This window comes from Andrena cerasifolii, chromosome 7, assembly GCF_050908995.1.
Source record: "Andrena cerasifolii isolate SP2316 chromosome 7, iyAndCera1_principal, whole genome shotgun sequence".
Classification (NCBI taxonomy): Eukaryota; Metazoa; Arthropoda; class Insecta; order Hymenoptera; family Andrenidae; genus Andrena; species Andrena cerasifolii.
In genome coordinates, this window is record NC_135124.1 from 7,811,536 (window position 1) to 8,933,650 (window position 1,122,115).

At 43.3% G+C, this 1,122,115-nt stretch overlaps 46 protein-coding genes, 3 long non-coding RNA genes and 3 other non-coding genes across 100 annotated transcripts; 37 read left to right on the forward strand and 15 right to left on the reverse strand.

Moving 5' to 3' along the window:
- Positions 1-38,273: 38,273 nt before the first annotated feature.
- Positions 38,274-211,694, forward strand: LOC143371409 (uncharacterized). 2 transcript variants are annotated; one of them, XM_076816559.1, is made up of 5 exons: positions 38,274-39,487; positions 117,342-117,508; positions 118,828-119,368; positions 141,503-141,718; positions 211,593-211,694. In XM_076816559.1, the coding sequence occupies exons 3-5, from the start codon at positions 119,012-119,014 to the stop codon at positions 211,671-211,673; spliced, it is 654 nt and encodes a 217-aa protein (XP_076672674.1). In that variant the 5' UTR covers positions 38,274-39,487; positions 117,342-117,508; positions 118,828-119,011; the 3' UTR covers positions 211,674-211,694. The 2 variants fall into 2 exon arrangements, with proteins under 2 accessions (XP_076672674.1, XP_076672673.1); XM_076816558.1 differs by having other exon boundaries at positions 38,274-39,478.
- On the forward strand, positions 174,098-174,871 carry LOC143371415 (uncharacterized). Its single transcript, XR_013086015.1, has 3 exons — positions 174,098-174,365; positions 174,485-174,617; positions 174,731-174,871. It is a non-coding gene; the product is annotated as an uncharacterized LOC143371415 (long non-coding RNA).
- Positions 187,251-197,826, forward strand: LOC143371185 (uncharacterized). Its single transcript, XM_076816134.1, has 5 exons — positions 187,251-187,391; positions 187,742-187,861; positions 187,966-188,083; positions 188,565-188,823; positions 197,407-197,826. Exons 1-5 carry the CDS (start codon positions 187,251-187,253, stop codon positions 197,663-197,665), a joined length of 897 nt encoding a protein of 298 aa, XP_076672249.1. The 3' UTR covers positions 197,666-197,826.
- LOC143371186 (uncharacterized) lies at positions 201,968-206,640 on the forward strand. Its single transcript, XM_076816135.1, has 9 exons — positions 201,968-203,030; positions 203,436-203,558; positions 203,629-203,746; positions 204,366-204,627; positions 205,017-205,160; positions 205,214-205,304; positions 205,731-205,876; positions 206,238-206,373; positions 206,446-206,640. The coding sequence occupies exons 1-9, from the start codon at positions 202,875-202,877 to the stop codon at positions 206,500-206,502; spliced, it is 1,233 nt and encodes a 410-aa protein (XP_076672250.1). The 5' UTR covers positions 201,968-202,874; the 3' UTR covers positions 206,503-206,640.
- On the forward strand, positions 206,698-315,847 carry LOC143371406 (mannosyl-oligosaccharide alpha-1,2-mannosidase IA-like). The gene is made up of 7 exons (XM_076816549.1): positions 206,698-206,701; positions 295,820-295,999; positions 300,848-301,061; positions 306,042-306,266; positions 306,584-306,789; positions 307,521-307,715; positions 310,213-315,847. Exons 2-7 carry the CDS (start codon positions 295,859-295,861, stop codon positions 310,333-310,335), a joined length of 1,104 nt encoding a protein of 367 aa, XP_076672664.1. The 5' UTR covers positions 206,698-206,701; positions 295,820-295,858; the 3' UTR covers positions 310,336-315,847.
- Positions 206,763-209,813, forward strand: LOC143371187 (uncharacterized). Its single transcript, XM_076816136.1, has 3 exons — positions 206,763-206,777; positions 207,779-207,889; positions 209,575-209,813. Exons 1-3 carry the CDS (start codon positions 206,763-206,765, stop codon positions 209,761-209,763), a joined length of 315 nt encoding a protein of 104 aa, XP_076672251.1. The 3' UTR covers positions 209,764-209,813.
- LOC143371188 (uncharacterized) lies at positions 213,303-226,069 on the forward strand. The gene is made up of 12 exons (XM_076816138.1): positions 213,303-213,446; positions 213,824-213,943; positions 214,005-214,167; positions 215,306-215,567; positions 222,239-222,278; positions 222,333-222,408; positions 223,582-223,831; positions 224,237-224,353; positions 224,867-224,957; positions 225,040-225,185; positions 225,313-225,445; positions 225,959-226,069. The coding sequence occupies exons 1-12, from the start codon at positions 213,303-213,305 to the stop codon at positions 226,010-226,012; spliced, it is 1,596 nt and encodes a 531-aa protein (XP_076672253.1). The 3' UTR covers positions 226,013-226,069.
- LOC143371416 (uncharacterized) lies at positions 236,869-237,626 on the forward strand. Its single transcript, XR_013086016.1, has 2 exons — positions 236,869-237,120; positions 237,251-237,626. It is a non-coding gene; the product is annotated as an uncharacterized LOC143371416 (long non-coding RNA).
- LOC143371190 (uncharacterized) lies at positions 238,347-245,743 on the forward strand. The gene is made up of 11 exons (XM_076816140.1): positions 238,347-238,561; positions 238,810-239,285; positions 240,072-240,188; positions 240,337-240,427; positions 240,501-240,643; positions 240,840-241,004; positions 244,578-244,817; positions 245,056-245,146; positions 245,216-245,361; positions 245,467-245,599; positions 245,693-245,743. The coding sequence occupies exons 1-11, from the start codon at positions 238,475-238,477 to the stop codon at positions 245,741-245,743; spliced, it is 1,740 nt and encodes a 579-aa protein (XP_076672255.1). The 5' UTR covers positions 238,347-238,474.
- LOC143371407 (uncharacterized) lies at positions 241,118-244,587 on the forward strand. 2 transcript variants are annotated; one of them, XM_076816551.1, is made up of 4 exons: positions 241,118-242,041; positions 243,615-243,734; positions 243,802-243,916; positions 243,989-244,587. In XM_076816551.1, exons 1-4 carry the CDS (start codon positions 241,667-241,669, stop codon positions 244,252-244,254), a joined length of 876 nt encoding a protein of 291 aa, XP_076672666.1. In that variant the 5' UTR covers positions 241,118-241,666; the 3' UTR covers positions 244,255-244,587. The 2 variants fall into 2 exon arrangements, with proteins under 2 accessions (XP_076672666.1, XP_076672665.1); XM_076816550.1 differs by having other exon boundaries at positions 243,802-244,587.
- LOC143371191 (uncharacterized) lies at positions 248,332-250,340 on the forward strand. The gene is made up of 3 exons (XM_076816142.1): positions 248,332-249,216; positions 249,933-250,049; positions 250,313-250,340. The coding sequence occupies exons 1-3, from the start codon at positions 248,810-248,812 to the stop codon at positions 250,338-250,340; spliced, it is 552 nt and encodes a 183-aa protein (XP_076672257.1). The 5' UTR covers positions 248,332-248,809.
- Positions 260,746-271,259, forward strand: LOC143371192 (uncharacterized). Its single transcript, XM_076816143.1, has 12 exons — positions 260,746-261,080; positions 261,148-261,596; positions 262,800-262,922; positions 263,194-263,284; positions 263,354-263,499; positions 263,622-263,754; positions 263,849-263,878; positions 266,243-266,458; positions 266,968-267,085; positions 269,241-269,580; positions 270,839-270,955; positions 271,121-271,259. The coding sequence occupies exons 1-12, from the start codon at positions 261,027-261,029 to the stop codon at positions 271,257-271,259; spliced, it is 1,956 nt and encodes a 651-aa protein (XP_076672258.1). The 5' UTR covers positions 260,746-261,026.
- On the forward strand, positions 271,211-272,107 carry LOC143371414 (uncharacterized). Its single transcript, XM_076816567.1, has 2 exons — positions 271,211-271,459; positions 271,771-272,107. The coding sequence occupies exons 1-2, from the start codon at positions 271,335-271,337 to the stop codon at positions 271,955-271,957; spliced, it is 312 nt and encodes a 103-aa protein (XP_076672682.1). The 5' UTR covers positions 271,211-271,334; the 3' UTR covers positions 271,958-272,107.
- LOC143371413 (uncharacterized) lies at positions 273,586-278,937 on the forward strand. The gene is made up of 4 exons (XM_076816566.1): positions 273,586-274,008; positions 274,720-274,839; positions 274,954-275,071; positions 278,802-278,937. Exons 1-4 carry the CDS (start codon positions 273,862-273,864, stop codon positions 278,834-278,836), a joined length of 420 nt encoding a protein of 139 aa, XP_076672681.1. The 5' UTR covers positions 273,586-273,861; the 3' UTR covers positions 278,837-278,937.
- A 3,024-nt stretch (positions 315,848-318,871) lies between the features above and the next one.
- On the forward strand, positions 318,872-375,702 carry LOC143371403 (xaa-Pro aminopeptidase ApepP). 5 transcript variants are annotated; one of them, XM_076816542.1, is made up of 13 exons: positions 318,872-319,222; positions 319,815-320,377; positions 363,897-364,120; positions 364,971-365,150; positions 366,712-366,829; positions 367,726-368,104; positions 368,689-368,809; positions 370,712-371,075; positions 371,468-371,701; positions 372,705-372,871; positions 372,943-373,035; positions 373,821-374,052; positions 374,149-375,702. In XM_076816542.1, exons 2-13 carry the CDS (start codon positions 320,332-320,334, stop codon positions 374,160-374,162), a joined length of 2,172 nt encoding a protein of 723 aa, XP_076672657.1. In that variant the 5' UTR covers positions 318,872-319,222; positions 319,815-320,331; the 3' UTR covers positions 374,163-375,702. The 5 variants fall into 5 exon arrangements, with proteins under 5 accessions (XP_076672657.1, XP_076672656.1, XP_076672660.1 ...); XM_076816541.1 differs by having other exon boundaries at positions 319,834-320,377; XM_076816545.1 differs by having other exon boundaries at positions 318,872-319,215.
- On the forward strand, positions 337,641-337,713 carry Trnaa-agc (transfer RNA alanine (anticodon AGC)). The gene has a single exon. It is a non-coding gene; the product is annotated as a tRNA-Ala (tRNA).
- On the reverse strand, positions 355,763-360,529 carry LOC143371405 (esterase E4). The gene is made up of 9 exons (XM_076816548.1): positions 360,298-360,529; positions 359,614-359,902; positions 358,591-358,776; positions 358,195-358,394; positions 357,347-357,515; positions 356,847-357,013; positions 356,624-356,768; positions 356,164-356,296; positions 355,763-356,033 (listed from the first exon to the last, which is right to left on the reverse strand). Exons 1-9 carry the CDS (start codon positions 360,487-360,489, stop codon positions 355,868-355,870), a joined length of 1,647 nt encoding a protein of 548 aa, XP_076672663.1. The 5' UTR covers positions 360,490-360,529; the 3' UTR covers positions 355,763-355,867.
- On the forward strand, positions 363,476-363,548 carry Trnaa-agc (transfer RNA alanine (anticodon AGC)). The gene has a single exon. It is a non-coding gene; the product is annotated as a tRNA-Ala (tRNA).
- On the forward strand, positions 365,958-366,172 carry LOC143371850 (small nucleolar RNA U3). The gene has a single exon (XR_013086134.1). It is a non-coding gene; the product is annotated as a small nucleolar RNA U3 (small nucleolar RNA).
- Positions 375,485-377,801, reverse strand: LOC143371411 (NADH dehydrogenase [ubiquinone] 1 alpha subcomplex assembly factor 4). Its single transcript, XM_076816563.1, has 4 exons — positions 377,193-377,801; positions 376,404-376,495; positions 375,768-375,990; positions 375,485-375,653 (listed from the first exon to the last, which is right to left on the reverse strand). Exons 1-4 carry the CDS (start codon positions 377,335-377,337, stop codon positions 375,565-375,567), a joined length of 549 nt encoding a protein of 182 aa, XP_076672678.1. The 5' UTR covers positions 377,338-377,801; the 3' UTR covers positions 375,485-375,564.
- Positions 377,802-377,949: 148 nt separating this feature from the next.
- Positions 377,950-384,194, forward strand: Vtd (RAD21 cohesin complex component verthandi). Of its 2 annotated transcripts, XM_076816540.1 has the most exons (14): positions 377,950-378,354; positions 378,484-378,651; positions 379,785-380,014; positions 380,123-380,306; positions 380,374-380,533; positions 380,640-380,832; positions 380,936-381,159; positions 381,239-381,459; positions 381,541-381,720; positions 381,805-381,952; positions 382,022-382,155; positions 382,230-382,361; positions 382,446-382,601; positions 382,679-384,194. In XM_076816540.1, exons 2-14 carry the CDS (start codon positions 378,508-378,510, stop codon positions 382,802-382,804), a joined length of 2,232 nt encoding a protein of 743 aa, XP_076672655.1. In that variant the 5' UTR covers positions 377,950-378,354; positions 378,484-378,507; the 3' UTR covers positions 382,805-384,194. The 2 variants fall into 2 exon arrangements, with proteins under 2 accessions (XP_076672655.1, XP_076672654.1); XM_076816539.1 differs by having other exon boundaries at positions 381,805-382,155.
- Cct1 (chaperonin containing TCP1 subunit 1) lies at positions 383,730-387,976 on the reverse strand. The gene is made up of 10 exons (XM_076816547.1): positions 387,764-387,976; positions 387,215-387,300; positions 387,017-387,145; positions 386,799-386,896; positions 386,596-386,706; positions 386,090-386,495; positions 385,821-386,023; positions 385,549-385,741; positions 385,313-385,476; positions 383,730-385,211 (listed from the first exon to the last, which is right to left on the reverse strand). Exons 1-10 carry the CDS (start codon positions 387,834-387,836, stop codon positions 385,001-385,003), a joined length of 1,674 nt encoding a protein of 557 aa, XP_076672662.1. The 5' UTR covers positions 387,837-387,976; the 3' UTR covers positions 383,730-385,000.
- A 547-nt stretch (positions 387,977-388,523) lies between these two features.
- On the forward strand, positions 388,524-390,492 carry Mrpl27 (mitochondrial ribosomal protein L27). 2 transcript variants are annotated; one of them, XM_076816564.1, is made up of 4 exons: positions 388,524-388,566; positions 388,974-389,060; positions 389,169-389,332; positions 390,147-390,492. In XM_076816564.1, the coding sequence occupies exons 1-4, from the start codon at positions 388,539-388,541 to the stop codon at positions 390,348-390,350; spliced, it is 483 nt and encodes a 160-aa protein (XP_076672679.1). In that variant the 5' UTR covers positions 388,524-388,538; the 3' UTR covers positions 390,351-390,492. The 2 variants fall into 2 exon arrangements, with proteins under 2 accessions (XP_076672679.1, XP_076672680.1); XM_076816565.1 differs by lacking the exon at positions 388,524-388,566 and adding an exon at positions 388,643-388,768.
- On the reverse strand, positions 390,277-393,323 carry Tsen34 (tRNA splicing endonuclease subunit 34). 4 transcript variants are annotated; one of them, XM_076816554.1, is made up of 7 exons: positions 393,177-393,323; positions 392,737-392,834; positions 392,108-392,224; positions 391,766-392,037; positions 391,474-391,684; positions 390,761-390,922; positions 390,277-390,678 (listed from the first exon to the last, which is right to left on the reverse strand). In XM_076816554.1, exons 3-7 carry the CDS (start codon positions 392,157-392,159, stop codon positions 390,476-390,478), a joined length of 900 nt encoding a protein of 299 aa, XP_076672669.1. In that variant the 5' UTR covers positions 392,160-392,224; positions 392,737-392,834; positions 393,177-393,323; the 3' UTR covers positions 390,277-390,475. The 4 variants fall into 4 exon arrangements, with proteins under 4 accessions (XP_076672669.1, XP_076672670.1, XP_076672668.1 ...); XM_076816555.1 differs by having other exon boundaries at positions 392,737-392,831; positions 393,177-393,266; XM_076816553.1 differs by lacking the exon at positions 393,177-393,323 and adding an exon at positions 392,924-393,164.
- A 66-nt stretch (positions 393,324-393,389) lies between these two features.
- Positions 393,390-399,495, forward strand: Mtl (Rac family small GTPase Mtl). Of its 2 annotated transcripts, none has more exons than XM_076816560.1 (4): positions 393,390-393,548; positions 394,077-394,202; positions 394,861-395,197; positions 395,305-399,495. In XM_076816560.1, the coding sequence occupies exons 2-4, from the start codon at positions 394,087-394,089 to the stop codon at positions 395,437-395,439; spliced, it is 588 nt and encodes a 195-aa protein (XP_076672675.1). In that variant the 5' UTR covers positions 393,390-393,548; positions 394,077-394,086; the 3' UTR covers positions 395,440-399,495. The 2 variants fall into 2 exon arrangements, with proteins under 2 accessions (XP_076672675.1, XP_076672676.1); XM_076816561.1 differs by lacking the exon at positions 393,390-393,548 and adding an exon at positions 393,605-393,684.
- A 1,799-nt stretch (positions 399,496-401,294) lies between these two features.
- Positions 401,295-404,866, reverse strand: Cdc5 (cell division cycle protein 21). Its single transcript, XM_076816041.1, has 11 exons — positions 404,668-404,866; positions 404,324-404,589; positions 404,108-404,238; positions 403,536-404,038; positions 403,284-403,458; positions 402,783-403,217; positions 402,584-402,702; positions 402,344-402,508; positions 402,165-402,272; positions 401,919-402,092; positions 401,295-401,832 (listed from the first exon to the last, which is right to left on the reverse strand). Exons 1-11 carry the CDS (start codon positions 404,710-404,712, stop codon positions 401,605-401,607), a joined length of 2,349 nt encoding a protein of 782 aa, XP_076672156.1. The 5' UTR covers positions 404,713-404,866; the 3' UTR covers positions 401,295-401,604.
- Positions 404,867-405,984: 1,118 nt separating this feature from the next.
- Positions 405,985-407,069, reverse strand: LOC143371765 (uncharacterized). Its single transcript, XM_076817353.1, has 3 exons — positions 406,939-407,069; positions 406,304-406,441; positions 405,985-406,229 (listed from the first exon to the last, which is right to left on the reverse strand). Exons 1-3 carry the CDS (start codon positions 407,011-407,013, stop codon positions 406,098-406,100), a joined length of 345 nt encoding a protein of 114 aa, XP_076673468.1. The 5' UTR covers positions 407,014-407,069; the 3' UTR covers positions 405,985-406,097.
- A 50-nt stretch (positions 407,070-407,119) lies between these two features.
- On the forward strand, positions 407,120-414,878 carry LOC143371720 (uncharacterized). 7 transcript variants are annotated; one of them, XM_076817191.1, is made up of 5 exons: positions 407,120-407,151; positions 408,452-408,578; positions 409,107-409,321; positions 409,421-414,134; positions 414,219-414,878. In XM_076817191.1, the coding sequence occupies exons 2-5, from the start codon at positions 408,576-408,578 to the stop codon at positions 414,228-414,230; spliced, it is 4,944 nt and encodes a 1,647-aa protein (XP_076673306.1). In that variant the 5' UTR covers positions 407,120-407,151; positions 408,452-408,575; the 3' UTR covers positions 414,231-414,878. The 7 variants fall into 7 exon arrangements, with proteins under 7 accessions (XP_076673306.1, XP_076673305.1, XP_076673302.1 ...); XM_076817190.1 differs by lacking the exon at positions 407,120-407,151 and adding an exon at positions 407,173-407,191; XM_076817187.1 differs by lacking the exon at positions 407,120-407,151 and adding an exon at positions 407,254-408,363.
- Positions 414,879-414,983: 105 nt separating this feature from the next.
- Positions 414,984-455,382, reverse strand: Gaba-b-r3 (gamma-aminobutyric acid type B receptor subunit 3). 5 transcript variants are annotated; one of them, XM_076817195.1, is made up of 19 exons: positions 454,819-455,382; positions 449,297-450,843; positions 439,068-439,385; positions 438,436-438,540; positions 437,812-437,877; positions 433,777-433,980; positions 431,802-432,026; positions 430,117-430,177; positions 423,647-423,770; positions 421,458-421,574; positions 421,187-421,325; positions 420,980-421,096; positions 420,727-420,888; positions 420,492-420,595; positions 419,788-420,081; positions 418,947-419,191; positions 417,174-417,374; positions 416,852-417,079; positions 414,984-416,659 (listed from the first exon to the last, which is right to left on the reverse strand). In XM_076817195.1, the coding sequence occupies exons 2-19, from the start codon at positions 450,785-450,787 to the stop codon at positions 415,968-415,970; spliced, it is 4,893 nt and encodes a 1,630-aa protein (XP_076673310.1). In that variant the 5' UTR covers positions 450,788-450,843; positions 454,819-455,382; the 3' UTR covers positions 414,984-415,967. The 5 variants fall into 5 exon arrangements, with proteins under 5 accessions (XP_076673310.1, XP_076673311.1, XP_076673313.1 ...); XM_076817196.1 differs by lacking the exon at positions 454,819-455,382 and adding an exon at positions 451,070-451,200; XM_076817198.1 differs by lacking the exon at positions 438,436-438,540.
- Positions 455,383-458,436: 3,054 nt separating this feature from the next.
- On the reverse strand, positions 458,437-459,806 carry LOC143371761 (pancreatic triacylglycerol lipase-like). The gene is made up of 3 exons (XM_076817347.1): positions 459,676-459,806; positions 459,060-459,302; positions 458,437-458,946 (listed from the first exon to the last, which is right to left on the reverse strand). Exons 2-3 carry the CDS (start codon positions 459,208-459,210, stop codon positions 458,537-458,539), a joined length of 561 nt encoding a protein of 186 aa, XP_076673462.1. The 5' UTR covers positions 459,211-459,302; positions 459,676-459,806; the 3' UTR covers positions 458,437-458,536.
- Positions 459,807-467,929: 8,123 nt separating this feature from the next.
- Positions 467,930-478,455, forward strand: Eaat2 (Excitatory amino acid transporter 2). 3 transcript variants are annotated; one of them, XM_076817314.1, is made up of 11 exons: positions 467,930-468,421; positions 469,677-469,802; positions 469,883-470,090; positions 470,772-470,814; positions 470,887-471,140; positions 471,230-471,463; positions 474,087-474,281; positions 474,367-474,501; positions 474,585-474,693; positions 474,763-474,881; positions 476,040-478,455. In XM_076817314.1, the coding sequence occupies exons 1-11, from the start codon at positions 468,247-468,249 to the stop codon at positions 476,086-476,088; spliced, it is 1,647 nt and encodes a 548-aa protein (XP_076673429.1). In that variant the 5' UTR covers positions 467,930-468,246; the 3' UTR covers positions 476,089-478,455. The 3 variants fall into 3 exon arrangements, with proteins under 3 accessions (XP_076673429.1, XP_076673427.1, XP_076673428.1); XM_076817312.1 differs by having other exon boundaries at positions 468,104-468,421; positions 474,763-474,897; XM_076817313.1 differs by lacking the exon at positions 467,930-468,421 and adding an exon at positions 469,363-469,486.
- Positions 478,456-478,617: 162 nt separating this feature from the next.
- On the reverse strand, positions 478,618-770,012 carry Ds (dachsous cadherin-related 1). Of its 5 annotated transcripts, XM_076817178.1 has the most exons (18): positions 637,274-637,402; positions 595,454-595,629; positions 528,670-528,850; positions 523,325-523,804; positions 506,768-506,931; positions 506,274-506,678; positions 502,613-503,021; positions 499,686-499,964; positions 499,362-499,585; positions 498,498-499,164; positions 498,013-498,363; positions 495,183-495,509; positions 494,609-495,095; positions 490,531-491,476; positions 490,161-490,446; positions 486,302-486,598; positions 482,223-482,679; positions 478,618-481,859 (listed from the first exon to the last, which is right to left on the reverse strand). In XM_076817178.1, exons 2-18 carry the CDS (start codon positions 595,532-595,534, stop codon positions 479,531-479,533), a joined length of 8,370 nt encoding a protein of 2,789 aa, XP_076673293.1. In that variant the 5' UTR covers positions 595,535-595,629; positions 637,274-637,402; the 3' UTR covers positions 478,618-479,530. The 5 variants fall into 5 exon arrangements, with proteins under 5 accessions (XP_076673293.1, XP_076673292.1, XP_076673297.1 ...); XM_076817177.1 differs by lacking the exons at positions 595,454-595,629; positions 637,274-637,402 and adding an exon at positions 768,301-770,012; XM_076817182.1 differs by lacking the exons at positions 595,454-595,629; positions 637,274-637,402 and adding an exon at positions 638,649-638,741.
- Positions 596,855-825,664, forward strand: LOC143371731 (ATP-binding cassette sub-family G member 1). 4 transcript variants are annotated; one of them, XM_076817241.1, is made up of 13 exons: positions 808,461-808,778; positions 809,561-809,682; positions 815,491-815,621; positions 819,633-819,750; positions 820,407-820,596; positions 820,930-821,075; positions 822,102-822,340; positions 822,411-822,707; positions 822,934-823,094; positions 823,301-823,469; positions 823,542-823,642; positions 823,727-824,068; positions 824,146-825,664. In XM_076817241.1, the coding sequence occupies exons 2-13, from the start codon at positions 809,624-809,626 to the stop codon at positions 824,302-824,304; spliced, it is 2,112 nt and encodes a 703-aa protein (XP_076673356.1). In that variant the 5' UTR covers positions 808,461-808,778; positions 809,561-809,623; the 3' UTR covers positions 824,305-825,664. The 4 variants fall into 4 exon arrangements, with proteins under 4 accessions (XP_076673357.1, XP_076673356.1, XP_076673355.1 ...); XM_076817240.1 differs by lacking the exon at positions 808,461-808,778 and having other exon boundaries at positions 809,555-809,682; positions 815,296-815,621; XM_076817238.1 differs by lacking the exons at positions 808,461-808,778; positions 809,561-809,682 and adding an exon at positions 814,376-814,848 and having other exon boundaries at positions 815,296-815,621.
- Positions 777,855-778,906, reverse strand: LOC143371615 (uncharacterized). The gene is made up of 2 exons (XM_076816968.1): positions 778,508-778,906; positions 777,855-778,432 (listed from the first exon to the last, which is right to left on the reverse strand). The coding sequence occupies exons 1-2, from the start codon at positions 778,729-778,731 to the stop codon at positions 777,943-777,945; spliced, it is 714 nt and encodes a 237-aa protein (XP_076673083.1). The 5' UTR covers positions 778,732-778,906; the 3' UTR covers positions 777,855-777,942.
- Tbc1d15-17 (TBC1 domain family member 15/17) lies at positions 779,951-784,415 on the reverse strand. 3 transcript variants are annotated; one of them, XM_076817293.1, is made up of 9 exons: positions 783,555-784,411; positions 783,018-783,110; positions 782,448-782,949; positions 782,179-782,355; positions 782,016-782,110; positions 781,715-781,913; positions 781,419-781,636; positions 781,022-781,336; positions 779,951-780,958 (listed from the first exon to the last, which is right to left on the reverse strand). In XM_076817293.1, the coding sequence occupies exons 1-9, from the start codon at positions 783,579-783,581 to the stop codon at positions 780,653-780,655; spliced, it is 1,932 nt and encodes a 643-aa protein (XP_076673408.1). In that variant the 5' UTR covers positions 783,582-784,411; the 3' UTR covers positions 779,951-780,652. The 3 variants fall into 3 exon arrangements, with proteins under 3 accessions (XP_076673408.1, XP_076673410.1, XP_076673409.1); XM_076817295.1 differs by having other exon boundaries at positions 782,448-782,972; positions 783,555-783,569; XM_076817294.1 differs by lacking the exon at positions 782,179-782,355 and having other exon boundaries at positions 783,555-784,415.
- Atet (ABC transporter expressed in trachea) lies at positions 790,197-801,954 on the forward strand. The gene is made up of 12 exons (XM_076817236.1): positions 790,197-790,873; positions 794,948-795,117; positions 798,495-798,718; positions 799,162-799,279; positions 799,342-799,531; positions 799,844-800,051; positions 800,126-800,302; positions 800,378-800,739; positions 800,821-800,989; positions 801,067-801,167; positions 801,245-801,400; positions 801,473-801,954. The coding sequence occupies exons 2-12, from the start codon at positions 794,957-794,959 to the stop codon at positions 801,815-801,817; spliced, it is 2,211 nt and encodes a 736-aa protein (XP_076673351.1). The 5' UTR covers positions 790,197-790,873; positions 794,948-794,956; the 3' UTR covers positions 801,818-801,954.
- On the forward strand, positions 801,977-806,337 carry LOC143371767 (small ribosomal subunit protein eS28). Its single transcript, XM_076817356.1, has 2 exons — positions 801,977-805,979; positions 806,147-806,337. The coding sequence occupies exon 1, from the start codon at positions 805,733-805,735 to the stop codon at positions 805,928-805,930; it is 198 nt and encodes a 65-aa protein (XP_076673471.1). The 5' UTR covers positions 801,977-805,732; the 3' UTR covers positions 805,931-805,979; positions 806,147-806,337.
- Positions 825,665-827,234: 1,570 nt separating the features above from the next.
- On the forward strand, positions 827,235-836,645 carry LOC143371739 (ATP-binding cassette sub-family G member 1). Of its 5 annotated transcripts, none has more exons than XM_076817297.1 (12): positions 827,235-827,404; positions 828,428-828,682; positions 832,033-832,150; positions 832,518-832,704; positions 833,721-833,866; positions 834,226-834,464; positions 834,555-834,757; positions 834,839-835,007; positions 835,370-835,470; positions 835,723-835,878; positions 835,948-836,188; positions 836,278-836,645. In XM_076817297.1, exons 2-12 carry the CDS (start codon positions 828,517-828,519, stop codon positions 836,448-836,450), a joined length of 1,899 nt encoding a protein of 632 aa, XP_076673412.1. In that variant the 5' UTR covers positions 827,235-827,404; positions 828,428-828,516; the 3' UTR covers positions 836,451-836,645. The 5 variants fall into 5 exon arrangements, with proteins under 5 accessions (XP_076673412.1, XP_076673411.1, XP_076673413.1 ...); XM_076817296.1 differs by lacking the exon at positions 827,235-827,404 and adding an exon at positions 828,156-828,359; XM_076817298.1 differs by lacking the exon at positions 827,235-827,404 and adding an exon at positions 828,156-828,338.
- A 1,293-nt stretch (positions 836,646-837,938) lies between these two features.
- On the forward strand, positions 837,939-839,126 carry LOC143371760 (ribonuclease Oy-like). Its single transcript, XM_076817345.1, has 3 exons — positions 837,939-838,194; positions 838,287-838,806; positions 838,884-839,126. The coding sequence occupies exons 1-3, from the start codon at positions 838,139-838,141 to the stop codon at positions 839,046-839,048; spliced, it is 741 nt and encodes a 246-aa protein (XP_076673460.1). The 5' UTR covers positions 837,939-838,138; the 3' UTR covers positions 839,049-839,126.
- Positions 839,127-839,165: 39 nt separating this feature from the next.
- On the reverse strand, positions 839,166-841,709 carry LOC143371755 (UBX domain-containing protein 1). 2 transcript variants are annotated; one of them, XM_076817335.1, is made up of 7 exons: positions 841,517-841,709; positions 841,393-841,446; positions 841,173-841,331; positions 840,875-841,093; positions 840,564-840,777; positions 840,059-840,239; positions 839,166-839,444 (listed from the first exon to the last, which is right to left on the reverse strand). In XM_076817335.1, exons 1-7 carry the CDS (start codon positions 841,570-841,572, stop codon positions 839,398-839,400), a joined length of 930 nt encoding a protein of 309 aa, XP_076673450.1. In that variant the 5' UTR covers positions 841,573-841,709; the 3' UTR covers positions 839,166-839,397. The 2 variants fall into 2 exon arrangements, with proteins under 2 accessions (XP_076673450.1, XP_076673449.1); XM_076817334.1 differs by having other exon boundaries at positions 840,842-841,093; positions 841,517-841,705.
- A 177-nt stretch (positions 841,710-841,886) lies between these two features.
- LOC143371763 (histone H2A) lies at positions 841,887-843,265 on the reverse strand. Its single transcript, XM_076817349.1, has 3 exons — positions 843,105-843,265; positions 842,819-843,026; positions 841,887-842,472 (listed from the first exon to the last, which is right to left on the reverse strand). The coding sequence occupies exons 1-3, from the start codon at positions 843,124-843,126 to the stop codon at positions 842,295-842,297; spliced, it is 408 nt and encodes a 135-aa protein (XP_076673464.1). The 5' UTR covers positions 843,127-843,265; the 3' UTR covers positions 841,887-842,294.
- A 1,746-nt stretch (positions 843,266-845,011) lies between these two features.
- Positions 845,012-846,788, reverse strand: LOC143371771 (uncharacterized). Its single transcript, XR_013086119.1, has 3 exons — positions 846,665-846,788; positions 845,225-846,559; positions 845,012-845,181 (listed from the first exon to the last, which is right to left on the reverse strand). It is a non-coding gene; the product is annotated as an uncharacterized LOC143371771 (long non-coding RNA).
- LOC143371748 (cytochrome c oxidase assembly protein COX18, mitochondrial) lies at positions 846,265-848,114 on the forward strand. Its single transcript, XM_076817321.1, has 6 exons — positions 846,265-846,792; positions 846,870-847,007; positions 847,308-847,455; positions 847,533-847,657; positions 847,727-847,837; positions 847,932-848,114. The coding sequence occupies exons 1-6, from the start codon at positions 846,265-846,267 to the stop codon at positions 848,112-848,114; spliced, it is 1,233 nt and encodes a 410-aa protein (XP_076673436.1).
- Positions 848,115-848,464: 350 nt separating this feature from the next.
- Positions 848,465-849,707, forward strand: LOC143371769 (putative chitinase 10). The gene is made up of 2 exons (XM_076817358.1): positions 848,465-848,601; positions 849,360-849,707. The coding sequence occupies exons 1-2, from the start codon at positions 848,524-848,526 to the stop codon at positions 849,525-849,527; spliced, it is 246 nt and encodes an 81-aa protein (XP_076673473.1). The 5' UTR covers positions 848,465-848,523; the 3' UTR covers positions 849,528-849,707.
- Positions 849,708-853,250: 3,543 nt separating this feature from the next.
- LOC143371766 (uncharacterized) lies at positions 853,251-856,510 on the forward strand. Its single transcript, XM_076817355.1, has 3 exons — positions 853,251-855,325; positions 855,418-855,534; positions 856,183-856,510. The coding sequence occupies exons 1-3, from the start codon at positions 855,314-855,316 to the stop codon at positions 856,357-856,359; spliced, it is 306 nt and encodes a 101-aa protein (XP_076673470.1). The 5' UTR covers positions 853,251-855,313; the 3' UTR covers positions 856,360-856,510.
- Positions 856,511-858,287: 1,777 nt separating this feature from the next.
- On the forward strand, positions 858,288-884,743 carry LOC143371719 (uncharacterized). Of its 4 annotated transcripts, XM_076817184.1 has the most exons (29): positions 858,288-858,448; positions 860,054-860,536; positions 861,196-861,546; positions 861,699-861,870; positions 862,644-862,922; positions 862,993-864,108; positions 864,884-865,033; positions 865,109-865,453; positions 865,750-866,355; positions 866,395-866,886; positions 867,302-867,393; positions 867,555-867,703; positions 868,049-868,159; positions 869,088-869,432; positions 869,907-870,121; positions 870,469-870,581; positions 870,842-870,986; positions 871,067-871,167; positions 871,420-871,595; positions 871,862-872,148; positions 872,474-872,681; positions 873,018-873,201; positions 873,581-873,793; positions 874,802-874,927; positions 875,514-875,675; positions 876,430-876,579; positions 877,102-877,333; positions 877,701-877,880; positions 878,379-878,841. In XM_076817184.1, the coding sequence occupies exons 1-29, from the start codon at positions 858,377-858,379 to the stop codon at positions 878,513-878,515; spliced, it is 7,392 nt and encodes a 2,463-aa protein (XP_076673299.1). In that variant the 5' UTR covers positions 858,288-858,376; the 3' UTR covers positions 878,516-878,841. The 4 variants fall into 4 exon arrangements, with proteins under 4 accessions (XP_076673299.1, XP_076673298.1, XP_076673300.1 ...); XM_076817183.1 differs by having other exon boundaries at positions 865,750-866,886; XM_076817185.1 differs by lacking the exons at positions 877,701-877,880; positions 878,379-878,841 and adding an exon at positions 884,625-884,743 and having other exon boundaries at positions 865,750-866,886.
- On the forward strand, positions 879,545-882,546 carry LOC143371754 (acyl-CoA Delta-9 desaturase-like). The gene is made up of 6 exons (XM_076817333.1): positions 879,545-879,651; positions 880,124-880,344; positions 880,590-880,720; positions 881,483-881,688; positions 881,831-882,016; positions 882,182-882,546. Exons 2-6 carry the CDS (start codon positions 880,137-880,139, stop codon positions 882,501-882,503), a joined length of 1,053 nt encoding a protein of 350 aa, XP_076673448.1. The 5' UTR covers positions 879,545-879,651; positions 880,124-880,136; the 3' UTR covers positions 882,504-882,546.
- Positions 884,744-885,262: 519 nt separating the features above from the next.
- On the forward strand, positions 885,263-895,910 carry LOC143371749 (acyl-CoA Delta-9 desaturase-like). 2 transcript variants are annotated; one of them, XM_076817322.1, is made up of 7 exons: positions 885,263-885,459; positions 885,867-886,086; positions 886,292-886,422; positions 886,783-886,988; positions 887,516-887,701; positions 888,168-888,191; positions 895,470-895,910. In XM_076817322.1, the coding sequence occupies exons 1-7, from the start codon at positions 885,385-885,387 to the stop codon at positions 895,765-895,767; spliced, it is 1,140 nt and encodes a 379-aa protein (XP_076673437.1). In that variant the 5' UTR covers positions 885,263-885,384; the 3' UTR covers positions 895,768-895,910. The 2 variants fall into 2 exon arrangements, with proteins under 2 accessions (XP_076673437.1, XP_076673438.1); XM_076817323.1 differs by lacking the exons at positions 885,263-885,459; positions 885,867-886,086; positions 886,292-886,422; ... (1 more) ...; positions 887,516-887,701; positions 888,168-888,191 and adding exons at positions 891,406-891,570; positions 892,222-892,442; positions 893,292-893,422; positions 894,033-894,238; positions 895,148-895,333 and having other exon boundaries at positions 895,446-895,910.
- Positions 895,911-897,966: 2,056 nt separating this feature from the next.
- LOC143371752 (acyl-CoA Delta-9 desaturase-like) lies at positions 897,967-902,272 on the reverse strand. Of its 2 annotated transcripts, XM_076817326.1 has the most exons (7): positions 902,063-902,272; positions 901,838-901,997; positions 901,450-901,672; positions 900,559-900,689; positions 900,047-900,252; positions 899,318-899,503; positions 897,967-898,489 (listed from the first exon to the last, which is right to left on the reverse strand). In XM_076817326.1, exons 3-7 carry the CDS (start codon positions 901,655-901,657, stop codon positions 898,168-898,170), a joined length of 1,053 nt encoding a protein of 350 aa, XP_076673441.1. In that variant the 5' UTR covers positions 901,658-901,672; positions 901,838-901,997; positions 902,063-902,272; the 3' UTR covers positions 897,967-898,167. The 2 variants fall into 2 exon arrangements, with proteins under 2 accessions (XP_076673441.1, XP_076673444.1); XM_076817329.1 differs by lacking the exon at positions 901,838-901,997 and having other exon boundaries at positions 901,450-901,669.
- A 4,039-nt stretch (positions 902,273-906,311) lies between these two features.
- On the forward strand, positions 906,312-914,422 carry LOC143371753 (acyl-CoA Delta-9 desaturase-like). 3 transcript variants are annotated; one of them, XM_076817331.1, is made up of 5 exons: positions 906,312-906,519; positions 907,124-907,254; positions 907,553-907,758; positions 908,020-908,205; positions 908,755-909,137. In XM_076817331.1, exons 1-5 carry the CDS (start codon positions 906,360-906,362, stop codon positions 909,098-909,100), a joined length of 1,029 nt encoding a protein of 342 aa, XP_076673446.1. In that variant the 5' UTR covers positions 906,312-906,359; the 3' UTR covers positions 909,101-909,137. The 3 variants fall into 3 exon arrangements, with proteins under 3 accessions (XP_076673446.1, XP_076673447.1, XP_076673445.1); XM_076817332.1 differs by lacking the exons at positions 907,124-907,254; positions 907,553-907,758; positions 908,020-908,205; positions 908,755-909,137 and adding exons at positions 912,585-912,715; positions 913,354-913,559; positions 913,802-913,987; positions 914,100-914,422 and having other exon boundaries at positions 906,345-906,519; XM_076817330.1 differs by lacking the exons at positions 906,312-906,519; positions 907,124-907,254; positions 907,553-907,758; positions 908,020-908,205; positions 908,755-909,137 and adding exons at positions 911,788-912,021; positions 912,585-912,715; positions 913,354-913,559; positions 913,802-913,987; positions 914,100-914,422.
- A 1,060-nt stretch (positions 914,423-915,482) lies between these two features.
- Positions 915,483-929,717, forward strand: Bckdhb (Branched chain keto acid dehydrogenase E1 subunit beta). Of its 2 annotated transcripts, XM_076817324.1 has the most exons (8): positions 915,485-915,847; positions 916,129-916,206; positions 917,194-917,396; positions 917,552-917,707; positions 919,714-919,885; positions 921,774-921,919; positions 926,909-926,995; positions 929,179-929,717. In XM_076817324.1, exons 1-8 carry the CDS (start codon positions 915,712-915,714, stop codon positions 929,317-929,319), a joined length of 1,119 nt encoding a protein of 372 aa, XP_076673439.1. In that variant the 5' UTR covers positions 915,485-915,711; the 3' UTR covers positions 929,320-929,717. The 2 variants fall into 2 exon arrangements, with proteins under 2 accessions (XP_076673440.1, XP_076673439.1); XM_076817325.1 differs by lacking the exon at positions 916,129-916,206 and having other exon boundaries at positions 915,483-915,847.
- A 7,473-nt stretch (positions 929,718-937,190) lies between these two features.
- On the forward strand, positions 937,191-1,096,084 carry LOC143371745 (terminal nucleotidyltransferase 5C). Of its 3 annotated transcripts, none has more exons than XM_076817316.1 (2): positions 937,191-937,852; positions 1,087,256-1,096,084. In XM_076817316.1, the coding sequence occupies exons 1-2, from the start codon at positions 937,700-937,702 to the stop codon at positions 1,088,582-1,088,584; spliced, it is 1,482 nt and encodes a 493-aa protein (XP_076673431.1). In that variant the 5' UTR covers positions 937,191-937,699; the 3' UTR covers positions 1,088,585-1,096,084. The 3 variants fall into 3 exon arrangements, with proteins under 3 accessions (XP_076673431.1, XP_076673432.1, XP_076673433.1); XM_076817317.1 differs by lacking the exon at positions 937,191-937,852 and adding an exon at positions 1,011,872-1,012,568; XM_076817318.1 differs by lacking the exon at positions 937,191-937,852 and adding an exon at positions 1,083,938-1,084,261.
- The last annotated feature ends 26,031 nt before the right edge of the window (positions 1,096,085-1,122,115 follow it).

Below are 1,122,115 nucleotides of genomic sequence, written 5' to 3' on the forward strand. Positions count from 1 at the left end.
GGAGGGGGAGGGAAAAAGTAACTAAGGACCGTGAAAAGACGGGAATAAGTTTCCGTAATTTTACTGGGCAAATAGTAGTAATGGGCTCGGAAATCCTCCAGGACTTCTAAGTGGCGGACTATCAGGGAACTACCTTGCGACTTCAGCAATTCCGTAATGACACTCTCGGATGTAGCTTGGCACGTGTTACGAGGCTTCCAATTAGCGTAGCTCTCGTTTACATTAGAAATCGCCGCTTGTCTGGGCGTAAAACTAGTCGCTGGTTGCCGATTAAAGACAGCACCTGGCGCATCAAGATCGTTAATTACTTAATTACCCAGCTAGGGTGCGTCGGGGGGCGTAATTTTCAACGGCTAATGGCGGCTGCCACTGTGCCAGTGGTCTCGGCCGCCTCGAAAGTCTTGATACACCCCGATGCTTTGCGATGCACTTCGCCATGTGTGCCGAGAGCTGGTCTAAATCGCGCGGCCAACATTTCAACCGCTCGCTGAGAATTATGGGAGAATTTCAATGTTCTGTGCTGGCTTAGCTACTTAACAGTGGAACCTAAAGCATTTCCATCGTTAATGCTACTTGTTCCTTCGAAGCAAATGGCTCGTTTCATAGACATTTCCTCGTAGCGCCGAAAATATTACCAGAAGAACTACCAAGTGACCCTGTTCATGCCATTACGTCGCTTTAACGCACAATCGAGCGCTCATTGATGGTACCTATTATAAAGCTCTCGTCTGTCTGGGGATGCGCATTGGAGACCTAGCTACTGCTCGGTGCACCCACAGCTCCGTTTTCCATGAAAATGGTCCGGAAGTCGCAACGATAACCGCGCCTCCCCGCAATCGCCGACAAGTAGCTCCTTTTTGTTTATCGATCGCTCGAGGTGTACACGAAGCGCAGAGGGAGCGCGAGCCAGGGAGACGAGGAGCGCCGCTTGGACCCGTTGCAAAAACAAAGCTCGCGATACGAGGCGGAAAGGAGCAGATTTATGCGGATGTTTAATGAGAGTCTCGGTAAACGAGACTCTGGGAAAACAAGATGCCGTCGCAGGGATTCCAATATCATGTATGAAGCTTAGGGGAGCACACTCGAGGCGAACGAGCTTCGCTACTTCCGCTGCGCCGGGCGCCAGGTGCTTTTATATATTCAATTTTGGGTAATAACCAACGCCGCGGGTAATTTGCTGGGATACGCGGGCTTTACGATCGCGCCGTGTGCCCCCGTAAAAGCCCAAAAATTTGTTTACCGCTAATGGATTTATTTACAAGCGATGACCCATGTCCGGACCAGCTCGACCCACGCGTTCCATCCGCGTTCGGGGGAAAATTGCAACGGGGTAATATAGAGGGAGTGTTTCGAGGTCCATTGAATCTGGAGTTGAAAAAGTTGGAATAAATGTGGAATGTTCCTGAATGGTGTATGCAAATTATTTATTAGTATTTGGTATCGCAGTTATCGTTCAGGTTATGAATTATGTAGTTTCATGTTTATGATAATGTTATTAATCGGTATAAATTCAATTCATTTTGAGTGATCTCTGTTTATTTAATATAACTTCTTGGAGGCTGTTTATCATGCTTCTGTATTCTCGTTTCTACTTGCACGGAGGAAATGACTGCGTACCATTCCGTACAAGAGTAGACCTACGCCCCCACCTGTTTGCAACCGATCTGCGCAGCTCCCACTACTACCCGCGCACGCGATTGGTCGCAGCGCTTTCTCTGCCGATTTCCTACCAATCAACAGCCTCCTCAGAGTCATCCTTGCGCAGAACGAGTCTACTCTTATGTGGAATTCAGTATAAATAAATGCTATAATTCTTTGCGATGCATGTTTTCCTGTTAAATATTCTGTGCTCGATTTTTTATTTACCTTGCATATCATTGTACAATTTGTTTGGTTACTCTGCCTTACACTTTTAAGGGTTTATTCAGTAATTTCAGTAATGCTTCTGGTTAGGTCTGAGTCAGGTCGCTTTATTTAATAGCAACAGAAGAACAGATTGAAGTTGCAGGAATATAATTCTTAACTCTGAGCAGCACTCAGATCTGAAGCCCTAATATCTAATTATTGCAACAGAGAATCGTGTAGTATGATGAAAATTGATTTCTACTCGTGAATATCTCTTGCGTTCTTGCAAGAGCTGTCACTAATGCTGAGTTTACACCTGAGACGAGTGTTCGGCCGAGTGAGCCTCCTGGGCCGAGCACTCGTCCAATCTGAACGCATATTCTAGTACTCGGCCGAGTCTATCGATCTACTACTCGGCCGAGTGAAATTCTTCCCCGCCGAATTACTCAGCCGAGTACTAGAATATGCGCTCAGACTGGGCGAGTGCTCGGCCCAGCGGGCTCACTCGGCCGAGCACTCGTCAGGTGTAAACTAAGCATTAGTCTAATGACGTTACTTTCGAATAAACAAGACAGAATATGAAAACTTACGATCTCGTCCAGATCAATTTCAGAATTCTAGTCTACCTTTCAATCTGCCACCCTCGCTCCACTCAATTTCAAGCATATACCCCCACTCCCAAGCAACCACTATCGAAGAATCTCCGATTTCCATAATTCAGGTCTGTGCCATTAAAATAAACCAACTGACTGTAAAAATAACTAGAAGTTACACTGATTCACCGCTGCTCTTTGATATTCGCGCTTTCGTGGCGACGAGCATCCCCCAGAAGCCCATATCGTCGCCCGGCCTTGTTACATTCGCCGCAACACTCGCGTCAATTGGGCTAAAAATCAAGATAGCCAGGAATACAGGCATCCCTCCAAAAAACAGTACAAGTCAAAAGCTTCGATCGATTTCGTCTTCGACGCACACGGGGCTGAAGATCGCCGTCGCACGCGATTCTTCGATTAACGACCAATATTTCGAAACGACACGGAGCTTCTCGCGTGTATGACATTTCTACTACTCTATTATACATCGTTCTATTCGCGAGGCGGAATACGAAATTCCATGCGGACGATGGGAACGAGGCGGGCGAGAGAAGAGCAACCCTGTGTTCCGACGGTTGCGACGCGTTCCGCGAGAAACAGAGGGGCGGAGTATTCACCGAATTCCTTTATTCGCGGTAGAATCTGTCATCGCGGTGAACAGCGCCTGAGGGGATGGTCGGGGCGGTTCCTTCCCCCCCGATCGCGGCAGATCATCCCCGCGGATAAAGAGCCTGCTCGCACGTGAAACGAAGAAATAATTTCCTACGGAGCACGTAGCGGCGGAGCACGCGACCCTGGCTGGATACCCCGTGGATCGCGTGCCAGTGCCATTATTTTATTATTGGACTTCCTTATCCACGGCGATCTTTTTACGTACCGTGGAAACCGGATATGACCGTTGTACAGCACGCCGTCGATTAAATCGTGACCAAATTACTTTCGGCTCATTTCTTGCCGAGTAGAAACGGATTTTCTCGAACGCATAGAGATATATTATTCCTCCTCTAATGTGCACTGGGCCCCATTGACATTTCGACTCACCCTAAATTTTAGATTGGACTTATTACTTGCTCGTACACTCTTCGAGTAAGAATTTCAGACCGTGAATTATTCCGAGACGTGTACTAATGAAAATGTTGTGACTGACAAGCCATTCGTGGCTTACAATTAGAGAGTTTTGATATTGAACGAAGAAGAATGTTTTATATTTATTATTCTTTTAATTGCGCTTTGTGTATTCATGGTTTTGTATTCCTGTTTATATTTGACGCCTTCCAACCCTTTAGCTCAATATTTTTACAAAATTATCTACTGTAGAACTGCTGTTCTTCGTAGTTTACACTGCTAACTTCTGTGATAAAAATGATCAAAGACGGAACGTAGAAGAGCACGAGTATATTTCAGGGCGTATAGATACGCCTTTCGTGGGCAAAGGGTTAAATTAGATTGCATCGGCACCTTTGTTGAAAAAAACTCTTGCATGATACAAGGAAATCCCGTTTTTCGTTTCAGTGAAATATTTGAACACCCTGGTTCGCTCTCATTAGTACAATAAATCGCCCTCGTCAGTTTTCAAAAGGTACTCATCAAGTCTCTTCATTAATTTACTTTAAACCTCGCGCAGATGCAGATAGAACAAACTACAATGACTGTATCCACATGTTGAAGCATTAAATCGCGGAGTAAATAAATGAATGAATAAACTAATGATCAAAGTCGTCGCGGCATTAATCCTTCCCTCGCCGTTTATTTGTCTACGAAAATGTGCCTAGAAGCGGCTAAAAATTTTACCAAAATTCTCCGTCCTCGGTCTAGATGGAAACATCTTTCCGCGGGACGTCAAAGCACGTGGAACGAAGGGGGAAAGCCGAAAAAAGGGGCGAGGAAACACAAAGATCGAGCGTCAAGTGTTTACCGCAGTTGGCCCTTTGTTTCGTTCCATTTCCAGAGCGTTTGCTCGCGAGCTGGCGAAGCTGTTTGCGTTGCACGGTGGAATATCTCAGGTTCGAGATGTCGAAAAACAATCTTGGCCGGTGTTTCGAGGGCCTCGAAGCTGTCGCCGCGAAAATTCACGCTCGAACTGTAGTCAGTAAAAACATCCTTCGATTTGCCAGCACGCGAGTACGTCGTTCCTCCTCTTCTGTCTTTTATCCGTACCCTGACTGTTCCCTCGGCAAACAACGGGGACGAGAGCATGGTAATCTCAAACAACTGACTCGGCTTAGCACATGTGCTACTTTCGATCGCTGTTTCGATGAGACCGCGTCGGGTTTGCTTTGCCACGTGCCGCGGGACCGATTCCCATCCATCGAGGGAATCACTTTCCTTCCGAGTTGAAGATCCCTCCGTGGCACTCCGTTGAAAAAACACCTATTGTGTCCACTGTTTTCAAATAAACTTCGTTTTTCCATCATTCCTTTGCCGCTTCCCGAGTGTCACAAGTGTTTGCTTGCGACAGAGTGACGTGGGAGAGAGTTGTTAAATGGATTTCGAATGTTTTGGGGCGGATGATGGTTTCCTGAGGTTCTTGGAGTGCGGTTGGGTTGCTGTGGCAAGTCAGACAGTGTTGGCAAAGGATTTTAATATTTAGATTATTAAAAACGATATGAAGGACACTCGATGCGTTGCTAATGAACAGGTGACATATTCGAAGTTGTTAAGACGAATCTAAAGTAATATTTATTTATTTATTTAACACATTCGCGCTGAAAAACTATTTAGGAATGCAGGTACCTACGTTAGGAAAGTAGAATATAGTAGAGACAAGAAAAGTAGTGAGAGAAAACAGAGAAAAAGAACAAGTGTCAACTAGAATCGGTTAAGTGGTTATACCTAGTCAGGACGCCGAAAAGGGGCGAATGTTTGTGAATTTATTTTGGAAAAGCGGAAGCGTATATTTTTACAGATCTTTTTGCAGTTAAAAGAACAACATTTAAAGAACATTTGGTAATTTTTGCAGAGCCTTGTACGCGTTGGTTTTAAATGTGCGAATTGAGCCAGAGAAAAGGTCAAGTCACTTAAAATATGCGTAATTTCGAATAATTTTCAACTCGATCAAAAAGATAATTCCCCTGAAAGAAATAATTTTTCCTCCCGGAATTTTCTTACCTTCGCGTTGAAACATTCAAGTGACCAGCAACGAACGTATCTATGCAGCCGATCTTAGTCATTTCTGCAAGAAATGGATGCATTTCATTATTCGAAGCACAAAATATCGTATCGAAATAAAATTAACCCCTGAAAAATTCACGACCATTATTCCCCTAAAATTTAATTCTCCCATTCCCCCAGGGATATTCCCCGAAACCAGTCGAAATAATTCAACCGCGTTGTACACCCCGAAACTGGCAAAATTGAACATTCTCAGAACGAAACAGGTGCGCCGCGAAGTCTATTTAAAAACGTTGAATCATCGTCGCCCATCATCGTTCGCATGCACGGCGGATCGAGTGCACCCAGTGGACCTTTCAAAACGAATTCGTCCCGGTTGGTTGAAAAAACTTCGTAATGAAGCAAAACGAAAAAAGGAGCCAAAAAAATACGTGGCCCCCTTGCTAGTTCGCAACCGGTCGAACAGATACGGGGGAAAAGGGTCAGTAGCCAACGATGTTTCGATTACTGCTCGTCCTCTGCGTTACAAAAACGAACCTTTCTGTGCAATAACGTCCGTGTAATGGCCGTTCGTACCGCTTTCTCTCCTCCCCCAGGAAGGTCGGAGGCAGAGTGGGTCCTGCCCCACATTTCCTAACGAAACAGCTGTACCTCGTGAAATCGGTACATCGACAATATCACGTGCGCTACCTGTGTGCCTGACCACCCCTACGCTTTCCTTTACCCCTCACCTTTCCACCCCCTTTCTTCCGCATCTGCTCTTTTCCGTCACTCTTCTGGACGTCTGGCCCCCTTTTACAGCATCCTCGTTCACCTGTCTGTACCTCCTTCTCTGGATACCAGGTGCCCTTTTTCGTTCACTTGCTTCTCCCTTCTCGCGTTTCGTTCCTCTGTCTTTACGCCGCTGTCTTCCTTTCTGCCCTCATCCCCCGCATCGATCGACCGTTTTAACAATTGGCCCACCTCCATTCTTCTCGCTCCTCCCTATGCTCGACCTTCCCCTTCGTCCACCTGTTCTGTGTTTGCCCTTCGGTACCACCGATCTGCTGCCACCCACGCTCAGTAACAGACAGTAATAGTCACTTATTGGCGTCTTACTTCGTTCTATGTCGTTCCTCGTTTTGCATACATACTGCTTCATCCTGGCGGGGATGCTTCTACTTGTCCCTTTATCGAGCTTTCTCGACGATTGCAAAGCTCTGCAGCTTCGTTTTTCTGCCAGAGGTGACTGTGCCATTGGAAGGTAGACGATTTCATTTCGATTTGAAGAGTCATCAGTTAATGGAAATAGTATGGGTTAAATATCTCGCGAATTTATTTAATTTTCGTCGAAACCATTTCGCCTGCAGAGTAGAGTAGAGTATTTCGATTGGAGAACAGCTTTTCAGTCGTGCGTTTTTTGGATTGATAATTATTCCCATTCGAGTAAAGGATTGTTCATTTGTCGAGCAATCGGTTTCGCTTTGTACGGATGATTATTAAGGGAACGAGTTAATTTGAGAAAATGTTGTTGCAAGGATTCTTTGAGAGGGACCTCGCGGAATACACGCACAGGGAGGTGTGCCACCCATCGGGGGATTTTCACACAAATTCAGAGGAACGCGAGCTGCACCTCCTACCTTATTTCGCGTCTGGTTACCAACTTTTTCCTGCTTCCACGGGCAGGGCGAAGCGACGCATTTCCCGTGATGAAAGTGCACTCGTGATAATTCATTCCCTTGCAGGCGGGAAATTTAGAAAGAGGCCAGGCATAAAACTTGACCAGTTGAAGGTTTCAAGATAATGAAAGAGTAGGTACGTGGCATGATCTTTTAAAGAGTAAGCTGGCAGCAGAAGCTTTCTGCATATAAAGTGCCCGAGCGATGTTGGCAAGAGAGCAATTGTTGGATACCGATGCAATCGTCTTCAGAGTTTGAAGAGATTAAAGGAGCAAAGGCGGGATAAAACTATTGATTTATTGTGACGCTAGCAACTTTTTTCTCGAATATTGTACTCATCACGCAGCTACTCACTGCTTTGTATTATACAGTTCTGAATATTTTAATCTCGCGTATATACACTCCGCGTCAAAATTAAAGGAACACCATAATTATCCGAAAATTTTGGTGCCCGCAAACAATTTTTTGGCTCGTGCATACTTTCAAACTGGGCAAAAATTTCTGAAACTTCGTTTCCTGCGCTTCCTCCTGATGAAACTGTATCATAATGGATGAAACAAAATTTGAGTCTCTGGTTGAAAAACTAGAAACTTCAAGCGTTAAAATGCTGGTTTTAAATATTTTTTGCAACCATTTTTCGCAGAGATACAGCCATTTGAAAATGACCAAAATTTTCGCGAAATTATAGTGTTCCTTTAATTTTGACCTAATTGAATTTGAATTAAACTGCAGTGTCCTAAGTCTACAAATTATCTGTTTGAGAAGAAGGTGACCGTAGCCCTTAGTAATACAAGTATTAGGTCAGTGCAAAAATTCGTTCGCCCACTGTTAGGTGACGTTAAGTGTACGGGAATAACTTTTTTCGCTACCGCTATTTGTACTTTTACCAGAAAAGTGGTCAAAGGTTATAAATCCCCCAGGAAAATACTTTGATTAAAAACACATGTAATATATTTCTACTTTTAATAAAGGCTTCGGCTCAATAATAGGAACGAGCTTCTGCACCGACCTAATAATTCACACTGCGTATAAATTTAAACCTTAGAATGGAACGAAACCCTTATCGAATAGATACGTAATGACTGGCAGAATTCTAGCACAAACCCGGCCATTCAACGGTATGGTGGATTAAATTTGAAAGAACATCTTTCCAGTGTCTGCTTCGGTAGATCACAGGAGAAGGTTAAAGAACAGGGAACGAGCTTCCGCAGGCCACGTTTTCAACGAGCCATTCCAAGTCTGCGAGCGTCGACGGTGTCGTGGCAACCGCGTCGCCATCTTCGTCGGTGAAAATCGTCGGGTTACCGAGTCCATACGTCCATAACGACCCCGTCGGACCTGACCTCGTCGATGACCACCTTGGCAATTCGTTTTCTCGAGCACCGTTTCCTTCTTTTTCACCGCAGACCCCTGATCAGCCTCCCCGGCCCCGAGCGCGAACTTCGATGGCTTAACGACGACTCGACGGTGTGTTCAAGTGGAAATTCACGGAGACCCCTTAGGGGAATTTATGGAATCTTTTTTTTCTCGCCGGAGCGTAACCCCCCCTCGTTGAAATTGATCGCGAAGGCTCGCTTTCGAGTTTATCGTCGAGTGGTGGGTTGCAAATGAGATTGCACGCTGTGTGCACTGGGGTTTAGGAAACTCGGGCTGCTTGGACGCGTCTGTTGCAGATTCTTTTAAACGTAGCTGCTCGCTGTTTGCTTCTCCTCTTTTGTTTGTAGCACGCTTTCGAGCGGACTGCTCATTAATTCTTGGGACCCTTCACAAATATATCTTCTGAATGGAATAAAGAGCTTTCGGTGGCATGGTTTTAGGCTGACCCGCGGTAGGAGATCGAAATCGTGAACTTGTGCATACCTATTTAGGCACGTGGGAAAGGAAAAGTGTGGAATTTCAAATAAACGCATACCTTTTGGTAAGTTTTATTTGATCAACTTTTACATACTTTGGTGGCCCACACCCAGAACAATTTTTTCACGACTGCCATTCTTATCTAAAGAAAACAATTGTTCTGAAAAAAATCATGAGTCAATTTCAAGGTCTCTAGAATGTATTCCAGTAGTCTTTTTATTCACATTTTATCACAGTTTTCGCAAAAAAAAATCTAGATTCCCATATGTCGAGAAAACGCGAAGAAAATCTTCAAAAAATTGTAACTTTTACAACTTTCAATATTAGATGCTAAAAATCTACAGAGTTGTTGTTCGGATATAATATTTTCAGAAAGAAAATAGTTTGTAAGTCGGTTTTGGAAAAAAAGGTATTTATTTTGCATATAGAAGGTACAGAGCGTCAAAATCAGCTTTGTCTATCAGTTGGCATAGGATCGAAGATATTCTTAAAATACAACAATTCAGGAATATAGTTTTCACCTGTGACATTATACGTGGACCTAGCCCATCGCGACCTAATTCTATCGCATCGAATTGGTTAATATAAATATCATTTCAGAATATTCGCAAATAATTCAGAAAACGAACCTGTCCACCATCCAAGCATCTCCATCGAAGACTCTGCTGCAAGAAGGGGGCAGTTTGAAATACAGTAACTTTTAGAAAACTCATAAAAACAGTGTTAAAAAAATATTTTTAGACACATGTTTAAAGTATTTTATCCACTTAAAATATACATATTCACATCGATGTTACTATAACTCAGTTTCCGAAAATAACGGAGCTGCCTCCTTTTTGCAACAGTACTCAGTTGGTACATCAGCCGTTCAATAGAAAATTTAATTTGTACCCATGTATCGATGAATGAATTCCACTCTACAACAGTATGTATGTAGGTACATACCACGAACAATCTGCTTGACAAGCATATTTTTTCCTTTCCCATGCAGCAAGCACCGTTCGACCCCGAAATACTTAGGATCCTTTTTTTCTTCACAAGCAACAAACTAACGTTCAAGCAGATCTCGCGGATAAAGCATCGAGATCGGAATCGCGGTTCAGGCACCATCGCCAGGAATAAAGTAGTTCTCGGGGCTGTGGTGGCTCAGGCGAAGAGATAAATGGGCTCGTTCGCTTAAAAGTAACACGTCGACCCCGTTTTATCAGCGTTACGGGGATTCGTTCGTTCTCATGGCAGGTTGCATTAAACCCGCCGAGATAACGAACAAGCGAGAGCACTGTTATTATTCCGTAACCAGCGATGTAACGTTCGAAACGGATTGATTCGCTCTCGGTGTAGAATTACGTGAGACTTTATCGTGCGCCGGGAAACGAATAAATAAAAAGGTGAAAAAGAGAGGAGTAATGGAAAAGTAGGAAGAGGGCGGAAGGGAAAGCACAGAGCTGAATTACGAAGCAGGTTCGAGGTGGTTTGATAATTCTAATCTGCTTTTGGAACCTTTTTAGTCCGCACACGAGTCTGATTGCGATACGAGTGTGCATGTGCTTTCCATTTTCTCCGAAACAGGATGGAGAATTCAAATTTCAATTGTGTGGGTGGCAGAAGAGAGTATGATTAAGAGGTGAAATGAAAAATTAACCATTAACAGTAAAATGTGACATTGATTTTGATGAAATTTTGCAAGTATATGGAACAGCTGTAAGTCAGTTCAATCACTTAAACTTAAGGGGGTATTCTGGTCTAGCGCGCGAGTTTCGTGACCATTTTTCAGAATTTTTTATGGGCAATCGAAGTAAGTATCGTGCACCAAGTTTCTCCTAAAATCTTATTCGTCCTTTTAACTATATTTACAAATTTTTTTGTCGTGAAAAATTTTTTTTAGATGCCCACGAAGGGCAGAATCATGGCAGCATACAATGGCACAATCTTCATGTCTTCATATTAGGAAAAACTTTGTGTGCTACATTTACTTTGATTGCCCATAAAAAATTTTGAAAAATGGTCATGAAACTCGCGCGCTTGACCAGAATAAGGGTAAAAAATTACTCACCCAGTATTCTATAGATCATAATACTGAAAAATAGGATGGGTAAATATTCGATATATGCACTCGCACGTAAGCACAAACCCGTAATAATATAATTCACTTGCAGTGACAAGTCAACTATAATACACATAGTGCTTCCACATATTATACACACATTTGTACTTATTTTTTATAATTCCTCTAATTAATTTCTTTCCATGTATTAATCTACATACCTGCAAGATTTGAAAGAGAAAAAACTTTGACCTGAATTTTCTCGCAAAATTTTAAGTGCACTGCTGCATGCATTTAACGCATTAATATAAATAGCATAGACTAACTGCATACAAAATTCTATCCAAAACGTAGGTGAATCTTGGTGACAGATACCTAAAGAAACACACATCGCCTACTTTTGGGGGATCCAGAAACTCGCGAAATTTCGTCAAACTCGGGCACTTAACGTGCGCCCCTCGCGGGACAACGAAGGCGCGAGAAGCAGAAGCAGAGGGCGCACAACCCCGAGGCATTAATCTCCTTAAAACTAAGCCAAGTATTACGCGATTAGTTGCCGCCTTAAAATTTGTTCCGACGGAAGCACCGGGGGAAGCAAAAGCACTGGATTTACGCTGGGAACCGTTTGTATCGCGGGGGTGTTACGAAGTTATCGAATAAAGTATGCATCACCCGCCTGGCCCGAATTTGCTCGCCAGAATTATTCGCACGCCTTGACGGCGCGGCTTGAGCACTGTAACAGGCATAAATAAAGGAGAATTTCCCGAATGGCACATATATATCCTGCAGCGTTAATCTTCTTAAAACCGCCGCCAAGTATTATCCGATTAGTTGCTGCCTTAAATTCGTCCAGACGTAATCTTTGCGTAAGAGGATTCGCGGTTGGTCGCGAGTGCATGTATTAATAAAGCTATCGAATGAAAGATTCCCTTGTAATTTTCTTTCTCTTTTCATCGTAGTTATGATGCAACTGTACGATCGGTGATGGGAATGCTGAGGATCAAAGACGAGTTTTGTTTGGAGAGTGAAGGGCAGAGTTGCGCATTATATAGATAAAAAATTATTGAAATAACGAGAGGAGTAAAAGACCATCCTATCCAAACAGTGGGAGTTTTATGTACGTCTGCAAATGCGGAGAATAAATAACTAAAAATGGTTTGCGTCTGTTTAAATTCGAAGTTATAGATATTACTGGAATTTATAATAACTCGACTCGCATAAATTGCATTTTCTCTGAGCAGTTTTTACTCCCGTTCCAACCCCTTTGAACAACTTAAATCGCATAAATTCTGTTTCGTTTCAACAGCCCTATAAATTCCATTTCCCTCGGATAATTCTTAGAAAATGCTGTTTCCTTTCAGTAACTTGAATTCGATAAATATCGATTTCACGTATGCAATTCCAAGCGTTTAATAAAATACGACGAAATTGTTAGGGCAGTAGAAACGCGGCGATAAAAGCAGGGGTTTTTTCTGCCTCTTCGATGACTGTCCTTAATGGATCGAAGTTCTCAGACTAGATACCCTGTACACATTCGGCTGCGCTTTGATACGTTGGCAAACGTGGCGCGTGTGCGAGTTTATTAATGTTTACCGAGGCACAATTTCCTATTAGCCCAGGGCGTTTCATTAGCGTTAGATGTCTCAAGATAGTCGCGATGTCACATGAATTACTAAACTGTCGCTTCTCCAGAGACATGGCCACTTTTTGATGCTATAATAAATAATCGCTACGTCAACAACACTGGCAATACTATGCTGAGACAGATGGTTACTCTAGTAGAATTATGTTGTAAGCATCGAACAATCTACGATTTACTTCCAAAAATTACATCATTCGGTTGAATTCTGATAAATCTAGAAATTTGTTTAATTTAAAATTCAATTTTAACTACTATGCAATGAAATAACTTTTCTGGATATTTTGTTACTCAAATTGTGTTAAGTAAGGAGTATATTTTAGTAGCTCAAAAGGTGTGTTTGATATAGAAATTATTCTTGATTTCTTCAAATTTAAAAATAACTTAAATTTCCGCTACTTTTTTCCAGAAAATTGCAATATTTTGTAGTCTTCTTCTAAAATAATAATCTTACTGTTAAGTAATGTTTTTAGTTACTACTTGTGTTACTTTTAGATACTAAAAATTCTCATGCATTCTTCGTACGGAAATATTACTTTGTTTAATTCGAATAATTGATATAAACGCGATTATTGGACCGTCTATAGACTAAATAGGTACCGAGGTATAAAAGAAGATCGTGGTTATAAACTGATCCTGAGATTGCTCGCAATCGATCCATTAAAAGACAAGAGAATAACGACTAACTTGTTATTTCTGTATGACTTATTAAATGGGCAGGAGAATGGTCCTCAACATTTTGTCTCGATTAATTGAAACGCACGGGAAAAATATGTTAGACACTTTCCTTTGTTTAAACAGACTCCCACTAATAAACACAGCGAACTTAATTTTTCCTTTTAAGCCAGAGTCGCGGAAAATATTTAATCACTGCCATAACTCTGTACTATATATTGAAAATGTATTACTTTTGTATAAAAGGGTTCTCCCGAACAAACTCTACTAAATAAATAAATTGTGGCGCAGCTACTACTGCGGGAACAAAGGTGTTGTTCGCTTTAAGGTTAATTTCGAAGGGCCCCGCGTGGCCCTGCGGAGGCAGGACAATTTAGAGACGGAAATCGTCGATTACCACGCAAGGATTAGTGGTTTCGTCCTCGGGCCAAATCCTCCCCCGCGCTCCACCGGTATATCTTCCTGTGCTACCCTCCAATATGACCCTAAATTAGATAGATTCTGCCGGCTTACCGTTGCGAGAACCCAACTGATTTGCCCCCGAATATCTCTCTCTGTCTCTCCCCCCCCCCCTCCTCTCTTCTTCATTTACGAGCAAAAGTTATATTACCCCGACGTCTCCTGACGTCGCCACGCGGCTACCTCGAATCTGTGTTAATTTCGAGTGAACACCTTAGGACCGTTTGAGGAACGCGTTGTCAGAATTTGGGCACTCTTCGAGGATAATTAGGAGCGAAGGGTAGCTGTAACTGGGGCTGATTTGTTAGCGAGGCGGGATAAATTTTGCTTTGAAAGAACCGACGCCCAAGGAAGGGGGAAGCTACGGTTATTGTCTAACAAAAAGATAATTCTATATTCTTCGGTATACTTGTCGATGCAGTTTATCATTTTGTAGTGGGAAGTATTGGGGTGTTTGTTTAAGAAAAAATATTATTTTAAGGGCGGAAAACACTGAAAAAGTTCTGATATATAATTTTCTCCAAACAAACCATGCAAGTTAATCAAAACATCAGATTCTCTAGAATGTCTTGAACACCAATTCAACTCAATACTATAAATTGCTTAAAAACCCCCATAACAAAAAGTCCAAAGATATTAAACTACCTAATCCTACTGCACCGTTCTAAAAATGAGAGGCTCAAGGGAAAAGAGGCACATGCCACATCTAAATTAGGGCTGGGACTATTTGTCGAATTTCTCGGTATTCGAATATTCGAATACTTCAGTTGCTCAATTATTGACGAATATAATTCGAATATTTAAGTATTCGAATAGAATGGTGTGAATTTTAAATCAAGTTCTTTAGGTTCATTTGTCAGGGTGAAATCTCATACGCTAATTTTGACCCACTTCACACCATACTATTCGAATAATAACATTCCAATACTCAAATATTCGAAGTTTATTCGTAGCATTCGAATACTTGTAAAATATTCGAATATTAAATTACTCGAATAGTCCCAGCCCTAATCTAAATAGATTTGTTATTTTTTGTAGAATCAAATTTCCTGGGAAAATTATTTTCCCTAAAAATGGTTCTCCCGCGAACTTCTATTATTATACCGTGCGCCTGAGCCTCTTAAATTTAAAATCGAAACATATTTCAAACCAAAACCCTTCTCGCACAAATATCCGAACACTACCTCACAGAGAACGACCAACTGCATCAATGAACGCCCTAAAACAGAGCACCTAACGCTCCTTCTGTATCTCCAACCGTTCCCAAGTCCCACCCCGTGCCAGTCGTATGGGACACCCATGCCACCCTCTAAAAATCCCATCGTGCGCAAATAAATGTCACAACAGGAACAGTAAAGGAGCGCTGCTAGCAATCAGAATGGCTTTCCCGTCGGAACGAGAACGCTTTAGCGATTATTACGCGCCGTTAATTAACGTCCCTCCGTGTGTATTTCAATTGGGAGGGAAAAAGAAGTGAACGGGGTAATGAATTGCGCGGCAGCCTCGTAATCCGTAATATTCGCGAGAGGTGGTTCACGCGAGCCCAGCGATCCCGTTATTTCCCCCCCTGATGAAAAACAGCAAGAGGGTGGCTATCCAGCCTGGAATCTGTTCCAAGGGGTAGGGGCGGGGAGGAGGGCTGGCTGTTTTGCAAACGCTCCAAGGGAGGCGGATAATACCGAGGGACATCGAGCGGAATGATGAATGCACGTAACAGCTGTTACAACGTGGAGTGGGTACACGCGTGACATCCTGTTAAAAAGCTCGTGCACGACGTGTCATCGAAAAAGCTGTACATCCCTCTCGCGCGGGGGGGGGGGGGGTTAAACGAGGGCGACAAACGGCAAAGTGATTAAGCCAGTTCCCTTCACGAGCTCCCTCGGTTTAAAGGAGAGGCCTGATTCTGACGGTGTTTCGACAGAGAGACACGCCTACGTAGCGTGTTTCCCAGGGAAATATGAAAAATCGATGACCCCTTTCGGGGCCCTGATTAAAGGAAGCGTCGAGTTTCGCGCCCCCATAGCGTGACGGCGCGAGCCTGTTACTCGTGACACGTAATTCTTCGATCGAACGATAGGCGACGGGATTGTGCGATAAAAAGGGTAATAATTCGATATTGTCGTGGATCAGAGTGGTACATCGGGGGTGTTGTTAGAGGAATATCGATCATTCTGTGTGACAGGTGATGAGAGACTCTTGTCAGAGGTAAATGTATGCATTTGTGAAGGTGCAGATGTTGAGATTGTTATGTGAATCGGTTTGAGCGGACTGAAAATTTGGATTCGGGGTTCGATAGATTTTTACTACAAATGGATTTCATGGAGAGTATCAATGTTGCTGGGAGTAGTTATCTATGCTCACACTTTTTGGTTGTAAGAAGCAGTCAAATGTTCTGTAAAGATAGATTTATCGCGGAGTTCCCTTTGCGCTATTTATAAGTTTTCAATTAATGTCTGATGGTTAGATGGAAGTTTTGTCGATATCGGCATGTGGCAAGGTGCATGCATATCAGATAGATCTAAATTTTGGCGTGCAAGAGACAATTCGAAATGTCACGAAGTGAAGTCTGAAATAATAATTCGAGGGGCGAATAACGTCAGTGCTAAGTAGTTTGTGGATTTATTAACCTACATAGTAAATAGATATGGATCTGCTACCCTGTTAGAAATTGGTAAAGTGATTTATCAACTAATTTTAAATGAAATGGTTATCCTTAACTTCAGCTCGAGTTTCATACACAGATTAGTTCTTCTTGTGATATTAAATCGTTTTCATTCGGTAAACAATTTGCGTAAAGTTACCTGCTGGAACAAAGAATTTAGCGAAGCAAGCTGCTATTAAAAATATTTTATAAAAATACTTTGCATTCTACAGACAGTATTCTTAGACAGTTATGAAGAGAAATACTTGAACGTGGAAGAAATTAAGAAATAAGGGAGCATCATAATATGAAATATTATTAAGTTGAATGTAACTCAAGCGGCGGTAATCGTGAATTCAATTCGAGTTATTCTCAATGTCTTTTTGAGTTTAGATTTTTAAATATCACTTGGTCCGACACCGAAGGAACGCAACGACGCGCCTACTACGAAAGTCAAGACACGACTGAGCAAAGAACTCGTATCCTATCACAGGCCAGTTTAATGAAAAACCTTATGGTTTCTGCTCGACACTGTTTACCTTTTGGGGACTCGAGGGATGCGAGTTTACCACTGCAAATGAAAGGGCCTTACTTTTCATAACATCAGTGCTACCTCTTGGAAGAGAAACTGTATTCATTCTTCCAGAACAGTTTTATGAAAAATTATGATGATGAATTTACTAGACATACAGTCGTAAAAACCTTAGTGTCTCCACATTTTTACAAAACATATAAGTCCAGACTTTACTCTGCGCTTTCCAGTTTTTCGAGTCAGAAAAGGGCACTTTAATAAATGGCTTGGGTATGTACTAGTACATAATATGTTCTAAATACCAGGATGCATTCGTAGATGCTGGCTGCAAATCATACTTTCCAGATTAAAAAGCTATGCTACGAAAAACAGCTCTGTTCATTTATTTGCATCATTGTGTGCCCCGAAAACGGTAACATTCATTTGTAAAAGACCTCTAATGAGGATGGGCTTTATGCTATGATCACTCTAAATATTCCTATCGTACTTCAGGGTAGAAATTAATTCCTGAAATTCTCTGTTGCAAATAAATTTGTATCCCACGTGTCGCTACAGTAAAGTTCATCTCCTTTTGCTGTTACCGAGGAGAAAGCCTAAAGAAAACAAATACCAAATGCTCATTCGTAATCGACTGTAAACGCAGATGATTATCGATGCTCTAAAAGAAACGTTTTAGTTGAAAATTGTAGACCATCAGCTTAAGAACTCTGGCTTCCCACAAATGACGGTACCAGGGGCCCTAATTTTAAAACGACATCAGCTTTTTCACGAGTCACTGATGTGGGGCCACTAATCTTTCCCCCCAAATAATTATCCAACTCCGTGGAACAGAAGACAGTGCTTCCTCTTCAACCCACACTTCACCATATCAAATACAGCATCTCCTAAAATCTCCCAGATTTCAGAATCAGCCCAAACTTTGTTCAGCTGTCGTCCCATCTCTAATCTGATATTAATCAACCGCCACACCTGTGCATCTTCAATTAACACAGTCGACGTATGAAACTCCATACAGAAACGTTTCACGTCCCACGAAGATACAGAAATTAAGCCTGGTCATTAATCCCAAGCAACCGACAGCATCCCATAAATAAAACTGCCAAAACATTGCGGACCTGATATTACGCGTCCTTATTTCCTTCCTCAAAAAGCAGACCAACGTTCACACAGTTGCCTGAGACTCGTGTAATTCATGTCCGGCGCATCGGACAGTCGTTGCCTTGAAGAACGTGGAACCGTTGCCCTGTCAGAGGCGTGCGAGGGCTTAGGGACGAAGCCCAGTTGCTGCTGAGCTGGTCCACTCGGGAACTCGGTAGCTCTGATAATCGTGACTCAGCACACACCGCGGTCCCTTCGACTGTCGTATTTCTGTCCCGAGTTTGCACACCGCGATCAGACACCGTGATTCTCCGATGGGGCCACCGACCATCGCTGGATCCACTTCCACGGATTGCATAGGCATCAGCAAACGCGATCCCAGCGTAATCCGTCTCGCAGCAATCCTCAGCGGGCTTGCTAGCGGTGCTTCTTCGGACTCCACGCGAGCTCAGTTTAACTTTGGAAAGTTCGCTTGTGCCGGGGCTCTTTGCTAGATTGAATTTTTCTTGCGACTAATAGGCAGCACACGGTCACCTCTGAACAGACCCTGGGATGATTGGGTGCTTTCGCGAGCGATTTAACTATTTTCCTTTGGAATTATAAGGGTACAGGGTTGTGAGTCTGGTTTTAGGTGAGAGGAAAGTGAAATATATCAACGTGGCGAGTCGGTTGTCTTAAGATATGTTTCTAGGGCATTTCTGATTTCTAATTTTCAACGATCCTATTCTAATTACATTTCCTCCCTACTTTGTCACTGATCTAACTGTAATCTTATTAGATTGCATATTGTTCATGTTGTGATTCGCGGGGCTCTATCCTGTTTATAAATGAATATATAAGTAAAACGTAGTTATGTAGGAAATGTTTATGTACAGTGATTATTCATCAATATAGTATAGAAGTGTCTCGTGTGACGAGGCTCCAACTTCTTCATGAATATGTTAAAGGAATAAATTCTAGGGAGAATATAAGGTACTATTACTGCACGGATAGAAGGTCCCTGGCAGGCGGTACAGTCCGCCGCTAGCTCCGCTTCAACCCCTATCTGTTTGCATAGTAGTACCGTCAAGGACCCAGTTCCTGATCAGAACCCAATTCCTGATCAGTTTAGGAAAATAAAGCAAATAATAAGCTTATTATGATACATATTTATTCTAACAAATTACTAAATAATTATGAAGTGTTTTGAAATTTATACGCAAAATTTGATAGCTCATAGTAAAACGTGTGAAGCTGATCAGAAACTGCTCCCTTCGCATTTTTCACTTTCAAAGTTAAATTATAAAATAATTATTATTATGTGTGCCCTTTTTTTAGTACCCAATTAAAGATAAAACATAGATTTACTGAATTAACAAAAAATCTTTTAAATTTGTTTAAGTTTTTCCTTTACGCGTTTAAAAACCCGCGGTAGTTACTATACTTAATATCACTTAGATCAGGAACTGGGTCCTTGACGGTAAGTGGATGTGGCCGGCTCCGCCTATAACAAAAATAAGTGTGCCTCGTTTTTAAGAGTCGGCCCAATTAGGTGACAAAAACCAATCGTCACAGCGGCGAACTGCACCGCCTGCCAGAGGCCTTCTTTCCGCGCAGTAATAGTCCCTATAAGTGGCTTAATAACCCCGAAATTTAATCAGTCCCTTACTGTACCGTCAGTGTCCCTATTGTCCTACTCGCCGCCTCAATTATTCGTCTTACAAGATGTTTCGACTATCCAGCGTGAACGAAGCTAATCGACCACAGGGACGTAACACAACTTTCGCCAGTGGTGTTAATTTAGCTCGTGACGTGAGATGAACCACGAACACATCGCTTGAACAATACGTGCTTCGACGGTAGTTCCTGCTTCAAGGTTTCGATATTTCGTGCAGAGTGGTTGGCGAATATAATTAATAAGGTAGCTGATTGTCATTTTGGCGAAACTCATATGACAATTAGTCTTCCTTCTTAAAAATGAAATCGAAACTTGGCGGTATTTAACTCCATATATCATATAATTATGTTTCTTCTTATCACTTCCACCCACAGCCACATTCATATAGTTCTAGAATCTCTTTTCCTTTTTGGGTTTCGAATAACCCTTACAGTACTTTTCGTCAACGCCACGGCTACCCGATTAGTTTTCAACGCTCTCTCTGTATCTGCCATGTTTTTGTTTTCACCGTCACACAAAAATTCAGAACAATAGTTCAAGATACACTAAAACAGCCTGCCAAACCTCAAAATAATTTGTCGCGTCATTTTTGTACAAAAAGTTCCCAAAGAATTACCTATTTTTCGACCCAACAAGGCACAATTCTCCTTAAGAAACTAAAAATTGTAGATTGCAAGTAGGTGAAATTTTAGCATAGAGTCACATTCTGAGTACGAATAAAGATATCGCCCAAAATGAATTCCATATATTCGACTTTCAATACAGTTGTTCGAGGGTTAAATACCTTGACAACACGATATTTTCGAATATCCTATTAAAAATAGTATATCTCCAAAGTTAATGCAGATAAGCGTATAAATCTTCAGAGAATATCGAGAACAGATTTGAACCTTTAAAAGTGTGAAAACTCAGCTAGAATTCGACTGCAGTGTGACACATTTTAAACCATCTTTCCAGGGATCATCTAACTTCATACTCCTTGGAGCAAATTGATATTTCCTTCCGTTTCCTACGTCTAATTATTACTTGCTATTAAGTTATCACTTGTTACGAAGAATGGGAGATCAGGCATTCCTCAAAACTCGTGCGCGACACGTGGAGGAAAAGGAAATTAAATTCGTTCAAAGTGCTGGCCCTCAATGTGAACTTAAACAATCCGTTAACCGAATAACTTGCGCGGTCTGTACCCCAGAAGGCAATTTATAGCACCCCGTGAAAAATTCGTGGAAACAGAATGTAGGCGGTAAACACCGTTTACCTCGGTCCATTCTACGCGAAAACGCCGCTTTTTCACGCTGGAATGTTCGGAAGCAGCGTGCTCCCGCCAATGAGGAGGAAGCTAAATGTTTAAAAGCATTGTTACCAAAAGAATGCTCGAAACGAAACGCCAGCGACGAGCACCTCGCGGCTTGTTTCGCTGCAAGCGAAAATACGAAGGCCCGCTTGCGGAATGTACGGAGGCAATACCCAATCTGTTCTGTTATATTTGCCTTACTTTCATCCGTGCAAAGAGACTAAATATTTTCCTACGAGAAGAACGAAAAGCCAAGCGCATTAAAAGCACTGTTACCGAAAGGATAGAAAAAAGAAAGGAGGATGGAAACGAGACGCGAACAGCTAGTGGCTCGCTGCTTGCTTCGCCCCGGGACGAGAATACAGTGTCTTCGTACTGGAACGCACCGAGACAATTACCTTGGTCCGAGCACGTTGCTATTTCATTGCTGAAAAAGTTTCGCGGCACATTCTGCGCGTACGTTTAGATAAACCACTTCGGTTGGCAGGTAGGCAGACGTGCGTTGAATGAAGATGCAGACGTTTGATGGGGCCAAGGGTGCCATAATGGCTACGCCCGCGCGAGCGGCTTGATAAGTGATGGCAATTTTCATTTAGAGAGAAATTTACGTTTATGTGCGCTTGGAAAATAAATCTTCCCCGCCCGAATGATATTGGGCCAGTTATGCGCGCCGTGTACCTTGCAGGTTGCTTCGCCGCGCTGGAATTAATAATTAATTATGCCCCGTGGACGAAGAAGCTGGATGAAATTTTGCAAATATTCTTCTAATTACTCGATGTAACGCTGAATATTGTAACGGGGCGGAGTCGTTGCATGTTTTTGGAAGAATGACGAGATTGAGAAATGCCATTGGAGTTGCTGGAATGGTTCTGTGGAATTCGTGGTTTTGCTTTAATTTGATAGCTAGCGTGCAATGAGAGTACCTACTATATTTTGGATTTTAGACACAGTGGGTGACTCTTTTGTATGGTGATTAAAAAATTCTTTGGTGGGGAGGTTACATGAGTGACACAATTACTTTTGCTAGGTTTGGAGATTGAATTGGGGGATTTCTAAGCAATTTGTGGTACCAGAAGTATTTATTTATTTGAACGGAAGCCCTTTGATAATATATACTGAGCAATGAAGCTCAGATTAGAGAAAGAATTATACAATGTAGTACGTGAATATAGTACAGAGGCATAAAGTACATAAAGGTGGTACAGATACAAAACCAAAATAATGAAAATAGTATGCCAAACCCAGAGACCTAACTCTTGTGGACCGAGACCACTTAGATTGCAATTGATTTGATTAATCAAACATGCCAGGGGCTTGTACTGATTCTTCAAGAATCAAGGTCCTTTAAGAAGAATGGAAAACGGTAAGACAACTGAAAAAATAAGGTGAGTAATTTCGAGGAAGTTAAGTTCACCTATTACAAAACTTATGTTTAAGTAAATACAAATTTGTTTGCGATATATTTCTACCTAACAAATTTATCCTGTGTTCACTAATTGCAATTAGTGAACACAGCTTATGAAGCAGATACTAATGAACATTGACGTATTTAGTTAGTCAAATATTTCAAAGAATACACCAGTATTTGCAAAAAAAAATACTGGCAAAACAAATATCTGTAAATTATTGTGCTTAGAAGTAATATATTACCTATCTAATATGCGCTAAATATAATACTACGTATAATACAACCCCTGAAGCTGCATCCCACATAGAATGGAATTATAATAATTTACATAAAGAAAATCCCGCTATTTGCGTGGATTAATTTCAGTGCACAAAAACGAAGCATCGAAAGGTAATTAACGCATCGTTATCTGCCTATTTGCATTTATTCCCACATTTGGTAGCTGCTTACCTTTCCGCAATGGAGGCGTATCGCATGTGGGGCCACGCGATTAGCCTTTGATTTACGGAATCAGCAAACAACCATCATAGGAAAGGTATTTCAGATTAAATGCCATAAGCATTGAAGCTATGGTCTAGCCGATGATAGGATTGCCACGCATGGATAACTCCGACGAACGGAAATGCTGCTGGATTCCGCGTTAACGCACAGCGCTGGAATTTCGCGTGCAGTTTATTTGTTCCGCAATACATGCGAGGGAATTTTTATATTTCCACAAGAGTCCGATGCAGTATAAGGTAAAATCAGTATGTTCATTAGCGTCCACGTTCTCTTTATAAAACAGTTGATTGTATCCCTCCGTTAACAGTAAGTAATTAATGTAATTAAAATGTAAATGTACGGAGCAAAATCGATGAAAATTGAAGTTAAAAATATTTTGCCTATTAATTTGTTCACGACTTGATGTATTGTCAAATGCGATGTTAATTTTAGTGGATGCAAAAGTCATTTGTTGACTTGAGGGCAGATATAATTTTGTACTGTATAAATTATCATAATATGCGTCGTTGTAGTTAATAACAAATGTCTAATGGGATGTAAATTATAGAGTACGAGGAAATTAGTAGTGAATATTGATAAATATTTTGAGTAGAGAAAAGGTTGAATATATTTTTTAATGTATATTTTATGAGAACATTTGTGTTATACTTAAAATACATATAATTTCACTACCGTAAGATCAGTGTTACCTATCATGCCTGTATATTTTACATTATATTATTAAGAGGGAAAAGCTTTCGTTCTAAAAATGGAAATAACTCGCAGCAGTTTGTAAGTTTTTCGTGGAAAATTATAAAATTGCTAAGTAGCAGGAATTTAAAAGCAAAGATCTTTTTAAAAGTTGATAAACTTCTTGATAAAAATATCTAAAACCAACGAAAATTACTGTGATAACTCGACGTTATTTCACTTTCCACGGAAATTATGAGGAAAATTCCTGACTATTTGCATGCGTGTACGAGGTCAGCAATTTGTTGCCTAGCTCGAAGTGCCTTTTAATCTCCTCAATGGGTCTTCTCTTGCTGAGTCGTAATCACTGCTCCTCTCTGATCAGATTCCCCCTGTTCAGTAGTCGATCGTATTTAATGGTGAACCTGTAATTGCGTTCCTTATTATTACGCACCATTCGAGCATCACGATCAGGTTTCGTCTGGTTACGGGAAGCTGCAACCCATTTAAGTAAATTAGACACACGAAACTGTCTTCGTGAGTGAAGACCAGAAATAGGATCCCTAGAATTGTGACAATTTTGGCAAAAGCCTGCACACAGTCCTCGTTCGAATAGATTTGTGCAAACTGGCGATGTTATACGAGAATGAGAGACACACTTTTGTAGTTCTGAGTTTCGTTTTATTAACTGATAAATGTTTTCCCGAATTTGCGAGTCAATAAATTGCGGATAGTTGATGTGATAGTTAATTGATTTTAAATTCATACTTTTCATGTTGATTCCTTACGTATGAAACACGAAAGATGCAAAATTTTTCTAATTTTTGTTTGCTCATATATTTGTTTTGTATTGTGGCATTTGTGATAGAATTTCGAAGAAATAGAGATACATATGTATATCTTATTGTTGCATAATATAGTTATATTGATTTATATTAGGTAAGCAGGAGGGTTTATGTATTTGATTACTTATTTTAAACAATTAAACTATTTTCTGTTTCTTAGATTGAATACCACATTTTAAGATAAAACTAATTTTGGTTTGAGGGTCCGATTGAATGGATATCGTGACATTCCTTTAATTTAAATTGCACATTTCAGAATTAAGCGTGACAGAAACAATTTTGTGTTCGATTTTCAAGTACAAGATTTGTTCAGTTAATTATCGCCGAAAGTGTAGAAGCAGCGTCAGTAAAACATTCTTAAAATTCTCATAAAATTTAAAACGCGTGTCTACACCGAGAGCGATAATAGTAACACATTTGCATATTATTTATTATGAATATTTATTTCAATACATTTATGTATTATGAATAATAACATTTACATATTATACATCGTGATACATATTCAAATCCGTACGAATATTATATTATCATGTTATTTGCCACTGCCACAGTCCTAATTAACTGTAATTAATGTTACTGCATATTATTATTGAATTACGATTATTGTTTCAAGTTTCATTTCCTCAAACCTACTCTTCGTTCTTTTTAAATAATGAATTCATAACGTTTTAATATTTTCCAATTATATTACCAGAAGACCCGAATAACTGAGTGACAGTTCGTTCAACATTCTGCCATAAAATACCTACTGTAAGAACGACGAATCACATCGATATATCAGTCAAGAAAGAAGCTACAAACGTCGATATAAAAAAGATATATTTTTGCTTAAGAAAATTAAGATTATTAAGAAAATTAAAATTAAAAGAAAATTATATAATTCCATTGCATAGCATACCCCTTAAAATCGAAGCACCCCTAAAAATACACAACTTTCACTTGCCCATTTAGCTTTACAATATGAGTCTGCAGCACTCCTAATTTTTTCATATATGTATTACATATTTCTTTTAATTTCTATAACATACAAATACGAGGAATGATTCATAATCTTCAGACACACTCAGACAAGCAGTCGCATTAAAAAGCTTACAAATTTTACTCTGCAGAACAAGAATTCTGATATCGCGAAAATTCTACTGGGAAAACCATTCAAGTCCACAGCAGCAGGACTATCTCTTCGACGCATTTATCGCACGCGTTTCCGCGACACTGTGGAACTCGTAAAAAGGGCACGCGCGTCCTAACGCGTCAGGAGTTTTTTTATCGCACAGGCTGCATGACTACCCTATGAATTACAATTGCGCTACAGAAGCGTAAAGTGGCCCTCTCTCGAAACTTTGCTCCCTGTTTTGTCGCGATGTCGATTATACGGGCAGTTCTGCTAATTAATTCTGCTCAGAACGATTGAAGCATTTGAAACGACGGATTCTAAGGAGGGAACAAAGCATTCCGAATGAAAGAAATGTGGTGAGCATTTATAGTATTTCACAAGCCTATTCGCGAAGAATTACATTTGCTCAATTCGATTCTGTGCATAGTTCTATTTTTCATCTTTTTTTCATAATTATGTTAGGTGATTCTGTGGGTTCCTGAATTTATTCGAATAATTCGAATAGTACTAGTTGCATTACGTGGTTGGGGTATCTTCGAAGAACTACTTGTGATTATAGTGAGTTCTTCTTGGCCCTATCCGGGCGACATGCCCTTAATTTAAAAGTGTTATGTACCACGAATATTAATTAAGAAGCTAAAACTCTCCACGACCTCAAGACAACCGTCAACGTTCAAACTCCAATGACGTTGACAAATATGCGTAAAGCCCCGAGTGCCTTGCAATAACGTCAAAAAAGACCTAACGCAATCTGTCCAGCAGCGGCAACGATTCAGCAAACGGTTATCATTAAAAGTCAGTGAACGGCGGCCAAATTGAAACGTCAACTTCACTTTCCAATATCAGGGACCACCCATATCCATTTCGAGCAGAGATCCCTTTGGCGACCTCTGCTCTTTTCCCTCCCCCGGGTCTCTTCCGAACTGTACGTAACGAGGAGAAATAGGGCAAGGCGGCGGGGAGGCGAAAAGAAGTGCTCCGACGCGAGGGACAAAGGCAGGTCGAGGAAGGGGTTGGCGCGGGTAAGGAAAAAGCGAGCAGGCAGACAAGAAACGGTTTGTAATTCATATTAGACCCCCGAAGGACAAAGCAATCAAGTAGTCCGTGGCTTCGACTCGGCCCGGACAACTTCCGTGTCGAATTAAACTTACAGATCCGTGCAAAGGGGCGAGAGCAGCCAGCGGACTCCAATGAAAGGGAAATATTGTATTTTTTAGCGGAGTCCCCCGCGTGCTGGCCAGATTCGTGGGGAACGCGGAGAAAGGGCGAACGAGAGGGAGAGAGAAAGGAGGTTGATAGAGAAAGAAATGGCAGCGAAGGGGGAGGAGAAAGGAACGAAAGGGTGTTGAACCGCGCGCCAAAGAGAAGGAAAATATCGGGGCTGCTAGGGCAGGATCAAAGTTAAATGAATGCGTACCGCGGGACACAAAGGATTTCCAAGGCACTTTATTACACGGAGTCGAGGCTTCAGTGGGTGCACGAGTGGGCCTCTCTTTCGAGTTTTGATCCTTTCGTTCGGGCGTCGCTTGTTTCGCGTTCGCAGAGAGGGAATCTTAATTGAAATGTAAATTCACGCTGTGAGCACGTGCGACGGCCTCTGTCGAATCCTTCCGCTCCTCCTTTTTCCTCGCGGCCACGGGTCTGATTGAAATTTTTCCGCCAGCGTATCGCTGTAGATACACGTCAGCGTTTTCCAGCAGTGAGTTTTTCCGAAAATTCTTTCTTCTACTGTTACCTACAGATGCTTTCGGGAAAAATTGACGACGCGGGAGTGTATTGTAGGGGGAAGTATTAGGGGAATACTATATTTTCGAACCACTGGTTGCTAGATTGGGATCGCTGTAGACAGAAAGCGTGAAATATTAAACTGTTCCCTGATTTTAGATTAAATACCACGTTTCAAGCATTAACTTTTCAACGCGAAGCAAAATCGTTGCACCACCTCTGGTTTTGAGAGTCGTATTCAGTTGATATTGCCACGTTTCTTTAATTTAAATTACAGATTTGAAAATTAAATGTGGGAGAAGCAATTCTAAATATTAGGTCGGTGCAAAATTCAAGTCGGTTTTAGTGAAGTAAAGTCTTTATTTAAAGTCAAAAGTATTTTGCTACTTTTCTGGCAAAAGTACAAATAGCTGTAGTAAAAGAAACCATTACCCTATAGCTAACATCACTGAATAGTGAGCGAACGAACTTTTGCACCGACCTATTTATTTTTTCAATTTTATTGTATTTTATAACTGTGTAAAATAAACATATGTTTCGTTTTACTTTGCTTTCCTTATTTTTTTTTAAATAAAACTTAAAAAATAGTAAATTTAAATGGAAAATTAAGAATGGCATCTCTCCCAATAATGATATTTTTTAATTTCAATTTTTTAAGGGTGTCAAATATTAAAATTTGGAGAATTTTTGTCAATGCAAGTTGTAGCTAATAATATTTATCATTGGAAAAAATGTACCATTCCAAAGGAACACGGTGAGAATTTTGCGCATAGTGCGGCATCTCTCCCGTAATTACCCTATATACGAAAAACAGCAACGGCGCGTTCACAATTTCAGGGCAACGACCTTTAGGCGACTGGAAGCCCTGCGATCACTCGCGGTTCCCCAAACTCTGGAGACGTTCTAGCGCGCAAAATTTAAGAAGACCTTCAAGGCGGGCCATTATTTTTTACCAGAAAATATCTCACGAACCCAACGGTTATAAAACACTTCCCGGTGCCCCGATTCCCGTGGTCGAGGCAGCTCCTTGGACGAGCGTGATGTCCCTTTTCGTTAGCGGCCTTTGCGGATGGGCGCAGCAACAACTGGACCGACAGTTGTTTACGATAAGTGACGCGGAATAGCCGGCCTAAAAACGGGACGCAACTCGACGAACGGCTCGCCGCTAGCAAGAAAGGCCAGCGGAACCTCTCAACCAGATAGATTGCCGTTCATAAGTATTAGCACACATGCTGTGTGTGAAATAATTGCGAAAAACCTTGCAAATTTATTGAAGATCTCTTTAAGAAGAATTTTACTTTATTTGGTAAGTAGTCTGAACTGAAGCCAGAAAATAAAAGCAGTGAAAAGTATTCAATCTATACCAAATAGGTAACACATTTTGTATAGTATAGTAAACGGCAGTATATAGTACAGGGTGATTCTCTCGCAGCGCCTATCAAAGAGATGCCGCCTGGTACCCCGTGGCGAGGTCAGCCCCCCCGCGGGGCCTCACCAAATTTTATGGCTTTCGACCCCCCAAGGGCTTGGAGTGCCCTATTACGAAGTGAGAAATCTTCGACTTCCGCATTTCTCATCAGATCTTTGCGAAAACGACGCCAATCGATTCCTTATGCTTCGCCGATGAAACTGACACCAAGGACGACGTAATTCGGACGATAATGAAGGAAATTCCATGAAAAATTGATTTATATCATTTCAAGTTAACTTCGTTAATAATAGTCCGATTTACATGAAATTTGGTATGATTTTCATCGGCGAAGCATAAGGAATCGCTTGGCGTCGTTTTCGCAAAGATCTGATGAGAAATGCGGAACTCTCACTTCGTAATAGGCACTCCAACCCCTTTGAGGGTCGAAAGCCATAAAATTTGGTCCCGCGGAGGGTTGACCTCTTCACGGGGTACCAGTTTGACAGGCGATGCGAGAGAATCACCCTGTATTATTTACAAAGGAAGGCTCCCAACCTGAAAATTCTGATTTTAATGAAACTTCGTGCGAGTGTGGATCATATTCGAGAATGCAGGGGGGCCATTTTTTCTGCGGAAATTCATTTTGAAGCGGATGAAATCGGAGTGAATTCGCGTAGAAAAAAAATTGCTCCTTGTATACGTGAGCTGAATGCTCAGTCCACATTTATACGCGGTTTCATTAAAGTCAGAATTTTTGGATTCGAAGCGTTTCTTTGTTAGTCAGAACTTTCAATTGCCCCACCGTGCTTTTTCAACATCGGATTTGTGCGGCCTATTACTATTCCGGAGCGTGGTATTCCCTGTTGTTCTTCCCTCGGCTATCGTTTACTTTCCGCTATCGTCGCGACCACACGAAGTGGTAGCTCTATTACCACACGATACCACGACGCCAGTTAACCTTTTGACTCTGGAAACCCTTTTGGCAGCTTTCCTAGCTCGTTCTGGGGTCACTGGATTAATTGTGGCTTGGGTAGGTCAGAAACTGATGGTCCGTTACTAGGACTACTATTATTAACTATTATTATTAGTCTGGATTTACTATTATTAAGACGTCTGTGTATTTCGGTACTGTTTCCATGAATTTAAGTGCAACTGGAATGCAAGATTGAAAGCTCTGTAGGAATATAATAATCATGAGTCTTAAATAGATTAGCCATTAGTGAAAGGTGAACTGTGGTAATGATTTAATGAATAACTTGTTTTGGACGGTGTCGATATAAATCCTTATCGAGACGATGCCTTAGTGATTAATGAATGCTAGCAAACAACAGGTCATCAAAAATTACGTAATAATTGAATGTTGATAAGAATTTCATGGGCAGAGTGATTCAAGTATTATAGGCTAAAACGGTGCCAGTATATTTCATAATTAGAATTGGGAAAACAGTGTACATATCCAAACGCTGTTATTAACCCTTCGTTGACACTCTGCGTGTGAGCAACTCATAAGCTGATTTTGACGCTCTGTACCTTCGATATGCAAAATAAATACCTTTTTTTCCAAAGCCGACTTACAAACTATCTACATCTACATATTCTGCAGATTTTTAGCTTCTAATATTAAAATTTGTAAAAGTTACAATTTTTTAAAGATTGTCTTCGTGTTTTCTCGACATGTGGTAATCCAGATTTTTTTTTTACAAAAACTGTGATAAAATTCCATTAAAAATACTATTGCAATACATTCTAGAAACCTTGAAATTGACCCATGATTTTTTTTATAACGATTGGATGCTCTAGATAAGAACGGCAGTCGTTCAAAAATTATTCCCGGTGTGAGCCACGCAGGTATGTCAAAGTTGGTCGAAAAAAGACATGTGTCAACGAAGGGTTAAGAATAATGACGTGTATAGCATTAATAACATAAGTTCAACTTTTTGGAATTAAAAATCTTCAACCACACGCACCTTATCATTTTCGGTCTACTGATTTAGAGAAAAGAAAACTCTGAATTTTGGCTGACAGTTGGAGAGCTCTAAGTTTCTCATTTTTTCTCACTAACAGTCGAGACATTACGTCTCCATATGAGTTTACGTTGTACGTGTGTATAAAGGGAGTCTTCTTAGACGAAGTACATATTCTCAACGTATGAAAATACCATCTCACACTCTCGATATTTAATATACTCGTATCAGGCAGCTGATTTAATTTTTTACGTAACGAGAGTTAGCAACCACGCTCGATAAAACTTAATATTCAATTCCTTTCCTGTCGTCGGGCATGTTCGAAGCACACCTTCGCTTTCGCATCGAAATATCGGCAACTTGTCGCGCCGCGTAGAAATCACTCGATGCTATTCTCTGTATGTTTCTCGGCACGAGAAATGTATCTCGATCCCATAGGAGCACCTATTTCTTTCCTAGAGCTCCTAGAGATCGCTCCCGTTGCTGTGTGTCTCACCGAAAATATACGTCGTGACGACGGGTTGCTCCTTGGTGCAGCGCAACCATTGTATTCGCTTCTCTAAGGTTGCATGGAAAATTATTGATGATACTAAACACCTGGGCGCCATGGTTCGCAATTTACGAAATGCCTCTTTCAAAATGAAGAATCGACAAACGAATTTATGAACGAACCCCTACGGTTTTCGCGTTCTTCATGAATATTCCACGGGTGAATGTGGTCGGAGCTCGTTTAACATTCGGACAGAGGTCGATGAAGATGCGATCTTGCCAGGTGGGCTCGCGTGTCCCCGGTTATTAGATCGAAGTTCGGCAATCGGCGAGTGGCTAAGTAGATTTCGATGAACCTATATTAGCTTGGGCGCGCACGTCGTGCTCGAATTTTCGGTGGGCTTTGCCAGGAACGACCCAGGAGTTGCACGTCCCATAGTGAAAATCATTTCTATCGCTCAAACGTTGGGATCTTCAAAGGGGAATGTAGAAATAAAATTTGCTGGCGTGTCTAAATATCTATTTAGTAATAATCAGAATGATTTAGATTTAATGCATCGTGCAGTAATTAATGGATTAATTAGTTTTAAAAAGAAATGCGTAGTAACATTGAAAACATCAATTTGCTTTGTGCTTTCTTATAACTTGACGTCTTAAAAATATGTTCTTGCAAGATAAAAATAAATGTTTCAAAGTGTGAAGTTTTAAGAACATAGATAGGTAAAGTATTATTATATTGGCATCTATGTAATTAATGAAGTTTGGAATTTTAAGCAAACTAATGCTCGAATACTCGAGAACGTTTATAAGCATTCCTTTCTTGATATAAACAAATGCTTCTAAATATGCAACGAGTCTTTCCATCAGCCCGAACTCAATAATTTATTAGTCAGCAAACTTGAGGGAGAAAGTTATAAATTCAAACAGTTTGAATTCATGGTTGATTAGAAGAGGTTCATTAAAACGTAGCATTCATTTTCGGTACACTGACTCGTGACGTCTTGAACTTATAATTGGTTATACTTGTCCATTTATTCGTCTATATACGTATAAGTGTTCTTCTTTCGTGGGCGACGAGTGGCTGAGGCAACGGCTTATTTATCAAAAAGTCTATTACAATAACACATAGCCGCTTTCCTGCATACAGAATAGACAGCTTCGCATTGATACTGCGCGTCGGGTTATGTGCTTCGATTCGTGTTAATGTAAAGTTAAGATCCACCCAAGGCGACAGAAAGATGGATTTTATGAAAAGCTGCCGCGATATGAATGAAATTCAACGGCAACCGCTATTCAGAAGAACTCGACGCTTTTGTTTGGCTGGTATAATTCAGAGATATTCTTCTGCTAGTCTACCTGTATACTGGCTGTTATTTGCTTTTATCGAAAATCGTTAGAATGGACCATTATTCGATTTGAATATGACACGCTGTGCAAGGTTTGGGTTGCTGATGTTTAGCTTCAGTTGATATAGATTATTTCAAACATATATGTAAAATAAGTCGGAATACGCGAATTCTTTGTGCCAAAGAAATTGAAAAATTCTCCTTTATTTTGTAATGTGACGATTCGCTTTCGAGATATTAACGTTCAAATTTTTAGGACTTGATTTCTGGTACTATGTTAGATGACCAAGCCCGATGGAAATGGAATCAGATTAATAAAATATAAAGGACATACAGATTTATTTTGGGTTAGGTCTGGGTTAGGAAAATCTCTCGCAATCGCTTGCATCAGCTACACCACTTAAACAACTGTTGTAACTCATGCTTATTAAGTTCGCTCTTTTTGCTGCTGTAATGTATAGAGTACATACGTTTCTCAATTCTGTAACTTTGTTCCAGAACTACCCTGTACATACTGTACATTCCTGAGTAATTTATTCGAGCTCGAAATGTAACCCAGAGACAGATTAATAATCTGTCAAGACAGACTTCCTGAAGACGGCACGGTTAGATGCGGCGTCTCATTATGTACCTACCTACCGATTGAAGGGGAACTTCAAACAACAATTAATTGCTGTTTGCGGGTTTTCAAACATTAACGAGAACTTCTTCCCTTCTTTCAACCTACAAGAGCACTGAAACGTGACTCGTTTGTGGGAAAATGTTGCCAACTCGTGACGAGTCCTGCTTGTTGGGAAATGTGTCGTTTGTTTACCGAAGCAAACCTTCCACAGCTTTCTTCTTCGCGCAACAGATAGTTACTACGTCAAGTAGTCTGCATAAATTAAATTTCTAGAATTTTAGACGCACGCAAGATTACTTTCTTACAGGGCCGGCGAATCATTTCAAACAAATACACGTGCCCTCTTCCTAATCTCTGAGTGACTTTTCTTGGCGGAGAAGCCTTAAAGGAATTAAGATCAAAGCAGTTTCAAATAGGTGTACATAAAACTTTTAACAATGGAACGTATTTAGAGCGATGGTCTGGGTTATTGCATTTGTGGATGGCAAGTATCTCTGCGAACTCATTGCTTATAGACTCCACACTGTCTCCATGCAGATTGAAACTTCCATGGACCAGCTGAACCACAGCAACGGTTAGGAACAGGAACGAAGTATGTAGAAGCTTCGAGTTAGTTAGCATATCAATAACGTTCCCAGAGTTCGATAACCGTTCGACCCACGAAAACACTGTGTCTTGCTATCAGTATGCTGTGAACATTCCGCGGCGAATACCGCATTCCGAATTTGCCCGAATGTAAATTCGAAGTTTGACCGCACCCCGCCTGCTTTCACGACCGAACGCCAATTCGACACCGACCGTGGCAAACCGTGTCGAAGTTCGACGAACGATCTTCGCGCTCCCTCGACACCTGGACAGTGACGAAAGATGTCCCGGGATATCCCACGTGCGAAGGACATCCCAACGTGATCCTTCAGCGCTGATCCGCGATAGACGTTTGCCGGTCAACCACGGTGTCCGAGATTCTATTTGGGGAGACTTCGAATTCGGAGTGAAAGATTAAAGCAGGAAGGACGGGGAGTGTGGAGGAAGATATGTCTTGTTTTAGATCGCGACAGTGGAATTGTGTCATTATCTTATTAGGTGTGTGTATTAGCGCCTTGGTTTTGAACTGTAGTGGCACTGACTTTCAGTGAGAATAGTTTCTTAAAGTACTAATAAATGGGAGTGTTGAACTGAATTAGTTAAGGGGGATTCTCGTCTAACACTCCCAAAAGTAACTGATATTTAAGATTTTTTTTCTAAAAAACTGTCGATCATATTGGATTAAACTCTTTTGGGATATAATGAGGCATCTTTAAACTTGCAGAAAATATTTTTTTTTATGTCGATCCTTCGTATTATTTATTAATTATTGTGGAATCTTTTCCACCTCTTCGACTATGTAACTCCTGTTGGCGGGATGTGTAGCGCCTATCACAGTACTCTGATTGCAAAAAAGATAGAAGTTTCTTAAAGTTAGATAGTTTACGCTGGGATTGGTCCACTTTAAAGAAAAAATATGAAAAATTGGAAGAGTTATAGCGTTTGAAAGAAAAAGCAAGTTTTTTCCTTAGACAAATTTTTCGTATTATTCTTTATATCGACGAAGAAAGTATTATAAATAAAAACTGAAATTAAAATTTTAGGTCCAGTCCCAGCGTAAATTATTTAACCTTAATAAACTTTCTTCTTTTTGCAATCAGATGACTGTGACAGGTGCTACACCTGACGCCAACATCGTCGAAGAGGTTAACACGATTCCACAATAATTAATACATAATAAAAAGGACCGACGTGAAAAAATTCTATAAGTTTAAAGATGCCTCCTCATATCCCAAAAGAGTTTAATGCAATATTAACAATAGTTTTTTCAAAAAAATTCATAAATTTCGGGGGCTGTTACACGAGAAGCCCCCCTTAAAGGGTTGCTGCCTTTTGGGAGTAGGAGGAGGATCTTAGGAGTGTAATACGGTGCAGACTTTGGGTTTCTGAATAGATTTCTTTGGCCATTAAGGAAGCTGAATATTTAAGAATTTAAATAGTATCTAATATCGACTGATTAAGTGCTTCGTATGATATTAAAAACAACAGGATATTTTCATATCCACATGAATTTAGTAGCTGCGAACTATTTTACTTATACACATACCATGAAGTGACTGGTGAACCTGAGCATTTGACGGTAACACACAGAGTTAAGTGTATAATAAACATTTATTAGATGTAAGAGATGACGCACATAACGTATTGCGCGTATATAACGAAGCTAACAATAAGTTAGTTTGATTGGCTGATTGGATACTTGTATCATTTCTCTTCGGGACGCTGACAAGTACGCTTTTAAGAAGATAATGGAATAGCAAACGACTACAATCAGAGACTTTCTACAGTCACTAAGGTAATAGATGACTATTTTTCAGGGTTGAACGATATCAATCATTAGTGATCATTAATCGGTGACCTAGAATTCGAGACAGTTTCTGGACCACCGACGAGTTAATAAACCTCGAAAGCTTCTGGATGATCATTTATCCAGGCACAATTTGATTCATTAACGAGATTCGAAGCTTCCTGCATGGACACCCTTCGACGGGTCAATGAATCTAGTTGTTCACTATTTAAATGAACGAAATAACGTCTTGGAGAGAAAGTATCTTGGTTTGGTAATGAGACGTCTTAAGGCGTAACATTTCCTTGCAGATATTTGGAAGATGTTCCGTTTAAGGATTCGACAAGCGCTTTCATTAAATTTTCAGAAGTTTATACATGGTTCGGGTCGAGGGAGGATGGTATGTACTCACAGATAAACGTGACGTGGTTCGGAAGGGAACCACAGGAAGTGTCACGCATTACATTTTAACGAAACTTTGTAGGTAGATAGAGAAATGAGAAATAGTTGACCCGTCTTCGCCCGTTTCTGTAAATATCCAATAGAATGTGAGATATTTAATAATACAACGACACGCTTCGACTGTGTTAAGCCGCGTATTCACCTGCGCATTCGCCCCGAATGTGCATTCGGCGCGCACCGATTTTTTGCTCGTCCGGTGTTCGGCGCGTGTTCGGGGCGCGGCGCGCATTCGGGCCGATCCGCTTGTTGGCGGTCCATCAAAGCGCGCATTCGGGTCCGAACAATACCATTAAATGGACGCCGCAACTTTCACTCAACCCCGAACGCGCGCCGAATGCGCGCCGAACGCGCGCTGAGCTCCGAACGAGCAAAAAATCGGTGCGCGCCGAATGCACATTCGGGGCGAATGCGCAGGTGAATACGCGGCTTTACAGGACTGGAAATACACTCGAACTTTTATATCTCTCGTATTATTAGTATTAGAAAAATATCATCCTAAACTATTTATTGCAAAAATGTGTAGCTCACTATCTTCGACAAAATAAGTTGTATGCGAATCACTTTATCGATCATATTGTTTCGTAAATTAGACAGTGATGTAATAAACTTTTCTATCCTTAACTTCAGACTTCTTTAAAGTAGGACGATGAATGAGTAATTTAGATTCCTCTTGTTCTATTATATTTCGTTTGAGTTTGTACAGAAAGTAGTATATCTTGCTTTTTGTGTATTCAAATAGATGTTAATCACTTGGAGAAAGCACCTAGAAATGTTTATGAAGCTTTTCTCTGCAACCTTCATTCTACACATCAAATATTCGCTGACTGTTTTATCATAACAATATTTACAAGACAAATATTTCATACACCACGTCAATTTTCACATTTGAGGAACTATATCGCACGCTTCCAAAATACTTGTCATTTTCTAACAACTATCACTTCGATGGTAATTTAATATTTTTTTACATATTTTCGTCAAGAAGCTAATAATTTTATATATCCAACATATGTTGAATATCACCCACGGTTCACGAATGTGACGTGTATAAGGTTGATAAAGAGAACTGTTTAAATAGTTGTACACTCTCCTTCGAAATTAAAAAAATGCATCAATGTAAATACAAGGATCATAATTACGAGAGTATTGTTACCTGAGCAAATTTAAACGCAGTATAATGAAAGTGGTGAGTAAGGTGATACCCTCGAACAAACAAGTCAACAATGTGTTTTCCACTACTAATTACAGGCAAAATAAAATACCTTTCCACCCCGATGTCCCTAGGGTACCCAATGTGCTTTAACTGTACAGAATATTTTCTTAATATCATGCGAATCTAAGAAATGTAAAAGCTCTCGATGGGCCTAGAAATTCTCGATGACTATGTAGCGATTAATCTTGATGAGCCTTTTGTTTGGCATTCGACGTACGACAAGTTGGAAAATATTCCAAACACACGCACGCGGTCTCTTGCACTTACAAATTCGCCGCCATTTATCTGAATAAATTTTTAATCAGATCATTATCACGAACATACCATTAACGAAACACAGGGCGCATAAAAACTTTCAATATCCATCAAAACTTCAGTCCAACCGTACTTCAAAACTTTTCGAGTTTCAGACAGTATTCAAATTACCCGAAATATTTCTCTGACCTACTCAAATTATTAAAATTCGAAGTATCTGAAACTCGATCACTAAGTCGGACGCTGAACGCACCAAGCAAAACACAATCTCAGTCGCGAAATATCTCATAAACCTTGAACACAAACGGTGTAGCGAGCGTAAAGCATTTCTCATTCCTCTATTTACTTACGGAAATATCGTGGAAATCATCGCGGTAAGGTTCACTCGGTCCCCCGACGAGCAAGCACCAGACATAACACGTCCCATCACAGGGAGCAGTCGGAGGCTCCGCCGTGGAGACTCGGAGCCGTAGTGCGGGCGGCCGGCATTCGGCAGCCAGTGTCAGCGGGACTCGGCGTTTCGTGGCGACTCGGCTGCGCTCGGCTCGCCACGAGCCGCGGCGCCGAGAGCGAAGTCGTTCGACTCGGGACGCGTATGCGGCTGCAGTCACTCGTGGAATCCCGAGTCGTGTCAGTGCTCCGGCGGATACGGTGGCGCGCGCGAGTGTTTCGTTTAGTAGCGTCGGTTTCCTCGCTCCAGAAACGAGATAGAGGAATAGAGTGAAAGAGAGGACCGAGCGTAGCGCGTGCTTCGATTAATTTCAAACCGCCAGTGTTCCATCGAAGGGAAGAGGGCGACCGTAGAGCACCGTACCTGAGAGTCTCTCGCGAGCAATTCTCCCACGATCATCCGTTCCGTCCGCCCGCCGAAGGATCTCTGTGATCGGAGCTGCTGGCCACGAGACGCACATCCTTCGAGCCTCGAAACGGAGCGAAGAGTTCAGATTAGGAGTGCAGTGACACATCGAGCTACGGGAGACACCGAGTGGCGCGCGCGAGTGATTCGTTTTTCGAGGCGAGGAGCGTCGCCGAAGGTCGCTGGGAAAAGTGCTCGGCAGCCTTGCACCTGGCACCGCACGTCCCTGACGGGTTCCACTACCGAATTTCGGGCCGGCGCGTAGAGAAAGGGTCTACCGACTCGTCTACAGAAAACACAGTCCAGCGGCCTGTGACCTTGTCTACGCAACGACTTGACATTCCCGTGAGATCGAAAGTCTGAAGCACTGTCTCGCTCAGTCGGAGCAGCTCGCTAATCCCTTCTATCCGCCACTGTCTGAAGTTGTAGCCGGTGATCCAAAGTGTTCGCTTTACCGTGGTCGCTCGACGCATGGTCCTTTGATCATTTCGAGTCTCTCGCCTGCTCTGTGTCTGCGGACGACGCACGTGCTCGCCGTTTCGGTAAGCCGAAACGCATCGCTGCCGTATCGCTAGCTTAAACGCTCGCCTCTCGGCCGCTGGTGGATCGTGGAGGTTGCCGAAGTGCCCGCTGGATGCCCTGCTTCCGACGTCCTCGGTGTCCGTGCGTCGAGTGAACAGGTTATTGGCGCGACGTCCGCAAAAACACCGTGGCACTCGTGTATGAACGGTCTCGGCGGAGAGCTGCCTGGACGCGGAGGAAGAAAACCGTGGCGCGCGGAGGGGAGGGCCGGTGGGAAATCGTGGAAATATTTTTCAACAACTCAGGCGTCGCCCTCGGCCGTGCGTGCGTGAGAGAGTGCCGCTCGTTTCGTCGCCCCGTAACCCGTCGCTGTGTTCCGCGAAGTGGGAACGCGTCGTGGATGATAATTGGCGGATGATACGTTGGTGCGGTTAATTAAAGTCCCGTTTGACCGGAGCGGCGACGCGGAGCAACGGCACCGGCGTCCAGAACTTTTCAAGGCTGCGACAAAAAGGGAGGAACACGGGGTGCGGGAAGAATAGAGGAATCCAAGCGGACCCGTCGGATTGGCTGTGCAGGGGTCCGTTCACGTCCGGAAATAGGTAAGTCAAGTACGCCTCTCTCTATATCCTCCCCCCGCGGGTCTTGTTTTCCTGAGGGCTGTTTTTTTGCTCCTCTTCGATGCGTCGTTAATGAGTTCGACTCGCGGATATACCTTGCCTCGCGTTACGAAGCCGACCAGCCCCCTCGGCGTTATTATGCCGATTCCGCCGGGGGGAAATTGAAATGCAGCGATAGGTCGGCGGGTGGGTGTTTTTCGAGCGGAGGCCCCTACAGCAGCCGCGTTCAATTGAGAGCCGATCGATCTTTCCCCTGTTTTCTGTCTTCTTTTCACCCGATTCGACGGTTAATTATGGGCCCCGGTTGTGGGAAGCTTGGTTGTAAACTCGGTGAGAGGTGCAGCGCGTAATTTGCCTATTGTCGTGTGTCATTCTGCCGCGGGACATTTCTGTGTGTTTGAATTGCCCCCCGGGGGTTGCAAGGGCCACGGCGCGCGAGGTTTAAATATGGATAGCGTAATGGACCGTTGGTTGGTTTTTTGATATTTTAATAACCGCGTAGATTTTGTTTATCTGTATTGGCAGTTGTTAAATCTGTATTGTCCAAATGCACATCTGGAGCGGGTCTATACATAAATGTATGGAAGATATTTGTTAGTGCGTTTTATGGGTAGAATCGAGGTTTATCAATTGCGCAGTTTCTGTAGTAATTAGTAGGAGCTGAAGTTGTATTTATAACCTTCCGCGCGATACGATGCCACTATTATGAACTTGGGCTTTCGTAAGAGTGGTCGATAAAGTGACTAAGATATACTTCAGTGCCTATCAAAGAACAATGGAGATTGTTAACTCTGCGGGCATTTAAACGTTGTCTGCTTCGTATCAGTAAGACTGAATTAATGGAAGGAAATCATAATACGTGATACGACTTCTATCTCGTTAATATTCAGTGTCAGAGATTCAACTTCGGAAACTCCACGTGGAATTAGTTACAAATTATTAGAAGTTCCTGCAGCTGTACAAATACAGTAGGCACGTTAGTGCAATAGCTATCTACAGGATGCTTAAGAGAAACAGGATTACAAACTTCTAGACCTCGTAATGCATATCTAAACCAGTAAAATATTGCTTAATAAATATGTGCCCCAATAGTAATACTCATCGAGATATCTATGGAAAATATTGTGTTACCTCTGCAGCATATATTTCATACAGTTTCTTGCCATTTAAAGTGAATATTTCACTCTCCGCTATGAAGCACAAAAACCCATCTTAAGGGGGAACACCACTGTGACGGCCGGAAAAGTAAGCCATATCTAAGAATTTTTTTCAGGAACAATTTACAGTTTTCATAGAAAATTTATATTACCTACCTTTAGTGCGCTGTCTTAAGAGACTTTGCAAAAAAAAATAAATAGAAAAATATTCATAAATTATAATATATTCATTAATCATCTAGACCCCCCTCCACGAGCTGGTCGAATGTGTAACTATGGAACAGCAGGTCCGAAATCAAATTTCATTTTTTTTTATATACTATATGAGTGTAGTTTCCGTTGTACGCGTTTAAAACTTTAGGTACCGTTTTTTAAAATTAAATTTATTTTTTAAACGCTGCCTAAATGTGCACAAATACAGGCACAAAGGTTTCAATTAATATAATTTGAGGATTTCTCTAAAAAAAATCCCAAACATCGCGCTGCCTTTCAGTCCGTCAAAGTAGAGCTACCCCTTAATATAATTCGATCTCGATCGCTATCTTCAAAGTGTATACCTCAATGAGACTTAATTTTCAGGCACACATTTATTAGAAATATTTTCTCCTTCGAATGAGCACTCTGCGCTCCAAAAGTTTCCAAGCCCGTTTCCCGAAGTACCCTCCATCTGGAGCTAGTTTCTCTGTACAGCCACAAAGGGCCAAGAAATAATATAAACGCTTGATGCCACGGAATTCCCTGTCGTGGAAGCTTCTAGATGAAGTAGGTAGGATCTATTGAACGCAGAGGTGGGTTACCGGTTAGTGATGTCGACGAACTCGCCGAAGGTTGACCAAGGCCGTTTAGATCTATATATAGCGAGGCAGTAACGAGGCAGACATTTGCTGGGAATCGTATTTTCGTAGATCCCCGAAGAATGATCGCGCGGGAGCACCGATCGCCTCGGGAGTTGCGAATTATTTTAGCGGCGCCTATGGGGAGGCGCGCGCCCCTTGGATGCCCCGAGGCGATCGGCTTTATCGGAGCTACTGTTGTTTCTTATCGTCGAACAGACGGTCATTAGTGTTCGCGCTACGATTCGCGGAATGCTTGGGTTGACGCGCTATCGGCTGCGATAAGCTCGATCGAAGTCCATGTTGCACGGAAATCGCGGTGAGAAATCTCCGCGCAGAGTGATTGATACGGTTGCGCAGAAGATTTGGAACTGCATGTAGGAGATTCTCGCGTGAGGAGCATCTGGATCAGAAGATTAAGATGCTTGCTTTTGTGAAGGGATGGTTGAAATTTTTATTCTGGGGGGTTCGAATTTGTGATGTAGTCGGAGTAAAGTGCCAAAGAATGATTATATTATTATGGTGAATTGGTTGTGAGGAGCTTGATGCTCGCCAAATTCGAAGTGACAAAGTGGAGTTTTATTGAAATCGCTGCATTAGGTGTTTCTAAGCTTGTACAACTTCAAATGTGACTGCTTTATAGAATATCATATTTATTTTAAATGTCGTTATCACCTTGCAAGCTGAACTATGTAATATGTACTTCACATTGCCACGAATAAAATAGCTAGGGTGAACCAACCAGTAACTGGCCGCATACCAGTGAATGACCATTAGGCAAAGAAATGTCAATTATAAATTTAAACATTATTATATGTTTATAAATGGAGTGTAGTTGCACTTTTAATATCCTGTATTTTTAGTTACGTGTATTAAGCGAACTTTAATAAGTACAATTCTTATTAAAAGTATGCTGTTATTTACTGAGCTTCTGCACGTTTTGCATTTTATAATTTTTTTTTTAAATTACGATAAGAATAAGTAATTATTATTATAGAAATTTCAAGAAAAATAAATTTAAGTGCAATTTCAACAGTTGTTTTGTTGTTATACATAAATATATTCAAGTATTAATCTCAAAGCTCCATAGATTCAACAATTCGGTCATTCACTGGTTGGTTTACCCTATTTCCGTTTCTGAATTAGATCACTGATCAGTTTACACGAAGCAGATTGGTGAAAAAACGGAGGTTTAATACAGTGGAAATTATATCGACTGAATTGATTAAAAGGTAGAGAGTTCGTACCAGTTAATTTTGGAGCAAGTGATTGAATATTAAAAAATATTTGAAGAAAGTAAAACTGCTGGCTAGAGTTATAGAAATAACAGTTCAGGGACAACCTGTGGCGTTAAAAGTGAATTCTTCAAAGAATATTGCTACCATTACTTTAAATAAATATATATCTAGGTGACGAAGTATTAAGAAATTACTCCACCAAATTTCATCAATAAATTTAGTCACGATAAAAGATTACTTTACACTAAACGAACATATCCACGAATACAATTTCAAGAACAGGAACGCCTATTATTTCACGAGGAAAGCACTGATAAATAATCACAGGATGTCCTTGATAGGAGTATCATAAACTGATACAGTAAGGTTATCGGAACGTACGATTCCATATTGTAATAAAAGTTCTTCTACCATCGAGTTCTACTTGACAAAATAGACATGAAGTACTTATACAGCAAGTATTGCTTCAGATTCATGTAATACACACGATTTGTCATAAGTCCATCAAAAATTGGAGTATCTTGATCCCTTGATCCCGACAGTCACGATGTCTTCTACGAATCTAGTTGACTGACTAAGATAAAATTGATATTTTATTTCCTTTCTCGATTAACGTATTTAAATTTCTTTTGTGCTAGGATTTGAGTTTGCCAACGAGTAGGTTAACTAAATTCTTAAATAAACTTTACAGCAAATCATTCGATATCCAATAGCAGACGTTCGTTTTGGTATTACGTGTATGCTGTGGTTTAATTTACTTCAGCTTGATTATTTTCACTTTGGTAATTCGCTCGTTTATATCCGTGAACGTGGCAAGCGTGTCAAGCGATTAAAACAGCTTTATTGGACTCTTTAATTAATTACAATTTACATTCGGATTCTCGTTGGCCAATGCAGCATGCTGGGCGAACATCGCTTGACTTCGTGCAATCCTACGTACAGTGTCTCTGGATCTGTTAATCAGATAACAGTTTCTGTACCGGGCCAACAGTAGAAGAACAACAATCTATTTAAGATCTCGAAACCGGGCGACATCATTCAATTAATACAATCAAATATTTGGACACCACGTGTCACGTTCACGTCCTGTCGCTTTTCATCTTGGTCGTTAAAATGACACTCTTCTGAATCCAATCTTGCAGTCACTTAAGTTTCACAGAAAAATGGAGCCCCTCGGGCTGAATGCTTGCATGAATAATTCTATTCTGCGGTTTTCTATTAACGTGCCGTCTTGTTTTCTTACTAGATTGCATTATAACCAAGACCATCAATTTCAATGAAACAGTTGTACACACAGTACGCGGTTAAATTGAAATTTGTAAAAATGGCGAAAAATATCCACGAGCAACGTTGTTGTACTTAGCCTCGCTTCTTCGTTTCCAAGTGTTTCTAGGTTTAAAATTGCATAGGCACTGTAGTCAATTGACTTTGAAAATTTGAAAATCCGTGGGAAAGTTTTATACAAAAGAGAACAAATTAAAAGTGTATATACGCTGAAGATCGTGGAAAAAATAGTCTACTATAACTAAAACTTACCAAATGATAGTCCTAATTAAAAGAAGTAACTTTGTCCTGAACACTTTTTTTCTATCTCCTACAGTTCGCGAGTAATAATACAAAATAAAAAAAAAATCAGGGGTCAGTTGCACCCCCTTGAAGTGAATTTGGGCGGCAAAGGAAATTGCGTTCTGCTCAGGAGGACTTCCCCTACATATTTACAGAGTTTCATAATTTTTTGAATTTTAGGATTCAGGATCTTCCCTTGTCAAAATGTATGGGGGTTGAAACTTGGTAACCCGACATACATGAAAATGGTAACTCCTACGAAAAAAACTCATAGGACCTTTTTTGTAGAGAATTTCCTAGGCTATAAATTATATAATAACTAATTTTGTCGCAAAACTCCTAGATAACGAGATATTCGCTAAAAACAGCTGTTTTTTCCAACCCTCTGTAAAATTTTTAGCGGCGGTCGGATCGATGGGGACTTCTGACATATTGTTTAAAACGACCAAATAAAGGCCCAAAATTTAGCTAGTCGCATAAAGGAATCGCAATTATGATCACGCGATGCACTTTTCATTAAAATCGTATCCAAACTGCCCCTTACGTTCAGCTTTCTCAAATAACGCAGTGTTCTATGAACATCGCGCTGCTTGCTGCTGCAAATCATCTCGATAACAAAGACCATAAATTTCAATGAAGCAGTTGTAGGTACCTACGCACAGTACACGTTAAATTGCAATGTATAAAAAGCAAAAAGATATCCTTCGGGGTACCCACACTGTGGTACTTGGCCCCCGTCTTCTCGATTCCGCGTGTTTCATATTTCCGACACGTGTGACAAGACAATTCCTGCTCGTCCCAGAACAAACGCTATCGTGTTGTGCTCGCGTGAAACCGGAAGTGGGAGTGGCATGCCAGGTCCGCCCCACGTTTTCTACGTTTCCAGTGGCTTTATGATTTTATAAACGCCGTGTCGCGCGAAGCTCGTTGCATTCGTTATCATTTCACTCGCACTAATCGCGTCTTATTAGAATCAAAGTAGCGACACCGAACACTGATTACTTTTTTCGCAAAAACCTTCCCTTAGTTTCCCGCGTCGTCTACGCGCTGGGAAGTCATTTTATTTCCAAACGCAGCATCCCGAAATTGAACGGAATTAAAGAAGAGGGCTTTTAATGAGGAATAGTTAGCGCAGCATAATTTGTTAATATCACCAGATCCTTTAATTTCGAATTTGAGATCTCAATGCCCAACCAGGGGTGTCCGCAGACTTTTTTCCAGAGGGGGCAACTTTGGGATAATGGTAAAGAAAAATATACCCCTCTTGCTTTTTTAACCTATTTTATAATGCCAATTTAATTAAAAATTTAACACCGATATTTAAAAATATTATTTTTTAGTTTAAACTTAAAAAAGATTAGTTTTGAAAAATAAGCGATTTTTTGTTAAAAGCCAGGGGGTGCAACTGCCCCTTTTGCTCTCCTCTGCGGAGGCCCATGTGCCCAGCTCGGTCTGTGGAACTTGAAGAAGGAACCAAGCGTTCAGGATTTATTTATTTTTCTTTAACCCCTAAAGAAAATTTTGAAAGCTACTTTATTGTCTATTTAGCAAATTTAATCCCCGACAAAACGGGCAGGAAAAGACAAAAATCGGTTAAGAATTCACGGAGATACGGAATTCCATGGACAAAAGTCACGTTGGAACCGCGGTGGTGGCGTCTTGTTCGCAGCGTGCGGTTTGCATTCCGTCGCCGCGACACCGGGAATCGATGATTAAGCGGCAACGCACGGTGCCGAGAAAAATGCTGATCGGCGTAGGATGGAGTCGTGATTGCATCGAGGACGTCGCTATCCCTATCTCATTCATCGAGAATTCGCGTCAGAAGCGGGGATGCGCTGTTGCGCGCCAGGCTTCTCGTTCCGCTTCCTCCTCGCCATTGATAAAATCGCATTCCCCTCGGTGAATTTTTCGTCCACGCTCTCCGCGGCTGTTCCCTGCGGTTTCCCGTCTCGCCAGCCTTCCTCTCCGATATTCGACACTTTTAACAAACCTTTGGATTCCATCAGCGGGCGCAACACCATCGGGCTCGGGGTAATTCGAGAACCAAACCGGTTCGTTCGTTATGAAATTTCTCGATGCCGTAAGCCCTTAGCATTCTTCAGCGAAGCGTGCAACGCTGCTTTTCATTGAATTTCTTCGGCGGACGAGGCGAGAAAGCTGGGCTCTGCGTGCTTCCGAGGGAACCGTGCGCTCTGCGTGGGGGCGATTAAGAATTCCTTGAGAAAGGGGTAAACTTGTGTTTTAGTGTCTGGAGGGAAAGGTTATCGTTGCGGGCGCATAAATTTCGTGCCGTGGTGATCGTTGGTACCCGGGATTATCAGAATGGGACGGAATTAGTTAATTCTTTCTACCTTAATGTAATGGTACCTACTGAGGGCGAGTTTATTGGGTTGTCTGCATGTTGATTGGGTTAGATTGTGAGACTCACAAGGGGAGGACACCATGTGATAGACATCGATTTTGATGAGCCTTGGCAGGATGGATCTATGTCGAAAATTAGTAAATAGGTGTCCGAGCGGTTCAGCGAATAGGCCTTAATAATAGAGATATTTACATGTAAATTATTAAAAATTTCATAGTCGCCGTGCGGTTTTAGTGAGTATAAATCCCACACTACCCTGGCGCCCCCGGGGTATTCTCCTCTGGAGGAGTCGGGATGCCATTTGATGATATCTTCACGTTAATTTTTTTTTTATAAATTATTTTCTTTGTAATTTTTTTTTTAACTTGGGGAAATCTTCAGTAGGCACCCCGACTCCTCCAGAGGGGGATCCCCCGGGGGCGCCAGGGTAGTGTGGGATTTTTACCCACTAAAACCCAACGACCACTATGAAATTTTTAATAATTTACATGCAAATATCTCTATTATTAAGGCCTATTGGCTGAAACGCTTGGACACCTATTTACTTATTTTCGACGTAGATCCATCGTGGCAAGACTCGTCAAAATCGATGTCTATTACATGGTGTCCTCCCCTTGTCAGTGTTAGTGTTACAAAATCTAATCCTAATGGGAGAATTCTTGGTTAACACGAGAAGAACCAACATAGCCAAAATGAGTAAGAAGTTTGAGACTTTTCTTACAAACAAATATCTCACTTGAGTTTTTGTATTGTTTTAAAAACTTGTCGTTTTGACTGTTTTGGTAAAAATAGGTACATGTTAAACGTTGATAGTTTTAGGGGTAATTGAAAGTCTTTAATATGCATTTTTCAATATAATTTTCTTCCAAAAATTAACAACATACAGAAAATTCAGTGTGTATGAAAATTTACATTTTCGGTACTTCCTAAATAATTCTATTTTTTTTATGTTTTTATGCTAGATCAATATTCAATAATGTTCATAGTAAAAATTTTGCTACTCTAAGAGTTTATTATCGCTAAAATATTGAACTTGGAAAATCTTCAGTTATTATAAGGGAGAAATGTGACAAAAGTTCTGACACATTCCGAATGTTATTCGAAACCACAAGTTCTTGGAACCTAGGAAAATTTCTCGGAAGACTTAATGAGTTTAAACATACCGCGTATCCTGAAACTTCTGGTAGTCTCGAAAGTCTTGCAGTCTTGGCTGTGTCAACAATAAGCAGAATAAGCATACACCTGTCTCCCGCATTATCAACAGACGGCTCATCCCATATTTACTTTGCTATCTATTATCAATCAAAGTAAATCGTTTGGATAAGATTGCTTACTTTTCCTTGTGCTTTCTTGTGGAATAACGATTTGTAACTTTCCAGTAATATAAAAATAATTATTCCTGACGCTTCCACAAAATGTTTCTACATTTCAAGTTGGCAGACATCTCTCTAATTAAAGCTATCAAGCTTTTCCTCATTTTGCACGATCATCAAGAATTTCAAAATATATTTAAATATCCTTATCCCTTTTAACACAATGAAATGATAACGATTTCTACCCAACAGAGGAAAGGAACAACACAGAAAGGGTTTAATCCAAATTTCAGTCTACTTGAGTAAACGCTTAGTTCAAAGATTGCATTGGGAGAATCCTTACTCAGTAATGTTCAATCCCCAATTATTTTCTACTTCAGCAATAATTTCTGGACATCAAACCCCTCGATCACCCGCAAAATCGCTCAAAGTCACCCCCGATCAGCAGCAAATAACCGAGCTAAAAAATCACGAGACAGACAATAGAAACTCCATCGCCAAGATCGTCATTAGAAAAATTACCCAGCCCAATTACTGCACCACGAACCGCCGAATGAAAAGGAAAACACGAAACAGCCCTCCAGACACGTATTCAACAATTCCCTTTCCACAGAGGCTCCTTTCCTCCCCGTCTCCATAAATTCATCCAACTGTGTGTCCACGTTGGAGTCGCGTTCACGTGGAAGGGCAAAAATGCTGGCGCGTGCCGCATATGAAAGTCAAATAGGCCCGCTTGTAAAGTTCATCGAATCGTTTCGCGTACGAGGCACGGGGAAACAACGGGGTGAACAAAAAAAAATAGAAAGAAAGCGGGGGCCGAAAAAAGAGGAGCAGGAACGAGAAATCGGAAGATCGTAAATTCTCTAGCACCCGGGTCTAAAGTGGACCGCGGCCGGGGATGGGTTTGGGAGGCGGAGGCGCGGGGGGAAAAATAGAGAAAAGCATCGCGTTAAATGGTAACCCTGGCAAAGCTCGAGGCCGTTGCGCGCATATTCTATGCACGTACAAATTCACGAACAAGATACGCCGCGTCGGGGGATCTAGATGGAGGGTGGTCGAGGGGGTGGTTGGATGATACGAGGGTGCTCTACATTATGCAACGGGCCTTTTAAAACTGTATACATTGAAAAACTTCCAGACGCGGTGAACCAGTCCGAAAATTTAAATTGCACCCTCGTGCAGCGTCGCGTGCAACTTTACGCTCGCCAGAGCTCTTTTTCTGTTTCTTTCGAGTGCCCGTCTTTTTCCTCCCCTTTTCTCTTTGTCACCAGCGTCTGTCTCTTTTCCCATGTTTTCTCTACCCCGACCACTACCCTCGGCTCCGCTTCTCCACCGGCTGCCAGGCCACTTCTCTTGCCCTCTCCTCACAGCCACCCGTTTCTCTTTTCGCGTGTTTCCATCTCGTTCCGTCGCCAGCTTTTCTTTGGCCGTTTTCATCCAGTTGGCGGTGTCATGGTCGAGCTTTGGCGCGTCTCTGCGTGGTTCATGGTATAGTGATTGCAGGTTAAAGTAATAGTGGGGTTGATAGGGGCGGGTGAGTGGGAATGTTGTTAAGCGAGCTTCGAGCGGTGGTGGTGGATGGCTTCGGAGCTGGGGTCCGTCAGTTTCTTTAACATAGGCCAGTTTGCAGTTTTCTGGGAGTTTAATATCGACAGTTTAGGTGTCTTGGATTGGATAGTGATTGTGAGATATGTGAGATATATGATTGGGGAATATGGGTACTGCAAGCGAGGAACCTTCTTCGTTCAACTTTGGAGTGTCAATTCGCGATGTTTCGATCAACACAGTGCTGATAGTGCAAGCAAATAATGTTTAAGAGTAGAGTTTTAGTTGCAACTTGCAAGTGTAGGGGAGAGTAGGGGAGTTTCGAACATTTAAGGGAAAAGTTGAATTAAAATAAAAGTATTGACTCTAATCAGATTTACTTTATAGATAAATGAACTTTGGTTAATTATTTACAAAGACTTTACGGGTTGTTGCGATAAATGTGTATTTACTATTTTGTGCTGAAATACCTGTTTAGACGGTAGAGGGTGTATTACCACCTGAAAGTGATAGTGAGTGACCGCCATAAACCTAATAAATTTATCGTCGGTCAGTGCTGTGTTGCACTTCCTCCACTGCAATACGTTCCACTGGAAATGCGAGAGCAAAGGCTTAATATCGACATTGATAATCGCAACACGATTTGCTCTTATACATAATGCACAACGTTCCACAATGACATTCCCGGCGTTATCGGCGTGAATCGATAGCTTTGAACTTTCTTTCACTGACATTTCAGGCTAATTACGGGAACGCAGGCCCCGAGCAATGCTGAAAGTGAAAGGTGCTTCGATTGTGTCTGATTCGGTGCGGAATCTGAATGGCGAAAGGTTTTGCTTCGCCTCTACTTTTGAAGCCACTATTCTTCCTCAATCGTGCTCCACATCTTTCACAATTGCTCGATTGTCCTTCAACCTCTTTCTAAAACTACTTTCGTGCACAAGCACGGTCTGTCTGTAATGGGCATAATTCTGTAATTGCTGTGGATTTGTTTAGGTATAAATAAAGGAAAAGATAAGGGTGAAAAAGAAAATTAAGTTTCTCAATTCTCTTATTTTTAGAATTAGATATTATATTAAAAAAGTGAAGAAGTTGATTTCTGTTTGTCGCTGACGAAGCAGGGCAACAAAGGACTGATTATCATATTGTATTATATTTCCTTAATATTTTAACAATACTGTAATCAACCCTATTGAAATTTGAAACACTCTACCGCGTAGCAGTCAAAACTACCTGTGACGGCATAACAATTTAGTGTGAAACCGACAATAACCCCCTGGTTCGTCCATAATTATCCGTTAAAGCTGAAGCACGAAGTGATAATTATGGAAATGAAACACGAGATAATTCAAAATCTCAAAACCTGGTTAAAGTGTTCTAGAATTGGTAAGAACGTATGATTATCCAAAAAGGTACAATTACTGGTACCTAAATAAAAATGTCCGCGTTGAGAATCTTCAAACACCTTATGATGTGTATCAGAAAAATAATTTAACTTTGGAATATAATTTGAGTTACGGGAATGCCAATTTTTTTTTAGTTTGTGGCATTTGGTCCTTTATATTATTTTTAAAATCTAAACTGGTCAACGTCACAACAATAAATATCCTACTGTCCAGAACCTTCCTTCTTAGAGCAATCATGTCTCACTGTTATTTCAAATAACAAATTCTACTGCACGAAAGCTTCAAGTCAGATGAATCACTTTGTACACATCCAATTTTAATACTGTTGGCCTTTCGGCACCCCGGATTGCGTTTCACTCATTTCTAATATCATCAGAATCTGACAGAAAGAAATCGTGCGTGAAAATCGTAATTGCGATTAAATCCAGCGCATTCTGCCTTTAAATTGTGTTCAGAATTTCCCTTTCGTTTAGTCTTCTGGATTTATTTACTCGATTGCAGTTTTATTCGATTCCCCTTCAGTATTTCCCTGCTTTCTTTGCGTCGTTGCAATTCTGTGCAATATGCACGGAAGCTACCTCTATGGCTGGAATCAAAGGCTGCGCTCGTAGAAGCACAAGCAGAGAAAATGTCTCGGGCCTGATAAATATTTGCTGCGTCTTGACTGTTACTGCGATCCGTCAGACTGGCTCTTCTGGAACTCGAAGGTGAGGTGAAAATATGAGATAGTTATTTCCACGGCTTCCTAATGTTAGTTCAGAACGGACCCCCGTGCGCGCTACTGCTGCAATCAGCATACTAATTGCGCGATATTAGTGGCAGTAAAAGGGTACAGGATATTCCTGGGGGAAATAGAAATACCTTGTTAGGGAATTCTATTGGCAACTTTACGTGATAAACATTGAATTGCAGGGAATTTGACGAGGAGTGCAATGCATCTGTAAATTGGATTGGGGGGGGGGGGGGGATAGTATGCTTAAAAAAATATTCTAAGTGTCGTCTATTAAATCAGAAATTTGCTGGCAAAAAATTTGTGAAAATTATGAGTTATATAAGGAGTTATACTTTTCACTTCAAGGAGCACATATTTAATTTAAAGTATTTCTGCAGAAGTTATGCTAAATCACTATCGTCTGGGTTTTGTTTGCTGGAGGAATTTCAGTTTCTGAGTATTTCATGTAGAAAGTTTCATTACCTTCGGCAAGTGGTTGTAGAACTCTGTGTAAATGATAGGAACTAAATCAAACACCACAGACAAAAGTAATGGCATATATTTTAATATTCATACTAAACGTATAATTTGTATTTTACATTGGACTTTTTGATATCTCGAGCACCTGATTAAATCAGTTTGCTAAATAATCTTTGAAAAATTCCGTCGTCACATTTGTCACGATTTCAATCATATGTAATAAATATTTTATGTACTGCAGTATATTTACCTTATCTTATATCAAACTGATAAGCGACATTACGAAGTACTCCGCAAAATACCAGTATTTAAGTATCTAGAAGCAACGCAAGAACAAATCATGACAATAACAGCTTTCGTTTCTCTCACAACGCACCTTCCAGTGCCATAGTTTTCTAATCAGGTGTCCCTAGAAATTTCGCACGGAAGGTTTATCCAGTCCTCATGTTCCATCATACTAGACGAGACACGTGTGTTTGAGCCATGGCGACAGAGTTTGCCGTGTCGTTAAACGCTTCTCCGAATTAAAGGGACGAGGTTGAACGTCTCCCCTAACATCCCTGTCGGTGCCTAAGGTCGATTGACTTCACGCGTTCGATCCTGTTCTGTTTGAACAGCCCATTCACGCTCGCATTTGTCACCCGCAGACGGTGCAGCGCACGTCGTTGCAACCACGTGTTGTGCAAACGCGAGCTATTCGGGTCGTGTAGCTGTGAGTTGCGTGGCTGATAAACTTTCTCGCACGAGCAGACCCCGAGATAAGCCGTGTAAAATGATTTAAGGGGAGGTGGGGGGGAGTCTGATAAAATTCCGATGCCTGGCGGGGATTCTTCCAGAGAGGATTTTGCAGCCACGTGGGTGTTAAAATATTTAGATGGTGCTTCGCGGAAGCCGGATATTGCATGTTTGTTTAAGCGAAGGCTAATAGTGTTATTATTATTAATATTATTTTAATAGGAGGATATATCTAACTTGTACAAAATAAAAGTCACGGTAAAGTACATAAATAAAAAATAAATATGGAGATGCCAGTTAAGAACAGAATCGAAGATGGAAGTAGGGTAAACTCGGGTAAGTCCGTGATAGTTTTAGAATTTGTCTATTAACTGATAATATTTATATATTCTGGAAGTGAGTCTAGGATATAATGATAGGTCAGACATCAGGGAGACAAATATTAGGTTAACAGAAATTTACTAAGTATATTTAATTCAAAATGTACAAAATTAAGTTGTCATGACATACTCTGGTTGCTCCGTGATAGTACTCTGGTTGCTTCGTGATAGTACTCTGGTAACTCCGTGATAGTTCTCGCTAGCCCGAGATATGGCCATCAGCTACATTTTTTATATTATTTTACATTATTTTACATTGTTTTACATTCTTTTACATTCTTTTACATTCTTTTACATTCTTTTACATTCTTTTACATTCTTTTACATTCTTTTACATTATTTCATATTATTTCATGTTATTTTATATTGTTTTTTTGCATAATCAATTATTTCATGATCGTTAGATGTCTGACACGTAAGGAAACATTGTTTCTGGCACTGACCATCAAAATTTCTCAGGCACACGAAAAATAAGAATTTAGTCACTTTCCATAAGCAAAAATAACACTGATGCCTTATTGTATGATAATTTCAAGAGTAAGACTTGTTAAAGTGTCATTTCACCATCACTTACCTGCAGTTTGAACTTTCCATTTATCTTCTACAGCACATATAATACATAAACAAGCGATCGTCCACAACTAGCTCGAAAAATTTCACAAATAATGCGCTACTGGAACAAAATGCTCTCTCACTCTATCACACTAACTTCAATTGACTAATTATTTTACCACAACATAAACTAGAAGATCGACGCTGTCTGTTAGTGTTTGTTCCATCTAAATTGAGTCAGACAATTTAGCGTTACAGATAACTGAAAAAGTATCACAAAGTAACCTGTACCACGAATTTACCCGAGTTTATCCTACTTCTTGTTTTTCCTGAATGATGTAAGATGAGAGTATTTTATTGAATGTTAGGGATGTGATTGATTTGAAAGTGTCAGGCAGTTGGTATTCGGGATTCTACTATCACAATGCAGGGCTGCATTTCTGGTAGCAGAAACGATGCCCTGAAAGGAACTAATTCGAAATGAAGTTTATTAACGTGAGTCGTTGCACTCCATGCAATCACACGGTAACTTATGACGCTGAGATTACTGTATTAAGCACATGGAACTGGGTTGAGGGGTCGATGTCGCTCGTACGACACAGAATACTCAAGTTATATCCGGTATTAACAGGAAGACACTTCAGTGTCAGATAATACGCGGCATTACACGCAGCGATACGTATCATTCACAGTTTGAAAGTAACTGCACACCGTTTCTGCACTATCTATATGCTAATTCGTATTACAACAATCCCTTTTTGCAAAGTGTGTTATGCTTCATTGCAGACATTAATCCCGTAAGATACTGCATTGCAGTCTAAGAGCTGCGTGCCGGGTTAACGCCTCTAACAAAGTTTTTCTAATGTCACAATTTATGACGTAACTGTGTGCTCTGAATGCTCATTTGCCTTACAATAATCTCTACTTACACGTGACTTAGGGATTTAAGGATCATTGATCCAAGGCTTCGTTGAAAATCAATTCGTGAAGTACAGTAATTCCTGTTTGTAAATTGATATAAATTTCAGGAACCTACACAATACAAAATTTCTTTAAAAAAATAACCCTCAAACACACATTCTAGTAATATCGATTTCAAAACTTCAGTAGACTTCTACCATCGTCAATAAAAAAACTATTCAATCTAAAATTCCTTCTAAACCAATAACCACTCGATCAGTGATTTTAATGTAGCAAAGCCTACATTTCCTCTACCCCTTAAAATTCGCGTTTCCATTTCCCTCAAGTGGCATCTAGTGAAGCAACACATTCCGAACAAAAGCATTGCAACTAACCAGACCATGAAAGGATAGCTCGTGTGTACACAATTTGTCCCCACGCCGCTCGGTGCGAGTTCGAAGACCAGCCGAATCGATTGAAGTCGTGCAAACAGTCAACGTGGTATTAAAATGTGCGCGCATGGACCGTGGTTATGAAGAAAAAAATCAAGAGAATCCTTGGATGCTCTGCTGCTCGCCGATTACTATTATAATGATCATTAAACAGCTGTTACTCTTATTGCATATTGGTTTTGCCTCGGCTGGTCACACATATCAGCTTCGTGACGATTCAGTGCCGTCAGTGTCAATGATCTCTTCGTTACCTTAATAGTCCCTGATCATACATCTCTCTCAGTTACTGACCCTAAGACAAGGAGAACATTGACTCTAACGGCACCGAACCGTCACGAAGCTGATATGTGTGCCCAGACCTTGACGTGTCCCGTTTTTGGTGGTGGTGTACAGGGTGACGGGTCCCCGCTGTGACGCAACCCTTGTACCCCTTGATAAGTCGTTGGAGTCGTCAGCAAAACTCGTTTGTCACCGAACAACTCAATGCGCACAGGCAGCTCGCGCAAGCGTGAGCGCCGCTACGCCAAGTCTGAGGTCACCTAGGTACGTACGCGCTCGTTCCAGCGGTCGATTTCTCCGTGAGCGTTACCTAATGCAACGCTGATGTGCCGCGGCGCACAACAGATTGATAATGGGTGCATCGTTGCACGGACGGCTGGCGTGACGTATGAGTTGAATGATTCGCCGCGAGGCGAATTGCCATTCATGCCGCGGCCACGAGCTACGCCCGTACTATCTCGGCGATATGGACGTGGCTCGTAAATAGATAGCCACCTTACCACCTTGACCGTCGGCGCGGAGATTTCGCGTCCCCGTTACGGGCGCCCACATCTCCTTGCTCGCCTTCAGCCACGCGCGGCCCGTTTGCGCAACGAACAATTGCTTTTCGTGCTGGTTAACGTTTTACTCGCTGCATACTTCCCAGCAAACTTACGCTCTCACTGTTCATCTCTTTTGAGTCTTTCGACAGTTCGTTGATTCCTGTAATTTTTGAAAAAAAATGGTGTAGTTTTGTTGGTGATGAGGATGAAATAGGATTGAAGTTTTAGGTTCATGCGTGAGGGTGCGTGGAAATAAAATTGTAAACCCACACGTACGTTAGAGCGGCAGATGAAGTGTTAACTCTGTTAGAGTTTGTATGGGTCTGTGAATTTTGTACTTAGGGTGCATAGTGCATATTTTGCCCGAAAATTAAGCATTCTTTATGAATTTTTTTCTATATGAAACTGAAAGGCTAGAAAGGTGGGGTTAATTGCAAATGAAAGATCACTGTTTGAATGTATTAAAAGAATTTTTATTTAAAAAAAGCACTTTCCCTCCCCTCGCTATAGTCACTCAAAGTTGATCCCTTACGGAATGAGTAGAATTGCCATGCCATAAATTCTGCCTTCTATGTTTATCTGAAACAAACCAGCTACTACTGCTCTCAGTGTCCACAAAACCCCCCACTTTGCATTGTACCCTGTTTTGAGATATACCATACATGCAAAAAAGTATAAAAAAAGTGCCCATGTGAATAGTTAATAGAACATAGAAGAGGCATATGTTACAAGACAGATTTCAAACTTTTATATTAGTGTTGTATTAGTCTCTTACTTATTGTTAGTATTAGTATTTTATAATTAGTAGATAAACAAACACGTGAAATGCAAAAAAGTTGAAAATTAAAAACTTTTTATTGATGTTTAATTAACACTTCTCAAGAATCATCCGAAAAATTAAATACGCAGCGAAAGATTGTTACATTTTCCTGTGTTAACTGTATGAGATGTTTCGATTACCGTTGAATCCTGTTTCCACTACTTCCGAGAAGTAGAGGATAGTCTTACAATTAGACTAGTGATTTAATTGGTGGTTTTTTGCGAGGTGTTCGTTAAAGATCCAAAAAACTTTATTCTAAAGAATTCTGTATGTAGCTTGAGTTGAAACTTCTGTTTCCTAAGCTACGAATCGCTACACCCATCGATCTCTTGCGCCTACGATGCATATCGCGACCCAACGGCGATGAAATTCATATCCTGCAACGTTCTAGGTTTAACTAGCGGTATCGCCATACGCGTGTCGAGATATCGCCGGAAATCGACATTCGGAAATAACCAGCGCCCCTATCTTTCGAACTTTTCCAATCATACTTTGGGCAGAACTTGCTGGGTAGAAGGAAAGGCGAGGCGGGGAGCGGAGACGAGCGTAATGAAAGTTCACCGAGGAACTTTCTCCAGGCTGATCCCGGCTGGTCCGTTTGCACGTCTTCCCTCAGAGGTCCTGTTGACCCTGGAACAATACTGAGAAAGGCTTGATTTATTTCCCTCGCCTGATTAACGCTGCGCGGAAATATATTTTGCTGCCGGCCGAAACGCTGGCTCTGTGGAATTTTTGCTGGGCCGCGTGCAAATGAATAATCAGGAAACGTTACGTGAAACGCTTAAGCTTGTGTCCTTTTTAGGTCGCGCCTTTACGATGGGGATTGATACCCAACGAGAGTGACTCGGTTTAACACGTTCGCGACGGGATGTACCACCGGTGGTACATTCTTGTCTGTCCCATGGGACGGGATGAGCCACCGGTGGTGCATGAACTATTGTCGCGTCATAGCATTTAAATAACTGATTACTGTAAACAACACCGCTTCACGGCGAGGACACTAAATTTAGGCCCCGTGGCGAACGTGTTAAAGCCTTAGGCTGGGTATATACGGGTATAGTGTAGCGAGCAATGCAGCATGTTGTTTAAGGGTGGGTAAAGATGAATACATTGCTACGAGCAATGCAACATGTAGTGTTAGGGCGGGTACACACGGGAATATTGTAACGAAGAATGAAGCGCATGATGTTAGGTCGGGTACACACGGGTATACTGTAAAGAAGAATGAAATACATGATGTTAGGTCGGGTACACACGGGTATACTGTAACGAAGAATGAAACGCATGATGTTAGGTCGGGTACACACGGGTATACTGTAACGAAGAATGAAACGTATTATGTTAGGTCGGTTACAGGCGGTTGTAACACAAGTTACGTAATTTGTAACGTTAGGTCGGGTACAGACGGGTATAAATCACTTGCTTTTTGCTACCAACATAAAAGTGTTTGCAATTTATGTGCCATACAAGTTTGTCACATATGGAAGCCTAAGTGAACAAATGGAGTGAATTTATCCGGTTTGTTGAGGTAAAGTTCTTGCTTAACTCTTTATATCCACCATTAATTCCACGTTCTCTTTCGTAGCTTTTGATAGCGTTACTATTCATAATCCAAAGTGTTTTCTGATGGAAAGGAAACACGTATCTATGACGTTGCGTCTTTTTAACCAGGCGCACAAATATTACATGGCACGAGGAATAATTTAGCTTCCCCTTTCTGATAATATTTTATTTACTCTTCGTCGCGTGGTTGTTTTAACACCGAAGAATTTTTTTATGTTAATGCATCAACCCACGGAAGTAAATTTTACATTAGGGAAACGTCCGTTCCGAAGAGCTCACGCAACCGTTAATTTTCCTGCGGCGAACAAAACAAAATTCGACGAACGGAGCGGAAAGGGAAAAAACAGATTGCAAGGATACAGGGGCCGAACAAAAGGTCCCTGGTAAATCCATCGTTTTCGTTGCCTTCGGACCACCATGGCGGTACGCTCGCTAAAAACCTTTCGCTCGACTCGTCAGAATGATTTATCGACATATTGGCAGGCGTACGTGGAGCACGATCGATCGCAGCCGCGAATCGTTCCCAGCGTACTCGAGAAAGCAGTTTAAGGATTTAGCTACACCGTTCTAAATGTTGACAGTCGTGCTTTCCTCTGTTCACTGACAGTCTGATTCGTGCTCGCAATTCGTAACGACTCGGCAAAATTTCTGTAACAAAGGCTGCACTTTTTCGCGTGCTACTTTAAATTTATAAAGTAGAATTTCATTATAACACTCGACGTGAACAATTACTTACATTATGATAGCCAATTTCTTAATTTTCGTTGTTTCAAAATTCCTTTGAAAAGCAATGTAGACTTCGAATTTGTCGAATTTGAAAGTAATAATTAGAAATGGCACTCAAAGTCTGATTCGAATCCTTCCTAACGGCTGTAAGTACTTTCAACTAGAAAATAAAGTTTCTCTACACGCAAAGAAACGAAATCTTCTTATAAATATAGCGAATGAAAATTGTCCCTCGGCCACTAATTCCCTTTGAAGCTTAATGCAACAGACCGCAACTTCGAGAGATTTTACCTCACTATAGATAAGTTGCAGCTACAAAAAGTGGATAACTTCTGTCATGAAGAAAAGGGAGCAAAACTTCGTAATGCAATAAAGACACTTTGATTTCCTAGAATCCCTGCTGTGCATGTGTACGTTGAATTTTTTTTCTCGGGCAATCCCTTCGCCTCCCGTGTGAAAAGATCTGTCACGTTTCAATTTTTCGCTTCGGAGCGGGGATTTCTGTAAATATTGGCGCATTCACGTCAAAACTTTTCATTGTTCAAAAGAACGTCAATATTGTCCTTAGGTCGGACCTCTTCGACTGCAGTTTCCCGGGGCATATGGGAACGTAGGAGACCAAAATCGAATAAAGTGTTTCGCTGTCCCGAGTTGCAGAAGTAGGCCACGAGGTCCTCTCAGGGCTTGACCTTATACACCGCAAGGAACGTATCGACTGTCGCTGCTGCACTTTCTTCCTCTTGTATTTACTTCAGAAATACGAAACAATCTCGTCCACGGATTAAATAATAATACTTCGTGGTAATCGTAAATACGAACTTTATTATCATTTTTTTAAATTAGTGTCTCACCAGAGATGAATCACAATTGAGTCACATCAGCTAGCTGCTTTAATGTGAGATACTTAAATCTTTGTGGGTGCCACAAATTAATGCCAATGAATATAGGTAAAGCTTCTACTTGTTCAGGTCTAAATTAATTCTATGAGTAAAAAAATGTTTTGTGTCACAGATAGGGGATTAAAAAATGTGGAGGGCGTGAAGATGTAGTGTACACTACATTTTCTTGATATAAATGTATCCATCTGGAATTATTTCAGGGGTTGTTTCACGTCTAAAGATTGATTTTTTATCAGAACTAGAAATCCTTTTATTTATTTGTCGAAATCTTCTCTAAATCAGTAAAAGCTCACTGCAATTTGAATTTCTAAGTTACCAAGTTTTTCTTTGGCTTGTATGTAGACTGAATAAATTCTGAAACTGTGTCAATAGAAACGAACAAAGCGTCGTGAAAGTGTTAACGGCCTTAAAACAACAAGCTGCGACGCAATGTAAATTGATTTTTACAGCACACGTCGTGAATACCAAACACCTCCACGGTGCCACCCGAGATGCTTGACCATTAAAATTTTAAAAAACCTCAACCGAAGGTTACGTATACGCGTATGCCTTACGACCAGTAAAACATTTTAATAGCTGCATTCGAGAACTGATTTCTACGTGAAATTCAATTCTTTGAAGCGCAGAGGGTGCACACTTGCGAGGACTTAAGTGTTATTCGCGTTTAGTTGTACCCTCGTCTACTCTATTTTAAAGAGTTTATTATTCGACGGTCAGTTTATTATCAGAAGACGTTCCCAGACGTCTTAAGCCATAACAATTAATTACAGACTCGAAACGCGTAAGTGTAAAGCTATAAAAATACGAAACTGATTTACCGACCACCATAAAAGATTCAGGCTTAACGAACGTACCGGCTGCGCTATAAAAAACGCAAACATAATTTACTTATATTCGCTTTTTTCGCTGATTTTAAAGCACTCGACAAGTTGGCATCCCAGCTCTCTATATTTTTAGCCACTTCCACAGATAGGTACCTTTTTATGCGTCCCATTTTCTAAATATATCTCGTCCTACATTGTTCATCAATTTATTTCTCCCGCACGGCACACTGTTGTGCACGGAAATTGTGATCGACGAACTCGCGAAACCGAGAGGGAAATTCTCCGTTACGTTTCTAATTAAGTTCGTCCGATTTTCGACTCGCCATTTAAATTTTCCGTGCCAATGGAGATCAAGGGAACGGGAACACTGGTCCGTATCAGACAGAAACATTATCAGACTCCGTTGTTCCGGCCAGTGGTTCGCTCAGAAGAGTTTAAGCCCGCTGTCAGTCGAGACAACGAGAGTTCTCATCGTGTCCCATTGTTTACGTGGACCAGCCTGGCCTATCGTGCCGCGGCCAAGTTTCTGAAGTGGGCCACGTGGCCCCCGTTATCGCGAAAAGCCTCGAATCGTAACTCTGTGACCCCGTCTGTCGATACCCGGGTAAAGAAGTTGCAAATTTCGTCATCGCCTGCTGGCAAAGGTTATTCTAAAGGCCAGTTAGGCAACGTGGGAATTAATTGCGTGTGCTGCTGTGATTTATTGATTTTAAAACGTAGAAAATTATCGTTTTTTCTTAGGTTCATGTAAGTAGGAAGACTTTCTCCTTTTAGCAAAACAGCTTCATTAATCGAAGAACATACATGGCATTTAGACTGAAACGTTTTTGAATTGTTTAAGGTCTAAACAACCCCGAAGCTATCTAATTTCAGGAGGCTACTGAACAGCTTTTCAGTAGAGGGACAAAACGTTTATTATGTATAAAAATGAATGCATATTTTAAATTGCATTGAAGAAACTTTAGCACATATGTATGTATGTTCCTGAAAAAATTTATTTCATTGACCAAAATGTAAATTTATTGTAGAAGATGAGTAATTTATCCTTATTATATTTTTTATCTCTGCGAAAGACTTTCTCGAACGCGCATTATTACTTTACAAAATATTCGAGTTAGAATTCGTACCTCTGTTTTAATAAAAATTTTCCATATTTCATAGTTTTTCATAAATATTATAAATTCCAGAGCTTGTGCAAAGTTTTCAACAGAGTTTTATCATGGCATCAAAAAGCAAAAATACAACTGATTTTCTGGAAACTGTTTTTACACCAGTGACCACGATTACTCCAAACCGCTTCACAAATCTTTCTGAAACTTTAAAGGTTTCTTCTAGACATTCAAATCTAAATAGTCTTTAATCGAAGCATTTGTTTTTCCAATGCATAGTTTTTATTTTATGGATGAAAGATGAGTGTTTTTTCTACGAAAATCGATCGTTTCACTTTAAACATCTGCCATTCTGTCCCAGATTAATATTTTATAAAACGGAACGATGAAAGACTAGATAAACTATCGTACTAACTAAATCTTCTTCGTTTTTTTATTTCGGATAACCCAGTTCCGAACAATGTTGGTCACCGTAAAACATGTTTCTAAAAACAGCTTCCGCGAAATCAGTTGTAATCGTGCAATAACTAAATATTTTTATACCAAAACATAATATAATAACCTGTTAAAGTGTCCTTCATCTGAATACAAAAGCGATTGCATAAAAATATGCATGTACTTTCTGAAATAAATTCCCAAAGATTCAATTCTTTTTCTACCACTTGACGGGTAGGTAACCCCTTAAATTGGAGATATTAAACATTATTTCTACGAGATAAAATCAAAGCGTTCACCATTCTAATAATTACAAAGGAAGAAAAGAATCATGAAGAAAGGAATAGCCTCCATGAACAGTTGCACGGCTAATTAGATCTGTTTTGTAATTAGCAGAGTGTCTATTAGAGGAGATTATTTCATTTAGGTACCCTGTTATTTGAAAGCAATCCTTTCTAATACTGAGTAGGTACAGTTGTAACTAATTTCGAGCATAGTAGTGAGGTAAATTTTCTATGGTACAGTTAGCAAGAGGAAAGGTATTCCTCTGAAGAAACACTTGGCGAAAGAATCAGAATTTTAATCCATCCTCGCCTGTGGTAATAATGGGTGATTAACGGAGCTTCTTTGAAAGCTTCACTCGGCAAGGAAATCTTATCGTGTAGAGAATAAATCGAAAGAATGATTTCCCTCTTGTATTACCTTTCATAAAGTCATGCATCACATCTTCATAATTTGATCCCCGCTATTTTCTTTCGATGTTAATAATACAGTTCCCCAATCATTTTTGCGATTATATTTCTCGAGTCACGTAATCTCATTAATTGCATTAATTGCTGAGACCTTATTAATCTTTAATTATAACTGCGTCGAGGTCTATTAAGTTTAACATTTTTTCCTGAGAAATACCTTTCGCTTAAGCCAGGAAACGTTCAGGAATTATTCTAACGAAGAGAGGTGTAATAAAAATGCATTTTTTAGCGATATCCAGTCTGAAGACAAAGTATAAGCTAAAAAAGGTTTTTCTTCTTATTGAAATATTTCTTTTAATCGTTTTTACTTTCTGTCGCAGGAATTCCTTACGCTTCGATTAATTCGAAACTTCTTAGCAGCAAAGAAAGATGAAAGTACGCGAAGAATTCAATTACGTAACGTGGAAAATTATTTGTCTATAACCAAACGAACTTCGTTACTTCCTGATTCCTTCGCTGAAATTCTAGGTAGAGAAAATTCGGTATAAATTAAATTCTTCGGTACTCCAAGAGAATCCCCTTAGAAATTCAAGCTATTATTTCCGTCTTCTTCTCTAGATCTTGTTTTGTAATAAAGTGCCCTCTTATAAAATTGTTTCGAAAACATGAATTTAATCCTCTTCGAAGATCATTTTGAAATTAAATGAGAAGTAAGTCATTTTTAAATTATCTTGAAAAGACCTTATTCAATCATTATTCGATTTACCTTTTATTAATTCTTGTGTTTTTCAAAATGATGGACATAATAGAATCTCGAAAAAAGTTTGGTTAATATACTCAATATTTCAAAAGAATGATTCACAGTTATCTTATTAAAAAGGTAAAAAAAAAGTTAATAAAATCTACTTTCTACTTTTACATTTTAACCTTTGTGAACGCAACTTAGTACCTAGTTCAGCATAAAAAATTCCACAGCTGAGCTTTTTATTTAACTGTTCTTTTTACGTATCTCCAAAAAGAAAGGATTTCGATGACTTTCAGCGTGACACGAAGCTTCCAGAGCCAGGTTTTAGTTTGCATAACTAAAAGAAAACGTCGAGCCGTAATCGTCGGTACGTTCCTCGAATTCGCTGTGTTTACTACATCCTTCCGTTTACTCTGCTCCGTTTCCACGGCGATACTTGGGAGGATGTCGCGGATCAGGGGCTTGAGTTTACTGGCTGCGAATTAAGACGATCCTCGCTGATTAGCTGGATATTTGTGCTTTGCGTTTGATAAGAACGCTGGTGGCTTGATTCGTCGGTTCGCGAGCCCCTTTGAGAGTGTTTACAGTCTCCTGCTCGCGTGTGATTTTCTCCGAAACGCTTTGAACTTCGTTGACTTGCCTACTTGGCTGGGCTTAGACATAGATAAATTTCGCTTGCATCCTTGGAATCGCCGCGAGAGGAAAATTGATCGCAGAAATTTCCAGGCAAATTTCTGATGCACCTGATTTCGATAATTAAAGAAAGGGTGAAGCAGAGGGCTGAATTTTCTTAAGATTCTGAATGGGGGTTGAAGAATGGAGCACCACTCAAGCATCAAGACTTTATTGTTGTACACTGTGGTACCAAAATTCTCTACATTTACACACATATTCAATAAATTTTTCAAATGACCTAGTTGCACTAGATAATTAATTTCCAAAGTACTATTCTTTCATCACTTTGCCTCGTGTCTGTATACAAATTGTAACATTCCTTCTGTTATTTAATTTCCCCCTAATTTTATGGAAATTAGTATTATTTATCCATAAGTACAAATTTAGTGTTGATAAATCTATAAAAAATCATCCAAGTCGCGTCATTTCTCCGCCCGCAAAGCTTGCATTCTGATGAAAAATCTCTTGGCATCGTGCGGAACGAAACCCATCAATTTTTCAAGGAAACTGATTCCGTCAGTCCACTAGAAAATTCGAAATAATTATCGAGGTAGTTTTCCTGTTGGAATGATGTAATACAGAAAGGAAGTTTAAAAGCAACGCTCCAGCAATGTTACCGCGGAGGTCAATTAGAGGCAGGCGTATCTCTCTTTGTTAGACTGCAACGAAATTCTTCTCGTTGTCTCGAGTAATTCAACAGCACCGTTCAGATGCCTCGCACGTTGCGTAAAATGCATGTGTAAACGTTCATTATTCATTAATTCATGCGTAGTCGGTCGTGGAGCCTTCTTCTGCTCTCTTCGCGCCTTCCTTTTCCACGCGAGGAGAAAATAATTCCAGAGCTGCAGCTGCGTGAAATTGAAAAATCTGCATCCTTTGTGCGAGGCACTGCTCAGCAGTGCGCTATTAAAAGCTGGACAAATAGTAAAACCTTCGTCCTTGGTGCAAACATTGATCTAGAATCCTCTAGAATTATCAGTAGGTACTTGGACAATTCTAAGTCACGAAGGTTCGAGGCTTGATTAAATGGTGGTGCCGCAGTTTTCGCTCAAGAAGTTCATAACAAGAGAGCATCGTTAAAATTGTAGACGGAAGAAAATCAACTGTGATTAATGAATTCTTTGTGTAGCACCCGCTGGCTGAAATAGGAACCATTTTAACCAAACTCATGAATCAAACTACTTATATTACTTAAGGGGTCGTTCTGGTAATCACGCCGCAAAATTCGGCAATATTCAGGCTTTTTTCTCAATGAATACAATGAATAACAATGTGAAACTTTTTTTTCATTTATTAAGCTACTTGTAACGTATACGGAACAATTTTTTAAATACACTTTTGATTGTGTTTTTTCAATGTTATCTGGAGTTCAAAATCGCGCCGTTGAAAAGACGGCGGGAGTAATTTTTGCTCACTCTTTTCTTTTTAATCTCTATGATAATAATAAACATTGGGTAAAAGGATACATCTGGATTTGCTTCCATTTTTTATTACAAATACATTAAAAAGAAAGTGTTTCTTTCACGGAAGACGACTGCCTAGTCCCCTTAAGACAGTACGAACCTTAGGTTGTAACAAGATGAAGATTTATTATAAAAGCTTATTCTGAGATGTGTATGAACGAAATTATTATTAGGGGAGACCGGGGCTAAAAGTTCCGGGGGTAAGTTGTTCCGACGGCTCTATCTTCAAAATAAAAAGAGCGTTGCACTTTAAATTATTTTTTCCGCGTGAGTTGATCACGCCACTCTGTCCCCCACTTTAATAGCGTCCGCGACAGCGAATTATGTGGTTGTAAGCAAGGACCTATTAGTCGCGTACCAGATAAGTAAAAATTTTTCTATCATTACTTTTTGGTCTATTTCAATTATTTAACGTAGATATTATAGATTGAATCGTCCTTATGGATCAAATGACATTTAAGAACATGGTGTAATAGTGTTTATCGTTTGAATACATGTATAAGCAGAATAATCTTTGAAATTGCAACATGTGTCGGTAGGGGCTAGTTGTTACCGTGACTTGGGGCACGTTGGTACCGTAAAAAATTACCCCGCCGCAAATAGGTCTGTGAAGATAGCACCTCCAAATTCGATTTTTTAAAAAAACTCAACGGCATTCGTTTGTCCTTCGTTTGCCCACGTTTGCCCATAAAATTTTTTTTTGCCCACCCTACAAAAAAAGTTATGAATAAAATAAAAAATTTGTCTTCATCACCCACGATGAATGCATTTCAATTTTTTAAAAGAAGCCCACTCTCAGATTTCATTTGCCCACCCTCCAGAATTTAAATAAAAAATAAAAACCTCGAAAAGAAGGGTACAGGTGAAGCGATCGCGTTAAAGTTCGATTTTTCTAGAAAATATTATCAAAATCGTTCTTTCAACGATGCAGTCCGTTAGTTTAGATGTAGAAGAGATTTGCCCATGCATTAATTTCGTATGCCCACCCTCCAGAATCGAATTATTAATAAAGATAGCCAAGAAGTGCGGTGCCCGTTGAAGCGATCGCGTTAAAGTTCGATTTTTCTGGAAAATAATATCAAAATCGTTCTTTCAACGATGCAGTCCGTTAGTTTAGATATAGAAGAGATTTGCCCATGCATTAATTTCGTATGTCCACCCTCCAGAATCGAATTATTAACAAAGATAGCCAAGAAGTGCGTCGTTGGAAATAATTCGAGAGTATCGTCAGACATCTGTTTACGTTTCGGCAGTGGCACTCGGCGCTGCGCCCCTTTAGTTAGGGTAGCAGCGCTGCGTGTCGTCATCGAACGTGCCGAAACGTAAACAGATGTCTGCGACACTCTCGAATTGTTTCCAACGACGCACGAAAGTCAGTCGGTCTACAGAGTTCGGGCGCAACTCTTGCGAGATCGTGCGTTCATTTACGGTTTGTGAAGTAACTGTGACATTATATTATTTTCCGTTGTGCGATATCATTGCGGTAATTAGTGAAAAATGACTAGAAAACCACTCTGGTATTATTCTGCACATGCTGCAGATGTGTGAAAAGTGTGAAGTATTCGATGAGCGATACAAATTGAAGTGGATAACATGTCACCAAACACCTTTAACCTTTACGGTAAGAACAATCCATTTTGATAATTCATTCGGAAAAAAAACTAACGGAAAGGTATTCGGTTCAACGGGTACCGCACTTCTTGGCTATCTTTATTAATAATTCGATTCTGGAGGGTGGGCATACGAAATTAATGCATGGGCAAATCTCTTCTACATCTAAACTAACGGACTGCATCGTTGAAAGAACGATTTCGATAATATTTTCCAGAAAAATCGAACTTTAACGCGATCGCTTCAACGGGTACCGCACTTCTTGGCTATCTTTATTAATAATTCAATTCTGGAGGGTGGACATACGAAATTAATGCATGGGCAAATCTCTTCTACATCTAAACTAACGGACTGCATCGTTGAAAGAACGATTTTGATATTATTTTCCAGAAAAATCGAACTTTAACGCGATCGCTTCAACGGGCACCGCACTTCTTGGCTATCTTTATTAATAATTCGATTCTGGAGGGTGGGCATACGAAATTAATGCATGGGCAAATCTCTTCTACATCTAAACTAACGAACTGGACCGTTGAAAGAACGATTTTGATAATATTTTCGAGAATAATCGAACTTTAACGCGATCGCTTCATCTATACCCAGTGTTTCGCGGTTTTTATTTTTTATTTAAATTCTGGAGGGTGGGCAAATGAAATCTGAGAGTGAGCAAACGTGGTCAGGTCGGGTACATTCGTATCCTTCTATTAAAAAATTGAAATGCATTCATGATGGGTGATGAAGACAATTTTTTTATTTTGTTCATAACTCTTTTTTGGAGGGTGGTCAAACGAAAATTTTTGATGGGCAAACGTGGGCAAACGATGGACAAACGAATGCCGTTTAGTTTTTCCAAAAATTCGAATTTGGGGGTGCTATCTTCACAGGCCTTTGCGCAAATGTATAAATTGTTTCCGCTGTGCTTTAAGATGCGAACATATGTATGAAAGGCGGAAAGGGACACGACTTCGATCGAAGATATGCGTAAAGATAAATAAAAACTGTCGCTTTTGGTTTTCTTTTAAAGATAATACATTTTTGTTGGTCCGAACCTTCATAAATAACCATTATTAATAAAATTCTGCTTTATTTCATTAGAAAATGAAATATTTCATTAAAAGGCAACTCTTATATCATAGTAACAACTTACCCCAATGCGATAACAACTTGCCCCATATAGGGGTAAGAAGTTCCGCTTCGATCAGCCACAAATAAATTACTTTCTATGGGAAACCTATTACAATATATTAAACACAAGCTTAAAATCAGAAGATATAATAAATTTAACAAGAAATTAGTCAATAGTGAAGAGAATAACTACATTATTTTCCAGTCATTTTTTATGTTTTATCGAAATCGGAACTTTTAGCCCCGGCCTCCCCTACCTCGTGGATGAAAATGACCCCGCGTGCGCTGCACAGTGGGCAATCATGGTAGCCATCATCCTAGGGTTAACTCCTTAATATTAACAGTGACCATACGCGCAGAGGTTTGTGGACAGGTTTCCAGCAGGTATACGAACCCTTTACGGGGAAAGTAGCCACATAATATGGTCGGAACAGGTTCGCTGGTCTTCAGTAGCCAATTAACGTTGTCCCTACTATAATTCCTTAATATCAATTACCTAAGCTGGCCTTAGCTGTTAAAGACACTGAAATCTTCACTTCCAAATTGCGCCATACCCTGGAATATCCGCACTCAGCATAATTGACTACTCCAACGAAATATCCACCCCTAAGAAACAGAAGGCTATAACATCCGATCGATCAATCAGAAAATTCCTTCCAGAATCTCCCCGGTTTCGTCGTTATTACTTTCATCCCCCTTATCAGAGCTGCCGAAGAGCCCCTGAAGTATTTCTGAAATCATCACCGGTATCTGAAGAATATTCGTAAAACAACGCAAAGCACTCCCCGTGAAGAGTCGTTTGCTAAAGCGAGTACTCGTTAGAAACTGGGTCGACGCAGTTTCACGGAAGGTTTTCCTGCATTCAGAAGGAAGGTAAAAGATGGGTGGGGTCTTGCGATGCTAGCCGATAGGGAGTCGTAGAAGATTGCCCCGTGTGGGCGAGTATAAACGATATGGCGGGAAAGGGGCCGGGGGCAGCCTTCCCTGCGTTCCGAATGACAGGTAAAAATTTGTCCCCAGAGCCAGGCGTCCCTTCGATGCCACCACCGCTCCCTTTAGCTGGCCTCCCCAGCGCGAAAACACCGCTTGGTAATATGCTAATTATCTTGTGGAGGTTGTTTCCTGCGTGTAAAGGCGCATAAAACGGCGAGGGTAGCGACCCCTTTCGGTACATGTATATTCATACAGTTTCCTTGTCCCCTCGATTACTGCTCCCCTTCTCGCTGCTGCTTGGTATTCTGCTCCCTGGGATGCACTTTGACCCAATACGCTCCGCCGTACCTTTTAAATATTATTCCGAACGGTGCTGTGTTACTTCGCGCGCATTATTCCGTTCCGCGTATTTATTTTCAGGGCGAAAAGTGTGGGCAATGTTGTTTTGCAAGCTGGGTGCAGTGGCACTAACAAGGAAACGTGCCGAATCCGAAAATTCTGATTTTTAATGAAACTTCGCGTGAATGTAGAGCCGATTGGAGTATGCAATCAGCAAATTTTTTATCACTCCGAACGGGTGGAATCAGCACTCAGAGTTATCGCTTTTTCCGTTTTTATAATAGGTACGTGAGCTAAGTACATTAATGTTATTGTAAATTAAAATATTCACTGACTATTTGGATTCGTTGAATACTTTGTAAAAGAAGTGTATATCCTCTGTATAGGCACTGAAGTAACTTTCCGTACATATTTCCACGAATTCGATTTGTCCTATTGTTTGCCAGTTTCCAGGATCGATAGGTGACGACGCCATCGAAGGATAGGGAACGACCTTAGAAACGAAGGTTCTAGGGAAACGATCTTACCGATGTTCGTCCCCCACGGGAGGACCCAGGTATTCTATTTCAAGCGTCCCTGGAATGTTCGGCATTTGCTTGAATGCCGTTGTTCCCCGTCTTCTGATTCCTCTTTCGCTCCGCCTGAGCCGCGCCAGCGCCCAAAATTCGTCCCTTTCCATTATGGCGGTTCACCACTCGCAATTACGTAATCGATTGTGCCCCGTTAGTTGGTGATTCTTTGAGCCTAGAATAGCAGGCCTCCTTAAAATGGATTTGTTGGTTCAGAGTTTCGTCATTGTGAGATCGGTGAGAAGTAGAGCCATGAGGCTGCAGCGAAGCTACTGTTTATAAACCTAACCATAAATATATCCTACAGTGAATGGCCCAAGCTGTTTCATGAACAGAATTTGCTATGTCCTTCCAGCAAGAATATAGAATTCCTCTTATTCATCAGGACAGCTAAATAAACAAATATTCTCAAGCAATGGCATATACTGTCAAATCAACTGGTCGAGCATCGAGATTAACTCTGTAAAATCGGAAGGTCGAATGCTCAATCATCCTTCAGTCATTTGTGCAAGCACAGCGATCAGTTAGCATGCTTGAGCATCGTAAGCGTAAGCTACTTAGAATCTGAGCCTCTCAGAAGCCAAACGGATCAGCTCCATGAAATCAAAAGTAGTGAAACTCGACGGGTTAAGCTTCGCTCCTCTCCAGGATGACGAAAAATTCAGAAATTTAGAGAGAATAGAGTAGGCGAGTTTAGTTTACGAGATACTTATCTAGTAATTAACATCTACAAATTTCAACGACGGCCAGTAATCATAATCGATGACTAATATTCGAATAATGGAAACGTTAGTCCATTATGGAACCCACACAGGGTTAATTACAGAGGGTACCGGGTAACCAATGTTCCACCCATATTTCCCATCGCGCTACTCGTCCCATGTTTCTTCATTAATTAGTAGGTATGTCAGCCAGAAAGCAGAAGGTTCCCTGCGCGCGCTCAAAGGACAACGGCAATGCAGCTGATAACCAGCGAAATGCAGCATTAGTCTTCTTATTCTGTCCGAAAAAATGTTGTCCCTCTAATGAACTAATTACCCTGCTCGCTAATGAATTAATGGATTGGGCATAATAACGTGCATTTCGATCCGAGATTCGGCGGGGCATCCTTGGCGATGGATCTGTTTTTTTTTTTTCAAATGCATAATGCACTTTGGGAGGGATGTGTAATCATCATTCACGTTTACCTGCTTCGTTTTTATATTCGGCGAGAAGCTAAGTAGGGAAGTTTGAGGCACGGGATTAAACCTCGTCTGACGGATACGGGGCCAATTTTGACCCTTAGCTTTTGTATCAAATTATGTGTTAATTATTAGTAGGAATTATTTCTTGGAAAAGGTAGATGTGTTGCATAATAACGATGTGTATTACTGGAATTGTAGGTCAAAATGGATCCAGCTTCCGACTTGAGATCAAGCTGTTCAGCATGTTGTGGTAGTTTGTTGGCACTTTCAATTATTAATCTCTAATCACAGGTAGACAAACACAAAGGGTACTAAACGCGAATAATGCATCGGTAGCAGTAATAAGCTATGTACGTGCCAACTTAATCTTGCGTGACTGTTGAGTGCACACATTTCATGCAATGGAGATTTAGCTGATGACGTTTGGTTATCCACAGAACAGAGTTGCTAATATGTTTGGCTCGCTAGCTGGGGTAGACCTTCCCAATTCAGTGACAGAACTATCAGGAAAGTGCCTGCCATTTGACATCCTCGTAAATTACAGAAGATGTACAGTTTGAACCTGTACGAACCGTGGATCTGCATTTCAGGCTTGTGTTGCGTCGCAGTATTGATTAAACTCGGTTGCAGAGATTCTGAACAGGTAGCACTCCAAACCTATGAATTCTTTTCGGATGAGATTCTGCATCTTACCAAGTAGCCACCATGGTCCAACAAATACGCTTTTTTCGCGTAAATAAATGTTCAAAGAAAGCTGAAGGAAGGTACTTTGTATACCAAATCCTGTATAATTGTTAAGAAACATTACGCATTAAGCTTAACTCAGATACTGCACTCATTCTTCCTCTACCTAATTAAAAAAGTTCTTCAGATTGTCTAATCCTCTGGAATCTCAACTAACAAATTCCTTCTCTCGGATTACAACAATTATGCACAAATGATTTTTTCAGAAATTTCTATTAATCGACCGTGTTAATCAATTCTTCCAGTCTGATCCACACTTTCAAACGCTCCGGAGAATTTCACAAAAGAGCGTACAATTTGCCGCGATCCTTCGGTCTCGCGACATCCCTATTACGCAACAATAAAAAGTTCCATCCCCGTGAATCCCCTTCTGCTAGACAATTAAATTCGCTGCACAGTTGCCGAGATCACCGACTCGCTTGTCATCGATTTTACGCGAGCGATTATTATTCGTGGGAGGCAGGGCGAGCTGATTCCCGTGCAGGATCAAGCTGATTCGCGTTCGACGCGTAATTTCCATTCGTCCAGGGAAAAGAAGGAACCGGAAACTGGAGGATGCCCGTCAGATTGCCCGATAGAGCCGTGTCGCCAGGCGACGAATCACGTATCCGACTCTTTCCCTGCATGACTTATCAGGGGCGCGTAGCTGTCTTGCCTTTTCTAATTTTATCTTCGCGCGGGCGAAATGGACGGGCTCATTACCGTTTTACGTTCCATGAATTCCGTGAATGTCGCGACGGAGCTGCCCGCGAGAGCCGGAAGCACGTGCGCGCTCCCTCGCCGAGACATTGCTATTCAACAGCAGCTAGGAAATATTCGTTCCCCGCTCTTCGACGGTTTCCGCGCGAGATTCGTTTCAAAGCTCCAGCCATTCCCATGGATCGACAGCCCCTGTCAATTTGTCACTTGGCGTGAGCGAAAAATGTCCCGATCGTGTCTTATTCGACAAACGAGGTTGTACTCTGGCTGACTCGGCAGAACCCGAGCCGAACGACGCACAATTTCGAATTGATTTCGGAGTCATCTGTGTTTCAGTTTAGACAAGTGATCGGTGTGTGAATTCTGATCATATGTAGGGTCTTCCTTGAGATTATACTTTCATTTAAGGGGAGGTTCCGATCTAAATGTCGATTTTTTTTATATCGTTTTTCAAATGTTCGAATCTTTTAGGAATACGTGTTTAAAAGGATTTGATGAAATTTGTAAAATTCCCGAAGTTATAGGCATTTGAGTAGCGGCAAATGCAGGGGTAACACCCGGCCACTCGGCACTCGCGTAAAACTTTAAACGCGTTTTTCTCGAAACAGTGTTCTCAAAACGGTGGGCGCTGTATCTCCAAAAATTATTATCCGATTCGACTGAAACTTTTTTTATTTTGAAGAATATACTTCTGGCTAGGGAGGGGACTAGAAAAAATTACAAAAAAATAAAAATTTATAATTTTCAAAGGCGTTGAAAGGACGAAAAATACAGGGAAAAGTGATTTCAAACTTGAAGTGTCGTTATTTTCTAAAAAAAGTCATTTTTTGTATTTTTTTCTAGCCCCCTCCCCTAGACAGAAGAATAATCTTCAAAATAAAAAAAGTTTCAGTCGAATTGGATAATAACTTTTGGAGATACAGATCCCACCGATTTGGATGATTTTTTTGACGCCTTGACTTTAACGACTCCCCAGTGCCGTCTGCAATGATTAATTACAAAACAAAAAATATATTTCTATAACTTAAGACATCCTCAATGCAATGCAACAAGTCCTATTAAGTTATATGTAGTAGTTTTCCTGTAATTAATTCCTAAATATCACCTATTTTTGGGGGCTCTAGAACGGAACCTCCCCTTAACGTGGTTCGTGGCATTAACTTACAATTAGATGGGAAGGAAACGGCTTCGTTATCGAAATGCAATAATGTAATCGTTTGATATACAAGGAATATGACTGTGATGTATGGGTCATCGAAAATTGCAGAGGACACGAGATTTAATCGTATCTGGGAATTTTTAATTATGCTACATTGCCCTGCTAATTTTTATATTATGTATTTATCCTCTTATCAACAATATTATTCAGAAATTTGGTTATCTGAGGTGTTTTGCCCCTTTATTATGATCTCGCTATTTCCTCATAATCCTATTTGCATTCTCAGCGAGAAGAAAAATATTGCTCACGTGAAGTCGTTCGACGGTGAATCATGCCGTGTTTATAATTAATGCCCCGAGTTAATTACGACCCTGCAACTGGGTTATTGGACACCCATTCCCGGGCACACGCACTAACGTCGAAGGATGCGTTGCTTCGTTGCTGGTATTCTCTCATTAGTTGGCGCGGGGTCTGATTATTCAGTGGAGGACACCTAGTTGCGTTACGTGGAAATGAGTTTCGATTATCAGGAAATATCGTAGCGCGGAATCCACGCGTGCAACGGTCGATAGATGCTGGCCGTTGCGATTAAATATCTTCGCTGTTGCTCGTCATCACATTAAACAAGGTCGGCTTCTCGTGAATGGTGTAAATTTTTAGTGGGAATACCTCTGTACGTTGTTCTTCGAAATTTTGCATAGGTACATTGGGAAATACAAAATTGGGTGTAGTGGTCCCAACAATGCTGGTCAAAATTCATGGAGAAATCATTCAAGATTCTTCTTTCGTAATTGATTGGTCGTTTACAGTTGGACATTTGGTGCAAATGTTTTTATGTTCGTTAATAGTACATGGTTTGTATAATAGAATGTATAAAGGTAGTGAAATGTGACACTTACATTTGTCCCTGTGTCAACTGGGAAAGAGAAACTCAGGTAAAGGTGTTTTTATAGAACGATAGGTGTAGATGGAAAATAAAGTAAAATTTGGTCACTAACATTTTTATGCAAAGTATGAATTTTTTTTATCCACCCCACAGATAGATTCTCTTCAGCTTTTAATAACTTACACGAAGACTGGTAACAAACATACATTATTAACGTTTTTCTATTTTAAAATATTTGTTTTTCAGTCTGCACTTTTTAATAAAAGATGATAGTTTATTACCTTTTACTTAATAAACGCTAGGTGACACAGAATTTAATATAAAAACGTATATTAGGTAGCAATCTGCAACTGTTTATTTAAGAATTAATTAAAATTCGTGTCCAAGGATAATCAGGAGGTAGTACCTGCATGGACCGAACGCATTCATCGCGGTCTGAAAATCCTCGTTGAAAAATATTTGCTGTCCGATATTTACAAACAGAAATAACTAATACACACATCTGCATTTAAATACGCCCACTGTCACAGATTTTATCTAAAAAGCACTCGCTGTCGAAAATACATTTTATGGTAGCCACAAAATTAAAATTAAACAGAAATGAAATCTCTTACATATCTTACCTCTGTATAGCGGAAAATACGTACTTTAATAACCAATGAATCCTGCGCTGCAAAAGTATTTATTACAAAATTATCCGAAAGTATACAGAGCACAAAAATAAAAGTTGCACAAATCAATTTTTTGAAATGTACTTTGGTACATGATCAATATTTGCAGATACTTAATTCGCGTGATATATTATGCGTTTTATAACAAACCTATGACATCCCTAAATGTACAAATTACTACAAATCAGCAAATGCATTCCTCGTCACTTATTAGAGGGCTGCACTTATTTCCACACGTGCCTACACACCCCAAGGCAGAGTTGGGCATTAACTAGATAAAAAATTATTTAAATAACGAATCAACTAAAAGCTACTTTAAGTTCTGATAATTCGACGATTAAAGTTACTTTTTTTTATTCGTCGAGCCTTTCAAATTCAGCGTCGAATAAAGTTAAGGTTAAAGTTACAGTTAAAATTAAAGTTGAAAAACTCATGACACATAATTTTTTTTAACTTTTATTCGTTATTCGAAATTTTCAATTAAATAAAAATGTTGTCCATCTCTGCCCCAAGGCCTTAGACTGCTAACATCCATAAAGTGTACTAAATACATCCCTAGATTTTTTTATTTAAGGGCATTCACGCAAAAATCAAGTACCAGTAGTTTTATACATAAAATGTTGAAAATATGTATTCTTGCATGGTTTCTGCCGATGCAAAAATTTTCTTTCAAATCCTTTAAAAAATATGTGATACAAAATCCAGCTCAATATCTTTCTCAGCAGGAGTGATTTTGTATTTTCGAAAAAAACTTTCTGTTCTTTTCGCGATGTTTACGTTCAGCATAAATTAATCACAGTGTCAAGAAATAGCTTAAGACAGCTAATTGGAGAGTTTGGAGCAGTGAATTTTAGATAACTGTAACTTTTTGTTGTAGTACCCGTTATAAAAGAATTTTGTTAACTTTTGCAAAAACCACCACCGCTATTGCTCGTTCTGCCGTAAGAACGCAGCCAACTTTGCTTCATACTGTATTTACGACATCACGCATCTCTACAAGGCAACAATACATTCTGATATACAGCTTCCGCGACAGGAATGAATCATTTAAACACGCGACCTCCAACTTCGTAATGATATCTAATTTAATGCCCAACACGCGACACTGAACGATCGTTCTCATCAGTAACGCGTTGCGAAGTTTCGCGATGCACAGGCTGACCGCGTCAGCCGTGGCTGCTCCCCGCGATGCTGCACGAAACGCGGAAATGGCCTCCGCAGAAATTCTGCCGCGCACTTCCGGCGAACGTGTACCACGCGAGCCACCTGGAAAAATTCAATTTAGCCCGATCGATCGCTGATAACTCGTCCCTCAGGCCGTGCAAGAAGCATTGCGCTGATATTATTTTGAACCTCGCTAAAAATTCGATACTTTCTGATGCGTACTTTATTTTTCATTCGGTACTATTCTGTGGTAGATTTTATTTAAATTATTAGGGTACTAGATTTCACTAGAATTCGATTTGTAATACAGTGGATGTACTGGGCTTTCTATTTAGCTAAGTGTTCTGGGAACTACACATGTTGAGTTGAAGATTTGATTAAAATATAATCTGAATCTTGCATTTATAATTTGCATCTTCAAAACTTGGTTGAACTGATCAAAATACTTCAAGTTTACTTGCATCTTATTTTAATTTCGTCATGATTTCGGAAACAATTCTCAAAATTTTAAAAGCATACATAAAAAGAAAAATGACGGTGCTAAATGTAAACCAAACTTCCCGTGAACCATTGGTTATACATTTTGAGTCTCAAGCGGTGCGAATCTATATGTCACTGAATTCTGCCTGCGATAATGAAATTAAAGATTCACTTTTTGGCAAATTTCGGGAATACATTGCGGCAGTCGATCCTCCGGAGTTATTCATAAATAATCACCGCGCAAGGAGTGTTTTCTCCCCTGAAACGCGCTTTATACCGCCTCAATCGTCTGGCCGCGTAAATCATGCGCCGAAACGAGGCTGGAGCTTGTAGTGGAATTTGCTCGAAACTAACCTTGCGTGGTTCTTTTAATTAAAGAAAGTTGACTTTCTTCAGGCTCCGGCAGTTTTCGCGGAATACTCGCCGATTTATTAACGCGGCGGCTGGGAGAAGAAATTCGAAGAATAATCGCGCGGTTTCTTTCGGACGAAAGTCAAACTCGGTCGATTCAAAAAATAAGTGGCGCGAAATTAATTAAAGCGGAGCGGCCTCAGAAGCTGAAGTGAATGGAACGAGTGTTGGGTGGCGTTATATTGCCTTGAAAAAGAAGCGACGACTTTATTACAAAAACTACTCCGCTTCGGGTTTCGTCTAAGTTTCTTGTGGAAACTCGTTCCTCTACTCATCGATGCAGATTAAAAGGAAATGGGGAAAAGGCTGAGAAGAATTTTAATGAAAATATTCAGTTGTCAGGGGAATACCAGATGTTCTGTTTAGAAGTAGATTTTACGATGGAATGGGTATACATTTACAATATAACGCAAAAGTTCATGGACTAAATTTGGCCACGTCTGAAAGGAATGACGAACTCACCTGGATTGCTAGTGAATTGTAAGTGGAGCACTTATTTATATTCCAGACATCGTCTCGTTTTTGGAACTGACCCTTTCTCGATCTAGAATACTTTGGCGATGGCAAAAGTGGTTTACTATTCTGCTAAACTTGAAGAAGCAACTTGTGGGCGGACTATACTTTGGGGAACGCTAAAACCGGCTGATTTTGGGGAATTTTTTCTGCAGAAATTATGAAGCAAATCATTTTGAATTTTTTATGGCTTTATATTTAACTTTTGAAGATACCAAAAAAAAATTTTATGTTAAAAATATGCATTGTAGATGTCGCTATCGACACATCTCACATCTTACTACAGCGTCACCGCCGAAGTTGCAAAACGATGGGGGTAATTTAGAGAAATTAATTCAACCTATCGACTTGCCTTTACATATGCAACTAGAGAATTCCAAACTACTGTCGATGGACCTCCGGTGTTATAAAAAAATTAATTTTAATACTTCAATGTTGCATAAATAAGTTAAAAAAATTCCTGCAAAATCGTACTTCTTTTCCTAAGCTCTACAATTTTGTCAATTTTCGATTCTTTTTGGTTTTTGAGGTTCATCGACTATAGTTTGGAATCATCTAGTTGTATGTGTAAGGGCAAGTCGATTGGTTGAACAGTTTTCTCTAAATTACCCCCATCGTTTTGCAACTTCGGCGGCGACGCTGTAACAAGATGCGTCGATAGCGACATCTACAATGCATATTTTTAACTTAAATTTTTGTTTCGTATCTTCAAAAGTTACGTATAATACCATAAAAAAGTTAAAAACCAATTGCTTCAGAATTTCTCCAGAAAAAAATCCCCAAAATCGGTCTATTTTAGCGTTGTCTAAAGTATAGTAATACCCTTAAAAATAACCATAACCCCAAAATTTCCTGTAATTAAAATTAAAACCTCCATATCTGAAGATATTTAATTTCAAACAGCCAAACCCTGCAGGGTTGAGAAACCGCATAAAAAGTTCCTGCAAAGCAGCGAAGCGGCCAGAAATTCCATTTACCCCCCGTTAAATCTGAGAATCAATGAAAGCAGAAAATAAATTTATTTCCAAACCGCGCTGTTCTCGTCAATGCGTCCGTTCACGTTAACTCCGCTGCGAACAAGTAGCAGAACATCAAAGCCCCGTTGAAAATGCATTGAATCACCTGGCGGATCTCCAGTCCCTCGATAGATCGACGCACTCGAGGTCCTCCCGTTGCTTGGACCACCCTGGGCGCCTTCCAAATTCAATCAGCAACATTTAACGCACGTGAAGCACCGTCGGACCGATTCTTCCGTTGACAGGGGGCTAGCAAGTAAGAGGACGAGCAGAGGGTGGCGGGGGCAGATCAGCTGGATCGAGGGTACTCCTCGGATGATTGGGAAGAGGGGGATGGCTCGAGTACCCCTCGCGAGTGCAGCGAAATCGTGTTCCCAGACGACGGTGGAAGTGCACTTGAACTGGTCGGGGCACAAAGGCCGTAGCCAGTTCCCTTCAGCACTTGCCTCGCAGCCCCCCCCCTGCTTTTCCTCGCCCTCTCCAGCCGTTATTTGCTCTTTCGATTCATTTCCAATGTCTACCCAATTTCCACGGGTGTATTGGGCTGGTCGATTCGAGGCAGCGCGAGGATGAGCGAGATGGCTCCGCTTTGTTTGTTAAAAGGGGACGGGTGGGTAGGGGGTGAAAGCCGTTGCCCGCGATCGCGATGACGGGGGTGGCTTGACCAGGGTTGAAAGGTGTGGAAGACTAGTGGGAGAATAGAAGCACGGGGCTACCGTAGTTGGCCGTATTCAGCCGAACGAAATTCCAATAAATACTCATTTGTCCGGGGGGGATATTCAATTTTCTTCGAATACGCCGGAAGAGTTCATCCCGCGCGAAGATCCGGGCCCGGGCTGGCCATTTTCGTTATCCATCCCCCGCGATCGCCGTTGATGAATGCGGGCTTCGTTTATTCAGCGCCGCGGCAGCGCGTTTCGTTTCCTCTGGCTCTTTCGTTTTTGCTGCGCTTTTTCCAGGGTAGACCGGGACGCCGCGATCCGTTCGGCGAAATTGCCACCTGGTTTGATTAGGGGACTTGCCTGAATGCCGGGGTTCGATTTAATACGCTTTCATGGCCGTTGAACGCGGGGCATCGGTGCGCGAATTTTGAGGGGGCTCCATGGGGCCACACGCTTGCTTTGGTTCCTGTGTGCGTTTTCATGGGGCACCATTCGCGAAGCTTCGAGGTGCCAGTGGTGTTGACGAGTGATTGAATGTTTACATTGTATTGTGAACTAGTTAAAAAAAAGTTCCAGTTAAAAAACTATTATTTTCCGAAAGTTATGGATAAATATCCAAAACTCTCTCGATTTTAAAAAAGCTGTATGTCGCGTCTGAAATCGAAAACAGTAATTTTTTTTATAAAATATGTTAATAGCTATCGATCTACGGCGCCGATTTTGAAAATTTTGAAAAATATGGAAATGGTGATATCAAAGGATAAAGTTGGATTTTTCTAAGAGAAAAGTCCATGTTTTTCTTTATAAATAATAAACGGGGAATCGGAATAAAAAGAGGCGTCGTAGATCGATGTGGAATCTTATTACGATCCTGCATGCAAAATTGGAAGTGAATTGGTTGAACGTAGCGCGAGTTTTTAGGGCCACCGTAATGAAAAATGTGCTGCCTGGGTTGTTTCACTCAAATGCCTATAACTTCGTCAATTTTCCGAATTTTTACGTCGGACTTGTTTTATAATAGGTATTTTTAAAACGTCAATCTATGAAAATATGTAAATCATAAAAAAATCCCTTTTTTGACACTGTCAAACGGTTACACCCCCTTAAGAGAGAAAATGGATATATTTGTTTGGTTGTCAGTTAAAACAATAGAACTGATTAGAACAATCATTTATATATTTTCATCAAGATGTGACCTCACCCTGTCGACTATTGTGTTTTATGTCGATTTGCAAATTAAAATAAGGGATATTTAGTAGTATTTGAACACGAGAGGAACTACTTCAAGGTTCTACTTAGCGGAGGAACCTTCTTATTCACTTCACGAGTGTTGGGTAACTCCATTGAGGCCACCAAACAATTTGTAAGTCGCTTACAATTAGACCATTTGGACCAGGAGAAGCAGCCTCGATTCATCACCCTGTAGAACGAACTTTGTGTTTCTTCCCGTTTAAGCCACTGGGCGAGGCCTCGTCGGCTCCCAGGCAGGAGTACAGCGGACCAGCAAAAGAGGTGGTAATCATAGAGGCTGATTGGCAGCGAGCAGAATAAGCTAAGTTCCTCCAAAGTTCTGCGGAAACTCTCATATCTTGCGACAGGGGCGCGCTTGGCATCAAGCAGTTACGGGGCCTGTTACACTTGCGGAATGCACCTGCTGTGCGAGCTTATCCCTGTGAGTGCCTGCAGTTACTACAGATTTTATGTAGATGTATCCTCTGTGAGCGAGGATTTTCAGGTTTGGGTAACATTTTGGATTTGGTGGTTGGTTAAATAGAGTTTGAATAAATCAGAAACTATTGGTGATTTTAGTGTTCGTGGTGTTTACAATATGGGAAGTAGTAATATGCATGTAATATTGTTTACAATGCCGACTCTAATAATATGGAAAATAGTGAAAAGTAAATCAACAGAACATTCTTCAAGAATGTTTATTCTTACACTCGCCTAGCTATCGATTTCTTCGTATCTTAATGTTAGTCTTATATTATTGTAGAATCAAATTAGAGAAAATATTATAATACACTTTTCATCGACAGATCCTTTATAGCTTTTGTGTAAGGAATCACTGAATTTTTACTGCAGCGCAATTTATTTTGCTTAAATATTTTTAAGCTAAACGCGAAACACTTCTAACAATAAGTTTGGACACCCACATTTTTTTTTATATAAAACTTAGTAAAGCCTATTTTATTCGAATAGTATTCCTATTCGAGTTACAGATAAATTCGATGCTAATTTGAGCCCGACTGTCCCAGCTTTGAAGAATGTGTAGTCGCTATCATTGTCATCAATAAACTTAGTCATCGCTCTGGTGTCGTAATCTAATAGGTGCATAATCGCAGAGGCAGTCACGATTACAGTCGTATTCTTTCCAAGCCAGGCAAAATACACGTGCTTATTAGCAGCAGGCTGTACCATCGCGTAAACTATCATTAACTATGCACGTGCGGAAGTATTATGCACCTGAATGTGCAATCGTGGGTGTTAAGGTTAGCTAGGATCAGCTACCACCTGCTGTGAGTTAACCAATGTTTAGTGAAACGTAGAAAACCGCAAGCCTTGATCTCCTCCATTGAGTAAGGTTACTCTATTATCGTCTCCAAGGGATTACACGAATTTTGGAATTTTAGATAGCACGAGTAGCAAAGGGATATTGAACGTTGGAGGTGTTCGAGCATATAAGCTTCGAGTTTCAGATACTTAAGGGAGCTCAAGAATCCTATTGGTGAGAATTCAGCGAACTACTTTCTTGTGTTGGATTACATTGATTATAATAAATTACTTGGTAATGGAGAATTTAAATATTTGCTGAGATTTGGTTGATAGCTTTACGATTCTTTAACTGCAAATAATTATTTTCGGATTGAATATGTTGTGTAATGATTTAATATCTTGGTGTAAAAGCTCAGCATACATTTCAAAGATATACATAGTCTATGTAAAATGAAATATCGGTTATCTGTTAATGCTCATAATTCCGTGTGCATCGTGCTAAAAGGGCACTAGAAAGTGTATTTGCAAATCTGAACATGTAGTATAAAAGTAAATGGCACCATTATCGTATTTTTATTATAAAAATAGTCAACATGAAATGTGAATTATCAAAAACAATGGCTTTTTTAATCTCTGCACTAAATTTATTTTTAAATCAGATATGACTTTTTATCAAATAATGATATTGATCCTTTTATCGGCCTATCTGGGTTTACTAACATCTACCTTATATTCCCATCAATTTATTCCCAAATTGTATCTTTTTTTATCAATCTTTATATGCTACATTATATCCCAATGAATATTTGAGATTAAATTCTCTTATCTCTAAAATCTAAATTATCTGAAAAATATTCATCAAGTTTGCTGATGAATTTGGTAGTACATCACAAAGAAATCCATAGATAAGATATTTCGAATTTTTGCCAGGTACACTTCCAGTAAATAACATTGTCAGTATATATCACTTCCAGTAAATAACCCACTGTCTGACCGATAAAAGAGACATAGCTGCTAATAAATACATTTACTTTATTATGAAATTTATTGACCACACAGTTTGTGTGCCACTAATCTTTTTCAAATTCCCAAACTGTTCACTGTATCTCGAGAACCTTCGCAACTGCATCTGCCGGTACAATCTTTATTGGCAATAAAAAGGAAATAAGATCAAATTATAACCTATATTTATGTAGGAAATAAAATGCCATTCCCAACCTGAAATTGCCCACGATATCGTATAAAATAATTCCCAACATCTAAGGCTTCAGAACTGGCGGTCGAACTTGAGGAACGTCCCTGCCTGAAACCGGCCGCTCAAGTTACTCCCCGATCGTTTCCCCGTTTCGATCCACCCGCTCCACCCCCTTGCGCCTCTACCGTGGCCGCGATGGGTCGGCCGAAAGAATTATTTAGAATTACCCGAATCCGCCAAAACGGCCGGCGAGATTCGCCGTGATATAATGCGATACGAAAGATCCCAGTGAATCGGCCGTTCACCCCCGGTATCTGCTGCTCGATCTCTCCAGGTAACGTCTTCGGGTTCCTCGCGGCGCTTTAATCCCACCGCGGCCCGAAATCTCGCTCTTATTACCGCCCCACGAAAAGCCGGATTATCACTGTCTTTATCCAGGCCCGGGCACGCCGAAATTACATCGTGGCTTATCGATGCCCAACGATATGTCAACCTATCGATCACGGTAATCGTCGATCCAGGGTCGGTGCACTCCTTCCGGCGTAATGGATCGATGGTTCCGCGCGATACCAGCGGTGGGCTGGATAGATTAACTTTCGGGGATCCATGGGCGAATATTTCGGTCGAAACGAGAGGTTTGGTTCCTCAGACTTGAGTCTTTGGGAGTTTTGGGTCCGAGGTTCTGTGCCTTAGACTGTGAACGATGGGGAGAAATAGAAGCGCGGTATTTTATTATTGATATTGGAGATGTTCTGCTTGGGGGGTGTGTCTTCGCGGATATAGGTAACAATTGAAACCACCGCGTGTATTTTTTCAACAATTTCGAAGCCAGCAAAACGATGACTTAAACTACCCCTAAAATCACGTGGACTATATCATATTTGAATTTTATCGAAATCCTTCGACCCCAAGTGCAAGAAATGATCGATCTTGCGTGGAGCAGCAAGCCTTGTTTCTGCTTCAGAGCTTGCTTCTTCGATCTTTTATCCGACGGTACTTGCAAGCTTACTCTTCCCTCGTCTCCTTGCCTCTTCAGTTCGCTGCCTCATTATCGTCACACCTTGCGGCGTCACAATGTAACGGTGGCCATCGTATAAAGGTGGCCGAGCGGAATTGCACGGACACGGGCGCGGTACCGCGATGAATTGCCCAGGTTCATGGCGGGTAAATGGTACGAGCGTGTTTCGGGGTTTCGTTTCATCGATTTCACGGTTCGTTCGCGATCGACCGAGAAGTTCGAGCCGCGGCTTCTTGGATGGCTCGCGGCGTTGAATTGTTGACGGCGGTGTTTCTCGACGCTGGTTACAGCGTCGTGCAGTGTTTGCTGCACTCTGCATCGTAAGGAGATTCCCTTGTAACGCAGATTCAAGTTCCTTGCACTTGGCTTACTTTTTCAACCGCCTCGGACCATTTACCGCGCTCTTGTTGAGCGAGGTCTTTTCTCGAAACCTAGATGGAACTCGAAGTCGAGAGATAGTCCTTTCTTCAATCTTCGGAGTGATTTGAGAAGACAGAGAAATTTAAGAAAGTTAAGAGCTCGACGGCTTAACGAAGATTATGTTCCTGCAACATGAGCTTTTTCTGAGATAGGACGTAATATTTTTTATTCCTCTCCTAATGTGTAATTGTATTCCCTTCGTTCTTAATATGTAACTGTAGCTTCTTACGGGTATCATGCTTGCCTAGTTTCGTTTCTTTTAAACCAAGTACTGTGTTAAAATGGTCAAGCCTTGTTATACTGTGCATCGTTTTGGTGTCCTGGGCTCTTGGCTCTGGAATTGTATTATATGCTACATTTTAGGTCCTAAGGAAGTCGGTATTCTGATTTAAAAAGCCCGTCGAAATTGTTTTTTTTATTGTTACTATGAATGTTACTTCAGATGCACGTGATGGGACCTAAACTTTTTATATTATGGTAGTTTACTCACTGCATTAAATTTGGATTAGCTAGGAGCATTTTATTTTAGTGGATCGATTTTGCACTCCAAATTTCTGGACAATTGTATAATGGTAACAGAAATTTATATTTTATAATGTATTACATTTACTCGAATTTTCAAGTGATTTCCTACGACTCCAATTCCCTTTTGCATTTTTGCGCGCGACATTCTCCTGCTGCTTTCGGGGGACTATATTTTTCCATTCGTCCCTCTAAAATCTCGGTTTCACTCGCCTTCTCGTAACATCTCAATTTTGCTCGCTCCCGTGAAACCGCCTCGATCTCGCTTCCTCTTTTCAAACCACTGTTTTTTTTTTCACCCCGCTCAGTAAAACCTCAATTTTCGCTTGCGCCCATAAAGCCGCAACTCTACTTGTGTGCCTGAAACCACGCTTTTTTACCCACCGCCTCACTTCAGTTTCACTTACTCCACCTAGCATTCGTTTTTCAAAGTGTAAGGTGGAGTTTGTGTAAGAAGCTTTCTACGCTCCGCGGTGCCAATTTTCAGTGTTCAAATATCGCCACTGCAAGTTTCTGCACAGATAACATACGATTAAGTTAAGTCCCCTTTAAAGCGTTTATACATCCACGTTCATTAAAAAATAACAAAGCTTCTCACATTCAGCTAATGAGATGACAAAAATGTTCAAATGACGCCGACTGGGACTCGATTCTGAAAAATCACAAAAGTCTTAATGTGTCTTTTATATAGAAAAAGAATTTAATTTAAAAGAAAACGTGACGCATGTGGGAAGCAAAAATGAAATAAATATATGTATATCTCCCACCGAGAAATTTTCATTACATTAATTAAATCCTAAACAAAGGATCCATAGGAACCGTAAACATTTATGTTAAAATAATTGCGCTTCTAATAACTTCTTCTCAATAACTTAATTCACTAAAAATTTCCAATAAATTCACCACGAGCTAAGAAGTCACTCACCATACTCGAGTCAACAAGCGTTAAAACGCGAGTCGACCCCCTGCTTCCCGTCTTATCATGGCTTTCCCGATAGTTACGGTTGATGGGAAGCGACTGAAGTCTCGAGCAGCCTCGAAGACGGGCGTGACCCTTCGACCTTCGACGTGTTCTACGCGGTAGCCGCGGATCAATCACGATGAAGTGCGATCGATCATCCCCTGCCCGCGAGCCTTGGCACTGTTAGGGAGATTTCGGTGCATATAAGTGTCAAATTTCGATGATCGATGAGTCGCAATAATTTGGTAGTGAACACAACGTTGCAGGTTGGGAGAACGGGGGGGAAAATACATCAGCCGGTGGACACACGGATCAACTACCAAGAATCGATCTTTGCTTCCTCCCCAAGTTTTTTCCCCTCGAGTTCGGCGAAGTGGCCACGTAGCGACACCTCTGACGTCCAGTTTTCGAAGCAGCATATACTGCTTGATTTCGATGTCACTCTCAGTGTTAATAGGATTTTGAGGAAAAGGGTGGCTAGGATTCAAAATTTTAGTTTAAATGTTCGGAGAGAAATGAAATGATTAATTTAGTCGTCTCGTTAATAGACGCTCTAATGAAACTATTAGCTTTTATAGATAACAGTTATTTATCGAACTTTTAACTTTTAAATCATTTCCTCTGTTTTAAGTTAATTATGTACATCAACTCTTGAACTTTGTTGGAAGAGTTCGGGTTTAACAGTTATTTTATGTTCGATTATTACAAGTTCTGGAGGATCATATATTTAAGGGTACAGTATAAAGGTTAGGAATATTTTCTTTGGATTAGTATTATTTAAGGAATTGGAGGCAGAATAAATATAGAAGAAAATGGATATTGTGATTTTTATATAATTATTTTCGTCGAACGGTTTAAGGTTGCAACTTTAGATCTACTTATCTACTCCACAACGTTTTCAGGAAATCTGCTTGCCACAACATTAACTTTTTCAGAACAGAATAAATGTTCCTGTTTAACTAGAACTTTTTTCCACTTTCAAGAAAATAAAAGTTTCTTATTTACAGGAAAATTTACGGAATAAAAGTTTCACTTAATACTTACCCTGCATTTTATAACAGTTTTCTCACAACAGAAAATATAATAGCCATAAAATTACAGTTATTTCATAATTAATTGAAAATTTTAACAATTTCATTCGACCCCTGCTCTCTAGGTGCAAGAAATTCTATTGACTGATGAAACGTTGGTAAATAGTAGAGTATTCTACTTGTCGTTCAATATGAGACCTTAGATTAGTTATTTCTGATAAATTTTCTCTAGGTTCATTTTATTCTCAACATAGTAAGTTTGCAGCACAGTGCAGAGCACAATGGGTTTCTAACCATTTAATGAATAAAAGATCTTTGGTAACTAAAAGTCTGTGCGCACACAAAAGTCAAGGTGGAACTCTGAAGGAAACATGTACACTTCTTACATTTAAATTTTGAATATTCAGAGTTCAGCGATTGCACAGCCACCGATTAGGGCTCCGCACAGGCCTATATCTCGAGGCTATAAGTCAGTATGAATTATGGACTTGGCACTCTTGGCAGTAAGTGCGACTTGGATTGTGAGTAACGAGAAACGGGTGTATGAGTAACTGCCTGAGACGTGGCTTTTACAATGGATACATTAAACTAAAAGACGCTGTAAACCATATTTATTCCCGCAAAATGGAACGCCTAGAATTTACATCCTGCACCGTCTAGTAAAATGTTTAACAACCATGCTGTACTTTACAAGCTTCCAAAGCCTCGCTGTCTAGAATTGAAACAAATGTGACACCTTTTATCATTCCCAAAGGAACTCCGTACCATTTCAAAGAGAACTACAAATTTTTAATAGCAGTGTACTGTTTTATAAGATTTTAGAAGTCTCGAATTTTAAATTAGAAGAAACGCTGCATCCTTCTCCTCTGAACTATTTCCACCGTTATCGATGCATCTTCACTGGCGATAATTGCTCGGGCGGCTCAAATTCGACATAACTCGCAGCGACTATGACAGTTGCGCGATTTCCCATAATGATATTTACCAGGGCGCAATTACACGTCGTATGAATGCAATTAAACGAAATTGTAGTTGCACATTGCGCGCCAAACGTCGCGTCTACCGGTTTGGATCTGCAGTAACTCTAGCAAGTAGCTATGCCGCTTATCGCGAAATTAATTTAGTTGGCGTGACACAGCGCGACAGCAGTCGCGCGCGTCTCGTTACGCCATTACAGATTGCAACATTGCGTTCAACTTGAAACGGCAAGCACGGTTATTAGACGGGCAGGTATTCCTTGCTGTTTTCAAGCACGCGATTCGCCGAATAAAAAGCAATTCCGCGGCATAAATCCTTTCTCAGCTGGCACTTCTGAGCAAATACATAGGAAACAAGTAAGCTGTGTAAATTGGAATTCATTCGAGCGTTGCTGCGACTGAATCACTTTTAATTCAACGATTCATTCTTTAATCTAAATTGAGTAGTATATTGTATTTGGTGTAGGTATGCAAATTACACTCCTGGTTTTCAACCCTGTCACTAAAGAATTCGTGGGAGCGAAAGATCGCGAAAAATTCTAACCCCTCTGGTCTGGGTTTTGCTTGCCAGGATTTAAATTGGAGGTGCTCTAAGTACTAGGCAAATGTTGAAAATGAATTTCAATTCTCTCGCACAATATTAACATAAAAATTGCAATATAAATTAAGATTATGCTAAGAGGAAGCTAAATAATAATTATTGGACAAAGCTTAACGCAAAACTTCTTCGAGACTTTTAAACGCGGGTGTAAGGTCGGTGATTAAATGGAAGGAGTTGCCGAAAGCAATTTTGGACGTTTTGGAATTCGGAAAATCAGCTTGCTTGTGCGGGCAATGGAAAATTAAAATTCCAGCCACCACGAAATAACTATTCCCTGCACAATTGCGCGACTCCGAGGAGGAATTTTGCTCGTCGTGCTGTGTCACTTAAGCTAACTATCGCGCCCTTGTTCACGTCACCCTCGTCTATTCGGACCACGTGTCGACGCGTGCCACGAAATGACGTTTTGTCATGCTGGTGCAAATTGCCTCGTCGCTTCCGAGAACCACGAATTCCATTTACGGCCCTTGTGCTGGTCCAAGGATATGAAAATTTTTTGGCATGCTGAAGCAGCTCGACAAGGCGAGACTCGTCTCGTAAGTTGAATTTCTGCGGAATAAAATTTGATAATAGAAAGTGTAGAAAGATAGTTTCAGAAGCATTTGAATCGTATAAATGAGATACGAATGATACTTGAAGTGATTTATGCGTCAAGTTTTTGTGGAGAAATTTCTTAGTTTGTGGGAAATTTCTGTGTTGGAGTAAGGTAATTTGTTTTATTTACGTACAGGAGTTAAGTGAAAATTCGTGGATATTTTGCTATGTTTCTGGCGCCACAGATTTATGTAATGGTGGCAGCTGTTTTTAAAAATTCTTATTAGACAATTCTACATATAAGTCAAGATCCTACATACAAAAGTTAATTTTCAAGTCCCTCTATTCCAACACGAGGAACTATTTCAAGACAGTTATTTTACAGCACATTAAAGTGTTTGAATTTAACCTAATTAAATTCCAATGCTTTAATTCAATGCTTTCCAATTTTATGCCTGTGGAATCCCAAACGATCAAACTTCAAAGAAAGACACCTCAAAATCGAGAAAAACGTTCACCAAAGTTCCATTAAAATCACACAGGCCTGCAAAATTGAGGGTGATAAAAACTTCTTTAAAAATATTTGCTGGTTTTATAGAAATTTCGACATCTAAATGCAAAAATAAGTTGTTTCACAACTTGCTTTAACATTTTTATATTGTACTACGCGGTTGAATGAAATTAGCAATGAAAAATGAAATATGGTATGAAATTTTGCAGTACCCTAAAATACACGAAGAACAGCTAGAAAATTGAGAAAAAAATTTTCATCGCAGGCCTGTGGATGATGTGTATTATAGTCTGCCTGCTGCTTGATTTACCACGCACAGATCGCAAATATTGCAATCAATTCGACAGCGAGAAACGATTTCAACAGGCCAGGCACAGTTCCATCGATAAAAGTGTCGTCGATTAAATTGCAAGGGTTAGGCTGGGTGAACGATGTTGGGGCCGTCTGACAGGAGTCAACTGGGTGGGTGAACCGAGGGGGAAGATATGGGGTGGATTCACACGGACAGAGTGCACGCAGTGAGGGGTGATTGCAATGGCTGCGACACGAATGAGTAGAGAGACGCACACGTCAGCCTGGTACATTTATTGGTAAAATGCCTGGCAAGGCGAAGCTCAGAATGCCCTAACATTCCGATGCACCGGGAAGAAGGGGGTCTTGATTAATGATATTGTTTCGTCTGGACACTTATTATGGGCAGCTCACGTGGCGAGCTTTGACGCGTTGTCCAATCACATCGTGCATTTGCATCGTCTTTCACTGATTAACGTAGCTTGTAACAGATTAGCAGGTGCTGGGATGGTACAAGATAATAATACGTATTTCGTTACACTGAATCCAGTTACGAATAAGAAATGGAAAAATTGCTCGTGGCATAGGTGTGTATTTTAAATTTCCGAGCTATTTGTTATTGCTTGGAAACCTTCGCGACTGTATCTTGTAAATGGAATAGAAATCTTTTGGTAGTAAATTTATTAATTTTCTGCGGTAAGTGTGAAATAAAATCAAATTCATGGGCTCACACTGGATGACAGATCGCAATTTTCAACTCACGCATACGCGACAGATAAAAAGTTAGCTTTAATTGGAGTATCTAATTCTTTTGATACAAATAAATAGAAAGATTTAATTAACCTGAACATTCAATTATTCGACACAGTAACAAATTCAATTCAGAATTATGGAAGCTAGTCTACCCAAACAATCCTCTTATTGATTCCACTGTGCCTGAACAATACGCGTTGAGATCTGAAAGGAACAATGAAACAGTTCGGCACACCTCGCCAGAAAATTAATCTTCGGGGTGGGTTCTTCTTAATTCCCGAACCGGTTCTTTTAGACAATTATTATCGACCAATTAGCATCCACTCGAGGAACGTGACTCATCTTCGCTCGATGGCTGCACGGTCCAGTCTTACATAACGACATATAAATACACTGTATATACGCGCACGTGATTGCTCATTAGTCACGCGAACTTATACGACCGTCGTTATTCGATTGGCGAATCGCGTTTACCCTTCAATTAAATAATGACCGTGTAACAAAGATGTCAGCTTTATGCGTCCGGTGCCAGCTTCCCGATTAAGGGGTTCGTAAAATATTCGACCAGCATTTGCACGTTGCCTTTATAGTTGGGACACGATTTCGCGTAATCGGCACAGTGAAATATTCAACAGCTTTCGCCGTGTGATTGTTGTAGTGTTTTGTGTTACGATGTGGAACTCTGTTAATATTCTTAATTACGAACATGAACAGAAGTGGACCCCAAGAAGGATAGAAGTCTTAGCATTTAATTGATAGAACTGGAATCATGCGAGTTCTGCAACTATTTAGAATATTAAAGGTGTGGCAAATAAATTTTGGAATCTAGTTCATACTTGAAAAAATTTTGTGCAGATTATTTTTTAAAGTGTGTGATACTGCATGTGTTGATCCCTTTGGCAACTTATCACGATAAGGAGCAGCTATTCTATCAGGTTAAATATTAAACGAAGAATATTCTGTGGAAGTATTCTGCCACTGGTTAAAAGGATTCATCGACTAAAACTACAGTTTCGGGAAAGAGGCAGCATATTTTGCATAAGAACGTAGAACAACTCACTTTGCAGTGACAGTAAAGCTTTGGCAAAACAAGTGCAGGGTTAAATCCACCCTCGTTCTTCCCCAAAATCGAATTTACGCTGCTAGGGAGAAGTTTAGAAGATACAAAGGACGTTAAAGGAACGTAACAAAGAAAACTGTTCCCTACAGTATTATCACGAATACAATTTCATTTGACATTTCAGGGAGATTTTTTCGAAGATCACCAAGAGACGTGTTTAATTTTACTGGATTCTTTTTTGGATTTCTGAATTATTCCTTCGCAAAATTCTAGCCTTGCTTTTCGAAGTGTTATTTTTTATACGTAACAATGAAGTTTAACATACAATCTTGCTGTATATCAAGGGCCCTGCGCCAGTGTATGGGCATAAGTAAATAATTCGATGGTATAAACGGGGTCAAACGGAATACGCGTGTTATAAACGCAGCATTCACCGGCGCATTGCTAAACGGTTCAGAGAGCAAATCTGGCAGAATAATTCTCTTCATAAATTCGTGGGAAGGTAGGCAGGCTGCGATGGTGCGCGTGTCGGTTTCTGAAACGGAATCTGCTCGCATCATTTCTGACCCACTTTCTACCCGAGGCTACGATCAAATCGACTGGCTCTTTCTCTTTAGCCCTTCCGATCTCTCGTGCTTACCTTTCTCCTCTCTTTTTATTCGAATCGACCGTGGAGCCGAGCAGCAACATTTCCACGCGATTTACGCCGCTGTCCCGCGTGCACCACGTTTTCCTCGATAAATTTTCGGTTTGACTTCCCAGCGAGTCAGCGGGATAGGGCGTAGGACCTGGGTGGCAGTGGGTATAAAAGGGTTCTGCTGCGTGAACGATTTAACAGTGGCGGCAGTGGTAAGACTTCTGTGTTGTTAGTGAGATCCCTGAACGTGGTTTGAAAAATTACACGTCACAATATCCAGTCAAATTAATGGACCCTAACCGACAAAGTCATTTCTGGATCGGAAGCGACTTGAATCTATTTTAAAATGTCTGTTTAAAAACATAATACATTATTTATTTCTTTTGGGCGAAGGAATTTAAATTTTTGTGACGAATCAGCTCGTTTCATCCAGTTAACAGGTCAATCGAGTTTCAAGTTTATATGCCGAATCGAAGCTTTTGATTTCTTTCGCTTTTCTCAACGATTTACATTATTAGTTAGTTAAAAAGAAAGAGGAGGAACCCTGGAGGCTATATATTCTTTAAACCTCGTGTTTACAGATCCTTCATTCTAGAATAGAGAATGTTTCAAATTGTGAATTGGAGATTTTAAAATATTTCGATAGTATAGTTACTAGTGTAGGTCTTGATAGTATTATTTGTATGATTATAGTACTGCTTTATAGTACTGCCACTACTATTATTCTTACACTTATTACTATTGTACTATTACTAATATTATTGCTAATACTACAATCATTGCTGCCTTAATGAATTTTTTTAATCACAGCGATAACCAGTGATAAACCAGTCATAAACGGTGATAATCACTGTTTCAGTTGATTAAAAAATTGCTATCAGGAAAGAAGAATTGACCATTTGAATTTTACGACCTTAAATCATCACATTTCAGGAAGAAGTTTGACCATAAATAAATACATTCAGAAACAGTTCACGCAAATCAACCTGTGGAGAGATTGAGAACCACTACAAGTTGATGGTGATACACGGAAAGGATCTAAATATAATTGGCACACATTCACAGCATGGCGATTCGCTCTGTGCGCTCTAATAACATATTTAAAGGCTGAGAAGAACTCTGACCAGTTCAACGACCGGTGAGACGAAACTTTCGTCTCCCCCGGAGCTCTTATTCTTCTTTTACGTGGAGGGAACGTGATGAACAGCTTCGATTAACCATTGCGAGTGGACAGGGGTCGACATGGTCATAGAGCACGATCGACGCAAGAATGCTCGTTTAATTTGTGGCTGGTCTTCGAGCTGCTTTTGCGACTGGAAAAACGCAGCGTGGACGATTTTGGGGAAAATCATAGCTTTGTGCATTGGTGCACGCGTGCTTTTAGTCTTGTTTCCTATTTTGGTCATCGTTCTTCTCCCTTATGATCGTTTTCTTCGTGACGTTTTTACTTCATTAAGGGTTAGTAGGTATATTATATTCGTTTATAAAAATTCCTGATATTTCTTCAGTGCTTTCCTCATTTTCTTGCTCAGCTTTTTATTTTGTTACTCCCATTGGAATTATTGGTATTATATTATTAAGAAACCTCTTCGCACATCATTATTTGAAAAACGAAACCCTGTAGGTCTAGATTCATAAAACATTTGTGTTCTTCGTTTGTGAGCTGGAATTACCTTTCAAAGTATTAACATGCAATGAAGAATCCGCTGCATAAAATAGCAGCTTTATAAATGAAAGCAGAGGTGTATTAAAATGGTAGTACAGTCATCGAATTATTAATCTTCTTCTACGTTGACAGCTTTTTTTATTGTTAATGCTATCCTTTTTTATAATGTAGCCAGCATTATAAGACGCTCGGAATATTTCCAATCTCCATCATTCTGTCTTCAAAACCTCCCTAATTTTTGACAAATTTGGAATTAAGAACTGGTCTTAGTCGTTCTGGAACGCCACTATCGCACTGGTGTTAACACAGAATAGTACTATGTAGCATGTCTAATTAATAAAAATGTGAGAAATCGGAAGTGTCTGTAACGCGAGCGGTAAGCAACTGTGATACTGGAACAAATTTAATAATGACTGCAAATTCTCCGTCAGAGTTTCCTTTCCGCGTATCAAGGGCGGGCCAGGGGTGCGTCATTGCAAAATGTAGCGAGCAAGTGGCGATAACCAGGGCAAAGTTCATGCACCTTGACACGCAGGGCAAGAATAAATTCCCCGCAGTATATTCCCCCCTCTGCCAAGCGATCCTGACATTTTGTGATTCTCCCCGTGGCAGAAGAAGCGCCACTCGTATTTCACGTATGACATTATTTGACACCCGTTCGAAAATAACCGAGTCAGGCTGGAGCCGTTAGGACCAGCCTCTGACATTTCGCTCTAATATCGCAAAATGTATTTTAGCGACGGTTTTTAAATATAACCGGAGATTTATCGCTCGTGGGCTAAATTATAGATTGGAAATGAGATCCAGAGGTACCTATATTTAGGAAATACAGGGGGGAAAAGTGTGGGTCAAGTAGAAAGTGTGGAATTTTGAAAGGGTGGGAATAAATCGAAAGTGTCGGAATAAATTTTATAAATTAATGTATTGTACAGTAGGAAGGGTTACTTCAAAAAAGTAGAATAGTCGAGGCATTTCGAATTGCTATGTTATTTGTATTTATGGGCTGTGATAAAATTATGCTACTTTTTCTAACAGAATTGCCCGGCAGAACTTTTGGGGTATCATAGAAGATAAAGTATTGATAAGGTAAATGCACCAATAAATGAACACTTAAGGGTAACGAATGAACGCTATTATAAAATTATATTTGCACCGCGATTGATTCCACGTGCTGCAAAAATTGTTTGGATATGAAGCAAGAAATTAAAAGAATTCTAATTAATTAATTGCTTATTTTAATAACTTATTTTACTCATTTGATTAAAAACTGTCCACTCACTGGTACGTCCACCGAACTCTTGTTAATTCTGAAATGTGAAGTGCTGAAGAGCATAGTTTCGCGGGTGTTTGCAAAAAGAACATCGTGCCTGTGATAATTCGTGTAATTAATTCTTCTCGCAGACTTGGTAAAACGGGGTGCACAATGAAAAATTAAATCTCCGTCTCGCCTCCTTCTTTTCTCAATAAACTTTATGATAGCCGCAATCGATCGCGTTAGCACGCGAACGGTACGTACCATTTTTAACGAGAATAATGGCAAACGATAAATCCACCGTTCATAACTTTACACGGTTAACTTAGTTTGCGCCAGTTTCTGAAATTGTAGACTGTACACGTGGCACACGCGGCTGTGGAAAATTAAACTTCCACCTTGCACGTATAGTTCATTACAACGCGTTCCTTCCTATCGTTAACCTTTATTAATCGCTTTGACGTTTAAATGGCTCGCGTTAGAGAAACCTACATCGCGTTCGTTATCGAAATCCTACTTGTTGTGCCGATCTAATAAATTAAACTTCTTTATACGATATTGACTACTTAAGGATATTGAGTGGAACCTCCAGTATTCGAATTTTATAATACGGAGGCATCATTCTTCGGATATTGGAATACTCACTGTTATCGCGGTGATTATTCTATAGTTTAGGAAAAATAATACAAGTGCCAATACCAAAGATTTCTACTTTATAGCCGTCAATAACACTGTGTGATTTTAAAGTATCACATCAGATTATCCGTGGTTTATATTGCAGGTACTATAGAATGCACAAAGGTTCTATATTCAATTAATACAACATAGAAACCACAAACGTTTATTTTGCAATAAAATGTTTATAATATGAAATTAAAATGCACCTGCTAATTTACATACAATCGTTAATGTATGTAATGTCCTAAATTAGGTTAATTTTATTAGCTTTCTTGCCAATGTTAAGAGACTTTCGTCATTTCCTAATTCCTGAAGTATCTCTAATTTCTTTTCAAAACATATTAGTACCCTCACGTTTTCTCTCTGATGCCATTACACATGTCAGCTTCATGCTCAAGTAATGTGCATAATATTCGTTTTGATCGTTACAGAAAAATGTAAACAAACTACTTAGGTCTGTATTTGCTTCGATACTAAAGGGTATAGGTGTGTACAACACATTTACTTATATAATAAATAATTCTGTTTACATGGTATGATAATAGAACATACGGATAATAGGTGGTTTGGAATTGGTGGTTCTAGGCTGTACATATAACTTCTAATAGAACCCATGAATATGTGCCTGTTGCATTTTGTTTAACGTATTCAATCGAGGGAGAATGCTCGTGCTAATGGAAACAACAACTCGTCAGAGAAGCGACCCAGTTAGCACGAAAGTTTCATTAAATTAATAATAATTGAACTACCGCGGTATTAGGATTATTGTTAAACGTGATTAGGTTGTTTGAACGATACATTAGCATCAGAATTCAGAACGATGAAAAGCCTCGTATAATAGCGACTAATAATATTACAGACCGATCTTCTGGTTGACCAATTCGTTTAATTAACCAGATTGCTCTCCAGATATTCTATCTGTGACGCGATCGACCACTAGTTACGATTAACTTTCACAATTACTTCCTACCAATCAGATGGCCATCGTTCCATTAAGGTAAATTAAAACCAATAATTGAGGACTATAATACGCGAGATTGAAACTTGATAACGAAATTGTCGATAGAAATTAAATAAAGTCTCTTTTCTATTTATCAGCAGCGACAGTAAATTCAAACATTTGTACATCTTAGCAATTATTATACAGCCGTCAGTCTTCGAAGTTGAAAGTGCGTTCGAGCTTCCGCGATGCAATAAATTCAACACCTTACTCGATTAAATTCCATTTCCTTCTCAGTGTCATCATTTGTTCCCCTTTCAACAACTATTTTGCTCTCAAACCTCGAGCCTCTTTCGCGGAAACTTATCCTACAACTGAAATTCGTTTCTGCACAAGAATCAACTATTGCATTTAGTTATTTCTTCTTTCAAACTCTGTATCCTGAAAAACTAATTCGCTGCGAGAGAATTTTATTCCACCTTTTCTATTCTTTTTATCATGTAGAATCATCCCCCTCGGGGTTCTACCATCCATCACCGAGCACCCTGTTTAATTTCGCGCGACTAACTGATTTCGTGGTCCGACACGATCCGATACGTTAAAAAATCCAGCGATCTCCGGATCCGCTGGCAATTATGGGCGATCGATAACCAACGTTGTCCCCTGTCCAAATTAAGGAATGTTTTCTGCCTGGTATCGCGCGAATGCCGTCCCAGTAATTTTATTTCCGTGTTCGCGGCGTGAGGTATACGCGACGGTTAAGTTTGTTGCAAGTTCCCTGTGTCGGGGTGAGAAGTTACAACGGAGAGGAGCCCTTATCTGCATGGTGTTGCAGCGTTTGCAACATTCGAGCTGACGTGATTAAGTGCATGCGTGCGCGCGGCCGCGTGTAGGCGCGAGCATTGCGAGCAGACGTTTCCCCGGCGTGAAAAAAGAAATGTGTCGGAGGAAGATCGGCGCAGCTGTGTCTTTGAAAAGATTGCGCCATGGGATAGCGATAAATTGTTCGTCACGTTTTGCTCCTATATTTTGGAGGGGGAGGGAGGGGGTGTGTACCATTCGGTGGAAGCAAGTACATGCGTATTCGTTGCGGTGGCAATTCTAGTCTTGCGAACGGCTTGAGAAAATAATTCAGCTTATATATGCATGTTTCGCATCGTAAAACGAATTTGCAATGTTGCTTTGGTATGATTCAAGTTTTAATACGCTCACTGTTAGCTTTTTACGGAGCACCCACTTCGGCATAATAAAGTGTTTACTATTGCGAGTGTGGAGTAATTAAATTTTACGTGATATAGTTTTTAGTGTTTTAAGATTTGTTCTTTATAGCCTTTCAGGTTATTAGAAGTATCTAGTTTGTTTATTAGAATTTTTTTAACTTCGACAGTGTAACTGTGAAACAGAGAAATTACTGTCAGAAACAGGAAACAATGTTCTTAATGCAAATTAGGCGTAACACAGTGGTAGATGTTATTGAATCACGTGTATGCTATCATGAAACATCTTCGTACAACACACTGCCAAAATCTGTTTCGTGAGAACGCGTTTCAGGATGAATTCAAAGGGTTGTCGCGACACGTGGATAAAATGATGATTCGGCATTGAATTGCAGCGAAGAGGAAAGTGTCCGTCGCGAAAGTTTTGGTCGCAATCGATATCCCGACCAACAATTGCGAAAGCTGGATTGGGGGGCCGCTGATTCGATTAAATAGAATTAAGCCTGGTATCTGTTTTCACAGTTGGCTACGAATAGGCTCCCCCGAGGCTCAGTTTTCCGAAAGCTAGTCTGGTTTGGCGATCATCCAGCTACTATTCCGAGCCAGGTCTCCTGTTTATTGATTCCTGAAATACCGAACAGGTGTTCGTTGACTGATAAATAGATCGTGTTGAATTAAAATGGTCACATTCAAGCTTGGAGGGGTGCTTCACCTTGCATTTCTGTGAATGAAACGTTTCAGAGTGTACGTTCTTAGTGGCATCGTTCTGATAGGTATATTTAAAGACTCTTTGGCTCGGAGTATTGTTACTTTTGATATATTATAGTAGAAAGAAGTTTCATTTGGGAACACGCAGGCTTTTTATCTTTAGGAAACTTGTTATTTCGGTGAACTAAATATGGTGTTTAAAAAATACTTCATAAGGTGGTCTGGAATTATAGGGTCCAACTGAAATAGACAGTGAACTTTAAAAGTGAAAATAAATTTGTACTAAATATATCGAGATCTATCCCTTCAAGGGTGAACAAAACTTTTTTAATAGGAATGCACTACCCTAAAAAATTAGCTTTTAGTTAGCTATTCAAAGTATCGACAGCTTAATCTTTAATAAAACTTTCTTTTTACTATCACTAGGTGCCTACTTCATTTTTTTTTATACTTTGAACTCTCTCACTATGTTGAATTTACACAAGACCTGCATCGTTCAGTTAATTTTAAATCTAAGCTTCGGAAGCATTCTATGTAATTAAGAAAATGAATTTGTACGAAGCAAATTCTCCAACGATAGGTCATAATGTCGTAGAAAAATGGAAAAATTGTTATTCACGTGGTAAAGCGACATCCAACAGTATTCGACGTAATCGCGTTAGTAGTGAGCTGCTGATGGGAATAAACGGATGTAATTCAGTTGTCATCCACATGAAAGAAATAATGAAGCTGGTCAGGAACAGTCTGGCCCCGTCGTTCAGCGTGTGTGACAGGTTAATTTCGTTGGACGAAGGAATTGGAAGCGGGCCGTTTTTGCGATTACCGCATGCCAGTGAAAACTTTGATGGAGGATTTTGCCACATGTGGTTTGCGGCCAACAGGTTGGTCAGTCACCTCGAGTCATGTAACAGGGCTAATTGGAGCACAATCCGTGCCAGATTTCAATTTCGACTACTTTCCCCGGAATACCACGGTCATTAGTATTCCGAGTCGCGTCTGAGCGGGTTTGAAACGATATAAAAATATTTATATACTTTATTACGTTGTGAATGATAATTAGTAATCTACGAAATGTCTACGTGCTTATAATTAACGTGCATAATATACGATTTGTGAAATTTCTAACTTTTCAATTCTTTCTCAACTTTGATGCTTTATTCATGGTTAACTTTCTAGTTTTTGCATTTGAAAAGTTAAGTTTTTCTTGAGGTCTGTGTAATTTGCCATTGTATTAATATGACTCTATATGGTTAATGTGATGGGGATAGTTAATAATTAGTGATTTATCTTAAAAATTAGCAAAATGGCGGGCAAAATGCAAGAAAAATGTTTTTCCGTTTTTTTCTTTTGCTATTTTCGATTTTAAAAGTAGGTTAGACTCAGTGAAAATACTTGGTTGTTGTCCCTGTGAGAGCCATAGGTGTGCTGAATAAGCAGTAAAATTTATAAAGCAATCGGTTCGATAGATTCTGAGATTTTATCTTCACGATGTGAAATAATGACGTTTAGAGCAAAACGCGTTCAAAGTTTTCATGTCTAGAGGCCGAGCCTCTGCGCTCCCTACAAACTGCCTCTGTAAAAGCTAAAATAATCTGAATTTTTCTATGAAAATTTAACTATAAAGTACTTAACGTCGTTTTTTTTTTGACGAGTATATAAAGGAATGTGTCGAGAAAAGGATTTCCTACTCTTCATAAGCAATACGTTGGCCGCAGTCAATGTTTTAAACTTGCAGTACCCTTCTACAATAATTCCTCTTCGAGTTCAGTAACGCAGAATAGCGTTCAGTAATCTTCAAAGTTATTCATCGCATGCAACATTCGAAAATAAATAAAATGTCATCCCCGAATTCCCACGAGGTGTAGAATCGCCTGTGTGAACCGTGACATATACTCTTTTTACACGGCGTACATTGGTCTTCACTTCGTAAATTCCTCTTTCCCGGATTTCCACACAAAGAATGCTGCCTGCCCACACATTCCATTCACGCATCAGCCAGCGTGCCCGAATTTGCGGCTTGATGAAAGCCGTGACAAGGCGGCGAGTCTCTCGAAATAATTCTCTCGATTCCAGCATCGAGTCGCTGTTAAAGGCTTGCAAACGTCCAGGTCAGCAGGCAGGTTATTGCCTGACAAAGCGCCGTAGTCTCTCACCTGGCTAACGACGAATCCACATCCGGCGGAAACCGTGCGCGAGACACCCTCGAAGCTGCCTAGAGGCGTGGAAGAGATGAAAGGGAAGCTTTCGTCGAGTCTGCTTGACACCTGCCGCGACGACGGCGGCGGGCTTTATTGCTCGCGAACTCGCCGCTCGTTTCGTCACAATGAATCCGTAATGTCTCTTCCGGTCGCCTGAAAATAATAGGCATTAAAGCGGGGAACAGCGCGGTTAAGTTTGTGGAAAAGAAACCTCGTTAAGGGCGCCCTGGAACTTCCTTCGTCCATCGCACGCGACGCGAATGCACCATTTCCGGACGAAACGAACGTACGATCACTAACGCGATTGAAACTTCGATCGATTACGAGTTTTTTAACCGACTTCGAAAAGGAGGAGGTTATCGATTCGACCCGTTTGTATTTTTTGTATGTTTGTCCCCGCATAACTCCCCGGCATATGGGCTGATTTTGATGATCTTCTTTTTTTTCGAAAGAGGGCGGTGCCCCGGTGGTCCAATATTTTGCCAGTTCTGGTTAATAATAAAGACTGTTGTCACCTAATTATTATTATTTTATGTACGTACGCGCATATCTCCTCAGCATGTTGTGTCAATATATATAAAACTAAAAGGTTACAAATAAACAAATTTTAAAGAAAATTAAAACCGACTTCAAAATAATAAAAATGCACTAAAAAGTAAAAAATGATTTTTTCCCTTATTTAATCTACGACTCTCATATTTTTTAAAATCTGGTGTTGACTTAAAAATATGAGAGTCGTAGATTAAATAAGGGAAAAATTAGTTTTTACTTTTTAGTGCATTTTTATTATTTTGAAGTGGGTTTTAATTTTTTTTTAAATTTCTTTCCTGTTTCTCGGTCCTCCTTTTTTGTTTAATTCGATCGTGGCGACGCGACGGCAAGAAATTGAATGTACACGATATCGTGCCGTGTAACTGAGGCCGCACTGGGGTGGAGGAAACGGAGCAGAGCGCTCTTAAACAGTCTCGTCGACAGAAAGAAAGTTCCTTCCGCGTAATTTAATCTCGTCCAGGGCGCTCCTCTTTGGGATGCAAATAAAATGAACTGTTTTTATTGTTCTTGGCGCGGCCCGATCGCGGTGTAAATGGTTCGGTGTGCAGGCGTTGGAAGCTGTGGTGGATGGTTTTGTGGTAATAGCGTGGGGCTGGCAAACTTGAATGAAAAATGAAAGAAGACTTTTTGTTCACCAAAATGAGTCTGCTTTGGAAGTATTGACCCGTCCGGAATTGGACGTAATCAAGAAAATTGATCTTTTGTGGCAGGTTCTTGTAACGAGAACAATGCTTTACTTGCGTTGAATGCTTTTCGAAAGCTTACTCTGAATTGGTTAGTGTTTAAGGGGGGATTGCGCCTTGTTGGGTCGAAAAATAGGTAATGCTTTGTGAATTTTTTGTACAAAAACAGCGCGGCAAATTAATTTGAGGTTTGGCAGGCTGTTTTATTGTATCTCGAGCTATTGTTCTGAATTTTTGTGTGGCAGTGAAAAAAGATGGCAGATACAGAGTGCTGACTGAGAACCTTGAACAAAAATCGAGTGGTCCTGGCGTTGACGGAAAGTACTGTAAGGGTTATCTGAAACCCAAATGGAAAAGAGATTCTTAATCTATATGAATGCGACCGCTATCTGTGGTAGTAGATTTATTCCCGCATCTGTTACCGTTCCTTTTTTATTTGAAGAATTTTTCTTAATGCATCTACTACCATAGATAGCCACATTCATATAGATTAAGAATCGCTTTTCCTCTTTGTGTTTCAGATAACCCTTACAGTAATTCCTGTCCACGCTAGGACACACAAAAATTCAGAACAATAGTTCAAGATTCACTGAAACAGCCTGCCAAACCTTAAATTAATTTGTCGAACCGTTTATGTACAAAAAATTCACAAAGAATTACCTATTTTTCGGCCGAACAAAGCGCAATCCCCCCTTAATCCTATAATGAAGATAATTCAGTGACATGGAAATATCAAAGTGTTTCAGTTTTAGTAGCAAGTATACAGAAATGCATTTCTTCGTAAAAGAGTCTAATTACAAATGATTTCTGGTGGAGATTCAATGTTTTTGCAGAAAGTGAATACATTTTGCAAATATTGTAATCTGGAAGAACTCAAAAATTTTCTTTCTTAATGTTTGCTCGGTATATTCTCCCAGTGTACACTATCTTTTATACCACACACAATTTCTGCTTCTGTAGGCCTAATGTATGCGTGTAATTTGGTAACAGGTTCTAAGGGATGGATGCACCAGCTGAACAGATTATTGGCATATGCATAGGCGTATGTACGTGGAAAACTAATTTTAGTAGACAGTTAATTCAGTTTTAATTGCGAACACAATTTCTACCACTATACACGAAGGCTTTTATATTCCCCACAGTAAATATTAACGTTTTCGACGTAGAAGTACTCGAGGCATTTGATGGAAAAAGAGCACATAAGCTTATGCAAGACAGCTTGCTCTAAAGAATCTAAGCAACTAATACTTACTTAAAACATTACATTTTTGTTTATTTTTGTGCTTCATTTTATATTTTTTATTTAAGCAATGTATAAAAAAATGTGTAACTAAGCAAGTAAACAAAATTATATTTAAATAACTAAACAAAGAAGCAATATTACTGAAGCTTAGTAAAGACCCAAGAAACACAGACCTAAAAGAATTCAGTTATCAATCATAATCTGAAAATGCCTCGGAAAAAGGAAAAACCCTCAGTAAATCCCAAGTAAATAACAATCTAACAAGCTTCCATAAAACCTGAAAGAGCTCAGTAAAATGTCAAGACAGCTCAGTACAAAATCTATCCGAGTAGAACCAACAGAAGTTTCCGTGAAACCTAAACGAATCAATTTTTAAAAAGCCTATTACAAACCTAAGCAAACAAATCCAACGATTATCGCCAAAATCTAGGCAAATATCATGACTGCAAAGCGTTAAAAAAAAAATATCGCGTATCCAAAATTACTTTCTGTTCGATGTCCGACAAAGCATTGACCCATTCCACTCGCGGCGCGTCTAACCTCGTATCGATTCATTTCACTCTACGTCTGACGACACACCTGTTCCCACTACTCGCGACGCGTCTATCGCCGTAAAGGTCTGCGCATACATATCAGATCCGTGACGGTTCAGTGCCGTCAGTGTCAGTGGTAAAAATGATAGCCTCCCATTTTTGGAACGGAGCAGTTCACGCCTGTCCGTGTCAGTTACCGGCACTGAAACAAAGGAACCACAGACACTGACGGCACCGAACCGCCAGGGGACTGATATGTGTGCGCAGACCTTAAGAGAGAAGTCCTTGACTTAATCGCGCGACGTAAGTTAGCAGTCCCGGGTGTTGGTGACATCGGTCGACGTCGGCGGAGGTTTGCGGCGACGGGGGGGGGTGCAGAAGCCGTCTCGAAAGACCCACCCCCCGACCCCGAGATACTTGGACCAACCATGATAAACACGCGGTATCCTGGGATTAACACGTTACCCGCATTGTCTTCGGGCAACTCCTTCATCCTGTGCCTGTGTGCGCGTCCGCGACTACAGGAACAGGGACGAATGTATACGCGGGCTGATGTAAGACGCCTGTTGGCGTGGAAAGTAGCTGGAAATCTTGATGGAAATTGGGTGTACATCGCTGCCAGGACGGATTTTGTGGTGGGATTTTGACGTTGCGAGTCTTGAGACACGATGGCGTGAAGGATTCTGCTGTTTGGCGCTCGGCTTGATAGGTGAAGCATGGATTTGAATTTGGATCTTGTTTGCAACTTTGTTGGATCGTTGCTCGACTTAGTTCTTTATAGGGGTTGTAGGGGGATATGATAGAGGTTTCTTGTATTGCAGGACTGTTTCTAAGGAAACGTTTGGCAATTTTGTGGGGAGGAGAATTAGATAGTATGGTAAATCGAAGTGTCTAAATAGTTAGACGCAGATTCGAGTATTGCAATAAATATTTGCAACAGTGAAGATCCTTTTATTAGTCGTCCACGGATGCTTAACTAATTCGCAGTTAGTCGGCATCGTGATTGATTAATTTTAGAGCAGTTCTATTGTTTATCGAATATTAAAGTAGTTCGTATAATCAAAATGTATGAAATATTGTTAGTAGACTTGTTTCGACTACGGTATCTCTGGATAAGAATCCACCGGTATACATTGCTGTTTAAGACGGTATTTATCTGGTACGAATAATTCTTAGCAATTTATTTCAGACTCGTTCCCCACAGGAAAATTGCGATGGCAACGGAAATTGGATTCAATAAAATGTGGCTTGCCGTCTGTTCCAGGAGTTTATTTTTTGTTTGGCATAGAATAGCAACGTGATCGAATTGATCTTATCGCTCCAGAATATTGAAGTTCCATTTTCAGAATCCGCGTCCGCCGGGTTTCTCATTTTACTTTTCCACTTTTAAGGGCAGAATTTGTGTTTCTATTTTCTGCTCAGGTCAGTATTATTCACACGTCTATTTGATTTCTGTCTATTGAAAATTCGGGAGCCAGGTTTGTCCTTACATTTTCAGTTCTGACATTTCGACAATGATTCTTCCAATTTTATTCCTTGATCTTATAATGTATTTTATGTAGCATATCTTATGAGTTGAAGGAAAGGCAGGTTTGTCTAATAACTTGACACGTTTCGACTCGGTGGTACCAAACGGGAGAACAAAACTCCCGCCACTGTAACAGATTGGAAAATTTCATTTCACGGGACGTGAAACTTCCCTCGACAAATTGTGTAATGACTTGTTAAACCAGTTGGACGTGGCTTTCGCATGCCTCATTCGCAACCGTCTGTACACCGACAAGCCGTGAAGTTTGGCTGGAACTTGGTGTATCTTCGCCACCGACACACCATCCCACAATACATCCAACAACCAAACTACCCGTTTGTTTCCGTTTGCACGATCCGAGAAACGGAACGCTCGTCAGGGAGCCAAGTAAACTTCCTTCAATGAACTCCAGTTTCCCCCTCATGCTTTCCTCTCCTATGCCCAAGCGAAGATCGATTTTGGTTATATCAGCAAGGTTTTACTTACACGACACAATAAATCTAGAATTATTCCATTGATTCTATTGAATCAGCATGTATCTTTAATAAAACTTGGAATATTCGCCACAGTATCGCAGCTGCGCGAAGCCCCTATGACACAAAAATTGAAATTTCTATTCTATATTTAGTCCAGTGTTTCCCAACCTTTTTTTGAGTCGCGACCTCCTTTTATAGGGTAAGGTAAATTTATTCAATGTTGACACTCTGGGTGTGAGCCACCCATAAACTGATTTTGACGTTCTGTACCTTCTATATGCAAAATAAATACCCTTTTTCCGAAGTCGACTTACAAACTATTTTTTTCTCAAAATATTGTATCTGAACAACAACTCTGTACATTTTTAACTTCTAATATTGAAAATTGTGAAATTTACAATTTTTTAAGTTTCTCTTCACGTTTTCTCGACATGTGGTAATAGTAGAATTGTTTTACAAAAACTGTGATTAAATGTCAATCAAAAAACTATTGTAATACATTCTAGAGACCTTGAAATTGACCCATGATTTTTTTCATAACGATTGGATTGTTTAGATGAGAATGGCAATCGTTCAAAAATTGTTCTGAGTGTGAGCCACCCAGGTACGTCAAAGTTGATCGAAAAAGGTGTGTCAGCGAAAGTAAGGTAAAGGAAACACATTAAAAATATGTATTTCAGATTATAATTCTAACTTAATAATATTAAAAAAAAACGTGGCGACCCCTCAGAAAACACTACTTCGCGACCCCTAAGTGGGTTGGGAATCACTGATTTAGCCAGTCCCCCGCGTAATGTGTACTAATTAGACTGCGGAAATTTATACAAGTACCTATGACATTTATTATAATAATTACGACCTCGTTATATCGTGGCCAGTACTATACCTACTCGAGTTAATTTGTAAGCAAGTTCTGTATATACTAGAAACATGCAACATACGCAAAGTATGCAACATAAAAAATATATTTTCAAAACCTCTCAAAGCCCCACTTGTTTAGTCCTTTCCCACGAAAATATATATTTCCACAAACTTCCGCAGTGTACTGATAATAACTCGATCACGTCGCACGGTATTCGCGTGGCCAGCGGTCTTTGATGGCGCTCCCTATCGAGGCTATACATCTCGCTTGTCCTCGGAGCAGGAATCTTCGATAATCGAGATTCAAAGAGCGTTATAGTTGCCTTTAATGCCCGGGTATTTAGATCGGAGCACGCTGCGGCCAGAGTTGCATTTGCGTCCACGGCCCTTCTCCCTGTCTGCGTGCACACGTATTACGTGGACCACGAGCGTTCCTCCAGAATGATAACCGTCAGTACGCCCCAGGCTTTACCTTCACGTGTTCGTGAGCCGATCTTCTCGTAAACTTCTGAACCCCTCTCCACCCCTCTGCCCCTTTGTTACCAATTGTGCTGGCTAGCCCAAACGACGGATATCAGGGGACCACACTCTGTCACCTCCCTTAGGATATATAGGTATCGCTTCGTAGATTTGCACTTCTTTAGAACAGCGATGCAGTAAGAGTGGCAGGTGACAGTTTTCTGAGAGCTCCGTGAATTTAATTAAATCAGTCACCTGGAGAAGAATAGATCAAATATACTTCTGTTTCTGGATGCCACGTTTCTTGCGCTCCCTTTCATTCCACTCCCTCGCTTCTGTACTCAACGAATATCCAGTTACATTCTTCCATTACCATCGTTTGTTTTACCCCCGATTTATGATTTTCTACGAGACGGCTCTCCTTTTAATTCCGTCGCTGCCGCCTGTTCACTTCCTCCTACGTTCCACAAAATCAGCCCCTCCCATTCATATTTCCCGGGCTCTTTCTCTCCGTCGCTCCCCTTACTTCTTTCTCCGGCCGGCTGTTTAACTCTTTGTTACTTTCTTCTCGATCCTTATCCCGTCCGTCCCTCCTCTTACCTCCTTTTTTCATCTCGTAATTCGCCCCGGCAAGAGCTGCGAGCGCCTCGTCGTACTCGATGCGCCGGCAGATACGACCTTTTGTGAGATCAGCCCGCTCGTTCTTCGGGAATAATAAGATAAGAAAAAAAAAAAGGAAGAAAGGAATCGTCACTGTTCCAGCTGGGGAGTGCTGCCGTCTCCGCGAGGCATGACTCGCCCCCTCTGAACGTGACAGGGTAGTCCGGTGTTGAAGAAACAACGTATTTCTTTGTAGGCTTCTTAAAAGAGACCGTCCGCCATTCTTCGAGCGCTGACTGCCGCGTTACTTTTATTCCAACTACAATTTTATTCATCCGATCGCCAAGTATTTCTCTGCGGAGGGACCCCCGCGTGCAAGTCACGATGTAATGTTACGAAACTAATGGGAAAAATTTATTTAAATTCCAGTGACTGGGGATTAAATGGCACTTTTTTTTAAAAAAATCTGTGAAAGATGCTAGTAGCAACCGAACGTTCAGGATAAAGTTGACAGACTTTTATGCTCATTGATCTCTTTTTATTATGATTTATCTCATGAATACTTCATCAGTTATCTTCTTTCTGTTTGGTACATTTAGGAAGAAAATGGCTAATTAATAATTCTTAAGGCATAAACCAATTTTACTTCGAAATATAACACAAACTGATATTATATTTAATTCAAAACTAACACAGATCCGACGTTCTTAACTCTTTAACAGTGCGTTAAAAGCAACGAGCCAGTGAGGTGTTGAAGTAAGATGTAGTGCATCTTATTATGTTCGAAGTTAGCAGTAATCAGTAACGAATTCACTGTTATGTATTTTCCAAGTATCTTGTCTCCAATTAGTATAGACTCGCACAATATTATGATAGTTAAAAAAATGGCGAACGAAAAAATCCAAGCAAATGTTTTTCTGGCTTTCGGAAGAAAACAAAATCGACTCAGGATTATTACGCGGTTCATGTGAACATTTCAAAGTCCTCCTTTTTAAATACAACCACCCTCGTCTGTCCATTATTGCGTTCTCTACACACCCGTTGAAAAGATTCGCAACGCAATCTCTTCCGTACAAGTTGGAGCGTCTGTTTATGCCAAAATCTGCAACCTCACCGCGTAACATCAAAGCAGAACACCGATGATCAGCCTCTCTCCGCAGTACTCAAGGATGCTTCACTTCACGAAGTCGCATGCTGAGTGACCGTACCTCGGTACTCCTTCGTAATTTCTTTGCCGGCCTGTATTATACGTAGGACCCTTGAATTTTCATCGTAACAAGCTGAGGGTCCAGCAAAACTTCATCTATGATCCTACGAGCGAGATCGCAAAGATTACCTGCCACGAGGGGCAACGTTTTCATCGCGGATAAGACCGCGTGCATCCGGTGTCAGCTCCTAAGCGCACTCGCAACGCAGGCAACTGTCCCTGCAGATGGCTGACTCGCCTGTGCGTTCCACTGCCCTCGGGAGAAAACGCATTATCATGCGTCAGCGGACGGACGTACGCGCGGAACCTTCGAAGGCTGTTGCTACAGATGCCGCGATGGAATTTTAATGAGGTCTTATTCGACGTCCCGGCGAATCTAATTAAGCATCCCTCGCAACACGCGGCGTCCGTCGACGATCCGCGGAACAAATTATCGCAACGGTTGTCTTCAACCGCAGAATCGTAAACAGATCGGCGGACGGATGACAGAAGTATGCGCGTGCCGCTTCCTGCGCGTAATGGCAAAAGTACTGAAAGTGGAATGGCTTTAGATTTGGGTTTTGATAGTACAGAACTCTGTTCCCGCTGAATTCCCCTCATTGCACACTTTGTTAATTCACTTTTTTATTGAGTGTATTAGGGTGACGAGAATGTGTAGATTGGGTGTGGGATTGTTCGAATACAGTCAGTCCTTGTTATGAGCTCGTTTCTACCACGCGTTTAAAGCCCGGGGACTATCCCCACCATTTCTTCGAATCCTTCGGACGAGAGTGGGGGAACCCGAGAACGAGCGAGCGGCTCGTTCACTCGCTCGCTCTTGTGTTTTCTCCTCGCGCCATTGGCCGCGCGGAATAGTGTCCACAACGCGCTACGAGCTCGCCGCCAATCCCGTTCGTCGGGCTCATAACGAGGATCTACTGTACTATTCGAATTTCACGCTAGGTTGATCGGTCTTTGCACTTGGTGGGTTTCTAGGGATTTTCATGAAATTGGAGTATGATGAAGTCCAGCTGAAATTAGGCAGGGTTTAAGTCATCATTTTGCTGGCTCTGAATTCCTCTAGAAAGTACAAGTCGTTGAAGTCTACTGTTTTTGCTTATTTTCGCAGAAACTAGCAGCAGGAAACGTTGTCGGTATGAGTTCTATTTTCTGAAATATGCAACGAAAACATTTTTAAAGGGACCATTTGTTTTCCTTTTCACACCAGTCAACTCTTCTAAGCAACTTATATATAAAAGCATTCAAGTAGGATGCTTGAAAAATGGACACATCGCGAGATATCTGAATCTCTTAGTATCAAATGTTCCATCATTTCGCAACGAAGTGACTACAACTTACATTTACTATTACCTATTGTTACAGTAATACGGAGGAAAGAAACGATTGCCACCGAGTATTAATCGAAATGAATAGAAAAAAACTCGCGACGTAGCCATTCTTCGTGTTCGACACCCAAGTATTTTCCACGAAATTAATCGCATCTCGATCGTTAAATGTGTTGAAAAATTAGTCGAGGAACTTTACTCCCAATGTAATTGCTTGGAAGTAATCGTTGCTTCGTAAACAAACGCCGAGTGCTTCTTTGCACGTTCGCCCGTGAAAATTTTCATTTCGTCAGCGAGAGCGTGTAAAACAGTCGCGCTTTCCCGTTGTTATTAGTCCCCGATCGTTTCTTTTTACTTGCTGCAAGCTGATTACACAGAGATCCTCGGATGGAAGGGCAGTATGGTAATCGAGGGGAGTGTTAACCGCTTTCGATTAAATTAAACTGGGAAACTAAGTATCGCTCGAGTGAGTAATTCCACGAAACATTAAAGAAAGCTCCTTTTAATTCTTAATATTCGAAGCTTTTTAGCGTACATTCTACACCGCGTTTCGCCGGTAGTTATCTAAAATTAACGCCTCATTTTCTACAATGATCGCGTCGCTGCAGAATAATGATCTTACATTGCGAGGAGAGCGAGGATTCCCGTAGACTGTTCCAGTTGTATCTCGTTTCCCGTAAACGTGTTACCATTCCTGTAATTTGCGATTCCGAAGTTCTCGTTACCCTTTGTGCTCCGATATCGATCAACGGGAACTTCCTTCGTTGAATTAACGCAAGTTCATTACGCTAAACGCGTTTTGAAGAGAACGGAGGACCGAATTAATTTGTTCCTCCAGCTTTAAGCCCTGTGGGAGTAGCTTCCTGCCCTGGTTGCCAATCAATTTCTTTGGCGAACCTTCGCATTTCCTTTTTTCATGGTGCACTGAAATTCATTAGAAATTAAATCGCCACCAGCGAGTTCTCTAAAATCGTCGACTAACAAAAATGTGCACACTTTAATAACCACTGTAACCAGTTTAATAAAACTCTTTCCCACATACTTTGAATTAGCATTGCCCCTCATAATGTTAAAAACACATTAAAAATTGCCAGTTAATAACATAAGCAACGTACTCCCAAAAACTGTATAATAACAATTTGTTCCACTTTTAAACTGATCAACTTTTTATGAGCAACAGTTTCCTTAGCGTATCATAGGAGGTGGCTGAAAAATCATGGCGGCCAGCATGATGAAGAGCCTCGCACGTCAGGCTTGCCACGAGGAAAGAAATGACCAGGAAAATTCCATTTTCTCGCCAGTCTTTCCCGAATTGGTGGGTGGTCGAGCATACCCACGTATGTGTCCGTTCGCGACGCGAATTTGCCTGGCTTTAAACTACTTCCACCGGTCCAATTTTCCGCAAGAATGTGACACGTAGCAATCTCTGTAACCTCCGGGCCCCTGGTGCACGATTTATTGGCTACCGAGTGTAGCTTCGACGATTTATCTTCTTCCCTCCCCTGCCCCTCTTTCTCGCCGTTATTCCCTTCATACAACGTCCCCTTTCTCTCCGCTTCTTCCTCTATTTTTTTTTCTCCTCTGCCCCTTCAGATCTTTCCCTTCTCTCCCTCAGCTGTTCCTTAGCGCGTCTTTCAGCCCGGCTTTCTTTCTTCCCGTTGTCTTTCTCTCCGCGCCCCCACCCTTTGTCCCTCATTGTTTCGTCCTCGCGTACGTTTTTTTTTTTTTGCGCCGTTTCCCTGATCTTCCAGCTACCGAGCTTCTTTTGTCCACTCTTGTGCATCATTTTTTTCCCCCGCGATCTTTTCTGACTTCCACCGCGCACTTCCTTCCAGCTCGCCTCAGCGCTTACCTTTTCTCTTTCACATGCTCTGTTTATCGGTGTTCCTTAATTCTCTGCTTTTGTCCCCTGTTTGCTTTAGAACTTTCGCTACTTTCTCCGTGCTCTGCATCGTGACGGTCCCTTTGTCCCTTTGCCCCACCGAGTATCCATGCTTATTATATGATTCTTGCGCGATGCGGATATTTGTCACGAGGAGGAGCAGACGTTTATTTCACTGCTAACACTTCGCCAGGAGTCTTCAATGACAGTTTCAATCCTCCGCAAGGTAGCCAGCAAATTAATCGACGTATTTGTTCAAGTACCTCTGGCAGGTCTTTCTAAATCAGAAAGGTCTCCTTGACGCAAGAATATATCCATTTCTTCTTGCGGTAGACATTGTTCGTGCTAGCTGCATTAGCATAGACATAAAATATTTTTTTATTACGGGGTTACCGCAGGCAGTAAGGTAAAAAAAGAACGATTCTTTGGGAATTTATTTGAGAAAGTACATGCATATTTTTATGCAAAGGTTTTTATATCCAGATGAGGGACACTTTAATAGGTTATTATATTATGTTTTGGTGTCGAAGTATTTATTCATTGCAAAATTACGACCGATTTCTCGGCAGCTGTTTTTAGAAATACGTTTCGCGGTGACCATCATTATTTGGAACTGGGTTATCTAAAAGCAAAAAACCAAGAAGATTTTGGTAGTACAATAGTTTATCTAGCCTCTGATCGTTGCGTTTTATAAAATATTAATCTGGGGCAAAAGGGCGGATATTAAAGTGGAACGATCGATTTTCGTAGAAAAAAACACTCATTTTTCATCCATAAAACCTTCACAAAACCTTAAAAAAAACATCACAAATTAATCACCAGTCAACAGGAAGGACGCACCAGTTTCATTGCCTCCATCCTTCGTTCATTTTCAACTCCTTCCGCAACACTAATTCACCAGGTAGTGCATCTAGTGCCTAATGCACCGCAGACACCCTGCCCCTATATCTTAGCCCCGTAACCCAGACGTAACCACCATTTTGTACTCCATCCAGTGCCGCAAACTTCGATACCCCCGAATACGTCGCCGCCATATTTCCTGCTATCGACAGACACCCACCGACTTACAGACACCATATTCTCTTGAATAGTTGAACAACCAATCTATCCACCTTGCAGCTATTCTGGTGATTCGCGAACGGCCGCGGAGCACTCGGGCCCCGAGTGTTCCTCAGAGACGGTTTAAAAAAACAGCAAGTGGTTCTTCGAAACCCGCGCTACAGAATGCTAATTACCGTGGGTTACGTTCACCAGCGGACATGTTCCCTCGGCGAACGGTGGATAAGATATCAAAGGGCAGATGCAATTTGCGTTTCCTTGAGTTCTTGCTGCTGTTTTCGTTCCCCGCTGCCCCCCGCGCCAGCGGCGCCTTCGAGTGGCTTCGGGGGACGACGCGAATCGGGATCCCCAACCGCGCGCTGACTGCCGCTTTAATTAAGGTATCACGGCGATTAAGCTGCTGTAATTGTGGATCTCGATAAGGTCGGCTCATGGCGGAGTGTCGAATGCCGTGGAAGAATTGAAGAACCCAGGTGTGGGGCACGAGATTGCTCTGTCTGGGAGTGGGATGTTGGATTACGTAAGAGCTCCAAGATGCTACTGGATCGTGTTTTTAATTAGTTCAGGTATTGGCGTGACTGTCCAAGGGCGTAGACCAGGCAGCGTTGCTGGAGCGAGTTCCATGCTGGATTACGTAATTCTTTGGGTTTCGAAGTACTTTAGCATGTAGTGTTTAATTAAATCGGGGACCAGCTTTTAGAGAGCTAGTATGTGTAATTGAATGGATAATTTCGAAAAGGGGGTATGTCCAACTTTGTTCCCTCAACAATTCTTCTGCTCAAACCTTTTCTTTCCTCCTACAAAACCCTGCTCATCGTGATCCCTTAATTCAGCTTCATACTTCCTCCGAGACGTAGCGCACTGCTCCCAGAGTCGCTCGTCACGTCGACAGCGACGCGAATTCCGAAAAATTCTCGAGCTGAGAGAATTACCAGGCGAGGGGGCAGTGTGAAGCTCGACAGCGTCGAAGGTTTCGAAACAGCGGCGGGGCGCATCCTTCGCTGCAAAAAGGAAAGAGAACCAGGGTCTGCAGGTGTAACGCCCGCAGCGACCGGGTGATAAAATGCGCGCGGACTCTCGATGCAGGGGACCGACGAGAGGGGGGGGGGGCTCGGAGAAACCTTTCGCGATGCCCCAGGCTCGATAAAAAATGCAGTGATCACGTTTCGGCAAAGACTTCGGGAATCTCCAATCTGCCTGCGCTTCTCTGATTCGCACTTCGCGCTCGCCTCGACTCGGGGATATCGTTTCGTTGGCTGCACTTGATGCGTTCAAGACCCATGATTCTGGGCCTTGAGCAATGATCGAGACTGGTGCCTTTTTCTTCGCTGGGTCGTTGATGTGTTTAGATCCTCGTGAACGTGTCAGATTTGTGGGACCGCTTTATTGTTTTTATTGGAAGACTTGGGCTTTACGGTGTTGTTATGCGAATAAATAATGGGGCTGGGGTACGGGATGAGTCTGTGCCATGGGGAGCGCCGAGAATGTGGAGTGAAATTGTTTTATGGCGGGCGCTTTTTTCGAGGGGAATTAAATTTATTCTTGTGGACTTTGTAGAGCTATAATCTCTGGGTTATCGTTGGTTTTCCTTATAATTGAAATGTGGGTAATGAAGTGCCTTCTTTTGTACCAATATGGCTAACAAGGGAAGTTAGGTAGCCCAAAGATTCAGAAAATTATGCAACTTTGTGTGCAAGTAGAGTAGTTCATCCGTAACACAAACTTATTTTTTTGTTCCATTTTAGGGGGTGAAATCAGCCCTTGAAAAAAATGCAGAATTTTCTTTTTCGTGGAATATTTCCACATAGGATGCATTTACATTTTAATTTTAACTATTCGTGAATGACAACTTTGCAATTGCTTCACACGTAGATTGTTTATTTACAAAATACACTATGTTTCCATTCCCAAGAAACCGGAACATATTTACCAAAAATATTTTATATTAATCTAACCGCCTGATCTTATTCTTCTATTATCTAATCTTCCTCAAATTATTCCGAAAATTTTAATAAAATCCTCGCGTACTTTAGAATGTCATTTTGCTTCCCACTATTTTTACGTTCAGTTTTATACATTCTCAGAGACTGGAAGCAGTGTCCCCATCCGTTTCCCTATTTTTTACACGGAAAAATTCGTATTGTCTTTACTCACCTCGACGTTTTCGTGATATCAAAAATGTCCAATTACCCTGGCTCGCTCGTTTCCCTCCGAATTGAATTCGGCCGCGTGTAATGGCGAAGCAACGTTTCAGTAATGCAGCGAAGAGTTATGTTTCATGGACGAACTGTTCCAGCGCGAGTACGCAGGTGCTATGGTTCTCAATTAAAAGTTAAGTTGATAACGGATCTGATTTGTTAATTTGGAAATGCGATTACCGGCCGTGCCAATCGAGATCGCGCTATTATTGGAGCTGCATTGTAACGCGGAGTGCATTTAATGCATATTCGAAGGCTCGAAAGTGCATTTTATCGATAGGTCGGCCAATTGTGCTCTCGCTTGGCCCAACAATTCGTATTGTTTTCAAATACCCTCGCTCTGTTGCGTTTCTGGCTACTCCTTGTGAACGGTGAATTTCTGTTTAGCAATTGAAAGAAACAGCCATTTCTTCTAAGAAATCAGTAGAAATAAGAAAGAAATAAAGAAGAAATTAATAGAAAATAGTACAAAATTCTCCTCTGAATATAAAATGACGAATAGAACAAGGGGAGCTTGGAAAATGAATCATATAAGAAATTTGAAAACATCTCAGCCTCACTGGAATTATTGTTCTGCCAAGTCCCTTGAAGAATATTAGCGTATACTAATAAAACCAGATTATAATCATTGTAATCCGAAGTATGCGCACCCAGAACCCACCTACTGCTCCGATTTAACACTGAACGTTAGGCACGCACGGCATCCCTTAAACCACAGAGTATCGTAACTCTCGTTCTCGAACCGTCGAATCATCGAGCCCCAGCATTAAAGTTTAAATCGTTCCTTCAAGTGTGCTAATATCTAGCTTGGGGTCTTCAGGAATACAAGTCTAACAGGGGAAAGATCGATCTCCTTATCGCGATGATTTTCGTTTGAAACGACGACGATGGCGCCGAGCCGCGATCGAAGCGAGTCGAACTCATGGAACGACCACCACCCCGATATACAGAGCCTTTCTTGCCACGTTCGTTCTTTGCTGAACGCAATCAATCGTTTCTCTTCGCAGCTGCTGGTAATTTCAAGGCTTAACCAGGCATCGGTCCCTCGCACCGATGAGATCGAAGCAGCGGGACGCAAGCTGAAAACTCGCGGCAGGCGTCGCTGAAAGCTACTTAGAACGAGCATTGAGCACTCGTCGCGGTGCTCGAATTCCCCACAACAGGTGGCTCACAAGTAAGTGGCTAGGTGTTCGCACCCTCGATCACCTGTTCGATACGATTCGTCCTTGTCCCGTTTCATTCTAACCCGGACCATTCCGCCCCAACGATGGAGCATTCGCTGTTTCACTTTGAAATCTGATTTCATACGTGGTAACAGGGAATTTTTTTTATATTTTTTATTTCTCGGTTTTTTTTTAAATATTTGATATTTTTTATTGGGTTCGTGTTTGATATAAAAAGCAGAGTTGAGTCGAATTTCAGGATTTCAGTATATTTGATTTTTTTTCGTGTTTGATTTGAAACGAGAGATATGTAGAAATTTGGGAATTGAAAGTTTTTTTTTTGACTTTTTGTGTCTGAGCAAAGAGTACTGTACTTTGAACTTTGAGGTACGATTTAGAAGTTCCGTGTTGTTTATTTTTCTATTCTTTATTCGTATATTCGGATCTTGATTTTAAGGAAAGCGCGAATTGTTGGTATATTTAACCCTTTTAGGAAGTGCAGTGTGTTGCAGAAGTATTCGTATCACGATGATTTTTTGTTTCTGATAGTTCGTATTTGTTCGGAAAAAAATTTAATGAAAATAGTAACAAGTTGAAATAAAAATTATCAGTGTAGTTGGATGATCTGCCTCTCTAAAAGGTACTTTGCTTTTAGCATGTTCTGCAAAAAATGAAAAATTCACTGAAAATTGTGTCAAAATAATTATTCGTAAAAATGATATTGTGTATTGCACTAAGAATATCAATCACAGAAGCAAGTAACTAAAGATATTTTATACTAAAATTTGGCTCCAATGACAACAATGAAAAATCAGTCTCGAATGTGTAGAATTAAAAAATGAACTGATCAAAATGTATTTTTATTATTAGTAAATAACAACCATTCTAGAAACGACTTAATGATACAAATACTTTTTGCAAGACAATGTACTACTGACATATCAATGACTATCTTTAGTCATCAATAATTATCAATCGTAGCAATTTGTATTCTACAATTTGTCACCCTTGCGAACGTAGCTACAGTGTTTTTATTCAGTTGCAAAAATATCAAAGCATGCATTCTGAAAGGGTTAATTCCATCCAAGACCAATATCCGCTCTCCACTTCCACTTATAGATTCTCAAATCTAGGATAACGATATCCAAAAAGCCATCCCCTCCATAACCTCGCGTGCCGAAAATCTGACGCACCCATTCCACAGCCTCCGCTAATCCCGACGAATCCCACCGAGTCCCAAATTCCGCTCTCGTGAAAAACCCGCACCCCCTACCTTCAATTTCCCCGTAAGATTCCAGAGGTATCAATCGGAACGAACTATTCACTCTAGCCCCGGGACGAACGATCAGCCGAACGAAATAGTACGCGTTCAGCTGTCGTTAGATCAACCGAAAAAACCACCCCCGCCCGGCTGCCGGAACGAAAAAGCGTTTCTGCCTTGTGCGCGCAGCTCCGCCAATACGAGCGCGACGTCCGCGACTCCGGGCGGCTGGTGCAGCAAGTGCCTGGACGAGATGAGGCTGATGCAGAGGCTGGCGATCAGCGGGCTGCTGTCCGTGATACTGATTGTCCTGCTGACGGGTACATTCGTGACGCGGCGGGACCTGGCGAACGTCGTCGAGCGTGGCGTGGCGCCCGAGGAGCGTAACGAACAGCAGCTGAACCCCGCCTGGGTCCAAAACAACGCGATCCCCGGCCAGGACGAGGCCAGGACGGAAGATAAGGATCGGCGTGTGGACTTCAAGCACAGACAGTCGGAACCGTCCGCGGTAGAGCCACCGCCGGCCCCCGTCCCTGGGCCCTACGTCATTAAACCACCTAATCCACCCCTGGATGACGTGACTAATCAGCGCCGCGAGAAGATCAAAGAGGTAAGCGGCTGTTTCGTTTCTGGTCTCCCAGTCTATTCACCGGCGCTGGCCAGCGCACGCGTTGCACCCGGGGGTAATTACCTGTGCGTGCAACGGGGCCCTCTCGTGACTCGATAGGGGGTTACCCTGCGGTACGTTTTTGTTCGAACTTTGTATGAGGCTTGCCGCGGGCACGGAACGAGCGTGGCTGCGGTGAGTGGGTTTGAAGGATGATTTTGGGGGATGCTTGTTAAGCGGGGCTCCTTTTTAGGTGGGCCGGACTGTTGGTACTGGTGTGGGGTTGGGTGGATTTATTTGGGATCGTGAGAAGGAGGTTGATGGTAAATAGGAGTTTAGGGCTGTAAATCAGTTGGGCCAGATTTTTAATTGCAAAGGGGTGTTTATATGTACGAGATTCTAAATGGATCAGTGCTGTCTTAACCTGAAGGCGAAGAAGGCAGCCGCCTCAGGACCCCGGAGCTCAGGGGGCTCACGAAAAATTGGATAATTAAAAAAAATAGGGTTGTAAAAGCTAGAAAGAGATTTGAAATGGACCCTCCATCTGTGACGGAGGGAAAATAATGAATACACCAAAATTTAGATTTTAAAATGAGGGCCTTTTCTCGTGGAATGGCCTGCACAGTTAATCTAATTTATTTAATTGTTTTAATACTTATTCACTTCGCGTGTTAGCGCGGTAATTTTTATTTTATTTAATTTAGAATAATTTAGAGGGCCACATATGCATTGGGGATTTCTTGGGGAACGTGAAGGGGTGGTTAATAGTAAATCTAAAATAGTTAAGGAATGTAAATCAGTGCAGCAGTCTCGTTTAATTGAAAAGGGGGTTGATGTGTACGATCTGGACCTATTGATATTGAATTTTTTGAGGGACCTCAAGGAATTGTCAACTAGTGGAGCTTTTTTCGAGTGAATATAAACAGGGAGATTGATGGTAAACAGTAGTTTAGGAATGTGAGCTTGTACAGCTTCTTTTCTCAGGCCAAATAACAAGTCTAAGTGGATCTGTTGGTTGGTGCTCGATTTCGTAGAGAATGTGAAGGACGAAGCTGCTGGTAAATAAAAGTTTACTTTTAATGAAAGTTTCCTTGCTGGAACTTTGGGGGTAAAGTAAGTTTCTGGAAATTCTGCAACTTTCCATTCAGAGTTATGTACAACGTTTGCCCACGTCTATGGTAAACTAAGAACATTTACCAATATTACACGTGTATTTTAATTTGCTAAAACCGTGTCGAGAAGTCTGAAACTCACATTTTCGTTGGAAATGTTGCAAGTACGTATCCATGATAAATTTTTATCTGCTGAAAGTTCACCATTTCCACAGATAAGTAGCATTTTCCTCGTTCGATCTATACATATTTAAATAATTAAATAAACTGAGTAATCTTCATCCTCAAATTCACCTTGTAATATACGTAATTTTCGGAAACGTACCACCTGGTATAACTAAAATTATCCGCCATTTCAGGGTGGGGTAATTGAAGCCCTGCAGGACCTGAAAATATATATTTTGGATACTAAGTAGTACTGATTTAACGTTCACTTAATTTACCTGTGGCTCAAGTTTTAACATTACCCTGCATCAAAGGAACCACAAATTCTTCGTTCAAACAAACCACATTTTTAAATTAAAACCATAGTTTCAAAAAAAAATAGGTAGTGAGAAGATATCCTATTTTTTTTTTTGTAAAACAGATCTGGTTTATCTTGGTCCGAATCGTATCTCTTTGTTTGAACTATTTCTCCCCCAAAATATGATATTGACCATAATTAACGAGAATATTTCTTGCTACTTAGTTATTTGTTTTGAGACACTAAGGGAGACTTAAGGAGAATGTGTTACATTGAAATTACAAGCAGATGAAGCATACGAAATGGGAGTTTGTGAACTGTACAGAATATAAATACAAATATAATTATTGGTGCATGACTAGGGGTTCATAAATTAGTATTTTCATATCTTCTGACTATTCTTTAGACAAACACAATATGAGAAATTAGATGTTCAAACTGCAGATAACATAAATTAAATAGCCATTATTAGTACTCGTTAAAAGATGCATAAAAGAAAACGAAAAGTGTGTGAATTGAGATCAAGAAAGGACTTCATTAGTTTAAATACTGTATTTAAAACTTTTCCATCACTGGAGGCTGATTCACTCGCCTAATAATTTCCAAAAATTGGAATTTGGCCTCTAAAAAACACAGCTTAGAGAATTATCTGTTTCATCCCGCATTCTTGGACCATTGGACTTTTTGTGATTTGAGATTTTGACTTAAAGGGTCATGCCTACGAGATCTGAGAACACATGTATTTTCGGGAATTTTCTTGAAAAACTTGAACTTGACTTTTTAAATAAATTTTGTTTGCAATGCCATATTATAAATAAATGAAGGAATTATGTGCGATCTCCCAGCAGCGTTTTTTTTATTATTTATAAATATATACTTTCGAATACACAACCGTTTATTTAAAATAGTTTTCAAGTTTGTCCACAAAAAATCCCAAAAATACATGTGTTCTCAGGCCTCGCAGGTAGGCATGATCCCAGAAGTTCTCGAGCATTTCCCTTCAATCTGAAACTACTTAACGTGAAACACGAAACTGATAACAGGTAGTTTTACCACGAAATTTCGGTTTACCTCCTTCGGTCCAATCAATTCGCAGTAACTTTCACCTTCCGGTATGTTCTGCATATTAAGTTTGTCAAATTTCCCTGAATAATACCGCGTCTTCTCCAGCGAACTCTGGAACAGAGCTGAAGTTTTGCAGGGACACGCTAGAAAGGGCGGAAATTAAAGAGGATCGCAAAGGATCGGCGAATCCTTTATAACGTCGGGCCCCGCAGAATCCTGTGCTCGCTAGACTCGTGTCGAATGGGAGGAAATAAGGGTGAAACGGGGCGAAGCGAAGGGTGAAATAGAAAATGACATGACTAACTGCTAGACTGAATTAATCAAACGTAATTTCGCGACTGTTTAAAATTCTCTGCACTATTTCCATTCACAGAACTTAATGATGCATTTTGGCATGGAAACCTTCATTCAGAAATGAAACAGTTGATTCTAACTGTGGCATGTAATAGCAATGAGAAATTTTCACACTAATTAGTTGAAAGAACGGCTAATTGTTACTTTCCAGCGATGTTTCTGGAAAAATAAAAGGACTTCGCGAAAAATTTGTATAATTAGGAAAATCATAATCTTGAACGCAGAGTAAGTGCATCTATAGTGCATTTCCTTATTTTAATAATGAAGCTAGTTTTTAGACATAATCCCAATAAAAAAAATGGCAAAAAGTCTCCAAAATATTCATATGATTAAAAATAATAAGTACACATATAAATATAGCTTTAAAAACTCATTACGTGGGACACAAACAATTCCTGTTTTATCTGAGATTACTTGGATACGAAAGTATCAATCACCCTTCAATTGAGAACGATTTGAATTTGGGTAGGCGAAATTATGCTTACCTTTCGACCGTTCACAGTGGAATTACCCCCTTAACTACATCCATAGAGCGTCATGTCAGAAAAATTTCTATCGAACATTTTTAGTCGTCGGGGCAGAAGGAACGGGTCACGCAATAATTTTGTTTTACGCCTGTTTAATAATGAAGGCAAGCTGCTAATTAGTGCGGTTGAATCGCGTTCAGAGTAGAATGAAAAATTCGTGGCGGGGCGTAAAATTTCCCCTTTGCCGATTAAAGGAGCATTAACTACGAAAAGGGCGAGGTCGATAGGTCTGGTGAAAGTCGAGCAAGGCCGGGGGTATCATCGCGGAGGAAATAAATTGACGAAATTACGGAATTCCGCTGCAGCAACGGCAGGACTGGATGCCGGCGCGTCAAACTTTATCGGGGGTGGCGACGTTGAGTCGAAACGCCTTCGCTATTCCCGCGTAATTAATTTAGCAAAGAGCGGTAAACTGGATATCAACGATAATCCGGTTAGCGGAGGAAGATCCCAGCGATAATGAGTCAATCACATTAAGGCCGTTCAGAACTCTGCTGAAACGATCATCTCTTTGAAAGCTCGTCTGTCTTTATGCTCTCTCTGGCCCTCTCTTCCTGTGCCTGTGCCCTGTAAATCTGTTTCGACCGACCGATTATCGTCGTCCACATCAATCCCTTCTGGGCGATAGGCCTGTCTCGAACTGTGTCTGCTAATTGAAACCGTTGGACACCGGGGTCAGGGATGCGAGCAGAGCCTGCTGATAGGGTCTGTTTGAATTACCAAATGGAACTGAGCGCCGCTTGTCTGATTCCCGATCGTTCCGAAAGTGGAAAAGCGTGGACGGATGTAGCAAGTGGCTCGGGAAGCGAAATTGCAGCAACGAGAAAAATAATGAGGTGTATCGAAGTAAAAGTTCTGAAACTGTAGCGGCGCTCGTTGGGAAGTTTCTACTGGCCAATCACTTAAAGCTTTGATTTCATCCTGGAGTATCGTAAACCGTAATGTTAAACGAGGTCACGAAGTTGTAGAGAATACGACTGGATTGATCGACGTTTGTGGCAGAATGGAATTGATAATTGTTGAATGTGGTGATTATACTGAATATCAGGGGGGTTGAGGCTGAGGCAATATTGAGCAGGACCAGCTAATTAAAAGACAGTGATTAGCAGTTCGAGATCTGCTGAAAAAGTGTTCAGCAGATGTGGATAAAATATTGGTAGTTTGTGTAAAACTAAATGAAACGAGGGGAATTAGAAATCAACGATAAATATTAAAAACGTTATTGATTTAAAGTACGTCAACTGTGTTTTACCTTTAATACAGAAGAAATAGTGCAATAATCCTGTAATACAGAAATAGTGCAATCATTCTGTAATACAGAAATAGTGCAATAATTCTGTAATACAGAAATAGTGATTGATTTTTTTAGAAATAAGAATAAAATCGGTGTCCGAGTTATGTCCATCAAGAAAATCAGGACAATCGATTACTCAGTCAATTATGGATAGGTACTAATTGTAAGATTGAGTTCTTTGGGGCAAGAGTAATGTAAATCCAATTTACCTTATTTGATAAAATGTTGCTTCACGTGACCAGTCAATCTAAAAGACAATATTAGGAAAGTAATTTAACATTCCAAATTTTTATTCATTCTGCTGATGACCAAACTAGGTAAATTCAGAAATTATTATCTTAAGACAGTACGATAATGATTTCCATGGCAATACTAAATAAGAAAATCGTAATTTAAAAGGGAAATACTTATTGAATAATGAAAGGTCTGTGAATTAGGGGAAGTAGCGATTTTCTCTTTAAACAAATAAATTGAAGTAACTCTTTCACGTAATGAAATATTATAATTTATTGAAACGAAGAACCTTGCAGTCATCGTTAAAATTATTAACTTGGAATCAGAAGAACAGCTCAACGATATGATTTCAATCGACACGACAAGTGATTCAAACCCACTGCATGTACGACATGCATTGATATTGAATACCTAGTAGGGAAGTAGCGCTACAGAAAATACTGGTAGACAGAGCAACATTCGGCGGAGTATTGATCGTTTAAGCGAGTGATGCACGGATGCATTATCTCTATGATGCATCGAGCACGAATAGACAAATCTAGTGGAGCTTCCTTGGTTTAGAATTTAATCGACTTCTGGCCGATACCCTCTACGGGCAGCCCAGACTTTATCGAAGAACGGTCAACCGTACTATTATCCAGTTTATCGAACCGATTTATTGGCTCCAGTGAGTGCAATCATGCCTCGTATCTGCAGGAAGCTTCTAAAATGGTAACGACGTAGAAAGGTTTCCTCTTTGCTCGAATGAACTTTTGCCAAATTGTTTTGTATGGTAGGTATTATACTAGTCTCCATTGCGATTTATTTTTGATACCGATTTACCCTCGATTACGCTTTCCTATTTTCGTTAATGCCTGACTTCTGACGCTTGCCATGGAGTTCATCTTTTGGGTTTAGTAGGCAAGTATTTAATCCAGCATTTCGAAAAACGAAGGTGTTTACATTAAGTATTATTATTATGAGAAATACTGAAATCAGTCTGAGCTACGAACAGTTAAAAGTGGTGGAAATCAAACCTGTTGTCATTCGACCTATAACAGTAATAAACCTAAAGATTTTACATATTTCGATGTATCGCTCTGCATCAACCGATTTCGATGAAATTTTCAGCATGTGTACTTACTTAAATCTGTAAAAAGAATTTTTAAATTTTCATTACAGGCTCAGGTAAAAAAGTTGAAAAAGCGACTCTTCACCATTTTCTTCGCTATTCCGACCAATTACAATTTTTTTTCTCCAAAACGACGAAACACGGCAACTAGTAAACTCATCCTTCTAGCCTCTCAAAAAAACTCAAGTGGTTTGGACCAATTTTAAAAAAGTTATTCTATTTCAGAAGTGTCCACATACTTTTTCCCGGCACTGTAACAGTTCTGTTTCGAAATACCAAAAGCCATTTATCTGAAAACTACCTTCTGACCAGATAAGCCCTTTCGAATCACCACGGCACCGTTCCACCGACCTAATATATCCTAATCCGTATAATACCAAATCGAACTGAAGTATCCTCAGGATTCGCAATGTTTATCCAAACTGTCAATCAGAATTACCATTCATTCCCGTCAGACGTGCCACCTAAAGTTTTTGGAAATGTGTTAGCTCTGGCTGAAGTTCTGTTAACAGTGGACCGTGAATAAATCGCGGTTCCATTTCAACTCCGTGCCAGCTAATAGGATGATATTTTTACGATCGCGAAATATAATTAGTTCTGTAATTGGATCTCAACGGATACAGTCGCATTGCTACGAATTCACCGCGGCGAGCCCGCTCGCAGTTTCGAAATGTTCGAAACGCTGGAGTTGGGTGCGCGGGACTTATGCATCTCGCCACGCTGGTACACATCGTTCATTCCGAACGAAGCAATTTGCTTTGCGAGCAGACCCGCGTAATTCACGAAATAGGTAAACCAAGTTCGGAATAGATCTCAATTTACTATTCTCACTCCATCCCGATTGCGCGTTCTTATGGCCGATTTTCGGCCATAATAATTGCTAACCGTGCTGTGCATATGAAAACGCGACAGTGCCTGGATATTGCACTTCTGTCCATTACTTGCTCGTTGCGTTTGGACATTCAACGGCAAACGATTGCAACTTGGCATTTGAATTACAGTGTCAGGTCATTCTAGATAATCGTGGACATTTTTGCTTTAATCCTTCAGGCGGGAGTGGCGCGATATTCGGGTCACTGACTTCGTGCACATTTTGGGTATAATAATTAGATCACAGCATTGTGCAGTATAATCCCGTATTGAATGTAGGGGAAGGTGGGGCAAGACGGGGTAGTTAAGGTTTGATGATGAACAAAACACAGATTTTCATAATCAACTTATCAATTTTATGTCTGAACCATTCTTTGGTAATAAGTCTTTCAGTTTAACTGCGAATCAACCTAAGTTTTACAGGTTTAAATGGAATAAATAAAAAAAATCAGAAAAAGTTGTTTCTCCCCATCTTACCCCACCCGCAATTATATATATATGACAACTAAATGAAAATATATACGTAAATTTGGAATTACTAATTCTCAGTACAACTGTGGAAAATTTCGATTTCGTCCTTATGCAGGTACATACGGGTGCATGCGTGGAGAGTCTGGAAAACGCAACATTTTTGGAACCCATTTCCCCACGTATTGTACATGGTATGGACTAACTATAGGTATGCAAGATTTTAACCAAACCGGGTATACCTGAACCTCGCGTGCTCTCCTTAAAATCATATTTCAAGCACATCTTTTATTTCTACGAAAAAACCGTAATCGCCCTTTTAATCCTGAACTTTCCTCATTCCTTTTCTTTTTATAGATCCATTAAGCCGTCACTGCGAAACTTCTCCAAACTTTCCATTCAGATATTCTTGAATATCGATTCTTAGGGTGCCGACAGTTTCTTTTCTACCCACCAGAAAGCTGTTGCAAGGTACGAGATAAATGGTAATCAGAGGGTGCAATCCATTTTTCATCTCCAATTACCAGATGCTGTACCCTACAAATTACAAAGCTCGTGTAACACGCCTCGAGTACCGTAAAAATCGATACGAACACGTGATCCCAGCTCCGCGTTACTCAAACGATTGCTAATCCCGGCGTTACTAAGGATCACGGTTTTAACGTTTCCTCTAATTATCAGCACGCACGTGTGCCGTGTAAACTGGCTGTGTACGGGAGTCGAAAATGTATCGTTGCTATGTAACGGTGAACGTAGAAGCCTGTAGCGATCTCTAGGAAGGGTGACTTGGCTTTGAAGCAGTAATGAATTAAATCTGACAATGAGGAAATGTAATCGGCTTCAGGGATTTAGAAGCAGATGAGTGGATGACGAATTAAGCAAGGTTTAGGAAATTTTAATGGAGTACAGAGGACACAGTGTTTATTAATACTAAAAAAAGTGAAGAAACGAAGAATATTTATGGACATGAAAAGTCACACACATACTTATGTAAATAGATAGGTGCACACTATGTAATGTTATCGAGTTTGGAATAACCTTCTTAATTAATGGAAGCAAGTAGGTAATTTTCTTCTGAAACAAATAAATTTGAATAACATTTTTGCGTGATAAGGTATCAAAATTGATTAAATTAAAATCAAGAACGTTGCAATTATAGTTGAGAATATTAATTTCTAATTAGGAGAGTGTTTGTCATACGATCATAGAAATCGATAGATGATTAGAAAATTAAAATATACGTTACAGTAACGTGTAGATTACTACGCACATCTGTGCAGCGTGTGCAGCTGGAAGGAGGATTTTCTCCGACTCTGGTCATCATTTCCGGCCTGGGGTCCACGGTGGAAGGAGCTCAAGGAGCTCGATGATGTTCGTACGAATGCACCTTCCGACAAAGTCGCATTGTCCGTCGGCGAACGGGTCTGGCACAATGGAAACGATTCCTTTTAATGAGACGCTAGTTAAGGGAGAAATGGTAGACGGCGAAAGGGCCGGACACAGGGGGTGAAGGACGAATACAGGGTGTTCTGTAAATCTTCGACCACTGGCTAATGAGAAATTCAGTGAATCCCGCTGGACCATGAAAAGGATGCCTTGTAGTTTGTACACAGGGATACAAATTGATAGTGTATAGGGTGGGAGAGTATCATTTATATTACGAATGTGCTGGGTGTTACAGGCGATACAGGGTGTGGCGATATAATATATACTTACACATATAATTATAAATACGACGTCAACAGTCATCGTACTAAGTGTTTGATAAATTAACAATGGGATAGATGTGTCATTTACTGTCAGTGTCCCTATTACTGTCACTTTATTTATTTCACTTAAAAAAAAACGTGACGTATAAAGAATGTACTATAATAAGAAGAAGAACAGTCACAATTTTATGATAAATTCTTTTTTACACTATTCTTTAAACATTGCGTGTTTATTAAGTAAAATAAATGAAGTGGCAGTAATAGGGAGGCTGGCAGTAATTGGGGCATTTACCCTAGAGTATTGGAGAAATATTCAGAAATATACTGGTACAGCATTGAATATTAGAAAAACTCAATTCCAATGCATTCATTACAGCGATCTCTTCACGAAAAATTCATACAAATTTCTCAAAGCAATTTGAATTTATGTAACTGTATATTCAGCAATGTCCATGCATATCTGCAAATAGAATATTAGATAATACGTGATTTCTTGCAAAAATATTCAGTCTAAAAAGACGTAACTTCAATTTCAAGAGATATTTGTTAGCATGCAAAACACTCGTTTTACTTAAAATTAGAGTAGCCCTTTACAGGACACATCTGATATTATACACATTATCCAAGAAGACACTTAAAACCATCTAAAATAAAAAAAAAACACAATAAAAATGATCCACAAAGAACTAAAGAAGAATAAAACAATTTAATCTATGTCCGCTGTCCCTCCAACAATTAACACACCCCAGCATAAAATCAACGACAATAAAGGAGTCTGTTCATGCTACTTGCGGCCCAGCAATTAAAGCCACGATTTAAAACCACTGAAAATCTTCAACACTCGCTCCCCTTACCTCGAGCCATTTCCCACATTTCACAAATTCGATGCTCCAAAATGCAGAACACCCAGTACACTGCCCGGGTGACGAAGAGGGAAACGTCGGGGAAGAGACAGAGATTGGCGCAACCCTTTCGAGGCCAGCGTTTATTCACGGATCCGAGAATAAGATCCGCGCTAGAAGGCCGGGGGTGTCGGCCTCCTGGCAAAGAATAATCCACGCTATTAGCCTGAAGGGGCACAATGCGCGACTCGACCCACGACAATAAACAACGCCATAATTATCGTATACCTCCCGAGCGTCGCCGTCGGTGTAGAATTCCGGTCTTCTCGTCTTTTGGCTTACGCCGTCTCTCTCCCTCTCGGGGCGATATATATCTACTTATCGCAGTCAATCTGGCCAACAAGCAGGTACATACCTAAGTGCCTGGTTGTACACCTACGAGGTGTTGCTTGGGTGTATTGTCAGGCGTCTATTGTAAGACGCGCGGAATTCCGTGTCTCGCTCTTATGTCGCGTTCCCATGGTGTTGCCGCTCTCACGTTCCGCGTGGCCAGCCTGAATACGTTCACCTAGCTGTGAGGTGATGTTCTGCACTGCTTGAACCGAGGCTGGCAAGGGTTGGATAAGGTGAATGTCCCAATTTCTGCTCATTTAAGAGGTAACTGGTCATAAAGAAGGTGTGAGAAATTTGTTTGTGATGAAAATCTGCAGAGTAATTGATTAATTCTTTAATAATAAATCAACCAATTCAAAAGCTATTTAAGAAAGATATTTCGAGATATTTAACTATTAGTAATTTGTAATTAAATATATAATCCTCTAAATGTCCGTATTTCTGCTCGTGAAAAATAGCGATGTATGTATTGCCCCAAGCTTTTAAATAATTTAGAAATATTTTGTTGCAACTATAGTAGAAACGTAACGCGTATAATAATAAGAAAAATACGAAATGAGCAGAAATGGGGACATGAGCAGATATTGGGACGTTCACTTTACGATCGAGCCGAGCGATTTTTTAAGGTAACCGAGCTAGAAACATTGGCAATAATGTGTATAAACAAATCTTTAAATATTAACCGCTGACGCTCAGCCATTTGTAGGAAAAATGACATTAAATATGAAAGTTTTGAAATCGACGGACTTACCTTTCCTTTTATATCGTCGATCTGGATGCAAGCAATACAAAAAGCTGTCTTGTTCTCATAGGACCAATAATTTAGCCAAGTAACTCAGATTTTTATCGTGGTATTAATAGAATAATTTGAGATGTTCCGAGTAACTTGTTGATTGTCAAGTAGCTTCTAGGGATTCGAAGTCATTATTTCAATTCGACTAGCTGGAATGTAAGCTAAAGTTGGTTAAAACCTTCAAGCTACTCAAGTCATTCAAAAAGATCGAATTTTTTCGAGCATGCTTGAATAATTAAGCTACTTCGACATTCGAATATTTGGCTTGGTTCGAATCACTTGATCTGAGTTCAGTTTAGCTTGTATTTTCAAGCTACTTGATCAGCTCTAGACATTATACCGCCCTCCTTAGATAAAAGACTGAAGTTTAATTATTTTCATTGTGCTGTCGTTGCGAATAAATAAACATATTAGCTTGTTTCTAGAGCTTTACGAAGCACGCCTTGTTTTCTAGCTTTACTTAAAAGGTAAAGGATGTGTGGAACTTGAAATACTTCAACATTTTTTGAAAAATGGTAAAATGCTAGATAGGACATTTTAATTAAGGAGAGCAGTATAATCTTACGGGACCACTGTCGCATATGCGGTCCGTGCGTCGTTGACCGAATCGTCGGCGTCGTTGACCGAATCGTCGGCGTCGTTATGCGGGGCAGGACTTATTTAGCTGCCTTGAAGCATTGCATCCTCATATGTACATTCTTCCAGTTGACAATTTCTCCAAGAAATATCGCGTTCCTCGTCTTTCCCTATTTTCTTACGCGAAGAAAAACAGAATGAAGAGAACCGTTCTCGTTTAACGACTCCACTGTTCTCCAAGCAACTCCAATAAAATTCATCATTTTCGAGCTATGCTTGGCAGTGCAAGGGACGTATCCCTGATCTACAAAATCCACGGGGAAAGAGGCAGTGGCCACCCCGTTCCACCTCGATGCTTAATGATATCCATTAACGAGCTGACGCTATAATAAGGGAAAAGCGAGCTGAACGTAATTTTACGGTGAACGGGTAAGAAAAATTGGCAGTAGCCTGGGACGCGGATCGGATTTTTCCGGGATGCAAACGGTGCCCCTCCTTTCGTGGATGGGATCCGTTGCTCTCTGCAAGGATGAAAGTTAAATTGGTTCCAAGAATTAATTTAAATATTCCCCCTTGGTTTTTCCTCCCTTACGAGCGACGTTGGGGTTTTCTGCTCGTGATCCTCGGTCGCCTGGTGTTGTCTCCGTTCGGTGTTTAAACCTTTCAGCGGAGATTTGTCTTGCTTAAATCTTTCAGCTGAGATTTATCTTCTGTTGCGGCTTTTGGTTAACACTGGTTTCATGATCAAACCGTGCTTGAAGAATTATGTCTCTTGCTGAGTGAAATGAGACTGGATTATCGGATGTTAGAAGATTTCTGTTCTTTTATCAATTTCACGGTAATACGTACTATTCGCTGCTAGGTATTTATCGTTTGTTCTGTCTTCAGTCGAGCTTGTATAATATTTACAAAAGATTTTCCGATATTTTCCTACTGTCCCGTAATTTTCCAAGGATCCATCGCGATATTTTTAACGGAAATCTCCACCGAGACGGCACGATAAGAAGCTTTCAACAAGAGAAACAACTGCCGTTTCCATTTTCAGAAACAACCGAAGCGAGCTTCCAAGTTATTCGGTTTGATTCGCACGACAGAAGCGCAGAAATGAAATTTGGGGAATATTTATTGTAAAAGTTGAAACGGCCCCTAAATCTTGTGCAATAATTCTTTAATACGTACAGCTATTTAACTACAAATTAACGTCTGCCGTTTGTTCGTCACGAATGGTAAAATCATCACCAGACGCTGAGGAATTAACCGCAGTGTCTAACCCTCGGTTTCCGAAACCTAGCATGTCGGAAATGCTTGCCTCGAACCCTGCGTTCCGAACCGTCTCTTCCTCAGGGCACTTTATATTGTCGAAACTAATTCGGGCCGAATTTTTCATAACCCTTGTATCGGAAACGCATAAACCGCGAGAAGAATGTCTGGAATCGGGAGGGGGTCTCGGCATTCTTCTGCGTGCCTGCGAAATTTAATAGAGCCAGCGAGGGGGTGGCGCGCGCAATACCTCAGCGGCAGGCGGATCATAAACCGTCTGAGCCTTTTGCGGGGGGAACGGCCACTCTTTAAATGGTTTTGCGATCTCGATCTTTGGACGGAATGGACCGGGATCGGGAAAGTATTGCCGATACACCGAAATCTGGTGCGGAATAAGAAAGCAGAGGGAGTTGCGCGAAGATGGAGGTAGAAAAGGGGGGATGAATATGGAAACTGGACGGGGGATGTGGGAATAAAAGAATAGGCATATAAGAGCGAAAGGTTACGAAACGAGGGCACGGGTAGAGGAAATCGAAATTGACACATGACTGTCGGTGATTGGATGAATAGTGTGAGCTGTTACTTTTCAAACTGGTAAAAGCTCACTTGCTATCAATAAAGATATTGATTTACTTAAGCAATACTTATAAAAATGAGCACTGCCCTCTGTAGGTAAAATGTCCTATCTAACATTTTGAAACAACCGAGAAAACTGAAGTTTTAGACAAACAATCGTAAAACAATTGACGAATTTTGGGTGTTTAATAAATGGAATGGTAAGTGACGATGATTAGGACTGTGAGAGTTTGTCTGGTTTTGTGCAGCTTTATTATTAAATATTTTATAAAGATGGGTATCGTGCAAACTGCTCGATATGGATCACATATTTCTTGAGTTTCTACTTTTCTACATTTTTTAAAATTGGTAGGTTAAGCTTTGTGAGGGCAAATAGATAACTGAATAACCATTAACAAGTTTCCTGTGCCACATGGGTCACCGTTGACCCGTGATATTCTTATGAAATGAAACTTTCATCGAATGAAAAAGTGCACTTTCGAAAATAACATGGATTTTCATTCAACCACTATGCTTCTACAGTTAAACATTTCACACCAATTTTGGTATCCCTTTTAAGGTCCGACAATAAATCGGAGATTGCATAATCTCACGAAAGTTGTTAATAAAATCGGGTTGCTTCATACGACGATACCGATAAAATTAAATTACATATAAGATGACCAATTCTCGTTTCTTTTCCCCCAAATATTGCATTGTCTCTTCCACTATGGCCTTAGAAAGCTTTTCCCAGAGAGGTGGGTGTATCTGTCTTATTTCGGTGGCGGGCAGGGCAGGCCAAAAGAACAATAAAGGGACAGCGGAGAGTGAAAGGTTTCGCGAAATCACTGTTGGAATCGTGGAACGGCCAGGAGGGGAATGAATAACGTAAACTGAAAACCACGGGAAATAAAGAGAGAAAATAAACTCGAGACGGTTAAGTAAAGCTTTACGTATCGGGGATAGGTGGACGCACCAGTTTGGATCGAGTTTCCTTGTTACTTTGCGTGCAACCGGGCGTTCATGTCCACAACCAATATATGGCGTAGATAGATACTGCGTTGGGCCAGCAGTTTGAGCATTCACCGTTCGATACTGGATATTTTTCAGCTTGCCCCCTTGAATGTTTATTCTACGAACTCAGCTGATCGTTTCACCTAACGTGAGGTTTATTTTTGGGAGAACGATTACTCTTTTTTAAAAAACAGAGCCATTCGTGAGTGTTTTTTTTACACGTTGTTTCGATTAATCTAGCTGGTCATTATTTAGCTGAATAGTAGTGGAAAAGTAACTATTTAGTGATTAAATATTTATTGGATGGAATTGTATTTCACGATGGACGAGAAATTTAATTACTTTGTTGCTACTTACACCACACGTGTACGATCTAGTATTGTAATGATTGTAGATAGTTTTATGCAGGTTAATATATGTATGCAAATGACTAGCTCATTGCCAAGCCACTATCAGTACCGCAATTTTTAAACCGGTTTTTTTTTCACAAAAGACACTTTTTTAACTAGCGACTGTTGTTTCGGAAATATTCGGGCTCCCATAGTTTTACACGTTACTTTCAACAGTCTGCAATAAAACTATGCAAAATTCAATTCGGTATAACGTGAAGTCAGTTTTCCAAGAAACACATTTTTCGAGACATTCATTTACATGTCACAGAGGATGTCAATGACAATAATCCACCAATTTAGTATTATCTCCCTATGATACTAAGCATAAAGAGTATCGCAAAGAAACATACCCAACATCAAATTCCATTGAGAGAATTTAAAAGCGCCCAGACAGGGGTCGCCGGTTCCACCTATTTGCCGAAATCAGTTTTCATCAATCGACTCCCCGCGAGATCGAATCACACGGTGGCTGATTCCCGATGCACCTGTTTGCGAGCTCATCGAAGTGGCTCGACCTATTTTTTCGTTTTATTTATTCAGCGTGCATTGCTCAATCGACTGGCGAGGCCGTCTGTGCTCATATTTTTCAGGCTTCACGGTTCTCGGCGCCTACCGTTTCGTTGCTTATCAATGGAAACACGCGCCACGCGATTGAAGGTTCGTGCACTGCGAGGAGCTCCTCCTACGACCTACACGATACTCGCCAAATTAGTTGCAACTCCTGCTAGGGGAGACCGAGGTAAAGTGAACCCCGGGGTAAAATGAGCTTCCTTAATTTGTTCTTTAACAATAGAATATATTTACAAATTTTGGTGACGTAATAAATGTATGTAATTTAAAAATGATAATTACGCACATTCAGGCATCGAAAAATGTAAATTCATTTAAAAAATTAGAAATTAATTCTTAGAGACTTACCCCATGTATGGGGTAAAGTGATGCCACTTGCATCATTTCTTTCAAGTTGAATTTTAATATACTCTAAGTTTATTTTAAGTATTGATATTCGTCATTTATCAATAGTAATGTTTAAATTATATTATAAATCTATTTCCACAGATTTTTATTGAAAGGGAAAAATTTTATTCGACTTCAAACTTTTTCGGGCTCACTTTCTCCGGTCTCCCCTACACGATCATGAAATTTGATATACCTCCGTGCGCATGTTACTCCTTGGTATCTACAAATTAAACGAGCAATTTAGCGAGGTTTCTAGGATAAATAGAGGAGGGAGTGGGAAACAAAAGAGCCCTTATCGAGGACTTCGGTTGCCAATTAATCAGCAGTAATGCTTCGACACTAGATCTCCTGACGAATCTCGAATTTATTTAATCAACACTGGCCTCACAGAATTCGCGGTGCGGGGCTCGCTTTCGTTTGAGCAGCCGCATTGGTTACCGTTAATTTTCAATCGTGAAAGTTGATATTTTCGGTTACGTGATGCCGTTTTATTTGATTAATTCGCGGAATTGCATTCGCGTTTTATGGAGAACTGTGTGGCACGCTTTTACCATTTTAAGAAAATATTTTCTTACGCCGTTTAGCTTTTGAAGCAGGAAGTTTGTGCGGTAATCTAGCTTTATTGAAATCGATTCACATTTCAGAACAAATTGTTTGAAAGTTCTTATATTCTCGACAAGAAAATTTCTTTCCAACTTTGCACAGTATCCGCTTGAAACTAAGTAGCTCCATAATTTTAAAACATTAATGCACTCAATTATGCAACATGGCTCCTTCGTGAAAAAAGGATTAGACAGTAGTTCAATCCACTACTCATTAAATGAATTTTGTGGTTTTACATTGTTTTCCCTGGACCTTAATTCTCGAACATAACGTCGATGAACTAAAAATGATGTAATATTAGTTCTATGCAAAGATAAGGAATTGTGCTGTCATTTGATTCAATTTTAATTGAGTAAATATACCTATGCTTTGTAATGAATTATTCAAAGCCTTTCCATCACTTATGTGACAGTTCCGTATTTTCTCTACATCATTAGCTCTAAAGGCTAATCACATAAAATGAACCTCGATCCATTCCATTATCTAATGTCATTTCTACCTAAGGAAGACAGTAATCCGATGAAATTAACCGCGCAATCGTTAGGCTCTGAGAAATCTATGCTAATTCCATTTATGAAAACGGGGATACGAAGCAAGCTATTTTTAGGGGATTACGCACTCTTGGAACTTCGAAGCAAGAACCATTGCGACGAATGAATTAAAATGAAGCGAGATGTAGGCTGCTATGCTCCTACAGTTTCCTTTTCGTGAATACTTTTGAAACAATCTATATACCTATGTATATTTTAAGTATACGTACCTTGCGTTTTGGAAAAAGCAATAAAATAATTCCTCAGTACAAAGGAGGATTCTTCTGAAAACATTTGCCTAAAAGACAAGAAGCGTTTCTCAGAATTGATTCCATCGCTTAAACTTACAAAATCTCGAACCTTTTCGTTTGAGTATAATAATTTAGCCACCCACTGTACGTACCTGTTTCTCCATATTTCATCACACCATACAGGTCTGTCAAGTATCTGTCAAGTTCTGCAAAAGCTGCCTTAATCCCGTCAAAAATTCCGAGCAGGTACCTGCGTACGCATCTTTCCTGATAGTCTGAAACATTCGGCCGTATTATCATCGGCGCGTTCCTCGAAACCTTCAGCTCTCTAACGATCGTTGAAGAGGCGGACCAAGTGTCGCTGGAGAGAACAGCGTAACGGAGGGAGCATAATCGGACAAGACCGCACGTCGTACACGAGCACTGGCTCCGTCGTTGTTCGTCCTTCCGTATCCTTTCCCGCCAGGCTAATGGTTTAATCCTAACACGGATGTTAACCAGATTACCAGCCAAGAGCTGGGCCCTTCCAGCCTGCGTTCCCTGTGGTCGCTGCAGAACAAATTAGCCGCGATTACGTGGATAACGACAAAAAGGGTCGATCGTCGCGATTCGAGCTACCGGCCGCGCCACGATGGCTGCCTTCTGTAATTTTCTGCAACGTCGCTCCCTTCCTTGGCTACCAGGCATCCTGGGATTGCTCCCCCCTTTGTTTTATCCTCCCTGCTTGCCCGCAAGATTATGCGTCTTCGACTTCACGTTGCTTGCCTCTCGATGGGAGAGCGCAGGCAATCTTCGCGAGGAGAAGGACGAGAGAAGCTTGGGAGATGCTTTCTGGCGGGGGATTAAGCAGATGTGTGTGCTTTCTGCCTGTGCCTGTAAGGTGAATGTCCCAATTTCTGCTCGTGTCCCCATTTCTGCGCATTTCGTATTTTTCTTATTATACGCGTTACGTTTGTACTGCAGTTGCAACAAAATAATTCTAAATTATTTAAATATTCACGCGAGTGTTGCACGAGCTTGGGGCAATACATACATCGCTATTTTTCGTGAGCAGAAATACGGACATTTAGAGGATTATATATTTAATTATAAATTACTAATAGTTGAACATCTTGAAATATATTTCTTATGTAGTTTTTGAATTGGTTGATTTATTGTTAAAGAATTGATCAATTACTCTGCAAATTTTCATCACAAACAAATTTTGTACACCTTCTTTATGACGAGTTGCCTCTTAAATGAGCAGAAATTGGGACATTCAACTTATGCTTCAATTGGAAACGAAAATATTTACGAATTTTGCGAGCAAGGGCAAGTTAGTAAAGAAAAGTATGTTGTTAACAGTATTCCAAATATGCTGCACTTTCTTTATATAAAATATGAGAAAAAGAACATTACTTTTACGTAATCCTTAACAATTATATGTATATGGTATATAATTTGGATAGTCATATTTAAGTTATATAATAATTTCATAAATTATCACACCTTTCAGATGAATATTATATTCACACCCTGCTGTCGCAGAATTTTCCTCACGAAAGCGTAACTCCATGATAAAGATGTTCCGTGTCAGCTAAGAAAACGGAGCGACGATGCAGAAAATTGCTCGTCAGTAGCAGCATACGCTACCGCGATCAACCCCTCTCGACCTAATTCTCGCAATCAGCTCTAATTTGTTCCGCGAAACGTTTGGAAAAGGCTAAGGAGTGACGAAACGGCTTCGTGATAGCCACTTCTTGCAAGATGACAACGGTGAAAATCTTGGTGCGCGACTGTTCGAGATCAGCGACGCGACGTCGCTCCTTTTCTTCTTGTAATTTTTAACGCAGAAGCCCGATGTCACGTTTACTAACAATTTGAAAAGTGGTAATATCAAGATAAGTATTCGAATATTTTTTTTGGTCCCAGGGAAAATGTCTGACGTCCTGTTCTGAATTAGGATCCACAAATATACCGCAGTTATTTACTTGCATACAAGTCATATCAAATTTGCAACTTGGATAATAAATTATCTAAATAATAGCTAGCGATTAATCACTTAAGCTGAGATATAAAAATTACAATGAGAAATTTTCTAGTATTCCAAAATCCAACTTCCAGTATCCTAGTATTCTGAAAGCAATAATATTCTGTACATATGTACACATGAAAATGGAAGAAAACATTTATTTCAACAATCCAATATGAGGTTTCCGTGTGCAATAATTAATATATTTACTATTCTACTATAACTCCCCCCCAATGCATTTCACCAAAAAAGGAGCGAGCAATAATAGGTTTCAGAAAGTTCACGAGAAATCTCATTCCACGTGTAATCTCGCCTCTCGTGGATTCCATAATGTCAAAAAAATTTCACGCACTGTCATCCCACCACCCCCTCTCGATCCCTCTTTCTCCCCTCGGCCGTTTTTCCCCATTTATTGCTTTTTTTCCACGATCACTGCGGGCTCGCAGTGGAGGACTCACGTCTGTCGGTGCCACCAGCGAGGGCCCACAGATATTATATTGTCCCTGAATTATGCCGCCATAAAAACGTGACGAAGCGACCACGAACTGGCAGAACAGTCCAGCAAATGGCTCGAAAAATCAAAGGGAACGGGAATAATGGTCACCGAACAGCCAGCCAGGCTAATATATTCGTTTTTCTCCATACAATTCGCGGTGCTGTCCCAGCCTGAGGATCCGTCCATTATTTCCAGACCGCGCTGACACGTTTGATGAATCTCTTGGCAGGAGTTATGAGTTATGAATATGTATGAATCGTATATTGTTTGTTTCTTGATCGTCAAAGAAGATTTGGGGTGTATATGAGAATATTAAGCGCGCGAGTCCTAACGAACATGTTCATATATCTCCATTTCTACCGAACACTTTGTAACGAAAAAATTCATTTTTATTCTTTGAATGTGAACTAAAATACCCTGAAAATTTGGAACAGATCCGTTCGACAGTTTCTTAGAAAAAAATTCCCAAGAATCACCTTATTCCTAGCGTCCTAAATAGGGCTCCTCCCTTAAATACACACTGCAAGTAACTGGAACAGAATTAAATAACCAAAGAGATCCCTAATAGTTTCGAAAGAATTAGAAAATTGTTACACGAGTGACCGAATTTACCAGAAAAGTTTTATACAAATCTGTATGCGCCCACCCCTAAACAACTTCCTCAACCTTTGCCATTCTAAACAGACCTCCAACATAAGAATAGAAAACCTTCGAAATCAACATTAAACCCTACACAGCTGACGAGGTACCATTTCGAACTTCGGATTAGGAGTTTTCTCGCGAGGAAAACGCACGGGGAGTCCTCGTTTCCCCAAACTGTGGCTCGAGCCCAGCGAAGTGAACATACTCCCTGGTAATCTTCGGCGAGGCAGAATTCATTTCATTTCGAAGAAGGAAGCGCCTCGCCTGGTATCGCAAGAAACCGCGAGGAAGAAGAGGTTCGAGGGGAAGTAGGGATAAATGACGGGTAGCAGGGCTGAAGTGTATCTCCCTGGGGAGTTTCAGGTATCCTCGGCTAGCCGCACGTTAGTTTTTCCTGTGTCTTTACTCGGAAACTCATCTCGCGGCGTAATTATCGACGTGAACACGTACATCGTGCACGGTGCAGCCTCTAATGGAGCCACGTCGCTATAGAGTGCACCGTCCTGTTACGTTAGAACGTTAACAATTATATAAAGGGTGAGTCATAAGCTCTTATCCAGTTCGCGCGCGCTTGTTAAGTTTATTTGGTTTGTAACAAGTTACGTAGTAAATCGCGGCCACCGAAATAAATTGAATCGATAATTTCGAAACGGGGGTGGGTTCGATTTTTTTAGTTAATTTTTTGAAGATTTTCTTCGTGTTTTCTCGACACGTGGTAATCTAGATTTTTTTTACAAAAACTGTGATGAAATTTCAATAAAACAAATATTGGAATACATTCTACTAACTGTAAAGTTGACCTATGATTTTTATCATAACGATTGGATTCTTCAGATAAGAATGGCAGTCATTCAAAAATTGTTCTGGGTTTGAGCCACCCAGGTATGTCAAAGTTGATCGAAAAAAGAGGTGTGTCAACGAAGGGTAAATAGCGATAATTGTATGTGTATATTGATTACCAGTTTGACTGGATTTCTCACGCGGAATATATAGAGACTAATTGGCCCCAAACTATTTAATTGACTATGTTAGTAACCGAGTTACATGATTGCCGGAGAGCCTAATTGCTTCAGTGCCTAGAATCTGATTCTGTACTAGTTACTGTTAGAAGTCAACTAACTGGCTACCAAAACCCTGACTGATAGAAAAATTATTACACGATTGCTGGTTCCTTCGGATTGGCTCGAAAGCTCTCTTTCAATGTCTCCCGCAGCAGAGATTTATGAATATTTAACAATAATTTGGGACTTTTTTAGCGCGTGCGAATTATGTGGCTCGTCCCACAGATTTACTTCTAACTAATATCTCGTTAACAGCTTCCTGTAATAAACTTTATGGTAAAATCAATTTTTAATTTCAAAATCTTGTGCTGGTGTAACAGAACGGTAGTTCACCCTGACGGATAACTTTTAAAATTCTAGATATTTTTGAGTAGTTCTTGGTTACAATGCTGATGTTTACTTTTATCTTTTACGAAAAAGTGTGTCCCAAAACGCACCTACAATCCCGCCTTACAACTAAAATCTTTAGGGAATGTGTTACTATATAATCGTGAGCTTCCAAATATTCATTCAGGCCATTTGATCTAACGATTCATGTTTTGTTGACACAGATGATGAAGCATGGTTGGGACAATTATGTGAGGTACGCGTGGGGAAAGAACGAGCTGCGACCGATCTCGAAGAGGGGGCACAGCGCGACCATCTTCGGTGCTGCCAACATGGGTGCAACCATCGTCGACGGTCTCGACACCCTGTACATCATGGGTCTTCACGACGAATTCAAGCAGGGCCGCGACTGGATAGCTGAGAATCTAGACTTCGATATCGTGAGTACCAAATGCGCTTTTTTCAACCTTTTGCTGCTTAATCTACTCCTTGGGAAACCATAACGACGCCGTGAAAGCGTTTGAGCATTGACAAGTTAGACTTCGATGACAGGACAAAATGTCCTTGCAAATCGAGAAGCCAGCTTGTCGACTGGCCCAGCACTAAAGTGCTATCAGGCCAAACTTCGAAGTCGAACCAATTCGCGCTTCGATTAAAGGCGTGAAGATTGCTTCAACGAAGCGATGACCGATTTGTGAGTAGCGCCAGGTCACGAACCGGGGACTTTCAGAAGTGGAGCAGTGTTTAGGTTTTTAAATGGTGGTTTGAATTGGCGAATTGAAAGTTAAGTTTAGGGCAGCAGTAACTGATGAAAATGTCAAATGAAACACTGTGCCAAACTTCAGATTCTTTTCTTAATATAGGTACGAATTACATTGCGTGGCAACTGCTAGGGTCTCGTTTCATTTATATGTGGGATCTGTAGATTGCGTTTAGAAAATGAAATTGACAAATTAAAAGTCAATTGAATTCACAAGAATAGACAATATTGTCCAGTTAATAAGTACTTTACAGACTTGGTTAATTTTTTATAGAGAAATTTACAGTGTGTGTTTTTGACCACGACTTCAGTTATACTTTATATAGCGAAATGAAGTGAATTTACTTTAGTGAATTACTCTTCTGTTTGAGAAACACGCGTCCGCGAGCTCCTGAAAATAATTATTAATGTATGTAACTTATAGAACTTACGATGCGAAGTTCTGTTTATCTTTTATTGATACAATATAAAACTAACTAAATTCACTTGTTATAAAATAAAAATCTTTCAGCACTTAATTACATACAGTAAACACAATTTCTTGAAGCCTCTTTATATACCCCAACTTATGTAACCTATCACTTCAAGAAACAGTTACTTATTGTCTATCCAAAAACCATTAGGTACAAAAACTATATTTTTATTCTGAGCCCATAAGTATCGATTTTACAGATAACAACATCTAGCAATTTTTTCACAATATTCTCGAAGACTCACCTCGAAAGAACTATGTAAGTGAGCTCATGTTATCGTATTATCCTTATTCTCGACGAAATATTAATAATGCAATGACGATGTTTACCAAATTTACGTAGCATACTTGCAACACGTACAATTTTACAACACGTGTTTAGAATATTCTGTAAGTCCCCCATAAAACGAAGGAAAAGTGCCAAAATTATAAAAATTGTAATCCGCGACTCATTGGAAATTAAACAAATTCTTATAAAACTAATTTTGTCAGACCTACGTGGCAAAAGTGTTGCCCCAAAAATTTACCACTGTCAGCCATATACGGTTGATGCCAGAATTTTTATATTTCTTTTTAGAAATCTGCGCATCGCTGATCTATTTATAAACACCGATATATCGGGGACAGCGTTTTTGGTAGCCGGGGAAAGGAATTTCATCGCGTTTCCTTCCTTGCGTTACAAATCTTGGCGGGACGCAGACTTTCTGCACACATGCTGTCAAAATCGACAGCATCTTGCTTTCTCCTTGCCAAACGCCGCAGAAATGTGTTTGCTTTAGCCTGTGGGGGTGAAACGTCGCGATCTTCGCCCGCCGATCCTCCCCCGAGAGCGAAATCGAGCCGCGGGACCACGACGACATTGACGCGCGATAAATTCCGAGAAAGTCAAAGAACTGTGGGAGCTTCAGAATATTTTGATACTTAATAGTTTAACAATGACGAATTATTATTAATTTTGTGGAGGGATTGTGGTCTTCTTTTTTAGTTTTCATTCTGCTGTGACTTATTTAAATTTGTTGTAATTGGCAAAAAAATCTTCAATTTTATAGACATTATTTTGAGATCTTTCTTACTGTAAAGGTGGTCTTTTCTGTAAAATTAAGTGGAAATTGTGAAACAAGTCCTGTTTCTTATTATATTTACACATCGTTATTTTTATCTGCGTTTTCATTTATTTATTATTTTGTTTTTGCACGAAGAAGCCTTCTCTCCAGTTGCATTACGAATTATCTTCCACTTTCTACACTTTTTCATCATGACTCACAAATGTAATTCATGAGTCACAATTAATTATGAACCATGGCATGTTGTAATTGAAATCTGTGTAAGAGACCGTCAGTTACTAATGTTACAAGAAAAGCGTTCACATTTTTCTATTCTAATCTAAACAAACTGGTTCAGTTTTTCTTAATTACGGAGACTCAACAAAAAGAAAGAATGATTTAAAAAGTTATTTTAAATATCGTAAAAAATATCATCAGTTATATCGTTTTTTTCAATTTTGTCGTCTTATTAGAACCACTGAATTTTAATATATTTCACGGATTAGAGAAATTCCGTGCTCTCTGTTTATCACCACCTCATTATTTTACATTCAAGAGGATCAGCAGATTAATTCTCGCTCGGTATATTTAAAACCTTGTTAAATCTCTCGCGGAACCATTTTCAGCTTACTGCTCCGCTTGGATTTCCTTCCAAAAGGTTTTAATCATTGGGAACATTACCAAAAATGGGGTCTGAATAATATTACGTAACTACACGATCTGTTTTTTTTTAAAGAGAATTTAACTACCTGAATTTAACCTTCCACTCTTTAGAAAATAATTACACGAAACATTTAGGAAGGTAATATTTCACTCAAGTATAGGTGTGCTCTTTACTGGAACCATAAAAACACTGTATTAAATTTATTTCAAGTTGTAAAGACAGATTTCATTTTTATACCCAGGATATAAATACCATGGCTTTCCTGTTATTCTTTTATGCAGGGTGCCCTGTAACTCTTGATACGATCTGAAACGTGGTGATTCTACCTGAAAAAATGAGTCAAGAATATAGAATAATATTTCTGGATTTGAAGCTTCGTTAAACGTAACATACCTGAATGAAATGACTATACAATAACGAGTCAAAATTGTCGAATAAGATTTTTTCAGTGGTATTTTTTTGGAAGAAAATCGATGTTATAGATGCAACTCGTTCTTAGTCAGGTCCACATGTATCCAAAGAATTTTCAAAATCGTTCTCGATAACAAAGCCTGCTTCCAGAAAAAGCTAACCAATAGCTTTGACTCATTTTCAATAATTCATGTTATTTGCAGTTGTATTATATTCTCCGACACATTGTACCAATTCTTGATCAGCTGCTATTCAACTTGTAATATATATACATTACAACTTCTCACAGAGTAAATACAGAGTGAGAAGTTAATTCTCCACGAGTGTAACGTCCGTAAATTAATGACTCATACCTTCATTAGACATGACTTCTAGGCATTCAGACAACTCCTGCATTCTTCAATTCTATTCCAATTTGTTCTAAGAATAAACGTCATCCGAAGAGCTTATTTCAATCTGGGTCAGATTCTATCCATGAGCCGTACCTATACAATGACCACAGATACCTAAAAAAATGTTTTCAAAAATAACAAATGACAATTGGGAATTTTGTTTTAACGGTATTTGTTGAAACCATGAACACATAAGAATTCAATACTTGTTTAATGTAAATTCGTGTTTTAATGAATTCCTCAAATTACAATTGTATTTCTAATCAGATCAAAAGTTCTAATCTTGCACTTTGGGGGCTGAGTAGCTTTGTGACAGCATGATTCAAATATTTGCGAGAAGTCATAGAGATAAACGAGGACGTAGCAAAAACACGAGATTCCCCGTCAGTGAGCGAAATCCCACGAGGATTCAAGATAATCCTTGGAGAATCGTGACCGTTCACCGGAACTGGAAGATCTAGCAAATACTCCGCGACCTTGAGTGGCAATGGAAAGCATTTCTGCAAGCCCTTGTTCAAGTATATCGCCACCAAAATCAAGCTCAATATATTCTTTTAAACAAAAGTTCTAATCACTACATTATATTTTAAGCAATGAACATAGTGACGTGAAAAAATTGTTAGTAAAATATGATCTGTTTTGAACGAATTACAAAACAAAATAGTAAAAAATTTGAAAACCGATAACTTTTTAAATAACTTTCTTTTGATAACATTGTAAGTTAGATAAGGTTTCGCAAGGGGCATCGAAACTATAGGTGCAGGCTTAAGTGGGCCATAAACCTCGTGAAAAGACACAAAAAATTCTTAATATACATCGCCTCATGAAGTAATTATTTTTGAGTTATTCAAGTTTTTAGCTCGTGGCTTTGCACTTATTGCAAACTAACTCAACTGATCAAAAATGAAGAACAAATAGATCTAATTATAGATTGGTTGTATTTACATTCCCAATACCATCTAGTGAGATTCATTTCCGATACTTGAAATTTCTCTTTGAAACTATCACAAATCCATATTCCGTATTATTCGTTTTTGACTTCATTCTTTTGGTTTCCAGTAGTCCACAGTTTAATTTAATTAAATCGCTAATTCCACTATATCATGAAACGTGGCAATAATTGTTTCATTCTGAAGATACAAACGAATATCTCAAGAACAATATATTTACAGACCTACGGTTAGCACGAGTTTTCATCCTTTTTCCCACGAGCTCTATTACCCAAGGTAATCCTATAATTCTGAAGCGTTCTGTACAGATGAAGACGAATGTCTGAAGAAATCGTGACGGGGTCCAAAGAAATTTCATTCCTGTAAGTTCGTACTTTGCGGCGAAAGGAATCCTGTCTCCTTGTGCCTCTTCGCTTCCCCCGATATTAATATCGACATTCCGTTGCTGGCATTGCTCCTTCGAGGGTGATAAATGAAAATTCTGATAAATGAAAATAATGCACGGGCTGCATTCCATAAATATGCAGATGCGTTCTATAAACTTTCTGATATTCTAATTTTCGCGACGCAAACTTTTTAGCGTTCTTTTTATGCTTCTTAAGGTGGATAACCACTGTGCTGTATCGGAAAGTAAGTTCAACTTTACAATTTATTTTTTCTCCAAGAAAAGAAAAAATGTTAATTTTCATTGATTGAAAAAAGTAGTTATTTTGTGGCCGCAAAGATTTCTAGAAATCTAATAAAGGGTTTGGCTTCAAATTTTGGAAGAATATTCTAAGATAGGTAGGGGAGACCGGGGCTAAAAGTTCCGGGGGTAAGTTGTTCCGACGGCTCTGTCTTCAAAATAAAAAGAGCGTTGTACTTTAAATTATTTTTTCCGTGTGAGTTGATCACGCCACTCTGTCGCCCAATTTAATAGCGTCCGCGACAGCGAATTCTGTGGTTGTAAGCAAGGACCTATTAGTCGCGTACCAGATAAGTAAAAATTTTTCTATCATTACTTTTTGGTCTATTTCAATTATTTAACGTCGATATTATAGATTGAATCGTTCTTATGGATCAAATGACATTTAAGAACATGGTGTAATAGTGTTTATCGTTTGAATACATGTATAAGCAGAATAGTCTTTGAAATTGCTACATGTGTCGGTAGGGGCTAGTTGTTACCGTGACTTGGGGCACGTTGTTACCGTAAAAACTTGCCCCGCCGCAAATAGGTCTGTGAAGATAGCACCCCCAAATTCGATTTTTTAAAAAAACTCAACGGCATTCGTTTGTTCATCGTATGCGCATGGTTGCCCATAAAAAATTTTCGTTTGCCCACCATTCAAAAAAAAGTTATGAACAAAATAATAAATTTGTCTTCACCCATCATGAATGCATTTCAATTTTTTAAAAGAAGGATACGAATGTACCCGACCTGGCCACGTTTGCCCACTCTCAGATTTCGTATGCTCACCCTCCAGAATCGAATTAAAAAATAAAAACCTCGAAAAGAAGGGTACAGGTGAAGCGATCGCGTTAAAGTTCGATTTTTCTGGAAAATATTATCAAAATCGTTCTTTCAACGATGCAGTCCGTTAGTTTAGATGTAGAAGAGATTTGCCCATACATTAATTTCGTATGCCCACCCTCCAGAATCGAATTATGAATAAAGATAGTCAAGAAGTGCGGTACCCGTTGAGACGACCAAGTATAAGTTCGATTTTTAATTAATTAAACGATGAAATCGTTTGTTTAACAATGCATATCGTTTGTCCAGATGTAGAAGAGATTTGCCCATGCATTAATTTCGTATGCCCACCCTCCAGAATCGAATTATTAATAAAGATAGCCAAAAAGTGCGGTACCCGTTGAAGCGATCGCGTTAAAGTTCGATTATTCTCGAAAATATTATGAAAATCGTTCTTTCAACGGTGCAGTTCGTTAGTTTAGATGTAGAAGAGATTTGCCCATCCATTAATTTCATATGTCCACCCTCCAGAATCGAATTATTAATAAAGATAGCCAAAAAGTGCGGTACCCGTTGAAGCGATCGCGTTAAAGTTCGATTATTCTCGAAAATATTATGAAAATCGTTCTTTCAACGGTGCAGTTCGTTAGTTTAGATGTAGAAGAGATTTGCCCATCCATTAATTTCGTATGTCCACCCTCCAGAATCGAATTATTAATAAAGGTAGCCAAGAAGTGCGTCGTTGGAAAGAATTCGAGTGTATCGCAGACATCTGTTTACGTTTCGGCAGTGGCACTCGGCGCTGCTACCCTTTAGGGTATCAACGCTGCGTGTCGTCATCGAACGTGCCGAAACGTAAACAGATGTCTGCGATACCCTCGAATTCCTTCCAACGACGCACGAAAGTCAGTCGGTCTACAGAGTTCGGACGCAACTCTTGCGAGACCGTGCATTCATTTACGGTTTGTGAAGTAACTGTGAGATTATATTATTTTCCGTTGTGCGATATCATTGCGGTAATTAGTGAAAAATGACTAGAAAACCACTCTGGTGATATTCTGCACATGCTGCAGATGTGTGAAAAGTGTGAAGTGTTCGATGAGCGATACAAATTTAAGTGTCGTTCCAATAAAGTGAGAAAGAAGTGTGTGCAACATTTTTTGGATAACATGTCACCAAACACCTTCAACCTTTACGGTAAGTACAATTGATTTTGATAATTCATTCGGGAAAAAACGAACGGAAAGGTATTCGGTTCAACGGGTACCGCACTTCTTGGCTATCTTTATTAATAATTCGATTCTGGAGGGTGGACATATGAAATTAATGCATGGGCAAATCTCTTCTATATCTAAATTAACGGACTGCATCGTTGAAAGAACGATTTTGATAATATTTTCCAGAAAAATCGAACTTTAACGCGATCGCTTCAACGGGTACCGCACTTCTTGGCTATCTTCATTAATAATTCGATTCTGAAGGGTGGGCATACGAAATTAATGGATGGGCAAATCTCTTCTACATCTAAACTAACGAACTGCACCGTTGAAAGAACGATTTTCATAATATTTTCGAGAATAATCGAACTTTAACGCGATCGCTTCATCTATACTCATTTTTTCGCGGTTTTTATTTTTTATTTAAATTCTGGAGGGTGGGCAAATGAAATCTGAGAGTGGGCAAACGTGGCTAGATCGGGTACATTCGTATCCTTCTATTAAAAAAATTGAAATGCATTCATGATGGGTGATGAAGACAAATTTTTTATTTTGTTCATAACTTTTTTTTTTAAGGGTGGGCAAACGAAAATTTTTTATGTGCAAACGTGGGCAAACGATGGACAAACGAATGCCGTTGAGTTTTTCCAAAAATTCGAATTTGGGGGTGCTATCTTCACAGACCTGCCGCAAATGTTATAAATTGTTTCCGCTGTGCTTTAAGATGCGAACATATGAATGAAAGGCGGAAAGGGACACGACTTCGATCGAAGTTATGCGTAAAGATAAATAAAAACTGTCGCTTTTAGTTTTCTTTTAAAGATAATACATTTTTGTTGGTCCGAACCTTCATAAATAACCATTATTAATAAAATTCTGTTTTATTTCATTAGAAAATGAAATATTTCATTAAAAGACAACTCTTATATCATAGTAACAACTTACCCCAATGCGATAACAACTTGCCCCATATAGGGGTAAGAAGTTCCGCTTCGATCAGCCACAAATAAATTACTTTCTATGGGAAACCTATTACAATATATTAAACACAAGCTTAAAATCAGAAGATATACTAAATTTAACAAGAAATTAGTCAATAGTGAAGAGAATAACTACATTATTTTCCAGTCATTTTTTATGTTTCATCGAAATCGGAACTTTTAGCCCCGGCCTCCCCTACATATATTGTCCATCGTCTTATCGTCTCGCTTTTGTTCTAATTACACGTTGAAAAACTGGACAACTTTATGCCAGAAATGGAATTCCCCAATTTATATTTGAGTTTCTTCAAAACTCACGATAGTGTGGCAGATAGTATGTAAATCTTAGAAGCTGCTATCAAAACTTGAAAATCCACTTGTTCATTAAATTTCCAAAATCTTGCCAATCAAAAAATCACTTTTCTCGTACGAATCATTTTCAGCGGCAAACAATTCTACGTAAAATTACTATTTTTTTGATAATTTCATTTCATTCTACGCTTTGAAGAATTTATTTTTAGTGCATCGATAAATATCGATTAGAAGAACATTACTACACTAAAAAATAAAATGCAGAATCGAGCTTACTTTTCAAACTGGCACAGTGGTTTTCTCCCTCCAATGTGATAGCGTGTTCCATAAGTTGTCAATTTAAAATCGTACTTGTGGAAATGATCTTTCCGGACGTCGATATCATATAGATACCATAACTGATAACACGATTCAGGACGACAGCAAATATTGTGAACGATAAACCAATTTGCTGCAGATGTATCTGTTTCGGCTTAGGAGAATGGAAGCATCAAGTTTGATACAAATTAGATCGACTTTTCTGCAGTTATAGGAGATAGAGGAATTCGTTGCGATAAAAGCAGTTCCTGGGGAAAGATGATGCTAATAAATTAGTCGAGTAATTTAAATGAAAGCGACTATATATAGTGGCCTTATGTCATTGTATAAATAAAATGTTTTATAAAAATCGAAGTTGACAGGTGACAATCACGAAGGTAGAAAAATATTTCAGTTTTATTTGGTACTAGCAAAATACATCCGCACTTCGCTTCGGGCCTAAGAGATATTAAGCACTCGCGCATTAGATATTTATAAGTATTCGTCAAGATTCTTTAAAATAATAAAAAAAAGTATCGATAACTAATTCTTACAAAAATTATCAAACAGAAACCAGTCCTTTTCAAAGAAATCGTCTGATACAAACAAACCACCAAAGTAATGGTAACAGGTATTAATGAACATTTAATCAGCCAAACATGATGCGTTTGCACATGTTCATACCTAAAATTCTGAATCCATGGAAACCACATAAAATCCGTGCCAAAATGAAGAAAACCGATTAAACTAATCTCAAGATCCGCAACAGCTGAACTTAACATCGCCTGGTACACAGCGTTCCATTCGCAGGCCCACGCAAAGAATCATCCTCCACCTTCGTCTCCCAATAAAATAACCAAAGATCGATAGTTCCAAAGGGACGGGAAGTTACTCGATCAAACAACCCGCGCCCCGTGTACCGCTAATAATTCTCATTCTGGCAACGCCACGGGACGTTCGACGTCCTTCCTCGCCCCGCTGGATTAACAATCCAACGGCAGACCTCGTTAATTAACTTAATCGTTATGTAAATCAGTGTCCCCGGTATTTCTCCGGGGGGGCCGCGAGCGGGGGAATAAACTTTGTCCGAGGGTTTTCGCCGCCAGACACCAGTCCCGTAAGTACCAGCCAGCCAACTTACCTCCGTTTATCCCAAGTTGGTAACAGTCCTGTTACTTCCGCGCACCCCGAAACTCTTCGTTACAGCCCCCCTCGCCCCTGCGCCCCACCCATCGAGCAACACCCGCGCGGTATCAGAGCGTATTCCTAAGTGGATAACTTGCAGTATTAACCAGGAACCGTCCTGTCGAGCGACTAGGAATTCATGCCTACTGTATCGCAGCTGCGTGCCGGCGGCTGGGACACCCTCTGAAATATAATTGCCTTTCGAGTGGGCAAAGAAACGGAGTTCCGTGGCAACAGCCAGAAGTAAAGTGACAGAATTGTTTGAGCCTGAGTGACGGAGTCGAGTGTCGGGAACTAACATCGGAAAGGGCGGAGTCAAATGTTAAAGGTCTACGCACACATGTTAGGTCCGCGATTGTTCAGTGCAGTCAGTGTCAGTGGTATAAAAAATATCGTTCCCCTGTTTTGGAAAGGAGCAGTTCGCTCTTTCCCTTGCCAGTCACTGACGCTGAAACAAAGAGACTGACGGCTTCGCACTGAACCGTCGCGGAACTGATATGTGTGCGGAGACCTTAAGGGGGTGGATTCTTCGAGGTCGAATCGATGTGCTTTTGGTTTGAATAGGGTGAAGGTGGTTGGGAAAGTGGACTGCTCGTGGAATGGAGGGAGGAATACTTTTTACTTTTTTAGTCATTTTGTATGTTAGGTTTAGGAAATTGTAGACGATTAACGGATTGTGGAAGCTGTAGATGTAGAAGCTTTAATAACTTGCGTAACTTATATGGTCTCATTGATGTTAGTGATATGAATAATGTGGAAATTTTAAGCTGAGTAATGGCTGAGCTATAGAGTAATCAATTCACTTAAGGGGGATTCTGTAACAGCCCCCGAAACGATTTTTTTTTTTAAAAACTATTGTTAATATTGCATTAAACTATTTTGGGATATAAGGAGGCATCTTTAAACTTGCAGAAAATATTTTTTTCTATCTCGATCCGTCATATTATTTATTAATTATTTTGGATTTTTGTTCACTGCTTCGAAGATGTTGATGATACGTATAGCACCTGTCACAGTCATCTGATTGCGAAAAGAAGAAAAATTTCTTAAAGTTAGATAGTTTACGCTGGGGCTGAACATAAAATTTTAATTTTCTTGTTTATTTATAATACTCTTTTCATCGATATAAAGTAAATTTATCGAAGGAAAAAACTTACTTATTTTCAAACACTATACCTTTTTAAATTTTTCATTTCTTTGCTTTAAATTAGGGTCAATCGCAGTGTACACTATCTAACTTTAAGAAACTTTTCTTCTTTTTTCGAATCAGATGACTGTGACAGGTGCTGCACGTACCACCAACAGGCGTTACATTGTCGAAGAGGTTGACAAGACTCCACAATAATTAATAAATAATAAGCAGGATCGACATATAAAAAAAATCTGCAAATTTAGAGATGCCTCTTTATATCCCAAAAGAGTATAATCCGATATTAGCAATAGTTTCTTAAAAAAAATTCATAAATATTAGTTACTTTTGGGGGCTGTTACACGAGAATTCCTGGACCCCGATAATTGCATAAATCGTGATCGAAGTCTTTCGAAATAATCTTTCGCTTGACAAGTGGCAATGGTATGATAAATGTGGGTTTATAGAAGTTCCAGCGATGAAATGGAGGGAGCTCAAAGAAACGTGCCTTCGCCGCGTATCGAGTGGAGCCCGCTGAACTGCTCAAATATTTGACTTCTCTAAGGAGTATTCCAGGAGGATTTCGATTCCTGGATAATAGGATGTCAAACATTTTCTTGGTCTGTGCCAACCTCCACTATTTATGGCGGATTCCTAAACGGATAACTTCTCGTATTAGTCACTTCGCCGCACTGCAAACTCGTGCGTGGAAATCGCTCCGTTGCTCTCGCCAAAATTCCTGCCTGATATATCACACCTGTGCAACTCGCTTACCATTCTTCGTGTTATATATTCGAGCTTTCCGTTGCATAAAGTAAATACACGTCTGTCTTCTTAGAAAAAGGAAATCCTTTTCCTTTTCGAGATCGACGGCTTTTCTTAGATCAAATATTCTTGACGTGGAGTATCGATAAATCGATTATATGTACGCTGTGGAATATGAATTACAGCATTACATTGCAGTTGACAAGAAATTCATCAGGATATTTTCAAAGTCACACAAATCTTGGTATAGCGGAGTATAAATTGATTAAACACACGACAGTTTTAAAAACTGCTATGACTGGTCAAATATTATTGTATTACTGTGATAAGTATCATAATTCCAATAATATTTACTTTCATATTCTTTAATTACTATTTTACATCAATTATAATTTCAATTGATTTTAATTTCATTTCTTAACGTTATAACTACGTTGTACTCCAAAAATTGTTCTACTTGCAAGGAAAGATTCCCAACCCGGAAATTCAAAAAAAAAAATTATGAAACTTTGCAGATGTGTATAAATGCTTATTACGCTTTTTATTGCTGGTTAAATCCACTCTGAGGGGATGTAATTGACTCCTGAAAATCCGGCAATTTTCCGATTTTGTGTTATAACTCGCGAACTGTGAGAGACAGACAAAAGTTTACAGACAAAAGTTACTTCCTTTAATTAGGACTACCATTTGGTAATTTACAGTTCGTTATAACACAAAACCGGAAAATAGCCGGATTATCACGAGTCAGTTTTACCCCCGTAGTGAATTTGAGCAGTAAAATAAAATTGCGCAATGCATACCTATATATCCACTGCATATCCCCAACGTTTCATAATTCTTTGAATTTCCGAGTTGGGGATCTTCCCTTGTTAATTAATACCTCACAATAAAATTACACTCAGAGAGAGAAAAAAGGGAGACACAATGTTTGCGCATCAAATTCAATTTTTACCCAAAAAGTTTGTTTCATTCAGTCCTGTAATTAATCGGTTTCTCATTGTGCTTGCGATTCGAATGCCACAGGCTATTTTCAGCGGAACAATTTTTCCCATACAACCCCAGCTTGCAAGCACAGACATCGAAGCCGCGGCAGAAACATTATCGACTTCCATTCTATCGAGCTGCTGAAAATATCATTTATTGCAGAAAATAATTTCCCATCGCCCTGCAAGAAAGGCATCGAAACCGCATCGGAAACGAGAACAGAACTGATACGTTACTATTACATTCGATTGCTTTATCGAAGGCTGCGGGTTTTGACACCTAGCGCTGCGATTCTTTTACATCTGGAAAATGTATGAATTTCATTCACACCGTACTTACACGACGCAATCGATTCGAACGCGCTGTGCACATTAAAAATTTTCACTGAATACGTTCGCTATCTTTTGTTTGATTCGACGCGTCAGTTTCACAGAAAACATGTAGTACCGACGAGTGAAAACTCCTTACAAGCATGAGGTTTTGAAAGAAATCAGGTAGGTCACTTAACAGCAACCCTCGAACGCCCTGGTTCCTCTCAGATGCAAAAAAGATCTCCCCAAGCTTTTCCTCGAAGCAGGACGGTCCGCGAAATAACGAGAGGCCGGATTAAAAAACACGAACGAAGGGGGCCCACTGCGGGTATTAATCTTCCGGTGGCTATTCGGGCGCGGCGCGTCGGCCCGGCCGAAATCAATTTCAATGGTGCGCGCATGCAAAAGGGATACGGCCGCATAAAACGCGGCCGCGAGTGAATACGCCCGTACCCCCGATATATATTACCTTCTGCAAGATTTATAAAAGAATGAAAACAGTGCGTGGACGGTGGGAGCGAGGAGGTGGGGTGCCGGGAAAGGGACAAGCGGAGGGGCTAGAAGGGAGGCACCTCAGCGTGGCTGAGGTGGGAACCGATCGTGAACGGGTTATATGGACTGGCCCGTGATTCGGACGGGCGATAAATTCGCGGAGGAAACTGCGCGGGGCCTAACTGCCGCGGGTAAAACGAAAAACCGCGTCGCATTATGCGCTAGCCGAGGCCCACGTGGACGAAACGGCTGGCGACCGACACCGAATCCGGTACCTGACGCCGCTCTCTGAATAAACACACGCGCACAGAGATGTACAACCGCATTCAGCCTGTGTGTGCATTAACGCGATAGTGTAATATTGTCCGCTGGGTCGGGGACCTGGTGCAAATTGGATAACTTCTCTTCTGGGGCCCCCCTACAGGAGGTACTTGTACGGGTCATAACTGGTATCTCAGATATATGGACTTGGTAAAGGTAGCGTTGGGTTAATAATGGCGGATTGAGTAGAAAGTATGCGAGTGTGTATAGTGTTTTATGTGGAACGGCACTTAGGGCCGTTTTCGTGGCCCGCGACCGGCACTTGGGACTTGTTTACAAGCTTTCTGTGTTGAATTTTGTAATTCGGGAAAGAATAAATTGACAGTTTGCTTGGCGAATATTTATTGGGATAGGTAGAGGAGTACTAGCGAGGGAAGTAGGGGAGAAGTGGTAAATGATTCCTGGCTGTTCTGCGGCTATTAGTGGTGCTATTTTGTAATATGGATGTACAAAAGGTTCAGCTCCTACGTCGTCAGGTATCGTACGAAGTGCCATGTAAATATCAGCGCTGTGTGTGTGTTATGAACAAGAAAAAATATAAATAACTGCCTTTTATCTAAGGTAAGGTCTTTTTCAATGTTGTGTAAGTTTTGTTATAAACGGCTTAGTGTGACAACTGTTTTTTTTCCGGGGATTTACGATTTAGGAAACATGATCAATTTATTTATAAATGTCAATTTAAACTTTATAATGAATGTAATATGTACTTAAAATGAATGTAAAATATTCTACATTAAACCCGCTTTTAGAAGAATACAAAAATACAGGACGAAATTGCATCGTTCGATTATTATCAGCTAAAATAAACTAGTAAAAAGGTACATCTATCATACCTGATTTTTTTAAATGTTTGTAGCACGCACAAAATAGGGCGTAAGCTCAAAAGGTTTTGTTTCTAATTTCGCATTTACTTGATATTTTTATCATCAGATGACGTTTATATTCATTAATTACTGACAAATTGATGGAGTACGATTTAGGTGGCCAGTACGATATTGGAAAATTTCCCCTGTAAAGCAGAAAGTGTTTGTGTGTTTGTCTGTCGCCTAAAAACTTTCGACCGGTATACTCTAGGGTCACGAAATGTATTCCAGCTCATTATGCCTAACTAATCCAGATGAATGTGACTATTTTCACAAAAAAGTAATTTTTTATAGAATCAGAATGTAAATTTCGGGCGAAGCCGAGTAGTGAAGCTAGTATATATTATAATAGATCCAGTAGCACAGTCAGGATTTAATCTTGGAGGGAGCCAAGTTGAACGGCTAAAAACATTTTTATTGCAAATTCAATCAAATCCATTAGGTGATTATAAAAAATTGATTTAAATAAAAAAATCCATTTTTCTCTTCTTTTCACAAAGCTTTTGAATTACTTCAGTCCTGGTTACATTAATCTCTCTTTTTTGGGGGGGGGGGGTAAGGCCCCTTGCCCCCGCCCCTCTCTGGGTGCGCCACTAAAAGTATCATTCGAACGTTAATGCCCTCAAATACTTCGTATTAGATCTTTCGGACATAACTTCAAAGCAGTCTTATATTTTCCCATATAAAATGTTACTAAATAAAACGTGCCTCATCGATACTACCCAGAACAAGTGACTTTCGTTACTGTTACCATCTGACGCCAGTGTGTCGGAATATTCGTTCGTTCTTGGTGACGGTGCTCCGCATATTTGGTGCACGCATTGTTCCCGGAGACGGTGCGCGCACCGAACTTGCTGGTGCATTTTTAATGAAGTCCCTTTCCAGAGGAGTCTCGCCGTTTTCGGTGCCTTTGTGACCAGCCATGGTCCAGACACGCCTTCGCCCAGGAATTTTGTTTTATTTGCCGGCCTCGAGAGACACCAACTGGCATTGCATATCGACCTTGCTGCGTCCCACTATGCCAATCGCAGGTGTCCTGCGAAACGCTTGCAAAACTACAATTTAATATCTAGAAAGACATTCTTTGCAAATAATCTTCACGTCGATTCTTCATATCATGCGCCTTCCCTTCGTTTGACATGGAGAGAAATTTAATGATGCTTGAACTGGATTTTGTGTTAGTATAAGTGCGTAATACGAGGGTACCTATATCGCAAAATTATTGGAAAAATTAAATACCAAATAACACTAAACTATTTAATCTGTAGATTCCTCATAACTAAATGTGGGTATTATCCTAGAATTTTTTTCATACGTCTTCCTATGGGGGAATTCATATTTGCAAGGATTAATAGAATTCGCGATGATGAAGTAGTTCTGTAGTATAATTTCACATTCAAGTTCATTCTGTTCATTATCATTATTTCTATTATTGGCAGGTTTCCTACTAAATTAATATAATTTCTGTTTCAAACCCCGCCCAATACTTTTACCAAGGTGTTTAAAAAGCGATCGATAAATGACTATGTAACAACACTAAAGCGAGTTGCCGAATAAAAGTTCGAAGCGCGTGGAAAAGTATGAAAACATCCGATACCTGAACCGTCTCTACCAACACATCCACGCTATCCACACAAGAATGCGAGTTCCTTTAATAAATAACATCACCCCATTCCTCGTCAATGAAACTTTCCTCCATTAGAAGCTTTCTTCATTTCTACAAGGTAGTCAAACATTGCCTGCCTGAGAACGACAAAACGCCCCCCCAGATCAAACACCTCGAGCGACTATCGCTGCGCTCTAATCAAGTCCTACGCAAAGACGGAACCCACTCAATATCCATTAAATCGATCCATTGCGTCAGATTCAATTCCATGACTAACATTTCCGAACCTCGTGTCTCCGAACTGTCCCACGTGAAAGTGTCTATCAGTGAGGAGGTCAATCAGGTTCACGACCAATCCACGTTAGCCGTGACCACGGGCCCCCCCGCTAGAGGCGCGCTAATCGCGCGAGTTATGGGTCCCAGGACCCCAGCAACGCAGCGCCAGTTCCTGACGTTCTTGCCCCGAACACTGTAATTAGCGGCATCGCTGTGCTTTCACGTGGCTCGGGCCTCGCGATCGGCCGCGAATCCCTTCTTTCTCGCGTGCTTTAATCAAGACGACTCTTAAAACCCGTCATCAACCGCGATTCGAGGCAGCCGGCGAAATTGCGCGTCAGTTTCGTTTATGTTCTCAAATTAGTCCGACGATAATCCACGGAACGACCATGCAGGCTCAATGAGAAAGCGGCCGGAGACGACGCGCGGAGCGATAATGAACTCCTTGATTCCGTGCCGCTGCCCGTGTCGGCCCCGTTCCGCCCGATTCCGACGATACTGCAGCCACCGGATCGACTCCAGACGATAAAAGGAGCTTATTATCGCGGCCCCGAAGGACTAATGCCGCGATTAAACCGTCCAATTCCCCATTTTTCCCTAATTTTCCCCGCGGACCGTGGTTATGAATGCCGAGCCACTGACTCTGTAGCACTTGGTAATTGCCACGAGTTCTCGACGGGACTATGGTGCTTTTATCGTCGGACTGCGAGCTTTTGTTGGCTCTGGGTGGTATTATTTTTTGGGGGGGTTGATTGAAATTGTTTTTGAGAGGTTATGGGACGAAATATTAGTATGTAAGATGTGGCAGATGAATTCATACGGTCGTTCGCTAAATGGTACGTGCACCGTGTGAATTTGAAATATTTTAATAAATAGGCTTTGGTTAATCGATGGTGATGGATGTGCGTTGAACTTTGCGAGTGACTGTATGCATTGTGAATTATGGAAACCATTGAATGAAATTAATTTCTCTGACTGAATTTTTGTAAAGAAATTATGTTGGATAATATATTCAATTTTATGTGTCCTTTTTTTGATAATTTTCTTAACTACGTTGTATTTGATAATTAGGTTAATATTGGAATACACAATGCACAGGTTTTAGAAGGAATTTAAATAAATTGTAATTTTATCCTCGTGATTAGGGGACGAGCATACTTAATTGCATTCTGCAGTTTATGCTTTTTGCAATGTAAGAGCAAAGTGCATGTAAAAAGATCAACAACATCTTCGCAACACCTTCTTCCACCTTTTCATCACTTATTACATTCAGAACTGCAGCTGCAACTTTTTTAAAAAAATAAAGCTCCACTGCTCTCTGGACAATCAGTAGCGCGTGAAAAAAATACAAACTTAAAACAGCCATCACAAGTTGTCTCGAAATTAAATTTCGTTCCGTGAGAAAACTGCAAAATAATGAAAAATGTAAGGTGGACGTCTAACTAAAGTACTCCTCACTTTTTCTTATCATTATCTCAGTATTATAAACACCCAGCGTTGTTCTTCGAGGAATGCCAGTATATTCTCCCGATAGGAAATAAAATCGTATAAAAGACGAACAATTTCAGTGACACCGTTCGTAAAGGCTCGAACAGTTAATCGCGTATGAATTACGATCGTGCAACCGCAGAGTATCGTAGTCTTTCAGCCGTTGCAACGCATAAAATGGAAACATCACAGTACCGTGGTCGATGGCGAAACAACAATAGATCGGCAGTCACGACCGACCGGTCGTTACGATGAAAAATGACATCCTTGAGACATGTAAACACGAAAGATCAGACACGATCGATCCTCGCGAAGGCTTCTCAAAGGAGTGTCACGCCGTCGTAATTCAGCATCGATATCGATACGCCTACTAGCGCCGATTCAATCGGCCTCTGCGCCTCGTCTTTCAACTACCTTCGTCCTCTGCAATCGGCGAAATACAGGGTGTTCCAAAATCAGTTCACGTTCCTGTAATTTCGAGCTTTATTATTATGGCTCAAATGTGAATTTTTTGACACTTAAGAACCTCTTCAAGGCCCCGAGGAATCTGAATCTCCTATTCGTTGCAGAGTGGCATCATACATTTCAGAATACTTCAGGGCATTTAACGTTTCTCTGTTGATGCAAAACAGAACACACATTGAACACGTTGTGATGCATACTGTCAGATCAGGTGTACTGCGTTCGACACTCCGTTTGTACAATTTGTTTTTTAATAATGGATGAGTTCTTTGACATGTACCTGCATACTTTAATTATAATAAAGTATTGAAGCAAAATAAAGTGAAGCAATAATACAACGATGCATTCATCGACATAGTATATGTTTGAAAATCATCATTGAGAGTGTGGATGTGCATCAGAGTTAAAGTATAGGTGTTCAGATATTACAGAGGATACAAAGGACAATCACCAACATCCCCTGAAGGAAGCAAGGAAAGTTAAACTTTCTCGAGAATGCACTTGTCAGACAATCACACGTTCAGGACTCTTACCCACATTCACCACTGCTTAAAAATAGTAAAGAAATTTAAATACAGCATCAAATAAGAGATTCAAGTATATTAAGTGATACTAAGTAAGAATACCTCGCATTAAAATAAATTTTCAGTTAAGTATCCTGGAACATAATCATTACACTATCTCAATCAATTTTGCTATCAAACAACTAGCACTGAGTGTGTCATTTTCATTCTCAACTTCAATGTACTATGCATTTACACATACCAGCTTTAATACTCGACTTTATATAATTTTATAAAAAAAAATTTGTTTACTATTTAATTTTTCTTTTTTTTTTTTAAGTAGTCACATTCATCTGAATTAGTCAACCATAATGAGCTGAGGCACATTTTGTGATCCCAGAGTTTATCGTTCGAAAGTTTTTAGGCGACAGACAAACACACAAACATGTTAGAAGCTTTCTGCTTTATATCAACAGAGTAGAAAGATTTGCTGAATCAAGATCGAGATAGTACCGAATATGTGTATGTACCTGTATACAACCTCGATGGCGAGGCTTCAGAATGCAAACGGATCAATCACATCTCGATTCATTTCGTTACTGAGAATTTGCATGTTCTCGCTTCTTGCATGACTTTCTGGACACAGTGTACATGTTTCTGCAACCGGTTTTCTCTGATCGCAGTTCGAGAAACAGTAAAAGTGACACAGAGTCGTTTCACTGGGCGCCAATATTCGACCGGCTTCTGATTGAAATATATTGGACGCGTCGCTCGTTCACTTTCCTTTTTCGACGTTTTCCCCGCGATGGCTATGTCCTTTGCTCGCCTTCATTGTTTTATACCGGTTTTACGGCAGATGGTAAAGATTGCAAGCATCTTTCGCAAACTCCGGACTACGGGTGGACAACGAAGTGTACAATAAATCACTCCGTCATTGGATATGTAAAAATACAATTGTTTAAAAGGAAGGACTGGCAATTGATTTATACGAAGAAGTAGCAGAAAATTTGAATTTTAGAAGATATTTTTCTTCCTTTTAACTAATTTTCTGCGAAACTCCGGCTTATCTTGTTCAATTTTTCTAGTAAAGTTTCTTTGAGCATTGCTTTGGTAGATGGTACTAACTAAAAATGTAATAATCATGGTTTATACAACTGTACATTACAATGGATGATTCTGAATTTAACATTACTTAAATAACTAAAATATTTTATACGCATGGGCTGGCTGGATACTTTTCTGAGTAACTGTATATAAAAGCTTGTTCTGAGATGTGTATGAATAAAATTATGGGTCAAAATGGACCCTGCTTTCAACGTGCGGTCAAGCTAACCGCCACGCAAGAGTTAAGTACCCTTATGTAAGCCTCGTCATGTGTATGTCCCCACACCCATTTGAAAAAGTATCATCACTCACTTACAAGGGAAGTCCGGTTATCCTAATATCGATTTTCATTCGATTTTTTTTAAACTGTCTAGGTTTGCAGAGAACCTCATTAAAAATATCAGGCAATTCATAGTTTGTGCCCAATTTCAGTTCTTCAGGGTGAGAACACCTCTACAACGTTAAACTGTGATTTCCCACTTCCCAGCATGTCTTGATAACTATAGCAGATATAAAAAAACATTAAAATGAAAACTTAACACCATTTTATGCCCTATAAAACCATGCAATGAAAATTTAAAAAATTTGTAGTTTAAGTAAAAAAGAGAAACATTTCCCACTACAAATTTTAAACAATTCAATTATTTAGTTTCAGTGGGCATAAAGAGCCGTTAAATTTTCATTGTAATAATTTTTTTATATCTACTATCGCTTCAAGATATACAGAAAAGTAGGAAATCGCACATTAACCTTTAAGGGGTGTTTTTACCACGAAGAACCTGAAATTGGTACAAACGAAAAATTGCCTGATACTTTTATCGAGGTCCTGCGCAAACCTGCACAGTTTAAAAAGAATCGGAGCGCTCGGGTAACCGAATTTCTCTTGTTAGCCTGTGACGCAGTATACCACTGTGCGCTTGAAGAAAGCAGCTTTCATTGGTCCCATAAGCGAGCAAAAAGGCTAGTCTCTGGGAAGGAACTCGAACGAGGGACTAAGGTGGCCGTGACACTCGTATAGTCCGTCCAGCAAAGGTACGAATCCCTGTCTGGTTGCGAGATCGCGTGCCCACACTATCGGTGTCGTTAACCACCGCAGAGTAGGCTGTTCGGTAGGCACGTAGGCAGATAGGTAGGCAGCCAGCCAGGTAGGAAGGAAGGACATCGAGAGAGATCTGTAACGCTTAGAGCAATCAGTTATGCCACACGGAGGGCCTCTCGGCTAGCAATTTTGCGTAGCTCACCTCGAAACGGGGCATAAATCAACGACTCCAGCTACGTTCCACTGATCTCTCGCTAACAGAGTTGGCCGCTATTCGAATTGTTTCGAATAAATACTTACTTAACAAGGGAACTCCGACAACGCGGAAATTCTGGCTTTATTTTAAACTTTGCAGGTTTGCAGAGATCCTCCACAGAAGTATCGAGCAATTTGTTTGTTTCTTCGGAATGAGAACTCGTTTTAAAGGGTAACGTGCGCTTCTCTATTTTCCCGTGTACCTGGAAAACTGTAATAGATGTAAGTGTAATGAAAAGATAGCGGTCGCAAGTATACCTACTGGTAAAAATAGGACGACACTGATCAACTTTGGAGAGAATGGAGTTCAAAGTTCTGCCCTTTACAAACCCTCGACATATGCACTCGTACATAATTACGAAACCGTAATTTACATAATTTCAGTGGCAACTCAACTGTAATGCATATATTTACATACATGTAATTCTGAATGTATGTATACGTTTTTACTTTGTTTCCACTATTCGCACGATTAATTATTTAAATTGGCTTCGTTCTTATGTACACATTTATGTAGAGACTTAGGTACGAAATGACAAAACTTTGAATTTGACTTTCTCACATAGCTTTGCACAGAAAACGCTGCGCATTTAATAAATTGTTATACAAAATATCGACTAGTTATCTGCAAAATATTAGCAAAGATGGAGACCCGAATTATTTGCAGTCCCTTGTAAATAAAAAATTACGCGAATAATAGAAGATGCGGATAATTGATAAATATTATATGATTTAATAATAGCTATGCTGTTATGTAGATTGAAAGAAATTCTTAGTTTATTAAGACATTAGGCGTTTATGGGGTATAAGAGCTTATTCGATATTCCGTTATTCTCCATCCGAATTAAATCGTGCCCAATTCTGGTTGCTAAACAATTGCTTGCAGCAATTCCTGTTCGCCGTGACCACGAACTTTCAATTAATATCTTTCAGTCCGAACATACGCGAAGGTGAACGACGTGGGTTTTAGGATGGGAACAGGTTCAGTTTCGATCGAATATCCAATAGGCAAGTGCACTGGAGATACCGATTCGTAAAACGTCGCACGTTCGGCGAATGCAATTTCAGAGGAAGCTTGCAGCTGAAGGTTGCTTAGTGTGGATGCTGTCTCATGGTTGCTATGCAGATCCCTCTGCAGCCTCTGCTGCGTTTTTGCCGCGACAAATGTGCTTATACTGCTTTTTGGTTACTCGAATCAAAGGTATCGAAAGTTCATTCGATTGGAAAGTGGACTTCTGTTCCGTACTTTTTCCCACTTCTGGGGTGATAGACGTACCTACTTCTGAATTGGATAGTTAGTTCTGTGTTATATAAATACTCGTATAATAAATAATTGTGTAAGTTGCCCACCATTTATTAGAATTTTATCGAGAAAGAAATAGCTATTTTTCCTCCCCGGGGGAGAAGGTAGAGTTTTTAAATTATGGTTACAATAAGGATGCTAATTACGATTATAGTAACGATATTAGCATACTACTGTCTCCAGTGTTATATTATTGATCGCATAATTAAATTAATGTATGCGGCCTGAATTATACTTTTGTTAACGTTGGATAATACTAATATGATTATGCGATTAGGCTCTTTATGTGTGTCTCGCATATTCGCAACGATTCTCATCGAAATTATGTATTATGATAACCATGTTATAATATTGTGTAAACCATGTTTCACGAAAATTCTAATTTTCTGTGAGATTTTATTTCTCGTATAATATATTTTAAATTGATTTTAAAAATATAAACATCAAGTGTAGGTATGTACCTGATTCCTTTCCATTCCGTCCTAGTTACGTCACTTTTGAATTGTACATTTATTGCATTGTGTTACGAGGAATTCAACTGTACAAAATTCACGTGGCTTCAAATTTATTAACAAAATCAATTTCGTAATGAATGATCGGGTTGGTCCAACTGTTTTCTCCACTCTGAAATAAAACAGAAATATCACAATCAGTTTAATTCAATGGTTTCCGATGAATTACATTTTTTAATTAATTCAATATTACTTGCTATATTGTATTTTTTATGCAACTCTACTCAATTTCCCAGCAGCCCAAACAATTTTATAGATATGGGCTAATATTAAACAAACATTAAAATTTTCTGCTTTTAATATTGTTTGATTAATATAATTTGGAAATTTTAAAGTGCAAAATATTTTCCTGCATTTAAACGAATTTATACGAAATATTGGACCATGAGAGTATAAAGCAGAAGAATGCCACCACTATTGAAATATTTACAAAACTGCTAACTAAAATCATACGGAAAAAATTATATTACAGCTTAAATTGATGTGTAACTAACGGAGATATTTGAATAACAAAAGAGAAACTTAATTGTCACGCTGTTTACGGAGTAGTATTGAAATCCTCCTGACAATTCTATAAAAAAGGAATTCTAAAAAAAATTCGCGCACATATTTGGACTTCATAATATTTACACACATATCACTGTATCGCTTCATAAAACAACACTAATATTGAAGAATTTGCACTCTACACAGAGTCAATGAGTCAACTCTTCCTTCGACGTTATTGTACACATATTTCACTATTCTATAGAATATAAAAAATAAACGTAAAAATGGTCTACTCCGTATGGTGTCTGTATCGACTCTGAGAGAACTGGCAGCAACGATAAAAATTCCATTTCTCCTTCCAAATGAAAAAATAGAAAGAAGGAAAAGAAATATGAGTCACCCTACACTTTCCTTGAATTTCATGTACATTTTTGTAATATTTTCTCAGTCATGCTACTGAAATCGATCGGTTACAAGGGGACACCTATAATTTCAACATATTATACTTCATTACAATCGACGAGGGATGCGTTGGAAAATACAAGACAAAAGTCGGATGGAATGAATAAAATATGATGCCGAGGTGTCGTTTGGACGATTCCCCTAGTTTCGCGATCAGTCGTTCTCCAGCATCGGTCGTGAAGATGGACTTGTTTCAAACGCACTATCGCAGCTACTATTCCACGTTATCCATCATTGGTCTATGGCCTTACGACGTCTCTATTTTTGCAAATATAAAGAGGCTGTGCTTTTCTTTGTATCTGCTGTCCTGTCCAATAACCCAGGTACTATCAATGCATTGAATTCTGCACTTATTACCCTTCGTTTTGTACATTTCGGTATTTTATTAAACAATTACATTTTGGATCTTAACACTTCTACTGCCAGAGATTTTGGAGCACGCTCACCGTCGACGTTTCCCAAATTTCCTAATTACCCTTAGGCGTTTAACAATTATCAAAAATATTTATAGTAAATAGAATAGGAATCTTTGAATGGTATAGTTTTCTCGGTGATAAATACGAAATAAAATCACGAATACGTCACAGAACCGTCGAAGTGCTAATATTTATTTCATATGCTTTATATCTTGTTGCTCCTTTTTCCCCTTGGCATAGTGACAAAATATATGGAAACACTATATTTTCCAATGGAGAAATCTAAATGTTTCTTATAAAGGCGTCTAGGTTCAATTAATTAACGAAATGTTTTTTCCAGTTTGCTTTACTAGCGACGTCTGAAATTACATCAACGAATGTGTTGTTGGTATTATCGTGCAACGGTTCCGCATTTCTATACTTTACGCAGTATGTCGGTTTTATCATTAATTTCTCAAGTGTAAGTTACTGTCCTGGAGAAAATGATATGTATAATCGAGGAAGTTTCGGTGAGCTCCTACCTATATATAGTATAGACATTCACCAGAATTATTATGTTACTGCAGATCAAAGTCCTCGTTGAAAGCATACAAACTGATTGCAGTACACTCCAAAATCCCGTTGAACTGGGGATGCTAATGACACATATTAATACTGGGAAACGCATATTCATGAGTTACTTATGTAAGATATCTGACAAGTGACATTCTGGCAAAATTATAGGAATAATGTACCCATTTCGAATGTTCCTCTTAACACAATACATAATATGTAAATACTCAAATAAGAGTCACACTTGATCGTATCTTTAACCTGTAGAGGGCCGGGCTGGCCACTATAGTGGCCACGAACATGTTGGTTATATATATGCATAAATTTTAAATAAAAACAATTACAATTTCAATGCGAATATCCCGGCCCTCTGAAGAATTGACCAAAGCCCACAATAGCAGTTCCGCTCAAAAAAATTGACAAGTAACAAAGCAGTGGAGCAGTAATGAACTTGCAGTGAGGCAAACAGTTACAGTAGCCTTAAGAGTAAACTCTGGGTTGCTATTATGAATTCGAATGTACCTACCATTTAGGAAACCTCTCGAAACACTTTCAAACCATGTATTGTTATACATATGTCACGAGAAATAGTTACATGAATGTATTTTCACGCGTTCACAAGAACTGTTTCCGGTCTATAGCGTTTACTGAATGTGATAAAATTCTAGGCGTATCTTGCATGGGAATTATTTGCATGTGCATATTGCTATTGGGGCCCATAGTGCTTGATTTTGTCATGCCTGTGAATGAATCTCGCTATCGTATTGTTAAAGATTTGGGTTTCCTTCTCCATCAAAGTACGCATTCTGATTTGTTGTCTTTGTATATCCTGCTGATCATTACAACCGGATTGCTGGGGGTAGCATGCAGCGAATCGCTACTCGCTATCACTGTACATTATATGTGTGCACTTTTCAAAATTACCAGGTATGTGGCCCTATCTATGCTTGTATCTATTTTATTCGTCACCACTTTTTCAGATACATATAAATATGTAATCGAAATTTCTCTTCTCAACAAATTTCTTCCATTGTTTTATTTAGTACTAGCTAACCCGTTATCTGATTTCACCCGGGAATTATTTGTGATATTGCCAAAATAAAAAAACATAAAAATAGACTATAATCTATTGTCGGACGTATGTAATATCTATCCAAAATTTCATCGAAATCCGTTTAGCCGTTTAAGCGTGAGAGAAAGACAAACAAACAAACAGACAACGTTTCACTTTTATGTATTAGCGGGGATTACAATGGGTGTACCATACACACTACACACACTCAAATATAAAAACCACTAGTGACTGTTTTTTATATAATCTTTTTCCACATTTATATTGGGTAATTTTAATGGCTAAATATGGAACATTGAATACGAACAATATGAAATTTATTAACACATTTTTATCCCCCTAGCTATAGAATACGAACAGCTGTTCTCGATATTGCCGAGTCCACTAAAGATTCGAAAAAAAGTGTCCCGAATGCGAGAAACATTTGTCGAGCTGTGGAGGTGCACAGGCGAGCTTTTGAGTTGGTACTTTCATTCAGATATTGCATTATTTTTTATCAAACATTGTGTTATTAAATGTGATGTGTTTTTCTCGCGTACTTTAATTATGAACTCTGCTGAACCATTATAATCCGTTCTTGGGCGAAGATTTGCTAAAGTATTCGATGTCGAAATCCTAAAGTTTTACGCAATACCGTCCCTACTCTGCATGCTTTCGTTCGTTTTGAATCTATACCGGGTAGGTATTACAAAACTACAGTAATAGGATATATTCTCCTTGAATAATCACGCACATGCAGAATTAAGGCCAATATAGACATTTTTATCCTACATCCAATTCATCTGTTAAATATACTATCAAATATTTAAAATCGATAGTAATATTTACTTTATTTCAGCAGTTTCATAAAGTTTTCGAAATGTTGAAATCTTGACGCTAAAGATAATTAAACTCTGATACCGTAGCAATGAACATTGTAGTTATTTATCCACGAATTTCTCGAAATTTTACATACGTTGTAAAGAAATTTAATATTTTGTTTAAAGTAACCTACTGATTACATTGATATCAAATGTGTATTTCATTATTCATACGCAACTGTATCAATCCAATATGATTATAATAACTATTTCTTGCTGGCGACAGATCGAAATATAATGAGATTTTTCATATTGTACATATCACAGCTTTTTCTAGCGCTTCAGAACATGACTAATCGAAAAGAAATTATTCCTTGTACCCTTTCCGTTCTTATCCATGTAACAATTATGTTCTTGGATAATCATAACGGCCAGATGATAATTGACTGTAGTACGGAGGTGTTTCACGACATGTGAGTCCAATGTGTATTCCATTTAACTGATAGTTGTGCGGTAGATGACGGAAGAAGTGAAATCCACCATATTGTAACTTTATTCCAAAAGTTCCGTTTCACTTTGGGTTCTAAATACGTATTGCTACTAATATCCATTGCGGATTATTTTGATACCTAATCACTTCAGTTATTGTTCATTTACTGCGACTACTCACAGATCTTCCTATATCTGCTGTACAGTCATTCGTGAAAGAGGAAATAGAAATATAGAATTAATTAAACAATATCGTTGAATCATACAGATACAATTCTATTTGGTATTGCACACCAGTGAGGGCTCAAAAGCTACTGTTGTTCATAATGCAAAGAAGTTCAATCGAATGTTCGTGCAGTATTTCTGGATTATTTATTCCATGCGTCAACGGCTTTACCACCGTAATTTCTTCATTTCGCTATCTACATGCTACCGATCTATGTTTTTAATCTTCAATCTAAGATGAGGAATTTCTATTTCAGATGTTAAACGCGGGTTTTTCCTATTGTACTGTATTACTCTCGAGGCGTAACAATTTCAGCTAATGATAATTTGGAAAATAGTTTGCTCGTAGTAATAACACTCATGATTAAACAGTAACTTGCTACATAGTCTAGAGCTTTCTGCCAATCATTCCCATCTTCAGATGTTATTATAGTGGCATTAGTAGCTGCAGTCATGAATTAATACTTCCTACTTGAGATTCGTAATGGATTCATGATATTTATTCAAAAGGTAAGTTTGATAATCACTAAAAGATGCCATTTAATAATATATACTCCCAGTGCTATTCATAGTGCTTCTTCTTTTCCTTAAGGACTCGTGCCTACCTGTGAGGTCTTAAAACACAGGTATTTTCGAGATTCTTTTTCTTTTGAAAAACTTTGAGACTTTTCTCTATAAAGGATTATGCATTCGAAAGTATATACTTTGGCAGTGCTTAATCTAATATACTAACTGAATTTGGTAAAATTTTTTATTTTTGATGAACCAGGTCAAAACTACAGTGGTCACCATAAAGTGCTTATATAAAAAAACCCTGCCGAGAGAAAAAAAAACTACAAGAACTTTAAATTATATACTTTCGAATACACATCTGTTTACTTAAAAAAAGTCTTCAAGTTTTTCCAAAAAAATCCGAAAATACTTGTGTTTTAACACCTCACACGTGCGCATGCCTCCTTAAGCGCTTACAAATATATATGTCAGTATAAATTAGGGAAGCCATTCAGATAAATAGTTGAACATAATACGCATATGAAATATTACGGTGCAGCGCAATGAAACGAAAGGATGGTTAATCATCTTGCAAACATTCACTTAAATATTCGCAACACGCAATTATTGAAAGAAATTCCATTTATTGTCAAATATCTTCCACAACACGTTCACCACTACCATAAAAGCGCATCTTGTACCACTTTCTTTCTTACTATCGTGTAAAATAAAAACCTGTGATAATAGAATCTCTAATCTACCGTTAACATGATGTAACAAAATTTTAGTACCCACTGCAATTCGACACTCCACGTTTCGATCAGTCTAAAACTCGCCTCCCATTTCTCAACTGCGCATCTCTGAACACGAACTGGTGACACTTTTTCACAAGTCAGTATTGCGCGTGAGAGCACGACGAAGCTGTTCACACGAGAGCTCAGGGCAGAATGCAGTGAGCTTGTGCTAGTCCTTGCACCTCCCCTCCACAGAGGGAGAATATACCCTTCCTGTTGTAAGTCATTGTACATCGATCGAAATGTTATTTTTTGTATCGTGCACTTACGCTTATGTTCATATCGAGGGGGAGAACGCGACAATGTATCCGCAACCGTTAATATTCACACGATACGTGCAATTTTTAACGTAAATATTACGACGATTTCTGTAACAGTTGGAGACACTGTTCGGGAAACTTTGTAGACCCGTGGCGTAATTTAATGAATAAAATATTACGGCGAACCTTAGTCGGATGTTCCTTTCTTTTGCATCACGCAAATGTGCTCCGACCCTCGTGCCGGTATGAACCCCTTCGACAACGGTTGCTACACATTGAACCGCAGATTCTTAGTAATCATTGGCCTTTGGCCATGCTTTAACTCTGTATTGGTCAGCATACAAAGAATTTTATACCTATTAGTGATTATTTCTCCTTTGATTTATCAGGTAACAATACGTTATTCATTATTTTATCGTCTGTTGTATGTCAGCTATGAATGTAAATGAAAGCTTTAAAATAAGTGATACTACTTTCTTTGGCCTATTTAAGTTCTATATGAGCTTCGAGCAGTATCTGATATTGATTTTATACTATTAAACTATTAGCATTTCCGTTGCATTTAGTTTAGAAAGAAATTGTAAAACATTTTATATCCAAATCTTACACAATATCTAAACATCTTTGCGGTACCAAATGATAAGAAGCGGTTGAGAGGGAATTTCATGTAGACTCCTCGCTTGCGTAGGTAAACGAGAACAATAATATATGTATTGATAACTGTCGTTATCACAGGCGCAAATGTCACCATCCGATTTTCTTAATCTATAAGCTTTTCGGATTTAAATGAGAAAATGTGGCGTGTTTTATGGTACAATTTATTGAGATTGCTACATTTTATGACATCCAGCTGCAATGCTAATGTCTACCAAATGTCCGCCATTCGAATTGATAGAAATTTGGGCTGTTTTTATTGCATTTTCTATGGTATTGTGAAGAATTTGTGGAGTCAGATTTTCTATATCGTGTTGAATATGGTCCTTTAATTGTTGCGAAGTCTGTGGGTTAAATAGACCCATAAAAAGAAATCTAGTGCGGTTAAATCGGGGGATCTAGGTGGCCATAACAAACTACCACATCGGGAATTAAAAACATCGACAAAATTTTTCCGCGTTCTTGAAGGGTATACTTACTCATCTTTATGGACAATAAGCTTGGTGAGTCTGTTCTATTGAAATATCAAACCATCACTGATATATACCTTAAATTAAAAAAATTAGATGCTATTAAAATCGGATGATGACTTTTGCGCCACCTGTTATAAGTACTGTTGTGTCAGAGTACATGTGTGAGTATCTGCATTTGTATAATTGAAAATTTTTACAAGAAAACTGTCATTCCAAATATTTCATATTGCTATTTGACTTTTCTGTTCCTACTTTGCATTACGTAAAAGTGATGCCGAACTGGTTTCAGGTAAAATGCCTTCACGAGAACGGGGTTACCACGCATAATCTCGTATTCTTCATGTTGCTTACCTCAAATATTCTGTTGTTGATTATCAAGTATGTTTCTATGATATATAACCGACTTCATGTAAGTCAATCACTGCATTGTCCTTCTTACAGTGAACTTTATTCAAGATGAACACATATTTTGGTTTACGGTGAATTAACTGGCCCTGAAATAAAAAAATAATTAGATATAATTATAGGTACATATGTACAATAAATCGGGCAGTAGTTCTCCATTGCGAATTGTTAAATAGAATCTGGTGAAGTTGATAGAGACATCGGTTCACAGCGCGAATTCTGTGGGGATATTAGTAACTATTTAGATTCGAGGTTTGCCTAGTAACTTTATCACTTTTCTATCTTCTGTTTACGCGTATGTATTGGAGACCTCGCTGCTGCTCGCTAAACGCATACTCCGTAAATTTTCAGAACTGAGTTTGAAACAAAGAACACATCACCTAACAAAATTTGTATTGTAAATTTTCAATTTATTTTTGCACTGGAAATAACTCTTCTCACGATTGTACCGAGGATTTGACTGTATCCTCTGTATACACACGCACATCACTGAGTTTCCTTCGTTTGAACACTTATACCGAGTTGTTTATATATATATATATATTCTTACAATGCGTAATTACAATTGAGTGTTATATTATGGTTGTTGGTTTTAGCTAAAATTTCTGATGGAATGTATCGTTCACGACTGGAACGTATATATCAACAAGAAAGAGTTTCAGATACTGGAAAAGTATGCTAAACTGCAATTACGGATGTTGCTAATTTCCATATGTACGGGATACTTGTTGATACCAGTAATTCTCTTGCACATTATCATTTTAGTTCTCCGCCTCTGTATTTACAGACACTCGGAATCTCGTATCGAAGCAAGAAATGTGGTTTTAAGAAACACAGAGTGGTCAGAAAGTGCACGAGCATTTCATGAAACAATCATCTTAATTACATGCTTTATTTACTGACTATTTACAGAGCTATATCATTCAATATATATAAACATTTAGTTCATGTGAATCTGTTTCATTACCTTCTGAAATCAGTACATATTTTCTAAAAATCACAAACCTAAAAATAGTGCTATAGACTCACGGTGGAGATATTACATGTATTACGAATTATTTAAGTCATCTAAATCACGACTGCCGCTATTCCGAATTCTTAACTATTTCAGTCATACCTTGTGTGCTAACGATTCAATTTACTTGCGCGCAACTACCACCATTGCTGCTAGATATTATAATGCCCTTGAACACTTCTCGCTCACACGAACTTGTACAAGCATTAGGATGCTCCGAAGGGTACAAAGCGAACATTCTTCCGCTCTATACACAGGTGATTGTGGGGTACTTGATAAGTCCGACAATGATAATGATGAGTGAATCTACCAACCTTCTCACGTCGTATCACTATTGTGCAATCTTTGAGATAATAAGGTACCTGAAAAAAACCACTTCACACCGTGATGCGTTATTCGGATACCGTGAGTGACGATTTGCGTTTACAGTTACCGAATAAAAAGCGCGATCGATGACAAGTCGAGGCTGGAAATTCCAGCATTGGAAAAAGAGAGGCAAACTTACGCAAAAATTTGCAGAGCAATGGATATTTACCAGCAGATGGCGAGGTTTGTATTTACATTGTAAAACGAAACGAGCGTACACGATAGTATACAGTTAACGAAACTTTGGCCATTTAAGCACCTTCAAATATGTCATGTCGATTGTCTCCAACACCATCATAATTGAGATTGCGCTGATTATATTCGCATTGACCATTCATATGTTCCATGTGAGTAATGCGTAATCTTTCCCAGCGACTCGTTTTTCGTCATTCCTAAATATTGACGCTCGGTTTTCCGCGCAACAGGTGTGCATGATTATCCGTGAATCGACGAACGAATTGAATAGGGTGATCCTGCACTTGTTGCTAGCGTTTTTTAATTTCCATTATTGCTATTTGCATAACCACATTAGCCAGGTATACATCGATCATTCTGTGAATGTGTTCCACGCAGCGTGAGTAAAAGTTTCTATACATGGTTTAACATAGACCGTTTTCTCAAGATGGCATAGAACTACGTATGGATAGAGTTTAACCAGAGAAAGGTTTCCTTAAAAGTGTATCATTCATTTAGGTACGATACACGTTGGTACGAGTTACCACACAAAACGCAAAAGTTATTACTTCTGGTAATGCAACGGACATCGAAGGGCTGTATCCCGACTTTGGCTAGCCTATTCGTTCCATCGATGAAGTTCTTCGCCGCGGTATAATAGTTGTTCACATTTGTTTGATAGTTCTTATTTACTGTACACCGTTAACTGGTGACATCTTCGCGAGATTAAATATTTGTATAATGATCAGTGCGTCGCAATTTCAGATGGTCAACACTTCCTTTTCCCACTTCACCGTACTGTATACCATTCGATATGGTTCATAGCTTCGAAACGAATTGTAGCAGGCGATAGAGCGGCATGTAAAGGATACAAGAAGTCATTTCTCAGATAAAGATACGATTACACTGCGACTTTAATAATAATGTTGCAAAGGAATGGCTTGTGTTCAATGTTTCTACTAAATAGTTTGGGGAAATATGGTATGAAATTCTCATTCACAGTCGTATTATTCATTGCTCTTGACAGAAGCAGCACTGAACGTGCTGTAATGAAAATTTTAGAGAGAAAAAATTTATTTTACCGATGTAACTGGTATATGTAGGTATTACTACGAGGAGCAACTTCAATAACAATGAAGAATATTAATTAAAATACTACTTCGACGAAATCAAATTAAAGTTCTGTGTGATAATGTTCTACGAAAAGAATTCTTAAAAAGTTTCCCACACATATTTGGATTTCGTAATATATGTCTGCACCATGTGTTAATAAAACAACACGAATCTTGAAGAACTCACGCTCTACACGGAGTCAACACACCGATTCTTCCTTCAACGTTATCGTACACACTTTTCAGTATTCTACGGAATATAAAGAATACACATGGATAGGGTGTACTCGGTGTGATGTCTGCATCGACTCTGAGAGGACTGGCAGCAACGATAAAAATTCTATTTCTCCCTCCCAATGACAAAATAGAAAGAAGAATTGGCTACACCACACGTTCCTTGAATTACGTGTACATTTTTGTAATGTTTTCTGGGTCGTGCTACTGAAATCGATCGGTTCCAAGCGGACACCTATAATTTCAACATATTATATATTCATTACAATCGACAAGAGATGCGTTGGAAAATACAAGACAAAAGTCGGATGGAATGAATAAAATATGATGCCGAGGTGTCGTCGGACGATTCCCCTAGTTTCGCGATCAGTCGTTCTCCAGCATCGGTCGTGAAGATGGACTTGTTTCAAACGCACTATCGCAGCTACTATTCCACGTTATCCGTCATTGGTCTATGGCCTTACGACGTCTCTATTTTTGCAAATATAAAGAGGCTGTGCTTTTCTTTGTATCTGCTGTCCTGTCCAATAACCCAGGTACTATCAATGCATTGAATTCTGCACTTATTACCCTTCGTTTTGTACATTTCGGTATTTTATTAAACAATTACATTTTGGATCTTAACACTTCTACTGCCAGAGATTTTGGAGCACGCTCACCGTCGACGTTTCCCAAATTTCCTAATTACCCTTAGGCGTTTAACAATTATCAAAAATATTTATAGTAAATAGAATAGGAATCTTTGAATGGTATAGTTTTCTCGGTGATAAATACGAAATAAAATCACGAATACGTCACAGAACCGTCGAAGTGCTAATATTTATTTCATATGCTTTATATCTTGTTGCTCCTTTTTCCCCTTGGCATAGTGACAAAATATATGGAAACACTATATTTTCCAATGGAGAAATCTAAATGTTTCTTATAAAGGCGTCTAGGTTCAATTAATTAACGAAATGTTTTTTCCAGTTTGCTTTACTAGCGACGTCTGAAATTACATCAACGAATGTGTTGTTGGTATTATCGTGCAACGGTCCCGCATTTCTATTCTTTACGCTGTATGTCGGTTTTATCAATAATTTCTCAAGTGTAAGTTACTGTCCCGGAGAAAATGATATGTATAATCGAGGAAGCTTCGGTGAGCTCCTACCTATAGATAGTGTAGACATTTACCAGAACTATTATGTTACTGCAGATCAAAGTCCTCTTTGAAACCATACAAACTGATTGCAGTACACTCCAAAATCCCGTTGAACTGGGGATGCTAACGACACATATTAATACTGGGAAACGCATATTCATGATTTACTTGTGTAAGATATCTGACAAGTGACATTCTGGCAAAATCATAGGAATAATGTACCCATTTCGAATGTTCCTCTTAACACAATACATAATATGTAAATACTCAAATAAGAGTCACACTTGATCGTATCTTTAACCTGTAGAGGGCCGGGCTGGCCACCATAGTGGCCACGAACATGTTGGTTATATATATGCATAAATTTTAAATAAAAACAATTACAATTTCAATGCGAATATCCCGGCCCTCTGAAGAATTGACCAAAGCCCACAATAGCAGTTCCGCTCAAAAAAATTGACAAGTAACAAAGCAGTGGAGCAGTAATGAACTTGCAGTGAGGCAAACAGTGACAGTAGCCTTAAGAGTAAACTCTGGGTTGCTATTATGAATTCGAATGTACCTACCATTTAGGAAACCTCTCGAAACACTTTCAAACCATGTATTGTTATACATATGTCACGAGAAATAGTTACATGAATGTATTTTCACGCGTTCACAAGAACTGTTTCCGGTCTATAGCGTTTACTGAATGTGATAAAATTCTAGGCGTATCTTGCATGGGAATTATTTGCATGTGCATATTGCTATTGGGGCCCATAGTGCTTGATTTTGTCATGCCTGTGAACGAATCTCGCTATCGTACTGTTAAAGATTTGGGTTTCCTTCTCCATCAAAGTACGCATTCTGATTTGTTGTCTTTGTATATCCTGCTGATCAGTACAACCGGATTGCTGGGGGTAGCATGCAGCGAATCGCTACACGGTATCACTGGACATTATATGTGTGCACTTTTAAAAATTACCAGGTATGTGGCCCTATCTGTGCTTGTATCTATTTTAATCGTCACCACTTTTTCAGATACATAAAAATATGTAATCGAAATTTCTCTTCTCAACAAATTTCTTCCATTGTTTTATTTAGTACTAGCTAATCCGTTATCTGATTTCACCCGGGAATTATTTGTGATATTGCCAAAATAAAAAAGCATAAAAATAGACTATAATCTATTGTCGCACATATGTAATGTCTATACAAAATTAGCAGGGATTACAATGGGTGTACCATACACACTACACTCACTCAAATATAAAAGCCACTAGTGACTGTTTTTTATATAATCTTTTTACACATTTATATTGGGTAATTTCAATGGCTAAATATGGAACATTGAATACGAACAATATGAAATTTATTAACACATTTTTATCCCCCTAGCTATAGAATACGAACAGCTGTTCTCGATATTGCCGAGTCCACTAAAGATTCGAAAAAAAGTGTCCCGAATGTGAGAAACATTTGTCGAGCTGTGGAGGTGCACAGGCGAGCTTTTGAGTTGGTATTTTCATTCAGATATTGCATTATTTTTTATCAAACATTGTGTTATTAAATGTGATGTGTTTTTCTCGCGTACTTTAATTATGAACTCTGCTGAACCATTATAATCCGTTCTTGGGCGAAGATTTGCAAAAGTAGTCGATGTCGAAATCCTAAAGTTTTACGCAATACCGTCTCTTATCTGCATGCTTTCGTTCGTTTTGAATCTATACCGGGTAGGTATTACAAAACCACAGTAATAGGATATATTCTCCTTTAATAATCACGCACATGCAGAATTAAGGCCAATATAGACATTTTTATCCTACATCCAATTCATCTGTTAAATATACTATGAAATATTTAAAACCAATAGTAATATTTACTTTATTTCAGCAGTTTCATAAAGTTTTCGAAATGTTGAAATCTTGACGCTAAAGATAATTAAACTCTGATACCGTAGCAATGAACATTGTAGTTATTTATCCAAGAATTTCTCGAAATTTTACATACGTTGCAAAGAAACTTAATATTTTGTTTAAAGTAACCTACTGATTACATTGATATCAAATGTGTATTTCATTATTCATACGCAACTGTATGAATCCAATATGATTATAATAACAATTTTCTTGCTGGCGACAGTTCGAAATATAATGAGATTTTTCATATTGTACATATGACAGCTTTTTCTAGCACTTCAGAACATGAGTAATCGAAAAGAAATTATTCCTTGTACCCTTTCCGTTCTTATCCATGTAACAGCTATGTTCGTGAATAATCATATTGGCCAGATGGTAATTGACTGTAGTACGGAGGTGTTTAACGACACGTGAGTCCAATGTGTATTCTATTTAACTGATAGTTGTGCGGTAGATGACGGAAGAAGTGAAATCCACCATATTGTAACTTTATTCCAAAAGTTTCGTTTCACTTTGTGTTCTAAATACGTATTGCTACTAATATCCATTGCGGATTATTTTGATACCTAATCACTTCAGTTATTGTTCATTTACTGTGACTACTCACAGATCTTCCTATATCTGCTGCACAGTCATTCGTGAAAGAGGAAATAGAAATATAGAATTAATTAAACAATATCGTTGAATCATACAGATACAATTCTATTTGGTATTGCACACCAGTAAGTACGCAAAAGCTACTGTTGTTCATAATGCAAAGAAGTTTAATCGAATGTTCGTGCAGTATTTCTGGATTATTTATTCCATGCTTCAACGGCTTTACCACCGTAATTTCTTCATTTCGCTATCTACATGCCACCGATCTATGTTTTTAATCTTCAATCTATGATGAGGAATTTCTATTTCAGATGTTAAACGCGGGTTTTTACTATTGTACTGTATTACGTTCGATGCGTAACAATTTCAGCTAATGTTAATTTGGAAAATAGTTTGCTCGTAGTAATAGCACTCATGATTAAACAGTAACTTGCTACATAGTCTAGAGCTTTCTGCCAATCATTCCCATTTTCAGATGTTATTATAGTGGCATTAGTAGCTGCAGCCATGAATTAATACCTCCTACTTGAGATTCGTAATGGATTCATGATATTTATTCAAAAGGTAAGTTTGGTAATCACTAAAAGATGCCATTTAATAATATATACTCCCAGTGCTATTCATAGTCCTTCTTCTTTTCCTTAAGGACTCGTGGCTACCTGTGAGGTCTGAAATCACATGTATTTTCGAGATTTTTTTATCTTTTGAAAAACTTTGAGACTATATATATGTATATATTCTTACAATGCGTAATTACAATTGAGTGTTATATTATGGTTGTTGGTTTTGGCTAAAATTTCTGATGGAATGTATCGTTCACGACTGGAACGTATATATCAACGAGAAAGAGTTTCAGATGCTGGAAAAGTATGCTAAACTGCAATTACGGATGTTGCTAATTTCCATATGTACGGGATACTTGTTGATACCAGTAATTCTCTTGCACATTATCATTTTAGTTCTCCGCCTCTGTATTTACAGACACTCGGAATCTCGTATCGAAGCAAGAAATGTGGTTTTAAGAAACACAGAGTGGTCAGAAAGTGCACGAGCATTTCATTAAACAATCATCTTAATTACGTGTTTTTATTTACTGACAGTCAAAAACTAGTTTAAGCACGATATTTGTATTTACGTATATAAGTAACTGAGATACTACACATATAGTTGTGTTGATGCCGCTAGTTTGTTCAGAGCTATATCATTCAATATATATAAACGTTTAGTTCATGTGAATCTGTTTCATTACCTTCTGAAATCAGTACATATTTTCTAAAAATCACAAACCTAAAAATAGTGCTATAGACTCACGGTGGAGATATTACATGTATTACGAATTATTTAAGTCATCTAAATCACGATTGTCGCTATTCCGAATTCTTAACTATTACAGTCATACCATGTGTGCTAACGATTCAATTTACTTGCGCGCAACTACCACCATTGCTGCTAGATATTATAATGCCATTGAACACTTATCGCTCACACCAACTTGTACAAGCATTAGGGTGCTCCGAAGGGTACAAAGCGAACATTCTTCCGCTCTATACACAGGTGATTGTGGGGTACTTGATATGTCCGAAAATGATAATGATGAGTGAATCTACCAACCTTCTCACGTCGTATCACTATTGTGCAATCTTTGAGATAATAAGGTACCAGAAAAAAACCACTTCACACCGTGGTGCGTTATTCGGATACCGTAAATGACGATTTGCGTTTACAGTTACCGAATAAAAAGCGCGATCGATGACAAGTCGAGGCTGGAAATTCCAGCATTGGAAAAAGAGAGGCAAACTTACGCAAAAATTTGCAGAGCGATGGATATTTACCAGCAGATGGCGAGGTTTGTATTTACATTATAAAACGAAACGAGCGTACACGATAGTATACAGTTAACGAAACTTTGGCCATTTAAGCACCTTCAAATATGTCATGTCGATTGTCTCCAACACCATCATAATTGAGTTTCCCACACATATTTGGATTTCGCAATATATTTCTGCACCATTTCTTAATAAAACAACACGAATCTTCAAGAACTGACGGTCTACACGGAGTCAACACACCGATCCTTCCTCCAACGTTATCGTACACACTTTTCAGTATTCTACGGAATATAAAGAATACACGTGGATAGGGTCTACTCGGTGTGATGTCTGCATCGATTCTGAGAGGACTGGCAGCAACGATAAAAATTCTTTTTCTTCCTCCCAATGAAAAAATACATAGAAGAATTGGCTACACCACACGTTCCTTGAATTATGTGTACATTTTTGTAATATATTCTGAGTCGTGCTACTGAAATCGATCGGTTCCAAGCGGACACCTATAATTTCAACATATTATATATTCATTACAATCGACAAAAGATGCGTTGGAAAATACAAGACAAAAGTCGGATGGAATGAATAAAATATGATGCCGAGGTGTCGTCGGACGATTCCTCGAGTTTCGCGATCAGTCGTTTTCCAGCATCGGTCGTGAAGATGGACTTGTTTCAAACGCACTATCGCAGCTACTATTCCACGTTATCCATTATTGGTCTATGGCCTTTCGACGTCTCTATTTTTGCAAATATAAAGAGGCTGTGCTTTTCTTTGTATCTGCTGTCCTGTACAATAATCCAGGTACTATCAATGCATTGAATTCTGCACTTATTACCCTTCGTTTTGTACATTTCGGTATTCTATTAAACAATTACATTTTGGATCTTAACACTTCTACTGCCAGAGATTTTGGAGCACGCTCACCGTCGACGTTTCCCAAATTTCCTAATTACCCTTAGGAGTTTAACAATTATGAAAAATATTTATTGTAAATAGAATAGGAATCTTTGAATGGTATAGTTTTCTCGGTGATAAATACGAAATAAAATCACGAATACGTCACAGAACCGTCAAAGTGCTAATATTTATTTCATATGCTTTATATCTTGTTGCTCCTTTTTTCCCTTGGCATAGTGACAAAATATATGGAAACACAAAATTTTCCAATGAAGAAATCTAAATGTTTCTTATAAAGGCGTCTACGTTCAATTAATTAACGAAATGTTTTTTCCAGTTTGCTTTACTAGCGACGTCTGAAATTACATCTACGAATGTGTTGTTGGTATTATCGTGCAACGGTCCCGCATTTCTATTCTTTACGCAGTATGTCGGTTTTATCATTAATTTCTCAAGTGTAAGTTACTGTCCCGGAGAAAATGATATGTATAATCGAGGAAGCTTCGGTGAGCTCCTACCTATAGATAGTATAGACATTTACCAGAATTATTATGTTACTGCAGATCAAAGTCCTCGTTGAAACCATACAAACTGATTGCAGTACACTCCAAAATCCCGTTGAACTGGGGATGCTAACGACACATATTAATATTGGGAAACGCATATTCATGATTTACTTGTGTAAGATATCTGACAAGTGACATTCTGGCAAAATCATAGGAATAATGTACCCATTTCGAATGTTCCTCTTAACACAATACATAATATGTAAATACTCAAATAAGAGTCACACTTGATCGTATCTTTAACCTGTAGAGGACCGGGTTGGCCACCATAGTGGCCGCGAACATGTTGGTTATATATATGCAAAAATTTTAAATAAAAACAATTACAATTTCAATGCGAATATCCCGGCCCTCTGAAGAATTGACCAAAGCCCACAATAGCAGTTCCGCTCAAAAAAATTGACAAGTAACAAAGCAGTGGAGCAGTAATGAACTTGCAGTGAGGCAAACAGTGACAGTAGCCTTAAGAGTAAACTCTGGGTTGCTATTATGAATTCGAATGTACCTACCATTTAGGAAATCTTTCGAAACACTTTCAAACCATGTATTGTTATACATATGTCACGAGAAATAGTTACATGAATGTATTTTCACGCGTTCACAAGAACTGTTTCCGGTCTATAGCGTTTACTGAATGTGATAAAATTCTAGGCGTATCTTGCATGGGAATTATTTGCATGTGCATATTGCTATTGGGGCCCATAGTGCTTGATTTTGTCATGCCTGTGAACGAATCTCGCTATCGTACTGTTAAAGATTTGGGTTTCCTTCTCCATGAAAGTACGCATTCTGATTTGTTGTCTTTGTATATCGTGCTGATCATTACAACCGGATTGCTGGGGGTAGCATGCAGCGAATCGCTACTCGCTATCAGTGGACATTATATGTGTGCACTTTTCAAAATTACCAGGTATGTGGCCCTATCTATACTTGTATCTATTTTATTCGTCACCACTTTTTCAGATACATATAAATATGTAATCGAAATTTCTCTTCTCAACAAATATCTTCCATTGTTTTATTTAGTACTAGCTAATCCGTTATCTGATTTCACCCGGGAATTATTTGTGATATTGCCAAAATAAAAAAACATAAAAATAGACTATAATCTATTGTCGGACGTATGTAATATCTATCCAAAATTTCATCGAAATCCGTTTAGCCGTTTAAGCGTGAGAGAAAGACAAACAAACAAACAGACAACGTTTCACTTTTATGTATTAGCAGTGATTACAATGGGTGTACCATACACACTACACACACTCAAATATAAAAACCACTAGTGACTGTTTTTTATATAATCTTTTTACACATTTATATTGGGTAATTTCAATGGCTAAATATGGAACATTGAATACGAACAATATGAAATTTATTAACACATTTTTATCCCCCTAGCTATAGAATACGAACAGCTGTTCTCGATATTGCCGAGTCCACTAAAGATTCGAAAAAAAGTGTCCCGAATGTGAGAAACATTTGTCGAGCTGTGGAGATGCACAGGCGAACTTTTGAGTTGGTACTTTCATTCAGATATTGCATTATTTTTTATCAAACATTGTGTTATTAAATGTGATGTGTTTTTCTCGCGTACTTTAATTATGAACTCTGCTGAACCATTATAATCCGTTCTTGGGCGAAGATTTGCAAAAGTAGTCGATGTCGAAATCCTAAAGTTTTACGCAATACCGTCCCTACTCTGCATGCTTTCGTTCGTTTTGAATCTATACCGGGTAGGTATTACAAAACTACAGTAATAGGATATATTCTCCTTGAATAATCACGCACATGCAGAATTAAGGCCAATATAGACATTTTTATCCTACATCCAATTCATCTGTTAAATATACTATCAAATATTTAAAATCAATAGTAATATTTACTTTATTTCAGCAGTTTCATAAAGTTTTCGAAATGTTGAAATCTTGACGCTAAAGATAATTAAACTCTGATACCGTAGCAATGAACATTGTAGTTATTTATCCAAGAATTTCTCGAAATTGTACATACGTTGCAATGAAACTTAATATTTTGTTTAAAGTAACCTACTGATTACATTGATATCAAATGTGTATTTCATTATTCATACGCAACTGTATCAATCCAATATGATTATAATAACTATTTCTTGCTGGCGACAGATCGAAATATAATGAGATTTTTCATATTGTACATGTCACAGCTTTTTCTAGCCCTTCAGAACATGAGTAATCGAAAAGAAATTATTCCTTGTACCCTTTCCGTTCTTATCCATGTAACAATTATGTTCGTGAATAATCATAGCGGCCAGATGGTAATTGACTGTAGTACGGAGGTGTTTAACGACACGTGAGTCCAATGTGTATTCTATTTAACTGATAGTTGTGCGGTAGATGACGGAAGAAGTGAAATCCACCATATTGTAACTTTATTCCAAAAGTTCCGTTTCACTTTGTGTTCTAAATACGTATTGCTACTAATATCCATTGCGGATTATTTTGATACCTAATCACTTCAGTTATTGTTCATTTACTGCGACTACTCACAGATCTTCCTATATCTGCTGCACAGTCATTCGTGAAAGAGGAAATAGAAATATAGAATTAATTAAACAATATCGTTGAATCATACAGATACAATTCTATTTGGTATTGCACACCAGTAAGTACGCAAAAGCTACTGTTGTTCATAATGCAAAGAAGTTCAATCGAATGTTCGTGCAGTATTTCTGGATTATTTATTCCATGCTTCAACGGCTTTACCACCGTAATTTCTTCATTTCGTTATCTACATGCCACCGATCTATGTTTTTAATCTTCAATCTAAGATGAAGAATTTCTATTTTAGATGTTAAACACGGGCTTTTACTATTGTACTGTATTACGTTCGATGCGTAACAATTTCAGCTAATGACAATTTGGAAAATAGTTTGCTCGTAGTAATAGCACTCATGATTAAACAGTAACTTGCTACATAGTCTAGAGCTTTCTGCCAATCATTCGCATCTTCAGATGTTATTATAGTGGCATTAGTTGCTGCAGTCATGAATTAATACTTCGTACTTGAGATTCGTAATGGATTCATGATATTTATTCAAAAGGTAAGTTTGATAATCACTAAAAGATGCCATTTAATAATATATACTCCCAGTGCTATTCATAGTGCTTCTTCTTTTCCTTAATTACTCGTGCCTACCTGTGAGGTCTGAAATCACATGTATTTTCGAGATTTTTTATCTTTTGAAAAACTTTGAGTCTCGTTAAAAGTTTAAAATATATATATTCTTACAATGCGTAATTACAATTGAGTGTTATATTATGGTTGTTGGTTTTAGCTAAAATTTCTGATGGAATGTATCGTTCACGACTGGAACGTATATATCAACAAGAAAGAGTTTCAGATACTGGAAAAGTATGCTAAACTGCAATTACGGATGTTGCTAATTTCCATATGTACGGGATACTTGTTGATACCAGTAATTCTCTTGCACATTATCATTTTAGTTCTCCGCCTCTGTATTTACAGACACTCGGAATCTCGTATCGAAGCAAGAAATGTGGTTTTAAGAAACACAGAGTGGTCAGAAAGTGCACGAGCATTTCATTAAACAATCATCTTAATTACGTGTTTTTATTTACTGACAGTCAAAAACTAGTTTAAGCACGATATTTGTATTTACGTATATAAGTAACTGAGATACTACACATATAGTTGTGTTGATGCCGCTAGTTTGTTCAGAGCTATATCATTCAATATATATAAACGTTTAGTTCATGTGAATCTGTTTCATTACCTTCTGAAATCAGTACATATTTTCTAAAAATCACAAACCTAAAAATAGTGCTATAGACTCACGGTGGAGATATTACATGTATTACGAATTATTTAAGTCATCTAAATCACGACTGCCGCTATTCCGAATTCTTAACTATTTCAGTCATACCTTGTGTGCTAACGATTCAATTTACTTGCGCGCAACTACCACCATTGCTGCTAGATATTATAATGCCCTTGAACACTTCTCGCTCACACGAACTTGTACAAGCATTAGGATGCTCCGAAGGGTACAAAGCGAACATTCTTCCGCTCTATACACAGGTGATTGTGGGGTACTTGATAAGTCCGAAAATGATAATGATGAGTGAATCTACCAACCTTCTCACGTCGTATCACTATTGTGCAATCTTTGAGATAATAAGGTACCTGAAAAAAACCACTTCACACCGTGATGCGTTATTCGGATACCGTGAGTGACGATTTGCGTTTACAGTTACCGAATAAAAAGCGCGATCGATGACAAGTCGAGGCTGGAAATTCCAGCATTGGAAAAAGAGAGGCAAACTTACGCAAAAATTTGCAGAGCAATGGATATTTACCAGCAGATGGCGAGGTTTGTATTTACATTATAAAACGAAACGAGCGTACACGATAGTATACAGTTAACGAAACTTTGGCCATTTAAGCACCTTCAAATATGTCATGTCGATTGTCTCCAACACCATCATAATTGAGTTTCCCACACATATTTGGATTTCGCAATATATTTCTGCACCATTTCTTAATAAAACAACACGAATCTTCAAGAACTTACGGTCTACACGGAGTCAACACACCGATCCTTCCTTCAACGTTATCGTACACACTTTTCAGTATTCTACGGAATATAAAGAATACACGTGGATAGGGTCTACTCGGTGTGATGTCTGCATCGACTCTGAGAGGACTGGCAGCAACGATAAAAATTCTATTTCTCCCTCCCAATGACAAAATAGAAAGAAGAATTGGCTACACCACACGTTCCTTGAATTACGTGTACATTTTTGTAATGTTTTCTGGGTCGTGCTACTGAAATCGATCGGTTCCAAGGGGACACCTATAATTTTAACATATTATATATTCATTACAATCGACAAGGGATGCGTTGGGAAATACAAGACAAAAGTCGGATGGAATGAATAAAATATGATGCGAGGTGTCGTCGGACGATTCCCCGAGTTTCGCGATCAGTCGTTCTCCAGCATCGGTCGTGAAGATGGACTTGTTTCAAACGCACTATCGCAGCTACTATTCCACGTTATCCGTCATTGGTCTATGGCCTTACGACGTCTCTATTTTTGCAAATATAAAGAGGCTGTGCTTTTGTTTGTATCTGCTGTCCGGTACAATAATCCAGGTACTATCAATGCATTAAATTCTGCACTTATTAGCCTTCGTTTTGTGCATTTCGGTATTTTATTGAATAGTTACATTTTGGATCTTAATCTTTCTCGGTGATAAATACGAAATAAAATTAATTTCTGGGGCTTACGTAAAATAATAAGATTGAAATCGGAAAATCACGAATACGTGACAGCAACCGTCAAAGTGCTAATATTTATTTCATATGCTTTATATCTTGTTGCTCCTTTTTTTCCTTGGCATAGTGACAAAATATATGGAAACAGTATATTTTCCAATAGAGAAATCTAAATGTTTCTTATAAAGGCGTCTACGTTCAATTAATTAACGAAATGATTTTTCCAGTTTGCGTTACTGGCGACGTCTGAAATTACATCAACGAATGTGTTGTTGGTATTATCGTGCAACGGACCCGCACTTTTATTCTTTACGCAGTATGTCGGTTTTATCATTAATTTCTCAAGTGTAAGTTACTGTCCCGGCGAAAATGATATGTATAATCGAGGAAGTTTTGGTGAGCTCTTATCTATAGATACTAGTCATTAACCAGAATTATTATGTAACTGCAGATCAAAGTCCTCGTTGAAACCATACAAAGTGATTGCAGTACATTCCAAAATCCCGTTGAACTGGGGATGCTAACGACACATATTAATACTGGGAAACGCATATTCATGATTTACTTGTGTAAGATATCTGACAAGTGACATTCTGGCAAAATTATAGGAATAATGTGCCCATTTCGAATGTTCCAATACATAATATGTAAATACTCAAATAAGAGGCACACTATAGTGGCCACGTAAAAATTTGTATACTTTGCGGAATATATTGGTTGTATATATGCATAAATTTTAAGTAAAGAAATTTACAATTTCATTGTGAAAATCCGGACCCTGTAAAGGATCGGCCAAAGCTCACAATCACAGTTTCGCTGAAAAAATTTGACAAGTAACAAAGCAGAGGAGCAGTAATGAACTTGCAGTGAGGCAAACAGTGACTGTAGAGTGTAGACCTTAAATTGAATATTCCCTTTTATTATTTCTTTTATAAATTACCATAATGCAGATTTCAATTCCATTCGAAGAAACATTTTGAAACACTTTTAAACCATTTATGTACATGCTCAGCCATGACTGTATTCTTAATAAAGATGATGAAATTCTAGGTGTATCTTGCATGGCAATCGTTTTCGTCAACATAATGCTATTAAGGCCCATAGTGCTTGATTTTGTCATACCTGTGAACGGATCTCGGTATCCTATGATTAGAGATTTCGGTTTTCTTGTACAGCAAAGTACGCATTCCGATGTGTTGTCTCTGTATGTCATGTTGGCGATATTTATTGGATTGCTGGGGATATCATGCAGCGAATCGAAGCTTGCTATCAGTGCACAGTATGTATGTGGACTTTTCAAAATTGTCAGGTATGTGTCCCGATCTGAGTTTGCAGCTGTTTTATTTGCCACCACTTTTGTGGATAGATATACATATGTTTCTAAATCGGTGGAGATTTGTAGAAGAATCGAAATGTCTCTTGTCAACAAATTGCTTTCATTTTTTTATTTAGTACTAGCTGACCTATTGTAGGACGTAAAACATGTCTATTCAAAATTTCATTGAAACCCGTTCCGCCGTCTAGGCGTGAAAGGACGAACAGACAGCGTTTCACTTTTACATATTAGTAGGGAATGCTATCCACGATGGGTGTACCGCACACACTACACACACTCAAGTATGAAAGCCTATTGTGACTGTGTTTTATATACACTCTTTACACACTTATATTAAGTAATTTCAGTTGCTAAATATGGGACATTGAATACGAACAATGTGAAATATACTAACATATTTTTATCCACCCAGCTATAGAATACAAAGAGCTGTTCTCGACATTGCTAAGTACACTAAGGATTCGAAAGAAAGTGTCGTGAATCTGAAAAGCATTTCTCAAGCTGTGCACGTTCATAGGCGAGCTATTGAGTTGGTACTTTCATTCAGATATTTCATTATTTTTTACCACAGATTGTGTTATTAAGTGTACTGTGTTTTTCTCACATACATTACTTATGAACTCTGCTGAACGATTATAATCCGTTCTTGGGCGAAGATTTAGTAAAGTAATCGATGTCGACATGATAAAGTTTTACGTAATACCGTACCTAATCTGCATGCTTTCGTTCGTTTTGAACCTATACCGGGTAAGTATTACAAAACTACAGTAATAGGATATATTCTCCTTGAATAATCATGCACTTGCACAATTAAGGCCAATATAGACATTTTTATCCTACATCCAATTCATCTGTTAAATATACTAACTAACAAATATCTAAAATCAGTATTAATATTTACTTTATTTCAGCAGTTTAATAATGTTTTCGAAATGTTCAAATCTTGACGCTAAAGATAATTAAACTCTAATACCTTAGCAATGAACATTGTAGTTATTTTTCCGAGAATGTCTTGTTTAAAGTAACCTACTGATTACCTTGATATCAAATGTATACTTCATTAATCATACGCAACTGTATCAATCCAATATGATTATAATAACTATTTCTTGCTGGCGACAGATCGAATTATAATGAGATTTTTCATATTGTACATATCACAGCTTTTTCTAGCGCTTCAGGACACGAGTAATCGAAAAGAAATTATTCCATGTACTTTTTCCGTTCTTATCCATGGAATAGTTATATTTCTGAATAATCATAGCGGGCAGGTGATAATTGACTATAGTGCGGAGGTGTTTAACGACACGTGAGTCCAATATGTATTCCATTTAACTGATAGTTGTGCGGTAGACGACGAAAAAATTTAATTCCACCATATTGTAACTATATTCAAAATGTTCCGTTTCACTTCGTATTCTAAATACGTATTACTACTAATATCCATTGTGGATTATTTCGATACCTAAATACAGTAGCGGACAAAAAAGTTATCACTCTTTCGAACCACCCTACTTCTATTACTTTTCAACATCAACTCTCTCAACTTCTGAAAGAGAATTAAAAGCTGCATAAAACCCAATTACAGTTGAATTTATTTAACGAACAAATAAAAACCCTACAAAATATTAAACAAGACAACACACTTTTGAACCCAGCAAAAAGTTAGCACTTTTGAACATTAATAAGGAAATCTAATATTTTGTGGGGGCACCTTTTGCTTTTAGGACAACCTAAAAAGTTATTAAACGTGGTAACTTCTTTGTCGGCCCCAAAAATGTGTTACCCCGTTCAGTGTCACATAACACTTTTGTTTATCAGTTAAATAAATTCAACTTTATCCGGGTTTTATACAGCTTTAAATTCTCCATCAGAATATGCATATTAAACATACTACAGTCCCAAATGTATGCTACGAATAATAAAAATAGAAATAAATCGAAGAAGTGGTAACTTTTTTGTCCGCTAGTGTATAATCACGAAGAAATGGAAATACGAAAATTATTATACAATATCATTGAATCATGCAGATATAATTCTATGTGGTATTGCACACCAGTAAGTACGCAAAAGCTACTGTTGTTCATAATGCAAAGAAGTTCTATCGATTGTTCGTGCAGTATTTCTGGATTATTTATTCCATGCTTCAAAGGATTTGCCAGCGTAATTTCTTCATTTTGCTATCTACACAACACCAATCTATCTTTTTAGTCTTCAATCTCAGACAAAAAAAATTCTATTTCAGATGATGAACACGGGCTTTTACTATTGTACTGTATTACGTTCGATGCGGCACAATTTCTGCTAATGATAATTTTGAAAATAGTTTGCTCGTAGTAATAGCACTCATGATTAAACAGTAACTTGCTACATAGTCTAGAGCTTTCTGCCAATCATTCCCATCTTCAGATGTTATTATAGTGGCATTAGTAGCTGCAGTCATGAATTAACACTTCCTACTTGAGATACGTAATGGATTCATGATCTCTATTCAAACGGTAAGTTCGATAGTCACTAAAAGATGCTATTTAATAATACGTACTTCTAGAGCTATTCATAGTCTTCTTCTTTTCCTTAAGCACTTACCCATTGCAGACACGTGTCGTAATTTAATGAATAAAATAACACGGCGATCCATAGTCGGATGTCCCTTTCTTTTGCATCACGCATTCATTCTTTACATAACGTCTAATAAACATTTTTGTGGTACCACATGGTATGAAGCGGTTAAGAGAGAGTTTTATGTAGACTCCTCCTTTGTGTCGGTAAACGAGAACAATAATATGTATTCATAACTATCGTTATATAAGTAGTGTTATGTCAGAAGTTTAACACAGAAGTTTAAGATGAGTTAACTGGCCCTGAAATAAAAAATAATTAGATATAATTATACATAGGTATGTACAATAAATCGAGCAGTAGTGATGTCTCCACTGCGCATTGCCAAATAGAATGTAGAGAAGTGGATAGACACATCAGCTCACACCACAGCGCGATTTCTGTGAGGATATTAATAAATAGATCCGAGGTTTGCCTACTAACTTTATCACTTTTCTATCTTCTATTCTCAGTACTCTCACTGCTGCACATAAAATTTTTATTGTAACTTTTTAATTGATTTTTGCACTGGAAATAACTCCTCCCATGATTATGCCGGGAATTTGACGTGGATCACGGAATTAGAGCATTAAGAATATAATAAATAATAAGATTATACTGTACATTTAATAATTCTCCTTAATTTCAGTGATATCACACGCATAATATTTAGCGCTTGTTGGATGCTAGCAATCCCTTTAATACTTGATGTGGCAATGCCAAGAGACACACCCCGACCTTGTATACTCAGGTGAGGTGGCTCTGACCTGACGGTCTTTTTGTTTTACATAGAGTAAACGGTGTACCTTCTAACTCAAATCTGGATTATCCGAGACAAAAGCGAAAATCCGCATTCTTTTCTTCAACACACTGTTATCCAGCGCAATTTCAAACTATTAAAAAAATGGCTCTGTTAATGCTCAAGTATTACATTATACCTAATAGACAAATTTCGTTTTTGATGTAAAGTGTTTATGTAATGTATATCCTCGTTAAATCTTAATATAGAGTCGCTAAGTAACAATTAATCATTTAGAACTCGTGTTGTACGTTTATTTCTGATCTGTATTGAATTTTTGTGCTGCGGCTGATCTATGAGTGTTTCTTCTACTGTGACTGGTTAAGTATTGATATTCCTACTTGGATTTACATTATCTTTCTACTATTCGCAAATGCAGGGTAAACCACGAGAACTATCGTGTTAATCACTTTGGGGGGAATTTCTTGATAATCTTAAAAATACTTTTATGTGATTTTTGTACTAAAAAATATTATTTGCAGAAACTCCTATTTACACGTATTTTAAATACATTTACATTAGTTTACTTGAGTTTAATTAATTTTCTCTGTACTTTAGATCAAAGTAAATTACGTTTATTATTTGAATTGATAAAAATGTCTGAAACTTAGTTTATTGGAACACAATAGCAAATATGTATATATATAATCTAATCTCGTATTCTTAAATTATATTGGAAATTGAAGCACCATTTAAACTGTCAGTTTTTCTTGTTATACAGAATGATACTTAGAAAGGATTTTGTATCTGGATTTGCCAAGAGATTATGTGGGTAGGATTGCCTTCAAGGAGTTTATTGTGTTACGGGGGTATATCGATTTGTCTCTTGCATGCCGCACACCTCTCATAACATGTTTTCGTACCCTTCGACTGAAGATCGATATGTTACTGGAATAGTTTTAGAAATATTTTACGTTTCTTTAAGTTTAAAATTTTTCTTTCTTTCGCCAGCAGCCACGTTGTACATTGGAAACCTACATCATAATTTCTGTACTCAGAACTTTTAGTCGCAAAGGGAAACGCATTAAAAGTTTTAAGATGTTTCATAACGATCATTTCCATAGCAGCTTAACAATAAGTTCGCAGCTTAACACTAATTTCCTTAAAGTTAGAAGAGTCCTCAAAGAAATAAAACTTCAAATGAGTCGAAAAAGGCCCAAAGGGAAAAGTGTGCGTATTCTTTAGCATTTCTTTCAACAGAATTCAATTGGCAAGGTCAAGATTGTTGTGTTTAATGGTGTCGTTTTTCCATGAGGGTGTATCGATTTCCCCTCGCGTATCACGTTACTTCCATAACACACTTTACACCCTTCGACGGGCAATCAATATATTCTTTCTTTTTCTTTTTACGTAGTTGTTTGCCCTCCATCCCTTCCACGACTATGTATAACTTTGACAAATGCGTATTACTTTATTCTCAAGTCCTAAGTAAAACTTCATTCAGACTCTAAAATGTGTAATATTTTTAAAAACATTAGATTTATACGATAGCAATACATAATTTTTGTTTCTTACTAGCTTAAATATTTTAAGCTCTGACGGAAGATTTTTTTATTGCTTCTCAACTAACACTTTCATATGAGATGATCCTTTCAATAACTTTCAACCAAAAAAATTAACAACCAGTGAAATGAAGAAAATTTATAATCACCATTTCAATAAGATCGCGCAAGATTTTAAAGAGTCACCGGTCCCTGTGTGCTCACCATGACACATATTCAATAAAAGTATTATTGTATTTTATTTCTCCTATGTACAAATACACTTTATACTTTTCATTTTGCCATCTTCACATTGCTCCAAATTAACTAAATTCCAGCCAGAGCTCAAATAGCTCGCTTCAAGTACCCAGCGACCATATATTCTCCTACACAATATGATTTACTCTCTTAACTTTACCAAATTGCCAATCAATAATAATACTACTCCAACAACATAGCAGAAAAGAAACGTTCATAATATCGATAAAAATCATGCGCGTGCGTTAGCTGTCCAAGAAAGAGGGGGACGTCAAGAAGCAGATACCCGCGAATTAAGTATAATTTTCAAAATTCGTGGATCGATGAATTTTCTTCCACCCTCGCGGACAAGACACCGCGGCGACTGTCTCCCCAGAAAATTGCAATCCCTGTCAATCATCTCACCCCCTCAGCCACCGTTCGCGATATTCCCCGTAAGTTCAGAGGGGGTTCGCAGAGGGTATAAATTCCCGTATAAAGGTGGGGACGAATCGATTGTGCGGTAGTTGCGTTTCTGACTTCGCGCGAGGATGATGTACGTCCGGCGATTCAACTACGCGTTCCCCAAGAAGATACTGGTGGGTGTGTGGCCGAGGTCCTACCAACAGAATTCGCATGTGTCTGATATTCGTCATCTATTTCGTTACTTCCTCAAGTACTGTGTACCGAAGCACGTGTCGCGAGGAAGCGGGCCATCTAATCGGACGTTGCTTCCAGTTGGCGTTGCTCGCCTCCTCCGAGTGCGATTTCAATTGCGTCCTGCGCGTCGTGTCCATTATTTTCCCGCACATGACCGGTTTTGTCAAATACACCAGCTTCCACATCTGCGCCAGCACCGTAAGTTACCTTCGCATTATGTGCACCCCCGCAAGATTTTCACAGTTGGACTGTGTCCGCGCAGGTGATAGAGATATTCGCCAAGATTCAAGTCAACTGGGAATTGTTATAGGGCAATAGGGACAGTGTCAAGATACTTTAGGAGGACGTGGGCAACGTGTCCCGTGCACCTTTCTGCTGTTAATACGTAATTAACGCGAGGAGATACTCCGAATGTTTGACAAACCCGTTGGTGTGTTGTGGATTCAATGAGTGCGTGTCGAGAAGTGTAGTTAACGAGTGAGCCTGTAAGGACCCAGTGCGTGTTCAGTGTTTTTGAATCTCAGCATCGAAGTGGTTAATATAGTCAAGATTGGCGTGAAAGAAAGAGTTAAAGTGTTATTAATTTGTTGCAAGTTCCACCCCTTTGTGTCTGGATTGTATCAAACACATCAACGCGACGTAACGGCGGGAATCATCAAATTCTAGCAAACATATTGATTTCAATTATGGTCCGCGCCGCGAGTATCGTGATAATAATACCGGCAGAGTTTGGTTACACGCGTCACCTAATTCCACGCGAAATTCTCCAGCCGGATTTCGTGTCGGAGCACAATATCGAGTAGCGAATGTACTTTTACTGTGTGGTTTTTACGTCAGTGGCCGTGTTCAGCGTGATTTTCGTTGTCGTATTGACCGAAACCACCTTTCTATTCGTATCAGAACATGTATGTGGATTATTCGAAATCGAGGGGTAAGAAACAAGCATAACGTATTATTAAGCTATAACGTGTTTGAAACCGTTGTTCGATGAACGTGAATTTTTGTAAACAACATTTTAGGTGACATGCATGTTTCTGAATATAAGTAAATGTTTCGAATTGCTTTAATCTCTTAACTACGACCGGGCTTTCCGCGGAACTGTGCCTCTGGACGGCAGAGTTCTAACGACCCTGGCAGCCAGTATAGTGGCGTATCGTTTAGATGGATGTAATTCGCGAAAGCCACTATAGTGGCGTACAGTAGCTGAAAGTTTAATAAGTTGATTTATTAGGATTTAGAATCTTTACGATGCATGTTATCTACAATGAAGATTTACCATTCGTTTATTTATACGAATCTTCGATCAAGTGAATAGCTGGCCACGCACACAGATGTGTCTTCGCGGTCGTCATCCGTCGCGGACAAATCTGCGATCAAAGACTGCGGCGGATGAAACCTGCAAATACCCACTAACATACAACGAAAGTTCGCAGACAAATCACGTTGGATAAATCGGTCACAGATAAAACTGTGCGTTAATGGATGAAAACCGCTGGTTTATCCGCGGATTTGATCAAAACAGTGTACTTTCGTTTTACTTTCGTTGTTTGTTTTTATTTTCTGCATAATGCACCGACTGTTTCTTCACACATGACTGTTTGTTAAAGATGTTTTTGAGAATAGAAAAAAATTGTTGCGTACGTGGTAACAATATAGATGACATTATCTTCGGGAGTTTGAAACATGAATTTTTGGGGAAAATTTAGTAGATATCATGGAGATGATGATAGCAGGTCGGTGGGTCGCCTTACAGAGATACGTAGTACGTACTTTTCGGAGGAGTACCGTAAACTGGTGGAACATTGGCATGTTTTTGGAACATTTTGCTATATAATATAAAAATTAACATTTCTATATTTGCTTTAAGTATCCTATTATAACTTTGCGTCGTTTCTGATTGTACTACAAGTGTGACAATGCATACAATTTTGTATGCTCTGTATGGTGTCTCTATCGATTCTGAGAAGAAGTAGAAAGAAAAGAAGGAAATATTGTCTACCCCTACACTTTCCTTGAATTACGCGCTCATTTACGTAATATCCTTGCATCCATGCTACTCAAATCGATCTGTTACGAGGGGACATTGGAAATTTGAATTATTGACAAGTCACACCGTGGAAAGTCGAGGCGAAGATCAGCTGGCTCGAATAAAATATGATGCCGAGGTGTAATCGGACGTTCCCTCGAGTTTTTCTAGCAGTCGATCTTCTGCTTCGGTCGAGATGAGTTTGTTTGAAACACGCTATCGCACGTACTATTCGATGCTGTGCATCACTGGACTTTGGCCGTTCGACAACTCCACCTTTGCCAAAATTCAAAGGGTGGCCTTTGTTGTTATTACATTGCTGTATCTGTCATTCCAGGTAACAAACAATGCTCTAATACTGTACTGTACATTCGATTTTTATCTTGGCATATTCTGTGGAATGTTTGCTTATGAACGGTTTGGTTATTTAATTTACGCGTGTCCTAATTTTCCTTCCTTCTTTCAATTCTAATCTGATTTGGCGTTTTGTTTGTGACTTGCTCTTCCTTGAAAAAGGAATGCATGTTCTGTTAAGAGAATTCCAATTTAACGCTAATGACCGAAACGTTTTTTCGGTCAATGTCATTAGCAGTATCTGAAATTACGTTGCATAATGTACTGCTGATGTTTATAGAAACTGTGAATAATTATGACTGTCGGTAACATTTCAAGCTTCCCACTTCTCTAGCGGTATCATTTGTGAATGGAAACGTAGTGACGATATTATCGTGATGCATGTGTATTAAATGATACAGATGTGATTCTATGTGGTACTGCATCCCACTAAGCCAGCAGAAACTTTTGCTGTTCATAATGCAGAGAAGTTCGATAGAGTGTACAATCAACCTTTCCAGTCTGTGTACTGCACATTATTCTGGCTTTGCAACGGTAATTTCTTTACTATTAATTCTTCAAGTTCAAGTTTTGTTGAAAACTTGTGTATTTCAGATGATGAGTTCAGCCTTCTCGTACTTCACCGTGATATGTTCCGTAATTCATAACAGAGCTGGATAGAGACATTAGCTATCACGGAACACTAACATTTGGAGACTGATGTTGACATTCACCGTGAAAGATAATCTGCCAAGTAATGCAGAGCGCAGTGTTGATAATTTATTTGGGTATGGATTTCGTTTGGACGGTAAGTTTTCAGTGCGCATCTGACATATACGATGTTTAAACAATATTCATTAACGTGCACTATAAAAGAGTTTATACGATCCCATGTATGAAAATGACGTCTGAATAAACTGTGAGAAATTAATGATTCAGTCTCGAAGTCTGGAATTTATATTAATTGTAATAAATACTTAGACGTTCTTCCTTGTATAGTAATAGAAACTCATACTTATTGTAAATTATTGTAAGTCTCTAAATATGCACACAAAAGTCGAGCTTGGCCAAAAATTGGCCAGTTTTAACAATACACTCGTTCCAGTCCTAGTACAGAAGTTCCAAGCTTTGCAATATTGACGAAAATATCTACTGTTATTGGTGTAACAAACTGTTTCATCCATCTCACGTTTTACACTCATGCTGTCATAATATAAGGAAATTCTCAACAAGTATATCGTAAGTTGTCAGTTTATGTCAACCGTAACTCTCGATACCACGTTAAGTATAAACTTTATTTTGCATAGTCGAATGTAGAAATCAAATTGAATAAAAAATATATATATAAAAAAGGAATTTTTAAGTTAAACGATTTTATTTAATTTGATAAAAAATACACTGAAAATTAGTGCATTTTTAATAAAATCGATTAACATAACTTTTTTTTATATATTTTTTTACAAAGTGTAATGCTCTTTGAAGTTCATAACGTTTGTGTACATTGTATCATCCAGCAGTTTTTATTAGACACATTGGATATCTGCTCCATTTGTGTTATTATCATATGTTTTTTTTTCCTATGATTTCTTCTGGAAACAGTTAACACAAAGAGAAAGATGTAAATTGTTTATGTAATGCACATCCTCGTTAAACTCGTTTGTTACGTTTATGTACATATTTCTGATCTGCATTGAATTTTTGCGCTGCGGCTGATATATGAGTGTTTCTTCTACTGCGGCTGAATAAGCATTGATATTCTTACCTGAAATTACACTATCGTTCATTACTATTCGCAAATGCAAGTCTAGCCGCGGGAACTATCATGTTAATCACTTTTTTGTGAATTTATTGATATTTTTAAAAATACATTTATGCGATTCTTATACTAAAAATTATAAATTATAGAAACTCTGATTTACACGTACTTTAAATACATTTACATTAGTTTATTTGAGTTTAATTAATTTTTTTTTGTACTTTAGATAAAAATCAGAGATACTTATTTTATACTTTTTTTTGCACTTTAGATAAAAATCAGAGATACTTAGATTAAAAATCCAGAAACATATGTATATATTAACAGCTACTTCCTGAAAATTCCTCAAAGTTAAAAGAGTCATCAAAGAAATAAAAATTCAAGTGAGTCGAAAAAGGCCCAAGGAAAAAGAGGGCCGTTTCTTTAGTATTTCTTTCAACTGAATTGTATTGGCAAGGAAGGTCAAGATTGTTGTGCATAATGGTGCCGTTGTGCCATGAGGGTGTATCGATTTCCCCTCGCGTGATACGGTTTCCCTTCATAGCACACTTTACACCCTTCTACGGGAAATCAATATACTATTTCTCTTTCTTTTTACGTAATTGTTTGACCCCATCCCTTGCGTGACTATGTATAACTTTTGGAAAATGGGTATTACTTGTCCGTAATGTGGAATTGTTACTCTGCGATCTTTAAGCGTTTATAGCTCAGAGCAGCGTTAACCGATTTTGATGAAATTTTAGGCATGTATACAACTTACTTCAATCTACAAACGGGTTTTTTGAATTTTCATTACAGGCTCACAAAAAAATTTTAAAAAACAATATTTTCTATTTTCTTTGTTATTTCGACCAATTGCGTTTTTTCGAAACGACGAGACACGTCTCTTAGCAAACTAATTCTATCCTACTTCTAGCTTCTAAAAAAAAACTCGCATCGTTTGGACCACTTCTAAAAAATGTTATGCGATTTTAAAAGTTGTAAACTTTCTTTCGTCCGCCACTGTCTTCTCATAAAATAATATGATTTATCCTCTCAACATTACCAAATTGCGAGCAACAATAATAATACTACTCCGACAACATAGAAAACAAGAAACTGCTCGCCGTGTAACGTTCATAATACGGATAATCGAAGGCAGCAGGGGTAAGAAAAATCGTGCGCGTGCTTGAGCCGCCTAAGAAAGAAGGGGAGTATCAACTGTAATTTTCAAAATTCGAGCATCGATACATTTCCTTCCACCCTCTCGGACCAGACACCACGGCGACTGTCTCCCCAGAAAATTGCAACCCCTGTCAATCATCTCACCCCTCAGCCACAGTTCGCGATATTCCCCGTAAATTCAGAGAGGGTTCGCAGAGGGTATAAATTCCCGTATAAAGGTGGGGATGAATCGATCGTGCGGCAGTTGCGTTTCTGACTTCGCGCGAGGATGATGTGCGTCGGGCGATTCGACTACGCGTTCTCCAAGACGGTGCTAGTGCTGGTGGATGGGTGGCTGAGTTCCTATCCACAGAATTCGCATGTGTCTGGTCTTCGTCATCTATTTCGTGCTGGTGATTAGTGCACTTCCCTATATACTGTCTACCCAGACACGTGTCGCGAGAAAGCGAGCTATCTAATCGGACGTTGCTTCCAGTTGGCGTTGTTTGCCTGTTGTTCTCCTGCGACTCCTGTCCATCATTTTCCCGCGTATGACCGGGGTTTGTCAAATGAACCAGCTCCCACATCTGCGTCAGCACTGCAAGTTACCTTCTCACTATGTACATCGCTCTGGTGGCCGCAAATTTTTCACGATTGGACCGCCCAGGTGATAGAGATATTCGCCAAGATTCAAGTCAACTGGGAATTGTTATAGGACGATAGGGACAGTGTCGAGGTACTTCAGTTAATACGTAATTAACGCGAGGATATATTCCGGATGTTTAACTAACCCGTTGGTGTGCTGTGGATTCAATGAGTGCGTGTCGAGTAGTGTAGTTGACGAGTGAGCCTGTAAGGATTCCGCACACAGTGCGCGGTTCAGTGTTTGAATCTCAGCATCGACACGGTTAATGTAGTCAAGATTGGCGTGAAAGAAAGAGTTAAAGTGTTATGAATTTGTTGCAAGTTCCACCCCTTTGTGTTTGGATTGTATCAAACACATCAACGCGACGTAACGGCGGGAATCATCAAATTCTAGCAAACATATTGATTTCAATTATGGTCCGCACCGCGAGTATCGTGATAATAATACCGGCAGTGTTTGGTTGCAGGCGTTACCTAATTCCACGCAAATTTTCCAGCCGGATTTCGTGTCGAAGCACAATATCGAGTAGCGAATGTACTTTTACTGTGTGGTTTTTACGTCGGTGGCCGTGTTCAGCGTGATTTTCGTTGTCGTATTGACCGAAACCACCTTTCTATTCGTATCAGAACATGTATGTGGATTATTCGAAATCGAGGGGTAAGAAACAAGCATAACGTATTATTAAGCTATAGCGTGTTTTGAAACTGTTGTTCGGTGAACACGAATTTGCAAACAACATTTTAGGTGACATGCATGTTTCTGAATATAAGTAAATGTTTCGCATTTCTTTAATCTCTTAGCTGCGGCTAAACGTTCCGCGGAACTGTAACTCTGTACGGCAAAGTTCTAACGACAAAGTGAGCGTACCTACCGTTTAGATAGATGACATTCGCGAAAGCCACTATAATCCGTTCGACGAGTCGATTCACCCGTGTGGATATTTTGTAATTTTTTTGTAGAAAATTATTACGTTTATAATAAAATTACAATCGACATACGAGAAGCGTTTTTTAAAAAGTTGTTTTGGGGTGAACACTGTCATTCGGTACCAGATTATCTAAAATACAAGAAGTAAAAAAACATTTTCGTTAGTATATTAATGCATCCTCTGATTCACGGAGGGAATTTCCGAAATATTGATTAGAAACAAAATGGCGGCTATTTAAAGTTGACGTCCTGATTTTTTCGCGCAAAAATCACATTTTTCAAAAAAAAAAACTCTTTTCGGCCTGTCGATACAGTACCTATGCCTGTTGGTAATGAAATGCCTCGCTAATTTTTTTATCCTCACGCTAAAAATTTTTTAACACACCAAACTGTGTTTTGGCGGGCTTATAAACCAAAAAAGACTCCCTGATAATCAATTTTTGTCAATGGTACTGAAATCTTAATAGTCGTAATTCAAGTAAAAGCTTTCGACAATTAAGATTAAAGCTAACCTTTGTAAAGTATCGAATGAGTACTTCAATATTATATTTCTCCATTTAGCATCGTTATCGAGAGTAATTATACTCCCATATTACAAAATAAATTACATTTGCATGATATGAATTTATATATTGCAGTATATTAATGAATACGAGGTGACTAGTCCGTCCTTTAGAGGGTTAATTATAATCAAAATTTCTCGCAATTAATCATGGACCAAATAACACAACTAGCCTGGCAATACGTATCAATTGTGTTTACTAATAATTAAATTTAAAAAGTTTAAAAACTCACCGCTTCCGGTTTCAGTAATTCATTCAGAATGCCCTGGATTTCAATGCATGCTAATGAGAACAACTTTCCTTGGTACTGATAACTCAGTAATGCTCAACATGCACATCGTGACATCTTCCTCGAAACAAGAATACGAAACTTTACTTGAACAAAATACAAAATGTGATATTTGATCTACTATCTAAGCACTTGAACATAAAGAACGAATAAAATACTCCATCGACAACGACCGTAGCAAAATATGTATCTTCACTACTTGCTTCCTCGATGACCGGTGAGCCAGTGAGTGTAAAGAAAACGCGCCAACCGCGCGAAAGCTAAAAGAAAATTGCAAGTATCGGAAAATATCAGCTTTTTCCATTCTGGTGCCACAATATGGATAGTTCTATATATTATCAAGATATTACCGTTCTTTCTTTTCACCCCTGTAGACTTGCACCCTGTTCTTATGTTATTCTGCCTGTCAATCATTCGCCCCCAACGCTACAGTCGCCTCAAAATCCTTCGTGCAATTTTAGAAGAGAAATAAAACAACTGTTTATCGAACAACACATAGTGGAGGGGAGAACAAACTGTCACGTAGCGATACCTGATCGCAGAAGCGTCTTGACTGTTCTACAGCGATGAACTTCATCGGGAGTCACTACTACAAACTGAATTTAATATTACTGGCGATTGTCGGACTTCGAAATTTCGATGGCCGAACACGATTCGTTATATGGACGCAAATGCGTCTCGCGACTTGTTATATCCTTTTCTTCTCGGTGGTGTTCTTTCAGGTACGTTTCAGTTTTCCTTTCATGTACCGCGGAAGACCATTTTTGTTTTGTAGTCTGCCATAGAAACTTTAACAAGTATTCAATTTTCTAGTCAGATTTAAAAGCAGCCCGCGTTAAAACGCTGTACTAATTACTGTTTATTTTATTCCTCTCTGTTTAGATTCGTTTTTTTATTGTTGTAGTTCTAAGAGAATTGATCGCGAGTGAAGTATACTTTTCGAATTATTCCTCTATATGTCTCGAAGAGTACGATTTCTGTGTTAATCTGAATTATCTTGTACAATCTGAAACTATCTCGTACATTCGTCGGTTAGAATTAATTAGATTCAAATGATTTGGGAAATCAATGGGAAATTAATGTAATGCCCTGATTATTTATATACGCACGGTGGACAATATTTTCAGTTAGCAAGAATATTCACTGATCCAAAGACAGACATCGACGTGTCATTAAAAGTGTGCTCGTATATGTTTCCATGGATATTAGTGACTGTTAGGTACTGTAGCTGTCACAGGCATATCCACGATGTAAGTTGCTAGTAAAGAGAAAGAATGGAGCTCCTGGAACTGTCTTTGTAATTGTTGTTCGCGACGACAGATAGAGAAGATTTTCGAGCACATCGCTGATGACTGGAGATCGTTGAAGAGCGACGAGGAAATTGAGATAGTACGACAGTATGCAAATAACAGCAGAATCTTTATAATTATCATCGCAGGTGTGAATTAAATTAATTAAATCTGTTGCACATGCTTGAACAAGCTTACGTATTATTGTGATTGCACTTAAATTCAATTATTTCTAATCACTTTTAATTAATAAGTCCTCCACGTTTGTAGCCCCTTTTTTTATACACCACGATTGGGTTTCTGTCAAGTTATTTTTAAAAAAATGAATCACCGACAGTGCAATTTCTATTTTTCTGAGTGTTTGAGCATTATTGGTGCAATTTGTCTACTGATGGAATGAATAAAAAGTAACAAACAATTCTTAATAAGTACATAAATACATAATCACACTTTTTACAAATAGAACACTTTTCTATTCCAAGCAGACATAACTTGATAGTTTTTAAAAGGTTCTGTTTTTTATATACGTTTATCATTTCTATAAATGGACAAAAGACATGTCGAAGTGCCACTTTAGAATTGATTGCTTTTCAAACTTTTCATTCCTTTTTATAAATTCTAGCAAGTAATCAAATTCATAGCTGTGATTCTAAAACACTCTGCGCAACATCATTTACCTCGTAATAACGTTGCTTTTAAAACTTGACGAAACGTAAGTATTTCCATTAAGCGTGCCATCCAAATGCCCTCGATTTTCGATGATTTCAGTTTGTATGTACAGCACGACACTGTTAGTCGTCGCAGGGTACGTTTCGCCTACTTTGCTCGACATCGTCATTCCCTTGAACGAGTCACGCCCAAAGGAACTTTTCTTGTTCATGGAATATTTCGTCGACGGGAAAAAGTACTTTCATTACATCGTCGCGCACATTAGCGTGTCGAGTTTTCTCGAGGTAACCGCACTCCTCACTACTGAATCGTTGAACATAGTTAACGTGCAGCACGTTTGTGGAATACTCAAAGTCACTAGGTAAGAACTTGATGGTTAAAAACACATCATCATTCCGCCGTGCTGCAGCCCTCAAGTCCTTTTAGACCCAATGACATTCTAATTTCTCTAAAACTGCCCCAGTTTTGAAAAAAAAAATGTAAGAAAGTTGTTACTGAATAAATAGTATCTGTGCCTTTCCCGCTCCTTAGTACTGTGTTAAACGTAGGTATAGCTAAACTGAAGGCCGTATCATGGTTAACCGAGCACCATGGAAATTTCCTTCGAAGATCCCAAGTTACGAAGGAATTGAAATCCCTCCGACATTATTTTTGATAAATACGGTCAATATTTTTATACTTAAAATAGGCGCACTCACATAGATTAATTGGAATTTCTTGAATGCAATATTCGTTGTTGTGATTTTGCAGCTACAGGTTGGAGCACTCGTTGGATCCTTTATTCTCGCGAGAGTCTAGAGACAATGACGAAGTTTATACGAGGCTCGTAGAAGCTGTGAATATACAAAGAAGAGCTTACAAGTTGGTACTAAATTTGCAGAAATTTCAATGCGGGTAAAATTTTGTTACTGTTCATGCCCAAGATAAGTTAGTCTCTTCTGTTAAAGCTATACAGAGCTTTGGTGCGCGTTTTCAGCGTTCCCTGACTTGTGTCTGTTAGTACTTGGAGTGTCTTCTGTCAGCATAAATTTGTTTCGCGTGAGTAATGCCAGTTTTCTTATAGTTTCGGTATTGAAATCAGTTATGAGAAGCAATTAGTTCCACTTATATAAAGCAATATCGATTCTCTGTTTGAATAACAATCAGAGATCTTCTATTTGAACTGGAATATTTAGAAATTGATTTCTTGCAGATTTAATAAGAAAACTGTTATCTGTTTTATCAAACACCTGCACTTCATTTAACGATGGGAGTATATTGGAAATTTTCTTATTATGTAAAGCGAAAGAAAATTATTTACGATACCCTTAAATTGCTTTTACGGCGAACTGTTCAGTGGACGAATGCCACAAGTGTATTGCATAATCGATTAACTGGTTTGTAATACTTTCTTTTAGTAATAATTTCTTTTAATAATTCTTTTAGTTCGTGCAATTTGTTGCATTAAATCCCCTTGTATCATAGTTATTTCAAGCGACAAGAGCGACGAAGAAAATGGCTGAACTTATTAGGTGTAGCTTATTTGTCTCGATTCATTTTTTTTACATGTTCATCGTGAACTATGGTGGGCAATTGATAATGAACCACTGTGCCGAGATTTTTGAGAAAACGTAAGTTGCCTTTAAATTATTCAAAATATAAGTTTGATTATTATTGTTCTCAATAGAAATACATAGCATATCAAATCTAATAGCAACGGATGTAAAATATCAGATATAAATTATGTGGATAAATATTTATATCTGTATATGATATAGCTATTTGCACACGCCTATAAGTAGCTTAAATACTAGATTCTTCCAATCACATCAGTACTGATCTATTTTTAAGATTTTCCACCTTTTAAACTTTTTTTCTAACGAACAAGATACTTAATAAGAATTCATAATACAGAGTCTGACTTAACGTTTACCATATCTACTCGACTTCTATGAGCACAATCTGAGATTAAATATTTACCTGTGTTCATAGATACTTCATTCCATGGTATCAGGCTCCCCTACGAATACAGAAGCACCTTTTATTCATATCCCAACGAAGTTGTAGAAATCTGCATATGACGCGCATCGGCTATCTATTCGTTCCGTCGCTCGAAGGTTTCCATTTGGTAACGCACAATAATCCCAATTGTGAGAGAGTTTAGGTCAAAGCGCGATGAAAATCAGGCGTTCTGTTACAGCTTGTTAAAGCGTCGCTGTCCTACTTCACGGTAATGTACTCTTCCAGTAAAGAATGAAAACCTTCAGTACCTACGATTTACAACCTGCAACGTGATGGAAGAACATGTCAAACAAAAGCGTAATTCGCGTAGCAAGTAGCATTCAGAGAACAGCGTAGATTTGTATTATGCTGGACACGTATGTAGAATTTATTAATAAAAAGGACCTAATGCTGACGTATCGTAATTTAATGTTCGAATTATTTTCTTCGATATCGCAGTTTTATCCGATATTATATTTCGATAAATTGCGGGATACTCTGGTAGCGGGACCCCACATGCACGTGCCTACTGTGAGCACTTTTATTGACGAATATTAATAAAGAACTGAAATTTCAGTTAATATTTTATTATGATTAAGTAGGCAAATATTCGAATACCAGAGAATTCGAATATTCGAATTATCTATGTATTCAAATATTTGCATACCAGAGAATTCGAATTTGTGATTCGAATATTCGAATTATCTAAGTATTCAAATATTCGAATACCAGAGAATTCGAATTTGAGATTCGAATATTCGAATTATCTAAGTATTCAGATATTCGAATACCACAGAATTCGAACTTGAGATTCGAATATTCGAATTATCTAAGTATTCAAATATTCGAGTACCAGAGAATTCGAATTTGAGATTCGAATATTCGAATTATCTAAGTATTCGAATATTCAGTTACCAGAGAATTCGAATTTTAGATTCGAATATTCGAATATTCGTTATACTAACGAGGGTAGAAATAAAAATATTATATTTCCTCAAAATCGTTTATGGGGTTTTAGTTTTCTACAAAAAACTCTGCTTATACTGTTTGTTACCCGCTTATGACAGGGTACGGGTGGGCCTAGAGCAGAGTGCCTTTGGCCAACTGAGTCAGGGTTGTCCACTTATTATTATTATTAGAATAATAATTTTAATAACTCATGGTTGCTTTCGTTTCAAATGTATAAATTTACCAAAGATTAATAAAGTTCCAAATAATTGTAAAGGCCAATATGAAAAGAATTTCACGGTAAAGTGTGAACAAACATTTCATGTTCAGATTCTTATTCGATACAATCCGAAATTCGATCGCTCCGAATATTCAAATACTCCTGATTATTCGAATATTCGAATATTCAATTAGCAAAACAGTCAAGCTTCGATGTACACTCTGGTTAACGCCTTCCTGAGTTTACCAAGAAAACTTTTTCCAGCTACACATTCACAGTCAGACGTTCCATAGGTAAGCACAATAAAAGCTCAGGATTAACGTAGAGAGTAATCTAACTTGTAACATTTGATGCAGAATAGTAGAACAAAGGAACATCACCTTACATTTCTCCACTCCGTCGTATTGTATCCCCAGCTGTTACCAAGTTGCGGCGTAATATAAACAACAGCTTCCACGTTTTGTTGGAAAATTCTATTCCCACAATTTGTATCCTCTTCTGCTTCGAAACTTCGTGCCACCCTTGCAAGTGCAAGTACACCGTGTGCTCCCCAAGAAGCGCACCGTTCAATAATTCCAGCATGAGTGGAAGGGAATTTTCTGCCAACTTTGCTCGCACCTCCATAAAACATATTATACCCCTCGTGTTTCCCCAAGTGTCAATCATCCCCCCTCCCCCCATTACCGCGTAAACGCAGGTAATTTCTCAATGACCACCTACGGCACGCTACTTCGCGGCACTGTCACCTTACCTCGTATCGACGTATCGACCAAAAAGGGAAGAGAATATGAGAAAAATTGAGAAAATTCACCGGTGGGGAGACGCACGTCTCGCGTCAGTCGTGTTTCAGCTGTCTTGCGGATATGGACTTACAGAATATCCCCAATTATTCGATCCTTCGTTTCTTCTGGTTGTTCACTGGTCTGTCTACAGAAAAGACAAGGGTACACGTGCGCGTCCAACAGTGCTTTATTCTTATCTGTATATTGTCCGTAATTTTTGCGCAGGTACAGTTGTCGACGATTTACAGTATTTCTTCGTACCCGTTGAATTTATTTGCTTCTCGTGAGTACTTCCGACTCTTTCAGTGTGGGCAGTTCATTACACACGAGTTCAATTACGTGTACTGCATGAAGATCGCCACGTATATCATGCCGAATGTAGTGTACCTTGTAAAGTACGCGGCTTTCATTATATACCCGGACCAAGTAAGCCTGCGTACAGCTGGAAAAGTACACCGTGTATTTGTGTCTATAAATTACAACTGCGTTTTCTATTACGACGAATTTTTATGCTGGAAATTAAATGGAAAATTAAAGAAGTTAGGGGCTGGCGATACCTGTAGTCAGAACTATTGGTTACAGCATTTCAAGGTCATTGACCCTTTGCACTTCGACTGACTCACTGCTCGATCACAGAGACTTTTCTTACTCAACTCAGCATCGAACTTATTAATTGCAGAAGTTTCGATTGCGATAAAATATAGCAGAATAATTTCAAAACCAGTACTTCAATTAATTCTTCGAAATCAATATGTAACGTGCTTTGTAACAATGGCGCACTCAGGATTCAATCTTAGGGGGAGCCGAGTTGAACGGATAAATATATTTTTAATGGAAATTCAATAAACTTCATTGGGTGATTATACAAACTTATTTGAAGAATAAAATCCAGTTTTCTTCTGCTTTTACAAAGCCCCTTGTTCGGGGGCCTTGATCCCCCCTCTGGGTGCGCCACTGCTTCGTAAACTCTGATATGGCTGTGGGGTATATTTAGAGTGCAAAGGGTTACGTACCCTTGTAGTATAATTCATCTGCCAAATTCAGATTTTTACAGAATTTCCAAGAGGAATGTATGGCAAAACGATTTTTACAGTTTCAAAGGGTAATGGACTGGATACGGTACGACTGGGATAACTACAGCAAAAAAGAAGAACAAGAAATAATGACGAAACACACCAAAACAGGAAAATCCATCGTTATAGTGTTTACAAGTTAGACTATCTCACATACGTTACATGCTCCACTGCGTTAACAATCGCCGAAACAGAATTTTATGTTTCCAGCAGTCATATATGTGTCTCTAGCCGCTTTTATCGTAGTCCCGTACATGCCACGAATTCTCGATATCGTAATGGCTGCGAATGAAACGCATCTATACAGACTACCAGTCCCCGTAGAATATTTCGTTAACCCTGACAAATATTTCCACTTGATCCTACTGCACATCGATGTGTGTCAGTTTCTTGGAGCGAGTGTCGTGATCGCCACCGAAACCACCACCCTGATGAGCGTGCAACACGCTTGCGGATTATTTGACCTAGTCAGGTATATTTCGATTGTTTATTAAACAGAATGGGTTGTTTTCATTCTGCGATAGAGCAATCGTTGGTATCGATTTCAGTGAGTTTCTTTACGGACACGTTGCACGAATAACTGTCTGGGTGCAGGTTTACTTGAATGAAATATTATAAAAAATGTGGTAGTTTCAGTAAGTCTGACGAAGATTCGTGTATGCAGACTTTTGTAACTAACTGTATATATTTTAAATAATACTGTATACCTGTATGGCACTTATAGGTATCTAATATAAGAAATCTTTTCCTTTTTTTCTCTGAAACCTTCGTTTTCGGGAATATCGATCTTCAAGTTCGTTTGCCGTATTTAATTACGTCTTCTTCAAATGTTCATAATGAGTTTTCGTAAAGAGCGGTTTGCAATAATATTCTGTTTTTTTTTTATTATTATTAATACATTATATTACCCCACGAAACCACTGCTGTTATATAATTAAATTATGCAATGATTATCTTTACCCTGAGATATAAACAGTAAAGGGTAGATTTTCATTGGGAAGAAACAATTATCTGTAATTCACACCTCGAAGAATACTCGATGACTCTTGTATAAATATGACGGTTTAAATTTACAGCTACCATGTCCATGTCACAGTAGAAGATACGATTTTACTTTACAAGGATCAGTTGCTCATACATGAGAGGATAAAGACTGTAGCACAAATACATTACAGAGCGATTAGGTCGGTATAAAATTTTTTATGAAACAGTTATTCGTCTTATTCCTTACTTTTTGCTTTAACTTGTAATTGTTCAGTATGAATCACAGCTTTTATTTTATTTGTGAGTGATTCAAGAACTACTTACAATGCATTATTTTACACGTACTTGATAACGAATAATTGTTTCTTAATGTTGAAGCTTCACGAACCTCCTAAATGTTTCGTTCTCGCAGCATTATATGATGTTGCTTGCTATAGGCGAGCTTTCATTGATTCTGAATTTGTATCTAGTAAGTAATACAATTTATCCAATTTCTAAATAATGATAAAATTTCTTCAACACCGACTTCGCGTACTTTTATACATTTTATTAATGAAACACATGAGAAGCAATTCCCATTTGTACTCTGGATTTTAAAGTGATTCGATGCTTCGTATTGTTCAGGTTGCACAGTCATTATTGTATACTGGTTATTCGGAAGAATTATTTGTATCAGCAGTATTGATCATCTGTGTCTTATTGTACGGATACTGTTGTACTTACATGGGGCAGCAAGTCATAAACCAATGCCATGACGTTTTCCTTAAAACGTGAGTAAAGTGTGTAATAAGTAAACGGGCCCAATGTTTGCACTTCTAAGGGAGAATTACACACTGTTGGGCCGAAAAATAGGTAATTCTTTGTGAATTTTTTATACAAAAACGGCTCGGAAAATTAATTTGGGGTTTGGCGGGCTGTTTTATTGCACCTTGAACTATTGTTCTGAATTTTTGTGCGAAGAATTACCTATTTTTCGGTCTAACAAGGCGCAATCCCCCGTTAACACATGATGGGAATATCGAGCAAAAGTGAGGTGTCCAAAGCGCATGCGCGAGTTTCACTACTGGTCAATACTCCTGCACTCACATTGTCCTTCTATGTAAAGAATATTTCCTTAAGTTTTATAGTCACATTCATTTTTACTCTGTTCACAATTTTAATGTAAATTAAATGGTTATTTCTGAACGCGTCATTGAACACCGTGAAATCTCATATAAGAGAGATTAACGCCATTGGGAAAATATTTTATCATACTGTTATAGCACTACTAATTAATAATAGTTTAACATTGAAAAGCTCATTCTATGATCTATGAAATATTCTCTTTCGTGTTTCCCAGATACGACACACGATGGTACTTAGCACCCTTACCAGTTCAGAAATTACTTGTGCTCGTGTTGAATTGGTGCAAGAAAAGTAGCTGCCTCTTGACTGGCGGTATAATTGTAGCCTCGTTCGAGACACTTTTATCGGTAACGGAGTTACTGATAACATTAATCTGTGGAGAATATATTAACCTCCATCAATTATTCAAGCCGAACCATCTTTTGTTTTAGGTAATAAACACGTCGTTGTCGTACTTTGCAGTTCTATGGTCTATAAAGTGATTCGAAATTCGCGGTGGCAATATTTTAAGAATCACGAGAACCATAATGTAATTAATTACCAAGTACTGAATCAATTATCGTTGGTTGTAGTTTTTCGATGGTAATTTGTGTACTATCAATCATCGGGCGTTTATTAAGTATGTAAGAATAAATATAATCCTCGATTAAAAAGACAATTACGGTGGCTTTCGTAATCTGAAATTTATTGAAAATTTTGAAAAGTGATTTAATCTACCGTATTCTCCGCGAAAAATTGAAAAATTTCTTGAACTTTTTTATGCCTTTCATAATGTTTAATAGCAATAACGAGAGTGCGCTTAACACACTGGAGAATGTAGGTACCTAGAAGGTATGCTAAAAAAATGATGCTTTCAAATAATGAATTATTTTAATACGAACATAACTATTTATAATACTTGTGGTATTGGTATCTATTGAACCCATGCGGAAAACGCGCATAGAGCTTTAGAGTACATACATGGCAAACACAGTAGAACAATATACACAAGGTGTTCCAAAGTCGATCAAACTTCACCAGTATGTTTTATGAGTACAGATAAGAAAAAGATGTTTTATACGCATAGGTCCGAAAAATTCGAATACAATAAATTTCTAAACCTTAATCAAAATAAAAGTCATCATAGTTCACTAGCATTTCCATTTCATATTTAATTGTTCATTGACTCACACAAGTATAGAAAAAGTTACATTCAGCACCTTCGCCAACAGTAAATTATAAACCTCCACAAACAAATACGTGTAAAATTATTTTTTAACACCCCAAATATTTTGTTTTGTTTGCTACGAACCTCTCTTCTGCAACTCACTTCCCAAGAAAAGCTTCGAAAATATCACAAATAGCCGAATACCTACGTACAAAGCTTCGTATACAATAGTCCAGGAAAGTGATGACTTTTCTAATCGTGTTACGCTGAAGACACCCTCGATGAATTTGTACAAACACAATGAGCACTTGTTGCTACCAAAACTGCACTCATTCTACACACCAAGTCGAGCTTTCAAGGAAGAGCAAACGCGTACTGTTCGATTCAGCCAGCGCCTGCGTTGCTTAAAATGTAAAGCACGACTCGACATACCACCCTTGATGCACCCCTCGCGAGACCACTGCCAAAGCAAAATGCTGATGTTTCGTTAACGTGGGAAATCAAGCACATTACTAACGGGAAATTTGCACGTGTTGCGCGACAAACTCAACGTGAGATCTGCACCACCTATAAGGGGGGAGGTCGATCGATAAAATTGCCTCCTGCACTTCTCGAATAAACAGTAATATTTAAATTATACCTCTGCCTATCATTTCAAACTCACATTTTTCCCTGCGAGAAATATATTGCGAAAAAAGAGAGGAATAAATGGTGAAGTAAATTGATCGAAGCTGGGCGACACTTCAAGGGTGACAGTGTTCTGACTGCCGTACAAAGATGCACTGCGAAAGTTACAACTGCTACAAGTTCGATCATATATTTCTGCCTCTTATCAGACTTTGGATAGATAACGCTTCGTGGCTGAGAAACTTACAAGACTTTATATACCTATTGATACTCCTTTCTGCGCTTGTTATTCAGGTACGAAAAACTTATTTAAATGCTATTCGCTCTTGACAGTGCTCCCTCCGGTTATGTACTACTAATACGAAAATTTATATCACTCGGAATACTTGAAGAGCAAGGATCACTTGAACTGACTTGATTACTTAACCGAACTTTGTCTCATAGCTACATGTTTAATATTTAAAAATTAAGCTGAACATTCAATGGCAATGCATACCCCTTTGATTTCTGATCCACTGATTTGTTCCGCTCAATTGTTCAGGAATGCAATACTGGAATTGGTTGCTTTGTGTGTGTAAAATAACTTAATTGTACTATTTAACGATATGTAATAAAATATTTTCAATATTGCACGGTGTACTGCCACTACTAACGAAGCGCATTCGTTTTAGATATCTCCGTTAATTACGACATCCATTGGACTGGACAATGTTTTGAATGATGTATCATACATTACAGTTACGTGCATAAGTCTTCTGAAATACGGAGAATTTCGCTACCCCGCGGGAAAAGTGAGTTAACAGGAACTAGTTGAACGAAGTATCGGTGTATCAACATGTGTATTTGCAACAGATCAGGAAGCTTCTCGAGAACGTACAGAATGACTGGAGTACGATACAGAACGATGAGGAATATAAGATTATGAGAAAGTATGTTCAGAACGGGCAATACATTGGTTTAGTTTTGGCAAGTAAGATCAAAATGCAATATCTTGTTCAAAGAATTTACAGCAATAGTTCTCGACCTTCTCTCCGGATAGTTGGTTCCACGTTGACCTCGTGACCTACTTTCTGGGTCATCGTATTACAATCGATGTCTTCCATGCCAGAAAGTTTGTTGCACTTTAAGTCGTATATAAAAAAATTTTATACATGATCCTATGGTAATGTTATTTTTGGAAAAATTTAATACCGTGTTCGATCAACTGCCCCTATGCCATTTTATGTCAAATTGATCATCTTTTATATTCAACATTAGTGATTTCGATGAAATTGAAATATGATATAGTCCACGCGAAATTAGGGGGGATTTAAATCATCATCTTGCTGGTTTCACTTTTTTTTTTTAATATTTATCAATTTGTTTAATTTTCATGAATTTAGGCTTTATAAATAAATTTTTATCTGTAAAACTAGCAACGGTACGGAGTTCCGTCTTCCTTTATTTTAATCGAAAAGGATCGGTCTTTCCGAATAAATCTGCTTTCGGCCGAAAAATCGTTCCTTCGATCAATACGAACATTATAAACAAATTCTTGTTTTTTAAATAACTGTTGAAGATCGCGGTTTTAGATATTAGAAATAAATATGGCCAGATGCTTTGAATCGTTCTCTACGGAATAAGACTTTCTTTAGGATGGTCACTTTAAGATTTTATTTCACAACGAGCTGTTACAGACCTTCGACGGGCCGTAATTTTTTTAAATCATTTAGGATCCAGCAAAATGATGGTTCAAACTGCTCCGAATTTCGCGTGGATTACGCCATCGAAATCCTTCATGTGGAGTTCAAATGGTGATTGATTTAGCATGGAATGAGCCAGTGGCGGATTTAAGAAAAAAGGCCCGGGTGGTAAACGTTCTGAGGTGCCCATTTTTCGGGAAAATAAAACGGTAGTTCACTAAAAACGGGCTCAGTGAAATAAGACAGAAAAAAATATACTTTGGATAAAATCAATTTTTTTAAGGATGGGGCCGTGGAGGGCCTTCTGAGCAGGGCCCAGATTGCAATTGCTCATCGCCGGCCTATTGAATCCGCCACTGGAATGGGCCTACTACAAAATGGGCCTTTCTTGAAAAGACTTTAAAAAAATACATGACTTTTTTTAATTAAACTACTGTTTCTACATCTTTTAAATGTGTCCATTCGTTACAGTATGCTTTATACCGGGCCTGGTCTTCGTTTTACTATCGCCATTATATCCTACCGTTCTGAATATTATAACGCCGACCAACGAAACCCGTACATTTAGATTTCCCGTTGACATTGAATACTTCGTTGACCAGAGAAAGTATTTCACTTTCATTATACTGCATTTGGAATTGGTGTGCACGCTTGAAATGCTGATTCTGTTTATTACTGAAGTCGTTTGTGTAACGTTTATAGAACATTCTTGCGCATTATTCAAAATTGCAGGGTGAGTTTGAAACTTAAACGTACATGTGTGAAACTGTGTTTCTCAGTGTTGTGATCATTTTCGTTGTGGCGATAAATTAATAATTTATTACCGGTTAATAAAAACAATTGAACTGTTCGTGTCATTTTGAGATATTGCATTCACGTGTATTAGAAAGAAGGAAAAATGGTTCCAAGATTTATGTCCGAGGGTGCCTCTTTTCACAGTTATCGGATCGTACAGGCGATAGACATGTGCACGTTGCCGAACGTCACTGAAAAATGTCATATTTCTTGTGGAAGACTAATCAAAGCAGTGGAAACTCACAAACGAGCTATAGAGTTTGTATTTATTTTATTCACAAACAACTTCAGGTTAACACGGCTCCTTCTTATGCTTCTATTATTACACTTTCTAATGCAATTATATTAAAGAAATCTTTGTTCAAAGATTTAACGCAATTACGGTACTTAAGTTCATATAGTTCACGTAATTACGAAGGTTAAATGAGTAGGATGGGCAAAATTTTTATTTAAATAAAAATTTCGAATAACGAATAAAAGTTAAAAAAATTATTCGTCGTGTGTCGAATAAAGTTAACCCGGGTTTAAAATTAGCTTTATTCGTCGAATAATCTAAAGATAAAGTAACTTTTATTCGATCCGTTATTTAAATCAGTATTTATTCGGTTAATGCCCAACTCTGCTGTATAGTGTCAGAAAATGTTTCTATGATTATAGATTCGTAGAATACATGTCTCAAAACTTTACAATCTCTTATACGGCGTTATGGTGCATAAGTATACCCAACTTCAGTTTCAATCTGTATCGTGTGAGTAAATATTCTTAAAAAACCAGCGATAAGACTATAGATATACCTATAAACAAAGATTCTGTATTGCATTGTTGTACAGAATTTTCTCATTCTAATTTCCATTCTAACGTCGAAAAATGTTTCAGGTAAAAGTCGAAGGGTTTCCAGAAGAATTATTATACTGGATTTTCCAAAACCACGGGACAAGCAGGAACATGCAACTTCGCTATGTTAGAGGAAGTCGAAAAATCCCTTACTACTTTGCAATCTGAGGCTCACTTTTCAAGCCACGATCAACCAAAACTTGAACTCCTGACTTTCGTTCACGATTCCACAAATATTTAAATTACAGCGCCACGTGTACTCTTCATAAGAAGCACGAGCAAATTGTACGTTCGTGTGAACTATGCCGTGATCAGTAAGAGTTTCTTCGCACGAGGCACTTCTGGGTCTTACAATTGGTTGTTTACACATATTTACGTATATACTTGGCACAAGCCGTACATACATATAGATACTACGATAGAGGTCACAGATATTGGCCAGTCTGGGCCAGAGCCCTGCAACGAGCGGGTTTAATCCGCCCGCCACCCGACTGTGTCTCAATGCGCCCGAACCGCCCGGACCCGAACTTTCACTAACCCGCTATACCCGCGGCTAACCCGCCCATACCCGCCCAACGCCCCGCCGAGCGCTTATCCGACCCGCCCGTACCCGCGTATCAGTCACCAGTCTCGGGTAAGAGCGAGTTACAGTGTTGGCAACAGCGAGTCGGATTCGCGTGGTGACGTTATGACTGGTGATATATGTTGCCTTGCTAACTGTTGCGTGGGTTGTGAGAGAACTGCAAGAGTATGCGTGGGGCTCAGCTGGGGACCCGGGTCCCAGAACCTAACGAGGTTTACGGCTCTCAACCAGGCAGACCTGCCATAGGCCCACCTCATTTCTAACACAGAGGTGCACAAAGATCAGCTCGGTATCTGGAGACCTCTTTGCGATTCTGGGCGCTGGGTCTGCAGTAATGTGCGTGGTACGAGCCTGCACGCACATACAGCAGCGCTACCCAACGTAGGGGCCCCTCGCGCGTCTGCTTCCCCTTCTAATCTTTCTTTCGCGCAGCGTACCTTCCTTTGTCAAGGAGATCGCTCGACGCTACGAAGGCTAGCGTCACGCGGTAACCCTGAAAACGCGGACGAGAGTGGGAGAACACACTTTTACCACTGACATATTTTAAAATGCTTCTTGAATACTTACTATACATTTTCTACGTATTCTGGATTTCCCTAGGCCGTTTAACGTTTGAACAATGCGCACCAGAAGTTACATTTCCATACTTAAATTGCTTGTGTCTTGAAAATGAAACCTCCGATTGCAAGACGATAAGGAACCTTTCAATTTCTTCTAGCTTGAGGATTTTTCGTATCTTAGCTTATTTCATAGTTTTGGGACGCCATTATAGTGAACGTGATTTTATGTACGGAGGGGGGCGCAAACGCTAGAGAGTACTTTTTTAAACAAAAATAACAACATGTAGGTGGGGATATACTATTGAAACGCCACGCCATGTGTCACACACTACCCGATCCAACCGACATACCTAAATATGTGCACAGGTCCCATCGTGTGGGACGCGTCCAGTGGCAATTGAATAGTATGTTCCTGCCTTTATATTATCATTATTTAGAAGACTTACGTCCACAGAAATTCACTTGATTTTCAAACGCTTAAAACGTCTCCGTATATAAAATTGTATCCCCTATATCAGGCTTGGTAATTATATCCTGATTTTCGAGAGTTGAGACCTGAGGCGGGTCCCTCGGACGGAGCGTGGTTCAAGGAGGAACCAATGGTGGCAACGCCGCACGCAATCCGTAGCGTACCATTGGTTCCCCCCTTAAACCACGCTCCGTCCGAGGGACCCGCCTCAGGTCTCAACTCTCGAAAATCAAACTATAAGTAATCTTTTCGGCCGAGTTTCAGAAGCCCTCTTTGTCCCGCCGCGTGTCTCAGCCCCCCGCGGCGACATAGCTTCTTGGAGCGCTTCAGGCCCGTACCACGTGAACCGCGCGTGGCGCATTAGAGCGACATTGTATGAATAGGTTTCCACATCATTCTATAGAGCACGATTGTCGATGCGTTTTTGTTTTGTCAACGCCCCACGCGCGGTTCACGTGGTAAAGAGGGCGTTGCTTCTCCGCCGAAAAGATCACTTAATTCCCAAGCCTGCCCTGTGTAATTTCTCTTTGGAAAACCTTCGATTCGCATTCGAGGCAAAATTTAATATTATTAATAATTTCCTCGATGTACCCGTATATTCTTAATTTACTCTAGTATTCGTAAGACATTCAGTACAAATTATCGTTTGCACCGCAGCTTTCTCATGCAGTTTCACTAATGAACGATATCGAAGGCTTGTGGTTCAACGCGTTCACCATGATCGGACTGTTTGGTTACACGTTTCTACTGAATTACGTCTGCCAGGACATAATCGATCACGGTAACGAGCTTTTCGAGAAGACGTACGTACCATTAAGTGCATGCGAAAGTACAGTACGCACTCGTTATAGCCCCGTTTCTACCATGCGTTGTACGCTCGGCGAGTTACCCCACAATTTCTTGGAATCCTTCGGTCGAGAGTCGGAGAATTCCAGAACGAGCGAGAGGAAACGAAACAGTCGACACGGAGTTGCCGTCGGCTACGAAAGAGAGAAAGAGACAGAGCGTACGTGGAAAACGAAGTGAGTCAAAGTATAATGCTTTCTCTCTTTCTTAGCCGACGGCAACTTCGTGTCGACTCTTTCATTTCCCCTCGCTCGCTCTTGGGTTCCCTCACTCCCGGCATCGGCCGCTCGGAATAGTGTCCACACGCGCCGAACCCCCCCACCAGCTTCGTTCGGCGGGTTTATAACGAGTGCGTACTGTAATTTATTTCAGGTCTCTTTCAGGGGAAACAGTTATAGGGAATATAACTCTAAAACAAATGTCTCTGCAATTTTGACTTATTTTTTAATACTATATAAGTACAATTTCACCCTGGTATTCAGTTCATAAAGCATCATTGCCATACATATGAGGCGCTGAATGATTTTCGTGTAACTTAAAGGGAAAACTTAAAAAGGACAGCTATCACGCATTCAGTTATATTACAGAAATACATGATCTTAATCTTTGTCTTTTGACTATTTTGTGATTGAAACATGAAACAATCACGAACTGAGAATTATTTGTGGCGATTTAATAGGTACGATTGTCAGTGGTATGCGGCGCCATTGCGCGCGCAGAAGTTACTATTATTTATCACGCAAAGAAGCATGAAACCCTCGTCCATGGCGCTACTGGAAGGGATGTACATCTCCAGCCTGCAAGGGTTTTCAATGGTAAAGAAGCGAAATGTTAACTTACTAATAGAAATGAAATTTGGAATCCTAAACCGCAGTTATATTTTTCAGAGTCTTCGTATATCGTTTTCATATTTTATGTTCATATACTCCACGCAATCAACAATGTCCTAAAATGTCCCATTCACTGACAACAGTATCAAATGAATTTATTCAAACTACTGTAAGTTTGCTACCCATTTTGCATGTTGAGTAGAAATAAACTCTTACCTAGATTTTACTGCTTCTTCTACTCTTTGTATTCAAGTGAGTCATTCTTCGAAACGTTCCTTCCTTAACCCGGCGGGAGGCGCACCCCTTATTGTACCACAGGTTGTCGCTACCGGGTCAAAAGTACCAAAAATTGAAACGTAAAAAACCACGGTTTCAGAATATTTTTTTTTTAACCTTGTAATTTTTATGTTAAAGTACAGTGTTTTAAGAATCAAAGAAAATTTATGAAGTATCTTAAAATCTTTATTAAAGTTCTTTAAAAAATTGTAACAAAAACTCAAACAGTCTTCATGTTTTCGCAACTAGCGCCTTTGTGGTCAATTTTATCCAGTAGCGCCTCCCGCCGAGTTAAGGTGAAGTTCCACGGCGCTTGGTTCGGCGAACTTAATTGGAACACGGCCGCACGAGACTCGCCGAGTTCCGCGCGGTCAGAACGAACATGGCTCGACGACTCGCCGAGTCCCGCGCCGTGGAACTTCACCTTCGCGGGTGTAAATATCAGCAAACTGTGAACAGACAAACACGAACGTGTTACGTGCTTTTGACTTTCGAATCAAGTGTAAAGATTGCAAAGCATCGCGTATCGAGGGGAACGTCCCCTCAGACGACCCCTTAGTTCCAACTGTATATACGCTCTTCGAAACACTCGCGTGGCCTATGCACGTCGCCAGTGAGAATAGGGCGCAACTTGTTGCACAGTGGAGCGGCAATAAACAAGTGAAATATATACAGCGGAGGAAGCCACCCCTTGTGGCGTCCGCGACCACATAAAGCAGGAAACACAGAAGGGAAATTGGAGACAGTAAGGTTGCCATAATGGTGGGAAAAGGCGAACGGTGTCGCACCTATAATTCTCGATCGTAGGGAAGTATAATATTTCTACAAAAAAGGGGTTGCATGCTTCTCTGAATGTGCAGTTCACCCCATCCTTACCCTGCGGTTTATCGACGTGGGTGAGTCAATGTAGGGAAATTCTTAAATTACGATTCCCCTTCGTGTCTCCCTGATATTTTGGATTATTATTTTTTCAAATGATAGGGGGGAAATACGGAAGGGAAGAAAATATTTGTTTATGGGCATAAAGGCCTGTTAGCTTTCCTATAAAAATGGCCAGTGTTGGTTACCCTCAGCGCAAGCTGAACCGAGTTTTGACTTGGGGTGGATTTTGGATCCTGGTGACACGTGGTTCGTGTATGTACAAAGCATGTTCACATTGATGTTTGTCTGTTGTATATATTGCACCCTTTGGTGTAGCGTAAAAAACGGAAACTGTAGATGCCTAATGCTTCTTTTGAATATTAATGAATTTCGTTTTGCACAAGCAACTTACCTCAACATATTCCAGAATTGTGGGGCACCCTGTACATTTTGTATCACATTTCACCGCGTCGCACTCTTTCTGCTATAAATACATCACCATCCACAACAATTCTTGCTCACGTGTCAGAGTACCAGGAAAACTGTGAACAAAGAATTATCAAAGTCTTGCAACTCCTTGCCCTCTGAATTAGCCATACGTGCAGAAAATATTCACGTACCCATCAGATCGCAAACACCCCCCTCAGTAATCCCCTATTCCCACCTTTCCGAGCGTGTCGTTCGAACAATGCACTGCGCTCATGAGAATAGGGAGCAACTTGTTGCACGTTGGACCGACAATGAACAAGTGAAATAAAGCGGAGTGGACGACCCCTTCTGCCACCCGTGACCACATAAAGCAGGGAGACGAGGAAGGGAAATTGATGGCATTAAGTTTCCATGACGGTGGGAAAAGGCCACCGGCTTCGCGCCTACGACGCGAGCCTAGAGAGGCATAACATTTCTGCAAACAAAGGGGGGTTGCACGCATTCTCGGGCGTATAATTTGCCACCCCCTCGCGATTCCTCGCCGCCGGGAAGGAGCAATGTAGTGTCGCGAGGCGATCGATAGACAGTAATCTGTAATCATAGCACCTGCGTGCGGGGGAATATTTTCTAAATTGCATTTCCCCTCGGTACCCCCATTATCCTTTCAAACGATACGCGAAAAATAATACATCGGAGAGAAAACACGATGTAAAGGCGGACTGCGCAGGACTTCTTTGCCGTCCGGGTCGGTAGATGTGCTTCGACTTTCGTACAGTGATGTACGATCTTGATCATCGTCAATATAAACTTACCCGAATTCTTTTGTCGTTCTCCGGCCTGTGGCCATACGAGGATACTTGGCTCGTATTTGTGAAAAGAGTGCTGTTCTCAGTGGTGATGGTCTTATCTGTAGTGTTCCAGGTATTTGTCCCTCGTTAACGCCGACAGTGCTGAATTAACTGTAAACGAACTTGAGAATTGCATGTTACGATTCTCCGCTGATCGTTGATTTCAGGTGGCAGCGTTTTTACACACAAGAGACTATACTCAAAACAGCCTTGTGAACGTTGTAACGAACTTGACGTTTACGGGTATATGTGGTTGGAAGTATTTCTCGTTTTGGTATAACATCAAACCCGTAAGTGGAAGTCACTCGAAATCTATTTTGCGTAGACGATATTTTTTATTACTTAATAAAAAAATCGTGCCTCGATGTGGTGTCAGTTAATTATTTTATGTTTCGAGGAGATAACACGTGCAGTTTGATTGGATTTAAAGGGAGAAAATATAAAGATACGTCATTCTTTCAGTTCTAAGGGGATTCCCGTTAATAATTATTCTTTTAACACGCGTTTATAGAAATTTCACTGTGCTAAATGAATTATTATATGTATTTTTATATTGTCGACTGAACAGTGTTTCGTTGCTGTAGATAAGAAAGCTCGTAGACATGATTCGGCAGAATTGGAAATTGCTTAACAACGAGGAGGAGCAAAATATAATTCTGAAGTATGCCCATCGTGGACATCTCGTGAATATCATCTTTACATGTAAGGATGTTTTAATACAGTCTTGTAATCTTCGAAAATAATTTTCTTTGTTCTGATATCTAAGCATACGGATTTTAAGAGATCCTTATTACTTTAGTAGTTTGATCCTTAATAGTGAATGCCCTATAACTAATTATTACCTATTTTATTAGAAATTAACACATTCGCTGTGTTATAGCACGATAGATAATATAATATATATTCCATATATCGTATCAGAGTTTTGTGGGGTAACAGTCATAATTCCCAAAACGATAATTTTTACGTTTCTCGACATTTTTATAACGATTTCCGCGCAGACATGCTGCTGATGCATATTTTCTGATTTTTAATCAAATGCAACGTACGTGCGTGTTCCGAACTGCACCCATGGCGGGGCGTTAAATTAATCTTCTACAGCGAACACGTTACTAACGCAAGCATATTCTTCAATGTGAAGCTGCATAAGTGCATAAGGCACATGCGTTCCTATATAAACGATAATAAATACATACATAGGATTTAAAATATATTCTCGATGCCGAAGTCTAAAAGGCCATTTCATTGAAATGCTGCAAGTGTATTCCATACCATCGATTGCACCAGTGGAAATGTGGCTAAAGAATCATTCAATGTGACAGAAGTGCAGAAATAATTACACATTTAAATGTTACTTTCACTTTACGTTATTCTTAGATATTCTTCCTTAAATTTACTATAACCACTTCATTTCAGTCAGCATTTACCTAGCAGCATTTAGCATCTTAGTGTGTCAACAACGGACCAGTCATCCGAACGACAAAAGTGGATTTTCCGATGATCAACAAATAAATATGTATTTTTTTACCGACAACCAAGAATATTTTTATATCAAGTTACTGTTTTTGTACGCTTTTATCATAATGGGAGCGATCGCCACTACAGGGGCAGAAGTAACAGTACTGTTGATGGCTCATCACAGTTCTGGCCTGTTTCACGTGGTGTGGTAAGAAATGCTAGGACGTAAACATGAATCTGACACGATGAAACATTGGGTGCGTTCAGCGGACTCAACCTTTGAGCTCAACCATTGAGAACTCAACGGTGATCAGTTCTGATCAGCCCATCGTTCCGCTGAACGACACTTAGGAGGGTAGTGATATTTGTAGCAACTCGACACGTTCCGTAAAACTAGCGGACTTTATTTAAGCTAAAAAACATGGCGACCGATCACTAAACGTGTTGAGAAGTGAGCAATGAGCGGTAGCGTCCAGCGAAAAATCAGTGAGCGGTTACTCAACGTCCGCTGAAAGGACCCAATGACTTCGTTCAACAATACCAGAACACAACACGTACATACATGTACAATATCAACCGTAAGCAGCTATAGTTGCACCCCTCCTTTTCACAGTTATCGAACAAAGCGAGCGTTAAACGCAGAATTCCCAAAAGCCTCGGTTTTCGAGAAAAATAAAACGGTGTCCGAGTCGCTGGTTGACGCTGCAAAGATGCACAAACGGACGCTTAAGTCAGTACCATTTAAAGCATATTTCTAACAAGAAGAGTATTTTAGGTGTCCGCTTCCGATTATTTTGATTTTTGGATATGTTATAGAGGACCGAAAAATAAGAAACACGTGTTTTTTTATTTTTCCCTGTTTTCATATTTGGGGGGTGAAAACTGCGTTCAAAGTTAGGGTTGAAAAATCATTTTTGTGGATTTTTGAAAATCTGGTGAGTCAGTCATATTTCGCATTCAAAGACACAAAATTCGTCCATTGACACTATTCCCCTATCTCTAATAGTTCTCGAGATATTCCACAAAAATGATTTTTCAACCCTAACTTTGAGCGCAGTTTTCACCCCCCGAATATGAAAACGGGAAAAAATAAAAAAACACGTATTTCTTATTTTTCGGTCCTCTATAACATATCCAAAAATCAAAATGATCGGAGGCGGACACTTAAAATACTCTCCTTGTAAGTTACAACTTTTCCAATTGCTAACGTTAAATTTACATCTGCTCTTCTGCTTGGTTGAAGGTATTGCAAATGTTTAGAATCCACCTTTGGAGCTTCGTATTTCATACTGCTTTCGCTGGGGGTGGTTTCTCTAAGTCTAAATCTTGTACGTGTAAGTACGGGCATAGACACTCAGCCTTTTTATTTAATGAAATAATATTACGGGTTTTTAATGCCTTTCTTTGAATGTGTAGCTGTCCCAGGCTAAAGTACAAGGTAGAGATTTCAAGGAAATGATGGTCGAAATGTTTGTCATTCTTGTACACTTTGTGTACTTGTTTTTGGCGAATTACATGGGGCAACTTATCATGGACAGCAGTTCCATTATTTTTAGAGAGGCGTGAGTAAAACGTTTAAATCACTTTTACGTCGAGCTCCAGTTCCGTTTGAACCAATTCCATGACTATCGAATTTGCAGTTAAATAATGTGCTGTTGCTCTAACTGGTTCAGTGTTTTTACTTTGCAGGTACAATACTGAATGGTACGCTGTGCCTGTACCTGCGCAAAAATTATACCTATACGTCATGCAGCACAGCATGAAGAATTATACCTTCCAGCTTGGAGGTTTTTTCGTACCGAGTTACGAGGGATTTTGCACGGTAACGTAATAAATTAATTACCGGCCATCCCACGCGAAATCGATCACTTTTTTCACCCGGTGTCTGGGATTTCGTTCCAAATGGGATGTGATGTAGCTCTTGTGAATCTACGGGGGTTTTAAGTCGTCATTGTGCCGATTTCGAATTTATTTAAAAAATACAGCGCTTTCAATTCTGCGATGTTTATCCATTTTTCGTGAAAATGGTTGCATTTATGCAGCTTCATCTCCGCATTATCTCCGCTTTCCGAGATAAAAATTCATAAGTGCAACCCATTTACACGAGAATTGGCAGAAATCGCAGAATTCAAAGCCCTGTATCTTTTAAACAAATTCGAAATTGCTAAAATGATGACTTAAACACCCAGTAATTTCACAGAGAATACATCAGATTCCATTTGGAACGAAATCCCAGACATCGAGGGAAGAAAGCGGTCAATTTGGCATGGAATTACGTGAATTTGACGAACATGCGATTCTTGCTCATAGGACTCATACTATACTCTATTTACAGCTCAGCAGATTGTCGTTCTCGTATGTCATGGTCATTTTATCCACACGATCATGACACTGCAGACATGTCTGTAACTGCATCAGGGGACAAATTGTTATATCTCGTGTGCCTGGTTTCTCTAAGACATCATTGAGTCCTGTGTACCTTTCAATTTCTCATTAAGCTATTAAAAACAGGGGACGTTTCTTTCGGATCGGCAAAAAAATTAATTCGAAGTCTAATTATTACCCTTTGTATGCAGCAACGACTGAATGGCCCCTGAATATAGTCACCGATAACGGGTAAAGGGCGAGAGTTCCATTTATGATGTTACATGTTACATTGATAGCACACGTAGTAATATTAAATAAAGGCGGATTATACCTCACAGAGAGCTTTCAATATAAATTTTAATCTAATATATATAACCTAAAAATGATTCATTGCCCCGTTTATAGGTGCACCAAGCAGTAGTGAAGTTTGTGGTAGGAATTAAGAGAGAAGTGGGGGGACAAAGCAGTTTGTTAAATGCCTTTGATTGGCAATCACCCAATAGCAAAGCATTCTCGAATCTGATTATCATCCCCATAGAATTCTCCTTATGGTCCTCTCTTGTGTTTGGGCACGGGGGCGCTTTGGAGGCTTTACTGTTGCTTGGTATAGACATACCCTTGATGGGTCAAATAGATTTTCATTATAGAGGAGGCGGAAAATATAAACAGCTGACTGTCACTTCTCAAATGTGGACAATAACCCCTATTCTCACGCCATAGCAGTTTACCTTCCTATTTAAAAGATAGAGAGTGTCTACTCGTCGATTTGCGGTTTCTGTCTCTTAAATACAGCGAGTGAAGTCAAAGCGAAGTCAAAAGATGAAATGAAGACCAATGGGATGGTGCAACAGTATGGTGGGATGTCGCGTAGTGATTTAAATCTTTAGGCAAAGCGCTGTCTAAAGTGTACGTATGTATGTATGTGTTTAATATTCACGAGCATGTCTCATAAATAATCGACTGATGTTTTCCATTATCGCACTTCATAATATTACTCATGGCACGTAGATCAAATTTATAAACAGCTAAGGACTAACAGAATTGGTCGCACTACTCGAATTCCCACTATTTGAACTTATAACTGTGTGTAAAATACGATAATTGGTTCCAGCTTGACGGAAATAGACAGTGAAAAATTTTAAACGTAAAGAAGCCCATACGCGTTGAGATCTGTATCGATACGTGTTGCAAGTATCAGTATCGCGATACAAATCTCAATGTGTATTTGACTGTCTCAGTATCGAAACATTGATTCATGCATCTTGCATCTTGCTCACCCTTCTGGCAATGTGTATCGATGCATATCTCAACGTGTATGGGGCCCTTAAGTTTCTGTATGCTGATGAAACATATTATAGTAAAGTCGCATAGTAATCAAAGAGAGCCAAATAAAAACAGAAAAATTCTAAATATCATGCGTGAAGGTAAACTTTAATGTGGGATTTACTACTTACCTACCTGCAACAGACACGTGTCGTTGCAACTCGCTTGTTTCGGTAGCAGTCAAGCTATAAACGCGCAGGTGAGTTGTAGTTGAAATGCAACAGTCCCACGCATCGGTCACAGATAGAAAATGCCACTTTTGAAGCCGCGTATTCACCTGTGCATTCGCCTCGAATGTGCATTCGGCGCGCACCGATTTTTTGCTCGTTCGGTGTTCGACGCGCGCCCGGGCCGATCCGCTCGCTGGCGGTCCATCAAAGCGTGCAATCGGGTCCCAGCAATACCATGAAATGGACGCCGCAAATATCACTTAACCCTGAATGCGCGCCGACTGCACGCCGAACGCGCGCTGAGCTCCAAACGAGCAAAAAATCGGTGCGCGCCGAATGCACATTCGGGGCGAATGCACAGGTCAATACGCGGTTTTAAACTGACGAAAACGTGTTTGTTGCCTTCCCAAGTATTTTCGCATTGTAGACTGACGTTTTTCTTTAAATCTCTGTAACAGTAACTTTTAAATCTTTATAATAGTAAACGAAACCATCGTCGTACAAGTCGCACTAACTCGAATATCGCACTATTTGAACTCGCATTAATCACGACCTATAGGTGTAATAAAATTGTAAAATTCCATTCCTAAAAATGAGGGTAAGATTGAAATATCTATTTGTTATAGCGAATTTCCATGCACTGCCACATTACACCCTCGCAAATTAACGTTTCTCGTCATATAAAAATATTATAAAATATGACTCCACGAAATATATTATTTTTGTGTATATAAAATATTTATAATTATACCTGATACGGCACGTCTTCGATTATTGTTTTCCTTAAAATTGTATTCATCAGCGTTTTGTGTTGGTCTGAGGGTTGCAGCAGATTTGTAAATTGCGTTCCTTTAACTGGTTCGTTCTGGAAACAAAAAACAGAAAAAAATAAAATCACATCATATCACTTTGCTTTTGAAAATATCATTTCGAAATATTTCTTCAGAGTTTTTCAACTCCACTACTACTCAATAGCCAACTTAACATTTAATCCTGTAAATCACTGTGTGCCCACATATTCCCTTATAATTCGTCGAATATTTTATAGTTTAGCGTCGAACGTTTTATCGAGCCTACGTCCACCACTTCATTCACAAACAGTAATAATTGAAGTGAAATATATTTATTGAGCATGGCACTCTCTGAATTGCGTGAGAAACGATAGTGACACGAATCCAGGCATGTATCACTGCCTTACTATTCAACAATATCGAGCACCTCATAAATACTAACATGTAACACTAACCATAAGAGACAGCAGGGAGGTGCACATGTTGACTTCGCGAAGAATTGTGAGCCGTTGTTTCTGTGACACCTACCCCTATGATCGCGCATGCGTCGTTTAAAGTTAAAGCAGGAAGGGAAAGATATTAGAAAGGTAGCAGTTTACCTTTGCACGCTATGGAGAAAATTCAATTGCAGGGAATTGCAGAAAAAAATAGAGGGACAACGCGTGAAAATGATAGTGCTATACATCGAATTGCAGCCTTATACTAATATCGATTGAATTGCTCCCCCCTAATAGGCACCTTGAAAATTACAGCTCGCGGCAATGCGACCATTTTCGTCTCCCCTTCGTATATTTCTGTGAAAAGTGTAACCGAAGGTACAATAAATCGTAAATTATGGTGGGGTTGGAAACACCGGCAGCGGATGCATGATGCAGGATCATTTGTGTTGCAACCGTCGCGTCGGGCAGAATGGACTTCCATGGTTATCGACACTACAGATTAAACATACTTCTCTTTTGCATAGCTGGACTTTGGCCATACAAAAATAACCGACTGAAATCGATTCAGAGCGCTGCTGTGTTCGCGGTATTTGTATATGCATTTATCGCTCAGGTATTACAAGTTAATTCTTTTGTTCGTCGACGGTTATTTTTCTTATTGGGTCCATCTATTATTCTACAACATTCTCTAGCTTTTTAATAATATTTAGCTCGCACGCGGAATTTCAAAATCGTCTCACTAGTGCACAGAATAAAATCCTAAGTCTCTGTTACAACGTATGGATCCTTATAGGTCGTTCTCTTGGCTTCTGACACTAATAGCATGGACAATTGTATAAGGTTTGTGCCTGGTCTGGCAATAACCACGGCATGTATCACCAAGTATGTTCTATGGAATTTGAACTCTGCAAGCGTAAGTTTGGAAGTTTTAATTGATTTCAATTATTCGTTGGGTGGTATCAACGTCGCTTCATACTATCTTTAAAGCTCAGAAACGGGATAGAAGAGATGAAGAAGAATTGGGATATGCTGCGGGATAAGGAGGAGACGAGGATACTTAAGGAATATTCAGATAGGGGAAAACGTTATATGATATACCTGACGTGTGAGACAAAATCTTATTAGTGCAGATTCAGAATCATAATACGACAGTTCAGAAATCGTAATTCAAGTGTATTTCAGTTACCTCGTATATATTCGTAATTGCTACCACTATAATTCCTCCGATTTTAACGTACAAATTCAGTAATGCGATGTATGGAAATTCGTCTCAACCGTACAAACCACCATTCGCGATGGACTTTCTTATCAACGAAGATAAATATTATTTTCTTATTGTTTCTTACGTGTGGCTGCTTACTATCATGGGTATAACGGTTATCATAAGCACCGAATTTTTGTTCGTTGCGATTATTCTACATATGTGTGGATTGTATAACGTAGCTATGTGAGTACAACCAGTAATAATTACCTCGATTGTTTACGGAATAAAATAGCTCGTAATTTCTACACAAATTATTATTAGTCAACTATATTTCACTGCCCCTTCGAATGGATTACAACTACATACTGCTTCTGTGTTTCTCACAATCAGTTATCGAATGACAAAAGAAACGTGGAAGAATTCATTACAAACGTCCATTCCAGACAAATATACGATGATTCGCAACAACGTGGCGGAGTCAATGGAAGTATACGGATTATTACTGCAGTTGGTATTTCTGTAACTGTATTTTGTTATTTAGACACATTAAGTTTCACGTAGAATTCTGTTCATTTTTATCCTGGAAGATACCTACGTTTTGTCTTTTTATTTACAATAGATTAAAATCACATTAATTTTAGTACTCTAATATACACATATTTGTTTTTTAAATTTATTTATTTAATATCGCATCTGCTTGTTAGCCATTAGCGACCACAGTGGATTAAATTGCTTAATAGAATAATATATACACTTCTTATACTGATTACAGCTTTTGTACTTAAGTCTACATAAATAGTAGTTTCTAAACTAAATGATCATATACATATCATGTATATTGCTATGAATTTATATAAACGTGTAAAGGTAATTTACATGTTTGCAAATATAAGTGTGACATTCCAAATGTCATAGAAAATATTTTTTCATACGAAGCTTCGTTTTGCAAAAAGTATATTTGGAAAATTCATCCAGTACCCACGGCACTTGCCCAGAAATCAGTTCCATTTTGAAGACTGGTATTGCTGAAAACAAAGCGTTGTTTGTAAAAATGTTGCTGTATAATTTCGACTTATTTTTGTCATAGATTCATTTCATCCTGCAGTTGCGTAGCTATATGCAGATTATTTCGTAAAACAATGCCTCGCGTTGTGGGATTTTGTTGAATATTTTTAACTTATTTTTACATGTAGAGCTACTAGAGACTACATTTCTTGCGGTCCTACGCATTATGAACCATTTTATTAAATTTTAATATGGTATTAATTTTTATTCGACATTAAAGGTGGATGGAATATTTGAAACGTAATTTCGATTTGCATTATCCCATCATGACCCTAATATCGATACTACTTTTTGCTGGAACTATGTTTCGAGTAAGTAATATTCTTCCCAATTGGACATACGAAAGTATAACGATTTGTATGATATTTACATCGCGCGTAAATGTCTTCCTCAGATAGTGCAAGTAGTTTATACTACCAATGATTATAACGAAATTTTTCTATGCGTCACAATCATATCTGTGCTTTTGACACTTCTATTTTACACCCACTATATGGTGCAGCAAGTAATCGACGAAGATTCCAAGTACTTTAATACTCCGTAAGTACATGAATTATTCTTTGAGTGAAAATGACGTGTTTCCTTCCACATCTGTTATACGAAACAACAAATTGGGAGCTTTATTAAATTACTTATTAGATGATCAGGTGTATTTATATCAATTTATGATATTCTTCCTCTATTATATACATACCTATCCAAGACAGTCACGTTAGAGATCTTTTAATATGCAAATATGTACCCAGCAATAATGAGGTCTGCAGAAGGAATTAAAAGGAATGAACAGGAGATGAAGAAGTTCATACAGGGTTTTTAACTGCCAGTCATCCCATGATAATGTTTCAATACCTACTGCTTTAAATTGGAAGGACCCGATACCTCCAATCATTTAGTCATTTTCTGTTTGAGTCTGCGTATATGAGACTTCACTATTGCTCAATATATCTGCAATATATAGTAGGCGACAAAAGAATGTGGACACCTTTTAAAATCGTATAACTTGTTTAGAATTGTTCCAAACGACTTGATTTTTTTTTTTTTTTGAGAAGTTAATAAAAGTTGTTATTTTATTATATACGGCGGTATGAAATCATATACAGAAATCAACTATGATTCTGTTAATTTAATTTCCTATGTAATAACAGGTATATATTTGTCAAGACAATTCAGACGATAAACATTCCCAACAGCCTATATTTTTATTTGTGTTTTACCTTATAATTTTCAAAATTCTTAATGAAACAAGTCAATTTTTTATCAGTGTAGTAGAGATTTTTTATCAATTGTAAAGCGCTTGGTCACTCACATGTTTCACTAACGAAAGTCTGTCACTTGTGAACAATGTAGACGCCTCGCTACTTTCGACTATGCTACATGCTCCCTCGCAGACGTATAAAACGATGCACCATACAGTAGTTCCCACCGTAATCAGTCCTACGAGTAGCAATGCCTTACACGGCAGGCTGAGAATAAACTCTTGTAAGTAAAAATTTCAGTCGAAAAAATGGTGGAAAATAATGCAGCAAAATTTATTTTTTTTTAAACAACCTATAATTTCCAAAATTGCTGCTATTCCAATAATTGCAAAATCGCTATGGTAGGCTTGCCGGCCTATCGGTTACGTTACACCTTCGTCGTGGATTATTCCCACAATTATTAAAGTATACGTCCTGTCATTCGTTCTACGTCCTATGGTCCGCGTTCCATTATTAAGGGACAAGTTGTATGTACATCGAAGATGAGGAAATAAGGAAAGGGGAGAGGGAAAGTTGCCGGGCGTAGAGGTACAGTAGTCAGTTGTGTTTTTATTGTACAACAGTATGCATCGTGAAATGTTAGACCACTACAGTTTTACTATATCGCTTTTGTCAGTGATTGGACTTTGGCCATACAAGAGTGAAAAAATTCGGCTATTTCAGAATGTGATAAACGGCAGTATTATAATACTCCTTGTGGTCGTCCAGGTACAATTATATGAGTTGCGTATGGAATCTATTCATGATACCATCTACTGCTTCTTAGCGTAAATATTGTTTAGTCGATTTTCTACTTAAAGCTTGATCTAATTTCAATATTCCAAGTTATAAAATTTAATATTTTTTAACAGTATTCTAGTATAGTTCTATTAAACCGCATCTACTAAGCAGTACTGTCAAATACTACGGTAGCTCATTTAATTTCAGTGTGTATTTAGTGCGAATCCCTGTAAAATTAATATAACTTGGAAGTACAGGATACGTTGATTAAAATAAAATCGGTTTACCCACTTTTTTCTGAATCCTTCGAGGTCATCGAATATAGTATAATAACATCAAACCTGGCTAAATGACATCATTTTCCAGTTGACACCGTTCGCCAGCGGGAAGGCCACGAAACACGATATTTTGAAGAATGTGTCGTTCATATTTATGGCGTCTGGCGCTCTCGCGAAGTACTTTTTATTTTTGCATCAAATTGAACTAGTGAGTTGATATTTACAATTAGATCTACCGTTCACCCGATACAACGTAATATGGATAAAACATTCAGGCTAGGGAACTTTTGGACGGCATAAACAGGGATTGGAATACCGCCGATGAAGGGGAGCTAAAGATCATTAAGCAACATGCTTACATGGGAAAACGTTACTCAATATTTTCTGCAGGTGAGGGCTACGCATGTGATGAAACAATGAGGATTTATACGTTGACGAGGTTGCACAAAACGCCTGTTACAGTATTCATTTACATGTCGACGTTTGGCGTGATGGCACTTCACTTCTCGTCCACTCTTTTGGACATTGTGTTACCGTTGAACGAAACACGTCTTTATAAACTGCCGATAGTAACGGAGTACTTCATAGACGAGCAGAAGTACTACTTTCGAATCGCAGTGTATCAGGATTTGATGATATTAATAGCCGGCACTGCATGTGTAGCTACCGAGTCGATAACTTTTATGTGGATGATGCACTCTACCTGCTTGTATAGGCTTGTCAGGTAAAAGAAAATCGTTTCGCCAATGTTCAGATGCCTTATTCCTTTTTTGGTTTTTGCAAATGCTGATAGGGAATACGTTGGGGTTCATGACGCACCCGTCCAACAGTACTTTAAGGGGACTATTAAGTAAGCAGTGGTTTTCCGTGAAAAAAAAAACACTTTCTTTTTAATGTATTTGTAAAAACATGAAATCTGGTAATTTTGTTAACTTTACGAATTCTACATACATCAGCGCTGTCCAAGGTAGAGAATTTGTGATGTTCACTTTTCGTGGTTTGTGAACTCAATAGAGAAAACATAAAGTTTAACTGTGGCAAATTGTACCAGAAACTAAGAGAAAATGAACTGCGGGTGATATACGTACATAATTTATTCATAGCAATGCAGGACTTATAAACGAGTAAAATACAAAATTGCGATGATTCTCTGTTACGTCCTTATTCTTTCATAGTAAACCATTAGAACTTCAGATTAAGTGTCCGTATTGATTTCAGTTGTATTATAGTTCCTGTTAATCACGTTCCCGCGCAACAAAACGTCCCTCAAAAAGTCACCGGTCCCTGTGTGCTCACCATGACATATATACAATAAAAGTATTATTGTACACTTTTCATTTTACGATCTTCACATTACTCCAAATTGACTAAATTCCAGCCAGAGCTCAAGTAGCTGGCTTCAAGTACCCAGCGACCATATATTCTCCTACATAATATGATTTACTCTCTCAACTTTACCAAATTGCCAATCAATAATAATACTACTCCAACAAAATAGAACAAAAGATACTGTTCGCCGTGCAACGTTCATAATAACGATAAAAATCGTGCGCGTGCGTTAGCTGTCCAAGAAAGAGGGTGACGTCAAGGAGCTGATACCCGCGAATTAAGTGTAATTTTCAAAATTCGTGGATTGATGAATTTTCTTCCACCCTCGCGGACAAGACTGTCTCCCCAGGAAATTGCAAACCCTGTCAATCATCTCACCCCTCAGCCACCGTTCGCGATATTCCCCGTAAATTCAGAGAGGGTTCGCAGAGGGTATAAATTCCCGTATAAAGGTGGGGACGAATCGATTGTGCGGTAGTTGCGTTTCTGACTTCGCGCGAGGATGATGTGCATCGGGCGATTCGACTCCGCGTTCTCCAAGACGCGGTGCTAGTGTTGGTGGATGGGTGGCTGAGTTCCTATCCACAGAATTCGCATGTGTCTGGTCTTCGTCATCTATTTCGTGCTGGTGATCAGTGTACTTCCCCATATACTGTCTACCCAGGCACGTGTCGCGAGAAAGCGGGCTATCTAGTCGGACGTTGCTCCCAGTTGGCGTTGCTCGCCTCCTCCGAGTGCGATTTCAATTGCGTCCTGCGCGTCCTGTCCATTATTTTCCCGCACATGACCGGTTTTGTCAAATACACCAGCTTCCACATCTGCGTCAGCACCGTAAAAGTTACCTTCGCATTATGCATACCGTTCTGGTTCCTGCAAGATTTTCACAGTTGAACTGTGTCCGCCCAGGTGATGGAAATATTCGCCAAGATTCAAGTCAACTGGGAATTGTTGTAGGACGATAGGGACAGTGTCGAGATACTTCAGGAGGACGCGGGCAACTTGTACAGCACCTTTATACTCCGGGTGTTTAACTAACCCGTTGGTGTGCTGTGAATTCAATGAGTGTGTGTCGAGGAGTGTAGTTGACGAGTGAGCCTATAAGGTTTCCGCACACAGTGCGAGTTCAGTGTTTGAATCTCACAAGGGAACATCCCGAACCCGGAAATTCAAAAAATTCTGAAACTTTGTGAATATGTAGGGAATTTCCCCCTGATTATAACGCAATTTTTGTTTGCTGCCCAAATTCACTCTAAGAGGGTGTAATTTACCCCCGAAAATCCGGTTAGTTTCCGATTTTGTGTTATAACTCGTGAACTGTAAAATAACTTCTTCGCCAAATGATAGATCAAATTAAAAGAAGTAACTTTTGACTACAAACTTTTATTCTATCTCTTACAGCAAAAGCTTTTCACAACAATTTTGGTTAAAAAATTGATGAAATAAAAATTAAGTGAACCCAAAATATTTTAAATTATCCATCATCAAGAGGGAATAATTTTTCCTCATTTTTCGGTGCACATTGCATTCCGATATCTCAAAAAAAATCAAGTCGTTTAGACCAATTTTAAACAAGTCATACGATTTTAAAGGGTGACCACATAATTTTGTCCCCCATTGTAGTTATACTATAGGCGTAGGACTGTAAGTATCTATAATATACACCATCATACTTTCTTTGGAAATTCATCACCAAATTCTTTAGTATACCATTGTTATGAATATGGTATCGTGTAGAGACTGAAATTAGTTTTACTGTACTTAACGCTGCAATAGGATTGACTAAATTAACTTAATAACTAAAGACTGAAATCAACGAAGTTTATAATTCAGCGTTATATACCATTTCTTTTTCGAACAAACTGCTTCTGTAGATACAATATGGAATGGTACGATGCACCGTTACCAGCACGAAAGTTGCTACTCTTCATCATGCAAGGTAGAATTGCACCGCTACAAATAAGTTTTTACGGGGCAGTCAAACCATCGATGGAGGGCTTTTCTAAGGTAAACAATATTTAAATGAAAATTAAAAATATCTTACTCGGTGCAGAAAATATTGTGTCACTAAAAGTCACGCCTCTAAATGTAGATCATGTCAGGTACGACCACAAATTTTGTAGTATGTTACCTGTGTAATCACTGAGTGGCCTTGGTGTACCAATATCTTGTGACCGACATATATAGAACAGAAGCAAAATTACCACCTGAGAATTGTGTTTCAGTATATGAAAACATCTTGCTCCTACTTTTTGGGGCTATACTCTCTCCTGCTATGATAACGATGGTGATACAGTAATAAACGTACACGCCGTACTTGCAACCCAGTGCGCAGCAATGTACCTTAGTCCTACTCTTCTAAAACTACGTACAGTTGGCATACCTCAGGGAAAGGCATCTGTCTCAATATTTTCCTTCCCCGTAAAAGGTTTCGAAAAAATGAAGAAAAAATGGTTTATTCACCATCACGAGCAAAAGATAGAGAGTGTACGAGTATGTATTTATTCAGAGTTCACCGTACCACAGTCTCGTATAAAAGGGAAAAAACTGTTTTCAAGTGAGTCGTAATGTGAAGATGATTATGGTTTTACAAGGAGTAGAGAAACATAGTTTAATATCGTATGTAAATTTATATCGAATTGGGTATGCAGTATATTGTAAACATGCAATTGATCTTTTTGTTTCAGGTAAGTACCTACCGTCAATTTTTCGATGGAATAAGATGGATTCCTCGCGGAATGAACTCCATCACGAATGAGAGGTATTGTACTTGTATGCGTGCGTGATCTTCTTAACAAAATACTTGAAATATTAGTAACAAAGGAAACCTAGTAATAGATCACTAATATATAGATAGTATTAAATAGAAAATAAACTTTCAGAACAGTGCGAGTAATAGTAGTAAAATCATAGGATGTAAAGTGATCTATGATATACGGTTAAATATGTTAATGTAATCGGTGCTTACGTGCTAAAAGTTCTATTTCTGCACTCCAACATTCACTTTCCACACTTAGTAAACTACCCCTTTATTATCTGCAACACAACTATGTACCGCTGCGTTTAAGAATTGCCACAAGCTACTTTATGAAGGGACCGTGTTCAAAGCTTTCACCCAGCATTTCACAGACACTGTTTTACTTGTAATGAAAGTAGGAATTCACAGTTGAAGTACAGGCTTCTGTAGGTCACACTGTACACTCGGAAGAAGTCGGCGATGTTCACTCTTCGACGGTCGCACATTCAATAAAGAAAAGCAGTCGATTTTTAACGGCCAAGGTGTTTCTGCCTATTTGCCTCTGCAAGGAATGCATAACACGCATCAGCATAATTTATTCATAGCATTAGAAGACACGTGAAGAAGGAAATGCGTATTTGTGATATTTCTCTCTGACGGCCCTGCTTTTTCGTTCTCAATCATAAAAACACCAGTTCACGTGCTCTTATCGATCGCGTTTAAATTATAGTGTCCGTCAACCACCCTCCTGCGCAACATCATATTCCCTCAGATTTTTGAGGGAGTGTTACCAAGAAATGTTAAAGCATCGTAAAGCAGGAAGGGGGGTGCTAGTAGAATAGTTTGTCTATAGTCAGTCGTGCTTGAACCACAGATCCAGATGGATCAGGCTTGGGAACGTTATTACAAACTAAGCAAAATTCATCTAATCCTAGTTGGCCTTTGGCCATACAGCACTTCCATAATCAGAAAAGTGCAAATTATCATTGGTGTCCTTATAATGATTTACAGTACTGCCTTTCAGGTACAACAATTAACACATTTCTGTCATCCTAGTTTCAAGATCTATCGCGACACAATATTTAATTGTAAATCATAATCTTTGACAACGAATTATTTATACGCTAATTGCACCTTTCAGCTATTCGCTTTCATAGGTGTGCATTACACTCTGATGCATGTTATAAAGGGCTCATCTCACATAGGATTGGGTATCGCCTGCCAGTTTAGGTATATCAGATTTATTTATCAAATGGAAACTGTAAGTGCCATAACAGATTTTAATTAATCGCATTAAATCTAAGAGTGCAATAAATAATCGCGTTATATTTAATATCATTATTATTTCATCCTGTTTACGTAAATGTGCTCGTAATGAATATTCAGAGTAGATCAAGTCGATATTTTTCCCAGAAAACTTTTTCGTTAGTTGTGGTCAGTTAAGTGGCATAATTTATTGTACTCGCTTAGTTGCAATATTAATTTTTTTCAAGTTGATTGCAAACATAGATTCATCAGTATCTGGAGATTGTGAAATACGATTGGAACAATGTACAAAATGAAAGAGAATTGGATATAATGAAGGAACATACAAGAATGGGAAGGTTTTACGTAATGATTCTTGCGCGTAAGGAACAGTATCAGCAGAAGTTTATGCGTTGCATCGTCTTTCGACCAAATGGCTGTGAAACAGAAATAGTAAAAGCTTTAATATATTTTGCAGTGTTCGTGTATGCAATATTCTTCACAATAATAACATGCCCTTTCGTCGCTGATGTGCTTGACTGGATAATACCACTGAACGAATCACGTCCACATGAACTTCCAGCGCGACTGGAAATGTTCATTGATCAAGAGACGCATTATTATCTATGCGCTTCCATACTCGATTCGCTGCTGTTTACTTGCGGTTTATTGACTGTGGCTACAGACGCCATTATGATAATGTGGTTACTACACTGTTGTGGTCTTTTCGCAATTGCTAGGTAAACAAAAGACGACATTCCGTTTGTTTTCAACAAGCATTAAAGTCATGAAAAAGTACAGGGCATTGCACGAATATGAAAATTATAAGCACATTAATTTATTTTTTAAGATTTATTCTGTTGAATATTTTCAATCGGTCGAAAATACTATTTGCTATTTCTTACTTGAAACATAAATATCATGGTTATCGTGATTTATTGTATCAGTTAATATATACTTCCTTATCTGTCCCAAATTCACTGTCACATCAAAGTGCAGTGGACAAGTACAACTTTTATTTTTAAATATCTCGTAAACTATTAGATGACTAGAGTTACGGCTGAACAGGTGCCGAATATTTGTCAATGCTCTACCGTTCTACGAAATTTCATCAAAATCGGTGCGCAATACCTAATGTGGTTCCCTCCTGACTCGTGAGTGCTTGCTCTGACAACCCCATTCTCATTGTATACTATTGACTGCTCTCGTCACATGATTTGAGTGGAGACTAAGTCAGGCGTAAAACAATGAGACATTGCCCACCACGGTTATAGTTTCATGAGGGGATTCGGCTACCGAAAATATAACCGAGGCTCACTGCACTACGTATCGATCTATGTGATCGTTATCAAAGATTAATATTTCGTACGATTTTCTTATGTTCCTAGTGTTGCATTGATATACATATACTAACCCAGACCTTATAATTTATTATATTTTTCTACTCGCATTGTACCTGTATATATGTAGTACTATATAATTACGGCTGATCAATGATTATCATAATCCAATTATTTATTGCGTAGTTATCGCGTAAGGGAAGCATTTGCCTGCAATTCCCGGCAGATTCATATTTCTGAAAGGAGTATCCAGATGACCAAGCTTCTGGCAAATGCAGTAGACATACACATAAAAGCAACAAAGTACGTGGTCATGCCATTACACAGTGCGATGACAACTTCTACACTTTTAAACGTGTGCCCCGTTGAATACTACCATTATTTGTGAATTACGATAAATTATTGTTTGGCTATGTTTTTTAACAACTGCAGACTGATTTTATTGTTAAAGATTTGTCGACCGTATAAAGCACAATTTTTTGGCAACATACGGTATTTTCCTTATTATTGGAGTGGTAGTACAAACTATTAATTTATTTCTTGTAAGTTTGACACTGAATTTACAGACTTGTGACTGAAAACAATGAACTATGATTATATATTTTATATTTTCAGATGTCTGAGGCAATCTTACTTAACAAAATTGGTGATATAGTCCTATATGGAATGTGTGCCCTTGGGGAATATGTCTATATATTTTACCTTATTTATATAGTCGAACAAATCATGGATTCACATAAAAGTATTTTCGTAGAACTGTACGTACCCCGTTCCCATCATTTTGTTTAAAGTGTAGTCCGTAAAACAATGACAACAATCTTTGGTCGTAATTGTCATTCAATTTTCTGTATTACTATAAGATGCCAGGCATTTGACGATTTAATTTCTTGGGTATTACATGCGCAAACAATTTTAGTCATTTATCAGTTTAATAGTACTGAACCGACTTCGTAGGTGCAACACAAAATGGTACGAAGCACCGTCACAAGTACAAAAACTAATATTGTTCATGATGCTAAGATGTTCAATACCTATTTCTTCAAATATGTTCAACATGTTTTCTATATCCTTAGAAGGATTTTCGTTGGTACGTAGCTTGCTGCAAAGCACTGAACACATGCACGCACATTCAATCACCATAAAACTAGTCTGTATTTGTTTTCTAGATCGTGACGCGAACAATATCCTACTTCACGGTAATCTCGTCAGTCTCGTTAGAAAACTAAATAGTTACAAACTCATGTAGTTTGGAATGTTAAGTAGTCAAATATATATGATATTTCATTATCTACATGTGTATAATACTCGACATTCTCATAAGAAATCATCAGATCTTTTATCATTCCAAATCCTTACAGAAATTAAAGAAGGTTAAGTGGTGTACATTTTATCACGCATCGAACATAGAAAATACAGAACACGTGTACTTTCCAATTTTAAGTCGATGCAGTATATTAATTATAAAGCTATTAGTCACTCACCTTTTTCACTAACGACAGTCTATGCTAATCGGTGTCGATACATCAGAAGTAGTGTTAACTACGTTAAGCACTATCTTCCAGAATCACAAGCAGAATATGCATCACACAGTAATAGTCTCTAGCATAGCCACCCCTGCGAACGACACTGTGCACTGTGCACCATCGGCAACAAAAATGAAGAGAAATTTGTGTAAAGAAATATTTCTGTCAAGAAAGGGGTAAAAAAATAGTGGAGAGAAATTTATTTTGCTCAGGCAACCTATAGCATTCAAAATTGATGATAATCACATACTCCATGTTATGTATAGCCTTATCGATCGATGGGGCATGTTGTACCTTCGTCGCATATTTATTTCCACAATTTTTAAATTACACCTCCTGTCAATCATGCTACCCCTTTTGGTGTGTGTTTCGCCATTAGGAGAAAAAATTTACGTAGCAGATATGGAAGTAAGGAAAGGGAGACGGAAAGTGACAGAATGTAGAGAATTAGAGATACTGCGGTCAGTTGACATTCGACGGTGCAGCTGTATGGATCGTGAAATGTTGAATTACTACAGGCTTACTATATTTTTCTTGTCGATGCTTGGACTTTGGCCATATCAGAGGGAAAGGCTTCGACTACTTCAGAATGTGGTGGTCAGTTTTATTATAACGTTATCTACGTTCGTCCAGGTACAACTATACGAGTTGCATTTTAAATCTATTCGTTATAGTATATCTACTGCTTCCAATCATCCACATTATTTAGTCGATTTTCTATCTGAAGCTTATTTGAAGTCAGAAAATTTAATGATTCTCTACAGCATCCCACTATAGCTTCATTAGACCACATTCACTAAGCCTGACTAAGGAATACTGCCAAGTAGCTACGTTAATTCGTTTGATTTATGTGTGTCCTTAGTGCATGTCAATTGTTGCAACATGCTCCCCACCAGTCGTTTAAAACATTGTTTGCGTTGTTTCAGATGGGGATGATTGAAAACAAAATATTTCATAGTTCAAGGGAACAATGTCTCACAGTTTGTCTCATAGCTTAAACCTAATATGCTACATCTTGCCAAATGACACTAACATTATTCAAAAATCTGAGAATTTAAAAACTTCTTCGTTGCAAACATTCTACGCATCACTCGTGGCCACATTGCATACAAGTACTCAGAAGCAGGGAACCGAACCCTAACCCGTACCCAGTTCGGTACGCCGTATCGTCGACTAACCCGCCTAACTGGGTAACAAAATTCATCTGTAACCCGAGTAACCGGGTTAATGCGGTTAGAGTAATCAATATCGGAAACTCCTTGGTAGGGTGATGCATACACGTGAAAGTAACAAATATGCGAGGTCAAATATTAACTTGGCCGCGCCGAATTCGTGAACGTTTTCCGACGCACAGTGTAAGATTTTGGACAAAAATCGCTCGACAGCGCAAATCTTGACCGATTTCAATAATTTTTTTTTTAAATATTCGTAAAGGATTCAGCAGTAACGGAACAGTGCAAGAGAACCAGTATATGTTGGTCTAATCTATAGAATATACTATTTAGCATAACACAACATAAAAACATAAATAAATAAATTTTGCAGATTAATGATATTAAAAATTATTTTTTGCAAATTTAATATTAACTACAAAATTTACTTTAAATTTACAAAATTTATGTTTTAAATAAACTGTATAGCTGATTTAAATTTTATATTTTTAAATTATTATTAAATTATAATTATAATTATTATTAATTTATAATATTTAAATTATAATTTTTATTTTACAAACCCTCTAAAATTACTCAATCCTGCATGGATTATACACTTGTATATTTTAAACATTGTGTTTTCATTTGATCTAAATATGTATTGCCTGTAGATTCACATATCACTGACTTGCTTTATGTGACTCTCTAGTCTAGGCTAGACTGTCTTATTTCACTAGTAACCGCTCGTAGCAGGTTAACACGGTTACTTCGGTTCCCTCTAGAATTTAAGAACCGTTCCCTCGCGGTTAGTATGGGTTACAGAAACCTTCCTTGGTTAACCCAGTAAGGGTTAAGGTTACGCGGCGGTTCGGATCCCTGCTCAGAAGTACAGGATCCCTAAATTAAAATAAAATCACTTCCCCCAGTTTTCATGGATCCTCCGAAGCCATCAAATGTCACAGACCTGAGTGTTTTCTTATGACCTTTTGCTGCAATAATCCCCAAGTCATAGTGTAATAACATCAAGCCGGCTAAATGACATCATTTTCCAGTTGACACCGTTCGCCAGCGGGAAGGCCACGAAACAGGATATTTTGAAGAATGTGTCGTCCATATTTATGACGTCCGGCGTTCTCGCAAAGTACTTCTTATTTTTGCGTGAAACTGAAGTAGTGAGTTGATATTTACAATTAGATCTACCGTTCGCCCGATACAACGTAATACTGATAAAACATTCAGATTAGGGAACTTTTGGAAGGCATAAACAGGGATTGGAAGACAGCCGATGACGAGGAACTAAAGATCATTAAAGAACATGCTTGCTTGGGAAAACGTTACTCAATGATTTTTGCAGGTGAGGGCTACACACGTGACGAAACACTGAAGATTTACATGTTGACGAGGTTGCGCAAAACGCCTGTTGCAGTATTCATTTACTTGTCGACGTTTGGCGCGATGGCACTTCACTTCTCGTCCACTCTTTTGGACATTGTGTTACCGTTGAACGAAACACGTCTTTATAAATCGCCGATAGTAACGGAGTACTTCATAGACGAGCAGAAGTACTACTTTCGAATCGCAGTGTATCAGGGTTTGATGATTTTAATAGGCGGCACTGTATATGTAGCCACTGAGTCGTTGACTTTTATGTGGATGATGCACTCTGCTTGCTTGTATAGGCTTGTCAGGTAAAAGATAATCGGTTCGCCAATGTACAGATACCATATTGGTTCTTTGGTTTTTCAAAAGGCCGACAGGGAATAAGTTGGGGGTTCATGACACACCACCCGTGCAACGTCTGTTAAGTGTAATTCGTAACCGGTAATTCGGTCAACTTTACGAATTTTACATACATTTTGTTACATACTCTTAACTTACAGAATATAGGGGCGAAGACTCAATTTCTTTACACTCCTAGAGCAAGTATACACTTTATAGCTCACCCCTCCATTACTGAAATTGCTACATTCTAAAATTACAATTACCATAAATATCGAAGTCTCTTTTTATTGAAGCCTCTTTATATTGAAGCCTCTTTTTTTTCTTGCAAGGCTCGTCACTTCTTCATGTTTGTGCTTTCATACAATTTTGTTACATATAAAAAGCAACGATTACATTATTGTTATTTCTAGTTACCACATCAAGATAGTAGTTCTTGATTCTATCAACGACTCATATATTACGGAGGCAGCTTGTAATAGAAACCGCAGAGCAGGTGTGGCGAGAGCTGTACTGATGCACAACAGAGCACACACGTTAGTATATTCGATGGAAATAGTTTACGCTGAGCGTTATTAAAAATTGGCAATACTGCTCCCAATTTTTGCCTGCTGCCTGCTTCTAAGCACAAAAACCGTAGAAAAAATTCTGCAGATATTGATTTATTTAACACGTTTTCCTACGTTTAAATGTTTAAAATCAGCCCTGAAGATGCGTTACACATACTCATTCACGTTCTTTATTTCGTGCAAATGATGCTGTTTATTTTTAAAGGTTTCTCAAAGATGTGAAGTCGGCCGTTACATTAGTGTATTCTATTCTTCTTATCCTAGGTGTTACGTCTCTGAGTACTAATTTGTTCAGCGTAAGTAATTCACATTTACGGGAATACGGATGCGCGATATCAGAGAATCACAGCTGTACACTTTTTCAGCTGTCCCAGTCAACGCTTGAAGGAGATAACATCGAAGATACGCTGATTTCGATGATGTTTGTTATTTCTGAAATGGGTTATATGTTTTATGGAAATTTCGTGTCGCAGAAAATGATTGATTCCGGCGGCGACATTTTCACAGATGTGTAAGTAAACGTAATTTCCTGTCGGTAAAAACAGGATGAACGTAGTTTTTTTTATAATCGTTCGTACACGCAAAGGAATGAACCATATTTTTATTAAATTCGTAGGTACAACACGGAATGGTATAAAATGCCGGTGCCCACCCAGAAATTACTATTATTCATTATGTTGAAAAGTGTTATAACACCTAGTTGCAAATTACTGCTGGCGTATAACCCATCGATTGAAGGTTTCTCGACGGTACATATGTTTTAAAGCCTCTTAACTCAATGCATCTTCAATGTGATTATTCTACTCAGTTCCTTTCTGATCCAAGTTTAAATTCTTCCTCAGCTCATAAGAACATCAGTATCTTATTTCATGGTAATATCCTCCGTGCATTAAGCATGCGAACCGTTCTGCTACAGTACTTTCAAGACTATTAGAAAATAGATAAAAGATGTAAATGACTGACTAAACGGTTGTAAATTCGAAAGTATATATTTTAAAGTTCTCGTATCTTTTTTTTGCAATGCGATATCTAAATAAATAATGGAATTATAGGCGATCGGCCCGGCAGCGTTTTTTTTTTATTACGGCGACGACTGTAGCTTTGACATGGTTCATCAGAAATACAAAATTCGACCAAATTTAGTTAGTATATTAGATTATCAAGTCCTTAATCGTGTAAATGTTTAACATGTATACTTTCGAATGCATAAAGGTTTCATTAAAAAAGCCTTCAAGTGCTTCCCGCAAAAATTCCCGAATATACATGTTTTTTTCGGACCTCACAGGTAGACATATCCCCTTAATCTAAGTACTGGTCTGGATAGACCTCAGTTTAGCTGTAGTTACCGTTGCGATAGGATTGGTTAAATTAACTGATTAACTAAATTAACGCTCTGCATTTAAGAAGACCGAGATCACTGAAGTATACAAGTGTTCATATAGTTCACCGTTATACCACTTCTGTTTCGAACGAACAATGATGCATCATTACCAGCGCGGAATTTGCCCCTATTCATTATATACAAGTAATAATTGCGCACCTACAAATAAATTTGTGCGGTACATACAAACCATCGATGAAGTTTGAAATCTGACTTATTTCCTTATTTCTGGATATTCTGTCCGAATGTAACGATGGGTCGCAGTGCGACTAGGAGATTCTGTCTTTATGGCGGAAAACAGACGCTCATGGCATTGTGTTGTGTCTCAAGTAGTCTAGGCTGCTCATGAACCAGACGCGCATAGAGCATAGCAATTCGCAGCCGCACATAGGAGTTGAGATGAATGCTTTTCCATTGTTCCACTGTACTGCGGTTGGCGACTGCGACCGGCCGCAGTCGCCGGCCGCACATTGGAACGACCACCTTTAGCCACCACGGCTAGCGCCGATTCTCCGAGGTCCCTTAGTCCGGGCCCCCTGTTGTTCTTATGGCATGGGGGTTCCTGATCCCACATGTATTCGAATAGATGCATAATGTTCTTTAAAAATCCTCCAAGTATCTCTACATAGTACAAAATAAAGTCCCCGGTAGGCGTTTAGTTGTTTATTCGGGCTAATCTCGAGAACCACTGGAGGGATTGTGATGCGGTTTTCACTGTTCGATAGAGCATTTCTCGGGGAAGGTTTAGGTGTATGAAACAGTAACCTATGACAAAAGGAAGCCCGGCAGTAAAGCATTCCTCGAGAAGGTACGCGCAAATCGCAGCACTCATAGCACAGCTAACCGTCATCCCGCGCTTATCTTTCGCGCAGACCGGTGGAGACCAGATTCTACGCAATGCGCGTACGTACCCGTATGTAAGTGTATAGTGTTGATGTGATAAAACTTGATCCTGCTTTAAAGAGCTTTTTAGTTATTTTGCTTTCCCATCTTTATCGTTATCGACTTTATTCTATACTATGTACAGATACGTATAAGAAGCCCGGGCAACGCCGGGTACTTTAAGCTAGTTAGTAGTAAAGTGAAGTTGCTAGTAGGTCTCTGATAGTATTAAACGCAACAATGCAAGTAATAATAGTAAAATAGTGATCTTTTGCATTCCAACATTCACTCTCGATACTCAATACACTACCCCCGTTTTTTTACTACCTGGGAAAGAAGTATATAACACTGTGTAAGACTTGCCACAAGTTCACTCATAAAGGAACCGTACTCAAACTTTCATTCTACACGCGTAGGAATATGCACTCTCAAATTAGTCATTCGGCCACTAACGCATATGACAATGTGTTACCTGTAACGAAGGTAGGCATTCCCAGTTGAAGTATAGTCTTCCATAGGTCACACTGTACACTCGGAAGAAGTCGGTGATGTTCACTCTTCGACGGTCGCACATTCAATAAAGAAAAGCAGTCGATATTTAACGGCCAAGGTGTTTCCGCCTATTTGCCCCTGCAAGGAAAAAAGGAATAAAGAAATAAACATGAACACCAGAAATTGTGAGGAATAATACTGCATAACACGCATCAGCATAATTTATTCATAGCATTAGAAGACACGTGAAGAAGGAAATGCGTATTTGTGATATTTCTCTCTGGCGACCCTACTTTTTCGTTCTAAACCATAAAAACAGCAGTTTACGTGCTCTTATCGATCGCGTTTAAATTATAGTGTCCGTCAACCACCCTCCTGCGCAACATCATATTCCCTCAGATTTTTGAGGGAATGTTACCAAGAAATGTTAAAGCATCGTAAAGCAGGAAGGGGGGTGCTAGTAGAATAGTTTGTCTATAGTCAGTCGTGCTTGAACCACAGATCCAGATGGATCAGGCTTGGGAACGTTATTACAAACTAAGCAAAATTCATTTAATCCTAGTTGGCCTTTGGCCATACAACACTTCCGCAATCACAAAAGTGCAAATTATCGTTTGCTGCGTCGCCATTGTTTCCGGTATTGTCTTTCAGGTACGACAATTAACACATTTCTGTCATCCCAGTTTCAAAAACTTTCGCGACACAATATTTAATTGTAAATCATAATCTTTGACAACGAATGCTTTGTACATTAATTTCACTTTTCAGCTATTCCCTTTTATAGGTGAGCATTACACTCTGATGTATATTATAAAGTGCTCATCTCACATAGGATTGGGTATGGCCTGCCTGTTTAAGTATATCACATTTATTTATCAAATGGAAACTGTAAGTGCCATGGCAGATTTTAATTAATCGCGTTAAATCTGAGAGTGCAATAAATAATCGCGTTATATTTAATATTATTATTATCTCATCATGTTTACGTAAATGTGCTCGTAATGAATATTCACACTAGATCAAGTGGATCTTTTTCCCAGAAAACATTTTCTTTAGTGTGGTCAGTTAAGTGGCATAGTTTATTGTACTCGCTTAGTTGCAATATTAATTTTTTTCAAGTTGTTTGCAAACATAGATTCAACAGTATCTGGAGATTGTGAAATACGATTGGAACGATGTACGAAATGAAAGAGAATTGGATATAATGAAGGAACATACAAGAATGGGAAGGTTTTACGTAATGATTCTTGCGCGTAAGGAACAGTATCAGCAGAAGTCTATGTGTTGCACCGAGTTTCGAAGAAATGACTGTGAAACAGAAATAGTAAAAGTTGTAATATATTTTGCAGTGTTCCTGTATGTAATATTCTTCACAATGCTAACATGTCCTTTTGCCGCTGATGTGCTTGACTGGATAATACCACTGAACGAATCACGTCCACATGAACTTCCAGCGCGAATGGAAATGTTCATTGATCAAGAGATGCATTATTATTTATGTGTTTCCATTCTCGATTCGATAGTGTTAATTTGCGGCTTATTGACTGTGGCTACAGACGCAATTATGACAATGTGGTTACTACACTGTTGTGGTCTTTTCGCAATTGCTAGGTAAACAAAACATGACATTCCGTTCGTTTTTAACAAGCATTAGAGTCATGAAAAAGTACAGTGCATTGCACGAATATGAATCGGTCGAAAATACTATTTGCTATTACTTATTTGAAACATAAATATCGTGGTTATCGTGGTTTATTATATCAATTAATATATACTTCCTTATCTGTCCCAAATTCACTGTCACATCAAAGTGCAGTGGACAAGTACAACTTTTATTGTTAAATATCTCGTAAACTATTAGATGACTAGAGTTACGGCCGAACAGGTGCCGAATATTTGTCAATGCTCTACCGTTCTACGAAGTTTCATCAAAATCGGTGCGCAACACCGAATGTGGTTCCCTCCTTACTCGTGAGTGCTTGCTCTCACGATGACACCCCCGTTCTCATTGTATACTATTGACTGTTCTCGTCACATGATTTGAGTGGAGACTAAGCCAGGCGTAAAACAATGAGACATTGCCCATCACGGTTATAGTTTCATGAGGGGATTCGGCTACCGAAAATATAACCGAGGCTCACTGCATCTATGTGATCGTTATCAAAGATTAATATTTCGTACGATTTTCTTATGTTCCTAGTGTTGCATTGATATACATATACCTTATAATTTATTATTATTTCTACTCGCATTGTACCTGTATATATGTAGTACTATATAATTACGGCTGATCAAAGATTATCATAATCCAATTATTTACTGCGTAGTTATCGCGTAAGGGAAGCATTTGCCTGCAATTCCCGGCAGATTCATATTTCTGAAAGGAGTATCCAGATGTCCAAGCTTCTGGCAAATGCAGTAGACATGCACATAAAAGCAACAAAGTACGTGGTCATGCCATTACACCGTGTGATGACAACTTCTACACTTTTAAACGTGTGCCCTGTTGAATACTACCATTATTTGTCAATTACGATAAATTATTGTTTGGCTATGTCTTTTAACAACTGCAGTCTGAATTTATTGTTAAAGATTTGTCGACCGTATAAAGCACAATTTTTTGTCAACATACTTTATTCTCCTTATTATTGGAGTGGTAATACAAACTATTAATTTATTTCTTGTAAGTTTGACAATCAATTTACAGACTTGTGACTGAAAACAATGAACTATGATTATATATTTTATATTTTCAGATGTGTGAGGCAATCTTACTTAACAAAATTGATGATATATTGCTATATGGAATGTGTGTCTTTGGGGAATATATCTATATATTTTACCTTATTTATATATTCGAACAAATTATGGATTCACATAAAAGTATTTTCGTAGAACTGTACGTACACCCCGTTCCCATCATTTTGTTTAAAGTGTAGTCCGTAAAACAATGACAACAATCTTTGGTCGTAATTGTCATTCAACTTTCTGTATTACTATAAGATGCCAGGCATTTGACGATTTAATTTCTTGGGTATTACATGCGCAAACAATTTTAGTCATTTATCAGTTTAATAGTACTGAACCGACTTCGTAGATGCAACACAAAATGGTACGAAGCACCGTCACCCGTACAAAAACTAATATTGTTCATGATGCTAAGATGTTCAATACCTATTTCTTCAAACATGTTCAACATGTTTCCTATATCCTTAGAAGGATTTTCGTTGGTACGTAGCTTGCTAGAAAGCACTGAACACATACACGCACATTCAATCACCATAAAACTAGTAAATCTATATTTGTTTTCTAGATCGTGACGCGAACAATGTCCTACTTCACGGTAATTTGGTCAGTCTCGTTAGAAAACTAAATAGTTACAAGCTCATGTAGTTTGGCATGTTAAGTAGTCAAATATATATAATATTTCATTATCTACATGTGTATAATACTCGACATTCTCATAAGAAATCATCAGATCTTTTATCATTCCAAATCCTTACAGAAATTAAAGAAGGTTAAGTGGTGTACATTTTATCACGCATTCGGACATAGAAAATACAGAACACGTGTACTTTCCAATTTTTAGTCGATGCAGTAAATTAATTATAAAGCTATTAGTCACTTATCTTTTTTTCTAACGACAGTCTATGCTAATCGGTGTCGATACATCAGAAGTAGAGTTAACTACGTTAAACACTATCTTCCAGAATCACAAGCAGAATATGCATCACACAGTAATAGTCTCTAGCATAGCCACCCCTGCGAACGACACTGTGCACTGTGCCCCATCGGCAACAAGAATGAAGAGAAATTTGTGTAAAGAAATATTTCTGTCAAGAAAGGGGTAAAAAACTAGTGGAGAGAAATTTATTTTGCTCAGGCAACCTATAGCATTCAAAATTGATGATAATCACATACTCCATGTTATGTATAGCCTTATCGATCAATGGGGCATGTTGTACCTTCGTCCCAATTTATTTCCACAATTTTTAAATTACACATCCTGTCAATCATTCTACCCCTTTTGGTGTGTGTTTCGCCATTAAGAGAAAAAATTTACGCAGTAGATATGGAAGTAAGGAAAGGGAGACGGAAGGTGACAGAATGTAGAGAATTAGAGATACTGCGGTCAGTTGACTTTCGACGGTGCAGCTGTATGGATCGTGAAATGTTGGATTACTACAGGCTTACTATATTTTTCTTGTCGACGCTTGGACTTTGGCCATATCAGAGGGAAAGGCTTTGACTACTTCAGAATGTGGTGGTCAGTTTTATTTTAACGATATCTACGTTCGTCCAGGTACAACTGTACCAGTTGCATTTTAAATCTATTCGTTATACCAAGCTACTGCTTCTAATCACCCGCATTATTTAGTCGAGTTTCTATCTAAAGCTTATTCGAATTACAATATTTGAAGTCAGAAAATTTAATGATTCTTTTCGCAAGTATCCCACTATACAATAGTTTCATTAGACCGCATTCACTAATTGTAAGCAATACAAATTGAATTACAATAATTTTTTAAGAAATGGCGGAGCAAAAAAGGGATAGTTCTAACATTTCGAGTCACTTTAAGGAAAATATCAATATATTTTAGGGTGGAAAAACTAGTAAAAATAATTTATTTTCAATTTTCGTATGCTTAACTGTAATTATATTAATATAGATTAAAAAATGCTCTGCTTTTTTTTCGCAGATGAACGCGACGTGAATAAAGTGGGAAACTATCAGATCGTGTTCGAAAGTACTGTCCACTACATGCACATTTAAACCCCATATCAATGACTTTCTTACGAAGTATGGATATCTAACATAAAATTAAAAAATATTGCACTTTTTTCCGGGCTTCAAGGTGTTGTTCCTCCTTAATCTAAGTACTGGTCTAGATAGACCTCAGTCTTACTGTAGTTACCGCTACGATAGGATTGGTTAGGGTAATTCTGGGGGAGATGGCCAATGAAAGTATTTCTTAGAAAGAAATGTCTGATTGCGTGGCCTATACGTGGGTACAAAGTATCGCTCAAAAGCATCATTCTCAGTCCAGATCGTTGAAACAGAACGTTGTTAAAAACATATAAATCCACTTTAAAATTAAAGCTAGCGCATGTGTTTATTGGATTCACGAAAATTGCACGGAATTTCACGCTGTTTGTCATACGTGTGAATTAAAAGACTTACAACAAAAGCCCAAAGAAGACCTGAGCGGTCGAAGACGAAAACGAACGAAAACTGGTAAAAATCGGTAATAATCAGGTCATGCCCTCAACTGGTTAACCTGAATATACATATGACCATTTTTCCCGGGCACTACGGGAGAGGTGGCCAATGACAATTTCTTTTTTATTTGTGAGATTTGTCTATTAAATAATAATTTTTCGTTTATTGTTGTTAAAGGATATATAGATAAAGATCGAAGTTTTGTCCTATGCCATGCTCGTTGCTATATTTAAAATAGGTTGGCTAATTAAATAAATTTGTACGGTGCATTCAAATCGTCGATGGAGTTTTTTTGTATTGTAAACAATATTCAAGTGAAAATTAAAAATATTTCACTCGCTGCAGAAGGTATTGTGCCACCAAAAGTCACGCCTCTAAATGTAGTTCATTTCAGGTACGATCACAAGGAGAAGGTTTCGAAAAAATGAAGGAAAAATGTTTTATTCGCTACCACGTGCAAAAGATAAAAAATGTACGAGTATATTTTTATTTGTATAAAAGGATAAAAAAAACTGTTTTCAAGAGAGTTGTAATGTGAAAACATGATTTTGGTTTCACAAGGAGTAGGAAAACATAGTTTAATATCGTATATAAGTTTATATTGAATTGGATATGCAGTATATTGTAAACATGCAATTGGTCTTTTTGTTTCAGGTAAGTACCTACCGTCAATTTTTCGGGGGAATTGGATGAATTATTCGCGGAATGAACTCCAAGAAGAATTAGAGGTATTGTACTCGAATGCATGCATGATTTTCGTTAAAAATCTTCCAAGTATTATTATAAAATAAAGTTGCTAGTAGGTCTCTAATAGTATTATTAAACACAAAGGTGTAAGTAATGATAACAATCTATGCCATGCGGTTAAATACATTAATATAATCAGTGCCTAAATTCTAAAAGTTCAATATTTGCACTCCAATATTCACTCTCGGCACTCAATAAACTACCCCTTTATTACCTGGAAAAGAACTATGTATACAGGGTGTAACAAAAAAATGTTTGTTTTCCTTCAGAGGAGTGATTCCTGGGGAGATTGCAAACAACTTTTTCCTTAGCGAATAGATTAACAAAAATGACATTAACAAATGATATTAACAAAAAACCCCGACCAATCAGAGCGCGAGCCTCCCGCGGTAGCGTTGGCTACGCGGTAGGCGACTGCGCTTGTACTACGAACAAGCAAGTCGGCATGTATCGAAGCATGTGAATAATGAATAAAGATGATAAATGGATGAAAATCATGTATAACACAAAAAAAAAGGAATAAACAGATTTTTTTTAAAATCGGAAATAATAATTATTTGAAATTAGAGGATAAGAAATACGAAAATTTCATTTTGTTAATAACGAACACACGAAACGGTGATGTAACAGGAAATGAACGGAAAGTGTCGCAGTTCGTTATTCTGATAGAAATCCGTAATTCAATAAAATAACGACCGACACTGTTGCTGATAATGAATAAGTTTGTTTAAAAACCGCGAAGAAAAATTTACGAACGGAAATTTGGCGAATTATCCCCGGAAATAAGCTGCGTTAAATTTAAAAAATAATAATCACCAATAAAGTAACTAAAGCTCACCCGTAAAGGGACCATACTCACACGTTCTCCCTACACACGTACGAATATGCACTCTCAAATTTATCATTTGGCCACTAAAACGTATGACAATGTTTTACCTGTAACGAAGGAAGATAATTCCCAGTCGAAGTGTAGTCTTCCACAGATCACCGTATATGCACTATCAGAGGGAGTCGGCGATGTTCACTCTTCGAGGGTCGCGCACTCAATAAAGAAAAGCAGCCTGTTTCACGGCCAAGATACTTCCGTCCATTTCCCCCTGCAAAAAAAGCCCAAATAATAAAAGTGACTACTATTGGCACTGAAAAATAAGAGAAAAATTTAGTCATAGTATTAGAGGGCATGTAAAGAAAGAAAATACGTAGTCGTGATATTTCTCTCTGGCGACACTATTTTTCATTGCAAACTATAAGAACGTGAATTTACGAGTTCTTATCGATCGCGTTTAAATTATAGTGTCCGTCAACCACCCTCCTGCGCAACATCATATTCCCTCAGATTTTTGAGAGAATGTTACTGAGAAATGTTGAATTGTCGTGAAACAGGAAGGGGAAGGCTAGTAGAATAATATGTCTATAGTCAGTCGTGCTCGAACCACTAATCCAGATGGATAGGGATAGAGAACGTTACTACAGACTTTGTGAAATTCACCTTATCATTGTTGGCCTGTGGCCATATAACTCTTCAATAATCAAGAAAGTGCAAATTATGGCGTACTTCTTTTTCTTTGTTTTAGCTATTATCGTTCAGGTATGATAATCAACACAACATATTAGCCAATCTATTTTCAATAACTTAATAATTTATAACAGTGCTCGAGTTATCCACTAAATGCACTTTTGCAGATATCCCCCTTCATAACAGTACATTACACTACGATGGATATTATAAAATCCTTATCGTATATAGGAGTGGCAAGCTGCTTCCTTTTTAGGTATTGTACATTTTATTTTCAAATGGAAACTGTAAGTTTTTGGACTGATTTTAATCAATTGCATTAAATATAAGAGTGCAATAAATGACGGCTGTGTAGTTAATATCATTATTAACTCTTTCTATTCATATAAATATAAATATATGTGTGCTAGGAATAATTATTAAGATTAAATGAAGTTGACCTATTTTCCCCAGGAAAATTTTTCTTTAATGTGATCAGTTAGTCGTAGTGGCATAATTTATTGTACTCGCTTAGTTGCAATATTAATTTTTTTCAAGTTGATTGCAAACATAGATTCAACAGTATCAGGAGATTGTGAAATACGATTGGAACAATGTACAAAATGAAAGAGGATTGGATATAATGAAGGAACATACAAGAATAGGAAGATTTTACGTAATCATTCTTACGCGTAAGGAACAGTATCAGCAGAAGTCGTTGCACCGAATTCCAACCAAATGGCTGAATAATATATTTTGCAGTGTTCATATATGCAACATTATTCACTATTACAACAAGTCCTTTCGCCGCTGATGTGCTTGACTGGATAATACCACTAAACGAATCACGTCGACATGAAATTCCTGTTCGGATAGAAATTTTCATTGATCAAAAGACGCATTACTATTTCCACGCTTTCATTTTTGATTTTTTTTGCGTACTTGGATGCGTATTGGCTATAGCAACAGATGGCATTACTACCATGTGGATCTTACACGTTGCTGGTCTTTCTGCAATCGTTAGGTGATCAAAATATAACTTTTGGTTAAATGATTAATTGAAGTAATTATTAAAGTGAGGAAAAATCGATGTGCATTGTTACAATTTAAAATTTATTATTATATTAATTTCTTGTGTATATTTTCTTCCTTTAAATACTTTCAGTCAATCAAAAACATTATTTAGTCTTTGTTATTTGAATTATAAGTATCAAGATAAATCTGCTTTCGTTATATGAGAAATTGGTACATACTAATTCATACATTATAAATACAGTGATCCACAGTTTATACTCCCAGGAGTTATCTCCATTGCAAGTAAAATTATAATAACATGTTTTGTCCATATAATAATTTCCATATTATACATACATACAAGATGCTGGGCTACATGTTGAAGAAAATTTCAGGGACGTCAAAATAAGACAAAAATCAAGAATAACGAAATTACGGTTGAGCCTTTGGCTTAGAATAATAAGCGTTTAAAGATTCTGTATACCTCGCCTAAAACCCGACAAACTGCCTAGTGCACGCGAATGAAGTCAGGAGAAGGGTAGAGTAGTGGTAATCAAAGCCAATGTCGCACGGGGTCACCCGCTTCAGAAAACTTGCATCGAAATTTACTACACTCGACATGGACACACGATCTTGCGACATTTCATAAAAAAATTAAAAGGTATCACTGAATTACACTAAACCTCCGTACTCGCTTCTCTGTGACCCTGTGCGACAGTGGATTTGACTGCCACTGGTCTACTCCTCGAATTATTGACGATGATTACAATTTTCTTATGTTCTTAGTGTCTATTTCGTATAATCCCAAAATTGCGGGACAATCAGGAACATGCAATATCCTGATGCAAAAACACATCGAAAAGTCCTTTACCGTTTTGGGATCCGAGGCTTCGTTCTCGAGATATTAACAGTTGAATATTAGCGGTAGAATTTCCGGGCCGCGCAGTTTAAAGCAGAAACAGCTGAGCGCGGCGGAGCAACCCCACGCAGGCATCCAGTAGACCCGACCGTGCTGATTCAATCCGTGAAAATGGATCGACTCTTCTGTGTGTGTGGGTCTCTACCTACGCGTGCCTCCTGTGCGTGCGTGCGAGGGGTCACTCCGCCGCGCTCAGCTGCTTCGGCTTTAAACTGCTCGGCCTGGAAGTTCGACCGCTAATATTCAACTGTTAATATCTCGAGAACGAAGCCTCGGATCCCGAAACGGTAAAGGACTTTTCGATGTCTTTTTCAATCAGGATATCGCGTGTTCCAGATTGTCCCTCAATTCTGGGACACCCTGTATATAGTACTATAAAATAAGTGCTGCTTAAAGATTATCACAATCCATTTATACTGCGTAGTTATCGCATAAGACAAGCATTTGTCTGCAACTCTCAGCAGATTTGTATTACTGAAAGGACTATGGAGATGACCAAGTTTCTGGCGAATGCAGTAAACATGCAAATAAAAGCAACGAAGTATGTGTTCATATAATTACACTGCGTGATGACAACTTCTATTTCCAAACGTGAATTATTATCTTCCCTCTTGAATATTCTCTTTATTTGTCAGTTATGACAAATTATTGTTTTATTATGTTTTTAACATTAAAAATCTGAATTATTGTTAAAGATTCATGAATCGTTTAAAATCCGATTTTCTGTATAAATATTTTGGTATTATTGTTCTGGAAGTGATGTCACAAACTACTAATTTATATCTTGTAAGTTTAACGCTTAATGTAGAGAACAACCGTAACAAAAAATAAGGACCAACAGTTATACTTGATACGAGGTTATTCATATTTTCAGCTATCTCAAGCACTCTTCCATGATAAAATTGATGATCTATATCTGTTTGGAATGTGTACCATTGCAACTTTCTGCTACATGTTTTACTTCTGTTATATACTCGATCAAGTCATAGATTCACATAAAAGTGTTCTGGTACAACTGTACGTACACGTCATCTACAGGGTGTCCCACTAAGGAGTGGACAGCGCGATATCTCTTAAAGTATTGTCGATAAAAATATAAAAAAAATAGGGAATTGCATGGTTCGAGGGGGCCCATTTATTAGCGCGAACGAATTTTGTTTTCGATTATTATTTTAAAAGATACGATGGTCAAGTTCGGTTTTTCAAATGGAACTATTTTTTTTTTGAAGACCTGAGTTGATAGTGCGTTCCAAGACAAATTCAATAAGCTTTAATGTATACACTTTATTTCCACTGGTTTTTAAGATATTGCGCTTGCAAATTTACTGATTTTCACTGCAAGAAACCCCTCTGGAATGGCAAAAACCGGGGGCGGTCTTACTGGCGCCACGGGTGGCACTGCCTTTTGAAATGGATACTTACCTGCCAAAGGTCTACGCCAGAAATGGCAGGCCCAAAGGCTGGACAATACTTTTCTTTTGACACAATCTGCTCCCTATGGTTGAAATTTAGTCTAGCAACTTTCACTCCTCCTAACCTAACCAATCCAACTTGCATCCCTCCCAAAAGAACCGGCCATCCGAGCGTAGAAGCAAGTGCGAAATAAAAGTAACGATGCGCTTCTCGATACCGCAGATGTACCTACCTAAGTAGCATTTCTGACGGAAAAGAATTGTCCAACCTTTGGGCCTGCCATTTCTGGCGTAGACCTTTGGCAGGTAAGTATCCATTTCAACAGGCAGTGCCACCCGTGGCGTCAGTAAGACCGCCCCCGGTTTTTGCCATTCCAGAGGGGTTTCTTGCAGTGAAAATCAGTAAATTTGCAAGCGCAATATCTTAAAAACCAGTGGAAATAAAGTGTATACATTAAAGCTTATTGAATTTGTCTTGGAACGCACTATCAACTCAGGTCTTCAAAAAAAATAGTTCCATTTGAAAAACCGAACTTGACCATCGTATCTTTTAAAATAATAATCGAAAACAAAATTCGTTCGCGCTAATAAATGGGCCCCCTCGAACCATGCAATTCCCTATTTTTTTTATATTTTTATCGACAATACTTTAAGAGATATCGCGCTGTCCACTCCTTAGTGGGACACCCTGTATATCATTTTGTATTAAAGTGAAAACTATTGACGATTTAATCTCTGGAATAATACATACGTATATACATAATTTAATTTTTTTTATTAATTTGATAGTATTGAATCAACTTTATAGGTACAACACAGAATGGTACGAAGCACCGTTACCCGTACAAAAACTAATGTTGTTCATGATGCTAAGATGCTCGATACCTCTTTCTTTCCAAATGTTCAACGTGTTTGCATTATCTTTAGAAGGATATTTGTTGGTATATAGCCTCCTAGCACTAAACATTTACGCGCATCCAATAGGAAAAAAAACTAGTAAGTCCATATTTATGTTCTAGATCGTGAAAGTAACAATGTCCTTCTTCACGGTAGTTTCATCGATCTCGTTGAAAGACTCAACAGTTACAAACTGATGTATTTTAGATTATTAAATAGTTAATAGAAGTTGTTATTTTATTATATACGGCGGTACGAAATCATATACAGAAATCAACTATGATTCTGTTAATTTAATTTCCTAAGTAATAACAGGTATATATTTGTCAAGACAATTCAGACGATAAACATTCCCAACAGCCTATATTTTTATTTGCGTTTTAACTTCCGTATATTTTTTAAAATTCTTAATGAAACTAAACAATGATATAATGAAACTAAACAAGTCAATTTTTTATCAGTATAGTAGCGGTTTTTTTATCAATTGTAAAGCGCTTGGTCACTCACATTTTTCACTAACGAAAGTCCGTCACTTGTGAACAATGTGCACGCCTCAGTACAGTCAACTATGTTACGTGCTCCCTCGCAGGCGAATAGAACGATGCACCATACAGTAGTTCCCACCGTAATCAACCGTGCGACTAACAATGCATTCCACGGCAGGCTGAGAATAAACTCTTGTAAGTAAATATTTCAGTCGAAAAATTGGTGGAAAATAATGCGGCAAAATTTCTTTTTTTCAAACAACCTATAATTTCCACAATTGCTGCTATTCCAATAATTGCGAAATCGCTATGGTAGGCTTGCCGGCCAATCGGTTACGTTACACCTTCGTCTTGGTTTATTCCCATAATTATTAAAGTATACGTCCTGTCATTCGTTCTACGTCCTATGGTCCGCGTTCCATTATTAAGGGACAAGTTGTATGTACATCGAAGATGAGGAAATAAGGAAAGGGGAGAGGGAAAGTTGCCGGGCGTAGGGGTACCGCAGTCAGTTGTGTTTTTATGTTACGATAGCATGCATCGTGAAATGTTAGACCACTACAGTTTTACTATATCGCTTTTGTCAGTGATTGGACTTTGGCCATACAAGAGTGAAAAACTTCGGCTATTTCAGAATGTGATGAACATCATTATTATAATGCTCCTTGTGGTCGTCCAGGTACAATTATATGAGTTGCGTATGGAATCTATTCATGATACCATCTACTGCTTCTTAGCGTAAATATTGTTTAGTCGATTTTCTACTTGAAGCTTGATCTAATTTCAATATTCCAAGTTATAAAGTTCAATATTTTTTAACAGTATTCTAGTATAGTTCTATTAAACCGCATCTACTAAGCAGTACTGTCAAATACTACGGTAGCTCATTTAATTTCAGTGTGTATTTAGTGCGAATCCCTGTAAAATTAATATTCTACATCATTCGAAATGGTACTGTAATATTATTAAGGAACCTACAAATTTGCAGGTTTGTTCATTGAAAGCATGAGTAGAACGATACGAAAAATTTACGTAGATATAACTTGGAAGTACAGGATACGTTGATTAAAATAAAATCGGTTTACCCACTTCTTTTCTGAATCCTTCGAGGTCATCGAATATAGTATAATAACATCAAACCCGGCTAAATGACATCATTTTCCAGTTGACACCGTTCGCCAGCGGGAAGGCCACGAAACAGGATATTTTGAAGAATGTGTCGTTCATATTTATGACGTCCGGCGTTCTCGCAAAGTACTTTTTATTTTTACGTCAAACTGAAGTAGTGAGTTGATATTTACAATTAGATCTACCGTTCGCCCGATACAACGTAATACTGATAAAACATTCAGATTAGGGAACTTTTGGAAGGCATAAACAGGGATTGGAAGACAGCCGATGACGAGGAACTAAAGATCATTAAACAACATGCTTACATGGGAAAACGTTACTCAATGTTTTTTGCAGGTGAGGGCTACACACGTGACGAAACACTGAAGATTTACATGTTGACGAGGTTGCGCAAAACGCCTGTTGCAGTATTCATTTACTTGTCGACGTTTGGCGCGATGGCACTTCACTTCTCGTCCACTCTTATGGACATTGTGTTACCGTTGAACGAAACACGTCTTTATAAATCGCCGATAGTAACGGAGTACTTCATAGACGAGCAGAAGTACTACTTTCGAATCGCAGTGTATCAGGGTTTGGCGATTTTAATAGGCGGCACTGTATATGTAGCCACTGAGTCGTTGACTTTTATGTGGATGATGCACTCTGCTTGCTTGTATAGGCTTGTCAGGTAAAAGATAATCGGTTCGCCAATGTACAGATACCATATTGGTTCTTTGGTTTTTCAAAAGGCCGACAGGGAATAAGTTGGGGGTTCATGACACACCCGTCCAACATCTGTTAAGTGGAATATTGACCACAGTATTTTAATGCTATTTCGTTCATGGTCTGGTAATTTTGTTAACTTTACAGCGGGGGCCAGTTGGGCCATTATGGAGCCCGACCACCATGATATTTCCCAGAGCCGCGCAGAAGGGGAGCTCGAGAGTCAACGATAATGTGGGTGTGCAACGGACAGGGGAAACTATAGTAGTGTGCGGTGCATGCTCATACCCGCAGGATAGGCTTGAATTACTGGATTCTTGGGGGCCCCAATGTTCGCTGTCACTGGGCCTCCCAAGAGGGCCAGTTATTTCAGCCTATGGGTACGAGCCTGCACTGCACAGTACTAAGTACTTATACTCCTACAGTTTTCCATAGCCGTTGTACATCCCCTTCCGCGCTGCACTGGAAAACACCATGGTAGTCGGACTCCTTAAGGAGGATTGCGCCTTGTTGGGCTGAAAAATAGGTAATTTTTTGTGAATTTTTGGTACAAAAACGGATCGACAAATTAATTTCAAGTTTGGTAGGAATTTTTATTGTATCTTGAATTATTGTTCTGAATTTTTGTGTGACAGCGAAAAAAAAACTTGGCAGATACAGAGGGAGCGTTGAAAAATACTCGGGTGGCCCTGGCGTTGACAAAAAATACTCTGTATCTGCCACGTCTTTTTTTCACTGTCACACAAAAATTCAGAACAATAGTTCAAGATTCAATAAAACAACCTGCCAAACCTCAAATTAATTTGTCGAACCGTTTTTGTACCAAAAATTCACAAAAAATTACCTATTTTTCGGGCCAACATCGCGCAATCCCCCCTTAATGACCTAACTGGCCCTCACTGCTCTATACTAACAAAATATAGAGGAAAAGATTCGATTTCTTTACAGTCCCCTAGAACCAGTATACCTACACCATATACTCTACACTTCCATTACTGAGATTGATATAATTGCTACATTCTAAAAGTACAATTACCATAAATATCGATATCGACCTAACATTTTAAAGCCCTTTCTTTCTTTCTCAAGTTTTCACTGCTCCATCATTGTGCTTTCATACAATTTTGTTACATGTAAAAAGCAACGATTACATTATTGGTATTTGCAGCTACCGCATCAATGTAGCAATTGTTGATTCTATCAATGACTTATATATTACGGAGAAAACTGTTAATAGAAACAGCGGAAAAAGTCTGACAAGGTCTATAATGATGCACGAGAGATCACACACGTCAGTATATTCCATAGAAGTAGTCTACGTTGAGCGTTATTAAAAATTACCGCTACCGGCTCAGTGTTGATTCTAAGCAGAAAACCCGTAGAGAAAAATTCTGCAGAATTTCATAAGCTGGAATTTTCGTTGAAAGTAGGCGTGTTTCTAGATCAAGATTTATTTAACGTGTTTTCCTACGTTTAAATGTTTAAAATCAGCCCTGAAGATGCGTTACACATACTCATTCACGTTCTTTATTTCGTGCAAATGATGCTGTTTATTTTTAAAGGTTTCTCAAAGATGTGAAGTCGGCCGTTACATTAGTGTATTCTATTCTTCTTATCCTAGGTGTTACGTCTCTGAGTACTAATTTGTTCAGCGTAAGTAATTCACATTTACGGGAATATGGATGCGCGATATCAGAGAATCCCAGCTGTACACTTTTTCAGCTGTCCCAGTCAACGCTTGAAGGAGATAACATCGAAGATACGCTGATTTCGATGATGTTTGTTATTTCTGAAATGGGTTATATGTTTTATGGAAATTTCGTGTCGCAGAAAATGATTGATTCCGGCGGCGACATTTTCACAGATGTGTAAGTAAACGTAATTTCCTGTCCGTAAAAACAGGATGAACGTAGTTTTTTTTATAATCATTCGTACACGCAAAGGAATGAACGCAAAATGTGTATGAACCATATTTTTATTAAAATCGTAGATACGACACGGAATGGTATAAAATGCCAGTTTCCACTCAGAAATTACTAATGCTCGTTATGTTGAGAAGCATTAAATCACCCGAGTTCAACATGCTGTTAGTATTTAACGCATCGTTTGAAGGTTTCTCGATGGTACATATTTCTTTGAAGCATCTTAATCACGTTCAACTTTAATTTAATTCTTCCGTGCAGTTCCTTTCTGATGCAAACTTAAATACTTTTTCAGCTCTTGAGAACATCAGTATCTTATTTTACGGTAATGTCCTCCACGCAGTAAGCACACCAGTTGTTTTGGCTACAGTAGTTTAAAGATTATTACGAAATACCTAATTGATGTAGATGTGTTACTTCCATTATTCTACATTGTTAAATTAACAGTCCCTAGGATTGTTACCCAATAAACAGTGCTTAACAATAGCTTATTTTGTTCAATCCAATTACTGGTTTGTACTACCAAGTGGAAATATATTTACCGTAATGTCCTCTTTCGTGTGAGTAAGACTGTGGTTCATCTAAAATTACACTGAGAACGATGACTATTATTTAACATAATACTCATAGTAAATGACATTTACATCTGTAAAAGTACTATTCCATGATTTTAAACCAATATGCACGGTACCTTCACAACTAGCTTACGAAAATCATGCTACAAACCTGTGTATCTACTTCCATGATGAATTATTTCAATCATAAAGTTGATTTTTTTCGATAAAATCTGCTATATGTGTTTACCGAAAAGTATGTATGCTTAGTATATATGTATATATGTAAATATGTATATTGTATATGTATATAAACATTTTTAAAATTCGTATACTTCTTTCTACTATGACAAATGTTTAGCAGAAATTATTATAAGAAAAGTAGGAAACCATTATTACTTGCTGGTAATTTCTTCCAGGCGTATTTCACAGTTGCCAAAAAGAATTGGCTCTTATTTCGTATGACTCACACTTTAATGACGTTATGCATTGTTAAGAAACATTATAGTATGTAACAGCGTTATATTTACAATACAGAAACGAAATTCTTAGTTTAGGAACAGTGTTCCTTACTTCACACTGAACTAGCGCAGAGAATTTGTGATGTTCACTCTTCGAGGGTTGTCCACTCAATAGAGAAAAGATAAAGATTAAATGTGGCAAATTGTACAAGAAACTAAGAGAAAATGAACTGCGGGTGGTATACGTATGCACATAATAGCAATGCGGGACTGACAAACGAGTAAAATACAAAATCGTGATGATTCTCTCTTGCCACCTTATTTTTTCATAGTAAATCATTAGAACTTCATCATGTACAGCATAATGTCCCTCAGTGTTTTTAACGAATTACACTGAGAAATATTAAGTTATCGCGATGAAAGAGGGGGAAAGGACACGTAGAATCCTACGTCTAGACTACTCTAGAGCAGGCCTGTCCAAGTTCTGCTCTTCGAAGAGCAGGCGCGGGTGGTTGCGAGCGAAGGCAAGAGCGGCAGCCATAAAAGAGTGGGGATAGTGGCGTAATGTGAGTGACTAGAGCTAGAAGGGTCTCTACAACTATACTTCACAATATTTCCCCACCATGCGATTTTTGCTCTTGAGGACGCGAGTTGCCTGGCTCACTCTCGTGATGAGCGAAGAGCAATTCGCGGCTACTCGTGCGAGTAAATGCTTGGACGATCCCAGATTCTAGAGCAGGCTTGTCCAAGCATTTACTCGCACAACCTGCCACGAATTGCTCTTCGCTATTGAAGAGACCGAGCCAGGCAACTCGCGCCTCCAGCAGCGAAAATCCTCATGGTGAGGCAATCTTGCGAATGTATGTACTAGAGCTAGGCGCCCGGCGATCCTTTCTAGCGCTAGTCACTAACACTACGCCACAATCCACCCTTGACAGGGCACAACCGTATATCCACATATTTGATAACTAGTATTCTTTTAAAAAATATCGCGAGACTGTTGATCTAATTTATTATCATGACTCGTAATATCTGCATTGCTACGTTGCCACTTTCTTTCGCTTATACATGACGAGTTTCATTGATATAATTTTCCTACAAACTACACACAAATTACACAACTAATAACCATAGCATGATAAGTTTTACTTACTTTTAAGGACCTATATAGTACGAAATACTACAGGCCTACCAAGCTCTAACAATCACAGTCACTCTTTCTCAAATATCATCAGTAACAGAAGACGTTGCAATGAGATGTCGATATCAGAGGAACAGAATTCTGAAACCTTCCCTCCGACGTGAAACATGTAAACTGAATAAATTCAGAAGTGTAGCAATCGTGGCAACTACCCCTCGCACACCTTATTTTCAAAGTGTGCAAACACCTGGCCAGCAACTCTGTCACTTAATAATCCAGAGCTATTGCGGGAAACGCAAGAAATGTGAGGGGCAAAAATATTATATACGACAATATTACGAATGTATATACACTGTATAGACTGTCTTTAACCCCATAAGGGGTTGCAACCTGTTATTACTACTATTCAAATATTTCGCTTTCTCACGAGCGATTTTTTAAGTTGTAGCTGCTGTCCATCACTCGCCGAGAAAACTTCGCGTCATTATTTTTGGATCGTCAAGGCAAAAGAAATCGAGTGAATACTTGATCAGGTACAAGGTAGAAGGAACAACGACTTCTTCAGTTTACTTCTGCGCGTTGACGAGTTAAGCTCTCTGAAAGGAATGGACTTTGCTGGTAGTCGATACTATGATCTCAATCGGATTTTACTGTCAGTGGTGGGCCTCTGGCCGTATGAAACCACGAAGCTTTCGAAAGTTCAGTGCTTCTTCACTTTCGTAGTATTATCTTCCGGCATAACCGTCCAGGTATTGTCTTCTTCCGATTCCTAGAATCGTTCTAATCAATTCACCCATGTACCTTCGTCTTTTTTTATCGAAATAAAATCTTTGTCCGCAGTAACGATACTCTTAATAATGTTATTATATTTCGCTTGAAACCGGAGCACAGTATTATTCGTAATCGTGGGGAAAATTATTGAGTTTAATAGCTACAAATGCATCAGCATTGCAATTCTTCTCGCGTGTTGTCTAAATTCTTTTCTTTTTTGTACGCAAGAAGTTATAGAGCTCTGCGAGTAATTCGTCGGCTTCGTTTCGGATTACAGTTATTGACACTCTTTACGATGGAAATAAACCTGCAATTTTTGTTACGAAATCTCTCGTACATGACGGTTTCATTCGGTTTCATCCTGAAGTACACAACGTTCCTCATCCAGTCCAACGGCGTGAGTTGTGTGACGATTATTGTTAGTAGGAGCCAGTCTGCAATATGAATACATCCTTAAAGAAAATACATTGCTGTTTCACGAGAACAGGTGAGACACCTTCTAGACCGAATTGTGTACGACTGGAGCACGTTGACGAACGAAGAGGAGCTTCGAATAATTCACGAATACTCCAGGGTTACAAGGATGATGACCACGATCTATTCATGTAAGCTAATTTTTAGTGTGATCCAAGAAGGAAGTTTAAACAGTGGTACGATGAAAATCCTTCATTTTGAACTAATATACAGGGCATGTGCTCTCTTATGACGCTTTACTGTCATTCTAAGACACGCGACTATAGATAGTATTGATTGCACCTACTGAGGGAGATTATTGAATATATTTTATGGGGCTTTAGTACCCTTCTATGGCACACGACTATAGATAGTATCGATTGCACCTACAAAGGGAAATTATCGATTGTTCTTTATAGGACTTTACTGTCCTCCTAATGTACACGACTCTAGATTGTATCGATTGCAACCTACTAAGGGGTATTATTGATTGTTTTTTATAGGGCTCTATTGTCACCCTAAGGTACACGACTCTAGCTAGTATCGATTGCACCTAGTAAAGGATATTATTGATTGTTTTTTATGGGGTTCTACTGTCGCCCTAAGGTGCATGACTATAAATAGTATCGATTGCACCTAGTAAAGGATATTATTGATTGTTTTTTATGGGGTTCTACTGTCACCCTAAGGTGCATGACTATAAATAGTATCGATTGTACCTAATAAGGGAGACGTTCGAAATCTATAGACACTTGTAGATTATACCTACAAGCATTTATACATTTAGTCTAAAAGTGCGTTTAGACCAAAGGAACTTGAATGCTCGTTTGCCCCCCACTCCGACAAAATTCCTGCTCATTCAGTGTAAATGACAATCCAACAATGTTCACGTCGTATACGAGCGAATGTTCGTGTAGATTAGATGAGCCGAACATTTGTTGAACGTTCTTCATACATTCAGCATTTGTTTATAAAATGAAACGAGCATTCGTTTATGTTCGGCGAATTTTTTACCGAACATAAACGAATCCTCCTTTAAACTTGAAGTTTGTCGAAGTGGGGGCAGACCAGCATTTGTTCCTTTGGTCTAAACGCACCTTAAGAGATGGTCAAAGTTTTTATTTACATAGAATTTCAAATAAGGAATAAAAGTTAAAAAATTATTCGTTATGTGTTGAATAAAGTCACCTCGCGTTAACAAACGAATGACGAATCATTTTTTTTCACTTTTATTCGTTATACGAAATTTTATTTAAATAAAAATTTTGCCCATCTCTGGGTTTAAAACATGCATGGTGAATTTAGTTCAGTAGATTTGCAGCAATTACATACACGTATGAGTAAAGTGGGTCTGTGCGATGACACGTACTCGATCGAACGTGCTCAACAGGTGGTTACCTGTGACAAGCATGCGTTTGAAGCACGTGTCTGTCTTAAGAGCGGTATACTTTATTTTATAAGAAAAGCATGCATCTTAAGTTCCAGTTTTCCTTGTCCACCAAATACTATATGCAACATGATTGACGTTCGAACTCACCTAATTAACTCGTATGTCCTTCTTCATAATTATTTAATTATAAGACACATTTGACTGTTAAAAAACTTGTAATTACATTGACATTTCTGCGATAGGCGGGCAAGCGAGTATAAGTCAGAATTATTAGGTTCACAGGAAGACACCGATGAATTGACTAGAATATTTAAAATGTTATGTAAAATCAGCTGTTAAATTCTGGGCGTGAAAGTTGATAACATTTATGTTGAAATAAACTTTTATTTTTAACTTCGATTCACAAAAAGAAACCGTTTAACCCTTCGTTGACACACCTCTTTTTTCGATCAACTTTGACATACCTGGGTTGCTCACACCCAGAACAATTTTAAAGTCTGTAGAATGTATTCCAATAGTTTTTTGATTGAAGTTTCATAACATTTTTTGTAAAAAAGAATCTAGATTACCATGTGTCGAGAAAACACGAAGAAAATCTTCAGAACATTTTAACTTTTACAAATTCCAATATTAGAAGCTAAAAATCTACAGAGTTATTGTTCAGATATAATATTTTGAGAGAAAAAATAGTTTGCAAGTTAGCTTTGGAAAAAAAGGTATTTATTTTACATATAAAAAGTACAGAGCGTCAAAATCAGCTTATGAGTGGCTCACACCCAGAGTGTCAACGAAGGGTTAATCTTGAGCTAAACTTTGACTTATACCCGTTCTGATCGGAGGTATTAATAATTTTTTAATTCACGAATGCGTACGTTAAATTAACAGAAGTATTTATATTATTTTCACATAATACTTTCGTATTTGTATTATTTGCTCGCCCTATATTGCGCCACATTTGAACGCAACAGATATTTTTACGAACGATATGATTGCAGTTATAATCTACACATTGCTGCTGATCGTCACATTTAGTGAATTCTCAAACCAGATCCTCGACATTCTAATCCCGCTAAATTATTCTCGTCCCCGGAAGCTGATAGTCAAATTGGAATATTTCGTCGACCAGCAGAAATACTTTTACCCTATAGCCATGCATGCGACCACCGTTGCCATTTTCGGTTCGACGGTGTTACTCGCTACTGAAACACTGACCATGGCAATCATGCAACATATTTGCGGACTGTATAAGATTATCAGGTGAGCTGAATTAATGCACGATGCACGGCTGTCAGCTAACATGAAAACCGTAATAAGTGTAAAAATAATCAGTGATACACCGAGTGCGCGACAACAGATAGTAGAAAATGAAATGGGTAATTATACGTAACAAAACGAGTCGAAAATCAAGAATAACAAAATTGCAACGGAAGCCTCGTTTCCTAGTTATTAATGTTTAAAAATTCGGGTCAGAAGCACCTGAATCACGTCTTTGTTTTTTAGCTCTATGCATCGCGAATCGCTGATCGCCGAATTGTTTGTGAACCGAATTTTCAAACCCACATAACTAAAAAAAGAAGCCTCCACAACAATTTCATTACTCTTGATTTTCGTCTTATTTTGTCAACTAGAATCATCCACCTAATTTTCGACCATCTGTTGCTGAACACTCCGTATAATATGCACCTCTTTTTCCCCGATGATGCCATGCAAAGAAAATCTATTTAGATAACACTGCGAAAGGAAGTAAAACTGTGTACGTACAATTTTCAGTTGAAATTCACGATTTAACAAGTCAATTGTTCTGTAAACTAAAGTCTGGCCATCTGCTAACGAGGAAACGTTCCCAACCCGAAAATTCTCATTCTAATGAAACTTCTCGTGAATGTAGCACGTTGGAGTAATTTTTTTCTGCGGAAAGTCACTCTGAACGGTGATTTTACTAGGATTCGTTTTTCTTTTTGAAATATAACTTTCCTCTGGTGAAGTGATAGAACAATAAAAATCGAACTATTTTTATATTTCAAGTTTTATTCTGTCTCGCACTGTTAGGAAGTTATATTTAAAAATAGGACCACGATCAATTTTAGGGCTGATTTCACCCTCTAAAGTGAAAAATTGCTCCTTACATACTGCAATATGCTCTACATTCACAAGAAGTTTCATTAAAATCAGAATTTTCCGGGTTGTGAATGTTCCCTTGTAAGAAACACCTTCTGTCACGCATTGATGTCACCGCAACGTCGATTGTGTTTATTCCAAAAGTTTCGAGTTCCTCACCAAATACATTCTACTCTGGATACAAAATTACCACTCTGAATAAGTAATACACTTATTCAACATTTCGCTACGCTTGATTTGCGGTACTTATTATGATTTAATTTATGAAAAATGTATGAAGTGATCGTTTGATTAAGCAGCATATGAAAAGTACAATAGTATTACTCTCGATCAACGCACTGACACATTATAAATATAATTTTCCCTTGCTTTTGACTTATTGCGCATTATCTTACAGCTACCGTCTAGGGCACACGTTTGTTTCGAATGTACCAGGAGTTTCTGTTGCAGAAAGGAGTTTCATAGTTCACAGAAAAGTGCTTTCGATAGTGAATTTGCACAGAAGAGTTATAAAGTTAGTAAGAAGTGAACTCGTAAAAACGATACAAAGAAACATTAAAGCTTCTTTTAGAAAAATCAGTTCGTTTTCAAAACTATTTTATTACATATACTCCTGAACGACAAGTGTCTATTTTTAATTGTACACCAATCTCGAACTAATAAGTGTTTATTATTAAAGATATATCGATCTAATGAGGAAGAATTTCACAACGTCGTATGTTCTTTTAATCGCGCTTGGTATGAATTCCTTGATTCTTACTATCTTTCTCGTGAGTATAAATTGTTTCAACATACTCCTTTATAAATCTGCAAAGTAAATGGTAAATAACGTTAACAAACGTTGTACATTGATAAAGTCTTGTTCGTCGTAGTTTTTGAAAGCATTGTCAGTAATGACTGAAATGGATGATTTGCTTATATCACTGTTCGTTGCTTTTGGTATTATCTGCTACACGTTCATTGGTAATCATCTTGTACAGGATGTAATAGATCACAGTTCCCATATTTTCAAGGATGCGTGAGTACTATAAATTCATTTAATTAGGCGAGGAATCCAAGAGCAACTTTTTGCATCGAAGAAAAAGTAAAGCTTTATTTAGCAAAATGCGCAAAGTACTTTCTTCGTTACTTGCTTAGATATTTAAATGCTATAGCACAACATTATGTACACGCATACTTATCCCGCGTTAAATACGCTTCACTTACATCTAAAATTGGTTCCACCTGCTGCAAAAGTATATTGTACTTATATAATATATTTACTCGTTATAATATGCATGTGGGATGGAGCGTAATATTATAAATAATTGTAATCCGCAATATTCACAGATACGGTACGGAGTGGTATAAAGTACCTGTGATGGAGCAGAAGCTATTATTGTTCTTCATGCGATACAATTTAAAAGATTTAAGTGTTACCTTTTATTATCTATTCACCCCATCGCATCAGGGGTTTTCACTGGTAAAATACAAGACAATATTCAGAATCATCTTGTTCTCTCTGGTAACGTACTAAAAGCAACGTTTTTAGTTCGTAAGGACATGCTTCTCGTATTCCATGGTAATTTATTCTATCGAATAAAGACTTCACCCATTCGTCGTCATCTCGTGAGGTAAAACAGTGCATAAAACGCCATACAGGAATATAGTATTGATGTACAGTACAATTAGATAACTAAAAGTCTTTCCTTCCCTTATTTCCTCACCGAACCATACCGACAACTTAATGAAAAATGTAGAATGTTCGTTCGATGACATTCGGCCACTGTAAAATATAATTTTTCCACACTATGTATATTAAAAATCGTCAAATTCGATATTGAAGAAAATATACATACATATTGTACTAGTCGTGAAAATTTTCGGAGACAGAAGAACTCGTTTTTTGGTTACCATTCTTAACTTACAATTAAATTGAAAGAGTCTCAACGTCAGTGTAAAAACCTTCATATTAATGAAATTGAAGCGCATGTGAAATAATTACTGTAATGTAAACGAAGAGACACAGGAAATTAAACATGATGATGAGAGTAGAAGCATGTACTACTAATGCTAAAAATTATAAACATTACTAGAAACTATCTTAATATATAAAGCAGAAAGAGCTTCTGTACGTGTATGTGTTTGTCCGTCGCCTAAAAACTTTCGAACGATAAACTCTGGGACCACGAAATTTGCCTCAGCCCATTGTGTCTGACTAATCCAGATGAATGTAACCATTTTCACAAAAAAACTAAAAACAAATTTTTTCTATAAAATCAGAATTTAAATTTCGGGCAAAGCCGAGTAGTAAACGTAGTAGAATGTAACTTCCAGTGGATATTATAGAAACTTCATGAAGTTTGCATTAACAATAACTTGCTGTAGTCATACAGCTGCTGGAGACCCTGTGAGTAAAGTCATTTCTACACTTCTATTTCCACACCAGAAACCTATAATAAACATTCATCACAACTACTGTAATTCGTCTACAAATATATATTTTATTATTCAAAATAATAAAATTGCTTCGCGTGTTACCGCAAAATAACGAAAGCTAAAAGATCATAATGTTACAAATTCACCTGCAAACTTGAAATATATACGTATGAAATTATAAAAAAAAATCTGCAAGAAGCACTAAAGCACTAAAAAAATCGGTAACAATAATCCACAATTCTGCCACTCAAAGCACAGTGTCGTATGTACAATTTCTTACCATTCTGACTCAGATGAGAAATAACGACCGACTTGACAGTACTAACATTTAAACAGAAGCTCGCCCTGTTTCTTTCCCTCGCTGTAGCACACAAGAACATATTTAACTGTCAGAGAACGAGTTTCTTTCCCCCCATTTTCTAACGAGAAAGTATTGTGATTTCCTCGTATCGACTTTCTTCTACCCCCAGCCACAAAAAGCGCACACAAGTTCACGGTCCAAGGGATCCGCGGTCGCACTGCCCAAGAACTGGAGTAAGAATGAACGAGCGCCATCGGGGCCGCGTTGCACGAGCTCATCGCAAAGGGAAGAAAATGAAAATGACATAGGAAAATTATACCCTTTGAGATTCTAGGAACAGAAAAACGTCGCCTACGTTGAAGCTTTACCCTAAAAAGATATGCAAGAGCCGAGGGCGTGAAATAAAAATATAGAGGCCACTTTAGTGCCTGCACTTCATATTTTATGCACCCCGACGTTGAAACAAAGTTGCAATTATATCGATCGCACGAATAACCCTTCCAACACCGGCGACGGTGAAAATAGTGGCTAAATTACTACACCTGTCATTCACGTCCCCATCACCCTCCATCTCAAGGTAGCGCTGGCAATTCGAAGGCAAAACATCGGAATAAACGATAAAGAATTTCGGAAGGGGGTGATGCATGTAGCAGGTCTCTCGCGATTTCTCCGCGCAAAAGAACTTCGACCTTCGTGCGAGAATGGACTTTGCTGGATATCAGTATTACAAGAGCAGTCAAAAGTTGTTGGAAGTAGTGGGTCTATGGCCGTATCAAAAAGCGACGTGGCTGATGCAGGCATGGAGGCTTTTAATTGCTGTGCTTCTGATAAACAGCACCACTCTTCAGGTAAACGAGATATTTATCTGACGAAGGGCCACACCACGCGTTACGATTTTAGTGTGCAATGATTGGAAGTAGGTAGAGGTGCAAAAGATATTTTACAGATGCTTGGCTTTTGGGGTAACACTTATAATAGTACACCTCACCTCGTACTTAATAATAGAGGTGGTGTAGTCGCTACTTTGTTTATTGCTTCGGGCTTCAAACTTGTTTCAAGGAAGACCATATACCGCAGTGGGTAGAATCGGAGCATTTTGTGATTTAGAAATGTTGAACCGCGTTGAAGGTGCGTTTCAACACGCTATTATTTTTTCGCCTCGCTTCGTTTGAATTTCGTGCAGTACATTTAATTTGGCTTTTGGATGGGAAGCTATTGCTACAATATCCTTATTGTTGAATATCCAATGAACCACCAAGTGTCTACGCGAAAGGCCAAGCACAGTTGACATATTTTTTTTTTATTAGATACATATCATCGCTACACTTTATGTCGTCCCCTTTTGAAGCTGTTTAAAGTAAATTTTCAATTAGGCCATTGTACCAATTTATTCGAAATGCCTGAAGAAATTTGACACGTGTGGACATCTGTTATTTCATTATGTCTTGTTCTTAATTAACCTTCGATTTCAATTATTTCTGCCCTGTTTTGTTTGTCATGCGACTTCTCTTTCTTGCTTTGATTAATTAAGCGTTTTAAAGAGGAAATGTTGGTTTTAGATGACTACTTGTGTCACTCACGAATGCGATTCGCGGCTTCTTTTGAAGATGACTCCGTATCTTATAGTTACGATAGTCTTTGCCTTGAAGTACTTGAGTTTCTACCTGCAGCTGGACAAAGTGAGTGGAAAATATATTATGCTACGACAGGTGTGCATATTTCGGTGCGAAGAAGCGACTCTTCGGAATCTTCGATTCGACAGACTTTTAATATTCTGTTACTTATGATCTTAGATGAAAGTACTTTTCGACAATGTCCAGTGCGACTGGAGTATGCTGGAGAACGAGCATGAGATCCAAATAATGAAGAATTATGCCGAAATAGCGAAATTCTTGTCGACGGGATTGGCAAGTAAGGAGTGCACTCAAACTATTGCAAAGTCATTAATTTCACTCATTCGAATATAGAGCTGGGAGTGTGTAAAAATCCTAGTGGTGCCACTAAAGATAATGAAATCTAACGCGCTACGTTACCAATAAGAATTCACATAACGATTCTAGTATCGAAGTGCGATGAACATACCTGTTACAACATTATAATGCAGTAGTGCCTCGTTACTAGATACACTGACGAACCTCCATACTTGTTCGTATCTCTGCGGGAGAATGCCTATCATATTCGTGAGATTTTCTCATAAGAAATGATTCCCATAAGAAGTGAATTCAGAATATTTTTAAATATACTTACTTTCACTTGTAAGTTCTGCAAATTAATCACTTAAAAAGTTGCCCAAACGATGTCGTGTTTTAACTGGTTTTCATAAAAAAAACAAGAATAATCTTTTCGGTAATACTTTCTCGTTGCTCTGTTGAAAAATTATAAAAAAAATCAGTTTTCATTAAACACTGATTTTAAACACAAGCCTTCCTCTTTCGATCGGCAGTTTTACGTGCGAAGCCTTCCTTTTCTCGTCGTACAATGAGAGGTAATTTGTACGAATTTCTGTAAACAGAAACTGTGCCAAACCCCGTTCGAAGATCGTCGGCAAGCCCCGACCAGTGAGCTAGTAGCGAGACATTACTGTATTATAAATAATATCGAAACATTTCACGATATAAAGACAATGAATCTTGTTACAGTGACCATTTGTTTAACGGCAGTCGTCGTACTTTCGAATCATTTCGTACCGTACATACTCGATATTGTTGCACCCTTGAACGAGAGTCGACCCCTTGAAATACATCAATTCCACGTGGAATTTTTCCTTGACGAGCAAAAATACTATCACTTCATCATGTCCTCTATCGATATCGTATCCATACTCGGCGCCATTGTAGTCGTGGGCACTGAATCTACCATGATGCTTTTCTCTTATCACATTAGTGGACAATTTAGAGTTACCAGGTCAGCCAGAAAATTTCACACCTTTCTGCTTTTAACCCTTTCATTGCTATCAACGCACAGAAATTTTAGCCGATCCTATCATTGCGTGCAAGCAACGTCTGCAGACAAGTAATTTCGTGTTTATACCGATGTCCATTGAACAATGAAAGAATATTGTATTTGGAATGATCTCAGACTTAAGCGATGAATGAATTTTATATGGAAGGCCCCGAAGTCGAAACATGGAAATTTCTGATACGAAAATATAGCAATTTGCAATTTGATTTATGCAAATCTAAAATATTGCAAAGAATACAGATTTTAATTCATTAATGCCTTACTTAAATTTTTACTTACCTTCATTATATGAAAATGATAAATATTTTTGGAAACACTTCTTGTTTTCACTTACACCATAATAGCACTGGCCTTCAATTGTTTATCTTCCTATATGTTGAAAATAAAGCTGCAGATTTTAAAATATTACAGAGCTTTTTAATTTCTTTTACCACGTAGATTTTCTGTATTTCGATTTGTCTAATAATTACAAGAAATTTCCATATTTCCATCTGTCTCATAATTATAAGAAAAATCGATCCACACCGAATATCAGTTAGTTGTGTTCTCTACAATGAAAGGGTTGACAATTAATCACGGTTAAATAAGTACAACCTTTTGTTCGATAGCTACCGTTTATGTATGCTCAATGAGAATTGTTCACAACAGCAGCCTCTTAAAGATAAAAGGGAAGTAATTCACAAGAGAATAGTGGACATCGTGCATATACACAAAAGGTCAATTAAGTTAGTATTCACTTGTATTAATTTTAATTATGCACATTTGAAGAGCCCTTGTAGAAAACACTGTATTAGCCAAAACTCAAATTTTTCAGGAGAAAGAAGAAATTTCCCCGACTTCAAATAATTTTCGAAATTTGATCTGTTTTGATTTCTAAATCTGCTTAAATATACAGTAACCCAAAATGCATCAGAAAATTCGATATTTTTTTGCATTGATATAGTTCGAATTCATGAAAAAGAGTGTATAAAATCTCTTAGTGGTAAAAAAAACTGAATGTGCAGGTATATCTGATTAACTTCCATGAATTGGATGCATATTAATACAACTTGACTCACATTGAATTACCTGTAGAATCTACTGACACCATATCGACATTCCCCCCTGAAACATCCAGTACAATTTACGATTTTTATATATTCGAAGGTTCACTGATTTAGCGATGTCCGTTTTCGGGATACCTTACTTTACTTTTTGCGGTATAGGAGTAGTTGCTCTGACTATGGGCCTCTTTCGTGTGAGTAATGTTCCTTGTTAATTCTTTTCGGATAATTAATTTTAAACGGTTGGTTTACTAATACCGCCTATACTTGATTACCTTATGAACTTTACAATGTCACAATTTAATAATGCACAAGGAACTTGCGACATATTTTTCATATTTGCATCAGTTGCGTCTGGCGATATTATTGGTGAACGACATAGAAGAATTGAGTGCCTCTGTGGTGCACTGCACCCTTTACTTCATTTACCTATTCTTTATCAATTTTATGGGGCAGGAAGTAATAAACTCTAGCTCTGATGTGTTTCATAATATGTGAGTACCTCTTTACCCTACAGTATTTCCGACAGTGTACGTTCACTTATGTCATCGCACCATTATTTTCTTAAGTTTTCTTTACACACAATCTTCGTTAAATATACTTTGCAGATACAGGGTACACAATCACACGTTTGACAGATGTTTTAAATATCGTCTGCCCCATTGGTATTCTAAAACAGTGGCGGATGGAAAGAATAAAAGGAATATTCTTATTCTCTTTTAACATCACTTCGTGAAGTGTCATTATCTTATAATCTAATATTGTAACTTAAAAAAGGCGAATTTACTTGAATGATATGTTAAGGAATTAAACTTTGGAAATCCAAGTTCTACTGTGCCTCATTCACGTTTGAAAAAGTCAAATGTGGGAGTTGGAAAAGTCTTAACACATACTTGCACTCACTGTAATGATTCCTTGTGTACCAAAATTCGCAGAACTTGGTCTTGTATATCTATTAAACTACGCAGCACCCACGCGCCGTCCAGATAACCCTGAAGGAGTAATTGGAAAGGGGAAGGTTAAAAAGGAAGCATATTTATTATTAGGGAGATGCCTGTGACACTTTTCTTCCCATGGGCCATCATAAATCTTCCATTCAAGCTACCAGGCTTTAAATGCCTGCGTCTGGAATACGAAGTCTTAGTGTTCGAAAATGACAAGGGACTTTTCAATCTCTCTCGACATGAGGTCACTGCCATGCTTCTTATCGTTCTATAATATTAGAAAATTCTACGTAAAATAATCTTGAGCAATTCATGATTCCGTGTCGCATATCAGAGTGAAGAAATTACATTAACAATTAAAAAATTGCCTCCACCATAATACACGTCAGTAGATTTTGCGATATTACAATAGACACTTATTCTAGGAAATTAAGTATATTCTTCCTTCATTTTATACACTAACTTTCTGCTAATAGCTTAATGTTTCATTAACAATTGCACATCAGTTTCTATATACATATACTCATTTTTCTGTAGATCAGTGTCTTTACTTTCTACATTTAGCTCCTCTCAGCTAATGCGTAATCCTTTTCTTCTCATTCCATGAGTCCGTACATTTTTTGAGATTCAGTCTAACCAAATTGCTATGAATACAACAGAAACCATGCATTTACAACTGAATGACTTTACTAGATACAATAATACATGTTGGTACGAGGCGTCCGTGAGTGTGCAAAAATTGTGGTTATTCATTATGCAAAAAAGTATGGAAAGGACTGCGCTCATGGTGGGTGGAGGGTTGATCATAATATCGTATGAAGGATTCCTCACGGTAAATAACATTATTATGTAAGGGAATTTTAGTAGGAGCGACGAGTAAAGTCAGAACTTCTTCATTTCAGATGGTCCAAACGTCGGTGTCGTATTTTCTGGTTATTTGTTCTGCTATGCATGTGTAACATGTTGACCCTGTAAAAGAACATCGTTGGTTGTAAACTATAACGTTACCTTTGTTTTCGAAAAATCCGTAGTATTGTGTTATTTACAAGCTTGTACGTGTACAGGAGGAAAATTTTAATACACTGTTATTCACTTGAACGGAGCTACAACCCTTGATTAATTTTTCACAATTAATTCCAGGCAAATAGAACTCTACTTGTTAATACCAAAAATTAATCACCTTGTATTTTCAATGAATCCTATTACATTTCTGTATTATCTGTAACAAATGGATAACATTCTACGTACGCTTGCCAATTTAATATTCGCGTTAAATTCACAAATTGAATACGATTCGAAATTCCCTTTTCCATTAATTAAACAGATAATATTCGATAAATACTATCATTAAAATGTGTACTTTGACACATATGTGGGAATAATAAGTGTTAACATCAGTTTTACTTTATATTTTACAATCATCACTGTTATGAATCAGAGAACGACAACCCCAATTCTTTGTCCCTTTAAAAATTAAAACGATCCTACATAAAAAGACGAGTAGCAAATGTGGAATAAAATTTGTTCGTTGGAAGTTTCATTTTCGAAAATATATTGAAAATTTTCTCAGATTAGCGTTGACCTGGTTAAAAATAATAAATGGTTCCTTCTTTACACTGATTATCTCAATCACAAAGTCCCATTCGAAAAAAGTTATTTAATTCTACAATTCCGATTTATTTCTGCACACGAATTCATTTTATAAACAACTGCCCCACGTTTATGAATAAATTATGCTATATTCTTTGGAACAAGCGTATCAGGCCAATTATCTAAACCGATTTCCTCGAAAAAGAAGCCTCGAAGAAATAAATTTTATTTCACAATGCTTTCTAATATTCTCATTTAGAATCGCAACCCTTTCGGTTGGACCATATGTTACGAAACACTCTGTATTTTGATAAATATTTACAACCCTCGCGTGGAAGCCACGTATCCCTCCCCTTAAACACCCTCACCCGCGACTATACAGTTACACTGAACACATCGTTTACCCAAACCTCGAAGAAAAGCAAAGCAAATAATCCTCCGGTTAAGATTTCCGAGCTGGGCGTGTCAGACGCGCTCGAAAATGGTCCAGTCGCAGGGATATCTCTGAAACCACCACGAAGGGGAGGAAAAACGCAGAGCGGTTCGAGATTACAAGCGACTCGAGCGTCAACCACCGACGATCTTCAACGGCGAAACAGGGAAGCTATTTTGCGGCAAACCAAGCGTGAAGCGTCTGCTCGGTAATCAGCGAGCGTGCCCCTCGACTAAGATCGACTTGAACGATCGCAAGAAATAGCAAGGCCTGTTTACGAGAGGCCTCGATGGGAAAGAAATAAAAGTGGGGTCGAGAAAGAACCTAGAGTATAGATAGATCTCGACTAAGACAGGGATATGTGCGCCAGCACCTTCCAAGTGCTACCGAGCTGGGCCTCTTATCTAAAGTGCAAGCATAATGTCTTCATCCCACCACCCATCCCAGACTACCATCCTTGGGAGCATTATCGCCTCGGGCGCGAAGTTACGACGATCGCGAGCTGAAGTTCATGAAACGGAATTATTCTAGGCATCGCCGGCTCTTACAGTTAATGGTATGTTAGAGGGAATCATAGCCGAGTTCTTATGCGCGTCCGATACGCGGTATCTTGACCAGACTCTTTTTATCCCAGCCAGGAAGTCGATCGATGCGACGGTCCCAATCTTTGCCAGGTGACTTTTAGCCAGCTGCAGTGCTCGCAAATTCTTGAGCCTTCGATTCTTTGGGATAGATAGACCCTTTGTTTTCTGTGCTTGTAGATTCTTCAGTGGCCATAGATTTTTTAATAAAAGAACATAAGGTAGGGTGTCTCTTATAATAATTTTTTTTTTAATTTAGGAATTCGGTCCGAGACGCCTCCTAAATTATTTCCCGTTGGCGTGGCAAATACGTGCGAAAAATTTCAGCTCGATTAAGCAACTCTAAACCCTGCCTCAAGAGGCTCAAAGTTTTGAACGAAACTACGCTCCTGAAAACAGCTGTTTTTTTAATATGTAACCCTGTATGTAAGCAAATATGTGATGGGACTTATATTGATACTTAACACTATATTAATAATATCTATGCATAAAATATTTATGCATTCCAGCAACCTGTGCTCCAAGGTAACGATTATTGTCTAAAGCTGGACCAAAATAAAATAAAAAAAGATCACAGTGTATTGTGACATTAAGTTTCTTGAGGCAGGGTTCAGAATGATCATACTTACTTAGCACACCAAAAGGAATAAAATTAGCGGCCGTCCCAACATTTTATCGCACCTTCAATTCTAAGGGACTCCCTAACCTAAGGCTATCTATTAATCTATTGTTCTCCCATCCCTATGCTTGTAGATTCTTGAGTAGCCTTCGATTTTTTTTAACAGAGTCTTCACATTGCCATCGATTTTCTCCCCTGTTGAGGCACAGGTCTGCTATACTAGGAACATATTCATTGGCATGCTCAAGATCGAGTAGCTTTCTTCATCTCTCCAGTATGATCTATCCCATAGTTGTTCTCCTCTGCTACTATAGCTCACAATCCATCACTTACGATTAATATCTTCTATGGAAACATAATCACCTACTCCGCATGGAAGTTTCTCTTCCACCACCAGTAGTGTATTTTAAAAACAGAGAACTCAAACTTGGAATCTTCTGCCGCGCAGATTCGAAGCAGAAAAGCAATTTCTGCCTTTCCTCTCGCAAAATTATCCTTCCTTTGCCCCTTTCGCACATGCCGAAATGCAATTAGGCGAACAGTTTGTTAATTTGGAAAGCATTGCCATGGTAATTGAGTTCCCTGTTGGATTGATACTGTCGACTGTACAGGATGATGTGTCCCTCTAATTGGGGAAAATTCAGAGTATTAGCATAGCTGAATGAGATCCTTGCAGCTTTCACGACCCGAGTTCCTGCAGTTGATAGCGCACTTTCAGGCTACCGGGTGCAAGCCATGACATTTGGAAAATGACTCCCTACGTTTCGCCAGCATTGCTGCTGGTTTCATCAGGCGTCTGTGGGTAGTGCTGTATTCTCAAACCCTTCATGAAGCCAGGCGCAATAGCGGCGAAACGTCGGAATACTTTTTCAAAAGGATGCGGTCTATACCCAAGGGACTCGGATAGTGAAGATTGCAAGTACCTAGGCTGTGAATGCCTAAACGACTGTCAACTTCTATAACTTGAAATACTAGTACTGTATTAATATCAGACGCAAATAGAATAACCACTCTGCATTCGTTGGCGACCTTAGAATTGTTTTACAAGTTTAGCAAAATTCATTTAATAGAAACTCGTCGAAGGACACGAACTATTTCAGAAAAATTTTTGCGTCTGAGTATTTTAAAACGACCTAAAAGTTCGTGGAAAATTAGGGGATGTTTGCATACATATCTAGTTATTCAAACGCAGGTTGTGTAAATAGAATCTGAACTGATCTGTTGGAAAATTGGAGGACGTCTATCTTTCGACCTAAAACATTCTGTTTCGTACATTTTTCCATAACAATACTCTCTCAAATAATTAATTTCCTAATATATCTATGAATATTGACCGTTTCTGCGAACACCTCCACGAAGACAAACGGATGAATTAGATACAATTCGTCTCGTTGTCTCGTTAATTGGAGTTAATTTCGCGAAGCGGAGTCCTCGTAGCGGGCACCGTGACCCACAGGCTCGATGCCTCCCCAGGTGCGCTGCCTCTTCTTCGACGTGAAAAGCATGGGGCGTCGAGATACGACGCGGAGCTCATTTTCCTGTAAACCACTTCCACCTCGAAAACAAAGAGTATCGCGTCTGGCAAGGGGGAGCAAAAGTGGAGCATGCGAAACGCGCGTCGAAACTTGTTACTCACGAAAGTGCTTCCGTGACTATCTCCAGGCTGTACAACCGTCGTAGCACGCTCTTACAAGTGGCTCGAAAACACGCGAGTGGTTTTCGCAGTACGAATTGCAAGCTGTTCCGTGAACAATCTCTCTCGGTAATCATATTCGCGTAATTCGTCTACCCCTGGCGTTACATCCTCTTAACACCCCTCTTGTAAATGTCGTTACTTCCTGTTACCTTTTTGCTTCGTTTCGTGGACCATCAAGTGCATGCCTCAGTCGTACGGAAGAGCTGATCGATTTCTCGATTCTACTCGAAAAAATATTTACTCCTAAATGTCGCAGGGTAAAAAATATAAATAGAAGCTGTAAATGAGTAAAACTGAATTGAGTATAAAATATTTGTTGGGGATATGATGCTGAAGAGAAAATGAAGTAAGGAAAGAAACTGCCTTCGTTTATTTAATTTAATTTGTTTCATATTTCATATTAGAAAGTACACAGGTGTGTAATATTTCAGGAGAGAAAAAGGTGGTGAAGCAATGAAAAATACAGAGTAATCCTAGAATTTGTAAAAGATCAGGGATGCATGAATATTAAATATCACATATTATTTACATTTCAAAATTCTTCACGCTACGTTCACAATTTTATTTGTCCAAAATAACGTCACCTAACTGTTACTCTTTCTATTTCTAGTCATTATAGAATTACTCAGCTAAACAGTGTTCCAACCCCGAAGTTTGAAGGGTAATTTCACCCCCTAAACGCGAATGCTCGCCGCTAAAAATAACTGTACGTCTGATATTTTTAGGTACTCTATCTGTATGCCGAGTTTCATCAAAATCGGCGTGTAACAGTTGGGTGGTGGTCCTTCGCAAGTCTTATGGGCCCAAATGAATTGTCATGGATGACATTTACAGTCGTCGCGCAGCCTCGTTATCGATTGACTCCTCAAAACTGTCGAACTTTCTTCGTCTTGGTGTCCATGAATCATTAAGGGGCCTCGTCACGTATTTCATAGTAAAGGTGCCATTGGACCGCGCATTCTGGAGTGCAATATTGGCCAAGGACCAATTTCAGCTCGAGCCGGCACCTGATCCACCCTCCCGCCGTGATTCTCCTTAAGCAGCCCTCCACGGCCTCACGGTGCCATCGTCTTGATTTCCTCCGCCTCTTGCATCCACCCTTTCTTTTTCCGCTCCATTCCCGTTCATGTGGCGCATTTCTGCGCGCAGAAACGGGGGCGTAATAATCATCACAATTCCATTTTACTGTCCGTGAACGTCGCAAGGCGACGGGGAAGATTCGCCGGCAAGGCTGCGTCGAATAAACGAAACGAGAGAGAAAGGGACTGCTGGAAATCGATGACAACGGTTCCAAGGCGGTCCTCGCGGAGAATGGCAACCGTGCGATCGCGTCTTCTTGAAAATTAAGGGGATGCACTTCAATGGTGCCATTTTATGAGAGAATATTGGACGTTTATATAGTTTTGCTAACACATATCGCTGTGCTTTTATTAACATTTGATAAAAAGTTCGTTGGAGGTCTAAAAATTCGTTGAAGAGACAGTTGGGACGTTTTGGGTGGAAATATTTCAAATCGCAAAAATCACCAGATTTTACAATTCGTGTCTTGTCAAGTAGCAGAAAGGGTAGTCACTGGTTTTTAAATTTTTCCATTCCTGGATGGAAGAAATTTTTCTAAACTTCAGGGCTATTTAAATTCTCGATGGTTTTCGATTTTCGACACTTTTGAAACTGACAACTGGTATGCTTTATGTATTTACAAATTTCCTTTTCTGGTTTTATCTGTTTTGTAAAAGATATATATAAAAAACTATTTAAGTTAAACGATTTATAAAGTACATTAAAAACTACAAAAGTAATTCTTTTCTTGTACTACAATTTTGAAACTAATATATGTAATAAATCGTTTAAAAGCATGATTACCTCTGTCAACTTCGTATGCCGGAAATACCAGTCGTGTCGTGAGCCACAGAAGTTTCTCGTGCGAAAAGGCCCTGACATTTGAAATATATAAAAATATTGAAATATTATTATTTTAATATTATGAAATATTCATACATGGTAATGCAACTGTACCTTGCGGACAGTTCGTTGAAACATCTTTATGATAATATCTCACCTATTCGATCCTTAACCGTAACATCAGCATAAATTCGATTATTTAAAAATATTCTCAGCTCTCCCTCCCACGCAAAGCACAATATTAACATCGGAAATACAAAGTGAATCCAACAACATTTGTATGAAACTAGATAAAAAAAATTCCTCTTGCTGCTTCTGCCTTCCTTTCATTCGAATAGCGACATATTATTAACATATTCATCATAAATACAACTGGTTTACATTCACGATCATTTTTTTATCTATCTCGTTTCGCGGGGCCCTGTATCTGTTAGAAAAAAAAAACGGAGTTAAAGAGAAAATTCAGTACCCATCGGACGTAACTTTGACCTCCCACAGAATTGCGAAAATCCTGTATCTCGTACGCATGAAAAGTGGTTGGTGTAACTTGGCGGTGATGCACTTAAAACTGGAAGGAACAATGCGATATCTCGGTTTTATACGCTCTGTAATGTGTATCGCACTGCAAGCAGCGCCATAAGAAGTAGTCTTAAACGCGTTGCTGTAAAGTCGCTCACGGTCTCGTGCATTCTCGGCAATGCGAAGATTAAAAAGTAGAAGAGACGGCGATAACGGGCTTACCTTTCGCACGTCTCCCTTGTTTTTCCTTGTGGGCATTCCCATGCAAATATCTGATTATCACAGCTGGAGAGCCAGAGTTCTAGTTCCAAATTTCCAGCCTTCTATTGCCGCCACGTCACAGAGAATTGTTGCTTAGAATTTTATTGTAATCATTAAAGCCAAGTGGCTAATAAGTAATACGTGCGTTTTACAGGTGCAAGAAATTTCGAACAAAAAGGAGTATTATATACGAATTATAGATTGTTCAGTTATAGGAGTAAGTACATATACGTTTGAAAGGGAAAAGGTAGAACTAAACAGTAGATACCTGTACCAAGCAATAATGAGATTCGTACGCAAAAGGTTACTCAATTATTTTCTGTAAAAATCGTTAAATCACTCCTTATAATCATCAAATCCAATTAAATTAATTCTAAACACATAGAAAAATAACAGGGAATAACGTCGCTGGAAATAACAATCAGTTACTTCCCCTAACACCCCAAACACCGCGATACTCATTACATTATCATGAAATATTCCAATTCTACACTTGGGACGAAAAATCTCGTTACAAAGAAGCCACTTTAAAAGAAGCCTGCTTAAAGGGAAAGATCCTCCTGCACTCTCGTGCTTTCTAAAATTCAGCGAAAGCTGCTATCTGAAGCCAATAAGATCCACGAGAATTGTTCCTGTTTTTCGATGAAGCTTCAGAATCATTTAGCCCAAGCCGTATCGGATATTTCAATTTGAACGAATCGATAGTACCAGGCAGAGGGGTTTTCATGCAAAACAGAGTCGATGGCTGGTTTGGCAAGAAACGCGGTAGGTGGAACAGTCCGCATCGCGTGCACATGCGAGCGAAGTGTCAATGCGTCCATGTGGCTTACTACGTCTTCATTAAAACTTACCTGGCGTTAGTTAGCGCCGCGATGAACAGGTGGACGCCATCGTAGATAGCAGTCAGTTTGAATATCAAACTTAGAGGATGTTGGGGATTTTGGATTGAACTGAATTTAGAACGCTGGTGGAACGTGTTTAAGCCTCTATAACGCAGCGTGACTTTGAGGTAACATATCATATTATCTATTATAATTACGAACATTTCGGGAAAGAGTAGCTCTCAAAATTTGTGCACAATAATACATATCTGACAATGCACTATATCTTGGAAAATATCGACAAAATAGATGTCGGATATTCGATTGACAATGAGTTGAAAATAATTGAATTGCAACATTTCGTAAATACATTTAATGTGATTCAATCTGTTTATATATTTTAATTTATGTTTCATCTGCAGACTTGAGAACTTCCGGGATAACAGTATTTGGAATATTTATCATTTATATTTATCCGTTATTTTCGTTTAAAAACAGTTTGCCCAAATCCGTTTTGTAACGAAGAATAGAGAATGAAAAAATATTCTTAATAAATGGAAGCGTGAAACCTAGACGGTTTAATTGAGATGCAGACGGAAGCTGCATTAATAACTGAAGTGGTGTGTCATCAAAGGATAACTATTTTGCGCGGACCACTTGGCTGAGTATTTTACAGCCATTTGAATGGAACCTTTAATCTTTAATCGTGGTCTAAAAAGAGCGACAATACTGTTTGTAGAAAGGAAAAGAGAAACTGGGAAAGAATTAATGAACGGACAAGAGAAATATCTAAATGTGTCTTTTAAGAATTAAGAAGATTATTTATCGGCCACTCAGTATTGTTCTCCAGTTTCCCAGGAGAAGAAAAGTGCTTTTTAAAAGCTAGAAGTTTGTGGACAGCTGTCGAAGCGAATTATCAAAGTATCGTTTCTGTGCGATTGGTTAAATAGAAATGTCAATTGTTATCGAAGCAATCGCGAACGTGACGTTTTAATTAAAAGTTCTCTGAAAAGAAGCATAAAGTGTTTTCTGCAAACCCACGGCAACTATTGGCCAATAAGAAAATGAGGTAAATTGAAACGATATGATGTAACAATCTTATAAGAAATATGATTCGAAAACATATACTTACCTGGAATTAAAAAAAAAAAACAGATACCAAGTATGTTTGACAGTCAGTTGGCTGCCATTAAATTTGTACCTAATTGACTGAGAGATTTTGAGACTATTTATTAAATTTCCCTTGGCCATTTACGATCTCGTCCCACCTGTCTGGTAAAAGTGCAAGTAGGCCTAGTAAAAAAGGTAATTTCCGTACGCCTAACATCACGTAACAGTGAGAAAACAAACCTTAGCACCGATCTATAATCCTCGAGAAAACCTCGACTACATTCTGATCACATTTCATTACCTCAAGCTGCAGCAACAAACGACCAAAGCCATGTCCCTTAATTACCAAAATAAAGGCAGGCCGCTCCGCGAAGGCTGATTCCACGATCAATCACGAGGACAGCGAAGAAATTAATTTCTCGGTGGTGTTAATTAACCCCCTCCGTACCCGACGATGTATAAATTAAATCTCACGCGCCCCAGACGGGGACGGACAATATAAAAGTCTCCTGATATTTCCAATAAAATGCAGCACGCCGGGGTTTGCCGACGCGAACCTGAGGCGGGAGAAAAGGATCGTCTAGCGGGGCGTGAAATTGAAAGAGGAGCGTTCCCATGGGCGGAAATCGGGTTAAAGGCCACCAAGAAGGTAGCTGCTCCTTTTAACGAAGTCACAGGTTTAATAAGAAGGCTGCGCTATTAGGTCCTAAGTAAACGAGTTAATCCGGCACACCTGCCGAACCGGAAAGCGCATCAACGCGGAGCAACATCCGATAGGCGAGCGACCCAAGAGTCCCTTTAACTTAACGACCTCGTAAACCAGGCATCAGCCTGGTAATATAGGCGCCCGCCCTTAGATTCTTTTTTCTTCGCCCTTTCCTCGATCGATTTATAAATACTTACAACCACCTTGGCCTCCGCCAGCCGCGGCCAGACGATGCGACCGGCAACCAGGCGCTACGTTGTTCCCCTGTTCCGTTGGGTCTAATCGGAGGTTCCTTTGTAGCAGAAGCACGGTTACTTCATTCTCCATAATTACATCCTGCGGCCGATCGTCCAGCTACCGATCCTTGATATGTACTTATGGAACTGATAGCGGCGTCAGCCTATCATTTCCTCCTCGCTTTTCTACCGATCATTACGCAAACGTGCGTCTCATTATACACCGTATTCATGGTTTAACACTTTGCTGCTGTTTCTTTCGATCTTGTTGTCTGGTTTATATAATATGATGATAGATGGCGTGATGCTGCGGCACTCCAGTGTGTTCCTGTGATGTAATTGTTGTTTGAGGTGGTGACTCTCTTCTTGGAAGATACCTGAACGTGAGCTTTGCGTAGCTTACTTTGCAATGTGATAGTGAAATGAATCTATTCGAAGCTGAAGCTTCGAAGTAGGTACTACTTTCAATGTAGGTTGGGACGTTGGATTTTGGTTTCTTAGAGCAAACTATGAGTAAACACCTGGGATGCCTAAGATAGTGGTTAAAAATAATTGAACATAGAATAAAATAAATATTCACCTGTTTACTAATAATATATTTTGAGTAAAATGTTCGTTTATCTGTCATTGAATCTTTCTGCATTTATATCCGAAATAACATTAAGAGATATTCATACCTGTCAACTCGGCTTTTGCCATTTGTCACTACCCAGCTAGGGAGCACAATCGATCGAGCAATGTATAGATTAACGGGTTAAGTTATATGCAGCATCTGCTACGAGGAAATAATGATTTTTGATAAGTTTCTTAGATACACGTTTTTAAATAAATTAAATATATAGGTGAGTGGAAAAATGGCCCAGTTAACAGTCTTCGTGTTTCTGCAGGAAACTGGAACGTGAAAATATTAGTGTTAAGTGGAATGATTTGCACAGCTCTGTATATCACCGAATTGAATGTTTCGACGATCGGTATGATGGAAGGGGAGCCGGTGTTCGTTACAAGACCGATTACGTCTTTCCCCTTGATAGCACACCTCTGTCTACAGCATCTCGCGTATTAGGATAAACTGCCGCGATTACGACAGGTGGAGCCGGTCGTATTTTGCAATTTTCCTGTCGGCTGCATCGCCGCCCGAGATGCGGCAAATTGCAGCAAGCTATTTATGACCATCGTACGCACATTTCGTTCCATCACGCCACTTCTGACGCCTCCAAGTGCACCGATACAAATGGAACGCAGTGATTCTCATACGAACGAACTTAATTCACCTAGAATTCGCAAATTTTGATCACCATTGTTCGATCGAAAAGTACGGTCAATTTTACAGTTAATTTTTTAATTCAGTAATGCTTTTTTGTATAATACATATTTCTGTAAAGTACAGTAAATATTGTAAAAAAAATAATAATTTTTCATGAAGTTACGTTCCATTAAAGTGGATTCGCACGAGCAAAAATTTGTTGAGATTTCTCGAAATCTGATGAATTAATTGACTTGAAATTTTGACAGTAGCTGGTTACAGTTCTAACGAATGCCACTTCCATATCCTTCGGGGAACTTTACTCTAACATATTGTGAATCGGATTGTAAAATTGAATTTTTAGCATGGGTAAATAAACGAAAAATGTGGGTAGTAAGTGTTTGAACGAATTTGAACAATCGAATCGCTGTGTTTTTACAATAATCAGCTGCCGAAGGTTCCATCAGGCAGTCACGTCGTAAACGTCAATTAGCCGTGCTTTGCCCTTCAAAAACGAAGATAACAAACATCTACCTGTTGTAAGTGTAACACGTTATTATCCCCTCGTGTGTTGCCGATACTATCTGCGTGTTCTTGCTAATTAGCATCTATACTCTGTTGATTGTAGCCTACAGGAGGAATTTTAAGGGCTCATTCACGTAAGGAGACGTCGCGTTCACTTATAGAGGATAGTAACAAGAAGTCAAAGGAACATTCAAGCATCTAAGTAGCTTGAATCACTGCTTTATTTTTAAGAAACAGAAATCTTCAATTTTTGTAAAATGACGTATTAAAAGTAAAAGAATTAACCCTTGATTGCCACTCCTGCGAAATCCTAGATTTATACACAGATTTTTTATTATTCGTATGAAACCATCTACAATTTTCCTATAAAATCACAATACACTGTGACACCGAGATACTAGATAGGGTATTTAAATATACATGTTTAAATACCCACGTTTATGAAAAGAAACTAGGAGTCCTTGAAATAGTAAATTTCGAATAGTACTTTGAATTTCAGAAAAGAAATTTATTAGCGACACTTGGTAACACAATTCCAAGTGTAACATAGCAGAAAGTCTGTCAACGCACACGTCTGACCAAATACAGGGCGTTTCCACTTGTCGGTTTCAACACTTGTATTGAAGGAGAAACGGAACGTCCTCTCAGCTCTTTGCCCACAATTATTCCACTACAATCTTTGTCGCGATCTTGACAGTGCACAGGCATTTCACTCGTCAAGAATTAAGCTGCAAACATGTGCGTTTAAATCCACATGTTGCCATTTAAAAATTCCAAACAGTCTTGAAATGATCTACACATGGAAAGGGTGGGATTTATCGCATGATAAAAATCCCACTCGCAGTAAAGTTCATGCCACCCTCAGTTCCAAAGATATTAGCCCCGTAACATTCTGAATTTTACGCCCCGCGATAACAACGATATGAAGCTCGAGATAAAGGAGAACACTAGATGAATGTAAACCAGACGAGCTGCAGACAGTTTGTCGGACAGGATAACTTCGTAACTTCGCGAACTAATAATAATCTTAGCTTATTAAACATCCTGGGACCTTAATCACCGAATCTCCGCCACTTTTCCAGACATCTGCTCTCCCTCGCTCCTCGTATAAAGCCGGATACGAGATACCGCGAACTTTAAATCCCGCAAGTTTATCGCGAGGCATCGTTATTCGCGGAAGGAGTTGCGTTTCTGCACTACACTCCGGTGTTCTTTCACAGGGAAACGATGCTATCGTAACGAGTACGTGTAGACGTAAACTAAACCCCTACACAAACTTACTCATGTTATCAAGTTGCATTGTTTCTTAGCAAGCTTAAACAAGCACTATCTTATACGTTTCGGGTTATAAAGTTCCTGAATCTAATTTCTCACCATTCACAGAGAACACGTAACATATATTATTCTTATGTCTCGTAGCTCAGTTTACAGTTCTTTCAAATCTGTTGGTACCGCTCTACAATTCCCTCCACTTTTACCAGATGTACAAACACTGTCACCATTAAGAGAAACCTTTAATAACCTGCAACAAATCCCTGAAAGCATTGGAGCAGAGACGAAACACACTCAGGAAGTTAAACTAAAATATTTACTGTACAGATTGGTACATGTATGCTTCAATGACAGCCCCTTACGTTTAACCGTCGAATAAATGGAAGAAAAATGAAAACCAGGTAGTAAAGGACATGGCAGCAGATGAAGTAATAAAAAGACTGTTACTGCTCGCGTAAGTACTAAAAATATCCGTGGAGAAGATTGGCGTCGCAGACATTTCTAAAAGAAATACGTAGTTACGTCCCACTCGAGTTCTCCCTGTTTGGCGATCTCTAAAGAACCCACCCAAAGTAAATACCCCTGCAAATTGAGATGCATCTGCTAGTTCCTACTTTTTCCAGGGGAATACATTGCCGAGCGTAACGCCGAGCATGCGCCGTGGTAAAAGAGGAAGACCGTGCATTTTTTCCCCGTTCGTAAGTCCATCATTGCACGCCAGTCTCTTCGTTACCTCCTCAGGGGAACGCTACCAGAAATTCATGGTGCCCGTGCGACTACGCTTCCTCGCACAAGCATTGTCCCAGGAAGAGTTTCCCACTACTAGGATCGGCCTTTTTCCACCATCGCGTAGTCGTATATCCCCGCGGCGATGCCTGCTCACGTAATTACGAAATTCCCACCGCGATAACTCCACGGCTAACGATTCTCCGGTAATATAACACATCGGAACAAAGTTCGCGCGTGAAATGCAAACAGGATTCGAGCAATTAGACGAAATGATCTTTTAACTGAGTTTGTTGCTACTATAAAGCTCACTATCCGCGTCGACGATTTAGCTGTAATTGCCCCGGATTCGATCGATCCGCCCGATTGACTAATCCGGTTCCGACGATTGGCCAATTTGGCTTTGCTGATTCAAGTATTGCGCGCGCTGCCGAGCAATACAACCTGAAAGAGGCGTGAGTTATATAGAAGAGCAACGAAATGAACCGCGGATACTTAGCAGCCTCGTAAAAGACTGGGGGTGAACGCTTTCACAGGAAGATATTTAGAAAATTTGTTCATAAGTGTAGATGTTTTGGAAATGCAACATCCGTTGAAATTAAGCAAGAACGAGTTAGTCGATGTGATACGGAAAATTATTAATTATTCGTCTCTAAATTGGTCAATTAAACACTGGATCAGATGTATTCAGATATTATAGTATTCGGTGAAAAATCCTGAGACTTGCTCTCATTCCTCTCAGGTTTTGAAATTATTGTCTCAAGTCACTGCGCGGCATACTTCTTAAAGGGTTATACCTAGTCAGGAGGCCCAAAAGAGGCGATTTTTTTTGACAAAGTGGAAGCTTATATTTTTACAGAACTTTTGCACTTAAATGAGCAACATTTAAAGTACATTTGGTAATTTTTTTGTAGAAAAATATTTAAATACTCAAATACTACTGCACCAATCTTTCTGAATTTTTGTGGGCTTATTTTTTATATAAAAATCGACTGAATGACGCAAGCATTTTTTTCAATGTATAGTTTCGATTGTATCGACGAAAAATGGCTTCATGGTTATCACTAATGATCGTTTTTCGTTGATAAATCGAAACCATGGAATGGAAAAAAATCCCTCCGCCAATCAGTAGATTTTTATATAAAAAATAAGCCTACAAAATTTCAGAAATATTGGTGCAGTAGTTTTTTTAGATATCTTGCTCACCGTTTTTAAAAACACTTCTTGGATGCCGTTGTATTTTTATTATGAACGTAAATATTTTTCTATAAAAAAATTACCAAATGTTCTTTAAATGTTGCTCTCTTAATTGCAAAAAGTTCTGTAAAAATATACGCTTCGGCTTTATAAAAAAAAATTCACCACAAACAACACCGTAAATAAAAATCTAAACCAAGGAATTAAGATACTATAAAGCTGTCAGGTGGCAAAAGAAATTATTATTATCATGACTAATGAATAAAAATTGAAACACCTATAATCCAAATCCACAAAGAAATACAGTTGCAATAGTTCCTGAACAAATATTCCGGCAAAATAGAATGGACCCTTAAATCTTTTTTATCCATTTCACTGAATACTATTACATGCCCCTAAAATTTTCTTCCATACACGACACGATAAGAAAATGAATGAAAAAATAAATGTAAATACTATGTTTTCCTCCCGCGGAAAAATTATTTGCGCTGAAGCGTTGCGGAAGATAGTAGTCGAGTAAAGAGTGTCTGGGAATGTAATTGCAAGGTAGCGCAGCCACCAAAGGGATGGTAGATAGCGGGAAGACAAATTATCGAGTATTCGGTGTAATTAAACTTAATGCTTGGGCGTTAAGTATGCTATTAACGACGGGCGCGCTTTTGCCACAAAGGCGTAGCGGAAACGCAGGCGAGATTCGAAGATCTCCCGTAATGTAATGCGTCTCGCACAATTCCTTATCAACATCGCGATACGCTTTATAAATTGTCACTGGCGAAGAATAATGGCCAGAGGAAGAGTAATGAGAGTAACATTCATTTTAGTTGATGGCAAATTAAAGTAGAGCGATTCTACTGAATACTAAAAGTTCCACGGCCGACTTGTAAATCTTCCAGAACTCCAGAAGCAGACGTACTGAAATTTTAATGCCTTATCTTGAGATTAAACGAGGATTCTGAAGTAACAGCCCCGAAAAGTAAATGATATTTGTGAATTTTATTTAAAAGAACTATTGTTAATATTGGAGTAAACTCCTTTGGGATATAAAGAGGCATCTTTAAACTCGCAGAATTTTATTTTATGTCGATCCTTCTTATCATTTATTAATTATTGTGGAACCGGGTTAACCTCTCTTTCCACAATTCGGATGGAACTTATGCAGCAACTTTTGTAAGTACTAAAAAGTTAAACGTATTTTTCTAAGAAATTGAGTAAACTGAAAATGCATGTTTCTCAACAATAAACTCAGGTACTAAATCAGAAACTGGAATGAAAAGAACTGTTTGTCCAATATAGTGGACGCTCTGTTTGGGAGAAATGGCAGTAGACACTGCGAAATGTAAGCAAACGTGAGTTAGTGCAGGAAACAGGATAAAAATATACGAAGCACAAAAAAGAACGATCACAATAACCGACTTCGCAAATCCATGGTGCTTCGCGTATGAAACCACTTCCGAGCACCAGGACTCAGGTGCACAGTGCAACTCAACTTTCCCTTCTTTTTCTAATGCTTTTTTCCCAGTAATATTTCGTCAGGTTTATTGTTCGTACGAAGCTGACAGATATATTTGCTATTGCAGGGAACTACATATTAATGCATTTATATATTTGATTGCGTTAATAAAATAGAATCCAAACAAAGATTCGATAAACTACGATAAAATACATACAGGGTGTTTTAGAATTGTAAATAAAAGCTTATGTACTCACCGAGTTGACTCACTCAACTGTACCGAGTAATATAGCCCGTAGCACTAGAAGCTAAGCGAAGGGTGCTCGATTTTTTTCAGGATAAATATATTAAACCAAATCGTGTCCGTCACCAGGAAACTTTCACCATAAACTAAAGTTACTTGCACTCAGCATTTCAACTTTAACTTACTGTCAGATACTCACTCGAATAACATATGATTCTGCCCTTTCTATCATCCTCATTCGATTGTCACTCGAAACAGAAAATCTCCCTTCGAGCTTTCCATTACATCACCCAAAGTCCCCTAAAAATCATAAGAACCGTGGCAAACTACACCCTGCGTATTACCCACACTCAACTACTCTTGCCCAGAAGAGAAACACGACCATTCCCAAATAACCAGAGGCGTGAAAATAACGTGACACCATATTCCGTGGCAGTCCAACTATATTACAGCCACGTCCCTGCGCTCCTGTCATATTTTTATCACTGGAATCCAGCCAGTCGAATTAACCCACCCTCCGCTGCGTAGCAGAGACGAGCATGCATTAACGGGCGGATTTTTTCCCATTTTCTGTTTCCAGAACTCCGAGATATCCCTCTTCGAGACGAACATTCGTTTCATGGGAAGCCTGCTGGCCTGTTACGCTCTCACCGGGGACGTGATGTTCCGGGATAAGGCGGCTCAACTCGGCGAACGGATGTTGCCCGCTTTCCAGACGGAAACCGGAATTCCTCATTCCGTCATCAATCTCCATACCGGGGTAAGTCTGGGATTTCGTGGTTTCGCGTCGGCCCCGCGCCAACGCCAACGTGTTTTAATGTTAATTATTTCTGATGTAACCGCGGCACGAGCTCCGAGGCGCTCGGATATTCACAGGATAGGCAGGGGTTGAGGGAGCTTTAGGCTGCCAATTAGGGGTGGATGTTCGAAGGAAATTCCGTGGCACGGGGCTGCATCGCCCTGTGTCGGAATAAAAAGAGACCCTTTGAAAATGGTTTAAGGGGACTAGGCAGTCAAATCGCTGGAAAATCAAGTATTCTTTCCGAATTAATTACAAGGAAATGAAAGCAAGCACAGACTTTTCCTTTTATGCAATGCTTCTATCACGCAGGGTAAATAAATTATTTTTTTATACATATCTGTTTTAGAAATGGCACCACACGAGGTTAGTTATACAGTGTTTTAGAAATTGTATCTTTGGTTTTGCACTGATATTGAGCTTCAAATTAAAGATGCAACAGTTTCTCTGGAATATGTTTTTCCTAGAACCTGTAATTTCGGTCTGAACTTCAGAAAAATGAATTGAACCACGATTATTAAAATAGCGACTAGGAGAAACCGATTTTTACGATAATGTCGATTTTCGGGGTACACAGATGGTTGTTTTTTTATTTCGAAAACTAGAGTTTTTACACTTTAATGTTAAGGCTCAGTGCAGAAAGGAATATGTTTTGCATATTCTGTAAAAATTTCAAGTCGATCCGAACCTCGGTTTTTTTGCAATTACTGCAAAGACGACTGTATCACCGTCGTATATATGTATATATTATCAAGAAATATTTTCTTACAGTTTATAGTATTAATAAACATTACCCAAAAGTACTTGTCACAATTTGTAATCATCTCCTTGTAATCAATTCGCAAGAAATCCTTGATTTTCAAGCGATTTGAGTGCCCGGTCCTATTAAAGTGATTTCAGCTTGATCTATTTTTTTGTTCAGCCCCGTAATTAATGAAGTTTCGTAACAATTATCCTCCCATATCTCAGAAACTAATTGCCGGTTCAACTTGAAAATTTGTTGTAATTGATGCCTCATCTCAAGGTACTATCATTTGGCAGAAAATTCAGTTCCAAAAAACAGCAAAAAATCCCCTGATTTTTAGGTCACCCTTTCTCACCCAGTGCGGCAGTCGAGAAACGAAGCTTCTACTGTACTTGATAGAATCCGTGATTCAAACATTATTTCACATAAATTATTTGAAACATCAAAGGATCTAAAATATCTCGAACATTATCAGAGAATCCTTTAGAGAGAAGCACAGAGAAATTCGAATCACACGAGTCCCAACCCCGTGTGCGCATTCAAAGGAGGAAATGAAAAGGCGCCGGTTTTTATATCGCCGTAAATTCATTCTTCTCTTTCCTTTTCGTAGGCAGTGTGTGTGTGTGTGTGTATGCCTGCAGCGGCGAAAAAGCAGCCGGAAAGATCCACAGAGGAGGAGGCGGTAACCTCGGTGGTTTTTGCGCGCCACATTAGAAACACCGGAACGACGTTGTATTCGCCGGTTTAATTGAAACGATTCCGTCAAGTCACGTCCACCAAAGCGACGGACCGCGATTAATATGCAAATTCTTAATTGGACGAATAATGAGGCCGCGAAAGGCGGTACCTGATCACTTTGCCCCTTTTTCTATCTCCTCTCCCTCCGTCTCCCTTTCTCCGTTCCTCTCGCCTCTTCTCTCTTCTTCCACGCAATTTTTACTCACCCCCTTGCTTATTCTCTCTTCTTTCGTTTCTCCTTTTTTTGTTATAACGTTTCTGTTTCACGCCACTCCGGCAGTTGTTGACCCCTTTCTTACATCCCTTTCTTTAATGCAGGGATCAAAAAAGTTCTGGAACTCTTAATTTTAAACAAATTCTGTTAGAACTTATATGTTTCGTTTAAGAAGATATCTGTTCCTGTGGAATTTTTATTGAAAGAAATGTTACCCTTAGGAACTTCTTTAGAAAGTGTTCTGGTGGAATAGATATTTTAGAACCTATATAATAAAAGTTCCATGGAAACAGTTATATCAGAACATTTATTAAAAAAAATTCCATCAGGTGAAGAAAAATACTAAACTGTTAGGTACTAGTTTTATTTAACAAAATAATATCATATTCTTCGTGTTTATTTAATAAAAGGTATGAAAATCATAACATAAGTAATTAATAGTTACATAAGAAGTATTGAACAGAAAAGAGAACTTGTCAAGAATAATACTTAAATAACATTTTTTTTATAACTTACACGAACCAAAGTTCATAAAAATTCTATAATATTTACGTAGAAATTATCTGCGTAGGTAAATATTACAAATAAATAACACACTCAGAATACCAATTTAACTATAATAATAATTATTTATTATTCTTGTAGTACTATTCATTGAATAGTATTCAGTGTTTGTTACAACAATTGAGAACTACTTTAATATTGATGAACAAAATATCTGTTCCTGTTACATTTTTATTTTTATATCTTATGAGTTCCATTCCAACTAGAACTTTTATTTTCAAGAATTTTTACTTTATCAGTTCTTATGGGGACTTATAATATCAGAACATTTTTAAAAAAAGTTCCGCGGTCCATGTTTCAAATAGAAGCTATTGAAAAGATCGCGATATTGGTTTTATAATCTCATTCTTTTTACTGTTTCAATCTGTTTGTTTAGGAACATATGCTTTCCCTACTGTTGGTTCTGGCCGTTCTACCATTGTTTCACCGTTTTTTTGTTGCGTTAGGCCCTTGTTTCTTCTTTCGGTGCAATTTTTAGATGGCGAACGACGCGAACGTCTGCTCTGACAGTTGTTTCCACTTTGTAAACTGTGCGACGCGAATTCGACTTCGGAAGTTCGGCGATGTGGATGGAAATCCGATCGAAATTGTTTTGTTTCCCACGGCGGGACGCTTGACGGATGAATTTACGCTTCTGTAGTACCTTTATTAAATTCTGTAGCACCTATATTAAATGTGTGCTGAAATTACATTTGCTTTTTGATTTTTTGTCGACATATTCATAGAAACAGATTTGAGAAGAATGGGTTTCAGATTAGATGTTTTAGATGAGTATTACTGCATCATGCTGCACTTTTGATTTGGATAAAAAACGTTTCGAAATGATTAAAAATATATAAAGTGAGGAATAATATATAATGTTAGAATATTGAAAAAGAATCTCCAGCTGAAGATGTAAGGGGATAAAGAAGACGGTGTTTGATTAAAATTCGATATCTGGCTCTGGATTTGACGCCAGAATAAGAAGGAATTAAGGGTGACTAATTATTAACAGATTATTGTTACTGGAAAAATGGGAAGAGTACGTACAACTATGGTATATTTTTATTATTTCCTTACGGTTAACAATTCTCCTCGGCCATCTTTCAACATATTCTAGTGTACCTAATATTTATTACTAATTTATTACTATTTAAAACGTTCTTTTCGCTATTTTACTACTTACTCATGTAAGCATTGAACCGGCTGGGTCGGGTGATGCCACACAGGCGCCCCGGACAGGCGGGCCCTTGCAGGCGATAGCGGCGTGAAGCCCATGTTTAGGAATGAATGTGTGTGTGCGTGAAGTAGATATAAGAGCGTGAATGCTTAGGGTTAAGGCTGTCGCATCTGGACCAGTGACGGAGTCACTGGAGAATAAAACCAATCGTTACCAGTACTGTGTCCTTTTATTATTTTCCCGCTGGCCCTCCTACACTCATTTATACCTATTTTAATTGTAAGTTTATCCTCCCTCTATCCTTTTTACATATGTTTCTCCTCTCACTCGTTTCCTCTCCAATTATATCTAACAAATATCCTCCTCTCATTTAACCCTTCGTTGACACACCTCCTTCTTCGATCAACTTTGACATACCTGGGTGGCTCACACCCAGAGCAATTTTTGAACGATTGCCATTCTCATCTAAAGAATTCAATCGTTATGAAAAAAATCATGGGTCAATTTCAAGGTCTCCAGAATGTATTCCAATAAATTTTTGACTAACATTTTATCACAGTCTTTGGAAAAAAAATTCTAGATTACCATATATCGAGAAAACACGAAAAAAATCTTCAAAACATTGTAACATTTACAGATTTCAATGTTAGAAGCTAAAAATCTACAGAGTTGTTGTTCAGATATATTATTTTGAGAAAAAAAATAGTTTGTACGTGGGCTTTGGAAAGAAGGTATTTATTTTGCATATAGAAGGTACAGAGCGTCAAAATCAGTTTATGGGTGGCTCACACCCAGAGTGTCACCAAAGGGTTAATATTCTTTTAACTTCTAATCTCCCGCATCCCTAAAAAGCAAAGTACAAAACAAGGTAACTCGATGCCTCCAAAAATCGTTTCGAATCTCTCCTGCAATAAATTCAAATCAAACGAAACTCGAAGATCTTCGTGACTTTAACAAAATCCAAAGAACAGAGACATACATAGCCCTTGAACGCTACACTATGCATGGAATTATTCGGGTTTCCTGCTACCGATCTTCCCTAATAAGAAAGATTATTTCGTAGCCCCCGATTTTCCCACCGAAACCGTAGCGGAATTGAAAGATTCCCACTCGAGTTTTCAGACAGGTCCGATCTACATTCGCGCGGAGGCCGGCAATTTTCTTTATTACCTCGACCGTGCCAGTAATTCTCACGACGAGGGTTAATATTTGTCTTGCCAGCGAAGAGTAGATGAAGTCCGTCTATAATATAAACAGTGTTACCTCGTCCATGTTATTTCATTTAATTGGTTCCGTCCGATTCGCTCGTGCTCGGCATCGCCGCGAACTTATCCGCTGGTGGAACGTCTTCGTGTACTAATCCAGGCGAAACTTCATTCGAATTTCCAGGGGAGCAAGAATTACGGCTGGGCGAGCAACGGGTGCAGCATCCTCTCCGAAATCGGCACGATGCACCTCGAATTCAACTACCTCAGCGACATCACCGGCAATCCAGTGTTCAAGAGCAAGGTCGAGAACGTGAGGAAGGTGCTGAAGAATTTGGAGAAACCGAAGGGGCTGTATCCGAATTACATTCATCCGAAGACTGGCAAGTGGGGACAACGTAAGTTGCTCGTTGCACCTGCTGCATTGATTCTTTTATTACAGGCACTGTGTTTAGCACCTTGCAGGGGTAGGTATTGCGATGAACCTCAGATCCGCTTAAGGGGAGGTTCCGGTCTAGAGCCCCTAAAAATAGGTGATATTTAGGAATTAATTAAAGGAAAACTACTATATTTAATTTAATGGGACTTTTTGCATTGTATTAAAGATGTCTTAAGCTACAGGAATATATTTTTCGTTTTATAATTAATCATTGCAGACGGCACTGGGGAGTCGTTAAAGTCAAGGCGTCAAAAAATGTATCCAAATCGGTGGGACTTGTATCTCCAAAAGTTATTATCCGATTCGACTGAAACATTTTTTATTTTGAAGAATATACTTCTGGCTAGGTGGGAAACCAGAAAAATGCAAAAAATACATTTTTTAAGAAAATAACGACACTTGAAGTTTGAAATCACTTTTCCCCTATATTTTTCGTCCTTTCAACGCCTTTGAAAATTATAAATTTTCAAATTTTTGTATTTTTTTCTGGTATCCCCCCTAGCCAGAAGTATATTCTTCTCAATAAAAAAAGTTTCAGTCGAATCGGATAATAACTTTTGGAGATACAGGTCCCACCGTTTTGAGAACACTGTTTCGAGAAAAACGCGTTTAAAGTTTCGAGAAAAACGCGCTACTCAAATGCCTATAACTTCGGAAATTTTACGAATTTCAACAAATCCTTTCAAACACGTATGCCTAAAAGGTTGAACGTTCGAAAAATGAAATAAAAAAAAATCTACTGTTAGACCGGAACCTCCCCTTAACCTTCGGGAGACCGACGTTTCTAACGAAGTTAGGCGACCTTAGGCGATCTTACTAACTGCAATCGCAATAATTGACGTTCTCGGCCCTCTCCCCCCCAAAAAAATATTTCGAAAATGGGATAAGTCCAAATAACAAGAAATGAAATTTGACCACCTTCATAATTTTTAAAATCAATGAAATTTCACTGAACACAAGATCCACAATCAAAGAATAACACAACCGAGTTTGATTACTCTAACATTAACTTATGAAACATTAAACTCTTGTTTCATTTCCTGTGAAATTAGTTTTTGAGTACCTATCCTCCTTTCGAAATTATCGATTCAATTATCTTGCAATATGCAACAGAGCCTCATAAATATCGAGCTCGCTTAATAAAAGCCGTCTTTCAAAAAACCGCGGGCAAACGCTTAACCGCAGCCGAATAAGAGCAGCGAGCGTCGTTTCCGATGAAATCATTCATCCCGCAAGCGACCGGTCAAAACACAAAACCAAAATGGATAAAAAAGATCAAGAAACTGACGCGCTCGTTACAAGTTGAGAAACATTTACGCCATGCGGGGGCAACGAGAGAGAAAGAGAAAGCGAGCGAGCGAGAGAGAGCGAGAGAGAGAGAGAGAGAGAGAGGGAGTAGAAAAAACAAGAGAGTCGGATGTAAATGTAGCCGGCCCATGCTTTATTACAGTAATTTCATTTAATAAATCTTGTCGCGCCCGGTGAATTTCGGGGCAAAATAGATTTTTAATCTGACGGCTATCAATTATATCGGTGAGAATAGTTTCGACGCGACAGCGGGGCCGAGGGGGGTAGGGGGAGGAAGGAGAAGGAGGAAAAGGGATGCTGCTCCCGTTTCACGGTCCCCCTTCGGCTTCCTTTTGTGCTTCCGCCGCCTTTCGAGAAGACGCCGCTGCCGAGATCTCTTTGCACGGCCCCGAATATCGCATTTATCATGCCGCGTATCCCCTCAGGTGCTAAATCCTCTTTTTCTCTCGGTGCTACGCCGACTTCGCGCACCTCCCGTATTTCCCCGTTGCGCGTATGACGATAGCCTCGAATATTTATCATCCTCCTGGAACCGATCGTCCGTCCTTCTCGCGCCGTCTTGCCTCGCGTGCCCCCTTCTTTCTTATCCCCTCGCTCGCCACGGCGACCGTCACGCTCCGAGTCATCCTGAATTTATGGTACCATTGAGGAACCTCCGGTATCGCGGGGCTGCTCTTGGCTCTGGTCAACCATCTCGGATCCTTCGGCGAACTAATCACCTGGATGGACACTCCGATTCTGATAAGCGAAGGGGGGTGGTAGGGGAACGCAAAGTAGACACGATCGGTGAAGAATTTCGTGGTTGGAAAATATTGGAAATCGAGGAAACTTGAATTGTCGAGATTTTTTAAGATGGCACGATACGATGGTGGTTATCGAGTACGTTGTGTTTTTGTATAGAATTTTTCACTTGTATAGAAATCAACCGAGAAGAACCAAGGAAAGCGTTTCTATTAAGTTTTCTTCATTTAAGGGTACTAAGTAGGCAGTCGTTTTTGTCGAAAATGAAGCATTTCTTTTTCAATTAATTACAAAGAAATAAAGTGAAGCTGAGACTTGCTCTTTGACATAATGTTTATTAACATCAGAATGTTTAAAGAAACTTGTTTGTTTAGGCAAAAGTATGCATTATAAATGACGCTACAGATGGATCATTAAAGAAGCTTTTTGAAAAAGCTGGCCTAACCCCTTAAGAGGGTATACTACTGTGACAGCCCGAAAAATAGGTAATCTCCTGATGCAAAATGTAGAGAAACTACTCAGCCGATTAAATTGCGGTTTAACACTTGATTCTGACATATTGTAAAGCATTAAAAACCATTATAAAATTCAGAAAATATATATAGATGTATGTCATAAGGTGGCTCCGAACTGATGGTCTTTCCTAAACAGTGTACCTCCTAACGCAGACATTCGAGTGTGCGTTCGGCTATGTACCTATCTCCAAAAGTAAGCTATATTTATATTTCAAACTTTTTACATGTCATTTTAAAGATTTCGAACTAACATTTAAGTGAAAAAAATACGATTTTTCGATCGTTTTACAGTAGTCTAACCCCTTAATTGAAAAAGAAATGCTGCCTAGTACCCTTAAAGTGAAATCCTCGGAGCACTTTCAATCAGTACTTGACACAAAGATAGTGCTATATAGAATTTCCGCTTTCAGCGTTGGAAGGGCAATCGTGATTAATAAAATCGACCTGTAGAAGAAAGGAGTTCGTTCGTCCGCGTTCATAGATATCGCTGGATGAGTAGTGTGAGTACGCGCCAGCGAATCGAAGTGATGCTTCATTATGACGAGCCGCAAAATGCTCGACCACTTAACTCGCGAGCGGCTCTACAGGTATTCAGGAGCAGGGAGGACAGCCAGGGGTTGCGATTCTCCGTGGATATCGGTGAGGTTTTTGTACCGAGAAGAGGACTCTTCCAACAACTTCGTCTGAGAGCGAGCGGTGCAAAGAGGGAAGAACTCGAGCAGTTTTACTTTCGCGACACAGCTATCCCCTCGCGTTGCGAGGAACGTCGAGTACTTTCGTTTTCCTGCTCCCTCGACGACCGTAGCTTGCCACTGAACCAGAAATTGAATCCCATTGCACGACAAAGGCGCGGTTCCGATGAGCATGCATAGGGGCCGTCCTTAAATTACGTAAGGGTAATTTTGGCGATGTCTTACCCCCTCCCTCCCCCAGTATAAGAATTCGTAAGATTTGGTATTGCAACCCCTCCTTACATAATATTTTTTACGTTGAATTTTTTCAGTTATTACAATTCTTTTAAAGGTTTGTATAATTCATTGAACTCGCTTTCGGGAAATTTAAGCTGAAACTACTTCTCCAGAACATTAATGATAGAATTTGTATTTATTGAAAATTAGGTTAAAAAAATATTACGTAAAACGCCAGCTGATTCCCCCCTACCCCTTGTAAAAAAACGTAAGAAATTCGCGATCCCCTCCCCCCCACCCTAAAGCCTTACGCAATTTAAGGACGACCCCATAGGGAGGAGATAAATCAGATTCAACGAAACGCGACAGAAAGAAACGAAGACAGTGAAATTTCGTTTTCTACGAATTTCATTCGTAATTTAGACGCGAATTATTTTGTGCATCTTCCACTGGCTGCTATGGAATAAATGCAGTAGTGCTTTTGCAGTAGAAGTTCTAGAGATTTCGTGAATCGTCGCGAAACTTAAATTGGATAAGGTCCAGTATAGATCAACGTATAGTGTTTTTTTTTTCTTGAGATAAAGTATTAATAAGTACTAGGTACTCGATTCTACGTCGTGTATTGTTATCAACCGTCACTGAATTATCCCTTAAAGTTGTAACGCTAGAATTAGCGAAACGTGACAGGCTTTGTTTCAATATTAGAATATATACAATTGTGCGAGTTACCTCGCGAATATTAGATTTCTCTGACCTTTATATCCCGCATATTTTTAGTTTTTGTATTATACAGTGATACGTACCTTTGAAATGAAACGAGACGTAAAAGTTTTGTTACTCAATGTCCGTTTGATCTCGGGGATATAATTTTTTCTAGGGAGAAGCGCGCAGGTCATTCGAAATGTGAAATGCGAAACGTACGTCGTGTCATTTTTAAATATGAAAGTTTTACTCAAACATGTACCTACATACAAATGTGCGTACAATAGACTACAAAGTCTATTTCTTGATGAGTGAAACAGCCATGCGCTGTTAAAAGCACAGCAAGCTCACAAACGCAAAGTAGCGAGGAGAGCGCTTTAGCCATTCAATTTTTACGTTGAAATGAAAGCAATGAATTTTTTTTAAATAAGGTACTTCAAGCAGGGTATTCAATATTAGAATAATCTATTTACTTGTGGCAATTAAACAGTATGTATAGCGCAACCAGGCTACACGCATCTGCAACGCGAAGGATTATAGGCATTTGTCTGACTGCATATTGGGCGCTTCTACTTGCCCGTTTCATTTATAATCTACTTGCAGCGCAGACGCACGAAAATTTCAATCAGCAATAACCGCCCTTAAACAAACTAAAAAAAATATCTCTCTTTATAGAGAATTCGTTTATTAAATTATTTTACATCAGATCACAACACTTCTCTGTAGAAAATCAATTTACAAAAGCCTTCCCCCTGTCAAATGCAGATCACATGTCGCTGGGAGGTCTCGGCGACAGCTTCTACGAGTACCTGCTGAAGGCCTGGATTCAGTCCGGCAAGGAGGACGTCGAGGCCCGTCAAATGTACGACGAAGCGATCGCGGCGATAGATCAACACATGATCAAGACGTCACCAGGCAAGCTGCTCTACGTGTCAGACATGAAGTACGACAGGCCAGAGCATAAAATGGGTCATCTGGCGTGTTTCGCTGGTGAGTTTTAAAACAAGCTGACCCCCTTACAGTACCTCCCTTACTCGCATAGTATTCTCCTCAAACTCCATGTTTTTATATCGTGCTTTTCTTTGTGACCCACGAGATTACCTCAATATCCTTGTGTTGGTCATACAAGGGTTAAATTATTGTCCTCCTTTGTGAGTACGATTTAATATATTGAGAACTGGGGGATGTTTGAATTACGCAAAGGGATGTTTTTGGATGTTCAAACGTTTGTCGCTGGTGATATTTTAAGATTCCTTTCTACCGTCTGTCAAAAGATTTGAAACGAATCAGTGCATATTTCTTTTCAGGCGGTATGTTCGCGTTGGGCGCCAAAACTTCGGATAACGAATTGTCTGAAAGATACATGACGATAGCCGCTGGTTTGACAAACACGTGCCACGAATCCTACGATCGGAGCAACACGAAGCTCGGCCCAGAAGCTTTCCACTTTATGGAGGGCAACGAAGCGAAGAGCTTAAAGAACGGCGAGAAATATTATATCCTCCGACCAGAAGTAAGTTTCTCGACTCACTCAAGTGCAAAGATATATGTCGATTAAATTCGTAAGCAATAACGCAATATAACGTCTATTTTGTCTTCTATTCTTCGTTACTCCTTTGCTGTGGCCATTTTAAAGATGCACTATCGATTATCTTATAACACCTACTGCAGGCTTTGGCAACTGGGATTGTTGTAAACATAAAATTTATCAATTTATCTGATTTAGAGACTAAGTATGAAATTTACTAGTATCACGTGGACATATTTTTACCAAATTCAGTCGATTTAAACGTTACAAACCCTTAGTGGGGCAAAAATAAGATAAAAGCGTGTTCTTTTTGTAGCGTACACATTTTACTAATTAATTAACCCCGATTTATCGCTCCAATCTGTTTTTATCACTGCAATCTCAATTTATCTCTTCGATGGATTTTTATCAATACAATCTCCATAATTTCTCTAATGTGTTTTTGCCAATAGAGTCTCATTGTATTTCGTCTTATTTTTCCGTTCAATGAAATCCCCCACTATTGTCTGAACTGTCGCAGGCTAAAAAGCATACAGAAGGGAAACAAACGAGCGTTGAAACGACTCGGAAAGGAACGCTCGAACGCGTTGTTCCCGGTTGTTTTCCCGGCTAGTAATGGAAGCTAAAATATTCAATCCGTCCTTTTTCACGTCACTCGCCTGGCAAACGTTACAAGGGCGCGCTCCAAATTCTGAGGTAAAACATTTCCCTTTCAGACCTTCGAATCGTACTTCGTGATGTGGCGGCTGACAAAAGACCCGAAATACCGCGAGTGGGGCTGGGAGGCGGTACAGGCATTGGAGAAATACTGTCGTGTTCCTGGGGGCTTCACCGGACTTCACAATGTTTACATGAGTGATCCGCCGCAGGACGACGTTCAGCAAAGCTACTTCTTCGCCGAGACTCTAAAGGTAGGGAACGGTTCAGTGGGCGCACCATTATTTCCCCATAAAAGGGCAATGTAAAGTCTATACCGTAATTTCCGACCGAAGGGTGTGTGGCAATTTTTATGTAACCCTGGTAAGCTGATTTAAAGAGAAATCGAATATTACGTCTGTCTCGTCACCTCTTTTATGTCTCAAATTGGTTCGGGACATTTTCGAAAATGAATCTAAAGTTTCTGATTTTTGTAATTCTTTACAATCGTGTGGGTTTCTTTGCTAGTTCAGTAGCGCCATTTAAATATTAATTTGTATAGAGAATTGGCATTCAAAGTAAAGAAGTACAGAAATGCATGTATTGTGAGTACCGAAGCAAGTAGTGTGGACATTAAATTTATTCGACCACCGCGTTTTCTTTTCTCTATATTTACTTTATTGTTGGGTTTATATTGGAAATAAAACTACCACTGCAGAGAACACACACACACACACACACACACATACATATATATATATATATATATATATATATATATGTATGTATATTTGCATAACAATTGCGTAATTCATATTATGTTCGTCAACTAAACAACGTTCCTTAACCAAACTATTAAAAAATATCATTCTACTCTCCAAGTTATTGTTGAAATTTCTTTCTCTTAATCCCGAAGTTTGTCTCATCGCGATCATTGGTGGATCGCGTTCCTCCGGTCCTCCTTTTTTTTCGAAATCGTACCCTAGATATTCAAATTCTTTAACTTCTATTTCCTCCTCCCTCGATTTACATTCGTTTTCCTTTTCCTTACTCCGCCGTTTCTTGAACACCAGTACTTTTGAGTTTTCCTAATTTTAGTTTATTTAGGCCTTAGATTATTAAGAATGCACAACGATCTCTTATATGAAATATTATTTTGCGCGGTGTAATTCAAATAATTTTCGCCCGGGTCACTTTTCATTTGACCTCTCGCCAAGCCAACAGCTTGGACGAGATATTTCTCCCGGACTTCGCGAAGTCTGAAACGTTTAAAGTTGCATTACCGTGAACGCGGAACTGCCTCGTTAAGTTCCTCACGGAATAACGAAGCTTTTGGTAATGTTGCATGGGGGAGAGGATCGAGCAACAACTATAAAAATGAAATGCGAGCACGAAGGTACACGATCGTTATGGCCCATAACAGGCAGTGCGTTAAAAAGTTAATTAACTTATTAACTCGTAGTTAATTGCTATCCGAATCCCACGGGACCTCGAGGAATCTCATTAAACCTCCCTCTTGCCAAGATCACCCGGATATTTTAAAGCCTCTGTGGTTCTTGCAAATTACTCCGTCTCAAGTCTGTAAGCATAATAAAAAAAAAAGCTAGATACGGTGGAAGAACTTTGTTGGCACATTTATCAAAGAACATCAATGGCGACATTTTTTACTGTTTACGTACCATTGATACACATATAGTATACAACCAACATTATTTTCTCCAATTACTTTCAGGTGTGCTACTTGCCTAATTAATTAGAATATGCATAGACAGAGAGCATCGTTATATAGCATTCAGTAAAGTAGTTTAGCATTCATTAAATTTCAGTATGTTGGATATTTAAGAATGGCTATTTGGAAATATATACATACATACGTAGTGGTGGCTGACCAAAGCTGTGCTATACTACTGTGATAGGACATAGGCCTGTCAAATGCAGGTGCCTTCCACTTATATCTGGTATTCCAATGCAAGCATCAGGATTGTATTAACACTATTAACAACATTTACTGAAAGTTCTCATGAAATAGTGCATTATTATTGTATTAACCACTTTTAGCTTGAATTACTTCTTTAAAATGAAGAAACATTATGACATCTGATTACTATTATGTATGCTGGTAAATTTTCATCAGATTTTCCTAGCGCAACAAAAATAACGCAAGAATAATAATATTTAGTTTGATTTACACTGTTTTTACGCTACTTTCATTTGGTTTTATCACCATAATCTGCATATTTAAGTAACCACGATCTACTGTACACAGTGTCTAACATCCAAAAATAGAACACTATTTGGCAAATTAATAAATGAAATACTAGGAAGATCCAGTTTTACAATTAGATTAATTTTTTTAATATGACACAAGTATTCATGACAAAATTATATGAAAAGTATATTCCGTCATCGACCTATTAGCTAAGAAATTATTTACATATTTCTTTTTCAATTTAAACAAGTTATTTTATAGTGTAATAAATTTATACTGTTCAGTTCAACGGATCGAGTAACATATTTATTCTTTCCTGCATATACTCTGACTATTGTCACGTCGGATGTCTGTCTCATAATTTATTGGACCAAAAATTACGAAATTCTGACAGCATCAATTTTTACCCGTTTAGTCCAACACCTTTATTCATTTTTAAAGGGAGAACCGACAGCAACCGTTCGATTACAGGCACACAGATGCTGATAGGGGCTATACCTTAGTAAACTAATGAATGGTACGTCCGGGAATAATTGATACATCAATACTTTGGTCTGTTCCAGTACCTATACCTGCTGTTCAGCGACGACGACCTCATAAACTTGGACGAATGGGTGTTCAACTCCGAGGCCCACGTGCTTCCCATCAGGGGCAACCCTCTGTACCGGCCAGCCCCCTCTTTATAATTCGTGACGAAGCCTCGCAGTTCGAGAGAGCATCGCATCGACAACGCAACAAGACTGTCATAGTAACATCGCGGATCCCCCGTCGGACGCGAGGGAACGGAACGACACGAGGCACGGAGGGGAGGCTAACCCGGAGCAGAATAGTTTATCAAAAAAAAAAAAAAAAAAATGGAAAAAATGGGGGAAAAATGATGAAAATGCGGCAGTGCACGGCAGGGTAAAGTGGACGTTCGAACGCGAAAAAGAGAGTCAGGATACACACACCGTCTACTACATAAAGACACTGAGGAACAATAGAGGAGCAAATTGAGAGACGAAAGGGGGGAGAAGCGGGTCGACACCGCGGTGGGACTCGCCTCGATACAGTTCGAGCTATCGGGCACCGCGTGTCGGCCGCGGTTGATACAGTTAAAATAATTATTTTAGGTAAAACGTGGTAATAGGGGAGGCGATTAACGAACGTTATTTAAGCAACACACGGTTCACGCAGGTGTTCTGTAAATAGCGAGAAAAAAAATAAAGAGCGAGTGCGTGAGGATCTATAATAGCGAAAACGGGAGTGCGAATGCGAGAGAGGATTTCAATAGTGGCAAGAAAAAAAATAAGAAAGGTAAAATAGAGGGAGCGAAGTTCATTCTTTGCTTGAGCGCGAGTGCTTCGCCGATTTCTTTTTTCGCCCGCGGCACAAAATGGGCCCACCCTCCCGGAGCCATTCGAAGGGGATTTTGTAACCAAATAACGTTCGATCAGATTTAGTGGTGATCGCCGGCGATGATAGTCGTCGGGTTTAAAATGTGTTTCTCCTTTTCTTCTTCCTTCCGTTCGAGCTTGAAAACGTGGCACGCCGAGATTCAGAAGGGATGGAAAAAAAATAATAGATAATTATACATATATATATAACAAGCATGGTAATAATGGTAATAAGAAATTGGTTCGGGGATGTTGCTCGAGGAGCATCTAAATATCTTTCTGTCACGATTCGAATTTGTAACGACCGCGTTGAAAAAAAGCACACTACGATACAAAACGAAAGCAGTCCTCCGAAAGGAGCGATCGATAATGCTGGGCACAGATCCCTCGCGATCGACCGCGATATCGCCCACTGTCAACTTTTCGCCACTTTTCAGACTCCACCGAGACGAAACCTGTTCGCGGCTTTTTCTAACATTTTCTACTTTTGAATAATCGATCACTGCGCCTCGATAATCTCGGTGGCAGGGAGCGCCAATGGAAATATTCGTTCGATCTGTCGCGACCGTTTGAAGCGACAGTTTTCGCAGCGAGCCAATACCAATCGTGGAATTGTTCATTAGCATCGACTTTCTTAGGATTTTCAGATAAGTTAAGCGCGCGAAGGGTAACTCTTTGCTGATAGCATAGGTGCACTCGTTAGTGGCAATGAAATTAGCAACCTGTGCTGTCGCTAGGTAGAATTATCACGAAGGTGGCAAGGTTGCTTGGAATTTATATTGGGTATCCTCTTCATCCAACAGTTCACCTTTCTTCTTGGTCACCACCTTCCTTGGCTTTAAAGTCCCCAGTTGCACGTATTTTACCATTCCTCTGGCGACTATTCAAACCTGAATATGGCTTTCAATAACATTTTCTAACTGAACAAAAGCTTCGTTTATTTAAAGTCATTGAAGCCTTGAAAAGCTACCGTATATCCGTCGTTTTTTTAAAAAATTATTTACTGACTCACCGCAACTCGGCGCGAGGTACAGGCAAATCCAGGAACTCTTTTAAACAATGCGATTGCAAAGTTTACAGAAACCTGCCGCATAAATGCGGTTATACTCGGCGTAGCCGCAACTACCCTCCACCCTTTGTCCCTGCGCCCGACGAGTTTCAAAGCGAATTGCAAATCGTGCGTGTTTCCATGTACTCGCGGCGTAACTCGCAGAGTAAACTTCAAAGAGGCTCAAGCCTGAAGATAAACTTTACTGTATAACTTCGTAGTTTGAAACGCGGCTCTCTGTCATTGAATTTTTATGAACCTAATTCTCTATAATACCACATACCTGAAACCTTGCAGAGACCTAAGTTTCAATACGAAACCCGATCCGAAATACGGTCCAACCCTCCGTGAAATTAGTGCAGCCAACAATTGGGCATCCGTAGAACCCACGTAACTCCCACTTTCTCAAACAAACGCCATCGCACACGTCAATTACGTAGGTGAATCACCTTCCAGAATAAAAACACGTTATTCCGACCCTAACGGAAGGGCTTCTTTCCTTCTCTTTCATATTCAATGGAGGAGGGAATCCTGGTAAGTGGAGCAGAGTGATGAACGGGGGCGGATTTGTACGTGGGCTAAGTAGGCTGCGAATTTGCGGCGAAGGAAATTGAAAAAGGTTCAAATACAGAGGCTCGAGACAACTTTAAAAGCAATTCACTTTTATTTCGACAATAACTCGCATGTGAGTTGTGATATCGAATTAATTTTAAAATTGTCTCAACTGTTCCAAACGAAATTTTTTTATATTTCCCGGAGAAGCTAGCAGACGCTTGTTAGCCGCGTGGCGCCAAATCTCCAAATCCGCCCCTGCCGATGAAGCATTTCCATTAAAAATCCCCTCGTCGTCGTCGCGACGCTTCCGAGCGATTCCCTCGTCCTTCTGCGTAGCTGTAATTCCATCGTCCGTTCACGAACCTATACATAAACGATCCCGGCAGAGAGTAGCCCTTCGCGGAAGCGAAGTTCGCGATCACCGTTGCATCGATTCCCGCGCTCGATGGCCTTCTCGTCCGCCGTGGACGCCGAGGAAGGCTCTCGGCCATCGGGGGTCACAAGCTCTGTCCGCTATTGTTACGGGACTAACGTGCAGCCACTCATCTGGAGTTTTCCGGCGCAATTGTATGTAACAGAAGCGAAGCCTATTCCTTTGTGTGCCGAGCGATTCAAGCGCTCGCGTTCGCGCGCGAGCGTGCCGAGAGGGGAAAGCAAAAGCAGCGCGAATACCGTCGCGTCCGTAGTTAGTGAACGACATAGCAGCCGATAAAACTAGCCTGTATATAAAGATTTAAAAGGAAAAAAAAGAAAGTCATATTCTATACGAGGTACGAGGCGTAGAGCAGAGTTGTAGCGGTACTGGCGTAATTGTATAGGCTTTGCAACGAACGCGCGCAAGAGAGGGAGAGAGCATGTGTGTGTGCGTGTGAGTGTGAGCAAGAGATGTTTGTAAATTCGAGCGGAACGCGCTCCCGTCGAACGCGAAGCGTTCGGGGCGGATGCGTTTCGTTTTCACTGCGTGGGGCTGCGCTCGATTGCGGGAAATGAGCAGGGTTGCTTGGGAGTTAGGAATTCTAGGGATACACGCAGGGATCATTGGCTTTGAGACATTTGTAGTCTGACTTTCGAGAGTTCAGACCTGAGGCGGAGCGTGGTTTAAGGAGGAACCAATGGTACTCGACTCTCGATAATCAGACTATAAAGATTCTTTGGGACTTGCAGAAACACTTGTTTAATCTTCGGAGTGGCCCTAGGAAAATCACGTAAATTGAGAAACGTTGAGGAAGTCTTTCGTCGGCCTGTTGAATATAATTAGTTACTAACAACCCAGAACTCCGCGCTACCGTACACAAATACCTGCGCATTCGCGGAATTGTAAAATAAAACGCAAATGCGTGGTTCCTTGTGGAAAGATAGGTGGTTCTGTTTGAAAATTACCTTCTGCAAAGCAGCTGCTGTTTTCCCAAATTCTTCGTAAAGCTCGTGACATATCAAATCTCGATTCACTCCCCAATCCATTTCCTGATTAATCCCCAACGATTCCCCCGTCTTCCTGGAACCAAGTAAATATTCCACCAGCGCAATAAAATTCAACAGAGTGCATTTGTGGGTAGAATAAACTGGGGGCCGTTAAAGGGTCCATTTACTCGCAACTGCTTAGCCATCGTTTCTCGCATTCCGACGCAGCGCACGAGGCGGGAAATTGCCAAATGAAGGCGTGTACTTCGCGAAGGAGACTGACCCCGTGAAATTTCCCGTGTCCACTTTCCAAACAATCAGTAAGCATCGCACTCGTGGATGATTAAGACGGCCAGAAAGTTACTTAATATATTATACACAGTACACTTCGCCCCCTTTGCCTATCAGAGGCAAGGCACACACGAACACACACGGGAGTAAATATATTTGCCTACGTTTCGGTTCTTTTCCCATTTGTTTGTACGCGACGGAGACCGAGACGCTGGGAAGCGGAGCGACACGAGGAAGAAGCACATTTCCGATCGAAGAGTTTCCTTTGTCGTCGTCGAGACGCTTCCGAGCGATTTCGTTCGTCCCTCCGCATAGTTCTAATTCTGTCAATCGCTCATAGACCGTTTACTGTTACTGGCGTGGTGAGGCGATTCGTTACCTTCGATTCGTTAGCTTTTAAAGAAACGTTGTTCGTCGAAACGTTTACTATACAATCACGAAAACAGGTGCCTGGAAAGCGTTTGAAATTATTCTAGACGTAAGTGCGTTCGGGCTTTCTTTATGGTCCGATTGCGGGGGACGTGAGGATACAATACTGTGGAATTGTTTGCCGCGAGCCTTGCGTCTGTTGTGATTATTTCAAAGCGGCGCATCTTGTTCGACGAGACCGCGGGTGTTGTTTTATAGTTGGAAGGGAAATTTGAGAAAGTCGACAGGGAAAGGTATATTCTTCGCGCAGTTGTCGAGAATATAACGGGGACGTTGGGTGTCGGTGATTTGCCGTTAATGTGCACGGATACGTTCTACGCGTCATGTAAAATACTCCGCTGAAAAAACTGAACGACGAGGATCCTCGTTTCCCTCACTTTCTATACGAACGAATCGGCGAACGAGCAATTATTTTTACTGCTCCCATACTTACGCGAGTGAAGAGCGATCCTTAGGCCGTTGTCTGTGTAACAAAGTAGCATCGAAGTGGATAACCAATGGTGACGACGAGGGATGAAGATAGGTTGACGGTGATGATGATAGTAATGAAACGATAATTAGCCTATACATATATTTGTGAATAGATATTTAATAATTTATTGTTAACTAGAGAGTATTTTATTTGATGGGTTTCATTAAACGGGGTTTTGGGTACCAATAATATCATTTCTTACGCCAGACGGGCAGTTTGTGTGTGTGAGAGAGAGAGCGTGTGAGACATGGAGAGAGAGAGAGGGAGAGAGTGAGAAAAGCTGGAAAGGGAGCGAGAATTTCTACGTGCGCTTTTGTCAAAGAACCGAGAAATATAGAGAGAAAGATAGATACTGTTTTTAGCTTTACTTACCTAATTTTTGTAAGCAGAGCGACACAGACACGTCAGAGAGAACAAACAAAAAGAAAAAAAGAAGAAGTATATATATTATATTTATCGTTGGTCAAGAATGGGACGGAGAAAGGTGAATGATAAAATAACGACGCGAACTTATATACTTGTAAATACAATACACGATTTAGTGATAACGGGGTTTTACTTTTAACAGCTTTATGTGATTATTACTTTGTCATGATCAGTGAAATAAATAAATGATGATACTTTAACCGTGTCAATGTTCCTCCACGCGGCTTCGAGCATGGCCAATCTTTTCCTGGCGAAACTTTTAATTTCAAGAGCGTTGAAGTTGGGAGTTGAACACTCTGCACTTTGGAAACAACTGCAAGTGCCTTTCACTTTCTTTCAGGCATTCGGATGCTCCAGTGCCATTTTTCAGAATTCTGTACAGACGTCCATCACTGGGGAGGATTTTCATGCAACGCAGCAAGTGTTATAGTACACGATCAGTTTAATCAGCGTCAGAAAGATATAACGATATTAAATCCAAATTTTTATCGAAATTATCGACGTAAATTGAAAGATACTCAGTTTATCTATGTACCTATATCACGGGGTTATACCTAGTCAGGCGGCCGAAAAGAGGCGAATGTTTGTGAATTTTTTTTGAAAAAGCAGAAGCATTTATTTTTACAAAACTTTTTGCGCTTAAAAGAGCAACATTTAAAGAACATATGGTAATTTTTTCGTAGAAAAATATTTACGTTTATAATAAAGTAATAACCGAAAACCAAGAAGCCTTTTTAAAAATTTGCCTAAGCACTGCCATTCGGAACCAGATTATCCAAAATCAAAAGACAAAAAGGATTTCGTTAGTATATTAATGTATCCTCTGATTAACGAAAGAAATTTCCGAAATATTAATTTAAAACAAAATGGCGGCTATTTAAAATATATGCTTCCGCTTTTTCAAAAAAAAATCACAAACTGCCTCTTTTCAGTGGCCTGACTATGTACAACCCCTTAATTGTTTAGGACTTAAAATTGATTTGCGTTTGTGATGCAAAGTGAGATAGGTCGCTGTTTTTGAAAATTCCATAATAGATTTTATTGGAAACGAGGTAGGTAGTCACAAATCCTTATTGTGAGAATTCTCTTCTTTGGCATTCGCTAAAGAATAAACCCTTACTTTTTAAAAAAAACTGGAGGGTCAGTTTTATCAACAAGCCGACGAGATAAAAGTTTATTATTATTGCTGATAAGTTCTTATTGAATTCGTACCTTGCTAAAATCGTTCAATTTATTGTTCAGTGATGCAAATCTGACAAGGCTATTTCGCGTGCTACTTAAGACCACCGGGAACGCAGAGTATCCATTAATGTCGAAGTAACAAATCCCTTTGATGGGAGCCAAAATCCGCTTAATGGTCATGCCTACGGCCGCTGTTAATAACCAATCAGAAATGACCCGTGCACAGAACACGTTCCTCTGGCAATTATAAATCGGTGGACATTTAGACGCGGTACTAATAAGCCTCATGCATTATAAAACTAACTATATATTTCTGAATATTATCTTTGAAAATATACTTCATTGGTTACTTATGGTGGTTCATGACAGAGTACAAAAAGAAATATGGACAAATGTGCTGCCAAGGACGTAATTCAAGAAACAAAAAATGGCCCTTTAAGACGGTTAGACCTTTTCCAATAATCACTGCTATCGGGAAAGTTTTGTAGAAATCGTACAAAGCGACCTCCCAGCTTGGTTTGTTTCCAAATGAAACATTCGAAGACACTCGCAATACATTTAATTTTCTAAAAAAAAATTGACGTGAAAACGCGCCAAAGCCATGCAGAGGATGCAAAAAACTAAGAAAACTAAAAATCTGAATATTTTCAAGTAGAAAAAGTAAGGAGAAAATATATACAAATGGCACATGATTTCTTAGTGACTACCCGAACAACAAGTGTAGAATCTGAGAGCGCTTTATCCGTGGCTGGATTATTTTGTAAAAAAAGTAGCTCGCGATCGGGAGACCAAAGTTTAGACAAATTATGTTTGTTGCGTGCTTATTTGTTAAAAAGAATTGTTAAATAAAAAATATTTAATTATATATGTGAGTTAAGATTCCTTTCATTTATTTCGTGGTGAAGATCCATATTAATAAATATTGCTATTAATTATACAAATATATCTATTTTGTGTTAAATCATTTTATATTTTACGTTCAGAATAGTTCCATTTGCATATATTTTTATAATGCTCAATTTGAGTTAAAAACTTTTTTGTAATATTTACTCTTATGTTTTCAATACCTTAAAAAATACCGGTAAACCGATTTTCATTGAGAATTTTACCGAATTACCGATAACTGAAAAAATCGGTAAATTTGCAATCCCTAATTCCAAGCCGGTGTTACGGAATATAAAAATGCTTATAACTGCAAACCTTATTATCGGACCTGCGTATACCAACCCTTTTTATTATTTCGGTCCTGTAAAAATCTCCCACATTTTTATAAACCCCCTGTATACAGTAAAGTCTCGAAAGAAGCGCGGCGTTTCTGGCTTGAAATAAGGTGATGGCTATCCCCTCCACTTCTGTTGCCGCGACGAATGAGACGGACTGCGTACGAGCGAGAGGGGCGCACAGTCTCTTTCATTCATGGGCAGTATTTCTCATTCCACGCGAGAAAGGCAAACCCTAAAGACTCCCTGTCTCGAAAGAAGGCGACATCCGAACATTTTTCCTTACCGACATCTTACATCATCGACCTCCCGTCCTGAGGCTCCCTGTACAGCCTTCATCAATCATTAACAGAACGTTGTTTATCCTCACTGAACATACCGAAAGGACCGCATTACTCGCAGGATGACGTAACAACGTGGAAGCTGTGTCAGGAATCGTTACCCTTACGCGCTCCAGCCCACGCCGAGGCGAATATAAATAACGAAACTGTCACAGCGAGGCAGCTTCGTTGTCGGCTCCCGAAAGGGGTTGAGAATCCTCCAGCCACTCGTGCCACAGTTTCTGGCCTAACTTCCCTTTGCCTCCGTTGCCGCCGCCGACGGGAATACGAAAATATCGTGAATCCTCGCCGTCGCGCGGGGGCGACGTATAGTCGTAGGAGGGGAAGAGATCGTCGACGGCACCGGCGATGTCAGCGTGGTAGGTGGCGGAGGAGGATGAGCAGGGGGTGGAGGCGGGCGAAGAGACGACTGGCAGCGAGACGGTGAATTAGAGACTGAACCAGTCGCCCTCCTGCCTTTCGTTTCTCCGTCGCTCAAACAGCGCTCTAGGCAGGCTCCCAACTGCAGGCATGCCTGACTCCGCGGCACACTCGCCTCTTCGTCGTTGAATCCTTGTTCGCGGAAGTGTCGGGTTCTCGGTGATCCGCGGCGGTCAAGAGTACCTAGGCCGAGCCTCTTCCCGGCCCGTCGCGACGGAGAGGAAACTCTTCAAGGTCGACTGGAAACGAAGTTGAAAGCACCAAGTGCGTGACAGGTGTCTGGACTGACCTTCCACCGACGTTGGTCTCATCGTCTTCGGAATATTCTTCCTATTGTCTGTTGGAATTAAGCGCCGCTGACGAGTGGAAGGTTCGCTCCATGTTGATTGTGAATGACGGTTACAGGTGCAGTGTATGTTTCAGTTACGAATTTATTGGGCAGAAGAAAGTTGCGCTTCGGTGACCTTTACGGAGGAGCGAAGTGAAGCGGTCTCGTTTCGCTTGGTCGCATATCGCGTAGCATATTGGGTCGGTGCAAAAGGTTTGTCGTATTCGCTGAGGAAAGTTGAAAAGTAAATTATACAGTTGCGAAGTAATTTTTGTCAAGCGAAGCAACTTCCAGGAGCATCGATATAGGTACTTCTTCCATCTGGGAATGAGCTTCTCGAATCTTCTTTATAGAATATCAAACTCCTAGAATTCAGGACTCTGGAACAGCATTCGCAATGAACCCTTCGCTGGGGGAACCTGTTATGATGTAAAAAATAGTTGATATACTTAAATAAATAAGCAGCGAGCGGGAGATCGGAAAGTACAGTGAATATCGAAGTCTCTCACCTTTATCCCATTCTGTTGTTTATTCCTCAACCAATTTCTATTTGACTACACCAAGTTGCTAACCACACCGTTCATAATTTTATTTAAAGTAGACAAACCTTTTGCACCAACTTGATACATACCCCAATCAACTCCTTCCAAGTATATTTAACCAATTCAAATGACAGGTATCGTTCCCCCATTAAGGTTTTGCACAGTTCCCTTCCCCATTGAGAACAATCCCCACACGGATGCAGAATACAAGCAACGCTGCCGATCGTAGAAGCCCAAGTCCAGATTCCGTGCGTGGCAAAGGGTACCGAGGAAAAGCTGGCCCACGCAAGGTGGGAGAACCTTGTGAGTTTGAAGAGAAGACCCGCGGATAGTCTGGTACCGGAAGAGGAAGGGGGACCGCCGTGATTGGCCCGAGGTCTGACAGCGATTCGAACCTTGCCACCGGAACGTCGCGTTCCTCTCCTCGCGTTCTCCAGTTCCTCCCTTCCTCAACGTGGTCGGTGCTATTATTGCAGTGCCGCCTAAATATAAGTGAGAGCGTATGCTTGACGCAAATCGAAAACAGAGCCGGTAAACGTACGTTCGCCTTTTTATTTCGACTTCGACGTGTACCGCCCGATCTTGCGCTACTCCGCGGCGCCCCAGGCGTTTCTACTGCTGCTGCCAGTGCCCCACGGGAAGATCGACGGGATGAAGGGATCGATACGCTGGATCCTGGTCTCGGTTTGCGCCTTCGGTGAGTCCACTCTGTGCTTCTGCTTGAATTTTACCGGGTAGACCGATGGCGAAAGCGTCGTGCTGCGTTTCATTCCACGGCAAGAAGCAGACGCTTTGTTAATTTCAACGATTAGTTACATAAAGGAAGGTTCCGTCGGGACTAAATGGTTTGGTGATTGTAAGTTGGTAGGGAGCAATCTTCTGCGATTTACAAAATTGGTAACAGCTTGCGCAATTATATTTATTGATTCGTCATAAGTTTTGCCAAAGTTTAACTCACTCTGAAGAATATACTAGGTGGGTTAATTGTCCAATCTGATGGATTGATTTAATGATGGCCTAGATGGTTTAAATTAATCAAGTGGTTGGCAGCGCCAGCCAGTAGAAATTATCACGAACTTGTGACAAATTAGAGTGTTTGGAAGGATTGCATAAAAATGCTAAAGTATCACGTTTACGTTCCTTCCGTAACACTAGTTTTTCTTTCAATATTAATATTGCGAAGTATTTCGCATCTTCCGTATCAAGCTCAATAGATGCCTGTGAAAAAGTCTTCCTAACAGTCGTTAAGAATTCTTTTGGCGTTCTATCCTCGAAACTGTAGACAGCATTATTATGTAGTCAGCACTACGCGCAGCTGTTAGGAATAATTCCACAGTGTTCGCCACAATACAGCGGCATTATTGCATTCTCAATAACAACTGTAATACGTCCGCGGAAATACGTCAAAAGACACTCGCGTAAATGGCAACGTATTCAGCGTTCAAACTGACCTTTAAGAGAGGCAACGATTACAAAACGGTGAATTTTAATTCACGTCGGGAAGGAGGTCCCCGTTGGTAGTAATGCAATGATAATCCCTCGAAATAACGAAGATTTTGCCATGGATAGCCGCGTCAATTCAATTAAGCGAGGTCGCCGGACAAATTTTTCATTAAAAACCAAAGACAACTGTAAAGTGTTTCGTATTCCCGGTGGGGAAAATTAATTGCGAATGGGAAAGCATTTCATTCGTTCGATGGTGTCACGTTTGAAAAGGATACGTATTTAGCTACGCGTAGCTGCGACGTGTTCACAAATTTCCTGAATGTTAAGAATCTTTAAAGGCTCCTGAGTGAAAGGACCTGTGTCCATCAGCGACCTGCAGCAACGCGCAATTTTAAATGTACACTTCATTCATACGTGAAATCAGATTGGAGCGCGTTTTGTTAGCAACGTTATATTGAGGCCGTGTTTTTAAAGAATCTGGTCTTCTTTGAAGATATTTCCACGTGTGCTTAAAAACATGAAAAAAAACGCATCTTTCACTACGCCCTTTCAAACTGTGTCACACCTTTTATGAATCGCTTCATTGACTTGCATAGGTTGGTAATTATAGTCTGTACAAAATGACACCCCCCTTTCGTGGAAGAACTACAGTAGATAAATGTGTGATTCAGGTAGTTATATAAATTTTTCAATGAAAAATTAATGTTTAGAAGTATTATAGAAATGTAGAAATGTTGTTTTGTTGAACAGTAATATCTGTATTGCAAATTCTGCTTTTATAGTTCGACTCAACGTGTGATTATAATAGTGAACTAATTGCAAATTAATTTTTAATAAAATCGATATTGTCATATTAATAGGATGACGTCGATATAATGATATTCTTATTATTCAGCAATATAAGGAGCAGTAACGAAGGATTGTCTGCTTCCTACGTAATCATTAATATTCAATGTTATTACTTCCATCGTGAACAATAAGTTTCAATGGACAGGGGGGGATTTGGATATAAGCTAACAAGGGATGTTCGGTTACCAGAACACTCCGATTTTTTTTTAAACTGTGCAGGTTTGTAGACGACCTCAATATTCGTTTGTGCCCATTTTCGGTTCTTCGGGGTGAAAACACCCCTTAAAGGTTAATGTGTGATTTCCTACATTCCTGTAGGTTTATCTTGAAAACTGTAATAGATATAAAAATATTATTAACAGTTTTTTATGCTGTATAAAATTGCAATCAAAATGTTTAAAATTAGTTGTTTAAATTAGAAAGGAAACCCACCACCCTTATTTTCAAAAATTTTGACGTGCCCATCGGGTCAAGAAATATGCAGAATTCTATTATGAATACAAATATGTGTATTAAACCTATCCGACGATATAGTAATTCAATAATTTTACTGCTGCGCCGTAAGTATCTGCAAGCCACTCTTGTTTACTTCAATCGAACAATCGCGTGGATAAACATATTTATTATATTAATGCCAATCATGTGCACTTTCTCAATTCTTATGAGAGATAATACTTTTATCAGTGATATTTGCGACCACCACGTAACAGAAAAAATAATGTTTCGAGGTTTGGAGTTATTCCTCCCACTTTGTCCTCATTTTATCTCATGTTTAATTGTGTCCAACCACGATTAATAGTACGTCAGTACATACCACATTTTTGCGATTTTTTACCGTTTGCTAAAGCATTTATTTTCTTAGTTTATGTGCATTACAAAAATGGCACTGTTCAAAGAAGCGTTCGGAACAGTTTTATAGAGCATCAAGCCTTTAAGTTTTCATTCTAATAATTTTTTTATATGTAATCACTAGTTTTCAAGATACACAGAAAAGTAGGAAATCGCACATTGATCTTTAAGGGGTGTTTTCACCCCGAAGAACCGATAATGCGCAGAAACGAAAATTTCCCTGAGACTTCTATTGAGGTCCTTTACAAACCTACACAATTTAAAGAAAATAGGGGTGTTCAGAAAACCGAACATCCCTTGTAACTAGGCTGCAGCCTAGGGCGGTAAATTTTGAAGGTGGGTAAATTTTGATGAAGGAGATTGAAAGAGATTAAAAACAGAGGCTTGAGCCAACTTAATAAACAATTCATTTTTTTCCATCCAGCAAATTAGATATGTGAGTCGTAACATTGAATTAATTTTAAAATAGCCTCAACTCTTTTAAATTAAAATATTTGACGCGTCCTAACAAGCATTATATTTTGCCCAATACTCGAAGCTTCGATTAAACAGTGCTCGAATAATCGAGGCTATATTGTTGCAGTTAAAAAAAATCGAAATCGTTAATTAGTTCTGTGCCAAGGTCTATCCTACAAACGTCTCTCCCACGATGAAATTAACTCGAGCTTGGTACAGGCTCGAGTAAATTTTGCCAACTAATTGCTAGAGCAAACGATAGGAAAGCTGACGCTTAACGACAGAGCCACGTGAGCACGTTATCGCGCGATATCGCCGGCGGTAATAAATATTGACAAACCCTGGCCAAAGATCCGCCGTTCGGACAAATGTTATTCCTCCGTCAAATATTGACGTTAAATCGAATCACCGTAACATAAGGTCAGGCGGCAGGCTGCCACGATTTCTGGACACCAGGCGACGGAAACGGAAGTTTTGACACACGCGTGAAAATAAACGTGCTCAAACTTTTCGCGAGGAAGTTTAGTAACTTGCAAACAGGCGCTTGATGACTTCCCTTTGAATTATAAATATCTGATATTTTTGTGTGCCTGCCATTTTGCTGGAATACTCGCGTTCCTTTTTAGAAATTTTGTTAACAGAAGTAGATAGGTGAATAACGTGCGGGTTAAATTATAAGATATTTGGGTATAAGACTGAGATATTATATTTAATATTCAAAGAATGTCATTATTAAGGGAGGTTTACACTTGACGAGTGACTGGGCCGAGTCATCGGTCCGCTACTCGGCCGAGTGAAAATCTTCCCTGCCGGATTACTCGGCCGGGTACTAGAATATGCGTTCAGACTGGACGAGTGCTCGGCTCAGTGGGCTCACTCGGCCGAACACTCGTCAGGGGTAAACTCAGCATTAGTCACAGTGTGCTTTATTGGCTTTCACAGATTTTAGCCGTGAATTGTAAGCTTCGTGATTCCTAATAACAGAGATTGTTCATTTTCGGGGTAACAAATTCTCTGAACACATTTTTCATGCTTATAATAAAGTTAGGTGACTAACTTTATTATAACTTTATGGTAACATGTGCAGAGATATTTCTTGGAAACTTTTCACGTTAAATCTAATTTTTAGAAGACTCTGTTGCCATTATCACAAAGTAGAATTAATCGTCTAAAAATTACTACAGTTCCCTCACAACATCCCTGTAGCTAGGCTTTAGTATCAAGTTCATTCCAATATTACCTTTCCCTAAACATCAACCAAGAGTCGTTTAAACTCATACAAAAATCGAAATACAAACACTTCTCAGAGGAGCTTCTTTTTCTAGAAAACTACGATGTTATGAATCCTAACAACCACGTTCAACAAATTATCTATTATCAATTTGCCTCTAGGATAATTTTTTTACTCCGTTTAAATGAAATATCTATTCTACACAATTTTAATCTTGAAAAGAGTTTGTTGCTTACTTCAAAGCAAGTCTGCAATTGTATTAAATTATAATATAGCACAGTGCATTAAGTTCTTTCATACGCAATGAATATGTAGATAACAGTTTCACATAGAACAGCTTTAATTAAATTAAAAAACACTATAGGTATACAAAATAGTTAAGAATATTTCAGGCATAACAATACGTTGAATCAATCGAAATCCATCCTGAGCAATCTTTCCACTTCAAATGATGAATATTTAAATTTTTAAACAAATTTCTAATTCCGATCCCAGGTAATCAGAAAGTAAAACGTATTTCCACGAATACACGAAAAGTAGAAGAATCCGGGAATTCTATCTCCCAGCAAAACCCGGCTAACAATCAAAATTGTAAGAACCATAGCTATCACCGAGTAAACCCGAGAAGATTTAAACATTTAAAAAAAAAGTGCTTAAAGAAATCGTCTCACAAGAAAGCTGGAACGTTACAATGTTGTGCCTGAAACTCTGGAAACATTGCATTCTCTGTGTGTAATCTCGCAGCTGCAATTTTGGAAACGTTCGACGCGATCTCCGAGCGGTGGGAAGCTTAAAAGAGTCTTTATTCTCACGTGCAGTAAATACTCGTTGATCGCTGTCCCGCGTGAACGCGACGGAGCGGAGCTTTTTCGCTGGAAAAATGAGTGGGAACTGTGCGGATTAACGTCGCGGCGACGGTGCACTCGTAAAACTCGATTTTCACGGCAACGATCACCCTTCCGGTAGTCGGTTTATCTCGCCCCAACTGTTCCCCCCCTCTGTCATCTTGTTCCGTTTTTATTTTTTTTGCTCAGCCTCTGCGAGGATTGTCCAACGGCGCGATATCGCTTGCGTCGATCGTAAAGCCCTCGATTTAACAAGCCGCACAAACTTGTCGACGTACATTCATTGAATCCCTCGCGGTGAACGACCAACGACCGGCGCGAGCACCCTCCCGGAATCGAATTTTTTCCGGTTAGATGGGACAGTTCCAGTGTCCACGAGTCCTCTTTTTCTCGCCGTTTGGTGAGCCTCGCGAATTTCCTCGCCACTTGTGGCCACTGTGGCCGCGAACAGTTTGACGGGGGCACAGTTCACTCAGGTAGTTTTTGCGGTGATATATTTGCCTCGGACTGTTTTTTAAAGGAACGGTAGGAAAAGCAGAATTTACCATTATTTTTGGATGACACCTTGTACACTGGGGCGAGCTTTGGCGAAGTTTTTATTTACTACTTCCCATTTGATATAATTAGAAATCGCACTAAAAGTTTGTTTAATAATGGTATTTAATTTTATTTAGAATGAATTTAAATTCTTCAAGATTTGTGTAATTTCTTGCATGTTTTATTACAAAAAAATTGTACACCACCCGCTTTTAAACCAATGGAGCCCTCGAAGGTTTGATAGCAACGGACCCTGCAAAGCTTAATACATAAATGTATAAGGGGCATAGCTGAAAAGTTTGCGACGAAATCGAATTCAGTGAAAATCATGGAGCCAATAAAATTACAACGGTAGCACAACTGTGGTTCATGTAGCAATTCTATGTGCAGTCGCGGACGAAAGAAAGTTTACAACCTTTAAAATCGCATAATTTTTTTAGAATTGATTAGTTTGCTAAGTGACGTGTTTCGTCGATTTGAAAAAAAATTGCAACTGGTCGGAATAGCAAAGAAAATAGTAAAGGTGGTTTTTCAACTTTTTTCTGAGCCTGTAATGAAAATTCAAAAAATCCGTTTGTCGATTTAACTATGTTATATACATGCTGAAAATTTCATCAAAATCGGTTAACGTTGCTGTGAGCTGCAAACGTTCAAAGATCGCAGAATAAGGTCGAAAATCGCAAAATTCCCGAAATCAGCGATTTTACCCTTGAGGGGGTGCCCTCCCCCCCCCTACCTCTGGATCCGCCGCTGATTTGAATAAGAGTATTGCGAGCGGATGAAATGAAACACATGCTTTTTAGAATAGGTAGGTACTACAGTATTCTAACGAAATGAACCTTGAGTACTGAATACTTCGATATTCATGAGTACCTACATATATTATTACTCGTAACTAATGGACCACGCATCTCCTCCAAATGCACCATTTCAGGAATCCGTTTCGCATGTCCCGAGCAGAGCATCAGCCGAATCGTGTCTCATTGTAAAATTGCACCGTTTGTCGCTTCTGCAAATGTCCCGCGCGAATCACGCGCGAACCTGCCCTTTGTCATCCATCACACTTAGAGTAATCCACGCGCATGTCATTTTTTAATAACGAGAAAAACGTGACAAGCGTTTAACTACAGACGCGCCATGCGCGGACGGGGTGTCAACGGGTTCGAGTACTTTGCCGCGCGATGTTGCAAGTGAAATCGTCGATTCTTGATTGAGCTTGGCATTTATGAGCTTAGCAATTGTATTCGCTGATGCCTGACGATTAGCTGCTGCCTGGTCGACTGTAGAGTGGCAAGGTTAATAAGAAACTACGCGAGTATGTAATTATGAAACATTCGAGATCGTAGCAGTAAAGAGTGACTAAATAATAATTTGCTAGGATGAAACAATCCGTAACTCAGAAGCCTATTGTGTATACAGTAATGGAAATATTTATTATATCACTCGAATAAGTTATTACTTACATTTCTCTTATCAGTACCAGGGAAATATTTTTCCAAAATTTATTCACTGCGAAAATGTGTGGCTCACTATCTTAGTCTAAATAAGTTAGTTAATAAGTTCTACGTACTTACTACGTAAATTTTGAGAGTGGTGCAATAAATACTTCCATAGTTGAGTCGTAATCTGTATTCTACAGTGTTAAATGTAAACTTAAATCTTCCAAATTATACAATAATTCTTTAATTGCACTATTGAACGAAAATGCTGTCAGAAACTGTTACAAATAAATTATGCTTTTAAATTACTATGTATAATTCCAGGATTAAAAATAATACTTTTTATTGAAGAATATGGTATCGTTCAAAACAGTTAGCAGTTGTTTGAACAATTAGCCTTCAATTAGCATTCAACCACAGCACTGAAAATTGTGTACCTTTCTATTTATCGTCATTTCACGTTACGATTCCAAGCGAAACATCTGAAGTTTATCTATAGATTGCATATGGCCGGAGGTTATTAGCCAGTTAAGTTCAATGTTACATCCTCTGCGAACGTCATGGAAGGTCCCAGCAGTCCCCAGCTATCTTTGTCGTTGCTCGGATAATCCGTTGTGATTGCGTCGCATTGGCCCGTCGATATTGTTGTTTTATCATTTCCAAATATATCGAACAAAGTGGCCGCAGCCACAAGAGACAGATGTCTGTTATCATCGATCTTTTGCATTATAATCGACCTGTCCAATTCCAGCGATTCGTAGACGTGATTTGAATCCAGAACGAAAGCTTTGTCCATTTTAGAGGACTCTTTTGTTAAGGAAACAAAACAAATTTCCTTATCATTAATAATTTAATTTTTAACTAATTCCTCGTTAATTTTATCAGTTGACAATCAAGTGAATGAGGTGAGATGGGAAAAATGGAAATTACTATCTTTATAAATAGTACATTGAACTAATATTGATAAAGTTATGGTTTTATTTTTTTTAATTTGAAAGTTTGCTGAAATGCAGAAATAGGTATATGGAATTGTGAATGTTCTTGTGTTCAAAGGAAATTAAGAATTTATTAAAATCTTCCTATTTTACATAATTACACAAATCTATAATTATATTATTCCCCTTCTGGCAACTAAATTTTTCTAACGATCATTAATATCACGTCGCAGATGATTTGGTACTATGTAGTAACCTCAGCATTCGCCAGTTCTAATTTAGGAATGTCAGCCGGAAAAAAAGAATTTCGTGGAAGTGAATTTTTCAAAAATCCGCGGAAGGCCATTAGAACACGTGTTTATATTTATACTCATCGTCATTCATGTTTCCAAGAAAGATCAAAAGGTGTTTCCATGAACATAACACAGTTGAATGCAGGAAGAAGATGAAAAATACGTGAACATATTTAATTTAAGTAAATAAGCAACAAATTTTTACTATTAAAGTTGAAACTTCTTTTGCTAGTATATTTTGCCCCTTCGTAATAACATTTTGTATTGATAATATGTTTGTCTAAGTACCGAAATAAAGACGAACTGTCGTCTTTCGCCATATTTTCTTCATTAAAATTATATTTCCTTGCTAATTGACTAAAGAATATAGGACTTTACTTTCTATTATGCATTGATATCTGATATCTTGAAATGGCATAGCATATCTGATTTTTTTTGTGTATCTACAAATTAATCTGAAGTCTGATCCTACCGTCGATAAGTACAATAACTTGATAAGTAACTTTCGATCTAAATGACGAAGTAGCTAATATTTGTGACATAAATTTGAAGAATAAAATTTCGAACACAGTAGCTTCATTAAAAAGATATAAAATTCAGAAATTATAACGTAGAAAATTTAGAAAATCATTCTACTTTACTTCGTGCATAAACAAGATGTGCCAAAGTTTAGTTGGCAATGACTACGATAATCATTAACTCAAAATATTAATAACCAACCTAAAGGAAAAAACAGAAACTTGTCAAAAACGAACAAATGGATTCTGAAAAAAACATTTCACTAAGGAAGAAAAAAATTCGATGAAAAGTATTTGTCGAATTTCCTCTTCACTTTAATTTAGACGTAAGTGAATACTTCAATAATTCAAGTACCTACTTTCTTTTACGTAGTACGATAAGATAAGCGACCAGGGACAAGATAAAACAATTTACCTGGTCTTGTTGACGAAGTTGTTAATTCATCACGCAGAAGTAGAGCTTGTGCTCCATTACTTCTGAACTCCGAATCATTCGTCGAGTGATTTATCTTGCTGTCGGTGCCCACACAACTCGAAATTTATTTCCCACGTCGCGTCTTGCATTACGCGCAATAAAGCACGCAGGAAAGTTTGTAAAATTTTGTTGCGATGCGTGGGAATAAATCTGGCAAGATTCAGAATCCAAATGACTAGGCACCTTCTAAATATAACGGAACACTTTTAGTCGTGGGATGTTTAAAATTTCTTGCAGGCTTCCGCGTAGAACAGGCGGGCAGGGTAACGTGTATACACCTTTTATGAAATTTTGTACTCGACCTTACTTTAGCTCAAAAGAGATATAGCATTTTTCTTAATCAAGTTTAATCAGACTGACGAGAGATACGGAAATACATTGAATTATGCAAAGCACAGGTATCAATCGACAATTGTCTATTCATACGCATGATCTGATGCAGAAATCATACCCATAGGGTATCTAAATTTCGTCGAAGAAATAATTTGAGAAAAAGTAATTTGTAAATAGGTGATTACAGAAAATATTATTTCTGACTTCTTTTACGTATTCTATGCAGGCCCGGCTCATCCCTGTAGTCAAAATGAGGCAGCTGCCTAGGGCGTAAAGTTGACAAGAGGCCCAAAATGGTATTTTGGTGTTAGCATTTTTTAAAAAGAAGTTTTAAATGAAATATTACAAGTTGCACTATAAATGTTTTAAGCTACAAATAAAAAGTCAGTGTAAGATCAAATCTATTATAAATAAAGGGCGCAAAGGGGCTCAAGCCGGGCTGAATGTATGTGTAGAACTTTGGTGACAATTTGTGATCATTTTGATCAAAGGAAAATCAGAAATCAATCGGACTCCATTTTTTTTTTTAACCATAGTCGCGTCTATTAAGAACATAGAATGCAATAATTCAAAATACAGTCTTGCCCAAGAGACCTTCTAATTATTTTCAAAATAGCGTTTCGATTGCAATAAATGAGTATGGTTTCTTCCAGCTTTATGCACTTAAATAAAATTTGAAAGTCGACTTGGAAGAACATTTAAGATCATTAAGATCATTAAGATTCATTTATGTATACCTAGGTATGTATGAAAAGCTTTAAATTTCCTTAAGTAATACGAGAAAACTGTTTCACCAACCCAATACAAAAATATAAGATACATACCTCTAAAGCAGTAGGTACGTTTAATTAAAAAAATTAACAGCTCTATTAACTCAAATAACTTCTAATCATTTTTATACTTGCACTGTTTCGTCTACTACCAAGGTTACGAAGTACCAGAACTTCAATCGTTTCTGCTCAATATCCTTCTAAACAACATGCACAGTCTTTCAGCTTAGAATCATGGAATTACGTAACGTCGAACTGATCCCAGCACATCAAATTCACTGACTTAAGCACTCCGAAGCAATTACGCCATTTGATGTTTGACGACTTCCAACACCAAAGACTCATTAACGCGCGTGTAAGTGCGATTTAATCACGCGGGCAAGCTTTGCCGTGGCCTTGCTCGTACAAAAGTCGCTTTATGCAATTCGTTTCGAGTGCAACATATGGCCAGTGTTCCTCACAGGCAGACCTTTGTCGGTTGGAATCTTTATCGGTTTGTAGTCCCGTTCAGAAAACAGGAACAGATTAAAGATTGCATGTGGTCAGAAGGGAGCGCGCAATTCACTCGGGAACGTTTCAATTTTAGCGCGCCTAAGGCTGCCAGTGATTATGACACAGCTGTGTGCGAATCGAGTACTTTGAATAGAATCGAATACTATTTTTGGAGACTTCAGTTATACAATGTTGCGTCGTTCATTTGTACTGTAGTGTCACATATCAGGTTATGTACTGTTGTGAGTTTTAAATTTCTGTTTTAAATCGAGTTCGGTTTTGTTATCTGCTTGGTGTTTTCTACAGCCGGAAAACTTGTTCGGAATCATGCCCCCGACAATATATTCCAGGGTCATCGAAATCGGTCAGGACTGCCCTTTTGTAAATAATTACCAAGAATTTCACCTCCGAATATTTATTTAAAACAAAGAAACAGTAAAACAGAAGCTACATTTTTCAAAGTACACAATTGATTGATACGATGTAAGCTATGGGGTAGTTGAAATGAAGCTAAAAAGTCGCTGTAAGAAAAAATTCTCCAAGTTGGATATTATACAGTGTGCATTAGCTTTCCCCCTAAAAACAGAATGATTTTTGTTCCCGCGTTTATTTGTTCTCTTCTATTAATACTTAGCACCTGTGAAAATGCGAAAGAAACGAGATCTCTTTATATTTGTCAGAAAACTTGCTAAAAGAAATACAAACGAATTATAAAGTAATTGCATCGATGTCAAATCTGCGAGGAAAAGACTTCCGATTGGTGGTCAAAGGGCAGTCAAAGGTTAGATTTGTCAAACACGTGCCGTGAGTTATGTCATGAACCGCATTGCCGAGTCAAGTGCATGCTTGACCCACAGCTCCGCAGGAATAACTTTTAAGCGCCAGCGTGCTCGCGAACTTCCGTTATTTATAGTGCAACCTGGCCAACTATCTGTTCTTGGGTGCGTTCACCAGACGAATCGAAAGGATATTTTACATCTATGTGAAACCCAATGAACATTGCTCACAGCGATCATAACGTCTTCATCGTGTACTTACATCGTATACGTTCACCTCTTCATTTTCCTCTGCACGTTCTACTTATTCCATTCGACATGCTGATAAATCTCGATAAATACATTTTTTTAAACAGACTATTCAATCCCACAGCAAATTCTTCAATACCTATGAATAACATTTCAATCACTTAAGGTCCTTTTTAATTTCAGTTCTAACAAGGGACGTTCGGCAACCCGGAGATTCAGAAGATTATGAAACTTGGTGTGCAAGTAGAGTAATTCATCCATAACGCAACCCTATTTTTTGGTGGTGGCATAGTGCAGTTTCTAGGGGTGAACTCACCCCTTGAAGAAAATGCAGAATATTCTTTTTCCTGGAATATCTCAAGAACGGTAAGAGATATCGAAAAGAAGTTTAAACAACAGTTGCATCTCTTTTTTATATCTACAAAACTGCGTAAAAATAATTATCGAAAAATTCATACTTCTCAAGTTACCCCCACCATCAATCCTTAATTTGATAATTATTTTTCAGCAGTTTTGTAGATATAAAAAGGTGCCATTTTTGTGTGAACTTCTTTTCGATATCACTCACCGTTTGTGAGATATTCCACGGAAAAGAAAATTCTGCGTTTTTTTCAAGGGGTGATTTCACCCCCTTCCCCCAAAACTACACTATGGCACCAACAAAAATAGGGGTACGTTACGGATGAACTACTCTACTTGCACACCAAGTTTCATAATTTGCCGAACGTCCCTTGTAAGTTCAGAGGCACACGTCACCGAATAAACTATTTACACGTTGTTACCATCTTTTTAAACGAAACGCAGTCAATAATCGAAGCACACGTTTTGTTAGACACAGACGAAGCTCAGGAAAATTGATATTCCATTCATTTCCTACTCCATTTTCCACGAGTACCAGAATCACAGGTAGGTGCCATTTGTTGCTTTTTTAGGCTGAAGAAATCTATTATTACACACTACTAAATTCTTCTTCGTACATGGTTAGCTCCCATTTCGATTACTCATTGCGACAAATAACCGAGATATGTGGTCATTTTGTTGCTAGGTTTTTTAAGGTGACTGAAATACGCGGGGCCATCGAGTCAGTCACCCGATACAAGCCCGAGGCCATGAAGTTACAAATTTGTTAGTTCTGCGGCTGTTTACATACGGATAGTTCCACTCAACGGCTTAGACTTTATGCTCGGGAACGGTGTTAGTTCAACTGGCAAAGCTGCTAGGAAGCTGGACCAACTACGTATAGTTATAGTAAGCATACCAGAAATTCCTTTGAAAACGAGAATCTCTAAGGCCCCATGGTGTGTATATATTTCGTGTATAAATTCGGAGCTGGATATATTTGAAATTAATTCAAGTAACATTTAGTTTCACTGTTCGTCAGAGATTATGTTTTATATTTTTATAAGAAATGCGAGCGTTTATTACAGAATATTACATTCGCGAACTAGACTTTGATGTACCAACATATTTAATAAAATTTTCTTCGTTCTGCAACCTATTTAGTTTTGACGATCCTTTCAGAATTTTTAGATTATCAAATTTCTTCTTTTTAAACCGGATACTTCCGAGGAGTTACTTTCTTTTTATTTTGCACACCACCTGAAAGCTATTTCTGAAGCTTTTAACGTCTCAGAATATGTGAGAATATTTTTAGAAATATAGTACTCTCCTTTATCGCTCTTTTCATGCCTGTTATGTATTTCATTAATACTGACCCAGCTGACTGTTTAATTATTCTGTTAGATAGAAGCGTAATCGAGATTCTGTTGCGATAGGACCTGTCAGTGGAAAACTGTTCATTTCTATTTACATATGAGCATTTATCAAAACAACTAAACGTAGTAAAACGAAGCTTCTGTCTGTGTGTCATCCAGTAACTTTTATTACTTCTGCTTTTATATTAAAAAGGGTTAATGTCACTTCGAGTCATGGGTAGTCCCTATAATCTTTTCGTATTCCCTTCCGTCTTCTTTTTATTAAAACCTGAACTCCTCCGTTATAAAATCACCCACGCGAATATGCTTCAAAGGATTTACTATTATTTCTCGCTAGTCATCGAGTCAGCGAGGAATTTAAGCGCACGCGATCTCAAAAGCCAGACAGACTATCCAAAACAATTACCCGGCAGAAATAGTAACATCTATTTTTACATATGAATCTTTCAGAGCAGATGCCACGACGTCAAAACACGGCTACTGTCACAAAGGAATGCTTCGAATGCCTCGAAAATGTGTCAATATCAAGATAATTTTGCAATTCATTGCTCCATCGCTTCACTTATATTTTTCGTATCTTCAATTACAATGTGTAATGAAAATTAGAAGTTACACCCAACTGCAGGGCCATTTTCGGAGACAACGTTTCTGAAACGTTAATTAACTATTAATAATAAATCCTATGAACGTGGTTATGTCCAAGAAAAAAATAAAATAGGTCAAACTCTTCGACTTTTGTATATGCTTTTTTTAACTTCGAACATTTGCAATTTGCAATGTATCAATCATGAACTGTTCAAGTTTTCGAAAATTTCGATTTCTAATTTAAAAATAATGTTAACATGCACACATGCATGGACATTATTCTTAAATCATCGTTATGAATAAATATTAATCTCCTTCAGATTCCACAAATTTTCTATCTGTCTAAGAAGCATCAACGTTGCATAACAAGGTAATCAGATTATAAAAAATTTAAAAGATAATCCGCATCGTTTCTTGTGACAAAACCGTAGGGAGAGCAGTGCAAGGAAGAAATATGGGGACAAACTCGGAAAAGTGCTGAACAATCGACGCAGACGTGGAGCAACGAAGAGGGGATGAAAAGGGGTGGTGGATGGTCGTATCGGAAAATAAGAGCAAACCGTGAGCAGGGCCGCAGCCATAGAAAGGAGCCAGTACGTTCTGATAACCCCTTCGAGCCATAAAATTCAAAACTTCTTCCCCCACCATCGCGACCTCCTTTTATGTTAATGAGTGGCAAATTATCGGAAAAGAGACCAGCTGACGTAGCAGGCTGTCATGCAGGGGGCAGAGGTTCACAGGACCTCTTTCTCTCGGTCCCACTTTCACTCTCTATCCACCCTCTCTTTCCAGTACACTGCCCCCGAAATCCGATAAACGTAGCTAGATACATTTATGGTTATCGTCGAGCGATATCGCAGTTCCGCTGTAACCATTACTCTGAGGCACGATCCCCTGGCAATTGGCGTATCGTGGCTACGATATCGGGTACGGCGGCCCTGATCGATTACCCACCCCCTTCTTATAGCTTCATCCCTGTACCATGTGGCAAATGGGCTCCCTCGACGTGTGTTTTTGTTTCTCCTTTCGATTTTCTTTGATATCCTATGTGGCATATTGTGATTCTTAGGTTCTTTTTTGACAGGTTTGTCTTCAATTGTTAAGGGAGTTTTATGGTTTTGTGTACTAAAATAGTGGGACTTTTTATGATTTTTTTGCTAAAGTGCTATTGGTAAGAGTTTCTTTAAACTGTGCAATGATATTTATATATGTTTCTAGAAAGTATGTACTTTTTTCATAAAGAAATGTTAATTCGTTGAAGATGTATGTTGTCCAAAGTGCTAATGGGAAAAGAAACGTAAAAAATAGATATCTGTTTTATTATAGAGGCGAGTTTCAAGTCAAAATGTTAACGTTTCTAGTTAAATAATTAATTCATTTCTGCATATTATAATACTAATATATAAAGCCGGTTTTTCAAATTTAAAACCCGGTTTTCGAATTTTACAAATTCATAAATAAAAACCGGTTTTTAAACCCGGTTTTTAAAAACCGACAGACCCTAGTGATAACATAAGACTAAAAGAATTTACAAAACTAGGGATAGAAGATTGTAGTCAGAAATTATTAATAATCGTAACAATCTTTAAAGAAAATAATTTTACGGATCAATGGCAACTTTTTTTTTATGAAGAGTAACATGGAATTCTTATTTACAAGTTTCATTCAGAATTTATAAAAGCTGAATATATAGAAGTATGTATAATATTCAGTAAATATGTTAAATTTGAGAAGAGGCTAGTATTTTATTTTATAGAATTTATTTACGTCTTCTTCACAATATTCTGATAAAAATACATGGTTGCACAAGTAACACCAGAATTCAAAACTACCTAGCCGCGTTTAAAAAAACCGGAGAGATGGGGTCCTTATCAGTGGCCTCTATTGTCGCGCCATACCTATTGCGACAACCATCGTAAAATGAATGTCAATGCATATTTAATTTAGTAAGAGTTACTCACTAGCTTTTGTATGGATAATGACATATTTTGCCCAGTGTGTGATACTAATGAAAAGTGATAAGGACTATAAAAAATTAATTGAAATCGCATGTTTTTTGTAAACCCTGAAATCAACATGCTGATATTAATTCGATGTGATGTTTAATTTGAAATTCAATAATTGCATAAATTCTGAATTACCTACAGTTTATAAAAATATTATTTAAATTAATTAATTCTTTCTTCTTCACACTTTGTTGCCCTCCATCAAAAACTGTGAAACACTTTTCTAAGAGACATTATTCATACTTCTAATTATTGTCAACCTATCATAAGAGGGGTGGAAGTTTCAAGGGTGGTTTATAGTCTCTTACAATTGAGTTACTACAGTGACAATGGCAAATGTCTGTTACCTTCAGCTTTCTTTTATTCTAGAAATCTAGAAACTTAAACCTGTAAAGTGTCATAAGATTGAGTGTCGAATATATGTATAGTCTTACTTCGCGTGTGTTCCTTGTGACGGAACAAGTAAGCACTGAATAAGTAACGCTAGGAGATAGAGTAGTATAAGATGTAATCGTTAAGTTCAACCTCCTTCGCCGTCTGCGATCCTCGGAGCTCGGTGGCGCCACGTGATCAAATGAGAAAGCAAACGAAACGAGAGGGAAAGCGTTCAATCGCGGGACAGACGTTGAAGGGCAAGCAACTCAACTTTGCAATGTGTAATGAGTCTCATAATTCAGATTTACTGTGTAGAACTGTCGAAGTAACATTCTCAAAATCCTACCTCCGCTTCACTATTATTTTAACAGTTAACATATAATGTTCCCTCACTCATACTTTCATTATTCAATAAGATAACAAGATTTTGATTATGCGAACCACTTTAATGTCTTCCCATTCGATTTATTGCTCGATACTTTATTCAACGTTTTTAGTCAGGAAACATTAAATTTGTATTGATGCAAGACTATGCTAGCTTCTTTTTGTTTAACAATTGTTTTAGTTTAAATTTTTGAAGATAATATTAAGAAAATAAATATTATAAAGATGTTAAATTGATAAAAAATTGATATAAATAGAGAAACGCTAGAACTATATTTCTATTTCGCCAGAGCTTTATTTTGCAATATTTATTTCTGTCGTAATACCTATATATACAGGTTGAAAGTTCGTTAACCTATATATCCGGCCTCGTGAAGTGCAAAGATCTCGTTATTAATACCAGGGGGCGTAGCTCAGATGGTAGAGCGCTCGCTTAGCATGCGAGAGGTACCGGGATCGATGCCCGGCGCCTCCAATTATAATTTTCTTTTTTGTTTAAACTGATTTTGGTTAACTTTAAGTACCACACTATTTTACTCTATTTTTTCCAGTGGAGATTTAAACAAATTTCGATTTAAATTAGACTGACTATCTTGCGGAATTAATAATAGATATAAAAAATATTAGCGATAAAAATTTTTATTTCTGATCTATTATAATGTACTTCTATCGCTACACATTATTCGTCAGATTTTGTACCGACGTATCCACTGAGAATTTTTATAATTTTTGCAAACTGATTCACAAGTAACCATAGTTATAAAAGAATATCTCAAAATTATGAACAAATGTCACCCGAACTTTCTCGCAAGTGTTGAGATGTTTGTAAGGTTTTCGAAATCATTCGTTGTTTGAATATTATAATTCTCACGAATTCCACTAATAAATATGGTGCAACTTCGAATGATTTGCATCCTTGTGCAGAAATAAGTCGAAATTATTGAATAACTTTTCTTGAAATTAGGCTTTGAGAAGAAAATCGTCTTTGAAAGTCTATCGAGAATGCGTACGCTTGAGTAAAAATCAAGCTCCAGCTAGAGTCTCGCTTCAAATTAATTTAAATTTACTCAAGTATTTATCTCGCCCATAGTTGTACAATATTTATTAATAAATTCTACTGATTTTCAAGCAACTGCGTGAGTAGATACCCCACGAATTTTCAAACCTGATTTTCTCCAAAAAGGAGGCTTATATAAAAAAAATTATCCTACATTTTCGACTTATTTTGGTGCAAAGAATGATCCCATGCCCGGTTTCACCACCCGTCCTGACTCACCCTATATATGTCGCCATAAATGAGAAATTATGAATGAGATGATTGATGCGCGAGAACTTGCGTCTACGAAATGCTAATTCGTAGTAGTAGGTGTAGTAAAACTTGCTACTCACGCAACGCAGGTGTAGCCAGGTATGCATTTAGACGGTCACAGCGGTATCCTAAGCTCGTTTAGCACTACCCTGTCTACCTCCACGCCGACCCTGTTCCCCTGCTGATTCTAAACCATCGTTTACCAACAACCGGCTGAGAAACAGGTTCGTCGTCCACGTATCCTTCCTAATCCCCTTTCTAATCTCCACCCTGGTGCTTCGTGAACGCACCTGTTGAGTTTAACACCTATTACCCCTGCCCCCTTATACATATATTTATACACACGCGTGTCCATTCGCAATCATAGTTGATTCCATAGTGTAGGTTCCATAACGTCTTGTGTATAGGTACCTACTTATATGGCAGTACAATTTAATTTTTCAAAGGATGGTAAAACATTAGAAAAATAATATTGCACACTGGGTATTTGTCAAGCGTTATATTAAAAATGGATGTGTTATTAAAATTATATCTAACAGTTTTGTGAAACAATATTGAATGCTTTGAAGTTTTAATTATTCAAGGATTAATATTGAAACATACAAAATATCGTGTTGTGTTTTTAAATATAAAATTTACTTAAAAAGCGGAAGAAAATGGGAAGAGATTTAACAAGTCCATAGAAAAAGATTCATCACTGAAAAGGATTTAGCTAACGATAAGATTGAGTGATGAATTATTGTTCCTGCAATTGGCTTTTGATCAAAAACCCTGCATAGGTTTGTCAATTCAATTCAAAATTTGGGTACAGTTTAGTCCTGTTTTCACGATAGACGTGGGGAAGAGGTAGTATAGTTTCGAGTTGAGTCCCGATACTCACCCTCAGCAGATTCTGTAACCCTGCTTCTTGCCCCGACCTACGTTCTCAGGGCCATTGTTTGGACGCGGTCAAGCATTCTTTTCATTGTCAGGATCTTCCACGTGAACGCTATTAAAGCACCAAGAAACTAACTGATTTAAATATATACAAATAATTATTCTTCGTACCATGGCAGATACAGGAAAATTGTTCGTTTAAATGTTGTTTAATTCAGAAATGGCAATGTGTATTGGACTTGACTTCTTCGCGAGACTATCACGTGCAGGGATTTCAATGGTAGTTTCATTTCCTATATTGCCCTTACACTCGTGTTATTGCACGTTGTAAGATGCATTTAACAAAAAGTGAAATATACATTTGGTCAAACATTTGTAACGTATTCCATGCACGTGCAATGGATTATTACAAATATAACTTCTTTATTACAAGTCTATGTGTGTGCTTCCACTAAATTTAGTGTTATCTTTCGTCGACATTGGGGCTTTTGGAAAAAATAACGATGGCGGAATTTACACCCCTTCGTACCTGGGACAGGGATTTCAAAGTGGAGAGATCCCTAGTTGCACAAAATATTGAATACACATCCAATACATCCAATATTAAAAATAGATTCAATCTCTTTTATAAAATAAATATTTTTTTTAATATTAGAAAAAGAAATACCAAACCCGAAATAAAATAAGAAGCCGTTAAGTTTTCATTCTAATAATTTTATTACCTATATCTACTACAGTTTGCAAGATATACAGAAAGGTTATAAATCACACGTCAACCTTCAAGGGGTGTTTTCACCCTGAAGAACCGAAAATGGGCACAAACGAAAAATTGCCTGATACTTCAACCGAGGTCCTTTACAAACCAGCACACTTTCAAAAAATCGAAATATTCGGATAACGGATCATCCCTAGTCAGTCTTATTTTCCTGACAGTGCCCTACATTATTTATAACAATATAACTGTGTTTATTACCTGCCAATCCCAACTGTTCTCCAATTTCGTTCCACAACCACATTTTGAGATTGCTGCCGCTATAATCTTTATGCGCAAGGGTGAACAAACCCTCTTTCCCCTGGACAAGCGCGATAAACTTTTCGTCGAACATATTGATACGGTACTTGGTGTTTCTGCGAACTGTAGCTGGCGACTGATTCCTGTTCTGTCGGAAAGCGTGCAATAAAGTTTTCAAACTACAAACATCATCGAGGGTGTGTCTTGTAACGATAATCTGGTTCCTGTAATTGGCCTTCTACTGTTAATTATTCCTGATGGGTGAAAACCCTGTAACGACCTCGTTATTATTGGTGAATAGTGGAGACTACATATTAGTTTGTCCGTCTGGAGTATCGTCAACCGATTATTTACTTACTGTATGCATCCAGGTAACAATCGCAGGTCTGGGGTTGTTCGGAGTCGCGAAATTCTCTGGAACACGTTCCATGTGACTTTATTCTATCAAAAAGTGTAGTCAAATTTCGTCGTACTTTATAATTACTTTCGACGATGGACACGGTGATTAAAGCGGTTCGCCCATCCTACCCGAGAATATTGACCATCATTTATCAGCCGTCAGATGGATATTTAGTGATGGAGAGCTAACAACAAGTCTTCTGTTCAGGTTTACATTTAAAATAATGTCGAAGACCAAAAAATACGCGTATCATAGCAAAAACTACCCTTTATTTTTCTCAAAGTTAGAAAGCTCCTTAAAGAAGCAAAAACACAAGTGGTTCGCAAGATTCTCGAGAGATATAGCAGGGTTAAGAAAGTCACAATGAAAGAAACGCTATTATATACAGGCGTAACGCGCAACCCCCTTAGCTTCGTGTTCTCCTGTTGCTCCGCATGTTTTTTCTTTGTTCAACCTTTCAGAATTTACCACCCATTATTACGAGCGGCATGCATGCATACGTGTACGTGTCTTGTGTCCCGTTGAACGTCCGTCTGCCTGGCCACGTACCGTAGCCATGCAAAGGAGGAGCCGAACACGTCCTGCAACCCTAATAATGCGTGTGTAGATAAGGTGACGCAATGTGCGTGCCCACGTGTACACTTCAGCAATGCATGGAGGGGCATCTCGAGTGGGATGCGTGCGTTCATTCACCATGTCACGCGTGTTGGGTCGGTGGACCTTGAAGCGAGGACGTTTTGCGCGGTGCCGTGGTGTAGCATGTGACGGCATAATTATGCGGAGCTTCTCTCGCGAGGGGCCACCATATAAGAGGTGTTACTGTGGTACCCAAGTAATTTCAACCCTTTAACAGCGCGTTAGAAGTCACGCAGCGCCGAAGTATTGAGATATAAAGTGTGAAGCAGTATATTCATTTTATGTGAGGGAGAGGGTTGTAGTATTCTTTTGTATAATTAACTAGCAATATACCCCCGCGCTTCGCTTCCAGCCTAAGAGATATTAAGGACTCCATGAAAACACATTTCACCTCTTTTCACCACCCCCTTAGGGGCTGATTAGGGCAAAATCATGAAATTGGTTTTCAGGCATTTATGTTGGTAACGTTTCGAAGTAAAAACCAAGTTGACATTGAATTGGGCCAAAGAGATTTTAAGAAATCCGTGGAAACAGATTTCGCCCCTTTTCACTCCCTTAGGGGTTGATTAGAGCAAAATGCTGAATCTGGTTTTTAAGCATTTGTGTGGGTAACCTTTGTAAGTAAAAACCAAGTTGATATCTAATCGGGTCTGAGAAATGAATCCGAGAAAACATATTTTACGCCTTCTTACCCCCTTCGAGTTGAAATTTCAAAAAATCCCTTCTTATCGAGCACCTACCTCGCAAAAGGAATATAATCTCCTAATTTCATGTTTCTGGGGACAGCGGTTTGGGCTGGGCGGTGATGAATCAGTGACACAACGATTATATAAGTATAGATTCATATCACAGTTATACATATAGTGGCTCGTAGACTCATTACACTGTCAGAGGGTTGACGAATCTTTAGGGCTAGACAAAAGACTGAACCTAACCCAGGCCGAATTACAGGAGATACTTCTGCAGCACAGGATTAATATTTCAGATACACTGCTGACAATATTTATTTCATCACTCAGAAATACACATAATAGTGTAGTACTCAGAATATTCATAGCTACATGATCCATAAAGGGTATACGATTTATTTTTACCAAGGTACATATCAAGCACTAAACACCTAAGTAGTCAACAATCAGGCTCTAATATTCTCCCAATACTAACATAATATTGAGTGACATATATGTACGTGATAACATGTTGAATATTTAAGGATGCAGGGCATATTCACGTGGTGGAGGCAGGGTTTATTTAAAAATGATAGAAAATGTAGGAATATGATTGAATTGTCATGCAGCAGCTATGCTAAGTAGAAGTGTCTCATGTGGAAAATCTTTCATGGTATTCGTAATTCATTGCCCGTTCATGATGATTTTGTAACTCCTGCATCCAAGCTGTAATTTGGGTGTGGAATTCGTAGTTTTTTGCAGCAAAAAGCACAAATTAGATGGACTTTTATCAGTTTTTCACATACATACATACAATGTAGAAGTTTCTTGGGGGGGGGGGGGGTGTACTGTTCAGTCTAACGCAAAACATAATTGCAAATCATAACTCGATTAGATTCTAATTCACTATAAATGTTAATCGCGCTAAAACTGATGGTGAGAGTAACGCAGAGATCTGTAGTGAACTAAAAGCGAATTGAAATTGAATTCACTGAGAATGAGAACAGTGCCAGCGTCAGATTGAAACGGAGTTCAAGTACGATATTACCTATAGTGATTTTGTAGAATCTTTTGTACCAGGAGACTAGACAATGGAACACAACAAAATTTAAGATATTATTTTTCAATTAATAAACCTGTCCCCTTAACTCAAGAGCTAAATAGAATACCACACAGCTAACATAGGTTTCAGAGTATTTAGAGAATATTTGAAATAAAAATATTCAGTTATGACAATAGGGTCGATACATTGAAATCGTACGGAAACGCTTTCCAAAAACGTAGATAATTGATAATGCAGAATCAACAGTGTGAACGGTCCGAGACATTTGTGTGGTATTTTATCACATTCATCACCTATGCAAGTTTAGTATGGAATGTACACTCAGTGCATACATAGTTTCCCTGAATCGGATGTCACGTGATGTATCTCTAGGATACCCGTTGTTTATGCGTTCCTTGCACAGTTGGACCGCAGTCAGGCTTTGGCCCCGGCCCGAAAAAGGAGCAAAGGAGGAGTCGAAGGAGGAAGCAGAGATCATGCTTCCCCGATAACTCACGCTCGCACAGTAGTGCGTGTGCCTAACCAGTCTGCAAAGCGAGGCGAAGTTATGGTGGAGCCGCGCACCGCCGTACAGTGTCGACTAAAAAGCTCACTGTCACGATTCAGGGTGAAATTGAATGACGCGCCCTTTAATTCGATACGAGGATTCAGTTGTCAGTGAGGAATATAGGGATCGGAGTCTTGAGGTGCAAAAAATGAAATAGTACAAAATTAATATAGGGTGTGAGTGAGTAATGAGATTTTAAAATTCACACAAAGGATATCGCTATATATATAATATCATGAACAAGTGATTTGTAAGTCTTCAACCTTTACCCGTTCTTTGCTAATTTTGCATTTCTTATTCACGTAGATCTCCCCCAAGGATCACTGCTCTTTTAACATTCGTTTCCTTTTTTAAAGACAATGGTGTGGTGAACTTTTAATCGATACTGTACACTGTACATAATAAAGTGTGTGTACTCGCGTCTCATGGTCGTCTGTATTTATATATGGAACACATGGAAAGTGGTCGGACCCTTTGAACACTCCCTATGGGGGCTGATTCCTTGGTAAAGCCACGCATTGCTTCTCAAGCCCTTCATTCCTTCGTGTCCTTACAATGCAACATAGTATGGCCACCGTGTAATTACGTATCCTGTTAAACTATAAGAAAGTTATAATTGTTTATTTACTGTATACTTTTTCGAAGCTGACAAATTGATGTAGATAATGTACAGGGAGTATGTAAGTGAATACTGTATGAAAGTGCCATTAACATTGTAAATGGTAAGAGGGATTTGTTTAAACTTATTTTAAATTATAGTAATACATGACTTTTCATCATAATATGTTATTCTTTGTTGTTCAATTCTTTACACAAAACAAATAGGCCATTTTCATTGGTAACCGTATTAAAAATTAACCTTCAGCTCAAATATGTATATCCAGTGTCGACAAGGACGTACTGAAAAGTAGGAAAACATTCCTTCGAAAACATTTCTTCCTAATGTTAAATAAAAATGTTTCTTATTCAATTTTCCAAAGTTGTCTCGAAGTCACTTTGTGCACCATAAATATAATGGTGTATACATATTTATTCTTAGTACAAAGAAAAATTAAATAGGAAAATACAAGTTTAGTAAGTTTATTTGAACTTATTTTCAAGTAATCCAAGATTCGAAATTTGATCCACTTGCCACTCAAACAGAATTGAGAATTTCAGAGTTGATCCATTCGCATTGGTAGTACACTGGTAGTTGGCAGATTCATTTTTATTTAAGGATTTGCTAATTCGTCGTTTTTTCGTAATTTGATGATACTAAAATATAAATCGTCCAAGCATTTTACTTAAAAATATTTAAAAGTGATCTGGAGGTATATATTAAAGATTTGAAAATAACTTTTTTCCTTCAAACTATCGAGTATGTGAAATGAAGAAGAATTCGTACCATTTAGAAAGTATTTGCATGTTATATTTGCAACGAGTATAATATATAGCTAAACAGAAACATCATGCACACATTTCCGAGTAAAATTTTGCAAATATAACATTTATTTTTTATGTCAAATATAAACGAACTCCCGTATAATTACTTTTTAACAAATTATCAGTCGTCCATAAAATATAAACATCTAAAGTAAGATTCGTCATTTCTTCTATACTTCTATTGATATAATATTCCATAAAACTAAATATACATTCATAACATTTATGTTTAATAGAATAATAAAAAATCGCCATAATTTCCTCAATTATTCGATATTGAATTTCCTAAACAACTATTAAATGAAAATCAGAAATCCAGTTCAGTGTCACACATAAAAGTTGCTGCACAGAGTAGAAAAAAAGTGAAAATTACCTAAATGTGGCAAAAAATATTAATAAAGTGAAACATTACACACGAAGAGGATAAAAAGCATGCAAGATACATGCAGCAAAAAAAATTCAAAATAATTCTCAAATCTTTCACGCCCATTAGAAATCTTACCAAATTATCCACTGACAGCCAACAGAGAATGGAATTAATTCGTGAATGCAAACAGTCCTGTACAGAAAAGCCAGGCTACCTAGTTTTATCCCAGAATCGATTAAAAGGGCGCGAGTCGCGCGAGGGATTGCTCGCGTGATAACGGCAACAAACCATTCGATTTTGCCGGCATCGAGCGGGAACGTTACTCCCACACCTCGAGCTCCTTCTCCTGATGCGTCCCTGGTGAAAAATCTCGTTCTCTATTGTTCCACCCTAATTAATGTCCGCAACAGCGGTCTACGCCCCTTGCCGCCTCGTACGCGGGCCCCTCGGCTTTATGCATCCCTGCTACCTCGCGCTGTCACTTATCCAATATTTGTAAACAAAAAATGGCCATTGACAATGGAGGGAGTAAGATGAATGGGCTCCTCCGTATTACACACACCTGTGCACACGTTTCGTCGTGTGAATACGTCGATGACAAGAAGAATCGCGACGTTGCGTGCAAAGAGACTTCGAAGTTCCGGGCACGTGACAATTTGTCAATTTTCTTTGCCATTTTCTCCTGAACGAACATCGTTAATTATGTTCTTCGCGGGTACAGTAGATCTTTTAGTGATGGTTTTAATTTATAAAACCATCTAACTGTGGAGTACCATTTTTTATTCTAATTATGGTCCCCATTATTTGGCTACAGTTTCTCGTTAAACAGCTTGGGGCAGAATCGCTTAAGAATTGCACGATTAATTTATACGTACTATGAACGTCGAAGGTATCCGTGCTTAATGTTGTATTAACGTTATTGGCGCGCTCTGTTAAATTACAAAAATATTTATCCGTGACTGGCGTGTGCCACGCGATAATATGGTCGCATGCCATCGATGGAGCTTATCTCGATTAAAAATGCATTGCAGTGAATTATGAAATTGATTGGGAAGGGGGTGGGGCCACGGGGAATAATCTCGCGCTCGATAAGAGCTTGTAGACGAGCTTTTTTTTAAATACAAAATGTCCCATCGCGTATCAGGTTAGCACGCGGCGAGTAGGTGAACTTTACAAATGTAACGCGGCCACGTTTATCGGTAATACATCGTTGTACCTTCTGTTTCCCTGTGTAATTGCAAACTTTATATCGTTTACAACGATTTGTTGCATCCTCGTTGCCGTGGTGACGAATTTGCAATGCTCGCGAAATGAGCTGCATCTCGCGGCGGCGAACCTACTTCTCTCGCGAAATGTTGGGGGCCGTATTCTGAATGTTGATATCATTGGCAACATGTTTTTTTTTTCAATGCCGCACAATTGCAAATAATTATTTCTATTTTGCAGTGCATTTACCGCGGGTGCGCGTGAATGCAGGGTGACGTGTAAATCGTGCTAAGACTAAGTGATTCCTTGCGAAGAGACGAGGCAGTGGAATTGAATTTCTTAATACCAGATTGTGGTAAATTTAGTTAACTGTAGAATTGTACATCGGGGCCTTTTTCATTTAGACGTTGCGAGATTTCTATGTAAAATTGCTTTCAAGTGTTCGGTGTGCAGCGTTAAACGGAACGTGTTCTTCTCTTGGCATTTATTTTATAATATCAAAAACAAAGTAGTTATATGAAATGCTGAGCTACGATAACTTAGCCGATATGCTATCATAGTCGTTTATTTTAATTATTACAGTTATAACTTACTGTAAAGATATTCTAATTATTACTATAATTGCAAAATAAGTTATTAAATCCAAAATCTATAGGTATATGATTTACTACCTTTACTACTCTACTTAGCCCGAAATTTAGATTCTGATTTTATAGGAAAAAATTTTTATTTATTTTTTTGTGAAAATTGTCACATTCATCTTGAAATGTTTTTAGGTGACAGACAAATACACAAACACTTTCTGCTTTATATATTAAGATTGGAACTATTAGACTCATTAAGAGATTAATAGATAAGATAATTTTCATTTTGAGTTTAAACTTTTTTGAAGTTATAAGAATAACTATATATATATATATATATATATATAATCGATGAAGGGAATGTACTTGCTATATAATAGAGTCACATATATAATTTTATAAATTTACCTTCCATCTTTTAAAAATTCTGGTACTACATCCTCCAGAAAACTCAAAAATTTTTTATCGTATTTCTTACCACATAAGATACTCAGGATTATTTAAATAGTATTTCTATACTTCGCGCATCTGTATTCTGTACACACCAGTGCCCAAGTTACTGTATTCCAGTACAATCAGAACCGTGGTCAAACTTCGCTCGTCGTTCATACATTCCTAATAATCGCGTGTTTGATCTGTTCTAACTCATTTCTTTCCCTGAATATCTCCTTCCCTCTAGTACACATAATACTTCCACCCTCTCCTTTGCGAGGCAATTCTCTTCGAAGACAGTTGCTCACGTTTTCCACCACCAACTTTTATGACGTCATCATCGAACATTAATTCATTGAAGGGGATCAGAATAAACTACTGTCATGTTGATACTCCTCTAATATCATACCAACGAGCATAAGCTACCTCCTCACCGTCGTTTAATCTCTCTGGCAGGCCTGGTTCGTATTTTAAGATCAAAGAAATGCTTGTTGTTCTTCAATTATTCCTGACCCCCTGAGGCGTGAACGTGTTTTTCTTGGATTCCCTTCCTGACGAGTGTCCTTGGATTCTGAAGGCTGACGGATGAAATTTAAATTGAAGTTATATTTGTTTAAAAATGAGGCTCAATCGTCCGTCCGCGATTTCTTTACGAGCATTTGAAATGCCACCTCCTACGGTATTGTAACAATTATAATCAAACATATAAAAGCATTATAAGTTCAGTTTCTGCGAAATTAATATTCGATCCACAAAGTTGTAATATAGTAATAAAGTTTCTTTCTAATGATCATGTAACATAATTTCGAAAACGCGCGCAAGGAGGGCGAACACGCGCGGTATTTGAAAATGCAAAATGAGCTGAGATGTTTTTGTTAATGCTGCATAAACCGAGGGCAAAAAGATCTGAAGAATGTATAAAACAGAAGGAGGCATAAGAAGTCCCAGTACGTGCAAACAGGTCGGACGAAATCGTAAACGAGTGCTAATAGAACGAGCGAAATTCTACGTGCGTGAAAGCAGGCCGAAGTTATCCGCGCGGGTTAGAAGAGCGACTGTGAATCGGGGCGAGTAGATTCTTTTTGTTAACCAATGGTGAGAGCACAAATATGTGAGATATAGTTCCAGAAAAACACACACAACTGTGACTCCCCCAAAGTTCCGGAGCGCCAGCTGCTAGGAACCCCTGCAGGGAAACAGGAACGACAGACGCGCGTACTACACGCTCGATGACTGTACCGTGACTTGTTGAATGAAGAACGGGAGCAGCCCTCCAACTACCCTCTACAGGGGCTGAAGTTCACTCTCTGCAGCTACGTGTTACCCTGCTACCAAACCGCCCTTGTTTTCCAATAAATACAAAGTGTGCGGCCCTTAACAGGGTGGCCAGCAGGAACCTCGACCCGTAGCCATCCTTCAGAGGGTGAATTTTATCCCTCGACGACACCCCTTGGCCGAGCCATTGGAAACCGATAAGACGCTATCAGAAATATTGGCTCCACCTTCTGTGAATGATGCCAGCCTGCTCCATTTCCGGTCGAGTCTTCTCCGAGCGTGCGAGCCGACGTGTTCGATTTATCGATTCCCCCCGCCCCCTCGCCGACCTTCCTGGTTCGTAACCTCTAGTTCATGTATGTCGCCCCGTTCCGCGAACCAATCGGGAATTCCTATTCCCGATCGCCGAGGACCCCGTATTTATTGGCTATCGAACCGTCGATACGCACCCCCAGCCTGCTGATGAACTCTCGATACTTCAAGTTCTCCCAAGATTCGCCTCGACGCTGTTCCGTCTTACGTAGCAGTCGCCTGAATCCACGTGGACGCGAAAAACAATCAAAATGATGGAGGATATTCGACGGGGGTTTATTGCATTTTTTTTTTTAATTATTTTCAATCGCTGAAAGTGGATCGATAGGGGCGCATTGCAGGCGGGGTTGAATATTCTGCAGCGTACGAGGGAGGATCCTGAGGTCTAGGAGGAAGAAATGAATTTGGAAGGGATTATTAATTGATCCTTCGTTTTTATTGGTAGAGAGTATTGGTTTAGAGTATTAGTCTTTTTTATTAATTCTTTACAGTCGCATCAATCACTACAAGATGTTTAGTAGCGATTTATGTGAGACTCTTAATTATACGTGTAGGTGTTACAGTTTCCGGTAAAGTTTAATTTCTTTTAATATTTATTGTAACAGTTGCAATGCTTCTTTAGAATGTTTCAAGTTGTAAAAACATTATTGGGTAATACAGAACGGATGGTAAATAATGTTTAGGGGGTTTTTAACTCTCCCTTCAATTTACTTTTGTTTGCATATCTATTATTTAGTAGGTGCATACCATGGTAATTGTTTCATGGCGGTAATTTTAATATGTTAAATATTGCTTCACAGGCGTTTTCACAGTAATTAATACTTTCTTCTGCAAAATTGTGAAAACTCCATTTTTTGACATTCACAGTGTGTAAGTATGAAAGAGTTTTTAATACTGTTTTTCAACTTGTGTTTTAAGAGAATTATTGTTGAATTAGTGAAAGGATTTGAAGCACACGTGTGAATAGATTTTAGATAATTTTGTAAATATGGTTTTAATTCTTTTTCAATCACAAACGCGCTGAATACTATCATGATGATTAATTTATTGCAATACCCTGATCATATTATATATGATTAGGTATTATTTCAAAAAGGTTCATAAAGAAAAATTGCAAGATAGTAAAAACACTTTACATTTCACACCACTTCAACCCCTTGAATAACGTCAAGTTTTACGAGGACCATTACTCCTATTAATGTTTCTGCCATCCTGTTCAAGTGGTAATGCCATCAGCAAACCTCTTTCTCGTATTGGTTTCCGATAATCCCTGTCCTCTTGTCTCGTGTCTTATACAATGTTCAAATTAATCAGTCAGTGATTAATACTAATCAGTTTTAGTTCGTGAAGGAGGTAGATACATTATTTGTGACTGAATAATTTACAGTTTTATCCATAATTTAAGAGGAAGATTATTTATCAACAATTGCCTCCACACAAATTTAGCATAAAGTTACACGGCTAAATAGAATCAAATACAAGAAAATCAACCATAGAATTACACCTACTTTGACATTTAACTCAAACAATTAATTCATTATTCCATTATCATATCATTTCCTATACACAATTCTTATATTCAAAATAATTTCTTCCAAAGAACTGCCATGAATATTTTCAAAGACACAAAATAACATATTATTGAAACCAATTTCCCAAAGTATCGTTATTTCAAAAGTAGATAATCAAGTCCACAACGGAAAAATAAAGTTTCATTCGAATAAATCCCAAAACCAAACAATTTACACTCGTTAGCAGCAAATGTTATTCCGAATAAAAGTTTAATGCATTTATCGCTTAGAGACATACAAAGTATGTATCTTCCTTCCACTCCTCACACGAGATCTCCAATTTACCCAGCCCAGTTGAATGTAGCCTGCTCTAAAGATAAGGTCGACATTTACGCAGCAACAAATATGGCGTCGCCAGCCGCGGCAACCCACAGTATATGTATAACCACGAGCCATCCCCCAAGCGCAGGGTGGTTTACCCCCAATCGAGGCTCGGAACCAACAGGTCCCCTTCCAGCGAGTCGCGTGGCGAGGCACCTCCGTCGCCGCATACTCGCCTGGCAGGGTGGCGGGCACTGGCGACGCTTCGTCCCTCGAAAGGAGCCGATAAAAACCTCGGGAGCATCTTTCTCTCGGGTCGACTTTCGCCGGACGAGCGCCTGGAGACAGGCCAGGGGGCCTTGACTTGGCCGATCGGCCACTTAAGCAACCGGTCATCTCACTACGGCCAGGATCATATGGTGAACGAGGGGGTTCGCGCGGCGTTTGTCGCGGCTCGCCCGCGCGATTTGTGATTTCTTTTTGCTCCCCGCGGCTCCTTTCTTCGTTTTCCTTTTTCTTCGACGACCTTTTTTTCGTGTTTCCTTAGCCGCCGCGAACGTGTGCACGCACACCGATCCACCGGTTATCGATCTCTGCCGATGATGGCTGACAGCGCCACCCCCGTCGCGCGCATATCTCCACGTGAATATCCGCCCCCGCGTTCCGGGTCGCGGTTAGGTTCTGACACGCGCGACACCTGTCGAAATCCCTGTCGACCCACTTTGTCCCTACTGACGCACAAACGTTCCCAAACCGAAAATTCTGATTTTAATGCAGCTCTGTGGGAATGTAGAGAGTATGGGAGAATGCATGGAGCAATTCTTTTTGCTACGGAAATTCACTCTGAAGGGGTGAGATCAACCCTGAACACTTGCGGTGCTGGGTCTTTTTGGACCCAAGCGTAATGTTACCGAGTAGGTATAATAATAGTAGGGGAAACTTGAAAAATCGAAAAACTTACTTGTCCACTGGTCTAATTGTAAAAAAGGAGATCGATTAAAACTCGAATAGCAGGGTAGTTGATACGGGTCAGAACTGACCCAGGCGTCAATTTCGTGTGATCACTCCGCCGTCCGAGAATTAAAGTTATCGCGTTTTTATGTTATTTTAATATAACTGTATTCATAGCCATCAAACACATATTATTTCTTAAATAATGTTAATTATGCTAATTGAGATGATAAATTTGACACCCTTGGAAACCCTAAAACATTATAATACTATGTTATGTGTTACCCATATTTTTAAATTTAATCCAACGCAAACCCTTCAATATCGCGATTCGAACATAAATGGACTTACGCCACTTTCAAAATAAACGGCTCAAATATTGAACGATTCTTATATATAAAGTTTTGTTCTATCTCGCATCGTTACAAAGTTATATTAAAAAAATTAAAAAACGCGATAACTTTAAGAGCTGATTTCACCCTTTCAAGTGAATTTCCTCAGAAAAAAATTGCCTTTTGCATATGTATTTCAATATACTTTTCTGTTACTGTAGAATGCTTAAGTTCGATGTCGTGTATTTTGTTTATTTCGTGGCTCGCCAATAAAGTGCTTCGGAAGAATTAAAGCGGTCGAAACGCCGCAGCTGGAAAACCACCCCTGGAGAGAGACAGCCCCCTTCTGCTCTCCTGTTGTAAAAAGCCTCGGGCCATCCCAAATCGAAGCCCGTTCGGTCACGGAGCCAATATACATCCCTGCTATGCGATCGAGCAAAGGGGATACCAAACATTTTTTTCGAGTAACCGATACTTTCTCGACCGCATGAGCCACTGCTCCTACATTCCTTCTTTCGTCTGCCGACGAGCCCCCGTGACGGTGACGGGTCCGCGAGAGACAGCGATGCAAGAAACCGCGTCCTCGAACGAAACGACTCAGCAAAAACGGGCTAACGACTATCTCACCGCAAACGAGAGGATCGAATGAAGGAGAGACCGCAGAGCGAATGAATCGACAAAGGTAGGCGTCTGCACAAACACGGGTAGGAGGACGGTTAGGGAGTCGCGAGAGAACTGGTCCAGCCGCGACATGCGGGATCTACTGTGCACTCCTCGGTGTCATGAGAACCTGGTAGGTAGAAACCGAAGATCATCTTGGCACGCGGTCTAAATAGACGCGGTGAAACGGGTCGCACACCTATTTCGTTTTCCGTTAAATAGGATATCAGGGATAAAAAATTGTTAGATCTTATACTTCCGGCGAGAATATTAAGATCCAAGGATATTCAAAAAGGTCATAGAATTATGGTCATTGAATTCATTTTTGCGTCAGCTTTTATAAAACTGCGTGATAAAAAATACTATTAGCAGATTGAAACACATGATTGATTATGTAGGCCGAGAGCGTTGATGAAAACGTTTACGTTATACGTTTTTAATTAAATAGTAAACTCTTATATAGTGTGTACATATTATGTAGATTGTAGATGAACGTTTGTATGAATGGCAAGGCGATGGTAAATTAATTGAATCGATAAGATGCTGGGTGGGAGGGCAAATGAAAGTGAAGCGAGAAGCTCGAGCAATCGAACTGGTCCAGAGATGTAAGATGAATTGAACACCCGCTGTCTTTCATGTGAGCCGGATCCAAAGATGTTGAAGATCATCTCGAGAAATGGTCCACCGCCTCAGCATCTTGATCATCTCTCCTTGTAGGCACAAGATCATTTAATTGTCCGACATCTTTCGATAATGTCGAGTGACGCAAGCTGGCGGGTAAATTCAAGCATTTAAGGTGCTCGTCCTTACACTTGCTTCTATGTTCTTGTAGAAAATGGTAATTACCTAGGTATACATAGCCGCAAGTAATTAATATCTGTGACTGGATCGACCAGTCCTTTTTTAAGAAAGGGCTAGAATAATTTTCAATACTGAAATTATGTGAAATTTGGTGCACAATTTAATATACATATTTCCACAGAAACATCTGTTTCTATTGACAATTAGTACCTTTCTCGGGGTATTTATACTCTGTTTAAATTTTGGGAGTCCTTATGATAATGAAGTGTTTTATTTGTATTTAATCAATGGAAGAATACGATATACACAGGGTTATTGAATAATTTCTTTCAGTAGTAGAATAATTTTACACTTCACAAAGTAATGCATAGAAATGTAATAATTAATTTCCTACAACAATGAAGTTCGAATTATTTTAGCAAACTAAGTCGCTGATAATTGCCACGAAGAGTAATGGTACTCATAATTTTTAATTAAATCAGAATTTAAAAATATAAAAGCAAAGGTATGTTACTAAAAGAATTCCATTTAATACTTAAAATAATAATATTGTATATATAAATCACTTTGTTAATCAAATTGTTCAGCTGTGATATAAGCGACTTGAAAATATAGAACAACTACAACATAAATATTGCCCATGTCAACTGAAAAAAATATGTTAGTTTGTATCTAAATACAATTGTGTAATGTCAATGCAAAAAAAAAATATACAAAAATGTAATTAGGAGGTATTTTTTTACTTACGACTTGTAAGTAATTTTTAAATGACACAGTAGATGAAATAATAACAAAGCAGGTTATTTCAAAATTATACAACGGAATTTGTACTACACAAATCTTTAGCAAAACAATGTTGTACATTTCATTCTTTATTAGCCTTGAGCTTCTTCGTCTCAGCACTTACACTTACGCTTATACTTTCGCAATATATAATGTTACTATTTACTCGACTATTACAATGTTTTTATTTTTAGTTGCTTATCTAATAAGGAAACTTTGCTGGCATAAATTCATTGATACCATATTTTGTTGACGGAAGGCGTCTGTAAGGGGTGAATGAAAGTGAGTTTACGCTACGTTTCACGCATGCGTACGCCAGCCACACGTGCTTCGAGCGCGGCGACTCCTCGCGCTCCTGGTAGCCTGCTACTGGCGAAGCACAAAACTGAGTAGTGAACAAATGGTAGACCAACGACGACGGCAACGTGGTCACGATTAAGAAAGCAGATCACGTTGGTCAGCTTTGCGAATCGTTAAGATGGCGACTCGTTCTCTCTTCTTTCGCGTCTTCGAGGCTCGCAATATTTCACGATTCCCGCAATACCTTGGTCACAGGCGATCGTCGTACGAACCTCGGTCCACGAATTGTAGATAGCACGAGCGATGCGTTCCTGCGCTTCATGCAATCCTGATACTCGCGGGACAAGAATGCGAGTGGTGAACCAATAGCAGAGGACGAAGCGGACGAGAAGAATATTATAAAGTGGTATTCACGAATGCAAAGCAGGAAACGCTTGCAGGGTGTGTAGGTACTATCAGAGAGATTTCAGTGTCCCACTGGAGGCTTTAGTTTGGTGACTTACAATTAGTGAATTAGTATTACTAATTAACATTGAAATTTTGAATGTTACTACTCCAGTGGTTCATTTTGGAAAACAGAAGGGGTTGATAAATTGTTTTTAAATATTCGCAAATTCGCAGCTAGTTATTTGTGAATTTGCGAATACTTAAAAACAATTTATCAACCCCTTCTGTTTTCCAAAATGAACCACTGGAGGAGTAACATTAAAAATTTCAATGTTCACGAAAAAAATGCAAATGAGTTATGAACAGTAAAGTAGATAGGTTTGATTCAGTTTATTGAAGAATATACCTACAACAGATCATTATTACGTTTATTATATCTAGCCAATATTGAAAGTGGTATTTATAAAATCACATTCATGGGTAGACATTTTTGTACTTCTTGTTTTTCCAATAGTCTAACGTATCTTTCATTAAATCCTTTTCCATTTTTAATTCTTCGTTGATAATCAAATAATTGTTCTCCTTTCCTTTCGGTTCCCAATTCACTGTAAGGTCATTATCTAATTCCGAAGTAGGATTTCTGAAAAAAAACAAGAATCAATGAAAGCTGAATAAATGTTACAAAGTCTTTAATATTCAGTTTTTGAAGTGCATATGAACAGATGTAGAAAATGTTCAGAATGTGACAAGTGTTTTCAAAAATCACTGACCTGTCTTTGGCAAAATTTGTCCACATCTTAGTCATAACGTTGGTCATCTTTTCTCCAGAGGAGCCTGGTTCAGGTAGATTTTTGAAAGCGTTCGAATAGAACAAATAACCTATTTCGTCACCATGTGCGACGCCTGATGAAAACACACAAAGATATATTTTGCAAATGATACTATTTATAATCTCTTCGTCACAAAGGTTCATTACAACTAATCTTTAGAGTTAAACAATCTACGAGCAGCGAATTTTTTCTTCGCTGAATCTCGCCCTTTACACCACTGTTTTTATTATTTTTTTCTGCTTTTCTCGAATTTTCTATTCTTCTACTATACTCCATTATTAATTTCAATTTATAAGAAATTATAATACTACTTGATTAGTCAAGAGTACAAGGTGTATTTTATAATCAAAACATGTACCTACTAAGGTTTATTATAAGCATAAAAAGAATGTCATCTCACCATCAGTTATGCCAAAAAGACCTTTCATAAATCCAAATGGCGCTTCATAAGAAAAGAGATACTCATAAATAGGTGCTGAAATCCGATCTTTCAAAATGTCAAGCGACATAAGCTCTCCCGCGACAAAGATAACGTCCGCTAGCATCTGCAATACACAAACGGAATTCGAGTAAAATAATATTAATTCCCTCGATCTTCGAAGATGATATAAAAAAATAAGTACCCTGGAGTATTCATTTATGTCGTCCTTCGATACTTGTTTGTCGCCAAAATAGAACCTCCTCAGACATTCGCCAGTTTCTCTCTGTTCATTGGAATCGGTAATGTTAAGGTCATCTGGCAGGAATAATTCTGGTTGGGTGTTTAACAATTCAATGGCGTCTATCATCACTGCAAAATTCAACCCGTACTTACTTGCCGATAACCGTTAACTTTTCAGCTTGTAATTCGAGTAAGAGGAAGTTTGATTTTGTAAGAATCCCTCTCGTGCGTAAGCAGAACGGTATCAAAATTATAAACTCTTACGATGGCAGAAAAAAACTGTCCGCATACCTCGACGTTTTGACTTCAATTCATAATAAATTTTTATGTGGGTCTCTGGATTAGAAGTTACATGTCGAAGAAGATAATCGAATCCTTCCTATGTATACTATTTTGAAATGCGTAGTTCTGCTGTACGTATAGTAGCCCCCTCGTAGTTAAATTAATCACGGTGTTACGTACGTGGTGCGAAAAATGCAGCCTCATTGGCATTAACTCCAGACATTATAGGCACGTCCGCGATTTTTCCAGATTTCAGGAGAGTCCATGGATCGGTTGGCAAGAATATATCCTGCCCTAGGTCAACCTCGACTGATGGGACGAACGCACTCATGCGTCCATTCAAAGTATTCTGTATTCACGCGAACATGAGAAACTAGATAGAGTTTAAGATCGGATCTCAGTGCCAATCTTACAATTAGCCATAAGCATTTCTAAAATATTATTAAGGATTTTTCCTGTTGTTTGTTTTCTCCAAAATTTTTGGGAAATTTTGTTCAGTGTTTGATCTTTCTGTACATCAGATTTCAAAAACATTGGCCTATTATTTCACTCTTAATTTGGTTGTTATATTTCTCAAATTGAAAGTTAAATAATTTAAAAACTACCGAATATAACTTTCGATTTTTTAATTATTTTTAATGTTACTGAAGTTCATCTTTAAATATACAATTAAAGATATACCTAATATTAATGTAATGAGTATTTTTAAATATTTATAAATAAATTTACTAATTATAGATTATAATTACAAACTTTTAAATGAAATTTACAAAAATATAAAATCATTTTCAATTAAATGTTCACTTCCAAGGGATGTTCGGCAATTGGAGGTTTTAGAAAAATTGAAGCTTTGCAGAAATGTAGTTAAAGTGATGCTAATACTGTAACCATCTTTTGTTTCGGCAATGAAACGGTCTTTAGACCCTTTAGACCCATTTTTTACCCATTTCACTGTGTAGATTCACCCGCCGAAGTATTAACTCGCACCGAGCAATTCCCCTGCGTCACGAATGTTTAAAGTACCTCACCTGAGACTTCATTATCTCATCAGAAGCCGCGATGATATCCTTCACGTGAAACTCGGATAGTTTCTGTACCAACTCTGCAGAATCTGTAGTGTGTATTCCGAGAGCCTCCCCTAACATAAAAGCAAGTTCTCTGGGGTTGTAGGACACCGCCCATGGATTAATTATCGTTCCGCTTTCCTGAATAACACCGGTGAACAAGCCTAAAATGTAACGAGATGGAACGTTCGCAGATAATTCGAAATCTGCTCGTAGCTGATCGTAATCACACATCGTGCTTGATTATATCGGTGTTCAAGAATCGGTGCGAAGAAAAAAAAAGTTCTCGACAACAGGTCACGATATAAGGTGAATTATTGTGTGCCTTTGTGAATTTTACGAAATCGCCGTCCACATTACCTTCGGACATGGGCGACAACATGTGATACTGAGCAGAGGCTGCTCCTGAGCTCTGGCCGAAGATAGTGACTCTATTTGGGCAGCCACCGAAGAAATGTATGTTATCTTTCACCCATTTCAGCGCCATTACTTGGTCTTTCATCCCAGCATTCCCGAAAGCGCTTTTGTCACCTGTATTCAAGAATCCTGAAACGTAAAACAAATAAGTCGCGTGAGTTTGCTTCGAGAGTAGCCTGTTGAAAGGTTTGAATACTGAGTACAGAGTATTCGTCAGAGTTTATTGCATTTGTCAACATATTGGAATTACAATAGTGTTTAAACGTTATTTCTGCAGTTATGTATTCCATGCGAAATCGATTATTTCTTACACTTGATGCGTGGAATTTTTATGGAATTCGAATATAACATAGTCAGTGGCGGATTTAAGGAAAAAAGGCCCAGGTGGCAAACGTTCTGAGGGGCCCATTTTTGGAGGGAAATGAAGAGGTAGTTTACTAAAAGTGGGCTAAGTGTAGTAGTGCAGAAAAAAATATAGTGTTTGGTTAAAGTCATTTTTTTTTTGAAGATAAGGGCCCTGCGGGGCCTTCTGTGCAGGGACCTAACCGGCAACTGCTCATCAGCCGCCCTGTTAAATCCGGCACTGATCGTGGTCCGCGTGAAATTGGGGGGAGTTTAAGTCATCGTTTCGCTGGTTTCGAATTTGTTTAAAAAATACGAGACGTCAAAGTTCGCGATTTTCACGTTTTCGTGGCGCTTCGACGTTTGTATTTTTTAAACAACTTTGAGATCAGTAAAATGATGGCTCAAACCTCCCCTAATTTCACGTGGACTGTAACATATTTCAATTTCATCAAAACCCCTGAAATGAACTGCAAAAGTTGATTAATTTCATTTAAGGAACGCAAATCATAGAATCTTCCAAATTACACACAGAGAAGTGGTGAATTTCTAATATAAATTCATGATTAGAAAAGTTGACGGTGAGTAACGTTCACGCGAGTCTTTTGTGCTCAAGTCACTTACCGAGAGCTCCAAGCCTGTAACTAACAGTGACAACCAACACGTCGTCTTCGATCAAAAAGTCTGGTCCAAATAGCATATCACTGGCCATGCCGGAATTCCATACACCAGGATGAAACCATACCATAACGGCTTTGCGAGCCTCCTTGTCCAGAACGGGGGTGTAAATGTTGAGGTAAAGGCAATCCTCCTCCCCAATCAAGCCCTTTTGGATCATGCAGTAAAACGGGCATGATGCACGGTGCTCAGTAGCGTCGTACACACCGTCCCAAGAATCTCCTGGCTCTGGCATCTGAAGTACATCGCAATTTATAGTTGCACCTTTCGTCATTGTATCTTTTGAAGAACCATAACTTAATTTCGTAACTTAAACAAATAATTCTGGCATGAATCTTGTTATCAGCCTCTTTAACCGTGCAAGGATGGCTCAGCATAGATCTCTTTAATTAATACTGCTTTGAATTTCTGGATTTAAAGTTTATTCTTTTGAAAATGTTTCCAAGAATTAACAATTCTGAGGGAAGCATTCCCAAAACGACACACCTTTAATCTAGAATATATTGCATAGCATTTACTACTTTCAGTGTTAGAAATCACTACTAACGTGCTCTGCAATTTTGTACCTTCTACTACTGATCACCAGCACGTCACAGTGCATTATTCAAATCAGCAATCCTTCTTACTTACGCGAAACTTGTTGGGGCCAACATTTGGCTTTGCATATGGAACACCCTTGAAACTGTAGTAGGGTTTGTTGTGGAGAACAGTTTCAGTCTTCAGCCCCTTCAGGATACCCTGGGGAATCTCTAACTGAACGTCCTGGTCCGCGTACACGGACACGAACACGAGTCCATAAAACACCAACCTTTTCAGCCACATGTCGAGTGTCTAGCGTGCAAAATTGTCGAGCAGTACTTATAGCCGTTGCCTTTGTGGCGGGTAACATCCTGCGCAGCTTTGATTATCAAGCTCTAAAAAGACAGGCTGCGGGAAAATGGATTACATAAGTAAATGCTGCAGCGAGCAGACGTGGTCGCGCACGTACGGATTATCCTCGCGATCATTTCCCATCTGTTGATCGCGATAACAAACGACGGTGATTTTCGGATAGCTAACTATCGGATATCCTCCATTTTTGTTTGAATTACCTATGCTCGTTGCAATTCAACGAAAATGCTTCCGGAATTATTAGATGGAACGGAGGACACGGTAAACGTCAGTTAAATGTTTTTCGCGATCAAAGCAAATGGTTGGGTATTATTTAATTACTCAGGGATGATGCTCGGCATGCATGAACTTCAAGCAGTCTAGGAACGTTCTGAATCATAACGCCTTGAAATAACTTAACATGGTTCTTATTTTTTTTTTTTTTATTGTCGCTTAACATTTATGGCGTTAACAATGTTTAATGAAAATTATTGTTGGAGGAAATGTTATAATTTATATACAATGTTATAATTATTTGGGGCAGCTTTGGTATGGGTTACTATTACAATGACAGTTATAGGTAATTATATTTTTTAATCAATTATTCAGGGGCCTATGTTTACATAAGATTTTCATATTATTTTACGCCGTTGGCAAAGTTTTGTGCAAAACGTGCCTTAATAATATGTGTTAGATAATTTTAACTTAAATTTTTAGGTAATTTAAGTTTCTATCATTCGTTAGATTTAATGAACGTTATGTCAAGGGTTTAAGAAATTTTTATGTAATACAATTTTGATAAAAGATTGTATGTTTCTTTTTACGTTTTTATTGGCACTGAAGGGAAAGATTTACAAATAAGAATATTTACAAAAAGAAGAGTAACAATGTCTATATAATAGTCGAATCACTTTTTTTTTATCAAATTATGTTTTATCAGTGACCAGTGAGCAGAGTGCGTCATTAGTTTGTCGAACAACATGCATCATAATTGTCGACAATTTTTGTAATCATCCAAAGCTCCCGTAGCAATTTGTTCTTTCGTAAGAGATCGCTTGGCTGTTATCGAAATCAAATGCGACAAGAATTTACTTTCAATTGGCAAAATACTTCTTCAATTCCTCAGAAACACAATCAACAACTTGTAGGTATTTCATAAATATCTTCCAAAATACCAATTCCACTGCGAAAAGAATCAAGTCGAAACATCGACAGGACTATTTAACAGTTAACAGGTTTTTTTATTTAAACCCAAATAAGATAATTAAATATAATAAATATCTTTAAGTATATTAAATATATGTATTAAGATAATGAAATAGATATTATTAAGTTAGAATTATATTCTGAAATACCAATTTTTAATGTGTTTTCCTTATCTTATTTTTACCTTACCTTATATGAAGGGAAAGAGGGTCGCAGGTTATTTGAATATTGTCAAAGGAGGTCGCCAGTCGAAAAAGGTTGGGGAACACTGTGTTAAAAGATACCTTATTAAACCTTGTACATTCCACCAATTTTTTTATCCGAAAAAATGCCCTACTTTAATATAGTTACGTAACAAATATCTTCTTACTAATGGGGATTTAAGTATCTATCAGCAATTTAAATTTAAAAAAAAAATAGATTCGAAGTTAGACATATCCCTAACAGCAAATTTCCCAAGAAGCAGGGTAGACACCCTCGCTCGCTTACTTTTGCGAAAAGTATCGGGGCCGCAGAATTTTGTGAACAAAGTGCAAAGTACAAATCTCAAGATACCACGATTGAAAAATGCACTCCCTTACGAAAGAAAGGAAGTCGCCAATAAACGCTGACGGGATCTTGACGAACTCGAGATAAGAGGAGGAAAGCTCGAAGCCCTGGAGCGATTACAGGTGCATAGATGCGGAAAACTTGCGCGGTGAAAATTGTAAAGTTACAACGGGGCAAAACCGACCTTCGGCGCGCTCCTACTTCCCTAGTAACATATTTAATATTACTTGATATTTACGTTAAATTATTAAATTAAACAATTCGGTGACCCGGTTACCCTGGACACACATTACAATCCCCGCGCGGAGTACCTTTTCTTCAGTGTCTCGCCTCTTTTATCCTTCGTATCGATTTGTCTTGGCGCCAACGTTGGGAAGGGTGTAACTATTCGATCTCCCAAGACGACGCGGTGTGTAATATGTGAGTGTAAAAAAGAATCGTGAGGTGGTATAAGTCCGTGAGGAACATTGTTGCGTGGATGTTGGTGCGACTGGTAGGAAAGACTCCGGGTCAATATCCGAACCGATCGAAACGCGGATTTCGGAATAGCTGGCCTCCTCAAGAGACCTGCTTCCCTGCTACGTGAGCACCACTCAGCACACCCTCTGGATTCTCACAGGACGTCTTCGTCTCATTATCCGGGACATTCTTGACACGTTGGGCATGGTCCAGTGGTTCTCATCCAGTGTCTGCAACGCGTCCATCGCAATGCCCAGTCTGCAATAGGAATTATAGAAAGACACGAGCGTTTATCAGACAAGACGCGCCCGAAAGTAGAATAGCGCATGGCGTGATGTAAAATATAGCGAATAACGTTGGGTGTAAAGTTATTATAGCAAAATGAATAAAGATTCTGTTTGGCCACACGCACTGCCAAGTCATACGTCGCATCAGTTGACATTTCATTTCTGTGTGCATCTGCCAGGGATAAAAGTTCATATGAACCTTGTTCGTTACTTTTCTATGCTGAATTCACCCCTGAAGCTACGTAATGTAACAATTTAGGTATAAGATATAATAATTTCGTTGTTAATTATGGAATTTGATCATTTGTTCAAATTAATTATTGAATATTCCAGGAAATGTTTTAAAAAATATATTGAAAGTTTTTTAAGAAGTTCTGTTCATATTGTTTTAAACAAGGGCTGTGTACATATATGTTATTTTGAACGAAGTTTACATTGGGGGCGTAGCTCAGATGGTAGAGCGCTCGCTTAGCATGCGAGAGGTACCGGGATCGATGCCCGGCGCCTCCAGAATTAATTTTTTTTTTCTAAAAAATATATATGCATTTCAAACAATAGTAAAAACTACATAACTAATAGAGTATAGACAATTTTTATTATTCAATTGTTTAAATAAATCTTATATAGATACTTATTGACATTAAATGTATAGAAAATACAGACCCAAATATAGAAGACATTTACTTCTTAACATTGAAAATAAAAAGAAAATTTTAATAAAACGTAATTGGGGGTAGTATCACGACGAATTGAAACTACGAGAAATATGGTTAATGTTCTCCGAAGAATAACCTACAAAATATAGTCGAAACAATGATGCATTCGTAGTAAAACGTCAACGTTTATAATGTTGAACAGGTTTGACGGAAGCATATCTTTTTCAAACCACAGCCACGGATCCATCGCTAAATTATAATGGAACTAAAAGATCCTACTGTCCAGCAAAGAACCACAAGCAACCTCCTGATAGGCAGGACACTTCGTTAAGATTGAAACAACTAAGATCCGAAATAGGTCGAGTTGTTTCCGTTCAAGGAGCACCCCTCCATGGATATATCGTCACGTCGGATGACGCGCATCAGGTAAATAATTAATACAACATCTCTAAGTATTTAAGTATTATGTATTATTATTTTTTCTTAGATATTATAGTCACAATGTGATGTAACTATGTGGTGTTCTTACACTATTAGGATTACTCTTTTTATCCCTAATGGAGATATAAATTTGTTCTCAAAAATCATATGCAAGTACTCTGTCTAACAACAAGAGTATGCTATATATATAATTCTAATTACATACCTATATATATAACTCTAATTACATACCTATTGAAGCTTCCTATAATTGAGTAGCTATATAGTTCGAAGGAAAGTGATTTAATAAAACCGAGACTGTTTATCCCTGAAAATGTGCAGTCAAAGCTTCCTCTAATTTCACTGCAATGCAAGGGCGTCCGCAGACTTTCTTCCAGGGGCAGAAGGGCGGCAATTTGGGAGTGACGGTAAAGAAAAATATAGTAATGTAAAAATAAGCCTGGCGTTGACATCGGGGAATCGGATCATGAAACCATTGGTGCAAGTGGAGTAGCCCTCTAGCTTTTTTTATCCCATTTTGTAGTGCCAATTTAATTCAAAATTTGAAACCGAAAATTAAAAATATTTACCTTTTTAGTATAAACTTAATAAACATCTGTTTTTAAAAGTAAGCGATTTTTTCTCAAAAGCCCCGAGGGGGAAGGTGCCCCTTTTGCCCCCTTCTTCTCCCTCCGGACGTCCATGTCGCAGTGCTTTCTAATGAAAAGTGCTGCTCCATTTCAATCGAATAACTTAATGATCAAAGCTTTTTAACTTCAGACAGTAACGAATGAATTCTTGACGCCTTGTATATACCTATATAAATATGGGAATGAATAAGGATTTTTATCATCAGAGTGAATCGTTGGACCCCCGAGATATGAGGAGAGAATTCATCACTGCATTCTACGGTAGCGCTGGGGAGGCTCTAATCACTTCGGACAAGGCAGTGTTTTGGACTGATGGAAGGTATCATATTCAGGCAGACCATCAGCTTGATTGCAATTGGATTCTCATGAAACGTGGTAGAGAGGAAGTAAGTTTCGGCTGAAGCTGTTTTCCAAATTTTACGATAAGATGTGAAATATGACAGTTGCGAGGTTTATTGCAAAGAACTACATTCGCCTAGCAAAATAAATACCATATTTCTTAAAATAATTTAATTCTTTCTTTCAATAATTTAATTTATATAGGCTGAATTTCTGAAATAAAAAACATGGGGTGCAAAATAATTATATTCTATTTGGGATAAATTAATATGTATTAATACTACGATTTAGCTATGCTATACGTAATTTGATTTGCACTTCTTCTTTATTTTGTTTATAATTATCAATAAATAAAGCTTTATTTGCACTAGTTAAAAATTTTTACTTGACAACAGCCTGCCGAAAAATTAAAATCTAACATCAATAAATACTAAATAATCAAAATAATTCTTTAAAAATCATATATTTGTCGGAAAAATATTTTTTAAAACTTATTTAATTAGTTACGCGTTGTGAATATATATTTAGTTATATTAATACGTGTCACGATATAGATTATTTTTTAAACATACTATGCATGACGGACGTAGTGGTTATTATACTTATATTAAGTGGTAATTACATTTGTTGATGATAAATTAATAGAGTGAATCATTTTTATTGCGTGTAATAATATAATACCACTGTTTGTTGCTATATAAGTATATGTATACAGCAGTTTATTTGATATAGGTATATAGACGGAACCCAGAGTTACCGTTTTTACCGCTAGAGGGCAACCATGTTGAGGGCTTTCTCGCTGCTGAAGTTGAGCAGCAAATAATAGATATTGGGTCCGATGGCAAAGAAAAATTAAGATCATACTTCACAGGATCATTTCTGTAGTAGATCTTACTTTCTCTCTACCCTAAAGTAGAGTTGATGCAACCACGATGAGGAGATGTAGCTCCTTTCCCTGAGCGTGAGGAAGACTCGAGAGATCGACGTTGTTCAATTTCTCAGTCATCGATGATCGTTCACCTCTTGTACTTAGTGCGAGAGGCATGGGAATTGGGGCTTTCTGAGTGGTCCTCATTTAATACTAAATATCAAACAAAAAACTTTTTCCTTAGAATGTAATTAAAAAAATGTTTTTACAAGCTCCCCCCACTCACAATGTATTTAAAAAATTCTAAAATTGAAGGATAAAAAATAATAATTGACTGTTATCATCAATTTTGTTTTATTTCTAAGTTTGTGTTTTTAATAATCTGTATGTTAAGCTTCTGTAACGTTTGAGATAAAACTTATTCCATTCTTATTTCTTTGCACACACACGTAACGTACAAGATCCAATGTGTACTTACAACAATTTAAAAAGTAAAGTGAAAATGTTCTTGTAATGTTGCTTGTTTTTCAAATAATATCGTAAAGGCGAACTTTAACAACGAATACACATCTTAGCAAAAATTAGGTATAATAATCTTATATAAGAGAGACTTACAATTTTAATAACAAAAGATTTTGCGTAGATTGCAAAAGTTCAGATTTAGAGTTACACAGTTAATGTTATGTAAACTTCTGTATCACGTAATTTTATTATAATAACGAATGTTCTGGACTGTACAGGTTCCTTCAATAACAGAATGGCTGAAGCACGAATTTCAGGGCCGGACATCTGTGCGTATTGGCGCCGATCCAACGCTCGTCTCCGCCGTGGACTGGGAAATGTGGGAAGATGAATTAGGTAATTAAATGTGCTCCAAAAGTGTTCGAACCCGTCGACGCAAATGAACGTTAACTTTACCGTTACACTGTTTGTCACCTAACATAGCATGTTATCACCTCAAATGAACATTAAAGTTTTACGATTATATCGTTACAGACTTTTACCGATTTATCATCTAAAAATGTCAAAATACTTTTCAAAAGTAATTTGCCTGAGAGTCTGTGATAAGCAGGGCTGGAAATTATTTCAAACGATTTTTGTCAAAATAAACATTCGAATAAGGTTTCTTCGAGTTAACCAATAAATTGTATATTATTTATGAATAACGAACTTAAATGAAAACGAAGTTCCTTATATTTCAATTTTATTTAAGTATAGGTACATCATTCGTACAAAACGATAAATGACTACTAACCATATTTTCCAAATTACTTTTAACTACTCAAATTATTTAAACAATTACCAGTTCGAGTGCGACGACAGGGCTATCAGATTCTATAGAATAATTATTAATTATGAATCTATTCGTACCATCGTAGTACCATACACCAACTGCACAAACACATAAAAACAGAAACAGAAAAACTACAAACGCATTTATTAACAATTTTATGATTCAGCATGAATAATCCCTAACAATGTTCATTGGTACTTTTAAGAACACAACACAAACCATTCCAAGTTCATTTTTCAATAGGCAACAAAAAATATACCTCCACTTGGTACTCAAACACTTAAAAACACTGTTCACTCCAATAAATCGTTATTACTGTAATCGATGAAAAGCGTATCCATTGGTCACACATGAATGTTTAGATGTTCACTGTTCGTGATTTATTATTTCACTAAGATTTCGCCCGCTCTCGCCCTCGGGCCAGGAGTTTCCCAAAATTAACGATAGCGTTCGTGTCCAGCGAATTCGTCCGTAAGATTGGTTCCCGTCCGTAACAACCTGGTGGACTTGATCTGGCAGGTCGGCCGACCGAATTACAATCCACACGCGGCTTATCCTCTACCAGATAAGTACTCTGGAAGAACCTGGCAAGTGAAGGTTCAGTTGGTCCGCATGGAAATGGAGGCTTCGGGGGCGGACGCCATCGTCATTACTGCCCTCGACGAGATAGCGTGGCTCTTCAACATCCGCGGCTACGATCTACCGAACACACCTGTTCTGCGGGCCTATACGGTTATCACTTCCAGCTCGATCCACCTGTACACCCCTCGACAGAAGATTCTACACTCAGTCGACGAGCACTTGAAGATGGATTATTGCACCCACGAGAACTGCGTGAAGTAAGGGACCGAATATACACTGCCGCTCATAAGTATTAGGACAAGTGAAAAAAATTGCTTTATTGAGAAACTCTAACAAATTTTAAATTAAAATCAGAAAATAGAAGCAGCGACAAGTGTTCAACCAGTACCAAATATCACATTTTGTGTAAATACAGTAGGTGTCCTAGTAATTATGAACGGTAGTGTGTTTAAATAACATTACTGGTTCTCTCGTGAATTGTGACCGCGAATGTAGCTGTAATTGTATAGGAGGTAGGAAAAGGACACTTAAGTCTGTAACGTGGTTTTGCTTGGAATATTGTGCTATAAATAACTGCTGCGCACGGTTAAGTTCTTCTCAAGAGAAATCGAATGATGTCGCCTTTATTTTGAAAATGGGATGGATACGTCTTCACAAGTCGTCTTAAAGTTTGTAATTTGAAGCTTATTGATAAAGAATTTTGAGGACACATTCAAGTGACACATTTGGAGACTTATACTCTCAGGGATGTCGTTGACTTTTTCTGAATACGAAAATTTAAGAATATTTTTTTAAGTTTCCCATCTGATTTTCAGATTTTATTGTATATATTTCATTGCAGATGGCATAATTATACAAGTATTTGGTACGACCTGCGAACAATGTCTCAGGCATGGAACATTGTGTGGCTGCCAACGCGGTGTGGCTACAGTCCCGGTGCTTCTATGGAAATATTCAATTCTGTACGTACAAATCGCAGTTAGTTGAATCATTCCCTATAACATTACTAAATAATAACCTACATCATGAAATATTAAAATTGATAATAATTACAAGAAGCTTATCTGTACTGAAGTCTCAGGGAAAACCCTGGAACACTCAAGTTACTTCGGTAACATGTTTCGGAAGTGAATCATATTGTCAAAAGCATGCCTACTCTGAACCCCGTTTGACAAAAACCGAGTGACGCTCGAACACGATACTATAATATTAAATTACAAAGTTGCACCGACACAAAGTCTTAAATTTGACACTGTAAGGCTCATATTAATTTCTTATACGCTTAAGACAGTACTTAAAACGAACTTTCATGCCAAATAAATTGCCACGTATAAATAATTATCCATGTTACATGCATTACCTAATCACTTCAAAAATATTCCTTGAAGCTATTTTCTCATAAAATGAATGCGACGCACCCTCTTGCTTCCACACCTCCCCTAACACATGCACATTCTTCTAAACATAATCTGCACGTATACATGCATCTGTAAGTGGAATAAAGCTCATGTCAACCATCACAGAAACACACTGTATTAAACTTAACACAGCAGAGCAAACTGTTCAGTTTTTATGTTGCCAAAGAAACGGTCTCTTTTTCTCTGAACTCGCATAGATAACACTAAGTGTGCAAGTAGATTAATAAGTACTGCATTGTACAGAATCTCCATTCGAACAGGCGTAAAACACCATTGATGTCCCACAATTTTATAATAAATCCTCGAAAGCCCATTGTTTATGAAGAGGCACACACACGTTTAAAAATATATATATTGGACTTATAGCAATTCAGTAAACAGTTTCAATCTCTTAATCTCGCCATTTGATCTAATGAAGCGCTTAAGGTCAAGGGGTTGAAGAAAAACTAAACAGACGTGGAGAACTATTTAGAAACTACCTCCTCGTTCGCGCCATTTGTACCGAACACACCGAGCGAGGCTCGACTATACCGGCATTAGAGTGGATAATCCTAGGCGAAGGTACACCTTCTCCAACATGTTCCCCTGCTGCCGTAGAGCTTGTTGAGCTTAGCTTGATCGCCACGTGACGAGCTGACACGCTATCGTGGACATACCGACCAAACAGGGACAGTTCCCTTCAGTGCAATGCGCGGTACTCTCATTATTATACATACAGAATGCTGAGACACTGGCGGCGGGCGACAGATAACGAGGAACGTTGCAACATGTCCCGTGTAGGCGCGGTGTTCATAACGGTAAATGGTCTCACCTTCTCCGCAGCATGATAGCCGGGGCTTCGGGACGCCTCGACGCCCGCGGCACCAGGAATCACGGAGCAATGCTCTGCTACATGCGAATGATCCGCCACAGATGCATTCGCGTCGGCGTTCGTGTTAACGTAACTATATATTCTGAGAGCTTATCACCGCTATCTAGTAAATCCATTCATTACTGCCAAAGAAATTATAACTCCGTAATAAATCATTTATGCACGTTTTGTTACATAACATTTCAGTTTTAATCTCAGCTTTAGAACACTCTGACAAAGTTTGTACAGAGACCTCTAGGAGTAGTGGCGCACCCAGATGGGTGCCAAAAAAGGGGTTTCGTAAAAAAGGAAAAACTGTATTTTATTCTTTAAATCAAATTTTATAATCACCCAATGAATTTTATTGAATTTGCATTGAAATTATTTTTATCCGTTCAAGTCGGCTCCCCCCAAGATTAAATTCTGAGCATGCCACTGTCTGGGACACCCTGTATAAATCCAAATACGATACCTAATTTTATCTGTAACGTAGCATTGTTGTAAATGGGTGCCTTAAGTTTCAATATCCAGTTCATGAACTGAATGATGATGTATTCCGACACGTATAACTATCTAAACACGAGGCATTCTCGCAGATCCCATCAGAGAAACGATTGCCAAAACCGTCGCCGGTGCTACATCTTCGGGCGGAGAAGAACGATGTCGAGGCGGAAGGCATGAGGCGTTCTCACCTGAGGGATGCGGTGGCAATGTGCGATTTTCTCGCGTACATGGAGGAACAGTACGAACTGGACAGCAAGGGCTGGGACGAGTTGCAAGTGTCTAGGCTGGCGAACGAATTCCGTTACGAGCAAGACATGAACAAAGGCATCTCATTTCCAACTATCGCTGGATATGGACCCCACGCTGCTATTCCCCATTATGAGCCCAACAACCTCACCAACATTCCAATTGGGATAACGTCCACTTTGGTGGTGGATTCGGGGGGACAATACCTGGGTAATGGATTCTTAAGTTTGTTTGCGCTTCAACAAATCTTTATACACTTTGAAGAGTTCTTACGAAAGTTGTTTCATGAATTTTAGAAACAGTTTGTTTGGACTTTATCAAGTTTACTTTTTGGTATATTTTATTATATACATGATCCGCCCCTGCCAATACCATTTAGATTCTCAAGCGCTACCACCCTGTGAACTATCAAGACTAATTTAAAAAAATTCTTCATACGAGATTAAAGTATTCGCGACGAAGTTTTAAGAACCCCCACACTAATGTAGTAAACATATATTCTACTAAATTAATAGAGTATCAGGATTAATACTTCTGTATCTCCTAATTTTCTATGAATACGTATTGTTTCTTAAATAACTCGCGATATTATGTTTTGATAGATGGAACGACTGATGTAACAAGAACCTTGCACTTCGGAATACCGACGGAAGAACAGAGAAAGGCGTACACGAGGGTACTAATTGGCGCGATACAATTATCCTCGCTAATCTTCCCCAGCAGCCTGAAATCCAGTCAACTGGACGTTCTTGCAAGGGCGCCATTGTGGAACATCGGTTACGACTACTTACACGGAACTGGACATGGAATTGGTCACTTCTTATCCGTCCACGAATGTTTGTACCTACCAATTATTAATCTGAAACGAAATTTTAAAAGAGCATCGGTATAAGAAATTAATACCGCATATCAAAGCAATGCTCGCTGTACTTATAGACTTGGTATGGTTTATAAAACTTTTCGGTGCTCCCTTCAGAAGTCTTTTTAGGGAGGAACCTGGTATAATCGGCAGAAATCTAGGTTATTTTGGGGAATTTTTTGTAAGGAAACTGTACATACAATCTTTTTAAAACTTTCAGGATATATTATTATGTATTTCAAGAAGTGAACAAACATATTTTTATATAAAAAATAATGCGGTAATTCCAGATGGCGTAAGTGTTTCGGAGCGGCTAAGTTGTTCAGCTGCGTACAGTCTAGGGTCCGCTGTAGTGTCCCGAAACCAAAAAACCACATATTTTTGTATTCTAAATAAAATTATCCTATGGATAGCCCTCAATTCGCATTAAAAAAATGCAAAATTAAGATAATAGTTGGTGTTTGAAGAAATAGTTGCGTTTTCCACTAAAAATTTGCACGTTAATTGTGCAATAAAACTTATTAAATTTAATAATATTATTCCGGATTGCGGTCCACCCATAGCGTAATTTTATTAGAAACACAAAACTACTTGGTTTTTTAGTTTCAGGCCACTACAACGGACCGTAGCCTGCACGCAGCGGAACAACTTAGCCGCTCCGAAACACTTACGCCATCTGAAATTACCGCGTTATTTTTATATCAAAAACTGTTTGTTCTCTTCTTGAAATACCTAATAATATACCCTGAAAGTTTTAAAAAGATTGTATGTATAGTTTCCTTACAAAAAATTCACAAACAGAACCATGTTTTCTGCGGATTGCACCAGGTTCTCCCTTTAATCACAACAGAGTTCGTCGTTTTAGTACCTAGAACCTATTTAGACTTTGCTCGTTCTTGTCATTTCCATCGAAAATAAAGAATTATCTCTGATGTTCCATAACAGCTAGCATTAAAAGTGGATCATTCCTGTATTTTTAGCACCCATCAGTATATCGTACCTGGAAAGTGCACCACCAACCAAGGGGTGTGGTTCTATCGAACTGAGACCAGGATTCTTCCTGACCAACGAGCCAGGGTACTACAAAGAAGGTGATTTTGGCGTACGCCTGGAGAACGTCCTCGAAGTCGTGGAAACTGGTAGCTCGGTACGTAGCTCGATTCAAAGCATTCGATCCTCTCAATAAATAGAACTTAATAGAACCGCCTACTTTTTTAGAGGAGCAGCGAAACGTACTTGAAATTCAAAGACGTCACGTTGATCCCGTACGAGCCAAAATTGATCGACGTCAGCATGTTAAACCCATCTCATGTGAGTCTTGTTTTATAAGGCATTATATATTTTATAGTCAACCGTTTGGCATAATTTTATGTATAATGTGTTAAAATGACGTCGTTCCAAGTTTACTTGATATTTTTTAATTAATCATACTGAGATTTTAATCAGCAGTACAGAGCTTTTAGAAGGAATAAACCGAAGGGAAGTGAGAATGAGATTAAAATTGTTACGGATGAGTTGGATTTGGGGAGATCACGGGGAAGTTGTTTACTAAAAATTAGATTTGTATATCAGCAAGTAAATTCGCTGACGATGCAAGACTTTTAATTGCTTCCTCTTTATTCAGTAATAAGATATTAACACGAGTGTATTTTTTATACTATAGTACGATAAAAAAGGTGTTTTTTAGATATGTTGTAAATACAAAGAAACTTTCGCAAGCAGTTTGTTTAATGTGTAAAATGAATTTCATGTTGAATGATTTGAATTCAGATAAATCTCGTTTATTTCTCTCATAATATTTCACTGGCATCACTAAACAGATTCTGTTAGAAATAGAAGATTGTTAATCCTTAGGCAGGTAACTGGGAGTCAAAGCATTACAAAAAAATTGATACGAATTATGGTATTAATTTTTACCTTTCAAAAATGAGGAAGAAGCAAAATATTTTGTATAAAAAATCACTTTAAAAGTTTACATTCTTTATTTCATCTGTGAGATTGTTTCTCTGCCAAATGAAAGATGAAAAGTTGGAGAGTATAAGATACTTGTTTTATATCTCTCTTTGTCTAATCACGTTTCTTAAACGTTTTCACAGATACGGTGGCTGAATAATTACAATGGACGAATAAGAGACGAAGTAGGCCCAGAATTGAAGAGGAGATTAAAGATGAACGCTTTCGATTGGATGTTGAGAAAGACTGCTACCATTCCCGAGTTGAGTCCGGTCGACGAAGGATTACTTTTCGGAAGTTCTCACTCGACACCTTCCACTTCTCAACACTTTCATGCTTTAGTCGCTGTAATATTTATATATCACATCCTATCTAGTAAGTACATGGTAGCAAAATAATTTACTTTCTCACTCGAAGAAGCCACCCTTCTTTACAGTCATGTTATATTTCACCCTTACTTTCACGTTTCAGATGTATGGAGTTAATTAAAACGAGGCGAAATATTGCAATTTGTAAAAATGTAGCAAGTAACAGCATACGGTGCCATTATTAAGTTATTTATACAAAGAATAGTTTTATCTGGTAAATTGTATTTAAAAATCGCGAGCACGTTTATTTACGTTACTGCCGATACTACTTAGATACTTACTTCATGATACAAAATTACATCTGTAACAAGAGCTAGAGGTATTACAACTGGTCGATAAGTTTTAAAACAGTCGAGTGTAGCGAAGACTCCACAAAAGAGAAGAATGGAATTGTATACAACTATATGAATGTTAAAGGACTTGTTCTACTGTAAATATGCGTAATTTATTGTATGAAAAGAAGGACGTAAATATAAGCATCCAGTCTATCTTATTAGTGAGTAAACGTTCATGTTGGAGCTTGTTGGAGCTGCGATGAACGATGGGAGCGGCGATGAAAGCGAAGCATAGAAATACGTTCTATTGGTTTATAATGGTAGCGTTTGAAGCAGCGAGCAGATCTACACTTAGGGGCCATACTTAAATTGCGTAAGGGTAATGTTTGGCGATTTCTTACTCCCTCCCTACCCCAGTATAAACGACCTCTTACTAGATGGCCAACGATACAAGCGTCGAGAAGTAAATACATACTATTACTTTTTTCTCTCGCTATTATCGCCGTTCTCATCGTCGAAACATAACTTTATTGACGTTGCATATACACAAATTATTAAGCGAAGTGTTTAGTAGATATCCTTTATGGGATCAGAAAGACACAAATCACCGTAACAGGTTTGTTTTAGATAATAAGTTATCAGATGCAGTAGCCATTAAATTAAATACAACGTAATGTTTACGTTTACTGCGTAGACTTTTTCCGACTTACCATTTTGCGGAACTTGAAGATAATATTAATTCTTCTTCAGAATCATTCATGTGTTAAATGGTCCATCTTTGCGAAACCTTAAACGACTGAAACTGTACTATTTATTATCACAGCTCCACTGTAAACGCACCAAAGAAAGATATTTTTGAGCAGCTTTCACCACCGCCATTACAGCTTCTATCGCAGCTCCAACATAAACGTACCCTAGAAACCAACAAAAATTTTAAATGGTCGACTTCATTTATTCCGAAAGGTGAAGTAAGAGTTAAAAAGAAAATATTTGAATCAACGTACCATCGAGGATAATCTAACTGTCATAAAAAGTATGTATACGTACGTTTAATTTATATCTATAACCATCTTAAACTAATTACTACACATGTTATAACAGTGATACATTAGGCTTAGACGTTGTAACCCTTGGAATAGGATTAATTAAATTAAGCACATGTCGTGCAGTCTTTAATAAATTATTATTTATTTACATAACGGTATTCAAACATTTATATCACATCCGGATACAATGTACACGAACTAAAAATCCGTTGACTCTTTTGCTGCTACTGCCTTCTGTTCCGACATGTCCATAAGTTTAGGGATTCTAAAATGTTGTACAATATTTGCTGAAACGAAAGTAACACGTGAATAAATAATTCTGAGATGCAATCCAGAGGGGTGAATTTATTGTAATAACATTGCAGTGTTGTTATTTGTTGTTTCTGGATATGTAAACTTACCTACTATTTCTTTGTCTAACTTATACTCAAGTGCTATCTTTTCTACAGAATGCTTAGTAGGATTTTCAGTGTGTTCGGTAAGAAAAATCAAGGCCTGCTTCAGAGAACATTTACCCTCAGGAATCATATGTGACTCATAAAATCCATACTCAAAACTGGGAGGCTGACCTCTGTCTTGTGGTAAGGGCTTGGTTGGAACTTCATCATCCTTCTTTGGTTTAGTCTACCAACACACGAAACATTATTTTATTGTTCTTTCATTTCTAATATCTAATTATTCCAGACCCATTTCCATGTACAAACAATAATATCTATCGGTTAGTTGGCCATATAAATTGTAAATTACCAAAATCTTAATTTAAATCACAGACGAGGTATAGAATAGACTTCACATCTTACGAGAGCTCATATCAGTCGAGTTTAAATCTTAAGTATGCCGAAAAGTATTAAAAATTCACGTCGTTGTGTGTCAGATCCGTGGGAGCTGCACAGATCGGACGCAATTCGGTAGGAGCATAGGTCTACTCTTATTTGGAATGGAGAATAGAGCCCCCGATCTGTGTGACAAAAATTTTCATTGGACGTAAACTTTATAAAATCCATTCGATACCTCGTCTGTGCACAAATGAAACATACCTCTGGATCAGTGGATGAAACGTAAACACTTTTCAAATGATCATCCAACTGCGCATTTTTCTTATAATGAGTTTCCATAAAGTCAGGGTACACTAGAACAAAAATGCACGTTACATTCTATAATTCTTAATAAACTACTGTTATTATCTAACATATATCATAAATTTAACTATTTGAATTGAGAAATATTTTTAACCAGAGAGAAAGCTCGACAAATTAAATACAGTTTCACTAAACGTTTTATTACAAAATCAATAATTATCATCATTCAGTGATGTAAAATTTAATATCATTGCTTCAGCTAATCACAGAACAACATAACAACAGGAGTCAATGACTACATATAGTGCAAGAAGCACTGATTCTCATCAGATCTCCAAAATTAATTAGTATCTTCAGATCATTTGGACCTCGGCAGTATTATTATCAAATGTTGGGTTCATAGTACCTGAAGACCTACAGTGGCGTGCAAAAGTATTCGGCCACCCTTTAAAATCGCATAACTTTTTTAAAATTAATCCAAACGACTTGAGTTTTTTTTTGAGAAGATAGAAGGATTAGTTTGCTAAGCGACGTGATTCGTCGTTTTGAAAAAAAATGCACTTGGTCGGAATAGCAAAAAAAATAGAAAAGGTCGTTTTTTAAACTTTTTTTTATGAGCCTGTAACGAAAATTAAAAAAAAAACGTTTGTAGATTTAAGTAATTTATATACGTGCCTCAAATTTCACCAAAATCGGTTAAGGTTGCTCTGAAACGTTTAAATATCGCAAAATAAGGTCGAAACTTACATTTATTTACAATTTCTCTTTGCTTATCCGCGGAAGGATATTGTGGCGCAGGAACTGGTTTTGCTCTTTCAATAACTCGATGCGCGCGATTTTCAACGTTAAATGTGGGAAATGGCTTGAACAAACGTGAATACACTTTCCCCATTTTTTTAACCGTCTAATGCAACAGAAAAGTAAGTTTCTAACAATCATAACTTAAATTCCACTTCAATCTTCATTTCCTACAGTGGAGTTAATACTATGCAGTATTATATTATAGATAGTTTAACGAATGACATGTATTTAACAGTAATTCTAATAAATTAATACAATTCTGTATGCAACTGTTAGGTTAGGGGCATATAACCGGGTTTCATATTCTTCTTCTGCTTCTTAACTTTTTACAGTGATACCAACCTCTTTCAATTAAGCTAAACTATTCCAACACCATTTCCCTATACAGATAATACAATACTAATCTAATGCACAATACACATTTAGAAACAATAAATTAACAATATCGTTGCTCAAGATCATTATATAACCGATTATAATGTTTCCACCAGAGGTGGCAATCCTGCAAATGCAAATAAATGTATAAATAAACAAATGGTTTATTTTCACATTGACAAAAGAGAATTCTAAACAGCGAACATAAATACAGTTTCATGAATAGTGGAGTTTTATGTGAATTCTTTTAATTTATAGGTGATAAAATTTCAGGGATACAATTTTGTCGATTTACGAACACAACCGCCTAATGTCGATGGAGGGAGTTTCGGAACGTTCAGTGAACTAGTTGCAGATGGCTGCAAAGACGCGGTGAAAAGAAACGCAGCGTACGTGTTAAATGATTGGATAATATTAGAGTTAAACGTGGTCATTTCATGAAATATGAGAGTGGCCTGGGTCAGAGTTCACTGGCGAGCTGCCGTCGTAACGCCTCTCATCCGGAAATAAGTGAAACGCGCTACGTGTTCAACAGCTTACGCGTAACCGCCAAAATTACGGACAGACACGCCATCTTGTGCAGAAATGTTGACATTTTACTAAATCGAGGAAGAACATACATGATCGCTATTTATTCGAGTCCCTGGACTCGATTTCTACATTGATGGATTTCAAAAAATGCTAACATTACGTAACAATTGACGCGTCATCCGATTTTTTTTCTCATTACAAGGTGATGATCATGTTACTAACGGGACATCGCGATAACGAATCGTTACGCTCGCCCTTATGTTTAGACTTGTGTTTACAAACAATACACCATACAAGTTTATTTTACTGATATGCAACTGTTCCTTTGCAGAAGCGCACGTAATACAAATTCATAATGTTTTATGCACATTTCGTGTTGGCCAAAAAAGGGCCGCTGGCCCGTATTTGGTTAGCCGCTCATTGGGACAAGAAGCTAACAAAGGCCCACGTATTCGAAACAAACATTGAAAAGTCGGTGGATGGTATACTACAACCAAAGGTACGTCTCACGCGTATTTTCTATTCTAATTTCTCTCTTTAATCTCAGAAATCTGCAGTGCCCTTATTGCGATCTTAGGTTGGTGTACACGAAACATTCTTTCAATTAAACTTCAGAAACATGGGACTGCTGTAGTGCATAACGTGTTTAATCAACAAATCATTTCAGATTGATAATTATCAATCTTAAAGATCAAACACTTGTCAAACTATGTTTATACAATGTTCTGTCGTAATCCTTGATACATGGTGTCTTGCGTTATTATACAAGACCAGTGTTCACTTATCCACTGATACAGTTGGTTCTTCTACGATTTTTAAATGCATTTAATCTGTGTGTGTGTTACATTTCTGCTATAAGTATCATTGTAAACTGGAAGAACCGATTGCGAATAAGTTTTGCATATGATTACAAAGTAATCAACCTTCTTTACAAGATTTATCCATTCATCTTTATTCCACTCCACTCTAACCCTTTTCAATTATCATACAAAGTTTATTATGATATGCAACAATCTGGTTTGAAATAAATTTTGCTTGATTCTTCTATTATGAAATAAAATGGCTGATTTGTGCCTTTAAACATATAGAAAACTCATTTACCCATTTCTAGAATTAGCATGAAGTTTTACATGGTCTATTTTCAGAATTCTATTTTGACTCTCTTCTAACTTAATTTCCTATAACATTTCAGCAAACTTAAATTACAAAAACTAGTATTTAAAGTTGTTTATATTACCCTAAATTTACCAAGCTGTGGGGATTTTGCCTTAATGAACTAACAGTCCTATCGAAAATTATTACATTACACAATTCTAATTTTTAAAGAACAGCGTTTCAAATGCATCAATCTAATAACGCATGGCTTCTCAGAATATTATTTTACATGTTTCATAACTGACGAAGAACTGTGTGTATTTAAGTATAATTTCAGATAATGTAATCCTTCGCTGATGTTCTTAAAAATTGTACTTACTCCACCTGGCTTTCATCGTTCAGAAATTTTTTAATTTATTCGTTCTACTCATTTCTTTCTACAGCATTCATAAAACTATGTTTATAATGTAGACCTAAGAAAAACTATTTTGTAATATTATCATTGTATAATTTTTCTATTTTATTACGTCAATGTAGGTAAAAATGGCTTTAAGAACATCTGGACACTTGTTACTGGGGGTAGTACGTATATACTCTCGGAAGGCTAAATACCTCTTGGCCGACTGTAATGAGGCTTTTGTAAAAATAAAAATGGCCTTCAGGCCAGGTATGGTAGATCTACCAGAAGAGCACAGAGAAGCTGCTGTAACGGCCATAACATTACCTGAAGTGTTTCACGACTTTGATACCGCGATGCCTGAGTTGAAGTAAATATATTACAGTTACAAATCGACAGTAACGCTTGTAACATTATTGCGCGTATATAAATTCCTGCTTTGCATGTAACACAGTTTAATGGAGATGTTCTATTTCAGAGATGTTGACATAGAAGCGCAATTTAGTTTAAACCAATCCCGAGCGGAGGAAATAACCATGAGGGAGGATTATGGTAGCCTGGCTTTAGTTACTCATGATCAAGGATTTGGAGACATGAGTTTCGACGCAGAGCCACCGGAATTATTGAGGCACGCTGGGGCTGTAGAGCCATCATTAGACCAAGTACGTTTTTCCCTATTTATAAATTCCCATTGGTTGCAAAGAAACCAATTCTTTATTTATTTTTTAGACACATATGTTGTTTACCGATGGGCCAGGGATTGAAGCAGCTTTAGAGCAAAAGGAAAAAGAGCCAGTTCCAGGTCCATCAGTAACAGCACAAGCTATGGACATAGATATGCCCATAAGGGATGATGGCTTTGGTGGGCACCTTGGTCAAGATATCATATGTGAGTAACATAAATTGGCATTAATAATCTTATGAATTAAAAGTCGTTTAAAATATATTTTACTTGAGGAATTTATCATACAATTATTTATCATTGTGCTGTTTAGCTGGTGGCTTATTCGAGGGAGGTTTATTTGACGAAGCGCCAATGGGTGAAGTGCCTGTGCCTGAAGTTAGTGCCGTAATTGAACCGCAAGAACCAGGTGCAGTTCCTGGAGCTGCACCTTCTGTACACGATGAATCCGAGGAAGAAATGGGAGATCGCTTTGGGGGACCACCATCTCCCATGGGAGGTGTCAGGTAACTTTACTACATTCATCTTTTCCGAAGTAATAGTAGATCGTAATTAATCGTTGCGATTAAAGCGTTACTTGTTCTTACAAATTCTTCATTTCCCACGCAGCACCGATGAATCCAGACCTGCCTCCCCAGCTGTAGCCGGAGAAGAAATCGAAGGTAGAATAAGTGTTGCAAGCCGTCGCTTTACCCCTGCGCCGCCTACTATTCCCGAAGAACGCCCAATGGAAGCTATCGAAGAAGCTCCACCTCTACAGGACCAAACCACATTATTGCATGACGAAGAAGAAAGCTTTGCTCTTGCGCCAGTTGATGCTTCTGCTTTAAAAGGTTCACTACGTCATGATACTGTTTTAAGTACCACGTTAATTACTGTAGCGCCGTAATAATATGAATAATTAAATTTCAGGGTTTACGAAAGCGAAACGTAAACGCAAGCTGATCGTCGATGAAGTGAAAAATATTTCTGGCGAAGAGATGAAAGCGCAATTGTCAGACACTAGTGATATCATAACGACGTTGGATTTGGCGCCTCCCACAAAGAGGCTAATGCATTGGAAAGAAACCGGCGGAGTTGAAAAGTTGTTTGCTCTGCCAGGAAGGCCGATACCAGCACGCGTGTTGTTTAAGGTATTTTAATGACCCATTATTTCTATCGTATGTAGGACAAATATTGGGCGACGTCTAATATTTTACATGTTAACGAAACAGAATTATCAACGCCATCTGACCAGCAAGTCCTATGACCACGAAGACTTTGGGCGTTTAGTGGGTGAAGAGGAGGGTATGCCTTTGGAACAAATGAGAGAACCTGCGGAACAAGATTCGTACGAGCAAAGTATTTTAAGCAAACGTATGTCCCGAAAACGAAAAGCACCGGTAGAGGAAGAGGTACATTATATAATACTAATTAGTTCTAAACTAGTTTCCTTTTTAATTCTTACTTTGTCCTGTACTCGACTGTATTGCTTTTAGATAAGGCCAGCACCACCAGTAATGGAAGTTGCCCTTGAAGCTGTAGAAGTTCCCAGTATAGTTCCTCAACCATGTCTTCCTCCCGCAGAATCACCAGTGCCTCCCGAAGTATCTTTACCAGCGGAACCATCAGTGTCCGAAATCAGTGGTATAGTGCCCCCCATTGAAGAAGCAGAAATGATTCCCCCAGCCCCTGAAGCACCTTTGATTCCCTCAGAAATACCTGAAATTCCTCCAACCGAAGCCCTCGCTGCACCTGAAGAACCAATCGTTCCGCCTACTCCAGTGGAGCCGGAAGTTGGTGTACCACCCGCTGAAATGCCCCAAATGGAAAATATGGGCTACGATCAGGTGAATTATCTATATCATCTTTTTAAAGGTGTGTACTCTTGAATGTGATTAATTAATCATTATGCGTGTGATAGGCGCAACCTCAAGTACCATACCCGGGATATGATGAACAACCACCACCGCCCCATACGCCCGCTATTTCAGAAAGGGGACCAGCAACTCCATGGAATCATGAGGATTACGAGTTCCCTCCGTCTGTAGGACCTGTATGTATATTCTACGGATTTAAATGTATTAAGATTTACGGAGTTTAAACGGAAGAGGTATAACTTTATTTTTCTTCTTTACAGCAGGAGGAACAGCAAATAGATGAAACTTATGAACAGTTCGAGGAACGCGTTCTCAACAAAAGAGCAGCGCATATGTATCATGTTATTAAGAGCAAACTGGACACCAAAGATAGGTTGACGTTATCGGAAATGGCGTACAAAAATAATCGCAAACAGGTTTGTGTTTTAGAATTTAATATAATGTAGAAAATTGTATGACATTTATAATCGAGTATAATAATTTTCTTTCATAGGTTGCACAGAAGTTCTATACGTTGTTAGTCCTTAAAAAGTTTCAAGTATTAGAGCTCTATCAAGAATATCCGTACTCCGAAATCGCAGTGAACAAAGGACCAAAATTCGAGAACCCTGCATTATAAAAGTATTAGGTATTTCTTACTTTATATTTACTTCTAAACATGATCAAAAAAAAAAAGAAGAAAAGATTGTGATTATTTTGATCCGTACAGAAAGAAACGAGTTTGTCTCGCTTCTTCTGATTGATAGATTGTAAAATAATATATGAAACTATCGTCAGAAACTTTGGGTATCTAATAAGACAAGAAACTTTTGTAAATCATGTTTTAAACTTCTGACTCAGGAGTCTATACGTTTTGTATAAATCCGGAAATAATTATTTTGGACCTTCTGCGCCTTTATCGCGATAAAAAGAAAATTCGATTGCATACACAAGTGTTTGCTGTTAAAGGATGCATCATTTTTTACTTCGATGCGAAAAAGGAAATCGATGAATTGTCTTTACTAAATTTGTCATCAATTCGAACAGGGTCTGTATATAATACATTAATGTCTAGTGAAAATATTTTATATGTTACTATTTACAAATCACTTCTTCAGTCTTTTCTGCAGGATGGTCCAAAATTGCCGATAAACTTATAAGATAATTTATGAAGTTTCATAAGGGTAGAGTTTTGTTAAAAATTTCATAAAATGAGATTATGTATGGTTGAAATCTATGTATCTTATTTTAAAATTTTGAGAAGGTTGGAGACGTAATATAATTATTTCTTATTAGAGTACTTACACGTTAATTGCTGCTGTAAACAATTATTAATGGAAGAATCAAGAGAATATTTTATGGATAATACTTTTACGTATTGCAGTCATACTTTAGGAGTCTCAAAAGTATAAATGCTATCTATATTTTTCTGTACACTTTACATAATCTGTATGCGTAGTTACTTTTTCATACGAATCGCTGGAAATTTATGAGCCACTATAATTTATATCTACATTGTGAATAACATTCCAAACAGAATTGTTTCCGATTTAATAATTTCGTGATTTATGTTTCAATTGTTCTCGCTCGATTCCTTCATCGTAGCGCGAAGAGAATCTATTAATCGTGTAAAAAGAAACGAAACTTGTTTGGCCATACGCACCATTTTCTCAAAGAAAATAGTGTTATGGTAATGATTTAATTAGTCCGACCACGAAAAATGTTCAATAATTTATTGTTATATATGTATCTGCCTGGTGGGATACAAGAGTGTTAAATCATATTTAGAAGGAAAAGAAGTACTATATTTTATCAAACTGACATGTCAGAAATTTCTCAAGAGCAATCATACTGCATTGTAAATATACATGCACAGTAAACACATATGCTATCATTACGCACGTATGCCTACCTAAAGGCGTATCATGGAAAAAGTCGACTATAACATGTTCAACATGCCTGATTGTAAATAGACTCATGATTCACTAATCAATACACATCTGTTTATAAAATAAAAAAGATCTCCGAGATATTCTTTTTAAAATTCGAACCCTAAAGTACATATCATATAATACTTAAAAATGTTAATCCATCATTTTCCATTAATAAACTGTTGCATATATTATATATCAAGATTTATTAAGTTAACTCGAAAACTTTTCATAATAATTAGTTTCAAATATTCTTCTTTAGTTATTCGCACGATGTGTATGACATACGTGCATACTGCATTCGAGGTAATGTGTTTAATACATTAGATGCTTTCTTTTTTTTTTTTAACACGTATTATCCATTGTGATAACATATTTGTTTTCTAATAACACGTATTAGGAATATTTAATTTATGGTTACTTTCTACATATCTAGAATGTATTTTTCACGAAATTAGTTGTGTAAGTTATGAGAATTAAATATGATGTCATTTAAAATTGTCATTAAATTAATACATACCAAGTCCTTATTCTATTAAAATGCAGTTTGTTTAAAAATTACACTTCGAAAATATAGTTCGACACTACTTCCTCGAGAGAAATTCTCTTACAAATGTTAAACACTAATGCAATTGACTTTAATACTATTTTATTGTTGTTTCTGAAAATATAAAAATATGCACAAAAGTATTTATATGTAAAAGCTTTATTTTATTTTGTTACTAGCAGATTCATTTTTAAGACGAAGCATCGGATGTAATACAAACGTAATTAATGTGTGAATTATATAAATCGTAACATTTCTTTTATAGTTAAATTATGAAGTGCTATTCGTACTTAGGAATAATCTGAATCTTTATTCCGTAACGAACTGTATGAAAAAAATAGATAAATGCGATTTAACATTATTCTTCCAGTTCACCAGATTCCATAGCTTCACGATACGATTTGTCTTTTGTACGGTCTGGGTCCAGCTTGATCATATCATCAATTCTGAGGATAGTTATCGCTGCTTCCGTGGCGAATTTTAAAGATTTAATCTTCGAAATCGCTGGTTCTAATACACCGGCTTTCTTGTTATCTTTAATGGTGCCCTCAAGCAAGTCTAGACCAACCCTAAAAAAGCAATCATATATCATATTATTTACGAATATAGGCTTTTCTTAAAACATGTATTAAAATCCTTCGATACTATATGACACATTAGAGAAGATTACCATTTCAGATCCGCAAGATCTGCTTTCGTTTGACTGGAATTATGGTACGCTCGTAATTTGGCCACAAGATCAGTAGCATCTTGCGCCGCGTTAACCGCTAATGTTTTCGGTATAATTAGCAACGACCTCGCGAATTCAGCGATAGCTAATTGTTCTCGAGAGCTCTGTAAAAATATAAATACGTAAAATTGAAATATATTTTAATAATTCGTGTCGTTATGGCGAAAGTAACTTACCAGTGACGTAGCAAAATTTTCCAAATATATCGAAAGTGCTGCCTCAACGGAACCTCCCCCCGCAACCACACTTTTGCTTTCTAAAACTCGCTTGACTGCACACAATGCATCATGCACGGATCGTTCCATTTCGTCGCAATAATAATCGTTTGGCCCGCGTAAAATAAGAGAGCTCGCTGTCCTTGCTTTAGGTCTGTTAAAAATGCCGCAAATATTATTTTACTTTCGCTTATTAAATATTTCTAGGCATTGATAATGGAATAGAAACGAACCCTTTAATGAGGATAAGCTCGTCGTCGCATATCATTTCTTGTACTACTTCAGCAGCCTCTCCAAGGAAACTGGCATCGAAACTTTCTTCTCCCTCCATGTTAGTCAGAGAAGTAACGAATTGTGCGCCCGTGGCTTTAGCGATTCTCTTCAAGTCTGCCTTTTTGCATCTGCGCACCGCCATTGCTTTAGCTTCTATGAAATACTGCGAAAGAACCAATGAGTTTTTATAACGAAATGAATCACTTTTATCTCGTCGATGTGAATGTACCTTCAAACAGAAATCATCGATTCCTCCAGATAAAAGGACAACAGTAGTGCCGGCTGCGAGGATTTTCTGAACACGTTCTTTCGTAATATCTGCTTCTCGCTGACGTACTCCTTCGAGTTTCTCCGGATCTGTAATGAGAACTTCGACGCCCAATTTCATTTTTGTTTTCTGCATGGAGAAATCTAGACACGCAATCTTTGCGTTCACCACTCTTTTGGGCATCGCTTGAGAGGCCACGGTACAATTCAACGCGTAGCCTTGCACTATCACGGATTCTCGAACACTCTTGCCATGAGCTTTAAGAACGTTAACTGCTTTAACAGGGTACAGGAACCCTCCTTTGCCGTTGCTGACCTTTACTGCATTGGAAGCGTCGACAACCATATTTCCAAAGAAATCAGCGTCACTATTAATGTATTAAGGAAAGAACAACAAGCGTAAAATTAATGAAACTGTGAAAACCATCATCTCTCGATATTTTAACCACCCGATAAGAAAAAGGATACGCTCCAATAATTTTGCTGGACATAGAAGTTTTCGCTACGTTAACCAAGCAGTCGCGTCCAAGTCCATCGGCGCTAACTGTTAAATTCTCCTGGATGTATTTGCAGGCCTCTCTGAAACGTGGAAGATAATTATTTAATTGCTTTTTATTCTGCTGAGAAATCACTAAAACATTAAATATGTTAATATTTATATAGTTACTTACTTGCAAGCAAGTCTGTAGCCGCTAATTACAGATGTTGGATGAATTTTTTGCTTCACAAGCTCATCTGCATTTTTCAGTAGTTCGGCTGCAACTATTACCTGTTTAAAAGATTTTTATTCACTCCTTTTACAAAATGAATATATATATCGCATTTTAAATATGCGAAGAGTATGAGATGTTTCAAATACTTGTGTTAAGATTTGAACGAATGAACTTACAACAGAGGTAGTGCCATCTCCGACTTCGTCATCCTGCAGTTGTGCTAATTCTACTAGAACTCTCGCTGCTGGATGTTCGACTTCGAGCAAGCGTAAAATAGTGGCTCCGTCGTTGGTAACAGTAACATCCTATAGCGTTATTGAAAATGTAAGAATTACATATATCTAAGAAAAGGCTGGATGAAAGTATATACATACACCAATGTCGTCCACGAGCATTTTGTCTAAACCAACAGGACCCAAAGAACTCTTTACCACATTGGCAATGGCGCAAGCAGCCATGACTATAACAGAAACAAAATACTTTAAACCAACTGATCGAATTTCTTCAGTACCTGCAGAACTGGATTATGAAAATGTCTCACTACAGAAAATCAAGAAGCTAAGTTTGATTCTGTATAAATTTGAAATCTTAGCACGTTAAGAGTGTGGGTGCATTAAAAAGAGCAGAAAGGAAGGGCGAATTAAACGTTGAAGATTATTACAGTATTTTATACATTTCGATTTTGAAATTAGTTTTACACAAATTTTACACATGTACACGTACGTTACATCGTAATACAACGAAAGTGCCATTTCCGTAATTATGAACGTAAATCTTTAATTGAGAATATTTTAATTTGCTTAAAATTAGAAAAGTTCGTGAATTTGACGAAAATCTTTGAGATAAATCATGGTTCGCGCAAACGTCGAGACGAATGTGGTGTTACTTCAACCACATTTTCGCAGCATGAGCCATCAACATACCATTTTGTGTTCGTACAGGAGCCCCGGACTGTCGGGTACCTCCGACGACTAAAGGACTCGCTACAGTCGACATTTCTCAACAATTTGTCTCTCTTTTACACAATATTACAACGGGACGACGATCGAAATTTTTCGATTGCCGACAAAATTCTCGGTAGCAAACCAAGTGATCCGCGTGTGACTAGTAACAACGATGATGGTCAACGACGCCTATCCTTCTTACTTCCTTTTAGGGGCTTTGAACGATAGCAATTTCCATTGGCTACTATACCGTGTGTTTCTTTTTAATTGGCTATGAAACCTGGACAAAAAATGTTTTCTCTCGCCTTCTAGAAAAATCATTGCTAAGTATAACACATTTACGATGTGCATTGAAAGTAAAATGAATGAACATCTAAAAGTACGATCATAATGAAATGATGTTAAATATCTAGTTTCCTTATCTTGAAAATTTGAAGTATTGGCAATAGTTATTTATGTTATGGATGTAACAAAACGAAACATATTAATAAAATAAGGCATGTATGCTTATATTATGATCGAATTCCATTTACACCCAAATCGCCCGTGACTTTCATTAAAGTAGGTTTTCCTATACGCGACTGGACGCTAAATCAAGAATTTCAAAGTCGATTGTCTCGAAAATTAAGCACGATATAAAAAAAAGTTACTCTTTCTTTCCTACTTATTAGAAGTAAATAAGTTAAGAAAAAAAAATACAATTTTTTAATATTGCGCTTCATTTTCGAGAAAATCGACTTTGAAATTCTTGACGATGCGTGAAAATCACGGGCGATTTGGGCGTAAGTGGAATTCGCCCTATATCATTTACATGACCATTGATAATATGAAAATAAGTCCTGAAGTTTAATGTTTGCAAACTTCCGCTAAGTTCTGAATGAATGTTGATTTAGGATTGTCAATTTGTGAATGTTGGTAATCCTAATCATTCAGAAATGATCTAGAATAACTAGATTACATGGTCATAACCTGAAAGAAACGAAAGTAAATATACAGTAAAAATATTATTTGCTATTTATTTTAACTCACGTGTCAGTTCATACGATTGATTGCAAATGTTAAATGACTTTTCTAGAGTCATCGTTGATAACGTCTTTAACTTATAATTAAAAATCCTAAGCCCATAGGTTATAACATATCCGATTAAATAGATTAATAATGTATTCTAACTAAAATAATTACATTTCAGAAATGGCTCTTCTGACGACTTTACTCGGTTATACTTTACAAAATACTAAGTCTCTTATAAGTAATACTACAGCTACAAGTAATTTAGGTACGTACGGTGCAAACAATATATTTTTAGTGTCAAATTTATTATAAATAGTAGTATTTCATTTATGCAATATTCATCTAACATAAGTCATTTTGTAAATTGTTCTAGCATGTGTTCGATACGCATCAAAGAAAGCTAGTGGTAGTTCGAGAAATAATCCTCGTAATATACGACCAAAACATAGAGGACTGCGAGTACAAGATGGAAAGTACGTTCAAAAAAGTACAATATTAGCTGTTCAACTTAGACCTAGATTTCATCCAGGACTTTACGTAAGTTTACATATATTCCCTAAAACAGGGTTGACTAACTGGTGGCTCGCGAGTTAGTCAACCCTGCCCTAAAACATACTTTATTTCCAATTAAGGGGGAAACCTGGTTTAGGACGCTGAAAATTTGGTGATTTTTAAGAATTATTTTCTCAACACAATATAAAGCGAATCTTTACGAAACTTTAAGGGTGTTTTACTGTATATTCAAACAACAAGAAAACATTTTTTTATTCCAGAATAATTCATTTAATATTGTTTTATTGGCACATATTCGTAGCGCCGCGCTGCCAAATTGTGTACATCGCAGCGCATCCAATTTCCGCCCGAAATAAAAAAGCCGAAGTTTTTCTTAATTGACACGAATTTATATCGTCGATGTATTAAAAGAATAAGAAAAAAGTCTGAAATTGGCAAAGTTATGCGACTTTATCGAAAACGTTACGATTTTTACGAAAAAACTTCGACGTTTTCGTGCAAAAAAAAATGGTTTAATTTAATTTTTGCACAAATGTTTTTCATTCATCGCCGATGGTTGGTCAGTATGTAGCTAATAAGCCCCGGGTGAAGTCAATTGGTCAAATAAATTTTTTTCTTTCGTGTGCACAAATTTAGAAAATGTGGTTTCGAGAAAAACACGTTTAAAGTTTTCGGCTGTATCTATGAAACTACTTCGAATTTCTGTCTGTAACTTCAGGAATACATTCTCCATCGATTAAAAAAATAAAAGAAAAATCTATATTTTCAGCGTCCTAAACCAGGTTCCTCCATAAAAGCATTTTCATTTAAATGCATAAACTGTATGTTTACTTTCTAGGTTGGTATGGGTAAAAATGGCACGCTATTTGCTCTGGAACGCGGAACCGTAGTAATCACCTGCGAGAAAATTAATCCAAACATGGATCATCCGTGGGCTAGAATGAACTATGAAGGCAGAGAACAAAGCGTTATATATAAGAAACATTTTAATATTATTCCTGAACCGCATCATGATAGATTTGTATTAGTCGATACCATATAGACACACTTGTATAATCACATTTACACATTTCTTTTGTAAGTAGATTGTTCAGATTACAACCATGTAACAATAGGAAAATAATAGGGCATTCTGCTTTATTCTCCTTACGAAAACATTAATACATATTATCCGTTTTCCAGTATATTACTCTCAGCCCATTGGAATGATTGATATACAATATTTTGATCCTCAGAAAAGAAAGCATATACACGTGTTTTTCGAACGTGGCATGCAATCCGACAGTCAGCCGAAAGTTCGGTTATTGGAATTTCTTCATTTCTGTCTTTGCACTGGATTATAAATTGAGAATGGAACATAATAGGATCTCCTGAAAAACGTGTAGACAGTTAAAACACTTATCGTAATTATCCAGTGGCATTTAGATAATGAACATATCACATAATACATACCAGGATATATTAAAAAATCTCCACCGAATTTGCTTCCGCTCGTTACGTAATATCCTTTTTCCCACAGATCCTTGAATGTTTTATATCGAAGTTTTTCTTCGTAATTGGACGGGTATTTCCAGTCCATTACTTCGATGTCATCTTTATCTGACCATGGATACACTGAAAATATATTTATATAAGTTCCTCGCTTCTACGAGTAAAAGTGTTTTAACTTATATTTATTATTATCTCTACATATATAAATGAAAACGTCTGTTTTCCTGGTCCCTTATAACTTAGGAACTATTAGATCAATTTCGATGCGGCTTTTTTTAACGTGTAGTACAATTCTCGGGAAAGGTTTTAGGCTATAATATCATCTCGATATTACTAAATGGGACTGAGTAATAAGCGAAATAGTGAAGCGGAGCAGATAGATCTTATTTTACGTGGCGTCCACCGTTCTGCGCCCCAAGAGATCTGCGTGACGGTTTCCCGCACAGTGGAGATGCTTGAGGATTACATCGTTTGTCTATACATGAATATAAAAGAAGAAGTCCTGACTGACTGACTCATCAACGCCCAGCTCAAACTGTGTAATCTAGGAACGTGATATTTCATGATGTAGAAGGGGTGAAATGTGTTTTCATAGAGTCCTTAATATCTCTTACGCCCGAAGCGAAGCGCGGGTATATTTGCTAGTTAACATATATTGCCTCGTTTTTCTCTACCTGTATGAGTTTGAACTAGAGCGTCGCTCTTGTCTAATTTAGGCAATTTCGCCATTTCTTCTTCTAACAAATCTTGCCTATTTATCTCGATATTATCAAGAGCCTCTTGTACTTTTAGATCTAACGGTTTCCGTGCTTTCTTTTTCCTCGTTTCTATCCCGAGTATCTTACGTTTCTTTCCATCTATAATTTTGTCCATCATCCTAGTTACCTATAACATTATCCATTATTGTATTGAATTAGATTCGATACGTATTTTGTATCAAATTAGAGAGGAGACAGTTTCTGCAACCTGTTTCTTTCTTTCACTTCTTAAACATTCTTCTTGTTCTATATACAACGCATTCCTGTATTCTTCGAAAATCTGTTTCAACGATCCGGATGGTGGCTCTTGAAGACAAGGATATCGTACGAGTCTTACAAAATTCTTTTCAAGCAAAAGAGATACTTCCTCTGGTTGCAGAAGCAACGGAAGACCTGAGAGTATGTCTTGCCTAGGTTTCTTTGGAAGGCAACCTATTAATTCACCAACTATTCGATAATCTCTCCGCAGTTTTAACCAGTCTAAAAGGTAAAGAGAATTAATATTACGTATTTATATAAGTTCTATTTTGAAAAATAATAAAACTATTACCATCTGCACTCCATATGAAAACATTGGTTCTCGATAAAATTAAGTCTATCATTTCCAGTGTGAGAAACGTTTGATATTTTTATTGTTCTATTTTCTAACCGATTATTCGAAATGTACCTGGAACCGATACAAAATAATTAAAGAGTTTCTGTTCCATCCTACTGTCCCATTTTTAAGTTCAGCGGAAATAAAGTAAATTTGAAATAGCAATGTTCAAATTGCAATTATACAAAAGTAAACAGAAGTAAGGCGGTATTTTAAAGGTAACAAACAAAGTTGAGAAATAAAACACTTCGTCTTGCATAGTTAAAGAATGAAATAAAGCCATTTTATTGATAATCTTAATAATAATGAAAACAGAAAGAGCAAGTGATTATATTCACATCTGTCTGAACAATTCTTGCTTGCATTTACACAATTATCCTCTGGTTTGTACAAACTTGAATTCTCTCACACTGCAGTGTAAAATACAAAATAAATGTTATAATATTTTCAATATCTCAACATGTCTAAAATATTTCGGGATTGAAAACAGAGAACCCTATTCGGTAAATATAACCCAAAATGAAGCGCATTTATTTCACTTTTCGACTATTCAAATTTGTTCATTATACATTTGGAATACATACATATTATTTTATCTGCTCCCACTTTAGCGTTTCTCAGTCAAAAATAATATTTCAAGTATTTCTATCTTATACAGCATCCAGATCGGAATGTGTTTCTTCTAGACAAGTGAATTGAATAAAATTATACGCATTGGATTACAATTCTCACTTAGAAATAAGCTATTTATTATTTGAAAGGCATAAATACATAGTTTATGTTTATACAGGTGTGACTCCCGTGACCAATCAAATTAAACACTAAATGCTGATTCACACATAACAATAACTTTGCAGAAGTTTTTTCGAAACAATTAGTAGAACAGACATTTCTTTAGATAAAAAACATTTTTACGTATATTACACAGACTTTATCGTCGAGTTCGTAAGCTACAAATACTTAACGATTACTAGACTACAGTTTAAGAGATTATAATAACAGAAGCTGCAATATTATAGAGTACCTAGTACTTTAAATAATATGTCTTCGTTTGTTGTCCAAAAAAATTGGCGCCCAGTTTTTCAGTATTTCTGAACGACACTACATATTCGACTCAACACATCGATATTTGAAACATAGCCTAGCAGAAATACCGAATTCGACAGATGTCGCCATTCATCATTTCTGAATAATAATTGTTTCGGGTGGAAGGGGAAGGAAGAGGATTGTCGAACATCTGTCACCAAGCGAAGGCTACGTCCGTTTTAGTCCCAAAAACTGCAATACCGTCATGGCACCTGGTTTTATGATTTTTTGAAGGAAGTCCAATATATACGGGATCGAAGTCGCGTTGAAGTGGTGATTCTCTTCCTATACGAACATTTGTTCATATTTGGTGAGTGACCGTACAATACTCAATTATTCTTGTTTACCGATCGCACGCCGAAAAAAATCAAATGAAATTGAAGGGCAAGCCCTTCAGGGAAACCACGACTCACTGTACTTCCGTGGCTAACCTTTAATTTCAAAACGTGCGTCACTTCTAATTCTCTCGGATATCGGTTGACAGATTCGGCGGATTTAACAGTGCACGTTGTCTTAACACAAAATACATTTTGGTTATAATAATTGACACTGAGAACATTTCTCTTCGCTTACACGGGCTACAATTTCAACGAACTATCGTATCATTGTCAAGTAAAGATGATCGCGTTTCCATGAAATTATTATTCGCTTAAATACTTTAACGCTAAGACTTTTAAACACTCGACGATACTTGTAGTTTTCATAGGCGAAGTCAGATCGTTCGTAACAATCGCAACCCTTTATTTAAAGAATCAGAAAATCGAAACGGCTTGGATAATTTTTTTTCGGTAAAATAAGGATATTTTCATAAGGAAATAATATTTCTTTGTTGCTCCAGTCTTGGAGAAATGAGTTCAGGCAGACCGATCAAGTGTGTGGTGGTAGGGGATGGAACAGTAGGAAAAACGTGTATGTTAATATCATATACAACAGATAGTTTTCCAGGAGAATATGTTCCTACAGTGTAAGTATCATTTTGTTGCATAAATCGAAATATTTCAGATATTTATAACAACTTAGTGTAAATGATATGTTTGCTTTCGATTCAGATTCATTTAGAATGGGTACTTGCAATTTTAGTATTTTCAGCAGTAGTGCTCTTATAATGACTTTTTAATACCCATTTCTTTCTTGGAGTAGTGAAATGGGGTGGCTAATAATAGTGAAGCAGTATTGGCCACCCTTCCACTACTTGCAGGAAGTAATCCATTCTGCATCACTTCTGAAGTCTTTTAAGATTCCATTTAGATACATAAACATTTAAATACAATAATTTCTAAAATATTTTTATATTTTTAAAAAAAATTTAAGAAGTCTACGTTGAAAAAGATGTTTAAGAGGAATGTAATAAGTACATTTATAATTTATTGTTATGCAGTGTTGAAATGCTTTTGGATCATAAATCTGTTCAACCCTTTAGCCGCTAAGAATAACTATAGTTATCTGCCGCAACAAGATCATGTTTGTTGCTGAGATAAAGCAATGTAATATAAGAATAGCCTCTGTGTTACTAGCAGCCTATATACTTAATCTTATTGCACGAATACTTTTTGGATTATCTGTGGTATAGCGAGAGGGTTGATACTTTAATTCTTGAATGAAGTTTTTACTATTTTATACAGATTTGATAACTATTCAGCACCCATGGTTGTGGATGGAATACCTGTTAGTCTAGGACTTTGGGATACAGCGGGTCAAGAAGACTATGACAGGCTTCGCCCACTTTCATACCCACAGACCGACGTCTTTCTAATTTGCTTCTCAGTAACGAGCCCTTCGTCGTTCGAGAACGTTACCAGCAAGTGGTATCCAGAGATAAAACATCACTGCCCGGACGCACCAATGATACTCGTTGGAACTAAAATAGACTTGCGAGACGATCGCGAGACACTTACTGCCTTAGCCGAACAAGGTCTTAGTGCTATAAAACGCGAACAAGGACAGAAATTGGCGAATAAGGTCAGAGTGATTTGTAATAGCTTGGTAAAATCTGTGCGAAGGATATGAGGGTTTTATAAATCTATTATAATTCTTGGATTAACACTAATTCTATATGTAATCCGTAGATTCGTGCAGTGAAATACATGGAATGTTCTGCGCTCACGCAACGCGGTCTAAAACAAGTGTTTGACGAAGCAGTTCGCGCTGTTTTAAGACCTGAACCCCAAAAGCGCAGACAGAGAAGGTGCATTATGTTATAAACAATAAACGATCGGGAATGAATCGACATAGGTAAAAGCCATATATAAACAGACAGACTGAAATTAATTTTTTCAAAAAAAAAAACAAAACGAAGAGAATATGAATGTTTTGAAAAGGAGATAGCAGGCCATACATCTTAATGAATTCTCTGGCAGCTATAGTTCACCGCATCACAAATAAAGTACAATTTACAGCTTCTTCACTTCAACATAGGCTGTAAAACTAACATAAGACTAACAAACTTAAACAACGAGAAAGTATAATACCATTTATCATTTTTTAACCGTTTTACTTGTGAAACTGAAGCAAACGATACGTACTGAAAGTTTGTAGAATTTCTAACATAATTTTATACATTAATGTACTAGTCAGAATGTCATGAGGAAGTATCTTATAAAGCTGAGAACATGTGCATTTATCATTATCTTTTTTATCTATATAAAATGATAAGACTTGTTTCTGTTGTCATTTTATACAATTTTTGCTTTATTCTCTTATAGTGTTTCGATTGATATTGAAACAGTTAAACACGAACTGTCGAGATTTTTCAACATGCGAGCTGCCAGGTTTCCAAATTTTTATATCTACATTAGTAAAAACATTCATTTTAGTACACGCGAATGATAGGTATAACAATCAATATACTAACAATTTTTATAAAATGTAAAATAGCATTATAGAATTATTTAAACGTACATACAGTGCCATAGCAACGAAGAAATCAAATCAATAATGTGAACATTTTGTATGTCGGTTCTAGACAATATACGTACGAGTCTTATTAGAATTTTTGTTATTAGCAAACTTAGAGACAGATTTAAAGGAATTGAAAGATCTCTTGTGACAGGAAATATTTGATATTTACCTCGATATTTTCTATAAATATTGTAATTGTAATGTTGCTTCGCATCGAAAGAGAAGTAAATACGTTTATGTGCAACACTGCCAGCAAACATCCGTACAGTTGTTATGGACAAAATGCAATAGCTTCATGTAACACTTTATTGTCTAGAATTTGAACATTTTCTTATACCCGCATAATACAACCCACTGTTGTGTATTATGCGTATATTGATATTTATTTTATTCTAATCGTGTGCTGAGTAAGGATTTCCTAAAGCAAATTTCTTGAGGAAAAGAAGAAAGAAGCACTTGAGCTGTATTTCTGTTGTTGCGCGTGGCAAATACAATCTTACAGATTGCCACACTGGTACGATCTGATTCAGAATTAAAGGATCAAAATTATTTTTCATAGAAACTGTGACTGCATTGCAAGAATTATAATCAAAATATATATATATTGAATTGTGTAAGGAAATGTATTACCAGCGACAAACGTATGGTGCAAGGTATGCCTATAAAACGAACGAACATAGCACAATTTATTTTAAAAGATACCATGACATTTTTAATCTTCCGTTATTATTTTTATAAAATTAATTTATACAAATCTTTGCAGTTAGAAAAAGAATGCAACGTATTTTAGAATAATGGGCACATTGTACAGAACAAGTAACTTTTTCTCTTATGTATCAAATTATTCGCATCTATAATAACGCATAATTTATTACTGTGAATTTTACATTATCACTATTGTGCTGTAACATATTTCTGTTACATACTGTAACATTCGTTTACATTGACCTACAACACTGAAACATTGTATTCATAAAATGTTACATGCTCTCTATGAAAGGACTCGATGAAAAAATAGCGTAGTGACGACTAAGAAATATTCCTCCACTCATAAACATGCTATTTTTTTATATTTGAAAAGAAAAAAAAGAAGCTTAAAATATAGAACGATAGGACACGCGTGCCATATGCTTTCGAATTTATAAAACTGATATTAGATATCATACTTTGTTCGTATTTGTACTCAATGTGAATTTTTAAACGAATTAAAACATACGTTATCATATTTAAAACGAAAAATTCTTAGCGTAAGTGAGAGTGAATTAAGAATGAGGCATATTAATGCTTGCTGAGTGTACATACTGTAGCATAGTAATAACATGCTCTAAATTTCAATCAAACAACTTCGAAGATGAAACGAGACATTTTTTTTTTCTTCTCTCTGTAAGGTATTTCAGTATGTACACAGTCTATTAGAGCGATTAGTCATGTGATTGAAGTATAGAGTGTGTCGCAAGATGTTTGCAGTAAGCTTTACACTTTATTGTATCCGCTACAATTTTAAGTGGGACATTTATTTCGAATATATCTACTGCAAGGTATCTCATAAATTAAACGTTTTAGTTAAGGACGTACAATACATTTGTAGTTCCTGTGTAAGGCAATTTTTTTTCTTTGATACTTCAAAGAGCACAACTCAAGACATTAACGACGCTATTCTACGACAGGTTTATGCCTAGGAATTTTTTTTATACTATGTACATACGTACATAAATATGGCATGTTTATTATATAAAATAAACAAGTACCAACAGTGTGTCATATAGTAATCTCATGCGATGTTTGCATTTATTGTAAGTAGTGCATTTGTTTTACAAGTAATATCGCGTGTACTTATAATACCCTTCTATTTATTTCTTACACGTGTATATCCAAGTATGCGGAAAGTTATCGATGAATTTCTAAATTTTTTAAATGACAATGACTACATTTTATAACAGTTTATTAAACGTAACTTGGAGTAAAAATAAGGGCAAGACAGAGCACAATCTTTTAAATACTACGTAACTCTTAAGATTAATATCGATATTCTATTTGCAGTATTACGATGTAAATAAAAACATTATTCTATTATTCAGAAATTTGAAAAAATTTGCTAGGTATGCCTCAAGTTCTTTTTAAAACAACGTGTAATTTATTATTAAAATTGATTGCAGTCTTCCTTTAAACGAAAATAGGAAGGAGTTAATGTTGAAACATTCAGTTTTATTATATGGAAAATTCTTTTAGGGAAAGTAGAAATGAAATTGATTAATATTTATATTGTTAACAAAATTCTGAATTCAAGCATATTGGTAAGATGAATTACACTACTTACAACTTGTGCATTTAACAATGGTATTTAATATTGACTCTCTTTTTTTTTAAGAAAAAAAAAACAGCGAAGGATGCTACAAACCAAAGTCCAATACTACTTTTAATGTAACATTTATGATCTTTGTTGTGTATTATTGCATATAAGTATACAAAAGATGGATGTATGAAATGTAAAGATATTCTAGTCACCAAGAATCTGATTTTGTTTGTATATGAAATATTTTATCTAAATTTATTTTACAACCGTGTCTAATCAATAAATAAAACATTTTTACTAAAAAAAAGGAACTCAAACCGAGATGATGAAATGAAAGTATTGATTCAATTAAAGATATTGTCAATTTAGGTAGAAGAGACTAAACCAAACAAGGAGGATAAGATTGCATTAGAATACAAATGTATGTACATGCACTAATAAGATACAAATTTAATCGCCAGTAATGTATGAATGTAACATTTATCTATTTTCTTAAATTTTCTGTAAAATCACTAATTTCTGTACTAATAAAGCAGCACAAGAGAGCATTATGGCGATATAAATCATGTTTTCCTATTCTAAATTCGTGATTAATAATATTAGGATAATTTACAGCTACTATGTTACATTGTAACAATTGAGGAGTGGATTTTATTGAAAAGTATAATGGTGCAAACATTTCCCTACTGTTTTTAAATATACATCTAATAATAGGAGTGCATGAAAAAGGTTGTTGAACACAATTGTACATGATAAGTTATTATGTGCAAGTAAATAATAAACGTTTCATGATAGATCTAGCTTATCTTCCAGTTTTTGTATTTTCATAAATGTACTCTTTTGCTGCCAAAACGATGGTAAATACAAAGTGTCATATAAAAATTCTGAAATTAATTTTAGTTGTCCTAATTCCTTATGTAAAATTCAAGGTGTAGTCTTAAATAGCAATGAAATTGTAACTATATAAATGCATGTTATAAATGCCACCAGGAAGTATTTATTTTTTATTTATGTGTATTTTGAAAAGAATTTCTTAAAATAAAATACATAATGAGGAGTGGTTAAACTCGAAATACAAACACTTTATCCTACAGTTTCGTGGAAAATAAAAAGTATTTCATAATAATTATAAAACATTGAATATGAGTTGTATGTACTTGTAATTAAAGTAGTTACCAAAATTAAATAAATTTTTCAAGGAACGAATACCCATATTTAATTAAATTATAATAGAAATGAGTTGAAATTTTACTAAGTTTTTCATTTCTTAATTATAACAAAGACTGATGATTTGCGTAGTAGGAGTTTATTGATATTAATTGTTTTTATCAGTGTTTGCATATCTAATTATAAATGCAATTAGTGGTTGCATGTCCACGGGTGGCCTCGAGGGGGAACACCTCGGGAGCCATGACCTCCGGTGCCGCCACCCCGGCGGGTGACGACTCGATCCTCCTCTTTTTGCTGGTACACAGTGGGCGATTTTGGCAATCTAATAGCTTTACTTTATTCAAATATAAATTGTTCCTGAAGATAACATTTTTTGTCATAAAATAATTTACAATACAAAGCACTTATTATAGAGATTGTTCCTCTCACAGTTGGCCGGTGAAGACAAGACCACCGCTTCCCACTGACACCACATACCCACCAGGACAGCAATCCCGATGGGTCGTCGCTAAGCGCACAGGGAGTTTAGGGTGTTTCCAAAGGCTCGGTTTCTTGTCGACTCTTAGCCAAGGGAACATCATCCTCAGGTGATTGATAAGGCAGGGGCAAGTCCCCACCATATCCTTCAGCTTCGGACCAACTGCTCCCTTAGAGCCCTCTCACCACGACAAGGTGTTCGACCTCTAGAGGGTTTCATTCGACTGGACATTCATGGACATTTTGTACCACGTTCAGGGATTTCCGTTTATCTGGCCCCACTTTTCCGGTATTCTACTGTTCTCTTTTTGTACTCGAAATCGGCATTACCTTCTCCTTCTTCTGGAACGCAGACGCCTCCTTCTACAAATTCCGTATCTGTAATATCATCGTCTGGTGATGGGTCTACAAACTCAGCTTCCAGTCGTTTTGGCTCTTGAAATTCTAAAGTGTCATCTTCTTCAGCTGAAGATGATTGATCTTCAATGCTTCTTATTATGATTCCTTCCAGTATTTCGCATAATGCAACTTATTTATATCTCACTGGATTATATATAAAATTTTGATTAATAAGAATTAAAATCGAAACTCTTTTCCATAATAATTGTTTAAAATTATGTATGTATACATATAAAAATAAACACTGCATATTAAATTCTTAATTAAAGAATATTGAATTAATAAGGGCGGCAATATTGTTTTTGCACCTGAGCGGTTAAAACCCAGAAACGGCCCTGCTTATATGAGTATATATATAGATTTTGGGCTGGGTTAGAACTCATTCGGAAGAGGAAGGTTCACTGCAGAGCGCTCTGGCCATGGTTCGACGAGATTGTGTTGATATCAAATAATATGAGTGTCCACAGTAAAGCAAAAATCGACCAAATACACCCGCAGAATCCAAATATTTTTAGGTCACTAAAAAATAAAAGAGTTTTGTGACTCCGTACTAAGTACGTCACGTCTTCCCTACATCGCCATTAATTCCCTAAGTATGGCAACTCTGGCGACATGTAATAAGAAACATTTCCATTAACAATCTATGAAACTAAGCTAAAAACTTAAAACATGCATGTAGTACTGACGAAAAGTAACACGATTTTGTGCATAGAATATTGAAATGCACAAATACTTAGATATTCGTTACCTGCGAACAACGCAAAATATAATTCTTAAATTTGTTTTTTTCACGTGACATACCAAGAATAAATAATCTAATAAGGATAAAGTGGGCTTTAGTATTTATTTGTAATTTTTTTCACTTAACAATTATGATATTGCGCTAATATTTTCCATAATATAAATTATATTCACATCAATATATTCCAGTCCTGAAGAACTGAAATGTCAATTATGTATCGCTCGAAATAAATTTCTTTTGATCATATAAAATTAAAGTTTACGAAAATGTTCATTTACTTGAAACATTCTCCTAGCGGGCTTTGTATTTCTCGCAAGTAAATGAAGTGAGTTTTTGTATCTCATAAAACGTTTACGATATTTGAAATATATATTACAATAAACTATATTACAATGAACACTGTTGCAACTGATCTTGCAATTGGGAGAATCTTGCTTGTAACACACGTTCTCGTTCTGTTTGCCTATTAACGTCTTCCATGAGCGCGTTCACTCGCCTCGGTACTGCTGCCTCTTCTTGTGTTTGTAAAAATTTGAACGTTGAGAGCTCCAAATGTGCCTGTTCTATTTGTTCCCATAAGTCGTGCAACTGTTTCGTTAATACTTGTGCTCTGGTCTATCATAAAATACATTTGCGTATATTAAAGTGTTACAAGGTACATATTGCGACATATCTTATGTATTAAAAATAAGCACACGCACCTGATAACCTCCGGTAAGAACTTTTAGCTTCTTTTCCATTCTTGCCGCCCGTTTAGCTTCCCCCGTCATATGCATGCGATTTTCTTCCAATTTCCTTTCGCATGCTTCGACTCGGTCTTTTTTCGAAGCTAACGTAGCTCGCGTGTATCGTTTTTGCGTTTCCAGATACAAAATCTGATAACATATTAACAATTAACGTTAAACCGAAAGCATTAATTATTCAAGAAAAAGATGGTACTCCAATACCTGTGACAAACATTCTTCCCATACAGTTGTGTACGAATCTAAGCTAAGTTCTCCATGTGCCATACCTTCTTTCACCACTGCCATTTCATCGATCAATAGCTTTTTAGCCTAAATTAAATATCGAACATGATATCTCTGTTCTGCAACATTTGATAAATCGTACGATAGTATTAACTCACAGCGGTAAGGTCTTCTTCTTCGAAGTTAACATATGGATGTTGTTCTAAATAAGTCTGTGCTTGAGTGACTGAATTTGAAGCACCTTTACGATTTTGTTGCATGGGGTTCTGTAGCGCATCGTACTGTAGCATCGTAATCATTTCTCTTTTAATCAATTCCTCTGCCTAAAATCGTGAAATTAGCAAGAAATTTACAATTTCGACATACATGTACATCCATTATTTATTATATAATCGTACCCTTTGTAAATCCGTTAACGGAGTATCCATAAATGGCCTTAAAATATTCATATTTACATCAACCGGTCGTGGTAAATCTCGTTGCATAACTTGTGATCTACGAGACAATTCCTTTTTCCCTATAAAATACAGCAAAATATTGCTATACGAATAATTTCCGTGGAATACATAAATACTTGTACTTAAAGAGTTTACACACTCTGTTCTATCAATTCTTGCTGTTGCCTAGCATCTATGTCGGCTTGATCCTCGACGATCTCAGTCGCAGGTGCGGCAGCGCTTTCATCTTTTGTTTCCCCTTCAGGAACTACTATCTCATAATCGTTACGCGGTACTGGGAGAGCACTTAGACCAGCGCGCAATTGTTCTTTCACTTGTTTCTGAATCAAAGGAGTCTCCGATCCTTCCATCCCTTCGTCTGGATTAATGCTGAGCTTATCGCGAACTGGGGTAGTTGCTAGAACTCCGTTTTGCGTTCGCGTAGACACTGGCGTGTTAAACGAATTAGCCGGTGTACCGTCGCTACGCTGCGACCGAAAAGGTGTCGCCAAAATCGTATTTGGTGTTGCTACAGCATTTGCAGAAGGCACGACGCTAGTAAAATCTGAATTAGTTAACGGAGTATTTAATCCACCTGCAAAGAGCAAAGACGTTAACACCTCTGTTCCTAAATGTTGCATTTCTATAAAAGTGCGGTAACCTTTCAGTGGTGTATCAACATGTGTAAGAGCCATAACATTTTGAGCTTCTTGTAGAATTCTATCGGTAGCAGCTGGAGTACGAGGTGTTACGGCTGCATTTGTTGGCAAAGAATAATCGGCCAGTAAACTATCCGACAAAGTGATACCACTTTCAGTTGCAACCTCACGCGCAACCTATTACAAGCGACATAAATTTAGAGCGTCCACATAATCGGTGTAAAATTGGTCAATATACAAATAACACAATATACCTCTGATGCTCTACCAAGCTTAACAACTTGTTGCAGTTCCTGATCAGATATTTGTGGCTCCGGTAAAACAAGTTTACTCCTCTTTTTTATCGGCTCTTCGTTATTCAGCATTCCCATTGGGATATCATTCTCTTTCCGTTGCTTTAATTTCTGTTTGTCTTTTCTACGTTCCATTTCCTCCTTCTCTTGCCTCAGTTCGCCATCTAAATGTTGCTGTCTCATCCTCGAGAAGTCAATAGCGAGGGGATCGACGTGCTCGTTAGAGGTATCATAGAATCCAGATGCTGGTCGCTTCTCAAAAGGAACTTCAGAATTGTAATTAACTCCGCGTTTACGTTTGTTCTTCTGTGATACAGTAATACCAGCAGCTCTTAATTCTCTACGCTTTTGTAGAGCGGCAAGCCTACGGGCTTCCTCCAATTGCTTTTCTCTGGCTTTACGCTTCGCTTTCTTGCCCTGAGTATTCGCAAGCCTAGCGCGTGCCTCGGACAGCATCTCCAATTCTGAAAATTGATATTTTCATTCCTGCTGCATGTAACAAGAAATAGTATTTCTTAGGGTAAAACACCCACCATCTTCATCCATGTCTTTAGGGTCAGGTCTAGCAGGTTTCGTTTCTGGATTTGGATCAATTTCTCCTGGTTTTAGCTTACGTGGGTCATCCGCTGCATCGTCGCCTTCCTCTTTTTTTTGAGCTTGATCGCTAGTTTAAAATATGATGGAAATTATATAAAGCTTTACCGTACGAGTTTTAATTACTTCAGACTCGTAATGTCCTTTTAACTCACAGCAAGTATTCGTAACGTTCTAAACATTGCGCAGCTGTGCGACCAATAATTGGTGCGATTGTTCTCCACTGCGTGGGCATCAGCTTCGCGAGATGAAGAAGCTTCTCGTCTTCCTCTCTGCTCCATTCTGTTTTCTTAATACTCGGATCCAACCACTCGAACCAACGTGCTTTACACTGCTTGGCTGACTTTCTGTGTAAAAGTGATGCTATTCGACTCCATTGGTTTTTACCATATTTCATAACAGCGGCTTTCAGGATCTCATCCTGCAAAACGATGTATTAATTGGGGCAAAGGTGTGCTGTAATCAAAACACGTATTTTAGGTTAGAAATTGTGCCTTACCTCGGTGTTACGCCAAACACCACCCTTTATCATAATACGCGGCATCTTTTATATATTTTTTTATTGCGATTTAAGGGGAAACAAATATATGCAACTGTTTGCTGATTGTCTGTGTTTATTACACGATTAACAACACTTCATTGGGGCTACAAGCCACTGACGGCAACGCTCAAGCTCAAGCAAAGCGGTCAATGCGACAGCAGAGACGTCGGTCAGGGTCGCCAACAGTGGATGATGGTTTTCTACTAAGTTCTTGAAGAAAATCTACTAGAATTCTACTAACTTTCTGTGCGTGCGTGCGTGTGTGTATGTGTGTGTGTGCGCGCGCGCGGGAAAGGGGTGGTACGATTGGCATTAAAAAAAATAATCGATTAAGGGGGCCGTCTCATTTTTATTATGGTCCGAATCGACCGAAGCGTCCCCAGTAAACAAACGGACCCTATTGAAACTACTGAAGTCGATAAAAAGAACTTGTACAGAGGTGACATCTCCAAGTACTCTATGTAGATGAATTTTTGGCTCATAGTTGCCATATCTGCTGTTCTCTCTGTTTTTGCCGGGCTGTTGCCGCAGAGTTCTCTCTTTCTATCGAGGTCTTGAAGGAATACGGGACGAGAGTTGCGTCTAGCGTCAGAGCCTCAAAGATAGAGAAGTCCGGGAGTGTAAGGAAAGATGGAAAGATACCAAACCTGACACAATTTGAACTATATTATTAACGATGTTACACATAAAATTTATTTGCAGAATTGAAAGTCCGTTTCGTTCAAAGAAGTCCAATTTAAATTATTTTCTGTCAATTTAATCGTCAGAATCACTTTCATATCGATACGATGAAAAATAAAGAAATTCTGTTTCTGCATAATCGATGATAGTGTTGTTTGGCACATCACGGTTTTAATTAGTCCCGCAAAATCGTATGCCGCATTGACAGTAGGGTTGCGAGTAGCGAAGTGCCCTACGTGACTGCTGTCGGGAGCCTACTGGAAGCTTTTTCATTCCGTGTTCAATGATTTGGTCTTACAAATAAAGAAGGGAATTTTTTGTTGTATTGCATTTAATAAATTAGTGTTGCAAATAAGAAATCCACTGACGCGTTTTCTGGCTGGAATTTGTAACAAATGGATGACGATTGAGTCGAAAGCACCTCTGTCTAACTTTTGTCGAGCGCTTTGGATGGCTGCTATAAATATGAAGTATCCTGACTGTTATACTTTTTTATCAGTCCTATTCAGATGCTTTTGTGGTAGTCCTAAGTGGCTAGTCTGTAATCAAAATTAGGCACTGTGAAAAGAGCGAGGGTGGAATTAAACTAAGAAGTGGTTTTATTGGTTTATTTATAACTAAGACTTTGTGTGATTCATGGAAATTATAATGTATAATATATGTGTATTCTTCTATATATACCTATATTACAATATTTTTTCACATTTTTATTTCTTTTCTGTTTTAATTACGTAATACATATTGGATAAGGCCAAAGCTCCAGTTAATGCAACTGTTACTGCCATTAGAACTTTATCTCTCTTACCACCTAGCATGTAGCTAGGTTTTGTCAGGTCGGCCTGCAAAAGAATTATTTTCATATAATTTTTTTCTTTCGATATTTCATTCAACTGAAATATGAGAATATTTTTACCTGATACTTCTTATATAGTGCGGCCATTCTTGGACTTAACGTGGAATAGCTCGCTTGGGCAGGTGATGTGCCTACTGGCTTAGTTTTAATTGAATCGTAAATCATGATTGGTTCTGTTGCTTGCAATGGCCGAGGTGACTGAAATGCAAACATTAATCTTTTGTAGTACTTTCACTACCATGTAGCAAATTTCACTTGTCAAGTGACATTGTACAAGTAATTGAAGTTTTATCTATGGAATATAACATAATATTGAATATACGAACAATATTATATATCTATTACACTAAGACGCTATAATAAATATAATCAATGCTTCTGCAAAATTATTGCTGCAACATTAAATGTTACATAAAATACGTGTGGCTCTGTTCCTTATGATTTGTCTGTTCTAGGGCATGGCTATCATATTTGAAAAGTATGACTACTTGTTAAAGAATTGACTACTGTAGCTTACAAATTTTGTTTCTGTGAAGAAAACATTATTCCGCAGAAACAAAATAGGTAGAAACGATTCCGAACGGTACAAAAAAGTGAAGTCAGTAAAGTATGTTGTAATTCTATTCAGACATTTGACAATGCATACAAGATAAACTAAAACTCGTGTGCCATGAGTTCTACTAATATTTACTTACTACTGGATGAAGGGCTTGAGTCTGTGTCGACTGTTTTAAACGACCAGTAAATTGATTAAATTCATGAAACGACATCTTCCCAATTGCGCAACCTACCTCTCCTTATCACGGCCTCCTTTACAGTGAATGCGGACCCTGTACATGTGAAGCAGCAGATACAGTTTAGACAACATGTTGGTCACAATGCAGGGTGGCCATCTTGAATGTCCCAAGGTACAGCATTCCACTTTGTCCAAAAGTATTCTTAAATCATGTACGTAGCACTATTAAATAAATTGTCTACACTTGTATCCTTTACTATATGCCATTTAACGCATGTTGTTTTCAAATGACGTTATAAATTCATACAATTGTCCTTAGTGAATAATCACATTATAAATGCAAAATGTAAATGTTAACTTACTTCTTAGAGAATCGCGGGAGTTATATAGTATATATTTGTTATATTTTATCATTTTTTTAGCAGATCAATTGTTTTTCTTTGAAACGTTATTGTATACTGTACTGAGTTCAACTAGCGCTCTCTATAAAAAATTGTCCAGTGGTTAGAAGTTCCAAGTAGGCATTACACATTAAAAACATCACAAGTATGAACTTTTAAAAGCCTGCTGATTTATTATTATACTGCAAATCATATTGATGCAGTAGGTCTATCACTTGCCAAGTAACAAGCAGTACCTATATAGAATGCAAGGAATTGTTAATGAAGTATAGTATTATGTATGTACAGAAAGTTATAAGTCTGATGTATGTTAGTCCCCAGGCTGATAGATATAATAATTGTGTACACTGAATAGTAATGTGTGAATGATTTGATGAAACAGACATTTCTGTTTGGGATACATAGAAACTGTAATACATTGATATAGTATAGTTGCATATTGTTTTTGAGGGGATCACTGTTGACTTATGCATCTCTATAATTAGTCATGTTGGAATGATACAATTACTTTATTAAAACAATGTATTGTACTCGTAAGTTGCATAATTTATTACTTCAAAAGGACTTGGTATAATAAATTATACACCTTATATTTCTTATGAAATTTATATAGCAGATAGACTAATCAGAGATTAATAGTAATGAAATTGATAATACAATATTATTGTACATATATGTACATATACTGAGAATATATATCAAAATGTATCAAGTTTCCCATTTCATTGAGTGGAGGGATTATACATTTTATAAAGTGTATAATGTCTCTGATATTATATCTCCAATGTGAAATATGCATTTAATAATACAACGCAGAATGAATGTAATTATGTGTCAGACATTACTGTAATAGTCTCTTCACAAGAGAATTCTACTTGCATATGAGTAAGAGATAAGAACTACCTAAATAACATATATATATTAGGTACTGTGTGCAATGTGTTATATAACTTCTGGTTGAAGACAATTTCTAGTAGGATATGGTATTGTAAAATTGAATATTTATCCATAATAAAATAACATATAGTGTTCTATCATTTTGTCTCTAATAACTTTTCTCTGTATTCACAGGACTGTACAGTGAGGAAGATGCCTAGCCACAATTCTCCCATTGACAATTTATAGCTATATTCAACATTGATGGAAACATAATTTTCATAAGGGATTATAATAATGTAATAAGAAACGTATATTGATGGTATTCAAAACTTTATTGTACATATTACTGCACAACATGTACCATTTTCTGTGTGTAATAGTTTTGACTCTGTTAACATTGCTTCAACTGTTTGCTGTAGTGGCAGCCCTGTATGTTCTGTATTACCGACGCGTTACAAACAGCAAAACATATCATGGCTGAATATGGTGGATTTCTGATTAACAATAATGTGTTGACTTTCATTGATACATTGTATGATACAAAAGTTATATACAAGAGGAATAATTAATAGTGATACTTATTAATAACTGTGGATAAATGTTGCACAGTGTTGTCTGATTCTACAGTGGTGTACTATATCCATTGTATGTCATGAAAGTGTGTATTGATAAATGCTTATAAAGGATATAATAGCAGCAGTATCATCAGATGTAATAGTACTTCGCTGCCTTTGACCATATTATTACAAACAGTTGTGCAGTAATATAAATAGAGCTCGTATCAAAGTTCTATCTTTATCTGTAAATATTAAAATACCCGTTTGAAGCTCATGGATCGTGTCTGTAGGATACTGTGATATGTAATAAACAGAGTCTCATGCCAAAGCTACGGAAGAACCAGAGACTTGAAACTAGGTGGGGTGTGAAATATTATACAGCAGTGAGAGATGCTGTTTTTGTAACACAGGCACTACCTTATGTGCCAACAGAACCACCCCCATCTTTTAAAGAACATGCTTCGGTATGTGACACTTTATATATGTGTGCACAATGCAAAGACTGGTAAGCTGTAAAATGTATTTAAAGATTCTTATATCATCTGAAAGCTACGCTTAGCTTAGGTTTAAACATACTTAATACAGAAGCTTTGTTTTGTGCTAGCTTCCATTTTCAAAGCAGTTTGGAAGACCATCGTGCACGGAAAAGTTGGATACTGGGATATTGGTGCCCGCAATGTTACACGACTGTCTGCACGCATACAATCACTGAAGGCTCAACATGTTCAATATGCTTGCAAGTAGACCGTGACAAACGTTTTTATTTACGCAGCAGAGGTTTACAGAAGAGTCAGAAGTTCGGAGCTCTCAGGGTCTTTTATAACCAGTGTCAATTCTTTGCGCATTTGAAAGCCCATTCCGTAAGTTATGTGCATATGGGTGACCTAATGTTAATGCCTATACCAACGCATATGAACCATGACTGGGGCTCTGAAATAGATGTGATCTGCGAAGCGCTCATGGAACATACATTTTTGATGAAAATTCATATAATGGATTGGTTAAAAGAGAAAAATATTGACAGCAATTGGTGGCAATTGGCTGCTAATGAAACAAAAGATGGCAATAATCTAGTTGCTAATATTGTTAAAGGTTATAAGGGTCGGCATTACTTTAAACCATTAGAGATACCGATAGAACATCAGTTTTCTACTTTGAATTCTCCGCATTCTACATCCAACAATAGCATCATGCATTCTGATATTGAAATCGTTGACTCTGCAAACAATAACGATAAAAAAAAAAGTTCACCTACAGATACAACAACATCAATTTCTGATGAAAGTGTAATTGAAAACGAAGATAATCCTTGCACGGTAAATGACATTGCGTTCGTGGATTGTGGGTCTGCATCAACATATTTTGAACCTGAGACTCCGCTAAATAATCTGGGAAAGAAACACACCACGGTTTTTGTAAAATTAATCCAAGATTCTCCGACCGCCCGCCAGGCCGTTAATTCGATAACTAACAAATTGGAGAAAATTAGCGCAACAGGTTTAAATTGCATTTCATCTGATATGGTTATGTCCTACGGTAATACCATGATCACGCCGAAGCTCGACACAAACGATTCTACCAAGAACCGCAGTACGATACACAAATCGAAAAAGGGTACAACGGTTAAGCTCGTTAGCGAGAGCAATATCGTGAAGGTAGAAAAAAAAACGAATAAACCCATTTTCGAAAAGTTATTAAACGTAGAACTGTCGTCTAAAACACAATCTGGTACTTCTTGTTCACTGAAACCGGATACATGCAAAAGTAAGTTAGAGAAATTAAAGCAGAATGTACATACGTTAACTGTTAATTCTGGCCAAAAGATTTTCACGTTGCAAAGCACAAAACATATTGATATTAATACACTTATTAACCAGTTGCCGCCTCACATCATCAACAATAAGAAGATTGTTTTTGTAGGACAGGATTCACATACTGTAGCCAATCGTAACAAGCAAGAATTGTTTCCAAAAAAGTTAGTGCAGTCAGTATCCGATGCAAGCCTCGGAAATGGTACGAAAGCTTTGCAAACTAAAGTGGTACCGATAAAGGCGATAAGCGCGTCGACTAACAAAAAGTTTAACAAGTCTATTCTAAGGAGTCAAATTGAACCAGTTAAATATGTATCAGGACCTTCGTCCAACAAGATTATTTACCAAAATGGGCGAAAATATATTGTTAAGCATTCATCGGATTCTAGCAAAAATACAAAAAACCTGTCTAATGCAATGATATCGACGAAAGAGATACAACCGAAGTGTGCAAATAATATCCCACCGTTGATACCGCTGAATTCCACGGAATTAGAGAATACGTCCGCTCAAGAAAGAGTGAACTCGCTGCATAGCGATGCCACTCCTTTAACGCCATCGCCGTCACCATCAGAATTATCGAGCAGTTCTAGCTGCGACGTTCAGTCGAAGCAGTCATCGTCATCGGTAAAGGGTTCCCAAAAGACCGATGCTTCCCGTTTGAATACCAAGCGTACAGACGTTAACGCCAGTACGAACAGCACGACGGATTTGTTTGAGAGTTTATCGTTTCACAAGGGCGAGGACGAGAACCTATATCTAGACATAAAACTTCACACTCAAAGGCCGATCTACACGATTGTCGATACATCTGCAATGATAGCGAAATGTAAACACGAGATGCTGAATGAATTCTTCCATCTCCCTTATTCCGAGCTGAAGAAACGGTACGAGCACTTGCAGCAAGTCAACGACGAAATATTGAAAGTGATGCATTTCGTAGCCGACAATATAATTAAAGAGAACTTGAAAGCCGTCACTATCTTGAAGCACGTATTAAGACATTGCATCGCGAAACGCAACGAGAAGATTGACGACACGAGCGGTAGGGATTCACCATTAAGCGATTGGGAGTCGGAGCGCGAGAGCACGAGCGAGAATTTTATTTGCAAGTCGTGCGATAAAGTTATGAAGCCTAAATCCTATATTGCAGGATTCTCGAAACCAACGAAGAGCGACATATACTGCTCTTGTTACAGGCACGTATGTTACAAGTGCGATACGTATCAAGGCAACTCGACGCGTTTCGTGGCTCACCAAACGTTCCACGACAAACAAAAGCCGTACCTATGCCCAGACTGCTATCGTAGATTTGCCGCGTTCAAATCGTTAGAAATCCACACGTGGACCAGCTGCTTTCACACGCTGAAGAGGCGTTTCCTTGGCTGCAAGATTTGCGAGATAAACGGCTTCCAAGATATGGAGTCTGTCGCAAGGCATTTCGCTATCATGCACAGCCACAATAGGATAGCGTGCGAAACGTGTCGCATCGTCTTGCCGTCGTACTCTGAATATAAGAAACATCACAAGGAGAAGCACCCGAATGCAGATGCTCAACACCCGATAAGGCTCGCGTTGTGCAAACTTGGACGGTGCATCGTGCGCTGCGAGGAGTACATGCTGCACATGGAGAAGCATCTGGTCGTTCAGAGATTGATATGGTTTAAATGCCCGTTTTGTACGTCCGTCAACATAGAAGCGAAACGAATTCTGTCCCACTTACAAAGCGAACATTTGATGCGCCTGAAAGAGATCGTGAGCCCCGAAGTCTTATGGTGCGTGCTACCATTGGACATGGCGATACAATCATTGAAGGGTAACCCGCCATTGAATAAGTTCATAAACGCGCATCAGGAGCCTTGCGAGGATGGAACAGTTATGCCTAAGATTATACATACCACCACCATCACGTCCGAGGTGTTCGAGCGCGGGGCTCAAGAAACCGACTACCTAACAAATGCCCTTACGCCGCACTCCCTCAAAACCGTCAACGCTAACTGGAAATCCTCGACGTCAAAAGCATTACCTCAGATACTCGAAGTCAGATCGATCGCTGATGCACCATCGGACGATCATAAATTCGCGACCAACGAAACGGCGACGAATTCTACGGAGAACACGGAGAGCGAGGAAGCAATGGGACAAAGTGGGCCAGTAAAAGAAACGAAGAAACCGAAGAAGATTGCCCTTGAAGAAAACGGCGGCGTGATAAATGTGAAATACGAAGATTCCACTGGCAGCGTATCGGGCAACGAAGCAATTGAAACGGTCGCGGAGAGGTCAAGCGTTGGCCAGCTTCAGCAGGACCGTTCGCCTAAAGTTAGAGCAGACAGCAGGCAGCGGCGGATGAGAGCGGCCTCGAAGAAGCAGATCGCAAGCGATTGTGCTACAGGTGCAATATTATCCGAAGAGGAGGCGGAGACGAAGAAGGCAGTAGAATGTAATGAAACAGACGATGCTTCGAATAACGCACAAACAAAGAAGCAAACTGAAAGCCCGCGGCACGTATCGATCTCGAAACCACCTCCACTCGCGAGAATTCCTCAGCACCTCGTCGATTCGAGCCGATCCAAGAAAATCTCGCAAACGGTTAAGGGAGGTAGGGTGACGTCGTCCTCGCGCAACCACAGGACTAATCACAAAATCTTACAAAGACTTGCTCTGAACGGTCCGACCAATTCGAAAGAAGCGGTCCTTAACTTCGCGTGCCATTTATGCGGTGAGTTAATAAACACGTCTCAGTCCGTTATCAACAATCATTTTCAGAAGAAACATTCGCAAAGCTGTAAACTGTCGGTGGTTACGTCGAGGCTACTGCGACTATCGCCAGAGTTCATCAACGGCGGTTACAAGGACTTGCTGGGCAGTAGGAAACGCAAGTCGGAGAACGTATCGTCGAATTCGAAGAGGAGGCGGCGATGGACCCCGAAGAAATATCACGAAGGGAAGAATGCAAATTTCGCTGGCCTGGGGCTGTGCGTGAAGCAAGAGACAGCAGAAGATAGCGAGGGTAAATTCAGATGCAAGAAGTGCGACCAGCGATGCTCGGACATGGCCGATTTGAGAGAGCACATCGCCTCCGACCATAGGATCAGGGGTCGGTATTTGATCTGCTTGGAATGCGGGGACAATTTCGTGGTGGCGCCCAGCTTGCAAATGCACCTGAAAGCGTTTCACGGAATCGAGGATCCGATCACATACATGGCCAAGAACACATCCTACGCCCCCGATAGTATCGATGATCTCGAGATCGGGGGGAAGGCCATCGAGGCGAATCAGTGCCACGTGTGCATGGCCGTTTTCGAGGACAAGGCCGCGGTGGACAAACACTTGAGAGTCCATGGAATGGCATTCCTGAATCGGAAGAGGATAGAAGCGCAGAACGCTTTGAAGAGTCCGGAGAAGAAGAACGAGGCCGACGACGCGAAACAGGCGTCGACCAAGCAGACTCCGAAGGCATCCGTTCGAAGGGACAAGCCGGCGGAAACTATATTAGAGAAAATCAATGTACGTCTCGGTTAATCCGTATGTATATGTCGAACTCGTTGAGATCCATTCTCAAGTACTTATATCGATTATCCGTTGTTTCAGGCAACCATATAGCTAATGGAGGCACAGCTGTCGGAGGCAGAGAGGACCGGAAAATAGTATATACATAGAAATGAAATTTCCATTTTTAAATATGGCCGAGAAATCTGTGATTTTTAACGTTTCGTTTAAGTGATGCAAAATCGTCTTTTGTAGCGAAGAGTAGTAATGGATTGTTAGTTATTTCCGAGTATCGGAGCGGTAAGAGATTGAATTTTCTGACACGGGTGCCGAAAGGAACTTTTATCAACGCTCAGTTGAAAGGACGCATGAATTGGCTCCGGACAACGTAAAACGTAATGCCCGTTGTACATATATATATGTAAACAAATAGGCGTAGGGAAATGTATAATTTATTGCGTCATATTTGCTTCGTTAATGTAGATTGAAGTACATTTGAGTTATTCTATAACATAAAACGTTAAAATTTGTTTCCGTGATTCGCGAGTTTCGCAAGCCTGCGGTTGTATTAAATACTTGATGTTCTTCGATCTTAGACAGCTGTATGTTATCACGGTCTTCGCGTCCACGAGATGCAACAATTTCAACTGCAATATTATGTAAATAATTATTCCGTTTTAAAAGTATATAACTTTTTGTACTCCACTAATTCGTATGCGTCGTTGTACCTAAAAATAGGCAAGAATAAAATATTCTGACTTACTTCCGAGGTGGAATGCCCCACACCTGTCCGCGAGGGGCGGGACGTCTTTGTGCTCTGCGAACGAGAGTGGAGAGGGATGCCGTGCCAATGACAACAAACGCGCGTAGAATATATACGTATCTTTATTACACCATCTCTAATTGCGCCGACAAAGATTATTGCTTAGTAGTTAGCCATTCAATGATTGACACATCGAGATGTTCGAGGTACGAAACGAGGGAACATTTTGCATTTTATTTCGCTCTTATCTACATATTTATACATATATGATGCGTGTACTTTTACGCGCATCAACGTTAAAATATCAGTACGTCACGCTTCAAGATTTACAGACAAAAAACGGTATTCTTATTTCCATGGTTCTGTGTCACGAAGAGATATTGTTTCGCATTACACCGAGTACAGGTACTGAAGGAAGGGTTTGGGGCACTGAACACTTTGATGTTGGACCTGTAAGAGTACTCCCAGCTCGGTTTCCACGACTTTACACTTACGTAGCATGAATTGTACAATTATACGGGGCGATATTCAACGATGAAACTGCACTCACCGTCCCGAACGCATCAACGAGTAGCATTTACGAACTTTCGTCACCGATTGAAAATAATTTCGGACAACGAAGAGAAAAATCTGTTACCTTGGTCCCTCCATAATCCATAAAGTCGACCAGCTGTATACTTTTACGGGTCCTATATTCTTTTTTGGCACAATTACTAAGGAACACACACGATTAAGTTTAACTAACGAATAGTTGTTGAGTCCCGCGCGGAAAGTTTCGCACAAACAACTTGAGCTTAATCCGGCACGGCGTGGGCACGGTTACGGAAGATTGTCTAATTGCCACGCGCACGGAGTATCATCCTTTCGGACGTTAAGAAACGAGTCGACATGATTGTAGCTTCGAGTGACGTGTTCTTTCGAAATTTGCCTGTGCCCTCTCTTAATTATTTACCGCCGTTACAGTTTACAGTATCCAGAGTAGATCGTTATCTTCGCGATTAAAATTCCCCTGCAGAACTGGGCTAGCGAAAGAAGAATAATATTGCGTTAGGAAATCGTGTTCTCTCCAATTGATTTAAAGTCTCACTTTAAACGACAGTTGATCCTCCGCCCCCGCACGGTGCGCTTGTAGATTGACGATTATCCGATTCTTCCGTAGCGTCCACGTTCGTCACGAGAACCACAGGACTCGTTGGCCTGGGACACTCGGATTCCTGAAGAAAATTGGTGCTCCTATCCAGTTGGCCGGTACCAGAAGCAGCTTCAGAGTTGGCCTGGTTCTTGCAGGATGGCACTTGATTCGTGTCGCTGGATTTCCTGGTGTTGCTCGGTGACGATGACGAAGAAGAAACGGATCGGGCGATTTTCAACTCGGACTCGGTGGGACTGCCAGTGCTCTGGACACCGTTTTCCTCGAAGATGTTCTTCCAGTCGTTACCGAGGCTCGCGTCCTCAGAGTTGACGTTGGACTCGACGACAGTGGCGGGCAAGGCCAATGATTCAGGCGGTTTCTTTACGCGGGCGTTGTTTCCCAGTTCGCTTAATGGGATTCCAACTTCGCGAGTGGCCCACACGTCGCAGCTAGGGCTGCAAGATGATCCGCGAGGGACCTGAGCGACTTTCGTTTTCCTCGCGTCCTCCATCGAGTGCCATCGGTGCGATCGCGAGATCGATGATCCCGGGGCAATTGCGTTCAAACTGTTAGCCGGCACTATTCGATGAGGGAACCGCGGAGAACCCCGGATCTTCTCCCGCGAGGATGACTGGCTGGTACTTGCTTCTGCAACAAAAGCGTCCCGACGTGTACAGATTGCGCAGATACGTCAACCACGATCCTAGGCTTCGGCAAGGTTGAATAAGGTGCTTGGGGCTCGGTGCTTCCTTTGCCAAGCGGTGCATGGATTTTGGCGTGCATGCGCTTATATTTCATCGTCAAGTAACAATGGAAAATGATCAGCTTGAGCGTACTTACTGGGTGGTAGGCTGAAATTGACTCTGGGCTCGCTGCTCTCTTTACGACGTAGCCCCAGGCTTAATCTGCGATCTTCTTCACTAGTAATACTAATTATTGGTCCTGAGCCACATCGGGGATGAGGCGGACGAGTGCCTTGGGCGTTAACCTGACAGGTAGACGCGGCTTTCGTGCCTGGCACCAGACCAGCAATGTAGCCCATGTGAACCCGCAGTGCTGATGCTACTCCTACGGGATTACAATGGGAGTCAGCTACCGCTGGTGAGTCGTGCATTGCACTGTACGATACTTGTACAGCACTATACTTACGCGGCTACTTTACCTGTGAATGATGCTGTGGACGTTTTTCTGCTGTTAGGACGACTGCTGAAGAGGCTGAAAAGTCGCTGAAAGACGCCCAAACGGTTCGGACCCTCCGTCTCCCTCCGCCGGTGTAGCTTGTAAATGTCCGCGAGACTTCGCCTCGGACCGTCCGGCTCCAGGTCCGGCTGGCTGCTAAACGCTACGGTGCCTCGTCGCATTCCTAATTCGAGGAAGGGCCAAGTCGACACGTGTAATCCTTCGCCGCGCTCTTCTCTCGCGATCAATTCCTAGCTTTACTCTAGCATTTACTCCGGCACTCGCGCCGATAGGACGAATCGAAGCGCATCGCAGAAGCGAAAGCAGGTGCTAAGTCGATCGTAGAAGAGGAAGGAGGAGAGTTGCGAATCTCTCACATGGGAGCGTAACTTTCACGTATTGTATTTCTAAACGGAAACGCGTGTAACACCTCGTCTAACTTGCGAGCGCACCGTTAAGACAGTTTTCGATCGACAGTCTCGATGGCATCTGGGTACGTATTTCCGGAAAGATGGAACACGGGGAAGAGCTTCGCTTTACCGATCGCCCGACCGTCGAGTTTGTCCATCGATTCTATTCAGTCGGCCGTCACTGCATTCCGCAACATCCAGGCGAACCGTGCTATTTAGTCGTGCAAAGCTGGGTTTACGCATATAGGTGTAGCACACCCCATGTCAGGGACTTGTTCGAAGTTGTCAAGGGGTTTGGGACTCGGGGCTCGGGGGATACGCGTGCAGCCTAGTGTCTCGAATGGCAATTAATATGTCAGGAATGCATACAGCGCGTTTATAAGCTCTTGCGGGTCAGTAATGTGGCCTGATATTACCGGTGACAGTTAGATTGATTTCGTGTCAACTGTTTCATCTGCAATCTCAAGCAGCAGTCCGATAAATATCCCATACACGAGATTGTCTGCCGTTTCACTGATCGATGGTTAGACCCGATAGCAATTCAACCGCTTCTCTGGATCACCGACTAACGGCCGATAAAAGTGCTACTTGAAAAACCTATATACCCATGCAATCCGTGCGATATTCCAGAAGATTATCACCTATCAAATTAGGGAGGGTTCCCGTTTCTCGCAAAACGATTCCAAAGCTTTTCCCAGAACGTTCAATCATCCTACTCTAATCTCGTCTATCTCTTCCAACAGCTTTTCGTATAAACGTTAAAATCGTTTAAGCTTAATCTATTGCGTGCAGTAAACGGAATTCTGTCACCTTTCTCGAACACCTTTCCCGACGGAAGGGCGATGAAGCGGGAAGAACATTGAATTATGGTATCGTTCCTTCTTTCTCTTCTTGGTACATATCTACGTGTATATCAAGGGTTTATTCATCGTGCAAATATTAGGCGCGGGGAAAAGTTTCTCTCGGTGACGTCGCGAGTATCCCTGTCGGGAAATAATTCCTCGTCGGACCGCTCTTTCTTTATGCGCGTTCCAGTTGTTTGACGTCGTGCATCCTGCCGCGCCGCGACGCGCCGTTGCGTTCGGTCACTCCATCGAGACGTATGCGAGTGTACATCGTCTGTAACGACCTACTTCCTCTTTATCGGTTTCAAAGTGGAAAGTCGTCTTTCTCGTGCGTCGCTGCCCGCAGATGCCGCCGAACATTCGCGCGAAAATAAAATTCACGGGAACGCCAAACGGAGGGGAAATAAATGACCCGCGAAGCGACCTCCCGGCGCGCACGTCACGCGGATTTATTTGCACAACGAATATCTGCAAGTACGAGCGGCGAAGAGTCTCACTTACCGGATGGGTCCGCGGACGGCCAACTAGCCCTAGGGATGACCGGTGGGAGGACACTGAGCAATAACAAAGGCAGACCACCCCCGATGCTGGGGTTGCGTTGCGGAATCGATGCGCTCGATGAAGCGTGCGACGGTTCCACCGCTTCCTGCGCCAATTGTTTCTCCAATCTGGCCAATTCCAGCTCCAGCTGTGCCATTTCACGGCGATACACACGATTCTGCACTTCCACGCGGTATTGCAGCTCGCTGGCCCGCCGTGAAATTTCATTACCGTTAAGGTCGTTAAAAAATTAGACGCCACGTCGGAGCCGACATCGCAGGGAATCCCGCGAACGAACGGCTCGCGCGTCTCGTTACCGCCCACCCGTAATTCGTAATGTGTTCTCATTAACAACCCCCCTCCCCCCCGACGTTATCCGGTTGGAAGCGCGATTCGGCTGAGAAACTTTGTAACCGGACGGGGCCTCGATGAAAAATTATAATAAACAAACTTTCGCCGGAGCAGCCGGAGTTTTATAGGAAATTCAGTGAAAGTCGGTGAGTTGGATAAAATATGATAAACGATATCTGCGACCCGGTTTCGAAACGAATCGATTCCCCTCCCCGTACCCGGAGGAGCAACACGAAGGGTTCAGGTACCGGGGATCCGATAAAGGATATCGCGTCTCGAGGTCGATCCGTTCGAACGATTCCCTAGCTCCAAAGTGAATGCCTTTATCGTCATTGTGACAAACACCATTGTGTTTCAGCCCCTTTTTGCAGCTGCCTGATTTCTCCATTTGCTCCTGATCTTCTGCCCCCCCCCCTGTCGATCAATCTCCGTGTAAGCGGCGGTTACTTACGTTCTATCGTCGGTCACGAATCTTCTTGTATTGCATTCGATCTTGAGGCCCAGACTCTGTACCACGGGATCGGCTCTCTCGCCTGCTAAAATATTCGCCAGCTGAGGGAGGAACAGCAACGCCAGCGTCGCGGTGGTGGAAGCCAAGATCAGGGTAGTTATCGTGACGAAGGCCAGGGTCGCGCGATCCGACATCAAATTAGCCAACACCACCACGATCCCCGAAGTGATCACCACGAAATAGACGCTCATGCCAATGTACTGCGAATCGTTCAACGCTGGTATTTTTACGTGCCTGAAATTGTGCATGTCGCGCGGAAAGACACAGGGTAAACATGGCGTGTATCCACTATGTGCGTAAATTAACAAATTAGTAAAGCCGCGTCTCGTAGTTCCGTAGCTACTCGACTTCAATCAGGCGCCAACGGAATTGGCCTCGTTATCGGGGAAAGGACGAGCCGATACTTTGCATTACCGCGCCCTTGACTCGATCTCATGAACCATCGTATCGATACTCGAATGGCAGTTAGCCGGTAAAAAGTGAAAACACCTTTGCTAATGAACCCCCTAATGGCGGCCCTCATTAAACTCCAATTCCGTTTCGACTCCGTCTCTGTTGTATCGAGTTTTTTTCCTCGGCGCGTAAAGTCAAGCTATAAAACACACAGCTGATGTTCGTTAAATAGCGGTCCCAAGTATTTTTACCTAGTTTCCCAGGCCATGTAGACGCCAACGATGAGCAGTAAACCTTTGTAAACGTAAAGGGCGCCCAGCCAGCTGTTCGTGTGTTGCGAACGACACACCTCCACCTGCGTCAGCGATGGAAGTTACGAATTAATTGGCAACGGTTCGTCGAAGCGAGCTACGTCGATATATGTTAATGAAGCCGTGCGCGCCGTGGCGCGCGACATTCTTCGCGGCATTGTTTGGATTGCAATACCTGGGGTTGATAAACAACGCCTCTGTCTTGAGGATTGAACTCCAGTGTTAAGTTGCGCAGGTGACGCTGCATGGGGTCGAAAGTCACCCACAGAGTTACCACGAGACCGTCTAGCAGTAGAAGGACGCAGATTAAGCTTATAAGTTGGGTGTCCTGAAGCAGCTGCAATTAGCAGAAGAATACTCGTGCTTTCTTTGCGTGCAGTGGGTGCAGTACGCGTGGGATCGGTTCGATCGCCGGACCGATGCCGTACCTTGTTCTTGACGACACCGCTCCTGCTCCTCGTGAAAATCCTATGCACGCGGTAGGTCTTGGTGAACATCGAGCCGAAAGCCAGAGAGAATCCAGCGGACAGCAAGTAGACTCTCGCCTGAAAAGGGTAGAAGAAATCGCCGCGGAATATAACGGCTGGAGGAAGCGCGGCCGCGACTCCATTTCAATCAGAAGATTTAATGCTCACTGTGCACACTGTGGGATAATAATCATCGCTGTCCGGGAGCGTGGCGTGATCCAGACCCAGAAGGATGACCGCACCATAGACGAGACCGCAGCCGACAGCAGCCATATTATTCAGCCTAGGGCTCGAAAGTTTTATACCCCTGTCGGTCGCAGCAAACGAAGCAATTTGTAGATTTTCCCACCAGCGGCAGGGGACACGCGACGGGATAACGAGAAACATGTTTCCCGCGTGGAGAGACTGAGGCGTTTGATAAGCTTGCAGTGGAACTTACTTGTGCCTGCGAAAATGCAGATTGAACGCCAAGAATGCCAGCGCGAGGGTGACACCGACGCTGGCGAGGCAAGCAATGGCGAGGAAAGCCGCAGGTGCTACGGTCACTACCCTCAACCTGTGCGCGAGAAGAACGAGCCTTTTAGTATTCCTAACGCACCGTTAAATAGTAATAAACACTTAATGGAGGCTTCGAGGGATTCTTTATGCCGCGAGAACGGCCGCGAAGAAACATTAATTCGTTCATCTCCTGCGGAACGAAAGCAACACGGTAACAAACCACAGAGAAGGAGGATACGCGCGATTATTTTTACCCCGCGTTACGGCAACCGTTCGAAGATGCGCGGCGGCTGGGAAATGCACTCCGTACGAAACGTATCGCAGTGAAAATGTTGATGAAATTTTCGTGAAACGAGGCGACACGTACAATGTGGCTTTGAATATATTTTTATCGCTCATATCGGCCCGCGCACTCTATACCCCGTATCGTAAAGATACCATTTAATAAGGGGAACCTTTACCACCGTTTTATGTGAGTTACCAGGGTGATCAGGTTTTACGCAGCCGCGCGAAATCGCGATCTCGCCATTAGCAAGGGTGGAATCCCCGTTGCTTCTCAGACTCGCCGAACACGCCGTAACGTTACGCGACGATTCGTATAATACACCTGCGCGTATTAACACATGGAACTGGTTAACAGATACCGTGCGCGGTTCCACGGATAGAAACGTTAGGTAAGTATATCCGACATACATTGCACCCATCACTGTACACGGCCGCAGTGCTTCCAATCGCATCCACTCGCGAGCTATTTGTTATTAATCGTTTCATTAAGTTCTTACGGCACAGCGTGGTTATTGATTGGTGGTGTCGCGGGGAGACCACGTGTGTACCGATGCTCGAATCCGCGGCGAGCATTCGGTCGACCAGTGGCCAGAAAGTGAAACGCGGATCGGTAGGTATAGGTAATCGGTCGCACGAGCCGTGATAGCCCGATTGAAATGTTGCGGATAATCTCCGCCGACGGCCTGCAGCATGTTTCGTGGATGTTTTATCCCTGGAAACATGTGGCCAGGCCGGGAACCGACGATCTCGGAGTACCCGAGCTAACGTACCACTGCTGAGACCGTGGATGAGACTCCACTGAGGGCGTTCTGTAAGCGTGGCATCTTCACCCGGGCTTAAGGGGGTATACCCGTTTGAACCCTCGGAAAATATATACATTTTGTGGATTTTTTTACAAGTCAACGGTTTGATGCAGATTTCCCGTTTTTTAACTATGTTTACATAGTATTATGAACTACTTATAAAAAAAGTTTCAGTTAAAAAACTATTGTTTTTCGGAAGTTACGGATACATGTCCGAAAGTCTCTCGATTTTAGACGGCTAAACGGTGGCCCTAAAAACTCGCGCTACGTTCAACCAATTTACTTCAAATTTTGCATGCAGAATCATCATAAGATTCCACATCGTCCAACGAAGGCGATTTTGAAAATTTTGAAAAATAAAGAAATGGTGAGAGATCAAAGGCAAAGTTAAATTTTTCTAAGAGAAAAATCCACCTTCTTCCTTTATAAATAATAAACGGGGAATCGAAATAAAAAAAGCCTTCGTTGGACGATGCGGAATCTTATTATGATTCTGCATGCAAAATTTGAAGTAAATTGGTTGAACGTAGCGCGAGTTTTTAGGGCCACCGTTTAGCCGTCTAAAATCGAGAGACTTTCGGACATGTATCCGTAACTTCCGAAAAACAATAGTTTTTTAACTGAAACTTTTTTTATAAGTAGTTCATAATACTATGTAAACATAGTTAAAAAACGGGAAATCTGCATCAAACCGTTGACTTGTAAAAAAATCCACAAAATGTATACATTTTCCGAGGGTTCAAACGGGTATACCCCCTTAATGGAGAACGAGGATGTCAGAATGTCAGGAATCGGGGTTAGACAAGGGGTTGTCTCTGTCTGTCTGTCCCGCAACGTGTCTCAGGTGTGTAAGGATCGGGAATTCACCTTCGCCTCTCAAGCTAGGCCGAGTCTAGCGATCGTGGGTAGCGACCAGTTCCGACTTGGTCATCCTGACGTTCGTAAGTGTAGACGGAAGTGTCTGGGTACTCTGGGGTGCCTCGGCTCGGTGCAGCACCGAATATTCAAGGTGATCGATCGAATCGGATGCAGTAATACGTACCGGAAGACCCTCCGAGCCGCTGGGGGTTGCCCACCGGGCCACCTCGTCATTGCGCACCCTGGACAATTCATTGTCAGCTTTTCATCCTCCGGGCTGAAAATCGCTATCCTTCTGATAACGTGGCCTGTAATTGGAAAACTTTAAGATCCAGTCTGCCTCGGCGCGATCGTACTACCGCTTGATAACTTAAACTTAAATAATCGGCTAACGACTAGTCGTTTCAGTTTCGACGAGATTGCAGTCGCGATAGTTACGCCCGCTTTTACGCTCGATCTCAGTCTGAAAGGGATTTTAATTCCTCCCTGTCCCTTCGGCCTTCCACATGCATTCTTGGCGGAAACAAGTTCAATTATTTAACGTTTCAATCTATGAGGGAAGCGCAGGCTTTAATTATTACGGCTTAATTCCCCGCCATTTGGAATGGCTCTCCATTGCGTGGGCCCGACGAAATGAATCCGGAGCTTTAGGTGCGGCGGTAGTATGCCCCGTGGCATGCAAAGAGCCATCGCGGAAAGGGCTGACCTAGTCGAACGTTTAATTCCTTCTTTCGATTCCTCTTACATCCCCTACTAAATCTGCCGTCTGATAAAATACCCTTTTTCTCGTTCGCGAGCCACCGTTTGCTCGACGTATCGATGAAGACGAATGTAGGTACATAAGTACATATATTCACGCAGCCACGTAAAGGGGAGACGTCTCAGGGCTATAGAATCTCTATCTAAGTTCGTCTGAGCACACTCAAGCAACGGGATCGAGGGGAATTAGGATGGAGCGCATCTTTTTTGCGATATAAAATCGTGGAAATCGACGCGACATTAGTTCCAGACGTTACCCAATCCTTTCAGGAGTTTCGTACCGCGCAAAAACCAGCAATGCATCGCGCTGGCAGCTGAGTTTCGAGACGTTCCATTGAAACAGCTGCCTTGCATGATCCACGGACGAGACAATACGTATTGGGATTTTTCCCATCACAGTAATGACTACAGCCGGCTGGCTAATAATACTCATTTCGTTCCATCTTCTGTCTCCGGATGCTAACGCGCTGCTACTTTCAACGGCCAAAAATAGGGGAGAGGTCGGCCGATCGTTTTTCACAGTTTAGATTCGTGAAATATGCCGATATAGGTGTCCCTCGGTCCCCGTGCATCTTTAAACGAGCTTCTTCGCTTGCTTGCGATGGATAGTGACAACGGCAGAGATATTCTTCGCTTCGGTGCGATCGAATTATTCTCGGCTTGATACGGAGCATCGAGGATGTTTACGAATGCATCTTTGTAGTCTTAGCGGAATTCGTCGGAATTTATCGGAGAAGGTCCGTGGAATATAGAAATTCCCCTCGCACTCGATATCGCCGTGGAGTCCCGGCAGAAACTCTATCCATCTGAATTTTCGGGACGTTTAACGCTGCGAAGCTTTTTCAATTTCTCAAACGTTCTCGCTTTAAGAGCAAGGTGTCAAGGTGTCGTCTTGAAATATCGCACGATAAAGTAACGCGAAATCTAAATAGTTACTTATTCCGGCGCGTTTTCTCACTAATGTCAGACGGGGAACTGTTGCGACTCGTTCCTCTCCGCGTGATAAGGGGTCATCCTTAAATTACGTCTAAGACTTTTTGAGGAGAAGGGGAGAGGGTCGCGAATTTCTTACGTTTTCCTACAAGAGAAAGCGTCAAGTCAGGTAGCGTCTTACGTAATATTGTTTAATCTAATTTTAAATAAATACAAACTCTATCATTAATATTCCAGAAAAGTAGTTTTAGTTTAAATTTCCCGAAACCGAGTTAAATGAATTATATAAACCTTTAAAAGAATTTTAATAACTCAAAAAATTAAGTGTAAAAATATTACGCAAGGAGGGGGTTGGAGTATGAAATCTTACGAATTCTTATTGGGGAAGTGAGGGGGTGAGAATTCGCGAAAATTACCTTTACGTAATTTAAGGACGGCCCCTAAGGCGCATTCGCTATTTATGTTCTTCAGTTGTCTCGCCTCCGCCCTTTACGACAGCTGATAGAACTTTTTTTCCACGACGAGCGGGGGAGTTTGTTTTCTGATATCATTTGTTCGTGTCGGGCCGGTTCGCGTGACTAATCATTGCGCGCCGAGGGAAGCAATTAATAAAGAAGATTGTTCCGAGTCGAAGGGAGGGAATTATAGGGCACCGTTGTTCGAATCGTCTTAGGAAGTATGACTAGAATATTTATGTCGGTTGCCCCCGAAGCGGGCAGGAAACGAAGCAGCCTGTCGGCCGTTATTTTTATGGGTCCCTTTGCTCTTTCTCCGATGTCTCGCGGATAAATCCTCTTTTATAACGTCGGCTGCTTTTCCCCAGATAAATTTTCAACTGGGGCAATGAAATCAACTGCGCCGTTCGGGGCGTATATCTCGCGCATGCAAACGGAACGAGAGCGGTCTGGAAATATCTTTCTCGCGGCGTTCGCTGCCGTCGCGTCGCGCAAAGCGAACCACACGTCTAATCCCGATCGATCCGTAAGGACAGAAGGGTTGCTCTTCGCGCTCGATTTGTCGCAGTAAAAGGGGGAATAAAGGATCCGCCGGGTCGGGCTGTTTCGCCTTTTGCCTGTCGCCGAGATTATGCTCGAATTCTAAATCGGAGAGCCGCGACAATGTGACTGTTATCCGCTAGGGGATTTGATGGATTACAGCCGTAGGACCTTCACCGCCGACTGGTTAGATGGATGAAAGAGCGTGGAAGAGGTGTAAACTGGAGTAAAGCAAGGGGGGGAAAAAAAAGGATGCAGAACAGAGGTAACAGAAAGCGAAGGTAAAGAAGCGGGCGGTTGATGATATCCAATTTGTCCGCACCGCCAAGGGCTCTTTGCGAGCACTGTTGCCTATCGCTGGCGGAAATTCGTGCCAGTTCGTTGACTTTATCTGAAATCGATGCTCGAAACTCGAGGCAGAAAAAGGAGCCGCTTCTTCGAGGCTCGTGCAAGGTTAACGAGCCGAACGACGGGCTTGCTACACCGCGGATGGCCGTCTAGCTATCGGGATTGCGTGAAACTGCCGGGAAACTTGCCCGACCCTGGCAAATCCTTCGGGACCGAATCCTCGCGGAGGAGCGGGCAGCTGCGCAACTTTGAAATCTCATAGAAATGTTTTACAGCAAGACAGGAATCTTTCGATCCTCTCCACACGGTCGGGCAGAACTCGCATGTGTGCAGATCGTTGAATGCACGCGCACAACCGAGCTTCTCCCAGCGGGAAGACCCCAACAGGTTAGAGAACTCGAAGCCCCCGCATAAAGAGCACGAAGCTACGCTCGAATTTGACCGAGCTGTCTCGTTTGTAAAAACTACGCTCGTGGGACGGTGAGAAAGTCCTGAGCTTCGAGGAGCTTTCGATCGTTTCACTAGCCGAGGCCAGCATACGTGTCTAATGAAAGGCCGAGAGGACTGGGGGACACTTTCTATCGAAGCTTTTAAGAGATTGTTCGGAACGTCGTCCGGCAGCGTCTATGTGGAACAAGGGGGCGGAGGATAGGGGAGGCGGAACGTGCAGAAAGTGAAGAGGAATGAACAGAAGGGGAGTAATGAGTCTTGGACTCAATTTCATGGCGCAGCTTGTGAGAGCCTGAGCACTTTCCGGCAGATTGATTTTCGATCACACTAAGGAGACAATGGCCCGTAAACGCGAGCGCGGTATCCGGCACCTGAACGACGGCCGATCAAGCATCCGACATCCATCGGTTCGGGCGGTCAGAAATTAAAGAGGGAAGAGATGCGTCGCGGCCGAAGGGGAAGGAAATAATTCCGGTGGAAAGGAACGCGAGTGTCGTTAACATCGGCGTATCGGGGTCGCGCGGCTGAGAAGAAGCTTAATCTCACAAAGAAGCGTGTTTTCGCCCACAAGGACGGGGCGCAGCGTTCCGAGGCCCCTCGAATTATGCGCTCGCCCGTCGTTACCCAGGAGAGGAGCTCAGCTTCGCGAGCCCCGAACCGCGGCCTAGACGGACTCGGCGACGATTCGCAGGAGTGAAATTTGCCGGAGCAAGAGTTGACGGTGATGAAACGGAAAGGTGAAGGTTCGACACCGATATTCATTGGCTCGCGCTAGGACACGAAGTCGCTTCTCGGTCGGAATAACGATTAATACCGGCCCGGGCATAATGCATTCGAGTCCCTCTTGTTTTCCATCGTCGCTTTTTCTCCTTTCTCGGGCACGCTCCCTTTTGCCGCCGATTCCCGAGGGTCCTCTCTCATTAATTATTCATCGACTTCTTACCGACATCCGGCGGGTAGAATGGCAAACATCTTTGGTCGTGTTCGCACGAACCTCACGCCGATCTCGTTTCATGCTTTAGATCGCGATTCGCGGGCCCGACGAGCCGCGGTCCTCGCGCGGCGCGGCAGCCGCACAGAAGACCAACGCGGACTGTAGGCGCGACATCGAGAGCCCTTATGGCTCTTTCGACTCCGGTTCCCACGCTAGTGGCTCCCAGCTTCTCCGCGCCGAATCCTCCTAGAGGAGAACGGAATCCCGGCGGATAATTAATTTATCGTCGAACTTGGCTAACGTTGTTTCACAGACATGCTCGCGCGTCAGGCGTCTTCCTTACCGCGACGTTGTCGTTAGATAGAGCGAGAGAGAGAGAGAGTGTAGGGATGTTAGGTGATCAGGGCAGGAGTAAACTGCACACTCGTGGAAAAGTAAAAAAGGCTTATTTATTGTAAAGAACAGGCGATGATGCCGCTCGTTCGACGGACTCTGCAGGACTGACTTCATCCATTCTTATCTTGCGCTCTCCGAGATTCACACTTGCAACACACACTCTTGACACACACTCGGGTCACCCAAACCCTCCGCACGCATTCGACGAAACCATTCAAACCTCACACCCCTGACGCATTCGATACTCTACTATAAACGTCCGCTCTCGATCCCAATCGCTCTGGCCCAAACATACTTTGTCAGTCGAACAGTCTTCCCACAAGAGAGATACAGAGAAAGAGAGAGAAAGAGAGAGGGAAATTTTGCAGGGCGATCGATCGAGCACTGATCCAGGTGTTGTATACCAACGTCATTTAAATCTATATAAAGTATTAGTCAGCGCGTTAGTTTTCCAGATAGCAATAGTAAGCATCCTGAAGTCCTTCTTTTATGACCTTATCCGTACCCTATTCCTCATCCTTGAACCTCGATCTCTATGCCTCATCCCTTAACGACCGTTAAACTCAGGACAATCCCCACTTTTCAGCTTACCGAAAACCGTACATATATATATATATTACACGCAATTCTTCCAGTCAGAAGCACTTGAGCACTTCAGTCCGAATAGTCTGGACACGAGAATCTAGTTCTGAATCTATGATCTAGTATTTATCTGTAATCGTCTTAGTTTCCGTTATTTGTATAAAGTTATTTAATAAAATAAAAGTAATACGAAAAATACGGAATACAACACAGGTGTAATACTTTTTTTCCAACAGTGAAATTAATTATAAGAAGCTGCACGGACGCTTACAGCAGCGCCCACGTCCGCCTGTTCTTACCCCTAGTTCACGCGGGGCGCGCGGTTTTGTGCACCGACTGACCCCCGCGCTGCGCGCTGTTTCTTGTCGCAGCTTCTTGTCGCGTTAATTATGCAACTGTACTCCCGCCCTACCGTAAGCACGCGCCGAATTCATGGCGAGGTAAGTACAGAGCTGCTTTAACTGTCCCATGTTTGGACAATCCCGCTTAGTCGGGTCAAGTTCCTACCGCGAATGTCAAATTACCCCGCCAGCTGAAATCCATCGCTCCGATCCGCGTAAAACCCGTGTAAATTTCGCAGGCTGTCTTGCGAACATCGCGCCTTCACGCTCGAAAAGAAGTTGCTCTATCGCTTTCGCGTTTTCCCACCCCCGCGCCACTTTCCGCTTTCGTCCCGCCCGCTGCTGCTGCCGTTATTAAAAAAAAAAAGAAAAGAGTCTAAACTGGGGCGTCCGAGCGGAGGTACGAGTCAGCCAGCATGTGGTCTATTTGCATAGCACTTTTCCGCGGCGTTTCGTTGGGAATTTGTTTGTCACTTTCGCGCGGCGCTTATGATAGCCCGGGCCAGCGTCGATGGTGTCGCCGTAAGAAAACAGAGGAGAGCAGCGATCGATGGCCCGAGCAATATCGCGCTTTCCTATCGAGTTTGGCCGAGGAATTCGTTGCCAGGAATAGCAGTACACGCCGTTATCGCGCGGCCGGCTGAAATCGTATCGTCCGACGGGCATCGCACAATGGAAATCTCATAAATGGGCTCGTCCCCCCGGCTAAACGTGTCAGTTAGCTGAGAATGCGAGTACACGCGGTGTACTGCATCGTTAGAGGCATCCAATTGTCAGCGGTTTCCAGTCCACCCTCCTGAATTTACCATTTCACGCATGGCTTCTTACGCGTCTGGCATTGCGTACACACCCGATATAATCGATGCTCGCGCACGTGCCGGGAGTTATTCGTGGGCAATATGTAAACTTTACTCACCGTGCATCTGGTAGAACGCCGTGATACCCACCCTGTCGGCTCCATTGAACGAGACCGGCCCCTGAAACGTACCGCATCAACGGAATCGTTAGCTGTTAGTGCACGGTTCAATTATTGTCGAAGAGGCAGGACGAAAGTTCTCGTTCACCGGGCAATGAATTTCGTTTCCACGAACGGTAGTTTAGCTTTGGCAGCTGGCGTGTATTTTGTTAGACACGCGGGCTAGACAGCGCAAGAGCGATCATTATTATCTTCGTAAATGATTGATGGGAGTGTTTCTAGGGTGGCAACAGAGGGCTGGCTCGCCGACTCCCGGCTCTCTGTTTTCCTCGTGCACGCGCGTTGTTGCACGTAAATGAAGCAAATTAGGCATGCGTACAGTGACTCGCATTAATAATCGGACACTTTTTAAAATCGCATAACTTTTTTAGAAGTGGTTCAAACTGCTTGAGTTTTTTTCAGAAGCTAGAAGGATTAGTTTGCTAAATGACGTACTCGGTCGTTTTGAAAGAAAATGTATTTGGTCGGAATAGCGAAAAGAATAGGAAAGGTTTACTATTTTTTTCACTATTCCGACCAAATACATTTTTTTTCAAAACGACCAAGTACGTCATTTAGCAAACTAATCCTTCTAGCTTCTAAAAAAAACTCAAGTCGTTTGGACCAATTCTGAAAAAGTTATGCTATTTTAAAAAGTGTCCGAATATTAATGCGAGTCACTGTATGTGTAAACACACTAGTTTACAAAATACAAAAAAATCGTTGCGCAACAGATGCCACAATTTTTTTCTTATGGAAAAATGGGCCGCTGATTTTGAAAATGAGGTCTAAAAAATTTTCTGTGGACGCGGTTTCGAGATATCGATAGGAGAACTTTTTACCTGCCTGTTAAAAAGGTGCGCCCATATAATTGCGAATATCTCGTGTTACGAATAACCGATATGGTCGGAAATTACCTCAAATTAAAGATAATCGAATCACCAATAAATCTGCCTGACAAAAATTCCAAATCGGGTCAGTGGTTCGGGTGAAATCGATGGAAATATGTGAAAAAAAGTTTTTTTTCGACCGAAATTGACATCGACAATTCATTTAATTATCTAAGAAAATCGATATCGCAAAACTAGGTCCAGTTTCTCATTTCTTACGTTGAGTCTGCACTTTTACGAAGAAAACAAGGCGCTGCTGAAGAAAATCTATGGATAAATATCGAACCTAGAGAAAATTGTGTGAAAACACTAACATTTCAAATTTTCTCGATTTTTGTTTTATTCGAATTTTAATTAATTCTGTACATTTGTTCAAGTATTTTCTTAATACCCAGGATTGGTAGATTTGTTGGTGATTCAATTACCTTTAATTTGAGATAATTTCCGACCGTATCGGTTATTCGCAACACGAGATATTCGCAATTACGTGGGATCACCTTTTTGACAGGCAGGTAAAAACTTCCCCTATCGACATCTCGAAAACGCATCCACGGAAAATTGTTTAGACCTCATTTTCGGAATCAGCGGGCCATTTCCCATAAGAAACAAATAGTGGCATCTGTTGCGGAAAATAGCTGTAAACTAAGCAGCGATATTGAATGGGCGAGCGACCTTTTGTTTTTTCCTCCGTGCTATTCGCTCCGGTGAATATTCTTGTTTTTATGTCGTTTGATGTATGAATCTGCCCCTACTCACCGAGACTCCGATGAAACGCAGAAGCTTAAGCTGCTCCAATAGTCGCGACGCGATGTCCTTTCTCGTGTGCGTGTATTGCGCCAGGCTCGTGTTGTCTCTATTCAGAAGGATCTCGGTTCTCTCGAGGGCAAGAGCCATGGCCCAGACGGCGTCGTACGTTTGCGCGGCGAATTTCGAATGCGTCACCCCTCTTTTTGCCAATTCCGAGGTGAACTTGCTGCTCGTCTACGCAGAAGATATTGTTATCGCGTTAGGGGTAGACATTTTCATTTCGTCCGGTCGAAGCTCGGGTAATCCCTTTAAAATATACGCGAGACTTCCTCGGCGCGTCCCAGCCTGTTAAATGTTTCGCGGCGAAGATTAAATAAATAGAAAGAAAAAAAACGCAATCTCGGGTGTTGTTGGCTCGCGCGCCACGGATAAAGGATTCCTCTTTGCCAGCTTATTTTGCAGGAGGATAAATCTTTTTCGTCGGCGCGGTGTCGCTATGCGTCGTGGAAATAAAATTGCCACAAAGGGCAACACTTTCGTTCCTCATTGCCGAGGAAATAGATACCACTTTTCCTCGAGTAACGCCAACACTTCGCGCACTTTGACCGAGCGATCCTCCCTCGAGCAAAGAGCACACTTCGTTCTATCGGCCGCGCCGGCAACAGCGTGCCTCTCGCGGCGCACTAGTAGTTATTAACAAATTAAACGATTCAGACGGGCGAAACGAAGAGCCGGCCGATCGAGCGGAGTTTATTCGACAGATTGGAAAACTGTTTCGATATCAATGGAACTTTGGTCACGGACTCTGAATGCGATATTGCGCGCTAAACGGGCGTGAAAGACCATTTAGCATTGTTCCGACGTTCAGCGCTCGATTCGCGATTCCGATGGAAATTCTATCTCGAGCGTTTATCATATTTTTGGTCAAATCCATTATCGCCAGCGTTCGATGCGAGCGACAACAGCACCCGGCGTATTACGAAAATCATTCGCCGCGAATTTCACGCTGTCTTCATTCCGCCCGGAGTAGAAATACCCGAGGTTGAAAATTCAAGTTTGCCCAGTGCTTCGCCTCTTAGAGTATGCAAATCGGGTAGTGAACTTATGTATGTACGTTGCCGTGCATCCTCCTGTTTAGTTTCGATACCGCGGGAGCCCGCGCGACCGCGAATTTCTATTTTTCAACGTAGTCGCGTAAATATTCAGCATACTCGAACGCGCTCGGAATTATTCATGATGCCGTTTGAAGAAGTGAACTGTAAACCGTCTACATAGCGGTCCCCGCGAACATCCAAGGGGGGAGTCCATTTTCCTAGGGGCAAAAGCGGAGGGTTCGCAGCGCCATTCGCCGTGGAAGCGTAAGCAATTTCAAGGAACGTTCGGCTCGAAGGTTTCATCGGTAGCGGGTTCGTCCCTTCGCGAAACGTGGGTAATTAGCGACACGTGAGTCGGTCATTAGCTGAATTGCTGGGGCGTGGAAAGTTCGATGCGAGGAAGCTCCTGCCTATTATCGCGCTCTCCTTCTACTGTGCCGTTTTCTCGGAGCCTTTAATGGACACAAGAGGTACCCGGCAGCTACCCCACCGGTAACGAAAACGCGACGCCTTTCTTCTTCGAGCGTTCTATTTTCCCCTAATCAGAGTGGGTTTATTAGGTGCCCGATTACGCGACGATCGGGACACTGTTGTGGAAAGGGACTCTGCCTGAATGCCGTGCCGGTTAATTAACGGGGATAAGGAAATATCGAAGGGCTTTGTCTTTGCTACAACCCTTACCCCGGGTGGGTAGCATTAATCAGAGGCTGCGATGTCGCCGCCTCGAACTTTTCCCGCGGGAGGGATGGAATTTCTTTGCGAGGCGGAGGTAATTACTCCGGCACGTTAGCGTAATTACCCAGCTTAACCCGGCGCGTGAAGACACGAAAATGCTTTCCCACCGAAAGTCTTATCGAGGAAAATAATGTCTGATTGGAAGGTACACTCACCAGGCCCGACGAGCTAATCTCATCTCCCAGCGCCGAGCCGTGACTCTTGACGATGATCAAGCCGTCCAACGTTTGCGACAGCTGCGACGGCGTGCATTCCTCTGGTCCCGAGTGCCACCAATTGCTCGTCATCCCCGACAGGTCGATGGTATCACCTGGCAGTATCCACGCGTAGTCACCCCCGTGCATGCCCAGCTTCCAAGCCTGATTGGGGACAGAAAGCAGAAGGAACCCCCTGAAACGTGTGATTAACAGAAGGTGGGAGAGCTGGGGATATTTACGGACGATGGCCGTTTCCCCGGCGTGGCTCTGGCCAAGCTCGGGAAAATAGATAAGGCAAGCTTTAGAATTGGCTCTCGCTGGTAAGCTTCGCGCTCTCTGCTCTCTCTCTCTCCCTCTCGAATATATGGATTACTCGGAATAAGTATTTTATCCGTTCGAGAAAGCAGACGGGCTCATTACAGATCCATATTTCGTATTTCCATAAAAATTCCGCCCCGCGTAAACCGGGAAATTAACGCGATGACGGCCACATTCTCGAAGCGTCGCGATACCTCCTACGCCAAGAATCGATCGTCAAGCGCACTTGTCAGAAAGGATGAAAGTTAATGGGGTCGCACCCGTTTAATTCACGTCGCAGTGAAAAAAATCACCGGCTATGGAACGCGCATGCAGAGAGCATAGCAGAAATGTTTACGGCGATCTCGTTCGGAACGATGGACGTACCGGGTAATGAGAAATGGACCACGGCCAGGAGGGCCGGGGGTTGCTTGCCGGACCATCGGAGATATCCTTGTAAAATATCTGCCGTCTCCTACGCTTCTCGCCAACCCCTCGCCCACGTATTTCCCCATATTGCCTTATTCTGTCGCCGGGCAGCCCTTCCGATTGCGCGTCATATATCATGCGTTTCAACTGTCATTAGACCGTATTTCAGCGGCGTCGTTTGTCAGTCGCGGTGTCAAGAAGCGGATCGCTCTTGCGGTATCTTATCCCGCGGCCATCGCGAATGACGTATCGCCGGTTCGATGCTGCACGGTTTTTACCCGCGCCTGGTAAAAACTTTTAGCGCCAACTACCGTAATCAATTTCCCTGGCGCTTGGTAGAATAAAGCCCCTTACCCAGCCATCGATTCCCCTTCGATCCAAGGAGCTGAACTTTCACCGGCGCGTCTCGCGAAGCTGTCGGCAAGTTTCGTAATTCTTTGGGAGGGCGGTCGTCGCCGCCCCGGACGCCGGGAAAAATCGTCCCGCTGCAGTTGCATCTCATTGTCTTCTGGCGCTCAGGCACGCGCGCCAAGTTAAAAAACTGGGTCACGTTTGAATGCAGCTTGTCTCGCGATCTCGCGTCTGTTGTCGCGCGAAGGCACGCGGAAGGCGAAAATGAGAAATGCGCCTGGAATACTGAACGCAATACCGTTCCCGCCGGGGAAGAGAAGCGCGGGCAAAGTGCCGTTTCGCAGCGTCAAACGCGCGCGCTCTCGTAAATCAGGCCCCTCGTGTTTCTCCCGGAGTAGCTGGCACAGTAGAAGTGGTAATAAAGAGATACAGAGCGGCGCGTCCCGCCGCCGATGCATCCGGACGAATGCACTGGATTATTTACCAAGAAGCACAATAATTCTTTCGCCAATTCGCTCGCGATTGAAACGACTGATAGATTGAATTTGATCGAATCGCGCGGCAGAACACAGTACACAACCGGTGCAAACGATACCGCGAGTAGTTACGAGCTGTCGCGTGGGCGTTGCCTGTATTTTCGGCTGATTTATCACAGAACGTCGGCTCGATTTTCCTCGCTCCTTGCGCCGTTGCTCGCGACAAAGAAACGCGAGAACCCCGTCGCTGAATATCGGCGTAATAAACGGCCGATCCTGACCCGCGAATATTAAATATCGGGAAAGTAACGAGCAATGCAATCGCTCGAACGGGAAGGATATGGGTATCGTCGATTTAATGGCAACGGGCATCTACGATCGCGTTATTGCCTCCTGGCGATAGTTACTTTCCCCGCCCCGCGGCAATAATGCAGTCGACCAGGATGCTGGCTACGCTGAAAAATCCTGCTGGAAAAGCGAAGCCACGTTGGCCGATTACCAGACTTCGCGATTCTTCCCGTAATAAGCTTTCAACGTACCCGCCCGGAGAGTTTGCGAAAAAGGGCGCCGGCGAAAAGCGGGAGATTTACATTCTCCAACCCCCGGCATTCTAGCGTGCTCTCGTTCGCGCCCCCGGGAACCGGGGCGCGGGAGTTCTTTGCGCGATATACCAAAGGGCAAGTGAAAATTTCGCTGGGAGATTTTGAGCGGGAGATTTCGGAGTGGCAATCAGGAAACGAACCGTGGGATCCGGGGGCATCAGCGGCAGGATTTAAAGGGCACCGAATCAAGGACGGACCGGTGTTATCCGTTGCAGCCCCGGCGATAGGTGGTGAGCGCGCGAACACACCGGCGCGAGTGTGTGCCGCGCCACGGGCGCAATTTCATCCCCGGCCGTATTTGTGGAAAAGCTCGCGTGTGGGAGACGGCTTGTGTACCGTGGCACCGATACAGGGAGGAAATTAGAAGCGCGAGACCGTGATGTTGATACGATTTCCACGCCACCGGCTGGCTTCGAGGAAGCCACGCGTGCCGCAAGTTTTCCGTTCGGTGGCGAATTTTCGACGGCCGATCCGCTCCCCACTGACAACGGGCAAATTAGTTGCAGGGCGTTCGACGAATGGCCTCGTTCGAAGTTCCCCGACGCGGCCACTTCGCCCGCTGGCAACGGAATTTAGAGACCGTCGCGTAATCGTTCGCCGCTGTTTGGCAAGCTAATTTATATCGGCATCGACACGCAGGCCGAATAGGGAAGCGAAAACTTCTCGGATAAACGGGCCTGATGCGTCTGGAAAGTCTCGGTCTCGAAACGCCGAGCCAGCCAGAGGATAATGGCGAAGAAAGAGGGCGAGAGAGAGAGTGGCAAAGGGCGAGAGGCGGGGGGAGAATCGCGTCCTAGTTTTAACACAATGTTCATTATTCGCTTAGCAGAAACACAGACCATGCGTTTGCATTTCCATTGATTTTCGCTTGAAAGCGGAGGCGCGAATTAATTGATTGCAGAAAAGAATCGGGCTCTGTGTGCGCGCCCGTCCACGAGAGGCTTCGTTGTCAGTGGAAATGGAAAATAATTTTCGCCGCGTGCTTTAATGTCACCGTGCTAACGACAGCGGGCGCGATTCTCGCGGAAATGGCAATTTTATGAGCGTCTGTAAAAATTCGTAATTGAGCTGTTGCCGGCGCACGGTCGAGAATGCTCGTAAACGTACGACACGCCGGCTGTGGACCTTTGAGTGTTTTATTTTCTCACAGTTTGAAGGTAACTGTAGCGGAACGATGTAGGTACTGCATTACTGGAAAAAGAAGGGAGAGAGAGAGGAAAGGAGAGAAGTGAAAGAGAGAGAGAGAGAGAGAGAAACGTCAGGGGAACTTTGATGAAACTTTGATGCAGCCACGGAGTTCAGCGTGTACCCCCATACGTGTTTTTCGCATACACGCGCGAATACGATGTTGAGTAATAGCGCCTCGTTTATGTCACTCCTACCCTTCGACGCACAGTTTGATCCAGCTGCGAGAATCCTAGACAACGTAATGCGCGTTCGGGGAATGCCGTTGGAGTTTTTTGATTAACATTGATTAAAAGGTTGAAGTTCCGAATGGATTCCGCGGGAGATTTACATAAAGCCGTAGCGTATAATGGATTCGCTGAACTTTATCTGCTTACACTTGGGCTCCCTCGGTGCATCTCGATGGCATCGGTGCTTGCGCGCGTTGTTTTCACGGTGAAACAAGGAAAGCGGCCCTTTGTTCCGCGAGTGCCAAACAATTTGGACGGTAGGCGCGTAACAAGCAGGGGAAAAGAAAAATACCCGACGATATTAGGTGTCATTGTTTCATCGGAAATTGTTTAACCCGCTGGTACTTTGATCGTGTAACCTTTCCGACGGTGCGCAGAGCACAGGTCGCGCCCGAGTTGCTACAAGTTTGTTTGACGGCTCACCTCGCAGAAAACGCGCGGCGCCAGTCGCGGCGAGAAACTTCCGATGATGATTCTCGTGTCCAGCTCCTGCAACCGAATAAAAATTACGCTTCGACCACGGCAACCTCCCCTCCCGTCTTTCGCGCTGCCTTCCAGCTGTCGCGTCTTGCATGCACGTTTATCGCATTACAGCCGGCGCGGCGTATAATTAGTTATGAACAGAGTGCCGCGGCTAATTGAATCCTCTTTGCCCGACGTCACCCGACGGGCTCTAATGCACGATAAATTCTTTCTCGGTCGTCCTCCGTCGCGAAACGTTTCTATCGTTCGACGTGATTTCGAAACGTTCGACGCGGGGCGCGGACCGTTAGAGGGATGCTTGCGGGAAAGCAAGCGCGATGATATTATCTCTGACGGCGGAGTCGCAGACGTGGAATCTCTTACGCGCGCTTCGTATTCCGAAAGGGATGCTCGCTGGGCACGTATGTAAATGTACCCAGGCGAGGAAAATTCTTAACGCGAGGAAGACGAAACCGCGCAACTACCGCGTAACTACATGCAGCCACCGCCACAAATCTCCGGCGAACTCGGGGGAAAAATTCAATGAAGCTCGAAGCTTCAGGCTCGAGTCTAAGCGCGCCTTACTTTTAAAGTCTGCAGCTGTTCCTTGTAATCGTTCTCCGCGAACGTGATGGTTGCCGTGCACGTGATATTCGCCTGCTCCAGTTCCGTGACTAGATCGTTCACAGCCTGAAACAGAGAGGCTGAAACGGACCTGCGAGTGTCGCGGCGTTACAGAAGCTACGCGTGGAGTTCGGATAATCGCGTGCCTCGCGTGCGAGCCGCTCGCGTTCCCGCGAAGAATCACGCGCGACTCGGACGCGCGGCGCTTATCGATAGGCCATGCGCGAAGCTTAACCCTTAACTGGTATCCTGGGGTCGCTCGTGACCCCAAGCACTCAAAGTTCGATGCACAATTTTCGGTTGTCTAAGTTGGTAAACTGAATTTCTAATTAATTTTATAATAACAGTTTAACTTTCTACGCTTCTATTATTTTCCACATTGCCTAAGAAGAAAATATTCATAGCGGTTGCTCTAGCGTCGACTTTACAAATTTCTGTGCCCTTTTTTATTTGGGGTCTGCCACGACCCCGGTATACCAGTCACGTTTGCCAAAAACTGTATACCGGTTAAGGGTTAAGAGCGCAACGTTCCGAGTGGCGTGCGTCTTTGATTAAATTGCCGTGTCGGCTGCCGCCCCGGATTGATTGCTTACCAGAGAGTACATGTCACCGGTTTGAGAGAGGGCGGTGACAGTGTCCCAGCCGAAATGCTTGATGAGAGCTATCCTGGCGGAGTTGTGGCTCGAGTCTGGCGCGACGGTCCGCAGGAAGAGTGGGAACTCGCTGGAATCCGAGAGTGCAGGCGCGGTGGATCCGAAGGAGACTTGAATCACGTTCCAGTAGGGCACGATCTTAGCCAAGCTCTCCGTAACCTCGGAGCAGGCGGTGCCCAGCAGGAGCGGTATCAGATCATTCTTCTTAGCCGAGTACAGAGCGTGGAAGAATCTATCAACCGCTACACCGGGATCGCACTGGAAACAAGCGTCACGAAGCTTTAACACCGCGGCCAGGATAAATCCGAGATACGATAGGTGGTGCGGGTAACTCAATCACGGGATAAATTCGCCTCTCCCCGCGAACACTGCCCATCTGGAACGGTTATAAGGGCGCGTTGCGCAACAAAGGGGAAGAAGGAAAAAAGGGATTCTTACCGCTGGATTTACGCGTTCGTACGGAGAGTAAGGCGAGAGGAGATGGGCCAGGGAGCCTTAACGAGCAATTATTCAACGCGAGCGGTGACTACGGCGAGCTGGAAAGCTCTCGTAAAGCTCAAGGGCTCGTCTTGTACCGTAGAATCCGACGGAATGTCAGGTGGAAGGAAAATGTAGACTTTTCGACCCGTCTTCGCCGAGAGTTTCAGATTCCCCCTCTCCTTCCTTACACTTTCATCCGATTACGAGGCGATCCCACGCGCCAGTAGAAAAATCGAAACTTCGATAATGACTTCTGTCGAGAAAATTGAATCGCTGCGTCGCGTGTTTTTTTCAGCAAAAACGAATCTCCGCCGGGAAGTATCTTTTGTTTCGCCTCCAACTACTTGCAACTTAATTTCATTCATGACGGTCCGTATTTGACCAGCGGCCATGGCCGTGATGGAAACACCGGTTCCCGTAAGATCACCGAAGTTAAACATCACGGGGCGCGTACTGGGGAAAGATGGGTGACCATCACCTGTCTCCCGGTGCGTCGCTGCTGCTGGGACCCGAAGGAGAGAGGAGGGAAGAAGGAAAAATGACTATCGTTCGTTGGGCAATGTAAGCGAAATGCTAGAAACGCCATCCTGTGTGTTAGAAACACACAGGAAAACAAAAAATACAAATACAAATGAATGTCACATCAGGTTCACACCCCCCATTGTCACTGGCAAGTGCTTCGTTATAAGAACGAAGCACGCGACTGCTCGTTCCGCGAACTCTACCCGCCATGCATATCCATAATCCTCCCTGCGATCTACGTATACGTACACACAACATAGGTAGCGCATCGCGACGTTTAACTAGATTACATTCAATCGTACTTGAGCTTCCTCGGCGTTTAGGTAGAGCGTATGTGTGCGGGCGGGAGTGCGAATTCTATTCGAGTCGCGTATAGGTGTTGTCGCAAAGAATGCAGTGAAAGAAAGCGAGCAGAGATTAAAATTACACATTCCACGGCTCGGGGCCCAACTTTTCGCCAGGAATTCACAAAGGAGTTCGAACGGCGTGGCACGGATCGCCGGCTCCTCTCCCCGGTTTAATATATGCCAGAGAACGCAGCGGTAAGTTTCGTAATGAAAGGGCACCCGGTGCGGAACGATGCGTTTCGTGGGGGGTGGGCGAATTAAACGGTTCGTATTTTTCGCACGGAAGACGAACGTATTGATTCTCGGTTGGTATAATCTGTACGTTGGACATCGGTCCGTTTAGTTTCCCTCCCGCGACTAACGGGGACGTGACCAAAATTCTATAGAACCTACGATCCGGGAGAGTTTGCAGAATCGCTTTTCCTACCCGCGGTCGACGAATTGCAGATATTTTAAAGAGATCCGAACGGAGTGTGGATTATCGTAGCGATAATCCCGCCCGTGTTCCCGCATCTGCGTGTTTGTACAAGCTCGAAACGCAGCTTTCACTTTGAACCAGCTGCTGTGCTTGAAAATGTATAAGCCGGCCAGCGAAGCCGATGGCACAGAAAATTACCCGGGATCCTGCGATCCTCGCGTTAGAAGTTCGATCCGAGCATCGATAAGAAACGAGCGAAAAGCTCTCTGCGCGAAAGCTGGCGGAGTCTGCTTATACCGTCTTACGCGGGGGTACGCGATCGTAAATTCCGCGCGATCGCTGTTCTCTTATTTACGATACCGTGGCAGGAAAAACTGTAGCGTGGGCCCTTTCTTTCGTACGAACGGATCACGCATTCACGACTCGTCGCTCGGACATAATGTTTCCATTCCGGAACGGACAATCTATTTTATTGTCATGCCGGCAGGGGAATAAAATTTCATGGCACCGAAAACGGGGGCGGTGATACGTCGAGTGAAAGGCAGCGGAGGGAAAAGTGGCGCGCGATTTGTTTCCGCGAGAACGGGAATTCCAAGACAAAGTTGTAACTCGGTCGAATGAGAGCATAAGCTCGCGGGATCTTGCGCGATGTAGGGCTTATTTAAAGGACACACTGGCTGCTATCTGTTTCCTCCTGGCGACGGGTTGACACCAAATGGATCGGGTCGCTCGCGGGGACGAAGAAATACCAACAATATCGACGTCGAACTCCGCGAAAGGTGACGCGATTCAGTGCCTCTCAAAGCAGCGAGTCCTATTCAGAAAGAGAACTGGAGTCGTACTTTCGCGAGGGCTTTCCGACGCTAATCAGACGCGTGGAACTGTGCCGGATTATCCTAACAAGCCATCCTTGGATCAGCCAACAGCTTACATTTACTGGTACTGAACGATTCCACGGAAGTTTCACGGGGCTACCCGGTAAGACTCGCCGTCCGACCATAATCGGACGTAACTACTTACCGCGGACTCCACTCCGCTCGGCCGTAGCCAGTGATAGAGGACAATCGGGTGCCGTAAAGTGTCGAGTCGTTAGAAAGTTTGGGAAACGCTGATGCACTGCATTCTCCATAAACTATCATTACCCCCGCCCACGGTGAGCCGAGTGCCGATGCTCGGAGAAATGGAGATAGATTCGCCAGTCGCGGGGCAGGGAAGGAATAGCGAAAAAGCGAGCAGGCCGCGGGCAACGGGGCGCAGTCGAAAAATCAGTTTTATACGCGCTGAACTAATCTGAAAGTTATCTCGCGCGCGGAGTAAAAATAATACGCCCGGCTCCCTTCAACTTCCCCGCCGCGGCGATATATCAATTTGTAGAAAATTAAAGCCGACGACTGCTCACGGCCACGATTCCCACCGAGAATAAAAGGACTTTTATGCGCCCGGCCAGTCGGACCGATCCGTCCGGCGTGGGCGTTTCTCTATATTGAGTTCTTGGAAATTTTATCCCGCAGTGAACAGAGATTTATGACGCAGCGTGTATTCGGCGTATAAGTTTTGACAGCGTAATCTTGAGTGCGCTAACAATAAGTTCGTGCCCAGGGTTAACGTTTCCGCGCGATAAGGCGCAACTTTGTTCTACCGCGGGACTATAAACGCAGGGCGGCGCAACTTCGTGTACACCGTCGGGATTGTCGCTGTAAGTTCTGATACTGCGATACGCCCATAGTTTTTAGCACCTGCATTCTCCCCGCCACTGTTTAAACTTCCCGAGACGGACCCCGAGACTTCGGACGTATTAACGTTCCGCCGGCTTATCTCGGCTGGAAAAATTCATAGCCCTCTCAGCAAATGTCGAAACCCGACATTTCATCGAGAAGGGAGGTCCTTGGCATTCAGCCGCTGGACATGTCCCGTGTAGATTCCTCGCCAAGAATTTAATGCTTTCGCGTGACGAAAAAAAAAGGACGACGTCGAAGCCACGTGTAATGTTCCATTAAATCTTTGCTCGCGTGGGTGTACCGTGGTTACCCACGACTACTTTCAAACGAGAAGCTCGTTTTTCATTTTCTAAAGGATTACCCCAGCGCCGCATTTCATCACCAGTTCGCTCCCCTACGGGAAGTCGTATTTCTTCTGCTCTATTTTTTTCCAACGATCCCAAAGTCAATTTCCAGGGACTTTTTTTCCCCGCGCATCCCGGGCATACTTTCCAATACACGGCGAACCAATGCAGGCTGCAGCCTCGATTCCCCAACGCACGCACGTTCTCATCTTTCTTATAACCCTGTAACTCCATTTATTTGATCGTGCAACTCGTCACGGCCGCGCGTCTCGTTTCTCGTTTGTCGTTTAAAAATCGCTTTCGACGCAGCTTCATTCAAATCGTCGCGTCGCGTGCCGTGTATTATCGGATCGAACCGATAGAGACGGCTGATTGCGCGGCGAATTTTTATCGATATCTGCGCGCGTCCCGCGTTTGATTCCACTGGTCGGTTAACTAACCGTGACGAGCCAATTACCGCGTACGTGGTTAATCATCGCGCATTCATATAATTGCCGGGCCCCTCGCGTTCGTTGCGCGCTATTATTCTCCTTCGAAAAATTGCTCGATTAATCGACCGTTTAATGCTTCCTCAATCATTCGCCAATATTCCCTGAGAATCTGTGTTCGAAGGTATTCCCTTCGCGACCGCGTCGCTATCTATCACCGCCATGGAGCGGCCTTAGAATCGAGGGGATTCCCGGACGAGAGTGTGTCCTGATTTTTGCAATAGATTCGGCAACAAAATAGCGGCCGGAAAGATGACGAAACCCTAGGACGACAGGTACATATGGCCAGCGAACTTTTCAGAGGCTGACCTACCTCCGGATGCCCTTTACCCGCTTATTCCTATTTCCGTGGTTGTTTTTCATCTCCTTTTCTCCGCTTCTTCCTCGCTTAACCTCTTGTAAAGATGCTGATAACACGTAATATCGTGGTCGTTCGTCAGCTGCCACGGTTGGTCCGGAAACCACCGTAGGGTGCCTTTTCTTCGTCTTTTTGTTCGCGCTCGTCAGGGCTGGGAAATTCAAGAGTCGGGATGCCGGCGTGGACGGAGGAGAGCTTTTCGCACGGGCGCCCTTTTCCTGGATGCTCTCGATTAAACGGTGCGAAAAGTTTCTTGGCAATAATTGGAAATCGAAGGACATCGCGTCGGAAAGTGGCGTGCCGCTAATTCAATCCGATTCTCCCATTTCCGCTCTACTTCAGCTGACACGGATGATTGACATGGAGAGCGACGAAGTCGCGTAGGTATAAAATTATAATCGACGTATCGAAGCTCCGCTCAGTTTTTACCTACCCTTCCCTTCGGCCATCCACTTTGCGCAAACCAGACGCGATCGTTTGCAATAAGCGACGGACGAGTAAGAAATCGAGAAGGGAACGGAGGAAATCCGAAATCATGTCGACGGCGCGCGATTTATTATTTGACGAGTGGCTGTCAGACCCTTGACTCTCCTCTTCCACTTCAACGTATATGGAAGGAGATTCCTCGAAGTCAGCCCGAAGGCTCCCTCCTGCCTTTATCGCTTCGAGTTACACTATATACCAGCATCCGATCTTTCAAAGTTGAACCCGACTTTCATCCACGTCCTGCGTATTGCAATGCCCGCCCTCTGGCAGGCTGCGGAGGGGCGGAACGAGCAAAGCGTGAAACGAAAATACGTATTTCACCGGGCCACTCTTTGCGTCGACGGAGAAGGAATAATCTGTCTCTGCGGCGAAAGTTCGGGGGATCGAGGCATTTCGTTTAGACGAAGCTTAAGCCTGTCTCGGATGGTTTATGGAAATTCGATATCGGAGGATTTTTAAATAAACTCCAGGGGGGAGGAATTTTCATCTTTCGAGTATCTCGTAAATGGAATGGTCCCATCGACTCGAAATTGGTTCAGCAGCACCTGGTGCAAATTAAAAAGGAGGAACAGCAGTGGAAGCGATAAGGGGAGAAATACAGAGAGCGACCCCGAAGTCGCATTCTCCCCTGTAATCGTCGAGGATTTCTCGAACCAAGAGATGGATACCTGCCTCTGCGATTCGGAGAACCGTTTTTGCTCCGGATCTCTTTGATCGTAAATCGAGCGATTGGATCCCCCCTCGGGCCTCGTAATCGATCGGGAATCGTCAACGGTTTGACCACCTCCAAGCAGTGCGCAAGACCGATCTTCTACATTCGCAAGCGGCTGTTTAGTTTCCCGAGACTTGCAAGTGGCTGGCAGCTAGACGACACAGATTTATTCAACGTAGGGGGTCGATGGAAATGTACCATTAACCACGGTAACAGCCCATAAAGATTATTCGAGGTGTAATTGTCGAAGTTATGGCGAGAAAGTTACGTATCTTGCAAAAACCGGGTACGGGCTGGAAGCTTGATTATCTCGTAAATTTGTCACTTTATATGCCGCACAAGTCACGGGGACAGGGCATGAAAGCTTCGTTGAAGGAAAGTACCGGGGGGTTTTAAGGGTTCGCCGTAATGAGAGGTTCGCCTCGATTTCACCGGCGAACAAGAGCGCGCGGTGGTTGGTGGCAATTAATCAAAGTTTCTTGTTTCCCTCTTAGAAATGGCACGTCAAATGTAACCCGTCCGTCCAGGGCTCTGCCTCGCGACTGGAATACCGATTATGAGAATGCCCAATTTACCCCGTGGTATATTGGATGCGACAGCTTTTACGATCGAATCACTTTCAATCCGGCGCGCGTGATCGGCATTGGTGGAAGAATCGGGTCAACATAATTAGCCTCGTATCTTTATTCGGGCCAACTTGAAGGAGGAAACTAATGTACAAAGTGGCGAATATCGGGTGGCAGTATGTGCGAGCGGAGTGCCGCGATCAGTCCGCGATGAGTATGCTATGCACGTTCCGTGACGTCGCGTCGAAAACTTTGCTGCGAGCGATGTGTCGAGGGAAAAACAATCGCGATAGCCGAGCGAAGCGTATTTTACAAAAGGCAGTCTTATCCTTCGCTGTGTCCGCTCGAATAAACCGTAGTACAGAGCTTTTATTTAAGCGCAATTAAACTTTCACGCGCACCACGCTGCACTGATACCTTTTGAAGTCGCTTCTCGAGGTTCTTCTAAATTATGATTACCGTTGACAGCTTCGAGAGGGTAGTTACCGAGTTTTTAAACTTTCCGCACGCTCTGTTCCTTTCTACTGCATTTATCCAATTTAATTCGGATCACTAATGGGGACGGGCCTTTCAATGTAAACCATTTTAATCTCCGCGCCCACCGAACGAATTTCTTTCTCCGTTTCGTTTTGACATTTCGCCGAGTAAGAGGGAAATGATATTTCAGGAAATACGAGGCACCCTGGCAAACTGGGGCCGGCCAAGTGTATAATAGAATTAAGCACGAAAACCCATTCGTTAATTGCGTCTAGTCACTTCGTACCACTTGCGCGAGCTTCCTCCCTTGGACAATCCTTATTGATTTACCTGCGTGGTGACAGACTGTTATCATCGCGTTCGATTAGCAAGTTAGGGGATGCCGGGCGAGAGAGAAGAAACGCGTGGGTCCGAAGAAGCCGGGTTTCAGGATTGGAAAGCAAAGTTCCAGCGAGCATTTGTCGCTTAATTTACCACTTCATCTGTCAACAAACTCGCGCGAATTCCGCGCATACGTACTTAGCCGACAGTGCTCAATTAGCAGGAAATCCAGAACGAGCCGGCGGGCGTGCCGTTTCCCTTTGCAAAGCATCAAAGTTAGCCGCGGCAAGAGTAAGATTCTATTTCACCTGGAGTCACATTCGGAACCGAAGCGAAATCTCATTTCCAGCTGTACAAGGAAAGCATTTTAACCGGAGGCAACAGCCCTCTATTCCCTCTGTCAGCGAGGCTACTTAAAGTCACGAGCGGGGATCGGAGAAAAAAAAAGGACGGGCAGAGTATGATACCCCGTTATCGCACCACGAGCTATGCAAATGTTCGTGCGACGTAAACAAATTAACGGCGAATATTCAGGGATCAAGCAGGGATCGGTCCCGTTGATAAGCGCTGCACGCGTGGGACGAACAGCGACGTGGAAGGGAGGAGAGGAGGGTAGTCCGGGAACGGCTCTTCGGGAAAAGCCCTATTTTTCCAAGTTCCCGTTGAAGGCGAACGCCTTTCGAGAACTTTGTCAGCGTGGGATTGGTTAAATTACGAATGGCCTACGGCCGTTCCTCGTTCTGGATCCCATTTTCAGCCAGGCGCTGGTGCTCGTACACGGATACGCGCGCAGACACACGCCGGCTACGTGGGTACGGTAAAACAGCCACACGCACTCTCGCGAATTCAGCGAAGACACATAAAAGCCACGTGACGCTCCGGGCTGGTATTTAATGAGACTCTGTCAGAGGAAAAGGGAGCAACCACGAAGTTCCAAATTGGGAAACGATCGCCTCGATGCCTCATCCCAGCTGGGTCTCTGAAAGGATTCTTAATCTCGCGACAATATTTAACAGGAACCTTTGGGGCCGAACATATTATCTACGTACTTCGGAGAGCGCTCTGCACATCCACCTTCGGTTAGTGGAATTTTCGGAGTTACCTATGGAACGGTGAATTCCTCTACTTGTTGAATTAACCCTTCCTCCCCCGTCTCTCCTACGACCCCAAGATTTTACCCCGAGAAGGGCCGCGACGATCATTAATTCTGCGATGGAAAGTGCGCGTGGCATTCTTACGCTGTCCGAACGGGGATCGTCTATTTTCAAGCAGCCCTTGTACGTCATTCGTCCTTTCTCCGCGGATGGCGCGAAGGGTGAAAACTGATTCGTATTCGATTGGCATCTATCCGTGACCGCAGCCAGAAGGCTGGCCATTCGGGGAGATTAATTCGCGCGAATTGAAGGGTTAGCCACCTCCTACTTGTTGAGTTAATTCTTCTGTACGTGTTCTCTTTCCTGGCCGCTCGCCCACAAAGCAACCCCCTGCATAATACATGCGCCAGGATACACTCCTCCCAAGAGAAAGCTGCATATATATATATATATGTTGGTGTGTTTTAACGCAAGCTTAAGTAGAACCGTGTTAACCATTATCCCCCACGTTTTAATATTTGTTCGCCACATTCGGTGGCTCTGCTCCTTCGCGAAGGAACTGGCCGAAGCAGTGGGCGTTGTTGATTCAAGCGGAGAACGCCAGGGAAAACGGAAATTAACGCGGGAGGCGACAGTTTTTTCCCCCGTGGTTTTACTCGACACAGAGACTAATGCGACCGCGCGGTGAGCAAGGTTCGAGTGCGCGTTTTTCCGATCAAACAAAGACGAGCGATTTAATTGCGCTCGGTGGAGTCGCATTTTTTCGAGGGGCGAACCAACGACCCTCGCGTTACACGGTTATCGACAACGCGTTGACGCGGAAACGAGGAGTGGCAGTTGACATAAACCAGGGGGGAGGAAAACAGAAAAACTTGGCCGTAGGAAAAACAGGCTGACAGTGGTCGCCGGTGGGAAAGAAATAGGTGACAAAAAGCCGCGGGATCGGGGCAATGCGCGCCGATACATCGTAATTCTGTAATTGTAACGGACGTTAATATTTATTCCTCGTTAGCGGCCGGAGCGTTTGTTTGAAAATCAATGTTTCCCCGAGTGACGACAGGAAACAACAGGGGAATGCAATTTTAAGCGGTCGTAATTTGCGGCTCCGCGCAAAGCTAATTTAGAAGTGAAATTCTGTCCCACATCTCGCGGCAGCTTCGGCGAGACTTCCCGAAAATATTCCGCCGTGAGAAAGTCTGCCGGTTCGACGGAAACACGAGCGTGTTGGACTGCAGAGGCGTGGGAACACATGCTCGCGTACGTACGTTATGTGCATAACGTTGGAGTCTTGCAACACCGAGGAAGCCGGTAGCCTGTATTCTCCCGACGATTCGTCCAATTTACAAATATGTAGCAAAAATGTCCGAGGGTGAAAAATTTCACTGAGTCTTCCTCCCCTCGATTTTGCACCCTGATTCTGTCGCCTTATACGAGCTCGAAAGAAAGCCCGGAGGAAAGTCGAGGAGCACGCGGAGCGGAGTTAGTTGGACTGTCAGAAGGTACGTTGAAGCTGTTTCGTGGTAATGTACTTGGAACGGAGTTGCGGTTACCGTCGAAAGTCTAATCACACCGTATCCGAGAACACACACACACATTTCGTGTAAAATGAAGGGCCTGCACGAACCCGAGGATCTCTACCGGGAGATTCTCTCTGATATTCGTGTCGTGCACGCGGAGTCGCGCTATTTGTCAACCGTAAATTCACGTTCCTTAAACCAGGGAACATTGCGCGTGACTCTATGCAAGGAGTAATTGCCAGAGTAGCGTAATCGATGAACAGTTTCTTTGCGAGATCCCCCGATAAGTGGGAGTTAGAGGTGACGATTTAATTGTCTTACCTTGGTATCGTTGTAAATGAGGCGCAGTCTGAATTTAGACAGGACGTTCATCTCGTTGACTCTCTCGACAGCTAACCTGGCCGCTTGCAGTTCGCTGGGCCCCTCGGGCCTGGGTTCCAGGTTGTGCGTCATCTCGAACAGACCCAAGATAGTTACGTTTATCTTCTCAAGAGGCTTCACGGTTGGCACTGTAGCACCGTTCGATTCCACCTGCTGGACCCGCGGTATCTCCGAGAGCATTTCACTGGCACTGGTCGTCGCCGACGTGGGATAGGACGCGGTGACCGTGGACGCTGGCTTCTCCTCCGGAGGCAGCTTTCCCCCAGCTATGTTCGAGGAGTGTCGACCGGACGACGCGCCCGGCAACCAGAGCTCGTCCATGGTATCGTTAGCCCTCTCGTTCGCCTCGAACACTTCCTGCCTGCGCTCCTCTTCCGTATTCTCGTCGACTTTGCGATGCCTGTGCAGCACGTCCTTGCCAGCGCTCTTCGGCAGATCCGGCGACAGCGTGGTCGAGTACGCCACGCCGGTGGTCTCCGTAACGTCCATTTTCGGGGGCCCGAAGTGCCTCCTGTCGAACTTCTCGACCTGAGCGGCCACGGGTGGCCGGTACGTGACTTTTATGGGGAATTTCTGAGAGCCTTCGAAGCCCGTGAAGGGCTCCTCATTGCTCTCGTTCGAGGGCGCTGACAGATTGCCATTTACTTCCGTCGAGTGATCTGGATTCTCAGTCTCATTGTTCCCTGTCGCTTTAGGATTATCCTGGACCCTGTCGGACCTATTCCTCCTGACGGATCTTGTGTCGCCGTTCGCTGCAGACGCCTCGCGGCATCCCTCGCAATCGGAAAGCGATTCTTCTAGCTCGAAGAAATTCAGGACCGTCTTCTTGTCCAATTTACGCTTCCATCCGAAGTTCCTTTTCGCCCTAGGACCGATGTGTCTCTTAGGGGAGTAACCGTTAGCAGCGTCGAGCGAAATCGCATCGATCCCCCCCTTTAAATCCTTCCCCCGGCGAAACTTTCGCTTCTCGTGCCGCCTCCGAACCTCCCCGTAGTAGCTGCTCGCGAATTCGTCGAGGAAATACGCGCGATCATCGATCGACGCGGCATGTCCCTTTGCAGCGCGGTTAACCCGCTCCCGCGGATTCGTTCCCTCCCGCGATGCTCTGTCGTCGTCGTTGCTGATTCGAATGCTGTCGAGCCCCTCTGACGAGCCGGGGATCCCGTCCTCGTTTAAATCACGTTGTATCCACTCCGGAGAATCGTCGGGATCCCTCGGGGAATATTTCTTTTCAGCGGTGTCGGCGTGGCGAGGAAACGTTGCGAGGTCATGGCTCTGGGGCCCCGTCTTTTCGCTGCACGGCAGGACGCTGCGGACAGAGACGAGGCCGAGGAAAAGAAGGATCAGGTTACGGGGAAGATGAAAGGTCTCAGAGGATGAGAATGGCAGGAGGCGACGAGAGAAATCGCGGCGCGTGCCGACGCGCGTCATAATCAGTCGCCGTCGCTGTTCCGACGACTCAAGGCGTCCTGCCGGCTGCTCCTCATCTGCAAAACGAGTGAACAGGTCGATCAGGGGATTGTCTGCGCGATATCCTTCGAACAGCGAGCACAGGAATCAGCGAGAATAATATGGACAAGCTGGGGGATCGTGCACCGCGGAGCTCGCAGCGGCGGCGAGCGACGTTAAACCGTTTCTCGAATAACATTAACGATTTACGGGGGACAGGGCCTGTCCATTAACCGAGCCTTTTTTCCTATAAATATTACTTACAATTAGCTAAAGTGCGGACCCGCGTAAGCCGGGTAACGGGCAATTAGCGCCGCGAGTACAATAACGGCGCTCCCCCGGCCGGGCGGTTCTTTTAACCGAATTTATCATAGAACCAAACGCGCGGCGTTTCAGCGCACTCTCCTTTATTACGATTAGCGAACACCGTCAGATTTATCCGCGACAGGGAGGCTGCTAGCATCTGTCAGGCCGTTGCGGCGCAACAAACGCGCTTTCAGCGAGCCGTATCGAGCCTAGCTCTCCCTCTCTGTCTGCCCGTTTCGCGGACAGAGAATCCGAGCGAGCGCGCAATCTGCTTAATGTAACGTCGTAGAAACGAGAACGCGTACAAGGTATGTTAATGAGTACCCTCCGGTACCGTTTTACCGTGGCGTTAGCAGAACTTCTGACCTTGCTCGAACGAGCTAAGTACGCGTAAACGATGATAGCGATTAAACAATCCGATTTAGTTTATTCGCCTCCCCCCGTAGCGTTACGCAACGATGCACTCGCTCGCGAGGTAGACCGAGCGGGGCTATCCTCCTGCCAGCCTCCTCTCTTCGACAAAGATTCTCCCGCCATCCCGGCGTTTTAACGTAATTGACTTTCCGACGATTAACGCGTACGTTTGTGCGCAGTTTGACGATCAACCGCCTCGTTAAAGAACCACACCCGACAGGCCTATCGCCCGGTAATCTCCTGTGTACACCCTTTGTTATGCATGGAACTGCGAATCGAATTCTGGCCTGTTACGCACGGATGCAGTGTTTGCGCGGTAAAGTTCGCACAGCCGTGCGCGTGCTACGATCGGGAATATCCTCTCTTTATTTTAGAAATAATCCATCTGCACACCGCGGAAGGTAACTGTTACGCGAAGATGATCACGGTGAATTCGCGCCTCCGTTTTATTAATCCCCGCCCACCGTCTTACTCGAAGCCCCTCGAATCGGCGAGAGGGTGGAGCCGAGCGGAACGAGTCACACTTTCGATGGGCATTCGGTTGACAGAGGGGTAGAAGCTTCGAACTCTCGCGTAAGGGTGGACCTCTCGACCCCCTGACCTACCGCACCAAGTAAACTCCGCTCTTCTCTATATGCTACGTACGTCCCGTGCGAGATACACCGCGGAAGAAAGGGGACAGAGACTAATAGCGCATCATGCCGGGGGAGTCTGAACACGTATAGGGCGAGGGCGAGTAGCACATGCATTCGTAATATTTCGTGGGCTATTATCATCATCGGCAGGATATTAACGTCGTCGGAAGAACGGCTTTGCGGTGACCTGCTCCCTCGTTTTCCTTTGCTATCTGTAATTGACGATTTAGAAAAAAATCAGGAATCGCCACCGATTTTCTAAATCGTCAATTACAGATAGCAAATGAAAACGAGGGACCAGGTCACCACAAAGCCGTTCGATAGCAAAGGAAAACGGGAAATTCCAAACCCGGGAATTATTTTCTTCTACCAACGATCCAGATTCTGAACCGATCGAGAGAACGATGTCTAGGTGCGGGGGTGGATCAGATACCGTGCCCGTTTTCCTTCGGATCTGTACGGGGAAATAAGTTTCTGGCGGAAAATCTGTGTTGCTGATGGATCACGCGGAGCGTACGATTGCCTCAGCGCATCTGGAAAGAAAATATTCCGTCTCCCCGGAGTATTGAAACAAGGACTACCACTTTCCGACTGGTGCATTTCATACGTGTGCCAGATATTCGTTATACCGCCCCGCGACTCGATAGTCCGTAAAACAATTGTCCGCGGCTGCGTCGCGTATTTAGAGCACGTTTAGCCCGCCCTTGTTGCTGAATCTAGGAGAAACAACGTCCGTTTTATCGCGAATGGTCTCGAGGATTTTTCCCTACCGTAACTGCAAATTGCATTGTCATCTGGCAAACGACGCTAAAGAGAGAAGCGTCCAAGGAACATCCTCCCCCGTGCAGTTCGCGCCTCGGAGCACGCGGGGCAATATTTAAAAGTGTAATTTGATCGCCGTCGTTGAGGATGAAGATGTCAACCTAAGCCGCTAATAAAATCGGTCTATTTCATTTTTAAATTTCGCCCCCCTTTCTGCCCTCCGTACGCGAAGCGAGGCTTTCGAATACGCGGCCGTGGGCAACGCGTTTTGAATAATGGGAATCAGCGGGTCTCTCGGGAAGGGAGAAAGAAGGGAATCAAGTAGACAGAGGAGAGGATTCCGAAGAAGAAAGCAATTTTCTCGGGAAGTTCATTAAGCTCCCGCGATTTTTGCCAAAGTTTCCTCCTGATTACGTTTCTTTTTCCGCCAAACGACCGCTAGGAACTTCGGTTCGCCGTGTTCCAGAGTCCCAGTAGAAATTCGTTGGGGAGAGTCGGTTCTTCGCGAGCGCCCTGCAACCGCGCGCAAATTATTGTCACATTCCCGGAGCCCTTTGACCCGCCGATTAGCGGACTTACGCGGTGGCCGCGGTGTTAAAAAAAAACAGGGCCGTGATCGGAGCAGGGAGCTTCACTTTTCCCGAGGAACATCCATCGGGCCCACTGTACTTTCTAAGCTAGACAAGATCGCTTCTCGCGAGAGCGATCTTCAGCCCTGGCGAAGTAACAGCTTGCCTCGAGATTGGTTACACGCTCGCGAGTTCCCACGAACGATTACAAAGCTCGGGGATAAATGTCGACCGGGGGTGTCGAGACGGTTCTCATCGATCGTTTCTATTTAATAAAATGACGAAGGCCGCAGGGCCGATCTGCTGGTTATCCATCGGCGAAAACAAAGATGGGGATTAAATTCGTGCTGGCAACGGCGAACGATAATGCATACGGTCGCTAAATGAACGCGACGGGTCCAAATGAATTTTGTAACGATCGCTTTGCGCTCTCGAGCGAACCGATTCTACATGCATAGGTGCGGCACCGCTGCCGGTCTGCGGCGAGCGCGATTCGGAGCATTGCTAGTCGCGAGTCGCGTCTAACTTCATCGATTGCATTTATTAGAATTAATGGGGGACACGGAGGGTCGCCGCAGCCTTAAAAGCTCCGTTTCGCTGAGCTTGCCGCTCGGACGTTCGTTTGTTTACCGGCCTTCCGCGTTGCATTTCCATAATCGTTTTATCGTTATTAGATCGCCGTTAAAACGAGAACGGAGGAGCCCGGAGATACTTCGCCAGCAGCGACAGGCAGACGAATCTTCGGGGAGAATCTTTGCTAAATGAAAATTGACAGTTTGGCGTGGCCGTGAAGGCGACGGTGCCGCTCGGCAGCGGTATAAAAGCCAGCATGAAAGAAGGGAGGATTGGTGTTAGAAGTGGGGCTCAACCGAAGATTATCAGGGCCGGGAAAAGTGCTTTAAATCTGCGCGCGCGTTGTCAGTGGCTTCGTGACCTTTATAAATAGTCCTTTGTACAAGTTACGCGGCATCGGGCTGTAAACTTGGGGTATTTTCTTAAAAAGGTAACCGAGACAATGCGTGACGTAAATGGAGGAACTTTGGTTGCCCTTCCAGTGAATGGTTTGGTACTTTTGGAAGCTACTATTAAGCTGTCACACTTTTGGTTAACCCGAAGCTATTTTCCTCCGTTAAAAAAAAACAAAAAAAAAAAAACAATTTAATATCACGGATCAGATTCAGCTTCTATGCCATGATCGCGACATCAGCTATGGGCTTCCGATACGCGTGAAACATGAGTTTCAGAAAGTTTGAGCGATACTTCTCAGCGACGTGCTCCGCTATTGATGGCTGATAAAATGCAATGTATATAAGAGCGCACGAATTACCGTAAAATCGTGTAATATCGCCTCAGATGCCGCATTTTTCCTGTGTTCAGCTTCGAAACGATTCAACGCTGACGATCTCTCCGAGTATCTCCTTGGACAACGCTTCCACCGCGAGTCTTCAGGCGCTGGTATCAATTTACTTGGATAGTCACGACCTCCCTTCGATCCGTGTCAGCTTTTTAAACGATAATTGCGAGACGCTACGTGGCCACCCACGTTGTTTGTCCTCTTTCCATCAAGTTTTTTGTTCGGACTGCGGTCCCACAACCGATCCGCGTCTCAACATTTCTTAGAATCTGCCTAGAAAATATTTGAACTTCTTCCGAACGTCCGACGAGTCTCCATCACTCAAGCGTCTCAATTAGCTTCTCTTCCTCGGCCCCGTTTGCTGTCGCCGTTGCGTTTTTATACCCCGCCGCCTCGGTGTACGTCCCCGATCGTTCTCTACGCGTTTCTCGCGTGCCCGTTAGCGTTGCGCGATTAATGGGCGATGCATCATGTTTGCGCTTCGACGGCTTCAACTGTTAATAACATTATCCGGCTGGTCCCGGCGATGCAGCTACCGTTCTTCCGCATTATTTATTCGCGATCCATTATGTTCGTACCGTGATACAGCCAGCAGCGGTGAGAGCTCTGCTGTCGGAGCCAAGCAACGAGTGTCCGCGTTACGGATCTGCTGCGACGAATGAACAACCAGTTGCAAACGTTGGCGGAGCGGCCCCGTATAGTTTCGCCGCACTGTTGCTCGGAGCTGCTCGCGTTCCGCGTCTTCTTTGAATCTCTCGAGACGGCCGAGTCGCAGAAAGTACGGAGACGAATGGAGCGTGCAACGGTGACTGTTTTCTTTTATTTTTTTTACGGAGAAATTCGAGGTGTCTTTGGTGGCAGTCGACGTAGAAGGTGTTGCGTCGGTACAACCGCGTCGCGTGCTGGCGGTCCGCGCACTGTCCGCACCGTGGGTTTCTGCGAGCCTCGTCTTCTACAGGAGTTCTCGCGACAAGCTGTCCGGGTAATGCGCAGACGCTCGTTGCTCTTGCATTTTCGCTAGACCGGAGGCCTCCCGCCGACTCCGTTCACCAAACTACGATCTACCCTTTGATTCCTGCCTAATATTCGCGCGATCCGACCCCGTCCTGATAAGGCGCTCCCACCTTTATCCCGCGAAGGGACGATTGCCAGGGCAGGACGAAAGTTTCAACAAAGCCCCGACGGAAGCGCGCACGGCTTATCGGCGTCGAAAGATCGCAGCGATGTAGATGGAGAGGAAGCGGGGTCAGAAGAAGTGTCGAGGCGTTCTTGGCAAACTGGATTTTTTGCTCCCTTCTACTGAACGCTTTCTAACTTCCCCGCTACTTACAGTTAGGGGAGGAGAGTCGCTCTAGAGCACTCCGAGGGAATACTTGGATTGGCACGGTCCCCGGTCACCTTGAAAGCTTCTTCTTCCGTAATCTTATAACGGGCAAGTTGGACTCAGCTTTCCGCGCTCGCCCCGCGCGAAACTGACCTACGAACGGGTTCGCCGGGTTTCAAAGGGCCGGGGACTCGCTGATAAATCGGATAGCGGTTTGCGAGTGAAACTCGCGGTCCCCGTTCCAAAGGGCAGTCTTTCCTTTGCGCGCGGAACCGCGGTCTTCTTCGTTGGCGAGTCCGTGTGAGAATCGCTGCGCGGATAAACCGGCGAGGACGCAGAGCTGTTGGGAATATCTGCTCGATGGTGTTTTTAGATATTGCGTCGATCTGTATTTATATGTAAATGAACGAGCGCGTCAGTGGGCTTCGGTGGAAAGTAGATCGAATAAATTACGTTATTCAGCGCAGCGAACGCAATTTCCGCGTGTCTTCCTCCTCACGCAGCTCGCGAATATGCGACGGTGCTGGGTTGTCCGTGCACGTAAGCATATTATCAGTCGGCTGCTGTTCCCTAATGACATTACCGAATTTCAATTGGCTGGCCATTTTACGGCCGAGCTAAAATACAATAATTTGGCCGACGATCGAGCGACGCGACGCGCCACCGTCTGAATTTCAACTGGCAATTTCATTCCCTCCCCCGATCATCGCGCCGCGTTCAACATGTTCCTCCTGTCTTCTCGATTTGCGGAGATAAACAAGCTGAAAAGGTGATACACTACGAGAACATTTCATCCCCACTGGAATATTCGCCTGCTCTGTCCCGCTTCACCTAGCGTTCTATAAAACTCGAGGTTCAACTTGCCTGTCGTTTGATGAGCGAATTGTATTTCGCAAGGAGGTTTCTACAGTGGATTCTACAGTGGTAATCCGTGCTCACTCTTGTCGGATTTCGCTAATGCACATCGTCCAATATATTGATCTCTTCTATTGATCGGCGAGCTTCTCGCGAACCTGGTCCCATTTCCTCGCGAATAATTCAATGCATTCATCTAGGGTCGGTTGCGATTCGCTCCTTAAGTTGGGATCGATCCGTTATGGTCTCGTTTTATCTCGACTCGTCCAGTCTCGTCTCATCAGCAGGGTAGTTTTCGAGGCGATGAGCAATCGATCCAGATAATGCCACCGTTTCCTTATCGCCGGTGATGCGAAACGATTGCTTTGAATTCTCAGGTGGATACCGGGAATACAGGGCAGGTTGCCGGGGACGGCCGAGAGTGGTCTTTGTGCTCGAGAACGACCACGAACTTGCAGTAGTTCCAATTTGCTTTGTCAGTTTGTACACGTCACCTGTCCACGAGAGGGACGCCCGATCCACCCCGTTATTAGATTACGAAGATACCTATTAGCAGGGACAGCTAAGCATGTGGGATGCCGCTTTCTGGATTCTGGTTCCAAGTGCTTGAAGAGTAGGAAATGGCGTCACTGTGGCTCGAGGGGTGTAAAGCCTAAGTGGGGAGGGTGCGAAATTAGTTAAATTCTCGCAAAGCTTCTTATTTACCGTTTGGGACAGCACAAGGGAGGCTGGCTTCGACAATTTGTAGGCAAGAGCGATGCGAAGGGAATATAGGCATCGTTTTTCTTCGCCACGGTGCAGGACGCGCGTTGCACGCTCCCACGATTAGCCGAATCAATTTAGAAGTCCTTTACCACTCTGCATGTTTCCCCCGATGTCCCATTTTAATCTAATTTATTTTCAGCCACGATAAAATGCCGTATGACGGATAATTATTGTCCACAATTTTCGATAGAATTCTGTAATAAACTACGCTCAAATCACCACCCTGTGGTTACAAATCTTACTCCTCCTTTCATCCTCTCTTTTCACCCACTAACGAAACTCGAATAGCCCCTGACGACATACGTCCGTCGTGGTATCAATCAGAAAGACAGCTGCAGGACCACTAACAGTAGAAAAGCACAAGACCTTATTTAGCAACATCTAATTTTTTCACTCATTTTAATACTGTGTACCTACTTCTTAGTTGCCACGGAGAGACACCATTATTAAAATTCCATGCTTTCGTTACAAGATCAACCAATTTTCATGGGAGATTCAGGAAGCTCTGGTAGGAATAATAAAATGCACAGGAATTTCTTGGTAAGAAAAGAGGCAACTTTTTTGAATTTTTTAAATGTCGTTTATTAGACCACGCTGCGATATATCTATAAGAATAAAGGTAAGTAATGTTTTGCCCATTCCTTAAAAAATGTTTATAAACTCGTGGATCCAAAGGGATTTCTAAGCCAGCTCCTCTATTCCCTTAGTGTCAACTGCGGGGATTCGATGGACGTTGGTCTGGATTCTTTACAGCTTACCGCGCGCGTACGGGGACACCGGGTTCGTCGTTAGGTAGTATTTGTTTTTGACATTGTACTTCGGCGCGACTCCTCCCATAAGAGAGGTGGGACTTTTGCACAGGCCCAGGAGGAATAATTTATAGCTGTTGCACCGCGCTGACCAGAAGCCAACTTTGGTGTTGATGGATTCCGCGTAGTACAAACAGGAACGGAGATGCGAGCACGCGCCGCCTGGGTCGATTATGCAACCGACTTGCTTCTCCCCACCGTTGGGATAATAATCAACGTGACCGAGAGGATTGAGGAATCCTAGCCCACCACCGTTCGTGTGGATAACCTCCACGTATTTCGCGTCTTCGTAAGACACCCTCCGGCCTGGGGGCTTGCTGGAAAACAGGGGGAGAGCTGGATCCAGAGCTGCAATAAGAACACACGGTCAAAAGAAGTCGAAATATGTTGAAAAGATGCTTTTGGGCATTTTCGATGGACGGTCCGTTGAGATTTCATCGCGGGAAGAGGCGTCCACTTACCGACGATGTAGTCCACTTCGTTCTTCACATGGTAGCCCGAGAGTCCAGCAACGTGAGCACCAAGGGAATGACCAATTATGGTGAGGTCAGACAGACTCATTCCTTTAGTTTCAAGGAACTCGATCATCTTGGAAACATATTGGCCGACCATTAGGACACGACTGCTGGCCGCAGGGTAAGGTAAGTGTGCTATCACGCGCCAATTCACTACGATGACATTGTAATTTCCGCGTTCGAGGTAGGCTGCAAGAAACAGGAACATTTAACGGACGAGTGAGAAAGTAAACGAGTGTTGCGAGAGAAGGGAAAAGAAATTCTCTTTAACCCTTCAACGAACAACCCCTGAAACGAACACCTGACCGTGAGGGCCCGGGCCCTCGGAACGAAAACCTCCACTGTTTTCCCAGGCTGTATAGGAAATAGGGCTTTAAGGTCCGTACGCGATACTGAGGTGATCGTTGAGGGGTTAAATGATCGAATATAACTCCTTTGTGACTCTTGTTACTAAACTAAGCAGCTTTAGGAGGAAATTCTCGTTAGCCTTTATAAACGCCGAAGACTTCAGTCGAGTTTCTAAGTTCTGAGAAAAATTTTCGTGCAATTTTATCCCACGTACCATCGCGGACAGTTGTGCAAGCTGTGCTCTTGTAAGAATTCTTCCATCCGTGGGTGATGAATATCGTTCGCTTATTAGGATTGAAATCGCTCTGACTCAAAACTGGGCCATCGTTCGGCAGTAACTCTGTAGGCTTGTTCACGTCGCTCTTCTTTGTGTACAAATAGAAACGGACAAGGTTCGGTAGCTTTGCCATAGTCTCCTCCTCAGTTTCCAGGTACTCTTCGTCCAGGTTTACATGCACGGGTTTACCGTCGTCGTCGAATACGTACAGTACCGTGGAATTTACGGCCTGGAGTGCTCCAGGCTCGTCAATGGTTTCGCCATCTTCATTTGGGTCCGGGAACGAGGTAGCTGTAAACGATATTCAAAAAATGAAATCAATCACTGAATCTAGTTTCTAATCGTGACGAACTTCTTTCTGTTACACTCCCGCGATTCATATTTACGAAGAAGACGTATTTTCACTAAGGAAATGTCTACTCAGTTGCAATTATTAGCCCGAACTGTGTATTTCGATTCTAAATTCCGCTTGAGACACTTGTTCTTGTTTTTAGAAAAGCTCTCGACATTCACAAACGAAAGTGACATCACGACTCTATGTTCGTGATGCACAGGTAACAATTTAGGAAATATGAAAGTCGAATGCACGCGGTGTTCTTAAATTACAAGGTGAGATATTCGTGGCTAAAAGTCGCAACGTATACCAGTAACACTGCAGACGACGAGGAAGAGAATCAGGAACTCCGTCTTCATGTTTGACTCGCTTGTTACTGTCGATGTCGGTTGGGGGCTTGCTTATAAAGAAACCGACGGACCGGGTTAATTGATATACGGTAAGTCTATGACATTTGCCCCACCTAAAATAAAATGTATATTAAAATGGATGTCCCACCCCTGGCGCAGACTAGTCCTTCCACTTCCTAGTCCCGCGACAGACCGACTTCGTCAGGGCCAAGTGAAAGTCGCTCCAACGCAGTCTTCCAAAAGTGAATTTTTATGCATAAAATTCCGCATCTCAGTGAATTCGCAGATGATTTTAATATTTATTCCCTGATTTGGCGGGCACTAAATTAGTTAAAATGTCAAATGTCTGAACTGCAGACAAAATGTGATGCTTTCAATCTTTCTTTTCTGACAAAGTCTGGAACCACTGTGCAGCGATGCCGTAAATTTCGCTGGGCCGTGGTCCCCGCCGCACAGTGTGACAACCTGCGAGTTTTTGTGTAAAAATCGTAGAACTTAGTGGGTAGTGGTGCATATTGTTTATTAATTGCCAAGCAAGTAGCCCGGCGCATTAAGGGGTTATACCTAGTCTGGCGGCCGAGAAGAGGCGAATTTTTGTGATTTTTTTTTGAAGAAGCGGGAGCGTATATTTTTACAAAACTTTTAACGCTTAAAAGAGCAAGATTTAAGGAATATTTGGTAATTTTTTCGTGGAAAAATATTTATGTTTATAATAAAGTAACAACCGACATCCAAGAAGCATTTTTAAAAATTTGGTTTTGCGGCGAGCACTGCCATTCGGAACCAGATTATCTAAAATCAAAAAACAAAAAAGATTTCGTTAGTATATTAATGTATCCTCAGGTTGACGGAGAGAATTTTCCGAAATTTTAAATTAAAACAATATGGCGGCTATTTAAAGTTGAAATCCTAATTTTTCCGTGCAAAATCATTTTAAATAGCCGCCATTTTGTTTTAAATTAATATTTCGGAAAATTCTTTCCGTCAACCTGAGAATACATTAATATACTAACGAAATCTTTTTTGTTTTTTGATTATAATAAAACCAAATTTTTAAAAATGCTTCTTGGATGTGGGTTGTTACTTTATTATAAACTTAAATATTTTTCTACGAAAAAATTACCAAATGCTCTTTAAATGTTGCTCTTTTAAGCGCAAAAAGTTTTGTAAAAATATACGCTACCGCTTCTTCAAAAAAAATTCACAAACATTGCAGCCTAAGTAGTTGTGTGTTTGGCCGTTGAGCTGTCATGAAACACATTTGTGAGTTTGGCCTTTGAACTGTTGTGCGACACAGTACTGCGTTTGTTTGCTGATTGCACGTGTGCCTGTGCATAGGGTCAGGAATGACCGGGTGGATTAGTCCTCTTAATTTTAAAGGTGGCTATTGTGAATGAATGCTTCCCGAGAGCGTGAAGCAAGTCGGACGGGCCGTGTCAGCGTCACCGTATTTAGGGATGGAGTCAAGGGTGGATGGCCCCACGCTGTTCTGCCTTCCAGGATTTTATGACAGGGTCTTAGCCTGTGTGCGGTCCTGATAGAGTATGCCTCTTGGTAAGAGGACTGTGATGAACCACGCTAACCCCAGAACTGTCTTGAAGCGAGTTTCTTAATATTCTTTACCACCCTACCGGGTGGTTTTCTAACATATCTTTTCTCCGTTATTTGTAATTTAGATAAAGATTTTGCTGAACTCTGGTTCAAGCATCTATAAGTATTGGGTTCCAAGCAATTCGTGCTCTAGGAACACACGGCGCCCTATGTTTCTTTGATTCCCTTTACCTGCACTTCACCGTCTTCGATCTCGTGCTTTTGAAACTCTACTTCCGAGTATCCACGCGAGCTTGATTCCTTATCCGTTAGAACGGACACCCGAGGGATCAAGCGTGTACTAAGGAGTGATCAGACAGTTGCAGGCTTGTTAATAACCTTTGACGGCAGTGAATGAATTACGCGACCAAGAAATGGGTAATCCTCTCAACGAGTTGGGACCTGAAGAAATTGTGCAGAGCGTCACGAGGCAGTGTGCAGCAGTGGCTTCGAGTCCTCGGCGGGCGAAATTAAATATCGTTTCTGCCTAATGCGAAAAATACATCTCGGCGACGAAACGTTGTTACGAAGAGGGAATGCTCCGCGCTCAATTAAGTCCCTTTCCATCGTAAATCTCGTTTACTCGCCGAGGCAATTCCCGTCGGACTCATTTGCGAAGATCGCGCCGAAGCAACATTCCGGAAAGAGAATCTCGACCCGACTCTTGGCGTCCGTAGTCCAGCAGCTCCGCTGACCGTGGATCCAGCGAGATGAAAGGCGCTCGTCACCGGATATATTCCACCCTTTGGGAAGTCTTTGATCCACCTATCCATAAAAGATACGCGAGATCGAAGACACCGGAGAACCTTGTTACGACCCCGAGACCTGCGCTTCCAGATTTCACGATCCAATCTGAGTTATAGACGTTCCACGTGCAAGCCTCTTCGCGCGGCGACTAATCAAAGTAGGCCCGATTTTCCAATTTTCCACACTCGTAATCTGCAAGCTTCGATCATAAAGAGCACAATGGTGTTTCCACCTGTACCTTGTGCCCCGAACATGTACCTCGGGAATGAATTGTTTCAACGGAGCAGGGACGGAAAATTTCACGAAGTAGAATAGGTAAGCGCCTGGACAGACTGTCGAGACGTGTATCTCGCGGCCGCCCGGGTAATTCGCTCGATCGGCCCACTTGCTCTGTAAACACGGTGGTTTCACGCGGTTCCCTCCTTGTTTCTTCCCGGGTCCAAGCTTCTCCGAAACTACGTGTATCCTCCGTCAAAATCACCGCCGAATCCCCTTCGCATAAAACCTGTCTTGGCAACGATATAAAATTACTCTGTCTCTCCTTCTTCGTTGATCCTCCACCCTTCCCCCGGCGGTCTATTAATCGGCGACAACTTTCGAACCGCCCGGTATAGTTACGGATCGGCAGGGAATGGATAATTCCCAGAGCTGGAAACTCGGAATTGTGTCGTGTATTCCGGACGAAACATCTTGCTCGTATCTCGCCTGGCCAATAGAATAACTCGATCGAGTGGAAATGGAAAAACGTCCCCTCGCTGTCCGCTTGAATCGAGCGTGTGGAAGGAGCAGGCGATTCATACACCTAATAGGGAAGGAACGTCGAAGAGCACTCGGGATAGAAAGGGGAATAATAAATAGCAATCAATTTTTCAACACTTCGCTTCCGCTACGAGGGAATCTTCTCGAGCGCGATCCTGGCACTTGTTGGTCGCGCCCCTTGTTCCTGGTTTCAGCGGAAAATACCGAGGTAATTTATTGCTTATCAAGCGTGACGTGAATTAGAGCATGCTAGATGCAGATAGCGGCAGACGGCGGCGCATGCATTGCTCGCACCTAATACTGAAACGGTATTGTAGCGGCAACAATACCGTCCCCGGAACAACCTAAGGATTCCTGATAACGTACCACCACCCACGGAAAATACATTTATTCATTGTTGCCGGCAGATAAGTCCTTGGCGACAAGGGCCGCTTCATGGAAGATCTTACTACTTTGCCGGTCCTTTCACCCTTCGCCCTGTCCTCCGAGACAAATAAAATCATCTCCATCGAATCATCGCTGTTTACTCGTCGATCGCCACTTATTCCAACAACCTTGTTTCCAAATTAGTCTCGCCAGCATTTCAAGCTGCGATCCGTTGCTCCACGCGAGCCGAATACGTGGTTTTCAGCGGGCTCGATCGATCTTGGGCGCCCGTATTCGGTCAACAAAGAACCCCGCGAATAACTGAAGGGAAAAAGGTACGAAAAAAGTATTACACGAGAAGAGTGGACGGCCGGGAAAACAAGCAAGTCGGACGCATTTAATTACACCCCCCTCGCCTGCGTCGCAGCGCCGCGGGAGTAAATTGAAAAATTTACGTAATACCAGAGCAGTTCGGAGTGGCCGATGCGAAGGAGAATTGAATTTCGGACAAGGGGGCTCGGAACGGTTGACGTTTTTATTCCCGAGCCGCGCGGAACTTCGCAGCTTTCCCCCCTGACCTACCGAACGCCAAGACCGACGCGACTGAAAGGGAAAAAAATAGGTGAAGAACAGAACGAAGGGCGAGACTGGATGAGGGTGTTACCGCGCGGCCAGCGCGAGATCATAAAAGAAAGGGAAAGAGAATGAAAGTTGGCTGGGTATCCAAGAAAGAAAGAACGGACAGGGACACTCGAGCTTTGGCTGACGTCGCTTTACGTGCCGACATAATGGCCCTTGTCTTCGCCGCGGTTCCGAGTTCTATTCAGGCTCCAGGCGGCTCACCGCTAACCACGGTGCAACAGTGACGCGATTCTTAAATCTACTTAGCGAGCCCAGTTTCTCTCCCGCCTCCTCCTTCCGTTTCGCGCCTTCCGCCACCGACGCCCATTGTGCTGGTGCATTCTACTTGTCGCACGGTGCGTGCCACTGCGATTGAACGCAATTCCTCGCGGCACCCCGGTCCGTAATCAAACTCGCCGTTGCTCGATACACACCGATCGGGTGATGAAGGCGAAGGAAGATTAATGACGGGGAACAACCGGTGTTCAAGTATTCCCGGCTGGATCGCTTTTGTTCCCGTAACTACCCCCGTTTGTGCTCGGTAAACCGTTTCGCTAGACAGTTCGCGAATAAACAGGGGCGAATCGCGTTACGCTTACGACAAGCACGACGCAGATCTGAAACTACAATGCCCAGCAACTATATCAGCGTCGCGGAGGATTATTGAATTTGATCGCGCGCTAATTGTTTGACGCCGGGGAAGGGCGAATTTGCGGGACGTCGGCGTAGATTAGGACGCCTCTACATCCACCCCGACGCAATCCGCGAGGCTTAAATTCCTTCGAAATTGGGCTCCGTTCGAGGAGCGGAACCGGTAGATAAATAGACCAGCGCGAAGAGGCGAATCGATAATCTGTGTTTCGTAGGATTTCCAATCAGGCCGTCGTTCATGAACTGTTTTTGTTCCAGCTTCATTAGGACACCCTTGTGACGTTCATTCATCGTTTGATCCGCTTAGGCGCGCGCGGCAAGAGCCCATGGATGCGCGCACCAGCGTCACGGCAATCCGATCACAAGAATTCACCTGCTCGTTCCTAGTTCTCCACCCCATTCCCATTCTGCGCTGCTCGCGTCGGCTCGCGATACAAATTGAATCTGTTCCTCGTTCGTTCGCCATTCCCTTCGTAACGAGATCCTTGGATCACCGGCGAGTCCGCGTGCTCGCTCCTTCAACGGAACGCTATCGCCCGTACTTCTTTATTTCAGCCGGCGAATCGAGCGGGCGTGAAAAATTCAGCCGCCAGCGATCGGCCCGATCTCCTCGCGCGCGTAACAAGCCTGTGGATGCTCGTAGCTGTATACGGCCGAGGAACTCGATAAATAGAAGCTCTCACATAGAAGCTGCTGCCGCTGCTGTTATACTCGCGGCCGTGGATTATTTACGAGGAGGATGAGATCCGAAGCCAGCAGCGTTCCACCGGAACGATCCTGGACGAGAAGTTGCCTTCCATTATTCAGCAACGGTGACCCTGTCCCTCCGAAACGAAGGAGTTCACCGGCGATAGATCGCCTATATCACGTATTTCGACAAGCATTTATCATGCGAATGCAACAATCGGATCTGTATCAAAGAGCGATTTACGCGGTCGGATAACAGTGGATCCGTTTCTCAAGATTACCGTCGCTTCAAATAGAATTCGCGAAAGACGAAAGATTGGAGGAGGAACTTATTCGCGGATACGCAGGCTAATAGAATTTCGGGATACTAATTCAATCCCCCCCCCCGCGATTATCGCATCGCCGAGGGTAAAAGCTATTCCGTGTCCCCGCGACTGGAAAACACAAATATTTATAAAAGCAATATGTTAAATAATCCAGTGACCTTACTGTCGATAAAAGTACAAATTTAATGACGACTCCAGCTCTAATCTATACCTCGAAATTATTTAATATTATGTAAATGATCGCAGTAAAGTGCGGTGCTTCCACCTCTCGCTGGTCGTATCAAGCGCCTGCTGCGTTCCCAGTAGTAAAAGTCAATATGATCAGAACGCAGAGGAGGTGTAGGATGCGTAGACTTCACATCTTGCGGGAGCTTCTGATTGTAAGTTCGTTGCATTTCCGTGTTTAGCCAAAAATCGCATTTGCGTTGTATCGTAGCAATTATCGCCACGTTTAGTTTCAATTCTAACCGCTAGTAGGGTTGCAATGGAATTCCACTCTGAATCGATAATGCTGCATGCGACACGGAAGTGTAAGGGTCTGTTGAGTCTATTCTGTACCTCGACCGTGATGGGACGCGAGTAGATCGAGCGCGTCCTCGGTCGGACAGTTATCGAGTGCATTGCCGTGCGACGTAAAGTTATATCGTTTCGCTGTGTTTTCGACGGTATAGACAGAAGGGTGGGTTCCAATTGTATTAAAGCATCGGGAAGCCCTTGCTCGTAGAAGCAGCGTTTGTCGAACGGTTTTCTAAATAATCTTTGTCGAATTGAAGTCTCCCTCGTTAATGCGATTCCCGTAGCTACCATCCCCCTCGACTACGCGAATGCTAAAGTCGTTATTACGCAATCAGAGCAGCGAAGGTATCTAGGACATTGGAGTGGAAGGGCTTAACGATCAAGAGCAAGCGGTTTCGGTTTGCTCGTTGCCAGATTCATTTAATTCCCTTCGGCTAATGCATTTTCATCTAGCGAAAGCTTGCCCTGGCCTTGGAAGCGTTACACACCTCGCCCCTTTCAGGTATCAAAGCTTCCGTGCTCCTTTATCTCGGCCCCTTTGTATTTTTCCCTCTGACCGTCGTCGTTTGCGATGCACAATCAAGCGGCAATATCATCGGCGTCGGTGCACAACCCTCGTTTCTGGCGACCGACTTAGCCGCCGGAGTTCGCGCACGCGCCCTTCCGGATCAGCCCTACGACGTGGCGAGAGATGGTCGGGAGAAAGGGGGAGAGCCAGCAAATCAATACGTATATGTCCGCCAGTGACCGGCCAGTTGGGGCTCATCCTTCGCGACAAGCGTGTCGAACATTGAAACTCCGTCGAAAATTCGTGGGCAGGCAGGTTTTATCCGCTGTTCCCTTGGACCGCCGCGCCGCCGTTGTCCGGGTGATCCGCTCCGCCCTGTTTCATAAGCGAGTGACAGCCGCTGCCGTGTTCGCCCTGTTGACGGAGACCAAGGATATTGCCCCAAGCTGCAAGCTGCCAGCTCTCAGAGGTAACTGACCCTGTGCAACAGTGCGAACGCTGAAGCTGAACCAAAGATCCACTCGAGAAGCCCGGTGACCTCGGCAGCAAGATCAATCCCGAGCTCCTCCTCATCGACATCTTCTCTCCTCCCGACTCGTCGATGTTATCGCGGCGATCACCGACAGCGTAAGCCCCCGCCCGGACTGTACGCGACGTAGCAGAAGGATCCGGAAAGCCCGAGAAGGCTCGAGTAGGGATTTCACCGATTTGTCTGGCGAGTGGTGATCGCTGGGTGGTCGTCGACTCCGTTGGAAGGGAGTCGAATCGCATCGCGATACCACGATCGAGCTACCAGGCACTCGAAAGGCCGCCAGGCTATTGGCACGTCTGCTGGGAGCGCGTGATTGCTCGTTCCTCACGGATTTCCCGAAACATCCCCAAAACGGCAACCCGTCGTCGCCGTGGTGCTGCCGGGGCCCCGCCGTTAGTCGCGAAAGATCGCGAGAAGGGAGCTTGGCAGAATCAACGGTGCGATCGGCCAGAGGATCGGCCTCCTCGTGCGCGACCGGCTCCACCGCCACCACCTACGCCGCTTACTGGCGGCCCAGTGAAATGGAGGAGAAGTCCTCGGCTCGCTTCTCCGAGTACCTGTTCGCCAAGATGGACGGGCAGGACGTCTCGGCCTCTCAGGGTCCCCGCAAGGTGACCGCCGACACCAGGAAGTTCCTGCGAGAGAACCTCCTTCTCGTAGTCACCCTTTCAGGCGTCCTCTTCGGCGTGACACTCGGTGAGTAACGGGATCATCGTGTTCAGGATGATAACATTAGAGATTAAAGTTGCACGATCGGGTAGATGGTTCGCGTGCTCGATGCATGTACGACAAGATGTCCCGTCGTCGGTAAATAAACAGATCATCGATATGCCAAGTAAATGTCAATCGCGTGCGCACTGGGGCTGAAAGGAGGGAACGGCGGAACGGTGCGTCATTGCCGCCGTGTGCCTGGCCGACAAACTTCCACACACCCGCGGATCCTCTTTATTCGTGGAGTCCAAGGCGCGGCCGTAAATGGGACAAAAAATTGTATAGCTGGTTCAGAAGCGCGTTATGTGCTCTAGGTAATGGCCGAGTGGTGCCAAAAGCACGCTACGCTTTCATCCATTACGAGGAAGCGTGCCAAGGTCGAGTTCATCCGATACGAGCCGATTTTAGTTCCACGGCCGATAGGCGCCGTACGGCCGAATCGATTCCGGGCTATAGATAACAACAATTTTCGCACCCCCTTATTCTTTAAACCGACAACGAGACGTCCTCGCGCGTCACGTGGAGCCGTTATGCGCGCGTTAATAACGACTCGTTATGCGCGCTACTTAACGATCGGGGCTTCGTAATCGTTCGATCTATACTTCCCGATGACGTTTCCTAGCCAGCTATCGCCGTTAGGAGACGATTAATTTCGCGAGGGACGGGCGGTGCCTCGTGTGCCTCGCGTGCCCTAATTGACAGACGAAAGGATCATCAGCGGTCCCGCGTACGAGCAACGTGAACGCCCCGATGCGAAACTCGCGTCAGTTACGTAATCCGCACTCAGGATATCTCGTTAAAAGGTGCCAATCATCGGCGAGAGGTTTCCCTCAAAAGTCTCATCTAATTAACTCCGCCCCCGCGGGGCCGGAAGGACAACCTTGGGCAGACGTTTCATCTACGCAGCACGAGCTACGGCTTTAAGTAGATAGAGACGCTCCGACAGACTCTAGAGCCGTCAACGTGTTTCCGTTTTCGCCGCGTTGCCTGTTTCGTGGATTCTCCGGTTCAATTATGCAGGGTGTTTGACAGAAACCTATCATCCACTTGGTTGGTATACGTCGATAAAGCAATTTGTTCTATAATTTACTCCTTCCATATGTATGGACCTACGTGTAGAGACCGGTGATTTATTCCGTCGCGAGTCAACGTAAAGCTCTACTTTGTTACATTTAAAGCGATGCGCTCTCCTTTCAGAAGTGCCTTCAGAAGCCGGACTTAACCTCGTTATTCCTTTCAGGGTTCGGCTTGCGACCCTTGGGCCTCGGCGATGACGCAGTTATGTTAATCAGTTATCCTGGAGAGCTCTTCATGAGGCTGTTGAAGTTAATGATCTTACCGCTGGTGATCGCCAGCCTTATATCGGGTAAAGCAGCCACAGTACACCAGCGAAGGTAGTTGGGGATGTTAAGTGGACCTACTGACGCAATCGGTGGTAAATTTTAGGATCGGCAAGCCTGAACGCAAGAATGAACGGAATGATCGCCGTCCGCACTTTGGTCTACTTCATACTCTCGTCCTTGCTGAATGCTGTCCTTGGCGTTGTCCTGGTTCTCCTCATTCATCCGGGCAATCCTGGAATAAGAAAATCGATGACAACCTCGCACAACGGACGAGCTGTCAACATCTTGGACAGCCTTTTAGATTTGGGAAGGTAGTTGCCTTGTGTCGTCGCGCAGCCACCTCGTACCTATCGTGGATATCGATCGCAATCGTTATTTTCATTCGTTTGCGTCGTCACGGACGGAGACAGCTCTCAGGAATTTTCCCACGATAAAAATGGAGTCCTTTGCCCGGTCGTCGGAGCAACGCTTGACTCGTTCCACTCACGTCCCAGCGGACAGGGATATCGTGAAGATTTTTCACGGTAACCTTGTCAGTTGCTGGAATAGTTTTATCGATTGCACTAGCCCGCCTTATGTATCTACGCGGGGCAGTAGCCCGCTCCAGGCGATAACATCGTTTAATACGTTTCCATGAGAGTGAACGTTGCTCCGAACCTAAACGACACATCCACTTGTCACGCTGCTCGGCAGTGCTTCTCCTCTCCTATTTACACGCGGCGATAAATTATCGGGGCAACACGACCATCTCGGCGGAGGATTAAGGTCGCGCATCGTCACGATCGGTGAAGTTTTTCTAAAGCCATCGTAATCGAGTGTGATACCCATCGCGATGGAAATAGACGTGTGTATATCGATCGTGCGTACCGAACAGCTCTGCTTAAAATGTATATTTCCTCGCGCATATCGTCGCGACCGACGCATCCGCCGATAAGCGCGGCTATCGATTAACACGCTTATAAAAAACGTCTCTGACTCGACCCTTTTCGTAGGAACATGTTTCCGGACAATATTTTCCAAGCAGCGTTCCAGCAGGTAAATTGTCTATTATCCAACGATGGGTGAACCGGTACGTTCTGTGTTAGACATTGAATTTTTTCTCGCCAGGCACACACTGTATACGTTCCGAAAACGCAGCCCTTTCGAAACCTCTCCGACTCGATGTCCACGGAAGTCCTCGGCGAGGAGGAGATGATGAGAGTGACTCAATACCGGAGCGGCACGAACACTTTGGGCATAGTGTTCTTCTGCCTGGTGTTTGGCACGTTCTTAGGTACGCTCGGGGAGAAGGGCCAAATCGTGATCGACTTCTTCAAGGCTGTTTTCGAAGTCATCATGCGCATGGTGTCGACAGTGATGTGGTGCGTATAAGTGACCGATGCGAGAAACAGGGAAGGCAGAAGACGGACAGATGAATTCTCAAGCGCCGGCATTGTTCGATTGTTCTTAGGATGACACCGGTGGGCATCACCTCCGTAATAGCTGGAAAAATACTCGGCGTATCCGATCTGGCGCTGGTGATGTCGCAGCTCGCCTGGTTCATCGTCACGATCGTGATCGGTGTGTTTTTCTATCAGCTGGTGATCATGCAGCTGATCTACCTGGCGTTCGTGAGAAAGAACCCTTTTAAATTCTACGCCGGCCTCGCCCAGGGTACTCTCACCGCCTTCGCCATGGCATCAACGTGAGTCGTCGATCTTCGAACTCAGCCCGACCTTCAGAGTACCCATTACGCCTGCCTCACATGGCCTCGGTCGTCATCGTCATCTAGATTCTCACCCCTTTGCTTTTCGTACTCGGATCCAACGCGGTGTTCTCCTTTCGATTTCTCATCGCGCGATCTTCGGTTTTGCGTTTCGATTTTCAGTTTTAAGTTTTCAGTTTTCAGTTTTCAGTTTTCAGTTTTCAGTTTTCAGTTTTCAGTTTTCAGTTTTCAGTTTTCAGTTTTCAGTATTCAGTTTTCAGTTTTCAGTTTTCAGTTTTCAGTTTTCAGTATTCAGTTTTCAGTTTTCAGTTTTCAGTTTTCAGTTTTCAGTTTTCAGTTTTCAGTTTTCAGTTTTCAGTTTTCAGTTTTCAGTTTTCAGTTTTCAGTTTTCAGTTTTCAGTTTTCAGTTTTCAGTTTTCAGTTTTCAGTTTTCAGTTTTCAGTTTTCAGTTTTCAGTTTTCAGTTTTCAGTTTTCAGTTTTCAGTTTTCAGTTTTCACTTTTCACTTTTCAGTTTTTAGTTTTTAGTTTTCAGTTTTCAGTTTTCAGTTTTCAATCTTCAGTTTTCAGTTTTCAGTTTTCAGTTTTCAGTTTTCAATCTTTAGTTTTCCATTTACAGTTTTTGATTTACAGTTTTTGGTTTTCAGTTTTCAGTTTTCAGCTTTCAGTTTTCAATCTTCAGTTTTTGTTTTACAGTTTTTGGTTTTGAATTTTCAGTTCTTGGTTTGCGGTTTTCGGTTTTCGGCGTGTCCGTTCCGTTTGCCAACCATTCTAAGAAATTGCGGCGGGTTCAAGTCAATAGGGAAACGAGGTCAGGAGTACACGATTCGAATCGATTGATAGAGACAATATGTTTCAGCCAGCCGAGAGGAGGCTTTGCGAGGCCGTGGTCCCGTTTTCCATTCCAAATCGCTCCAATTTTACATAGCGTTTCACAACGTCAGTACGTTGTTGAACGCTGACGAATCATTCATTCTTCCCCGTCCGAAATCGATCCCTCGTCGGGCTCCTCCTTACGTTTCTTTAATGTTCTCACATTTCTTATGGGGAGATCCCATCATGACCAATGAGAAAGAGAGAAAGAAAGAGAGAGAGAGAGAAAGGGAGAGAGGTATGCAGTTCCTGGTGGCACTTAGGATGCGGATACTCCCGGTTGTACACGAAACCGCGAACTTTCGGTGACGGCGGGCAAACCGAAATTTCGAGGGGATGAACATGGACTCGATGATAAAGGAGTATTACACGTACATATAAAAGCAAAGGTGGGAAGGACACGCATAAGTGCAGAAACGCACGTAGGACAGGATGATTTTGTCAGTGTCTCTTGAGCCGGAAATCAGCTGACTCCGTGTCACCTGGACTGGTTATCGGCGCGGAAGCCTTCGAGGCCATTAGCTATCCGAATCTTCCATCTTTTCGTCACCAGGAATATACACATAGGGTGGAGGAGGAAGATACGGCCGAACGAGGTTTCCGCGCCGAACAATGTTACTATTTAAGCATTTTCCATGTAAGAAAGGGAAACTGAAAAAAATATTGTTTGCTCGCGTCGAGCCCACTCTTCCAGGTTTGACGGCGACGTCCATCACTGGCCAGAACTGCTGAACTACGATCGTTTTCTTTCTTTGACTATTCATTGTTGCGGATCACGCGAAGCAACGATCATTTTTTCAGTTTATCCATCGCTATTCACCAGACATCCGTGCTCCCCTTTCACCATACCCGCTTCCGCCCCTCCGACCCCAGTCGTCCCTCGAATTTCCCTTTCATTCTGTTCACGTTCGTATCCTGCCCGTCCCCTTTCGATGCATCGTGGGACAGAGAAGCATTCGTACTTGAGCAAACGATCAAGTAACCCGATTGTTCCTTGAATGTGACGCGTCGAACCTTTTCCGTCCCATCGTCGCGGTGCTCGAGATCGTTGTAACGTCCTGCCACGCAAATATCTAATTCAACTTGTTTTCTATGTGGATTAACTTTTTCCAGAAGAGAGCGTACACAACTGTGCGTACACTGTGACTGAGAGAAACAGCTCTTAGTGTATCTGAACAGAGACTGTATGAATATCATGATGATGTATTAGAACACGCGCTGCACGCGGCCTTTTGCAGGTGGTTCAGAGATCGAGGGTGGGCCTGGTAAGTAATCGATGGCCGCAACATGAAGGTACCTACGATTGTCTGTTACAGAGTTAGGCCGACTGCCAGACACCACGGGGCGATCACCTGCGACAGCACGTCCACCCGATTAACCCCTGGTTCGATTTTCAGTTCGTCTTGCGGTCATTCTGGTCAATAGCTTCTCCGAGCATTTCCGTCGATAGAACTTGCGTGCGTCACCTCTGTGTGCTCTAGCAATTGGGTTTTAGCGCGTAACTCGTCAGCCTTCTTCTATCCTTTGATCCGCGCTGATCCAACTCGTTGCAATCGTTTATCATTCAGAATCACGTAATAACCAGCGAAGTTTTGCGAGAGTTTGTTAGACGACCTTCCGCCAGAATGACCCCTCCGCCGTGGGCACCAGCAAAGGAAGCGCGCAGAAATGATACTTCTATATCAATCGAACCGTGCGTCGCCCGATCATTCCTAACGCAGCTTTGTACAGGGCTGCTGCGCTCCCGGTCACGTTCCGCCTGATGACGGACAAGCTCAGAGTCGATCCCCGAGTGACCAGGTTCGTTCTGCCGATCGGCTGCAACATTAACATGGACGGCACGGCTCTGTTCGTCGCCGTGGCCAGCATATTCATCGCGCAGATGCACGGTATCGTTCTCGGCTTCGGCGAGATTATAACTGTCATGTGAGCAAGTCCATTCTAATAGCTTCCGATCCAATAGCCATTCAGCCGGGGCATGCGCGTAACGCTGGAACGTTTCTTCTTCAAGTTTAACGTCCACGGCCGCCTCCGTGTCGTCGGCTTCAGTTCCAAGCGCCGCCCTCGTTCTACTTCTTGTCGTCTTAAGCGCCATCGACGCCCCCGTTTACAACGTCTCGTTGTTATTCACCATCGACTGGTTCGTGTACGTATCGTTCTGCGAGGAATAACAGATGATAGGTGATCTTCGGATCGCCATACGTCATGCTTACGTCTGTACCAATCTAGGGACCGCATACGCACCACCAACAACATGCTGGGAGATTGTTACGCGGCTGCGGTAGTCGAGCAGCTGTCGAAGAAGGAACTGATGGCTCTGGACGCGGCAGCCTATCAGGTACGACAATAGCAGGCCGAGACGGTAAGGGTTAAAACGCCAGCGGCTGATGCGCGACTAACTTTTCAGTCGGAGACCGTTCTGCCGACGACCATCGCAAACGGATGCATCTCCGCCAACAGAGTACCTGATCCTGACACCATCGTAGTCGAGATGCAGGACGACACGAGGATAGCCGGCATCGCCAAGTAAACAAGCTTGTTGGTAGGGCTAGGCTATCACTTTGTACGATCACAAACGATCGCGTGCAATCATCCTGGTTTTCGCTATCGTCTTTTATTCTACCTCGCTACGTCCGAAGGGGCCGATTAGCTCGGCAATCGCAAACGGCTGCTCGGGTCGATTCGTTGGCATTTATAAATGATTCACGGCAGGCTTCTTTCATCGTGCGCGGAGGAGCTTCTTCGTTTCCTTGTTTTCGTGCATCATCTTTCAATTCTCTGGCCGCTGGATACAGTCGAAACCCTCCCTCCTCCCCCACGATAATCAATGACCCGCGTCAATTATATCGATCATCGTCCGAGTAACTTAAGGAGCGAGCTGCTCATTCGGGGCGAAACGTAACCGCGTCCGCCCACGAGCTTCACCCGTGCGCGTTCTTTTTATAACCGGCCGCGTAATTATTAAGCGTATCCCCCGCGATTTACGGTCGACCGTTCGTGCAGCGAGAATCGTGCCGCTCTGACCTAGAAGCCGTAGATCATTGTACCGCATAGCGCATAAATAACCAATCAATCGCAAATGTAGCGTACCAGCCGAGTGATTCATGCAAGGAACAGAACGAACTTTCGTACTGGCATTGTGCAAATGGCCGCACAATGACCTTAAGGGTGCATGGCACGATAAATCGAGCGTGGCGTCGGGGGGGAAAGGGAACGCATTTAACTTACCGGCAAACCAGTGCTGCTTCTCTCGACTATCGTCTGTTTACGCGGCACGGTCCAGCGAGTGATGAGGCTGCGTCAGCCGAGTTCCTCGACCGTGGGCTCGTTTTGCAACGGTAATCAAACGGCGACGCTTGCAGAAGCGCCTGTATTTAAAATTTAAGTTTCTAAAATTCATACCGCTGTCGAATCGACGGTTCCTAGATTCGTATCGCTGTATCGACTCTTGCCCGGCACTTGCGACCTGCAACCTTACGGCCATCAAGCACGGACGTTCACCGCTCATTGTCAAATATAGCAACGTGTGTCATTCGAGACTGGTCGGAACGCTTGATCAATCATCTCGCCGATCGATTTACTCCGCCCAATGCGATCATCATCTCCCGCTTGTTAAAACTGCTGCTTCTCGAATCGACGTTGGCGTCGAAGACGTCGCCCCTCAATCCTATTGTTTCGTTTCAGCATCAGCGTGTTGCAGATCCCCAGGAGCGTTACGGAGGAGACAGTCTGACCAGTGGTTCATCCGGATTTTAGTTATAAAATATCGTCGAGCGTATTGTTAACGAACGCGCGCTTTCTTCGCGGCATAGCCGAGTGAAAGTTGCGTTTCAACGAGGATCAAAGAAAGGGTACATTGTGGGCGCGGGTGCCACCTTTTTATCACATTGTCTTTTCTACAGTCGATGAGACGACCCATCACGATCTGCGAGCGTCACGGGATGCGCTCTCGCTGTAATATCCACGACAAGAGCATCTGGCCTCGAAACGGGGCGACAGGATGAATACCGAATATCAAACCCAAAGTCAATATCAAGAGGTGTAAACTACACGAGTACCTCGAAGGCGTAGCAATAACGGAAGTGTTATTCAGCTTTTGTAGTGGCTTCTTCGAGTGAATACTTGGAATAAATCGAGAGATCACCGATTCGATTGCACTCCCGAACATTTAACGATCGTCTCAGCGATCGAGCGCGCAAAAACAGCGTCGAATGTGGTGCCTTATTTTGAACGCGGCACTCAAACGTGCCGCCGTGAAAGTAGAAGAAGCTCCCTGATTTATCGATCTCACGACAGCATTGGCTCATCGCCCGAACAATAATTTTGGTGATCGATCATTGTACTGCCACAAGAATTTTTCCCATCGATACGTAGACATTCGACTGTCAACTACTTAGGTCTCTCCATTGTCAGGCAACGAGCGAAACGTTGCGCGGCACCACGAACAGTTCGTGACGTTCGGTCATCGTCCCTACGACGTTCGATCCGGATCGATTGTTGGCAATGACGTAGAAACATGTTCTGCGGTCCGTATTCGACCAGGGACAAGTAGATTTAGGGATGTTGTGATCAATGACACGTTTGACGCATTTAATGTAGGTTCCTTTAGCTTGTAACTGTTCACATTCAACTGAACTCTCAGACCATTGACAACCACAGCAGCTCGGTGCGCAGAGTTTTCGGTGAACCTCGCGGCGGCCGAACCGTGTGTCAGAAAGTAACGTTGGTCGCGTCCACCTGCCGAGGTCACTGCGTTTATTATCCCGCCTCTGTGCGCCACTCACAATTAACGTTCTCCCTCATAGATTAATTTAAGTCTCGAGACACAGTCCCCTGTTTCGAATCCAAAGTACGGACGAACGAAGGAGAAGATCAGATAGCGCTCTTTGACGGGCAGCCTCAAGACTGGACATGCCATTTCAATATGTCGTTTTAATATAAATACTACATACGTGTAACATTATAGGAGAATTACGAGGAGAATTCACTGACTCTAGGCACTAGGTACGTAGGTCGATACGTGTTCTACCGTAGAGACTGTTTAAATGTATTAGGTCGTAACAGATGAAATGTCCGATGTTTAACGACGACTTTAAGTCCGCATAGCTTGTTTTCTATTAAATTTTATTCATCAAAATAAGAACCATCGCGATACACGCATCTTCTCCATTTAGTTCCGAGTTTCGCGATTCCATTTGTACAAAAGTTCGGAGTTCCGGTATCAAGAAATTCTTTCATGGCATTTCCACCAGTTGCTTGATTTACAAAAGCTTCTCGGCTCAGGAGATGATCGAGGTGTTTAAAGAAATGATAATCCGTTGGCGACAGGGCAGGAGGATATGGCGGGTGAGGTAAAGTTTCATTCATTCAGCTTCTACACTATTAATCGCGTGATTAATAGCGTCATTGAAACGTGTGATTGTCGCGAAGGAGAAATGGCATAATTTCTGGCGCATCGTTTCGAGTTTAGCACAATACCACGAAGAAGAAACTGCTTAGATACATAAGCAAAAGAAATGAAGATCGGATCGGAAACCGAAAATTCGCGGCTTTAAAATGATACGTAGGCAAAGGTATTTATTGAAATAAGAAAGGTTTAGAAGATCGATACATGAAAGTCGGACATTTCATATGTTAGAGTCTAATAGGAATTAACTGGATAAAATAGAGCTTTGTAGTGCGTCGTTTAACCCCCCCGAATGATTCGCGTTGATTTCCAAGCCCGAACGTTATTTCCGTTGTACGATCCTGCTTCGCCGTTTGCTTTCCAACTTATTGGGTTGCAACCGAAAGCTGTTCACGTTGAAGTTTTCTCGTGCCACACCGTATTGCGCGACACCGGCTTTATTTTACCTTCGAACAGTGACCGATAAAGTGCTTTGTTTATAGCCTAGCAAGCTGGAGGGGAGAATAGAGAAAGAATTTATCGAGATACTTGAAAGACTATGTGTGAATATACTTATAAGGCTCAACGTGTTCTATAACAAGATGCAGGTTTATACGAGATTAAGCGTTGTGCTTTCTTCCAACTACCCCTGCTCCTCGCTCAACCCCATCTTCCTACCACAGGAAAGTAATAAAGGACGTGAGAACACGAGAATCATAGTTTCCTAAAAAATTCATTTATTTAAGATCCACCGTGACGTGGATCCTTGGCTCACAGGAGAGTCTTTGTACAAAGTGTTGTTTCTTTTTATACAAAATATGACATATCTATTTCCTAGCGTTCACGTATATTTATATATATATATATATATATATATATATATATATATATATATATATATACCTGGCTGAAGTTACGTCTACCGTTACATCGAGATTTCATTCGGCAGACGAACGCGAAGTAAACATTAGATGAGGGAAATTAAAGGGCGCATCTGTAGTTGCGCCACCGCGAATTCCCGGAACGAGTCGGTCCGCTCGTGGCCGCGCATTATCTACCCGACGCCGCCCCCCCATGCACGGGGAAACGTTTATTCGAGAGGTGGACTGGATTCACCTCGGTTCCTCGAGAGATTAGGTCACTGTACATCCGCGGCTTTCCGCGAGCGTGGGGGTCGGCATCGAATTCACCCCGCGCAAAGGCAGTCTATCGTTTTGATTATAAGGCGAAATCGTCCCTTATTTCGTCCATTCGTAACAGTATTATTTACACGATCACTTACAATTAGTAGCTAAGCGCCCGCGCCGGGCGTCACTTATTTACAAGGAATCGAGTATTTCATCGACCATCGATCGATCGGCTATCGACGATCGAAGCGGCAAGTTACAGTCGTATAGTACAAAAAGAGAAGTAATATCATCATAGAGGAATATCGGTGCAATCGCCTCCTTTTCGCCGACGATACGCTTAAGTACATTTCGCGCCTCGGTTGCCTCGCAGCAAGATAAGATTATCTACAAAAATTCATTTCGATACTACGGATACGCGCGAAAAAAAGGAGCGCTTGCTTATCACGAGCGGAATAAAATATTTGCACCATGGCGCCTTCGAGGATCCCATCGAAGGTCAGTCAACTTAGAGTCTCTATTTTATACACACCGCGCACTGGAGCCGTGCAACATCGAGTTGGCGCGAGCCCATCCTTCTCGACACATTGCGCGCGGATTTCAAGGCTTTGCGTGACTAATACTAACACCTGACGCAACGCGACGATGATTTCGAAGTGTCCTCAGATCCTCAGCTCGGCGTCGGTAACTGGAATCCCCCTGTTGGCGCCTTGGCTGGACCTCTGTGTGGCAGGCGGCACTAAAGGGCTGATGCTGGGGCTTCTGGTGGCGAGAGGGGACAAGGACGGAGAGAAGCTCGGGCTGAGGGCTGCCGAGGGGAACGTGGATGCATCGTGGCTGATCGGTGACCTGGGTAGTATGCCCCTGGCCAGCGCGGGAGCCGCCAACGATCTCGGAGCAACGGAAGTGAGCAACGGCGGAGGTGGAGCTTTATGTACAGACTTGGTCTTGCCACTGCTTCCCGAGTTTCCGCTTTGAACGCTCGCAGCGTCGTCTTTCAACCTGGCGATTTCGCTGAACACGTGGGCCAGGGGCTGATAGTGAGGTCCCCAGTCGAGGAGGTAGTCCCAGTTGTACGATCCCGTCAGCTCCTCCTCGCTGTGCACGATGGAGCTTAAAGAACCGTTCATGGACGGCCCCCCAGGAACTTCCAACCCCGACATCGGTCTTCCAGGTTCGCCGATCTTTCCGTAGATCAATGTAGCGATGTCCGCTTCCGTGGCAGCCTCGTCCTCGAACAAATGTAAACTATCGAGAGGCAGGGCTTCGGGTGGTCTTCTCGGTGTGCCAGCTGGAGGGTCGACGATACCCAACCTGGCTAAGTATTCCTGAGTGTTGTGGACCGACAGATCGCTCGCAGAGTCCCCAGTCTGCTGGCCCTCGTTGATCATCCGAATCTCCTCGTCCTCTCCGTCATCCTCGGCCGAGCCTCTGCCCGATGATCCGGACTGATCGCTGCCAGATAATTCAGAAGTGGCCTGCTGCTGTCCGGATTGGCCGGAGGTACCGTACGGTGGTATCTCGTCGTACTTTGGGGGCGCGAATTGACAGGAAGCGGCACCCCCCGCGCCGTTAACATTCCCCGAACCCCCGTTGCCCGCTGTACCAACTCCAGTCACGTTTCTGATAGGAATGGTGTCGAAAGCGCTTGGATCCACATAGCTGTTCGAGGCGGTGGCGTTGCTCTCCCCGTTCAGACCCGGCTTCGACCCGGGTTTCTTGTGCCTTCGGTTTCGGAGATGTAGATACAAGAAAGTGGCTCCGAAAGCGATGACCAACAGGAGGAGAGCGATCAGCAGACCCAAGGCCCAGTCTGCTAAGCCTCCGGTTGCAGCCACAGCCATGTTGGAGCCGATGTCTGTCGGGGTGGCCAAAGCCGTGGCGCCTCTTGCTTCGTTTACATCGTTATCGTCCGTCAAAGTGATTTCCACCACCGTCATGTTCGATAAAGAACCCTGCCTACCGGAGCTAGCGCTGACCACCAGCCGCGACGACTCTTCCACGTCCATGTCGATGTGAATCAACTTCTGCTTCACGATCAGCGCGCCCGTGGTGCGATTCAGCTTGAAGTAAGGGTGCTGAGAAGTCAGCTGATAGACGACCCGACCGTCAGGTCCCTTATCGCGATCCGTCGCCGTCACATGCCCAATCACTGTTCCAGGGAGCACCTGAGCTCCGCTTTTCATCCCAAATCTGTACATTCTCTCTGTGAACTGAGGGTAAAACTCGTCCCTGGACTCGATTTCCACCCTGACTCTCACGGCGGCGGTTCGGCCGCCGGTGTCGGTGGCTCGCAAAGTGAAGGCGTACCGATTACGCAGCTCGTAATCGAAAACTGCGCGCGTCGTCACTGTGCCGGACTTCCCGTCCACGGCGAACAGCTTCCAGCTGTCATCGATGTCGGAGAAGCCTGTCGCGGCAGCGGAGACTATAGAGTAATTCAAGGATCCGAAGATCCCGCGATCCAAGTCCGAGGCACGGGCCGAGAAGACGGTGGTCCCGATAGGTTCGTTCTCCCCGACGAACTCCAAGTACTCCGACACTGGGAATTTAGGGGAGTTATCGTTGACATCCTCGAGACGAATCCTGAGCCTGGCCAGCGCACAGAGAGGAGAGACCGGGTCGCTGTCGCAGGCCATCACCACGAGATTGTAGATCTCCGGCTCCAGGTCGCAGTCGAGGGTCGCGTTCACCAGCACCGCGCCGGTGGTTTTCTCCACGCGGAAGAGGCCAGCGTCGTTCCCAGAGGTGATCTCGTACACCAAGTTGGCGGCTGCGCTTCCAGCCAGGTCGTCGTCTTTGGCGCGCAGCGTCGCGACTACCGTCCCACGGACTGCGTTCTCCTTGATCGACACTTGATGAAGCTCCTCCAAGAACCGTGGGTAATTATCGTTCACGTCCTCCACCGTCACGATCACCGTGACAGGCTCGTCTCCCACTAACGACCCGGTCGTCATGTTCTCGTTCTTCGAGCCAAGTCGCAGAACATACCTGAAACATTAGTGCCACCGTTAAGTAGTAACGAACGAAGCCTTTCTACTCGTCGATCTTTTTAACCCTCATCCGTCCCTCGCGTTAATTTCACACAGTTTTCCCGTAGTAAGTTATACTGTTCTATTATTTGTGATTCTTATAGGCAAGCAGTATGTCCTGCGCATCTTTTTATTTTATGCGAAAGTTGTGAAAAATCAAAGATGTAAATGTTAACTCATCAATTTGAAGAAATAAGTATTCATAAATAACTGTTTACCTTGTCATTTCATCGACCTTATACCGCTGTGTCAATTCGAAACCGAGGGACAGATTCAGTTCGTTAAATGAGGAACGTCTGTGGGTTAAAGGAGCCGTTCTTACCTGTCTTTCGTTTCTCTGTCGAGCGCTTTGGAGAGAATCAATTTTCCCCTGGACACTTCGAACGTTCCGCTGTCGTCGCCGGCGACGATGGAACCGTCCAACAGGTCCACGTCGGACAGTCTCATGAGCGTGGTTCCTCTGAGGGAATTTTCCTTGGCGGTTATCTTGTACTCTTTGCCAGGCAGGGCGCTCTTCAAGCTGCTCAATCGCACCACGACCGAGCAGATGGACGACGCCGGTGGTTTGCCGTAATCTTCCGCCACGACGGCCAGCTCCATCTCTTTGGGCAGGGGTCTCGGTATCGCGGTACGATTAACCGTCAGAACACCGGTCACGGGATGCACCGAGAAGCCCTTGGTAGCCTTCAGCAGATAATATCGGACCCGGCTGTTATCCTCCGTGAGGTCGTCGTCGGTGGCGTTCACCGTCAGGATTTCTTGCAGATCGCCGCGTCCCTCTGCGCAGAAAGCGAAGGGAAGGTGATATAGAGAGTTAGATTTTAGGCGGCAGGAAAAGGGATGCGCTGGAAGGGCAAGTGGCTAGCTACTATCGATTCGCGAGAGAGTACTCGAGGAGGGCCTGGGACAAAGATCGAGGGATCACGGGCGCGAGGTCAAGTACCCTCCACCTCTTTTTGTCGGGTGGTACGTCCTCGAGCAGCATCACCACCGCCACCACCTCCGGTTCTTTCTTTTCTTGGTAAAGGAGGAGGATAAGCCGTCCTGACATCGGCCTGAACGGAAGTATGAAATAATAACCAGTTATATAAATCGCTCGGCCGAGCCGTTGGGCCCAGCTTCGCTGCACCGTACAAAAATCATTTCGATGCGTTTCAAATCGTCGGATAACTCGGCATTAATGTGCCAACCTCGGACCCAAAGCGGGGAACGAAGACAAAGAGCCCTCTGCGGAGGGAACGAGAGAGGATGATGGAAGGGCAGAGAGGTGGAGAAGCTGAAATAAAACTTTACGGACGCGCAGCCCTTTGGGGATGTCCGTGGCGAGGAGGTAGGGCGAGCTCGGGGGGGATCATAACCGAGAAGTGACAGGTACTCTATAATTATTGCGAGGTGCGTATGACCGTGGCCGTGGAGTATGCGTGTTCGCGTATCCGAACGCCTCGGTGGGACGAATCTAGAGACGCGGTAGCGTCTCGACGCCAAGTACATGGAAAGACACCCTGTATACGTCGACTGTCGCTGCCGTGTGTCTTTACTCGTCGCCCGGCTATTCCAACCTAACCTGAAACTTGATTCGTTAATATCTCATCAAGCCTGCAATATTTCCTAAATTCAAAGGCATTTTTCTCGTGTAAACCGAATATAAGCTTTCGATCAAGACCAAATTCATTAAAATCGGTCCACGCATGTCAGAGATATCGTAATATAGTGTCATGGATCTGTCAGAAACGGTAAGTTTTCTTCTTCTCCTTCAATTTCGTCAACTTTCGTCAAGATGATACGTATACGCGTTACACGCTCACCTTCACCCAAAAGGGAGACTAACACATGTTTACCTATACTATTGAATTATAACCTGCCAAGTGTGAATCACTCATAACCTACGAAGTGTGAAACCTGTGAAGTTGCCCAAATTTGAAATGTCACGAGTTTTTACACCACATTAGGACACTGAATTATTGTCTCAATTAACAAGGTAAGTCGTCAAACGTTTTTAATATACTTTTTATGTAGTCGCAGCTTGGAAATTGTACGGAGAAGGTTCTATTCGACAGAGATCTTTCGCATAAATTTCTGAAAATTTGTATCATGCATGTACAAAATAATATATTGTAACAAATTGTATTTAGATTGTTAGATATATTTTTATACCAGCAAACTATTATTATTAATTTAGAGTTTCTATGTAAAGCTTGCTTATATACATAGAAATGAAGGGGACGCACAGGCTTTGAGGTTGTCCGGAGAGGTTATTAAATAGATTAGATAGATAGAGAAGCATCTTCTTTCGCACAAGTTTCTGGAAATTTGTCAAATAAGGTAAATGGACAAAATTTAGTTTATTTAAATTTAGCAATGTGGAGCAAGTCGCATTAGTGGACATAGTACGCTGAATACGCGTCTCCCTTGATACTTTTCAATTGAAACTTTTGTGAAAGACATTCGTAATACTTTAAAATCCACAGTAATAGCCACGCTATTCATTGATTTTATTAGTTTCCCATTAATAATATTTCAATTCACCAATAAACATACTAAATTAATTTTATTCCAACACCAATAAAATGTGCGTTAAAAATGTTGGATCTCTTAGTTCATTTTTGCTGAATTATTACCCTTAACATTTAAATTTCCTGCAACAAGACTTTCTTCCATATGCTCTCACCTTCTTCGGATAGATTTTGTAGTCTCTACACTTACTATAGCAACGGGCCACTCTATTTCTATATAATAAGTTTTACGTTAAGTTCTAACTAAAAAATGTATTTTTAATATATTTACAGATATTTTATTTTATATATTTACAGATCAAATACTTGACCTGGCGAGGCAAGTTATTCTTAGATCATCAATACTCATACTCTCGCGGGCTTTCAGATAATTTGTCAATTTAAAACTCTGACAATATGAGTACACTTTCATTATTTTGCGTTTTTAAATAATTCTTATTCATCCGCACCTTGACCTTGCCTCGCCAGGCCAAGTATTTGACTGAAAGCACCTTTATGTACTTGCAGCTCATTTTGATTTCACATATTTTTTTGTTTTACTTATTATTATCTTCTATTTTTTGTGATTTATTTGATTTCATGTACTTGGCGTAATTTTTATACTTTTTTGAAGTTTTTCATGGGGCTTCGCTGCACTTCACAAAACTTCACAGAACTTAACTTCGCAGGGAGGAAGCCCCGCGATTAATCCCCCTCCTTCTTTCCAGAATATATCCTGCCTTCCCGAGACACCTTAATACGATTTTGATAATCGCCAGATTAAATCGTCCCGCTTGTTCGTTGATCGCGATATAAACGATCCGCCACCGCGTCCCCATATACATAAGTGCGTCGCGTCGCGTCGGGGCGAAATTGAAAACACCCAAGTGCCTCCGAGGAAAATTAGCCCCTCGTCGTAAATTCACCGATAACCCACCCCCTGGCCTAGGTACTAAATAGCATCGTTATCGCTTAACTTGGCGCAATCGATTTCCTCGGCTCTCCCGTTCGGTCCGTTTTCACGAATCCACGCGGCGAAGATGGAGAAGAGACGGAAAGAGGGAGATGCAAATTCGCGAGGCCGTCGCCGTCGCCGTGGGAGCTCCCTCTCCCCCTTTCAACTCTTTCCACGTCCACGTCCACCTCCTGCCAATCCACCCTCCCCCGGCGCCCCTCTACCGCCCACCCAAATGCACCATTAGGCGCGGGCCTATGTATTTTTAATAAGTTTCGAGAGTCCTCGAAGCCGGCGATCTCGGCCGGCGGTTGCAGCGAAGGCGGCTTTTCGGTTGCCTCGCAAACGGTGTCCTCGCGTTTATTTATGTGCGAGGCGTTCGCAATTCTCCTCGTCCCCTGCTCTCTCCCTCGTCACCCTCTTCCCGTGCCATCTCTGCCGTCCCTTTTCATCCGTCTCTCCCTTTTCTCCTTCCCCTTGGTCGCTGCTCCCTTCAGCGATCGAGCAGCTAGCTTTTCATCGACCCCTCCCTTCGCACCCCACTCTATCTTTCATCCTGCACTCTTTTTCATCCTTTTCGCCCCTTGGACCCTACCGCTCTCTTTACTTCTCTTTCCCTCTCTTTCCCGCGCTTTATCTCGGCGCGGTGTCAATTCGAGTTTGGAACACGGGCAACAGGACAACGCGTGTCTACTAAAAACCAGTTTTTAAACTCGCGTTTATTTCGCGCCGAGGGACTTGCCTCGGGGTCCACAGTCCCTCTCCAAGTCTCTCTCTCTCACTCTCGCTCTCTCTCTTACTCTCTCCCTTTCGCAACCATCTCCTCAATGAAATACCGATCGAATAGACTCCCCTAACGATTATCTACGTTCCCTCGGTGAAAAGTGTTATCTCCGCCGGAGAGGCGCGATAACGGCCCACGGATTCACAGAAGTTTCTGGCCGAATTACTCACCCGGCAAGGTGGCGATGTACGCGGACTGCTGGAATCGAGGCGCGTTATCGTTGAGGTCCGCAACACGAACGATCAAGTCCGTCGTTGCCTCGTGCATCCCATCGCTGGCTATCACTTGCAGGCTATATTCCGACCGCGATTCAGCGTCCAGGCGTCTCCGAAGAACGACCTTGCCTCCGTACCTGTCGATGCTGAAGGGGCCCGGGCTGGTCACGTTACCGAATCGGTAGGTCAGAGCCGGGGAACTGTCCACGTCGTTGGCCGTCATGGTCGTTAACACCGTCCCGACCGCTGTACCTGCGTCAAACGTAGTCACACATTAATACCTCCTCCAATCTCGCGCTCGCAAAGTCCAATTCGCCTACGCAGGCTAGAGACCATCCGCTGACGTCAGCCACCCAGCGGAACACACGACGCTTTCATCGCAGGTAAATGAAAGATCGCTGGATCAGAAACGGAACACGCTCCGCTCCTGATGAACCGTTTAACCGCGACATTGAACCGCCGTCTCTTTATCGTCGCACAATGCCAGACACCGTTGTTACTGATGAATGGCGTCGTTATGCTCCCCGGTCCCTTCCCTCTACGTCTTTTTGTCCTCGGGCCCGAAGCCACTTTGTCACCGGCTGGCGATCATCCGCGATACATACAATATAGAGCGGCGCGTCGCAGCTCCCGGATCGAGGCGAGCCCTTCCGCGAACTTAAACACACTTCGGGGGAGTCGCGTTTAAAATGCATTGAATCCCCTACTATCGGCCCGTTTTATCTCGCTCGTGTGCCGAGGAGAGGCTGAGCGAATCCCTCGGAGGATTCGGGTCCGCGCGCATCGTAGGCGATAATCTCGAGCGTGCCGCGAGCAAATTACGAGACAGAGAGAGCTATCTGCCCCTCGGTAGCACGGTAGCCGAGCCGGGATATCGAAAACCGAGGCCCAGGACGAAGTCGAAAATCTGCCAGCATCGTCACCCTGATCGCTTCGTCGAGCAGGGAGGATTACGCTTACCGCGGGGAAACACGCGGGGGCAGTTTCGTGCGCGATGATCGGAGCCAACATAAGAGAATTACATATTTCGCGGCGGTGGCACGGTGCGCGGCCGCACGGGTTCGGAGACTAGCTGGCACGCGGCCACGTTTGCTCGTAAATTTCGCGGGCGATCGTTAAAGTCGTGCGAATCGGTTTCGAGAGTGGCCGCGTCCCTGAGCGAACACGTGGCCTCTGCCCACCCTGTGCCCCTATGGCTCCGGTTCCGGTTCCGGTACCGTTCCTCCGGCTCGGAAGCCAAGACAACGATCTCTCTATCTGGATGATCCTCGGCCCGTGAGCTAGCCGCACCTTCCGCTTTCCCGCTCCGGTTTGCAGAACTGGAACGGAGCGCCTACAGAACGAGGCGAATGCCGAAGAAACGCGCCAACAGCGAAATAATAAATTCCCATCGGGGTCCACTCGATCTTCGTAAGTTATATCGAGTTAATTCTGATTACCGGAGGTCTCGGGCACTAGCGGATCGAGTACGAGACGGCGGTGTGCTCCATGTACGGAAAATCCGCTCGTCGGTGGTCTACCATTGTCTCGGTTTCTCGTGTCAGTGCCAGTTTCGGAACCGATTCGATCGATGCTGTCGATTAAATCCTCCTTCGGACGTACGCGCGTGTGTAGAGGGCACGCGGCTATGTGTACGCGGGAAGCCCCTTCAGGAACAAAGGCGTGGGGCTATCAAACATCGGCAAACCGCACCTCTCGTTTTAGGCCGAACGATAATTATATACGCCGCGTCCACCGGGATAATTAAAAACAATTACTGTGCGCTTCGCTAAAATATGAGCGGTCGCGAACCCGGGATCGTTTTTCACTGCTGCACGGCTCAGCCGAATAACGATGCGTTCGATCGACCGGTCGGGGATCAACGACACTGTTTGCTATTCAGTTTCTTCTTCGTGCAACTCGCTCCGCTCACTCGCGATGCATCGTATCGGAAGTGTATGGAGGAGATACGTAATGGGTTAATCCAGCCGAATTCAGCTTTCGTAGGTCTGTCAAAGGACCACGAAATTCCGCGGCGGCAGGTGCTCGAGAATGCTGGCGCGATCCTGGATCCCCGGCACACGTAGCGCGGCCGCGGTATTAAATAAATTCTATCGAGCGGTGCATCGGGGAATAGAAGTGGTAGCAGTCTCGTTTGCGCCGGGGTTGAAGTTTTATGGTGATACAAATTAGATAGCGATCTCGCGTTACTCTGTTGCCGCGCGGGCACGCGGCCTTTCGTGTTGAACGTTCTTAGAAGTTTACAATAAGAAGCAGAAGAGCAGGCGACGCCAGGGAAAGGACAAGAAGAAAGAGAGGGCGAAGGAGGAGGAGTGGTAGTGAAGAAAAAGAGCAACGGGATGAAGAAGAAGTGAACGAGAAGTGCGGCAAGATGAGAGGGACAGTAAGACGAAGTCTCGCAATGTAAATTAAATGAAGCGTGTTTGAAGTCTCGTGGACCGAAGTCCAGAGTACAGCACGTAGAAAAAAACCCTGCTACATGAGCAGTCAAAGAACCTTACCGCCCAAAATTTCAACCAAACTCGCGCTTTCAACTGCCACAGATTTTTTATCACGCGTCATCTAACTCTACCCTCTACTTCCTGTGCACGAGCAAGCGTGCACTTGGAGGAGGACAGTAGCAGCGCGACGCTGGCCCTTGCGCGTCAAATGCGAGGCCACCTTCGCCCGGCACCGCTCCATTGAATCGTATCTGTCAATGGGGGAACAATATGAGGAACCGAGCAGGACGAAAGAACCACGGGAATAAGGTCAAAACGACAGAGGGAGAGAGAAAGAGAGCGTGCAGTGTACCCGAACGGTACGGGCATTCGTAACCTCCCCTAAGTTATGCAAATTGTTCCGAACAGTTGGACTTTAATGCCTGCATAAATCCTTTGCCACTTAACTTTATACATCGAGAGTAGTATTCACTCCCACCTCGGCAGCTCACCTCTCCCCCCCTCTCTCTCTCTCTCTCTCTTTCTCTCCATTGGCCCTACGCGTGTTCTGTTCTTCTTCCTTTCTACTTTTCTCGTTCCCCTTTCGACCTTTACGTCCACTCGTCTCTTTCTCCGGCCGTTTCGCGCCTCGCTCGATCTCCTAACGGATCCTCGTGCTTCACTTTGCCACGCAGAAACGTCTCTTTCCTCGTTCGCGTGGGCGCTCTCGGAACAAATTTATCTGCCGTGGCATCCACTAGATTTCGAGGAAACCAGGACGAGTAGATGCGCACGCGACGTTAGTGAAATCCTATCCGCGGCTCTCTACCGATACCCCAGAGCCTGGGGCTTGCTCCATGGGCGCTCTATCCCCCGAAGCGTGTCCTCGGGACGGTAGCTGGTGATCCCGGGGTAGCTGAGCCTATCCACCGGTGCAGGGACCGCGAAAGAGTCTCCACTGGGCAGCATTTCTACTCGAATCGAAACGAATCATCTTCCCCCTTCGCAAAAAATCTGTTCCTTTCACTGAGCTTTTCATAAGAAGGCCAATTAGGCGTCGGAACAAGATCGTCTGACGATTGCGAGGCCCGTCGCGATCGGGCTAATTGGAAGCGACACTAAGCGATGAAATACAAGGAGGCGTGCACGATTTCGCGTCCGCTCGTAACTTCTTTACGCACGATCGCGGATAGTCTAGCTAATAATCGCCGGTTAACCTTCGTTTCCACCGCACATTAAGGAGAACAAACGCTGTAATTGGACTATACGAGCGGCGCAATTATCCAGCGCGTTTAATTTCTAAGCCTCGACGGCATTTATGCTACGCGTTTCTTTAGAATACGGCGGACGCCGTTTGTCCCGGCGCCGTTAACGAGCGTATCGCGACAGCGTACCTTCGGAAACGGAGATGATGCTGTGCTCCGGGAAAGTCGGCTGATTGTCGTTGATATCTATCACTCGGACGCTGAGAGCGGCCGTGCCGGTCAGCTGCGGGTTACCCTGGTCCGTCGCGATGATCGTCAGCCTGTACTTTTCGCGGATCTCGCGATCCAGGACTATGTTGGTTCGAACCACGCCGCTGTACGGTGGGCTAATGGTGAAGGCGTTGTCAGGATTGCCGTCGACGATGTGGTAGAGGATCCTGCTGTTCATTCCTTGATCAGCATCACTGGCAGAAAGCTGCTCGGAATCGAGGAACAGAAATTGCGTTAGAAAGGACACGTAGGTACTTCTGGGTAGAAGGGTGCGTGGGACGCGCGTTACCTTGACGACAAAGTCCCCTTTGACGTTGCCTTCGAGAACAATAGCAGAGTACTGCGTTTGAGTGAACACGGGTGGATTATCGTTCACGTCGGACACCCTGACGACCACTTTGACGTAGGCTTCCAAAGGGTCTGGCCCAGCAGTCCTAGCGACCACGGTGAGAACGTGCTTGGAGCTTTCCCTGGGCTCCTCCTTGGACAGCTGTCCTTCCAGGGACCTCCCCCACGAGTTCGTGCGCCCATCGTCCGTCTGCTCCTCCGTGGGCCTCACTCTCAAATCGATCCACAGCTCCGCGTCCAGTCTCGCGGGATCGCTGACGCGCAGCAGCCCGGTGTCCTCGTCAATGGTGAACGTACCGAAATCGTTGCCCGATCCAAGGGAGTAGGAAACGTGCTGCCTCCTGCCATCCGATCGGACAGCTGTCACCTGGACCACCTCTGTGCCAGCCGCAGAATTCTCTTGAACGACAACCTCGTACGTCTCGTTTTGAAACTTCAGCACCGGCGTCAAGTCGGCCAGGTCCCCGACCTGCAGCTCGATCAAGCCTCGCGCGCTTTTAGGAGGGTTCCCCTTGTCTCTGGCTAGTACCTCCAAGTGATAGGTCTTGCCGTTGTCCTGAGACAAGGATAACGCCGCGGTCACCGCGCCCGTGCTCGGATGTATCCTGAACTTGGGCTTCTCTTGCTCCTGGAGAAACGAGTAGACGATCTCTCCGTTCGGACCCTCGTCGGCGTCGCTGGCCACCACACGGAAAATGTTCTTCTCTGGCTGGGTACCGATCGACACCCTCGCGCGGAAAGGGTACTCGGCGAACACCGGGGCATTGTCGTTCACGTCCCTCACCCGAATCTCCACGGGAATCGACGTGCTCCTGGCCTCGTACTTGCCGCTGTCCGTCGCCACGACCACGAAGTTGTAGGAGCCTTGGCGTTCTCGATCCAACGGTCTGCGACAAATAATCGTGGAATAAGATTTCATGAATTCGTCGTGCCGCGAGAGTAGGATAGGTGACTATGCTATCTGCTCACTTCCCACTCTACCTTCTTTCAAGCATGCCACCAAAGCTTTCCAACCCAATCATCCGCGCATAAACTACTTAGGCTAATCTGTCTCAGGTCAGGCACAACAGCAGCCACGCTGAGCCTCGTCTATTCCGTCAATTATATAGGTACTAATTGCTAACTGTTTTGTATTGTAAATGGTGGAACAAAGACGTTCTATTACGATTATCATTATTATTATTAATATTATTAATCATTCACGGAGGGAGGCTGAAGGAACGCGATTTTTAGTTGCCCAGGGTAGTTCTTGTCCGCGGCACATTAGCGATGCATGGAAATTACGGTTCACTTGGGAGCTCGTTTGAGCGCGCATCAGATGCATCTTTAATTCTGATTTATCGGTCAATAGACGATTGTTCGAATCGGGAGAAGGGGCCGGATTTAAGCGGAAGGTGGCGGTGCGGCCGCGGCGGGCAGCTTGTTTGTGTGACGGAAGCCTTAATCGCGCACGGCGATCTTGTGCAATCCACGTCCGCCATTACCATAACTCTGCGGATCCTCCGCGGCGGCTCGCCGACCGCAACTTTCGTGCCTTAAATCGCACGAAAGCTGGGGGAGGTTGGCTGCTTTTTCGCCGTTACCACCGAGCGAATTTAGCGCTCCCGTCGCCGTGATCTATACCCCCCGAGAAATCGCTATATCGACTTAGCGCTCCGACTCACGCTCTCGCTCTCTCTTTCTCTCTCTCTCTCTCCCTTCAAGCTTTCCTCGATATGTACATTGCTGGATTTTTCAGCATTCGTTTTCACCCGTTTAGTCGGTTCTCACCGGTACCCATTATTTAGCCGGTATCGCTTTCCTACTCGAACGCAGCAACGTCTTTATCGCGCCAGCTAATTCTAATCTAATTATACTATCGTGGCAAATTTTTCGCACGACCCGCGGCTTGAATGCATAATTTGTTCCCATTGAAAGCGACCGTTTAACGAGCAACATTCAATTGCCGTGGCTAGTTTTTTTTTTCTTTCCCCTCCTCCATTCCGCCGTCAGATACCGGCCGATAACACCAGGGGCCGGCTGTAATTTATTGAATCGGCAAACTTTGTCTTTATTAGCGGCCTCGCGAAAAGTCACGCGAACCCTGCGAATTCGCGGGGCCGCCGATAAGCGGCACCGGCGGGGCCCCCGATAATGGGTTTCGCGCGTACCCACGTACCCACGTACCTACGTACGTGCACGTAATAACCTTTAACGAGCGTGGAATAATAATCGAGCGCCAGTAGCGGGCAAGATCGACGCGGTTATTTACGATTTAACCGAGCCGAGTTGCGCTGCATTGCGCTGCAACTGCGCTGCACAGAGCCGCGCCGGACCGCCCCCCGCTGTCGTGCGATTAAACGAGCTCGACTATTTTCATTTACGCCGGCACGAATCGCCTCTCACGAGATGCCAGATAATATTCCCCGAACCGCTGCTCGTCAGGAATCATTGTCCCTGTCACGGCGACGTCGCGTCGCGTCGCCTGCGACGAAGCCGAAACGGAGGAGCCGAAATAACACGAATCCGCAAGATTATCGGCAACGAATCGTCGTCGGCATCGAGCCTCGTTATCGCCTCGATCTCCTGTGAGATCTGGTCTTGGCTCTCGACCCGCGGATCGGGGTATATCTTCCGGGTGGTCCTGGGAACGAACAAGGGGAGAACATTGATACACCTACCCGGCGCGGAGTGCCGGCGAGCGCGGTCCACCCGTCCGGCTAACAGCAATAGCAACAATAACAGCAACAACGCGACACGGTCGTATGCTCGCTGGCTACCGATCCAGACGAGAAACGAGCGGCAGGCGCGAACACAGTCGGGAACAGAGGAGGAGAGAAGGAGAGGAGGAGAGAAAAAGTCGGTGGGAAGACAGCCATGGACCGTGGTGGGAGAAAGGGACGAGGCAAGAGACGCAGAGACAGAGATCGCGAAAGAGTGGCCCGACCGGGATCTGGTTTTGCATATCAGGCTTTTTGCCGGCTGAAATAATGCATTGAAATGCCACATGGTGTCCCGCTGAAATGACACACGGCTGTCGCACGGCAAAAGTACGCCCCTGCGTGCCTCCTCGCGGCTACCGACACCCTTCGCCCTGCGGATCTCCTTTCTTTTCCCCCTTTTCTCCCCTTTTTCGTCTCCTTCCAGCCCCTGCGTCGTTCCTACGGTTCGTTGCGTCTTTATCCAAAACGACACCAGAACGGACAACGTTGCTCGTTCCAGCGAGCAAGCCAACGAACGCGGCAACTTTGCTCCCCAGGGAGAACAAAGTAAAGGGGACGCGAGTCTCGTCTGTCTCGAAGCGTCGGTTATGGATTTCTCGGGTTGTTCGGGGGGGGGGGGTCAAGGTTCGCGGGACTCGCCGCGAGATCGTCTATTAATTAACCGAGATCGGCCTTGACGGGCGGAAGCCACAGAAAGGGACTTTAACGATGTCCCGAGATACGGGTTTATTGCGCGCGTAATCGCCAGGGACACGGCGGAGGTGGACGACGAGAAATCGCGCGCTCGCGCGCGGCGCGGTGGCCGCTGGACGGAGACACGAGAAGGAAGAACACGTTTGGCCGTGCCGACGGGTTATGCATATGGAATCGGCTAATCGAGCGCGGTGCATCGTTCGCGAGCCGCATCGACTGACTTTATAATTTTACGACGTTCCTAGACCCTCCACCTTGTTCCACCTCCGCCGCCTCCCGCTCTCGCCCTTACGCGCGCTGGCTTTTACCTTTTCTTTATTTCGCTCGCTCCTCCCATGTGCCTGCCTCTCGTTTTATGACGCCGCTGTACCGGCGTAATACCCCACCGGCGATCCTAATCGGCCTCGCAATAAAGGTCGCGCGGTAATTAACGCCGGAACGGAATTAGTTTGCCGTGGTGGCTCGCGAAAGAAAGAAGGCGCTGCGAAACGAGGGAAGGGATGCGCAAAAGGGAAGAGAACAACGGGGCCAGATAAGCGTGGTGAGAAAAGTGAGTCGAGTGGGAAAATAGGGGTCTGCTACGATACGTTGGAGAGAGGTGTGGAGGCGACGTTGAATACTCACCCGGCCGTCGTAATGACGCCGGTCAGGTTGTCAACCCTGAAGAGCCAGCTCGTCTCCTCGGCGATCGCGTAAGTGATCTTCCCGTTTACTCCTTGATCGGGATCCGTCGCCCTCACGGACATCACGCTGGAATCAGCCGCCACGTCCTCGGAAATCGTCGCCACGTATTTGCTCGGGTGATAGTTGGACGGGTAGTTGGACGAAGCGTACGGATAACCGTTGGGCAAACCGAAACCGGAGTACTCTGGGCTCTGGTGCGGCCCGCGCGGTCGCGATTCGGTGTACTGATTCTGGACGAACGTGGGAGCATTGTCGTTCACGTCCAACACGATTACGGTCAGGTTGCAGCGAGCCTCCAGGCTTGGACGACCTTTGTCCTTCGCTGAAATCGTCAGGGCGTACTTGGACACCGTTTCGCGGTCTAGGTTCGACATCGACAGCATCCCAGTTATGGGATCCAGGATGAACTTTGCGCCGATATTGCCACCTAGAAGCAGTGACGAATATGTGAATGGTTTAATGATGGAGTGAATGAAACGGGAGTGTCGTCCTGTGCAATCGCGAAGAGGCTCACCCACGATACTGTAGTAGATCTCTCCGTTCTTGCCCTCGTCGAGATCGGCCGCCGCGATCGTGTGGATCACAAAAGTTTCCTGGTTCTCCGGAACGGCCAGCGTGTAACACGAGCCCGGCCTGAATTCGGGGCTGTTGTCGTTCTCGTCCATGACTAGAACCTCGAGCGTGCTGATGTCCAGCAGCTTGCTGGACCTCGCCAGGATCGGGACGGAGTAGCGGGAGGTCTCCTCGCGGTTCAGGGGTCCGCGAAGAGTCACCAGACCGCTGGTAGAAACGGCAAACTTGTCCGAGGCCACGCTGCTCGGAATGCTGAAGCTGACGTTACCTGCAGAATCGCACAAGCATTTTTATCAACGTTTCTGTCTCTGCTTTTAATTAAACGATTTTATTCAGCTACGATCCTCTGTTTCTTGTGATTTGCTGTGACATATCCAGCTGCACGATTTTATTTAAAGTGAAAAAACACCATCGAAGTTGTAGTACAAGAAAATAATTATTTTTTAGTTTTTAGCGCATTTGAAATAAAAATGTTTAACTTAATTTTTTTATATATTTTTTTTATTATTGACCGAGATTCGGTATAACGAATAACATTAAGCTATTTCTCGAAACTCGCATGCAGATACGAATCAAAACTTATCGGCCAATCTGCATACGTAAACTCGTGTCCACTCGGGTGGCTCTTATTTACTCTTGGTAAAATTTGTTTTCAAGATTTTCTTTGAGGCACCCTCCAGAATAGTTCCATATAATTAAAAAAAAATCTGTGTAAAGTGTGAGCTGGATCGGATAATGGGAAAGGGTGCTCCTGGGCTCTTAAACATGTAAATCATTATTTAACAGTTCGCGAAGATCGATTTTATATAATATGGTGCGATCGTGGATCATCGTCAGAGGGATGCCATTTCCCGATGGAAAGCGCCCCCATTTAGTCTCGGTGCGCGTGCAGCGTGAGAGGGTGAGAGGGTTAATGCATTCAATTCTCAAATTCCCGGGGACAGGGTGCGCGTTTAGGCTGTCGCAGGATTTTTCAGCGGGCTTAGAACAAAGCGGCGCGTTCGCCAACGCACCCTCCCATCCCTCATTGCGCGGCTCTCGCGTGTATTCCGTGCTCGTAGACGAAGCTGCGGAACGGTAGTTAGGTACGGTGGCGACACGCACACGCTCGTGCCGCACGTACGCGCAAGGGTGCCGGTGTTGGTTGGAACCGGTGATTTGCCTATGCGTACCGCGGCAGGCTGGCGGCACGATGATATACGCGGCCATTGTTTGGCCCGCTCGTCCTCCTTCTCGTTCTCCCTTTTCCCTGCCGTGGCTCCGTAGCGGTTCTGGAGCCTTAGCAGGGGACCCATCCCATCGCGTCCCGTCCCATCCCGTCCCGTCCAGTCCTTCGGGCTGTTGCATAGGGACGCGGGGCCCTTTGCCGGTTGGTTCCGCGGGGCGCGCTAATGCGCTCGTCTGATACACGGGCGCCGGTCTAGATAAGCGCAAAACGAGCGATATACCGTGTTGTCGGCCGTACAGAACGCTTTGCTACGAGACCGAGAACACCGGACTTTCTGTGCGCGCTTTTAGTAATCATCGTGTTCTTCGTGCTCGTCCCATCTGCTTTACGGCGTGCGGCTTGCTGCTCGCTGAGAATCGGTGCCCGGTTCTTGTTTCGGTAGCGAGTGCATACAGCGACCCCCCTTAACGAACTTTCTCAGCAACGATCGCTGCATTGATAGATGCACGGAAGCGGCCATGAACAAACAGCTTTCCAATAATCTCGACGGCGCGGCAGGACGATTATCGTTATCGCGCGACCACTGAAAGCAGAGCCCGGGCATCTGTACCATGCGGCGACGAACGCATCCACCGCGATGGAATTTTCTCGTCCACGGAATCCTTCGGCGAGCTTTTAGACCGGCGCGGCGACGAGGAACACCCGTTCCAGAGGAGGAAGAGGAAGAAGAAGGAGGGCTGGTGGATGGAATGGGACCCAGGCAGAGGCCGCAGCAGGCTATTCCGCGCAAGTTACACACGGATGGAACGCGCTCTCGACCCCGAGGGAGCCGGACCGCGAGTCATTTCGTTGAATTTACTATAATGCCCCGCACCGGCCGGATTCAAGGCAATTATTCGAGGTATTTTCATAGCAGGGCTTTCCTATTAGCCGGACTGGGTAGCCGCCGCAGCCCGACGTCGATTATACTCCCTTCTCGCGGCGTAGGTGGCGCACATCTTGGCGTTTCTGTAGCGTGCTATCCGCGCGGACGCTGCGACGGTGCGCCGAAGCAACAGGCAGAGTCGAAAATCCGTGAGGGAGCACAAAGAAGAGAGACTGGGAGAGGGGAATGGAAAGGCTGCGAGAGCTGGGACAAGATAGGAGACTGTAATTTCAGCTTCTCGTCCTATACAGCGCTAAATTGACAGCCCCTCCTGTTCCATGGCACTTTATGCGCCGACTCACCACCGAAACAATAACGACGCGAAGCGGAGCACCTAAAAGGGTAGCCGCGGTAGCCCCATTTTTGGTCCTCTCCTACGTCCTTGTCGTCCTTCGCCACTGTGTACGCAAGAGCGCGTGTGTGGAGGAGATCGATAAGTTCCCGAGCGAGCCGAGTTCGGCTTTGTCCCTTTTGCATTATCCTTGCAAAGCGTTAACCGAATATACGCGGCTCTATCTGATCATCTCTGGCCAGCAGTGATATACGAGCATCGCCAGGTATTTATCAATAAACTGACCGGTTGTAAATCCAACGGGTTTATCTGGCGTACTTAGCGAGGATAAAATGGAATCGGCGATAACCCCTTCGGAGAGATCGGTGGGACTTGGCGGGACTTACCCTGATCGGCGATGATAGGCCCGGCGACGTTTAGAACCGACGCGCCAACCTGGAGGTCCTCTGAAATCCTAGCCACTGGATTGGCGAGTAACAGCCGAGGAGGTCCATTGGTCTGTCCAGAAGCTAGCGTCAGAGTCAGCCTGAGAGTGGACTTTCGCGGCGGGGAACCGTGATCGTTGGCCGTAATCTCTAGCTCCGTGGACCTCACCATCGGCCTCTCCAGGCTCACTATCCCGGACTCGTACCCGACCGAGAATCTCGCCTCCTCGTTCGCCGATGTAATCACGTACGATACACGGCCATTGTCGCCCGCGTCTTTATCCACCGCGACTACTCTCACGAGCGTTGATCCTGCAACGGTGCCAATTTACGATACGGCTTTATAATTGCATATAATTATATTCGTTCTTAGCCAAGCTCAACGAGTTTCTACAACGCTTATCGGACTTGCGGAAATTCTACGAAATCCTGCGAGGAATACTCACCAGGCAGGAGGTCCGGCGTGACGGCCACTCGGCTTGATTCCGGAGCGACGAAAACCGGGTCGTTGTCGTTCTGATCGAGAATGATGATCCTCGCGGTCACGGTCGAGGCTAATTGCTCACCGGGAGGGCCGCGATCGGACGCCTTCAAGATCAAAGTGTACTCGGCCCTCTCCTCTCTATCCAGTGGCCTGGCCAACGTCAGGGCCCCGGTCAAGGAGTCGACGGCGAAGCTGCCTCTTGATGGAAACTCGGCCACCAGTCCGTATCGTAGATCGCCGTTCGACCCGCTGTCCAGATCGCTGGCGGTCAGATTGTAGATGGTGGAGCCGATCACCGCCCTCTCGGACACGCGGACCGTTATTGGATCCTGCGGCCACCGCGGTGGATTGTCGTTGGCGTCCTCGATGACGATCTTAACCGAGACAGCGATGCTTTGAGGATTCCCGATCGACGTGGTGTCCAGCGCGCGAATCTCCAGGTGGTATTCGCTCACGTTCTCGCGGTCCAGGGAATGGGCGACCACCAGCTGGCCGGAGCTGCGATCCACGTCGAACGCTGGGAACTCGCTGATAGGCGTCAGGGAATCCAAGGTGAAGGCCACGCGACCCGCGGGACCCGCCCCTGACACCGAGCCCACTGCCTGCCCGATGCTCGCGTCCTCCCGCACCTGACCAGATCGCGTTAAAATTTCCTAGTTAGCAAAGATTTCATCCTATCCTACGTAGTAATCTTCTGGCTATCGCGATCCAATAACCTTGCGCTTTGATTATCCGCCGTGAACGGTCGTAAATTGCGCGAAAAATCGGGCACGAATCGACGAGGCGAATGAAAGCTGCCCAGGGTGGCGAGGTCGATGGTACTCACGTTAAAGGTAAGACTGCTGCTGGTGAAGGTCGGCCGGTTATCCGCTAGCGCTAAAACCTCCACTCTTAGCGCGCGAACGCTGTGCCGGGGTGGTCGGCCCGCATCGGTCGCCTTCACAGACACCCGGTATACGTTCCGCTCCTCGTGGTCGAGAACAGCCTTGGTCCTGATCATGCCGGTGATCGGGTCGATGGTGAACACGTTGTAACCGTCCGAGTCCCGGTCTGAGAATCAAGGTAGCTCATCAAAAAACAATCGATCCAAGAGCGAAATAGCGAAATAACCAGACAGGAAAATTACAAATCGATCCAGCCGTAGAGTTACCTTTAAGAATGGTGTAGGTTACGGAGGCATTTTCGCCAAGGTCGGTGTCCAATGCCCGCACCCTGGCCACTTCCGTTCCCGGTGGTTGTTCCTCCCTGACGCTGACCACGTCCCCCTGTGGGTCCACGATTTCTGGCGAATTATCGTTCACGTCCAGCACCGTCACTTTCAAAGGCACCCTGGCTGCCCTGGACGGAGTTCCCTGATCGCGAGCCTCTAGCACCAGCTCGTGCACACCCTTGGTCTCGCGATCGAGCGGCTCCCTAGTGGTGATCTCGCCTGAAAGTCACGAACCAAGAGAAAATCAGACTATTCGTTCTGGTCGCGCGGCTCCCATGCCCGCGCTTCCTGCACCATCCACGCTGTTAACGATGGATCCATTAGCGATTCCTCTCCGCTCCATTTCGCGGCTGACATGTTCTACCCAACGCAAGTGGACGCGGGGGAACGTTTATGACTCGCATCTATTTCAACTGCGCGAGGTGATTATAGAGTATGATCGCTTCCTCGAGGGGAATTCATGCTCCGATCGGTATAAAGGAAACTGTCGGTAATCGATCGGTGGGCCGTAAATAAGAGGACAAGTGATATCGTAAATTGCGGCGTATAAAAGTCCGTACGTACGGCCGGCGGACGAGCTGCTAGACGGAGCTTATCAATTTCCCAGGACCGGGACGGTTAATTGGATAATAGTCGTTCGTACGGTCGAAGAAACACCATTCGAACGCTCGAATTCCTCGGTCGCGCCTCGACTATCGTATTTCGTTTCCGTCCTCCTCTCGCATATTATATTCGTGCCCACTAGCTCGGGGATGTGCGCACGGTCGCGCGTGTAACGAGGCCCGCTGTAATTACGTATCTCGGAAAGTAGACGGCGCGCAAAAGTCGCGAGGGAAGCTGGAGAAAAGGAAGAAGACGGGAGGGAGAGAAGACGCAGGTCGGGGCTGTCCCGCCGACCGGTCGCGGCCGGGCGCATTAATGGGTAATTAAGCAACCGCCTAGCCGGCCGGGGCAGAACTATTCCGAGATCTGGAGAGGGATCGGGATAATAATTCGTACGCAGGGTGGAAGGAGCGGCGTCGGCGTTCGGTGGGACACGCGGTGCAGCCGCGTGCCTCCACGAATTCTCGACGTACCTAGTCCACTCGGACGGTGTCCTCTTCGTCTACCAGCGGCGTGGCGAACCGAGGCCCGTCGACGTGGCCGTGCTCGTCGCCGAGAAGACAAACGATCGACGAGGGACATGCAAACGCGCCGGCATCGAGGGATACCATCGCGGAACAATAAGAAGTATATCGTAGGACGCGTGCTAATGCGTTTCTCGTGTTAACCGTGGGACCCTGCGACGGACTCCTTCCGCCCCACCTCACTCTGGCCCGGCTCTCTTTCTGTTACCGCGTGTCTCCTCCAATATTTGGAAATCCATGCTCGCCCGAGCGTGCGTTAGAAAAGCCCGTCGCTCCTCGCCGCCACGATCAATAGAAGATTTCTCGGAAGGTAGAGCGGCGACGAGGCGCAGCAGACTCACGTTTCGCGAAGGGGGTGGCTTTTTACCCGTGTTTCCCTTTCCACGACCAAACGAACGATTGCCCGCGACCTACGCTTTCCCTCGAATTCCCTCCGCCGTCGAAAGATTAATATAGAAGTAGGTACCGGCACGGCCGGACCGCTGATACTTCCGGCAGCGCGACGGCCTTTATTTTCATTTTTCTCTGGCAAAAGGTTCGCGCCGGGATGACTGGAGAAGTCCCACCTCTGCAAACAGGCAGCCCGGCGAGACTCCTCGTGGATATGAGACGAAGACCGGCCTGGTCTCGAACCAGCATGTACACAAATACCCTCGTGTCGCATGCCAATCAAACCACGTGTATGCGCGTAGCATACGAGGGAGCGGGAGAGGGTGAGAGAGCTATATCTCTCTGTCCGGAGAGCGTGCGTGGTGGTTTCGCGGTGTGCGCTGAACCCGGGCCCCTTTCTGGTGATTCGTTACACGCCGGCAAGGTGAAAGCACCACTCTTACGGGATTATACTTTGATATCCACGAAGCAGGGGAGATGTTACAAAAACGAAATAATCGCGGCCACCGTCCGTATCTCCGATATTGCGTCGTATGGTCCTCCAATTAGAGGCATTCGTATCAAAAATAAATTTACGCTCGCTCGTCTTTTTTTCCCCGCGCGCCTCTATCCCTCCGCGGCCGCTATAAATCTTGGGAGCGCGCGACGTGCGCGCACGGGCGGGGCACGGCGAGCGTTAGAGCTTTGTCCGCTGGATGGAAGCCGATTTCATTAAGCGCTTTCGATGGCTTACGAAACGCGCGCCGCGCGAAGATCTATCGCGGCTCGGAGCGCTGCCACGGGGCTTGAGCAATCGCTCGAGACTGCTGTTTAACAATAGTACACGCAGGACCGAGGATCGCTGCCGAGTTGACGCAAGAGCAGCGCGTAAATTAAGAGCGTCGACGGCCGAGAGCTATTTAGAAAATTAATCGCCCCTTTCTCCCGGTTTCCTCTCGCGTTGCTCGGCGGCGACCGCTCGAATTCAATTCGAATCCATCATTTTTCCCCCGCGAGAAGCTAGGCGCGTCGAGTACATTCCTCTCGCAGGAGGCTACAAAGGAGCCGGAGTAGTAAATCTCTCCGAAGCCAGTGTGCTCGATAGCGCGGCTCGGCGCGCGTGTTAATTTCGTGGAGGATCAACCGAACTCCGCCAGAGTGGATTTGCTAATATTTTTCTGGCCGCTCGAGGAACGTGGGATCCCACGCGTTACCGGCTCGAGACGGCACCGGACAGCTTTCGTAAACACTCCAGCGTCCCGTCGTTTCGACGAGGAACACGTACTTACGTACACGCTGGCGCGCAGCCCGGGTTGACGCCGGTTATGGCAAACAGAAGAAGAAATCTCGAGAAAGGTGTAGGCTTCTTACCTGTATCGGGATCCACCGCGAAACTGCTGTTGGCCTGGACCACCGCGTACCTGAGCAGCGCGTTCTTCCCGAGATCAGGATCGGAGGCGCTCACGGAGCCGACCAGCGTGCCGGAGGGCAAGTTCTCCAGCAGCTCGAACCCGTAGAAGTCCTTTTCGAAGCGTGGATCGTTGTCGTTGTCGTCCAGCACCGTCACCAGAACCGAGGCGCTGGCCGTGGCGGCTGGGGAGCCGTTGTCGGTCGCGAGAACCGTCAGGGCGTGACGATCCAGGGTCTCGCGATCGAGAAGCTGCGCCAGATAGATCCAGCCGGTGTTGGGGCTGATACGAAAGGCCGTGGAACCTTGAAGACGGTAACTCAACCTCGCGTTATTGCCCGTATCAAGGTCCACCGCGGTCACCTGCAGGATCTGTTCGACAGAAAACCAGACGTTCATAAGAGCTGCGACACGACGGCAGAACCGGAGACAGCGATTATCGTACGATACTGTTGGACGAGGGGAAATCTGAATTTCTGCGACGTGAACGTTTCTCATTGAGGGGCAAAAAAATGAGGGAAAGAATCGGCGGCGGAGGCAGAGAAAGGGGGAGAGAGAGAGAGAGAGAAGGAGGCGGCAAGAGGAGACAAGACCAGTCGATCCGGTCGTTCCGTATTAATTAAACGCACCCAAAGACCGCGAACCCTAAACGCGCTCGAACCGGTCGATGTTTTCCAGCGCGGGAGGATCGTGAATTACGGTGGTCGAGGAGGAAGAGGGAGAAGGAGAAGCGGCAGAGGGAGAGGAGATGGAGGTGGAAGAAGAAGCGTAGGATCGAGGGTATGTAACTTTGTATCCCGTGCACGAAGCTGGCGCACGGGCAATGATGGATGGACGAAAGCGAGGGAGAGAAGGCGACGAGCGTGAACGGAGGAAGAAGGACGAGGATGGAAGCGATCGGTCGTCGTCTACGAGGGAAGCGGGACGACGAAAAGGTGGGGGAGATCGCGGGCACCATTAGAAGGAGTACCTGACGTGGGAGCAGGCTGTAATGTGTCTAACTGTACGTTATTAGTTCGCGGCGGGTGAAGGGTTACGCTCACTGTAGCCAGCTTACTCTTGCTGGAGCTGCTACTTCCCCCCCGTCGTCCCTCCCGATTCTTTCTCTCCTTGTCTCTCTCCGCTTCTGCCGTGGCTAAGATATTGTCCGGATACCACCGACAGCTCACAGATCTGTTTCGCCGATAGATAGCACCGATATATACGTGTACGTATACCGGCAGAAAGATGGAACGAGAGATCGAGTGGCGAAGGAAAGAAAGAAAGAGGGAGAGAGGAGGAGAGGAGGTAGGCGCAGGTCTCCTCGTCCCTCCGCTCTATCGTACCCTCGTGTATCCGTTGTATTAAAAATGTGACGTCATTTAACGGGCCTATCTCGCGGCAGCGATCTCCCGGCCATTCGTCATCGGTATCCTCGTATTCGGGATTGCGTCCACCGGTGGCTACCACCGCGAGGTAGTCGTTGTTCGTTGGTCGTCGCTCGCCCCATGCCTAGATACCGCTGCCGCAATGAAGAACGTGTTCTCCAGCGCAAACCAGCTAATGACTCTTTCCCGACCCGTCCCTCTAACCGTGTCCACTGCCCTCCTCTTCCCCTTTCGACACCTCGGCCCTGAAGAACGGTCGGCCGTTTCGGAAGCGACCAAGCGAGATTCTATCTCCCATCTATTGTCCAAATAATTCGTCACCGGCCTAACGATCTCCACGGAAGCGAACCCGCGCGATGCGAATGCCTACTTCCGCGCCAGACGTCCGACGTCCTAACGAACTAACAAAACTTTCCGAGAGACCGCCGTAGTTCCCTTCAAAGTCAGCCGGCAATGGTCTTTAACCACGATAAATAACCTCTCGAGCAGGGTAGACTAGCGAGGCATGTTCATAAAACGTGCAGCTGCGCGCCGCGTTTCTGTTGAGCCTATCAACGATTACCTATCAATCCAGCGCGTACCAGGCTCCATAGTGGCCCGCGATACGTGCAGGCCCCGCGTATGTATATATCGCGTTACGGCGAGAGCCGCGCTCCTATATCAAACTATCAGTTATACTCTATCAATCCTTCCACCGAACTGGTCTGTCTGGTAAACCCGCAATCCGCATCGACTAATCTCTCGCGCGCCGCGCCGTACAGCTAATTCGTTTCTGTTCTCCGCTGACAGGATGAACCCGATGAGTCAACGTCTTCTTCTTCCTCCACTTTGTTCCGCGCGTCTGATCGAACGGGAACGAAAAAGGGGATGCCGTAGAGAAGGAGCCGAGGCAGCAGAGCATCCGCGGAAGTCGCGTCGCGTTCGGTGGAGCAGGGAGCAAAGGTTCGTCGGCGGATAGGTAGGGTAAAGGACCCGTGTACCGGACAGCCCCTTATTACCGCGCACAATATTCATTTTCGTGATTTATACAATCCAGGCGTTTGACCATTTTCACTATCAAAATGGCTGAGCATCACTTACATTTCAGAGTCGATATAATAATAATTCAATTGATGTAGTGTACAAAAATGATTATGTAGTGATAGTACTAAGTTTAAATAATAATACAAAATGCATATAGAGGTGATTTAATATTCTAAAAAATTAAAGCGAGGACTCGCCAATATTCGCGTTGACTCGACGGTTGCCGGATGTTCGTGAACGTTCGAATGATCTAACCTATTTTCTGAACCTACGCGTAAGTCTGTGAAAACTTCTGTTTTGACAAAAAAAAAATAAAATGGCCCTTTTCCCTGGCGAAAAATCGAGTTTCTTTAAAATTTGCCGTTTTACAGCCGCCATTTTTATAATTTTGATTTTTTTTCTTTCTCAATAGGTTCAGGGCAGAATTGGGGGTCAGGGCAAAGTATCAATTTCAGAGAATATTTCACAATTCAATTTCTTACGGTCAGAATCACTGCAAAACTGCTCCAGAAAAAAACACCTATGTATCAGGCAACTGTAGCGCTGTCATACATATGTATATATTATTAAAATAATTTTCTTTTACTGTTTATAGTATCAACAAACATTGCCCAAAATTACTAATCACAATTTGTATTCATCTCTTTGTAATTAATTCGCAATTTTGATTTTCTAGCAATGTGACTGCCTAGTCCCCTTAAGCGTGTCCGGTAATTGCGACAAAATTTTGTATCACATTTTTACTAATATCTCTTTAATATTTCATTATTCATTTAAATCAAAAAGTCCCGAACTTACGGAAATGCTTAATAATCAGTCGAATGCAAAAAGTCCCCAGAATGTATGAAAACTTTCGTTGAAATTCTGAAATAACTTCCACGCCATCACCGAATGTCCGATATATGGGCCCTGCACCCTAGTCTTCCTGGTTCTCGCGCGGCGCGCCGAATGAAATTACGCGTCGCGGAGACGACTTTGAGGAACAAAAACAGTCGACGGGAAGAGAATGCGGCGGAACACGCGAGAGAAAGGTAGGAAGAGCGGAGGAGAGGTTGTTAACTCCCGTTCCCCTCTGCCTCTCTCCGATCCAGAATTTCTCTCGGTTCGTCTCTCTCGCGGAGGCGACGCGACGCGGACGTTCCGCTCCTCCTCGCGCGCGTCTCCGTGTACGTTGGCGCGCACCCTCGACAAACAAATGGCCGCGTGACGGGCGTGTAATGAAGATTTTTCTCACTTGGGAATCGAGCTTGGCGCCTTCGGGAACCTCCACGTGATACTCGTTCCTCTCGAACACTGGGGGGTTGTCATTCACGTCCTGCACCTCCACGCTCAGGCTGAGGTTCGCGGAGAGGCCGACCCCGTCCAGCGCTCTTATCAGCAGGCCGTGCCGCTGCTGGGTCTCGTAATCCAATCTCCTCGCTAAATAGAGCTCGCCCGAGCGAGCGTCTATGCCGAACAGATCGTTGCTGTTTTGACCGAGGACGTAGCGTATCGGGAGAGGCGGAGAGACGTCCGGGTCGGTTGCGTGTGCCACGTAAAGGGCCGTGTGAAGGGGGTGCGATTCCGGCACGGAGATGCGGACGCTCGTGGTCGGGAACGTTGGCGTGTTGTCGTTCACGTCCTCCACGTTCAATTCCACCTGTAACGAGAGAACACGAGAGGGGAATGCGAATCTGGCCGTTGCAGCAGCCCTCCCGTTTTCGTCTAATTAATCTCGAGAAAGCTCACCTGGCAGTAACCCACTGACACCCCATTACGCGCCTCGACGCTCACAATGTACTTGTCCCGGGTCTCCCGGTCCAACGGAAGGCGGACGCGGATCGTTCCCGTGTTGGGGTCCATCGTTAGATCCGGTTCTTCCTTCACCAAATAAAATCTGGTTGGCCGTTCACCTGCGAACACAGTTATTATCGTTATTAAACGGCTACAAAGTGGCTTTTTCTCGTGCTTTTCTTTTAAAGTAATGATCGTTTTACGAACGACCGTCGGAAGCTTGAATCTTTGATGGAGAGGCGAAAAGGGAGGCCCGGCGAAGGGGCGATGCAAACCTCGTATTAATTTTCTCCCCCCTCCCCTGGACCTTTACCGAACGAACAGTTCGTTCGTTGGTTCGGTTAAAGGGAACGGGCGGAAAAAAAAGATGGGCCACGGGAAGGCTGAAAGCGCAAAAATGACGAAGAAGTATTCGGATACTATATAAGCAGGCTGCTCGTTAATTATAACTTCGCGCTTGTTCTCACGTGTACATTTTGCTCCTTTCCCACCGCGGCGCGCAAAATTGCACGAAAGTTTTCGTAATCGCCGCCGGCCCGCGATTCCCCGCCACGAACGCTATGATCGATTGATTGAATCGAAGGCGCACGATATCGCTAAGCGCTGCCGCGCCGCGCCGCGCCGCCTCGTTCCGCGAAACGCATCGCGCGTGTACGGTGCATGCATCATCCTTTAATGCTCCTACCAATTACCAAGTGCGCGCACACCTCTCGGAATCCGAGCCAACTCTCCTCTCTTCTGACTAATTTCCAGGAGAGCAGAATCGGACGGACGAACAGATGGACAGTCGAATGACGAATGACCGCGGGCCCACCGACGGTGGTGGGTAGAAGAGAAGCGAGGGCTCTTTCGCGCCGTTCCGGACCGATTTCTTCGAGTGAACGGGAACTCGTCGGCGAGAATGGGCCGGTTGAAATCAATTAATAGGCAAATCTAGCGATCATTACCGCTGGCAGATGCAATTGCATGATGGACGATTGCGCGGCAGAGCAGGGCACGTTGGGCGCATAACGAGTGCCGTTTCCCGTCCGCCCACGCCCGACACGCCAAGAACCGTAGGGATGTTCCGCCGCCATGGAACCACGCGGAATCCCACGTGGTATTGTTCTAGCCCGAGTCAGACTTCTAGATCCTATTGAACGTTCCGGAGAACCGTTAACGCTTTGTGTCGCGGTTACCTCGCGGAGTATCCTCGTGACATTTACCCGAGGCCGACTGATCGATCCTTTGTTGCGTCTCTATCGTTAAGAGGCCGACTTTTCGCCGGTCTTTTGTGCGCCACGCCGTCTATATTACAGGCTAGACTACAGGCGGCGGTGTAAGAACGCGACGAGTCGTTAATACGAGTCTGATTCGGCACGGTATGTCTCCTGCGTCTCGCCGGTCTGGCTCACCGGCACGCCCGTCGATAATTGCTGCGATCGGTCGCTCGTACTTGCATCCAAAACGGGAGATCGCTCGCGCGTATAAACTGTACACGGGACTACGCTACCTCCCTGGATGCGTTTCGACAAACGCCTCGGATCTACCGCGTAGCGAACGGTCTTCTCCCATGGAATCGATCGAGTTCTTCTCCTCGGCCACCGTAGGAAAAACCTGGCAGCCTCGGACGCGAAGTGGCACCGCCTCCGTGGCTTCGCGTGCAAGGTGGCCGCGACCGCTTCCATTTCCACGAGGTCTGGTGACGTCGCATCCGTCCCCGATCGTCATCGCTGACATCGAACAGCATCGATCGTTCAGGGCTGCGTTTAGATTGTCTAGAAGACACTCGTTGGTTGGGTACGTGGACGGCGTAACTTATGAACCGCTATTTATACCACGTCCACCTTCCGTACATTAACCCTCGTCCGTCCCTAGTGTCAATTTTTTAATTTTATTTTCAGCGATAGACGGGGATAAGTCCCCATTAGTGTGTATAATTGATTTTACAGCTGAGACGGACAAGTCGCGTGCTTTGCAAGTTTCTGTGGACCGAATTTCTGAAGCTGCTTATGTTAACATCGAATAAGTCTATAGCACGATATGAATTAGCCACAATTATAATCCTCTTAATAATAACTATTATTATTACATCAACCTTAATAACTTTTATATGTCCATTAATACTTATTTTAATACTAGTTCTATACTCAATTATAAACTTAGTATTAATATTTTTCACTGTAGGGATTCTTCGTAGAATCTACATATCTATAATATTTATTTCAATTATTGGTGAAATAATAATTATATCCCTTTATTTTACCAGTATAATTAATAATCACCCCGCCAAAATTAAAATGAATGAACTTTTTATAATCATATATTTACTCGCCATATGCGGTTTACAAGGGTCCAAGTTGATCATTGCGGAAGTACAGCTGTGGGAGAAAAGTCCGTGTGAATCTAAACGATCACTTAGGAGCATAGAAATTCAATTCAGGGAGTTGAGGGCAATTGATAAGGCTGTTAATAATCTTAAAAAGGAAAAGCAAGTCCGCCTCAGCTCTCCTAAACTCAAGGGATCCCAAACTCAAATGATTCATAATTGGGGTGTAATCGTGGTCTTTAATTGCCATACCTATCCTATACGCAGTAAACCTAAGAAACTCATGCTGCACCCTCTCAATGAGATGTTTATATTTTACTTGGCGACCAATTAACGAATGCATATTCTAGGTGAAGTCTGAGTAGAGTGCAGTACATTAATTTAAAAGTTCAAGGATTAGTAAAGTCGATTTAATAAATTTCACACAGGTTTGCCGTAAAAAGTTATACAGTTCTATTATTTGTGAGTCTTGTAAACCAGCAGTACGCCCTGCGCATCGTTTCATTTTACGCGAAAGTTGTGAAAACTCTAAGATGTAAATATTAACTCGAAAAATAACCGTCCACCTTGTCGTTTCATCGATCTTATACCACTGTGCCAACTCGACGCCGAGGGACAGATTCAGTTCGCGAAATGAAGAACGGATAAGGGTTGAAGCGTACACCAATATACGGACCGCGATCGCGGACATTGATGTCCCGGAGAATTCGGCGTCTATAGGGTAATTGCCGAGTAGTTGGAAAGCAGCCCGTGCCACGGCCACGTTACTCTTACAGTCGCTTCGGTGCTGGCCTTCTGTGCGTCGGGGTACAGCTACCACGGACCGATATCGATCTGGAGAACAGACAAGCTACAAGCGCGCGCGCACACACGCGCGGCCGAAACTTATGCTTATCCCGCGCTCGATAGCCGTGTTATTAAAATTGTTGCAAACTCGTCGGCGCGCATGTAAATGTACGTGGGTAGGATACGTACAGGCCAGGGTGCGGAGAACACCGGCGCGCGGTTGGCGAGCTTGCAGATGTAAGCAGGTTTGTACGAAATTGTGTATCGTAAAGTGTAATTGTAAAATAGCGCAGGGATGAGATGGCGGCCGGAGTGCGGTTGGGTGCCGCTGCGACGACTCCAGGGAGCCGGACACTCGCGTATCCAGAGCCTAGTGGTGGTAGCAGACGGGCAGGGAGAGAGAGAGACGTGCACGCACATCGACACGCTGTACCTACACCCATCGGCATTCGGTACCCGTGTTATTAAACGTCCGCGTGATCTTTTTCCATCGAGTCTCGGCCGCGAGAGGAGGGTCCACCGATCCTGTACTACTCTCTCCGTATATAATTACGATTTACTTCGCATCCCAATACGGCAAAATCGAGTCCGCGTGTCCGAGCAGATCTCCGGGACGCGTTCTCCGACTGGCAACTGGGAACAAGATTGCCCGGGCCACTCGAATATAATCGGTCGCGGTGTTTTAAACGGCAATATAAACAAACGCGAACATTCCCTCCGCGGCCATCTAGATACTCATCGATAATCGCGAAATTGCGCGATCGGGCCAGGCCCGAGCGAGGCGCTGGAGGAGCGACGGGGCCGCGGTAGGGAATAAACCGGTAAAAGGTTTTATCGGGATTTTACGCGTCCCAGAAGTTACGGCTGTCGAGCCGTGGCCCGCGTCAAAAGCGAAACGTACCCTCGTCGCCCTTTACGCCCGTTCATCGGCGGAATAAATTGCGATTGGTGGACACAGTCGGTGAACGGGTTTTTCACCCGCGGTGCCGGCTCGAGCGGGCTTCGTCACCCCGGTTACACAGGCGTCCCTCCGGGGTGCCCACGTGGGTGTAACGAAGACAAATCGCTCGCGTATTTGATTAATTCGCGGAGATCGCCGGTCCAGCCGGGCCCCTCGAAGTCCTCCTGGCCCACGTCTCCTCCGCCACCGCCACCACCGCCTCCTCCTCCCATTTTCCCTGCCTCTGCCTTTCCGTCCTCTTTCCGCTCCTCTTCGGGGCGTTCGTCTCTCTGCGCTTCGTGGATCGAATCGAGAGCGAGTTTTTGCTCGCCCGGGAACCCGAGCCAGCCAACGAACCCGTAACGTACTCATTACTGATTCTCGCCCTTTCGCAAGGCATTCCCCTTGGCCAGTCCTCGGTGCCAGGGAATCGAGCCGGGCCATCGCGTTCTCGCGAAATTCGCCCCGTCGAGCCGCCGATCGAAGGATGTCGCTTCCAGGGCCCGCGAACTCCGAGCAGGCACGGCAACGCGCCAGCGGAGGGTCTTAATAGAAACGGGGAATCGCGTTCCACGGTCCGATCGCGTTGCACTCGTTCCACGGATGGGCAATCCGCCTAGGCCAGGGGTATCGCGTTGAAGATGCGTATCTGATCGGTTCGCGGGATTTTTAACCGCCGCTACACAGATCCGGCATCAGATTCCCTCCAATCTCTCAATCTGCGGAGCCATAAAGATCCATTAGCATTGCAAATTTAATCGTCGCCCGAATCGCTAAGCATCTCGTTCCAACGGCGCTGCGGGATATCGCGATAAATATTGCCCGCTCGAAAAGTGTCTTCTTTAATTGGTGGCACGCTTAGGGCGGGATCGTTGGGTCACTGTACCAGTGGAACGGAACGGTTACGCGAGTAGTTTCGCGTATCGGGTGGCGTCCGTCTGCGTTGCGAGAGCACCGCGGCAGTTCGTGCCGTTGAATCGCAGCTGACGGGGCAAAATTTGCCGCCTTAGTGGCTACGAATCTAAGTAATGGTCTCGCTGTTGAAATCCACCGTCGAGATACAGGCCGGTCCCGGAGGTTCCAGTCAATGGCCCGTTACGATCGTCGTGGCTGTTTCTTGTGTGCGTGCGCGTGTGCGTACTCGCGCGTACACGTGCCCGATACGCCGAGGATGTACCCCCGCAACACCTCGTACTCGTGCAACACCTCGTAGCACAACGTGGCCTCTAGCGTGCCGCCAATACCAGCCGGCAGAAACTCGTCGAGAGCTGCCCGATTCAGAATAATCCAGCGTTCACCAGGGTTCCCTCTCTTATTTACAATCTATCCGCGTCTTCCTCTGGACCAGCAGTTCCGTTTATCCCCTATCCTCCTCTTTTCTATCGGCTCACCTCCGTTCCCGCGCTCGCCGGGGCCCCACGGCATCCTCGCCTCTTCCCCTTGGTCTACCACGAGGCAAGCTAACCCCCTCGATGCCGCGCCACACCGCGCCGTGTTCCTCGCGACGCGACTCGACGTCGTGCCAGCCCTTTTTATCCTCTCCTCTCTCTCTCTCTCCCGCTTTGCTCCATCCTCCTCCCTCGGTTCCTCCGTTCCCGGCTGCGTTCCCTCTCAATCGCACAAATGGAATTCATTTCTAGTTCCTTGACTCCCGTTCCCGTGCTCCTTTTCTTGTCTCCCTCGTGCTTCGTGCCCCCTCGTGCTCCCACTCTCAGTCCCCGCGCTCTGTTCTTGCGCGATGATAGTTGGTCCTGCTTCCGCTCGGCTCGTTCTCACGTGCGAGACCAGTCGCTCCGCCGTTCGGCTCTCACAAGGGGACCTTCGGGACTCGCAAACTCAGAAATTGTTTATGTACTTAGTGTGCCTCGAGGTCCTCGCTCGGACTTTAATTTCCCGAAGCAGTAAGCTGCGCTTCCCTCTCAAATTCGAGAAAATCGACTTTGAAAAATGTCGAGTACAGTTTGATAGACAGCAATGACCAAGGAGCAGCGTGGGCCAGTGCGTAGCGCTTACGAATAGTAAGCGTGAGGGGTCGAATACCTACACTAAGGTTTCCCTTATTATTATTATTATTATTCGTCTTTATTACTTGACACATCCAGAGAAGAAAATAATATATAAATACAAGCGAAGTAAATGGCGAGGCTGCAGTATTAATACTGTTAGAAGCCTAACCATAACTAAATAACTAACTAAATGACTAAAAACTAACTAACATTAAGAAACTAGAAAGTTATTGTGACGCGTAATGTAATCTTATATATCGCCGAGCTTTACATTTAAAGTCAGGAAACGAATTTAAACCTCGAATATCAGGTGGGAGGGAATTATAGTAATGAGCCGAAATATAAGCAAAGGATGATTGAAATTTAGATGTCAAGTGTGTCACAAAGGTCACAAAAATTTAAATTAAAGAAGCTCCCAACAGCTGGTCTGCCCTTGAAAAATCAACAAAGGTGGAACAGGGGGAAACAGAAAAATGAGGGAAATGGAATGACAAATCTGTCTATCATTAATCTATTATCATTCATTTACTATAATGTATTTTCATATAATAGAGATAATTAAATTTCAACACACGGATTTGTCATTCTCTTTCCCTCATTTCTCTTCTCTCCCCGGTTCCACCTTTGTCGACTATTCAAGGTCAGACCAGCTTTTGGGAGCATCTTTAGTTTACATTTCTGCGACCTTTGTGACATATACTTTCGATCTATATAAAAAAATCTGCGGCATTCCGTCATCAATTGAACAGTGTTCCTTGTAAGTATAAACAATTTCTGAGTTTGCAAGTGCTGAAGGTCCCCTTCCCTTGTCAGCTCGCGACGAGGACGAACGTTTTCAGCGAGTAAGCAGTCGCGGTACCATCGCGCCACCGTGGACTTACTTTTCCTAGACAGATAGCTGTCCGCGGGCGATGCGCACGCGGGTCGTCGCCACCCTTGAACAAAACGAGTCGGCGATATGTGCCGCCGCCTCTCGGCAAAAACTTTCTAATTGATATCGAGCGTTCGCCAATCGACTCGCGCATTCCCTCGTCTGGAGAAGAGAAGCCATCCTCGCGAACGTTAAGCCGCGTTAATAAACGGCAACGCCGTGGCATGCGACCGAGGGTCCATTCGCCCGTCCGCTCGATCATCGCGTGCAGAATAGTACTCGAGCGAACTAAAAGAGCACTGAAACTGGCGGTAGCTCGTCGCGGCCTCTGGTGCAAGTTACCTCGCCCCTGTTCTCTATTCCCTATCGCCGGCTAATTTTCCCCCGACTAGCGCGCGTACACGCACGCGCGCGGCACGAAGCGAACAATCTTCCGATGCATAATAGTTTTATTGAAATCCACTTTGAACCTTTTCCCGGTACCCCCCAGATTGCGAGACCGATTGCGTGGATGTCGCTAAAAATACCCTGCACGCTATTTATACGCGTGCATCGCGCGACTATGAGGCCGGGGCAAAAACTGCCCGAGCACCGAGCAAAACGCGGAGCAAGAAGCTCTCGTTTGGTTAATTAGAGGCGGGTAATTACACGGAGGAATGCAGCGCGGCCTTGTCTCGCCGCTTATAATCCGATCGCGGCCGATTACGCGGTTTTCGACGGCGCGGCGCTCGGCTAGGAGCTCACAGGGGCGCGAGGCACGCTGCGTGGGAGCTGTAACGCGCTGGGCCGATATTCGTCTGTCTAAGCACCGCGTTTAATTGCTCCCGCAACGTCCGGGCAGAGAAGAAGGGAAGGAAGAAACGAGAGATCGGCGGCAGGGAGGAGAAAAAACCGGTGTACCGAGTTTCACAAGGAGAAACATTCCGGGTTAAGAAAACTCGCGATAAATTACAGACTGACGATTCGATCACGCCGTATAAGGACGCACGAGTTCTCTTGCCTACGCTGCTGCCGCAACGCTGTATACCTCACAGAGAGTTTCTCTTATTTTGCTAATTAGCTCGTAACGGGCCATCCCACTCGAGGTCGCTCGGTGGCTGGCTCGTTGATCGGCTCCTCAGGGGCGGCACCGAGGCTGCGGTAGCCACCAGCCACCAGCCACTAGCCACCGGCCGCGTAAACGCCCGTTTACGAGCGACGAAGAGAGCCCGTAATCGCCTCCGGTGAATATGCACTTTGTCACCTTGTCTGTTCTTTTCTCGGCCACCGAAATGGCCCGTCGGCCGGGCCCATTCCCCGCCGAATTACGAGCTATTCCGCTCTAAATAGGAGGATCGCCGTCGAGCGCTGACGGTCTACCCTCGTCTACCCGCTTCCCGATTCCCAACACGGCGGACCGCGATCGATTTCGGGAATGCCTCGGGCCTGGTCGGCCGCCAGTAAAAGACCGACCGTTTGCATAAATTCGCGGATTTTTAATTGGACCGGGTTGCCGCGGTTATAGCGACGATCGAGATAGCCGCGATCGGACTTGACGCCGAGCGAAACGAATCGAAGCCCGGTCGTTCGTTAATTAGGGATACGGTGCGCGTTCAAATTGGAGAACTGCGAATTAGAGAGAAAACGTCCGCCACGATTTTAATCGGCGTCCCTTCGCCCGGGCCGACCGTTCTCGACGCGTCAGCCCGCGCGATCCGTAATCCATCATCACCATTTAACGACGATTCCAGCGCGAGCATCGCGGAGCCGCTTGGCCGTTTACGAAAATCATCGGCGAAACGACGCGACCGCCTCCGACGAGAGGGACGTGCCTCCGCGAGCCGACGACGCTACTTGCGGCGTAACGAAAAACGACCTCGTAATTAAATAATGATGATTAGCCGCGGGTCGTGGTAGCGTCGAGCGACGCGACGAATGCGATGAAGAAGCGATACCGTGGTAAAGGTATGCTGTCGTTGACGGGGGTCCCGCTTGTCCCTCTTTTCCTCTTTGGCCGTCATTCCCTGGTTCCGTCTACCTTGCGCCCCGAGCTTCACCGCGTTGCTCTTTAAACTTTAACGCGTCTGCGAGTATCGCTGCGCCTTCGTTCTTGAATTTCGGTACTATGCGGAAGGAAGATTGCTTGGGGTCCAGGGGAACGGCTCTGAGATCGGCAGAAATACGAAGGTATTATACAAATTGCAGCGGGGCGATAGGTTCTCGCGGCAGCGCTTGCTCCCGGCCCCTTTGGGCCTATACCCGCACCGCGGCAAGTACGAGCGGAGCGAACGTGTAGCAGGCGCACAATAGCGCAAGAAATGCAAGCATCCAGGCCGGTAAACAAACGAATAGAGCCTCGTACATGCGTAAAACGTCCCGCTGCACAGATGCCGCTAAATGGTCTGGTATGGCCGGCGACGGCTATACAGTAGGAGGAGAAGAAGAAGAAGGTTTAGAAGCGGAGGGCGGCAAGAACGACAAGACAATGGACGGCGACAATAAGGTTGCGCAGCTCGCGGCCGAGCGGAAATAAAATGATGCTGGACCTTGGCTACCGTTGTCTAGCACCGCGACTCTTGCCGTTCCCATCTCGAAATACCTGCGCTCGGGGGTACACTCGATAGGTAGAGTAGAGTGGGGTAAGAGTTCGAGGGCGGGCAAAAGTTCACACTGTGTGGATTTCAGTGTTTGAGTTTTGGTAGTTGGTTGTACTGATTGTCAGTCAATCTGTCAATCGAGGTTGAATCGCCAGTGTGGAATTTTGTGGCTGTACTTCGTTTTATTATCGGAAGCGCTGAATTCACTAGTTTCGATGTAATATTCTTATTTTTACGAATCAATAGGAATCTACCAAAGTTTCCTCTGGAGTTTATGAAATATTTTACGGGTTTGTCACAAATATGAAATTTTTATTTTCGAGGAATATTTTTGAAACATTTAAGGGGGGAATATACCGAAATATGCGAAAAAGGTAAAAAAAAAATTTTTCTTATTTTCAGTTTTTGATATGTCATGAATGTTTCCTGAAAATTAGGGACCGAAATTCGGAAAAATTATCGAAATAATGGACTCTATATCTTCGAGGGGCAGTGCCCCGGAGGGTGCCCCGAAGAAAATTCAAAACTCGAAAATAAGAGCCACCCTAGTGTGCACGATTGAACGACAAAGTGTAGAGTTTCGCCGCATAGCGAAGCGTCGAGACGTTTCTCACCTCCGTTGGCCACCTTTACACCTAGCCGCCCGCCCCTTCGACAATCTCATCTAGGATTACCCTGCAGTAATTCCCCTCCCTCGAAATTCCAAGGCAAACTGAAGGCGAAGCGGAGAGAAAGGGGATCGAATCGCCCGAGGATCGTAGAACGAGCGAGAAAAACATATATATGGTGGAGCATGTGCATGTACAGAGAGCGCACGGAGGACCCTCGGCTCTCTAGACTCTAGACTCTACACTCTAGACTCTAAAGTCTAGACCGTGAGATGGTAAACGGCGATAACGAGGCGCGAGATAAGAGTCGAGAAGAAGGCGCATCATCGACCCAGCGCGGAGAGAAAGGGGAGTCGTTCTATCGCGGGCCCCGTACGCTCTCATCACGCCTCGTAGCGCAGCCCTATCTGTGTATCTATATGTTCACAAGCACGCACACTCGCAACCGCTGCTACCACCAGCGAGCTAGCGGAGGGCCGCTTACACGCGGAGCTGTCCTCACGAAACCACGGCCCGGCGATTTCAGTCCGCGTGGATTGAAAGCGGGATTACCCGTGTCTGGTCACAACCATGCACATACTACTTGAACGGAGGAGACGTGCTTTTCCTGCCTGCAACTCGTCCCCCAGGGCCCGGGGCTTGTTCCATCGGCGTTTCACCCCCGGAAGCATGTCCTCGGGATGGGAACTGGCGATCCCAGGGTACCCGAGCTGACGCACCAGTCCTGGGACCACGCAAAATTCTCGACTGGCAGCGTTCCCCGAACGCAACAGTCAGCAATCGGGGTTAGACAGAGGGATTTCCTCCGGCTGTCGGGCGCATGCGTCGCACCTCGGGGAAGATCCGCGGCTCGCCGCTGACATTTCTCGTGGTACATACATCTTGCAACAGTTACGCGTCTCTAAGGAGCTATTAGGAAAAAGCGGCATTCCGTGTGCATCAATCTAGTATGTACCTAGAATCCGCGAGGCAGAGGTCGCCGAGCCTTAAGCGGCGACGAACAATGAGTCCGCCACACCTGCGAGTTATTAAACCGTCCTAGCGAAGCTGCCTCATGAACTGTGGAAATTTCCGCGCCGACCCAGTCAAGTGGCTGTAATATTTCACGCGCCAACAAGCTCGGTCGAACGTTCTCATGATTCGTTGGAACGAATCAAGCCGTCGCGTCGGCAGTCGGCCCCGACGTGGACGTACGTAGGTATCTATCGTTGCTGGCCCCTTGGCGAACGGATGCGAAGCCAAAAACCCGCTGACAGGGCGACGTTTCTCTTATCTACCTGGCCTGGCGTTTTCTTTCTGAATAAGAGAACAGGCAGACGGGGGACACGAAATTCCAGGAACGGAATTACGCAAATCAGACTGCGGGCATTCGTCCCGCCGTGGCAGCGAGTCCTCGCTCGCTATCTTTAACCGCGGATCTCGCAGCTCGGTTTAGGTCGGCTCGCTCGCATCCTCTCGGGATGCAAAGCCAGGCTAAGATGGAACCCCGAACAGACGATGCCCGCGCAAAATTTGCAAGTCCGGCGAAAGCACGATGCGCGCACAAGACCGCACGCTCTGCCGAGCGGGCCGGGGGAGGGGAAGGGAAGATCCGAAGATCGGGGAGAAAAAGGAACAGCAGGACCGGCGAGGGAAAGACGGAGGAAGGGGAGCCAGGCGAATCGACCGCGTCACGACGTCGAATACTTCATCTTTCGGTAAGAAACAATCCTACTTTTTGCATCATCCTCGTTTCAAACGACACGGCTCTTCCTCTTTCTTTATCTACCATGTCCCGTGTTTTATCGCACACTTTCTTCGGCCCGTTCACGTCGCGGCGCCGACACGATGTTCTCCTTTTAATTCGGCCGTCGCATCGGTAGAATCGGTCGAAACTCGGACGATCCTCTCCCGCAGGGGGGAACCGAATTTTATCCGCGGTCGTAACAACCAGATCGGCCCTCGAATTATATCTCCGTGTATCTTTATAGAGACTCTGGAACGACGCCACTGCTCGTTGATCTTTATATAGTATCGTCGTTAAATTCGTTAAAGACTAACGATGTGTCGGCGGGATAAGATTAGCCGCGGTCGCCTCGGTCGTTTTCGAAAACTCGAAATCGCTTTCTCAAGGCCGAGAGGGCCACGCGGGGCCGTTATCGGCCCCAATAGTGATACTCTTGCTCGATCTACAAATTATGCTTCGACCTTTCCACGGGGCTATCGAGAAGCACATAATTACGATCGTCGCTCACGGTGACCGACTAGAAAACTGGGAACGAGCCGGTGGATAGACACGTCGGTCGTTAGCTTGGGGACAACTCTTTCAAGCGGAGCGCTGAAGAGACGCCGATTTATACCAATGTACCTGCATAGTCAGGGCGGTGAGAGGTATAAGGCTCATAACCGGCATCGAAGATCGCGCTACTCGATCGCAGAAAGTCGATGCATCTAGTCGACACAAAGGGGGCATTAAACAAGAGAAGATTCGTTTTCGGCCTCCCTTGGACGTCGGACGTCTCCTCCGGCCCGCTGTTCGCCCGGTGCCTTGGAAAATGAGGGCAGAAGAGGGAAAGACGTGCTGCTGGGAGCCCTCAAAGCGAGCAGAGCGGTGATATTTAAAGCGTATGCAAAGAGTGCAGCTCCGCAACAGCAGCTCTCCCGCAGGAGAGAAGCAGAAGAGAGTCGGAGAGAACAGGAGAGAGAGAGGGGCAAAAAGTCGTGGACAATGGCGGCTTGCGTTCGGCTGCCCGGAATCCGACTCGCGACGATTTATGTGACCTCGACGACGACGACGACGACGACGACGGCCCACCTCCTCATCCCTTTCTTCCTTCGTCTCTTTCTCGTCCTGCTTTCTCGTCTCCCGCGCTGCAACCCTCTCGTTCTATCCCGCGTCCGCCGACCGCCACTCCAGGCGCATTCCCCCGACAAGAATCCCAGGGTACGAAAAGCACGAAACGCCTGATCGAGAACCGGAGGAATCCGCGGCGTAATTCGATCTCGTTACAAGCACCCTTCGATCAACCGATTAAATTAGAGGCAGTGGTATCCGCGGGTCGAGGATGTCCAGGGCACCGAGGATACCTTATCAGCGGGGTTACGTAAGCCCGTTGGAGTGAAATCCCAGGTTCCCCGTCGTCGCTGTTCACCCGGACGAGGAAGAGCTCTATGGTGAAAAGCTTGGATGGATCGCCGCTTTCTACGAATAATCGGTTCGTCGATCTCTCGGCTCGCGACGAGGGGGCCGAATCCCGATGCACGCTCCTCTCATTTCCATTCCCGATCGGCGTTAGGCCTCGCGGCTCGGCCACGATCGTGGAACGACACCTCGAGCGTATAGGTGCACGGGCGCGATCGAAAAGTGGAGAGAAAACTTGGGAGCGGCCGCTCGTTCGGCGGATAAGATAAGACCGGTCGTCTCTAGTCGACGCGATGATCACGATCCGGCCGATGATTCCCTTCGCGAGGTACCATAAACTCGGCCGTAAAATGAAGCGCGTTCCTCACTTTGTCGCCAGGTTTTATGGAAGGGACGTACGGTCGTCCGTCCACGGACCGGACCCTTCGCCTCCCCAATAAGGAGTTCGTCTACGTTGCTTTTAACGGCCTTCGCTTTTTCGACGATCATGCGCCCGCCTAACGACCGCGCTGTTCCTTCGTATTTCCACGGGGAACGCCGCCGCTTTATCGGAACAGGTGCTCGTAAAGCGGCGGTAACGTCTTCCGGCGCTGGTTTTCGTCGGCGATCTGATAGCGCGATTCGATGTTCCGCAATAAACACGAAATTAATGGAACTCGCCGTTAATGTCCGCGGACGCGAGACATTCCCGGGCAATGATTATGCAAATAAGCGAGCGGGGCGCAAAATTTAGAAAGCCGGCCGTCCTCCTGGGCCCAGATGAATCTCGGCCTGTGGATACATTGAGTAGGCGTCGCGTCGTAAGATATTGGAGGGCGCGAGCTCTTTCACCAAATGAATCGCACCTGTGCCGACGACCGCCGCCGCGTCCGCTCGCTCGTCCGAGTTTAATCTGATAATCTGATTGGCTGCCGTGTGTCAAATATTGTGGGCCCGACTGCCAGGCCCCGATCTTCCGTGCCAACAGGTTCTCGTCTGGACGCGTGGCCGATCGGAAGCCGCGCTCCGAAATCGCTGTGTCGATGGGATCTATAGGTACAGGAAGCGTTACGACTGTACAGCCCGTGCTGTTGCCTCCTCGCGGCCAACTAATTACTCCCCGCGACGTAGGACAGGGTGGAGCTGAAAGTCCGGCGGGTGATAAGTTCCGAATTCGAAATCTGCATTCGTAAACGGGTGATTGTATATCGCAGCATAATTATGTTAATGGCGAGGGTAACGGGGAGGACCTTAGTCGCAGTCGTTTTTGGGCGTTCGTGAGAGTCATATGACGTCTTTGTTATTATGTATATAAAGAGCCGAAAAAGTACGTCTTTTTTATTGTGCTATTCGAAGTAAATTACAGTTTAACGGCGTATCAAGTGAGTAGGTTAAGATTGTAAGGTGAATGTCCCAATTTCTGCTCATTTAAGAGATAACTCGTCATAAAGAAGGTGTAAAAAATTTGTTTGTGATGAAAATTTGCTGAGTAATTGATTAATTCTTTAATAATAAATCAAGCAATTCAAAAACTATTTAAGAAAGATATTTCAAGATTGTTAACTATTAGTAATTTCTAATTACATATATGATGCTCTAAATGTCCGTATTTCTGCTGATGAAAAACAGCGATGTATGTATTGCCCCAAGCTCGTGCAACACTCGCGTAAACGAAGACTGCACTAGCGAAGGAATTGATTTCATATGCCGACTTTATAAAATAGAGAAAGAAAAAATAAGTTTCAGGAAAAAACAAACTGGGTCTCATATTGGGAACCCATTTTTTATCTGCGTATTTGAATGACACTCGATTTTATTTTATTATGAATATTATTTTATTATTCCGTTTCACGGAATCCCCGAGTTCACCCGCGTGGTCGCGTCGGTAATTACGATTTATCTGCAATCGCGAGCGCACGGAATTCCAGCGACGCGTTCGCCCGCGTGTGACGGACGTTCGAAGGAGGGAGACGTCTCGCGAGGACCGATGATGATCTGCCGCGCGTCGGACGGGGTCGGGGATAATTTTTAACCCCAGATAGCGTGGCCTACGTCTGTCTCGGGCCTCTTCTCGTTTCGCGTGTTCGCGATCGTATGCGAAGGAACGCGGAGAGGAGAAAGAGATCTGTCGGTGGAGCGAAGGAGAGAGGCGGCAGGACGTCGCTCGACGGAGGAGGAACACACTCGAGGTTCGCGCATTGATATGCAACAGGCTGCATATGCGGGCCATGGCGGCCGAACAATACGACCACCGGTAAGGCACCACCGTGTAAACTATCCACCATTCTCGGGCCTATAACGTAGCGAACCGTGCCGGTCGATACGCCACGAGACACTTTACACAGCGCATCGGGTATATGGCGCGGTGAGCGCAGGTCGTGACGCGCCGTATCTTGCATCGGATGTACCACCAGTGTGGAAACACGGATACGTACCTCTCCCGCCTTTACTCTTCCCCTCGCTCACCCAACCCTCGCTGAAGACCGAGACCGCGTTCGCGTCCACGTCCTCGTCCGCACCAACCAACCCACCCACCCGTTCGCGACCTTACCCTCCTTCGAGCCTACCTCTCCTCGCCTCTTCCGTCTTCTCTTCGCGTCCCTCGTCGCTTCACCAATTCTATTCCCTCGGCTAGTTCGACCACCACCTGTTTCGCCAAAGCCCACCGCTCGGCTGTTCCGTAGCTCTATCTTTCCTACCGAACCACCATCCCCCTAAGAACTCCTATCGTCCGACGATCCTCGCTTTCCTCCCACGATAAGGTTAGGAAGGTAAGCCTCGAAGCCCGACTCCAAACGACTTTCTACGTCTCCCCAAACGTTGCAGGCTCGCGCACCGTCGAAACGGACACCGCGTTCCTCGGAGGCATCGCGCACAATAGACTCCCTCGTATGATTTACATGCCGTCGCGTCGCGTCGGTTCCCCCGTCGAAGGGAAGACGAGGAAAGAGGGATACAGGATACTCGGCCCGCGCTCTGCCTCCTCTTATGCGATCCCTCGCGGACCCTGGCCTCTACGTAGTTGCACGTAGCCACCAACACGTGGGCGTTCGCTACGTCGCCGCCGTTTTCTCGTGACGCGACTATGCTAACGCGGTAACGCCGCGCGTGGAATACGTTTTCGATCCGCTCGCCCGGCTACCGACCAACGCGACGCGACGATCCTACCTCGCTCTCCAAGCTGCACCGATTGATATCCTGGCATGCAGGAAGCCTCTGCACGCAACCCTCTCTCCGCTGGGCATCGCGATGGAAAAGTAGCGCGAGCAAGCGCATGGGACAATAGGGAATTCTACCAAGTATCGTAAGTATCGTACCCGTCGATGAGGATGATGCAGCTGCGTCTTTCACGCCACCGACGATACTGTTCTGAGGGACCGTTTCCTTCACGGTGATCACGTATCGCGGTTTCTCGCAACTGGCCACTCTGTGTCCAGGTGACGAGGTGGTGATCCGAACCTCGGCATCGACGGTGCTCTTCAGGCCAGCCGCATCCGTTGCCGTCACATTCAGCTGATGCAACGGCGACCTGGATAGCAAGCTGGGCCTGGCCACTTGCAGCTCGCCGGTGTTCCGATCGATGTGGAAAACGCCAGCCTCGTTGCCGTTCGTGATCCTATAGGCGACTTGGCCGAAGAGTCCTGCGTCCAAGTCGGTGGCCACCAGCCTCAGGATCGGTCCCTGTATCGGGCTGTCGCTCTTCAGAGTGACGTTGTACTTTCGCGGCTCGAACACTGGACGGTTGTCGTTCACGTCCGTCACTTGGACCCTGACGATAGCCACGGTGCTCAGTCCTCCTGCAACGAAACGATCGGTCGATTAGCTTCTGCGGCTACCTGGAAGTTGGGAAGCACTGTGTATGTATTATAGAAGTTGACGCGCGATTCTTACGGGGGCCTGAAGCGCGGGACCCGAGCGATTATGTTTATTTCATTCTCGGGCGAAATCCTCTTATCGAGCCAAATAATGTCGGGGTATTAGCCGGCGTAGAGAACGAAATCTACGGGGACTCTCGGAGCCGGTCGACATAAATCATCAGCGCCCGGTACCGTTGCCTTTTTTCGAAGCCAATCAGCCCCTTACCACCTTTCGACGTCTCTCTCTCCCTCTACTTCTCCCCGACGAAACTTCATACCTTCCGTTTTTCTCTTACACTTTCTGCCTTTCGCGGCCTCCTTCGCTCGCGCATTATTTCGAGGAGCGCGCGCGCGCGCGCGCGCGCGGTCCAGCGGACTTCTTACCCCCGGTGCAGGGTAATGCGCTCGCCGTAATATTTCAAGCGGGAGGAATTTTTGCTCGGTGTGGCCGAAAGGGCCGGCCGTTCTCCCACTGTCCCGTCGACTACTTGGCCGCTCTTCTTTTCTGCTCGTGCTGCTTTCCGAGCAATTATACGGGCGGATCGATCGATCAATACTCGCGGCCGGGCCGCGATCGCCTCGTTGTTCGTCGAAACGGATCAAAAAAGAATGGAGAAAAAGTGGCGCGCGGGGCTGATAATTCGTTCGGCCGCGTTGAAGTATCGCCTCCCTCCGCGTGAGAGTGATATACGGTCTGACGGAAAGTAATAACGCTCCCCCGATCGCTATCCGTAAATCACGTTATTCGTCGTGGGGCCTAATCGCGAGCCGCGGTTCCTCTCCCTTTCGTCGAAACCGACGGTCACCGGGTGGGGATTAATTAATCGACGTCGCGGGAAACAGCGCGGCCTGAATGGGCGCGAATCGACGCGAGCGCGATAACGGCCGGCTCCTGGTTGCCCGGTCTGATTTAGGCGACGCAACGGACGCAAGTGTTAATATTAAAGACAGTATGTAAAACGGGTAATCCGATGTTTAAACGGTTTACACCCGTAACTCATAGTAATATATGGACTCGGCCGCGCGGAGCTCGGAGCGCGACGAGATTTATAGGTACGAGTGTCATTGGAGTCATGCGTCAAGGGCCAGTCCCCCTGTTCGCCGCTCTCTCGGCTCTCCATTCTCCGCTCCTCCCTTTCCCTTCCTTTCACAGGGAGGACCGAAAAGAACGACGAAGCCCTCGGCCACCTCTCCGCGCCGCGGTGCGGCCGTGGCATCTCCTGTACGACTCGGAGGTATCGAAATGCCGATCTTCGGGGCCCCTGCGATACTCGGCCACGCGAATTCCCTCGAAGAAATGCACCCCTAATTTCTCTATCGACCGACTCCTTTTCTCTCCGCGCCTCCTCCTCCTCCTCCTCCTCCTCCTCCTCCTGGCTCGCTGGCTCTCTTCCTCCTTCCGTCTGCTCCCCACGAAACGACCCTCCGACATTCCTCGCGCATCTGGCACTCGGAGATCGATCAAATTAACGATCGAATAAAACCGAATATCCGAGAAGTGGATATCGTCGGTGTGTCGGAGGAGGACGCCGCTTCCTGGACATAGGTCAACGACACCGCAACGCGTATTCCGATAGCCCCGTGTCCGGCAGACCGACCCTTTTAATTTCACGCGCTCGATCGCCGGGATGAGTCCTTTTCGAGGTTCCTGCGGCGGAGGATACCGAGCCCGCGAAAGATTTATGCGGCCGGTGGTTGCAGTGGTGCTCAACGGAGTTGCCCCGGACCAACTGCGTGCCGTATTGCGCAACCGATGGCGACAGGAAAGTTATAGTAAACATTTCGAGCGGGTTATCTAACGTTCCCTCCTCTCGGACGACCGAGCTCGGTGAATGGGACCACGGGCTTTTTAAATCCTCCTCGGTGACAGGCCGGAGGTTACCGGAGCGCGCGTAGGGGTCCGAAAGGAGCGCTAAAGCAGAAAAACGGCCGGGGACAATGATCGTCGGTGGGAGTTAAGTCCCAGAGATTTATGACACCGGTGTCAATAAAGTCACCAGTCGCCAGTGTCGTCCCGGCTTTCAGGAAGTTGCCGCAACTCCGACCGCGCCTTTCTTTGCATTTCTGTCCGTTGATCGTAGGACGTGCATCAAGATGCGCGGACCGCTTCGCATGTACGCCACGTAATGCGCAATTTCCAGAAAGGAGATAGCATCGAGCCCGGGCTCCGTTTCGTCAAGATCCGTGACAGTCGGGACCGAAATCTCTTCAGATGTTATCCAGTTGTTCGTCGCATTGTTCGGAGGAGAACGAGCGCGTCCCGGCTCATCTTGAACGTTCTTAGCCCTCGCCCTCCCGGCGGCAGAGTTTTGGCAAAATTACGCTGCTCGAGTTCCATCTCGCTGCAGCATAGGTAGGGGAGACCGGGGCAGATTGTAACAGAAAGAGTTTTCACAGTCTCTTCTCTAAAGTGTTTTCCTCAATCAGGAAATAATTTGCGTGATTTACTGCCTACATGTGTGGTGAACTGATTGCGTGAAAGTACGTGACAAAATCTTGGACTCTTAGACATCTAGCTTCATCTTAAACAAATCTGAACCTTTGTTGCAGTGTGACACAGTCCGGGGTAAATTGTAACACATCTGTTTTACTTATTTAAATACAAATATGAGCACAAATAAACATTTCTAAAAAATAGAAATGAAAACACAGATCATTATTAAACATTTGATATAGATACATGAGTTAAACAATTATTAAGCAATTCATCTGATTCTATCAAAATCTTCTTCGCTTTCTTTACTTTTGCCAATATACTTTTTTTTCTACTTTTTGGATTCTCGATTGTTCTTTTTCTGATGTGTCAGCAAACAGATTGCTCTATCACCATTTAGAGCGGAGTAAGTACTTAATAACATAGTAGTTACAATTTATCCCGAGCTTGAATTTTGCGTTTTATCTCAGCAAACGAGAAACTAAACATTAAATCACTAAAATGCGTACACATTGTAATAAACCAAGTGTACTGATTCGTTTCAGACAGAGAAGCAACAATTTAAACGGATTCTAATGACGGTTAATTGAAATGAAAGTGCTAAGACAACATTCACTTACGCGCTCTAAATACTAAAATTCTGGGGTATAACCACAAAATGAATACACAACGCTCGTTTGTGTCCCTAAAACCGACGGTGCTAATACCGTCAAGCAGCTCTCGCATGCTGTGGGTTGCCAGATTTGTGTTTGAAAGGATTTTACTTACGTTACAATTTACCCCGTGTTACAACCAACCCCGGTCTCCTCTACGTTTTAAATATCCCCGAGGAGCCGGCGGGCGTCCGCTGTGCTTGTCCGATCGCTGTTGCATCCGAGCAAAGTGACCAGCTGAAAGGATCCCATCCAGCCGGGCGAGCGTATCGTCTAGCCGTTCGCGGATCTCTGGCTCGATTCAAAGAGGGCCACTCGTAGGTAATAATTATCGGCGTGGCTCTGCCGTTATCCGACACCATTAACGTGCTCTATCGCCGGCGCGTTTAGGTTATCGTTCCTCTCACCGGCAGATGCTTATCGTCGAATGCGTTCCCCGCCTAGGCCCCGCCGCTTCTAACAGCCAGGACGAGAGTGTCTGCCCCGGCATCTCGTTTCCGAAGCAATCAGACACAGCGAGCGCATAGCGTAAATCGCCGATGGTCCCAGCCCGGTGCGTGCAGGCCTCGCCGAGTCGTTTCATTTCCACGATATCCTGACCGAGCGTGGACAACTTTTTGCCGCGACGGTTTTTAGGAGAATAGTTATCGCGCGCTAGGCGCCCTGGGCGGTGCAGGCTGATCCCTGCGCCTGGTAATCGCGTATCTTGAGGACCGGCGCGGCCTGGCGCGTTAGCTCTGGCGCTGCGTCGTCTCCGGAGTCGTCAGCAGGTGGTATAAATCACAGGAGGGGAGGCTGGGGCTCGCGTGGTGCGGTGCGCGCCTCGCGGTTGGTCCGCGCGCGCTCCTCTCCCGTCATATCCGAGCGGTGCTATTGTGCCGATGGTGTCGGCGAGCCTGGTAGCACACCGAACAATCGTATCGATAACGAGCGACAATTATGGACCGGAGTTGTGCTGTTTGCAAAACGGCACGCAGCCAACAATAGAGCTCCCCCCCTTTAACCGTGCTCTTTCATCCTTCCCTCCTTTCATTTCCGCACGGTCTATCATTCTTCTCTCCTCCGCAGCCTCTCCTTTGCCTTCTAATTCTCCTATTAATTCCACGCTCCTCCGTTAACCGAACCACCTCGCCCCAAGTCTCCGCCAGCTTCGTCTATTTATTTAAGCGCCGTCCGATCGGATCGATAACGAAGCTGCTACCTGCTGCAGGGTCAACGCAGGACGGATCAATGCACCTCAGTCATTGTCCTGTGGCGTTAAGGGTGACCAGGATGGAGGATGTTGAAAATGGGCGCAGCGTACACCGGCGACATAAATCATACACCCCATTACAGGGCTACTAGATCTTGGCACGGCGATAGCTAGCTCTTCCCCCGTGACTCCAACCACCGTGGCTCCCGTGGCCGTCGCCCGGTTCTTTTTCTTCCCCGTGCCACCTCTACCGGCGTGTGTGTCGCCACGCCGTGGCTTCTTCTTCGTCCTCGTTTCTGCGTCTCCGCCTCTCCCTGCACGAGATAAGACCGAGGAAAAGCATTGTTCGCGCGGCCGTTTCTTCACGGCCTCCTATTTTGGTCACGGAAGATTCGTTACGGTACGCCGAAGCTAATCGACCGACATATCGGGCGAGAATTACGAGATACCCCGGCGAGGGTTCGAGGAACCTGGCGCGGACCACCTTTCCCGCGGGATGCCCGCTGCGCAGCGCGGATGTACGTACCCCTGTCGGTGGCGATCACAGGAATCTCGAGATAGGGGGCGGCTTCTCTGTCCAGTGGTGTCCTGACGCATATGTCCCCCGTGTCGCTGCGCACCGTCAGCTGCTCGTTCTCCAGCCTTCCGGCAGCCAGCGTGTAATTCACCATCGCGTTCACGCCGCAATCCGGGTCGGTCGCCTGCACCTGAAAACGGTCGAGATTTTCAAATTAATTGCGCGCCGTTAGGTAATTGCAGGGTGTCGCGGGCCAGTTGAATAAACAGGGACGTGCCAGCGGACCGGAGGGTATCGATTAACAACGGGGAGAATTCACGAGTGGCGGGCCTGGCGAAAAGCACGGCGCCGTTCTAAAGTCGGGGGCCCGCCGAGTACCGCAGCGATTTGTTTAATTTCGTCCAGCCTTCCTGAAACGGGATACCCGACGCATCGTCAGGAAGGTGGTCCATTCGTAATGGCCGGCCCCGGTGACTAATTTCCGAGCGCGGAGCGTGTCCCGTTCGCCTCCTCTCCCCTGAAAAGGATTCGGAGACGTTATAACGACGGACGTGGAGGCGGTGATGGACGCCTCCAGTGCTCCCAGCACTGGTTATTTATGCGACCACGTATCGCCACCTCCCATCCTCGATGGATTACAAGTTGCAGCCTTTCGTGGCGTTGCCCACGAAAACGCGCGAGCATATCCTCTGGCGGGCCTCAGCGCAGCCGGCGTAACGCTTCCTGGGAAGCAACTACTCGATCGACTCTTTCCACTGCGCCGAACCGCGCTGGCCTGTCTGACCATAGGACGGACTGAACTACTGGCCGCGCGGGACCAACTGCGACCGCCTCGTGAACGCTAACTCGCATCGTGCAACGGAAATTACACTCGTATAAGGTAGTTGAACCCAGTCACCGATACAGGTACCTAGTCGTCGATAATTTGAATTAATATTGAGATTTTATAAGGTTCTTGAACAATATTGTGTAAAAAATAAAATTGCAAATTCATATTTAAGTCTTTCTCTACGATATCATGAATTTTAAAGTGATTCGTAAATTACATTTACAAACAAAAAATTAAGAAAAGTAGCTCATTCAGATTCTCGGTATATCCCGAATATTATTAGCCGTATTGTCTACAAAACTGAATATCGTTTTAGGCACGCGTGACGAAAAATAAATTATTTTCAGTGCGAAGAATGGTTCTTGGAGCTTAGTCTATAAAGAAAATGAGATTTGATTTCGGACCTGCTGTTTCGTAGTTACACATCCTACAAGCGTGCGTGAGAAATCAGTTGTAATTGTGCAATAACTAAATACTTCTACACCAAAACATAATATAATAACCTGTCAAAGTGTCCCTCATTTGAATACAAAAACCATTGCATAAAAATACGCATGTCCTTTCTGAAATAAATTCCCAAACTTTCGATTCCCTTTCTACCTCCTGACGATAGAGGTAACCCCTTAAGTTCTTCATCAGGGTCCGCTACACGCGTTCAACACGAGCTGGCGTTTCGTCCGCTTGAAAGGGCAACCTTAAACGTCGCCGGGTGAAACGTAAAGCAGAAGTTTTTAATTCCCGTGGCGGCGCGGTATCGGAAGTACCGCGTGTCCGATAGATTACGATCGATCGATCGATGGAAGGGTAATTGGCGCCGCAATCGGTCGGACCCCGGTTTAACGCGCTATGCGAGTAACAGAGAGAATTGTGGAAACGCAGTTGAGGGGGAGGAGGAAGGGGAGAACTCGTAAATTTACCAGCGCGGGACGTAATTTGCGGGATGGTAGTCGTGTTGTGTGCCAATCGTCGGGAACTCGAGACAGAAGAAATCGAGACGCGAGCCAGCCGCGGACGGTAATGAACCCTTTAACGCGGCGAGAGCTGGCTTAATGACAGTTTAAAGTTTCTTCTCGCGTTCGAGGTATCGCGCCGGGCATCTAGCCGTGATCCGGGCGCTCACCGGAGAAATCATTCCGCCCGTGAACGTGGATCCACCGAGATCCGATTCCGATCGCGCGTCCAGGATCGATTACTTAGCCACTCGTCGCTACCAATAATTGCCTTACAATTGGGGCGCGAGGGTTTCGTGAGTTTTCCTTTGAGAGAGGAGCAGCCGGGAACGCGTCCAGCAGCTCGGGCAGAGCGAGGTACACGCGGGAAGGAGAAAGAGAAGTGAGCTTCCATCGCGAAACACGAAGAGAAAGAAAAAGGAAGGAACGGAGGCTGGGAGCCGAAGGGAGAGAGACAGTGGATAATAAAGCAGGAGTCCGCGAAGAATGATTTACAGGCAGCTGGCCGAATAACTTTCCCGCCAACACTGTTACCACCTTGAGAAGCCGTAGCGTGGTATCCGCGGCTCGCTGGGGCCCCCTAGTCCCTCGGCGAACAACACGAGGACGTGGGGCGGCTTAAGGACTGGAAAGAAAAAACCGACGGGCCAGTACGGAAGGAAGAAATTCTTTCCACTCCCATTCTTTCCTCCCCTCCTCCGCGCTCAATCGAAATAACGCGTCATTACGCCAGCGTTACCGGTTAATCTCCAGCACGCGTAATCTATTCCGAAGACGTCCAGCCATGACTCACGGGGACGATATTATCGGGCACGTTTCACTTCGCTGAATTATTAAACATGCCGCGTGATACGGTTTCTCGCGCGCTGGTATCCTGTTACGAGCACGCTGTTCACAATTTTCCCGGCTAATCCAATAACTCATGATCGCGCGCGACGATAGTTTCACTTTCCATCGACAGATTAATTCTTACTCGTTTACTTTACGCCGCGTTAGCTCGGCGAGCGTCGCGCGCCCCGCGTCAGCGCTGTCCACGCATCTGCATAATTCTCCAATTTAGATTTGCATTTCTAAATTGCATTCTCGCGCGCCCTATCTCTCGTCAGCCATCAAATAATCGAGGCGCCCGCGAGCCGTTCCTTTGTTAACGCGACCGTCTCCGTCCTGACTCCAACGACCGTTCCGACAATTATCCTCGCGTCCGGAATCGTACGAGGCTCCGGGGCCGATTCCGCGAACACTTTATTCGCGTTACCCGCTAATTCGCCGGCCACTCGCGGAACAGCGGCACGGCGCAGGGGCTGCGGAAGGGAGAGCAGTACGCGCTCCTCCCTCCCCGGCCTGGTTCGCCGGAGCTGTATTAAATCGCGAGCAGTTTTACCTGTTATTCCGCTGCACGGGCGAATATATACCACGCGATGCATTGTTCCAGCTGGTTTTGTTGCGCGCCGACCTTGCCGGGAATATCGATTTCAATCGGGGTGTATACGGAATACAATCCCGCCGTGGGTTTCCTTCGAAAAGGCCGAGCAACGTCCACGGCTCCGGCTGAATACCGGCCAGCTCGAACCTCGAATACCTCGCGCCCTTTCCGGAGAATCGAGCTCTCGCATTTTCAGAGACGTCCGGCGCACAAAGGCGCTGGGCAAACGGAAGGGGCGGGATTCTATCGAATTTCCAATGAGTTTCCCCTTGCCGATTTGCACGCAGAAAAATCCCACCCGCCCTTTTATGTCTCTGGCTCGAACTTGTTAACGTCCGGCGTCGTGGCGGCGGTTCACGCGCGGTTCGTTTCCTCTAGGGCTCGTCGCGCGACAGAGGCGTGCCATAGCATCGCATCGCGACGACGCGCGACGCGGTCAAAGCCGAGAGAGCCCGCCTGTTACAGGTACAAATTGTCCGGCCGCTAAAGTTATCGCCGTAAATCGCAGATGACTCGGCGAACCGCATCTGGTATGTTGAGTTTTATTTGTGCCGCACCGGCGATGACGATACACCTCGGCGCCGGCCGCACCGGCCGTCTAAGAGTCTAAGCAGCAATAGATGGCCCCGGGATTCGCCATTCCTCTTCGATGGGACGCGGTGCTACGCGTGGCTGTAATTGCCCGCGGTGCTCGCCAACGAAAATATCAGCGGAGAAGATGCGAAGAGAGAGGAACGACGATTTCGGAGGAGTCTTGGAAAACGTATGGATGGGCACTCGCGTGTGCGATGCAATTATTGTGGGAAGATATGAGTTTAGTAGCACAACATGTTGGTTAAATATTTTTTCCAAATATTAAACAAATTTTTTTTAGCCACGCGTTTTAATATGACAAAAATGTTGAATCCAATATATTATATACAGATACTGACAATGTGAAATAAATGTTTTGAAAATATGAACTAATTATTCGTGGAATATAAAAGAAATATTCAGAAAATATAGAGCAAATATTCTGGAAATGTGGAAGTAATATTCAGAGTTACAAAATAAATATTCAGGACATGTAAAATATATATTTAAAAAATGTAAAGTAAATATTCAGAAAATGTGAAATAAATATTCAGGAAATGTACAATTAATATTTAATAAATGAAAAGTAAATATTCAGAAAATGTGAAACAAATATTCAGGAAATGTAAAATTAATATTTAATAAATGAAAAGTAAATATTCAGAAAATGTGAAATAAATATTCAGGAAATGTAAAATTAATATTTAGGAAATGTAAAGTAAATATTCAGAAAGTGTGAAATAAATGTTTACTTTATGTTTGAAAAATAATTTGTTTTATAATATATAATGAATATTTCCAGTATGTTTGGAAAAAATATTTGCTTCTAAATCTAGAATAAATATTGTATGTATATTTAAATATCAAAAAGAGATTGAACCTCTTTTTAATATCGGATGTACATGCATTCAATATTTTGTGCTACTAGGGGAAGGTTCGCTCGTACAGATACAGATTCATAGTTCCTCAATGGCCGAGAAGCCCCTATTACGAGGCTATAATCGATCTCCTGCGTAATTGCTAGACCGGTTTGCAGCGCTCGCGATCCCGCGCTGCGGTTCAATATAGATCGCTTTGAGTTTCCTTTGTGCTGCAAGGGCTATCTAATAGCGTCCGCTTTGTTTCTTCGTTGGCGGGGCTTTACAGTTCAATCGTGGGCTCGCATTCGCCTCGCCTCTGTCGACAAACGGCGGAAGAGGCTGGGACTGAGGCGCTGCGTCGAGTCGTTGCGCGATACGAGCCCGCCGCAAAAACTCGCGACGCACTCGCGACTTGATTAATGCGAGCGATTCAACGAGTTAATAGCGTCGCCTTTCAGTATTTCCCTTCGTAAGGAAAAAATATTCCTTAATATTGTATGAAATTCCCGCGCATTAAGCTGCTCGAAAGGCCGCGCATTCCCTGAGGTCAACGATGCCGCGCACCAGCCATTCGCCGTGTGTACACACTGCGCGGCGATCGTTGCCGCGCCACCACACAACCATATTTCATACGATTATCCTTCAGATCGTTGGGTCACTAAATCACTCCTCCCAAAGGCAAGTACTATCTTCCTTTGAGCGGTCGCGTAATCCTCCCCGGTGATCCATAAAACCGAAGCGAACTGGAGCGATCGTACCTACCCAATGTACGCGCGCCTGCGACCCCAACGTTGCGTCCCTGCGAAACGGCGGAGAAGCTGGCACACCGTGCCATTTATCTCGCGTCTCATCAGCGAGACACTAATATCGCCCTCGAGTCCTTCCCCCGCCAATTAACACGTTGACTGCCACGTCACCCGTATTCGGATGACAGTAAACTTTCTGATCAGGCCGCGTCACTACTTGCGCAGAACATTCGTATGTGTTTGAAAAGATATTTCGCAGAGGAAGTAAGAAAACTATTGAATATTAATTAATATAAACTATACTTATTAATATAACTTAAATTCATAATAGAATATTTTTTAGTATAAACTATTGTTATAAAAGCAATACGAAAATGGTTTACTAAGAAAATTATGTAGAATGCAAAACTTTAAAACATTCTATACAAAGCTATTTGAATTTGTGTGAGCCTCGTAGAAGCTTTCTTGTTCACTGCTATTTAAGTCTCTAACAAATAAGTTTCCCCTTTTTCTTTTCGACATTTCAACGAATTAGGGTAGAGATTTTAAGTTATACCGCTCGTTACTCGGCAAAGAGTCGAACTGATCCTGTACAGTGGGGAGATGAGAAAGAAATGCGAACTAACGAAAATAAATGACCGAGAATGATACCATGAAAACAAACGGGGCGGGAGGTTATTCTTGCGACAATCAGCGATTCGCATTTTTAAATATCAGCGTGAATACCCAGCAGAATACGCTTCGTACAGCGGTACTCGTGGTCTGAAGGAGATTTCACTGTAAACGCGCGCGACAGTGAACGTGTTAACGCGTATCCTGCTCACGGGATTACTCGTCTCGCAGTTATTAGCTGTCGCGCCAGCGAAATTCCTCATTGACGTCCGGGCACCTGGCCGCGGCTTACCGTTGCCCATCGGAAACCGGAGTATCGCGGCTTCTTGCGAGCCGCCTTTCGAGATAATGCTGTGGGCCCTCCTATCGTCAAGTGTCGCCCGGCCTTCCTCGTCCTTGCGCCCTACCACCGCCCACCCTCCCCCCAGGACACGGGCGAGCGGTATCCAAGGGTTTTTCTCTGTATCTCGGGTTAGGTACCTAACCCCCCGTCGTCCCGGTACTTTCCGTTGGTCGTGCGTGCGACCACGCGGGCCGCCGGTTTTTGCCCTCCCGAGCTCGACAGATAGAGCTGTTGGTCGAGTAAGCCGAGAAGCCATCCTCGGTATTCCCGGCTCGCCGACTCTCTGATGGACTGACAGTCGTCCACCGGTGCCACGAGTATTCCCCGCGATCCTTTCACTCTTCCTTCCTAACCTAACGCGCGTTCCTCTGGACATCGGGGCCGGAAGGCCGCGCTCCTGTCCTCCACGCGAGCGCTCTCTCGTTCCTCCCCCGCGGGGGAGGAGAAGGCGAGGTGGCTGAAAGAGGCTCGTACTCGGAACGGCTAAGAAATCGTGAATAGTAGATGTACAGCTGGATCGCTCCTGGACGGTCCCGATTCCAGGAAACACTCGTTCGCCGCTCGTTACGTACACAGTTTTTATCTGTTGTAGGCGCATTTAAAATTCTTGTCATTTGCACATAAGAGCGCCTAATTGCGCGACCACGCGATGCCAAGGTGCCGCGCGCACGCGAGCCACCCGGCTATCTACGAGAGACAGAGAGAAAGGGAGAGAGTGAGAGAGAGAAAGAGAGAGAGAGAGAGAGAGCAAGATCGAGGACGAACCGGAAGTTTCGTGGGTGGACGGCGGCTATACGCGCCACGACCCTTTGTCACGCGAATTGACATGCAGGAACGATGCCCGGGTAGCCGTCACGTGAGTCACCGCGGGTGTGCGACCGCACAATTAGCTGGATGCGTATTCCGTTTGCATAAATAAATATGCGCGTGTTTGCCGCCCTCCTCCCTTCCCAGCACACCGTGCACTCTGTGCACTCTCCGCACCACTCGCGGGCTCCCGTCGCCTTTCTCGTTTCTCTCGCGGCCCCTCGGTCTCGCTTCGACCTACGCGTCTCCTCGCTCGGGCCCTCGTTCCCCTCCTTTGCTCGGGAGCGCGTATGCGTGCCTGTGTCCGCAACGTAGGCCGCAAATAGACGGTGAAAAATCGCGAGGGGCGAAAGTAAGGAGGAAACGAACCGCGGCGGGAAAAACGAGGAGAAGGAAGAAGCGAAGCGGCGCAGTCCGCTCTGTACCACCGAACGGAGGCTCGGGCTCGGCGGACTAATTGAACCCGAGATTTTTCCCGGGCGCGCACAATAACCGCTCCGCGAGGGTTGCGTGTCTGCCTTGGAATTCGCGGTTTTATGTGTTTGCCGCTCCGTTTAACCGAACCGAGCACCGATAATAGAGCGCTTAGGATCTCGCGGTAATTGCATCGCGGCGAGCTTAGAACGGTTATTACGAAAGAGATGAAATGGCAATGGGCGGGACGGGCGGGATGCCCCGGCGAGTTGTTGAATTCCTCGCTGGCGATGCTCGCGTTACGGAGCGCGCGGACGCGATAGGCGAGTGCTGCGAGGAACGGAGGGCGGATTCGTGCGAGTCCACTGGCCAGCGAGCGCCGAAAACGTTCCGCGGCAAGAAGATAATCGAAGCTCGGCGGTGTCCGACGGGTACATCGGAGCTCGTCGTCGCCGAGCAGTTACAGCCGGTATACACGACGTACGGTACTAAATGTCGTGAGCAGTACCGAGGCCGGCACGACGCACGCTTTACATACGAGCTCGCGAGAGTGCCGCGGCAAAAGTGACCGCGAAGGGAAGCCAGAGGAAAGGGGAAATCCGCACAATGCTACCAACCCGACGAACTCTATAGAGCTGTCACTCAGTGTTGCCTGGAGGGTCGGTTGCGAGCCACGACTCGTCCTGCATCCTCTCTCTCTCTCTCCCTCTCTCTCTGTGTGTGCTTTTCCTTTCACCCACCCCCTTTCTCAGCCTCCTTCTTCCTCCTCGCGTCTTCCTGGATTCTGCCACGCGAAGAAGTACAACGGTTTCATCGACGTTGATTTTCTATGGGGGTTGGATAAGGAATATCGAAATGTCACGGATATCACTGGGCTTGTACGCGCTGTCGATGATCGCGCGGCGACGCTCGTCCTGTCGGCCGATCAACGCGGCGGTATCGCGCGAGCCCGTCGCGTTTCACGGATTCAATCGTCCCGCCGATCCAAAAGAGGCGAGATCCCCGGGACGCGACACCAGGCGTCCGCTCCCCCTTGGAACGGAGCTGCGCGGGGACCTCCTCTTAACCTTTGCTCTCGGGGTGCGTGTTCTTGCCGCGGAGCAGCCGGCCGAGAGGCGAGTCGAGCGGGGGCCCCCGGCGCGGCGGGTCGGTGGCCGGTAATTGCGATGAGATATGGCGGCCACTTCTCATTAAAATAGTTTAATATATATTTGTCAAGCTATCACCGCGACGTATGCCCCGCCATTCGTTATCGCCTCTCCTCCCGTCGCACCACCGCGCAGCGGAGCCACGGGGAGGGTCCGCCGGGGGATCGGGGATTATTTTTCGCAAATTCGGCATTCGGCTAATAGCGGCCGTTTGTCTCGTTGTCACCGGCCGGGATCGTTCACAGAAATTCAGATACAAACGCGTACACGAAGCGACCCGCCGCGCCGTGCTGCGCCGCCCCGCGAGGCACCGCCTCATCCTCCGACCGAACACGAACACGCGCAAAACTGCTCGAGAGGAGCCGGTCGAAAAACGAACCCCGAGAGACCGTTTAATGACCGCTGGCTTCGCCGACTACCGAATCGATTAAACTGTCAATAGATACAGCCGTAGGACGGACGGACACATTGGGCCGGCCCACAGTGCTCGGAATAGGGGTAGTAGGGGACATTCGGCCGAAAAATTAACATTCTCCTATCGAAATCTACTGGATGTACAGTAGGGGCTAGTTGACTAACGAGGGTAGTTGACTAATTCCCTTTAATTGTTGTATTATGTTATAAATTATGCTGCGATTCGCGATATTGAAGCATATGGAGGACCAGCTTGCCATTTAAAGTGTCATCGTGACAAAAACTTGCGTGTTCTGTCAGTGAGAATGAAAAATCTAAAAAGCTCGGCGAGAAGTAAATATTTCTGTTTCGACTATTTATGAATTTTTGTCCACTAAGTATTGCTTGATGTTTTTTCATGAATATTTTGTGGAAACGTGATACATTCACTATAATTTAGGGTATTTTATTTTATCCGGTGCGTGGAGGTTTCGTACGTACGACCCTTAACACGTTGACAATGTCGGACGGGGTTACTTGACTAAGCATAGGAATACCACTAGAAATTGCAATTTTTATCGTCAAGATGCAGTCGAGGCAAAGAGTTTAGCTGCTCAAATCCACTTCCCCCACCACAAATCCCTCCAAACTCACTATTTTTTTAAAACAATTAAGTAGAAAAAAATTGTAAAAAGAAACACTAAATAAACGCACAAGACAATCAATTATAAATCATTAGAAAGGGATAATCTTTTCCTGTTTCTTGGCGCAAATTTCATTCCGATATCTTTGCCAGTTTAAAAGTTAGACACGAATGTCGCTAACTACCCCTATCCCGACCACTGTGCGGCCGGACGAAGCCTAGCTTTCTCGGCACCGCTCGAATCGCCACATTCCTGCCGGCTACTCGCGGCTTCCTCCTCTTGTTTCTCCCTTTATCGCTCCTACCTGCTCTCATAACCAAGCGCGAAGGATACTAGGGTGCAGAAGAGCTCGTTAGTAATCTGCCTGCACAATCGGCCGGTATATACGAGCCGTGGGCGTACGTCGACAGTTAAATCTGCAGTTTAAACGCGCGCGACTGGTTGCGCGACACTACGCGACGTCTTTACGCGTAGGTATTAACCGAGTCAAAAGTGGCGTGTACCGGGCCCCGGTAATTGGAGTCCACCGCGTCGCAGGACTGCAACGCGACCTTGGGCTAAGGTGCGAGAGGTTCGGAGCTCGGGAAACGGAAACTATCGCGCAAGCCCCGCGTTACGAGCGCTTTCGATGGTTAGCGGCTCTCGACGGGCAATTAACGTTCCGCCCGTGACTTTATAATACACAATCGCTGCCCGCTCGCAAGGAATTCTCCACGGGCGGATCGTTAAACGATGGTGTAACGTTTTAATTCCACGCCGCGCCGCGCGAGCAACGACAAAGTACACGGCGTATCGATAAAGGCTCCCTCGGCGCGAACTTATCGACGAAAGCCCTCCGAATAACTCAGACTTTTACGAGAGCCCTGAAAGCACGATCTCGGGCGAGCCGCTCGGCGAAAAAGAAAATAAAAAAAAAGAAGAAGCGAAGAATATAAATACAAGCGGAGACAAAGAGGATCGAAGAGCTCGCGGACCGACGCGAAGGCCAAGGAGAGACCAGTTTATTATTATTCGGCAACCGCCCACGCGTAGCTGGTCCCTCCGTCCAGCCCGCCGCGCCGTTCCCCGACCGGTTGCCCCGTTGCCCGATTCTCGATTCCCGATTCCCGATTCCTGATTCCCGGCCTCGGATTCCGCGTTCCTCCGCGCTCTCCCTTACTCTTCCTCCACCGCGCGCCGCTTATTCTCCCTCGCGGCTCGTTCGCGACGGCCCTTCCTCGAAAGCGACTCGTGGAAATGCAACTGTCGGCCGAGCGTGCCGCGCAACCATCGGCGGGTTAAGAGAAAGGTCGTCGATTAAGATAGCTGTCTGGTGTTGTTCGTGGCGTGCCTTCCATAGTCCTTCCCTCGCTAGCCCCTCTCCACCTTCCTTCGTTCCGATCGGCCGTCGTCGGTTCGCGTGGTTTGTCTCAATAGAATACGATCTACGGACCGGTCCAGAGACACCCGCTACCTTTTCGACCCTTTCTCCTCTGCTCGTTGATTACCCGCGATAACAGTAGGTATCGCCTGGCCAGCGTCCCTCCCCCGACCTTCTTTTATCCCGCTTCTGCGCCGCGACAGTGGGAATGGTCTTCGGGGACGCGACCAAACCGTGCCGACGCGTCCAGTCCGAGCAGGAGAGGGACGGAGGATTTGGAATGATCGATGCGCCGCTGGTAGTTCCGAGAGTGTTCGGAGTAATTGCGGCGGGACCGTTCTCGGGCAATCCGCGATCGTGGAAGGCAGCCCGCGATCGGCTGGCCAGCAGAGTGGCCGGCAAAAGAACAGCCGGATAAACGAGATCGCAATAATCGATACACCTATCCTCGCATTAAAGGATCCCCTTGCGCCTTGTAAGTCCGTCCGCGATATTATTGATCCTGCGCACGCAATCGGCCGTATCCCATTGCGATTTAATCGATCGTGCCGATTAATAATCGCGTCTCTGAATAACCCGCGCCTTTTCTCTCTTTTCACCGCTCGCCACCCCTCGTGCCCCTTCCCGAGCGGTGAAAAATCTCCTCCGCCGACGGTTTCCCTCGCGGTTCTCGTGCGTCTCCGGCCGCGACTTGCCACCCAATATAGCCAGACGAATTTATTACGCTCGACCGACCGTCGCGCGTTCATATCTTTTCGCGAATCGAACGCGCGCACGTCCGCGGGGTCGCCAACTGTTCTTGCCCGTGGCAGGTTATCGTGGTAACGGCTCTCCCTGTAATAAGAACGCGTCTGTAATCGATATAACGCATTAGTCCCCGTAGCCTGGGCCCGCGGCTCCACGGACAAGCGGAATTTCAAGAGGGACGAAGGGAAATCGAGGACGAGCCAGCGAGAATCGGCTCCGCGACTTCGCACGCTTCGCCTTCGTGGAATTGCGAGAACTTTGAAGATTAATGGGACCACGGGGAATCCGGCCCGCGTTTTTGTCGCCCGGGCTCGATCAGTCCTGCTCCCTGACAGCGCTGGGCCCGAGCCGCGCCAGGCTGCACCGCGCCGCGCCGCGAGTCACGTTTTACTCGATCGGTTGCATCGTAATAAACGAAAAACCGTGTTTGTTCACCTGCCCGCGGCATATCGGCGGCACGGCGCCTCCGACGTTACCTTACTCTCGTCCACTCGCGACTAGAAACAGCCTGGGTTGCGTCCGATTTAAATGACCTCAACTTTTCGACAGGCCTTTGCGCGAATTCAGCTCGGAGCCCGTACGTATGTGCCCGCGGTGGATTCGCGTGTACGGGTGGAAGCGTCGCGCCCGAGACGACGGGGAATTTCTGAGATTAATGGGAGCGCGGGAAACCTGATTCGCATTTTTGTTGCCTCCGCTTCGCGACCGGCCGAGTCCTCGGCCTTTCCGCCAGTACCGCTCTCTTTCCTTGCCTTTATCCTTGGCTCTGAACCGTAATAAACCGAGAAACGCGCTCGCAGGAACTTCTTTCGGCCGCAAGAAAAATCGGTAACGATCGATCCACGCTGCCCGGTACACAGTGCCGTCCGTTAAATTTATTCCAAGGCAGCCCCATTTTTTCCGTCTGCCGCGAGAACAGGTCCTCGATCGTCGTCGTTAAAGACGCGGGCGCGTCGATACGGAATTCTTTATTGTTACGAGAAACGAATTAATGGAAGGTGTCCCCGGTTGTCTCTGTAATTAATTGATCCCGGCGATGATCGAGCGAACGTTCCGCGCAGGCCTGGTCAATCTCGCGCTCGTAAACGGCCGTGTTTCGCGTACGCTCCGCCGCGGTAACGAGTTAAATGGATGGTCGGCCGTCATTACCCGGGAAAATTAAGCTCGCGTTTCATCGGCGGCCAATCTAAATGATCGGCCCATCGAGGCGCTGAGTGCGGACGCTAATAGAAGGGAACTAGTAGAGTAGAGACGGGGTAAAAGTTCGCACTGCGTGAATTTCAGTGTTAGAGTTGTGGTACCTGGCTGTAATTGTCGGTCAATTTTTCACTGGAGGTGGGCTAGGTGGGGGTATTACTGCGGCCTTTTAAGGTAGGTTAACTTTAAAACCCTCGGCGTTCAAATGAAGGAAAGTTCCTCCTTCATTTTTTAAAAGAAAGGTGGAATCTTAATAATTCCATAAAAAAATTCTCGACCTTATTCTGCGATCTTTAAACGTTTGTAGCTCGGAGCAACGTTAACCGATTTTGATGAAATTTTAGGCACGTATACAACTTACTGCAATCTACAAAACGGGATTTTTTTAATTTTCATTACAAGCTCAGAAAAAAAAGTTTAAAAATCGACCTTTACTATTCTTTTTACTATTCCAACCAAATACATTTTTTTTTCAAAACGACGAAACGCGTCAGTTAGCAAACTAGTCCTTCCAGTTTCTCAAAAAAATTCAAGTTGTTTGGACCAATTCTAAAAAAGTTATGCGATTTTAAAAACTGTCCGAATATTAATGCGAGTCACTGTACACCCTCTTTCGTCCTCTTCGAATTGTATATTTGTCATATATGTATTATGTCTCCCCGCATTATATCTCTGCTGTACGAAAGGCTTTATCCCGTGAGTAGTAATAACAAAATAAAAATAAAACATCCAGCTACGTGTTGACGCTTGTCCCTTTAATTTCTTCGCAGGGTAAATTTCAGGGAAAAGTCGTCGAGGGTGTTGACTCGCGAGTGGCTTAGACGCAAAGCCTCGTAAAGGTAACCAAGTGTCCAGGAACAATGTAAATTACAAGGGATTTACGCGATGCTTTATACGCGCCGGAAATGCCCCTCCAAGGGAGGATCGGTGGTCCGCGAGGATTAGAGGCCGCACGCGCGACAGAGAAGAGGATCTAAAGTGGCGAGGGAGAGGATCAGGTAGAGCGATGTAAAGCAACAGCTTATCTTAATAGATTACCGAGCCATTCGGCGTAATTTGCCGAGTCCTATTACAGCCGCGGTGATATTATCCTCTTAATTCGGGCCCATACGCGTTAATGGCGTTAATCTTGTCGACCAGCGGAGCGCTGATTAACGCCGCCGCTCGACGAGATGCGGCGTTCGCCGTATAAAACCAACGACTCCCAACATCTCTCCCTTTCATCTTTCGCCTCTCGTCCCGTTATCGCCGCGCGTCAAGAGCCGGACACGTTTTTCCAACCCGGCGGACTGTTCTCGCGTGTGCAACAAATGCCTTAACGAGCACTCCCCTCGGACGTTCACGCCTTTTCCTCGGACCGACTGGTCCGGCGTGTCACGATGAATCAACGTTCGCATTCGGAAACGGAGGAGCTCGGCAGGCTCCGGGCAGCCGGGGAGGTTCGCGCGCGAATCAACGCCGCGACGAGTCGCGAACCACGAGGGCCCGACGGACCCCGCGAGCCTGCGATGTACACGTACGAATGACCGCCTCTTTGGATGCATTACGATGTATGTATTAGCATAATTATTGGTTGCTCGCTATCAGTGCCGGCGGCCTGGCGTTCACCAATTTATGATTTCATCGCCGGTCGCGCCGTGCGCCACGGCGCCGCTAAACCAGTGCATCCAGCCTGCAGAGACCATGTTCGAGCACGAGCCGGGAGGATCGGCCATTGTTGCTCCTTTTTCTGCGTCGCCATAGACTGCGGAACGCGAGCCACGAGAATCAACGAGGCGAGCGTACGTAGGTTGTTTACGACCCCGTGGATCTTCGCCGAGAGATCGATCGATTATTTCCGTCCCCCGATTTTTGGTCCCCACCCTTGTCCAGAACCGTCGCGACAGAGACGTGGAAGGGAAAGTTCCTTACGCGCATCTCATACTTGTCAAATATTCGCGTGTACCTACGCTGGATAGAGACCCGGGGAACGTTCGATCCTTAAGGACATCTTCGATGCTCCTGGCTCCTTTCCCTTTTCTCTCTCCTCCTCGTCTCTCTCTGTCTCTTCTATCGCCGCAGCTCTCAGCCTACTCTCTCATTCCCGCGGAGCAATCCGGTCCTTAAGTGGCAGGTGCTTAAGATTCTCTGCGATCGCGCGAGGAGAACCAGTCGTGCTGCATTTGGATCGCATTCGGATCTCTCTCTCCGCCCAGTCGCGTCGCTCCCTCTCCGACTCTATCGGTTCCGAGGGGCGCGCGTATGCTAAAGCGTCTTCGATCTTTTCGTCCACGCGCGCTAACAGCGTTCGTTCCACGTGCACGGCGAATATTTCAGCAAATTGCGCGTTTTAAACGCTCGCCGCGATGACGAGATAACGATCTCGCATACGCGAAGGAAAATTCAATCCACCCGGCCGGGGGACGCTGTCCGCGTCTAATCGTTCGCGCGACTCGCGGCGATCTCTCCGCCGACCGTGCACAGCCGAGCAAACATTATCGTGCCGGGCATCTTTGTGGCACAAGAAAGCCACGGGCCGCGGGCCACGGGCGCACGGTAGAAAGAAAAACAATTTGTCACTCGCGGTGGCCCGCGGGGGGGCCTTGCTTCTTCGTTCACGAGCCCCGCGTCTCGGTAGGGTAAGCAGGCCAGTAGATGGACGGTTTAGCGGATTCCGATGTTTACGTCAAGGTGTTTCTTAGAAATATCTGTTGTTTTAGAAGAAAACAATAGCATATCGCGTAAAAATGTATAAATTTAGAGAAAGAATTACTGTAAGTAAAAAAATTAATGTGTTTAAGCATTAAATTATGAAAATTCATGTAGATGGACTATAGGGCTAGTAGATGAACAGTTTAGAACCAATAGATGGACGGGTATCTGGCTAGACAAATAAAAGGCTTATTAGCTATAGTAGTTTCCTAGATTAAGGCATTTTTTATTAAAATATAGTTTATTTCATAAAAATTAAAAACGTATGCAGTTTTCATTGTCCGAAAACTGTGCAAGAGGTTATTGCCCCAGAGTGCAAATAAAGGGAGGTTGTATCTATCCTAAAGTGATCAGACGTCCTGGATCGTGTAGGACTGTCCCGATTTGACATGTAACTTTTTTTAATGTTTTCGTAGTGGCACAAAGTAAAAATATATATTCATATACTTATTTTTGGTGTTCTATGATCTATGTAGTTAATTTTTTGTTACGAAAAAAGTGTTTTTAATTTTGTTTGAATTTATCAGAAGTACGCCTTTATTATATAATTAAATACATTAAAAAAATAATGGCGTTACGAATGTGGTAAGCTTCTTTTTATTCAATTATATTCTGGTTCAATTAAAGGTTCTATAAAAGGTTAAATTATATTCTGTCCATCTACTGGTTTTCGGTTAGAAAGTCCATACCAGTACATGGACAGTCATTTTTATAAGTTCGATCGTTTTATTAACTTGAAGACACGAATACGCTGAGCAATGGCTACCAAAAATCGAGCGACTAGCGCATACTGACGTAAGACCGTACATATAAATACTTTTTCGCAAACAAAAAAAAATCAATAAATATATTAATGTATTATAAAACAACAAACGCTTTTCTACAAAATAAAAAAAACAATAATTTAGATTAAAACTCTAGTTCTTTCAATATTAACGATTAACCAACAATTCGTCCATCTACCGGCTCCCTCCATCCACTGGCCTGCTTACCCTACATAACACCGTCTCTGCGCGCGTCGAAATTCCCTGGCGCGCCAGACTTTTGTTCGCGACATCGCGCCGTTCCTTCCAACCGCGCAACAAACGCTTCTCGTTACGCAACCCCCCTCGTTCCCGCGATAACGCGGCCAGCCGCTTTCGTCCGCGTCTCGATCGTTCGGCTAGAAAGGTGGCGAGATGCACGAGCCGATATGATCCTAGAAAGACTGACGCGGAAAAACGAAAGCTTGGATACACCGTGTGCGGGGTGGTGCTGCGACCTGCGTGGTCGCCTCGAACCGCACGCGTACAGGTGTAAGACTCTCGGTTACGTAAGTGCAGGGGGGAATAGGTGGCAAAAGAAAAGGGGCGTGATAGCTGGAGAGAGCGAGAGAGGAAGCAAGGGAGGGCGCGGAGGGGAAGGTACAAAGAGACGAGCGACGTACACGATCTTTGTCTCGCCTTCGTGTCTCGTTCCTTCTCCCTCCGAACCTCCCCTTTCCCTGCTCGCCACCCTTCCACGCCCGAGCGTGCAGATGTGTGTGAAATATAGGTTGATATCGCGATAAATAATGAGGTGCCCTTCGTGGTGATGCCCCGGGCTGCCGCTACTGTACTTCCACGACGCGCTCCCTCCTGCCCACAGTGCCTACCGAGCGAAACGTGTACTTGGTGGCTGGATATAGTCGAGTTACACGCCGGCCCACGTAGACCCGCAGCGCCTACGTAAGATATTGCTAGGCTGAGCTCTGGGCCGAGCGGCGGGTTAATCTCACGGTCCGGCCAACCACCGTGGCCGATCTACGCTCCTAACGTGCCCGGCCTGATCGTCTTTTTGCCCACGGGAGGGTCCTCCGAGCGGAGATCCACCGCTTCGAAACCTCCGAGGAAATGATTGCGCGCGAGCACGGTTCTTATGCGCGAGCAGACTCGAACGAGGCGCGAAACGATCGGGGCCTCGGCACAAAGAGGCGCAGGCGATCTCGAAGCGCACGCTTCCAAACTACCCTCCTTCCTTTGTCAAGAAGCTCGTCGACCGCACGACAAATACTCGCTCCAGGCTGCCCGCGCTTTCGCCGAGCCCTGTCCGAAAGCGCAATGAAATATCCGCTCCGAATCTCCCCCGGTTGCATTCATTATGCATACGGAATCTTTTATTTATCTCGTTGCCGTGCAGCTCGCTCGACAATTTTCTGCGACCGAGCAATTTTCATAAAGAGTACGAGCCGCGTCTTATTTATACCCCCTACGAACAGTATGGTTAAGACAATTTCCTCTTCCGGTTTCCCTCTCTCGTTGCCGGGCAGGCGAGCTCGCGTGCAACAACCTCCGCGGCGCGGCGCGGCTCGGCACACCGCACCGGTGCCACGAATATTCACCGTCTCGTTCCATTTCGCCCGGGGATCCGAATCCTCGCAGTCGATGTACGAGCCGGTGCCCACCCTCTCGCTCTCTCTCTCGCTCTCTCTCCACGCGGCGCACGCACGCCGATCGGCCAGCGCATCAACGAATCGCGGACAGGTTTGCGCGGGCAAAGCGTACGGACACCTGGGCTAAGTGCTCGCCATCCAACAAAAACCAAACTACCGTTCGGCCGTGCGAAGAGAATTAGTATAAGTGCCTCTTCTTCCTCGTCCTTTTGCTCGTCCCGCCCCTACCCAACCCTCCACCCATGCCTCTCGCTCGCCCGCAAAAATTGCAACGAGATCTATCGACGCACAGTGGGGAAATTTCGCGATTTTATGGCGAAATCCACGAATATAAATTTTTCAATTTAGACAAAATAAATGCAAATGTCAATTGGGGAAGTAATATGAGTATCAAATGCCACCGATTTTACTGTTAAATGTTTTAATACAAAGCTGGTGTAGACTCGCGAATGTTTATGTCCATGCGAGGTTAGACCGATCGCAAAGATAATTATTTTATTTAAACATTTGTGGATTAATATCCAGATTTTCAAGTTGCTTCAAACACTTATATTGTGTTATCCAAAGATATGAAAATTATTTGAAGGCATGGATTCAATTCCTGCTGGTGCGTAAGATATCTTTTTGTCCTCAAAATAATTATGTTTCGGTTTTTAATACGCAATTTATGCAATTTTTGAAGTAGTGTTTTAGAAATAACCTTTTCATATGAGAATCAATTTTCAATACATAAAATAGTTAGCAATCCCATAATATCCTGCAATGATTTTCGTTTCTATTTTACGTTGGACTATTTTGATCCTAGAAATACAATTATTACTTGCTAATCTTGTAATTATATGCATTTTTTAAACACGATTCACTGTGTCTTGTCTAACATGCGACATAACTCTGACCGAGACTGGTTCACATGTTACACATTACAAACCTTTTTATTCATTTTTAAACGATTTTATTCAGCTTCGATCCTCTGTTTGATTGTTTGTCGTCAGAAGCGATAACCCTTCTGCTATGCCCTGCTGCACTGTAGCAGAGGCATGCTCCAACAAAGAAAAAATTGTATAAATGTAAATAATAAAAAAATCTTTATCGTTCGTAATTTTTGTAAGTGCTGTTTCTCGGATAATTTAGTTTCTCAATATATTAGAACGTAAAAGTGGTGAATTTTATATATTAAAAATAAGTTCCCAGGTTTCGACCACGAAACTGTATACAGTTCTTCAATTGACGTTTGCATTAAATTTGTAAAATTAAAAAATTTCATTTCTGTACTTTCTGCCAAAAAGTCGCAAAATCCCCCCACTGCGCGCCGTGTCGAAGCAATCTGCGCGACTTTCAAACAACCTGACAGTGTATAATATCGCCACGTCAGCGGGAAAAGGGACGCTGGGCGAGGAATCTCAGGCATACCGCGCGCACACACACGCACGCACAATTAATCGGTCGGATAACGCTGATGTATTATCGGCGCTATTAGCGCGTCCACCGTGCGGGTATTTACGAAGAAACACGGGTTCGCCTCGTGACCAGTGAATACTTCTCTCGTCCCACTCAATGGGAACCCTTCTTCCCCCATCCCCCGTTAACGATCGCCAGCGTAATCTTAATAGCGTTTAATTATACGTCCGCGCAAAATGATAGAAGCGGCAATCTTCCCTATCCGCATCGCGAGCGCGGCCAAGCACGCGAAACCCCATACCAGATCGGGCGATCGGTCCCCGGCCGCGGCCGGGCGATGAATATCGCGCAGCTAGAACTAAAACACTATTCGATCTTAATGACGTGGCTGCGAATGAAGGAAAAACGGCCAGGGGTGAGCGGACATCGCGCTAGCGGGGGAATAGGATCGGGGCAAGCGGAGTGAGATAGCGCGGCGAATAAAGAACGATCCTTTCCAGCTGGATGAGCAAGGATCATCATCGACGTTTTCTTCCTCTATTTACTCCATCCCCCCCGGCCAACTCTTCCGCTCTATCCCCCGCAGGATGAGTGTCGGAAATTGAATTTAATCCTTCCGAGTGGTTTAGCTCTCCCGGTTGATTCGTCTCGCGCGGCGGGTCACGATTCACGGGTCTCCGCCGCTCGTGTAGCGCACGCGGCATCAGGACGCGTCCAACACTCCCTGAGGCCTCTACGCACTCGCTATATTCCAGCTAGCTTCGAGCCGAGGGACCGAGGCCGAGGTCGAGTCGTGAGTTACACCGTCGAATCGCGCGTCGTTACACGCGTGTACCAAGGCTGACTCACGCAGACCGTGCCTAATTACCGGCGGGCGGTCGCGTCGGCCGGCAGAGTGCACCGCACACGGTGCACCGTAATGGATCGGGACGATCTATTTGTTGGAGGGGCGCACCGTGTCGAGAGATCGTGATCTATGTCCAGTCGCCGGGGTACCTGTATCCGTACGAATCGAATATTCGTCGCCCGTTGTTCACCCCCCCCCTTCTCTCCCCGGCTTCGTCCAGCCGAACAAAAAGTAAGTCCAACCCGTGAATCGTGCGGCGCGCGGTCACGGTCCATTAGTCGCTTGTATCTCATTTTTTATTCCAACGATAATTCGTGGTCGAGTCCCCGGTCCTTCCGCCCGTAATTGCGCCACGGAATTCGTGAACCCCGCGCGCCGCTGCGCGAGCAATTTATTGGGGCTGGGTCGCGCGAAACGCGCAGCGGATCGGAACGCTAAGGGATAGGCCCGCGGCCGGCGATAGGACTCCCAGTCGTCGGTGATTTCGCCTTTTCCAGCCGGGGGATCACTCCAACCACCAGAAGCGCGCAGAATGTCTGTACAGTGGGCGGCCGTGCAAGCGAATTGCACGCGCTTTTACAGCTAATGGAGCGAGACGATCTAACCGCTGAAGCCAGGCGAAACGAGAACCCGATTTGCTTGCCCGTACGTCCAACGGCAGTGGAGCACTCGTTTACGATTTATGGCCGATCGATCTCTGCTAGGTGCAGGCGCCGATCTCGGAAATCACGCGTTTCGTTTAGTCGATTAGATTAGATACATTCGAGTATTTCGTACGGGCCGAAAGTCGCCGATAACCGCTGGCCAATTGAATGGAGTCGAATCTGTCGTTCGCGAATCTAATAACTAGTTTACAATTACAGGCGGTTACCTGTCCAGTCGTGATTACCACGGCGAAACGATCTATTGTCTAGCATGTCAGCTTTCGCTGACCCACCATTTCCATTGCTATGCACGGCTGTATTTCCAAATTATTATTATTAAGGGGTTATAAGTTATAACTTATAACCTAGTCAGGCGGTCGAAAAGAGGCGAATATTCGTGATTTTTTTTAAGAAGCGGAAGCATATATTTTTACAAAACTTTTTGCGCTTAAAAGAGCAACATTTAAAGAACATTTAGTAATTCTCTCGGAGAAAAATATTTACCTAGATATTTATTTAAAATCAAAATACAAAAAGGATTTCGTTAATATATTAATGTATCCTCAGATTGACGGGGGAAATTTCCGAAATATTAATTTAAAACAAAATCGCGGCTATTTATAGTTGAAATCCTAATTTTTTCGTGTGATTTTTGCACGAAAAAATCAGGATTTCAACTTTAAATAGCCACCATTTTATTTTCTAAAGGTGGACAAAAAAATAAAAAGAAATAAAAGAGTTTATAGTATATCGTAAGTTTCAGCTTCTCGAGGCAGGGTTCAGAATGATCCGCTGCTTCGGAATTGTTGCACACTTACTTAGCCCACGAAATAGAATAAAATTAGCGGGCGTCCCAAAATTTTATCGCACCTGCAATTCTAAGAGGCACCCTAACCGAGAATCGATAGACACCTACGCGGAAGCGTCTCAGCAAAGCGAGGGAATCGAGCGCGGAACCGAACCACTCGCGTTGCGTCATTGCCGAAATGACTTCCACCGGTGTGGCGGCGCGCAGCTCGGTTTGCTTAAAAGCCAACGCGTGACCGAGCGAAGTGATTAACGGAGCGGGCCTAGTTAGCCGGCGCTCGTTATACGCGCGTACCTAGCCGTTTTTTGTCCACGGCGTCTCGAGTGATTAAATCTGTGTTTTTGCCGCCGGACGACAGGTGAAAACGAAGTTTCTGTTTGCGGAGCGGTAATGTATGGCTGGATTTATAGTTTCCGGAGCGCTCGGCGGCGAGTACAAGCGAGTAATTACATCGAACGGCGTGCAGCCCCTCTCGGCCTAGGTTTCGCCGGCGCGAATTCGCTATGCCAGCGGAATCCCGTTCCGCGTAATCTCCGGCATAAATCTGCCGCGCGATATAAAACGCGGGAATATTCGATTCTCTGCGGAGCGCGTAATAGTAGCCGCGATCGCGATAATAGCAGCGAGCGTTCAGGTTCGGCCAGTGCGCTCTGGGTCGAACGGTGATACCACTCGGTCGCCTTCAGTTCCGAGAATTTATCAGAACGTTAGGGGAGCAATTATCGACGTTTCAAGGGGGGGCCGGGGGCAGCGCGCGGCTCGTATAACCGGGGATCGCGCGCGGACTTCTTCCACGGTAACGTTGGATTCCAGGCCTGCTGCACGCCGTCGCGGACACGCTAATGCATCCGATCGGAATTTATAGTTTCGCTCGGATGCCTATCGGCTCGTTCCCTCGGCACGAGCGATTAGATTCATGCGTTTCGCGCGTTTCCAATTAACACGTCCACCCGGCTGCCAACAGCCTTCCCGATACCTTACTTTTTTGCCCTCACCCTTCTGTCCGCCGCACCCCTCTCCTCTCGCGACTTACCCAGCTTCTCCCTTACTCGCGTGCGAATCCACCGATGGCGGAGCACGGAGCGAGAAGCTGCACTTTCGGGATAATTAAATGCGAAATTGACTGGCCCGGTCGATGACCGAGCGTAACGATTCGTACCGTTAACTTTATTCCTGATTTATCCGCGATCGAATTAGTCCCACGCGGCTTCATCGTCTCGATGATCCACAGAGTCGAGCTAACGAAATCAGGACTCGTCGCGCTACTTCCGTGAGAAACAGCGCCGAAGATTACACGATCTAATTCGTGTGGATGGAGGAGTGTAAGGATAGAGATAGCAGCAACGGGTTCGCGTCCATGTGTCCATCGACCGTTCCAAAACCATTCGTTTTGATTACACCTTTCGACACAGTCTTTATCCGGACGAGGAACAGATAGGGCAGATATACGTGCCCGGGCCGACGTGATTTATGCTCGATTAGAACGGGCAGTGGAAGAAACGCCAAAGACCGAAATTCCTTCGATACTCATTTATCTCGTGGCTCTTTAATCACCGTGTACCACGGGCCAGCCGTGGGCAGGGGGGCAGGAGGGGACGTAGGCAGCGACGATTGGGCCTTAGAGGTTGCGCGGGAAGGAGCTACGTGGAATCTTAATCTGAATCTCGCAGGTTATCCCGGCCCTTCTAAACGCTAAAACGCTTCCACCGAAGTGAGCAGCGGTGGAGAGCACGTAGCGGCGTTGACCGGTTCATTCCGTTCCACCTTTCCTCTCCCTGCGTCCCTTACTCCTTGCGCCGGTTATTCCCGGGGGATCGGCTATTATCTCGGTCGCTGCTTGTTCGTTACTGATGCCACCATTTGTGTATCAGAGAGGCCGAGTGAAATGACTAATGTCGCTATTAGCGTCGGCCGAAATCTTCACGTCTCCATCGAGCACCCCGATCCTCGTTACCTGCCCGCGTTCCCCGTCCCCCGGCGCGGCGGACGCGACGATGGAAATCCTTGGCAGCCAGAGGAAAAGTACAAGAGCATCGGCTTAATCTCCGGAACGCCTCCATTCGCCCTGTTGCCGGGCAAATTGAGACAAGAAGGCCACGAGCACCTCGGAAATTAGTTGATTGCCTGCGGCGTCCTGGACTGGGATTTTCGGACAGCCGCGTCTCCGAGCCGCGGCCAGGAATCCCTAGGGCACGCTACACCCCAGACATTCTGTAAGTTCACAAAGTGGAACACCTCGCAGTCGAATCCGGATCTCGTCTCCACCCGTGAGTGGCCACTCTTTTCTCGCGGCGTTCGGCTAACGTTTCGTGACGTTGATCTAACGCGAGTCGATGGGTCGCGGGATCTAGGTCGATGACGCGCGGTGGTAGAGCCCGGGAGAGAAGACGAGAGTAAGGCCAGCGCGTGTAGCGAAGGGACCAGGAATGCTCGCGTGGAAAGGACCGTATTCAAAAACCCTGTAAAAGTACCCAAACGGATTTGGCTGAAGCTTTGCTCATTAATAAATTGATATTCGGGCGATCGATTCCACCCCTTACATTTGCCGCAGGACCACAGGAAGGGGAGGGGGAGGGGGTGAAAGTGCGCTGGCCACCAAACGCATCGAAAGTCGTAACTTTTGACTAAATCAACATATCGAGACGCGACTGGAGCCAAAAAATCACAAAAACATCAAGCTTTCTAACGATATAAGTTTTATATATTATATATATATATTTTTAAATATATTTTCCGCGTTTTTCGGTTGATCCCAGTGGAGGCCGGTGTCTCCGGAGCCGTGCGCCGGCCAGAATCCACGGCCAAGTTCGAGGAAACTTCTGCGACGAAAGCGGAGGCGCGTGCGCGACCGCGGCCCGGTGGTGCCGCGCGTTTCGAACCGAGCGGAATTCAGATGTCTATCGGGAACGCGGTCGCCCGAGCGCATTAGCATTCACGAGCATTTCATTACGCTAAAACGACCGATGCGGAACATCGTCGGGTTTCGGCTCGGCGCAATATTACGATAAATTCGGCCGAATTAATTACCGGCCGTGCGTTTAACTAAATTCAGGGACGTATTTCGCTGGGGCATGCCGGCCGGGCTCGTGTAGAAAAAGAGAAGGCCGAGGGAAAAGGGGGAGGGGGAGGGGGAGGGGTGGTTCGCCTCGGACCTCCGTATCGAAAGTCATAGGGACGGAGGGGAATAAAAGGGAGCAGGATGGCGAGGACGCGAGGACGCGAGGGAGAAAAAGTGAATGAAGGAGAGGAACGGAGAGGGAGAAAGATATTGCCAGGAGTTACGAACGCATTACCGCGAGGCGGCGAGGTGTCGAGCATGTTTATGCCCTGGTTCACCGGACTCCCGATAGTCCCTAATGGGCCACGACCACGCTGCCTTCCACTTGCTTCCCCTCGCTTCCCCGTGCTCCTCCCTCCCCCTATCACTGTCTCTCTCTCTCTCTCTCTCTCTCTCTCTCTCTCTCTCTCGCTCCCTTTCTCCCTTTACCGCCCGCACGGAAAAGTCCTCGTCAACGCTGCCCTTTGTCGTGTACCCTCCTTCCTCCTCTCTTCTATCTACGTACATATTTCGTTCTCTCGCAGGCAGGATCGTAACCTTAATTGGAAATGGCATCGGACTTGCGTTCCCCCGCAGGCCGAAACCTTAATTAGGGATTATATAAGACGGGCCGGAATAGACGGGATTACAGGGTACATAGGTAGTCGGGCCGTGGATAAAATCAAGCTCGTTTTAACGAATTCTAATTGATGCGCGGACGCGTCCCAGCGCCTGTGCACCGTCCAACTGCGCGCCGCGACTACGGGAGAATTTGGTCGGAACCAATGTACGTACGTACGACCAGGTTCAAGTCGCTGCGGAATTACCGGTTCGCGAAGTGAGGCGAGTTTAACGCCACGGAATAATCATTTTCTGCCAGTCCGGGGATAATTCTCGGGTTCGATTGCCACTGGACGCGATTCGTTCGCGCATTTGCATAAAGAGTACCCAGGGCACGCGGGGATGTAGCCTACTCTCGTCTTATTATCCGCTAGCAGCTCCAGCTCCGCACCTAGGGGGCTTTCTCTCTACCTGCGTCGGAGGAGTCGAGTGAATTCATTGGACGAAAGAGGACAACACCCGAGGAACGAGAGGACGCGGCCGACAGTCGTGGATCGCCTATAAAAGTGGAGCGTGAAAAGGTATGGAGGAACCCGAAGATGCCGGCTCCGCTCGGACGAAAAGGAGAGAAGGAAAGGGGATAATCGGGAGAGTAGGGGGCAAGGGAGAAACGGCGAAAGGGACGGAAAGGGAGAAAAAAAAGAGAGGGAACGGTTATCGGCGGGTAAGTGCCCTCCCGTGTCGAGATAACGCCGACACCAGGGGCGACAACATCATCCACGCCGGCGAATCGTACAAACGTAATCCTCGGCGCGTCACTAGGTAACAACCGGTAGGTAGGTAGGTAGGTAGGTTGGTAGGTAGATCCCTCTTTCTTTCTTCTCTGTCTGTCTTTCTTTCACCGGCACCCCGTCTGCCGCGTACTCGTGCGTGTACGTACCGCCTCGTCGAAGACGAGGCCGCAGGATGCCGCGGAGGAGACTCGCTGAAAGCGGACGGGAGGACAAGACGAACGGAGGAACAGGGATAGAGAACGAATTGACACGTCATTCCTCTTGGGTAGCAAAGCACCTGATCGCCGACCAAAGGGAATAAAGACCGCTCCCGATCTGCGCCGCGACACGCGCTCACGACCTTTGCGAGGCAAACAGAGGAGATCCCTTGGCGAACAAGGTCGACCTATCCGTCTTCGGCTACTCGCGATTCTCTGGACTCCGGACCTTCCGAGGCAGCCACTGATAGACTCGAATATCCAATCCTCCACTGACAAGACTGTGAGTAGACTTATTAACACGCGTCCGTCTCCCGTGTCAATTTCACACAGTTTTCCCGTAATAAGTTACACTGTTCTGTTATTTCTGATTCTTGTGAGTTGTGAAAAATTTAAGATGTCAATGCTAACTCATCAATTTGAATAAAAAAATATTGACAGGTAACTCTTTACCTTGTCGTTTCAGCGAGCTTAAACCACTTTGTCAATTTGACACCGAGGGACAGATTCAGTTTGTGAAATGAGGAATGGATGAGGGTTAAGGGCGAGATCTGAAAAAAATATGTATCTATATTCTGGAATTTTGGGGGAAAAACTTGAAGGCTTATTTAATCAAACGTTTATGTATTCGAAAGTGTACGTGTTAAACTACTTGCCGGAATTTTTGCAATGGAAAATATAAATAGATAAAAGAAATATCAGCGATTTCCCAGCAGCGATTTGTTTTTTTTTCAGTAGTTTGCGGTGATCACTCTAATTTTGACCTGGTTCATCCGAAATAGAAAATTCGCGGGAATTTAGTTAGTATATTAGATTATCCAGTTCTTAATCGTTCATTGTCTCGAAAAATTAATTTGCTACAAAATCGCGGCTTCTTATAGCAAACGTATCGATTTTCGCCACAGAATCGCTCTTATATTTCATCATTTTTCATTTGTAAAATAACAACTACGCAACGGAAATGAAAAAGCCACGATTAAGGACTAGGTAATCTAATATACTAACTAAATTTCATCGATTTTTTTATTTCTGATGAACCAGGTCAAAGCTAAAGTGGTCGAATAAAAAAACGTTGCCGGGAGATCGCCTATAATTCCATTATTTATTTAGATATCCCATTGCAAAACAAACTACAAGAACTTTAAAATATATACTTTCGATTACACAACCGTTTATTTAAAATCAGTCTTCAAGTTTTACAAAAAAAGAGCGAAAATACTTGTGTTTTCAAACCCATAACTCCTTAAACCAATCCTCTATCTATCACGACTGTTTAATTATTATTCCCATTTCAATTTAATTCGCTAACTTCTGCCTCTCTGCTCTTATATCTCACGTGCAAGCCGTGTAAATTTGTGACCCGCGGCCATTTACAGGCACACTTTAATATTTACTTGTGATGACTGACCAGTTATAAGCACGAATTGTGAAAAATGAAGTCTGTTTTGGCTCGTGGGCTATTTAGAATTCCCAATTTGTGGGAAAATCACATTTCGTGGATCGTGCCGAGCGGGGACATTTTCGATTCTGCAAGCGCAGCGCGAAATCCGCCTCTCTAGCAGGTGAAAAACAATCGTGCATTGAATCTCCGAACAGGCTATTTTTGAGATGCAGCGCCTGCGAGGGAGGTAGATTTTCGCGCTGCACCTGCAAGGGAAGGCTGCTTTCACGGCTTGCCACTTCGTAGCAGCTGGAGGAGCGCACTTTGCGATTGTCCCAGTTTCACTGTCGCTGTCGCATGCTTCTAAACCGTAGCTCCGCGCACTCGGCTGAGGATCGAAGCTGCATAAGATCGATCGGGCTGGACATGGTGGCGATAAGCAACTATGTATTAATTCAATGGCGGGTCAGAGCTCCTGAAGGATTGACAACGCGTTCCTCCATGTGAAAAAGGAAGTAAATCGTGCTGAGGGGACCCCCCCTGTTATCCGAGCGCGTCTCTAGCCGCTCGGCGCGAGAGTGTGTGCTCGTGGCGACGTAGATTTCGGAGTGTTGCCCCTCGATAGGTGCGCGGCCGAGGGTACGCCCCGGGAGGATCAGGACCTCGAATCCTGCACGGGCTCCTATCGAACGGACCCATCGCTTTCTGTTCGCGCCGGGCCTTGTCCCGTGTCGGTCACTATCGGCCCTCATTATATTGGGACCGATCAATCACCTCACGTCCGAACCTCCGTCGACAACCCCGCGAAATCACCAAAGCATCCGGACCCACGTGAACGTCTTCGGACACGCCCGTGCCGCGGATGAAGATACGAGCTTGGAAAGCGTCGAAACAGTCGCGACTAATTACGGGCCTCGAAATAACGCGCGCTCCACTGACACTGTGACTCTCCAGATTGTCATCCGTTAGAAACATTCTCCCTGTCTTCTGTACGCCTACCAGACACAGGCGCAGCCTTGCGTCCCGCTCCAGCTCGTAGCATCCCGCAGCGACGAACAACTGCCCCATCGACGAAACTTAATAAAAGCGAAGGATCATCACCCAAGTCAATGTAGCGACGAATCCACTCGATGGCTGTTCCGCTGGTTTTGATTTAGCGCCGGCACCGAGCTACGCGAACAGCTCTGTCGCAATTACCGCCTCTATTGTTGCCCAAGGTAAAACTTGCCACGCGAAGTCTCGTTGCAGGCGAAACTGGCGTCTCAATCCCTTCGCGTTCCCTTTGCTAGGGCACGTAACGAAAGAACCGACGACGGAACACCGTGCTACCGGTGGCTCTCGGATTCAGCGTGACTGCACGTCACTTTATGTTAATGGGCGAGACAGCGAGGAAACGTCGTGCCGCCTGCGCTCGCGAAAATTTATAGCTGACATTTCAGCGGCGCCGAGGGGAGGTGGCGAGGGAGGAGATAGCTTCGGGACCTTCTCCCGATATCCTGCTGGCATCGATCTCGGGATTCCGCCCGGGATCGGAAAAAGGACACCGAAAACTCCGACGGAAAAGGTCAACGGGGAGGCAGGGCGACGAGGTTAATAACGGCCGCGAGGATGGGAGCCGATTACGCGAGACATCGGCGTATCGTTAAGTTTAAGCGGGGCAAAAACGTCCGAATGGACACGAAATTAAATCAAATAAAGATTAATGAAACGATAAATTTTAATGGCCCGCGTCTAGATTAAACGGCGCAGTCGGTGGACGTAATAGACGAATAAAAATGCGAGAACGGAGGAGGAGGAGGAGGAAAAGGGAGCAAAGGGAGGAAGGTAGGTAGGTGGAGAGATGGGTGTACGTCGAGGGTCTATTCAGCAGGGGCGTAAACGGGTACTGGCGAACGAGGGGAGCGCTGGAAGTACGGGGCACCGATGTATAACGAGTTCGGGCCTGCCCCCGATGGCCGAGCGGTTGATTAGCAATTTTAAAAGCAATAAAAACGATTCATAATTCGTCGGGAGAAAAAGCGACCGCGCTAATGAGAAACTGCCGCACTCGTTATAGTGTATATACGGGGTGTCCCATTTAAATAGATCCACGCGAATATCTTCAGAACCACAGCCGATACACGGTTACAAAAGTGCCCGTTGTATACAGAGACGCGGTAGCGTCTCGACGCCAAGTATATGAAAGACACCCTGTATATGTCGACTGTCGCTACCGCTATCATTTACTCGTCGCGCGGCTATTCCAACCTAACATGAAACTTATTTCATTAATATCTCATCACGCCTGCAATATTTTCTAAATTTAAAAGTATTTTTCTCATGTAAACCGCATATAAGCTTTTGAATAAGACCAAATTCAATAAAATCGGTCCACGCAGACAGAGATATCAGTCGGAAATGTCAGATATTTTTATACCAGCAAACTATTCTTAATTTAGAGTTTTTATGGATTTTGTAGAAACGAAGGAGACGCACAGACTTGGAAGATGTCCGGAGAAGGTTCAACAGAGAAGCATCTCCTTTCGCGCTAGTTTCTGGTAATTTGTCAAATAAGGTAAATCAACAAAATCTGTCAAAAGACATAGCATTGAGAATTATTAAGAAAATAGATTATATGGTGGACTGCTTGCAATGTACAGCAAGTCACATTAGTGAAGAAAGTAACTTTTCAATCTTTTGTGAAAGACATTCGTAATACTTTAATAAAATCCACAGTCGTTGCCACGCTATTCATTATTAAATCATTAATTTTTTTTAGATTCCCATTGACAATATTTCAATTCACCAATAAACATACTAAATTAATTTTATTCCAACACCAATAAATTGTGCGCTAAAAATATTGGATCTCTTCGTTCATTTTCGCTGAATTATTACCATTAGCATTTAAATTTCCTGCAACAAGACTTTCTGCCATGCGCTCTCACCTCCTTTGGACACATTATGTAGTCTCTACACTCACTATAGCAAAAGGCCACTCTATTTCTATATAAGTTCTACCTTAAGTTGTATCCCCATAAAAAAATTATTATTACCTTCTTTTTTTGTGATACTCTTTTTCGTCCTCGACTTTTTCATGTACTTGGCGTATTTTTTTTTTTGAAGTTGTTTATGGGGATCGCCTCTACGCCTCCGCTGATAAACACTCTCGGCCATTAACCACTGCTCGAAATATTTTCCGTAGTGGCGGGGATATTCGGGCGCATCGATTTAAACGGGACACTCTGTACGTACTTGCACGATCACGTGCGCGGCCGGCTACCTGCACCCTATGGTGATATCCGCAATCTCGATCCCACCTCCTCGTACCGCGAGGAGATCTCACTAAAACTGTTTGATAGACGCAAGAGCACCGCGAGCCGTCGGCTCTTAACGCAATATTATAATCAAGTAAACAGCCCCCGACGCCATAAAAGTTGGCAGAGAAGGCGTCGCGAGCGTTAACGCGATACGCTAAAGGGAAACGTAACTCGTGCCTGGCATTCGACCAGGAATATCGCTCCCCCGAGCAGCCTCTTTGTCCCCATAAAAAACACCGTGACGAAGTTGGTCGCGTTTTTCTTGGGGAAAACGCTCGGAGCTTTCGATATCGTAACGGTTTAACGGCGACTTTAGCATTCGTCGCGGCGGACGCTAAAGCACACGCAACGGCGCTGGAGATGGAGGAGAAGGAGGAGAATGAGGAGGAGGGCCGCGGAAGGTCCAAAGAGGGATATCGAAAAGGGACGAAAAAAGATGGGAGAGGTAGGCGAAACGAGTGCGACCGGACCCCCATATCTGGATGCCCACCCTCCTTTTCTGCGCTCCAGCGTTATCTGCATAATTAGTTACTTGGAGTATATATACGCAGCGAACAGGAGCGACTCAATTCGTACTGCCCTCCTCTCCCTCGTTCCCTCTTTGTCCCGGGCCCCGGCCTCTCGGCTGCTTCTTCTCCGTCGCCCGGCACGAACGACCGCGGAAGTTACTCGAAAGACGTAAAGTGGCAAAAAGAAGAATCCGAGGGCAAGGAACCGCCGCGTCATCTCTCTAAACGTACTCCGCCAGATATTGCGGCTGGGTCGGGCAATATTTTTATCCGCCGAATACTGGGAATCGAGAGGTGGCTGCTGGGAGGCGGGAGCAAAAAAGGCGAGGCTGTTACGTCTTCATCCCGGAGTGTTTTAATTCGCGGAATCGTTACCAGTGCTAATGATCCGACACCTGGGCGCGTCGAACCTGACGCCCTGGATCGAGGCTGGATCGGGCCACCGGACGGACGCGTTGCGGTGGCTCGGGGGATCCTCGCGGGAAACTGATGGACGCGCGCGCCTCTCGGATCGATAGTTACAGACGACCGATTCGGATCGTGGCAGATTTAATTGGGCCGAATCGGCCTGTCGGCGCGGAAAGTTAATTATTTGTGTATAATTGAAGGTAGGTAGCGCGGTGGTAGATCGCGGCGATTGCGCATTTCGTCATCAATAAAGTTGCTCGCAGGTAGGGCTTTCGCGGTATCGCTTCTCATCTGCGAAAACATCCCGAGGCTCGGTTTCTCTCCCCCTTCTTCCTTCCCTTTCGGTCGGTCTCGGTGTGCGTGCGCGAATACTGCGCAGTTGGTTCTCGCCGTCGTGCCTCGATCGGCAGGGCAGGGCACGGCAGGGCACGGCATGTCGGCGGACGGGCCCGCCGAAAGCAGGGTCCTGCGCCCGTACACACGATCCGGCGAGCATAGGCTCCGACGAGCCGCGGCCAGCAGTCGCATTAATATCGCCGGATGATGAATTATGCCCGCTTGCCGCTTTCGTTTATTTTTATTCCGCCGCAAAAACTTATACCCCCGACGAGCAGTCGAATATGTATGCACGTTGTCGCCCTCATCGCGCGTGCGTATGGCATCGAGCGATGGGGACGGCCGCTCGGGGACCGCAACCGGTAACAGATGAACACTGGACGCGTCGAAAACACGCCGTAAAGCCGATCCAGGCGTCGACGCTTCCGTTCGTGCCCGCCCGTAGGGGAGACCGGGGCTAGTTGATACGTTTTTCAGTTTTCGATTTTCTTCGTTTTTGTTTTAATTAACTACTTGATAACGAATATGCTAAAATGTACTTTGGTTCTTCCTCTTTAATGTGTCGTAAATGAAAAGTTGAGAAAGTAGATACAAAATGAGTGAAAAAATGTTATTTGGACGAAGGTAAAGTGTATCAATTTACCCCACTGCGAGGTTAGTTGATACGTTATTCTGTTTTCAATTTTTTTCATTTTGTATTTGAATTAATTACTTAATAGCAAATATGTCAAAATATACTTTGGTCCTTCCTCTTTAATATGTTGTAAATGAAAAGTTGAGAAAGTAGATACAAAATGAGTGAAAAAATGTTATTTGGGCGAAGGTAAAGTGTATCAATTTACCCCACTGCGGGGCTAGTTGATACGTTATTCTGTTTTAAATTTTTTTCATTTTGTATTTGAATTAATTACTTGATAACAAATATGCCAAAATATACTTTGTTCCTTCCTCTTTAATATATAGTAAGCGGAAACTTGAGAAAATACATATAAAATGAATGAAAAGATGTTATTTCGACGAACAATTAGGATGTATCAATGCTATTTACTTTTTCTCTATATAAACGAAAACAGTTAAAAAACGATTGTTTCCGTCAATGTGCACACACGTACGCTGGATGGTAGGAAAGAATTGAACAACAATCTTCACATATTTCGCTCGAATGGAGCTGCATATATACGGTGTCGAGCTAATTCGTCTGTATCAACTTGCCCCTGTATCAACTAGCCCCGGTCTGCCCTACTCGCGTTCCATCGCATCGGGCCCCGTCCCGCGGGAATGTAAGCCCCGTCGCGGCATAATTTTTCCAACGTCTCGTTACGCGCCCATTTCTCTCCCCTCTCCGTCCCCCTATCGTTACGGAAAGCCGCGTTTTAATTAATTCCGTGGTACCGTGGCTCGCGGACGGGGAGGGGGAAAGTTCTCGCCTCCGTTCCCAGTTTCGCTGTCGCCTCGCGGAGACCGTGAGATTTATCGCGGCGAGCGGCCGGCTATAATATCCCCCCCCCCTCCCCCTACCCGCCGCCCCTACGATGCTGGCATTCCGCTGGATTGTTTTACCGCGAGATACTCGTTAATATCGGCTGAACCGCCGCGATTCCAGGTTTCCACACCGACGAACCGGGTACACTTGTTCTGCTTGCAAATTTGTATTCCTCCCGGCGCGGTGTAACGCTGCGTAAAAGATCTCTCCGCGAAAGGTTCGGTGCTGGTGCTGACATTTACGGTGTACGTGTACATATTCACACACGTTTAGGACCGTTTAACATTTCAACGACGTGTTCGATTCCCCTTATTTATGCTGCGCGCTAGAGGCTCTAAGCAGCTCTTGGCAGATTTGTTAGCCGGTATCCGTTTGCCATATACGCGATATTAGTAGATGCTAGATACAGCGATGGAATTGGTCAATCTTCTGGCAGCTGGATCCCGAGCGTTGCCCAAGGCGAACATTAGGCATCACGCGTCCCGATTCCTTCGGCAACCGTCGCCCCTCCGCCCAAAGTTCATCATCGTCTACGGCGTCGTGAACTCTTGGCTCCGTTTCGTAGATTAGTATCCCTCGTCGTTTCCCTCGGCGCTCTCCAACACCGGGGCCGTCCGCTGATTATCTATTGCGAAAGTAAACGCGTCTAGATTCGCGATGCAAGGACAGGGAGGAGGCAGCTCGTAGCTACTAGAGACAGTAGAGGAGGTCAACGATTGCCGCGCCTGATCTTCTCCCGCGCCGCTGCTTACGATTCCAAGTAACCTCTAGTATCCCGCTTTGGAATCGTCGAAATCTTCTCCGGCCGGGGCCAAAGGGGCCCAGGCATGGGGCGCAATCGCGAACGGCGAATCGCGAATCGCGCGGTAGCATCGATCTTCGTCGTTGGGCCCGGCCGCGTTATCGGGCGTCGAGGTCCTCCGACAGATTCGTTCTTAATTAAGTCGTCGTTGGTTGTAGCAGCGTCACCGCCTCGCGGCGTGCCTCCGTTCCCTCCTCCGGAGGCCAGACACCTTCTTCTCGGCAAACGAAAGTTGAATATCGAAGCGAGCCAACAGAGGAGACGGCTGGGAAGGACAGAAAAGAAAGAAATAAAGAGGAGAAGTGCTCGGGGACGAAGTTGAATCGGAGGAGGGGACGGAAGAGAGGTGGCTTGGAAGAAGGGCCACGGAGAGGACCTAATCAGCACGCTAATGCACCGATCCGTCATGTCGCGACGCGGCCGCACGAGATAAAGCTACGTCAGCCGCTCACACACGCCTCGCTTCCAAGATCCAACGAGGCCCAGATCGTCGAGAGGCGAGACCGGTACGGGAGGCGGCCGATTCCTTTGGCGACAGGTGCTCGACAGGAGTGCCTCGTCCTCGCGCCAACTTACCGCCACGCACTACAACCTTTGCCAGTTGGCGGGATCGCTCCCTCCACCGAAAGCCGACTTTGTACTCCCCGTTTCGTTCGGCTTGCCGGAGAGACGAAACGCTGCTCGGATTCGTACGACCCGCGCACGCTTCGGCTCCTCCTGGCGGCGACAGGTGCTGGACGGCAGGGTTTGTTTCGCACGACCTCTCTCTCTCGAGGAAGCGCGCGCATTCCTTCGGGATGCAACGAAGATCGGACGCGCGGCCCCATAAATACAGTTACCACCAGGCGGCCGTTATATTTTAATTAAGCTCGCGAACGCGGCGACTCGATCTACCGTTAAGGGGCACTTTCGTCAAGGGACAAGGCAGCCGTGACGGGCAGGAGGATGCCTGAGCCGCGAGACGGCCGCAACCCCCGCCGTATCGGAGCTACAAGCTCCGCGACGATTTTGATAACACCTTATCGCGACAGGTTGCCGCGGGTTCGAAGTTGCGGTCCGGGGACAGGGGACACCCGAAATCGGTGTGCCGCAACCGGTTGTCCCCGTGGCACGATAACGGCGCAAGTGAAACAGATGTTTCTCGGGTTGGAGTACAGATACGAAAAGCACAGATCTTGTCGCGGCCGAGAAAAAGAGGAGTCCGCGACGTGATGGGAGAATGGAAGGGAAACTCGATCTAAGTATGCATGCAGCTCGTTTCTATACCACTTCCTCGGTATTCGTAGACTACTTAGTGATGGGCGTGATACGACTGAAGCAGTGTCGATACCTAGCGGTAAAGTATCATGGTATCACAAACACGTTTGAAATCCTTTTTTTTTGTATTTATTTGTTCTCATTCCATAGAACAGCGCCATTTGATAAAAAAAATAGTCTCTGAAAAAGTTTATTGCAGTCGGACAGTAGGAAAGGGTGCCGACCAGGTTTTAAAGTTTAGCATTCATTAATATTTTGGATTTAAAGAATTTCTCAAAAATCGTAAGCCCAATTGAAATTTTGTTCAAATAATATTAAAAGAACATTCAATTTTTTTATATTTTAAACGTCTTTATTACTTCAGTAAAAGGTGAGGCGCAGCTAGTATGCTGTTACTATGCCTGACCTTAATTTTTTATAATATATATATATATATATATATATATAATATGTAATATATAATATATAACATATAATATGTAATATATAATATATAACATATAATATATAATATATAATATATAATATATAATATATAATATATAATATATAATATATAATATATAATATATAATATATAATATATAATATATAAATTGAATGTTCTTTTAATATTATTTGAACAAAATTTCGATTATCTATAATTACTGTATATATAAGTTTTTCTGTATATATAATTTCTGTATATATAATGTTCTTTTAATATTTTTTAACAAAATTTCGATTATCTATAATTACTGTATATATAAGTTTTTCGTGCTTTCAAACTTTCAACCATTTTTGTAGATAATAGACGAATTTTCACTTCTTTCACCTCCCCTATCTCAGAAAGTAATTGTCACCTAAACTTAAAAGTTACGTGACTTATTGATAAGGTATCGTTATACCTTATGATGAGACATCAATAAGTCACGAAACTTTCAAGTTGAGGTGACAATTACTTTCCAAGATATGGGAGGTGAAAGAAGTGAAAATTCGTTAGCCCATACGCTTTCAAGTTATAAAATTCAGTTCCAAAATCGTGGGACCAAAAAGAGGCTATTCTTTTGAGTCACTCTTTCGACATCAAGCACTTAAAATTTCGATACGTATCGAATCTTCCAGACAAGTACTGTGGGCATCGAGCTGCTTGAAACTCATAAGAAGGACTGGTATCACGCCCATCCCTATCGTAGACGTTTACACCGGCACAGGGAGCAGCCTCTTTCGTGTTAACTCGTGTCTGGCGCTAAACGTCCGCATCCCCTGTACGCTCGGTCACTTCCGCCGTGATCGAGCGTCGTGCCTCCAAACCACTCGGGCTCCGTGCAAGGGCAAGCTTTTTTTCGTAATAGCCTCGTAATTGCCCGCGCATTTGTCCCACGTTAATTCCGTTGTATAAATTTCAATCCACCGCGGTCGCTGATATCCTCAACGCCATTAATATCTCGCGCCCGTACACGGATAACTATCCGGAAGATTAATGCCAGTCCTTGGCGGCGATACACTGGCTGGAACAGCATCTGTCGCGAGGTGGACTCCTCGGCTCCTCGCGATAATTATCCCCGGGCCTAACCTCTTAACGAACGCGCAGGAATTCCTTTCGCAGGCTAAGCGCATTACAGACACGTCCCTAATTAAAGACAAAGTGATCGCGCTGCTGCCGCTGCCCCGCGTCCCCCGTTTTCCCTCCCGTCGAAGCTCGGAGTCGCGCGAACGAAGCCTCGCGCGCCGTTGCAAAGTGGAAAAACGACGGGAAGAGAGGAGACGAAGAAAGAGATTTCGCTGCAGTGGAGTGCATCAGGCCAGACTAGGATAAGACCGGCTTAGAGATTGCCACGTTTACGGCCAATAAAGTCGGCTTCTTGTTGCCCGTTAACATGTCAGCCCCAGTTTTTCATCGACCCACCCGTCTTTACCGCTCCGCTCCCACTTTACCGCGTCTTTCCTCCTTTCCCATTTCTGGCCGCCAGTGCATCGCGTGCCAATCGGCTGAATCGATTTGGCTCTACCGAAAGGAACGAAAGCCGCGCGTTGGCTAACAAGAACCGGGGATAACGTAGGTATATTGTTAAAGGCCGGGGGGAAAAAATAACACCGAAACAACGTGGTGGAATGAAGGAAGCGCTCGGTAAGGTCTGCGAATCGCGCAATCCGGCGGTTCGGGATTCCCTAATAATTGAAACGGGCGGCAAGAAAGGAGAGCGCAGGAAACGAGGTGTGAACGAAAGAAGTTGATAGAATGTAATTTCGCCGGTAATAGCGTACGCAAGCGATCCGTTCTCTTCTACCGCGTCTCCCGGGCTGTTTCTTGCGAATCGATCTGCGCTGGAACCGCGGCGAGATGGACGCGCGTCGCACAGTGGTCTAATTCGCCAAAAAGCTGGCCGAAATGCAATCTTCAGAGTATAAAACAGCGTTTTGCTGCTATGGCACATTTGTTATATACATTGCAATGTAACAAATACTGTTTGAAAAATTAAAATACAGTAATCAGTTATTTTTATATAAACCTTCAAAGTTGGCTTAATTTCTTGGTCCTTATTGTCTTGATATTTCTATCATTTTTAATGTATCACGCAAAGTTTCATTGAATGAATTCATTTGTGAAATGTTTTACCATTAGAATATGTGTTACAAACATTAAATTTGCATAGCAGCAGTACAAAATATTTGTACATTTACCCCTGTATTTCCTTTCCCAATATATCGTACATCTTAGTCCTCCCTTAATAAAGAACGAGGAAAAAAGTAATGTTATACGCTTTTATACGCAAAGAGAAGAAATTCTTCGTTTCAAGTACACTGCCTAGAAGGATACGCAACTGAAAAAATTTGCTATAATTTGCTACCCTATAAGATATTTACATTTAAAGTGCTTAAGAGGGTGTTCTACAGTTATAGACAATTTTTTGCATTCTCCGGAATTTTTTTATAACGAAACTATGAACCTAAACTCGTAACCTGTCAACAGTGAGTTAATAGTAAAAATGCTTATTTCCCAAAACAAGGTGAAGGAAATCAAATTTGTATGCCAGCTATTTTAAAAAATCTTCTAAAATAAAATTATACTTAATTCATTATTTTGAATGCTTCTTTTTGAGAAAAAACAGAGAAATCATCACGTTTTACGAAAAAAAATACGTAAAAGACAATATTTACGCAAGCGGTATTACACCCTCCATTATGAATTTTATATTTTCGATGACACATTTGATATCAGCGACCACGAAAACTCTAAAGTACTAGGTGTCCCTTAAATTAGATATTTTTTCAGGTACTCGACCACCATTTGTTTTCTTCTTGCAATTTTGGCTTGCAGATTCTGAATCAAGCGAGCTCGAAAACCCTTGTATACCAACTTTGTACAAATCGGAAGATGCCTTCATATTTCGGCCAGCTTTTTGTCGAATTAGACCACTGTGCATCGTACCTAAGTACGTTCCTTTGTCCGAAACAGACGCGACCGAGGCACGGGGCGCTTCGAATAAACATCGAGGGTGGAAATCGGTAGGCGAGTAAGTACCTAACGGGCCGAGTGAGTCGCTCGCAAGTATTCTCTTATTGCTCGTGGAAACGAACAGTTATGCCTGCTGCAGCACGATACGAGTGTGCTTCCGCTGACGTATTTGCACGGCTCGCGCTGCTCGGCGATCATCGCCGTGCCACAAAGTTGCACGGATGCGAAAGGCTGGCGTTCAAATTGTAAATATCGTTCTGGCCGACACGTGACACCAAGATTTACGCGGGCCGGCGTGCAATTAATCACAGATCCCCGGGCGAGTTTATCGGCTGCCAAGGCTCGCGTGGTTTTTCGCAAGAAACACCGAAGACGCGACGAAACGAGAAGGCGAGCGCGGACCCTCGGTGCTCCCGTGTACGTAAGAGGGCGCGTGTACGTGGGTGGGCGTGCACCGGGCGACCGGTGTGCGTTTTGACGTTCCGACTTTACGATCCGCGGCACTGCCACGACAACCTGCGGAATTAAGGATGTAGATTGCTATCGTCGGCGGGTACGCGGGCGACCGAGCAACCGGGCACGTAGACGCGCGAGCCTGCTGAGCCCACGGTGCGGTGTAGATGTATCCCGAAATCCCCGCATTCGCGAATTCCCCCACGAAATTACGGGGACCCGGGCTCGCGATCGGCATCGAATTTGAAAGTTAATCTCCCGGATGATTTATCGCGCCGCGACGACCCCCTGAGATATTACGCCCGGTGCGTTCCGTGCGTTACAGCTACAATGCTCGCAGAATTACGAGCACGGGGCCCCGGCTGGATCGAGGCCGCTGCCCGCCGGTGTATAAATTTCAGCGGGCCTCTGCCTCTGCGAAACGCAGCGATTATCGATTGCTTTCCGCGCGTGTAGCTGCGTGGCTGCGGCGTCCAGGGGCACGGACAGTTTCGCGAGTCGCGTTCCCATGCGTGTGTATCCGCGCCGGGCGAGGAGACGTCGGGGGCAATCTGGAAATTGCGATTCCGCGGGGTCACCGGCACTCGGAGCCATCGTCGGCGACGCCGCCGCAGCAACTTACGATCACTAAATTCCAATTAGCCGCGCGCACGGCCTGTGCTTGTGGCGTAACCGCCGTTCGATTCTAACTCATCTTAGAAGAGGTCGGGCCCGTCGTAAGAGCGCGCGTTTAATCATGCCCCCGGTCTGCCCGTTGTACCGCACGAATCTCGCGGCGGACGGTGAGGAGGCGCAGAAGGCGGAGGAGGACGGAGACAGAGACGAATAACCGCGCTCATATAGGCCACTTCTTTCCCGAGGTTAACCTCGAAAGGCAGATGTAACGCGCGGCTATGTTCGGCTGGACGAGCCGCGGGATAGCCGACCGTTCCATTCGGTTCCGTTCCATCGCCCCTTTGTTCCCTTCCGTCGCTTCTAATGCGTTCTGGACGCGCCAGGCACGCCAACGACCGCCGCCAGGAATCCAATGAATTATCGTATTCCCTTTAACCGCGAATCGCCGGCTAAATACGGCCGAGCCGCGTATTCCGTTCTAGCCAAATCAGTCGAGCGGCTACGTATAACTGCCGATCGGTGAACAACCGAGCGCTCGCGTAGGAGGATTACGCAATGTTCAGTTAGACGGGGAGGGAAGAGCGCGGCTTTAATTAACGGTCGTTACCGGGTACTACAGGTAAATGCAATTCCAGCAAGAATTTACAGCGCGTCCGTGGAATATCCGACGGTGTTTCTTGCCCGCCGCGAGAGGAGAGACTGAGGATGAGAGCTGAGAGGTGAGAGCCGGTGGGACTTGGAGAGATAGCGGAGCGAGGGAAGGCTACGTGGCCTTAGAGCTCTATCGGGGCCCGGCTACGCACGAGGCGGGTCCCGTCACAGCGGCTTAACTTAGTTTCAAAGTCTCATCTTACTCTCACGTGGGGCGGCGTAATGAAGCAACATGACTTGCGGTTTGCAGACCCGTGTTCTTGCCTTATTGAAAGCAGTGTCGCTCATCCGTTCACTTTCCGATGCATCTATCCGCCGTTTCGTACCACCTTCTGCGATACTAGCGAACTCTAGTCTCCCCTAATCGATAGGTATTGCGCGTGGTTACCTACGTACTACCCCAGCCCGCCTGGTTCCTGGTCGTTTCCACTCCCCTTCCGCCTCGAGGAGGGCCGACGAGTTCACGTAGGGCTTGGAAACTGTTGTAATATCGATTTCGGTTATGCGAACGGTTATGAAGAACCTTTATTCTGAACAACTGTTATGAACTACCGAAATTTCCAACTATTATCTGCTTCAGTTACGGTTCCTATTTCCTTCCTCATATCGGTTACATAACTGTTATTTTGTCGGTTCTACGTCGGATCCGAAACGGTTCTAGGATCAATTATTGTATCGACTTTTCCCTGATTGATATCATTAATTATTTTAGCTGCAGATTATTGTATATGTGCATATTCTTTACAAAATCCTTATAGAAAAAGAAGGAACATTTATACATATGTAACGTGCAATTGAGTTGTTTAATTGGACACTCAAGGCTTGCGGATAATAGCAAACCGAAAAGTTTCACTGTAAAAATACAAGTGTTTTTATTAATTAAACTATTTACGTTAACTATTCACAATGGTTACAAACCTGTAAAAATAGAAGAAACAACATTCAGTGTTTGTTCTTCGCAATATTGTTCCCTGTATAATCAATCCACTCTATCATAAAGATTTCTTAATTACTAATTAGCAAGACTCACACGTCTACGTCTGCCGCATGCTTGCCTTTGCTTTTCTGCCGTTACCGCAGACCCTTAACTTACCAACTCACTGTATTGAGCGGGTAGGTTTAAATCAGTTTAAGGAGCACACTCCTTACACATATATATAATAAAGCGTTGAAATAAATAAATCAGCTAGATATTTTTTACATTCACATATCATTTAGAATAGGAAGTTAAAAGTTTCTCATGTGTCTATAAGAATTACGTAAAAAAAGATGAACATCTACATCAATCTTCAGCTACGATAACGAATGATATCAATTAGGGAAAAGTCGATATAAGAACAGATTCTGGAACCGTTTCGGAACCGATATAGAACCGAAAAAATAACGGTTATGGAACTCATATGAAGAGGGAAATATGAACCGTAACCGAAACAGACAATAGTTGGAAATTTCGGTTCCCCATAACAGTTATTTGGAATAAAAGTTCTCCCTAACCGTTTTAATCAGAACCTTTATATAACAGTTTCGAACAGTTATTTTCAGAACCGTTTCGAGCCCTGATTCCACGCCTATCGGTGGTCGATTACAAACACAAGCTTGCGCAATCGACGTTTCACGCAGAGCGTTCTAGCGCGGAGCGACGACGCGAGGAGACGCGAAGGGGCTGATTGTGAGAACTTTCTCCGCTGGCCCCGACGCGTTCTGCGAAGTGGTCCCCGGCCGGTGGACGCGGACGGCGGAGTCGCGGACCGAATGGATGGGGTCGGCACCCAGGGCGCCATGAATTATGCAGCGGTGCCCGACATACCGGTAAATTTCGCCGTAAATCGCTTTGGAAAGTTTCTTTCGCGCCACGTGAGCGGACAAGTTATTAGATCTGTATTTGCGGGGACTATATTTTTCTCGCGGCCCTTCGGTGCCCCTTTTTATTCCGAGGTAATGCGAGAATCCTCGGCGGATCCGACGTATTTATCGCGCGGGGCAGTTCGCGCCAAACGGATATATCGTACCGGGAACGCTCCTCGTAATTCTGGGCGCGCGAGAGAGAGCGAGCGTCCCGCGGCTCGGGGTATTAGGGAATGGTAACGCGCGTGGGACGGTAATTAAGGGAGCAGAGGCAATTCTGTTTCAAGATCATTGAGTCGATCCGAGAACGCCAAGTGTATCGAACGTGTCTTGTCAGTGGGCTGTTTGCTTTGATTGCGAGTACGTTAATGTCGTAGATTTGAACTCTTAGCTTCTGGTTGAACGCCTCGGCGAAGTTATGTCTAAAAATCAGTCCCAGAACTATTGTAAAAGGTGTAAGTCGGTAGTGGCTAAACCCGTTGTGTGCGTATCGTGTGGCATTGCCTCTCATCAAGGATCGAGGTGCCTCGCCGGGACTGGACTAGTCTTCAGCTCCTCGTTTCCGAGATGGTTGTCCGAGGAACTCAGGGACCTTACCAGACAGAAAAGATCTGCGCATCGTAAATGGTTCATCTAGTAATTCGTTGAGAGACTATCTCAGTTTCTCACAACTTAGATCGCGGTGTAAACGCTTATCCAGGGTAAACTACTCGAATTATCTACGTAGGATCGAGAATGATATCGTGGGAGACCCGAAAACTTTTTGGAATTTTGCAAACTCAAACAGAGCGAATGATCCGATACCCTCGCATATGCACTTTGAAGATGTGGACGCTAAAAAATTTATTTAACTCGTTAGTTAGATGCAATTTGGAATACGCAAGTGTGATCTGGTCTCTGCATAAAAAAAATTACATTAACCTAGTTGAACTCAACATAAGTTCCTCAGGTTCGCCTCTCGTGTATTAATGCACAGATTTGACCATAATAATTGTGATACCATTATGCTTATGTCGAATATGGATTCGTTGCGGACGAGAAGAACGGTCGCGGACGCTATGTTTCTATTTAAAGTCATCAACACTGTCATAGCCAGTCCGACACTGCTTGAATTGATTAGCTTCAGTGTATGTCCGCGCTCGCTGCGATGTGTGCCTGCTTTTCATATCGACTTGTTCAGGAGCAACCTTAAGAACAATGACCCTATAACTAGGGTGCACAGTTTAACGAACGGTATTAGCCACTGCGTTGATTTTTTCTCCGGTTCCATAAACCAATTTAAACTTGCTATGTACAAGGCGATTCACTTGTGACATTAGACCTACTTTTGAACGTCTAGTGACGAGGTTGTGTTTTTTACCAATTATAGAATGGGCTACTGCCCGTATTGCATTAAATAAATAAATAAAAAAAAGACGAAGTCGAACGGGTCGAGCGCGACGCGACGCGCGCCCCGAGGAACGCGGCACTTACGTAACCATTTAAATGGTTGGCTACGTACGTGCGACCGCGTGCTTTTTGCCGTGTAATCGTTTTACAGTTTCCACCGCGGAGTCTTGGCCAGGACATGCACCGGCATGAGGCCGACGAAAAAGTTCCGCGACAAGCGCTTGGTTCCACGGGTTCTGGATTCCAGGGTGTCGAGTGTCCTTGAGATCGTACGCGGAGGAACGTCGTCGGACAAGAACCTTCGATTCCACCGGTCGATCATGACTTCCAAGTCGTTCCGGATTATATCTTGCTTACCGCCGCGCCGCGCTGCGCCTGGGCCCCATCTACTCCACCGCGTGGACATCTTTTTTTCATTCCCTTTCTCCTCCACCTTCTTTCCCCGAGATGCCCTTAAAAACGCCCATGCTAATTACTTACGTTACCCGGCCCTAATCATTTTCCTGGTAATCGTTTTTTACGCGCGCATATATCATATTTTTTAATGTCCGGCGGGGCGCGGCGGCGGGGAACGGCGGGCGAGGCAAAAAGCTGCTGGCCAACAGGGTCGTCCAGGAGAAGGAAGGTAAAAGGGAGGTCTTAATCTCGGTTGGCCGACATTGCCCGGCAGATCGGTCCGGAGATGCACCCACGCCTGCTCGGATAGACGCAGCGAGTCGGTACAGGTGCAGCGAGGGCCCGATTCGACTCGCCCGTCGTCGGTACCGATCACTATTACGGCCATTAACAGCCAAATTTGAATCGGGAAGGCATTAAAGATGTTTTATGGTCCCCCGTGGTGCGAGGCAACGCCGACGCGCGCACACAGACACAGGCTCGCGTCCGTCCGCTGTGTATCGCCGATGGCTGCCCTTAATTATCCTTATAAATAATATTAACACCCTTTTCGTCGATTTGTCGAACGGAAACGCGAACAGACCGCCGGAATTCGCGGCGCACCTTTCAAGTATCAGCCACGGCGCACAGGTCCTCGCGATACTCGCGAGATTTTCCTCCGTCCGGGTCGTCGCTGACCCAACCGAAGCGAATGAAACGAATTTCGTGTCCTTTCGCCACGAATCAGCTATTCCACGTCAAAACGGATAGGTGAAAAATTTAGAATCACCGATTCTCTTAAAAATTACAGCATTTGTCGATAAACTTGCAAAATCAAAGTATACTAAATTTCAACGGCCTATGTCAAATAGTTTCCGAAATATTTAATCTTAAAGTTTCGAAAATTCAAACAAAATCGGCTGACGCGTCATCACTTAAACTGTAATATCTCGGTCATTTTTGAAGATAATGCCACCCTCTTGGGTTCGTTTTAAAACTGAAGGAATGCTTTCTCAACCCGTGTATAAAATATTCTGTTTATTGTTAATAAACTTAACAGTAATCGATGTCAAATTTTCAAATCCCATATAAAAGATTAGCAATAGTAGGTAGCAGATATTCCTACTATTTTTCTCGAGAATACCGAAAACACTGAAAGAAAAATTTGTTTTAACCCATCGTATATAAATACTTTCCTACGCTAGGCTATTGTTTTGAAAACGCGAGCGTGCGGACTGACCATGGGATCCGTGCAGTTCCAAGCGGTGTGCACTATCGTAAATTTTATTTTTTTATTAACTGTTCCCAAAATCTCTCCACTTTTTTGAGAAATGCATTTATTAGTTGAAGACTTAACGAATCGAACGGTATTTTTTTCAAGCCGGACCGTGGGTGAGAACGACGTCAAATCACGATTTAAAACTTTGACATCGATTACTGTTAAGTGTATTAACAATAAACAAAATATTTTATACACGTTATGAGAAAGTATTCCTTCAGTTTTAAAACGAACCCAAGACGGTGGCATTATCTTTAAAAATGACCGCGATATTACAGTTTAAGTGATGACGCGTCAGCCGATTTTGTTTGAATTTTCGAAACTTTAAGATTAAATATTTCAGAAACTATTTAACATAGGTCGTTGAAATTTAGTATACATTGTTTCTGCGAGGTTATCGACAAATGCTGTAATTTTTAACAGAATCGGTGAAACTGAATTTTTCACCTAGCCGTTTTCACGTGGAATAGCTCGAATGTAGATAAAGGGGCGACATCGATCGGAATAGAGAGGACTGTCTCGCGCCCATCTCGCCCCCTCACCGCCGCCGCCCGTTTTTTCCTCGTCGCTGTTTCTATTAGTGCGAGCCGCTCCAAGGAGCCTGTATAAATTAATTAGTAGATACGTCCCGATACGTGGCCTCCCACCGTACGACGTGCCGCTATCTCGTTCTCTATCGAACGTCGACCGCCCCGTGGGTAACGCATTACGATCTCGACCGTGTTGCGTGTGTATCCTCTTCTCTCCCCCTGTCTCTCCTCGCTCCCTTTCTCTCTTTCTCCCGATCTCCCGATCCGCCGTCCCGTCCCTCTGGCCGAGGCCCCTGTCCATTCGCGCATGTACACCGGCATGTTGATCGCGTGTGTAGAGCCGTGTATATCGACCACGTACACGGAGGTGTCGGCGGAACGGGGACCCCGGCAAGGGCCACCGAAGAATACTAACGGTCCCGGTGGCTGACACACCGAACGACTACCACTGACAATCAGAGCAAGGGTGTAATTGGTTCCGGGTAATAAAACACGCTGCTCCGGAGATAACCTCCGGTCGTGCGCGTCTACGATACTTTTCGTTGGGCCGGCTCGGATCGGCGGCGTCGCGTATCTACCGGGAGCTCCAATCGCGAGAGGCGCAGGCGATTCGAACGATAGGTCCCGTCCGAGATACGATCGGGGGAGATGCCGATCCTGGACACTGATGGACGTTAATCATCCGGCGCGATAAGACGCTCGAACGAAAGGACCGGGGCCGGCTCGCGTTACGCCGCGACCGCGACGCGTGAGGTCCGCCGAGCAACGGGCCCCGTCGCAGGCTCGTAAACGCGCAACACGGTTTCCCGCGATTCGCCGTGCACGCGAATCGATTCTCCTCGACCGTTCGCCCCTCGCGGAACCGCGCGAGCTCGAGATTCCACCGCGACGTATTCGGCGCGAACTGTCGGTCTCTGACGCGAGCAGCCACGGAAAAAGCAAACACACAGAGGGAGAGAAGGACGACGGCACGGAGAGCGAGCAGGGCCACTGTTCCCCAGGGGTGGAGCGAGAGGAAGGTGGTCCGGGACGGTCGAAAGATTCTCGGCTCAGGGCGTGCATTAAATATGATATATGCTTATTGAATTTGTAAGTAAAACGGCCGACGGTAGAACTGCAGCACCTCGCGGTAGAACGGGACGCGCGCTCCCAACTCCGAACGGACGGAGAGGATCGAACGAGAAGAGGAGCATCCTGCTCTTCTTCTTCTCTTCTTCTCTTCTCCTCTTCACGACTCCCGCCCTCATTCCACCATCCCTTTCCTTCCTCTTTCTCCCGTTCGCCAGACATCTTGCTCCCTCCGCGCGTTCCTCGGCCCTCTCTCTCTCTCTCGGTTTCTCCTCGCTGGGCCTGGTAGCCATGGTGGTAAAGCGTGCATAATTAGGAGGAATTCAACGGGGATTACCCTCGTACGGATCCCATCCAGTCATCCTGCTGCTGCCCTTCTTTGTCGAGCAACTAATTTATTTAATCATTCCAGCGTCGTCCACGAGGCGGCGCCTTTGCGCGCCCGCGGTCCCTAAGTTGTTTAATCGCCCAAAGAGGCTGTTTCTCTTCTCCCCGGGTCTCCTCCGCCGCTTCTCTTCATCGCGGATCTTTCCCCGTCGTGCTCGTCCTTGTCCACGGTGTCGTTGTTTAAATTTTCGAGGGCCCCCGAGGAGTCGGAAGCCCCATCGTCGGCCAAATTACATACAGCGCCTGCTCGCATTGGAGCGGCGACCGTCGGCGGCGATATCGAAATTCGCTCGAGTATCGCGCAGCACTCGGAGCGAAAAGCGAAGAAGGTCGCGACAGTGGAAAAAAGATAAAGCGGCCGGGCGGAGGAGAGAAACGGTGAGAGGAGCCGAGCAGAGTGGAAGCTCGATAATCGAGCGAGCGTGCCGAGGCGGGTGCCCGGCTGGCTCCGTGTTTTGCCCCGTCGCGCGTACATCGAAACGGAATCCGGTTCGTGGAACAAAACCGCGTATCCTCGTTGACAAATTGAGTCCCGACGAGAGGAGTATGCGTTCACGCGCACGTACGTCACCGCTCGACCCCAACCGCCACCGTCCTCCTCCGCGAGCGACCGCTCCTCCCTCGCCCCTCGAGGCACCGCGGGGAGGACCGCGGAGCGGGGCTTTCCGCCTCCGATCCCGCCACGGTAGTCGATCAAAATTGATTTTCGGAAACGCTATATTTCAAGCCGCATTCGAATCGCCATCCTCCTCGCCGGCCCATCGCCGAGAAGCTGCGCGATGAGACTTCGACGCGTGATCGATAGACCCGAAACGCTGGCCGGTTAAAAAACGACGCCGATGGAAGACAACCGCAGGAACCTTTTTTCCTTCGGTGTACGTCCCTCGCCTCCCAGCCGGCCGAGCCCACGGGAAATTAATCAAAATGCGCGCCACGATAATGTTGAATCCGTCAGTGTGTACGAGTCATTGATCCAGCGGCGGATGACACCTTCTCGAAGGAGAAAATAAAACGCGGACGCGAGGGAAGGGGAGGCGGGAAGAGAAACAGAAGTAGCCACGGAACAGGAAGAAAAAGGAGTGGAAGAAGGGACGGCGGGGTGGCGCAGGCAAGCAGAGAGAGAAGAAGAAGAAGAAGAAGAAGGGGAGGAGGGAAAAGGAGGGAGGAGACTAGGGGAATAAGAAGAAGAGGAATAGAGGGAGCCGTGCTCGAATCGAACGAGTATAATTTTAAACGGAGTTCTTTCAGCTCGAAAGTTAACCGGTCTGGTATTCTCCTGCCTGAATTATCGTTGACCTCCAACACGGTCTTACAAGGCACTCTCTCCTCGAATACAGGGTTTCTTCGTGCGGTCCATCCCCCTGCTCCAAGGCTCCGGGGCCAGGACCAAGCAAACGCGTTCCGACAATGTTGCACCGCATAAATTGATACCCGGGTCCAGGAGTTCCTGTGTTACCGGCGAGCATCGACATGCACATGCACCGGTGCCGATGCACCGAAAGATGCCGGGCCAAACCGAGCCGAACCGAGCCGGGCCGAAACGAAGCGAGCTCGGACACTGGATACTTCTCCTGTCACCGAAAACTAAGACCAGTCACCAGCGACAACCAGCGACGGCCGCGGCAATAAACACTCGGTCCACTTTCACGTTCGTTTATCTTACGCGGCTGATCTGTACTCGAAACCACGGTGAAACGTATTAATTGCCCCTTTCCCGAATAACTCGTCCCTGTGGTCCCCGTTTCTCACGGGGCAATCGTCACGACACCGAAAATAAAAAGTTGAAAAACCAACCGAGGTATGCCCCCTCGTGGATTCCCGGCTCCCCGCAGCCAGCGCGCAGCGAGCCTTAGAAAGCTCCGATTTGGATCTCAAGGTTCGCGTCGCGCGGCCCCTCCGTAGGCGAAGCGAGCTGAAACGGGCCGCGATAAGCGTACCTAATCGATAAGGGAAATCGGGGCCCGGCGGGCCCCGGGATCCAGCGGATTGCACGCCGCACAGTGGTACATAATGACACTTTTTGTTCAAATCACCCTACAGGTCGTAATTTTTCAGAAAACTTGACGATTTTTTTTTTAAATCTTCGCGATTAAATTCTCCATCGATCTGTCCGGCCGAAATTCTGAATTTTGTTGCTGATTTTTTTATATTTAGCGAATTATACAGCACTTTTTGAAGTGCAGATTCTGTGGGTTTTTTTGGCCGCCTGTTCCGAAATTAAAGTCGGATTTTCGAAATTGAAGGTGGTGAATCCAATATGCCGAATATAGTTGACTTTTCAATATTGATGAGCAGAATTTTTAATGTTTGATATTTTTAAACGCGTACGTAAACAAAAAATCAGAGATTTGCTTCCAGAAGCACAAACCCTGCTGCTCAAACAAGATTGTACATAATAAAATCGAATTTCTAAAAGCAACTGGGATAAAACGTTAAGTGAATCAGGCCTTCTAACAATATCAAACGATAAAAATCTTGCTCGTCAATATTGAATCCGAAAAGTCAACTATAAGAACGCGCATGAATATTACGTATCTCATTTATGAGATGCGTAAAAATTTGTCAAAATACGAATGTCCATCCGCGATTTTAAATTTTACAATTTGATCTACAGTATTAGATTTGTGGTACAAATAAAAACTTTGATCTTTGCAATAATTACCTCATATTCGTAATCCGCGTCCCCGAAAATCTAGACGCACTATGTTTCTTCCGAGTAAGCCCATTTTCTGAAAGTTTGCTTCAACATATTGGATTCACCATCTTCAATTTCGAAAATCCGACTTTAAATTCGGAACAGGCGGCCGAAAAAGCCCACGGATACTGATCTTCGTAAAGTGCTGTATAATTCGCTAAATATAAAAAAATCAGCAAGTAAATTCAAAATTTCGTCCGGTCAGATCGACGGAGAATTTAATCGCGAAGAATTTAAAAAAAGAATCGTAAAGTTTTCTGAAAAATTACGACCTGTAGGGTGATTTGCACAAAAAATGTCATTACATACCACTGTGCGGCGCACGGTGTACGCGGAGGGTAGCGCGACTGCCCGCGGTGCCTCCGTGCTTTCCGCGATGCGACCCATTTGCATAAGGCCAGCGGTAACGGCGCGACGTCGATAGGGTAGCTCCGCGGCACGTATGTGGCCGCGTGTACGCGCGCAGCGGCTACACGGCAGAGGAGAGAGTGTGCGCGCGCTCCTGTGCCCGTGTGGTTGGTAAATTGGTGCGAGGGAGCGAGGCGCTTAGCCCGCGGCGGGCACACCGCGGTTGTACTCGCGTCGTGTCCCATGCCACTAATCGATTTTACCGGGCGAAAGCGTGCCTCCGCGCTACGTCTAATTGGTAATTAAGCTTAGGTTTACGGCTCTCGAAAGCCAGGCAACGTCGCCGGCCGGGGGAGCGAGGGGAGCCGGGCAGCGAGAAAAAGCGAGACAGAAAGGTGGAAGAAGAGGGCAGTCGAGGGCAGAAAAACGGGCAAACGGCGAGAGAATGAAAGAAGGAGAGAGATTCCTCGGCGCGGGCTTCGCTCCGCCAGCAAAAAGAGGTGTCTCCTGCGACGTTCGAGTTAACTGGCGGATAATGCGAGGCCGTTTAATTACGTCATGCCGCGTCACTGTCCGGGGAAGCTTCTGTCGCGACGAGCTCGCTGACAAACGCGGCAGTCGATTGTTGCGAGTTGAAATAAAGATAGTAGGCGATGTTCCAAGGACCACTCGCCCGGAGCGAGAATCTTCGAATCGCAGGCTCGGGGCGCGGCGCGGCGGCCTAATCCCTGGTAGGCAAGCTCTCGTAATCGGATTGGCTCATCTCGTTTCCACCCGATTCATCCCATCAAAACAGACTCCTGACACGGGCCATCTCGCGATACGGAGGCGGAAGTCCTTCACCACCGATCAACGCGTCTCGCTCGCCCTAATCCTCGCTTTAAGGACAGCTGAGAAAAACGGAGGGGGCGCGCATCGATCAGCGGACGCATTAATCGTCCCTCCTACCGTCTAGGCTCTTGAAAACCAAGGCTGTGCCCCCGGTGCGTTTTCTAAACCGTAAGAAGCTGCGCGCCGCTTCTTGGCCTTTTACGAACTGGAAAGAAAGAAACGACGCGACGGTTGCGGTAAGGCTCGTCAGGCTCGCGAAGCCACGAGTCATCTCGATTACACCGAACCCGTCTCCTCCTTCCTCCTTCCTCCTTTTTCTCTCTTGTCCATCTCGGCTCCTCGGTCCAAGATGGAAGGAAAAAGGGCACCGAGCCCCAGCCCCCGGGTATCGCTAGGACGATCGCCCCAAGAATTCCCAGAAATAATACGAAAATATCCGGCTCGGAGGCTCTCTGCTGCCCTTTTCGGCGCACAGAGCCCCAGCGAGGTCTACCCAGTGCCGTTGCGCGCACCTTTATCCGGTGTACGCTAAACGTGTATGCACACGTAGGTACGTGTCCCTGTTCGTGAACGGCGGAGTCCCGTCGCCTTCTCTTCCTGGCCTTCTCCTTCTTGCCTGCCGGCACGCTGATATATAGCGCGCATAAGAGATGTAGTCAGATCACGGTCCCCTTCATGACGCTGCTTCTACACCGGCGAACACGTTCTTTCCTACGATAAATCCTTGCGGAATGTAAAACCTCCGGGGCCGCGCGCACATGGGCCTGAAGAGAGCAGTCAGAGCGGAGGCGGAGGCGGGGGCCCTCTTGTCCTCCTCCTTTTCATCCCGCCTATCCTATCGTGTCACCCGTTCCCCACGTCCCTAGATTCCAACCTTTTTCTACGCGACCCCCGTGAGAAATCTCCTGCTATTCCGTATCAGCCCCCTTTAGCCCAAACCCACCGCCTACATAGGCGCATTTCGGGAGAGACGCGGCTGAAGGAGAGATGCAGAATTGCCGGCATTGATTGAACTGCTAATACTAGTATTCTTGTCAATCAACATTGTATACGAGTGAGCCTTGCATACCGCCGAGTGGATACATATACATATGTACAAATGTGTACATAATATATATTTGCTTACTTGTTTATAATAATTTTTAAACAATTTGGTTACACAGAGTAATCTGTAGTTATAATATGTTGTGATTTCATTTACTGTAAAATTCTGTAGAATCGTTACAAGAATCGGTTCTATAACCGCTTTGTAACTTATATAGAACCTAAAAAATAAAAGTTATAGAACCTAAAAAATAAAAGTTATAGATCCTAAAGAATAAAAGTTATAGAACCTAAAGAATAAAAGTTATAGAACCTAAAAACTAAAAGTTATAGAACCTAAAAAATAAAAGTTATAGAGCTATATAGGAACCATAACTTATACTTATATAGTCTGATATTTAGGTTCTATATAACGGTTATTCCGAATAAAGGTTCTTCATAACTCTTTCACTCAGAACCTTTATATAACAGTTTGAAACAGTTATTTTCGAAACCTATTCAAGCCCTGCTTAAAATGGCTTCATGGAACATACACCATGCATCCATGTACCCTCCATTGCGTAACATATGTGGAAGAGAAAAAAAAGAAAAGGACTAGGAAGAACATGTTACAAATAAATAAGTGCATCTCTCCTTCGAGCTTAGGAAGAGATGCACTTTCTCGATGTTTTATAGAAAGCTTATTTCCATATTAAAATAAAGTTTTTACAGACTTAATGTTATACTTTCTCAAAGAAATCAAATAAATAATTAAAGTCCATTTACCTACACTTTCAGTTGTATTTCTTTGAGGCTTTATAAGCAACAGAAAAAAATGTGGTGCGCCTTTCCCGAAATGACCCTACCCATAGATAGGCATTGCACCGTGGAACTCTTCCCCTGGTATAACGTACCCTGCACTGTACATATAAGCACGTATGCCAATTTCGCGATGCAACTCGATCCCTTGGCTCGCGACGCCTTCGCGCGCGCTTTCTCCTCTTTTCCCCGGAAGCAGAGACGGGGCGATACGAACGATGGAAATCGCACCTTTCTCCGCATCGCTGTATGCAAATCGTGGCCGGTGATATTTCACAGAAACCGACCAGATCGTGCATCTCGTGCATCTCGTGAATCTCGGGCCGGCCGATCGAAAAATGGAACAGCGGGTCTCCCCCGTTCTGCGGAAGGTGGCTGCGCAGTGGATTCTCGCGACTCGTCCTCGTGCCGTTTTCTCGCTCCCCTTTTGTCGTGGGAATCCTTTGTTCCCTTCGCGCGTATGTCAACGATCGCTATTAACGCGGGATTACCGCCGCGGAACTCCCCCGGTCAATTAAACGCGCGATCCTCTAATCACGAACTTACCCGGCCGACTCGGTAGAAATCCGCCTCGGTAATTAATTTATGCGGCTAGCATCTCACGATGGTCAGCAGCCCCGGAGATCCGGCGCGTCGATACGCCGTCCCACGAAATAATCCCCGCGACTTTTTCCTCGGATAAAGGTCTCTCCGCTATCCCCCAATCCGCCGCGAGCTTGCCGAATTAACGGAGCCGATGGTCGCGTTAATTGCCAGGGAAAGTCGCGAGAAGTCGCGAGGTCAGCTGATCCTACGTCGCGGGATTTATCGCGGAAGAATTGAATCGAGACATCCAAGGATCCTCGAGCGAGCGTGCCTCTCGATCGGTTGTGCCCGGTTACATTTGAATTCACCTGGAGCTGGCGATTAATCAAACCGACGAGAACAATGGCGCTGCGTCCTAGCAAGTGCGGCGACGCTCGTCCGCGCGACGACTATAGATTTTATGATTGACAGACGACAAGTGAGAGGTCATTCGTATCGGCCGATTGACAGTCAACGGACACGCGGCGCCGGGACCGAGGCTGCATGACGAAGCGCGACGGGCTGCGTCTACGCCTTTCATCGCCGTCGAGGTACACGCGTTGAATCACGATTAACGGGCAAACCAGCCGCAGAGCCGCTGAAACATCGCCGGTTAAATGCGCTTAATGAATCCGAGCGATTAAGTGGCTTTCTTCGAGCGGCGAAGGTGTGCGGTGGGCCTTAGAAGCGAAAGTGCCAAAGAGGCGCGTAAAAGTTGCGCGCATCAGCGGCGGGAATGCGCAGCAGCCTGCAACAGCTGAATGAACAGTTGCATACGAAGCACCCACTTACCAGCGATTTAATGAGACACGTTTTTGCACGGGGAATTAATTGATCGGAAAAATCCGCGATCGCGGAGATTACTCCGAGAGGGCCGTATAAAGCGAGCAGCAAACCAGCGCGAACCTCTTTGACCACACATGGCAGCGGTGAATGGCGCTTCGACGGCTACGGGTTTCCCTCCGAATCGTTGCGGATCGTGCAAATCCGTCGACCGGGAATTAAATCCTGGACCAGAAGATCAACTTGTTCGTCTGCCGATCGCTGGCCAAACGAAAGCTATCGTGTCTGGTTCGCTATTGCCGCGGAGAGTGCGGCGCGGTTCCACGTCCGAAGCCAGAAGGCACGCTGCGAAGTTGGATGGAGAAGGATGGCGGTGTTTCGTGCAAGGTCGGGCCCCGTCTGGCAAATTTATTTCACCGGAAACGCCTTCCTACTCTTCCCGCTAACGACCGAGCGAGCCGACGAAATGAACTCCTGCGAATTCGTTTGCGATCGAGACACTCACGCAACGCTCACCGCGGAGAAAGGAATGAACACGGGGCCGAGCGGATCGAGGGAACTCGATCTCGTATCGTTCCATAATCCGGCACCGTAGGCGGTACACGTACACGTACGATCGAGAGAACGCAAGATCCACCGAATCGCGGAACGAGCAGCCGTTTTGCACCTGTTCGCGCATGCGATCGATTCGCCCCCGTGGCTATCGATCTTGCAGCGTCGCACCTCCGCGCACCGCGCCCGCCCCTTAATTAATTCATAAACAATCCGCCAGATTCTATTCAGCTCGGTGCCCACTGCGCGATACCGCGAATTGCGGTGAAAATGGTACCGCCGATAACAGCTCGCTAATTAGTCCAGTGAAATTAGGATCTGTCTGTGGAATAAATCTCAGCCAGCTAAATTTTGGTACGGGCTTTTATTTGGTCGTTTTAAATAATATGTCAAAAGTCCCCATCGATCTGACTGACGCTAAAAATTTTACAGAGGGTTGAAAAAAACTGTTTTTCATGTATATCTCGTTATTTAGCAGTTTTGCGACAAAAATAGTTATTATGCAATTTATAGCCTAGGAAATTCTCTACCAAAAAGGTCCTATGAGTTTTTTTCGTAGGAGTAATGGGAATGTCAGTACTCTACCTCCGAGGTGGTGTGGAAATGAGTGTATTATTTCTGGCAAGCGAAGATCAACCCCCTCGAAAATTCAATTTTTTTTTTAAACTTTGGGGATATGTAGAGGTTAATATAGATATTTATTACAAATTTTTTTGTTTGCTGCCCAAATTCACTCTAAGGGGGTGAAATTGGCCCCTGAAAATCCGTTTTTTTTTCGATTTTGTGTTATAACTCGCGAACCGTAAGAACTGTAATAACTATAACTTACCAAATGATAGTCCTGATTAAAAGAAGTATCTTTTTCCTGGACACCTTTTTTCTATCTCCTACAGTTCGCGAGTAATAATACAAACTAAAAAAAAAATCAGGGGTCAATTGCACCCTCTTGGAGTGAATTTGGGCAGCAAACGAAATTGCGTTATACTCAGGAGTACTTCCTCTACATATTTACAGAGTTTCATAATTTTTTGAATTTCATGGTTCAGGATCTTCCCTCGTCAAATGTATGGGGGTTGAAACTTGTTAACCCGACATACATGAAAATGGTTACTCCTACGAAAAAAACTCATAGGACCTTTTTTGTACAGAATTTCCTAAGCTATAAATTGTATAATAACTACTTTCATCGCAAACCAGCTAGATAACGAGATATCGGCGAAAAACAGTTTCATTTTACCTTCAACCCTCTGTAAATTTTTTAGCGGCAGTTGGAAGCGATGGGGACTTTCAGCATATTCTATAAAACGACTAAATAAAAGCCCATACCAAAATTTAGCTTGGTGAGAATTATTCCGCAGACTGGGCAGATTTCCGTCTAACTTCCCAGGACTAAATCCAGAAGCCGCGCGGCACCGACTCGACGAGAAGTCGACGCGAAGCATTCTATCGTCGCGTTCCAGCGGCTGACATTATTTATTGCGGCTGCAATGCCACCGGTGGGTTAAGATATCGCTCTGAAATTGGCCGGTGTAGTATACCGAGAGCGATACGACTTGGAATTTTTCATCGGCGCGGCCTTTTTCTTCGCTGTCGCGGTGCCGGCACCCAGCGCCTACCACAGAATGAGAAAAGGGGGCCGAGAGAGGCGAAGCCGAGATTAATTGCCTATCGGCCGTTTGTCTCGAAAGTCCACCGCGAAAGGCCCAGTTTCTACGAGGCCAGTTTGTTCCTCGCTGACAGGAGTATCGTGAGCGCGGATCGCCGCTCCCTCGAAAGACCTACGCCTAATTATTGCGACCGAGCCGGGACGGAAGAGGAGACGAGGGACCGCGATAAAGAAGCCACTCCTGGGCCTCCGCGAACCGATGCTCCGTCGCGTCGCGATTCAACGGCACTCGGGAATTTTGCGAAGGAAACGCGCAGCCATCTCCGCACGGCCCTGGAAGTCGCTTTACCCCTCTCCACCCTTGGTCTTTCATCCTCGACGGCGGATCGAGCGAAACATCTTGCAAATCGTTCCACAATTCGAGGAAAGAATCGGAGATACCTATCGTCCTCCCGAGGCATTCGGTGCGTGTCGGCAGCAGGTGCAGGACGCGGCAATTAGAATTAGGATCGAGAACTCGTGTGATTCGAGTCGGGCGAAGGGGCTCGTCTGTCGGGAACCACCGCCTAGAACAGCCTCTGCGCTCTTGCTAATCGCGATTGCGACGTCCGAGTGTCCAAGGGAGTTGCGTCGAAATGGACGAAAATGGGTGGCAGCCGGCGCAGAGTTGCCGCGGCGTCGATGAGACGCGGTTGAAAGCCGGTGATGGCGCGTACGAGACGATCCACGTCAGTCGTAAAGCAATTTGTTGCGGCTGGCGCTCGCGACCACGCGTACGCGGAATCATTTGCTCGCGAGCTAATTGTTCCAGGCCGGGAATTACAGAGCGTTTCGCCGCGGTGACGCGTTAACAGTTTCCGGCGCGCGTCCCGATGATTTCGCGGCGTCTCCGAGCACTCGGGATTGCTGTTTGTTTAATGGAGGGTCGTCATTACTCGGGGATCCGAGACTAACGAGGCCCGACCTCGTGAGATTTTTTCTTCGCCCGTGTTCCCTTGCTCCTCCGCCTTGCCTCGGTCCTCCCCTGCCCTTTGTTTCTTACGCCTCGCCCTCTACGAGCCGTTCGCTCGGCGGCTGTTCGTCTTAACGGAGTCACTGCACGCATACGTCGTCGTGCTCGGCTTTTCTCCCGCGGACCGATCTTAATCTGCCGCGCGAGGAATTCGAGAAGGCTGCGCGAACGCTCGGCCGCTCGCTCGCGCCCTCGAACGGGATGCTCGCTCGTTGCTCGAGGTCGTGCACACCCGACACGATCACCCTCCCTCTTCCGAGACCGGTAGCCGTCCGCTTTTGTTGCTTCGTTTCTCGCGCGAACGGTAACGCTACCTATGCAGACGGCTGCCGCGATCCTCCGTTCCATCTACGATCATCGTCCCTCGGAATTCCGCCGCCGGTGCGCGCGGGGATCCGGCCGATTCGTGGTGCGGCCTTTTCCTCCCCCGGACGATCCTCGATTCAACGACCAGGTAGAACCGTAACGAAAAGGCTTACGAAGAATTTCGCTCGACGTGCTCAGGGACAATTACCATCAAGACCAGGCAGCCTCTATTAAAGTTAGATCAGCGGACGCGACTACCCGCAGCTATGTAAGTCCCGAGCTTCGCGCCCCGTAGCCCGCTTTCGTAATTTGTTTTTCCGTTTCGCGGCCACGACACGTAACGCCGTGAAAATCACGGCGCGAGGGGCGCGGGGCCACTCCGTCACGCAAAACGATCCCCGGTGCCGAAGAAACGGAGGGGGCGGATCGCAGAAAGCGTCCAGGTCCATCCCGCGGTCCAGAGAGTAGCGAAGCAGCCAACGGACTGCGTACACACGAAGGCCGTGAGTAATAGTAATAGCTTTTAAATTGTCCCTCGCTTTAATGGCAAATAATATCCGCGGCCGTTTCGCCGTCCCTTTTTTTTCCCCCCACCGTCTTCCCCTCGCCCCCTGCTCGGCCGCGACTCGGCCAGCGCGAGCAACGGGGTTCAGGGACGTGCTCGATGTCCCGGTTCGTCCTCGCGCACCCCTGCAACGTCCAGGAACGTCCGCGACACGCGCGGCTCTCGCCCCCTTCCATAAACGCGCCATAAACACGAGGTCGTTCGCGGCCGAGCCGCTCGGCGGTTTTTGCGAATTTCGCAACGGCGCTGCGCGCCGTAAGAACGGCGGAGGTGACTTTTATCCGGACCCGACCGCCCCGCAAAAACCGCCTAACGCGCACCGGTCTTTCGGTTGCTCTTTGCGCGTTATAAATAACCCCCGAGCGGAAAGAACGAGGCCGCTGGCGCTCTACCTCCCCGGGGCAATTTGTATGCCGTGAGCCTTTTCGCGAACGGACCACGCGACGAGCAGCTCCGGAGAGCTCGCTATCGAGGCGCATTAAGCGAGCGTATCGGACACGCGAGAATCTTGTAGCTGTTCCGCGCAGGGGCGCGGGGGCTATTAACCCTCGCGATGCTAAGTCTGGCCCTGCGCGCTGGATGGCTATTTGTCTATTTGTCGGTTTGCCGGGGAGCAAGCACCAAACGTGCGTGCGACTTTCTCGGGGTAATTTCCAGCCGGTACCGTCAACCTCGCCAGATGTTTCACTCTAGGCAGTGTCTGTCTCGAGGACACACCGGTCGGCGGTTAATTTATCTCGGCGATTACGACGCAATTTAATTACGCCGAGCGTTTGTCGATTAAATCATGAATTATCATTGTACCTCGAGCATGAGCCGCGCACGGAACGTTAATGGATCTCCCGCGGTTGTTATGTACAGCGAGGGGTATTGTCGCGGTCTCATGCGAGTCGAGCATTAGGTCGCGTCCCGAGGTGGACGTCACGGACGGGTCGTTTCTTGCGCGAATCTTCGCGCCGCGGACGCGACCGCGTAAATATCTTCTTGCGCGCATCACGTCGCGGCTGTTCCCGTCGATGCGGAAAGTCTCAGCGGCGTTTCACGCGACTTTACAGATTGCCCCATTAGCCAGAAAATCCAGCGGGTCGAATCGACGGCCAGAGATAAAAGAAGTCGCCCGGAGTCTGGGCTGCTCGCGAGCAGTCCGCTCTCGTGTCAGTCGATCGACGAGCACCGAGAGCGTTCGAGGGGCGAGCTCCACGGCGACGTGGGCTCGCGTGGGCAGCCCCAGCGCTCATTGTCTAACCTCAAATACCGTGTATAAATATTCAGCAATTCCGGCGCTGAGGTCGGCTAAGCTCGGCCAGAAAAAAAAACGAAGGGGGCGTATGGAAATCCGTATCTCCGCTTGCCTCGAGGCTGCGTCTCGGACAGGTCGATACCCTGCCCCGATACCTTGCGCTCCGGTGCACGTAGTCACCTACGGAGATCGCGACCGAGTCGCGGCTCCATCGAGACAATTTCCGCTCGTCGATCTTCACTTCCGGCGAAACCGCGCGAATGATCTTACGGTGGGAACGATGCTCCTCCGCTGTGCATAGTCAAAGGCGCCGAGCCGTCGGTGGTGTACGCGCGTCGATAAAAGGTGCGAAACTCACCTCCGCTCGACGACGTCGTAAAAGGGAAAGGAAGGAACGAGTGGCTAGCGAGAGGCATAGACGGATAGGGGAAGAGTGAAGAAAATCGCGACTGCGAAACAAACGGAAGGAAAGATGCGGGTTCCCGCAGCGGGAGTTGCTAAAAAATGAACAATTGTCCAGTGAAATTAGGATCTGTCTACGGAGTAATACGTAGGCTATATATTAGCTTGGCTCTTATTTTCGAATTTTGAATTTTCTGCGGGACTCCCTCGGGATAGTTCCAAGTAATTAAAAAAAAGACGTGTAAAGTTTGAGCTCGATCGGATACCGGGAAAGGGTGCCCTTGGACACTTAAACATTCAAATCATTATTTAACAACTCGCGAAGTCGATTTTATATAAGAACTCTTGGAGTGAATTTCGGCAGCAAACGAAATTGCGTTGCACTCATGAGGACTTCCCCTACATATTTACAGAGGTTCATAATTTGTTGAATTTCCGGGTTCGGGATCTTCTCTTGTCAAAAGTATAAGGGTTGAAACATGATAACCCGTCATACATGAAAATAGTTACTCCTACGAAAAAAACTCATAGGACCTTTTTTGTAGAGAATTTCCTAAGCTACAAATTTTATAATAACTATTCTCCTCGTGAAACTGTTAGATAACGAGATATTCGCGAAAAACAGTTTCTTTTTACCTTCAACCCTCTGTAAAATTTTTAGCGATGGTTGGAAGCGACGGGGACTTTCAGCATATTCTATAAAACGCCGAAATAAAGGCCCATACCAAATTTATCTTGCCGGGAATTATTCCGTAGATTAACCGTATTTCCGTCTAATTTCACTGGACTACAAAGCACGGGTGAAGCAGCGTGGTTGGCCACTGAATGACCGCGCCGAAAGTTAAGCCACAGACTCCAGGCGCACGAACGAAAGCCTGGAGCTTACGCGTCGGAGTATCGGTGCGTGCACACACGCGCCACGCTACGCACAAAGACCGTACGCGCTGCTAGCGACCGGTTCGCGGCCCCTTAATGACTCGTAATCACGGAACGCTGATGTCCCTGAGTTATGACGCGCCTTCCACTGCAGGGACGTGTACGAGCGGAGGCCATGCCACGCCGACCGACGAGGAAGAACCCCGGATTCCTGCTTACGTAACAGCTACGAGGGGGTTACCACGAGGCACACACCACCCCTTGTCGAGCACGCTCCCGTTCGCCGCGACGCGGCACGGCGACCGGAGTTACGAGCCTGCTCCAAATCCAGATCCACTCCGGGGCGATCGTTGCGCGGCACGCTTCCTCTATTCCACCCATCGTCGTCGTCCTCCGTCGCCCGTCGCCGCGGTTGCTGTGGCGCGATCCAGCCCGCTCGCGTTCGCCATTCTCCGCCGCGGCCTCTCTCCGCTTTCGCGCACCACCTCGGCTAGTTCTCGCTTATCTCGATTTTCCTGCAGGCTACCAGTTTCGCTCCGTATTCGGCGCGTAGCGCGGTTACGCGCGAGAAGAAAGAAACGCCTCTACTCGCGTCGGTTGATTCTATCGGTCGGTGAAATTAATAGAAGCTCGACGATATATTCCCTCGGCTGTCGCGGCGATTTCAAGGCGTCAGATGCGCCGCGTTCCCTGTTCTCCGCTGGTAGGTTCTTTCATCGCTACCTCCAGCGGTAACCACCGATTACCACCCTACCCACGCGTGCCTCAAAGAGAAGCCACTAATGACTCCACCGTTTATGAATACGGTCTATTCGAGTGAGGTCGGCCAGCACGATAAAGGATTATCGCGAGGAGGCGCCCTTTTGTGCGCTGCAAGGCGAGCGTGCACGAGGCGCGCCACAAAAACAGCCCCGTCAGGGCCACCTTCCACCTCCACCTCGTAGAGAACAGATCGCCCCCCGTCGCCTTCCCCTCGCTCTTCCCCTCACCTATTATTCCCTAGCACCTTCTTCTGGCTTTCGGCGGTCAACAGTACCGTCCGAGTCGACGACCTCTCCTCGGGGGCTTCTTCGTCGTCGGCGATTGCAACTATGACCATCCCGCCGCAAGAAGCCCGTCGGATTTATAGATCCGCGCAGTTCGAACGGGGTCGGGTCAGTGGAGAAACGAACACGATCGTGGCCGGCCGTCGTTCTTGCGCTCGAAAACGAGTATACGCGGCGGGAGCAAGAAAATACGTCAAGGCCGTTTCGCTTGGCCACCGCCTTTAGCGTCCAGCTTCTTCATCCTCGCCTCGTTCTCAAAGCCGGCCAGCCGAACCATCCCCGGCCATCTCGCAGAACTTTCCTAGCCGGAAGTCGCGCTGCGATAGTATCGCGCTGGATGTCCACGCCAGCGGACGAATCGGCCGGTTCATCGACTTTCATGAGTCCAGGGCACCGTGACTTTCGAGCGCCGGCCGCTTTCCGCCCGTGGAATGCGCCTGCGTCCGAAGATCGATCGAAGGACACGTCGCAAGAAGCACCCCCCTCGGTTTTTCTCGCCTCCTCCGTCCACCGAATTCAAACCTGTTTCTCCCGCGGCCGCTCGTTAATTATTCGCCTATGACGAATTCGCGGCGGCCGATCGAACGCCGGCAAATAAACCAGCAGCCGCGTAACAGCGTGACTCGAGCGCGAGCTGAGATCTCATCGCGTTGTCGCGCGCGACTCTCTCGTCAAAATTGCAGAGTATATCCGGACAACCGGCTGTAAATCCTCCGACGAGCCGCGTTGATTAGGGTAAGTCAGGGTGAGATGATCATACGTGAGAAATGGGCAGTGATAGTATTTTTTTTAAGGAAACCATGGGGTAGAAAGTCCACGTGGGTACAAAGTGTTATAGACAAGCAACATTCTTTGTTAAAACTGTTGGAATAGAACGTTTTTAAAGGCTTGTAAATCCACTGTGAAATTTAAGCTAGTGCTTGAAAATGTTTGATATATATTTTGGTAGCCTTGTTTGTGTTATTTATGCTGAATATTTTTAGTTCTCAAGATGTATTTTCGATGGAGTATTGTTTACAGTGTTTTTAACCGTAAAGTATTCAGGGTTCCGTTTGTTAGTCTAAGTGAAATGGGAATGATCGTCTTATCAGGGTTTTAAGGAACATATGGTCAATTTTTGTCCGGGAGAGATGGGCACAGCTGTTAGGGATTGCAAAGCGGTAAATCGGTAAATCGGTTTGAAGCTTTTTTTCACTCATAACGTAGTAGATGTCGACGGAATCCAAACGAAAATATGACCATCTCACCCGGACTTACCCTAACTGCGCGCGCGGCGTTTGCGACGACCCGCTAGGGTAGATCGGCTGGACGGTATGCGCGAATCGGCGGGTAGATGGCTAACGCAGCTAGTTTGATGGAGAACCTGTTTTCTCTTTGGCGCGACACGATCCGGTGACTCCTTATGGTCGATCCACCGGCGTTCGCGACTCGTCGCGGACAGCGACGGATAATATTATCGACGAACGAAGGGTAACTGTATCCCGGGAGAAGGTGATTCACCCTATTTATCGATTTCCTCGTTGGGACGCACGGTTAATTGCAAGCCGGACGGCCAACCGGTCCCGATAGGCTCGCTGATTTAAGAAGTGAGAATTTCGCGATATCACGGCGGTTTGAACGATCAAACTTCCTCGTGGAAGGCCGCAGGTATACACGGAGACGAGGATTTCGGCAGGTTTCCGCTGTACCGTTACGTACCGCGGGCATACGTGGAAGAGGAACGAAAAGAAACGATGGTATCGCCTCGAACGGATGGGTGTTTAGTAAATTCTCATGGAGCGGCGCGAGGTATTGCTTTCCGTGGAGAGACGCGACTCGCGGCGACCACGCACGCCGGCTGATTTTACGTGAATGGTATGCGAGAGGCGGCAAAGACTGCTGTCAGAAGGACGATATTCAATCGACACGGCCGGGACGGAAGAGGAAGAGGACGAGGCAGAGGAGGAGGAGGAGGAAGGGCGAGAAGATGGGCGCAGCCTCCTCCACGGTGGCTATCCAGGGTCTCTCTTCTCGGCAGGTTTACGACGAGCCAACGCAAACACGACACTTGGCCGCTAACTGGCCACCTAGCTACCGGTGACTAGCCTCTTCCTGCTGCTCTCCTGGGCCCTCGGAATCTAACCGCATTCACCACGCTTCTGCCCACACTCCGCGGCCGTGTGCCGCCGCCGAACGCTCTTACAAAATCGAAAAACTACGAGGCAACCCAAGTAGTCCCAGGAGTGGCGAACCTCTGGCACGCGTTCCTATGTCTAGATACACCTACGAAAATATTTTCGGCCAGCTTTTGCTAAATGCGAATGTCCAGTTACGAGTGAATTCCAGAAATGGGCAAACAATTATTCGTCACGAGTCGAATATAATTGCCCCGGGTTAAGTTTATTCGTCGAATAAAACGATTAACCGTATTCGCCAAGTTGAAGTGACTTTTCTTGGATCCGTTATTTAACCCTTAACTGGTATACTGTTTTTTCAAACGTAACTGTTATCTTGGGGTCGTGGCAGACCCCAAATAAAAAAGGACACAGAAATTTGTAAAGTCGACATTAGATCAACCTCTATGAATACCTATTTTGTTCGTAGGTAATGTATAAAATAATAGATACGTAGAAAGTTAAACTATCATGATCAAATTAGTTAGGAATTCAGTTTACAAACTTAGACAACCAAATATTTTGCAGCGAACCTTGCGTGCTTGGGGTCATGACTGACCCCAGGATACCAGTTAAGGGTTAATTAAGTCTTTATTCAGTTAATGCCCAACTCTGGTTAATTCTTATGAAATTCCATGTCAATTTTTAAACTCGTCTCAATAAAATTCCACAACGATTAATTTTTTACCTATTAAAAACTGCCCGGCACGTCAGCAATGCTATAAATATTATTCCTCCATTTTCGGCACGCGCGGATGAAAAGGTTCGCCATCCCTGACCTAGCCTAGCACTACGTAGCTCTCTCTTCTCCGTGAACCGTGCTCGTCCTCCCGCAGCTGCGGTAATATTCCCCGCGGTGACGCGACGCAACGCGAAAATGCGAAAGGTCCAGGCGCGTGTTCCGGGTACGAGGCTCGGGTGTAGTTTCGGGCTGGCGGAAAAATTAAAGATGCAACCTCTAGATTATGTCGCGGCCGTCTCTAAATAATATTCCGCGACAGGCACCGTATTTATTGAAATACCTCGCTCGCCATCCGGCGCAGCCCCTTACAATAGCGGAGTAAAGAGTAAATGATGTATTCTCCGTGAGGAGCCCGTGGCCGACCAGTACGTTGCGCGGGTCAGTGTCCGATATCTCATTCTCCCGGCTGCATTGCACGTATACGCTCCGGTACATGCGGTTTACCTCTCTCCTGGCCTTCCTCCCCCTCCGCCCCTCTGGTTTCGCAAGCCGGGGACCAGCGACGACGGGGGAGGGACAGAAAGAAGAGGAAGATTTGCAGATGGTGTGTCGATCGTACTCCAGGGAAGACAGAAGCGGCTCTATACGCGCCGGCCCGACATTGTTTAGCGGCCCGCGAATAGTGAAATCATCGACGAGCCACCGTCCGAGGACGCGATCGGATCACCGTCACGGTGGGATAGCGTTGAACCATTCGCCAGGGGAAACAAGACGAAACGCTCTGTCCATCCCGCGTTATTCTTGCGGGTAATTAGAAGCGGGATATCCCAGGCCTCTGTATTCGGCGCCGCCGATGAGGATTACAATTTCTGCGCCACTATTGCAAATCATCCCTCGACGATTACGCGGGATTTTCTACAATGGCCACCGAGGTGGTCGATTTAACGCGCCGCGCCGCCTGCCACTTAAATCCGCAGCCGACTTCGTCGCCGGGCGAAGCTAGAAATACGGCGAGTTTAACTCGCGCTAAATTGCGCTTCGAGGATCACGGGAGATGTCAGGATGCAGCCTGGGACGCCACGAGGGATCAGGAAATCGATTATCGCGGAGCCATTCGGGAGAAATATAGCCCGGTTGATATGCGCACACCACTGGCCAGGTACTACATATTAAGAGAGCTAATGACACGCGGGACGAAGATCGGGAAGCGACGCTCGGAGCGGTGGTCTTGCGCGGAGCGAGGCACCTGGAAAAACGTAGGAACGTCGTCGTTGTAATAATGCCCGGTCGGCCTCAGCCGGTGCAGCTTTGCATAACCGTTCCGCGGATCGCAAAGGTCGACGGCACTTACGCAACAGGAGTCCTTCCTGTGAGTTCTCGCCTCTACGCGACGGCCCGGACATCTGAAAACGCGACCTTGTATTCCTCGCATACCTCCAGAGCCCGCTGTCGTTTTTCTTGCCGCGGTGAAAGAAACGCTGGCCGGTGCGTGCGTTTCGCGCGAGGGCCGAATGTCGTCCGTCTTACCTGCAACAGGGAGAAAAACGCCGGTTAGATCGGATATCGCCTGGCCGCACGAACGTTTCAATTACGCCGCGCGATAAATATCTACGCGCAGCGAGGCACGCCTCGCGTGAACTCGCCCGGGAAACCCGTAAATCGGCGGGAAATGTCGCGGCGGCTCGCGTTCCGTGGGCTGCTGAGCTTTCCATCGGCCAGCCGCCAGCACATCGACGCGGGAAAGACACTTGGCAGCGAGTTAGGGTAGGCCGGGGGCGATTGTAACAGGGCGGCGATTGTAACGCGATAAATAGCTCAATATATATGATAGATATTTACACAAAATTTTGGATATGTGATGAAGAATGACATTTCGAATACACACATCCATATCCTAGCAGTATAGGTACACAGTAGACAAGCATAGTGAAGAAAATAACTTTTCGATACCCTAAAGTAACTTTTCCTTACTGATTTAAAATTGTAAATATAAATACTCAAGGGAGTATTTATGTTATAATTTTAAATCAGTAATCAGTATACAATTTTAAAATTAAAAGTATACAATTTTAAGTTATCAGTATACAATTTTAAATCTTTTCCTTACTGATTTAAAATTGTAATATAAATACTCCCTTGAGTATTTATATTTACAATTTTAAATCAGTAATCAGTATACAATTTTAAAATTAAAAGTATACAATTTTAAATTATCAGTATACAATTTTAAATATTTTCCTTACTGATTTAAAATTGTGATATAAATACTCCCTTGAGTAATTAATTGATACCCTAAAGTAACTTTTCCTTACTGATTTAAAATTGTAATATAAGTACTCCCTTGAGTATTTATATGTAAGGAAAAGTTACTTTAGGGTATCGAAAAGTTATTTTCTATTATTATTGTGTATCTATACTGCAAGTATGTGTTTCCTCTATTTTTTAATATTGAATCTGGCCAGTTTTAAAGCGATACTGATCGTTACTTATCACTTTTAAGTGTCGCGTTAATAAAAATTTATAATTTAAGTTCAAAAGCCTGGTCTGAATGAAAAATTGAAATCCTGATTTTTTCGTGTAAAAATCACGTGAAAAAAATCACGATTTCAACTTTAAATAGCCGCCATTTTGTTTTAAATTAATATTTCGGAAATTCCCTCCGTCAATCAGAGGATACATTAATATATTAACGAAATCTTTTTTGTATTTTGATTTTAGATAATCTGGTTCCGAACGGCAGTGCTCACCGCAAAAGCAAACTTTTAAAAAGGCTTCTTGAATATGGTTTGTTATTTGATTATAAACTTAAACATTTTGCTACGAAAAAATTACCAAATGTTCTTTAAACGTTGCTCTTTTAAGCGCAAAAAGTTCTGTAAGAATATATGCTTCCGCTTTTTCAAAAAAAATTCACAAACACTCGCCTCTTTTCGGCCGCCTGACTAGGTATAACCCCTTAATGTGCCATAAAATTTCTTCTCCTTTTTTCTTTCCTAGTTTTAGTTATTAACTTTAGTTATTTAGTTACGGTTAGAGAGAAACACGAATAATAATAATTCGTGGTAGCCGGCCGACCATTGGCCGAGAAAGCGCGCGGCGGATACTGACTTCTGACCCGATCGTAATTACCGATAATAACAGTACCAGTTGCTTTTTCTAATTAGTATCGGCGCGGGCCGCGTACGCGCGCGATAGCGACCAACCACGGTATTATTCGTAACGCAGCGATAATCGATCGCGGTAGATCAACGGCAGCAATAATTAATTACCGCTGCGTCATAATTATTGCTCTCGCGGGTAATACTTTTCTTGTTGCTCGTAAACGTTACCCTCGACGCGCGGTACATATTTCATCGTTATTAATAGGCTAGGGACACACGCGCCCGTGCACGGGACGTCAGCCGACCGCGGTGAAAACAAAACAAAACGAAAAAAAAAAAAATAGCGCGTTCGTCGCTCGCTAGACCGGATTAAGTCCGCGTCGCTCCTTTGCCAGCTTCTCCGCGGTTTCCATCAAAACCTTTGATTATCCTCCGGAGCGCCCCTCCACGCTCGATACCGTTGCTCGTCGCGGATCAAGCCTCTCCGCCGGCTGCCCGACGGATTCAATTAACGACGGGGCGAAGAATGTGCGAACGCGGCGTCGCGGCTGGAGATCGCGGCGAGAGTGGAGGGCGGATTGTTATCGGCACTCGATAAGCCGCCTAAACGATTCTCCAGTCAGCGTGTCTCGTCCGAGCGTAAAAGAGATAGCGCGGCTCTCTGCGTGTGGTCCCGGGGGTCGGCTCGACACCGCGGCTCTGACACCAGGTGAGAGGAGCCCGAGGAATAAGACGCTGATGGAGGAATACGACGCAGGAGGACCGTGGCTACAGCGAGGGGAGGAGCGGGGGAAAAAGGGACACGCGGATACTGCCATCTGACCCGTGGCAAGGGCTGCAAGGGAGGAGGAAGGAGCCTCGACCCTGCTGCCCCCCGTTGAGCATTATTACACATTTAACTAATTTCCTTGTCTCGTAAAGTATGGGAAGACACCGCGGTGGCCGCGGACCTTCGCGCAAAAGCCCGCCGCCGTCGTGGCACCTATGTACATACCTAAGTGTATGCAGCCCGATTCGGCAACCCGTCGATAAACTGCACCAGGGAGGATGAAAAGAAGACGCCGGGAATCGTGGATCCACGAATCACTGCGAAGTGGGCGTTATATCGCGGCTTTAATATCTTGGTTTATTGATTCGCGCTTTATCGATTCGCGTTTCATTGGGTATTTACGACCGAGAACGAATCTGCGCGCCTCTATCTCGTGCGATCTCGAATGTTTCGGGGATTCACCGTTCAGCGCCGCGTACCTAGCGCTCGCTCGTAGACCTTGTCCGTTGCGGTAAGCTCGTTAATTGTACCCGAAACGTAGTTAGCACCTCGGATAGTCGTGTTAATGCCGGGCGAGGCGAGGCCGCCGCAATTTGCAATTCAATCGGGGACTCGCCGGAGGATTTTAAGAAAGATTCAGTTTTAAGACGCGAACTTGGTGATTTGTGATCCCGTTCAGAAGCGATAGCCAGCGGCTGTCCGCTCGAAACGGGGAAGACGCTAGCGGCCGAAGAGAAATTCGAGTGACACGATGGCGACCCTGGGAGAAGCGGCGAGATTAACCGTTCCGGGGGAACGTATGTATCAACCGAGGCTATCTCGCGATAATCTCATTGTCGTCTTCGACCGCTACAACGTCATTAAGGATAGTGGTGGAAAGCAAATATGAGACCGCGTCTCACGTTTCGCGCAGCCTCGCTCGACGACAGTGTTCTTTTTCACGCGCGCCGTTCCGTCCCCCTTCTACCCCACTCGCGGCCACTTAACCCTTAGTGTCATAGTCTGACACGAGTGTTACACGAATTGAAAAAATCGTGCGCGCCATTTGGGGACTTTTTCGTCGATTTTAAAGCGTTACTTTAATAATATTAAATGTGACAGGTGTCCTTAGGGCAGAAACACATTCATAGAAATTCTACTGCCTCGTATTGTTGATTACAATTCTATAGCCGGGAATCTAGCTGGAAGCTAAGCTAAACTAAGATATGCTATGCTAAGTTTTAGCTTAGTTTTTGGTGGAACCGCTTCCATAAGAAGGCATTGAAACTATTTTTTTTTTAAACGTAGCATGGCATAGCATAACATCGCATAGCATAGCCTAGCTTCTAAGTGGATTCCTGGCTCTAGTAGCTACAGGACCACTGAAAGTGCCAGGTAAGTGTTCAATTTTTCTCTCAGTTCTTTCGGTGTTCCTCTTTGAATAAATTTGATGTAATACTACTTACAAGGGAACATCCCGAACCCGGAAATTCAAAAAATTCTGAACCTTTGTGAATATGTAGGAAATTTCCTCCTGATTACGACGCAATTTTTGTTTACTGCCCAAATTCTCTCTAAAGGGGTGTAATTAACCACTGAAAATTCGACTATTTTCCAATTTTGTGTGATAACTCAGGAACTGTAAAATATTTTTTTTTACCAAACGATATACCTAATTAAAAGAAGTAACTTTTGTCGTGAAACTTTATTTCTATCTCTTACAGTTCGCGAGTTATAACACAAAATCGGAAAATAGCCGAATTTTCAGGGGTTAATTTCACCCCGTTCGAGTGAATTTGGGCAGTAAACAAAAATTGTGTTGTAATCACGAGGAAATCCGCTACACATTGACAAAGCTTCAGAATTATTTGAATTTTCAGGTTCGGGCTCTTCCCTTGTTACATTATAACATTTCCCTTAACATTATAATACACATGTGCCTTTATGCATGACGTAACACCGGTGTTATATCCATATTTTTCCTCCATATAAAAAATAGTTACGCAACGAATTTTTTACTTATTTTACGACGAAGTGTGGACAAAAATGTACCGATAATAATTTTTCTGGGTAAAATAAAAAAAATCACGATACTAAGGGTTAACACCGCTATTCCTCTTCCAAACTTAACGACCCCCTCCCGCCGCGATTAGAAGTGAGCCGCGCGAAGTAGCCAGCTTCCGTGAGTGTTTTGGAGGCATCGATATCCCCCGTCCAATCCTTATCGCGCTCCCGCGAGACAATTCCGCTGAAACCCGACTCTCCCGAGCGCCGAGTCGCTTAATTAAAAATTTTTACGATACTCGCGCGACGGACTCGCAGCCGCATTATTTTTCTCCTTTCGACGTGTTCCGAGATGCATCGAAGTCATAAGACCGGGACGAAGAAATAAACCCGTTGGCAGCTCGTAAAAAGTAAGGGACACCAAGGAAACTGGTTTGCATGCGCCGCCGTGGATGTGGGGGCTCGCGCTTCGCGCAAAGTGTTTACAAGTTCGCAGGAGAATCGTCGCGGAAAGTGGCAAAAGCGCGGAGAATAAATTTCACGGCTGATGGCTCGAAGACTGCAGCCCGCTCGTTTCCGCGGTCAGAGCTCTGCGGTTCCAGCGGGATTTCAGGAATTCGTAGGGAAGATTTTCAGAAGCGAGGACGAGCGAGGAACGCGGTCGGTTCGACGGGAGACCCGAAGATCGGCTCGAGCGCGATTCGTTGCCGACCCTCGCGATCCTCTTCGGCAATTCGCGCCGTTCGTATAACGATCTTGGCGGGAACAATGGCCGTTTACGGCTCGGGGAACGCGGGAGCGTCGGCGTCGTGCCGAACCGCGCGCGCGATTACGGAAACGCTTCGTATTTTATTTATATCTTAGCATTGGAACGCGCTTAGGAATCCAGGAATCGCGTTCTGGGGAACCAATTACTCGTAACGGTTCGCGAAATCGACGGAGGAAGCTCTGCCTAGCCTCCACTCGGCTCGCGAGCTCTGCCCCATTCCCCGAACCGAACCGAACCGAACCGAACCGTCCTCTTTGTCTTTTCGACGTGTCGTCCCCGCGCCTCCCGCTCTCCCCGACGCTGGCGACGACTGGGCCCGGCCGTGGGCCCGGCGATAAGAGCGCGTAATGATGATTGCTTCGGGGAAATATTTTTTTCCGCCGCAACACGCACAGTGCCGCAAACCGACGGTAAAAACTCGGTGTGCGCGACCGGAGAAAAAGATCCGGGGCGTCGTTCGACATCGTAATTTTAACGATTCCGGGCGCTCCCACAGTGCCTAGTTTACGCGTGGCCGAGCAAATTACGGGGTTCCGGTGCTCGCAAGAAAGTCATTCTTTCTGGCACCGAGAACCGACCGCGGGATCGCTCGGGAAGATCCCCGAAATAATCGGTTCGGCGATTGCCCTCGAAATACTTTCACGCGTACTCGAGGGAGCGGCCCGAAACACAGTGGAACAAAGGGAGTTTCGTCTCGTCGCGAGCAGCGCGACGCCCCCGCTCGCGTCGCTTGCCGCAGCGGGGAGGAAATCGCAGGGGGCGACGATTTTGTATTTGGCCGAGAGGCGATCCTCGATCTTTTTGTTTGGCCGGCCAGCTCGCGCGCGTTCCGGCATTATAAGTTTTCCGCGGCGCAACGCGGACCAGTAATTTGAGAGGAATAATTGCGGGGCGCAAAAAAATATGACCGTTGGCCGAAAGAAAGGAGGGAAGAGGGAGACGAGGGCGCGAGAGGAGGAAAGGACCAAGGTAACCGGTAAGGTTACGTACAGATGCGAGTTTGCCAGCATGTCATTGTTGGCCGCCCCGGGCGAAGACGGGAATTCAGCGAGAACATCTCCGACTGCCCCCTTCTCCTTCCATTTCGAGCCGCTGTGCTCCGTGCTGCCAGCTCCGTCGAGACAATCTTCCGCCGCAGGCCGGCGCACACTGGTCGGAATAGGGGTAGTAAAGGGCATTCGGCCGAAAAATTAACTTTCTCCTATCGAAATCTACCGAATATATGCTACTTTCTAAATGTAATTTTTATTAAAATTTAATAAAAATTGTAATTCGAACGAACATTTAAAGTTGGACGTTTTAAAGACAGTATTTTTCACCAGAAAAAAACTGCTACCTTCTTAAGGGTGCAAATCCACGATGAAACAAAAATATCGTGTCTCGTACGAGACTTTAATCTCATGAGACAATTATTTTATTATTCTTTAATTATTTTGTTGTTAGTTTCATGAAACTAGGGTCTCATGAGGCAACTTTCATGATATATTATCAAAAAACTCATCTCTCGTAATTATTTCCATTATTTACATTTAGTTGTTGCTGAGATTTTTGTCTCATGATGGAAAAGTCTCATGTAAAATTTCATCGTGGGTTCGCACCTTTAGAAATACCCTGAGGACACAGTTTAATATTTTCTCTCTGGTTTTGTTTATAATTAAGAGAACACCGTCAACTACGTTTAGTAATATTTTACAGTTCATAATGTACCAATGAAAAAATTAATGCTTAATGAAATAAAGAAAATTGTCAAAGTTCTTTACAGTTGACACGGAATATCCTTCAAGTCCCACCGAGCCCCACGTTCTAACAATTGAAATATTTTCAGCACACCTTCTTCTACAGAATCGTGCAAAAATCATTTTATGTATATACGTTCGTATCCACCGTATTATTACTGCATTGCAAAGGGTTTCTACAAATATTTATGTATACATTAGGCTCTAATCCGTTGAATAAATTAATAATAAACGATCAATAATGTTTAACTAAACTGTAGATTTCGTCACAATTTCTAATAGTACTATTTGACTTTCCCTTATAACTCGGAAACGAAAAGTTTCCCCAACGCGTGATTTAAATCACATAAAAGGCATTAAATAAACTACTAAATAAACCCTTTTCAATTTTTTTTTAAAACACAAGTTGAAAAAATTGAAAAAGGAACACTGAATAAACGTACAATATCTTCAATTATAAATCATTAGAAAGGGATAATTTTTTCCTGTTTTTTGGCGCAAATTTCATTCCGATATCTTTTACAGTTTAAAAGTTATACACGAATGTCACTAGCTACCCCTATCCGGGCCACTGTGCGGCGACAGCGACGCGTGGTACGATCCGACATCGGTGTATATTCGTAGGAACGTAATCGCATGCACGGGCTTCGCCGGAAAAATGGAAGAGGCCAGTAGTCGGTGAAAACGTTACACGGTAGCGAAAGGGGCTGTCCGTTCCAATGAAATACGTCCGCGCATCGAACGGCACAGAAGAAATAATATCGTTTGTACGGCTGAAAGTAGCAGCCGAGCGACGACAGCTCCTCGATCATCACGAACGCGAGCAGGTTTGCTGCATATGCTTGTCGGGATTCCTCTAGATATTTATCGGCTTTAATGTGGACAAGGGACCTTTCGCTGCTGTCGCTTTCGCGACCGGCTCGCGACTCCGGCTCAACGAAAGTCGACTAAAGGACGAACACGACGCGCTTCCTCTATTCCTCGACTACCGGAGCCACCGGTCGCGCGGCCACGCTCGGGGTATCGCCGAGAAATGCTGGGAATCGGGTCACCCCGTACCTTTAGTCCCTCCTGGCCACTTTCCCTGATCGACCACCGATCGGATATCGCCGATAGAGCGTAATAACGGCAGATTTCCTGGCAATCTACGCCACACGATCGGACGCGGGGAAAGAATACTCCTGCCGAAGGTTTCGTCCGTCACGAGCTCGCGCGGATGATCCAGACTGATTCGCGGCGGCGCGTCGGGCGCACCGAGCACTCGGAGCCCACCGAGAGCATCCGGTTCGCCTTTGGCTCCCCGAGTGGCGTGCAGTTCGAGTTTCTGGCGAGGAAGCCGTCTGGCTGGCCGCGAAATGCAACTTTAAAAGGACGGTAGACAAATGAGCGGAGCGTTCTACATAGATCCCTTCGAGAAGATTGGATCGAGTTTCTCGCGTCGTGAGAGAAAAGAGTAGCAGCCGGAGGAAGGAGCTCCTCTGGCCACCCTCTTCGTTCCCTCTCTGGTTCGCGAGCCAAACGAAACGAAACGGAGAGGGCCAGCGAATGAGCCGGCCGGGTAAAAGAAGAGGATGATCTTTCTCCTCGCGAGAGCTCCGGAATATCTGCACACGGGCCTATTATGCGAGAGTGATAAATCGACGGGCAAGGCCGTCGGGAATCTCGATAAGGTGCTCCCTCTTCTTCTCCCTATCCTCCGCCCCTGCCGCGGAGTACTCTGCGCCCTTCGTCTTCCTCAAACTCATCCCGAAGCCCGAGGTCGTTTAAACTATCGGTCATCATCGTCCATATACCTTAGATTTCTTCTGGCCGACCGGCGATTCTTAACGGGCTGCTTCTGCCTCGCCTCCGCGAAGTTACTGTACCAATTTTTCCACCGCCAAGGACGCACCGCGATCCCGGATACGTAGCCAGCCGCATAGCCCCGAAACTGGACCGCTCCTGCCGCCGGAGATACGTACAGCGGTCGTAGCAATCGTAAATATTCCATGGGAATATTCGAGGCAAGTGGCAGTCGGTCCAGGCAGATTGCAACGCGGACGATAGAAGCATTAGAGGCCCCGTTCGGATCTCCACGACTCTGACGTATCGCAGTGATCTCGGGTAGGAGTCGCGAGAACGACGCGGCGGACAGAAGCGGATGAACGATCGTCATAACGGGCTGCGCGATGGAAGCGGGAAAGGTGGCGAGATAAGGAGAGTCGCGGATGGTCCCGGAATCTCCGCGAACGTCGTGGCTCGCGGTGCCTACGCGCGGCTAACTCGTGTAACTCGAAACGACGAACCCGGAGCTGCCCGTTACCGCGGGACCCCTGTTTGCTCCTCTCCTCTGGCTGTCCTACGTTTTTACCTCTGGTTCCTCTTCGCCACTAAATGTGCCGTTACGCCGCGAGAAGGGCAACAACGGGGAGCGAAGCAAGGCAGCCAGCGTATGCAACGAGCAGCCGCATCGACCGACGCCGAACGTATCGCCGGCCCGGCTCGATTACTTAGGACTTACCTCGCGCGCCTACGTGCAAAGGATATCTTTCCTCTCCTTCTGTTACACCCGAGGCCAGAGCACCCCGGGAACGCGGCTGCCGGCCTAGCAGGGAACGGTTCCGCGCGAAAACCGGAGAGAAACTGCATAGATGGGAAGGGAAGAGGAAACAAATGGAATGAGGAAGGAGAAACGAGAGCCTGGTCGTATCGCGGAATAAAAGGGAGCTCGCGAGGGAGAGAGAGAGAGAGAGAGAGGCGAAGAGCGGACAGGAGACAAAGAGAGAAAAGCGACAGACTTACAAACAAATACACGAGGAGATACACGAGAGCAAGCATCTCTCTCCTCCTTTCTAGTATCTGCTGCGCAACCTTTGCGGCGCTCGAGTTCCCGGGTGAATGCAAATGAGACAACCGGGGTACCGGTTAACCACCGCTGCCACCGGGGAAGACGTTCGGCCATATCCATCCTTCGCCTCGTTCCTCCCGGGACGATCGATGACGTTTCCGCGGAAGAATCCGCCGGGCACCGGCCACGCCTAACCCGACGCACTATTTTCCCTCTGTTTTCCTCCTTTCCTACTTTCGGTTTCGGTGCACTCCGGCGAGGTGCCACGACCGGATCGTGAGAACGGCTGGATTTTAGCAAGCACCTTGGAACGGTACCTACAATGGAAGAGACGTATGCTCGCGCGGATTCCGGCTCGCGTAGATAGAATTCGCGCGGTGAAGAGCGAGGAAGTAGCGCCGAGCTAGCTCTCGCGTATCCCTCTCGCGACGACCCGAGCTGAAAGCTCTACCGGCTCCACCACCAACCACCGTCCCCGGGAACTTTATGGCTCATGAATGAAACATGGGCTTAACCGTATATTCGCGGGCGCTACGTGTTGCAACGGTGGCTTAATGTATGCCGCGATCGCGAAAAATGGCGAACCGATAAATGGAATTAAGGCGGGGACCCGTGTCGTGGGGTCTTTGCGGGGCTGCTCGATATCACGAACACGACGACCGGGCCCCGAGCCTCGCTGCCGTGGCCACGGGTCCGCCGATTCCAATTCCGTCCGCGTCGCAAGAAAGGTGGGACAGCGTCGTCTCGTTAGAAGTTTAGAGGCTGAGTGGCGTCGCGGCCGAGGGATTAAAACGTCTCGCTCGGGGGCGATATTTATCGGAGGCGACGGGTGGCTGAAAATGCGAGAGGACCAGCGCGGACGCGGCTACCGGAACGCGCGACGCGGTAGCGCCCCGTTAAAAGTTGCCGCGTTAAGTTTGATCGGCCTACTAAAAATGCAGAAGGAATCAGGTAGTGCGTTAAATAGGAGGCGCACGCTCGACCTCTGGTCCACGTCGGAAGCGAGTGTCCTCGGGTGTCGTAAAGACCGCGGGCCAGAACCCTCTCGCCTCGGCCCATTTAACCGCTTAATGGCGGGTCAAGCGGCAATAACGCCGCCGAATAATCATAAAAATGAGGTTGGTAGCTCCGTGGAACCCCCCGTCGCGGCCGTGTTCGTAGCGCCGCGTTAACGTTCACCGCGGCTCGGCGACGACGTATCTTATGCGGGGCCTTCATGGAGGCCTGTGACGCGCGGTACAACTCTGTGACTCATGTGTCTTCATAGCCACCCTGCCGAATAAATCAACATCCGAGTTTCCATTCGCGTATTTCGTTGCATCCTAAAATCGACTCCGCGGACTGTCGATACGTAGATGCTTGCTGTTACCACCAGCGAAGTTAGAGACCAGAGGGATGAAGGAGAAAGAGGCTGCACGAGTTTGCAGCACGCGGCCAAGCAGTAGCGGAGACGCCGCACAGTGGTGCATAAGGACGGACATTTTTTGTTCAAATCAACCTACAGGTCGTGATTTTTCAGAAAACCACCTTCAATTTCGAAAATCCGACTTTAAATTCGGAACAGCCGGCCAAAAAACCCACAGACACTGATCTTCGAAGAGTGCTGTATAATTCGCTAAATATAAAAAAATCAGCAAGGAAATTCAAAATTCCGGCCGGACAGATCGACGGAGAATTTAATTGCGAAGAATTTAAAAAATAAATCGTAAAGTTTTCTGAAAAATTACGACCTGTAGGGTGATTTGAACAAAAAATGTCATTACGTACCTACCACTCTGCGCCGCGCGCTCCGCGAGTCGCTGTTGCCCCTATAACGAACACTTGAACGATGTTGGTCCAGCGTTGCTTCCCGGTGAAAAGATTTCCATGGGAAACGGACATCCTTCGGATCTGCCGTTGAATACCAGTTTCCGTGAGCGCGGAATGAGGATCGATGTCTCGGTCCAGCATCGTACGCGTCGTATAATAATCGAGCTCGAGAAGTAACCAGGAGTACCGAGTAAAAGAAAGGAAGAGAGAAGAGGAGGAGAAGAGAAGAGGACTCCCCGAGGGTTCTACCGGTGCGCGCAGCGCGCTTCAATGCGGTGCCCCCGATGATTGGCTCGATTTAATAAGCATATCACGAAACTCTATGATTACGAAAGATCGCGAAAGCGTCGGGCGCCGAGCACGGGTGATCTTTATTTCCAATTGGATCCACGCTGGACCGGGAGGGCTCTCTTAATTGACGGAATGCCGAAGGGGGAAGAGGTGGGTGGGTGGGTTCGGGGAGGCAGCGGCCCGCATGGGAATTATTTTTAATAAGGATCCTCGTTCTCCGCGCCCTCTTCCCTCTCCGCCGTGTTTTATCTCTCGCGCGGACGAAAGTCCAGGTGGATCCCTTCGCGCTTATCTTTCAGGAACGTTGACCGATACGGGGAAATTCAGCGCTACCACCCTCGAACGTCGACGCGAGCGTTCTTGTCCCGCCGTTACAGAAGGAATGGAGGCAGCGTTTTCTCCGAGGGGTAGGTAGCTCTATAATCATAATTTAGCCGTAATTACATTTATGACCCACTTTACCCTCGTAAATTGTCCACGAAGATCGGGGCCCCATGGTCGTCGTTATTACGCGCCTCGGATACCATGGCCGATCCTCCCGAATCACTTTTTCTTCCTCTTTCTTCGTCCTCCCCTTCGCCCTGCCTTTCTCCTGCGTGCGTACTCGCCGTCGTCGTCGTCGACAGCGCCGTCTTCGTCCCCTTTTCGACCGTCCGAGGTTATTAAGATCGTGATTGGAAGAGGCGAATGTCTCGGTTCGTCGGGCGATGCGGGTTCATCCACCTCCAAGTAATCGAACGGTGATAATCCGAGCGCAGGGGAAACGATAAATTCCAAGTATCGATCTCTTCTAAGGGACGCCGGGTGTTCTCCCCGAAAAATTGCCGCTCCTTCTTCGCGGAGGCGCGGACCGCAAACGTTTCGGTTGATCGCCACCCCTTCCGTTTCTCGCACCGTGACGCCATTACACGGGCCATAACCCCGGCGCGGCCACCAGAAACGGAGATCGAAAGGATCATCCGCGACGTGGGCCGCGAAATTCGACAGCAGAGAAGATCGAGCGGCACGCCAACATCCGGTGGACCAAGGGAACGGAAATCGGCGCCGTGGCGTTCTCTTGAGAGGTCAAGACACTCGACGGTGGAGGAACCGGGAAGGGGCGAGGGGAGCAGTCTCGGATCGATCTCGATGCGAGAAGGAGAATTCGTCGATCTTGCCGGAAACGGTGGGGGCTCGTTTTCGTGGAGGGCAAAAGCGGAGGTAGGAGTGGACGCATTCCTGCCACGATGAGACGCGGTGCCATTGGCTCCTGGGACGCGGAGCGTCACACCGGTTGGCCGCCTTAATAATATGGTACGGCTGGCCAGCCAGCACCGACGACTACCACTGCCTGCCTACCTCCTTCTGCGTTCCTCGGCTTACCTACAGGAGGTTGTTGCCGCATGGTTGATGTACTCATACCTATCGGCTACCCGCTCGTTACCTTGCCCCCACGACAAGCTCCGCACTCGCGATACCCAGCAGACCCGTGTTTCCCCATCGACGGCACCCTCTTCACCCCCTTCGCCCGGCAACCTCCACCAAAATGCCCCGCGTAATTTCAGCCTTCGTAAACGACTCTTCCTGCCCTGCCAACGACACACTTGCCGCCACTCTATCCACCGTGATCGGTCGACCTCGGTAGAACCCACCCTCCCGATGATAAGCCTAGAAGCGATCGACCGCAGGTGGAAAGGGCCGCGCGACTACGCGGCAGGATGAAAGGACGCGACTCGTTTGCGAACGTTCCAGGCGGTGGAAAAAAGTGCGAGGAAGACATTAGGCATTTCTCGCCTCTCGAATCTCGAGCGGCCAGGGACGAATTCGCGCAAATTTTGTAGTCCGACTTATGATTAGTCGGGGAGGGGCAGCCTATCATTACGCGTATTACCATCTCTCGCGCGATCGGGTCCGTGGCTTCCGATGCCCCGGCACGAAGCAACCCGGCGCGCATACATTGCCGAGTATGCACATTCGGCCGGACCGAGGGCATAGATAATACAGGAGCGCCGCCAGATAATTTTACAGTACGCTCGAGACTTTTCGTGCAACGATTACAACCTCCCCCCGTTCGGTCGGCCGTCTCCCCCCTCGGGATCACCGGCGTTTCATAGTAGTGAACCGCCATTACTCCAGGCAGGCTTTCTTATTCGCTCATTAACGATGTGTTCGGCGGTTATCCATTACCGGCTGCAAACGAACGCCCTTCAGGTTCCCAATTTTTTTGCGCGCAAAATCAATCGCCACTCCGAGCATCATGTGATTCCTGTCGCGCGAACGCAACGCAACAATGCCTCCGCGTATCCTCTCTCAGCTGTCATGCCTCATCGACGTTCCCTCTTTCGAACACAAGAAGAGTGTCTTTTTTTACGAGTAACGTCGATCCTCATAAAAAACTTCAAAAAAGTAAAAAAGTTACGCCAAGTACATGAAATCAAATGAATCACAAAAAACAGAATATAATAATAAGTACAAAATAAAAGAAATATGTGAAATCGAAATGAGCTGCAAGTACATAAAGGTGCTTTCAGTGAAATACTTGGCTTGAATAAGAATTATTTAAAATCGCAAAATAATGAGTGTACTCATATTGTCAAAGTTTTAAATTGACAAATTAGCTGAAAACCCGCGAGAGTATGAGTATTGATGATCTGAGAATAACTTGCCTCGCCAGGTCTAGTATTTGATCTGTAAATATATAAAATAAAATATCTGTAAATATATATATATATTTTATATATTTTATTTTATATATATATTTACAGATATTTTATTTATATATATATATATATATATATATATATATATACACATTTTTAACGTAGAATTTATTGGTGTTGGAATAAAATTAATTTAGTATGTTTATTGGTGAATTGAAATATTGTTAATGGGAAACTAATAAAATCAATTAATAGCGTGGCAATTACTGTGGATTTTAAAGTATTACGAATGTCTTTCACAAAAGATTGAATTGAAAAGTATCAAGGGAGATGTGTATTCAGCGTACTTTGTTCACTAATGTGACTTGCTCCACATTGCTAAATTTAAACAAACTAAATTTTGTCCATTTACGTTATTTGACAAATTTCCAGAAACTTGTGCGAAAGAAGATGCTTCTCTGTCTATCTAATCTATCTAATAACCTTCTCCGGACAACTTCCAAGTCTGCTTGGCGTCGAGACGCTACCGCGTCTCTAGATAGATCCAAAGGAACCGTCGAGCCATTACCTCCGCGCTATCTCTACTTGCTTCCCTGCCGAATCATTCGGTTCTGCGATCTGTGAAAAAACGTTCGTTTCACCACAAGCTTGCCCTCGTTACGGCTTATTTGCTCGACCAGTGATGCGTGGTACGCAGTATCGCAGATTACTATTCGGACACCTCCTCGATGGAAGTATGGTTTTCGCTACGATTGCGCGGGAGCAAAGCGCCTGACGGTGGATTGCCGAGCGCTAGGCACGATTCTCTATCGAGGTCTGCAGCGCGAGGAGCCCTCGGCGCAGCGAGGGTTAACGAGCTTAACAAATTCCTCGCGAGGGGGCGATCATCTCGCGGTGTTGGCTGGCTCGCAGCAAATCGCAGGGACTCGCCAACAAATCGTCCGTCGCTGCTGCGTGTAACCTGCCTGGCATTGTAACAGTCGCACTGTTAAGCGGTAATAGTGGACAGGTTATCAGCAGCTGTTACAACAGCTCCGGGACCTTTACGTAACGACCGATGTCAGTTGGTGCGAGTCCGCTTCGCAGGGGTCTGCTGGGGGCCGCTGCCAATGCCACGGCGAGGGGGCCCGCTCGTACCTACAACCACGGGGCCCCCGATAGTATCGCGCTGCGCTCACCACCGGAACCGCGGTCCGCGGGGCATTGCTGTGACAAGGACGATCGCTAGCCTGCGTTCCAACGCCCGACGTCATTATGCGTTATCGCGATGCACCCGGCGGGCCCTCTCCGCCATTGAGAATTCGGCGGGCATGTTCGGCAAACAACGACTGCCTTGCTCGCTGGACCGCGAAAAGCCTCGTTTCAATAAGTCGTGGCGTGTAAGCGAGAAAACACAGGTTGGGAGAGGGACCACCTCGGGGGAAGAATACAAAGTACCGATGAAGCGCAAACGCCGCGAAATCAATCCCCGATGGCCGGGGATCGGGGAGGAATCGGCTCCCGATTATACCGTCGAGGCTCGTTCCGAAAGATCACAGGCACCGTCATTATCCACGCGGCATTGGCGTCGAATCGATCGCGGTCTTCGCAATTAAGCCGAAGCGGTACCGGAACTATCATCATCGTCGATGGCTTGACGCAACCGAATGGAAAGAGCGGATCTAACGACCGGCAGCGATGCGGGCGACAGGACGCACAGTGGGCAAAAGTGAGGTAGTTTGTTTCAAAATCAAAGAACTTTTGATAGAAACGAGATAGAGCGATGATTTTTTTTTAAATTAAAGCTGAAAGATTGCAGAATATGGGGAAATTAATGAAATTATGGTGCGAACGTTTTTTACCTTCGAAAATCTGTGTTAAACTTGAAATTTTACAATAAAATTATGTTTCATCCAATACCATGTTCGGTTAGAATTATTTTTTGACACGTTGTACATCATTTCCCATAGATTTTGTCGCGCTGATTTCAAATCCGTTCGCAAAATTTGTCTACTCCCTCAGGATTTTGGAAAAATCGATTTTTGTGAAATAAACTAATGAATCTTAATTTTTTCGTTGAAATGATTTGATAACCCACTGGTTTGAAGGTATATTGTATTTCCATATATTATTACACGATCAAAATAAGAATTTTTAATGTTTATTTTAAAATATCGAGTGTTTTACATCTCGTGATCACTTTGCACATGAATTAAGGTAAGTTTTTAATCTTTCTACCTTACTTCTCGTCAACGAATTTTTTAATTCCTGCCGATTCATTATTTTGTGTGCGACGTAGCGACGCGAAACGACGAGAGAACGAGAGCGCGTACACGCGCGACTGCCTCTTATTAAGACGGCGCGCACGGGGCTGATCATGCACAGGGCAGATCCACTTTTACGAGCCAGAGGGATATCATCGGTGGCATCATCGCCGCAGTCTCGCGCACGATACGCGGCAGCGTACGTCTGGTAAGACAGGCCCGCGGGAGTGATTTTTGCGTGGGCAACGGCCGTTCCAATAAAATTCGAACGCCAGACAATTTTCGATTACGCGTGATCTCATTAACTTGCCCCGTAGACGCCGGCCTCTCCCTACATCTCCTCCTTCACCTCTCCCTACTCTTCATCCCGCTGCTTATTCCCCTCCTCACCCTACCCACCGTGCGTAGCCTGCTGCTCTTTTTCCCTCGACCGCGCCTCCACGGATTTCAGCTTCACTGACGCGGCGGCCCGCACGGCTCGAGCTCGGGGGACGATCATTATTTTAAATTCGCTCCAAATATTGCTACAAAAAGCGTATATTGCATCTTGCGGTGGTCGAGCGGACCGAAAGGGATCCGCCAACGGTGGTTCTGCTCGGCGAGCCGTCTCTGCGGGCCAGCTCGGGGGCAGGAAGCGAACACACTGGCGCGGGTATCGCGCGACTCGTGTGCGAGCGCACGTTGGACGAGCACCGCGGCACGCACCCACCCTCTGTCGACGATCGGGAGAGGGATAGACGCCGGACTCGCCGTGGACGAGTAATTTTCGAGGAGGACTGCGGAGGGGCAGAGACCGGCAGGAAGAAGGGAGAGAGCAACAAAAGGTGGGCAAGGCATGGTACGCGAGCGATACGCGGAGTAAAATGGCGGTAGGTACGCGAGATCGCGCGTCCCGGCTGCGGTGAGCCAGATGCATCAGCTCGGTGGATGTCGGTCGAGGGATGAGGGGGGGTAGGGGACGCCAGAGACGATGCACAGGAGGAAGAAGATCGAGGAGCCTGAGCCGCGATGGAAGCGAAGCGCGAGGGGCCGAAGGATGGTGATGGCGATGGCGATGGTGGTGGTGGTGGCAACGAGTCCCGGCAGAAGCGGGAGGTGGCTTAAAAATGAAGTAATATGGTAAAAATATGGCGGGCAATTTTCAAGAGAGACGGAGCTAAGCCTGTTAGCCAGCGGTCTGCGAGAAGCTGACGTAGGCCGCTGCAGCAGCTACGTACAGAGGGAGGGTGCGTTTGTGTGCGGGCACGTAATGTCGGTAGGCCAAGAACTCGCGGTAGATACGCCTCACTCGATCCGGCAGCGTAAAGATGGTCGTCCAAGATAGCGTAAAGTTAATAACGAACGACTGGATAGACGTGGACACGGACCCGCGATGCAGATGGGAGGGATCCTTCGCGGCAGGACGATCCGAACCGCGGACGTTTTTTGCTTTTACGTTCGTCGGGCCCGACCGCGTAAATACGAAATCCTGCGAGCGTGTAAAATCACGAGCCGCAGGGGGATACCGCCGGGCGACGTGTACGAGATCTTACGGGCGACGTAATGGCGTCCCGATGCTGCGTTACGCGCCTCCAACCCTGCCATTAAGGGGTTACCTACCGTCAGGAGGTAGGAAAAGAATCGATTCTTTGGGAATTTATTTCAGAAAGTACGTGCATATTTTTATGCAATGGTTTTTGTATTCAGATGAGGGACACTTTGACAGGATATTATATTATGTTGCAATAACTAAATATTCGTATACCAAAACATAATATAATAACCTGTTAAAGTGTCATCTGAATACAAAAACCATTGCATAAAAAAATGTATTTTCTGGAATAAATCCCCAAAGAATCATTCTTTTTCTACCTCCTGATGGTAGGTACCTCTTAAGGTTGTATAGTATTAATGTTTATAGTATTAATAAACATTACCCAAAAGTACTCCTCACAATTTGCATTCATTTCCTTGTAATTAATTCGCAAAAAATACTTGATTTTCCAGCGATCTGACTGCCTAGTCCCCTTAAGGGGGTACAGCAGTATTGGAAGGGCAAAGTTTCTTCTATGTCGGATTACTTCGATACTAAACGAATATGACACGCGTACTTTTTACAAGCCGTTTTGGCATATGCTTACAAGTAATTACGAACGAAAACATTGCGATATTGTTAAAATTGTTGAAGTTATTAAGCGCTGAAAGTGGTCCGACGCGTCGCGCGGTTGAAACTTGTCTACGTAGTAGTTCCAGGTGAACCTGTGACCTGAACGCAAAACGCTTTGAGGCGAGTAATTTCTATACCAAGTGCTACAATGTGCAACTTCCCCGCCGAATTTGGACAAAAATTGTGGTAGTTATGCACGAACAAACTTTTTTCGCGTTGCCACGGGAAAAAATTATTTTCAATAATTTATAAAAAAAAATTCCACGTTCCAATATTAATAGCGAAGTTCCACATTATAGAGAAGGGAGTTCTACATACCCGGTTAAAATTTCAACTGAAAATGTTCGGTCATTCAAAAGTTATGATGTACACGGTGTTTAAAAACGTAGTTTCGAGATAAACGGCTTCGATGTTACGTCCCTTAAGTACGCCAATACCGCTCTGCGTGGGCGTTACTCGAGTGCACTGAATTGCGTTCAGCGCTATAATTTCCGTAATTATTCGAATTTCCTCATGAAACTTAGTTGTAAATATTCACAAACAACGACACTTTCAGAATTAATAATAACGACAGAAATCGATTTTTCGAGATTTCAATAGTCCTGTACTCCCTTAAACGCGCCTTTGTCCGGCCGGTCGCGGATCAAATGGATCGCTTCGTTCCTTGCCCCGGTGTGTCAGCCATTAGTCGGGAAACTTAATACGACATCGGGTCGCGTCGCGTCGCTCTTCCCGAACGCGGGAAAAACTCGCTCGGGCTCGCCATAAACGCATTCCCCGCGCCGAAGTCGCTAATCTAATATGCCGCCGGAGAAGAGACGAGGAAACCGCACGCAATCTCCTTAATAAAGAAATAATTAATGACGGTAGTCTACGGCAGAGCGTATAAAATGGCGTAATCTACGGCGGCTGGTGCGATTTAACCTGCTGCCGCGAGAAAACATTCTACGAGTTCCTCTCCCTCCTCGTTCCTCGCTCCTTTAATTATTCCTGAGACATTTCTCACCGATCGGAAGGCATAAATCGCTGCACGCATTTTCGCGGCGCTGCGCCGGCACGCACGCGATTACCAGGCATCTAGACCAGCGTCTCTCAAATCTCCGTGGCGCGGATCCACCGATCCTTGCGCGCGTTTACTCTCGATTCGTCCTCAATCTTTTATAGTTTGAAAGTTATACACGAACGTCACTAACTACCCCTATCCCGGTCACTGTGCGCCAGTAGAATAAGCCAGCACGCTGGCGCGCGGGCAACGGCGATCCGTTCCGCACCCGTCGCGAGGATTCCCCGTGGAGTCGCTGGAGCGTTGCGACCGCGCGCACTCGCTCCTCCCTGTATTATGGCTATTCGAATAGAACCGCGTATCTACTTAGCGTCCGCGATGCGCGCTGGATCGCTAGTTGCTCGGCTTAAACGCCGCGTACAACCACCCGCCATGGACGGCTAACGAGGCACCGATACATCGTGTACGCATTGTACTTGTCTTCCGAGCGGAACGAATAATAGAACCTCCCCACGATACCAAACCACTTTCTTACGCCAAACAATCGATCCGGCTGAAAATTGAAACGTTCCCGGATGCCTGCTCTCGGAACCAACGACCGTAAACGCGCCGCGCGTTTACCTACGCTCGATCCAATCAGAATTTCGTATTCCACGGTACAGCGGTGCTAACTAAGGTTTTTCGGGCCGGGTACCCGTAAAAATCGAGTGGCTCGATAAAACTGAGTAGCTCGAAAGAACATGTTAACTAGTACAAAGAGAAATGAGTCTGGTAACTTATTCTAATAACCTAAGCATATGTGCTTACGCATCGGGGACAGTTATTCGGAGAGTCGACTGAGCAATTTGTGCTGGAATGAATCAAACGATATAGAAAACACATGAATAGCAGTGAGATATTGGTTCGCCGCATACATAGCTCTATTGATGGGATCAGCTGTGTAGTTAAAGTACCCAGGTACTTTAGACACGTTCTACTTTAGATTCATACACTTCTCTTTATGTTATCTTTCTTTTCTTCTCAGTTTTTTCTTCGTAACCTAAAATATTTGAAAGATTCGTATTGCCTGAAACGTTCAAGCTTCAAGCTTCAAGGTACTCGACACAGTCGGTTTGCTCGAAAATTTTGATCTGTTCCAAGTATATTCGAGCCGCTCGAAAAAATTCGAGCTACTCGGTTTTATCGAGCCGATCGGTTCTTTCGAGCTACTCAGTTTTTACTGATACTCAGTTCGGCTCGGAAACCGAGTCTCGGCTCGGCTCGGAAACCGAGTCTCGGTTCGGCTCGGAAACCGAGTCTCGGTTCGGCTCGGAAACCGAGTCTCGGCTCGGCTCGGAAACCGAGTCTCGGCTCGGTCCGAACTTCAAGCTACTCGAATATTCGAGTACTCGAGCAGCCTCAGTGATAACCACTCCCGCGAGCTCGCGTGACGCGCAGGTAATTGTTAAGCAGACTTTTTTCGGGATCTATTTGAACGTACAGAAAGACAGCGAGTCCTTAGTTCGTGCCCCGCACACCGATGAGAGCACCGCGCCGGGTTCGTGAGGTGACCGTGGCGATGACTGGGCGCATAGTTGCGTGTGCACGCGGTGCACTTACATCATCGCGCGTGCCCGTCACCGTGAACTTACTTCGGAACGGCGCGAACGTTCGCGTCGTGTGTGACACACGTGCCACGCGTGCCTCCTTGCCCTCGGCCGTCCTACGTGCCCGACCCGACAATGCGCGCATTCATCGATCCGATTCCCCGATCGATCACGACCCTCGGTTAAATCCATTCGACGAGAGAGGATTCCCTTGTCAGAGGGATATCCGGATTATGGGCGGGGACCGGTTGCAAATGATGGCTCGTCGACGCCAGCCGTTCGATCGTCTAACACCGAGCGACACTATCCGGCCGACGAATCGCACGCGGCTGTCGTGTCGGATCAACGGAATCGTCGGGGACGGAATCGGGGGCCTGTAACGTGTAATTTTGATCGACGTCCCGCTCCGCGCTCACTCCTCAGGCGTGACTTGTGAGACACAGCGACGTGATACGAGGCGAATTACCGGATTAATAAAGCCGCTCGCGAGAAAACCAACGCGTCGAACGTTTCTATTTTATGTAATACCCGGCTCGATCGATCAGCAACGCCTCGAGATTGATCGGGAACGATTGCGCGCAGGTGTTAAGACACACGCTCTCGCCGGCCGCGTGAAAGGATTGGTCTACATTCCTGCACGACGATTGTGTACCGCGACGCTGTAACAGCGGGGGCACTTGTCTAACGCGATTCCGCGGGGATCAACGCGGATGCCCGGGATACGTGCCGGAGACACGCGGTTTTCAGCGGTTCGTTTGCACGGCCAGGCGGACAATCCTCAATTACCGCGGTAACAAATAGCCAGGCGAACGCGCGGCGGTTCGGCGCCGTCGGTTTGGTAGCCCTAATCCTGGGGTCAAGCATTCGAGAACAAATGACCGCGTCGCGTAATTTACGACGCCGCGATCATTCGCCAACGAAAGCTCGTCTTACTGACCCTACCTCGCGGCAAGCGTAATTAATTGATTCAACCTTCGCTCGCGGACGTCCGTGCGTTCGATCCCGCGCAGGATAAATGAACGTAACGTTTTGATTTTTCGAAAGACCATACCCCTCTCTCGCTAACAAACGATCTCTATTGTCCCTGACCGTTCGCTGGGAACGAAACCTCCGTGATCCCTGCCCGACGCTGGCATCCCCTTCTCGCTGCCTTCACTTTGTAACATTATTATCCACCAGTCCGGCCGGGGAATAGTTTTGCGTTCCTTAAACAATCGTCCGCAGTCCATAACGGTCACGGGTTAATCGCACGCCGACGGTCTGCATACGTACGGCGGCTGCAACGGCCGGACCATGAACGTCCGTAACTACTTCACGGCTAGTCTTTCGCTGCAGACGCTGCGGCCACGTCGGTTCATGAACGTCTGCGTCTACTTTCTAACCAGTGCACTCGGGTTCTGCGGCTCCCCCTGGCGCGAAACGAGCCGTCCGAACTTCGACTCTCTTCCCTCAAATGTGCAGCTACATTTTTGACAGTTTTGAGTTACGACGCGTAATATATGTAGAAACAATTCTACTCTAGGATTTTTTTTGCGATGTTTGAATCTACACCCATTACAGCTTTGTGCAATGCGAATGCTCTAAATTTGAAAAATTTGCCAGAAAGAGAAATAAACACTTATCGATTCTATAACTACTACTTATTGTGTGAAAATATATATATTTTTCAATTACTGTTCTCTCTTCTTAACCGTCACACGTAATAAGTTATACTGCTCTATTATTTGTGATTCTTGTGAACAGGCAGTACGTGTTGCATATCGTTTTATTTTAGGCGAAAGTTGTGAAAAATTTAAGATGTTAATGTTGACTCGTCAATTTGAATAAAATAATATCGAAAAAGAACTGTTTACCTTGTCGTTTCATGGATCTTATACCACTGTGTCAATTTGACACCGAGGAACGGATGAAGGTTATCGTCAAATGGGATAACTCTGACCATCTTTGGTAAATATTTCTCCTTTTCTTCCTTGTAACTTCTCAAGTAATTCAAATTTTATAATGAGGAAAAAACACTGCGAGACAGATCATTTCAAGTCGCTGAGGATGACATTTTAAAGAACAAAACAAACAAGTCAAACCCCCTTAAAAAAAGACAAACAAATGTGTTCAACCCAATCGGGGTAATTTTGACCACATTCTTTAATTGCCTGTTTTTATGACAATTATTGACACTGTTATAACTTTTACAAGCCTACTTAATGCTTAAAAACAGTAAAAGAATAATAACCTTTTCTAAAAAAAACAGTTACTAGTCTGAGAATAATATTTGTTATTCAATAGATGCTAGAGGAATTGATTTTAAAATATAGTTCTGTAGTCAAAGTTACCGCATTTGACGGTAATGTCAAATCAAAGCAAAAATTTTATAGCTAAAAGGTTTTTTCTAATTTACTCGAAGTTGGTAAAGATTCAGCTACGCCTCTCTTGCTGCAAACTCGTCAAATGTGCGCCCCGCAAATCCATATTCACGCGTTGTGGTCGAACTTCGGTGGCGGTAATAAAATTTGAGAAACAGCGGCACGCGAGGCTGGTTCGTCGGCGTTCGACAGGCGCGGCAGACGCAATAAGAGAGAGTTTATATACGTCACCACGTCCTCGAACGTCGACAGGAAAGTGAACCCGCGAAAAGGTCCCGGTGTTATGTCTGATCACCAGCCTCGCCACCGCGATGGCTCTCTCGGTCGTTCTCCTTTCAGCTGGTTCGGTGAATTTCGTGGCTGACCGCCCCCTCGCCCCGCGCAATACCGTACGTGGAGAAATGCGGAGAAACAGATGTGGGGGTACCGGCGAGCGAGAAAACAAAATCACGCTGCACCAGGCCGAGGTCAGAGGAGGAATCATCGTTGACTGCAGAATAAGCTGGCGGCTGGAAGGAAGGAGGCCGATACGCGCGCTGAGATTCAATTACGATCGATCGGCCTGGCCGGCCGGCCGGGGCTTCACTCTGGACAAATACCGTCCGCGCGAGATAAGGCGGCTCGTTTCGCTCGCTTCCTGGAGCTGAAGGCTATTAGCCTCGGATACGTTTGATTCATTGAACCGCTTTGTCACGGGACAACGCGGACACCGGGATGGTAGCGCGGAGGATCCGAGACGGCTCGCCCTTAAGTAGGTATTCCCCGGGACACGTGACATGAAACTTAGCTAACTTCGGAGATCCCCGTCCCGACGGAGTATCCCTGGATCGTCCGAGAGCGCGCCTGTGCCCGGCCACGCCGCCATTCGGCGAGGACAGACGGAGATGTGGTGAGGTCATAGTAACAGAACGAAATTTAGATTGGTCCGTCAGAGCCTATTAACGGTAGGTGAATAGATTCACTGAGGAGGCTGGATAGCATCGAGCTGGGGATAATGAATGGGAAAGCGTCGGTCCGGGTCCCGGGATGGGGCTAGGAGTCTTCGACACCGGAGATCGCCCGGGGATCAATCACCCGCATCGATATCGGGAATGACACCCAGAAACGAGTCTATTAGGCGGTCGATAACCACCGGGGCCCGCGTTCCCCGGGACGTAGCCCCTATCGACGGACCCCATCAACATTCCTTATCGACGCGATAATAATTTATTACCTTGTCCGTCGTTTCGCTGTTCCATCGGAGGACGAACGGCCCGAAAGGGCACGCCGGGACCGGACAGTTACACCTACGGGGATCAAAACGTCCACCGGTGGTTGACGCTTCTACAAGGAATTGCTTTTTCCTCGCCTGTTTAGTCGCGGCCACCTCGTAAACCTAGATGACCCTTCTGCGTGTTAGTTCGTAAGCTCCTGCCACGCAGGCGCGGCTGCGACACAGGTTCCCATGGACCCGGTGTACGCGCGGCTGGACAGAGTCGTTGAGGGAGATGGATTTATTCGGCAAATTCGAGGGCCATTTTCTTAAATGAAAAACCGTCGACATCATCCGACGTTATTAAGGTAACCGAGGGGGCCCGGCATTAATGATACGTAATGCAGAAATACAAAAAGATACGTTTCATCTCGATAATCATCGGCGGAGGTTGGAGCGGCCGGAGGTCGTCACCGGCAGAGGCGGGGAACACGAGTTAAGCCGAGCGAGCGCGTCTCATCTTCGTAAATCGAGTGTTCGACGTCCCTCTTCCAGCCCCGTTTCAATATCCCCGGCTCCGTAAAGGCAATCGCTGATTCACGGTGTAACGATCCCAGGTGTATGAGATTTGCACCTTGCCGGGGCCTCACGCGTCGCGCGCCGACCCGGCCGAACAATCCTTTCGTTTCGTGCCACGGGCCATGCGCGCCCACGGAGATTAAGTGCTACGGAGACCCGGGGGGAAAAAAAACAAACACTCGCGCGACGACGATGGTACTTTCGAGCGGAACGTCCATTTTCTTGGCGAGGGGGGGGGGGGAGAAAAAAGGGCGCGCACCGAAAACGACGGTAAATTGTAGCGAACGGCGTCCGTGGATTAAGCAGGAAGCAAGGGCGTGCCGTTTAAAATGGAAATGAGGGGAGCGGGACCAATGAACGATATATTTAAAAGGCATCCCAGAACAGCGATGAACCCTGGATGATTCGGTCTCGGAATAAAACGAACGACAAAGTCACCTTGGGTGCTAATGAATCCGGTTGTAAAAGCGCGAAACAATTTGCCCCGATTCGCGCGCATCACCCGCCGATCCCTCCGTCGTTTATCGATCCGCGAACCCGTTCGCACCGCGGACTCGGACGCGAAGTCGGCAGTGAGCCGAATCGCTCTCCGGTCATTCCACGTGAAGTCGGACACTTTTCGGAGTAACATTTCGGATTTTAGTGTAACTTGGATATGTTGTAGTCTTTAGGGGTGTATAAACATATCTTGAAGGATTTTTCGAAATGTAAAAAATTGTGGATGTTGCAGCTCTTTGAAATATAGTGTTTACTATTTTTCCAAAAATTATAACTGTTGAATTAATAAACTGATAAAAATTACCTTTTGGATGCTTACAGTGCAGATATTAGAGTACCTAATAAAAATTATTTCACTTAATAAAAACGAATATTTGACCATTTATTTAGTAATTGTTAATAAAGAGGAAAAACAGGGATTTATCCTCCTATTTTTTCCAAATTTTTAAAAAGATGCCTTCAACTATAAAGTTGCATTTGTTTAGAACAATTACTAAAGAAGTGGTCAAATATTCGTTTTTATTAAGTGAAATAATTTTTATTACGTAGTCTTATATCTGCACTGTAAGCACCCAAAAGGTAATTTTTATCAGTTTATTAATTCAACAGTTATAATTTTTGGAAAAATAGTAAACACTATATTTCAAAGAGCTGTAACATCCACAATTTTTGACATTTCCAAAAATCCTTCGAGATATGTTTATACACCCCTAAAGACTACAACATATTCAAGTTGCGCCAAAATCCGAAATGTTACTCCGAAAGGTGTCCGACTTCGCGTGGAATGACCCTCTCTTCTCGAAGCAGGGCGGCTTGCGAGGGGATCCATGGTTCGTTGGATTCGGGAGTATCATCAACGAGATCCATCAAAGCCTAATGAGTCGCTCGTAAAAGCAGTGACTGCCACTGGGTAGTCCTCCGGCGATGTATATCGAACGAATTCGCAGCGAATTCGATCGCACGCGAATTACGGGCTTATGCTAAGCCGATTCCAAATGTAATCCTCTCCTTTTCCATGTCTCTCCCTCCCTTTTTTCCTCATTCTTGCGCGTCCTTCTTGCCTCGGTACTTCAGTCCCCATTCGCTCGCGAACAAAAACTTTAATCGCGGCTCTCCGACCGTAAAGGCGCCCCCCAAGCTTCCGTCCTTCTCTCGACGCCTTCTCGAGCGCATCGTCGCGTCGTCGCCGCCGCCGCCGCTCGAGAAGCGAGTAACGTCGTGGCTGCCAGCCAAAAAATCGCGGCTTGATTGTTTTACGTCCGACCGCAGTGCACGAACGTGCTTCCAGGCAGCGATCAACGCGGTGATCGAGGTTCAAGGCTCCGAGGGTACGTTCCCCTTCGACGTTTCCTTTGACCCGTCGCTCGTTCGTTACCAGAGCCGAAACGGACTGGATGTTGCGCCGAGACTCGCAACGATAACGGCGCAGCTTTCGCGCCAGTCGATCGCAGAGGAAGGCCTGTCGAAGACGAAGTTCGAAGTGTCGGTGGAATGGAAGGAGCCGAGATTCTCCTAGCGCTGTGCGCTACGAGGTTCCGCGGCAGGGCTTCAAGGCCGAGCGAGCAATTTCCATCTTCTTGCGGCTGGCGAGGCGAACGTAAACGGCACGGAAGATAGGAGGATTTCTTTCTTCCCTCGGTCTCCTCTCCGCGTCGTCGTTTAGTCGACCGCAAAATTAGCTGCGAGCTGTTCGAAGGGTCCTTGAGTGAGATAAAATAGCATCCTTTTTTGATGCCGCGCGCAGGGACAAGAAAGGGTAGAGTGCCCCTCGCGGCTGAATGCTATTTGCGCGGGGTCGCGCAGCCGATTACTCTGCTCGGTGGACGTTCAACGAACCGAGGGAATCCACTGGTTGGTGGTTTCGCTTCCTCTCCGCTTCGACGTTTCCCAGATACCCCGGGGGACGTCCCTCTTCCCGATCGCTCCATCCCCGTGGCCAACGATCCTTGGAATAGCTTTCGAAATTCCTCAAAATTTCACACCGACCCCGCAACTCTGCGGCTTCTAAATATACGCGCGACCGAGCTGCTTCGTCCCTTCGAACGGCGACCCTCGCTTTCGGGATTAATTAAAACTTTTTTGCAGATCGTCTGACCGGTATTCGAGGTTGTACCGAATCAAGCCGCATAGTTGCTCGGTGAGTGGCTCTAGGGTCGCGAGTGGTGTCTGACAAAAGCAAGATATACTACTGTACAGCCGGCGTGAATGTGTAGGCCCCGATCGACGGTGCTGGTGGTGTTTAACCGAGGTCGTGTACGGGGGATCTCCGAGACGTCTCGGAGGCGCTAACGAAGCTGCACCCCTTCGCACCCCTTTGAACCACTGGTCCACGACGCCGGAGGGAAGCGGACGAGGAGGTGTTCATGTTGTTCGCCGGGAAGAGGGGGCATGGTAAATGTAAATTGATCGAAGCAACGTTCATTAATTAGTCGCGAAGCTGTGTGTCCCTGCCGTGCCCCCGCCGCACCGCGCTGGCACCGTGGGCCAGTCGCTTCTCTTTCGTTGTTCCTCCTGCCGCTTTATTCCCGATCCACGGCGTTGGTCGCGCTCGCCCTGGGAACCGTATTATCAGACTGCACTCTGACCCTCGCTGCATCCTCCAGCCGTTAAGGGGGTATTCTAGTCTAGATACTCGTTTTTGAAGGTGATATTTGGAATTTAATTCTGGAGAACCTATCGCACCTACGGGGCAGGGGTTTCGCACACATATTTAGTAGTGTTTGAACCATCAACACAAATTTTTGGAATGCTTTATATTGAAATTTGTACAAGTTACACGCCGAAGCGCAGATCATGTCATCAAAAACCGGCCCCATCGGGCGCACGAATTGCGGCCGTCCTAGTCATCTGAAACGAATGTACCAAAGATTTTTTTAATCTATATGAATGTAGTTATCGCCCGAAGTAGATGTAACCAATTCCGGACACTGTTACCGAAATCGCAGCTGTTTAAATATTTATATTTGATTTTTTCGACTTTTCTTGAGCTAAAACAAGGTGTGGGGCAGGTTCTATCGAAACTATTTATATAATTCTAGTTCGGGCTATAGGTACACATTCACTTTGAATGTGTGTAAAATTTTAGCTCAATCGGTCCAGTAGTTTTTGAGAAAAATGTGCGCCAAATCTAAAAAAATTGTTTCGAGAAAAACGCGTTTAAAGCTTTTCATGCAGTACGACCTATACGACTGAAGTTACGGTAGAAAACAACTAATTTCTGTAACTTATCCCTAATCTGGTATATCAGGACCGTAGAGGAAACCTTCCTGAGCTTCAAAAAAATCATGTTGGGCAGCTGTCTTTTCTCTGCTGGCAGTCATAGCCTCTTTAGATACAAGGGTCGAGGGAACAACTGCCAGCCACGCTGCGATCTTAAGCCCTTATAACTCTGGGAGTTTTCCGAATTTCACCTTAATATTTTAGAGACATATTTTCGAAGCCCTAAACTATTAGAAAATAAAAAAAAAGAAAATCGAATTTTTGGGGTAGAATACCCCCTTAACTAGCGAACAGGGTTCCCGATGCGCGTAGCGCTCAAGGGTAGTTTTCTTCTGGCCAGCGCGTGGACGTCGCCCGGATCGAACAAGGATTAGTTTCGAAGAGGTTAAACGACTGTTCACCTATCGGATAGCTCTCGTCAAAGCCTCCGCTGAGGATGAGGAACGGCTGAAGAAGGGGAGCGAAGCAGGCGGTAGCTTGGCCCCGCAGGGGCGGCGGAGCAAATTGCATCGTCGTCGTGGTCGTCCTCGCCATGTGCCCCAAGGTAAATTAAATAACCAAGAGAAACGCGACACTCTCGTAAAACTTGTCGCGGTTCGTTGCCCGCGCTGCGGTTGCTTTTCTAAATAGTTGGTGACAGCGGGCTACGACCGCGCACGCCGTTTCCTATACGTTTCCTCGCTCGTAACTTCTTTTACGGACGCGAGCGTTTCACCTGCCCTCGCCGGGAGATTACCCTGCACTTGCCGCGAACGAAACGCCGAGAATAAACTCATTATCGATGGTAAGTGGCAAAAAGCACCGGCCGCGTCACCGGGTTCACAAATTGCGCGGAAGGAAGAGCCTCGGTGATTCATTGTGGATCTTCGAGATCCGGGTATTTTCGTAAATAACGATTACATCTGTAACTAAGTAGGCGAACAACACCCGGATATCGACATCTAAATTTGAATCCTCCTTCGCCTATATTTCTCATCACTGTTATAATTCCCTTCCTCCTGACATTCGTGAGCTAAATTCTTTTTCTGACTTTAAATGTGAAGGTCGACAATATATATTTCTACATTATTCCTAACTCACAGCTATATTCCTTCTTTTCCTTGTCTAGTCCGTGTCTGTTCATTTACGTCTATGCTTATCTATCTTAATGCGCCATAAAAATTTTTCTCTTAAATTTTTCTCTCTTTTGTCTTTTCTTTCCTAGTTTTAGTCTTAATTATTTAGCTACGCTTCGGCTTCAATTTATACAATTTTTAAAGTAGTATTAGAAATAACCTTTTCATATAAGAATCAATTTTCAATACAAGCGATGTTTTATTTTTTTTAGTTCGCGATAAATCCCCTGTGGAAGTCGTAAAAGCGCGACATTTGAACGCGAAAGTTGCTCTTGGGGTGCGATACACCCCGCGTGACCACGAAGAGTTAACGATTCGACGATAGTAGAAGCTACGCCTTTGTTTGCGTAAGCAAGCCACGAAAGGTCGCGATCGGCTCCGATCGGGAAAGGAAAAAGCTCGGAATACGAGGATTCGATTCGGCATTTATCACCGGTCGCCTCTGCGACGGCCGCGAGGGCGGGGGGGAGGCGCGGTATTAAAAGCAATTATTCATCGGTGCGGAGCACGAATTCGTACGGGTCCTGGACGGTCGGTGCGTGTCCGTCGTGTACGGAATAATCAGCCGAACGAAAATATACTCGGCAACGCGTGCACGCACGTTATATCCTTTACACGCGGGCGTAGCCGCGCGCGCCCCCTTTTTTCGCCGCGATCGCCTCGTAATCGAGTTCTCCCCTTTAACAGGGACTCACCTAATTAAGTCACCCGCGGGGTACCTTGATTTATTCGATCGTGTAACGAGCAACGGCGAGACGCCGCCTGGCCGCCGAGAAATCGCCGGCTCGATTCGGACGCACGATAGTCGTCCGTCGGTTCGGGGTACGCGATGTAAACTTTTTGGCGGTGATCCGGCGAAAAGCCGGGCGATACCTCGCGCTTTGGGGGCCACGGGCTACGCGTCCCGGGCCGATACGCTGTTTGCGCCGCGCCGTGCGCCTGCTGCCATGTATCTCTCACGCTGAACGTAATGCATGTATCGTTCTGTGCGGTGCCCTCGATAATGCTCGTGCATCGACCCGTGTGGGATCCACGCCACGCCGCTCACCCGAAATTCACGCGCCAAGATCCACCGCGGGGATGATTTCTCTCGTACCCTGCACACCGTTATATGTATCCCTCTGCTTTCGACCCCCCTCGTCGGCAAGACGCACGTACGCTAACGCCGAGCGAGAGGCAGCCTCTTCTCTCTCCTCTCCGTCCCTCACCGCGGCCCCTTGGACCGTTCCTCCCTTTGTTACTGCATCGCAGTGACGGGTGTGCTCGCCTTTCGGTGCCCGTGGTACTGCGGACGAGCGAGCGAGAGGCCAAAGGCGGCGGGGGGAAGCAAATGTTCGGTGGAATGTCGGCGCGGTGCGTCGGCGCGCGATGAAAAATGCCCAAGGCCCGAAGGCGGTACGTGCCTCGGAGAGGGGCCCGCTGCGAAACGGCTCCGGATATCGATTCAATAAATGCCTGGATACCGGTATACGGATACGAATGCCACGATCCGCCGCCGCGGCAACCTCTGCGCCTCTTCGCGGCTAGGTTAGTCCAGTGAAATTAGGATCTGTCTTCGGAATAAATCCCACGAAGCTAAATTTTGGCGTGGGCCTTTATTCGATCGTTTTAAACAATATGCCGAAGGTTTTGCAGAGGGTTGAAAAAAACAACTGTTTTTCGAGGATATCTCGTTATCTAGCAGTTTTGCGACGAAAATAGTTATTATACAATTTATAGCCTAGGAAATTCTCTACAAAAAAGGTCCTATGAGTTTTTTTCGTGGGAGTAATGAGAACGTCAGGATTAATGGATGTAGCACGTGTAGAGCAAATAGAAAGAATAATAGTAGGTTATTGCTATGCTCTCTCAAAAATTGGAACCTGCCAACATCAACGTAAAGTACGCTCAAGACGATGTACTTTTTCATGAACACTTTTTTTTCTATCTCCTACAGTTCGCGAGTAATAATACAAAATAAAAAAAAATTCAGGGGTCAATGGCACCCTCTTGGAGTGAATTTGGGGAGGAAGTGAAATTGCGTTGTACTCGGGAGGACTTCCCCTACATATTCACAGAGTTTCATAATTTTTTGAATTTCAGGGTTCGGGATCTTCTCTTGTCAAATGTATGGGGGTTGAAACTTGGTAACCCGACATACATGAAACTGGTTACTCCTACGAAAAAAACTCATAAGACCTTTTTTGTAGAGAATTTCCAAATCTATAAATTGTATAATAACTATTTTCGTCGCAAAACTGCTAGATAAGGAGATATTCACAAAAATACAGTTTTTCTTTCAACCCTCTGTAAAATTTTTAACGACCAAATAAAGGCCCGCACCAAAATTTAGCTTGGTGAGAATTATTCCGCAGACTGTGCAGATTCCCGTCTAATTTCACTGGACTAGTCCAGGCTAAAGAAAAGAATAACAGGTTCGTCGGCGGCGCTCACGCGGAAGAGGTCCCTGGGAACGCTCGCGGTATTAATTGGCAAACTAAATACGGTAATCGAGCAATTGACGGGGAAAAATATCTGCTTCTGGATTAATGTGGCCTGCCAAGCAGATGTACTGCTCCCCCTCTCCTCTTGGTAACGATGGAACGCCTCGAACCTCTCTGTGCGCCGAGTATCCTTCTCCGTTTCCTCGTTTCCTCCTCCCTCTGCCCTTCCAGATACCTCTGCCCCCGGATCCGTGAACAAAAATCCCCGGCTCCTTTCTCGCTCTCCTATTCTCGAGGGCCGGTCGTAAAGCGAGGGAAACTCGGAGGAAAGGGGCGTCCACGTGAAACGCTTAAATTACAACCATCGGCAAGATGAATCGCCTAACGAACTTTCTACGTGGCGCGTCTCCTTTTCTCCGGGCCAACGTTCGACGAGCCAGGAGGATAGTTTGGGACGAGCCGGTGCGCGAACATAAATTAGGCGACGTAGACGCGAGCACACTACACACCGAGCCCCGGGGAATGTTCCTCTTCCTTACACCTTACGATTAGCCACGGAGCATCCACAGCTCGGGGCCGAAACAGTGTAGGTGGCTCGGGTAGGCGACCGGAGGATTTGGAAATCGGGAAATTATTGCGCCACGGGACCCTCGGCTCGCCCTTTCCCAGGCACCTTTGATTCGACACCGTGAAAAGGAGGGTATCGTTCGTCTACGACCGTCCGATGGATCCACGTCCGCGGTCCACGATAGCCGGCGTTAGATCAGCGTTACGCGGCGTCGCGCCGATAATCGGTTGATTTAAAGCAGTAGCCTTCGCGTAAATAAGGATTGTCCGGGCCGGGAGCCGGGGGGGATATTCCGAGGCCGAAGAGCATTAGACGAGCCAAAGATGGCTGGCGCGCTGGCTCGTCGGGAATTCTCTATCGGCTCTCCCCGGCCGAACACCTGTAAGCGTTAATTATTATTCGAGCCCTTTAACGATAGCGGGAAAGACCGGTGGAAGCGATTTCGCAAGCAGTACTTTCTATAGCCGAGGCCACGAATCTCGTGCACGCACGAAATTTCCGCCGAAGGGCAGCACGACCGGACAGCGTGCGATGACCGAGCTCGGTAATTAACTCCCCGAACGATACGTTAAGGCGTGAAAATATAAAGGTCTCTTCCCTTTCAGAGCAAACCGAGGCGCTCTCTCCGTGTGGAACGCTCGTAACCTCCAAAGGAACAGCTTTTTTTCTCTCTCTCTCTCTCTCCTCCCTCTCTCCCTCTCCTCTTCTCTCTCCCTCGGCCAAGATAACGAGCGTGATTCAATCTCGGTTGTCTTTCGACGTTCACGAGCAGCTCGCATTAACGGGGGCTACTTGAAAGTTCGCTCGAGGCTTCTGAGCGACAGCCTCTCAAACGTTTCGCTTCTGCCAACTGCGCGAGAGATGACGCTTAAGTGACCGGAACTTGAACCGCGGAATTTTTTACACGCCCTGACTAATTGGTCCGTCCAGGCCCACCTGCAAATGCTGCTCTCCTCGTTTGCAATTTTCGAGCGGCCAGCCAACTGGCAGCGAGCTTTCGCGCGGTAATACGCGCGACAAACATGTCCCCTCGCGGCGAGGGCGAGCGTGTAACGATCGATAGCAGCGTGGTCGGGGCTTAAAAGTGCGTCGCCAGATGAAAACCCTGGCGAATCGTAATGAAAGGAGGCCTGCTGGCCCGCGGCCGACTCGCCGGCACAAGTGCTTGCGTTACGAGCGTGTACTCCGTTGCCGATTCGCTCTCCCACATCCAACCACCTCGCAAAAACCACTCGGTTTGCCCACACTCTCTGCTCCAAGCGGACTCGCCAACAGCTTTTCTACGATTTCGCGAATCGGAGGTCGTCGCAGCGCGAGCGGTCAAGAACCTCCGGGCGGTGAAATTGCCTGGGGAATTTACGGGCCTCTTACAGAGGACGCTCGAGATAATAATATAACTCTAATAAAGAGACGAGCGGACGCTCGGGACCACAGTCGATTCTCACGTAAGGGCACCTCGAACCTTATGTCCCTATGAACACTCTTACCGAACGTCCTTTGTATTCCTACACCTCGCGAACATGCTGCAAGCTCGCGAGCCCGCTCCAAGATCCTCCAGCGACTGTATCGATAAGCGGAGCCGATCGAGCGGTCCGATTTTACGATACGAGGAAAGCCTCGTCTCCGCGAAATCAAGACGTTCCTCTCCCCAAATCCACGCGTCCCTTCCCCAGATTGCTCGGGGATATGTCTTCCCCTACTCGGGCCGAGGAAAGTGGCACTTTTACCGACGCCGTTCCGCTTTTCGCCCCGTTCCGGCTGGCCGCTAGGTGTTGCGCTATAAAGCGCAAGATCGAAGGGTCACCGAAGGAGAAACAGATCCTCGCCCGCAGGGGAAAGGGTCCTACGTACATGCAGGGAGGATGCAGGAGAAATATCCGTCCGTGGAGCGGCGAGGCTGAGAGGGAGAGAGGGAAGAGTCCTCTGCTCGGAGGGTTTATGGTGGAGGTGAACAAAGCGGGTGGCGGTAACACGGCCCGTACGCAGAAGTTCTCGTGTTTATGTGTCTACGGCCGGCCGCGAGTGACACTAATTAATGAAATAATGGCACCGGGACCGACGCACTCGCGAACGAAGGTGTCGAACGTCTCGCGGCGGGGCGTAGGCGGTTATTTACGCTCATTTGCTTTGCACGCTTTTGTCCCCTTTTGTCGCGCTGCCTACCTCTCGCCGCGCACTCGCTGGTCCTCCCCCTCGTAACCCTTGCGCGACCTCGCGCTCTCCACGGAACCGACACTTCCAACCTGGTACATAATTGAGTTTAACCTTCCCTTTCCCCCCGATCGACTCTCCCACCCCGGATAACGCAACGGCGCCCCACAAGCCCTGGATTCCAAGGATTCATTCACCCCTAGGCTCCCTCGTGTCTCTAGCTTCCCGTATCGCTTGGAAAATCTGTTGCCCCCCTCCGTTTCCTGGTCTCTGGGCATGTCGCCGCGCCACGAAGCTCTTAATCAAGAAATTTGATAGTCTCCGGTTTCGCTGGTTTTCCAAAGCGTCCGCGGCGACAGGGCACCGGGGACTCGATACTGGTGTACACGCTCGCGGCGCGTTTTCAAGCGGGGAACGCGCGCCCGAGGAGTGCGACAAGAGTTCGTAAATCCGCGCCACTCGGTGCTGTCCGAAACACAACGGACCGACGAATTTATCCAATTCCACGGGGACTCGGCGAACGTTTAATATGCCTGGGATACGTCCGCCAACCCCTCCTCCCGTTACCCTTCGATGTAGCCCAGGTAACCGGATACTTTGTGTCGCGCGCACCGCCCAGCCCGATCCCGATAATTAATTGCGCGGAATCCACGGCTCTGCCTTCGCGAATCCTTTCGATTTCTTCGTCGTCGCCCAGCCTCGGATCCAAAGCTTGCCGGGGCTCGGCGATACCGATCATTTACCCCGATACGCTACGGACAAAACCGCTCCATCTTCGCGCGAGATAAGCATCGAGGATCTCATCGGAGGAACGACGTCGAGAGCGTTAGATTATTAGAGGAACACTAGTGCTGTGAAATTAGGATCTGTCTTCGGAATAAATCCCACCAGGCTAAATTTTGGTATGAGCCTTTATTTGGTCGTTTTAAAGAATATGTCCAAAGTCCTCATCGATCCGACCGCCGCTAAAAATTTTACAGAGGGTTGAAAGAAAAATTGTTTTTTGTGAATATCTCGTTATCTAGCAGTTTTGAGACAAAAATAGTTATTATACAATTTATAGATTAGGAAATTCTGTACAAAAAAGGTCGAATGAGTTTTTTTCGTAGGAGTAACCATTTTCATCTATATCGGGTTACCAAGTTTCAACCCCCATATATTTGACAAGGGAAGATTCCAAACCCTGAAGTTCACAAAATTATGAAACTCTGTAAATATGTAGAGGAAGTACTCCTGAGTATAACGCAATTTCGTTTGCTGCCCAAATTCACTCCAAGAGGGTGCAATTGACCTCTGAAATTTTTTTTATTTTGTATTATTACTCGCGAACTGTAGGAGATAGAAAAAAAGTGAACAGGAAAAAGTTACTTCTTTTAATTAGGACTATCATTTGGTAATTTATAGTTCATACAGTTCTTACGGTTCGGGAGTTATAACAAAAAATAAAAAACGGATTTTCTGGGGTCAATTTCACCTCCTTAGAGTGAATTTGGGCAGCAAACAAAAAAATTTGTAATACATATCTATATTAACCTCTACATATCCCCCAAGTTTGAAAAAAAATTGAATTTTCGAGGGGGTGAATCTTCGCTTGCGGGAAATAATACACTCATTTCCACACCACCTCGGAGTTAGAGTACTGACATTTCCATTACTCCTACGAAAAAAACTTATAGGACCTTTTTTGTAGAGAATTTCCAAGGCTATAAATTGTATAATAACTATTTTTGTCGCAAAACTGCTAGATAAGGAGATATTCACAAAAAAACAGTTTTTCTTTCAACCCCCTGTAAAATTTTTAGCGGCGGTAGGATCGATGGGGACTTTTGACATATTGTTTCAATCGACCAAATAAAAGCCCATACCAAAATTTAGCTTAGTGGGAATTATTCCGTAGATTAAGCAGATTTCCGTCTAATTTCACTTGATTACACGGGGATTTCGAAGACTCTGCGACGCTTACACGCTGCTCGCGTTATCGGCAACTGGAATCGTTTCCGTGGATCGTCCTCGGGCACCAGAGTGATTCGCTTCTCCGCCGAGGCGCGGATCACGATGTTAATTCAATTGTGGAATTGGATTCGTCGCGGACGCGTGGCGATTCGACTGAATAACTAGCAAGATGAAGTCGTCCCGGAGATAACTTTGTCGCGAAATAGATTGCAAGCGCTCGCGACGCCGCGTTGCAATGTTAATTCGAGTTAATTCAGTTAGTAATTTCTTGTAATTTATTCCCCTCCAAGCTGCCCACCGTCTGCCCCACGCAGTTTCCCCTATCGACCGCAATTAATTCGGCCATGAAGCTCTGGGAATCATCCTGATTAACTCATCTACGCAATCATCGAGTTTCGCGCTGGTCGGCGATAATCACACGCCGCGAGATAGGAAGCGAAACCGATAATATTGAGACATCCGTGCGCCGTGTTCGACTTCGCGAGCCACTTGGAACGGGAGCTGGACGGTTTGATCGTGAACGACGTTTCTAATAGGCCGCGATCATTACGAGCTGCCGGTGCCGGGATGGCAAACAGGTTTTTCCGTGACGGTTCGTAGGAAAAGTCCTCGAGGAACGGGTGCGCCGGGAATTTTTCCTGCCACCTAATAACTCTAATCGAGGAACGCTGGACGGAGGCTCTGGCGCGGTCGAATCAGGCAGGAGGATCCCCGATGGCCGTTGGAAAAATCGTCGGCTATAATTATTCGCGGCGGTGAATAGACGCAGCCTCCTTCCTCCCGGGGGCGCGCAGATTTCCCCGACGGTGTCCCCCGCCGAACGCAGTCGAAGAAAAGTTAAAGACGCGATGCAGATAGTCGGTTAGAGACAGGTCGTGGCCGCGCAAAGAGAAGCGGTGGAGGAGACGGCGGAGGAGGGAGCAGGAGGAAGAGGACACGACTAGCGGCACGTTTGAGTATTCAAGTCGTACCGTATCATAAACTGTCCGCCCGCGGTTCCCTCCTCCTCCACAATCCACCATCCACCATCCACCATCTCCTCCTCGCCCCTATATCTCTTTCTATACCTATGTTACCGCGTATGTAGCTACGTATGTCCGTCCGTCGGTTTGTCCCGCGGGTACATAGTCGTCCGGTACTGGCAACGATTTCTCCGCTCCCCCGGTAGCCCCGCTGAAAAGTCATCGTACCCGCTGCCTTCTCGAAGGACGCTCCTGGTTTCCTGTTCGCGTTGCGCGGCTCCTCTGGCGTTGCCCAAGAAACAGGGCCGTGCAGAGAGCGCAGAGGTAACAGGGGAACGAAGCGTTCCATACGTTTCAGTGGCTTCAGTGTTGCAGTGACGTTATTAAATCAGCTGGACGCTGGAGTGAACGTACTGCACGCTTCGCGACAGCCGCCAGAAGTCTAGAGCTCGTACATTCGGCACCGAGCCGCGGCGTTCTGCTTTAAGGGGTTATAGCTAGTCTGGCGGCCGAAAACAGGCGAATGTTTGTGATTTTTTTTTTAAGAAGCGGAAGAATATATTCTTATAGAACTTGTTGTATTTAAAAGAGCAACATTTAAAGAGCATTTGGTAATTTTTTCGTAGAAAAATATTTACGTTTATAATAAAATAACAACCCACGTTCAAGAAGCCTTTTTAAAAATTTGCTTTTGCGGTGAGCATTGCCATTCGGAACCAGATTATCTAAAATGAAAATGCAAAAAAGATTTCGTTAATATATTAATGTATCCTCAGATTGGCGGAGGGAATTTTTCGAAATATTAATTTAAAACTAAATGGCGGCTATTTAAAGTTGAAATCCTGATTTTTTCGTGCAAAAAACACGCGAAAATGTCAGGATTTCAACTTTTAGTAGCCGCCATTTTGTTTTAAATTAATATTTTGGAAAATTCCCTCCCTCAATCTGAGTATACATTAATATACTAACGAAATCTTTTTTGTATTTTCATTTTAGATAATCTGGTTCCGAATGGCAGCCCTCACCGCAAAAGTAAATTTTTAAAAAGGCTCTTGGATGTGGGTTGTTATTTTGTTATAAACGTAAATATTTTTCTACGAAAAAATTACCAAATGTTCTCTAAACGTTGCTCTTTTAAGTGCAAAAAGTTTTGTAAAAATATATACTTCCGCTTCTTAAAAAAAAATTTACAAACATTCGCCTGTTTTCGGCCACCTCACTAGGTAGGTATAACCCCTTAAGGGGTAATGCCCGGAACACTGTTTTTCAGAAGAAGCATCTTTTGTTGATCTGTTGCGCCGCCATTTTGTTATAAGAAAATTAAAAAAAAATTGATATCATACTTCAAGGTATGTGCAATAAAGGCCTTCGGTCAAATTTAGTATTCCATTCACTCAACTCGCATAAAAAAATCTCGAAATCAGGCTGCCTTTCCGGCCTCTGCAGTGGCATTACCTTAAGCTTTCACGCACCCATCAATGGAGTGAATGGAAACCGAGCGAGAGGTCCGAGAGCGCGACACACCGTCCTCACGACCCCGACGGAGCCTCGAGCGCTTGTTTTCTCTCTCCATTTTCTTTTCAAGCCCACTGCCGCGGAGCTTCTTTACGTAATCGTAAACGCATCGCTGCATCCCCCCGACTTCTCCTATTTCTCTGTCCACGCACGCGTTGGAAGCGAAATAGGGAAGTCGGTCAGGCGCTTGCAGGTGCGAAGGTAAACGAGTCCGGAGCGCCGGGCCGAGGCCGCTTAAAAAACGTGGGAAAATAAACACGCTCCAGGCTCGGTTAGGGTCGTACGGAGTGTTTATGTCACCTCTCCCTCTGTTTCCATTGATCCCGCCGAAGAATGCGCGAGCCGCTGAAATAGGACTCCGCGGACGGTTCTCATGGCTCGGTGGTTCCCATTTCTTCATCCCCCACCCTCGATCGCTACTGTTTATATATTAGCTACCGAATCCGCGGCATTACGCTATCTCTGACATCGAATATGCGCCGCGAGCGGTTCGCTGATATATACGGGGATAATGGAATTCACGGAAGAGGCCGAGCGACGTTTCGCTGTTCCGTGAAACTCGTTATGCGCCTCGTTATACGCCTTTGACCGATGCAGGAAATATCGTAAACGTATGGGAATGCCCGTAGCCCGACGTGGAAACGGGTAACGACGGATATCCATCGTATTTAGACGAATCCTCTCAAGTGTCAATCTCCACCTCTTACCGGACAACGGTGCCAACACGCGCCAGCCGAAGGTCCGAGGTGCGAGATATTTGTCAAGACCGCGATACCGCAATCAAACAGCGGTTGCCAGTCACCGTCGCATCCGACTGATTTCCTTTTTTTTTCCGCCGCGCGCGTGTACCTGGCTTTTATTTATTTTATTAACAATTCCAGTTCCCGCGGGGGTATCGTCAAATTCCCACCGGCTCGTGGGCAATAAACACTCGGCGGCAGGCGTTCCTCATCGTTATTTATAGATTTTATAGTATTCGCCGGGGCGGAAGAATTTTACGGTGCGGCCGAGGAAGGGTCGTGAAAGATGTAAGTGTGCCGGGTCTACTAATGCCGATCTTCCGCAAGCGGCCGTCGTATCGGTCGATAATTAAGCGGCCCGATCTGCGCGACGACATTCCCCGGACAGGCTAGCTCTAAACAGCCTGCCATTAACATTCTCTCGCTGTTTCTTGCACTTCCGTCGCTGCGCGGGCAACGTTGTACCCTGGTTCTTGCGGCTCGCGTGAAAATCGTCGGGTGTCACGATCGCGGCTAGTCGTCGCGCTCTAATAACCCTGGCTCCTTCATAAATCGCCGATCCAACCGAGCAGAGTAATCCGCGCGCTCTAAGATTAGCCGTGCTCCCAGCTCGCGGACCCAGAAGGTGGACAGGTACGCGGGGAGAGAAACAGACACGGCCGACATCTCATTAAGATGCTCCACCACGGGAATTACGGTACTTATCGATACTCGAAACGAAACCCGATCGTCCGTGGCAGACAATGCGACCGAGAGTACATACAGGTATATACCATGCTAGGAGCTTCGATTGATCTCTCCCCGTGCTTCTTTCTCCGTTCCCGTTTCTCTTTTTCTCCCTCACCCTCCGCCGTCTCTATCCTCACCCTCCTACTCCCAAGCCCGTGGCCCTTGTTCGCCCTCTCTGTCGAGTTCTCGTTACTCTTACGGTCCTCGAGGCCGCTGCACGAGGGCACCGGCTCTAATTAACGTTGACAGTAATTAACATAAATACCAGTGCTTCCTTGCTAGGAGCTGGCCGCAGCTCCGCGCTGCGAACGACGATCCTCGCCCGTGATTCCCTCTTATCTCGCGATTCCGTGCTAATCGTTCAGCCGTTCCTCGGATTTCTCCTCCCTCCGGAGGATCGGTGCACCCTCTCCCCCCCCCCCGTTCTTCGTCTCGAACACTTACCTAGAACAGAAAGGAACACCTCGGGGTTAGCGAGCGGAGAACAGCGCGGCAGCCACGCGATCGTCGAGGGGGTAAATCTACGATCGACCGCGCGGTTTGTGGCCCGTCGAAAGCGGCTGCTAATGAAGACGAGTCATATTTGTAAGCGGGGAGGAGCGTTTCGCTGGATGCGGCGCGCGTTTCTGCCAGTCGATATCCTCGGCTTCTCGTGCCTATCGCGATCACCGCCGACGATACAGCGATGTAACGTCGTTATGCGAGGCATGCGTACGCGGTGAGAAACGATCGTAACGAGAAAATAAGAGGCGCCGCGCCATGCCGGCCTCCGTACCCGCGCAGTAGGCTTGCCTTGCCGGTAATAAATACGGCCCAATACGCCGAGCGTTATGCCTCTTAACGCGCCCGTTAACCGGCCGCCGGTTCATGCCTCTGACCAATAATCGATATATGTGTAAACATATTCCGCGGTATCTAGATACGCACGGAACACAATTCGCACTCGCGCGAGGATTTATCGCGGGTCCCGCTTCAGGGACAAATCCTTCGCGCTATCGGCTTCCACCAGACCGAGGCTAATCTCGTTATCGTTGAGAGTCGCGTGTTTCCCTCTGATCTCAGGAGCTCAGGGAAGCTGGACTCGACGATTGGGTCTAGTTATGCGGAAAGATAGCAACCCCCAGAATGAGAAAACATTAGTTAAATACGTTAGGGGAAACCGGGGCTAGCTGACTAATTTTTAGCATATCTAATTTTTATAAATCGACCGGTATTTTGTTGACTTGTATACCAAAAGTTTACAAGCTTTAATTGAGCGTAGATTGTGGTTTTTATTATATTTATCCGATAATTTTGTGGTCTGTATTTTGCAAAAATTACGTTATATCATTATTAAAACTACCAAGTCGTAGTTCCAGTTTAGGCTTAAAGACAAGAACTGCAGAAAATTTAAAATTATATTAATTATACTAGTCACTATTAAATATCCAGTTAAAAAAACATTGTGGAACAGTAAGAAGAAATCAAATATACCCAATAGAAATAAAGCTACTTTTCTTCAACGATTCAAATCTTCAAACTAAATCTACTCAGTTTCAGATCACTGGGGGTTGGTAGCTTTCTGCATATCTATGACCAATTGTTCTTAGCATCTGTCTCAATACTGTATGGAAATCTATCCATCGTAGCTTGACACCTACCTCGATACACTTTTACAGACGCGATACGAGGCACTGTCGCGGGCGATAGACACTCGGATACGGCGCGATAGATTTTCAATGACGGAACATGTTTGCAGCACCGCGGTTGTAGGTTAACTGATAAGGTGCTTCGCACGGTCGCTCGCGCGACCTTCCCCACTCTGTCGCCAGATCCTTTGGCAATACGGGGCGACCGCGCGGGAGCATTCAAAATTCTATCGCTGATAGCTACGTGACTCGGGCAGGGCTTGAACACTGTTATAATATCCATTTCGGTTCTCCAAACGTTTATTCTGAATAACTGTCATGAAGAGCTAAAATTTACAAATATTATCAGTTTCGGTTACGGTTCCTATTTCCTTCCTCATATCGGTTCCATAACCGTTATTTTTTCGGCTCTATATCGGTTCCCAAAACGATTCTAGAATCAATTCTTGTATCGACTTTTCCCTAATTGATATCATTAATTATTGTAGCTGCAGATTACTGTATATGTGCATAATCTTTACAAAATCCTTATAGAAAAAGAAGAAACATTTATACATATCATATATAATAAAGCGTTGAAATAAATAAATCAGCTACATATTTTTTACATTCACACGCACTATATCATTCAGAATAGGAAGTTAAAAGTTTTTCCTGTCTCTATAAGGATTTTGTAAAAAAGACGAACATCTATAGCTACGATAATGAACAGTGTGATTCTCTCGGTGCGCCTGATCAAAGAGATGCCGCCTGGTCAACCGTGACAAGGTCAACCCCCCGTGGTGCCTCTCCTAATTTATGGATTTCCACTCCTCGAAGGGGTTGGAGTAGTTATTAAGAAGTGCGAAATGTCCCGTTTCCGCGTTTCTCATCAGATCTCTGCGAAAACGGTGCCAATCGATTCCTTATGTTTCGCCGATGAAACTAACGCCAAGAACGACGCAACTCGGAGCGTAATGAAGGAAATCACATGAAAAATTGATTTGCATAACTTCAAGCTAACTTCATTGAAAATAGTCCGATTTACATGACATTTGGTATGGTTTTCATCGGAAAAACACAAGGAATCCATCGGTGTCACTTCCATATCGATACGATAAAGAATAAAGAATTATTTTATTTCAGAAACAAGTATGAATCCTCGGCTGACCAGAGTGAAAATGTGAAATATTCATTGCAGCGTATCAAGAAATTCTTTACTCTATATCGTATCGATATGGAAGTGACACAAATGCCTTCCTGTCGTTCTCCCGATTAAAATCATACCAAATGTTATGCAAATCCGCAGTCTACTCATTCCAAATGCAACCGCAGCAGAGTTCATTCTCGCCTGGAAATAATCATTGACCATCCGAATGGAAAGGAAGACGATACAAAAATGACTTGCCTCGGTTTCCCGTCGGTGTGTCGACGCGCGAAGATGACCGCGAGTATTTGCTAAATGCCAAGAGCCCCTCGAGTGATAAAAACTCGCCGGCAATCCGACGTTGCTGGTTTCCCGATGGCAGATTACAGTAATGAACAAGGAAATTGGACGGGTATGTATCGCCCCAGCCAGTCTGTCCGACAGAGAAATCGATATCCGCTCGTGCGTTTCAGTTAACGCGAATCGTAAGTGAGCGCTAAAAACTGGTTATCTCGGGGACGCGTCGGACGGATATTCCCGTAATCGCCGCTAATACTGGCGTTACCTTATTGAGTTGCAAGTCCCGCGCAACCCTGTAATCCCATCCACACGGACGAGTCGACAACTAGGGCCCGCAATTTTTCAGATAGCTCGCGTACGTTTCAATGCGGACGAGATCCCGTGGAATCCAAGCTTTTCCCGCGGCTGCGGACGGATGGGGGCAGTCGTCGAATCCGCGGCCAACGGGGCGAGAGAGAGAGAGAGAGAGACGAGGGCGAAAGGAGGACGCGGACGCGTGGAAGGAGGAAAGGGAGAAACGGAGGTAGAAGGACGAGACGAGCGGAGAGCGGGCAAGCGAGTCAGAGCGGTGGAAGGCAGCCAGCATTCGAGGCCGTCCACGTAGTGGCTCTAACACGGCTCATTAGCCTACAGCGTCGCTAATGAAAGCTCGTTACCCGGGTGCATGCATGCCGTGGAATAAAAAGAAGAGTGGGACGAGGACGAAGGGCGCAGAGCGGCGCGGAGGGACGGAGAGGTATAGCGAACACGAAGAAGCGCCGGGTGGGGAATCCCTCCGGTGTATTTTGCGCCCGGTGACTTAGTATTCGCAGGTCGCCCCCGCGAGTGCCGTCGACGAGGCTGCCTTTAACCATCGGCAGCACGCTGACGACGTGTGCACCTATATACGCGGCACGTATGCTAGCGAGCGCGGTACGCTGCTCGCTCCCCGCGACGCGACGCGCGGCCACGCTTCGGGGAGAAGAGGACCTTATCTGGAACCGCGGATCTAAGTTGATTGGGTGTGAGGTACAAGGCACTCTCTCGCGCCCTATGTCGAAGAACCGAACAAGGCCGAGGACGCGGTAACCTTCGACCAGCTACGTGCCTCTCCTCCTCCACTCTCCTCCACCCTCCGCGCCGGCTCTCTCGCGCGTCCACCATTCGTGTTCGCTTTCTCAACGCCGAATTTATTATCTTCCGCCCGTGTCGACCCTTTTGCACGGTCGCGCGATTCTTCCGTGCCGCTTGAGTTCCTAAAAGCGCCGCGGCGACCCGGCTTTGCTCGGATCCTCTCGAAAGCTCGAAGAAAGCCGCAACTGCGCAGGCTTTCACGAGCGACAGAATAGAGCGGCGGATTGTTGCTCGGGTCGGAACGCCGCGCCATAAATTCCTGGACGAGGCACAGCGCCGGGGCAACCGTGCACGAAATGCTTCTCTTTAGAGTGGATGCTGGCCGGACGACCGAAAATTCGGGGCGCAAGGGTACGCGAGCCGAGGAGAGGACGCACAGAAGCGCATCGTCGCCGGTGGTAGAAGGGCGGGGCAACCTGTAAAAGCTTCGTTACCCCTAATGTCGATCCCCTCGGGATGAAAGGAGCCGACTCCGCGCTGGAGGGGGTGGCCGCGGATGGCTCTTTGCACCTCTGCCGCTTTATGACCGCTAAGTGTACCCAAATCCCATTCCGCGCCATAAAATCCTTAGAGGCTGCGTCGTTCGCGCGGCAGGAGGCAAAATGTCCACGGACTTTTCGCTCGCGCTTATAGCCCGTGTTCTTCTTCTCCCCGAGCTTCGCCTTCGCCGGTGCATTTGCCACCACTTTGCGCGCATCAGTTCGCTTAAAATCGTCTGCGATCAACGCCTTGTTAACTCACTTTTCGCGGACGATTCCTCTGCGATCGGGAAAGGGAAAGAAAAAGGCGAGCGGGTGGGTGAGCGAGCGACGCGAAACGGCGGAGAAGTGGACGCCTGAAACGCGGGTGAAATGCGAAGAAGGAGAGAGAGAGAGAGGAAGAGAATGGTCTCCCGTAGAAAAGAGCACGGCCACCATGGACCGCGATACATCCAAGCCGTGGCATCCCGACGTTATTAGCCCGGCGAATCGCGCGGCATCTACGCCGTATCTCCGAGCTCCCACCATATTATTACGCGCAAAATGGCTCATTATTATCATTATTATTTCATATTTCCTGCGCTTCACCGAGGCACCGAGGTCCCGAAACCACCGAAAAGCAAAAAGCCCGCGAAATTAATATAAATAAAAGCTGAGGAGCGGGACGGCTGGGCTCTTGATATAGGAAGGACCGGCGAGCGATGGCTGAAAGATGGCTGAAAGATGGCCAAACACCAACGGGGAACAGGGAAGAGACGAAATCACGAAGAATGAAGGGAGGAGTACGTGCACACGCGCGCGGGTCCTTTGTACGTACACGTTCGAAGGCAACGAGCTGGGAATCCAAAGACGTCGAGCGGTATCGTCGGCCGGAGATCCCCTAACCGTGGAGAAAGGGAGAGAAAGGGACAAGATGACGGTGGTAGCGGCGGCGAGGAGGGGCGAGGGACGACCGGTATTAACAATAATTATTGGTTCGAGCCTCTCTCCGTCCGCGATCTTTCGAATCTCAAGATCACAAGTGAGATCAATTATGTCCGTCTGATTAGCCCAGGCCTCCGATCGGTATATAGACGCGCGTATAATACGAAAACGGGCCCCATCTCCTTCTCTCCTGCGCCGATGCGATGCGATGCTATACGAGGCCCACCCCTCTCCTCCTTTCTGTCCCTGTTAAACCCATTTCCTCTCCTCCCATCCTCCGTGCTTCTCTTGACTTACGAGTACCCCGATCGACGTTATTACGCGCAGCACCAGTTTCGTAAAGACACGCCACGCGTTTATCCAGCGCGAAGCGACGACTCAATGAAATTAGGAAGATTAAGAAAGTGACTCGGCGATACTCGGTCCTCGCGTGAGAAACCTGCCACCGCGGATCAGCCAGAACGAGAAATCGCGCGCAGCGACGATCGCCGGCTGGGTGGCGCTCGGCGCGCCGCAGAAAATCGGCCAGGAGGTTGGGCCCCGTCCCCCGCCGAAACCGCAGAGTTTCCTTGGCGATGCAAAGCAAAGAGACGCGTAATAGGCAACGTTAAAGCATGACGACTTGATTACCCGGGACGGAGACTGACGCGGAATGAGTTTAAGAAATTATCCGACGGAGGAGGAGGAGGCGCAGCTCCTCTGCCCTCCGCAGGGTTCAGGTTATAATTTTCTCGTGCAACTCTGCAAGTGGCGTGCAAAAATTAATACGCCTGGGAACAAAAGAAAAAAAAGAGCGGCAGGAGGATGCCGCAGCCCTGCCCGTTCCCTTTACCATTTCGTGCGATTAACCGCGCGGGGGATAAGAAGCCCTGCCCTCCCCGGAGTAGAAGTCGAGCGAGGGGGTAAAAATCTGCGCAGCCTCGGCCCGGCGGAGAAACAGAGGAACGGAACGCTCGTGTATTAAGGTATCGGAGCGCTCCGCGGGATATTCGATACCGACACCGTCCGTTTTAATGCTCCGAACGTGGAATAACGTGGAAGCGAATAGGGAGGTCGGCGCACTCTGCGCCTCTACGCCGGGGCCCTTCTCCGGCGCGTTAGCGCGGTAAACAAGTATAGCTGCATCCAGCGAGGACGATAACCCAGCTGAAGCCGCACGCAGCGAAGGTGTAGGTGCGTATCGTAGACGCGAGAGGAGCAGTAGGAAGGCAGTTTGCAAAGTAAAGGTATCCAACCCCAGCGTCCCTATAAATTTCGTCCGGCGATAGTTTACGAGGCGGCACCGCCCCGTGTCATTATCGCGCAGGGGAAGCACCGGTTCCGGTGCTGCACGGAACGCACCCTTGCTTCTTCTTCTTCTTCTTCTTCTTCTCCGGCTCATCCGATGCGTACACCGTTTAACGAATTTTTCCAGAAACCCCGCCACCGTGGAGACCCGATCTCAACCTGCAACGTATCCTCGACGGGGCCAGTTCTTCCAGTTCCGAGGCCAGTTAGACTCCTTGTCTGGGAACACCGCGCTATCGCGGCCAGCGCGACCGTTGCTCGCTTGATTTGTGCTAACCAACGACCTTCAGGCTATCGATAAGCGGACTTTGACCGGCAATTAACGTGCCGAGGAGCCTAGCCGACGAGGCGAGGTAAGGCGCGGCGCGAGATACGCGGATGATGCGGTTAGTTTATGAAGTAATATCTGGAGAAGAAGCCGAGTCCCACGTAATCGAGAAGGATATGTCTGCAATTTGCCGCGCAACTACCGCGTTTATGCGAGGGATGTCGAATAACTACGAACATACTTACGACTTTCCTCGCGTAAACGATATTATATACCCGCCTGCGGCTAACGGAAAACGGAAAATTGTCTTGCCCCTCGATCGGTCGATACTTCTTTGCCGCCGTATGCCGCCGACAACTGTCTCGTCGAATAGCGGCGGTAGCACCCCCGCGGTCTTCATCCGTCGCGTTTCAAGTCTGCAGTACCTAACTGCATGTTAGTGGTGCATGTCTATGATCGATTTATATCGTCACGGTTCTCCTGGCAAACTTCAACCGCGTGACAACACAGTTGTTCGACATTAACGTGCAGTTTTTATCTGCGGATAAAAACCAACGTCGAAATTGAAAAAACTGAAAAACTTACTGTTATAATATTATAGTAATGTCATCTAAAGATATTGATACAGGAGTATTCTTTCGGGCAATTATGTGTAGGGTAGACCGGGGGCGGTAGTAACAGTTTGACTTTGGAATACGCTTACTCAAAAACTATTACAGTTAAAACAGTTTTTTTTTTACGAAAATTATAAATTTTTATTCACGAGACGCTTAAAAGTGATAAGTAACGATCAGTATCACTTTAAAAATGGCCAGATTAAATATTAAAAAATAGAGAAAACTCGTACTTGCAAAGGGAGTGTTTATATTACAATTTTAAATCAGTGAGGAAAAGTTACTTTAGGGTATCGAAAAGTTATTTTCTTCACTATGCGTGTCTATTGTGTATATATACTGCTAGAATATGGATGTGTGTATCGAAATGTCATTCTTCATCATATATCCAAAATTTGTGTTAATATCTATCATATGTTTTGAGATATTTAACGTGTTACAATAGCCCCCGGTCTACCCTATTCCAATCATAGCACAACACAAATTACATATTTTATTAATACGTTTAAACATACTTCTTTTTGTGCAACTCCGTTCGAGTCTGCATGACAGCTGAGAAAACTTTCAGCAAACCGAAAGTCCGCAGTTTCGATGAAATCCGCGGATAAACCAGCGGTTTTCATCCCTTAACGCGCAGTTCTATCTGTGACCGATTTATCCAACGTGATTTGTCCGTGAACTTTCGTCGTATGTTACTGGGTATTTGCATTTTCGATCCGCCGCAGACTTTGATCGCAGGTTTGTCCGCGACGGATGAAGACCGCGGGGAAACCTCCCCACGTGTGGCCAGCTACTCGCTTTCGATTTCGAGTCGATCCTCCACTGGCGGTCCTTTGGACGTCCGCGGTTGCGACTGAAGGAACGGGCGGCTATCTGAAGACGCGAGGCTCGCGCCGTCGCGACGTTCCGCGCGGTATCGCCGTGCATCCTTTCATTCACGGATACGCTGCGCGGTGAGCAGCCTTTTTACAAGCAACTTGTCACCAAGTCGATTTGTCCCGCGGCCGAAGAACGACAGCGAGAGATAGAGACGGAGGAGAGGTAGGAGGAAGGAAGGCAGGCAAGGTCCTAGAGGCTACGAGCAAGTGACTCTATCTGCGCGCTAGTAGGACATATCGGATTACGTGTTTTGCATCGGTCGAGAACTCCAGCGGAGGCTGGTCCCTGGACCAGCGAGAGCACCGAGCGAGACGCGGGGATCTCGATTCGAGAAGAAGAGAGGGGAAGGATCCCGTGGTCGGGGAACGGACGGAGATGGAATAATTATAGAGTGGCGAGAGGCTGGGGCGGCAAGGTATCGAATTTCCACGCGGTCCTGCGCGACGATATTTTTTTCCTCCGATTGAACCTTCCTTTCTGCCCATCCGCGAGGGAGGAAGGGGAGATCTCGGTCGTCGTCCGCGGGACACGACGAATCCAGCGAAACGCACCTTTTCGAGGTGAGAACGATTACGCTTCTACTCCCTTTTCCTCCCTTTCTCTCGACCCTCCCCCCCTCTTTCCTACCTCCCCGGCCATTCTTCAGTTTCGTTCTTTTGCGAAGCGAGGTTATCCGGAGAACCTCGCGAGGTTATCCTTTACACGAGTTCCTCCTCGACTCGCTGGAGATCGAGGTTCCATCCCCGGGTCGCTCTGACATATTTATCTGGTTCCTCGTTCCCGCCTCTATGAGAATTTCCATCCTCCTTTTCTTCTTCTTCTCGTCGTGCCTCGGCACCGTGGATCAGCCACGGCGTATCACCGCGTCCGTGTAATACCTGTGCACGTACCGCACACACGGCTCGCGTGCACAGTATGCACACACAGCACAGCCGAGCCTCTCTTTCTCTCTCTCTCGCTCTCTCTTTCTCTCTCATCTCTCCTCCTTTGCCCGCCAGAGAAGCGGTGCCTTGCGTATATAACGTAATAGCAATTTAATCAATAAAATAAGAGGATCGCTTTGGTTCGAGCGCGGCCCTCCGAGACTCTGCAATAATTACAACAGAGAATTATGAGCGGCTATACTTGATTGGATCTATACGCGCTTCTCTTCTTCCTCTCCTTTCCTCCAGCCTCCTCTACTAGTCCTCCTCCGCCTTCTCCTTCTCCTCCGCCCTCCCGCTGCTCCGCCGCTCTCTTCGTCTCCCCTTTTCACCAGGATTCACGGTTCTCCTCGCTTTGCTCCCTTTCCTCCCGACCAGATATCACTACTTCTTTGTTCGTTCTGCCGTGCACGGCAAAGAGACGAAGAGGAAGGCTGGATAGATTCCTCGGCGATATCATTCCCTTCTCGTTCGATTCTACGGGGGAACGCGGAACGGCAGAGCGCGGAGCGGGATTGCGTCGGCGGATGGGACCTGGGCTGCTCGGTAAATGGGGAGGTGAGGGATTCCGCGAACAGCGGGGCGGGACATTTGACCCGGGACAGTAGTCGGGTATAAAGAAACCGCGAGCGCGAGGCACGGTGACACGCCTGCTTGCAAGTTAATGAATCCAGCCGGCGAGGAACGAGGAAGAGGAGCGCGACTGCCATCGGGTCTCCTCCAGCGGACACTCCTCCGCGCGTACCACGGGTTTAATCAATATTCAAGTCGCGATTTTCATTATAATTAAACAATAATGACGGAATTATGATTTATTACGGGTAATTACTAGTTGCTGGTTAGATCGGGGGCCCCCTTATTCCAGCTGTAACCCAGCCGAAGAACGTCTCTCCGTTTCTCTCCGTTTCTCTCCCTTCCTTTCCTTTCCATTCCCTTCGTTTGCCGGTTCCTCTTCGAACGCTCACGTCCCCCCGGTATTCACGGCCACTCGATCACGAACCCGCAGAAGAAACGAGGTGTACGACCTTGACGAGGTCAATTGGAAACTCCGCTCCGCGGTTCAAGTACAGGAACAAAAGCACCCGTCCCCCCCGCGTCCCTTCCGGTCGACGGGCAAAAGTTTGACGAATCGCGGACGATGGTACGCCGAGGCCGATCTGATGAATCGTCGCCGCAATTTATCTAGAGCGCGTATTAATTACACCTATCGCGTTGCCGGCTATCGGGGCCGCGTATCTGGTTCGCGCGAAGGGCCAGGCTGCAACTAGAGCGATCCGGGCGATAGGTCTTGGAATCAGATACGGAAAGATGGGCAACGGTGGGACGCCTTGAGCGATGCGCACCGTGACCAGCATGGAAACGCCACTTTCGTGAGATAATAATAATAATGTTTATTTACGGGTATTACCCTTTGGCACAGACACAAGTAAATGGTGTCGAGTGTACAATTGGAAAGAGCATAATATAATTTGGGATTAATTATTGATAACTTATATGCTAGGTAGGTATAAGGTCGTCTGCTAAGTTAGCTATTGCGCGCTTCAACGTGTATAGGGATCCGGAAAAAAGTCAACCAGAGGTTCAACTTTGGTAGCAGACTTACATAGTCTATTGATAATGAAACCTTTACTGAAAGTTGTTCTGTAAGAATTTAGATGGGAAGTGGGAAGTCTTCTCAGTATCCTGGGTGGCGCATGTAGCTTGAATAGTAACAACATCTCGGTACAATGTATATAATTGTTTATTTAAATCTGGGTTGCTCAAGGGTGCGCATTCCACTAAGCTTTAAGATGGGTTCGTAGTCATGACAAGTTCTAGAGAGGAGGGGATCCGATTTTAAGTCCAACAAAACGCAGAAACTTATATGCGGATATAGAGATATATCAGATGTAGAAGAGGCGTGTACTTTGAGTGAAGGAAATGTAAGTATTTATTCTTTATTCTCAAGATGCAGTTTCTAATCCGAGGAAAATATAAATATTTAATACGTTTATGAAATCATAAATTTATAAGTATATTTTTTGAAGAAACAAATATAAATATAAAAATCGTACTACTAACGTAAATTATTTGGCGCGCCTGCTCTCGGGTTAAAGACAGGAGTAATAATACTGGATTTCCATCTATCTGGGAATTTACCCGATTCTCAGAAACTTGTTATAGATGTTCCATAGAATTCCGGACATGATGAATTCACACGATTTGAAGAATATCGGCGGTATACCATCATCACCCACACATTTATTAATATATAAAAAATTTAACTGATCGAAAACATCACCTATCGTAATATCTATATAAGAAATATCAACCAGTGGAGTAGAATTAAAAGAAGTTGAACTTGGCTAAGTCCAAGCTGTTTTCTCTGTTTATACGTTAAGTCTTCACAGGACCAGTATAGTTATTCTTATTTTTTAAAGTGGACGAAACTTCAACTCTTGACGATAAAGTCGTTCGAACAGGCCTCGCTTTGCCTGGTACTTTTCTTCCCAGCCATCTGGTTTTCAAATTACAAGATCCATAGGGTGAGTCCGACAGAGATATTCGACTCGGGATATTCAAACTGTGTTTTGGATGAATGATGCACTTTTCACATTGCCACGATACCTTCGTTTCTTTCCAGCGGCGCTACTATCGGGAACAAAGTGCCTACCTCGTGCGCGTATCGCGGCGCATTAGTTTAGAATGCATTAATCCGCGAGTGGGGGGGCGCGACGGGCGGAGGGGGACTTTTATTTTATCCTTAATTGTACGTGAGCCGGCCGGCGCGGTGCTTAACGAAGAATATATAGGCATTATACGTCAGAAACCGAGTCATAACTGGTACTTATGCTAACCGCCCAGGCTAGGCTAGCGCGCTTACAAACGCGCCTCTATATCAGACCGATGCGAGGCAGAAGATAGGAAAACGACCTGGTCCAGGCTCGGCGCGGGCCGCTCCTCTCGTCGTTCCGTCCAGTTTTAGTCTCGCTGTGCATTATTAATTATTATATCGCCGGGTAATTAACGAGCCGACTCGGACGCCGCGCGCTCGCGGATCTAGTTCTTGCGATGCGCCCCGCGCGACTCGATGCGCCGGCCGGGGGAATCAGAATGCGCCAGCAGCGGTATCGCGGAGATAAGATTACGGTAGGGGGAGGTGTGTCGTGCTGGTGGCAAGTTTGAAGGAGCGGAGGAAAGGAGACCGGTTGAACGCATCAGGTGGATGGGTTAAAACGCGACCGCAAACCGCCGCCAATCGATACGCCGCGCGGTCCCGTGGCGTTGCGACAACGCGCGAGGCTGGTACCGTGACTGATTAAACAGATGCGGTAGTTTGTCCTGCCGGGGAATCCCACCACGCCGCGGGATCGTACTTACGTTTGCCTTTAGCAGAAACGAGCCGGGCTTATTAAAACGTTTCCCTCTGCCGAGAAACGGGCCGGGGAGCGGTCGCGTCCTTAAATCGGCGCACGAGCCGCTACGGCGAGGACTAATTTAGAAGTGGCTCCGGGGGCCCCGAGCGAATTACGCGCGGCATAACTCTTAATTACCGCGGCCGTTGCCCCGCGCCGTGGAAAAATGCCGAATCGCCCGGCCACGGGGAAAACAGCGTAAGGTTAATTAGCGGGGAACGATGGAAGCGGTCAGCCAGGCGGCAGCCTCGGCTATTACTTCTGTTCGAAACGAATCCTTTACGGTACACAACTAATTGACTTGTGGTACACCGCCACGAGTTATGTCACTATTTATGCCGGACTTGGATCGGACAGGTGTACCTACGCTGCGCGGCGGTTGGGGGAGGGCGTGTTGCGATAATAAACGGGCAGCGTTTCATTAGCGGCCGCTAATACCGTGCACGCTAGTTCAGCATAGCGTAACTATCACCGGTTGTAATACAACGGTCGCTGATAGTGCCACGAGCATGCTCGAGAGAATAGCGCCGTTCGTTAGCGTGGCAGGGCAGAGGGACGCTGGCGCGAGACGCTCCGCGGACATCTAGGGGAGAGTAGGGTGAAACGGAACGGGTGGATAAAACGGAACATCGATGTTTGTCTTAGATAAGAGCTGCGAATGAGTTGGTACCGCGTGACATGGAACCCAAGGGTCCTCGCAGCATTTTGTGACAGACCATAGACCCGTGCACACGTTACTTTCCCGATAAGAGAGTTGGAAAACATTCCGGTGTCGACGTTTCAATACTGTGTTGTACTTTCGACCACTTTTCGGCACTTGGATTTCGAAAATTAATAACGGTAGATATGTTATTGGATTCTGTAGTCCTTACGCTACATTTTGACGTATTAAAAAGTTCTTTACCACACGCTGAAGTGGAAATATTAAATGTTTACTAAATGACTGCATGTGGGGCGAAACGGAATATTTTGCGCGGGGTAAAACGGAACGCCAAATTTTGTTTGCTGGCCAAATTCACTCGAAGAGGATGAAATTAACCCCCGAAAATTCGGCTATTTTCCGATTTTGTGTTATAACTCGCGAAATGTAAGATATATAAAAAAGGTTTCGAGACAAAAGTTACTTCTTTTAATTAGATCTATCATTTGGTAAACAAAATTATTATACAGTTCACGAGTTATAACAGAAAATCGGAGAATAACCGGATTTTCAGGGGTCAATTACAGCCCCTTAGAGTGAATTTGAGCAGGAAACAAAAATTGCGTTGTAATCAGGAAGAAATTCCCTACATATTCACGAAGTTTCAGAATTTTTCGAATTTCCCAGTTCGGGATGTTCCCTTGTGAGAAGGTTTTACTAACCGGGCAACGAGCGCCTCGCAGCCGATGATTATCCGTGTTATGCAGCCACCACGGTCTCTAGGACACGTTAGGTTCGCCGTCCAAGGTGCCCAGGCGAGCATAAATCGGCGGTGCAACGGATCGTGACTCGTAACCGACGCGCCTCCCATCCTAACGTCCGGTACGGCACCGCGGAGCTAATTGACTCGTGCTACGTTGCTCGGGAGTTATGTCACTATTCGCACCGTGCCGCATCCTCCAGCCAATATCCCCGTGGATCCTGCTCCATTCTTCTTTCCATTCTTCGTTCCGCCGCCTCGGTGGTACCGCGTTTGCGAGCCAACGAGTGCGACCGGACGGCGGAGGTGGGAGCGAGTAGAGAAGAAAAGGAGCAAGCCGCTCTCGCATATGATATTACGAAGATTGCGCGAGAACGGAGCAACGAAGGGCGGCTGGGCCGGTGTGTAACGCGTAACAGGGCGAGGAGGAGAGATAAGAGAGGGCGAGGGGAGGGTGGACGGAGGAGGAAATGCGTGAGATTAGAGGAGGAGGGTGGGAGACGCGAGACAAGGCGATCCCCGAGAAGGGATCAAAATTACCCGATGCGAAATTCCACGCTACCAATCAGCGCGGAGATAATTAAACGAGGGGAGGGTACACCCGGGTTGCGCCGAGGGGGGTGGGAGCGAGGGAAAGGGGGGGATCGGAGATAGGATCGGGGGAGGGGCAGGCGTGGCCCTTCTCTGGAATGATGGAAGCACCGGTAACCGGCGGAGAACGACGATGAGCCCGTATAAAACGCGGAGGATGACCGAGCCGGGGGAGAAGAGGATGCGGAAAAGAAGGGACGAGGAAGAAAAGGAGGAGGACGATGACGATAATGTATATAATAACACGCAACGCTGCGGCGGGGCGAGTAGGCGTTGCTCTCTTTCTAGAGCAGGGATAAGGAGCACACGGGGCAACCTGGAAGTTGCGTAAGAAGCACGACGCGAAGCGACGTCTTCAGCTCGCGGGGTCGCGCGGCACGGCGTTCCACCGACCGTCGAACCTGTTCCGTTTGTCTCGGAGCGCTCGATTTATTCCTAGCCGGTCATGTTCACGATACGTGCTCGTTTAGAGGCCTCTATCTCGTTCCGCGATGCTTCCACGGCCGGCCGGCCGCGGGTACACGCGATCAAAATAGTAAAACACGATCCAACCCCCCCTCCCTCCCTCCGACCAGGAAAATCCGCGCAACGAAAATGATGGCAGATAGTAGCCGGAATTAATTGAACGAGCCATGCTCTCTCCCCCTTATCGGCTCGGCCATTTGTCTGGAAATTAATTAATAAGCTCCGTTCCGTTTCGCCGCTAATTAGCTCGCGGTGTACTAGAATCTTTATTAGGTAGGAGCGAAATCTCCTCTACAGCGGCGTTGCGTTCGCAGTGGAAGAGGAGAGGCAAGCGGGCAGAAGGAGAGAAGAAAGAAGAAAGAGCTGTCGCGCGGTCAGGTAGAAACGAGCCACGCAAATGGGATACGGTCAGCCGGAGACGTTTCATGTTTCCGTCTTTGGAGCCTCACGAATCACCGGCATCGCGGCATCGCGGCAGCAGTCGGCCTCTGTCTTTTCTCTCCAAACACGCCTAAAAGCCCAAATATTTGACGTTATCCCTGCCGACCGTCGGAAACACGGGGCACGCCGGCGAGCACGTTTCTTCGGCTCTCTCCCTTTTTGCGGGCCGCTTCATCTCGCCTCGCTGCGCCTCGGAGCGCGGTTCGATATACTCGCAAACGCTCGCGGAACTCTAGCAAACGTGACCCGAGGGCCCGCGGTTCGTTGACACGCGACTCGCCGGAGACGTCTCGATAAACACTGGCCGTTGGATCTATCGCCGGCGCGATTCCTCGTTCACGAATACAGCTAATAGAAAGCTCCTCCGGCCGACGAAAGTCCCGACGACGATCCAGGGGAGCGGAGTTGGCCGATGGCCGCTTGGTCGGCGAGCAAAAGAACGTCGGCGGTGTTGGAGACGTAGCGGAGCTGCTAATCTCGGACTAAATCTTAATGCTTTCCGGCCGGGACTTGATCGTGCGGGCCCATCCCGGCGTGATTTTTTGATGCCCCGGCTCGCTCGCGTTTACGAGCTGTGGGCCGGGGCGTCCCACGCTTCACGGTACGCGTAAACAAAGGGGAGGCAAGGATTAAGCTCCGAACGAAGGAGCGAGCGCGTGGCTTTTAGTGCTACCGGATTTTTAGCGCGTTTTAGAGCGTTTAGCGTGTAAATTTGGGGTGACGCGGATCGAGCTGGCCACCGGCCGATACGAAGCCGCCGCGGGGACCGAAAGGTTTCGGTGTCCGAGCTAACACCTCGTCGCTAACTGCCTCGACTGTTTTCACCTTCTCCTCTCGCGCCTACACGCCGCACCGTCCGCGGCCTGAGCCCGGAGACCCCACTACACGCGGGCCTCGGCTCTCCGCCGCGTGTTTCTTTAATTTACGTTTACATCGGCCCTCCATAAAGGGGCGAGAGGAGACGGAATGCGGCGTCCGCCGCGCCGCTTCGACGTAGAAGGATTCCTGGCTGGTCGGCAGCGAGGTGAAAAATAAAAAGATCCCAGAGTGCGTCGGTTATGCGCCTATAAAATATCCACGCCGATAAGGAGGGTGACGGGAGGCGAGGTAATTTCCCGACGCGCAACGTCTCCCCCTCGTCGCTCTCTCCGCCCGGGAAAAATGTCCGACGCGCACGGAAAAAGAAGAGGTAGTCCAGTGAAATTAGACGGAAATCTGCCCAATCTACGGAATGATTCCTACCAAGCTAAGTTTTGGTATGAGCCTTTATTTGGTCGTTTTAAACAATATGTCAAAAGTCCCCATCGATCCGACCGCCAATAAAAATTTTACAGAGGGTTGAAGAAACAACTGTTTTTCGTGGATATCTCGTTATCTAGCAGTTTTGAGACAAAAATAGTTATTATACAATTTATAGATTAGGAAATTCTGTACAAAAAAGGTCCTATGAGTTTTTTTCGTAGGAGTAACCAGTTTCATGTATGTCGGGTTACCAAGTTTCAACCCCTATATATGTGACAAGGGAAGATCTCGAATCCTGAAATTCAAAAAATTATGAAACTCTGTAAATATGTAGGAGAAGTCCTCCTGAGTACAATGCAATTTCGCTTCCTCCCCAAATTCACTCGAAGGGGGTGAAATTAACCCCTGAAAATTCGGCTATTTCCCGATTTTCTGTTCTAACTCGCGAACTGTTAGAGATAGAAGAAATGTTTCAGGACAAAAGTCACTTCTTTTAATTAGATCTGTCATTTGGTGAAAAGATTATTTTAAAGTGCGCGAGTTTGTAACACAAAATCGGAAAACAACCGGATTTTCAGTGGTCAATTACACCCCCTTAGAGTGAATTTGGGCAGCAAACAAAACTTGCGTTGTAATTAGCAGGAAATTCCCTACATATTGACAAAGTTTCAGAATTTTTTGAATTTCCGGCTTGGGGATCTTCCCTCGTAAGAGGAGGCGAGCGGAGAGGAGCCAGGCTTCCACGTTTCGTCCAACGTCGCGGACCGCCGGTTTCTGGCGAAAGCATTTACCGCACGGTGATTTATGCGAGAGTAGCCGATACGCCGAAAGCTTACGACAGCACGCGATTCCATCCTATTGCTTCACACGCTTGCCACTCCGCGTAATCTCTTGACGCCTGCCAGGTACTCGTCCGTCTCGCGGCTCCAATTTGTCGGTAATTACGTTAAAGCCTTTTTAACGCTTTTTAGTCGAGGAAGTCACCGGCCTAGAGATAAACGGCACCGAATTGAAATATCTCGGCACTTCTCGGTGCCCCCCCTGGTTATCTGAGGAATTCCACGTTTCACCGTAAGAGAGTCGTCTTCCCGAAGCCACGGACCCATCTCTCCCTTTCTCTCTCCCTCTCTTTCTCTCCCTCCCTCTCTCTCTCTCTCTCTCTCCCTTCCTCTGCCGTCGTTCCCTCGCCGCTCATCCCGCCACCGTCGCCGGAACCGTTCGAAAATCCAAGTCTAAGCCGGCGGGACACGATCGAACGGAAATAAGGAACGCGCGCGCGTCCGAGGCGGTCGATTTTAATCAGCAATAGCGTGCACCCCGGCGCGGCGCGATGCGCACAGGTGCGCGGCGTCATCGATGCAGCGAAGGAGGCAAAGAGAGAAGCTCGACGCAAACCCACCCAGAACTGCCGCCATCCGATCTATCCTGCTTGTCAACATTCTCGGTCGCTGACATTATCGTCGCCGTGGAAATCTCGGCGTGCCGCGCGTGCTCGCCACCTTCGCATCCGCCCCGGGTCATTCCGCGCGATGTCGGACACTTTTCAGAGTAACATTTCCGATTTTGGCGCAACTTGGATATGTTGTAGTCTTTAGGGGTATATAAACGTATCTCGAAGGATTTTTCGAAATGTCAAAAATTGTGGATGTTACAGCTCTTTGAAATATAGTGTTTACTATTTTTCCAAAAATTATAACTGTTGAACTAATAAACTGATAAAAATGACCTTTTGGGAGCTCACAGTACAGATATAAGAGTATCTAATAAAAATTATTTCACTTAATAAAAACGAATATTTGACCATTTATTTAGTAATTGTTCTAAACAAATGCAATTTTATAGTTCAAGGCACCTTGTTAAAAATTTGGAAAAATCCTTCAAGATATGTTTATATACCCCTAAAGCCTACAACATATCCAAGTTGCGCCAAAATCCGAAATGTTACTCCGAAAAGTGTCCGACTTCGCGTGGAATGATCCCCTGGCGAGCGTGTCCGCGCGTTCACGCGCGATTAACGACCGAACAGCAGGAAATAAGTCCCGCGAAATACCCGAAAAGCACTCTGGTCTAGCGGCCAATTACCGTAATTCCCATTGCGTCATCGCGAAGCGTCATCCTCCCTGGCCCCTGGCTGTTATTACCACCCAAATGACGCGGCCAAAAAGAAGGGCCGCGAAAAGGGGAGCGCATTTGTACGGCTCGAAATGGAAGGCCGATAAAGTGTAACTAGTTCGTCTGGTCGTAACTGACGGCCATTAAAGCCCGTATCTCGCGGCTTTTTACGGCCAGTTTGACGGGGCGAGATTCAGCTCTCTCTCTCTCTCTCTCCCCTCTCCTCTCCTTCCTGGCATTCCTATGGTTCCGCGAGACCTCACCGAACGTGTCAGCGAGATCTGAAAGGAGCCGTAAAAACTCGCGTAAAGATTCGCCGGTATAATGCGTGTCGCTGTACGCTCCAGCGCAAACGAGTATAACCCTCTGTCGTAACAACCCCTTTAATCGGTTCGCGGTTCACGCTCGTTTGGCCTGATGCCAGGCGACGTTGAAATTCGCTGCTTCGTATCTCGCTGTCGCGGCGCGATGCTCTCCGACGCCGACGCAGAGCCTCGCCTCTCGGGCCCGGGGTCTCCTTTTCGCGCCTCTCGGATTACCTCGGCCCGTGGACGGGGGCGGTTGGTCTCTATCGTGCGCGTCTCGAACACCCGGGGAGAATAGGGAAGGTTCGCGGTCGGTCGCGTTTCGGCAGCGAGCAGAGAAAGGCGTAACGCGACCCGTCACCATTCGCCGCCACGCGATTCGATATCGGCCAGGGAGGAAAGAAGCGTATCTCGATCGCGTGCGTGCGGGGGCTCCTTAAAAATGACTTTGTTTAATAAGGAGCAGCCTCCCGAATCGTTTGTAACGAGCTTCAAAACCCCGTCGCGATACGTTTCGTTGGCACGCAACCGCCGGTAAATCATCAATAAAATGCTACGGAGCGTCCGCGGGCCCGCGGGATAACCGTCTGCGGGCCGGCGATAATAATTACTCGGGCCGCGTGAGTTATTGCCGAGCGTTATTCCGATTACGCGCTGGGAATTAGGAGCGCAGCAAGTGCCGGTTGCGCGGGGCCTTGGCCAACATTGTCAGCCCCGAATCAAAACGGCCGAATCGATCCATTATTTATGCGAGATGCGTCGACGACGCGTTTCCGCTTTTGACGTTCCGAGATTGAATTAACGCGCCTGATGCATTAGCGCGGCCCCCCTCTGCCCTTTCACTTCTCGCTCTATCGGTCCCTGTCCCTCGACGCCTCTCCGATCTTCCTCGCGAGATACGTGGCCCCCCTTTCGCGCCGCCTTTCTGCCTCTTTCGACCCGTCAAAACGTACATCCCCCTTTACCATTTTATCCGCTCGCTCATTTACACATTGTAAGCCGAGCCGCGCCACTCCCCCGAATGCCCGCGACGGTGCACGCGCGCGTAGCAACGCTCCGACGAGCAAACTTCGAAACGGGTCTAAGGTGTGCAAATAACCGTGTCCTAACAGCGGGAACGCGTGACGAGCGTGCGAGAGAAGGCGGCGAGAAAAATCTGGAAAGCCTTGCGAAAAAAACAAGAGGAGGAAGGGTCCGCGAGCGTGTCGGCGGGACGCCTGCTGGTATCTCCGGACGCATTATGCGTACGAATGCAAATTCTCGTTCGGCTGGCCGCGAGCGTTTATTTGTCACGCGCTCGCGGATGTACACGGCGCGGAATAGCTGCGGATAGTACGGTTACGCACACAGTGTGTGATGTTGGACCTCCATTTTTTTGAAAAATTAAAAATTATCGAAACCGTTTTAGATGAAAGTTAAAGCTGTCTTTAAAAAAAAATAAAAATTCGCTAAAAAGTAAAAAATAATTTTTTTCCTTATTTAATCTACGACTCTTATTGTTTTATGTTCGCAATTCATTGTTTGCATTGTGTAAATCCTGTGTAAAACTATTACAACGATGAATTTTAATTCTTCAGAAAATGGGGGCTAACTTCACACGCATTCACGGCATCACATAGGCGTTTGGGATAAAACTCATAACTTCTGAATTAATCAGTTTTCAACCAATGTACCTTAATACTTTTTTTAAAGAGGATACAATAATGCATCGACTGATGAAAAAATAAAATAAAATTACACTTAAAAAATTAAAGTGATCTTAATTTTTTATTAAATAAAAAGGTTTTTGGCAAGTTTTTCGGTTACAGTTTGTTGTCACATGATTACTGACTAACTTTTGTTTAAAAAACACTTTTATCAGTTTATCGGGAATGGATACAAGATTAACACTTATTCGATTTTTTTAAAATATATTTTCTAAATCAATTATATGCTACCTTCAATGTCCAAACCTTCTGCGTAATCTCTGAATCAAAAGATGAACACTCAGAGACTACGCAGAAGGCTTGGACATTGAAGGTCTCAATAATAATTTCGACTATTTTCTCCACTTTGAGCAATTTTGAGCAATTAAATGTGCATGTGAATTTTAATATCCCCCCAAAAAATATACAAAAAATGACGGAGGTACTTTTTGGTACTTTTTTAAAACTCAAGTCAAATATGATAAACATTTAACATACAAAACTGGGGAAAATTATTACCAAAAAAATTTTCAAAAACCAGGTTTTACACTTCAAAACTCAGAAATTACAGGAATAGACACAATGTTCTAACTGATAATTATAGTTAAAGTACAATACTGTCGTTTGTTCTTTTTTCCTTTATTCAATTATCACATTTTTTTTATTGATATTTTTAGTGAAATAATAAACTGCAATACGAATCAGGTTTGTTTTCTAACAATTTGAAACCCGTATAAACCCAAACCCGCGAAAAAATAATTTTGTCCCGCTAGCATGTAGTGTATACTCGAACCACTGTGCGCCGCGCAGATCCACTCGCCTCTCCCTCTCGCTCGAATTTCCAGCGACCTAGGCGACCGTGTACTCTGCCACGATTATCTGCCACCGTCATCTCTCAGGCCCGCGCGCACTTTTGTCCGCGTATCGCCGCGGCCAGCCTGCACCGGCACATGCTGCTGTCGCTTGTACTTTTCTATTAATTATACAACTGTACTCGGCGCTCTTTAACGACCTGACAGCGAGCGCGGTGTACCCGGCTGGAAGGCAACACAGAGGATCCATGGGCCCGCACTATCGCCGACGCAGAATTATTCGCCGGCACCGCGCGTTTTATGAAAATGCAAATTCGAGAGAATTTACGGTGCAGGGAAATCAGCGAGCGGTGCGATTTACGACGCGATTTACGCGTTATTGTGCTCCGCGCCGTCTCGTCGGCCCGCGATCCGTTTAAATCGATTCAAGAGCGAAGCAACAGGGCTACTTACAGTAGGGGAGAGTAGGGTAAAACGGAACATCAATGTTTCTCTTAGATAAGAGCTGCGAATTAGTTGGTATCGCGTGACATGGGACCCAAGGATCCTCACAGCATTTTGTGACAGACCATAGACCCGTGCACACGTTACTTTCCCGTTCAGAGGGTTGGACAAAATTCCGGTATCGACGTTTCAATACTGTGTTGTACTTTCGACCACTTTTCGGCACTTGGATTTCGAAAATTAATAACGGTAGATATATCATTGGATTCTGTAGTCCTTACGCTACATTTTGACGTATTAAAAACTTTTTTACCACACGCTGAAGTGTAAATATTAAATTGTTACTAAATGACTGCATGTGGGGCAAAATGGGACATTTTGCGTGAGGTAAAACGGAACGCCTATTATGTATGGGGAAGAATGGAAACGACTCTTAGTACGTGTTTATTTTCTCTTTTAATTATTAGATTGTAGATTAAACTTTTAATTACTATCTTTGTTCCCAAGAAAATTGATTTTGTATAGAAAATTATGATGTATGAGATGCATCTTTCATTCGATCAAACTGTTAGTTTAAATTGTAATAAATAACATAATCATTTAATGCAGATGTGGCCTCAGAGAAATTTCTTACGGACCGATGCATATTTTGTAATGGACTCTTTGTTCATTCCACGCACGAAGAAAGTAGGATACAATGCATCGCATGTAAAGAGAAGATGATACATTTGAATGTGATTTATCTTCATAAAATAATAAACAAACTGTATTAATCTATCCTTCTTTTACGATATTATATTTATATTTGATTATTTTCCGTAATTTTCATGTTATCTAGTAAAATATTTTTTCTTACATGTATAATATATTTTTCTTATATTTTATTTGTAATAGTTATACCTAAAAACATATTTATAGTTTTTAACATAAATGAATACATTTTAAATCATAAAAATAAAGATTTTGTACCTTTACATGGTCTTCAAGTGGGTCTTCCATTTTACCCTACCACTTGAGCGAAGCGAAGATTTCAATACCTCCAGTAAATTTAATTTTCCGTCGTTCCCAAAGATTTTTCCTAACAATGGCTGTGCTTTTCTTATAGACTAAGGTCCACTGAAGTCTCCTGCTGAAGTCCCGTGTCTGTTTCTCCTTCCGATTTTATGTTATCACCCTCCAAAGTTAAGCGTTCTATTTTACCCTACTCTCCCCTACATCGACTTTACACCGATGCGGCGGTAGCGCGAGGCGCGTTATAATTGGCCGCGAGCTGATCGGCGAGCTCCACGAGCCACGCGAGATCGTTCGAACGAAGCACCGCGTTGTCGGCTAATAACGAGCGTGTCGCGGACTTTTCCGCGAGGCGTAATCGCGTGTCTCGTCCCGCGGAGCGTAACGACAAAGTGCACCCTCTCGCGCATCGAAGCCGGTTATTCCGATAAATCGGCCGATTACGCGCGGGATCATAATTAATATAGGTAAGTGAATTATGCCGCATGCCGCGCCCGCATTATTATACCGTCTGGCCGTTTATCGATCCTGCTTAAGTGCATACCGAATCAATCGCGGCTTAGCCACGCTCGCATTACACCGCGTAGATAAACACTCTCCGCGCGAATTATTCGTAGCCTCTAACGCGGTGCCAGCGCGGTAAGGGAGGAGGCGAAGAGGGATGAGAAAGAGGGCATCGGCGGCCGGGCGTCACGCTCGTATTACTTGCACGCACGCAGGCAGCGCGCCTCGCCGCGACTCGCTGACTCCTCACCTTGGTTAGGCGGCTTTCACTGTATTTTGCATAATTCCTGGAGAAAAGTGGCGAGACAGTGCGCATTACAGTGTTTCAAAGACGACGGTCCGGCGTCGACGGAGACGCGGGACGGCTTCCTCGCGGACACAGTAGCGTGGTGCATCGGTAATGCATCCCCGACATCGACGCGCCTTTATCAAGTGAAACCAAATAGCCGGCTATTACGGGGATAGTAAAGACGACGACGTTGCCCCGAAACTTCACGAAATCACCGGGGACCTGCCTGTTGCATGCAAGCACCGAGTCGGCGGTTTCCTCCGAGCGATGTAGGTACTCTCAGGTACCGTACGTACTCCGCTTCGGATCGGTGCTCCCCCATTGAGAATCGGGACGCGATTTTCAGAAGGTCTCCTATTTTGCAGGATCGCTGCAGCGTCTGGTTAGCGATGCTGCCGCGTCAGATAATCCCCCGACGAACGCGGAAGCCGCCGCTTATTTTACATGCGTTGCGCGCTAGTTAGGGGCGCGCGTCAATAGCCCGGTCTTTTTGCTCGGCGGTAGGATGAATTCGATGGCTCCCGATAAACCCGTTTTATAAATCACCGGAGCACGCCCTCATGAGAGCCTTGGGAATCGTTATTATCGCGTATTCCTTGTTTGAGCTTCGCTGCCGTGATCCGGCGCGGGGCGCTCGCCCGCTTTCGACGATCCCGCGGCACGGTTGCGCTCGTAGACGCCGCAGGATGGGAATTAGGGGCAAATAAGTAGCGGCTACCTAGACAGGATGCGTCCCTATAGAGCGGGAGCATGCAATTCATGAATGACGAAGGGGACGGAGGAGCTGGGGAGGCCGAACAGGCCGGACAGGCCGAACGGGCCGGGGAGGAGGAAGTCGCGCCGAGGAGGGCACGGACGCAGGGCCCGCCGGGCCTGATGCGAGATTAGGTGGTCCTCTCGCCGACGTATCGCAAGATACGTGCCTCCCGATGGAGCCGCGTGTTACACGTGACAGTAATGGCATGTAATCCAGGAACAATATTCCCCCTAAGTCCGGCTTTAAACGGGAAATGTTGCGAGCGGTGTCGCTTATCGCGCGTCGCATCGATCGGCCAACCTGTTACTTTGTACGGCTGTTATATGGGCGTTCGCGCGCCACCGCCTGCCCTCGTCTTCCGTGGATTAAGCCGGGGACAAGGGCTATCGATTAAACGGAAGTGCCCCTGGATGAAGCGACTGATGTTGAAACGCTGGGATCTAATATACGAACGTTTCGAAAGGTGACGGAAGACGCGAGCGGCAGAGAGAGAGAGAGAGAGAAAGAGAGAGCTGGTCCCGGGAGGGAGCGGAAAGTGGCGCCTATGAAGCATCGAAGCGTCGAAGCATCGACGGACGAGTGCTATACATATAGCCGGGCGAATATCGCGGGTGGGGGCCTAACGGAGATGAAAGAGCCAGGGAGAGTGGAACGGAGAGAGGGAGGCAGGAGAAAGGGAGCGAGAGCAGAAGCCGCGCGCCCCCGGCCGACAAAATGATCAAAAGGCAAATTTCGTACATTATTTTCACTTTAATGCTACCGTATCGCAATTTATGGGAGGGCCGGGATTTATGCGGGCGCGTATACGCACCACAGGGCCTAATCTGAGAGGGCCCACCGGACAGAAATGTTCCCGGCCCGTACGGGGCGAGTAGTCGCGGGCGCGCGGCCGAGCGGGAGGACGCGCGCGCGCCTCGCCGGGCCCCGATCGTAAAGAACTTTGTATTAAAACGTTGTACGTCCCGGACCGTTTATGTCAACAACCTCTGAGTTGTGTGTGGAACGCCTCACGCTGCGATCTTAGGGTCTACGCTCGGTGCAACGCTCGTTCTGGCCCCCGGGGCAACTCGACGGGGATGGTGCTGCCGCATCCTTTTCCTCTACGCCCCACTTACAGATCCGAGCAGATCCAGCCGATCCGACCGATCGTGATCCCTGGTAGATCGCTAGATCGGTAGCTCTACGATCTACGGCCGCGCTCCAGAATAGGATCGATTCAGAACCCGTTACCGCAACCGATAACTTTACTCGTCTTTCCGGGCCCCTCTTTTCCTCGTCTCCTCCTTTTTCATCCGCATCGCTGCTCCACGCATACTCGCTACACATGTCGAACGACGGTACGCGACGAGGCTCGATGCTCTTGCCGAGGAGTCTGTTAAGTAGGGTAGGCAGGCCAGTAGATGGACGGTTTAGCGGATTCAGATGTCTACATCAAGGTGTTTCTTAGAAATATCTTTGTATTGGAAAAATATCTAAAGCTTTGCACGTGAAAATGTATAAATTCAGAGAAAAAAATTACTGTAAGTAAAAAGATCAATGTATTTAAGCATAAAATGATGAAAATTCTACTCATAGCCCGTATCACCAGTAGATGGACTAGTAGATGGACAGTTTAGAACCATTAGATAGACGGGTGTCTGGCTAGGTCGTTTAAAAGGCTTATTAGCTATAGTAGTGACCTAGATTAAGGCAATTTTTCTTAAAATATAGTTTATTTCATCAAAATTAAAAACGTGTGCAGTCTGCATTGTCCCAAAACTGTGCAACAGGTTATGGCCCCAGAGTGCAAATAAAGTGATATAATAGTTATATCTATCCTCAAGTGATCAGACGTCCTGGATCGTGTAGGACTGTCCCGATTTGACATGTAACCTCTATCTATGTACATCATTACGTGCATATTGATATAAGGTATATATTTTTGTTGCTTGCCATCTAAATCGAAAGAAAAATAAGATACCTACGTACAAGTGAATGTGTAAACTTTTTGTTTATTAAAAAAAGAACGGCTTCTAAAGGTTGAATTCTATCGACAGTCATTTTTATAAGTTCTATCGTTTTACTTTTCTTTGTTTACGCGTTTATTTATAAATTGTTAATATTTCAATACAAGCATCTATTACATACCTCTTTAATAATTATATTACGTTCAATAACTATATTAATGTTTTATAGAACAACAAACGTTTTTTCTACAAAATAAAAAAAAACAATAATATAGATTAAAACTCTAGTTCTTTCGATATTAACCATTAACCAACGTTTCGTCCATCTACTGGCCTGCTTACCGCATTGAGACGTTGCGCCGCAAACGTAAATCGCATGCGGTGGACTGTTTGAATCGAGCGACGCGTCGCCCGGACACCGTGCCCATGAAAATCTGACGGACCTCCGTCGAAGGCGCATTAACGCTCGTCCCGATGGACCGCTCTCGAAATCCAATCTCGCGAAGCGAATTTCTCACGTAAACCGGGGGGAACTCGCGGATCGAGTGGCCGCCGCCTCGCCGTGACGGAGGTTCGTGGATTCGATCGACAGAATCGTTACATCCGCCGATAATTAATGGCGACCGTGGCATCCGCGCGCAACCGTCCGATCGAGGCAGCGGCCGGGGGGAAAGGGTAGGAAGCAGCGAGTCGGAGGGATAGGTGCAGCCGACAGACGCGATCCTTCGAATAATATGCAAGCTCATAATTAATTTGCCAGCGAGCGTAATTAACAAGTGGTCGGACACCGTGAGTGGGATCGAGCCGCTACCGGATTCGTACGCGGCCCGGTATCGCGGCGCGAAATTCGAAAAGAGCCCCCGGGGAAAGGTCTCGTCACTTGGGATATTAACCCGGGCTCTCGCCTTTGATCGGCAATCGGCGTAACGAGGTGGGGACGCGCCGAGAAAATCGAGCCGATGAAAAGTTAAAAACCGTCGGGGCCCCCAAGACTTTTAGTCTTCGCCGTTATATTGGCAATCGACGGAGACTGACGGACAGGTATCGAGAGCCTTCCCCGCTGCGCGCTCCTCTCCTCCTTTTTCCCCCCCGAGCCGCAGATGATGTGGAAGAAGCTGAAGAAGATGAAGAAGCAGAAGAAGAAGAAGAAGAAAGAGAAGCGGCCGGGGAAGAGAGTCTTAACCGCGCTCCGTCGGAATATGGTCGCAATTACCGCGGGAGATTAATGAGCCGATGCTCGCGCGATGCGAGAGACTGCTCTACGAACCGTCCTCCTCGTCCTACTCCTTCTCTTCCTTTCCATCCTCCTCCGCCAACTTCTCATCGTCCCTGTCGAGAAAACGACTAATTCATTCTGCGAGACAGGTCACGTATCTATTCTTCTTGTTCGCGTGCGAGCGAGAAAGCTTATAATTAAACCGAAAGATTTAGTATCGACCGCTTTAATGTCGTTACGAATTCTTTTCCTCCCTTTGCTCCCATCCGGCCGTTTCATGTCTCGCGCAATGATTCAAGCCAGTCGATGAACGATCGCAAACATCGTGTAGATACCGAGCCACGGTTAACCGGATTACATTTCGCCGGCTCCGAAGGATCGCCGAGAGGTTGCACTCGAGAGAAAGCGTTTGCAGCCTCGTTCCCTGGGAATGCCGATCGTTTCGACGATTCCCATCCGAACTCAACTTCCGACTCGCGAGAGGTCTCCCTCGTCCCGACCAGGTCCCGATCCCCGCTTTAATTAACGGAGCACCGCTCGGTTCCTCTCCTTACCGATTCAACGTTACGCAAATACTCGCGACTGTCGAATAGCCGACCCTGGCTCCCGAGTCCAATTTCGTGAATAATTTCCACCAAGCTAAATTCTGGTGTGGGCCTTTATTTGGTCGTTTTAAACAATAAAACTGCTAAAAAATTTACAGAGGGTTGAAAAAAACTGTTTTTTGTGAATATCTCCTTATCTAGCAATTTTGCGACAAAAATAGTTATTATACAATTTATAGATTAGGAAATTCTCTACAAAAAAGGTCGTGTGAGTTTTTTTCGTAGGAGTAACCATTTTCATGTTTGTCGGGTTACCAAGTTTCAACCCCCATACATTCGATACGGGAAGATCCCGAACCCTGAAATTCAAAAAATTATGAAACTCTGTAAATACGTAGGGGAAGTCCTCCCGAGTATAACGCAATTTCGCTTCCTCCCCAAATTCACCTCAAGAGGGTGCAATTGACCCCTGAAATTTTTTTTATTTTATGTTATTACTCGCGACCTGTAGGAGATAGAAAAAAAGTGTTCAGGAAAAAGTACATCGTCTTGAGCGTGCTTTACGTTGATGTTGGCAGCTTCCAATTTTTGAGACAGCATTGCAATAACCTACTCTTGTTCTTTCTATTCGCTCTACACGTGCTACATCCATTGATGCTGACGTTCTCAGTATCCTCCGAAAAAAACTCATAGGACCTTTTTTGTGGAGAATTTCCTAAGCTATAAATTGTATAATACCTATTTTTGTCGCAAAACTGCTAGATAACGAGATATTCGCAAAAAACAGTTGTTTTTTCAACCCTCTGACATATTGTTTAAAAATAAATAAAGGCCCGTACCAAAATTTAGCTCGGTGGGATTTATTCCGAAGACAGATCCTAATTTCACTGGACTAGAGAGGCAACGCGCCTGTGCCTCGCAAAAGACGTTTACCTCGCCATGCCGGACCCTTCACCCTCCTCCATTCCTCTTCTTTCCTTTGACCTCTCTAATTACCCGTCACGCGGCAGCCCGATATCGCCACGGAGTTAATATCGTGCTAGCTGCACGATCGAGATCCTCCAGCAATATTAATAATCAGTCGTTAGTCACTCCGTTTCATTAGTAAGCGGACCAGGCGAGGCTCGTTTTGGAAGCCGGCCTGCCAACCTGTCTAATTACCACCGATTGTGCTCGCCACCCCGTCAACCCCATCGTTTAGAATTAGCTTCTTAGCCTGACGAATGCACCGAGAAATCGCTCGACTGCCGCAGCTCTGTCTTTCGAGCGTCGCCCCACCGAAGTTTTCCACGGCCACGTTGAAGGAGAGAATCGGAGGGAACGAGCCGAGGCCCTCGAGGAGGCAGATGTTTGCTGCGCTGTGAGCGATCTACCAAGTCACGCGGCACGTAAGCAGCCCTCGAGCCTGCTCCGAGGCTAATCCCTAACCCGGGGGCGCAGTCAGAGTCGCTCGCGTGCACGCACGTGCTCCAAGTCTCTAGCCACGGCGAGAAGCGTGCACGCACCTACGCCGAGGCCTCTTATCAGCAGAGGACAGACGCGCAAAAGACCGGATCGAGCATTACCGTATGTTAAGTAGTTCCTGGTCCCTGTGTCTAGTTGCTGCCGCCGCGAAAACGCGAACACAGCAGCAGCATTAGCAGCGACAGCCAGCCAACCGCTAGCCGCCCCGTGGAGGGAGCCGGAAGCAGAGGTGAGAAGAGTTTGGCAACCAGCAGTGCCCGATTTAGCTCTTCCGCCGCTCTGGGCACAAATGATTTTGGCGCCCTTTATATTTAATTGTAAATAATTATTTTTTACCGTGAGCGAAATATTTTGTAGGCATTTGTTGGATATAATACATTTTGCAGGTATTTTGTTGTAAAAAAAATGTAATGCGCACGAAAAGACAGTAATAAAACGAATTAAAATATATAGGTTGGATGTAGGTATGTAGTCGAATTTTTAAACGACTTCAAAAAGGAGGAGGTTATTTGATTCGACCTGTATGTATGTTTTTTTTATGTTTGTCACCGTATACAAAAATAAACAAATTTAAAAATATTAAAACCGACTTCAAAAGAATAAAAATGCACTAAAAAGTAAAAAAAATTGAATTCCTTATTTAATCTCCGCCTCTCATGTTCTTTAAGTTGGTGTCTCATCATTTACACTGTGTAAATCTGGCGCCGACTTAAAAAACATGAGAGTCGCATATTAAATAAGGGATTAACTTATTTTTTACTTTTTAGTGCATTTTTATTCTTTTGAAGTCGGTTTTAATTTTTTTAATTTGTTTTAAATCACCAAGAAACAGAACTCCGATAAAGTATTTAAAAAATCAATAAAAACAATATACGCGCAAAATCACAAAATACGTGGGTACATTAAAAAAGTTTTCTGCTAACTCTGACGGGTGATTAAAAAGCAATTTACAACTTTGATACTAAACTCAAACATGCATTACCAACTTTGTTATCGCTTTCTCCAAAAGTTTCACTGTTTTACTGATTTTTACCGATTTCAATTTTCCATTTCTACCAATTTTGCCGCCCCCAAAATTGCCGCTCGGGGCATTTTCCCTGCTTGCGCCCCCCTAGATCGGACCCAGGCCTAACCAGTCACCATCTTCCTTTCCTCCCGTCCTTTTCCTTCGTCATCGAGGGCTCTCCGTCTCTCGCTTCGAAACCTCGCCCGAAAAAAGCTATTAACCGATATCCATCTGAGGTCATTCCATCGTTCGCGCTTACGTACACTGGCGCGTCCACCGGGCGGAGGGCTGCGAGCCGTTTTGGACGCTATCGCGCTTAGCGGAATGGGCAATGCATCCTGCCAAAGCCCGGGGGCGCCAAATGAATTACAATATTTCATTCTCACGCCGGTGCATGGCCAACGATGCTTCGCGCTGCCACCAAGTCGCCGGGGTCTAATTGCATTTAACTCATTATTGGTTCATTGGCGAAATGGCCAGGACTGTACGACACACGTACGCGCCGTTACGCTCGGGCAGGTCTCCTTCTTTTTGCGCGTTTCCTCCGTTGCAGTAGCCACTGCTGGCATCCCAGTCCTCTCTCTCTCTCTTTCTCTCTCTCGCCTCCTTGGTCCCCTTTCGATATATCCGGACGTCTCCTCGCTGTCGAGATTATTACCGGTCCTCTTTTTTTCCCTGGAGCCGGCAGCGACGCCGACGTCGGACGCGTTAATGCCACCACCGATCGGCCAATTCGAAGATGGCCCACGGAGGAATTCCTCGGTCGCGAGTGCACGCACGTCGTATCGCCACCGGAACGAATTCTCCCCGATAAGCGATCGTCCTGAGAACGGCCAGCCGTGGATGCTTCTTCGAACCGTCCCGGGGATAAATTGCCGCGCCGATGAGTTATGCGAATGGGTTCCTCGGTGACGATCACCTTGCTACGATTTTGAATTCGCGGGGCACCTCCGGTGCCGGTCGCTCGCCAAGTAGCTGCAGATCCCCCTGTTAACCGCAACGAACACGGTGCCGTCATGACTCGCCCGAGCCCCGCAGTCTACACGGATTATTATAATTAGCTTTCTGTCGTGTATCCTTCCCCGTGTGCAAAGTTCCCTCGTCGTTTCAGCAGCGCTAACGCTTAACACTCGTTACGGCCAGGTGTACAAGCGCCTGTATCGCAGCCTCCGAGCATCGTCACCTTCTCCCACCGCCTTTTCCGCTCTTTTCTCTTCTATTCTATCTCCCCTGTTCACACGGCCATTCCCGCGGAGCATACGCCACTCTCTAATTGATATAATCCACCGCGGCCGGGCTTTGTTACGCCGGGAACCGCGGATTATACGGCTCCGCGCAATTAGTCGACCATTCCGTAAGGGATGTTAATACACCGCTGGTGTGCATTAAAGCTCCCCAGCTTTTTCTCCTCTCCGAGGCTCCGGCTCCCCCTTCCCGTAACCCTGGCAATTTGCCTGCACGCTCCAGCGCCGCCCTTCCCCGCTCGCCCGGGCGCCGCGAGTAATCCTCGCGATATCTTAATCCGCGACTCGCTGGCGTTTACTTTTAACTCGCGTGGGCTCGTTAGGAGCGCGCGGCTCCAGCTACGAACGTCCGCCAGCAACGAAATTAATTTCCCGCTTTCTCTCGTGTCGGACTCGTTACTGAAACGCTCGGCGGTGCCGGACCACCGTCAAGCTCGATTAACCGGCCGATTTAAAAGGAGCAGCGGGGCCTGGCGTCCCGATTGTCGCTGATTCCGTTCGAGGCGCGGCTCGCGACGCTCCGCCGTGCGCCGGGGCAATGCCTCGCGCGGGGAAAACGTCGAAGGGAGCGCGAGAAGGAAGAAGGCAGAAGGCGTGCACGCGATTTCTCTTCCCGATGGAACGTAGCGGCTGTAAAGCTGTCGACGCGAGGCAACGGGCGAGCCGGGCCGCGGGGAGAGAGGAGGAAATGCGATTCGCGTTATTTGATCCTCCTGCCGATCTGTTGCTCACAATCAGCCTTGAATCCTGTCCAGCCATCGACACACTGACGTCCTTCTGCCACGCGTGATTCTCGTTCCCGGTGTCCCGTTAGCCGACGTTCACGCGAATCCACGTTACCGGACGATGTACATACCTACTACCGATCCGAGATACCGATCGGATGGCTTGCTCCGGTCCCACCGAGCTTGAGAACTCCGCCGATCAGAATCGAAGAATGCGGCGGTCCAGCGGACCACGGTACCACGCGAAAAGTAAAGGTACGCGCGTGTTAAGCCGCGTATTCACCTGGACATTCGCCCCGAATGAGCATCGCACGAGCGCCGATTTGCTCGTTGCTCCAAAACAGAATAAAAATGTGGAATCAGGAACCCCAGTGCCATAAGAGGGGGCCCGGACTAAGGGAACCCGGAGAGTTGGCATAGCCGGGGTGGTTAAGGGGAGAAGGCCGTCGAAAAATTGTTTTTTTATTGCATTTTCTGGAAGTACTATCTTTTCTGAATAAAATGCCGCTTGGTTTATAGTAAAATTCGCAAAATTGTAGATTTGGCAGCTAAAAACGTGAAGCGGCAATATGTAGCGTCGCCTTTGCACAGAAACTTTAAACGCGTTGTTCTCGAATATTTTTTTCCATTAATTTTTTGCTGATTGCGAACGAATTGAGATTTAGATCGACTTGGAAAAATTACAGGATGTGTAATATAATTCGGGATTTTCACAAAAAATCCGGTGACTTCTTAATTTTTTTATGAAAATCTCGAATTTTCACGGACCCTATAAGAGGTTTGCCCCGAAATGGCACATGTTTTACACATCCTGTAATTTTTTCCAAGTCGACCTGACCCTGAAAAGTCGTCAGGATATTTTTTATTATTATTAAATTATATTCAGGATAAAGTTGCAAAGCAAGGTAGTGCCTAAACGGTAGCCACGATTTCCGAAGATCTAAAGGACCGATTCAAAAAATCCTTGAGGCATTTGAATTGGACTCGCTATCGCATCATCCGTTAACAAAATTTTCTAAAACACTACTTACATTTTTATCGGCACATTTATACGTAAAAATTATCCGTTTTCCACTTTTTCGTTCAAACGTGCAGCAGTCATGGTAGTTTTGGTGTTTTTTTTAACACGACAAAGGATAATGCTATAAGCATTGATATAAATCTTACAAAATTTTCCTGATTTTTTATTTTAGACGATCATGCGAATAAATTTCAAAGTTACCGTTTAAGCACTTCTTATTTGGCATCGTTGCACTAATTGTAAGCCCCACCTAAAAAATGCATCATGACCGAAAACCTGAAACCCTAACGAATGTATTAATAATAACCAGAAACATTTTTCAGGATATATTCCAACCTCCTCATATAAAAAAGTCCCCTTAAATTGAATACTTCCTACTTCAACATTAAAATCTTTTAAAAAAATATCATTATACCTGTTAGCGTATATTTTCGTCATGTATCAACGTTTCTTCTTTTTATTCTTTTTTTTTTCTACCTACAACACAATAAAACTAGCACCACTTAGCTGCTGCAATATTTTTACTCATGATTATTGTTCTTGTTCGGATCGGTGCCCCTGTGGACTGTTTTGAACGAACTGCACGAGCCCCGAGCACCGAACGAGCCCGAAACGAGCATCGCGCGAGCGAATCGGCGTGTGTGCGAATGTTCATTCAGAGCGAATACGCTCAGGTGGATACGCGGCTTTAATAACGGACGGCGAGCAAGGCATCCGCGATATCCAGCCAACATTCGGACGAAACGAGAGCAAGAGGAAAGGGCCCCGACTAATACGTATCGCATCGCGAGCACAGAATAGACGCCATAAACGTAAATACCGGTCTCTCGGCTCGCAACAACGAGCGGGGAGTCGTTAAAGGATTGCCGGGAGGTAATCGGTCCTCGCCGGAAGGACAATGAGATCCGGCGTACCACGAATCTCGCTGTTCGTCTAAGTCCCGATCCAAGCCGAAATTACACCGAAATTTCGCTTGACGAGCTTTTTCGGGCGCGTTTAACGACGCTCCGGCCCGGCCCACAGTCCGCTCGGCTTTCTCGGAAATTTCGCCGACGTTCAAATAGAAATTTCTGGCCGTTCCGCGGATTCCGAAGCGGCTCGCCGAACGGAATTCGTACGCGAATAAGGATACATGCAGCTACGTACGCGGCCGGTAATCAGCGGTCGCGGAACTCGATCGGGCTCCGCGGATAATCGACCGTAACCCCCGCAATCGGTGGCCTGGCAAAAGGAGCAGCGCGCGCGCTCGACATTCGCCAGCGTCGATAGGCAATATTCGTTTTCCGGTTTACAATAATTACACCGCCGCTGGCCGCGATATCGAGCGCTTCGTATTTTATTGCTCCCCCACCGACTCTATCGCTCCCATTTTTCAACCATCTATCTAAGTCCACCTCCTAGTTTGCCCCCGCCGCGCCCTCCCGCCCCTCGGTAATTATCGCCATTCCTCCGTTTCTTTCCCTCCGTCCTGATCATTCCATCCCTGCCCCTGATTCTCTCTCCCCCGCTGCCGGGATCTCGCGTACCGATCAGGGCTCTCAGGCTGTACCGTTAGTCCCGTGGCGTTGGAGAACGTCTGGCACGTATGGCTACGTGCGTGCGTGTATCGCGCTGATCTGCCGGTGGGTACAACGCCGCGACAACCGAATCGATTGGCTCGCTCGCTGCCGGTGATCGCGGGGCCACCGAATAAGAGCGAGCGATACGCTCGAGATCAGAGATGCCCCGGTAACTATCCAGTCGCGTGTGCGCGAACTTGGAGCACATCTCTGCGTTTTTGCAGCGACTTGTAGTTGATAAAGAAATACGGTCGACGGTCCCGGCCGCGGCGGTTGGAGAATGATGAGTGGCAAAAGCGAGAAGAGCGACTCCGAAAAACCGCTCCTTTGTCGGTGTTGTCCTTTAAATCCGTTTAAAGGGACCACCGACGGGCCTGGCTGATTAATAGTCCTCTCCCGGCCGGTGGAGCCTGGTCCCGATGACGAATCGAGAATGGTACGGGGACAGCCGGCAAATATGTCGGGTTCACACTTGCCGGCAACCTTCCGGATTATGATCGTCGCTGACGCATTCCTCGTCTAGCTCTCCCGCCGGTATTCACCGCGCTGCGTTACCTTTTAACACCTCCGCGAACCCGCCGGCGGACCGCGCTGAGGATGCGCACGTGGAGGTGGTGTTCGTCAATTGCCGCGTACGCACAGTGGTCTGGAGAGCGGCGTTTCGTGGCCGAAATTCAGATAATACTTATATCGATTTCTTTCCGCAGATGTTTTGATGTATTACGACTATTTATACTTAATTGTGATGTAGTACAATTATTTAGAGTGAATTATTAAAAGAATAGTAATTGTTACTGTGCACAAAAGAATTAAATATCACGGCTAAATTCTAGACATGTTTGTGGCTATTTTGTGAGTCAAAATTAATTGCTTTTATAATAAAATTCGATTATATTTAGTTAAGTTAGCATTTTTGGAAAAGTAGATAATATTGAAAAGATAAAAAAAGAATGTAAAACGAAAGTACGAGTAAAGAAGTAAGACTGATTGATAAATATAGCTGAAATATATATATATATATAAATGCCTGAATATTATACATCTTCTAAATCCAATTCTAAATTATTTAAATGCCTAAGTATGGGCAATGTTTCTTCATTATCTTCATCTGAATCCTCATCATCGTCGATAGATGGAGAACGCAGCAACAATAAAATTTCAGGAGGCAAATCGAGTTTTTTGAGCTGCTGTTTATAGATCCTGCTCTTTGAACTAATATTAGATATAAATGGATCGGAGGTTTCCATAGCCCTGTTAAATATATCTTCTAAATTACTTTTTCGGCTAGATTTCCGAGCATGGAACTGTCTATCGTGTTTGTAACATTTATTTTTGGATTGCACGGCTTCTTCCGATAAATATCCTGCAGGTAAAATACATTTTTCTAAAATTTGTTTCCCGTGTACTAAAACTTTATGGACTATTGGCGGCGTTGGATACCATGTGTATCTTTCTTTAAATATGCGTGCAGTTTGAAAACAAAATGCTCCAAATTTCTCTAAATTAATGGCATATTGACACGATATTGTGATTAAAATTATTTTGACATTTTGAAGAACGGAATTATCTGAACCTGTTATCTCGCGTAATATTTCTTCCTCCTGGTTTAGGTTTATCTATGTTCAATGCTAAACGTTCCCAAAATAAATTTTGAACTTCTATTTTCCGTGATGTAAATATTTCTTTACCTTCCTTTCGTTTTATCTGCCATTTTTTTATTTTAATTCTGTAGGATATGTGTACAACGCATTCGAAAAATCGAATCCAGGCACGTAGAGGGCTGATTCCATAATATAACGTTTCCTCTTCTTCCAGTGCAAACTCTATTGCGCGAAGATGTATTACAAACCCATATTTTATTGTTCTATAATAAGTAATTACAACAATTAGTTTCACTTAAAATTTCACGATTTACACTTTCTAACACTATATCTGATTATAGAATTGCCTGAAACATATAACATGATTGGAGTTTGAAGTTTCCGGGGGTTATCAATACGTCGGAAAAAAAATTTCTCTAAACATTGTATTTGAAAAATTGACTTTTGGCCACAAAACGCCGCTTTCCAGACCACTGTGGTACGCGGTAGAAGCTCAGGGCTGAGGTCACCGCGCGACCTCCATTCACGTAGCCCCGTAGTTGTAGCGCGCCGGACCTCGTGTGCGATCGTGTTCGGGGAGGACGACGAAGCGGCGGAGGCGGCAGAGGGGCGGCGGGAAGCGAGCTGTCTAAATCGGTCATCTCGGAAACAGTGCGCGGGCACAGCAGCGTTCGCGGTTGTGCACGCGAGCGAGCACGAGATGAGCTCGAGGCGAGGTAGCGAGAGATGCCACCACAGAGTAATTTTACAGCAAATAGGTTTACACAGCGCTAGGCTGAAGGTGGAGGTACGAGGAGGCGAGATACAGCTGTGTGCCGCCGCGGGGTGAATGCACCGAGGCACGTATACAGCCGGGCAACTGTTGCCGCGGCTATTATTCTCAATTACCATCGGCTATCAGGCATGTCGCGAGCGCCCCGCGACATGCGCTTTCGCGAATTTCGCGAGGATCCCGACCGCTCTTCTCCCTCATCCCCAGGCCCGCTCCGTTCGCGTCGGCGCGACGTTTCCGAGGCGCAGAGAAAAGCAATCGGGGCTCGAGGACACAGAAATGGTCGCCGGTACAAATGACAAGATACTAATATCGCGGAGGGCCTATAATAACGCTGACTATTCTCGGAATGCGTCCAGCTACCCGAAAAGAGGACTAAGCGCACCGCGGACGGACTACTCTATGGAACGGGAGGCCGGGGGAGCCGGCCCTGTAATTTCAAGCCCGTAATGGGGCCCAGTCTCACAATTAGACCTTCCTGCATCCTCCGCGTCTTTCTCTCTTTCCACAACGGTCCCCTTGTCCGTCGCAGAAGGCATTTTTCTTCCATGTCGGAGGAGTTCCGTCGAATCCCTCGCATCAGCCCCACAAAAGTAATAAAACTCCCCCCCCGGTCCCCGCCCCCGGTCGCCGCCCGCGGTACAGAGGAAGTTTCTTTGCGCGACACCGCGAGGGGGACCTATTGCGCGGCCGCCTATTCACCGGCTTCGTCCTTGTCCCAGCCCGGGGTATTCGTCCTAGAAGAGGATGACGCTGCATGACTCTTCGCTTTGCTCCCAGTCCCCCAGCCTTCCTCTCCGTCCTTCAAGGACCCTTCCAGCATAATTACATAGTGGCTCAGCCGTGCTGCGGCGAAGAACGGGCCGCTTTCATCGAGCCGAGTAATGACTAATCGGGACAGTGGTAACGGCGGACCTTTCGATACCATTAGGTTGGATTAGAAACCCACTTACACCGGGCGGCACTACACCAACGTTAATCGAGCGCGAAGGTAGGTATACGCGTAAGCTCGTTACGCTTACATCCCACGAAGTACGGAGCACAAAGGTACGAAGCCCTCGTTTTCCAGTAACAGAGATCTAGCTCCGCCTAACCTCCACCTTCGGGGAAGCATCCCGTGTCATTAGAGCCGTAATCATAGAAATTATCATCCTCCTTCCGCCCCTTCGAACGCTCGACCTTTCTAGGCCTACCTTTCGCTGTCGCAGCGTGACGTAACAGCACACCTTTCCAGAAGACTATTACCGCTAATTCGAGTTTCACTCGTTAACGAGCTCCTCGAAGAAGATGGGGAACGCGGGGGATCGTGCCGCGGCGCAGGTATACATCCTTCCATCGTCAGACGTCCAGGGCACCTCGGTATTGGCTCGTACGTATATCGATTATGTCGGGAATCGCGATACGCTTTTTACCGTCGAACGGAGGGCAGCGCGAGCTCGCGTGTAAATCGAGAGTCGAGGAACGCGATATTAGAAGGGGTAAGGCCTTGAGGTGAGCGGGGTGCGCCGTGGCCGGCAACGTAGTGTCTGAGTTCGGCTCCGAGATTCGCAAGACAGTGGACGGAAGAAAGAGAAACAGGGCGAAAGAGGTCTCGAGGTCGTTTCTGGGCGTGGTAGCATCCACCTTTGCTGTTAGGTTGTTGCAAATGAAATACGCCGTTTCTGATTTTTTAATTTAAACTTCTATTTGACTAGCCTAATACGTATTTCATCGATCGAAATAGTCCTTGTTGACTTCAATACACTTCTCCCAACTCGAAATAAGTGCACCAATGCCCTTCTGAAATAAATCCAGAGTACGAGAGGCAATAAATTCAGCGAATGTAGTTTTTACAGCCATTTCTTCTCGAAACACTTTTCCAATCAAAAAGCTATCTGGGTGCTTGAAAAAATGGTAGTCTGTAGGTGAAAGGTGAGGAGAGTAAGGAGGGTGAGGGAGAACTTCGCACTTCAATTCTGCTAACTTTTTAAAGGTTTGTTTTGCAGTTTGTGGTCGAGCAATAACACACCACGTCCATTGACCAATGCCGGCTGTTGAATACGCAGTTTTTCATACACGATATCAATTTCTTGACAGTAATTGTCTGAATTTATGGTTTCACCTCGTTTTAAAAATGAAAAATGCACAACACCCCTTGCTGACCACCGTACAGACACCAAAATCTTTCGCGGATGAAGCTTCGGTTTCGGCATCTGTTTTAGGGCTTCATCTGCATCCAACCACTGTGCAGAACGTCGTCGACTGTCATAAAGAATTCGTTTCTCGTAAGTAATTAGTCTGTGCCTTCATTATTATGACGAGAAAACAAAGAAGAACTGATCTCCAAGCGGAAGATTTTATTGTTTTCAACAGGTTCATCTGGGACCCATTTGTCCAGCTTTTTTACTTTCCACATGGCGTGTAGATGTCGGGAAACAGTTGAATAGTGAATATTCGTTCTCACTGCGATTTCCCAAACAGTTAGGCGCGAATCCTCTTCAACCATGTCTTTCAAAATAGTGTTTTCGATAACTGTTGACTTCTGGTCGCGAGGCATATTTTCGAGGTCTGTATCACCAGAACGAAATTTTTCGAACCAACCCCTAGTAGTCCGATCACTTGCAGTACCATTGCCGAGTGCAGTATTTATATTCCGCGTTGCCTCAGCCGCACTGTGACCAAGTTTCAACTCCTACAAGTAAATTATTCAAATTTCCTTCCATGATCAGTTAAAACGATTTTTAATTACGTACACTGCGCAATATAACAGAAATTATACACGCCAAATCACGCGTGAGACGTGTACTTTTCAAGTGATACAAATCTGCACGGAAAAGAGCTAAACCACGGAGCCGAGAAGTTTAAATTGTAGAGAACGTGTCATTTCATTTGCAACAGCCTAATAAATCTCCGGTGTACGTATAGCTCCGCGGCCGAGAGACCTCTTCTCTCTATAACCGTCTTTTCCCTCGCATCCTCCGCCGCGGCTCGTAGAGGCTTTCGGTTCTTCGGGCCATTTATTTTTTCCGAGCCCAGCCTCCAGGGCTGTCCAAACGGCGGGCCTGACGGCCGTGGAAGGAAGGGGCCTGGCCTATTGTTTTAGCCGGGTACGCTTAAATTGAAGCCCCGAGCGATCCGCGAGCAGGCCCCTGCCGCGAAGAAAAAACCGACGTGTCCACGTGCTTTAACTTGTAGGCGGTTGTTACGTGCCGTCTTCGTGGCTCAACTTTTTACGAGGATGCTTTACGCGAGATACATGCCTACCAGGGGAATCGCGAGATCGTTGCACCCCCTAGAATTCGCTGGAACAGGAAGGATCGAGCGGCGGCCGAGTAAGTTGCGTTTCAACCGGCGGGGAGGATCACGGGGGGTTACGGGGTTACGAAATGCAATCCTCTCCCACCCCTCCCGCCCCGGGTCCCGTCCTACCCGCCCTTTCGGAGTTCCGTGCCGGCGCGAGGATCGAAGAATGGAGCGGGCAAAAAATTGCGAGTACCATCGGCCCATCTTGCCTCTCTTCGTTGGCGTCGGGGAACGTTGAACGGAGATAGCACGCACCTGGACGAACCATCGGATCGGCGCGGCGCGGCGGCGCGTTCGAGGTGAACCGGAGGAGGAACAGAAGTGTATCGACAGAGACAGAGCGGAGGGAAGAAGAGGGACGGAGAGCGTGCTGCCTCTGAGCAGCAAACAAAAACTCTAATCGAACTTTCCGAAGCTCTCCGCCGGGGTCTTGTTGGACCTTTTATCACTCCGGCCTTAGGGTACCGTCCGAACGCTTATTTATACATACGCGGGCCCGCGAGCGAGTGTGCGTTTCGCCTCTCGGTTATTAAAGAATGGGCGTCCCCGGCAACAATATTTATTTATTATTTTCCGCGACCCCTCCGCCCATAAGGGATCTCGCCCTCTGTCCTCTTCCCTCCTCGGCGTTGCGTGAAAGAAGTCATCGCCGGGCGAGACGCGGCCGCGGTGGTAGGCACCTACATATGTATATAAATCCACCGCAATCTACGCTTCCTCGCGTCTTTCCCGTTTTTCTCGGCAAACCAATCGATCGCCGGCGCGTCCGTGGCTACTTCTAAGTCAAACATCTGTTCCCGGTAAACGCGGACAGGCGTAATGCTGTCCACGTTACAGCGCCGTTGCCTTTAAATGCTCCAACCACCTCGCCGATAAGTGGCCAGCGATTTAACGAGTCTCGCCGGTCATTCGCCTCCGCAATACCCGATCATTTCACTCGGGGCCTTATTAGTTGATAATGACACGTGCATTTGCACCCCGAACTGGGCAGGTGTTCTCGTTAAACGTTTCGTACGAAACGCTGCCGCGGCTGTTAGGCCTCTCGGGCCTTTTCAGGCACGATGCTTTAACGAAACTTTCCTCCCCGTCTAATTGCCTCCGCGGCTCTATTCCGCCGGTGGCCCAGCTTTTGTCTCTCGCAGAGGCCTTCTCCGCGGGTTCCCGAAGGAACATCGGCTCGTAGCGCGGCCGGCGCCGATGTTCCTTGGTTAAATATTAATTATGTATGCCTGACGGTGTACCCTGACGCACACGCACTTTCCTGCATATAGATAGCCCGCGCGAGGCACCGCTTCTGCCTCCGTTCACCTTCGCCCGTTCGCTTTTATCGCGGCGTGGAATTGCGCTGGTAGTGCAGTGAAATTAAACGGAAATCTGTCTAATCTACGGAATAATTCCTACTAAGCTAAATTTTGGTATGGGCCTTTATTTGGACGTTTTAAACAATATGTCAAAAGTCCCCATCGATCCGACCAACGCTAAAAATTTTACAGAGGGTTGAAAGAAAAACTGTTTTTTGTGAATATCTCCTTATCTAACAGTTTTGCGATAAAAATAGTTATTATACAATTTATAGATTGGGAAATTCTCTATAAAAAAGGTCCTAAGAGTTTTTTTCGTAGGAGTAACCATTCTCATGTATGTCGAGTTACCAAGTTTCAACCCCCATACATTTGACAAGAGAAGATCCCGAACCCTGAAATTCACAAAACTATGAAACTCTGTAAATATGTAGGGGAAGTCCTCATGAGTATAACGCAATTTCGTTTGCTGCCCAAATTCACTCCAAGAGGGTGCAGTTGACCTCTGATTTTTTTTTTATTTCGTATTATTACTCGCGAATTGTAGGAGATAGAAAAAAGGTGTCCAGGAAAAAGATACTTCTTTTAATTAGAACTATCATTTGGTAAGTTATAGTTCTTACAGTTTTTACGGTTCGCGAGTTATAACACAAAATCGAAGAGAAACGGATTTTCACGGGTCAATTTCACCCCCTCAGAGTGAATTTGGGCAGCAAACAAAAGAATTGCGTAATTTCACACCTATATTAACCTCTGCATATCCCCAATGTTTTATAATTTTTTGAATTTTCGATTTTCGTTAATCATCTTGAAATATCTTTCTTAAATATATTCCGACTGGTTCATTTATTATTAAAGAATTAATTAATTACTCTGCAAATTTCGATCGCAAACAAACTTTTTTACACCTTCTTTATGACGTGTAGCCTCTTAAATGCGCAGAAATTGGGACATTCACCTTAGGTGCGGCTAGTAGCAGCGTAAATCGAGCAAGATGTAAAGAAGCGTCCGGCGCAAGGAGCAGTGCGTGGCATACGCGGTAAGATATGTAAATGGACAGCGCAATTTGTCGTCGGTGCGCGTTTGGCCGTTAGAGCACGTCTCGGGCACGCACTGGTAGAATGTGCTTCCTCGAGGGTATTTAGTGCTTATACCCGGCTTGCCAACATCCATCGGCCTCCGCAATGACAGAAATTGTATGCTAATTAGGGGTAAGAGTGGCATGCCGAGCCGAAGTGGCTAGGCACGGTGCCCTTAGACCGCTCTCGTGCTCCTCGTCCTTCCTCTTCTTCATCGCAGTCCCCGCGGTCGTCTTCGTCGTCGTCGTCTTTGGCGTCGTCTTCGGCGTCGACTTTCCTTACACGAACTCGCATTATATTTATCGTCTTGAACGGGCCCGCAGCCGCATTCGTACTCCCCGGCTTCGCTCTACCTACCTCGACGATGCCAGCCACTCGCAGAGGTCTATCCGCAAGAACTGGTACCGGCGAGATGCGCGGAAAAATCCGGGACCGTTTAACGTATAAATTGCCTGGTACTTGCGAGCGGCCGCGGAGTTCCGTCGCAGCGATCGAGATCCGTTCGGCTCACGGATCGATGCCGCGTTTCAAGAGGAAACCGTTGTTGGCGCACGAGCCGTCGCAAGCCGCGGAATACCGATCTGACTTGGCGGTATTCGCGTAATGACTCGTCGAAGCTCGTGCCCCATCCGCGAGCGAGAGGAGAGACTTCAGACGCCCAAGTGGCGGATGATGAACGACGAGACCGAGAAGGGAAGCGCCGTCGAAGAGAGACCGACTACGTTGATTGGTTACAAGCAGAGGCTCTCACCAACAGCTGCCACCTAGACTAATATCGCCTGCTAACGGCAAGGTGTACGTACCGAGAGGCGGTTTAGAGGCTCTATCTAGTCGTGCATCGGGTATCCCCGACCGAAGCTTCTCCATTGGAGGTCCGCTGGAAGTCGGGGCGACGTGTTCGCGGGTGCGTCGTCCAGTCGACGAGCACCGCGTGGTTTTGTCTGGAAACGCGTTCCGCTGGCGCGCCGCGTCGTTGGGTCTTTCTCTGTCCGCCAGACGCTTTCCCGATAATATCTCCGGGGCTCGAGCAACAAATACACGCCGGTCTCGGCGCGCTAATCGGCAACAGGGAGCCCGTTGCATTTCTCGAGATCGAGTTCCGGACGGAGGAAAGCGATCGTTACGGCGCTCGGTCGTCGCATAAATTAGCATGACTAGCTAGGACGGTGGGTAATCTGCGACACGAGGGGCGCTAGCCTCGTCACGAAAAGAGGAGCAGCGGGGCGACGGCGACGGTGATGAAGCAGAAGACGAGGAGGGAGGAGAAGATGGACCGCCGGCGCGCTGACCTTCTGCTTGACCCGAGACGCCTCCGCAACGACGACCCTAACCATCGTCGTGGTGGTTACGGTCGCGATCGCAGCCCGAGGAGCCGCTCCCGGATTTATTTAATTAGTCCTCGAGGTACTACCGTGCCTCGTCAACGTGTCCGTCCAACTCTGATTCTCCTCCTCCTACTCCCAATCTCTTTTTCTGCCTCCCTCCGTCCCCACCTTCCTGTCCACGGTACCCCCGTCCTCCCCTTTCCCGTTCGCTCTCCTACAACGTCCTTACGTCCTTACGTCCGCGACTCGAGCTCTCCTTCCCCACCCACTCGATGCACCAACACGATCGCCCCTACGTAGCCACGTCGCCCGGGTTGCACGTACTGCGGGCATTCGTACGCGAGTGCGAGCGTGCTGGTATACCGATGCTAATTAAACGAAACACAGACCCTAGATATTTATCCCACGCTTGGGCGACGTCCTGCTGCCCTCCGTGGGCTACCGCTATCCGTTCTCCGGCTCCCAGTCACGAGGCAGATGAATACGTCTATAAATGGTGACCCAGTGAGTCGCGGACAAAAGACACCCGTGATTCGTTTTCCTCCCTCGATTCCACGCTCCCCCTTTGGTCACTCTCCTGGCTCCAGGCACTTTCATTTACGCGGCCCCATCTGCGAGCTCACTGTGCCAGCGTTAAATGAAAATTACCGACGCTGCACACACGACTGACTCTATTTTATCCCCGCCGCGGAGCCTACGTTTCGCCCGGCCGGCACTATCTCCCTTAGCTCCTCTCCCGTTTCTTCGTTTTCTCTCTTTGCCCCGGCGAGTACGACTAATGCTAACTATGTTAAGGGCCGGACGAGAATGTTCCTCGTTACCCGGCTGCCCCTCCCCCTGCTCGTAATCGGGATATAAATCTCGATTACCGGGGAGAGCACCGGAGCGCCAGCTCCTCTGCCCCGCATATTTCGGCCAGGAACAAAGTTTTCTACCGCATAATGCGCCACGCTGGAACGTTTATTTACTGCGTCCAGCGACTTTCGACGCTAATATCCCACGGTGTCGGAGGCAACCCCGCGCCTACGCCGATATAATGGGCCGAGGAGTACCGGGGCGAGTCCCTCGAGCAACCCGCCCCGCTTACAAGTGTTTTCGCGCTTCCGAGGATTCGCCCCCGAAAGGAGCCGTGCGACCTCGATTGCCGCCAGTTAATACACACGTGGAAACAGCGTCCAAGGAGGATGCTGTAATGGAGCCGCCCCTTAAGGGGGTAGTGGACTGTTTCAGCTTCAAAATATACATTTTATTTTTCTGATGATTCTGAAACTCTTATCCTTTATGAACGTTTTAAACCAACTTTCATGGGGATATTCAAGCATTGAAGAGCTTAATCCAGTATGACCAACAGTTTTTTAAAAGAAAATTCTTGAATATCAGTTACTTTTGGGGCTGTTGGACGAGAATCCCCTCTTAATCAGCGCCCAACAGTTCGGAGCGCGTTGACCGGCGCGCGTCGGTATACTTTACCCCGTCCTCTGTACCCTGGCTGAACGCCTGCCGTGTCCGTAAACCTCTCCACCGTGCTCGATCGATGTATTGTATTACCATTACCATTTTAACCGATGCTAATGCAACGCGTTGGTAGCCGATGCTAATGTTTTCCGGTGCGCGCTCTGTTCCACGAGCGGGGCGAGTTCGTGGCCCGAGGAACGATGTTGCATTCATCAAGCCAGATGATTTGAAAAATCTCAAGGACCCTCCTTTCTTTGGGTCTTTAGCACTGTGACGTCCATGATTTATAGAGTAATATTCACCGGCGTATTGGCCGGCGAAAAAAGGCGCGTAACGTTAATCTGAATAATGAGCCTCCGGCATCAAGCGTCGACCGCCACCTTTTCATTGCTATCGATAAATAATGTCCAACCCCCTCCATCTCCTCCCCCTCACCCTTTCCTCTATACACCGACTCTTCCTCGCCCCTCCCCCTGCCCCCTTGCCCCTTCTGCACCCCCTCCGTCTTCGAGCCATTTTTCCCTCGCCATTTATGTACACCGATTCTGTTGTATTCCGTAATTATGATATTTCCATTTGTTTTATACAATAATAGAAAAATACAATTTACGGAAACTTAAGCGAAATACAGCTTAATAGATTTTAGAGCTAGACTATTATGCCGAGACTGTTCGAAACAAGAGTAAAGAGAGAAAATGGGGGTTGAAAGGGATTTGAAACAAATTTAGGATATTTGCATCTTACCAGTTAGGGAAGCCTCTGAGTATTTTGTCTCACGACTATACAGATATAGCAACTCAGTTGAACATGACGACACTGGAAGTTCGCAGGACAACCAGCGATCTTGTATTCCTGTACAATTTAATTAATGGCCGCATAAAGTGTCCGAGCCTGCTAGGAAGCGTGAATTTTTATGTCTCAGGGAGTGCTCTTCGTCAGAGCCGTCTATTCTATGCAAGACGGTACAGGACCAATATTGGTAATCTGGATCCAGTTACTCGGAGTTGTAATTGCTTCGACAAACTTAATAGAGTCTCGCTCTCTTTACCTTTTCTCTGGATCCCTGGCATCCTTCATAACTGACAGATCCTTTAGGTATCTTGAAGGCGGTCAGGGGTGACACTAGTTTGTACACTTTGTATATATGTATATATTTGTAAGCGTAATCAACGTTAAGTGCAACGACTTGTAACCTAGTATTAAGTTTTTCTTATTTCTTCTTATGTTTGTAATAATTGTATTTAAAGAGTTATACCCGTTAATAATAATAATAATAATAAAAATAATAATAATATTTGCTATTGCTATCTACAGAACGAGCTATCTGTAGAGAGATTTACTATCTGTAAACGAATGACTAAAACTATAGAAAAATATATTTAATTGGCGTTGGTATACAACAATTCCTTCCCATTCGTTTTGCGCGCAATACGTTCGACGCGATCTCTCGGGCTACCTACTGCCTCCGCGGTCGAACGGCTCGGCGACACGTGACACGATTAAACGCGTTTCGAAATCAAAACTGACTGTTCGAATTTCGAAATACGATACCGAACGATCTCACCCGTTCGAGCGGCCCGCTCGCTTTTTCTTGTACTTTACGAGCTGGCCGACGCGGAGATTCGGCTCAAACAATCCGCGGGAATTGTATAACATTTGCATAATGTATTCGGGCGGAGATCGAAACCAGTCGGCGCCAATCAAAATGACAATCGAAAATGCGGATGACAGGGAATCGGGGAGTTCGAATTTCGGTGGATGCGGATTCTTGCGTCAGCGGGCGTATCTGCATACATACGAGCCGGCTAATAGGTACAAGCGTTCTCCAGAAGAACGAAGGACATTCTTGATAAATGGAAACGCTGAGGAGATTCCGAGGTAAAAATAGGCGTGACGGTTGATTAAATCCTATCGAGATCGGTGGTGAATGGAAAGGTGGCGTTCTCGTTGGCCCGCGTGTCTATCCGAATGCAGATCTGGACCGATAGCGAGCTCAATTTCGGATCGCGCGTAACCGCTACGAGTGTCGAGGCCTCTTCGCTCGAGCGAGGGTGCGGTGTTCCGGAGATACCTGCGCCAATCGACTATCGGCAAAGTGGCGGAATAAGCGAGGTTCATAGGGCCACTATACCTAAATGGGAATTGGATTCGCGAGCTCTCGATAGAGCGATAAAGCCGAGGCGGGCTTCGAACGTAACGTCGAATGGAGTTATACTCCGGCGACGGCAATTCCACCCCTCCGGGTGGAACGGAAAGGGAGGCGGAGGCGAATGCACGACAGAGGGGCCCCCGCGTTGATATCTATTTTCCCAGTAATGTCTACGACGAGCGGGGCCAGAGAGAGAGAGAGAGAGAGCGACCGAGATGGGGGAAAGAACGAAAGAAAGGAAAAGACAGGGAACGCAGAGGCAGAAGACAAAGAGCGAAGACGTGGCGAAGGATGTTGGAAAGGGCAAGGATGCGCGGGTCTGCGGATTGTGCTCCTGATGCCGCCACCTCGCCTCCTTTCCTTCCCTCTCTTTCTCGACGGCAGCAGAAGTAGCTGCTGCTGCCGCGGCAGCAGGCTGGAGGAGGGAGGGGCGCATTGTGTGTTTCCGAGAACGGTGCGCTTATCGGTGGATCTGTCGCGGTAATGAGGTATCAGCCACCAGCAAATAAACGAATAAACGTAAAGAGGATGAGGTGATGGTGGTGGTGGTGGTGGTGGAGTCGAAGGTGGCAGTTGAAGCGGCGGCGGTGGCGAGAGAGACAAAGAGCAAGGAGAAAGAGAGAAAGGGTGAGGAAGATGCAGGCGGGGCTGGGGGGAGGCGGAGTGTCTCTTTGGCTAAACACAAGGAGAGGAACCAGGCAACCGAGCAGCCAGCAGCGCTGGTCCTGCCGATACAATGCTTCGATTAAACATTCGCTGCCTAAATAATCAGGCGCGCTTCGACCCGACGAAAGAGAAAGAAAGAGAGGAAGAAAGGAGGAAAGGAGGACAGAGGAGAGGACGAGCCCTCCGAGCGAGGAAGAAAGAGAGGGCGATTCCGGTTCCGACCGAGTGGGAATGGAACGCGTTCCTCGCCGTTCCTCGTTTTCGATCCTCGATCCTCGATCCGCGCCAGATCCTCTCCCGCCTGCTCCTCCCTTCGAACGTTCCTCTTCGTCTTTGCCTTACACTTCGTCGGCTCCTCTTCTCCGCCTTCTTCACCTCCTCCATCTGCCTCATCTCCTCCTCCCGTTCGCCTCCTCGGCTGTACCTTCGCTCGCGTCCTCCCTCGCCACCCTTACCGTAAGTGTATATACGTATTATGCAAAGCGGGTAACCGTAGGTGGCCTAGGGAGCCGGACGCGCGCCGTGTAATTAATACCGATGCTCTGGTTCTCTCTCTCTCTCTCTCTTTCCCGCCCGCCCAGCCGTATCTCATTCCTCCTCCTGCTCATTTCTACCGGTCCCTCGCTTTATTGTTCGAGCGTTTCGAGGCCTGGCTACGTCCCCCGCCGCTCCGATCGCGAAAGTGTAACGCTAGGGTCACTTGGCTCTGCCCTCCGATGGCTGATTATCCCCGGGTATCCGCCGATCACCAACGATCCCAGATAAAAGAACAACGGTAAAGGGAAACTATGCGACGCCGGGAGATGGCTGCTTAGCATTCACGAGGCAGAAGCCGTTTAACTTCCCCTGACGTTTACATTTCGCTAGAGGAACGCTCCACCGGCCGGCCAGAAGGTGTCCCCGACCGTTCCAGGAATAGATGTTTGTCTAGGGCAGCGGCGCGAAAACGCTGAGCTTCTGGACGCAGCGCGAGTCCCCGGGACACCGAGGGTCCTCGGGGATTGAGTAATCTGTAGGTGAAAATCAAGCGGTAGCGCGTGCCTCCGGTAAAGTTAACTACGAATAACGTAGGTAGTCAACACGGACAGACGCACTGTGTCTTTGCTAATTTTAATCTTTGTGCGGTTTTTCTGCGTCCTTTTCAACCAAAGAGCTAGGTACTTCTTGGGCTTCTTGCGCTCTTTAATGTTCCCCTGCTCATGGGCCTCTGCGATAATCTACTCAAGTGAATTTTAACGTTTTTCGAAATCATTCGGTTAATCGACTGTCGCCGATACATTGACTTTCATTTTCTCCGCGGTTCGGCTAGTTTTGCATCGGGTAGTGACACGCAACTGATAGAGCTGCGCATACCTAGTCGTGTGTATATCGGTGTCTATACCGGGTTAGAGTGCACGCATACATCTACCATCACCTAACTGTTCTTGAAATCTAGCCTTGTAACTCCTATTCTTAAGTCTGGTGACTCGTCAAATGTATGCAACTTTAGGCTGATCTCTGTTCTAAATGCTATGTCTAATCTATTCGAGAGCATCGTTACCTCTAGACTTTCCTCCTTAGTCTGTAACCTCGTATGCCACGAACAACGTGGCTTTGCCTATGGGAGGTCAGTCGAAAGCAACCTGAGCGTTTTCTGTAATTATAGCGTCTGAATAGCGTCCCATTCAATTATTTTCTGACAACACTTTGTAAACCTTTGTATATAAAAGGAGTCATCTGTATAAATAAAATAAAAATAAAATAAAATAAAATAAATAATTCGTCGCTGGAGACCGACGACGGTAGCCCTCCTGGCGAGGTTCTAACGGGACTCCGGGGACAGGCTGGAATTTTCAATGAACTGCGACCATCGACACCCACGCCCCGATGTTCCCTGCGTGGACATTGCCATTAGCGACACGCACCTCGGCAGCTTCCGGATGCGGCATTCGCGATATTATTCTCGAAGGGTGCTCTTCAGAGGAGCGAAGCGTGCGCCTGATTTCGAGAAAGCCCGATTTTCTCGCGAAAACATGAGACCACGACGAGAAAGAAGAAATCTCTGCCGTCCTCTCCACCTAGCACAAGTCTCTGTAAGATTTCACGTTGACACTGGCTATCCGCTATCGTCAGCCTGAATCACGCGAGATGTACGCCTAACCATCGCGTTTAAATCCCCCCCTTTAACGGGCCGAGCGAGATATCTAGCCAAAGAGGGGCGCGCGAAGAGGCGGGAGAGGAAAAAGGGAATAGCTGGGAACTATCCGAGCAGAACTCGCGATGGTTCTTTGCCCAGGCGCGTGTAATCCTGCGAGCGAACCGGTGGCGGGTCTGCGGAAAAAACTAATCTCTTATTATAGGTCGTAAAACATAATCGTCCCTTCGATTAGCGCGGTCGCAATACTATCGGCCACGGGGATGACCGTTGTTCTGTACGAGCCGCGGCTGGCCACTCGACTTCATTAATTAACGCAATTTGTCCTTCTCGAGAAAACGAGCCCGCAGCAGCGGCAGAAAATAAAACGCTAACGATAGGAGGATCCTCTCCGCTTACGATACAAAGGGGCGTCGTTAGAACGCGTTGGAAGACTAATTGCGGCGTGGCGTTGCCGCGTTTCTTTTGCCCGCTTCGAAAGACTCGTCGCGAAAAATCCGCCCGAATAAAACTTCGCTACGGCCGGGCGTGTAATTGCTTTGGAATCAGCGGGCGAGCCGCCACCGTCCGATAGCTACTCGTTAGCGATGCTCTTCCCTCGCTGCGTTCGCCCACAGTGACATCGGATGAATCCCGAGAAGCGTACGAGTTAACCTTTACGGCTTCATAAGTTTGTAACCTGAAATTTAACAGACCTAGTCGCTCCTCTCAGCGTCAATGCTCCTCCACCCTTGTATTCATACGAGACGCTGTCAGGCTGTCACGCTGTCACGCCCGAACGAATGTGATTATGAGGCGTGCCTATAGACGACGTAGTGGTCGTTACAGAGTAACCGATACCCTACTCCCCGTCGTACCCCATGTACCCGAGTTTATCGAGCAATAGCATGGCCTAGGCGGTAATATTACCGCTCGGCAGACTGCTATACTTTCCACTTAATCAGATTCACGCAACTGGTCGCGATCCTGCTTTTCTCGGAAACTCGGACGAGCTCCTCTTATCGGGGTCATTCCACGCGAAGTCGGACACTTTTCGGAGTAACATTTCGGATTTTGGCGCAACTTGGATATGTTGTAGTCTTTAGGGGTGTATAAACATATCTCGAAGGATTTTTCGAAATGTCAAAAATTGTGGATGTTGCACCTCTTTGAAATAGTGTTTACTATTTTTCCAAAAGTTATAACTGTCAGTTATTATTACAGTGCAGATATTAGAGTACCTAATAAAAATTATTTCACTTAATAAAAACGATTATTTGACCATTTATTTAGTAATTGTTAATAAAGAGGAAAAACAGGGATTTATCCTCCTATTTTTTCCAAATTTTTAAAAAGGTGCCTTCAACTCTAAAATTGCATTTGTTTAGAACAATTACTAAATAAATGGTAAAATATTCGTTTTTATTAAATGAAATAATTTTTATTAGATACTCTTATAGCTGCACTGTAAGCATCCAAAAGGTGAATTTTATACTACAACATATCTAAGTTGCGCCAAAATCCGAAATGTTACTCCGAAAAGTGTCCGACTTCGCGTGGAATGACCCATCGATGAATCTCATTGAGACCCTGGAGGATGCTATTCCTAACAGTGGCAAGCGAAGAAGCTGCGTTAATCGTTTCGCGATCCCCATTCCGAAGGGATGATCGTCCAGAACCGTGAACCAAATAGACTTTCCAAGAAGATTGTTTCGTCGCCCGACAGCCACCGTCGACGACAACGCGGATGAAGTTGCTGGTCCCTCGACCCTGCACGCACCCGAAACTTACGAAGCCCAGCCCTCTGGAATACAGAGATATTCCTGGGTTCTACCTGCGACGGACAGGAGGATCCCTCCGAAAGCAGCGGCATTAGAATGCGCGGGCGTCCGCGTATCCCGTTTCAAGATGGAGATAGCCGGGGCTGGCTGTGATCCCGTGGCAACGCTGCGAGGAGGAGGCTAGAAGGTTCGTCGGGCACCGGCTCGTGGAAGAAGGAGCCCTCTCCGCGGCCCTTGACGTGCACATTTATCACCCTCTATTGTTGCACGGTCAAACATCCGGCCTCGCGGGCCACGTACGGAGTCCCAACCCCTACCCCTTCGCGAACAATTGAGATTCGCGGGAGCAAGCTCGTATATACCCGAGTTCCCTCTGCCTCCGGGGAGGCGGGCGGAGCGACAGCGAAAGAAAGAGGGACAGAGGGGCTGCGAGCGAGCCGGAGTGATCCTGGTCGACAGCTATCGCCGCGTCACCTCCGCCAGGATCGAGCGCACCGAAAAAGAAGCCCTCCCCGGGGGACGGCGAGGTTGAACGCACCGGGACGATAGGCACCGTGTCACCGTGGGCAGCTTTTATTACGACGATCACCGTCGCGATTACTCTCCGCGGTCGGTGTAATCAGGGAAATTGATTTCCTATGAACGAACGGTGCTCGCCCATCCGGCGCAGCGGGTGGAGGAGTAAAGTCAGCTTTTAATAGTAATACCCGTGTTCACGTCACTATCGCGCATATAATGTATTCGTCGAATAGTATTCCCGAGAGTTATTGCGGGGCCCCGATGACTCGGTGCCGTGCGCTACGAGTATCCGCGGCGATATCATTAAATCGAAAGACTCCGGCCATCCTGTCCCGCGGTCCTCTTATCATCTTTCTCTTATCTTCAACGCAGCGCCTTGTTTGCACATTGTTTTTCCCATTAACCCAGTCATTACGCGTCGGATGCATTGTCTCCGGTACCCTGTACTTTGCACGTACTCTATGATCGAAACTTTCTACGTAGGGAACGGTCCCGTGCTGACTCGGGCCCGTCCCGATCCGGCCGGGCCCCGCATACCTAATTTTCCATTATGCTCCTTATCGGAAGAACGGAGCGTTCGTTTCCACGAGCAGCGTCCTATCCGGCAACCGAAAGAAAGCGCAAGAAGATGTAATCCGAGCCACGATAATCACCGGTGCTGGCTCCACGCCAAGCGGCAACATCGAGGTATCCTCGTTACACCTCTCGCTCTCCATTACGTAGGGAAGATCCGCGGGCACGCCGCACGGCCGGGCCCAGCGAAAGTCACTGACGTCGCCGTCACCCCGGACGTTATTCCAGATCCCCGGCAAAGATGGCCGGGGATGTTAACGCGCGGGAGAGCGCAACTCGGATTTTTTTCGGGCGGAACGCGAAGAATCGCCTTATAAGTCCCCGCGGAGTCAGAAAACTGAGAAAAAAGAACGCAGGAGGAGGAAGACGAGCGAAGCAGGGAAGAACGAAGGAAGATAGCGGCAACAGAAGCGGCGGCTGCTGGAGCAGCGGTAGCGGCAGAAGCAGCACAAGTTGCAGCAGCGGCAGAAGAAGAAGAGGAGGAAAAAAAAAAGGCGCGCGACAGTCGGCGCGGCGCGTCCGCCTGCCTCTCTGCACGACTCGTTCCCTCCGCGATACTCCTCTCCGCGTTGTCCTTGTTGCTCTCGGCTGCTGATCGGCTGGCCCCGAAACGGACGAGTAAAAGGGAGGAGGGCAGGGCTCGGTGGCCGAAGAAAGAACGCCGGAAGAAGAAGAAAAAGGGAGAGAAAGGACGGAGGGTAGATGGAAAAAGGGAACGAGAGGAAGAAACGAGACAGTTCGTGAATCCGTGGAAAGAGGGGAAGAGGCAACGAGGAGAAGAGTCCTCCATCAGCCGTGCGTTTCCTCCCGTTGCTCCCGATGTCGAGGCCAGCGGCTGGCCCGCTCCGCTCTCAAACCGAAAACTGTCCGAAGATCCGAGATATCAGTTATCAATTAAGGGAGGGTACACGGAAGGCCGAAACGCATTGCTCTTCGTCCCTCGCTGGCCGTCGCTGGCAGCCGATAGACACACGGCCGCCGAGGGGCCTGCCGTGGCCCCGTTCTGGCTCGTTCTGGCTGGTTCTGGCCCGGCCGGGCCCAGCTCACCGCAGGGTAATTTAGAGACTGACGTGGCTGTCGGGCCGCGCGGAGGGAACGAGGAGGAACGCGAAGATAGAGGGAAGAAGAATGAGGGAGGAGGAACAGTGCGCGCGGCAGCGGAAAAAGGGGAGCACAGGAGGAATGGCAAAGACCTACGGTGGAAGACAGCTGAAAGGGGAAACGGGCCCCAGCAGCCGGGGCCCGATCGCCGAAACAAATGCAAAGCGAGGACCAGCGGGCCCCGACGATCCGCGATCGAGGACCCTCTTTTCGGTGCTCGCGGCACCGCCTTAAAGTATCCGCTGCGGGCCTCAGGCTCCGAGGGATGGAGCTGGAAGGAAGGCTTGCGAAAGCAAACGAACCAACTGCCGCTGCTTCTGCCGGCTCTTGTCCCCCGATCTCACGGGGTGAGACAAAGATTGCTCGCGGGACCCCGCGCCGCTACCCATAATTCTTTCAACGGGCCCAACCCTGTGGCTCCCAGGACCGATCATTGCGTTTCTCGCAAAGTGACATCGGGAGCACCGGTCGTTACCGCGGGCAAAAGGGCCGCGCCTCGACTCCAGCCGCTTCAAACTAATCCCTGCCACCGCTTTTGCATCGCCGGTTTCGAGGCTCCGAGTGGGCTAGCCAGCCCTCTCCTCGTTCGACTGGCTCGGTCCAGCCGATCGGTCAATAGCGGAATACAGTGGTCCCCGGATTATCGAGACCGGGGAATTCTCCATAAACCGGGGCAGGGGAAGTAGTTTGCGCCTAATAAACTGACCCCTGTCAGGACCCTCGCCCGAACCGTCTGACAAGGGGACTAAACGACGCAAACCGAGAGTGAGTGAAATAGCGCACCAGCGAGAGAGCATCGGTCGACGGCGAATTGAGATTCAGTATTGAATATGAAAATTTTCATATTACTGATTACACTTCGATGGGAGTATTACCGATGGATTGGTGAGTTTATGTCGACGAAAATGAGTCCAAACGCGAAGCAATTCGGTCCATTTTTCAAAGGAACTGGTTACTGCCAAATCAAATACACAGGTGCTAAACATCCAGGCAATTTCCCCTGAAGGCTGCATTTAAGCAATCTTCAGCGAACACTTTACAATTTGGTGAAGTGGTTGACATTCTCCATTTAAATTCTCTTCTGCATTATTAGATAGTGTGTAATAATTTTAAAAAGGAGACACTTTCCAGTGTGCGAATTACAAGATTTAGTCAACGTAGTGACGTTCACTAAAAATGGACCAAATTTCTCGATATTTGAACTCCTTTTCATTGGGAAATCCTAAAGAATCCATTAGTAATACTTTCATCAACATTTATCAAAAACATGAACATTTTATTTTCCTCTACTTGGTATTTTATCCGACCCAACGGTTTCATTGCTCTCGGCAGTCAACGGGCGGTCTACCCGTGACCGAAGGTCCTCGCTCGCACCGAGGAAGCAGAACTGTGGGGTGGGTAGGTGTTTCCCGATGATCCGGGGGAAAAAGCATGTCAATAATCCGGGGACCACTGTAGCTGATTATCCGAATTGCGGCAGCTCTAGCCGGCCGAGAGCGGAGATTCGCTCCTGAGATTACTTTGCCTCGTCAATTAGCCAGACGTTTCCCCTCGCGTGTTTCGGCTGAGTTTGTACCTCTGACGTAGGTAGGTAATATGCCTCGCGCACAGCTTCCGCCGTCACGGCACGGAATATTTCGACAATCGACGTGGAATAAGTAGCTACTTACATCTCTCTCGACTTTGCAGTGAACGCTCGTCGATCGGTGGTACGTAATTGGCGCATGCTAGCGAATCGAGTCTCTTACCTGGAAGCAAAATGGATAAAGAGTGTTACTAATAATAACTAAAAATAATAACCAAAACGAATAATTAAGATACTCTTCACGTGCAGGACTAGTAAAAGGAAGAATGCGTGATTTATAGACTTAATGCAGGTCAGGGGTAGTTGCTCCGCAGGTACGACGTACCGGTTCCGGAGTTAATCGCATAAATTACAATTATTACTACGGCCGTCATTCTTTTACGATACCTCAGCCGTGCAGGCGTCCTGTAAATCACGCGACGCTCGCCGGCAAAGAAAGGGGCTCGGGGTGGTGTGCCGTGCGAAATGAATGAAAGGGGAGAATCGTGGAACTCTAAATCGATCGACGGGCAGGGAGCACGATACCAACGGAGGAAAGGTGCGGAGGTTCTCGTCGGAAGATTTAAATTATCCTCCGCGAGAGGCTCGCGACCGGCCCACGAGGAGCCGACTACAAACGAGCCCGGAGAATTATCGGGGATCTTGTCGATTCTCACGGCGAAGGCGAAAAATACATGCGCTCGGAGCGCAACGAGCCGACGCGATGCGACGCGACGAATTCCGCGTATTTCTTCGGCAACTCGCGCGGCCGCTTAACGGAAGAGGCCCGGCGAGTCCGATCCAAGCTGCCGATTTCGGACCAGTCCGTGGGCCGGCACCGGCCTTTCCCCATATTCTTTGAATGTCAAACGGAGACGCTCCGCGGCCCGATCTGATTCCAGGCAAAGTACGCGACCAGCGCGATGCCTGCGGCGTCGGGCGGGGGAGAAGAAAAGGATCTTTTCGTCTGTCGTTTCTAGTACTCTTCTCCCAACGATGCTCTCGTATATTCGAGTGTAAAGAGGACCCGCGGGCGCCTGTGTGCGGCGCAGGGTTTGCGCGCTGGCCGCGGCTGTGTTGGTGATATTTACGGTCAGATAGAATCAGCCCCCGTGCGACGTAGACGAAAGAACGAGAAGAAGCCTGAGCGAAGGAAGAAGAGTGGTCCCTTTCCTTCTGTATCGAAGGAACGAGGGGGACCGGCTTTCGCGTTCTGTGCCCGAACCGTGTGTGTGCGCGCTCCGCGCTTTTTTTGCGGCTTCAATTTGAATTGAAAAAGGCTGTGGACACGAGGACAATAGGTTGCGCCGTCGCTGCCGCCGCCAGATCCTCTCGGTTACTCTTTCCTCCCCCTTCTACCTTCTTTCAGAACCACCTCCCACTACTCCTACCCCTTTGCTCTCTTTTTCCCCTGCCGCTCGGACGACGACGCCGACGACGATGACGACGGACCAGGGAAAAAGATTCGCCCTGGACGTCATCGTACCCCAGGTATATGTCCCATTTTTCGCCCCGTTTCTCCCCCCCGCGTTCGATGCTTCCTCGAGTGGACGTCGAGCGACTCCTCGACCTCTCCTAAGGGGTTACCTACCGTCAGGAGGTAGGAAAAGAATCGATTCTTTGGGAATTTATGGCAGAAAGTACACGCATATTTTTATGCAATGGTTTTTCTATTCAAATGAGGGACACTTTAACAGGTTATTATATTATGTTTTGGTGTAAAAATATTTTGTTATTGCGAAATTACAACTGATTTCCCAGAAGCTGTTTTTAGAACGGTGACCACGATTTCTCCAAAACCGCTTCACCAATTTTTCTGAAACTTTTTAGGTTTATTCTAGGTATTCAAATCTAGTCTTTAATCGAAGCATTTGTTTTTCCAATGCATAGTTTCTGTTTGATGGATGAAAAATGAGTGTTTTCTAAGAAAATCGATCATTTCACTTTAAACATCTGCCATTTTGTCCCAGATTAATATTTTATAAAACGGAACGATTAAAGACTAGATAAACTATTGGACTAACTAAATCATCTTCGTTTCTTTATTTCAGATAACCCAGTTCCGAATAATGTTGGTCACCGCAAAACGTGTTTCTAAAAACAGCTTCCGGGAAATCAGTTGTAATTCTGCAATAACTAAATATTTTTATAACAAAACATAATATAATAATCTATTAAAGTGTCCTTCATCTGAATACAAAAGCCATTGCATAAAAATATGCGTGTACTTTCTGAAATAAATTCCCAAAGATTCGATTCTTTTTCTACCTCCTGATGGTAGGTAACCCCTTAAATACTCCCGAGCTAAGTATTATCATGTCACCGGTAAAACAATCACCCTCCCCGTGGTTATACGCCTTCCTCGTTGCTGGCTGCCTCTTTGTCCGCCGCTCCTCTCCGTCCCACCCTCCGTTTGTTGCTCCGTCTTTTTCTGCCCGTCCTCCTCTCCACGGATCGGTCCGCTCTACGTCTTTTTCTTAGCCTCTCTCTATCTGGGGTCCTTTATCCGTGGCTGCGGCCTCTCCTCCCGCAAGCTCCGAGATCTTTCGTCTTCGTCTCAATCGGATCCCCGCGGCGCTTCCCGTCTTGCTTCCCGACAACGCGCACAACCACGAGGACAATCGCGGGCCCTGCTCCCTCGGACGTAGAATCAGATATTACGTATGCACGGCTTAAACCGCAGAGAGCAACCTCACCCCGGCCGTCTCTCTTTTTCTCTTCCAGTTTCTTCTTGTTCCTCGTTCCTCGTTCTTTCGTCCTGCGCCTCCGAGATCGTCCTCCCGGCCGCCGCGCCGCGCCGTGCCGCCACCGTCCTCCCCGTCTCCGCCGCTGTCCCAATCCCCCGTCCCTCTTAACCTCCGCATTCGAAGAGAACGACCCGGCTTCTGAATACCATCGAGATGCTTTCGAGCGGCCGCGGCCGAGTCGGTCTTTTCAATCTCACCGCGCGCCTCTGTCCCTCTTTCCGACTTTCTCGAGAGGCAACGCTATTAGTTTCGAAATTGCCGCCCCGGCGATCTTAATCGTGCCAGCCGCCGACCGCGATCAAGTCGAGCACCGTTCGCGTGCCGCGAGCTCTCCTAGTCCGGGCCACTTTCTGGTCGACTAATCCTAAGCCTGCCGACTCTGGTCCAAAACTGAGGTCTGCGAAGTTGGCACCCCGAAATGTGATTGTTTTAGAAAAAATCCATGGCATTCGTTTGTCCACGTTTGTTCAATACACATTTTCGTTTGTCCCCCTTCAAAGAGAAGTTATGATTAAATTAAAAAAAAAATCATCAGCGCACTCTCGAACTATTAACGGTTTCCAATTCCTTTTAGGTGGTTTATGATTTTTTTATTAATAATTCGATTCTTCAAGGTGGACAAACGGAAAGTTTGAGTGGACGAACATATACAATATGAATATTGCACAATACTTTGCGCGTCTAGGGGCCGATTTACTTCTTCATTTCCACAATATATTGTACAACCTTTCAATATTATTGTGCAACCTTCCAAAATGATACACACCCGGTCAACATTATTATGCAATATGAAATATTATATAATTATTAATCATATTGAATAATGCACAATAATATTGAACGTCTAAAGGCCGCTTTATTAGCAACACCCGCCAAGTACCATCCCTCCGACAACGATTCCCCAAATTTCCACCCCGTCACCCTCGAACAGCGCAACCGAGGATAACCAACGAGCACGCATCCGCGGTGATTTAAGATCGTTAAATCCGCGTGATTCCGATGATCCGGTTTGCGTCCCATTGCGCATGGTCTCAATCCGATCTCGCCGCACGCTATCGTTCGCTCGCTACTTAAAAGAAGAAGGACACCCGAGGGAGGAACCGAGGTAGTCGGCCGGCCATCGCTGAAAACAGCTCGTCCACGGTGCCGCGGCCGATTTTATTGCTAATAGGAATCCAATGAACTCCGAAGCACCGATGTAATTTCCTCCCCTTAACGATCTTCGCTCATCCTCCTCTATCTCCGCCTTCCTCCTTCTCTCTTCCAATCACTCTCCGCACCCTAATCCGTATCTCGTTCTCCCCCCCGCCCCGGTGTCGCAGCTTATATTTCACGAGTATTTTCCTACCGACGCGTGTCCGGTCTCGCAACCCTTTCAGGCCTCTCCTCCCTACCCTCCCTTCGCTCTATCTGCTTCGTTCGCCTCCTTTTCCGTCTGCCCCTCGATGAAGTATGCTCGCGTGCAAAGTCGATGTACGTTTAAGCGTGGCATCGCAGGGAGGGGTGAGTTGCGGCAGGAGGTAAAGGAGCGGCGAGGAAATTACCGATCGCACCGCGGCGCGAGAGGAAAAAATCGAGAGGGGGAGAACGAGCAAAAACGAATTTACGGCTATCCGGTGGCTTCGTCGACTGCGCCAAGGCCTCCGTTCGCTGGCTGGCCCCTGGAAGCCGCTGAGGAAATCGTCACCGCTCGATAGAAATGAAATAGGCTGCCGGCGGGCACGTCCAGTTCAATGGGAGGGCATTGAAATTCCGTGGAGCCCCCGGAGGATTTCGAAAGACAGCGGTTCTACGCGCGTAAGCATGCCGGGCACGGCACACGTCCAGTCGGCGAGCCGCGAAAGAGCAAACGGAGATGCGACGGATACGAGGACGAAAGAAGCCACGTCTCGTAATAACGACCGGCTAGGAACTTCCGCCCGCGCGCGACAGAACCGCCAGAAGGAGAGGAGGCCCGGCGGAGGTCCAAGTTTCGTGTTCACAAGCTCGTTCTCTCCTCCTCTCCTGTTCCCATTGCCCGATGCCAGTGGTAAAAGGAGCACCGCGCGCGGGGCCGCCACTCTGTCCTGCGTACGATATCTTCCACGAGTCGCATACGAATCGCTTCATTTCGCTCCTCTCCGCGAAGGCCGACTGCATCTCTAATTCCGGGTACGCGGTGATCTTGTTGTAGGAACGAGGGAAAGCCTTGCCGGACTCCGCGTACAGCTGTCCACGGTGTACGCACGCTCGGAGGTATCGGCTCCGTTGGTGGCTGTCCCCTGGCCAGAAACGCGGCGCCAGAATTCTCGCTGTCAAATTAAGACGCGGCCCGTAATATGTAAATCGTCACGGTGACTACAAGCAACGCGCGGAGGGATCGTTAATCATTCCCGGACTCTACGGGTTCCTATTAACGTCCGGAGCAACGGAGGACTCGATCGGTAACGGTCCTAGGGGGGGGGACGTAATTTATAGTTTCGCTCCAATTGCTCGGCGCGTTACGGGAATCGCGCGGGTAATTGGGGACGCGTGAGCGGTAGCTTTTCAGCGTAATCGTCCCGGGGTTAGAGCAACGACCATTAACGCGCGATCGCTGTACCGAGCTGTTTGATATCGCTGGGTGCCGCAGCTGGATCGCCGAGTTTCCACGTTTCGGCTCGGAGGCAGGTTCGCCGAATGCAGCCGTGGAAATAATTTCGGCAACGGAGGGAGCTCTGGCGAAATTGGTGGCCCGAGTGGTGGTGGTGGCGAACAGAGGATGGTGGTCGTAACGGCGGAGAACGGTATTGGTGGCGGTACGGTGCGTACAACGGCCTAATGGCTGTGCGCTGGACGAACACGCTTTTGTCGTGGAGGGAACGAAGGTACGGAGGAACGGAGGGACGAACAACCACGACGACACACAACGCGAACGAAGACGGTGGTCGTGCCGGTTACACATGCGAACGAGGATCGCGTGCTTCGAGTCTGAAAACAGAAGCGACTCGCCGAGACTGACGGCGAGCCACGGCAAAAGAGCTCCTCTCCGTCCAGCCGGGGAATATGGGCTAGGGAGGACGGGACAAGAGGGAATCCAGTCCAGCTGGTAAGAGACCGCCTTAAGAGACAGCACCCGGCGAGAGGAAGGACGCCGCGAGCTCCGCCTAAGCAACTTCTAGCTAGGCCCTGGATCTTTGATAGCTCGCGGATTATAGTCCCTCTCGACTGTTTCTCTGAGAGGCACGGGAACGAGGCATAGCGAATGACAACCGTGGCCCTCCGTCGAACGCATCTCTGGCGGGCACACAGTGGTTCGAGGATACTCCATGCTAGCTGGACAAAATTATTTTTTCACGGTATTTATGTGGGGTTGAAATTGTTAGAAAACAAACCTGATTCGTATTACAGTTTATTATTTTACTAAGAATATCAATAAAATAAAAATATTACTAATTCAATAAAGGAAAAGGAACCAAAACGATAGTATTATAGTTTAACTATAACTATAAGCGTGTCTTATAACTATTAATTTCTTGCTAATTACAATACACGCTAATCTTATTCACTAGTTGAATCATCCGAAGAACATTAAGTAGAATGTGATATCTCATCTTCATCAAGCGTTTCAGTGGAATTATTTGTTAACAACTCAATTATTTCTGGGGTTAGTGAGCAGAGCATTTTTGTGAGCATTTACGTATAGAGTCTGAAATATAACAACTGTGCTGTCTCTCCTGCCGAGCGTCGCACTCGAAAACAATTCACAAAACATAGTTTTGCAAATTTATACAAATCGATCATTTGATTAAAAAAAGCTAGAAAGTCTCTACTTTCCGTACATTCCACCTTTGTCACGTGGAACATATAGTAGAACACTATTTTAATAGCGATGCAGAGAAAACTGATTTCGAAAACCAGGTTTTAAACTTCAAAACTCAGAAATTACAGCAACAGACATAATGTTATAACTAATAATTATATTTAAAGTACAATACTGTCGTTCTGTTCCTTTTCCTTTATTGAATTAGTCATATTTTTATTTTATTAATATTTTTAATGAAATAATAAACTGCGATATAAATCAGGTTTGTTTTCTAACAATTTCAACCCCATATAAACCCAAACCCGCGAAAAAAAATTTGTCCAGCTAGCATGTAGTATATACTCGAGCCACTATGGGGCAGTGGGAGAAATGGAAATTCGCGCGGCGCCGAGGCACGGTGACGACGCAACGGGGGACACGATCCAGGTCGGTCGGAGCGTAGCAAATCGGATGGAAGTTTCGGCGATACTGCGGGCGCGTTGGCCCGGCAAAACGGCGCGGATGCGTGCTTAAGGACAGAGCATGAACGGTTGCAACCCGACACCTGATAAATTCGATATCAACGGCCCGCCCGCGCCTGGGCCCGCATTTAGGTCGGGGCCCCTTCTACGGCCCTTCTCCCCATCCCTCTCCGACTCGCCTCCGAGTATCTCCCCCCTTTGTCTCTTCCTCTTTTCCATCCAACTCCTCTGAAACCTCGTCCCCCGTTCTCAGTCCTCGGGAGAGAAGGAGCGTCGGATCGATCGATCGATCGAGAGGGAGAGAGAAGGGCGCGGAGGTTGTGCAGGACGATCCCTCTTGCCGTCTTTATTCGACGTTGCGAGCCGGCAGGCAGAGGCGCGCGGGTTCCCTTTTTTACAGCCGAGTCGGCCGCGAGCACTGCGTTTGGCTGAAATTTCACCGCTGGCCCTTCTCCCTCTTTTCACCGACGCGAGCTACGGCCCCGAGGAAAAGAAGCAACTCGACCGCGACAATAACGACAGCGGTGTGCGCACACGCACACGCGCGCACCTCCGCGGGACCCAGCGAAAAGTAGACTGTGGATGCACGTTATCCCTTCGACGCTGGACAAGTTTACCGCTCAAGTTCAAATGCCGAGACAACTCGTGAATGTGGAAATACCGAGCCGCCCCCCGATCCCCGCGCGGTGGGCTTCGATTTTCAGCGGAGGGACCGTTTGCATTCCGTGGCTCGTTCGCGCGTTTCGACGAGCTCCATCGTTCAGCGGGAACACGAGGGAAAAAAAAGGTGGGCAGAATTTAAGGGACGCGGATCGGTACGCGGTGCCGCGCGCGACTCGTCGATCCTTCCTCAGGGGTGGAATGATAGGAGCAGAGGAAGGGTGGGCGGCTGCATAAATAACGATCGTAACCGGCAATGTACCGCGCTGCAATCGGCGGACAAACGCTGCGAACGTTTCGTTCCTCCGTGACGTTTAGCCGGTGAGTCGGGTATCAAGATCGTCCATCCCGCTGAATAACCGGATAGTCGCTGAAAATCGCTCGTGGAAAAGTGTCGCGAAACGGCGAAAACGAGGACGGCTTCCAAGTGCAACGATGCGAACTTTGCGCGAAGACTAGATATCGGTAGACGCGGAATGCGATCCGCTTTATGTGCGCGCGATTGATCGCGGGATCGTTGCCTTTGCCGATCGGTGGAAGGCGGAAGGAGTACGCGGGGAAAGGGAATCGAATACCTCGAATTCGCGTTAATTTACTTTCGTCGATTGGAAAGGGGCAAGGCTGGGGAAGAGGAGAGGTGGAGGAGGAGGAAGGCATCCTCTGCGAGTCGCGGGCATGCTTTATCGAGCCTATACGATCTTCGCGGGCCGATAAAGTAAATAAGAGGGCTCGCGTCCCTCACGAACTTAACCTAAACCGCTAACCTCGCCGAGAAGGGAGGAGGTTGGACAGCTCGTAGGAGGTGGTGGAACGCGAGGAGAAAGGAGAAAGATTTCGGTAATAAACGCGCGTGGGCGAGGATCGACGAATTTCACAGTAATTCCCGACTCTTTATCCGGCAGATACCAATTTAAATTCTTTTAAGGCACTGCTCGTACCTTTTCCTTCTCCCCGCGCGCGAATGCGAACTGGTAGGGGAGGCCGGGGAAAAGTGAACCTCCGGGTAAAATGAGCTTTCTTAATTTGTTCTTTAACAATAGAATATATTTAGAAATTTTGGTGACGTAATCAATGTGTGTAATATAAGAATGATAATTATGCACATTCAGATATCGAAAAATGGAAATTCATTTAAAAAATTAAAAATGCAGGTTTAGAGACTTCCAATTGGTCTTCTTTTCAATTTAGCTTTTTGGATAAATGAGTCTTAAATGTGTTATTTTAACTCCAAAATTTTTCTGCGTGTTTATAACAAGTTTATAAACATACATGTGCACGCGTTTGAGAAAACATTTATCCTAACGTTATTAAATAATTAATTTTCCACTGAGTACACTTTCGGGGCAAAGTGACCGGGGTAAACTGAGCTGCAGAGAAACGATGCGCGAGTGATGTGCGCAATCACCTAACCTGTTTTGAACTTCAATTATAAATTGTAACTAACGAGACACATAAAAGTGCTAAGTTAACGATCAGTATAACTTAAAAAAAGGACAAATTACAGATTAACAAAAAAAGCATACTTGCAAAGGGAGTGTTTATATTACAATCATAAGTTAGTAAGAAAAGGTTACTTTAGGGTATCGAAAAGTTATTTTGTTCATTATCCATGTCTATTACGTATCTATACTGCTAGGACATGGGTGTGTGTATTCCAAATGTCATTGTTTATTATATATTAAAATTGGTGTTAATGTCCATTATATGTTTTGAGATATTATGTGGGTAAAATAATAAGCTACAGAATTTGTATAGGTGCGAACAATAATAATAATAATAAAATATAAATTTATCTATGTCTAAGTCTTCTTTGAAGTTTAGTTTCTTTTTTAAGGACTTGAGAATAAAAATAATTATCATTAGAAATCGTGTTTCCTTAACCCACTACATATTATTTACTGTGCAAAGTGTGCAACCTCTAAATATTACTCAATCTTCCTAAAATTTGTCAGTCATTCTTTTTATGCTAATAGGAACCCACGAGCAAAGTAAAACAACAATGTAATATTTTAATTTTACCCCTAAAATATGAAACACCCTAACCTACGTCGATCGTATTGTCGCGAGACACAGGCGGCGGTCGTTGGCGGCTGGAAACGCTGTGAGTGGAAAGAAGAGAAAGAGAAGAAAGGGCGTGCGCGAGGGGGTGAGCGGGCGACGAAGATGGCCTCATCCACGGAACGCGGCGCGGCGGTAAGACCAGTTGAGAAATGACAACACGATCGTCGACACCTCCCCTGCATCCCATCGTTTCTCTCTCCTCCCTCGGTTCTACGCGCATCTACTCGCTTCCTACCTCCCCGCCGATCGTTTCGCCGCCACCTCCGCCTTCTTCCACCTTCGCCGAGCATCCTCCAGCGTCCGCAACGTCCGCAGCGTTACGTGCACGAGCCTCGCACGGCTTATTACGAGCCATAGGAGAGGTGTTCTCGCGGCGAGCCACGCCACTTACCGGGATTGTTTAGCGGCGTTTACGCGTCGATTGCTGACAGGGGGGTCGTTCTTGCAGTACCGTATTATGCATTCGTACGCGACTCGCTCGCGCTCTAGCCATCACCCATCGCCGATTCACCGCGCGCTCCTTCCCTCCGTCCTCTTTGCCCGCTCGCGGTCCATCCAGCCTCCCTGGTCAGCAAGCTGCGCAAGGGGAGGAATAGGAACGAACAGGCTCCAGAGAGAACAGCTGAACCCTCAACTCAACAAGAAGGAAGATCTGTTTCTTTGTTTACCCGTGCTTCACCCACTGATCTATTTCCGTGCCACCCCAGAAGTGGGTCAGCTTGGTGAATCAGACGGCGCGTGAATCGGCGATCTTTGCGCGCGAATCGCCGATTCACGTGCCGTCTGGATCGGTCGTGGATCGTCGAGTCGTGCCCGCCAAGCCGAATCGCCGAACCCGGGCGAGCCGAGCAGGCTCGCCGATCCACGCGCCGTCTGATCGGTCATGGATCGTCGAGTCGTGCTCGCCAAGCCGAATCGCCGAACCCGGGCGAGCCGAGCAAGCTCGCCGATTCACGCGCCGTCTGATTCCACCTTAACGTAACAAGGCCCTCGAAAAAAACGTGGGAAAACAAACAGGCCCGAGGCCCAGCGAGGGTCGTAAGGATTGAGTGTCTCGCTCCTCTGGCTTCTCGCTCCCTCGCCATTGATCCCATTGACGAATGAATGGGAGCCGGGAGTGGCGCTGCGTAAAAGGCTTTTGACGGCTATGACGACGAGTCGCAACTATGGACCCGTCCTATCGTGCATTAGCTCCGTGGGATCACGAGCAGCGAGATAGCAGCTATTCCGCGACACCCGGATGCGGACAGCCGCGCTCGCCTCTCTCTCTCTCTCTCACGATAGAGATCTTCGATACTGGTCAGCCGTTTACATCGGCACAGGATACGGCGCGCGCCTTAAACGGCCGGTTCGCGCCGCGATTCTTCTTCTTCGCACCGAATTGTCGCCCGACGATCATCAGCCTCGCCTCCTTTCCCGGCGAACGTCTACTCGATTTTCGTCGCCGGACAGATAGCTTCGAAGCGTGCTCCGTGGCAGAGGACTCGGTTGAGAAACCCTGACGCTTCGAGGAGGGTATCCCTCGGACAGTTACGAGGAACGAGAGAGAAGCAGGGAAAGAGCGAAGAAAAGAGGATTGGATGAAGAGGAGGTGGGCCTACGCAGCCTCCTGCGAAGTAATATGCTCTCGCCGCATGAGGTCCTCCCTCCCTCCTGGCTTCGCTCACCCTCCAGGCCCCACGGAACCCTTTTCAGAGCCTGACCAACGCGTTCCTGCGCTACGCCAACCTCGGCTCCACAGTTGATCAATGTTTTAATTGCCGTTAATGATTCGGAGATATCTCTCACGCGTCTAAAAGCGAAGAGAGACCGTACCGAAGGTGGGAAGAGAGCCAGGGAGCGGTCAAACAGATGGGATTGGATAAAGAGAGAGAGAAGGGAGCAAGGATCCCTTTACTGTCCACAAACGTAGCTCGAAGGGACCGCTCCTTCGGAGGGTCTTTGACTCTTTTCGTGCCCGTGGCCCATTGTGCGATACTTTTCTATAAGAGTCGCCCATTTCGTATTCATTACCGCGACCTGGGAGCGCGTATCTTCATCGGTGGCCTCCGTGACGCATAGGTACGTGACACTCTCCGCGAGGCAAGCGCGTGGCCACGGCCATTCATCCATCTGCTCGCTTTCGTCGTTTCTGCGACTCGACGTTCGTCTCGCCGAGGGTTTCGCGTTCATCGAATTACGCGGGCCACGCGATCGTTTCCCCCCCCCCCCGGACGACCCGCGAGAGCAAGAAAAGAGGCGCCTATGTCGAATCGAGTACCTGCTTCTCCTCGATTTACCGGGGCCCGGCGCGCACGTGGTGGAGCAGAAGGACGCGGCGGGTGGCTGACCGAGAGACGGGGAAGGCCGAGGGGCCGAGGGGCCCGGGGGCGGCCAGAACGAGAAGGTATATGAAATAGTAACTGTCAGCGTGTAGGCCAAAGTTGATGGCACATTGTCGTATTAAGCCGGGGGTAATTTGTCTGGCCTTCTTTCAACCACCCACACCCGGCAACGGCGGCCGTTCGACGACCTCTGCTGGCCTTCGATTCGACAACGCCACGCCGTGCCATGCCATGCCACGCCAAGCCTTCAACGCGCGCGTCTTTCGACCACGCGGTCCGGCCGACCCTCCCCGACCACCAGCAAAAATAAAAAAGACCCCGGCCGAGAAGAAGATTCCATATCCCCGACGACACATCCAGGAGGTGGACGTTTACGCCAGAACTGGCTGTCTAGAGACGCGGTAGCGTCTCGACGCCGAGTACGTGCAAGACACCCTGTATACGTCGACTGTCGCTACCGCTATCATTTACTCGTCGCACGACTATTTCAACCTAACCTGAAACTTATTTCATTAATATCTCATCACGCACGCAATATTTTCTAAATTTAAAGGCATTTTTCTCATGTAAACTGCATATAAGCTTTCGAATAAGACCAAATTCGATAAAATCGGTCCACGCATGACAGAGATATCGTAATATCGTCTCATGAATCAGTCGGAAATGGTAGGATTTTTCTTTTTATTCTCCAACCAAATTTTGTCGAAATAATACGTATACGCGTTACACGCACACCTTCACTAACACATGTTTCGTTCGTCGATTCACCGACTCTCGGGACCATTCTGCAGGGATCGTCGTCCGTCATTGTACATATACCTATGTATACTATTGATTAAAGCTACTAAGTGTCAAATAACGTAAGTTGTCAAAATTTGAAATGTCACGAGTTTTTACGCTACATAGGAGACTGAATTATTGTCTCAATTAACAAGGTAAGTCGCCAAATTTTTTAAATATATTTTTTATGGAGAGTTGCAGACTTGGAACGTACATGCATGTGCAAAATAATATATTATAGCAAGTTGCATTTAAATTGCCAGATATTTTTATACCAGCAAACTATTTTTAATTTAGAATTTGTATGGATCTTGTAGAAATGAAGGGGACGCAGAGGCTTGGATAGAAACGAAGGAGACGCACAGACTTGAAAGTTGTCGGGAGAAGTTTCAGAGAAGCATCTTCTTTCGCGCAAGTTTCTGGTAATTTGTCAAATCAACTAAGGTAAATCGACAAAATTTGTCAAAAGACATAGCATTAAGAATTAAGAAAATAAATTATGGTGAACTGCTTGCAATGTAGAGCAAGTCACATTAGTGAAGAAAGTACGCTGAAAACACATCTCCCCTGATGCTTTTAAATTTTATCAAGTATTTGACTGAAAACACCTTTATGTACTTGCAGCTCATTTTGATTTCACATATTTTTTTATTTTATAATTATTATCTTCTATTTTTTGTGATTTATTTGATTTCACGTACTTGGCGTAATTTTTTTACTTTTTTAAAGTTTTTTATAGGGATATAATCGAGCCACCTCCATCGCCAGGGAGGCCGATAACGTTCCCTATAAATACACTGAGAACCGTCGGTGCATTTAATTTAGAAGATCTACTACGAAATCGGGCCGACGTTACACTTCCGTCGCGATGTTACCGCGAACGGTGCCGACTCGATGCCGGGCATACCTAAAAGACGCTCAACCGCATTCCGTCCCGTGAGAAGACGAGGCTAATTTTTATTCTCCGCAGCCTCTGCGCCGGGCTTTGTTCGCCCAGCATTCGCTATCCATTAAGTCGCTGGGTTTCCTGGGTCTCGTAACGGAGGCAGCGCGGAATAGCCGCGAGGACAGCTCGCGTGCGTGCCAGGCGCTGCGACAGGAGCGCGGGGAATGCGTGCATGCGAGAACGGAAGAGGCACGTACAGGATTACACCTGCGAAGACGTTCCCGCGCGGTGGAACGGTAATAATAATTTGGAGGAGCGGCGGTATTTGATGTCGAGGAGTCGCCCGCTGGGTGAAGCGCGCGACAATGTCGTCCCCGCGGGACCTCCTAGCACGCAACCCGGCCTAATCGATCATCACTCCCGGGGGATATTAAAAAACGGCCGTGTCTTCGCCAGCCGAATGCACTCGGTCATCGATTTCGCCTCGGTCGCCATTAATTAATTCAACGAGCGGCGCAGCTGCTTGCTCTTCCTGCTAGTCTATCTTCGCTATCAAGCAGAAAAATAGCATCAGCGACATATTAACGATCGGACCGATACCAAATCAATACTACCGATACCAGCCCGGAATTTATGATGCGGTATCGATTAGTATCTAAGGCCGATTATGTATCAGAAATATTGATACCCGTTTGATGCTTATGGTGAATTCTCTCAAGTAACTTAATGTACATTAGTCTTATTTACTCTTGGTAAAATTTTTTTTCAAGATTTTCTTCGAGGCACCCTCCAGAATAGTTCCAAATAATAAAAAAAAAATCTGTGTAAAGTTTAAGCCCGATCGGATAACGGGAAAAGGTGCCCCTTCAAAATTTGAGGGAAAGTTATTTTTTTTAGTTTCTTTCGGACTTTTTTTCGAAAACCGTTTGTTGCACGAGAAAAAGTAATACATGATAAAAGATGCTCCAAGTCCGGATCTACAACTTTTGTTTGACGTATTTTTTTATTTAATCAATAACTTGGAGGATATTATATAAAATCGACTTCGCGAGCTGTTAAATAATGATTTAAATGTTTAAGGGCCCAGGGACACCCTTTCGGGGTATCCAATAGAGCTCAAATTTTACACGGATTTTTTTTCAATTATTTGGAACTATTCTGGAGGGTGCCTTAAAGAAAATTGAAAAGTCGAAAATAAGAGCCACCCTAATGTAATTGTTTAAAACTAGCATATTCTAAATGGCATTTAACTAATGAGTTAAATTAAAATTTTAACGTGCAGAGAGCTCTTAAAGTCTTTGCAAAACCTGAAGATAAGGCCGAGCAACTTGTTAACAGTATTCACGATACTGGTAATGTACGCATTGTAAGATAGGCGCTCATCGTAGAGTACTCCAAGGTCACGTATTCACGCTTGATAAAGGTATATCATCAAGTACATAGCAATGAAAAATCCTGCACGCTTTACGAGACAAACTCATATAGCATTTGACAACATTCAGCTCCATCCTATTTTCATCCATCACACCGCGTTGAATTATTATTCTTATTACTCGGTCTCTGTTATTTCCCGCAGCAATAAATAAGAAACGCCCGTTTTGCGATCCCACGAATGAATCGGTAATTTGTTTAGATCCCTATCAAGTTGCTTAATGTTGCCTACTCCTCGAATTACCCGTCGGACAAGTTTCTTTCGTCGCGCTCGCCCGAGTGGATTCTAAATAAAAGCGATCGCGACGGTTCGAACAAAAGAGGCACCTTTTTCCCTCCTAGCGTATATTATGCTCATCGATGTCCCGTCGGGCGGCCCGTTAACGACAGGCTAATCGAGCCGGGGGAATTCGCATTTTAAGCCGTGACCCGATCGAGAAGGAGGAGGACCACCTAGTTCCGTCGCCGCGGGAGGAAACTGGTCGTCCCCGTAGAGTCGCGGGAGGATCGATAATAATCGCGTACGCGTGCAGGGATCGTCGGGGTAAGGAGTCGCGGGAACAGCCCGGGAGGAAATACGAGGAAATACGAGCGAAGGTGGACGCGGCCCGCGAGGGGGTGAGCCGAGTCGCGAGTCGCGAGTCGCGATGCATCGCTTACGCACGCGCGCGTGTATATGCAAACGCGCCGCATGGGGCGACGAGACGGCCGACAGAGTACACGAGCAGCAACAGGAAAAAGAAAAGGGCTCGGCGAGGGACGCCGGACGGGGGGAGAGGACGAGCGAGCCGGGAGACGGTGGAAGAAGTCAAAGCGGAGGAACAAGGGTGTAGGTACTTCTGATTCTAATTACCTCGAGTTACGAGCGGACAATCGGCTGATCCGGCGTGGTCTACGGGGGTTTTCTTGCCGCGCGCGCCGTAACTCCCATCCCCGTTGCTTATAGGCCGCGCGTAGCTTGGTAATGGGCTAACCGGGCGATACGATACGGTTACGGGGTGAACCAGGCCACGCGAAAACCATTCCCGTACATCGCCCAACCCCCCGCGCTTCCCTTTCCGACGTTTCGTTCGACATTCTTCGCCCGTCACTTTCCTCCATCGTTTACTCGCTTGTCAGCCAGATATGACATCCGTTGCTTAAGAATATAATGTAATAATAAGTAGGAAAGGCAGGCGTCCGGGCAACTTCAATAACGAGAATAAAAAGAGATTCCTTTTTTTCCCCCCGCTCGCTTGGTTCTGTTCCCCGTACACAGGCGGAACCACGAATCACGAACCGTGACTCGTTACATTTCGGCGCCTCGATAATGAAAAGGCGTGGAGGATGGTGGCCGAGGAGACGGCCGCGTAACGCGGTTAATTTACCGATGGAGCGTTTACCCGCGTCCCGTTCCGGCCGGACGGGAAATCACGGGGGCCTCGACGAGATCCCAATCGTCCTCCCGTTTCCGATTGTCGTCCCGATAAATCGCGCAGCCCCGCTCCCCTATCCGGCCGTGCGAAGGGGAGGCCGATTCGTTCGGGTTCGCCGCTCGATAGACGACAATTCATTTTCCGTTCGTTTCGTTCGTTCGAGTCACCCTCCAGCGTGCGCCCGAGCGATACGAATAAGCGTTGGACGCGCCGAGTCAAAGAAGATGGCAAATTACTTGACCGCGAGCGCTCGAGGTGACTCGAAGGAATTCCAAGCCCGCAACGGTGGATAGGTCGCTGGGCGAGAAACGTCCTTGAAACGATCCACGGATTATTCTCGGCGCCTTCGACCGGAGGCCGTTGGCACCGTCTCGGAATTACGCGAGCTTCCACGCGTTTCCGCGACGTTCGAACATCCCCGAAACGTCCGAGGTGGCTGCCCTGGGCGAGCATTGTTGCCCGGGCGGGCACTCCGAAAGAGTTTCCGCGAAAGAGGTCACGAATCTATCACCTATCTCAAGGAGCATCGGCGAGGAGGAGCGGAGAACAGCTGGGGGAGCGTAGAACGTGAAAGACGACAATGACGATGCGATCTCGGGGACACGGGAGAGGCGTTTCCGTTTCCACGGGGGGTAAAGCGCGTTATAACGCGGTTATGCCACAACCTCGCTCCATTACGTCATCGTCGAAATTGGCTGGCTGCGGTTCCTTCGTTGCGAGATTAGGCGCGAGGTGACGGCGATAGGGTTAAAAGGCCAGTAGATGGACGGGGCCAGTAGATGGACGAATCGTTGGTTAATCGTTAATATTGAAGGAACTAGAGTTTTAATCTATATTATTGTTTTTTTCGTATTCGTGCCTTCATGTTAATAAAAAACGTGTTTAGGCGTATTGTAAAGAGGTATGTGATAGATGATTGTATTGAAATATTAACAATTTATAAATAAGCGAGTAAACAAAGAAAAATAAAACGATAGAACTTATAAAAATGACTGTCCATGTACTGGTATGGATTTTCTAACCTGAGCCCAGTAGATGGACAGAATAGAATTGAACCTTTTGAAGCCGATTGTTTTTAATAAACAAAAATTTTACACATTTACTTGTATGTAGGTACCTTATTTTTCTTTTAATTTAGATGGCAAGCAACAAAAAAGATATACCTTATATCGATATGCACATAATGATGTAAGTACATAGATGGAGCCTTAGAAAATATTGGAAGAGGAATGATTGTGGGAAAAGCAGTCAAAGCGTATAGAATTTCTAAATTAACATTGCATGCCAAATTATCAGGGAAGGCTCCCGAACATTGTAAAATGGATCCGAAACCTATTTTAACCGTAGGCGAAGATAACCGCTTAAAGCAGTGGATTTTAAATAAAGTCAGGCCGGATTTTTCCCATGCATCCTGACAAAGACTGCATTCGTTTTTAATTTTGATGAAATAAACTACATTTTAACAAAAAATGCCTTAACCTAGGTCACTACTATAACTAATAAGCCTTTTATACGTCTATGCTTAAACACATTGATTTTTTTACTTACATTAATTTTTTCTTTAAATTTATACATTTTCACGTGCAAAGCTTCTAATTTTTTTTCTAATACAACAGATATTTCAAAGAAACACCTCGATGTAAACATCGGAATCCGCTAAACCGTCCATCTACTGGCCTGCTTACCCTGCCAGCTCCCTTCAATACCATCGGCGGAACGTACCGCCGAGTGTCGGAGCAACTGCTGTCGAGACGGTGGAGCGGAAGCATGCACCACGCCTCTGCGATACGCTCGCCGCAAGAGGAATCGTGCCCGAATGAAAGGCAAGGCGGAATAACGAAGGGGAGCCGCGAGGCGGAGGGCATAATGACCGTGACATTACGAACGGAATACCCGCGCCGCCGAAAAGTAGACTCGTTTCAATAGCAGGGCATCGTCACTTGGCCCGATGCGTGCATACGGGTTCCCTCGTCTTCTCGCTGCGTATCTCGCGGACGAAACTTCGCCCAGCCGCACGTTCGCGAACCGAGCCCCTCGACCGAGCTCAGTACCATGCCGCTGCGAAACTACTGGCTATCTCCTGTTGTGTATCTGGCATATTGTTAAGTTAATTGAAACGGCCGATAAAATCGCAATGTTTTTGACATTAAGTGAGCTACGAGCCTTTAGGTGGGTGACAGAAGGGGACGGGCGGAGATAGCGAGAGGGAGCGTGTCTGCGAGGGAGAAACGAGGAGAGCGCAGAAAGAAAAAGAGGACTGATCGAGGGAGCGAGATACGCGTGCGTGCATATAGAGCCGAGTGCAGGTAGATAGAACTGCATTGGCATCGGGAGCAAGGTGTATTCGTGCCTGTTGTCGGCGAAAAGCCCCGAGGACCGACACGGGACCACCCGAATGCTCGCTATCCTCGCCGATCCGCGCAAGTAATATTAGGTCGCCTCGGTAAGACAATGAGGCACCTGCCCACTCGGCGCAACTATCGTAACCTCCCGTAGAGGGCAGGATTTTCACGAGCGCGCTCGAGTGGATGTTGGAAGACGCTGGCTGGAATAGATCAGGAACGAACAACAGTGTGACGCGGCGCATTCCTGCAAGTAGTACGCGATTCAACACGAAACGAGCAACTCCCAGCGTGTGTTCCCAGCGGTGCGTCAATTTCCCCGGCGTCTTTCGAAATCAATCTAACCTATCCCCTCGTCGCTGCTCCGCTCGAGAGCGCTTCGAGTCGCACGCTCGTCCCTGGGGGGGGGGAGGTCTCGAGCGAGAGGGTCGCGAATGGTACGCGTCAACCTCGTCACCCTGGATCTACCCGCAAACGGCCGGGTTACCGCGATGCTAACACGTCTCCGTGGTATCTCGAACGTCGGAGCTGCGACAACGAGACACCGAGCAACGCGAATGCCTAAAGAGGAACAAACTGCCGTAACGAGACGGCACCGTGGGTACAGTGGTAGACGCGCGATACCGCTACGGCTCGCTCCCTTCCACCCGAGGAAACGGGCCTCGTTAAGATGAATTACAGCCGCTCGGTGCGTACAGCCGCTTAGAAGTCCCCCGGCGGAGGATAAAAAGCAAGCCTCCCCGGTGGAAAGGGGAGGAATAAAATTGGCCGCGTAGGCTGGGCGTCGATGTAACGCGGTGGAATCTGAAAGGTTTACCCTGTCGCGATTGCATATGAAAGCTGCAAGCGCATTCAGAGATCCCGGCGAGCGTTTCGTCGCTCAGCGGGCCGCCTGCGCAGGGCCGAGGGGCCCTGGCCGTAGAAAAGAATCGAAGGACGATTAACTGGCTACGAAGGAGGACGAGGATCGCGAAGACAGATCAACCGGTGTCACGCGCGCCGGGCTTATTTATGCATTTACGAGATCCAGGATTTACCAGCGCGTTCCGCGTGCGTCCGTGGCACGAGGTTCCGGGGGAGTCCCGGTACCGGTCCCGAGCCGGGGCCCCTCGGACACAGATAATTATCTGCGGGACCTATAGCGTGCTTTATGCTGGAATGCGTTTCTTGTACGGCCCGACACAACTGATGCTCGCACGAGCCCCTTTCTGCTACCATCTACGCTGACGCTATTATTTCCCTGCCGCGCTGTTTGCACGACTATTTACTGCGTTTGCATGTGAATGCCGCGCGCGAGCGCTAGCACGCGGCCCGGGTTATGTATGCGCCAGTCGTGCCCCGCGTATGTATGTATATCTAGCAGAGAGTCGCGTACGCGACACCGGGAATATCTGAACGGGCTCGCGAGCGTAATAGCGCAAAGTCCCACGACTGCCCGAGCCTCTCGCGTTTCCGTCCGATATTTCGCGCGACATTTCGATGGCACAGCTAGCTGGGGCAAGTTTTCGGGGGAAAGGGACGCGCTTCGCGGAGCTGTTGCGAGGAAAGGCTGAACAGAAATCTCGAGTAGCCGCCGCGGCGATGCAGCCGCGATCCCGTGGCAGATTCTTGAGTTATTGCGCACCGACTTAGGTAGAATATCTCCTCCATCATCCCTCGCAGAAACTTTAAGAGGGACGAACCCAAACACGAGGAGGCGCTCTGACGGACGGACGCAGTTAATAATTCGTCCCGGGCTCGTGTAACCGACTGCCGCTTCGTGCCCGGAAATCCAAGAAGCGACTGTTGCAAAAGGTGAAAAGAAAGAAAGGGCAGCGATCCTATCTCGCGGAGGAGCGCTAACGGGATTTCCAAAGCTCCCCTGCGCGACCAGGCGCCTTTGGAAAAGTCCACGTTTCTGGGGACCATCTCGATCGCTATTCCTTCACAGCTCTTCCACCGCCTGAAAGGCAGGAAAAAAACGATTGGGCGCGACGCTGCTAGCCCGGCGTGTAACGTACCTAACCCAGAGTTAATAAAGTCCTCGCCCCTTCGCCCTCCCCCATTTTCTTCTTCTCCGTCTTCGCGTCTCCTGCCACGCTGCCACCCTGTTTTCTCATCTACGGCCACCGACCACAACATCATCTTCCTCTTCCACTCCCGTTCCTCCCTGCCCTCCCGCTCGCTCGCACCCTCCTCTTCGTTCACCTTACGAGCACCGCAGACACCGCCGGCCGGACACCCGCAAATTATTTTCTCCAGAGAGAGAACTCATCCGTAGGAACCTCCCTCTCGTTCCACCTCGTGATTCAACCTCGCCTCTCTCCGCTTCGCCCCGGCGCTTCTAATAGCTCCGCGCCACAGCATCGTTGCCCCGGCTTGCCCTCGCTTCCCCAAGTTTCTACTTCGGTGGGCGAATTCGCTCGCGAAGCAGCAACCGAGCGACGAAAAAAATAGCAGAGACCAAAATCGGCAGCGAAAAGGGGAACGCGCGAACGGGATCCAGCCTATTCGCTGGAACGCAGGTGGCTCGGTGCTCGCGATCGCTTCAAAGCCGAGGATGTTCGTGGTCCGAGCGTTTCCCCGGGCAACAAGATCTCACGAGAGATGAATGGCGTTGGGAATCCGTCATACCGAAAACGCCCGGGGCCGCGGCCAAACGCCCGTTGCACGCACACGCCGAGCGTGTACGCGTGTTTCCAGGCCACCCCTCGCGCGAACCGTTAAGCCGAGCAAATACGGCATCGAGCGGTCAGATTGAAAATTTGAATAATTCGCACGAACGATCTCCAAGGCGCATACTCCCGGGACGATTTATTTAATTGCACCCGCGTACTTTCAGCGGAATCTCTAGTGCGAATCTATGCGCCCAACTGGACACCCTTGCGCCCATCGATCGAGGACCCTCGACATTCAACGCTAAATCGCCGGTAAGGGGTGATGCCACTGTAGAGCTCGGAATGGCAGCCTGATTTTGAGAATTTTTTATGCGAGTATAGTGAATGGAATATAAAATTTGTTCGGAGGCCTTTAATGTACATATCTTGAAGTATGATTACAATTTTTAAAAAATTTTTTTAATACCAAATGGCGGCGCCACAGCTCAACAGAAGAAGCTTCTTCTGAAAAACAGTGTTCCACCGCCGGAAAGATTTCTCCTTTAATTTTTTACCTAAAACAAAAAATCGAAAATTGTTGAGATCTATATAAGATTATCTCGGGAAGTACACGAGGAAATGAAAAAATTCTGATTTTTGTAAGAATGGTACGTGATTGAACTAAACACGGAACTGTCACAACCTCTAAATTGTTGATACGTTTTGTTTAATCACGCACCATTCTTACAAAGAGTAGTATTTTTAACTTCCTCGTGTAGTTCCCGAGACAGTCTCATATAGAACTTAAACATTTTTGGTTTTCTGTTCTAGGTCAAGAATTGAAGGAGAATCTTTCCGGCCGCGGAACACTGTTTTTCAGAAGAAGCTTCTTTTGTTGAGCTGTGGCGCCGCCATTCTATATTAAAAAAATTTAAAAAAAATTGTGATCACACTTCAAGGTATGTACAATAAAGGTCTCTGGACAAATTTTAAATTCCATTCACTATACTCGCTTAAAAAAATCAAAATCAGGCTGATTTTCCGGGCTCCAGAGTGGTATTACCCCTTAAGGGGTCATTCCGGTCAGACGGGTTAAAAAAATTGATTTTTTTTTTAAACATTTCTCGAAAATAGGTTCATATCCTCAAGAATGTGCTGTTAAATTTTCATGGAAAAATTACGATCATTTTAGCTTCTACAGAAGCATATTGTAGGGAACGCAGAGACTTTTTCTCAAAACGTCATTTTTTCACATTGCAAAGATAAAATCTCAAGATCTATCGAACCAATTGCTTTATAATTTTTTCTGTTTATTCTGCACACCTATGACTCTCGCAGGGACTACAACCAAGTATTTCCATTGAGCCTAACCTACTTTTAAAATCGAAAATAGCAAAAGAAAAAAGGCTAAAAACATTTTTCTTACATTTTACCCGCCATTCTGCTGATTTTGAAGATAAATAACTACTTAAGTAATTGTAGTCCGAGCGATAGCGACAGTCGTACTGATCAAGAGTCTAGTTGGATTTGTGGCTTCAGCTAAGTCTAACACCTGAAATCGCCTTCACGAGCGAGGCATGCATTGTTAAACACGTCATCAAGACCGCTTTCAGAAGCCTTTCAAAAGCAATAATTTGATTACCTTTACATTTTTTATTTGCCGTAGAAATGTAGTTTAATAAATAGAAAAATATTTTACTCCATTACTACAATTATTTGCGACGCAATAAATTCCTGAAAATCGCTGAATTTATCGGCGCGCTAGCCGGAACGACCCCTTAAATCGACGGCCCTCCAGTTTTTTCCTGCCAGTGGCGTTTCGGTGTATTAGGCAGCTCGTAACAAAGTAAGCCGCTGCGAATGACGGGCCCGAATTCGTGGGCGAAATAATCTCGAACGTGAGAATGCCGCGCCACGAAGATCGTCGTCCCCTAAGCTCGGCTTTTAACCGCAATTATCGCGTTACAGTTTCGTCGCGCGAATCGATTTATCCCGGGCAGAGTTACCCCGGAATGAGGGGCGATGACGAGAATCTGGAATCTTCGGATAGCCGGGAGCGCTTTAAACCAGCTCGTGGCGCGCGTACACGGTAGGAGGTTTTTACCGTCTCATATAAACGGGCCGTCTGGCTGAATAGTCGAGGGCACATTGGCGTCGCGCCGCTCGATGAACCGCAGGCTCGATTAATCGCGCCGCGTCTTTATTTTATACACACATACGTGTCGGAATTCGCGCCCGGGAATGTCCGTTCGTCCCGGTCGATTGCTATCGTCCCGGTGCTTCGGAGCCCCACCCAAGCGCGAGCGATATTTAAATAAATCTATCGCGGGAGAAAGGGGGGCCCCGCCGGACTCGAAACGCAGTATCGGTGGAAAACAATTTTTTCTCCAGCTCCTTTTTGCCTGGGGAATGCAAGGTCGGCAGCGACACGTCCATCAATCGTCCGCGGAGATCGAACGGCCGGTGGACGCGGCTTGTCCTCATTAAAATCATCCTCGTTAAAAATTAAACGCCCGGCGAGCCGGGAGGAGAGAAACCGGGCGAGCGTGGCGCGAGATAGGCGCAGCCGAAAAGGCCGGCTTTCGCCGGAGCGGTTACGGTAGCTAAATGCGAAAAGATTATTAATAACTTGATCGTCGATCGGCGGTGCGGCGCATAAAATGCTGTCGATATATTTCATGTGTTTTTATCGGTGCCTCTCATCTGCTCCACTGGTAGAAAGTTGCGTGGAAGATAAGTGGTGTCGAGAATCTGGAATCTCCGCGTAGCCCCGGGCCGCGAAACACTTTGCACGCGTGCAGCCAACGGTTTTTGCCGAGCATCCTACTCTTGCGCGCATGCATCGTCCGCGCTCTCGGCCGTTCGCTCGGTAGCGGCTAATGAAGGATCCGGCCCGCGACGCGAAAACCCCGCGACTTTCCACGAAGACCGGACCGGCGGAACGGCGCGAATAGGAGAGGAGCAGAGCCGGCAGTGTAGCGGAGGAGCCGTAGCGGAAAATAGGCGAGCAGAATCGGGTGGAAAGAAAGGCGGCCCCAGGTTTGTTCTACGCGGGTAATTACCGGGACAGAATTACCGGTTATCAACGGCGGCGGCTGCGAATGCCGCGGACAAGCGACTGAACGTAACGCAGAGGCGGTGCATGGCTACCAGCGCGAGACAAACGCGGCGGCCTCGCGTTTACGCAAGGTTTTTCCTCTAATCGGTAGAATCGGATCGCTAAGCAGCCGCTAAACGCCCGGTTACACGGTACGCCGCAGCCGAATGCATCGCCACGGTTCCGTTGCCGCTTCACGAGCGAGCGAGCAAGTCGACTCACGGGCCCGTGTGCAGCAATTACGAAACTTCCTCCGAGGGGATGGGGATTATGATAAATTCGCGGCTGTTAACCAGCCTGTCGCGAGCGAATGATCCTGGAACCATGGGGATACCGAGGCGGTCCCCGATCCGCAGTTTTAGCGCGAGAAGCGTCGCGTTATCGGGGAATCGGATGTGTCCGAAAGACGCGGTGACCAGAAGCAGTCGGCGGCGTTAATAGCCGATCCTGAGCACCGATAATAACAATAGCCGTGAGTTACGGCATAAGCACGGCCGCATACCTAACGCGCCTGCGTTGGATCCCGTGTTCGACACGCGGAAAATTTACGGCAACACCGATGCCAGCTTTGTCCCTACAAAATTTATAATCGACGCCAGGGACCCGCGGGAGCATCGCGTCGCGACGCGATCGACCCATGAAACTCTGCTCGCAACAAAATTTCGCGTTTACGATCAATCTAGCCAGTGGAGGAAGCCAGCTCTGCTCCACTCGTCTATCAGGAGGTTCCTGAAGAATTCAGATGGGCGCTTTTATGCGCTGTAAATAATGCATCGCGAAGGATAGACCGTTGCTACGGGCTTTCCCCGGTAATCGCGAGGGGATCCGATTTTTCGGGCGTGCCGAGGAGCCAGCGACTCGTCGCTGAGGAGCACGGAGTAATATGAAAGAATATGGAAGGGATAACAAGGTGTTTCCAGCAGAAACGTCGACTCGAACTGGTTTCGAGGATCTCGCGAGCCCGTGGCTCTCTCCGCTCGACACTGTTACGAAACTGATGCACCGGGATCCGGTAAAAGCTGCCTAAAGCCTCGGCACCTACTGTCGAGCATGAAATTTACTATCAACTCCACTTCGCGCCTGATACGTATGGACGCGCGTAAATATCGTGGAAGGATGCTCGCGCAGCTGAGGAGCCTTTAAGCTTTAAGGGATGGTGATAAAAATCCCGGCCAACGGATAAATCATCTTTCTATCGCTTTGGCTCTCCTTGCAGTTAACAGCGCGCGTTTTCAAGTACCCCACCCCGTTCTCCCTTGCTCTCCGAGGAAGACTGCGAGCACGGGGGTCTAAAATTGAAAACGAGGGGTGCCCGCAGCGACGACAAAGGTCGATCGAGCTTCAGATTTTTCCGGCGGAGCGGAGTTTGAGGGAAGAAGGGGAGGCGGCCGAGGATGGAGAAACGTGGAACAGTATCTGGGGAGTGAAGCGGGAGGCAACGAGTGCCACTATAAGATAAAGGGGTATTCGAGAAGAGGAAAGATAGCGCGGATACTACATCGCGATACCTCGGAGGAAGAGGTCAAGAAAGTCGAAGGGGGAGACGGAGAGCGAAAGCAGCCTGGGTGGAAGGGCTCGGGCTAGGATGATGGTCGGCAGGCAACGGAGAGGGACGAGATAGATGGGGATTGCTGATGGCAGAAAGATGAAAGAAAGAGGGAAGACCGGTGGGAGGAGGGACGCGAGGGAGGTGTACGCTGGGGGTCCGAACCCTCCCGCGGCGAGAACCTATCGAAGCTACAAGAATTTTTCACGTAATAACCTGCAACGCCTAGAGAATCGATTGATCGATTGCCCGACGCACGATTTTGCCTGTAAACAGACTCTCCGCGATGCTTTTTTCTCGGAAGGACCGGCTCGCTCGTACCGCGTCTTCCATTCCGATGGTAATTCCTTCCTTTCCGCGAAGAATCGACCAGCCGATGATCGATGATAATTAAACTTTATTCCTCGACGCCCGAGAAGATCCACGCGGCAGCGGTCGCGCGGAAAATAAAATCACTGAACGTCACCGACCGACGGATCTGGGAGGACACGCGTGCTCGGTATTAAGGTGAATGTCCTAGTTTCTGCTGATTTAAAAGGTTACTCGTCAGAAGGAAGGTGTAAAAAATTTGTTTGTGATGAAAATTTGCAGAGTAATTGATTGGTTCTTTAATAATAAATCAACTATTTCGAAAACTATTTAAGAAAGATATTTCGAGATGTTTAACTAGTAGTAATTTGTAATTAAATGTAATGCTTTAAATGTCCGTATTTCTACTCACCATTTGTATCAATTTCTACTCGCATAATACGTTGCCTTTTCAGGTTAAAATATGTTACATCTTTTATGGAGATGTTTTATAACACAAGAGTAAAGCATAAAATAATGATGAACAAAAAATAAAATGCCTTCGAATAAAAATAGAGGTTACAGCATATATTGAATTATGATGTTATATTACTAAAATTTTGGTGAGTAGAAATGCGGACACGACGGTGATTCACTTGACACTAAACCTAATCACCTGTTCTCTACTTAAAATAATAAAAAATAGTAAAAAAAATCTGCGTCCAGAGCACAATACGGTGTCTGTTTTTGTTATTAAATAAGAACTTTTACTGCACAAACTATTCTCTGCCCAATTATCGAATACTAATAGTGACCCTCTTCCTTAGCACAGCCAGCTGAAACACGGTCGAAAAATCCTGAGTCTCTCATTTTAAAAATTTCTCGTTGCTTATGCTGCACTTTGATTAGCCCCAAGCTCGTGCAACCCTCGCGTAAATGTTCAAATAATTTAGAATTATTTTGTGGTAACTACAGTACAGACGTGATGCTTATAATAATAAGAAAAATACGACACCAGCAGAAATGGGGACACGAGCAGAAATTAGGACATTCACTTTAACGTTCGCCCCTGCATCTTTAAATATCCGCGAAATATTTGCGCAACGGAGCTGCCCAGGCTGGCCCTTCGTTCGGAGGGCCGATAAAATTGTCGGGGGACGTAATGTCCACTGTCTTTACGAGTCGATAAAGTGGTCTTTCGCTAATGCTCGCGGGCCATTAAAACTCGGCGTACTGCAATCTCAAAGTGCTGGACGCCGAGTTAAAAGCAGTTATGCAGATTTTCCGCGTAATTGTTATCCCCGCGGTGTCGGTGTCGATAATTATTCCATCGTCGCTTTTACGACGATTCGCAACTTTGCGACAGGCCGAGGCAGGCTGAAAGGACACGCTAAGCTGTGAAACCCAACGAGAGTGCGAAATTGCACGGGAACGGGGTAGGCGTTCGCCCCTGCGATTGAAAAAGCTGCGGAAGGACTGGGTAAAATCTCGCGAAGCATTCTGAATTGCCGCAATTATAAACGGCAGAGCGTAATAAGCTGGGGCATTGAAAATGAAGAGATTACCGCTGGTCGACCTCTTTCCTAATAGCAACGCGGGGTTTCCTTGCTCGCGAAAACTTCGCACGGTCTGGCAGCGTTAATTGCGGTTCCGCTCGCGCTCCAACCGCTAATCAAGCGCGTACGTTCAATTACCATGTGTATTAATCTTCGTTACATCTTTCGCCTAGCATTGCCGCTCTTCGTTAACCACTATCGATCCAGTTCCACGCGAGAATGTAACGCAGCTTAATCCGTCCGTACCGAGCGCGTCCGCGAGGTTGATCAGCCGGTGCCGCGCGACGCGACACAGAATCCCGCGCGGATGAATTGAATCTCGCCAGTCACTCGGCGATCTCGTTGACGAATCGTTGTTGTCGGCACCACCGTTAACCGATCGCTCGTTCATTGTGCCGAGCGGCCCCGTGGGCGAGGATAATCCACGGAACGAAACGTGGCCGTCCACAAACGGGGCTGCCTCTTCCTCCGAATACGCGAATGGACCAATTAGTCATCCTGCCCGCCACCGATTGCTCCGTGCAGCGGCTAATCGATCGATTACCCTTATCCGCGTCTCGATAGACGGAAGCGCTCTCGGAAAACATCTACCAAGGGAGAAGCTATCGAGCAAACGGGCACAGTGAAACGCGAGTGCAGGATCTGCTGCGATAATTAGGCGCGCGCGAGCTCGGCCGACCTACCGTCTGGCCGAGGCTTGGACGAAGTGCGGCGCGGCGGATCCAATGCACTCGCGCCTATGGATTTTCCCCGGCTGGCAGCGGCTCACCTTTGTGTAAACACGAACTTGCTCTAATTAAAGCGAATCGAATCGAAGCGCAGGCACAGAGGCACACGCACGTAGCCACACAGGCTCGCGCGGCAGCGACTCGCAAGCGATCGTGCCGACAGCAGCAACAGCGCCAGAAGCCAGTCCTCGCGCTCCTTCGATCGGCCCGGTTGCTCTCACCTACCAACCTACATGACAGACACGCTCCGTTGGCACACATTAATAAACAGCGCAATTCACTCCTGCCTCGCTTTCTCCCCCTCGCCCGCCTCACCCCTGCCATTCTTTCTCCCCTCGCGCCCTTGTCGCTCCTTATCGGTCACTCTATCTCCGTTTGCACGATCGCCTTGCTTTATCGTTACACGCGTCCCGCCACTATTGCGGGTCATGCCTGCGCAGATAGGCGTAGAGGCAGGATAGATGTAAGCTCTGCTAATTGCATCAGCATACCAGTTTACCGTGTCAAGCTGCACCTGCGCCTGTTACGTTAAGCCCGAGCGACTCTAGGCGAGATCCCCGGCTTGCTCTATTTTCGCTCGCGCCTCTTTCGCATTTCTCCTTTCGTTTTTACCCGGATAGAAACTGGGTTGCCAGCGAGCCTGCCCCGGCCCGTGAATCCGCGAGTAATACGTGTAATCGCGATTCTGGCTGCCGCCGCGCTTCCCTCCCCGTTCCTACCCGCCCTCCTCTCGCTCTTGTACTCCCCCTTGGCGCAGCCGGTTGCAATTACCGATAGGATCGGGTCGCGCTGTGCGGTGCACGTTCGTCCCGTCCACGACGACAAGCGGTCCAGTGTATCGTCCCAGAAATCACGGCGAAACAGAGGTCTCCAACCTTACCCTTTCCCGAGCAACGGGGCGAGAGGAGCCCAGGCTCCCTCGCCGACTCCCGCCGCCCCAGAAACCCCGGGAAAAAGCCCATCCCCCGCGTTTCCGTCCCCACTCGCCAGATCGGACTCGCATCGCTTAACGCCCGAACGAGTCCAATTATAGTCGCGCTCGGATCTCGATGCACGCGCCCTGGAAAAGCCTCGGACCAGAATAGAAATCCTTAGAGATACCGCGTTATGAGTAAGTCACGAGGATTGCTTAAGCTTTCGAGATAGCGAGCCGCAATTAGCGATACGATCGCATCGCGCGATGCAAGCTCGTGCACCGTGCGCGGCGAAGAGGAGCCCGGCGTGTATCGGGCGAGCGATCGCCATAAAGAATACACAGAGCCATCGCCGTTCCCCAAAAGGAGGAAATCATTCCAGGCAGCCGTGCACTGGTAGAGGAAACGGATTCCGTTCTGGACTTCTGGTCGGACACAGATGAAACTATAACTTCTAGATTCTAGCTCCTCGCGATAAATTCTTAATTATTAATTGTCCTGAGTTGACACACTGGGTGTGAGCCACCCGTAAGCTGATTTTGACGCTCTACCTTCTATGTGCGAAATAAATATCTTTTCTCCAAAGCCCAATTACTTACTATTTTTTTTCTCAAAATATTATATCGGAGCAACAACTCTGTAGATTTTTAGCTTCTAATATTGAAATTTGTAGAGGTTACTGTTTTTTGAACATTTTCCTCGTGTTTTCTCGGCATATGGTACTCTAGATTTTTTTTGCAAAAACTGTGATGAAATGTCAATCAAAAAACTATTGGAATTCATTCTGGAGACCTTGAAATTGATGCATAATTTTTTTCATAACGATTTGATTCTGTAGATGAGCATGGCAGTGGTTCATAAATTGTTCTGGGTGTGAGCCACCCAGGTATATCAAAGTTGATCGTAAAAAGGGTGTCAATGGAGGGTTAAATTATATTTACTAATATTTTTAGTCCTTTGAAATTCAAAACCTGACACGCTTTTTACGTTAAAATATAATACGTCTCCTCGTTCGTTTGAATACCTACGAACAGGGCCAGCGCGCGGGTCGCCGCCAAGAATGCTGTGCACGTTCGTGAATTAACGTGCAAGTTTTAACAGCGACGTGGACAATAAACATATACCTGAGCGATCGATAGGCGACTGCGATCGGCGAGGGATTACTTTGCGCAACTATCGACAACAAACGTTCCATAACACGTCGTAGAAATGATCAGAGTTCGCTTTCTGTCCCCCTTCCTCCGCCGCGCATTTCTTCTCGCTTCGAGCGGCACGCACGCGGCAGAGTTATGCATCTCAGGTGCATAGGTTCTCGGTAAACCGGAATGCGGATAACTACAGACTTCATCTCGACCTCTCCCTTCTGTCTCTCCTTCTGTTCTCTCGCTGTGTCTGCGATTTTTCGAGGCGGCCCGTGGAAGCTGGGCCAGTGCTGCGAGAGTCCCAAAAGCACGTACGTGCAAATGAAACGTCGGCGGCGTTAGCTCAGACTCTGATCGGAACGCGATCGTCGGAAGAAGCTGAAGGAATTGAAAATGCCGTTGCCTGGCGCTCTCGTTTATGGCGAGGGTTGCTCGATTACCTATGGGGACAGGTGCTCGATCGAAACGGCCTTCCAGCGGACGAGGGCGATAGATAGCTGCCTACGCGGTTTCGCACCATACATCACTCGATCGCGTAATGGATGCCGAGCCGCTCGGTGCTCTTCCCTTCATTTCTTTTTTTTCTTCCGTTCCGAGCCCTCGTAATTGAAATCGCGCGCAAACGACCGCGCGGAGCGGCATTTTTAAAGGAGCGGGAACGTTAAACGATGTTCGAGGGGAAATATAATAGACCAGCGGGACTTAATCCGCTTCTTACGAGGGCAGATATAAATTGCCAGTCGCGCGCATTAAAAGTAAGTCGGAGAATTAATTACCGCGCCTGTATCTTACTCCCGGCCGCATTAAAAGTCCCAGGGAATTATTGGGATCGTTTAAAATCTTTATGAGAATGTATCCAGGTATAATCGTACTTGGCTCGTGATCCTGTAACGCGTGTTATTGGCTCACCGTGGGCTTTATGTGTATATGGGCCAGTCGTTGCTAGCGAGCCGGCCGATACACCGAGGACTCTTAATTATTCATGCACCGAACGAACGAACGAATATCCTACAGCCGGAGAGACGGGACACGGAATATACGCGTATCTCTTTCCCTCCCTCTGCCCTGTTTTCCATTCGTCCCTCCTCGCCGGTCCCTCTCTCGTTGAATCTGGCCTCACCGAGTGGCTCGCTCAATCTCCTTTTTCATTTTGATTCGCCCTTGTATCTGTTCATGGTCTTTCTCTTTCGGCGTTCTATTTTCTGCGTCGCGGGCAGGAGAGTAAGAGAGACAGAGAGAGAGAGCGATCGCGAGAGAGAGAGAGAGAGCAAAGACGAAATAAACGACAGTGGAAACGAGCAGGTTCCTTTATTTGCGCGAGCAAATACGCGAGCAGCCGTACATTTGTACGGTTGCATCGAAATGGAGATTTGCGAAGCGGTGCACGCCTGCGCACGGTGCGCCATGCATACACGCGTGCATAGGGGAGTGCATGGGCAAACGAGAACCGGTAGGTGCTTCTATCAGAGGCGCTCTTCTCGCTCTCCCCGGCGAATCGTGCAAATTGGTAAAGCTCGACGGGCTTTCCGAGCCGAGTGACGCTAATAGGATCCTCTGTCCCCGGAATTCTACGAGTTCTTGGGCGTCTGCTCGTCGATGTGCACTTTGGCTGCGGTCCGAAGAAGAGAAAAGCTCGGTGGTAACGTTCAGCGGGCCGATTCGTGGCGGGGGTGGAGTTGGCGGTGGCAGCCGGAGGAGCAGGGAAGCAGAAAACGAATTAGAGGGTAGGGGAGTAGAAGCAGAAGCAGAAGCAGAAGCAGAGGAAGAGGAGGAGGCAGAAGATGAGAGAGAGAAAAAGGATAAGAGATGCATCGTGATCGCATAGTGTGGTGTGCGCGTGGGTCATGCGTGTGGAGATATGCGTGCGTGCGTGAAGCGGGCGCAGTGGAGCCGCACGCTCGGGTATAACGCGGCGTGATTTATATTCGCGCCTCAGTTCGCTCTGTGAGGGCCGCATACGTTCGGATACGTCACTGGTGTGTACGAGGACGGTTCGACTGTGTGCCAGAAGTGCAGCGTTCTCTCTTCGGGTCGTCCGCTCGGCCCGTTCGCCCGGTGGTTGCACCGTGACGGCTTGCACCCGGCCTTATCGCCACTTCCGTCATCCCCGCGCCTCCACGAGCCTCCAATTAGACGGCTCTAATTGGACGGCGAACGGCCGCGTCGTAATAAGAACTCGCCATCTCTCGGGCTAACCCCTTCGCTTCTCCCTTCTCTCCCTTTCCTCCCCTTCGCCTCACCCATTCCTCCCTCCGCGGCCCTCAGCCTCCCCCTGGACCTACTGCCGAATCTTCTGCCAGATACCAGCATGTGTCGCGTGACACATCTCTACGCGTGCATTCGATCACCGTGCATTCAACTTTTGTATTTCCAATCCGTCCCTCGATTTACGGCTCTTCCTCCGGTGCCTCGCGATCCTTTATTTTCAATATCGCGGGACCCCTTGTACAGTTTGCGCCGTGCCGGAGCGATGCTCACCCCGAGAGACGTGGCCGAGCGAGGCTCACCTCAGCGCTCGGTCCAAGTGTAGGGGAGACCAGGGCTAGTTGATCGACGAGGCTAGTTGACTAATTTCATTTAATTGTTGTATTATGTTGTAAATTATGCTGCGATTCGCGATATTGAAGCATACGGATGACCAGCTCGCCGTTTAATGTGTCACCGTGACAAAAACTTGCGTGTTCAATCAGTGAGAATGGAAAATCTAAAAAGGTCGGCGGGAAGTAAATATTTCTATTTCGACTATTTATGAATTTTTGTCCACTAACAAGGAGAGTATTTTAGGTGTCCGCCTCCGATCGTTTTGATTTTTGGATATGTTATAGAGGACCGAAAAATAAGAAATACGTGTTTTTTATTTTCCCCCGTTTTCATATTTGGAGGGTGAAAACTGCGTTCAAAGTTAGGGTTGAACAATCATTTTTGTGGAATATCTCGAGAACTGTTAGAAATAGGGGAATGTCAGGAATGAAAGTTTGTCAAGTCAACTAACCCCATCATATTTGTCAACTAACCCCACGGCCGGGGTTTGTTCACTTATTCGTCTCACAACTATAAATATAATAAAAACTACGACCTAGACTCAATTAAAACAATTTAAAAATTAAACCTGTACACCTAATGAAATCTGTAAACTTTTGGTGCGCAGCAAGTCAACAAAATACCAATGGCCTATTTATAAAAATTAGAAATGTAAAAACTCAGTCAACTGGCCCCGGTCTCCTCTACGCGTCCAAGTTCGTCACCGAAGCTCGGACGGGTCACGTACCGCGTTTTCGGCAACGCGTCTGACAGGCACGTCCGTCTATTTGGGCGGAGTTCGAATTCGTTACACAAGTATGCTAAGTCTCGACTCCACGCCTCTCGGCCGAGGGTAATCGGGCAACAGCTTGACGTTCCTCATAGAGCACCGTGAAAGGGGGGCCTCGGAGTGGTTCCCTGGACGCTAACGATCGACGGACTCGTGGCCCCGAGATCCGAACAACACGGACTAACGGGGAATAAAATTCTTCAACGACCTCCCGGCCACTCTTCTTCCGGCGTTGATGTATTCGTTAAGTATCCGCGAATCACCGGGCAAATCGCTAACGAGGAAATTAAGAAGCGAGCGCTCGTTAGGGGACGCGCGATAGGGAAACTGCTGCGTCAACGACTCGGCCCGACCGCCCGACAAATCAGCCACGTTTCCCTGCCCCGGCCGGGCGATTCCAAGCACCGCCGCGAAATCCGCTCGTCCGCCGAGCCGTGCACCAAATGTACCTGTACACGTACATCGGGGCGGGCTGCTACGCGTACGCGTGCGTGCAGACGATTGTCGGGCCAGTTTACCATGTTCCGGCGGGGTTCTCCTCGTCCGATCTGCTCGCTGGACCCGCCTCTGTCCTCGTTCCTCTCTCGTTCCTCTCGCTCGCAGCTTATTTCGCCGATCTGCCAGGCAGAAGGCAAGCAGCTTCGGAGACGGATCGCGTGTTCGAGAATGTCGTTGCATGTTTAGCGACTCGTCCGCAATTACCGAACCGGCAAGACACCGGAGACGGGGACGGAGACGGAGAAGGAGACGGCTGCACCGGTAACGACGGTACCGGTCGTCTGGTTGCCGGTAGCGGACGCCTACGTTTCCTAGCCCTGCTTCGCCGTTAACGCGAACATAAGCCGAGGAATACGGTGGACGCGTTATCTCGGCCGGCGTACAAGGTTCGCGCCACGAACTAGCCGCGATCGTTCTCGTTAGCGGTGCGCCGGGCTGAATCGGGGCCCCGTCGAATCTAGGAATTCCCTGGGAACAAAGGGACGCCTGGGTGAGACGATTTCACCCGTCGGCGAGTACGAGTTCGGAAGCGTCCCTCTACGAAGCCCCTCGGGCTCCGACCGATTGTACCCTTTTCGGAGGGCTAGGTAACGCAATGCTCCGAATATTTGGCAAATGACCAGTTGCTTTTCAAGGGAGAGCGAAAGACACGCGGCGATGGATCGCTATAATGAGCGAGGGGGAGAGGATCGAAATGCGAAAGAGCTACGTACCAGGTATAGAAGTAGGCGCGATGCTGATTCGAAAAGTGGGAGGTTGGCATCGCGGTGAGCCTCGAAATGACACGACCCGGCAAATTATACCGTCTGTCTACCTAGACTCTAGACGAATGGTATACCTCGGACAGGGATCGGGTAAGTTGGCCGGTGCTCGGAGAGACAAAGGAGCCACGGATAGTTCAGGATCATTTGGAAGATTCGGAGGAACGCACAGTGGGGAAATTTCGCGATTTTATGGCCAAAACACACGAAAATAAATTTTTCAATTCGACAAAATAAATGCAGATGTCAATTGAAGAACTAATGTGAGTATCAGATGCCATAAATTTTACTGTTAAATGTTTTGATACAAAGCTCTTATAGACTCGCAAATGTTTATGTCGTGTGAGGTTAAACCGATCGCAAAGAATTAATCCAGATTTTCAAGTTGCTACAAACACTTATATTGTGTTATCCAAAGATCTGAAAATAATTTCAAGGCATGGATTTAATTCCTGGTGGTGCGTAAAATATCTTTTTGTCCTCAAAATAATTATGTTTCGGTTTTTAATACGTAATTTATGCAATTTTTAAAGTAGTGTTTTAGAAATAACCTTTTCATATAAGAATTAATTTTCAATACATAAAATAGTTATCGATCCCATAATATCCTGCAATGATTTTCGTTTCTATTTTATGTTGCACTATTTTGATTATATTGCTAATAGTTGCTAATCTTGTAATTATATGCATTTTTGTCTAACATACGACATAACTGTGACCGAGACTGGTTCACATGTTATACATTGCAAACCTTTTTATTCTTTTTTAAACGATTTTATTCAGCTTCGATCCTCTGTTTGATTGTTTGTCGTCAGAAGCGATAACCCTTCTGCTATGCCCTGCTGCACTGTAGCAGAGGCATGTTCTAACAAAGAAAACAACTGTATAAATCTAAATAATAAAAAAATCTTTATCGTTCGTAATTTTTGTAAGTGCTATTTTTCGGATAATTTAGTGTCTCATATATTAGAACGTAAAAGTCTCGAATTTTATATATTAAAAATAATTTGTGTGGTTTTGACCACGAAAACGGATATAGTTCTTCAGCTGACATTTGTATTAAATTAGTGAATTTAAAAAATTTCATTTCTGTAATTTTGGCCATAAAATCGCAAAGTTTCCCCACTGTGGAACGCTGCGACGGATTCGAATTGGTATTGGGAGTTCGACAGGGGACGCTGATGATTCGGGATTGGAATCGGTGGCCCCTCGGGCAGCTAACAGGGACGGCGAGCAGAACCCGAAGGAGGAAGCCGCTCGTCTATTGGGCAGAAAAGGGAATTGCCTCCCATTTCGGCGGTACGGATTCTTTCGATACCGGGCGTTTCTGCTTCCGAGCGAGTCATGCTGCCGGTGATTCGAAGAACAGGGCCGGGACTTTGCGAGAGATCGAAATATTCATCCCCGCGGTAGAAACGATTGGCGTACGCAATTACCAGGCTCCTTTCTTACCGGTGGCCCAAGCAGTAGCTCGTCCTTCTTTCTTTTTTCTCTCTCACCCTTTCTCACCCTCTCCTACTCTCCCCCATGCTCTCAATCTCCTTCGATACTCCCCTCTCTCGCTCTCCGCAACTTTCGTCTCTTTCATCTCATTGGCGCAGCCGCGATACGTACCACCTTTCCTTTTTCCCTTGCCTCCTTCTCTCTTTCCCCTTGGTACCACGTACATCGGGTACACCGGTGCGCGCCTCTTCTGGCTCGCCACCTTCGCCCTCTTTCTCCTCCTGTCTCGGTCCTCTTTCCCTTGCATCTGCGGCCAATTCGGAGCGATGAAGCCCCAGACGAATCGCGAGAGAACACGGCATACCGCTGCTACAGTGCCCAGTCATTTTGAAAAATACCTCGGCAAAATGATTCGGCCGCTATTACGATGGCGCGGCCTCTACTTCTCCCTTTTCCTCATCCTCTCCCTCCTCCTCCCTCTCTCTCTCGCTCACTGGCTTCCCCTTTTTCCGTCCCACTGCATCGCATTACCCTCCGCGTCTCCCATTCCGTTTCTTCCGCCAGTTTTCTTATTTTCCATCGGTCCTCAGCCCCTTTCGCGTCGCCACCTCGCGGTCGTGTCCTCTTCCTCGATTTCTGTCGGCCGCGGCGTATGCACGCTCCACAGAGGGACAATACGTAGACGAACGACTCCGCCGCGCTGGAGGAATCCGAGAGGAACGGCAGGAAATTCGGTACGCGTTCCAGGGCTCGTAACGAACGCGTCTTTTGCCTTTTGCCTTCTTGCCTCTCCTCCTCGTCGCGACGTTACGCCGAAGAGGGACGGGTACCTTTCCTCGCGTAAATACGTACCGCGCGTCGTGTAAGCTCCCAATTAAAGTTTCGGAAAGAACAGGCTGATACCTATCCTCCGGACGCTATCTGTCTTTCCCTTTTCGTCCCCGGTCGGTCTCGGACCTCCTGCTCGGTCTCCCCGTGCAGGCGAGGCGGTGCGTTTTCGCGTGTCCTCGTCATCGCGTCTCCTCCAGTCTCCTCCAGTCCAGTCGACTTCGCTGGTCCCCAGAATCTGCTTGGTCCATCTGAAGCGCACGGACAAGGGGGACGGGGGTAACCGAGCCGTGGAGGATTCCGGGTAGGGAGCCCGGCGGATCCGGAGGTGGAGGCGGGTAGAGGAGACGTTCACCCCGGTAGAGTTGGCAGGGACAACCACCGGACAGATACAGATATGCTAATACCCGAGTCGTTTACACGTGATATATAGCCGGGCTGACGGACACACCGCAAGGGGCTGGCCGCGTCGTGCCGTCTCTTTCGCGGGCATCTCGAACGCCTTCGCCCGAGCCTCTCCTCCTTCCTTCTCCGCCACCACTTTCGATAAAACTCCTCTCGCCCTCGCCCTCCGTCCCGAGCGACCAGCACCCCGCTGAAATCCCAGCGGTAGCCCTACTCCCTGTCTCGGGCGCGAGAACCTCCGCGGAACGGATCCGCTTCGGGGTGAATCTCCCTTTGATCGTTCTTGCGTTACGAGAAATAATTGGGATCGGAATCCTCGTCCGGGCTCCCTCCCCCTGCGCTCTAAGCTGCAAACCGCCTCCATTCTTTTCACCTATTTCTACCCACTAATCTGGACATCGAATCCGGAGGATGAAGACGTTCGCGGCAGCCGAAGGAACGCGGGCAACGCAGGCGTTCATCGGCGCAAGAAGAGGAACGCTCGCCGTGGATGGACATGAGGAGGCGAGAGCGGGGAACCGCGTTCCCCCGGCCAGTTTACAAGCCACTAGAGCAATTTTTTCAGATTCGCTGGAGAGACACGCCACCGCGCAAGAACGTCGATGGCTTTTGGAGCGAAGGGAGGAGAGGGGTCCAGGACGCTGCCGGAGATAGGCGGATAGACAGTTGGAGAGAGAGGAAGGTATAATCACTACAATTACCTTACCGCCACGGTTTCGCTTCCGAGAAGAAGAAAAAGAGAGCGGGGTGAAGGATGGAAAAGAAGAGGAGACTGCGGAGGAATGGTTTGGTGGCCGCGAACACAGTGGGGGCATTACCGTGGAAGGGAGAGGAAGCGAGATGAGTCCGCGACCAGAGCAGCCCTTGTATTATATCCGAGCGAATCGCAGGCAATGATATCCGTGCCTTTTGTTTCGTTCGGCAGAAAGCAGCTTTACGCGCATCCAACGATATCGGCTCGGCTTCCAGATGGATCTCCCTCGTTCTCCTCCCTTCCGCGCTGCCGTAACCCTCTCCCCTCGCCTCGCGACGTACACGGCTCCTCCGATCTTCCTTCTCCTTCGCTCCTCATTTTCTGCCACATTTTCATCATCATCCTCTCCTCCGTTCGCCTTCTTCTTACTAGCTGACTCGGCGATACGGCAGATCGCGCGGACTAATGACGAGCCCCCGGGCGATCCTTTTCGAGCGCTCAACACGCTCCTGCTCCCGACAGACGCTTCCCTCCGAGCCTCGGAACTTTAGCTATTCCAAGGTATCCCAGACACAATCGCTCGGAGAGGAAACAATCGCGCGATCCGTGTTTCCTCGATCGAGGGGAAGCGCTCTTCCCTCGGAGGATCCTCGCTCGGCTCCGGAGAGAAATTTCGAGGGAGCGTCTGGAGGTATCGCGTGAAGCGGGGCTGGGCGACGGTCACGCTCCGAGGAGGGAAGGTATTCCGCGGTTGTTCGGCCAGGGATTCGCGTGGAGCGGAGCGCAGTCTCTTTCCGAGGGAAAGAATGACCGAGGAAGAGAAACGGGAACGAGCCAGGAAAAAGAAAGGGAGCGCCAGAGAGGGAGCAAAGGAGCGAGATGCCTGGGCGAACAAAACAAACTCGTAAAGCCGCTTAACGATCCATAATTTTACAACGTTCTGTAATAACCGTGCTCTCTCCACTCCTCGAGCTCCTCCCCGGCCCTTGTCCCGCCGTTCCTTCCACCTCTTTACGTACGCCCTCTCCGGACCGGGTCTAGGCATCGCGGGGCCCTTCAGCTGGGATTCTAGGACGGTGGGTGTATTTATCTTCGTCCGTGGCTCTCAAGGGCGCGACTAGTCCACTCCCCCGTTCTCTCCTCTTATTTTCGGGCCTTGGGAATCTTCCGCGAAGACACTGATGGATTTTCGAGCGGCCAGAAATTCCGAATCACAGCTCGGAGTGCGCGTCCGCCGGTACTCCCGCCCGAACACTCGCGCGGCCCGGTCGAATCGCGTGGCGCAGCGCCAAAGAGAGAAAACTGAGCGGAGGATAAATGCGCGCCAGAACTCCTTCCCCTCGCGGAACGTTGGGAAAGGGAGTGTAACCGAAAAAGGACCACGCGGAGTTACGTCAAGCCGAGGAACGGAACTGATAGGGGGCGCGACGTCGAATACGCGCGATAAAAGAAGACACGGCCGTCAGTGGAAACAACACCGTCATCGTCGAAGTCGAAGAAGTTACAGCTGCGCGAGAAATGTTTAAAAAAATTACAGAATAACGCGATGCCTCCGCGTGTCACGTTGCTAACGGGACGAGCCCAGCGCACAGTGTTACGCGTATGACGAAAGTCAAGAAACCAAAGTGTTTGAAACCATCCACAAACTCTTGTATCTTAAAATGTTAATAAAGGAACGTGGGTTTCAATGTCATCCATAACTTCCGTTGAATTTACTAATTTGTTGTCAAAAGTGTTACTAGAAATTTATTACAAATTTCGGTGCATTTCTTCAAACACGTGCCATTGGCAGAATGTTTATGCTTTTCATTTGGTTTTTATAAGTTGTGTTTAGTACTGTCATACCCTCAAAACTGCCGAGTCAGTTTTTTACAATACTAACAATATGTATTAATTCTCTATGTTAAATGTTTATCAACTTCGATGAGATTTTTAAAAAAATACCTGAGTGATTTTTTGTATATTAATTTAGGGATCATTGAACTTTATATTAACCTCAATTTCAACTGCTCGAATTTGCACGAAACAGAAAAAATAGCCAAAATCATTATTAGCGTAGTCGCTGAGGCTCCTCTCGCATAAGACACTTATGTTAGTCTAAACAGTCGCCTTTTCTCATTGTCCATATAATTGATTTAGAAAATATATTTAAAAAAAAATTGAAAAAGTGTAAATTTTTTAACCTTTGTCCCGAAAATCCATATGCTCTAAAGTCTAAACAATCGATTCAATTTTTCACGCATTCCCGATAAACAGATAAAAATGTTTTTCAAACAAAAGTTAGTCAGTAATCGCGCAACAACAAACTGTAACCGAAAAACTTAGCAAAAACCTTTTTATTTAAAAAGAAAATTAAAATCGCTTTAATTTCCTAAATACAATTTCATATTATTTCTTCAATCAATCCATGCATTATTGTATCCTCTTTAAAAAAAAGTATTAAGGTACTTAGATCGAAAACTGATTAATTCAGAAGTTACGAGTTTCGACCCGGCCGCCCATATACTTCGACGCACTGTGCAGCGGCGAGAAGAACCTAGCGTGAAAGGAGTAGGTGGACAGCTAGACTATATTCCCGAAACCGGTGGAAAGGGGCGAGTATCGAAGGAACGAGGAGAGATCGATCCGTAAAGCGAGAGAAAACAATTAAGCTCTTACAGAGGTCGCCAATGGAACCAGCCAAGCCACCAGACCCTCCTCGTCCATTTCTTCGAGTTACAGCTCGTTACATATATACCTCAAGGTCGAGAACGAGCATGCCGACGGAGATCCGATAGCCGGGTGATTTTTAAGGGAGAACCGGACACGCGTGTACCGGTGTCACGCGTGTCATGCGTGCCCGTGCGAGTAAGCGCGAGCGTTTCCCGCTCGTCCGCCGCTGGAGCGTATTAGTACGTGTTCGCAGAGACGTTAGATGTACCCGCGAGATATTCGTATCTATAGCTCCCAGCGTGACAGGCCTCTCCTTCACGCGCATCCCTCTCCATCCTCTCTTTTGCCCGGCTCTCTGATTTCCTTTCGATTTCCTAAGGATTTTCGATCGCTATCGGCCGGATCCGAGCATCGGCCACGTCCGCGCGCCGGAACGTCCTTGCCAGCCGGAGAAATGGCAAAGATCGCGCGGCGAGGATTCCTCCTTTTTCCCTCTGCTCTCCCGCGAGCTACTTCTCGGCTGCTTTAAAAACGCTGCACGCATCTGCCAGTTTTTGCGGGCCGCTGTGGCTCGCTTGCGTCGCCGGTCGATTTCGGGGCACCGCTACGCGCTTACTTTCTCGCGCGTCCCACGAATTTACCCCCGTCGAGTATCAACAGACTCCTCGGTCCGTAATCCCCCGCGCGCTCTGTCCGGCGCTCCTCGTCGCGCTCGATATTCCTGCCTATCGTTCGATTTCACTATGATTATGCAAATTCCTCGCGACGGAGGGATCGACCGCGGACGGCAGCAAGAACAAAACCCCAAGGATCGCTTGATCCGAATGGGCGTTCGTCCCCGGGGGTAAAAATCGCGACGACAACGACGCAGGTAATGACAACGATAAGGCTGCTGACGTCCAGCGCTGCCCACCCCTCGTTCCCCCGACGTTCGACGCGCCTCCCAACCGTGGTTATTGATTTATCCGCCTCGGCCTACCAACAAATAATCTCTTGTAGCAATAATTGCTGACAATATATAGCGTGGACGGCGGCCTCTCTGGCCGGGGGAACGTGCATAGGCGATATTTACAGTCTGCTGGCCCCGGCGTCGTTGAAAGCCGTGCTGCGCGATGCGGTGTCAGGGTGCACCTACGTACTCGTACACCTCTACGCCTCCGAGCATACGTACCTATGTACCTACGTACGTGTAACCGGATAATATGTTCCGCAAACGTGCCCCGTCATGACTACACGCGAGCGCGCCAACTCTTTCGAGAGCGAACGCACCTCCTCCGTCGCGGCCGACAAACATAATAGCCGAGGCTATTTAAACAATAACGACCACCGTCGCTTTCCTATCAGCGCATCAACGGGCGCCGATACGTGCGCTGGCGATCAGGACTTTCAGTTCCTTCGTCTCTGACCTCGCGATAATAAAAGGGAAGGCTGGCTCCGCGCCGGTGGATGCCGCGCTCCGTACCCACGATCATCCGCGATCGACTATTATATTAGCGGATAGAATCCAGATGAAACTTCAGTTCACCTGCTGCTCCTTTTTCTCCCATCAGGACTGGCGCAAAGTGGCGAGCCGAACAGCGGCGCTAAACCGTTAACGGCACGCGGAGGTCTCTGGATATCGCGTTACCCCGGCATCCGACTATTACAAGAATTACACGGCGCGAGTGCGTATCGACGCGTATCCTGTACGCGTCACGCGATCAGCTCTGAGGGATGATCAGACCCGGCGCAGGCTTTCCGACGTTTTCGTGGATTCAAGGACGAAATTTGCATGCGACGTTTAGGCAGGGATAATACGCGACAGACTTGTGCCGAGGACTACGTGGCCCGAAGGTCGGGGGCGAGGCTATACACTACCTAAGCCGACCCTAATCGACGTCCGGTCCAGCGGCGTTTAGCGGCTAACGATTCGCCGATTTTTCATCGGGGTCGCGAGAATCCAGCGAGCGGCTCGGTTATCCGCGCCGTTTAGCTTTTATAGGGTCGCTCCATTTGCCAGTGGTGCTTCTCGCGGCTGTCCTTAGTGTTCCCCGAGTCGCGGAGCGGACCTTGGACCAGCTCCGAGTTATATTAGTCCAGTGAAATTAGAAGGAAATAGCATAGTAAGTCCAGTGAAATTAGACGGCCCGATGTACGGAATAATTTCCAGCAAGCTACATTTTGGCACGGGCCTTTATTTCGTCGTTTTAAATCATAGCTATGTCAAAAGTGATTCGACTTCAGCTAAAAATTTTACGTATTTTATTAAGAATTATGTACGTATTTGTTTTATTTATAATATGTCAGACAGTTCATGTAAACAAAGTTCCTGTACAAACACATTTTCAGAAGAAAATGAGTCTAGGTTAGTAACACAAAGTACAAAGTTACAAAGTACAAATTATTAACATTAAGCTTGTATTAATGAAATATATTTAAAAAGAAAATAGTTTAAATAGTTTAAAAGTTCTAATAAAGTTGATTTTATAATAATATCCTTCGTTAAAACGCGTATTTCATTTCTGCTCACTTTACCCCAGAGAGTAGCTCACTTTACCCCATATATGGGGTAAAGTGGTCGATTTTGCGTTTTCTTTTCAAGTTGAATTTTAATATACTTTAAGTTTATTTTAAGTATTGATATTCGTCATTTATCAATAGTAATGTTCAAATTATATTATAAATCTATTTTCACACATTTTTATTGAAAGGGAAAAATTTTATTCGACTTCAAACATTTTTCGTCCCACTTTGCCCCGGTCTCCCCTATAACCTTTTTTGTACAGAATATCCTAAGCTACACACTTTATAACAACTATTATTGTCGTAAAACTAATAGCTAACGAGATATTCGCGAAAGACAGTATCTTTTCACCTTCAACGCTCTGTACAAATTTTAGCGAATGTCGGATCGAGGGGGACTTTTGACATACTGTTTAACACAACGAAATAAAGGCCCACGCCGAAAATGTAGCTTGCTGGGAATTATTCCGTAGACACATCCTAAACTGGACTATACGTTATCCGCTCGCTCGCATCCCTTTTTCGTCCCGCGACTTATCCCGCCGTCGAGCACCTAAACTCGAGGGGTGTGCGAATCGCGGGGAGCTACGGAAGTTATTAAAGGGAGAGGAATGCTCGCGGTGAATGGAGCATCGGGAAGTAATCGTGGGCGTGATGCTGTGCGAAGCCTTAGGGCCCCGGTAACGCACAGCGTCGACGCTTTCCGGGTAATATCGAGAGCCGAGTTGATTGCGAACCATAACAGTATCGCCTCGCCGCGTACAGAAAATAGCGGATCGCCCGGTAATACGCGCCGCGCGCCAGCCAGATACGGCTTTCCGATAACGATTTCATTTAGCGGATAGCCCTATTAGCCTGCCGGCAACGTACAACCCACGGCCTCCGTTAATACGCAGACGTATCTTCGATAAAGCCGAGCTCCGTTTCGTTAGTCCGAAACGGCACGACAGTGAATCAATTTCACAGGTAGCCGGTGCGCGTCGTCAATTAGGATCCCGCGTTCCGACGCGAATATTCGTCGGGCTTTGTTAATTTTACGAGGGGAATCCAGCCGTAAAATACAGCCGAAGCTCGGCTCTACGAGCGGCGGGTTTGCACGAATGCCGATATAATTTCGGTGACTCCTCCAGCCCCGAAACGGTCGCTGCGAAGAAAATCCCGCTCCGGCCAGAGAGAGGCGACCGATAATTGGCCGTTGCCGGCCGTTTTCGCGTTACACGGAACCCCATTAGGCGAACGATCTGTCCTAGCCCCGTTCTCGGTTCGCTTCCATACCCGAAAATGGGGTCGAGGAGACGTCGACGCCTCCTTCTCCTGTCCCTCCTCCCCCCGTCCCACCCGGCTGGTCCTTTTTTCAGCCACGACCTAAGAAAGTCAAAGGTGGTTTCACTGCCACGGGGCACGGGATCCCCGCACCACTGGTATTCGTGATTCCGAGGTAAAGGAACGCGCGACAAGGTTTCCAACTTAAAATTCTTCCTGTCCCTCCTCTCTCGCTCTCTCTCTCTCTTCTTTTCTCTCTCTCTCCCCCTCTCTCTCTCTCTCCTCTGTCACAGTCGTCGCATCTCGGCGCGGATCCTCTACAGCCTCCTCGTTACATCGACGCGCCTCGACGCGAGCAACCACGAAAAGCCGTTTCCACCCTCCGAGAATTCGGGATCCGATTTCTCGGAGCGCGACACTCCACGGTGCGCGAGAAACCGAGAAGCCTGGAAGAGAAGCGTCGCTCCGAAGGGAGCGAAATAATTCGACCGTCTCCCTCGGAGGCGGTGTCGAAGTCGAAATTCAGCGCAAGTAATCGCCAATAAATTTCGCCCGCGCTGACAGGCCGTAGTCGTAAAACTCCCAGAATTTCGGTGATTCGGAAGGTTAATTACGCACGAATGTCGAGGAGACGTTGCCCTGGTGCCACCGTTAGCCGACGTTACTTTGCGCTACCCCGCGTGCACGTAGAGCAGACGACAGTCGCGTAACAATAATTCCATCGTTTAGGTAATATCTAAATGACGTCACCCGGAGCAACGCGACGCGTTATTGCGCGCTACAGGTTTCGGACGCCTAAACTCCAGTGGAAGAGAGGGTGCTGTAGAATCGCAAGGATTCTCGAATTTGACGCAGCACGCTGACGGATAACAGCTGATCCATGGGTATTCTAGACCGCTCGCCGAGGGACGTCGTAACGCCCGGGGGCCAGCGAATAATTTGGGATTACGGCTGGTCGTATCCCCGTCGATTTTAAATTATAATGGGAAAGGTATATTTTTGCGTTAATATGCGATACCGCGGGGATGCGTATTATACCGGTTCCATTAGCACCGAAATACCTGCGCGGCTATTTATCGCGGCTTTCCCGCTTTCCATTTCTTAAGAAACATTACCCGATCGACGCGCATCCCCGTAATTATAAAAACTGTATTAACCCGAACGCCGCGGTATTTCAAGGCTAATGATTTCAATTTAAAGCCGGGGAGAGGGCCCGGCGTGCAAACGGCGATTCCTCGAAAGGGAGCGCGCGAAATAACGAAAATGATTCCCGCAGCGAGAGATCGACGATTACGTTTCCATCCTCTTTCCCTCTCCCTGGCTGGCCCTCTCGTTCCCTCCGCCGCGACCAGTCTGTTTTTCTCCGGCTCCCACTCGCTCGTCCCCTATAATTCCCCGTCTCCTTTTCTCTCTATCTCGGTTTCGCGCCGGTACGCGTTCGTACGTACGTACACAAGTACGTCGTTAGCGCGATCCGCTAAGGGGCTGGTCCATAAATTTGCGATTCGCGAAAATATCTCGGCAGACGGGCAATTAAGATATCGGGAGCGAGAGAGAGAGAGCGAGAGAGAGAGAGAGAGAGAGAAAGAGAGAGGGAGATTGAGAGAGCTGGGAAGTTGGAGCCCGCGAAGGAGGCGAGAGAAGGAGTAGACGGCGGGGAAGAGCGAGTATCAGAGGGAAGCTAGAGGACGAGAGGGCGTCGGCCCTGAGCACCGGTCGAGCATCAGGCATCAGGCATCGGGTGGTATCGGGCACCAGCCACGGGAACACACCTCTTAGCCAGACGGACTCGCCTAGCGTTAATTACGGCGCCGCGCCGAGGCTGGACGTCAGCTGGAAAAAAGCAACCGGCCCAGAGCCCGACCTCGTAAATGCAATGTTAAATCAAGCGGCGTGGCCCTCGCCGGCGATCTAATTAAATTTTCGCGCCGATGAAAAGAATCATCGAAGCCAAGGACTTCCCCGTCGGTGCTCCTCTAGCAAACACCAACATTCGCTCGTAAAATCGCTCCCCCCATCTTCCACTTCGCGGCTCATTCCTTCGTCGCCGTCTCTCGCTCGCGTGCACCGCGCAGCCCGCTCACCCTCCGCCTCCCTCTCGTCCTCGTCCAGGCTCTTCCTCGCGCTCCAACCGCCCCGACCGATCTCCACCTTCCTCTTTCCCGCCCTTATCGTGCCTCTTGTTTTGCAACGCGCGAAACAAATCACTGTCGCGCGGCCGGAGAATTCGCGACCTGCGACAAGCGGCGGGAAAGTGGGACGGCCGCTCGGTGTCCCGCTGTACGCGCTCGCGCGCCTTGAAAATCTGCATACGCCTGCTCCGTTTTAAAGGCTCCCTCGACCCACGCGGCCGACTCGCTCCGCGAGCCATTAGCTATGTTGTCGATAATTAAAAAGCGTGGGCACATCGCAACTGGACCAACCGACCTCTGCCTAGCGAACGATACTCGCGCACCCGCGTCCTGCTTTCAAGGGCCATCGGGCCCGAAGCTCGCGGAGCATTTGCGCCGCCGTAGAAAACTGCGGACGGGCTCGCAATCTGGCTCGATAATATTCAGATAAACCGACACACCTGGTCGCTTGTCCCGCGATCTCGACCGCGACAAAGAGCGTCGGACTCGCGGCCACGTAGGTTGGCGAGCCATAGACGAGAAAGGCTATCACCGCCTGTGGCGACGCGATTAAGGCGACTCCGAAGCGTCAACCGGGGAAAAAGGAGAAAATCTGATCGATAGTAAAAACGTCCCCTCGGGAGGAGTCGCGCACGCCGCGACGCACGATGTAATTAACCGCCAACGCGTCTCGCGGCGCTGAGGAGACATCGGCCGGGTGGATCGCGAAATTGAACGGGAGAGGAAGAGGGCGTCGGTCATCGCGGGTCATCCAGGCGAGAGGGGAACCTTCCCGCTGGAAACGCGTCAGGGGTCGTCCCGCGAAACTCGTTGCGGCGAAACTCGAGGGCAGACGCGAGAATCGCAGAAACGAACTTTATTTTGCCATGACAGCGCCGGTGGGTCCGGCCGGTCCCGCGTCCGCGTCGGTGACAGACGTTAAAGTATTAGCCGATTGCGCGTATCCGATGTCCCTTCGAACGAACCCGGAGGACGTGAACGAGGGAACAGCCGAACATGAAGGGGAAAGAAGAGAAGGTGAAGCTGGAGGTGGAGTAGGAGAAGGAAGAGGAGGAACCAAGAAGGAACGTTCCTCGAGCCACCCACCAAAAATAAAATCCTCTTTCCCACCCGTACTTTTTCTACCTCCGTCTCTCTCTCTCTCTCTCTCTCTCTCTTTCTTTCTGCGCCGTGTCGCCTCTGGCAAGAAGACCCTCTTCCTCGATATCCACCCACAAAAATGCAACGACCGTCACTCCTCAGCCGCGTACCCGTCCACCGACGGGCCCAGAACCTCTGCAGCGGGATCAATGACGCGCCGGGAACAGCTATGGCAGGCTGTTCTACTCAAGAAATCTGAGCACCAGGGCGAAAATAATATGTTATGTGCTACTGATAAGACCCATCGTCACGTTCGCAGACCCCACGTGGTTTAACGTCAATGCGGCCTCCATGGAAAAACTCAGATTTGAACGCCAGATACTCAGACATTGCATTAATAAACATCAGCAACATTACATTATACAAGGAATTCAACATCACCAGGATGGGTAACTTCATTCTCCAACTTACCAGGGAATACTATGCCACATCCATTTCCATTGAAGATAACGACATTATCAATAAAATTTTAAGCATAGAGGACGCCTAAGCCAAATATTCCCTAACTACCGGATATATTCCTCCACAGGTGTTCACCTTTTTGGATAAAATAGGTTATACCCAAAACGAATAGAACGTACCTACAATATATCATTGGCCCAGACACAAAACGAATAAGAAAATCACTTATGACCCGTTGACGAACCCTTCGAACACTCCAGAGGCCTTTATACACTCCACTAGCCTTCCCCCAATCGATTTCTACAGCCCAGCGCGACTCAGAGAGATATATTAGTGGCTGAATGTGAACTGCACTTATCTTAGTGAGTTAAAAAATAGAATTATTAGACAGCGGAATAGACAAATCACTAACAGATAACTGCGGTGTTTATAAAAAAGCGATAGGCCTACGGCCTCTGTATATACTCATGTACATATCCTTAGATTAATTTAGGCTAGGTTAGATTTAATTAGGTTTAGAATTATACTTAAGACGCTCACACCAAAGTGACCTCCCTGGTTTAGAGCCGATTTCTCCAGGGAAAACACAGTACAACTGTTCTATCGCTGAAAAGATAGCGAAAGCAAACTAAGTGCAATTTAACATATATTAAAAATGAAGTACCTATATTTTGTTTAAGTACGAACGCTCGTTAGAGACTGATACCTAGAATATACTATTATTGAAACGAGGTGCCAATTCGGCTGTGTTTATACCTAGCAAGCATTAATAAAAAAAAACTGTTACGTATTCTTTATGGCAAAATAAACACATATCAAAAAAAAAAAATGACGCGCCGGGATTGGGAAGGAAGAAAATCGAGAGGAATGCGCTGGTCGATAGAGTCCGGAGGGAATCGAGATCGTGGCTCGGTGCTCTTCCTAATTCTAGAGGCGTTACACGGGTAGCGGTTGGGTGGAGGATAGGCGTTAATGCGAAGAGGAGAAGCAGACACTTGGTCCGTTTCCGTCAGAAGATGCCACTGCACGCGCGACCGAGAGAGCAAGCGTCGAACGTAGCGTGAACCTGTCCACGGTTATAAATAAGGCCCAGGGGTCAGGGTGAGGGCCAGGTTTACGAAATAAATACCGTAAGTTATGCCGGGCTGCGAACGACGAAACGTGGAGCGAACAGAGGGGCTAATTCTACGATTTAACGTGATCTGCTAAGGTGTCCCCTAACGCGCTGGCACCCGCGCACAGCCTGGCTCCACCGAAAATCCCCCGAAACGCTCGTAAGTCCTCGCAGGGCCGACTTGGAAACGTCCGAGCCTCGAATACTCCGACGATCGGTTTGCCTCTCTTCTCTCTTCCTCGCGACGAGCATTCCTGACCTCTGGGGTCAGCTGGTGACCACCGTGGTCTCGCTCTTCCTCGTTCGAGCATGTTTCGCCGGGGAGTTCGGCGATGCGATGCAACGGCAACGGAAACGGAGCAACGGCAAGCCGAATTCGACGCGACCGAACCTCATAGATGCTCGGAACGTCAACCTGGATCCTGCTGTCCGGCAGATACCGCGCCGCGGCAGGATATACGGAGGCGTAGACGATTTTTTGTGCCACGACTCCGCTCTCCCCCTTGCTCTGTTCCTCTGTTCCATCCACTCGTCTCCACCCCGCTCCTTTTTTCTCTCTCTCCGCGTTATACCTGGCAAAGCCTCCAGGCAACCGACTATTGTGCGCAACAAAGCTACACTTTTCTACCCGATCCCAAGCCTAATGGATAATTAATTTTTGATAAATCGTCCCTTCGTGACTGGCGTCGACGCGCGGTCTAATTTGTTTTTCGATTTTTCACAAAAGCACACACAACCTTTTCCATCCACCCCCTCGCTCCTATCTCTCTCCCTCTCCCAGCTGCCTTTCATTTTTCTCCGCTCCCTGTTTCTCCCTCCCTGCCCGTCCACTTTCAGCGACACGGCGTCGAAATTCCGGGCCCTTTCTCGAATTCGTCGGCGTACCAGCGCGTCAGGATACATTAGGATAATACGACGAACGAGCGCCCGTAAACTCGGGAACTCGGACCGAACGGTGACTATTGTAAGCCGTGATTTACATTGGCTCTCTCCTCCTCTCCCTTTCTTCGACGGGGCGCTATTAACTCTTTGAACGTTGCACAATATTTTTCGAGATACCAGCCGCCAGAGGAGGCTGCCCCTGCTCGTATAGCAAACGGAGCCGCGGTAAATATCGGGGAGGCGAATAAAGGCGGTGGCGAGGTACACCGCGCGGATGCGCCCGAGCGGGTCGCTCGCAAGCGGATCCCCGGATCCCAGCCGCGGGAGACAAGATGTCGATGCTCGCGGAACAAATTTCAGATGGCAAGCGGGATAGTTAGCCCGGGGGATTAGTGTTGCGTGGAGTCGCGTGTTAAGTGGCGCGAGGAGACCGGCGAGGGTCGAAAAATCGCTGAACCCCGGCGTGATGCACGTACGAAGGAACGGAACCCCAAGGTCGTCGGACGCGAGGGAGGAACGTGTTGCATCGACGTTGTAAGGACATATAGGTAAAAGAGACGAGAGGTAAGGATTCGCCCGAAGCGCTCGCGTGGCTACCATTCCGCTTGTCCGTGGATCACGCGCGCGTCTCCTCGTCGTGTAGCCTGCACGCAATGCTACCGCACGCGGCACACCGGCAACCCGCGCGCGGAATCAACACGCTCCGATGATTGCTCCGCAAACAAGATACGTGCACCGTCTCCTCCCGTCTCGTTTCTCCATTTCCCATCGCAGTTTCTGTAATTATTGATATCACAGAGCAATGGTGACCGGAGAGCACTCCACTTTCACCTTCGAGCAAAGACAACCTGCCCACCGTGCGATTCGCTGATAAGATGGCAGGATAGGGCGCAGCTGTTTTGAGCAGTGATCGTAACTAGTTGTGGACCCCGAAGTACTTCAAAGCCCATCGAATCTATATATATGACGGAAACTTCGAAGCTTAAAACTCTTGGAAGTATTGATAAGTCTTGAGGCTTGATAGGTCTTGAAAGTCTTGACAGTAGAGCTGTTCGAGTATTCGGAAAAAGCGAGCCGGGATATACTCGGTTCGAATAACCGAGCCGAGCCGAGTGCTCGAATAACCGAGCCGAGCCGAGTGCTCGAATAACCGAGCCGAGCCGAGTGCTCGAATAACCGAGCCGAGCCGAGTGCTCGAAAGAACCGAGCGGCTCGAAAGAAGCGAGCGGCTTGAAACAATCGGGTGTGTCGATCGATCCGAGCAGTTCGAATCTGTTTCGGGAATATTCAAATTTTCGAGTTGCCTCACTGCAATGCAGTGGCTGCATTGAATATGCATGCTTAGAATATTGTAAGCTGTATTAACCCTTTCGCTACTATGAATGGTTACAAACAAAAAACATTTACGTTAAAAAAATAGTCATTGCAAACACAATTTTATGAACAAAATTATTTTATTTACGTTCGAATATTGAGTTTAATATAAAAACGAGTACGATTATAGTTTCCGGCAGAGGGAACTGTGGCGAAAGGGATAAGAAAAGACGTACAGTAATAAGTTCACTGATTCCGAATCCGACGATAGGATTTGTAAAATTAATTTGTTTAAACAATTTGTTTAACAAATTATATTGTAAAAAAGTTTTAGAATCAACATATTTGTTTAGTTATTTCCCCCGCAGAACACGATTATATATGTACCAAAACATGTAATTTTGCAATCATTTGTTTAAAAAAAAATTGTTTGTTTTGTGGATTAAACATCGTATTCATATCATGATGTGCTACGCCATTTTCATCGCCAAATTCGTTTTCAGCGAGCAAAAGTTCATCGGAAACGATACATTTCATTAAGGTTCAAAAACCTTGTCGGACAGTGTAATCATTAAATCTATTCCATTAGAAAAACATACGATAACATATCCGAAACATTTATCATACTCGATATAACGAACTATTCAATAATATCGACCTGCACGAAAGATGTACATACATTGTATGTACGGATGTGCTTGGATCGTTCAAGCCACTAAATTGTTTCAAGCCGTTCGACACACGTTTGAACTGCTCGGTTCTTTCGAGCCGCTCGCTTAATTCGAGCCGCTCGAATCGAATTTCGAGCTACTCGAATATTCGAGTACCCGAACAGCTCTACTTGAAAGTCTTTGAAAGTCTTGGAAGTCTTGATCATCTTGGAAGTCTTGAAACTCTTGCTTCGAAGTTTTGGTGTACGTCCACCGCACCTCGCGGGACAATACAGTAAACCACGACCCTGGCGAGACCCTCTGGCCGATCAACCTGGCTAGTTTTTGGCAACCAGATGTTCATTTTCAAGACTTCCAAGACTTTCAAGAGTTTTAAGCTTCGAATCATGTTCGAAGTGGTTTGAAGTTTTCGTCATATATATATAGATTCGAAGCGCTTCGTAACTGCGAGCAGAAGAAATAGCAACGTCGAATGGAACCCGACCAATGGAACCGCAAATGGACACAAGGGAGAAGAAAAGGGAATTTTTTGAGACGTGCTACTGCGAGCGAGCGAAAGGTCCTGCCCAAGATTGAAGTTTCAGAGGTGCAATTTCACTAGCCTACTGTCGGTCAGCAGTCTCAAGTCCGCCTCTCCTCGTCTCTCTCTATCCCTACCCATCCTCCCGCTCCCTTCCCTCCTCGAATCTTCTCCGCACCGCAGTCCCGTGCCATCTCATCCTCTAACTTTACCCTGCCCCCCTCGACCCGTATACAAGCCCTCCTCCTAGAGGTAATTTACTTTCCATCCTGCTTCGTTCGCAGCGAGTGCCAGGTACGTTCCTTTTTCCCCTCCTACTCTCTTTCCTCTTCTACTTCTTTCCCTCGGATGCGCCGACTATACTCGATACGCGTTAACTGTATCCCCTTCTGGCTCCGCGTATATTCCGTGCGTGCTCGAGGGCGCTCTAAACAGCGCGTTTCGATCGTTAAACGATTTTTAACTCGACCGAGCACCGATTTCATTTGCGTACGCGAGGAGCGGAGGCCTCGCTATTACGGGGGCAGCCAATATCCAGCGGGATCCTCGTGGACGAGGTCGTCCACGATCCTTGAAGCTAGGGTGATCTCCGCGAGGTATACCTTGACCGAATCGCAGCCACGAAGTTACTTGACAGTGTCCACTAGGTACACACATCCCTCTCCTGTTTATTCCTCCGAGCGTTCCGGCTTATTGTTAGAGAGGCAGTAGATCCGCATTAGCGTACTCCTACCGCAGTCGAGAGCTCTTCCTCTCTCGTCCCATCCCTTTTTCTTCTCGTCTACTGCCCTGCTCCTTCTCTATCCTCGCGACCGGGCCGGCGCGATCTTCCTCGCTCCGACGGTGAGCGCGAGAAAAAGACGAGGAGGACGGAGGAGCCTCTCGTTGGATGAAGGAAGAGGCTCAGGGAGTGGAGGGCTCTCGCTCGCGCTCGCGTAGCATCACTGAGGCCTGGTATAATTAATACGGGCCCCGTGGAATGCCGGTCGCCTCACTCTCTTGGGCCCTTATCCCCTCCTTCCTCTCTCTCGCCTCGTCCACCACGCTCATTCCGCCTTCTCCTCTTACTCACCCTCGTCTCCTCTTCCCCTCGACCCACCCGTCCCGCCGGCTCCACCGCGTCCCGTACACATCCGACCAGTTTCCATGCTCTCACCTAGGCCCTAGCCGGGCCCCGGCAACCCCTGGCCACCGAAACCCTTCTTCCAGCCCTCGTCGCTCTCTTCTGTTCTCCGAGGGGACCCCCGTCGAAAAGCTTGAAAAGTGGAGCACGCGCAACGTGGTCCACGACAACGAGCCGCGACCGCGACGACTGCCACGACAATGACGGAAGGGGTCTCTCTTTTGACAGCCGGACTCAAAATATTGGGCCCCGCGTGGCCCGTGGACCTCACAGAACCGTAAACGCGGTGGCACCGCGCCGTCCTCGCCCGAACAAGGCGGGACTAATTCGTTTCGCATCGGAGCAGCTTTATTCGGCGACGAATCGGCCCGAAATTTCCAAAGGGCAAACGGACGAATGGAAAAAGAGAGGAGCGACGGTGGAGGAGAAGTCTGGACTGGGCCAGGCGGCTCTCCTTAAAAGGTGGAGCGCCTTCACTCTTCCCTTGGCTTCGGTCGTTTCGCAACCGAGCTAACAGCGCGCTTTACGGGATATTACGTCCGCGCGAAAGTCGCTCACGGCCCCGCCGATTTCTTGGGAAAATCGTTAGCGCCGGCACCGCCGCGGAATCTCGGAATTTCACTTTCAGCGGACTCCGAGGAGCGACAGCTCCCATCCTCGAGCCTCAGAGAAAGGCGGCCCGTGTAATTTGTCAGCAGCTTATCTCCGCGTACTTTTCTCGAGCATTCCGTGGGGCGAGTGTTATCTGCGCCGAGCATCGATGACTAACGGGCCAGCTTGACGGTCGTTAATTAAAATGTATTAGACCGGGAGGTGCGCGAATTCTAGCCTCGCTCTCGGCAGTTTCTTTGAACCGAGCAGCAAATAAAAACCGTCGCGTTTCTTTAAGGGGGTATTCTACCCAAAATTCTATTTTTTTTTGTTTGATTTTCAAATATTTTAGGGTTTCGAAAATATGTCTCTAAAATATTCAGGTGAAATTCGAAAAACTCCCAGAGTTATAGGGCTTTAAGGCCGCAGCGTGGCCGGCAGTCGTTCCCTCGACCCTTGTATCTAAAGAGACTATGACTGCCAGCACAGAAGAGAGAGCTGCCCAACATGATTTTTTTGAAGCTCAGGAAGGTTTCCTCTACGGTCCTAGTATACCAGATTAGGGATAAGTTACAGAAATTAGTTGTTATCTACCGCAACTTCAGAAAAACTTTAAACGCGTCTTTCTCGAAACAATTTTTTTAGATCGGGCGCACATTTTTCTCAAAAACTACTGGACCGATTGAGCTGAAATTTGACACACATTCAAAGTGAATGTGTACCTATAGCCCGTAGCAGTATTATATCAATAGTTTCAGTACAACTCCCCCCACACCTTGTTTTAGCTCAAAAAAGTCGAAAAAATCAAATATAAAATTTTAAACAGCTGCGATTTTAGAACAATGTTCTGACTTGGTTACATCTAGTTCGGGCGATAACTACACTCATATAGATTTAAAAAATCTTTGGTACTTTCGTTTCAGATGACTAGGACGGCCGCAATTCGCGCGCCCGATGGGGCCGGTTTTTGATGACATGGCCTGCGCTTCGGCGTGTAACTTGTACAAATTTCAATATAATGCATTCCAAAAATTTGTGTCGACAGTTCAAACGCTACTAAATAAGTGTGCAAAACCCTTGCCCTGTAGGTGCGATAGGTTTTCCAGAATTAATTTTCAAATATCACCTTCAAAAACGAGTGTCTAGACTAGAATACCCGCTTAAAGGAGGCAAAATCGAGAAGGTTACTCCCTTTTTCACGTTCGTATCACACTCCGCTCTCGTATCCCTTTCCCTCCGTCTACCTTCGGCTGCACGCGCTCCTCCGACGTAGGATAAACTAGCCTCTCGTTCGACGTTCTGCTTTCTGGTCCCGATGTTTGCTCGTGCCTTGTTCTCGGATCGGTCGCGCCTACCTTTCGTCTCGGCCGGAATTCAACTTATCGCAGGTCAGTTTGGGGAGAGCCAGGGACCAGGGAAACGGGGGAAAGAAGGAGGGGGGAGGGGGCGACGACGAAGAAAAACGAGGGGCGTGAAATGAATGGGCCGGGACGGCGATGAAACTCTGGATCGAGTTTCCGCGCGATTCGACGTCGCGAAGGATCCTCGACGCCGTTGACAAAGCAGCCTGAGAAGCAAACAAAGCGGCGAGTTGCTAAGAGGAGGATTTAGAGCTGGATTCCCCCAGGTGTGCCGAGAACAGGCCTCGATAAGGCCGTGGCGAGGCGGGGTCCTTGAGAGGCGAGAAAAAACGAAGAGGTCCCCGCGGTAGATTGAAAAGTTTATTTTCCTCGGCTGCCAGGAGACCCTGGATTTCAACGATCGAGCGAGGGACGAGCCAATTATCTTAATTTCTCGGGCTCGTCTCTTCGCCCTATCCGCGGGGCCGTGGAGCGCGGCAAACAACGAGGGCAGAGAGATTAGGCAGGGCTTTCGAGGAGGATAATAGAGTTCGAGACGACTTCTCGTCTTTTGAATTTCTCATGACTCACTACCAGGATCGTTATTACGCGCTGCCCCGGCAAATGAGCGTGTACAGGGCCAGGGCGTGGGTGCAAAAAATCCTCGGTCCCTGGACGTCCATGAAATTAACTTAATTTCCCCCGATGACACGTCCAGACGTTGGCGTTTCTTTTCGTCTGCGTTTCAGTTTTCGCGTGGCTCGCCTTGAGAGGCGTTACGCGGACAAGGATGTCTCGCGGCGCACCGCCGTTCCCTCTCGAGTTTTAATTACTTTAATCTCAGCGGCGACGACGACCACATGGCGCTTCAGGTCGTCCCTTAAACTCCATTCGAGCGGATTTCAATGACCTTAAATAACTGGGATTCCTCGACACCTTCGCCCCTCCGTCTGATCCGTAGAAATGCGCCACGGGAATCGTAAAATTTTAAGATAATTTCTGCGGGCCTCTCGTGCTTTTTCCCGGGCAACAATCCGGGGCCGGAGGAGGCCGAGTGAGCCGGTCCTCGGTGCTGGCATAAAACGACCTCGAACAGTTCGGTTTAATGAGAGAGCAGAAAGTCCAACGCTTTCTCCGCTCGTCCGTCTGCCAGCGCGTTAACACCGCGATCCTGCGCGATCCTCTCCGGCAAAAGCGGAGGAATGGAGCCGGATGGGATAGCTCGGAGCTCCCTCGAGCCCGACGCTCCCTCGTGGACTGGATAGAGGCTGCTTGCGCAAAACTAGACAGACGCGCGCCGAAAGCTCGTCGGTATGTATTCCCATGGACGTCAGCTTCGCCCCGGGGGTATTGTACGCGCGGAGACGATGAAAGAAGTCTCGATCGGTCGGGTCCCTATCGGGAAACGGGATTCAGTCGTCCTGTCCGCGGCGCACCGCGCGACACCATAAAAATTCGTCGCGCGGAAAGGTCCGAGAGTCGTGCGGACCAGTCGTCCCGATCGCCGGAGAAAGGAGGAACGAAAATCGGCCGTGCTCGACGAACGGGAAATAAAACGAGTCGAATAGGTCGGGCTCTCGCGGTTTAATTTATGTCGTCGTGGTAAAATTAACATGATTAGGCAGCGTGGTAAGCGGAGGGCCTGTTGAATGCAGGCGTACATCCCATTCGCGATCGGCGGCTAAAGCTGTATGATAAATAACGCGGGGCCCATACGTTACATGCCGTGTACAAACGAAACACATGTGCGGATCGTAAAGGAGAAGAGTCCGATGTCGGACGGGATAAAGAGAGAGGAAGAGAGAGGGACGGAGAGGGAGAGAGGCGAAGCAAGGGGGGGGGAGAACGAGAGGGTGATAGGGGGTCCGATGTGAGTAACGAATATCTGATAGCGAATCCTCGGCATTTCCAACGTATTCCTCGGGCCTGGAGAACGAATGCGGGCCCCTCTCGACATCGCGGGGCCCCCCGCGCGTTCGCGAACCGATGCCACGGTACTTTTACCCACGCACTCGTCCGCGATCACCAGTCACGGCCTCGGGACGCTGCGAGTCGCTGCCAGTGCAAGGCAACACTTTCCAATCCCTATCCTCCTTTCACGAAATTGAGACATTTTCGAGATCTTAAAAGCACCGAACCGCGGCCAACCGCCTCCGTGCAGAGCGGATCTGTCGCGGAGTCGTTGATAAATTTAGGGGACGCCTAATTCGAGATCAAACAGGACAGAGAGACTGCGAGCGAGATTTGTCTCGACGTCTCCAGCGATCGATGCAACTAACCTGAAAGAAGGCTTTTCAGTGGCGCGTGGGAAGCGAACGAAAAGGGACGGGGAGATCGAAGACAGCCGCTAAGTTAGCCGGTCGAGCCACCGCTGACTGAGTATTAATAATTCATACTTCAATGTCAGCACCGTTTTTAATTCTCGCATCTCCCCCCGTAATTTCGGGCTAACGTTTCACTTTTATCGAGTAGTTTCTACGCCGTGGTCTTTCGCACCGCGCCGTATTATAACGTCAGGAGCGTGTAATTAAATTTTTTTAAACCGGGCGACGTGGAAAAATGAACGCTCGCCCTGGTCCTCCGTCATCGCGGTTAAGCAACCCTGGGATTCGATAACGATCGCGACAAACGTTCGAGCACGCCTTTCCTCGATCAACGCGCGGCCCTTTCCCGTCCACGAATTTCCCACGTAGCGAGCAGTTCGAGCTCTCGAAACGCAGAGGCTGCAGGGCCGTCGGATCCCTGGAAGAAGCACGTGCCAGTAACACGCATTCCCTTCGCCCAGCCCCTTGGTTACAGATGGCGAGCGTCGGCGGCGGTGGTTGCGCTCGAGTCCGCTCCAGACGCACGATGTAACGCGAGAGAGAAAGGTGGACAGGCCGAGAGTAACTTTCAGTTCGGGTTACACGAGCTGGAGACGGTGCGTGCTCGTAGCTGCTTCATTCACGCGGCCTGCACTCTCGCTCCTGGCGTCCACGGCTTACACGGAACGCGTCCAACGCCGCGGAAAGCCCGTCGACTCTCCTGAGACGCGTTCGACGGATCCCCGGGCTCGGGGATCGCTCTTCCCCGCGAACTTTCGTGGAACGCGGCAGCGGCATAACGCGTCGCTGCCCGTAATCAGTGGCCCCGTCCCGTCCTGATCCGTCGCGTTGCCACTCGGCTGGCTGTAACGGGACGGATCTACTCGGAGAAACGTAGATCCGCTCCGACACCGCAATGATTCCGGCGGAGAACCCCTTCGACCGAGTAATTCCGAGGCTTTCCGGGAATCCCGTGGGCTCCAGCAGCGCGGCAATCTACTTCTGACGACTCCTTTCGGAGGACTATTCGAGTAACGAGGGTCAAGTTACACCTTGACCGCACAATGACTCCAGCCCGGCGTTCTCTACGACAGGGAGCGTGTGACGCGAGGCCGCGACCGATCTCAGATACGAATCGGGGAGGACCGTCGGCGATCCTAGAAACTGTGTAGGGCTAAGCGCCCGGGGGGAATATTTTAATAACGGGGAAAAGGGCTGCCAGTTCTCTGGAGAAGAAACCTCGTCTCCGGCGACCACCCCGCATACCGCGCATGCCGAATCGGGCGCCGTTACGCGCGACACTATTCGCGGGCCCATTATTGAGGACTATTTAAATAAAAATACCACTTCGAAAGGGGCACCAGCTCCTTACCCGTCTTACCGGTTTACGAATACCGACGCGCGTCAAGTTTGATCGAACCGCGAATATTATGCGTGACGTATATGGTGTCCGAGATATATACAGGCCCACGGATACATGCCCGACGGAGGTGACGTACGCACGCGGACGTCGTGGACGGAGTCCGCTGCGAAGTGTACATCGAGCGACAGGTGGTCCCCCGGTCCCTTCTACTCCAGAGATTTCGCCCGGCTCGCTCCTACACCGACGAAATTCCTTTCTATCGGACAAAGGAACGAGGGCAGAGCGCGCTGCACGCGGCGGCATCGAAGCTCTCCGTCGATCTTTCAATTTTCTCGAACCGGTACCTGCAACGCTACGTTCTGGCAGCCGCAGCTAGAAAGCGTCGAAGAATAGGAGAGATAGTTCCCGGCGCGCACCTAAAATCAAGCCCGCTCTCGCGCCCATGGGAAGAGAGAATGCCGCGAAGATCGGCAATTGCATTCCGACCTCTTGCGGCCGCCTGTATTCACCTGACCGATATTACACCCGGCAGCATCAAACGAGAGCTTCCTGGTTGCAGGCGCTCGCTCGCGGGGCTACACAACAACCCCGGGAGCCGAACAATGCGTTCGCTTTGTAACAGACAAGCGACATTGCCATTGGATCCTGGCAACAAAAAAAGCCACGGAGCACCGATATCTAGAGACGCGGTAGCGTCTCGACGATAAGTACGGGAAAGAAAGTAGAGGAAAGACACCCTGTATATGGCGACTGTCGCTATCGCTATTATTTACTCGTCGCCGGGATATTCTAACCTAACCTGAAACTTATTTCATTAATATCTCATCACGTCTGCTATATTTTCTAAATTTAAAGGCATTTTTCTCATGTAAAATGCATATAAGCTTTCGAATAAGACCAATTTCAATAAAATCGGTCCGCGCATAACAGAGATATCGTAATATCGTCTCATGGATCAGTCGGAAATTTTAAGATTTTTTTTCTTCGTCTTCTCCAAGAAATTTCTTCGTCAACATAATACGTATACGCGTTACTCCAAATTTTGACAGCTTACCGCCAAGTTATAACGAAGTTATAAACGTGTTTTTACAAATATATACATAAATGAATTTCTTTTGAATTTAAATGATAAAAACCAATTTAAACCAATTCCACCAATCCGATTGTCTTGAAGCTTTGCAGGCGTGCGTAGTTTGGATGACAATACAATATATTTAAAAAGAAAAAACCCAGAGGATGACAAAATTATCCAGTGTTCAATTAATAACATAATAATAATTTATAATATTGAAAATTATCTGAAGTCATTCTCTATGCAAATTATCTTTGTAAAAAGAAGTGAGATCTCCATAAAAAACGCCAAGCATTTCGAATAAAATGTTTATTCGTATTAAAATATTTATTTGTATTCATCATTACCTTTATGTACGCGCAGCTCACTTTGATTTCACATCTTTTTTATTTTATAATAATTATTATCTTCTATTTTCTGTGATTCATTTGATTTCATGTACTTGGCGTAATTTTTTACTTTTCCGAAGTTTTTTCATGGAGTTACCGTAAACGCGCGTGGAGTGCGTTCCGATCGAGACACCCCGGAGGCATTGGTGTCGCGGCTAATGTGCACCCACAATGCGATCGTTAACTCACACGCGTGCCACGCGCACGTGATAAATCATAACGGATATCGCATTAAGTATTACGCGCTCTCGCGTTAGGTTCGTTGAATTGCGATAGCAGAGTGGACGCACACGGTCGGCCCCGTCCGTGTGCCACTTGCTGGCAACTATCGCAATTCGCCTACGATAGGCCAGCGGAGGCTGGCAGGTACCCGGGCCGCGCGCCTGTGTATGTACATGAAACCGATTCCCGGGAAGGCATATAAGCTAACCAACCACCTGCTGTTAGTCTGATGCCCCAGCACGACGTATCTTTCTCTCCCTTCTTCCACTTTCTTTTATTCCCTTTTCCGCTCCTCTACCCTTCCCTGTCCGGCGCTCTTGTCCTCCGCGCGCTCCGATCCTTCCACTCCTCTTCCTATTCAAACGCATTACGGCATCACGCGCGACTTCTTGCCCGGCGGACGGGCCGGGGCTAGTTACGCAAGCCGAAAACTCTCGCAGGGCCGCGGGAAGGTCGTCGGAACGACCAGGCCCGCGATAATGCCCCGACCTCGCCCCTGTCCGCGAGACATCCGACATCTCTCGAGTGGGAGTAGCGCGGATTCCGCGGGACTTTCGTTCGTGAAATCGGAACTTTCACCGGAGCGTCGAGAGGAGAAGTTTCCTATTCCCCTTTTTCTCTCCGAGGCGAGGAAAATCTATCCGCCACGGTTTAACAGATAAGCCGTTGATCTCGCGGCGCGGCGATCGCGGAGGATGACAGATTGAAAAAGGATCGAGGCTGGATCCAGATGGAAAAACCGCGGCCACACCTTGCCGGTAATGATAACGCAGCCGATAACCACCGCGTTGCAGGCGTTTCCGTGGCGGGACTCGCGTGGAACGGCCGAGGAAACGGGACGGAGCGGACGAAAGAAAGGAAACGATCCCGGTTGCGCGGGGTCGATCCACGAGAGAGCGTTAAATTGGCTACCGCTACGTCTACCTATACTTTTACCGTTGGACGCGCTTGGCCGTTGAATCGCAGCCGCAGATCCCGGGACGATGCAGCCTAATAACGCGGCGGACGTCGACCCGATTTCCAGCAAATTAATTAGAGGCAGGTGGCTAATCGCTCGTTACGCTCGCGGGACTTTTCCAGCTTTCGTGGCAGATCGCCGATAAGACGAGGAGAAAGGAAAAGGAGCAAGCCGAGGCGAGATCAACACAGGACGAGCCTGTTCGATCTAGCGCGCGCGGAAAGGCAGGCTGACGAGTGTACTGACCTCGGGGATAAGTTTCCGAGGATATCTCTCTTTCTCCGGAGCGGAAGCCCGGCGATGCCCGCGCTGGACGGGGAACGCGGAAACACGGCCGAGCGGCCAAGTAAGCGATCAACGGTATACGAGGCGTCCGCTGATTGAACGGCGGCTTAATTAAAAGTCGACCTCGCCCTCGGCGCCCAGCTCGTTGCCGATTATTTCACCGAGGCCGGGCGACTTTTGTCCCATCCCCGATAAAGATTCAACGGGCGCCGGTTCTCGCGAGCGGGCACGCCGAGCGAGGCTAGCCCCGGATCCCATTAGCCGGCAGTCAAACGGCAGAATATCGAGACGAAGATATAGACGCGCGTCCGTGGTGATTGATTCGCGAGAGACGGAGACGAAGACGCAGACGGGGACGCGTCTACTCGCTCCGCGATAGCATTAAGCCTAGTCGCCTTGCTCCGCTGCAAATTTATCTGACGGCTGAATTTATTACCGCGGACCAATTACAATGTACATACACTGGGAGCGCGTTACGTGATCGATACTTTGCCGGCTATTCGCTATCGGGCGAATAAATCCAGCCGGGAAACGACAGCGCTCGGATGATTCTGGCTGGTCGATGCCCCGCGATCCCGAGGCTGGAGTCGAAGCTGCGAGTGGCTGCAGCTCGGTCTAATTAAATAATTAAAAGAAGAATCAGACGCGACGTCCTGGCCCGCGTCTAATTCGCCCGGCGAACGATCGCGACCGTTTAAAGTAGTCACGGTACTTTGCCCGCCTTATCTAGCCATTAATGACATAATTGGGACGTCTTAAGCGCCACATAAATTATCTATACCAACCGCTCGCCGGATTACCTATCTGGCTAATAGGAAAGCTGCCTCTTACCGCCGCGTCAAACATTCGTCCTGTACATGCTCGACGAGTTTACAACTCCGCGTCGCTTCCCGATAGTTTGTCAAACGTATCGCGGGTAGTTGGTGCCGTCTGTGCGCCGTAAACTCAAGCTGTGAGAACCAACGGCGAGGCTAAATTTCTCCGTTAAGGATAGGCCAGGCTTATCCCGGCGCGTGAAGTCGACTTCGCGCGGAAACTTATCGCAGGTAGTCGGGAAAGTTTAGGCGGAGCGTTAGAGTAATATCGAGGAAGAGTGCCCGAGCGACGACTCCGCCGCGTCGTAAACGCCAGCCGAGAGGTATTCGCGCCAGCAGGGAAGGTCCGCGGATCGATCGTATATCAAATGGTAATAGAGAATCGGCCCCGGCGATATCCGAACGATCCCAGGAAATTCTAGGCGATCCGTCGCGCTATAATTATCGAGCGTAAATCCGTAACTCGTCGCATCTCATAAAGCCGGCGATTCAAGCTGGCCCCGGCCAGTTCGGCGGAAATAAAAGTTTTACGCCGTGCCCGGTCGGTAGCCGGCACACGGTGGTATATAATGACATTTTTTGTTCCAATCACCCTACAGGTCGTAATTTTTCGGAAAACTTGATGATTATTTTTTTTTTTAATTCTTCGCGATTAAATTTTCTGTCGATTTCGATAATCCGACTTTAAATTCGAAACAGGCGGCCAAAAAAGCCAACAGATACTGATCTTCGAAAAGTGCTGTATAATTCGCTAAATATAAAAAAATCGACAACGAAATTCAAATTTTCGGTCAGACAGATCGATGGAGAATTTAGTTGCGAGGAATTTGAAAAAAGATTCGTCAAATTTTCTGAAAAATTACGACCTGTAGGGTGATTTGAATAAAAACTGTCATTACGTGCCACTGTGCGGCAGTCCGACGCGGACCTGTTCTCGCATGACCGTCGGCGCGATCGTGCCGGACACGAATGTGAATTAATAAACAATTAAGTTGTCAGCTTTTGCTCTAACGTAGCAGCTAATAAAATAAACAGCTCGTTCCAATGCCCGATGAACCGGCGCGTCTCGCCCGCCGGGACCAACAGCGCCGTGCGACTCATCGATTTAACGTCGATGGACCGTCGAAAATTGACGGCTGGGTTGCTGGCTGCGCCGGGGCCTCTGGAGCCTCGGCGTGGATGTACTGGGGTCTCTTTAACATCCACGTTTACGCGAACGCCTCTCTGGAGCCGATAACTCCGCTTATCGATCGCGTCGATCGAACGTATCGGCGTAACGACGAATTCCCGTGGAAGGTAAGAGGAGATTAAGAAAGTGGGAAGACGAAGGAGGCTGAGGAGAATGCGGCGGATGATTGGAGCGGAGGGTGAGAAGAGAGGCGCGGATCCTATCGGAAAGTAATTACCGGGCCGGTCGTGCGGTGGTAATTAATCAAATTCCGCGTAGGGATGACGCGACGAAAACGAATCGGCCCGCGGCCAGCAGAATCCATTAGCGAAACACACGTGTCCCGCGCGTATTATTTCGCGGCGGTGCGCGGCTCCACTCGCGGCGAGAGCCCCGGCGCGTATACTGTAACAGCCATCCTGCTAGAGAGCGAGCAGACGGACGACCTATCGAGCGAGTTGCTGCCGCCTGCATTAGCCCGGCATTAGCTTCCACGTGACGCACGATCCTCCGATCTTGCACCTTACCCGGCTAATTGTGCGAGCCGCTCTCCCGTTCAGGAGGAGAGCCGTGACGGATCGACGGGTCAATCGAGGTCGTCACTCGGCCCATCTACGCGAATCCCTCCATCACTCCGCGGCAATCTACGATCGCACCTTCCAACAGATTTTCTCAAGCCTCTTCAAACACGGAACAGCCCCGCGCCGGCGTAATAGGCCCGGCCGAGCCGCTCGCTAATCATTTAGCGGCCCTCCCCGCCGCCGTCCGAGCCTTTCGATTTCGCGAGCCGCGCTCCGGTTAATAAAGAAACCAGCGAAGAATGGGGACGCGGCTCGCGACCGGCCGCCGAGAAACCTGTCGCCGTAGCGCGAGATGCGTCCGCCGGATTCCTCCCGCGAGGGAAAATGCCTAGAACGGCCGTCGATAGTCCCTAATGGGATTACGTGTGAAGTTGGAATAGCGAGACGCGGGTATACAAGCGAGGATGGCTGTAAGATCCGTTGGCAGGTGTAAAAGCTGCGAGCCAGTATCGGCTTAACCAGCGTTTTTCCGGGGGAATCGCATTCCGCGTATAATTCGCCAGGCTTTGTGGAGTGGAGTCGGCAGGCGATTTCCAGCCGAGCGGAGGAAATCGTCCTCGAGTTAAAGGAACGCGCGAGGCGACACGCACACGCTGGCAGACGTGCGAACGGGGCCTCCGTCGTTGCACGTTCAGCCCGTCTCGTATGCACTTTCCCGGTGCAACGGTCGCACCAAGTGCATTGGAAAGTACAGCTCGCACGCAGCCGCCTTGCCCCTCGCCCCTCTGCCCACCTCCCCACCATATCGCGATTGGTTACCTGCCTTATAGCTGGCACCGATCTGCCTACCGAGCGCTCGCTTTCTCTCCCGACGCCTCGATGCATACACCTATAAGTATACCTGCACGCACTTACGGATCGGTTACCCTCGATCGTTTCGTTAAACGTGGAAGAAACGTGCCCGACAGCCTACGGCTTTCCGATCGGGGCCGATCGATCGAACCGATTTCTCCCACCGGCGGACGTGGAATCGTGAAAATCGCGAGTCCCCGGCCGGCTAACGCGACAAATTGCAGCGCCTGCGCCTCGCTTTTCCGTCCCGCCGAAGTCTCAGGCCCGACGCGCTTTCGTTTGGCTACCGCGCCAAGCACCGGCGAGGGGAGGAAAAATTCCGATACGTCCACCGTTTACGGAACACGTCGGCAGGAATTTTAAGAGGAGCAGCGAAGAATTTCGATAACGATCCGCCGGGGAGTAAAATTCAATCAGTCGCCCGTTCCGCGCCCGGCGAGAGTGTACGCCGCTTTGGCATGCAGCGCGGAAACCCGGCTACAGAATCGTCGCCGATATCGCTCCCTGAATCGACAATCAAAAGCTGCGTGTGCAGTTATGCGTACGAGCGAGGCGACGAACCTCCGTGGCTTCGTGCGCGCGACAATTCCCGCGGGAAAAACCAGACACCGTTGGAGAAAGCGAAATTTCTCGCCAGCCCGAATGCGAGCCGCTCGATCATACGCCGTCCTATTAATGCTTCTGCCGGTTAAGCGACGCGCGTGAATAGCGCGAGATTATCGCGTCGCCTCGCGGAGGATTCGCCGAGGAAACGATAATCATTGGGCTCGGCTGGTGAAAATTGTCGAGTGGATGGAAAGTCGCCGGATGGCTAATCGGCGTCGTAACTCCACGCGTGATAATTGCGGTAGCAGCGAGGAGAAAGGTGCAGGCAGAGTTGGGCATTAACCGAGTAGAAACTTATAATATATGTTTCTTTAACTTTATTCGTTATTCTTGGCGCGAAAGACGATTGACAAATAATTCTTTTTACTTTTATTCGTTATCTGAAATTTGTATTTAAATAAATAATTTGCCCATCTCTGCGTATAGGTAGGGTTGCATTACGGTGCAACTTTGTATCATTTTTAAATAATTCAGTGGTATTATTGCACTCAATATTCATATTACGATATATAAATAATTCGTTTTTTGTTAAATTAAGAGAGGCCTTGTTTCTCTCATCCCGACACTTTACGTGTGTAGCAGAGAAAACTTTCGCAGTAAATTCTGAGGTGGCAGGAACAGACAGAAGATAAGAAATTACTTTGAGGTGATCATGAATTGTGTACGTTTGGCAGCTGCGTATAATAGTATTGCGTTACGTTTTACGTAATATCATTAATCGTGAAATAAAGTATTATATTATATAAAATCCACTTCGCGAGCTGTTAAATTATGATTTAAATGTTTAAGGGCCCAGGGGCGCCCTTTCCCGTTATCCAATCGAGCTCAAACTTTACACGGTTTTTTTTTTAATTATTTGGAACTATTCTGGGCGTTGCGCCGAAGAAAATTCAAAAGTAGAAAATAAGAGCCACCCGTGTATGTATGTATGTTAGTATATATTATTTTTGTCCGCGAATTTCTCCGCAACTACTGGACCGATTTTCGTGAAACTTTTTGCATTTCGTTTATCTTCAATCAACTTAGATCGTGGAGAAAGAATTATCAAAATCGAATCAGCAGTTTTGAAATAACACCAAAAATAAGAAATCTGTTATGAAACCGACTTCATTACTTAAATAAATGTAGTTATATAACTAAAATAACTAAATGTAGTTATATAACTTAAACAACTAAAAAGTAAAACATCAAAAAAAATTTAAAAATTAAAAGCCACTTAAAAAAAATTAAAATACGCCAAAAAGTAAAAAATAATTTTCTGCCTTATTTAATCTACGACTCTCAATATTTTTAATTCGGTGCCAGATTTTCACAGTGCAAATAATGAGGCGCCGACATTAAAAAATTGAGAGTCGTGGATTAAATAAGGCACAAAATTATTTTTTACTCTTTAGCGCATTTTTTTTAAGTCGATTTTAATTTTTTTTTAATGTTTTCTCTTTGTGTCTCTCCGAACTCTTGTCCCTCGCACATGTATCTACTATATTCGAGGTTCCTTACCGGCTACCGCGATCGCGTGCCATCGCCGCGTTAATACCGCGCGCGATTCGTGCCTCATAATTGTCACCCCTACACGTTCTTTACGACATTATAATTCCATCGGCGGGGGTGGATCGATAAACGGACAAATAAGATGGCGATCTCGCCTCTCGCTACCGCGTATACGCGTCCCATAACCGAAGGTCTTTGTCTCCTACGGTTACGCAACCGTGAGCGCGTGCTTTGAGTGACACCGCGCGAATCAACTTGCATATCGATGGAGCAAGACACACGCGGCGCGCATACACGCGGTCTAGCACACTCGCGGCGCTGGTCGGCCGTGGTATCCATCGGTATGCCACTTCCTCCATGGTTGCTCGTTCTTGTTAAGCTACGAAACACCGCAAGGTAGCCCCTGCGAGGGTCTCCGGCTTGACGGAAACGCGAGGACGAACGGTGAACCGATCGACTCGTAGCTCACCACCCACTGGCAGAGCAAGAGGACGTTGAGTAATCCAGGGACACGCGGGAAACTTGATAACCGACGTTCGCTCCTCCCTCTCCTCTCGCTCCTTTCTCGGCAGCGAGGGAAACAACGACGATCCCGCGTGCGATACCCCGGCGATCTTATTTCTCGTTATCACACGATCATCGTACCGCTCCGTTCTTCGCCCCTCCAGTGTTACGTGCGAAATGATTTTGGATTCCTTAACAGCCGCAGACTTTCTAATAGCGGTAATTGCACCACGGTGCACCGGCGACGATAGCCGCGTTTCCATTCGGTGAGAGGCGAAGCGATTTTCTCGTCGGCCCCGGTCTCTATTATTCCAGAAACGGAGGTAAAGAATGGCGCGTCGGGCGCGTTTAGCGCACGGCCGTACGCCGGTTACGCAATTTCGCGGCGAGCCGAGGAAGCAGCGCGGCATTTTGCGCGGAGGAAAATCGAACGCAGGACCGTGGAGCCGGCGATCGGTGCGCCGACGGAAAATATCGCCACTTATCCAGCGGATCTCTGGTTCGGCGATTCGGCGAGATACGTATCGGACCTCTGCATTCTACGGGAGGGATAGAACGATCGCGTCGTCGCGTGCTGGAAACGGTGGGCTCGACGTGGCAATTAAAAAGGAGGGGACGGAGATAGAGGGTGAACGCTTATGACTGGCGAGAATTCTAGAGCAAAGGAAGGAGGAGGCGAGCGATTGCACGCGGAGGTATAGAGCCGCGATCGCAATGTAGCGCGAGCGGAGTCGCGCGGTGGCTGCAGCGACCGGTGCACGCGAATGCATATACATATATCTCTGCCTCGTCGTTGCACTCGGGAATGCGGTCTATAGCGCGTAGGATCGAGAGCGGACGAGCGAGCAGGAGGCAGAGAAACAAGAAGAAAGACGGCCAGACAGGGACGCGGTGAAAGAGCGAGAAGAGTACGGGGCGGACGAAGGAGCGGGTCGAGCGCGAGAGACCGATGCGAGAGAGGATAGAAGAGGGAAGAAGAGGAACGCGCAGAAGGGAGGAAGAGAGAGAGAGAGAGAAGGAGAGCGTGCACGGCAGTCGTAAACGGCAACAATTGCTGCGGGCGTTGCCACTCGAAAGCTCGAGTGCCTAATGCCAGATGTCAGACGGTGGTTAGAGTCATTACGGTCATCACTTTGTACCGCGATACACGATGCGCAACCCCGCTCCGGCCGACTGATGCACCGCCCGAGCGCGCATCCTCCGCGTCTAGGGACGCGATCGAACCTCGCGGTCCGTCCGGCCGCACCGGTATAATCGATCCTCTCCGGACGGTCCAACGACCGTTCGCCACCGTCCCCTGGTATTTTCGAACGCGAAAACGGGACGAGTTCCGAGAATTCCGCGATCTTCCTTTCCATCCCGAACCGAAGTTCGTGGGTTCAAGTTCGCCGCGGTGAAACCGCGAGAGAGCTGCTTTGTTCGCTTTCGATTCGTTGGAATCGAGCGAATTCTGCTGCACCTCGGCGGCAAAGTTTAACGGGGGGGAAAAAAGAAAGGGACACCGCGGACGGCTATAGTGCAAGTAGAGCAACGTCACGAGGGCTCATCTTTCCGCGCTCTCGCGTACGTACTCGCTTGTTCGCCGGTGGTTAAAGGCGGACGCGCACAGCCGGACAAAAGGCTCCGTGGCTTAATGATCCTCGGTTGCCAGTTAGGATGGATAATGGGAGGCTTGCGCGAGGATGAATTGGAACCCGTGTCCTGCCACGCAGAATAGAGAGACGGATACGAGACTCGGCTGATGGATACGAATAGTTTCACGCGTGGACGCACACACCCGTCCGCGGGCACGTACGCGTCAACACATGCCCGGCCGCGAGCGTGAACGGTGGGATTCTCGGCGCCGTGGATTCTGATACGGAAGAATAGTCGAGAGAATTCGACACCGGCGGGAGGGAGATTTTTCGAAAGCCGTTTCCGAGATACATCTACGGCGTATCTTGCCGCGACTCGGGCGAGAGGAGAAACGAAACGTGAGAAAGGGACCGAGAGGAGCGTGTAAGAGGACGGAGGGAAGAAGAAGGCGAACAAAACTCGAAGGGGTGGAGCCGGTGCAAAGGGGGATGGAGCGAGAGAAGCGAGGATCGGCGTCGAGGGACCGCTGGGAGAGGCGGACGAAAAATCTGTAATTATAATAATTACAGCCGACCGGGCAACAATTATAAATCATCATTGAACTAGGCAACGAAACGCCAATAAAATATATATCGCACGAAAGTCGGGGGCAGTCATTAAGAACGAGTCGCGGTTCGCGCACCTACGTATAGGGTAAAGGCAGGTAATAAATATGGAACGGCACGTAATATGGAACTTCGTAAAATTTCGATAAAGAAATAACGAACTCTTTAGGCAATCGTGTGTAATAGATCCCTAGACACAGTATTATTATTATTATTCGTCTTTATTACTTGACACATCCAGAGAAGAAAATAATACATAAAGACAAGCGACAATACTGTTAGAAGCCTAAGCATAACTAAATAACTAACTAAATGACTAAAAACTAACTAACATTAAGAAACTAGAAAGTTATTCGAGAGCACGAATAAATTCCGAAAATGATGTATATTTATTTATTTGTACCTTCTACTTAATAAATCTTCATTTTTAGTAAAAGAAGTCAAGATTTTTCAGTTTTCTTTACAAATTTCCTAGGTGTTCCATATTAGGACCCATTTTTTCGAACGGCCGATTTTCACTCTTTTCAGTTTTTTTACTATAATTACAAAACAATTGGATTTGTTTACATTTGGCTATGTAAATACGACTATGTATTAGTTCCTTCGTCCCCTCGCGTCAGTTTTATTAAAAGAACACATATTCCCCTACTTTTGGCAAGCTTCCGAAATTAGATGTTCCATATTACCCGCGTTTACCCTATATCGCACATATACAAGTACGTACGCGTATCGCGTCCGCATGTCCGGTGCGGATGGTTGCCGGATGCGGCCGTGTGCGGCCCACCACCCGATTGAAAAATGTACTCGTTTATTCCTCGCAATTTCCATCGGCATTCGGCGTTCGGCATTCGGCATTCGGCGTGCACCGGCGCGAGCATTCACCGCTTCTCCCTTGAATGCGGATGACAATCCAACGGGAGAAAAAAGAAGGCACGCGTTTCGCTCCGTCCAGATGGACGGACCAACGCTCGTGGGAGAGAGTGAGGTCGAGGGAGGATTTCTCTCCTCTTTTTCTACCGTCTGCCCTTTTCTCTCCTCTCTCCCTCGCCCCTCCACCAGCCGTCCTTTCTGTTCGAGCCTCTCGAATCCACGGCCCACGAATCACGGACGTTATGAATGACAGACGCTTCGTCACAGCAGCAGCGACTACCTCGCGGCCCTCCCCGCGATCAAACGCGCGGTGTCCGTTTCATCTTCCGTTTTTTTCTCGCTTCCGTACCCTTTCACCTACTCCGCCATTCCGTGGAACGAACCAACGCCACGCACGGCGTGGAAAACAGCGGAGGAGCTTGTCTGAAACGAGCTCCGGAGGGGGTAAGATTTTTCGGAGCCAGTCGACGAAGAGGAGAACTCCAGATCGGAGCAATATCGACCGAGGGGGATTCAGTGTCTGGTAGCAGGCCGACGACGCGTTGCGTCAGAGGGGTTTCGCTTTCATATCCGTACGGCCGAGTGTGTCGGGCGAGAAATTTTGCCCGCAAAGAAGTGGGTTACTGCTCGTTACTTCAGCAGCCCACAAGAACCAGTAACGACTTCGTTATCGTACGCAAACGAGCGCATAAGTATAGTATTACTTTCGACGATTACGCGGAGCGTAAGACGATCGTCCTTAAAAGGCGACAGCAGGTAACGCCCGCGTAATCCCCTTCGCGGGACGCTTCGACATCTCGAATTTCTGAAACCCGCAACTGCGTTTGCACCTTTCGGATGCCCAGTTTCGCCAGTCAGTTTGCGTGCGGCGTGACGCGCGGGGACGGCACGTCACTGGCGCGGAGTATCGGTGATCGGCGAGCCATCGCCGTAAAGGCATACGCGCGATCGCGCGGCTCGTAAAGCAGCGTCGGTGTCGAGAGCAACTTGTTCTCGCTCTAACAGCGCTTCGGGGAAGAGCGTCTCGCCGTTCTCGCTACAAAGAAAACTACGCTGCCAACAGGTTTCCCCGCACGGGTAGAACGCGCCCTGGCCAGGCCACGTGTTCGACGTGGCTGACAAGGGGAGATCCCGAACCCGGAAATTCAAAAAATTCTGAAACTTCGTGAATACGTAGGGAATTTCTCCCTGATTACAACGCAATTTTTGTTTGCTGCCAAAATTCACTCTAAGAGGGTGTGATTGACCCCTGAAAATCCGGTTATTTTCCGATTTTCTGTTGTAACTCGTGAACTGTAAAATAATTTTTTTACCAAATGCTAGATCTAATCAAAAGAAGTAACTTTTGTCTGGAAACTTTTTTTCTATCTCTTACACTTCGCGAGTTATAACAGAAAATCGGAAAATAGCCGAATGTTCGGGGTTAATTTCACACCCTTCGAGTGAACTTGGGGAGCAAACAAAAATTGCGTTTTAATCAGGAGGAAATCCCTTATATATTCACAGAGTTTCAGAATTTTCTGAATTTTCGAGTTCGGGATCTTCCCTTGTGAGCAGCTTACGAGTAGCCTGGCGAGCTTTTCGGCCCGAGAGCCACGCGATTTGCATCCTCTTCTTCGTCGGTATTCATACAAGCGATGCTTTTCCCATTCAGGTTCCTACGCGACGCGGCTCCTACTCGTATTCCCTCGATCACGCTCGGTGTATCGAGCGACGCATGCAAATGAACGCGCGCGGATTTATTCCACCTCCGGCTTGGAGGCGACGCGAACCAGCCGCCGGCTCTTAGTTTTCGCGATGAGGGACCACCGATCGATAACTCTCCTTGGAATAAATTCGCGATGCACGCTAATTGCGACACGCCGGGGAAAAGCTCTCGCGGCAGCAATTACGAGTTTCCCAGCGTAACGCGGAATGCTGCGCCCGCGGCGCGGTGCCCTTTCGGCTTAGCTGCGTTCGCGGGAACCTTTAAACGCGACGTGACTATCCATCGAGACAAGCGGCTTTACGCAAAACCTTCCTTTTGCCGTCTTATGCAAGGGTTAAAGTAGCCCGACGAGGCTACTCGACCGCTGTCACTTTCGCACCGACGCGCTTCGATCGCGCTATTAATTCGCGGCCTATCTGCCGCGAGGATGTCGGCAATCGGTCTCGATGACAGGTCAATTAGGATGTCTCGCGTCTATAGAAGATCGATGAACGTCAATCACCAAGGACGCTGGTGCACGGGAAAACCGCGTTGCACGATCTTGCGCAAGGGATATTTAACTCTCGCGATGGCGACAGTTAAGCAGAATTGCGATTGCTCCGTTCCTCGAGCCGGTGGTCGTCCGCGTACGTGCGCGTGCAATAATGATAAAGCGACTCACCTTCAGGAAGCAGCGTCCAACGGGCATGTCCTCCGGAACGGTGGCGTTGTACAGGGGCTTCTCGAAGATGGGCTCGTTGTCGTTGAGATCGTGGACAGTGACGCGTACCGTTGCGCTGCTGCTCAGAGGCGGGCGTCCAGAGTCTGTGGCGACTACCACTAGGATCGGCGCGGGATCGGCTTCGCAGTCGACATGGGTGATCGTGGTTATCAAGCCGGAGGTCTCGTCGATGGTGAACCAAGTGGAGTTCAGCAGGGAATACTTGATGGCGGAATTCGCGGCTTCGTCGAGATCCGTGGCGGTCACCTTCAGCACCGGGGTGCCTGGCTCCGAGGCCTCCAGCAAGTGCGCCTCGTACCTTTCCTGGGCGAATTTCGGCGCGTTGTCGTTGACGTCGGTGACCAGCAGCCGGAACGTTCGCACGGCTCTGAGCGGAGGAGTGCCGGCGTCGGTCGCCTCGACCGACAGATCGTAGACGGGTTTTTCTTCGCGATCGAGCGGCCTCTCGACCACCACCAAGTATATGATGTTGTCCCTGGTGGCCAGGCCGAAGTGTCCTTCGCCGCCGGTCAGCGTCACCGTCGCGTTCGAGTACTCGGTCCTGGAGTCCGGATCGCTGACCGATATCCTGGCCACGAACTCGCCGGGCTGCGCGCTCTCGCTGATCTTCGGGGTAGCGTCGTCCGACAGGAAGATGACCGTGATCGCGGGTTGATTGTCGTTGACGTCGGTGACGCGGACGGAAAGGAAGGCGCTCGCCTCTAGCGGCTGGGCGCCGCAATCCCTGGCCACGATCACCAGCTCGTGTCTCTCCTTCGACTCGAAGTCCAGCGCTTTGTTCACGTACACCATGCCGGTCTCCGGATCGATGCGAAACATTTCCTCGCGGTCGGACTGCCGCCGATTGATGGAATACTCGATGCGCCCGTTGTCCACCGCGTCGCTGTCCGTCGCGTTCACCGCGAGCACCGGCGTGCCGACGGTCGCGTTCTCCGGGACGCTGGCGACGTACCTCGTCTGGTTGAAGATCGGCGGGTTGTCGTTAACATCCTGTACCGTCACGTTCACGTGGAGCCTGGAGCGAAGAGGCGGAGCGCCCCCGTCCAGCGCCTCTATCACCAAGTGGTACTGAGACCGGCCCTCTCGGTCCAGGGAGCCGGAGTTCTGCAGATCCAAGTAGAGAACGCCGTCGCGGCCCCGATGCTGGGACAGCCTGAACGCGTCGCCGTGATTCCCGGAGACGATCTCGTACCTCTGCGTGGAGTACTGGCCGAGATCGGGGTCCTTAGCGGGCGGCAGAGCGCGCTTAGCGTCGCGTGGCGAATTTTCCGGGAACTCCACGTCCACGTGGTCCACGGGGAACGTAGGCGCGTTGTCGTTCTCGTCCAGCACCTTCACGACCACCTGAATGTTCTGCGGCAAGGCGACCAGGCTGTAAGACGGTCTGGTCTCGCGGTCCAATGCCACTTTTGTCCTTATCTCTCCCGTCGTATGGTCCACCGTCAGGTCCGAGTCAACAGCGGGCCCGGAAACCGACACTATCAAGTAGGGCGGGCTGTCGGCGTCGATGAAGCCCACTCTGGTGCCTGGTCGCGCGTTCTCCGAGACCTCCAAGTATCTGACGAGCTCGGACCACGTGCCCGGGGCGAGAGTCGCTCCCAGGACGAGGAACAGTAGCAGGTGCCGCATCCTGGGGCCTTCGCAACCGCCGCCACCGCCACCCCCACCTCCCCTCCTCCTCCGTCTCCCGCTATTATCTGGATCTTTCCATTCCTGACCGATCGATCGTGAGGGGACGCGAGTACCGCCGATGCTTCCAAGGGTTCGTCATGCGCGCGAGAGAACACCGCGAAACCAAGATGCCGAACGCGGCGTCTGCTAGGCTCGATATCAAACGACCGACAGCAGAAGGCGCGGGTATCCGATCCACCAGCACATTGATCACCCACCAGCAACACCACCACCAATCACAATCACAATTTCGCGTACAACCGCCGATCGTCCCGATACAGGGTCCTCTGTCTTGCAGTTTCTCAGCGCGACGTTCACGAACACTCTGCTCTCTCTCTCTCTCCAGCGGAAATTCTTACGGTGGACGTAAGCCTAACTTGACACCGTTCCACGTCGTCGTTCGCTCTCAGTCTTTCTCCCTTCGCCCTCCTGTTCGTTCTAGCAACGCTCGTACGTGCCCGGAGTAGCTTCTCTCCGTTTCTCTCTCCGCCTGCCGGGCCGTGCTACTCGCTGTCCTTCCCGTTGCTAGGATCTCCTCGCCTCAAGATATCGCGCATTCCTCGCGCTAGATCCGCGCCCGATAACTAGACGATCAACAGGAGGACCGGTCGCGAACACCTCGCGCTCGGAACGCCCCTCATCTCGTCCTCCGTCGGGCTCTCACCAAAAATCCAACCCCTCCTCGCCGCTTCGGGGCCTGATCTCTATGCCGTTCGACGCGCGGCTCCTTTTGTCATGTTCGTTGGAACGCGTACCACGCGAGTGTCCCTGTCTTCCGGATCGTCGATCAATCCTCTCGGAAGTTAACGACCAGGCTGGACCAGTTGGACCAGCGAGCGAGCGCGCGAGACGGCGAACCAGGCGAGCCTACTCCTTCTCCGCGACCGAACGCGTACGCGACCGTGCTCGCGTCGAAAGGGCAACCGGCGGTGTTCCCGGTCACCCTGCTCCTTTCCTGAAACTGTCAGGCAACGCGCACTACCGCGTACAACACGACCAACGCGACGCGGAAAAGACGAGAGAAATGTTGTTTACGTGTAACGCGCTTGCCCAACCTCGCCGACGAGCCGCGTCAATCCACGTATGCCCGATCAGCTCGACTTCTCTGGCGTACCGAACCACCTCTACCCTTCGATTCTAACCGACCTCAACGAATTTCAACACCTCCTCTCGATGGACGACACCCTCTCGCTATTCGCTCCCGGGGACGGTCCCATCCGTGCGTCGAACGTGCCGAGGTGAGGATCGGCTCGGAGCACTCGATGCGATCGCACAGCCACGACTATCGGCCTTGAACGCTCGGACCCGGCGGCGGGTTTACGGTCGACCGTGGTTCACTGTTGCCCCGGAACAGTAATATGGCAGAGAAGCAAGAGCAGCAAGAGTAGCACGAGGTGTCGCGTACGTGGGCCCAGCGTCCGTTCCGCGCGGCTTCGAGGTTAGGCATGCACTGACATGGCGGCACCTGCAAGGCCTACCCTTCCCCTAACTCGGTGGACTCGGCTCGCTCGGTCAGGGGGACCCGGCTGGGCCCGAGCTGGCGGCCATCTTGGAGAGGGGAGCGGTAGTACGGGCCCCGGCATTCAGCGCGCTTCGCGGCACCGAGCAGCTAGACTATACCAAACTCTCTGCTCGCTCGCACACGGCCTCTCCCTCTCTCTGTCCTCCCTTCACCTCACCCTCGCCCAAACCCTCTCTGTTTCTCTCTCCTTCTCTCTTTCCCGTGGATTTCTCGTTCCTCTCCTCCTTTAGCCGGCTCGCCGCCTTCCTACCTACCTACCTGAACGCCCGGTATGCGAGGAACTGACTTACCGTCGGCGCTCATTCCGCGCTGGGCCCTACGAGCCACTTCTACGCCCGTGCCAAAGGTCCAGGAATTTCATGACGTGACGAGAAAAAGATTCCGGATGGTTTGCATGCTCGCTACGAATTTTCGCTCCCCCTGCCACTGCCGAAATTATTGAAACTGGGCCGAGCGTTTAAGTTCTCGTCTGGTCGGATGCAAATTCGAGGGTAGCGGAGCGGTTAGCGTGGAAGTCGATCGATGCTCCTCCGCGTTATCGTTACCGGCACGAACTATTTTCGCGAATGTACGAACGGGGGATACGTCGGGCGGAGTTCCATCGGGCAGTCCGCGGCAGAGGTCGCGAGATTTGCATGTTAAGAGGAAGCGGCACATTAATTTTGACGATCTGTTAACACTTCCCCGGGGAGGGCACGGGACCGATGTTGGTTACATGATGCATGAGATACCTCGCGACGATACCGCGCGGCCGGCGCTTCGAACTCGACTTTCCGGAATAATTGCGCGCTTCGATAATATATTTCGCAACGGGCACGCGCATAGATCAGCCGGTGATTTACTCGCGGCGCGCAGGTAGAGCGTAAGTGATAAACTCTCGCGTTAATAATTCCGTGCACCGCCGATGACTCATGACACGGCCGGGTGCGAACCGGCGATCTAAAAGCGCGGCTCTGGAAAAAGCAAATTAACCAATTCCTCCTACCGGCACGCGCTGGAATTTCATGTACGCCGAGAATTCGGATTAGTGCGTGGGGTGCCCGGCATTGGTAGTTACCCCCGCCGCGATAGACTGGTACGATTGCAAAGAGGAAACTTGGTCCCCTGCTCGCTACAGGTCTCGATACGTTAGCCGTAGAAATTAGTGGATCGAACGGTAAAGCTGTGGACTAGAGGTCGCGGCTTTTCACGTGTATTTAAATACACGTGTACAGGGGACGCGTGTAACGTGTATTAAGGAATTAAAAATCCGTCTTCTTAAAACCCGTGTACACGGATTATAAGTACACGTGTGCACGGATACCCGTGCATTTCTGTTCACGGATACCCGTATATTTCTGTTACACGTGTGCACGTATATTTAAATTGGTTCGTCCGGATTAATTTTGCGATTGCTTATTAGGTATAGTATCTCTTTTGTCTGTTTAGCATTGCACGAATGGTCTCACAGATCTAAATATGAGACACTGCAGTCTGCACGCACGCAAATACTTACATACTACCTCCATCGCATCACACTGTACGAGATATATTTCGTGTTGAAGTAAAAAATTACTTGAAGCGTTGCCCCCAAAAAAATTAAGCAGAACAGAACAAAAATCATAAAAAAAAACAGCTTTACAATTTTTACATAACGATGAACTTGATGAACATTCCAATTTATGTCCTTTCGAATGGTGGAAGACGCTGGCAATCAAATACGTAACAATTGCGGAACTCGCAATTAAATATTTGGCTACGTTTACTACACGTGGAATAGGGACCTCTGCTATGGACAAGCCCGAAATGGATCAGCCGCTGAAATGGGTGGCTGCGCGAAATCGAGATGGCCCGAGAGGAAGATCCATCGGTGCCGTCGGCTGGCGCAACGCTTCTCGTGGGTCGAGGACCCTTGGACTCCTCTACCTGACTCTACGAGTAGGCAGATAAATCCGCCGCCTACTACTACTCGCTACGGACAATGCGCCCGGGACGGTGCATCATCGTCCGTATTGTTTGCTCAGGCATCGGCCACACAGCCCGATCTTTCGCAGGTGCTGGAAGCAGGAAAGCGACTCGACCTCGAGCGCGTAACCCGCGCGCGCCCCGCGAAACCAGGCCCAACTCCTCCGGCCTCTTGCCGCCTTGAAATTGGGATTTGTGTGCGCGGTATATTAGAATGGAATAAATTTGCGTCGCTCGTTCCACCGCAGGCCCAATTGTCTCGCTTTTGTTCTTCGGGACGCATACGCCGCTGTCTCCGCTTTAACTCCGCTTCTCCAGATACATGTGCGACGTCGATCGGGGCAGGCCCGAAAGCAAGATATCGACGGCAGACTCTTCTTCTTCTTCTTCCTCCCCTTCTTTATAGTCAACATTTTTTTCTCCGCCTTCTTATTCTCCCCATTATTGTCCTCCTCCTAATTCTCCTCGACTCTCGCGATTCTTCCTTCTTCTTCCTCCTCCTCCTCCTCCTCCTCCTTCTTCTCTCCCCTCCACCCCGCCGCTCGTTGCATCGATACTTCTTTTTCTTCGTTTCGACAGAGAGGAGCCATGCAACAGAAATGCCATTGTCACCGGCCAGACGCCTCGCCATTAAAGAACGTCAGAGGTTTCTACGAAATCCTCCCGCTGTACGCCAATTTCGGCGCGACGTGGTGGTACGGTCGCTAGGGGAAAATTACAGAGTTCGGGAATAAAGGGTGAAAGGAGAAGGGGATAGGGAAGAAACGGAAAGAGGCGAAAGTGGTCTGTGGATACGAGGAAAGAATACCTCGCGATAATCCGAGGCCGAAGAGGGACGAGGACCGACGAACGACTCGTCATTAAGCGAAATGATTGCTGGTCGCGAGAACCACCTACACCCGAACTCGCTGTCAAGGGCACGATTCGCTGAAAGATGAAAGACCGCGAGCTTTCCTGTAGGCCGGCTTCCGGCTTGCCCCTATCATCCCACCCTGCCCATCCTGGCTCCCTACCGCCGCACCTACACCCCCTCCTCGCCCACCAACGACACAATGGGAAAAGGATTGCCCCCGTTGCATCGGTTGAAGAAGAAAAAAATCGATCCGCGGCAGGCAGAAGGAGACGAAGGGGAGGCGAAGTAGACAAAGAAGAAGTAACTACATTTCTTGAGAGCGGAGGCGCAACGATGCTGCCAGCCGGACCGGGCCGCGATCGAGTTACGAGTTTCGAATGTCCGCAGTAGTCGTGAGCGGCTCTAGAGTTTCGCGCTCGAATTTCGTAAAAAACGTGATTTCGAGACCTCGATAGATGATTTTGTCCCGCGAGCACCGATCTCCGTCCCCCTTTGCTCGACCTTGCGATCTCTTACCGCTCGTCCGCGCGAGGACCGGGTGGCTCGATGAATCGCAACGTTTCTACCATTCTCTTGCCTCTCTTATCCGCCGCCTTCTTTCCTTCCCGTTAACTGTAGCAAAGCGTACTAATGTAGAATAATAGAGTGGGGGAGAAAGGACGAGCGGAGGGACGAGGCGAAGGGAAGAGACCGAGGTAAGAGATTTCGTCGAGGCGTAGTAGAGGGGCACTGAAAATTGGGAGCTGGTGGGGGTGATGGAGACCAGCCGCATAATGACAGGGTGCCTCGCGCCAAGGCCCCGCTAACGAACCGGCCCACGGGACCGAAAGGGTCCAGGCTAGGAGACGACACTGTATTATTTTACCATTTCGGAGGTCGGGGGCATCATCAGAAATCATCGCCGAATCCATATAATCAGTAGACGGTTACGTGCAGCCATGATTTTAAGAGCAGAAAGAAGGGGGGGCCGGGAGGGGTGGAAAAGACGGAGAGAAAAAGGACGAGGCCTAATAAGGCCAACGGTGGTAGGTACTTCGGTATCTTCGTCCTCGTTCTCGCCCTCGTCATCGTCGACGCCCGTCTCGACGAACCCGCGGACTTTGGAGTCCTCGATACGAACTTATAGTACTCGTTGGCGGCCACTAATGACACGGACCCGATAAAAAGTAAACCCCTTCTACCTCCCCTTCTTCCGCCTCCCTTCTCCTCTACCGCTATCTTGACGCGTTGCACGAAAGGTAGGTTTTAAAACGCTCCAATGAGGTCGCAAATGCTCCGCAGAGCGATTCTGGAGCGCGATGAGAGGGCGAAGATTCGAAATCGCGCGTGGAAAAAAATGCACGCGTGTGCACTTAGCTGCGATCTTTGGAAATGACCGACGGACAGAGGGGCGAGAGGGAAAAGTGAAGGATATCCGACAGAGACAACTGTCTCTCGACTCTTCGTGTCTTCTTTTCCTTATTTCTTCGCTAGCTTCGTTTCAGGCGAAAGATAGAGAAGAGAACTCGTCAGCTACAAGTCATATCCGAAGACGCGGGAAAACGTACCCTGAGAATTCCTCGCGAAACCGCTAGAACGGCCATTCTAGTAAACGCGAGGACACGAAGAAAGAATGAGAATTTAATGCCTGGAATCTCTGTTATTGCATTCACGGGAAAGCGTCGAGAACGTCAAGAGCGAGGCAATAAAGAGCAATATGCGAGTATACCGTGAAAGTTGATCGATAAAGATCTAAATGAAAGTTGTTGGTGGATATAAAACGCCTCTCGTATACTTACGTACTGAGCCCACTTTGCGTAGGTACGACCGGTTTGTTACAAATCGAGGGAAAAAAAAACAACTACGCGTCGATCGATAACTTGAATCTTCGTAAAAGTTGATCGAATAAAAATCACCTGCACGCATGAGCAGACTTCGCCGCTTTTCGTTGACCTCTTTCGTAAACTGGAAAAGGAAAATGCTATGTGAATGGATGATCGAGTCGGGCCGGGGGTTTTAACAGAGGAGGCGCCAAGTACTTTCGGCCTACAGAAAGGGCAACAAATCATCCGAAAATCCCGTGGGAGTGTAGGGAAAGGTGGAGATCCGATACGTAACCAGTATCGACACCGCGACACGCGTTATCTCGGTAATTAGGGGCTTTCTCTGGACCGAAATATCGATGTTGGGGCCTCTCGAACTGGTTCCAGAATTCCATAAACCGTGTCAGCGGATCGACCGTCAGATAACGTATTGACAGACCGACCGTGCTCTTTCGTCCCTCCTTTTCTAATCTTCGACACACACCGGGAATATTTATTTTCTCGTGATCCTCGATCGGCCTCACAATATGTTTCTCCGAAATAACTCACCTTCGTTTCACGCTTCTTATCGAAATAAATCCTCGGCGTCTGAAACAGTTGTTTACCTCGAGCTTAATAAAGCGGGCTTTTACAATTCAGAAGTACAGAGAATTAGTCATCCCTTGTACAGCACACCTACTCTAATGAAACAGATAGATGTGCACTAGTACTAATGCGTTCACACAGTCGTGGTACAGTCTAATAAAACTTCGGATTAATTTCCAGAGTTCCAGAATGCTAGATACACCGCCTACGATTGGCCTCCTGATCCCCTTACATCCAGAAGCGCGGAAAGGTTTAAATACATCAGCAGAAACGCGCAGACATTCTACGTAGACACACAAACACCTCAGTGTTCACGAAAGGATGCCGAATGCTTAAGCATTTGCTTAAGAATAAGTAGCGAATGAGAATACCGCCCTTAACCTATGAATTGTTCCATGCGCGGGCATCGCGGAGCAATACACTCTTCAGGTACACCGTCACCGATCGATTATTTCTGACCAAGCACCAATAGCAGCACCTATAATCATAGTAATAATATGTGAACATAATTACCCGGCAGTTTAGATTAGCTATTAATTGCTTCCTCCGATATATTTCATAGGAGGTGTCATTTATGACCGCCTTGCTAGTACAGGACACGATGGGAACAACTCGATATTGCCTCTGGCGTGGCTGGTCGGTCTCGAGACTTCAATCTCGACCCCTTTAAATCCTGAGTACGTACATACACGCCACTGCGGCAATGCGTTGCAAGTTACGAAGCAATTCGATTTCATAGATGAGAGACAATTCGCATATTCTATGGGTAACAACGACTTCGAGTAATCGTCATTGGGTTTCAACATTCTTCCATCGATATATGTCAGCCAGCTTCGTTGCATTCGTATCGTATGTACTACTTATAAGAAATTGTGCATTCATTTAAAAGTGCCCGAACCACATTGTAGTTGACCACTTTCGTTCACACTTTTCTTGATCCGTACAGAGATCGAAATCTTTTATTGATGGCGTAATATTAAATTATTGACGGCTAACCGTGTACAGGTGTGTTCATAAGACACATACCGAGGACGAAAGGTATACGTGGTGCCATCTCTCATGAGCCGCGAGAATAAGAGACGGTACAACGTTGGATAAATACGTTCGTTGCGAACAATGAATATCAAATATCTGTTGTATATCTTTTTCTTATAAAATACATATTTAAATATATTTAAGTTCAAGGTAATATATCGTTCTAGAGTTTATGGTTTTAGAGGGATAATAGGCCAATACTGAGGCTTTGCTTTATCCTTGTGCCTATCGACACTAGTCTGAAGAGCAGTTTCCATAGCTAGTATCGTAGGACTAGATTCCCCGTACAAAAGTTTTGCGTTATTCTTCCTAGCTTGCATCCATGCAGCACCACCTTGAATACATTCCTCTTCGTCCTTGGCGAGCGATTCAGCTTCCCTTTTCTTCTTCAATTCGATCTTATGCCTTATGCTCTGTTCGAGGAAGCTCATCATATCTTCGTTTACATGAAACTCCAAGCTCTCATTCTCTTCCGCGGATTCTGCATCTCCAACATCTTCCTCCTCTTCTACATCCCGGTCCTTGTAATCTTGGCCCTTTGGCGCGTGCCAAGAACACTGCTGGGCGTTCTGACACGCCAATGACCTTAACTTATCTCGCAACAGCCGATTCTCGTGTTCCAACGCGAAACAACGACTCCTCCACCATGTCACGTTGTGTCTGAAAATGTTTACATGTCTATGGATCACAGAAAAACAAATACTCGTGTCTGTTTAACAGAGGACGTCCACTAACCTCTTTTGCCACTCCTGAGCAACTGTATAATTCTCCCAAAACGAACCGGCTTGCATCGTGTTCGAAAGCAACTTCTCTTTAACGTTAAATCTACTCGAATATTCCGAGATGAATCTCTGACGTATCGCAGACTTAACCTCAAATTTGATTTGATTACGACGCCGCTTTTTCAAGTGCCTCCTCCTTTTTCGGCTTCTGCTATGTTTCGCAGTGGTAAATTCCATGCCTCGCGGTTACTCGGTTTAGAAGAAAAAGAGTTCACGTTTGTAGAACCATTTTTTGCGTTTCTGCGAACACCCTCCCGAAACGATCGACATGACCAGTCATGCCAGAATCGTGGGTTTTCGCCCAAAAAATCCTGTGTTCGAATCCTGTTGCGGAGATTCTACTCTTTTCTTTAATTATTCCCTAATTTGTCTTTCTATATCCTGAGAAGTTTAAGGACTTGAAAAATGTTAATTTCCAAAGCATTCTCGAAGCTTGACTTTGCTGCTAAAGATGCAATCCCCTCCTGGCTTGTATCGCACCACACAAGCATATCCCTACCTTCTGTAGGGGATCGCATCTTTAACAACAAAATCAAGCTTCGAGAATGCTTTGTAAATTAACAGTTTCAAGTTTTTTTTAGTATTCTGAGAATATAGAAAGAGAAATTGGAGCATAATTAAAGGAAAAAAGTAGAATCTCCGCATGTCACATGACACTGAGCGACATGAAACATCGACAATAGGGCTGTAACGAATATTCGAATACCAGAGAATTTGAATGATTTCTTGGAATATTCGAAAAATCAGGAGTATTCGAGTATTCGAATATTCGGAGTGATCAAATTTCTGATTGTACCAAATAGGAATCTGAACATTTAATATTTCTTCACACTTTATCGTGAGATTCTTTTCATATTAGCCTTTACAATAATTATTTGTTTTACAAACGATAAATTTGGAACTTTATTCATCTTTAGTAAATATTCGAAGAAATTATTCGTATTCGAAATTATTCGAATAATTACAGCTCTAATCGACAACAACAGACAACAAACAGTTGATACAACACGTAGTCGCATTTGAAGTATCATATCATGTGCTCCGTTAACAGAGGCCGATCCAGAGGGGGGCGATAGGGGCGGTCCCCCCCTCCCCCCTAAGAGTAATAAAATAGAAAAATATTACGACATTGTATATTATTCTGTATAAATAATTAATGTAAATTTAATTATTTAGGATATGGTATCAGATAGAGATATTAAAATATAAATTACAAGCAAGTTTTAAATATTGTAAAAGAAGATTAAAAAATGTACTTATGTACTTTTACATATTTCGCCCCCTTCAAGGAAGGCTCCTGAATCCGCCTCTGCCCGTTAATGACATAAACTTTTAATATTGTTTTAACGTTATTCAGATTACTGTACATGATAAGCAGAGGAATTATCCATCCATCGAAGATTAAACGGGTGATTTTTATTAGAAATATACAGTACTGTTGTGAGGCTTTATACAAATATGGAAATGGTGTTTGAACTTAAAGGAAAATGACGTAACAAGCACGCAACACCAGTCGAAGTCAAAAAGTAGTGACAATTGTTTCTGTGTGCCGTTCCGAAATCATCGTCAACCGAAATTATCGTTTAGACGAAGTATATATATATATATATATATATATATATATATATATATATATGCGCTTGTACGAAACTACCTCTTATTTACTAAGTACGCGGTCTACAATCTCCTCGAAAGTACAATGAATTTTATAAATATCTCAAAATTCAACGCTAACTGATAGTAGCTGTCGGTGTAACTTGGTAAATTCGAGGTAATATTTCACGTTTATACAATAAAATTACAAGTCCAACAATCGAGACACATACCCGGGCACGTAGCCATCTCGATCGAAGTAATTCATTCAATATAAAGTATGTAAGACACCCTTGTAAAATTCTGCATTTCGTAATACACGAAATACGCGATAACGTTCGTTGAGAGCCAAAAAGGCGTCGTTGCATTGTTCCAACGAACAATGTACTACTAGTTCTCCTCGAAAAACGGGGCCACAGATGTCCTTTGAAAGGGTTAAGTCTTGTAGAATTGACTGCGGTGCACATCACGTCTCTCAAATTATAATGAACGACCGTTCCTGGCCTCACATGTACGATAAATTTAATCCACGCTCGAACGACACTTCGTTATTCCCAAACTTGACGTTACCATTTTCTGTACTATTTCTCCTGGAGCTACTGTCGGTTCCGTTTGAATCGTCGTTATGGCCAGATGCTTCTCCGTCTTCCAATTCACAATCTGACGGTGGTTTATTTAAAGATTCGAGACCAATGATCGTGCGAACGTTGTCCGGTAGCTGATCCTCCACAGACATTAGTTGATGATAAATACCTTCTGCTTTGGATAACGTCCACGGTAACTCGATGTGAAGCGAAAGATCATTTATATGCTGCAATGCGTATAATTAATTACCAAACGACCACTTCTCAGACGTATTATTTCATATACTTGCCTTTAAAATCTCCGTGAATCCGTAACGATTTTCCATGAGTATGGTTTTCTCTGTGTCTAAAATAGCCGCGCATAAAAGCAGGTGGAAATTTTTGCACGGCAAATCGGTCCACAATATTTCCCACAGTTTCATTATATCGACCGCGGTGAACTCTCTTTTAAATAATACCAAAAGCCAGCGGAAGCAAAAGAACATGTTTCCCGAATCCTGGCGATTTAAGTAATGAGCTAATTGTGGGTCCGTAGTGCTCAAGAGGGTGTATAATTGGCACAATTGAGCTTTCATTCCAGCCTGATCTATTTCGAAATTGGTGCTCTGTTCCGTGCATAAGAAATTTGTTTAGGAACGTTTCGTGAAGTTCTACAGTATAGCGCCGAATGTCTAATAGAGAACCTACCACTTTGTCCATGAATCCAACAAAGCACCAAAACGCATCAACTTCGCTTTCCATTAAACATAGAATAGGGCTGAGAAGATCACTCATACCCTGGACATACCCTAAGTCGAAATTATACATCACGTACGTCATCAGAATATCGTACAGTTGTACTAAATGTGGGTTGTCGTCTCCCGAATAATACGAGTGCGTTCTATCCGTCCTATTAACATCCTTCTCTGAAATTTGTGTCGCAAGTTAAGACCGACGTCTCGGTACAAAGGAATTTATCTAAATGCTACACTTTCTCGTGTTACCTATTAAACTCTTTCGATCTCGATAATCGGAAAAGTTCTTCTCTTGTATAGGAGTCATTGATCTCCATTGCAATTTCATCGTGAAATATTCATCAGTCTTTCGTTTCTTTAGCTCTAATCGCTCAATGTTTGTAGAGTTCCAGGGATAGTAATTTAATAAGAATTTCCATACTTCGAATCGTAAGGACGGGGTAATGCCCTACAAAAATTTGACAACGGTCAGCGACAACTTTTACGCTAGGTTCTGTGCAATATACCCATTCATACAGAAGAGCTTCATATTTAAATCGTATGTACGAACCCCGCGAAAGATAATATCCTTCACTTCCTCGTGGTTCAAAATCCTTCCATCTGGATCTTTGTATTTATTCCACTGTTCTTGCGACAATGGTGTACCTAACATAACAAACTCCATTTAGATACTTTACAGAAGCTACCTTAACGAAAATCTATTTCGATTATACCTCTAGGGCAAGGTGGTCGCGAAGGTAATGCTACACCCAATCCATGCGCCCCAATTACTTCATATTCCTCCCCATACCCTAAAGATAGCGGAGGATGAGGGACATCGATCGAAAGAGAATTGTTCAATATATCCGCGACTGCTTCCTCGACAGGGCGTTTAACAGGCTCTTTGTACACTACAATTCAAGTTCATACCCGAAGGTTCTTTAAATTTGAAAAATCTGTACTGGTTGTAGCATCGTTACCCCAAGATTTACTCTACACTTACGCCAGACGTCTGCCAGTTTAGAAAATGCCTCGAGCGTCGTCTCGTACGGACGGTTGTGGAAATTCTTTACAAACTTCCAAACGTAATCCGAAGTGTTCTCTTGAAATATATCTAACTCGGCAAACGATTTACTTAACACGGACTGAACCTCGTCCACAACGATGTACAAATTCCTATTCGTACGCGACTTTACAAACTTGATAAAACCCTTTAAAGAATTTACAAAACTTCCAGCGTTAGATAACTGAAAGAAGGCAACGTAGGTGGTACCATCCTTTTGCATGAATATAAGCTGCTGTCCCCCATGGTTTACACGAAAGGAGTTTAAATCCGAGAATAGAATTCTGACGATCCTCGTGCGCCCCAGGGAGTCAGGGCCCTCGGACGAAGTGCGCGTACGCCTGGTATGCGTATCCACCAACGACCATTCTGGATCCTGATCTTGGTTCTCCGATACAAAAGAATCCTCTATGGGCTTCCATTCTATACATTTCCCAAAGCTCTGCAATTTTAAGTAAAGAGATTCTAAATTCTTTAGAATGATAAATATCCAGCGTACTCTCCGCTTACATATTCGACGATGTTCAGCGTCCCCAGGCTGTGAACCTCGTCCTCTCTGGTACTCGCACCTCGAAGCACAACTCCCGTGTGAATGCACAAGTCCTAATTAGAAACGACGATTGCATTACAGAAATCAGTCTGCCGCTATCGAATGGAAAGTGTAATCCTAGCGTAATTGATCGCAACGCGAATAATTTCATGAAGCGAGGGCCGAAAGAACAATACACGCATAACTTGAGCAGCGATTATACGAAACGTCGAACCTCGCTGATGCCATTAAATGAATGGAAGGAAATATGGTTATGTAGAAGTATGCGCTTAGAATGACACGCAATGAATTTGAAGATAAAGGACGCTTAGTGGTGCGCTTGTCTGCAGAAAATTGACGAAAGTTGTTGCTGCCACGACACATGTATCGCATGTGGGTGGATGTTCGAGGTAATATGTCATTCTCAGAATTGACGAAGACTGACATTCGAGTCAGGCGAGTTCGCAATAAGGTAATGGTACTTTTACAGTGGCCGATTACTTGCAACTGATCCTCACCTTTCCCTGCTCCGTAGGTTCAAACATTTCGGAGATATTTTGACGTAAATTAGCGGGCTGATCGAGTTACGACCGATTTCGACGCATCCCTTCCACCGCCCCGCAAGTTTAACTTGACACTTTCTCCTTCTATTCTATTGTCTTGGCTCGCTCGGGCAATCCTGCATCTGCGTGCTACCGTTCACCAGTACAGCTGTCTTTCTCTACTGTTTTCATCGGAGCGAACAAAGGAAATAGTATTCTCCTGATGATCCCGGTGTATATCCGACGGTAGACAATTGTGACACATTTCGCGTGCACTTTAAATAACTCGTTAGGAATCACGGGCTTTCGATAGACGTGAACCTTGCACAAGTAGAACGCTCATCTCGTATCATCGACTACGTGGGCCAGTGAGCGGTTCAGCGCGACCTCTGTCACGAAACTCTGCTCTTTCTCTCTCCGGTTCGTTTCATTCATTCTGATTCATGCCAACGTTGAGCGTGCGTGTCCACGAACGACACAAACTGCGCGACGAATTCATCAAATAGGGTAGGTCTGGGTTAGGATGATAAAGCCGATAAAATGCACACGACATCACGCGTATTGCACTTTGCCGAAAAATAAATCTTATCGATCACATCCGGATACTATGGCATGTAAACGTGTGCCTACGTTCTACGTTAGCTTCAGCGAGACACTTTCATGATAATAACTACGAATTACCTTGAGAATAGCTATAAAAAGACATGTTTAATGCATGTCCCTGCAGTCGGTTCTCATGAATCGTTCCATTCGAAGGCAGATATCATTAAAAGAAAGCCTCGACTTATTCGGTACGCTTCTCGAATTAAGGTGCTTGGCGACACTGGTCGTTATCTTTACCCCGAGCCAGGCACGTAATCATAATAACGCAATGACGGTGGGGGAAGCTTTTCCCTCGCTACATTACCTTAACGATTCATAAAAGCAGCTCCTGCAGAACGCTGCATACGGATGCAGTTAGACGTTGGTATATCCTGCCTGCTCTTATCGTTCTTCGAATGATGAACTTTAACTAATACCACAGATCTTTGGCATAAACGTGGAGTGTGCATGACAACCACTGTTTTTTGACATAGTCGCCATTTTCTTCCTGGTCGAAGAGAAATGACACTCCTCGATTAAAAACTCGTTATCTTTCAGTATCGAAATTCTCTTGCTGCACTATTAGTTGCAAAAGTTTAAATCACATGTAAGGTTAGTTCTCTCGTTATTGAACTTTGTAACGCAGTTACAAATAATCTAAGTATTCGAATACTCGAATATCAGAGAAGTCGATTGATTTCTTGGAATATTCGAATAATCAGGAGAATTCGAGTATTCGAATATTCGGATCGAGTGATCAAATTTCGGATTGCACCAAATAGGAATCTGAACATGTAATATTTCTTCTTAGGTTAGTTCTCTCGTTATTGAACTTCTTAACGTGTGGTTTCGCGATGTAAGCGTTATGCTAGCTTAACATGCATCACTTCCACGGTGCAGTTGCTTGTTAGTCATCGATGACTTGTGCAATGTGCTCGCAGCTTGCTCTGTGATCTTGGATGCCGTAACAATGGTACGTAAATTCTACGGCATCTCGGGAAATAACACAATAACCTTAAAATCAAACGGATAAAGGTAAGTTGATGCGAAAAGAGTCTTGTATCTATGGTGCGTTCTGTCCCATAATTATCAAGACAACATAAGCATAAATGATGTCACTGTAATATTAGATCGAATGCCTGACTCCTTTGTTCTAACGCATCCAGATGAAGTGCCCTTCCGCGATGCAGCCGTCAAGCCGAGTGCAGTTGCACCGAACGGCGTGACAAGAACAACAAACTCCGTAATCAGACCGGCACGGCTGTCGCTGGATTACGATACATTATCAAGCGGGAATTTTAACCTAATTATTGACAGTAGAAATAAGCGATTTTCTTCCTTGTATCGAAGCAATGGCGCCACCCAGAGGGAGGCCAAGGGGCCCTGGCACCCCCAAAGAAGTAGAGGCTTTGTAAATAGAAAAGGAAACTGGATTTTATTCCTGAAGTAAATTTGTATAATCGCCTAATGAATTTTATCGAATTTACATTAAAAATATTTTTATCTCTTCAACTCGGTTCCTTGAAGATTAAATCCTGAGCGCGCCACTGTATTGAAAGCACCTGTGATATATTAATCCAATTTGCCGTAGGTATATAATCCGTTGCTCCGTAATCGAATATCTATATCGAAACGTGCTTTAACTGATCGACAAATTGCGTGGCTTCGGGCATTGAGAAGGAGATGGCGAAAGCGAATAACCCGCTGCTGCAACGACGCTGCAAGTATGTACGCGATTATACGGCCATAGTCGAGGATGCGGAATGCAAGGACTCGAGGCTTTCCTAAGGAAGCATTCATAAATTTCGCCTTCCTAGAACGCGCAAGGTCCTAAGTGGACGATGAGAGAACAAAAGGCTTTCGCGGGAGAGGGTAATAATAACGTTGACGCTACCGAGCAAAAGCTGGTTCAGGAATCTTCTTCTACAATACGAAATAGACAAGAAATTAATAAAAAATATGGGAGATAATGTACCGTTTTGCACGGTTTAAAGTTCAAATGAAACATTGTATCTGCGCGCGTGCAGATACCGCAGACACGTGCGTCTGACTCAGAGGAAAATCAGAAAAGTTCTCTCAAAATGACATCACAGATTATAGTGCGCGTGCACTCGAGTGATGCTTCGCTATTTGTAGCTCAATCAACGTGCTTAAGTATATGCAAATGATTCGAGTCGGGGTCAGCGAAATTCTAGCACAGTTCCCAAACCGCGCGACGTTATACATACAGCGAGCCACGAAAGTATTCGAATGCTCGCTATTAAAACAGTGAACAATAAAAATATACATGTTAGACTTAAGTTCTAAAAGTAATGTTGTAACTACTATAAGATACAAGTATCGAGATTATATATATCGAATTTTAAATGAATCGGATAATATTTGTAGAAGGTATGAAACATTTATTGCAAAGATGTAACGAAACAGGGACACAAAAGTATTCGAACGGCATTAATAAAACGCACCTTTATATTATTATTTAAAGATTTCCAGTGCCGTTTCCAACCCCACAACATCACGAAACCACCACATTATTTTACAGTAGGACGTACATTTTTATTATTAACTTCTGAATTGGGTTTTTCCAGACATAACGATCTCCATCCGAACCAAATATACTTCTAATACATTTTTAATATACTTCTAATACATTTTTAATAAATTTGGTTCGGATGGAGATCGTTATGTCTGGAAAAACCCAATTCAGAAGTTAATAATAAAAATGTACGTCCTACTGTAAAATAATGTGATGGTTTCGTGATGTTGTGGGGTTGGAAACGGCACTGGAAATCTTGTTTTTAAATAATAATATAAAGGTGCGTTTTATTAATGCCGTTCGAATACTTTTGTGACCCTGTTTCATTACATCTTTGCAACAAATGTTTCATAAATTCTACAAATATTATTCGATTCATTTCAAATTTGATATATATATAATCCCGATACTCGTATCTTATAGTAGTTACAACATTACTTTTAAAACATAAGTCTAACATGTATAGCCTTATTACATACTGTTTTAATAGCGAGCGTTCGAATACTTTCGTGACTCACTGTAGATCAGCGCGAAGGGCGTGCACCGAAATTTGTAAAAGTCGAACCCGAGTTGCCATCGAACAACGTCAGTTATTTTTGCCTCGCACAATCCACTGCACACGTGTAATTCAGCGACGGCTACGCACAGACACCTCTCTCTAAATAGATCACCGAGGCAGACAGGCCGATTACGTAAAAATTGGCTCGAAGGGAGCCACCACCCTCGGTTTTACCAAATCGTTTCCGCACACAGTACGGAAAACAGCGCGAATGCGGGGAACGGGTCGATAGTCGTTTTGTCACGCGCCCCCCCTGCGCTTGAAACGGAACACGTATTTAGTTTTTTAATTTCTAGCGCCTTTATCGGATCGCTAGCGTAAACACGATGTTTGGTGCGCGTGCACTGACTGCGCGCAGCGGCAAAAATTCCAGTGCAGTAGTAGGCGACAAAGGAAACGTGACTACGTGACGCAGGAAAAGGATGCGATCTTCGACCGTCGCTATTACGTATGATAAAAATAGTATCTGCGAAAGAACAACAACTAATATTTGTTGTTGAACAGTTGAATGTTTTATGCGGGCTGTTCTTCCCCCGTTTAGAGCCGAGCACATATTCTGTACTCGGCACTATTCGATTTCTATGCTATTGGTGCATCTCATTGTCACGCGATTATTAATTATCGACATCTTCCGATAGTTCCAGGAAACGGTTATCAGCTATTCAAAGTATACTCGCTGGTAAAAAATGTGTACAACGAAGTCGCAAACACGGCTGTTAAATATAGTGGCGCTGATCGGTATAGAAAGCCTTCCCTGAGAATTAATTAACACGCTCTCTTTTTCAGGTTCGTGCAATTCGTCGATGGGGTGAATGGGATCTGAGCGAGAGGTGCGAGGAGCGAGATACGCGGGTTCTTACGACCCCACGGAGCCACAGCTCCTTGTTTCCCCAGAATTTTTCTCTCCTCAGTTTATTCCGCTTCCACTGGCCACACGTGCGCAGTGGGCGAAATTTGGCTGGTCGCGAGCTGAGCGAGGCGATAACGTAAACACGCCCGGAGCGCCGGGACAATCGGCACAAAACAAAGCCATGCGAAAGGTCGTAAGGAACGTGTCTTACTCTCACCGGTTAGCATTCACATCCGTAACTGCTAGGCGTAGCAGGGCGGACGAAAACCTAAAGAGGACCTTTATATTTACATTTGTATGTATTTTAGCGCCCCCGCTGGTCTTTACAATTTCGCCGTGCATTTACCATCGAACCCCGGTGAATCGCTGTTTCGTCACGCCGCGTGGCATTCACGCTGGTTTCCACAAAATATGCGCATACTCCGCGCTACTCCAAGAATCCAGACACTCGGTCGCTTCTCGCAAGTTTACATGATCGTACGTCTTCGCTGCGCTGGCGATTATGAGTCAGGAGTTCTATTCTTTAAACCCCGCTGGAGTTCGTGACACACTACGAAGAATGCTCCCAGCAAGTGGACGAACGGTTCTTTTTCCTCGCTGGCGAAGTAAACACGTGTTGCGTGCGTTTTCGAATTTTATTCCCTGCTGCCCGGTTCTGCTAGTTAGAACCATGGGGCGATCTTACACGCCAGACTCCGATCAAGCACAGCCGTCCGACGATTTCTCTGCGCAGAGTCATCAAAGTGAAAAGCAAAGATAAGCGTGAATCTGAGCCTCCTTTACCCAAGGCGGTCCGTTAGCAAAAACAACTGAATGCTTTAATACGCAGTTTCTTGTCATGTAGCTTCATTTCCGTTCACGGAGGAAATGTGCCCTAAATACGCTCTATTCGCTTTTGCGCGCCCGTCGAAAATAGAAGCGGCGATAGGAGCTCAACTCCGTTGCTCCGTCTCGTTCCCATACCAGCTGTCCGAGAGCTGTGCCGAAGATAGCGAAGATGTGTATCCCGCTAGCGTTCGAAAGGCACCTGAGACCGTAGCAAGAGGGCACGCGCTGCACTTGCGTCAGAACCGTGGCTAAACTTTGATCTTCATTCACGAGTGCAGCAGTACTCGTCGGCGATCGTTCGATTCTCTATTCGTCTCTCTCTTTGCACTCTGCTGCTTCGGTGCAAGCGCACCCGCCGGTGCGAGCGCACCGAGCGCGGGGCTGGTGCTAGAGTATCGACCCGCGGCGTGGCTAAACTCATTCTCCTTTCTCCTTTGCACTTCTCTCTCCTCCTTGCTCTAGGAACCTCGTGCTACTCTCGGCCACCAGCTCTCTCGGTCCTTCCAACACGGTGCCCGTACCTTTCTCTTTTCTCCTTGTGCCACCTTCTCCATCGCACGCTGCTCGGCGCACGCCGAGGTCGAAATTTACCGGAACGATCACGGGAATCTCGACCCTACGGCGACCAGGTACGCTTCGTGCATGCGCGAAGAAACGCAGGGACGTGCTACCTAGACCGAACGCCCTACCTCTGGGCAGGCCCTTTCGAAACTCGAACGGATATTTTCAGACGGCGCACCGAATGTTTGGCCATCGTTTCCCGAGCTAGCAGTCGCTCGGATCGTGCCACAAAAAAAGCCGTTCGTCCTTCGAGCCCCGACCCGCCTCATACATGCAAATTGCGAGGAAATATTCCGCTGCTTGATCCACTCGTGTTATTAAGACGAATGGTGTACATACTCTGTCTTCCAAGAGCAGCAATTAAGAAACTTCACAGTCATCATTTACGTAAACTCTTGCGAGTGAACCTTGAAAGAAGAAGAACCCGAAGCACGGCTTGCGTTCTGCGTTCAATAGACAGCCACTGCCGTTCAGAGATGAATAAAACTATAACGTGACGAATTCTTTCAATGTCGTCCCATATCGTCCATTATTTCCTTTTCCCCAGGAACTGTTACTAACTCGATGGGGAGCAATGCCAGCGAGATGATAAAGCCTCCATATGGCTTGGGCTGCTGTTGCGAGCGATCAAAGTTGAGAAGAGGGATCCTGAGTCATTCGTTCTGAAAGGGGGAAGCGGAGTGTCGAAGGTCTGTGATAGAGCGTGAAGCCTGCGCTGAGGATAAAGGAGCGACTAATGGAAGGAAGGAAAGAGGGAAAGAGGAGGCGAAGGAGAGAAGGGATGAAGGAAAGATGGCAGAATAGAAGGGGCGCCGGAGAGGGCCCCAATCATCGTGGCCGTCCCTGGGCTCTCGACGTCGGACAGCTCAGTTCATTTCGTTGGCGGAGGCGAACGGTGGTGGATAGCGTGACAGCTGAGTCCGTACGGTGGTGCGTCGGCCGATCGTTTCTCTATTCTCTACCCTGTCAGTCGCAGTTTGCACCGCGGATCGGTGGGTTGTATCGCGCGATTCGATTGATCGCGTATGCGTGTACGCGCGACCGAACGCCGCACTCACGGGCCGACTACGATCGCGATCGCGGCGACCACATCCACCCGACACGGATGCAGCCTCGCAATTCGAAAAACTCCTCATCGATCGTTGGGAAAACGAAGGCGAGGATCAAAGGTGCATCGTAACCATCCAACCGGGCCTATCGAGCTTCGTCCTTCTCGCCGTCACATTGCCGCGATCGCCGCGATTCTAGTCTCGCAAGCGTTGGTGCTGTGCACGGTGGTGAGGCCGAGTCAAGGGCGGAGAAGCAGAGGATGCACAACCTCATCGTCAGGGTATGAATTCGGACGCTGCTAGAGTACCAAAGTCTACAGTCGACCTACGGTGAGTTCATCCTGCCATACCAGTGTTTACCGTATTCCCCACGCAATGGTGCCCAGATAATTTTGTCGCCCGCGACCATTGCATGCCTGCGCTGACAGGAGGGTTAAGCGCCTTCCTTTGTCTACCGTTGCCAGAACCTCGAGTTTCTTGTTTCTATTCGTCATTCGCTCGCTTACTCGCGCGTCGTGCTACCGTCACATCGGGCATACGAAAACACTCGCGAGCGCAACGATACGCCAGTATCGAGATATTCGAGGCTTGGGTCGATAATGGGTTTATAAGAGCGATTCGTAACTTAATGACACTGAAACGTGTGCGTGGCGTTGGATCGTTTCCGTTGCATATTACACGATGACCCACTTTATTTTCACGGTCTTTCTCAATGCTCTTTCCGACTGTTGCCATCGTTGAAACGCGAACTGGACTCGAGCAGCGTTCCCGAGGCTCTCGCGGCCGCCGCAATTTTATTTACGATGACTCGTAAGAAAAGAGCACAGCGAGCTTACCTATGCGTGCACCGTCCGCGCGAATTGTCGAGGCGGTGAAGAAAAACAGTGGCATTCGTTTCGCCTGTTGGCACACGACACCCGCGGCTCTCAACATAGACAGCTTTATCGGACTAGCCGCTCGATGTAACTTCGCGCTATTTAAGTGCCAGATACGTGCACGTGCAAATGCAATCGCTCGACAGTTTCGGTGAAATGCGGCTGACAACCGCGAAATAAGATAGACGCGTGTCGTTCGGGGCGCAGGATCGATGCTAACGAACGTCGTCGCCTCGTCGCGATGACCGCACACGTGCTCATCAAGGAACTTACACGAATTGGATCGTTGCTCGCTATTCCGGCAGCTGCGTCCAGCGGAATGTACGGTGTAATCGCGGCGCATCTCGGAGGCGGGATTGGCCGTTAACCCCGTAGCATCTCTGGCCGATCTGTGCGCGAGAATTTAGCGGCGTGATGCGTCGCCCGCGAGTTTCTTCACCGAGGAACAGAATGGATCGCGATCCTTGACCGTTCAGACGAATTGCTACGTAGCAATCGCGAGCCGATCGATTCTTACCGATAGCGCGGAGCTCGTTACACGCCGGTGTGGTCGTTAATTTTATTTGTTTCCCGGCGAGCGTCCCGATAAAACAATCCAGACGGCCAATGATTTATCGAACCGTTCCGCGATCCCGGCTGGATCAGTTTCCATTCATCCGCTCGGTTTGAAAACGTGCGCTCGCGAGACGCGCATCAGTGCGCTACGTGTCACGTGTGGCGAGGGTCAGTGCGATTTCTGACACGTGCTCGCAACCCGAAAACCGCCATCGATCGGTCGCAACGCACGCAGGCAAGTGCCCTCTGATTTTTCATTCTCTCCTAAACTTTCGAAATTATTCTGCGCTCGGAAGTCCTCCGAATAAATAGCTTCCATCTTTTCTCCCCGGCGCACAGTGTTTTACGCGTATATGGACGAAAGTCAAGAATCCGAAGTGTTTCGTCTACAAATTCTTGTGTCTTAAAATGTTAATATAGGAACGTAGGTTTCAATGTTATCCATAACTTCTGTTGAATTTACTAATTTCTTGTCAAAAGTGGTACTAGAAATTCATTACAAATTTCGGTGCATTTTTTCAAACACGTGCCATTGGCAGAATGTTTATGCTTTTCATTTGGTTTTTATAAGTTGTGTTTAATACTGTCATACCTTCAAAACTGCTGAGTCAGTTTTTTTTACAATGCTAAAAATTTGTACTAATTCTTTATTTTAAATGTTTATCAAATTTGATGGGACTTTTAAAAAAATACCTCTGTGATTTTTGTGTATTAATTTAGGGATCATTAAACTTTATGTTAACGTCAATTTCAACTGCGCGAATTTACATGAAACAAAAAAAAATAGCCAAAATCATTATTAGCGTAGTCGCTGAGGCTCCTCTCGCATAAGACACTTATGTTAGTCTAAACAGTCGCCTTTTCTCATTGTGCATATAATTGATATAGAAAATATATTTAAAAAAAAATCGAAAAAGTGTAAATTTTTTAACCTTTGTCCCGAAAATCCATATGCTCTAAAGTCTAAACAATCGATCCAATTTTTCACGCATTCCCGATAAACAGATAAAAATGTTTTTCAAACAAAAGTTAGTCAGTAATCGCGCAACAACAAACTGTAACCGAAAAAAAATGGCAAAAACCTATTTATTTAAAAAAAAAATTAAAATCGCTTTAATTTCCTAAATACAATTTTATTTTATTTCTTTCATCAATCCATGCATTATTGTATCCTCTTTAAACAAAAAAGTATTAAGGTACTTAGATCGAAAACTGATTAATTCAGAAGTTATGAGTTTCGTCCCGGCCGACCATGTACTTCGAGACACTGTGCGTCGGTCGCTCTCAGCGAAGTTGAAAAATAAGTACGTCTATTTTCGCGAGGAAACAAAATTGGTGGCGTCGCATGGCGAAGAACATGAAATTACCCGAACGCTAATCCCCAGCCCCGCGATATCGGCAGACGAGGAATGTTCGAAAACTGATGTCATCTTTTGCACACCTGTGCGCTTTCAATCGAACTCGCGGAAGATCAGTAGAACGAACGTTTGGGCACAGTTATCATTGAGTTTTCAGGTTCGCAGCTGGACAGATCGTAAGTCGTAGACACCGTTTCTCGCAGCCGCGCGACAAATTCTAATTTATTGTGCTAGACGAGTGATTTGGAAGATAAGCGCTCAACCGCGCCACTATTCCGGCCCTATTGTACCGATAGCGATCTCCTTTGGATACGGTCATGTTTACGTGGTGATTGTCTCTCGAATTTTCTCATTATCGGGCTTCTTCGATTACTAGTGGAGGTCCAATAATCCTGTTTATCGCGGCTAGATTTGTATCTACGCTCGTGGCGGCTATAACGTCGCGCATGCCATGCAAACTTCGAATATCTCCACATTCAAGATCCGGTCGTTTCTCGCCGACGTGACAGGTAACGCCTAGGACTTATCCCTTCGTCAACGCGCGGCAATAAGACTGAAAAGAAACGAGGGAAATGGCGCCACGGGCAGAATGGAGAAAGTTCTTTGTCCACGAACTTGCCCTGACAGTTCGAAACGTCCTTGCTTTTAAGGGGGTATACCCGTTTGAACCCTCGGGAAATGTGTAGACTTTGTGGATTTTTTTACAAGTCAACGGCTTCATAAAGATCTCCCGTTTTTTTTACTATATTTACATAGTAATATGAACTAATTAAAATAAAAGTTTCAGTTACAAAATTATTGTTTTTCGGAAGTTATGCATACATATCCGAAAGTCTCTCGATTTTAGACGGCTAAACGGCGCGCCTAAAAACTCGCGCTGCGTTCAACCAATTCACTTCCAATTTTGCACGCAGGATCGTAATAAGATTCCACATCGTCCAACGAGGGTTTTTTTCATTCCGATTCCCCGTTTATTATTTATAAAGCAAAAAGGTGGCCTTTTCTCTTAGAAAAATGTAACTTTACCTTTGATCTCTCACCATTTCTTTATTTTCCAAAATCTTCGAAATCGGCCCCGTTGGGCGATAGCTATTGACGTACTTTATAAGAAGATTTTATTGTTTTTAATTTCAGACACGAGATACAGCTGTTTTCAGGCCCACCGTTTAGCCGTCTAAAATCGAGAGGCTTTCGGATATGTATGCGTAACTTCCGAAAAACAATACTTTTTTAACTGAAACTTTTTTGTTAAGTAGTTCATAATACTATGCAAAGATAGTACAAAAACGGGAAATCTTCATCGAGCCGTTGACTTGTAAAAAAATCCACAAAGTGTACACATTTTCCGAGGGTTCAAACCGGTATATCCCCTTAAATGCGCATGATTCATCGATGTTATTCCAACCGCTGTTCCTTCGCGCAAGACCTTCTCACCTCCAACTTCGTTCCCACGTTTATCATCTTCACGCAGTACCGAAGTGCAATTGATAAGGAAAGAGCGTTTAGCTTCAGCGAGGAGATAACAAACACTTGTTTAGACTCGATCTGAAAGAGCGGGCTGATCGGAGGATCTTTGGCAAGCGCCGGTAGTCTGATTGGCTGTGTTGTCGTTCCAGCATCAGCAGATGATGGCAGATCTGAAGAATCTCACTCTGAGCGCTGGAGGAGGACCCAGGTACAGCGGCGATGAACAAGTGCAGTTCATACCAGGCGGAAGCCACCAGGTGACGATAAAGTCCCCTCCGCCGACGCTACATTTGGAAAACCTCAACAATGCGATCCTCAGGTAAATATTAAAAAAAACTAGCAAATCTGCTAAGGGCGTTTGAAATTAAAATTCCGCAAAGGCGACACGCGAACGGCACGAGAATGGCGCGCGGGGCAAACTCGAGACGCGCGTTCGTTTGTTTTATTTATCGGGCTCTGCGAAACGTCGCGCTCACTTAAAAGAGTGCTTGACAGTTTTAAAAGAAACACGTGTGTCAGGCTCGCGTTAAGCCGCGTATTCACCTGCGCATTCGCCCCGAACGTGCATTCGGCGCGCACCGATTTTTAGCTCGTCCGGTGTTCGGCGCGTGTTCGGGGCGCGGCGCGCATTCGGGCCGATCCGCTTGTTGGCGGTCCATCAAAGCGCGCATTCGGGACCGAACAATACCATTAAATGGACGCCGCAAATTTCACTCAACCCCGAACGCGCGCCGAATGCGCGGCGAACGCGCGCGGAGCTCCGAACGAGCAAAAAATCGGTGCGCGCCGAATGCACATTCGGGGCGAATGCGCAGGTGAATACGCGGCTTTACTGGAGAGCTGCGAGGCACCGAGCCGGCGATTCTTATTTACGTAGCCGTCGACGGTGTTGAAGTACGCGTCAAAGTACAAGCCGCGGCGGTATTCGAATTCCGTGCGACTTACATACGAAACGAAGTACGAAGTCTATAGAAGAAGATAAGGCGAGCCTACGTTTATATCTATCGATCGTCTCGCGCGGAATGTTTCTTGCGAATCAAGGGAGCAGTATGCACGTGCTTCGTAAGCGGTTAAACCTTCCCTTGGCATTGAAAAATCGTCGAAATCGAAGCGTTTGTTCAGCTTTGCGTCACGAATGAGTCAATATACAGTAGTGCTCTATAGAAGCTTTACACAACAGCTACAATAAAAAAGGGACTGAACAGCGTAGTCGCGGGGCTTGCTCTATTCATTGCTTCGCTTTAATTCGCGTTTGGAAGGATACCTTTCGAAGGGGGGAGGTCTGCAACAACCACTGTCAGCGCGCTACGTATTTGATCGCAAGTATTTCCTTTGCCAAAAGATTTTGCTAGACTTATTGCCCCGAGTTCGGTCGTCCGATCCTTTATCTGCGCTTTAAATAACCACATCCGTGACCTTTGCTCCCGTTAATCGTCCATTCGAACCGAACTGGAATTCAGATAGGTGTTTCATGGTGCAAACAATGAATGAGGTAGAGCGCGGTCATCGAGTCGACATCGAACACGCGAAGTACTCTACGCCCCAAATATGTCTAAAACGGAACTCAAGGTCCTTCCATTGATCGCGTTGTTCAGACTAAGGCTTCTGCGAAGACTGTTCCCAGTTCGTTCCGTCGAGCCGCGACTCACCGTTCGCGGGAATAAATTGCAGCTCGAAATTCGCGAGCGCTTTGAACACCCCGCAACTCCCGCGTTAGGCATATTTATACCGTTTGGGAGACAATCTCAGATAAACGGCTCGATTAAGAAGAACGTCCGCCGATTGCGCCTGTCCGATTTTTCTCCGCGAGTCTGCTTGATTACTCGCGTACGTTAATTTGACGGGATTTAATTATCAGGCACCTCGGACTGATAGATAGCTCGCGTCGCACGATAACAATTGGACGCAACAGAAAAGTACCCGTTGTTAGAATTTATCCGATTGTCAGTTTATAAGCTGTACAGGTGATATCGATTATTCCCCGTGGCCGTCGAAACCTTAAAACTAAAATTAAGCAGCAGATTAAATTGCACACGTGACAAGCCGCACGCGTTTAACTCCGTTGGCTTCGAGACTCCGCTTCACACCGATAGAAAACACGCTTGAGCCTTGATAAAAGAAGGAAACCCTTTTTTTATCGCTCGCGCGGTTATTTTTATACACTTTCCACGCTATTCTCGCAGTACTGTGGAGATTTGCCTCGGGGAAAGTCCTCCACTAATCGCTATTCACCACGCCGAGGCTCCTGGGAACTTTATATAGCTTCGACACTCCACCGCGTTTGATCGTACGCAACGGCACGAGAAGTATCCGAATTCACCGTGACCCATCCTTTCGTTTCGACACCCGCGCAACAGATTCGTTTAAAAATAATCTGCTATAACGAGAGATGCGTTCGCGACAGTTTCACACAAACAGAAATGGGCCCTACGAGCTCTGCCCTCCCTTCACCGCGTGGAAAAGTACTCCCCCCCCCCCCCCTCCCTGGGCATCTCTATGGGCAGAATTTTTATTTATATAAAATTTCCAATAACGAATAAAAATTCATGAAATTGAAGGGTCGGATTCAATTAGGGGACTAGCGCTCGAAAATGGGAAAAATTATTGTCCAAACGCGAAGAAAGATTCGAAAATTAAATGTTGTGAAACTGAATTTTAAAAAAATATAGTGTTGTAAAGCTCATCGCGGCACACATTTTTTCTATTTGCAGTTTGTTCATCCAATCATTACTATTCGAGCTAAAATTTATAAACACAAACTTTTTCATCGTCCAAAATCATTATTTCTTTAAACATAAATTGCGATAACTTGAGTAAATATTAAAGTATTTGAGTAAATATTAAATATTAATGGATCGTTATGAAACTTAAAATACAACTTCAGAAAACTCTAGCGAAGCCGTAAAATGTACGCACAAAACCCTTATGTTAACAAATGTGATAATATTTAATTAATAAGTAATACTGGATATAACCCATGTTTTTCAACGTTCGCCGTTAAAAAGTATCGAGGCAATTTTGAGGTACATTTAACTTGCAGCGACAAAGTTTTTCCTTAACATACAAGGAAGATTTTCACCAATTTTCACACTGATTGATAAATAATTGTAGAAGATATGACGATATAACAAATCTCGCGCGCCACCATAAGTCAGCGGCCGCGTATAACGCGCTGCTTGGCAGTCTTCGACCCTTCAATTATCCCTCACGTGTCGGATAAAGTCACCTCGGGTTAACAGGCAAGTGACGAATAATTTCTCTAACTTATTTAAATTAAAAATTTGCCCACCTCTGCTTCTGCTCTTTACAAATACACAGTGATCCGACGCGCATTTAAAATTACCCGGAAAACACGAAAGAATGAGCGCAAGAGCTCGCAAAGTGTAGCACGGGGCGAACCGTTCTCTATTAGCTTGGCTTAAACGCCCGCTTCGCGGAAACGAGAGCCGGCAATTATCTAATTTGTCGGGGCGAGGTACGCGGGGCCCGCGATAGTTTCCCAACCAAACAACTGACTCACAGTTTCCCGAAAAATGGACAACCACCGCTCTCGGCGGAACAAAGGAGAAAGTTCGGCTTTAGCGAACGAGGCGGTGTTCTTTCTCCCCCGGAATTTTATCAGATCCTATCGACAGACTTTAAAATCTACTTTCACGAGCCCCACGATTCCCGAACGCTTCTGTCTTAACGTTCCAGCGGCTCGCAGAACAATCTGCACTGCAATTGCAACGGCAGCGCGTCGAACGGCGCCGTGGCCGCGATGTGCAGCAGCAGCATGTTCGCCAGGAAGGTGCCGAACCACAGTCCGGGGCAGGACGGTAAAAGGCCGGCGGTAACGCTGACGCATCTCCCGAAGAGGCCACCGGTTGACATCGAGTTCAAGAACCTGGCGTACAGCGTGTCCGAGGGCAGGAAGAGAGGTTGGTCCACGGGGTCCTGTGGGGTTCGCGCGGGGACGGCGACGGCTAAAGGGGAGAGGCACGCGTGAATCGAACGCGGCGACGCATTCGGTAGGCGTGTTCCGTTCAACAACGCGTGTGAACGACCTAGCTAAAAGAATCAATAGAAACGTACAGGTTCGTTCAGATTTCGGTCCAGATGCACCTCGAGGGATTGGGGTAGGGGTGGTGCCCGACTGCACTGTAAAGAGGTCAGCCAGGGGACCCGGCTAACCGTGAAACCTACGGCCTTAACGAAATTCCTGTGCTTTATCCGCGCCGAACCTTTCGAATTTGGCAAGAGCGCGGACTCCGTTTTAGCAATGCGAAACGTTACGTAAACCCCGCGACTGTAGGGCGATCGAGCCGGAACGGGTCAATAAGAGAATTCAAGCGCGGGTACAGCGGTGTGCTTCGTGTTGCAGGGTACAAAACGATCCTGAAATGCGTGAACGGAAAGTTCCGCTCCGGGGAGCTGACTGCCATCATGGGCCCGTCCGGCGCTGGGAAGAGCACGCTCATGAACGTTCTGGCAGGCTACAAGTGAGTTTCGTAAGTTATCGGAGCGAAAACGTGGAGCGCGTGACCATCCCCGGTATTTCCAGGACGTCGCACCTGAGTGGCTCGGTGCTGATAAACGGGAAGGACAGGAATCTGAGGAAATTTCGGAAGATGTCCTGTTACATAATGCAGGACGATCGCCTGCTGCCTCACCTCACGGTGTACGAGGCGATGATGATCTCGGCCAATCTGAAGCTGGGGAAGGACATCAGCGCGAGCGAGAAGAAAGTGGTGGTGCGTTGAGGGGATCCCCGCGTTGGAGGCCTGGCTCGTCCCAATAGGCAAAATTAGGCAGCTGCTTAGGGCGTGAATTTTTTAAAATAAGGTTTTAAATTAGATATTACGAGTCGTACTGTAAACGTTTTAAGCCGCGAATAAGAATTCAGGGCAAGGTCGTCGAAAAGCTGGAATAAATGTATTAAACCTAAAGGGCGCGATTTGGCGAGTTCGCGTAGGCCGCGGGAAAGGCTCGAGCTGGGGCCTTGGTTGCGAATAACGAATGTTCCCGAAATTGCCGAGGTTTTAATGATGCACGACGTGTTGCAGATCGAGGAGATCATCGAGACGCTCGGCCTAAGCGACGCGAGCAACACGCAAGCTCAATGCCTCAGCGGGGGCCAAAGGAAGAGGCTGTCGATTGCGTTAGAGCTGGTGAATAATCCTCCAGTGATGTTTTTCGACGAGCCGACCTCGGGCTTGGACAGCTCGACCTGTTACCAGTGCTTAAGTTTACTTAAATCGTTAAGTAGAGGAGGTAAGCGACGACCGCGAGACGCTCGCGAGATCGTGGTTGCTCTGTAAACGCTGTACATTTCGGTGTTGCTTTAGGGAGGACTATCATATGCACGATACATCAGCCAAGCGCGCGTTTGTTCGAGATGTTCGATCATCTGTACCTCCTGGCCGAAGGGCAGTGTATATACCAAGGGAATGTTAGCGGCCTGGTGCCGTTTTTGTCGTCAATGGGCCTGGATTGCCCCAGCTATCACAACCCGGCGGATTATGGTGTGTGGGAGCTTCGACATGAATTTTAGCGAAAAGTCAATGAGCCTCTGTCTTACCAAGGCGTTTATCCTTTAGTGATGGAGGTGGCGTGCGGGGAGCACGGGGAGTGCGTGCATAAATTGGTGATGGCCGTGAACAACGGTAAGTGCGTCAATTACCAACACCACCAAGCCGCGATCAACGCGGTGCAAACCGTCTCCAACGACATCGCCAAGGAATCGCCGCAGCAGGAAACGAAGTCCGAGTCCGCGCTAATACCGAACGGAATGGTGAAGCAGCCGAACGGCGGGACGGTGATCAATATGCCGATTTCTTGCACGACCTCTCTGCTGGACAGCGCGGAGAGTATAGAGCAGAAGGTCGGCTTTCCAACGAATAGCTGTACCCAATTCTGGATACTCCTTAAGAGAAGCTTCTTATCGCAAATAAGAGACATGGTTAGTTAATCGAACAAGATTGGAAGTAAATGATTCGTCGAAACGGCTCATCGCTCACGCTGGAATGCTTCGCTGTTTCAGACATTAACGAAAGTAAGGCTGATTTCACATATAATCGTCGGGTTCCTGATCGGTGCGATTTATTATGACATCGGCAACGAGGCCTCGCAAGTAATGAGCAACGCTGGCTGCGTCTTCTTCACGGTGATGTTTCTCATGTTCACCGCCATGATGCCTACCATTCTCACGTGTAAGTAAACGTACGATTACTGGTAAATATATCCAGGCCTGCGTCGCCACATGTATCAGTAACGTTTCCTGATGCAGTTCCCACGGAAATGTCTGTGTTCGTGAGGGAGCACCTAAACTACTGGTACTCCGTAAAGTCTTACTACCTTGCGAGAACCCTGGCTGATGTACCTTTTCAAGTAAATATGGCCCCTCTTAATTTCCAGTTTTATTATTAACGTACTAACGATTAACGCGTCGACCATCTCTGTTGCAGATAGTGTATTCCGTAGCGTACGTCATCATTGTATATTTCATAACGTCGCAACCCTTGGAAACCAATAGATTCATGATGTATTTAACCATATGTGTACTGACAGCGCTAGTTTCGCAATCCATCGGTCTAGTGATAGGAGCAGCGTTGAGTGTAGAGGTAAATATCGTTAACATTTCTTCGTGCACTTTCTCCGGACGGAAGAGAGATCTGTACGTGCTATTGTTTCAGAGCGGAGTGTTCATTGGCCCTGTGTCGTCGGTGCCGATCATTCTGTTCTCCGGTTTCTTCGTCAATTTCGATGCCATTCCAAAGTACCTGAAGTTTCTCTCGTACGTGAGCTACGTCAGGTACAGCTTCGAGGGCGCCATGATTTCTGTGTACGGTTATAATCGCGCTAAGCTCAAGTGTTCCGACGCCTACTGCCACTTCAAGAGCCCGACGAAGTTCCTCGAAGAGATGTCCATGCAGGACGCCGTCTTCTGGGTGGACGCCGTCGCGCTCGCCGGTTTTCTCATTATCCTGAGAGTGATCGCCTACTTTGTACTGAGACTGAAGTTACGATCTCTTCGTTAAAACCGCGCAGTGACCGAATACAATCAGTGATCGGACACGTCACGACGCCCCGGGACATCGCCTCGATCTCGTCCGAGGATCACGCGTCATTCACACACGGGGGATCGATCGGAGACTCGCGAATACGATTCTCGAATTTCCATCCTCTCCGCGCCGGAAAGTAGATATGTCAAAGCGAACGTAATGTTCGAAACTGCGCTCGTCCCGCGACGGGATGATCTATACTTATCCGTGAGAGTTCTAAGCCTGACGAAATCTGACCGGTAAATCTGGCTCACCTTGTACCAGCGTTCGCGTTCCGAGTGCCGACGTTATCTCAGAATCGTGTGTAGAACGCCTCGTTAAGAATGCAAACGCTTTCGCCACTTCGACAATGATCGTAGCTAAAGAGTAAGAAGCCCTGCATTCTTGGTAACGCGTTCCGTGTCCTCCGTACGCCACGAGTATTCCCAGGAGGCTGGTTTAACAGAGAGTCGTGCGCGTAGAAGATTTAGGCATTTTTAATAAGCTAGGATACGCAGGAATTAGATTCGAATTGTACATCATCGATAATAGACCGACGACGAAACCGCCGTTGATAATACGCATTAAAATCGAAACGAGAACATTTATAGCCAATTACTACGAACTCGCCAGGAGCCTTAGGCTCGTTCAAGACTCATGGTCCCTCCAACGAGAGCGCGTGCGCGGCGCGCGATAACATAGACTTTTCTCAATAGATAAGCAATAGAATTTACGGATCGGATGTTAGAGACGGATCCTTTATTGTTCTTGTATTTACATGAATCGCTAACATTCACTCTAGGCTACAGATGGCGCCTCGAAGATATACGGGCGAATCGCGAGCGGCTACAGTACACGTCCGACGGATCGGACGGTAAGATGTTGTGATCGTACTGGAGCGGCGGAAATGAATGTCCCCGCTCGCGCATATATCGGCGAGGTGCTTGGCGTTTGTATTTGTACTCCGAAATGATTTCTTACGTGATCGCGAATCAATCTTTACCCATATCGTCATTCCATTAAATAGACAATTCGGTAACTGTAACGTTTAAGCGACAAAACGCGTATATATTGTAAAAAGCTCACACCTGACCAATCACTAGCTGCCTGTGCGTTTGCTTCTAAGTGGGAGTGCCGAACATTGTTACATTTACTACTACGACGTAGTTGTTTAATTAGACAGGCAAAGGGAGCATCTGCATTACGAAAAAAAAAAAAATGGAAAAAAAGTCGAAGAAAAACTCTAGGCATGGCAGTGTACGTTAACGAATCTAACAAAAGATTATTCTGGTTTTGGAGATTTGTACAGGTATTCTTTCCACGGCCTATACACTGTTCGTAATTGCTACGGGTTCATTTACTCAGCGACTGAGAAACAAAAGCCGATCTAAAAAAATCTCATAGACCACTGGTTCACATTTACTTCAGACTTCGTATCGCCCGCTTAGCGTTCTTTTGTAAATGTCGCGACACGGCCGGGTGCAGAATAATCTTACCATTATAGGTGATCGATATCGCTGTTCTTAGTTTAACTTTCTAACTTTGGGGGGAGATAATATTTGTTAAGCGATAGTTATATAAACATATTTTTGTATTTGGACGTTAGAAATTCTACTTGTCGGTTTACGTTTAGGATAAACGATCCTCTTTCGTTTTTGGTACGATCGTCCTCTGTGGAGCTGAGTTACGCTCGTTTTTATCAAGCTGTTAGGGGAGAATTCTAGCGGAATTCTATTTCGATGTGTGCTCGTTATTTTATAGGCACTTATTGCAACTGTACTTATTGCGTACGTACGTAAATATTTAGGGATTTCCAAAGGGATACCTTCGGAATCGTACTTCTTTACTTAATACATATATCGTTTTCTAATTAGAGAGACTTTCGCGGCTATTATTATGCAGAGTAGAACGATTCCCGAAGAGTCGAGAGGCGGATGCCAGCGTAGCGTTTCGGGATAGGAGAGTTACACGATTCGTGATCGGTGAATAATTTATGCTTCGCGTACAATTAAGTGGGTAAAGCGTGATTCTTGGAGAGATTATATTCTACGGATCGTAGGGGGTGGGCAAAGGGAGCAAAACAGTTTCAATATTTTTAAACCCGCTACATATATAATTACTATCGTTTCTACCATTACTTATTTTTTTTTTAATTCGAATGCGTAGGCAGGGAACAACAAGGCACTGCACTACACGCGCAACCACTAGTTTCCTTTCTATTTTCATTTGTTACTTCTCTCCTTGTCTTTCTATCGTTGTTAAGCAAACCTATAGCATAGAATGTATCGTGATCAGGTAATCACCGTTGAAACATAACCGTGCATCTGAAGATCGAGTGTTCATTTCCGTTTCATTCCGTATGCGTTTGAATAATGATAACTTGGGATGTCTGTGATTCCGTATCGACAAACGATCGTTTGGCGTACAAGAAAAAATTCTGTAAAATGTACATAGAGAGGCGTGTAAATATAGGGGTTTATGGCAATGGAGCAGTGGGGAAGGGGGGCGCGTTGAACTTGGATGGGTATGATGAAAGTGCGAGACTTGTGCTTTTTTTTAATAAAAAAAAAAATGGACACACATATTCGGACGTGTACATATTTGGTTGGGTCTCAGCCCGCATTTATCGTGCAACTAAAGTAATTTTTATCCTTAACAATTGCGAGTGCAAATCACCCGGCGCAACACAGCACGCCTACACAGGGCCGAGATCTGACAGCGAGCGTGCGTCGCGTTCACTTGCAAGAAATCAATTCACAGCTAGTCTTTTCGTTCAAATCGAATTGCCGGTTGATTTCTCCGGGGGTTCTCGGTTTGCGCTCTATAATGCTGCGCGATTATTATTTAAATATGTAGCCGGGAATTCTAGGCGGACGTAGAAGCCGTAAGAACGTGCCAGATCCGCGCTTACATTGTGTTCAAGGCTCGTTAGAGCTGAGACTGTACTAACGAACAAGCAGACTTTCAATTACACACAACTATCTGGCGAGCGGGGCCTTCGGGCCGCTGCTGAAGAATTCAGATATCGTAATACCGCGCGTATGCGTGTAGTTGTGCAGCATAGGTGAATTGTTTGATAAAGTTACGCTTCTAGGACACATACCTACACCACACGTCGACGTACAATGTATATTGTCCGACCATGTAACGCGTACAGTGCATGACACTTTTTTCAAGTATTGTAATTTTATATAAACAGAGGAGTATGAGTATGCGAGAGCTGCGCGCGTGTGTGTACTAGCATGGGGAATGAGAGTTGAGAGAGAAAGGTGCGTGGATAGGGCAGAGATGAACAAATTAACGGACGACAAACGCACGCGGGGAAAACGAATTCTGCAAATCCTTGCGAAACAAATTTCCAAGTATAATGTTCCGTGTTCTGGGCAAGGAATGTCACGTTTATACTAAAGCACAAACGAATAAACATCTGTATAATGACTACATCAATCGTTCCGTTCCAAAATCAAAAAAAAAAAAGTAAAAAAAATTATCTCCTAGCCGAGGAACTGTCGCGTTCGAAACTTGCCGTTCGGTTTTTGCAGGCGTAGAATTAGTCGCGAGCACGCGGGGGTATAGGCGACCGATCTAACGCTGGAAAAGTTATTTTAAGCTCGCTTTTGCCAATGCTGCCAAAGCAAAGCTACTCGGACACGTTCAGTTATTCAGCACAGAGATTAGAATCTACGCAAAGCTCGTTAATTTCTCACGTTGCAGCGCACCGAATCTTCCCGCGTCGAAGTGTCGATCTTAAGTGCTGCTTCATGTGTCTCTTGTAAAGTATACTTGAAAATCGTGTTAGATATTGTACCGATTAAGTTGGCAAGTATTTTAGTTCGAAGCGTCCGTTGAAAGTTTCTCGAGCAATTGTGTAATCGTGCGACAAACTCGAGGAGCGAGAGTACCTGCGGGACAATGGAAAAGCCCATAGTACGCGCAAGGGTAGTGAAGGTCCTGGGCAGAACCGGCTCCCAAGGGCAATGCACGCAGGTCAAAGTGGAATTTCTGAACGAACAAAACAGGCAGCTGGTTCGAAACGTGAAGGGTCCTGTACGTGAAGGGGACATTCTCACGCTTTTAGAATCCGAAAGAGAAGCTCGACGACTTCGCTAATGACGACCTTCCTTCCCAAACGAACGAAAGGGATTCGAACCCCACCCAGGTATAGATGCCCATCCGTGAAACATACCGAGCGCATGTAACGGGAATGGGCGACTTTGTTTCCGAAGATACATTTGTACCTAAATACGTATTCCGTTAAAAATATATCGCATTTAAAGACAAAAACGCACAAGGCAGAGCTTTGACCATTGAATATTCGTTCCCCAGGTCACACGAGCAGAGGCGATGCTACCTATCTCGAAAACCAAGTCAAATTTTGTCTTTTTATATGCATGTTTTTTAACAAAATATATATCGGTGCATGCCATTGATGCAAATGGTCGCAACGGCGTGTCCCACCATGCGAATGTAACACGAAAGCATTTTCAAATAAAAGTTAGCGCATAGATATTTCTAGACGCATTGGTATAATATTTCTATCATGTCCCCAGGCAGTTGCTCTGCTTCGATATCGCCCGAGCGATCGAAATACCCGATTTCACCTTCTTTCTTTCTCATCCGAAAGTAAGTAAACAAAACATAGCCTTGGTCATGTCCATATTTCCCAGAACAAAGGAATGCCTTTATTTCCTACGAAGTGCGAAGACTACGAAGGACACATCTTCCCTTTCGTTCTTCAATACGCCGCTACAGCTCGATGTCGCCCTAATCGGCATTCGACCAATGAGAGGAGACCGTGCTCGGTACGAACGGGAACGGCGATTTTCTACTTTTAACGTTTTATTAAAAAGTTCAAGCATATTTGTACAACTAATGACGCTGAAAAATATTTGCGATTTTCTGTTCGCAATTCTTTTTTTATCCGATAACCTATAAGGTGATTAATCGTCATAATGCGCAATAAGTAACGGAAATATTGAATGTTGGCGGCAGCACCGTCGCTAAACGAGCGAATGCGGCGAAACGTTGGCGTAGCAACTTCAGTTTGGCTTGAACGATCGCGGAGTTGAGTCGTTGCGTTGCTGTATATTAATCGTCCATAATTTAGGACATTTCATAAAAAATTTCATTTATTTCATTCGTTACTTTTCTCAATTTATTATAACCGCATCATGTTCAAGCCAACTAAGTGCATCCGGTCCGGTCGAAACGTTAGCGATTTAGCTTAGCTCCAGCCGCGTCTGCCGTGTCTTCCGCGTGTGCAATTTGGTTTCATTGTCCCCCCGGACGATGGTCGTCCCCTTTCCATTTTTCATTCCTCTTTTTTGAATGTCGGTAAGGCGAAAAAGAAGCTGCGTCTGGGAGTAATCGTGCTTTCGAGGTTTGACTCGCGACACGACGATGCCCGTGACGGTGCGACGCTATTACGCGGCCCGTTTTGCGCGGTGATTAGACAGATGTTTTCGTCTGCGTTTCCTCGACGGCTTCTCAAGGTAATACGATTCTGGTGAGTCGGGCTAGAGGGGATCACACGTGTAAAATCGGTAGCCCATCAGGGATCTAAGCGATTGTCGTTGAACGAAAGCGAAACGAACACTGTTCCTTTGCTTTGTTTCGTCGTCAAAATTCGCGTGTAAATAGGATAGCAACGAAAATGTTCCTACACTATTTACAATCACCTTCTCTTTCTCCCCGCGATGACTCATCAGATGAGACGGGCAATGTAACTGAGTTAGCACAGCTCCACCATATGGGGCACGTTTCCGATCCGTTTTGAGGCCCTCCTCGATGAAGGAGATTGCCTACACCTAACGTTTTGAAGAAGCGGTTGCAATTTTTAGTCTGTAAACATTAGCTAGGGACCAGATTTTGAAAGTGCGTAGGGGGTGACTAGCACCTCCACCTCTTTCGCGGGTAGGTCATATAGGTGCTGTTCGTTTCCTCGGAAACGGTACAGTCATTTGATGCCACGATGATGTCTTCCGTGGTTCCCTTTTTAGCTTTGCAATGGAGGGTGGTTGGGCCGTCGGAATTAGGGTGAGTCACCGTTTGCAGCAACCTCCTCGTGGTGTGACTTGGGAAATTTGTTACTTCGCTACTGAATTAACACAAATTTGCTAATGGCTGCAATAGTAGTAACTTCTTGTTCCACTGGGCTTTTCCACTACCCAGAAAATTCTATTCCGAAAGATATTTTGTAACACTAAAATGTGGGAAAGAAATCTGAGGGTCCAAAACCTATGTTCTTTTTTCTTCACTGCACGCGTATATGCACTCATGCTCGCGTACATAGAATAACGAAAATCCAAACTCTGAACCAGCACGCTATAGCACCGCTTCCTAAAGAACCCCGTAAACGAATGTATTCGTATGCCAAAGGATTATAATAAAGCCGGATATTCGTTCCACGTGTGAAATTCCTGATAATGTTCATTCGACGCCACAACCTAACCTTAGCCTAACCTCCAACCTCACCAGTTAAGTTAATCAGAGTACACACGAGATTACAGTCGCAGGCGGCCATTTTCATTAGCGATAGACGCACGGCACGCAGCAGGCTACGGCGCGCAGGGTGTAACGCCGAACGCAACATGCGAGCGGCAGTAATGGGCGTTGGTGGGGGCCCGAGGCGGAGATAAGATGCAGTAATTTAGTTTGCGATCCATGACCTTATCGGCGACCAATCCGCTGATCGTATGGTGGAATGGGGAAATGCGTTAATGATTATCGATTAGACTACGAACGCGATTAGGACGTAGAACAGTCGTTGACCAGTGATCGACGCGGTTAGTGGAACGTCGTGCCGCGTGTTGGCAGGCGTTGAACGTGGCATGCCGAGTTTTCCATTCGCTCGCAATCTAACCTCACTAGATTCTTACAAGGCTACGCCTGAAATCTCGAACGCTCGCTCCACCCGTGCTCGGAAAAGACATCGCTGGTACGGCCTGCACAAGAGGCGGTAGGTATTTCTACCCAATGATATTCAATTTCACGGATCACGACGCGTGGCACGCACGGTAAAGCGTACGAGTCGAACGACTTTTCTTTCGATCATAACCTCGAGCTTCTGCGGTTGCCTAGTTATACATCGCGTGTCAGCCTTCGTCACCGAGGTGACCTTTCATTCTTTTCCCCCGCTCCCTTCGTACAGACGCTCGACAGTGCATCCCGTATCTTTATGCACTGGATAATTGGCATCTTGTCCTATATACTTAAATAATAAAACAATCGAACGAAAGTGGGTCGGCAGTAGAAACACTCCGTCGATAAGAATACAGCGAGCGTATTGATTCCATCGTTTCCCGCCACATTCAAGCTCATCCTGAGAGATTTCACGGATCGCAGAGACTCGCGGTACGCCTGGATTTTCGTTTAAAATTATACCTGCGGACAAAGTTCAAGCTCGTGCCTGATTATGTAAATTTTGATAGTTAAGCCACGCTTAACTGGCCGCTCGAGGCCGACAGGTTGATGGTTTCGTTAAGACCCGGGATTGCTGTTTGGTAGAAGCAGCTTTCGTGATTTCGAAATTGATACTTCAATCGAGAACGCTGGTGTGCCGAGTGACATACGCGAATGCTCCAACGTGCATCTACGGACAGTGGTTAACGTCATTCAGGTTTTTTTTCTACCTACTGGCGACTTTTTCCTAGCCGCTAATTCCACGCTCATTACATTACATCACGGTTCGTTGTGGATCATACAGTTAACGAAGTTATCAGTGCATTTGTGTTTTTACAGAGGATCGAACCGTGCCGTCGACTATTAGACAAGTCGGTTCCTCGTGGTAAACAGAGTGAAGCCATGGTGGAGAACGGAAGGCAGAGCGGGCAGGCTGGCTTGATCAGCAATGGTGTCGATCGGTGAGCTAAATATTATCGAGTTTCAATCTCGAGCTGTCTCTCAAGCTTCATCGATACCCGGCTTGGTGTACCGTCAGGTTAAATTCATCGCGCTGATGCGACTTGAGATTCGTCAAGTATAAACTGCATCCGTGTGCTGCACTCCACGCATGCTAAATTCTCGACACCTGTAGTGCCTCTATTTGGTCCCACACTCGCTATTCTGCACGGGCGATAGGTTCGATCGGATGATTCTGAATGAGGCGGCCGATGAAGTTGCAATTATCGAGCGTTTGAATTGTATTAACACCGAGCGTGATCGGATGCTTTAAAAACCCGTGTATTATTTTTAACCGGTTTATGGAGCGCTCGTTTTTTTTCGACGAGCGGTCTCGTTCCCCCTCGAAGTTTTCGGGCCAGATCCCGATCGAGTTCCGATAACTCGGCCGATAAGAGAACGACGCGGCTCTGAAATTTGAAATCTCTCCGATGGACTTTGAGCTGTGGCTGCAGCAAATTACTCATGCCTGTTATACGCTCCCGTAGCTCGCGCTTTGTATTCACCGATACAGTCTCGTAAATTGCTTTTACAGCTGATCCGATGCGCAGGGCGAAGTATTTATCTGCCTCGTCGGTTCAGAAGAGTTATGAACGCTTTGAATTTCGTACGAAGCGTACGAGGAACACGCGGACACGCGCGGACTGCGAGGTCTATATAAAATCCTCTGCACAGGCACAGTAATTACATTCTTATCGTAACCACTAAACAACGGCAACTGCACGCGCGGACTTTGCGCTTCTGGTTGTGTAAGCGACCTTTATTCCAGCTAGCTTGGCGAAGCATCTCGCGATAGCTTCATTGACAATAACGCGTCAGTTTCTCCCAGCATTCAGATTCGCCTCGGTAACGAGCTCGGATTTCAGCTTGACAATCGAGGGGCCCGGTGGAAAACGGACACATGCCACCGCTTTATTATTTTTTTTTTCTTATGAGTTTTTTTACACCACAGTGCAGGAACGAATTAAGGAGGTATACTCGTCTAGAAGGTCAATTTTTTGCCTTGCTTTAGGGTCGACGGACAAAAAAAGTACACGGTGTTTACCGCTGGGCATTATCCACGCGTATTCGTTAACATTTCAGTGAGTTCTAAAGAAACACTCAGCCATATATAATAATAATTAATGGAGATATTTATCATATCGTAAAACAGCTGCAAAAAACCAGTTGCCTCTTGGCGTGCACGATTCCGGTTGTTCCGCTAATTTCAAACATAAAAAACAAAAAGATTCTTAATCAGTAAGAGTGTGGCTGTAACCCGTAGCAGATTCATAAAGTAAAAAATTCACAAAATGGCAGCGCTTTGAATTTACTTCCATTTTTTTGCGTTTTCCGTGTTTAAACAGACTTAAACAGCTGGGAAAAAAAGTTTCGACTTGAATCAGCTGCGGACTAGAATTACGTGTTTTCTGAAGGTGGGATATCATCGTGCACGTCGCTATGAAAAACACCGTTTTGAAAAAAACTCATATCTCCATTAATTATTATTATATATAGTTGATTTTTTTTTTACAACTTACTGCATTGTTAATAAATACGCGCGAATAATGCTCATCGGTAAAAACTGTGTAGTTTTTTTATCCGTCTTCCCAAAAGAGGGCAGAGGATCTCATCCCTCTAATCGAGCACCCCCTGGAGGGGTGATTGCGCCTTGTTGGGCCGAAAAATAGGTAATTCTTTGTGAATTTTTTGTACAAAAACAGCGCGGCGAATTAATTTGAGGTTCCGTAGGCTGTTTTATTGTATCTTGAGCTATTGTTTTTAATTTTTGTGTGACAATGAAAAACGAAAGCATGGCAGATACAGAATGCTGACTGAGAGCGCTGAAAAAATTTTCTTTCTTCCATATTTTGTCATTTTGTTTCTTCCACATTTTGTATTATATAATAAACAAAATTCTTAATTATTTTTGGTGCTTTTACTTTAAAATAGACCGATTTAACATTACCACGCGTTTCATATATATACCGTTGCATATTATACATAAAAAATATTGGTGTTTCTCGTTAATTTCGTATTTTTGCGTTTGGTTCCAAACTTATTGCCAGGGGTTGTATACCAACACAACGCATTCCACTTTCCAACTTGTCCCGGGTATTAGTATTGGTTGGGGTTAGATTAGCGCGGGGGCGCGTAAAGCATGGTAGCGAACCGATGTGAGTTTGGCGATGCTAAAAATGAGCCTGTGGTTACAAAATTTCAAAAATAAAAAATTGGGGGACGGAAGGGTTGCCGGGTAGGGAGCCTGTACCAATGTCCAAAAAAAAAAAATCCCCCAAAAAATTAACAATAATTTTTTATTAATATTTCGAAAGCTAATAAATACCCGAAGCTACAATTTTAGATTTAGGGTCCACACCCTCTCCCCACCCCTACCCCAAACCTCATCTCTATCAGCCACCTTTCGGAATAATATCCAAATTGAGAACAATAGTTCAAGATACAATAAAACAGCCTGCCAAACCTCAAATTACTTAGTCGAACCGTTTTTATACAAAAAAATCATACAAAATCACCTACTCTTCGACCCAACAAGGCGCAATCCCCCCTTAATGTCACAAAGAAACGACAATATATAGATACGTATGTACCCTGTGCCTGTTTGTCCACCGAGTCCCTAAATTTTTCTGTACCCTTCGGCCCCGCTTCGAGGTGAGATTCCGACCGCGAGAAATCCACGAGCACAGTGCACTGATCGGTGTTAGGCGAATCGATTGCGTAATTAATCCGTCAACGGATATCGCAGCATGTGCGTCGCGCCGGTGGATTACACTGCGATTTTCGCTGGAACAGCACAGGGCGCCAGAGAAATTGTTATGCCAGACGTTCGCGACACGCTTCCCATTTTCCAGCCATTTCCTCTGAAACACCACCCTCGGGCTGGAGCTATCGCAACAGGTGCAGCGGCACGCTTGGGACGACGGATCACTTCTTTACCCCGCCACCGACACGGACTAATATCGCCGTTGGTGCCGCTGCGCGTTCCACGTGTGCGTACACGGTGTACATGGAACGTACCGCCGCATTCGCGATATTGGGCCCGTTTCAGCGGGACACGCGAGCATATGCACGTGCCAGGCCGGCCGAGCGCATACCAAAGAGGAGACACGTCCTTCTAGATACATGCTAGCATGTGCATGCGTACAATGACATCGTAATTTTCGTACGGGGTCTACGTGACTCGAGCCATGCGCGGTCCGCAGCAGAAAAATGTAACATCGAATGCTTAACATCGGCCGCGAGGTATTGCGAGCGCTTGCATCGCGGCGGGAATAGGCGCGCACGCTGCACCATCAACAAGATAAACGAGCATTGCTATCGAGAAAAATATGCCACGTCCGCTGGATCAGCTTTTATCTATTCCACAGAAGTTTCGTTCGACGGACGGACTCGATCTGCGACTCAATGGTTCAGGCCATATTCGCACGAGCGATGCGACGGTTATTCCTAATGCGAGCTGCGGATTCATTGTTACCAGCGCGCCGCTTCGGTACGCTTCACATCCATCATCATCGTGGCATTGCCAGGCGAACCAGCGGGTGCACACCAGGAAACGAGACTAGCAAAATATCGACCGCCGCGCAGGATCGCTTGAAACGCACAAGCGGATATACGAGCCGTGCAATTATTGGCAATTGACTGTCCGCCTAGGTGCCCACGCATGGTGTTTTTTCCTGGCCGAGGATCGCCGAAGAGTTCTTTCATTCCGCCCAGCGACTGGCTCGCTTTCTGTACCGACGGCGAGCGCGCACGTAAGATTAGCGAGGGAGGCCGCGTTGCTCTTACAGAGTGCCGTAATGAACTACTTCGCTCCTTCATAAGTCCAACACGTACGGCGTGACGCCGATGAAACGTGACGCGACCGGCGACGGACGTCAAAGCGCGGTGCTTTCTCGACGACGACATCCGCCGCGACTTATTGTCCTTTCGAGAACGCCGGGGAAATGCAAATGGCCGTTAATCGCCTCGGCGAATAACGGGCGGCTCGCGAGATCCCCCCGGGCGATCCTTCTTCCATCGCATCTGCGGATCCGCGCGTGCCGGAGCGTTTGCAAAGTGTCGCAAACCTGTTCCCCTGAGCCCATCCTTCCCTGCCTCGTTAAAGGGTAATTATGACGATATTAACGTAATGCTTCCTGCAATTACATCGTTTCTTTGCCGTCGCTTAGACTCCTTAAATACCACGGTGACGGTGCGGTATCTTCTTCGGGAGCGTGTTCCGTCCCTCCGCGCTAGCCCCGCGAGCCGAGCTAGATCGCTGGAAAGCCTCGATAACGATTCCACGCCTCCCCCTCCGGGACGGCTTCTAACACTAAATTACGAACGCATCCTCCTGCACGCCCCGCGGAAAGAAGCGCGAGACAGAAGAGCCTCGCGCTCGCTTTGCTCGCCGGACTTAACGATCATGGTTAACGGGGAGGTCAGCACCAATGACGTCCTGCTTGAAAGATATTAGCCCGTCAGCTACGAGCGGGTAAGAGCCTTAACAAGCAGGGAACGGGCTAAGATAGCTAGCTCACTCGATTAAAAGAGGGCAGTCGGTAGAGGCTGGAGCTGAAAAAAGCTCGAGCTTAAGCTCGTCGCGCGTCAGACTTTGGCCGCGTGAACGGCGAACCCGCGTCGCCAATTCTCGTTCCGTTCGTTCGTTCCCTCGCCCGTCTTCCTTTGTCGCGTCGTTAAAAGGCGGCGGGCGAGAGGGAGAAGGAAGCAGTGGCAGAGCGAGAAGGAGCTGCCGTGGAGAGCAACGACGGTCAATGGTGATGGCCGCGGTTGCAGCTAAACGGTAGAGTCAGGCAGTCAGTGAGTCTCGGGACAGCGAGGTTCGAGCATCGCGCACGACCCATCCAGCCGGCTGTACTTATCGCTGGATTCCTTCGAGCCCTTGTTGTCGGCACGGTCTTGGAACTTAAATATCGCCAATCGTTCGTGAGCGTGGCTGCGAGCACCGCGAGTGTACCTACGGAACTCTCGAATAAAAGAGCGTCGCATGTTGGAGAACGTGGAGTTTATATGTCAGGATGCGCTCGCTGCCGATTCGAGAATAGAGTCGATGGTCTACGCAGTTCGTAACTCCGAAGGCACGGCCGTCTCTTTTTGTTCGACTTCCCACGCTCCGCTACAGCAATAATGTAAGGAACGAGGTTTATTCCAACCCCCCACCCTCTCCCCTGCGGGGTAACGACCAATGTTTGCTTCCGCTGTTTACAGCTGTTCACTCCGCTTAAAATTGCTCGAAGCTCGGTCGCCCGATTCGAGGCGGGCCGTTCCCGCCAACCCGTAGTCAATGACGTTTGAAGTATTGCTGAAAGTTTTAAAGCGTTTCGTCACACCGACTCGGCATAAGTAATGCCCGGTGTCCTGTTTGCATCTCTTTTCGCGGCTGAAAAGGTTAATGGGAAGCGTGACTTCGGACGTGAAACGCCGCGGCATTATTTTAACGCGGAAGCAAAGAACGGTAAAACTCGGCGGCTGGCCCTCCGTCTACGAAACGTTTCGCAGCGAACAGCAGCTCGGCGAGCGGCGCGAGCTCTCCAGCCGAGTGGCCTCAAGTCTCCCGAAACGAATAATTGTTTCAGGCGATGAATGAGACCGTGCGTTTAGTCGATCAGAAGAATCAAGTCTGACCGAAGAGCGACCGCGGCAGGAAGAGCGACCGATACGAAACTTCGTGCGCGTTTGAACGTGAACTGCGAGAAACTACGATAAAAGATGAAGCTTGAGGGGAATTGCTCGCGGGAGGAGAGTACGAATGAGATTTTATTGCAACCTAGGAAGGTATCCGGGACCCGGCTACAGATCATACCTGTACAGCCGAAAACGATCACGCATCTCCCGAAAAGGCCCCCGGTTGATCTGGCGTTCACCGACTTGGCGTACAAGGTGCAGGAAGGACGTAAAAGCAGTAAGTACAGGAATGTCTATCGTTAAATAATTAAGCAGGGCTCGCTCGGCACTAGGACTTGGGACTATTTGTCGAATTCTTCGGTATCCGAATATTCGAATACTTCAGTTGCTCAATTATTTGGCGAATTTAATTCGAATATCCAAGTATTCGAATACTATTCGAATATCCAAGTATTCGAATACTATTCGAATATTTAAGTATCCGAATACTGATGTATTCGAATAGTATGGTGTGAATTATAAACCAAGTTCTTTAGGTTCATTTGACAGAGTGAAATCTTGTAAGCTAATTTTGACCCACCTCACACCGTAGTATTCGAATACATCAGTATATTCGAATAATAACATTCGAATAATAACATTCGAATACTCAAATATTTGAATACATCAGTATTCGAATAATAACATTCGAATACTCAAATATTCCAATACTCAAATATTCGAATACTCAAATATTCGAATACTCAAATATTCGAATACTCAAATATTCGAATACTCAAATATTCGAATACTCAAATATTCGAATACTCAAATATTCGAATACTCAAATATTCGAATAGTCAAATATTCGAATACTCAAATATTCGAATACTCAAATATTCCAATACTCAAATATTCCAATACTCAAATATTCCAATACTCAAATATTCGAATACATCAGTATTCGACTAATAACATTCGAATACTCAAATATTCCAATACTCAAATATTCGAATACTCAAATATTCGAATACTCAAATATTCGAATACTCAAATATTCCAATACTCAAATATTCGAATACTCATATATTCGAATACTCAAATATTCGAATACTCAAATATTCGAATACTCAAATATTCGAATACTCAAATATTCGAATACTCAAATATTCGAATACTCAAATATTCGAATACATCAGTATTCGAATAATAACATTCAAATATTCGAATACATCAGTATTCGAATAATAACATTCGAATACTCAAATATTCGAAGTTTATTCGTAGCATTCGAATACTTGTAAAATATTCGAATAGTCCCAGCCCTACTCGGCACCCGTCAGACCGTACCTAACAGAATTGACTCGCGATTTCGGTTATCGCGTCCTCTCGCGCATCCTATAAATTCAGACGGCTGGAACTGGTTCCCGATGACATTGACCACAAAGTGAAAGTAAAGGCAGCCTGCGTGAGAGAAGGACAGATCTGCGGCAGTGCAGTTCACGTGTTGTAACACATGCTCATCCCGCGACGATGTGTTCTTATCATAGCGCAGCGTAGCTGACGAGATAACGCGACGAACATAAAAGAAACACCCTGCCCGAGCGTTCGGAGCACGCTCCGAGCGCGTAACAGTAATATTTCGCCGGAGAGCGGCAATAATTCTCCAGCGATCAATCGCGGCTGGCTTGTTTAGAAACGAATGCAAGGGAGAAGGCTTCGCCTATCTTTCGCGAGGGAGATATGACTTTCTACGTAGTTTGTGGAGCGCGGTCGGCCGAGGCGAGGGGAATTAGTGACCGAGATTTTGTAAGAAGACCGGTTGCGGCATAAGGCTTCAGACACGATTTCCAAAGTACACGTTCCTAGTAGCTACTCGAAGGAAACGCTCTACGTTTACCTCGCGCTATTTGCAATGCGCGTTTGTTTAGGAATCTTAATAATTCGCGAGCGGAGAGAAGGCGGCGCTGGAACAATGGACTGGGCAATTTGAAAAGGCGACTCTTTGTTCCTACTTATCGTTAATACTCAGGACTTACATACCGTCCCACTTGCGGCAGCTGCGCGATAAAGCTCCGCTTCCCTGCCAGCGGGCTTGGCAGCATTTATACTCCCTTTTAGTATCCACATAAATAAGAAACCGTCTCGAGAGTTTCCCAGATTTCACGGATCTACCTTTCCGTTCGACGAACAATTAGCTGCCAGCTATTTAACATTCTTCCAGCCGCGCTGCTGCCTTTTATACGTTAATATCGCGCGCAGTTTCGCACATGGCGTGCGGCCGGAGATATGCACGCACGCAAGTAGACCGATCGGTGCAATCTGACCGCGTGTAGAAAGTGAACGTGTACGTTGTACCATGACTTTAGCAATCCACGGTCTACGCAACTGGTAGCCTCTTCCAACCAGACTTTCCTCGGGCAATCGCGAGATTATCCCGCGCCGCTGCATTTAAACGCGTCGACTCGATATCGATTCAAACGACACGGGCGATGCACGCGTGTCCTTCGCGCCGCTCGGTTTGTCCGTGATCCTTTCATTCCATTCGCGTGGAATTTTCACATTATTCTTTTAAGACAAAGAAGTTATTGCGCCGAGAGGGTGATGGCCCCACGGTTAAATCAAGCAGCTAAATAGCTTCCCGACTAATTACTCGATCGCGTTTATAGGAACTTATTAAACGGGACGTTTCGCAAGAGATTATTCAGCCGGAAACTTTGCCGGCCACAGTTCGTGTCCCAGTTGACGGAGACGGAGTTCGCGCGCCTTATTTCCTTTCACATTCGCAACGGTCTTCGTATTTTTTAACGCTGCCAAGTAGTCGCGCACATGCGAACGTAATTTCCCAATATCCATAACGCCTGGACGCTCGGGCCCAAGCTCCCATAGAAGGAAAGCCAACGTCGTCATCATCGGCAGCAGAATATCCAGCTTATGAAAGCGTAGACACTTTTCATCCTCGTGAATCGAGGTCTGATTCTCTCTGGCTAGATGGACAGGCGCGCTGTATTCGCGGGAGGAAGAAACCGCGGAGTCACGCGATCTCGAATAGGTACACGCAGAACTATCGCGTCGCGTCAGGTAACAATACTTATACCGACTTGCCGTAACGCGTAATAAAGCGCAACGAAAACTCGCGCCGCGATCGAACAAATGTCATACGCTGCTTTAATTTCAACGCCAGGCAGAGAGCCCTAAGAATAATAACGCCCAGGTATAATGAAAGCCAACGAAAGGAACACACAGCACCTGTTAAGGGGTCATGCTTTAGTCAGGAGGACGAAAAAAGGGTGGTCTTTGGAAATTTTTTACTCAAAAGCTATAACACATTTCTCAAAAAATCTTTTTTCCTTTTAAGGATTGCATCTAGCACCGTACATCGTAATTTTTGCATTTAAAAATATTTAGCAATAACTAAGTTATTGTCCATCACTCGAAGGTTCTCTAAAAATAAAGGCTTCTGCGGTGACCACTGCTGCTCGAAAGTCGATCATCTGAAATAAAAAATTCAAAGGAATTTACATATTACATTATATTATATTATCTAGTACTTGAACGAAGGATGTTTCGAAATATTGATTTGGGAAAAAATGGCTGATGTTTAAAGTAAAAGTTTCAATTTTTATCATAAATCGTGCCTGATTTTCGTTAATTACAAGAAAACTAAGCATGGGATAAAAAAATCCTTCGTTCAAATACTAGATAACATAATAAGTAAATTCTTTTGAATTTTTTATTTTAGACGATCGACTTTCGAGCAGCAGTGCTCACCGCAGAAGCCTTTATTTTTAGAGAACCTTCGAGTGATGGACAATAACTCAGTTATTGCTAAATATTTTTAAATAAAAAAATTACTATGCACGGTGCTAGATGCAATGCTTAAAAGGAAAAAAGATTTTTTGAGAAATGTGTTATAGTTTTCGAGTAAAAAATTTCCAAAGACCACCCTTTCTTTCGGCCTCCCGACTGAGCATGACCCCTTAAATGCACGCAGCGTAATTTGCGATCAGTACCCCCAGGTGGGTGTTGATTCTGGGCGTATAACTTTCAAATGATAAAACGCTCCTCGTTACTTCGCGATATCCACCGCCCCGGGGCAAAGTATGCTTAACGATTTAGGAAGCGATGCTTCTGCATGGCTGCTGATAATCAACGAGGCGGCTTCCTTTGTTTCTGATATTCCCCGACGAATAACCGGCTACTCACTACTCTGACGTGGCACGCATCGATCGCGATGTAAAGCAGCCGGCGCACCCGTACTATTTTCCAAGCACCTACGTCTATTCTAACACGCGTGATTGATTTTCAGATGTAAAGACAATCCTCAAATCCGTCAGCGGACGGCTCCGCTCCGGAGAGCTGACGGCCATCATGGGACCTTCCGGTGCAGGAAAATCTACTCTTTTAAACATCCTCACCGGATACAAGTGAGTCATTGTGTTTATTCCGAGTCTCGTAACGCCGTCGGTGTCCATTAGAGAAGCCATCGTTTACTCGTATCACCATTATTCACCTGCTTTTCTCGCCGGGACTTATAAGTTCCCGAGTAAAATGTGTTTCCACGCGTGGAAACAGCCTTCGGTGATCTCCGAAGCGCCTTACGTTTTACTTTCTTCCGACTATCGCGATTTCGCTTTCCTTCTGGCATCCGATTTCCCTTTCCTCGTGGATCATTATTGCGCAATCTTTCCGCGGGAAGTTTTCGACTGTCCCCGTAGTCCGCGAACTTTCTAAATGGCACGGAGTTTGCCTTTCCTAGAATAACACGGGCCAAAATACTCGGGCGAAGAGATAACTGTTCTGCGATTATTGTCTCGGGCAAAACCGAACGAACGTTTAATTCGAGCCGCGGCTGACGTTTATTCTGTCGCCCGGTATTATGCCGGTGTCAGACGTCACCCGCGTGAACGCGGCGCCTGTGCGAATTAATTATGGCCGCGAGAAGCACCTCTGTAGTTAGCGCAGCGTAATAAGAATAATAGAAATCGTCGGGTTAGGTCTGGGTTAGCGTAATAAGAATAATAGAAATCGTCGGGCCACTCGATGAACCAGAGACGCGAAACGATTATGGATGTGTGCTTAGGTCGACGGGAGTGGAAGGGAGTATCACGATGAACGGCCACGAGAGGAACCTAAGTGCCTTCAGAAAGCTCTCCTGCTACATCATGCAAGACAATCAGCTTCACGCCAACTTAACTGTAGCCGAAGCCATGAAAGTAGCCTCCAGCCTCAAGCTCGGCTCGCATGTCAGCAAGGCGGACAAGGAAGAAGTGGTATATTAAATCTCTGTTGCCTAGTTTCGTAAACGCTCTGTGTGCCGGTCATGGCCGTCTTTCTATTCCGAAGAATTCTGCTCGGCCCGTCGAGGGCTGTAAGAGGCAGAGTTGGGCCGAATTTTAAATCAGAGCTTATTCGAAATTTGTATTCGAATAAAAAATTCGAATAAAATGAAGTTAGGTGTTCAAGAGTAACGAATAAATCCTGCGACTTTATTCCCATTTTTTTATTTATTTGTTATTCGAAATAAAATTCGCCCAACTCTGGCGCGAGGAGAGCGATTCTTGTTAACCTTGCCGCGACTTCATTCGCTTCTTTCTGCTTTTCAGATTCAAGAGATCCTCGAGACCCTCGGTCTGTCGGAGCACCGTCGAACCATGACCTCGAACTTGAGCGGTGGCCAGAAGAAGAGGCTTTCCATCGCCCTCGAATTAGTCAATAACCCACCTATAATGTTCTTCGATGAGCCTACTAGGTACAGTAATAAATCTGATCGGCAAGAGCAGTGTTTATTGTCGCCGTAGCACGCACGCCAGTTCCTCGCGCGCGATCGCACTTGCACGTACGTAACGGCTTCGACAAAAAGGAGCCATAAAACAGAAGAAGGTCAGGTCGTAGAAATCCGAAGCGATTCCGTGTCAAGTTGATCGGAGTCGAAGGTACAGGCACAGTCATCTCGCGAAGAAGTGTTTTTTTTTTTTTTGTTACGTATGCTTTCACTTTCACTGCTACCAGAGAAACCTGTTTGCTTTTTATATAACGTTGTAATGAAAGCATGGTCAGTGTCAGCGAACGATCGTGGAAGTTTCCCCCATGAAACGAACTAAGCTCCCTGGCCGAGATTCTGCGACGCTACAATTAAATCCGAACGATTTCTACAGCGATCGAATAACTTTTATGATGCTAGTAAATAGTGTTGGCGCCAGTGGAAAATGCGCGAGGTGCGTGCGAGTAAGCGTCCTTAGATGGCAGAATGAAAGGACGAACGCGAGTAATAATGTCGAGGAGAAAGTACGCGGCCAGTGTCTAACTTTTTGAAACTCTTTTCTGCGCCGCTTTCACTGACACCGTACATAGTCATTTTTCTATTCAACTCCGGCGCTGCAGCTCCGAGCCCGCAGTTTCTATAAGTATCGATGGACAGCTTTCGTTTTATTCGTACCTTGCCGGCAGAGCTTATCATTCTCAAATGTACGTTGACGAGTCTGCCCGCGAGGGGTTAATCAAAAATTTCCTGACCGCATGCCCGGCCGGTTCTCCAAGGTCTGCCGCCGTGTATTTGTCTTCTCGACGATAAGATAGGAGAAAAGAGCGGTTGAATGGCCAGCTGACTCAAGGCCTACGCCGCTTCGTAAACAGGAGTTGTTCGAGGGCAAAGGACGTTACCGTTAATCAAGCCTTCTTAATCTCCAATCTTTCGGCGATCGCGCGCGTTGGAATGGGTGCACGTGAGAGAATGATCGCTGAATAATAAACAGTAATATCGTGGTATTGTTTGCAGCGGCTTGGACTCTTCGTCGTGCTTTCAATGCATATCGCTGCTAAAGACGCTAGCTAGAGGAGGGAGGACGATAATCTGCACTATTCATCAACCTAGCGCCAGGCTGTTCGAAATGTTCGACGCTCTCTACACGCTGGCCGAAGGGCAATGCGTTTACCAGGGATCTACGTCGCAATTGGTGCCTTTCCTTAGAAATATCGGACTTAACTGCCCGAGCTACCACAACCCGGCCTCCTTCAGTAAGCATTGCTATTCTTACCCCCGCCGGGCCTTTTCCCAAGACGCACACTAAGGTAACTTGATTCACAGTCATCGAAGTATCCTGCGGGGAGTACGGGGACAATATCAGGAACCTGGTGACTGCGATAAAGAATGGGAAGTACGATATACGAGAGGGGTACCCGTTCCCGGAGAACAAGTCGGGGGTGCTCAACAATAGCCCCAGCGAATCATTCCAAAAAGGCGGCGACGCTGGGGATAACGCGGAAGCGAGGGACAAGAACGACGTGAAGAATTTGGAGGAGAAGTTCCAGCCGAGCAAAGGGAAAGAGATCAACGCCAAAGGAATTATTCCGTCCTACGCGACCAACGATATAACGAAACAAGGTAGAATATATCTACGGAAGAAGAGTGCGAATCAAAGAGTACTTGTAGAAATCACTGTTAGTGCCAAAAATCAAATTAGCAGGTAGAACATTCTCCGAAAAAAAATTGTATTTCTTTTATTTTGGCACTTACAGTGCTTTCTACGAGGACTTTTCAATTATCGAATAAACCATACGAAACTTCTCTCCCATTTGCCGCTCTTAACTTTGCTTCTGCTTTTGCTTAGCGGACGTAGCGATACCGATCGATGGAGAGAAGAAGGACAATGCCGAAGTGGCTTTACTCGATGATTCGATCGTAGTCACGCCAGAAAGATACCCCACGTCGGAGTGCCAACAGTTCTGGATCGTTTTAAAGAGAACTTTACTTTTCAGCCGCAGAGATTGGGTGAGTTGCTGGATGCGTCTGGTTTCCAGTCAGGGCCAAAAGCTCGTCGCAAATTTTGCGAGGCGCTGTTTGCATAGATATTTATTATTATACAGTTTAGAAGCGCGGCTTTTTGGGCCCCGAACAATTTTCAAACCCGGCCCCGCAAAAGTTCACGCCGACCCTGTTTCCGTTCGTAAATTGACAGTGATCTTTATTCTTCTCAGACTCTTATGTACCTCCGACTGTTTGCGCACATCCTAGTAGGATTATTGATCGGCGCGCTTTACTACGACATCGGAAACGACGGCGCCAAAGTACTTAGCAACCTTGGCTTCCTCTTCTTCAACATGCTGTTTCTCATGTACACGTCTATGACCATCACGATCTTGTCTTGTACGTATTCCACGTCTACCTCGTTCGTTCCTCCCTAGCCAGGCTCGTATTAATTATTTTTCGTCTTTGCAGTTCCGTTAGAGCTACCAGTACTTCTAAAAGAGAACTTCAACAGATGGTATTCTCTCAAGGCCTACTACCTAGCGATCACTTTGTCGGACATACCGTTCCAGGTAAGCGCAGGAAAGATAGGACTCGTGCTCGATTACAGGAAGAGAAATATTCCATCGGGTTCATGAATAATTTCTTTTTCACAGGCAATCTTTTGCATAGTATACGTCACCATCGTGTATTTCCTGACGAGCCAGCCAACGGACGGCATGCGATTCAGTATGTTCCTGGGAGCGTGTTTATTAATATCGTTCGTGGCGCAATCAGTGGGCCTCGTCGTTGGAGCAGCGATGAACGTGCAGAACGGTGTGTTCTTAGCGCCGGTCATGTCCGTGCCGTTCCTCTTGTTCTCAGGCTTCTTCGTCAGCTTCGACGCCATTCCTGTTTACCTTCGATGGATCACTTATCTGAGCTACATCAGATACGGTTTCGAAGGGACCGCCTTGGCCACTTACTCCTTCGGCCGAGAGAAGCTTAAATGTTTCCAGGTACGGAATCCTTCGCGCCCTATTGCTCGCCTCATGTCAAGTCGAATTATTCTACACCGTTGCCTTTGATCCCTCAGGTTTACTGCCACTTTAAAAATCCGGAGACAACCTTGGAGGAGCTAGACATGCTCGATGCCGATTTTACTCTCGACATTCTTGCCCTGCTTTTGATATTCGTTGTCCTTCGAATCGCCGCCTATCTGTTCCTCCGTTGGAAACTGAAGACTGCACGATAGGCCATCGCACGGTTGCTGGGAATTTAACAATGTTCAAGCGTACAATTCTCTCTTTTGTAAACGATCGCTAAAGAATAACGGGGGACGGCGGAGCTTTCGTCGTCGTCGCGGGGCAGAGGTGCGCGATCGACGATACAATCTGTACGACAATAATCATCGATCGTCGAGCGATACTTCCCGCCCCGGGCGTTAAGTGCCGCGTTCGCGCTTGTACTCGTTAACACGTTCAATCCATAAGGTCTAAACTAAAGTAATTTATTCGTGTTCTTATTAGTTATACAAAGGGAAAACGACAACTCCGTAGTAACTATCGCGACACACTTGTCCAGGGTACTTTTTCATTTCTTTCTTATCCGTTTCTTTACTCCTTCTGTTAGGCGGTAGCACAACTTTTTAATACGCACGTAAATGCGCACGTTGATCTCGAATCGATCGCCGGTGTGCGTCGTTTCTATGTGCCGTATGTGTATCATCGCGTCTTTTAAGAGAGATAAACGGGAATAGGGGGGAGGATACGTTCGAGCGATCTTAATTTCTTGCGACTTCATTCTCTGGGAGGAATAGGAGGCCTTAATTGACAACGTTTCGCGAGCGATCACATTTTACTATCCATATATGGCTGTGAGTTTGACGAATGCAGGAGTTACGTACGACGGGTGAACGCGATGACATGCGATTGTTAATTTATACGTGGACGCGCGGTGCGATGTTGAGAATACAATGTTTATCTTGCCAGGGATTTCTAATAACGCAACGGGGACGGCCATTCTGCCGATTTTGCTTACGTAAAATTCTTACGGTTTAACGTGAGGCCATTGAAATTTTGCGCTCGTCGTAACTCTTCCAATTAACGTGTCTCTTATGCGTAATATGTATTATACCGATCGATTTGTATTTTATAAGGAGGTTCTACTTTTGTAAAAATGTGAGTCACGCGAACAAGTACGTAGGAATAGGGTACTCTAAAAGCTTTAAGGAAACAAGTTTAACACAAGGTTCCCACTCGAATCGTTATTCAGACGTCACGGTGTCGCTTTGCGGCTGTGTAACGGTAATCAAAAATACGTTTAATTCCTTCTTCTCTTGTTTCTTTTTTATATACATATATTTGTAATACTGACTCGACAAAATGATGTACTTTAACGGGGAAACATGTTTGTATCTATTTACACGAACGGGATAAATCGTAGATGCTTATACATATGAGACGTTGGCGTGATCGATTCTGATCAATATAAATATAATCTACTTTTGTAAAGCATCGCGCATTCGAGCGCGCGCGTCTGTGCTGAATTGGCATTACCTTCGTCGTGTTTTATGGCATATGTTTGTTGCGAATAAAAGTATGCTTTTCATAAAACTGGTATTAGTAAGTGATACCGAAACGATGTCTATATTATCGCCGAGGAGAAATATTACAGCCTTTCCTGCATTCTTTTGTACCACAGAAATTTATTACTCAGTCAACGAAATTCCGCAACGGTAATTGCACTTTGCATATTACATCATTTTTACGGCAATCAAAGTGCCTATTACAATAACCGATATCGCGTAACGTAACACATTTCTTCCTCGTGGAATGTGACTTAAGACGCGAGTCGCCTTCACGCATACAAAACGTAGAGATTCAGATGGAATTATCGCGCGTGAGTGCGCACAGAGAAGAAATTTATTTATATAGTGAAATATCGCAAAGCGATAAAAGGAGAATAACGCGTATGTGCAATTCGGCGAACGCGCAAAACGTGACTTGTAACCAGGGCCCGATCCTCGGGGGCGCAGGCAGGTCACCTGCCCAGCGCGGCAAAATTGGTAGAAAGGGAAAATTAAAAATTAATACAAACCAATAAAGAAGGTAAAACTTTTTGGAAACGCGGTAAAAACGTAGGTAATACATAAATTTAGTATCAGACTTATAAATTGTTTTTAAATCACCCAGATAATTACTATTAATATTGGGCTTTTGCAAGAATTAAAATTTGCTGATCATCCGATACTATTGCAGCCTAAATAAATTCACATTAATTATTTGTCATAATAAAAGATCTGATCTGATCGACATACATGTGTTTCAAGGGGACGGGAGACATTTTCAGACGATATTCTGCAAAGGTTCTAAAAACTTCCATGCACTAGCGAGCAGGCCCGCTAAATCGTGAATAGCGCGAAAAATATACATTCGCAACACATTAAGTAAATACCAAACAAGTTTTTCCAAACTGGACAATATTTTTACACTTTATTACTCTCGGGTGGGGATCGTCCCTATCGCTCCCTCTGGACCGTCCCTGGGCTTTTGTTATTCAACAAATAACTTCAAAAAATTTCTTATAATTATCTAAAATTATTTACAATTAAGTACGAAGGGCGGCAAAAATCAGTTTTTCCCAGAGCGGCGGAAGAGGTAGATCAGGCCCTGTTCGTACCTAAGTACACTTTCCTACAATTTACCACGAAATTTCACTGTACTTGTGTTTTACACTGTGACAGTAGCATCGGTATAATTTCTACACGTCTATCCCCTCTCCTTTCGATTGAACAAATATTAAAGGGCGATGTCGTGCACGGTCATCGCAAGGGAAAAACGTGTCGAGTGCGATTTCAGTGGCGGAGAAAAATAAGAGGAAAAACGAGACGTTAACGAGACGAGCAATGGCTCCCGTTCGTTTGTCTCACTCGCGCCGCCGCGAACAATGGTTGGAAATTAAAGCGTGTTCACACGCTGTCATGCCAAAGGGTTCGCGTGGGTGTAGCGTTCAGATGCAATATTTGCACCGCGGTAGAACGCACAAAAGGGAATACATTCCTGCGTAATTCGGCGACCAGAGCATGCGTGTTTGTAAAAGCGTTCGTATACAGGGAGTCGCATAGCTTGCGCGCTAGAAGGGCGAATCCGAATCAGCGCGGTCAGTATTAGGTTGATGCTCGCCGCGTGAGTACGTCGCTAGAGAACCTTTCACGTTTCCGAAATTTAATGACAAATCACTGTGTCGTACCGCGGTGACAGGTGTTCTAATCGACAGCGTGGTGCAGATACTTTGTTCCGAAGTGACAACCTGCGCATCTCTCGCATAGAGCATGGATTGGCGACACTCGTGAGGTACGTGTACAAAGCTTCCACGGAATGCCTATTTGTATCCAGTGACTTAATTGAAATTCCTGTTCTATGGTAAATGGAACGACAGTGTTGATAAATTTCGCGATAAATCTGGCCTTCTCAAACCAGATGAATCTGTGTGCTTTTATGCAGGGAGACTATAATGTATCTAATCGGTGCCTGGTTAACCCAGTGGCAGCTGATTAAACCAGTTGCTGCCTCAATTATCGCTGTGCGTAGTGTCGTCTCCGTTGACGAATGTATATACGTACAAACTTCACGTTTAATTCACTTTGTTCGTTGCGTGCAACTCTTTTTAACGTTCCATTGTCTATGCCTGCGTCGATGCATAAACCAATCCAGATAATGAACGCTTTTCAATAACAGTGGGCCACTTCCAATAGCTTGGAGAGATTAATTTCCAACGAGGCGTATCTCACAATCAGTCTTCCCACTTTCTTTGTTCTCGCTTTCCAATGCACCCCGGCGGGATAGCACTTTGATGGAACGATACGTGCTACGGACCATGCTGTCATTGTGTACACTATCGTGCTGCTGGTACAAAACACGAGCAAACGGGTACCACTCTGCGTGCATGTGTGTGTGTACAACGTCGATCAGAATAGATACCCCGGCGAAGCTACTTGACCGTCAGTCTTCTGCCGCGATCCGCCTCGTGCTGAGCTTTCTGTCGGCTCTATCTGCACACACGACTTTGTCACTCTTATCGTTGATCGTTGTCACCCCTCTGACGAAAGGGAAGCCGCGCTTTGCCTTTGAATAGCTGCGTGTAAATCGAGAAAAACTACCTCCGAGCCGCCCTGGTCATTTATTAACCCGTTTTCAATTAACTTAATCGGCACTACCGAATAGCCGTGTATCGCGCTTGCACAACGTCTTACCGCAGCTGAATTTACTGGTCCAGATCACTACCGTGGTTGGTCGCATACTTTTCTATGCAATTGATATTGCTTTTCGAGAGATCGCTCGGGTAACCGGTTCCGTTAATTTCTGTGGGGCTTTCAGCGCGGCAAATCGCTCGGGCCACGAAGAAAAGCATTCCGAGGAATGGCTGCGGCGATCCGAGCGTAGGGTTCTCGGAAGGGCAGGTCAACATGCCGTCAAAGTCGGAGTTGAAGGCAGACGAGGATGGTGTCTACAAAAGCTCGAAGCGCGAGCTTCCGCGGGACGCCGTGGCGCCCTTATCGCACCTCCAAAAAATGGTCCCTATCGATATTGAATTTAACGACCTCACTTACACTATACCCTATGGTAGAAAAGGTAAGACGCAAGTTGTACAAATCAATGGCTTAGTGCACAGATATTGTACGTACATTTTTAAAAAATTTCAGTTTTTATACGCGGTATATAAATCACATATCTTCTTCATAAATGTGTGAAAAATAATATATTTCTTCATTGGTTGCCCCTGAATCTTATGTACCATTTCATGTTTAAACCTATTTCTCTGGAAACCGCTAAAAGTTATGTGTGCGCTGAGCCATCAGAATATCGAAGCGGCATGTCCACTGTGTGACTTTGTTTGAAACTTTTCATTAACTAACACAGGAAACCTCGCGAGTGTAACAGTCTTACGAGGAAGTAGTTTGGTCGGTGCCATTGACTTTGATTATCTTGACCCAAGCGTGACTCGTATTTATGCAAAATTTAATGGTAAAACAATACCGAGCCCTACTCTGTTACACCGTCGCGCTTTTCTTTTCTCGTGCCATTAAATCTGGGATCGAATTTGTCCAAGGTATTCGCCTTAATGCGAGTGTTGATTAACACGGAAACTAAATAGGTAATCAAGTATTCATCTGACTGTTGACACCGCTTGTAATTGGCATCCTCCGCGCGCAGAAAAACCTCTGATTAATGGAACAAGGCGAGAAAAGCCGACGAAAAAAGTTCGAACAAGATTGTATCTCTGGTTGACATTGATTTGTGAATCATTCTGCTCGTTAATCACCGCGAAAAAAGGAAACGCGTTCTCCGAGCTTTGTACACTTGAAATTGCTGTAACCACTAATTACTGCCGACTTTAAAGGACACATCAGAATAATGCGTGATAAGTGAGCCTGCTGGCAATTGTGTCACGATCATTGCGAAGCATTTCCGCAGTTTTTCATGTGATCCTTGCTCGCCGAGATAATCGTTAATTATGCATAAGATGCGTTTCCGAGATTCTCGTTAGGGATGTAAAAAGTATTCCGTGCAAGATTTTCACAAGCACCGCGATTTCATAATCCATCTATTTCTAAGCAGCGAACAATTACAAGAAAACAAAGGTGCCCGAGGAGCATCGAGCAACGGAGGATGGCGCTTTAACCGAAGCACGTGGAAACGATCGTTTCTGCTTTTGATTCAGCTCTCGGCCGGTGGCTCAACCGCAGGACGCAGACGAAAGGGTCAAAAGAGAGTCGTGCCGCTGCATCGAAATCGAGACGAGCCACCCGCGATCGTGGCTGGTTATCTCTCGAATACAGAGTAGCCTCTGCCGCGGAGATGAACGGAAGGGCGAGAGGGAAAGTTTCAACCGCGAAAGCTCAAATGATTCCTGGAGCCGTAGAAGCGGTAATTGCTACGGGGACGGCGTGCGCTCTGCTTGCACAGTGGTAATTTCTGCGGAGAAGAACCGCCGGCCAATTATTCGTGGGAGATTCCCGCGAATAAGTGAAATCTTTCAAGAGTCCTCTAGCTGTGCTATAATTTTAATCGCCCTAATACCGTCATAATTCGCGGTGCTGCGCTTTCTTTCCCCACTGTAGTGCCTTCAACCTTTCTCCTCCGAGACGACTAGAAGACACACGGCTCAGTGTTTTAGACTTGCTTCACGCATCTGTATGGCAATTAGACGTTTTCAAGCGTGAAACAGACATCACTTATAAACGCAACGGGGAGAGCGATTTTTTTTCTTCAGAAGAACCGTAGTATTCTTTAATCGTCGTCAGGGAAAATGAAAGTAGAATGCAACTGCTTCGCGACGTCAACAGTCGCGCTGCACAAAATCGTTTCTCGGAACCGAAGGAAAGAACACATCTCGACGCCCGCGATAATATGTACATTTCTTTTTACGTAGATAATAATATCCCCCGGGCGATGAATCAACAGGTGAACGGCACGGGGAACGTCATCGATCCTTTAGAATACCCCGAGTTCGGGAGAGGAATGAAACGTGCCAACGTTTCGTGCAGGCCCATATTTATGGGGGGATCGATGCTACACTTGCCGGAGGCAGCGCGGATACTGGGGAGGTTCACCGCGATCGATAAAAACGCTGAGTTCCAAAACACCAGCGGCAATATTCTCCCGTGGCGTATTTACGTTAACGCCCGAAAGCGCGATGAATACGCTGAATATTTAGTTGCGCAAACAATACGATTACCATGTAGGGGAAGCGTTAAACTTATTCGGTAGTCGCATGACGCTTTATCCACGCAGCTGATAGTGCGTGGTGCTTCGTTTGAAATGTTATAAAAAAACCGTCGCGAGCTAGCGTGTTTTAGAATTGATTAAATCTAATGCGAGTCCGCTCGGTGTTTTTCCGTGGCTCTTTAATCCCGGGAGATGATAATTATGAATGACCCAGATGCATAACACGGTGCATTTTATAAGAAATGTTTACATCGATAATGTTACTGGCTCGAAAGTGATTTTAAGGGGTGCCTGCGGTTAGGTCTGGGTTAGATGATAATTATTAATCACCCAGATGCATAACACGGAGCATTTTGTAAGAAATGTTTACATCGATAATGTTACAGGCTCGAAAGTAATTTTAAGGGGAGTCTGGGTTCGGTCTGGGTTAGGTCTGGGTTAGATGATAATTATTAATCACCCAGATGCATAACACGGAGTATTTTGTAAGAAATGTTTACATCGATAATGTTACAGGCTCGAAAGTAATTTTAAGGGGAGTCTGGGTTCGGTCTGGGTTAGATGATAATTATTAATCACCCAGATGCATAACACGGAGTATTTTGTAAGAAATGTTTTCATCGATAATGTTACAGGCTCGAAAGTAATTTTAAGGGGAGTCTGGGTTCGGTCTGGGTTAGGTCTGGGTTAGATGATAATTATTAATCACCCAGATGCATAACACGGAGTATTTTGTAAGAAATGTTTTCATCGATAATGTTACAGGCTCGAAAGTAATTTTAAGGGGAGTCTGGGTTCGGTCTGGGTTAGATGATAATTATTAATCACCCAGATGCATAACACGGAGTATTTTGTAAGAAATGTTTACATCGATAATGTTACAGGCTCGAAAGTAATTTTAAGGGGAGTCTGGGTTCGGTCTGGGTTAGATGATAATTATTAATCACCCAGATGCATAACACGGAGTATTTTGTAAGAAATGTTTACATCGATAATGTTACAGGCTCGAAAGTAATTTTAAGGGGAGTCTGGGTTCGGTCTGGGTTAGGTCTGGGTTAGATGATAATTATTAATCACCCAGATGCATAACACGGAGTATTTTGTAAGAAATGTTTACATCGATAATGTTACTGGCTCGAAAGTGATTTTAAGAGGTGTCTGCGGTTAGGTCTGGGTCAGATGATAATTATTAATCACCCAGATGCATAACACGAAGCATTCTGTATGAAATGTTTACATCGATAATGTTACAGGCTCGAACGTGATTTTAAGGGGAGTCTGCGGGCAATTCAAATCCGGGCAGCTGACTGGCATCCTGGGTCCTTCCGGGGCCGGCAAGTCCAGCCTGTTGAACATCCTTGCGGGATACAAGTAAGACATTGGCGAGACAATTCTGCTGCTGCGCCTGTACCTCGCAAGTATAGAGTTGAAATCAATTAAATTGCCTCGTCAGAAACGCGCAGATATCGCCCGCCTCCTATCGCCGCGACTGTCGCCGAATCACGCTTCTCCGAAAACAAGAACTGCGCGATCGATGATCGCTGACCTCGCGACCTACGGCAAGTAGGCGGAAGCAACGCCTAAGCCGGAGTTAACACGATTCCTCACATCCAGTCGATCGATAGACTAAAAGTGATTACACGGTCTATCGCGGTGGCGTGATTCAAGTCTTTCCACGATCCGTGTCGGACCGGTAAAGATTCCTGTTGCCTTTGGCTGACATAGAAATCATTTTCAGATCGGCGGGCGTTACTGGACACATAAATATTAATGGGCAAACGCAGAGCGTGGAGTATTTAAAGAAGATATCATGCTACATCATGCAAGAGGATCTTCTTCAGCCGAGACTGACGGTCCTCGAGGCAATGCAATTTGCCGTGGACTTGAAGCTTGGCAGTGTCTCGCAAGAAGCGAAGCATGCCGCTGTAGGTATATTCTTCTTCCCAGAGCACTTCGTGCGCGAAGTCGTTGCTTTGGTAATAACGCTCGAAGTCCGTGAAGACGGAGTTGTTCGATTTTTAAACGCGATAACTGTGCGCAGCATCGGGCTAGGCCGGAGGTGCGCAAAGAAGAAAGGGCACGAATGCTGAATTTGCATCACGCGCCCCCATTTGTATTCCCGATGCGCGCCACCGGGCACGGAGGATCGTAAAGGGAAGGAAGCGCGTTTCAGTGTGTTTCCATCCACTTTCGAAGAATCCCTTCGGCTCTTGCGCAACTGCTGTTGGCTCGATGTCTGCATATTTTCTACTTGTAACTAACCTACGATAGCTCGGCTCGTGACTCGTGACCCCTCTTTTATCTTTCTCGAAGCTTTAGCGACCGCGTTTCCTTCAATGCTTTTCCAACGAGCTTCTCGTGCTAGTGGCGAAGAGGGTGTTACGAAGTGAAATGGGATGGAAGCCTTCGAGTTTAGCAATTACACTTTTATTTCAAACAAGCAACTTTAATGACAGAATACATTTAATTACATAAATCAGAAAGGGACAAGAGTATCCGCGAATACTCTGCTGCGCGTGAGTAACTTTAATAATAATGACTGCTCGCTTAGTGTCACGTTTTGGAACCGACTGCTCTTGTTTTTGGGGTCCTATCGGGGGTCCTGATGAGCAGTTGCTGCCTAGGTCCCATTATAAAAACAATTGATTAGGTATAGGTATCCAAACACTACATTTTTTTCGTACTATTACAATCAGTCCGTTATTAGTAAACTACCCCTTCATGTTCCCAAAATAATGGGCCCCTGCCCAGAAGGCCCCCCTAGGGCCCTATCTTTAAAAAATTATGATTTTAACCAAACACTGTAGGTATTTTTTCTGTACTACTACACTTAGCACAGTTTTAGTAAACAAGGGGCTGAGTCCTGAAAGCGTAGTCAGCTTTGCGCGCGGCGATAAGAATAACTTTTAACCGTGATAATTTATAATTCGTCCGATTTCAGGTGAAAGAAATTCTGCACGTGTTACGATTAGACGGCGCGAAGAACACCATTACCGAAAGTCTATCCGGTGGCGAGAAGAAGAGACTTTCGATTGCCTTGGAACTTGTGAACAACCCTCCGATTATATTTCTAGACGAACCAACCACGTGAGTACTCGATGCATTAGAAAGTAATCTCAGTATGGGGTGTCCGAGTACCAGGAATTTACGAGCTGAGCTGAAATCGGCTCGAGCAATCGAGCCTACTCGATCGTTTGAATTTTCCGAGCTGTACTTGAAGAACTCAAACGCCTCGAATACTCGAGCCCCAGTAAGACTTCGGATTACTTTAATTTTCGAATTACTCGAATATTTTTATGTATTTAATATATCAAATACTACTCCAAGCCGCTAGTAATACTAGAAGTAATTCGAGCAATTCGAAAATTTTCCACCGGAGAATTTACCTCCAAGCAATGGCGCGCTCAGGATTTAATCTCTGTCATTGATTCGTTGAACGATTCCAGAGGGTTGGACGAAATATCGGCCGCGCAGTGCATCGACCTACTCGAGTGCCTGGCACGATTAGGCAGGACTGTAATTTGCTCGCTTCACACGCCGAGCGCGAGCATTTTCGCGAAATTAGACCACATCTACGTTGTGGCCACCGGGCAGTGCGTTTACAGAAGCACCGTGAACAATCTGGTGCCGTTCTTGCAGCAGGTTGGCATCGAATGCCCGAAGCATTATAACCCTGCCGATTTTGGTAAGTACCTAGATGTCACAGATTTGGAAGGATACACCGAGCCGCTTAAAAGGAACAGGCGTCGCCCACGAGCTATTGTAATCGTTACAGTGATAGAAGTATCAGCGGGTGAATACGGCTCGGAATGGGTAAGTCGGATGATCAGCTTCGCAGACACGGAACTGCCGATCGTTCCTACCTCTCGGTCGACCAGGCCCGAGTTCCGAGTGTCGAAAGAGATACCGAAAGTGTCGTGGTGCGATCAATTCGTCGTTCTGTCCAGGAGGATGGTACTGCAGCTGTACAGAAACAGGGTGCGAAGAATCGACTCGCATTATTACAAGCTCGCAATAGTTTCGCGGAGAGTAACTTAACGAATGTTTATTCTTTCGCAGAGCTACATCTATCTGAAAATAGGTCTGCACATATTCCTCGGCTTCATCATTGGCGCATTGTTCCTAAACGTCGGAAATGACGGATCGAAGACTCTCTTCAATTTCGGCTTCTGTTTCGCCTGTTTGATACTTCTTCTCTACGTACCTATGTTACCAGTATTGCTACACTGTAAGAAAAGTATAATTATGCGAGGGAGAATCTACGATCTCGTGAAACGAATTCTCTCTAACATCACCAAGCGGACGTTCATACTATAGAAAGTATAAAGCTCATAGATGAATCACTGAACAATCGTACAAGCGATATTAGAAGAAGGAAAAAGGAAATTAATGTCACCGCGACTGAAGCGATTCAAGAGCTTTGTAAACAGAAAGAAAAACTGGATTTTATTCTTTAAATAAATTTGCATTAAAAGTATTTTTATCCGTTCAACTCGGCTCTCCCCAAGATTAAATCTTGAGTGCGCCACTGGTATATGCTATCATTCCCGCGCTTCCATATTGTCGCTTACGTTAATGTTTGAATTACAGTTCCCTCGGAAGTACAGCTGGTTAAACGAGAATATTTCAACAGATGGTACGACCTGAGCTCCTACTACTGTGCATTCACCGTAATTAATATACCCGTGCAGGTGAGACGGCAGTTCCCCTAGTGCCGGACATTTAAGGTTTTTTCTCAATTAAAAACGAAGAAATAATATTAAATCAACCTCCTTAGTTGTGCTCTACGGTTTACGCGGAATAACGGCTCGGTAGCGTTTCAAATATTACAGATATGGCTAATGTCCGGTATTAGGTATTATATCAAATAGGATTCCCCCTTAAGGGAACTCTCCCGCATACAGTGCCCGATGCTACAATGAACATTTCTCCTTATTTCGTAGATATTAGTATCGACGATATATTTATCAATGGTGTACGTGATCACGGGGCAACCTCTGGAGTTCTTTAGATGCACGATGTTCTTTAGCATCTGCTTTATATGCATGTTCATAGCGGAGAGTATGGCGCTGGCTGTAGCCAGTATCTTGAACATAGTGGTACGTTTCAATTATCAAGCTTTGCTCGTGAATTTATTTGCAGTATCTAAATGTGAATTTATGTTTCAGAATGGTACGTTCGTTGGGCCTGCGCTCAGTGTACCTTTAATGTTGTTCGCGGTACAGGGACTGGGCGAGACGCAAACTCTACCTATTTATCGCAAACTGATAATGTACGTGAGTTACATTCGGTACGGTTTAGAAGGTCTCGTAACCGCCTTGTACGGTTTCAATAGGGAGAAGTTGTACTGCCCACCCGAAGAGATATTCTGCGAGTTTGGAGCACCTCGGCAAATCTTGCAAACCATGCGTAAGAAACTTTGAATATAATTGACGATAACCGAATGGAGGAAATATACCTTTTTCAAGTGAATAATCATGCTTGAACTTTCGTTTCAGAAATGGAGCACGTGGTGTTCTGGGTAGATCTCGTCGCCCTTATAGCCATTCTTATTTTCTTAAAAATTCTCACCTACTATTTATTGCGACAGAGGCTTAAGCCGAACAGGACGTTCCAGGCACTTCATCTGATAGGAAGACTAGTGAAGAGTCACTTCAATGTTGATAATTAGAAACCTAATTTCACTGTTCCCTAGACAAACGCGAATGAAATACTGGATGGAGCAAAAAACTCATCTTTTATATTTAATTATATTTAATTAATTCCAAATAAAAAAAACGAAACTCCGCAGACGTTACGTGTGAAATGTGTCAGCTGTCTTCGGCGATTCCTGCAATACAGTTGAACAAAGTTTTAGTTACGTAAACAGTTTTAAATTTCATTTACCCAAAAGTGAAGTAGCTCCCATTTTATGGCCGGTGGTGGATTTAAGAGAACAGGCCCAGGTGGAAAACATTCTGAGGAGGCCATTTTTTGGGGAAAATGAAGAGGTAGTTAACTAAAAACAAGCCAAGTGTAGTAATACGAAAAAATGTTGGGTTTAGATACCTATACCTAATCATAATTTTTTTTGGGGGGGGGGGGGGTGAGGCCCTACCGGGGCCTTCTGTGCAGACGCCTGGGCGGCAATTGCTCATCAGCCGCCCTGTTAAATCCGCCACTGGCTATGGCAGAATAAACATCGAGTCAGCTCTATGATACTAAATTATATTTCATCTATAATTAGGAGCTAGTGTCGAGGACAAAAATGTAATTTGTGTGGGGATCATTTATCGAAATGACACTTTCGTTCACCAGTCATGACGAACGCAAAAATGATCGAGGAAAGGGTTCGAGCTCAAGAAGTTGGAAATATATTCCTACGACACTGCTGTATTACTTTGATGCAATTTTCACATCGATGCAATTAGATTACTGTAAACCAGATAAAACCGCCGCGCGATTTCCGTGCAGTTGCACTAATCAGCGATATCGAATCAAAGTAGATTTTTCGAATTTTCTGTTTCAATTATAGAATCGAATGTGGTGGCGGCACCTAGCGTCGATAGTCCGATCTTGAGTGCATACCATTTTTATGCGAGCATGTTGGGTTGCATACAGAAAGGATGATTAAAGCACAAAGAGCAATGAATCTAATCTAAGAAAACGAGTAGTACATTTAGAATCTATGTAGACAAAATATTTATTCGCATCGCTACTCGCGTCCATGAAGTACAAATATTTGACTATGTAATATAAATAATAGTGTAGTCGCTTAAGTAATTGATGTAACGTGATGTGTATCAACACACGCAATCCATTCAGGTGCAAACTATAAGAAGGTAGATGATAATTCCAAGGTTTTTCTGATAATTCCAGACACAGTCGGCACGTGTCTGCTTGTAGGTCCCCTTCGTTAACGCAAATACTGGCTCCGAAATCTTTGATAGGATAAACAATTAATAAATCATTTAAAAGTAAACTGCATTTTTGAGATATCTTTGAGGAAGAAAATTGTCAGATAATGAGACGATTAACGATATCTCTTCTTGTCTCGTTACGGGAAATGTTACATACCAAGGCAAGCTAACAAGATAAATGATACTTCTTTCAAATTCTCATTCTTTTATCTATCTACAGTATCTACTATGGAGGCTGACGTTCAGCGTTGGATAAGGATAAAGCAATTCGAGTCTTTTGTGTTAACTGCTCCACGAAAGTAGTTGCAGGCGGTCAGGTATATGACCATCTGTTGCGGAGCGTGACTGGAAGTGGTGGGGCGATGTTCATAAAACGCGTTGAGAGGATAGAGCTGACTCAGTTGAACCGGGCGTTGAGCGTGCGAAAATTCGAACTCTCGAGAAGCCTCATCCTTCAAAGATGCTTCACTACAGTACTATAGGCTTGTTTTTACTTTTCGTCCCTGCGCTGAATGGGTAAGTGAAGACGTTTGGTTCTTGAACCAGTGCTTCTTTTTCAATTAAACAATACAGATTTGCTTATTTAAAAAAAAAATCTAACATCGTAGACTAGCGACAGCGGCTTCCAATGATTTCGACGTTTTAATTTTCACTCAACGTTGGCCGAAAACTGTTTGCTACATATGGAAAGAAAGCTCAGTGACTCATACTTGTTCGTTACCAAAGGATGACGAGGAATGGACCATTCACGGTATTTGGCCGTCTCAGTACAACAAAGTGGGACCACAGTTTTGTAAACCCTCTGTACCGTTTAATCCCACCGCGTTACAACCCGTGGAGGGGCAACTGAAAGAGAAATGGATAGACATAGAATACGGGACAGAGTCTTACTCGCTCTGGAAGCACGAATGGGAGAAGCACGGAACTTGTGCGGCAGTGTTGGAGCCACTGAACACTGAAGTGAAGTATTTCAAAGAGGGTCTAGCTTTGCTAGATCGATACGATATGAAAAACGTGCTGGCACGAGCGCGCATCTTACCTGGAGGAACGTACACAGCAACTGATATCTTGAACGGAGTTCATCGAGTACTAGGCAAAGAAGCTCAGATAACGTGTAGAACAGACAAGGTAAGAATCCCATGAAATTTATATTAATATATTACTGTAGAAATGGATTTATACAGCTACTATTCAACTCGTTTCAGCACTCTAGAAAGTCATACATATTCGAAATACGAATATGTTTCGACAAAACGTTACAGTTAACCGATTGTAATGGAATCTACGAATTCCCCACGAACTGTGATCCTCATCAGAATGTGATATATCCGGGTACAGTACCTGGAAATTATTTCGTAGCACAATCATAATTGTATTATAAATGAACTTCTGTGTAGAAAGCTTACAAAGACTCTGGCAGAATGGAAATAAATTGCAGCACACCATAATTACTAATCTCTCTAAGTGGGCAAATGATCGGACGAAAGTTTATATTAGTTTTAAGTGTATATTTTTTTCCTCCATTTTTACAAATTATATCATTTTTTAAAAACAAGTGTGATAAAAACATGCACTCCTTGTAAACTACAAACGGAGAATATTTGCGCATAAAAATGTTGCCTTCTTCATGAACAGCGTGTTGGACATTGTACATTGATACATTAGCTTACAAGTCATATTACTGATGGCATGGCAAGTAGTAATCAATATTAATAAACACTACTCCACTTTCTTCTGAACGATTACAACTGCGGATGGTGTTAAGCCTGAAACCACGAAACTCGTAACTATCGAGCGATCGGACTTTGTTCCATTCAACACACGATCATTAAAGCACTTTGCTATCAGGGATATACACGCGCCACTCGGAATCAAAACAATCGACGCGGATCGTTCTAGCGACAATGGCATAGATCAGGGTTGACTAACTGGTGGCTCCTCGAAATCCTCCCTCTTTCCTTCTCTTTTCGACTACGATCGTCAGAGTCTAGTAGGTATGGAGGGGGCCGTTCAGCGTGGCAGCAAGGCGGAGGTGCCCCCGGTGGCTCGCGGACCACCAGTTAGTCAACCCTGACATAGATAGATACCATGATCTATAACAGGCCTGCCCTTTACGATGCAAATACCTCCTGAAGTTTTGGGACCCGGGCAACAGCCGAGCGCGGGACTGTTACGTTGCTAACCACAGCATGGGCTGCGGGAGAATTGCATGAGTGTGCAGCCGTCCATGCAGGCTCGTACATGGACGCACACTCATGCAGTTCTCTCACAGCTCTCGCAACGGGTAGCATTCGAACAGTTACGCGCCCGACTGTTGCCCGGGTCTCAGAACTTCAGGAGGTATTTGCACCGTAAAGGGCAGGCCTAATCTATAACATACCTAAGACATCTAATGGAGTGTTATAATCTTCTTCTGTGAAAATTTTCTTTGGGAAGTTCGTCATTAAGTTAAATGGACCGACTGTGTCTGTCCTGTTAATTTCAATGAACAATCTCACGGTAGATAATTGCTCTTTACTTCCGAAACTTTGCGTTAATGTTTGTCCATTGGTAAGTCTAATCTGAAATATTAAACATTGTTGTTTCATACAGGGTGCTACTCTAGATATAGTCGATACTATAGGGGGTGATTATACAGACGAAAATCAAGAGTGACGAAATCGCGGTAGAGGCTTCGTTTTCGAGAATATTCACTTTGAATTTCAGCTAAATACGCGTGCACCGTAGGCGCCTGAGGGGAAGGCGTATTTAGCTGAAGTTCAAAGGGAATGTTCTCGAAAACGAAGCCTCTACCGGCGATTCCGTCACTCCTGATTTTCGTATTATCTTCCGAGAGTATTGACTGTAGGTAGAATAACACCCTGTGTAAATGTACAGTATTTTACCTGTAGCTTTGTTTCATTGTAATCTTTCCTGTGAAGCACCGTGGAAGACGAAGGTGCAGCCGAAGGTCCGATAGGCTTTTCGCTATCAGCTTTAGCACGCCTGGCAGCTTTGTCAGCTTCGATTTGGGCTCTTACCCTCTGCCACGCCTGTTTTTCTTCCTCTTTCTCACGCTTTCTTTCCTCCATGAGCTTCTTCATTTCTAACTGTTCTAACCTACGATCAAGGTGTACAAATAAACATAATTGTATTATGCTTCATTGGACAACAGATAGCTTACTTTCTCCTAGCTTTAGCCATTTCTTTCCCTGACCGTATTCTATTCTTCTCCCTTTCGTAAGCATCCTGCTTCTCCTGCTCCTCGCGCTCTTTATTCTTTTGCTTTAGCTTCTCCGTTATTATTCGCAACTGCTCCTTCTTCTCCTCCTCTGTGAGAGGCTTCTTCTCTTCCGTGCTCTCGGAGAATTTGTCGTGCCCAGACTTTGTCGCATGGAATTCAACCTCCAAGTTAGTCTTAAACAGTTTCCCGCATCTGAAGACACGCGCATCGACCGAAAGCTTTACATTGGAAATTCTACGAGTGTTAATGCGCGCTAGCGAAATGTATGTACATGTCACATTTGGTGGACTTGGCAGCGTCGGTAGTGGACACTTGGTCACCGGCGTTAGCAGTGCTGTCGTGAGCCGGGGTCTGAGCAATTGACGTTGGGGCACTTTCAGCGATCGGTGGCTCAAGCGATGGTTCTGCGTCATCTGAATGAGCCAAGAGCCTAAAATGAAAATTAAGATTGGCATCAGACGACGAGAATGAAGCCACGGCCTTTCTCGTACCATTCCATTGCCGGAACAACACCTTTGTTTCCAGTGATCTCTAAGGCCTTCTCTCTGAAACAATATACATAATAAAATATTAAAGGTTAGACATGCCGCTCGGCGAATCGTCAAAGACCCTTACGCCTTAGACAAGCTGAAACCCATATCGACTAGCATATTTATATCGGTGGACGACATTTTACGCTAATTCTTATAAACCTTTCGCGAATACTTCACGCCTACTATACACTATTCAATAACCGAGCGGTCAAAAACTAAACGTCACGTCGAACCGACGCGCTACCTACACCGGTTTACACGCTCACGTTGCACTACTCCGCCAACGATCGTCCTGTGACCTGTCTTATCGCGGACTGTTTACAATTTTAAATTTCAGAGCCAACAATCCGTTCGCCATCGCACGACAACGCGTTCTTCTTACCGAATTTCCGGAGCATAGAATAAATACACACATTGGGAAGCAATCATCTTTAAAATATAACAATGCATGGTTAAGAGTAATCATGGTTTATTTTCACTCTAAATATTGTTTACAGTCAACAAAAACTATTTAACCTGCCATAATTACTATCCATTCTTACAAGTCATAAAAGTATAATATAATTGGAACAAACGAGTCGATATATTAATGGAAATGGACACTTAAATATTAGAACTTATATTTAAATACATTAGAAACTTATCTCAAGCAATAACGCGATATACACCGCTGCAAAACTCGAAGGAGGATTGTTGTTTGGTAATGGAACGGTAGATCGCATTGCTGATTGAGATAACTTTACAATGCACATGATTGGAATCGTGATAATAATGCCATACATTCTAATTATTTTCTTTTTGTAAAGATCGAAGAAACTGGGGTGTAGTTCTAAGGTACTGTTAAGTTAGAAAGGTTATTTTTAATATTCCTGGGATGCTTTGTCGCCTTTCCCTGATCCGCTGGTACCAGTCTTCTTCGGCAAAAGAACAGCCTGGATGTTAGGCAGTACACCACCCTGGGCGATGGTTACACCCGAAAGCAATTTGTTTAACTCTTCGTCATTGCGGATGGCTAACTGTAAATGACGTGGGATTATCCTGGAAAAACAGAATTCTTATTGACTTTGGAGGTCGCTGCTTCGCCGCACGTACACAAGTACAATTAAATTAAAGGTGAACTTCCTTTGTTCCAGAGATTACAGTAAACAGACTTCTACTTCGATACAATCTACGAAAGTTACATATCTACGGATAAAGTTAAGAAAAAATAGCAGTTGACTATTTTTCTCATGCTGAACAGAATTGTTTAATACATCGAAGTTTAATGAATTCTTCCTATAATACGACATTATTTATTAATTATTAACGTTATTAAATGTATTTGCAATAATGGGAGGAAGGGGTGCGGGGAAAGTGAGAGAAAGAAAGGGACTGCTGTACCAACCTTGTCTTCTTGTTGTCTCTTGCGGCGTTTCCGGCTAACTCCAGCACTTCAGCTGCCAAATATTCCATTACGGCGGCTAAGTAGACCGGTGCTCCAGCTCCGACTCGTTCCGCATAATTCCCTTTTCTTAGAAGACGATGGATTCTTCCGACAGGGAATTGCAGCCCTGCCCTACTGCTGCGGGTCTTCGCCTTTCCTTTGGTCTTTCCTGCAAAACCGTAAACGATTCCCGTGTTTTCCGATAGCTCGCAGCCTCGCATCTCGGCGAAAGAAACCCGATACTTACCACCCTTGCCGCGGCCTGACATCTTTTACAGAATTCTATCGAAACTTTCTTGCAACACGAGCGACGAGCACGACTTTCTCCTAGCCACAGCTAGCAACGAATGAACCTCTACCCTCCTCAACGATGGTTATGCGTATGTACGTCAGATATTTTGGCGGCGACAGTGAGGTCGGCGCTCGTTTGCGCGGGAACGTTGTTTCTACTTCAACGATACTTGTGGCGCCGTACTCGTGACAGTAAAATCCCTAGCTGCGCCCGCAGATTATTTCGAACAAATTCCTCTGTCCTAAGTTTTAAGCTGCGAATTAACGTTCAGAATTAAATGTTATCAAAGGGAAATGTCCAATTTAGAATGTTCAAGAATTAACTATCTCGGTTTTCCTCTTCCAATATTTCGTAACAAAATCGATTGTGTGTAAAGCCTGCCAGAAAATAAATGCGAAACGATATCCGGAAGGAAACGAGATTGAGGGCGGTATTCTCAATCGCAACTTATTCTTAAGCAAATGCTTAAGCATTCGGTATCCTTTACTAGCTACTAGGTTAGTAGAGGATGCCACATGCTTAAGCATTTGCTTGAGAATAAGTAGCGCCTGGGAATACCGCCCTGAGTCCCGTTCAATGTAAGCAAGGGGTAAACGAATTTGTTTCTTTATGAATTTATTAGTATTTCCAGAGCCTAGAATACTTAAGAAAGACACTATAACTTATTACACAGCGATATCAATCGACCAATAGTAATATCTCTTGTTTGCAAGAGCATATTAAACATTTCCATTATATACGAGTAAATACACAGATATACAGTATTGGTAGCCAGAAACATTCCAGACGTGTCTCTTTAAGACACTTCAATCGTACATCAATATATAAATAAACAAATCTTTATAATTCTTGCATACATTGAAAGGGATGGATTAACGAATGAGATGATCGCTAGATGGATGTAATGCTTATTTCCAATAATGACGCGCACAGACGCCGTAATGCACCTAACGTTTAAGGGGGTAGACACGTCACGTGACCTGGCCGATTCGACAGGTCGGTATTACAGCATTTTTTTCTGCACAGAAATGGTAATACCGATAGATCGACGATTACCCGGTGAACGCGAGAGGGAGCTGTTTTGCCAGATTTTGGCCCAGGTATCTCTAATATGTGCCCCGATAACAGAAATGCCTCTGATTTTTTGCACAATTTTTCATCCCCTAGTATAGGAGAAATTCGGCAAAAACCTGATTTCCTATTTTTGCCATCTCTTTCGACGCCATGTTCTCCTGTTACAAAGCCCAATTTTGTGCATTCTGAAAATTTTTGTCAGATTTTGGCCCAGGTATCAGGAGAACATGAAGCGAAAAGAGGTATTCTGAATTTCAGCTTCGAAGGCATCCTCGATTCTCTCTCCGAAGACGTTACTTAGTGCCACCTCTTTCGACATCATGTTCTCCTGTTACAAAGCCCAATTTTGTGCATTCTGAAAATTTTTGCCAGATCTTGGCCCAGGTATCAGGAGAACATGAAGCGAAAAGAGGTATTCTGAATTTCAGCTTCAAAGGCCTCGCCTTAAAGTTGCAAATAAGAGGCGCTAAGAGCTTGGTTTTTCAATTTAAAAATCTGAAAAAAATTCAGGACAATAGTAACAATCATACGTACTTACAGTAGAAATATAATTATAGTGCCAAGCCTGCTTCGATACACAATCGGCCTTTTTCCGCATTTTTTGGCGTTTTTTATTTTTCACAGCTTGGTTTTTCAATTTAAAAATCTGAAAAAAATTCAGGACAATAGTAACAATCATACGTACTTACAGTAAAAATATAATTACAGTGCCAAGCCTGCTTCGATACACAATCGGCATTTTTCCGCATTTTTCCGCATTTTTTGGCGTTTTTTATTTTTCACAGCTTGGTTTTTCAATTTAAAAATCTGAAAAAAATTCAGGACAATACTAACAATCATACGTACTTACAGTAGAAATATAATTATAGTGCCAAGCCTGCTTCGATACACAATCGGCCTTTTTCCGCATTTTTTGGCGTTTTTTATTTTTCACAGCTTGGTTTTTCAATTTAAAAATCTGAAAAAAATTCAGGACAATAGTAACAATCATACGTACTTACAGTAAAAATATAATTACAGTGCCAAGCCTGCTTCGATACACAATCGGCATTTTTCCGCATTTTTCCGCATTTTTTGGCGTTTTTTATTTTTCACAGCTTGGTTTTTCAATTTAAAAATCTGAAAAAAATTCAGGACAATACTAACAATCATACGTACTTACAGTAGAAATATAATTATAGTGCCAAGCCTGCTTCGATACACAATCGGCCTTTTTCCGCATTTTTTGGCGTTTTTTATTTTTCACAATATGGCGGAACTCTGATTTGGGAATGTAGTCACGATTTTTCGTTTTTCGTTCTTATATGAGCAGATTTGGGGCTGGGCGAGGTCTCAATCGAAAGAGGAAGGTTCAATGCAGAGCGCTCTGCTCATGGTTCAACGAGATTGTGTTGATATGTAATAATATCAGTGTCCAAAGTAAAGCAAAAGTCGACAAAATATACCCGCAGAATCCAAGCATTTTTAGGTCACTAAAAGAGTTTTGCAAACATTTGTACCCTGATACCTCGTCTGTGATGATAGGTCTATCCTATACCTCGTCTGTGCCTAAAGTTTTCACAATAATTCTAGCATATCTTACATCGGTATTGTAGATCTTTACAGAGGCTATTGTTGGTAACTTGGGGTTTTGAATATATTTTTACAAAAATAGGTTTAATTTCTAACAATTGGTACTTATCACTAACAACTTTTATGATAACGATACAAAAGCATGCTAATAGATTGTACTAATCCTAAACCATCCCATTTGTGTTCCTTATTTTTTTGCTGTATTTTGAAAATATATTGGAAAATGTGACACTATTATCATTTCATTTCATACAAATAAATGTACAAAAAATGAACGTATTATTACTTATTTATTAAATTAATTAAAAAAATACTTATCCTTTAATTATCAAATAAGAGTGCACAAAGATATTTGAGGTTAGGAAGCTAACCTATAAACTGTAGTTGTACGGTAAAAAACACATGGAATAAATACGTTCCTCTGCTCCTCTCGTTTCGAGTGTTAAAGTTATATAGTATTTTTATTATAATGATGACACGAATGTTTCGAAAAATCTTATTAGATTTTAAATACGTCAACCCCACTTTTATCAAATTCTACCATTCTGTTGATGGTGATCCTAGTGTAGTTTCACATAGGAACATAAACATAAATATATTTTCTAATAGTAAAGTGCTGTTAGGTTCCCTTTCGAACGAACGAAAATTCTCAACAACACCAAAAATTTCTATGCATCAACTGAACCGTAGAAGTGTTCTCGAAGGGCCACTATGTTGTAGAAACATGATATTAACCAGAGTGAAACCTGAATATCATTATCCTCCTACAATGACTAGTATTAGACGTTATTCACATGTACCAGATTCACTTGTAAGCGATGCAATTAGGTATAACAGTGGTATCTTTAAAATTATTGCTGAAAGCTTACCAGTAGAATGTATGATGGAAGTTTTGAAGGCGATGCATCACAATACAGGACTACCATGGTGGACAACTATAATGCTTACCACAGTTCTTACAAGGACATTTATAGCTCTACCATTAACTGTACACCAAGTAAGTGCTATTATATAAATCTTATACGCACTAAAAGACACTTGCACTCAAAATTAATGTTGAATTACCACTTTTAGCATCAAATTGTGGCTAAAATGGAAAACCTAAAGCATGAAATGAAGGATGTAACGAAAAGATTAAAGATGGAGATGAAAATGGCAATGTCAAATTTAGGATGGGATGCATCATACGCGATCCGTGTTTACAATGAGTCTGTACGTACTTCTGCGCCAAAGTTCTGTCTGCTTTTCAGCAGTCAAATTTTAAGACACGTGTGTGTTTCCATGGGCATAACGAGCACAGCAATGTAATTGTAGAAAGAAGCAGTTTCCTACTTTCTTCAGACCTTTTATAATTTCTGTGCTGATAAATGCTGATACAGAAGAATTTAAGGAAATTGTATTATAAAGTAAATCACGTGTATATTATACTTATCATACGAAAAAACGGACGGAACTTTCGCACATGCATAGGTAAGTGAAATTCGTAAAATAATTTAATATACTTCGTAACAGGTAAAAAGAGAGTGGAAGGAATTAATTGTCAGAGAAAATTGTCATCCGTTTAAGATCGTCGCAATGGTACTGTTACAAGTGCCATTATGGTTGGGCTTTTCATTTTCTTTACGAAATTTTTGTTACATGTTACCTAAACAAGACGATGGTGAGTATAATATTACTCAGCTTTAACACTTTCAAGTTAGAAATGATGTTTCAAGAAGTCGAAATATTCGATGTTAGTTGCCCAACAACATTACCTTGAGTTCGTTAACGGAGGCTTCGGATGGATGACGAATCTTACAGACATAGATCATTCGTTCGTACTACCTGTACTCTTTGGGCTTACTTCTTTAGCCACGCTAGAAGTATGTATGCGAAATAGCTATCTGTGTTTGAACGAGAATATTTCTATTCCAAGGTAATATATTTTCTAGGTTCAGCAACTGCTGTACAAAAAGAACGAAACCAAAGTCCGGAAAATAGTCAAGAATGTCCTTCGAGTATTTACTATTTGTATGGTGCCTGTCCTGGCGTACGTGCCATCGGTATTTACAAAGCAATTTCTAAATTTACATAATAAATTTACATTTTTCTCTCTATTGCTTCTCGTACTAAAGTCCGTGAAAATAACTATTTCAGTGCTTGACCCTGTTCTGGACCACCAACTCTTTCTATACACTTTTTCAAACTCTCTTACTCCTGTCTCCAACGTTTCGTAGACTAGGAAGAGTGCCCAAGACGGACTCCGAACAGCAGCATCCGTACTTCGAATTGCACAAAGCAGTGAAACAGAAACTTCGGTTAACGACGAAGTTGAACTAGACAACAAAGTAAGTATAAACTTCAGCTGAAATAAATGGCCAGCATTCAGAAGGATGTAACGCTCGTGATGTCTCGCCAACAGCCGTCAATCAAAGACGTGCTAATGTGTAAATAAACCTTCTAAATGCGTTAATTTCGATTGGGAATATTTGTCCGGAAATAGACATGATACAAACGACATCAGCAACGTCGATCTTGCGCGCTTCGTAGAACTAAGGTCGTAAAAAATGACTGCTTACATAAGCCGTCGATGACGGAAAGGGGAATGAAGTCACTGAAAAAAGAGCTAGCTTCCAGATAAGTTATTAAATCATGTTCCTTGTTTATACTTAGAAGATACGTATATAAAATCCATTTCGTCGGCGAAGGAGGCAATCGAGTTTCAACGCGCGAATTTGCAGAAGAAACAATGGCTAGTACAAGGCTCTCCACGATCTTGCTGTGTACGATTCTGTGCGCCGTATTTCTTCTCTGTGGATTAGTGAACGTGAGTACACGTAGCATTTATAATTAATAATTGGCACGCAAATATAAATGATTTGACAATAATCTTGTGCTCAGTGGCGGATTTAAGAAAGAGGCCCAGGTGGCAAAGTTCTGAAACACCCTATATAGATAACAGATACAAATAAATTTACGTGCGGGTAGGATGAAAATTATGGGAAAGAAAAAAAGACACAGTATTTGGATGAAATCATAAATTTCTTTGCCAGGTGGAGTCTTGAGGGCAGAGTTGGGCATTAACTAAATAAAAAATTATTTAAATGACGGATCCAGTAAAAGTTACTTTAACTTTAGACTATTCGACGAATAAAGTTAATTTTTTTCATTCGGCAATAATTTTTTAAATTCTATTCGTCATTCGAAATTTGTATGTAAAACATGTTTGCCAGTATAATTCGTCGCGCTCATAAAACGAATAGTTTCATTGGAAACACTATGTAAAGGCATGATCGTTTCACCGAGAAATCAAGCAGAGTAATATTAAAAATTAATTTATTAGTGAAAAGTGTTAAATCAAACAAAGTGTCAAAACCGTTATTAAACTCAGTGATCCATTGATCTCAAAAGTGTAATCGCTAATGGAGGAAGTGTTTAAAGGGGAGAGGGATATTAAGAAAAAATGAAGATTCAGGGGTATTAAAAAAGAGAAGATTAAGAACAAAACTGGAAAACTAAAACGAAAATATTTATTGATTCATTTGGTATTACCTACGTACATATATTATGCTTTACTCATTCTAGGGAGAAGTTATTCCGTATCCAGGCGATTGTACAAAATACCAGCACTGTGACGGTAGTGGATGCTTCATTTTATCGTGCGGCGCGGGAACAGAATTTAATCCAAACATCGGGACTTGTGACTACCCTCTGCAAAATCGCAGGGATTGCAATCGTGTTGGCTATATATAACACTGAGAACATAGTCCTGGGAGCTTTCATTCAACGATTTCACGTTAAATGAGCAACACCAGATATTTCGCGGGGGACATGTACGGGCAATGAAGTGAAAGCGAATAATGCTTCGTTTCTTTTGCAACCATTGCCAACGAAATGGAATAATTAAATAATACTCATATTAAAAGTGCATAATGTTGTTTCATCACTATCCTTAATTGTTATATCCAAAGTTATTTTTCTTCATTAGATCTCGTACGTTTGAACATTACGTCCCAAATGTGATTATGTGCTAAATAATTCACACGAAAATAAATTTAAAATTTTTTTCTTTAATCCACTGCGATATGTTCTTCATATATTTGAATAGGTCTCGTCGAGAGGCTTTAAAGTAATACCACGCAGTCGTGTTGCCCTCACGGTTGTCGAGATATTGTGAGTCAAACGCGGCGGAAAACCCAGAAGGATTGCATAATTTTCTCCGCGCACGGGGAGCGAGGGGAGCGTCGGGCGCACAACGTATTGTGCACTGTGCAAATTGGACTCCATGCTGTTTACTACTATGCTAGCAGGATTACTGTTTCGCACGTACTTTTAACGGTCGAACAATTTCAATTGGGACATATTTTCGTTACAGGCGGTCGGCCGTAAGTCGCCCCATACTACCATCCGAGTTGTTAGAGAGTTAGCCTCGTTACGTACTGTCGACCACAAGGTACACGGGAATATATGAGTGCATGCATACCTACGCTTGGAGTTGCGGCGAACAACAAAGTTTTTTGGTCTCTCACTACCCTGACTACCCTGCGAATCCTCACCCTTGGTGTAAACGTCATTAGCAACACGGAAAACAGACGTTAAATCAGCAACACCAGATTTTTCGAGGGGGACATGTAGGTATCAGTAAAGAACTGGAAGCTAATCGAACCTTTGTTTATTACGCAATCATTGCCAATGAAATGGAATAATTAAATAAAACTTATGTTAAAAGTACACAATTGGTGTTTCATCAATATCCCTAATTATTATCTCCAGAGTTATGAACCTTTTCTCCAGTAGATCTCCTACGTTTGAGCGAGAAGGTGGCAAAGAGAGGCGTAGAGAAGAAGAAGGAAAGAAAGGCAGATGAGAGAGAAATCTAAGAAGCTAAAAAAATCGAATGAGGAGCAGTGTCCGAAGACAATATTTTCTTATTTTGATATGTCGAATTTTAGTTTGATTTTAAAATAAAGAATATGCTATTTTCTTTTATATTCGGTGGTCACAAACCTGTACCTGGACTGGTCAATAACTACAATTTTGAGTTATGTTTCTTTCTAATAGTATAAGATCGAACGTAGGTAATGGTTTCTTAAAGTTTCTTTGGTGTTAGATATAATTGTGTTCGATACATCTCTTACCGCCTGGTATAACAAAACTTTCTGTATAAAATTCCAAAGTTACTATTCCATAGAGCTTACCTAAATTGAAGCTCTTATAGTGGTCAACTACTGTATAGAGTTTAGTCAGGTAATGCTCACATGGTGGACACCGAAAGTTGGAAATATTAGTCACTGGGTTAGCGATAGATACTATTATCACACTAAGTAATTTGTAATCATACCTTATCTTTGAGGTATCGAGATCGAGTAAATCACAGGTGATTACAATAATACAGTTTTTATTACGCAATGGAATTTGGACTATTATTTCTATTTCCATGATTTGTTGCTGAGAATAATTATTTCACTGGAAACCATACCCACAATTTTCAGTAATCGTTCTCTACATATAGGAGATTGGAAGTAATTAATCATCTTCAGCGTTATATAATGAATATCCGGTTTGTTCGTACACACGCAATTTTTTTCTAACTATTGAAAAACCGAGAAAACGTTTAATTGGAAAGTGGTTTGATTCGATGGAGGAAACTTAATAGAAATTAGGATTTGCGTGTAAGCTATTATCTACAGAGATTTCAATATCAATGTAATTTTTTTCAATGGAATTATAAGTATACTTTTAGTACTGCCACTTTATTATGCATTTCAAGATGCGTGCCGCGTCTTATCGTTGGTGTGCAACACACTGTATGACCCCCTGGTTTCGAGTATCGAAGGCCACGGCTAATTACTTATATAGAAAAAGGACTCATCACCAATTTTGACGGCTTTGAAACATGTTGTTACGGTCATTATTCTGAACATCTTTTCCCTTTACATAACCACCGCTCGGCCTTAGTTGCTACAATTACAATACATTTTGCGTACACTTACGTGTCCGTGACAGCATATGTATCACGCTTATCTATTATCTACCCTATAAATACATCGCGGCGGTCGGAAACGAAAGAATCGATGAAGCTTACGAAGGTTTCGAGATATTCCAAAAAAACACTCTGACCGGCAATAGGTTAGGATTAGATTAGCTTAGCGCCCCTCGTGAGGCGTCGCAGCCTTCTTATGAACTTTGAGGGGTGGTTTCACCCGATAAATATGCAAATATGCCCAAAATAAAAAGACCCCTATTTCTTAATTGTTCGGGCCTCTAAAACAAATCTAAAAATCAAAGCAATCGGAGGAGGATACCTAAAATCCTCCTGATTATTTATATCTCTCTCTTCCTCTCTCGTTCATTCTCATTATTTCTTACTCATATTTACACATACTTATATAATGATTTATTATCATAATGTAGGCATAATGTACGAAATTTATTCCCAAGACATGTTGTCGACTCTTTCGTCCCCTCTCGCTCGTTCTCGGGTTCCTTCACTCTCGGCGCGAAGGATACAAAGAAATATGCGGCGATAGCGTCGCGGCTACAATACGTAGTTAAAATGCACTTATAGTGAGAGTTTCCTGTATATTTAAAATAGGCGATATGATAAACATGCATATAAATGTTTACCACTTCAATTTTCGCACAAGGTGCACATTAAATATCAGATAGTATAATAGTATAAATGCGAGTTTTTCAGCGAAGGCAATTCAGTTCGAAATACGAATTTGAGCAAGCAGCCAACATGAAATTCGCCACGAACTTGCTGTGCGCATTCTTTTGCTTCGTAGCCCTTTTGGCAGGGTCTGCACAGGTAAATTGCTTTTTGTCAATCTTTATGCTTATTATGCGTTAGTCGTTAGTGGCAGATTTGAGAATCTACCCAGAAGATTTTTTTTATTGTTCGACAAGGGTCGATTATAATTAATAAGTACCACGCAAACAATAAGCGATTTTACAATAATTTTGTGCTGTAAAATTCATCGTGTTCAAAACACGTCCAGTTTCCTTCGAAATATAAAAGCACGGTCGTATGTAACTTTACAAAAATCGAATATAGTAAGATTAAAAATTAATTTAATTGTGAAAAGTGTGAAATATGTTGTTTTGTTTAATTTCCGCTGCCATCTGCATGCTTGTAATTAAAAGACTGATTTATCTTATCAGTATAATCGCGAATGCTGAAACGATATAGTACAGGGGAGATTAAGGGGTATTAAAAAAAAAGAAGATTAAAAATCAACACTGGAAAGTAAAACGAAAACACATATTTAGCGATTCGTTTGAGATACCTGTCTGCATGTATGATGTTCTATTAATTCCAGGCTGATGTTCGCGCATATCCACAGGATTGTTCGAAGTTCCTGAATTGTGACAATAATAAATGTTTCGTTCAGTCTTGCGGCCCGGGTACAGAATTTAATGAACCCGAGGACACATGCGACTATCCTGTGAACCCTCACCCTTGGTGCAAACGTGTTTAGTAACACCGAGTCTGGGATGCTTAAATCCAAGGACATGAGTTTAAATCAGCAACGCCAGATTTTTCGCGAAGGACCTATATCAGCAAGGAACTAAATGCCAATCGAGCGTTTGTTTATTTTGCAACCATTGCCAACGAAATGGAATAATTAAATAAAACTTATAATAAAACTAGACCATCGATGCTTCGTATCATTACACCCGTAAACCTTAAAGTCGTAATCGCGTGTGCAACGTTTCCTGTCCACTCCCCGATTCTTACCTCAGAAGTTATTTACCACTACTGTATACACTTGTGGTCACTAGGCTCGCTACAGAAAACATTCTGTTCGACAGCATGTGAAAGAAGGATTAACGGAATTAAAAGGTATCACTCACCAGGTGTGCTTGAAGACAGTCCCACTGCTAGGATTGTAGACCATCTTTAGCAGTAGCCCCTTGATTCACACTCTTTCCCTACACAATAATCAACACACATGTTCATTCATACCGCATCAACGAGGTATCTATGCCCTCTAAATGAAGAAGGATTGTGATAACGCACAATCTTCTTAATACGAATTTTGACTTCTTTTTATCTTTGACACTTGTTGAGATCATTTTCAATCGAAACGTTAGCTAATATATGCAGCAATCATTGCCGATTTAATTCCTTGCGAAAATCTGCATTCTTCTCTTCGACACGCTGTTATTCAACGAATTTTTCGAAATATTAACAAAAAACTGCTCCGTTCATTCTTGGGTATTACATTATATTTAATAGACAAATTTATTTATTTTTTTGTTTCAGATAAACCTTAATTAAGTTAGGAGGTACTCCGTTTAGGTACCCTCCGTAAAAAAGACCGTCAGTTCAGAGCCACCTATATATATATTTTCTTAACTTTTATAATTGTTTTAACCCTCGGGCGGGCGCGCCTATGAGAGCTACACGAGCAGGCGCGTGGTGAACTCAGTTCATCAGTTGAAAATAATCATTTTAGCCCCCTTATATATTACACTTCAGAAACGGTTTCTCTGTTGACAGTGGTAACTTAAATTAAATGTGATGGGAAAATATTAGCAATGTACCCAAAAATGCAGTAAATGTATTTAAAAACACAAAAATAGTATACGTAAAACATTTTTAACATGAAAAATGAAAATCAACTGGCACAAGCATCATAGGGTTCTTGAAACCCACCACGATCGCGCGGAGAGAATGTTTGTCTTACCGAGACCCAATGAAGGAAACACGCAGATCGGTGAACGGAGTTCACAAAGCGCGCCCGCTCGAGGGTTAAATGCTTTAAAATATATTAAAAATAAGTGCCATACCGCAGTTTAATCAGAGTATCAGCCCCTATACAATTTGCATCAGAAGATTGACTTTCTCGGCCCGTCACAGTAGTCCAACCCCTTAAGGGTCTGGCCGCGGAGTGGGGATGGCGAGGATGTCTTCTGGTAAGAGGACTGTCATGAACCACGCAGTACTTACCCCAGAACCTTGGAATTGAGCGATCGTTCTAAAATATTTCTAACAAACAATTGAATTCCTTTCTGAAACACTGTATAAATTCAATTTACGCTACGTCGCAATAGTTGATTAATAACGAAGTATGTAAGTAATTTACTTACATACTTCGCCAAGTGTGTCTTCGAGTGTACAGTAAGACAGGATACAATAAAAATACATGATAGTAGCTTAAGAAAATACAGATGCCGATAACATTCTGGTAGGAGATATTCGTGGAAAACATACAAATCGTATATGGACACTTTCCTCTCTGAATTACAAATGATTTTCTCACGAGCTATGATTTTCTCTACTCCTCAGCGTCTTCGATAGCGCGGAAAACAATTGTTCGTGTATTTTTAAAAATAATATACCTATCTTCGTGAAATCTGTTGAAATAAAACTGGCGATAACTACTTAATACCTGGCCACTTTCAGGACCGGCACACACACATATATATATATGTATATAGAGATACATGTGACCTCGATACTTTTGTGGCAGTATTGTCATTGAGTACGACGCCGCATCGCTCGCCTGAATCATGCCTTGACGTTATATTCAATGGGAGATAAGGTAAGTGCGGGTACAAGTATTCATAAAGAGATAAGGTACGCATTGAAAATCAGATAGTAGGATAGTATAAATACGATTCTTTTTCGGCTAAGATGATTCAGTTCGAAATACGGATTTGGAAAGAGTACCCAGCAACCAACATGAAATTCTCCGCGATCCTGCTGTGCGCAGTCTTTTGCTTCGCCGCCCTCTTCTTGGGGTCAGCACAGGTAAATTGGTGTTTCCAAACCTTTATTCTTATCCGAGCGCAATCGAGTTTTCTGTAGCTTCTTCTTTTTATTGCGAGTATAAGGTCACTCCTTCTGAGATTATTAGTGACCACGGCAAAATAGGCACTGGGATACAGACGTATTCAAAGTAGGTAGTAAAGTCCAATTTCTTTTACGAGGGGTAGTGGATTCGGTAAGTTGCGCTGTGCTCTTTTCCTAGTGTACTTAGGACAGATGTTTAAGATATCACAGGGTTTTGTACGTCACAGGAATCAGGTATGAGTGTGTCGAGTTCGTATGGCCAATTCTTATACGTGTCAGTATAACTGGGTCTTTTCTGTTCGGAAACTTGCTGTAGCTTTATGTTACCAATTTTGCCCGGTTGATAAAATAAACGATTTCACTTTAAGTATGAACTATCGCCAATTGGAAATTAGTATAAACAACATATCGCAAAAGTGACAATTAATGTTACAGTTATTTAGTTTAGACGTACCTGGATTTGATAGCGGTCGCCACCTTAGTAACTGTGTAGTGTAGTGCATTGGCCTCGTTTAAATTAAATTCCTTTTTACCGTAGCTGTGTCTACCATGTAAATGAATAAGGGATGTTGAGGGATTAAATTCCATACGTGTTTCACGTTTCAGTCATCAGTGGTAGAAACGAAGATCTACCCAGAAGACTGTTCAAAGTACTACAGATGCGTGGACGGGACATGTCAAGTTTGGGAATGCCTCCAGGGCTTGGAATTCAATCCAATCCTCGAGGCTTGCGACTATATACAACCGGTACACCGAACTGACTGCACGCGTGTGCGTGAATAGGTGGAAATAATGCCTCTGTACCCTTATGAAACAAATCGACGCGTACCCTTGTTACGCTTTTCCACTCGTAAGAGCGAGGATGCAATCTGAAACCATTGTTTATTTATGGAAACGTTTGAGAGAATAAAGTAATTAAATAATACTTGTTTTATATTCGTTATACTCATTTGTCTCGCCCTTATTACACCTACGACCCTTTCAATAAGAATCTCACACGTGTAACGTTTTCTGCAGACAAACTAGCCAAAAAGCTGAACTCGACTTATGTGTTCTACCCTCGTTGTTCCTGACATCGTCATTGGCAATTGCTAATTTAGCTAGCGGTAGTCCTACGCGTCGACTCATCGACATCCGAAATTATGTATCATAGTACGAATTGGCGAGACAGAAAATGTTCAGGTTTCTATCTTGTTCGGAAGGAAAATACAACGATCTTTATTATCGAACACATTCGCGCCATGAATTTACAGGCTTCTTTAGGCCTACACCTTCTTTGGGTGGTCTGTAACAGGTGCACAGGGCAAATCAATATCGTGCAATTTAATTATACTGCACCTTCTGTTTTAAAGGTTGAATGGTGTAAGAATTCCCATCTCCCTGTGGCCCCATTGTTTTCAGAAGCGCAATAATGTACCTAAGCGCAGCTATTTCTTTATCTAAATAAAACCGTATGTTTCTTTTAGCCAAGTCAATTCTTCGCACCATTCTACGTGTAAAAGTACTAGGGAAAGGTGATCCTAAAGTGCATGCTTCTGGAGATATTTAAAATTTCTTTATAAAACACCTGCTCCAATACTACTTACGTATACACCCTAATGTAAACTCAACTAAAGACCAGAAATTCTGCAAACCATGATCCATGATTCCCTTCACACCTGAAATTACATCGGGCTAATAAATCCCGAGCAGTCGCCAGCCACAGACAAATACATGCCTATATTACATGGAACAGGTACGCGAGGTCGCAAGCTTGCTGGAGCGTTAAAGTGAACATGTTTCGTGTGACAGCACAAACGAATTGACAGAAAAATGAGAAGATAGCGACCCGCAGCTTCAATTAGAGCCGCTACATAATTCGGTGCTGCTGGATGGTTTAATTTACCACCTCGCTATACCTTTTCCAACTGTCTATCTCCTACGGAGGCACCCTAGGCGACGCGAGTCGAACCCACCCTCCCGTTCACGTACCTGTTTACTGCATTCGCAGGAGGGGACTGCACCGGGTGACTGCTCCGAGCACCTACTACGTCCAAAGGGGGTTTGCAACCTGACGATCTGCCAGTACACCTACATGTTCGACCCAGGCACAGGCACCAGCACTCATCGAGCCAGGAAGACCATCACCGAGATCGTCGCTCGCCCAAGAAGCACAATTTCCCGTGATCGTGTTTCTTGAAACCACACCCCTTCCCGCACCCCAAGATCCTCCACGCGCCACCATCACCAGATTGTATTGCGCTGAAAAAATAAAGCCTCGCTAAACAATCCTGAAAGCAGCACCGCGCATGACGATGTTTCCATCGTTTCGGTCGCCAGCGGTGTTTGCAGCCGCCTGGTCGGCCTCTTTAGAGGCAACGGTGGTGTCTGATTGTTGCCAACGAGGGCCAATTTGCTCTCGCGGGAGTCAATTGGCAAACAGTTCTGTGTGCACTCGCACGATTACCACGTTGACAAAAGCACGTGACCGTCTTCCTCTTTCGGTAGAGCCCCATCCAGCTCGCTCTCTCCTTTCGTTTCCCTATTAGCCCAAGCCTCTGCCTGCCTTCTTCCCTCTGCCCTCGCCGATTCGTCGGCCAGCCTGCTCCGGAGATTCTTCGCCAGCATTGATCTCGAGCCGACCCTCGACCTCCGGCTACCGATAACCCTCTCCTTTCTTCGAATCGCTGCGTGTTTTCCCGCGAGGAACGCCAGCTATCTGTTGTTTCTGGGTAAGTACGCGAACTGGACGGATGCTGGTTTTATTGGGAATAGGGGATCCGTACCACGCGATGCTCAGTGTATTGCGGAGGCGTCGTGGATGATGTTCCCGCGGATCCATCGTGTCACCGTCGTCCTCGCTGTTCTCTGTGTCGTCGGTTTCGCTCACGCGGTACGTCCTTCCTTCGTTCTTTGCTGCTCCATCCCTGCTGGTGACACACTCCACCCTCCGTGCTCTCGATGCTGTGCCCCATCGACCACCCTGACATACGTATACGAATGAATCCTGCAACGATTTTTGCGAAGCAAATTTTTTTTAAGTAATTGCATCGTGGGGGTGGTTGGGTGTTTTCAGGGCGAAACTGGTTTGCTTGAATTGATGATGGGTTACACGAACCAAGGGATCGATAAGGGTGACAAGACTACCGTTCCATTTCTTTTAGGGGGGAACTGTTTTGCTTGAATTCGGAGTAACAGAAGTTCGGCTCCATTTCGCAAGTGTTGTTGAACTACGCGTTTCATAGGCTCTGTTCCACTCTTCGGCCGTCGAGTGTTAGCATCGTTAGATGTATAGGGTGATTCATTAGCGGTGTTTGAAAATCTGCGAGGGTATTGTACAGTTTGGAATTGAGAGGCAGTTGTAATCTTTATTGAGGTACCTTCTTTAAGGTATGAACCAGTTGGCTTTGGGATTAAACAAGACATTGGGGGAAAAACAGAGTAACCCGCGTAAAAAGAAATTAATTTTTCCACATTTTTTATGATTAGTAGAGCCTATTGGAATGCATCGTTGCTACTAACTCAATTTCGTAAAAAAAGTGGGTTATTTTGTTCTCAATGGCTTAAATAGCTTAGTTATGTTGTTATCTAAGTGATCGAAGCAGCCACAGAGGCCTCAGTATGTTGTTATCATTGGCCATTGCTGAGGTTGATAGGCATTCGGATCGTTTCTAATTGTATTGCGCACATCGATGTGTATAAATCAGTGACTTTCGAAAACTTTTAAATTATTTAATAAAATTCGATTGGACTTAGGTTTAGGAATGTAGGCAAGAAGTTTCGGGCCCATGTTTGACAGGATTTGTAATTTCGAGACGTATAACACGCCTGAATCAAGAAATTTCAAATATTATTATTGAATCACCCTGTATAATTAGCAAGACTTGGAACGAATAAATATGTATGATTTAGCACGTGGTGCTTTGTAATTATGGTCTACAGGAATGGATTACAAATATTAAATAATTGCACGTTATCTTCTGTTCTTTGTCTGGCTTAGTATTCATTGACAAGGCAAGTATCGATAACGTGGAACGGTAAACGAAAAAAAATGTGGCTCCCAAGTATTGACACAGAAAAGTTATGTAATGCTGGTGTTCACTCTTGATAAGTGAACGTTCCAAGCGTTAACGTAATTTCAATGTAATTTAAATTTATGCAACTTTATTCGTCACTTTATCCATTGCGTTATATTTTAATAATTTTATTGGAATGATTATAGCAACACTCGTCCTTAAAGTTTTACATATATATCTTCCTTATATCACAATAAATAACAGAACAATTTTATTCTTTTATCAAGCTGTTGACATTACTGTCCCATCTGTTTTCCAATTTCACAATATTTCGCGGAAAATGTAGAGGAAGCAGTTTAAAGAACCTTTGAACCCTCAGCAGTGGTCGAGCTCATGTATGAAGCGGAGATTAGTTTCCTTAGAACATCAATCCCTGATAATATGAATACATTCGATTTTTATCATTTGCGCTTATCGCGTAGATCTACGACCCCAGAGAAGCGACCACAAAGCCACCACAACGACGAGAACAAGTACTTCCTTGGTACTTGTCAGGGAAAGAGTACGCGGACTCGGGCGAGGACCCATCGCGTTCTCCAAAATGGCGGGCAGATCCAGACGAACCGAGTCCCAGGAAAGCGTTCGTCGTTAATGCTGGCACGAAGACATGGAGTACGTGGAGGAAAGCTCCCGGAAGCGAGATCGAGCAAAGGACAGAAATCGCGGATGATCGTCAGACTCCGACGAATGTCGATCAGAGCCGTGATTATTCTTTGGAGTACAGTCAATTCGACCAGCAGGAGCATCGCAGATTTCCATCTGGTTCTCGAGACCTGGAACAAGAACAAGATCGCGATTACGAGGGAGACAAAGGGAAGAGGGATAAAAGTCGCGGAGGGAAGGATTCTCAGACGAGGACGGACAGTGATCAATATGTTTATGAGGGAATATCTGCCGATAGCACGGTAATGGAATTATTTGCTTTCCCTCGAAAAGCAATGATGTTATAATACTATAAGTTTCTAGAAATATCCGGTGATAGCATTTTATTCTTAAAACTGGATCATGCCACTCATTGGTGATCAGTAGTAAATAACGATCGGTATCTGCATATATTAACAGTGATTGATCGATACAGTTAAGGCACGCGTTATAGTAACCAGAGTCTGTATGGCGCAAATAAATTGATAAATAGTTGAAGAGTCTTTGTAGAAAACACTGTAAGCGCTAAGAATGAATATTTATTCTATAGTATTACTATTGGCACGTAGATTTTCCGATAAAAATTGTTTCTCTTTTTTAATTTTGGCACTACAGTGTTTTCTACAAGGACTCAAATTTTCTCAAAGTTACGTCTTTATTTTTCAAAATCATTGCTTATATCTTTTTATGAGTAACTAGCATGGGATTAACATAGGGCAATTCGCAACTAAATTACTCTTTATTCGTCGCTATTGCTCCCGTGTGTATCTAAGTAGATATGAAACAATCTTCAAATAAGTCGAAAGTGAGCCAGGTAGAAAAAGTTATTTCGAAGATATTTCCAATTTTTATCTCGCAGAAGTGAAGAGGAATAATTAAGGTGTGTTAAGAGATACTTAGGACCACTTTAATATCTTTCCAGAAACCCCACAGGGAGAAGATTCTTCTCTCAACTAAATCGAAATCCACTGTCGCCCGATACGACAAGGTATCGGGTGTCCAGTGTCCAGATCCCGATTCCACTGGCCAATTCGTCTACGCCCCCGATTGCAAATTCTTCGTCAACTGCTGGCAGGGCAGAGCCTTCGTCCAACCATGCGCACCCGGCACGCTGTTCAACCCTAACACCTTGGAGTGCGATTTCCCCCACAAAGTCAAGTGTTACGGGGGCGAGGTTGCTGACTTTCCATCCAACGATTATTTGGATTCGTCGGGAAGGCGGGAGCCGTTGTTGCCTGGCTCGCACAGTCACTTGGAAACCGAAAGATTACAAGTTAGTTTAAAAATATTCCACTTGAACAGTGGAAATTGTATATTTGTGAAAGCTAAAGCTTCGGTATTTCGAGGGTGGAAAATTTAAGTAACGTTCGAAAGAACGTTTGGATACAAAGGATCTTGTCAGGATCTTATCGATTTTACTCACAGGAGCCACGGTGCCCACCCTACGTGACAGGTTTACTGGCGCATCCCTCAGATTGCGCGAAATATCTACAATGCGCAAATGGTGGGACATTTATTAGAGATTGTGGTCCTGGAACGGTGTTCAACCCTGCTGTCAGCGTTTGTGACTGGCCGTACAACGTGAGAGGCTGTGAAGGTAACTTCAGGCACTCGATGGAAAAAGGGCACATACCCCAAAATGCCATTTCAAGAAAATCGATTTCAAAGTTTTCATTATAGTATAACTTAATAAAAAGTAATGCAATTAAATCCATTTTTTTAAGGATGTAGTACCGTGTCCTTAAAACGTTCTGAAAACAGATTTGAAAATTATATGTGTCTTTATTTATAAGTTTCAAGCAATGTGGTAAATTCGTAAAAAATTGCAGGTTTATTTAGTTGTTTAAATATAATTATATTTACTTACTTAATTACACATTTTTTATACATTGCTTAAATAGAAAATACAAAACGAAGCAGAAAAATAAACAAAAAATGTAATGTTTTAAGTAAGTATTAATTTCTTCAATTCTTTGCAGGGAGCTGTCTTACAAATCATTTTTTTTTTTCTAAATTAGCTTCTTTCCTTGCGGATTCGATACCCGGCACACTTTTCATATGTGGCTGCGCGTCGATCACGCTACGTAGCAAAACAGCATCTAGCTAATCTAAACGCGAGAGAAGTAATGTCCTTAGGCTTATGTGCCCTTTTCCATGAAATGCCTCAATTACATGATACAGACATTATTGAAATAAAAGTAGTCGATTCACTATTGGGATTACTAATCTTGTATTCACAAGGGACAGTGGCATCGAGGAGGTATAATATATATCGAACATCATATGCATTGGGCATTAATATTTCATTTCTGTCCATACTAAAAGCACTGGCACAGTACTTTAACCGCATGAATAAATTCTGTCCACCAGACGCGCTGAAATCTAAAGAGGAGACTACAACACCATTAGTACCCCCCGATTACGAGACCTACGATCATAGGAAATTAGGGTACAGCGAACACCAGCCAGCAAAGAAGGTCGCATGCCCTGAAGCTCACACTGGGCTACTACCGCACCCAGACACATGTAAGAAGTTCCTCCAGTGCGCAAACGGGGTTACCCAAGTCATGGACTGCGGCCCAGGGACAGCCTTCAACCCTGCTACATCCGTCTGTGACTGGCCTCACAAAGTTCCCGGCTGCAACGCGGGTAATCAACAAATTAATACCTCAACTATCAATAGAACACGGTTCTAGCATATGCATAATCCTCCTCGTAGATAAACCAACGTTCACGCAGCCTCCAATTAGCCCAACGACTATGAGCGGACCATGGTCGTCGGGTGGTTCCACTGAATCCAGACCGTGGCAGCACAACCATCGATACAATCAAACGTGGCATGGTTACTACACCCCCGGGCAGGCCAGTCGCCCCGTGATGACGACCACTCCACCAGGGACGGACTGGGACTCGCTGAGACCAACATGGCGACCTAAGTGGGTCCCAAACACTTGGACCACTGAACAGCCGGCAGTGACAGACGGGGATTCATCGAGACCAGCGTGGAAACCGAGCTGGAAGCCCAATGCTTGGACAACTGCCACGCCACCTCATCCTCAGGGCCGATACGATCACACCAGCCACGGCGATGATGATCGTACTGGTTATGGAACCCACGACCATGAGCATCACTACTGGGATCAAGCAGGAAGTTCGAGTTATCCAAACACCCAGTGGTCACATAATCATGGGACGAACGATCAGAGCTCCAGTTACGATCACAGATACCATCACCACCGCGATCATCATCACCGTGATGGATCGACATACGATTCTGACGGAGACACTGAGACCCAGCAGTCCGTTCCTCCATACGGCCAGCCTGATACTCAAAGACCCACTCAGGGAATTCCTGATGGAACCTGGCAACCTGGTCGAGGCCACCAGCTTCATCATCACCATCATGGATTCCATGGTAGGCCTCAATTCACCCCTGAGTACGATGATTCTGACCAGCAGACTCAGCAGACTGTTTTCGAGGGGACAGAAGGTGGAAGAGGTTTTGGCGGATTCGATTCCTCCTCGAATCGAAATTTTGGGAACAGCGAAGGGAATTCGCCGAATAATAGAAGAACGGGGCAAGAATACATCCCTAGCCGGCAAGAGCATGGCAGAAATGATCCGGCATTCCCGCCATCAAATGGGAACGTCTACGTCGGTAGTAATGACGAGTTGCCTGTGAACGAAGGCACCTCGAGTTTCAACAGACAGGCGAAAAATAGGACGACTTGGAGCGAACCTGTGGGGACAGAGAGCAGATTAATTCCTACCAGCTGGAGTCAGCAAGGTTCAGGGGTGACGCCAAATCAGCCACAGGATCGACAGTGGAATCAAGGTGACTTTTTTTATTTCTTTATCACGTGATCCCTGTGTTCATCGATCAGTAACTGTTTTGATCGGTTCACTGTAGTTGTATTTCTGTGAACATGTTGACGAAATGGAACGTTAGGCTATTAATCAGTACTTTTACTGATCGATTTACTGTAGATTTAATATTTTGCTTGCTGCTAAGTAGTTCATCCCTTTGCTTGTTTGAAATGCATGCTTTTGGAATTGAGTAGTTCGATTCTATGATATGCACACAAAGCATCTTTATTTATTTATTATTTGACGGGACAAGCCCATTATAAACAACAGAAAGTAAATGCCATGTTTGGGTTGAACGATGAGCGCATGAATGTTTTTCTTTGGTTTTTATTTCTCAAGCTGCAATGGGCTTTCTATGGATTTCCATTGAAACTTAAGTTTAAAACTAACAGATTAAACTGTATATCGTTCGAAATCAAATTCGAGGGAATTCTTCAGCAACGAAGGTAAGTTTGATTAACAGACACAACGGAGGAACAATTAAAAAACACTTTCCACGTGGGAGAATGCTAATCGACTTCAGATTTGCGACAAAACCGCTAAACACACTAAGGAGTGAAGGTAATAAATCAGCTCAGATTTACTTTATATTTTATCATGTATCTGGAAGAGAATGAGTTATTCAACGAAATTAATTTGCTTGGTGTAGAGATTGTTCTGTTGGTTTTTACGAAACAGTGGGAGCTACGCGAATAAGGAAAGCAAGAAGCTTTAAATATGAGTAAGAGTTTGATCTTTTTTAGGCACTAGCAACGAGGGCGATAAATTCCACGACTGGGGGTCCAGGGCTAATACCTATCAGAGCACAGCTGACAGAGAAGCAGATTCGAAGGTGAACCACTGGTCGTCGAAGACGAATATTTTTGAGCACTCCAAAGGACAGTATCGACCAGGTGTGAAAATCACACACAGATTAAACATTTTCCTTCAAACTTGTTCCTATCATTAAAATGATTTTCTCCTCGCAGGGGCTAAAGCTATTCCCTCAAGCAACGTGAACGTGGATGCGAATGGTACGAGAGGGCATTTTATCACGAAAGAAATCAAAGTGAATCAAGGACACTCGAAAACGAAAACGTATAGATCAAATGATCTACCAAGTTCGAATGATCTCAACAAAGGAGATCAGAACATTTATATTGATTCCCAATCCCCCTTCGAACTGCCATCTGAAGACCTTCAACCACCACATTACACACCTGTTAATGATAATGGCTCGCAGACTAATAATATTTCCTCTCATGGACGTGGTCACCGAAAACCCAAGAATCATTCATCTTCTCAGACAGAGAGTGAGGATTTAATCGGATCAGGTAACAATCATCAATTTTTAGTGGCCCCTAACACAATAATAATTAGCCAGTGGACTGTTTGTCTGATAATTAAATCACTAATGATAGCGATTGTTATTTGATATTTAAATTTTCTAACTTATTTTACACATCATTTTACAATTAAAATAAATCGCTGGGCCATTTATTATTTAGACTAATTCTAGGCTTCATTACAGGAGTAATATATTTCTCAGATACTTGTCTGTTAATTACCTAATACTACTGTCAAGCAATAGTTTCAGTTCAGAAATCACTCTTTTCTGTCAATCTAACAGATATAAATTATCCCCGCATGAACGTGCCGCCAACGAATCTTCAGCCACCATATTATCCACCACCTAGTCGATCACGGACTCCTCCCAATTCGCCGAATTTACAAAGCAACGACAATTACTACCCACCTATGCCAGCCTCCAGCTTGCAGCCACCGATTAACGAACCCTCTCAGCCAAAGCCAGCATCTTCGATTGGCTGGCAATACCCAGCTGTGCCAGCAACAGATCTTCAGCCACCAATTAACGAACCTTCTCAGCCAAAGCCAGCATCTTCGATTGGTTGGCAATACCCAGCTGTGCCAGCAACAGATCTTCAGCCACCAATTAACGAACCTTCTCAGCCAAAGCCAGCATCTTCGATTGGCTGGCAATACCCAGCTGCGCCAGCAACAGATCTTCAGCCACCAATTAACGAACCTTCCCAGCCAAAGCCAGCATCTTCGATTGGCTGGCCTAACCCAGCTGTGCCAGCAACAGATCTTCAGCCACCAATTAACGAACCTTCTCAGTCGAAGCCAACATCTCCGATTGTCTGGCGATACCCAGCTCTGCCAGCAACAGATCTTCAGCCACCATATTACGACGTTTCAAGCACTCACCAACCTTCTCCGAATCTTACACCGCCAAATGTTAACCAACATATACCAACATCTACGAATATTCGACCACCAAGTCGTTTCTTGGTCCCTCCAGACCCTGATACACCAAACGCAAGCAATCAATATCCAAACGTCCCATCAGGTGATCTCGAACCACCATACCACAAACCCAGCAATTTGTCAGGTTCTGTCAGTAGCAGTACTCAAAGAGGCCCAGACAAGCACCTGATAGTCCCCACGAAAAAGAAGGTTCTACGAACACCGCATAAGCCTGCTCCAGTCTCCAGCACCCCTGATCCGAACATCCCCAGTGTATCCATTGGGGAAAGTTTCGCAACGGAGTATCCGGATGTGACGGAGCCTGATTTGGAGCACAACGTGGACGTGCTGGATGACAAGCAAGTCTGGAAGCCCGTGTTGGTTTTCGAGAACAAGAGTGAAACGACTACAACAGAATCTTCTGTCATCATGAAGATTGGTAGTAAGAAGAGACCCGACGTGGATCCTGTCAACATTGAAGCTGCTTCGTTCGAAGAAGGTAAGTGTGTGTTGTCTGAAAGTTCTATGTCTGCATTTGCGTCGAGATCGAAGAAAATGAAGGTAAGTTCTTCGTCTTAATTTTTCACGCATTCCTTTGGCAAAATCGCCACGCTTTTAGCATGGAATGCTGTTGGAATGATCTCTTATTAACACTGGGCTTAGAAAATCGTTCAATCACGATCTCATTTCCTGTATAAATGAAGAGTCCTTGTAGAAAACATTGCAAGTTTTCAAAAACTAAAAAAAAATTTAACCCAGACTAAACCTTATTCTACAAGGACTCTTCAAGTATGTAAATATTAATGCTACTCATCTATCTCACTGTGTTTCCGGATGATTTAGTAATTAAATCACTCCGGAATTAATTGTTGCTTTCTTTATAAAGTGGCAATGTGTCGAATGTTGTTTTCCAGAGGAACCACCGTTCCCAGCCTACTACGTGCCACCAGTGAAACCGTTGGATCAGTCGAAAAAGAATGCTCTACCCACTCCGATATCCGGTCAGGTGAGAATTTATAATTTTGTATTGATAAAACATCACTTCCTTGTTAATATTAACAGTGGCCTCTAATCTTAATTAAACAGTCTTTGTGCCACTTGGGGTACCTGAATTAAAAGATACTTAATTCACGATTTCAGAGCATTTATTTAATACGATCTTTTCAGGTGATTCGACTTAGGGGTGGTTCAGGGCCCCACGATGGCTACTTAGAGGTCCAAGGGGCGAGTCCTGGTTGGGGGACCGTTTGCGATTCCAGGAACAGCTGGACTTTGAAAGAAGCCCACGTTGTGTGTCGACAACTCGGATACACGAGGTGCTTTATACGTTCATTCGTGTGAAATTTAAAGTACACCTCATTTACTTGTGATTTTTCTTCTACTTTTAAATCAATTTTTCCAATTTATTTTAAATCAAAGTACCAATGTTGAACCACAGGATTCATGTCACATGTCCTAAATGCTATCTGCTAGCTGTTTTTGTATTTTAATATCTCAGAATTAATATGTCCAAGTACCTTGAATTCAAGTCCAATTCTAAAGAAAGACTTTCCTCGGAAAAAGCTTTGAAGTAACCTGAGTAAATTACGAGAGGTGCATATTGTGATTTTGATGTCGATCCTGCGAATATTTCTAAACGAAGATTTCGCTGTTCTTTCCAGAGGCGCCGAGATGGCTTGGCAAGGAAGAAATACTCGCAACGAAGTGCCAACCTGGATCGCCGCGAATTCTGTGTCGTGTCAAGGCAACGAGAGCAGATTTCAAATGTGCAAGTAAGGCGCTATGATTCACAGGCTTCTGTTTTTTCCGGGCGGTAGATAAGAGCTCGCTTTCATCGCCGTCGCAATTAAAATTAACACCGCGCTGATTAATCTCCAGATATTGTAAGCCGACTCTTGTAAACTGCGTTCTGGGAAGTCGCTATAAATCGTTCGAAAAAACAGGAAGTTCTAAATCAAGATGTACATACTTGCTGATTCAAGAAACATATCTTAAAATATATAGAGACATTTCTGTGGCGCAAAACTAGTATTTTAGAGACAAACATCTCCCTTTATCTATCTTTTCTGAATTGAAATACTGAAATACTAAGTAGTTGCGAACCGCAGAAGTGTCCCCTTCGAAAAGGTTCTGAAAGTTTATCAACGACCTACAGTTTTTGAAAATTCTATCTCGAATCATTCAAATACATTAAGGGGTTACATACCCTTGACAGATCGGAAATGGGTCATCTTTATGGATCAAAGTCAAGCATGTGATATTCGGCTGAAGTTTTCATCTTCTTTCGTCAATAAAAAAAAAAACAAGACAATAATCGATAAATCGTCTCGACAAGTACTAGATTATAGTCTCAAGGATATTCGTGTAAAATTTTATTCAAATTGGTCCACTAATCTCTGAGGTATTTTCGGTACCGCAAATGCTGTAAGTATGAAGAGACTTGGGAAGAAGGAGCTGCTATGCCACCATTTCTTAAGATATCAAATTTCTTTTTAAAGAGAATACAGCTTAATTTATACACAATAAGGTGTATATCTTGGTTTTTAAATATGACGTTTCTTTATATGATAAAGAATACCATAATGATGATCCTATTTTCCGACCTGCCAAGGGTATGTAACCCCTTAATCAGTAGTATAACAGGTAGTATACTAATCGACGGTTTCAAGCATGATGCAAATTTTGCTCGTGATTTTACAGATTCACCCACGAGCCAGAGTGTCGCGTGGAAAGAGATGCGATCGGCGTGAGGTGCACGCCGAATCGCGTGGTGCAGTGCCGCAAAGACGAGATACCGTACGAAGGGCAGTGCTATCATTTAGCTGATCCTAATAGCAGCTTGAATCACGCTGAGGCGTTGGAATATTGTTCGCAAAGACAGGCACGACTCGTTGATATCACCAGCCAGGCGGAAAACGATTTTGTGTCCGACTGGCTGGTGCAGATGCACCCGGAAGTCGGCTCGATCATGACGTCCGGTGTCGGATTCACAACCCTGAACCGCACCCTCTGGGTTTGGGAGGACTCTTCCCGCGCGAAGTTTAGGTGGGCCATTATTCTCAGATAACGCTTTCATGATAACTTCGCAGGAGAATTGTCTTGCACGCTGATATTATAATATTCTGGGTGTAATTAAATGGAAAGTCTACCTGGAAATTTGTGCAAGCTTGTATTAAATACTTTGCCACGACCCAAGTATTTTGTGTTATTTAAAGGGCTGGTTCGTCTTGAAAGTCTCTGCAACAGAGGAATTATATTTTGTTGATATCGTTCTGAGGTTTTTGATATTGTTGAGTTCTGGGGTTCGAGATTAGCGTATCTAGGGTTTAGTAAACACTAAAATTTTCGGGGATAGTAGTACTGATTCTCTGTTAATGTTTCTAGTAATATAAATAGATCGTAATACGTTCTATATTTTTGTGTGGTCGTATTTAAGATGTTAATTTTCTTTTAACAGAACATTCATAATTACTATTACGGTATTTCTATTCAATACTGACTTATGGCAATTGTAATCAGATACACCAAATGGTGGCCAGGCTGGATGGAAGACAAGAAGCACCCCCCATTCGTGGGCTCTCGCACCCTTTGCATCGTGATGAAGAGGAAATTCCCGTGTCATGCGAGACCAGACTCGATTTGCGTTGCTGATTACTTCTTCTGGGACACAGAAGACTGTGCCACCTCTATGAAGGGCCACTCTTACATTTGTAAAAGACCTTACGACGATATTGGTACGAACTTTTCAACTAATATTTCAGTCTACCACTTTTTAGGACTTTTGGTTCACAATTGGTGATTCATATACATTCCTTTGCTAGAAATAGTCCTCGTTTACCAAAGATACAAAGTAATAGAAAATATGCGAATATGTCTGAAATACTAGTCACAAACCACAAAAGTGTGTTGCATGAAAGGGCCCTTACTCCTAATATTAGTTTGGAATCAGTGTTCCCACTTTTTCCTATCATAAATTAATTAATTCTAGGCACTCCTAAATCCTTAAATGTATTTAAATACTCAAGAGATTTACCACAGAATTTCTGTAATAAAAATTAATATATTACTTCGAACCGTTTAGGTTGCATCTACGGTAAAGGAAGCCAATACGACGGGAACGCAAGTGTAACAGCAACAGGGAAAGATTGCCTTCCATGGGCTGACAAGAAAGTTGCTCATCCACTCCGAGTAAATGTTGGTTTCTATTATATTCTATTCCTTTCTTTAATACATCATATTGCAAATTAACTGTTACACAAATTGATCTAAAACACACACTGAAGAATTTAAAGTATTCATAGGGTTCACTCCAATGAAAGCAGAGTTGCTCCATTGAATTATTTTGTATACTCTTCAAATTGAAATCTTCTACTTTCGCTGACAATTTAAACGATACTGCCATAACAACTATAACAATTATAAAACTTACACTATAACAACTTACTGTGCTACAGGTTGTTAATCGAGAAGTCAGAGAAAAACTGAAGGCTCACAATTACTGCAGAAATCCTAATCCAAATAGAGAGACCAGGCCATGGTGTTTTACTGGCCCAGCAGGGGAACGGGAATCTTGCGATATACCACCTTGCGGAAGTGCTGGTACCATTTGCAAAGAACCTTTCACATTATCAATTTTATTGTAATGATGTACATTTAAGTAATCCATTTGTTCCCAACAGGCTCTCAAAGGTCACGTTTGACGGGTCAGTGCAAACCTAAGCATTTCGAGTGTCTGCCTGGTGAGTGTATTCCTTCGCCATGGGTTTGCGACGGGGAAGAGGTAAATTATATGACGCACTAAATTTACTTTGATATGTATAGAATAATTTTTTAATCTGAATTCTTTATTCTCTTATTTCATTCTTTGATAACTTTGGATAGGATTAAAAGGTTCAAAGAAGTACTTTGATTTTACTTCAAATGAGAAATTGTGAGATACATATTTATGTAGATTCAATGCTGCATTACATTACGAACTTTGAGATATGAGCCTTTATCGAAACGTGCCTATTCCCTTTCGTTCAATTTTCAGGATTGTACGAACGGAGCAGACGAGAGTGCTTGCATATCACAGATGGACCTCTATGAGAAACATTCTAAGCAGAAATTGGAGGGCTACGACGTTGAAAAGTGGCTGAACACACCATTAAAAACGTGTGCTCTCCGATGCAAAGACGCCGATTTCACGTGTCGATCATTTGCACACAAGTAAGTAAAATTTCAAAAATAGAAATGTCGTAATATTTATTTCTTGTAAAAAGTGTTGCTTAATTACTGAAGTTAATTATCATGAAAATAATATTGTTTTGCCAAGAGGATTATTTATAAAATTAACGATATACATCTTTTTTCAATTTCATCCAAATACTTTCTAAATGATATATAGAAAAAAGGGAAAATCGAAGAAGAATCTTTTCCCATTTGGAGAATGAAGTCTTCAATCTAGTAATACATTTCGTTTCTTTGTTCATCAGGGCTGAAGAAAACGTCTGCCTTTTAAGCGACAGTAACGTTGGTATGACAGGATCGTTGAAACCCGATAGCGAATTCGATTATTACGAAATGAAGGAGAGAAGTCTGAACTGCGAAGGCATGTACGTTTGTGGGAACCAGAAGTGCGTAAACCAGACTCAAGTGTGCGATGGAAAGAACGACTGCAATGATCGTAGCGACGAGAACATTTGCACTGCGGAAAATTTGAACTACGGCATTCGATTGGCTGGTTCGAATAATAGTCACGAAGGCAGAATTGAAGTTAAAGGTAAGTACGAACGTTGCATGCTATATAGAAGTTGACAGAAGCCGTTATAGGAAATAATGTGATTCAGAATTTCTCCCAAACGATTATGTATCCTAGAATTAATAACCCACGTAAAATGTACAAGATTTTTTTTAACAATTACCAACAAATTTTTAAGTTCTCAGTGGCTTAAAATTTTCGAAATCGCTATTAGTCAGATAATGCAAAAATGAATTTAATTTCTATAGTGCAAATGGTTTACAGCAGGAGGAATTCGCAAGTGACTTTTTCTTCTTCTTTCTTAATTAACTGCTTTACATATTTACCTTGATGGAAAATTTTGCAGTTTGGGGTGTCTGGGGCCAAGTTTGCGACGATGGTTTCGGAATGATCGACGCACATGTAATTTGTAAAGAACTCGGTTTCGCTTTTGGTGCTATGGAAATAAGGCCAGGAGGATATTACGGGAATCTCGATCCACCAACAAGATTCATGGTCGATCAATTGAAGTGTCTGGGCAACGAGACTTCTCTGCGTGAATGCGATTTTGAAGGGTAATTTTAATGGGAACGCTACATAAGTAATTTTCTACTAATACCATTTTCATTTAAAACCACATGCAGACATTTTAAAAAATTACGTAGGTACATTACTCTTTATTATACGCCATACTAAACTTACTAATAAATAAATAAGTTGCCACAAATTACACTCCACTACCGTTCTTTTTTTTTTTTTTTTTTTAAATATTCAAAGCAGTAATTTAATGTATGTTTTGGACAAAAAATTTAGACAGTACCACTGTGTCTGTGCGTTACCTGTAGAAGTTCAAAACAAAGCATCGTAAGACGTTAATGACTCAACAAGTGTTTTTGTATCTCTTTTTACAGGTGGGGTGTCCATAACTGTCAACCAGAAGAAGCAGTGGGCGTCGTCTGCAAGACTGCAGTCGATAGCTGCCCAAATGGTGCTTGGAAGTGCGACAAGAGCCCCGAATGTATCCCAATTGCATTTATATGCGACACGGTTGTCGATTGCGCAGATGGTTCTGACGAAAGTTCTGTACATTGTGACGTGAGTAACAAAATATCTTGTACAAACATTCTTATAAATAGAATCATGCCGAAACATATGAATTCCTCGTGATAAAAAAGATAGAAAAGTTTCTTGCCTCTATACGATTTGAGGTTTACTTTCTGAGATATGAGACGTTAAATCTTCACATACTTTTACACATATTTTAATTATATTCCATCGAAACCACCTGCTCCTTTCACCTTCACGGTCTCGAAACCACATTCCCACATAGTAACAAGTTACAGAAAGTAATGTTCAAGGCTTCCACTTCAAAAGTTCCTCTTGTTTTCGCAGCTGAGATAATACAAACTGTTTTCAGTTCCATTCGAATGTATACATATAATTAGCTACGCCTAATCGATCTCGATTATTTCAGGCACCCTTTGAGATACGTCTGGCAAACGGAAGCTCCCCCCTTGAAGGAAGAGTCGAGGTCCGTCACCACGGTGTATGGGGCACCGTGTGCGACGATGACTTCGCGAATGCAGAAGCAACCGTGATTTGCAGATCGTTGGGATATGGTGGGCGAGCTGTTGCCAAGAAAGATGGCTTCTTTGGACCAGGAGAAGGGCCAATTTGGCTGGACGAAGTATGTACTTAGATCGCAGTAGGTCGTAGGAACCTTCGACATCATAATCGACACAATAATTGTCTTTACTGAAGCAAAGTCTTCTCTTAGAAATGTATTTTGAGTACGAGCTATCAAGCATGTCTTTCTTCTGGATGTACATAATATTTTGTTATGTACTGTTCACGATTTGGTTCTATTCTGATCTTTTATTCAGATTAGATAAGTTCCTTAATGGAAGATAAGTCGATTATCAAACGGTACGGTTTATACCAACCACCAGAAGTGGTAATGTGTGCGTGACTGACGCAGGCGCAGTTCATGCACACAACCACCACTCCTATAGGTGTTTCTCCCTCCATTCACTGCGGCCCCATCGTTCCTGACTCTGCCTAGGACCTATACCTGGTCTGTGTTAAGGGGGAACCCCACCCTGAAGCCACTAACAGAAGAGAAAGTTAGGGAATTTTTTATACAGTTTTAACGCAATTTTTATTTTATTTTAGAAGGAAATACAAAAAAGATATATAAAGTGGAATGTATTATCTTTCATGTAGCGTAGGATTTTTTGGATATTCCAATTATTCGATTTTTTACAAGTATTTTAAAAATTAAAGTCAATTCTTCAAACTGCTATAATTTCCAAAGTAAATCAAATTTTGAGAAAGTCTTACGCTACATGGAAGATAATATATTCCAGTTTATATATCTTCTTTGTATTTCCTTCTCAGATGATCCAGTCATTCCCGGGAGTGTGGGCCAGTTTTTTTGCAATGCTCCGGGAAGTCATTTTGTTTACCGCCATTTTGTATGATTTTTCATAAAAAAAAATTGTTTCCAGCAAATTAAAGATTGCTTTAAATCTATATAAAAAATCAAAGCCTTATATTTTTATTTGTACGAACAAAAAAATCCCTAACTTTGTCTTTTTTTAGTGGCTTCAGGGTGGGGTCCCACCTTAAAACGTTAACGATCGGTGGTACCGCTATTGTATGACTATTGTTTAAATGTAATTTGCTCATAAATAAGGTTGACTGTTACGGGAACGAGACCCAGCTGTACCGATGCGATCACAATCACTGGGGCCAGCACAATTGCGACCATGACGAGGACGCAGGTGTGATTTGTACACCTGGAGATCTTAACGATTCCAAGGTAAATCGAAACACTCTCTTCCGCAGAAGAGCGTAAATCCTAAGGTTACAGTTTCTTTGCACAATTCGATATCTATAAATACTATAATAATTGATTCTTAAATCAGAAGAATAGTGAAGTCTCTCCTTTAGTTTACATTAAAGATCCTTGTGCAATCCAAATTTGACACAAGTGGGGGATTACGTCTCTTTCTCGCTTAAAATAGAAAGGAGAGTAGATTTACACGAGAAGTAATAGTTATACAGAAGTAGCTTCTGCTTGTAGTTCCTTAACACTTAATTTACATATAGCGTGATTTGAATGATCCTTTCTGGTGAATCACATAATCGAATTTCACCTTGAAATGTAATATTTAAACTTACGATACGGAAACGCGAGTGCGATAATTAGGTGCATTAGTTATTCAACAGCTACATCGGCTGGCGTATTGTATTAGGGTCAATAACACGCTTATAAGTACATACAGTTCAATAAATAATGAGCTTACAGAACAAACACAAGGCTTGTTTACTTGAATCCTGACCCTGTTTGTCGCCCCCTGTGCCCCTTTAACCCACCGATGCAATTATCGAATCAACAATTGCAGTTGAGCTGGGAGTCCATGCCGAATTTGCCAGAGACGGATATCAATGATATACTTCCAGCCAAATGTGGCAAACGGTCCGAAGATTTTAACGATGACGAGGATGTTATTTTCGCGAAGGTAGTGCACGGCACCGTTGCACCCAGAGGCACCTACCCCTGGCAGGTAAATCAGATCCGTTTTCCACTCAGGGAACGAAGTACAGGGTTATTCGTGAAACTGGACATCGCTGTAGATTTTTTTTTCTTCAAATTGCGACACTCTTCAATGATCATTCTATTTATGATTACGATTTATTAAGGAGAGCATCGATTCAGTTTCAGTGGGCAGTTAAATAACCCACGTTAAAGCACCCATTTGTAGTTTCCCTGCTAATTTATCTCCATTAATCACCACTGATTTAATCCTAAGTAGCTTAATCCAAAATGATTAAATAATGCAGGTTATTTTTCAACCTGAGAATTGAAATAAAGTTTCACTCGGGAAGCAGTTGTGATTTAGTCCAATTTATGGAATCATCCTGTATATCGATTTCTATACGCGATAATACCTAAATGGCATGAAAGGTAAAGCTGTACTCGCAATGTGCTCATGTAAGATCCCGATGCTCCGAGTACTGTGAGCATAATTAATTTTCTCCATAAGAAATAAAATTTTGACTCGTAATTACAAAGATGGCACTTGATACTTTGAAATAGAATAGTGACAAAATCGAATGTCCATTCCGTAAAAAATAAAGCCGTGGCCGTTAATTAAGAATGATTTGGGGAATCGAAATTAAATGAGATAGAGATATTTTATTGCATTCCCCCTGTTAATTAAACTGAATCCTTGCAAACCCTCCCGCCCTGTACTCGCGCTTTGTCTTTGCTCGAGAGCTTGTTCAATTACACTTTCGTGACTTTTGGAAAATCGACAGGCCAGCATCCGTATCCGCGCGCACAGCAGATCAAACCATTGGTGCGGGGCGGTGGTTATCTCGCCTTTGTACGTGCTAACCGCTGCGCATTGTCTGGAAGGATACAACAAAGGCACTTATTTCGTCCGTGCTGGCGATTATAATACAGAGGTAATTAAAAGCTTCCGCTGCAACGGCTCGTGATCTTTTGGATGGCGAAAATCGAAGCGATCATTCGTTTCGCATGAAACTGACGGCAGATCGCAAAAGAATTCTACTCCTGTGTTTGATGAAAACTCAGACAGTATTTCTATATTAAATAACATATTAAATAGTTTACTTCTATGAAGTATTGAATTACCAAGGCCTTTGTACTTCATTGAAACTTCTTCCCTTCTTACATGGAATGGAAGCAGAGGTTCTTATTTTTTTTTAAAGTTATAAATATTCATAATGTTACGAAGCATAAGAATATATGATTCTATTTAGGCGACGAAGAAATTTATGGATACTGTGTGCTTCTCACAAGTGTTGTTCCATTTGTATCTGAAGTAGTTTCTGATATCATATGTACATGGTAGATTGAAGTGGGATTGTTTGTACGTCTCTTTAATTCGTTTTGAAAGTAATTAAGAGAGTACGATTGGAGGAAAATGTGTTTTGTATGCGTCACGTACTTACGAATATGATTAGATAGACGAAGGGACAGAGGTTGAAGCCAATATCGAGGACTACTACATACATGAGAACTTCCGGAAAGGCCATCGAATGAACAACGACATCGCTCTCGTGCAGCTGAAGGGACAGGGAATTCCTCTTGGCAAGGATATCATGCCAATTTGCCTTCCACCTGAAAACGCCGAGTATCCAGCTGGCCTTAATTGCACCATCAGTGGATTTGGTAGCATAGAGACTGGAAAATCAAGTAAATAAGTCGTCGGAAATATTGTTAACGCGACCATACAAAGAGTAATCCTATTTGAACTAGAATATTTCAAGTACCTTCTGAGATCCATTTCCTTTCATACATTTTACACAAAATTTATTCATTATTATAACAGCATAAAAATAATTTTAAAATGTAGAAATCTGAATAAGAACTTGAAGATAAAATAGACATAAACAACATTGAAGTAAGTTCAGCCGAAATCGATTTCATTTATATACTATGTCGATTAAATCATCTTCGATTAACTTTGGCAGGTGTTGGATAAGCATATGTAAATCTTAGGATTTTTATTTCTGTATGAGGTTTAGGGTTTCCTATTAGGTTCACTTCTCGGTTGTTGCAGCTCACTCCAAAGATCTGAGATATGGCTGGGTGCCATTGTTGGATCAATCTGTGTGTCGAGCAGGACACGTTTATGGCGAGGGTGCAATCAGCGAGGGAATGGTGTGTGCTGGACACCTCGACGAGGGCGTTGATACCTGTGATGGTGATTCTGGTGGACCATTGGTGTGCTATCATAATGGTAAAGCGAACAAAAATTCAAAGATTAGTTAAAGAATTCAACATTAGGCTGATAAATTTCAAGTATACATCATTAGCTTTTGTCAAGCTTTTGTATTGAGATTCTAACTGTAGTTAATATTTGATAATATTCCCCAGCAAAAAACTCCTTTCTTTTAATTTACAAATCAATGTCTGCGATTGTTGAGAATGGTGCACAAAACTTTGTGAATCTTTCACATATAGGTAAAAATTTTCTGCACAAATTAATTCATATTCAATATTTCCAATTTATATTTACAGAAAATGTAAAAATAAATAAGAAATAAGTGCTTGCAGTTGTTACGTAAATAAAATCTTTGTTTATGTAAATCAAATTTGTACGACGTGTATGACTGATCCTAAAAAAATTAGTGACAAATTAAGCAGCAAATTTTTCAAAGTTTTAGAAATATGTAAGGTAATGTTTGATGTGAGAGTGTATAATTAATTTGAATCATCTCGTGTTTCTTTAACGCAGGAGCTTTCACGTTATATGGGATCACCAGCTGGGGGCAACATTGTGGACAAGCCAATAAACCTGGTGTTTATGTTCGAGTTTCTCACTATCGTCGTTGGATCGATCAGAAAATCAGGGATTCTCTCGCGGGAAGATAGAGGTCTTCAAATCCACGAACTTACCACCTAGATCTAGATTATGTATCTCTATCGAGATAATCCTGAACGAGCTGGAAACATGAAACAAATCTGCACGATACTTAATGTGTTTACAATATTATTACAAGTGTTGTACTATTTAAAGTGTTAAATTAAATTAAACCTGATAGATTATTATAGACTAAGTATACACCAATCACTTGACTTCATCGTAAAGAAGCTTAATTTGTATATCTCTTTCCCCTTTGAACTGTACAATCCAACGAGGGAGGATCCAGAGGGGGGCGACCACCCTCCTCCAAGAGTAATAAAATAGAAAAATATTATGACATTGTGTATATTCTGTGTAAATACTTAATGTGAATTTAATTATTTAGGCTATAGTATCAGATAGAGATATTAAAATATAAGTTACAAGCAAATTTTAAATCTTGTAAAAGAGGGTAAAAAAATGTACTTATGTACTTTTACATATTTCGCCCCCTCCAAGAAAGGCTCCTGAATCCGCCTCTGATATTATATGTAATAGGATATAAATCCTTGAACAGTCTAGTTTTGTTGGTGATAAATATGAAATAAAATTGATTCCTTAAACTCACGGAAAGTAGTGAATCAAAATCAAGAAATCACGCATACGTGACAGCGGCAGTCAATGTTAAGTGACGTCCCTTGAAAATGCTCGCTCAATGTCCACACACGGCCAAGCATGTTCGGCTGGCCGCTCGGCTCATAGGCCATTTCCGGCGAACAGTACCTACACGTTTGTATGTTGCGTTTTGATATTAATAGAGGCAAAGTTAATTAGAGTCGTGACCCTGATTGTGTAGTTAATAGTTACAATGCCATAGTTTTCCTGACGTTGTTATGTTCAGGTACTGTCTTTGAAATCTACACGACCCGGTGGGGTCATCATTTCCTGCAGTGGTGTGACACAGCTGAGGTTTTTCAAGGAAACTGATTTTCAATTAAAGGAGATGCGCATGTCCGCACGGATCTCTACGCCTAATTTTGTAGTATAAAATGAACCACGAATGCATACTCGGGTGTTCATTTGATGTTTAGTGCGCTTAGAAGACAGAAGTTTAGCGAGGTCGCGTTCTAATCCCTTTTGAGCAATTATATGGAATAACCATACAGTACGTAACATGGCTGTTAGGCATTACTTTAAACTTATTCCACTTTTAGAACCCTGCATTTCTCAGACTAAACTAATTTTTCCTAGCGGCTCCCGTTAATATCCAGGCACCGGTTCGTCCGCTACTAATGAACTCTAAAACAATCACAAATCCTCTGCTCGCAGCCAATCTCATTGCCCTCTGCATTGGCTCGTAACAACATTATACGCCCATATGAAACTTTTAATTAAGAAAAGTGGGATTCATAGAAAACATGTAATCGAAGAAGGAATTGATTGAAGTCGGTGATTCCATAGTAGTGACATTCTATTATACGTATGAACGAAACTATGTGTACAAAATGGAACAAATTTTACATTCCTCCACTTTCTCAATGAAATCCTCATGTCACTACTTTTCCTTATCACTCGTAGCTTTACACGTTAAAAAAATGTCCAATATAACACCTATTCGTGTGTACGTTTCTCTTCAGGAATAAAGCGGGAATGGGGCCATATGTCACAAGTACCCCAAGGGGTGTGCTATTCGAAGACGATACGATGGAGGAAAATGTAGTGTTGGAAACGCCGAAGGAGAAATACAAGAGGCGCATCATCTGGAAGGCCGTGATTATTTTCGCGTACTTTCATCTTGCAGCGCTTTACGGATCATACCTCCTCTTCACTTCCGCCAAATTGATGACAGCCGCCTTTGGTGAGCGACATTAATATTTCGACGGCAATTTTTGAAAAAATGTCCAAGTAGAAATTGAATACCAGTGGAACGAATTTTAACGAATTGTCATTGGTATGAGTAGCTTACGTTGCGTTAATTCCATGTCCTAAAGAAACTGTCGTCGACTCATCAGCTGATCGCAATTATTTGCCTTTTGGGCCGCTAGCTAGCTGACCAGATGCCCGCTCCGCATATTCTTTTCTTCATGTTTATTGTACTTGCAGCATTCGTCTTGTACTTATTAACTTGCTGGGGTGTCACAGCTGGTGCTCACAGATTATGGTCGCACAAAGCCTACAAAGCTAAGTGGCCGCTCCAGGTCCTATTGATGATCCTTCATACCGCAGCCTTCCAAGTAAGTGAACAGATTCGCCCATAAAGAAATTTGTAACTGTTGTATGGACCATATGATGAACCTGTCACACAACAGCAAGAACAAAGGCGATTATCAACCAGGCGGCAATTAGTCTTTGGAACCCCATTATCTATGCGATTATGTAATAGAGGAACTGCGGAATTTGTCCCATTGGAAAGAACAATCATGACTATTTCCTTATAAAAGGCTTCTACAATTGTTACGAGTCGTATGAGGAATTTAAGTTAAACTTATCACCTTCTCGATACTATTAGAATTAATAAATTATTATTAATAATTTTAAATAGAGAGTTCAAAAGAAATTTTCAAGCAACTGGTCATCGTATGGTCAATAAATCGACTTGAAATAAACTCGAGTACTCGAGCCGAAATGAGTACCTATGCGAATATTTCGAATAAGTTTGAAAAGTAAAAGTCAATCATCTATAAAATTAAAAACAAAATGCGAACAATTCTGCTGAATAAATTAAAATCGAAAGCGTAAATGTTCTCCTCCCTTCCTCCTTCTCTAATTATGTATGTATTTGCATTTTTTAAACGCTTTAAGCGTTTCTCCTATCAGCGGAAAGAAACTCTACGAAATATCAATGTAACTCCTGCAAAATTCAAGCGACACATGAATTCAGTAGCATTCGCTAAATGATTATAATGGTTGAACTGTGTTGGATGTTTATATACACTAATGTAATGTAATTAGAACTAAATGGACCTAACTTAATTCTGTCTGATTTTTTTCGACAGTTTTCTGTAATTAACTGGGCCAGGGATCATAGACTTCATCATAAATATAGCGAGACAAATGCGGATCCCCATAACCCATCGAGGGGAATCTTTTTTACGCATATTGGTTGGTTGTTGTGTAGAAAGCATCCGGACGTCAAGGAGAAAGGCAAAGAAATCGATGTTAATGATCTGAAGATAAACCCCATACTTGCATTCCAAAAAAGGTGGGATAGTATTTTAATTATCTTTCTAAGTCAAATTCTAACGCAATATTTTAGACTTGTGGACGCGCAAATAAGTTTATCCTCCACTATCTTTAGCCTTCATGCGATAAATAAACTTTCATCTTTTCTAATCTGTTTACAGGTACTACATAGTCCTGATGCCTCTGTTGTGTTTCATTATACCAACTGTTGTGCCAGTTCTATGCTGGAACGAAACGTGGTTGAATGCTTTCTTCGTTCCCACGATTCTGCGTTATGTTTTAATTTTGAACGCCTCGTGGTTGATCAATTCTGCAGCCCATGCCTTTGGGACCAAACCATATGACAAGTTAGTATGGTTTAAAATTTATATCGCTCAGCTTGAATGAAGTAAGGATAAGCCTAACGCATGCATTAACAATTTTACACTTATTATTTTTCTCTCTCCAAATATATGTATAACAGCGGCAATAGAAAAGTAGCGCTACTTTAACGAACTCATCGCTAATTTCAGGTTCATCAATCCATCTGAGAACCTGATAGCAAACATTTTCACTTTCGGGGAGGGCTGGCACAATTATCACCACATTTTCCCGTGGGACTACAAGGCGGCCGAGCTGGGCAACTACGGATTGAACGGAACGACAGCGTTTATTGACTTTTTCGCGAAGATCGGCTGGGCGTACGATCTGAGAGTGGTACCCAGCGACCTGGTGCAGAAAAAAGTGGAAAGAACCGGGGACGGCAGCCATGAAGTCTGGGGCTGGAGTGACGCAGATCAGACGCAGAAAGAAAGGGACCAGACAGTGCTTATGCATATGCTTAGGAACGATTAGTAGAAAAGAGCATTCGACCCATGAAACAGGGTCCGCGCGGCCAGTGGCTGTGTCGACCCTTTCGTTTCGTCTCGCTCGTTGTCCGGTTCTCTCACTCTCGTCCGCAGGCTTCCAAGAAATGGTGGGGATAGTCGCCGGACTCTCAACGGGCGGAAAAAACAGACTCATAACGGGCGATTACTGTATTTCTATTACATTTTTATCAGCATGGTCCACAGATGTATGGATTAAGATTCTAGGATTAGTTTTTTTTAATGCATGAAATTGTAAAATAAGAATTTCGTTATTGATTTTCATATTGTAAGAACGACTATTCCAGCTATAAAGATTTATTTAGAAACACCAATCCTTCACGATTAAAATAAAAAAGTACCATTTCCTTACCTTTGATAGTTTTGTACATAAATATTCGTTTATAAATTTTGTTTCCGGTAAGGTAAAACAAATTGCGATTTCCAACGTCCGATATTTTTTAAAGACAAATGACGCCTCTAACTTTGTGTGAACAATGTAGATACTTCGTTTGAACTTTAGAACCTATGAGAGCATCGATAAATCATTAATGCTTTGGGCATGTGAATCGTTCTCTAAACGATCGTCGAATGTTACTACACTGTGATAATCTGAAACAGAATTGGAGGATCAGACAACGATTACTGGTTGAGGAGCCTGAGCTCTCCCTTTCCAATGTATCACGATATACATATCAGGTGTAGATTTACACGAGAAGTTATACAGAAGTACCTCCAGCTTGTAATTTTTTAACACTTAATTTAATACTACCAAAACCCTATTTATGTATATATTATACATATAGCGTGATTTGAATGATTCATTCTGGTGAATCACATAATCGAATTTCACCTTGAAATGTAATATTTAAACTTACGATGCGGAAACGCGAGTACGACAATTAGGTACATTGGTTATTCAACAGCTACATCGGCCGGCGTATTGTAATAGGGTCAATAACACGCTTATACATACATTTCAATAAATAATGAGCTTACAGAACAAACACAAGGCTTGTTTACTTGAATCCTTGACCCCGTTTGTCGCCCTTGCGCCCCTTTAATCAACCAATGCAATTATCGAATCAACAATTGTAGCTGCGCTGGGAGTCCATGCCGAGTTTGCCGAAGAAGAATATCAATGATATACTTCCAGCTAAATGTGGCAATCGTTTCGAAGTTTTAAACGGTGACGAGGATCTTATACTCGCGAAGGTATTGCATGGCAGCGTAGCGGCCAGAGTTACTTACTCTTAGCACGTTAACCAGATCTGTATTCCAATCAGGGAAGTACAGGGTTATTCGTGAAACTGGACATCGCTATAGATGTTTCTCAAATTGCTACACTCTTCAATGATCATTTTATTTATGATTATGATTTATTAAGGGTACTAGGCAGTCATTCCTGTCTAAAATGAAGCATTTCTCATTCAATTAATTGCAAAGAAACCAAATGAAACTGAGACTTGTTCTTTGGCATGAAGTTTATTAACATCGTAAGCTTTAAAAAACATGTTTGTTTAGTAAAAAATATGCATTATATATGACGCTACAGATGCATCATTAAATAGGCTTTTTAAAAAAAGGCTCTTTTGTTTTGTAGTGATAACTTAAAAAACGGAGGTTCCAATCGATTCGAAACCAATTCGAGCATCTTCAAAAAATGTGTAGTTTCGGACCAGACCTAAATTAAAGCTAATGAAAACTCTTATTCTTTATGAAAATAAACTAAGACCCCATTGAGATCCCATTGATGAGGTTTTACCATCCCACAAGCCCCAAAAGATATGAGGTCTTAGTTTTTTCTCTCACCTTTGTACGTGCTAACTGCATCGCAAATGAATTCTATTCCTATGTTTGAAGAAAAATCAGACAGCCATTCTACATATATTAAAGAATGTATCTACTAGTTTACTTCTATAAACTACTGAATTACTAATGCCATTGTATTTCATTGAAATTTCTTCCCTTTTTAAATGGAATGGAAGCTGAGGTTCTAATTTTACTGAAGTTATAATTATGTGTTGAATAAGCATATGTAAATGGTAGGATTTTTATTTTTGTATGACGTTTAGGGTTTCCTATTAGGTTCACTTCTCGGTTGCTGCAGCTCACTCCAAAGATCTGAGATACTGCTGGATGCCATTGTTGAATCAATCTGTGTGTCGAGCAGGACACGTTTATGGTGAGGGTGCAATCAGCGAGAAACATTAAAACAGCATATTATACGTAGGATATAAATCCTTGAACAGTATAGTTTTGTTGGTGATAAATATGAAATAAAATTGATTTCTTAAATTCAGGGAAAGTCCCCCGACATTCGGAAATAGTTAAAATATTTTGCTTCATCAGTTCGAGGTTGACTATAAAGCATATAAAATGCACCTTGTAATAGTCTTGAACCGTTTGTAGGGTTCACCCAATATATTCTGGTTTTGCGTTTTTTCTTAATAATCTCAATACGCTATAAAGGAAAATTACAATTCCTGTATCGCTCATCTTGCTCGTGAGGATACTTACCTATCGTCAGCCGATGTGACCTAACTATTCTCAGTTAGAGACGTCAACACCAACGCTCGTATGACTGCAGCTACGTCGGTTGCTTTAGCGCTCGTGTGGCCGCGTAACTAAGTGGTTACTTAGTAGTTTCAATCTTACAATACCTACTGTAATTTTGTTTACGTTGTCTGATTCTGAAATTCACGCGACCCGGTGGGTCACGGTTTCTGCAATGGTATGACGCGGCTAAGACTTTCCTCAACAACTGATATTTAATTGAAGTGGCGCGCACGTATTTACAAATTTCGAAGTCCATTTTCGCAGTATAAAAAGAACTATGAATTCATAATCGGGGGTTCATTTGTAACTTAATGCGCTTAGAAGACAGAGGTTTAACGAGATCGAGTTCCATTCTCTTTCGAGAAATTACACGGAAGAACCATACAGTACGTAACATATGTAGGTGTCAGGCATTACTTTATCTTTAAATTTATTCTTCTTTTAGACCCCCACATTTCTCAGGCTAAACTAACTTTTTCCTAGCGGCTCCCGGTGATAACCAGGCACCGGTTCGTCCGCTATTAACGAACTCTACAAATAATCCCAGATCCTCGGCTTCGCAGCCGCCAATCTCATTGCCCTCGGCCTTAAACCATTTAAATAAGAGAAATGGGATTCGTAGAAAATAATAAGAAAATAAATTGATTGATGTATACAAAATGAAACAAATATTACATTCCTCCAGTTTCTCGATGAAATCTCCATGTCCCTACTTTTCCCAATTACTCGTGGCTTGGTACTTTAAAAAAGAAGTTCGAAATAATGTATGTGCGTGTGTACGTTTGTTCTCAAGAATAAAGCAAGAATGGCGCCATATGTCACAAGTACCATGACAGGTGTACTATTCGAAGGCGATACGATTGAGGAAAATGTAGCGATGGAAACGCCGAAGGAGAAATACGAGAGGCGCGTCATCTGGAAGGCCGTGGCTTCCCTCATGTACCTTCATCTCGCAGCACTTTACGGAGTATACCTAATGTTCACTTCTGCCAACTTGATGACAACTGCATTTGGTGAGCGATATTAATATTTCCATGGTAATTATTGAAGAAATATCAAAGTAGAAATTAAATGTCCTAAGAAACAGAAGATGTCCTAAAGAAACTTTGTTGTCGACGCGTCAGTCGACAAGGAGTTTTATACCTTAAAGGTTTTATACCTTTTTGGTTGCTGGCCCGCTGATCGGATGCCCTTTTCTTCATGTTTCTTTACTTGCAGCATTGATCCTGCACATATTATGTTGCTGGGGAGTCACAGCTGGTGCCCACAGATTATGGTCACACAGAGCCTTCAAAGCAAAGTGGCCGCTCCAGGTCCTATTGATGATCTTTAACACCACAGCCTTCCAAGTAAGTGAACGGATTCGTCCATAAACAAATTAGTAACTGTTGTATGAACCATATCATAATCCTGTCACACAAGAGCGAGAAAAAAGACGATTATCAACCAAGCGGCAATTACTCTTTGGAACCTCATTATCCATTCGATTATGTAATAGAAGAAACTGGAATTTCACCCATTGGAAAGAACAATCGTGACTCTTTCCTTATAAAATGCTTTTAATCGCTTCTACAATTGTTACGAGTCGTATGAGGAATTTGAGTTAGGAAATGATTATAATGGATGAACTGTCTTGCATGTTTATGTACTATAATGTAATTAGAATCAAATGCACCTAATTTAATTCATTATGATTTTTTTTTCGACAGTATTCTGTAATTCACTGGGCCAGGAATCATAGAGTTCATCATAAATATACCGAGACAAATGCAGATCCCCATAACGCAAAGAGAGGATTCTTTTTTTCGCATGTTGGTTGGCTAATGTCTAGAAAACATCCGGATGTGATGGAGAAAGGCAAAGGGGTCGATATGAGTGATCTGGAAAAAAACCCAGTACTTGCGTTTCAGAGAAGGTAGGGCAGTATTTTAATCATCTTTTCGCGTATGTTAATGATATAGGAGAAACATGCTTTCCGTGGATTAAATATCAATATTTTCAATGCTGTGGACGCATATCTGCGTTCAGCGTGTGCTGGGGGTGTATATATGTATTGTTCAGCAATCAGCAAGTATGGTGGACAAATCAACTGGAGGATTTCCGCATATCAACACCAAAAGGATTAAGAAGCATCGCGATCGAGTATTGGAAACTGTTTTAGTCTTCTGTGTTTTGGCTATGGTATTGTAGTAAGACATTAACCAGAAATTGTATTACATCGAATAGATACAATTTCATTGATCCTTAATATTAGGTTTGCTCTTCTAACTTGTTCATAAATGTTATAATAATCTTCCCCAAGATTCGTTTGCAAATTGCAAAAATACTTTCTCTCCCCGAGTGATAAAATGTGATGAAACACTTTTATCCTCCATTATATTTAGCTTTCATGCGATGAATAAACTGCGATTTAACTTAACATATTTCCTAATCTGTTTACAGGTATTACGTAGCTCTGGTGCTCCTGTTGTGTTTCTTTATACCAACTGCTGTACCAGTTTTATGCTGGAACGAGACGTGGTCGAATGCTTTCTTCGTTTCCACGATTCTGCGACAGGTTTTCGGATTGAACGCCGCGTGGTTGGTCAACTCGGCAGCTCATCTCTATGGAAATAAACCATATGATAAGTCAGTATCGCTTAAAATTTATATCATTCACCTTGCATGAATTAAGGATAAGCCTGACGCAGGCATTAACAATTTTTAAATTATTATTTTTTTAATGTGCGCCTGCTACTGAAGTCACGCAAGAGACACATATGTATACTACACACATGTAGTAATATAATGTTTATCTTCATAAAGTATTACGAGATAAGTTCAACCAGGCGTACTCGCTACTGAAACAATAATTGCGTAGCACTTCACAATATTGAAATTCAAATATCCCCTGAACAAATGGTTCTTCGGCATAAATAGCTTAATACTTTTTTCTTGGAAATATATGATTCCATTTAAAAAAACAAACTTGACCTTCATGAATTTTCTACGCGATCATCCATCAAAAACCTTAGTCTACAGTTCAAATGTGCCTATGTATAGCAGAAACAATAGAAAAGTAGCGCTACTTTAACGAATTCATCACTAATTTCAGGTTCATCAATCCCACTCAGAACAAGTTTGCATCCGCCTTGGTATTGGGGGATGGCTGGCACAATTATCACCACGTGTTCCCGTGGGACTACAGGACGTCCGAGTGGGGCAACTACGGATTAGACGCAACGGCAGCGTTCATTTACTTCTTTGCGAAAGTCGGCTGGGCGTACGATCTGAAAGTGGTACCCACAGACGTGGCGCAGAAAAGAGTGAAAAAAACCGGTGACGGCAGCCATGAAGTGTGGGGCTGGGATGACGCAGATCAGAGGCAAGGGAACGTGGACCAGACACTAGTGATGTATAGGCTTAAGAAGAATTAGTGGAAAAGAGCAATCGGCCCGTGAAACAGCCGATCGTTAGTTCTCTCAATCCAACGATGGCTGCTCCGTCACCAACCTTCTTATTCCACCCGATACTTTACGATTTGTCGTTAGATACGTAGCCTAATTTCATTTCTGATAACTAAAGCCATCGAACTTGTCAAAACACACGTAGCAGCAGTAAGTTCATGATGCCAACAGATATAGCAGCCATCAAAGTCCGTTAACTTAACAGTTTATCAGCATTACATGTTTGTCAGCATGGTCTACAGATGTATGTATTGAGATTGTACGAGTTGTTCTTTTTAATACATGAAATTGTAAAACAAGAATAGTACGCGTCTGTGTTGGCGGACAGGGTAAGAGTGGAGGTGGGGTGGAGGGGAATGCTGCCACCGAGTCAAACGGGGTTTATGAGGGTGGTGGTTTGTGTGGACAGTATCTACGTGCTGAACTACCTAGTGGTGAGAAAGAGAAGGAAGATGGTGGTTTTGTTCGCAGATATGAAGGCTGAGTTTGACTCGGTGGACAGGGGCATACTTGCACTCCTGCCCGTCAATGCCTCCTCACGTTCTGGGACCCCGGCAACAGCCGAGGGCTGAACTGTTACCTTGCTAACCGTTGCGTGGGTTTTGGGAGAAATGCAAGAGTATGTGTGCGCCCATTCGTGTGAGGCCCAGCTATATGTATGTATAGACTCGTTGTAGGGGAAGATGGGGCAAGACGGGGTAGTTAAGGTTTGATGTTGAATAAAACACAGATTTTCATGATCAACTAATCAATTTTATGTCTGAACCATTCTTTGGTAATAAGTCTTTCGGTTTAACTGCGAATGAACCTAAGTTTTACAGGTTTAAATGGACCACGGGTGAGGTACCAATTAAAAAACAATATAAATAAAGCATATATATATACAGTAATTATTTATTGGGTTGACAGAGGATGCACACATGTATGGCTTCGTCGTCCTCATTTCCTACATCAATACAGGAGAAATGAGCCCATTTGCCACATATTTGGCAGCTTATCCACCTTTCCACAAGGGATTCTTTTGGACTAATTAGTAGAAAAGAAGTATTTTCCTCGGTCCGTCTTCCGTCTGTATTTTTTAACCCTCCTGGAACAATGAGAAACTTTGATTTTCATTTCTAGGTTTGCGAGGGGCATGATGGGGTAACTCTCACGCCTTTTCACGTCTCACTATAATCATATGAACACTGCCCGAAACATTATTTTCAAAAATTTAAAATAACATACGTACCTTATAGCCAACTAAATTCTGCCTCAGAAACACATACATGTACCGAAGATCTTGTATATTATTACATCACTGTCACGGGTGCTAAAAATAAGGAAAAAGTAAGGAAGTCCCAATAAATTATAAATTCTGATCTAACTTCGTCACGCATCCACATGTTTCATTGATTCGCTTCTCACTGACGGCGCCGATAGCGACGCATCTAACGCGTACGCTCAATTTTACTTAGTTGCGTTTCTATCACGAGATACGGGGGTTACCCCGTCTTGCTCCACCTACCCCTACGCGGCAGTATGGACGCACGCAGTCTTGCAGTTCTCCCGCAGCCCATGCTGTGGTTAGCAACGTAACAGTTCCGCGCTCGACTGTTACCCGGGTCCCAGAACTTCAGGAGGTATTTGCACCCTAACGGGCAGGCCTGCTGTTAGGGGTTGAGGGGGGAGAAGTATGGATGAGAAAAATAGAGGAAAGGAGAGAAGGGCGAGAGTGAGAGAAGGAAAGAGCGGATGGATGAGGGAGGAGATGGGAGCGAATGGTTAAGGGAGCGGAAGCGGGGGTCGGGGAAGGGTAGAGGAGAGAAGCGAGCGGGCGAACGAGCGGGCAAGCATGCGAGCGCTCGGACTTATTATGATTAAATAAGTAAATAGGTTAAGATAGAGGTAACGGAGAATTGGAAGGAGATTATAGCCCTGAGGGGAAGAATAAAGATTTATATTATATTAAAACAAGAATCTCGTTTATGATTTTCATGTTGTAAGAACGATTATTCTAGCTACAAAGATTTATTCAGAAACACCAATCCTTCACGATTAAAGTAAAGAAGTACCATGTCCTTATTAATAAATACAAGCATGTGATAGAATGCCAAAAAAGCAATGCGAAAGTTTCCGAACGTGAATGAGCATTGTCTTAAGTAAATGCTCTATGAAGCATTGAACTGAATTTAGTAATTAAAATGGATATAAAACGACCCTACATATAAGCATTTGCTTATTCTTAAGATCATCTTCAGGAACGACTGTATTCGTGCGATAATTACATTAGATATTCAACAGCTACATCGGCTGGCGTATTGTAATAGGATTGATAACACGCTTATAAATACAGTTCAATAAATAATAAGCTTATAGGACAAACACAAGGCTTGTTTACTAGAATCCTTGACCCTGTTTGTCCCTGGTTTTGGAGAAACTTTAAAACAGCATATTATATGTACGATATAGACCCTTGAAAAGTATAATTTTGTTGGTAATAAATATGAAATAAAATTAATTTGCTAAACTCGCGGAAAGGAGTGAATCAAAATCAAGAAATCACGCATACGTGACAATGGCAGTCAATATTAAGTGACGTCCCTTGAAAATGCTCGCGCAATGTCCACGCACAGCCAAATATGTTCGGCTGCGCGCTCGGGTCATAGGCCATTTCCGGCGAGCAGTACCTACACGTTTGTATGTTCGGCTTTTTTATTTATAGGAACAAAGTTAATTAGAGTCGTGACACCGAGTCACAAGTTAATAGTCACAATGCCATAGTTTTGCTGACGTTGTTACGTTCTAGTACTGTCCTTGAAATCTACACGACCCGGTGGGATCATCGTTTCCTGCAGTGGTGTGAAACAACCGAGATTTCTCAAGGAAATTGATATTCAATTGAAGGAGACGCGCATGTCCGCACGGCTCTCTGCGCCTAATTTTGTAGTATAAAATGAACCACGAATGCACACTCGGCTGTTTACTTGAAGTTTAGCGCGCTTAGAAGACGGAGGCTTGGCGAGGTCGCGTTCCATTCCCTTTTGAGCAATTATATGGAATATCCATACAGTACGTAGCATGCCTGTTAGGTATTACTTTAAACATAATCCTCTTTCAGACCCCCGCATTTCTCAGGCTAAACTAACTTTTCCTAGCGGCTCCCGTTGATATCCAGGCACCGGTTCATCCGCTACTATAGTCTGATTTTCGAGAGTTGAGACTTGAGGGGGGTCCCCCGGACGGAGCGTGGTTCAAGGAGGAATCAATGAGTGGCAACGCCGCGCGCAATCCTTAGCGTACCATTGGTTCCTCCTTAAACCACGCTCCGTCCGGGGGACTCCCCTCAAGTCTCAACTCTCGAAAATCAGACTATAATTATTATTATTATTATTCGTCTTTATTACTTGACAAATGAGCCCTAAAACAATCATAGATCCTCTGCTCGCAGCCAATCTTTTAAACTTTTAAATAAAAAAAGTTGTATTCATTGAAAATATGTAATCGAACAAGAAATTGATCGAAGTCGGTGATTCCACAGTTGTGGCTTTCCATTGTACGTATGAACGTAACTATGCGTACAAAATGCAACGAATATTATATTCCTCCAGTTTATCGACGTAATCTCCACGTCGAAATCTCCACGAAATCACTCGTACCTATCATTGTTCGTTAAAGGAAAAGTTCAATATAATGTGTGTGCGTGTGTACGTTTGTTTCCAGGAATAAAGCAAGAATGGCGCCAAATGTCTCACGTACCTCGTCGGGGGTGCTATTCGAAGACGATAGGCGCGAGGAAAACGTAGCGATGGAAACGCCGAAGGAGAAATACGAGATACACATCGTTTGGCCGTCCGTGATTGTCTTCGGGTTCTTTCATCTAGCAGCACTTTACGGAGTATATCTCCTCTTCACTTCCGCGAAGTTGATGACGGCCGCCTTCGGTGAGCGACATTAATATTTCGATGGGTACTGTTTAAAGAAATGTTAAAGTACAAACTGATGATTTGATGAATTGATAAAATCGATGATTTCGTTTGTGTCGGATTGCTTAGGTACCAATTAATCATTATACCTGTAATTTTCATAGTTTATTGTGCACGCGTTTCCGAGTAATTATCAAAAGAAAAATTGTCGGAATGTTCAAATTTGTTGACATTATTAAGCGCTGAAGATGGTCCTGCGTGGTACGCAGCTGGCAAAATACATGGCAGGTACAGAGAGAGTGTGTTGAAAAATAGTCGGGTGGCCCTGGTATTTACGAAAAGTACGGTAAGAGTTATCCGAAACACAAAAAGGAAAAGAGATTCTTAAACTAAATAAATGTGGTTATGGGTGGTAGTAGATTTATTGCCAAAGGGCTGCAATTTTAACATTTTTTTATTTTTCTTCATGCATCTACTACCACCTATAGCCACATTCATACAGTTTAAGATTTTTCTTTCCTTTCTGTGTTTCGGATAACCCTTACAGTACTTTTTGTCAACGCAAGGACCACCCGATTATTTTCCAACGCTCTCTCTGTATCTGCCATGTTTTTTTTGTCACTGTCACACAATAATTTAGAACAATAGTTCAAGCCACAATAAAACAGCCTGCCAAACCTCAAATTAATTTGTCGCACCGTTAGTGCACCAAAAATTCAGAAAGAATTACCTATTTTTCGGCCCAACAAGGTGCAATTCCCCCCTAATTACATGTCTTAAAAAAACTTTGTCGTCGACTCATCAGCTGATCGCAAGTCCAGATGCCCGCTCCACATATTCTTTCCTTCATGTTTGTTTTACTTGCAGCATGTGTCCTATACACATTAAGTTGCCTTGGAGTCACAGCTGGTGGTCACAGATTATGGTCGCACAAAGCCTACAAAGCTAAGTGGCCGCTCCAGGTCCTATTGATGATCTTTCAAACCATAGCCTTCGAAGTAAGTGAACGGATTCGTCCGTAAAGAAATTTGTAACTGTTGTACGAACCATATAATAATCCTGCCACACAAGAGCGAGAAAAAAGACGATTATCAACCAGGCGGCAATTACTCTTTGGAACCCCATTATCTATTCGATTATGTAATAGAGGAACTGCGGAATTTGACCCATTGGAAAGAACAATCATGACTCTTTCCTTATAAAATGCTTTTAATCGCTTCTGCAATCGTTACGAGTCGTATAACGAATTTTAGTTAAACTTATCACCTTCTCGATACTATTGGAATTAATAAATTATTATTAACAATTTTAAATAGAGAGTTCAAAAGAAATTGCAAGCAACTGGTCATCGTATGGTCAATAAATCGACTTGAAATAAACTCGAGTACTCGAGTCGAAATGAACACCTATGCGAATATTTCGAATCAGTTTGAAAAATAAAAGTCAATCATCTATAAAATTAAAAACAAAATGAGAACAATTCTGCTGAATAAATTAAAATCGAAAGCGTAAATGTTCTCCTCTCGTCTTGGATGTTTATGTACAATAATATAATGTAATTAGAATCAAATGGAACTTGCTTAATTCTGTTTGATTTCTTTTCGACAGTGGTCTGCAATTATCTGGGCCAGGGATCATAGACTTCATCATAAATATAGCGAGACAAATGCGGATCCCTTTAACCCGTCGAGGGGATTTTTTTTTGCGCATATTGGTTGGCTGTTGTGTAGAAAACATCCGGATGTGAAGGAGAAAGGCAAAGAAATCGATGTGACCGATCTGGAAAAAAACCCAGTACTTGCGTTTCAGAGAAGGTAGGGCAGTATTTTAATCATCTTTACGCGTAAGTTAATTGTATAGAGGGAAGATGCATTTCGTAGATTAAATCATAATTTCTTCGATGCCATGGACGCATATCTGCGTTCAGTGTGTGCGCAAAACGCATATACACTCTTCACATCAATTAAAAGATCACCTGTAGGCACCCGAAAATAGAGGGAAGTTTTTACATGATTATAACTCCGGCAAAAATGATCGTATCGATATTTTGAAAATATGGTTTGAAAGCGCTGAATCTCTACTTTCAGCTGCCTTTTTTTAGATTTTAGCTATATTGCATTTCGACAAAGTTATAACGATATAAAGTGCACCTGGTCAATTTTAAAACAATTTCTTCAACTTGCGAATGTGCCACGGGGAGTATGAATTTTTTTACACAGATTCCATTTACACCAGTCGAAAGCGACAGCTTTCCTGTGTAAAAACGAAGCAATAAACTTCTTGTGCGATTTTTTGTGGCGGAGTTATTTAACTTTAAAGCAAAAATCGTTTTTTTTTTACTTCAGTTGCTTCTAGCAAGCGATGCAATCATCCTAGATCGTTCGTGAAAAAAGCAATAGAAAGATCAGTCTTTCCTCTTTAAGTCGCATCTTTTGCCTTTTCGATTCGGTTAACATTTCGTTATATCATGTCCTTTCGAAAATATGCTTAAAAATTGTAAGAATTCTATTTTCTCTTCTGCTCGCTGTATCTCCGCTAATGATTGCCGGGATATCATTGTTTTAAGCTCTTTTTAAAGAGGAGAGTCTGCCGATTCTTTTGCGTTCCACCGGAACCCGCTGGGATAAATTTTTACCTGTGGCCTTTATGTTAAGTTTTATCCTCCACTATCATTAGCTTTCATGCCGAGAAATAAACTTCCATCTTTCCTAATCTGTTTACAGGTATTACGTATTCCTGGTACCTCTGTTTTGTTTCATTATACCAACTGTTGTGCCAGTTCTATGCTGGAACGAAACGTGGTTGAATGCTTTCTTCGTTTCCGGGATGCTGCGTTTTGTTATATTTCTGAACGCCACGTGGTTGATCAATTCTGCAGGCCATGGCTTTGGGAACAGACCATATAACAAGTTAGTATGCTAAAAATTTATATCGTTCAGCTTGCATGAAGTAGGGATAAGCCTAACCCACGCATTAACAATGGAAATTCGATTACTTTAACGAACCCATCGCAAATTTCAGGTTCATCAATCCCTCTGAGAACAGAATTGCAAACCTCTTCACTTTCGGGGAGGGCTGGCACAATTATCACCACGTGTTCCCGTGGGACTACAAAGCGGCTGAACTGGGAAACTACAGATTCAACGGGACCACAGCGTTTATAGACTTTTTCGCGAAGATCGGCTGGGCGTACGATCTGAAGATGGCACCCACAGACATGGTGCAGAAAATAGTGAAAAGAGCCGGTGACGGTAGCCACGAAGTGTGGGGCTGCGGTGACGCAGATCAGGCGAAAGAAGAAAGGGACCAGACAGTGCTGATGCACAGGCTTAGGAAGGATTAGTAGAAAAGAGCAATCGATCCATAAAACAGCCGATCGTTCGTTCTCTCAATCCATCGATGGTGTTCGATCTCCAACATTCTTATTCCACCCGCTACTATAGAATTTGTCGCCAGATGCCAAGCCTGGATTCATTTCTTGTAACTGAAGCAATAAACTGATGATGCCAAGAGATAAAGCAGCAAGCAACATCTTTTAACTTTGACCAGTTTCAAGCAAATATCTATATCATATGTTTATCAGAATGGTCTACAAATGTATGTATTAAGATTGTAGGATATGTTCTTTTTAATAAATGAAATTGTAAAACAAGAATTTCGTTTATGATTTTCATGTTGCAAGAACCACTATTCCAGCTACAAAGATTTATTCAGAAACGCCAATCCTTCACCATTAAAACAAAGAAGTGCCGTGTCCTTACCTTTGATAGTTTTACAGATAAATATTCATTTATGGATCTTGTTTTCGCTAAAGTAAAAGAAATTGCGACCCCGAACGTCTCATGTTTTTAAACGATTTTATTCAGCTTCGATCCTCTGTTTGTTTGCATGTAAGCTTGTTTTGTATGTTTGGTTCAAATCTAGAAACTCAATTTTAACACATTTCCACCCATCCAATTGTTTTGAAACTTTACAGACGTGCGTAGTTACGATAACAATACGAAATTATGAGGAAAACCCCCGAGGGGGTGAAACAGTTACCCAATCATCAATAAATATGACCCATATCCACAAATCCAATCGACTCGAAATCAGCCACTCGCGTTCTTTAGGTAAACAACAATACGCCGCGGCGATCGGGTCGCTAGTGCGCATTGCGATTTAAAATTATCACGGTTCCTGTCATGGAACGAAATCGGCGACGATGTATCGGTCGACAGTACGGGTGCGTTTTGACGCGAAACTAAAGTCATGACATTCGCTGTCGTGACACTATATTACAGCGTGAATCAAATGTTATAACATCGTCACGGTTTATAGATATCATTAAAGATCCTCGAGCAATAAAAATTTTACACGCTCCACAGTAGGATGTACATTTTATAAAGTGGAAGATCACGGCCCTTTCTCGCCTAAAATAGAAAGGGGGGTAGATTTACACCAGAAGTAGTTCCTTAACACTTAATTTAATACTACCAAAAGTCTATTTATGTATACGTTATACATATAGCGTGATTTGGATGATCCCTTCTGGTGAATCACATAATCGAATTTCACCTTGAAATGTAATATTTAAAAGTACGATGCGGAAACATGAATGCGACAATTAGGTACATTAGATATTCAACAGCTACATCGGCTGGCGTATTGTAATAGAATCGATAACACGCTTATACATACATTTCAATAAATAATGAGCTTACAAAACAAACACAAAGCTTGTTTTCTTGAATCCTTGACCCCGTTTGTCGCCCCCTGCCCCCCTTTAATCCAAGGTTCCGGTCTAAAAATAGATTTTTTTTTATTTCATTTTTCGAATGTCCGACCTATTAAGAATACGTGTTTAATAGGTTTTTTTCGGAATTCGCAAAATTCTCGAAGTTATAGGCAGTTGAGTAGTGACAAATGCATGGGTAACACCCGGCCACTCGACGCTCACGTAAAACTTTAAACGCGTTTTTCTCGAAACAGTGTTCTTAAAATCGGTGGAACCTATATCTCGAAAAGTTATTATCCCATTCGACTGAAACTTTTTGTATTTGGAAGAATATACTTCTGGCTCGTGGAGAAACCAGGCGAATTTAAAAAAATGAAAATTTGTCATTTTTGAAGCCATTGAAAGGGCGAAGAATATAGGGAAGAAGTGATTTCAAACTTCAAGTGTCGTTATTTTCTCAAAAATGACAATTTTTGTCATTTTTACTGCTAATTCCACGAGCGAGAATCTGGCATTGTTTTTATTTCAGACCAATGGTTTAGGTGCTACAGGTTCCATCGTTTGGGACGAATTTTTTGACAACTTTAATGACTCTCCAGTGCCGTCTGCAATGGTTAATTACATAACAAAAAATTTATTTCTATAGTTTCAGACATCCTTAATACAATGCAAAAAGTCCCATTAAATTATATAAAGTAGTTTTCCTATAATTAATTCCTAAATATCACCCATTTTTATGGGTTCTAGACCGGTACAGCGCCTTAACCCGCCAATGCAATTATCGAATCAACAATTGTAGTTGCTGTTGCTACAATTGTACCTTAACTGTTGCCATCGTGAGTTTATTGCTGCTACGTGTGTTTTGACAAGTTCGGTGGCCTCCGTTACAAGAAATGAATCCAGGCTGGGCATCTGGCGACAAATTCTATAGTAGCGGGTGGAATAAGAAAGTTGGAGATCGAACAACCATCGTTGGACTTGGAGAACAAACGATCGGCTGCTTCATGGGTCGATTGCTGTATTCTACTAATTCTTCTTAAGGCTATGCATCACCATTGTCTGGTCCCTGTCTTCTTGCGTCTGATCTCTGTCACCCCAGCCCCACAACCTATGGCTGCCGTCACCGGTTCTTTCTACTCTTTTCTGCACTACGTCTCTAGGTACCACTTTCATATCGTACGCCCAGCCAAACATCGCGAAGAAGTCAATGAACCCTGTCGTGAAGTTGAATTTAAAGTTGCCCAGCTCGGCCGCTTTGTAGTCCCACGGGAACACGTGGTGGTAATTGTGCCAGCCCTCCCCCCCTGTCGCGATGGTTACACACATGTTTTCAGAGGGATTCATATACCTGAAATTAACGATTTGTTCGTTAAAGTAGCGCGACATTTCTATTGTCTCTGCTATACATATGCAAATTAGAATGATCCTTCTAAGACAGTGTTTCTCAAATGTTAAAATTAAACTCCGCAGCGACAGAAAGTGCCGGCATTCCTGCAGACTGTTGTAAAGTTCTCGCCAAAAGGAGTTGAATAGTAGAAAAACCTCTCGTTTGTTCTTTTAAATGGAATCATTTATTTTTTAATAGACCCAGCGATCCAGCTCACCATTTCGTACGCGAAAGTATTAAGCTATTTATTCAGCTAAACTATTTGTTTAGGAAATATTTAAATTTCAATATTGCAATGTGCTACTCAATTTCAACGCAAGTATGCCTGCTTGAACTTATCTCCTAAAACTTTAAGAAGGTAAACATTGGGATACTACATAATCTAACAATGGAACATCCGTAAGTGACAATCGCCGATTTTAATATGGATTTGCAAGAAAGCAGTCTTTTTAGCTGCCATCATCCATGCGAAAGGGGTGAAAACAGCCCTCGAAGTTGGGGCAAGAAACTTATATGCTCGATTACCTCGAAAACTGTTAGATGTGTAAAAACGGTTTGAATGGCAATGTTATGCAATTTGTTATAAGGAATGTAGGTACCTACTCAGATACCAGAAAAATCGATACTTTTAAATAAAACATGGAAAAATGGCATTTTTTGTTAATTTGTCTGGTTAATTCAGTAGCAGACGCATATTAAAAAAAAAAAACTTAAAAATTGTAAATGCGTCGGTTAGGCTTATCCGTACTTCATGCAAATTGAATGATATAAATTTTAAGCGATACTAACTTGTCATATGGTTTGTTCCCATAGAGATGGGCTACAGAATTGACCAACCACGTGGCGTTCAGTGTGATAATATAACGCATAACCGCGAGAACGTAGAAACCATTCGACCATGTCTCGTTCCAGCATAGAACTGGTACAACAGTTGGCATAACGAAACACAACAGGGGCATCAGGACCATGTAATACCTGTAAACAGATTAGGAAAGATGTTAAGTTAAATAACAATTTATTTCTTACACAAAAGCTAAATATAGTGGAGGATAAAACTGTTTGCACGTCAGCCAAGCTGAAATAATATGTATGTGTTAGAATTTGAAAGAAATGCGAGAGTTAAAGCTTTTACTCTCCTATCTGTATAGCGCCGTTCAGACAATAAAGAAGTGTTCACTAAAAACGGTGCCCCCAACAAAGACTTAAACAGTCCCTCCACTAATAAAATTACTCGTTTGGCAATTATAATTTCTTTCGATATAGCTACCCTACTGTACAAATATCATTTTCATCCACTGTATGTCACATTTTTAATCAATTTCCAAACTCGTTCGTGAGCTTCTTAATCCTTTTAGTGCCACATGCGGAAATCCTCCAGTTGCTATATGCGTCCCTCGCACACACTGAACGCGGATATGCATCCACAGCATCAGAAAGATTAAGATTTAACCCATGGAAATCATCTTTCTTGTGCAGTTACCAAACATATGCATGAAGTTGATGAAAAAACGATCCTACCTTTTCTGGAACACAAGTACCGGGTTTTTCTCCAGATCACTAATATCGACTCCTTTGCCTTTCTCCTTCACATCCGGGTGTTTTTTACACATTAGCCAACCAGCATGTGCAAAAAAGAATCCTCTCTTTGCGTTAGAAGGATCTGCATTTGTCTCGGTATATTTATGATGAACTCTATGATCCCTGGCCCACTCAATTATAGCATCCTGCCGAAAAAGAATCAGACATAATTAAATCAGGGCTAATTACACTCTAATTATTCTATATAAACATCGAAGGCAGCTCATTGATGTGTCGCTTAAATTTTGACTGAGTTACATTGATACTTCATGGAGTTTCTTTCGGCAATCAGGAGAAACTCTTAAAGTATTTAGAAATGTGGTAGGCAAGGAGCTATTTCTTTTTCATTTTATAAATGATTGACGTTTATTTTTCAGTCCCATTAGAAATATTCGCGTACTTATTTTGGATCGAGTATCCGAGTGTATTTCAAGTCGAATCCGTTCGCTTACTTGGAAGGCTATGGTGTTAAGGATCATCAATATGACCTGGAGCGGCCACTTTGCTTTGTAGGCTTTGTGTGACCATAATCTGTGAGCACCAGCTGTGATTCCCATGCCACTGATCAAGTGCGTGATGACTACTGCAAATAAAAAAAAGCATGAAGAAAACAATATAAGCTGCAGATACATAGGTACACATCGCTACAGCCTAAATTCTAAAAAGAAGTTTTCCCTTTTCACTCTAAAATCAACAACCGTGACTCATGTACCGCAAGGCCCGGTGCAGGCGAGCGGTTTGCGGCAATTTGCCGCTGCGTTCGTTCGCGGTGAAGCAATACGTGCGTTCGCCGAAACGAACGTTAACATACCGCTTAGTAGCCGCAAAACTTAGCATCATATAAATTTATGTTCTGCTAAAACGCGCGCGGAAGGTTGCCGCGACGGCAAACTGCCGCAAACCGCTCGTCCGCACCGGGCCTTAGTAATGGTTGCGTGCCTAAGAAAATGGACGTAAAAATAATTATAGAAAAATCCAAACTTCTCAAGTTATCCCCAACATCAATCCTTAATTCGATAATTACTTCTGCGCAGTTTTGTGGACATAAAGAAAGATGCAACTTTTGTTTAAACTTATTTTAGATATCTCTCACCGTTCTCGATATATTCCACGAAAAAGAACATTCTGCAATTTTCTACTTGCACAGAAAGTTGCATAATAACTGTCATTGAAATCGAGGACCCGACACTGATTCTTCCTTGAGACAGTGACACGAAAATCTACGCGTCACAACGGTTGGATAATCTTACGCCTCCTTATCCTAGATCGAGATGATTTCTCATCAAACTTCTATAGGACATGCAATTAACCCAACGTAAATTACACGTGTCAATGTCGCTCACCAATGACGACTGTTATCAATTTTGCGGAAGTGAAGGCGAGGTATAGTCCATAAAGTGCTGCAAGATGTAGGTACGCGAAGCCAATCACGTTCTTCCAGACGATGCGGACCTCGTATTTCTCTTTCGGCGTTTCGATCGCTACATTTTCCTCGAGCGTATCGTCTTCGAACAGCACACCGGTCGAGGTATTTGTCACATATGGCGGCATCTTGCTTAATTTCTGCAAAACAAACGTGCACACAGTAAATTGAACTTCTTCGTTAACGCACAAGCCTACGAGTTACTGGGAAAAGTAGTGACAGGGAGATTTGTCTATGAGATTCATTAGGAAAAGTTAGCTTAGCCTCGTGATTCCTTAACGTGATACACCTCCAGCGGTTCAGATGTATCTCTGTGGGTTTATCTCGCACTGGAAAATTGAAATATTGGTTGGTTTCTAACGAAGTTAGAACGTATGTGTAAGAAACGTATATTCTACGAGCTCGGTCTTTACAATTGGTAGAGTGTATTTGTCGCGGTACTGAAGTCCACCTCTCGGGTTTGATGCACTGAAAAATTCGGGGGTCCAAGGGGGAATATGTTTGAACTAATGCCAGCAGCAATTGTTACGTACCGTATGGTTCTTCTGTGCAATTACTCAAATGGGAATGGACCCCGATCTTGCTAAGCCTCTGGCTTTTAAGCGCACTAAACTAGCGTTTTATGCTAGAAAATTGAACTTAGAATGTGGTGGGGACAGGCGGGCCAATTAAATATCAGTTTTATGGGGAAAACTTCAGCTGCGTCACAAAACTGCAGGAAGCGACGACCCCCCGGGTCGCATGCATTCTAGACACTCGAATGGGTTAAACTGTCAAGACATTGTCTCTGAACGAATGAAGATATGCAAAACAACGGCAAGGAAACCGTTGCATTTTAAAAGATGTAAAATTCATTCGTCTTCAGACGTCTTAAGGGGATATACCCTTTCGAACGCTCGGGACATGCGTACATTTTGTGGATTTCTTTACAAGTCAGCGGCTTGGTGAAGATTTTCCGCTTTTGTATTATGTTTACATACTACTACGTTTACATACATTGGGAAAACTTCATTGTAAGATAACGCATGGATCAGTCTCGAAAGCCCCAGGATACCGCGCGCCGCTGGTCCTCTGTGCGGCGCTCACTGTTCGGCCGGGCTCGACGCTCGGTGGCTTGAATAAACACACCAACGCTGACGAATTTTATTCGATGGCTTCGAATAAAGGATAAAGCTACGGATGAAAAATTTATTCCACGCAATGGATGAAACTCTCTTCGAATAAAAAAATTATTTTTATTCGTCGGATAAACTCTCATAGAAAATAAGCTCATTCGCATTCGTTGCTGTTCGAATAAAGATAACATTGATTATTCGTGCCTCGAATAAGGAATAAGATTTTTTTTATCTTTTATTCGTTATTTGAAATTTTTATTTAGATATACTTTTTGCCCAACTCTGCTTCTGCGACGCTGCCATGACGTCTGGGAGTTCCTCAACTTTCCCCCACGGACGGTCCCAGCGTTTGTTTTTCCGAACGGTAGGCCAACGTTCAGGGACGCAATTCAAATTCGCGTACATCGGACTTTCTTACAAACACTATTATCTATTCGCTAAAAAAAATCAATGCATTATGGAATATAAACAATATTTGTTGGTTTCAGCTGTACTTTCGCGTGGCCACAGTGGGTGATCGACACGAGGATGGGCGGGAGGGTGGTATGTGGACCCTAAAACTAAAATTGTAGTTTCGGGTATATATTAGTTTCCGAGATACATATTAGTAAAAACACTTTGAGTACAATGCATTGAAGTCCGCCTATACAAACCCTATTAGTCAACTGTTTTCGTTGTAGTAGTTGTCAAGTGTGGAATAGCCGATAATATAATAGCGATAGCAGCCTCAGTATATGTAGGGTGCTCCATGTCAATTATAAATTTAAACATTATTATATGTTTATAAATGGAGTATAGTTGCACTTTTAATATCCTATATTTTTTATAGAAATTTCAAGAAAAATAAATTTAAATGCAATTTCAACAGTTGTTTTGTTGTTATACATAAATATATTCGAGTATTAATCTCAAAGGTCCATAGATTCAACAATTCGGTCATTCACTGGTTGGTTTACCCTACGACAATTTTGAGGTAAAAGAATCATAAAAAAATCATGAAACGGTGACATGGGCCTGTTTTCCACTGGGCCCCTCAATTTTAGATTTCGGGCCCACACAGCTTTCCCACTCCTCCCGTCAAACCACGTGTCGATCGACCACTGTGGCCATTCGGAACAACATCCTTAATATCTCAGTAAAATAAAAATTTGAAAATTATTAACTTGCAAACCTTTTTCACAGTTTGATTTTTTCCTTAACGATCTAATTCGTGTTACCGAAAACCGCTGCAGCTGAGTGACGTGCGATTAGTCTTCCGCCGTTCTACATATGCATATATGCACCAACCTCACCCACTTTCCTCTTATCGCAGTACAAACAAACATATCCCTACTCCTGCCCGTGTCGGTTGTCTGCTCGGCTCTATTCGCCAACATTCCTCATTTCCAGAACCCGAGCGCATGAGTCACAATCACGAGGTCGAGAGTTCAAATCCCAGTGTGGCGATTTTCCTTTTGTTTTAATTATACTCTAATTACACTTTTTAATTTCTCACATATGTCGATATATCCGCCATCTACGGGCTGTTGCTGAAAGTGTAAAGTCATGCAAATGCCAGTAGAGGGCACACGGCGCTTGTGGTTGTCTCCCCAGAGGACTTTAGATTTGATCTAACCGACTGTCCCGGCCAGAAAACGTCACTGACGGTGCGCGCGGATTTTATCGCAGCGCACCACTGGTGCTGTAACTTAAAACGTATGTTTTCCCTCGGAAACGAATTAATAATGAATAATTCTTGATGAATGACGACACCGTGGCTTATTGTTATTAATACGAAAGTTGCGCGTCTCGTTGTTTGGTACTTTCCACCTGTACTTCTGCAAGGCCCGCGGTATTGAAACGAATATCTGTTAAAATAAATAGTATACAACTTTAGTTACATGCTACATAGTAATTACATTGCAATGTTTTATTTTTATTACCGGGTGCAAAATTTCACCCTAATTCCTTTTCCTACTACATTCAACCATGTATACATTCAATTCAAACTTCGCGCCCTTATAGTTCTTACTCTGACGATAATACAACACCATCTCCACCCTTATTAAAAAAAGGTATTTTGATTAAAACAAGACGCATGCAATTACAAATAAAAATACATTTCAACGAATAGGACAAGTCTAACGCAACAAAAAACCCTTCTTCTTCCACATACAAGTTTTAAACCGGACCCACCCCTATGCAAGCTAACTTTAACTTATTTACATGCACCTTTGATTCGTTAACATTCAATGCCACCGGCATTGGGTTCCTTTAGAAATTCAATATCATCGCTCGCTTGAAAATTTCGCGGTGTTTATAAACAGTCCGAATTTTTCTGGAATGCACATGACCCGGCAGGGTCATCACATCCTGCAGTGGTGTGACGCAGCCGAGGTTTCTCAAGGAAACTGATATTAAATTGAAGGCACGCGCATGTCCGCACCGCTTTCTACGCCCAATTTTGTAGTATAAAAGGAACCACGAATGCATACTCGGGTGTTCATTTGATGTTTAGCGCGCTTAGAAGACGGAAGTTTAGCGAGGTCGCGTTCTAATCCCTTTTGAGCAATTATATGGAATAACCATACAGTACGTAACATGGTTGTCAGGCATTACTTTAAACTTATTCCACTTTTAGACCCGCGCATTCCTCAGACTAAACTAACTTTTCCTAGCGGCTCCCGTTGATAACCAGGCACCGCTACTAATAAACTCTAAAGTAACCATAAACCCTCTGATCGCAGCCAATCTCATTGCCCCCTGCATTGGCTCGTAACAACTTTATACGTCCAAATAAAATTTTTAAATAAGAAAACTGGCGTTCGTAGAAAATATTTAATCTATAGTTGTGACATTCTATGGAACAAAAATGGAACAAATATTACATTCCTCTAGTTTCAGGGCGAAATATTCACGTCGCTACCTTTTCTCAATCACTCCTAGCATCGTACGTTAAAGGAAAAAGTTTAATATAATGTGCTTGCGTGTGTACGTTTATTTTCAGGAATAAAGCAACAACGGTGCCAAATGTCACAAGCACCCCGAGGGGTGTGCTATTCGAAGACGATATGCTCCAGGAAAATGTAGTGATGGAAACGCCGAAAGAGGAATAGGTACGAGAGGCGCTTCACCCGGATCATGGTGATTTCCCTCACGTACTTTCATCTTGCAGCACTTTACGGAGTATACCTCCTTGTCACTTCCACCAAACTGATAGCCGCCTTTGGTGAGCGACATTAATATTTCGATGATAATTTTGAAGAAATGTCGAAGTAGAAACTGGGCTAACAGTGGAATTAATTCTAACGAAGTGTCATTGATACGAGTAGTTTACGTTCAGTTAATTCCATGTTCTAAAGAAACTTCGTCGTCGACCCATCAACTGATCGCAAGTGTGTCGCAAAGTGCAATTCGGAGCACTTTATCTGCTAATTAAAAATATATTCCTAACTTTTATATTTCACCTTTAATTATCAGTTCAAAAATATATGATCCTCCAGATCTTTTATTAATCGGACATAAAATAACTGTTAAAACTTGGAGCGATTGTTTAATTTTTTTTTAGGGGCACGGTTTTTAGTAATCAGTTCGTTATTATCTGCGCGGTGCTATATTGGGAGGAGTGATGCATAATTCTTGATATAACTGAGACAAGAGAATATTTCGAATAAAAGTAAAGTAAGCCTGGGGTGTAACATTTTTCCGTACGTATGTCCTCAGGAATAAAGCAAGAATGGCGACATATAGTGATGGAGTGATGGATACGCCGAAAGAGAAATACGAGAGGAGCATCATCTGGGCCGCCGTGATTATCTACGGGTCCTTTCATCTTGCTGCACTTTACGGAGTATATCTCCTCTGCACTTCCGCCAAATTGATGACAGCCGCCTTCGGTGAGCGACATTAATATTTCGATGGTAACGTTTAAAGGAATGTTAAAGTACAAACCGACTATCAGTGGAACGAACTCTAACGAAGTGTCATTGATACGAGTACTTTACGTTGGGTTAATTACATGTTTTATAAAAAATTGATTATAAATCATCTAGATCTAGAATAACGAGGCGTAAGATTATCCACCTGAAGTTGCTCTTAGATTTTCGTGTTAGTGTCTTAAGGAAGAATCAGGATCAGTTTCCAAGTTTCGCTGACAGTTCTTATTTTTCCCTGGGATCAGCTCAGAATACCTGGGGAACAGTTATACCTGAAATTATTAGGCTATGCAAAATACTTCGTACCTATTTCTAAAAAAGATTATTGAAGGGATTGAATACGATATATACAGACGTAGCAAATAGAAAATGTCGGAAAATTTCATCATGTTGGCTCGCACTGAGTCGTTAATATAAATTCTACTTTCGAAATTGTTCTATTCCTAAACAGGGTGACGGTCTCTATCAGTCTAGGCCTATCCTTATTATTGAATACGTTACAACTCTATGAAACATTTAAACACATTTGCACATATTCATTTGTTCATGTTTTTGTTGCTTGCAGCACTCGGCCTATACATATCAAGTGCCATGGGAGTCACAGCTGGTGCTCACAGATTATGGTCGCACAGAGCCTACAAAGCAAAGTGGCCGCTGCAGGTCCTGTTGATGATCCTTCAAACCACCACCTTCCAAGTAAGGATTCGACTTGAAATACACTCGAATACTCGATCCAAAATAAGTACGCGAATATTTCTAATGGGACTGAAAAATAAACGTCAATCATTTATACAATAAAAAAGAAATAGGAGTACAATTCTTCTGGTTAAATTAAAATCGAATCCGTAAATATTCTCCTTGCCTACCACATTTCTAAACACTTTAAGAGTGAATTTAAGCGACACATCAATCAATGAGTTGTCTTCGATGTTTATATAGAATAATTAGAATGCAATTAGCCCCAACTTAATTCTTTCTGATTTTTTTTCGACAGTGGTCTGTAATTAACTGGGCCAGGGATCATAGACTTCATCATAAATATAGCGACACAAATGCAGATCCTCATAACCCAAATAGGGGATTCTTTTATGCGCATATGGGTTGGATGATGTGTAGAACGCACCCGGACGTCAAGGAGAAAGGCAAAGGAATCGATATTAATGATCTGAAGAAAAATCCTCTACTTGCGTTCCAGAAGAGGTGGGCACAATCTTCGGTTTTTTGGTTTGTACTCCTCTACCTAAGGGAACATTTCGAGTAAAAGAAAAACAATTCTGAATGTGTGGAAATACAATATTCGAATTCCGCGATCATAAGTGTAATAATAATATTAAGTCAAATTCTAACACATATTATTTTAGCTTTGGCGGCATGCAAACACTTTTATCCACCGCTATATTTAGCTTTCATGCGAGATATAAACTGTTATTTGACTTAACAGCTTTCCTAATGCGTTTACAGGTATTACATAGTCCTGATGCCCCTGTTGTGTTACTTTATACCAACTATTGTACCAGTTCTATGCTGGGACGAAACGTGGTCGAATGCTTTCTTCGTTCCCGGGATACTGCGTTCTGTTTCCTTCTGGAACGCCGTGTGGTTGGTCAATTCTGCAGGCCATACATTTGGAAACAGACCATACGACAAGTTAGTATGGCTTGAAATTTATATCATTCAGCTCGCATGAAGTAACTCGCATTAACAATGTTTAAGTTATTATCTTTTTAATATGCGTTTAGTCGAGTAAGAGATAAATATAATCACTCTTTCACAATGCAAAAATCTAAATTGCAATTTATCCTTATTTACTATTTAGATATATAGCTCTCACACACAAATTTACAGGAAAACTGATTTTGTTATTTCTTCATGTGTTATTTAAACTTATCGATTTTTCTGGAATCTGATCACGCAGCTTGATTCAAGTTGAGAAGGGTAGTACTTACAATTAGTGTTCTATTCCTTTTGGCGGGAGCTTCACAACGATGCAAAGTGACGGCGACACGCTCTGCTGCCACAAATCGCTTTATTACACTTGATATTAACATTTGGGAAACGCTGTATTAGGAGGATCATCGAGCGACGAATTCCAGCTTGGCGGTTCGATTAATCGAACATTTTTCTCTCTTCAAATATATGTATAACAGGGACAATAGAAAAGTAGCGCTACTTTAACGAACTCATCGCTAATTTCAGGTTCATCGAACCCTCTAACAACATGCTTACAAACGTCTTCATTTTCGGTGAGGGCTGGCACAATTACCACCACGTGTTCCCGTGGGATTACAGAACGTCCGAGCTGGGCATCTACGGATTAGACACAACGGCAGCGTTCATTTACTTCTTTGCGAAAGTCGGCTGGGCGTACGATCTGAAAGTGGTACCCAGAGACCTGGTGCAGAAAAGAGTGAAGAGAACCGGTGACGGCAGCCATGAAGTGTGGGGCTGGGGTGACGCAGATCAAACGCAAGAAGACAAGGACCAGACAGTGGTGATACGTAGGCTAAAGGGCACTTCACCGCCAAATTTCGCGAAAACATAGCTAACTTTTATGACTGTTTGTAGAAAAAAGTATACAATGTATGGGTCTAAAAGTTATTGCACTTTATTCTGCCACAAATGAAGAATATAAAAAAATATTTATTCCATTTTTGTCCACTCCTGCCTCTGATATACTCCTGCCACGTTCTTCGGGCCTTTTTCGATTCAGTTGAATTTTTATTTCTTTGATGACTCTTCTAACTTTGAGAAAATTATAAGGAAGTAGCTGTTAATATATGTATACAATATGTTTCTGGATTTTTATCCTTACTTTTAATGTTACGAATCAAGTTCTTTATACACTAAGTTTCCAATAAACTAAGTTTCAGACATCTTTATCAATTCAAATAATAAACGTAATTTACTAAGATTTAAAGTACAAAGAAAATTAATTAAACTCAAGTAAACTGACGTAAGTGTATTTAATACGTGTAAATCGGTGTTTCTGTAATTAATAATTTTTGGTGTAAGAATCGCATAAATGTTTTTTTAAATATATCAACAAATTCGCAAAAAGTGATTAACACGATAGTTCCCGTGGCATTTGCGAATATGTAGTATGAACGATAGTGTAATAGTAATTTCAAGTAGGAATATCAATGCTTAGTCAGCCACAGTAGAAGGAACACTCATATGTCAGACATAGGCGAAAAATTCATTAGAGATCAGACATAGACGTACAAAACCAGTTCTAAATGATTAATCGTTACTTAGTGATACTATATTAATAATATATTAGGATTTAAAGAGGTCGTACATCGCATAAACAATTTACATCTTTCTGTTTGTATTAACTGTTAATAATAAAACATTAAGGAAACTAAATAAAATCTAAGTAAACTTAAGATATGGTTTTGAATAGAGCTTCTTTAGTACTAATATGCATTTAGCAAGAACAAAAATGGAAACATTTGTGACCAAAGTTTTAAGACCATACGTTACATATATAAAGCATTATTGATATCTTAGACATCGAAAATCTGTTTTACTGTTTGCTAGCAGAAGCACCAAAAAATAATGAACTATTTCCATTAGTTGCGCAATATTTCACAATTATTAATGGTATTCAAAATAAATTATGGATTTTTATGAAACCCCTGGCGAATCTGCTGATGGCAAATTCAAGGCAATAAATGACTCCATGAATTTTTATAAACTTTTCTTTGACCAAATAGAAATCCTACAGACATTTCTGAACGTCGCAACAACGTGGCTTTGATAGCAAAATTTTATTTCGGCAAATCCGATTTAATTTAGCGAATCTCATTGTTTCGAAAATCGCGAAGGGTGTAAGCCTATTGCATTAGATTTCAACGCCTCGCCTCCAACAGGAACCCCTTTAAGGGGTTATACCTTAAAGATATCAGTGACAAATGAACAGCAAGTTTTCCGGAGTTTTAGAAATATGGAAATCAAAGTTTCATGTGGGGGTGTATAATTAATTTCACTGCCAGTGACAGAAATGGATTCCTGGCAGTTTCCCGATTAAAAGACACCAAATACCATGTAAACTCGACTATTTTTAACGCAGTTCAAATGGTGAATTACAGTAACAAGTTGTAAGTATTTGAGACAGTGAAAGAGGACAACTTTCACTGGCTTTTATACCCAGCATAATTTTCTGGAGTTCGCAATATTTTCCGTGAAACGAAGGTGCCCTTCTGTTCATTAAATGAAATACTATATATTTTGGCACACCATATGAAAGCAACTGTCACGACAAATTCAGCCATGTGGTAAGCTATGAGCTTCGACGTCACGCAAGGACTGGAACGAAAGAAACAGATTGAACATTTCGGCTGACCGCAAGGCGAATACAGCGTCCAGCCGGTCCCGTGTTTATAAACAGTCAGAATTTCTTTGGAATGCACGTGACCCGGTAGGGTCATCACATCCTGCAGTGGTGTGATACAGCCGAGGTTTTTCAAGGAAACTGATATTCAATTGACGGCACGCGCATGTCCGCACCGCTTTCTGCGCCCAATTTTGTAGTATAAAAGGAACCACGAATGCATACTCGGGTGATCATTTAAGACAGAAGCTTGGCGAGGTCGCGTTCTATTTCCTTTTGAGCAATTATATGGAATAACCATACAGTACGTAACATGGCTGTTAAGCATTAGTTTAAATTAAACTTATTCTTCTTTGAGACGCCCGCGTTTCTCAGTGCGTTAACCCCGAGAGGTGGATTTCGGTACAGCGTCAAATAAACTCTACCAATTGCGAACACCGAACTTATAGAACATATGTTGTTATTTCTTAGTCAGATTTCTTTATTAGCATCCAGTCAATATTTGAATTTCCAGTGTGAGACAAACCCACAGAAATGCATTTCAACCCCTCGAGGTGTATCGCATTATGAAGTTACGAGGCTAAACTATCTTTTCTTAGCGGCTCCCGGTGATATCAAGGCACCGCTACTAACGAACATTCAAACAATCACAAATCCTCCGCTCGAAGCCGCGAATCTAATTGCTCTCTGCCTCGGCTCGTAACAACTTTATACGTCCATATAAAATATTTAAATAAGACAAGTGGAATTCCATAGTTGTGACATTCCATTATACGTGTGAACGAATATTAGATTCCCCCAGTTTCTCGATGAAATATCCAGGTCACTATTTGCCTCAATCACTCGTAGCATTTTATGTTAATGGTAAAGTTTAATATAATATGCGTGCGTGTGTACCATTGTTTTCTGGAATAAAGCAACAATGCCGCCAAATGTCGCAAGTACCCCGACGGGCGTGCCATTCGAAGACGAGACACCCCAGGAAAATGTGAAGATGGAAACGCCGAAGGAGAAATACGAGAGGAGCATCATCTGGGCCGCTGTGATTATCTACGGGTCCTTTCATCTTGCTGCACTTTACGGGGCATACATCCTCTTCACTTCCGCCAAACTGATGACAGCCGCCTTTGGTGAGCAACATTAATATTTCGATGGTAAATTTTGAAGAAATGCTAAAGTACAAATTTAATACCAGTGCAACCAGTTCTAACGACGTGTCATTGATACGAGCAGCTTTCGTCTGGCTAATTACTTGTTTTATAAAGAAAACTAGCGTTGCTACCTCGGCTTCGTCCGAAATTTAAATCCCGATTTTATAAAAAAAAATTTTTTTTTTGTGAAAATGAAGAAGCCCCCATATACCCGACAGGTGCTCTCGAAAGCACCCTTTTCCTAGCGAAAAATTATGTTTTAGAACCAGTTGAGCTTGAACTGAGCTTTGAACTAAAACATAATTTTTTTGCTTGGAAGAGGGTGCTTTCGAAACCACCTGTTGGGTGCATGGGGGCTTCCGTCGACTCTGTTCGGCGGTGTCGCCAGATATTAGGATGAATGTGGTTCTGAAACATAATTCAGTGAAAATCGTCGTATCCTTATTACGTTACAACCCTATGAAACATTTAAACGGTTTGCACTTGAGTAATCATAACTAACATTGCACATGTTATTTTCTTCGTGCTTCTGTTACTTGCAGCACTCAGCCTGTACATATTAAGTGGCATAGGAATCACAGCTGGTGCTCACAGATTATGGTCACACAAAGCCTACAAAGCAAAGTGGCCGCTCCAGGTCCTATTGATGATCCTTAACACCATAGCCTTCCAAGTAAGTGAACGGATTCTTCCATAAAGAAATTTGTGATCGTCATATGGACCATATGATGATCCTGTCACACAAGAGCGAGCAAAAAGACGGTCATCAATCAGGCGGCAGGCAACCTAATTGAAATACTCCATGGAACCCCAATATCATGATTCTTCCCTTATGAAATTATTTTAATCGGTTCTACAATCGTTACGAGTCGTATAATAAATGTCAGTTATACTTATCATCTTCTCGATATCATTGGAATTAATAAATTATTTTGTATAATGTTAAATAGACAGTTCAGACGAAATTGCAAGCAACTGGTTATCGTATGGTCGGTAAATCGACTTGAAATAAATTCGAGTAGGTAATGAAATGTACCGAAATGAGTACATGAATATTTCGAATAAATCTGAAATGTAAAAATCAATTATTTATAAAGTTAAAAAAAAATGAGTACAAATCTTCTGGATAAATTGAAATCGAAACCGTAAATGTTCTCCCCACCCCTTTAATTATATATGTTTTGTATTTTCTAAACTCTATAAGCGTTACTTCTGTTAGCGGAAAGGAACTCTACAAAATATGTTATATACAATAGTATAATGTAATTCCAATCAAATGCACTTAATTTAATTCTTTGTTTTTTTTTACAGTATTCTGCAATTAACTGGGCCAGGGATCATAGACTTCATCATAAATATAGCGAGACAAATGCAGATCCCCATAATCCAACGAGAGGATTCTTTTTTGCGCATATTGGTTGGGTGTTGTGTAGAAGGCATCCGGACGTTAAGGAGAAAGGCAAAGAAATAGATATTAATGATCTGCAGAAAAACCCCGTACTTGCGTTCCAGAAAAGGTAGGCACAATTTTCGGTTCTTTGGTTTGCACTTCTCTACCTAAGGGAATACTTCGAGGAAAAATAAAGTAAGACAGTCGAGTAACATTTTCGAAGAAAATCAATTTTCAATGTGTGGAAATTCAATAATCGAATTTCGTAATTTTATAGGCCACAGTTTTTCGTAAATATTTAATTAATTACAAATTCTTACATTTCTAATTCTGTCATTTGACTTAACATCGTTTCTAATATGTTTACAGGTATTACATAGTCCTGATGCCCTTGCTGGCTTTCATTATACCAACTGCTGTACCAGTTCTATGCTGGAACGAAACGTGGTCGAATGCTTTCTTCGTTCCCGGGATTCTGCGTTTTGTTTTATTTGTGAACGCCTCGTGGCTGATCAATTCTGCGGGCCATAAATTTGGAAACAGGCCATATGACAAGTTAGTATGCTAAAAATTTATATCCTTCAGCTTGCATGAAGTAGGGATAAGCCTAACCCACGCATTAACAATGGAAATTCGATTACTTTAACGAACCCATCGCTAATTTCAGGTTCATCGAACCCTCTGACAACATGGTTGCAAACGTCTTTACTTTCGGGGAGGGCTGGCACAATTATCACCACGTGTTCCCGTGGGACTACAAGACGTCCGAGCTGGGCAACAACGGATTCACTGTGACGACAGCGTTCATTGACATTTTCGCGAAGATCGGCTGGGCGTACGATCTGAAAGTGGTACCCAGAGACCTGGTGCAGAAAAGGGTGAAGAGAACCGGTGACGGCAGCCATGAACTGTGGGGCTGGGGTGACGCAGATCAAACGCAAGAAGACAGGGACCAGACAGTGCTGATGCATAGGCTCAAGAAGGATTAGTGGGAAAGAGCAATCGATCCATAAAACAGCCGATCGTTCGTTCTCTCAACACTCTTATCCACCCGATGCTTTACGATTTGTCGCCAGATGGCTAGCCTGGGGTCTGGGTTCATTTCTTGTAACTAAAGTCAGCGAACTTGTCGAAACACACGTAGCAGCAATAATTAAAAAGTTCATATTTAATACGCCTTTTGGAAGTGCATGTACGTCCTGCTACATGGTGCTCTACGAGCCGTCTAGTCGTAGACCGGCACAGGAGTAGGGGTAGGCGTAATTACATAAGATTGAAAATCATGTGTAGTGGAGGATTTAAGGAAAAAGGCTCAGGTGGCAAAAGTTCTGAGGCACCCACTTTTTCGGGAAAATGAAGAGGTAGTTTACTAAAAACGGACTAACAAGGAGAGTCTCCCAGGTGTCCGCCTCCGATTAGGGGGTGAAACCACTCATCAAAGTTCATAAGGCTTATAAAATTGTGAAGAGTAAAACTTCATATAAATTTCCTTTGCGTCATAATTATCCAAAAATCAAAGCTATCGTAGACGAACACCTGAAAATCATATAACTTTGAGGGGTGGTTTTACCCCCTAAATATGAAAACGGGCCGCAATAAAAAAAACACGTATATCTTAGTTTTCGGTCCTCTAAAACATATCCAAAAACCAAAGCAATCGGAGACCAACACCTGAAAATCTTATAACTTTGAGGGGTGGTTTCACCCCCTAAATATTAAAACGGTTCGCAATAAAAAAACACGTATATCTTAGTTTTCGGTCCTCTAAAACATATCCAAAAACCAAAGCAATCGGAGACCAACACCTGAAAATCTTATAACTTTGAGGGGTGGTTTCATCCCCTAAATATGAAAACGGTTCGCAATAAAAAAAACACGTGTATCTTATTTTTCGGTTCTCTAAAATATATCCAAAATTCAAAGCAATCGAAGGTGGACATCCGGGAGATTCTCCTTGTAAGTGTAGTAGTACAGAAAAAAATATTGTGGTTGGATACCTGGATCTAATTATAATTTATTTGGAGATGGGGCCTTGGGCTGCTCATCAGTGGCCCTGTTAAATCCGCCACTGAGCGTGTGCATAAGCAAGTGCATGGAAACTCGTTGTTGTTACGCTTGTAGAGGCGCTCGTATCGCGAGCCAGGCTGTTTACGAAATTCGAGTTGGGTCGAGTACGGGGCCGCGCGCGTTCAAAAATACCATATTGTATGTAAATAACGAGGAGGAGATAACGCACCCGCATTATCATCGCGCTCTCTTGCAAGTAGCGCATATTCACGATGGTGCTCAGTAAATTGTGCACGCGGTTGTTGAACACTCGTGTGACTCTGGTTTCCAATCCCAGATATGTGCGACGCGAAAATGCCAGACAGATACATTTCACGTATTATCCTGATAAAATCACGGACACCGCCGGTAAGTGCAAGAGTTTCTTTAATTGCTATACGGCGCGATTGAACTAAAAATGTGTCGAACAAACTTGACGAGGAGGAATTTTGGATAAGAAAATCGAATAGGAAGCAGACTTTTCTAAGTGCCTGCCAGCGCGCGTTAAAGATGCGTACGCACACTTCCGCGCATCGGTTATTAATCTGTGTTGAATGCGGGCACGTGGAATTTGTGGCAAAATATTGTAAACGGGAGAAATTGATCGGGAAAGAGGAATAAATGGCTTCACATCAATCATTTTATTTCAGATGAGACCGAAACGATGAATATGTATCAAGCTATAAATAGTGGACTACGAATCGCGCTAGCGAGAGACCCTGATGCAGGTAGCAACAATTTTCTTGTCAACTGAGTACTGTGTAATTATAGATGATATATAAATTATACTTATGTATGTTACTCAATCGACAATTACTTAAAGAAATTGAAAAATCTATTAAGACTTTGCAGAAGAGTAAAAGTAACAACGTTACGAATGGCTCCGTTACGTTCTGACGAAAGCACAAACTATTTTTTATCTTATCATCGAAAGGCGATAACGTGATTATTGTAATACATACATGTATGCATGTATATACTGCGTCAGCTACTAAGTAGTAGCACATGCTATTTCTCAATACGCGATATTTATGGATTACTCTTACTTCAATGAGAAACATGTTTATCATAAACGATATTAAGTATTGCGTATATTTTAAAAAGTATAATTAATAGAGGTGCACATGTGTACAATTATTAAGGTACTTACTAAAATGCAGGCATACTCGATTGACTTTTAAAACCGATTTTCAAGGAAACAAATACTAGTTGAAGAAAAAGTTATTGCGATACAATTTCAATTCATTTTTGCATCTTATAAATCCTTAGCCAGTTATACGCATAATTAATGTGTAATAAAAATGATTTATTTCGAGAACAAAGCCCCGACTCAAAATTCCTGATTTTAATTTTGACATATTATTTCATGAAAAATCGCCATTTCGAGATTATATTATCAACGGACCAGCCTGTATCATATATCCCTCTTGCTTTTTTAACCCATTTTATAGTGCCAATCTAATTAAAAATTTTAAATCGAAATTTAGAAATATTCCCTTTTTTAGTATAAACTTAATGAAAATCAATTTTGAAAAATTTTTCCTCCAAATCCGCGGACGGGGCAGCTACCCCTTTTGCACCCCCCTCCGGACACCCATGAATGGTGCAGAATGGAGGTGTAGTATTGTCAGAAGATTGTGCTATTAACAGAATGGTAATTTATGTGTCTCTGTTGATAGCCAATTAGTATGCAAATAATCATTTTTGTTGTTTAGTGATATTTGGTGAGGATGTCGGGTTCGGAGGTGTTTTTCGATGCACGCTTAACCTACAAAAAGAGTTCGGGCAAGACCGCGTTTTCAACACACCTCTCTGTGAGCAAGGAATCGCTGGCTTTGGAATCGGATTAGCTGTAGCCGGTGTTACAGCCATCGCAGAAATTCAATTCGCGGATTACATATTTCCCGCTTTTGATCAGGTATAGTGTTCAATCGTGATCAACCAAATAATAGTTATTTCTCGTTTCTTCAAAAATACAAGTATAGGGATATTTTTCGCAACTACGTAGTGTTTCGTATGGTAAGTTGAATATAAAAGCACTATTTTAGCTAATTTCTGCAATGTTATCGGCAGCTGGTAAACGAAGCCGCCAAGTTTCGATATCGGAGTGGAGGAGAATTCGACTGTGGTAAATTGACACTTCGAACGCCTTGTGGAGCTGTTGGGCATGGTGGACTTTATCATTCGCAAATGCCAGAAGCCTATTTCGCCCATACGCCAGGTTTAAAGGTGTGTAAGAATGATGACGTGATTCATTACATACATGAATAATTAATTACCTTAATAACAATAACGTACAGATAATTAGATATTTACGCAACCAAAGTATGGAACAGGTCTAACATCTTATGGAAGTTTATTACAAAAACTGAAATACCACATCGTAAGGAGAGGGATTTTGTTGCGCTCTCTACGTTTAAGCATCGATGAATTATAGGATAGACCACGGTGTAATAGACAGATGTTTCAGGTCAGCAAATTTTGAAAATAGCTTCATTTTGCATAAAAATAAGGATGCATATAATGCTCCCCGCGCCTGTCGCCCCCTACACAGGGCCCTTCTCGATCACCACAGACCATACTTCGTCTATAATAGCGTGCATTTCTCACATATCATTTTTATCTGACGTCGATATGATGTACTTTCTGTATTACTTTTTGTATTCCCCAATAGATGTCTGCATCACCACGTACCGGAGGAAACAACGTTACGCTATAATATAGTCAGTAATCGAAGGGTATACGATTTGAAGTAGAACCTGCCCTGTGTATGGTCAGACAGTCTACGCTTCAGGCAGTCTCCCTTCCCTAATTTATTTTTGTTAATTTTTTTTAACATTTCGCGATTATCATTCGATACATCATTCTCGTCGATACACTTCTAAAGTATACGATCACGAAATCAACTGGCGGAAGATATACCCAAGGGAACTACCGACTTATGTAAGCATCGCGAGCGAATTTCTATGCTCAAGGATATGCTACGCGCGCGGCGGCACGCGTTAGCTATAGTCATTGGCTTTTAACTTTCTGGAAGAGATTCCATGAATATTGTACGACACATGTACTCTACGTATGCATGAAGAAAGTTTTCCTCCTACACCGCCGCGCGACCACCGACACTATACAACCCGATTACACGGACAGCGGCGCGCAACGTCGCGTCGACATTTCCTGAAGCTGAAACATCGCTCGCTCCTCGCCGCGCTCTTCGATGCAGCGTGTCCGTCGCGGAAACAAAGACGGAACGCAACGGAACGTACCAACGGGTTTATTCATTGGCAATAATAAGATTAACCAGCCCGTGTAGCTATTTTCACCAAACTTTAAACTTTCCTACCCGAAGCGTAAACATCCCTCGTTATTTCTTCTAAGTCGTTCCGCTTATTTTCCAGGTTTCACGCAGGCTCGTGAGAACGAAGAGAAGCGCATTAAAGTTTAGCAAAATGTTTCTTCCAAACCTTATAGGGTGTCTGGAATGAAACACCGTGGAATTACATTCTACAGTAAGCTTCGAATAAAATGTCTCACGTCAATGGAAACTCTGATTCTCAATAAAAAAAAAATTAAAACCGACTTAAAAAAATAAAAATGCACTAAAATGTAAAAAGTAACTTCTTCCCTTATTTAATCTACGACTGTGAATATTTTTATGTCGACGCTTCATTTGCACTGTGTAAATCTGGCGCCGACTTAAAAAAATTGACAGTGGTAGATTAAATTAGGAAAAAATTATTTTTTACCTTTTACTGCATTTTTATTTTTTTGAAGTCGGTTATAATTTTGTTTATAAATCTTTTTATTCGATGGTTTTTATATACATATATTGACACAACATGCTGAGGAGATATGCGCTCGTGTACATAAAATAATAATAATTAGGTGACAATAGTCTTTACTAACCAGAACTGGCAAAATATTGAGCTAATATTCTTTGCAGTGCAGGATGGGAACTTGCACCGTTTACCTCTTCAACTCCTCAAATCATAAAGAAATTTCACTGCGAGCGTTCGTATTACCCCCCGAAGCATTGTTCCCAATGTTGCGATATAAGAGCACCGATCACGTCATTGGGAGGATTGCATTTTCTTTGCGCCCCAAACTGTGTTCCTTGCTCCTCGACACGCATACGTTCGACACAAGGAAAGGTCGCCCGTTCGCGAATTCCTGAGCGTAATCGTTGATTGCGCGAGTGTGGAAAAGAGTAATGAAATGTGACCGAACGTCTTTTTCAGATCGTTATGCCCCGCGGAGCGAAGCAGGCGAAAGGCCTTTTGTTGAGCTGCATAGACGAGCCGGATCCCTGCATCATGTTTGAACCGAAAATTCTGTACCGCACGGCGATCGACCAGGTGCCGAAAGATCATTACACGATAGAGATCGGCAAAGCTGAGGTCGTGAGAGAAGGTAGGCGTGCAGGAAGACTGACTGGACCGGCGGGATAAGTTTCACCTCGCAACTGCATAACAATGCTGTCTCGGCAACTCCGGTCGTCCTCCACGCATAAATCAATCCTTTTTCCACGTTTGCGGTAGTAATGACTTTTGTCGAGGGTCGCGAGGCTTTCGCCGATTCATCGTCGGTAGCTAGCATGTGAAATTTACAACGTCGTTGGACGCCGATTAATTAAGGGTATAAATAATTCGATACGCGTCCGCGTTAACGATTCGATAACTGCTCACTTCGATCTCAAGGGTTTCATAAATAACCGCTTGTTAAACGTGAATCTTTATAGTCGATGCGTAGATTGTCCTTTTGCGTGAGATTCCACGCGTGAGTTGTTGTTCGGGTTTTACCTCCAATTCGCGCGGCATTTCGAAATTCAGATAAAGATCCTTTCCACCGCGCCATTCGAAGTTTCGGGGACACGGAGTTCGCGAAGGTGATAGGGGAGATGGGGGAAATAAGAGCCAGTTAATGAAAAGTCAAGATATTTAATCAATCACTTGAAATATATATTATAACCACTGGCAATTTTTTAAACAATTAATAAACAATTACATAAGAGCAGCCTTCTTCGGGTGCTATCAACTCAAAATAAACTATAACATTTTCCTGAATAGAAAACAGTTTTGGCCCACATTGGCCGCAGGTATTCACACAGAACAAAAAACAAATTATTTAGCCAAAAACAAGATTGAAATCTTCTCTTCTAATACTAAAAGTACAACAATTATTAGAGATCCATAAGAATCGGTACAACAATCGAGTTTAATGATTTGATTAATGTTTAACGAATTCTAATTGAGTGGACACACTTAGCTACAAAAATCATGTCTTTAAGTACTTCTTTGGTGTGTCACAAACTGTGCCAATCCTTTCCAAGTTGGCATCTTTAGCAAAAAAAGCTGTCACTATTGAAAGTCTTTGTGGGGTAAATTGACTTAAGGAGCTACTTGACTCTAATTACCCCTATGACCCTTATTTTATTTCTGTAAAAATAGCAGAATAGCATTTGAAATAAACCCAAAATTGAAGTTATCACAACAAAGTTTATCTATGGATCATTCAAATTAAACCTAAATAAAAAATATAATAGACAAAGGTTTTGTATTTACTATGTCGACGCAAATTTTCGAAAAATAACAGAAAAAACATCTGTAACAAACAACGTTCTCTGTCATCAGTACGAACGCGATTAGCGAGACAAACAAATGCCCAGCATAATTATTGCGGGGAGGCATCCCTTCGAGCGGAAATACGTCTTCGTCCGATTTACAATATTGCTAAAACTATACTGGCTCTTATTACCCACTGGCTCGTATTCCCCCGTCGCTCCTAAGCTTCCTCAATTATAATTTCAGAGTTTATCTCTACAGTTCCGAATTTTGCAAGGCGGTCATCTCGAGAATCGGCACCCCTTTCCTCAAGTCACCCCTTTCATCAGCGCACGGTGGCACGTCCCGCTTCAACAGGGACCCCGTATCATTCGGCCTTCCGCATTTGATTCCTTACGGAACGATAAAGCGATTCCACCGCTGGGTTCGTCGATTACCTCGTCGGTCTTATTAATAATTCGAACGCGGGGCGCACGGTATCATGCCGCCGTGCTTGTGCCTCGTGCGAGAACGACTCGCTCGGTCATTCCAGAATATAATATTTATCGGTCGTAATTCTCCTTTCATTATCCAATCGGCGGAGCAGTACACGCGACGACCGGTCCTGAAACAGGATACGCGAGGGGGCGGGAGCCGGGGAGAGAGCCGCGACACACAAGCGTAGCTGTAATCGCGAGACACTGTGCGGCGCGTAAGGTGAAACGAGCGTGGCGTGTACACATTTGCGCTGCTCGTAGGTGATGCGGTGACACTCGTGGGCTGGGGCACTCAGGTGCACGTACTGCTGGAGGTGGCCGATCTCGTCCAGGAGAAGCTCAATGTATCCTGCGAGGTGATAGACCTCGTGTCTATCCTACCTTGGGACGCGGAACTCGTTTGCAAGGTAATTTCGTCATTATCATTTGCCCCGTTTTCACGCGTTAATGCAACCGGATCGTTTGCATCTGCATATTACGTTTAAGCGCGGCTACGCTCGCGCGTATTACGTGGGCACGTTGTGTCCTTCGCCCGAAACAAGAGAAAGACTTTGAGGGGACGGGGAAAGAGGGGGAACATGGGTGCAGTATTTTAATTGTAGAATTAATTTTATTCATCCATGCGGAGACAATTTTATTTCAGTTCCGAAGCTTAGGTAATGTGTAAGTAGATATTAGTTTGCATGTGTTAAATGCTTAGAATGGCTATCGTTATTACCAGAGTTTAAGTGTTATCGAAAATTCATCCGTAAAGGGGGATGATACTCAGGAAGCGGGTTTTTTTACATTGCCGCGAATTTTTTTCGCAGGTATTTAATTTAAAAGAGTCGAGACAATTTTAAAATTAATTCAATTTGACAACTCACACATGAGTTATTGATAATTTGGTACGTGAAAAATGTTAATTGTTTTTAAAGCTGTCTCAAGCCTCTGTGGTTAGAGCTTTTCTAATTTCTCTCGCCCAAAATTTGCCGCTCTAAGCCTACTTATGGGGGAATTCTCGTCTAACAGCCCCAAAAGTAATTGATCCATCTTATTATTTATTCTATTATTTATTAATTTATCTGGAATCTTGTCCACCTCTTCGACGATGTAACTCCTTTCGGCGGGATGTATATCACCTATCACAGTCATCTGATTGTAAAAAAAATAGAAATTTCTTAAAGTTAAATAGTTTACGCTAGGATTGGTCCACTTTAAAGAAGAAATTAAAAATTGAGAGTTTGAAAGAAAAAGTAAGTATTTCCTTATACAATTTTTTCATATTATTCTTTATATCGACAAAGAAAGTATGATAAATAAAATCTAAAATTAAGATTTTAGGTCCAGTTTAAGCGTACATTATTCAACTTTAAGAAAATTTCCTTCTTTTTGCTATCAGATGACTGATTATCACGATTCCACAATAATTAACAAATAATAAAAGGGATCGACATCAAAAGAAAAGAATTCCACAAGTTTAAAGATGCCTCCTCATATCCCAAAAGAGTTTAATACAATATTAACAATAGATTTTAAAAAAAAAATTCATAAATTTCGGAGGCTGTTACACGAGAAGCGTGTAACCTTAACCTACGCACAAATCCGCTCCTGATGGTAATAGATTAATTTCAGAACGGAAATACCACAAAGTGTAACTGAATTCCTTGAATACTTTCCCCAGAAGAATATTTAAAGCAAGTAATGTTAATGGATAAACTAGCCAATGTTGCTGGTGTTCGAATGAAAGCTATAATTTGCTCGTGACATAACGGTGAGGTTACTTCATGGCCTGGGGTCAATCAGGTGTTGCGTGCCAGTAACTTCGACGGGTTTAATAGTTGTGGCAGAAATTTTCATACCAGTAATAATAACTGCCGTCACCTTCTAAGGCATGATTTCAATTCCTATAAAAGACTGATAGAACCGCTCGAGAAGGCACCCTGCTTTATGACCTTCCTAGCTCGTTAACTGGGTCATTCTTTGACCAGAAACGCCCCCAGTATATTTAAAAAAAAAAACGGTGGAACACGAATGAACCGATTTCATTCACAGCGAGCACTACGCACGATCTAATAACTGTATTTACTGTTTCAGCCCGAATGTAATTACCTACTAAATTCCCACGCCGAATTAACCCGCCCTGCCCCGTGCAGAGAAACTTTCAAGCAACGAGTTAACTCGCCTTCCCCACTCACCGCATTAATAATATCCCACTGACTTAAAAAATTCACCCCCACAAACAATCCCACAATGTAACTATTTGAACATACGCCGCACTTGCGAAATAACGCGATTGCAGAAACGTATTCTAACGAAAAAGGTTAGCGATTCATTTTTTAACGAGTTCGTAAGTGCACCGGGCGGCTTTCTTTTCCACCGAGTTTCAAAACGCCGCTGCAGACTTTCGAAATTCGTGGAAAAAGCTAAGTATTCCCGAGCGTTGCAGAATAATTACGAAATGCAGATAAACGGTGCATGCCCATTTTTTTTTTTATTTGCGAAATCGACGGTAACATGGATAATCCGCCTCGATCGTCGCGCTTTTATTACTTCCCCTCTTTAATTAGCGGGTCATTAAACCTCTGTCTATGTTTCTCTCTCTCTCTCTCTCTCTCGTCCGCGCAGATGCGAGTCTAGTTTCGACTAGAATAATTTCTAGTTTCCCCAGTAATCCCAGTATAATATAAACTATTCTCTTAATCTCCCCACCCCTTTCCCCCCTCCGCCCTAGCTAAATGCCAGGGGCCGTTGTCGTGGCGGTAACGATACGAAAAGTAAATGAAACCAACATTCACTCGGCCGAATTACGGTACCGCGGATTGCCGCGGACACTAATATCGCGCTGATTTATGCTAATCGATCTTTAGCCGCTTAATGATATGCCGATTGGACGGTATGCACTCGCGGCTCGTTATTATACATGCATACGTGCCCGCGCGCGTCCTAGCAGAGAGGCGAGCGTAATTGGAAACCCGTTCCGCGCAATTTCGATACATTCACAGATTCCCCCGGTCGATGATGCTCGCCGAACGTCGCCGACTCTCGCGAGGCAGAACTGCCCGTCCAGCGGAAAGTTCCCTCGCGATCTCTGGGAACTGTCCGAGGGATCTTGAAAGCAGGCAGCTTGCGAAATAGCTTGGTCTTGAAAAACGATGATTATGAGATAGCGCATGACTAGTTAGACTCTTAGAGCGAGGCAGCCTCCGAGGCGTCCGTCATTAGCGACCGTAGAGCTGGTGCAGTGACTTCAGTGGCCATCGGAGAAAATTGGACAGGTAGACGTTAAAAATTGTAGGGGTCCTGTAGAAAACAGGTACATGCCACGTCTGCGTAAATTTTCGTTCTTTTGTGGGTAACATTAATTCGTTCCTGCGATGTAGTTTAATTCCACCTCGTCCTAATACAGTGGTGCACAGGGAGCCGTTTTAGCGCCTAGCTGCGAGCAACCCGCCTGTCCCGTTGCTAAGTAGAATCGCTGAGGCGAACTGCAGTAGTGTACGTGCATACGGTATGGCTTGAACCCAGCTATATACACTACTGCAGTTCGCCTCACCGATTCTAAACTTAGCAACGGGACAGGCGGGTTGCTCGCAGCTAGGCGCTAAAACGGCTCCCTGTGCACCACTGTTCTAATATAATAGCACGTACCTACGTTTCGCCGAGCAGAATAGTATTAAATTTTCTTCTTGCTGAGAAAAAACAAATGCGTAGTGGAAAAAGGCCCCGTGTTATTCGGCTGCTTTGGGACAGGCGACCTAATAAAATTAATTTTTCAGATAATAGCTGGCATTTATCGTCCAATTCAAGTAGAAAATAATTAGAATTTCGTACCGCATTCCCTATGAAAAAAATTTCTCCTTCAACTTGCTTTCCTCTAAAATCATAAAACGGTGGCACGAGGATGTTTTCCACTGGGCCCCTCAATTTTGTACTTAAAATTTGATTTAACATTTCAAATCTGTCTGACGTTCATTTTCATTTCTATTGTCTGGTGCTTGCGATATATTCTTCGGCGCAGTGTCTATCAGAAAGAATTGAACAGCTGGGAATGCGATATTTCATAGCACTGATATTAATATTGTAGAATATTTTAATTATTTTGTCTAATACCAGTGATAAGTTTTTATGTCGCGAGTTTGAAGGAAACAGGGGCAATAAAGATCGTAAAATATCGTGGACACTAACTACATGGACCTTCGCGTACAAAACGGTTTTCTGCGAATTTATTTTTACAAGTTAATCTATTTTACAAATCCTTGTAACATTCTTGCGTTCCGGAAGACACCACCATCGCCGTTTAAATATCAACTAGAAGTAAGCCTAAAGGGATTCAGGCAAAAACAATTCAGTAAATTTGCACGTGTTTAAAAAAAAAAACAACATATATTCGAGTCGCAAGAAACTTAAAGATTATCGTTTTAAGCATCATCATAAATTGATCTGACATTCGCAGAACGTTGAATCTTGAAGTATGAATAATATACTGCAATAATACGCAAGAAAATATTTTAACCTTTTCTACCTTACTCCCTCGTGCGTCGTTACTCGTTGCTGGTCACAGTTATTCAGTGATCACGTTGAACATCGATGGATCAATGAGTTCGGGAGAGGGTGAACGATAGCAGGTGACCGTAACTTCTGAAAGTTGCAGGGGAAGGTCAGCTGAAATCTGAAATGTCACAGAAACCTGTAACGCACCGCGCAAGCCATGCGTACCTACTATCGAGTTACCGTTTTCTAATGATTTACAACGGGACACAGGCGCAGGTGCGCCTACGTGTCTTAATTACAGGCCACCGTCGCTCGATCCCTAACGTCGATCGTGGCTCGTGGATCCGCTTGGTCGCCGCGAAACGATTCGTACAGCCGCTATATTAATGCTTCGCTTAGCGTCGGGCTGTATGTAAATTATTATTATGCCAGTCCGCATGGGACGGGGCATAAATCATTCACGAATTGATCCGTGGAGCGGACCGTTTGTCCAACGAATTACCCTTTGTGACACGTGTTAGAGGATTGAACGTCGCTTTTCTACGTGACACGTCCAATGCTATTCCTGCCTCAATCATCCAAATCGTACAACTTAATGGTGATCGCTAATTATTCTCCGGCTATAAAATACATGGGTAGTTAACTTCATAATCGCTTTCCATAATTCTCGTCGAAGGCACAGATTATCTGATTAAATGAGAAAAATAGTCAGAGTCACCGGGGATACTGTTCTTCTGGGAAGTTAACTTTTATGACGTGTCTGCCAATCAGACGTTTAAGCACTTAGTGTGCAATCGCGTGGTTCATAAAGTGGATTGATAATTTCAAAAGTATTAGAGATGCATAATACGTGATTCATGTAAGAGTGATTTGCAAAGTACTGTCTGATTATGGCAGCGTTTTAATCGTACGTTACGTTGCAGTCGGCGAAGAAAACAGGACGCGTGCTGGTCGCACATGAGGCGCCGCTAACGAGTGGATTCGGAGCTGAAATCGTCTCGACCATTCAGGTAAAGGCAATTGTTTCGGTTTAAGTTTCGGCTTTGAACTGATTCGAGTTAGCTATTACGATGGTCCCATTGACAAACAGTACGTTGGGTTTTTTTTTACTTGTAACTACTTTCGGATGTGTTTCCTGAGTTACTTTAACACTGTGTTTTGGGCGAATTTTCACGTTCGTATTTTCTGGAGCGTATCGAAAGTATTGTTCGAGCGCCCCCCAATGTTTGCTCGGGACGAGTTAAGTAAAACTTTCTCGGCGGCAGTGATCGCTCGTAAAGTCCAGAACAACTTGAAGGGGCATTTTTCAAAACATTGCACCACGCAAAGTATTAATTCACTAAGTATGTACTTAGCAGTTTTGATTCACCTGACAAGGTTCAAGTAATAAGGATTTTATATAATTGTAAATGATTGTTTGTAAATCATAACTCATTTAAGAATCAGGCAATCGCCTTTATTAAAATAACTATAATGATTTCTATGGTCAATATAATTAATCGATCGTTAAGGGTTGTTCCAGTTTAGAGGCCATAAAATAGGGGATCTTAGGAATTAATTGAAGGAAAACTTCTACATATCGATTTTTGGACTGGAACCTCCCTTTAAGCATGCAATATATTATTTTCAAATTAAGGGGTCAGTCCACTGTGACGGTTTGAAAAATTAAGCTCTTTTTAAAAAAAAAATTTCTGCGTAGATACAACATGTAATGCAATAATTTTTTTCGGTATTTATTAATCTACTCTTATATTATACAAAAAGATTTAAAAGATTTCTTTTTAATTTGTTTTAATTAAAATTTTGAAGCCATCGGATGTACTTCAGTTATTTTTCACATTGCAGATCTTGATGGAAGGAAATAGAAGAATCCTTTATATGTCATTAGTGTTGGAGCAATAATTTAATTTAGTAAAATTGATTAGTATCCACGTTTTTAAAGTCGATTTATTTAAATGGGGAAGCATTTATTCGGGAAACAATGTTACTAAAAGTAGGATATCGTTGAAACCATGTCTATATAGTAATGTGAAATAACTGGACGTAGTTGAAGCATGCTTCGCGATAATTTACTCCTACTATCCACGCGTTGGCATGTCTAATGGTCAAATGTGATTTTAAGTATTCCAGTTACGAAATTATTTACACGTAGCGCGTACACAAGCGCTCCCTGCCCAAAATGCATTATAGGTATGCATGTTCGATGCATCGTTGGCATGTGGCAGGATATCATTACGCGCGTTCCTGTTACGTCACTGCGCACTTCGTGACGGTTCGATACGCTTCAGCTTGTTCAGATGTACAAACTTATACCTTGCAAAACTCTAATCCTAGCGCTAAATCAGCAGGCATACTGCATGGTTAAATAATTTATAATTCAGATAAGCATTTAATAATTCCATCTTAAAAGGGGCTATCGCTCAATATGACACACTGATATTAAAATGACCTCTGGAGTCCACATTCATGGGTCGCACATAACTATGTAGTTTTGTTAGGTGCACACTGCTTTTTCAATTATCAGAAATAATACATTTTCAAAGTGTTAAAAGACGTTTTAGGGCTTGCACGTAGTTAATATGCACTAGTTAAATCGAAAGGGAATTGTTTGGTAAGACGTTGTACATGTATAATAATTAACATTGTCAGAATTAGAAGAAATTTTCGATTGTGGCAATGATTTGCTTTCTATTGTTTACTGTGAATTACATGGAAAGGAGTGAATTTCTTTGACACCGAGAATTGAAGAAATATTTCAAACAGAGCCAAAGAATTTCATAAAGGGGAATAGGAATCTTAGGAAAACTTAGTAAAAGCCAAATATGTATCTTTGATTGGTTGTTTATTCTCACCCAGCATACGTACCGAAAATATTGACACTATTTACGTGATGACCTAATACAGTACGCACTCGTTATAAGCTCGTTTCTACCATGCGTTGTACGCCCGGCGACTATCCCCAGCATTTCCTGGAATCCTTCGGACGAGAATGAGAGACCCGAGAACAAGCGAAAGAGTCTCCCTCTTGGGTTTCCTCACTCGCGCCTTTTAACGCACGGAATAGTGTCCACAACTCGCTATAAGCCCGCCGCCAGCCCCGTTCGTCGGGCTTATAACGAGTGCGTACTGTACAAAAAAATTCACCAGGCACTGAACTATAGCGAAGCAATTAATAAAACCATTTTCAAAACAGGAGTCATGCTTTTTGCATTTGGAGGCGCCGATACAAAGGGTGACAGGCTGGGACTGTCCTTTTCCACACGTGTTCGAACCGTTCTACCTACCCGATAAGTGGCGATGCTTCGCGGCTGTCAGAAACATCCTAAACTATTGAAATTGTGCCTGGGATATTCTCCTTACGAGCGCGGTGGAGTACGACAGAAACTTGTTGCCTGCACGGACACCACCCACGGGCAATGCACGCTGGATACGACATTGATTTCTGGAATTCCTGACGTACCATCGCCGCATTGCATCCTGGCCGATTGGTCCAGAGACATCTTTATCGCTGTTCTGCATTCGTAAGACGCTACCCGCGCCTTTCGCAAAAACCACTCGCGCTTCGGGTTTGCCGACTCGGTAGATTCCCTCTGACCATCAATGAAACGTTTCGCGCAGAACGAAACTTCGGATGCTCCGCAGCGCCACCAAAGAAATGTAATCTCAAGATCAAGTTCCTTTGTTCGCTCTACGATGTATCGTTACCGTTGAATAAATAAACTTCTACTGCTCGCGTTCGTTCGTGTTACTATTCCTGTAGCATAAGTAAAGGCTGATTTTCACTATTTCGTCGACGACAGGCGGGCCGTCTATTTTTTAGAGGGCTAAATAGCGTCGCGCTACGTGCCCTCGAATTGCTCGCGAAAATGCATTTTCAATAATATGTTTCGACTTTGCTTGGACCAGCGACCGTAGCCGTGATGGAAAACACTAGTTCTCGTTAGACCACCGAAGTTAAGCATCACGGGGCGGTGTACTTGGGAAAGATGGGAGACCACCTTTCTCCCGGTGCGCTGCTGCTGCTGGGACCCAAAGGAGAGAGGAGTTATCAAAAAAATGGGACTATAGTTCGTTGGGCAATATAAGCAAAAGTAAGCTTGAAACGCCATCCTGCTTAAAACACAGGACTTTGCTCGGTTACATATCTCGTAAATTTCTTTGGGAAGTAGAAGTGTGGACAGGAACCTGCGGCGTGGCAGTGCCCTAACCCGTGTTCACGAAACAGTGTAGAAATGTTCGCGAAGGAAAAAGGACCGACCATGTGAAGTCGACCACTAATCGGAGTCATGCGGCTACGAATCGAATGTGCTGTATGTAGTACAGCGCCCGAGTACCTCTCCTCTGGCATCGATCGTATCGGATTCCTGTTTAGGTGTTTCTCAGTTACCTTCGGAGAGCAGAGGAGCTCCGGGCGCAGCTTTTATTGTCCGCGTCGGCGGCGCAGAACCCGTGTCCCTGACCCAAATCCGGCAGGCACGTAAGCGCTTCCCCTGTCAAATTAATAGTACGAAAGATGATACAAATCGCGGCGTTACGGCGTGAACGCGGCAACAAGTAGCTCCGTCGAATCGATATTCGCAATTAGAACGGACGTGTCCGCCGGTTTTTACGGGATATCTGGGTCAAGTCTGTCTTTAGCAGTAAAATCAAGCACTCGATCGTGTGGACCATGCGTGGCAACGTAATATCTTAATCAAGGCTCCGGGTCTCAGGTGTTGCACCGGGCCGCTCGTATCCTTGGAGAAGGCGAGACCGGGGCTCGTCGCTAGAACGCGATTTTACGACCTCAATCGGGACAGCACCCAGGGCGATTACACGACGCCATGGGAGCCCCGCCCCGGCGGGGGGTCTCCGCGTAATTTATGCGGAAATAACTCGCGCGGCTGAATAATGAATAACGTTCTGACGTAACGATGATAAGCGTACGGGCTTTGAGGAGCACTAACGATCGCGAGCGAGCTATCCGTTCGTAGCGTAGCGTAGCAGGATCCCTCGGAGACGCAGCGGTGTGCCAGTTGGAGCTATTCGGACAGTGGATCGTTCGAACGCGCTTGCAAGCATCGAACGCGGTGTGACGGCTGGAGAAGGCTTCATTTCCAAGGTCGAGAACCAGCGGACGCTTGAATTCCGACGAAAACAAGGCAGCAGAGAGAAACCACCGAATACTCGAAGGAAGTGTGCGGCGCGCAATGCGCTCGCACCGTATTTTGTAATTTGAAAGGGAAACCACATTCTTTCACTGTGTATTATGATACGTGAAAGTTGGCAACGGTGCACACTGGCGACGCACACCAGCCGGCGGGACAGAAAGGGAGAGGAGGAGAGGCCGAACGGGAGAGGCGGAGAGAGGAACGGAGAGAGGGAGAGAGAGAGAGAGCGAGACAGAGCAGGGGCAGGGGGAGAGAATGGCGAGGAGGGAGAAGGAGGGAAAGAAAGAGAGCGAGAGCCAATCGCCACGGAGGCATAGACTATATCGAAGGTCGACGAGTTGCCTTTTTATTAGCCGATTTTTGCGGGAATAGAGCAGCGGCTGGTGCACGCTAACATATGGCACCGATGCGTTTACAGACGTCAATAGTTGACGGATTTTCGATCACGCTAAGCAGTCGTTCGCGGTGAACCGATGCCCCCCTGAAAGTATGGGTCGCAGATTGAGATCCCGCGATCTCATTGATCCCCTTTCGTTTTCAATATCGTCGCCTCTATTCGGTGTCCACCATTTATTGCCGGAGTGCGCAATAAAATGCTGGACGACCGCGACAGATCGAGATCGTCTCGTCTCTATCGGACGATTCGGTAATCTCGAAACGTACGGCGGGGAACCCCGGGCGCGTTCAGCTCGATAGGGCAGCGACCGTGCTTTGTGATTCCACCTCTTATCAAATTTACGATGCCTGTTAAGATTAACGGGAACATTATTGCGAGCACGCGAATCTTCTCGTTAATTCCTCCTCCTTACTGTTTACCATTTTGATACCCCCGATCTCTGGAGCTTGTGCAAGGAAGCACGATGTTCAGTCCGCAGAGTGATTTACTGTCAAAACGTGTGTCACGATTGCCGTATATGAATGTGGGAAAAGTTACATCAAGACGAATCAAATGTTTCAATTGGAATTCAAGACCGCATCGTAATATCGAGTTTTCAGACAAACGGAATTACCAAGTGCGTCGCTCGGCCTTCGTTGCTGAGCTGTATTGGGAACTTAGTAGCAATCATATTTTTGGACCTCGGTAAAAGAGCATGAGCGCGTCAAGTCGTGAAAAGCACATTTTATGACACACGACGAGGCTCCTTACTGGTACTTATCCCTCCCTACTTGCCGTATTCTTTTTACATGGTGCGTGCCACAGAAAGCAGTGTTACCATATGGCAACAACGGCAGAGTAGAGGAGGGTGCCTATGCCGCACAGCTTACTTTGGCTGTGTGGCGTTTGCATCACTCGAAGTTGCTAAAGTGCTTATTTGAGGTTCCCCCACGAGATGCAAATCTATAACCACTTTCTTTTCGTTGGAAATTCGAAATTCAATTCGTCTTAACGAAACTTATTCACTAGCGTATAGAAATCATGGTGAGTCACGAATCGCTCTAAAGAGCTAACGTTGTCCTTTGTACGCGACAGCTCTTTCTCGTCGCTTTCGTCCGACAACTGTCAATCGATTAATTAATCGGCGTCGTTGATCGAGTTTCTTGATATACGTGCCCACGTCGAAAATATCACTGATCAAAATTCGAGCGCCGCGCGACATGGAGGATTTTATTGCGTTGATTTACAACGACATGCGAAACGTGGTTTCCACGAACGACACGGCGCGGGTCAATATTGTTCCCGATCGGACGCTCGTAAAGACTTCCATCAAACTGATCGACCGGTGACGTATTGGCGATATTTCTGTGAAACTTGCAGCTGAGTTTTTATCTTATCGGGGAATAATGCTGTTCGCTGAGCGAGGTTTCGCGGGCGAAGTGACGGTGATGCTTTAGAGATTTCTCGTGGTAAACTGGAGGAAATGATATGGGCAACTTTGGACCACCCTACTGATCAGGGATTTTATACAGTCGCACCTGTACATTTCAAGGAAACCAGAAAATCATAAGTAGTTTGGGCAAAAGGGGGCAGCTCCTAATTCGGAAAATTTACCCTGCCATATACAACTGATATTTTTTCTTGCCCCTCCTTTCCCTTTAAATGTATCGTTCCCTCAAGCGCGATGGACCTGGTTATCAGCAGCTTCAAACGGTATTCTAAAGACATAGCCTGGCATACACAACGCACCTGAATTTCAGCTACACTGATTTGGGCCTAGTTATGTCAATGCATCTTGGTCGGTCTCCTGTCCCTTCAAACGTTGCATTGTGTTTGTTTAGGGGTGCGTGCACCACTCTCCAGGCCCCACCATTTGGGCACTACACAATATCAAATCGTTGCGAAATCTTTACCAATTTCGCCTGACGAAACGGTTCGTTTGCGACATATGGTTCCTTTAAAAAAAAATTCCATGCAACGCGCAGATTATGCATATGTAAAAAAATTAGCACTACTTTTCCATGTCATAAACAATTTTTGTGGTATGACCTTAAGGGCGGATCATATTATATTTGATAGGTATTAAGGTCAGGATGAGGAACATGACAGTCCAGGATGATCGAAATTGGTTTTAACTAAATTACAGTGAATACTAAACTACACAGGGGTGCAAACTACTGCAAACATATACTGGCTAAATTATTCTCAGACTAAAACATGAAACGCGGTATTGAAGCATTACTTGAAGCGAATTTTACCTTTTTTTGAAACTTTTCAGGATAAATCGCTTAAAGGAGCAGTAAACTAAAGTTCCAATTAAGATTTTCATTACCAATTAATATTGTGTTAAAACCTTTCCAATTTTTCTACATAATTTCAGTTGAGACACGTCAATATTTGTACTTTGAAGCAAAAACAAATGGGACCAATAAAAACCAATAGTTTCTTAGAAAAGAATCCCAGTGTTGTTGCTCTTTTTCAAGCATGTATCGGTACAGAACCACTTGAGCATAAAATTCGGGCACGTTCACCGTACTGTTTCGCGAGGAAAAAGAATCCGTGGATCGAGTTACTGAACAAGAATACGAGTCAGGTCCTTTCATTTACTGGTTGACTGATTCATGCAAGTGAGCTATCCACGATATCGACGATTTTTCCCGTTCTAAACCCAATACAAGGAAAACACTTCATTCTCCCGCGGCATTTTAAAAGAAGTCCCCTTTCCTTCCGCAATGTATAGAAATCATTCTTTTAACCCTATAGAAATGGAGATTAACATATTTGCAACTAGATGGACAAAGTGATATGAATCTTTGCATCGATAAAAAGATTTCCTACGACGAAGAGTTGTCTGTATTACAATCTAAGCCATTTATTGCCTCGCAATTTAATATTAATGTTTGATAACCACGATCGAGACAATGGTCCGACAACAGTAGCTATCTACCTTCTTTGTGAAGAATGACGGATTAGCCTGCGACATCTAATAGATATCTTAATTACTCGCACATTCACCGTGCCGCGCCGATTACTTCGATGCTCAATTAATGCTGTATTCGTTCATGAGATGGCCCTTATCAGACTCATTGAACGATACCGTGTTGCAAAAAGCACTCAGCTGGGATAATAGCACATACAAACAGATAAAGACAGTGAGCTGGATGCACAACAATTCTATTTTGCAGGAAATTACAGGACTCTCCTTAGCACCACTTTCTACAACGCAGATCCATTGTCTGAATATTCATGCTAACGCGACGTAATTTCTGGCTCGAAAAGGAGTAAAGCTTATTGCTAATGAGCATAATACGTACGTGACAAAGGCACATTGTCACTTTGTACGTATGTTTGGTATATTTAGCTGGCAGCTGAACATGCAGGAGCGGAGTTGTTGACTAGGAAACATGTGTAATGCATGAAAAATGGATTCAGTAGGAACTTAGGTAGGGTAGACCGGGGGAGGTAGTAACACTTTGACTTTGGAATACGCTTACGCAAAAACTATTGCAGTTGCAACAACAGTTTTTTCTACGAAAGTGTTAGTTACTTGTCTGGCATTATTCGAGCCACAACAGTTTCGCTGTGTGTCAAGTAATATTCCGGTTATTAATACAAAATGAGAAGCGGAGAAAGTGTTACAACCGTCCCTGACCCCGGGTCGGTTGTAACACTGCATGGAGTCGATAGTAGCACAAATTTAACTTTACAAAATTAAAATATTTATTGATTTTAATTATAATAAATTATGTTATTTAATTATAAACGTTTTGGCTGGTGCATTCTTCATGTGATCAATCCCAACATTCGGTACATTGCACCAACTTTTTATTTGGTTTATTTTTTAACTTAAATTATAAATTTTTATTAACGAGACACTTAAAAGTGATAAGTAACGATCAGTATTACTTAAAAAATAGCTAGATTAAATATTAAAAAATAGAGGAAACAAGTACTTGCAAAGGGAGTGTTTATATTTCAATTTTAAATCAGTAAGGAAAAGTTACTTTAGGGTATCGAAAAGTTATTTTCTTCAGTATGCATGTCTATTCTGTATCTATACTGCCAAAATTTGTGTTAATATCTATCATACGTTTTGAGATATTTAACGTGTTACAATCGCCCCCGGTCTACCCTAGTTTATTAACATGATAATATGTCGAAAGCCAATCAAATTAAAGCTATTATGCGTGCAGGAACGGCAGAGGTCCTTGAGATTCCTGGCAGGATAAATCCGTTTCGGAATTTATCAGAGTGAGTGCTGCTCGTACGGCCAATTTGAATATTGATGCACGATTAAATGCCAGATTTCCTTTCCCGTTGGAGTCGCAAGGAAAGTCACGTCGCGCAATCTTCACTTGCCTTCGATAAAACGAGTCTTGATAAATATTAATCGATAATGTGGGCGCCACACTTGTACACACCGCCTGCCAAGGATTACAAACAATATTTTTAAGAGAACCGTACACGTGCGCCTAAAAACGCCACCTGCCAAACAGATTTGCTGTAAAGCCGCGTATTCACCTGTGCATTCGCCCCGAATGTGCATCGGGCGCGCACCGATTTCTTGCAGAGAAGCAACATCAATTGCAGCCACACAATATTACAGTAGGTACTTGATAACCCAGAGTTTTTAAACTTCTATTTACAACTGTAAACGTCGCCCTCGGCTTTAGAATCAAATTGTTCCACATATAAAACTACTAAAACCACTCCTAAACGACTTTAATCAGAAAATCATAACGGTTAGACCATAAAGCAGAAAAAAATTTAAAGAAAAAGTAAAAACCGACTTTAGAAAAATAAAAATGCACTGAAAAAGTGAAAAATAAGTTTCTTCCTTATTTAATCCATGACTCAATTTTATTTTTTTCAAGTCGGTATTAATTCTAATTAAATTTGTTTATTTTTTACGTTTTTCAGTTATTTAATTTGTACACATACCTACATTTATTTTGAAAAATATCGGCAGCTAAAAAATCCGTTTGCTAGAAACGGAAGATTCCAATAATAATGATCCAGTTTTCTTATTTTCGGTGTAACTTCAAAACTACTTAACCGATATCGATAATTCTTTCTCCACGACCTAAGTGGATTGAAGCTAAACTAAATGCAATAAGTTTCACGAAAATCGGTCCAGTAGTTGCGGAGTACAAACATAACACATAATAACATACATAGGTACACGCAAACACGTCGAACTGAGAACCTCTTTCTTTTTGAAATTATTTAAAAATCGTTAAATTTTCCCAGACAAAGCCAGTAAATTCTAAAACCACCCTGTTTTAACACCCTCTAAGTACCAGCGTCGCACGATAAATATTCCTGACGCCGCCAGCCGCGTTCACGAATTTGCGCGAAGCTGCGCGGCGAGCTGGCTCCGCCATAATGCTGTCTGAAGCGAAATTCGCGGTGTCAGCCGCGACGTAAGACCGCAAAGGGTGAAGGGGCTAATCAGCCTTACCGCGTGAAACGCAGGGAAATTGTTCCGCGGGAGGAGCGTCGCGCCGCGGTCGCGGCATGGCGCGGCGTAGCGCGGAAGCTAGGAGCGTTCGGATTTTCCGCGGTGCCAGTGGCGCTGTCCCGTCGGAACGACGGGCGCCGGCAGCTTTCGGGCGATTTCGGGCAGACGTGCGGCCTACCGTCGTCGCGTCGTTGGAGGGGGGAGTTACGCGGCGTTCGACTTGAGTCGGGTGGGGCGACATCACGCCGGAACGGAGCAGCACGAGATTCTCGCAGTGTCGAATCCCGCCGGTTGTCCCGTCGTTCTTTTCGTAATCGTCGCCGAGCCGCTTCGATCGTCACCGCCACCGAACCGAAACGCAGGGCACCGCCGTGGTCGACACGCGCTCGCGTAATCGTTCCCCGAGTCCCGTCGCACTGTGCGCGAAACGGACGTTCCCCCTTCGACCCTTTCGGCTCCGCGATTCTCGCTGGTGTCCCCGACCACGTGACACACGTCCTAGCCGAGTAACGCTGAAGTGTGAGTTCCGGGATTTCTCGCCGCGACGACCGACGCACTTCCGGTGGAACAGGCTCGTTCTTGTTCAGAGTGAATCGATCGATCATCGCTATTTAACCGAGACGTCGCAAATACGCGTGCTTGCTCCGGTCCGCTACGATCCGACAGGGAACAGAGAGGGAAGGCCTGCGTTACGACGGATCAGCTATCGTCCGCGACACTGTCCACCATGGAGAAGGCGAATCTTAACGGGAACGCACCGCTACCGGAACAGGAGAGGAAGGTCGCGGTTCCGACGGGGGACGTGGCAAAGGACGAGCCGGCGTCGAGGAAGGAGGCGATCAGTACCGTCGATCCCGGCAGGGCTCTACCTCTGATGCAGGTAAGCTTACGTAACTCGAGTCGGCTCTGTGCCGCGAGAGTCGGTGTGTTGGCTCGTGTGCCGTGTGTCGCGTGTCCGCGATGCGCCGCCCTTACCCGCGATTCCGAGCTTGCGCCGATGCCGAGCGAGTCGTTAACCGCAGGGAAAAGGGCTCGGGAGCGGATCGAAAATTTCGAATACGCTGCACGCTCGATTGGCCCCACTGAGTGTCGCCGATTCATCGTGGCCGAGACTTTCGAACATTATACAATACTCCCAACTGCGTCTAGTGTGAATTTTCGGCGCTCGTGGGGAGCTAGATCGATGGCCGTTGTCGGCTCTGCTCGCGTGTGCGAGGTTACGTTCGTGGCATGCCGGTAAGACCGGGAACTGTCGCCTGGAAACCGGTAGATTGATACAGAGGAACACTTATTAAATTAGCGTAACGGGTGTCAGCCGCGATCCAGGCGTTTGCCAATCGCTGCTCTGGAATGCGTTAATGCTTTGGTTTGCGATATTGCACCGAAAGGTGCCGCCGGTCGCGCGGCATTTTTTCTCTCGGCGCGCGTATCGCCGGGGTTCGTTGCGTGTTTCATGGAGACGCGAATGTTAATCGTTCTGGCGACAACTGTAGTTGGCTAATCATTGCGAGGGTCGCGACAGTAAACGCGAGGCACGTTGCACCCCACCGTCGAGGTCGATAGGCGGCGTTCAATGGTCCCGCTAGACAAGGCTCTCGATTTCTATTCGACGCGAGTGGATGGGACGCTGCGGGTATTAGGGAATTATGAAGCGTGCTTCCTCTTCTTTATGGTTTTTAAATACTCGCCTCGCCGTTCCGTTACCTAACCTAACCCACGCAACGCCCGTTCCTCTCGATCGAATATATCGCTCGACGTGACGTCACTACGACCGTCTCGAAACTAAAGGATCACTTCCGGAGCAATGGCACGGGTATCGATTGGCCGACACGCCTGAGACAAGATGCGGATCGTGTAGGACGCGACATTGTTCTCTACCGATACCGTGCCGCAAGGGGCTTCGCTGCAAGCGATAATTATGTCTGCCAGCTGGACTTTTATGTCTGACGCCCGAGCAAATTACTGAGGGACGACCCGATAACGCGTGGACCGCATAGGAACGGTTATCGTAAAAGTGAGCATGTTTTTCTTTACAACTAGTATCGCGTGTTTATGACGTTACGAACCGTTCCCTTGATAATTCCAGCCATATACGTGACTGGCCAGACAAAGGAATTAATATCGGAGTTATATTACTCTCCTTTTGTTCTTCCATTGTGTCCTTTCTTTTTGTACGAATATTTTCGCGTGATGTTCCTTCTATCCGTCCATCGGAAGTCTTTCAATGTTATCGCTCCGCAAGGTTACGTACGTACGCGCGTGCGATCGAAGGTCGGATATTTCGTACGTGAGACCCGTGCAGGCTGTAATCAGATTTTCTGTCCGCGCTCTTATTCGTGCTACTCGGAAGCCGCGGATTTTTGTTCTCTCTCGCAGAGGCAGCCGACCTGGCGCTAAAAGGGTAAACTAAAGGCCTATTCACACGAGACAGTTTGATGGCTCGCAATTAGTACTTTGAACGTATTCACTCATTTCCAAGCTTCCACTATTTTTTTTAAATTAGCGCTGTCTCTGCCAATACATTTGCTGCCAATGATGCCCCAGTTGTGAACCACAAAAGCGTCCCGTGTGAAAAGTCCCTACTAGTCGCAGCATCGATGTCGAAATCACAATAATCAACGAGGGACATTTTTTTCTTGTTTCTCATCGACGTTGTCCGCGACGGATACAGCGCAAGTGTACGCGCACGAAAGTAACCTCCGAAATCGAAACGGATCGTGGAATAGTTATTATCTACACAATACACGATAACCTTTCCTCCGGAAAATCTACGAGTCGTGTTCTCGTTCTATGGGTCACGATCTATTCTTGAAGTTACTTGCTAGCGAAGATTCATTTTCTGAGGCGGCATCGCTGAAGCATTAAGGCTCCCCCATACCAACGCGAAAGGGTTGAAAATGGCAGGAGATAAGGATGGTTAAAATAATGGGCATGCTAATTCCTTTTCTCCCAAAATCTTGGGAGAATTGCGTTTCTTTTCTAAGGTCAACTTGAATTTTTTCCATATAATTTAACCTTAACCTAATTTCTTTTCTTCAAAATTTATATAAAATTTTGAGAGAAAATAAATTAGGTTAAGGTTAAATTATCTGCAAAAATTTCAACGTAACCCTATTTTCTCTCAGAATTTTATATAAATTTGGGAGAAAAGAAATTAGGTTAAGGTTAAATTATGTGCAAAAATTTCAAGTTCACTTTAGGGTAGAAAAGAAACGCAATTCTCCCAAACTTTGGGAGAAAAGAAATTAGGTTAAGGTTAAATTAGGTGCGAAAATTTCAAGTTGACCGTAAAATTGTAAATGTAAAGATATGGGAAGAGGTCCCATCGCGTTTCTTCGTATTTTCACCGTTTTGCAATTATTTCGTGCGACATTTATTTCGAGACATCGCGTACATATGAATATTTGCAAAGATATGGTCTTTTCCATACGAAACACTTCTGTGGTTCGCGACTGGCACATGTGATGTGTTCATCTGGCAGAGTTAACACTGCTTTGAAAAATATGGAAAAGCAGATTTTTTAATATACAAAATGATACCGGTCGTCAGTTACAAAAGTGTCTTGCGTGAAACGGCTCTAAGGCGTCACGGGTATCCGAGGTATGTTAGAGACCCTTCTTGAATCAGCCAAAGTTGTTTTCCCTAGACTGTCACGTAATTCTGTTTGTGCTCGTACGAGTTTACCTGTCAGACATCCTGCTTTGTTTACCTACAGCACAGATCGCGATCCCGATGTCCCTAGTGTCACGAATGTCAATCTAGGGTCGCTAACAGTCTCTTGCTTTGTTTTCGTTCCTTCTTTCGGACCACTGGGAAGGATGGCTTGTCAAAAATTTTATGAAATACGTAGGTGAGGGAAGTACATACCTTCGATAGTACGATTTGCAAATTTCTTTAAAGCCAATCATTAATTGACCGAATGTTTGTTAGAAAGTCTACATTTCGAGTAGGAAACACCACATTCTTAACAGATCTGAACAGATATTATTATGCATGAAAGGTAAAAATTATATCAAACATTTAAAGTAGTAGTACTTCATCATTTTTGTTGTAAAAGTAATTTAAACAGGGTTGCAACGGTGAAAACTATACTTGACATCTAAATACCGAACAAATTATTTCAAAGTAATTGATTACTTAAATTAATTGTTCTAAATAAAACAATGTATCAGCTTGAGCTTTGAACATAAAACAGAATATCGCGATGTGAGGTCACTAACAATAAGTAACATGTTTAAATTGTTAGAGAAATTATAATATTTACCAAAATGCTCAACGAGGCAGAAGTTTACTCGATTAGGAATTAGATAACCAAATAATTATTTGGTCAATTGATAGAAACAATTACTTCCATCGCACAAATAACTGAACGTAAGAATATTTAAAAAAAACACGTTACCGAATGAAATAATTTGTTCCTCTAAGTCACCTTTAAAACATTTGATACACATGACGCCCAGATCTGAGTTTCAATGGTCCATTATTTATTACGTTTCTGGAAAAGAAGGAATATGTACATATTATTTTTTATTGTTGTTTCTGTAAATCGTATTTGTGGAGGCATCAAACTCTGCAACGAAGTAATTCAGCACACGGAAGGCTGGTTTATTTCCGACTTTGAATTGAAAAACGATAACACGTAAATTACGCGAATCACTGCGATGAATACGTAATTGATGCATTGGTATTCAGTCAGTTTATTTTACTCGCGAATTGTTGCACGCAATATTCACAAAAATTAATTGCGTTTCCGCGATTCCCATTAAGAAATTAGGATACCTATAGGTAATCACCTACTTGCAAGAATATGGTCGAATAACAGACAGGGCATTTGGAATTCGTAGATTGAATAATAGGTACTGATTTACCTGTACATTCTAATCAGATATTTCCCCTGCCTAATCACGCGCATAATGGTTAATTAATCCTTGCCAAATGAAACGGCTGACTTTTTCTCGATGCGTTTCGAAAAACCGTTGCTGATCGCTCGAGCTCTAAAAGTATAATTAGAATCGTACTTACGAGCACATATTATTTATCCAGCGTATTTAAACAGCAGCTGCCAGCGCAAATGATTGCTCAACGAGCCGTACACCTTCTGTACCTACTTATCGACTTTTCATAACTTTCTCGCGTAATGCACTCAGGCGAAATTATTGTAATTCCTCTGTTACATTGGATTAATTAACTGAAACGATTATGTAATCGACTTGCTCTGGAAGAATTTTTCTTTCAATGTAGATAATCAACGGAAGCCCGGAGTGCTTAAGTCAGTCGAAATTTGAAAGTTACGTACATATAAATTGTGGAAACGAGTGTCAGACAAACGTACGTGGTCGTTTGCATATGGTAAAGTGACATGATACGTCCTGCACACGTGGCATTGATAACTATTCAACTTTTGTTAACTCGGCTGCTTGTTCGGCCACGTCAAATAGAGGAATAATTATCTAATTCAGAAAATTCGAGAATTACACTAACACCTTCGAAAACAAGATACGAATTTGTTCGACAAAAGTAGTACAATATAGACAGTAACTTTACACTGTAATCGTTCCTATAGAAAAGCGTCTTACAGAACTATAACTCCGTTTTTATTATTGGCATATCATAATTTCTCTTTAAAATTTTCGTTAATGGCCCCAAAAATGTTCAGTTCGAGGGGAACATGAAATACCGAAACAGATTATACTTTCATCGAAATAATTATAAATACATGAGTCATTCAAGTTTCCTAAAATGCAATCCTTATTTATTGTTCTGCTGGCGTTCAGTATGTTATATAATTTTATTACAGAATTTCGAGGTGAAGCATATTTATAGTTGCATCTAAGTCCGAAAATGCAAAAGTGTAAGACTCCCATACCTCTTTCTCTCTCTTTTAAACAGTCCTTGTAACACAGAAAGTCTAGCAACCTTCAAAAACATTTTTCTTAAATGTTCAAGCAAGATCAACTAACATATGATAAGGCTAAACTATCATCACTGTGCCCGCCTACTTACATTAAGATGACAAATGTAAATTCTATATGAAACATGAAAAAAAATCGTTCCCGGAATAACTTTCACTTTCCTGTCACTTTCGTTTTCATAAAATCAATTTCACTATCTTTCCCCTCGAATTAAGCAGTTTTGCTCTAATGAATTTCTTTAAAAATGAACCTACGTTTCTTTCGAATTTCACGGCAGCACCGTACCGTGCACCGTAACTTCCGTTACGCGATATCCCCACAGTGGCCCAGGTGTTGAGGTGGCAATAGCTGCTTGTCCCACCCTGCATAATCTAATCTTACACGTGGTTTAGATTAATCGTACCCGCAACAGTTTGTCTTCTGTGCATTAATTAACGTCACGTTGTCGCCGGGGGCAGCTTATAACTGACTGTAAATTGCTACACGCCAAATTATTCCGCGGGCAGTTGTTTAAAATCCAAAAGTTTGACGCACGAGCCACTGGCATTGCTTGCACCCGTTTAAAATTCGTCGTAAGTCCTGGACACCGGATATACGACAGACGCCTGGGATTCGCTTCTTCTGAGGCATTATACATTTAAATAGAACGCCCCAGTAAAAAGTGTCACTGTACTACCCAAACATCTTGCAGTGAAAGCTCCATCGGTATGTCTCGCCTGAAGAATAGGTGTAATTGCCAGCGTGCATACGGTAACGAGCGACTTTTACTCTGATTAACCCTTAAAGCCTCTTCACACGAGACATATTTTCAGATTGGTACTTTGAATGTACAATTAACTTGGCAGAGAGAGCTAAGTAGTTTTGAACAGAATAGATGAAGATAGAAACCGTGTGAATGCATTTGAAATACTAGTTGTGAAGTATATGCAGAAGTATTTCGTGTGGAATGGCTTTTAAATTGTGGATAGGGCGTTAATTTTAACTCAATATGGTGTACCTCGTACATGTGGTATAATATATTTGTATATTAAATTTTCTTATAATCTGACTTCCTTATTTGTACTCTAAGAAGTGATACTAATAAGTACTGACCAGTGGCTGTAGCTTATTGTTAGGATACATATGTACAGTGGTGGTCAAAAGAAAGTTTATGAGTCATATTTTTATATGTCTGCATATCTAACTTAATTCTAGGTTTCAAGTATTATTTTGGTATCACTATCCTATTCTAGCAACCCCTCTATCTGTGAGATATAAATTGAAAGATACAATTCTTCCCAATGGAACTGTTTTATTTTTGTTACTGTTCACAGTTTAACCCCTACTCGGTGGGCGAGGGTTGATACCTAGTGGTTTGACCTTTTCCTTCTTTAATGTAGATGGCTTGGAAGATGTTCATTTTTAACGTTGAACGAATCAGTTATCCGTTGAGAATATTGAAAGATGTAGAGGATTCGGGTGGGTGGTTTGTTAGGACTTGAAAGAATAGTGGAAGGATATCAATTGTACGGGCGTTGAAAGTATTTCGGAATTGTTTAGGTTGTCTTTTTGCTATATCTCTTCAAATGCTCGTTTTCTATACAAATCAAAGATTTCTATTGCAATTTATTATAAGTGAAAACAGAAGGGTGTTATTCGAGGCATTGAGGCAAAAACGGACTAACGCACATTTTTTGCGGAACTGAGTTAGTAGCAATAATGTATTCCAAAAGGCTGTACTAATCCTTCGCTGACACTCTGGGTGTGAGCCACCCATAAGCTGATTTTGACGCTCTGTACCTTCTATTTGTAAAATAAATATCTTTTCCCCAAAACCGACTAATAAACTATTTTTTTTCTCAAAATATTATATCTAAACAGCAACTCTGTAGATTTTTAGTTTCTAACGTTGAAATTTGTAAAAGTTACAATTCTTTAAAGATATTCCTCGTTTTTCTCGACATATGGTAATCTAGAATTTTTTCCATAAAAGCTGTGATAAAATTTCAATAAAAAAATCTATTAGAATACATTCTAGAGACCCTGAAAATGACCCATGATTTTTTGTATAACGATTGAATTCTTTAGATGAGAATGACAGTCATTCAAATACTGTTCTGGGTGTGAGCCATCCATGTATGTCAAAGTTGATTAAAAAAAGAGGTGTGTCAACGAAGGGCTGATCATATAAAATAGGAAAAATTAATTTTTTTTCAATGTCGGTTAGTCCGCTTTTGCTCTCAATGCCTCATTTACACTTGAGTGGAAAGTACTTCAACTCACTCTAGGTTGTGTTCCCTATAGTACTCTAATGCAGTCTCTTTCGCCAATTCTAATCTTCGTACGTTCTTCTCCCATACAAATCCTCTTTGCATTCAAGAAGAAACCGAGAGTAAGCATATGCACAGAGTCAATGAGATACGGAATAGAATTTTTCAAGTCGTTTCTTCTCTTCGATTTGGCAATTCCCTTTTTCTATCCAGTCCCAGTCCTGGCCTTTATGAAACATTCGTATCAAGAAGTAATCGAGACGTTGCGTCAGTGGTTCGATCGGCTTCATCGCCGCTACTTTGTTCTTGCGTTAAAGGCTTTTTAAACCGCCCACGTGCAGGCATTCTTCGATACAGTTGCCCGCCGACATCGATAACCGGACTGATCTTTAAATAGAATATAACGTTTTGTCACCGACATCGGGGGTCGGTGATCGTATGTGAAAGTAACGAGAATGAAGAAAAGGTTAAGCGAAAGGTAGAACCACTTTGGTCTACCTAAACGGCCGACTTGCCATTGCGAATTCAACGGGTTTTGAATGGAATTCGACATGATCAAGCACCATAATATCTTGGCATAATTCAGCGTCGCGCTTGGTCCAGCAATATCTCCAATCTTCATCCTTTTCCTCTCTTCCTTCTGCGCGTAAATGTAGGTGAAGACCAGGCTTCGATCGTTGGATGTAATTAGAAGTCGTATTTATCGTTATTGTGTTTTCTTCGACCGACGAATCTTAAATCCAACAAATAAGTCTTTTCATTATTTATACCTCTTTTTAACACCAAGAACTTTATTATTAAGGAATGTACCCCAGGAATCAGCATCCTTAATTATTTATTTAAGTCTGGGTTGCGCAATAACAACGTAACGAAATAAACCAGTTATGGATATACGACATATTACATATAATGCATTCATTTTAAGATTGTATTTGTAAGGGATTTTTACAAATTTTCCTCAAGAAGAGTTGCAAAGCTAAGTCTGTATGTCGTATTACGATGTCTGCAGTTTTTGTGATCTAGTGAACGATATTAATGTTATTATATAATGTGTTAAACGCTAAAGGAACTGCTTTCGAGTACAGTATGATTGCGAGATAATTTCTATTAGTTTTCAACTTTGTTAAATATTCGATATTAACAATTTTCTGCTTTATTTTCTGGCTTAACAAGTGGTACTCGCCGTAGACAAAGATTTATCTAGTTTATTACCAGTAGTTCGTAGAATATTTTAATTTCAGATGGAGTTTTGTAGGTTTGCTGGAGCTGTAGACGCGTTGATTCATTTATCAGACTTTCAAATCCCTATCATTTTTAAATATTCAATATTTTTCTAATAGAAGAATTTATTCAGTAAAATTCTCCTAGAATTTAGACACATTAGAAATAATCGCATGTTTTCCCACAGGATAAAACTTACAAAATTAAAAGATACATATTAAAATGTCTCAAGAATCGTATTACAAAGCAATTCATTCTCCATTCAATAAGTGAGTTAAAACCGTAGAGGCTGAATTTGGACAAAAAGAATTTTGGAAATTGTTAAATCTGTGCTGTCTGGTATAGCAATTCTCTGTAATAGGCATTACAATTAGAAAGGAGACTTCATACAAAAAAAACTGTATGAAAGAAAACTTTTCTTTGAAGCTTTCCCCTTTTTCAGAAAAAGGGAATGAATTTTGAACGAAGGCGTGGTTCCAGCATGCTCTGACTAAAATGCGACTGCAAATGCTTTATGCTCTTTCAAAGTCGATCTTTCTTTATTTTTTATTCGAGAACAGCTACTTGGATTTCGTAAAAACTTGCCTTCCTGCACTTTTCACGAGACAAAAATGATTTCGCAGTTTCGACTTATTTCCACACGAGCAATCCCTCTGTTCCCCTTCGTACCACCTTTTCGTCTCACTCTGTAGAGACCGAACAGAGTCCGTTTCCACTCGCTTGCAACGTTAATTAAGCCGCGCGACCCTCTGTTCGCCGCGAACCGAGCATAACGAAGATCGCCAGGGTGAAACGATTTGCTTATCCGCGCACTGTGACATCTCGCGAAACAACGATCTGCTTTCTAATTGTATCCTTTTAAGGGAAAGCGTGCGCACCAGCCGAACTCGCCGTTGCACGCTTGCTCTCGTGCTTCCAACGAGAGTCGTTGAGCAGGATATATGAAATAAAAAGAAGAAACTGTGAAAACAGAAGGAAACATAGGCAGATCAATCTCAGAGTACGTGCTAGTCAAATTCATCGTCCTGCTTGTTAATCCTAAAGCCATCTAAATCGTGTACCATGCCTTGCAAAGGTCTGAATGGCGACTATCCTGAGATCACCAGTCAAACGGTGTGTACAGCGATATCCCTGATAGTGCAAACTGCTGAATGGGTTCTTAGTCGCCTATTACAGGGCTGCACTTATTTGGGTACACGCCTACGCACCCTGGGGCCTTCAAGAACAGTAGTTGCAGAGACACAGTGTTGTAAAAGCAATGTGAAGGAAGTTGCATGGTAACGCCCCCGAGTGTCAATTCTCGGGTCGAGAACTCAGGCGTGTATTCAGCACAGTCTTTGTATATTAGTACCTACTTTAAGGACCTGGGGTGCATAGGAAGTGTAGCTGTATAACAGCTAACGAAGAACACATTTGGTAATGTGTCTAGCAGATATATCGTGACTAATCCGAGGCCGCCATAATTGGTGTGTATTATATACTACTAGCTTCACTACTCGGCTTTGCCCCAAATTTAGATTCTGATTTTATAAAAGAATTTTTTTTTAGTTCCTTTTTTGTGAAAATGGTCACATTCATCTGGATTAGTCAGCCACAATAAGCTGAGGCACATTTCGTGGTCCCAGAGTTTATCGTTTAAATGATTTTAGGCGACAGACAAACACACAAACATATAAAAGCTTTCTGCTTTATATATTAAGATGTCTATGACCACACTGTACTTGTTTAATCATACGTCTACTACTACCCCCTGTTCAAAATCTGTGCTGAATACATCCCTTGGGTTTTGACTCGGGGGTAGTCGCTCGAGGACGCTCCCAACTTCGCCCTCTGCTGCTTCTACGTACATGTATGTACCTACGTCGCTAGATTTCTACAAGGCACCGTAGATGATTAAGCGATCGTCGAAACTAAATTGAAATCGCGACTGGTGATCCTAACTTCTGTCGTCCCACATGGAATCAGTGTCACTTGGGTCGGATACGCGAAGACGTGGCGATGCCACTTGCGGTCGACGGTCAAAATAGAAACGCTCTCGGTCAAACGCACGAAGACAGAGTCCGCGGAATAGCGCCAGTTAAGGTCAGGATATTTGTGGACGTGGATGAAAGTGGTGCCAGTTGGTAATGGAGGCGAAGCGTTCCATTAGAACATCGGCGTCGGTCAATCATGAATTCGCGCGAATTTCGGTCGTCGAACGTATCTACGCCCTTCGGGATTGATTCCGGAGGCGATGAGCTCGGCTGATCAGCACGTACGTTTCGCTAGCTTTGAAATTCGTCTGCCCTCTTTTGCTTTACGTTTCAATTTTTTTGTTTCGTTTAATAAATTCTGTGGACCGATTTTAACGTATTACTTAATACACACGATCGATTATCTGGAATGTTTAAACGTTTCAGTATTATGTTTATAAGCTATAAATGACGGATTTGAGAAGTTCTTTAGGCCCGCGCTCTAGTTTCGCAATTCTTCTGTACTTTTTTTAAAATTTTTTTTACAGTTGTGTTTGGTTAATCAAAAGTCAACTATCCCGCACCCAGGTCAACTGAAAATTCAAATTTAAATTTTCGCCTATATAGTATGATTATATAATCATTTTTAGGAGAAAAGGGAACCCGCAGACATGAATATTTTTTCAAAACTTTTTTACAGTTGTGTTTGGTTAATCAATAGACAACTACCCCGCACCCAGGCCAACTGAAAATTTAAATTTTCCGCTCCACCCTACTACCCAAGCCGCATACTTCTTTGAAGCGTGTATTTTCGTAGCAACGCTGCCTTTTTGTACCGTCTTGAACTGGTTTCAAACTTGTGAACGCTTCGGAAGGTATAGGAATGTTAAAGATAGGATCGTAATTTATTTTTCATTAATTTGTTCCTTTCTGGCACGTGATCCATTATTCATTTATAACGTTTTTGCCTGGGCCATTTTGTTCCACTACGAGGGTAGCTTCTTGCAAGACAGATTCTAATTAACAAGAGTAGTTGTAACAAAATTTTTCACGAAATGCAATTATTTAAATATTGAAAGCCTACTATAATACTTGTAAGTGGTTTTGTTCGGCTGTAGGGAAACTAGTTTTTCTAACTACTATCACTCAGTCTTCCTAATTGCAGCAGCCTTCCTCTAACTCAAACTGAGACGACTTTTAAGTATCATTTTCCAAGTCAGACTGAATAGGTGACATCAATTGTTTTCCCCTGCTATTGTATTAAATAGAGATAATTAATTAAACGATAGTTGAACTTTGAGAAGAGTACGAGTGTATGGAACTTAAAACTAGTACGTTTCCGAGCGAATATTAATAGATAACTGACACGCTAAGGTAGTTAAGCAGAATTCAGAAGATCACGAGCAAGTTGCACATTATTCCGAAGAAAAGTTCGAGGATGCTTCGTCTTAGCTTCACGCTTCCGTATCGAAGTTCTTTAACGCGAAGTTCTCATGCATCGGGGCTCAATTAAAATCTAATCAATTACCAATTTTCTATCGAATGGTAATGAACGCGAGATTATCACGCTATAACGAAGCATGGTTCACGATCTTCCGCCGCATCTCGCACGTAAACAAAACGAAGGATCGACGCCGTCAAGCTGAGGAGAACAGCTTAACTTTTCCCTACGTGAATAATTTCGCGTTACGTAATTAATCACCGATCTGCGTGCCACGAATCACCGTTTCGTTTTATCGTCCGGTAGTGCGATAACTGCGTTAATCGTTCGTTGCAATTTTTATTCTGTCGGAAATGTCGCATCTGAAATTCAAATTTTGCGACTGTTATCTGCCCGTGTAACATTTTACTACCTTTACGGGCGTTTAAGAACCACGAAGGCAGACCGGATCCGAATGTGAGACCGTCGAAGTGTTAAGACTGTGGACATCAGTAACAGAAATGTACTGTGCAGAAAGTTACGAGGCAGAAAATCCATTTTGCAGAAGGACGATGCATTTTTTCTCCGCCACGCATTCCTGGCGCGCCGGGTTACAGGCGATGGAATCCTCTCGTAAATTGCCTTCTTCCGTATTGTCAGAGCCGCGCGGGGAAAGTTTTTCCAATCTCCGCGACGTCGAAGCTACCATGCAGGATCGCTGGATCCGATCGACGGTGTATCTCGCCGCGAAGGACGCGATAAATTTCTCGTCTGGCCGGAGAGCGTGGAAAAGAAGCGCCGATGCAGAACATGCAAAACTAGCACAATGGTTCCCAAACTTGCGGGCAATGATGGACAGCACGGGTAGGACCAGGAATTCGACTAGTCTTGCGTCGTACTTTTTCCTGCATTCCTGCAGGAACGTTAAGATTGTGTTCCCATTTGGGCCGTCGTTTTTTGAACGAGCGGTAGGATTTAAATTAAATAAGATTACGAGGCCGGGGAATTTTAAATCTGACTCACAAATTTTCTTGTGTTTTAACAGTCTGCAGAGAACTTTTTATCTTATCTCGTGTGCTTGTAAAGGTAGGTGTTTGGTGTTGTCTGCAGCGAGTTATAAAATTGTTTCTCCGTGAGTTCTAGGATTGAAGTTGTATTCAACTGATATGGGCAAATACGAGAAATCTTTTTAGCAATTTAGATAAGCGTCGTTGGCATCGTTACTAGAATAAAAATATGAAAAATGTAATGTGACAAATTGGCAGCTGTGTAAGGAAAATATTCTTTTTCATAATGTTTTTGCTTTCTGGAGGACGAGAGACGAAACTATTTATTATGGGCGTAGCGCTAGTTTACATATTGTGATACCGTTTTTAACTTGCAAACTTAGTAGCTTCAAATCGTCCACTTCGAAATTTCAAATCTCTGTAACTTTGTTATTTCGTTAAATTTTTTTATGAATTTTTAGGAACACGTTTTCGACGTGTGAAGTTTTAAGAAAATGTGATTAAAAGAATCAATTTTTTTAATCATCCAAACGGGAACACCACCTTAATTTTCGCAATATTATTATTATTATTATTAAGCGTCTTTATTGCGCGAAGATATAAAGGAGGAATAAAGAAAGAATTGGAAAAAAAGAAATAGCGCAAAGGTGAAGTTCAGTCGTAATACTGTTTTGCAACCTAACCTTACATACTTAAAACAAAGACTTAACCTAAGCCTAAATTTACTACTAACAGTAACGGTAAAGAAATAGCCTTTATGATCCTTTCACTTGAAACAGTACCTTCTCATGTTCGTTTCAGTGAACAATCGCGTGATGAGAACATGTGTATTCAGGATTGATAAAAGTTTGCGGCATTTCACGATTGGATGAAACGAAGATTTGAGCAAAACTTTGGGTGTATTTTATAGCGTCGATGCGAATGGGAGAAAAATCTGAAGTCGCCGTAAAAAGGAAAGATTCTCTGGATTATTGATGTTAAAGCAGTACGAATATCAAGAAGTCGAAGTTAACTAAACGGGCATCTGCGTAGAATGGGAGTATCTTATTCAAGGAGAACGCGCATTGTTCTGTTGTATTCTGCACACAGGTCAATATTTCCACATCAACGTGATATGCGAATTAGAAAACGCTGTGTTAATCGGGGTGTGCAAAACAAACAGAGAATTCTCATATTTCGCGATGCATCGCGATGTTTATCGGGCAGAGTGAAGAAGGAACGGTTTCTCGCGTGAGAAAATGTTTTATTATTTGTAGCGTTGGAAGGGCCGAGTAACACTTTCCATGGCTGCTGTGTCTGCTCTGCCCAGTCCTGATGCTGCAGACATGGGGCAATGACCCATTGATCCCACGGGAGGCTCCTCCGCACTGATGTAACTAGAGCACAGGATAGGTTGTATCGAGTTGTACCTTGTACCTACGTCTAAGCAAACTTATAGAGAATTATTCCCATTGTTTGTAAGAATAATGAGAACACTAATATTAAGATGAACGTGGATAGCGATAGTAACAATATAAAGTATGACAGATCAGATAATAAAAGAAAAAGAGTGTATTATTATCGTGAAATTTCTGTTAGATGGTGTAAAATAGAGGTTTAGAACAACGAACAAATTATATTGACTAATAACTGATTTTTTAAACAATTGATTCGTGTATAAAATTGTATAAAATTTTTTTTGGAAACTAATGGAGATGGGAAAAATTATTAAATACAAAAAATACTTGGTTTTTAATAAGCAGTAATTTGACTTAAATAAATATTCAACACGTCATAGGTGGCATCACTATAGAATGTTATGTTTGTATGTTTTTGATAAATATCTAATGGTAAGGCGATTTTGGTACAGGGTTACATCCATTTCTTATGGTGGAGAAGAATATGAAATTTTGTTCTAATTGGACTAAGGAATGAGCTTGCAATTTATAGGGTAGCAACTATATTGCAAGACAGTTTTATCGATCAGGTGGTCGCGCGTACAAATGGTACAGAGGGGTTTGTATTTGCGGGACTACTCGCAGATAAATGCTATGCAAAGAAGTTTCATAATCTGTTTGTAAAATTACAGATCTTACTAATAAAGTGCTTTTAGTAAAGATTACGTAGCCTTCGATTGGAGAGTGTTAAATAGTACAACACCGCAGATAAAGGTACAAACACAAATTAATACTGTATAGTATAATTTCTAGGATTTTAAAACCATTAAGCAACCTGAATAATTTCAATATATATAATTGTATTTTATTATAATCATTGAGAACACTAGAAGTATACCTAGCTTTTATAAACTTTCGCAAGAAATAAAGCCGATTGTAATTGTTGGTCCGCATTTTTAATGAAAAAAGTATGGAAGAACTTATTTAATCATCAGAAATTTCATTATGCTTGCTGAGGTGTTAATGGAAAAGGTTAACGAAAGTAAATTATACTAATGGAAATGAAACAGTTGCTACCTATTTCCCTTTAAAAAACGAATTTAAATGGAGTATAAAACTGTTTTGTAAAAATGAAATGTCACGGTCTGTTATAGGTTTTTATAGAAAATTATTTAGTGATGAAACTACGTAAAAGTTTAATAAAGTAGATACGAATGCTTCATAAGAATCATAAATTAATCATGTCTTTACAACACTTCCTTACTCTTCCAACTCAAATTAACAAATTAACATTCAACGAATTATAATATTTACAAAATATTTACAATCTTCCTACATGATTTTGTGACCACTAATTAATACTTGCAAGAAACCGATGTAAAGGTTCGTTGCGTGCTGAAGTGTAACGAGCAAGTAGACTCGCTGGGAATTAGATAATAATTGGTTTACTTACCCAGTGAAACACATTGCAGCTGGTCATTTGATATCCTGGAAGCGCGTCCCGTACAGTTAATAATAACCGGGTGAAAGCGCAAGATATTAATTACACCGGCGCGATTTTTAAACATTTGAGGCCTCGACGTCTTTGTGCGGTTTTGCCTTCTCGTAACGCGCTGGAAAGTATTATTTATCTTATTGCGCGGAAGTAATGTTGCAACTAGGAACTGTCCTGTGTTTCGAGTACGGTGGAATCTCTAAAGGAAAAAATCATTGTAATTTAATTTCGCCCAATTTCAGAGTTCCAAATTACGATTGTCAGATATTTCAGTTTCCTTTTCGTCGTTGCAAAAAAAAATTAAATGCCTCAATCTCTTCTTTCCCGAATATCTCATAAGGGGAATAGCCAAGAATTTCATGCGCTCGCGTGACGACCCAGGGAAATACATATACAGGGTGTTCGACTACTGATGGTCATCCAAAAAATAAAATAATTTTTTATTTATTCTTGCATAAGGACAAAATTTGCTCAACACTGCTGTAATTACAGAAAACATTATATATTTATTACACATTGAGTACTTTTCACTGGTTTCAATTTAAAGCAGCAAATAAAGTAAAATTTGTCAGAGTTCTCCAATAAATTTGCAGGTGTTCCAACACTTATGAACGTAGATGTACGTACGTAATCCAGAGTAATGGTGCCTGTTGTCAGCGCCAACAGTTCGCTTTAATGTATGCCACGTGCGATTTCGTTTAAATAACAGCTGTGCCATTCTAAACGTTTTCGAGCGCCCGTGACGTTCGCGATGATAGCCATTTTTTTTAATCAGTATCCAGGAAATAAATTGGCGTGAGACTAGCCCAATGAACCGGCTTCGTCAGGGTCGATGACGAAAAGGTATCGTTGTTCCATGGTGAAGTGGGAATCTATTTTGTTTTCAAGGCGTTTGACAAATGCAACGAAGGGAATTAAAGGGAAGTGTTAAAGACTCGTCGATTTCATCGAGCAACGCTGTGTAACCCGACCAGACGTTTAAACAATCGAATTGGAAAGGTAGGATGGCACAGGTGTGAATCGAGCACCTTCGGTTTCGATTATTGGCAAACTAGCTTCAGTTCCAACGCACCTGTCCAGTGTGTTGCTTTGGTAAGCCTCACCTTTTCTCCCCGTTTTTACCTCACTTTCTGTACAGCGTGTACCATAATACTCGAACAGGCTCACAGGCATTGAAAATGTGATAAAGCCTGGTTGAGTGGTTTTCGTTGCTCTGCCTTCTAATGTCACATTTCTTTCTAGACAGTATGCGGGGACCTACAAAGTTATAGGATTTTGAAACGTTCTTTGTGTTGTAGTCGAGTCGTCAGACTTCTTTATAGTACATACCTTTGGCAGAAATCTAGTTAAGGTTGGTTGAATGGCTCGAAGGAATGGAAAAGTGTATCGGAAAAATGGACACTATTTTAGAAAGGCATAAATAAATATGTGTGTCGAAATCTTGAAACCTTTTTGGATGTGGAAATACTCTCTAAATAACTGTTTTGCAAATTTGAAATTAACATGTCTCTCGGACTAATAATTCTTTCTTAGAGACGTTTATTGTATAAAAAATATGGAATGGAAGGTGAAAGTATTCAAAACTAATTCACATCCTCAAAGCAATTTAGGATTGTCAATTTTTTTTCGTACATCTATTCGTTTTGACGATGTGTCCCGTGCAAATGGAACAACCTGTACATGGCGTTCAGTCAGAGGGACGATAAATCACATAATCGTGTGCTTATGGCTTAGCAAGAAGGAAAAGAAGTTGGAATCCCTCTACTGGTGTGTATAGACGTGCAGTGGCATTCTGCCGATGAATAATTAAGTAGATGTAAGATTGACGAATTAAATATTTGATAATGTCAGATGGTTGTGGGGAAAAGACAAATAGTTTGGTTCGTGTAGTTACTTTCGGAAGGAAAATGTGACAATAATAGTCTAATTTTCCAAATTTATCGAGATCATCTAAGAAATTTTCAAAGGATGACGTTCCATTGGCTGACACACGATTTTCATAAATTAACAAGGTATTAAATATATTATGTATAATAAATATGCCACTAAAAATAATTGAAATTCCCATATTAGTAGAAAATACATTAGAAATTTCAATAAAATACAGTGCCTATTTCTTAAGCTTCAAGCTTTTATAGTAGACTTTGATTTTTGTCGAAAACAAAGCACCAAATCAAAAATTGTTATTCTCTATTTTTTACTTATTTTTCCACGAAGAAAAATAGAAACATCAAGATGTAATATAAAAGCTTATTCTAAGATGTAAATTAATGAAATCACATTATCAGTCAAAATTCATCCTGTCAATTGCCTAACAAATTTGTCATCCACTGTTTAAATAATTATTTATTATTTTAGAAGTAATCGTTACAGGGAATTGTTTCTATTCTCCTTTTATACGCTCCTCCGTCGAATTCATCTTTCTGCTAATAAATCAATATTATTACACAAGCACGACAGAGGTGTTTGATTTTCGCGCTGTATTATTGCCGTGCACTGCCATTGTGGATCAAGGTTCCGACAACGAATCAAACGTTCCATAACACCGATTTGCCATATCAGGCCAGGTAGACTCGTCAAAAATTTACACTCGCAATTAGTCTAGAGTCAGGGACATAGGTATTTCCTGGTGCCGCTTGTGACCCTTTTACGCGGTGAGAAAAATCGACGATGCCTTAGAGTCTGTCATTTAATTGTTCGACACACTTGGCGAACAAGGTGACAGAGTGAAAACTCGAAGAAATGAAGTTACATTGCTTCCAAGAGTGAAAACGTTGCAGTGCATCGGGTATTAATGAATATGACTTTTCCACACGAGACACCTTTACGGTAGCGATTAGAATTCTTTATATATTAACATGAAAGATACAGCCCTATTTTAAGGAAGATACGAAATTCATGAAAATACTAAAAATACTAATTATCAAACAGGAAACTTTGGGGTCAATTTGGACCCAACTTTTACGTATATATATACAGCTATTCTTTTTACATATGTAATGGGCTTAACAGCGCCAAGTATCAAACGCATGGCGTTATTACCTCGTTACGAGTTGTTCATCACGTTCGTAGAAACAGCGTTGCAGATGTTACTGGACGTTGACACAGTACACGGGTCACAGACGTAGATGCTTTTTAGGATTAAATACTATCTCGGATAAAAAGCGATTGGATCGGGAGTCTCGTAAGAGTAGAAAGGTTCCAGGAAACCAAAGTTTCATGTTTGAAAAGGGAATCAGAGATATACATAGCGTGTTCCATAAATCACGTGTCATCATCATTACGGCTTGCCGAGCTCTTCGCCATCTGGAAATTGATTACCCGTTTCGCGTAAAATCCGTAATATAAATTCGTGTCGTATGGCATCTATCATCGCGCTGCCTCTAAGTATTAATAAATTTTCATTTCTCGGTGAAATCGCTTCGACAGTAGCAGATACTCTTTGGTTTTTGTACACACGTCGCGAGGCTCAATACAAACAGTAATTTTCTGGCAGCACTGCTCCTTACACTATTTATCATTTCAATAGTCTTCTGGATAATAAACACCTGATTTGTATGAGACACGGGCGCCGATAAATTATTGCCTTTCAACACACGTTTAATTTATAATGAATTACAATCGAGTGGAAGAAATCAATGAGTGAATGGAATAAATAAGCTATTATGGAAGAGAAGCGAACATTTTTAGGAAGTAAACAAGCGAACAAGCGCGGGGATCATATTATCAGAGAGATAGAATGTAAAATACTACCAGAAATTGATGAGAATTGACTTCAGTCGATTAATCAAACCCGTGTAATCTGCGGCGAAGTCAATAGTAATCGCATTATCGTGAGCTTATCGCGTCGGACTGAAATGAAACCCATTTAATCATGACCAGTGAAGCAAAGGTCGCCTGTATCTGAACAATAAAAGTTGAAGGTATTTTAAAATCTGCAAATATGTATGTAATATGAGGTTGAGCATCTGCTCACACCAAATGTATTCATCTCGAGTCCTCCTGTTTTCTTCGCAACTCGGTTTTCTTGTCGTCCATAAGCATCAATGGAAATTACATAATTTTTAATCTATCATCTTCTGAAATTACGCCTTTTAACAAGAAAGTTAAGAGATGAGTCAACTGTTCGTTATGTGAGGACGTTTTAATGAAGTTTGTTTGCTATTGAAATAAATTAGCATAATGACGTTGTTATCGAATGTGGGATTCGTATAGCATATTAAGGGTTTAAAGTTAGGAATTCATTCATCAATAGTTTGAATTTGAAGAATTTCTCAAAAATGGTAAGCCCTATCGAAATTTTGTTGAAATAATATTAAAAGAGCATTCAATTTTCTACAATTACTGTATACATAATTTTTTCGTGTTTCCAACCATTTTTTAGATAACAGCGGTTGAATATAGAGGGGTCCGCACTTCGCGCGCCCTACCTGTACGGCGCGATGTACTGTCTACGCAGTGCAGACCTCTCTATATTCAACCGCTGTTATCTAAAAAATGGTTGGAAATCCGAAAAAATGATATATACAGTAATTGTAGAAAATTGAATGCTCTTTTAATATTATTTGAACAAAAATTCGATAGGGCTTACCATTTTTGAGAAATTCTTTAAATTCAAACTATTGATGAATTCTAACCTTTAAGGGGCCTGGTCGGCACCCTTTCCTGTTGTCCGATTGCAATGATCTTTTTCAGGGACTACTTTTTTTATGAAATCGAACCATATTAGGGTGCGAGAGCAAAAGAAATCGCGGGTTGAAAATAAGGGCCACCCTAGTGCTGCAGCCTAAAAGGTGCCACCGTGGTCCCTCACAATTACTGGAGGAACGGTGACAGAGCCTATGTATCTGACCCAATAAATCGTTCTGGTCACGTAGGAAAGTTAAACGGTCGAGCGAAGCGCAGCGACCGTTACACGCCTGGAGGCTCTCGGCGTCGAAATACCATGCAGAAAATTCCACGTCCCTTTCATCCAGCTTCCAATCATCCTCGGCGATAGGTGGACGCTCGGGCATGCGCCGCGTAAAAGTGGACGCAAGAAAGTGCCCGTCGTCCTGGCGAGGCGCGCAGCGTTTTCTTCTCTCCGCGTTACGCAACCGACAGCGCGGAGCACAGGTTAATCTAGCATCGGAGATAATACGGCGGCGATATCGAATTCACGCTACGTAAATCTACGTAGGAGGCGGACGCGGCGAATGTGTAACGCGCCGCTGGGACCGATCCGGGGGCCTCACCCGGCTGCCAATTTCCAAGCTGCTGGATTCATCACTCTCCCGCGTGTTACGGCGTGTACGGAATCGTGAAAGGCCGTGCGGATCGGGTTGGGTAATCGCAGACGATTTTTTTCCGCGCCGCGAGTTTCGAAACAGGCAACCGCCACGGGGCGAGCACAGACGAAGCTGATAAAAAAAAATGCCCCGCGACAGCTCTTTCGCGATTCTTTTCGCAGCTCGAGCTGCCTGATAGGACTGCTCGAGTATAGTGCCTTGATGTTTTGAAAGCAGCCAGGGGCAAAGTTGGTGCCGCCATTGAGTGTCGCTGCTCAAGTGGAGACCTCGGAGATGAGTTTGTCATACTTTCGGATATTGGGACTTTTAGGCTCTGGGGTGTGTAGATATGTGACTGAAGGAGTACATCTTTATAATAAGTGTCTTTTACGTTCAGAAATATCGCTGGAATATGAATATCCACTTGAGTAGGTCGAGTGTTCTGCATCTTGCAGAGATCTGGTGATGTAATAGCACGAGAAGGGGATAAAGTCGGTAGCATCGTTGAGTGTTTTCTGTGGAGTTTAAACCTTAACGACGAATATCGGGTATTTTGAGGGTATTAGGACTTTAACACATTCCGCACGACCATTTCTGAAGGTGTAGAGCAGGTTGTATCGGTTTGTGCTATATGACATCAGCCGTGCTGAATGTGTTAAGGGAGGATCCCACCCTGAAGCCACTAAGAAAAGACAAAGTTAGGGATTTCTTTGTTAGTGTAAATTAAAATATAGGGTTTGGATTTTTTATATAGCTTTGAAGCACCATTTATTTTGCTAGAATAAATTTTTTTATGAAAAATTGTACAAAATTGCAGCGGACAAAATGGCTTCCCGGAGAACTGCAAAAATTATTTGTTGTATTTCCTTCTCAGATGATCCAGTCGTTCCCGGGAGTGTGGGCCAGTCTTTTAGCAGTCCTCGGTGAAGCCATTTTGTACAATTTTTCAAAAAAAAAAAATTTTCTAGCAAAATGAAGGTTGCTTTAAAACTATATAAAAAATCCAAGCCCTAGATTTTTATTTATACGAACAAAAAATCCCTAACTTTGTCTTTTGTTAGTGGCTTTAGGGTGAGGTCCGCCCTTAAGGCTCTGGGGCGTGTAGGGATGTGATCAAATAAGTGCCCTGTAATAGGTGACGAAGATTTGATAATTTGTACCCTCAGATCGCTTGATTATGTTCCAGGATTTTATTATCTCTTTGAGATATATATTCTTCTGTAAAAATGCGAATCCACGATGAGATTTTACATGAGACTTTTGTAGCATGAGAGAAAAATCTGAGCAAAACCTAAATATAAATAATGAAAATATAGGAATAGTAATAACGGAGATTCAAGTCTCGCGTGAGGCACAATATTTTTGTCTCGTCGTGGATTTGCACCTTATCCTGTTCCTTGCAATTGTTGCCATTAATTTACAGACAATCGATTAATTCCTCTCCCATTAATTCACTCTGCCGTGGAAGCGATTACGAGCCACTCATGCCGCGAGACTTTTGGTTACCCTTTTGGCGACGCGGGGAGAAGGTGTAATTAGCCACTTGAACAGGTTTCATGTGCCTTTTTTTCCCACCACTCCTTTTATTTTCACGGGGTGGTGCGACCTCAGTGATTGTGGCTGGAAATTGGTGTTGCCGCGTATTGTGATACTTTTTGTCTGGCAGACCTTTGGATCTGTCCACCGTGGCCAGAGAAAAAGAGAGAGACACGGGTGGGGGGCAGAACAGGGGAGGGACAGTTGAAAACCAGGCCTGTACCAATCCCAGGAGATAATTCTCAAAGCATATTATACGAAATATCAAGGCCGTGCCTTTCTATGGTTACAGTAGGTACTTACACCCGTTCGAGTACTTGCGCCGCTGCACGTGAACACGCGGAACGCAACGGGAACGACGCGACGCGCGTGTTAAATAAAATTAAACGTAAATAATATTTCAAAATTCAGGGATATCGAGACGAAATTTTGTTATTTTTTTTAAATTTTTTAAAGGACCTTTAGTGACCCAGATGGATTTATTGTTGTAGGTCGTTGAATTCCTGTTTAAAGTGGCTATCGGGTACCGAGAAATTAAATATAGCACCCTATTTACAAAAATAAAGTTGACTTTCGCATCTCATTAATCTCCCCCAAAAGAATAAAATTATTATCACTATTCGCCGGCCACCACAAGACTATGCAACTTTTGTAGGAAACATTTTTATGAAATTTAAAGTATAGCAGAAATATTTCAGGTTATAAAAGTTAGGTGAAATACCTTGTATATCCCTCGACACTTTCTTTTTGCCGAATATATAATTACTAGCTTTACTATCCGGTTTCGCCTGGTATTTAGATTCTGATGTTATAGAATAAGATTTTTACTGTTATTTTTTCTTGTAAAAATAGTCACATTCATCTGAATTGGCCGGGCATAAAGAGCTGAGGCGCATTTCGTGACCACAAAGTTTAACCTTCGAAAGTTTTTAAGCGACAGACAAACACATGAATCTATAAACTTTCTGTTTTATATATTAAGATGTTACATTAATTGAAAAATAAATGTCCAAGAAAAGGCATATACAATCTTCTTAAAAGTCACCTAAGAAGTAAGTAAGACAGAGAAAACAATTTGAATCCACGAAATTTACATATAACTTTAGGAAACTTATAACGAGGGATAATTTAATGCGATACATTCTTTTGACGATGAAGTTTGTCGCTTCGAATAGTCACTTATTTACTTATTCCTAAATTTGAAACAATACGCCAACTTCTAACTAATAACTGATAATTTGCTTAGGTATTTACTTTACACGAATTTCTTTAAACTTTTCGCGTGACCGATCGGTGGAAAATAGTGTCGAGCATTATGTAGATATTTATAACAAAAACGTGGCATCCTAATATCGACTAGAACACTTGCGCTGAATGTACACAATTGGAGTTGCATTAAAACAAACCTTCCCCCAGCCCGTGGTCGCTAACGATACTTAGAGTAACGAGTCCACATTCTCGGCAAATGTTAGCGAACTTACAACCGCAGAATGTGTGCGCCAAAACAGTCTCGTTCGGTTCAGACTCGGCTCCAGGAGTTTTCACGCGATTGCAGAAATGCGTTCACGGCGAAACCTGGCCTGATCGATTCGGTTGGAGCAGTGGACAGGTCGCCCGAGCTATTTAGTATCGACGGAGGCGATTGAGCGGTTAAGTCGAAAATCGCGTCGTTATCGCGGCCCTTTTTGAGATTCGATCCAAATACAGCGATGGCCGAGCACGGGGTGCACTGCCAGCGCACGCCCGCTCGACAAATTGATCATTGAACGGAATAACTTTGCTTGTCTCCACTCACTTACGCAACACGTCGTCCACATGCGCTCGGTGAACCGATAAGTCGACGCACGCAACGATATTTTTTCTTCATTTCGCCCGGACAATCTGTGTGCACCCTTACCGGTTCTACCAGCGAAGGGAATCGGAAAAATGTACGATATTCGTCGCCGTTTAGTTCATAATTGCGGGAATTATCCCGCGTTCGCTCGATTACGTTCAACTTTAAAGTCCGGCTAGGAGAAATTAAATTACATGCAAGATTGTCCTATGTACTGAATCATTGAAGCAAAAAAATTAACTTTAATCGTAGAATAAATTCTCGTCGAATAAAACAATTAACTTTATTCGTCGAATTAACTAGAGTTAAAGTAACTTTTATTTGTTGCGTTATTTCAATAAATTTTGTATTTAATTTATGCCCAACTTTGACTGTAAAAGGGGTTACGTCCCGGTTTTCATTTCTTGTTCCCGATGTCCCGGTCGGTTTCCAAATACCTACCGGGTTTCTCATTTCTTGATTTTTGACGGACTTCTTCGGAGAAATTAAAAATAATTAAACATTTCTGAAGAAAGTTTCATGTACATAATATAGAAAAATATGAGTTGGCTTCTAAATAGATTCTTGTGCTTTTCAATACACCTATGCCACTTTTTAGCCAGTACAATAAAAATATCCTTAAAAAATTTTCATTCTGTCCTTTTTTTTATACCCGACGCAATTTGCTGGTGAATAAATTTGGTAACTACAAATGTAAACCAGGGGCGAGGTACCTATTGGATTCTAATTTTACGAAATTGTAAAGAAGTTTACTGCTTAAAACTAATAAACGAGGGAAGAACCTTTTACCACCGTCAAATAAAACGTTGGTTTGCTGGCGAGAATCTTTTCAGTCAGCGAGGACCAATTTTTTATAGGGATGGGTTGAAAGTCGCTGAGATTACCTTGTGTTAAAATAAAAAAATCGCTCCGACAGTGGCACGGATACGTAAAATTCCGTACGGTAACGCATGGTTGTCGTTGACCGCCGCGAACAGGGAGAAACGCGCGCGATTGTCTCGCAAACGGACCGCGAGGTATCGTGGCCCCTTTTATCCGCAAGGCACCATTCTATCTAAATACGCACCGACAAATATTTTTCACGCTACGAGATGAACACGGACGCCGATTAAACGTTGTGTTGTTTGCGAGCACGAGCATCGAGTTCCCCGATAATAACGCGCCACCGATCCCGATTGTCCGCTTTTCGAGCGCTGGTTACGCGAGTTACGGGTTACGGTTCCATCGTTGCGACAATGTCGCTGGCAAAACGCTCCGGGATTTCTGGAAAATGGGTTCTGGTTTCGGTGTTGCATTACTCTATGGAAACTCGAGGATGTTCATTCTAAGCAGCTGGGATCATAATTTCGAGGGTGTACTGGCAAAACACACTAACTAAAAATTACCGTTTTTACTTCGTTAAATTTTTTAATTCACTACACCCCCTAAGGGACTTAACTAATTTCTCCTGCAGGAAAACTATGTACACATGTACATATATTTACGTACTGTGCTTTACCAGTAAATCCACGATTTATTCACAATGCACCTGATATTTAATTCAACTGCAATTAATCTGTGCGTAAAAAATGTCTGAAAATCAGTCAGCAAAAGGAACAGAAAGCGGGGGACATTTCAACGCCTAGAATTGCCTGGTATATATTCAAACTCTGGTTGCGCGAGTGACAGGGGAACGAGATGGGGCACGGTTGCATCGTTGCGACAAAAATATGCTCGTGAAACGCGCTGGGATTCCTGAGAAATGGTTTCACATTCATTTTTTCCTTCTTCCATTAGTTGTTTCTATTCATTTTACTACTAGTCATTGTGTGGAACGCGCGATGCATGCTGCGCGTTTCCGGCTCTCCGTTTGTTCAGCAACGGATGGGGATCAGATTATCGAGTTTTGTGGAACGTTGTAAGGACAACGGTTACGATGGTAGATTGTATGTACCGTACATGTGCAACTCGGATATTTTTAAGTTTTAGATTTTAGTTGGTGATAGTACACGGATATCAGCTTAAAGTACCCGGTGTTGCCCGGGCTCGAAATTACATAAGAAGCATAGAAGTTTATAATAATTAATTGAAATTCAATAGATTTTATATTTGTAACTTCGTCGTTTATTATAGTTACTGTTTTGCAACTATCGATTACGTTTCAATGGAGGAGACGTGTTAAACTAATAATTCTTAAAAGCTTAAACTTTTTGTAAATTTTTATTTAGTCCCATAATTATGCAAAAGAGGAGCCGATTAATATAAAAGTTATTCACCTTCGAGTGTATTATATTTATATTACTGACATAATAACAATAATAATAGTATACATTAAAAGAAACAAAATACAAGTACTAAAAACAAGTATTGTCCCAATCCCTAACGGTTTTCGAGAAAATATTGCCTAACGCTTTGTACAACCCCTTTCATAAAAGTAGATGGAACTGAAGGAAATAAAACCGTTGTCGAGGGGCCAAAAAGTTTACACAAACCTTCGCGTGCCTTACTAATTCCATCACGAAATGCTCCAATTCCATGGTCAGCTATGAAAGCTCATATAATTTAATTAACCACCCTGCACAGTATCATTCGTTTTTTCGTTGTTCTCAAAAGGTTAAATTCTGTAAATTAATCTTGGACATTGGATTAATAACGTCGAGTACGTTGAACGTTCACATCGTGTTGCAGGCTGTGTGAATTACGCTTAATTCTGGCCTAATTTCGAATATGCACGAAACTGAACTACTCGTCGTATAATTAGTGGCGAGAATATCTATGAAATACGCTTGCGATAAGACTATTTCGTTATGAATGAAGGTCACAAAGACATATTTGAGGCAGCGCGAGAAAGACAAGGGAAACTTGTGCAAACGTGTAAAATGGAAAGTAATTTATATAATACGAGATTAACTATTAAAATTTCGCAATGAGTTACCCAACTCGCCCTGCCTAATGCAGAGGTACTGTCGTGGGCTTACTGGTAATGCACAGTAGGCAAGTGAATATGTATGGTTTTTCAGAAACCGTAAAGCGGTACATATTTATGTTTTTTCGTCATAAAGCAAAAATGAGAATTTTTTTTAATTATGTACAACTTGTTTTACCGATATACCTACCCACGATTTATTCAATCTAAACGATAACGTGTTCCCCAGATAATATGTTAATCCCCAGCTGGCGGATATACAGGGTCCGTTCTGACCCATTCTATCCGTATATTAACCTGTTAACTGGGCCATTTCGCAATCAGAAATATCTCCAGCCTATTTAGAATTGCATGGCGAATAAAATTACTGTAAGCTAATTAATTCATTTTGCCGACAGTTAATACGATGCATTACCTAATGCACTATTACTTCTTTGTACAAGTGACATTTTGAAATTTTTATATTGAATCCAATGCGGAGAAAATATTAAACGACGAGTGAGCCAGTCTCCTCCAACAGGTTAAACTATTCACGTTATTTGTTAAATGTACGAAAAAAAATTACACGGCTCCAAATGAACCCTGTACCCTGCATCCGCCATTTAAGGGTTAATAAAACCAACAGTACAATTCCCTTTTCATCATTACCTACGCCAGTCGCAGTGACGATTTGTTACATAATTATTTACCGAGGCACATCCACATTAACTAATAAAAATGATGTTATCTCGCCATTGAAACGCGAGATACGGTGACGGCAAGGTTTGGGTTGTACAATAAAACATTTCTGTTCACTATTAACCGTTCTGGATGATAAGCTCATAATTTCTTCATTCCACTTGCTAAGAATAGCGATCCGCACGTCAGGCTGATAGAGTTTGTTCACCCCGTAAAAAATGGCACCGATACGACAATTTCTCTATATGTCAATCGTGCCGTAAATAAATTATCGTAACTCAGCTGGATAAAAAGCGAGTAAGTTCACCGCGTTCGTTAATTAAACGATATCCTGCCAAGTGACTCATCGATAATTCGGTAAAGCATATATATCGCGAAGTGAAATTTCGAATGTAACAAGAATTACAGCAAAACAAGCGAAGTTAAGAAGATACTTTATTTCCGGCCAATCGGTTATCAGAGGCAGCGTAAAATAATAAATAGATGCTGGATAAATTCCGGCTGGAGCATTAATAATTAATGCTGCTCAAACAAACATGATAACCGAGCACTTCTTCGTGTTAATTCTTGAAAGACTGGCGCCAAGATTCTTCGCATTTAATTTCTGACTTTTCAAGATTAGTAGATTATTAGGCTTTTTAGCATCTATCGGCTCTAACCGTAAGTTCAAAAATTCTTGCATAATTGAAAAGGGAACATAAAACTTTACAGCTGTTCTTCTCGACTACGTACCTTTTTTACGATGTCGACCCTAAAAACTTCGATACTAATATAAACTACGTGTTCTCTTATCTTCGTCTACAATTAATATATCTGCAATCGCTTTTCTCTCTTCAAAAATATACTTCACTTTCTACTGTAAAAGTTTGCTAGATTTCTCCAATGCAGTGTCGTTTTAAAAAATTTTCAACATTTTCCTTCCGTCGTAATTCCGATAATAGTTATACCTTACAATCTTTCATAATCTGTCGCTGTTCTCAGTGCAGAAATTTTCCTACTTACGGTTCAAGTATTTTGTTGATATCGTTCGATCTTCGCGTAATTATCAACAACATTGTACCAGCATCGAGGACTAAAAAGAATACGAAATACGATATTGTTGTACCTTTATTTCCTCGATAATTCCGAAGCAATTTATAGTTCACAGTAATAGCGAACGTTGTGTGCTCAAGTTTTGCTAATCCACGCTAAAAGTTGCACCACCGATTCGTCCCCCTTTTCACCCTTTTATTCGATAGAGAACGAATCCCCTTTAACCCCTTTAATCGAGCTTAATTACAAAGATAGTCGAGTTTAATTACAAAGAAACAATGTACGCGCGTGGGCGTAGGTTTGGATGGTGGTTTGTGTCGTTAGCCAGGGCCAGCGCCAAAAGCTTCGAGCGTTATCAGGTCTTCAGATAAACGGGCAAACAGCTAAAGGCGAGTTGTTTACCGATCAGGCCAGAGAAGGGGCGACGGAAAGCCCTCAATTATTGTACGTTGTACGTGTCTCTCGAAATCTGCAACCTATGGCGAATTCATTGCAAATTGAGGCTGCAGTTTCGATTGATCGAGTCTGAGGGCAACGATGTATAACTGGATCGATGTAAATTTTTTTAAATGGCTGTCACTTATGTAGTTTCATAGGTATATGTATACAGGGTGCCACTGAAATGTTGATACAAGCAGGCAAGAGGTGATTCCTTATGCAAAAATAAATCAGAAGTGTGAAATAAATCTTTTTTATCCGAGGCTTAGTTTTCGAGGGAAGTTAAATAGAAATTTAGGTATATTTTAATATAACGTACATTAATTTTAAGAACATTTGTTGCATTATTAGAAAGCTCCTCGTATTTAAACAGACTGTGGTCTATAAGCTTACAATGCCTCCTACTTATTGCTAGTTCGCAAATTCACCATTCACACTTGCTAATATCAAAGTTTCTGAGGTTTAAATAATATTCTGCCTACTTATTAGATATCGTGACATTAACTCACTGCGCGCAAATTAATATTACTTAATTAAATTCTTACGATGTAATATCTTCCACGAATAAACGGTAATGTGCTTTTGTTTTCGCATTAACTCTCTTTTAATGCAGACGCTTAACTCAGTCTCACTATCGAAAGAAATCCCCCCCCAAGTACTGCTTTCAACTTGTTACGTTGCAGAAAAAATTATAATTCTTATTGTTCCCTGAAATTAATACTTTATCTGCCGCTGTCACTCGTGCATGATTTGTCGAATTAATTCAATATTGTATTATCTCTCGCGAAGTCTCAGGACTTAATGTTATTTCATGTTTATCAGTGATAAAACTGTATTATTGAAAGTCTCTATTCCGCCTATGAAATGTGCAGAGATTCTTCTGACCAAGTATCAATGAATAGTTTAGGAATCGAAAAGGTAGCAGCAAATGTAAGTTTGCTCCGGAATGTGCGCCAAATAATCTGTTAAATTAATCGGGTGCTGGTGGAACGACTACGTGTGTGTATAATTGTATCAAAGCGAACTGGGTCTCTCTCATAACTCGTTCGGCTTAACTATATCTGCAACGTGGCGCCTAAATGGGAGCCGAGCAAACAAGAAATAATCTCTCGGCTAAAATTCTGTTTGTCCGTTCGCTTCCATTTTTCCCCTGATTAATCGCGCCTACTCTAAATTCTTTCCTGTCGCCGCGCTAATGGGGAATTAAAACAGCTCCAGTAATTAGCTGCGGGGCGAAAGGAGGTAGCTTTGCACGTGCATGACACTGTTCCAGAAAATCAGATCAGAGACAGGTAATAAAAATTGAAATAAAATTAGTGAAATTAGTTTTAAATTGAACGAATGAAGTCACAATTTACTCACAGGAATCTTTAAAATGTCGCCTTTCCTCGATATCTTTGACTGAAACTGGGAACTATTCGTCCACGAATTCCTTTCATTAATTTTCTGTCCTCGGGGAAATATTAAATACAGCGATATTTTTCTACGAGCTTTGGCAGAATAATCAAACTGATGTGTGGATAGTTAGTAATACTTTAATCAGATAATAGATACAGCCTGGAATATCCATGAACTGCCTTTTCTGGAAAACAGATTTCAAGGTTTGACAGAGAAGCGATTCGAGAACGTAGGAAAATAAGAATGAACGTTTCTGTTTGCGGGAAGCGCGATATAACGTTACGTCGAATCCGATTGATTAGATACAAATGAACGTTAGAGCTGTGTCAGTGATAAGGAAGACCCTGGCTGCAGAAGAGCATCTTAGCTATTGGCTGACACTTGTTGCTGAAATGGTGCCATTGCCCTTGGATCGCGAAACTAATTTAAATAGCCAAGTGTCGAGAACCCTTAGGGCCTTTTCACACGAGACACTTCTATCGCTCGTGACATTACTTTGGGCATAATTACACTTTCATATGTCTTTCTGTTGTTTTGCAAATCAACGTTATGTCTACCAAGTGAATATACATATTTGAAATACCCTGTTGCTTTTTTAACCCTGTAATGGCCTTCAATTCAGCTATATATTTAGCATAATATCAAAGAACGAGAAATACATTATTAGTAAGAAATTCTTTATATTTTTCTCGAAGTTAGAGAAGTCCCCAATGAAATGAAAACGCGAGTTGGTAAAAATAAGAAGGGATATAGTAGAGCGAAAGTGGGTGACAAAAGGCCCAAGGAACGTAGTGGGGTTAATGATTCAACTGTATTTAGTGTAAAGAGGCCCTCCATGGGCATCGAAAGTGAAGGAATACGAAAGAATAAAAAATGTTTTTATCGATTTAGGGACGCTTGAAACACGAGTTCCCATTTTCCTGTCGCGTCAAGCTTATTTTCTGATCTCATTATAGATATTAATGCTTCGTACACAAATAAGTACGTGTAGCCGTGAATGAAACGAGCTTCGCGAATAATCAGCCAGTGGCATCTCGCCACAATAAATAAAATAGCTAGAAAATTGAACAACCGCGTGATTTCGTGGTCTACACCTTTCTTTTCCAACTTCACGATGACGACAAACAGTGCAAACACAATTTTTTTATAAAAGGGCGTTGTAAATATAACAACACGGTAGTTTATCATTCCTTGCTGGAATAACAAATCGTTTCTTGGCAGGATAGTGACACGACTCAAAAAAATGTCAATTTAAACAAATTATACGAGCAGCATTCAATCATTAATCAGATGCAAATATTGAACTGTTTTTCCCGGAAAAATTTACATTTCTTGAATCATGCCACTATTAATGCCAGGCATTTGACTAATAGTTGAATACTGGTCACATAATTTGTTTACATTCAAATTTTTTAAGTTAATTAGTGCCGGGCAACGAAGTAAGTACGCTTCATCCTTATCCTTATCCTTACTAATATATAAAAGTGAAACGTTGTCTGCTGGTTTGTCCTTCTTTCACACCTAAACGGCTGAACGGATTTCAATGAAATTTTTAATATACATTACACAGGTCCTAGATTAGAGTATAGGCTATTTTTTAAAAGTTTTTTTACTTTGGAAACATCATAAATAATTCTCGGGTGGAACCGGGTAAAGGATCAGCTAAGCAGTTGGGAATAGACCCCCGAATCGTCATGGAGGTAAATTGGAACACTCGACAGTCATTGCCATTGTACTTTAGTTGTCACAACTGGTGATAGTATTTGAATGGAATATCTTGTAGCCGTTTACTCGTATCGGTCCATTGACGACATCGATCAAACTTTTCCTTTCGTTTATCACACTCGCGCCACAACGTGCCTGGGCGACGAGAGTCGCATCGGCGCTATCGGAAACTCGGCTGAGACCTTTGGACGTTTCCAATAGGCTGGCGCTCATTGCTCGACATTGACAACTGTTACGTGGCGCTTTTCATTCAATACTCCGCAATTCCGATACGATTCGTTACGGCGGGAGTTCTTTAAACGTATTACGAACCAGAATGTTTGCACTTTCGTGACTTTACAATGTAATTCTCACTTCTAAGGAGGGCTCGTGACTAAATTTCTAATATTTCAGTAGCATTCCCCTATTCTAACACTGTATCTCTGAGTCACGAAGTAGTATTCCGCATTTCCAATGGTCGCATATTATAACATCTTCCAAATCGTCTCGATTAAGGTAGTTCCTGGATAATCTACTCAGGAATTCTTTCAAACTTCGTTCAAAACTAATTTGGAATACAAGCAACCCCTGTACGAAGTTTAAAATCGAATTACCACATAGTTATCGAGAAATTGTTAATTAAAGTTAATGCATTTTAACACAGTGGCATGTGGCAGAGTCGAAAAAAACAGGGCTATAGTTTCAGTTTTTCTTCTGAAACAGGAAAACTATATTCAAGAAGTGTACCAAAATTGGCACAAAAGTGCATCGAAATGTCAGGAAATGAATTTATTAATTTCTGCAAAACTGACCACTTCGTTTCGTCATAAATGCCCATGAAGAATAGATTTACGTGCAAATTTTTTAGAAACTACATAGAGCAGTCAACCAGACATCGTCGCACAATAGATATGTTTAGACATTTAAATAGTGAGCGACAATTTAAATTCATATGAACACATCTCCTGACATTTCGGTTATAAAAGACGCTCCAAACGAATGCGATGTTATCAGATCCGCTGCTCCAATTCACTGCGTTAACCAATTTAATATTCCATTTTCGTATTACAATTATTTATATTAACATTGCATTTTTTAAAATATATATACACAATGTTAAAAACTATTATTATTTCTGTAGTATCATACTACTTTATATTTATCGTTTATTACTCAACTCTAATTTGACTAACACAGTTGGTTAGGATCTACCCTAAGAAACTCACAAAAATTCTTTCGCATGAAACAGCCGCGAGACACCCCCGAGTAAAACGTTAACAACGGTGACCAATGGGAAAGACGTATTCAGCTGGGAAGCTAGAAAAATGAGAAGCCCGCCGTCCTTCGATTTCTTCGATAACTTTGGAATCCTCTAAGAAGAATGACGTCCGTTCCCTCGTCCGAAGTACCCAGCCCTGGGCGCGTCAGCCTCTCGCATCTAGCATTCGTAATCCTACAAGAATTGAACACTTTCTTGTACCCCATCTCTGGACCTCTTCTTTGCCTTTTTTCCCTTTTAGATAAAATCGAACCAGGGAACGTGGATCTATTTAATCGTTTAAAGGTCGTGGCTGGATGCCAGGTACCGTGTCGATTCGGCGGCCAGAACGTCAGACGACATAACGATCGGCCTGTATCGCTCATCGTGCACCATCGGGAGCGACCTCTAAATCGGCCGGCCAAATGGAGCCGGCAGCGATCGCGATTTCACGCTTGTTTTTCCTCATGTTTTTCCGTCCCATCGACCGGATGCCGCTTATCACCGCTCGTTGCTTGTCGCGCAACTGTTCAAACGTACACGTGCCGGTCGTGTTTTCTTCGCGTAGCCCGCCAGCCAAAACATGTACGTCGCCAAGCAGATGTGCAGAATAATAGATATCGCTGGGAAATTCAATTGCCACTCGCCGGATCGGCAATAATCACAAATCCCGCGGGCTTCTGCTTAATTTCCAGGCAAATTTGTGTACGCTTGGCATTAGTTTCGGCTTGCATGGCAAACACAGCGTACCAATGCTCCTCGAAAGGCTTAGTGCACTGTTAACTGGAGAATTTCACTGGTAAATATTGCTGATAGGCTCTCGCGTGTTGTGCTCCCGGATAAAGTTTAAACCTGACTCGAAAGTGGCCTGATTATCGTGTCGTACAGAGGGGACAAATAACATTTTGATGTTTCAGTTAGGATAATATTGCTTTAAATTACGCGAACCAGCGATTCACTTTAAGATCAAAGGAATTACAAGGGAGAAAATCAACGGCAGAGTCAAATCAACGGCATATTATATTTTTCATCCATCTTCGTTTAACCGCACATGAAATCATACTTTTTATCTCAACGAATAGCCGTTTAGTGTGTATATATAGTGTAATGAAAGACGATGTCAATTAGTGCATGTGCTTTTTTAAATAAATTTATAACTGTGACGAAATATTTTTTAATTTGTAACAATGTCTAATTCAGTAATACGTTGATTTTAGAATATCACCCTGAAATAGATTAACTTATTGTATACAGGGTGTCCCACTAAGGAGTGGACAGCGCGATATCTCTTAAAGTATTGTCGATAAAAATATAAAAAAAATAGGGAATTGCATGGTTCGAGGGGGCCCATTTATTAGCGCGAACGAATTTTGTTTCCGATTATTATTTTAAAAGATACGATGGTCAAGTTCGGTTTTTCAAATGGAACTATTTTTTTTGAAGACCTGAGTTGATAGTGCGTTCCAAGACAAATTCAATAAGCTTTAATGTATACACTTTATTTGCACTGGTTTTTAAGATATTGCGCTTGCAAAATTACTGATTTTCACTGGAAGAAAACCCTCTGGAATAGGAAGGACCGGGGTCGGTCTTACTGGCGCTACGGGTGGCATTGCCTGTTGAAACTGATACCTACCTGCCAAAGGTCTACGACAGGGTTCGCAGGCCCAAAAGCTGGACAATTCTTTTCCGTCAGAAATGCTACTTAGGTAGGTACATCTGCGGTATCCAGAAGCGCATCGTTACTTTTATTTCGCACTTGCTTCTACGCTCGGATGGCCGGTTCTTTTGGGAGGGATGCAAGTTGGATTGGTTAGGTTAGGAGGAGTGAAAGTTGCTAGACTAAATTTCAACCATAGGGAGCAGATTGTATCAGAACCAATCCAACTTGCATCCCTCCCAAAAGAACCGGCCATCCGAGGGTAGAAGCAAGTGCGAAATAAAAGTAACGATGCGCTTCTTGATACCGCAGATGTACCTACCTAAGTAGCATTTCTGACGGAAAAGAATTGTCCAGCCTTTGGGCCTGCCATTTCTGGCGTAGACCTTTGGCAGGTAAGTATCCATTTCAACAGGCAGTGCCACCCGTGGTTTTTGCCATTCCAGAGGGGTTTCTTGCAGTGAAAATCAGTAAATTTGCAAGCGCAATATCTTAAAACCCAGTGGAAATAAAGTGTATACATTAAAGCTTATTGAATTTGTGTTGGAACGCACTGTCAACTCAGGTCTTCAAAAAAAATAGTTCCATTTGAAAAACCAAACTTGACCATCGTATCTTTTAAAATAATAATCGGAAACAAAATTCGTTCGCGCTAATAAATGGGCCCCCTCGAACCATGCAATTCCCTATTTTTTTTATATTTTTATCGACAATACTTTAAGAGATATCGCGCTGTCCACTCCTTAGTGGGACACCCTGTATACGATTAATCTATATGCTTATACGTATCTTCATATTCCGTATGTCGCGGCGGATGTTTTAAAATTCAGCCCTAATGATCTCTGGTAATACGTTATACCTAATAATGTGTTGCTGTATATGTAAATAAACCTTGGAATTTTTAAGAGTGGTGGAGAGGAATTGCCGGTTTAGAGTATATCTATGTCAGGGATGACTATATCGATTACAGTTGAGCTACGAGTGCAGTGCTAAACAGCTTCGTTCTTCCACCGTATATCGAGGGACTGGTGAAGGCAAAGCTTTGAAGTGAATTATCTCGTAAACTTTTGAGTAGAATGTCCTATACATTTGATACAGTATTCTACGAGATGTGCGCCAACTATGTACAAAATTTTAAGCAAATCGAAGACCCTCGTTGCCAACGATCGCGTCGATTAGATGAGCCGTTATATGACGTTACCTGCTGCTTATACCTCAAGATTGATATCTTTTGTGGACTCGTTTGGGATACAATAATTAACGTTTGAGTATCGCTGTATCCTATCAAACTGGGGAGGGCAGAGGGGATCTGACATATGATATCTTGTAGCAGACGGAATGTAAGGCAATTAAACTATGAGTAATTTTGAACTGGGTGATAAGGTCAGAGGCTTCGAATTGTATGAGAGACCTTTGAACTTTAACCACCCACGCAATCCATTTCAGCAGAGAAGCTGCGGGCTTTCAACTTTCAATGGTTCTTAGTGTATTGAAGATTCTGTGAAACATTCACAGTACTCGAGAAGATCACTTTTCTTCCCATTTTAGTACTAATACTACCCTTTTTAAAAATACTGGGTTACGCCCACTGTAAATGTTATTCTAAAGTTTCTCCTGTGCAACGAATACGATGGAACTAAATCGAGATGTTAGGAAAAGGGAGAAAATGTTTTATTATTGTAAATGTGTTTTCGTGGTATCGGTTATCCATTAGAAATCATAATTTAAGTATGTAGTCGGGGTTGGAATATGTTTTTTTGATTATTGAATTTTTCTTAGTGTTATTTAATATTGTTAAATATTAAGAATATTTCGAAGCTTAGAGCAACATCGCCTAAAAAATGCTGTACGAGTCTTGATTTCCTCGAGATCAGAAACTCGAATGGGAAAATTTTATTCTGCATTTAGGAGTCATTTTTGCATGAAAACTTGCACTTTCTCCAACTTTGTTATGAATTAATCTGTGATCTAAGGACACTACCTGAATGATGCTTCACAGTTTCATTGTCTTTTGATTCTCACCCAAGTCTTAATTTGTTAATAAAGTTACCTCCAACAGGTGGAATTTAGTAGCAAGAATTTTCTCAGATCAATAGCAAAAGTCTAGAACAAGAAACTATTTTTGAGATCGCTAACATGGGGGTATCAAAACCGAAATCCTACATGATAAGATACTTTAGGAGTTCTGGATCGAACTTCGATCCAACTCCATCACTTTCAAACTCAACTATTGGCTCCAGCGTATATGAGGCACTAGTTATCGTCTCATCGCTGAAGTTTATCTCTAAAGTTTAACTAAGTTAGATACTATCAGGATTCCGGGACGTAAACTATCAGCGAGCTTTAGACGTTATTGGCATTAGTATTTCACAGTTAATCTATACTGTAAGTTTTCAATTAATTAACCATACTATTTAGTTGATGTCCTTTTCAGATGAAAACTTTTTGTGGCTCACCATTCATGATTCAAACAGGTTCATAGATTTCCCTAAATTAGTGCTACTTCTACCAGGTGCTAATTAGTGCTAATTCGAGATGCTAGTGGTGAGTTACTCGTGTGAAAAGGTCCCAACTTATTTTGGACGTTGCTGCTAGACGACCCACATCAATTATATAGATTCTTCAATGACTCGGTTGAAATAGAAACCTGCTAACTTATTAAATAATTCATCTCATTTTGGGAAAAATTACAATTTATTTTCATACTTGAGGAAAAGTACAAAAATTTATTTTCGACTTCATTAATGTTGTGTTTATCAGGGGTTGAAATTTGATAGACGTATTGACTTTAAAATAATGATAGTACTAGAAATTTAATAAATAATAAAGCAAAATTGCTGTCGTCTAAGTCTACATTCCATTTTTTACATGAAATTTTTCAATTTCTTTAACGTAAAGTAGAACAAATGGGGAACTTAAAAAACTGAAATCGAATAGTAGGCAGTACCTACATACGTAGAAATTACAGTCAAAGTGTGAAGTAAATCCGTTCCGTAGATTCTGAGAAATCCAATTTTTACTCGTCGAGGGGTACATTTTTAGCAAATCAGTAAATTGCAATAAAAAGAAGCATCATAGAGCTAAACCAGAAACTGCAACGTAGAGTCTAGTTGCCAACCCAGCATAGTAGTTATCCACCTTAAAGCAGGCATTTTCAGCTTTTGTGTCAGGCTTATCAATGGCAACTAATTTCAAATGGGGATGCTTCATACCGCCCCCGACTAAAGTATCAATCTCCCCTCCTCTATCCTACTTTCAACAACTTGATCCAACAATTCAAACGCGTGGGCGTATATCGGGAGTCTAAAAATGGTAAAATTTTGAACTTGATTATCGCGTAAACTTTTGAGTAACATATACCCCATGCGTTCAATACCGTATCATACGCGTTGTGCACTAACTACACAGGGTATTTCCGAACTCGTGGTGCAACCAGAAACTAGGCGACACCTCATGCAGACGTAACTCGAAAATATAGAATTAAATTTTTTCATATTCTCCATTTTCGAGAAAATCGAATTTGAAAATTGACCGAAGATGAGCAGAATTTATCAGTAAATATGCTACAATTGTAAACGAAATGAATCCTCGTCTAAAAACAGTTCGAAATTATGGAATAACATTTTCTGTGCGAAGGATTAAGAATCGGTTTCATTTTCGAATCGATTTTCTCAAAAATGGAGCCTCACCTGTATGAAAAACTATCATTCTATATACCCACCTATTTTTTCACCTATTGTGATTGAATATATTCGATTTCACTATTTCTCTACCCATCAATATTACCATTTGCGCGTGGCCACCGAAATTCCACCATAAATCACGGTATGTCTACATATATACATAGCCCCCAGCGTCGCATTGATCATCGTTTTTATCGCGTGGCAGCCATCCCCTGATTCCTCGCAAAGTCCCGACTATCGACGCCAAATGAAATCAAAGAGACGTCGGTGCTACGCGTCGCGCCTCGCCTCGCCGTTCGTGACAGGCTAATGACACGGCAGTTACCGCGTACGTACGCGAAGTAACGCTGGTTTCATGCGCACCAGCACGTAACGCGCGCCGCGCCATCGGGGGAGCGTGATGCACGCACACGGCGATGCACCCACGTTGCACTTAACGCGAGCAGAGCCTCGAGTTGCACCCACGCGAACGTATCGTCGAACGCAACAGTGTGGCGGGCGCCTGGTTTCTGTGACATTGATCCGGAGCAACGTCATTCGTAGTCGCTGGTGGCTGCTAGGGTTAGCCCATGCGGAGGTAATTAACTACGAGATAAGCCAAGTGTTTCGTCCTTACAAGGAAACAGATCGAACCCGCACACGCCGATTTTCACGAGACTCTGCAGATCTGCGGAATAGGGAAAAATGTTTGACTCGTATTTTTTGTTATCGGCATATCGTCTATGGTGGAGGGGTGAAAACAGCCCTTAAAGTTGATGGTCGAAAATGTATTATCGGGAATATTTAGAGAACTATTAGGCGCAGGACAAATTTCCTTTTTTTTAAGCGTGAGTTTTTTTAAAGACAAATAACTTCGAAGGGAAAACGATGAGTAAAACATAATCGGTTTTTGTAGATCACATACCACCTACAACTTTTCTCTTCCAATGGGTGGTACTAGAGTTTACCGGTTTTTAAAAACCGGGTTGAAAAATCGTTTTTTAAAATAAATTTGTAAAATTCGTGAACCGGTTTTTAAATTTGAGAAACAGGTTTTAGATGCTAGAATTGATATGTAAAGGTTATTTAATTATTTCATTAGAAACGTTAACATTTTGACTTGAAATCGCCTCGAGCACAAACATATTGTTGTAAAACTAATCTTCACGAGTTCATGTTTGCTGAAGAAAAATACTAAATGAAATAAAGATTTATAATTTATATTTCGTGCGAATTTTAGTTTTTATTTATTTGGTTTTATATACATAGAGTATATTATATTTTGTAATTCCATAAATATTAAATGAACTGAATTTTTTTTAAACAAGTATATATACTTTTTTACTGTTTCAATTACACATTTTTTTGTAAAAATTCGAAAACCGATTTTTTTTATAACTGGAAATCGAAAAACATTTTTTTTCATAAGTCGGGTTTTGTATAAATCCTAGGTTGTACAATCGGAATAACTTAACTTCGCATATGCTCGTATAGTGTCGACATGATTGGTTGTAATATAAAGTGACCTGTCTCGTATATAACGGAAGGTAAAACATTATTTGATTGGCACTGACTTGTGCATCTACGTAGCTACGTTAAATGAGCATTTTATGCGTCCCTGAAGTTTCAGATCCCCTTCTTTTAGCACCCTGGATATATGTAAAACTTCTGTGGAATTTAGTATCCTAACACGATTATTTAAATAGAAAAATTATAGTTATTAAAGAAATAGATTAAAGTAAGTTTAAATTCCTTTCTGTGGTATCCATGCGTGTGAAATTGTTTGTTCAAAATATTTAATGTTTGACGCAATGAGTTAATCATTTGTATTTGAAGATGTATGATTGACAGTTCATCTTGCTTTATTATCGAAACGTGATTTGCTTGAGATTGGTAGCTCGAGTAATTTTTACTTGATATGTACATCGGATAAGACTTGTTCCGTGGACTTTACGTTGTCTGTAAATGATTATTGTATAATTAATTATAAGCTACTAAACAGCAAACGAAATGAATCTATAATAATATATGGTTTAAGAAAGATACATATTTTATAAATGGTTACTTGTTCGTAATTGGGAGGCACATGATTCTAAAGATAAGTATTAAAGATTAACTATTTAAAAACAATATATGATCAAGCACCATGATCAAGACTGTGACTTTCTGTCAAAATTTCATGCACATCATGATATTAATAAACGGTAAAAAAAATTGCTCAATGTTTCTTAAATCGTATCTCGATTTTGACTATCAGTAATTGAAACGAATATTTAAACCTCCATACAAAAGGTACCAATTTTTATCTTTCACTTAGTTATTCACATTATATTAAAAATCAGATCCTCAAAAGTCGTTTTACACATGAATAATTTCACCTACTAATTTCGACAATCTCAACTTATATTAACAATTCAAACTACACAAAAAAGCATTAACTCTCCATTTCGAATTAGCACCGAATCGCGTAATTTTCAAACACGTATTTCAAAATGCACAGATATCGTTCCTAATCAAGATATGATCCAATCAACAGCTGAAAACTCTCATCGTTCACAGTCGACGATATAGCGTTTGTCGCGCAACTTCAATCGTCCGATAATCTGCCCTCGACCGGTTCAGCAACCGCCTTGAGCGTCGGTCGATATTAATCAAACCGTTCGAATTAACTCTGCCCTATTTGCACGAAGCGCGGCGAAAACAGGCTAAATCGCGAAGGGGTCCTGGTTTGATTGCTCGTTCGCCCACGTGATTGATTTAAAATCGACCTGCTAACCAAGTCCATGCCGAGTGGACGTTTATAGGGGGGCCGCTACGTTATTTCCCTATCGAGCAGGGAACGAACGACGCCACGACGCTAGCGTATAACGCAGTCGATTCTAGATGATGCGTGGGAAGAGCTGACCAAGTTGTTGCCAGGCAACCGATTGACCCAAATACCTTGGCTGGTCGTGAACAGAAGGTGTTGCCCTCGTGGTGACGTCGCTTAGGGCGCCTGGTTGTCGCAAAGGGGCATAGGGTTTGGGGCGCGTCGAGGAGAAGGCACAGCGCGGACAAGGGTGTAGTGTAGGAGAAACGGGGATGGTCTTTCATATCGTTTGGCATAACGGTGACTGCTAGCGAGGAATTTTCACGATCTCTCCTTTGCCAACGATGGTCGTTATCGTTCGTTCACGGTCTGCTTCAAGATCTGCGGATTGTGCGTCGGGAGAACCACGGTGGACAGAGAAACGTGCCCTGCTACTGCTAAGAGGGTGCAGAAGGTGCGCGTTACCGATTGGAATAGAATCTTGCATATAGGTAATTAATCCACGTGATGTATAATAATTTAATAAATACGTAGCACTGCTCAAGAGTTTACGAGAATATCTTGATTTACATTACAGAAAGGTTTATTCTATATTTTCGATTTATTTTTATGCAAGAAATTACCATATGCCCGGTTGCAGGCTGGAAAAGACAAAAGTTTGAATACGAATTTCCCGCAAGACATTTATTCTACATTGTTATACAGATTGTCGCAGTAACTATCTGCAAAATTTGAAGCAAATCGGCTACCCAAACCTCTCGCATCCCCCTCGTGAGATCGTATCAGTTGCGTTCTCTTTCAACTTAAACCGCTGTTCTTTGCTGCGCTTAATTAGCTCCATGGTACGTAGGAATATAAGTTTCCCTTGATTATGGTCCTGCCTGTCGGTGTTTTATAAAATTTCCTCTTAAAGGGGAATACCGGCTCTACCAAATGGTGCAAGACGGGAAATGTCTGGTAGCGTTTTATACGGTGTACGATTAATTGTCGACCAGCATCGAGGAAGTACGGGTATGGTGAATCCCTAGAAGGATACTGTTAAATTTATTACCATTGTTACTGGAAATTCCTTTCTTTGTCTCATTCTGCTAAATTAATGTTGTTTTCAATTATCGCAATAACGCTCTTACCACTTTGTTTCTTTTAATCCTATTTTGTTAATTTCACTCGTCGGTATAGGTGTCTTCAATCTGAACGAGCAAATTTATGTTACATAATTGTTGCATTATACATATTAGATTTTGATAATATTCCTTGCAACTGTTGGAACTATTGAACTGGGATTTACTACATGTACCTAATTAGCACTTTTTACATCGACCATTGCAGACTTTGAAGTGACTAAGAACATCATTCAGTATCAATAATCCAAATCGTCATGTTTCGATAGTCAGTTGAAGCATCGTTCAAAATTTGCCGTGCACACCAATTTCGAAAGTTTTCGAGCAGAAAGAAATTATGTTTCGTAATCGCGAAGGTTTACCTCAAATGACTAGCTGTACATGTCAAAACGTAAGTGACGTTTGCAACATAAGTGTAACTGCGACCATCCATCGCGAAGGAAATTGCATTAATGCCTTGAAATTTTACGTCCGCTCGTCGAAGGTCAGCTGTCACTTTTGTAAGTTCAGGATCGTTGAAAATAAATTATTACACGGAAGTGTACAATATTTTTGCTCGGGGAAGCAATAACGTTAATCGTTTGCATGAGTATCAGGCTGAAAGTGATAAAACTAGTGCCTTCTTGACGCAAGTGTCGTTAGAATTTCCGTCAAAGGCGAAAGCTCTATTGAAGAATTTATTTCTCACCGCAGTCAACCGATGGATATCTCATTGAATTTTTAATTTCATTATCTCCGATCGTCTTTCAAAGTCTTCTTATTACGCTTGGAAGCCTTCTTTTTATCAGAACGATATTCATCGATACATAGGATAATTAAAAAATTTAAATCCATAATGGATCACTCTCGGCTGTATGAGACAATATTGATTCGTTCGATTTTCAGTTAATGATAATTTTAATCCAATGTCGTTATGCTGGATCATGAATCATTTTTCGCTAATGAGGCACTAAAGTGTCGACTCGATAAATTGTCTGTAACAATTATTTTGGAAATATTCTTCACCGAGGTGCTCACATTCTATTCCAACCAGAGTTGCCACCATATACATCCCGGAGATTCGAATATAAACCCGGAGATGGAGAAGGCAAAAATAGGTTTTGTTCTCGAATATCCGGAAAATAAATGTGCAATTCTTTTAAGGAGTCATGCCTAGTTGGCAGGCGAAAACAAACTTGATTTTCAGGATTTTTTTGTGGAAAATCTATTGTATATTCTTTACAACTATTTGCTTATTTTAAAAGTACATATATTCAGCAAATCTCAGTAATTTTGTTACAGGAAAATATTATATAAATAATATCTTCAGATAATTATAATATCGTAGATGCACGCAATAAAAAATCAAAAGTACCTAACTCTAAAAGGTACTTAAAATAAATAACAGACCAAGCTTTACAGGAATCTGTGCATCTAATAAAACAGTGCCTTTTGCAACTTGATCACGAAGCTGTCTATCTAATATAGTACTTCTTTGTGTCGAATCTTTTATACTTATACCATCAGCAACTTGTGTCCATAAAGAAATCTCGGAAGACTTATGAAGTGATAAAGTTCCTTAAGTGGAAGCTTATTTAATTATTTCAGCCACTATTACGAACCATTCCTCAGACTTATATGACTATAAACTGGATTGAGTTTCGTCATCCATTATACACAATTACGATTGACGTACCAAAGTCAATCGTTCCAGGAGACAGGGGCATATCCTGTATTGGCCATTAGATGCCATTCCATCAATCCCTATTCCTGTCAGCTCTACTGTAGCCATTGGTCCTTACAAATAGATCCCTCGTTTCACTGAATATGCATCTCCACAAGAGACGTACACAAGATGGCTGATCGAAGGTCTAACTCACTAGCAGGTCGTGTTCAGAGAAAATACTCAATGGCGCTATTTATTTTGCCCCCCCCCCTCCCCCTCCCCCGCTGCTTTTACGACATCACTATGTGTACCTATACAAGCCACTACACGTCGAATTGCTGATCAAATCCTAAATATGTACTCGCTTAGACAGACGTTGGATGCACGTGGCTAGATTGTGGCACACTGGTTGCTCTTGACATTATGGAAGCGCATCTGCGCCCAGCAATTCGCTACTCCATACCGATGCCTGGCGTTTACTTGAACACCTAACAGCCCCGGGCATTTTCAAAATGCCATCGGATATTTTATGTACAGGGTGACTCCATGGACTGGCGCAGGCTGTAGCTCCTTTCTACGCGAAGAAACGAGCAACGGATGGAGGGAAAAGTTGGGTGTCATAATAAGGACTATCTTAACACTTTGACGACCTCACCTTTTGGAGCAAATGACCGTTTAAAGTTTAAAGTCTTCCATCGCCGGACGGCCACAAGACTTTCCTTATCGGGGTACATAATTCGTCGGTTCGGTCTTGTCGGCGTTCAGGGAAGCAAGACTTTAACGACCTTGCAAGCTTAACGTAATAGATCGATGAACTCGTATCGAGGTGGGCTGCGCGTGGAACTAAAAGCAACGATAATTTTTTATTTAAAAAAAATAACAACCACCTTGAACTCTCAGGGACACCTCCATCTAGAAATTATTTAAAATGCACTAAAAAACTAATTCTTTTCTTTTACTACAATTTCGATGGTGTTTTTTCACTTTAAATAAAATCGTGGAAGTATCGGCTGGCAAGTGGAACATCGTCAACTGCAGTTTATCAATTTTATGTCACATTACCATCTGTATCCTGTAATTAAAATATTTTGTTTTATTAATGCAAATGAAAACTTTCTCACAACAAATTCATTTCGACGTTTGCTTCTGTATTGGAGTGATTCGTATCCTGTTATGCAATATATCATGCCCCACGATTGCATTTAAAGTGAAAACCACCATCGAAATTATAGTAAAAGAAAATAATTATTTTGTAGTTTTTAGAGCATTTTAATTTAGATATTAATGCATTGTTAATAAAATCGTTTAACATATTTTTTTTTATATATTTTTTATTTTCTAATTTTTTTACTCACGAAAAAATTAAGTATGCAGTGCAAAAGTGCTGGATATTATGAAATTTAATTCAGTTTCTAGAATCAACCTGTACACCTGCCTAACGTAATATCTCGCCGGAACTGCACGATGCGCGCTAATTTCGTGAGAGGAATGCGCCGTAGGAACGAAATCTACTCACAATTAGTTGAGCAACGTAGAAAGCGGTCGAAATTTTCGGCCGATTGTTTCCACGATAAATGTGTCAGCGGCCCTGTTCGATTGACTCGTGAATCGCTCTGTAATTAATGGTGGCTCATAAATCGAGAGCCTGACCGATTCGCGAGATAAGAAAGTGACTGCACCTCTTAAAAGTCCGCTATAGAGGTATTCGTTGGAAGACGAACGTTTACGACCGGCGGAAAGCCATACGCCCGATTAAAATGTACGATTCAGGTGTGCACAGCGGAGTATATCGATGATTTATGGTTCCTCGAGGGGTTCTTGTGTTTAACAAAAGCTCGTCGTCTTCCTCCTTTAAATTTGATTTATTCTGACCGTAGAAAAAAATTTTTATGAATAGAAGTTGATTATTTTTTGTTGTTTGCGTTTATAAAACTGTTTATTCTATTCATAAAGAGTTGATTATCACTAATCTTCTTTCATTTTCCGTTATTTTTCATTTAATAAGCGTTTGTTCTTAAGGGGTACGATTTAGGCAAGTTTACCCTAACTACGCAAAAATGTTTGAAGAGGGAGACGGATATTCGAATAAAAGTGTATCAGAAATGATATCCTGTTCTGGAGAAGCGCCTCCGCCGATCAGCGTGGATTACAATGGCGAATTAGTCGGCCACCAGTAATTGTACAGGTGGACTTCGGAGTCGCTAATGCCAACAGCACGCAGTGTTCGTTGATACCCATTCACCGCCCACTGTAAGCACTTCTAAGCATTAACTATGTACAATGCAGCTTAACTTCGGCAATTACGAGGGCACGATAGCTGAGCCAAAGCTGATGGGTCGTCCAGCGCGCCTGCATCGGGACCCTCCGTACCTCCTATTCGTATTTCCTCTCCTATTCGTAGGGAAGAAGCTCCCTTAATCGTTGAAACGGATCGAACAAGGCGATATTCCCGTAATCTCTCGCCAGCATTCTGAAGGGGCTCGTCAGTGACTTCAGACACGGTAATATTTTCCATTCCGCGGGGCTTCCGCCGAGACGACACGTTGAACGGGTCGCACCGTTGAAAATCAATTCTCCAGGCCTTCCTCGGAGCGCGTCCTGAAGTGTTGAGGGCGTGCCACGATGAAGAATCGATCTGTGATATCGTTTGTACGGGGTGGGAGGCGCAATTGCGTACCAGGTGGCGGTGTACGATAAATCCCACGAGATGTTGCACTTAATTATTTAATAGCCTTTATCGATCCCCATGGCCAATATGACAAGGTCACCAGCTGCTTCGTCTCGGTTCACCATATTACGAAACCACGGTCCGCATTATTTTCTGATTACCGTGCAAAACCTTCCTTTCTTCCAAGACCGGCAACCACTTCTGCCCCGTGTACGCGCCTTTCTCGTCGCCGAAACTTTTTCCAGTCCCTTTTTTTTTCGTCGCCCCGTGAAGGCGAACGTTTTTGCGCGACATTGCTTGGGCTGACTCCGCGGTTTTGTTGGGTCCGTGCTCGATAGGGTCTGAATCTGTTCATGGGTCTTAAATTATTGTTTCTCAAAAGGAAACGTGATCGTGGGATAGGTAAAAAACGGTGATGAATATTTCTTTATTTCTTTATTTATTTGGTGGGTATGAAGTCCTTTGGAGTACTCAACACTTCGTTATACGAGAGAAAGGGAACAAGGAGAGAGAAAGAATATAATTAAGGTACAATAAAAAAGAGTAGATTCACACCTAACTACACTCCTTTTTTTGTGTGCGCTATGAGATTTGTACAGATTACGTACAGGTTATGAAAATTTTGTCAATATTCCAGTCGCTGGATTACATGACATATTGAGGGAAGTTTTTTAAGAAAAATAGGAATTGCCCACTTAGAGCCTGGTCCAGGACTTACTAAACTTTAGTAGACAACAACGTTTCAGAGATGTCAGGGGCGCAGAGATCTGTCGAAACAATTGCAAATACGAGTACGTAATTGTATCACGAAAAATTCACTTTTTATAGAAGCCGTGGACAATTTGTGTGCTCATTGATTATTTTCAACTAAGTAGAGCTGTTTACCGGTTTGTGAGAAAATCGAGTTGAAAGTTTTGCCTCTCTCAGACCCGCGATACATAATGCACGTGTATGTGAACATTAAACCGTAATTTGATTAGTTTTGGCAGCTCAACTGTAATAATAATTCATGTAGCTATTTCAGGTATGTGTGCATTTTTACTTACTTTTAATTATTTCTACCATCAGTTAGTTATTTAAATTGATCTCGTTAGTATGTATACCGTGATGGGCGGACAAAAATATTAGCACGTTATTACATTTAATATTTATAATTATGAAATGAATCGAAGCTAGACTTCCAGCATAGATCTATTTTACAAAATAAGTAACCCAAATTTAGGAAAAACGCATCTTACAACCACTTCACGCCTGAACAAGTGTATTACCAACATAATTTGCATCTAATATTTCATGGAAATGTTAATTTTTATTTGCTGAAACAATTTTTTCACAGGTGTCTTAATACTTTCCAACCAGTCTGACCAGCTAACATTCCTACATCCTTAGAACGGTACCGTTTTCATTAAGCTCGCATATATTAAGCAGCCACTGATAACCGGAAGTTCAGGCTTTGCGTAGCCAGTGTTGGTTAAAATCAACATGTTTTGCTGAACGGTACAGAATAATTTTTCCCTCCCAATTTCACTTCATTACCCACGCATACGCGTGCCCCCCACTTAAGACGAGCCTCCACGAATTAAATGTCAGTGGTAGAATAGTCTTAGCTGCCGATTTTTTTTCTTACCAAGTGATTAAGAACGAAGTGGACGATTTGCCGGCTGTACCCACCTTTCGATCGAAACGAGGACAATTTTAAGACTTGTTCCTTTAACAATTCGTTCGAGCGAGTAGATAATGGCGCCAGCGTGAATGTAGTCAACCTTGTGCATTACCTACCACACCCTGTTTCTGGATGTAAAACTCGAGAGGTCGGTTTTCACCAGTTTCGAAGAGTGGAAGGTCGCAAGTGACAGGAAAATCGATTTTTTTTCCCTTCATTCCGCTACCGGTTTCGTTGGCTTTTTTCCCCCGCTGCGGAACGGAACCTATTCGATCTGTAACCTATATCCTTATGCCTCTTATGATGGAATTCAACGCGTTTTACCTCGCTTGCACGCAGCTACATTTAGTTGCAGATTGGTCGGATCTTATCCTGTCGATCGTGACGATAAAGTGTCGATGCGCGTAACTCGGGGATGCCGTGTGTACCTTTAATTATTAAAGATCTCGCTCATAAACGAATGCCACCGAAGATAAGTATCTCCTAATTCCACCTTATCTGTTCCTTCGGTTAATCAAAGTTTCTCTTCACTTCGGAGCCTCTCGAAACTCTAGGGCAAGATAAAGTTGCTTCCTTTTTAAATCGGAATAATTGGAAAGAATAAAGAATAGAAAGTTTTCCCATTCAGCTACCGGTGGTTTCTTGTGGCCAGTTTGTTTCAATCGAGTAGACTCATTTGGAACATTGACTTCAAATCCTTTCTAAATCTAACAAGCACGCTGCTCGCGTACAATATCTGTCCGTGTCTCATTGGTATATACTTCTACGTCTGAATTGTGAATCGATGATCGGCTTCCTTTCCCTTGTTAGAAATATAACTTGAATTGGAAGCAATGTAGTAAACACTCTTATGTTTGTCGTGAGATGTGTGTGAATGAGATTACATCACTTACAAGGGAACTTCGGTAACCGAAAAGTTCAGATTTTTTCGAAACTTTGCTGGTTTGTGGAGGATTTCGATAGGAGTATCGGATAATTTTTTGTTTCTGTTTTTTTTTGAATTTTCGGGTTCGGGATCTTCCCTTGTCAGTGGAAAACAGGCACGTGCATAAATTTTCGTTTCTTTGTGGTCACCATTAATTCGTTCCTGCAATGTAGCGTAATTCCACCACCTCCTAATAAAATAGCATGCACGTTTCACCGAGCGGAATCATATTTTTCTGCGGGCTGAGAAAAACAAATCCGTGATGGAAAAATAGCCCATGCCACTCGGCTCGTTCGAAACACGTGACAGATCATACACTGTTTTCAAGATGGAGATAACAGATATGTGAAGAAATTAATCATTTATGCGAAGCAAACACAGAAATAAATGGTAAAAAACATTCTCTTAATGAGAGTGTATAGTAAGATAACGGAGGAAAAAATGAATTAATTTTTCAGCTAAAATTGGATAATACTTGTCATTTACCATCTAATTCAAGTACCGTTCAAAATAATTACAATTTCGTACCGCGTTTCCTCTGAAAATAATTCTTTCTCCAACCTTGCTTCCCTCTAAAATTATAAAAGGGGTGGCGTGTGCTCATTTTCCACTGGGCCCCTCAATCCCATCTCAATTCATACCTATCATAGAAGAGATCGAGATCCCGTTCACGAAATTCAGTTGCAAGGGCTCTGAGGAACCAACGAGCAGCTCGGAGATTTGGAAAGTATCGCCAGTGACGATACGTCTGCTCGAAAACACGCGGCAGATGGAGTGTTGAGTAGCAGCGCGTGCATCTGGCAATCGCGAGAGCGGAACCAGTGTGGTAGCGCGTGCATGTGCGCCGAAATTTTGGCACCCGGCTCGAAGTGCATACAGATGAGGATGCGTGTACGGAAGGGGAGCAGAATGCACCCGTGACGATCGATCACGTGGCACGCGCACGTAAGAACGAACCGGGAAGGTTCAAGCGACAATGTGTTACGCGGGTGCGCGCCACGGCGCGAATTTTTGATCGTCGGCCGAGACACCAGCTGGATGGGCTTCAAAATTCACAGGAACCCGGTGCGCCACATCACGTGTAAAGCTGGCTGCACAGACGCGGGGACGACGTGTTGCAAAAGCGCCGAGTGCACTGTTGGAATACGGATGGAGACACTCGTAGACCGATTGTATATTAATAATGCAATAGAGGAGAGGAGATCGGTAAATAAGGCTCCTACTCTTAAATGTATCTTTGGCTTCTTGCTTGGACTGACCAGGTCCACTTTTTTTCAGGAACGAGAATTTTGGTGTTTACTAAATGAAAATGACACTTGGCATTTGCTGAAGACCAAAATCTCGTTTTTGGTCAGTGGTCTCCAAACAGTGGATCGCGAAGTGTTTTCTGGGGGACCTCCGCGGTTGTTTTTAGTCATCGATTCTTAGCATTTGTTTATCTTAATATGGTTACATTGCCATATTCTGTTAATGATGTAACACTGATTTTTCATTTATGAAAGAGGAAGCAGCTGGTTACTCGGGTGCAAACGCAGCCATCGCACTGAATAAAATAATTAAGGTAATTAAATATTATCTACACAACGAATGTGTTTTCTTTGGCTTAATAAATTTACCTTTCCTTATATGCCTCTTTCGCCTCCAGGTTAAGGCTGCACTGCGGACACTGTTTTTGGTAAAACTGGGCGTGGTCAGTTTTATCGCCCAGCCAACCATATGCTGTTTAATTAATACTGTAATCAAATTCAAATAAATCTGCTCCTAGCTGATTCCAGAGTCCACTTTTTGCGAGGTTTGAACTTTTATATGCAATAAAGAGTTCTCGGCTCTTTCCTTATACTGTGAGTCACATTTATATCTACCTCATAAATTTGTCAAAAATAATATCTTTGTTTATTGTATATCTCTGAATCTTATGGACCGTTGCATCTTTAAACCTGTTTTTCTCGGAAATGCTAAAAGTAGACATACAATATTTGTGCACTAACATGGAAAAATCCCGAACCCGGGAATTCAAAGGATTCTGGGACTTCGTGAATATGTAGGGGATTTCCTCCTGATTTCAACGAGATTCTTGTTTGCTGCTCAAATTCACTCGGGGGGGGATTGACCCCTTAAATTCCGGCCATTTTCCGATTTTGTGCTATAACTCGCAAACTGCAAGAGCTGTAAGTTACCAAATGATAGTCCTGATTAAAAGAAGTAACTTTTGTCTTGAAATTTTTTTTCTATCCCTTACAGATTGCGAGTTACAAAATAAAATCGGAAAATAGCCAATTTTTCAGAGGTTAAATTCACCCCCTTAGAGTGAAGTTGGGCAGCAAACAAAAATTGCGTTGTAATCAGGAGGAAATCCTCTACATATTCACGAAGTTTCAAATTTTTTTGAATTTTCGGGTTCGGGAACTTATAAGTCATCGATATGTAATAGTTCCTTGTAAGCACGTTCTGCTCCCTCGCTATATGCGCACCAGCGCCACTATACCTAGTTGTTGCTCGTTCCGTGCGAGCGATCCTTCAATCACCTGGTATATTCCATGCACTGGCCTTGCTGAGTCGTTCAAGCGAGGACCAAATCGATAACTGAGGAAATAATTTAGTACTAAACACTGCGCCTTCCCCATTCTGTATGCGAGCGATTGGATACGATCAACGCGAATATTTCCGGAAGTTACTGTATGCAGGCTGAGTCACTAACTCTGTCCATGCGAAGTGTCTCTAATATTCTTATTCAGTGGCGGATTTAAGAAAGAAGACCCAAGTGGCAAGCGTTCTGAGGAACACATTTTTAGAGGAAAATGAAAAGATAGTTTACTAAAAACGGGTCATGTGTAATAATATGAAAAAAAATGTAGTGATTGGATACCTGTACCTAATCATAATTTTTTTTTGGTCATGAAGCCCTGAACTACGGAGGCCTAGACGGCGACTGCTCATTAGCCGCCCTGTTGAATCCGCCACTGTACATATTGCAGTTGTGGGTACCATAATACATATTTATATAGGTACTTAAAAATTTAAAAAAAACTCAATTTTTATTTTTTCACTTGGCAGCACAACGCATGGAGATATATTATTCATTCTTATTTCTCAATTAAGAATGAAGTTATAACTTAATTCGCCATGAAAGTAAACAGGTGGAGCCTTTAAGAGTTAAAAACTGTTACTAATTCAAATTATCAAAATTTTTTATCAAAATCTCGAATTTTTACGGATCATATAATAGATTACGCGGAAAATGGCGCATGCTTTATACATTTTGTAATTCTTTCCAGTCGATCTGAACCTCCGTTCATTCGCAAATACGGCAAAACCAGGAGAAAAGAATATTCAAGCGAAACGCGTTTAAAGTTTTTGGGCAACGCTTGACGTTTCTACCTGCCAAATCAACAATTTTGCGAATTTTAATATAAACCAAACGACATTTTATTCAGAAAAGATAGTACTTTCTGAAAATGCAATAAAAATCGATTTTTCGACTGCCTAGTCCCCTTGATACCTGATCTTACATAGCACTTAAAATATTCCAAGTAGCATCCTGCAAAACTGATAATTCTGACTTGCACTCGTTTGCCCGCCCACCAGAGATATATCCCGAAAAGTTGTTGCTATCTTTTCGAATTAGCTTCATGTATCATTATCTGGCGACTTCGTGCTCAACAAAGAATGGCATCCTCTCGATTACGACACTGATTAGCGCACATGCTCGGGCAGCACGCTAGTCCTATCGTCTGCCAGCACGTCAGGCTAGAATGTGAACTAGAAGTTCATAAAGCTGGCGCTCTATTATTCCTGGTATACCGTGACGTAACAATTCTACCACTGATTGACTCTCTACCATTGCCGCGTATAAAGACGACATAAACGAAATTCTAATAGAAAGGAAGTGGGTCGACGAAAGGTGGCGCGAAAGAAAGTCGGGGCAAGATGATCTTGTTACAGATTCTTCGAAACTAATTTACTAAAAATAGATCAGCTGTCGCTGGCACTTTTATCGATCCCCGCTCGTCAAAGGAATGGTAATTCAGTTACGTGCTGTATTCGCGATACGAAAACCACTTTCTATCAAAACAGGAAAAAGGCCCCGAGGAATGGCAGATTGTGCGACGAAGGGCTAATCTCCTGGCGCGGTTCAACCGCAATCCTGTCTTGTTTTCCACAGCGTAATCTACGGAGTATCATTAACCGAATGTGAGATACGAGAACCGCGCGGTGTCTCTGTTCCTGTTGTTTAAAACGTCCAGAGAGTTCGCAAGAACTGCTTGGCGAACGACTCGCGCGGGTGAGATATGCAACTGGGGCCTTGAGACAATTGATTGGCGCGAAGAATGTTTGACGAACTCATTTCCGACGTTATTCAGTTGTTTTGATATAAAACATACGTATAATAAATATGACACTACAAAGTTCCTGCAATCGGCAAAACTGTCAAAGAACTCTAAACTCTCACTCCAGGTAGTTCAGTCTACCTATACCTAAATTCTATACGTTCCATGAGAAGGTAACCCTTTGCGACTAATTGGCACCGTCGCTATCAACGTCCCCAGAACGCCAGCTAATCAACGATTTATAAATGCCTCGTTAACACGCGAGATTTCCCACTCGTTTCCCGACAAATTGATTCTCTGGCTGGGGAGCCGGCTATCGAGCCGCTTAAATTATTAATCAGGCGTGCTGCAATAACACCGCGAAGATTGCTCGTGGTTACGTGCGATCTTTATACGAAAATACACGAGGATTCGATAACCCAGCCTCATGTATCACCCGACAATCTGTAGGCGGATAGCCTCGCGTGCACGCCCGATGAAAGTTGCAACCGCATTAGCAACAGGTGCCGTGCAACAGAGTGTACTGTCCACCTGATAACGACAGGTGAATCGATTTCTTCGATTACAGATAGGCCGAGTATCTCCTTCCACCATTCGATTCTTGGACGATCTCGTTGCTATTGCTTGGGAAAGAATCTGGTGGCGAAATCGTAGAGGCCTTTTTACACGAGAGACTTTTCTGATTGGAGATTTTGTATAGTCATAGATTTGCTAATTTATTATTTTTAACGCTTAACTACCTGATTACGTTCTCCCACGGGTGTCCCGAAAACACACGCGTAATATTTAGAATTATATAAATGTAATACCGTGTATCTGGTTTTTATTAATACACTTTTCTGTCTTCTGTTTCTTATATCAATTGTCTGAAGAGCTGGAAGAAGATTTGGTATTTTTCGTTTGTGTATGCATTTCATATTTTTTAACACAATATTCGTTAATTGGCATCGTAAGGGGTTAAACCAGTGATATACCTACATATCTTCCAAGTGAGTGTGTATGAAATATTAGTCATGAAACGTGTAAATATCACGTGTGGAAAAGTCCTTAGAACAAGGAGCATTTGTTGGCTTTAACACTGGTATAAGTACTTCAATACTAGCTGTATGCCTAATTGTAAATAATATATCTATAAGAATTTATATAAATATAATAAGTATATGAATTCTTTTATATAATGGCATTTTTTTTAGTGCAACCAATAATGAATAGTAATAACTTGGAATGGATCTCTGATACCAAGAGTCGTCCTGAAATTTTACCAAATTCGTCGTTGAGTCACAAAAATATTTACAATTAAAACTCTAATCCACATAAACATTTCCTGTTGTATTAACGGTATTCTAGCACCAGCGATTATCGTATTGATATAACTTAAAGTTTTAATTAGTTAAACTTCTAATTAGATTAAACGTCATCGAATTAATTGCCTAAATTGGCTGTATAGCGGGCATTAAACATTTCCATTCAGCGAACAGATACAAAGGTCAGTTTACAATGATTGTCGCGATGCTTCTGTCGAGTCACTTCCTCGTGTTGGAGTCCTATCGATTTTGATCCAAATTTTAGCACGTGTCAATAAAACATGGGAAAAATAATGTCTGCAAAATTGTCTAAGGTCATTCGCCATTGACTTATTTTAAATCATAGAATAATAAATTATACTCACTATACGAAGCAATTATTGATCAGAGTGAAAGTTCAACAGATACATTTGCATGGACAATTATTTCATGAGTAATCACGACTACAATTAACAGAAGTTTCTTTGTTATTATAAAAGCGATAAGTTGATCTGTACTTCTAACTGTACTCTTCTGCAATTTAATAGTTGACAAGTGAGACAAGCAAGATGATATGAGGAAAGAAAAGGAATAGATAATAAACGTGTGTCGTAGTAAGATTTAATTAATAACGTTTCAAGTTCGAGGATATCTGATAAGCTACTTGGGAAACACACGATCACACGATTCGAGTTGTTACTGTTAATAACTTCCCGCTACAATTTACTGTGTTTTTACTAATTGTAATTCTACTCTATGATCATCCCTTCTCAGAGCGAAAGATATACAAAGAGTGGTGAGATTCAGGATACAACGGAAAAAGTGGTGATTCTTCGTGGAAAAATATGCGAAGAAGCATGATGACTACACTTAAGAAACTACTGTGAAAATTTTTGTAATATTGATTCGATTTACTAATTGGCGAAACTGTTGAAGTTGACTCTTCCTAATGTTCACTGTAAAAATCTGCCGCAGAATTTAGATTTGTCGAATTAATTGATAAATTTCTCAACCCCTCTGCTATAAACGGCAGCTTTAATTTTAAGAATAGCCAAACAAGTGCTCTGCAGATTAACAGACCAACCACGCCTATTCAGTGAATTCTGAAAACTGATTTCCTCAAAAGTGATGCTTCACGTGAACAAATTTTACTGCACGTTCCCCACTTATTCCTGCACAAGAAATCACCTCTTCCGCGTTCATACCACAAATTCAGCCGCATCTTATACATCAGGAAATGAATGATTAAGTAATAATTCAGGAGAATAAACATTCATGAAAAGCTTTCAGACGATGAGCGTGGGAAGTGAATATTATCAACAACGAAGTTAATATTATCACACTTTTAATTACAATCCCAAATGGAAGTGCGTAATGGCGTGTGCTCTTGAATTCAATGAATTACAATTCACTGTATACATAGTAGAACTCATCTTCGATCGTACGTGGGACAGTATACAGGGTGTCCCAGAATTGAGGGACAATCCAGAACATGCAATCTCCTGATGCAAAAAGGCATCGAAAAGTCCTTTACCGTTTTGGGATTCGATGCTTCGTTCTCGAGATATTAACAGTTGAATATTAGCGGTGGAACTTCCAGGCCGCGAGGTTTAAAGCCGAGTCAGTTGAGCGCGCGGTAGAGTACACTCACAGTTCGTACGCACGCGCAGGAGGCGTGCGTAGATACAGTGCTGCGAACCCATTTTCAGCCGTTCCACCGTGTCTGTGTCTACGTGTGCCTCCTACGTGTGCGCGCTAGGGGTCACTGCTCCGCGTCAGCTGTTTCAGCTTTAAACTGCGCGGCCCGAAAGTTCGGCCGCTAATATTCAACTGTTAATATCTCGAGAACGAAGCATCGAATCCCAAAACGGTAAAGGACTTTTCGATGTCTTTTTGCATCAGGATTTTGCATGTTCCGGATTGTCCCTCAATTCTGGGCCACCCTGTATACACAGGTCCTGCTATTTCGACCAAGTGCAAGTAGTTAATCTTATCATCGGTCGCAAGTAGCCCCGTTCTACGGGTTCTGGCAACTTCGTTCAAACTGACCGCAAATACCACTAATTTTGCCAACGATCGCCTAGTAATAGAACCGCAATCGCCACTGTTTGCGTTGCGCCATGTCGATAGAATTCATGTAACGTGTTCGTCGATTTCAACGGGGGAGAATCAATCTTCGAAGTGGTCGCTGTCCCTTTCATCTTCCTCCATCGACGCAGCTGCATAACAATTCTTTTTCCTTCTCCTTTCGTTTTCTATACTGTCATTATCATTCCTCGCTGAGCCGCGGAATGCTTGTCGCTAACATATTTATGGACGACAGATTCGGATTCCAGGGGAGAGATGCCCGTGCGCGGCGGCTACAGTCGAGCGCTCGAAACATGTTCGGCACGCAGGATACTTAATGATGTTTTAATTAATAAATTGTACGTTAATTGGAAATTGCGCTGCTGCTGTTTGTTCCACGCTGCTATTCGGTGTGTATTGCGATAAGATACGAGAGAAACGTGTATTTAATTTACCTGCATGGAAAAAGTGTATGGTACATTTTATTTAATGTATAATTATAAAGATAAGGTGTAAGTATAAATTACGCCAAATTTTTGTCTACTAAACGATATATTTATTATTGATATTTTCCAAATTTTCATTGAAAACTAATAATAATTGAAGAAGTCACTCCTGCCAATATGAGAAGTGTATTTTTCGAGGCGTGGTCCAGTGGACTCCCTCGAACCCGAAACTCGAAAGGATTTTAAAAATACATTAAAAGTGGAGGTCCTTGACGGTGTTCGAAAATTTTTCAAGGATATCTACTTTGAATCGATTTTTAAAATCCGTTCAAATTCTTGTCTCCAAATGAGGTGTTTAATGGACAGTGTCCGTCAGACAACTAATCGAAAAAACGAACGTCTCCTATCGACAGCTATAATTCCTTCAGTTATTATGATTTTATTCATCAAAATTTGGGAAAACGTAATTAATGAATATACCTTGCAGTGGAAAAAATTAGTATCATTTCTTATAAAAAATAACTAAATTGCTGAATTTTTGCCACTTTTATTAATCCGTTAAGAGAATTTTTCCATCCCACCGAAAGTTTTACTTAAAGTTTTACCTAAAGAAGGATTTTCTAAAAAACCTTTTGTCAACTAATGCCTTGCATCTCAAGGGCTTACAGAGATTATACCAAACGATATCTCGAGCGCGAAATTCCATTTTTTTTTCAGCAGGCTTAGTACGATCAATTAAAGCAGTATCGATCGATTTGTCCGGACCAAGTTGAGCAGCTTAGGTAACAGCCTAAGCGCGCGATGAACCTCGTTATAGCGTACCGCATTACGTAAAAGTACCCCATTCAGTTCAATATTTAAAAAAAAAAAAAGATACATGTCACTCCCCGCTTAAAGGGACAGCTTTCAAGGCTGTGACAGACTAGAAATCAATTCAGCGCGAGTTTCTACGTGGCCGACTTACCGTAAGATGCAAATGGGCCTGCCAAATTTTTCAACGGGAACGTGATTGACCAGTTGGCCCGTAGAAAGTGAATTAATGTGCGAGCAAAATCGAGCGGCTATTTTCGTGCGTCTCGTATTTCGGTCAAACAGTGGCCCTTTCATAGAGAAGCCAGCGGTTTCCTTGAAAGTAATGAAAAAAAGGAAAGAAAAGATTAAACCAGCGAAGATTTGTCCACGCTCCGTTGGACTTCTTGTCGTGCTTCTTTGGCGGCAAGGATTAAATCTCTGTGGTTCTGTGTTCCGCCAGATTGAACATCGCGCCTTATCTCCAGAAACACAGCCAGCTTTATCTAAAGCTGAACAGGAAGCAGTAATTGCCCGATTTTTTTTTTTTATACAGTCGATTTAGTTTTCTTCGCGTTGAATAAGGGAATTGTTTGAATTGCGAAGGAACAAGGGCGCGAGAGCTTTATTGGCGACACGAAAAGAAACTACTTTAACACTTTGAAAAATGACCATTTAAAGGCAGATTCATACGTGTCAGTTCCGTGACGGTTCAGTGCCAGTGATCTCTTTGTGTCAGTGGCAGTACTGACACGTGGGAACCCGCCTTTAGTCGCTCAAGCCTTTCCTAGCGATCGTCTCTGCCGGAAAAGCTCTGTACAAAGCGCAGAAAGCGAACTGCTTCCTTGGTTTCTCTTCAAAGTAAACATTCAGGGGCGAATTTGTATATAGGCCAAGTAGTCTTCAGTTTAGGGCGGAAAATTTTGGACAAAAAAAATTTAAATGTGGTTTAAACGCAGAGGCTTGAGACAATTTTAAAGACAATTCACTTTTCTCATGTAGCAAATTAGCAATAACTCATATATGAGTTGACATATTGAATTAATTTTAAAATTGTCTCACACTTTTAAATTAAAATACTTGCTGAGATTTCACGGAAAGGGCGGCGAACGCTTGTTAGCCTAGGGGCGCTTTAAACACTAATAATTTGTAAAGTAGGACCAAGTGGGATGTGATTTTTACATAATTATGTAGAGGAGGGTGTACTGAAAATATTCCAATTAGTTAGAAGTTGGGACTCCTTGGGACTTGAAAGATATTCCACGTCAATTTTAAAAAATGTCGCAATTTTCCTTATTACATTCAGAATTATTTTTCAATGCATTATTTACATTAATTACTAATAGAAGATGATGTTTAGAGCAAAAGATTGGCCTTTAATTTAAACAAAACGATATTTAGCTGCAATCAGCAGTTTTCAATTTTTTTATCACAATGAAGTTAAAAAAAATGAAAAATAAATAAATAAATGTAAAAAATATTAAATTACACATCATTAGAAAGGAATAATTTTATCCTATATTTTTACGTAAATTTCATTCCGATATCTTAAAAAAATGACCCAAATGGCGCTAAATAAGTGAATCCGGTCCACTGCGGGGCGCCAAATGTCCAAATCGATCTTCCGATATTTTCCAGAAATTTCGACACGGAAATAAGCCCGCGCAGATACGAGTGCCAATCCGTCAAGTTATTCGTTTCAGTGGATTGAACAGTGCCAGTGGGGCAATCTGTGACTTTCAGTGGCATTTGTGGAAACCGTGAACTGTTTTGCTGGAGACGTCCGCGGTTTGGCTTGATACTCCTGAACCCTGTCATCGGAAGATATATTGTATCTCTCTGTGGCTGTCTCCCGTTGTTGTTGAAGACTAATTGCAATTACCGCGTTATGCAAGTGGCGTGGTCATCTATTTCGTGATACCGTGGGCAAGAAGAAAAAGTTGGTGTAATTTCCTGGCGATATCTGTGAAAATACCGTGCGCCTCCTGACCGCAGTCGAACACAGAGGCCGGCTTATCACCGATTAAATTCCACTGAATAGTGTGCGGAGAGTAGTTGCGCAAGATTATTGCTTATACCGTAACGTTCGCGAAGCGTTATCTTGCACAAGTCATCGTAGATTATGGTTTCGAATTGAAATTTTAGTCAATTGCCATTTGCGGTACTAATTAATAGACGACGGATCGGCTCGCTCAAAGTTTACTGGATTTCATCGCTTTTGAGTTTTCAGGCAAATGAAAGAAAACCCTTCGTTGGAAAACGTCCAGTGATAAACTACCGGTCGAAATTTAAAAATTGATAACCAACTTCGAGTGTGAAAATAATTAATTGTCTTCACTGAAATGATTTTCGAAGTTTCTTGAAGATCAAAACTGTTTCTTTAATCTTCTGATTTGGTTCTTATATTGAATCTTTTTTACGACTTCTTTCCTTTTGCGAAGTACTGTATGATTAGGTTTAAAACAAAACTAACGTTATGGACAGCTCTGTTTTAAATACTGTTTAACATTCTATAATCTGAATGTTCTTATTAGTATCACTGCTTTAATAAAAAGGGAATTTTAAATAATACAATGTCAAAGCTCGGTATAAAAATTTATTCTGAGGTTTGCATGGACGAAACTATATTAGGTATGGGTCAAAATTGACCCCATACCCGCCGCCCAAGGGGTAATAATAAATTTATAAATTTTCTTATACTGCTCTAACCTCGACTCACAAATTTGTGAGGTATTTCCCCCACATTCAGTTTTCTTCGCGAATTACAATATTACAAATTAAAATTACAGTAAATTTCTCAAGGATTAACCGTAGAATGCACTTTCTAAGTTCTTTAAACAATAGAGTAATAAAAATCCATGTGGGGAGAGGCTTACGTGTTCTGCAATAGCTTTCAATTATTACCTGATTTATTGTAACAGATGGGACCTCAAATTCGCATTTACCGAAAATTGAGGAATATGGAGTTGGTCAGTTCTGCCAACGAGCCAGCGATATGATCATGTTCAATGCACGAGTAACGTTGCGGACAACGACGGTATGCGCGAGGTGGGTGCATGGACGACTGTCTTTATTGCGATACAGTAAAGTAAGGAGAAACGGTGTAGATCCCACGATGGTGAAACGCTCGATCAACTATATCGCGGGTCATTGATTTAGCCGGTCTCGCGCCTATATCCGTGCAGCCGCGCACCGCCGTTATGCATTATGCAAAACTTTTTTCCAACCGCTTCCACACGCTGCCGTGAAAACCGCCGCGCGCCGTGACTTTAGTCGCCAGATTGAAAAAGCTTGTGTCGCAAACGCTTTGTCCGTTTAGTGACTTATACTCGGTTTCAGAATTGTGTCGCAGGTCGAACGGAAATCCTTGAATCTCATCGTGCCAGTATTTGACTATTACGAGTAGACGTCCGGATCGACGATCGAGCCCTTGTAAATTTATTAAAGCAACCTACAAACAATTTACTAATGTTATTATTAGAAAATCACGTTAAACCGTGGAGTAGAAATCTGTTGCTCTGCTTTCCCCACGGAATTGATTTGGGGGTGGAAGAGTGAATGGAAATACCACTGAAACAGCTGGTAGAATTCATTAGTTGTATCTAATAATTTAGTACTAAACGATTAGAATCTTCAAAGTGTTTTCGAAAGAGAAGATTAATGGAACTTTGGAGGATGGTCATGTTTGTGAATTAGTATTATCATTAATAATTAAATAATCAGTTATTACCTATTAAAATAATTATTATACTTATAATAATAGTAATAATATTTATCTATATAATTATCATAATTATAATTATTTTACATTATTTTTAATTATTATTAATCATCTGTATTACATTCCTATCTGCATACAATTAACAAAAAATAAATCGTGCTAAATTAATGAGCTTATTTGCACGAGGAAATGTATAATGGGCGAGATTCAGCAATTTTCTGCCCTTAAGTCAGGGTCACCCGAGATTAATAACAAAGAACTAATGAAAATAGAAAACGAATATAAATACTAATAATTACGAAAGAATACAAAAACGAATTAACGTAATCGGATCGGAGAAAATGTGATCGATCCACTGTAAATCGACCCGGTCGTCGGCAAATCGTGTTCCAGCGATCGCGATTAACACGGCGCCGATCGGCGTACAATTAAACACGAAACTGATCGATGTGTTCGCGCTCGAGAAACCCCCGTGCCGCGTACTGTATTACAATTTCAAGCGATCCGCTTGATGAAAGGGATCGGTTTTTCGTATTATGAGAGACTCGCTCGCGGCTTTGATCGATAACCCGATGGCCTTGAATAGACACCGGACTTTTCTAACAAAGTAAAAGTTGACTCGGAGGCCGGCGTTGTACGATTTTAAGAGATTGCACGTCGCCGAAGGCGCATTCGATCATGCGTATTTATGCCACGACAATAAATCCAAATACTTTCTAATGCCGCGTTGGTACACGCTAACTACGGCCGATATCGAGAAACGCTAATCGTCGCTCGATCGACAAACGTCGCACGAATCAATCTCTTTTCCCCCGCCGCCTTAAAGAAATCTAGAAATAGAAAGAAAAAAAAAACATAAAAAGGATTAAGACGTGTTCTCGAACTACTCCAATGGATTCGTTCGCGGACGAACGGTGCAGACTGGGGCGCACTGATAAGATAGCTAATATCAATCTTCAATGATCGATTTTGTTTACAGTTACGAGACTGAAAGTTGGGGACGGACGTGATTGTTAATAAGTACAAAAGGCTGCGCTCGATCGCGAAAATACGCGGTAGGTTTCTATTAAGCGACAGAAACGCGCGCGGAGCGGTGCCCACAGTCACCCTGGAAAACGACCAGCAATCTCTCGCTTCTCGTTCTGCACTCGGTCGCAATACGTTCAAGGCCGCTCGAGGCCGATGGAGTGGCTCGAATTCGTCGATTCGCGGGTACGTCGGACAGAGCACGTTCTCCCTCTCTCTCTGTCCCTCTCTGGAAACGGTCAGGCGTGCTCTCCCGTTCTCCGTTCTTCAGTCACTCGTTCTCCTCCTGACACCCTCGCTTTCTCTCCCTGCTTCTTTCTAGTCCGCCGTCCCGCTCCCGCTCGCGTTCCCTCTCACTTAATCGCGCGCGGCGCGCAACGTTCTAGTCGCATACTCTCTCTCCGTTCCTCCCACGCACGTATGCCCTACTCGCAGTCTATTTAACATTCTCTTTCTCATCAGCCTGCCCATCAGGTCCCTTGCTTTGTCTGCTTCGTCCCGTTCCCTCGCTTTGGCCTGTACCGATCTGCCGCTCTTTCCCCGATTCTATTTCCAACCCCGTTACGCACGTTTTCCAAGTTGCGCTCGTAGCCCGTCCTCGGCGACGAATCCTTCGTGTAGCGATGGGTTTAAAAGACCGAGGCGCTTTCAGTGTTTAGGGTAATTCTAGTTTATTATTTTCTTGCGACAGAAATTTTTTAGTTTTTAGTAATCGTGTAATGTAGACGCAGGTGGAAGTGATGTATGGGAATAAGTTGTTTATTTGGTTATTTATTTGTTTATTGTGGCGAATTATTGTTAGTGGAATAAGTACTAGTTTGTTGTTATAAGTAGTAGTTTGCTCGGTGGACAGTACAATTTTTCTGCAGATGTACTTGCCAAACGTTACGTAAACTGCACCACGTATTATCATAGATAACAGTGGTGAAGAAACACTTGTAGATGTCACAAATATAATAATAATATTTCTTCGTTGCACTGGTAGACATTCCGGAAATGTCAGGAAAATAAAGAAAACAAAGACATGTAAGAAATCAAGAAAGAGAAAAATAGCAGAGTTAGAAAGTATATAGTACATGTAAAAGTAGAAGTTGAGTGCAAAAGTCGTATATATTTTAACGTTGCATTGAAAAAATGGTAAATCGTATGAAAAGATTATTATATACAAATAAAATCGAACAGAGTTGCAATTGTCGGTAGGAATCAAATGCATCAGAATCGGTGGGTAGTAATAAAGATAAATGACAATCTACTGACAATACTGAAATTATTTCTTTTAAAGCGAATGCATATTGCCTGGCAATAATTACCAACACTTTTTCGCATACCATTTCCAGTAAAAAGCAGTAGATAAGACCGTTTTGAAAATACTTGTGTAAGTATTAAAACTGTTTACAAAAAGAAACGATTAAACTTTTTCAAGAAATATCTGTTGGACAGGGTGTTAAAGGAGGGATGGTGACTGCTTTCAGGGGTGAATCTACATCTGGATCGGTGGATCCGCAGAATTGTACATAACACTTCGTTTACACGTTATATCTTTCTCTTAATTTTTGTCCCTTTAAGCTTCGCGATCAGATTCCTCCCGAGAATCTCTCGTATCTCTGCTAAGAGTTTCCACCAGTGTTATCTTAATCCTGACGGCACCACTGACCGAGCCATCAGTCAGGATCTATAAGTCAGCTGTAATGCCATCGGTCACGCTGGACATAACGTCGCGGAATGCCTAGACCTTTTTCGCCCATCTACTTTCTAACAAGCAGGACGTTGGAAATTTCGATAAAACATCAATCCTTTTTTAACACGAAACACTCGCAGCGCTACTGAACTGCGTGGCCCGCGATTCGATTACGTACAGCCACTTTTCACATACTTGGAGCGAAATCGAAAATGCGTCGACAGTCCTTCCATTCCTTATTTCGACATTTTGGCTTTTTCTACGAACGATCCGATCAATTATTCGACGAACGGTTTACATAATTCGGGGGGAGGGGGGAGGGGGGGGGGGCAGCAGCTCGCTACGTTGGATCTGTATTGCGGATTATCCAGTTCGTTCATCAGATTATTGGACTGAAAAGAATGCAGTTGAATAATTATTGTATATTAGTTTCCTAAACTCTGAACACTTCTCTCTCCCTCTCTCTCTCTCTCTCTCTCTCTCTCTCTCTCTCTCTCTCTCTCTCTCTCTCTCTCTCTCTCTCTCTCTCTATCGCTTTCTCTCTCTCTCTCTCTATCGCTTTCTCTGTCTATCGCTCTCTCTCTCTCTCTCTCTCTCTCTCTCTCTCTCTCTCTCTCTGTCTATCGCTCTCTCTCTCTCTCTCTATCGCTCTCTCTCCCTCTTTCTTTCTCTTTCTCTTTCTCTCTTTTCCTCTCACTCTAACGCTCGACATGGCACACCGAGCGCAAACGTCCTTGACGGTCGCCGTAACGACGGCGCAACACGGCACAGCGCAGCGTTGCGCGCCGTTGCGTTTGCGCGCACTCGGTGCACTTCCCCTCTTTGCTCCCCACTCTCCGTACATTCCCCTCCCCGCCGTCTCCCCATGTGATAAGCTGCCCCCTATCCCGCGGCCACCTTTACCGTCACAGGCAACCCCACTTCTCTACGCGTGTATCGCGGTTGCCGCATATTACGTCATCGCCACCTTCACTTCGCTCGCGGTGCTGCCCGAGCACGATGCCTGCCATTCGTTGCTCCTTCGTTGTCCTTCGCACTGCGCTCCGGCTACGCGCGTAATGCATGCCGCGCGCTTTGCCATCTTCGCAGCATATTGCTGCTCTTTCCTTCGAGGATCGTCCATCGCCATTCGATTTTCCATTTCCACGCCTTCCTCCCCGATGTTCCCTTCCTGTTGGCTTCCCTTCCGGGAAAGGATTTCGAGAAATTGTGACGAGTCAGGGATTCTCTTATTCAATGATACTTGTGTGCTCTTGTTACTCGCAGTAAGTGTACTATGAATAATTACAGAGGGTGGCCAAATTATTATGCTCAACTAATCTCCGCCGAAATCTGTGAAAGTCGTGGCTGTAATTATTAAAGTTCTATTGATTAGCTATGTACAACATCTGGCAACATTGTGAGTAATTTTTCAACACGTGAATCTCATCTGTTCTTCAAACGGCGGGGATAAAAATATTACACATAAGAACTGATAAAGAATATTATCAGAATATGGCACCGCACTCCAAAACTGCGGGAAGTAGCCGCAGCATGCATTGAAAGCGTGCCACGCCGAATCCAAGCCGTCACAAAAGCTAAAGGCAGAGTCACCAAATATTGAGTACTTGTATATCTCGTACAATACAGTCTTAAACCTATATAAATGTATTTAATTTGTATTCTTAAATACATTACTAGTATTGAAAAATAATATTGCAACATTAAAAACGAGATATCTATTTTATTCCATCGCTTAAACTTACAAAATATAAACTTTTTTGTAAAGTAATGTGGTCACCTACTGAAGTTCCTTCTTTTACACGAACTTGTGAATAAATGATGTTATTAATTGAGTCTTTTAAGTGGGAAGATTCTTTTTAGTTAGTCGTTTCGTTAGGTGGGGAAGGACATTTGACACTTCGCAGAGGGGACCGTTAGGGAAACGTCGCAAAATAACAGTAGTGTACTTTATTATGCAATTAGCTTTACTACTTGGCTTCGCCTTAAATTTAGATTCTGATTTTATAAAAAAAAATTTATTTATTTTCTTTAAATAGTCATATTCATCTGGATTAGCTATACATAATGAACTGGGACACATTTCGTGACCCCAGAGTTTACCGTTCGAAAGATTTTAGGCGACAGACAAACACACAAACATTTTCTGCTTTATATATTAAGATAATTATGATTCTGCTTTCAATCACTTGTATACAGTATATCTATATATGTACTGTGTATTGAAAATATACTTTCGCGTCACGATATACTTTCTCTTTCATAGTGTAGCGTATCTTGCTTTACCAATTATCTCAACTGTTCGTCCGCCATATTCGCGAACAATCGCATCAACAAAGGAAGGACAAAATTAATTTGATGATAATTCAGCTGGTAAACACGATGTCTTGAAACTGTTCGGGTAGACTGCTAAGAAGGCTTTTGTCGAAAATTTATGAAGTTCTGGTTGGTATGTAAACAATGGGCGAACCTAAATTTACTGTAGGTAGCTCGCGCGGACACCTTGCTCCGATATTCTTCGAATTACATGGAAATGTCAGAGGGAACGGTCGTTGAAATTTTCATTGTTTACTCGTCCTCGTACCCTCAACACTATTAGTACTAAATACGCTTTCTAAGGTAAGTAACATGAAATAAATTACCCGGCTTGTCTAAGTTTTAAATTATACTACTAAGAGAACTATTAAACTACAGTTGGCACTAATTATCTACATTTGCAACTGTTCAATAATTATCCGAAGCTTAAAAACTATCTAAAGAAGCCGATCTTACTTAAAAACATCATTTCCATGCCAATGAAAACAGTAATGGACTACTTTACCCAAATTATGAACGTGTATGTTATTAACTGTTTTTTCTTTTTAAGACAGCTTGACAGTTCACACAAGCTCCTCGCCTACAACAAAATGTCTTTATCGTTACTTACAGCGCAGGCTTTTAAGTTCAAGCTCCGAAGCTTAGGAATTACTCACAGCCCTGACTTTTAATAAATTGACGCGTTCTTATCCCAATCGACGTCATACACATAAACTTTTATTCGTTAAAATTGATCCAACTAATATTCTGCCCAATTCTGCCAAATCCTCACGATGCATGTACCTACCCCTAATAATTCATCATCATCCCTTGCTCGTGTGCCGCTAATGGCTGAAAAGGACGCGTTCGTTTCTTCGCTTATTTCGATTCTATTTTTCCTTCACGGAAAACAGGATGTACTATGCGATTACAGGCCCTGGCTTCTTCACCGCGCTCGACTCCTGGAACAATCAGTGTCGCTCCTGATACGAGCGCACCTGTCCCCGTTGCCCAGATAACAATATTACGGTGATAAATACAGTACCGTCGGGTTAATCGTCCTAGTAATTGAAAATTCAAATGAAGCCGGTGAAGTGACCTTCCCTCGGGAAACCGGCCCCCATTTGGAATGTTGTAAGCTTGCGGTTGTTCCAATTAAGAGTGAGTTTTTGCCGCGCGCCAGCGGGAACCTGAATACGCTTAGCCACCGAATGACTGCTCGAAAGTTTATGGAGGAAAAAGCCAACGACAAATCACGGCGTTCTAACGGCATCTACGAGTCTCTCTTAATTTATTTCTTCCTTTTGCAAATGGGCACTAGAGAAAAATTGATAACGCCAAGGAAGTGACTTCGTGCTTGACGAAATTCCTTATTTCTGTTGCAAAGGAGTGCTCGAGAGAATTCAAAACACCAGCGAAGTGTCCTCGTGTCTTACAAAATTCGTTGTGTCCTTTGTAAACGTTGTCCTGCGTTGTTTCATTCGCAATGAGATACAAGAACAAGTTGAAAACACGAGGAAAGTTTCGTATTTGAGGAAATTCATAACGTCGAGGGTTTGTAAATTTACCAACTTTTTCAATTACTGGTATTTTGGTAAAATTTTCGATCAAAACTTGTTTACTGGTAAATTACCAGTATTTTTTTAATGTATTGAAAATATAGGAGTAAATATTAAAAAAAAAAATTTTAAACTAATTGAACATTATAAAAAATATACCTATGCAAATAAAACTATTTTGAACATTAAATATAAAATGATATAAAAAAACATATATTAGCAAACTATTGATAATACTTATTAAATTTGAATCTGCACCACAAAAACAATGAAAAGAATCTTAATTTACCCAATTAAATATTTTTTATTTATCCACTCTTTTTAACAAATAAGCACGTCAAAATCATAATTTGTCTAAACCTTGGTCTCCTAATTTTTGTACAAAATAATCCAGCTGCGGAAAAAGCTCTCAAATTCTACACTTGTTGGTCGGGTAGTCATTAGGAAATCATGTGCCATTTGTATATATTTTCTCCTTACTTTGTCTTCTTAAAAATACGTTAATTCTTTTTTTTTATTTAATTCAGATTTTTAATTTTCTTTCGGATCAGAGTTAGTTTTTTCGTATTACAACCCCTAGTTACGTCCTTTGTAAAGTTCTATAGAACGGTTGAAAAAGCGAGGAGGGAAGTGTTCTCGAGTCTCGCAAGGTTTGTAGTTCCCCTTGCAAAAGGCTACGAAGACGAATTCGAAACGCGGAGGATGTGTTTGGATGTCCCAAAAGAATTCGTTGTTCCATCTGCAAAGGGCTGCGAGAAAGAATTCCAAACGCGAGGGGACTTTACAGCTTACAATTAGCGTCTATCGATGACGGCACGACAAGGCGATTGTTACGTCCTCGATGTAGCGCATACGAGAATAGATAAAGCCCGGTTTCCATTTAAAAGCTCGACCAACACTGTGACGTGAAAGTAACGATCTGATGCAGAGTCAACAACCTGCAATACCTGCTTGACCTAAAAATGTCTTTGAAACTCAGCCCAAGTATTTTTCTATCGAATGTGCATAGTCTACGAACGGCTCTCTTTCGTCTGCTATCTTCCGCTATAAATTAATGAAAACCAACGTCCGCTCCAAGTAGCCGTTTACCAGCTACACGATAATAGTGCTTCCACTTTCCCTGCTGCACTTCCGTTGTCTCTGTAAAAATCGCCCTCGAGTATGAGACAAATTTCTTCGCGCTCGTTGCATTAAAATTTGATCGTTGAAGGTAGTGATACTTTCGGAGAAATTCAACGCAGTAAACACATGCAGATTCGACTGTTGACGCGCTTTGTCCCTTCATAAGCTAAAATTAAACGTGCCATTAACCCTCGCGTCGCTTCAAGAATCTAGCGCAACTCAAATCTCCGACCACTCGCAGGTATAAAACTATTTCTCGACTCCAAAACCAGCCAATTAAAGGAGCAACGGTAATTTGCATGCCGCCGATTTTTCACGGCGATAGAGTAATTGCGGGGAACGCGTGGGCTGATAAACGTGCGCGCTGGTACCGTTATAGTTTATCGCTCGTGAATGTTATGAAAATGTTACGGACACGTTGTGAAAACGCGGCTGTCCGGGAGAGTTGCGTGCGTGTGCAAACACACTCGTTGAAAGTCGGTCCAGCATGTTGCATCTTAATTGCATTAATTACCGTCTTCCTTTTTCCGCGTCTGCCCCGGAACGGATTTCTGTGTGCAACGTTTAACCCTTGGACCATGGATGGCTTGTCAAATGTACGCTGAATCCATTTTCAAACCCATAATATACCTAATTTCATTTATAAACATTCCGGAATAAACATTTGTATCAGTTACTATTATTAAAGGAAAGGTATGAACGGTTGCTGTGGGAGCATTAGACTTCGAAAGTATAACCATAAGTTAGTTGTCAGTTGGAGGAAACATTACAGTTTCGTGGCAGCACCATTAAAATCTCATACGGGTGATTACATGTGTATTAATATTGAGGGAATAGGTTTTGCAATTCTAATGTGTTCGGAAGCCACGGGAAAAAAACCCAGGTTGATGGGACTCGAACCCACTGATTTTGGGGTTCCTCTGAGTACTGGTCAGGCGTCTAACCGACTCCACCAACGCCGAACCTCCGAGGTGGCTTAATCCGGACTCCCCATTAAGCCGGGAATCCACCTGGAAGCTAAGCTAAGCTATGCTATGGTATGCTATGCTATAGATACTATGTATTAGCTTAGCTTTTGGTGGAAACGGTTCCATAAGAATGTATTGAAGCTAATTTTTTTAAAACGTAGCATGGCATAGCATTGCGTAGCATAACATAGCATAGCTTAACTTCTAGGTGGATTAATTTTGCGAACGTGTTAATTTTTACTTTTACAATCGTTGTATCACTGATTCGTCACCGTCCAGTCCAAACCGCTGAGCCTAGAAACATGAAATTCGGAGGGTATATTCCTATTGCGACGTAGGTGCTCGATAAGAAGGGATTTTTTGAAATTCCAACCCGAAGTGGGTGAAAAGGGATGAAATATGTTTTCTCGGACTCCTTATTATTTCTTAGGCCCGATTAAATATCAACATGGTTTTTCCTTACAAAAGTTACCCACACAAATGCCTAAAAACCAGATCCACCATTTTGCCATAATCAACCCCTAACGGGGTGGTGAAAAGGGGTGAAATGTGTTTCCATGGAGTCCTTAATATCTCTTAGGCACGAAACGAAGCGCGAGGGTATTTTGCTAGTAAGTAATAAATAACGTAAGTGACTTGATACTTGGGATAGGTCTGAATGGAGGTTGTATGTATTCGGGAGACGCGCGGCTAGGGCATAATGGCACCCTGGAAAATTGTTGCCGCGAGCGGCACGGGGAAAAGTAGGGCGACAACTCTTCAAAAGTTTCGTCGATGTGGAAATACTTAGCAGATTGTAAGAGAACGATCGACTATGGGCTGTGCAGCCGCTATAAGCGTCTATAGAACGCCGGTTTCTAGGAGTCGCTGGAAACACGTTAAGTACTCGACGGAAACCGGCTTGTTCGCGGTGAGAAATATCGCTGGCGAGCGTCGCGATAATTTTGCAACTGAAAAACAACGACGGGATCAGCGACTGTTCGGTTGTTTTATCGCTCGACATCGTCGCCCCGTCGTTACGTAACCGCCCGGTGACAATCGCCGCCAGATAAGAATTGCGCAATTCATAAAACGTTCGCTCGCGTTTCAAGCGCGAATGTGTCGTGCAGGAAAAGCTACTTGCAACGCAATTAGAATGGGCTACAGCTTCTACGTCAATGGTGCTATTGTTACGCTATTTTCATCGAACACAGCGGATGATTCCGTGGGAACATCGTGGGGGTAGTTTTGTTTGGAGCACTGTGTTGGTGGCCACAATTAATGTATGAATAGAAAAGTCTAGCGAGTTTTCAGATTATCCAGAATATCTATGAAACTGTAAAAGATATCAACAAAAAGATAAATTCAAAGTTTTATGGCTTTCGATATCCTAGAACATGGCGATCAAGAATTTTTGAAAAACAGGATGGTGGGGATTAATTTTGAAAGAATTTTTTTTCTTCGAAAATTCGTTATCGCCATATTGTAGAATATTAAAAACCATGCCACTTTGAATTTATCTTTTTGTTGATATATTTCACAGTTTCATAGATATTCTCGATAATCTGAAAACTCTCCCTCTTTTCGAGAGGGTGTTTTCACCCTTAGGACCGTTTTACTGCTGAATTAAAAAATAGTTACGTTATTAGCATCACTTCAGCTGCATTTCTGCAGTTTCAATTTTTTTTGGAATTTCCGAATTGCCGAATTTCCCTTCTAAGTAAAAATATATTAAACAAGCTTTATACTAATGTAAATTGTAGTGAGTAATTCTGAATTTAATATTACTTAAAGAAGTAAAATATTTTATACGTATAGAGTGAACGCATACTTTTGTGAGTAAGTGTTAGTACTTCAACACATCTTAACAAAGTACCTTCGGTTGCTGTGCTCGTCGGAAGTACCTATATGTATCTCAACACAACCGACACTCATTGAATCTTACACCAAGGCGACTCGATCCTTACAATTCACATTCATATTCAAGTTTGTCTTGCCATTCTAAATCAGATATCCCTTGTCACCGCTTTACTTTATAAACAATGATAACGCCTAGAACATTTAGTCGTGTGCAACACTTTTTAACAGGAATTTCATAAACACATATATATTTAATGTTGCGACACCTATGACGACTAAATGATACTTCTATTTTGGAGATGTATTAAAATTGAAACTGGTAGTATACTGATTAAATACTGCAATTTGGTGGTTTGTCGTCAGAAGTGAATACTAAGCCGAAAGAAAAAAGGAACCCAAGATGTACTTCAATTCGTCATTTGTCACACCATATGCTATTCTTCAGAGAATATTAAATCGACGACTATTTCCTCGCTTCACTTCCAACGAAAGATGTAATCCGTGCGTCAAAGCGTCCCTGGCCCATGTGTGGCAATTGCAATTCAGCCGAAACAATTTTTGGCTCCAAGTCCATAATACGTAGCTTTTAAAGCAACAGAGAATTCGATCATCCGAAAGAAGTTACTCCCTTATCATCAACGCGCGAGCCAGCGCGAATCCGTGAACTTAAACGCAGAACGATGCTTACGTAAACTGTCATTTTGCCGGCCGGCATTCTTCGGGGATTTCGTTACGCACGTAACGTGCATACGTCAAAATCGAATCGAGTCGTGACTCAGGAGCGCGTGGAAGCGCTCGAAGGGACGAGCACGGGCTACGAATGACGTTTACAGCTGGTGGGGGATCGAGCAGCGGGTGGAGGGGGAAGGTGCCCATAGTAAGAGGGAAGGTGACAGGAGTGGGGGAGAGGTAGAGTGCGTGCGCGCTCGAGTTGAACGCCGCTGTCAGTGTCAATTGGTTCGCCGCGGCGACTTGAGGTGTTGTCGATGTGTAAACCGATGTTGTATCCGTAAATTGTCTCTTCGCGCTTCGACGCAGTTCGAAACGGTTCGACGTTACCGTTCGCAATCCCTCCCCGACCCCCTGCCTTCTCTTGTGTGTTTATTATCTACCGCGAGGACAAACTGCGCGACGTTACAACGGTGGTTCGGAGGGCCCGGAACGGTCGGACTGGTATTTCGGTTTAACGCTCGTCCTCAACCTCTCGCTCGCGCCTGCCCGTCAACACCGACGGGCAGCAACGTCTCGTCGTTCGAGCAGTTTTTTTTTTGGTTGCCCCGATCAAGAGGCAGCCCGGACGAGACGCGTTCTGTTGGTGACGATCCACGCACAGTGCATCATCGGTCGAGCGCCAGGCATAGCCACGGGACACGCACGATCGCGCGCGTATTCTCGCCGATTCGACTCCCCGGCCGGTACGTAAGTACGTTGCCGGTTTTCAAACGTCACGTGTGGTGCCGGACGCGACAAGCATATGCGAGAATAAATCGGACGCGCGACCACGCCATCCACGCAGAGAGTGAACGGAGGAACGTTCGGATCGGATACATGTGGAGCGTGCTTCGACACCGGTGAACATCAGTGAGACGTGCCGTGTCACCGCGTCCCGACGACAGCAAGGAGAGGCTCTTGTACAAAATGTAAGTACTCCATTCCGAACGTTTGTCGCTTTGTCGCCGGCGCTCCATATGGTAGCGCTCCAAATCTGCCATATCCCCTGTTCGAGCGTATCGATCCCCGGGCTCGGCGATCCGTTTCAAACACGGCATTTAGGTTACCGCGTCGTGCGACCTAACCTGACGCGCCGAACCCGGACGGAGGAATACTCGGAAGGAAGTGAAGACCGTTGGCGATTTTCGAACGGAGTGCCGTTGGCAGCCTGGAATTTTGAATGTGTCGCGTTCCTCTGGTTGATAGTTTTTCTGTCGTTGTCGGTTCGCGTAACCTTACGGCCCTGCTTTACCGACCGCGTTTTCAAAACAGACGTAGGTGCCCGTGAACACGGATGTACGATCGCGCTCTTTCCAGAATGTACACGGCGCGCAGGCGCGCGACCTTTCTCGAGTCCTTTTCTTCCTTTCGCCGCGACCGTAGATAGATTTTTTTCCGCACTTTTTTTTCGCTCGCGCCTCGTCGTTACGAAGAAAGCGAGGAATGTCGGGTTGGAGTTCAGTTAAAATTTGAAATAGAGGTATTTAGAATGCTATTTTAAGATATACGCGTGTAAAATTTCTGTGATATTTTGAGCAGTGAGGTAATTAAATAGGAGCGTATTATTTCGTTTCTATATTATTTTATTTGGGATGTTTGATACAGTTTGTGACGGTTTATAGTGAGGTAAACAGACTGCGAACCTCGAATATTTTGGTATTAATTGAAACGGAAGCTTTTGACGTAGCTGTTTTTCAATAGCCCACGTTTAAGTGAGCACAGGCATAATACCTAGTATTTCAAATGTAACAGTGTTTGCGGAGCAAATGAAATGCTATGTATATACTTAAATTATTTTAGAAGGTTATTTGCAAACATTAATTTTACATTTTGAATTCGATACGAAGTTCTTTTTAGGGAGATTAATAAAAATGATCATTACGAAATAAAAAGTTAAGAATCATATAATCTTTTAAATATTCAAAATTTATTCTGATGAAAAGGCAAAGCGGGCGTAAAGACGAGTAACGTGCTCGTTATTAAAGGCGAACTGCCTGAATTTTTATTCAACAGTTCTTTCTCAAACTGGGCCAACCTCCGTTTTGTCTGTTACAGCTGAAATATTCTTTTACTTTCCTTAGCTTCGCTGCTCAATATTTTAAATATTATTTCAACTAATTTTATTTTATTAAAGCCTTTTGTCCTCGGTTACTATTTCGATATACCTAAGTTTAATAGTAAGAGTACTATTTTTTTTTGGCATTTAGAAACTATAAAGAGAAATGCAATCATGCAAATCTAGCTATTTTTTCTTTAAGTTTCTACATACTTTTCAACTACTCTTTAACACAGTATTTAAAATAGAATCTACAGGAAACATATTCATTTCAAGTAAAACTGTTCTCCAACTTTGATGTCACAGCAAATAAAATATTTATACCAGTCCTCTGACGTACATTCACACCGTGTCTCTGTAATTTCACATAAATTTACATTACAAGAGCTTTATTCGATTCCCTCGCCGACAGTTCCACATTCACCTTAATCCTCGAAGATATTTCTTCAATTTTCGAACCGTCATTCATTTACAATAAAGCGACATAATCTCTACAGATCGAAGAGATTGCACCTAACATTTCTCATTTCACTTTGAAGTTCGAGAAATTTTGAATTCTCCCACCCTGGCGAATAATTATTGAATTTCCGTGCAAAGTCGCGGGGAGAAGTTTGAAAGTATCGTGGAATCATTCGCGTCTAATTCCATGGAAAGTTCGACGTGCTGGGTTCAATTAAATCTGATTGTTGATTGGAAAATTGCCGTCCTCTCGGCAAGGGTCAACGCGCGCCACAATTGTCGTATCGCGTTTACAATTTCGCCAGTTGTGTTCTAGGAATTTTTAGACCAATCAAGGTCAGGCGTGCTTGCATACGTTCTCAGAATCGACTGGAGATGGGTGTTATTCGCGATCGTTAATTCATTTGTTAAACGCAACTGCAAAATGCTGCGATTAGAAGCGTCGCCGGGACGAGATCGATTATTATCCTGCTGTATTTATCACATCCTGTTCATCGTGTTATTTGTCCACCTCGTCTCCACGCCTAAGTCCGCATACAATTTTTACGTGGTTACATAAAACACGCGTTCGTTGTTTACAACATGTAAAGGCTGCTTGAAATAACTGCAGGGAACGATTAACCAGCTTTGATTTAGGGGTTTAAAGGTCGAGGATATTAAAAAGGTATTTAAACAGGTGCACGCAGCTAAGTAGGTTTCAAACTTTCGTCCTTTTTCCTTCTAAAATATTTATCGCAGTTTATAATGAATGAGGTTTAGGTGTCCACACTGCTGGTGTAATATTTTATACCCAGCAGCTAACAAGGAAAGATCCCGAACCCGAAAATTCAAAAAAATCTGAAACTTTGTGAATATGTGGGGTATTTCCTCCTGATTACAACGCAATTTTTGTTTGCTACCCAAATTCACTCGAAGGGGGTGAAATTAACCCTTGAAAATTCGGCTATTTTCCGATTTTGTGTTATAGCTCGCGAAGTGTAAGTGATAGAAAAAAAGTTTCAAGGCAAAAGTTACTTCTTTCAATTAGATCTATCATTTGGTGAAAAAATTATTTTCCAGTTCACGAGTCATGACACAAAATAGGAAAATAACCAGATTTTCAGCGGTCAATTACACCCCCTTAGAGTGAATTTCGGCAAGAAACAAAAATTGCGTTGTAATCAGGAGAAAATTCTCTAGATATTCACAAAGCTTCAGAATTTTTCGAATTTCCGGGTTCGGGATGTTCCCTTGTAAGTTCTTGTAGGATGTTCGAGCTTTTGAAGTGCGGTGCCTTCACGCCTACAATATATTACCGCGCTGGAGCCTAAGAATTCAATTGAATCTTATTTTACATTTATCGCCGATAGAACTAATCTATTTACGAGATACAATTGTGAAGATTCTAAAGAATCGACGAACAGCTTAGAAATTGGAAATACATCAGCAGCGAGCGTAAGTTCACTCCGAAAATGGCGGCAGGCAACGTTGCGCAATGTGTTTCAAAGACAATGTGGTTTATCGTTGAATTATTTCTTATTAAACGACGAATAGGACAGTTGAGCAGAGAACCGACGCAATTTCAAACATTCATACCTACCTCGTTCGATGCAAATTTTCTTACGCTTATTGTCTGCACGCGCGCAGTCTTCATCTTTTCCTCTCACGAGTTCTGCGAACGGAGCAATAAGTTCTATATTCGGTCTCCGTGAAAGTGTCCGTACGTCCTTGGAACAATAAATACTGCTTTCAGCTGGGACAAAGAATAGCGGGCAATAAAATGTTGAGTTCCACTGTCTCACTTCCCCGTTCTACTTCGTATAATTTGTCTCGTGGTTGCTTTGGTTATTAACTTCTAGATTGGACAGGGAACGCATCGAGGATGGATTGAGGTTTTGAGTTTGAACGTACCAGAACGGACAACATAGAAAATTTTTTTTCTGTCAGTTTGTTTAATACTTTGAGGCCTGTTGACACGTATAGGTACCGCGATTTCAAGATTTTGATATATTACGAATTTTTGTTTCGTATTTGTGACCAATAAGACTCTAACATTCGAAGATTTTTACTCTATGTAGTTTTCAAACATCAATGCGTACCCGGGAAATTTGGGCACAATTTAACTTTTATTTTATCCCGGAAAAAACTGAATTTGAAAATGATGGGCAGTGAGCGTGAGGTTACTCGAAAATATGCGGCCATCATAGAGCTAAGACTATGTCTATTTTATTCTTTAACTGCTTCAATTTCCACATCTAACTGAAACCCAATTTCCTGAAAGATCTTTATTTAATTCTACGCACAGTGCATGCTAAAACAAAAACGAGTAATGCGATATTATACTCTTTATTAATTGAGGACCTTCCAGCTTCATTTTAGACAGTTTATGCGTTATGACGTGTACCTAATATATATAAAAAAAATTCTGCATAGTTTGGTGCATTTAATAAAAATCCGATAACAATTGAGTGATTTATCGCAAATGTTGAATCGGCACCCATTACTGTTTTGGGCAATACGAATGCTTCAGAATAAAAAAATTCGCCAGGAATAGAAACAAAAACATACCAACTCGATAACTACTGCTTATTGTGTAAAAAAATATATTTTTCAATTAGCGTTCTCTTTTTACTGTTAAGCCAATAATTTAATAAACAGTTTTTTTTCTAATTTACTCGAAGTTGATAAAGATGGAGCTGCGCCCCTTCTTGCTGCATTCGAGGCACATGGCGGTTACATAACACTGAACGAAGCGTACTGCACTCGACATTCCAGTGTTCGTTGCACGATAAATTCTTTCAGTTCCAATAGAATCGATGCATCCCTGAAAATCGTTGCGAATCGCTATCTATCGACCCCTCTGCGCAGCGTATTATTCGTTTCATTCAACCCTGCTCGGCTTGATGAATGTGGCACAGCATAATAGAGCATCCTGGAACGCAGTAGGACGCAATGGAACGCGATAGAAGAACGACAGACTTGCCTTTTAATCTTGACCACGCAACTCGCGGCCAGATAAGATTGTTTAATTTGTGTCGGTTGTCCGATCGAGACGCGACCAGGAATTTCAAGCAGATTTGCTAAGGCTAACGATTGCGCATAATGCGCTTGCGCGCCGCGAGGTAGACTGCTTTTGGCACGTTGGGCGCGCGCTTAATTACGCAGTCAACAGGTTGTTTGCGATGCGTCCGTGGTAAAATTGCGGTTGAATAATCGAAGGGACATTTTGCGAGTTGCTTTGTGACGCGTGGCTGTTGCAAGTGCTCGCATTATTCCGTTACTGCGAAGCGGCGGACCCTCTCCTTTGTCGCGGCGAGCGCGCGCCTTCGATCGCGTATTGTACCGGGGCGAGTCAAATGAAAACCTTACATATTTATTGCGCAACAGTGGCACACAGCTGTGAGGTGGTGAGGGTAGGAGATGTGTATGGAAGTGAAGGTTGGATATCAAAAGAGAAAAAGGAAAGAAGTGTGCGTTTCGCCCTGGGGCCTGATAGTGAACTCGTCAGTAAGGCTTACCTAGCAGACCCTGCTTTAGACGCGGGGATGTTAGAAGATAGGACGGTACAGTGCCTCTACGAGCTGTAGTGACTTAGGTGTGAGGTCATTGAGTGGGGCCTTAACCGATACCCTGCTGGGTACGGGCCGCCAAACATGTTTAGGGAAGACCAGGACAAAATCGGGGTCCTAAATCTCTAAAATTAGCTGAAACATGCAGTGATTTTAATTTAAAATAAGTTGTTAATATAAAATTATTTATATTACAGCTGTTCTAATGCAGTACATATACTTTACTACAATGGATTTGTATTTAATATGTGCTGACAATGAGACAAGTTTGAATAGCCAGTAGCAAAGCTTAATTGGTGTCTTTTAATAATGCTAAACAGTATCTCCAATTTCTTTTTTATTTTATTAAAATCGAAATTGTAACACTTAATCTTTAGGGCCCCGGGTTTGTCCTGGTCTTCTTTAAACACAGTCTTGCAAGAGGTCACGTTTAGCGGCCCATACCCAGCAGGATATCGCTTAAGACCCCGCGGAGTGGCTTCACACCTAAGTCAGTATAACTCGTAGAGGCACTACTGCAAGTAGTTGATGGAGAACGAGGAAGAAGGTTCTCCAGCGCTTACAAAGTGCATGGTTTCCTCGAATAAAAGTCTTTCAGTCGCGTGCAATCACTCATACACCATCTGTTCTTTGAGTGCTCCAAAGATGTGGTAAGCATCGTTCTGAACGTACCTATTCGTCGATGAATCTTCGATTACTTTCATCGCTGCTGGGCGACTACCTTTGCACTGCTACCATGACGTTCCGTGGGTCCTCTGCAACGCGCTGCCACTTGCAGGACATTCTTTAACTCGTTGGTGACGATATTGCCAACTTACAGGACAATAGCACGGTGTTTTGAAGTTCCATCAGAATTTTAAAATTTTCTATTGCCTCGCCTTCATACATAGTCAATTACGAAATCCCGTTGGAGGATATAAGACAGGTTGGGGAGACGCGACCTAGGACAACGCTGCCCGTTCCTGCCCGCAGACAGAGCGCAACAGGCTGTTCTTCTATGTTAGCATAATCCCACAGGCGTTGCACTTTTACGCTTTCGCTGTCGTGTCGTCGCCGATAAATCCCATTATCTTTGGTTTCGCTGCTCTGTTCGCCGCTGTTTGCGTTCGCGTTTCACCGGTAACCCGCGATCGAAGGTTACAAGTTGTGACGGTTTAGTGTAATTCCTGGCAATCCTGCTAAGACCCTGTTTTGTTCGTAGCGGGATTATACCGTTGGCCGACATGGCTCCCTCATTTCCGTCGTTCAAAGTTTGGTGATTCCGTTGGTTATTTAGATGGAAGGGAGTGTATGGGCGCTATTGTTCTAATTGAAACTGGGGTTGACTCAATCTCTTTTGTCACGGTATAGTAAGAACGTGCATGTGAATTGTTTCGTGATTCGAGAACTGCATTCTTCTCTCCCCGTGAGATTACATGATTTTTATCTCGGTATTAACACATTTCACGCATCGTGGGATTTCATATTTCAGTGGAGCCTTACAAAGTGATAAAGAACTTAGACTTACATTCCAATATTCAATCACAGAGAACTATTGTTTGCCACCATTTAAGTAAAAAATACGACGAAAGTTCCATTTCGAGTAAATACCGTGCCACTAACGAGGGGAGGACACCATGTGATAGACATCTTGATGAGCCTTGGCAGGATGGATCTATGTCGAAAATAAGCAAATAGGTGTCCGAGCGTTTCTGCCAATAGATCTTAATAATAGAGTTATTTACATGTAAATTATTAAAAATTTCATAGTGGCCGGGGAGTTTAGTCGGTAAAAATACCACACTACCCTGGCGCCCCCGGGGATTTCCCTCTGAAGGAGTCGGGGTGCCTTTTGAAGACTCTCCCAAGTTAAAAAAAAAATTAATGAAAAAAAAATTATAAAAAAAATTTATAAATTTTTTTTAACTTGGGGAAATCTTCAAAAGGCATCCCGACCCCTTCAGAGGGGAATCCCCCAGGGGCGCTAGGGTATCGTGGGATTTTTACCGACTAAAACCCCCGGCCACTATGAAATTTTTAGTAACTTACATGTAAATATCTCTGTATTATTAAGCTCTATTAGCAGAAACACTTGGACACCTATTTACTTATTTTCGACATAGATCCATCACGCCAAGGCTCATCAAAATCGCTGTCTATCACATAGAGTCCTCCCCTTCTAAGTACCTACGTTAAGTCCTTTTCACACGAGGCACTTTTCCCACTTGTGACTGATGTGTATTTTTTTTTTTACATTCACACTCTTGTTCTGTGCCTTCTAAGACACCGTCGCCTCCGTCAAGTGAACGTACTGAAACACCAGTCGTGAGTCAGAGACGCTTCTCGTGTGAAAAGGCCTTTAATGAAATGTAACAGGGGCTTTTACGTGTCTGGAATAAAGTGGCCATCGGGAGGATCAGATTCATGGATGCCCGTCATATTCCTCGGTAGTTGAGCAACGGCTACTCGCCACTATCTCTCACGTGTTGGCTTGCCAACCCGAATCGCGACGTTTCACTCGCGCTGCCCCGCGACGTTTCCTATTGGGAGAGCGAATCGAGATAGCGACGTTACGTGACGCGCCTGGACGGGACGCGATGGGTCGCGATATGACGCGCACTTGCGTCCAGTTTCAGTTGTAATCTCGCCGGTGAATTTTCTCGTCGAGCCTTTCACTCCTCCGCGACACTTCCTCCTTTCTTCGTGGCGCTTTACATCGGACAGTCCACCGGGATCGCGGTATTCTTCCTCTGGCTATTGTCGCTTGGTTGGCGACTTTTTGTCTGCCAAAAGAGTGCCCGTCGCTGACGAAGCTGCTTTCCGAACGCGCCAGGTGAGACTCTGCATTGCAATATCCATCGAAGGCTCCAATTTGGCCTTTCACTTCCTCCTTTCATCCCACGGGAATGCTCGCGCTGTTACGATAGAATGTTATCGATCTCGTTGCTACCTTTTCCTCCTGGGGATCCCGTTGCATGTACAACAAGTAGTTTCGTGTATCACTCCAGCTGTGGTTTAATGCAACGGCGAATTTCGCGGACCTTTCACTCATCTCCTGTACTTCCTCCTTTCTTCGACTTCGTTGGACGCGTCAACGGGTTGCGCGAGGTGGTTCAACGCGAGCTCTGACTTCCTTGCTAGCAGGCTTACGGGATTGATGGGTACAGTGCAGTAACTAGTAAAATATCTCCGGTCTTTACGGTGTTATAGAGCTTCGAGCAAACCTTCTGTCTGATTACATGAGCAACGTGAGAGATGCAGGAATAATGTTATTAAACCTTTGCCCACTTAAGTACATCCAAGTTTAAAATAAAAATAGGAGATTCGTAATTTGAAATTACCCCGCTATATCATTCACTATTCCAATGTTCTGTATTTAATAAGAACAGCATTGAGCTAACAACTAAATAGGGATTAAATTGGAGCACGAAGGGCTAAGTGCAATGACAAATACTATATTAAAATTCTGAAATACTATTCTGTCTATTTTTCAACTGATTTCATGTTGCCACTTTAAAACAAAAATTGAAAATGTATGGACACTAATTTCTCTGCAACTCCATCGTCTAGTTAATTCATAGTATCGATAGACAAGTTGTTCCAATTCGCAGTGACTACACTGTATTCATACGTAAATAGAATAAAGATTGTGATAGTCTATAGAATTTTCGTCACCTCATAAATCAGAAAAAATTACCGAAGTTGTCTGTTTACTATAAATTAATAATTAACTACGTGATATAATAACAAGGGATGCAATGTTATTCAAGATTGACTTTTCTCAATATACACGACTTTGTAGGTCAGTTCTCAACTTCGTAGCCATTAAATTCATACACAATTGGCTTTCTCTCAAATGCACGCTGTCATTACATCCATCACAGCTCCCTGTATATATATGTACGTGCATTTCCACAAGATACTCTTCGAAACTGCTGCTACACTTCTGTCCCTTAAAATGATACTTTACGATGCCACGGGTGTGCCAGAAATAACGAACCGCGGAAGTTAGCACGCGACTAATTTGTGCTAATTTTCACAAAACTCGGACTGGCAGGAGCGAGGGAATTTTCATTTGCGTGATCTGACGCAAGTGTTGGCACGTTCTCGACGCTTTGTGACGTTTGAATTGCACTGTGTGCAATGTCCTATTAACTTTGCGAAATAATTACGCGAAATCGTATTGTTTCTTAAAAACATCCAAGGTAAATACAATATTAAACTGTCTATACGGGTTTAACAAAGAAAGCAACACGATCATTTTGTGCTGTACTATTAATGTACAGAATAAATAAAGAAATTAGATAAATAGAAGTCGAAAATATATACCCAATCCCGGGATTAGTCCCGGAATCTCGAGATAGACTTTAAAAAATCTCGCAATCCCGGGATAGTAAATAATGGCCGGGATTGTATTCCCTATTTAGAAGTGACATCACAAAACTTGTGAATGCCTCCACAGTTGAACTTTAAATCTCCATACGTAGGTACCATTATTTAGCATTGTACCAAAATTTTTAGAATTAGACTAAACATTGAGAAACGTTCCAGACTACCGAAATCTCTACTTTGGGGTTATTAGCAAACACTTTTATATAAAATTTTTCAGATCAGAATTCTCTTCAAAATATCTTCATCAAACACTCGTTTCCATCTTCCCTTTCCCTTTACATGTACGTCCACACGAAATGCAGTAATTTTCTCAGAGAGGATAGTTTCCAATGAAAACACTGTCATCAGTAATCCATTTCAAGCGGAATACATCAATGACCGCAGAAACACGTTCCCGAAACGAGTTTCGCCCGCGAAATCACGGTTCTCTGACAGATCCTGCGACTCGACATTATAACCAGCGCTGATGGACGTAATATTTCGACTGGAAGGCACGTGCGTGCGCTTTTCACTGGGTCAGATAATGTGATTTAATTAAATTTCACGACTACGGGACGCGGCGAGTCACTTTAACGTATCGATTCCCTGTCGAAATTGAAGCTTGCTCGTTCATTGACACCGTCGATGATGAAATTGACGGGCAACCGGGCTTCGTATCTCGTAATGAATGCAGAAAGCCCCCACTCTTACCTAATTTTGTGGATATCGCGGATCGCCGCAGCGGTATTATTTTTAACTTCGATTAGATACCAGCTTTCGGCTTGCACGAACGCTGGACCGTGCATCTATGTTCCCCTGGTTCTCATTGTGCTGCCGGTTATTATTTGAGGGGTGTTGCAAAGGTTCTGGATTATTCTACACTTATAATAATTATGCGACATTATTACAGCATATGAAAAACACAATACTGCAGTGGGAAAGAGAAAACTAAGAAAATAAAGGATTTAATAAGGACAAAGACAGTGGTGTAAATGTGACATTTAGCGAAGACAGATTACGGTATTATTGAATTTAATTCTGATACATGGATCTATTCTGAGGGGATATTTGCACTGTTCACGTATTGTTATCGCCAATTATGAATCACAAAAATTTAACTTCCAGGCATAATAAACCCTCCAGGCAGCTACATTAATTTTTTTTGTATTTTTAAAATATAACAACATCTCTGTTCTTTAAATGACCTCCTTTTCTATTGATTCCCTTTATTCTCAAAGATTAATCGAGTAGTTGGAGATGATACGAGCAGCTCGTTGCTTTTCAAGCAGCTCAGTGGAATCTGAGTAATTATTTCAATTCGAGTAGTTCAAATTAGTAAGTAGTTAAACCATTCAAGTTACTCAAATCATAATGAATTTTTTCAAGCTCGCTCGAATAATTAAGCTACTTAGACATTCGACTACTTACTTAGCTTGGCACGAATGATTTCACCTGGCTTCAGCTTGCATTTAGCTCGAATCTTCAAACCACTTGGACAACGTTAGGAGGTAGGGAATGGGGAAGATTGAGAATTGCTTGTGGCAATTCGGCCGTAGCTGCTGCGCCGCACAATGGGCTCTGAGATGCACAAACGATACGGATCACTTGTCGCTGCACAACGACGTGGGCGTAATGGGTTATGCTTCTCGAAAATATCACGAGTCGTATCTGGCGTTGTGTAACGCTCTTATTACGATCGCGATACGGGCGTTAAGCAGCTCGCACGGGATTTTTAGAGCTTCACCATTCGTAGGATCGGCTGTAATGCCGCGCGGTTAATTAGGTCGTAAGTTACTCTCTCCACTTTGGTTAGAACGCACGTTACAATCTTGGGAATTAATTTCTGTCCATTTGCATATCGTAACAACGCGCAGTTATTCAATTGCCTGCTCTGCCACGGTGAAGGATACGAAGAATATGCTGAACAGGCAAGTCACTTTTTCTTCTAAGTGTAATCGGGGGCTACCTGTTATCCTAGGATGTGTAGTAAGTCGTGGTACAATCAATCAGATAGTGGTATCTCGTGAAAAAAAAGAGCGAGAAATATGGAATTTTGTTGATTGGTCCTGCAGGTTCTGAGAAGAATGATCTAACGCGTGTATTTGTTTGATTATGTGTAAGAGATCTCTAACGTGTGAGTTTCGTATTTGTGTATTTTTACTCTAGATTTTTTTTATGAAGCTCAAGATTATTTTGACAATTGAAGAGCTCTCTACTTGTGTAAGTAAGCTAGTAGTATCGTAGTTTCATTTTTAAAGCTATTTTTCTTGCGAACTATGCAACGAATCAAACATATATTGCATTTATTAAATCTGTGCTTTATGGAGAATCATTCCCTTGCTGGATGTACAGGATTTACTGGGGTTATCAATATCTTCTTTTTAAGGGGTGGGGGCAACAGGGTAATGGCTCGAAAAGGAGGGATATCTTTGGAAATTTATAAAAAGTCCTGAAAGTTTAAAAAAAGATTCGTTAAGTAGTTTGGTTTTAATAAATTTCCAAGGATACCTTTAATTTTCGGGCCCATTACCCTGTTGTCACCCCTTAAGTAACATCTTTTTATATGTTAGTTCTAGCATTAGTTGATTTCTTTATACAGTAGATATATCATACACAGTTATAATACATCAGCTACAAATAAGGTACAAAAACACATTTAGAATGTCTACCATGCTTACTTCAAGTCAGTTGCAATGAATTTAAAATGAAGAAACAGCTGATCTTTTGAATGCCTTTAATTACACATTTATGATCCTTATTACCCCCAAAGAAGAAGATGAATAGTGGAACTATCTTCGTGCTCCATTTAACCTATGAACTCTTTCAACTCCAATAGCTCTTGTCTTGAACGTTTTCAACATCCTTATTTCCTAATTATTTATTAATATAATTACTCTCTCTGTTTCTTCGAAACCTGCCCACAGTTTACTCCAGCAATCTTTGCAGTATATTTTTAATTCCACATCGCTGACGGTACTTTCCTATTCACCGTGAGTGGCTGCGATGGTTTCCTTTATAAGATCTAATGAAAACTCGAGGAAGCTCCACTAACCGCGTATTCGAATTCCAGTTAACAGAGTCGAGGTTAGTTGTCCTGGCAAGAGTTATCGCGCGGGACTGGAAGCTACTGATTATTCGGCAACAGAAATAGGCGAAATCGCTACATATACGCGACGTTATTTATACACCGTTGTTTGTACAGGAACGCTAATCGGGGTTGATACGAAAATGCATATTATATTTAACTCGCTCGAAGTTGCGGTAAGAGCAATGCTGATAATTTAATCAACGACGGAGGTGGTCTGCATTAAATTGATGTATCTGGTAGTTTCTCCATGGAAAATACTTTTCCCTTGTTTATCTTGCGAAATGAAAGCCGTGTATGTAAAACACATTTCATTGAAACGAAGGGGAGTTTTATAAAGTGGGTCTCCTTTAAATTGGTTCTGACTCGTTTTACTTTGCAAATATTGATCGCAGTGTTAATTTGAATTTGAGTCTGTAAATAGTTAATATAACTTCACACTGATTCTGCAGTATATAGAGTGGAAGGGGTTGTACAACTGGGCATAGGGAGAGTTCCTACTTTTTTTCTTAAGGATTCCAAAATTCATCTGAGAATTTATTATTAAATATGGGACACATGAATGCTCATATGCAAATACGTCGAAATTGTAGAAAGCTTTATTCGATTGAGGCTTTGATCCCGAGAAAATCTACGCAAAGGTAGAATCTAGTTTCAAATTGTACTCGTACTCGATGAATTTGCAAACTTCATTTTCTCAAAAACAAAGCCTCAATCGAAAAAAATTATTCTACAATTTCAATTGATTTCGACTTAAAGAATCTTTTCATTCGCAATTGTCCTATATTTATTGAATAATTACACTGGCTTAGGCGCGCGCAAAGCATGAACATTCAAAATCGACTTTTTCTAAAACGAAAGCTCGTGTCAAAAATATTTCAGCTAAAATTTCATTCATTTTTGCAGAAGAAATTACCCTATTTTCCGTTTGTGTCGTACGTCCTGACCCACCCTGTATATTATAGTTATTACGAAAGGTATACATATTTCATTACTTGGAATTAGTGTATCTACGTATGATTCCCCACAATTAATTAGTCTTCTCTTGAGATCAATATTTACCTTGTCGAGGTATCGCCTCGGTTCTGGGACGAAAAAAAAATCTAGCGTTGTAGGTACACGAAACGATCTTCTATTCCTGAAATCGGCAAGGTTAATACACAGTTGGCTGGATGGACACGTCAACGGAATCACGCGATTCACCCAATAAGCGTTTCTGGTTCATCGAATCAAATATAATACTGTATCGCCGACGTATTCGGAGTGGAAAACACTTTGGCTCTCCATCCACTTGCTGATGGAATTTCAGTAAGGGGATCTACTAAGCAGAGACTCTATGAGAATCAATTATACTGAAGTTTTCAGACAATCAGAATATATTTTCTATAAAACTTGTGCTATTCTTTTGCTCCTTCAGCACAAAACATTTGACAACTGCACTTTAGGATGCGAGAAATTTTGGTGGTTCGTTTCAAAGAAATTCCTCTTTCGCTCAATTGCGATATGATATAGAAATTCTACTTTTAACGAAGATTTAAACACCTGATTTTCTTAATTGAAACGGTAACACATCGTTGACTAATCAGAAAGTTTCGAATTTTATTTGTATAAGATGCTGGGACAGGGTTTACGATTTCTGAAGTCAGGTTCCTGGGGTTTCCTAATAGGCAAATACTTAGTATGTAGTCTATTTTAGTTGCATTGAAAATTACTCAGACTTTGTAATACTAGATATGAGACACACAACCAAGAGTTGTTACAAAAAAGAAAGAACTTCTCGTGTTTGCAGATATTGGCGATTTCTCTGCGAACCAAATAATTCACCTCCAATTTCTTACCGAGTTTCACGTACCTTTATCCACACCCCTTATCTAGGGGGTCTAGATAGAAGTGCAGAATCGTATTTTGAAAGCCGTTATGAGTATTACTCATCAACGGAGGAACAAAGCAAGTAGAGGAATCATGTTTTACTCTGGGTCTGTTAGTGGACTTGTCGATAAAGCCTGGCAGACATTCGGTATTAGGACGAAGGATTTATTCGAAGGAATAGGACACCAGTCGAGAACTCGTGAGAATAGGGATTAATGGAAAGCCCCTTTAGCAGCAACGATGGCAGGCGTATCCATAGGATTGCACTCAAGACCCACACAGACATAAACTACTAGAGACTTAATACTAGTTTCCAGGGACACACTTAGTACATCTGTACTCCTGATAATGAAGGCATTTGACGTCGCTTGGTTGATACGGAGTTTAATCCGTTTGAATTGCCACCTTTCTCGACTAGTGGCGGTACCCCTACATTCAGATTTCACGAATCTGTGTAATTGATAGACAACGACCTTTAGGCTCCAGTTTCATTTGTGATCTATTTTTTTTACAACCTGCAAAAGACACATTTCGTAACGCGGGATCAGAAAACCCCATAAGAGGGAGCCCAGAATAAGAGACCCCGGGGGATCGGCGTTGGTGGAGTTAGGCGACTGGCCAGTACGCAGAGGATCCGCAAGATCATCGTGAGTTCGAGTCCCATCGCCCGAAGCCGCTTTTTTTCCGGTGGCTCTTGAACACAGGAATTACAAATCCTCTTCCTACAGAAATCTCCATATAAAACAGTTCTGTATCACGATCATTTTCAGGTACAATTATCTTTGTGGTAATTACACTAACGCTATTCGGAATAAAAACACCTGAATAACATTAGTAAACTTTAAAGTAAAATTTAAAGATTAGAAGATTCACCATGTCCCCGCAAAACACGCTCCGTGAAAACGAAACCAAAAAGCAACTCTCATCATTCATTCGCCACCCTTAAAGGCTGACTCAAATGTATACAAGCACCCATAGTTACCTCTCGCCTGTTTAAAAAATCACTGAATCCTGAAGAACCCACTCCCGCGAATCTTTCTTTGGTAGTAATCCCGCAACCTTTCTGCGCTGGTATAATATACGTGTGAACTAAGCCCAATAGAGGCTTTGCTTGCGAGTAGGGGTTAATCTTTTCGAGGTCAGGCCGGCAGCTACGTAAAGGTTACCATCGTACTTGACGCTGTTAGCCCATCGTTCGCATTGTTGCAAAACGTGTTGTGCGCCTTCCTTGACATTAAAACGTGCTCTTACGACGTGCGTTCCATCGCAAAAGCGTAATGCCCGCGCCTACCGTCAAGCCTCCCTCCCTTTTTCGCGTTCCATCTTTCCTGCTCTCTCTCCTTTTCTCCTCCCGTCTCTCTATTTCACTCTCTTCCTCTTTGTCTTGATATCGTCACGTGTATCGCGGGTCAAGTGCGCCTTGCTGCGGGCTTTTCTGTTTTTGCCCCCTCGCCGATCATCAGCCCCCTTTTTTCGTCGCGTGTATTCTTTTCCTTATAAAATATTAATGTCACGTGAAGTGTTTTGCCGCCCAAGTTGATACACTTGGAATCTAAGGAACGAATTATTTTAAATTTTCGATAGTAGTACATTGCCTAATTGCCATAGCATGAAAAATAAAACTACATTATTACTGAAAACCTCTTCAACTGATTTCCCATTTTCCTTTCCTTTGTTCGATCAAGCAAAAGTTTAATTAATGGAAACGCTTTGGCAATGACATTCTAATTTGCTATTATTCAGATCAGTTATTATAATCTGCCGCTATTTAAATCAGGTTTGTGTATTCCAACGCAACTCTATTAACTTTGTATGTAGATCCCTTCCGCGCGTAAGCTTGCTTATCGGTATATTACATGTTTGCCCCGCAGTCGGTGATTTTTCATTATTTTTTCTCGCTATCCTTATTACCTTACTATCAACGGTCATGTAACATGTTCGAGGGAGACCAGTTGCTGTATCGAGCACGTTTCACGGCTACTTTTCCAGCTCTTATCGGCGTGCATGGATATTGCTTTCACTTTTCCAAGCTTCTCTTTCATTCGCTTTCCTTATCGCTCGTATCAGCTACGTCACTCGTGTGTAAGGTCAAGTACGCGATACATGTTTTCCGCCTTCTCTTCACTGCTGGAACGAGCTCTGTGAACATTATGTAGATCGCTCCGACGTCACAATACTTCTCTGTAAAAACTCACAATCGACATACTTTTTATTTCCGTTCAAAATTTCTCCATATTTTTCGCCCTCCTTCCTGCGTTTGCTTTTTCTTCTTTTTTCCTTTTCCCAACTTGCTCTCCTTTTTATTCTATCCTTTCACCATATGATGCATTACCAGAATCCCCATTTCCTGTAGCTTTCATGTCTCAATATCGATTCCCCCGAACAAATCATTTCTCTGATATTGAATTTCTTCTCCGTCCACCCACGCATTGTATTACTTCATCTTTCTTTTCTGACGACAATCACCAGCTGAACTGCCACTATCATCGCAAAACTGTGTTTACAACTTTTCTCAAGTTACTTTTCCAATATCGAATGTGTCCATGACTTTCCTATTTTTTTCCACGATCGACAGTGAAACGAAGCTTCGATAATTTGCTAATTTCATTTTTCTTCATCTCAGGTGGCGAACTTACAAAATTTCTGTGTGTCACCTATCTAAATTTATCGCTCATTTTTTAACAACAGTGCAGTCCACATGCTCTGACAATTCCGCCACTCATTAATTCGCTAGTCATCTGTTGTAAAGTAAATAATATTCGATAATTCAGTCAAAAAAAAAGACACAGAAGTTCAATTGGTAAACACAAAGATTTATGCATTTTTGGTACTTCTCAAATTATGTATACTTCTTCCTACGTAAGCGTTCATTTTAATAATTACCATCATAAATCGCAAACAAATGCTGAAATCTTTCAAATTCCGTAATTGCTTCAAACTGTACAGTACAGCGAGTACAAAATTGTCTTCAGACTATGAAAAAGTTTCATTACGCGCTCGTTTAGCTCTTAATGAATGCTGCGTTGCAATTATACGACACACCTGCATTCACGAAAAGTAAATTCATTTTACTATGAGCATTACGTAACGTTGCATTATCGCGTGTAGGCGGTGCTATGGCAATACTGTAATAACGTAAGTAACGCTGTTCAGCGCAAACAGTGATGACATCGCGTCACCATTAGACACCGCGATTTTTGCTGGTGAAATTAATCTTCAAAGCGCGGCTTTCTGAAGCCCGTTTCGCAAGTCATCGCCGGGTTACAAGTTACAGTGGTCATTACGAGACCATTGTGTTTGGAGACGGCCTCGTGTGCGTAAATACGGTCTCTCGGTAGCGAATTCCACAAAAAAAAAATTAATCGTTTCACAACGTGTGTTCTGTTTGCTGTCTTCGCCCCTTGTCTTTTTAATACTCAGAACCACTTCAGCCTCGAGTGATGAGGTGAAATGCTTGTCACACAATTGGCAAGGCGAGAGTTCCAATATCCATGGTAGCCTATATATTTCGCAGAGGCCTACAGAGTAACTGTGCAAAATTTGGTCCAGATCGTTCAAAGGCTGTTGGAGTTCATTTTATTTAAGGTAATTAGGGGGAGATGCCAAGCAACCATAACTCAGAGTTTATCCAGCAGATGTTAGCGAAATGGAATCTATTCAGTTTTTGTTAATTTAGTGGTGTTCGTTTCATAGTATGAGATTTAGATAAGAAATAAAGTTTGGAGATATGATAGAAATTTATAAAAAAATTATTAAGAAACCTTAGGCATCTTTCCCCCAATTACCATAGAGCACTATTATATTTATTGCATTACCTACAAATCGACGTGCTATGAATCAATCTTCATAGCTACATGATTGATAAAATAGTTGCTAGGGTGGATGCACCATTTGTGGCCACTTTAAGATATTGTACCAGTTTTGGCCACTTCTTAAAAAATATAATATTTTTCCGTGTAAGCAATAAATGTTACCTTATATTTCTGTATACTAAACAAAATATTTACGATGTGAAATTCTCCACATAATAATGATCCGCAAGCAATTTAAAAATGAGACAATTAAGCACATGGCCGAAAACAGTGTAATGGCCACAAACGGTACATCTAAGTACCCTATCTAACTTATTTTAACCAAGATATCGGGCACTGTATGCCTAGTGAACAGTCTCGCAAAACTTCGTTGTACTCTCCGAATACTAAGTAATACTAAATGTGGTGGAAGCGATTACACGCTAAATATTCCAGTGATGCAATAAATATTCCCAGTACTGTAATATAGATATTTACGCGCTAAGCTTATTCAGTAGAACGTGCCATCAATGAATAGACATGATCAATCGATAAGCGCAACAAAATGGCCGAATTGAAGGCTCGCAGTAGCACCGTCACCTATTGTACGCCTAGAAGCTCCTTTGCGAGAAGTACAATATGTTATTCGACATATCTGTCGAGTTGTCACTAATTTGGACTCTCCAAATCGTCGTCGAGCAGGTTCCAATATAACAGCGTTGTTACGCGAATGACAGATTAGAGAATGGGGGAGAGAGTTTCTAGGAATCTTCTTCGAGGATTAAGTCACGGTTTCTGTCGTAGCTGCGAAGCTGCGTACGTAGGTGCGTTTCATTGCGAAAGCGCTCGTTGTACAAAGTTGATAGTTTAGTCGTGCATTCTCAGCCTGAAGCGGAACGAAATGGGAATAAGTATTATTATGCGAATTGCATGTGTGGAGTAACGTGCACACGTATTACGGGCCACGAGGATTTATTTATCGTATGTTATCGTCCACGCGAGACGTACAAAAACTGCGAAAGCGTACCGTACGTTGTATCTGTCGGCAGGCATTACGTCGAATTGCGTAAACAACGGAATTGGGGAAAATTGGAGCGAATGCATAGGATCAATCGTATTTGTCGAGCAGTCACGTGCTAAACTAATCTTGCGTGGCTAACAAGGGAAGTTCGGCTAAAAAATTTCCCAAAAAATTGATACTTCGCGGAAATGTAGATCAGATGATCCCAATCACGTGATATTTCTGGTTTCAAAAATAAAATTTGATCTAGGAGTGGAAACATCCCCCCAAAGAAATTATTTATTACATATCTATGAAACCGAGAAAGATGTCGAAAAGAAGTTCAGTACAAGGTTTTATGATCCTGAATATCCCACAACGTGGCGATGAAGAATCCTCGACGAAATTAATTTTTTTAGAATCCATCTCCACGATGAATTTGTTCGCAAATTCTTCGCCGCCCTGTTGTAGGTCTTTAAGAATCATAAAACTTTATATTTACCTTCTCTCCGCTCAAGCGTATGATGTCTGTGAAGAGGGCAGTAAAAATGGCACCATAGTGAACGCGTTAAAAAGACACGACGACTTCTTTCTCGGAGATATTCGTCAAATTACTTCTCATCACTCCTAGAGACCTGCTTTGAGTATTAATGGCGGACATGATATAGCACTGTGCGAGTAATTTAACGTCACATACTTTCTTTAAATAAGAAATACTAATAAACACATTTCCCCTTATATTTTCTCCGCGCGCTTGCCGTTTGTAAGAAAAACACTGGACGGTGGTAACGCGAACACCCCGAGATTTGACTCGCGGAGCGGAGCTTCCGAATCATAGAAAGTTGGTGGCGAATTTTTCGAATGGTGTCTCCTGGCACGGTGTCAAGTATACGTGTCGCTGACGCGGTCATAGATTTAGAGCATTCGAGCCGAAGTAAGACGTAAAGCCGCGTGTACGAGCGCTCGATACAGGTGACTGCCGTGTATGGTAAGAGCGCATAATTAATCGGCCGTCTAAATACGGTGCCAAGAGGCGAAAGACTTACCCACTCAACTTCGACTTCGACTTGGCACGGCCAATTAAAGAACAGCGAATATCGGCCAGCAAAGACAAGACTTCGAGGAGGCCCTGCACGATTTCGAGCCACTTTCTTCTTCTACCACTTTGCGACACGTCTCTTGCTATTTCCTTGCATTCCTCATTCAGCTGAATAATGATAACGATGTTGCCACCTGTCGAGGCTCCACCAAGTTATAATTTCAAGAGTAATTTCTTACTCGAAAATCATCAACGCAGTGAAGATCCCTATATATGGCATACGTAATACCAAAATAACTGTAGACCAGATGATTCTCAAATGCAGAACAGTTATTCAACACCAAACCTAATTTGGGACAATCTAAAATGCAATGGCGTTAATAGAAGGACTCCTAAAATATATGAAACACATACTACAATTATCACTAAATTCGTTGCTGTGCTTGTGATGGTAGATAGATTCTAGAAGCGTCTTCTGTGAACACGAGATTCAGATCCTCCTGTAGTATCGCGCGAGATCATCAATTTCTTAGAGTATGATGGCGTAATTGATGGAAAATTTCAAAGTAGTTTTAAAAATGCAAGCATTTGAGGCTATCTTGAACAAAAATACCTCAGCAAACTTCGAATCGTAATAGCAACCTCGACGATAGTTCAGAGCATTCCCAGCTAAGCTATGATGATCGTGAAAAAATCTTATAAATTGTAGAGTAGCTCCGAAGATATACATATTTAAAGCTATTCTGTACAAAAGTAACTAAACGTTAAAGGGCTGTCCTTAAATTACGTAAGGCTTCCGGGGGTTGGAATATAAAATCTTACGAGTTCTCATAATCGCCAAAATTACCCTTACTTAATTTAAGAATACCCTCTAACCAGAAATACTTGCAGGATCTATTTTCATCGGTGGTCCTCCACATTTTGAGCCCGGAGTCGTTGAAGAAAAGCTTTCATTCTGATCGGACTCTTCCCTCGTAAGCACTAACAATGTTGAATGTAGGTTAATTCCAGCAGGCAGAGGAAAGCAGACGCTGTCTGCGTAATAAGGTTAACAGAGATCGCTCTATTAACGTCAAATATACTTGCATTTGGAACGCAGTTCCGCTAGACACGTTCATCGCGAATACACGCCCCCTTTTATTTCGTTTCTCACTGTGAATTATAGCAATCTGCTCTCCACTGTATTATCGAAATTTATCACAGTCCTGAGCCGTACCAGATGATCAATACCGATCGTCCTGGCGCAACTGGGTCGCAGAGCAATTGTACCAGTCTTCGTGCTTCCTCTTACTTCTTGCTTTCTTAAGAGCGAGATGTCCTTCGAAGGCGTTAGAACGTTCCTTTTTACTCGCGATCGTGAACCGTAACTTTAGAACCCTCGCTCGCCCGCGGGTTAGCGTTTCTTCTATCCAGAAGCCAAGTGTAATTTGCGAAATTGGAGTTCTTACACCGGCGTCCTTCGCCGCCGCGGTATTATTAATCGGATTTTCACGTAACGCGCGCAACGCCGCATGATTAATTATAGAACCATAAAACTCACGCCTTGTTCAGCTGCAGCTACAATATTGCATTGGTTAACCCGGGGAAGACGAATTAACTCGTCGCTCTAAGGCGCCTTCGCTTTGGTGGAAACACGAGGCAGAGAGAAACCTTCGAACTAAAATTTTTCTTTTGCTTCTGCTGAATTATGAAATGGGTCACAGTATAGTGATTTGAGAATCAATGATTCGGCGATAGAAGTCTGCGGATATTGCCTCCGCAGCTACAGTAAATTGCAGTTTGTTTTTACAGCTACAGCGGATCGCTCGCATCCCGGTTAGAATCAATTTGCGGACCTATGTTGACCCAGCATTTCTTGCTTAGTCGTATGAGTTCCACGTGTATACAAACCCTTCGACCTCTCCTTTTATTTTTATAATCGACCTGCGCAAAGTGGCCGAGCTACGTGTCCCGTAACGAGAGCGAGGCACAAAATGCCGCGTGCATTTCACCAGTCAGTCATGTGCAATGTTCGTTTCCAGCGGCGCGTTTCATGCGAGAACGCTCCACTTCAGCCCTGTAAAAGGAATGTCGCCGGTCTTTCAAGGTTCGCGAGCACGTACCAGGGCGTGGTATGCACCTGGAAATCCGAATGGCCAGCAATAACCGATCTCGTTATGATTGGCAAATCCCAATTGCCTGGCCGCCGCTCGCTCTGCATGTCCACTCATTTTTTCTCTTCCGTACGCGTTCGGTCGCATGGTCTCGTCACAGCCTGGATCAGATCTTCTTCGGGATGTTACAAGTTTCGCGATAGCAACAGATGGGCACTTGGTGCGCTCATATTTAGGCTACTCAAGGAATATTGGATAGATGCGTGCTATGATGGAATCTGTACTGTGGTACAAAATGGACATTAAAAGGGGTAACTTTTAATTGTTATCTGCGCTCTAAAGCGAGACGATGCTAAGTGTAACGGGGCGTAATGCCCTCGAGAGGAGAAAAAGCACAAGATCCTTTTTTTAACAAAGTTTTTCATAAATAAATGTAATTTCTGTGCACAGACTTTGTCACTTCTACGTGTTTTATATATTTTTGCTTGTGGTGTACCGCGAAATTCTGGGGAAGGGCTTAGGTGTGTCGAGGGTGAGAAAAGGTTTCGGAGCACTGATCTATAGGAATATTTAAGAAAAGATAGACCAGGTCATAAGTATAACAAGTTTGTAAAACATTTTATAACTGATTAAAGACGATTTTTTCCGTGCAAATGAGGGAAAGAATTGACTCGTGCGTAACTATCACAGTATTTGTTTAAAATCGCCAGTAAAGTTCCACGCTGTTTGTAGCGTAGAAATTACTCAGCCCAAAGCATTTTACTTTTAGATGATTGGTTCACCTCGGACTATGTACACCAACAACAGCTACGCAGGACTATCTTTAGCGTTAAATAACTTGATTAATTTTCAAACATTCTGACAATGTTTTTTTTTAAATTATTTGAAAAACGTGCATAATAAAACTGTGAAAAGTACCGGCACGGTGATTACTTGGTATCTGAGCAATCCAACCCAAAAGAAACCGTCGATTTTAGTCTCGCATCTCCTTCAGAATACCACTTCCATAAATAGGGACTTACCTACGTATCCCAGAAACAATAGTTCCTTCAGCTCGAACAAAAAGAAAATTCCTTCATGGCGATCGCGCGGTTTGGAAATTAAAATACCAATGCGAGTGGACCGATAGTGCAGACATAATGCTGCACAGAAAACCCCTGGTATTTATGCCAGCCGTGTGCACCGTTGGCGAAAGACGAAAAAGCGCGGGACGCTACGCGCGTGCGCAACGGAATCCGATAAAATTGCCGGATTAAGCCGCTAGAACTGGCAGGCTCGTTAAATTATTATCGGCCGGTGTTCTTTTTTTCGTCGCTCGTTCTCGGATTATTTCGCAAGCCGGCTGCGCGGTTGCGCGCGCTCTTAGCGAAGTGTCGAAACGAGCGACGATCGGCGGAGAGCATCTAGGTAGAACCATTTGAATCGGGTTAGCCGCGGTGACAGGAGAAACCCTGTGTGTCGTATGCGATGCACGCCGCGCGTGCATACCTCGTCTTGTTGGCCGCTCGTGGGAGGAGTCGCCTCTGTCAAGGTCCCCGCATATTCTTATCGACAAGGCGATGGGCGAGTGCCACGGTGTCCCACATCGCTGGATGCTCGAGGTCGCCTGTCTTCCAGCGCCAGATGAAATGGTGTTTCGCGAGAGATTTTCAATCCGTCTGCCTGCGGGCCACGACGTGGTAAAACGCGTGTTGCAGCTTGCTGAGACGTGGAGGCTAACGCGCGACCTACTAGAGGAGTGTCTGGAGTCTAGAGCGATAGCTTTGGGGGTACGAATTAAGGCGGATTCACACGCAACAGTTCCGTGGCGATCAGTGTCAGTGATAAAAAAATATCGTTTTCTTGTTTTGGAATTGAGCATATAGGCTAAGTAGGCTGCAAATTTTGAGCGAAAGAAATTGGAGAAGGTAACAAAATGTTTCTACTCTGGCTGTTTTGATCGGGTGATCTTTAAACACAGAGGCTTGGCACAACTTCCAAAATAATTCACATTTTTTCATGTAGCAAATTAGCGATAATTCTTATGTGGGTTGTCGTATTGAATTAATTTTAAAATTGTCTCAACTCTTTTGAATTAAAATATTTGATGAGATTTCACGAAGAGAGATCTACATCTCTGGCATTGACACAAAAGCCGGAACTGATAGGTGTGAATCCACCTTTACTGGGTGTGCTCTTCGTCACTCGTTATGGGGTTGCACTTGGTTGATCATATTCCTCCGTAGGCCTCATGGTGGCGTGACTCTTGGGTGGGTTATCCCCTGTCACGTTCGATAAGCTTGGATAGCTGTGAAAATAATTGGGAAGTGTGTAGTCTACTGTAGACTGTTTCTTTCTTTTTATTATTGAACAGTGTTGCAATATTGAACTGGCTCAGCGATGTGAGTTTCTCATTCCGCGATGGGATATTATCAACGCGTCTGATAGGTTACTGTAATAACAGGGGCGCTGCCTATTTTATGATAATAGTGTCACATATGACGGATTCAGTAGTGGCGACACCTCATAAAATATGGTAGCGCGCGTGCTAGGAACATTATCTTTGTGTGCACCGTTATACGAATATTATTAGCTTGCGAAGGGAGCTATGGCGATACTATATGAGATTTGTGAAGATGAACAGTAAAAATGGCGGTGTGTAAACGTGGTGATCTATTGTTAGGAAACGCATTCTGAGGGTATGAAAATGTGTATTCTAGAAGTATTAAAGGTGACAACTCATTTTGCTGAGCTGTATATTCCATATGATTACACTTTATTAAGTATAATGATTAAACATTCATGGTAACTTCACTCGTCTTGTCAGATTAGATGCATCTCCAAATGACGAGTTAGCTCATCTGTCCCATTTAACAGGCTAAAGTACAGTGGACATCACTACCGGTTATTAGGCTATATAATAACTATTTAAGCGTGCATTTCGCGTTACACAGGATCCATTTTAATTCGCCAATTTTTTTTAACACTTGGATCTAATAATCACAGAATATTTTACGCCTTATTCCAATTTTAACTATCACACCATTTCACTGGCGTTGAATATCACACGAATCTTCAGCAAGCTCTAAAGAAACTCTAGAAAATAGGTTGAATAGTTCACCTACGGCTGCAGTGAAACCATGCAGAATTTTATGTGAAAATGGGTAACCCTCGTTTGCTGCTACACTTTCCAATTCATCTACAACGGTATATCACGGATGCGACAATCTTTTTCCCCGCGTTGTTGACTCGTCGACGACACACTGAAGACCGCTTACCAACTTTGTCCCCAGCTGCTTTTACGATATCACTTTATCTCGGCAAGGCGTGATACATTCGCGAGAAGTTCGCTAAACTCTGTTTGGAAAAGTTTCGGTGACGCGAATGAGTCGGGAGCTGCCCATCCGTGCGGAGTCGTCTGGGACTTCGGAACGCCTGTTGCTCGCGGCCACGGTAGGTTTGAACAGTAGGAAGTATCTGTCGCTCCAGCGATGGCGTACAAATCTTGACCTTCGGTTGCAATGGTGATTCCGCGAGCCGATAAACCAGTGGAACAGTTTAGAGCAATAAATCTGTTTAGAAATCTGATTCCAGACTCCGATTGATTTGGCCTCTGCATTCGATAAGATAACTGAACATACCCCGAAGCATTAATATAAGCTAGGCCACATAGATCATTTAATATCAAATACACATTTCTAAATCAGCTAGCCGCATTTCAGGCCAAAAGTGACCAAAATCAAGTTGTTTAAATAGTCTCTTACCTGCTTCTTCTGTCGACTCTATACAGGGTGTCCCACTAAGGAGTGGACAGCGCGATATCTCTTAAAGTATTGTCGATAAAAATATAAAAAAAATAGGGAATTGCATGGTTCGAGGGGGCCCATTTATTAGCGCGAACGAATTTTGTTTTCGATTATTATTTTAAAAGATACGATGGTCAAGTTCGGTTTTTCAAATGGAACTATTTTTTTTGAACACCTGAGTTGATAGTGCGTTCCAAGACAAATTCAATAAGCTTTAATGTATACACTTTATTTCCACTGGTTTTTAAGATATCGCGCTTGCAAATTTACTGATTTTCACTGCAAGAAACCCCTCTGGAATGGCAAAAACCGGGGGCGGTCTTACTGGCGCCACGGGTGGCACTGCCTGTTGAAATGGATACTTACCTGCCAAAGGTCTACGCCAGAAATGGCAGGCCCAAAGGCTGGACAATTCTTTTCTTTTGACACAATCTGCTCCCTATGGTTGAAATTTAGTCTAGCAACTTTCACTCCTCCTAATCTAACCAATCCAACTTGCATCCCTCCCAAAAGAACCGGCCATCCGAGCGTAGAAGCAAGTGCGAAATAAAAGTAACGGTGCGCTTCTCGATACCGCCAGATGTACCTACCTAAGTAGCATTTCTGACGGAAAAGAATTGTCCAGCTTTTGGGCCTGCGAACCCTGTCGTAGACCATTGGCAGGTAGGTATCAGTTTCAACAGGCAATGCCACCCGTAGCGCCAGTAAGACCGACCCCGGTCCTTCCTATTCCAGAGGGTTTTCTTCCAGTGAAAATCAGTAATTTTGCAAGCGCAATATCTTAAAAACCAGTGGAAATAAAGTGTATACATTAAAGCTTATTGAATTTGTCTTGGAACGCTCTATCAACTCAGGTGTTCAAAAAAAATAGTTCCATTTGAAAAACCGAACTTGACCATCGTATCTTTTAAAATAATAATCGAAAACAAAATTCGTTCGCGCTAATAAATGGGCCCCCTCGAACCATGCAATTCCCTATTTTTTTTATATTTTTATCGACAATACTTTAAGAGATATTGCGCTGTCCACTCCTTAGTGGGACACCCTGTATAGTATTAGGATGCTGCATAAAAACAGCTTATACTTCGAACTATATATGACCACCATTATTTATAAAAAAATCTTCAGATTTATCTTAAAGAAAAATAGGTTTATGAAGTTTTTCCAGTCTAAGTTGTTTTGTAGTGATCGAAAAAGGTGAAGATCTGTTGCTACCAGATTCGGGGAATATAGGGTAAAGGACCCAATCACTGACACCTAACCAACTACTCTCACGTTAAGCTATTTTACTTAAAATAACGAATAAATAAACGTTGTAAAGTCGTACGCAAAAAGAATTATGTAATTCAACCTATAATCTATACTATAGATTATATAATATAGTTTATTTATTCGTTATTTTAAGTAAAATAGCTTAGGTGACAGTAATTAGTTAGGTATCAGTAATTGGGTCCTTTACCCTAGTGGATGGCTAATAGGTTCCCACTGCAGTTCCGATATTTTTCTTTTGCGTTGCTACGGCCATACCTGGTATCGTGTTATCCTGGAGGTACAGGACACCCTTCCGATTCGCAAGGGATGGTCTTCTAATCTTCAGTTCTTCCGGCCCCTTTCAAGTTATTGACAATATAAATCAGCATCGAGTGACTCATAACATAAACGAAGACAGGCCCTACGCAGCAACCTAATATTTCGCGCGCTAGAGGCCTCTACTCTAGAGCGTCTTCACGCCGCCACTTAGCGACTGAATCACAGTGTCATGCCCGCGATTGCAACCGTAGCGCAATGAGTGCTCATTGATACGTTGCGACACTTAACCACGGGAAGGCATAAAATGTGACGCCGCTGTTCCCCGAGATGTGACCTTCTCCATCGAGGCGTCGCAGAACTTTTCGCACCAGCACGCCGGTCCGCGTTTTAACGGACACTTGTTAAGCGCCATCCCGCTTGATGTCTTCGCGAATTATCTTCACGCTTGGCCATTGTTCGCGACGCGCGAGGCTCGCGATAGCGGCCGAGTGCTGGTGCTCGATAGGGAAGAGTAAGTGGGCCACGGGGCGATAAAAGCGCGATTTCGCGGCATCGTTTCCAGAGAATTCGTGGGCGTAGCCAGGCGGTCGCGTGCTCGTGGAGCGAGCCAGTGTTCCGTGTCCTATTATAGGCCTGCGATTACATCGTGACGCTTTGTTAATCGCGAGCGACTCTTTTCGCTTCGTTACGCAACCAGCCTCGCGAAACACGGGCATAAATTTAGAGTAAGCTAAACTCTGCGGCACCGGAGCCCCCACGAAAGTCATTGAAAGAAAGAGAGACGGAGAGAGAGAGAGAGAGAGAGAGAGAAAAGAGAGCGCGCGCGTGTACGCAGATACTGTCTCTCCTCGTTTTTATTACGTTGCACAGCGGCCAGCGTCGAATATTTTTAGATAACGGAGAGAGAATGATGAGACTGGTCCGGCTAATTTCGCGGTAGAAAAGCGATTTTGTGTAACAGTTCCGAGAGGGATTTCTATCGGTGACGATGGCTCGCCGGTCGCGGCTGGCATCCGACGCGACAGGTCGATAAACTTTTGCAATTGACAGCGTCTTATTGACTTTCCGATCAGCGGCGACGAGAGGTGAAGCCCATTATTACAGGCTGGGGAAATGTTACTGGCGTAACGGCGGCCCGGCGAATGTTGGAGGATCCTTTAGCGCGGATGAATACGCGGCGAGAGTTGTTTACTCGTCGCCTATTTATTAATTTCGCTTGCACGCCGGCGGATTTCGAGGGATCGTTGAACCGCCTGCTTCAGAGGCAAATGTTGCCTCTCGATATTGAGACGTTACTTAACCGAATGTGCTGTTAGCATTCCATCAGCTACTCTACGGGAGCTCGGTTAGTCAGACTCCATTAAAACTGATGTCAAACATCGGAGATGCAGGTAATTTATTCGTCAGCGATGTCGCGCATTCTAAATCGCTTTCTCGTGCTAGGGAAATTTCACTGTTAGCTGCATCTCGTGGGAATGTAAATAAATAGGAATTTTTGTGCGTTAAGCTCGGAATTTTTGTCGACAAACTTTAGGGGGTCGTTCTGGTTAGACGGGTTGAAAAAGTCGATTTTTTTTAAACATCTTTCGAAAGTGCATATCTTCAAGAATGTACTGTTAAATTTTCGTGGAAAAATTCCGATTATTTTAGATTCTACAGAGGCATTTTGTAGGAAGCGCAGAGGCTTGGCTTTTATGGGTGAAAACTTTGAACGCGTTTTTCTCGAAACGCCGTTTGTCCACGTCGTGAAGGTAAAATCTCCAAATCTAACGAACCGATTGCTTTATAAATTTTACTGCTTATTCTGCACACCTGTGGCTCTCGCAGGGACTACAACCAAGTATTTTCATCGAGTCTAACCTACTTTTAAATTCGAAAATAGCAAAAGAAAAAAGCTGGAAAAACATTTTTCTTGCATATATGCCCGCCATTTTACTAATTTCGAAGATAAATCACTAATTATAGTCCCAGCGATAGCGACAAACATACTGATCAAGAATCTGTTGCGATTTTTGGGTTCAGATAACTCTTTCAGCTGAAATCGCCTGCACCAGCGAGGCATGAATTTTTAAACATGTCATCAAGAACACTTTCAAAAGCATTTGCAAAACAATAATTTCATTACTTTCATACTTTTTATTTACAGTGGAAATGTGGTTTAATAAATAGAAAAAAAATTATTCCATATACGATAATAATTTTCCTCGCAATAAATTTCTGAAAATCGCTGAATTTTTCGGCGCGCTAACCGGAACGACCCCTTAAATGGTGCAAAGGAAAAGAACAGAATGGAAGCAAAAGTAAATTTTACATGAAATAGCAGTGTCTAAAGAACGTGGTTTAGCAAAAATATTATATAAAATATTTATATAATAAGAAAAAATATTAGCAATTTTATAAAGCCGTATAATCAACTAAGTTATGTTTTATTTTATTTTCCCTCTCATCAAACATATATATATAACAAATGATCGTGTATTTCTGGACGATAGCGTCTGCAAAAAGGGATCCAAATCGGTGTCTCAAACCTTGTGCACTACCCTTGTAAAATCGGATTCACACGCACCAGAGTCAGTGGACTGTTTGCATCAGCGTCAGTAATTGGCACGGGCAAGTGCTGCATAAACTGCTCCATTCCAAAACAGGGTAACGATTTTTTTTTACCATTGACATGCGCGAACTGATATGTGTGAATCCGCCTTAAGATCGCATACCTCTCCCCTCGCGTAGCGCCTCGTTCTCTTACGATACTTTTAAGCCGATTGTACGCCACACAATTGCCATCAAGGATCCAGCGGAACGCGACCCAATTTCGTCCTGCAGACGTTTCGCGTTTCCACCTTGAGACCCTTCGAGGTTACGTTCACCGCCTTTCTCGGCGCGAGCTCGTTTTTCTTGAAGATTCACGAAAGCGAGAGCCGCGCCGGCAGACGTTACGCGCGCGCTCGCTCGCGATAAATCGCCCCCCGAAGGTAATTACCGTCGCTCCTTAAAAGCTGCGTAAAAAGGCCGACTCGTGACGTATGATATTGCGTGAAATTCGCCGCGCGTACGTATCAACGATGCGCCAACCATGTATCAGCTTTTTCTCCCGTCGAGGAGAACATGGTCCGAGGATACGGTCAATCGCGAATTCTTGCGCGTAACGTTTCGCCGTAGATCGCGCCGTGACGGTCCATGGACCTTCTGTAGATTTGCACGGTTGATATTCGCGGATCGCGCGATAAAGTGCCGTCCCATATTGGGCAAGGATCCATCTCTTTTCTACGTTTGGCAGGGGGTTGGTGTGAAAGTGAGGAATGGTGTTACGGAGATACATACATTTCGTTGAGGAGAACGTGGAGCGAGGTAGTTTTATTTCTTAACTGCGATCGAGGTTCGTTGATGATTTAGTATTATAACGGAGCCTTTTAACATGTCAGCTCTGCTGTGAAATTGCATTAGAAATTAATGAGAGTTTGGTTTTTAGGGTTGTAGCACTGAAAGTTGGAGCGTATTTTTGTTATGACAGGGATCTCAAGGGTACGGCTATGTACTTTACAGCTTTTATACCCGCTGGTTAGTTTTAGTTTGTAATTTCCCCGAGGACATGGTCGGATCTGGCTTGCCATGGTAAAGTGAAAACGTATCTGTATCAATAGGACGGAGCGACTCGATGGGTTTTATATTGCTCTAAGGAGAGGAACTAGATGTATCTGAGAGGAAAATAGAGGGAGTTACTTGTCATGTAGTAGATGATTGGAATTGGGGGCAAGAGGAGAGATTACAGCAATTTAGAATTAAATACAAACGGTTTATTTTTCGATCATTATATCTGTGAAAAATACTTTGTACTTGGTGGAATTTTGCTGGTCTAATAACCCAGCAACGGGGACAATAATGGGAACATATGATTATCCAGAAATATCGTAGGGTAGACGTCCCAATTACTGCTAGTGTCGCTATTACTGTAAATTACTTGATTTATTTAACTTAATACAAATATAATGTATAAAGAAAAGCGTACAAAAATAATTTGTTATTAAATTGGAACTGTCTTCTTCTTCTTATTATTATTATTGTACACTATTCTTTACATGTTACGTTCTCTTTAAGTAAAATAAATAAAGTGGAAGTAATAGAGACACTGGCAGTATTTGGGACATTTATCCAAGTAAGTCTACAAAAGAGACAAGACAGTAAATTCCCTTTTCAGAGTAATTTCGTTATCAACTATCGCGTTACGCTTAACAACTATAAACACGAATAACTCTAATGTATTAGCAAAACACACTTATTTTTAAATGACCACATTCTTCTACGTCCATGAATAAAGGCCACGTATGCCTTGTAGAATTTCTTACAACTGCCAATCTTATCGTCAATTTTCTACGAAACCAGGGTCTGTGGAGTAGTTGTTGGAAGAAGCATAAGAACAGGTACCCATTTACTGCGCAGAATATCGCGCCAAAAAGAAGAGAACGCAAGAAGAGTGCGATACCTTGGGTCGCTTATGACCACAGCCAGCAAGTTATTCCATAAGGAGCGATGCAAGAGACATCATGTTGCATAAACAGGCCACTTCCCGGTTGCGTTGAGGCTTGCGTTCACTTTCTTTGTGTTCGAGTGAGCGACATACTCCGCGGGGCCGAGGAAAACAAGAGGGTCGGAGGACTCGAAGAGGAGAGCGGGGGAGTGATAGAAGAGAGGAATGGGGAATAGAGGAGCGATAGAAGAGAGGAGAGGAGAACAGAGGTGTGACAGAAAAGAGGAGAGCTGATGAGTGATATAGGAGAGGAGAGGATAGAAGAAAGGAGAGGAGAGCAGAGGAGTGATAGAAAAGAGGAGAGGAGAGTTGAAAAGTGATAGAAAAGAGGAGAGGAGAGCTGAAAAGTGATAGAAAAGAGGAGAGGAGAACTGAAAAGTGATAGAAAAGAGGAGAGGAGAGCTGAAAAGTGATAGAAAAGAGGAGAGGAGAGCTGAAAAGTGATAGAAAAGAGGAGAGGAAAGCTGAAAAGTGATAGAAAAGAGGATATGGGAACAGAGGAGTGATGGAGAAGACGAGAGGAGAGCAGAGGAGTGATTGGAAAGAGAAAAGGAGCGCAGAAGAGTGATAGAAGAAAGAAGAGGAGAGCAGAGAACTCATAGAACACAGAAGGGGAGCACAAAAGAGTGATAAAAAAGATTTGAGGAGAGCAGAGGAGACACATAGGAGAGAAGAGAAGCGAGAACCGCCACCGTGTTCTGTGTCAGACCACGTGAAAGTATCCGTGGAGGATGCATTCGCTGAACAATGTCGTCGTGTCCCTATTCCTATGGTAGCCCGACTTTAGACTCATTGCCCCCCGCGAACGTGACCTTTTTCTGGTATTTAGGATAGACGAGGAGAGGTATTTGCGCACGCTCCTGGTCGCCGGCTGTTGCGCAGCCCTCAGAATCGTTCGTCAGCGGCGGGAACGTTTCTCAGAATGACGTTAGCAACGACGATGACATGTGACGAGTCCTCGCCACCGTCGCGTCGGTCGAACCTGTCCCATGTCGCGAAACAACTCGGATACCTGTACGCTGACTTCACGATAACTTGCCTCTTTAAACGGGCGCGGCGCGCAGGGTCGATATGTTATCCCGGTGGAAGTTGAGAATTCCGCCGACTCGACAAGTTTCTTCCTCGGTTGTCGAAACAGAGATGGTCATTGGAGCTTTGATATACAAGACTCGGTCTCTGTTGTTTGGGCACGATAAAAACGTCCCGGGACATTTTTATCGCCCAAGTTCTTTATCGCGACGCTAGCAGAAATAGTTGCTAGAAATTGCGCGAGATTTCTTTTTTACTCGAATGAATTCTGATGAGCCGAGCTGGGAAATTTATAGGGTTTGTTGTAATTCGGGCGATCTGCTTTACGATTCTGCGATTGGAAAATTGAATCGGTATTTGATGCAAAGATTTACTACTGACCAATATTAACAAATATTTAAATACCTTAAGTTTATTAACTGGACAGACGGCTTCTTAATTCGTCTCGGTGTTAATTCAGCAAGGTAGTAATTGGATGCGGAAGGAAGATTGATAAGAATGAATGACGCATAGGCATAATTTCCATTGAAAATTAATTGTGTAGCGAAAATTTATTTTAAATTATTGAAGTAGGTAACTTAGAGTGATATGAGAGACCGTTGTTCAAGAGATATTAATATTTTATTTGATCATTTTATATGCATATTTTAGTGCTTGGTTCAGTCTCCTGAATTATTACTATTTGAACTGGTGCATGAAATGTCTGAGCTTCAATTTCAGTTCAAAGCAGGAATTGTATTAAAGATAGCGGAAGAATTAGGTTTTTATAATGCAGAGGAATTACGGAGATGAGGAAAGCACAGAGCGGTTCGACTAAAAGGTAGCGTCTGACCATAGGAGTAATGAAACTACTCGGCCAGTGGTCAGGTTTAAAATTGCACCCGCGCTTGACCTCTTCCACTTTAATCGCGACGAAGCTGATCAGTATCTCTGAGACTACAGTTCTCGTTATCATTAATAAGGAACAGTCTTCTTTAATTAACATTAGTAACCGCAACTTGTTAGGTTTGCACGTGTAATTATCAGTAATGAGCATTTAATTGGAATATCTATTAACGACCTACAATCTTGCGCCTACAATTTCGTGTATTATTTCCGCGTGTTTGCATTGCATTATCCACGTCTTATCCACTACTACGACAGTGACAAATGGGCCAAGTTATGCAGAAAGCTACCAGCCCCAATGATCTGGAATTACGTAAATTTAGTTTGAAGATTTTAATTATCAAAGAAAAGTAGCTTTATTTCTATTAGGTATTTTTTATTTTTTCTTATCGTGTCACAATGTTTCTTAGCATGTTATTTAATAGTGAGTAGTAAAATCAATATTATTTTAACTTCTCTGTAGCTTTTGTTTTTAAGCCTAAAATGGAACTACGACTTGGTAGTTTTTTGCAAAATAAAGATCACAAAATTATGGAATCCTTACTAATTTTGTATCTTCTTGCTAGATTTCTGCATAACTTGGTTCAAATGTAATCAGTCGAATCGTGCATAAATTAGAATTCTCGTACAATGAGCATTCTATTACTCTTTATTTCGATGTTATCCGCGTTACAACTAGGAGGACTTCAAATTTCGTTTAACCCGAATCTTCAGCATAGTGATTTCTAAATAAATGTGTCTCTAAATTCCCCGCATTTTGAAGCTATTCTACCAGCACTCAAGCTACCACACAAATTCTAAAATCAGAGTTCCCTGCTTTAACCCTTGCCTGGTTCTTACTGCTGCCACTTCCACGAAGAAAATATAATTTTATATTACAAGAAGATTACATAACCCCCACGGGGGATTAAAATAAAGAAAGCTACAGATGCACCTACTGCTGGTTTAGGAGCGGTGTTTCGCCACAGCACGCGATCTCGCAGCCCGCCTAATCCAAAGAAAACTCGCATTTCGCGGAAATGCTCGTGCCAGCTGAAGTGGCCGTCGTCCAGCGTAGAAAAAGTCATAGAGATCAGGTGATTTGCGGGGGAATGCCAGCCAGGATACGTGCACGCACGCGGGAACGCGCTGGGAAGCATGCAAAAAATCTGGAAAGCGTTTCCATACAACGAGCCCTCCTATCTCGCGGTGTCATACAGGCTTGAGGATAAATCGACGATGGCGTGGAAGCATGCTAATAAATAAAATGGTGGTCATACGTGAGATTCCAGTGTCACGTCGTGTCGACTGGCCCACGGAATCCGTCGTCTAGCTGGTTTACTCTCATTGGCAGCTTCGTGCAACGACGACGTAACACACGGCGCTTAATTACGACCAAACTTCCCGAGCCTCTCGACTTCGTTTAATCCATTATGTGACCAGGAGGCACGGGCACACTCGTCCCTTCTCCTGCCCGCTGCCTTTTCTTGCGCCGCGAGTTTACGGCTCGATAATTAAGCTGTAGAATCGGAAACCGGGCTAACGATTAGAAGGGATCTTTGCGTAATCAGCTGCTGGGGACTTCTCCGGTTGTCCCGCGGTGAGTTTCGCGCGTGGACACTTTCTCGCGTCCTGGGACAAGTCGGAGGCTCTTGACGACTTTTTGGCAGCATCATTTTCACCCTTTTGCAGTGAATAGATTGATAATCCTTTTTTATCCACTTGTGGACTGTCTGATGAGACGGTGCGATTTTTTGTTAAAGTATTTTATTTTTTTATAACAGTTACCACGTTCTGGTAGCTTCTTTCTTCCCTTTTTATTTTACGTGAAGATTGCTCTCCTTGAAGCGTGTGAACCATTTTTGCGGTGTCCTTTCGGCGAGATAAACTTTTCGAAGATAAGGTTAATCTGCGCTGAAAATATCCCACTGCAATTGTATTCGTATAATCTCAAATTCGCACGCTGTAACCGCATTCCTTTAAACGAGGATTTTTATATTCCATCTGTTTCTGGTTCATGTATTATTTAACGACCATTTTCCTTCATAGAAAAAACGACTTCGAGATCTCACACCCAATTTTCCTTTTTATTTTGAAAACTGTATAATACCTGCTTTAATTAATTAATTGTTTTTCATTGTAACTGAACGAGTTGCAATTTATTCATCCAGTTGATAACGCAACGAATTTAGGAGCATGTCTTCGGAGCTATTGCGGCAAAGTGATCACGTTTACTTTACAAACGGCAGCTGATCCGTCGCATCGCGCTTGTCATACACGATGAAGAGTAAAATGAAACCCAAAGTGTCGCGTTTCACAATGTGCTCGCGACGCTGAAACAATTCAACACCTTGCTTTGATGCGTTGTTTACGAAGCGAGCAATCCCCTTCTCTCTTGTATTATGTAGCGACCTGTTCGACGTGAAAATGCATTACGGTGCTTCGATTTGAATGAAACCCCGCGTCAGTAGTAACCGTAGACAACTGCGCGGCGCGTTCGAAGCGCGGAGTGTAATTTCCAATTCCACGTTTCCGTCTCTATAACGGATGACAACGTCGAAAACGATGGCGCAAAATGCAACACGTCTCTCCTTATGATACTCGAAGCCACGCAAGACAGATGTCCCATTTGAAGTTTTTCTACGATGTAGATTAATCGCTTCGCAATACAAAAGAAATTCTAATTTTGGTGGAGGAGGGAGATATTGCCTAAAAATTGTCCATCGTCACTCGAATGCATTTAATCGTCTATTTGCTCGTGTCGCTGAATTGCTTAGAAGAAAATAGTTAAAGTGTGTTCGGCATAGCCGATTTTTATCGAGACTCTGATTAAGCAGGGACACATAAACATTGACCGTTCTCTTATATTTCAACTACTGCCATTTTGACTTCTAAATACAATATTCTTACGAATAAAAATATTACATTATAATACTCGTTGAATTCGTCTTACTGTCACCTACAAAACAAAGCTTAATATGAACTTGGATTTCACTATAAAAAAAGTATTATCGAAATGTTATTGTTTGTTATTAATTTGCATTATTCCTAAAATACAAATAAATTACAGTTAACAATTTGTTTTGTCAGATTATCGTGATTGACTAAAAAAATTTGTGGACCATTGCAGTGAACACCCTGCACAAATATACAATGCTACGCGTTGTATCTTCCAGGAGAACCATATTTCACTGAACCTTCATTGCCAAGAAGGTATCTCCGCCACTTTGCACTTTTTTCCTTGAAACAGATATCAATAAACTTCTTAGACATCGAAGTAACAGAATTTAGCAGAGAAACTCACAAACCCAATTCATCCTACACCTGTAAAGTACCAACTGACACATACCCCCGAATACGAAAGTCCGTGAAAAGAATCCCCACAGTTAACGTGTTGAATCTAACCCCATCGTGCAGTGCTGCGGATAGAATATTAGCCTGCGCGCGCTTTGGGGCACGCGGAAAAGGAGACAGAAAGGAAAGAAAGGCTGGCCGAAGTAGAACAGGCCAGTGACTCGGCGGCCTGTTATTCTTTCTGCCTGAAACGCAACGACACGCGATGCTCTCATGACCTGTATCGTGTTTCGTTCTAACGATATTGTATTTGCCTTGTTCCTCTAAGACCAGCCGTTCCTTGGCTGTCAGTACTTTATCCAAGGAACAATTGACTGTTCCGTGTTCCCGCTAGTGCAATGCACTCTCCTTGGCCCGTGTTCCTGTCCACCTGTGTTTATGATATGCCTTTCTAACCAACTGAAACTATGCTCCGATCGTTAATACGTGTAATGGAAGATAGCGTATAAACATGTTTGTTGATCGAGAGACTGCAATATGGCTGTGAATGGGTTCAAGCTTTGACTGGCACGATAGGTTCAAAATATAAATATGTTGTATTAGGACAGTGTGAAAATTCGTAGATGATGTTAGCTGTACAGAAATGTCTGCACCTACTTGTACTTTTACCAGAAAAGTGGCAAAAGGTCATAGGTATTCGAAGGAAAATACTTGCATGTAATATTGTACTTCTACTTTTAATAAACACTTTGGTGCAACAACGCGGACGAACTTCCTGCACCGATCTAATATAATTGTGTGTTTATTGTTTGTTAAAGAATCTTACTGTTTGGTTCACTCTGCTCGCATTTACTTGAGAACGTGTCTATTTTTTTTACATAACTTCAATGAGTGTACGCGCAATATTTCGTAAAAAGTGGTGAGAGTAGAGTTATCAGTCCTTCCTGACAACGTTTCTCGTTTAGGCAGGTTAAGAGACAATTTACTACGAAAAGTTATTGTTCCAAAAGCAAGAGTAAAGTGTATAAAAATGTTTGTGCATTTGACTTGAAGTTTCAGACAGTTGCGCGCAATAAGTTAGCTAACATTCTTCTATTTCCCAGGAAACTTCAAGGAAACTTTTATTACTTGCATCTGTATTTCCTTATTCCGAAGTGACAGTAAGTTGCAAAGTTGCAATAACTAAAATTACTACTACGCCAACCTCGCCAAATCAACGTAGAACGATACTAGCTTCCACTAACAACTGAAGTCACTTTAGAAGATCGAAGTTCTCATAATAGAGATTCCAGCTGAAGATGTACGAACTAATAAGTTCCCATTGTGTTCCAAATTGCGTCAAGCTTCCAGTTAATTGTCATACTCGATTATATACCCGACCGTTGTCAACGGAATACTCTTTGGAAGCATGTTCAGTGGATCCATTCTAAGCATCCTTTTCTTTCATCTGTTGTCGAAATCGATCCACACGTGTCGTACATTGTCTGTACGCCGATCTGTCGCACCTGTTTAGTGTCCGATTATCGTGCTACGTCAGTGACGTTGACGAATAATATGCAATAAACGCGAGAGTACGTGTGTTCCCCCGCGCGGTATAACTACGCGGACGCTGGCTCCTGATAGCTACGAGGCTTTGGGTAAACCGACATTCGATTGAATATGCATATGCCCGCGAATGCATCTGCATACCTACTTCAACAGGACGTGAATTTTCGTTGTTGCTATTCTTTTCCACCGGGGCTGGGAACTTGTTTGATGGATAAATAATTCTTTCCCAGAAGCATGTTCTCCAAATGGGAACTAGGAGTATCTCGAAGTATCCGAGCTGCCTCGGTAGGTACATAGTGCTGTTCTCCTGTTTTCTATGTTTTGCTAGCGTTTAGTTTCTTCTGTCTTTCGATCTTCTATCCGTTGATACCTTTTGCTATCGTTTGCTCTCTTCTATCCTGTGATACCTTTTGCTATCTTTTACCCTCCTCTATATTTTTCCCTCATCTACATATATATTTAGCTTTCCACATCTTCTATTTATCTTTTACTACCTTCTACTAACTTTAATATCTTCTATTTACCTTTTACTACCTTCTGCTAACTTTAATATCATCTGATATCTTTGCTACCTTTTCACATCTTCTGTTTATTTCTACTCTTCGTTCTCTCACCACCTTTTCTTATCTTTTGTTACTTTTCGCTCCCCCAATCTCTTACTATTTTTCGCTCCCTTTCAAGCTCGCGCTGCCTTTACATAGCAAACATATCCCAGCCACTGAAGTGTCTCGCGCGAAGCAGCCCTTGGGCGATAAACGGGCAAGATGGAAAAAAAGAAGCGAGGGTGGGGACATACATGCGTGTTGAATGAAAATCGATTAGCAAGCTTTCTGAATGATCGTCACGTTCTGTGGCACTCGGTCGTACATAATGCGATCTATCGTTTGATGTGCGTACAAGCGGGGCGCAGGGGGCCTGGAGTACGGCACACGCTCTTACGTTTGCCGAGTCCACCAGCATTCACGAGATAAGCGATCGATCGCGAATACGTGCTGGAAATAACGAGCCGGCTAAATGCGTTTCACGCGACACAGTGCTATTTCGGAACGATAAAAGCACTGCGGGTGCAACGCTATTAATGACAAAGGTGCTTCTGAAGAATGGTAGCAAACTTTTAAGGGTCGTATTACTTTTCCAAGCAAGTGATTTCAACATTTTTAATGAAAACCTATGTAAATACAATTGTTTTCATAATCTACAGTAGAAAGCACGCAACTTTTGTCTTAAGTACCTTTTTTACAATTAGTCTTTCAAAAATTACAGGCGCTCGAGGCTCGAAACAAGATGCCTCGTTTTTAATGATATCACTCCTAAACAATTTCCACGCAAATGACTCTGCGTCCGTGTTTTTCATCAGCATCACTTGACATCTGATTTAAATCTGCAAGCGCTCATTGTTTAGCGCTCTTCTGTTTCTCAGTTCTTCTCTATTCTTTTCTAGTCTTTTTTGATCTTCTGCTATTTTATTTTTCCGTTCCTTCCTGTGCTCTGGTTTATCCGTTTTCTACCCTCTGCCCCTGCATTCTTTCCTCTTGATTTCTACTTCGGACTCGTATCAGGTATTCAGAACACCCCAAAACCAATCCAACGCAAAGCTGCAGCGCCTTTAGTGCCTCGGCTGTGGCACTCGGCTGAGGATCGATACCAACATCCACCCATTATTCCGCAAATACCCTGCAAATCTGCTCGTAGTCGCGTTACATCCTATTTCAGTCAGTTATGTAATGGCGACAAAGGATCAGCTACCACCCCGTTCGTGACTCTTTCGAGCACATCAGCGACGTGACTAGGTGGCTAGATTTACTAGCTTCACCTGCGTGAAACGCTATCACGAGAGCAGACTTTTCTCAGCCTAGCGTGTGCCACTGGGCGCGTGTGCGTCTACGATGGCCACCGTTCGAGCGGGAAAGGCGTCGACCGTGAAGAGATCGCTAACGTGCTTGCACGAACGCGTACGCGCGATGAAAAGCGGTCGATGATCCATGGATACGGACGGAAATGACCCTTTTGCAGTAATGTCAATGTCTGTTACGAAACGTTGGCTCGCGCGATAACGTCTTCTTCGCGCGTAAGCTAGCAGCACGAGGACACTCGAATGCTACTTCATATTCGAGGCTTTGTCTCGGTGGAGCGCTACGATGGCTAATAAGTAACCAAAGCCCCAGAATCATTAGCCTTATCTAGCGTTGACTGGAAGCAGCGTTCGGTAAGTGCTCTCGCGCCAACTGTTCACTCTTCTGCCTCTTCGTTGGAAGATCTTAAGGTCTAAACACACTTATCAGTTCCCTGCTGGTTCCGTGCCGGAGTACCAGTGGTAAGAAGAGGGACGTGGAGGAGTTTCTCTTGCAGAGACACCCTGTGTACCATTCATTGAATTTGAAGAATTTGGAATATAGCCTCGAGTACTTGATGATAGCACGCGTGCTATCTTTTTGTCCAGGAGTGTAAAAAATACAACAAAAAAAAGAACGAAGTTTATTCACCGTTACAAACATTGGTAATATAATTAATACGTACACAATCCCGCATTGCCTTGTTCGCAATAAATCCTAGTTTCTTTTCTAATTTTCTTGGCATCAAGAATTCGAGAACAATATACCTACCACGCACAGAAGTAGTGCTTTGTCAGAGATAAGAGCTAAACCCGGAATTGTAACAGGGTTAATGTGTGACAGCTTTTTCGATGAATTTCAGTGTACCTATTATAATTTTTAAGTGTACCTACGCTATGCTTTAGAGAAGACGCGGTGTATGTTATCTGCCATTTTACTTGAAAGGTGTATTAAAACGGGAAAAGGTCAACCGTTTCGCGCGTGGAGGTGTAATGAAATATGAATATTTTCACTTGACAGCACTGCTATCAGGGGCTCATGAATTTTTCGCCATCGAAACTGTGATAAACGCATGACATCATCTACGTTTCGGCTGCATGTGTGCATTATCTGTTCGAGTTGTCGATTTTCCGTGTTGATTTCGTGGTCAAATCACTGCGAAAGGTAAAAGTTCGTATCAAACAGAGAATTATTATTTTTGGGATATTCGCTGTTTCGCGACTATTTAAAATTTTAAACATTCTTGAAAGCTGTAATTGCTAGTTCAGCCACTGTTTCACTGAAGCTGAACGCAAAGTCTTTGACGGTGCCATTAACGCGAGGTGCTTCGTTCATTGGAAGCTGATTACGTCATAGAGCCATCGCATAGTTGCTTTCAATCACGGTTTACTGTTTCGAAACAGCTTCCCATCACGATGGTTTTCGTAAATTAAGCCGCAGCCCGGCTTTGCATGGCTACGTATGGTTCCGCTTGTGCGTAGAATCTAATCGACATTTTTACTTATAGTAATGGCTATAGTAACTGATTTTCAATTGAAACGATTTTGATTTAACGTGGTTGAGGAATAAAGTGAATTTATCGTAAATTATAATTAATTATGAAGAGGTGGTAACGGTATCAAAACTTGATAGAATTAAATTCTATCATTACTCTAAATTATTCAGCCCCCAAATACATTTTATATATTCTCTAAAGAAACTCTTAAAACTCTGTAACTTTACTCTGGAAACTTTTTGTGAGAACTCTGAAAACTTATAGAGTTCCTGAATTCTCACTAACGACTCTCTAAAATTAATCTTTTTCCCACACTTCTTTCCACTTTTGGAAAATTATAATACTCAGAAATTAACTGTTCCAAATATGAATGCCTCCCGTTTTTGGTAATTGTACAAACTGGTCATTGCCAACAGCGTGATTTATCGAGTTACACGTCGTTGTTACAAACCGTTGAATGGGGTTTATAAATAACTTTTAATCGTGGCCACGTTGCACGGCATTGCACTTATCGCAGAACTTAATTACTACGTTAATATAGGCGTGAAAGAGATATATTTAGATTGAACCCCCGAAGCGATGATCTGCCAATATTTCAAGCCTCGTTCTTATTTTTAACCTTTAATTAGAGGGATATTTGTCCTTAACGTGCCTAAATATGTCTCCTCAAGATAAATACTTACTTGCAGGCATAATATAAAAAGAGAAATGTCGATTCAAAGAAACTCTAGGTACGTCACGTGAAATCATTATTCAACTATCAGTGAGGGAAAATACAAATTTAAAACGAGCCTGGAAAGTGGTATCCAAAGGAAGCAAAAAAAGTAATTTCTATTCCCAATTTTGAAATACATTGTAGTAAAGTAGATTCCATAACCTTAGAATTAATTAATAGTGCGCAATTAATCAATGGAATAAAACGCATTTATTATTACTATTATTTATTAGAAACCCAATGATTACTCTGAACAGAATAGATCATACTTTGAAATATTAGAGAAATCAACGATTAAGTAGAAAGTGCGACCATGTATCAGGCAGTCGAACTCAATTGGAAATATTGAGTCGATCCATAATTATTTTTCTATTCCTGAATGGTGATTGGATGTAAGAATTATGTAAAAGCATAAGCTACTTTTCTGTGCCTAAAAACTAATCATTTCGGCAGATAATGCATACAAATAACGCGTTCAAGCATTTAATTAAATTCGCCGCCGAAGTTTGATTATTCACGGAATAAATCATATCGATTAGATTAATGTGCGAAGTACGACCTACTTTATCGATCACGATTTCAAGCGGAACAAATGCAAGTTATATATCGCAACTCACATTTCTCTTCTGGTCTTCGACTGCGAGTCGAATGGAAAGAGAAAGAATGAAGATTAATATACGGCGATCGACAGTACCTCGTTAACCCTACGATGACTTCAGCCGAGTTTGACTTCTAAGATAATACGAAACCCCTCTCGAGCTTAAATTTCATCATGGTTCTATTAAATGACGTCTAGCATCCACGGGGTAAAATAAATGTATGAATGAAAAAGGAAATAGGTATTTTTGAGAGTTATAATTAACAGTCATAATTGATGGGTCCAATTGACGAATTCATGTGAGTAAATCGTGCTACATAAAGAAAAGGGAAAGCTTCTCTGAAAATCGTCTCGAAAGCAACAATCTTAATTTCGTAAATTTGCTTTTACAATCATCTCCAATTTGATAACATTTGCATCACTTGATCCTCTTATTTTTAACATACTATACACACCACCAAGGTAAAAAATAATTAAACAAAGTGAAGAAAATTGTAAATGAATCAAGAGATACGAGTGGGTGAGGCTGGGCCCCAGAAGTTCTTTCAGGGTTAATTAAAGCAGCAGTAATTATTAAATCGACCGAAAGAAAGTAGAAAATAACACGTTGGCGTAGGTTAGTAAAAACGGATGATGGAATGGATCGAATGATTGTGGGGCATTCGATTCATAGGTCATTCCAGATGGAGTAGTTGCAAATCGAATGGGTTACAATGATGCAAGTGTGGTAAAATCGGTCGAATGCGTATGTATTACTTTCTTTCCGTGCGTCAGAATCACGTGATTGCTCCCTCACGTGATCGTGAATTCTACGCGAACGTGCCAGCGAGAGGGGAGAATCGAAAGCGGTCGTCTTGGCAGAGCTCTCCTCTATTATATAATCAGTTACTTCGGTTTGAAACTTCAAGTCCCAGAGTACACGCGGCGCATGGAAGCATCTAGCGTGCAGAACCACCCATTCAGAAAAATCCTCCGTTTTACGTCGCTTTAAAACAGTAACGCTCCTATCAGTTCGATACTGATTTGCAGTATCGAAGGTTCGTCGTATCGTATATTTAAATTTCTTTCCTATGATGTACCTACAATAATTACCAGTTCTAGCTTACTAAAATCTTCAACGATATTCAATAGTGTTAGAAATAATTGTCCATGATCTGTTTCAATATTCTACAAAAATCGTGTACGAAATACCCAGGAATTGGATTTTTTTAAAAATTGAGTTTTTAGCGATGAAATTGCTGAAAAGCATCTATGAAATGTAATGTTAATACTAAATATTAGGCTACTTGTAGTAACAGTAAAGAATAATCAGGGGCGGTGTCCAAACTGTGATTATCTTATTACGTGGTACTACTAGGCGATACATTAGAGAGGCAGATATTCGTTAAAAGTTTCTTCAGGAATTGCAGAGACGAAATAGTATTACGTCCGAACAGTCTCCTTATTGATCTACTTCACAAATCGATCAGTGATCCAGAAAATTGTACGCCCCGAGGCGGTGCAACCACTTGTAGATTTTGCCCCAGATCTGTACGTCAACGAGCGTTTTGGATCGTGAACGTGCGCGACGAAGCTTACAGGCACCATATAAAGCGATAAAATAGATTGCAGCGAAAAGTGTGCTCAGTGAGTGAAGAAATACATTTAAACTGCCATCCAATATTTCGTTATCAAATTCAGAACAAATTCTTAACTTTTCATTGATTGAGGAAAGTCAAAGTAACAATATTTTGAAACGAAGAGAAATAATTTTGTTTATTTTCAAGAGGTGTAGCATTTTCAATTAATTTCTTAATTTATTAATTCCTGAAGAATACAAATATTCCAAAATCCATTAAAGAGCGTTTCTAAGGACGGTTGCCCATCGCCAGCCAGAAAATTAATACAATTTAATATTTAATTAAAAAAAAAATCCCCTTAATCTTCGATAATGATTAAACCCAGATTCTATGGCAGCTACAAGCTTCTTATAACGTTAACCGTATTCCACCGTTTATAAGAAAAGAGGGGTGCCGACAGTATTTGCATCTCCAGCTGCGAAGTACAACGATGAAGCCAGCAAGGGCTCGCTTAACCTCGACACGGTCGTGGCGTTTCCTCTATAGCGTCGCATCTCCTTTGGGGTTTCCCTTCCATTATACGATACTCCGCGTCGTCATTCCTTCTCGCCTTCTTCTACATCTCTTTTATCGTGTCTGTTTCTCTAGTCGATGACTATTTTCCTCGTCGTCATCATTCCACGGAAAACGGATCCAGCTTCGTCATTGTAAAGCTCGAAGGCGACAGTCGCCAGGCTCGTATTTCGCACGAAATAATCGACCGTCGCGAGGCGCCTGACATCGCGGACCCTCGACGCCATATAATTGCTGATTTAACGACCAGCTTGTTCGTCTAGCGTCTGCGCGACGGGTTGCCGCCTAGACGCAACATTTATGGCCACTTGTGATTTTCTCTGGCACATTCAATGCAAAATCCATTCTCTTCGGGGAAATTCATCGCTCAGTGACTGTCACGCGATTCTTCCACATCTGTATATGCATTGCCAAAGATAAGAGTTGCAATAGTTTAGCGTGTTCCGTGCTACCATATTCATCATAACTGAAACTTTCGTTTAACCACACAAGATGTTTATCGATTCAGTGAAATGAAAATAAAGCAGAGAGAAGGTGAAATTATGAAGAATTGTATGTGTAACAGAACTACTATTTCATATGTTTACTTCAATTACTCGAATGCCACTTTTTGCGATTCATAATGTTAAAGTTATTTAAAGAATATTTTTACTGAAGAAATATTTTGACATTGCTATAAGAAACATTTTTATATTGTTATAAAATATAAAATATTTTAACAAAACTATTTTTACTGCAACAATATATTGATATTATTATAAAATGTTTTTATTGCTATAATATATTTTCACTGGAAAAATATTTTTACATTGTTATAACTTTACTCGCAACAGGTATACCTTCATACATATACCTATACTTTACTGCGCTTGAACTCGCAAGAAATGGCATTCGAGTAATTTAAAGTAAACGTTACTTTGAGTTAAGAAAAACCCACGAAGATATCGAGATATAGATTTTAATTGGAAGCGTGTATAAAAGTGTAGGAAAGTAGTAGTGAGAATCCAAAGTGCAATCGAGGTGACTATTATTAACAGTTGCCTTTCCATGTACGATATTCATAAACTATTTCATTCCCACTAACAATAAGCCTCCAATAGCACCAACGAAATAGAATTGCGTCGTAAAGTGTGTACGAGAGTGGAGAAGAGTTGAGATGGCAACTACCGTCACAGGAGTTAGGTTTTCTGAATGAACATTCCTTTAATGAACGCGAACGATAGTACTTTATCATCGCCGCGTCGACGTTAACGATTGAGGGATATTACTGCCTCGGAGACGAACGTTTTCGAGTCTCAGCGACAGTGGATTGAGACGGCGGTTTCATGCAAATTCTCCTTTGGTTATTTTGCTCGCGGTAAACAAAACCGAATCGATACTACTCGCGTGAATCCACCGCGAATTCTAGCGAAGTCATCCTTGCTTGATATACAGAAAGAACCAGTGATTCAATTAATTATATGGAAATAAAATTTGCCGAACGCGCTGGATATTCTGCCCTGAGAGGGAAAGTTTGAGCAAGGGAGAGACGATACTAAAAATATGGGGAAACCAGTCTAAGAGATGAACGATACGTGATACCTGCGTACGATCAAGATCAATGACCAATGACGTCAGGGTGGGTGACCACGTGCACTGGATCACGGATGCAAACACGTCGCGCGTACCGCACAGCCAAGATTATTCGCATGCAATTTGCATATGTAGGATTCAGAAGTCGAAATCAATGTAAGATCAAATTTCCCTGAAAATCAATTACGTAGTTGAAAACCCGCTTTATTGGTAAAACTTTCAGTTGATAAATCAATTGGAGATCTTGCAGCAAGAGGGATGCAGCTCGATTTTTGACAGTTCTTTAAGTTACGATGTGTAATATATGTAAAAACAACTACTTCGTTTGATGTACATTCGATGCAAATCCGATAACAAATGAGTAATTTATTGTAAATAGATAAAAATAGAATTATTATTATTTTTATTATTATTACTTCTATTATTGAATATTTTTCGCCAAAAATTGAAATAAAAATTTATTAACTCAATAACTACTACCTATTATGTGAAAATATATATTTTTCGACTGCGTTTCTGGAAAAAGATGGGCCATAGGAAAGGATATACATTTGTGCTTCTCGCGTTTTAAGCAACAGCAAAGAAATGTAGCCTTGTAATTGAACAGAAACTTGGGGTAGTCGAAGGGTTACATTGTCGTTGGTAATAAAATATTTGAAAGACAAAAATGGCTGAAGAGTAGAATTTTACTGTAAGTCCGTTGGAACTAAGTGGAACAATCGTTTCGTATTTCGGTTGAAATTGTTAAAACGAAACGGGAATAAGAGGTAAAAGCAAGGGTGGAATCTCTGGTGGCTTCCTGTCGTCTTTTTCTCAGGGCGTAATCGTTTCAGCACAACTTCGCATCAATCCCCCTTCAGTCCTCCTTTTTCTCGTCATCGAAGCTTCTTTCTCGTGCCTATTGTGTTCCGTTGCTCTTACGTCAGAGAAACGAACCTCGGATACGTAAGAGCAGGTCGAAAGTGCGGTAGGTTATTTCGGCGGTAATTGCCACGGTACAGTTCGCCCTTTATCCTTTGTGCAAGTACGAAAACATTTCGGAATCCAATTTGGTGCATCCTGACTTTGGTAAACGCTGCACTGGCACTGTACTACCGCGCAGAGATACGTGATGAACTTCTGGAAAACGGCAATTAATAAATTAGAAGTAAAGCTTTAAATAATTATACACGAAGGAAGTACAATACCATTAGCTCTAGAGAAACATCACAATTTTCGAGGGTCTTATTTTGTAAAACTGTTTTGTCCCGCGTTGTTTCGTCAGATCGTTATATCTGAGTGAAGAGCAACAAGAGAAATTGACGATTTTATCCAAATACTATAAGTTTCCCCCCATAATTTTTATATCACAGGCGCGTAGATTTATTTGTACTTCTGTTATGTATGCAGGGTGTCCCAGAACGTTTGCCACCCGGGCTATTTTCCTTAAATCCGCCACTGGTGGTGGCAAGCATCGCCTACCTAAAACTTCGCGCTTTATCTTCAGACCGCCTATCGCTTGCAATTCCTGGTTATACATTAACAAGAGCCTGATCACTTTGAGCGTTTTACCACATCGACGACTAGGAAGCCATGTTGAGCAAACCGTCCCTCAGCGTGGTGCGTCAAGAATTCTAGATCGACCCATTTAAAGTGTCAACAGGCATTTCTGAAGAGTCTTACGGTCCTATCGAGCAGTCACCCCCTTTCGTCTGTCTGGCAGGAGCAGTCAACGCTGGTGATTCAGTGGAACATGCTCGACGCATTACCGCGCCAGCTGGCTTAGCGAAGAGCGCTATTTCGTCGGGCTTTTCTAATCTTCGAAGCGCCTCGGTCGCCGTAGAGAAACAGGGTTGTTCGTACGCGGTGTGCATGTGGTGCGTGCGCGTTGAACAACGCACGGAGATGCAATCAACGGAGAGCTTTTCTACGGAGCCAATATTGAAATAATAGCGTGAGACGATACGTGCTTGTAATCCGCTTTAATGCTCGCCAGCTACTGCGAGCCAGCGAAAAAGAAGACGAGCCATTAATTCCACCGTGGGTGTAATACTTACCGTGGTTACTATTCGAAGGCGATGTGGGAGTGACAAGGAATCGGCAGCGAATAGCTCACGCCTGAGAGATACATATGTGTTCAGAGATGCTGGCAAATGTGTTCTAAGGCTCCTTCTCACTTTCCCAAGTAGGACCTGCGTCGAGTTCTTCAACCTAATTCAGATCTGTGCCTCTCCCCTTGGGACCTTCTTTCGCACATTTTACACCTGCATTTTGAAGGAACTCTGCGCAAGCAGGCGCTCTAAGTGCTTCCCTTTTAAACGCTTTCTCCTAATTCACCTGCCAGTTCCCTTCACCAACAAAAACAAGAGCAGATCTTACGTTCTTGTATCGTGGGATCTATGTTCGTACTTATTTCATTCGTATTGTTCTCTAGATTCACACTTTAGAAGTATCGATGCCCATTTCTTTTTTCAATACTCTTCGTCGCTTTAATGAACAAGGTCTGTGGAGTTCAATGCTTACGTAGACTTGAGAGATTTGAAGGGAAATAAGTATTGCGTTTCGTAGACAACAGTGAGTTACCTGAGGTACATTCGAGTGGTATGTGAAAGAGTATTCTTCAGGGTACCAGCCACTAAATGCGTTCTCGGCTGCTCATTACTGTGCGGCACTTATTCGGCCACATTCCTGCAGACCTCGCCAGCTTATAGCACTAACGTACAAAAACTATGCTGAAGACCTTCCTGGGCTGTTGATTCATCTGCAAGACACTGGGTGGCCAAATTATTACACTCAAACAAAAAGGTTTATATTTTGTAAGTTTAAGCGATGGAATAAAATAGATGTCTCGTTTTTAATGATATAATATTATTTCTTAATACTAGTATATGTATTTAAGATTGCAAATTAAATTCATTTATATAGGTTTAAGACTGTATTGTAAGAAAAATACAATTACTCAAAATTTGGTTTCTCCGCCTTTAGCTTTTATGACGGCTTGAATTCGGTGCATGCTGTGGCTACTTCGTGCAGTTTTGGAGTATAACATTCTCCATTATTTCTGTCTTATTTGCAATAATTTCATCCCCGCCCTTTTAAAAGCAAACGAGATTTATATGTTGAAAAATTACTCACACTATTGCCAGATGTCGCAGATAATCAGTAAATGAAAAACAATAAAATTCATGCATTATTACTTTAATCTTACAGCCACGACTTTCACAGATTTTGAAGACAATTCTTTGAGTATAATTATTTGACCACCCTCTGTAAAGGCGCTGTTAATGTAACTCCCTATGGATTTCATATAGCTACATCTCTGCAAGCCATAATACATCCTCCGATTAAACATCAGAAATCTTTGTTTATACAATATTACACCCACACCGTGCTTTCGGTTGTTCTCGCAACGCTAAGCATTGCAAAAAGCCAGGCATACGGGCACAGTAGGTACGCGTTACAGCGCTCTCAGATATTTCCATGCCTCAAGAAACATGCCGCTGTCTCTCAAGAAATTATTGGCGAACTAAGCTCCGCTGTAAAATATCGATCAAGGTTCTTTTCCAGAATGTGCACGCGGATCACTGACTTTCTCAAGCACCCATTACACGCTTCACTCTCAGCTGACCTTTTCCTCGACTACACAGCGTCACTTACCTCCCGCAACAGTGCACACGCGAGTCCTGTCGAAACCACCCGCAGGTTCCAGCGCCTCTGCCTCCAGGGCCCTCGAGCCACCTTGCACCATTCGGCCGATTCCGCGACACCTTCCTTCCAGAATGCTTTCTCCTAATTGCACAAACAGAGCGCTCGCCAGTAAGTCCCTCCTAATCGACAAGAGCTGCTAATTAACGGTTACGATCTCAGTGTTAGCTGCGGGGTTGGACGAAGGGGGAAGGGACGGGAACGGATCGCGTGCTTTCCTCGCGTTCCGCTCGCATACCGAGTTCCTTTGGAGGCCGATGCCTTCGACCACCGTTTCATTTCTGTTTCCTTTTTTTTTCTTCTTTTATTTATTCTCTCCTGTTCCTCTTTTTTTTTTTGCGACGGTCAGACGGTCCGGGGACTTACGTATCCCGGATGTGCGCGATCGCGAAATCGAAACTCTCGTGGCACGCGGAGCGCGCGCTGCCCGCACTGGCTGACTGAAGCCGGGTGCAACGACCCTGGTGCCACGGAACTGGGACATCCTCGACTGTTCTGCGACGTCGTCTTTGCCCGCGTACACACGGTGACCCCGTTTTCCAGTTACGTCGCCAGCGATCGCGTCGTCGGCCACGCGAACGTTCGCTTCGATTTTCCCGCTTCCTACCCGCTGTTGGGGTAGCCCTTCGCTAAACCCGTCGCCTGTTGCTGGCTACCTTTTCCGTTGCTCGCGGGTGGATCCTTTGGTCGCGATCTAGGTAACCGCTTTGGTATTCATTCTCGCAGAAAGCCGATTTTACTAGGGGCACCTGTGCCAAGGGGCTGCGCGAGGTTCGGGTCACCGATTGGAATCTTGGACTGAAATCTTGCATATAGTTGGTTGATATAGTGCATTGTAACGTGGTAAATGCACGGGGCGTGGTATTTATGATTTTCTGTGAAAATCGAACTCGAATTTTCGTATTTGTTATTTTGTCGTGGTCAAATCGATATCGGGGTTTTAAAGATTTAGTTCTTTACCAAGATACGTCCTGAAAGGACCTCGTGGTTTTTCATCGCCGTGTTAGGTCGAATTTACACGGGTCAATTCATTCAACAAAATTACCATCAAAATTCCACCAAAGTGTTTGACCAGATTGAATATTAGTTGACGGACTTTCTACTTTTTTCAATGCTGTTGTTCATTCAGAATGATTCTTCCAAATTGAACGCGTGCAAACACGCATCATGAATATTGAAATATTGTTTTTAATCCTTCGTGCATAGGGTAAACTGGGGGGCGGTAATAACACTTTGACTTTGGAATACAATTTTTTTTATTATATTTCCTTTATAATTATCACATGTACGAGTCCAAAGATGTATTTTTTCCAAAATCGAAGAAATTAGGCAACGAAGGGTTAAAGGCAATAAGAATTTTATCAATAATTCGTAGTACCTCTCGATTTTATAATGGTGTATAAATGGAGAGAACAGACCCTCTTTTTTTATTTAATTTCGATAAAATTGTGGAAATAATTAAGAATTAGTGAAAAATGTGTCCGTATGTCTATATTTATTGTGTTGATTACCGTTGATCTGACATTGTAACTACACATTAAAGATTGAGTAAACAGTTTTGAATCCTACAAGTCCAGATCACCAAAGCCTGAGGAAATACTCATTTATTAGCAAAAAAATTAATGAACCAGGGTTGGAAAAAGTACCATACAATTAACACAGTAATACTTCCACTAGAAATCGAACTTGTAGAATACACAGCAGTTGAATAAATCGCTTAAATGTCCCGAAATGTGCGCGCGCAAGAAGAATGAATTTTAGAAGAAATCGGCGAGCCGAAAAATGTCGATGCTATCGACGAGCAATATGATTCGATGGAGCCCCAGCTCGTACGATGCGCACGCGGTTTTTACCATTTTATCGGGCGGCTGGTCGTGGTTAATGCACTTTGCTCTTTCCTACTTTATTCATTTCGACGCTGACGCAACCCGCCGCAACGTACGATTTCACGTACACGCCGCGTGTAACGATAGTTCGCAAGGTAATTAGTGTGAATCTGCTTCCTTCTTACGCTACCGTGCCGCGATAACTTCGAATTTAATTAATGTAATTAAGATCACCCGGTTTTGTGTACAGACCCACTCTCGTCGTTCCTTTTTTCTCCTTTCGTTATCTGCTCTTATTAATCGTGCCGGTTCGCGGAATTGCTTTTGAAACCGAGTTGCATCGCTGGCCTGAGTGTTAGCCAGGAATTAGTTCGAAACAGCCGACGTTCCCCGGTGCGACGCGCTATTATGACACTTAAGTGTCCAGTTATTTATCGGTGCGTTCATCTGGAAAGCAGTTCGATTACACTCGAGTACTTTTTGTTACTCAATCAACGAGATGTTGCTATCGAGATTGGCTTCCCTGTTTCTGTCAGCTTTATTACGCGAAGAATTATGCAATTATGCTTCAGTTTTTTACGCTTTCATTGATTTCCATTGGCTTATCAGTACGCGCGTGTTTCTTTCCTCCGCATCTTTCATTCAGAGTTAAATAGGCTTAATAACAGCGTAATCTCTTTTCGTTGAATCTCATCTATTATAATACTATCTTTGTCCCTCTATTTTTTTCCTATTGAACTTATTGCACTTTTTGTGTGCTCTAATCAAGTCTGAGTAACCACTTCATTCAATACAGTACACGTTCTTAATTCGTTCTGAATATCCCCTAAGTAGATTATTCAAAACAATAGACTTCGTTTATTTTATCCACGTGTCACATAATTATATCAAACACGTAGAAAGGAAACGCTTTGGTCGCTGTATCAGTAAAGGACAACTTTACGGTACCTTATGCGGGCTATTTTGATTTAGTTATACCAGATGTACTAAAGAAATTAATTAATCCGACCTAGATAATGCTGAACCATTTTCTGAGAGTAATTAATTGCATTAAATACACATCTTTTCATCATTAATATTTACTTAGCACTCGAATGGTCAATTTTTGTTATATATTGTAAATAAAATGTTCCTAAATTAAAGACACCGTGACCGGTGCTCGCAAATGGGAGCATTTCCCCACCTGCTGTTTGCATTATAATTCACGGCGCACATATACGGCGATCGCTTTCATTCTCTGTGCACCGTTATGAGTCAGGAGGACGTGTCTCGGCGGCGTGCATTTTCGCCTTCTCCCTTTTCGTCGAGTCCCGTTTTCTCTTTCCACTTTCATTCAGTCTGCGCGTCCGGGGCTTCTTCAAAGGTGCACCTCGTTAAAGAGAATCGCGGCGCTTCCAAGCGACGTATCAATTGGAAATCTGAATATTCAAATGGATCTCGTACCTTAACACGCTCCCCGTCACGCGTCATATATTCCTAGCGTACGCGACATCGATCATTTTTGCGTTTCCCAACTAATGCCTAGCGTGCATAATACATCGAGCGCGCACGACCTAAATGCTACTTTAAATTTCTCGACTAAATCGGGTTCAAAGTTTTGTCCTCTCGATGCAATTTCGCGCACTCTCCGCGCAGGAAAAGGAGATACAAGTACCCTCGCTTGGCCGTAACGAAAGCTTGATTCGGGCAGACTCGCGAGTGACAGATGTTTCGACATTGCTCGAGAATCTCGACGTAGAGTTCGCTAAAGTGACGGCTGCGGAAACGTCTCTCGGCGTCGGGGTACAGAAACGCGTGCAGTCGGTTGCACGCTATTCGTTGCACGCGAAAAAACCACCCACACGCCTCCCTATGGAAATTGAACGATGGAGAACACACTAAATCGCGTGTCGTTCGTCCAAAGCGTACGCGACTCGGTGTCGCCTACGTGCAATTATCGCTGGGATTGTGCACCGCGTCGCGTGCATTCGCCGACTGCGTAATTCCTGTTGTCCCCCTAATACTTTCCGTTTTCTGTCGCTTTCCTCTCTTGTTCCCTTTTATCGCGCCGCGGACGAACTATTCATTGGAACTCACTCGTGAGCTCTGATTAACTTGCTAAACGAGCAATCCCTCTTTCAAAAGCGCGCCTACGACGAGTGTTTAAAGGCAGGCCGATGCGTACAGCTATACCGTAATAATTAAGTAAACGAATCGAAGACAAATACGGCAATTTTAGTCGAAACAAAAGGGCAAATGTAAACACAGGTTTTTGCGTTAAATGGTAAAATTTTCTTCACGAGGTAAGTCGTCGTGCACAGTCACCTGGAAGATTTAATATGACGAGTTTACTTGTTATATGAATTTCACTCGTTATACACTACCTGTAGGAGTTTTCATGTGGCGAGTTAATTCGTCGCAAGCAACTTGCGAGAATTTTCACATGACGAGTAAACTCATCACAAGTAACTTGCGAGAATTTTTACATGACGAGTTAACTCGTCGCAAGCAACTTGGAAGAATTCTCACATGACGAGTAAACTCGTCACAAGCAACTTGTGAGTATTTTCACACGACGAGTTAAGGCGTCATCTTCTCTTGCGTGTTAATCGAGAGAATTTTGCTATATTTTACTCACTGAACAAGTATGAACAAGTGGCGCGGACATTTCTCTGTGGAAAATGCATTGATTTCACACTCTTTTAGTGACATTCTTGAGCGAAAGCAAGAGTTGCACATCCCCGAACGTGTCTTCAAGTGATAGCGTTTTATCTTCATCAGTGCCTAGAGGATTCCAGTAGTTTCGTCGACAAGCTTTGCAAACGTAATTTTCTAATCAGGGATCAGCTATTTCTGGAGAAATCAGGCATTGAATCTCTTTACTTGGAACTCTTCAGTGCGAAAATGATTGGAATTTGTTAAAAACCGCACACTTTGCAAAGTGAGTCTACGTTCGAAGTGCACTCTGTGTCTCGCGAGATTACAGTAGTCGAAACGTCGTTGCGCCGAACGGCTGCGAATTCCCTTCACCCTTAATTACGAAGTTCTACGAGCAAATTGCATCGTTCAATGTACGGGGTGTAATTGAAACAGATAGTCAAACAGTAGGAGAGTGTTCCACTCATCCTAAGGATGAAAATAGATCACGTAAACGACTGTCTGGAAATTCTTCCGTTCCATGAACTGGCACAAGAGAATCAATTCCGTGGCCTGCTCGTTCTCCTGATTTAAATTCCTTGGATTTTTATTCATGAGGACACCTTAAGGCTTTTATTTACGATACTCCACTTACTACTGTGAAAATACTGCAATCTCGCTGTCGATTCGCGTAACTATCTTTAAAACACTCCAGGCATTCTTGAACCTCTTCGACAGACCCTGAAACGCCAGTGTGAGGCGTGTATTGCTGTGAAAGCAATCACTTCCAGCAATTTATTTAGTGCAATAAGTAAGGAAAAAAGTGTTTATCCTTTTCATTTTGAACAGCAAGATTTTCGGATCTATATTTATGCAACCTTTCGTCATCCTCTAAAGTTTGGCCATCTGTTTCGGTAACACTCTGTATAAAATGGCGCCTACGGCAACCCCGAGCAGTTTCTCCATCTGCACAGGGGTATAACGTTGGGCAATTATAGTTTCCACTGTTTGCAGTATTCCCAGTGTGTCATTCGTGTTTGCCATATTTTACTGACTAAAGCCAGGTTCATCCTTGGCGCGCATACACCTCGGAATAAATTATTTCAAGCGGGCGTGACTGTGAATGCGGTTGTTTAATTTATGCGTTTAATGCTGTAGAATGTAATACACCGAAGCTCTATCGACGGGTAACAGTGCTTCTGTTCTTCAACGGCATTTCAAATGTAGGAAAAGAATTTTATATAACAGAAGCACTGTTTGGATTCCTAAATAATGTTCAAGCCACTGATAGAGTTCTTCTTTTTAATTTCTAACTTATTGGGTACTGTACGGATTTTAGGATTTGCTTTCATGTTTCATAAGTTTAGAGAAAGCATAAAATACGATTTAGTTTTGAAAACGAAATTTGATATCTTCCTTTAGACAGTTGCTGTCTTAATTAATATTTTGACAAGTCCGTTGAGTTCTTATATCTTTCATTGCATTTGAGTATTAAAGACACTTTTGTGGTAGTAATTTATTAATTACAGTACTAGGAGAGACTCTGGTAAAATGTTTCCACGATTTGAATTCAGTACCACACACTCCTCAACACGTTGCAACAAGGTCATTTTGAAAACTCTTTTGTTCTGTCCAACATTCTTAAAAAATAAAGCTGAGAAGATAGTAAACAGTGGGCTACGAACTACGCGCAGTTTTGTTGCCCTTAAACTCGAACTAAGTTTCTGGCTGAAGCACGGTCGACCACCGAAGTTTCTTTCTTCAACACTATTCTCTGCAAAACTTCCTTCGTCAAGCACCCATTACTCTTTCTCTTTGTCCACGATATCGAGCTTACTTCTACCTCACTTCTCGCGTCTATTACATTAATACCTCGAAACCAAATTGAAACGGCAGAAGACTGTAGAGACGGAATTGGTACCAATTACCTGCATTCCTTCACCCCCCATCGAATGAAAACCCGGAGACCGAGTTCTACTGGCATCGCGTGGAAGATAGGAACGGTGGCCCAAAGAGCTAAATCGATAGCCCTACAGAAAAGGCAGAGGGCGACGGAAGAAACATCGCTTCGCGCGATGTGTGTACCTGGCCTATAGATAAGCTCGCGGCAGAAAATTGATAAATAATTGATCGCGAATCGACGCGCTAAAGAATTCAAAACCGTGCTTGGACGCGGATATAGGCGGTCACGGAATCGTTGCATAAAGCGGCATTTGCCTGGCCTACATTCTCCCGTAGGGGCAGGGAATATTATTCCGCGATGCTCCGTGGAAAATCGCCGGCCCGCGGATTTCTGCGATGGTCGGCGCTCGTCTTCTTCGATCATTATGCAACCGCCGCTGGGGAGGGAGCGAGAAAACGGTTTTAATGTCGACGGGGAATCGTGACTCATCTACACGGTATCGATCCCCTGTGCCTATGCACCCGGAAACCGAGCTACAATTCGACGTAATTCGATTCGAACGAGAGGAAATCCTACATCTGCGCCTGGCCAGAAGACTGGGCGATTGGAAAAGTGGCCTCGAGAGGACGCTCAAGATGGTCCACTCGTGTTGAGGGATTTTGTAGAAGTAGAAATTCAATGTACCGAATACTGTCTATCGCTGTGGATAATAAGTTCACTGGGAACGGAACGTCTACTACATTCAAGTGGTTTTATAATTTGTGTTTGTAGCTACTAAGTTCCTAGGAACAAAATGTTTGATACATCGCTGCTTGGAATTGATAGTAGCATGACTTAAAGAATGTAAAGTTTGCAGGAAGAGCAGTTTAAAATTTGCATTTGACTAATAGCTGAATATAATAGCATATAATTTGTTTAAAAGGACTTTAATTCAGATTAAGAATTGCAGATAGCATATTCGCCAATAAATTCAAAGGAATATCCGATCAACCCTATATTTTACACCCTTTTCGAATTGTGTCGTTGTTCGAGAAAATTGTAAATCTAACTTTTCAAGTTGTAACTCATGTTGATATGGCATGAAACATTACCTATATTAATATCTATCTGATGAAGTTAGAAGTGTGCACTTTGCATGATAAAAATACCGTGCCTATGATGTCTATTTGTGCAAAAAAATAAAAATTGACTTTTTTTCGGGTTATGCCACTATGAATGATAATTAATGAATTGTATCGTTGTCGTTACTGATTCGATCGAAGTTACATCGACAAGTAAAATTTGCTTACAGATATACCGACGGGTAGAATTTTCTAAAAAATTACATCAACAAGTAGAATTTTGGGAATAGTTGTCAACGACGTGTGTAGCACGTCAGTTTCTGTTTTTTTCATCGTGGTTGTCAAAATCTGTGGCAGATTTTTCATTTTTTTTGAGGTTAGATTCTGTTCCATCACTCGCGCATCTTTTCTTTGCAGCTCAGTTTACCTCGATCACTTTACCCCGAATGTGTACTCAGTGGGAAATTAATTATTTAATAATATTAGGATTAATGTTTCCTCAAACGCGTGTACATGTATGTTTATAAGCTTGTTATAAACACGCAGAAAAAAATTGGAGTTAAAATAACACATTTAAGACACATTTATCCAAAAAGCTAAATTAAAATGAAAACCAATTGGCAGTCTCTAAAACTTAATTTCTAATTTTTTAATCAATTTCCATTTGTCGATATCTGAATGTGCATAATTATCATTGTGATATTACACACATTTATCACGTCACAAAAATTTGTAAATATATTCTATTGTTAAAGAATTAATTAAGAAAGCTCATTTTACCCCGAGCTTCACTTTGCCCCGGTCTCCCCTACATAAAAGCAGAAACACAAAAATGAACAAACTAAAGGAAAAAAGAAACAGTGCCAAGATAGAAAACAGGCAAAAGAGAATAAAATACAATGAAATTCGATATTTCGTCAATTTGCAAAAATATTCCACATACTAATAGATATTTCCAAGATTATGTTAGCGAGTAGGACATTCTGAAGCATTACGACGTTGCACAAAATTCTGCGAGTAATCATAACAACAGGTAGAAGCCCCTAAAGAATGATAGGCAGAAGTACGTAAATTTCTGTCTATAATTTTTCGTTCGCCGGTTTGTCGCAAGTAATTTGTGTAAACGTGACAAATTGCACGACGCTTGAAACTAACGACGCGCGATACGGTCGAGGAGCGAAAGGTTGATTCGTTGCTCAGTCAACAGCAGGCCGATGACCGTCGAAATATTATGCAATGCATTTTCAATGGATATGAGGGTCCCTAACGGCGCGCGTGCGACGTGCATGCACCTCCATTGAAAATGCGCCGTGGAACGTATTTTCCAGTATCGATCGATCCTTTGCTAACGTGTCACACTAAGCAAATGCAATTGGAGCAGGGCACAGTGAGCTTTCATTAAATACTTCGCGTTTTCGCGGAAAATTGTCTTTCCACGTGGTTCACGACTACCATTTCATATACAGGGTAAACTACATAACTTGATCTTCTTAATTATTTCCACTACTTCACAATATTAAGTTTTTTTTTTAAATTCCTTAGGTTACAGAGGCTTGCAGACTATAATATATTTTTTGTAAGCACCTTTTCTCACAGTTTTCAAGATCACCTTCACTTTTTTAATCGAAACCCTATAATTTTTGCCGCCTATCTTTTAGCAGACAGAGACCAATTTGGTGAGCACATAACGTACTGTTTCTATCATTAGAGCTCTAGATATTAAATCTCTAAACTAAGGTATGTAAAAGGATCATAATTTGAGTTTGTGCAGTAGTAACAAAAATAATTAAATTGATTAACTTGTGCACCTTGTATATATATTGACTATAGATCATATTAGATTAGGAAGTACATAGGTATGCCTTAAATATCCTAAGAGTTGCAAAAGCATTTCCTAGATTTCTCAGCCATGGAACACCTTTTACTTTAGCAAATACGCGAGGAACATATACGTACGTTATTTTTTTAAGTAACTACCGAAACTCCACTGTAAAGTATTATTAAATTCTGGAATTCCACAGAAATGTATGGAGCCACTAAAAAAAAACAATTTGCACGGTCCCACAACAGAACGACCTGGAGCTGCATAACTTCAAATTAGCACAGAATTTCTAAAATCGTCAGAAATTAGAAAATTTATATACTTTACCGACGATCGAATCTCGACACTTTGAAGATAGCCCATCCGTCACACGCGCCTGCGCTTTTATTCGATATATGTACTTTGCCTCATCCACGCGTCTCTAATTGGCTAAGAAACCATTACATGCCGTCATTACATCCCGCGCTAACGCTCGGTTTTACAAATCACGCTTATTAATATTTGCCTTGGCAACGGTGCGTTCCGGGCACGGTGATGCAACCGAAAAAATTGCTCGCCACGCGGCGCCCAATCAACTCTTTGATCGTAACATAATTCTACCGCCGAATTCGTAATGCATACACATTGACTGTAAGCGGCTTGGAATCTCGCAAAATTACAGCTACTTGAAATATTTAATAGCCTGTGTTTCTCGCGGCACACAATTCACCGGGGAAACTCTGCGGAATGTCCGCCTGAATTTTCGCCGGTGTCTGCCAAAATCTGAGTCACTCGCGGCCTATTAGCGGTCTGACGCCGCCGGCAATACCTCGGAATAGAGCGGAACACCGACTTTCGGACGACGATGGGGGGCAAGTCGGACAAACGCTGTCCCACTATCGGCACGGAACAGTGAATCAACTTCTCACCGATATTCCATTATCCTTTTGTGGCATTGATCACGCGACACTAACTTCATATTTCGACTACAGTGGAATTTATGCCACTTCAACTCCGTGCCTTACGATTTTTCGAAAGATTGCAAGTGCTAAAGTTAACCTTCTAAGATTTTTTCCTTCTTGACCTTTTTTCAAGATTTTTCTATGGTCTTAATGAGAGATTATTATGCTGAACTATATTTATTATATCTTAAACTATGAATAAAAATTGTTGTTTGATTGAAAATATGAAATAAAAATGGTGAATTGATCAGAGATATTTTTGTTTCGTGCATACTGCACTCAAGACTTTGATGTAGGAAATAATATAATTTAGTAGGTATTGTAGAAAAGTGTTGAATTTGTAAGTCGTATGGTAGAATAATTCCAAACGCAATAATTCATTTGATCCTAAATGTTACGAATCCTTTTGTTTGTATAGTTTAACCTTTAGAGGGCCGGGATTTTTTCATTGAAATTGTAAATTTTATTTACTTAAAATTTATGCATATACACCATCAAAATGGCTGACAAAGTATCCAAATACGTAGGTGTCCACTATAGTGGCCAGCCCGGCCCTTTAAAGGTTAATGAAAGCAGAGCGTAACATTGATACATTGGGAGTACGAAAGGTTAAATGGAAGGAAAAGTTAAAAAAGCTAATTATTAATTAATGAATAGTTATAAACTGCATCAGTAAATTAACGACTGTTTAAGAGTTCTCTATTTACATCTCTTTTTGTTGAATTCAATCACGTAACGACGTGTAGGAAACTTTAATCCCTCCCATTAGTGTTACTCGTAATTATGAGGCATGAGGTTAACTCTGTTCATTCCGATTCTATTTATCTTGATCATCTAGTCACTAGACTCTAATATCTCGAATGTATAGCTTACTATTATCTGATCCATCTGGCTAAGTTACACAAAACTTTCGGTTCACGTACAAGAATTTGCAATTACTCGTTGCGTCTAATCGGAAATCATAGTAATTGACGCCTCTGTGATCTAATGTATTCTGGCCTGTAACATCATTGTGCCTTCCTCGACATGCATGTTCCTTTGTCAAACAAAGTAACGCTGTTACACGAACTGCATCCACGTCACGACAAACACAGTCGATCGAGTGTAGCTCGTCGAGGATACTTGCCGATGCATGGACCGTAAGGATGTGTACACTGTCGTTCAGAACTGTGTACCCTGCTGCAGGATCTATGGTGAACGAACTAAGATTAACCCATTAGAGTCATTAGACAGTGGACTATATCTTGCTGTGAATATATTTTGCTTTTTCTTTATTCCTTCCCTGTTTTACTTTTATTAAATAATAAATAAATATTAAATACAGTGTGAAATTTAAAACATAATCAAATCCTTCTTCCGCGTAAATGCTAATTAGCAGGAAATTCAGCTTTATTTAGATGTTATCGATACTTAAAATATACCAGGATTTATTCAATTTTTATTTAAATTGAATATAAATATGCAAGCTATGTAATATGAAGTTTTCATAATAACATGATCTTAGGCAGAATACTGGTGCTCACTATACTTGTAAAAGACTGTAATATTACTCTGGTAATATTGATATTATTAATACTAATGTTCATACTAATATTAATACTGATATTACTACTAATATTAATACTAATATAAATAATATGAATAATACTAATATAAATAATATGAGTAATATTAATATTATCAATACTAATATTAATATTATTAATATTACTCTGGTAATATTACTCTCATCAGATTAATTAAGTTGTGTTTTATTATCCGAGATATATGAAAACTATCATATTTTAAGGTATCTTATGTCTCCTTGAATCCTTTGCATTCCTCTGTTAATGCTACACATAGCACACTGTCTACCTCTTAGGTAAATTAGATATAAAGAAAGAATAGTTCTCATTCGAGAGACATGCCTTCTATAAAATAATGACTGTTCATAATTTCCTTGGCGAAACTGAATGGCCCAATTTTCTGCAGTGTCCATGGAAGTGCGAGGCGACAAATTTGAAAATATTGCAGTGCACTATATATGCATCTAGGTCAAGGATTAACAAACAGCTACGTGTAATCTATTCGTTAGTTCTTGAACAATAACCAGTAAGAATCAGGCCTATGTTAATGTGCCATATATGTATCATTTAAAATTATTGGCTTAGCAAAAGTGTCTTCTCATTTTTCTAATATGGCATTTCAGTTGCAACGCAAGGGTATAGTTTCCTTGAACCCAAATATATTAACACAGTTAAAATATGTAAAAAAAAAGAACGCTGAGTTTACATTCATATGTAACCTGTTTAAAAAAGGCGAGAAAACTCTTTGGCCAACCCAATAATTTCCAGTGACATATCACATGAACAGGGGCCTGATCCTTATAAGTTAAATATACAGTGCAAAAATAAGTCGGAAAAGTAGAATAAAAATAATTTCCCTCACCCTGTATCGCCAAAGCGGAGATACCGTGGTTCAGTTTCGAGCGGTGGCGAATTAATTCGCAGGCGAAACAGCTCGTGTTTTTCTCTGATTAACGCGAATCGAGGATTCGTTTGTTTTAGCTCGACGGGAGGGAAACACAGAATATTGACGGTCGTGGTTTTCATTCCGCTGCGGTTAGCGTTCGCATAGAGCTCTGCGATTTACGAAATAAGGAGAACCAGTACGATCGCGAAACGGAACGTATACACTCTCATCGAATACACTGGCGCATCTCGTACCCGTCCGACTGCACCTTCTCCCGCGATCGATCTTCTGCTCCGTTAACAACAACGAAGATTCGAACATCCGAAAATGATCGTAAAAATCGCGGCACATATTCACGACGATCGTAAAATAAACTCTCATACCAGAAAAGTGCAATACCAAGTCCGGTGATTTTGCACGTAAAATCGTGTGCATGTGTAATTCTCGATCCCCCCGATCGATCCTTCGAGAAGCACCTCTTCCCGGCGCACAAACCACAGTGGAATCTTCTATCGCGGCCCCGGCAGGCCAGGCAATCCCTGGATTCCAATGAATCTTTACCTTGCCATTTGAAACGCCTGTTGAGTATTCACAATTCTTCTTAATTCTGCGGAACGCTGTTCCCTGCAGCACATTTCAGGCGAAACAGTATTACGGGGAATTAATCTATTGTGCCTCTGTGTGACATCTAATCGCTGCCATTCCGGGAAACGTAATTTCAGTGCGTGCGCAAGAGACTGCCGTTCATTTCTCGTGCCTCGCATAAATGACGTAAGAGGATTTAGAAAGAAGACTAAAGAGTTAACGAGTTTATTCTGGCCGTCGTTTCGAGGACGCTTACACGGGAATTAAGTTGTCTGATGCCCTCGTGCGAGCGCAGACGCCCAATGGAGGGAACGGTCGATAGGCAGTCGGGACTGGTTAATCTTTGTTGACGGATTTTCAAATGCATTTATGCATAAATGCTGTAAGCGTTGGATGAGGGGGCCGTTCTGTGTTTGACGCAGTGGCACTGGGTCACTGGGTCCTTTAATTTGGAAATGCAGGCGACCATTGAAATGGGAATAAGCATTTTCATAAGCTGGAGTTGCGAATTTTTGAATGGCAGTTTTTCGCACTTTTCATGTGTTAGGAAATAAGCACTCGGTAAAAGGCTACTAACGAATGACAATTGACGTGGAAATACTTAGGTTGCACAGTAATTGCTTCTTTTATTTTTAGTGTAATTAATTGTGAATTGATATGTCTTGGAAAGTAAGGGTTTGAGCAGTTGCCTTTTCTGGGAAAGATGCGATCCACGAAGTGTTAATAATGTAAAAAATCGCAGCTTTGGGAAGTCCCTTAAAATAGTCGAAAGAGGGATGAAGAACCCTGGAATGGATTTTATCTGTATTTAATTTACAGTTGGGGGGAATTTAATAATAATCTAGTATTTGTGTTAAAATTGTCTTTCAACGAAGATTGCTTCGTGTTGAAAAATACTTAGCAGGGGTGTATATATAGTGTAATAAAACACTTGCAATGAAATAATATCCAAAACATGCATAACAGCCACATACACTCCAACACGTCTGCAACAGTTGTTACAAACAAGGAACCATAGAATACTTAAATTCTGCACACACTAGAATTTCAATAACCCAAAACGTGCTATCCAATTACCTTACCATTACCATTAGTCGTAAAAGAAAACTAAGATACAAACTAAATTATTCCTTACATAATAAACGCAGTTTAAAATACGTAGGTACTTCAAAACGACTATCTAACTATTTAAGCAGTTTTCCCATTCATTTCTCAAACGTTACGCAATATGTACATAATTTTTATACTTTTTCACATTAAAGTGTAATAGCGCCGCTACTCGATATCCTACTTCCCATCACCATCGATTCAGTCGTATCTTAATTTCGGCACGAATAGTTACATAGTACCTATGCAAGGAAATCCAAAACTTTCATTTTAACTATCCAATTTGAGGAGGGTTAAATTAAACGGGCACCCAGGTAGAGAAACTCGCTAACATATACTGGCCGTGGAAAAGCGAAGCATTACGATTTCACGTAACCGCTGAACCTGCATCTCCCTAGTGACCTAGTGCACCGAGCACTCCCCCTGCATTACGCTGCAGCCATTCGTCGACTCCTCGCGGCTGCCTCAATTCAATCGCGAACATTTTTGGATACGCAGTACCGAGGATTCTCGGTTTCTTTTTCTCGGATACAATCCGTAAAGATGCAATGTTATAATAGAATACTTAAAGCAAATATAAAATTTTTCATTTTTATATTATGTAATAAAAAGGTTACAAAATCCTTCCAATGTTTCCCCAGTTGACAGTACATATAGGATCGGTCGAAATGGACCTCATATTCGCCGGACTTCGTGCATGGATTTCCCAGGTGCATTTAACGCGCGATCGTTCAATTGCGCAATCCGTTCTTGACAGACATTTACCTATCTCGCGATAATATTTTATCCGGATTCCTCACTGAATCGAGGGAGAAATGAATAACGAGACTGTTGGGAAGCACTTCAAGTGAAATTATTTTCCAATTATTCTGTTTTTATACCTGGGAAGTACCGTTTCCTGTTTCCTGCAGCGTGGAGTATGAAGCGCATGAAGCAGAAGTTAAATGTTAAAAAAAAAAATAGCTAAAACGTGACTGTGGAATGCAACTGACAATCAGTGCCCCATTGAATAAGGAGTTATGTATTCTCTTATCGTGAAACGAGTTGAAAATGTCCAACAAAGTTGTTTCGTTGAAAACGCCTTTAAATAATTGATCATGAAGCCACAGTCGTTTTTCATGTGAATTCTCGCTGCAGTTCCTGTCGATGAATATCATATTTAGTGCATTCTGATAAATATGACGCAATGTGTGTTCTGTAGAAATATTTTGATAGTCGCGTGAGCCTTCACTGACATTTTCTTAACGCAACAAATTTGCAAATCCAGGTTTTTCCGACAGGACACCTAGGCAAAAGAGGTATTGCATAACTTTGTGTTACTCGTCAACAAGGTCTGAGACTCGAACTGCAAATCCATGCTCCAGTGTGTTGAAATTCTTGAAAAAATGATAAAATTTTCCATTTAATATAATTTAAATTTAACCTAATCTAATATCTACGTCTACCTTCATTTTTATGCAAATTAAAGTGGTGGCTAATGGCCCAAATAGGTTGATGCAACCTTAAAAATAAAATAAAAAGGAAAACAATTATCCGTTGCTCAAACCAATTTTCCCTAAAAGTTCTTCATCTTCCAGCACCGATGCCCCTGGCAGATCTGCTCCAATTATTTCATAGAACACACGCGCACCTATCATTAAATTGTCCTTGAAAATAACGTTTATAGTAATTCCCCAAAATACTTGGCTGAAGTAGTGACGGAGAAACTTGTTTACCTCGTGGCGGAATGGAGCGCATCGTACTTGCTCGCGACAGCTGATCGCGTTTGTAAAATGCGCGCTCGTTCAAAGGTCAGAGAATGCAGTAATTACGTGACTGCACAGAATTATCGCGGCACACTTGCGGCATTGCATAACCTGGAGGTAATGGTCTTCGTTCTGTCGAACCTACGATAGAATATCATTTCAGCGCCGACTTAATTTTAAAGCTAAAGCGACGCCCGCTGACGTAACCGAAACGGCGTTTATCGCGTCGCCGCTGAGAAGCTTTTACTCTGCCAGGGCTTGACCGAGCTTTATTTCCACGTTCTCGATTATCGATGGCGTTCGCGAGGTCTAAATGAAACCTGGACAACTCCATTTTAAGACGTATTGCAACGAGCGTCTGTTTTCAACGCGTGACAGGTGGCATTTTGCGGGGACATGAAAAGCAGGAATTAATAAAATTGACCCTTTTTCCATTGACGGAGTAGTTGATAGATGATATTCTGCTCATTTCCTTGATACATTTCGTTTTTTCAATAACATCGCTGGTTTGAGGGAAATATTGGTGCCTGTAACTTGTAAGGGTGCGTTTATGTTGGAGCTGCGATAGAAATTATAAGATTGGCGATGAAAGCTGCTAAAAATGTATTTCTTTATTACTATAAAGCTAAACCTACTGGTTTCTAATAGTAGGATCCACGGAATTATATTTTAAACAGGTGTCTTTGGATTATGGAATAGCTGAGGATTTAATCGAATATTAGCCAGAAGATTTCATTTGACATGGAAAAGGTATTAATAGAGACTGATGTCTAGGTTTGTAACGTTCCATTATATTATGTAGGAGAAATTTGAAAGTGTAATATTTCAATGTTTCCAGTTATTCGAGGAACAGAAACTTGGTCTATAGTACTCGATTCATTTAAGCGTATCGGATCTGGGCTTCACAAATACATAACTAGAAAGATAACTACTTAGGAAAACGAAGAATTGATTGCGCGGTTTCTTGAATTGGGGTTAGATCTATATTTATTAAGTGTAATACTTTACGACTGTTATAACTAATCGAGTTATTAAAACAGCAATGAAGACTATTCAAAAACCACATTCCATGTTCGCAAAATGGTACCCTGGTGCTTTCCCAAGCACATAAACTGCGTTTCCCCCTATTCCATCGCAAATTAAAGGAAACATTAAGTATTATAACATAAAAAACAATCATTGGAAGAAAACTTGTCCGAAATATTCCTAGCTCAGATAGAACATAAATTCGCCCACGCGTTTACCCCACATTGTTTCTACTGTACCATGAATTAAACAAGAGAACAAATATGGAATGCTTTAACTATCTAATATTTTAAGGCAGGGGAGCATAAATCAAAAGAAACAGAATACCAGAGGTTAATAACAGCGCACCTGTTTGTCTTCGAACCGCAATATTTACACGCTTTCCATTATAAATCTCACTTTTCTCCTTTATTTGTACTTGAATTATAAAGAGAAAAAGTCGTCGCCTGCAGGATCTACTAAACCCAGATTGAAAACACTCCTTACTCCTTTGTACTGCTCTAGTTTTAAGCTCTGACTGTTTCAATCGAATTGTCTACTTTCCCGACGAATTGCTTCGCAAAGCAAACATTTCTCGAGTAAAAGTTATTCCAAATATACCCAGCACGGTACGGAACAGAGATGGGATTTAGTTAAAATTTTAACTAAACTTTGAACTAATTTCAAATAAACCTCTATTCGCTACAAAGGGATAAGTTGTTGGTCGGATAAGAATGCGTTCGAATAAATATTTAAACGACTAAGAATTTATCCGAATACCTAAGCTTTTAGCCAAATAAGAATTTATCCAGATAACATAAATAATTTTTATTTGAACAATTATATACTGGTTGTATAGACCGTGCGAGCACGCTTTTACAAAACTAAGCGGCATCCAAAACTATGAAGAGTAATTCGTACCGTTATTTGAATAAATTTGTAATAGATAGATAAATTATTCAAATAAATGGATAGAATAATATGTTACAAACTGTAGCAGTTGATTAAAAAATAATAAGTATTACAAAAAAGTATATAAAATATGTTTCAAATACCGATGAGTTATTATCCGAATGAAATATTCGACTAAATAGAATTTATTCGTATAGTTATCTTCGATAAATATGTATTCGAAAGAATTCGAATAATGGGCCTTCCTGGTACAGAGCCACATCAGGCGCATGTTCTCATGCGATTACACGCGTCGTCTCTCGTTTCCTCGCTATTGACAAGGCCTCGCGCCTCGCCTCTCATCGTTAGGAAGATCCAGCCAACCCCAAAACATATTTTCGTCGCTAGTGGAAATTACACGCCCGTGGCGAGCGTAAAAATAAAATCCTGACCCCTCGTTTGACGTGGGTTGACGACTGCTGGTATCGGGCAGATCGATAATACTTGTCGGCCCTCCTGTTGGTCCAGCCTTCAGCTTTTGCGACGCTGCGCGTGGGCGTCCGGGTACACACCACCCCGCGCCCGGCCACCCCTGCGTGGGCGTAGAGCCGGAGGAAAGGATACGGTGAACTCCTCCGGACGTATTCAAGTGGCATGCTAACTTGATACCCTTCTAGGTCAAACTGGCGAAACTGTTCGTTGCGTCGAGGCAGAGATCTTACGGAACCATAGATGGTTCCTTGTAGGCATTCTCCTCGATTTTTTGCGGACCATTTCAGTTCCCTTAACACCTGCGCAGCTTTGGATATACTACGAAACCTACTTGCCGTTTAAAATTCAGGGATTAAAAAGCTTGCGAGTTCACGTGAAACTGTATCATCCACCTTGTTCCTGCTAAAATTCACCAACTTTCAGGGCTAACTGATTAGAAACTTAGCTTCTACAGTCGATGTACGTATACTCAATGGAATTACGATTTTGTCACGCACGATACGTGCCCTTGGAATTTTTGTTTATAAAGACTTTCTCCGCTCACAGAAATGATAAATCACTTAATCAGCTAGAGAGATAGCATTTGGTCTAGCAGCATCACGTCATCGACTGATATCTGCGCGCAACTTTTCCCGGATAACCGCGCGCGATAAGGCTGACGCGTGGCATGCAGCTCGCCGCAGCCTACGCGTCGTCGTTCCCCATCGTTTCCGACTGGGTCGCGCTCGCGAAACGTCGGCCACCTTTGTAAGTTACAATTAGGGTGTGCGCCCCTCTGCTCGATTTCCTAATCTGCCTACGCCCGAACGCGCACCCGCGCACCTTCTTTAATTTATGAGTTGGCCGTGTGCCTCCCACTGTACGCGGGAGTATAACCTTACCACCACTGGCGTATTCATTCAGTGACGCCCACGCGTTCCTCGGTATGACGTCATAGAAAGTACTGGAGCAGTCGACGCGGCCCGCGGAGAGAGAGGCGCGCGGGCGGATCTGGGGCAACGCGCTTCTCTCAAGTGGCCGGTTGATCAAACTTCAACGTCGTGATCGCGGTGCAAGTGCTACTTGTGGAAAAATTGCTGAAGATGATGGGGGTGCCTTGCCGAACGTATGTTTGTAATAAATGATCAGAACAAAGCGTAACCATGGGAGGATATACGCGAAGCTGGTAGATATAGATCAGTTTAATAAATTCGGAGGGCGCACAGTGATAACAGAGATTGGATAATAACATAGAAGTATGCAGCATGAATTTTCGTATTAATATTAAGAATAATATTCCTAGTACACTGCTGGTATAATGACAGTGTTACATTTAAGATCGCATACATCATAGACCAATGGTGGCGAACCTATGACCCGCGGGTCAGACACTGACCCACGAAGACTTTTTAAATCACCCACGCGTTGATTTTTATAAACTTATTTTTTATATTATAAAAGAGAGAACAGACTTCTTTTAATCAGACCTATTAAATGGCGAAGGTCTTACCAATTATTTAAACAATTAGGAAAAAGGTAAAAACAAAAATATTAATACTGTCTTCTAAAATCCTTTTTCCATATGAAATCTGCATTGGGTGGTTTAAATAATTATGAAACAGCATGATCCATTCTTTTTCATACAAATTCAACTTCGTCAACCCCCCTAGAGTGAATTTGAGTAGCATACAAAAATCGGGTTGTAATCAGGAGGAAAACCCCTACATATTCACAAAGCTTTAAAATTTTTGGAATTTCCCAGCATCTTCCCTTTTAAGTGAAACACTTGAAACTGCGATTTTTGAAATCCTCCTCACAGTTCATTTTTTTTTTTTGGAAACCTGTAGTTTCTCTGAATCATAGTAGCAAAGTCGACGGTAGTGGTGGTTCCGCGCTATCCTCCTGCTGCACTCGCGACGCCACTACTGCTGATGGTGCTGTCGCCGCTACCGCTGCCCGCCACCAGTCCGCTTGATTCGCCTTTCACTCCGCTGGCTTCAGTTCGCTGGTGCCTCTCATCAGCTGCGGATCTATCGGTCGCGACGGAGCGGGAGCCCCGAGGTCGTTATCTGCGCAGACACTGCGAGTACTCATTCTCGCGCTTGCTCCGCATTGTCAGAGCCTCCCTGGTGAAACACTGCCCATTATCCACTGGGACATACGCCCCATCGTTCGCAGCCACGCTCAGGCACACCTAGAACCTACCGCGAGTCGCTGTTCGCGTCAGCTCGAAGAGGCAACCCAGCTGCGATACATTGGACCACCGAATATCCAGCACTCGACCGCGTCGAGTGATTTCTTCATGGTAAGCCGCGATTGGGCTTCGTTAACGCCGCGGATTGATTTCCGAACGCCGCTGGGGAACGCGCGGCGGACGCGTGCTCCACAGGTGGCGGCAGGTCGTTCTCTCGTCCGTCTCTCTGTTTTCTTCGATCGTCCCGTGATTGCTGCTGGGGAAACGGAGTGCTCTCTGGAGGAGTGAAAGTTTTCCCCGTTGGTCACTTCGGGCGACTTTTGCCGTAGCGGAGCGCGCTAGGTGCACGCCTCTACCCGGTTGTTTCGTGGTCAACAGGGGTGATTGCGTCGGTGTAAGATCGACGTCGCTCGATCAAATTTCTCGGCCCAATCCTGCCGCTGCCTGTGTATGTTCACGTGCCAGTGGAGAACGGTATGAAGTGAATGACAAGTGCGACGCAACGGGACGTAATTAACCGGCTATTAACTAATGAAGTTACCACGGTTAGGTGCTATCGTTCCGAATAGAGTTGTAATTGAATTGCTAGTTAGAGCGCTAAACGTTCTTTCGAACGTCTTCTGCTGTCGTCGTTAGGAATCTCACGCCTACGAGCCAGTGTCGAGGGTTTGATTGATATTAACCCCTTGTCTGATGACGAGTCTCAGTCGCTCGCGCAGATTGCGCGCCTTGTAGTAGAAGCCGCGGCTGAATTTAACAAAACAAAAAAGAGGCGGTTGAGCAACCCTCGAACAATAAATTTATTCATGAAAATAATCATCAGCAGACAAGCGTGCTGCCATTAAGTAATGGTAAAATTAGCAGGGGCTTAGTTTCTATCAATTTGAGAATAGTAATTAAGTAATCTATCGCTGTTTCTCTCTCGCATCAATGGAAGTTTTGGAAAAATCGTTAAATAGAGGGTTGAGTCGCTTACTCGCCGCGGTCAGTATCGTGACTTCGTCGTATCGATAACAGTAACGACGCCTGCTGTCTCGTAATCGTCGCATTATCAGCTAATGAAGTAACGATAATTAAACCTTATCGTGTCCGTGTGCGTTCATTCGGATCCAGTTTCTCGCGCTATCGAATTCGTTCAACTTCAACAGCCAGCCACCAAGGCCCCTATTAACGCTGACTTGTTCGTTAAATTTAATATTTCGCTTGATCTGTGATCCTTTCGTAATTCATTTCCTCGGTGAGTCGATTTTCCGGCGCCGTCAAGTTCCGAGAAGCAAATGCGTTAAATCGAAAGTCTTCTACTGCGAACTGTTATTTTTTTGTCAGCACTGTTTCTTTAGCGGCACCAGTGACATTTCGTGATCAGTGTCCATTCCGTGCGTTTTTAAGGAAATCTCTGAAATGATAGGCTTAACGAAGCGTCGTGAAAGCTGTTCGCGAAGGTTGAAACGATTTCGTTTCCTCGATGGAGCGCGAACGTTCGAGCGGTTTATTACAACGTTCCGCGCCGCGAATCCGTAGAACAGCGGTGAGAAGTTCGAGCAGTTTGCAGAGTGTTCGCGAACGTGCACACCACCCGGATGTAACCTCGTGGCATTTCTAAATACGTGCTCGTTAGATTCGATTGACTGGCGCGATATTTTTTAGAGAAGTACGCTTTTGGCTCTGGGATGGGGCACCCTCGCCTCTCCCATTCCATAATCAGATACTTCGGAAACATAGTCTCTGTTCTTTGGCAGCATACATATAGTAACGCACGTTACTGTAAAATTTAAATAATCGGTGAATCCTAAAATAAGTAAATTTTAAGATTCACTGGTCCTCGGACTTTCATTTTTTATTTTTATATACAGGAAACCCTTTGATAAATAGAGAATAGGGAAAACAGTAGAGGGCTAATACATATAAGGAGGTAAAGTAGCACCTAGCTCGGAAATAAGTGAAAGAAATGCCTTGAAAATACGTAGAAAGTAACATGTACCTGCATCGGTACTTGCTGCTCTCAAAGTCTCAGTCTAAACAGTAACGTGTAAAAGAAATATGGGTCAAAATCTCTAGCGCCCTATAGTGTCCTCCTTCGAGTGTAGAGCCCAGGGATGGATTCAGCACTTGAGCACATTTTTTGGGTATTAATATTTCAAGGCTTAGCGCGGTACCTAAATGTGGCTAAAGAAGTGTGGCTTTGTACATGATACGTAATGAAAACTACATTTGGTGGTTCGGCCTTTCAGCGATATCGTATTACACACCAATTAAGTGGGTCTGAAATTAGTTACCATACCTCTGCAAGACCCAGGGCAGTTTGTGTACCTCGACTTTCCCGTAAACGTCCTACGACGAGCAGGTTTGGTGATAGCTGATCATTACGCTGTCAGTGTCCCTTGTCTGTGATGCTCGTACTTATTCTACTGTGAATGAGGGGGAAACGGTTCGATGAAACGCGTCTGTGTGTATGATTAATTAATGCTCGTGGTATCGGTGTTCGCAGTGTTTGTGCAAACGTAATTTGTAACACTGATGGTGCTCGAGAGTAAGAACTATTATCATTTTACCTTCTGTTGCAATTGCCACGACCCACGCTCAAGTTTCTCTAATGATCGTGATCGATTGTTTAGAACAATTAAACGAGCACATGCCTGCATGACTTTATTACTGGGTGAGATGGTCGATACTTTACTGCTTCGTTACGTAACGCAGTTCCGTGTCTTCCGCGCCTCATAGTTGCCTCATTCTCTGCAACCGTTCGATCGGCGATCCTCTAATTGTTTCGATCGAGAAATCGAGGATTTGGAATTCTATGGCAACGGTATCGTCGAACCTGTGCGTTCTACAAGCTACAATCACACTTGATAGAAAGAAGAAGTGGAAGAATGAGTAAATTGCATAGCGCGCAAAACATATAGAGTTGAAAATTGAGTCGCAAGTGAGAAAGGGAATGGAGAGAGAAAGAAAGCTGTGGGGGCAAGGAATATAGTCATAGTTTATCATACCACGCGGTTTATTAAAAATGAAAGTGATTCCCTACAGTAAAGTGTACCTTTATAGAATTTATGGAGCGTGGAATTGGCACGATTAATAACATATCCCGTTTCGTTCCTGTTGCAGTGTGGCTCCCTGGAGATCGGCGAGGAACGCCAGCGTCGGGTCGCTATGATGGAGTCCCTCTGCCAGGTGAACGGCACTAAGACCAATGGCGGTAACGGAGGCAACGAGACCAACACCACCACCAGCAATAACAACAACCCGGAGTGCCCTGATCCTCAGCAGAGGTTGGCAGTGCTGAGCTTCGAGCAGGTCCGTCGTTTGAACGACGTGATGAACGAGGTGGTATGCATCCACGGCAGAGGAAACTTCCCCACCCTTGAGGTCCGACTGAGGGACCTGGTGACCGTGGTGCGCAGCAAACTGGAGACTGACCCGAGCAACGGCGGAGCCGGGATGAGGGTACGCGACATCCGGCTGAACGGTGGCGCCGCCTCTCACGTCCTGGCGACCGAGTCGCAGCCGTACAACGACCTGGACCTGATCTTCGCCGTGGAGCTGTCGAGCGGGCGAAACTACGACAAGGTGAAGGCCGCGGTGCTCGGCTCGCTGTTCGACCTGCTGCCCGAAGGCGTCAGCCGCAAACGCATCACCACGTGCAGCCTGAAAGAGGCGTACGTGAGCAAGATGGTGAAAGTGAACAATGACGGGGACCGATGGTCCCTCATCTCCCTGGGCAACTCCCGCGGCCACAGGAACGTCGAGCTGAAGTTCGTGGACACGATGAGGCGACAGTTCGAGTTCTCCGTAGACTCGTTCCAGATCGTGCTCGACTCCCTCCTTCTGTTCTACGAGTGCAGCAAGCTGCCGATCGGCGAGAACTTCTACCCGACGGTGGTGGGCGAGTCCGTGTACGGTGACTTTCAAGAGGCGCTGTATCATCTCCACAAGAAGCTGATCTCGACGAGGCATCCGGAGGAGATCCGCGGCGGCGGGCTGCTCAAGTACTGCAACCTCCTCGTCAAGATGTACAAACCCTCCCAGCCCGATTACATAAAAACCCTCGAGCGGTACATGTGCTCGAGATTCTTCATCGACTTCCCGGACATCAGCCAGCAGCGGGCCAAGCTCGAGAACTACCTGTGGAATCATTTCGTCGGCCCCGAGGAGGAGGCCCTAAAGTACCAGTACCTGATGCTGCTCCACAGCGTGGTGGAGGAGTCCACCGTCTGCCTGATGGGCCACGAGAGACGGCAGTCCCTCGCTCTCATCGAGAACCTCGCCTACCAGGTATTCTGCCAGGAGCAACAGCAACGGCTGACGAACCACCAACAGGCGCCGCCTGGCCCGCCCGCCACCTACGTTTACGCGAACGGCTACTACTACGCTCCCGTGATACCCACCGCGTGCTACACGTGCACCTGCAACTCGTGGATGGCATGCTCGTCGTGATGCGACATCGACACCAACGCCATCGTCGCCACTAGCACCGCCATCATCACCGCTACGACCATCAACAGCACGGTCACCGACGTCTGCTGCACCTACACCGTCCCCGCCAGCGACACCGGGACTATCGACACCTGGGCCGCCGGCCAAGGAGGCCCGTGCCCTCGATCCAGCCACGCGCCACGCAATCCCGCTCGTCGTGGCCCCTGTGCACGGGAGGATGTCGAGGACCACGCGTGTCGCCAGTCGTCGATCGTTCGTCGCTGCCGGCTGAGCGACCAGTGCCTGCTCCTCAGTTGACGCTTCGACCCGTCCGACACCGTGCACAGGACGGTCCACGTTGTGACGTAGACGAGGGAAGCTCGTCGGAATGGAAGTGAAGGAGCCAAGGTCAAGCACGGCAGAGAGGGACCGCGCGGGAGGTAGGCACCTGTCGTTGAAACGGGTCGGTGACAGTGATCAGGTTGAGGAAGACTGAGAGCCTAGGGAAAAGGGGAGGTCTGCGTAGGCGGACGGAGGCAGGAGAGACGCGAGTCTCGTCGATCGCGCTGCCTCTTCTTTTACCCTTGGCCATGTTAGCCAGCTGGCGGTGGACGCACTCAGTTGTCACGGGGAGGACCAAACACGATGGTACTTGCTAGACGGTCGTAGGGGATCAACTGAGAGACTACAAGACTCCAAGCGAAACGAAATACAAAGTAACAATGTGTTGTGCCTAACATTCGAACCGGTGGGAGGTAGAAAATGGAGCGCGCATGCACACGCGTAGAATGGGGTTGCTCCGAGGAGAAGTACGGTGGTAAAGGACGCTGATCGGTGCGCGTCGCTAACGAGACAGACAACGTTGTTCGCGGGTAATGTAAGGGATATATTACTGTGCGCGTAAATCGAGCACGCTCGCGCAAGCTGCTCGAATGATGTTCGTTCCGAGTCATTCCGAATTGGAGTGGAAGGGAAGTGAAATCGACGGAAGACGACAGCGGGCAACGACGGCGAGGAGCAGCGGACCGGAAGAGAAACGACGGCGGCGAGGGACGAGGGAAGTTTGAAGAGTAAAAACGAGATGGGACGACGAGCATCTTGACGGGGGGCACGGCTCGAGAAACCGACTGAAAGCACGAAACGTCTCGCGCAGCGTTCCGGTCGCCCCTTTTCTTTTCCAGAAACACACAAAACAAAAAACGTAAAAAAAAAAAAACGAAGGAGAGAAAGAAGAAGAAACGTTTCGAGAACGTATACTAAGAGAAAGGTAGTGGTAAAGATTTCAAAAAAAAATAAAAAGAAACATTAACGGGCGTGGCGTTTGCAACAAAAATATTATAAATATATATATATATATATATATATATTTAAATATATAAATATATACATGTATAAAATCTATGTATAAATATTAATGTGTGGCTGTGAACACATTTCATTTAGATACTATCTAACGTGATAAGATCGAGATCGAGGATGAGCGGCGCGCGATCGTTGCGATACGGGGGAAAGAGCTTTCGTCGGAGACGGTGGGGATCGGTGTGGGAGAACGTTTCTATTCGTTTCTTTCATTTATTTTCGCGGGAACCGGCGATGCGCGCCACGCGAACGCAATGTCACACGGACGGACACTGAGCAGAAGCTCGTGGTTCACGCGCGGAAGGGGCGAACGAGATCGCTTCTCAGGAAGCGAGCGTGCTTCTCGTTCTATCGCGGCGAGCGTGACGGCGAACAGAAGGAACCGCGGTGGCGATTCTTCCTCCGTTTCGAGTTTGTACAGGAGGAAGAATAAACCAAGGTACGAGAAACAACGCTTTCCCGCGTTTCTTCGGGGTCCGGCTGAGCCATTACCAGAAACGCGCGTGGTCACACATGTACGGGCGATCGAGTGATCCTTGCGGCGACCCTAGTCTCTCGCGGCGGCGGCACACCAGCGGCTTGCATAACTTTCTTTATTAGATACCGTAATTATTTAATACCGCGAGCAAGCGAGAGTGTCGGCGGCGCGCTGCTCCAACCTGCGGTCGCCTCTGTACGTGCGCGCGTGCGTGCCCCCGCGCGCCCCTGCATCTCTCAGTGTGCCATGGTTCTTGCCGGTGTGCGCATCGTCGCGTGTACGTGTACCTCCGTCCGTGCACGCTCTGTGCACGCGCGGAGGCAACACCAGAGACGCGGATCTCTAAGCGTTCGTCCGCCTGTGCGGTGCAAGTACGCCTGCGTCTGTAAAGTGTGCACGGAGTGGAGGTTGAGAGAAAGATGTGTGTGGGGGAGGGGATGTGTGCGCGACTCGCGTCCCTCTGTACGTGCGTGCCGTATCGACTGGTGACCCCGTTAGTTAGCACAGTCAGTCACTTTGCCTCGCTCGCTCGCTCGCTCGCTCATCGACTACTCTAGCAGGCCTCGTTCGCTCGCTCACTCTTCCTTTCAGTTTGCAAGCGAAAGTAAAGGCCTAATAAAAAGCCCGCAAACTGGTTTTTCTGGTATATCGCGTGTTAATGCTAAGGAGAGCCGGGGCGACTAGCGTGCACCTCAATCCGTCTACTCTCCGCCGCTCTACTACTACCACCACCGCTGCTCTAACCACCACCGCTCCGTTCCTGCGCGTCACAATTGAATTTTCGACCGTCGACTCTTCCGTCGACTCCATCCCCTAACCATAACGCTCGACTCCCGCGACGCTCTCGTTCCTTCCTGCAGAGAAAGGTTCTTCGTCGCCGACTCGCGCGCGTCGGCAGGCACGTGTCTCTACAGAAGGACCCTTCTCCGAAGGACGAGGAGACTCGCCCACCGCCAAGACGATACGTTCCGATCGGTGTTGCCAAGCATTCGGCCGACTCGAGACGGAGCTTCGACGCGCGCGAAGTTGATGGAAGATACGCCACGAAATCCATCTAGGGCAGACAGGATCCTTCGAGTGCGGAGTGCTTTCGAGCAAATACTCGGAGCGTCCCGTTGAAGCTCCGCCGGGTCTTCGATACACCGGGCTCAGCAGCGCGCGTTCAATCTCGAAATGACTCGGGTCGAAACTCTCGACTCTGGAAGTTTAAAAGCATCCTTACTCCCCGATCGCAATTCTCGCTCAAAGGAAGCTCGGGCTTCGAGCTTCCGAGGCTTCAGCTGGAGCCCCGCGCGTCGTCTAGCCTTCGAATTCCACGCGTTTTGCTAGCGGAATGACACGAGTCGGGGACCTCGACTCTCGCAACATTGGGCAAGGTCGCGCGCTGCAGGGAAATTAGCCTCCTACGTTAGCCTGTGATAAAATTGAGGCGCGCGGATTTTCCACGTCGTTGAATTTAGTGCTCTCGGGATGCTACTCGAGGGCTAGAGGCTGGAGCGCTTCGTTAGACCCCGAGTCTCGCTTCGAGTGACCCTTGGAGCGGTTCGAGTCGGAGCTCCCGAGTTCCGAGTAGGATTGCACGAGTTCGATAGGCTTGGAACATCTAATTAGGGAATTCTATTTCACGTCGTGAATGCGTAGTAATTGAAGTATGGTTTGAATGTTAAATAATGTAACTCGCCCTTAGGGGATGATTAAAACGCGATGGCGACGGAAACGGGGAGTTAGGCGAAAGAGGTCTAGACGACGTTAGATTAGCAAAGCTCCATGGCCCTTCTGTGTACACCATGAAGCTTCGGTTGGCTATAGTTGGAAGGAGACTTCCTCGAGAGTTCAAAGACATCAAAGACTGCAATTCTTAAACGCCGGACGCAACAAATCCGTCGAAGTATTCGCTCCGTGATTCGATCAGAGAAGAGTAGGTGGACTAGAATCAAAAGACAATTATCGAATTAGTCGTCTCGTCGATACGTTAATTCCTGAAAGCTTTAAATAGCGTCTTTACCATCGATCATTGTCATAATCTATCAATTTCCATCTAAATTACTGCTCGTTTTAACGTAGGTGACAGGATTACAATAGGTATACATATATATATACATACATAAATAAATATATTCGTTATATAAATTCAACGTGTGCGTGCAACCCTTTAACTGGGCACATCCGGTAAGCTCGCGTCTTTTATTATAAACATTTGTATTTTTACTGCAATCGTATCGTTAAATACCATTGATGAATTCGTGTAAACATTTTTTAACGGTTTTTATAAACACATTGGAATGATCCAATCTGATCATTTTCAAGGCTATAGTTTCTTCTAAAAAAAATAGAAGAGAAAACAGAAAAAAAATGGTTCACGATTAATCCCAGTTAAAGTGCATTATGAAACACTGTAGCTATCATTTTTTCCCCACAATTTTTGGCGTTATTGTCGTAATACTTTTATTCGCGTCGATTAACCTTTCTCGCGAACCGAACTCGATTTTTGGAGGAAAGTGAAGGATTTATTTCGCACTGAAAAAGGAAACACCGTTATTTTTAAACAGTACAGAAATGAAACAATATTTTATACGATCGTTTGCTCGTTAGGGCGCTTTTAGATTAATCATTTTTAGATATGTGTTTTGTGAGATTGATCAACGGTATTAGAACGTTCAATCGGCGCCCGTTTTTGCCAAAAAAATAAGAAGAGAAAAAAGACAAAAAAAAATGTTCCACAATTTCGCGCGGCAGGACGATCGATCGCGACGCAAGCGGATCGATGGAACAGTCGAGAGATCAGTCGCATGCTTATCACGACGGATTTCTCTGAAGATCGATGCGCATCGATCGTTCGTTCCCTAAACACTCTACCTCTAAAAAATTTGACTGCAGATGTTAATGAGAGAAAGAAGATCACAAAAGTTGCTTTCGCAAAATTAATACAGATTGTCCAACTCCACCACTGTTCTCCCTATCTCTGATAATCTCCATCTTCGTGCCATTTTTCAAATTTACAAGAACCTCAAAACAGTTTTAATTTTCCTGCACGTCATATCACGGAATTTTCATCAATCTGCATTTCTCCATTAAAGCCCATCGAAGTCCCAAGAAATTATGAGTAAAAAATGATAATTCATCTCTTTCCCTCCCATTCCTTCTTTCTATATAGTAGAAAGTTAGTAGCCCTAAAGCACCTCCACCCCTCATTCGTCCTCCCCTAATCACAGGCGCAAAGTACCTATAGTCAAAGCGTTTGATGGGTAGCGTATCTTAACATCCGGATAAAAAGCCTGACCCTTGTTTCTCAAACGATCGTCGTTCCCGAGAAGTTTGAAACGCCCCGACGCTCGTTAAAATCGCCCCACCTTTCTCTATCACCGCCTATTTCCTTCCCCTGGCATAGATTAATTCTCGATCGATTCGTGATCGGATCAGGCCACTCGAAGATGAATCCGTGGTACCAAAGACGCACAATTCCTTCGGTCGAATAACGTCTGACTACTCGATTGCGCTTGACCAGACACGCGACGACAATTAATATTGCTCACGATCCTCCGCGATCTCGGCGAGCGGCGTCTCGCGAGCCTCGCGATTCCGCAAACGGAAGAAAGAACGTATCCTCGGAATGACGTATCCGAGCAAAAAGGCAATCAGCTCCAACGAGAGCCCCCTTCCTCCCCTTCGATATTCAGAAATCCCCATCTCTTTTCCACGCTCGGTTCGAAAGGGAGAGTGCGCGAATCACGACCGACGCGAGTCGCGGCGAGGGGCGATCAAGGAGATCGGAGGGTCACGGCAAGATCGGGGGAAGGGCTCGCCAGCTGCGACTTCGTCGCGCGCAAATACGTTTTATTGTAATTTCCGCGTTGTCATTGTAACGTCGAACGAGCGTGCAGTGTGATCGATGCTCCCGCGTGATCGTAGCGCGATTCAGGAGAGGCTGGATGAAGACGCATTGTACGGGGCGGCGAGAGCGATGACTGTTTCTGTTTTGCGAATGCGGAGACAGGGGATGATGCGAGGGGAGTTTGGGGGAGGGGGTTTTGGTGGGAGACACGCGAATTTAGAAAGTGTCGTTGATATTCAGCGGATCGTTAACCGCGGACGAATGCAGTTTCTTTTCTTTTTTATTATTATCATTATTATTATTATTATTATTAATCGTGTGTTCGGCCCGCGATGCTCGAGTTGGAAAGTGAATAATAACCATACGCTCGGCACCACGAATGTTTTGTACGATGATACCGCCCGCGACACTGTACTCGCTCCGATGATTATAATGATTTTTATATTTGAAAAGAGAAAAGGAAATAAAATGCATTTACCTGACACAACACTATGGTTATTATTCAGGGGGCTTGAATGGCAGAGAGATGGACCATCCCGGTCACGCGGGGAGGTTCCGCGAGGATCGGTAGCGCGGGGGTGATGGTTGCGATGTTCGGCGGCAAGCGTAAGGAGGCAAAGAGAAACGAGCAAAGTGAAACGTGCAGGCTGAAACGGAAAGGGATTGAGGTGTTGATACGTGGGTCGAGGGAGAAGTTCGCTTCTTTTCTTCAAATTCACCGATGAAAGTTTTCTTTTTTTTAAATCGGTGAGGGTTGTAAATTCACGCGTAGAGAATCGCCGAAATTCGACAGACCTTCGGTCTTCTTATCCAGGGTTGATTTCGTAAATTCTCGAGTCAATTAAGGAAACATTTGCGATTCTCGACGAGCGGCACGCGACTAAAATTTGTCCGGGATCGACTCTATTGTATATATCTGTTAATCGCAACGTTCGAGCCCCGGAAGGGGAAAGAAAAATACGGAGAAACGTGGCGGAGAGACAGAAGATAACGAGGGGGTGAAAACTGAAGTCGAGAATGAAATCGCGAGGCGTCTCTCGCCCCTCTCCTTTAGTTTCTTACGTTGGATAGTGTCGGAGCTCCTCTGTTCGCCTTTCGAAAGGGGCTTCACCTTTCTCATTGTACAGTGAAACGGGAACGACGAGACACAATTAGGATAAGAGTAACACACGCCCATTCTACTCATCGTATATCGCCATTCTATTTTAATACGGGAAAAGCGAGACTAATCACGAAACTATCTCTCTTATTAATACAGCGTAGCGCCTAATGGCACCCGCGAAGCGTGCTAATTACGCCGTTCGAGCTATTGAAAATCGAGGGCCGCCTGTCCGAAACGGGCAAGCCGTGGGCAAGCGCGCGAGAAAGAGCCGAGCACACCGCGCTTTTGTGAGTGTGTCGAGCCGGAGTTGGGTGAGAGTATCGAGAATTTGTCAGCGTGTTCTTGGCCCGATGTATGTGCGTAAGTTCACGCGCGTAACGATAAATGTTCGGAGCTTTACCACCCCCCCCCCCCTGGGGCTTATTACTTTGTCTCGTAACTCTGACTTACTCGAGGCAGCGATCGAAGGTGGATCGAGGAGAAGCATAAGTAAAGCTCGACGCGAGTAAGCGATTTCTAATTCGACCGGGGGGTTAGTTACGTCTGCGTGGACGATTCGGACGGCAGCTTGCCTTTCGATATCCAACGGTGAGGAGAACGTGCCGTATCTGTGCGAGAAGTGATATAGCGATTAATTAATCGTCGTTCTTTTTTCTTTTAACTAGACACAAGATAAGAGTATGAATATCGATTCGCTTGTACGAACATTCAAGTGAAGGATTTAATAATAAAGATTATGATTTACACGTCTATAGTTTTCTTATTGCAGACTGCGCTGGGCGATACTGTTCTTCTCTGCTGTATTATTACGCTGCGAGGGTGGGAGCAGCTCGGAAGTCGTAGTTGCCGAGAGAATTCCACCCTCCCTCGGTTTACCTTGAGAAGTCTACGTAACTTATATCCTTATGTTCATTGCAGTCTCTTTTATTTACCCTCTGCATCGATCGCGGGGGATGTAATCTTTGGTAGAGCAAGTAAACTGAAATCCTGTTATTCTTCCAACAGCTGGCGCTTCGCACCACCGTTAGGGGCCGTCCTTAAATTACGTAAGGGTAGTTTTGGATTTTACACTCCAACACTCTCCTTACTCCGAATTTTTTTTCAGTTAATGAAATTCTTTTAGAGGTTTATATAATTCATTTAACCCTCTAGTGCATACGCCTGCCTCAAGGCGGGCACCTGTTTAATCCAGGGTTTGGGAATGCTGATTTGCCAGCCTTAAAAATAGTGCCACGGCGCGCATACTGGTCTAAGAAACCTAAGAGAAATCTAATTTGAAGTGCATTTTTGAGCTCCGCACGCTGCGAAAATTATTATTGTTATTATTATTTCCTTCAGATTGAAAACAGACATCGGACTCGGTTTTTTCGTCCCCAAATTAGACTAGTCTAATTTTTCCAACTGAATTAAAAATCTATGCACTAGAGGGTTAACTCGGTTTTGGAGGATTTAAAGTAAAATTACTTTTCCGGAATATTAACGATAGAATTTTTATTTATTGAAAGTTAGGGTAAAAATATATTACATAAAACTCTACCTTAGCCTCTCTCCCCTTAGTAAGAAAGCAACAAATTCGCACCCCCTCAAAGCATTACGTAATATAAGGACCACCGCTAATACCTCGCCTCCCTCGCACAGACACAATGCATTAGTTCCTCGAGCACTGTCTTACTTAAATTTCGTCCAGCATTCGTCCGAAAATCGTGATCGACCGAGAGACGCGCGGTGGAAATGAGAAGCGTCACTGTCCCGCGTCAAATTTCACCCAACTCTGCATTGTAAATAAAACGAAGCGGCTCGTAGGAGCGCGTACACCTTTCATGGTTTAGATAACTGTTAGCTACGTCATGGTGATTAATTGGATCACGGTTGGAGAAGGCAGGAGGAACAAGAGGCACGGGATAGGGCGCGCTTAGGGTGATTTTCGTGAGCGACGGGGGTGGCGTGACATCGCGGAAGAATCTTTCACGTGTGTGTAGAAAATAGGGTGCGCGGGTATTTATTCGTACAGGCCATGAGTTTGAAATCACTCTCTTTATTTTAAAATGCACTATGTAGACAGACTTAGTTGCTAATCGAGTATACCTGATTGCGAGTAATTATCATGCACGATGACTTTTAAAGGCTGAAGGTAGAAAAAGATAACGTGGCAGATTTCTCATAAACACCGAGGGAATCGAGCAAAGAGGAAAAAATTGTTAGAATATTTATATGAAAATAGCTGTGTCTGTGTGTCACGGTTGAATTATGTTTTGGTAGAAAGATGACTAGTTGTAATAGAACTCGATTATACTTTTAATGTGATTGAAAGGCCCCCATGTTCAAAAAAAATTATGATTTTGTACAAACACTATATTTTTTGTGTGCTACTACACTTTGCTCGTTTTTAAAAAAGTACATCTTCATTTTCCCAAAAATGGGCACCTCGGAACGTTTGCCACCTGGGCCGTTTTTGATAATCTTAAATTATTAATTCTGTTATGATTTCTCTTTACTCAACGCCCTCAATACTAAAAAATCGTGGCCGCGAACGCTCCTCTCCTTGAAAAAAATGAATGAATATTGCCACATTGGCTGCCAAATCACCATTTCACTTTTCAACAAATTCAATCAGGATATTGAATCACGTGAACCCAAGCATACAAAAACGTCTACATGTTTTTCCTTTTACGTTCGCGCACTTCGTTTGCTACCACGCATCAGAAGGCCAAACACTCTCTACTACTACTTACGTACCATGTACGGAAAGGAATGGCGTTGCGACCAACAATCGACGCGAGTATTCAGCACCAATCCCGCGAATGCATCCGCGATTCGCTTTGGCTGTAAAATCAAAGGGTGAAAAAGCCATCGAGCAACGGGACGGATCTATTTTAGACGGGTGTACAAGTGGATAATCGAATTATCGAGGGAAATGTAGCTGCGGTGGCTTATTGGAGGTACACTAACAAGGTTGCTGATCATCTACCCGTAAACAAACGTTGCATCACTGTGGATTTCATCGCTGATAAGATGGCATAGTTGCGCAGCAAACGCGCGGTTCGTAGTTAAGAACCAGAGATGGGCAAAATGTTTATTTAAATGAAAATTTCGAATAAAAGTTAAAAACATTATGTGTGGAATAAAGCTAAGCCGGATCAATTCTAGAAATATTTAGGGGAACCGTCTTGCCCCATTTTTCTTTACTTTTTTTTAAAAGTTTAATAACTTTAATTTTTAATTTAAATGTTGCTCAGACTAAGTACCAAAAGTTAAAGTATTAACTTATAATTATATATTGATTCATAAAAAGTTAAATAAGAGGTACAATTATCAATTTTTTTTGCATGCTTGCTTACCTACCCCATCATGCCCCCTTCCCCTACGTTCTTAACGCGATTGCGTAAAATTCTTCGCGATTGTTTCGAGGGAAGATTGTTCGGTCGGAGAATCATCGAGGACTCGACAGTCTTTGGAGTCGCTTTTCTAAGGAATTCTTGTTTAAGCGAGAAAAGTTTATCTCGTGTTTGCGACTTGTCTCGCAATGAAAGGATAGACTTCTCCAGCTCCACCACGCATTTCGCCCTGCAAAGTCTCGTGATAGAATTCAAGCAGCTCCCTCGAGGCAGTATAAAAGCTCATCAAAAGGATAAAATCAATAGAGCAGGGTTCTAAACGAGACCGCCTTAAAATGTGTTGTTTCTCGCGGGAAATATTCTTCTTCGGAAAAAATTCTTTCCTGTCTTACTCGAATGGGGACGCTACACATGATCGGTCTAAGGGCATTTGCGGGTTTGAGATTTCAAAAAATCTGTTTTTCTATATTTATATATATACTTCGAAATATACTTCGAAAATATTTATAATTTCTTTATGAACGATCGCTCGTGCTCCCTCTACGTTAAAGGCTCGCCGCCGATCCCGAGCCGCGAGCTCTTAGCGAATAATGTCCGCGGGAACAAAACGCAAATGTGGCGCCGCCCTAAATACTATACTTAATAGTCCATTGTGACCTGGAACGATAAGCTGCATTCGTTAAACTCGATTAAGACGCAATCGCGAGCCTAGTAAACGCGATAGGAGAATCATTTCTATGATTACACTTTTCATTCGTACCTTGTGGAAGAAATTAAGTTATTGCGAGCTATTAGGACCAATACTTTTGGAGGCTGAAGAAAGTTTAAGTGAAATGGAATAATAGAATTTCTGACGAAGAATTTTGAGGTACTATTCAGTTTCGAATATACAAATTGTAAGTAGATATCCTCGATTGCAACACGCGAAGTCCCGAACACCCGCCCAACCGTCCCATATATCTCTAGTAGGTACCTCCTTGCACAGAGTTCAAGATTAATTGACGACACGCGGTTCTCTCGCGTCAAACGAGTCTAAAGGACGATTTCCAGAAGATGAAAAGAAGAAAGGAGGCAAAAGGAAAGCGACACGAGGATATGGGCTTTTTTCACGATCCTCAACTCGTTAAATTATTTTTCCATTCGCTTATCCTTTTTTTGCCGTACGGGAAAATTCATGGAACAAACAGGAAACCACTCGATCCACATTGCGTCCCTTCCTTTCTGGAATGCTGCCTCCTACCGGCTACGATTCCTTTCAGCGAATATCATTTGCGATGTTCATGAAAATTTATGAACTATACATATACAAACACCGGTAAAAGTGTTGACTGTTTGCTCGGAGACTTGTCGCTGTTTTCGAACTGATTCTTCGCTACATTGAATACTTATAAACTCAATGTGTGATACCACTGAGTGTTTTGAAATATTAGTTAAAATGTCTATTTTCGAAAATTCAGACTAATCACAGCGAGCAGAAAATTGAAAGCAATTCGTTGTAGTAAAACCTACAGTTACAAAAATATGCACCCACCCCTGCGTATAACATATGTTACTTATTTAATTAATGTGAAACTCAGAATTACCCATTATAATTTACATCAGTATAAACCTTGATTAATATATTTTTAGTTAGTACCATCTCCCAAAGAACATGTTCAGAGAAATTTTGCTAGAAGAATGGAACAAGATAAGCCAAAATTTCGCAGGAAATTAGTTGAACCTATGCATAGTAATAAAATCGCAGGAATATTACAAGAATATTAACTTATTGTAATTACATTAGTATAAATTAAATATTGAATTTGGGCGAATATTTTTCTGCACGATCTGCTACTTCCACGAATAATACATTTTTAAATAAACAGTGTAGGTACCATTTGTCAAGGTTTATATTAATGTGAATTGAAATTGCAAATTCTTACTTTGAAGTCGATTTAACATTTAAAGTATGGGACATGTAGGGTGGACGGATACTTTTGTGAGTAATTGTCATACAAGTTTCCACCCACTCGTAGTGTTACAGATCCTGAATGTGGCGAATTTGGTAATAGTAGGCTGCAGCCTAGGTCGACAAATTTTGGGGAGCGACAAATTTTAGGCGAAAGAAATTGAGAAAGTTTTAAACACAGAGGCTTGCGACAACTTTAAAAACCATTCACTTTTTTATGTAGCGAATTAGTAATTCATAAATCATGTGCTAGTTGCCATATTGAATTAATTTTGAAATTGTCCCGACTCTTTTAAATTAAAATATGTGACGATATTTCTCAGAAAGGGCGGCAGACGCTTGTTAGCCTAGGGGCGCCAAATTGCTGTAAGAACCATCTACGTAACTTGCATTATTTCGCGAAACCCTCGGTGATGCCAGATTCTCCCACGATCTCTTGCACACAGAAGGTGACGAGCCTGGACTGTAAAAACGACGAAGCTAAGAATCAAAGAAATAAATTAACGAGCCCCTCGGGGTTAATCGTTGAAAGGAGACGATCATTAATGAATCTTTCTCGGACGTTTGCGCGACGGAGTGAGCCAGCTAAACGAGAACAAATAGTTCCGATCTGGCGGAAGTTCCGTTCGTTTCCAGCCGTTGCTCCACTGTGCAGCACGAGCCTGGCGCTCCTTTGTATGAGCTCGGTCTATGGGCGAAGACGAATTCATAGATTCGTTGTGAAAGTACGAACTCGTGCGTGTTCATCGCGAACAAAAAGCGCAGTCTCTTCCTCTGTTGAGACGTGCAGCCTCGCCCTGGACGTTGCACGTCGCACGATTCACCGGGAAATCAATCGAAACGTGGGTAACAGGCTGATTCACATCGAATGAAAGAAACTAGGACGAGTTTAAAATCATTCGTGAATTGAGGATACTTAATTTAATTATCACAGTAGCAATGAGTGGATGCGTTTATTTTTCGCGAAAAGAAGTGCATTTTAAACGAATCGTTTCTACAAACTGTCTATTGTTTATGAAAGCCTCGTAACGAAGTATCGTGTATTTTGCGAAAGGCGAGGGGCTTTTATATTCAGACATGGGTTTGCACTCGTTACTTCGACGTGCACAATAAGCGCACGACCTTGGCGAATTAATCACTTCGAGATTAAATCTCTGTGCGTACACGAGTTGGAGAGTGCAGTGTGGTTCGCGTGAATAAAACGAGGAAAAAGTGTGACATATATAAATAACATATATTTTAGTATTCCGTATTTTCTGTTTGTCGTGAAAATGGAGATGCTAGGTGTTCGACTTCCCGCGGCACTTTAACGTCTTCGAATAATGAAAACTCGATGTAACGAAACCCCACGTAGGCGAGATAGCGATGCGGAAGAAACGTGAACGAAATCTTCAATTAAAACTACCACGTGCTCCCTACGAAAACACCTCCTTTATGATCTATCGATCGCTCGTGCTCCCTCTACGTTAAAGGCTCGCCGCGAGGGGGATCCCGAGTCGCGAGCTCTTAGCGAATAAGGCCGGCATTCGATGTAATCAAAGCGTGCCATGCAGAATAATTACGCAGTGCACTTTAGTATAAATTTTCTGCGGAATATTACTTTTTCTTGCAGCTGTATTGCTGCAAGAATTTGCGGGCAGCATACACGCGAAGAGTGATGAGTACGGAGCACGTTCTCCCGAGAAGTGTAATCAAACAATTACATTTTTGTTCGAATGGAATTCTAGCCACAGAGGTGTAGAATTATAAAATTTCAATCCCTTTTTCGTCTGAAGCAACTTCGAACGAAGGTCATCGATTTATTCAAATTTCATTCGCGCTTTTATGCACGAGGTGTCTTTCTTACCATAAATCTGAATGCTGCAGTGTTACAATTTCCTACTTCATTCAGAAGAAATCACGAGTTCGTCGCGGAAAGGAGGCGTAAAATTCGATCGAGGTCGACCGGAAGTCCTCGCGAGGTCCATCCACGAATTCAAATTGTCAGTGGCACTCGGAACGACGCTTCTGGCCCGAGAAGAAAATTCTTTCAAGACTTCGAGTCGACCTTAAGGCGCGTTTTCGAACGCACGTGGCAAAAAATGGGCGGAGGGTGTATGTTTGTGGAGGGAGAAGGGGTGAAATGTAAATGAGGACAACGGTGCACGCACACGAAGTGTATAAAAATCACAATCTTTACTGTTAATCGACGATTCACTAGGAATAATAATTACGGCGATAATATTAACGTTGCATTACCCGTTTGTACATTAATGAAAAAATTAAAAAAAAATGCGGGGAAACTACACTGTATCTATAGTGTAAGTAACACGTGTGCGAGGGTGGGAGAGAAAGAGAGAACTGTCTATTTTGAACGATACTCGAAGGGTGCGTAAGTGGGCAGCGATTAATTTCTTTTTTTATTTCTCCGACTTGCCCATGGATATATCTCATATTCCCATATGTAAGAAATGTTATAAGGATTACCTATAAAACATGAAAATAAATATCATGTAAACCCTGAGGATATCTGCGTTTCAATGGTTCGTCCTGAATTCTCGATTTCCCTCCACTAATTGCAAGTAGTGTAGCTGTCCGTTTTCGGGAATTTATTTAGCAAAAATTATAAGTTTATACTGACCAGCTTTTTGCCTGTATATTAAGGTATGTTTGAAGTAATACTTAGAATTTTGTTGAGCTTTTTTATCTCATATATACAAAGATGTACAAATTCGGTGGCGCAAGCTTCTTCGAAACAATTATTTCCCGTCGGGCGATGGTGTGGGTACTGTTATAGTCATCTAAAAATGGAAAAGGTTTATTTGCTTTATTATGGTTGGAACCACGGACGAGTTTCTATATTTTAAAAGATTAATTTCACAGACCGAGAACATCTAAATTTTTAGTAAAAATCGAACATTTTTTCAAAATGCTGTCATTCCGCAAATTTTTATTCTTAGGCGACCTCTGAAATAAAACTTAGTTGTTCCATTTCAGATGGCTGTAACAGTCAACAAACCTTCCCCCGATGGAGAAGAATTATTTTCAAGAAGCTTTCACCCCCGAGTATATCTATGTAAATATGCGATAAAAAAAGCTAAAAAAATTCTGAGTATTACTTCAAACATATCTTAATATGCAGGAGAAACGCCGGACAGTATAAACTTATACTTTTTGTTAAATAAATTCCGGAAGATGGCGTTGAAAAGCGGGCAGTTACACTAGAGTAACAACCCCCTCTAAAGTTTACCAATTTTTTTTAAAGATTTCTATCTTCCATACCGCCACTCCGTTGGCAATCGAAATCACTTCTGACTTCGTCTGTCTGAAATCTTAAATTCATAGAGCACTTCCTTCTGAAGTTGCAAAAGAATATGACACGCTAACTTTCTTCTTCAAAAAACAGTCCCAGTTATAAAGGAATGCTTCTTTAATCCAACGTCAAAGAAACCAGGCATTTTCTCGAGAGTGCCACAATGTAAAAAAGAGCAGTGCTATGCTTGTGAAGTATAACGTAACAGTATTCCGAGTCTTGGCAGGATTAAGCGCAAAGTGAACGTTCTGCTCGCTGAATGCTGAAGTCTCCACGGACGTTCAGCTGTCGTGTTAAATAAACGCAAATTGGATGTAGCTAAAGTAGATAAGGATATTCATACCCTTTTAACAAGAAGCGATAAGCATCGCGGCTGATAAGGTACATAATAATATTATTGCAGTCGGTACAGCGAAGCGCTCGTAAAAATGAAATATCTTAACAATAATTATCCACGACATGCACCTGCGTGTTTTGTTGCATTGTCGCCGCGTCTGATATTTTATTTTTCCCCCCCAGCTATCACTACCTGTTGTTCGTTCCTCTTCCTAGAAATGATAAAACGCATGATTTTTTTTACATATTATATAACCGAGAGTATCCGCAACAATGACGCAGACACGAAAGGTTTAACGTTTCCAATCGCGGTGATAATAAAGGAACGTAATGTGTGACCATCTAATTGCATATTCATGAATAAAACGTGTCGACTGTATCTAATTTAGCCTGCAAAGCGAGAAAAGTTCTTATCGTAATTGTTCCCAAGGCCACTTTGTGGAAAGACTATTCGTTCGAGCAAAGTTTCGTTTTTCTGCCTGTCTCGTTGCAGAATGTGCGCATGTGTGTGTTCGGGGTAACAGCAGAATGTCGAAAGACTGGGAAATGTACTACATTGCTGGGGCGAATAAAACATAGCGAGGTGAAGAAAAGGATTTATATCACTGAAACTACTTAATCGTATTTTATAAGTTTTGCAGCTGCTGGATCTGTTGAAATGTAATAAAAAAAAATGCAGTGCGGACTGCAAGCCGGATTATCGAATTTAATGGACGAATACAATGTTCAAATTATATCGGGCGATTATATTTTAACACGCAGAAATGTTATTCGGAAATGTGCAATATTGCGTTTATAGATCAAGCGTTGTAAATTTAATAATCTCCTTCGTGGCACGTTTTCGTTTTTTACAATTAATTTTGGCCTACCAAGTCACGTATATTTTTTTTCATGCAAGAATTTTCGTAGATTCGCTCGCGTTTTAAATTGTTTTTAAGCGTATGAAAATTTTAGAATCTACAGATATATTTATTTTAAGAACATAGTTTCCTGTTTCATGGGACTTTTCATTATTGTAAAATGTTCCGTTATTTTCTTGCAATATTAATTTCGTGGAATTACCCTTTTTCTAATCGAATTACTATTTCAAGTACTAAGATAGCACTTTTCAACTATTCGGTTAACCGGTGTATAAACAAACGAGGTTCTATTGTCAGGGTAATGGACATAAATGAAGCATTTAGCATTTTTGAAGCAAGATTTAAGCATTTAATGAAATAGCTTCTTATAATAGTAGTTGATTTAAGCATTAAATGAAATAGTACTTTCAAACAGTGTTTGCTTATGGAAATATTTCAGGTTTTAGGAATAAATATTCCTAAATAAAATAAATAATTAATAATACATAAAAAAATCATTTTTACATTTCAGTACTTTGCCTCAAACTATTTCAAGTTTTGCCAATATCCGTTTGTAACCGGACGTGTGTAGCTTAGAGCAGTCGGCGCGTATTATTCAGGCAGCAAGGAGGAGGCGAACTGTCTCGAATATTATTCTGATAGCATGTCGAGAGAAAAGTCAAAGTTTAAGTGCCTTGAGAGTGAAGTTAAAGTTCGTACTCGTTAAAGTTCTTCGGCACCCGGGCCCATTGGGCTGCATACTGACATAACAGTTAAGTTACGTTTCCCGTGCGTGAGTGTATTTGCTGTCGATATTTAAATAACGCCCACCGGGAGTTGGCTGCTTAAACTTTTGTTACATACATCTCGAAAACGAAACATTCGACTGCAAGTTGGTAGGTGACTTTTTAATTTCTTTCGCCATGGTGAATTTGTGAGTTTAGACTGGTCCTACGATTTTTGGATATTCTGGGAATATTGTCGGAATATTTTTATGTGCAATACAAAGGGAAGTAAATTTTTCATGGGTGCGCCAATATTTCTGACCAAGCGCAAAGTAGTTATAAAACACAGATTTATTATACAGTTGCATATCATTTGTTCGATATTATAAATAAAACTGCACGCGAAAGGAATAAGCAGGAGCAATTTCTCTGATAGTGGAACACACCTGTGTATTAAACAGCGCACTGTACCAGCAATTTCATTCAAAAGTGTAAGTCATGGCGCACACCATGGAAGTCAGTTTTGCGGCACAAGGCGTTCGCAAAGAATCGCGCGAGGAAAACCTGAGCTTGTTTCTCGCCGGTTAACGAATTATGTAACGATAAACTTTATCAGAGCGAGTGAAATAACCTTTCGAGGGGGCCCGCGTAGCTGTAAGAAACTGGCAACGGGTTAAACACTCGCCGCTAGTAGCGAACGAATGTCACTTTATCATAAGCCGCTACCGTATCGTGCAGTTAAACTTGCTTCTCGAACTGGTAATTTGGAATTTAGATTGGCCGACGGTGCGGTCGCGGGCGCGCCATTCTCCGGCCGTCGTTGCGTAATTAATTTTGACCACCTCACTTTAAATCGCCTTACAGGGGAACACTCCCAACTCGAAAATTCTGATTTCACTGAAACTTCGCGTGGGTGCAGAGCATATCGGAGCATGCGAGGAGCAATTTTTTTCTGAGGAAATTACTCTGAAGGGAATTCAGGAAATAAAGTGAAATCAGCCCTCAAAGTTTTCATGTTTTTTCGTTCTTTTTTTAATATAACTTTATTATTCTTTTGGTAGCCTGATAGAGCGTTAAAAACTGAACAATTCTTATATTTACAGCTTTGTTCTACTTTACACCGCTACAAAGTTATATTTAAAAGAAGAAACGAAAAAACGTGATGACTTTAAGGGCTGATTGCGCCCCTTCAGAGTGAATTTCTCCGGGGAGAAAATTGCTCCTTTTATACTCTGATATGCTCCATGTTCACACGAAGTTTTGTTAAAATCAGAATTTTCGGGTTAGGAATATTTTCATGGTAGTGATTTGCTTGTTGTCTTCTTTAGTTGGTTCTGTTTTAGGATTGTTGTATGGGAAATATTTGCAGTAATTAGTCGTGCTAAGGTAATTGATCTTTTTTGGAAAATGGTGCACTTATTGGTCCCAATTTATACAAGATCCAAAAAACAGGTGGTATTCGTGATATATTTTTTAATAGAAAAAAACACTGTGTATCTTGAATCTTTGTATAATGTTTTTATTAGTTTTCAAATGTAATATAGTATACCGGTTTAAAAAAAATCAATACATTTAGTGACGGTGAGCACGATTTCGTCTTTCGTGTCCATCTAAAATGAGGAACAAAGTTATTTGCATATTCAAAATGGTTTCTATTTTCGTCTAACCCAGACCTAATGGTGAAATTGCGTCTGCCTTTATCATTTGTGTTATCTCTTTTTTAATGAATTCCAAGTAGAGGTTATTATGAAAAACAAATGAGTAACATTGACATAATTACGGCATGTCCTAGTTAACGTTGAGTAATTATTACTGATAAAACAAACAGAATGTTACTAGCAAAAGAGTACTTCTTTTTGCCTGTTTCGTCAGGTATTTTTTCTATTATTGTCGTGTTAATTGGATTTTTTATTTGATTCGAACAAGCATTAAATAAAGATACACAATTTCTAATAAGACGCCCTCCAGAGATTTATTACAATACTTAATAGTTACTATGATATTGAGTTGCTAGTGTGATTATAAACTGATTCTTCCAAATGGTATACAAACGGATACAGTTTCTTGTCGACTGTTTCGCAAAGACTTTGATTGGAGCAAAAAATGACAGAAGTTTCCCATCATAATTACCTTCCCTGCAGGATTCTCCAATTACCTTCTCAATCCATTTCACCGTTAAAAATTCTCCACAAGGAAACTACCATTAAGGATACTCTTAACAATCAGCCTCTGCCTGCAAACATAGAGCGTTAAGAAGCGAAAAGAAAAAGAAAACAATTCGTACAAAGTGATTAAAAGACGTATATAGCATGTAACTTTAATTCCGAATTGTCGCGAGAAGGCTGCAAAATTTCAAGCGCCTCGTTGGCAAGGGGAGCGCGAAGCTTCCAGACGTCTTCGCAGAAAATCTCCAGGGTCTAATTCGATTTACAGCGAGAAACGAGCGTTTCTTTTCTCTACGCAGAGGCCGCAATAATTCTCGTCTTATCCGCGTTGAAACCTTCTCACTCTCCTTCCACCGAGAATCTCCGTTGATTCCTTCAAATTGCGTGTCTTCCGTTAACATTTGCCGGCGGTGTGCTCGAGGAAGGGCGCAGTTAAAAGGAAAAGTGGTCGGAACAAGGAACTGCGAGGCGAAGCAATGGTGCAACGCGAGCGAATAAATTTCACCGTTTCGACTAACGATTTCCCAAATGCTAAACCGATCGCAGCCGCGTTACGCAAGGTCGCCGCAAAATTTCGAATGCAACGCTGTTGCAATTCCACAGTGCCGAGAGCTGAATTGCTCCAGTTGTTCCACACACCGCACGCGTTCCAGGAATTTCGCAGTTTCAAAGCTAGGCCGTTCTATTAATTTTCATTTAATCTCTCAATTTGCCCGCCGCGCAATTTCAATTGGAGAACGCGCCAGCTTCACCATCCCCCGCGCCAGCTAGCCGCGAGGATCATTTTCTAACGCGTCCAGGGCTGTCACTATTCTAATTTTACCTCCAATTTATTATGGTACATAATATAGCAATGTTTACGTACATAGTTTGTAATGCGTTGTTTAGTCAACTTTACTGAATATTTATTTTTTATTTTTATGTGTATTACAAAATTTTATTTTTTCTACAATTATATTCTTCGGCTATTCTTAATGTGCAATTTAAATTTATTTAAGTTTCACCGATTTTATTCACTTAAAAAGCAGACAAGAAAATGGCAAGAAAAGAGTGGGGTTACTGCCAGAGTAGAGTTAAAATCTTCTTTGACGAGAACAATTTTCTGCGAATAAAATTCATCACCTTCTCACGCTTATTTGTACATTTGTAGCTGTTTTTCTAGTTTGTGTATTCGAATAACTGTACTCACAACTATTCTTTACAAGAATCCTTCTTTGAAAATTCAGATGATTTTCGATAGTTTTGGTATTCAAATGCAATCCTGATTCGAATACTGTAACATTCGAATTTTATTAAATAAACTTCGAGTACCTTGACAGTTGAAATATTCGAATAGAGAGAACTTTGACGAATAATCCTAAGCCTAACTTATGCTCGCTATTTCCTACAGCCAATCCTATGTATAACCTCTGGATGTTGTAATGTGCAAAAAGCGTAACCTTCGTACGCGTTACAATTGTTTTTAAGAAATATACTGAAAAATTAATTTAACACAGGACTAATATAGCATCATTTATGCTTTAAGACACAAATATTTAGATAGGATTTTTATAACAAAAACCTTGACAAACTTTCGTAAAGGTACATTATAATGGAAATTGTCAAGGGTAAAGAAATTTAATCATATTATCAACTTTTAAATTGATGATCAGTAGATTTATCTTAAATCAAGCGAACCTTTTCGGTATTATAAAAAAAAATTATGCAGAAAATTAGGCAAGAGTGTTTCCACAAAATTGAAATGAACCTGGAATGAACCAAGCAGTATGAATTTAATACAGTAGTTATAGATCATTATCATTATATAGATTGACATATAGAAATAGAGCTACTGAACGCAACATTTTATTGAATTTCAAATTATCGCCCCTACATATGTTAGATTTATTTATTTACAGCCATAATCATGCACAGAAAATTCTGCAATTAGGTACGCTAGCAAGTGGCAACAGAAGTGTACGAAGGAGGAAAAAAATTTAGTTGTAAGTTCTGCAGCGGTGAATATCCTTAATGCAATTTTTACGGTTATCATGCATCTGCCAAGTGGATCGTGGTTGGAAAAAAGTCTGCAAATTTCCGATACACACAGACACAAGCATTGTGTTGCAACGCTGGCATTCGCCGAATGCCACAGCTCGTTGCTCTCTGATTTATGCGTTCTATTAGTTTTTGCCAGCTGGGTAAAGCATTCGATCAATTAGCGTCCGGGCTTTGCAGCAATGTTAAATTGCCGCGACCGTGTCGAACGCGACTCTCGGCCAATCCTCTCATTCGCCTCGCTATTATGCAAAACTTCTACACCACGACGTTTTTTCCCTTACTTCGTTTGGTTTTCCAATTTCATTGTTTGCTCTCGTGCGGCGCAGAAATCAACTCAAGCCCTTTTTAGATCTAGCCTTACTCATGCATAAACTTCATTTATACATACGCCATTATTAATACTTTGCGGTCTTATATCTTACCCTGCAAGAGTAGGGTCGAACAGTGATTTTGTAGAGGATAATTTTTCTGTTCAGTTCGGTTTTTATATGGGGGCTTTGTAATTTTAGGAGAGGAAGCCGGAGATGTGCTTATGCTCATTTATTTATTATTTATTTAGTTAGTTAAACGGAAGCCCTTTGATAAATACGAAAAACAGTCATATGTGCACTGAGCAATGAAGCGCAGATTAGAGAAAGAATTATACAAGTAATACGTAAATAGAGTAGAAGCAAAGAATACGTAAAGGTACACACACAAAACTAAAATGAAGAAGATAGCAGTTAGTTACAAATATGATTGGTAACTCTTGATCTAAATGTATGAAGTGAACAGTGTTATTTATACACATAGGTACGATTAATGAGATTGTATTTCCCCAGAGTAGCCTAAATTTTCTAGGATGAATATCTAATGTAAAAAGTTGTAAAATTTGAGAACACTTAATAACGCGATGTCCAAAAAATAAATCCACTATGAATCTAGGTCTTTCAAGTGCTGATAATGTCATGTTACAAAATGAAGGCAGATTTCCTAAACTATGTGATAGCTACAGACTTATAATATGTTATTATAAAAAAAATCTGTTAGGATTTCAACGTATTCTCTTCGAAAATATCTGAAGGGGTTGGGGAAGCTATCTTTCGGAGGACTTTCATTTTAATAAACGCGTATAACTTCGACAAAAATCTCTCTTCGAACTTAATAAAATTTATATCGAGATGAATAAAGTTTAAAGCATTTTAGATTCAATAAAGGTAGAAGTGAACGTAAAGCAGCTGAAATTAAACAGTAAATGTAATTCAGGCTATAAAGGAGAGATATAGAGAACAAAAATTGGTTTCCTTATCGTGGTGTCCTTTGGCTCGATATTATTAGGCGAATTTCCGGATGTTTGGGCCAAAAGAACCGTTTTCGCCGCCAGGAGAGAGTTTCGCGATAAAGTTCTTGTTAATGGACAGGAGGCAACATTCCAGTTATTTGGCACATAAAACGGTTCAAGGATTTAACGAAAAAGGGAAATGCTGCCTACGTAAAGGAACAGGAATGCGATTATTTCCAACGTTTCTGGATTCCAATCGTTACTCAATGCTCTAAATAGACGTTCAGTGAACGAGACGATAAGTGAGGTTCGAGAATCTCAAACGTTTCTCATAACGTTCTTCTTCTTAAAGTTGCACTTTCTCCGAGCAACGTTCTCGCACATTCTCAACGTAATTACTTCTTTGCAAAGCAAGGAAGCATTACAAATTGATAGAAAATTAAAGATTCATTTTTTTGGATCATCCTTTATTATAATCTTTTTTATCAAAATAATACAATTGTCAGATGAATATTAGGACACAGGCAAATTAAAAAATTCCAATTTTTCTGCGTCGGGGGACGAGGGACGATAACCACATTCATTATGTTTAAAATGAGCTATGAATTTTTTATTTCAGGCGGCTATCAAGCCGCCTATTTCATAATTTCCACCCATCGATTCGATATCATTGACGCCTGACGTCAACCTACAAACGTTCGTCCGGGTCGTGACTTCCGGTTGCCGAATCATTCGGGCGGAATTTTCGAAGGCACAATTACACGTTACACGGAAACTTTGCAAGCCCAAAAATTCTGATTTCACTGAAACATCGCGTGAATGTAGGAGCGATTTTCTTTTTCTGCGGAATTTCGTACCGAAGGGATGAAATGAACCCTTAAAGTCATCGCATTTTTTTTCATTTTTCTAATAGTATAACTTCGTAACGGTGCGAGATAGAACCAAACTTTAAAATATGATCTACGCTCGCACGAGGTTTCAGTGCCTGGAATCAGAATTTTCGGGTTGGTAACGTTTCCTTGTTAGGCGTGCATTGCGACAGTGCCGCGAGCCAAACACCCGTCGGTCGTCTCGGTCAGTTGGCTCACGGAATGCGTTCGAACGCGTTGGTGGCCGCGATTGAAACTCGTAAAATTCACTTTTCACGCGCTCGCATGCATTTGCATAAACAACGAATATCGCCACGGGTAAGAACGGAGGCATACCGGGGACGCGCGGCTCAATTTCATATGCCTACGAAACCAACCGTAGAACCAGTTCCCCCGCGATAGTAATTTCAGCCCGGCCAGCTAGATCCTTGTTAGCGCGGCTCGTTCTCCAGATAAAGGGGTTGCAAGATGGCGCTTCAGGAAATCTTCGATTTTATCAAGAAGTACATTCAATTTCCTTTTTAAGTGGAACGAACGATATTCCCGATTAACGTCCGCGAGAACTAATTCTGGGACTATTTACATTCGGTATGTACTGTGTGCATAGTATGAATTTCAGTCGCTTCGGTTCTATTAGGATCAGGTGGTGTCTGTAAGTGCCTTTTCGCAGGAGAGAGTTTTATATTTTTATATTTTTCTTATTCTTTAATCTCTTACCGCTCAGCTGCGTAATATTAGCTGTTACGTATAAATTAAACGATTTTAAAATAGACTAAAAGCTAAAAGAAAATTATTTTTTGGGGCTACAATTACGATGGTGACATGTCACTTTAAAGAAAACTGTAGGGCAGGATATTTCATCGCTCATTTCGAGGCTCGATTCTGTATTAAATTGAATCGTATCCTGTTATGAAATATCCTGCCCCACGATTTTCTTTAAAGTGGCATATCACCATCGTAATTGTGGTACAAGAAAACAATTATTCTTTACTTTTTGGTGCATTTTAAAACCGTTTTATTTAAAAATTTTGTTTATATATTTCTTTAATTTCTAGTGTTTAGTGTTTGTGGATTTTTTTAATACATTTCATATATTTATTACCCTTTTTTCATACTTTTGAATTGTCATCCAAGCTACGCACGCCTGCAAAGTTTCAAGTCTATCGGATAGTTGGAAGTGGGTTAAAATTGAGTTTGCAGATTTGAACCAAACATGCAGAGGATCGAAGCTAAATAAAATCGTTATTAAATAAAGACCGCCCACGTTGTACTTCAAGCGTCCGTAACTAAATCTTTTGTCCCTACTAGCATGGGAGTACGCAAGGGATGACGAGGGTGGAAACCCCCAACCTATGCTACATAATGCAACTACCTAGCTTCTATTACCATTCGCAGTTTAAACTTTCTTTTGACCACTACTGTGCACCTACTATCTATCCGAAGCGCCAGTTGCCACAAAAGTGTCTCGGTGCGAGATAGTGAAAAGGGCCTAAATCTTTCCTCACTGGCCGTGGGGCCCTGCGCGCTTTTTCCCCCGCGAAATTTCCGCCGCGATGTAAGGTCAACATCTGGAAACGGTGGGAAGAGGTGTCCCCTCGTTAATTCGCGATAAATCGTAACAAATGGCACCGCGGCCGGGAGTGATGGTGAGCCTCCGCGGCTTCTTCGAGGACCGGTTGCGATACGCGTTAGATAACAGGAGTGCACGGGCACGTATGCAACCGCGGAGGCTGCAGCTGAGCCGGTTTTCCACTTTTGTTGGGATGCAATCGCTCTTTCCTTTCCTGCACGGCGACCCTATCGCTCGATTCCACTCGAGATGCACCAACCGCTTTTACTTTTGCTTCCTTCACCTTCACCGCCTCTTCCCTCCTCGCTCGAGCCATTTTTTTCTCACGGCAGTGTCTACGCGGCTACGCCAGGCCACTCGCAGCTCTCGCAACCACCGTTGACGTTCGTTATTCTTGTTAAATCCGCCTAGTGCAATAGTGGCTTCATTAGCCTGCGTCAATCAAGTGTGCAGATGCAATCGTGCCGCGCAGACTCCACGGGTAATTGTTTCTAAACGATTTCAGTGTGCTTACCTGGCTTCATTGAATATTAGTTACGTAGAAAATTCGAAATTGTTGATTCGTTTCGGTGGTAACCCGTGTCCGAAACATCGTAGATTGATTATACATATATTTAGCGATATTATCTACAAAACCGCGTAAAAATAATTATCGAATTAAGGATTGGTGATGGGGGTAACTTGAAAAATATGGATTTTTCGATAAGTACTTTTAATTATCTACTCTACTTGCACACAATGTTGCAAATTTTTTTGAATTCTCGGGTTGCCCAACTTCCCTTGTAAGTCTGACGCTGTACGAATTTAGTCAGTGTTTTGGACACAGATGCTGCGAAGCCCTTATAAGGGTGATATCTCGCAATTAGTGACGAATGATTGTTGGCTAAAAGCTGGCCACTCAACAATTTCGATTACCCAAAAAAGTCACTATCGCGCCTTCCATAATTTGTACAAGTACGTGCCACGACTCAAGGTCGACGCAATCGTCTTGTAACTTGTAAGGCTCTCAATATTATCGCGGCTGGGTTCAATGGATTCAGTGTCGTTGTTATCAAGGTCTGTTACTCTTCTTGCCTTGTTATCGGGTTCTGTGACATCAGTGTCATCGTCGCCGAGGTTTATGACTCGAATTTTACCCCAACACAGGTCACCGAAGCTGAATTTTAACTGAAGGGCGTCGCAACGAAATTGCATGGTTGCAGGGCGAAGGGGCTCGAATTTTGCGATTCCAGTATCGCTTCCGTGGAGGTTCGCGTCTTCGCTGATGTCAGTAAGGAGAACTACTTCTCTCTATCGTCATTTATATTAAGTTAGGAGATTCTACAGCCGTCGCGGTTAAATTCTATGATGTCAGCTTTCATAGATGAGCTCTAGGACGGTAATGTCCTCATGCCCGACTTCTGCGATCCCAGTATTGTCATTGTGACCGAGTTCCGCGACAGCAGCGGCTTTGAGACCAAATTATGCGACTTCGCTAGCGAATTCCACGAGTCTCATCCTTGGAACAGACCTTCGCAAATCTAAAATCTTTATTCTATCACTTCGAGGTTATTGCGAGAAAATGTCACATTTCCATGATAGTTACAAGCAAATTCTATAACTGAAAATTGTTTGATGACTAGATTTCTGTCTTCCATGAGCTATAAATTCGTGCAACCTCGAAGTGCATTCCCGCCAGTTTTTAATTATTTTTAATTACATTCATTATTCGCATCCCTTTAGATTGTAAATGAAAATCGGCCCATAAAAAACGTACACATTTTCAAATCGTACATTATTTATTAACACGCTCAACTAAAAATATGAGAAATGAGAGAAATGCAAGCACAGTAGTGAAAGCTTGCAAATAAGAACGTCGACTGTCTCTGCGACGATTAATTTCTAGACATATATTTACTAAAACAGCTGCTTTCTAAGAGTTCTACCGATCAATTGATTTCACACTTACAATTCTAAAACACTTTATACGAGGCCTTATCTTCTCTTTCACCGCGGTAGAAATCAGAATGCCGTTAAGTGGGAAACTCGAGAAAGGATCGTGCCAAAAACAATTTCAAATATTCAGTGTCGAAAATCTCAGCGTTCGTATCTAATTAATAAACGTTGGAATGCTTTTTCGACGTCTCGATATTGGAACGGATGCTGGCGAGGATGTGTATAAACGCGTGCAAGGACGTCCCATGTTACAAGTCCTGCACATATTATTCAAATATCTCGCTCCAGGCGACCATTCACGGGTCCCACTGTAGCCCAAGAATTCCGATGTACGTAAATATGATTATTTATAAGGATCCCGTGTCGATTTGCGCGTGACATTAAATTGCGTTTCGTCTTGGCGATCGAAGAACAATGTCACGTAAAAAGCATCCGTGAAAAGGCATGCCGATGCATGTATTTACATCGAGTTTCTTGTAGCATTGAACAGGATTTACGAAAACCAACGATAAGTAGGTCAACGTAAATGAAATGGTTATTTCAACGCGCGTTATCGCGTAAATAATCGATGCAAAAGTACAGGACGAACTTATACCGTGTGTAATTAGTCCTGTAGCACGATAAATGTTCGCGAACACTTAGGTGCAGGATGCAAAATAAAATTACAACTACGACCAATATTAGTAGTCAATGTTCCTACTGTGAAATCCAGTAAAACGCCCTTTAACATTGCTTAAGTAAAAGTAAAATATATATATTGTTCGTATGGGGTGGGCGGATACTTTTGCGAGCTGCCAGTCCACATATTAATACGCTACGAATAACTATACGTATATAGCAGCTGATTATGTAGTTTAAAGTTGTTGGAGAGATATTCTTGAACTGATCGCAAGTATCCGGCGCGGCGTGTCGAAAGAGTCAGCCCGCTCCTTGCGATCGTACTTTTCATTTTATCCGGTGTTCGCACTGTCGTGGGAGTAGGTCGGCGGCTCGAAACACTTCCGTTATCGGTTGTGCGAGAAGCTTAATCGCGCGACACGGAATTTATTTCGAAGCCGGATCACTGAGCCGAGGTCACCGCGATCATAAGTTGGATAGCCAGTGTGGCCGGGGCGAGGATAAACAGATAGGCGAGATGTATAGGGCACAGTGATACGCAGGGTGTAGTCCCTTTCAGGGGTACAGTGGTATCGTAAAAAGAGTAGCGGGGCAGAAAATTAGCGCCCTTGAGTGTTTTCCCTTAAATCAAGGGAAAAGTGTATCTAGGCAAAGTATTCTTCTATCAGAGTTTACCTAATCGAAAAATGTTGGAGCACCGTGTAGATATCGGAGGGCGAATCGGAAAGTCAATGGCAAAATGAGAGGGTGATAAATAGAACGAAGCTAGAATGGCTAGAGGGGCGAAGCCAAAGTAGGAACAGAAAGAAGCATGGCGAAGAGAGCAGGTTAAAAATAGAAGGGAAGAGAAGAAGGAAAAGGCTCGCAAGCGAAAAGTGAGAGAATAGTTAATCCGTAAATAAGAGCGTTGATAGAAATACGACGCAAGTAGAATGGAATTGAAGCCAAGGGTGTGGAAAAAAAAGGCGGATACAATGCCAATCCCGTTGGAATTATTATTGTAGCACGATGCACACAATCTGGTCTAACGAGCGCCCCAGCATTGATATCCGAGTGATACAGTTTTTTATAAGATTTTACATGGACGTAGCTTGGTAGATATCCAACAATGATTAGTCTTTTGCTAATTGATAAGTATTTCATTTTTAATTGATATATTGCTTAAACAAGTAACGCATAATTAAACAGTAAGCCAAAGAAGGTGGTTTACAGTAGTATTTATTTGTAAGGGAATCGGGGAAGATTAATAAAACACAGACGAGGTCTTTCGTTCGGCTAGTTAGCAACTACTATTTTATTCGACGAGTCGGCTGCGGACGGAGGCCTACCTCGATCGTCCTCTCTTTTCGGCCAGACGCTCCACGGCGAACGCCTTGTGGCTTAGCGCGCTTTACAAATATGTAATTCTGTTCTTACATATTTTGGTATTTTATAATAAAAATTGAAAAATTAGAAGAAAACAGTGCAAAGCAGAAATTCAGCTATAATGTTTAATTTCTTTTTTCTTGATCGCTATTCCAATAGATCTCTGAATTATCAGGAATTAAAATTATTAGTAAAATTATCCTTCCCTGCACAGAAATCTTACTTTAAGAAGAACCTCTGTGCATTATTAATTATACTGTCTTATGTTATGTAATTTCCAGTTGGATTACTAACATTCTTTACAGATTTCGAAATACGAAAAGTTTAGAACTAAATCAGAATCAAGTTCGTCATGGAGGCGATCACAAAAAGAAACTTATTCTTAGGATCCGAATTTTCAACGATTCTCGAGAAACTGTTAGCGATGCACAGTTTTTACCGAGCTCGTTTCTTCGTCCACAGCGACTTTGTGTATCCACGCCGACTGCCAGTACTCTGCTCCCGCTCGAAACGCTTGCGAAGCGTTGGAGTTTGTCTTTCGGATTCTGTGATTTTTTCGCAGTAACGTTGCCCCACGGTTTCGCACGCTTTCACGTCCGTCTAATATTCATTTTGCTTTCTATCCACGAACACGGAACATTGACGAACATCTATTTTGTTACGAGAATGGATTACTGAGCCTTTTTCCAGTAATCTTTTCTTATTACCCAAGGTGAAACACCAAATGTTTTTCCACTTTACATTTGATAAAATAAGGAATAGACGCAACGAACGTTCCAGCCCACTCCGCGTCTCCAAGCGCCTCCAATCTCCATTGCGCCCTACGAAGAGCCACCCTCGCAGTGCTCTCGCAGCGTTTACGCGTCGACGGGGGTGGACGCTCGCCTCTCCGCAGTCGCTGACTTCGAAACAAAAGCAACAACGAGCCCCGCGGAGGAGCAGTCCTCGCAGAGGCGTTGCGTAAACCTGGTCGATGGACGATGAGTATTAATGCGCACGGGGGCGGGGGGCACAGGCCGCCAGCAGAGCGCTGGTAATAACACGGGACAGGCCGCAACCAGTTGGCAATGCGTGGCAGGTAGTCGCCCGACCGGGTACACCGGATCCGACGATATTTTTCCAGCATGCGAGCGCGTTGCACGCGTCCCCCGGCGCGCAACTGTAGACACGGCATGGCCACGGAGCGCCGAAGGTGAAGGCAATGGAAGCAGTCCCGCGGTGTGTTTACGAGCTGGAAACGACGCCACGCATCCGCGAGGAAAGCGCGGACGAGGCCACGGAGAGATCCGGGATTCCTGGAAATTACCACCGCGGGGCCCTGTCCCCGCGATTGCTCATAACACGCCCGGCGACTTGTGCCACGCCGGCTGGTTTAGCGAGCCTCGGCCCAGACGCGGGCGAGCATCGAACGGGCGGACCGGTGCTTTTCATCTCTCCGGATCTGAATTTCGGCGACCTTGACTCGCTTACGCAAGCACGCGTCCAGCCGCGGAACTATACCGCCTCGACCGACGCGTCGGCGTGGCCGGAATCCGGCGTCGCTAAACGGGCGGTCTGTTTCAGTACGAGCCAGACGTGACGGGGCTCCGCTCTCCCTTTCGTCGATCGTCTAATAAAGGCCTGAGCACACGTGTCAGTGCCGTCAGAGTCTGTGATAGGAAATATAGTCTCCCTGTTTTGGGATGAAGGGTTGCTAACTGTACTAGAATATATAGTATTGTACTATATTCTAGTCTAGTGTACTATGTACTGTTGGAAAAAGATACAGTACGCAAAAATACTGTATTTCCGATACATCGTTAATATTCTACAATTTTTCCTTGTTTCTTTATTTTATGGCAACATCAGAACTTTAAGTTGTGAAATTGAACTTTAACAGAGAGCATGTTTTCTATAATGAATATGAAGTGGTGGGAAGAGAGAAACAGAGCCAGCCTATCGCTCATAAAAAATGTTAATTTGGTCTTTCAGTGCAATCAATCCTTTAACATATTTGTTGAAGACAATTAGTTAATAATGCAAAATGCATACAAAAATATACATTTAAAGAATAAGATGTTTTAATGTAGTTTTATTTTGTAACACTTGCCTCTGAAGAGTACTATATTTTTTTCACGATGTAGTACTATGTTTTTTATCATATTTGGCCGTAAAGTACTATATTTTTCCGCGAAAAAAGTTGACAACCCTGGATGGAGCAGTTCACGTTTTTGCCAGTTACTGACACTGAAATAAAGGGACCATTCACACTGACGGCACTGAATCGTTACGGAAGTGATATGTGTGCGTAGACCTTTAGGCGCTCCGCTCGAGGCTTCGATCTCGATGGGCCTGAGTGACCTTGACTCGCATACGGGGGGCCTGACCACCTCAACCGAAGGCCCAGTCAGCCGGAATTCGCCGGTCGATGTCGCTCAGCGGCGATCCCTTTTATACCGTTGAGTCCTGACGGTTCGCGCTGTTTCGTTGCTAGGTGGCGCGAAAGAGCTTGTAAGAAGGGTTTCCTGATTAAGGAAAGCGCACGGGGCTTGAGTTATTGATCTTGATGAAATATAGAAGGTAGTTTTAAGAACTAAGACGCAAGCTGGGGCCTCTCTTGCTGTGGGGTCAAATTTTAAAACCTTAGTCCTCACAAGTAATATAAAATACAGCCTAGTTATAGTTGCAAAATAAAATATTTCTTTTTAAATATTAAATTGATAATATAAAAGTTAGAGGCAGCTGAAAAAATTGTGGGGCCTCCCGGGTCAATTTGAAATAGGTACATCGTTCTTTTCTTAGAATATAAAACAAACAGAAACTGCTGTATTGCATAAAAGTCATGTAAGTGAGCGTGCCATAGTGAGGCAAAAAACTATTGGGGTAATAGCTATTTTGTTCTCTTTAACTATCTACATATTTCACGCAACTCCAAAAGTATAAACGAAGCAATGCATGATTTCAAACGAGATCGTTGCAAAAAACATTAATTACATAAATATCCAACAAAGTATTCTTCATTTTTTCTCTGTTTATCAAAACGAGCAAACAATGACGGTGAACTACAGCAATATTTTATTTTTAAACGATTTTATAGTTTATTTGACAAATTGGAGGACCACTGTGCTATAGACGAGTCACGTATGACAGGACAATTTTCATGTAACTTTCGATGACGAAGGAGGAAGAATAAACGAACGGGGGACAGAGTCGATATGTGAAGAGGGAGAAATAAGAAGACGCGAAAGGTAAAAGAAGAAGTACGAGAGAGACCGAGGAAGTGGAAAATGAAATATAGATATTGGTTGATGCGATCGAGAAATGTCGTGGCGAGTAGAAGTGGGAAGGTACGGATAATACAACGCAAACAACGTGATTCACACACGACATCTGATAATAACTGTCATAAGAGACAAGATAATAGCCATTGAGGCAATAGTCGTGCTAAGTGAATGAAGCTGATAAAAAAGAAATTACATGTATCGAAGCAAGTTTAGAAGCGACAGCATAGAAACAAAAAGTTTAAGCGAAATGATTTTATTTAAGTTGATAAATAATGCAGTAAAATATAAAAAATATTTATTTTCTTGTATGCACTACAGTTTCGACGGTGATATGTGACTTTAAATAAAATCGTGGAGCAGGATATTTCATAACAGGAGATGAATCAATTTAATACATAATCAAGAATTAAGTGGCTGAAAAACTGAAAAAATTTATTAATTTCTTTCATTAATTTATGCGCACTACACGATTTCATTTAAAGTCACATACAACCTCTTTTTGAGGTGCCATATTGACGCTATAAAAAACATTTAAATCGGATTAAAAAAATTCTTTTTAAATTTTGTTGTATAATATAAGAGTAGCTTAATAAATTCCAAAAAGATTCATTTCGTTATGTGTTGTATTTACTGAGAAAAAAATCTATAAAAATAGCTTCATTTTCCTGCCGATCAAAGTAGAATAACCCCTTAAATAAAATCGTTTAATAAAAAGGAAGGTAGGCTAATTATTTACCATTAGCTGTTTACCTATCACTAGACAAAAATAAACAGGAAGACAGTACGTCAGGCAAGGGTATTACAATTCCCAACTTATCCTCCTCAGAATTGTATCAGAAATATTTATGGTAAAACCTCTGTATCGTATTTTATGTAAAAGCGCATGTAAGTATGGTTACTTCGCCTCCTTTTGACCTCACCAAAAGGTACGAAATAAACCGTATATGTACATGCTTGACAAGTTGAGAAGTAAAACAATTCTTCTCAGTTAAGCCAGGGCCGCTTAATTGAAAATACGTGTAAACACCATTCGTTGGATTTCTTTGTCTGCTGCTACGCTAAGGAAGTAATTCTTATTTCCTTTAGATTACTTTACTTTCCCCGCTGCGGCGCGCCGCTCCCATCAAGAGAAAACGCTATCGTCTGGCTGCAGCGCGAACGGTCTCCAAAGATGTTCCGCGAACGGGCAGAATTAATCAAACTTAATACGTTAAGGTTGC

What these genes read in the sequence shown, in the direction of transcription:
- LOC143371406 (XM_076816549.1), top strand. Translation starts at nt 295,859, where the DNA reads ATGGGAAGCCTGCTGGCCTGTTACGCTCTCACCGGGGACGTGATGTTC. An exon ending in TCATCAATCTCCATACCGGG is followed by an intron (nt 296,000 to 300,847) that starts GTAAGTCTGGGA and finishes TCGAATTTCCAG; the next exon opens with GGGAGCAAGAATTACGGCTG. An exon ending in GACTGGCAAGTGGGGACAAC is followed by an intron (nt 301,062 to 306,041) that starts GTAAGTTGCTCG and finishes TGTCAAATGCAG; the next exon opens with ATCACATGTCGCTGGGAGGT.
- LOC143371731 (XM_076817240.1), top strand. Translation starts at nt 815,429, where the DNA reads ATGAAGCTTGAGGGGAATTGCTCGCGGGAGGAGAGTACGAATGAGATT. An exon ending in TTCTTCGATGAGCCTACTAG is followed by an intron (nt 821,076 to 822,101) that starts GTACAGTAATAA and finishes TATTGTTTGCAG; the next exon opens with CGGCTTGGACTCTTCGTCGT. An exon ending in CCACAACCCGGCCTCCTTCA is followed by an intron (nt 822,341 to 822,410) that starts GTAAGCATTGCT and finishes CTTGATTCACAG; the next exon opens with TCATCGAAGTATCCTGCGGG.
- LOC143371755 (XM_076817334.1), bottom strand. Translation starts at nt 841,572, where the DNA reads ATGTCGTCCACCGATATAAATATGCTAGTCGATATGGGTTTCAGCTTG. An exon ending in ATGGCTAAAGCTAGGAGAAA is followed by an intron (nt 840,778 to 840,841) that starts GTAAGCTATCTG and finishes CCTTGATCGTAG; the next exon opens with GTTAGAACAGTTAGAAATGA. An exon ending in CACTCCATTAGATGTCTTAG is followed by an intron (nt 839,445 to 840,058) that starts GTATGTTATAGA and finishes TCGTGGTTTCAG; the next exon opens with GCTTAACACCATCCGCAGTT.
- LOC143371765 (XM_076817353.1), bottom strand. Translation starts at nt 407,013, where the DNA reads ATGTCGTTTCATGAATTTAATCAATTTACTGGTCGTTTAAAACAGTCG. An exon ending in CTCAAGCCCTTCATCCAGTA is followed by an intron (nt 406,442 to 406,938) that starts GTAAGTAAATAT and finishes TTTGCATTTCAG; the next exon opens with TCACCTCGGCCATTGCAAGC. An exon ending in CACTATATAAGAAGTATCAG is followed by an intron (nt 406,230 to 406,303) that starts GTAAAAATATTC and finishes ATTCTTTTGCAG; the next exon opens with GCCGACCTGACAAAACCTAG.
- Tsen34 (XM_076816554.1), bottom strand. Translation starts at nt 392,159, where the DNA reads ATGATAGACTTAATTTTATCGAGAACCAATGTTTTCATATGGAGTGCA. An exon ending in TTTCATATGGAGTGCAGATG is followed by an intron (nt 392,038 to 392,107) that starts GTAATAGTTTTA and finishes TTTACCTTTTAG; the next exon opens with ACTGGTTAAAACTGCGGAGA. An exon ending in AGATTTTTTAATATATCCTG is followed by an intron (nt 390,679 to 390,760) that starts GTATGTATTATG and finishes CACGTTTTTCAG; the next exon opens with GAGATCCTATTATGTTCCAT.
- LOC143371414 (XM_076816567.1), top strand. Translation starts at nt 271,335, where the DNA reads ATGACTGAAATGGATGATTTGCTTATATCACTGTTCGTTGCTTTTGGT. An exon ending in TCCCATATTTTCAAGGATGC is followed by an intron (nt 271,460 to 271,770) that starts GTGAGTACTATA and finishes CAATATTCACAG; the next exon opens with ATACGGTACGGAGTGGTATA.
- LOC143371739 (XM_076817297.1), top strand. Translation starts at nt 828,517, where the DNA reads ATGCCGTCAAAGTCGGAGTTGAAGGCAGACGAGGATGGTGTCTACAAA. An exon ending in TTTCTAGACGAACCAACCAC is followed by an intron (nt 833,867 to 834,225) that starts GTGAGTACTCGA and finishes GAACGATTCCAG; the next exon opens with AGGGTTGGACGAAATATCGG. An exon ending in TTATAACCCTGCCGATTTTG is followed by an intron (nt 834,465 to 834,554) that starts GTAAGTACCTAG and finishes TAATCGTTACAG; the next exon opens with TGATAGAAGTATCAGCGGGT.
- LOC143371748 (XM_076817321.1), top strand. Translation starts at nt 846,265, where the DNA reads ATGATGACACGAATGTTTCGAAAAATCTTATTAGATTTTAAATACGTC. An exon ending in TACCATTAACTGTACACCAA is followed by an intron (nt 846,793 to 846,869) that starts GTAAGTGCTATT and finishes TACCACTTTTAG; the next exon opens with CATCAAATTGTGGCTAAAAT. An exon ending in TCCGTGTTTACAATGAGTCT is followed by an intron (nt 847,008 to 847,307) that starts GTACGTACTTCT and finishes ACTTCGTAACAG; the next exon opens with GTAAAAAGAGAGTGGAAGGA.
- LOC143371407 (XM_076816550.1), top strand. Translation starts at nt 241,667, where the DNA reads ATGTATAGCCTTATCGATCGATGGGGCATGTTGTACCTTCGTCGCATA. An exon ending in CGTTATCTACGTTCGTCCAG is followed by an intron (nt 242,042 to 243,614) that starts GTACAACTATAC and finishes ATCATTTTCCAG; the next exon opens with TTGACACCGTTCGCCAGCGG. An exon ending in TTTTGCGTGAAACTGAAGTA is followed by an intron (nt 243,735 to 243,801) that starts GTGAGTTGATAT and finishes TAAAACATTCAG; the next exon opens with ATTAGGGAACTTTTGGAAGG.
- Atet (XM_076817236.1), top strand. Translation starts at nt 794,957, where the DNA reads ATGATGGCAGATCTGAAGAATCTCACTCTGAGCGCTGGAGGAGGACCC. An exon ending in TATCGCAAATAAGAGACATG is followed by an intron (nt 800,740 to 800,820) that starts GTTAGTTAATCG and finishes TCGCTGTTTCAG; the next exon opens with ACATTAACGAAAGTAAGGCT. An exon ending in GATGCCTACCATTCTCACGT is followed by an intron (nt 800,990 to 801,066) that starts GTAAGTAAACGT and finishes TTCCTGATGCAG; the next exon opens with TTCCCACGGAAATGTCTGTG.
- LOC143371187 (XM_076816136.1), top strand. An exon ending in ACGTTTTGTTGGAAAATTCT is followed by an intron (nt 207,890 to 209,574) that starts ATTCCCACAATT and finishes ACGCATCTATAC; the next exon opens with AGACTACCAGTCCCCGTAGA.
- Ds (XM_076817177.1), bottom strand. Translation starts at nt 769,989, where the DNA reads ATGCGGCACCTGCTACTGTTCCTCGTCCTGGGAGCGACTCTCGCCCCG. An exon ending in TTGGACGCTGCTTCCTGAAG is followed by an intron (nt 528,851 to 768,300) that starts GTGAGTCGCTTT and finishes GACCGTTTTCAG; the next exon opens with GTGCAGGCGACCGACCCGGA. An exon ending in TGCATCATCCTCATCGACGG is followed by an intron (nt 506,932 to 523,324) that starts GTACGATACTTA and finishes CTGTGTTCGCAG; the next exon opens with GTGAACGGCCAACCAGATTT.
- Bckdhb (XM_076817324.1), top strand. Translation starts at nt 915,712, where the DNA reads ATGGTGCTCAGTAAATTGTGCACGCGGTTGTTGAACACTCGTGTGACT. An exon ending in TAAAATCACGGACACCGCCG is followed by an intron (nt 915,848 to 916,128) that starts GTAAGTGCAAGA and finishes ATTTTATTTCAG; the next exon opens with ATGAGACCGAAACGATGAAT. An exon ending in AAATCGTCTCGACCATTCAG is followed by an intron (nt 926,996 to 929,178) that starts GTAAAGGCAATT and finishes TTTTCAAAACAG; the next exon opens with GAGTCATGCTTTTTGCATTT.
- LOC143371405 (XM_076816548.1), bottom strand. Translation starts at nt 360,489, where the DNA reads ATGTGGCTGAAAAGGTTGGTGTTTTATGGACTCGTGTTCGTGTCCGTG. An exon ending in TTACAGGCTTGGAGCTCTCG is followed by an intron (nt 358,777 to 359,613) that starts GTAAGTGACTTG and finishes TTTACGTTTCAG; the next exon opens with GATTCTTGAATACAGGTGAC. An exon ending in GTTGTCGCCCATGTCCGAAG is followed by an intron (nt 358,395 to 358,590) that starts GTAATGTGGACG and finishes GTTACATTTTAG; the next exon opens with GCTTGTTCACCGGTGTTATT.
- LOC143371188 (XM_076816138.1), top strand. Translation starts at nt 213,303, where the DNA reads ATGCACTGCGAAAGTTACAACTGCTACAAGTTCGATCATATATTTCTG. An exon ending in GGCCTGTTTCACGTGGTGTG is followed by an intron (nt 223,832 to 224,236) that starts GTAAGAAATGCT and finishes TCCTTTTCACAG; the next exon opens with TTATCGAACAAAGCGAGCGT. An exon ending in ATGCACAAACGGACGCTTAA is followed by an intron (nt 224,354 to 224,866) that starts GTCAGTACCATT and finishes GCTTGGTTGAAG; the next exon opens with GTATTGCAAATGTTTAGAAT.
- LOC143371186 (XM_076816135.1), top strand. Translation starts at nt 202,875, where the DNA reads ATGAACTTCATCGGGAGTCACTACTACAAACTGAATTTAATATTACTG. An exon ending in GTCACAGGCATATCCACGAT is followed by an intron (nt 203,559 to 203,628) that starts GTAAGTTGCTAG and finishes TCGCGACGACAG; the next exon opens with ATAGAGAAGATTTTCGAGCA. An exon ending in CGCTCGAAGGTTTCCATTTG is followed by an intron (nt 206,374 to 206,445) that starts GTAACGCACAAT and finishes GTTCTGTTACAG; the next exon opens with CTTGTTAAAGCGTCGCTGTC.
- LOC143371191 (XM_076816142.1), top strand. Translation starts at nt 248,810, where the DNA reads ATGAAGGAACATACAAGAATGGGAAGGTTTTACGTAATGATTCTTGCG. An exon ending in GGTCTTTTCGCAATTGCTAG is followed by an intron (nt 249,217 to 249,932) that starts GTAAACAAAACA and finishes TTTACTGCGTAG; the next exon opens with TTATCGCGTAAGGGAAGCAT. An exon ending in ATGCACATAAAAGCAACAAA is followed by an intron (nt 250,050 to 250,312) that starts GTACGTGGTCAT and finishes ATCAATTTACAG; the next exon opens with ACTTGTGACTGAAAACAATG.
- Cct1 (XM_076816547.1), bottom strand. Translation starts at nt 387,836, where the DNA reads ATGTCGACTGTAGCGAGTCCTTTAGTCGTCGGAGGTACCCGACAGTCC. An exon ending in TCCAGCAAAATTATTGGAGC is followed by an intron (nt 386,496 to 386,595) that starts GTATCCTTTTTC and finishes ATACATTAATAG; the next exon opens with TGACGCTGATTTCTTTGGAA. An exon ending in AAAATTTTGCTACGTCACTG is followed by an intron (nt 385,477 to 385,548) that starts GTAAGTTACTTT and finishes ATATTTTTACAG; the next exon opens with AGCTCTCGAGAACAATTAGC.
- LOC143371753 (XM_076817330.1), top strand. Translation starts at nt 911,814, where the DNA reads ATGCCGCCAAATGTCGCAAGTACCCCGACGGGCGTGCCATTCGAAGAC. An exon ending in TTAACACCATAGCCTTCCAA is followed by an intron (nt 912,716 to 913,353) that starts GTAAGTGAACGG and finishes TTTTTTTTACAG; the next exon opens with TATTCTGCAATTAACTGGGC. An exon ending in GGAAACAGGCCATATGACAA is followed by an intron (nt 913,988 to 914,099) that starts GTTAGTATGCTA and finishes CGCTAATTTCAG; the next exon opens with GTTCATCGAACCCTCTGACA.
- Mtl (XM_076816560.1), top strand. Translation starts at nt 394,087, where the DNA reads ATGAGTTCAGGCAGACCGATCAAGTGTGTGGTGGTAGGGGATGGAACA. An exon ending in GGAGAATATGTTCCTACAGT is followed by an intron (nt 394,203 to 394,860) that starts GTAAGTATCATT and finishes TATTTTATACAG; the next exon opens with ATTTGATAACTATTCAGCAC. An exon ending in GACAGAAATTGGCGAATAAG is followed by an intron (nt 395,198 to 395,304) that starts GTCAGAGTGATT and finishes TGTAATCCGTAG; the next exon opens with ATTCGTGCAGTGAAATACAT.
- Tbc1d15-17 (XM_076817293.1), bottom strand. Translation starts at nt 783,581, where the DNA reads ATGTTTGAACCTACGGAGCAGGGAAAG. An exon ending in AACCTACGGAGCAGGGAAAG is followed by an intron (nt 783,111 to 783,554) that starts GTGAGGATCAGT and finishes GTTTCTAATTAG; the next exon opens with GACTTGTGCATTCACACGGG. An exon ending in AGGATATTATCTTTCGCGGG is followed by an intron (nt 781,914 to 782,015) that starts GTTCGTACATAC and finishes AAATTTTTGTAG; the next exon opens with GGCATTACCCCGTCCTTACG.
- Vtd (XM_076816539.1), top strand. Translation starts at nt 378,508, where the DNA reads ATGTTTTATGCACATTTCGTGTTGGCCAAAAAAGGGCCGCTGGCCCGT. An exon ending in AAGCACCGGTAGAGGAAGAG is followed by an intron (nt 381,721 to 381,804) that starts GTACATTATATA and finishes TATTGCTTTTAG; the next exon opens with ATAAGGCCAGCACCACCAGT. An exon ending in ACAAAAATAATCGCAAACAG is followed by an intron (nt 382,602 to 382,678) that starts GTTTGTGTTTTA and finishes TTTCTTTCATAG; the next exon opens with GTTGCACAGAAGTTCTATAC.
- Cdc5 (XM_076816041.1), bottom strand. Translation starts at nt 404,712, where the DNA reads ATGCCGCGTATTATGATAAAGGGTGGTGTTTGGCGTAACACCGAG. An exon ending in AGCTTGGTAGAGCATCAGAG is followed by an intron (nt 403,459 to 403,535) that starts GTATATTGTGTT and finishes CGCTTGTAATAG; the next exon opens with GTTGCGCGTGAGGTTGCAAC. An exon ending in TGTTGATACACCACTGAAAG is followed by an intron (nt 403,218 to 403,283) that starts GTTACCGCACTT and finishes TGCTCTTTGCAG; the next exon opens with GTGGATTAAATACTCCGTTA.
- LOC143371720 (XM_076817191.1), top strand. An exon ending in TGTGCACAATGCAAAGACTG is followed by an intron (nt 409,322 to 409,420) that starts GTAAGCTGTAAA and finishes GTTTTGTGCTAG; the next exon opens with CTTCCATTTTCAAAGCAGTT.
- LOC143371763 (XM_076817349.1), bottom strand. Translation starts at nt 843,126, where the DNA reads ATGTCAGGCCGCGGCAAGGGTG. An exon ending in GTCAGGCCGCGGCAAGGGTG is followed by an intron (nt 843,027 to 843,104) that starts GTAAGTATCGGG and finishes ACGGTTTTGCAG; the next exon opens with GAAAGACCAAAGGAAAGGCG. An exon ending in AGAGACAACAAGAAGACAAG is followed by an intron (nt 842,473 to 842,818) that starts GTTGGTACAGCA and finishes CTGTTTTTCCAG; the next exon opens with GATAATCCCACGTCATTTAC.
- LOC143371761 (XM_076817347.1), bottom strand. Translation starts at nt 459,210, where the DNA reads ATGGTCGGCCAATATGTTTCCAAGATGATCGAGTTCCTTGAAACTAAA. An exon ending in CGAAGTGGACTACATCGTCG is followed by an intron (nt 458,947 to 459,059) that starts GTAAGTGGACGC and finishes TTCTTATTGCAG; the next exon opens with CTCTGGATCCAGCTCTCCCC.
- LOC143371411 (XM_076816563.1), bottom strand. Translation starts at nt 377,337, where the DNA reads ATGGGGAAAGTGTATTCACGTTTGTTCAAGCCATTTCCCACATTTAAC. An exon ending in AAGAGAAATTGTAAATAAAT is followed by an intron (nt 376,496 to 377,192) that starts GTAAGTTTCGAC and finishes TTTTTGTTCTAG; the next exon opens with TGTACCCTGACTTTATGGAA. An exon ending in TTTCATCCACTGATCCAGAG is followed by an intron (nt 375,991 to 376,403) that starts GTATGTTTCATT and finishes GTGTGTTGGTAG; the next exon opens with ACTAAACCAAAGAAGGATGA.
- Mrpl27 (XM_076816564.1), top strand. Translation starts at nt 388,539, where the DNA reads ATGCGTGAAAATCACGGGCGATTTGGGC. An exon ending in AAATCACGGGCGATTTGGGC is followed by an intron (nt 388,567 to 388,973) that starts GTAAGTGGAATT and finishes ATTACATTTCAG; the next exon opens with AAATGGCTCTTCTGACGACT. An exon ending in GATTTCATCCAGGACTTTAC is followed by an intron (nt 389,333 to 390,146) that starts GTAAGTTTACAT and finishes TTTACTTTCTAG; the next exon opens with GTTGGTATGGGTAAAAATGG.
- Eaat2 (XM_076817314.1), top strand. Translation starts at nt 468,247, where the DNA reads ATGGAGGAGAAGTCCTCGGCTCGCTTCTCCGAGTACCTGTTCGCCAAG. An exon ending in GCCTTCGCCATGGCATCAAC is followed by an intron (nt 471,464 to 474,086) that starts GTGAGTCGTCGA and finishes AGCTTTGTACAG; the next exon opens with GGCTGCTGCGCTCCCGGTCA. An exon ending in AGGATAGCCGGCATCGCCAA is followed by an intron (nt 474,882 to 476,039) that starts GTAAACAAGCTT and finishes GTTTCGTTTCAG; the next exon opens with CATCAGCGTGTTGCAGATCC.
- LOC143371192 (XM_076816143.1), top strand. Translation starts at nt 261,027, where the DNA reads ATGACGTCCGGCGTTCTCGCAAAGTACTTTTTATTTTTACGTCAAACT. An exon ending in ATGCACGAGAGATCACACAC is followed by an intron (nt 262,923 to 263,193) that starts GTCAGTATATTC and finishes TTATTTTTAAAG; the next exon opens with GTTTCTCAAAGATGTGAAGT. An exon ending in GGCGACATTTTCACAGATGT is followed by an intron (nt 263,500 to 263,621) that starts GTAAGTAAACGT and finishes TTAAAATCGTAG; the next exon opens with ATACGACACGGAATGGTATA.
- Gaba-b-r3 (XM_076817195.1), bottom strand. Translation starts at nt 450,787, where the DNA reads ATGACGCGCGTCGGCACGCGCCGCGATTTCTCTCGTCGCCTCCTGCCA. An exon ending in CCGGTGACATGTACTCTCTG is followed by an intron (nt 438,541 to 439,067) that starts GTAAGCAATCAA and finishes TCTCTGTTTCAG; the next exon opens with GCTGTGAACGATCTAGTCAC. An exon ending in GCGGTGTCGTCAAGAACAAG is followed by an intron (nt 420,889 to 420,979) that starts GTACGGCATCGG and finishes TGCTAATTGCAG; the next exon opens with CTGCTTCAGGACACCCAACT.
- LOC143371409 (XM_076816559.1), top strand. Translation starts at nt 119,012, where the DNA reads ATGAGGCTGATGCAGAGGCTGGCGATCAGCGGGCTGCTGTCCGTGATA. An exon ending in GCCGCGAGAAGATCAAAGAG is followed by an intron (nt 119,369 to 141,502) that starts GTAAGCGGCTGT and finishes TTGTTGACACAG; the next exon opens with ATGATGAAGCATGGTTGGGA. An exon ending in AGAATCTAGACTTCGATATC is followed by an intron (nt 141,719 to 211,592) that starts GTGAGTACCAAA and finishes CGTGTTTCCCAG; the next exon opens with ATACGACACACGATGGTACT.
- LOC143371760 (XM_076817345.1), top strand. Translation starts at nt 838,139, where the DNA reads ATGCTTCACTACAGTACTATAGGCTTGTTTTTACTTTTCGTCCCTGCG. An exon ending in TTCGTCCCTGCGCTGAATGG is followed by an intron (nt 838,195 to 838,286) that starts GTAAGTGAAGAC and finishes CTAACATCGTAG; the next exon opens with ACTAGCGACAGCGGCTTCCA. An exon ending in TAACGTGTAGAACAGACAAG is followed by an intron (nt 838,807 to 838,883) that starts GTAAGAATCCCA and finishes AACTCGTTTCAG; the next exon opens with CACTCTAGAAAGTCATACAT.
- LOC143371749 (XM_076817322.1), top strand. Translation starts at nt 885,385, where the DNA reads ATGCGCTTAGAAGACAGAGGTTTAACGAGATCGAGTTCCATTCTCTTT. An exon ending in TTACACGGAAGAACCATACA is followed by an intron (nt 885,460 to 885,866) that starts GTACGTAACATA and finishes TTTGTTCTCAAG; the next exon opens with AATAAAGCAAGAATGGCGCC. An exon ending in CTTGATGACAACTGCATTTG is followed by an intron (nt 886,087 to 886,291) that starts GTGAGCGATATT and finishes CTTTACTTGCAG; the next exon opens with CATTGATCCTGCACATATTA.
- LOC143371769 (XM_076817358.1), top strand. Translation starts at nt 848,524, where the DNA reads ATGGCTAGTACAAGGCTCTCCACGATCTTGCTGTGTACGATTCTGTGC. An exon ending in TTCTCTGTGGATTAGTGAAC is followed by an intron (nt 848,602 to 849,359) that starts GTGAGTACACGT and finishes TACTCATTCTAG; the next exon opens with GGAGAAGTTATTCCGTATCC.
- LOC143371403 (XM_076816542.1), top strand. Translation starts at nt 320,332, where the DNA reads ATGAAGGGATCGATACGCTGGATCCTGGTCTCGGTTTGCGCCTTCG. An exon ending in TTCGGGGGGACAATACCTGG is followed by an intron (nt 371,076 to 371,467) that starts GTAATGGATTCT and finishes ATGTTTTGATAG; the next exon opens with ATGGAACGACTGATGTAACA. An exon ending in TCGTGGAAACTGGTAGCTCG is followed by an intron (nt 372,872 to 372,942) that starts GTACGTAGCTCG and finishes CTACTTTTTTAG; the next exon opens with AGGAGCAGCGAAACGTACTT.
- LOC143371190 (XM_076816140.1), top strand. Translation starts at nt 238,475, where the DNA reads ATGCATGTTATAAAGGGCTCATCTCACATAGGATTGGGTATCGCCTGC. An exon ending in GGCGACATTTTCACAGATGT is followed by an intron (nt 245,362 to 245,466) that starts GTAAGTAAACGT and finishes TTAAATTCGTAG; the next exon opens with GTACAACACGGAATGGTATA. An exon ending in CGATTGAAGGTTTCTCGACG is followed by an intron (nt 245,600 to 245,692) that starts GTACATATGTTT and finishes ATTCTTCCTCAG; the next exon opens with CTCATAAGAACATCAGTATC.
- LOC143371413 (XM_076816566.1), top strand. Translation starts at nt 273,862, where the DNA reads ATGGACTTTGCTGGATATCAGTATTACAAGAGCAGTCAAAAGTTGTTG. An exon ending in TAAACAGCACCACTCTTCAG is followed by an intron (nt 274,009 to 274,719) that starts GTAAACGAGATA and finishes TGTTGGTTTTAG; the next exon opens with ATGACTACTTGTGTCACTCA. An exon ending in CTTGTCGACGGGATTGGCAA is followed by an intron (nt 275,072 to 278,801) that starts GTAAGGAGTGCA and finishes TGACTTTACTAG; the next exon opens with ATACAATAATACATGTTGGT.
- LOC143371754 (XM_076817333.1), top strand. Translation starts at nt 880,137, where the DNA reads ATGGGGCCATATGTCACAAGTACCCCAAGGGGTGTGCTATTCGAAGAC. An exon ending in ATTGATGACAGCCGCCTTTG is followed by an intron (nt 880,345 to 880,589) that starts GTGAGCGACATT and finishes TTGTACTTGCAG; the next exon opens with CATTCGTCTTGTACTTATTA. An exon ending in ATACTTGCATTCCAAAAAAG is followed by an intron (nt 881,689 to 881,830) that starts GTGGGATAGTAT and finishes ATCTGTTTACAG; the next exon opens with GTACTACATAGTCCTGATGC.
- LOC143371767 (XM_076817356.1), top strand. Translation starts at nt 805,733, where the DNA reads ATGGAAAAGCCCATAGTACGCGCAAGGGTAGTGAAGGTCCTGGGCAGA.
- LOC143371766 (XM_076817355.1), top strand. An exon ending in TCTTCTTGGGGTCAGCACAG is followed by an intron (nt 855,535 to 856,182) that starts GTAAATTGGTGT and finishes TTCACGTTTCAG; the next exon opens with TCATCAGTGGTAGAAACGAA.
- LOC143371745 (XM_076817316.1), top strand. Translation starts at nt 937,700, where the DNA reads ATGGAGAAGGCGAATCTTAACGGGAACGCACCGCTACCGGAACAGGAG. An exon ending in GGGCTCTACCTCTGATGCAG is followed by an intron (nt 937,853 to 1,087,255) that starts GTAAGCTTACGT and finishes TTCCTGTTGCAG; the next exon opens with TGTGGCTCCCTGGAGATCGG.
- LOC143371615 (XM_076816968.1), bottom strand. Translation starts at nt 778,731, where the DNA reads ATGGAATTTACCACTGCGAAACATAGCAGAAGCCGAAAAAGGAGGAGG. An exon ending in GCTCAGGAGTGGCAAAAGAG is followed by an intron (nt 778,433 to 778,507) that starts GTTAGTGGACGT and finishes AAACATTTTCAG; the next exon opens with ACACAACGTGACATGGTGGA.
- LOC143371719 (XM_076817183.1), top strand. Translation starts at nt 858,377, where the DNA reads ATGATGTTCCCGCGGATCCATCGTGTCACCGTCGTCCTCGCTGTTCTC. An exon ending in CTCATCCACTCCGAGTAAAT is followed by an intron (nt 870,582 to 870,841) that starts GTTGGTTTCTAT and finishes ACTGTGCTACAG; the next exon opens with GTTGTTAATCGAGAAGTCAG. An exon ending in ATTGGTGTGCTATCATAATG is followed by an intron (nt 877,881 to 878,378) that starts GTAAAGCGAACA and finishes TCTTTAACGCAG; the next exon opens with GAGCTTTCACGTTATATGGG.
- LOC143371185 (XM_076816134.1), top strand. Translation starts at nt 187,251, where the DNA reads ATGGACTTGTTTCAAACGCACTATCGCAGCTACTATTCCACGTTATCC. An exon ending in CATATTCATGATTTACTTGT is followed by an intron (nt 188,084 to 188,564) that starts GTAAGATATCTG and finishes ATGAAATTCTAG; the next exon opens with GTGTATCTTGCATGGCAATC. An exon ending in GGACTTTTCAAAATTGTCAG is followed by an intron (nt 188,824 to 197,406) that starts GTATGTGTCCCG and finishes TAAATGATACAG; the next exon opens with ATGTGATTCTATGTGGTACT.
- LOC143371752 (XM_076817329.1), bottom strand. Translation starts at nt 901,657, where the DNA reads ATGCCGCCATATGTGACAAATACCTCGACCGGTGTGCTGTTCGAAGAC. An exon ending in ATTGATAACAGTCGTCATTG is followed by an intron (nt 900,690 to 901,449) that starts GTGAGCGACATT and finishes TTTTATTTGCAG; the next exon opens with TAGTCATCACGCACTTGATC. An exon ending in GTACTTGTGTTCCAGAAAAG is followed by an intron (nt 899,504 to 900,046) that starts GTAGGATCGTTT and finishes ATCTGTTTACAG; the next exon opens with GTATTACATGGTCCTGATGC.